At 55.5% G+C, this 1124925-nt stretch overlaps 15 protein-coding genes, 6 long non-coding RNA genes and 1 other non-coding gene across 73 annotated transcripts in view; 9 read left to right on the top strand and 13 right to left on the bottom strand.

Moving 5' to 3' along the window:
• Nucleotides 1-6658, top strand: part of SLC22A18 (solute carrier family 22 member 18) — a 21978-nt gene extending 15320 nt beyond the window's left edge. For all 6 annotated transcript variants that reach the window (XM_032490128.1, XM_032490129.1, XM_032490127.1 and 3 more), the window contains 4 exons: nucleotides 14-114; nucleotides 4251-4352; nucleotides 4555-4675; nucleotides 6425-6658. In XM_032490128.1, coding sequence (XP_032346019.1) covers nucleotides 14-114; nucleotides 4251-4352; nucleotides 4555-4675; nucleotides 6425-6612 — 512 coding nt within the window. In that variant the 3' untranslated portion in view covers nucleotides 6613-6658. The remainder of the gene's footprint in view (nucleotides 1-13; nucleotides 115-4250; nucleotides 4353-4554; nucleotides 4676-6424) is intronic.
• A 1877-nt stretch (nucleotides 6659-8535) lies between these two features.
• PHLDA2 (pleckstrin homology like domain family A member 2) lies at nucleotides 8536-9649 on the bottom strand. The gene is made up of 2 exons (XM_032490132.1): nucleotides 9113-9649; nucleotides 8536-8844 (listed from the first exon to the last, which is right to left on the bottom strand). Exon 1 carries the CDS (start codon nucleotides 9517-9519, stop codon nucleotides 9124-9126), a length of 396 nt encoding a protein of 131 aa, XP_032346023.1. The 5' UTR covers nucleotides 9520-9649; the 3' UTR covers nucleotides 8536-8844; nucleotides 9113-9123.
• Nucleotides 9650-9785: 136 nt separating this feature from the next.
• On the top strand, nucleotides 9786-15037 carry LOC106728581. Of its 3 annotated transcripts, none has more exons than XR_001364832.2 (4): nucleotides 9786-11960; nucleotides 12213-13006; nucleotides 13652-13859; nucleotides 14455-15037. It is a non-coding gene; the product is annotated as an uncharacterized LOC106728581 (long non-coding RNA). The 3 variants fall into 3 exon arrangements; XR_004323488.1 differs by having other exon boundaries at nucleotides 9786-12515; nucleotides 12844-13006; XR_004323487.1 differs by having other exon boundaries at nucleotides 9786-13006.
• A 5392-nt stretch (nucleotides 15038-20429) lies between these two features.
• Nucleotides 20430-64292, bottom strand: NAP1L4 (nucleosome assembly protein 1 like 4). The gene is made up of 15 exons (XM_032490126.1): nucleotides 64173-64292; nucleotides 48612-48642; nucleotides 47787-47845; nucleotides 45310-45409; nucleotides 42782-42923; nucleotides 42463-42549; nucleotides 41093-41227; nucleotides 37556-37627; nucleotides 33087-33226; nucleotides 31656-31801; nucleotides 29411-29433; nucleotides 28916-29035; nucleotides 26796-26825; nucleotides 26313-26369; nucleotides 20430-21521 (listed from the first exon to the last, which is right to left on the bottom strand). Exons 2-15 carry the CDS (start codon nucleotides 48623-48625, stop codon nucleotides 21483-21485), a joined length of 1164 nt encoding a protein of 387 aa, XP_032346017.1. The 5' UTR covers nucleotides 48626-48642; nucleotides 64173-64292; the 3' UTR covers nucleotides 20430-21482.
• Nucleotides 36839-36961, bottom strand: LOC116666708. Its single transcript, XR_004323611.1, has one exon. It is a non-coding gene; the product is annotated as a small nucleolar RNA SNORA54 (small nucleolar RNA).
• Nucleotides 64293-72559: 8267 nt separating the features above from the next.
• CARS1 (cysteinyl-tRNA synthetase 1) lies at nucleotides 72560-108958 on the bottom strand. Of its 5 annotated transcripts, none has more exons than XM_032490120.1 (23): nucleotides 108854-108958; nucleotides 102234-102479; nucleotides 97995-98086; nucleotides 96844-96932; nucleotides 96203-96299; nucleotides 95622-95720; nucleotides 94599-94748; nucleotides 90058-90198; nucleotides 89748-89836; nucleotides 87878-87999; nucleotides 84890-85002; nucleotides 84402-84530; nucleotides 83921-84050; nucleotides 83737-83840; nucleotides 83166-83263; nucleotides 82785-82974; nucleotides 82294-82362; nucleotides 79906-79987; nucleotides 77739-77819; nucleotides 77077-77144; nucleotides 74857-74916; nucleotides 74253-74336; nucleotides 72560-73788 (listed from the first exon to the last, which is right to left on the bottom strand). In XM_032490120.1, the coding sequence occupies exons 1-23, from the start codon at nucleotides 108876-108878 to the stop codon at nucleotides 73654-73656; spliced, it is 2493 nt and encodes an 830-aa protein (XP_032346011.1). In that variant the 5' UTR covers nucleotides 108879-108958; the 3' UTR covers nucleotides 72560-73653. The 5 variants fall into 5 exon arrangements, with proteins under 5 accessions (XP_032346011.1, XP_032346016.1, XP_032346013.1 ...); XM_032490125.1 differs by lacking the exon at nucleotides 108854-108958 and adding an exon at nucleotides 103869-103883; XM_032490122.1 differs by lacking the exon at nucleotides 102234-102479 and having other exon boundaries at nucleotides 108854-108956.
• A 7189-nt stretch (nucleotides 108959-116147) lies between these two features.
• On the bottom strand, nucleotides 116148-135051 carry LOC106728582 (tumor necrosis factor receptor superfamily member 26-like). Of its 3 annotated transcripts, XM_014551683.2 has the most exons (9): nucleotides 128567-134489; nucleotides 126965-127001; nucleotides 125550-125678; nucleotides 124402-124516; nucleotides 122937-123016; nucleotides 120333-120452; nucleotides 119810-119835; nucleotides 118729-118986; nucleotides 116148-117545 (listed from the first exon to the last, which is right to left on the bottom strand). In XM_014551683.2, the coding sequence occupies exons 1-8, from the start codon at nucleotides 128639-128641 to the stop codon at nucleotides 118879-118881; spliced, it is 690 nt and encodes a 229-aa protein (XP_014407169.1). In that variant the 5' UTR covers nucleotides 128642-134489; the 3' UTR covers nucleotides 116148-117545; nucleotides 118729-118878. The 3 variants fall into 3 exon arrangements, with proteins under 3 accessions (XP_014407169.1, XP_032346009.1, XP_032346010.1); XM_032490118.1 differs by adding an exon at nucleotides 134953-135041 and having other exon boundaries at nucleotides 118729-120452; nucleotides 128567-128694; XM_032490119.1 differs by lacking the exon at nucleotides 128567-134489 and adding an exon at nucleotides 134953-135051 and having other exon boundaries at nucleotides 118729-120452.
• A 2503-nt stretch (nucleotides 135052-137554) lies between these two features.
• OSBPL5 (oxysterol binding protein like 5) lies at nucleotides 137555-202145 on the bottom strand. Of its 11 annotated transcripts, XM_032490111.1 has the most exons (24): nucleotides 202023-202116; nucleotides 178366-179101; nucleotides 176013-176122; nucleotides 168200-168356; nucleotides 166113-166195; nucleotides 160537-160617; nucleotides 160212-160328; nucleotides 159219-159422; nucleotides 158321-158405; nucleotides 155973-156144; nucleotides 155425-155656; nucleotides 153181-153365; nucleotides 152488-152569; nucleotides 150905-151003; nucleotides 150399-150495; nucleotides 149496-149594; nucleotides 143991-144088; nucleotides 143448-143537; nucleotides 143232-143368; nucleotides 142628-142813; nucleotides 142232-142358; nucleotides 140728-140866; nucleotides 140134-140236; nucleotides 137555-138419 (listed from the first exon to the last, which is right to left on the bottom strand). In XM_032490111.1, exons 3-24 carry the CDS (start codon nucleotides 176076-176078, stop codon nucleotides 138281-138283), a joined length of 2778 nt encoding a protein of 925 aa, XP_032346002.1. In that variant the 5' UTR covers nucleotides 176079-176122; nucleotides 178366-179101; nucleotides 202023-202116; the 3' UTR covers nucleotides 137555-138280. The 11 variants fall into 11 exon arrangements, 10 of the variants coding, with proteins under 10 accessions (XP_032346002.1, XP_032346004.1, XP_032346003.1 ...); XM_032490113.1 differs by lacking the exon at nucleotides 176013-176122 and having other exon boundaries at nucleotides 202023-202115; XM_032490112.1 differs by lacking the exons at nucleotides 176013-176122; nucleotides 178366-179101 and having other exon boundaries at nucleotides 202023-202145.
• On the bottom strand, nucleotides 166207-168184 carry LOC116666548. Its single transcript, XM_032490117.1, has 2 exons — nucleotides 167667-168184; nucleotides 166207-167372 (listed from the first exon to the last, which is right to left on the bottom strand). Exons 1-2 carry the CDS (start codon nucleotides 167977-167979, stop codon nucleotides 166810-166812), a joined length of 876 nt encoding a protein of 291 aa, XP_032346008.1. The 5' UTR covers nucleotides 167980-168184; the 3' UTR covers nucleotides 166207-166809.
• A 37900-nt stretch (nucleotides 202146-240045) lies between the features above and the next one.
• MRGPRG (MAS related GPR family member G) lies at nucleotides 240046-243212 on the bottom strand. The gene is given in 4 exon segments (XM_014551675.2): nucleotides 240046-241070; nucleotides 241072-241224; nucleotides 241226-241634; nucleotides 242615-243212. Coding segments are annotated over 4 exon segments (1107 nt in total). The 5' UTR covers nucleotides 242833-243212; the 3' UTR covers nucleotides 240046-240743.
• A 47637-nt stretch (nucleotides 243213-290849) lies between these two features.
• Nucleotides 290850-291845, top strand: LOC102509947 (mas-related G-protein coupled receptor member B2). Its single transcript, XM_006175906.2, has one exon. The coding sequence runs from the start codon at nucleotides 290850-290852 to the stop codon at nucleotides 291843-291845; it is 996 nt and encodes a 331-aa protein (XP_006175968.2).
• Nucleotides 291846-295509: 3664 nt separating this feature from the next.
• On the bottom strand, nucleotides 295510-326577 carry NADSYN1 (NAD synthetase 1). 8 transcript variants are annotated; one of them, XM_032490102.1, is made up of 22 exons: nucleotides 326354-326499; nucleotides 325044-325183; nucleotides 324729-324789; nucleotides 322552-322668; nucleotides 318599-318652; nucleotides 318097-318186; nucleotides 311764-311815; nucleotides 310822-310910; nucleotides 310558-310675; nucleotides 309867-309998; nucleotides 308497-308571; nucleotides 307338-307462; nucleotides 306851-306899; nucleotides 306299-306401; nucleotides 305717-305885; nucleotides 304652-304787; nucleotides 303883-303989; nucleotides 302216-302347; nucleotides 301800-301869; nucleotides 297720-297848; nucleotides 296986-297162; nucleotides 295510-295738 (listed from the first exon to the last, which is right to left on the bottom strand). In XM_032490102.1, exons 2-22 carry the CDS (start codon nucleotides 325066-325068, stop codon nucleotides 295691-295693), a joined length of 2058 nt encoding a protein of 685 aa, XP_032345993.1. In that variant the 5' UTR covers nucleotides 325069-325183; nucleotides 326354-326499; the 3' UTR covers nucleotides 295510-295690. The 8 variants fall into 8 exon arrangements, 5 of the variants coding, with proteins under 5 accessions (XP_032345993.1, XP_006175960.2, XP_032345996.1 ...); XM_006175898.3 differs by lacking the exon at nucleotides 325044-325183 and having other exon boundaries at nucleotides 326354-326545; XR_004323483.1 differs by lacking the exons at nucleotides 301800-301869; nucleotides 325044-325183 and having other exon boundaries at nucleotides 297720-297880; nucleotides 326354-326545.
• A 4211-nt stretch (nucleotides 326578-330788) lies between these two features.
• Nucleotides 330789-349073, top strand: DHCR7 (7-dehydrocholesterol reductase). 2 transcript variants are annotated; one of them, XM_032490101.1, is made up of 9 exons: nucleotides 330789-330905; nucleotides 336170-336294; nucleotides 339104-339206; nucleotides 339958-340180; nucleotides 341634-341724; nucleotides 342645-342858; nucleotides 344504-344708; nucleotides 345307-345438; nucleotides 348202-349073. In XM_032490101.1, the coding sequence occupies exons 3-9, from the start codon at nucleotides 339109-339111 to the stop codon at nucleotides 348664-348666; spliced, it is 1428 nt and encodes a 475-aa protein (XP_032345992.1). In that variant the 5' UTR covers nucleotides 330789-330905; nucleotides 336170-336294; nucleotides 339104-339108; the 3' UTR covers nucleotides 348667-349073. The 2 variants fall into 2 exon arrangements, with proteins under 2 accessions (XP_032345992.1, XP_006174714.1); XM_006174652.3 differs by lacking the exon at nucleotides 330789-330905 and adding an exon at nucleotides 335543-335681.
• A 22165-nt stretch (nucleotides 349074-371238) lies between these two features.
• On the top strand, nucleotides 371239-393955 carry LOC106730987 (actin). 2 transcript variants are annotated; one of them, XM_032490099.1, is made up of 8 exons: nucleotides 371239-371363; nucleotides 373561-373671; nucleotides 377422-377506; nucleotides 380856-381017; nucleotides 382983-383171; nucleotides 384659-384840; nucleotides 391512-391638; nucleotides 393630-393955. In XM_032490099.1, the coding sequence occupies exons 1-8, from the start codon at nucleotides 371250-371252 to the stop codon at nucleotides 393719-393721; spliced, it is 1062 nt and encodes a 353-aa protein (XP_032345990.1). In that variant the 5' UTR covers nucleotides 371239-371249; the 3' UTR covers nucleotides 393722-393955. The 2 variants fall into 2 exon arrangements, with proteins under 2 accessions (XP_032345990.1, XP_032345991.1); XM_032490100.1 differs by lacking the exons at nucleotides 371239-371363; nucleotides 373561-373671; nucleotides 377422-377506; nucleotides 391512-391638; nucleotides 393630-393955 and adding an exon at nucleotides 377596-377783 and having other exon boundaries at nucleotides 384659-386793.
• Nucleotides 382496-384644, bottom strand: LOC116666547. The gene is made up of 3 exons (XR_004323482.1): nucleotides 383876-384644; nucleotides 383354-383455; nucleotides 382496-383005 (listed from the first exon to the last, which is right to left on the bottom strand). It is a non-coding gene; the product is annotated as an uncharacterized LOC116666547 (long non-coding RNA).
• A 74215-nt stretch (nucleotides 393956-468170) lies between the features above and the next one.
• Nucleotides 468171-474255, top strand: LOC116666545. Its single transcript, XR_004323480.1, has 3 exons — nucleotides 468171-468241; nucleotides 470806-470812; nucleotides 474245-474255. It is a non-coding gene; the product is annotated as an uncharacterized LOC116666545 (long non-coding RNA).
• Nucleotides 474256-475131: 876 nt separating this feature from the next.
• On the top strand, nucleotides 475132-974717 carry SHANK2 (SH3 and multiple ankyrin repeat domains 2). Its single transcript, XM_032490098.1, is given in 27 exon segments — nucleotides 475132-475282; nucleotides 501701-501801; nucleotides 542936-543154; nucleotides 562949-563152; nucleotides 567395-567466; nucleotides 569394-569502; nucleotides 591449-591600; nucleotides 592596-592763; nucleotides 603299-603370; nucleotides 603372-603416; nucleotides 617172-617249; nucleotides 658510-658576; nucleotides 712665-712992; nucleotides 720516-720685; nucleotides 726937-727050; nucleotides 802253-802328; nucleotides 835407-835489; nucleotides 837083-837207; nucleotides 946337-946484; nucleotides 947552-947632; nucleotides 947918-947926; nucleotides 949309-949329; nucleotides 955206-955336; nucleotides 956618-956729; nucleotides 957622-957642; nucleotides 959066-961472; nucleotides 970784-974717. Coding segments are annotated over 25 exon segments (5565 nt in total). The 5' UTR covers nucleotides 475132-475282; nucleotides 501701-501801; nucleotides 542936-542947; the 3' UTR covers nucleotides 971349-974717.
• On the bottom strand, nucleotides 868840-874754 carry LOC116666544. 4 transcript variants are annotated; one of them, XR_004323477.1, is made up of 5 exons: nucleotides 873598-874754; nucleotides 871140-871273; nucleotides 870521-870713; nucleotides 870040-870236; nucleotides 868840-869358 (listed from the first exon to the last, which is right to left on the bottom strand). It is a non-coding gene; the product is annotated as an uncharacterized LOC116666544 (long non-coding RNA). The 4 variants fall into 4 exon arrangements; XR_004323476.1 differs by having other exon boundaries at nucleotides 870521-871273; XR_004323478.1 differs by having other exon boundaries at nucleotides 868840-869251; nucleotides 870521-871273.
• On the top strand, nucleotides 879553-900487 carry LOC116666546. Its single transcript, XR_004323481.1, has 3 exons — nucleotides 879553-879564; nucleotides 880186-880188; nucleotides 900415-900487. It is a non-coding gene; the product is annotated as an uncharacterized LOC116666546 (long non-coding RNA).
• An 18871-nt stretch (nucleotides 974718-993588) lies between the features above and the next one.
• Nucleotides 993589-1026210, bottom strand: CTTN (cortactin). Of its 15 annotated transcripts, none has more exons than XM_032490093.1 (19): nucleotides 1026072-1026210; nucleotides 1022297-1022394; nucleotides 1020714-1020811; nucleotides 1020195-1020281; nucleotides 1019985-1020058; nucleotides 1017793-1017922; nucleotides 1014308-1014418; nucleotides 1013243-1013297; nucleotides 1012068-1012178; nucleotides 1009796-1009906; nucleotides 1009176-1009286; nucleotides 1008310-1008420; nucleotides 1007000-1007055; nucleotides 1003127-1003196; nucleotides 1000708-1000856; nucleotides 998126-998215; nucleotides 996728-996884; nucleotides 995804-995875; nucleotides 993589-994718 (listed from the first exon to the last, which is right to left on the bottom strand). In XM_032490093.1, exons 4-19 carry the CDS (start codon nucleotides 1020279-1020281, stop codon nucleotides 994582-994584), a joined length of 1632 nt encoding a protein of 543 aa, XP_032345984.1. In that variant the 5' UTR covers nucleotides 1020714-1020811; nucleotides 1022297-1022394; nucleotides 1026072-1026210; the 3' UTR covers nucleotides 993589-994581. The 15 variants fall into 15 exon arrangements, with proteins under 15 accessions (XP_032345984.1, XP_032345983.1, XP_032345985.1 ...); XM_032490092.1 differs by having other exon boundaries at nucleotides 1022302-1022394; XM_032490094.1 differs by lacking the exon at nucleotides 1026072-1026210 and adding an exon at nucleotides 1025895-1026051.
• On the top strand, nucleotides 1025089-1033052 carry LOC116666543. The gene is made up of 2 exons (XR_004323475.1): nucleotides 1025089-1025407; nucleotides 1032662-1033052. It is a non-coding gene; the product is annotated as an uncharacterized LOC116666543 (long non-coding RNA).
• Nucleotides 1033053-1037489: 4437 nt separating this feature from the next.
• PPFIA1 (PTPRF interacting protein alpha 1) lies at nucleotides 1037490-1114874 on the bottom strand. 3 transcript variants are annotated; one of them, XM_032490081.1, is made up of 30 exons: nucleotides 1114638-1114874; nucleotides 1113186-1113449; nucleotides 1081126-1081227; nucleotides 1080611-1080775; nucleotides 1079828-1079902; nucleotides 1079366-1079467; nucleotides 1079013-1079234; nucleotides 1077310-1077456; nucleotides 1075887-1076021; nucleotides 1074586-1074669; nucleotides 1072515-1072646; nucleotides 1071142-1071204; nucleotides 1070017-1070096; nucleotides 1069496-1069631; nucleotides 1066514-1066737; nucleotides 1064214-1064445; nucleotides 1059291-1059442; nucleotides 1058306-1058478; nucleotides 1057767-1057848; nucleotides 1053233-1053314; nucleotides 1052927-1053127; nucleotides 1051233-1051295; nucleotides 1050718-1050744; nucleotides 1045997-1046172; nucleotides 1045805-1045902; nucleotides 1043669-1043844; nucleotides 1042920-1042988; nucleotides 1041871-1042036; nucleotides 1039451-1039522; nucleotides 1037490-1038893 (listed from the first exon to the last, which is right to left on the bottom strand). In XM_032490081.1, exons 2-29 carry the CDS (start codon nucleotides 1113447-1113449, stop codon nucleotides 1039464-1039466), a joined length of 3687 nt encoding a protein of 1228 aa, XP_032345972.1. In that variant the 5' UTR covers nucleotides 1114638-1114874; the 3' UTR covers nucleotides 1037490-1038893; nucleotides 1039451-1039463. The 3 variants fall into 3 exon arrangements, with proteins under 3 accessions (XP_032345972.1, XP_032345970.1, XP_032345971.1); XM_032490079.1 differs by lacking the exons at nucleotides 1050718-1050744; nucleotides 1051233-1051295 and having other exon boundaries at nucleotides 1114638-1114873; XM_032490080.1 differs by lacking the exons at nucleotides 1039451-1039522; nucleotides 1050718-1050744; nucleotides 1051233-1051295 and having other exon boundaries at nucleotides 1114638-1114873.
• Between the last annotated feature and the right edge of the window lie 10051 nt (nucleotides 1114875-1124925).

The raw sequence follows: 1124925 nt of genomic DNA, 5'->3' as shown, positions 1-1124925 counted from the left end.
CCGCCTCGTCCAGGGCTCTTCATGGTCATGTTCTCCATCATCTCCATGGACTTCTTCCAGCTGGAGGCCGCCCAGTCCGGCTACCTCATGTCCTTCTTCGGGGTCCTCCAGATGGTGAGTGGGTGCCGGGTGCACAGGGTGGGCGAGGGTCTGGCATCCCAGGCTTTGTGGTCCCCTGCCCTCCCAGCCCCATCCACGCTGTCGGCCTGTGTCAGGGTCCGTGGGTCCTCGCACCTGCCTGGCTGGGTTCCTGAGCAGTGCGGGTTCCATCCTGCATGCTCGCTTTTTGGGTGTCCCCACCTTTGCCTCTGGGTCGCCTCCTCTCTGCTCTCGGAACCCCCAGCCTGGGTCTGCGCCCACCTACCTGGTCTGCCCACCCATCTGCCCTGGGTTTCCATCTGAGAGGGGAGAGGGGAAACATCCCCCGTGGAGGCTGGTGAGCCCTTGGCCTCCCGTCAGAAACACATCGGGAGCCCACGGTCCGCGAGTGCACGTCTGGGCACTGCAGCGGACAGGGGAGAGAGGGAGGAGACCCCAGGGGTGGGCGTGTTTCAGGAGAACGGCCAGGCTCTGCATTCCCCCGCCCACCTGCCCACCAGTCGTGTGGCCGTGGCGGGGACAGGTGGCGACGTGCCGCCGCCACCCGGGATGTCTGCCTGACAGCCGGAGCGCAGGAGGGCTATTCTGGGATCTGCCTGAGTCGGGGAGAGAGCTCTCGAATTCTCCGGAAGCGAGTGGCATTCCCAGCACCTCCAAGCCATCTGCTCCCCACGCCTCTGGGCCCAGGACTGGTCCAGCCCTGACACTAAAATAGCCACACCCGAGAGGGGCCTGCCCCGCCCCACTGTGGGCGGAGAGGGCCTAGCTGGGCTGGGAAGCGCCACCCTGGTGGCGGAAAAAAGATATACACAGAAAACAGCAACAGTAATAATAATAATCTAAAATCGGGGGCCACGGGACCCTTGTTCTAAACGACTGCAGCAGCCTGCCTGGGGCCAGGATACCAGCCTGAGCTCATCCTGGGCTCCCCTGTACCCTGCTTGAAGCCAGCAGAACCCTTGAGACCCTCAGGGACAGACCCTGGTAGCCTCTGGCCTGGTTGGGTGCAAGGGTGGGCCTGACTGAGATGAGCCTGGGGCCCCAGCACCCCATACAGGTGGCGATGGACACGGAGAAGAGCCTGGGGCTGAGGCCTGGGGACCCCAGCACAGGCCGACTGGATGGAGGAGGCTGCGGAGGGGAGGGCCTTCGGAGAGGGGCAGGGAGCCCACAGAGCAGCGGTGGGGTGCCAGACCCCAGGCCCTAAGTCCTGAGGGGTTGAGGTGGGTGGGCAGCTGGCCTGCAGCCTCCTTGACAGAGGGCAGACTTGGGAGCTGGGTTTTCTGGTGGGATTGTTTTTGGAGAAGGGTCCTTGATTTTTTTTAATTTAAATTTTATTTTTATTATGTTTTAATAGCGGTACTGGGGATTGAACCCAGGACTCTGTTCATGCTAAGCATGTGCTGTACCACTGAGCTATACCCCACCTTGGGGCCTGAGTTTTGTGTCTGCAGAGAGACCTGAGCCACCTTCATCAGGCCCCTCCCCACCCCCACCCAGGGCAGGGTTGGTCCCTGCGGTCCGGGGAGGTGGCCCCTCTGCAGGGTGAACTGTGCCTCCCACCTGGTCCCCCACAGCTGATCTCACACCTGCTGCTTCCCTTGCAAACCATTTCCGGCCCCACCCAAGGTGTGGCGGCTGCAGCCTGATCCCCAGGGAGCTATAGCACCCTCCGCCACCGTCAGCCCCCTGTGTGGGCGGGTCGTCGGGGTTGGGGACTCAGGGGACACCAGCCCAGGCGGTCCTAACAAAAGAGGCAGCAGTCACCTCCCGCTGGTGGTCTTGCCGCCCTCTGTCCCTAGAGGGCCCTGCTGTGAGAGCCCCGCATTTGGCCTTCATCTGCGCCCCAGGCATGGTGCCACTGCAGAGATGAGCAGCTTGCCTCACACCCGGGGAGACGGAGATAAACCCCCAGCCGCCTAGCATCTGACGCATCAGGGTGACAAACACCGAGGGACAGTCGAGGTCCTGGGAGGGGTAGAGATGCTGCTGTATGCGGGGTGGCTGGCGGGGCGCTCTCCACTGGCGCAGGGAGAAACCGGAGTGAGAGGACCACAGGACGAGGAGGGGCTACAGTGCAAAGGCCCTGGGGTGGCTGAGCCGGCCTGAGGGGAGAGAACCAGGCTCTGAAGACGTGCACTGCGGCGGGGGGTGGGCTGCAAGGCCAAGAAAGACATGGATTCACTCAGAGTCACCTGGAGTGGGTGCGGCTGTGAAGGGGCTGGATGTGGTCTTACCGGCCCTGCGCCCCATCCCAGGCCTGCTCGAGCAGGGGTGTGTATAGAACTGGGTGCTCGTGGCCAGTGTGACCTGGGAGTGGTGTTCGGGCCAGGACGAGGGTGACAGGGAGCAGGAGGGGTAAGTGGACAGGGTCTCCAGGTGGGAAGTTTGGGAGAAAGCAAAACATCTGGTGTGTTTGGTAACTTCAGTTTCATGTAAGAATCCGTTAAGGCACAGAAGTTCAGTCTTTTTAAAGTTAACGGGAAAATGGACAGACAGCCTTCACTGGTCCTGGCCTTGGGGTCTGTGGGAAAAGCTGAAGCAGGTTTCAATCCCTTGTGGTTTGGTGGGTTCCTCTTGGTGTCCTGCACTCAGAGAAACTTGCCAAACAGACCTTCCCTTTAAACAAACAAACAAACAAAACTAAGATAAGCAAGTGTGAAAGTAGGATTTTTTCTTAAGGAAGCGCATCTTTTGCTCTGGTTTAGAACAGTTTCCTTACAGCAGGCAGGCAGCGAGGAGAGTGGTCAGTCCAGTTCCTCAGGGCTGTGCTCTCCCCAGGACCCACAGCCCAGCCCAAGACACTGAGCCCTGCCCGGCCCCAGCCCCAGTGGGTGCTGCTCCAAACCCACTGTGCCCTGGGCACTTCCTGCCAGCCCGGGGACCAGAGAGGGAGCCTCACCCTGGCCTGGGAACAGCCTGAGGGCTGGGCTTGCCCTCTGAGTCACATCCCCAGTGTCCTGGGTGTCCCTGCTGGGGGCCCTTCCTCCCACCCTCGTGGAAAGGGCAGGAAGGGGAGCTCTAACTTCACGTGGCTCTTGGCTGGCTGGCCATCCCGGGGGAGGGCGAGGAGGACACAGCTGGGAGTGGACAGCTGAGTGTCAGTGGGGGTTACCCGGGGCTGCCACCTCCTCAGGGGCCCTCACCTGACAGGCTCAAGACAAGGCACTGGTTCTGGGTCCTGAGGTTCACTGTCCACCCCACCAGACTGTACCCCAGCTCCATCACCAGCCAGCTGTGGGACTTTGAGCAGGTGATGCCAGCATTCTGGGCCTCAGTGTCCCCAGTTATAACTGGGGTGGTAGCCTCCTATGGTGTGGAGGACACGGGGCTCCTGACCCAGTCCCCAGCACAGGGATGGCACCCAGTAGACAGTAGCTGGTGTGCCTGCTCTGGCCAGCTGGTCCGAGGGCCCCAGGTGGGCACCAGGGCTCTGGGCTCAGGTCCCAGTCCAGCCACCTCCTCCTCTCTGGGCCCTGGTCTCCCCATCTGTGAAATGGGCAGGTCCTACCTCCCAGAAGAGGCAGCCAAAGAGGGGGCTGAGGAAGAGTGGCTGGCCGGGATGGGGGCACACAGGGGCCAGTGACAAGGAAGGGGGCTTCCCAGGGCCACAAGGGAACCCAGGCTTTGGAGTCAGGGCCACACTGTGAGCATGTTCATATCAAAGCAGCTTTTTTTTGGCAGGAAGGTAGAGCTCAGTGGTAGAGCACATGTTTAGTTTAGCATGCTTAAGGTCCTGGGTTCAATCTCCAGTACCTCCATTTAAAAAAATTTTTTTAACAATAAGAAAAATGTTAAAAAAATTTTTTTAATGCTAAGAAGCTTTTTGCACCATAAGCCATTGCCTCCCCGACGCCCCCATCAGGAGTTAACTGAACCTTTGGTTAAAACATGTTTATCATGTCTGAAATTGGAGACAAGATTAGCTTTGAATGTGGAACTCAGACCTCTGAGCGGCTGGCTGTACGTGTGTGTGCACATGTGTGTGCGGGCAGGCCATGTCCGAGCGTGGGTTCCACCCTCTGCCCTGTGCCTGGTTGCTGCTAGGGGTGGTGGCAGGGGCCCCAAGGGCTGCAGAGGGTGGGGGAGGCTCTGGGAGACCCCCTTCCAGGGCTCCACCACACCCACCTCCACCTTCTCGCCCTCACCAGGTCATCCAGGGCCTGGTCATCGGACGACTGAGCAGCCACTTCTCTGAGGGAGACCTGCTCCGGGCCAGCGTGCTGGTCTTCAGCATCGTGGGCCTGGCCATGGTGAGAGCGCCCTGCTCAGGCTGCCCCCACAATGAGTGGGTCCCAGGCCCACTCCCCTGACCCTCTGCAGGTGCCCAGTTTGCACTTGAGGCCCTGGGTCCCTCCATCCTCACCCAGGGCCACCTCTGTGGGACCTCAGGGGTGGGCCCCCCAATCCTGGTCCGTGTGGCCCCCAATCACCAGGGCCCCTGCTCTGCACCAGGCGCTGATGGCCAACGTCTTCCACTTCTGTCTCCTGATGCCCGGCCTGGTCTTCAGCCTGTGTGCCCTCAACGTGGTCACCGACAGCATGCTGACCAAGGCCGTCTCGGCCTCAGACACCGGTGAGTGAGGCGTCCCGGCCCCGTGCGGGGCGGGCCCCGGGGGCACTCCGGCCTCCCCTCTGGGCGGCTTGCTGAGCAGTTTCAGGCAGAGCAGCTGCCCTGACTGGAGACCTGCCCGGACCCAGTAGGTGCTGAGCAGGGCGGGTGGCCTAGAGTCTAAATGGGCAGAGTGAGGATGGTGGGCTACAAGAAAGCCCAGGTGAGAGTTCTGCCCACCCCCGAGCCCAGCTGGTCCCAGCCAACCCTGGGGCTTCCTGGAGGTGGTGTCTGGCTTGGCTCTGAAGCTAGCATAGGCAGGGTTTCGTTAGAAGAGAGGAGGAAAGGTGGCACCCGAGGCCCAGCCCCCGCAGAGCAAAGGTGTGGGGTTGCGGGTCGGAAAGTCCACCTCAGAGGCCAAAGGGAAGGAGGGAGACCAGAATGGGAAGGAGACTAGAGCCAGCGGTCCGCACCGGCGCGGCCTTCTGTTCTCTCCCCACGTGCGCACAGCACACAGCGGGTGTGCAGGTGCTTTCTGAGTGAAGGACTGAGTGAGTGAATGCACGCAGCTGGCTAAGTCTGGGAGGCCCCCAGGCCAGCCGCTGGAATCAGGAACCCCCAGACATGGACCCCCAGCCCCCACTCTGCACCAGCCTTCTTTCTTGAGGCCAAGGAGTCTCCCATCCATCCTGATGGTGCCCAGGCTCCCCTGCACTGCCCTGGGCATGGCGCAGACCCAGGTCAGGGGCTCCTGGGGACTGGTGGAGGTCAAAGGCTCCCCTAGCAGTGGGGCCAGAAAGCTCAGGGGCTTGGCCGACCCTCTGGCCATCTACCTGCTTTTCTGGGAGGGGCAGACTGAGGTCTAGAGGCCAGGATGAAAATGGGGAGGCTGTCTGGCAAGCTGAGGACCTCCAAGGCCTTCCAGACCTGTGGCTCTGTGGTTCTGGGAGGCCAGGCTGGTCCTGGACAGCTTCCTGGAGACAGTGGGCTGGCACTTTAGAGAACCAAGAGGAGGGAGCAGTGGAGCAAGGCCTGGAGAGATGAGGGAGGGCAGGAGGCAGGAGAGGGAGGAGGGAAGAGCAGATCCAGGCCACTGGGCCGCACTGGGCCCGAGGCACCACCCTCCACTTGGAAGGAGCCAGGAACTGGTTCCCAGCCGGCCTGGGAACCCAAACCACAGAGGGGGCGGTAATTGCTCCCTGGTGTCTGCAGGGCATGTGGGCGATGGGAGAGGCTGCTCTTAAAATTTCCCCCACGCTGGCCCTGAGCCTGGGCGGGGCCTTGCCTAGCCACGCCCCACCGCCCCCACCGCCCAGGGTTCCCAGCTCCCAGAGACCTGGCTCCTAAGCCCCTGGAGCCCGGGACCCTCTGGACAGATGTCAGTGTTGACAGCAGCCACACTCAGCGACCCACAGTGGACACAGCTGACGAGGGGGAGGGGAGGTGGGGGTGGCAGATAAGAGGGGGCGCAAGAAGCTAGGGGAGCCTGGGAATTTAATGCAGAGAAGCAGGTGGGGGCCCTTCCTGTGCCCTGAAGCCCCTCCCTAGCCCTGTAGGCTGTTCCCTCTGGTCCATTTGAAGGCAGTAGGGGCCGTGGGGGGTGACACGGGGCATGCCCTGGCCCACGTTGCAGGGAGCAGACCCACAGGACAGAGGGGAAGGAGCTGGGGGATGGAGAGGGGGACAGTGGAGGCAGGGAGGCTGTGGCTGTGTCCAGGGCAGTGGTGCTGAGGGATCTGCCCTGCCTTGACTACGCTCCCAACCCATTCACAGGGACCATGCTGGGCCTCTGCGCCTCTGTGCAGCCGCTGACCCGAACCCTGGGGCCCACCCTGGGCGGCCTCCTGTACCACAGCTTTGGAGTCCCCATCTTCGGCCACGTGCAGTTTGCAGTCAACTTCCTTGTCCTCCTGTTCCTCTGGAGGCAGCCTATGCCCCAGAAGAAAGACAAAGTCTGGTGACTAATGCCCCCGGGCACAGACCGGCAATAAACTCCCTCGGGACCTCTTTCAGCCTGATTTCTGCAGGCTCCCACCCGTTGGGCAGGAGGCTTGGGGATGAAAGATGGAGCTTTGGATGCTGGAGGGCTTCCTGGAGGAGAGGGCCTGCAGCTGGGCCCCAGGGCTCTGGGGAAGACAGAATCACCCAAGTTCCTCCCAGTGTGAGGTGGGCCCCACCCCAGGGTCCATCGCCCGCCAGTCCTGCCGCTGCTGCCCAGATAGCTCTGCTCACATTTCCAGAGACGAGGGCTCCCTGCTCAGCCCTCCCCACCCCGTGCCTTGGGCTGAGCACGTGCCCGCAGGCCCTCATTGTTCCTGAAGGGAAACAGGACAGGCCAGTTTTAAAAGATCAGGAATTTGAGGCTTGGGACAGTATCTAGGAAAGGAACTCTCACTTCCTGCTGGGAAGCCCAGGGTAGAACGGGGCAGCCAGGCCTGAGAACTGGCTTCCCTCCCCCTCCCCCCGCCTCCCAGCCCAGGTTCTGTGGAGAAGGGGGACCAGACATGGGGAGGTCAGCTGGCTGCTGCGGCCAATGACCAGTGTAGAGAGAAGGACGTGTCAGGCCTGCAGGGGCCCCCAGACGGGGAAGGCCACCCCTCCCCCACAGGCTGCCTGTGAAAAAGTGATTAAAATTCCGAATGCCCAACCTCAGAATTCCACAGTCCCCTGGTCCTCAGAGAGCCTCGGCCCTCCGCCCTCCCGGCCTCTGCTCCGGCCCCAGCAGGAGCGGGGATCGCACTCTCTGACTTTGGTTGCTCCCTCAGGAAGGTCTGGTGGGAGGGGCCTCCCAGGTGGGGCAGGATGAAGTCGCGCCCGGGTGGACGTGGGCCCTGGAGCTGGCCTTCCCCACTCCCCTTGCGCACGGGGGCTTCACAGTGTTGTTCAGGAGAGAATTCATCGCGGGAGTGGTGTGTTCTGCGGACCCAGTACCCAGGCTCCCCCCGGCTTCCCAGCAGAGGGACAGCCCCTCCCCAGTCTGACCCCTGGAACCCAGTTAGAGGCCTGCGATGGTGCCCTCGAGGTCAAGGGTGAGTGACTGACATTAGGGCCACTTTGGGTCCTTCCTCCCCTCACCGCTGCCTCCCACACCTGGTATTGTCCCAGCCACAAAGGGGAAACAAAGGCCCCTTCACCAGGCCAGGATCAGTGTCCTGTCCCATTCTTCTAGTGTTGGCTTTTTGTCACCAACAGACCTTCTGGGTGGAGGGAGACACCCTGAGGGAGGGGTGGGGGGGGCAGCCCTAGTGTGTCCCAGGCCACCCCCCTTCCCAGGCAGGAAACAGGGAAGCTCCCCGCCTTGTCAGGTACCTCAGGCCTCCCCACCCCCATGTCTCGTCCTGGGCCACTCGGAGGTCCTCAGCCTCCTGCCACCCTAGCAGACACAGTGCAGGCCTCTCTCTCAGATGCCCAGAAGCACTGCCCACCTTGCTGGCCCCACAAGTCGGGCACTGGCCAGCAGGGGGCCAGCAGCCAGGGCCGAGGGCTTCTTTTCAGGGGTGTGGACAGGTGGCTGGGGTAGGGGGCAGCCTAGGTCCGCCACTGAGTACAGGAGCAGCTCAGATTCGGGGAGGTGCACTGACCTTAGTGGGCCAGCTGGTGAGTGACTTCCCTGAGTAAGCACTGCCCAGTCCTCCCCATTCCACACCCAGAACGGAAGTCAGCCAGGGCCAAACCCCAAGGCACTTCCCAGCCTTCTTGGGAGAGGCTGCTTGGCAAGGAGGGTGTGGCTAGGGTCCAGCAGAGGACAGTGTTCATTGAAAGCGCATTTCCTTGCCCTTCGGAGGCCTGGGGTGGCTGCTCCCCCTGCTCCAACACACACTGAATGAAGGGGCCTCTGACTCCCGCTCCCCTCCCCAGAGGAAGCTCACTGCATCACACCCAGCTGGTAGAAAAGAGAACAGCTCAAGTAGTTTATTTGGAATGGACATATTGATGCAAAAAATATATATTATTAAGACAAATGGTTTTACCACAAGTATCATCAAAATAAATACATAGATAGTCCAATAATTTAACGCGCCCGCACAGCGGGGGCGAGGCTCCTCGGCTCCGCACGGGAGGGTCCTTCTCTGCGGGGCAGGGATGCCGCCCCGGCCTTTGTCCTCGCTGTGGTCAGCGGGTGGGCGCCGCCCGGGCTCCTGCCGCCCTGGGAATCCCCTGGGCTCCTGCTCGACTGGTCCAGTGTGTGGCTCCTGTGGGGAGAGGAAGGGTCAGGGGGCTGTGCCCAAGCCCGGGGCTGAGCGGGCTGGGGTTCAGTCTGTGGGTCCCCTAAAGCCCCAACACGGGAGGCGCAAGCGACGACTCCTGCCGCGCGCCTTAGCGGCGCGGCGATTGCGCGGCATCCAGTCTCCTCTCGACAGTGTCCCCTAGACGGGCAGGGCCTCCCCGCGACGTCTGAGGTTGACATTGTTCCTCCCCCAGGACCCCGAGCTGGCGGGCGGGCAGGCGGCCGGCACTCACCGCGGCGGCGCTCAGGGCGCGCGGGCCGTCCGGGTCTCGGGCTGCGCGGCGGGCGCGGCGCGCTCCTGGCGGCTGCGGAAGTCCTGCAGGGCGCGGCGGTTCTGGAAGTCGATGAGCGCCAGCGTGATGGCCGCGTTCCAGCAGCTCTCGCCCGCGCAGCGGAAGTCGATCTCCTTGCGGTCGGTGGTGACGATGGTGAAGTAGACGTACTTGCCCGTGCGCTCCACGCAGTCCACCTTGAGGATGGAGTGGAAGCGCAGCTCCTTTGGGCGCGCGCCGGGACCGGTGGGGAACAGGCTCAGGCGGTCGGGGGTGAGTACGCCGCGCTTCTTCTTCCACAGCTGGAAAAGGCTGTCGCTTCGCTTCTCCAGCTCGCCCTCACGCAGCACCTCGCCGGGGGTCTTCATGTCGGCCGGGTGCGGCGGGCGCGGCAGGTGAGACGGCTCGGCTGGTGGCGGCGCCGGCAGTGCGCTCCGTCGGCCCCGGAGCGGCCTTTATAGAGGCCCCGCCCCGCTCGCTCGGCCCCGCCCACCCCGTGCACGCCCCGCCCCGGCCACGCCCCGGCCCTTCCGCCCGCACCCCCGTCCTGAGCCCAGCCCGCCCCTGCCCCCCAAGTCTGGCCACCGCGAGGCTGCGCGCCGCGTGCCGTCCCCGGGCCTCCCAAGGTCGCCCCCTCTCCCTTGCCTGCGGCCTGCGGGCCCCTACCCACCGCTCCCCCGGCGCCCCAGCCCCCCAGCTCCATGGGGCGATTCATGGTCCCCACCCCACCCCGGACGCCGGCCCCACGGAGGAATGTGCTGCGACCGGCCCTGCCCGCGGTGACTCACTGCCCGGGAGCCCCGGGAAGTGCCCGCGGCTGGGGCCGGCCCGGGGCGCGGTGACGGCGGGTCCCAGACCCCTACCCTCCAGGAGCCCTGACACCCAGCCCTGCTGTTCAGGGCTTGTGGGGCAGATGGAGAACGCAGCCCCTGTTCCTCCCACACCCTTGGGGCCCTTTGGGGGAGACCCCCTGGTGCCCCAGCCCGCCTTATGTCCCACCTAGCCACCCATCATCCGCGCCTGGAAGGACCTGCGCTCTCTCCCCTGGGTCAGGCAGAACGGGAGAGCAGACGTTCAGAGCTTCAGTTTTCCCTTCTGTAAAATGGGGACAGTGACACTTGTTAGATTAGGTAACCCACGGAAAGTGCTGGAACAGCTCCCCACAGTGTCCAGTAAGTGTGAGGGGAGGAGAGGCCGTTCCAGCTCCCTTCCTGGGGGCCGTGGCGGCTCTACGTCAGGGGAGGGAAGGAGGACGACTCCGACTGCGACCGCGGGCGGGCGGGCGGACGGCCGGAGGTCCTGGGAGCCGAGGGGGCGCGGAGTGCATGGCGCGGGAGCGGGGAAGGGGGTCGGCCGGCCCGCGGCGGGGCGGGGGCGGTGAGGGCGGCTGAATCATGGCCTGCCAGCCGGACAAGGCTTTTTATTTACCCTCTTCCTTTAAAGGGTTTAATAGGAGCAGGAAGTGACCGCGGGCTCCTCCCGGGTTCCCAGGGGGTGGGGGTGGGGAGAGCCGGCAGAGATGGGGGGGGCCCACCTTCAACACCCCACCAGGCTGTGAGCTGGGCAGGTGCTGTAAAGCAGACACAGCAAGGAAGACCCTAGTGGTGTGGGGCTGGGAGAGCCACCCTAGCCCTGCAAAACGGAAACACAGGTGCCCTGGTTCCAAAAGCATTAACATTTTCAGGACGGTGACTGGTGACTGCCGAGCACAAAGCCAAGTGTGGGACGTTCTGGGTGCAGGCCCATTAGGCTGGCCCTACCTGCCCTCGCTGTGTGGCCTGGGGCAAGTCCCGTCCCTGGCCCTTCAGGGTCACCCTGAGGAATGAGGGTCACCTCTGGCTCAGAACAGGCCTGGGCAGATGGCTGGCAGGTGGCAGCTGCCCAGTGGTCCCCACCTGTGGGTCCAGAGGGCCTGTAGGAGGGCTGGGCAGCAGAGAGGGCAGAGGTGGGGCCCAGGACGAGCATAGGGACTGCTGGTCAGTGTTCTGGTGGGGGTGGAGGAGGGAGCTGGCCAGAAGGTGAAGGCAGCACGGGGTGGGTAGGTGGGTGGGGGAAAGGATCTCCCCTCGGGACAACACAGGGCAGACTTGTAAGGTGGTAAGTTTCCCATCACTACAGGCATCCCAGCAGAGCTGGCCAGCCCATGACAGGCTAAGAGGATTCCAGCATCAGGCAGGGTGAGACGACTGACCCTCCATCCAGGGGCTCTGCCACCATGGGGCTTGGGCTGTGGCTGTGCTGAGGGGTCCTCTGGGCAGTGGGACCCGGGAGAGGCAGACCAGGGCGGAACTCTGTGCCGCTGCTCTCGGGAGCCACTGTGAGCCTTTGGGTGCCCAGCGCTCTGCCCGGACCCCCTCCGGGACCCACCAACACCCCGCAGCCCCCGAGGCCAGTCAGCAGAACCTCAGACACTGGCATTGCTTAAGCACCTACTGTGTGCCTGCAGGACTGGCAGGTGCTAGGACCCTGAGGAGAGGGGAGGACCCCTGCCTGCCCTAGGGAGCACCAGGGTAGCTGTGAGGGAGTGGGGGCTGAGGGTCTGGGGCCAAGAGGATGGCTTGGAGGACTCCATGGGGAGGGCAGGCGCCAGAGAGGGTCCCTGAGGAGCCCAGGTCAGTGAGGCTGTGAAGGCTTGCTAGGGGCTGGCGTGCCAGGCCTGTGCTGGGAGTGCACCCAAGGTGGGCATACTTCTCAGCACATTTCATAGATGTGGGAGGAAGGGACAGGAGAGATAGGAGCAGAGACAGGGCTTGAAAGTGCTGAGGAATGACTGAGCAAGAGGAGAGAAGTGAGCGCCCTTGAAGACAAGGTGAGGCCAGGGGAGCTGCCCCTCCCCACGCCCACCCTGCCCTGAGCTCCTCTCCTTGCCAGGCCTCTGGGGGAGGGGGCAGGGGTCGCTGCCCAGTGACCTGGGGGTGCCACTCTGACAGGTGGGCATCAGTGGGAGCTGGGGGGGCAGGTCGTAGCGGGTGTGGAACCCACCACCCCTCTCCCCAGGGGAGGCGGGGACGGCCACCCCCCAGAGGCCCCTGGGTCACCGATTCCACCCGCTCCGCCTCAGTGATTTCCCAGCTCCTGTGAGGCCAAACCAGCATGAAGCCGCCAAACCAGCATGAAGCCGGAGCGAGGAGGGACCCTGTCCCCACCCCCAAGCAGGCCTGTCTGAGGCCCTCTGGAATGTGGGAGCCAAGAGCTGACTTTTCACCCACAGTGGGGACCTTCTAGGGGGATGCCCCCCCAGGCCATTTGATACCTAGGACCTCAGATGACCCACCAGGACGGACCCCCTGGTGTGGATTCATTCAGGCTGCACCCGTAGGGAGCCACGCTCCCCGCTCCCCACCCCACGAAGGGTTCTAGCCAGGTTGGTACAGGAGAGGGAGGAGCCACTGACCAGAGACAGGAGCCTGGCACCTGCAGGGAGGCCAGCATGGCCCCGCCCAGCCGGCCTGGCCTCGTGTCTCCCTCGTGGTCACTCCATGAGGTGGGGGTGCTTTCTTGGTTTTGCAGGGAACAGGGTAGGGATCTCAGAGAAGTTAAGGGACTCAGGAAGTGGCCTCCCCCAAGCAGCTGAGCTGGTTCTGGGTGGGGGTGTCTGGTGGCTGCTTCTCAGACGGGGAGGGGGCCACACTGGGCCTTGTCTCACGTCAGGCAGCGCTGATCTCGGCCAAGTTTACTAATATTTATCCCAGGGCCACATCCGGGATTCACCGGAGCCTGACTGAGGGAACTCCCCACGGGCAGACAGAGATGGTCCCCGAACACCCAGCTGGGGACACCTGCCATCCCGTCCAGCTGGGTGAGGATGTCAGGCAGCCTGGGCAGAGGCGAGGGCGCTTCTTTGAAACTCACCAGGTGAGGTCATTTCCACGGCGGTGACGAGGCCAGGCCCTCCAGGCTCTTTCCCAACAAGCCGGGTGAACGGAAACCATGTGTCAGCAGCCCGGTGCCTGGGGCTCGATACCATACTCTTCCGGCTCCCCCACCTGGGTCCCCCTACTCTTGCCTCTTCCAGGAAGCCCTCCCAGATTGCCAGGGCCACCCTAAGGCCTGCTTCCACCAATGACATAACTGCTGGGCCTTGGGGTCCCGTTTAAGGCGAGCCTGGGGAGGAGGGCGGGGGAGGCCCTAGCTGCCTGGAGTTGCAGCACCTGAGAGGTGGCCTGATGCCACCTGACCTGAGCCCAACATCACCCGTTGGCCGTGGCCTGTAACTCAGGCCTGCCCTCAGTCCCTCTCCTCAAAGCCGCGGCCTGGGACAAGTGAGCGGTCCAAGGGCGGGGGGCAGGAGGCCTGTCCCCACCTGGTTCCAGGCTCTCATGGTCAGCCTGGCCTTGGCCCCTCCGGGCTGTGTCCCTTGTTCCTCTGTCTGGCTCCCTGAGCCCCTCAGCTGTAGTCTGACTGGCAGGCCCTGCCTCACTGGGCCCTGAGGATCGAATGAGACAGTGACACTGCACCTTCCTCCTCCTCGGCCCCTGTCAAGCTCCTGTTCACCCCTAGGGACCCTGCTCAGGAGCCACTACCAGCTCCGGGAGTGCAGTGACATTCGTCTTTGGCAACCTCCAGGCCCAGCCTGGGCGCTCAGGAAGTGCTTCTGGAAATGGGTGGACCTGAAAAGCATCTATCTGCCTGTCCGAGACTCCCCACTCTGGGCAGAGCAACCGACGTGGGGATCACTTGCTTGTCTGTGGAACCGAAACAGCTGCTGGTGGGGGTTGTCGGGGGGCGGGACCGGGCCAGGCTGGCTCAGGCCTGGGGGGCAGAGGGGAGGGGCCTCTCCCATCACCACAGAATGGACGGGGAGGGGGGGAGCCGCTGGCATTCTCGTCACTGAGCAGACTGCCCAGGGCCTGGTTCACGGGGACAAGGGACCTTTCTGGAAGCTTGAATGAACGAGTGAACGAAATACAGGAAAGGAGGAGGGTGGAGGTGGACGAGGCATGGCCGCCACCCTCTGAGCAGTGGCCAGCCCTCGCGGCGGCCGGGCGGCACCACCACAGGACAGGCAGGGCGCCTACCCCGACCTCCAGCGTCCGGTGCAGCTGGGCTGGGACAGGGCTCTGTCGTGTGTATTTTAATCAAATTCTTTCCAAAAGAAAGTTATCAAAATAGTAACAAAGTGTTGACACAAAAAAGTAAAAAATCACTGAATGATTTCAAAGTTTTGAGTCCTCACCTCTCATGATCCCATCCCAGGCCCACCTGACGTAGCGAGTGACTTTTGATCCTTTTTTAAATTTATTTTTATTTTTAATTATAACATTTAATGATCCTTTTTAAAAGATGCATTTGCATTTCCTCAGAAAAATGAGGACTAGAGTCACCATGTGACCTAGCAGCTCCACTGCTGCATGTGTCCCCCAGACGTGAACGCAGGGACCTGAGGTGCTTGCCCACGCAGGTTCACAGCAGCATCATTCACAACGGCCAGGAGGTGGAGGCCACGCAAGTGTCCCCTGATGGGTGAATGGATGCACAAAATGTGGTTCCAGCCACACGATGGGATATTACTGAGACGTGAAAAGGAAGGAAATGCTGACCCGGGACACAGTGCTGATGAACCTTGGGGACGTGATGCTCAGCGAAACAAGCCAGACGCAGAAGGACGAATCCTGTCTGATGCCACTCACGCTCATGTGTGCCCCCCAGAGGCACCAAATTCATAGTCGGACAGTCGGATGGTGGGGGCCGGGGTGGAGAGTGAGTGTTTCATGGGGACAGTTTCAGTTTGGTAAGACAAAGACGTTCTGGAGACAGACAGTGATGGTGGCCGCACAGTATTGTGAATGAACTTAACGCCACTGAGCTGTGTGCCTAGAAATGGTTAAGATGGTAAATTGTATGTTACATATGTTTTACCATAGTTAAGAAACTGTGTGTCTGCCATCTTTGTCATGCACATCCTTGTGTCTGTTTGAGAGCCTCTGGAGTGGGTTGATGGTCCCCAGAGGTGTGTCCGTGTCCTCATCCCCAGAACCTGTGACTGTGACTTACATGGTAGAAGAGTGACTGTTACCTTGTACGGCAAGAGACACGATTAGATGATTAAATTCAAGAGCTTGAAAGGAGGCGCTGGTCTCAGATTACCCAGGGGGCTGAGTGCCATCACAGCTGTTCTTATCAGAGACACACTGGAGACAGAGGCTGGAGGGATGTGGCCACAGCCCCGAGACAGCTGGAACCCCCAAAGCTGGAAGGTTCCGGAAGGATCCTTCCCTAGAGCCCTGCCAACATCTTGATTTTGGATTTCCGACCTTCAGAACCACGAGTGTAAATTTCTGTTGTTTTAAGCACCACAGTTTGTGGTCATTTGTCACAGCCACCCCAGGACAATGATACAGCCCCCAGGCAGTCGGTGCTGACCCTGCCCTCCCTCTCCTATAGCCCTCCCCCTCCCCTGGGACTGGAGCACACAGTCTAGTGGCAGATGAGGACCAGACAAAGGTGACGGGGTCATTAGCCGGCCATGGGTGGTGAGGTCAAGGCTTCCTGGGGATACGGGTGACTTTTGAGCTGGGTTTTCAAGGATGAACAGGAGTTCTCCACATCCCCTGGCTTGCCCTGGGCATGGGCTCGGAGCTGGACGTCCAGTGTGCTCTGCGGAAGTCTGAAAATCCAGACGGAAACACTGCCTGTCTCAGGTGGGGAGCCTGAGGCCAGGTCTTCCTGGCCCTAGACTCGGAGCCTGACTGGATGTGGATGGCGGGAGGCGGAGGTGCCCTGACAACCTGAGTCCAGCTTGTGTGGCTGAGAGGATGGATGATCTCCGACCCAGACAGCGAGGAGAGGTTTGGGAGCTGCCTGAGATGGGGGAGCACTAGTGGGGAGGGGCTGGTCAGAGGGGTCCGCCTGGCCCCTCCTCTGGTGGAGACGCTGGTTCCTTTGGCCCATCAGCCTCTCTCAATCGGCACTTTGCCGGGTGTCCTGGCCCAGGCTTCCTGGGCCCCCTATCCAGGCATCTCATGCTCTGAACAGTGTCCCCTCCCTACCTCCCACTTCGCAGGCCAGAGGCCTCGGGACCCCCTCCCCTGCTCCCACCTCTCCTATGCTTCTTCTGCCACCCCTTCCCCTCCCCGCCGCTAGCCTGGCCACCCGTGGCCATCCACACGCGTGCCCTGGGGGCACTGCGACAGGTGACAACATGCCTGGGGGCCTGAAACAACACAGATGTACTACCTCCCCGCTCTGGAGATCAGACCCAGCCCAGCCCCGTCCTGAGCCCTCTGCTGAGGAGCTGGGACAGGCCCCTGGGCCTGGCCCCCACCCAGTCTCCACTTACTCTTCTCAGAGCCCCTCTGCCCCGCCATCTGAGGGGGCCCCAAGGGCAGGGCCGGGGTGCCCCTCAAGCTCCCCTCCCCCACCTCCACTGCAGAGCTGGGAAGGGGCTCGTCCAGGTCACAGCGGCTCACAGCCTGGGGGTCCAGGCGCTCACTTCTCAAGGGTCGTGGTCCTCAGCAGGGGAAGCCCTGGTTGCTCTGCTGGGATCTTCCAGCTGCTGCGGAAAACGGGGCAGCCTGAGGGTAAAGACAAAAGGGCCCAGACATGCACTCTGGAGCCTCCGTGTCCCCCAGCTTGGCCCCAGGCTCGCTGAGGCCGAGGGCCTTGACCTCCTGACAGGCTCCCAGCCGGCAGGCACTGGGGAGGCCGGCGAGGGCAGCCCTGGCCTCGCACACCAGGCCTTCCTCTCCCGAGTCCCCAGGGTGGCAGGTGGTGGTTGTCCTCCTGTCTCAGATGCAGAAACTGAGTCCCAGGGAGGCTGGGGTGTGGCCGACACTCCCAGATTTCTGGAGGAGCCCTGGGGAGCACCCCTGTCCCAGCGGAAGGAGACCATGGAGGGTGTGTCTGTAGGGCCCAACCCGTCCTCCTGGGCCTGGAGGAGGGCCCCAGACCCCGCGAGCTCAGAGCCAAGTTGGGTGGGGCTGGGCCAGGCCTGTTAGGTCGTCATGGAAAGTAACATCCGGCCACCACCCTGAGCTGAGTCTGCGTGGCCAGGCTGGCCCAGTGGTGACATCGCTGGAGGGCAGGGGCTCCGCCCAGACGCACCAAGGTGACTTGGCCTCAGGGGGTGTGTCCCGGCCTCACCCGCCTGGTAGCCTGAGGAAGGGGGGTGCTGAAAGGGGGCCCTGGGGTCAGCGCCTGGTGGGAGTCCTCGCTGTGGCCCAAGTCGACCATGGTCAGAGGCCCCAGCTCCAAGGCTCAGGGGCTGTAAGGAGGGTCCCAGGCAGGCGAGGTGCCTGGAGAATCACACCAAATTCAGAGGAACTGAAAGTCCAACCTGGGCCAGAGAGGGAGCACCTGCTGTCAGGGCCTGGGGTCACAGGCTCCCGCCTGCCACGTGGCTCTGCCCTCTGAGGCTGAGGCTGGGAGGACACGGCTGCCTCCACAGGAAGGAAGCTGGGAAGTCATTCCGCTCGGAAGGGCTCGGAGGCAGGGGCCAAAGTCCAGGTGTGGCTGCGCTGGGCAGGCCGGCGGGCAGGGAGCCAAGGGCCACCCACACTAGGGACGGTGCCCTCCAGCCAGGCCCAGCGCCCAGGACGGACCCTTCTTCAACCAGGGGCTCCCTCAAGGCATAGCTGGAGGTAGCAGCTTGCCCACTGGGCCCACTGGGCGCTCCTGGGGGGGGGGGGTCCCAACAGAGGGCAGGTCAGGGGTCAGCAGCACTTCCAGCCCAAGGGCTCCGCCCTCCCACCGGGCCTGGTCTCCCATCTCCAGGTCAAAGCGCCCAGGGAGCAGGAGCCGTGGGGCTGAGACAGCCTGGTCCGGTGGTGGCCTGGACTCGACGGAGGGAGCCCTGGGGCCTGGGAAGGTGCTGCGCGCACAAGGGGGTGGGTCCACTTGGCCCCTGTTCCATGATGTGGGGGCCATGAGCCGACTCAGCAGACCAGCTGCCAGGGGCTGGGGGGGCTCGGGAGAACTGTTCCCTACGCCAGGGCAGGCCCCGGGTGCCGGAACTCCCAACCCCTAAGGGGGAGACCATTAGGAAGTGCCCTAACGTGGGAGGCTTTTAAAAAACCAGCTTCATTGAGGTACGGTTTATAAACGGACCCACTTGAGGGAGCTTCCCCCACCGCGCGGCTCCTCCCTTCCCTCAGACAGCGCCCCGGCCGGCCCCAGGCCCACCTCTCGGCAGCCGTGCTCCCCACACAGGCCTGGAAGGTTTGGATGCCACAGAGAAGGGTCGCCCCAAGCCCCGCGCAGGTGACACTTCTGAGATCCCGGTGCTGTGGGCTTCCTGATGCCGAGGGTCCGAGAGGGGCACAGCCACTGCTCTTGCCCACCTTTAACTGCTGGCCACTGGTGGACGTGTCCACACTGCCTAGGGCCCCTGCTCCCCGAGACCCTGCCACAGGGCCCAGTGCCTCCCAGAAGTGGGGGTGCCGAGACCGGCACAGGACAGAAACCAGAAAGGGCAGCTAAGCCCAGTCAGTCCCTTGGTTTTGAGCGTGTGTGACAGATAAGCCAGGCCATGTCTCCAACAGCTCGGGTAGCCTGGGGCCAGTAACCCAGGGAGCAGGGAGGCAGAGCCGTGGGGTGAGAGCATCATCAACGTGGCGCCCAGAGGGGGGCCCTCCTCAGCTAGGGGCAGTCCAGGGGCCCAGTGGGGACAGAGGCAAAGGGCTGACCAGGCAGCCTGGGCGGCATGCCCTGCAAAGCTGACCCAGCTTGCACCCCCTACCCAAGCAGGAGTGCCCCCGCCCCCCGCCCCCTGGCTGATGGCTCCAGGCAAACCTACTGGATACTCCGTGACATACAGCACGAGTGGCAGGGACTGAACGAGCCTGAGGGCCTCTGCACTTTCAAGGTCCTGGCAGCAATGGGGATGAGGCACACGGGGCTCTCAGAGGCACTGGAGGGTCCCACAGGAGGGGACTGGCTGAGGGGAGGTCGGAGCCATGGCACATGGGGTGGCACCAACGCTCAGGGCTTCGAGCTGTGGCCTTGCCACCCGAGCGTACCTGGAACGGCCGACCGACAGCCTGAGGCCAGGAGGCCCCAGGCCTGCACGGCAGCCTCGCACACTTCGTACCCCACAGGGGAGATAAAACCCAGCACCTCTGAGCATGGCCCTCCCCCTGCTCCCATCTGTACTGGCCTGACATCAGGACATTTTGCTTGGGCGCTATGTCACGTGGGTCACCACAGAGAACGCAGGGAGGGAGCCACCCAGGTCTGGATCTTCTGCTGCCTGGGCCTGGCCCTCCGTCCAGCTCCCTGGTTGGCCCGTAGCCTCCAGACGTGATGACCGTGGCCTCGCGCAGCCATGCGCCTCTCGACGCACCACAGAGAGTGTTCCCGTGAGGATGTGGGCGCCCTCGAGCTTTGTGGCCACAGTCGGTCCACTGTGGGCGTGTGGGGACCGACTCTTCTGCCTCCTGGGAAGTGAGGGCTGCCCCCTCGGGGCCCGTGTAAGCTGCGGGAGCGCACCTGGCCCCTGTGCCCGCACACTCCAGGCTGAAGGCCTGCCACAAGTCACACCTCTCTGGAAACCCTACCAGCTGCCCGGAAGAGGCTCTGAGTCCACACCCCCGCTCCGTCCTCTCAGGCTGTCCCCGCAACTCACCAAACCCCCAGCACCCTCGCCTCTTCTCAGCGGCCATCGGGGCAGGGTTGGGGCAGGCCTGGGGAGGCTCACCACAGCCCCACTGCCACGGGGTCTGACACCACACTCGCCTGGGTACCTCAGGAGGGCAGCGCTCCCTCTGGCTCTGGTCACCTTGGGCTCAGCCGTGCCGGGCGCTTCCTGCTCCTTCTCGTGGCCAGTACTCTCTCCCTCTGGCCGTTGCCGGGGAGAAGCCGGCCCCTCAGGAAGGCCAGCACCAGGTGAGCTGGACACTGGCTCCCGCGGAGCAGGGGGCGGCCCTGCCAAGGGCGGTCCCAGGGTCAGGAACTGGAGTGAGAGCCCCGGCAGCAGGTGTTTCTGGGAAGAGCGCTCCCTCCTGTGGAGAGGGAGCAGCCACCAGGGAAGCCCCAACAAGACGACAGAGCAAACACGGCCTTCACGCAGGAAGTGTCCCTCCTGGAACCTTCTGACCAAAAAGGCACATCCCCACAAGCTCTGGAAACAGGAGGAACGCTTCCTTAAGGTAGCAGAGAGCCCACCTGGGGACCCCAGACCCACCCCAGTGAAGTGGCCTCTTCCTAAAGACTGGCTTCAGAAGCCTCAGAAACAAAACAGAAAACCAGGGGGCTGCGTGACCACACCTGGCGCTGCCGTGAGGGGAGCAGGCCGGCGCCCCCGCCCGCTCCGCCCAGCAAGAAAGGCAATCACAGTGCTGGCTTCATGTTTCACAACTTTAATAGAATATTCTAACTATTCTGTACAAATTGAAAACACTGTATTCAGTTACAAATGTGTAGTAAGTAAGGCTCAGCACCCTACAGGCCTGGCCACAGCGTGGACACAGCGCCCTCTGCTGCCAGCGGCTGCAGTCGCACCCTCAGGAACCCACACGCCAGCCAAGAACAGGTCGCTCCCAACCCAGGGCTTTTAAGACAAGATGAACGTGGGGCCAAGAAACGGGAGCTGCTGAGAAAGCAGAACATTTACACACTGAACGGAAAGGCTCTCTCCCCAGCCCGAGCCCCGTGCCACAAGGACTGGCAGATCCCGGCTCTGCCCTGTGGCCCGCGTGTCGTGGGGACCGGCTCCTGCCGCCGGCAGCTTCTTCCATGCGGGCCTCGTCCCGTAGGAGCCGGACCACTTCCCGCGCAGGGCACCAGGTCTCCAGTCACAAACCTAGTTTCAGAAACTCTAAGCACAAGCAACAGCGTGCGTCCCAAGCCCTCACCAGCGTGAAAGGGTAAATAAATACAAGATGAACCACAAGCGCTCGTGCCTCAGGGTCAGTGGGCGCCACAACCCCATGCCCACCCGAGGAAAGCGAAGCCCAGGAAAGGACAGTGAGAGGAGAGCGCCACTCCGCCGGCTCCCCCAACAGTTGGCACGGCGGGAAAACAGCGTGTGGGTCCTTCAAATGAAACAAGAGTCTGGCCCGATGGCGGGAGAGGGGTAACCGGCTCCAGAGGCCCTGGAACCACATCCCCGGACACATGCCCCTGGCGTCTACCCTGTGTGGTCTGTGCCACCCCCCCACCCCTGGCGGCGCCTGGCAGGTCCACTGAGCTGCGCCCAAGGCGGTAGAGGGTGCTAGAATTAAACCTCGTATTTCTGAAATGCATCTGAGTTACCACTGTACAGGTTAAGCAAAATAATAAAGTAAAAGAAGTTAGGTGAAAACCATGCACTTGGAAGCGAGTTAGAGCTGAGCACTGTCAGGTCGCGGGTCGGTGCAGAGCTGACGACGTGCGGCGGCCACACCCGCGGGGCGTCTCACTGCTGTTTGCACTCGGAGGGCTGGCTGGGCTCTTTCTGTCAAAAGAGAAAACAAGACTGTAAAGAATCAACCAACCCCATCAACCAAGCATCTCCAACCAACATCGAACACAAAGACTCAAATGTTTCATTTATTCTTACTGAAAAAAGGGTTCCTCAAGATATACTTTTAAAATAGTAACAAAAAAATTAACTTCCCAGGAAAAAGATCACAGTGGGGCTGCCCATTTTTGTTTAAGGACATTCTCATTCACAGCAGAAGGGTCCTGGGGGGAGGGAGGGTCCTCCGGAGGCAGAGGCTGATTAAACGCACAGGAAAGCCCCGGTCCCAAAGCTGAAGGCACCTCGAGAGCCGCGGGGCAACCACAGCCCTGCCCACGGGCACCCCTCCGGCCCTGCAGGGAAGAGGCTCCTGGGCCGCTGCCTGGAGCAACCCCTGTCCCGGCCGGCTGGCCCGAGGCTCGCAGGAGGGACGCCCCCGGCACTGGGCTCTGCCTGCGCCCTGACAGAGGACGAGAGGCCACTGAGAGCTTCACAGACCAGCCCCAGCCCTCCCAGGAGCCTGCCCATGGGGGAATTCTATCCTCCAGAAAAGGGGTGAGGGAGACCCTCCCCGCCCCGAGGTGCAACTCACTTCAGAACGACCCGACACCCACACCTCACCACTGAAACACACGAGGCAGCCCCACGGACCGTGTGTGGAGCCAACAGCAGCCCGAGAGAAGGAGCTTCTGAGCAGACAAGACTTCCTCCCAGTAACCCGTGGTTTCTGGCCGTGAAGATGACCAATGACTGAACGTGACCGGCCAGGCCCACGGAGTTTCAGAAAAGCCCGCAGCACAGTCTGAAAGGACGTCTGGGACAGCGCCACCAACCCCGTCAGAGGACAAGCCAGGCTGCAGCCTGTTCCAGGGAAACCACACTGAAGGGGTGAAAAACTGTGTGCAAAGGATGCACACAGACAAATGCCCGTGGGCCCTGGTCCCAGGCCCCGCCCAGAAGTGTAACGGAAAGGGCACAGGGACGAGCCGGGACGGGCACCCCACCCGCAATCCTAGCTGAGGAAGACCGCACACCGCCATTCCAAGGACAGACTTGGAGGCGGCCCAGACCCGTGGCCAAGGGGCCCAGACGCTGGCTCCAGACTCACTGGGGGTGCAGAAGTGCTCCAGGCCTAGGACAGCGCTGGCAGGACCAGGGGAGAAGGGTGTGCGTGTCTCCAGAATGCATTTGCAGAAGGAAGGAGGTTAGAGATGCCGAAGCTGGGGGTAGGGTGGGGTGGGGCCGGAGCGGGTGGTGGGCCGGGGGGACCCGGCATGCTGCATCTCCCTAGGTAAATGTGTACACTGGACACCGAGGATGCCAGGTAAGGCAGAGCGCTGCACAGTCCACAACGTGCTCCTCGAGGGACTCAGGAGAACGCATCTTATTCACGTAAAGTAAACCCCCTCCTGGGGGTACGGAGATGGCTGGCGGAAAGGGGTCCTCACCAAAACCAAGACCAGGGCCAGGGCCACTGTGAGGGCAAGAAGCTGGACGGGAACCCTGCGTCTGGAGGGGAGGGAGGCCGGGAAGCTGGCCAGATGAGGAGGACTGGGCCGCCACCGGCACCCCCACCACCCGAGGCCCGTGTGCAGCCCCGGCCCTGGGGACAGCGTCCACGTGGACACAACTCCAGGCTGCAGGGCTGACACAGAACTGGGACGTGAACTTCATCCACGAGACACCGACGGTCTTCAGCCTGTGGCAGAGGCCGAAACAGAACTGCCAACTAAACCCAAGTGTCCTGCTTCAAGTCAGACGCTGTCAGAAGCCTGGGCACCCAAGGCTGCTCACAAAGGACAGGAGTCGGTGTTTCAAAGGAACAAACTAACAGCCCACACTGCCCGTCAGGGGCCATTTATAAGGGTTTTAACAGACACACAGCCAACAAGCACGCGCCACAGGCATGCAGCCCGGGGCCGAGGGCGGCCGGGCTGCAGAGGGACGGCCTCCTCCCGGGGGAAGCTCCAGCCCTGCTGACAGTCTGACGGCACTGCCGTGGTTACACTGAACAGAGTCCCTCGCTCCTAGAGACACAGGTCGGTGCGGGCAGATGCTCCAGGTAACAGGGACAGCCCTGGCGGGCGTCTTCAGACGTGTGGGAAGCAAGGGCGATTAGATGCCACCACCAGTGATCAGACCTGGCCTTCAGACACAGAGATCCACAATGTACATTCACTCCATCGAGTTAAAATGCTTTCCTCAGCCCATGTCTGCCCACTGCCTAGCAATTCTCTAAGAAACCAAGCCCACAGGAGTAAGACAGGGAGGCCATGCAGACAGGCCCCCAAGGCTCTGGGGAAGCCGGCCTCCCGGCCCCCCGAGCCACGAGGAGGCACTGAGACACGGCCCCCTCTCCCACACACTGGCCGCCCACTGAGCTCAGCTCGTGCAGCCCCTGCTGTTCCCTGGACAGCGCCGTTCCTGAGCTGGTCTCCCCCAGAGGCCCACCGGCCCCTCCCGTGCACCATACTAGGGAGGGGGCTTCTGGCTGGGGCAGAGCTACGATGCCCGATGACCCACGTGGGGGACAGGGCGGCGCCGGGGCTGGCTGATGCCCACTGAAACCTGCAGTCAGTTCTTGCCTCGCTCAGGCAGAACTCTCCCCGGCACCCTCAGCGGCACTCACTAACGCCGACATGAAACGGATGCCAGTGGCTCTTCAGGTAAAATACTCTGGTGTGAGAAGTTCAGTTACCCTTCCTTATCTGTCAGTCTGCATAACACCTCAATTTAAAAAGTATAAATGATCGAGAGACATGTGTCAAGATAATCACAGTGGGCTGATGCCTACTGCCATCGTGGGCAGCCGATCCCAGGGCCCCCCTGTTCTGCCTTCTTCCTGGAGGGCAGCCCAGTCGTCAACAAAGATGTCACAGCAGTTACATCCCTGCTACTTGGTCAGCGACCAACACTGGGCTCGGCGAGCAGAAGCCAGATGTGATTTCTGCCAGCTGGCTTTAAGAGGACACGCGAGAGATGCCTGCACAAAACGCCGCTCTTCAGCCAGCCCCAGTCCAGCCTGGCACCCGGTGAGTCGCCTGGACAGCCACCTCCTCTTTATCCACTGAGTCACAACATGGCATTGTTGCGAAGCGTGGACCCGAAGTTTGGAAGTTAGGAATAAATGGAATTCCACCTTACCTAGAAACGTATGATTAACAGACAAAAATTACACCTAAATGGGGAAAAAAACTGAAAGGAACTGTCAGCGTGAAAGAAAATGAAATGCACAGAGTTACACAGGAGGAAAAAGCCACTGCCTCCCGTGACACGAGGGCGAGGCCCCGACCCTGAGGTGGGAAGCCTCCTGCCAGAGCCGGGCCATTGACACCAGAACCTCCTTTCTCTCGTTTTCCTCTGTTTGTGCAGGCTGTGACGTGACAGGCCCCTCTGAAGGGGTGTGCGTGAAGGAATAGAAATGTCACAGCATGACCCCAGAGGGCAAGACTGGGGGATTTCGACCACGTGGTTGACAGTTCTCAGCTCACACAACTGACCCTCCTAAATCATTTCTCACCAACCAACAAACAAGACTTCATGAAGGGTTAGTATTGACAATTCTTTACTTCTTGTTAAGCTGTCTGTAACTACTTGGTGACAATGCTTGTCCAGAAAACTCAGATGTGAGAGGAGACAGAAGGTCCAGCGAGGGGACAGCAGAGGAGGAGGACAGACGGAAGGAAACAAGACACGGAGGAGCGGAGCACCCGCTGCCGGTAAGACGAGCGGGGGAAGACAGACTGCACACTGCGCCCGGAGTGGACGGGGCCGACCACCTCGGCCTCCGCCTCCACTCCAGAGCCCACACCGGCACCGTGTGTCAGCGCCGAGGGCGGACACATGCACCTGCGCCCCGGGCGCTGCACCCACAGCAGGGCTGGGGCCGGCGGCCCTCCTCGCGACCCCTGGCGGTCCTCACTCGGGAACTGAGCACAGGCGTGTCCGTGCCGAAACGGACAGGCTGGCTCTGAAAAGATGAACGTGCTGGTGAGCCCGCGCCCAAAGCAGTGTTTATTGGGCACTTTAAGGAAGGAACCATGCCGTGAGCGAGCGCTCAGACACAGCTGGTGCTGCAAGGCCACCACGACAGTCACACCCCGACAGCACAGCACACGTTCTGCTCTGGGCAAAAACGGGGTAAGAAACACACACAGTCTACAGAAACAGAGGCAAGGCTCTCCAATGCCAGGTAATGTTAGTGGCCTCACAGCCCGTGGTGTTAGTCCTAAGAGGCAGGTGAGCAGCACATGTCACGTGAGCAAACAGGAGCACTTCTCATCACAGCTTCAGGACAGCACGGGGACAGTTCTGTATCTGAAGTGCGTGCCAGATGGCAAGGCCCTTGATCTCGTCTGAGATCAAAAGTGAAAACTCTGATCTGTAGGTGCCCACTCACCCTCATTAGCATTCTTTTTTCTTAAGCAAAGCTTCTGAGTTTATTTTAAATTATCTGAGATACCTAGACACTTAACTTTTGAGTATTCTCAGCCCAAGTACAATTGTAAGATTATGCCCACGATTCCATCATTCATTTAAAAAACTGAACGAGTTTCTATAAAATAAGATACAACTTGTGAAAGAGTTGGAAAGCGTTTTAGTGAATATTTACACTTAACACTCAAATTATGTATCACATGTCTCAACAGTTCCTCATTCAAGTATTTTTCTGGTGTGTTTTAACTTTACTAATTATAGAACGACAATTACACATTCGTAACACCACTGCCTCAAAGTGGGGAACACGATTTAAAAGTCCAACCACGCGGCCCCCAGATCACTAACCTTGGGGTTGATTTCGGCGTCGTCCTCATCTTCTCCCTCCTCGTCACCTTCTAACTCCTGTATCAAAAGGAGAACTAGCTGAACAGACACGAATTAAGTTCTTGTGGATCCACTGCCCAAATAAAGCTAAACTCTGATTCACAAGGGAATCAACTGCAGTCATTAGTCTTCGTAACTGATTAACCCCACCCCCGGGCACCTTCTGTTCTCACAGACAACCCTGAAATGAACAGATTGCTGAAAAAGTAGATTCTGTTTGTTAAATGATTATTTTCAAAGATGCACTTTCATGCAGCCAGCTGCAGGGTCCCACTCTGGACACAGTTCCACATCTGCCACGCCTTCCCTTGGCGCCAGCTCGGCAGGGCTGACGGCCGCCAAGGCCGCGCCGCGGGGACGACTGTGACGCGCCTGTGACGTCACGGGCTCTGGCCACTCAAGCAGAGAGAAGGCCTAGTGCAACCTCAGGAAAAGACGTCTTACCTCCTCTTCTCCTTCCTCACCTTCTTCAAACTGAAAAGACAGGAAACGGGTTTTAGGTGTATTAAGTGTGACGGCAACCAGACCCAGACCCAGACCCGGTCCCCGGCAGGTGCCCACGCCGGTCAGGCCGCCGCCTGAAGCACAGGGCCGCGTGCTCCTGAGTCCTGCTGTGTCAGAGGGACACCAGGGATCAGAAAACCACTCGAAGGGGGACCGTGGATGCGGAGGGGCGCAGAAAGGAGACGGTCAGCTTGGGAGTGCGCGGGGTCCCACCGGGAAACTGGCTGAGCTAAGCAAACCCCAGCGTGCTTCTATTACACACAGGACTTCTCATGCCACTTTGTATCTCATACAGGCGAAGTCTTTAATCTGTATTTAGAAATACAATAAAACCCTGGCGTTCAGTCTTAACTGAAGTGCACAGGGGAAACTCCAATACTGTAGCTGGCTGGTCTTGAATGAATTTCTCCCGTGTCCAAGGACATCCCTGGTTGGGCACTGATTTGAGTCTCAAACATAAAGCAAAAACAAAATTAAAGACACCTTATCACTGTTGGCTGCATCGACATGGGAGGAGTTACCAGGTGACCCACAAGAGTGTGGGAGACAAAACCAGGACTTCTACACCCACTTCATTCCAAAACAACGTCCTGTATGCGCACGCCCCTAGCGAGCCTCAGGTCAGCCAGCTCATCCCTGCACCTCAGCGAGCAGTTCCTCTGCCGGGCGGGGTTCTGAGGGCTTGAAAAGCAGCTGGAGTCATTACATCACCTCCAGCTCACACGGGGAATGGGCAGGACTGGGGCTCCTGCCTAAGCAGGCTGAGGTGAACCCCACTTCTAACCTCACTACACTGCGCAGCAGCAGTCATGTGCAGAGGTGCTGGGAACGAGCACATGCACGTGTGCTACAAGCAAACACGCCGCACTGCCCACGTGAGCACCCGCACTGCACTCTAGCACACACACGCAGCGTATCAAGGTTTTAAGTTGATGGGTGTATAACCAAAAAAGTCTGGAGACCACTATCTGGAGATGAGTTTCCACTGTGTGCAGCCCCTAGATGGTTTTTGGCCAAATTATATAAAACCTGAACATTTAGTTCCTCACTTTACATCTTCCAGCACCACTAGGTGTTGGCCCTAATGCACTGGCTGGAGCAGGTAGAGGAAATTCCATCATCACAGGAGGTTCCACTGGACTGTGCTAGTCTAGAATTTGCTACGGAACCAGCATTTTGTAAAATTAAGTCTGAGCAGCTGTGTGTCCCTGTTCCTGGACCTTGAAAGCCACCTCCCAGCCCAGGGCGGACAGAGCGCACTGGAGAAGTCAGCTAGTCTCAGACCGGTCAGCTGGCACACCAGACGGGCCCCTCCCGCCACTGGGGCCTTCAGCACAAGGAGGGAGCTGTGAGGAGACGCTGACCGCCACCGCCTCAGGGCACAAAGCCACCGAACCTGCCCAGCGCCCACTGCCCTGTCAAGGCCCCAACAGACCGCAGCAGTGAGGAGACACACAAGCACTCAACACAAGGGAATCAATGTCTTCTCCCATCAACGTGTTCCCGAACCAGACCTCACTCGTCCACGTCAAGAAAGCTGGCAGTACGCTGGGCCTTGGTCGTGATGGAAAACTGTCTCTGGGGACAGCCCAAGGGCGGCTGGCCAGGCTGCGCTCAGGGGCTCTGCTCCCCAGTTCCGACCGTGGCGGGGCTGGCTCCTTCAGGCAGAGTGCACGGCGGCCAGCACGGCGGCGCCGTGTTTGTGCGGAGCAGGGGTCTCTACCGCTCTGCTGGCACGATCGGCTCTGCTGAGAAGTGCTCGGTGTGGCCAGACCTCCGGGAATGAGCCTCCTCGTGTTCAGTTGCCCCAAGCTGAGAGACCCCGAGTGCAGCACAGTGAGCCCTGGTCCCTGAGAACATGTGAAACGAGTCCCTGGGCGGGCCTCGTGCAGTGTCTGGCTCTCTGCTCGGACGCCTGCCGTCCCTCCCTCCCCGGTCCACGTCCTCCCAATGCCCCACAGCAGGCCCCACGAGTCTGGCCAAGGATGCCATGACCTAGGCCTGGGCGCCCCGAGCCACCCCGAGGGAGGGAGGCGCCTGGGCGGCCATCAGCCACATACATTGTCGTCATCCTCTACGGCCTCCCCGGTGAAGTAGAGCACAGCTCGAGGGACTATCCGCTCGCGAAAGAAGTGTCCGATCTCAAAGTCGGAGGCTAATGTGAATTCGGAATCTTCATCCTGAGGGGAGAACTGAACGTTAACTCGTCTCAGTCGGTAAACGTCATGCCCTCTCAGCCTCATTTCACCCGACCTCCAGTGGCATGGCTGAGGAGCACCCCCCGCCTCCTGGCAGCACTGCCGAGTGACAGCCATCTACGAGGCGGGGCAGCGGTACCGGGACTGCCACACGGAGGGCAGGGCCCACACCTGCGGGGGGCCCGGGCTGAAGGACGCCCACAGAACACATGCTTCCGCCCCACCCCGGGCCACAGGGGGCACCAGCCAGCCCAGGAGTCTAGGGAGGAGGAGCAGACTGGAAAGCAAGCAGCAGACGGCTCAGGAAATGAAGGCTTCAACAGCAAAATGAAGTCTGTGATGACGACACAAGCTTACCAGGGACTCTCCATCTCCTGATGCTAGAAAAAAACCAGAAGACAGACGTTACGCTGGCAACCAAAACCTCTTCACAGCCCACACCAGAAGCTCAGCTGAGATAAACCGGGTATGTAACAACCCGAGGTTTCCAGTGGGAGTTGCCTGAGCTTCGTGCCTCCCCACCGCCCCCCACTCCAGGGCCCACAGGCCCAGCTGGCGAAGGCCGCTCTAAGGAAAGAACTCACAAAAGCTTCAAGTATTAACAGGGGGAAAGGTGCACCGAGTGCCCCAGACTGCGGGTTTTCAGGGCATCTGTGTTTTAAGTGGAGTTTTAACTCATGTCCTGTACACATGATGATCCAGTAGAGAAAGAGGAAAATCTCATTGGTTTGTTTTTAACCGGAGGTACTGGGGATGGAGCCCAGGACCTCGTGCGTGCTGCGCATGCGCTCCGCCACTGAGCTCCACCCTCCCCTCAAGAGGAAGCTCTGTAAGCCTCGTAAGACCTGGGTGTGAGCGCGGTGCTGCACCTCAGCTCGGCTGAAACTGCACCTCTGCTTGTTGGCAAAGGAAGGAGAGAACAGTGCTGACGTGCTCCTCCATAGAATGAGAACCCCCCGGGCAGGACGCTGCTGCTCACAGTCAGGGAGACTTACTTTCCACACACACGGCCACACAGACCTGGGTGCCGAAGTGGGGCCCAGCCCGGAACCAGGCGTGACAGGAAAGAGACCAAACACCACGCTCAGGGAAGCCCAGTGGCGCTTGAGCTCGGAACCCCAACTTCCACCGGAAGTGGAGCCCCAGCTGGGCTCAGCCCGGCCTGTCTACCCTCTCGTGAGCCCCTGTGATGGAGGCCTGTCCCCGGGGAGCCAGCGCAGAGAGGCAGCACTGGCCGATCACGAGGACACTGAGTGCTGGGCGTGGGCGCCCCTGCTCCACAGGCTGCTCAAGACGCCGGCTCGGCGGCTCTGGCCTGGGAGCCAGCAATCAGCCCCTGGACCTTCCTCATTTGACTGCTGGACTGGACTGGTTTTGCAGGATTAAAGACTACAGGGCGCTGGACTAGCCATCCCGTTACCTCCATTTCATCAATTTTGATTTTCTCCCAGACTACCCCTCCCCCACTGTCACCCTCCACCACGGAGCCAGGCTTGATGTTGTTGTGTTTACTTGATCACTCTGCAAGCAGCTACGCTGAGGCATCATCGACATGCCATACAATTCACCTCCAAGCAGTCACCGCTCAGTGGCTTCGGGTGCCTTTCCAGAGCTGCATGTGCAGCCACGGCAGGTCAGGTTTAGATTCCCCAAAATCACCTCCTGAATCCACTCGAATTAGCTTGATTCCGTTTCAGTTTTGTTACTTATTTAAGGCTTCCAGCAAAGCCACCGAACTTAGGGCTCAAAGCTCCTCTGCTTCACGGAGAATGCACACCAGTAACATCCACTGTGCTGACGTGAGGCTCCAAAAGGGATCTTCCCCAAAAAGGGTACTTCAGAACTAAATTTATGACCGTTCTTGTGCCCAAACGAATACACACTTGCACCCTCTAGGTTCAAAGACGAATCACAGAAAATAGTCACCTCAGTAAAAACCAGTGGACTGAGAGCTGAAGGGCAGCCTGGTAACACGGCACAAGGGCCAGACTCCCGGGTGAAGCCACCCTGTGACCCCAGGACCAACAGCCCAAAGGTTCCTACGGCAGTTACCTACGGCAGAGCCAGCATTTCTTTATTTCAAACTGTATTTTGCTCGTGGAAAATAAAGAGAAAAAGGTTTTTCCTCATTTCTGTATTTCAGCACTGTCAGCTGGGCTGGCCCCCAAGCCCTAGAGGTCAGGAGACGACATGAGGGCTCCGAGCAGCTTCCCTCCAATCCAGGGGCTCAGCCTCTCCTGGCGTGAAGCCCCAGCTCTACTTCACTGGGGGAGGGGGTTCCCAGCTGTGACTCTGCCCAAAGTCTCTGTCTGTCACAAGCTATAGATTCCCAAACCCCTGAAGCTCTGTATCCAGGCATGCAGGAACACAAAGAATCAATCTGAGAAAGAGAGGGGTGGGCAGATGATCTGAAAGCTGAGCCCATGTGACCAGAGCCCCACCCCGCCATCCACAAGCCTGTGTCCCTGCACCCCTGCTGCCGGCACAGCCGCTGCCCCTTTACCGCCACGCTGGCCTGAGGACCGGTACCCAGCCTCCTGAGGGTACCTGTCATTCTATGTGAGTGTGCAGCCAGGAGTCACCCAACACCCGGCCAGCTCACCTTTCAGAGGATTGAAGAAGTTGAAAAAAGAATCGTTGGGGACCTGTTTGGTGATTGTTCTGACGGTGCCTCGACCCTTATGTTTCTGCTTTTTCTTGATGGTTTTGACTGTCACGTTCTTCCCCTTCTTCCAGTCAATAGTGCACCTACAGGGACAAGACCACCGTCACGAGGACACACTCCATGAGAAAAACCGGTTCATGTGTGCACAGAAAGCCACATCACAGCTCTCTGCTTAAACTGCAAAACTTAACAGCCTGCAAGTAAGCGTCCCACACGCCTGCGAAGCCCCTATGGAGGTGGGTGAAGGAGGGGCACGTGGCCCTGGGCCACGGGCAAAGCTTTATGCCCCTGCAAGTCACTTTTGGTGGGGGTAGGGGGGAGGGCTGTGATGATCCTGCTGTGGCCATGCCTGGTCCAGGCCGGGCAGAGGGGCCAGTGTGAGGCTCTTGGGCTTGTCACCTGCTGCCCCTGACAGACCCCACAGTGCACACGAAGCCACCCACTCAGGGAGCCGAATTCACAAGGCAACTAAGTGAGGGAGACAGGTTGGAGAAAGCAAACAGGCGGCCACTGTGAGCCACACCGGTTCCAGGAGTGCCGGATGGTCCCCGATTGGGGCTGAGCACGGATGGCTGTTTAACTCTTTCAACCACCTTGGACCAACAGGTGACACCTGGCGGTATCCGACTAGTGTCTGCCTGAGAGCACACTTGGAAAGCCAGGTCGTCTTCTCACAGGGTGGCCTGGCCCAGGGAAATGACCTTTCTAAATGAGTCTAGCTATTTGAGTCTAGTAGGATTTGAATAAAGTTCTGTGTTGCTCAAACAGGGAAGTTCATAAGGATAAGTGCTTGGCTCAGTGAATGAAGGTAATTGTTTCAATGAGGAATAGAACAATTTCCCAAAACATCCCAAACCAACTGGGGGAATGAACTCCAAGCCATCCTCTCCTCTGAATGAGTCCAGACTGAAATCACCAAGTTGCCTGGTCATGAGGCAAACAACAGTTAAACTGCCCCACCAACGCCAAGAGCAAGCAGCTGACCAGCACAGCCCGGTACCAACTCACCCGTTCACTCAACACACGGTTGCTGGAGGAATCTATTAGCTCACTGGGCACCGCTTCATTTCACGGGACCAGAAAACCCACTCCCCTCATTAAAGTGAGGAAACTGGGCCACTGCCCCAAACCGTGGCCCACATACCACAAAGTACATTTCCCAGGAGGCCATCGCACGCCCAAACAGGAAGACTCTTTCTTTCTTTTTTTTTTTCTAGGAAGACTATTTCTTGTACATTTTTGTCTAGTGGGCTTTTCAGCAGATTAAAGACTTTTTGCTTTATTCCTAACTTCTGCCTTACTTGTAAAGTTCTAAAACCATCTCGGGCTTTTGTTTCAGAAAAAGAAGTGGAAACAGCATTTTCTTACCCGTCACAGTCCACGATCTCAGGCCCTTCAAAGGAAAAGGGGTCAGCCTTGTCCGGCTCTGACTTCATCTTGTACGTTTTTGTCAGGACTGAATTGGTAAAGTAGTCGTTGGGTTCGAAGTGGAACTCTAATACAAAAGACTAAAAACAAAAACTTGGGGTAAGCACCACACAAAATCTATAAACTACAGATTTCATGAACTGCCCAGAACTTACTGGAATCCAGCCCCCCTCCCCAAGCAGGACACCACAGGCAGGAACCATCACTGAGAAGCTCACAGGTATGGCCACGTGACCAGAAAAATGTCTCTGCTGCAAAAACACCAGCCCAAAGTTAAAACACAAACGGCAGTCAGGGGAAATACCAGCCACCCCTCAGGCGCAAGCGGGGGCGTGGGCCCCTCATATGCCCCCTCCCTGGTGGGGGACAAGCTCTTCTGAGGGATCCAGCTTCTCGCCGCTGCCCTGCCCCTCCCTGCCCGAGGCCACGGCAGGGCGGGGCTCCGCAGGCAGAAGAGGGCAGAAGCAGCGCAGTCTTCCGCCGCCAGAGGCCCCGAGACGCAGGCAGAACATCTGCTCTGCCGGCAAAGTGCAAGACTCAACGTGGGGGGGGAGAGGAAGCACTGACTGGGCCTCTTCAAAACACCCCGAGGACAAGCCCACCCTCACTCAGAGTGCCCTGACGACCTAGGGACACGCAAGGGGAACGGGAGGGGCACTGCACAAAGCAGCAGGCGCAAGTCAGATGGCAGCAGAAAGACACCCATGCTCACGAGGAACAAAGTAAACGAAAAATAAAACGAGAAGCCCCCTTTCTGGGCAAAATGTCCAGAGACTGTGTAGTGCTGGTACGGGTTTCTGGGAAACAAGGTGCACTTACACACTGCAGAGGGCTTTGTGAAGGGCAATTCAGCAACGCCAAAAATGAACAATGTAAATGACGTCCCGGGACTCGGTAATTCTACTCTGAGGAACCCGTCCTGTTTGCAAAGGACGCCTGGACGGATGCAGCCACTTGTGCAAAGACACCCACCTCGGCCCTGTTTATAAAGGATCAGAGACAACCCGGGCGTGCGAATTAGTCTACACGGCCGGCTCTGGGTTCAGACAGCCTGGATTCAAATCCCACCTCTGCCCGTTGGTGCTGCGTGATTCTGCAAAGTTATTTAGTATGTTAAAGTGTGTTATATATAAAGTGTATAAAATATATGAAGTGTGTTAGTATCCTTGTCTGCAAAATGGAATAAAAGTTCTCTCTCTGAGCCGACTGGAGAACTCCTCTACAGGAGCACTGAGGGCAGGGCCAGGCCCACAGGCAATGCCTGCTGGAAGTTGGCTATTTTGTTATAATGACACAACTATCACTTGGGGGAAAAAGTTTAAAAAGACTGAAAACAAACCATGTTCACAAGGGAAATGAAAAAAGAACTCTCCCAAGAAGGGGTGGAGGGAGGAAGGGCCAGTCACAGGAGGGCAGGGGATTGGGGCAGTCCAGTCAGTGCCCAGAGGGGCCGGAGCAGCCAGCTGCGGCCTGGCCTCTGCCGGGGTGGCGCGGCCGGGGAGGGGGCGAGCAGCTACGGGGAACGATGACGTCAGCAGGCCCGGCTCCACGCCTCTCCCGACCCTGACCCCAGCCCCCTTCCAAACCTGATCTTTATGTTGGGTTTGAGAAAAACCAGGGTAAAGACGGAAGGCAAGGAGGCCGCCAACGTAGAGGCTGATGGGGGGAGGGTGTAGCTCAGTGGTAGAGCACGTGCGTACCACACACGAGGTCCTGGGTTCAATCCCAGGTAGGTAAATAAACCTAATTACGCCCCCAAAATAATTATAAAATAAGATTTAAAAAATAAATTTTAAAAAAAGCTTAAAAGTTGGAGACTGCTTCATTTGGGAGCGGCCCGGGGCTGTGGCCGCAGGTGTGCGCGGGCAGCCTGGGGCTGCTCCGACCATCCTCCCTTACTACCCCACCTTCTGTACAGACGGAGCTCTCCGCTTCCCCTCCTCCCCGTTTCCTCACCTGCCATCTCCCCAAAGCAAGGGCGCTACCGCCTTCCTTCGTATTCTCCTTTCTGTCCTGTCCCGAGCCCTGTTTAGTCACCAGTAAGCCAAGCGCAAGTGGGGCTGACTTAAGGACAGCATTTACTCCAGCAGAACAGGGCCAAGTTCAAGGCGACCTTGCCTACAGCCAAGTTGGCCGTGAGCAGAGGGCAGACGCCCAAACGCACGCGGAGCTAAGGGTAAAATCCCATCTCTTCCGCCCCGCAGAGTGACACAGTTGCCACTGTCTGTGCCAGCACTCAGGCTGAGGAGACCAGGAGGTGGTCTCCAGCCAGCAACGCCCATGGGGCAAAGCAGGCAACTCAAGTCTGGGGTTTCTGCACCGCTGCTGCAGCTCCGCTCTAAGCGCGACAAAAAAGATTCTTACAAAAGAGAAAAGTGTAAAAAAAGCACTAACATCATCAGAAAGTAAACCGAACAATGGCTAGGCCTTACTTTGACCCAGTAATTACGCTAAAAGGAATCTGAACTGAGGAAACCACCAGAAATTTAAACAAAAGCCTGGGGTTCAAGTAAGCCGATCATAATGCATCGGTTTAGAACGGGGTGGTGGCGGTAGTGGCACATCTGGGGGAATGTTAAATAAATCTGTTTACAGCCAACAGATACGACAGCTCCTGCCCACCCCACAGTCTGCAGGACTAGGAAGGAGCAGGGTCACGCTGTCCACAGGCCCTGACGCCGTCACTCCACGGTGCTAAGGCGATGAGCACGGTGAGCTGGGGGTGGCCACGGGGCCAGGGCTGAGGGACGACTGCCTTGGCAGTGTTTCATCCTGAAGCTAGGTGGCTTCCTTTCATTTTCTTTGTAACTTTAATGTCTCAGCTGTTTCACAGTAACCTGTAAAAGGGCGGACTGTGGGGAAGCTCACTGAGCCGCTGGTAGTCACTTCCAGAAGACGGAGATCTGCACAGTGTTCATCACACTTCTCCGTCTTGTCCCAGTCTTCTTACAGGAAGCACACACGACTTTTACAGTGTGCGCGGGGAAGTAGCAGGAACACCAGACTGGCTCAGAGTCTGGAGCCTCCCGCACGCACCTGGGGCTCCACCCGCCTACGGGCCACTGAACAAGATGAGGGGAACCGGCACAGGCTGGGAGGGAAAGGAAACGGGCCGAGGGGATCCAAACAGGTGTCCGACAAGAGCAAAGGAAGGGGAAAAGGAAACGATCCCTAGGGGGAAACTGGTCATCAAGTCTGGGTCAGTCACAGGTGAGGAAAACACACACAGAATCTTACAACAGCGCCCGCGCGCACACGCCCGATGGGGAAAGCCAAGGCACCCCATCACAGCAAAGGCAGTGCACTGCCACGAGGGGCCGCCAGGGGGCGCACCGGCCAAGCCCTGCACAGTGAGGGGCGCGTGTGGGAGAAGCAGCTAGGAACAACCTGGGTGCCGCGGGAAAGAGGGGCCCCTCAGCTACCAGAGTGGCCCCAACCTGTGAGCAGGCACCACCACGCTGGCAGGTGCCCGTGCCCCACCTGCAAAGGGATAGCTGAATGCCACCTCCCAAAGTAGAGCAGACTCAGACAGGGACAGGGACAGGTGTGTGTGGCCCCTGCTCCTGCCCCCAGCAGGAACCACCTGCAGGACCAGGAAGAGAGAAATCCCACTCACACTGCTCTGCAGGGAAGGAACCAAGCCCAGGTTCCCGTCTCCCATCCCAAGATCCCAAAGTTACAGCGCTCAGGCACTGTGTCCCCACGAGCTGAGACTGAGGGCCACCAGTCAGTCAGTCATGTGCCGCTGGAACTACTGTCGCACCGGAATGGAACCCACCAGCCACAGGCAGACCAGCAGGTCACGAACAGTGCGTGCCACCCAGGTCCAACTCTCCTAACTGCAGCCACTGAGACTGAGCTGCAGGCCGTGGGACGTGTTCTGCAACGCTGTGTCTCATGACAGCAGGGAAACGTTCTCCCAACGTTAACGACCTGCAGCTGTTTCTACAGCTGAACCCTAGCAGGCTTCTTTCACTAGTACCTTGGGCTTCCGTCACAGCGCTGCTTCTATCTGAGTCCACACCTACCACCCTCCCCTGCCTGTTCTGTATACCTCAGATCCTCACAGACCTGGGACACTGAGGAAAAGGATGACACCACCCCTCCCGACCAAGGAAACAAACCAGCTCGGAGAGAGGGCGTGGCACAGCGGACACCACGGCTGAGGAGTCCAACCCTGCGTCTGCCGCCTGCACCTGCCACCCAGCAGCTGGTGGCCTGAGTTACCTGTCAGGCTGTGCACGTGCTGGGCGAGGCCCAGAAAGGCCATCTGAAAGTAAGCATCGCATCCAAGTCACCCAACAAGCGAGTGGCCGGGTCTGGATTTCCTGTCCTGGCTCCAAGCCCTTTACCCTCAGTGCCCCAATCCTTTCTCATACCAGCCAGGAGTTCAGACCATCAGGACTCACCATAGGCTGTCCAGGCTCTGAGAACTTCACCTTGATATCCTGCAGGTGTTTCAAGATTGGCTCATCATATTCCTGAACATAAAGAGAAAAAAGAAACCTCCAGTGGGCTTTCTAAAAACAGCACACATGTTCTCATTAAGTGGCTGCTGCGTGTACTCCAAGACACCGGAGAGTCAGCCCTGTTGGAATCCTGTCCTCGCCACTCCCAGGAAGTCACCCAAGTTTGTCCACCGCCGTCCAGTTGTAGGGTGGCAGCAACGAGGTGCCACGCTGTATGGCACAGAGCACTGGTAACATCAGTGTCGCGCAGGAAGGCCAAGGGCCCTGCCTGCCCTCACGCCAGCGCCACTGCACACGGGGTCAGAAATGCCACCAACCAAGACCGGTGGTCCTCAGCACCTCCGAAGGGACAGCATCAGAGGACATGCCTAGACAAGCTACTGACCTTGGCAGCCAAGCCATTCCTGCTCATGGCACGTGGCAATAAATATCCAAAATCCAACACGCATAGTTACTCACAGTCAGGGCCACTTACGGGGCCACTCAGTGACAGACTTCTTTAGGGGCCCTATGCTTTTATATGTCATTATCACACAAATTCAGAAGTTTGCCAGGGCCTGTCATTTGTAAAGTCCAAATGAGAAAAATTCGGGGGAGAAAAAGAAATCACGAGACCGGAAGCCGGTGACCACTTACTAACGATGACTGCTTCATCCGTAAAGCAGTTACTTCTCTGCCCTTGAAGCCTGGGGCTGGACCTAGTGATTTCCATTAGGGTCTAAGAACTGAGTCTGATCACCACCAACTTTAAATTCCTTGGACATTACAGGCACACCTCGCTCTATCATGCTTCACAAATACATAAATACAAATACATATATATTTTTTTCTCCCAAATTGAAGGTGGGTGGAAACTCTCTTGTCAGATGAAGGTTAGCACTTTCCAGCAATAAAGTGCTTTTACATTAAGGAATGCACGTTGACACACTACCGTACACTTCAGTACAAAAGCCAAAAACGTGACACAGCAGAACGAAGTGTAAGGCACATGCACCACCTTCAGACACGCTACCGCACACTTACGAGGTGACGTGCGCCCGCAGCTTGCACGTGCCCTGGGAAACCACACCCTCGTGCAGCTCGCTTTCAGGCTGCACGCGCTTCCCTGCAGCGGTCCGAACCAAAGCCACGCACCCCCGCGGTGTGCCTGTCTAGCGCAAAACAAGCAGCAGCCCCAAAGGCGCCCAGCAGGGCCCCGGACAGAAAGCAGCCCAGACGGTTCTCAGAGAAGGCCGCATCAGTATGAGGCGTCAGGTCCCAAACTCCAGAACCAGGAAACACTTGGCCCTAAGGCTGCAGCCTGCCCACCTGGCACACACGGCTAGTTCTTAATGCTCCAAGACGCACGTGTCACTGTATGCGTTCCATACGTGGCACTGGGGTCTTCAAACTCAGCCCAGGCAAACCAGCAGCACCCACTGGCATTTTCCCAAATTCATGAAATAACCATTATGTTCTTAATTTCCTCAACGAGCCACGTACCATGCGGGCCAAGAACTTTCTGTGGCCCAGAGCATAATGGAAAGCCCTAGGTTAGCAGACTCAGAACTATGGACCCTAAGGGCCAACAGTGGAAGCAACACAGGGACTGAGACTTAAAGCCGCCCCCTTCCCAAGTTTCAAAGCCCTACTTGTGGAGTCTGCACCTTGGCCGCCCCCAGACAGAGGAGCCAGGGGCCAGGGGCCGGGGGGCGGGCCTGTCTTCAGGACCTAACGTTTGACCAGCGGGGAACCTCCCACCATTACCTGCTTCAGGCTATAAACAGCCTGAGCCACACTTCATCACCCTCTGCACACTGAGGGAGTTCTCGGAAAACACCACCCTGTCTTTTCAGAGCCGTAAGACAAAGCGCAGGGAGACGCTCTGCGGCGTAAATACTGAAGTGCAGACACGGACACAGAGGTGCTGGGAGAACGGAGCAGACACCTCATCAAAACACAGCCACCGGTGCTGCCACCCCCAAGCCAAGGACAGGCCACACACAAAGCAGCTGCTCTCACCACTGGCTCCCACCTGACCAGCTGGCCACACAGCACCAGAGTCGGGTCACCCAGTCAAGTCACCTGACCAGCACCGAAAAGCCGACTTCATGGCAATCCTGACGCCACTCAGTGTGCCCTCGACCTGCAGCAGGGCCATCACATGGGGGCACATCAGAAATGCAGACCCTCAGGTCCCACCAAGACCTGATTCAGAACCTGCATTTTCATGGGATGCCCAGGTGCTGGGTACACCCATGACAGTTCCATCCCTCTCTCCGTCTGCTCTGCTAGTGGGGGGATTTTCAACCCTTAGTGCACGTCAGAAACACGCAGGAGCCTCTCCAAACACGGCGAGCTCTTTCTGATGTGCGGCAGGGGAGACACTGACGCTACTCAGTTTTAGAAGCTGCCCAGGTGATTCTCACAGTCAGGCTGAGAACCAGGCTTTAGTGCGTGCTATTCACGTTTTCCAGTAAATTTCTCGATCAGACATTCTTTTAAATGGTCTAGTTTTCTTAAGCCCCACCATTTCCTATGAAAAAGGACACTCAAGACAAAACACAGGCTATCCTAAGTCATGTATTTTAAACGTTCCACAAGCTTGGAAGGAGAGCAGGAAACTCGTCCCGCCCATCCTTTCTTAACTTCCAGCCTTCGGATAGGCATTAAAAGAGGTGGGCAAGAAAGGCAGCGACGCGGCAAGTTTCTGGAACCATCACAACCGCAGTAGCGCCATCTGCAGGCCACACGCTGACACGGACACACCGTGCAGATCTGACTGGATGAAGCCCGAAAGCAGAGACGACCATCTCCGTGGACTTCTGAGCAGGATCTTTTTTTGAATTTTGGAAACTTCTACCATAACTCTGCTCAGGGAAAGTTACATTTGTTGCCTTTTAACTGCTTCCCATTTCATTGTAGAAAGTCTAACACAACAAGATAAAAACAGAAGGCTGAGCTATTCCCATTAAAACAGAACTAGAGAAGTTTTCAAGTAAGACGAATCAGAACACGTGAGTAACTTGCTATGTATTTATACAACTGGCAGCACCGCACGACAGGCCCATTTTGAGTTTCAAAAACCACTGAGAAACATCCAGGGTCTATTCGCTCCACTAAAATTTCAAATGCAGTAAATTTCAGAAATCATCCCAGAGCAGTCCGAGTCCGCGCCAGCAAGAGCGTGTGTGCAGGTCTCCCATCTCACACCTCCCGCCGGCTCGGGTCGCAGTGAGGTGGAACAGGGCCCTGAGCACGCCTCCTGGGGCACTGGGCGCAGGTGCTGAGCGGCAGCCTCCCCCCCCCCCCCCCCCCCCCGTGAGGACCAAGGTCTGGGCAGCACGCAGGGCAGGCTCCGGCCGTAACCACGCCTCCCGGCGGGACCCTCACTGTCTGGGCTGCTGGTCACAGGAGGTGCCCTCCCACCCGCAATCAACAACTGCTGAACACCCTGTTGAGCGGTTCGCAGATTCTGTAAGGTGGACGTGTGCCCACCTGGACGAGTTCACTGAGCATGTCGACATTCCTGAAGATGGTAAACCAGAACTCTGGGATTCCTCTGGGGTTTGGCTCTTCCGCTGCTGCTGCTGCTTCTTTTTCTGCTATGACTACTTTGTTTTTCATGTCCCCCTTAAAAAAAAAAGTAAAATAAAACACCACAAAGTAACAAGTTTACAAATAACCCAATGGCTTAATACAAAACATTATTTCAAAATCCCATGTAAACTTCTAACAAAAGTTGTCCTTCGAATCTTCGCCTCTAAGACCCACTGTGCCCATCACAATTTCAAACGATTCCAAGAAACAAGGCGTTCCATCCAGGAGTGACTTCATGCTTCAATGTCAGATCAAAGGGAAGAAGCTGAATCAAGAGCTGGTATGACGCCCCCCATCTGGGAAAGGCCATCTAGTGCCGGCTCGGAGACGCCCATCTCGGGGCAGGCAGCACCGACATGCGCCCCAGCCAAGCTGCACACCCGCCTACACGGAGGGAGAGGTCAGGACGGAGGCACAAGGCAGACACAGGGCGGTGACGGGAAAGGCCCTGTGGCCACGAGGACGGGAGTGTTTTCCAACATCACAGCCTCGACACGATTCTTAGAGAAAATGATCACAGGGGTGTCTGAATTAACAGAGGCAGATTTTCCTCAAGCAACAAAGACTGGCTCATAACTACATGGATACACCAGCATGGCTTCAACTATGCCAGATTTTTAAAGGATCAAGAACATATGTGGCTACCAAAACTAACATTATACACTTTCAAAAATCCCTGAAAATTTATATTATAGAACAAAAATAGCTACTTGTCTCCCAAACATAAAATCAGGCTGACAAAGTGCACCCTGCCATGCTGGGACTCCCCACGGCACTGGAATGATACTTGTCACCAGAAAAAGGCTGTGAGCAGGTGACCGACAGGGCACATCACCGGAAGGACCTGGAACCCAGCAACCTACAGCAGCGAAGTGCACCCGGCTACGGCGCTGGCACTGCTGGCCCCTGAGCAGGACGGCTCAGACGTCTTCGGTGTGCTCTCCCCGGGCAGGTCTTTGCTCCTTCAACTAAGACTTCCCCTGACGTTTCCACCTCTGCTCCCCTGGCCCCTTAGCTCACTGTACTACTGTGCAGAGTCGTCACAGGTGACTTGAGTCTGGTCCGTCACACTGACAGACAGAACCCAGTCCAGTGCCAGGCCTGCAGGCTGCTCAGCTCCACTGCCATAAAGGAACGTGAACACCCAGCCTGCAGCTGGAGCAGCACCTGCTGCAAGCAGCTCTCTCCCACGGCTCAAAGCCACTGAAACTATCCTCTTTCCAGCAGCACTGGAACAGAACACAAGTTGCACTCATTAGGAAACTTACAGCCAGCTTGTCCTCCTCTTCATTCTCACTGTGCCACTCTGACTCTGCGTCTGTGGGCTCAGCGTCACCGGTGACGAACTCCCTTCTCTAAGTGAAGACGAAACCTTCTGAGTTACGTTCAGTTATTCACACAATCGAGAGCTAAGACAACGAGACTGTAAATGAAGTGTGGGGAAACGGAGTGCTTTTATAACTTATTTTAGGATTCTAAGTTTTAGGGCTTCAAGAATAATATCCAGTGATTCACTGGGTATATCTGATGTTTCACCTAAAGGAAGATTTGAAATACACTGATTAAATTTTTCAACAGAGCCCCTACCTTGTCAAAGAGAGGCTGGTATAAGGCTGCGTACTTCCTCTCCAAGTCGTGGACCTCTTCATAGAACTTGGCTTCTATGTGAGCACATTTCACCTGGAGCTGTTTCAACGCATTGATCCTTCTTTTTACTGCTTTAGGTAAACTGAAAGAGGGGACAAGACAACAAAACATCCATAAGTCTGCAACATAAGGTGGCATGCACAGAATTAACCACCTTACCATGAAAAAGAGCTCCTAAAAATCATTAAGGACACCCCTGCCGCCTCCCCCAAAAGCAGGGTGGTGAGGGAGGAGGAAGCTGAAAACATAATCCACGAAAGAAAAAACACAAATAATCAAACATCAAAGAAAGATCCAATCTCACAAAACATCCAAAAGAATGCAAATTTAAAAGAACTGCTGTCTTTTCCTTAACAAATTGGCCAAAAAAAAAAAAAAATCCCCAGGTTTGATGAGGCTGGAAGCAGAGGCCCTCTGACTTATCTTTCTTAGGGGCAAACAAGATCCTTGGAAATGTTCTTTGGATCTACTTCTAAGACTATATCCTAAGGAAATAACAAAGTATTTAGTTAATATGCTGGAATGACCACTGGTGTATCATCTACAGACTGGAAACAATGACAAGATGTGCAGAATTAAAGCAGGGCCTGTCCTCAGCCATGTCCTCGAGGTAGACTCAGGGCCACGTCAAGTGCTCGAACTGAGCCTGACCCTGACCCTGACCCTGACCCAGGGAAAATCAGAGACAACACAGCCAGGGTCTCTGTTCTCTTCTAAAGTCAGAGAACTGGGAGCTTCTTTGCTTTCTGATACTTTCCCATCTTCTTAAAAATACGTTCGCTTGTATGCGTTACTTTCATAAATTAGAAGAAACCATTTTAAACCCATCAGAATCACTTGTTTAACTTAAAGCTCTCAGTCACGCTCTAGAACCAAGAGCAGATTCCTGGGACTCTCAAAGCCCCACAGTCCCTGTCAGTGGGCCCAGGTCCCGCCCTCTGGGTGCTTCTCTCCCGCAAGGGCAGGGCCGAGAGCACACAGCACCAGGCAGCTCTCCAGCACAGCGCTGTTCAGGAAACGCAGCACCCCAGGGAAACTGGTCCCAGGACGCTGTGGGCACCTCAACCCCTGGATGCTCCCGCCCCTCGCGTGGAAAGGGGTGGTGTGTGCACACGACCCAGCACACCCTCACACACACTGCACACCCTCCACAGACTACCCCCAACAACCAGCACGACGTAAACGTTATGCACACAGCTGCCGGTGTAGGTCAAGTTCAGTTTGGCTTTTTGGAACTTTCTGGGAAACCCCCGCCCCTTATTTCTGACCTGCGGTTGGTTGAAATGCAGGTGCAGAACCCACAGAACCGGCGGATGAGGAGGGTGGACGGTACAGGAGCAGTCCTGAACCACAAAGGACCCCTGTCCCGCGACGCCCACGCCCACGGCAACCTCAGTTTAGGCAGAGGTCCTTCACCAAAGACTCCCAGCAACAGCTGCCCCGCGAGAGCACAGGCAGCAGAAGAGGACAAGGGAAAGGCAGAGAGCCGAGCAGAGCAGCAGACACACGGCACCACCTGCACTTCTTTTCCTCGTTAATTACACAACTTAAACACCTCCTGACTTGCAAAGCCTCCTTAATGGAGTAACAAGAAGGGTTCTAAGCCAAAGGGTACCCCCACCGCCTTCCAAACAGTAACTGCAATGACACACCATCCTCCCTGCCCTGTGTGTCCAACGTGGAACAAATTCTGCTCCCACAAAACCGTTCCCACGCCCGCACTTCCTCTCAGTGAACGCCACCCCATTCACTCAGTTCCCAAATACAGAAAACCAGAAACCATCGCTCATACTCCTCTACCCGCCCCCTCAGTGTCGCTACACCTCACAGACTTAGCCTGCGAAATCTCACAAGACCATCCCCACAGAGTCCCCTCCCAGAGAACCCTCTACACTGATGGGCAAAGCTGACCGCAAGTGTGCCCGCCCCCCTGTAACGGACCCCAGGAGCATCGTCAGGCCCACGTGGGGACCAGTGTGCAGTGGGCGCAGCTCGGCCTTGGAAGGAGGACACCCAGGCCCTGAGAAGAGGACTGGAGGGTGGGTGTCCCCGTTGTCCCCACTGTGCAGCACAGCCAGGACACTGGCCTCCTCCCTACACACAGGTATGGCTCCCACAGGTGATGGAGGAGAGTCAGGCAGGAGCGGTTCTCTTGGCCAAATACAAGCCACCGTGAAGAGACAGCACTCCGCCCACCCACCTGGTCCAAGCCCCCTGCTATGGTCTCCTTGTCCCCCTGACTCCCCTGAATGGGGGAAGTCCTCTACTATCACCAAGGGCGGCACTGTGCCCTCACCTATGAGCTAACAGGATGGTCCCACACCACGTTCTGACCCCAGCCCTCGTGCTGGAACCCGATGCCTGACTCTCAGGAGGCAACGGCTGCCAAACAAAAACGCGCTTCTTCCTGGTCTGAGGGCGCAGGAGAGCCTCCCCTTCGTGTCGAGCCTCGCCTGCAGCATACTCACGTCTCGATGTAGCTCGAGGGGGTGCGGGAGACACTGTCAAGTCGCTCCTGTAAAGCTGCCAGAACTTGTGGATTCTGCATCACTTGATCTGTGAGCTTTTCTATTAAGAGTTTAAAAAAACAAGGCCAAAGATGTCAGCTATGCCCACCACACAACAAAGAGCCAGGAGTCAAATCGCCAACACACAGACTAGCTTTATCTACTTCAATTTCTAAAGACAGCAAGTGGCTTCTTGAAAACATGTTTCAAAAATACTTATTTTTAAAGGCATTTGATACTCGCTGTTAATCACCCAAGTGGACAGCTGTAAATCCACCGAAGCACCCGCAGCCCTGACTCCCCCCGGGCTGTCTGCGCCCCACATCCCCCTACTGAGGGCACTGCCACTTGCTCAGTTCAGGCGGCCTATCTCCTGTCACCCCGCCTTCTCTGCCCAGGTCCCTTGGTGGGGCCCAGGAGCTGAGGACAGGGACGGGCACCTGGGCCTCAGAGTAATCAGCACCCACGGGCACCCCAGCTCACAGCCCAGGAAAGCACGACTCCCACCAGTCCGCAGGAGGCGCCAGGCTGCCCGGCGCTCTTGGCCTCCACCTTCACCTGCAGTGCCCTTCTGCCCAAACCCACCTCAAGGCCCTGCCTGACCACCCCTGCCAAAGCCACTTGCTTTGTCCACCACGCTGCCTTACAGCTCACACACTCTATACTGGTTCCCACGAATAAACAGGACCCCCAGAGGTCAGTTGTCCCAGTGAGTGGCACACGCTCTGTGCTGAGCCAATTCCCTCCTAGTGACCCTGTACAGAAACCCAAACTTAGCGCCTTCACCTGACTCAAAAAGGAAGCACACACCTAAATTCTACCTTTGCAGGACAGTGACGTGGGAGCTGAACACAAGTCGGCACTCAGTTTAACATTCAACTCCAAGCACAAGCACTAACTTGAACTTGAAGCACTGTGTGTGTACTGAAGGTACGTAAGTGTGTAGATATAAAACTGTATGCGTGTGTAACACGTAAATACCACACGTACACGCAAACATGCATCTCTAGCACCAGCCTCTGAGAGGCCTAAAACCATGACAGATAGCACCTATATTTTGGGTTTTAAATCTCCCTCCACTAAAAGTCACAGGGCCTCTTGCATAAATGGAAGATTCCAGGTCTAGGACAAGGAAAGTTCAAGAGAAAATGGATCACTTGTGCCACAAAGTTAGAAAGTACTCAAAATTAGTGGGGACACAGGAAAAGGACATAGAAGCCAGCTTAAAGGGACCCCCCCCCCAACTCCACTGTCCAAAATGAATGATGGCAAATGATAAATCACTGAATAAAAAGCTAATCCATGAGTCTACAGTAACATTAAAATGGGGTGGGGGGAGTAGGGAAGGAAAGCTTTCCTTTACTATATGTAATATGTTAATAAGATCGGCAGAACTAGAAAAACGCCCTTTTATAACCACCAATGTCATCACTGATTTGCAAGGATCACCAACTGTGCCACAATCCTGGTGGGAAAGTTTTATGGAGAACAGGACTCCCACAGGGCATCCGACAGCTCACTTATGCAAAGGACCCTAAAGTGTAGAAACCGGCAGGCACTGTCTCCACCAAGTCACCAATCTCAGTGCCCCCGTCACCAGCCCAACTGCACCTCCCACCCCATCAGGTCACCATGTGGCAGTCTTACTAAAACGTTTCCCCTGAGCCTAACGAGGAGGAAACAGACCAATCCAGGGTGTGGGCACTCTGTAAGACAGGGGACACACAGCCTGCTTCAAGGAAGAGGGACAAGGTAGTGGGTAACCCTAGAGTGAAAGAGACAGAAGTAAATGCGATACACAGCCCCTGGCCAGGCCTGACTTTGCATTGGGGTGCAGTGAACGGGGCCACACGTCAGCCACCAGGATGCAGTGACGTTAGACTGCTTGGTTGTGGTAGCTGCATGTGGTCATAGGAATTTATCCTGGTTTTTAGGAAATTTACACTAAACTGTTTTAGGAGAAAAGAGCCAGAGTATCTACAACTTGTTTTCAAACAGGTCAGAGAGAAAAAAAGGATCTATCTATAGGTCTGAAAACAGGGGGAAAATAACACACCTATTAATTTCTGATCACACCAAAATGACATGGTATCTGGGACCTGCTTCCAAGCACTCGGGGGTGGGAAGGAAAGGCACAGGCGAAGGCAGGCCAGGTGTCTGGGGCTCGGCGCTAGCCCTGCGTGGCGCGGGTACAGAGAGCGCCTGCACCGTGCACTTTCCTTCTGCAGAGGCTGAATTTCCTAGAGTAAAATGCTTTTAAATGACACAGATTTCATTTTAATTATTCTAACTTTGCTGTAGTCTTTAAAGTTTAGTAATTATAGTAATCCTGTACTTGAATCACTTGTTTTATTTCAGTAAATGGTTCAAGAGTAGGAGCCTCCCTGCCCTGCATGCAAACCCTCCAACAGTTCAATTTCCCACTGCAGTGAACTGACCTGTATTACTTGCATTTTTAGCAGCTTCCAAGGAATCTGAAGGAACCCCATCTGAAAAACTAAAACATGTTTAAAAAATATTACTCTACAGGAAGTTCAAAAGATAAATAGCTCAAGGGTGTTTTTCTTTTTCTTTCTCTCTTTTATCAGTAACATTTACTGAAGGGATGGATAAATACACACTGAGAAACATACTTGACAGCAAGCCATCAAACTGGTAGCCAGAGGGTGTTTTTCTTACTTAATATATTAAAGAGGTGTCTCTAAGGTGACTTCAGATTTGGGCAGAAGAGAACTCTGGACACAGGTGTGATGTATAAAACATTTTCCTCACTGTTATGCTAAAAAAGCAGCCTTGCCAAGCTGTTAGGACAGGTGTCCACAGAGACTCTGTGACACAGCCACACAAAGTTCTAAAAACAAACTTCACGAACACAGGTCTAACAGTCTTCAAAGATGCCTGGACACACCCCCACTCACCAAAAACAAGCCACATCAAACACAATGCATAACCCGCTGTGGCCCTCAGGGCAATCCGCAAAAGTCTCCCACTCGACCCCTGGAAGCTACAGGGATACCAGGGTGGCGTCAAGATCTTCCAAGAGCTGCTCACCCAGGAGGTGCCAGGGCTCCTCATGAAGGCCTGAGACATTCCCACACCCAAAGCCAGTTCTCTATGGGCTCAAATACACAAGCGGGGCGCAGGGGTGGGCGCAGGAAGCCAACAGCTGGAACGTCTAGTGCTGTTTACTGAAGTAATAAGGCTGGGCTCTTGTCGCCGACTAAAATTTTAAACTCCAATAAACAAAGTCCGTTTTGGCTTACCTGTTATCTGCCATCTGAATGCTTTTATCCCCTACAAATTAAAAAAGAAATAACGTTACTAAGTATTCAGAAACAAAAAATGTTCAAATGTACTCTTTTGACAGTGATTTACTGTGGGGGATGAGGATCTCCTAAGGAGGGGCTCGAGGAACTTTCTGGGGTGCCGGAAATGCTCTAGACCTTGAGAGGGGTACTGGTTACTTGGATACATACACTTGTCAAAACCCATCAAATTACACACTTGAGGGGGGAGGATATAGCTCAGTGGTAGAGCACACGCTTAGCATTCCAAGGTCCTGGGTTCAGTCCCCACAACCTCCTCCAAAAATAAGTAAATAAGTAAGCCTAATTACCCCCTCACCAAAAATAGAAAGTAAAAGTAAAAAAGTAACTATACACTTAGGATCTGTGTTTCAGTGCAAGCACGTTTTATTTATAAAAAATTTCTCTTGTTGGCACTCAAATGACCAGACTTCAGAACAAAGACAATCAATTTGAACTTGCCTGATCTCTATATTAAGTTTAGTTTAAAGTAATCCAGAGCATTTACTGGTGTTCATATTGCCTTTCAAACTCTAACTCAGCGGGCGGTTTTACTTTGCTGTGTTCTATCAGCTCCACACGGAAGGCGTGGGGCTTGCGTAAAACGTACGTAACATCCTCAGTATGACCCCACTTCCACAAGACACGTATGAAGAAGGATTTACAGCCTAGAAGACTTTCACCTACAGGTGTTAAAGGTGGGTTCTAGGATATTAACTTCTTGAACAGAACATTCTATTAGTACAATTTCAAACCCTATCTAAACGCATAGCTATAGAGTCAGGTTTGGGGATGGAACTGCTTATTCCCAGACGTAGGAAATACACTTCAGAGCCCCTCTGAAGGGTGGTTCCCAGCCGACAGCTGGTCGACGTCTCATTCTTAGGCATCTGAGAGAAGCCCAAACCCCTAAATCAGTGCTTCAGGGTCAAACAAAACAAGAATAACCCTTCATACTTAAGAAAAGCAGCTCCAGTTGAAATTTATGAACTACAACTGTTCTGTATTTAACTCAACCGCATCTTTCTTAGGCCATTTTGTTTCAGAATAAAACATGTCAACTACCTTTAATGTTAAAAATACTACATAAATGTTACATTATTTTTTTCAAAAAGCTAAATGAATTAAGGAAGCAAATAAAAACCAGAAGGAAAAAAAAAAAAACCCTTCAAGGGTCCCTATCACTGCTGAGTCCAGAGTCAGTCCACCCAGAAACCCCCAGGCTCCCCAGCTCAGCTCCTCTGCAGTTTGCTGCATGCACACAGCTGCACCTGGGGTATTCACTCCCAAGCTAGTATGTTCTGCTTTTTCATATATTATAAATGCAAAGCGTGAGACACACAGAGGTTGGTCTTCAAAGTAACACCTGACAACAAAATTTCAAGAGCAAATACATTTGCCTGTTACCGGCTGTTAAACACTGAGGTTTCCCCCGCGATACACCTCTGATACCATCTGTACAAACACGTCTTAGTTTACACGAGATCTTATCCCGAGTTGTCCTGTATCGAGACGGCAATAGCAGGATTTCCGGGTCAAAGACCGTAAGTGGATCGGGTACCTACTGCCAAAAAGGTTCCAGGCAACTCTAATTTGTCCACATAATTAAACTCTCCATCGTCTAACTAACACATCCAACTGCACCTTCTGTGCAGACCACATACACACCAAATACTCTCCCGCGGCAGCTGTCACTGCCAGCCTGATGGACCAAGTCCAGTTCTCACCACCCAATTCCAACACCTCCTGTACCAATGACAGTACCTACGGGGTAGGTACTTCCTACGTCTCATACCCTCACCAACCCTGGCAGGGAGGAGGCACTCCCAGCATACAGGAGGACACCAAGGACGAGGAGGGTGAAATGCCTAGCCCACGGCCACCTGGCTAGTTAAGATGTGGACTTGGGTTTGTCAACATGAAAGAAAGGAGGTAAATGAAGGCAAACGTGAGTTACCAGAAAGCAAGTTTATTTGGGAATCGCAGAGAAACCGCGATTCGGGACACGCCGACTACAGCGAGCTACAGGTGAGTCTACTGAAGGCGCAGCAGGGGTCGCTTCCATTGGCAGAGTGCAAAAGGGGAAAACCCCACTAGGGGTTAGCAGCAAGTCCACTGGTTCCAAGATGGGGAGAGATTCTTGGCAGATACTCACTGTCTAGAAAGTAAGTTTTGATCTTTTGTAAATCAAACTTTTATGGGAAATCAGTCCCACCATCTTTGACTCTGTTTTCTGAGAACACATGCACGAGACTCTCCACTTCACAGCCTTTGGTTTCATTTCAGATTAAAATCCTTTCACGTTCCTCCCTTTTGATCAAGCTCTTTCACAGGAAGTGTCACCGGTCAACCTTACTGTACGGGAATCTCACTTAATCAAAGGTGTCACTGGCCCCAGTGGATTATGTGTCACTTGGAGCAGAGGAGACCCATCCTTGGATGTCTCGTCCCACAGAGAAGGGAAACCACAAGTGGCTATCTGGCCTCATCTGAGCAATGAAACAATCCTTGAGAAATGGGGAATCTCAGTTGTGTTCCTCCAAGGTGGTCAGTTCAGTTTCAGGATAAGCCTTTACTCTGTATTTACATCTGGTAGTAAGAACTTTATTCTGTACACACATCTGGGAGAAAGACATTTGCCCGCTGGTACAAGACAGCAGAAATTTAATTATGTGGACTATACCCAAGGCCAGAAGTTGAATTACAGCTACCAACTGGAATAAACTTCTCAACCTGTTTCCCCAGCTGTCCACGTTTAATAGGTCAAAAATGTCCCAGGACCCTCGGGTTTGGCCTATTTCAGTTAACAGTCTGATGCTATCTTTCATTATTTGTAGTTCCTGTGTGAATTCCCCCAATATGTTAACATAAAAACAGCATTCCTCCTTGAGCTGGACACAGGTTTAGGGCGCTGTGGTTTTCAGACTGCCGCTGCTAGGCTGTCCATTTGGGTTTGCTGATGTTCAAAGACTCACACAACCATTAAAGGTAGCAGCCATGACTGTGGAGAGATTCTGAACTGCCTTCTCAAGCTCCGCTACTCCAACCAAAGGGGGAAAGGCCTGGGCAAAGGCACGTCCAAGTCTCCATCTACCACGGGGGCATCTGTAGGCGTCCACCCAAAGCTGTATCCATCCCAGCCACGCTGTGCGCTTGTAAGCTGGTAGGAGAAAGGGTCAAGATTGGTGGTGATGGAAGGCGGGGTTTCCCTGACTTCAGCATCAGGAGGGATGGCAATGACTCTAGCGTCCTTTCCACTGAAGGGGTGTGGAGAGGGCATTCCTTCCACACAGAAAGTAACAACCAGTGCCTTTAAAGATAGGGTTCAGTGGGCCCTTTTGTCCAGATTTCTTTTCCTGGAATAAAAAAGATCTCATGATCAAAACCAGTCATTTATATAAACACATGATAAGTGGTTTTGTTAGCGGTCAGAACGGTTAGAGGGGCTTCTTAGGTTTCAGTATGCATGGAGTAACGGGTGCGTCTGCCTGCGGCGGGTGGCGTCCCGACGGAGGACTGGGGGTGCTCCAGGGAGAACACAGGCCGGCTTAAGTCTCCACCACTCAGCAGATTTTTGATCAATTCCCTATGAGGTACCACTGAAGGAAGCACACCAGCTTCCCACCTCCTGGTATCATTACCCTTTTCATTATCCCACCAAAGAGACCCATTAGTCTCCTAGATTCCAGTGGGGAATAGATTCATGACCATCTGAGTCATACACAATCATTACAAGCATTCAGCAGGAGGCAGCCTAGAGACTCACCCGTCCCATTAATGTTCCTAAAACAAGAGCAAGGTTTTGGGTTAAGAGTCTGGACTGTATGGGTGGGGAGGCACCCCATGGAATGCTGTAATATCAGATGCCAACTTACCAGAAGAGAGGATATATACAGCTGCGAAGGCATGAAAGGAAAATCCTCCATCTCTGCCAGACAAACCTCCCGCCATCCTTCTAAGGATAACGGCCAGGCTTCCAGTTCGGGTTCATCATGAGTGTTACCGACACTGGTGCAACCAACAGTGAGGTTGGTGGAAATCAGTTTTTATAAGGTGGGAGCAAAGGGGTGCATCACAGCCAAACTAGGGGGTGGCAAGGAGGTCAGAGAAAAGACAATTACAACTTCAAGCAGCATGCCTTGGTTGTGTGATACAGAACGGGGTAAAGCGAGAGGTTACATCTCTGAAGAGCCGTCTACTGGTGTTTGCTTCAGTCAAAGGGTTCAGCTTTAGGTCCTGAGCTGCAATGCAGGTCCACTCGGGTCTGGGGGCCTTTTTAAGATGGGAACACGTGAATCCAGGAGCCTAACCCCTGGAGCTTGGTGGCACAGGGGTTAGTCCATAACACCTGGTAGGGGTCCTTCCAATGAGGTGGGGGGAGTCTTTATGGAGAGGCCTCTGTCTCCAGACTGTAAAGAGACATCTTCATCTCCTGGGAGCATGCTGTGGAAAGGGTATTTCACTACAGCATAACCTCAGACCTGTGCAAATGTGATGTGTGCGCCCTTTTATTAGCTGGTCAAAGGAAGCAGGGGCTAAATGCACAGGCCGTCCATGACTATTTTCAAAGGGTGAGAATTTATGAATCCCAAATGGAGGAGATCCAAGATTTGGAAAAACCAGGGCAGTACTTTTGGCCAATGTATTTGAAGGAATTCAACTAATTTAGCCAATAGAATCTTTGTAACTCCATTCGTGTATTGAGCCAGTACTGACAATTGAGGATGATAAGCCTGGTAGGAGGGTAGAACTGGCCACACAGCACGGTGACAGGAGTCCTCTGGTCACTATGGAGTTCCAGGGCGGGGGTTGGGGGGTGATCTTTTCTAAAAGGACTTCAGCTACAGAAGAGAGAGTCACCGTTCTACGTGAAAACATGCAAACCGTTACTAGAACATATTTACATCCACAAGCTGGGGGCAACTGTATGAAATCCACTTGCCACAACTTTAACAGCCTGTTGAGGAAACTGTCCGTCCTGGGGTGGGACCAGCAGGCCTCCCTGGGGTTAATTCAGGACAGGTACAAGCATGACAAGCGCTCTTTGTGGACTCGCTGCTGTTTCTCTACCAATGACCACTTACAAAGGCTGCCGTCTTCTCAGTGGCCAATGGTTTAATTCACATACAGTGGTCAGTAAGGGAAGTTTCAGATTTTCTGGCAGGACCAGCTTATTACTGGGTTCAAACCACAGTCCCTGTTCTTTGCGGGTGTAATGACCAGCCTTCAGATTTCCAGCTGTGCTTTTCTTTCAGAGGCCAGCGGTTGTCCACTCCTGGTAGTTCCCTTAGGTCCCTGCAGGGGAAGAGCCTTCGGGCCATGACGGAGCTTTGGTCTGTGGATGCCGTATGAGAGGGTTTTTGCAGAGGTGTCAGCAAGGCGTTTTCCTTTAGCTTCCAGGAACCAGACCTGCAGAGCTCAGGCACTTCAACGACAGCGAGAGCTACTGGCAGCAGCATGAATTCCACCAGATTCTGAACATTCTTAATTTGGTCTCCACTGGAAGTGGGGAAACACTTGTTTCCATAACACTCCAAACTAATGCACCACTCTAAAGGCATACTAGCTATCAATTGATGTTTCCTGTCTTGCCTGAGGGAGAGCACACAGGCACACCTCGGAGATACTGCAGGTTTGGTTCCAGACCACCTCAGTAAAGCGAACGTCACAATAAAGCAAGTCACGTGAATTTTTTGGTGTCTACATTGTACTGCAGTTTGTTGAGTGTGCAACAGCATAATAGCTTAGATAACAATGTACATACTTTAATTTAAAAATACTTTACTGCTAAAAAATGCTAACCACCATCTGAGTCTTCAGCAAGTTGTAGTAACATCAAAGATCACCGATCACCATAACAAATTTAACAGTATTGCAAGGATTACTCAAATGTGGCAGATATACCAAGAGGGCAAGTGCTGCTGGAAAAATGGTGCCAACCGACTTGCTTGACACAGGGTTGTCACAAACCTTCAATTTATAAAAAAGATCTGCGAAGCACAACGAGGTGCCCCTGTACGACTCAGCTTGCTGAGCTGAAGCAGCTGAAGGTAAGGGGACAGCCTCAGTGATCTTGAAAGGAGCCGGTAACATGTGCCCAGCACAAAACTTACCATCTTTATTTTTTATGTGGGAGACACTGATAAACCACGCAAGATCAGGATTCATCAAGGGGGTTTCCTGTAAATAGTCACGAGCGGTCCACAGGTGACCCACCAAAGTCAGGGTCCCAGGGAATTTCATCAGGAGAGGAGGGGGGACGGGTGCAGACTTGACACCTGAGACTGCTACAGTGAATGAGAGTGACTGAGTCCAGTGAGGAAGACTTCACTGTGGGGGGAGGGTAGAATGGCTTGCTGCGAGGTGCTGAGTGTGGTGTGCATTCAAGGGAGCCTCAATGGTCCGAGGTGCACAGATGGCAGTTTACCCAAAGGGCGCAGCAGGCAGCTCTAAGGCACGAGCTACCCTCAGGCCAGGGCTCTAACTGTTGGCCCCAGTAACGCAGGGCGGGTGATAGCCCCATGTTTTTCCCATAAACGTTCTGACGACATCCCTTCCTCCTCATATACCAAAAAGAAAAAGCGCAGCTGATGATTTGGGCATCCAAAGGTAGGTGGATTTATTAAGCTTTTCCTCAAAGGCTAAGCTACCCTGGTCAGCCCCAACACTGGGGGCAGGTCTGGGGTTCTTCAGAAGGCATTTGGGGGAGAGTCACTACGGAGAAGTTTGGAATCCAACTGCAACAATAACCAGTTAGCCCAAGAAAACCCCACAGCTGACATTTGGTTTGGGGTCTGGAAAGTTTAAAATACCTTGATGTCTACTGGGATCCAGGTGTAGTCCCTGTTCTGAGAGTAAACATCTAGGTATCGAACCAGAGTTCAGAAAAATTGCAATTTTTCCTTAGAGAACTTGTATCTCTTAATGTCTAAGATTTTTAACAGGTGAACAGTGTCTTTCTGTGGGAATTTTGGGAGGCAAGCAAAGAAGCAAACCATCTACATATTGCAGTAAGGTGGAGCCTCCAGAGAATTCTATGTCATTTAAGCTGGCCTTTAAACTCTGTCAGAGAAGCAGCCTGAGTGAAGCCCTGAAGCGTGACTGTCCAAGTGCACTGTGGCCTCCCAGGTAACGGCGAAGAGATACTGATTACCTTCAGCAACAGCAATACCAAAAAACACACTGGATAAGTCAACCACAGTGAAAAAGCGGCTTCTGGTCTAGACGGGTGCCAAAAGCACGTGGGCATAAGGGACGACAGGACAGCAAGGACAGCACTGCTGTCTGTCACCAGAGGTCTTGGCCACTGAGAGTTTTACAGGTAAAACAGGGGCATGATCAGACTGGGGCAAGGCTTAGTGAGTCCTTGGGCTTACAGTCCTCTGGACAGAATTTATGCCCGTACGATTTCTTTATTTACAGGCTACCACTTTATTCTTCAGAGAGGTTCTGAGGGGTCAATCTGGATCTCAACGGAAGAGGCACCATGAATTCTGCCTACGTCTGCTGAGGATTCTGCCCGAAGAGCAGTGGGGATTGATACCCGGTTTAGTGGGGGGGGGGGGGGTGTAAGTCCAAGGTTTGCTCTTCTCTGGTCTGCAGTGTATTAAAGGCAAAGGGGCTGAATTCTCCTCAGTGCTGATCAGAATTAAAAGGATGCCTCCCCCTTCTGAGAGAAAGGATGGCAGTGTGCCACTTCTCCAGGAGTCTCCTCCTAGTAAACTAAGTATGGGAGCCAAACTGACGGGGAGAAATGAGTGCTCTGCACAAGCCCCAGACAAAAAGGTATGGCTGAGGCTAGGGCCTCACTGCAGCCCGAGGTACAACGCGCTGAACACGCGCACTACTCTGAGGAAGAAACTGTTTAACTGCAGTTAGGTTGGGCACTGGCAGAGCAGCCCCATGCCTATCACTGCTGTCAGGAACTTGTCTCCCATGTGGAAAGCAATCTCCCCCAGCCTAAACTTAAAGGCACGACAGGGAACATGTGTGTCCTCTGAGCTCCAACACTGGAGTGGGTTTGGCTGTTGGTTCTTGGAGGATTGCAACTGTTTGGATTTCAATTTATAGCAATCTTTTTTCCAACGGCCAGGTTTGCTTCGGAGTCTCCATCTGCTGGAGTTGTCTTTCTTTTGATATCATATTATGGGTACTAGGTAACTGACCGGCCAGATTGACGACATCAGGGTAGACACAGTCTCCAATTCTATACAGGTTCTTCTGACGAACAGATTAACTCCTTGGTTAGGTCATTTACAAACATGGAGTTAAAAGCCCCTGGGTGGAGTCAGCACCCACTAGAAGCCTGAAATTCCGCTTGAACATGATTTGGGGCCTGCCAGAACAGCTACGGACAGGTACAGCATGCTTCTGGATGCATGCCTGCATCTTCCAGTCCCTGGACTTGGGGGAGGCTCTAGGGGTGGCTTCATGTTGTCTTTTGGCTGTATGGAGAGCTTGGTCACACAACACGGCAGGTGGCTGGTTTAGTTTAAGCCTTAGCTAATGTTCAGGGTTTTCTCCACCAGTTGTTTTAATCCAGTGCTGGGTTTGCCTTATTTTAGGCAAGCATGTGGACTGACTGGTAGACTGCAGAGATCAAGGTGGCAAGTCAGGGTTTACAGTACTGAATTTCTCACCAAAGAGGCTCCTAAGCTACCTTGGGAAAGTTCCTTAGTTACAGCCCTAAACTTGACCTTTGCCCAAGGGGTGCAGGAAACTTGCTGTGGTCCAGTGTTGAAAGAGGAGGTTTTAATGGACTTGGCTGGTGAGGTTTCAGAGACAGGAAAGCAAGGAAGTTCAGACAGAGGGGAGGGGAAGGAGGCAGCAAAGAGATACACAGAAGATGTGGAGCAGTGGGGGTAGACGGGACCTCAGCTCGCACTAAGATACAGAGGCCTCTCACATTTTTAAAAATCCATCTTTAGCTGTTTATTTGCTTGGAAATAAACAGGATTTTGGGATTTGGAAACAGGATTTTGTAAGAAGGCAATTTAAGAATCCTGAACACATTCAGGAGCCTCCAGATAACAATTAAAATAATGACCCCATTTGAATGGTTTAATCTGGTAGCCAGGGTCTTGGTTTGATGTTTGGGGAGATCAAAGGTTCCCTACAATGGCCAGTGGAGTTCTAAGTTATCCTTAGTAAGACTGGTCCATTTTACTAACTGTCTTAGCAAAGGTCCTCAATGTGTCCCCATGAGATAAGTAAACGATTAAAATTAACTTGAACGTCATCAATATGTTTCTGTAAGACTTGAGAATTTCAATATAGTCTATAATTCTTATTAGGTTAGGATGGTAGTTAAACGAACCCCACAGCATAATTATTTGGCTCACGTAAGTCAGAGCACTAGTGACCGCACCCTGTCAACCTAATATGAAGCCTGGTCAGCCCCAGGGAACAGCTCCAAGCCCTGCAAGGACACCAGATCATATTTTGGTTTAGGACCACAACAGAGGGGCAAACAGGCCAGCTACTCATCTAATTCCAAGAAGGAGTTAGGACATCCCCGAAGGACACCACAACATCACCCACAAAACCTGGCCAGTATAGGAAGCCCTGGCTGAGGCAGCCCGGAGCTAGTCCATTTTGCTCTAATCTGTGGATCCCTTACCCAGTCTTTATCATTACATTCCTTAGTATTAGCAAGTAATTACGTAGGAATTAACAAACCAGCAGGTAAGTGAAAATATATCTAAAGTAAACAACCAGATAACTATGTAAATATCTGAACTACTGGCAAAAGCAATCGCAAATCAACACACCCTTCAATATACTTGTTATCTCTTATTGAAAAAAAGTGTTCAGATCCTAAACTCATATAAGCAGTCTCAAACTTACGTTCAAACTGATTTCAATCATGTGTAAAGACTGATAACCTTTTTTTTTTAAGAGTTCTGAATTGGTACTTTACTTTTTATTTGACAATTAATTATCTTTATATACCAGGGTCTTTTATATTTCATCTTCTAGTGTCCCCATTGTAAGCATTAGAAGCACTGGTTTTTTTTTTTGGAGGGGGGTATATATATTTTTTCATTGAAGTATAGTCAGTTTACAATGTTGTGTCAATTTCTGGTGTATACAGAATAATGCTTCAGTCATACATATACATACATATATTCTTTTTCACCATAAGTTACTGTAAGATACTGAACACAGTATAAGACTGATAATCCAATACATATGCACTTCCTTTTTCTTTTGGTATGATAAAAAAAATTTATTTTAAAAAAATCACACATACTACATAGATAAACCAAGACTGGCAAATAGTTAACTACTGCTGCTGAGAGTTAGGTAGTTAGGTACGGGGAATCACTACTTTTGGATAGGCTGAAAACTTTTTATTATCATGTAAAAAAAAAAAAAGAATGGATGAACAACACATTTGTCCCCCCGCTGAAGAACAAGCGCAGGAAAGCACGGGCCTGTCTACCTGCTCAACGCAGCAGTGCCTGTGGCAGGAGACAGTGGCCAAGCAATCTGCCTGCCTCATTCACTCACTGCTGCTGAGCGAGTCTGCCTGTGTTACACGTACACAGCACGGGGTCAGGGATCCCATGCATACCTGAGCCTCTCCCAAGCAGGTTCTGAAGACACACAGGAAGTCATGCCTGCTTAGAAGATCTAACTGTCATGACACAACAGTGGACTGTCTCTTCAGAAGCTTGCTAGAGACCAAGCCCTCCGTTTTCAGGAAGAAAGTAAAAAACAATTTCCCTTCCTTAACCAAAGCATTCCAGGGGTAGGGTACAGCTCAGTGGTAGAGCGCATGCTTAGCATACACAAGGTCTTGGGTTCAATCCCCAGTACCTCCTCTAAATAAATAAATAAATAAATAAATAACCAACCAACCCTCATTACCTCCCCCCCAAAATAGTAAAATGAATTAAAAAATAAATTTAAAAAAATGTAAAAGAAACAAGTGAAATTAATTTAAAAATAAAACCCAAAACATTCCAATTTTTACTCAAGACACAGTGGTTCTTCACTGCTATAGTTCCAATTTCCCCCTCCACTCTTCTCTCTGCAGCTCATTAGTAAATGACTGAATGAGTCAAACATTTGAAAGTTTTTCTTAATCCAAGGTCACCAAAGCTCTTCCTCTCCACCCCATTTACAACGGCCATCACCCAAGTCCCCACTCCTCCCTACTTCTCTTCTCAAAAACACCTACCACTACTCAACTAGCTCGCCTGTCACCCACCGTGGAGTGCACGCCAGCAAGGCCTTTTGTCCGCTTTGCTCAGCACCCCAGAACCTAGAAGCGTGCCTCACAGACTGAAGGCCTCCGTGAATGAAAGAACAAATAGATGTGAAGCACTGCAAGCTACTTTGTGATAAAAGGGCAAAAATGATGTTCTAACTTACAATACAACTACATGCTTATCACCTTTGTACAGATTTAAGCTGTATAATCCATCTTTCTACTGCACAACTACTAAACAGAAGCCATCTTACCTCATTTTTGAATAGACTTTTTGAGATAATAAAATGAACAGTACAAACACTGAAAAAAAAAGTCTCATGACCCAGAATGGAAGCACATTTAAGAACAACAGTGACAGGGTATACCTGTAAGAGGAAATGTAAGGCTACACAGCAGGTGACCAAGATCAGAAAGCAGAATTCACAAAGTGATCTTTTGTAGTTTTCTTACTACAGAAATATACTGCTGCTCTTGTTGCTAACTATTCATGAAATTTAAAATTCAATGGCAAACAATGTAAAGCAGCCCTGTCATCTCTGAAAAGGGCAGGGGAGAAAACCAATGGTTGTCAAATAAAAACAAACCTATGTCATCACAAACTATTTCTTGGAAACTGTCGTAACAGTCCAACACAAAATTCTTCACTACCCATTAATAAGGGTTTCCTTTGTGCTCAAGGGAAAAAAAATCTCACAACTGCAGTTTAGGAAGGCAAGTATTCACTAAACTAGGAGATAATGGTTCAAAGTAAGCTAAGGCCAGAGAAGAGCGACTTCCTGCAGTAACTCTGCATCAACAACATTCTATTTCTGAAATTATCCCAATGGTAGGACAGACAACTAAGTGGTTTATCAGCCTTTTACTTTGGATGCCTAAACACAATTCCTCTTTTTTTTTTAATGAATGAAGTCTTTGAGCTTCTTCGATTTATTTATTTATTTGGGGGGACAGATTAGGTTTCTTTCTTTATTTTTAGAGGAGGTAGTGCGGATTGTACCAAGGACCTCATGCGTGCTAAGCATGCTACCACTTGAGCTATACCCTCCCCCCATTTCCCTTTAAAAAACAAAAAAGTGAGGGGACGGGTATAGCTCAGTGGTAGAGTGCACGCCTAGCATGCAGGAGGTCCTGGGTTCAATCCCCAGTACCTCTACTAAGTAAATAAACCTAATTATCTCCCCTCCAAAACATAAACAAATAAAAATAAAAAACAAAAAAGTAAGCACTCCTTAGATAACAATCCCAGACCAATCGCCCAACAAACTCCTCACTGCTGCCTTATTATTCAAACCAGGCCATCACTGGGAGCACTGGTTCTTCCCCATTTCATACAGCTGATACCCTCCTGCCCAGATACTATTCTTCAAAAACAAACAAACAAGAAAACTGGGTTCACTGGCAAATTTTTTGGAAGTACAACATGAACTTATCGAAACAGTTTTAAACCACTGTAAAACTGTGGGCAATGAACAAAAAGGAAGAAAAACACTCTGAAAATGAGTAACTCTGAACTTTGTTATCTCATGTATACACGTGCATTTGAGGTCACCTCCTCCTGAAGCCAGAAGACTATCAACTGCTCCAATGAAGGAAAGTGGAGAAGGCTTCAGTCTGAACCCCAGCTGGTCAGAGAACTGCAGATACAGGGAATTAATGTGCTCTCAATATCAGGCTGCTAAAAATCCTGACAGGTTAATGGAACTATTTTAACTGAAGATTCAAGTATAAATTCAGACTGCAATGTGTTGATGAACACATTCCAACTCTAAGCACTCAATTTCTGTAAAATTATGAACTACCTCATACAGAGAAAAATCTCTAAACTCAAAATACCACAGAAGAGTCTGATCATCTAAACCATCAATTCACAAAACTACAATGCCTGGATATTTTCAGAGGACAACAATCCCAAAACACATGTATTCTTTCCAGAATTCAGCTCACTGAGGTTATCAAATCAAAAATGACAAACCCAGCCATGGTACAGAACCCATTCAACGTCTCCACTCGCTGTTCTATGTATCATTTTCAAAGATAGTGTCACATAAGTACTTAGATGTTATCTCATGATCCAGAGGCACATTCAATCACAAACACTTGAAATTAGTAACACCGTTCAACCAGGGGAGGAAAAAAAAAGAAAAAAAGACTGCAAATGTATGTGTACTAACAGGTATTTAAGACAGCACTACACAATTAAAGTTACTTTGTATAATTATAAACAATTATTTTGAGAATAATTATTCTCATACCATGAGACAAGGTCTTAAGCTTCTAGTGAAAATGTCCCTAAGTAAACCTGGGAAGGTTACAATTTCTATTTTTATTTTATCTTTAAAATTAATTTCTGTTGCTACTTTAATTCTATAAGAAATTAAGCTTTGCAATGTTTTTTTGACCAATAGTCATATCCTCAGTTGTCTTCCAAATTTCAGAACAAAAATGATAACTTACCTTCAAAAGATGAAAGAAAAAACTTTCCTTCTCCCAAAACAAGTTAAAAAAAAAAAAGGAAGAAAGAAAGAAAAGAAGAAAAAGAAAAAAAGTAGCTAGCAGATTCGAGAAAATTCATTTTCTGGGTTATTTTTCCTGTCAACTCTACCTTAATAAAGTTAACCACTGATAACTTTAATTTTTAAACCATCTCCCTCTGCTTTAGTCACTCATTTAATCTTTTAAACATATCCCTACTCTATTACCACCTTTCTCAGGAGTTCATTTTACATTTGTGTATTATTTATCCCACTAGCAATTGTTAATAATCAATCTGAAATTATTTCCAGATTCTATTATGGGAAGCATTCAGCATTCTGGGGAATCACACTTTGGAGCTGGAAGTGATCGACCAGCTAAAATTCTCAAAAACTAGTCTTCTGTTAGGTTCAGTGCAATAATAACAATTTCTTATTAAAACTTCCTTTATTTTCTATACAGAAACAGTAAAACTGGGCAAAGTGAAAACCGCCTGCCTTACAGGGCCTCAAGCTTCCTCAGTGGTTAAAAGGAACAGTACTTATCTCATAAGGTTATCAGACTATTATTGTGAGTTGACGCAGCCAAAGAGATTATCGGAGGTCACGGTGTGCAGTACAGTCACTAGACATCTCGAGGTACAGTTACTACTGCAGGAAGGCAGGAACTTTGAAAAGGACAATTTTAAGTTCCACGACTTCCCCTGCTTGCTTGTACGAGAGAATTTTCACAAGCCTGTATGCATGCTTTACACCTACACGCAGGTAAAGCAGAGTGAGCATGTGAACCAAAGCCCGGACCGACGCGTCCCAAGGATTCCTTTGAGAGTGTAGGACAGTGCCAACCCTGCTAGGTGAGCGCACACGCGCCCACACCAGTGACCGGACACAGCCCTCCTAGGGGCCTAAAGGCTTCTTGCCAGGCTCACCTTAGACCATAGAGAACTGCGGACGGTGGCAAGTCTTACCACCACCAGGCAGCCCTTTCCTGGGACGAACAAAAAGCATTCAGAAAACAAGAGATTGGGGGGGTGGGGTGGGCGGGGAGGATAGTGGCCTAGCATTCAGGTAAAAAGACACCAGTGTGTCTGCTGTCACATCTCTGAGCCGAGACATGCATGGCACCGTTCCATCCGTGACGTGCCCGCGCCACGGAACTCTCCCTTCTTGGAAGGTCCACTTCTCCGTCTGCAGGATGACGTTAGACAGTAGCGCAGGCTAGCCGGCCGCCCCGTCCCGCGTGTCCGTTAGTCCGCCGCAGGCGCACGCCGCCGCCCGTGCCCCCTGCGCGGCCTCCAGCACCACCCCGGACCGCGCCGGGTCCCACTTCCTCCGCAAACGCAGCAGCCCCGCCGCACCGACGCGGGGACGGAGCCCGCCGCGGCGCGCGCTCACTCTCCGCGCGGAGAGCTCCGGTTCCGAAAACAAAGGTCCTTGGGCGGCTCTGCGTCCGCCCCGGACCCCGCGGCCTTAACCTTCGCGGGACGCCGCGGGGCCGGCAGGCGGGGGCCGCGCGGGAACAAAGCGCTACTGACCTTCAGGCCGCCAGGGGCGGGGCGGGGCGCGACACCTGCCGCCGCCCCGCCGCCGCCCGGCCCCGCCCGGCTCCCCGCGGGTCCCGCTCCCGCCCGCCGCCCCGCTGCCCCGCCGCCGCCCGCTCCCGCACGCCCCGCTCCCCGCCGCCGCTCCGGGCGCTCCGGGCCGGGCCCCGCCCCTGCCGCCGCGAACTCCCGAGATGGCAGCCCCAGGCCTCGTCCCCGCCGCCCCTGCCCCGCCAGCCACGCCAGCCGCCCCAGCCGCCGTTACCCGGTCGAGCCCTCGCGTCCATACCTCACGCCTCCTGCGGCAGTGGCGGCGGCCGTGTCTGCTTCGCTCGCTCCGGGACTGCGCCGCCGTGGCCGCCAATAACGCCGCCTCCCATTGGCTGAGCCTCTGACCCCGCCCTCCACGAGCAAACTGGGCTGCGATTGGGGGGGCATGGCGCAAGTCAACTACGCTTCGGCGCCGATGGTGACGACCAATCAGAGGCCGCAGAGGAGGCGCCAAGCTGAGCCCGGCAGAGACCCGCGGGCCGCATGCAAACAGGAGGGTGTGACGTCTGGGGGGGCGCGCGTCCGCGTTCTTTCAGTCTCTTTAAGGGCCGGGGGCGCGCGGAAGCCACGTGGAGGGCGCCTGCGGCAGCCCACCCCCCAACCCCCTCCGTCGCACCGCCTTCCCACCCCCAACCCAGGCCTGTGCTGTGCATTCCTCACCCCGCCCCCCCCGGCCAGTGCAGCCCCCCCACTCCCGACTCGGGCTCACCCCATCTCCTCCTGAGCGGTCCCCCTCCCCAGGCCCCGTAGGACTGGGTGCCATCTCCTTGCCCAGTCACCCCCCCGCGCCCCCTAGTTCCTCTGGTTGAGTTCCACCGCCAGGAGCGCGCGCGCTGACCCCACCGACCTCCGGCGACCCCATCGCCTGGGCCTCTCCCCTCAAATTCCTGGGCTGTTCCTGCCTGCAGGGCTTGACACGCGGGGTCCCGTCTTCCTCACCCACCCCCACCCCATCCCGCACACTCACGTGCTCTTTTGGACAGCGCCCAGGCCTTGCCTCCCCAGTCTCTCAGCCTGGCTTCAGCTTGGCAGAGCCACTAGCCGGAAGGGCAGGGGGTGCTGGGCCTCATCTGAGTTCCTAGAAAAGCATTAATCTAAAAACTGCATGAGTAAAATGACAATTTGATTGGAAACCCATATTCCCCAGGCCTGGTCTGAGAGAGTTTATTTCTATGCACTATCTTCAGTTACGGAAGGGTCTTTGATTATTTCTGTCCGTTTCTTCAGAAATTTTACTTTCTTTGAGTGGCGTCTGAAACACTCTTAACTTTCAGCAAGTTCCTGTTCTATGGTGTTGGGGGATGGGAGGAGTTTGAAACCATCCCGAGGCTCCTGTTAGGGACATAAGGTCTGTTACAAACCACAGGGTGGCCAGCAGGTGCCTGGCTGTGACCCTCACAGCTGAGACTGGCCTCTGCCCGCATCTGTATTGGGAGCATGTGTGTGTCATTCCTGTTTGCTTTACTTGGATCTTTCCTGTAATGACTTTGCTTTGCTTTTGGCGAGGTTGGGGCAGAGCTGGAGGGTGGAGGGGGAACATAAGCTACTCCAAAAATAGGAACCCCAGCATTTTCAAGTTTGGAGGTCTTTCCTCCGCCTGGTTAATAAAGTCTCAAACCCTCAGAGGCCACTGGATCTCGTCCTGCCTGGATGCTGGGGGGTGGTGCAGGTGGCATCGAGCTGGTGGAGTCCTCTCCGGAGCCGGCCACCATGCCAGCGGTAGTTAGGTGGCCTGGTGGGCTGGTAGCTGGGTCTGGTCCTTGGTGGAATGGCTGTGGTGGTGTGGCTGTTTCCCGGGTCACTTTAGTGAGTTGGTGGGGAGGTGGGTGACATCGTCCAAAGACCTTCTGTCTATGACAATACTGAGAATGCTGTTTTGATTTCTTGCCACAGCAAAGGAACACAAACAGTGGGGCTTAGAAAACAGCAGCATTGTGTTCTCTCAGGGTTCTGGAAGCTAGGAGGCAGAAATCGAGACGCCACAGGGCTGGGCTCCCTTCAAAGGCTCCAGGGGAGGACTCTCTGCCTATGCCAGCTTCTTGGGGCTCCAGGCCGTCTTGGGTTTGTGGCTGTTCTCACCCCAGTCCCTGCCTGATCTTCACATAGCCTTCTTTGTGTCTCCACGTGTCCTCTGCTTAGAAAGACACTCCAGTCCCTGCACTAGGGCCCACCCTAATGGCCTCATCTTAACTTTATCACATCTGCAAATCCCCTGTTTCTGACCATCAAGTGCACAGGTTCTGGGAGTAGGGGTTGAACCTGTAACTGGGAGGCTGCCATTCGGGCCACAGCACCTTGAGGCGGTGCCCTGGCCGTTGCCTCGACCCATGGGCTGTGCACAAGAGAGCAGGGGTAAAGGGACGGGTGTTCCTGGGTGGAACCACCGGAGCCAGAGCCCTGCTCTACCCAATTCTAGCTGGGTGGCCTTGGCTGAGAAGCTGGCACCTGCTTTGTGGGACTGGGGAGAGTTGGATCAGCACTGGGTAAGTGGCCAGTTTGGTGTGGGTCTGTTCTGGTTGCCGCAGCTGCCTGGCAAGGGCCAGGGACTAAGTGCCTGGGGACACGACACGTGGCGAGGGGGAAGGCTCTGCCCTTTAGTCCCTGCGCAGAAAATCCTGTCTGGTAAGCCGCTGGGCCTGCGTTGCCCCAGGTGACATCTGGTCCACCACAGCCAAAGGCCCTGATGCTCAGGGTGGCCTGTGCAGCCACCTCGGAGCCAGCACACTGAGTCCAGGGCCACTCTGGGCTGCCCTTTGACAGGCCAGAAGGGCCAAACTTTGGGGCCTGCTTGTGGCGCAGACACTACCTGGAGAAAGCAGGCAGGGCCCGGGATGGTAGAGCCCTCCTGTCCACACCCCTGGCCTGCCACTCTGGGGCTCATGTAGGTTTGGGAGAAGGCCCCTTTTGGGGGTTTGTGAGTGATAGCAAGATCCTGTCTGCCCACATTTTCCTTTGTGGGCTCCTACCTGTCGTTTAGGTCCAGCTGGAAGTACTCTCCTCGGAGGGCCCTTCTTTGAACACCCCTACTGCCACCTACCCCTGCCTTATTTCCACCACAGCACTATCGCCAGCTTTCTTGAAGTATGTTCACTCAATCAGGAGCAAGTCTGTCCCCTCTACTAGAAGAAAAAGTAGCAGGAAGGCTTCCAGGAGGAAGTGGTGCTCCAGATACCTGAGAACTGTAGGAGAGGGCGGAGCGCGTGCGGAGGCAGGAGGCGGGCAGCACAGGGCATTCCAGGACCTACAGACAGCTGGGGGGGGTGGGGGGCTGCAGGGAGCTCCTGGCAGATGTCCGGGCACACATTTGCATGACAGAGATTTCAGGGCGGGGGAGAGGGGGTGATGCCTCAGCCAGGCTGCACTCCGTGGCCTCACCTGCAAGGAGGAGTGATGGGAGGGTGTTGCCAGCAGGGTGCCAGGCTCAGAGTGATGCCAGCAATGCCACCCCATGCCCTCTGCCTGGGTCAGACGTTTCCCCAGACCTCGGGCACTGAGTCTGATTCCCCAACAGAAAGGGGAATAGGAATGCCCTGCAGTTGTCCTCATGCGGAACGGCTCTTTGAAACCTGCGAAATGTCCCTCTGTGTCTATTGTGAAATTAGGCAACGATCCTCGCCTGCCTGCACTGTGACTATATTTTCTGCCCCCCACCCATTATAGTCACATATGGGTTTATTTAAATAAAGCACTAAGTCATATTAAATGTGTTGAAGAGGCCAAAGTTCAGGGATGGATATCTGCTGGTTCCTGGGGCTGTCACAAGGAGGTACCAAAAATGGCAGAGCTTCAACAACAGAAAGGTGTTCTTTCCCAGTTCTGGAAAGCCAAGCCTGAAGCTGAGGTGTGGGCAGGGTCCCCCTCCCTCCAGAGGCTCTAGGGGAGGGCCTTTCTGCCTCTTCCAGCTCCAGGGGCTCCAGGTGTCCCCGGGCTCGTGGCCACAGCACTACAGCCTCTGTCCTCACGTGGCCTCTCCCTGGGTCTGTGTCTCCCCTTTTACAGATACAAGTCATTTGGATTTAGGGCTCACCCTACTCCAGGGCGACCTCTCCTTCTTTTTTTTTGGAGGGGGAAGGTAATTAGGTTTATCTATTTACTTACTTTACTGGAGGTCCTGGGGCTTGAACCCAGGACCTCATGCATGCTAAGCGTGCGCTCTGTAACTGAGCCCCACCCACCCAGCCAGTGCGACCGCTTCTTAGCCTGACTACATTTGCAAAGACACTGTCTCCAACAGGCTCGCACTGTGGAGTTCTGGGTGAATGTGAGTTTTGGGGGGACACTACTGAACTCAATAGAGCAAGGCAACTGCGAGACGCCCACCCTCCAGCAGCAGCCCCACTGGCTGCCTGGGCTCCCTGTCCCTGGCTTTAGAAACCAGCTCCCAGCATCTGGGGCCTTGTGTCTGAAGACACCACCCCCACCCTGGACCATAGGCTTCTGGAGGCTTCCCAAAAGCCGGGAGCGAAGGTGGTTTCCATGTCACACGGATGCCTGGAAGGTGGGAACACACTCCCATCTCTCCCCTCAGGACACCTTCATCTGACAAACACCCAAGCTTTGCTGACACCAGAGCCTAGTATTGGAGACTCTTGTTCCGTGGACACAGTCCTTCCTGACTATCCCCCGACGGCAGAAGCACTAGCAAATGGATCTCCACTGGGCCAGTCCCTCCTTAGCCAGGAGGGTCCCTGCTCTTCATAGGCTGAGGCCCCTTGTGCCCTTGGCTTGAGGTCACAGCCAGTCCTCTGTCCATCTGCACCCTCCACACTGTCCACCAGCACACTGGCGAGCTCTGCTGCTCTGCAGCCTTCTGTAGCTCCCTGCTGCCACTGGTGAACCCAGAACGGGGCAGGCGGGCCAGGCGCCAGTGGTTTGTTTAGAAGTCCCCAGATGATTCTAAGTATTACCAGGGCCGGGAAGCACTGGCCAGCTCATGGCTTTCTTTTCCCCACCATCGTCACACTGACCCCAGTGAGCTCTGAGAACATGCACATCTGTCAACAGCCCCTCTGCACAGGTCCCCAGCCTGGCTCTGCCTCCGGCCTTGGGGAGCTCAGGGGGTTACCCTCCCGGGGCGGCCCTGCCCTTGGATCCTGCTCCTTGGCCGCCTCAGCCTCATTGGCCACCCCAAGACTGAGCTCAGGAGGATGGGCACCTGATCTTGCTTCCCACCCGGAGAGTGTGCCTCATCTCGGCGCCACAGAATAGTGGCAATGCCTCGGCCTGGCAATGCCTCGCGTGGACACCATGGTCCCATCCCCAGAGGAGGAAACGGGAACATGGGCTGCATGACCCCTCCAGACCCCGCCCAACACCCAGCGCTCAGAAATGGCTGGACCACCTCCAACCTTCCCCTCACCTCTTGGAGGCTCTGCTGGATGAACAACCCCTGGGGCTGGTAGAAGAGGGGGAGCACCACGCCCCGGAAGCACTCCCAAGACTCCCCAACAGGGCAGTGGCACCCAGGTCACGATGCACTAATAAAACAGACACGTGGAGACGTGAAGGAGGAAGCAGATCTCCTGGCGTATCGGCATCAGAAATACCCACCACGTAGTCCGTGCGAGGAGAGAGCCGCACAACGCGGTGTATCTGTAGGCTCACACCCTCGGGAGGAAGGAGTCCGGGGGGCTGTTCCCCAACTGTTACAGGCTCTCTGAGACGGCCTTAAAGGGACACTAGGTTCCTACTTTGTAAGGGTCATTTTCTGCATAATTTGATTTCTTAAGTAGTGAACTATGACTTTGTGTAACAGAAGCATGAAAGACTTCCCTTTGGGGAGAAGCAGAAAGACAATTCTGGCTCTTAGAACTGGAAAGAGTCTTCCTGCACACAAAAGAAACGCTTTTTACGGTGACTTAATATTTTACAAGTTAAAAAAAAGTTTCTGCCTCATCTTGTTCCAGAAGATTCTGCAGCGGCTTGTGAGGGTGCAAAGGCCAAATGCAGGGGGCCAGCGAGGATGCTCTGACCAGGTGGCCCCAGTCCGCCCCGTCCAGGCACCCTGGCAGAGGCCAGCCGCCCGCACACCGGTCCCCTGCAGCAGCGGGGCTGGGCTCCTGTCCGCAGTGAAGATGAGAGTGTTTCCTGGCGACATGTTTTAAAGAGCACTTGCTCGTGGGCAGTTTCGAACACAGGCGGGCAGACAGGATGACCTCGGAAAGACGCCGGTCACTGAGGTGTGACCGTGAGTACCTGCGTGATTTGTTTCATCAGTTCCCTTGACTGAAGGACATTGAATTACAGGCCTCACATCACTTTGTCCCAAACTCAGGACATCTGTGGACACAACTGCCTGATCACACTGACAAAATGAACAAAAATTCCTTAGCTTCACACCACACCCAGTCCACGTGCTGATTTCCCTAAACGTCTTTGTGGCCACTTTGCTCAGACCAATCACGGTTCGTACATGGGACATGGTGGTTTTCTTTCTCGAGTCTCTCCTGTCCCGTCCGTCTGATCCTCCCCCCAGACAGGACTCCGTGAAGGTGCCAGCTCAGGGGTCCCGAGGAGGGCCTTGCCTTCTAGATGGCTCCATTTGCTCCTCGCGGCATCCTCTGCCTGTGCCTCCACCCCCAGTACGTCCCGTGAACAGGAAGGGAAATGGACAGCCTCCTCCTTTCAGTGGGGCCCCTGAGCAGAGGCCTGGGTGTCACCCCAGGGGCTGGGGGACATGCAGGCCCCCCGGCCCCACCCAGACCCCAGTCACAGACCGCGTGGTAAGGAGGTCCCGGCGGCACCAGTCTAAAGGCTTCATTCAACACTGACTGCAGGTTTCTGATGGAAAGACTTCCCTGCGCAGGTGATGCTGGGGGCTCCCTGCAGGGGACACCTCATGCTCACGGCCCCTCTTTGGGGGATGCTGACACTGCGTACTGGTGGGGGAGGTGGGCACAGGCAGAGCTCAGCATTGTTAAGGTGACACGCCCACCTTTCCCAGTCCCGTGACCTACCAACCCCCCTCAAGGTGACGCTTTGGCATCGTGAGAACAGTCAGCTCCGGCCAACTTCCACCGAGGGTCTCGGCACCACCGACGGCCCTGGCCTGCGGTGGGGCTGCAGCGTGGACGCTTTCTAATCGTCCTGCTTCGTCCACTTCTACCAGCTGGCACTACTACCCCTTCGGTGGGGCCGCTGGTGGCCCTGAAATACAGTCCCTACAGAAGGAGAGATGCTGAATTCTGCCGTTATAAACAAGTTTCCAGACCAAGCGTCACCTCCGGTGGTGACAAGTTATTTCTTGGCCTTCGCCTTTAAGGGTACATACACATGCCTGGATTTCACTGACTCCCTCTTTTCAATGCTCAGTTGTCCCAGACTTGGCCAGGGGAAGCTCCTGAGGTTCTTCACTTTGAAATAATTGGAGGTTCCCAGGAGGCTGCCATAGAGACGTCCCTGCACCCCCCCCCCCCAGGTTCCCGATAGTCACATCCTGCCCAAGGTCAGCCCAGGAGACCAGCAGCAATGCTGTCCTGTGGCCGTGGGCGGAGACTCCTGCGGCCACCACTGCAGTCGACGGCGGGCTGTCCAGAACTGTCCCACTGCCATGAAGATACCCTTCTCCTGCTGTCCCTTCTAGTCAGCCTCCATCCCCACCCCTGGCCTCCCTAACCTGCTTTGCAATTTTGGCATCTCGAGAAAGTCATCTCCATGGAATCTCATGATCCAATGCCCTGGAGACCCGCCAGGCTGCTGTGTGTTACTGGCCTGACCCCCGTGTCCCTCTGACACTCCTCAGTCTGGGGAAGCTTCCCCTGGGGTGCCGGTGGCCTGTCCCCTGGTGCATTTGCTTCAGGCCTGACATCAGCCGCTTCTCCAAGGAGAGGGCTGGAACCCAGAAACCTGGAATCAGGCCCCCAGGGATGCTCGCAGTGTCCTGACAGCCCACGTTGCTTTCTCCGGCTCCTATTTAACAGCAGTGAGTTCCCTCAACTTCCTTGACGTTATCTTTGTGCTTTTCCTCTCGTTGAACTCTGCTGCTGACACAGGCGTGCAGGTCGGCTCCGCCCCACAGCTCGGGGTCGATGACACCACCACCAAGGTCCCACCGACAGCAAGGCAACTGAGCTGCGTCTGACTTCTGTCACTTCTGTGGCCTCAGAATACAACCCACAAACGATGTGCAGCAAAGTGGCAAGTCCTCAAATCAACCAAACGGGCCCTTTTCTCACCCACTTGGTTTGCAGTTTTGCGGCAGACGGCACTTTCTGCAACAGCTGTGACGCTCTGTCCAGCCCCTCGCTGCTCCCGCTGCAGGGAGGTGACTGCGGGTGGGCGCCGGGGCGGCCTCCACTCAGGGAAGACAGTGGGAGCCCCCGTGACCTCGGGGATTAGGCCCCAAAGGGCACGCAGTGCCCGTCTCTCCTGGATGCGTGGAAGCCGCTGAGCTGGAGGCCACGCCAAACAGCCCCAACCGCAAGCCTCCCACCCAGACCCCAGGCACCAGCGCGCAGACCCTCACAGGTGGACTGCGCCCTCGGGGGGCGGCCCTGACCGACAGCCGCTCAAGGGAACCCTGGCCACGGGAACCGCCAGCGGCAATAAGGTTGTTGTCGTGTCAGCCACTAAGCTCTGGGGTGGCCTGGTGGGCAGCGATAGTTAACTGGAATGGGTCTGTTCCACTTTGTTTTGGGGCCTTTTTAATTCCTGGTTAAATTATTTTTCTTTATACAAAACACTTACTGGGTTCAAAAGTTGGACACGTCAATACCCAGAGCCCAGCCTCACAGGTAGCCCCGAGTGCACCCAGTACCAGCCTGCAGCCTGGTTCCCAGCTGCCCCGCGGACAGATGCTTTGGCCCGCAGGGCCCTTGCGGACAGCTTCCCACAGGCGGGCTTCCAGGGGCGAAGGGTGAGCGCGCCCACCCCTGGACACGGCCACACTCCCTCTACGGGACTCCTGCCGCTTGGCGCCGCCACTATGGCTGCATGAGAACCAGACGGCGTCTCTGGCCCATCTCCCCGCACCGATGACTCATCACTTGTCTGCGTGGCTCCGACCTCGTGCCACGCTTCAGGTGAGCAGGTGCCGGCGCTGCTGACGCCCTCCTCAGGTAAGGACGGTCAAGCGCATTTGAGTTCAGGGGGTGATGCCTGGCCCAGGGAGTAGAAACAGGTGTGGGGGCGGTGAGGGCACGGTCCCCACGCTGGGACCTAGAGACACTGGCCGCCCTGCGGTGCTGAGACCCACCCCTCACCCGCGCAGATCCCGGGCTCGCTGCCAGGTGTGGCGGTCCCCGGCTGAGCCAGCCCTGCGGCAGCCTGGTGCGGCCTGGCCGGGAGACCCGCTGCGCCGACTCAGCGGCAGGGGGCCGGCGGGCAGCCTTTGTGCAGGCGCCACGGCTGCCGCCCGCCGGAGCCTGTCTTTTTTCTGCTCGAATACCTCCAAATGCGCCCTCGCACCAGAGATTAGCCGATAGCAATCTGCACGGGGTCGGGGGATGTTCCCAGGCTGAAGCCCGTCGTGACCTGCTGACCAAGCACCCGGCGGCCCCCGCGAGTGCTGACCGAGCAGGCTGACGGCAGAGAGGGTGCCCGGCCTCGCGTTTGGTAGAATTTATTAGTGAGGTCTCAGGGCCTGGGCGTGGCTCAGGTCTCTCTGGACAGAATTCTTAACTTAGGGCCCGAGGACCACTGCCCCCTAGAGCCGGGGCAGCCACCGGCGGGCAGAGGAAGCTGTCGTGCATTGACGGTCAGTCTGCCACCAGCCCCTGGTGTCACTGGGAGCTTCCATTCTGAACTGACTGCAGATACTCCTTGTGCAGCTTCTCCTGTACCTCGAAGAGCTTCTTCAGCTTCTTGGCCTGTCCCTTGCTCAGCTCCTTGCCTTCTGCGTCGTGGGTGGGCAGCCCCTGCAAGGCGGAGCACCAGCGGTCACGACTCCCCACGCCGCTCCGGGCCCAGCCTTCGGGAAGCAGCCAGCCTGGGGCCGCCTGCCTGCCGGCTCAAGGGGTGAGGGACGCTGTTCCCACCAGGGCCGACAGGGCTTCGTTCTGACTCGTACTCAAGAATCCCGGGGCAGCGAGCACATCTGTACCAGGGCACTTCTGGGCCACCTGGGACAATAGTCCCTGTAAATCCGTCACCCGGCCCAGGTGGTGACCTCCAGTGCAGAGCCCCTAGGCCACAGGGATGGCGGGGCAGGCCCCTAGGCACTGCAGGCTGCAGATGCTGGACCTACAACAGGCACCCACATCACCCTTCCTTTCTGAAAATCGCACCCTAGACAAGGAATCTCCTCCTCCAAGTTTGAAAACCCCCATCATGCCAATTAAGTGGCCTAGCATGTTCTGAAAAGATAAATGGGCATTCTTACGTTTTCATCAAATTTGGAGTATTTGTCAGTTTCTGACAAGAACATCTCGCTGGGTGGAATCTTCATCTTGGCCAGCTTTGCCGCCTGGAACACAGACGCGGGGTCATTGCTGCCGAGCTCACATCGGGCTCCACACCTGTGACCCTGTGTCAGCCCCCACCCCAGCCCCCAAATTCAGAGAGCAACAGGAAAGTTGGGGAGTCTCAGCCCGGCAGAGGGAAATTAAAGGAGGGACAGTGCAGGGGTGGGGAGGGTGTAGCTCAGTGGTAGAGGGTGTGTTCAGCATGCACGAGGTCCTGGGTTCCAACCCCAGCACCTCCAAAAAAAAAAAAAAGGATAAGGCAGCACTAACGTGGGCGTTTCCTGCGGGAACAGCAGGAAGGCTCCTCAATCACCATATTGCGAAAGCTACAGATCTGTCCCTGCCCAGGGCTCCCAGCCTCCCACGGGCTGGGGGAGGCAGAGAGCAGGCAGAGATCCAGGCTCCATGGGTGCAGGAGAGCCCCCACTCCCCGCGGCCGTGGGGTAGTTCCTGCTGCCCCCCACCCCGCCGCGGCCATGCGTTACTTCCTGCCCCCCCTCGCCCCCCGAAGCCGTGCATTACTTCCTGCTCCTGTCTTTTCCTGGCGGCATCCTCCTTCTTCCTCCTTTTTTCTTCTTCAGCCTGGGGAAGAGCAGACGCCCTGTGAGCCGGGTCCACAGAGGCCCTGGGGTGGGGGTAGAACAGGACAAGCCCCTGCCGTCCCCCAGTGCCCTGCCTGGGAGCTGGACTCTACCAGCCGCCCCCACAGCGGAGATGAGCCTGGTGCAGGCAGGGCCTCCAGGCGAGCACCTATCCACAAGGGCCTCTGGGAGCCCAGCCCTGCCCTGGACCTGGGGCAGGAGCAGACACCACTCAAGACCCTCTGCAGTACGACCAATACGACGAAGTGACCAGAGACCACTGGCCAGGCTCGGTGGGGGGAAGCCTCTGTCAGGCGGGGGACCAGGGCAGCACAGTGAGGGCTGACCCTGCGTGGGTCCTGGGCGCCTGGGGAGGAAAGGAGGGAGGGCCGGCTGGAGGAGACAGCATGGACGCTGGGAGCCCGCTTCCCAGCAGGCAGGCAGCATCCAGACAGGGGCCAGGGCCCCAGAGACAGAGGAAGCTTCTGGCCTGGGTGCTGAGCTTCCCGTGAGAGGCTGCCTTGGAAGGTTCTGGCTCGAGCCACTGCATGGACAGACATGAGCCACTGACAGGAAGGAGGAACAGGTCTGGGGGGTTGAAAGACAAGTTCCCTCCTGGATGCCTTGGGTTTCAGGTGTTTCCTGTCAAGTGGAGCCCTCAGGTAGGCGGCTGGACACCGGAGTCTGGGCACAGGCCAGTTTGGGGCCAGAGAGAACTTGGGGGTCACAGGCACATGGGTGGCAGAGAAGCTGTGGGTCGGGGTGAGGTCACCCAGGGAGGGAAGGGGAGGCCAGAGAGGCGGAAGGTACGGCCAGTGCGTAAGGGACGCAGAGCAACGGCTCCAGAGAGCAGGGGTCAAGGGCAGGGCCACCCCAGGACGTGCTTGTCACCAAGAACCCAGCCAGAGCACTGACTAGAGCAGAAGGGGCGGAGCAGGGAGAGAGGAGGAGGGGCTGCATGGAGCTCGGGAAGTGGGAAGAAACATGCCAAGGACTTTTGCGTTTTCCCTTAGAGACAGGATGTGCTTCTCTGGCTAGGGGAGCGAGACACTGGGGGGGGGCAGAAGGACAAACCACCAGAGTGACCAGGGCAGCCCGCTGGCCCTGGGGACGAGGCCGCAGTCCTGGGCACTTCCGCATGGAGAGCTGGTTGGAATGGGGGCCCCCAGCTGGGAAACGGGGTCACTGGAGGGAGGCGCTGTGGCGACTCCTTCCTCAAGGGCCTTGTGGCCAGTGAGGAACCGGGCAGAGGCACGTGGCAGGAGGGCTGCCCGCCTGCGCCGGAACCGAGCTGACCGCCGTGGCTTCACCCCCCTGGGGCCAGCGCGTGCAGGTGGCAGAACCCTCGGGGGAGGGGAGCAGGGGCCCTGGTGGCAGGAGGCACCGCCAGCCTCACACGCTACAGAGCCCAAGGACAGGCAAGAGCCTGCCCTAGGGACGTGACACCCACTGGGGTGACCAGATGGGATGGAAATGGTGGGGGGGGAGTGTGGCTGAGAAGGGCCCCAGCTCCTCGAAACCTCCCGCCTCTGACGAGTCATCAGTCTAACTCCGCCAGACCCGCACGGCACCCGCGCTCCTTACCCTTCCTGCCCGGGGAGCGCTCTTCCTGGTCCCTGGCCAACCCTTGTCCTGTCGGCTCTTCACCGAGCAGCTGTGAGGTCCCTTCCTGGTCCCCCTCTCCATGGGGGCTCCTCTCAAGGCCTTCCGGGCCTGCACCCCCACGAGCTGTGCCCAGCCGTCCCGACGGGTACTGTTGGGTTCCCGTCTCTCTTGTTCTACGGGACCCCGAGGTCCCTGGGAGCAGGGAAGGCTCCGATTCACGGAGCCCCTGGCTCAGTCGGTCCCAGAGGTGGCGTAACGCCTGAGGCGCGTGAGGCGTGGGTACCGGGGACGGTTGGAGGTGTGACTGTGACCCGTTCAACCCCCTTACGCTCTGGGCGCAGTTCTTTAAGAAGACGTCCTTCCTCAGAAGCTGGGGTTTTGTTAACAGAGTTGTCAAATAGTTACCTTTCTAGTTAATTCTTCCTTCTGACATTTATAAGTTCTGGCACTTTAGTAAGAGTATAAACACTGACTCTCAGAAGGTGAAGAAGATAAACGCCAGCGGCCTTTACGTTTCCAGGAAGTACCCCGCCCAGGTCATCTCTGTGTCACTCACCCTTCTCTTCTCTTCTCTCTCTCGCAGTAAGGCGTCTCTGTCCACCAACTTGACCACGGTGGGCAGTCCTGAAAAGCGACAGCCGAGAGATGAGGCCGAGCCTGGCCCGCCCCCCAGCCCCCAGGGCCCCCGCAGAGAAGTGGGGGGGCTTCCAACTGCTCACACAGCTCAGACCCTGACTGTCACGTGCGGGGGGCTTGCTGCTCATGACAGAAAGCCTAAAAGTCATAAAATGAGACGTGGTGTCTGCATGTTTAAAATTCAGTAATTTTCTGTGCAGTGAAAACCCTACCAGTCAAAAGACAAGCTGTGAAACTCGCAGACAATCCGCATGACACAGGCCGTCTCCCAAGGGACAGGTCATGAAAGAAGGTGGCCAGTGGCCTGACAGAAATGGGCATCAGGCAGTTAGGGGGCAGGAGTGGACGCCTGGACGCCTTTCAGACAGAGGAGGTGCTGGCGGTGACCCATGAGAAGACACACCCACAGGCCACCCGGGACCACAGCATCACGTAAAAGTTTCAATGTCCTCGGACCCACCCCGGGAGTTCTTCCTGTGGCCCTTGCAAAAACAACCATCCACCCGAGTGTCCTTCCCATGTCCCTGCCCGTCACATCCGGGGCTCCTTCTAATAGGCCCCCAGGAACGGCCGAGGACCCACCTTCGTGGTCTTCAAACCGCACTCCGAGCTCAGGCAGGATGTCGTCCCGCAGGGCATCACTGAGCTGCAGGACCTCGGGGACTGCGGACAGAGAAAGCGGTTCAGTCCATTGGGCACAAGGGTGCCTTGGACCCACAGATCCTGCGCCTCCCCGAGCCTCTGGACAGGCCGGCTGCTCCATTCACCACAGGAGGCGGGAGGACCCAAGGCATGGCCACTGCAGCCCCCAGGACCCCGTGGTCTGGGTGCTGCCTCAGGGCCCTGCTCAGGGCCAGCGCTCCTGCAGACGGACACGGACTGGCCCCTGGGCTCTGCGCAGGGACAGCCAGCTGGGCAGCAGGCCCAGGAAGCCAGGGTTCTGCTGCACAGAAACAAGATCCCTGGTCACTTGGGAGGGTATCCAGGAACGCCAAGCCCCAAGGTCCTGGCGCAGCAATCCTGAGAGGCAGCTGCGCCCCACAGTCCAGAACCAGGGACCCAAACCCACACGTGCTCTGAGCCTGAGCCCTGAGGTCACTTCATGCTGCAGCCAGGCACACCGAGCCCAGGGACCCACCGGCAAGAACAAGCACACAGCTGCAGTGGAGGGTGTGGCTCCCCAGGAAGAGATGGGTGTTTGGAAGTTGGAGTGGCTCCACAGCTGCCAGTATCTCTCACCGAGAGACCCCAGCCAAGTAGGGAATACGAAAGGGCCAGGGGCCTGGGGGATGGAGACCCACGCCCCGCCTTGGCGACACGTTGCCTCGCGCACTGGCGCTCCTGGCCAGGCCTTGCCCCACCCGAGGCGGGTGGCCGCCCAGAGTTGGGCTGGAAGGAGCAGAAGACCCAGGGAGCCAGGGAGGAAGTGTCGGCCTGGTTGGCCGCTGGCTCTGAAGTGACTAGTCCAGGAGAGATGACACACGTGAAGCGGACAAAGCGGGGGGCTGAAAGGACTGCTGGTGTGGCCTCTGGGCCGGGCGGCCCCTCAGGTGTGGACACTCGTAACCACTGTGTCAGTTTCTCTGCTGGTCCCAGAGGCAGAAGTCAACACCACTGACTCCCTCCTGACTTCGGGATGGTACCCAGGATGCCCGATGGCCAGACAGGCCCCGTCCTCAGGAAGCTGACCGACTTGGGAGGATGTGGCAGGGAGAGGCCAGCCCATCCACAGTTGGGAACAAGGGGTACGTGAGGGCTATACCCCAAGTCCACACACTTCTCCAGACACTCCAGCTCTGTGTGTCTGACCTCAGCATGAAGGAGCTGCAACTCTGGGGTAAGAACCGGGCCAGGAGGCGGGCAACCTGGGTGAGGCTGTGGCCTCTCGGACCGGCGGTCCCCTCTGTGACACAGGACACAGTGCCACCCCGACCGCAGCTAGAAGGAGAGTGAGACGCCGGTGAGGAAGCAGGCCACCCACCCCTTCCCAGCCGCAATGCTCTGGGGCCCGGGGACCCGGGACAAGGACCTCAGTAGCCCGGGTCTTAGGCCGGCTCTCCGTTTCCCAGCCCCCGGAGGCTGCTAGGCCCAATCGTCCCATCTGACCAAGCCCTCTGCTGGCCACGGCCTGCACCGAGCGTCCAGGTGGGGAGTCTGTGCAGGAGAAGCTCGGGTGGCTCAGGGGCAGGTGACGGCCATCTGACTCCAAAGCTCAGCAGGATCAAATCACGGAACAGACTTCTGTAAATTCCACGCTGGGAGCAATGCTGGCTCCTCCCCAGGATGCAGCTCCTGACTCTGCCTTTTTTTTGCAATAGGCTCACCCCATTCAACGTCAGGGCATCCTGATCCCCACCCTGGAAGCCTGATCCCAGGGGGCTCTGCACGCTGGCCCTGCCTCTCTTGAGGAACACGTGTCCCTGCAGAGGCTGTCCAGTCACCAGGTAACCTCTGCAAAGCAGGAACGAGGACACCTCCAGCTCTCGGCCTGCGGATACCCCAGAGAGCACAACCACATTCCCACAAACAGAAGGGCCCCCCCCAAGATGTCGACCCCTCACAGTGCCCTTGGGGGCCTGGCTGCCCCGCCTGGGCCTGGGGAGGGGGAAGGGCCTGGATCTCGTGAGCAAAGGCCAGAGGAGCTGCCCACCTCCCCACACGCCAGGGGGAGGACCGGCCCGAGGTGCCCAGCACCCACGAGCCCGCGAGGGGCCGCAGCTCCCACACTCCCGGCCAGCGCACTGCTCACCTTTGTGCTCTCGGGCAATCCTCCGCACCCCTTCCCGGAACTCCGACAGCACCTGGAGGTATGGCATGACCGTGGACTCGAGCTGTGGGGAGAACGTTTGTTTGCTGGGAGAGAACAGCCCCCTCATGTTCACAGAGAAGAGTCCAGACACGCGGCTGGGCAGCACCTCTGCTGTGCCCAGTGACCACAGCATGGGCCTGCCCTTCCCGGACGCTCGGCCCCTAGACGCAGGGCGCCCGCACGTGGTGAGGAGGGGACAGAGAGGGAGCCTTCCTGTCTCCCAGCAGCTGAGGACCGGTTGCTCCCAGGGGCCACGTGGTCTCACGCAGACACACGGCTGTTAAGAGTCCGTCCTCGTGGTGACAACTGGTGTTCCCAGGAGGGACGACTTTCTGGGGTGTGACACCGGTCGTCCTGGGCTGGGGCCTGGCCTCCAGTGGGGCTGGCGCCGCAGAGCCTGGGTGTGGGGGAATCTGACCCAGGGCCACACACACTCGTTTACACACCAGTAAACTGTCCCCTCGGACTGTCTGCCACCCACACGCACACGCACACTCACGTCTGCTCGACGCTTAAACCACCTGCAGTGACACATGGGCAGCCACGGGACATAAAGGAAAACCCCAGAGGAAGATCCAAACTGGAGAAGTACTGATCTGACAGCAAGCCTTTCTGTGACGTCTGTCACGTTTTCCCAGTAGGCTTTCAAGCAAGGTCTCTCCTGCCTCTTAATTAAGTCATTCGGCAGCTCAGCAACCAAAACCTAGTGAGTAAACGCAGATGCTGGGGAGGCTGCCGAGCCCTGGGCGTGGACTAGACCACGGCCAGGCCCGTTGCTGCACGTGGGCCGAGGCCCGGTGCACTGGGGGTGGGGTGGGGTGGACCCCACGGTCTGCAGTCTTCACTCCCCGCACACACCCCCACAGCTGCTGGGGAGCCTTGCTGCGGGGGGATGGGGCTCTCACCCCTGCCAGCCTCCTACCTGAGGGAGGCACCCCCAGCCGTCCGGCTGACCACACTAGCGCATGCTGCGGGCCATCCAGTGCACGTGGCCCGAGACTTGGGAGCTGCCTCCCCTGCTCCTAAGACAATTTGTGTCTGGAAGTTAATCCACGAACTTGGAAAAGCATGACCCGCGGCTCCCGTCCCCTGGCTGAGCAGACACCCACCCCGATTCCTCGAGGCCACTCACTCCAGGGAGCTCAGGGGCAGTCCAGCACCACTGAGGGCCCCCAAGCAACTACCGGGCATTCAACATTAAACTTTTTTTTTACGTTCAAAGGCAGACTTTCTTCAATCTAGCAGGTTTTTCTGCTTTGTTTTAGAAAAATAAACATCCAGTATCATCACACAAAAGAACAAAGCAATCACTTCCTAAAAGCCACCAACTAAGGGGAGGGTTTAGCTCAGTGGTAGAGCATGTGCTTGGCATGAACAAGGTCCTGGGTTCGATTCCCAAGTACCCGCATTAAAATAAATAAATAAAAACCTAAGTATCTCTCCCTCCTAAAAATAAAGCAGCAAGTACTAACAGCTAGCCCTGCGGCTGAGAGGCGCACGGAGGAGGGCGGGGCCGCGGCGCGGAGGAGGGCGGGGCCGCGGCGCGGAGGAGGGCGGGGCCGCGGCGCGGAGGAGGGCGGGGCCGCGGCGCGGAGGAGGGCGGGGCCGCGGCGCGGAGGAGGGCGGGGCCGCGGCTCTCGCTTCCTCCTGGAGCTCAGTTCCAGGGGAAACGCCCCTAAACTCCGTCTGCAGGAGAGGGAGCTTGATGCCGCCCGTCACGGGGACACATGACCTTTAAAAGGTTCTGCCTTTTCACTTTAGACTTGACCCCTGTCGTGTGTAAGGAATGACACGCGTGTTGTAGCCAAATCACTGAAGAGCGCTCCTGACCAGGGGAGGCGGGGAGGGCGTCCGAGATGAGCCCGAGTGCCCGTGTCGGTCACCACGCAGCGGAGACCGCGTGTACGACTACCGGGAGACACCGCAACTGCAGGCGGGTTCTCTCACTGCAGGGACCATCGGACAACGGGGCACCTGCGTACAGCTGCATGTAAGCCGGGAAACGAGCAGGGGGCCTCCGGGACACCCCGTGGCTGTGGCCACGGCCACAGCCTTCCTCATGGGACAGGGGCTGTGGCCATGACTGAGGCTCACCCGAGGGCCAAGGACCGTCCCATCCAGCCTGGTCTCCTGGGGCCAAGCTCACACAGACAGCACTGCTGCCGTGAGGAAGGCTGTTAGGCCCCCAAGGCTAGACGTCACAGTTCTGTCCCTCCTGTCAGGAGGGACCTAGTCCCGGCCTCAGACTGCAGCGGGGTTGACCCCTGAGGGGAGACAGAATGCGCTGACCTCACAGGGAGACTCCAGGCCCAAGTGCGCTTTACTCACGTTGAGGCTCGTTCCAGGTCCTCCGACGGGGAAACCCAGGGAGCTTTCCTCTTCTATGGCCCCAAAAATCTAGGGAAAGAAGGAAGCACGCAGGAGACGAGGTCCTGAGAGACCACAAGTGGGGACGGGTCCTCAGGACACACTGCTGTGCCGGGAGGGGCGGGACGGCAGGGCAATGGCCTTGGCAGGTGGGAAGAGACGGAGAGTCAGGCCCGGGCTCCCCCAGCCCCCACCCACTCCAGGACCAGTCCTGGTCCCCTCCGGCCAGGGCCACTTGGTGGAAAAAGCACTTGTGCTTTTCAAACCTCAAGATGGGAGGGGAGAAAACTGAGGCAAAGATGCGAAATCACTCCGAGCAAGGACGGGGCAGGGCTTGATCCCTAGGGCCCAGGTTTGCGGCAGGACCTGAGGATGGAGTGCAGGACAGGGCCTGCAGAGCACCTGCACCAATGGGGGCCTTTACCCAAGAGCTGGAGGCTGGGCCTGCTCACCTTCAGCATGTGGGTGAGGTAGCGGGCCACGCTCTCCAGCAGACCTCGGTTGGGCCTCCTCCTGGCGGCCTTGTGGGCCGCCATGTAGAGGTTGCATTGGCTGACCAGAGCCCGCATTTCTTCCAGGGCGGTGCGCGTGTCCACGTTGTCACAGAGTGCCTGGTGAACCGCACACTTCCTGTCGTAGAAGCTGGGTGGGGACAGGGAGGCGAGCATCAGGCCGGCATCACCCCGCAGGCCCTCCCCACCGCACACGCGGCTCTTCTGCATGTGGTTTTGCACAAACAGGTGTGACGGTGCCACAGGCCGCCTCCTGGCTGTCGGGGTGTGTGACACGAGGACGGTGTGTGAGCCCCGGCGGGGAGGCAGGCCCCGTCTCACCTCTCGTTCAGCTCCGTCTCTGCGTCCTCCCACTTCTCAAACTGACCGGCTACGTCCACGGGAGCGCGGAGGAGGTCCTTCACGTTCAAGAAGAACTCCTGCGGTGAGAAAGCTCAGCTGAGCGGCCCTTAGACCTCTCCGCCCCAGAAGCCCTGGCGCGGCGCCGTTCTGCCGACGGGCTTTTCCTTCACGTGTGGCGTGAAGACGGCAAGGAGGCGGCGTCACACAGGCGCCAAGCAAGAACGTGAAAGATTTTTCTTCAAGACAGAAATGCATTTCAGTTTTAGTCTTAGGGAGCCCTAAAATCACTTCTACAAATACTTCACTTCAACTACTTCAAAGTGTTGGTTTCATTAAGATTATCATTTTGGTTAGTAAGTAAGTCTAATAAATCTGCTTGTGTTTGAAAAAAAGGTTCAGCCCATGGTGGCTCTGGGTACAAGGCAGGTTGGCAGGAGTTTCAGGCAAGGGGCAGGGAGCTGGCTTCCCCACTGGAATCTGGCTGCTCTGGCCCGAGCCTGTTCTCTCTAGGGGGACGGGGGCAGGGACCCCAGAGGTGCCCGGGACCTACGTTCAGGAACCTCTCGTACTGCAGCGCCGACTCCATGGTGTTGGCCGAGTAGTCCAGCGTGTCCTTCCAGGCGTGCATGAGGAAGGCCAGGCGCAGCTGCCGCGCTGGGAGAGAAGCAGTAGGGTCCCTCCGTGTCCCTGCAGCCACTGCCGCGCGGCTGGAGGACACACTGGGCTCTCTTTACCTGAGTGCTTCTTCAAGGCGTCTTTAATGGTGATAAAGTTTTTCAGCGACTTGGACATCTTGCAGCCCGCGATGGTCAGGTGGCCCGTGTGAAGGAAGTACCTGACCCAGCAGTCATTCTCAAAGTAGGCCTGGGCGGGAAGGGGCAGGGGGGCCAGCGCAGGGCTCAGGGGCGCCCCGCCGGCTGCTCGGTGGGCGCAGAGCCCCTTCGTGGGCACCTCACACGTGGAAGGAGGTGCCCCCCTTGTTGGGCGGGGCAGCGGGCCAGGAGGTGACAGATGGTTGGAAGCCAGGCTTGGGTGCCGCCAAAGGCCAGGCTGTTATGTGTGAACCAGACTAAGTAATTAGGGTTCACAGTCCATGGACGGAGCCCCGACGTGGACGCCAGGCTCTGTTCAGAAAGCACCTGGCTGACAGTCTGATCTGCGACCCCACGGTGGGGACCCCGCCCGCCTGAGCCCACCCCCACGGCCTCCGCCTACCTCCGACTGTGCCAGCTCGTTGTCATGGTGGGGGAAGCGGAGGTCGAAGCCCCCTCCGTGAATGTCCATCGAGGCCCCCAGGAGGGTGCCCGCCATGGCAGAGCACTCAATGTGCCATCCTGGACGGCCCTGATGACAAGACGGCGGTGAGTGCCTGACCAACGCTGGCGCCCACGACCCCCAACGCCCCAAAACTAGCTGGGAGCAGGGGTCAGTTTCCACACCTGGGAAGGTGAGGGGGCTGAACTGGGAAGGTCACAAGCTTCAGGTACTTCCGGAATCCCTGGCACCCCTGCGGCTCTGGGCCGTCAGGACTGCTGACACGGACTGTCAGAGGGTGTCCCCCAATACGCAGAGGTCCCCAGGACGGGGGCCCCCCAGCGGCAGAGCAGAAGGAGCGAGGCTCAGGAAGGGAGATGACATGCCCCAAGGTTAGGGGGCCCCAGGAACGCGTCCCACCAGCCCCAGCCGCCTCCTGGGACGCTCACCTTTCCCCAGGGGCACGGCCAGGACGGCTCCCCAGGTTTGGAGGCCTTCCAGAGGGCGAAGTCGCTGGGGGACCGCTTCTCACTCAGGCGCTCTGCCGAGACGCTCAGGTCGCCTGCGGACACGGGGGAGGCAGTGACTCTGCTGCCTGGTGGACGCACTCCTCTCACTCAAGGGACGAGTTGTTCACTTGTTATTAACTTGGGCAAGCACATATCCAAGCTGACTGTGACTAGATCTTGGAGCTGCCCCAGGACCTAGATTTACGAAATCCTCATTGGAAGCTCAGAAGACACAGACTCGCGAGCTGGTGTCCAACGGCGATTACCACGGGCCTGGACCCACACCCACCGCCTCCCTGCATGCTCAGCCCTCGTCTAGGAAGGTGAGGGCTCCTGGATAGGGTGTGACGTCCTCCTGGGCCTGCCTCAGGGACCCCACGATCTTGTATGGACACCCAGCGCGACTGTGGCTGTGGCTCTGGAAGGATGAGGACAAGTCAGCTGGCTGTGTGTGGCCTCTTGGGCCTGGAGGTGCAAATGGGGGACTCTGCTGCCCCTCCCGTGTTCATCCAGGGAAGTCATGGGAAGAAGGAACCCAGAGCGAAACGGAGCTCTGCTCCCTGGGCCAAGTTCAGGTCCTGGACAAGGTTCCTCCCACAAAGCAGACGGAGCCAGCCAGAGGACCACCCCACGGCCACCGCTGGAGGTTCCCCTAGACCACATCAGATGCGTGGGACACATCAGCTGCTGTGACAATGAAAACCCACCATCAGTCCAACCTGCATGCAGAGAACCCTCGTGGGGGCTGGGCAGGTGCTGGGAGAATGGGTCAGAGCAAAGGCCTCTGTCCTGATTCAGCCCTGAAAGGTCTGCCAGGTCCCTCATTCCTCCTGGGTGCCGTCGCCCCCTCATGGAAAAGCCGGGAATGGGACCTGGGTAAAGGCCACTTTGCGAGCAACACGTCCAGCAGCGCCCATGAGCTGCCCGAGGACACATTCCAGAGGGAGGCACCGCTAAATGCAGACCTCGTGATGGTAAAACAGGCACTAGACACAGATTACTTGGAAAACACGAAATAGAACCATGGGGAAAATGCCGTAAGCATAAACGCAGGGATAACCACCATTAACATCTCGGTGTGCTGATTTGCGGTTTGCGGCTTTTTAATCCCCGTAAGCAAAACACAGACGTATCCAACAAACAGGACAAGCGTCATCCTGGTTTGTGTCTGTTTCCTCGCACGGTGAGCATTTCACCGAGTCGTCAGCGGTTACTCAAAAACGTAATTAGATGTGGCGCTGCGACCTCCTCTTTACCCACCCTTTCCTTGACAGCTAGCATACGTTGAAGTTTAAAATTTTTTCTTTGTTAGGAACATAGTTATCATGAATGTATCTAACTTTAAAAAATTTATTTTGAAAAATTTTGTAACAGGGAAAGGAGGATCCTCTCTGTCTCACACCCCCTCCCCCAACGTTTGTCTTCAACAAACGTCAACAAACGTCACTACCTGGTCATACTTGGTATTTGCTCCAGATATTTTAAGGACGAGAAATAAATTCCACAGACCCTTCTGCATTCACCCGGGGTCATTTCTGGTGCCCGACGTGGCTCCCCCAGGGTGTGCTCCCCTGGCCTGCAGGGTCTGCCCGATGCCCGGCCCCTCCGCGACTGTTAGCCTTAAGCGCCACCGGGCCCGGCGCTCGTGCTGTGAGACTAACGCAGCCCGTCCTTTCTCACTGTTTCTGCGTCTTCTCTTTTAGGTTCTGATGTGTCTTCAGAACAGAGCCCTTAAGGTGCAATTACTTGATCGAAGCATGCAAACGTTTTCCCTATTTGGGGAAAGTGAATGCTGTGAATTAACAACTGAGCAGTCTCTGTGGACTGACGAAGACACCTCATTCTGTCCATAGTCTGAAGTCGAGGGGGTCTGCCAGCACCCTGAGACCTGAGTTCAGTCCCAAGCGGGTTTTTCCTCCAAGTCCAACACAAAGCTTTCCACGTCTACCGGGGCGCCAGGCATGCCAGCGCACAGGCAGGCCTTCCCAGCCTTGATGCTCGGACTGCTCTACCCATCACAGCCTTAAAGCCGCCCGCCCACTTATCGTTGCATTTCAAAAACCCGAACGTAGGGCCACTATCTACTCTTGCTCAGCATGTTTAATGGTGAAACCTAAATGTTGGAAGATAACTTGCGAAAAGTATACCCATGGTTCAAAAAACAAAAAGCATGAACATTTTTAGGGTCCAAGTGGCTTCCAGAAATGCTGGTGGGTGAACAGTGTGTGTCTGGCTCGTGGGAGCAGCGCCTGCAGCACAGGGCCACGCGGAAGAGAATGCAGAAAACACGACAGACAGACTTCCGCCTGGTCCAGAAGCAGCCTGGTGTCTACGTTTGAAGCATCTGGATCAAAATGGGCATGGTGGATGTCATTATATATGTGTCACACTCGCTGTGACAAGGACACAGCCATTCCCAGCTGCCACCCTGGTGTTCACAGGGTGACCATGCTGCCCACACCCAGAGCCTGGACCCTTAGATAAGGACTGGGCTGAGGGTTCTCCTCACGAGTTCCTGCCACCACCTCATAACAGGCAGTGCCAGCTCCCCTGCCCGCCCTGCCCCGTGTCCCAGGCCTGTGAGTAGTGAGTCTGCGACTGCTTCCTTTCCCGGGGTCCTCCTTCCCCAGGCTCCCCGCCATCGTGTGGGTGGCGTGCGCCCCTCACTCAGCGGGCCACCTGTCTCTTCTCCACGCTCCCGCAGGGCCCCACAGCCCACTGAGCCCGGGGGCCCTGGGCGCCGAGATCAGCAGACACCAACCCCCACCGGGGCCCCGAGGTCTGGACACTTTCCAAGGTGGGCCTGTACCTACTCACTCTTTTGCTCCTTAAACAATAATGCACTTCAAGGGCTAAGTCCTACAATCCCTTTAGATGAGAAGCAGGGTTCCAGCAAGTGTTCGGGGGCTGCGAGCCCAATGCGCTTACCTTCCCCCTCCTGCAGGGCCTTCTGATCCCCGACGGCCTCGGGCACCAGCTTCCCGTAGCAGTGCCCCTCACTGGAGGCAAACTTGACCGTGTCAAAGTACACGGAGCCGTTTGAAACATAGCTGTGAGACAGAGACCAGGGCGGCTGTCACGACCCAAGGACGATCTGGACATTCAGAGCACCATCCGGTGTCAGCTCGGTGCATCTGCCTCTGGTTGGGCCACTCGGCGGGGTGGCCAGGTGGCTGCTCCAAACCACGGCCGCAGGGTGGACTGAGTAGGGTGGGCTGAGTGGGGATGTGACGGCGACTCACCCCTCCCAGCAGCCCATCCCTCTGCACAGACCCTCCACCTGGAGTCCGCAAGGGTGTAGCCCCAGCCCTGGCCTCGGCCTCAGTGACCACACCATCTCGCATGACACCCTCGCCTCTGTCTGCGCTCTACCCCCTGCCCGGCTGCCAAGGCTCTCTGCCTCCCAGGACTACTCCCGATTCTTCCAGCCCAGAACAGTCTCTCTTCTCACCTTGGCCCGCCCACGGCACCCAGCCTGGCACACAGTCGCCCTGTCGTGACCATGTGGAGTCGGGGGAGCATGGAGGTGCAGTCACTTCCCGAGAACCTGCCGCCCTGGGCCCTGGGCCTGAGGCTTCCGGCTCCTCCCAAGGCACAATGACACCTCCATCCCCCATCTCCCCGCGAGGTGGGGAGGGAGCTTTTGGGGGCAGGAACCCCTAAACAGCAGACGGTTGCTGGGCTCCGTCCACACCCCTACTTGTGGCCTGTTCCTGAAAATGCTGACCTCAGGGACCTGAGAAGCGTTCCACACAGGCAGGTGGTGGGAGAATGGTAACCTGGGGCCGAATCTCAGCCCCGCAGGGACCACTGACGAACCAACCCTGCTTGGGGTTTGACACCAGGAAGTCTCGGAGCACCCGCACCATGCACCCAGTGTCTCCAGAGAACTGGCAGTGCCCCTACTCAGCAGCGTACAGTGTTGGGGCCCCTGTGATGTGTGGTCTTAACTGGGAGCTTCCTAGTGGACCGCCGGCCAGGTGCTCCCTGAAACGCCTCTCATCGAGGTCCCCACGACAGGCCACGAGCCCGAGCAGAGGGGCCGGTCGGCCCTGGGCGTGGGGGTGGCCCAGGTCCTGGCCAAGGCCTGGAGCCACACAAGCAGGTCTGCGGGGACAAGGGGTGCAGCCAGCACCGCCCTCCTGCTCTTCCTTCCTGCCCTGAACAAACAGGTGACCCGTGCACAGCTGATCACCTGTCTGGATGGCAACCAACACCAAGAAAACCCAGAGGCTCTCTTACAAAGTGACCTTGAAGCCGAGATCCAGGTGGCACAGAGGAGAGAGGCTGCTGTGAGGGGACAGTGAAGAGGGGCTGCTCGTATGATGAGGTTATGGCCTCAACCGTGTCCCCTGAATGCCGGAGTCCTGACCCCCCCCACCTCAGAGTCTGACTGTTCTGGGAAATAGGGTCTTTACAGAGGGAATCAGGTTGAAATGAGTCCCCTGGGGTGGGTCCTAATCCAGTAGGGCTGGTGTCCTTACAGGAAGAGGAGATCAGGGCATAAGAGGAGGGGCGAGGGTACGTGGGCACAGGGACGCCATCTGCCGGCCAAGGAGAGGGGCCTGGACAGACCCTCCCTCACAACCCTGAGCCGTGGAGGCCGTGAGCCAACACACTTTTCTGGTTCAAGCTGCTGCCTCCAGCGCTTTGCGACAGGAGCCCCTGGGCTCTGCCACCCTGAGCAGCACAACCACCAGCTCCCCTGCTCCCAGCCCCGGCCCGAGAAGGAGCGCTGCTCTCCTTGGAGAACCTTCCCTTGCGCGCTGGGCGGCCCCGAGGAGGGCCTCGCGCTTACCCGTAACCATTGTCCACGATCTTCTGGACGAAGTCCACGATCTCCGGCACATACTCACTGACCCGGGTCAGGACGTCGGGAGGGAGGACCTGGAGGGACGAGAGAAGTCCGACTCTTCCTTCTGAAATGCCTGTCCCAGGGAGACACGCCCAGAAAACCAGAAAGCACCGCTGTGAGCCCAGGGCCCCTCGCCTCTCGTTTTAAACTGAATTTACTTGCAAAATGAAGATGGTCTGGACCCCATGGGGCCTGTCGGTCACTGGGGCCCTTGTTCCAAGACAGCAAGGCCAAGACAGGCGGCGGCACTTACATTCAGGGCTTCCATGTCTCTGTGGAATTCCTCCTCCCAGAACTTGGGCAGCTTGGAGAAGATGGAATTGTCAGTCACTTCACTGCCGTGCGTGGAATCTAGCCAGTCGGAAAGAAGATCCTTTGCTTCTTCCAACAACACCTGAAATAAAAAGAAACAATTTCCACACGTAGTATGACAGCTGGTGCGGCCGACCTGCGCCAGCGAAGGCCTCCCGGGGCTCAGATGCGCCGTCACAGCCGGATCCGGGTGGACTCACGAGTGAGTTCTACCAAACACTTAAGGAAAAATATACATCTGTTTTCCACAATCTCTCTCAGAGGACGGATGCTAAGAGAATTCTTCCTAACTCGTTCTATGAGCACAGCTTTCCCCTAACACCTAAACCAGACAGAGACATTACAAGAAAACCACAGACCAGTATCTCTCCCAAACATAGACATGAAATCCTTAACAGAATGTTAGCAAATTGAATCCACAAAAGCATTAAAAAAAAATCACATACCACAATCAAGTCAAATTTATCACAAGGATGCAAAGGCTGGTTCAACTTTGCAAAATCAGTGAATGTAAATCATCACATCAACGGACTAAAAAAGAAAAACCACGTGTCACATCTATAGATGCAGGAAAAGCATCTGACAAAACGCGACAGCGTTCAGGATAAAAGGTCTCAGTGAAGCAGGAAGAGAGGGGGACTTCTAAAACAAAGCTACAGAAAGCCCACAGCTGACATCAGACTGAATAGTGAGGAACCTGAAGCTTTCTCACTAAGATCAGGTAAACACGGGGATATCAAGTCCCCTCTGACCGCCCCTTTCCAGCATCATCCTGGAAGTCCTTGCTAATACGATAAGGCAAGAGAAGGGGGAAAGAAGAGACAGACCACAACAGGATTGCAAACCCATCACAAGCTGAAAGTATCATTAAGCTGAAAATGCATTTAAAACACCTAACACACCAACCATCACCGTTTAGCCTGGCCTACCTAAAACGTGCTCAGAATACACCAGCCCACAGCTGGGAAAAATCATCTGACACGAACCCTGTTTTGTAATTATGTGCTCAGCATTTCATGTAACGCACTAGTATTGTACTGACAGTGTAAAACAAAACGCTTGTCTGGGACCCGAGTAACTAAGTGTAGCAGGTATCTACTCTGGTGGTCGAGGCACTGACCGCGAGCTCCGGTTCACTGCTGGTGCCCGGCATCCCAGGAGAGTCCAGGCCCGCACACTGCTGGCCCAGGAGAAGAGTTTGAAGTACGGTTTCTACTGAATGTTTATTGCTTTTGCACCATTCTAAAGCTGAAAATCTTGTAAGTCAAACTGTTGGAGGTCGGGGACCGTCTGAACACTGGGAAAGAAGACAAAATTATACGCCAACAAGTAAGTGGAATTTGAAATAGAAAACACAACCCCATCTACACTGGCGCCCATAAAATGAAACACTTGCACGTCAGCCTTACAAAGTATGTGCGAGTGCCACAGGAGGAAAACCACAGAGCTGTGAGTCTAGAGCGGGGACAGACCCCACGTCTGCGGGAAGGAGACTCAGCACAGTCAGGTGCCGGTTCTTCCCACCTCGACCTGTACATTCAGTTTAATCCTAACCCAAGTCCTATCAAGTTTCTTTGTGGACACTAACAGACTGACCTTAAATTTTATAAGGAGAGGGAAAAGAGCCAGAGAAGCCCACACAATACTGAAGGAGAAGACCGGAGCTGGAGGACGACACTGCCTGACCTCAAGACGCACCATAAAGCTACAGCCACCAGGACACTGCGGTGCTGGGGACAGGACAAGCCAGCAGATCAGCGGAACAGAGCAGAGCCCAGGAACACGCTCAGGTACCGTCAACTGCAAGGCAACAGAGTGGAGCAAAATAACTCTTTTCAACAAACTGTGCTCGACCACTGCGCATCCAAAAGAACTGACTCAGGGAGCACAGGCTTCAGAGCACAGTGCAGCACCGAGGAGGGGAGCGCGGCAGAGCGCACGCGCAGCACGCACGAGGTCCTGGCTTCAGTCCCCAGTTCGTCCTCAACAAACAAATGAACCAACCAACCAACCAACCAACCGAATTACCTCCCTCCTCAAGAAGCAAAAAGAAACCAAAACCAAAACCAAAACCAAAACCCAACTGTAACCCTCCTAGAAGATGACACAGGAAAAAGCCTAGACGACCTAGGGTCTGGCAATGACTTCGTCCCAACAATACCGAATGTGGGACCCATGAGAGAAAGAATTGATAAGCCAGATTTATTACAATTAAAAATTTCTGCTCTGGGAAAGACACTGTCAAGAGAGCGAGAAGAGCAGCCACAGACTGGGAGAAAACACTCGCAAAAGACACATCTGGTGAGTGAGTGCTGCCCCAAATACGCAAGGAACCACTGAAACCCAACAATAAGAAAACCACCTGATTAAAAAAATGGTCCGGAGATATCAACAGACACCCGACCAAAGAAGACATATCAATGGCAAATAAAAGTCAAAAGCTGCTCCCCGTGGTAGGTCATCAGGGAAATGCAAATTGACACGGGACCTCACGCACTGTCAGAGCGGCCAGCACCGAGGGCTGCCGAGGCTCTGGGGTAGCGGCAACTCTCACCTGTCACTGGTTTGGATGCAAAGTGCAGCCACTTTGGGAGGGTGTGGCAGTTCCTTAAAAAACTACACATACTCTTCCCATGTGACCCAGCAGTCACGCTCCTTGGCATTTACCCAAAAGAGCTGCAAGTTCATGTCCACATGAAAACCTGCATGTGGATGTGTATAGAAACTTTATGTGTAATTACCAAAACTTGGAAGCCACCAAGGCGCCCTTCAGTAAGTGGATGGATAAACAAACTGTGGTCCATCCAGTCAATGGACTAAACTTTAGAGCTAAAGCGAAATGAGCTATCAAGCCCCAAAAAGACACGGAGGAACCTTAAGTTCACATCACTAAGTGGAAGAAGCCAATGTGAGGAAGGTGCGTCCTGTGTGACTCCAACTCTGTGATGCTCTGGAAATGGAAAGCTACGGAGACAGTAAGAGGACCCGTGGCTGCCCGGGCTGGGGGAGGAGGGGTGAATGAACGGAGCACAGAAGACTCTGGGCAGCGAAGCGCCTGTGCATGAGACTGACGGCAGGGACGTCACCACACGTTCGTCCAAGCCCACGGGACGCACACCTGCTCATCACAGCTCTCGGAGCAAGAACCTCATGTGCAGCGACTCTGGGCGGTAACGATGTGCAGCGGAGTTCACTGACTGCAGCCCACGTGCCAGCCTCTGGGGGAGGCTGAGGGGGATGGAGGGTGGGGGAGAGGCGCAGGGAGATCTCTGTACCTTCCTCTCAGTTTTGCTGTGAACCTGAAACTGCTCTAAAAAAATAAACTCTTTTTAAAAATTGATAAAATAGAAGATAGAACAGAGAGCAAGAGTGTCAGCATGACCAGAGCCGGGGCTCTGAAACGATCCTTCCATGCGTAATTTAAAATCCCAACGGTGCCTCGCATGGGACCCGACAAGCGGAGGCACATTCAAAACACACCTGAAGAACAAAGACAAGACGAGGCCTCCGACCTCTCCGGGCATCGCGGAGACGCCGTGATGCTCACGCGGGCAGGCAACCTGGCCGACGGAACAAGACCAGAGGCCACGTGCCAGGGGCCACCGCAGACCCCGAGGAAAGGGGGCCCTCCTGTACTTGGGGGGAGGGGGCTGGGTCCCTCCTCGCACCACTTACAAAAGCCCACTCTCGGGGGGTCAGAGATGTCGATGGGAACTGCACAACTTCAAAATCTTTGGAAGAGAATGTTGGAGGTTTTGGAGGTAACTATGCTTTACAATTTTAATGAACAGGATGTCAGTGGAACATCTGGGAAAGAAACCTCACAGCAGCCCTGTTGGTAACGTGGAAACCCAGCGCCCGGGAGAAGCAAACAGCGGGGCCCGAGGCGTCCACTCAAGTAAGGACAGCTGCCACGTGTGGCCCCCCTCAGAGGCACACCCTGCGCAGAAGCCGTCGTCCCCAAGACCCTGTTGCCCCCGACTCCTCCTCAGAGAGCTCAGGACAAGCCGAGCCAGGCCCTGCGAGGGCAGAGCAGAGGGGGCTTGGCAGGGGCCAGCTCCCTGCAGCTTCCATCCTCTTGCAGGTTCTGTAAGTGACCAGCAGGGGGCGCCGGTGCAACAGAGAAGGACCGTGGGACCCGCCCCTCCAGGTGGCTCAGGCCTGGGCACCCTCGGGCACCCCGCGCCCTCCCCAGTGTCCATGGAGGCCTTTTCACAGAGACGGAGGCCGGCCAGGGGAAGCTCAGGTTCAGCGGGGAAACCATGAACCCCACAGCCCATCCCACCTGTGCCTCTCGCTCTGCTTCCCCAGGGCTGCCGCTGAGCAGTCAGGACAGAGTCCTCTGGACACTCTAGGGGTCACTCTGAGAAGCCGGCTCCCCCCAGGCCCCCCGCCCGATTTCTCCATGGGAAGGGGGAGGGGCAGGGGCGGCTGCTGCCATGACGGGCTCCAACCCGGGCCCTGGGCCGCTCCGAGCCTCACCTGCGTGGGGCCGTCCAGCTCCTCCCCAGCCAGGCTGCGCCCCACGGCCTCCTCCAGCGGCGCAGCGGCTAGTGCCACCGCGCGTTCCAGGCGCTCCAGCATCTGCTTCTTGTCGGGGTCCGTGGTCTCGTTCAGTTTTACAGAGAAGGGCTGCCACCACAGGGAGAGGTCACCGTTAGCCACCTCCTGCCCAGTGGCACCCCAGGCCCAAGGCCGACTCCACACGCCCGAGGCCACTTTTGCCCCCGCCCGTGGGGACACAGGGGTCCAAGTCTGCACGAGGGGCGCCCTGCTCTTCCCAAGCGGCTGAGTGACCCCACAGCCTGGCCTGGGTGGTGCTGGTGCGGCCTCCGGGTCTCGATGTGAACCGGGGGTGACAGCAGAGCTCCTAAGGCCGCACTCGGGACACACAGTGTCACCCGGGACTCAGGGACTTGCCTCCACCACGAAGGCGCCACCGCCCGGGGGCCTCCCCTCGCTGGCCTAGAAGACTGCTAAGCTCTCATTTTAGCCCGATTTTTGCTTCCAGAGATAAAACTTCACAAGCACAATAGTAATTATCACTGTAATTACTAAAAACAACAAAAGGCCTTCTTCTAATCTCACTATGTAACACAACAATCTGTGACACCATTTATCCATAATGAAAATACTAAATTGGGAAGAACCAATGTCTTCAAATAATCCTGAAAATGCCCAGCACCACCGATTTAACGGGCTTGGCACAGCTTCTGCGTCTCAGTCAAGCACACATGGTTGGGCTGTGACCTCCAGGTGGATGACTGGATGCTCATCTCACCGGCTCCAGGACCAGTCCTGCACCCTCCCCTGTGGCAGGGACAGTCACCCACACTGCGCCCTGCCCGTGGGCCAGGGCAGCACTGTGACTGAGACCCCGGTGACCTTGGTGGGGCCGGCTATAGTGGCGCCCACTTGTGAAGCCCGCTGAGGACAGCTGCTGCCAACCCGAGCTGTGCGAGTGGCCAAAGGCCTGGCCTGGGGACGCGGAGTGGGTGGGCCCACCTTCAGGGCAGCGCGCACGTCCTCCAGGAGCTGTGCCGCCTGGGGCGGCTTCTGCCGGTACCGCTCAAACAGGTGGTTCTGCCGGGCCCTCTTGATGATCTGGGGGCAGAGAAGGGAGATGGGGGTTGGCTCAGCACCTGCTTCGTCCCTGCGCGGCAGTCACTTGGAGTGAGGGGTGGCCGCAGATACCAGCCGGGCCACGTCCCCCACGCGCCAGCGGTGCCTGAGCTCCACGCCTCCTGGAGCTGAGACCGTCCTGACGACCTTCCCGATGCTGGGAGACCGGCCGGCCCAGCTGTGCGCCACGCACACGATGGCACGCTGCCCAGGTCTTCCCTCCCACGCACCGCGTGTTATAACATTTATTGAACTTGGTCCCTGAGCCTGCAGGGCTCCAGCAGCACTGAAACAGCCGAGTACGCGACAACATCACCCGCAGACGGACGTGATTCACAGACTGGATTCAACGTGCATGAGGGCGCAGCCCGGGCTGGGCCTGCACGCTTCACTCACTTCCCCGACGTCACTTCCCCCTTGTGCGCCCCCGGCACTTAACCTTTCATCCTGAAAACCCCCTTTACCTTGTCATCGACGTCTGTGATGTTCATGCAGTAAAAGACGTCAAACTTGAAGTAGTCCCTCAGCACTCTTCTCAAGATATCAAAGGAGATGTAGGACCTACAGTGATGAAAAGACAAGCCTTTCCAAAGGGCACACCACGCACATGGCCTCGGCCTCGCAGTTACACACGCACAGGAGAAAGGGTGCCGTGACACCCCCGACGGCCAGCTACTCGCCCACCGCCCCCGCCCGTGACTGTCAGGGAACCAGCACCCGGCCCTCCCACCAGAGCCACAGGACAGGGTGGCCTTCAGGCTCCTGGCGACAAGTGTCTGGCCAGAGCCCAGGAGGGGGACTTTCTGGTTATCAGGATTTCTTAATGTTGCCACAGCGAGTGTGGAGTGCTCATGGAATGCAGTTTTCTTTTCTTTTCTGGGGTTTATTTTGGAGGGAGGAGGTGATCAGGTTTGTCCATTTATTTACTGGGACTGAACCCAGGGCCCCGCGCAGGCTAAACAGTCACCCTACCAAGGAGCTACACCCTCCCCACTGCTCTCAAATTTTTAATCTTAAAAACCAGAGAAGGAACGCGCGGCACTGGTTGTCGTTTCAGGCCTCAGGCCCCGGGCAGAGCCGGGTGCTGGGGGAGGGCGGGCCCTACCTGGCGTGCCCCATGTGAGACGCGTCGTAGACGGTCGGCCCGCAGCAGTACCACGTCACCCTTTTCCCATCTTGAGGAACAAACACGTCCTTTGTTAGAAACGAAGGAGGGACCGTCACCAGAAATGCAGGAGGCACCTGCGGGGCCCGCGCAGCCGTGACACGGGCACGCGGGCTTCTGTGGTTTACACGCTCAACAAGGACAGCTGAGTCTTCCTGAGGAAAGTCGTGTTTGTCTGGGGTGGGGGAGGGGAGCCCAAGGACGCTCCTGAGGCGAGTTCCACGCACCGAGGAGCCCAGGTGGCCAGGCCTCTCCCTCCCCAGGGCTCTACTCCTGTCTGGAGGCTGGTGGTCAAGGAAGCGGATGCTTCTGTTTTTGCTGGAGTCCTCCCTCTTTCACAAGATCAGCTACAGTTTCTTTATCAGGCACCCCCAGGGCTGAGCGCTGAGACTGACTGTATTCCTCCCAGAAGCAATTCCAGAGGCAGCGCTGCTGTCACAGAGGACGGGGTCCGCACTCCGGGAGGAGCCGCCTCGCGGCCAGGACCAGCCAGCGCGCAGCTGTCTTCAGGTGGTCCACCAGTCTCAGCCCAGTTCCGGGGCCGCTGTCGCCAACCAGGCCCATGAGGGGGATCCTGTCTCCTGCCTGCTTAGTGTGCTCGCTGATGGACCCCCAGTCAGCTCGTGGCTGGAGCCCTTTTCAAAATCCCTCAAGCCACTGGCCCCGCCGAGTGAGCCCCGCTCAGGGAGGAGCCGGCTCTGCCTCCTCCCCGACACCTGCTGGGCTCCCAACAGCGACCGGTCCTGCGCCTGCCGCCCTGCTCGGTTTGCCTGGGACATTCGCTGCCACCACGCGTCCCCTCTGAGAGCACGCCATCCCTGGCCTGGCTGTGGAGGGCTGCGAGCACATGTGTGCGGGCAGGGCCCCGGCCCAGCCGGGGCGCTCACTCGTGTGGGGTGTGCCGGGTGTGCCAAGTTCCAGGGCACAGCTCGGCCCCAGCCACACGGGGGACACTTGCTGACTGGCTGAGGGTCAGCAAACCAGCATTATGGACTCCGGCCTGAGCCAGTGAGCGGACCGCCGTTTGTGCTGGGTTGGGCACACGGGCTCCTACAGCGCCGGCTCCGCCCCGCCACCTGAGCCCACCTTACCTTCCTCCGGGTGAGGCTGTTGTACAGGCGGAGCTGGCATGGCTCGGACCTGGCTGGAGGGGACCACTGGGGCTGTGCCCGCCGGCCTTTACCTGCCGAAGAGAGCACAGCTGGTCACACCGCACCAGCCACTTCGCTTCCACGACAGAAGGACTGCGCTCCCAGAAACCATGCGGTTCTCCAACGGTGCCGCCGTGTCAAACGCAACTGCTTCTCTGTCCTGCCCTGCCCATCCCACTGCCCCGAACCCCACAGGGCGTGAGGAGGCCCACCACATCCACCCCAGCCCCCACCCTCTGCTGGCCCCGGGCACACGGTGCCGGACACGGCTGACTGTAGCGCAGTCCCTAACTCGGGGCTCACACCCTCCCCGGGAGGATGGCCCTCTGTGGAGGGTTCATGGGAAGTGGGACACGGGCCATCTCCAGACACAGAAGCCAGGTTAGGACAGAAAGAGCTGCTGGCTCATGGCTGCAGACAGTCAGTCAGCAGCAGCTGCAGCCCCAGCCCAGCATTCGTCAGCGAGTAGCCGGCCCGCAACTCTACTCTGGTCCCTCCTTGCCCTCCGCAACATGCAGGTGGCTCCCGCGCGCGGCTCTGGCCTAGAGCCTCACGGCTCCACACCAGTTCTTGAAGGCCTTTAGAAGTAGCCTGAGGTCTTCCCCATGCTATGCTCGGGGCTCACGGAGCCGGGCCTCCTCCAGTCACGTTCATCCGGGGCCTCTGCTCTCCCTTCCTCCTGCCGCCAGTCTCCCCTCCCAACCCCCACCCCTCCCTCGAGTCTTGGGGCTGCCCCTGCTGCTCTGGGGGCCCAGCCCACGCTGCCAGCCAGATGAAGGGCAGTCCTTCCACAGTTTGCTCCCTGAGAGCCTGAAGGAGCTAATTACCAAGGTGAGTCTTCACATCCGAAGGCATCCAGTGACGGACCAGCCTCCCCTGGCGCTGCTGCTACACCTGGAACCCAGCCATCCTCCCCCATCCTCACCCAGAGCCAGCTTTGCCTGCACTCCGCCTGCACAGCTGCAGGCGCAGGTGGACACTCTCAGCACTTCCCATCCCTGCCCCACCTCTGTGTCTGCCCTCATGAGACCCAGCACAGGGCCCCCCACCCCGAACCCACCTTGAGCGTGGCCAGCGGGTGGCCGCCCACTGCTTCCCCTGAGGAGTCACTGAGGAATCAGCCTTGGGCCTGGCCATGCACTCCCTAGAGGACACACATAACTGACCAGGGAAGGCGGGGAAGGCGGCTGCGTGTGTGTGTGCGTGTGCACTTACAGGCATGAGTGTGCAGGTGGGCGGAGGAGCGGCAGATTGGGAGGGAGACAGACAGCTACACAGGAGCCCCTGACTCTGGTAGGTGCCCGCGAACTCCCCAGTGGCCACAGACCAGAGGGGGGCAAAGCCCAAGTCCCCGCAGAGGTGAAGTGCTCCCTGAGGTCAGGTACAGCCTTGCAGGTTCACTGTCAACGCAGCAAACAGCCCTGAAGGACACTGCTGGTCCAGGATGCGCTGGCTCGCTCCGCCCTGCTACGACTCCATCCACGCCTCTCCTCACTTAGATGCTGCAGCTCCCGACACAGGGACCGAGCTGCCCCCCCGGGATGACTGGGGACAAGGGTGGGCGCTGCCCACACGCGGACGTGACCCTGACAACCATGGGGCTGGCCCTAAACCGGAGGGGCGCGGGGTTCACAGGACTGAAGGCTCATCTGAGAAGATGGTGGTGACAGGACACGGCTGAGGGTGCAGCCAGGGACCTGGCCAGGGGACACTGTCCTGGACAACAGGTCCCACTAGGTCTTTCCAGCTCACAGAGGGCCGCTCCCGCCACAAGGCCAGGAGAGTCCAAGGAAGTCAGCACACACGATTCCCATCTGCCAAAGGGAGAGACCCGGAGATGTTACCCAGGGACCCTCGGTTTGATGAGAAGGAACTGTCACCAGAGTCCCCTTCCACTGCCAACTGCCCCGGCGCCCTGGGCACTGACTGTCTCCCTGAGCCTCCCGCAGACCAACCGTGCCTGTCCGCCATCCTGGTTTCTGTCTGAAACACTGACACGCCTCCGTTCACCCAGCACACGCCATCCAGCCCCGGCCCCATCCAGGGCAGGCAGTCCCTGTGGCGAAACCAATCCCTGACCCGCGGCAACAAAACCAGAACATGAGGCTCAGAGACGCCTTGGGAACGAGGCTCCAGGAAGAGACGGAAGGAGACACACCAGCCGGCGTCCCACGAGGCTCCAGGAAGAGACAGAAGGAGACACACCAGCCGGCGTCCCCCGGGGCGTTGTGCCCACCTTGGCCTCGGGGCAGAAGCAGCACAAAGGTTCACAGCCCTAAAGACCCGCCCAGCCTCTGACAGACCCACACGTCTTCCTCAGTGAAGAGCAGGCCCTGAAGTTCCTCCCTCGGGGTACCAGTAGGGGGATGGGGCCGGCAGCAGAGGGAGCCCCGGGAAGGAGGAGCCAACTGGACTGAGCCCCGTTTGCTCTGGGCCAGGGGCACTCACACAGACACAGCGAGGCTGGAGGCCCTGAGCAGAGTGCACCCTCCCTGCAGGTCGACAAGATGGAGAGGGGGCGGGATAAGGAGCAGAGGGGCGGGGCCTCAGGCAGAGCCGTGGTCCCGCTTTCTGCATCTGAGAGGCCTCCTTGAGCTGCCAAGGGCCCTGGCCATGGGCAGATGCGGAGGCACGAGAGGCACAGGGGCACAGACTGAGGGACAGGCAGAGAGGATGGTGATGAGCTGGTCACAGGCTCCCCGGTGCTGAGGGGGTGCCCAGCAGTCGAGGGGACTTGGAAGCAGGAGCAGGACACGGAAGGAAGGCAAGTGGGGTGCTGGGGACCGAGGGGCTGGAAGAGGGGGCACTCCCGCCCGGGACAGACTTGAGAGACGTCTGAGATGGGGCAGTGATGCCAGGAGGCAGATGCTCGGACATCATCCCAGGGACGTCACCGAGGACACGGACGCAGAGTGTCTGGCCTCCACTCGCAGGCTGATCGACCTCACACCTGCCACCCAGGGTCCCTGCTGGCCTCCCAGGTGTGTAGGTGGGGAGGGGACGTGGAAGTGAAGGAGGTGGGTAACCCATCTGTGTCGTCCTGGGAGCCTGCCTTTCCCCGCAGGCCTCGAGCAGCCACACCCACCCGCAGGGCACGCTGGGGGTTGGCCAGAGACCCGTTTACCTCCTGGTGCTGCCAACCACGTGTGCCTGCTTCGTTCTCCCCACCAGTGCCCTGCTCGGAGCACCAGACAGCCCACTGCCAAGGCTCAGAACCCTGACTCCCCCGATCCCCGCCCCCGGAGGCCATGCCTTGAGAGGTGGGACCTGGGGGACAACCTGACACCTGAGCCCTTCAGAGAGAAGGCACCGGGCACCACCGACGTCAACTGGGTCACTGCCTGCACGCACAGGGAGGGGACCTCCTGCACAGCAAGACTCCCACCCGATGACAGGAAAGGGGCGTCTGCTGCAGGTGATCCAGAAAACCAGCGCCCCCCACCCCCACCCTGCCGCAGCAGACGCAGGCGCTGAAACTTCTGGCTGAAAGAATCTGAAAAAGGCCCCCGGAGGCTGCCCGGCCAGCAGGGACCACTGAGGTGGCATGTGGCAGCCTCTGGCTGAAGGGGGCGCAGGCCCGAAGCCCCCCAAGAGGAAACCCAGCTGCTCGAGGGCATCAGCGATTATGGGAGAAGCACCTCGACTTGTCAAAGAGAGACACCCAGGCACCGAGCCCCGGGACTTTGAGAGGTACCCCCAAAGTAGCCAGGGCCAGGCCGCCACAGGCGCACGTGACTGCTCTTCTCTCAAAGCCCAGAAACACCCTCTTTCTGGTTTCCAAAAAGTTCATGTTAATGAGGACTGCTTCAGGACTCAACAATTCTAAATCTGGTGGACACATGCCCTGCCATCTGAGGGAAAGAAAAAGAAAAAGAAGCAAAGCAAATTCAGGTCACAAAAGGAATGAGCTGAACACCAAGGCCAGTTCTCTGGGCAGCGAACACCCCTGGCAGCTCTGCACCCGCCCCCAACCCAGCCAGCTTCTCTGGGTCTCATCCTAACCTCCACTCGGGAGACGCTGGCCGGCCCACCAGGCTGCGTGCTCACATGCTGGACGGGAGCCAGCCCCGTGGTCTCCTCCGGGGCACTGCTGCCCACCAGGCCATGCACCTATGGGGCCCTGATGGAGGAGGCCCTGACCGTGGCAGGGCCACTGTGGGGAGCAGTTCTGCTACTCACTTGCTTGAAGCCCACAGGGCTGGCCTGTGGCGTGGGGGCCCAGGATCGCCTGTATGTGCCTGAACCACCGAGCCACGTGGAAGAGCTGTGCGTCGGCGGGAGGGGCCGAGAGCTGCCTGAATGCGTCCAGGTCCGCCTGGGACAGGCAGTACCCCCGGACATAGCTACGCGTGCTGAGATGCTCGTTCAGGGCCCGCACCCTGGCTGCCTCGTCACTAATGCTCAGGATGGACCTGTAGTCGGGAGCTGCAAAGACAGAGGCACGTGGGTCAGTGTGGATGGAGGCCTGGGGTAGTCCAGAATGACACGGGGACCAGGGTCACCTTTCTCGGATGGGATATGTCCAGAATAGGCAACTCAACTAAGAACGCAGACCAGTGGGTGCCCAGGGCTGTGGGGGGCGGGGAGCGACTGCCTATGGGGCTCCGGGGTAGGGCGATGAAAACAGTTCGGAACTCAACAGAGATGGTGACTGCACAATATTGTCACTGCATCAAGTGCCACCAAAATGCTCACTTTAAAATGGTTCATTTTGAGGAGGAGGAGGGTAGAGCTCAGTGGTAGAGCACGTGCTTATATGCACGAGGTCCTGGGTTCAATCCCCAGTACCTCCAGTTAAAAAAGGAAAAAGAAAATGGTTCATTTTATGTTTGGTGGTTTTCACCTCAGTTGAGGAGGAACACACCCGCCCCCTGAGCACTGGTCTGCCTCCCTCCCAGAGCCAGGAGGCTGGAGCTGACCAGTCCCCAGGTGGGCGACGGGGGCGGGGTGGGGGAACTGCAGAACGCTCCGTCCACCTCTGTCTACACCCGGCACCAGGCTGGCTGCAAGCAGCCAAGGCTGAGCTCCGAGGAGGACTGCAGCCCCTCAGCCCCCTGCCTGGAGACCCAACATTCCGCCCACACCTGGCCCAGGCCCCGCCCCCTTTCCGGGGGCAGTTACCGAGGACAACTGTCACTGTCTATCTCAGGGACATGAGGCCACTCCCCTGCCATGGAATCATCAGGAAACATGGGTCCTTGGATCCCCTCTGAGACAGTGAAAGAGGACAGGCGGGCCTGGGCCCCCTGCTCTCCTTTGAGGGGTTCACCTCGGGCCCCCGCCTCACGGCTTCAGTGGAAACAAACAGGACGGTCTCTTCCCGCAAAGTGAAATCCCCAGAGGAGGCAGCAGCTGCCAAGGGGGCCCCGAGCACCGGGAAAACCTAACTCTACACAGACTCCTTGGCAGCAGCTTCCTTCCAGGTAATGTCTGCATCACTGGCATGGTCCCAGCAGCCCTGTCACTGTCAGGACCTGGGAAGCCATCTCCTTTCTCATGAGGGAGAAAATGAAGTTCACGGAAGGTCATCAGGGACCTGCCAGAGGTGTGGGCAGAGCTGAGGGGTGGGCCACGTCCCGGTAGGGGCTCTCAGACTGCCCTCGGGAAGCGGTTCTCCTGACAGGGACCCTCCGAATCCCCACACCCGTCTCAGGCATCTCTGGTGCAGCCACCTGTGCCCGGACCGAGCGGGCGGGAGGCAGGGGGACCAGGCAGAGGTGACAGCCCTGCTCTGAGAAGCTGCGTGGACTTCCACGCCCCCTGCCCTCACCCCAAGAACAGCACCTGGACGCACAGACTGCCCCGGGGACTCACCAGACCCTGCCCGCGACCCTCCGGGGTGAGCGCGCTCACGGGGGAGGGGTGTGGGGGGTTCCCTCCTTTTTCTTCTGCTCACATGTTGCACAAGCGTGTTATTTGTATGAGAAAGATGTGTCAAACTTCCCAGCAACAGCGTGGCTTTCAGGCGCTAATGGAGTAGTTCAGGGGGCTTTGGGGGCAGCGGGGTCTGCACCCCTCACTGCTGGCAGCTCCCCGCCGGTGCCGAGATCCGCTCGGGCTCCTCCCCTCGTGGGGAAAACACGCACACAACATGGTCATCTTCAGGAAAGCCGTGTCCCTGGATCCCCTCTGAGCCAGGGAAGGAGACGGTAAAGATGTGGCCATCAGGGACATCGCACTTGCCAACTGTGTGCCACACGCTGGGCTCACAGCCAGTGCCACCCGCTTGTCATCATCATCATTACGACCACTGCTGTGTTGTTAGTATCATCATCATCATCGTTGCCCCGGAGGAGGTTACCCAGGGATCAGGCACAGTTAAAATGCCCAGTCTGGGGCAGGAGGGGCAGTGCCCAGTCAGGGGACGGGCTCCCAGGCTGCAGGGCGGAGGTGGACAGTCCCCGGGGTGAAGGCGGCAGCTGCGTTCAAGTGGATGTTGAGGACACAGATTAAACGCAGGTCAGCTCTCAAGTGCCGTGGTTGTGCGCCAGACCGCGGTCTGCCTGTCAGCCTGTGATGCCCAGAGGTGAGAGGCTCTGGGACAGGGGACCCCTCAACACGGAGCCTCATGCACCCACATGCAGACAGCAAACTCCAGTGCACAGCCACGGCCAGGCCACCTGCGGTTCCACTCAGAAACACACCGCAGGAGACACACATTCTGCCTGCGGAACACATGCACCGATACCACAGTTTAGAAAGCCAAAGTCCTTATGACAAGTTTACAAACTACACAAATGCAGGAACCAGGTGATAAGCAGGCAGATAAGGAGCCAAAGCCACACCAAGGGAGCCGCAGTCGAGATGTGAGTCCACCAGCCATCACCTCCCCAGCCCCTTCCCGTCAGCACTGACACCTGCTCTCCGCCTACCTCCTCCCTTCCGCCTCCTCCTCCCCATCCAGTCAGCTCATGCTGCCCTCATGCTACCAGCTCAGGCGTGCTCCAGCTCAGAGGTGCTCCATGGCGAGGGCAGCATGGGGAGCTCCTGGAAGCACATGTTCAGGCCCAGCTGAGACCTTTGTAATTGGAACCTGAAGGTGGCCAGCTCCCCATGGGCCCATGCCCTGCACCAGGGCTCGCAGACCTCAGCGTGCGGACCCCGTCACTGCAGGTCCGCCTGTCTACCAAGCTCCCAGGCCGGGTCTGTTTCCATTCCAAAGACCAGCCTGGGCTCAGCGGAGGTCTGCACCCCTCCCTTGCTTCCTGGCCACGTGCACCCCTGCTCTCTGACACCTGGCACCAATGCCACCCACTCCAGGAACCGAGGCGCCCCTCCCACCAGCCAAAGTCCCCTCAGCGCTCTCCAGCCCCCACCTCTCTCCTGTGTGCCAGCCCTGAAGTCCAGCTGCTACTTGGCCACGGGCTGTTCCCCAGCATCACGTCTCACTCCCAAACACGGGTACAATTCCAGGGAATGGCAGGGCCACCTTTCCCGCCAGGTCTGAAGCTGGCCACCTCTGATTCTCACTCCTCAGGGCAAACCCAGCAGTGAGCCTGGTCCTCCCAAGCCGCCAGCTTCTCCTGTCCCCGCTGCCACTCCGGTCACCACTGTCTTGGGTGTTCCTGGTGTCCCTGCCTCAGTCCACATGGGGGAGGGGGCAGATAACCTTCCAAAACCCAAATTCCAACAAGGCACTCAGAGCCCTTGCAGACCCCTCCCCATGGCCCATTCCCAGCCCTGCCGCCCTCTGGCCTCATTGGAACTTGATGGAAAGCAAGGCAGCAGGCTCTGGCCCTCAGGTCTCAGGGCACGCAGTGCTCTGTGCCAGGAGCCCCACTCCTGCTCTTGCTCTGGGCTCAGCTTCCAGCCCCTCTTGGGAGCCTCCTGCCCCACGCCGTGGCCGGGCCCTTCCTCAGGAGCAGGATGCAGGGGGCTCCCAAGACCCAGGCCCTCCATCTCCAGGCTCTGGGACTGAGCATGGCCAGCAGATTGATGCCCGGAGAGCTGCCCACATGTGTCCCTGCCCTCCATCCTGCCAGAGTGACAGACAGCTGGCACAGGAGGATGTGGCCAATGATGGAGCCACAGAGGGGAGGGGCCCGGCCTCTGAACCACCTCCCTGGACGCAGCCTACCAGCAGCACGTGAGGTGGGAAATGACCCAGAGAGGAACGGCCCAGCCACCCTCAGAGGCTCTGGGTTCTGTGCACCACCCACCCCGTCCCCGCTGGATGGAAAGTCCGGGGAGGCTGAGACACCCCACCGCTGTCCCTCCAGGACCTGGCAGAGCTGATGCTGAAGCCCATTTACTGAATAAACAGAACGTGACAGATCTTCTCAGGGACACTGGAAACACTGTAACCTCCACCCCGAGGGCACAATCTCTCACAACTCTTAACAAAGTCAATACCGGGGAACCTGAGTTCATACATGAGCCAGTATCTGTGGTCTATAAATAGGTCCATTTCATTTTTCTGTGGGAGACACAGGAAGTATCAGCTCCACCCTGTGGTCTGCCTGGACCCGCTCTGGAACTGGGGCGCTTAGTGTCACTCTGACCAGTTATCAGAGGCCGCACGGTATAGTCTAGGCCCCTTCTGCAGCCACACAGGCTCTGGCTAGCTGTGTGACCTTGGACAAATCACTTAACTTCTCTGAATCTCAGGATTCTTGCCTGGACAGGAAGATAAGGGCAGTATCGACCACAAAGGGTTGCTTTGAGGATTACAGGCCCTCGCAGATGTATTTAGACCAGAGCCTGGCACAGATTCATGCTGAGAAAAATGCCAGCTGTATGATTATCACGAAGGACTTTTGAATTAGACTCTATAAAAAATGAAACCGCAAGTCTGACCTAACATGCGCCCACTGCAGAGAGCCCCAATCTGCAGGGGAAGGCCTCTGAGATGAACTCCATCCACCCTGGGGTCCCCAGACTCCACACTCATCTCTCTAAGACAACCCAAACTTGGAACAGGTCACATGACTTCAAGCTCCAAAGAAGCTGTAGCCCCACTGGCATCGCAGGGGACCAAACAGGTGTTCTGAATCAACTTAAGGAAGATGATGTGAAGTGAAAAGGACTTTCTTCATGAGGGCCTCCTTGGAAAGTCTGGGAAGGTGCTCACTTTCCAGGAATCCAAACTCGAGAGTAAAAAGCATTCAGCAACTGGAAACCAGGAATATCCAGAATGGTTCTGTGACGCCTTTACCGCTTCACTGTACCTCCTGTTTCCTCGGGATGGCCACAGGTTCTGGCCTTTGGGGGGGCCCTAGGGACAGTGTGTATTGGGGTAGAGGGAGGGAGCAGCAGCAGTGAAGCCAGAGCAGGCGGGCTATGCCCTGGTGCAGAGTGCAGGCTAGGAGATGTCCTCCTAAATTTGAGGACTAGGAAAATCTGTCAGCTGCCCAGACATCCTGAGGGGTGCATCCTAACCCACATACCAAGCTCCAAAAACAGGCCAATTCTTACCAAGGCTCTGAAAACCTCAAGTTCTGAAGCACTTTAAAAATCCAAAACATAAAAACCTAAGATGTCATCTATGTCCACAAATGAACCCAAAACACACTTCCATAAAAAAAAAAAAAGGAAGCAAGAAAAAGAAAAAAACCCCAAAGGCTCCGCTTTCAAGCCTGACACAGTGCCTATTCCATCCCTATCCTAAATCCTCTATCCCTCCCGACCCCTCGAACCCCCACGACACCCTCTGAGCTGGGGCATGCTACCCCGCTGGAGGGAAGGAAGGGGCAAATCTGGGACCCCAGTGGGCTGTCAACCACACTGCTATTTCACCGGAGTCTAGGTGGACTTCTGAGGGCCTGGTTCCGTGGTGGGGGTAGGGGGCCCGGAGTCGGTGCTGCAATCCAGGCACACCTGTCAGGGGGACTGTGGGGGTGCCTGGCAGGTAGGTACCGGTGTGTGACAGCAGCCCTGTCATCAGGGGGCTCCTACGTCACTGGGTTACCCAGGCAGTCAGAGCTCCCCATCTGGAACCCCAGTAGCATGGGGGACCAGCGGGTGCCAAGGAAGCCTGTGCAGCCCACAGGGCACAGCCAGGAGAATGAAAGCCATACACTGAGAGTTCTTCCTGCACAAAGTTTGCTCCAGAATTAAGAATTTCGGGACAACCACCGGTCTGTCTGGCACCTAAAACCTTGCTTGAGGGAGGGTGAGGAAAGACTCCTTGGAGTCTGCCTGTGGGCGGCTTGTCTACCGGCTGGTGACATGAGTGACCCGGGTGGGCAGAGCCAGAGTTGCTCCCGGAAACTCCCAGGCGGTAATAAAGTGGGGCAATAACGCTCTGAACAGGCAGCTCCCAATGGCTACTGTTCGCGGCCGCAGATGAAAGCCTTCGTAAAACCCCAAGCCTTTCATGTGTGTGCGCGTACCCCCGCTTCCTCGGCCCCATTTTCCTAAATGCCAACCTCATGCGCCCTCCGCCCACCCAGGGTGCTGCCCGGGCTGGGAGGAACCCAAAACAACCCTCGGGCTGTGGCTGTCCCGACTCTGGGGCGCGGGAGGGGGCGAGGTCTGGACCAGGGACCGGCGCGGGAAACGCAGGGCCGCCTTCCGGGGTTGGGGCGCAAGACAACCAGGGCACAACCCAAGGAGGTGGCTGAGGCTGAGGAGCGGGTGGCCTCAGCAGAGGCGGGTCGGGCCGGGTACCCGCGGGGATGGAGGAGCGGAGCCCGGCCGAAGGGACCCGGGGGTCGCGCGCATGCCTCGCCCTCTGCCAGTCCCGCTACCCGCCCCCTCGGGGACCTGGCTCCCCTCAGATCCGGGTCGCCTCTCCGCTCCGGGAACCCGCGCCCCTCAGGCCCGGGGCCGCCCCCGCCCGCCCCGCCACGCGCACTCACCCTGCTCCGCGGAGGAACCTGCCATCGTTGGAATCCCGCACCGGCGACCACGGCGACAGCTTCCCAGAATCTGATGCAACCATCGTCCCGGAAGTCCCGCCTCGCGCCCGGCCCGCCTTCCGGGACACGCCCGGTCGCTAGGCAACCGCGGCGGGCTCGGGACGCCGCCGGCCAGGAGCATGCTGGGAGTTGTGGTTCTTACTGCGCTGCTTCCCGGGCTTAGGAGCATCGCAGGGGCCAGCGTTCTGTGTACGGAACCGGGACCAGGCCCGGGTCCAGCCCGGGCACGGGGCTCCGGGTGGAGGTCGCAGCCTCACCGCGGGGAGACGGGCCTGAAAGGCCGATCATCTCATGCCTGGGTGTTGAAGTTAGCACTGCACCAAGTGCTGTGGCCACCAGCTCCAGCCTCCCAGGGTCCAGGAGGGAGGACCAGTAGGACAGAGGCTTAGAGAGGGGACTGGGGATGGGTGGGAAGTGCATTCTGTGCGGAGGGGACTGTCCTGCAAATGAACCCAACAGAGAGCACGCCACTGAGAAGTTCAGCATGACCACGGGACATGCTGGAACAGCCCTGGTGAGAGATGGGGCTTGGGGCACGGGCGAGGGCTGGCTCTCCTGGAAGCATCTTGTAAACAAAGTCAAAAATGGCAGGTGGGGAGGGTATAGCTCAGTGGTAGAGCGCATGCTTAACATGCAGAAGGTCCTGGGTTCAATCTCCAGTACCTACCTATAAATAAATAAACCTAACTACCTTCCCCACCAAAAGAAAGAATGGCAGAGATCCACAGGAGAGTTTAGACAGGGGTGGGCATGGCTGGATTTCTGCTTTAAACACGGGAGGCAGCAGGCGCTGGGATGTGGGGGGATAAGGGAGCTGTGGGGCTGGAGATGACACCCCAGTTTCTGGACTGAGGGAGACTGACTGGTGGCTGTGGCATTTACTTCAATGATGAACTTGAAGTTGAAGATGTGCTGGGTGAAAGTAGGCAGCTGATTTGTGTTTCCAGGACTGTTGATGTTGGGTAGGAAAGAGGGGGCAGTGTAGGGCTCACATTCTGAGCTCAACCATGGATGGAGACCCTGGAGACACCACAAACCAGAAGGAGTAGAGGCTTCTCAGGCCTTAAATCTCCGTTTCAGAGCCCCTCACCCCACAGTACATTGTTGTGACCCATGCTTTATTCTGTGCAAGACACCACCTCCCAGGGACATCGCACTCAAGGTTCTGCACTCACAGGGAATGGGAAGAAATGCCATTTAGGATAGAAATTCTATCAGGAAAGGAAAAGTTATAAAACCGTGTATTGCTGTATTGTACAATCTTTTGGCAAAAGAGTACCTTTGGCATTAATACTTTGAAAAGCTTAAGGTATTTCTCCAGAGAATTATGCTAAATGGAAGAAAAAACCCTCAAGACATTACATACTGTATGATTCTAGTCATTTAACATGTTGAAACAGCAAAATCATAAAAAGAAAGGACTAGTGAACAGCAGAAGTGAACACAGGAAGAAGGTGGGTGTGACTATAAAAGGACCCAGTGATGATGGAGACGTTCTGTGTACTGACTGTCGATGCCAATACTCGGGCTGTGTGTGACTTTGTACCACAATTTTCACAAAACTTTATAATTTCAGGAACTGGGTAAAGGAGAAGGAGATCTCTCTATATATATATTTGAGGGGGGTGGTAATTAGGTTTATGTATTTTTTTAGTGGACACACTGAGGATTGAACCCAGGATCTCATGTATGCTTGGCAGGCTCTCTACCACTAAGCTATCCCCTCCCCTCTCTATATTATTTCTTCCAGCTGCTTGTAAATATATGATTATCTCAAAATAAAAAGTTTATAGTGATATCTATTCCTTACAATATAAATAGTTGAACGTACTTAAAAATGGTCTTTGTGACTGTCACCATGACTGACCCGTGGCTTGTCCTTCCTGGTTTAGAAAGGTGGGACTTAGTCAAATTCCAGTCTTATCCTCAGTTAGAGGAGCTGAAGGGTAGTCTGAGATTTTTTTTCTTCTTTTTTATTGTAGTGTAGTTGATTTACCATGTTGTGTTAGTTTCACGTGTATGGCGGTTATATATATATACCTGAATATATATATTCTTTTTCAGATTCTTTTCTATTATAGGTTATTACAAAATATTGAACCCAGTTCCCTGTGCTATATACAAAGTACGATCTTGTTGTATATCTGTTTCATATAGAGTAGTTTGTATCTGCTAATCCCAAACTCCTAATTTAAACCTCCTTCCCTCTTTGGTAACCATAAGTTTGTTTTCAATGGCTGTGAGTCTGTTTCTGTTCTGTAAATAAGTTCATTTGTGTTCTATTTTATATTCCACAAATAAGTGATACCATATGATATTTGTCTTTCTCTGTCTGACTGACTTCACTTCTTATGATAATCTCTAGGTCTGTCCATGTTGCTGCAAATGGCATTGTTTCATTCTTTTCATGGCTGAGTAGTATTCCACTGAATATATGTACATTTTCTTTATCCAGTCATGTGTCCATGGACATTTATTTTGCTTCCATGTCTTGGCTATTGTAAATAGTGGTGCCATGAACATTGGCGTGCATGCGTCTTTTCAAATTAGAGTTTACTCAGGATATATGCTCAGGATCGGGATTGCTCATTAATAGGGTAACTGTATTTTCAGTTTTTTTAAGGAACTGCCATACTGTTTTCCATCATGGCTGCACCAAATTATATTCCCACCAACAGTGTAGGAAGGTTCCTTTTTCTTCACACCCTCCCCAGCATGTATTATTTGTAGACATTTTCATGATGGCCCTTCTGACCATTGTGAGGTGATACCTCATTGTGGGTTTGATTTGCATTTCTCTGTAATTAGCAATGTGGAGCATCTTTTCATGTGCCTATTGGCCATCTGTATGTCTTCTCTGGAGAAATGTTTATTTAGGGCTTCTGCCTATTTTCTGATTGGATAGTCAGGTCCCAGTGTGAGCCAGGTGTGACTCATGTCTGTGACTGCTCAAAGTGGCCCGTGGGTTTCCTGTCATCGACTTGCTCATACATATTTATGGGGCACCTGGTCAGTGCCACGCCCGGTTCTAGGTCATGGAGACATCACAGTGACCTGAGATCAAGGAGATGGTAGGGGCAGAAAGACAACAACCAAACCCTCCTGGCCTCGGCGCCTGGGGAGAGCGTCCGAGAAACGTGAGCCCGGGAATGCCACCTCTGCCACACTGGCCACAGCTCACGCCCCGGACTCACCCGCCCCAGCGCAGAAGCACTTCTGCTTGCATGCGGAACTACCCGCCACCCCACTGGAGGATGTATATGCAGTCTCTCTGGATAAGGGCCACAGCTCCATCGGGATTCAAGAAGTTTCCAATGGGATCAGAACGGGGAAAGCAGCTCCGATCCTGTCCATGCAGGATCATGCTTAATGGAACAATCCTGTGCTAAAAAAGGGTTTATCTGGGTGTCTCTGCCTGCCCACCCAAGATAATGTCAGCAACCAGTTTGTTTACAATATTTTGCAAATATGCATCCTATAGAGGGCAGCCATGAGCTTGAAACTAGAAACATCCTTCCCCAGCTCAGTCCTCCCCCTGCGGGCCAGCTTCTGAGCCTCTTCCAAATTTCCTGGATGTCTGGGTTCCCTTATCACGTCATTTTCATCAAGTCCGATAAACCCCATAGACATCTTCCAGTTACTTTCTGGAGCCTTATGTACAAATTCATAGCAGATCCTATTGGTGGCCGAAAAAAATAAAAACAAAAAAAGGAAGGGTGTTTACACTTCTGGGCGGCGCGTGTAGCATCCTCCGTAACTGCTCCCGGGGCTGCCTCCTAGAGGAGTTTCCATCTTCCCCAGGGCCTGGGGACCAGGCGGCACATCATGGGCCAGGATGTGGGGGGCCAGCTCAGATGATTCCTCAGGAGGATCCAGGTCCAGGGACCAGGAGACCAAAGTCTGGCCATGACCTGCCGTGTCTCCTGACACATCTGATGCTCATTCATTCCAGGAGACCATGAGCCAGAGAGAAGGAGCCAAGGACCCCGGGAACATCAGAAGCCCCGTGGGAGGAGCGTCTGCTGGGCTCGGCCCTGCTGCCCCTGGGTCGGGCCGAGAGGGCCTGGGGGGTTAGGCCTCCCGCCCAGCCTCGCCCACTGTGACCTCATCTTAACAGAGGACATCTGCATGTGGGACAGGCACATCCCATCTCCGAGCACGGCCCACTCTGAGGCGTGGGAGCTAGGACCTGCACATATGGCTTTGGGAGCACGTCATCCCATCTGCAAGGGGTGTTTGGCCTGAAGTCCCCAAGGACCCCCATGGGAGCAGCGAGCCCGCACAGGTGGCAGCGAGGCTGAGCGGGTCCTGAAGGAGCGTTTGGTCTCCAAACACGGGTCGTGCAGACCCCTGCAGGTGCTGATTTCCACCCTGGACGTGACCCTGAGCTCTGCTGCTCAGACCCTCCGAATGACTAAGGCCCGAGGTCTCTGGTGGTGGGGACACTGGGGCAGCTGCTGAGCAGTCAGGCAAGGACAGAGATTCAGGAAGAGGTCCAGGTGTGGGCGTGGCTGGAGTGGGAGAGCCCTGGCTGCTTCTAGACCCCGCCCCGTCACCTGGGCAGGGCTGGTGCTTCTACTGGGTCTGTGATGGTGCCGGTTTCCCCTGGAGCCCATCTTGAGGATTCTGGTTAGGACCTGCCATGGCAAAGCCACTTCCCACCCCACAGGAGATCCAAAGGAACTGAGAGCACGGGGGTGGGTGGAGCTCAGTGTTCGAGCAGGCTTGGCATGCACGAGGTCCTGGGTTCAATCCCCAGCACCTCCATTAAAAGAAAAAGAATTGAAAACAGGATCTTGAAGAGAGATTTGCACCCCCATGTTCACAGCAGCATTATTCACAACAGCTGAAGGGTGGAAAGAGCCTAAGTGCTGGTCGACAATGAATGGAGAAACTTGATGTGATCCATCCCGAAAATGGAAGGTTATTCAGCCTTAAAAACAAAGGACATTTTGACACGGGCTACAGCATGATGAATCTTCAGGACATGATGCTCAGTGAAAGAAGCCAGTCACAAAAGGACAGATACTGTCTGATCCCACTCGCATGAGGTCTCCAGAGGCGTCACATTCACAGAAACAGAAAGTAGGATGGTGGAGGGGGGGCCAGGGGCTGGGGGAGGAGAAAGAGGGGAGGACAAAGAGGGGGTTAGTGTTACAGGGGACAGAGTTTCTGCTGGGGAAGAAGGAGAGGTTCTGGAGGTGGATGGTGGTGATGGCTGAATGATGTGATTACACTAAATGCTGTAGGACTGTGCAGTTAAAAATGGTGAAGATGGGAAATGTTATGTTACGTGTACTTTACCTCAATAAAAGGAAAACCATGAAAAGCAGACAAACCACAAACCTAGGCAGAGCATTATCTGTCCCTTACCTTCCCACCACCCAGAGTCTGGAAGGGAAGGGGGGAAAGTCGGGCTCGCTCCAGCAGCAGTTTTGGGAATTCAGGTCTGTCTGGCTCCCAGCTTCACGCAGCAGGTGTCTGCTGAATGCGGGGCTTATGTGAGTGGGGCCGCGCACAGACTGAGAAGACAGCCTTGTACTGGTTGCAAGTAGTAACGTAAGTCAGCTCTTCCCTGTGCCGAAAGTGTCAGAGCAGGTGGGTAGTTAGACATGAGCAGAGCAAGGGGGCCGTGGGCCAAATGGCAGGAATTGGACAAAAACGAGGGGCACAGGCCAAGTGCAGCCTACATCATGTAAGCCCTGGGGGCCCTGGGCAGACAGAGAGAAGCTGGAACCTCTGGGCTGATAAGCGGTCACACGTTTTGGGGTGACAAGTGCCCTGAGGCCGACAAAGAAAGGTGGGAAAAGGTAGGAATCTCCAGTGTCCAAATGTAACCTTTTCTCATTGCGCCCTGATTACAATAAAACTAGCCTTGCAGATTACAAGTACCCAGCATGCACCAACACCATGACACTTCTGATCCAGGCTGAATAAGGACAAAAATCCCTGCTCCCCTCGGGAAGGTGGAGCTGGGATGAAAGTCAGGGAATACGACCCCAAACCCTTCCCTCCCCAGTGAGTATTCCGCCCATTCAGTTTTACACTCTGTGTAACCAGCTTGTCACAGAACCTCAGGCAGCTGCTCCCCTGAGCTGCCCACTCCCCCGGGAGAGTGTGCCGTCCGTCCCCTGATAAACCCTCACTTCCCTTCCTCAGCTGCCACGTCTGCTCTCCGAGCTCTTTCTGGGACAAGCCAAACCCCTAATCACGGGCAACAGTAACGTTTCCCATTCACAGGCGAGTGAGAGGGGTTCCAGGGGAGGAGACCCCTCCTTTTGGGGGGACGGATTACAGCCCCCGCAGGTGAACAGGGAGCTCCAGGCCCCTTACACTCCTAAGCCTCCTCCATGCCCCCCCCGGCAGTCCCGCACTCCAGGAGGGGCCTGCCAGCCGCTCAAGTCTCTGAGCCTCGCCTGGGACCCAGGTCGCTTCTGCTAGAAGCCCTTTCTACTACAAGCTGCCAGCAGGTCACCCAAGGAGGTGACAAGTGTCGTGGGGTTCAGCGGGCTGGTATGCGCAGGCAGCAAAGGAATTTCCAAAAGACAAAGGGTGAGAGCAGAGGAGTTTCTCAGGGACGCTGTCGCAGACAAGAGTCGCCTGTGCAGCCCAGGGGGCCGGGTGCTGGGTCTTCTGTAAGGGAGGGTCACACCAGGTACCGTGGGGTCACAAGACGCCTGATGCACTTGGCACAAGCCTCTAACTGGTTGATGTTGAGGTACAGGGAAAGGGGGTCGTGAAAGGCTACCGGGCCCTGGGAGGGGGCTGAGGCTGGCCTGGCGGGCAGGCTTCCCGGTGCTGCACCCTGGATCATTATCTTGGCTGAGGCAGGCATGTACCAGGGAAGGGGTGGTCTTTGCTATCTTTAAAGGGCAGCAGCCAGGCACCTGAGGGCCCCCCCCCCACACGTCCCCCACCCCTACACCTTCCTGCTGTGTCCGAGGGGCCTTGGAGCAGGAATCTGCCAGATGTCTGTCAGATTCCTGCCAGATGTCTTGCCAGACCTCACAGCAAGTGCCAGTGAGGTGACTGTCACCATGTCACAGGGGAAGTGTATCGCCTCTAACTTGCTCCTGCCACTCTGGGGCTTCTAGAAGGCTGGGTGGGGCCAGGGCACGTGTCTGTGTGTTCTGTTCGCCATGGGTTTTGTCCGTCAAGTCCCACCACGGAAGAACGAAATTACTCACGACTTTATGGATAAAGTCAGGAGAGTGACAGGGAGGCGGAGACCAACTCCCCGAGCGCCTCCAGAGCGCTTGCATTTATTGGGAACAGTCAGACAGAGGGTCAAAGTGACATGCGTCACAGGAGCGAGTGAGGGGCGCCGTGCGCGTGCAGGGATGCGGGCCAGCAGTCTCAGTTCATGGAAAACAGAAGCATAACCTTAATTTATACTTAGAGAGAAGGTTACAATATTGACAGTACGAATGGTTATTTTAAGCCTCAAAGAATCATGAGCAAGGTTACAGTGTTCCAAATAATTTATAATGAAACCCAGCCCGCCACAGGGTCTCCGTATGATGGTCAGAAACCGTCTCAGCTCGCGAAGCCGCCCCACTGTCCCCAGCTGAGGGTCAGCCACTGCCTTCCGTGAGCAGGAGCGGCCCGCGCTATCCGCCTGCGCCTGATGAGCGAAGCACATCCTGCCCGTTAGGGCAGGGGACGAGCTGTGACTTTCCATGAGCACAAGCAGCCCTGAACCTACGACCTCAAGCTAAGCAGAACGAGCAAAGCATGTCTCTTGCTTTTCACGGCGGCGCAGAGACAGTTTGTGGCAGGTCCTGCTGGCACGGCAGCTTCAAGGCAGCGGAGCTCAGTCCCGTAGAGAAGGTGGTGACCGGTACTGAGGGTTCAGTCTATTGTGCTCTTGGACATTTTGCTGTGAAGGATCCGTATAATGACACATACAGAAAGCATGGGGTTTGATTATACATTTCTTATGCCCTTACGTAAAGGTGAGAATACAGAAAGGTGAGACTATGATTTGGCAAAAGCAATCATTACACTAGAATCCAAATTTGCACTCCCACACGTGCCCTCCTGGACGGCCTGTTGATGCAGGAAAACGGGTGTGGGGTGAAGCGGGGATCTCAGTTGAGCCCCTGGGACGGCTGAGCCAAGTGTCGGTCCTTTGCTTCGTGCAGGAAAGAATTCAAATGCAAATCACCGTTGAGTAAAGGTAGATTTCTTTAGAGAGATACACACTGCATAGAGTGTAAGGCCAGAGAAAGGCAGGGAAAGAGGTGTGGGAGTTGGGTGCTCAGGTTAAAGCAAAAGCAGGTACACACTCCACAGACAGAGTGAGGGCCGTCCCTGAAGGGGAGGGAGCGGGCAAGGGGCCACTAGGCGTGGTGGTGTCCCTTTTTACGGGCTCAGTAGCTTCACAGGCCTACAGGTGGGATCAATCCAACTGGTTTCCACTGGCCACGTGTCTCCTGGGATTATGTCCACCCAGATTTCTGGGGAACCCTTCCTTCAGGGCCGGCTGGAACGGACTCCCTGGGCACCAGGGCATCGACAGGACGTGATGGAGATGCCCACAGAAGGACGAAGGTGGCGGCTTTCCCAACATCCTCAGGCTGCCCCAGGGAGGGGCTGCGACCGGCCAGCTCCTCCAGGACGTCCTTGTCATCTGAAATGAAATGCACAAGCTGTAAGTGGAGAGTTACGTTTTATTTGTCAGCTTTCTGGGGACTCGAGCCTGGGGACAGCCTCTCGGGTGGTTCTGAGGGGCTGCTCCAAAGAGGCAGGGCAGGAGCCAGGATACATAGGGGGTTTTGCCACAAAGACCAGGGAGTCAGAACATCAAAAGGTTCCTGTTACTTAAAGAAAACCAGCTACCCCAGGTTAAGGAATTTAGTGCTTCTCTATGTGTGGGAAGGCGAAAGGTCTGGGCTCATTGCCATCACTCCTTTGATCTGCAGCTTAGCTGTCTAGGGCCAGTGTCCTGTTCCTTCCCATCCTGAGACCTCTCGAAGGCACCCCTGGGGGCACTGCAGAGGCCAGGCTGCCTGCTTGTCTGCGTCCTGAGTTCCCTCCGCTCACGGGGGCGGCGCGGCGGCTGGTGACACCGTCCTTTGTTTACTGATAGGGCTGGCGCTGGTTTTCATTCACAGGGCTTCCCTTTGGTCCTAAATTGGATCAATATTTTGGGAGACATTTCATGACTAATTTTGGCCCACAGCACTAGGAAGTCTTATTCCTAGATCAGGTGAAGATTCTGTTGACATGCCAGTCAAGATGCTAATGTGTGGAGCAGGCCCTGCTGATAACCAAAGAGCTCTCTGGCTCGCCCGTCCTGCTGGTCTGTTGTGACCCAGGAAATGCTCCCCCCGCTGCTTCTTCCCGTAGCTGGAGCCGCACCACGGCAGCTGCTCTACGCAGGGTTACAATGTGCCCACTTCCTCAAGGTGTTCAGCCATCATCAGTTTTGTTGGAGGCCTGGGTACACGGTGGGCGGTTTTCGAGCCAGCAATCAGATAAAATAGGCAGAGATGGGTGATGCTTCTGCCAGCTAAGGAACCCCACAGATGGCCAGAAACCACCAGAAGCTGGGGCAGAGGCCCGGACCAGATTCTCCCTCACAGCCCTCGCAGGAACCAACCCTGCAGCCACCTGGATCTTGGACTTCCAGCCTCCAGAACCAGGAGACAATAAACTGTCTGTTGTGTAAACACCAGCCTCCCAGCCGCAGCTGTGGGGCTTTGTCAGAGCAGCCCCAGGGAATCTGCAGGAGGCCCTGCACACAGCGCTGCACACAGCAAGCTCGCCCAGCGGGCCTGCCACCAGTCAGACCCACCCAGATGCCCACGTACCTGCTCCAGCCTACTGAGGGAGGGGGACGCCTCCGCCTGGGCCTGGCGTCTGCCCTGGGGTTGCAGGACTTCCTTCCACCACCACCACCTGCAGCTCCATGCTTTCCTCAGGGTCATGGGAGGGCCCCGGGCTGGCCCCAGCCTGGGGTGTCAGGGCTGAGTCCTCCCCCACGACAGCGGTCTTGTCTCCTGGCCAGGGGCTGGTCGGCCCCTCTCAGGGCCCGTCCGCGTCGCATCGGGCTGGCTGCTTCTAGGTGACTAAGGGACAAAGTCATTTCTTCCGGTGACAGGAGGCAGCACAGGCCTTTCCCAAGTCACTGTCAGGGAGAGAAACGCCAACTATCTGACAGATAAGTAAGGGCTGTGCATTTTAGAGAGGAACACGGCATGGGGTCAGGCCCCTGCTCTGTCACCTACCCCTTGAGCATCCCTGGGGAGTTAGCCGGAGGTGGGTTATATGGTGGCACCCACATCCCAGTCCCTAGTGCCTGTGGATGGGGCCTATTTAGAAATAGGGTCTTTGCAGCTAAGGTCATACTGGACTAGTGTGGGACCTGCATCTCACGACTACTGTCCTTAAAAGGAGAGAGATTTGGAGACACAGAGACACACAGTGAGAGGCCACACGAAGATGGCAGAAACTGGAGTGACGTGTCCACAAGCCAAGGATGTCCAGTCCCTAGCAAAAGAAGCTTCCAGGAAGGACCCTCTCCCAGAGCCCCCCACAGGAAACCAGCCCAATCAGCCCCTTGACTTTGGACTCATGGTCCCCAGAACTGCAGATAGTACGTTCCTAGTGTCTCAAGCCCTGGGGTCAGTGGGGACCTGTTTCTGCAGCCCTGGGAAACCCAGACAAAGCCCTTTGTCCCCTGGGCTTCAGCTGCCTCTCCGTGGTCAGACGACCAGCAGAATTCAAGTTCTCTTCCAGCACAGACGCCCCAGGGCTCTGCTGAAGTGAGTGCAGGCACCACGGCCCAGGCTGAGCAGCGGGTGCAGGTGGGAGGCCTGGGGTGCCCTGCGCCTGCCCCCACCCCAGATGTCACCCGGGGCCCCACTGGACAAACCCCAGGGGGAGACTTACAGGACTGCCTGGCTCATTCGGATCTTCTGCAAATCAAGAAGATAGAGAAAGAAATATAACAGATGTTACTTGTTACAGTGGCTTCTCTGAGGGAGAGGAGCTGCCTTGAACTCACAGCAAAGAAAGTGTCCTAAAGTTTCAAGAAACCGATGACCCCCTGAGAAAATGCAGGAGGGGCCTTACCTGGTGAGCTTCACCAGCCCCTGGGGGCCTGCCTCCCTGAGGATGCCCCTGGCTCGGGCAGCACCAGTCTCTCCCTGCTTCCCGGACAGGGCACCCTGGACACCCTGTCTCCAACCAGCTGACCTGAGATCCTGGTCTTAAGTCCTGTGTGTCCGGGAGCCCGAAGCAGGTGGCCCCGAGATCAGAGGCATGAAAGGCCCCCGAGTTAGAAAGTGAGTGTAGCTGTGTTTCAAATGAGACGCCCCCCCCCATGAGGAACCACGAGCCCCAGTCCCCCGTTCCTGAGCTCCCGATGCAGCTGTGATCTTGTTTTCTCCAGGATTGATGTGACCATGATTACCTTTTTTGCTATGGTTGTGAAGGATGGTGCGAATGCAGGGGATGAGGATGAAGGCATTGATGGCGAAGGCGAGGGTGAGGGCGAGGACCACAAGTAGTGGCCACGAACAGCTTGAGGTTCCTGGAAAGACGCAGAGGAGAGAATGCTGTCACAGAGTCAGACACGCTCTCCTCATCTCAGTGACGTGCCGGAGGAGAGTCCCTCTCTGGGATGGGTGGCAGCATTGCCTTCTGCAGGCCCCAAAGTGCTCCCAAGCCGACCATCGCTGTGAACCGCTCCAGCAGAAGGCAGGACAGGCTGATCCTTCTGCTCAGACAAGACCCTGGGCTCAGAGGCTGGGAGGTCCCGCTCAGGTCCTCGGAAGCAGCAGGAGGTCTGAGCCACTGGAAGAGCGACAAGGGGTCCTGGCGTCCCAGTAAGGGGCTCAGGTGCAGGTGGTCGCAGCTGCCGGACATACTCCATGAGCAGCAGGAGGCAGGGCCTGGAGGAGGAGGCTGGGAGGAGGGAGTGGATGGCCCGTCCTGATTGGAGCAAGGCCTGGCCACGGTGGCTCAAGGGACAGGGCCGGGTCCACCCTGGGGACATGTCTGGCGTGACCACTAGGGTGTGTCTGTCTCACCCTGGGGGGCTCTCAGCACCCCCAGGAGCCCTGGACACACAGATATGGGGGGGCAGGGGAGGCCCATCAGGGCTGTGGACGCTCAGCCACCCTGATGTCACCTGTTGAAGGACAGAGGACAGTGGAGTGAATCTTTCATGCGGTGCCACCATCCTACTTAAAGGCTTTTCTTTATTCTCAAATTAGGCCCTTTCTAATTCTCTCTTCTTTTCTGGTGTTGAAATAGCCTTTAAATGTCTTTACATGTTATTGAAACCAAAAGGAAATCAAGGTGGGCAGGGATAAACTGGGGGTTTGGGATTTGCAGATATATAAACTACTATATATAAAATAGATAAACAACAAGGTCCTACTGTCTAGCACAGGGAACTACGTTCAATATCTTGTCATAACCTATAAGGATAAAGAAAATGAAAAAGGATGTATACATATGTATAAAGGAATCACTATGCAGCACACCGGAAATTAACACAACAGGGTAAACAGACTGTACTTCAATTAAAAAAAAAAAAGGAATCAACCAGCCAATTCTGAAACGTAAACGGATGTGCCGAGTCCAAGGAAGGAGGCAAGGGGGCATGAAGGTGGCACTGGTCCCGGAACAGAGAGGACGCCCAGACGGCTGCTCAGTTACAACCCAGGAACCCGGAGAGCGGGGAAGGGATGGTCCTCAACACCACCTGGGTCATCCTTTCACGCACTTGGGAAAAAACCCACCTAACGCCAACCCCTACCTCACACCATGCCAACCTAACTCCAGGGTCGTGCAGAATGAAACGAGAAAGGTAAGACCATGCAGCTGCTGGCAGGTCACGCGACGGAATGTCTCTACCGGGTGAGCAAACATTTCTCAAATCAGGAAAACGGTGACAAACTCAACCACACTAACATGCAGGGCCTCTGTCCACAAGCGACCCCGCGAAGTGAATAAAGGGGCACCTGGCAGATGGGGGAGAGATTTCCAATGCAAAGGGCTCATGTCCCAAGTGATAAATAATCACCAAAGACGAAAAAAAAAAAACCCCTAGACAACCCAATATGAAAATGGGTGACAGTCTAAAAAAAAAAAAAAGGACACAAATGAACTTATTTACAAAACAGAAACAGACTCACAGACATAGAAAACAAACATGGTTCCCGGGGGGAAGGGGTGGGAAAGGAGAAATGGGGAGTTCGAGACTTGCAGATACTAACTACTATATATAAAAGTAACAAGTTTCTGCTCTTCAGCACAGGGAGCTACATTCAATATCTTGTAATAGCCTATAATGAAAAAGAATCTGGAGACGAACATGCAGGAATACGGATGACTGAAACACTGTGCTGTACACCAGAAACTGACACATTGTAACCGACTATACTTCAATTAAAAAGAAAAATCTTTAAAAAAAAAAAAAAAACGGGCGAGACTCTCCCACAGACACTAACACAGGAGCATCCTGTCCGCGCCTGGCTGGTGCCCAACCTCATGTCCTCAAGGCCCATTGGGAGAGTCCCAGGAGGGCAGGGACCTGGCATGTCAGGACGTCGGGATGTCGGGAGAGGAGGACGGGGGATGGAGTGCGCCACCTGCAGGGGGAGAAAGATGCTGCCCTGGCCAGCCCAGCCGCTCTGCTCCCCTTGCTCCCTGTGAACGGGGGGCAGGATGACACCCAGGAGCTACCTGGTCAGGCCGGGGCGGCTCAGCCTGACCCTACACGGCCCGACTTGGGCAGCAAGGGATGAGGAGGCTGCAGCTTGTCCCCAACGATCCTATTCGTTTATTCAGGACAGGGGCCCTTGAATAGTGACCTGCCAGTCCAGTCCGGCCCACTGCCTACTTCTGTGCGTGAAGTTTTGTTCACACGCAGCTGAGCACCTGTTTGCTCACAGCTTCCAGCTTCTTCCGCAGCAGCAGAGCTGAGTTGTGACGGCAGGGATCTCAGGGCCCACACAGCCTTAACTTTGTGCCTTTATGGATTGACGAGATGGAATTGGACTCTTACCTGGCTTTGGATTACTTTCTGTGGCACAAACTGTATCCCTGGTGGCATTGCATGGATGAAGGACGGTGCTGCCTTCACATCTGAGAGGGAGAGCAAAGAATCCCTGAGCACGTCTTCTCCCTGCCCACACCCGCCCCCAAGCGTCCTTCTCACCACCCACAGGCCAGGGGCCAGAGGGACCAGCCCCGTCTCCTGGGCTGGCCCACCAGGCAGCAGGTAATCAGTGTCCTGGCATTTCCCAGGCTATCCTGCCCAAAGGGGGCTCAATGAGAAGGAAGCTTTGGGCATTCGCTGTGATACACGGTGGGGGGGGGGGGCTCCCTCTGTCTCTATTCCTGAACAGAGCTGTGTGTGGCTATGAGGATTGGACCTGTTGTAGCCATCTCTCTACCAAGAGGGAAATCAGCCTAAAGAAGAAGCTCATGGAGAAGGGGACAGGGAAGCAAGTCCAGAGACGCCAGAGCCCTGATCAAACCAGACCTGAAGGCAGCCCTTACTTTGGACTTGTCAGGTTCAAGAGCCAATCGTTCAACATGGTCTTGAGTTGCAGTTAAGAGTCTACAAATTGAACTATTTGAACTATTGTGCTAGTGGCTTCACCACTGTCAATGTCTCCCCCAGTAGCCTCACTGAATCCACGCCAGCCTGGGACCACAGAATGCGACCTTCTTTGGCAATAGAGTCTTTGCAGCTGTAATTGTGTGGAGACAAGGTCATACTGGATCAGGCTGGATCTGAATCAATGACCAATGTCCTCATAAGAGGGAAACTGCATGCAGACAGAGGCAAGGCCATGTAAAGACAAGGGACACAGACACACTTGAGAACGGAGAAGACCACTTGAAGGTAGGAGCAGAGACACAAGTGATGTGTCTACAAGCCAAGGAGAGCCCAGGACTGCCAGCAACGTGGAAAGCAGCAGGAAGTGACGGAGCGCCTGCAGAGGGAGCAGGGCCCGGCTAACACCGTGGTTTCAGACCTCTGGTCTCCCGAGCTGTGAAAGAACACACCTCAGTGGGTTTTTGGGAAACTCAGGCCCCAGGGCACAGCACGGTCGTTGTCTCTGTCCACTGCTCACTTTCCCCGGAACCTTCCCTCCCTCCTTGGGCCTCTGCTGTAGCGACTGTCTCCAGTAGCCCCTCTGTCCCCTCTCTGCCCCCGAGTGTGTGTTCAGATGGGCTCCACCATGGCTGGGGGCGCCAGGTGGGTGCTAGGCCTGCAGGCCCCAGTAGGGCTCATACTCATTTATAAACGAAGGAGTGAATGAAGGAACCCTGACGTCAAGCAGCCCAGGCGATGTGCTGACTTAATCTTCAGGACCCCTCCCTGGGGCAGGTGCTACCATTAGCCCCACTTGACAGATGTGAAAATGGGGGTCTGGGAGGGGGCGGCAACATGAGTGACCCAAAGCGCAACAGGCAGTGAGTGGGGGAGGGGACGCAGGCCCGGGCCCCCGAGGCTGGACCTTTTACAGCGGAAGCAGCTCTCTGTGCAGCTCCCCGAGTCGCAGTAGAAGTGACCCTCCTTGCACTGGCACTGCCGGTCGGAGGTCGGGGAGCACTCAGTCACCACCTCCTGATCTGCTGGAGGGAAGATGGGGGTCAGTCACCAGGGCCAGGACCCTGTCTGTGGACGCCCAAAGCTGCCCGCGCCCTCCCTTCTCAGCAGGGATGGAGAGGTAACAGCCAGACCTTGTTCCCTGCAACCCGGACTGTCTGCGTAGGGGCCAGTGGTGCCCCTGCCATCTATCTGTGCTGGGGGGACAGGGCCACATCCTCAGAAATGACCTCAAATCATTCTGTCCATCTTGTCTGCCCCACGGAGAAAAGGCCACCACTCCGTGTGACATTGAATGACCCATCCCAGCAGGTTTGTGAACGGCACGGTCACGGTGCCACACCCTACTTCTCGCCCCGTGGGACGGTTTCCACTGGCCCCCTGTCCACCGCTGACCGAGCATCACTTGGCTTAGCTGTCTCTAACTTAACCTGCAGAGTCTCCTAATTGTCACTTCACCAAGTTTCACAAAGACACCTGTTGAGACTTTTTTCTTGGTCCTGGGTTCAATCCCCAGTACCTCCTCTAAAAATAAATTAATCAGTAAACCTAATTACCCGCCTCCCAAAATACCTAAAACAAACCTGTGCATGCTTAAGGTGCACTGCACGAGGCGCTGGCGCACCCTGTTGGGATTTTCACCGGGAATGCGCAAAATCTAAGAATCTGTCCGTGGAAAGTGGACAGTCTTAGCGCATGGAGTCTCCTTGCTTACAATCTCACGGCATTACTTGGCAGATTGAGATTTCCTTAAAGTATCTTTTCTGGGGTCATTTTGGTGAATGCAGATGTTTAAAACACACGTTTAGAGGCGCTTTGTTGCTGATACAGTTTCAGAACTTCTGCCTGTCGTCTGTCGTACGTCCAGCAGCTCTGAGATCTTAACGGCCTGCACGTGGAGTCTTTAGCCGGTACACACACCATGGTGACGAAAACCAGCGCTCTGTCCCAGCTGCCCCAAGCAGCTCCATCACCGTGTCCAGCTGGGGCCTTTTCCTTTGGGGAGGCCCCCCAGGCGTGTCGCCACAGCACGTCTGCCCGACCGCCGCCACTTACCGTCCCGGCAGAGGGCGCAGTGCACGCAGCTGGTCTCCGCACTGGGGTGGGACCTGAACGTCCCAGACTCACACTTCCTGCACGCTCTGACGCTGCGGCCCTCCTGGAACTGCTCGGTGAGGTAGTAGCCTGTGAGGGGGGACAAAGGGGAGGTGGGGGCCCAGGGCCATCCTGTTCTGCCCCAGACGTGCTCAGTCTGTGAGGCCTGTCCTTGAGAAGGTTTGGGGCCGGATCCCTTGCACAGGACCACCCCTCTTGCCTCCTTGGAACATTCTGGATTGATCTGGGGCTGCCTGTGTCCCAGGAACCGGAAACCTGTACCGCCCCTCGGTGCCCTGGAGTGTGTGGGTGCTAGAGCTGGCCTGGCAGGACTGGAATCCCTCACCCTCAGCCCAGCAGACTCAGCAGCTCCCCCTGGCCCCGTGCTCACCTTCGGCCAAGACTGGCACGGAGCCAACTCACACCCTTCCAGGGCAGAGTTCACCAGATACCACGTCAGACCAATTCTGTCTCATTCCTTCCTAAATGTGCTTTGTGTAAGTGTGTGTGTGTGTGTGTGTGTGTGTGTGCGTGCACAGGTGGGCATGTGTACAGATGTATGGCGTGCGTGTCCAGGTGTGTGGGGAGTGGCGGGGCTCAGTGGTCCAGGGGTTTGGGGCCTGGTGTCTGAAACAGGAGCCCCGAGAAGGCACAGGTTGTGGATAAAACGAGGCACGTGTGCAGGTATCTGAGTGGGTGGCGCAGAGTGCGAGGGCACAGGTGTGCGGCTGGCCCCTTACAATGGGAGAGCGAGAAGGCAGCTTCCCTGATTGTGGGAGCATGCTGTCTGCGTGTGTCGCTGGGGTGCGGGATGGTGAGTCTCACCGGCATGTGGGCCGTGGGCCTGGGACCACGGTCCCCACAAAGGCCCAGGTGTTATGCAGCACTTGGCCAGGAGGTGCGGTAGAGCCGGGAATGGGGTGGGTTCTGACTTCAGAGCATCCTCACGAGAATGGATGGATTTGTGCATGAGGCAGTGGTGGCGGGCACCTCCCCACTAGAAACTTCCCGCCCTTGGGTGCCCACTGTTGCCCTCCTGACAGGAGGAAGCTGGGCCTGTCCAGCCCGGGCATGCACCCCACTTCTGTCCCCCAAGCCCTGCTGAACACGCCTCATCCTCGTCAAAACCAGCACACAACCCCGCTGTTCCCACAAGAGCCCCCAAAGTGGGTGCAGGGGTGGGGCACTGGACGGCTGCCAAGGAGAGGCCCTCTCACCCAGAGACAGCAGGTGCTCCCCCCAGCTCTGCTCAAAGGGTCCAACAGCTCCCTTCTCCGAGGTAGGAGGTCTGTCCCAGAAGGCCCTGGAAGTCATCCTGGACTCACCAGCTGGACAGAGTTTATAGCAGAGGCAGAGGCTCGTACCCTTGTACTCACCTGGGTCACACAGGGTCTCCCTTGTTGTCATGGTCACCTTCAATCAGAAAGGAGACTGGCATTATCAGGGCGGCCTGTGCTCCTGGTGGAAGCACACAGGCTCGAGCAGGGAGTGCCAGCCACCCGCCAGCCCAGAGCCCTGCCTCCGTCGTGGCGGGTGGGCTTCGTAGGAGGATCACACATGGGAACGTCTCCTTGATCTCTCTGCTGTTCCACTCGCTATACCGAGCAGGATCATCCAGGGGGAATATGTCCTTTAGCTCCCAAATGCATGTGTCTTTGTAATCTATCCCAATGGCTGACATCTAGTCTATTTGCAAGGTCAGAACTAGATCCTTTGGGGTAGGGATCCTTCAAAATTTAGTGAGTCTTTTGTTTCTTTCTAGTAGATAGTTGATTTTTTTATGCAGTTGCATATACATTTTATCAGGAAAAGATACTGTCTATGTGTGGGCACAGGGATCTGAGCTGATCTATGTGTACCTGAGTGTGTACATCACTGTGTGTGTGAACATGTGCACATACACAGAAACCTGTTATGTGGTCTCAATATTTGTATATAATTACTGCTTTTTTCTGCTCCATTTGTTGGTTCTGAGGTATATTAAAACCTCCTAGTAAGTTTGTAGACTTGGAGAGTACATCAAGCAATGACGTCAATTTTTGCCTTTTGTATTTTGAGGCTGCGTTATTGTTTACATATGTGTCATGTTGTTTCACTAGGACAGTCGATCCTCATTATTTGATGAATTCTGTTATTTTTGAACTCGCTTACGTGCTAACATTTATTTGTGACCCCAGAGTTGAGACTCGTGGTGCTTTCTTAGACACGGGCAGAGTGGCAAGAGCCTCCATTCCTGACATACACGTTCCTAGCTGAGGCCGACCAAGGTGATGCCGCCTTCTTATGTCAGCTCTCAGAGTGCAGTGTCCCTTCTGCAGCCAGTTTTTCATAGTTTTGTGTTGTTGGTGATTTTGCTGTTTAAAACGGTCCCTAGTGCAGTGTGGGTGTGCTGCCTGGGATTCTGAAGCACAAGAAGACTGTGACGTGTTTTACACACATGTGATGAAAAACAGGTACATTGAATAAACTTTGTGCAGGAACGACTTACACTGAATTAACTACATATTAAGTCAGGTGTCTTTAAACAGAAACACTCATAAAACCAGATTCTATACTGACAGGCTGGTGAAAATGCTGCAGCTAGAAGCTCCCAGGGAACTCACCTTGCCCGTCTCTATAGGCCGTGGTCAGCGTTGGCTAATTCTGTGCTCAGAGTGACTTTATAGAACGGAAGTGTTGCAAATACAGGACTCAGTTATTATTTTCTTCCCCCGAGCAGCAGGCTGCGCACTGCTCCTCCCCACTGGGGCTTTGCGGCCTGCACGCCCTTCCACGTGACAGTGAGACCCTGCCTGGTACCTCTGTGCCCAGCCTTGCGCACGCCGCAGGCTGCCGTGCTCTGCATGGCCGTCTACGTGCTGCACTCCTGCCCTTCAGGGATAGCCCTTACCAACGCCACAGTGCTGGACTTTCCTTTCTAATTCAACCTGATAATCCACGGAGTGAGTTTCACTTATCTGTGCATGTGGGATTACTACCCTCAGTCCATCTGCACCAGCGTGTTCTGTGTTCGTGGTATCACGCTTTCCCTCTGGTTCCTTTCTCCCTTTCATTTCTGGCTTCTGCTTTCCTCATGCCCCCGGTCCTCCCAGATTCCTGCTTCTCCCTTCAGTGCAAAAGTGAGTAAATTCTATTTTTACCTTTTCATTGCTTTTATGTTGTATTTTACCTTGGGAAAAATGAAGCAAAATGTAACAGAAAAACATACTTAGATAACTTTAAACAAGAAAGTCTAGTTTGCAAACACCACAGCAACAACTGTTTCACGCAAGAATCATCAACAGGTGTTAACGGTAGTAAATGTAACACAGAACATTTACATAGTTTGAAAGCAACTCCCCATAAGATACTTGGTAATTACATCAGGAAAAGAAGTGAACTTAAAGTGAGCAAGCCTAGCAGACACTAACTGAACTAAGCTGTAAAAAACACAATGTCACTTAGGTGGTGTTTTCACTGAAAATGAGAAGCCATCAGACAAACCCAAACTGAGGAACAATCTCTTAAATGATTGGTCAGTGCTCTTCCACAGTGTTAAGGCTGTGGGAGAGAAAAAGAGACTGAGGCAGCACTCCAGCTTTCCTCAAGGACATCAGTGGGACAGCTGGCATAATCTGAAGGTGGTCTGCAGACCCATCAATGTCAGTCCTCTGTTTTAAAGAAAAAGAAAAAATCACAAGACATGAAGAAACAGGAAAGTATGGCCTATTCAAAGTAAAAAACCAAACTGACAGAAAACATTCCACACGAAGGCCGGATGGCAGACTTACTAGACAAAACTCTAAAATACTGTCATAAAGATGCTCCAAGAACTAAAGGAAGACACGAAGTCAGGAGAGTGATACAGGAACAATGCAAAGAAATCAATATAGAGAGAGGAAACGAAAAAGAGAATCTGGAGTTCAACAGCACAGTAGCTGAAATGGAAAATCCACTAGAGGGATTCATAAGCAAATTTGAGCAGGCAGAGGAAAGATCAGAGAACATGAAGATAAGACATCTGAAATGACTGAGTCTGAGGAACAGGAATAAAAAACATTAAAGAAAGGTGGACAGCACTTAAGGGACCAAAAGGGTACTGTCAGGTGGGCCACTCTGCGCATTGCGGGAGCCCCAGAGAAGAAAGGAGAGAGAGAAAGGGGCAGAGAGGTTATTTGAAGAAATAATGGCCTGCAACATTTGATTTGATGCAAGACTTGAATCTATAAATCCAGGAAGCCAATCAAACTCGATGTATGACAAAGTCAAAGAGATTTCTGTTGAGACACATACTCAAATTGTCCAAAGACAAAAAGAGAATCTTTAAAACAGCAAGACAGAAATGATAGAAATTCTCAATAAGATTATCAGATTTCTCATTGGAAACCTTGGGTACCAGGTTATAGGCTGATGGGTTGCTATAATCATGATGCTAACAGGAAAAACTGTAACCCTAGAACTCTACATTCAGCAAAGCTGGGAGTTTGTAGCCATTAGACTTGTCCTAGAAGAAAAGCTAAAGTGAGTTTCCTTGAAATAAAAGGACACTACACAATAACTCAAGGCCCTGTGATAACTTTTAATGGAAAAGAGTCTGCAACAAACAAGAAAGAAAAGCCCTGGATTAGATGGCTTTATTGGTAAATTCTATCAAACATTTAAAGAAGAACACAAAACCCTTCTCTCTTCCCCCAAAATTGAAGAGAGAGGAGCACTTTCAAAGTCATTCTGTGAGGCCAGCAGCACCCAAAGCCAGACAAAGACATGACAAGAAAACCTCAGACAACCACTCCTTATGAATAGTGATGCAAACAACCTCAACAAAAGAGCAAACAAAATTCACCTGCATGCTAAAGGGATTATACCCCGTGACCGACTGGGCCTTGTTCCTGGAATACACAGATGGTTCAGTACGAAACATCAATCACTGTAAAATAATGCAGAACAGCAACAAAATGAAGGAAAGCTGCACGTGATCATCGCGGTCAACAGGGAAAAGCATTTGGCAAAATTCAATACTATTCCATTATAAAAGCACTCCACACACTAGGAAGAGAAAGAAACACACTCAAGACAATAAAGGTCATAAGTGAAAACCCTCAGCTAACATCATCCTTTACAGGGAAGACGGCATATTTCCCTCTCAGATCAGGAACGAGGATACTGGTCTTCAAAATTTTATTGAACATACTATTAGAATTTCTAGCCAGAATAATTAGGTAAGAAAAAGAAATAAAAGCCACCCAAATAGGAAAGGAAGAAATCAAAAGATCTCTGTTCGCAGATAACATGATCTTATATGCAAAAAACAATAGAATTCCACCAAAAAAAAAAAAAAAAAAAAAAAAAAAACCCCACAACCTGTTAGAATTAATAAATTTGGCAAAACTACAGGACACAAAATCAACACAAAAATTAGTTACATTTCTATATATTAACAATGAACAGTTCAAAAAAGAAATGAAAAAGCCAAATCTACTTACAACAGCATTAAAATGATTAAAATACTTAGGAATTAACTGAGGCAGGAAGGTGAAAGATGTAAACTGAAAACTATAAAACAGTGCTTAAAGAAAACCCAGAGAAGTGCAAAGACACCCCATGTTCATTTGTGGGATGACTTAATATTGCTAAGATGTTAAGACTACACAAAAAGCTCTCAGATGCAATGCAGTCCCCATCACATTCCCAATGATATTCTTTGTACAAAGAAAAATCCATCCCCTAATTTACATGGACTCTCAACGGACCCCAAATAGCCACAACAATCCTGAAAAGAAGAACAAAGTTGGAAGACTTACACCGCCTGATTTCAAAACTCAGCAGAAAGCGAAAGAGTGTGGTACACAACAGAAGAGCCAGCCCCCAAACAAACCCTTACATATGCGGTCAGATCGTTTTTGACAAGAATACCAGGACCATTCTACAAGGAAAGGACAGGCTTTGTAACAAATGATACTCAGAAAACTGGATACCCACGTGCAGAAACATGAAGTTGCCCCCTGGCCCTATAGCACACACAAAAAGGAACTGAAAACGGATCAAAGACCGAAAAGCAGGACTGAAAATGACAAAACTCCTAGAAGAAAATAGTGGAAAAGCTTCCTGGCAATGACTTCTTGGACGTGACACCAGAGGCACAGGCAACAAAGGCACAGACACACAAACTGGACTTCACCCGAACCCAGTCACTAGGCGACCCCCCACCCCGCCCAGGGACACCGCACGTGGACATCCAGCTGTGAGCCTGAGCCTCATTATCCGCAAGTGATGTGTCTCAGGACAGAGATTCTCTGAAAGTAGACTGTGCGCTCTAGTCCCTTGACGTTAGCCACAGGGACAGTGAAAGGTCCTGACAGTATGTGAAGTGGATAAATTCCTAGAGGGACACACCCAAGAAGAAGGAACAATGGGAACAGACTTGTAGCAAGCGAGGAGACTGAAGTAGTAATCAAAACGGTGCCCACGAGGAAAAGGCAGAAGGTGGCTTCGCTGCTGAATTTCACCCCAAATGAAGAAATCACCCAATTCTTCACAAACTCCTCCTAAAATAGAAGATGAGGGGACACTTTCCAACATATTCCATGAGGCCCGAATTACTCTGATACCAAAACCAGACAGAGACATCACCAAAAACTGCAGACCAGTCATGCTTACGAACACGCACTCAAAAATCCTCAAGAAAATGTTAGTAAATCATATCTATAACACATCAAAACAATTACACCTCGTGACCTAGTGGAATTTTTCCCGGGAATGTTGACTTGACATCCAAATGTCCCTTCATGTAATCCACCATATCAACACAAAGTTGGTGGGTCCTCAGAAAAGTGCCTGGAGTGATCATATGCGCAGCAGCTCTCCTCCGAGGCCCACCCCCCAGAGAGCTGCAGACAGGGGCTCACACAAACGTGCCCCACAGCACTTCCCCACAGATGTTCAAAGGAGCAGTGTGAGAATAGCCAAAAGCTGGAAATAATCCCTATGTCGTTCAACTAAGGAGCGGATAAACCGACGATAGTACATCCATACAATGGAATATTACTTCACCATGAGTAAGAATGAAGCACTGGTATCTGCTACATTTGTCAATGAACCTCAAAATACACTAAGTGAAGTCAGACAGAAAAGGTCACGTATTGTATGATTCCATCTATATGAAATCCCTGTAATAGGTAAGTCTGCAGAAACAGACAGCAGATTGGTGCCTGCCAGTCACTGTTGTGAAAAGGGGATGGGGACTAACTGGCTGCTTATTGGATACAGAGTTTTATTTGGGAGGGAGAAAAATATTGGGAGTAGACAGTGGTGGTGCCTGAGCATCGTTGTGAATACACTAAATGCCACTGAATAGTTCACTTGAACATGGCTAATTTTATGTTACGTAAACTTCACATCAATAACGTTTCTAATGGATCAAACACCTAGTGTAAGAGCGAAAATGACAAAACTCTTAGAAGAAAATGGAGCAGTAAATCTTCATGACCTTGGACTTTGCAAAGGACTCTCAGATATAACACCAAAAGCAGAGAACACAAAAGAAAAAAAAATTGATAAACTGGACTTTATAAAAATGGAATCCTTTTGTGCTTCAGAGGATACTATCAAGGAAGTGAAAGATACCCCACAGAGTGGGAGAAGATATTTGCAAATCCCATCTCTGATAAAGGACTCCTATCTAGAATATATAAAGAGTTCCTACAACTCACTAACAAAGAGACGACCCATGCTGGGGGCTGCTGAGCTCGGGCCGAGGGGACATGGCAGGTTGGAGGTATTTGGTGTTGCAGGAAGTCCGGCTTCAAAATGGTCTGTCACCGACCAGAACTAATCCTACACACATATATGGACACCTGACTGTGACAAAGGCCCAGGGCAACATAGTGGACAAAGGACAGCCTTCTCAGTACACGGTGTGGGAACAAATGGGTCCTGACCTATGAACAAATGGAGCTGGAGCCACACTTGTTTCATCGTATACCCAAACTGACTCAGAATGGATCATAGGCCTCAATGTAAAACTTAACACTATAAAAATCCTAGAAGAAAACCTAGGGGGAAGGCTTTGTGCCGTTGGACACAACAGCATCCTTAGATCGCAAACCGAAAGCACAGTCCGTAGAAGACAAAGTGATAAACCGGACTTCTTCAAAAATGTGAGCTTTAAGTGGTAGAATGCGTGCTTAGCATGCACGAGGTCCTGGGTTCAATCCCCAGGACTTCCACTTAAAAGAACAATTAATTTTCTTCGCCCTACAAAAACAAAACAAAACAAAACAAAAACTAAACTTATTTTCATTCAGGCTCCCGGAAGAAGTTCCCGGGTCCCCGATTAGTCATGGTGATTGCTCATTGTCGGTCAGGTCCATAGAGATTGCGCTAAACAGACCCGCCACCAGCGGACGTCTCCGCAGGCGCCGGGTGGTCACCCCCAGAGAAGCAGCGCGCTCGGTCACCCTCCAGACTGAAATCGATACGAGAACTGGTTTCTAGCGCTATACTAGCGTGACCCTGTCCAGGCTGAGGGGAGAGCAGCGGTGTCCGGGGCTGTGCGCGCTGTCCCCGCGGCTGCCCACGCCGCCCAGCCCCGGCCTTCACCCCCCAGCGGTGTGGGGGCGGCCCCGGTCAGCGGTGGCCCCCGGACCCCGCCGCCGCCCGCCGCCGCCGCCCCGCGTTCCGCCGGCTCCTCGGTCGCGTCCGCAAGTATCCTCCAGCCCCGTCTGCCCCGCCCGCCATCCCCGCCGGCCCCGCTGCGGGTTCTGTGGTCCGCGCCCTCCCGGCGTTCCAGGAACTTCTCCCCGAGCTCCGCACACCCCCAATCCCCGCCGGCTCCGCTCCCCGCTCCCAACTCCGCCCGCTCGTCCGCCGGCTCCTGCGCCGCCCGCCGCCCTCCGTCCCGCCCCGCGCCGGGAGCAGGCCTCTGCCGACTCCCTCTCCATTCATTCCTCTCGCTCCGCACATTTCCCCCCGCCCCCCCCGCCCCTCACCCCTTCGCTAAATCTGCTTGCCGTCCCCCTCCGCCCGCTCCGCCGGCTCCCTCCCGCGCTCCCCGCAGCCAACTCCGCCCGCTCGTCCGCCGGCTCCCCGGGGCTCTACTGGTGGCCGAGGGGGTGCTGTGGCCTCCGCCCGGCCTCGGGCTGAGCGGAGTGGGGGAAAATCCCCGCTGCCACCCGCTCGGGGTCGGGATCCGGGTGCAGGATGCTGAGTGTTTCCCCTGTGACTCCAGCACTCAGACTTGATCCTAGTCTTGCCGTGACCATCACGCCGCCGGCGTCAGCTTCACTCGGGACGCGCGCCCCGGCACAGCCGCCTCCCGGCCCCCAGGATCCTCCCTCCCCGGAGCCCCCCGCCGCAGCCCCCGAGCCCCGCCGCCCAGCCGTCCCACCTGCGCCAGGAGCAGCAACGGCAACACGACGACCAGAAGCCACCAAGTCATGTCGCGGGGAGGTCGAATGAGCAAGCTCTGTGGCAGCAGCCGACTATAAATAGACCTGGGCGACTGCCCCCCTCCCGGAGCCTAGTACAAAGTTTTGATTGGCTTTCCGAAACGCAGCTTAAGCGAGCCTCGCGTTTATTGGCCCTGCCCGTCCCCGCCTGGATGTGCCCGCCCCGCAGGCCCGCCCCGCAGGCCCGCCCCTCCCAGACGCCATGCTTCCGCTAACCCGCCGCTCCCCTCCGCTCCCACAGGAGACAGCCTCTCAGAACAGCGGAGGGGCTGTCCACAGAGGTAAGAGAAGAGCCAGCACATACAGGAGTTTTTGCAACAAAGCCCAGGCAGTCAGAGCTTCAAAAGGCTCCTGTCAACGAAGGAAAACCAGCTACCTCAGGTTAGGGAGCCGAACGCCTCTCTGGGTCTGGGAAGGTCCTAAGGTCGGGCTCCCTGACATCGTTCTCAGATGGAAGCCCTGGCTGTCCAGGGCCGTGTCCTGTGCTCCCCATCCTGAGTCCCCTCGGGGCGGGGGCACCTCTGGGAGGCCGACTGCAGTGGCTGAGGGCTCGGCAGGGGGCAGCCCCTTTGACTCTGTCCTGTGCTCCCTCAGGGCTCAGCATCACTGGGGACACCTGTGGTGACTTGGTGGCTGCAACGTCCTTTGTTTACAGATGTGACAACATTTTTCACTCACAGGCTGATGAGAGGGATTCCAGGGGAGGAGACCCCTCTTTGTGGGGGGGGGACGGGTTACAGCCCCCGCAGGTGAACAGGGAGCTCCAGTCCCCTTAGTCTCCTAAGCCTCCTCCATGCCACCCCCCACGGAAGCCCCACACTCCAGGAGGGGCCGGTGGGCTGCTCCAGTCTCTGAGCCCCGCCCGGGACCCAGGTCCCTTCTGCTAGAAATTCTTCCTACTACAAGCTGCTGGCAGGTCACCCCAGGAGGTGACGAGTGCCAGTGAGGTGATGTCATGTCCCCAGGGAAGTGCCCCGCCTCTAACTTGCTCCTGCTGCTCTAGGGCTTCTGGAAGGTGGGGTGGGGCCAGGGCACGTGCCCTCCTGAGCTTCCTGTCTCCCAGTTCAGCTGCCCTGTCCTCGTCCTGCCCACATACCCTGGGAGCCAAGCCAGGCACAGGGTTGGTGGTGCAGGTGGGGGGCGTGCTGAGTGGGGGTGGGGTGAGAGGCACAGCTCTGCACCCCACACCCTCCTAGATGGCCCCACCGGCATCTCAACACCCAACAGTTGACCTGATGAACCCAGAAACTACATCCAGGTTTTTAGTACGTGGAGGTGCCACAGGACACTCTGGCAACCACCTCTCTGTGCACTGGCCACCTGTTTCCCTGGGATTGTGCCCACCCAGCTTTCTTTTCTTTGTTGACTTAGAATAGTTCTTAGCATGCCCAGGTCATAAAGAGAATTCTGGACGAGATTCGGAAGCTGCAGGGGGCAGGGATTGGAAGAGCTGGCGAGTCAGGCTGCACCAGGGTGGCCAAGTCCGGCTCTGAAAGAGGGTTCAGGGTGCAAGTTGGGTGGCCCAGGTCTTCCAGTCCAGAGCAGCCTGCCCTGGAATCCAGATGTGGAACACTGCCACCTCCGGGACACTCGCTCTCCAGCAGTGGGGCTCCAGAGCCAGTCTGGGGCACTGACCTCGGAGAGGGGCCCTGGGAGTCCTCTGCCTACGGCAGGCATGACGGTTGGAATGGCAGTGCCCACTTGCCCCTTCCTTGGCTCCAGTCCTGGCTCCATCCTGTCCTGGGTCTTTTATCCTTCGCGTGCTGTTAGGGCTGGTCCGCTGTCTCCCTTTGCTGTGGTGTGTGGGGTCTGTGGTCTGCTGCTCCCACCCTTTCCTTCAGGAGCATCCTCAGCTGTCTCAGCAAAGGCAGGTCCACTCACGCTGGCCCTGGTGGCAGTGAGTACCAGGAATGGTGGACACAGTGGAGTTGAAGGGCTGTGCTGGGGGCATCAGGGGAAGGGGGTCATCGTTGCAGGGGAGAGACCAGGGCTGCCTTGGAGTCCCCTGCTGGGTAGTGCCCCTCCTGTTTCCTCAGCTGGCTCATTGGCTGGTTGACACGAATCTAGCCTCCTGGCATCTGCTCCACAGGGTGGCCTGCTTCTAACTGCTCCCTGCAAACCCAACCCCATCCTCCCAGGACCTCTTCCCTCCATCCTCATGACCTTGGACCCCTCCCTGGGTCCCTCCAGCCCCAGACAGACCACTGCTGGCGTTGAGTCTCTCCCTTGAAAGACCACCCTCCCCTATGGTTTCCAGAAATCCCCCCAAAAGACAACATGCAACATGTGTGTCCATTTATTTCAAGGAGTAGAGCATAGACGTGCCCCCAGACTGGGGGGAGCAGGCAAGAACACAGATACAAAAACCGGAAAATAAGACAGTCAGCTCAGATGGTACTGCCACAGCATAGCTTAAGGCTCCGTGTGTATCTACATGTGCAGATGCTCACACACACACGCAGGCACACACAGACACATGCTCGCACACGCACATGCACCCACGTGGCATTTGACACAGGAATGGAGGCCAGACGCCAGACACTGTTTGCAGCCTGCCTAAAATATTGCAATTGCATTTATTAAAAACGTGTAGAAGGGGAAGATCGTGCACCAGTCTCAGCGAAGTGTCCCACCTGGCCGTGGGCACCGCTGCCTGCCCACGCCCGCCCGCCCCACCTTGGCACGCCAGGCCCCGCGAGGTGCAGCGGGTCCCGCAGGGGCACATGCTGGGCTCCGTCCAAACAGCACGAGGGCAGAACAAAGCCCCCAGTGCCCCGTCCAGAGCAGCCCGGAGCTCACCTGAGGCAGGGTTACAGGAAAGGACGGCCTGTGCCTCAGGTCTAAGGAGGACTGGGGCCCTGGGGACTCCCAGCTTGCTCCTCAAAACTCCTGACTCACCCCTGCTGGGGAGCAGCCCTCCAAAGCCTGGCAGGCCCCCCTCTCCCACCTCCCTCAACCCCGCGTGGCGAGTGGTGGCGGACGTGGAGTGATGATGCCAGGGAGTGCAGCGCATGAGGACAGTGGCATTTGGCTTTGGCATTAAGGCCAGCACCGGGTGGAGGGCCCCGAGGGAAAGGCCAGCCCCTTCCCAGGGGGACCCCATGCGGCTCCCCAGGTCCCGCCTGCTGTCCAGCGTTATGGGCCACAGCAGCTGGGCTCCTCAAGTCTCTGCCTCCACGGGGCTGGCTTAAAGTGCTAGGTGCTGGGAGGGAGGCTGGGGCCGGCCCGAGTCCTGTAGGTGATGCCCACGCCGTCCCCAAAGGGCTCTTATTTGAGGATGTAGTTAATGAGCAGCTGGCACGCCAGGAACACGCAGAGCAGGAACCAAGAGCGGGGACTGTGCAGGAGGCCTGGGGCCGGCGCCTGCCTGGCCTGTGCGGTGGAGCTCAGCATGGCTGAGAGATGCCTAGAATGACAGGGTGCATTCAAGGAATTCAAGTGGGCAGCCCCAGCCAGCCCAGACAGGACGCCACATCCCTGTCCTCTGGATGCAAACGCAGGTGAGTGGCTCATTCAAGGGTGGGGCCCCAGGGCACAGAGGCTGCACCGGGCTTCCCAGGCACACATGCAGGGGCTGGCGTCAGGGCTTGGGAGCTGGGCTTCCTACATCTCCCCTCCCACCTCCCCTGTTACAGGCTGACTGTGTCCCCCAAAGTCATATGTTGCAATCCTGACTCATCACCCCCAAAATGCGACCATATGTGAAGATATGACATTTAAAGAGGTGATTAAGGTAAAATGAGGTCACTAGGATGGGTCATAATGCCCTAGGACTGGTGTCCTTACAAGAAGAGGAGATTAGGACACAGACACACACAGAGGGATGACCACGTGAGGACGTGGGGAGAAGACGGCTGTCTCCACGCCAAGGAGAGAGGCCTTGGGAAGAACCAGCCCTGCCTGGACCTCGGATGCCAGCCTCCGGGACTGGGTGAACGTCTGTGGTTGAAGCGGGCTCCCCCTGAGACTCTGTATTACAAACAGCCCCAGGAATCCCATACTCCTGCCCTGGACTCTGAGGTCACTGTGGGTCTGGACCTCTGCAGAAGCTTCTGGCTGTTCTACTGGCCACTTGCTTGCAGCAAGCCTCCTCCTGTGGTGCTGGACGGCTGCTCTGGCCCCTCAGCTCCCACGGCCTCCGGGCTCAGCTCCACCATCTCGGCCCTCTCACCTCGACTCGCCCCTTCTCCCAGCAGCGGCCCTCCTGTGGTGCCCACTGCTCTCAGTAGTGACCCCTGCTTCCCCCTTTTCCAGTTCCTTCCTGGCCACCAGCATCCTCCTCCAGAAAGCCCTCCCTGACCACGCAGACTGCATTCCTCTCCCATGCTTACAAGGTGCCAAGTATCCCATTTTCTTGGCGCCACACAGCCTCATAAGGGAGCTGGTTACTAAAAAGGTGTGAGACCCTTCTGTGCCAAGCGTTTGGTGAGTCAAGGGAGCAGGAAAGCTGGCCTCCTCACAGTCCTACAAGTCTAGACTTCTCTGAGCATCCCAGATGCTAATGGCTGCCAAGTGCTGGCCAGGTGCCGGGCACAGGGCTCAGCCCTCTACTCCATCTTCCTCCTGCCCCAGGGTCACTGCTGTCAACCTCAATTCATAGATGGGGAGACTGAGGCACAGACAGCCCGAGGTCTCACAGCAAGACAGCCCACAGCCTGGACTGGAGCCAGGAACCTGGCTTTTGGGTGGAGCTGGAAAGCATGGCTGCGTCTCTGGACACCGGTATCCCAGAGCGCGTTCTTGCTCACCCAGCTGGACCTCCTATGCACAGAGCCGTGGACACAGCAGAGAGACACTCGCTGCCGGCGGCACCCCTTCCAGCTCAGATCTGGCTTTACCCGCCACCACCAGCACCACCGGCAGCCCAGCCCTGGCTCACCTGGGGCTCCATCAAGCCCATGCCTGGCCCAGCATCCTTCTCACCAGCTCAGCCCCTTCAAACAAATCTCCGTGCCCTGCCTGCCCCCTCACAGAGGGCAGAACCCAGGAGGTCCGGCCTGTCCACACCCAGCAGCCAGACCCTTGGAAGTCCTGGGAGCTCTAGCCCGAGTGACATTCCAGATGACCGCCTGCCCCCCGCTGGTCTGGCTCTCCTGCGCTGACATGGAGCCCCGGCCCACCTGTGTAGCTCCTGCTGGGCCTCCCGGGTGGACAGGATTGCCTCGTGCAGCACCTGCAGCCGCCTTGCCTCCTTCCTGCACCGAGGGCACGGGCTCTCGCAGCCTGAGATGGGGACCCAGGGGACAAGGGAACACAGGAGGGGAGGAGGAGTAGTGAGGATGAGCGGGATTGTCCGGGGAAATGGCAGGCAGGGTCCTGGGGTTGTGCAGCTAATGACACAGGGAGGTGGCACCGAGGGATGTTTCTGGAGGGAATCCTGGGCCCAGCTGGCCTCTAACAGACCCTGGCGGCAGACATGGCAGCAGCAGGGACCATGTTGGTGAGACAGGCACCCCTTGAGGGCAACAGGCAGAGAGGCAGGAGCAGAATCAGAGTCACAGACGAACCCCACATAGCCCTGCCTCTCACACTGCCCAGCCCTCTGAGCGCAGACTTGGGGAGCCCTGCCCCCTCCCACACCCTCATCTGCCCCGGGCTCAGGAGGCCCCGTGGGAGGACGGTCAGGGTCGGGGTGGGGATGGGGGGTGGGGCGCTTCCACTGGATGCTTCTCTGCCCCACCCTCCTGCAGAGAGACTGCCCCAGGAGGGCTCACCAGGAACGAAGTCACCGTCCTCCTCCTCGTCCGAGAGCTCTGGACAGGACTCAGGCGTGGAGCCACTGCTCTCGGTGACCTGGCTGTGGCCGGAGGGCTGGTCGCTGGCCTTGCGGAGTCGCCGGGCTGGGCCAGGCCCCTGGAGAGAGAGGGAGCAGCTGTGGCCAGAGCCCACCCACACACACCACATGCTCGCTGGCCCCGCGCTCCAGCTGTGCCCTCAGGGAGCCGCGAGGGTGCCGCTGGGCTTGCGGACACAGCTCTAGAAGAGGCAGGTAGAAGAGGAGGATGCTGATGGTGGTGGGGGGCTCGGAGGAGGTCCAGCCTGCCCCGGCCCCAGCCGGACTGGAGCAGTCACTCCGCTGCCGGGCCTCGGTTTCCTCTTGGGTAACAAAGGGGGCTGAGCCCCTCTGTGTTGGTTGCCGAAACATGCAGAGATGAAGGCGGCGGGGGCGGGGACGGTTCTGCCCTCTGTGACCTGACAGCTAGGGCTCCCCCAGCACGGAAGGACACCCAGGCTGGGCCAGCCTCTAGCAAGTCCCCTGAGTACAGGAGTGGCCACGTGACAGCAGGCCTGTGTCCTTGGAGGGGCCCGGGTTGGTGACTGGATGCTCTGGTGTGGCCCTGGTGTGTATCAGTGATGGGGAGGTGGGGTCAGAGGCAGGATGGGGGTGGGGCAGAGTTGGGACAGGTGGATTTTGCCACAGGGGCAGGTCTCAGGGTGGGGGGGCCCCAAGATGACTGGAAAGGCTGAGGAGAGGGAGGGAGATGCAGAGGGGTGGCAGGTGGACCCCAGCTGGAGGGGGCTGGGGCCATCTGGCCCGCATCTGAGTTGAGGGGCTGCAGCTTGTGGGGGAAGGGGAGGGGGCGGGACACATGGCTGGTGAGATACTGTGGCCCCTACTTACTGGGGAAATCGGGGCCACTGGGCAAGAATGGGGAGCACGGGCGAGCCCCGTCCTCCCGGCTGTGTGCACAGCAGGCACCCAGCTGGTGCAGCAGGGGCTGTTCCACACGTGGCGTCACTCCAAGCTTCCCGCAAAAGGCACTTTTGTGTAGATCTCTTCTTCCTCCTGCCTCCTGGAGCCCCTCCTGCCTGCTCTTTTGAGCCCCTGGCATCTGAGTAAATGCCAGCTCCTCTTCCTCCTACTTGGGCACGTCCCTGGGCTGCCCAGGACCTCAGTTTTTACATCTGTAAAGTGTAATGTGCTACGGACACCACATGGGGAGGCTCTGGGGAGTGATGGGCTAGGACCAGCAGGCCCTGGCACAGTGCCCTGAACATTGGGGCACCCCAGGAATGGAGTGTCCCACAAACCCAGGTGTCTTGACCCCATGCAAGGCAGGGAAGGGCAGGGAAGGGACAAGGGGTGACGCCAGAGGAGACCCTCCTAGGATGTAGAGTGAGACAGGGTGAGGGGCCCAGAGGAGGAGGGCCAGGCAGGTGGAGTGGTGGCACCACACCTGGAGGACCCCAGGCAGGGGCCCTGGGGATGGTGCTGACCTGGTGCCTGGGCCCTGGGCTGCCCAGGAAGGTGGTCTGGTGGGCCATGGTCTCCCGCTGCAGGGTGTGCAGGACCCCATCTTGCTCAAACTGGGCAATGTCCTTCAGGGGGTCCCAGGGCCTGTGGCTGGAGGGTCCAGAGGGTGTCCATTGGCAGGGGAAGTGGCCCTCGGAGTGAGGGGGCCCCATCCTGGCCCAGGCCTCAGCCTCCCAGCAGTGGCTGGAGACCCCACAGGAGAGCGACCACTGCCTGCACCCATGTGCAGGGCCTAAGGGGGAGCTCCTGTGTGACCCCCCCATCACTTGCTCCTCCAGAGGGGCAGGAGCGCCTGCAGCCCTCCCCTCTCAGGCCCAGAGCCAGGCTGGGTGGGCGGTCTGCTGTCCACCCGCACTCACTTCTCGTATCGGTAGCGCCACTCCTGGGTGGCAGGGTCCAGGTGGAACAGCCGTGGCGTCCAGGGCACCAGGTTCTGCTGGCGCTCTCGGGCCCGCTGCCTCTGCGCCTCCTCCAGTGAAAACTTCTCCTGTGTGGCCCTGTGCTGGTCACCGTCGCTGATGGCCCTGGTGACATGCTGCCAGAGCCTGTGGGCAGAGCACCCACTCTAGGCTGGGGTACCTGGGCAGCCCTGTCCCCTCCACACTGGAGGGGAGGCTCAGAGCAACCCCCTACTCGATTGCCTCCAGCAACGGGGAGCTCACTGCCTCTCCGGGTGACTGTGTCTTCCAGGGCACTGTTCATTTCCCAGGAGACGGTTCTCTCCCATGCTGAATGCACACTTCCCACCAGCAGGGACCTCCCTGTGATGTGGCTGGTCATCTGACCCAGAGCCTGCTCTTCCCTGGACCTCACTCCCTTTCCCTCCAGCCGCCACGAGGGAGGGTCCATCCTCCCTGCCAGGGACCTCCAGGGGATGGGCTTGCGGCACTGCCGACCTGGAGAGCTGCTGCTCGCCCAGCCACGCCCGGCGGGGGTCAGCAGGTCCCACGGTGCCGGCCTCACCTCTCCGACTCCAGCTCTGTCTGTTCCTCGAACAGGACCGTGTGCCGCTTCAGCCGCTGCCCGCGGACCTCCCCGCTCGGGTTCCAGAAGAGCTCGGTGCCTCCTCTCCCCTCCTCCTTGATGAACACTTCCCTGTCCTGCCCCAGACGGCCGGGCGGGTCAGAGGCGCCGGCCGCGGCCCGCGGTGCCCACGCCTGCCTGGAGGGTGGCTCTTACCCAGTGTCCCATGAGACGCGCCAGGACCTCCTCTCCTGATGTGATCTTCCCTGAGATCTGGTTGATGCTCGTGCTGCCCCCAAAGAAAGGCTGTGGACACAGCCGAGATGGACGCGTGAGGGCCAGGCCCCTGCACCCCTCGGAGAGCTGGGGAGGAAGAGAGGCCCCTTCCTCGCTGGGGTGGGAGCCCCGAGGCCTGAATGCACGGGAGGCCTGCTGGGATGGAACCCGAGGCTGGAGGCGGCCACACACGCCCAGGGCCTCGCCTGAGCTCAAGGGTGCAGGGGCCGTCCCGTGCCCTGCGGTGGGGAAGGGGCCTGGGCCTGTCCTGGCAACACTGTGTGGCCTGCGGGCAGCCGCTTCCCCTCTCTGGGCCCAGCTGTGCTACGGGAAAGCCCAGAGCTGTGCCCTTAGCACCTCTGCTCAGAAAATGATCCTGGGAGCAGAGAGAGGGTGGGTGGGGCCCCCTAAGCCTCGCCCCTCCCCGGCCCGGCCCCGCACCCCCAAGGCCCTCGGTGGCCGAGGCACTGTGTCCAGCGCTACCTTGAGCTTGAACTCCAGCTCAGCGCGGAGGTGGTTCTCCTCACACTCGATGGTCACCCTGCCGCCCAGCTGCAAGGTCATGGTGCCGTAGAGGATTCCTGAAACCACCAGTGCCGGGGTCAGGGGCCGCCCTTGCGCCAGCCGAGTCCTGTCCCAGCAACACTGAGGCCCGGAGGCCTGTGTCAGACCCAGGAGGGCGGGCAGGGGCAGCGGGGGGGTGGGGGCAGGTGCTCCTGAGGGCAGGGCCACCAGGTTGGAGAGGGTCTCCCCGGGGGGACCGAGCCCGGGGCTGGGCCTGGCTCCTCAGCGACTGGCTCCCCACCGGCGCGCCGCGTCTCTGCCACCAGGGCCTTTGCTCGTGTGAGTTGCTACGTCCAGGAGACACCCCACCCTCTGCTGGGTCGCCTCCTCCAGGGAGCCCCTGTTCTAGGCTCCCCGGGAGACACTCATCAGGGTCTATTACTTGGCTCTGTAGTTCCTGCCCCACGTGGGTGCCGAGACTTCCCTGCTCCCTGCCACTCCCAGGGCGGGCCAGGCATGGCTTTTTTGATCCAAATACACACATTTTTTAATTAGTGAAGGAAATCATGAATCTTCCATTTCTGGTCATATAGAGGGATTAATCTAATGAAAGAAAGAAAGGAAGAAAGAAAGAAAGGAAGGAAGAAAACCATTCTCACTCTGAAACACTTAGAAATGTGGGACAAAATGTATCTTTCAAAAATTAAAAAAAAAAAGACAAGCTAATTGAAATAGCAAAAAGGCTGGAGACACCCCCGAATCCTCCCGTGCACACGATGGAGCAGCTCTGCAGAAGGGAGGGAGGGTCTCCGAGCTGCTCCGGACACACCGACGAGGCCAAGGGTGCGGGGCAGGGTGAGCAGGGCCCGATTCTTTCCCAGGAGTGGGGGAGGGGGTCTGAGAGACCCTAGACTTGTCGCTACCTCCGTTTGTGGTTTTGACTTTGGAACCAGGTGGATGTTTCATTTACATAATTCTTTTAAAAAGCGGAATTAAAAAAAGGCAATTCCTAAAAATCCAAAGTGAAATGAAACAAAAAAGACCAGAATGAGTGTCACATAGTGGTGTGATCCCACAGGGGAACATTCGATGACCTTACAAATGCCAGTGGGATCTGCTTAGAACCAGAGCAAACGCAGCAGTCACATCGCACGCCGTCTTCAGCCACAGCCCTGTTGGCTGCGGGCCTGCTTAGTGTTGTTCTGGGGGCTGTGTGTCTGCTGTGTATCTGTTTTAAGCTTAAAAACAAAAAAGATGTCTCTTCAGCTCCCTGGAAAGCCCTAGAAACAAATTACTCCTAAGAAACAGACCTAGTCTCCAGACTGTGGTGTCTGAGTATCGTTTTCTGATGGGAGGAACCTGGGGCTCACTGGAGAAGTGGTCGATCTGACGTCCAGAGCTAGAAATGTCAGTGTCTCCTGGGGTCACGCCAGAAGGAGGCAGGCCACTTGGACTGTATGCAGAGGACCCAGGAGCCAACCTGACGGCTCCCGCCAGCCATCGATGGCACCATGCGCATCAGCTGGGGTTCCAGCCAGAACGTGAGTGATGTGGTACAAAGGTTACACGACTGGGGGCTGGCTGGGTTGTGGCCACCTGGGGGTTCAATGTACTTTCATACGTATTTGAAGTTTTCCGTAATAAAAAGTTGAAGCCAGAAAAGAGAAAAAAAAAATACTATATGATATAACTTATACATGGAATATTAAAAAAAAAAAAAAGGACAAATGAATTAATTGATAAAACAGAAACAGACTCACAGACATAGAAAACAAACATGGTTACTGGGGGGAAGGGGGTGGAAAGGGATAAACTGGGAGTTCGAGATTTTTAGATACTAACTCATATGTATAAAACAGATAAACAAGTTCATACTGTAGAGCACAGGGAACTATATTCAGTATCTTGCAGCAACTTACGGTGAAAAAGAATATGGAAACGAATATATGTCTGTTGCTGTATGACTGAAACACGTTGCTGTGCACCAGAAACTGACACAACATTGCAAACTGACTGTACTTCAATTTAAAAAACGTGATTCACTAGTGAGAATATAAAACAATTGTGTTTACAGAAGGAATCGCAAAATGATCAAGGATAAGATACAAGTATAAAAGAATAGTCTGGTTTGAAATGGGATCAAGTAGAACTTTTAGGGGAAAAAAACCCCCCAAAACATCGAAACTGAACTCAGTGGATGAGTTAAACAGTGGGTTAGTCAGCGCTGAAGTTAGATCTGAAGAAATGATCTCGAATGTAAAGAGGTAAAAGATACGAGACACAGAGCATAGACTGGGCGGTTTAACTTACATCTAACTGGAGTTCTAGGGGGAAAAGTGGAAAAATTGGGGTGAGTCAGCATAAAAAAATACTAGCTTAAAAACTGCCATACTTGATCAAAACCATGAAATCTCAGCTTAGAAAGTTCAAACCAACAAAAACTCTTACAAATACAAATAAAATATTAAAAGAAATCCAGAACTATCAAGCCACAGAAAGGCATGGAGGAATCTTAAATGCATATTGCGTGGCACAGAACAGAGAGCCCAGAGATAAATCCACACACTAGCGGTCAATTAATCTTCAACAAAGGAGGCAAGAATACACAGTGAAGAAAAGACCGCATCTTCGGCAAGTGGTGCTGGGAAGGCTGGAGCTGCGTGTAATGCAGTGGAGTTAGAATACTCGCTCCCACACACAACAATGCACTCAAAATGACTTAAAGACTCAAACACAGGACGAGACACCATAAACCTCCTAGGAGAAAACACAGGCAAGACATCATCTGACATACATCTCAGTGATGCTCTCCTAGGGCAGTCTCCCCAGGCAACAGACATAAAAGCAAAAATAAACAAACGGGACCTGGTTAAACTTCCAAGCTTGTGCACGGCAAAGGAAACCATAAACAAGACAGAAAGGCCACCTATGGAATGGCAGAAAATATCTGCAAATGATGTGACTGACAAGGGCGTAATTTCCAGAATATACAAATGGCTCATACAGCTTAATAACAAAAAAATAAACAACCCGATCCAAAAAGTGGCAGAAGACCTAAGCAAGCAATTCTCCAACGAAGACATACAGATGGCCAATCGGCACATGAAAAAATGCTCAGTGTCGCTAATTATCAGAGAAATCCGAAGTTAAACTACAATGAGGTATCACCTCACATCCGGTCAGAATGCCCATCATTTGAAAGTCCACAAGGGATCAATGCTGGAGAGGCTGTGGAGAAAAGGAACCCCTCCTACACTGCTGGTGGGAATGCAGTTTGGTGCAGCGACTGTGGAAAATCGTATGGAGGTTCCTTAAAAAAATAAAAATAGACTCACCCTATGATTCAGCAGTCCCACTCCTGGGTACATATCTGGAGGGAACTCTTAATTTGAAAAGACATCTGCACACCAATGTTCACAGCAGCACTATTTACAATAGCCAAGACATGGAAACAGCCTAAATGTCCATCAAAAGATGACTGATAAAGAAGATGTGGTATGTTTATACAATGGAATACTACTCAGCCACAAAAAGAATAAAATAATGCCATTATGCAACATGGATGGACCTGGAGATCATCATTCTAAGTGACGTAAGCGAGAAAGAGAAAGAAAAATACCATATGATATCACTCATATGTGGAATCTTAAAAAAAATACACACATGAACTTATTTACAAAACAGAAACAGACTCACAGACATAGGGAACAAACTTCTGGTTACCAGGGGGGAAAAGGGGTGGGAATGGATAAACTGGGAGTTAGGGATTTGCAGAAACTACTATATATAAAACAGATGAACTTGTTTATTTTATATATAGTAGTTTTTTTTCTGTACAGCATAGAGAACTACATTCAATATCTTGCAGTAACCTATAATGAAAAAGAATATGAAAACAAATATATGTATGTATATACATGACTGAAACACTATGCTTTCCACCAGAAATTGATGCAACAGCAAATCGTACACTGACAATACTTCAATAAAAGAAAATACACGCGGCTTAGTCAAGATTCCAGTTTGAAGAGGTAAATACACCCTGTGATTCCAACTCTACGACATTCCGAAAAAAGTAAAACAATGGAGACATTAAGAAGTTGAGAGGAAGACATCTAAGTCAGTAAGAGTGGGAGAGGGAAGCAAGGAAAGCCACTGTGGAAACCAGTATAGAGATTCCTCAAAAGACTAGGAATAGACTTTCCATATGACCCAGGAATCCCACTCCTGGGCTTATATCCAGAAGGAACCCTACTTCAAAATGACATCTGCACTCCGATGTTCATAGCAGCACTATTTACAGTAGCCAAGACATCGAGACAGCCTAAATGTCCATCAACACATGGCTGGATAAAGAAGCTGTGGTATATTTATACGATGGAATACTATTCAGCCATAAAAGCCGACAACATAATGCCATTTGCAGCAACATGGATGTTCCTGGAGAATGTCATTCGAAGTGAAGTAAGCCAGAAAGAGAAAGAAAAATACCATATGAGATCACGGTATGTGGAATCTAAAAAAAAAAACAACATAAATACAAAACAGAAACAGACTCATAGACATAGAATACAAACTTGCAGTTGCCAAGGGGGCGGGGGGGTGGGAAGGGACAGACTGGGATTTTAAAATGCAGAATAGATAAACAAGATTATACTGTGTAGCACAGGGAAATACATACAAGATCTTGTGGTGGCTCACAGTGAAAAAAATGTGACAATGAATATACGTATGTTCATGTATAACTGAAAAATTGTGCTCTACACTGGAATTTGACACAACATTGTAAAATGACTATTACTCATTAAAAAAATGTTAAAAAAAAAAAAGAAGATGAGGGGTTACCAGGGGCTGGGAGGAGTGGGGGTGGGGGATGAACAGGTGGATTCAGCATTTTAGGGTGGTAACGGTACTCTGATACCGGAATGGTAGAAACATGATACTATGCATTTGTCCAAATCCATGTAAGGAACAACACAAAGAGTGAACCCCCAAAATGCACTATGGACTGTAGTTAATAATAATGTGTCAACATTGGCTCACTGATGCTGGATGTTAATGGGGGATGTGTGTGTGTGTGGGGGTGGGGTGGGGGTATACCAGAACTCTCTGTAATTTCTGCTCAAATTCTTGTAAACATAAAACCACAGTAAATAAAAAAAAAGTCCATTAATTAAAAAATAAAACAGAAATCCGAATCCTAGCAATTACAAGACACCGAAGACAAGAGGAAATCTTAAAAGCAGCTATAGGGAAAAGCAGATCAGCAAATAGGTGGCCGGCCGTCTGACCACCAGCCACAGTGAAGTCAGAAAGTGGTCACAGACGTTCAGAGAAGAGAGGAGAGCCGTCTGCCTGGAGCCCCACACCAGCTAAAACGCGCTGGAAGAGGGAGGGTGAGATAAAGATACCTTCAAACAGACAAGAACCAGAGGGTTCTCACTGGCGGAGCCGGCCTGGGCTCTGCCCTCGGGCGGCCCTCACCTTTGCAGTGGGCGTAGGGCATGGTCAGGGTGTAGTCCTCCGCCCGGTTCAGGAAGGTGAGTGTGGCCTTGCCGTCCAGCAGAGCCGACAGTGAGTTCCCTGCAGAGACGGGGCAGTGGGACCAGTGAAAGGAGACGGATGCTTGGGACCTGGGGGCCCACCCCATAAAGTCACAGGACCTGCGCTCCCTTCTCAGTAGGTGGCACGAGTCCCAGGCACCTCCAGCTGTATGACTGTGGGTGGGTCACTTAACCTCTCTGAGCCTCAGATTCTGTAAAAGCCCCATCCAGTTCAGACAAGTCACTCACCCTGAGAAGTTACTTAACTTGCCACGAGTTAATGTTTATTTCAGTTACTAAAGCAGGGATTCTCAGGGTGAAGGCTTCAGACCTTTTCAAACTAGGGCCCCTGCTCTGATTTTAAATGCCCCTGGAGATGGGTACAGCCCACTCAGCGCTGAGAGTCACAGCCATGGTGACGGGAGAACGGGGTGGAAGAGGTGGGTTAAGCCCACAAGCCTCTGTGGACTGCTGGGCACACAGACGTACTCAGAGCTTGCTGAGCACTTGTGTTTCATTTTGATCCATTTAAATAGCCACGTGTGGCCCATGGTGCAGAACTGGACAGCCAGCTTCAGGTGGTACCTTCTCGTGTGATTCTGTCTCATTATCCTCACAGCATCCCTGCAAACGGCTGAGGGATGGGAGGCCCGGGGGACCGGGCTTCGGGGGGCTCTGCCTGACCCCAGGTTCTGGGCACTTTACCCCCTCATGGTCCTTGACTAGGAGAGGGGGGAGGGACATGGACACGGCCACCGTGGGAGGTCTTGGTGAGCACCGACTCTGGGAGCTCAGTCCTCCCCCATTTCCCGGGCACCCTGGGGAGAGCCCCAGAGCCCCTCACCGTAGAACCGGGACTTGGCGGTGATGCTGCCGCTGATGCAGAAGCCATCCTTCCTGTTGCTGACATGGAAGGCGGACACGGGCGGGTGGTGGGACACCTGCGGGCGGAGAGGCGGCTCCTGGAACGGCCCCCTCACCACATCCCTCCCAGCCCCAGGAGCAGGTGGGAGGCAGTCCTGGCTCTGATCCCCAATGTCCAGGGAAGCCAGGCCTGAGTCCTGGGGCCCGGGAGCTGATTGGAATCCCCGTACCACCCCAGAGTGCTCGTAGAAAAATGGGGTGAATAGTCCCCTTCCCTAAGGGACACTTTCTGCTGTCGCAGCCACGGTGCTGCGTCTGCACCTCCTGGGAGAATCCCTTCCAGCATCAGTGAGGCCAGAGCACTTCCGACGGTCGGAGGTGGGGCCACCCAGACACGTGCACTGGGATCAGATGCCCTCTGCCAGGGCCCTGCCCGCCACAGAGCCCAGCGTCCAGCCCGGTGCGGGGCGCGGCCGGGGTCCTTGCCTGCTCAGCGATGTAGAAGGTGTGGCTGTTGGTCTGGGGGTGGAACCAGCAGCAGCGGAAGGTCTCCCCCAGGATGGGGTTGTAGGGCTTCCGGATCCCCTGCGGGCAGCGAACAAAGAGGCTGGCGTGAGCAACTGGGAGGCCAGGGACCCCATGGACAGGTGTGGACTGAGGGACAGTGAAGGGGGCTGCCCCTGCGCCCAGCCCCGGCACCCGTGGGGAGCGGGTCTCTGGGGGGGATGCTTGGTTTGCCCTCTGCTTCCGGGAACGGCTCCCACCTCTGCTCTGGGGGGACGGCCTGCGAGGTGTCCTGTCCACGTGGCTCTGAGTGTCACTTAAGGCCCTGACCATGTCACACTCTCCCTGGACTTCAGGAGAGGCCAGTGCTCAGCCACTCAGAGCCTCCAGTGGCTTCCAATGACCTTTCAAGTTACATCCCAAATCGTCCAGCCTGCGCCCTGACTGTCAATCGGCCACCCTTCTGCTCCCCAAACAGCCCAAGTTCATCAGGGGAAGAATCTTCTTAACTGGAGAGCCCGTCTCCGGGTCTCTACGTGGTCCAGCTCAGACCCACACCCCGGGCCACCCCTCGTGCCACCCCCGACCTCCATCACTTGTGGCTGTTTGTGCGTCTGCCGGCCTCACCCTGGAGGCCGTGGGCTCTGTGAGTGATGACTGTGTGCAGAACACGCTGGAGGCGCACCTGCACCGTCCTGAGCTGTGTCCCTGAGCTGTGCCCCTCAGTTCCCTTCTGCCCAAGCTCCCCAGACCCATGCCTGAGCTGACCCTGCAGCAGCCACTGTCCTGTCCTTCAGGGCAGCCTTCCACATGGAGCCGCCTCCTCTGAGAAGTCCTCCTGGGAGCCTTGCCTATGTCCCAGCAGCCCATGCACCCAGCGCCACTGAGGCTGTGGGCACACCCAGTCCTGCCGAGGGCAAGAGTCTGCCTCTGCTGAGCCCGGGTCTGCCTCCAAACGCTGAAGGCCCCAGGCAGTCAGGAGACTTGGTCCACTGCCAACCTGCCGTGGGGCTCTGGGGACTTCCTGTCCCCTCCTCAAGCCTTAGTTTCCCACCCTGCGCAGTAGAGACGTGGAGCCCCGGGCTCCGTTGGGGTCTGGGGAGGGGGTGGAGTTGCAGGCCCCAGGCCCCCACATCCCCACTACCGCCAGAGCAGCCCTGCTCTCATCCGGCCTGGGTTTCAGGTTCTTAAAGGGGCCGTGCAACCAAAAAGCAGATTATGAAAACCCACGGGTCCCCAGAGTTCCCTGAGGTTCAGGGTCAAACGCCCATTTCTTGGCACTGCTGTGTGGCAGCTCTTTCTCTGAGGTGCAGAGGGGACCAGCTTGGGCCCTTCAGGGATTGGGACCACTCTTGGGCCTGGCCTTGGCCAGGCGGTCCCTGGGTGGAGAGTCGGGGCTCTGTCCCTCATCTCTGAGGACCTGGGGCCACTGTGGGGACAATCAGGATCCTTCAAGGCCACGCAGGGCAGGCGACGGCCCGGGACTCTGGGCAGGGGCAGGCGCCAGGGGACCGGGCTGGGCGCACCTCGCCCTGGGCCCGCTCTCCCCGGCCCGTGCGTCTCACCTTGGGCTTCTTGTAGAATCCGGACAGGTACCACCTCAGCACGTGCTTGATGCGGCTGTAGGCGTCCTCCTCCAGAGCAGCCCTGAGATTGGGGGGAGAACGCCCTCACTTGGGGTCGGGGTCCCTGGGATGCCCTCCTCCTTTCCCCAGCCCTCTCCCTCCTTCCATTTCAGCCTCCATCCACTTGCTGAACATCCGGGGCCCCCCCCCTGCTGCCCCCTGGGGAATGGGTTCTCCGCCAGAAAGTGTCAGGGCAGCTCCAATGCTGGGGCGGAGAGCGCGCTGCTGGCTAGAGGCTGGCGGGCAGCTCCCGCATCCCCGACAGCGCCCAGGATGCTCTCTGGCACCCAGTTCCCTCTGTGCTGGCTCCTGAGCCTGCAGCCCCCACCTTCCAGCCTTGGCCATGTTCAGCTCAAAGGCGCCAAAGCCAGGGCTCAGGACTTGGGGTGCACAGAGGTGCTGGGGCTCACCTTTGATGGCTCTGGACCTGATTGGACCTGGGGCTGCCCCCACCCTCCCTCTCCACCAGCTCCTCCCATGGAGATGGGGCCCCTTGGGGGCAGAGCCCGCGGGGACAGTTTCCTGGGGACCCTCAGAACCCTCTGTGGGGCAGGCAGGGGCAGAGGGAGGCTGCAGGGCCTCTGGGTGCCCGCGTGCGAGCGCAGGCGGCGTGGGCGCCCCCTCCTGGCTCACCGGGAGAGCAGGTCGGCGTGGCAGTAGTAGTCGGAGAGCTTGTTGAGGAAGGAGCGGGGCTCGAGGACGAAGGTGGGCAGCACCACCCGCGACAGGTCCATGCCCGGCCGCAGCTGCTTCAGCAGGACCCACATCAGACTCTTGTTCTCCTCCGACACCGTCTCCACCTGCGACGCTGCGCCCAGCTGCGGGCAGAGGGACTGTGCTCAGGCTGCGGCCGGAGCTGGGTGGGGAGCTGTGCTGCCCACGGAAGCCGGGAGGGGCGGGCAGACGGTGGCAGCTGCTCTGGTTGGAGGAGGCGTGATGGGAGGTGGGGCGGCTGCACCCGCCACCCCGTCGGCTGTAACCTCCAGGCCTGGGCCCCCCACCCAGGCCCCATCTGACCCCTGCATTTTCCAGCATGTGTCCCCCAGGCCCGGAGGCTCACCTGCTGGCCCAGGCCGGCTCCCATGTGTCTGCCTCCGTTCCCTGCCAGCCTGGCTGACCTGGGCCCTCTGCTCAGTCTGTGCAAACCCTCACCCTGGCTGCTGAAACCTGTCTGCGGACTTGGCACGATTCTGTGCTATGGTAGCAGGTGCCACATTCACGGGGAGACCTCCTCCCGCCTCCAGCCCGTTTCATCTTTCCCAGGTGACGGAGGTGCTTCGGGACTGCACCTCCTTTAGAAGGGGGCCTTCCCTTTTCCAGGGCCACAGGGATAGAGGGGGCAGCCCTGGACACCCTCCTCTCTCTCCTGAGACGTCTAACCCTCCCTGTAGCTCCAAATGTGTGCCAGGGAGGGACTGAGCCCCAGAGCTGTGGGCTTTGTTTGGGCAGAGAAGGGGGCAAGTGGGCAGGTGGATGGGGGGCAAGGGGACAGGGGGACGGGGGCAGGGAGGCAGGGGACAGTGGGCAGCGGGGCTCCATCTCCGACCTCACACCAACCAGCAAACCCTCCGTGGGCAGAATGATCTCAGAAAGGGTCACGCAGGTGCCTGGGGACCACTGGCTGGCAGGGCAGGTACTCCCAGGCAGGGCTGTACATCAGGGACCCTCGACCCCTAGGAAGCCAGAGCTCCCGGGCGAACACCGAGACCCTCTCCCCACCCTGTGGATCCCCACAGTACATGGCTTCAAGGATTCGGGCCTGGGGTGTGGCTGGCTTGGGCTCGGACCCCCTTGCCCTGAGCCTCCACGGAGGCAGCAGAGCTGGGTGCCAGCAGCCAGCCTCGCGTCAGGATCCTGTCACCACCTGCTGAGCCACCGTACGCAGGCGCCTTGCCTCTCTGTGCGTGCACAGCTGTGGCCGAGGCCTAGTGGCGCTTGCTTGGACAGCATGCCTGGGCACTGGGGAGGGGCAGCCCTTGGAGGCAGGGGTCATGTCTGACCCCCGTGAGGCTGAGGCTCTCTGGCCTTGATTCCCAGGCCAGCTTCGAGGTGGCCGTGGCAACTGCAGCTGGGAGCCCCCTGCACCCCCACATCCCACCCACACTCCCCTTAACCCTCTCCCTCTGGCTTTAGCCCCCTCCTCTCCACTGAAAACAGCTGTTACTGACCCACTGGTCGCCCTCTCTCTCCTCTTGCTCAACCCCTCATCACCGCTGTCCCCGCGACCTCCCCTCCCCCCTCCCTGCCTGGCCTCCCTGGGGTCCTCTGTGGAGCCTCGTCTGTGCTCAGCCTCTGAGGATGGGGTGCCTGGGCCCTGGGACCCCTCGGGCTGTGCACTCCACGTCCTCATGTCCAGAAGGCCCCTGAGCCCCAGAGCTTCCTGCACAGCAGCGTCTCTCCTGGATGTCCAAACCCGCCCTGACCCACTGCCAGCTGCCAGCGCCCCCTCCCAGAGTGCCCTCTCACACGCGACACCCAGTCTGGCTGGGTCCTGGCCGCCCACCTCCGGGTGCGTCCTGAACCCCACTTCTCCGTTCTCCATCCCTCCTGGGTCCAGGGCACCCTCAGCTTTCTCTGGACGACAGCTCCTCCCCAGCAGGTCCCTGGCTTCCATCTCTGCCCCTCAGCCTTCTGAGAGCCTCACCTGGACCCCGGCAGGACACGACCGAAGCCCACCTGCCGCCTTCCTGAGGCCCTCCACCTGAGCCCCGCGCCCCCGCCCCGCTCTCCCCGAGCCCCGGCCACCTCAGCCCCTGGGGCGCTGCCGACGTGGCCAGCTCTCCCCGACGGGGTGGCCAGGCGCGGCCTCCGTGGCTTCAGGGACACGGGCCGGGGTGCAGGGGGACGCCGGGGGCTCCGGGTGGGGCGGGCTCTCACCTCCCCCAGCTCCTCGTGGACCTGCTCCACGTACGTGGTCCCTCTGCGCACCGGGCCGGCCGGCGCCTCCGACTGGTCGCTCCCGCTCTCGGCCTTCCGGCCGTGCTCCTGGGCCTCGTTGTCGGACTCCTCCGTGTTCTCCCTCTGCGACTTGTCTGAGAGAGCGTCATTCTCCAGGTGGTGGTCCAGGGAGGACCCGTTCAGTCTGGAAGGCGGATGGTGCCTGTGGGTCCTGGTCACAGGTGAGGCCCCACCTCTGGGCACCCGCACTGGGGACATCTCCACCCGGGGCACCCCTTCCTGCCAGGTGCCTCACCACATCCCTGCGTTTAAAAGCCTGGGTGATGGGCATTTGACAGTATTAATCCCAGTTCACACAGAGGCGCCCGCGTCCACCTTGAGTGGAGGAGGCCTGCCTCCCCATCTGAGGTTTGGGTGGCCAGACCCCTAAGGCTTTTGTCCCCCCTCCTACACATACAAGGAGACCCTGCGTGTTAGTGCCAGCGAGAGCCTGGGCCCAGGAGTCCCCAGCAGGCAGGGGGACTCACGGGAACAGGTCCTGATCGTGGATGGCAGCTGAGGGAGGCAGCCCACAGAGTGAGGAGGGCGACGTATCCGGCGAGGACCCGGGCTCCCCATCGCGGCCCTGCTTGCAGGCGCTGAGTCGCAGGAGACTGGAGCAGCGCAGAGCCAGCTCCAGGGCGTCCAGCCAGCAGCGGCCTGCGGCATGGGGGCATGGAGTGAGCAGCCCCCGTCAGAGAGGTGCCCACTACGTGCCGGGGAGCCCGCCTACCCCCACCCGGCCCTCCCTCAACATGGAGCCCGCTCACCACACTCCCAGCACACTGCTGGCATGTAACTTACAGGGGGCCGAGGCCCGGATGGGTGAGTGACCCCCCTCAAGGTCACATGCTTAGCAAGAAGCAGGCCACTTCCACCCAGAAGCCCTACACGTGGAGTCAGGACAGTGGCCTGATGGAAACTGCAAGGCACAGGTTGGGCAGGAGCCGGCCCGTGGGGCTGAGGGCTTTTGCTGGCCTGGAGCCAGGGCAGGCGTGTGGGTGGCACACTGAGGGGGCTGCTGAACTTGGCACAGGCCTGACAAGCCTGAGGAGCGGCCCCGTGGGAGGACCAGCCAAGGCCGCAGAGAGGCAGCTCCTGGTGTTGCAACAGCTCTGGGAGGAGGGGGGACCAGGAGGGCGGGGAGGCAGGGCGGATGGGGGCCGGGGCAGACCTGCAGGGCAGAGTGGGGGTGGGCAGAGCCAGCCGCCTCCACCCCCCAGCTCTTGTCCCCAGGCCTCTGCTGCCTCTCTGTAGAGGCTGCCAGTGGGTTAGACCAGCACCAACAGTGTGTCCAGGGGGTGTTAATACACGTGGGGACATGTGCCCACCCAGGTGACCCCTGATCTCCTGGGGTGATTACTAACAGCGGCCTCCCATTCACGAGAGTGTCTATAACGTGTGTTGCACCACTAAGTGTCATTTGAAGAAAGGCGTCAAGGGTCTGTGAGTGTTGGGGCATGGGATTAAAGGACCTTGAACTTGCTTCTTTAGTTGGTATTAAAGGACCCGGAACTCCCGCTTTCCTTCTGAGCCTTCAAAGCGTGAAAGTCCCGGACACAGTGAGTTTCTGTCCCTAACTCTTTGTGGCGTACCTCTGGGGCCTGGTGCTGGGAAAGGCATGGGGGTCACAGGGGAGGGGGTTCGCAGGGATGGTGGCTCCTGGTTCCCATGGGGACACGTGGGGTCCCGCAGGGGGTGTTCATTGCAGGCTTGGCGGGATACTGAGCCCTCCAGCCTGGACTGAAAGTTCCGGGTCGGAGGGTGGGGAATTCATGGGAGCAGCACCTGCAGGTGAGAGCTGGGACACCCACAACTGCTGGCGGGGAGGGGCCTGGGGCTCTGATGTGCGGTTTTGTGGCTGCCACAAGGGACTAGACATCCTGACTATGATGCATCCTTTGAGCCCATTCCAAGGCTTTCTCCTCCTCCTCCTCCAGGAAGCCCACCCTGATACCCACAACAGGGGCCTTTCCTCCCTGGTCATGGCCCCCGAACCCATCAGGAACTCAGCTCATGCCTCAGCCCAGGTGGCCTTGTCTTATAGTTCGCTGTTCGTCTTCCCCACAAGATCACAGGGTCTAAGAGGGCCCTGGCTGCCCTGTACATCCCAGGGATCACGAGGGGCCTGGCACCGAGTAGGGGGCTGGGGAAATGAGGGTGGCATTCACTGGACTCAGGACAGCCCCCACGGAGCAGGGATGTGGTGTCTGACCACCAGGGGGCGGCAGGGCACCGTAGGACGGCCGCCAGCCCCAGACACCAAGCCGGGAGGCCGGAGCCCAGTAGTCTGGCCTGGCTGCCTTGGGCAGGGTCCTGCCTGCCCTGGACCACCGGGTGGAGGGGCTGGAGCCCTTCACCAGATCCCCGGGGCTGCCCGCCCTGAGAGCTCGGGGCTGGGCGCATTTGCTCGGGGCAGCCGCTAGAGGGCGCCCCAACCACGTGCGGAGACGGGGCACCTGAGGGCTCCTCTCCAGGCCCAGCGCTTCCCGGCAGTTCTCCTGAGCCCATTTCCTCGTGTTTCAAATGCGACGGCAACAGTGGAACCCATGGGCTCAACGGTGCCTGGCAGCTGGCTGGCCCCCAGCATCTGTTATCGGCTTGCTTTACATCAGGTCACGGGGTTCTCACAGCCGCTGGGGAGACAGGCGTTCCTATTCACATTTTGCCCACGGGGATGCTGAGGCTCGGAGAGGGTGGGAGTGACAAGTGGGCTTGTCCCCTGACATCAGGCTGCCTCCTTCTTGGATGGCGGCAGAAGGGCGGGGCCCCACGCACCTGGCCTACAACCCCCCAGGGGCCCCTCGCTCCAGGTGCGGTCGTCGGGGAGACTCACCATCGGACTCGGAGGCGGCCCTGAAGATCAGGTAGCTGCTGGGGAGGGGCTGCGTGATGGAGCCCACGCTCTCCCCTTTGGGGCCCTGGAGACACAGAGAGGCCCGGCGTCACCCGGGTGGAAACAAGGTTGTGAGGTCAGGCGGACCCACACTCAGACACGCATGGACGCTCCCAGGGCCTCAGAGCCCCCGGTGTGGGGGGGCGGGCCACCCAGACACAGCAGGCAGCTCTCTGTCCCCCTTCTGAGCTGGTGGCCCCACCCTCAGCTTTCCAGCTCTGAGCCCTCCACTAGGGTGGTCAGAATCAGCAAATGCAAATCCAGGACGCCCAGTTAAATTTAAATCTCAGAGAAGTTACATATATATATATATATATATATATATATATATATAAATTACACACATATATGGGACATACTTATATTTAAAAACCTTTTGATTTTTCTCTGAAACCCAAATTTAACTGGGCATTCTGCATTTCCCCTGGCAACCTGACCCCTTCAGTCCCCGGTTGGGCAGCCCCCGGGTTATGAGGGGTGAGGTCTGGGCCAGGACCAGCTGCCGCCCACATGGCCCTGTTCCCCAGCCTCTGGATGGGGCTCGAGGTGTGATCTTGACCCTGTGGTGTCACCAGGCCCTGAGCATCCCCTGGCTCTGTGTGTTCCGCATGGCAGGCCAGTGACCACATCGATCCCCTGGCTACTGAGAGACATGAGCCAGGGCCCCCACAGCTGGATGGTGATGGGTCCATTTGAAACAGTTGGCCCACTTCCGGACCCCCTGCTGCCAGGACCCCTGGACAAGCCTTCTGACGGCCCCCCTGTGCCCTCCTCCCACAGGCCTCCCTGGGGCTCTCCCCTGGCCTGGCCCTCTGCCCCAGGGCTGGCGCTGCGGCACCTTCACGGCCCAGACGGACTGGTCCAGCGGGTGGAAGAGCTTGAAGCAGAAGCCGTCCTTCTTGGAGGGCCTCTCGATGAGCTCACAGCAGTGCAGCAGGACGGTGCCCACCCACTGGCCCACCTTGGGCGTCTTGTAGATGAGCAGCACCCCCGGCTTCAGCACGCACCACAGTTTGGTCCAGCTCTTCAGGGTCCCGCGGATCTGCGGGGAGGGGCGCTGCAGTGATCGCCCGCCCGGGACTGGGGGCATCTGGATGGCTCAGGGGCAGGAAGAAGGGGCCCACACGGGCCCAGGGCTCTGCAGACCATCAGGCTCCCTGGTCCGCCTGTCTCTTCTGCCCCTCCGGGCAGCCCCGGGATTCGGCAGCTTTACCCCACTGCACCGAGGGGAAACTGAGGCGTGGGGGCCGAGGGAGTACCCACTGCCTCAGTGAGGTCTGAACACAGGCCTCCGACCCCAGCTCCGGTGCTTCCCCCTGAAGATCGAGTTTCACCTTCCTCTCTGTCCCCAGCACAGGGCTCCACGGGCACCCTGGGACCCCCGCCAGCATAGGGTCTCTGCCGTTGTGACCAAGCGAAGATGAGACCGCACTGAAGCAGGGCGGGCCCTGATCCAATGATTGTGTCCTTACAGGAAGAGAACAGGACACAGAGGGACGTGGGAGGCCAGGTGGCCACAGAGGCAGAGGCTGGAGGGATGAGGCTGTGAGCCCAGCAACGCCTGGGGCCCAGAAGCTGGGGAGGCAGGAGGGAGCCTCCTTCACAGCCTCGGGAAGGAGCTTGACCTTGGACCTCGGCCTCCGGAACCGGGCTTCGTTTCCTGTTGTTTTAAGCCACCAGTGGCCATTTGCATGGCTGCCTTGGACAGTGACACAGATCTGCAGCAGCCACCACACCTAGGTCTCCCGAGTAGCTGGTGACTTTGTGCTGTCCCTTGGGGTGGCGTCCTGACGGTGGCAGTGCCGGGACGCCTGCGGGCTGTCGGGCTTACCTTCAGGCTGTCGGCCATGATGACCACGCCGGGGTCCGTCAGGGCGCTGAGCAGCTGCCTGGTGGCACGCTTCTTCTCCTGCCGGTAGCTCTCCTTCTGCGCCTGAGCCCAGGGTGCCTGCAGGTGGGTGGAGGGAGAAGGCCCTCCCCCAGGGCCCCCACCATCCAGCCGGGGTGGGGGGTAGGCCCGGCGCAGGGAGAGGAGGGGAGGAGGGGGCTTGGAGTGGCCTTTGGCAGGCTGTGGGGGGGGGATGGCCTCACTGGCCCACGTGCCCTTTCATCCATCGGATGACACACCCGTGCCCCCTTCCCGAGTCCCCGCTCACCTTGAGAGTTTCTTTCTTGGTGCCCTTGGCTGTTGGGGACACACACTCCCTGTCGGACCCACTGCACAGCCTACACTCTGCCTGCAGGAGAGACTCGGGTTAGGGAGAGAAGGATGCCGGCGTGCGGCCAGGCTGCGCAGGGCTAGGGGTGCAGGGGGCAGGTGGTCGGAGAAAGGCGCCTGGCCCCTCCTTGCCCCACGGCCTTCATCTAGGTCACCAGCACTTCTTGGGGTGCAAGGGGGAGACGGAGGAAACAGGCTGGCCAAGGTGAGCCCATGAACAAGAGCTTAGGGTGGGCCACCCCGGGGCCCTTTCCCTGGGTGCCTACAGTGGGCATAGGCAATGACCCTCCCCGGGTACCCGGGGGTGTCCATCTCAGCCACTGCCCTGCCCGCAGCCTCTGGGCAGGGAGGGCCCACATGTGCACTGGGGACTCCCCTCCCTGGTGCCCTGACAGCAGCTGCTTGGGGACCAATGCCCAGGCCCTCTCTGGAGGCTGCTTAGGGCTGCGGGGAGGAGGTAGGGCCAGAGCCAGGAGAAGGCACAGCCGGCCAGGCCCAGCGGGCAGCCATGGGGCTGAGAGGCGCAGTCCAGTGATCTGGGAGTGGACGGGGCCTTGATCCTTTTACAGACAGAGAAACTGAGGCGGGGGCAGGGCAGAAAGAGCAGGGACTAAAGACTGTGGGCCGAGGGGCTGCACACTTCGCCCTGAATCCGGCCCCCGCCCGCTTCTGCAGGGCCTGCAAGCTCAGAGTGGGTTTTACGTTTTTAAGGGGTTGGGGGAAAAAAATCAACATGAGACGTGAAAACCCCATGAAGTTCCGATTTCAGCATCCTCCAGTGCGGCTTTCCAGGCACACAGCCATGCCCGATCGTGTGTGTGTTGTCTGTGGCTGCTTCGCTCCGACAGCGGCGTCGAGTTCTTGCCACAGAGCGCTTGTGGCCGCCAAGCCTGGAACACTCGCTCTCTGGTCCTTTGCTGAGGCTGGCCCGCCCCGCTCTGTCCTCCGGGCCGAGTGGCCCTGGTGATCTCGCCTCCACCCCCAGCCTCCAGGGGCGGGAGGGAGGCCCGGGGGCCTCGCCTAGTCTCATGACCACCCACGAGGGGGGCCTAAGTGTCATCCCCATTTGACTGACGAGGAGACGGAGGCACAGGAGGTGAAGCGACTCCCGCGGCTGCAGAGCCAGGGGCAGGGCTGGGACCTGAGCTGGCAGTGGACCAGCTGTCCCCATGGCACCACGCGCCTGGCGTGGCTTAGAATGGAGAGGCAGGCCGTCCACAGGTGACAGGGTTGGAAGAGTGGGGCAGGGGGAGAGCGTGCGTGTGTGTGAAGCACCACAGCTCTGGTCACTCTTACTGCCCACACCCTGCCAGTGAGGGGGCTGTTGCCCAGAGAGGCTCAGAACCTGCCCAAGGTCACACAGCTCATGAGGGCCCAGCTGGGGCTGAACCTGAGTGGTCTCACCCCACAGACAAGTAAGGACGTTACAGATCCTAGGAGGACAGAGACAAGGGACGGGGCACCTGGGAGACTCTGCTCTAGAGGCAGCCTTTGAGCTGAGGCGGGAGTGAGGAGGACCGGGTCTGAGTGCCCCTGGCCAGGCGGCAGGCCTCTGGGGGCCGGGCTGACGCTCCTGGTGGCTCTCCTGGACAGCTGGGATTCTTGTGCCTTAGCGTATGCTGTTCCCCCGGCCTGAATGCTCTCCCCTGTGCTGGGCAACCCCTGCCCCTTCCTCAGGCCCCGTGGAGCTGTTTCCCAGGGAAGGACGGCTCTGACCACCCTGCTGGCATCAGGCCCTGATGACACCACCCACCCCTGGCCCGCCTGGCATCTCCTGCAATTACAGCCACACACACACTTCCGCTTACTGCCCAGAGCTCCCCTGGGGGATGGCTACACCCCAGCACCTCAGTGAGCATCTTGGATGACGAATGAATGAACGAATGAATGAACGAACCTTCTGCCAGGTTCCCGCCGCCCAGCTTCCTACCGGATGTGGCTGAAGGGAGCTGTTCTTGTTTTGGGCAACAGACGAAGAGGGAGGGGACATCTGGGACAGTGGGCCTGGGGGAGGGATGGATGGGATGGGGCATCTGCACCCTGCAGCCCTCTACTCCTGGGTCCCACGAGGCCGCTGGACGGTCACTGCAGCCCCTGCCTCCTCCATCCCAGGGCCATGGGGGGGACCCACCCCCGCAACTTCATGCCAAGGCACGGCGGGGCAGTAACGAAGCACCCCCAGGAGAAACGCTGCTCGGCACCACGAATGCGGAAGTCTGACCAGAAATGTGTGGCCAAGACAGCTACTTTTTAAAAAGTGACTTAGAATGACCTACAGGACGGGAGAAAGCTTTCGCATTCGTGGTTCTGATGAGGACTGGGTGTCCAGAATACAGAGAGGGCTCATACTGCGCAACGGCAGGAAGACCACCCGGTTCACAGACACGCAGACAGACGGTCAGCAAGAAGGCTGACAGGTGCGCACCAGCACCGGGCGTCCGGGAAACGCGAGTCAGACCACAGGGAGACAACGCTTCACGCCCACTGGGACAGTTACAGCAGTGAGTTTCAAAGAACAGGACAGACGAGGGCTGGTGAGGATGTGAGGCTCGGGGACCCTCCTCACTGCTGGCGGGACTGTGACACGGGGCAGCCGCTGTGGAAACCAGTTTGGCACTTCCTCAAAGAGTTAAATATAGATTTTTTTTTTAGAATTTCATCTTACCACAGAATTACCACTATGGCCCAGCTTAGGTAGAAACACAGAGAATTGGAAACAGACTTAAACAGACAGTCGTACGTGCACGTTCACAGCAGCTCTGCTCCCAAAAGCAGGAGCGTGGAAACAGCCCAAGTGTCCACCGACTGACATCTGGTGCCAGTTTGATGACATCTGACGGAAGAATGGTACATCCATACAGAGGACTATTGCTCAGCACTGAAAAAGGAGTGAGGCACTGACACCGGCCACAATGTGGGTGTCTCAAAACATGATGGTCAGTGAAAGAAGCCCATCACAAAAGCCCACACATCGAATGACTCTGCTTATGTGAAATATCTGGAGCAGGCACTTCTGTGCGGATGGGAAGTGGAGTGGTGGCTGCAGGGGCTTGGAGGGGCAGGGACTGCTAATGGGGTTTCAGTTTGGGAGAGTGCAGATGTTTCGGAACTAGACAGAGGTGGTGGTTGCACAATATGTGAAAGCACTGAATGTCCATGGGCTGTTCCCTTAAAATGGTTACGTTTATGTTATTTGAATTTTAACTCACTAAAAACTATATAATATATACATGTATATGTATAAAGAACTGTTTATATATTACATACCTTACATATGATCAAATTTTACGTTATATTATACATTACACTACATAATACACTATGTTATGTATCATAGAATATCTGATGCTAATAAATTAAACATGCTATTTTAAGCTAATACATTATATATTATATACTAAATATACTATATGTTAGATATCCTATATACACTATATATTAGATTTAAATAACATGTTTAATATATTAACATCAGGTATTAATTCACAATTTTGGGTTTTTTTCCCTTGCACTTTTTGGTTTCTTTGGTTTGGGTTTGGGTTTTTTGGGAGGGGTAATTAGGTTCACTTATTTATTTAATGGAGGGACTGAGGATTGTAAGACCAGGACCTCATGTGCGCTAAGCACGTGCTCTGCCACTGAGCTACGCCCTCCCCAACAATTCACAATATTGTGAATGCACTAAATGTCAATGAATGGTTCACTTAAAATGGTTAAGTTTATGTTATTTGAATTTTATCTCACTAAAAACCTATATAACATACACACGTGTCTGTGTGTATAAAGAACTGTTTCTATATTACATAACTGTCACATACTGTATATTACATGATATATATCATACTATGTAATTTATGATGTTATGTATTATAGGACATCTAATATTACTATGTTAAGTGTTATTTTAATTTCATATACTATATTAGATTCGTATAACATATTTAATATATTAATAATAAATATGTTGGATATATATTATCTGTCAATATATTTCTACATATTAGAGTCTGTACCTTTCCCCAGGCTGTGGCCTTTAAAGCAGCCCCAAGTGGCTCATAAGACTCCAGGGGGTGTGCAGAGCTGTCCTCCCACAGACTTTGACATGTTCCAGACCTCGTCTTGTGCGGTGCCCGTCTCCCCCCCAGAAGGAAGGCTCCAGGACAGAGGGGCTGTTTTCTCCATGACTCCGTCCCCAGCGCCTGCTCAACATCGTTTCTGACTGAATGAAATCTGAAATCTGAAATCTTAACCAAGTGTTTCTGACAACCGTTGATGTGTTGATTGGGTTTGGAATGTCTTACTGGGTTGTAGAAGGAATGACCATGTTTTTAACATTTTTATGAAATAAACTTGTATCAAAAAAATAAATGGGTCCATTGACAGATGATTGGATAAACAAAATGTGGTCCAATCACACAGTGGTATAGTGGAATATTATTTAGCCTTCAAAAGGAAGAGAATTCTGACACAGACAGCTAATGTCACAGTGACACCTGGACGAATCTTAAGGACATTATACTCAGTGAAATAGGTCAGACACAAAAGGGTAAATACTATGTGATTCCACTCATATAAGGTCCCCAGAGTCATCAAATTCACAGAGACAGAAAGTAGATGGTGGGGCCAGGGGCTGGGGAGCAAGTGCTTAATGGAGACAGGGTGTCAGTTTGGGAAGATGGGAAGTTCTGGAGGTGGGTGATGTGATGGCCACACAGTAATGTGAACGTGCTTTAAACCACTACACCGTATACTTAAATGGTTAGGATGGTAAATTTTGTGTTAGGTGTATTTTACCGTCATTGAATTTTTTTAATTAAAAAATTCCACACACACACACACACACACACACACACACACCTGCAGGCACTCGGATCACTCTCCCAGCAGCCGGCAGGATAGGGGGGACCCAGAAAAGATCTGGCTTTTTCCACTGGAGGTGGACACGAGGAAGACCATGAGGACTACCAGTGACCCCTTGTTTGATAAATGAGGACATGGGGTCCCAGATGAGTAAGGCCGTTGTCACTCTGGGTCACACAGGGTGTGCTGCCCCCCATGAGGGGCTGGCCTGGGGAGCATGCGGGGTATGCGTGTGTGTGTGTGTATGCCTGCGTGCACCACACCCACTTTTCCAGAACGTGGCATCACCCTGGGTGACCTTGGTGCACCTGGCAGAGGGAACAGCACAGGCAAGAGCAGAGGGAGGGAGGGTCACACCTCAGTGGGTTTCCCTCTGACAGAAGGGCCCCAGGACCTCCTGTCTGCTGTCCCACTGACTTCCCAGTCCCCTGCCTCCCCACCCTGTGTCACTCCAAGAAGGTGGCTTTGATGAAATAGCTGACAAGCTCTGTGACCCCGTCCCCCATTCCAGCAGCACCCCGCCCCCCAGATCCAGAGCCGAGGGGCTAGGAACAGCGGGCTCGCCAGTGCCCCTGCTGTCCCTCCCTCGAGTCACTTCCTGTCGTCCCCCAAGCAGCCTCCTCGCCGCAGGTTCCTCCACGGCCCGGCTCTTACCGGTGGCACTTTCGTGGCTGAGCCTGGGGTCAGAGGCCCTTCATCCTTTGGCGGCGACGGGCCGTTGGGCTCCATGTCCTTCCCTGCAAGAGGATGGCTGGCGTGAGCACTGGGGCATGGCGGCTGGCCGGCTCCTCCGCCGGCTGCCCGTGTGTGGCAGGCCAGGCGATGGCATGGGAGGCCTGGGCGGGACAGGAAGCCAGCCAGGCGTGACTGTGACACTGCCTCAGAGCGCATCAACACCAGCCCGCGTCACCATCCCCGCTGGGAGGGCGCGTCCCCACTGGGAGGGGCCTGGGACTCCGGTCCCACCTCCACGACATGCAGGGGGAGCCTGGGTTTCCTGGGCTTGGGTGTGGCATGCTCTTTGGGGCTCTGTAAGGCAGGTCCCCAGTTTTCAGGTGAAGAACGGGACTTCCAGGCTGGAAGGCACACGGCAGGTTCGGGGGGCTGCGCCATGCCCGGCCTCCTCCCTCGCCCTGCATCTGCTGGCTGGAATTCCATTGCCCCCAGTGCTAGACTCTTGGAGGGAGGTGGCTGGACCCTGTCCCTGCACCGCTCCCTGGCAGGTGTCCATCTCCCTCTCCTGTTTGGTCGACCCAGGAGAGAGGGGTGAGGTGTCTGGATCCAGTCCTGGGGGAGCAGCTGCCCCTTCCCTGACTCCGTTTGTTTTGAAGCGGGTTTCCAAAGCTCGGGTTCATGGGCAGGAGGAAGAGGACATGGTCTCAGAGGAGGCCTGAGGCTGCCTGACGGCCACGCCTGCTTCCTGCAGCTGCTGGTTTATTGCCAGGTCCCTGAGCAGAAGCGCGGAAGCGGAGGTGGTAACAGCGGGGGAGGACCACCCTGGTGGGGAGGCGAGGAGAGGTGCCCACAGAGCACTTGAGCGAGCAGGGGTGCCGGGTCCCGGCAGTCGGAGGCTGGGCGCTGGCTCCTCTCTGGCCACCCATCCTCGCCCACCTCCTGGCCCTGCCCACGGGACCTGCCACCTGGTCCTACACTGCCTGGGCCAGCGCCCTGGGGACCGAGTCCCTCTGAGACTGACCTGTCCTTTTCCCCTTCCCCCGCTCCTGCAGGGGCCCGTGCATGGCGGCAGGGAATGAGGGTCAGGTTTATTTCCTGGGCGCCCCACCCGCAGTGTGCCTTGGACCAGGCAGCCCCAGCGGCCCCATGAACTTGATGAGTCTTTGGGTAGGTGGTCCTGGAAGCCCCTCAGGTCCTGTCTGACAGCTCGCCCGGTCTCATCCAGGGCCACGATGGACACTGTGGCCAGGAAGGGCTTGTGTCCCCTCTTCACCCCCAAAGCTGGGCACCGGAGGCGGGAAGCGGGAGGCCTCCCAGGGCCCCACCTCCCACTCCCACAGGGGCATCAGAGGAAGGGCCAGGCTCTCTGGGGACAGAGGTCACAGGCATGGCAGAGAGAGCTCAGCTCAGACTGGCTGGGCGGGCGTGGACAGCTGGGTGATGGGGGCCCGGAGGGGCGAGGAAGGCCGGGAAGCGGCGCTAGAGCGTGAAGGCATCAGCAGGCACAGGGGACCCCGCGTGCTCAGCGCTTACCTGCCCAGTGCGTGAGAGCCAGGGCAGCCTGGGCCGAGCTGTACCCCCCGGAGCCCAGGTCTCCTCCGCAGCCGGCATGGGTCCTAACAGTATCCCCATTCACAGACGAGAAAAGCGAGCCCAGAGAGGCCCTGCAGCCGGCCGGGGTCCCCCAGCCCGGAGGCCCAGGGGCTGCCATCAGGCTGCCCGTCCCTGGAGCCTGTGTTTGGGGCCCCCGCATCTCAGCGCCTCTCCGGGGACGACGAGCTGCCCCCAGGCCTGGACGGGGAGCCTCCGCCGTCACGGCTCTCCCTGCCCCGCAAGCTCCTGTCATGAACCCCACGCAGCTCCCGGCACGGGTGGCTGGGGGTGTGAGCGAAGCAAGGCCGCCACCTGCCCCTCACTCTGACAGGGACAGCCCAGAGAGAGGAAGGGACCTGCCCGAGGCCACACAGCCGGGCTGCGAAGTCGGGGAGGACGCAGGCTCAGGAGCTGCCCCAGCCCCGCCCGCAGCCCACGCACCAGGAGACCCGGGTCCCCGGGCGGGCGCTGACCTGGACCCAGAGGGCAGAGCTCATTCTCCCCGCCCAAGAGCAGGTTCCGGCCGAGTTTCCGGGGGTCGGCCTTCTGCGGGGTGGAGGAGGGTGGACACAGTGAGAAGCGGCGACGCAGAAAGGCCTCCTCCTTCATGGCGTGGGCGCCGGGGGGCTTCTGGAAGGAAGGAGGGAGAGCAGGTGGTCACGCCTCACATTGAGACCGTGGCAGCCCAGGGGCCTGGGTGCCAGGGGCGTCCTCCACCCACCCCGGCAAGGGGACCAGAGACACTTTGGAAAGCCAGGACCGAGTGGCAGGGGCCACCCGGTCTTACAGTCAGGTTCCGACTCGGGGGACATCTCAGAAGCCGGATGAGGAGGGCCCCAGCGGCCTGCAGGCCAGCAGTGGGTGGTCAGCCCAGAGAAGGCTGCATGGCCAACCTCAGGCTTTCCAGGGCCCGTGTCAGAAGCCAAACCCGGACTAGGCGCAGCAGACCCCCACCCCCAGGTCCAGGGCTGAATTGGCTCCGTAGGACCCTGGCCACACTGAGTGGGCCAGTGACCTGTGCCGGGCCACCAGACTTCCCCTCCCTGGTGATGGAGCTGGTGCACAGAGGGGAGGGGCCAGGAGCTGCCCAGAGGGAGGGGACGCAGGCAGGCGAGATAGGGGCCCAGAGTGCCAGGGGGCAGCCGGCAAGGGACCGTGGCTGTCCCTGAACCTGGCCTGCCCACCCGCCTAAGGACGCCGCCAGACCCTCCCCTCCCGCCACCTTCCTTCCATCTACTCCCTCCTGGGCTCCAGCTCCACGGCTGGGTTTCTGATACCTGCACCCAGGCGCCTGAATGTGGAAGGCAAGGTGCGCCCGAGTTCACGTGCAGCCCGACGTCACCTCCCTGAGTAAGCACCCTTCCAGCTTGACAGCACTGCCCCAACTGCCCAAACCAGCGCCCGGGGCCCAGCGGGCAGTCAGTCCTCCTGGCCGCCTGCGAGCCCGCCCAGGCCCTGCCAGTGCCCAGGTCTGCCCGGCGGAGGGAAGGCAGGCTCCTCTCTCTCTCCCACCCCCTCACCGCCCTGCCCTGAGCAGGGCTGGGCCGGCAGTTGACAGTACCGTGCCACCGACGTCAGCCCGTTTTACAGACGAGAAAATCGGGGCTTCAGGAGCTGAAGGCCTAGCTCCGTGGTGGTGGCCTGGTAGGTGCTGGCAGGGCAGGGGCTCCAGCTCCGAGCCCTGGGCTCTGTCCACCCCCCAAGGATGTGTTCCATAAAGGCCGACTGCTTCTCCAGGCCCAGGGCTACTGCCTGTCGCCGCCCTGGGTGGGCCGATGGCTGCCCGCCAAGCCCAGGACAAAGGCCCCACTTTCTCCCCTGGCCCTCAGCCTTCCTGGCGGGGCGGGGGGGGGGGCAGCAGACACAGAGCCTTCCCTGCTGTGACAGGTGGGCGAGTGGGCCCAGGCGGGGCTTCAGGAGGGGGCAGGGTGGCCCAGGGTGTCGGTGGCTGGGGCCACCAGAGAGCCCCAGAGCCTCCTCTGGGCTCCCTGCCCAGGGGTCACAGTGAGGGGGCTCCAAGCCTCCAGCCCCGCCTTCCTAGTCACGACCCTGTCACCCGGCTAAGCGGGCTGCCTTCGCCACTTTCCAGTTGGGGCAACTGGTTTCAGAGAGGTTGGGATTTGGGGCCCAGGTCACACAGCTGGTAAAGGGCAATGCTGGTGCTCGATATAAGTCAGACTGATTCTCAAACCAGGCTCCGGAGCACCGCCTCTCCCCAGCTCAGCTTGGCTTCTAACAAAGCCGCTGCCAGGGAGCAGAGGCCGGGTGTCTGGGAGCCCAGCCCTTGCCTCTCCGAGACCCAGGGGACTCTCCCTGCCTGTCCAGGTGTGTCCCAGGCCTCTCACTCATCCATTGAGGTCTTCCGAGCACCCAGCTGGCAGCCAAGGTGAGTCGGACGCGGTCCTGCCCTGGGGGTCCCCGGAGAGAGTGAGGGATGGCACGGGTAGGCCACCCTCATCCGGGGCCTCCTGCCTCTCAGCGGTTGAGTCTTGCAGCCTTGGGGCAGGTTGAGGGACCTCTGCCCACACAGCTTAGCTCCCCCATCTGGCCGTCTTCCTGGCTCCCTCAGGGCAGGGTGGGGAGGGCACGGAGACCACTGGCTGCCTTTCTTCTCAGGTCCCATTGCATGCCTTCCCCCAGCACTGCTAGCGACCAGCAGGACTCGTTAGTCTGTGAGCTCCACCCTCTGCTCACCGGTACCATCTTCCCTTCTTTCCTTTCCTCCCTCCCTCCCTCCCTCCTTCCATCCATCCATCCACCCACCCATCTTCCCACCTGATTACCTGTCCATCCACCTAACCTCCTGGCCATCCAAACATCCATCCATCCATCCATCCATCCATCCAACCCCTCCTCTGTGAATCTCTCTAGACAGTCAGCTGAGCAGGCAGATTTCCCTTCCCCTTCCCTCCTCTGCCCAACAGTCAGACACATTAGAGGTGACCTTCAAATGGCTGCACTGCTAGTCCGGACAGACACTCACCAGTCTGGGTGCAGTGCAGGTGTGCACAGGTGGGTGCCCCCGCTGTATCCTGAAACCCCTAGACCTGAGCGTGGGCCCCTGTAAGCCCCCCTCTGAGCCGCTCGGACAGTGAGGGCAGTTCCTTCTCTCCAGCAGGGTTTTGGGGTCTACATCCGCCCGTGGTCTTCCCAGTGTCCACCCCTGGCTGCCAATTACAATCTTGGTTCGGGTCAAGGAGGGAGACGCTGTTGTGTTCATTTCAGAGGTGAATCCAGATCCCTCACCCCAGAGCTCCTCGCTGCGTTTAGAGCACAGTCTGGCCTCAGCCTCGTCCCTGTTTGCCAGGTGGTCCAGGACCCCTGCCTGCCCCTCCCACCTCGGCCCCTGCCTTGATCGCTCACCTGCTCTGCCACACTGGTCCTCTTTATGTTCCTGAACATGCGAGCCCATGCCCCCGGGGCCTCTGCTCTGGCCTCCCCCCGCCCCACTAGGCCCTCGCCCACATCTCCACAAGGCCGCATCCTTCTCGAATTCCACCCTCAGCTCGAAGGTCATTTCCCAGAAGGCTGCCCCGCTCTGCCGCCCACAAGGCGACTTCTCTGCGGAAACTTCCAAGTTCCCAGGGCACTGGCTCTTGCATTCTTTCCATGCTAACTCGCTTCCCCCACAGAACGCAAGTTCCAGGGGAGGGGACAGTGCTGTTTGTCCCCGTTGCTGTGTCTCCCCAGAGCCAGCGTGCCTGCCACTCAGCTCCAGGGCTCGGGAGCTCCAGAGGCCCCTGTGGTGAGTGAAGGCAGCAGGGCAAACACCCCTGGGCCTCGTTCCTCCTTATTTCCAGGTCAGGGGAGGAACCTCGGAGAGGTGGCTGGGGTCAGTTTGGGAGCTGATTTCCATGGTAACCATGGTGAGGTCCCCGTCCCAGGCCTCCCGCCACGCCTGCTGCAGCTGAGCATAGAGGCCCTGCCCTCTGGGTGCTGGCCGGAGGCAGGAGGAGTCAGGCACCCGGAGGGTCTGCAGACCCTTGGAGGCTCCGAGCTGGAGGGACTGTCCACCTGACACTGGGCTGACCGCCCTGCCTACCGCTCTCCTCCTCCCAGGGAGAGTGGAAGGCCCTCGGGCGCAGGGAATGCAGGCCCCCGTGGGAGCCGGTCCCTCAGGGCGGGAGGGTGGAAGGAGGGAAGGAAGGGTGGATGAGGAAGCTGACTCCCAGGCTGAGCCGCAGCAACCAGGGACCACGCCCACGGTGGGCAGCTCTGCCGCTGTGCCGCATGGCCTGCTGGGAAGCTCCCTGGTCCGGGCCCCAGGTGCCGATGGCTCGGGGCGCACTGTCTCTGGGCCCAGCCCTGGGGCCCTTGGAGCCTGGACTCCGCCTGCCTGAGCCGCCCAGGGCAGTGTACCTCGCCCTCATTGGCCTCCCTGAGCTCTGCTGGCTGGCCTGGCCCCACAACAGTAGCCCCCCTCCCGCTACCCTGGTTACTGGGATGGATGCTCATCTGCACACAGCTGGCCCTCAGCCTACAGTTGCCCAAATCCTTTTCCTGTGGCTGTAAATGAGGCCTTCTCCACTTTCAGCTGTGGCTTCACCTGGTCCTTACCATGAAGTCCAGGTGTCCAAGGGGACACTGTGGGGCCTGGAGGAAGGAATGGGGGCACCTCTCCACGGTGAGACAGTCCTGGCACAGCACGAGTGTTGGGGCCTGGGGGGCCCTGACATCAGGGTGTGGGAGCCTTGGGCATTTCTGCAAGAGAGGGGCCCCTAAGTAGGGGGTCATACTGGAGGCCAGGAAGCAGAAGAGGGGGCAGTGGGAGGGGGCCTGCTGGGTGGGGGTCACCTGGTACGTGCGCTGGCACTGAGCAGCCCTAGCCGAGCCTTGGGGGAGGGGTTTGCAGGCCCCAGCTCAGACCCAAGGCCAAACCAGCCTGAGGGCTGGGAGGGGTGGCTGACTCAGCAGGGACTAGGGTGCAGGTGTGGCTGGCTTCCTCAGGAAGGCTCAGCGCTCCTGGGGGCTCAGGAAACTCCTGCCTCTGCTTCTGCCTCTGGGGCAGGCAGTGTGACACCGCTGAGCCCCCCCAGCAAGCAGGAATCCCAGCCCTGGGGTCCACGTGCCCCTGCGAACAGAGCCCCCAAGGCCCCTGCCTCGGGGGATGCCAGGTTCTGTCCTCTGAGCGGCTGGGGACCACTCTTCCCCGTCAAGGGCACGTGGCCAGCCAGGCCCTGTCCTGGGCCTGCGAAGGGTCAAGGTGAGACAGTGCTGGCCTCCTACCCCTCCTCCTCCTCCCGGCCAGTCCCCTGAGTGGACCCTGACCTTGGCCTACCCTGTGGCTGCCGCTTTCAGTCATCACCCGGGAACAGCACAGCCCGGCTGATTCCCCCACTGTCCAAACCCCTGCGTACCCACGAGGCCCGGCACCAGTAGGGGTAGGGTCCGGTGCCGCATTTCCAGAATGAATGAGCTCACAATGGCAAGGGGGCGTGAGGGGAGCTGGAGCTGCTGCGAGTCAGGGAGAAGGCCTGGAGGCCCAGGGAAAGTGGGGCAGGGGCCCTTCCTGCAGCCCTCCTCTGGGCAAGGCGGTGGCTGTCCAGGAGGCCGGGGGCAGACCCACCTCCCTGGCGTTCTCTGAGTCCCAGCACCCTCCTCACAGCTGTTCCAGACTCCTATGCCCCGCCTGCACCCCAGGGATGCAGAGCACCAAGGGGTCCTCAAGTGGAAAGGTCACTGCTAGTAGCCATCAGGGTCATGGAGACACACCCATGTGGTGTCTGGGTGCAGCCCTGCCTGGCAGCAGGGGCTGGACAAGCTGACCTTCGGGTTCTACCCATGCCCAGAAGCCTTCCTGTTAACTGCAGGTGCCACCTGGTCCCCTTCCTCCTGCCCTGCTGAGGTGCCCGGGCCACGTGGGAGGTGACGGGGGACAGCTGGCTCCCAGATTGCTCCCCCCTCCCTGGGTGGGCTGAGCAGGCTCCTGGGCTTCCGTTTCCCATCTGGGGCATGAAAGCCCCCGACGTTGCGGGGCAAAGGGTCCCACGTGGCGCTGGCCCAGAGCAGATACAGACTCTGCCCGACCCGGGCCAGCCCCGTGTCCCTGAGCATGAGCACTTGCTGGGGCACCTCGCAGGTGACGAGCTCTCTGATCTCAAGTCAAGGTCGACTGGCCAACAGCAAGGCCTGGGGAGTGGGCACAGAGCCCAGCCCGCCCCACCCCCACTGGAAGCTGCCTTCTGAGCAGTTATTTCCCTCAAACGCTGTCCCCTCCCTCCGCCCACAGATGCCCACCTTCAGGCCAGAACAATGAGATCCTTGTAAAGAAAGGTCACTGGTGCCTTATCGGGCGGGACAGGCAGGATGCTCGGCCCCTAACCGGGGACCGGAATCCGCCGGGCCCCCGCTCTCGGTGGGAAGGGCCGAGGCTCTGAGGAGGACTCCGACAGAACTGGCAGACTCGCTGCACATCCCACTTGCAGGCGCGGAAGTGGAGGGGACGGTTCTGATCACGGTTCCCCCGGTCACCCCGCAGAGGACCGGGGACCACACGGAGCCGAGGAAAAGGTCCGGCCCTGCCTCTAATGGCTGTGTGGCCTCAGCTGGCCACATTTGTCTCCAAGCCCCTATTTGTAAAGGGTGGGGGTTGCTCTGAGTGGGAATGGCCAAGTCCCCTGCAGATGCCGAGACGGCGAACCCAGTGTGAGCCTGGTCACCCCCGGTGCCCACGGCTGCCTGGCTGGCTTTCTCGCCAGCGGCGCAGCAGCACAGCCGGCCCAGCTGTGCTGGAGGCAAGGAGGGCGAGGGCTCTGGGGCGGGCAGACGTGGCTCGGGCCTGCCCGGGGCTTGTCGTTAACTGATGGGAGCGGCAGAAGCCGACATCTGGGGTCCAGCTGCCGCCACCAGCTACCTGCACTCACTAAATGGAGCTGTAAAAAGTGAGGGGAAGACGCTCCGGAATCCCAGATAAGCTCAGGATGAAGCAGTGTGAGCCATCTGCCTGGCCCTGCCTGCGCCCGATGGAGAGGTCAGCAGATCCCAGGGAAGGCCAGCAGCCACCACGTCAACACCGTACATTCGCATTCCAGACCCTCGCTAAGGTCCCAAGGCTAGTGACCGCTGACAGAACCCTCACGAGGGTCCAAAAACATGCCCTGGCTACTGTCCCCCAGCTGGACTGACCATCTGGGGCTCAAACGGGGCAGTCCAGAGCACCCTGGTGTGCGGACACGTCCCTGACACGCCCAGACGGGTGTTTAGCACCTTGGACGTGGGGCCCTCCTAGTCCCTCTGCTGTGCTGGCAGTCCCCGAGCTCCCCAGGCCCTTTCACACATATTATCCCATTCGATGCGATTCTTAGGACACCCGAGAACAGATCTCATCATCCCGTTTTAAAGGTGCAGAAGCCGAGGCCCCAGGAAAGGAAAAGACCCCCCTAAGGTCTGGTGGCTCGAGCTGCACCTGGGTCCCACGAGGAGGTGTAGCTTCAAGGCCTCAGGTGCCTCTGCACCTTGCAGACGGCCGGGAGCAGGGATAGCAAGGACGGCGAGGGTCAGGATCCCAGGAGAGCGGGTGGGACCTGGGCCGTCTCCAGAGGGACGTTTCCCAGACAGGCCGCCTCGGAGTGGTGCAGCCCTGGGGAGCGCGGCAGGAAGCAGCCTGCCCTGTTTGAGGGCTGGCGTCTGCCCGAGGCCTGCCTGGTTGTTCTCGGCTGACTCAGCCCAGCCACGTGGCTGTGGGTAGGGCCGGCCCCTGGCACCCGCCCACTGGGCCTCCTGACCAACACACCTGGCCAGCTGCACATGCAGGACCACGACCGGCCGGCCTGGGCACCGCCCACCCACCCCACTGCTGCCGCAGACCCTCCCACCCCATTCTAGGAAGCCTCAGCCACTGTGGCCTGATCGGATGTGGTCCCCGCTGTAGGCCTGACCCCACCCTCATCCTTCCGACCCACACTCTGCCCATCCACCCCGTCCCAACTGAAAGGGGACTTTGATTTTCAGATGCAAACTGCATCCTGAGGGCCGTGCAGCCAGGCAGGGGCGCAGTGCAGTGGGGAGGGCGACGGGGAGGTGGAGTCAGGAGCCCACCGGGAGACAGGCCTGCCGATGGTCAGCCCCTGCCCACTCTCGGGCCCAGCATCTGAACCGGGGAGGTGGATTTGGGCCTTCGAGCGACCTCACGCGGGCTTCACCGCCCATGCTGTGGGGCTGACTGCTGACTTGAAGTCCTCAGCACGGTGGGGGGTCTCTCCCAGGGGTGCTGACGTCTCCCAGACTCCCCTGCTGGGGCTCCTGTGCCCCCTCCCCCAGGGAGACGCCCCCCAGGCCGCCACCTGCCTGGTAGTGGGGACTGATGGACAGCGGACAGGCTGCCACAGGGGGTGCTCGGCCACAGCTGCCCATCTTCCCCGGTTGCTGGGCTCAGCCTGAAGCGTGGGCAGGAAACTCTGAGAAGAAAAGAATAAAGCGGGCCAGGGGCTGCTGTGGCCTAAATTCACCTCCGTCTCAGTCCTCCCAGCAGCAGGGAGGCCGGGCGAGGGTGGTGGGTCACTGCTGACCGTGAGGGGAGCCTGGGGACTCGAGCGAGCCTGCACTTTACCCCAGACCTCTCCAGCCTCAGCCTCTCCCCTTGCCCACCTCCGTGAGACCTCCTGCTCTGGGGTGGGCGCTGAGTGGGCCTGAAGACTAGGCAGGTAAAAGCTTCAGCCCCTGGAGGAGCACACGGCCATCTTCAGCAAACAGAAGGAACCAAGGCCAGGAGGGCTGCCACGGGTGGGCGGGGCCAGGGGCTGGGGGTCCTGGGCAAACACCAGTCCTTGGCTGTGCAGTGCAGGAGTGGGCACCAGCAGGGACCCACCTGGAAGCATCTCTGCCAGGGATCTCTGTCTGCAGGGGAGAATCTGGTCCAGGTTCCCTGAACAGCAGCCACTACCTTGGACTGTATTAACAGAGGCTGAGCCTCAGAAAAAGGGAGGGGATGATTCAGGTGGACCCTCCCTGGTCGGACTGCTAGGTTCTGCTGTGTGCGTCTCAGGGAGGAGTGGCCCACAGGAACGCCCTGTGAAGGCCAGGGCAGTGAGCTCTCCCCGCGTCCTTCAGGCGATTGACAGCGTGAGCTCCAGGCAGGGCGGGGAAGGGGAGGCGTGGCGCTCGCAGCCCAGGAAAAGGCAGAGCACACACTGAAGGGGGTGGGCTCCTCAAAACACCTGGAAGCTCCCAAGGGGACACAGTGGTGTGGCATCCCCGTAAGAGGAGAGGGGATGTCCCTGACCCTCGCAGGCAGGTCTCCCACAGAGGTCACGGTGTGGGGTCCAGGGCTATGGGTGCAGCAAAGGCTCCCTCTCCCCCCACCTTCTGCTCATGCCTCTGCCCATGCCCCTGCCCTGACGGGTCCCTGGACTGAGGCCCCAGCTGAGCTGGAATTGGGTCGTGTATCCCCAGGACCTGTAATCCAGCACCTTGGCCACACTTGAGTGGGCATCACCTGCAGGGAACTGAGGCCTGCCCGGTCTACAGGCCAAGAAGGCTGAAGCACAGTGCGGCTGGGGCTCCACACGCACACCAGGAGCTCAGCCCCACAGGGAGGGACGCAGCCTCTACTTCTGACCTCCCACCCCAGCCTGACTGACCCGAGCTGGTTCTGTGTGCAGGACAAATCCTTCCTTTCACCAAGAAAAGGCAGCCCTCACTCACATGGCACCTTCACGGGCTCTCTGGTGGGCCGTCTTAAATGCCAGCCAGTCTGGCCCTGGGCTGCTCAGCGCCGGGTGGGGGGCACATGTTGGCACGCTCTGGGGAGAGGAGGCTCTGATCTCGCAGGACCACTCTCAACAGAGCCCGGTCCTGCACTCCTGAGTGTGTGGGGTCCATGGAAGTCCGATGCCGTTTTCCAGCTGGACTGTGCCCGAGGCTGGCTCTGGGACACAACTGAGCATAATTGCCACACAAGGTCCACCAGCTCAGCCTGGCCTCGGGGTCCTCTCCAACCAGAGAGAGGGGCACTGAGGACACAGCCCAAGCCTGGACCCCTGAGGACGGGCAGTGTCCTTCCACCCACCCAGCTGCACAGCACCAAGCCAGCGACTGGGGGCCTGGCTGGGGCGTCCCGGTTCCCCTAACCCCCGGACTTGCAGCACCCCACAACTGGCCGTGGGTACTCGTTTCTGAGACCAAGGTCACAAGAGGAGCACCTGTGTGATGGTCAATTTATGGGGCCACGGGAATCCCAGACATTTGGCCAAACATGATTCTGGGTGCATCTGGATGAGAGTGACATCTGAGTCAGTCCACTCAGTAACAACGATCTTGCTCCCCAGTGGGTGGGCCGTGTCCAATCAGGTGAAGGATGGGCCAAATAGCTCAGAAGGCTGACCCTCCTTGAGTGAGAGGGAATTTCCTCTGCCTGATGCCTTCGGACTGGGGCATTAGATTTTTTTTATGCCTTCAGACCCAAACTGAAACATCTGCTACTTCCCTGGGTCTCAAGCCTGCTGGCTTTCTGAGTGGGACTAAACCACAGGCTGTCCTGGGTCTCCAGCTTGCTGACCCACCTGCAGATCTTCCTACTGCTCAGCCTCCGTGATGGTGTGAGCCGATTTCTTATAAGTCTCTCTCTCTCTACGCATATGTGTTTATGTATATATACGTGTTGTACACAGGTACACACGCACTAGGAACCTGACCAACACACCTGGACGTGAGGCTGTTCCCTCCTCGTGCCGCGATCACTGACGAGGGCCCAGGGGGCTGTGATGAGTGCACAGGTGTCACAGGCAGCCCCAGCCACTCCCCTTCTCTGTGCCTCGGCTTCCTCGCCTGTAACAGGCTGATGATGGTGCCCCTCACAGGGTTATGGAGGAGACTGAGTGAGACAAGGCTCCGGAGGGCTGAGAACAGTGGCAGGTGTGTTGATCACCAACAAACGTGAGCTGTTACTGTTCGCAGCACAGAGCTCTGAAGAGAGAGGCCTGACGCTGGGAAGGCAGTGATGCCGGGGCCCCAGACCCAGTACCAGGCCAGGAGGAAACGGCGTAATCCCCTTTCCGGAGCCATCCACTGGGAAACCAAAACTGTCTGGCGGAATGAGGCTGAGGGGCTCCAGACAGAGCTGGGAAGACCAAAGGGACTGCAAACATCGCCCCTCGGGGCCATGGAACAGAAACTTGGACGTCAGACGTGCCATGTGGGCTGCGGCTGGCACCGCAGCTGGTTTGCTCCACGGCTGGGGATCCGGGCTGGTGGACGTCATGCGGTAATTATGCTCCAGTGACGTCCCAGAACCAGCCTCGGCCACACGGCAGGTGGGAAATATCTCGCAGGACGACACGTGGGAACACTGGGCGTGGGAGCTCCGCGGACCCCTTTCCCGGCTCCACCAGGCACGTGCTGCCCCCTTTCGTTTGGTGTTGACATTGCACCCCCCAGGGCTGAAATGGAAAAGTGTGATCACAGGTCTGCGTTAAAATAACTAAACTTATGCCAAGAACCAACTATTTAAAATACACACTATAGAAGCCACGCATCCCAGGGCCACCCGCTTAACCTACAATTCTTCTGCTTCCTCCTTAATGCCCAGCTGGCTTCAGACTCCACAAAACCCCTCCCTGGCCTCATCTGGGTCTGGGTGAAGCCCTCTTTTTCAACTGCCCCTATCCTACAGGAATCTCTCCTCTGTGGGGACCGAGGCTCCAGATCTGGGGCCGGAGCACCCATTCTATCCAGGACGCAGCCAAGGACTGGCCTGGGAGCCGCCCCCTCTGCTCCTCGAGGCTGGAGGGGGAAACGGAGCCTTGCTGGGAATGACCGGTCTCTCGGGACCACTCAGCCTTCAGATGGGCGAGTTTTCCTGCCCCTCGGAGCCACAGAGGACTCACTGAGTGGGAGAACGCTGCCCGAGTCCGATGCTCCAGGGGCAGGTGGGACATGACTCTCAGGCTCAAGCACTGGAGACTGAAACCTCAGGCATCCTGCCCCCACCTGCGAATGGCTGGCACGTGGCTTCCCTTAAAAGAATCTGCACCGGCTGGGGGACATGGGCTCCTGACACCCGAGCCCCGAGCACCGGGCCCAGCCCCTCGGCACCCTCACAGCAGGGCCTCCAGGAGGCCTGGCACTCACTCTTACACGGCACGGGGGGCGGGGCTCACCGGGGCTTCGTCGCAACTTGAGTGCGTGGAGGGGGCCTGGCTTCACGGACGTCCGGGGTGAATACACCCTGCAGGTATAAACTGAAAACTCCCCATTCTCGCACAGAAGCAGTTCCCACCAATGTGCATCCACCCCTGAATTGCGTCCTGTTGGGCACCCGATATCAAAGGAGTTGGGTAGGGGGTGGCGGGCACCACGCCCCACCCCGTCCAGGGTCTGGGAGGATCCTGGGTCTTCGAAGCAAAAAAGACCCTAGGTGTTCAAGCGCTCCATTTCCCCGTCCTCTCTCCATTTCACAGATGCAGTCACTGAGGCCCGGGGAGTGAGCTGAACTGCCCAGGGCCACGTGGCTGGTTGGCGCCAATTCCGTGACTCCCAGCTCACCCAGGTCAGCCGCTGCCCACTGCCTCCTTGCCGCAGCCCCGGCCTTCCAGGACCCGCAGCCTGCAAGACCCCGGGACCCCTCTGGGTGGACGGGCCGCCCTCCTGGCCCCCAGGTCCTGTGCTGGGGTGGCTGACTCCCGCCACGCCTCCTGCAGCCTGATCCCTTGAGCACCTACTGTGTGCCGTCCCACTGCCCTCGCCCTCCTGCAGGGGGCAGGTTTTACTGTCAGGTGGGGGTGGTCTGCACTTCTCCTGCCTGGAGCCAATGGGGTCTTCACACATGGTTCCCAGTCCCCCTGAAGCCTCCAGGTCGAGGCCTTATTCACCACTGACAGGCCAAGCAGGCAGCTGCTGGGGCGGGAACGGGAGCGCTGCCTTCCGGGCCCTTCTGGGATGACCAACCGGCAGCCCCCGCTGCCCCCAAGTCAGGCTGTGGGCGGCCCAGTCACAGCCCTTACCTGCCCCTCCCCAGTGGCTTCTGGGGAAACCGGTTCTGTCACCAGTCATGCGTCTGGCGGAGAAAGTGGCCCTCCCAGTTGGGTGGGACCAGGCTGCTGCTGGGAGGAGTGCCCCCTGCCTGTCCCGCCGTGGTAAGGACAGTCCAGAAAGGTGACCTGACAGCTCAGGGATGTGGTCCCCGAGCCTGCAGGCCTCCTAGCCCTGCCTCCAGCCCCTCTGCTCTCTGGACTGTCCCGGCCCCAAGCAAATCCCCCTGGAGGGTGACCGGCTTCCTGGTGAGAAATTCAGTGTGACATCGGCCTGAGCCATGAGACATGGGGGCCCCACCAAGGGCCCCCAAAGAGACCAAAACAGAAATGAGCAGGAAATGCAAACACGTGTTGACAAGCAACGTGCACGCGCGTTCCCGACAGCCCAGAAGCAGAAGCGGCCCAGACGACCAGCGGCTGAGCAGTGGATAAGCAGCCCGCGGTCCGTCCGCACAGCGGAGTACCACCCGACTTGAAGAGGGGTCAGTCCTGAGCCGCACCACCACCAGGAACCGTCTAGAAGCACCATGCAGAAATAGTGACGGATGCTGTTTCTTTAAAAAAAAAAAAAAAGTCGAATTTTCATGACATCGTATTCCCACTGATCACAACCACAGCAGCCAGCGACCCCGCCAGACTCTGGCCAATCTCGAGTTCCACGTCAAGGACCCACAGCCCTCTTAATGGGAGTGTGGTCAGCACGCCCACCCATTCTACGGGCACCGAATGGCAGTGCCCAGCTAAGTCCCGCCACCGTGGTTGTCCAGTGGAGGCACTGAGGTGGAGAAGGGCCCAGAGACCCTCACAGCCCTGGGTCCCCTGAGGTCAGGTCCTCCCCAGAGCCATCAGGGCTGAGACACAGCCCCCGGGGAAGGGTGAGAGGCGGGGCTTGTGCTCCAAGTTCTAAACCTGGGCCTGTCCCTGGCACACTGGTCACACCATGAAATGACAAGTCCCAAGGCATGAAGGTGCCGTGTGAGCACCAGGTGACAGCTAAAAATGAGACCAAGAGTGGCGGGGATGCAGCGACCATGTGGAGGCTGGCCCTGCGTCACAATGTGTCTCTCTGGGTTGGGATGAGCTTTATGGACACCTGCCTGCCAGGCCGGGTCCAGACAGCCCGCTGCCCCTGCCTCTCCGCCTGCCGTCGGGGACGCCCCAGGGAACCCAGCCTGCCAGTCAAACGCTCTCTCCGCCCACCCCTCATTCACCCTAAAATGCTTCCTCTTGGTTTCGAGGGACAGCCCCAGCCCAGCCCCCAAGGGCGGCGCCCAAGGGAGCTCCCCAGCCCCACAAGGGGGTCACTCTGGTGCGTAAGAGGGGTCCACATGCAGAGACCACAGGGCCACCCCATCCAGGCTGTCCTTCCAACTGGGGCAGGAGGTTTGACATCACCACCACCCCGAGTGGAGGCCAGTGCCCGGTGACTTTACCCGGCAGGACCTGGCCCCAGGAGACAGAAGGTCTCAGCTCCCTCCCCCTCTGGAGGTGAGAAGTCACGGTCACCTGCTGGCTGGAGAGGCAGCTGCTGAGGGAGGGCTTCACCAGGTTCCCGAGGCTTCTTGGAAAGAACTAACAAGAGGGGCTGGGTAGGTGTCCCAGGGTGGCCGCAGCAGAGGACCGCACGCTGGGAGTTTAAACAGCAGAGACAGATGGTCTTGGGGTTCTGGGGGCCAGAGCCCGGAACCAAGGAGAGGCAGGGCCGCCCCTTCGGAGGCTCTGGGGGAGGAGCCTTCCTGCTCGCCCAGCTTCTGGGGGCTCCAGGCGTCTTGACTTAGAGAAGCCGCCCTCCCACCTCTGCCTCCGTCTTCACATGACCCAGCCAAGTGTTCATGTCTCAGACCTCCCTCTCCTCTCCCGTTTCTCTGAAATCACTGATTTAGGGCCCGCCAGATAACCCCGGATGACCTCAACCAAGACCCTTCACTTAATTACACATGCAAGTTCCTAGTTCCAAGTAAGGTCACATTCACGGGTTTTGGGGTTTGGACTGAGACATCTTTTGGGGTCACCATTCAACACACCACGGAGTTTCTGGGGCATCCAGCTCAGCCCAGCTGAGAGCTTTGGGGTGGGGTGAGGGGGGACTGCCACGTTGCAGCCACCATGGGAAGGTAACACAGCGGTCCCCGTGGCCTGCAGGAGCCCCAGTGGCCCCCAGCCCCCTGCTTGCACCTGAGCAGGCCCCTTCTCCTCACCTGGGCCAGGCTGATACCAACCAGCATGCCCCCATCCCATCACCCTCAGCACGGCCACCTTTCACCCCGTTAACCCTTTGATTAGGCCCAGGCCCCTGATGCAGCCTTAGCCCCTCCCACCCCGGCCCCTCCACCTCGCGGTCCCCAGAGAGCCCTTGGGAGGTGTCAGCTCTTCTGCACCTTGGCAGCCCCGGCACCAGGTTCCAAACGCCAGACCACTTCACGCCTCCCTGCCTTTGATCTCCCGGATCCCGGGGCCAGCAGTGCCTCCCTGCTGCCCCACACCCTCCTCCTGGCACCTGGCACTGGCCCCAGCACTCAGCTCAGCATCACCCCCAGCACTGGATCTTCCAGCGAGCCGGAACTGCCCCCTGCATGCTGGGCCCGGCCATGGCTTCTCTAGAGCTGTGGGGCTCCGATCTGGCTCCAGCCCAGCACTGGCTTGGGACCCTGAGGCTGGGAATGGCCATGTCCTTGCAGCCTGTGCGTCCCAGGGTCCTGCCAGGAACAGCGGTGCGCTCTTAGGGGCCAAATTCTCCAGGAGATGTCACAGACTCCTCAAGCCCCCACACCCCGAGCCAACAAGAACCGAGCCATTCAGAGCACCGTGCACATTTTACACGTGAGGCCAGCTCGGGGAGTGGGGGGGGGGGGCGCGGCTGACCAGGTCTGGAAGGGACGCAGGCCTGTCAACTTTCTAGGACTGGCGGTGGTCCGTCGTGTGGTTTCTTTAGGTTGTTACTGGAGGAAAGTCACACGGCCCAGGGGTGCTCCCGGACCACTCGGGTGGGCTGGGCTGGGCTGTCCGGGGACTCACAGTTAGAGGGCATGCTCTGAACGGGGTCACCAGGTGCAGCTCTACCTGTGAATCGAGGACGCAGAGGGGGCACTGCCCACGGCCCCACCTGGGCGGGGCCAGCCTGCGCCCTCGGCCCTGGAGCAGGCGGCCTCAGCCTCTGCAGGGCCCAGGCCAGGAAGGCGAGGACTGCAGGGCATCAGGGGAGGGGGATTGCCTGTTTGCTCATGTGCCCCCTCACCTCTTCCTGCCCCTCCTGTTCTGCAGAGGGGCTGGGAGTTTAGACCCAGCTCAGCTGAGAACAGAGGGGCCTTTGCTCTGGTGCTCCCACGCCCGGTGATGAATACAGACCGCGCTCCTCAGAGAGGAGACGGGGTGCAGGGTGGGCAGGTTGAGGCCTGGAGACCAGGCGGGGAGTTGGGTCCAGGCCCCAGTTCTGCCCCTGGGATTCCCCTCTCCCAGGCTTCAGTTTTCCCAAAGGCAAAACCAGAGAGACAGACGTGTGGGCTGAGCCCTTCCCCCAGCTCCCAGCGAGAAGAACGATCCGCGGGGTCACAGGAAAGGCGCATCTGTGCAGACGGTGGGCACGTGTGACCGGAGGGGGACTCACCCCGTACCCCGGCACTGGAGGTGGGTGTCACCCTCCTGCGGAGCCCCGACAGCCTGCCCTTGGGGAGGCTGTGAGGCCTCAGCGAAGCCTTCTCCACTGACAAAGCCCTGCCCAGGGGCTGCAGCGGCGCAGGGTCTTGAGGGGCCCAGGTGACGCAGGCAGAGACCCTGGGAGGAGGGGCGCTGGCCGCAGCTCTTGGGGGTGGACGTGTTCGACGCCCTGTGTCCCCAGCAGGCTGAGCACAACTCCTGCCTCTGCCAGTCAACCTGACCTGACTGAGCGCCCATGCGGGCCAATCACAGCCCAAGGCCGGTCCAGGGTGACAGACAGGCCTGCTCCTCAGGCAGAGGGGCCCCGCTTTCAGGCTGCTCCCCTGTGCCCTGTGGGTCAGCCCGGCGGACATCCTCTCAGGGCACAGCTCTGCAGGTAGGTGGATGGATGGACGGACGGACGGAGGGCAAGGTGCAAGGCCTCTCTGGAGGCTAGTCTGTGGAGGCTAGACACGAATCAAAATGTCAAGCACTCAAGTCTCGTAAGCCAATGATCCAACTTCCGGAAATTTACTACAGAGCGTAAAATCCGTATAATCGATATCTGTGCCAAGAGCCACGTGTGGGAGGGTTCGCTCTGCGGCGCTGTTTATGGGAGAGAAGATAGCCACCCACAGGCAGGTGGCAAGTGAACGAAGGGACGTGGGTGCAGCAGATGCTAAACGTGGCCACAGAGTCCACGCTCCTGCCACGGAAGGATGTCCAGAGCGACTCCAGGGCACTAGCGATGGAAACGATCAACCTGCGCGTGTGTAAACCAGCCTGTGCAACGGGGGCGTCTCTGTCTCGTCTGCGTCTCCACGTGAGCAGGTGCCCGCTTTTACTGCGGAAAACGCACCCAGCAGAGCCCTCGCAGGCCGAAAACAGGAAGAAACAAGAGATGCTGGCCTCGTGGGGGACAGAGGAGATCTGGGCCCAGACTCGAGGGAGACAGTCTTCCAAGGGCAGGTGGCCCGAGGGCCTAGGAGGAGCTTGAAGACTGAGGTCCCTCCCGCCCACCTGGACCCCCTCTCTGGGAGCTGACACCCCCAAGCTGCCCCCATTTGCACGTTCCCTACCACCTCCAGGCCAGAGTGGATCAGAGCCTGCTCTCCAGACTCCCACGGCCACCCCAGCCTCCCCTAGAGGCCCTCAGTTCCCAGCACCCCCAGCCTGGATGGTCTCCGGCCTGGGGCCACTCCCCTGGGCTGCTCCCCTGGTTTGAGCTCTTCGTCACCTGTTCTTCGCACGACCCCCCAGTTCTTAGAACCTCTGCTGCGGGGTCTCCACCGTTCCTGGGGCAGGACTCCAGGGCGGGGCACACGGCTGGTCCCTGCTCCCTAGTGCCCAGGCGGCACTCGGAGCTCTAATGAGAACGCTTCCTGGGCAGGGGCATCTGACCCTGCGGGATGTGTACACACTCGGTGCTCAGTAACCAGACTGAGCTTTCCCTTCAGAGCTGCTCCTGGAGCAGGCCCCGAGGGGCCGAGAACAGACTGGGGGGACCAGGCAGACGCTGGGGACCCATGGCCCGGAGCCCACCCCGGGGCTCTGCCAGGTAGAAAGCAGCGCCTGGAGTCTCTCCCGGGGGGTCTTTGGGGAGGGTGGGTTTGACCTCTCTGGGAACTGCTCAAGGTCAGGGAGGTGTCCAGGATATGAGCTTCCAGAATCTCCCCACTGCCTTCTGCTCCCCAGTGCTGCGTGTGGGCGCCCATGGGGCCCTGTCCTGGGAGCCCTGCACAGACAGACCTGGAGGGGAGCCTGGGGGAGCCCCCCCATGACATGCGCTCTGCCGGCAGTTATAAAGACGGGCGATGAAAGAAGGAGAAAGCGGGGGGAGCGGAGCAGGAGGTGAGCACAGAGGTCTATTTTAAGCCCGGCTCAGGGAGGTGGGACACTGCCACGTCTGGGGTTGGCTCTGGTGGCAACGGGGCGTCAGGGGAGCCTGGGTTACACCATCATCTCTGCTTTGTGTGCATTTCACTTTTTTCATGATACAGGTGGAACAAGGCAAGGCTTAAAGCATCCTCTTGAAGGTTTAAAGGGAGAATTTTATAAAAGCCCTAAAACAAGAAGAAACGCACTAACATTAGAGCCCGGTGCCCCAATCCGGCTCAGAAGTTAAAAGGCTGAAAACAAGCGGGCGCCTCTGAGGGTGCTGGAAAGGCGGCCGCCCGCAGTTCAGAGCTGCCCACGGAGGAGAAGCCAGAGCGCCCCCGGGACGGGAGGGTCAGAGGTGCAAGGCGAGGCCGAGGCCGAGGCAGCCAGGTGATGGGTAAGTGGAGACGGCCACCATCCCCGCCAGGACTCTGCTCCTCGGCCCTCCCTGCCCGCCAGGCTGCCGCGTGGCTGGCCTGCACGGCTCGAAGACTGGGCAGCCTGCGGGGATGGTTCACGGCCCAAGAGCAGCGCTTGTACCCACTTCCGCCGGGTGCACGTGCAGCCTACCCACGCTCCGAGTTCTGCATCCTCCGGGACCGTCAAGGAAGCAGCCCTGCCAACAAGAGGTGAGGCCACGTGCTGCCCGGGTCCGACCACCAGTGGGTTGGGTGACATGAGCCCTCAGCCCTGCTCCAGCACACACCAGGTTCCCCCAAGGCCCGGGCAGCCCCCCACCCTGCTCCCTTTCTTCCTCTGTGGTCATCAAGATGGCCCAGCTCTCGCTTATGGGACAGCAAGTGGTCACTGCCCTGGCCAGGCGCCAGGCAGCTTGGGGCGCCGCTGGTCTGTTCACTGGGCACTGCCGAGTGTGCCCTGAGTGCCAGGGGCTGGCACACAAGCATGCGAGGCCCTTGTACTCCCTTTCCACCTTGACTGCTCACCACGCACAGACACACAGGCACACACACACACACACGCAAATCAGGGATGACGCAGGTGTCTGAACCTAACCAGCCGCCGTGCCCCATTAGTGTTGCCCAGGCTTCCGAGTGGACCCTCCTGTCCGGGCTGTCAGCACACCAGGACCAGGGCTGCAGGACAAGGGGGGACGAGCCGGGGGCAGCTCCCACCACAGAGAAGCAGCCAGGAGTCCCTCTCAGGAAACAGGCCTGAAGCCCCTGGGAAGGAGACGGTGCTTTTCCCTTCTGAGACGGCTCTTTTCAGAGTGTTTTTTGGTTCCCGTGTAAACACAGGAGACGCAGGCACAGCTGTTTTCCCCAGGTTCTCACCCCAGGGCCTGGGGCCAGCTGAGACCGGGAGCCCCTAAGGGCGGAGCGATGACCAGGCTCGGGGTGGGCATGCCCGGGGCATCCAGGCTTGGCTGGCTGCTTTTGCAGGACACAGGACGCAGGGAGCCGTGGGCTGGGAGGGGCTCACGTCTCAGGGGCAAGTCAGCGGCCAGGAGACCAAGGACCAGGGGTCCCATTCTCAATGCCGGGGCCAGTGGTCCATGCCCGGTGGCTGTGCGTGCTGTGAAAGATCACTGCACAAATGCTGGTGCAGGGGGAAGAGGACACAGCCCCTTCCCTGTGGGGGACACCCACGTTCACTCCCAGCTCAGCCCCAGCTGCCTGGGCACCCAAGCCGTCCTTGCCTCTCCAGTGGCCTCAGTGATCCCGTCTGTGAGCTAAGGCAGCCCCCTGACCCCACACCCAGGATTGCTGGGGAGACAATGTGACTGTATCTGTGACGTCACCCCCACGTCCCCAGAGCACCATTCCCACTCCTTCCCACCACGTGGTCAGCCAGAGCCCAGCTTTAACCGCCTCTTCTCCAGGAGTCACAGCAAGTTTCAGGTCACTGCCTGCTGCGGTCACCTCATCCCGGTGCAGCAGGCTGGACGGTGGTTCCTCCACAGGTGTGTCGACCCCCACACCCCAGGCCCTGTGAAGGCGATCTTTGGAAAGACAGTCTCTGCGGATGAGACCAAGTGAAGATGAGGCCGCACTGAAGCAGGGTGGGTCCTGGTCCAATGACTGTGCCTTATATGAAAAGAACAGGACACAGAGGGACAGGAGGCCAGGTGACCACAGAGGCAGAGGCTGGAGGGACGCAGCCCCAAGTCCAGGGATGCCTGGGGGCCCGGAACTGGAAGAGGTAGGAAGGCTCCTCCCCTGGAGACTTCGGAGGGAACCAGCCCCGAACACATTGATTTCAGACTCTGGCCTCCAGCACTGGGAGAGAACCAGTTTCTGTTGTTCTAAGCCGCCCAGCGTGGTCCTCTGTTATGGCCGCCCAGACACTTACACTGGGGGCTCAAGGCTGGGAGCTCAAGACTGGCCTGAATTGAAGGCAAAGGACGCTCCCAGGATGTGGCTGAGGGACGCTCTGCCACTGGGCACCGCCGAGACGGGAGGAAAGTGACTGCTCCACACGGCAGCCTGTGCAGACCCTGAGCAAAGCTGACCCGGGTGCCTCTTCCCTGGCCCCCGTCTTGGGCATGTCCAAACCCTGCCCCCAGGATAAGAGGGGCTGAGGGTGAGCCAAGAACGCCTCCTGGCCCAGGCCCAACGGGGAAAGCTGGCGCGCCTTGGAGAACGGCCCCTGACCCAGCAAACGCCAGCCCGTCCCTGCGGAGGGGTCTCCAGGCAGCGCGGCGATGCCGTGCTGGGCAGCTGGGTGGCCCTGTCGCTGGGGTCCCCTCCCAGTCTCCGAGCGGCAGGCTCTCCATCCCACTCTGTCCACTCCTACGGAGGGAGGGGCTGGCTCTCAAAGCCCCGGCATTGGCCACTGACGCCCCCCTGCCTCCGAAATGAGCACATCGCTGGTTCCCAAGACGTGAGCAGAGACTGGGTGAGACTGGGTGGCACAGGGAGGCGTTAATCATCGCTGGTCCCACTGGGGAAGCTCCTCTCCTTCCAGCCTCCTGACTACGTCACGGGAGGGAGTCTGGGTCTTTACTGCAGCTGCATCACCTCTCGTCTCTCTACTGACGGAGGTCGGGCGGCCGCGGGCGCGAAGCGGCTGCAGACGAAGTGAGCTCGCAGGCAGCGCGGCCGCGGCTACAATTTTATCAGCGTTTCGCGCTGGCCGAGCACGTTTCTGTATTACCGGCTATTTATTACACATGATGATGATTTTCTAACTGCAGTGACAATTTAAAGTTTCTCTTAGATACACATTTCCTGTAGTAAAAAGTGAGTGGACTTAAAAAGTCACATTCTAGGAGGGGGAGGGTATAGCTCAGGCGTAGAGCGCATGCCTAGCATGCCGGAGGCCCCGGGTTCAATCCCCAGCACCTCCACTAAAAAATAAATAAATAAACCTAATTACGTCCCCACACCCCCACCCCAGAAATAAATAAAAACTTAAAAAAAAAAGGCCATGTTCTAAAACTTGACACAGGAAAACCACAATAGTGGAAGGCGGGGAGCTGCTCCCAAAACACCAGAAGCTGCCCAGGCCGGGCCTGTCCTAGCCAGGAGGCCCCTGTGCTCCCTTCGGCTGGATTAGGGCCCGGCCTTGGTTGGTGCTGGCCCCATTCCTGGCGTCCCACCCAGAGCAGCTGCTTTTATAAACTTCTTTTATTTGAAAATAAAATGTAAAGACAGAAAACCAGGCAGAAGGTCGGCTTTTTGAGCTTTTGAGACAAATACTCTGCAGCGGTCACCCAGGTCAGGCCCTGAGCCAACCGGCCGCCCCCTGGAGCCCGTCTGGGGCGCGCCCAGTCCCGGCCCCCCGGCCCTCCCTGACCCTCGCTCCCTCCATCCTGATGACCTCATCATCCAAGGTGCATCCCTGGGTCCACCCTCGGGTCCTGCCTGCTGAGCCTCTCATCTGCAGCGCCCCTCCTCCCCTTCCCGTGCCTGACTGAGGCACCAGCGTCCGACCTGCAAGGGCCTCTGAGCCCTCCAGCTGGCGGGGCCCGCGAGGCATGGGCCATCTCTGAGCTTCTGCGCCTGAGAATGGTGCTGCCAGGTGCCTCGAGGCTTGTCCTGAGCGTGAACGGAACAGGTGCCTGTTCTACACCTGAAAGTCGGGGTTCGAGGGGACACGCGATACCCACTGGCTATTGCTAATAACTGTGAGGATCCCTCTTGGGATTTGAACGAGCTGCAGAGCACAGCCAGGCAGCCTCTCAGCATCTCAAAAGATCCCACTGCAGTTCTGCTCATGACCCCCTGACACAGCGCAGGTCCTCCCTCAGCGCCTACTCACTCTTGGTTTGCACACATTTCTAACAATCTTCTTCTTCATCTGGTTTCCTACACAAGGGTGCACCCAAACCAGAAACACATTTTTTTTCTAAAAAGGAAATAACTGGCAACCCCTCCAACAAGAAGTTTAAGAGAAGGTGTCTGGGGCCACTGAGCACAGGGACACCAGCCCTGCACGGGGCAGTGTCCCTTCAGGGGTCACAGTGGCATCATCAGGTAGGAGACCACATGGCAAGCTGGCCCCAGCAGGTTGCCTGGGGCCCCACCAGAAACTCGGCACTCCGGACCCGGGCCGAGAAGTGATAAATGGCCACGTCGGGGAGAACAGGCCGGCTGGAAATAAACAGCATGTTCCCTGTGCTTGCGAGATTTAAAAATAAACCGAAAAGCAGACACAGTTTAAAAATAATGAACGGGGTGGAGGACAGTCATTTGCCTGGGTGTCTTCCTCCCATCATTCGTTAAACTGCAGCTTAAAAATCAGCCGCCAGCCTGGCCTGCAGCTCCGGCGGTCAGCGGGGACACGAGCTGGCGGGGCAGCTCCTGAGGGACCCACGTGGTGTGGAAGAAGTCTTTTTTCCCTCTCCTGCTGCATTTGGAGGCCTCAGTAGTGCTCCGGAGAGTGGAGACGCTGTAGATGAACCCCGGGAGGTCAGCCCTGCTGGGGGCCCCAGGGCCCACCGCCGCCTCCTCACAGCGCCTCCGCTCTGCTGAAACAGCATCCCTTCTGTAGCTGAGGACCTGCTCCTCCTCCCGAGCTCAGGGCCGAGGTCTCCACGTGCCCCACGCCGCACGCATCTGTCAGGTCTGGTGACAGGGAGGGGCGGGGGACCCCTGGGGAAGACCCTCGCTGGCCAGCTCCCAGGACTCAGGATTATTGGCACAGAAAGGTCTCTGAGCCTCGGGACAAACAGCCCACTAGTGCCGCATCCCCTTCACCCGGCTTGAAGGAAAGGTCACGTTTGGTTTCCCAGCGGCCACTGCGGACGGTGTTTGCTGGACTGGATCACAGGGCAACGGTGATGGGAAAGCAGATCCAGGCCCGGGATGCTGGGGCCGAAAAGGATGGCCCGGCAGGTGGGATGGCCAGTGAGCAGCGGGACCTGACGGCAGCAGGTTGCTGGCCCTACAAACCTCCTGCCTGATCGAACTTCCTGCCCACAGGTGGAGCTCAGACCCGGGAAAGTGCGACTGGGTCTGTGTGTGTGAGTGCTGCGGGGTGTGGGCCTCTAGGCTCCACCCCAGGTCCGGGCACTGGGAATGCTGGCTGAGCCAGGGCGCCCAGGCCAACATAAAACAGCCAAGGTTCGAGAGGATGAAACCTGAAAACACACATTCGTGTGTATAAAACACTCTGCTCGCCTCAAAATCTTACTCCTGGCAAACATGTGCTCATAGGAAGTAAACGTAGAATTGTAGACCAGGAACCCGCTGATGAACCGTGCCGGGGGCCATGGTTATGGTCACTCCATTGCCCACTCTGATGGGCTGCATTGTGTCCCCAAATCCATATGCTGGATCCCTGGCCCTGGTACCCCAGAACATGACTGTACTTGGAGATGGGGCGTCTAAGGAGGTGATTGAGTTAAAATGAGGTCACTGGGGTGGGTCCCAATCCCCTGGGCCTGGTGTCCTTACAAGAAGAGGAGATCAGGACGCAGACACACGCAGAGGGGCACCACGTGAGGACGCGGGAGAAGACGGCCATCTCCACGCTGAGGAGAGAGGCCCCGGGAGGAGCCGGCCCCGCCCACCCCTGGGCCTTGGATTCCAGCCCCCAGGACGGGGGACAGTGACTGCCTGTTGTTTACGCCCCGTCTGTGGCGTCTGTTACAGCAGGCGGAGCTGACACATATACACACACGAGCAGGCTTACCGAGATGGACAGTCAGCACCCAGCACCCTTGGGAGAAGGGGCATCTCCCTGGTCACAACTGGGGAGTGGGGAGATGAGGCTTCTCTCCCAGGTTGGACACTGGGCACAGGGCATCCCCAAGTCCTGCCGGGGCCACCTCCCAGCTGCTAGATGCTCCCGGGGTGGCCTTGAGCACGTGAAGGGCGGGTGCACCAGTGTCATCAACGCTGTTTCGCACCCAGGCTCCAGGAGACCACACAGCCAGGCCCCAGCCCTTCCGCCCGCCGACCTGCTTCCCCGGAGCAGCTGCATGGAACGCCGCGGCCGGGGCCCTGGCCTGCGCAGTCCATCCTTGGCACCGTGGTGCTGTGCGTTTTCACTGGGGGTGCCTCTGTGCTCTAACCAGCTGCGGGCAGAACCTGCAGACCCCTCGGCCAGACCCTGCCCTCTCTGGACCCTTGTCATCTCAGGATCAGCCTGTTCCTTTCCCAGCTTCGCTGAGGTATAATCAGCAAGGCAAAGGGTAAGATACTGGAAGGGTACGTCATTTGATTTGATACACGACCCACTGAGGAAGGATTCCTCCGTCTGGGTCACCAGCACACCCACCAGCTTCTGTATTTATCTGTTTTCTCTAGTTCCGCTCTCGGTGAACTTCAATTGTACGACACTGTTACCAATTACAGTCGCCGTGTTGTACACATGGCTCTTGTTTTTAGTGAACAGAATGGGCTGGTCACCTTCAGACCCCTGGGGACTGGGGCAAACATCTTTGTATTGTGTGTTTGGGGAGCAGCCGTTCAGCCTGTGAAGGCAGAGCGGGGAGAAAGGCTTCTCCCTCCAGCCGGATGGATTCAAGAGGACAGACGCGGTGAGCGGGCTCCCGAGGCCAGGAGAGCTGACGGACGTGCTAAGAAAGTTCATCCCGACCCCATGCAGCGTGTGAGCTGGGAGCCTTGCTCTCCCAGGAGATGCAGCCCCTGCCCACCCACCCCCCGGGGGGGCCTGGGAAGAGCCCCTCACTCTCACTCCCGTGAGGAGCTTTCAGCTTCACACTCACTGGGTGTCTGTCCTCAGCCCTGCTGCTCAAGGGGAAAGGCCGGCTCCCCTACGTGTGCCGGGGCACCGGCGGTGGGCCCGCAGCCACATCTAGTCGGGCTGCTCATGTGCCCACCCTGGGACCCCCGGGCCCCACCGCAGGCCCATACCCCTGAAGAGAACCCACCTCCCGCCCCAGGAGACCCAACACAAAACACGCTCCACAGATAAAACGGAAACAACCCGACACCCTTCAACAGGGGGATGGAAATAAGTCGTGACTTATCTATAGAAAGCAAGGAAAATGAACGAGAAATTGGCACTTGTAACCGCACGGCTCAAGAGACATTGTCAAAGGCCGAGCGTGAGGGTTTCTGCACCTCCTCTGTGACTCCGAAGTCACAGGAAATGAGCAGGGGTGTGCAGGGAGCGCTGCAGTCACACGACATCTGTCACAGGGCCAGAGGAGTCTGCATCTGCTTGTGGATTCATCCATATATAGCAGGAGCACGAAAACACACTGGGGACGAGAGCTGGGCATCCGGGGGTGGGGTGGGGACGGCGGTCAGGGGCTGGTCCTGAGCTGGAACTTTCGACTCCTTGGCCTGAAGCCAGCAGAGCCAGAAGTCATGACCTCGAAGGACTGGTTTTATTTTTTGGTGTGGTGCCCGAGTGTCAACCTTTCCCAGTCATTAATCATTAATCAAAGCTTTAATTCATGATAAGGAGATGGTCCCTCCCTGCTGGAAGGGCTGGAGGATCGGCAGAGCCTCACCCAGACCAGGGCCGTTTGGCTGTGGCATCTCTGGGGGCCAGCTCTGCGCTTCAAACACATCCTCCTCTCGCCTCCGAGGCCAGCACTGAGGTGGCCCATTTCACAGATGGGAAAACTGAGGCCTGGAGCTTAAGGGACTTGCCCAGGGCCCCCTGGCTAGTGATGTGTCTGAGTGGGAAGGGGCTCCCACTTGGTGTTTGGACCACTGAGCCCACGCTCAACCACCACGCTGCCAGGCATCCATGTGGTCAGACAGGTCACTCCAGAGCCCCCGTGGGAAGTCAGGGCCACCTCTTCTCCAGGGACAGTGCTTACAGACTTGGGCATCCGGCTTAACGAGCTCTGGCGAACCCGCCTGCCTCCGCCTAAACAAAACACCCAAACCAGACAAACAGAAGCAGCAGCTCACTGACCCGCCAAGAAAGCGGGTGACATCTCCCAGCCAGTGGCAAGGCGCGAGGGCTTGGCCAGGGGCCGCGACCCGAAGGAGTTGGGCCAGCGGCCGGAGACCTGGCCCCGGCCCGTGAGGAGAAGGGACGGTCTTGATGGAAGAATGGACAAAGAAGTGGTGGCAGCCGGGGGGTACTACTCAGCCACGAGAAACGAGGAGGGCCCGCCGTCTGCACGACGCGGGTGGACCTCGAGGCCTGACGCCACGTGAAGCAAGGGGGGGGAAGAACGAGACCGTCCGCGGAACATGAAAAACAAGCAAAACCCGAAATAAATGGCCAAACTGAACCACAGCTCCAGAGAACAGAACAGCGGTTACGGGGGGAGGCAGGAGTGGGACTTGGGTAAAGGGGGCTGACAGCATGGCGACGGGCGGGAACGCCTCTCGGTGGTGCGCACGCGGCAGTGTACACTAAGGTGGAATACAATGTACAGGTGAACCTGCAGGCTGTTACGAACCAACGTTGCCACAATTAAAAATATTTTAAAAATTAAATGTAGTGTATTTCTGGCAAAAAGGGGGCAGATAAGGGGTGAGGTGGGCGCCCACCCACAGACAAGGTGCCACCGGCCCGGGGTGCGCTCCCCAGACGTCTGGTATTCCCTGCACGCCACCAAGTGTCACCCCGCCACGGGGGCTGAGTCAGTGCCCCAGACGGAGCCAGGAAGGGCTTTCCAGCCAAGGATCAGCATATGCTGAGGCAGAAAGGTGCTGAGTGACATCGAGCGAGCACCTGGCCTTCTGGGAGAGCAGAGCAGAGGACGGCGTTCCGGCCCAGGCCTGAGAAACTCTCACTTCTGATCAGGCAAAGGAAGCCCAGCCCAGCCGGCCCCGCTCTGGGCAGCTGGGAGGCTCTCCCTCAGGACGAGGCTGGGCTGTTGCTGACGGCGGCACACGCCGCCAGGGAGGTCTGCGTGGGAAGGAAGGCTTGCGCTCGGGACTCGGCGGGGGCCCGGCGGCGAGGCTGAGCGCTGAGCCTGCCCCGTGCAGGGAAACTCTAAGCCGTCTTCCTGGGAGAATTCTTACATTTCTGGGTCAAGGTGTCACTTCTTGCAGCTCCAAAATCTCCCAGCCTCATGGGGCCAAGCGCTGGGTCTCTTCCCAGCAGCCTTTGGGGTCCTGCCCTTTGGGACTTGCCCGCAGGGTCCTGCCCTTCAAGGCTGGCTCCTGAGGCTCAGAGGCAGCATCGAGGCCTCAGAGCGGGGGCCACTTGTGCCCTGATGCGGGAGCCCAGACCAGAAGCCCAGTGCGGGTGGGCTGCAGTGGGAGGGGGCTCCAGGAGCAGCGGGTGGAGGATGCCAGGAGGCCACCAGGTCCCGCAAAGGGCTCGCGCTGGGCGGCCTGGAAAGCCCTCTCCCCGTCCTGCTCCAGGACGGCAGGGAGGCAGGGGTGAGGGACCGAGGGTGGCAGCAGGCAGCCGCTTTGGTGACACGAAGTCCTGTGTGGTGCCTGAGGGGAAAGGGGACAGATTTCTAAACATTGGTCTTGTGGCCTTCACCCTTTTAAAAATTAGTGGCAATTTTTTTTTCCGTATAAAATTTGCTGGGTACCTTCAGGCTCTAAAACAGCTGGGAGGACCTGAGCCCTCCAGAGAACCCCGGCAAGGAACAGGGCATCTGGACTCTGGTTCCCGGTTTGGCACTGCCCATCAGGGGCGGAGGCGGGGGTGGGCGGAGACGTAGAGCACAGGATGAGGGATCTGGGAGCCTTAGGGGGAGCCTTATGGATGGGGACACTGAGGCCCGGTGAGGACAACACTCTGGTCTTGCCATTCTCTGGGCAGTGGTTTCCTCCCGGCTCCAGTGGGAGCCAGGTGGACCCTGTGAGCTTTGGGTAGGGGAGACAGGAGGGCTCAGGTGAGAGTCTGCACTCAGTCTGAAGCCAGAGAATGAAGAGGCAGAGGCCCCTTCCTGTGGGTCAGTTTGCACCCAGGAGCCTGGCACATTGCACAGGGCAGCTGGGGCTGGGCTGGGCTGGAGCGCTCAGTCCCGGGGGCGGGGCACGCCCTACGCAGATGTTCATCTCTGGGCTTTATTTAATTCCGAGTCCCAACTGCTCCCCCACCCCCCAGCACCTGAGGCCCTACTGTGTGCCTGGCCTCGGGCTGGTAAGGTCTGGTTCTCCCCCACTAGGAGCCAGACCAGAGTCACCAGCCTGCGGCCGAGGTCCCCCAACGCCTTCGTGTGAGACCATCTCGTGACTTCTGTGGGCTGCTGTGGGCCCAGCTGTTCAGACAAGGAAACACAGCTTTAGGAGGTAAAGAAATTGCTGGCCCTGGGACCAGGGTTAAGGATCCCTGAGACTTTCCCTCTGCCTGGCCTTCAAAGCCACTGTTAGTCCTGATGCCATCGCCCCTCAGACCCTGGCCAGCCTCTGCCCTGTCCTCCAGCCCCAGGTCTGCGCCAGGGCACAGGAGCCCTGCACAGCTCATCCAGCCCAGCCAGCAGGGGGAGGGGACAGGGTTACGCAGGAGAGCCTGTCCCATTCCTCTGGGTGGCTGAGTGCTGGCCAGAGGGGGCCTTGGTCAGGGCCACTGCAGATGAGGAACCAGAGGTGTCTCGGTGGGCGGGGGCTCTGTCCACGGCCGTCCCCGGCCCTATTCTCGGAGCCCGGCACAAGACAGCCACACTGGCATGTAGGTTCCTGGGAGGTGTGGGGCTCCCCCATCCCTTGTCTTGGGGTGAGGAGCCTACAGGCCCAGTGCCCATGGGAGGACCAGGGTGGCAAGGGCCCCAGACCCCTGGGTGTCACCCCAAGGATGCCTGAGGACTGACAGTGAAGCTTGCCCCACCCCTAGCCCAGTACTCGCCCAGTCACGTCTTTGAAAGCAGCAAAGGCATAAAAGCACATCCCGGAGACGTGTCAACACATAACCACAAAGGCCTCTTCTCTTCCCTGGGCTCTCTGACCCGGAACGTTCCGTCCTCACGTCTGCAGACCTCAGATGCAGTGCCTCCCATCCCCACTGCCCGGGCCGATTTGGGTGACTCCTGGCGGGGTTGGGGTAGGGTTAGGGGGTGAGGCTCATCCTACTAGGCAGGCGCATCCGACTTCCTGTCCCAGTGGCTCCTCCTCCGGTGCCCTCCCTCTGGCCTCCTGGGGGAGCGGCTCTCCCACCACAGGGGAGGTGGGACAACGAGGGAGGCAGGACAGGGGACACAGCCACCAGAAACCACCCCTGCAGCCACAACGCAGTCCCAGTAGGACAAGACCCCGGCCCTTTAATGGACTCCCTGCCGAATTCATCTCAATAGGTGGGCACAGAGCCCTCCCCGCTCACAGCTCCACTCCAGAGAACAGGGCTGGCCCTTTAAGCCACCTCCAATGCCGTATTCACCCCAATAGGCGGGCACATCAATGCCACCACCTAATCCTTGGCAGGGACAGCCTCTCCCAGAGTGGAAGCAGCTGAGAACGGAATCGTGGTGGCTGTGGCCAAGCTAGCGAGGAAAGGGACAAAGGTGCCGCCCCTGCCTGCTGGAGGCTGAGGACCCGGAGGCTTCCCTCCATCCTGTTTGAGCAGCAGGCTTATCCCCACCGGGCCATCACCCACTTCTGCCTTCCTGCGGACTTGCCTACACCCAGTCTCCAACCCCTCCCTGGCTTTGGACAAGGGAAAGGGACACCTGGCTGGTCACACGAGTCAGCCTGGCCAGTGGCCTGTGGGACCGGGCATCCCCCAAGCCCCTTGTCACGTGCTCATTAAGCCTGTAAAACACCTCTAGCATTGGGTGGCATTGCTCAGTTGTGGGACCGAGACTTCCCCTTCAGCCCTTGGTCCTGGCCAGAGTCAGAGCGGGCCTGGGCACCTAGGCCACCTCCACTCGCCCAGTAAACACTAGGCACTCCTCCAGGTAAGCCACTCTGCACTTGCTACTTCTAAGTCAGGAAGGGCAGGACTCCTGGGAAGGGCGCAAACCGGGTCCTTCCATCCGAGGACCAGAGAGGACGAGCCGGTCAGGTGTCCTGACTGCCGATGCTTGAGAAGCCAGAGACTGGCTGGGAGATGCACGATGGGGCAACCCTGGGCAAAGACAGTCTACAGCTTCACATGAGCAAAGGGCACCTACTGTGTGCCAGGCCCTGGGGCAGAGCCCTGAGCAGACATCCAGGCAAAAAGGGAAGGGTGACCCACATGCCAGCGGCGCCTGTGGTGGGGGTGGGCCTGGCCCTGGTCCAACCGCTTTGTCCATATTTTGTCACTCAACTGAACAGATACAGGATGGAGAGGATCTCAGGGACTAATGCGTCGGCTGCTGAGAAAATGAAACCCAGCACCTTAAAATGGACGCTTCCGTTGGGAGCAGAGGGTCTCTCAGAAGTGCATCTCAGCGGGGATGTGACTCAGCACCCTGGGCACAAGGGACAGTGAGGCCTGTGATGAGAAAAGCCGGGTCTGGGGCTGGATGCCTGTGAGCTGGGGCGAGGAGGTGGGGAGAGCGGACAGAGGGGCAGGGACCCGGTCATCCCGGGCCTGGGAAGCACAGAATGGAGTCCAGAATTATATTGAGACCAGTGTGACTTACAGAGGCCTCTAAGCAGGTAGGTTATGTGATGTGTATATTTTTAAAGCTCTTGCTGGCTGCTGGCCGGACGAGGACCAGAGGCGCAAGGATGGAGAGACCGTGGGATGGCTAGTGTGGCCCTCCAGGCAAGAGCCGGGGCGGCTGGAGGAAAGCAGAGGTCAACCTGGGGGGAAGAGTGGGTGTGAGGTCGGCTTGGGAGGTTAAGCGAAGCACTGGCTCTGAGGTTTCTCATAAAGGCACTGTGGGTACCCTAGATCCCTTGGAGCTGGCCAAACAGGCTCACGTCCTGAGCGGTAGGGACTGTCTCTCCCTGGCTCAATGACCTAGACAAACTTGGCAATTCTCTGATGACCCTGTGCCTCCCCAGGGCCCTGGCTGGGTGGTTCCGAGGCCCCTCCCAATGGTCCTCGAGCGCCTCCCTCCCAGAATCCCGAAACCCAGGGGTCTGTGATGTCTGCGCAGGGAGTCCCGAGCCACCCAGGCCAGCGGCGAACCCCAGGAGAACTCATACCCCGTTTCAGTTCTGTTTCCTTGACCTGCAGGTTGGGGAGGTCATGGGCCAACCTGGCACAGCCAGCAGGACTCTGTTCCTTCGTGACAGCCTTGAGCAGCACGCTTGCCGGGAGGAGCAGTCCTGTCCTCCTGTGACACCTACCTCCTGGCCCGAGACCCCAGACGGCGCCCACCTGGGCTCCCCACCACTCCTGAGGGCAGCCAGGCAGTTCCACCTGACCGGTGGGCCCCACGGTGGGAAGTGCACCTGACTGCTCACTTCAAGTCCAAACACCTGGGATCCTTTTGACAGACACTGTGCACCCCTGAACAGCCCCCAGTCCCGGGGTGCGGGCCTCACCCGGGTGACTGAGCTGCACTGCTTCTCGGCGGCAGCTGCACACCTGTCCCCTGAACAATGAATGCAGATGGGGGCAGACATGCTTCTGTCACCTTGGGTGCGTTCCCTCCACCTGTGCATTGTGCGTGCATGCGCGTGCGTGCGTGCGTGTGCGCGTGTGCACGCGTGCCCTCACTGGCTTACAACCACAGAATCAGCGGAAAGCGCAAGTCCCCAAAACGCGGCTGCCGAAGACTCACAACAGTCTTCAAACAGCCGGCCTGTCACGCATTTTTCCTTCCCTCCCCTCCAGCATAGCACGTCAGATTACTATCACCGCTCAGGAAGCTTCCAGGAAGAGAGATTTCAGGAGAGAAATGGATCCTGGATCTTCTCAGCACAGAAACGACCATCCTGGGGGCAGGGGCTGCATTTAGCATCCCTGAAGAGCCGGGAACAGACCTTTGGAGACCTAGCAGATCCCCGGCCTGACTCAGGCTAGCTGGATTCTCAGGCCCAGGGAGGAGGGGCTTCCACCTGGCATCCAGGATGCACTGCCCACGGGTCCACGTTTGCACAGCCTCATCAAGACAAGGCCCAGGACTCAGTCGGCGGGAGGGCCCTTGCCTGGCCCGTCTCCCTTGTCACCTTCTCTAAACACAGCTGGTGAGACAGACCAGACAGACGCACTCAGTGCCGTCTCTCCTGGCACCCGGGGCCCTGCCCCACACACATGCAGGCAGACAATGGGACACCCATGAACGGCCGGATGCCAGCAAAGCCTTCAGGTTCAAGGAGCAGTCAGGCCTCTCACAACCAAGGAAGTGGGTGAAAACCTCCCAACAAACCACTCTGCCTGCCACTGTCGAGGGCAGGGTTTCTGCTGGCTGGGACCCAGATCCACCCAGCACACACAGATCCAAGGGCGTCCACTCCAACCCAAAGGCTGTGCCCACATCCCTGGCCGTGACGACCTGCGCCTGCCCCTGGCCCTGGCCCGGGGGCTGTATTGGGGAAGATCACAGAGGTCTGCCTGCAAAAGGCACCTTGAAGGGGCTCAGGCAGACGGGCAGACACACATAAAAGTGATTTCTTGTGCAGACAGAGTAGCAAGTTCAACCCCAAGATGACCAAACAGCAGAAGTGAAACCCGCTGCTCAGGCTGGGCCTGGCTCAGCCCAAAGGTGAGTGGGGCAGAGAAGCTCACCTCCCCGGGGTGGGACCTGCCCACACTCCAGAGCCACTCAGAATCGTACTTCCGGGGGCTTCTGACAGCAGCAGCCCAGCTTGGGTGGGAGCAGAGATGGCACCTGGGGATCCCAGGTGGCAGTGTCTGTCCCACAGGGCCGCTGACAGCCCACGCCCACTGTGTCCCGCCCCCTCTCACCCCCAGGAATCCTAAAGCACACAGGACCCTCCTGTAGACTCAGGTTCCCTGCACAACTTCCAAGGCCCCTTATCTCCAGGGGGTCAGTGGCCTAGAAATGGAGGCTCTGGGTGGGGGTGGGGGGGGCAGCCAGGGCATCTCCCCTCAGCTCACCAACCCCTCACTCTGTGGACGCGGACTGAGTCATCTCGGAAACAAGCCCGGAACTGAGATGCCAGATGCAGACCCCAGACCCCATCCAGAGGCAGCAGGCCGCCTCCTCACAGACACCGCCCCTTCAAGACCCCCAGGGTCTTCGCTGAGCTAGGGACACAGACCCAGGCTACGCTGGCAGACTGCCCCCCAACCTCCCTCCAGTCCCAGCTCCTTCAGGCCCCATCAGTGGGGGAGCCCGGGGTGGTCCGCGGCTCCCCACAGTCGGGCCGCACCCGCGCCCTAATCCTCAGGCGTCTGAGATCGTCCCCGCGCCACCCCGGGCTCCCCAGCGCGGCGCGACAGGCTTGGGCGGGGCGCCCCAGCGGCGGTCACTATCTGGGTCCACAGGGATGCGCCCCAGTCCCCGGGCCCGGGGGCAGTGGCGCGGGGCCAGTCCCGCAGCCGCCCACCGGCGGCCCGCTGGACGCTCACGGCCCTCTGGGCCCCGGCCCCTCCGACCCTCTCCCCGCCCCCTGCCCGGTGCCCCCCGACACCCTCCTCACCCCCGCCCGCCCCTCCCCGTCCGCAGCGCTCCTACCGTGAGAAGCGGGGCGCGCGGGGCCGGGCGCGCGGGGGCTCAGCTGGCAAGCGCAGCCCGGCTGCAGGAAATGCCAGAAGACTGATCCAACCGCGGTAGCGGAGAGAGGGAGGAGGGAGGGAGCGGGCGGAGGGCGGGGAGGAGGCGGGGAAGAGGGCCGGAGGGCGCGGCGGCCGCAAAACCCGGGCGGGATCGGCGTGCGGAGCGGGCGCGCCGGGACCCCAGGCCGTGCCCAGCTCGGCCTTTCCTCGCCCCCCTCTCCCGGCGCGCTCTGGGACTCCCGCGCTCCGAGGCGGCCTGGGGTCAGGACACTCCCTCTGGAAATGGCCAGGAGGCTGGGCGGGGAGGGTGGTGGTGAGCAGGGTCAGCCTGGATGGGTTATCCCATCTAGGGGTGCGGGAGGGCACACGGGCAGATGCGTGCAGGACTCCAGCCCACCCTCACCAGAGTGGGGTGCCCCCTCTCTTTCTGAACCCAGGAAATGGTCATTTTTTTCTCTTCCTGGCAGCCGTCAAAACACGAGAGGAACCCCAGAAATCTGAGCCCTTTGTCCTTGTCGCACGTGTGTGCTGAAAAGGACCCCTGCCTCACATGCCTGCGCCCAACGACACCTTTTTCTCAGGACTCCTTTTCCCAGGAGCCCACCTGCCTGTAGATTTCCTCCTGTGTGTCCCCCTCCTCTTTTCTGCCTTTTTAGAGAACTTTTTAGACCCTGAAGCCTCCTTGTATGGAAAAGACACTCTAATTCCACTAACCAAGCCCAGACAGGAGCGGAGGAGGTGAGGGGTCTTCCTGGCCCCTCACCGTCAGCCCCGCTGAATTCCTGTCCAGCCCCAGGGCTTCTGCAGCCTGAGGTGCCCTGGGACCTCAGCCTGCGGGGGACTTCCTCCAGCTGCTGTCCCCCTCCTCCCCCGGGGGGCCAGACCAGCTGGAGCTGGGCCCACCCACTTCAGGGCATCCCAGACCAGGTAGGACTTGTGAGCCCAAGGGCTCAGGGTCTTTTCCAGATGGAATGTCTCAATCCCTCCCTTCAAAGGGACAGCTCTGACCCTCAGCAGAGCCCCAGCCTCCGCCCCTCCATCTAGGCCGCAGGCTGACAGCCCATTAACCGGTTTTCACCTTATGTTGGGTGGAGAGTGCATCGAGGGCACCCCGAGCCTGGTGGTCGGGGGTGAGGAGGGGGGTGGGGGTGCAGCAGGTGGGGCGGTGGGGCTGTGGGGCGGCGGGGCTGTCAGCCCTTTGAGTAGGGAAGCCGGCACCCAGGGAAACGGCTGCAGGAGTTCCTACCTTAGCTCTCCCCCAATCTGCCAGGTCGGTGGCCCCGGCCCAAGCTGTCCCCCAAGAGTGAGCATCACGTCCATCCCATTGGGCCAGGTGGTGGCTCCTTAGGGAATCGAGCACCAGCCACTCGTGTGTGTCAGAGGGGCTGTGGTTTAAGGGACAGGTGTGCTGCCTCAGCCACTCCGAGCTCATCCCCAGGCTGGCCTGGTCCCACCCCATAGTCACCTTGCAAGGCCTTTGGATGCAGAACTGCTCAGACAAGATGCTCAGGGCCATGGTGGGACCCCTCTCCATGAGGCCTGGTCAGGCAGACTCTGCCTCTTCAGGGGAGGGTCTGCGCAGTGGGAGGGCCAAGGAGACCAGCCTAGACACTCTCTGAAGCCTCAGCACAGAGCTGGGTGTGGCTACCGGGAGCCTGGCCAATGGCTGGTTGCCAGGGCCAATGCACAGGGAGCTGAGGAGGAAAACAAAGCCACCAGTGCTTGGGCTGGAAGTCTTGGGGACCAAAGTAGGGAAAGTTTCCAGTCTCTGATGATGCCGGCTGTGTGAAGCCAGCTTGATTTTATGAAATGGTTCTTGTCAATTCCTAAATCAAAAGCACACATGGCCAAGAGTAGGGATGGGTCAGAGAAGGCTGTGGCTTACAAAGATGATGGCACCAGCTTTGGGGATCCCCTTGGGTGGACCTTCACCACCTAGGAGCTGCCGGGGCTTGGGCAAGTCCATGCAGCTCTGTGCCTCGGTCTCCTCACCTGTCAGTGGGGCCCTAGGAGCAGCTCCTTCCCGTGAGCTGCCGTGAGCCCCGGGGAGAGACCGGGCTCCCAGAGTCAGCCCCGGGGAAGGGTGGGACCGGCACCCCCTCTGAAGGGCAGCCCCTGGCTTCTCACTTAGTTCTGAATTTGTGATAATTCCGACAGATCTGGGTGTAAGAGGCAAGATTTTTTTTAAGTGCCTTGGCCAATACGGAGGACTTCACTCTTTCTCAGGTGGACTGTGATTTAAGGCTAAGGCTATTTCGATCCAAGTCTGGAGGTTGGCAGATCTCAGCTGGACGCAGTTCCGCGTCCTCTCTCAAGGGGAGGAGACCTTGGGTGATGTCTGGAGACCTCCTTGGTTGTCGTGGCTGGGGGTGCTCCTGACAGCCAGTGGGCGGGGCAGGGGATCCTTGAAACGCCCACCCACACCTCAGACAGCGGATAGCAGGTAGCGTCCACCAGCCCCAGACGTCAGAAGCCTTGCTCTAGAATGAAAGCACGTTTCCCTGTTGGGGTCACTCCTGAGTTCTGGGTGGTCGGTCCATGGGGATTGTGGGAGCCCCATGTCTCCTGCTGATGGCGCCCCACCCTGCCCTGATTCCATGCCGAAGGGCTCTAGACATGCAGAGTCACTTCATCCTGCCAGACAGACCTAGAAGGCAGGTCCTGAGAGACTCCATTTTACAGATTGAGAAAGGGAGGCACAGAGCAGGGACTGAAGACCCACAGGCTCAGAGAGGAACCCTTGCAGGCCCCTGCCCCTTCCGCTGCCCAGGGCTGCCTCGCTGGGAGGGGCGGGGTAGCCAGGACATGCTGGGATGAGCCCATGCCTGTCTTGCAGAGGTCGCCTCCGGGGTGGGCTGTGGGGCTCGGACCCCTGCAGAGCTGAGCCAGGCCAGCGGCCAGGTTCTTCCACCCCTGCCAAGCCAGCGGAGGCAGCAGTGGTCATTCGTCCCATTTCTCAGGTGTGGAAACTGAAGACCCACAAGTAAGGGGCGTAGCCAGATCCCCGACTCCCAGCTGGACCCTGGTCTGTCACTCCGGGTGGCAGTGGGGTGGCCCAGGGTTTTGGCCCAGGGCAGGTGAGCCTCTGGATCCCTTGTCTCCTGCTGGCCTGAGGGCAAATCCATCTCAAGTGTGTGGCAGGATATCCAGGGGCAACTCCGGAATATCTTTGTTATGAGACCCTCAGCATCCGAGTCTCAGCTTCCTTCCCTGGCACTGAGGCTGGGATGACTCCTCCAGGAGGGGTGCTCGGAGCCCCAGTGTGGTCCCCAGAACACAACAGCTAATCATAAAAGCAATTGCAGCGTCTATGCATTGCTCGCCACGTGCCAGAGACCTTGTCCCCACTTTCCAGTTTGCATCCTGTCCTCCGCCCAGAGGTGGGGGGTCACCATTCCCCACCCCGTGGAGGTGAAGCGACCAGCTGCAGGCCAGGCCGCTGGGGAGTGGCCTCGGCAGGACGGAATTCCTGGAGCTGCAACCAGGGTGCAGGAGGCCAGTTCTCCCTCCCTGCCCTCGGGACTGGGCGTTCGGGGAAGAGCCTCTCTCCAGAGCCCCCCCTCCAGCCCTGTCCCTGCGGCCCCCGCTCACACAGGGAGGTACCGCGTCCGCAGACATGTCCCTCCTCCCCTCCCCGGGAGATGCTGTGTGGTGATGTCTTCAAGGGCTGACTCTCTGGGCCAGGGCTGGGGGCCGAGCGCTGGCTGCCTTCTGCTCTCCGTCAGGGAAGCCTGTGGAGGGCGCATGCAGTGTCTCCCTCGGGAATTCTGGGTGGTGTGGTCAGCATGCTGGGGCTTCCCGGCAGGCCTGCTGCTTGGATGCTGCTCTGTCTGCGTGCCTTTCTTTCTCTGTCTTTCTTTCTATCTCTTCACCTCTGTGTGTCTCTGTACATCTCTAGTCTCTGTCTCACACACACACACACACACACACACACACACCCCTGTCCCCAAGAACAACAATCTAAACCCGATTCAGGCAAACACCTGATGGTAATACAGACGTGGAATTTCCCACCTCTCTTGGTCACAGTACTTGTCCTACCTGGAGAGACAGGAGGGTGTTATCTGCAGGGCAAGACCTCCAGGGACCCTGCCAGAAGCACTGAAGTGGCGTGAGAGGCTGCAGGGCGTGTGTGATGCTGGATGCCATTGGTCCTCACCATGGTTACAGGGGTGAAGACCTGGGCCAGCGGTCTCTGCCTCTGGCCCTCCTGTGGGGGTCAGTGCCGCCAGCATCCTCCTTGGCTCTTGGTGTTGAAGAGGGAGCAGGTCCAAGGCTGGCACTGCCGTGAGGTGGGGTGACACCCCCGGGGGATGCCCAGAGGTCCCATGAGCTGGAGCAGCTCAGTCTTCAGTGTGGGCCAAGAATGTCACTGCCATATCAGCCAACGCAGATGTGCACCCGTGGTGCGCCCTAAGGGGACTCAGGATGGAGAAGAACAGGGACACTGGCCCTGGATAGTCGGGGTGCCGATCAAAGCAAGGGTTTCAGTGAGTCCAGACTCTTGCATCTTCCCAGCTATAGAAAAGCACTAAGTTCCTTAACTTGAGATGTGTGTTTTTTCTTTAATTAATAGTAATCTTTCGATGTTCCGACGACCTGGTTTTTGTTGCAAAACCCTGCATATCCGGCTCCTCCCTGACATCTCGGGAGCAGCCCCTCACAGAGCACTGGAGAGAGGCTGCCTCCCAGGCTTAAGTCCCCAGCGAGGGGTTCGCCAAATAAAGCACAGTTCTCCACTTTTAGGTCCTGCGATTTTTTTTTTTTTCAGTGAGGAGGCAGCGCCAGCTGCTCGTCATCCCCCTCCCCAGGTTCCCCCCTCCCCCCATCCCCTACCTTCCCCTGTGTCCCTTGGTTCATGGGCACATCCCCCACCTCTGTGTGTCTCTGTCTCCAATTTTCCTTTCGTTTCTCTTATAAGGGCACAGTCCTTGGATTTAGGGCCCCCCTGGATCATCCAGGATTTCATGTGGAAATCCTTAACTTAATCCCATCTGCAAAGGCCCTGTGTCCAGATAAGGTCACACTCGCAGGCACTGGGTTTGGACACAGGCATAGCTTTGGGGGACGCAGTCCCCTCCCGCCGCAGGTACCCTTGGGCGTCCTGCATCGGCGCCCCTTTGATCACCTGCGGGGTCTGTTTGCTGAGCCAGTCCTTTGCCAGTTGAACTTCTTCCCTGTTCTAAATGCTTCTGTTCTGAGTCTTCATTTGAGGACACAGCCTCGGGGCCCAAAAGTGACAGGGAGGAAAGCTGATCTAGGCTCCACCCATTCCTGTCTCGGAGCCCTGGGAGAGAAGCTGGTACCCTGCCCTGATACAGAGGACCGAAGGGTCTCCCCTGAGCCTTGCTGGGTGCTGCCTCCCTGTGGTCTCCAGCCAGCCTGGAGCATCCTGCTGTCCTGAGGAGCAGGGTTTTGGCAAACCCACCCTGGGGCTGAGGGCTGGCTTTCTCCCGCCTGCCTTTGGCAGAACCCTGAGGACTCTGGCCCATTCTCTCTTCTGGTGACCAGGGAGGGCTCACGGCAGCTGCCTGGTGCCATGGAGACAGCAAGTGATTGAAGTTTCCACGGCGGGGCCTGCTGTCAGGAACGTGCGTGCAGAGCGGCCAAGCGGCCCTTTCCTCTCTGGGCGCGGAGGGCCCTCCAGGAGGGAGGCTCGGCCAATTCGCAGGGCTGGATCTGACGGTGGTCTCAGACCCTGTTCATGCCCACTGGCCACCGTCAAACAGTCCCTCTCTTGTGGGCTGGGTTTGGTTAGCAGACATGCAAAGGTGACTGAGATCTTGAGGCTGGAAGGTCACCTGGATCACATGGTCTTGGTGCGTGCATGACTCTGGATCGCTTCTGTCACCCCTACGGGGACACCAGGACCTCTGAAGCTGAGAACATCTCCACTCATTTTGGAGAATATAAAACAGCACTTTTCAAAGCGTGAACTTGGAACCCTGCTGGAGTCCCTGAGACCTTTTCAGGGTCCAGGACCTTAAAGCTATTGTCATCGTAATGCTAGGATGCTATCTGCCTTTTTTCACTTTTACTTTTGTACAACTTAGCAGTGGAGTTTTCTGGAGGCTACATGTGTGCGCTGTTGCAGAAGATTGAATACAGAAGCAGATGTGAGACTCCAACTGGCTTCTGTTAAACCAGACATGAAAAGACTCTCAAAAAATGTAAAACAATTCCACTCTTTTCACCAAATGTTTTTATTTTGGAATATATAGTTAGTTTTCATGGATGATGTGTTATTTGCTTTAACATAATGAGCCTGTCATTGTTCTTTTTAAAGGAATAGTTAAATAAATATTTTTTAAAACAGAGTAAATATTGGTAGGCTAACTTACAGAAACAGATATTCTTGTGGTCCTCGTAATTTTTTTTTTCAATGGAAGGGATCCTGAGGCTAAAAGTTTTGAAAACCGCTGATGTAGAGAATACCAGATGGCAGATGGAAAAGATGTCAATTTGGTTGCTGGAAACAGCTGGGGCTTTAGAGTCAGAAAAGGATGTGAATCTAGGCTTTCCAAACCTCACCCTGTCCTCTACCACCATCATCATCACCATCACCATGGCCATTGTCGCCACCACCATTGTCATCACTTGTATCATCACCACCACCACATACCACAAATGCCACCACTGTCACCACCACACCACCATCACTACCACCATCATCACCACCACCATCACCACCATCACCACCATCACCACCATCATCACCACCACCATCAGCACCATCACCACCACCACCATCACCACCACCACCATCACCACCATCATCACCACCATCAACACCATCACCATCATCATCATCACCGCCATCACCACTATAACCTGTCACCGTCTGTTGTCATCACAATCACCATCTACCCTTGGTGGAGCATAGACTATGTATCAGACACTGTAGTGAGTGATTTATAGTCATTATCTCCACTTGCCATAGACCTCCAGGAGGTAGGTGTTAATATCCACATTTACAGGTGAGGAAACTGAGGCTTCTAAAAGTTAGACAAATTCACCTGGCAGAGAAGGCTCTGAACTCATCTATTTGGCTCTGTGCTCTTTTCTCTCTCACCCCTGGGAAGTTACTCAGGCTTGCTCAGCCCCGTTTGTGGGTTGCTAGTTGGGAATATTGCCAATGACGCGAGTTACTATTACTACCACCCATTAAGCCCCAGGTGCCAGGATAGGTGCCTGTCCACCTTATCTGAATCCTCCCAATCACGTACAGCAGGCATTGAGATAACACCTATCTTGGTGCATGTAAGTCGCAGGTAAAAGCATCACCTTGGTGCCTGCACAGTGGGGCACCACGTGAATGCTCACCCTCGTCGGCACAGACTCCCTGAGTGTGGGGCCGAGGCTGCTGGGACTGAGAGACTTGTGGGGTGGGCGGGAGAGAGCCAGGGAGCCAGGCCTGTGAGGGAACTGACAGAGATGGGCGTGGCAGAGTGGGGCACAGGCCTCCATCACCACACAGCTCTGTCTTTGCACGCGGGATGCTCCCAGCAGGTCCCTCCATGTTTCCTCTCCTTCATGGATTATTGGTGGTGCCCCTGCTAAGTGCTAAAGAGTGTTCCAGGCACTGGGACTCCACTGTGAATGGGAAGGCAAGGCTGCTGCCTGCGTGTTGCTCACGATCAAAGATGAAAAACAAGTGCATGAAGGCAGCCCTTTGGATGCACACTTTGAGGGACAGGCAGTCTGCGTAAGGGGCTGGGAAGAGGCACAGGATGTTGGAAGCTCTTCGGAGAGGGTGTCTAGGGCAGACATTCTGACATGAGGACATTTGAGCAGGAACCTGAGTGATGTGAAGGAGTGAATCCTGGCACCTCAGGACTGAGTGTCTTCCAGGCAGAGCAACAGCGGGTGCCCAGGTGTAAGCTTGGTGCGTTCAGGTCATAGCCAGAGATCAGCGTGGCGTGGGGCAGAGTGAGGGAGAAGGGGTACCAGGTGAGGCCAGGAAGACTGGCAGGGGCCCCTGACACTGACTTTCTGTGCCGTGTGTGGAGTTCTATTTCATTTTGACTGTGATGGAAACTGTGTGGTGGGGGCAGGGGGAAGTCTGAGAAGAGGATGTTACGGTCTTTTTTTAAAAAAAAATTTCTCTGACTACAGAGGTTCAAGAATGAGGCAAGGTGCCTTTTAGGAGGATTTGATGTTGTCCCTAATTTAGGATGGTAGAAGGAAAGGTTGGGAGAGTGGGCCGATTCAGGTATATTTTTAAAATAACCAAAACTGACATCCACTGAAGCTTATGGCCTTAGGGATGGAGAGGGAAGGTGGCTTGGCCAACTCAGGCTGTTCTAACAAAATACCACAGATAACGTGGCTTATAAAGAAATATATTTATCACAGTCTAGATACTGGAAGTCTGAGATCAGGGTACTACAATGGTCAGGTTCAGGTGAAGACTCCTTCTTGGGTTGCAGATGGCTGCCTTTTCTCTGTATCCTCACATGCCTGGGAGAGAGAGCTCCCTGAGATCTTTTTTATAAAGACACTAATCTCACTCATATGGGCTCCACCCTCATTACCTCATCACTTCTCAAAGGCTCTTCCTCCTAAAACCACTACATGAGGGTTAGGATTTCAATGTATGAATTTGGGAGGACAGAAATGTTGAGTTCACAACAGAGGTTTCCAATCAAATATAGCTGAGTCAGAAGGGGCTGGGATAGGAGTCAGGGATCTAGCTGGCTCTGCCCCCAGCCTGATCACTTTGACCTTTTGATGCCTATTCCCCTCTCCCTATGCCCCACCTTGTCCTTAGATGATAATGCACCTCCCAGCTCTCATGGGAGTACTGAGATGCTAGTGAGGTAGAAGATGGGAAACACATTTTCCTTTTTGAAACAAATCATCTTCTGCAATGTGGTCAGACAATCCATGTGACCCTTGTGGTCAGAAATGGATCAGAGTTGACCTCCCCAGTGGGTCTCCCCACACCTTGCTCAAGGTAGGTGCCTCACAGGTGAGTGAAGCCATAAACTCTTATGCACGTAGATGCAACAATCCTCAAAAAACTATTAACAAATCAAATCCAGCAATCTATAAAAAGGAAAACATAACACTACCAACTGGGGGTTATCACAGGAATGCAAGGCTGGTTCAACATTTGAAAACCAATCAGTGTAATTTCCCAGAGCAACAGACCAAAGAAGCAAGACCACAGGATCATCTCAGTGGATGACAAAATTCAACATCCACTCATGATAACAACTCTTAAGAACTCAGTATTAGAAACTTCCTCAACTTGACAAATGGCATCTGTGAAAACCACAGCTACCATCATATGTGATGGTGACAGACTCGATACTTTCCCCCTTAGACTGGGAACAAAATAGAGATGTCACTCTATCCACACCTATTCAACATCACACTGATGTCCTAGCCTGTTCAATAAGACAAGAAAAGGAAATAAAAGGTATACAGATTTGGAAGGAAGAAATAAAATTATTTTTGTTCACAAATGACACACTTGTCTATGCAGAAAATCCTAAAGAACAGGTTAAAAAGAAAACCTATAGTAAGTGAGTTGTACAAGGTGTCAGAATGCAAGGTCACTATTCAAAGGTGAATTATATTTCTATGTGTTAACAATGAAAATGTGGAAATAAAGTAAAATAAATAAAATATTAGTATGATAATACCAATAAAATAACACCAAAATACATGAAATACTTAAATTTAATGTAAAAAATATGCAAAAGTCTGCTGAAAATACAAAACACTGATGAAAGAAATACAATTAGACCTAAACAAAGGGAGAGATATTATGTTCATGAGTTTGAACACTCAATATTGTTAAGATGTTTAATTGCCCCAAACTGATCAATAAATTCAATGCAGTCTCAATCAAAACCCCAGCAGGATTTTTTTTTGATGTAGAAATGGGCAAGCTGATTCTGCAATTTATACAGAAAGGCCAAGTAACTAGAAAAGCCAAGACAGTTTTGGAAAAGAATAAAGTTGGAGGACTCGCACTACACGATTTCAGGACTTAGTCTAAAGTTGCAGAAATCCAGATTGTACGGGATTGGCAAAAGAACAGACACAGAGATCAGTGGAACAGAACAGAGAGTCCAGAAACAGACCCACACGTATGCAGTCAATTAATGTTTGACAAAGCCGCAAAGGCAAGTCAATGGAGGGAGGGTCATCTTTTCAACAAACGGCGCTAGAACAACTGGACATCCACATGCAGACACGCATACTACACACACATCCTTGACCCGGGCCTTGTATCCCAGGCAAAAACCAACTCAAAATGGACCATAGACCTAAATGAAAAATGCAAAACTATGAAACTTCTACAAAAGATGTGAGGAGAAAATCTTTGTGACTTTGGGTTAGGCAATGGTTTCTTAAATATAATACCAAAAGCATAATTCATACCAGAATAAAATGATAAGTGGGACTTCATCAAAGTTAAAATCTAGTCCTCTTTCAAAGACTGTTAATAGAATAAAAAGACAAGCCACAGAGTGGGGGAATGTTTGCAAAACGCATTTGTGATACAGGACTGGTATCCAGATTATATAAGGAACTCTCAAAACTCAATACTAAGAAAATAACCATCCCAATACAAATGGGCAAGAGATTTGAACGATCGTTTCACCGAAGAAGATAAACCTGCGGCAAGTAAGCATGTAAAAGACACTCAGCATCACCGATCACTGGGGTACTGCAGATGGAGATCACAAAGTCACTCATTAACAGGGACCTGTATCCAGTGCCTTGTAGAAGCCTATAATGGAAAAGAAGATGACAAGGAATCTATACATACATGTATGTATATGTATAACTGAGTCACTGTGCTGTACACCAGACATTAACATGACATTATAAACCAACTGTACTTCAATAAAAAGACAAAGAAAAAGAAGAAAAAAATCACATTCGTTAGAATGGCTGCAGCCGCCACCACCACAGACAGTAAGTTCCCGGTGGGGACCGGGATGTGCTGCACCAGGACCCTCACGCGTTGCTGGGGAGAATCCAAAATCGCGGAGCCCCTCTGGATGAGAATTTGGCAGTTTCTTGTCAAGGAAAACAGACACTGACCATGGGATTGGGCCATTCCACCCCTGGGTATTTCCCCACATGAAACGAGGACTTACAGCCATACAAACGCTGCATGTAAATGCCTATAGTGGCTTCATTCATAATCTCCCAGGACTAAAACAACCCAGGTGTTCTTTCACATGAATGGACAGATAAAATGTGATATGTCCATTCGGTGGGAAAGTACTCAACCATCAAAGGAACAAACTACAGACACACTTGACAACACAGATGAATCACAAAACATTGTGCTTGGTGAAAGAATTCAGATGAAGTGGTCTACACACTGTAGGACCCATAAGACATTCAGGCAAAGGTCAAAGTCTAGGGATAGAAAACACGCAAGTTTTGCCACGGCTGTGGGTGGGGCCGGACTGAACACAGAGACGCCGCCGGGTGTCGGGTGTCAGGGTGGCTCTTTATCTTAATTGAGGTGACGGCTGTGTAATGGGGAAGAACACACATCTGACTGTGTATTAGGTCTGTTCCTTTGGCTCTAACCCTGTGCTCTCTTTCCTGTGCTCAGGCACACCAGCTTTTGCACCTTTTGTAAAAGAATGTTGCCTAGAGCCTGAGACAGACAGGAGGGCCCATTCTCAAGCCTCTGATCGTTAAGGATATAACAGTTTTCCATTCATACAGAGATAAAAAGTTGCAGAACAGAGAGCAACTATTGTCTTGTTGGAGATTTGCAAGAACACCCTGACCTGACCCACGGGGACAGCTGCAAGAACAAAGGATTCCAACACCAACAAGTTTGCGACAACCAACCACACCTCCTCCCCTTTTTAGTGTAAAAGGAGCCTGAATTTTGGCTTGAGTAAGATGGTTCTCTCGGACACTAGTCCCCCATCTTCTTGGTCTGCCAGCTTTCTGAATGAAGTCGTTATTCATTGCCCCAACACCTCATCTCCCGACTGATTGGTCTGTCGTGTGGGGAGCAGAACGAGTTTGGACTCAGTAACAACTAAACAGCTGTATAGATTTGTCCAAACTCATCCAGCAATCCGCCAAAAAGGGTGGGCTTTACAGAATATAATTCCACCTCAAAAAAGGATAGCCACAGACAATGAGAGAAGTGAGCACGCGTGGTAAGCACCAACCTGAAAGCGGGGAAAGGCACCTGAAAGCACGCGTGAACGCGCCCGGTCTGCACGGGGACAAGCGGCAGGCGCTGCAGACTCCCCGGGAAGGCCCAGTGTGTGCGGGGTGAGACCCGGTCTCTTCCGGAGACGCTTCCTGTCCTGGTGTGCCTGAGGTCTCGTCACCCAGGCTGGGCTAAGGGACCCAAGCCCTCATGGGTCTGGCTCCCAGGACCTCATGGGTTGTTCACCAGCCGACGCTGGTGTGACCTGCTGTCTGGCCAGCGCAGGACAAGGGAGCCGTCGATGCCAGCAGGCCACAGTGGCGCTGTGGGTGGGTTTCCAGAGGGCAGGGCGGGAGTGGATGAGCCCGGACACTGGGCATCTTTGGGGTCTCTGAACGTACACCTGGAACCCGGAGAGAAAGTGCCCAGCCGGGAAATGACCATGGCCTTGTTCCGGGCTGGGAGAGGTGCTCCCCCGAGGTGCACCGGCTCGGGCTCTGGCCCTGTGCTCAGACGTCGTCCCCTGAGCCATCGGTGCCCAGGTGTCCCAGGGCAGCGCAGCGGGCTGTGGCTCTGCAGCTCACACCTCCTGCTGCTGGCCAGGAGGAGGGGCATGTGGTGGCCTGGGGGGCCACAGGAGGAAAAGGGGGGGTCCTCACTCACTCACTTGCTGAAGACAAAGGTGACGCTGTTGTGGACAGCGATTACGAGGGGGCTGGCCTGGGTCTCCAGGCCGGGCTGCACACGGGGCTGGGCTGGGCTGGGCTGGGCTGGGTCTCCAGCTTCTGTCCTTGACCCGATCAACTCACGGTGGGAGGTGGACTCAGGAGAAGGCTCTGCCTGGGCACACCAGCCTCCCCAACACTCTCCCCTTCCTTCCTGCTCCCTAGTGAACACTCCTGTTCCCCGAAGTCCACACCCCATCCACGGAGCTGTACCTCTGCCTTCCCACCACTGACCGCAGCTGCCCGGTTTCCACCGGAGGCTCTACTTAGCGGCCCCAGTCTCAGCCCACGCGGACGTGGGGTTTTCCCACTTCCACTTCAGGCCTCTTCGCAACCTGAGAAAGTCTAGGATGGCGTCATTTAAACCGGACTCTTGGAAATAATGGAAGTATCCAGCCCGCTAGCGGAGTGTGGACAGTGCCTCTGAGGAACTGAGTTGTAACTGACATAGGCGTCAGTTTACCCAGCCCTGTGTGGCCAGCAGCTGCCCTGATGGACAGTGCCAGTCTGGATTCTGGACAGTGCTTTACCTGCTCTTCTGTGGTGACCTGTCTCCGTTAGATGTTGTGCCTGGTTAGCAGGAAGTGGAAGGGGTCCAGGGCAGAGAGCAGTTGTCTATTAAGATGTTAATGCTTCTACTGTATATAAAATAGATAAACAAAAACCTACTGTAAAGCGCAAGGAACTATATTCAATATCTTATACAATGACCTATAATGGAAAAGAATCTGGAAAAGAATATATACACACACACACACACACCCACACACACACAGCTGAATCTCTATGCCGTACACCTGAAACTAACATGACATGGAAATCAACTATACTTCAATAAAAACAAATGTTAATGCCACCCAAAGCAGTCCGCAGATTCAGTGTGATCCTACCAAAATGCCAATGACTTTGTTTTTGCAGAAACAGAGAAATCCATCCAAAAATTCATATGAAATTTCAAGGGACCCATAAAAGCCAAAATAATGTTGAAAAAGAACAGAACAGAGAACTCACACTTTCTGATTTCAAAACTTGCTGCAGAGCTACAGGGATGAAACAATGTGGTACTGGCAGACGTATAGACCAGTGGAATAGAATGGAGAGCCCAGAAATAAACCCTCATGTATATGGTCCAAAGACTCTCACTAAGAGTGCTAAGACTGTTCAATGGGGGAAAGGACAGTCTTTTCAACAAACGGTGCTGGGAAACCAGAATGAAGTCTGACCCTTACCTCACACCATATACAAAATGGAGCAAAGCCCTAAATGTAAGAACTAAAACTATAAAACTTCCAGAAGAAAACAGGGGAAAGGCTTCAGGGCATTGGATTTGGCAACGATTTCTTGGATGGGGTATCAAACGCACAGGCATGAAAAGAGAAAACAGATAAACTGGATTTCAACACCATCAAAAACTTTGGTGCATTGAAGGACACTGTCAACAGAGTGAAAAGGCAACACACAGAATGGGAGAAAATATCTGCAAATTATAGACCTGATAAGGAATTAATATCCAGAATAGATTTTTAAAAACTCATACAACTCAGCAAGAATAACCTGATTGAAAAATGGGCAAAGGATTTGTATAGATTTTTCTTCAAAAAAAGATATCCTAATGGTGATTGAGCACATGAAAGACGTTCGACAGAACCAGTCTTTAGGGAAACACAAGTCAAGCCCCACGAGACACCCCGTCCACCACCGGGACCGCACTCTCAGAGGAAGCGCGCCCTCCCTGAGCTGCTCACCGCCAGTCCCTGGAATGGGTGTGCATGGACCACGTGTTGCATGTAACACGGTGGCCACGTCCTCACACACTCACACGTTCGTTCGTTCCTTTGTTCGTGTTCATTCTGCACACATTTAGGAGTGAGACCCAGCTGGGTGCTCGAGGAGCTCTAGGCTGGGGGAGGCGGGGAAGAGGTGTTCGCACACAGGAGCCCTCTGTGATGACTGATTTTATGCGTCAGCTTGGTGGGGCCAAGGGCTGCTCAGACAGCTGTGTGAGTGCACACGTGTATGTGTGTGACGGAGGATGTGATTGCAGAGGGATGGGGAACGGCTCCCTGGGAGAGGGTCACCCAGAGCCCTGCTCCTCCATGTGTGGACCTCAGGCCCGGATGGGGCTGGGGGATCCAGCAGGATGGACCTCAGCAAGGTCTTTGGGGGGCTCAAAGAGGAGACCAGGAGCCTGGCTGGGCCCATCCGCGGCCTCCCTGCAGCTGAGTCTGACGTGGGGAGGGTCTGCCTCAGACACTGGGTTCATCCACTCTGTGCTCCTTTGCCGCCATCCAGTCTGATCAATGGCTTTTGGCTCCGGGGTAAGTGATCCCGTCCTGCCATTGGACGGGTGCTACAGGGCCAGACAGTGCCACGCATCTTGGTGGGGTGGGGTGGGATTTGAAATTCAATTAAGATATTAACTATCTCTGGCCCCGGTGAACACCATGGCACAGCCTGAAATCCCCAATCAGTTCAGCTCCCGGAGGGACCAGTCCCGGACCCCAGCATCCACACCCAAGCTACCAGGGTCTTTCTCTCGCGCATTCCCCTTCCCACAGGGCTGCAGGTGACGTCGTCCCTGGAACCCCTTTGCTGCCAAGAGTCACTGAGGGGTCAGATCTACAGGAGTGACCTGGCCTGGGAGGCAGGAAGGACAGGCCCCTTACCAAGAGTGGCCTGTGCAGTGAAAGGCAATTTTTAGAGTAGATGGTGATTTTACAAAAATAATGGTCAAGTGACACAGAAAATTAGCTCACTGGCTACATTAGTGGTTGAAAACTGTGGGTATCGTAATAAAAGAACGAGGAGAGGGCTAGGCTGGAGCAGGTGGGCAGATTTTGGGTCTGCTCCTTGGGACAGTGCCACGAGGCCAAAGGCTCTCTTATAAGCGTCTGTGCTCATGCTGGGGGCAGAAATGGGGTCTTTGCACACCCACCTTGGTAAATATCTGCACAGGGGCAGAGGGCTGGCGGAGCAGCTGTGTCCACCCACCCACCCAGCTTTGTCAGGAGGACTGATGCCCTATGGTCACCAGACACGGTCCCATGTGGGCTGCAGAGATGCAGCCTCTGTGATAAGGATCTGGGGGCCCACGGGAGCCACTGAATGCAGATTCCAGGGTCCCTGGAGAGACCCAGTGATTTCTGGAGGACAGATTTTGGGTCTGTCGCCAGGGTGTCGACATTTTTGGCTTCTAGGTGATTCTTATCCTTATTCAACCTAAGATCCCTGGCTCCAGAGGGCAGCTGAGCCAGAAGGAGAAGGTTCTGGAAGGAAGAGCCGGGTGGAGAGGGGCTCCGAGAGAGGAAGAGGGCAGGCCTGGTGAATGGGGAGAGCTGTTGGGGAACCAGAAGCTTCTAGAATGAAGCCAAGGGGTGTGAATGTGGAGCTCAAGGCCAGGGCTGGAGGCACGTGAGCCAGGAACTTTCAGGGAAAAAGAATTAAACAGAGGAAGGGCACGTCCCTCAGCCCAGCACGCGCCTGGCGGCCTCTGGCCTCAGAGACATGCTATTCCCAGCTTGCACTCTTTCTACTAAGCCCACCCCTCCTTCAGCTCTGGGCTCCAGCCTCGCCTCCTCCTGGAAGCCCTCTTGGGTATCCCTTGGCTCAGCCACCTCCCCTGAGCTTCCTTGGAACTGAGTGGATGTGGCCGTGAGCCCCAGGGAGGCAGCTGTCTGTCTGTCTGGCTTATCTGTCAGGGTCTGAAGAGTACTGGGGACAGAGCAGGGCTCGGCATCCAGCAGACATGGGCGAGAGCGACGAGGCAGAGAGGGCCCCCGTGTCCTCGGGGGTCTTCACCCCCCTCACCCGGTCGGGGAGGTTCTGTTCCGCTTACCCACGCCTGTTGTGTAAAACGTGCCTGCTCTCTGTGGGCGGTGGGCACGATGTCTATGTGCACAGGGCTCACACGGGGGCAGGGACTTGGGATCACCTTGGCTGGGCAGTCCCTCCTCCCAGGGCACCTGCTGCCCGCTGGCTCTCACCTGCTCCCTCAGGGAACGGGCTCAGTCTGTGGCTTAGCAGCCAGCGGGGTCTTTGGCCCTCGAGCGAGAAGATGAGAGGAGGCAGGGTGTGGCGGGGGGTGGCTGGCATCAGGACTGACCCGGGTTCCTTAGACAGCCCCCACCCGCCACCCCAGGGATTTTTCTGCCCCTTCCTCCTTATTTTCAGCCTGTTTTCCAAGTTGGGTCATCGGCCCCTGTGCTCTGGGAGCCCCACCTACTTCCATAAAGCCCCTCTTCTTAACAGCTGTGCCCCTTCCACCCGTGCGGCCCAGACCCCTGCGGTGCAGAGAGGGGGACGGCCTCCCTCCCATCCCCAGGGACTCCTGTTTAACAGTGGAGGAGCAGGCAGGCTCTAGGCTTCAGGAGATTCACAAGCACCCCAGGTGATGCCAATGCACAGAGGGGTGGAGAGCTTGCGAGGACCAATCGAGTCCCTTGGGGCAGCCCCCAGACCCCCAGGCGTGGGAGGTGGGCCCCCAGTGGCTCCGCTCACGTGGCCTCACCTGAGCTCAGAGAGCTGGACACTCAAGTTCTGGGGTGAGAAGTTCTCCCTGACCCCTGAAGGAAGGGTTGGCTTGCAGAATAGAGGGAGCAGGGGGAGGGGCGGCCGGGCTGGAATAAGCTGCTGTCCTTTCGCAGAAGCGGGGAGTCGGGTGGGTGAGGGCTCACGGCCCCGCCCCCAGCACACGCACCCACGCAGACTCTCTGTTTTATAAACAGGTCACTGGGAGCAAGTCACTTCCAGTGGTAACCTCCCCCACCCCCGGGGGCTGCTGGGATTTCAGTTCAGGCTTGAGGGGGAGTCCAAGGAAGGGTTAGGGGATGTGCCAGGGGTCTGCCACCCCAGAGTCACTGCCCTGGACTCTCCAGGAGCATACTGCCCCAGAGAGGGACAAAGGGGCCCAGACCAGGCAACTGGGAGGGGGCCCCCAGACCTGCGGCCAGCTCCACCCTTCCCCACGTGCCCGGGCGCTCTTTCTGGCCAGGGCAGGCCTTCAGGGACTCTCAGTGAGATCCTTCTCGGCAAAGGAGGCTGAAGGAAAGGTGGGCGGAGGTCTTGGAACTCTTAGCCCTGCCCTCCCCCCAGCCCGAGGTGAGGCCTCCACATTCCTGGAGAGTGAGAGGGGTGGCAGGGGGGCCCTCCACAAGGCACCTCCATCCCAGTCTCAGGTGCAGGGCCTTGGGGGATGAAGACGGCCTCCTGGGTGGGCTGGCCCCGGCCCAGGCCCCTCTGAGACAGGGGTGCAGGGAATGTTTAGGGCAGCACCAGAGGCCAGCTTGGCAGCCATACCAGGTACTCCGTGGTGGGCAGGGTTTAGGGTGGGCTTTCCTCTTTCTGCAGGGCCAGCTGGGCTTTTGCTGCCTTCTGGGGCTTTCTTGCAGGGTATACCCCTTACCTACAGAGCCCCCTGAAACCCAGGATGGTCTCTGGAGATCCACTGCTCTGCATTCCATTCTGCTGTGAACTGGTTATAACGGTTAAGTGCTCCTAATTCATACTAGGGTGTGAGGGGTTGCATCTGGCTTATCGCAAGTCTTTCATTAAGAAGCTTTGCATTCTTACTGGGGAACAAAAGCTGAATCATTCTGATCCAAAAGGAATGTAGGATCATTATCTCCTCCCACAAAGAATTGCTGTTGAGAGAGGGGGTGGAGAAAGGCGAGGATGATTCATGGAAGGAGCTCTGAGACTTCAGTCTAGGAGGCAACTCAGCAGGTTGTTCAGTGTTTCTGAGCCTCAGCCTCCCCCGTCTGTAAAGTAGGGATTTTAATCACACCTTCTTGTCGGACCTTTGGGAGGATTGAAGGAGGGAATGCCTCTGAAGATGGCTCCTGTGCCTGGTATGCGGGAGGTGGTGAGGATGGGTGAGAGTGGGTGCTGGTCCTTCACAGCGATCTCATTAACTCACTGACTCACAGAGTCACCCCAGCTCCCTGTCCGTGAGCGGTCACCTTGTGGACGTGGTAGCCTCTGGCTCCAGCTGGCTTGGATCTCAGCTCTCACCCCCAGCCCAGTCCTCCCGTCTGCCTCCTCCCTGTGCCCTCACGAAAAAGGTGGAGATGCGACCAAACTCTTGCCCCACAGTGACCCCTACTGGGAAGAAAGGAAGCTGCGCTGGGGAGAAATGGGGAAGCAGGAAAAACTCACGGTGGGTCCCTGGGGCGAGAACAAGCCAGGCTGGTCCTGCCCTGCTGCCCAGGGCTGCGGTCGCCTGAGCCCGGACCGCCCAGAGGCTTCTCAAAGGGCTCGGGTCTCTTGGTCTCGTTGAAACTGGCCAGAAGCCTCCCTGCGGGCGTGTGAGGCTGCGTCCGGCAGAGGGGACCCCACTGGAAGACCAGCAGGCATCGAACGCCTGCTGGCTCAGCTCACTGGCAGGAAGCGGCCAGCCTGGGACACTAGGCGGCGGTCAGGTGATGCCTCTACAGCCACAGAACCGCGAAGATCGGGAGCGGGGGAGGGCCCTGGATCAGAGCCTCCCTCACGGCCCCCAGGAGGAGCCAGCCCTGCAGACCTGTGATCTCTGACTGTCGGGCCCCAGACAGTGAGAGGACAGGTGTCTGTTGTTTAAGCTCCCATCCGTGGTGCTTGACCACAGCAGCCCCAGGAAAGAAACACACACCCAGCTTGCAGGTGGAAGAGCGAGGCACGCGGGGCTCTGACGAGGGTCTCAGGTGGAGAGCAGGTGCCCTAACAGCACTAGACTGACTCCAGCTTCCGAACGCACGGGCTGTGATTGGCCAGACAGAAGGAGGCCCTTCTCTGTCTTGGAGAAAAGGGGGAAACATCACCACCTCAGGTGCAGGAGGAAAGGGGTGGGGGCTTACTGGGATCCGGCGGCCTTGGGGCCCAAGCCCTCCACACCTCCTCCAGGGAGGCCTCCTGGAAGCCTCCTGTTTGGCTTTCCCTTCCAACCCCTCCAGATCCTTGTGGTTTTGATGGCTTTCCGTCTTGACAGGGACCCGCTCCTGGCTGGCGTGGTGCCCACTGCCTCGTGGTGTGGCCGCAAAGGCCAGTCAACCAGGAGATCAGCGATGGCACAGATGGGAAGCCCTTAGCTGGTGGAGGAGGGCGGGGTGCGGGCACACTCAGGACCCCCGTGCTGATGCCTGGCCTCAGCAGTGCCCCCACCTCGTCCCCCTGCTGGGGGAGGGGAGGGGGCTGGCCACTGAGGAGTGGGGAACAGTCCACCCCTTGTGTCCCATGCCCTTTGGACAGTGCAGGGAACCCCAGCAGAGGAAAGTGAGTGGGAGTCTGTGAGAGAAGAGAGTGGGGAGCCGGGCCTCGCCGGCTGGGTGGAGTGAGCAGCTGACAGGCTGTGTCTGTGCCAGGAGCCTGCACCACCTGCTTTCTCCTTCACACACCTGACAAGGACAGCTAAGGCCAGGCCTGTGGCTGCAGTGGCCTGCAGGGTGCCAGTGACAGCGAAGGTGGGTGTTCCCAGGCCCCGGCCGGAGGCTCTGAGCTCTGTGGCTGTGGCCTCCAGGCAGTGGGGGCCATCAGAGCTCAGGCCTGGGATGACCCCCAGGGGCCTGGCCCATCTGCCGGCTTTCCTCTGCCTTGGAGGGGCCTCTGGGAGCCTGAGCTGCTCTGCCGCTGGGCTGCTGAGTGGTGGGCTGCCTGTCGGTCAGACCCAGTGTCGTTATGAGGCTGCCCTGGAGGACCTTGGGAGCCCCGTGGTGAGCAAAGTGAGGGGTCCACCTTCCCGGGAGCCATCTGGGCCGAGAGACAGTTATCATGCAGACAGAAAGGCTGCTCCTCACAGTGAACATGGACCCGGAGACCCTCGCTCACGGCCCCCTCCCTGCTCGCTCCCAGACTTAGGCAAAGCTGCAGCTGTCCTCTTCCTGGTCCTCATGGACCCCCAGGGATCCAGCCCAGGAAGGCGGGCCTCTTCCCTGCTCAGCCCCCAGGGGTATCCGGTCGGCCCCTCATCTGGGCTGCCTCATACTGGGTCTGAGACAAGGCAGGGGTGATGCACCGCCCGCCCCGGGCACGGCCCCCTCCCCCGATCCCCAGCCCTCTCTCCAGCTCCAATGCCAGCCCCAGGGTTTCCTCAAGCATGTGCCAGCGGCCCTGGCTCAGGTGCCTGCTTACCGGGGATGCAAGCCTCCCCTCCCGGATGGGATGATCCCTAGGAGCCAGACCCCCTGGGTGGGTGACCTCAGCTGTCACTTACTAGCTGTTTGACCTTGAACATTACTGAACCTGGGCCGAATTCCAGGATGACCCAACGCCCTTCCCCATAATATCCTGCCCTTGAGTGTAGGCAGAACCTGTGAATGTGAGCAAGATCACAGCTGCAGTGACATCATATGACATGGCAACAGGGACCTTTGCAGACGTCACTGAGGCCCCTGGTCAGTCAACTTGGGTTAATCAAAATGGAGATCAGTGGGGCGGGTCTAGAGGGACCACTAGGCCTAGAGATCAGCCTAAGGAGGGGGGATACTCCACATGGGAGAAGGCTTCGGCATGAGGGGGCTCTCCACGGCCAGATCGGAGGCAGACAGAGGAGGCCATGTGGCGGGGAACTTGGGTGGCCCTGCTGACAGCCCACTAGGTAATGGGGCCCTCAGTCCTAGAGCTGTTAGGAACCGAGTTTGGCCAACAGCCTGAATGAGCATGGAAGTGGGTTCTTCCCCAGAGACTGCAGAAGGAATGCAGGCTGGCCAGTGCCCTGATTTCTCTCTGTGAGGCCCTGAGCAGAGTCCTCAGCTAAGCCTGCCTGGACTGCCGGCTACAGGAAATCATAGCAGCAGGGGGTGGGGCCCTTTAAGCTGCTAAGTGTGTGGCCATTTGTTACACAGCACTAGCTAACTGATACAACATTCCTGCCTCAGTTTCCCTGGCTGTAAGACAGGGTCATCATAGTCCTTACTCACAGACGGTCATGTGGATTAAGGGGTGAGAGCAGGAGGCCCCTAGGACAGCCACACTCAGGAGGCAGGGTTTGGGGAGCCACTTTGATGATCACAGTGCCCTGCACTCAGCTCATGATGCCTGACTGGGGCCATGGAGCCTGCACACACGCCATCGCTCTGTTAGTGATCAACCTTGAGTCTTTCTCCGCTGGGCCTCTGGCTGGGGTGGGGGTGGGGGTGGGGGTGGGGCTGTCCAGCACTTCACACACTTCCAGGGACCCGAAGGAGGTTTTACACGGAGCAGTGCCCGTAAATGTTTGCTGAAAATATTCTTGGCTGGACAGACACACGAGCTGTTGGTCAGAGAAGGGGTTTGGGTCCCTCGTGGGGTCTGCTGTGCCCTGCCCACTCAGGCGTGGGGAAGCCCGATCAGGGGACAGTGTGGATCTAACACAGCTCCATGATTGAGGTGGAGGTTCATTTCCCAGCCCGAGAGCTGCCCTCTGGCTGAGCCAGTCCTCAGGGCCCCGACAGACCTGGAGGAGGAGCCAAGAGGACGTGGGTCCAGGGAGGCCCGAAGGGCGGGAGGAGGCGGGAACTGGGCACTGTTGGGTCCTGGGGTGTGCAGAGCTCTGGAGGACGGACGTGTGTGACAAGGACAGATTACAGGCCAGCCGAGGACGGCCAGCCAGAAGACGCTGGCTCCTGACTCAGCTGAAATGTGAAATTTGACAATTGGAAATTAAAGCCAAGAAGGGGTCCAGGAAACACCCTGGGTCACCCTGGCCCCGGGCACTGAGAGGGCTCCTCTGGTGGCAGGGCCTGGGGCACCTTGTCCCTGTCTCACCCGGGCAGTGGGAGGAGGAAGGGGGAGCTTTGGCACATCAAAGGGTCAGGAGACGCAGGAGGCGGTGAGGTTGGAGGTCTGGGGTAGCAGGGAACCCCCAGGCAGGTGAAGTGAAGTGACTTGGGACATTGCATGCAGATCATCCAGGCTCAGGGGCCCGGGGGCCCTTGGGAAGGAAGGCAGGAGCCCAGCCAGGGGTCTAGGTTTGGGGCTGCCTAGCCCCTCTCTTTGCTCCGCCTCCAATAAGCCCTGCTCCTCCCGCCCCTGCACACACCAGCCCAATCGCACCCCAGAGTATCTGATGCACAGTGCCCCTCTCCCAGCTCCTGAGAGCTCCCAGGCCTCCCACAGCCAACCCATCACCTCGGGTCTCTCCTTAGGAAGAGAGGATCTTGAACCAAAAATCACCAGCCAGTGGCTTCAGTCAAAGAAGGACATCTCTTGTGGCTCTTTGGGCCCTCCTGGGGGACCCCTAGGAGAGGCCAGGAGGGATGGGGGTCCCCCATCTGCAGCCTCTGCCTTGGGCCCCCAGGCTGTGTGCTCAGCGTCTCACGTCCCCCAGCCCCTTCCTCCAGGGCTGCTCTCTCCTTCCCGGCGGCCGCGGGAGGAGAGGCAGGTATTAGATGTTTTGATACCTCACTTGGCCCAGTTAGTATTCCCCTCGCCACCGACTCTGCTGCTCACTGCTCAGCGAGGAGTCAGTCAGAGGCACTGGGGTGTCGAGGAACCGGTTGCCGAGCCCCCTGAGGGGCAGCAGCTGGCATCCAGCCTCCAGGGAGGGCGCCCACCCAGCCCAGGGCTCCTTGGCGGGCACGGGGTGCTGAGCAGAGCTGCCGTCCCCTCGCTGCGGGGGCTGGTCTCAGAAGCCTCGGGTGCCGCCCCCGCTGGCTCCCGGGAGGGAGTCCTGCCGGCTGGGGTGGGAGGCTCAGACCCAGGGCCGGCTGCTGCAGGGCCTGGTGGTTCCCAGCCAGAGGGGGCGGCCGCCCGGGGGGCAGAGCCCAGACAGACAGAAGCCAGGCACCCGCGGGGAGCGCGTCTGTGCCTACCGAGCCTCTCAAGAGCTACCTGCTTATCTGAGACTTAAAATAAATGTACTGGCTCTCACAGATGAGCAGGAAAATGCGACACCAGAATTAATGAGTGTTCAATTAAATTTCCAGCAGCAACAACCAACACACCTATAGCACCGCGTCTCGATGTGCCAGCCACCCTACGCCCGGGGGCGCCTTCATTATCACAAGAGGCGCGAGGCGGGCGGGATTATTACCATCAGGCGGGGAGGTGAGGGAGCGGAGACTGCAGGCTCTTGCCTGGGGCACGCAGCTGGGGTACCAGGGACTTGAACCCAAACCCCACGCACACAACCATTGCCCCCCTGTGCGTCTGTGCAGGCCCATCCAGCCAACTGGTCAACTAGCCCAGTGTCACTCTGCTCTCCATCCAGCCCCGTGGACTCTCCCCAAGGGCCGTCCGACGGTTCCTCTGTTACTGCCCCTGCTGCACAGACAGAGCCGTCCTGGCCCACATTCTGGAACAGTGTGCCCAGGGCTGCAGCAACAGCTGGTTATGTAAACCCTGGAGGAGAGGGTGCGGGTTGCCTCCTGGCCGGGGACCGCCACAGGGGCCCAGGCGTTGACCTCCCAGGCACCCGGCTCGCGCAGACCAGCAAGAGCACCTGCACATCTGTGACCCTTTTTGACTGTCACAGCTGCCAGGTGTTGATTTCCCATTTTGGTCGGAAGAGGCAGAATCTCGGAAAAGTGAGGAACTCATCCAAAGACATGGAACCGGAACGAGGGAGCCGGGATTTGCACCCGCACCTGCTCCCTCCCGGCCCCAGCATGCAGCCCGCAGCTGAACCACACTGACCAGGACCGGCGAGGGCTTGGCCCAGCCGTGCTGCCCCTGGTCCTGCAGGGAAACCTCTAGAGCCGGGGCGGGGGTTGAACCTCCTTTCCCAGGAGACTTCGGTCCAAAGATCTGACCCCGTGTCCCACCTCCTCACCACCCCTACCCCCGTCCCCCGCCATGCCAGGGACCTCAGGCAGAGGGCCAGCTCCCCTCTACCCACAAGACCTCAGGCCTGGGGCTGGCCTGCCCTTGAGGGATGTTGGGGCCCCGTATTGTGTCCTGAAGTCTCAGTGCTTCACAAAGGCCCTACCAGCCTCCAGGAGCCAGGGACTCAGAACTCCGAGGACTCCACCTTCTGCTCCCAGGACCCTTGTCTTCACCCCAAGATCCAGCCAAGTTTTCCATCACTACCCCCAGCACTTTGCAGCCTTGTCTTCCCTTCTGCCAGCGCAACGTTAGAGCAGAAAACCAGAGACATCCCTTTTCAAGTCTGGCTTTTGAAAAAGAAATTACTGTGGGCAAAGAAGCCAGAAGTCTGAGGCCCTGATGGGGCAGAGGATGCTTCCAAAGTGACCGTGCAGGACAGCTGCCCCTTTCAAGCCCCAGCGCTCTGCCCTGCCAGGCTTCCCCTAGAGGAGGCCCCACCGCAAGCCGCCCGGAAAGGGGCGCTGAGACGCGGGGGGCGCAGTGCAGCGCTGCCTGCTCCGCCCTGGGGCCCACGCCGCCGCCCTGCCCCACCTGCGCTCCCGCTGAGGGGCATGGCGGGGGCAGGGGGCCGGGCCACGTGTCGGCCCCCAGGGGACTTGCAGGAAGTCGGCAGAAAACCAGAGTGCTCCATCACTGCTGCTCCGCTGCCCCCTCCCCACGAAGCTCCGACCTCTGGTCCAGTGTCCGGACGCCCACCATCACCGCGACAGTGTGGCCCTTCCTCTGGTGCCCAGCAGAGCTCCCTCCCCAGGCGGGCGGCACTCACCGTGCAGCAGGGCATGGGCGCGGGCTCGCTCCCTCCTGCGGACCGGTCCTCCGGAGTCTCAGGAGTCTGGAGTCTGGAGTCTCGCTCCGCTCCCCGCTCTGCTGCCCCCTTCAGGCTATGCCTGCCCAGCAGACGGCTCCGCCAATGCCACGGACTCTGGCTGCCCCCAGCCCAGGCTCCTTGTGGCGGGGACCCTGCAGCTCCGGAGCTGGCTGAGTCGCCAGGGGAGTGTCAGAGCGGTGGCAGGGATGGGGCCATGGGCAGGAGCTGTGGGTCTGTGCAGCGAGGGCGGGGCGGGCTGGGCCAGGGCCAGGGGGCCGCTGCAGGGATGGGTGCCTCCCAGGAGGTGCAGAGTGGAGACTGGTATCCCTGCTGTCCCCGTGTGCGCGTCTCCGGAGCGTGCAGCGGCCCCTGCCAGCCCCGAGCTGCCACCAGCAGGACCAGCTGCTGCAGCCGTGTCCAGGCAGCTCTGGTTCCAGCCGTGACTGCGGTCCGAGGTGCACGCTGGGGTGTTGCCTAACATCCCGAGGCTGCCTGCTCGTTGGCAGGTTTGCTTAGGGATCACAGTGGAAAAGAGATGGGTCATCATTAAGCACCAGAAGATCCTCCTGACATGCCCTCCTGTGGCCTCTTCCTCCAGGGAAAGGTGGGGCAGAGCCGGAGGCACAGAAAGGGTGGGTGACAGCCTACGGTCACACAGCATATTAGAGGTACCTGGAATCCAGCCCTGTCCTCCTGTGTTCAGTGTAATTCTCCATCTCCCTGGGTACCCAGATCTCTCCCAGCGTCCAGCCCAGCCCAGCCCAGCCCTGCTCACCCCTTCCCTGCCCAGTGCTTTCCAGCAGAATGCCTGCAGCCCCACAGGGGCAATCGCTGACAAGACATTTTTGGAAGCTGGGTTGGAAGAGCTGCAGGTCCCTGATATACAGGTGGCTCCCTTGGGGGCTGAGGGGAGGTCAATGGGACAGACTGTCTTTGTTTGGGACATGTCAGCAATGCCGTCCCTGGCTGGTCTCTGCTGCCCGGATGCCAGGCTCTCCCTAACACACTCAGCTCTGCCGCTGGCCCAGAGTGGCCCACAGGCTGTGGGATTTGGGGTGTCGGGGAGTGGGCTCAGAGGGACAGTGTAGGCAGCCAGAGCTGCCCCCTCACCTCTTCTCTGCATGGTCTTGTAACATGACCCCCTGACCGCTCCTTTGGCCCAACTCGCCCCGTGGAGGTAGAGGCAGAACAACCCGGCGGTCTAAGCCCAGGGCTTGTTGATACACCCGCCTCCCGCCAGGCAGGTCCCTTGGCCTCGCTGTGCCCTGGGCTGCAAAGTGGCCTCTCAAGACCCCGGATGGGCTCCGGGGAAGGCAGGGCTCAGTGCCCTGCAACCACCTGCCCCCCCCCCCCCCGCCAGCCTCCAAGCCCTGGTCTGTGCAGCGAAGCTTCTCTGGTGCAAGGGGGTGCGGGGAGGCTCCAGACTGATCTGCAGGATTCCTGGAATCTCAAAAGCGGGGGTGGGCACCCTCTGCCCTGCCAAGCCCCACAGCTCAGCTCCCCGGCAGACAACAGGTAGCATTGTCTCCGCCAAAGAAACGCTCACTGTCATGCCCATTTTCATCTCATTCTTTCATCCCCCGGGCTTTTGGCATTCTAGAGCATTCTGCATGCACCAGCTGGAGTCCGGGGCCCCCAGCATTCGCCCCTGAGAACTCCCTATCGATCCCTGCACATCCTCTCCCACGTTGGGCATCAACCAGGACACGGACAGGTCAGGAGCCCTGCCTGCACGCCTGACGGGGGCCCAGGAGGAGCAGCTGGGGCCTTCCAGGTGTCACGCTCACAAAGCAGGGTGTAGGGCCATCACCGACGTCCCCCATCCAGGGGAGAGGGGTGAAGTCCAAGCAGGTCTGAGAGGCTGGGGGCTGGACCACTGCTTCTGGGCTGGATCCCAGCAGAGCAGACAGCTCCATGTCCAAGCTCACCCCAACCATCAGAATCCTGCAGGCAGTCCGAGGCCTTCCCTGGGACCCACACCTTGTTGTGATGCAGCTCTGGGGGCCCCTGAGAGTCTTTGGCGTGGAGTTGGGCTGACCACAGTCACCTTGTCCTGATGGACACAGAAGATGCTTATTTCCAGAGGGTAGCAGACACCTGCTGGTCTGGGGAGAGGGAGGGTGAGGAGAGCACTTCCCCGTACTCTGCTCTTACTGTGAAGGGCAGACGTTGTGTCCTTTCCTGGGAAGGGAACAGAGCCTGCTTCCGTGAACCGCAGGGTTTGGCAGTGGCCCTCAGCCGAGCTGTGGGGCTTGGGAAGTTTCCGTTGTGCAGGGAATTTGGGAGTCTCAGCCAAGAGTGAAAATTCCGTCTATTCTTCAGGTATCTCGCCCTCCGCCCTCCTCTCGCAGCCCCTCCCCCACCTGTCACATTCAGTGTTCCCTGAGCACCCAGCCAGCCTGTGCCCATACGGGCAGCACCAAGTTAGAAACACGGCTCCCGACCACTGTGCTCCCCTGAGCTTGCAAACCAGTGAGCATAGGGCTGAGCAGGCTGGTGTCAGCGTCGGATTTAGAGACTGCTGAGGTCAAGTCCAGGGAACCTGGTGCCCTGTCCAGTGGAGGAGGCTGTGTGTGTGCATGGGGCTGGGAGGGAGCTGAGGTGCATGGGGTGTGTGTAAGGCAGGCTGCAAGCTGAGGTGCGGAGTGTGCAGGAGGGCTGTGGTGGCTCTCTTCTTCCTGCCTTCCTTTGTCCTTGGCAGGGAGCTGGATGCTTGGGGAGAAGGAAGAAGATGATGAAGCTGGTGCTGACGGTGATGGTGGTGATGATGATGATGATGGTGGCGATGGTGATGATGGTGATGATGGTGGTGGTGGTGATGATGGTGGCAATGGTGGTGATGGTGGTGATGGTGATGGTGATGACAGTGGCAGTGATGGTGGCGATGGTGGTGATGACGGTGATGACATAATAAAACAATAGAAACAGTGCTGTGCCAGGCACCTGGCATAAGGTGGCGTCACCAAGCCTGGGCTCTCCCTCTCAGCATGGCAGCCAGGGCCACACACGAGGTTTGGCATAAATCAAGCCGCTTCATGTCTTCTGGTCAGTGCTGGTCCCAGCCCAGCCCTGGGAGGCTGATCCCCACTCTGCCATTTCTCTCTAATTTGGCAAATCATCCTGCCCTTTGAAGGGCAGTGGAAGCAGTGTTTTGGAGCAGGGAGTAACACGACCGCAGACCCGCTCTGGAAGCTCTGCCCTGTGAGGGGCTGGCCTTCTCCCTGAGCACAGGTGCTGAGGCCTCCTCCTGAGACGCTAACGAGGAAGAAACCTCGCCAGGCTGGCCGTGCTGGCCACGCACAGGGACCTCTCCGTCTGTCTGCTCTGGGCTCCCTGGTCTCCCTGGAGAGACGGGGCCTGGCTCCCCACAGGAAGCCGCTAAATGTCCTTAATCCGTGTCTCTGCAGCCTCCTCTCCTCCTCCTGCAGCCCAGCTCTTCCAGGCCATTAGCCCCGTTGCAGGCCACCTGCCACCCTTTGCTGGAGGACCGGCACGCCTGTCTGCAGGGCAGGCTGGGGAAGGAAGCCGTCTCTCATGGTCCTGCAGGGCTGAGACACAACAGTCCTCATCGCAGCTCCCAGGGCCTGGGCGCCAGCATCTCCAGTGTGCCCACACCTGTCAGAGGAGTCCTGGCCTGCTGCTGCCCAGCTGGGTGACCGAAGGCAGGTCCCACTTTGTCTGGGCCTCAGTCTTGCCATTTGCAGTATGAAGGGGTCCTGTCCAGGCGGGGGGATTCAGTGCCACACACATATCGTTGCACATTATACACAAAGGAACATTCGTCTTGTCCACAGAGAAACGAGCTCCCTCCCATTTTTACTGAAACATGGGGCTCCCTGACTGTGTTTCCCCACTGTTCACCCATTTCCTTTCCTCTTCAATCCAGAAACAACTGTATAGGCAGGGGCGTGGCCGGAGCTCAGGGTGACAGCAGGGAAGGGGGCCTGCAGGTGACGCGAAGCACCCCTGCACAAGGCCAGCCCCTCCTCGTCCCTCCTTCATAGTGGGGGCAACTTGGTGATGTTTTCCAGCCTCTGCCATTCAGGAGAGGTTAGAAGTCTGGATTTTGATGTGAAAATTCCCAGTCGTTAAATGCTGGGAATGAATTTAAAGATGTAACCCCTGTGAATGCCGGCGAAGGTCCCCAGTGGCTGACCTCTGGCCCAGGGATGACCACCGAGGGCCTGCCCCATGTGGTGACTGCTGGGCTCTGGGTTGAGCTAGAGACGCTGGGCCACTGCGAGGCTGTGAAGAATCCTTGTCAGCAGCTCCAGGGAGATTGATCTCTTCCCAAAGTCCCCGCTGCAGTGCCTGGGATTTTGGAGAGGGACCGAAAGCAGACAGGCCCCCAGAAGCTCCAGCTGGCAGGTGGAGTGCCGGGGCATTTCACAGGGCAGAGAGGGAGGACGGCCCGGGCTGACAGCCTCCCTGGACCTCAGAGCAGTTTTCCTGCAAGTCCAGCATGTATTCACTCTGCAGACTCTCAGCTCCTGTCTGGGTTTGGGCCTGCACTCCAAAGCTGAGGGGGTGCAAAGCTGAGGGCTGCTGACTCCAGCCTGAAGGGGCAGCATCTCTGCTGGGAGGGCTGGCCACAACCCCGGAGACCCCTTCTCGGTGAGGGGCGTGTGCGTGCTCCCCACAGGCACCCTGTGGGAGGGGGAAGCTGGCGCTTCAGCCCCGGCTAGTCTATTGCTACATCCCGCTGACTCGCTCATAGTTCCAGGCCTGGACCCCATCCCTCTCATCCTTCTGACCACAACCGACTGCTCTGGATGGGAATTTACATGTGGAAGCCCTGCCCCCCAGGGCGTTGGGATTTGGAGGTGGGCCTTGGCGAGGTGATGAGGTGGGGCCCCATGTTGCAATCAGTGCCCTTACAGAAGAAGAGGAAGGGAGAGATGGGGAGAAGGCGGGGTCTGCAAACCAGGAAGACAGCCCTCACCCTCGCCCGACCCTGCCGGCACCTTGATGTTGGCCTTCCAGCCTCCAGAGCCATGAGAAGAAGCACAGTTCTGTTATTTAAGCTGCCCTCTCCCTGAACGACAGAGACGCTTACACGCTGGAGGCTTGATTTGTGCCAAAGATCACGTGATGCCTCACTTACCCTCATGCAGCCCCGTGAGTGGGGGGTGTGCCCCCAACCTTTGGGGGCCTGCTTGTTTTGGAATTCAGAATTATCCTCATTCTTTTATCTTACTTTTTATTAAAAATTTTTTCAAACACCTTTGTTGCGGTCTGGTTCCTGTACAGTAACCTACACGTATTTCAGATGTACAACTGGATGAATTTTGATAGATGTCCATGCCCATGAAACCACCCCGACAATCATGAGAGCTAACATCTCCACCCCGCCCCAAGAGGTGTGATTTGTGAAGTCCCAGTTTATCCCTTTCCACCCCCTTTACCCCTGGTAGCCATAAGCTTGTTCTCATTCTTTTAAAAAAGTGTACAGTGAGCTCTGTTTCTGGTTTGCCAGAGAAGCTGAAATCAGACCAACCCTACTGCTTTCGATTGTCAGAAACTCTGGAAAAACTAAAAAGCAGCTGTGGGAAGACAGGAGAGCAAGTCAACAGCGGCAGAAGCCGCGGGGACAGAATCTGCGTTAGTGCCCTTTCGCTGCTCTGACAGAGGAGCACAGACTCGGTGGCTAAAGCAACATAACTTCTCATAATGCTAAGGCCGTTAGTTTATGAGTTAATAACTTTTAAAACAATGACTTCATCAAATCATTGTAATTTAATTAATTGATAACTATTAAACAATAACTTTATTAATAAATTTAAAAGCCTACAGTTCTGGAGGGTAGATGTCTGAAATAATGGGCTGGACGCCTCCTGGAGGCTCTGGGGGGATCTGCTCCTGCCTTTTCCAGCTTCTGGAGGTGCCTGGGTTCCACGGCTCACAGCCCCTCCTCCATCGGCACAGCCTCTGGGGGAGCATCCTCCCATCTCTGGCTGCGTCTCTGATTCCGTCTTCATTCTTCGGGGGTGGAGGTCATAATTCAGCCTATTTACAATGTATCATCCACAATAAAAAAAGTACACATAAGAGGAAGCAGTTAAATGTGGCTCAGTATCAAGAGAAAAAATAGTTAACACTGGCAGATTCACAGATATCAGATGAGGACATTTAAACAGCTATTATAAATATATTTAAGGATTTGTAGGAAAAGAGGGACAGGATTGGTAAACAGATGGTAAGTGTTAGCAAAGAAATGGAAACTGCAAAAAAATTCAAATAGAAGTTTAAGTACTGAAAATCACAGTAGCAGAAATGAACATTTCGGTGGATGGGCTGAGCAGCCAAACAGACACAGCAGAATAAAGGATCAATGAATCTGAAGACAGGCCAGTAGAAATTACCCAGTCTGAAGCACAGAGAGGGGCCATGGTGACAGCATCATCACCATCACTACCGCCATCACCACCACCACCACCACTGCCATCACCACCACCACCACCGCCACCATCACCACCACCACCGCCATCACCACCACTGCCATCACCACCATCACCACCACCGCCGACGTCATCATTGAGCATGGCACCCCATCAGATGACCTGAAATATGTGTAACTGGGGTCTCAGAAGGAGAGGAGGGAGAGAAAAGACCAGAATAAATGTTTACAGAGATAAATGGTGAAACACTGACAAAATTGTGGACAGATATGAACCCATAGACTGGGGAAGCTCAGTGAATCCCAAATAGAATAAATGTAAGAACAGCCCCATCTCAGCACTTCACGGTCAGTCTGCTAAAATGCAGAGGCACACGTTTCAACAGCACCCAGACATACTACGTGGAGGGAGTGGATAAGCATATCCGACTGCCTGGGTGAGGGTAGCCTGACTTACCATCTGACATTGCAGGAGCTGAGCACCATTGAATGGTATCTTTAAAATGGTGAAAGAAAGAAAAAAATTCTGTCAGTCTGGAATTTTATATTTAGTGAAAGTATCTTTGAGGACAACGGGAAGGGAGAGACATTTTCAGACAGACAAAAGCTGAGAGAAGTTGCGGTCCTCAGACCCAAAATACTAAAGAAAGTTTTTCATGCTGGAGAGGAGTGATTCAAGTCTGAAAGTAGAAATGAAGGAGATGGGAAATGACACACGGGTGGGTAACTATAAATGGAGATTTTCTTAATTTCTATAAAAGTCTATCAGTCATTTAAAGTAAGAGTAATAACAATGTATATTAGGGTTTATAAAACATGTAGAAATTAAATATGTTACAACAATGCAAAGATCTGGAGAAGGGTAAAGGAACTTCTACTGTTACAGGGTTCTTACTTTGTATGTAAAAGTTGTGATAAGTTAAAGGGGGCTAGTAATAATCTCTGGAGGAACCTGCCAAAGTATAAAGCAAAGAGCTGTAGCTAACACTCCAGTAGAGAAGATAAAATGGAGCACTAACGATTATTTGATTAATCCAAAAGGAGGCAAGAGAAAAACCACAATGTGACAAAGAATGTAAGTGATAAACAGAAAAGAAATAGCAAAATAGCAAACTGACACTCATCCATATCAATACTTGTAATAAATGCAAGCGGTCTAAAGCTCTAATTAAAAAGCAGAGATTTTCACACTGGATTAAAAATGCTACCCAATAATATGCTGTTTACAAGAGGCACATTATTACTATTACTACTACTACTACTACTACTACTACTATTATTATTATTATTATTATTATTGGCTTAAGACAACACAAATTTATTATTTTGCATTTCGGTTGGTTAGAAGTCTGAAACACACAGGTTGAAATCGAGGTGCTCGATGGCTGTTTTCCTCCTGGGAGACCCGGGGAGAATCCCTTTGTTTCTGGTTTCGGTCTGTTTTTCGCCTTTCTCACTGTCTAGAGGTCACTTTCATCCTTGGCTCATGGTATCTTCCTCCATCTTCAAAATCTGCAGTTGCATCATTGAAGAGGCACATTTTGAATATAAAGATGCAGGTAGATTAAGAGAAAAAAACTGAAAAAAAAAAAAAAACTATGCTGTGTAAACAATAATCACAAGATAGCCAGGGCAGCTAGCTATTAATTTGAAATAAAGCAGACCTCAAGGCATGGAATACCACCAGAGATAAAGAGGAACATTTCATGATCGTATTAGTAATCTATTGCTTTGTAACTGATTATACTAAAATTCAGCAGCTTAAAACAATGAACCTTTAGTATCTCACAGATTCTGTAAATCAAGAATTTGGGCGTGACTTGGGCGGTTCTGACTCGGGGGCTGCCACGTGGTTGTAATCAAGATGTTGAGCAGGGCTGTGATCTCAAGTCTTGACTAGGGTGGAGGGTCCACTTTCAGGTTGGCTCATTCCACTTATGCTAACTTCACATGGTGAAATGGGAAAAAACCCCTGAAAAACAAGCCTTTCTAAAATGGATGCAAGAAGAAAAAGACACTCTGAGCAGCCTTATAGCTGTTAAAGAAACTGCAACTGTGTTTACACTCCTTTCACAAAGACTCCAGACCCAGCTGGCTTCTCTGGTGAAGTGGCGCTGGTGTTTCCCAAATTTCCACAGAGCAGCAGGGAGGAGCTGACATGGCGAACCGACAAGGATGTTACGGGAAAATAAGCCAGAGACCAGCATGTCCCACAAATGGAAATGCACGTGCTTGTATCGAGAGACTAGCAAAGCAAGTCCACCAACTCCAGGAGGGGTAGTAACGCCACGGCCAAGGGGGGTTTATCCGAGGGCTGCGAGGTCGGCGTCGGGAAGTAAATCAGCGCAGTTCACAGCAGTAACAGGCTGAAGGAGGAACGCTGTGTGGGCGTCTTAACAAATGAAGCAAAGCACCTGATACAACTTACTACCCACGCATGGCTTAAAAAAAGATGCCAAACTCTCAGATAATCTCTCTAGGAGTAGCTGGAAATTACATCCGTGTGATAAAGGGCATATAGAAAAAGGCCCCAGCCAACACCACATCTAGTATTGAGCACATTCCCCAGAGGGCTGGGAGTAAGGCGAGGGTGTCCGTTTTCACCATTTCTGCTCGACATCATATGGGAAGTCCCAGCCGGTGTGATGAAGAAAGAAAAGGAAACAGAGAACGAAAAGCAAGTAAAAGGCATAAAGACCAGAAAGGGAGTGATAAAACTACCCTTTTGCAAATGACATAATCCTGCACGCAGACAGCCTAAGTGGGCTGCAGAAGCCTGTTAGAGCTACTTGGGGAGTTTAGCAAGTTGGCGGGATAGGTATTAGATCACATAAAAATTCAAGATCAATATAAAAAACCACTAACCTATCAACAAGCAACTGGAAAACGAAATTAAAAGATAATTTTACGTAGCATCAAATACCTAGGTATAAATTTTACAAAATACAAACACCGTATCTACACTGAAAACTACAAAAGTAGCTGACAGAAGTCAAAGACCCATTAACTGAAAACTTCATGTTGATAAGACGTCGGTTCCCCAAGAATTTTTCTAGAGTAACTGAAGGGGCTCAGTGCAATCCCGGTCAAACCTCCAGGAGGATTTGAAGAAATTGTCAAGCTGGTTCTAAAATGTATACAGAAATGCAACGTGGAAATGCGGACTTGGAGGCCTTCCAGCACCTGATTGCATGACTGGCTTTACTGGCGCAGTGAGCGAGGCAATGTGGTGCTGGTGCAGAGACAGACAAACAGACCAGCACGGATCAGAGTCCAGAACCAAACCTGCCACACACGACCGATCGGTTTACAGCCGAGGCACCCGTGCGACTGATGGAAAAGGGCCGCCTTTCCAACAAATGTTGCCACAATGACTCGTCATCTATATGGAGAAAAACTCCAAAGACAGCAAAACCCAGCCAAGCCCTGAGCACTGCCGGGCGCCACCAACATTCAGTGTGAGGCGACTGGCAGGAGGGTCAGACCCGGGTGGCAGGTGGCACGTGTGTCTCATGCCCAGTGTCCCCCGGGGTGTCCTCGGCCCTGTGCCCGCTGCACACCTGCTCCCACCCCGGGGCCCAGCTGCCACAGCCTCCTCTGGGCGACCCGTCTTTCTCTTCTCCTCAGCAGGTGCCTGTGTTTGGGAACTTTCAGTCTGTCCCCTGCTGGTGGAGTCCTTTCCTTACCCCACGCGGCTTTGTAGGATTCAGCGCAGACACCCCCTCCGCTGGGAAGCTCCCTCTGCTGTCTGGGTGGGGAGGTGTGACCTTCGTCCCTGCTTCCCTAAGGTGAGGGCCGTCCACACTGGGACGTGTGCGGGCCCTCTAACCACTGTCAGGGGCAAACTGGGACAACGGCGCCTCTCTGCACAGGCCGCCTTCGCATGGCGCTGAGGGCTCGGTCCCCTCTCCCGACGCCCAGCCCTCTGAAGGCGGGGGCCACACCCTGGCACGCCCCTCCCTCGCCTCCAGCCCAGGGCCCAGCCGGAGCTGGTTCGGAGCTGGTTCTTTCAGGGTTTGCTGGCTGAAAGGGGAGAGCGTGGCCCAGGCCAGGTGAGGGACTGGACTCTGCCAGGGGCAGCGGGTGCCCCTTCTTCTCTGACTTCCTGCTCAGGCATCCATCCAGTCAGTGGTCAGGTCTTGGCTGGCGGGGAAGGTTCCAGAACCCAGGACCAGCCTGGTCTGATTCCATTCTGTGGCGCTCCCTTTCTGCCACATGGTTGATTCTCTTGAACACACCATTCCTGCAATCACGCATTCATCCAGCACCGTCTCCAGGCCGTGCAGTCCACAAATACTTGTCGGGCCCTTCCTCCTTGCCCAGGGAGACCCTCCCACAAGGACAATCACAGGGGTGCAAATACGACTGCAGGAAATGCAGCCTGCAGCGGGTGGGGAGGATGCTCTGGGCAAGGGGGTCGCCTTGGACCAGGGCAGGTGTGCGTCAGAGGAACACGGCATCCACTGCCAGGAAGCTCCCGGTGTCACAGGACAGACAGACTTGAGGATGGACCCCGATGGCTGAGCAGGACATGCCAACAGTGGGGACGTGAGCAGACAGCACGGTGGGTGTGCGAGTTCAGGGCGGGCTAGGCACGTCTGGAGCTCGGCCCGGAGATGGAGATGGAGACAGGAGAGGTGATGCGCTGGCTCTGAAGGTCAGGACAGCCTCAGCACCGCCTGCCCTCTGCCAGCCTGCCTGCCAGCCTGCCTGCCAGCCTTGCCCCTCCCCAGTCCCGGGAAGGCGATTTGCTTGGCCTTGGAATTTTTTTTTTTTCCAGACCAGTTCCCTGCTGTCAGGTGACGCGCAGGAGGTCACCCAGCTGGAGAGGCGCCAGCAGGATGGGAGCCCAGCCGTGTGACAGCCTGGTCCCCCCAGGTGGCCATGCACTTCTCCAGGGCTGGGGACACATTGGCTCTTTTGGGCCCAGGCTGGCGTCTGTACACCCCAGCAGCGGGTTCTGGGGCCAGAGGTCCTGCACGGCCCATCTGTCTAGACTGGGCTGTTTATCACGCGCCCAGACACTGCCAGCTGCCTGGCTGTCCGCCGGTCCTCGCCTTGACACAGATGGATGGGCCCCTCAGGGGGCCCCACAACTATTTCCTGGGGCTGGGAAGATGAGGCTGATGCTGGAAGGGTCTCTGAGGCTGCCTCCCTCCCCCTGCCATCTTCCCATTTCCAGCCCTTCCAGGAAGGAAGCCACACTCCTCCTTGGAGTCCAGCATGAAGTGGTCCCAAGGATAGATGGCTCTTCCCCACCCCACCCCTCAAAGCTAAGGCTGGGGTCCCTGACCCTCCTCCCTAAGCCTGCTGGACAGCTTTTAGATGGCTGGAACCCTGGCCTCTCTCATTTGGAATCATCCTGTCTTAAGGGCACAGTCTGGGGAGACCAGGTTGGGTAAGCCGGTGTGGTCAGAACCTTGTCCTTCCCAGGCAGGGACAGACAACCTGCAAAGGTGTCTTTGGGTTGGCAGGGGTGGCTACAGGTAAGACTTTCTTCTTTCCATTTCTTAATTGTCCCCAATGTTCCCAGAATGAATAACACATACGTTCTCTAGTGAAAAAAAAAGACAACTTAAAAAAAAGCTTTTGGTTTTTTTTTTTTTTGTAAGTTTTTTTGTTTTGGGGGAAAGGTAATGAGGTTTCTGTATTTATTTATTTATTTTAATAGAGGCACTGGGGATTGAACCCAGGACCTCCTGCACGCTAAGCATGCGCTCTACCACTGAGTTCTACCTTCCCCGACAAAAGACAACTTTTAAAACCAATTCTCCCGTAGTTGTCAAACGCTTTATTGTAGCAGGGTTCATGTAACGTGTATAGAATCTCTTCATTCTGGTAAAAATGGAAATTTCTGCGGGCCTCTATTAAAAAGCAAACATGATCGGAGGGTTCTACCCCCAAAATGTCTTCCTTTGAGTCCAAAGAGTTCTGGTGATTTATCTCTTAAATATTTTCTGTAGGGCTTGAAAGTCTTGACGATGGCTATGAACTGTTTCTTTTTTAATCATCAGAAACATATAAAATGATTTGTGCTTTGAAAATTAAAAGGAATGGCTTCAGTTACCTCTGTCCCCTCCCTCCCCACCCGCCTCCCTCCCTCCCTCCCTCACAAGGAAAGCCCCAAGGGAGGGCAAACACTGGCCTGGCAGGGTCTGCAGGGGTGGGCAAGGATGGGTGGGGGCGACGGGTGGAGGATTCTGGGAGGAGGGGAAGTTGAAGATGGAATGGAGGGGCAAGAATGCCCTCCAGGCAGCAGGTATCCAGGAGCCCCGGTGTGGGCGGCGGGGCTGGAAGGGCTGAGCCCGTGAACCCTCTTCTGCTGGTGCACTTTTGGTGCATTTGGTGAGGAAGCAGCGCCATCTGGTGGCCCGTGGAGAGACTGCTGGGCAGGCCCTGGGTGGGGTCACTGGGCAGCTGGGGCAGGGGGAGAAGCCTGTAGGAAGAGGCTCAGCGCAGCCCCAGTGAGGACAGCCCCTGGCCCAGCCAGAGCCTGGGTTCTGATCCACCCAACCCCCCACGGGGCCTTAGGGGGCTGCCTCCCCTCCACCCCGGCCCCCAGTTGGTGGCAGGAGAGGAGGCAGGAGCTGGGGATGAGGGCTCTGCCCACAGGTGCCTGTCCTGGGGTCTCCCGGTTTGCCTGCCGTGTATCTGGTCTCATCCTCAGGCTTCCCCGGCCCCCGCGGGCTGGGCATGGGGGGACCAGGACTGCAGCTCTCACTCTGTCCCCAGCCCTTGGATCCCCAGGGCAACTGAGCTAGGGTTGGGGCAGGGACGACATTGTCCTGGAGGGTCTGGTGAGGGGTCAGGGAGGGCCCGGGAGGCCTCTACATGCGGCCCATGGGCAGAGACACTTCCCCGGCCCCCAGCGGGGCCCCCTCCCCCAGGGACCGCTGGAGAGCCTCCCGCAGTGGCTCTCGCTTGCCTGGCTGCCGGCCTGTCGTGAAGTAGATGAGTGGCTTGGAGCTGCAATGGATGCAGGCCAGGAGCGTGGGCAGTGGGGAGAGCGAGTACGGTTGGCGTAAAAAGGACTGCATGGGGACCCAGGACAGCAGGAGGTCCAGGCTGCTGCTCAGGATCCAGTACAAGATGTAGGAGAGGCCGCAGAAGAAGAACAGGAGCACGGAGCCCAGGACGACACCGTAGAACTGGGGGCAGCTGCCGCTGGGAGCAGCAGGCCACCCAGATGAAGAGGACCAGCCCGGCCACGGAGGCCCCGCAGGCCAGGGTCAGCAGCCACGCGACACTGGCTGTGTGGAACCACGGGCAGGTCTGCAGGCGCGTGCCGCCCGGCAGCTGGCCGCAGGCAGTTGGCGGGCAGCAGCACGGTCAGCGGGGTGAGGGCCCAGATCAGGCCACAGACGATGCCTGCTGTGTGTCTGGGGCGGCAGCCCTGGTAGCAGGTGGGGAAGATGTCGGAGAGGCAGCGCTCGGCGCTGAAGGCCGCCAACAGCCAGAGCCCCACGGAGAAGGCCACGAAGGGGACGGTGAGGTAGAGGCCGCCCTGGCCGCCCAGGAACAGGAAGTCGGCAGTGGTCAGGTGGAGGACATAGACGGAGAAGGGGCCCTTCTTCATGTGGAAGCCGAGGTGCCAGAGGACCAGCCCGTTCCCTACCAGCTCCCCAAGGCTGACGGCAAGGGTGATGTAGGAAACCACACTGTTGAAGGTCCTCCAGAGCCCCAACATGCTGGCTGGCTCACGGGCGGCCGGAGGGACCCTGGAAGGAGGGGACAGACGCTGCTGCCGGAGTCCCCGCGCGGGAAGGCGCTGCCGTGCTGGTGCAGCCAGGTAGACGCGCCTCCAGCTCGGGCCCCTTCCTGGCTCAGGTCCAGCCCTTCGGGCCTCAGGACCTTCTCATAAAAGGAGGATTCGCTAAGATGTGATGACGACGCGGGCCAGGTGGGCGGCCCGCCCGGGGCTGGGAGGTGAGGGTGACTGCAGAGACTGACAAGGCCAGGCACCAGGGCATGATGTCGAAGAGGTTGGGTCTCTCAGGCAAGGCGGGCGCTTGCGTGGATGGACGCGTGTGCGGGGCCTCCTCCATCAGGGACCCACACGTGGCTTCCCGCCCTGGAGGGCCTGGACCGCACTCCTGCTGGGCCACCCCCAGAGGCTCCGCTGGGCAGGGTCCTTGATGGCCCCACGCACACTGTCCTGCACCGGCCTGAAGAAGGGGCGGGGAGAGGTCCTGGGGGGGGGCAGCGGGGGGCGGGGAGGGTGAGGGAAGGGACACCCCAGGCCTGTCTGCTCTGTGGCCCCCGCAGGGCTTCAGCCCTGGGACTCGGGCGTGGGCTTCTCTGGAAGCCCAGGAGGGGTGGGGACTTTGGTGACAGGGTCCTGGGTCCTCCGGGGAGACGCCTACACATGTGTGTGCTGCTGGCCTCTCTGGAAAAGCGAGAGGCCCGAGAGCCCTGCTCTGCTCCAAGGGGACAGGGACCCCTCACGGGGAAGCCAGGGCAGCCCGCCCCCCGGGACCCATGTGGGGGCCATCAGAGCCCTGTCCCCAGGGTTAGGAGTGGGGGGAGAGACAGACAGACAGGCAGAGACTGAGAGACAGACATACCCAGTGAGAGACACATGGACAGACAGACAGACAGACAGAGGGGGAGCCCCCTACACACCTTGGGTTCTTCTCACAGTCCCACCTTGGCTGGGCTGTGCCTCTGCCTGGACCACCCTCGCCCCCTCCCCACTTACCCAGGTCCTGACTCCTTGAAGGCCCCGGAACCGTCCACAGCCTCTCTGAGCCTCCCAGCCTCACACCTGAGAGTCCTCGCTGGTCCCCTCCTCTGTGGCTGTCCTTGTCCCTGGGGGGTGAGGGGGTCTTGCCTTTGCCCCCCGAGCCTTTTCTTGTACAGGCACATGGTGACAGTGGCTCTTGGGGCCCAGAGAGCCGGGATGGCCTCTGGTGTCATGGGGTGACTGCACCGACACCCTGCTCTGGGCCTGTTCCCCCGAGGCACGGGGAGGGGCTGTCTGAGTCAGGGGGAGGGGGAGGGCCAGCGCTGGGGCTGTGCTGGGGGAGGGGGCTCTGGAAGGAGGTGGAGGGAGGAGTGGAGGAGGGGCTCGCCGGGCGGGCTGTCCTCACTGCTCTCAGAATGGGAACACCTGCCAGTACATGCAAAGATCCAGAGTGCCAGCTTTTAAATAACACCCTCCTCCAGTCTGCTTCGCCGGCCTCACGCCCACCTCCCAGCCCCACATCGTCCTGCCCCACGGGAGCCCAGATGTCCTCGGGGTGTCCAGAGCCAGGCCTGGGTGGAGCAGGTGGGACAGGTGCAGGGACGCTGGGCCTTCTCACCTGCTGCCCGGGCGCCTCTCAGCTGTGCTCACTGCCCGCCTGGGGCTCCTCCCTGGGCCTAAATCCTCTCGTGTCCCCTGGGGCTCGGCTGGCTGGACCCGGGCACTTGGCCAGTTCCCTGGAAGTGGGAGGGGTGCTCCTGTTTTCAGCAGTGAGCTCAGACGGAAATGTCTTCTGTGTGGGCCACTCTTCCCTCCCTCCTCAGCACACGAGGTGCCTAGAGGGCAGGCTGGGGGTCCCATGTCCCGGGGCCCTGGGCCACACCTCCAGGTGGTGCTTCAGAGGCCACGTCTGCTCCAGTGTCCCCTGGTTTGTGGGAGAGGTGCCTGTGAGCCAGGAGTCTGGCCGTGTGGCCTTGGGAGAATGACCTGGCCCTCCTGTGCCTCAGTTTCCCCTCTCCTTGGCCTGAGCATCCATGGAGAGCTCACTGCCTGGCTGGAGGCTGGATCCTGCTGCTGTGGGAGGTCTGGGGAGGCAGATGTTAGCCCCTTTCCCAAAAACCCACCCCTTACTGTCCACCTGCTGGCCTCAGATCCTGGGGTCCCAGCTGCCAATGGATTCTTTGGGGTTAAAATGCTTTTCCAAATTTTGTTCCACAGAGCTCCACGCCCTGCGCTGGGTCTGTTAAGGACTTGCCTTTTCCATGGGCTGCTCTGCCGTCCCAGGGACTCAGCGCAAGTCAGAAGTTATGTGTCGAGATGCTGTTGGTCCTAACGGTTTTCAAGTGGGCTTGGCTGGGGCCTGCCTTCTGCTTCACAAGTGCCCACCCTGTGCCTCCCGCCGAGGCCCGCCAGCTCCCCAGCCCCCACACTCCTGCACGTGGCTTTAAGGAGTGAGCAGCTGCATGACCTACAGGCCCAGGGACCCGGTTTCTTTCTGCAGGGCCCTGCCACCCAGAACCTCGCTGGGAAGAAAGGTCTTTGCAGGAGGGAGGGTCTGAGACGAGACAATGCTGAGTAGACCCTAAACACGTGGACAAGTGTCCTTATAAGAGACAGGAGAGGAGGGGCACACAGAGGAGGGGCCACGTGAGGACAGAGGCAGAGACTGGAGGGGCAGGGCCACGAGCCCAGGGACGCCTGGAGCCCCAGAAGCTGGAAGAGGCGGGAAGACCCCCCCCCCACCCGGAACCTTCGGAGGGAGCATGGCCCTGGGACACCTTGATTTCAGACTCTGGCCTCTGGACCGTGAGAGAAGAAGTGCCTGCTGTTCTGAGCCGTCCGGTCTGGGGACTTCGTGTTGGCCACCCCAGGACATGGACACAGTGCTGGCTGGGTGCCATGTGCTCTCCACAAGCAGCTCGTTTCTGGCACAACCAGCTCTGAGGTGGCCAGACAGGGAAACCGAGGCACAGTGAATAGCAGACCTGAGTGTGTGGTGGGGGTCCCCGCCAGGCCAGCAGCGTGACGGCATCTCTGTGCCACCCCTACTGTCTTTCCCTGAAGCCACAGCACGATTCTCAGAGCCACAGGCTGTTACGCTACCCTCGGAAGCCAGGGTTGAACCCCAGCCTCGCGCTGTCATCCAAAACACCAAGTGCATTCGTGTGGACGAGTCCTCGCGGCCTGTTTCATGGCCGGGGGCCTGTGTCCGAGCCCAGCCTGCCAGAGCGGGGCTTGGCTGCACCACGTGGCTGGTGTTCAGCCATTTCTGACCTATGACGAAGTGAGCAACTTCGCCCAGGGGGCCTAAACCCAGCCCCGCGGCCCCCGGCAGGCCAGCGCTCCTCTGTCTGTGTCCATGTCTGCAGGCTGGGCCCAGGTTTTGTCACATCTTGGGTGGGTCCTGGGGACTCAGGGAAGAGCCTGTGTCGGGAAGAACTTAGGGAAAGGGAATAGGGCGGGGGGGGGGGCTCGGGGGTGGGGCAGGGAGGCCCGTTCCCGCTCACATGGCTTCCACGGCCACCGTCCCATCTGACCTTCAGAGCAAAATCGCCTGATTCTGAGACCCAGATGGGGGACATGAGGTGGCCCAGGGGCAGCCTGGGGACCAGAGGAGGGTCCCCCACTCCCGGCAGCGGAGTATCCCGGGCTGTGGGCTTGTCTGCAGAAGGCTGTGTCTTCAGCGCAGGCGTCACTGGCCAAGCCAGCAGGTGGGACGGTTGTCGTAAGTGGGTAGCGTGTTCCCCAGGGGAGGGGCACACCACTGGGACCACAGCAGGGCAGCTCCAGTCCTGTCAGGAAGCCGGGGGAGGGGGCCGTGTGGGCAGGAGCCTTTATGTGGTTTCCACAGGAAGCAACCAGTGAGGTGGAGCTGCAGGCTTAGGTTTCGCTGGTTTGAATCATCTGAGGGGGTTCTGGGACACAGGGGTGTTCACACACACACACACACACACCAGCTGCCTGGACCTGCTCTGGGCTGATCAGAGCAGGAGATGGTGGCCCTGAATGCAAGAGCCCCATGGGGGAGGTGGTGGGTAGGTTTGCATTTGCAAAGCAGGCTGCAAGCAGCGGTTGGCTCTCCCTAGGAACTGGCTAACCCTGGGAGGGGCAGTCCCTGCAGGGGCAGGAGGCCCCAGAAGTGAGGGCATCAGAAACACAGAAAATAAAGGACGGGCTGGTACAGGCAGGCGCTGTGACCTGCTGGGGGAGAGTGGCCAGGGTCGGAGGCTGCACTTTCTGCCTCCCTTCTCCCTCCCCATTCCTACTCGGGGTCTTGCGTGGGGAGGGGCTCCCGCGGGGCTGCCTCACTCCTCCTGCCCCCAGGTGGGCAGAGTATCCTGGGTTGGGAGCTCCGCACGCCCAGGAAACCAGGCCCCCTTGGCAGGCACCCGGCCCCACTGCCTCTGATGTGGATCTGGTCTGGAAGGTTACGTGATGTCACTCACGTTACCTGCTCCATCCTGTGTCCAACGACTGGCACAGACTTGGCATATGCTGGTTTTTCCTACCTTTATCGTTTGTTCAAATGGTGGTAAAGAGGGTTTGAAAGAATTAGGCCTTTTCTCTCAAGACAGCCCTTCGTAAAATAAGCCAGCTCGGCCCAGGATCCCACGAGCGGAAATCCCGCAGCCCACCGAGCTGCAAGGACAGACCCCTGCAGCCGGGCTCCCGCCCAGACAGAGGGCGGGGGGGGGCGTGTTTCAGAGGTGGGAGCCCAGGGGCTCTGGAAGAATCGTGCAATTCATGAAAAAAAGAAGAGAGAGAGACATAAAACTCAAGTGGATCTCTTATTTTAGGTTGAATGTTTTTGTGGTGTTTACGCCATTTCTGAGATAATTGAATAGCCGAGGCGTGAGCTGGCCTCACACGATGAGAACAAATGATACTTTACAGCTTGTGTCTGAGCTGGGGTGAGGCGGGGGGCGGCAGGCTGTCTTCCTTGGCCCCTGGGGAGCAGGGCCTGTCCCACACCCTTCCCGGGAACATTCAGCTGCCCAAGCCTGTTCACAGGAACACTGTCGTGGCCAGAACAGCCCCAAGGGTTCTGGGGTCCTGGAGGTGGGGGCTCTGGTGGGCCCTGACTCTGGCTGCCCCTGAGCTGCCTCCCCTCCCCGCCTGACTCGGGACACAGGCTGAGGTCTGGCTTTGCAGGTGGTCATGGGCGGTCACTTCTCCAAGGATGGCCCTGTGGGAGGACTCTCCCAGGCCCCCGTTTGGCCTCCGCCTGCTGGAGGACCAGCCTGAGGGGCGTGCTCAGCCCGGGCAGAACGAGACGAGCTGCAGAGGTGGGAGTTAGGGAGGACGTGCTGGCTTAGTTTCCGGTACAGCCAGAAGGTGCGGAAGAAGAGGAGGACAGCAAGCAGGACCCAAGGTGGGGAAGCTGCACTCCACCTGCTGTGCCGGGCAGGCGGGCCCCACACATGGGGCCGCGCAGGTGCCGTGCTCCCTGGGGAGCCGGGCAGGCGCCCCTGCAGGCAGAGGGCCCAGGGGAGGGTGCACACGCAGTGGTCCGATGACACATCCGGCAGCACGGGTCCCTGGCGAGGAAGAGGGTGTCCAGTCGCTGCTCCAAGGTGATGGCCGTGGGGAGACTCACACCCAGCACCGAGCAGAAGAACCTCAGTGTGGTCAGGCCATTCTGGATGGAGGGCAGGCAGTCCCGCTGGTCATGCACTAGGTTTCGGACAATGGCCACCTTGTGGCGGCTGAGGAAGATGAAGCTGACACAGGCCACATCTGGGAGGCAGATGGCTGAGGGGAGCCTGGAGATGCTGGAGCTGAGCATCAGAGGACAGTCCATCTCCAGCAGCCCGCCCCACAGGGAATTTGGGTGAAGGACAGACCCTGAGGCCCGAAGCCGCCCCCTCTTGGGCGCTGTCCAGGGTGCTGCGTCGGTCTGGGTTCTCTCTGTCATCAGGCAGGGTGGGAAGTTGGGGTGGGGAAACCCAAGGGGCTCAGGAAGCCCCTGCCATGGCAATGATGCCTGAGTTCTGGGGACTTGTGCCCTCAGCCCTCCCCACATCTGAGGAGGTGGGCTCGCCAAGGGTTGGCTGGTGACCGGTAGTAGGGCCGAGACCCCACAGAGGGAGACACCTCTCCCATTTCCGCCTGGATTGCCTGACCCCAGCCTGCCTTTCGTATCCAAGGCACAAAGCAGAAAGGCTTCCACCACAGAGCCCCAGTCTCCCGAGACGGCCAATGTCCTCCCAGGCCAGGGCCGGCGGGGACCAGCAGGAAGGACCAGGCCCAGGGCCCTGCACCTCCCTGTTTTTCGTGGTGCTTTTGATCCTCAGAACAAGTCTTGTCTACAGTCAGAGTGCCGGGTACCTCACGTGCGTCTGATGGGTGGCCCAGCCTCGGAGGGATAGCCTGCAGTAGCCCTGGTGTCACATTTGTCATCATCTTACAGCAGCTCTTCACTCTTGAGGTCTTTCCACGTGGCCAAGGTCAAGACCCCAGGGAACCTCCCTCAGACCTTGCCATGTCCCTGCTGGGGCAGTGGGGAGGGCTCCAGCCTTCCCCTTCCCTGTCCCTTACCCTTCCCCTGTGGAGAGAAGAGGGGCTTGTCTGACAGTGAGGCTGGGTGGGGGCCCTCCTCTCCCTCCTTCGTGCCCCGTCCCCGCTGCGGTCAGTGGCTGGGGTGTCTCCGGTGTGCCTGAGGAGGCTGCAACCATCCCGCCTGTCTGCCCACAATCCAGGGCTTAGGTCTGGGAGGCTGCCCAAATCCAGTGGGCCCTCAGTCAGAGCCGTGTTCTTCGTCCCAGCTTTGCCAGTAATCCAGCGAAATGAGACCCCTTGGGACCCTGAGAACTCGAAGTGGAAGACCCAGGGATTGCCTCGGCAAAGTCTAACGCATTTCAGCCTCCCATCCTTGGAGGATGGATTCTTGGAGGATGGATTCGCGGAGGACCAGGAGGTTAATGAAAACGCACACCCCTGGCTCCTGGGGGGCTTCCCAGTCCCTCACCGGCCCTGCCCGGGGGAGCAGGGAGAACTCACCTTCCTGTCATCCTAGGATGTGGGCTCAGGCCAGACGCACATTTCCTTGGGTTCCCACCCTCTTCCTGGCTGATCAAGGATGGCGGCAGAGAGCCAGGCCCCCACCCTGCTTCTTTTCTTGCTGCTGCTGCGGGGTGGGTGAGACCAGCAAAGCCACCCAAATTCACCCTCCGCCAAAGGGCTGCTGGCCCCAGCCCATCGCTTGTGGTTACCTGGCCCCATCCTGTCACTTCTGACTACCTGGGCCCATCCTTCCACCTTTGGTTACCTGGCCGTGTTGGTTGTCCCGAACACTTGGCGACTGAGGTCTCTCCTTGTGGGGCGGAGGGAGATGGGCTGGAACGTTGCTTCTATCCAGAGACTGGCTCAGGGCACCTCCCACTTTGGTGACAGCTGGTTCTCTTGTCCCCTGGGAGGGACTGGAAGCTGTGGACGAGGGTGGAGGTGGTGGAGGGTGCCGAGCAGAGACCCCCACACTGATGTGAGTGGCCTGCTCCCACCCTAAGGCTGTGCTGAAAATCTCCTCCTCTGCGCCCTTCAAGGATAGGAAGGTCCAATGCAAAGGAGGAGGCCGGGGGCCAGGGTGCTGGGGACGGCACGGCCTTGGGAGGGCTCTGAGAACAGCAGTGCTGGTCTCCCTGCGGGTCCTGCTCACTCTCTCTGGTCAAACCCTCACTCCCCGGACGTCTCCTATTTGACCAGGGTGAAACCACAGGCCTGGGGCTGCCGCCACCTTGGGATGGGCATCGAGTTAAGTGTGTTAGCGGAGACCAGCTCCCTCGCCCCGACCCTGCTGTTCTGGGACGTGAGTCCTGCCCATGGTCCACCTGTTTCCCCATCTTTGTTGAGACTTTCCCAACCTACAGGACATTGGCAAGAGCGGCACAAGATTTACTACAGGTTAACATCCCCACACTGGGGCTTTCTGCCCACCTGCCTGTCTCTTACCTGCCTCTTCCTCGAACCCCATAGGTTCAAGTTCCTGGCACACGCGCTTCACCTTTAAGGATTTCGGCGCGCCCTGTGTGCACAGGTACCCTCACCACAAGCACAACACGGGGTCGCACTCAGAGACAGGACAGCAGTGCAGTGTGGGCCTGGTTCTCAGCCAGGACATTTACTGTGCTTTTTCAGTGGAGAATTTATATTTTATTCTTTTTCAAATCCTTTTCTTAAATTGAAGTATAGTTGGTTTCCAGCGCTCTGTTTGTTTCTGGCGGACAGCACGGTGCTTCAGTCATACACACATACACGTAAATACACTTCTTGTCTTGCTCTTTTTCATCACAGGCCATTACAAGGTGTTGAATACAGTTCCCCGGGCTGCACGTAGGGCCTTATTGTTTATCTCTTTAAAATATATTAGTCAGGATACATTGAGACTTTGTCTTTCAACTCCAGACTCATCCTTCCTGCTACTTTGTTCTGCTGGGGCTGGGGCTGGGGCTGTGACTCAGACTGTGGCTAGGGCTGGGCTTGGGGATGTGGCTGGTCCTGGAGCTGGGGCTAGAGGTGGGGGAAGAGGCTAGGGCTGGGGTTGGGGCTGGGGCTGGGGCTGGGGCTGGTCCTGGAGCTGGGGTTGGGGCTAGGGTTGGGCCTGGGGCTGGGGCTGGGATTGGGGCTGGGGTTTGGGCTGGGGCTGCTGCTGGAACTATGGCTGGTCCTGGAGCTTGGGCTAGAGCTGGAGTTGGGGCTGGGGCTGGGGCTTGGGTTGTGGCTGGTCCTGAAGCTGGTCTGGGGCTAAAGCTGGGGTTGGGGCTGGGAATGGGGTAGGGACTGTGGTTGGGGTTGGGCCTGGGGCTGGGATGGGTCTGGAGCTGGTGCTGGTGATGGGGCTGGGGCTGGGTATGGGACTGGGCTGGGGTTGAGTCTGGGACAGGGGTTCTGACTAGGGCTGTGGCTGGGGTTGGGTGTAGGGCTGGGATTAGGGATAAGGTTGGGGCTGGGGCTGGGGCTGGGGCTGGGGCTGGGTCAGGGCAGGGACAGGGCTGGGGCTGGGGCTGGGGCTGGTATTGTGGCTGGTCCTGGAGCTGGTCTGGGGCTGGGGCTGGTGCTGATGATGGGGTTGGGTCTGGAGCTGGGGTAATGCCTGGGGCTGGTGCTGGCGCTAGGACTGGGCTGGGGATGGGGCTGGAATAGGGGTTGGTCCTGGAGCTGGGGCTGGGGCTGGGCCTAGGGCTGGGATTGGGCCTGGGGTTTGGACTGGGGCAGGGCCTGAAGGTGGGGCTCTGATTGTGCCTGGGGCTGAGGCTAGGGCTGGGTCTGGGGCTGGGACTGGGCTGGGGATGTGGCTGGCCTGGGGCTGGTGTTTGTGCCTGGGGCTGGGGTTGTGTCTGTGGCTGGTTTTGCGTCTGGGGCTGGGGTTGTGACTTGGGCTGAGGCTGGTGCTGGGGCTGGGCCTGGAGCTGGGGTTGGTGCTGGGGCTGGGCTGGGTTTGGGGCTGGTGCTGGGGCTGGTACTGGGGCTGGGGCTGGTGTAGGTGCTGGGGCTGGGATTGGGTCTGGGGCTGGGACTGGGGCTGGGCTTGGGGCTGGGGCTGGGACTGGTACTGGGTCTGGGGCTGGGGTTGGAGCTGGGATTGGGCCTGTGGCTGGGCCTGGGGCTGGCCCTGGAGCTGTGTTGGGGCTGGTTTTGGGTCTGGGGCTTCGGCTGGGGCTGGGATGGGGCTCGGTTGCGGGCTGGTCCTGGAGCTGGGGCTTTTCCTGGTGATGGGATGTGCTGGGGCTGGGGCTGGGGTTTGGGCTGGGGTTGGTTCTGGAGCTGGGATGGGTTGGGGCTGGTGCTGGGGCTGCAGCTGGAGCTGGGGTAGTCACTGGGGCTATGCAAACCGCCTTTTGGCTATGACTGTGGGCAGCTAATCAAGGGCTAGAGGAGACCACAGGGCTGAAGAGGGTGGGTCTTCCACCTCCCAGTCTTGCTCCAGGCCAGCGCTGCCCCACAGCTCTCTTCACGGGGCAGGACGGTTGGTTCCAGTCTGCTGTCTTCCTGGCACTGGAGGAACCAGCTCCATTGTTTTCCCTTTGCAACACTGGCCCCTCCTCAGAGGGTCCCCAGCTTCCACACTTGGATGACTCTTGTCTCTTCCCTTTGCTCCTGAGCCCTCGGGGTGGTAGGTCCTGCGGTGGGCTGGTGGCGACCCCTTTCAGCTGTCACTTCCCCCTGCCTTTTTGGTTCTTCAGTAGCTGGTGAGCTACACTCTCCTGTAGCATCACCTGTAGCCGAACTCCCCGGCTGCGCCCCTGCTGGAACGGAAGTTGGTCCCAGAGGGGTCCCAAGAGATTTTCAGTCCTTCAGCTTCTTGGTTTTCTTTTGTCTTGCAGAATCCAAAGTTTTCCTCTTGCACCTTTTACTCCACTGCGTTATTTCCAAAGACTCTTTCTTTTGTGCCTTGTCAAAGGGTTCCAAGGCTTCTCCCTCACACCCCGAGCGCAACCTGAACACCCCCGGCCACTGCCCTGACCCACCAGCAGGCTGTCCCCAGCGTTTTCACACCGAGGCTGGACTCCCTGGCGGTGGCTGCAGATGAAGCTGAGGTTTACTGGGCGCTCCCTTCTTTCTTTGGTGTGTAGTTTCTTGGCAGACGTTTCCGTCCACAGAAGCTTGCGGTGGGACTATGGGAGCCAGCTTTCTCGGGGCCAGTGTTTATTTGCTGATTACAGGGAATTCCAAGTTTGGGTTTCACTGTCTTCTAGTTACGTCAAGGGGTGGGCTTGGTCCCTTCACCTGCTCTCTGGGGCATTTTTAAAACTTATTTCCTTGGAGGATGAGCTGGGAGTTTCAGATTTGTGCTGCCACCGGTACCTGAGCTACCTCCAATCCTTCCTGATGTTTTGTTTTGTTTTGTTTTATTTATTTATTTATTTTTAAAACTTTTTTTTTTATTGAGTTATAGTCATGTTACAATGTCATGTCAAATTCCAGTGTAGAGCACGATTTTTCAGTTATATGTGAACATGCATCCATTCATTGTCACAGTCTCTTTCGCTGTGTGCCTCCACAAGGTCCTGTATATAGTTCCCTGTGCTACATACACGGTACAATCTTGTTGATTTTTCTAAATTCTTTCTGATTTTGTATTTACTATTTTTCCCCGGGTACTTTCCTTCATTAATTGATAATTACTTTATTATTCTTTTTTTCTACTTTTTTTTAGCTAAGAATTAGTTCACTTATTTTATTCTTTCGCATGTTACTAATACAGACTCCCCCCTTCACACTGCTTACAATACCTTTCAGACCTTCTCGTATGAACGCTTTCATTGTTGTTGCCCCAAAACACGGCCTCTGCACCCTGAGAGTGGAATGGAGCCTCCGAGGCCCCGTTTTGGGGAAATCAGAAAGAACGTCTTTACTGCTTCTCCAGGCAAAGGGCGTCGCAGGAACCCAGCGCCTCGGAGACTGCGAATCCTCCTTGGGGCTGGTGTCCCGAGGTTTTGTGGAGAAACCAGACGGAACAGAACGGCTCCCTCCGGCCACCGGGGCGCCCCCTGGGCGCCGTCCTCTTCCTCGCCCGGCGGAGCGGCTCCTCCGAGGCTGGCGGCCGCTGGGCTGGCGGGGCGGCTGTCCTGGGCGCGGAGCGTACGGGGGTGGGGGTGCAGCGAGCAGAGACGGGGGCTGGGCAGAGAAAAGGGAGAACAAGCTGCAAGGACTTTAAGTCAGAACGGGTCAGCAAACAGCCCTCGCGTCGGGGGTGCCGTTCTGTTCGTTAGCTTCCTGCTCTTCCGCTTTTGAGACATTCTGGAATTTGGGGTTTTATTCCCTTTTTTCACCCAAGAGTCGTCTAATAGAGTTTTAAAATTTTCATAAGAAGGATTTTTTTTTTTTTGGTTTTCATTTTGTTATTGCGTTCTAGCCCCGTTGTCTCATAATCATGGTTCAAGGTATGCGGCTGTGATTTTGCGGGGGTGTCAGTGGAGGTTGGAAGATGTGCTCTTTTCGCTTCATTTCCTGACTTTAAAAACTATCACCATGTAAGAGGTGATTGCACTGGATAACGCGCAGCCTCTCAGCACCTCACAGTTTATAAAGAGCCTGAGGGTTTTCAGACCATTTGCAATCACACAAGTTCAAGTACCAGAGTCAGAGTTTGGTCCAGTCTCGTCTGACTCCAAGCCTGTTCTGGTTCAGCGTACTAGAACTTGTGCCTGGAACCTGCAGTCCCACTTGCCAGTGAGAGACTAAATTGTCTCTCCCAAGAATTGGTAACAAAGCAAGAACATCTGCTCTCACCGCTTCTCAGCATTGTTCTGGCAGTTCTCGCCAAGGCAGTAAGCTAAGAAAAACAGTGAACGGCATGCATATTAGGAAGGAAGAGGTAAAATTCCCTTTATTTACGGAGAATGTGACTGTCGACATAGAAAACCCCAGCGAGGCTACAGAAGAGCTGCCCAAAGCACAAGGTGGTTTTCAAGTTCCCAGGAGACGAGGCCAATGTACAAAATCAGTTGTATCTCCATCTACTGGCAGTGAGCAAGCAGAAATCGAAATAAAAACCCTACACACAACAGTATCAAAGCCATGGAATACTTAGGGCCATATGTGCCCAACACTCACAGCTTCCGTGCGCTGGGAACCACAGAGCAGCACTGGGGGAAGCGAGAGACGTCGTCGATGTAGAGACACACTGTCTTCACACGTTAGAAGACTCAACATCGTGAAGACGCCAATTCTCCTCAAACTGTCCTACAGACACAATGCATTCCTAGTCAAAATTCCATCAAGCATTTTGGGTACCAATTGTCAAACTGATTCCACAATGTGTATTGCAATTCAAAGAAACTAGAATAACCAAAACAGTTTTGAAAAAGAACAAAGTCAGAGGACTTGCACAACCTGGTGTCAAGGCTTACTGTAAAGTTAGCGGAATCAAGAACAGATCTAGAGATCTACGGAACACAACAGAGAGCCCAGAAATGCATCTACATGAATGAGACCAACTGATCTTTTTCAAGGTGCTGTGGTGGAATTAAATAACTGAATGTCTGTTAACAGCCAGGTGTCTATATGCAAAACAAGTTTGACACTTACTTTGAAGGCAAAATCTAACTCAGAATGGATCTGAGCCACAGACGTAAAATCAAAAACTGTAACACTTCTAGAAGAAAACATGAAAGGATGTCTTTGGACACACAAAACACATGAACCATGAAAGAAGATATAAATAGGTTGGGCCTCATCACAATTAAAATCTTCTGTCCTTTGAAGGGAGTCCTCCTGCACTGCTGGTGGGGATGCAGTCTGGTGCAGCCACTGTGGAAACCAGTATGGAGATTCCTCAAAAGACTAGCAATAGACTTACCATATGACCTAGGAATCCCACTCCTGGGCTTATATCCAGAAGGAACCCTACTTCAAAAAGACACCTGCACCCCAAAGTTCACAGCAGCACTATTTACAACAGCCAAGACGTGGAAACAGCCTAAATGTCCATCAACGGATGGCTGGATAAAGAAGAGGTGGTATATTTATACACTGGAATAGTATTCAGCCATAAACATAACGCCATTTGCAGCAACATGGATGTTCCTGGAGAATGTCATTCTAAGTGAAGTAAGCCAGAAAGAGAAAGAAAAATACCATATGAGATCGCTCATATGTAGAATCTAAAAAAAGAACAGAAATACAAAACAGAAACAGACTCAAAGACAGAATACAAACTTGTGGTTGCCAAGGGGAAGGGGGGTGGGAAGGGACAGACTGGGATTTCAAAATTTGTAGATACTGACAGGCATATGCAGAACAGGTAAACAAGATTATACTGTACAGCACAGGGAAATGTATACAAGATTTTGTGGTAGCTCACAGAGAAAAATAAATGTCACAATGAATATATGTATGTTCATGTATAACTGAAAAATTGTGCTCTACACTGGAATTTGATACAACATTGTAAAATGACTATAACTCAGTAAAAAAAGTTAAAAAAAAATAAAACAAATGCAGAGACCCCACCCCCCCTAAAGAAAAAACAAATCTTTTGTCCTTTGAAGGACACAGCTAAGAAAGTGAAAATTCGAGCCTCAGTCTAGGAGATAATATTCACGATGTGATTATCTAATGTAGACTTGTATCCAGAATATTCAAAGAGCCCCTGGCTGGAGAGGTACAGAAGCTGGTCCTGCCTGGACTGTGGCCAGCCTGACCCAGGGCTGCCCCAGAGGGGAGCTGGGCCTCAGAGATGCTTCAGTGCCAAGTGTGGTCCTGCTCGAGCAGCAAGTGGGGAGGGGACAAGGCCGAGGCCCTGGGGGCTGAGGCTGGAGAGTCCAGGCCCTTAAGGAGGGGGAGGTCTTCTCCATCACTGCCCCCCACTGTGCCCGACTCTGCACACAGGCCCCCGGAGTCCTCAGAGCTCGGGGCTGGCACACACACACACACACACACGCACATGAATTCCAGACCCCTCCAAGTCCAGGCTGAGCACCAGTCTGCAGAAACACAGGGTGACAGTCTGCAGGGCTGAGGAAATGACCACAGGAAAGCCATCAAGTGGACGTTTCTCAACTGCACAATTTAAAGGTGTTTAGCCAAACAAATGGCCCATGTGTCTGTGATTGTCCCACACCCAGATGGTGAACAGCAGATGGTGGTCACTGAGACCCACACACCCCAGCACCCCCAGACTGCTGGCCGCCATGTGCTAATTCAAAATAAAATTTAAAAAAAATAGTGTGTTTTGGTCTTTGGTGCCTCCATTTCCTGGCTGGAGTTGGAATGAATGACATTGTCCATCTGAAAACCTTCTAGGTGAGTGTGGATCGCCTGGGTGGGGAGGTCAAGGGTGTAGGGCAGCCCATTTTCATGTGATGTATTTTAATTTTGAGGAACTGTGGGTCTGGCTCAAGATTTTCAGGCAATCTGGATGTTTTTAACATGAGTGAGAGGAGAGAGACACAGGATAAAATGATGGAAAAGAATGCGGTCCAACCCCGCGACCCAGTGGGTCGTGCAGCTCCGAGTCCTGGGACGCAAGGCAATTCTTTAGGCGGGGTTAGATGCCAACAAAAACACACAGCAAGGGTTTTTTAAATCTTCCCCAACGATGGGCCTGGCTCCTCAAAAATGTCCGTGTTGTGAAAGGAAGAGAAAGTGGAGAGGTTATTTCAGATTGAGGGACGTCACTGGACAGCTGCGAAGGGGCATTCCGGGGCCTGTCGGGGAAGTGCCACTGATGAGAGCACGGTACCCAGGTCAGGTCCCCCGAGAGTGACGGGCAGGCCGGCTCACAGGAGCACATCCCTGCTGTCAGGAGACACGCGGTGAAGCGCTCAGTGCGCCTGATGCATCGGGGCGTCTGCAAGTCACTCTCAAAGGGGACAGAGGGCAGGGGGGAGGGAAGCAAAAAAGCTGAAGCTTGAGTAAACCTAGAGAAGGGCACAGTCACCTGTCCTTAGTACTATTTTACTTTTTCTGTGGCTTTGAACATTTTTCAGACTAAATACTTGGGAGAAACTGTCTCTATGCCCCTTTATTCAGAGCCACTGGTTTGGCCACTGGTTGGCAGGAAAGTCAGGGTGAAAAATCACCTGAATTGCACAGGCACACTTTGCCCTGTTACTTCTCAAAAGCAAAAGTGGAAGCGATGAATATTCACAGAGGTCTTCCCAGAGCCCCTCAGCTCCCTGTCCCTCACAGCAGGCCCCGGGGAGGGAGACCGTGTGGGGTCCTGTCCCCTGTTTGACGGGCAGCGGGAGGGGCTCCCAGAGGCCGGCGGCTCAGGGAGTTACATTCAGTAGAGGTGGAGCCAGGCTCCTCCGGCCCAAAACGCCGGGCTCTTGTCACTGCGTCAAAAACAATACTGAACGTTAAAAGCCACCCAGGCATGTATCCGGAGGGAACTCCTATTCGGAAAAGACACCTGCACCTCAACGTTCACAGCAGCACCGTTTACAGCAGCCAGGACACGGAAGCAGCCTAAGTGTCCATCAGCAGATGACTCGGTAAAGAAGTGGTGGTGTGTATATATATATACACGTGTATGTAAAAGAATGAAAGAATGCCATTTGCAGCAACATGGATGGACCTGGAGATCGTCATTCTAAGAGAAATAAGCCAGAAAGAGAAAGAAAAATGCCATGTGACATCACTCATACATGGAATCTTAAAAAGAGACACAAACGAACTTATTTGCAAAACATAGACTCACAGACATAGAAAGTAAACTTATGATTACCAGGGATGGGGAAACGGGGTGGGAAGGGATAAATTGGGAGTTTGAGATTTGCAGATACTAACTACTACATATAAAATAGATAACAACGACTTTCTTCTGCAGAGCACAGGGAACTGTATTCAGTATCTTGCAGTGACCTATGATGAAAAAGAATATGAAAAGGAATCTATGTAAGTGCACGTATGACTGAAACATGACGCTGTGCACCAGAAACTGGCGCAACATTGTAATCTGACTGCACCACGGTTAAAACAAAAGAGTCATTCGAACCTTCTGAAAGCGTAACCCAGCTCCACAGCTTTGCTGACGGCCGGCAGGTCGCGGGAACGAGCGTGATCTCAGGAACATGTCAGCGGCGGCCTCCGCTGGGTCAAAAAATTAACCACACACACGTCCCGTAAGGTCTGCCTTCTCTCCTGGGGGCTCCAGTCCCATTTCCTCCTCACAGCTCTTCTTATCAATCAGACTTCCAGACCGTGGCAAATCGCTGGGATGTCACCATCTCTCCAGCGACAGCGGCTCCCACCCTCATGGATCCCCTGCTGGTCTCCCCGCTCCCCCCACCGAGCCTCTCACCTGACCATCAGACCCCACGGCCGTCAGCAGGTGCGTGGGCTCGCTGAGGGCTGGGCTCTGCCCTGACTCGTGTGATCCCAGTTTCAGTGAAGGACTTGGGGCCCGGCTGCCCAGCTAGGGGGGCTGGGCCATGCCCAGGCACTGGGGGCCCGCCGCGGCCCGTAGCACCACGCGTCTGCCTCTAGGCACTGTCTTTCCAGCAGTGGGACCTCCACTTTCCGGCACCTTGAATGGTGCCCTCCCAAGGTCTGATCTGCCTCCGAGCTGTGGAATGCATGCTTCTCGGTGACCTTTCCTGGGAAGTCTGTATATTTTGAGTAGAAGCGATAACATTATATATTGCAAGAATCAAATTAGTACGACTCCTGTTTAAGTGACATATGTAAGTGCATTTGGGATCAACTTACCAATCCTAATAGTGACTGGACCCAGACAACAGATTCGAATGGGTCTTCACCGCGCTAGAACGTTCACGCAAGCACCTTCTGGTGGGCGAGGGTTTGGCCGGGTCAGACCTGCCCAGGCGGTCAGGAGGTTGGCAGTCACACAGGAATCCGAGAACGGAGGGATGTGTGAGCTGTGCCCTCGCCTCAGGGCTCAGGGACTGGAGTGCATGTTCTCAGCGGGGCCCCTACACCTGGGCCCCGCGTCATGGAACTCACCCTCAGCTCCTTGCCTGGCATGCACAGGCCGTGGTTTCTCAGCTCCGCTGTGGAGCAGATGGGGGGCTGTGTACCCCCAACCCCTAACCTACACAGCACAATAGAAGGCCCCTCCCCAGGGGCGGGGAGCGCAGTGTGTCCGGGCTGAGGAGCCTGGGCGAGCTCGGTCCGCTGCACAGGGAGCCCCGGATGCTCGGTCCTTGACTGGTGCTGCAGTTCCTGCTACTCCCACCCATGTGTGACAGCTCCCTTCTTCTGCGCCTTGATGTGGGTCTCACTGTGCTGCTGGATAATACGCCACAGGGCAGGAGACAGGAGGCTCGTGACTTCCCCTTTCCTGTGGTCACTCCATCAGGAGACGCAGGGTGCTGGCCTGATGAGATCTGAGTTACAGCAAGAGAAGAGTTTTCCTCTGAAAGCTTGATTCATCTGCTCCATTTTCTTCGACGATTAAGGGATACAGACAATATGGCATGGTCTATTTCTCCCTCTTTTCTGCTGTTTACCCATCACAGGGGACTGAAGGCAGTGTCGTAACTTCCACAAGCGAGGTGCGATCCCGGAGGAAGGCGTCCATGGGAGACGCTGGTAGTTTTGCTTCCTCCTCCTGGAGGGAAAAGGCACCTTCTCAATTATTTTGTGTCTACAACTGACCTAGAGAAAGACCCCACGTGGAGGTGTGGTGGGTTTCAAACATGCTGCACAATTTTTGGACACCTCTCTTATCAAGAAGTGGTTTCTGCACTCCCCCACTTTGAATCCAGGTGGCTTAGACCGACGGAACACGGCAGAAGTGCTGCCGTGGGAGGGACCCCTAAGGTGAGGTCATAAAGGGCCAGGCAACGTCCTTCTTCGCTACGACACCTGGCTTGGAGCCCTGGGCACCACGTAAGAGGTGTCCGTGCTACGGGGGAGCCTGGGCCACCTGGAGAGGCCACGTGAGGCACCCTGGTTGACGGCCCCAGCCAAGTCCAGCCTTTCAGGTGTCCCAGCCCCAGCACAGACCTGAAGTGAAGAGGCTTCCAGGTGATTCCCGCCCCAGGTGGGGGCCCCTTCACCCACTTGTAGCCTGAGCTTCCCCCTCGCGTGGCGGATTCAGTGTGAAAGCACTTGGGTCTTTCTGGACGAGGCCCCAGACACTGTGTTGGGGTGTCGCTCACACAGTGACAGAGCCTGGAACTGGAGGGTGGACCTGCCGCCGGTCCCTGGGCCCCTCCCGCGGGCGGCCATCCCCGCGGGGCAGCGGGCGGCACAGGCAGGGGTGGCTGGGGCTGTCTTTTAGGCACCAGCGGCAGTGCTACATTCACGTCCTTGTCCGCAGTCTGGCTGCTGAGTCTTCACTGGGTTCTTCATCTTAGACTGCAGACTTAGAACCCCTGGTTCCTTCAAGACTTGTTCTAAGTTTGTGTTAATCAAAAGTGTGGCGGCAGCTGGAATAGACATAAGACCGGGGGAGGGGACAGCTCGGCGGTAGAGCACGTGCCTGGCACGCACGAGGGCCTGGGTTCGATCCCCAGTGCCGCCATCAAAAAACAAAAAAATAAGCCTAAATACTTCCCCCCAACAAAATAAAGAATTCAAACAAAATAAAATTTAAGTGAATAAAAACAGAGCGGTGGAGGGGGACAGCTGAGCGGCGACCCCTCAAGTAAAGGAATACGTGACGGAGGTGGCGTGGCCGCCCGGTGGGCAAGGGGGGCCGTGCCGTGAATGAAGGCGGGGCTCCTGCTTATCTTCGTGGGAGGAGCAGCCCTGACCTGCGTCTTACTCCCCGCAGAGCCCAGCTGCACTGGAGACCTCAAAGTGGAAAGCAAAACTTTAACATTTTTAGAAGAAAATAGAGGAAAATATCACCTCAGGATAAAAATGAGCGATCTATTGGGCAAGTCACACAAAGCCAGCAAAACGCAGGAAAGGACTGATAATTAAAACACACACACACACACACACACTTCTGCTTATCAAAACCCACCAATGCGAAGTACGTGAAGCTGCAGGCGGGGGAGACTCCCCATCAGCGTATTAACTGCGGATGAACGAGGGGTCCTGAGCGTCGACAAGGAAAAGGGCAGTTGGATGGGAAACGGGTCAAGGCTTGCAAGGCGCTCACAGCAAGGGAGCCGCGCGGCTCACGGACGCGAGCAGGCGCCGACCTCGCCAGCGATGGGGGCGCTGTTACAGTGCCTGCTTCAGCACCGCTACAATACACTGGTGCAATAGTCCCCAAGGGACACGGTTTCACACTCCTGTTTAGGAAACAAAATGTCAAGCCCAAGTTCCAGGGAACACGCAGGACAATGGAAACCTTCTCCGCCGGTGGTGGGAGTGGACGCGTTCGAGTTTGGCAGCACCCGGCCAAGTCGGAGGGGAAGTCCTCTGGGACCCAGACACTTCCCTTTCCTTTGTTGGATCAGGCAGGGTCCAGGCGGGAAGCTGCCGGGCAGAGCCCTGCGGTTCTGGGGCAAGGCTGGGCCTCCTGTGTCAGACAGACGTGTCAGTAATTGAATAGCAGCTCCTGGGGTGCTCCTGGGGCCCGAGACTGAGGGCCTGACCCACGTGCCTGGACTGCCCACCCCGAGCTGGGGATCGCCGGACCCTCCAAGTCATGAGGGGGTCAGGCGTGACAGCAGTCCAGCCTCAGGGGGTCCAGTGCATCTGGGATTAGACCTGAGCAGGTCCAGGGGGTCCAGCCAGTTTTATAAATGTGGGACTCAGACCTTCACATCACTGTTGACTGAAAACAAACAAACAAACAAACAAAGCACAACCTAAAAACAGAATCATGTTGCACTCGGCAATCTTTCTGAGGGCACTGAGCCCGGGGGGAGCCTCTCAGGCCTCTCTGTGGGGCTGCTCCAAGGAGGCAGAGGAGGGGCCAGGACACATTGCAGTTTTCCAGCAAAGACCAGGGGGTCAGGAACATCAAAAGATTCCTGTTAATTAAGGAAAACCAGCCATCTCAAGTTAAGGAACTTAGTGCTTTTCTGTGTCTGGGAAGATGCAAGAGTCTGGGCTCACTGACATCACTCCTTTGCTGTGCACCTCAGCTCTCCAGGGTCCCCGTCTTGTTCTTCCCCATCCTGGGTCCCCTCAGGGGGCACCGCTGTGGGAGGCTGCAGGGGCTGCGGGCTTGGCGGGGGCAGCCTGCTTGTCTGCATCCTGGGTCCCCTCAGCGGGCACCGTCTTGGGGGCAGGTGTAGGGGCTTGATGGCTGTAACAGCCTTTGTGTTCTGATATGGCAGGCAGCACTGTTCACTCACATCACCAAAGGCCCTACTTCAGCTGGCACTAAAGGGGCTGCCTAGACCAGCCAACGGAGGAGGAAGGGATCTGGGTCTCGTTCATAGGTAGGTTGATATGTTGGCCCAAGCTTAAAACAAACGGCTGCCGTGCCGTGGTCCCACCAAGCAGTGCCCCTGCAGGACAGCGGGGAGGGCAGGGCTGCGTGCATCCTGCCCACTCGTAGGGAGGGAGAAGCAATCTGAGGTAAGGATGTACATGAACTCTGAGCAAAGAATGTGCCTGGTTGCCAGACGGGCTAGAGCAGCGACTGTGAGCTCAGCGCGGGCTCGGAGTCCCCAGGGATGGAGGTCCGGGTCGCCCTCCCAAGCAAGCAGCACAGTCTAAGAGGAGGGAGTCCCCGGAGAGCACGCGCTTCCAGGCTGCGGGCTCCCAACCTGCCGCCTCCTCCTAACAGCGAGGCAGACGCTGTCACCCACCCAAGGAGAGACTCTGTCGGCAGAGACTGACCACTTCACGCTGCGATCATTGAAGTCTCCCCAAAACTCAGGTGGGATTGCACTCCTGGAAATAGTCATCTCCTGGACCAGGATATGTTGAAATCCTTCTGGTTATAAAACAATTAGAAGTTCTTGGTAAAAAAGAAAAACAACCTTTTAGGTACATGGCAGTGCTTCCTGGAACATTGGGGGAATTCCAAGAGGCTGAAAAATAAAGAGGAAACACGGCAGCAGGGGGGCAGCTGTGACGGGCTTGCTGGTTCCAGGAACTTAGAGCCCTGGGTTTGAGGATGCACCGCTGGAAGCTGAGACACCGAGTGTCTTCCCACCCTGCGGAGGGTCCGCTTGGATGGCCCTGTGTGTCGGCCATGGGAGAGACCGGCGAAGTGAGTCCTTCTCGGTCTGGAAGCTGGGTGGGGTCGGGGGTGGGGAGAGTCGTGCTGAGATTTTGCAACCACATGCCACCCTCACGGGGGTGGGGGTTTGGATTTCAAGTCTCACACTTCCCAGGACACTCCTGGAAGGGAGCCTTTAGGGTAATCCTCACACCTGCAGCCCTGGACCTCCCCCCTCAACCTGGGAAAACACCTGCCCCATCATGGAAGATGTTGGATCTTTTCCTGGTTTCCAACTTTTTTTAAAAATGGAGGTGCTGGGGATGGAACCCAGGACCTTGCGCGTGCTAAGCACGTGCTCTACTCTTGAGCTCTGCCCTCCCCTCCTTAACTTTTGACTGCATAGCTGGTAGTGACTGAGTTTGCAATGACCTGGGTGCCTAAGAGACCAGTCGCCCCCTTCCCCAGGAGGACCGTGACTGTAAGGGCTGCCCTTCCCTCTGGAGACGGTCCCTTTGTCCGTCAGGCACGTCCCAGGCTCTGACCAGGCGCCCCCTGGTCTGGCCCAACCTCCCACATCCCATGGACCTCCAAACACCGCCCGTGACCTCTGGGTCTCCTCCTGTCACCCTCATCCTCGGACTCCCTCCAGGCGACTCCTTCACCTCCTTGCTCTTATGAGAACCCGGCTGCCTCCCGATGACGCGGCGTCCTTCTCAGTGGCGCTTATTCTTATCCTGTAACTTCTGAACCAGGGGCCGGAGGACAGACATGTTTCCTCCCGTTTCTTATTACCACCTGATATCCTCCCCCCGTCCTGTCCCCAGAGCCTCCATGCCCGTGTCACACAGGCCCCGGCTACCCTGTCTCGAGCAGTCACCTCCCGACCTCCTGCCTGTCCACCGGAGATTCAGCACCAGGCTCGTGGCCTCCTCGCCGGCCCATTCCCGTGGCACCAGCTTGACAGCGAGGCACCCGAGCTGGGGGACCTGTGTTTGTGCTGTTGGACTTCACAGAGCTCCTTGCATCCCTGACCTACTGTGTTACAAGCTGTGGAAGACGCTCAGCCAGTAACTCCTCACACAGAGCTTCTTCCCAGCCCTACTCGTCTCCGCTCAGCCTGGGACTCAGTTGTACACACGCAAGATCTTCCCACCACGTCCTGTGCAGTCTCTGATGCTCTCGTTTTTTCAAATTGTTGAAGTGTAGTCAGGTTCAGTGTTGTGTCGGTTTCTGGTGTCCAGCATAAAGTCTGAGCCACGCATACACATACACGTATTCCTTTTCATGTTCTTTTTCATTGTTGGTTACTACAAGGTAGTGAATATAGCTCCCTGTGCTATGCAGTAGAAACTTGTGGTTTACCCATTTTATATACAGTAGTTAGTATCTGCAGATCTCGAACTCCCAATCTGTGCCTTCCCACCGCCTTTCCCCCGGTAACCATAAGATTGTTCTTTATGCCTGTGAGTCTGTTTCTGTTTTGTAGATGAGTTCATTAATGTCTTCTTTTTTCTTTTTTTAGATTCCACATATGAGTGTTATCATATGGTATTTTTCTTTCTCTTTCCGACTTACTTCACTTAGAATGACGATCTCCAGGTCCATCCACGTTGCTGCAAGTGGTGTTATTTTACTCTTTTTTATGGCTGCATAGTATTCTATTGTGTGTACATTTCACACCTGCACCACATCTGCTTTATCCAGCCCTCTGTCGGGGGACACTTAGGTTGCTTCCCTGTCTTGGCTCTTGGGCTGCTGTGAACGCTGGGGTGCATGGATCTTTCCTGAATTTCATATCCCTTTTCTCTCCATGCCCCTGTATACAGATTTTCTGCATTTGGTCAGCTATCGTGAACTGTCGACTGAGTTTTCAGTTATTATGTAATTTTTTTTTCAGTTCTAGAATTTCCTTTGCTCTTTTTAAACTGTTTTTTAACTTTCAGGTTTTGAAGTCATCATAGATTTGCCATGAAGCTGTAAACCTAAGACAGGGCACGCTCTTACACCCTCACCCAGGGCCCGTCAGGGGCGGCAGCTGCTGTGCCCGTGAGGCAGTATGAAAACCAGAAATGTGGCCTGGCACAACCCGCAGACCTCGTTCGGCTCTCATCGGGTTTGCCGGCTCCCGTGGGTGTGCATTTACGTCATGCAGCTGGGTGCCATTTCGTCCCATGTGCACACTTGTGTAACCACTACGACATGAAGTCACAGACCTAGTCCGTCAATCAGGTGATCCCACCTCCACCCGCCCCTGCCCACCCCTGACCTCTGGCAAGCACTAATCGGTTGTCTCTATAATTTCATTATTTTGAGAACGGCACATTAAATGGAATTGTAATGGGGAAGAACAGATCTGGCTCCATATTAGGTCTGTTCCTTTAACTCGAACCCTGGGCTCCGTCTCCGGTGCTCAGTCTTGCTGGTTCTGTACCTTTTGTGAAAGTATGTTGTCTGCAGCCTGAAATAGACGGGGGGGCCCAATCTCAAGGCTCTGACCTTGGAAGGTGTAACACTTTCCCATTCATACAGAGATAAAGAGGTGCAGAACAGAGGATAGCACTTGTCTTGTTGGAGGTTTACAGGGACACCCTGACCTGACCCACGTGGACAGCTCCAAGAACAAAGCATTCCGACACCGAGAAGTTTGCAACAACCAACCACACCCCCTCCTCTTTTTAATACGAAAGAAGCCTGAATTCTGACTTGGGGAAGATGGTTCTCCTGGACACTAGTCCATCACCTTCTCAATCTGCTGGCTTCCTAGCCCCAGCACCTCATCTCCTGACTGATGGGCGTGCCATGGCGGGAGCAGAATGAGTTTGGACACGGTAACAAAAACAGCTGAGTCTTCTTCTAGTAAGAGGAGTTGGATTTGCATCAAGATATTATGCATGGGAGAGGCTGAGATGGATGCTGGGAAAAGGCTCAGGGGCCCCTGTGGACCCAAACTTCATCCACAGAAGTGAAAGGAAGGAAGAAACAAAAGGAGCCTGTTTATAATAAAAACTACAGTTTCAGCACTCATGCTGGCATCTATGTTATTGTTTTAAAACAAATGACTCCGTATTGAAATATGTGTGTTAAGTCTCTTTCTATGCTTACCGCCTTATTTTTGAGGCTGAGATCTATACAAAGTATTTGAATTCAAAGGGGAAAAAGATGTCCAGAGGCTGGCAGTCATAAGCGGTTTTCTGCCTGGATCCTGTGCCTTTGGATCGGGACGCCCTCGACGCCGAGCTCCTGGGGTCACGTGTACCCGGAGCGGTTTCTCTTCCAAAGCTGTGTGTTAACGGTTCTGTGCATTTTCCAACTAGAAGAGATAAAAGGGGTGGCGCTTGGATTGAATATGTGGGAGAAATTCCTTCCGCTGAGGTTTTCTTATTTCCTGGGCCATAACCTTGAAACGGTGTTGAGATAATGCACGTGATCGCTAAGTAAACGCCCTTCCCCTCGTGTCTGTCTCAGGGCCCCGGGGCCTCCCCGAGAGCTCAGGCTTGGCTTGTTGCTGCGGCTTCTGTAGGGGCTGAGCCAGGAAGGGGGGCTCTTTCCCTCTCAGTAAAACTTGTGGCGTTCGGAGAAACGCCGAGGACAGTGACAGGATGCTGTGAACTGTAGGGCCGGACGCTGAGTGGAGAACAGCAAGCAGAGGGGAAAGGCAAGGCTGGGTTTCAAACACCCGGTGTTGTCTGTGCACGCAGGGAGGGGCAGGTATGAGCCGATGTCAGCCAGAGACCCTGACTCTGGCTTTGCAGCCCGGAGCGCTCCAGGAAACCAAGGACAGCCCGTTTTCACTGCCCCTTGGGTTCCCACTGCCCCCCTGTCTCCTTGGGCCTCCCATGGCTTAAGCTCCTCCCCAGAAAATTCTCCAGGAGCCACCACAGTGGCTGGCTCTCCTCCAGGGAGGTCACCCAAGGGCCCCCACCTGCAGAGCCTCCTTCCTGAACGCCACCCGGCGTCCAGTGAGTGAAGGAAAACCAGCGCGTCAGGACCAGGGGCATTCCTACTGATGAACTAAAATTTATATTTTAAGTCAGGACAAAACAAATTAAACATAACGTTTTGTCTCTGTGTTTGGGCTTCCTGTCTCCCCTCTGTAACACGCAGAGTGAATCTGCGCTCTGCGCTAGCCAGTCGGAGCTCCTCGAAGATGAGACTGCAGCAAACATCAGCTTACTGTCTTCCTTCCATGCTAGCAATGTAACTTCTTAAAAGAATAGCATTCTCTATAATGAAAAAGAATACGAAAACGAATATACGTATGTATATGCATGACTGAAACATCATGTTGCCCACCAGAAATGGACACACTGTAACTGACTATACTTCAATTAAAAAAAAAAAAGAACTAGCATTCTTTTCCAGCTCTTAGGGGGTCATGGTGACTCGCTGCTGGTTTTGTGGTTGCCTGGACTGCGTATCCTTGGTGAACTTTATATAAAACATCAGTGTGGCACTTTGATGTGCCATCTTCTGTCTTGGGGACGTACGTGACTGTGCCTTTGACGTCAAACAGGTGCAACAGTTCTCAGAGCCTCCCAGGTTATAATTCTCAGTTTGGCTCGAGTAAAACTCCTGTTTCTCCTCACTGACTTGGTAGTTAATTGAATTTTCGTCAGCATTACTTCGATGTCACGACCCCCAAACCATGGCGTGTGAAATGTTTCTGAGTGTCTTCAAAGGCTACAAGCTCAGTGAAGAGACGACTTCGTGTACGTACACCCCTCCCCTCCCCTCCCCCATGCACTGTGAGCCTCCTGAGAACAGCCTCTCCTCCTGCTTCCTTTCCAAGGTGCTGCAGCCACAGTCTGTCTGTGGCATCTGCAATGGGGACTGAAGCCTGAGGTTGGACAGACAGCTGCCCCACTGAGAAAGGGAGCCTCGTAGGTAAGAGTTAGACTCCAGGCTTCTGGATAAAGAGGGTGGACTGAACACACACCTCTAATCTTGGAAAAGTGCCTGGAACAGGGTAGATGCTCAACGCATGCTTGTTAAATAAAGGAAAGAATATCTGAGGGCTCTTGGTTGACTGACGAGACCAGACTGTCTGCTGAGCTGAAACCCGCAGGTAAGGAGAGCAGAAATGGTTGTGTTCCTTGAGACATGGCTGTAATGGACAAGAAGGAGACACAGGCCCTTCAGAGGGGAACGGTGGGGTGATGAACCTGAGATGGGGACCAGACACAGGCCGATGGGGAATGTGGATCCAGAGTGGTTTGGAAAAGGGCAAAGAAAGAAGAGAGAATTCAGGGATGCCCCCAGCCTGGGATAAGTCCCTTTAAGAATCAGGAATAAATGAGAATCAGCCGTAAGCAACAGTAAGAAGCCGCGCAGATTCCCAGGAGCACCACCAGATTCCCAAGAGCAGCACAGAGCGGGTCCAGGGCTCCAAGCAGAATGACAGAACAGCACCTTGCAGATGAAGGGAGATGCCTGGAGACACCTGGACCCAGGAGGCAGCCTCCACACCAAGTCCCTGATTGAGGCAATGACTTAACACTCACCACAAGAGGGCGCTGCTTCTTCACTGAAGAGACAAGCCCAACTCAGGGCCCACAGAGGCTGCAGGTGCTCCGGCTGTTGACAGTAACACCAGACGGGGCAAAAAGCAATGGAAACACTCAGTTCCTGGCATGGGCAGAGGGGAGGACTGACAGCGGGCTGTGGATGCCACACAGTTCTGCCCTGGTGTGTGTGACTGAGGAGGAAGAGCAGCCTGAGGCAGCCATGTGGAGGGAGAAGACAGAGCAAATGCCCTGGATGCCAGAGCTGAGGAGCCCGAGCACAGCCCCGCTCTGACCACCAACAGCAAGGACGGGGCAGTGATGCTGGAAGTCAGGGCCGAGGCTCGGGCTTGAGCAGGAGCCGGGCGTGATGTCCAGCCCCAGGGGGACTTCACCTGGAAGGGCTGTGTCCTTCTCTCCAGCCCGAGACCCCACTGCTCTCCCAGGCGCCTCCAGCCTCCCAGGACCCGGGCCCAGGCGTCTTAGCATCCCCAGCACTTGGCCCATGTGAAACCATGGTTCCTTAGGATCCTTCCCATCCGAACAGTCCTGGTGCCAGCTCATCCTCCTCGGGGGGAAGCTGACTCTTTCCTTTATGTCCTGGTTCCAAGAGAACTGGAAACGAGGAGGTGGGGGTGGGAATCAGATGGGGGACCCCGCTAGACGTGAGCCTCGACTGCTCTCAGGGGAAGGCAGGAAGGGCGTCAGCAGGAGAAGGTCAGAAGATTTGAGCATCTTTACCAAAGCAGCCTGTTACGCAGATCCTTACCTTATCACCTCCCTCCCAGTTTCCCGAGGTCGCCCACTGGAAGTGCCAGCCATGTCTCACATCTTCCACGACATTTATCTCTAGATGGTGTTGCCTATGAATTGAGAAAAGAGGGTAGAATAGTTTTGGCCGTAAAAATTATTCATGTTCTCTTCCTCCGTCTGAGGAGGAAGTTCATGGTCCCTGGGGAGAGAGGATGCGGAGCGGAGGAAACGTCACAGAGCTCTGAAAATTTCTCATTGACTCTGTTGGTTTCTTCTTGCCAGAGAGACACTGGTCAAAACTACAGGGAAGGGAGTGACCCGCCCACGGTGCCTGTGTCTGTGTCCCCAGGAGGCACCTACAGGTCATGCCTCAGTCTGATCCCTCACATCTCCCACCGCAACTGCACTGAGTTCTGCGGCAAACAGAAAGAAAGGGCAGTTCCAGCTGAAGGAAACCACAGAGGCTGGCTTTGTGCACATTTTATTCTTTCTGAATTTGAGAAACACGTGAATAAGACTTCACCCTCAAACAACGCCCTCTTACCCAACCAGGACTTCAGCTCGTCCACATCAGCCCCCTCGCCACCAAAACAAGCCAAATCAACGCCAAGCCAAACCCAAATCAAATCATACCCAAACCCAAACCAAAGCCAAACCAAAACCAAACGAAAACCAAAGCCAACCAAACCAAGCAAAACAAACCCAAACCCAACCCAAACCCAAATAAAACCAAACCAAAACCCAAACCCAAACCCAAACCAAGACTGCACCACCTGACGGGAGCATGAGAAGAATACAGGCATCACTCCTGCGTTGCGTCTGCCAAAGACACAAACATGAATCGAGTCACAAGGAAACATCACACGAACATCACCTGGAGGACAGCTCACAAAATAGCTCACCTGTAAACTTTAAAATATCACACATATGAAAATTAAAAACTGAGAAGTTTTTCCCAAGTAAAGGAGACAAAAGAGATGTTCCCCACCCCAATATTTTATTATGAACATTTTCCAAATATACAGAAAAGTTAAAGGATGTAAGTCAGTACATATACCACCCTCAAGATTCCAGAATGATTGTTTGCTGAGTTGACTTTATCACATACCTGCCTACCATCCATCCATCCATCCATCCATCATCCATCCATTCATCCACCACCCATCCATCCACCACCTGTCCATCCATCCACCATCCATCCACAATCCATCCATCCATCCATCATCCATCCACCATCCATCCATCCATCCACCATCCATCCACCATCCATCCATCCATCCACCATCCATTCATCCACCATCCATCCATCCATCCACCATCCATCCATCCATCCACCATCCATTCATCTACCATCCATCCATCATCCATCCACCATCTACCATCCATCCACCCATCTGTCCATCATTGATCCATCTACCCACCCACCCATCCATCCATCCATCCAGCCCACTTAGTGCACTGATTCACCTAAGTTGCAGACATCAGCACATTTCTCTTCTGACTACTTCAGCATGCCACCATTAACTGGGGTTCAGTATTTACTTTGCTATCCTGTAGGTTTTTTTAAGATAAAATTTACGTACAGTAAATTTATACACAGTGAATTACATACAGTGAATCACCCCTGAAATTTCTCTAAGGCCCCTTCCCAGCCAGTCTCTGTCCCCACAGTGCTCTGATTTTTCTCACTATATATTAATTCTGTGTGTTGGAAAGCATTATATAAATGGAACCACAGGGCAGTGTCCTCTTTCTGGCTTCCAATTTTATGAATTTTGATAATATAGGCATAAAATGACCACAACAATCAAAATACAGAATAATTTCATCACCCTCTCAAAATTTCCTCATCCTGCCCCTCTGTAGTTAACCCCACCCCACCGCCAAGCCCTGGCACCTGCTGACGGGGATGCGGCCTCGTGGTCAAGCCTGGGGTCCTGGGGCTGTGTGACCTCAGGTGACTGGAGTCACCTTTCCGTGCCTCAGTTTACCTGCCCACAGAACACGATAGGAAGAGCACTGTATCGGCTTGAATTGTGTCCCAGAAAGTGACCCCATCAGGACTAGGGTGGGCCCTAAGTCCAGTGGTGTCCTTATAAGATGAGGACACAGAGACCCACAGAAGGAAGGCAGAGGCAGAGGCTGGAGTGACGTCACCACAAACCAAGGAGCACACAGAGCCCCAGGGGCTGGGAGGAGCAAGGGGGACCCTCTGCAGAGCTCTGGGAGGCGGCGAGGCTCTGATGGCATCTCGGTCTCAAACTCCTGGCTTCCAGGCTGCGAGGGAGCGGATTCCTGCTGCCTGAGCCGCCCATTCTGTGGCCCTTTGCTATGGCTGCAGGACACCACAACAGGCACCAGCGTTTGCAGAAGGGTCAAGTGAGTTCATACACAAGGAGGGCCGACTGCAAACTGCGCCACCGGTTTGCATTGATAATACGGATGGTGATGGTTATTATGCCAGCAGGACTCTGCAGATAAAGCAGCGTGAACATGTGTGCGCGGCGCGTGGATTTCTAAGGTGGCCCAGGCCACTGCGTGTCACCCAGCATCCACGAGAGTGTGTGCACGGCGGCGGAGTGTGGGGGTGGGTGCGGGAGGACCTGAGAGCTCTGCTGCCCCTATTAGGAGGTCCCGAGTTCCTAGCTTTCTTTTCTTTTTCCTCCTTCCTTCCTTCCTTCCTTAGAGGGGAGGTAATTATTTATTTATTTAACGGGAGTACTGGGGCTTGAACCCAGGACCTTGCGCACGCTTAGCACCTGCTCTCCCACGGAGCTGTTCCCTCCCCTTCCTTTTCTTCACACCCTCTCATGTAAGACAGGAAAGGAAGCCAGGTTGGAGGGCCCAGCTTGCCGGGCAGCAGTAGGTGCATGACCTGCACGCCGTGTGCATTGTCTGTGCGCTACGTGTGTTGTAAGTGACAGGTACTAAGGAGACGTCATAACGGCATGGAGCGTGGGGCTGTCCGGGGGAGATACACAGCCAGGCGGGGACAGAGCAGGGGCCCAGAAACAGACCCACGTGGCTCCAGACCTGATTCGTACCCAGGACACCGAGCCCGTGGGAAGGGCCACGTTTGCTATAAACGTCCTGGGACCACAGGACAACCACCAGCTCGGCTGGCCAATGACTGGACCCACCTCAGAGCCGTTACAATCACCTGGCTCGCTATCTGCAAGCAGGTTAGGACAGCGCGGCGGTGCGGGAGGCCGCGGATGTACTCCCGCCCTGGGGGATGCTGGCGCCGCCGCCGCCGGGCAGAGCCTCAGGCCGGCAGGGCCTGGAGCGCCCCCTGGTGGCGGCGGAAGACTTCGGGGGAGATGGTCGGACGTGGGGGCAGCCTTGCCCCGCCCACGCCCTCCCTGCAGGGCGACACCCTCAGCCCTATTTGACTGGAGGGCTAATCGCTGAGCGTCTTCTCCTTAGAAATTCAAACCGGGGAACTGGCCTCTGTCCATAGAAAGTGATGGAAAGACAAGTTCAGTTCCTTCTTCGAGGGTCATCCCTCACCTCTCGCTGCCCCTGCTTCCCCAGATGGTACAGTGGCTGCCCCGGAGCTGAACGGTTGCACAGGGTTCAAAGGAGACCCACGGACCATGAGCACAGCCCTAAAGCACCGCCTTCTACCCCCTACCTCCCTCCCTGAGCATCGGCCACCCTGACCCTGGCGTCCGTCCCCACGGGCTGCTCGTGCGTGAGATGGACCGCGACGCCCCCCACGCTGGCCACCTCTCTGGTTCCCCTTGTGCAGCCCTCCCAGCTTCTCTGCATCTTGACTGCCTTTAAAAAAAGAAAAAAAAAAGACACGTGCAGGTACCTCCATCCCTTCGCCCTCACGATGTGTCCCCTGAGGCCCCATCAGGAGTAAGCGAGGTGGGAAGTGTCTGCATGTAGTACTCAACGTTGTCTCATCCGCTCATGAGGGTGCAGCGGGGTTTGCCAGAGGCTTCCTACGTGGGGTGACGCCACGGACTGGACGCCCTGCTTTCCTCCCTCACGCCAGGTACCAGAGAGGCCTGCAAACACGCAAAACAGTGTCGTCCCTCACCAAACTCCTTTGAAAAGGGAAAGGATGCAATTTTCCATAAAAAGATGTCATTGATGTTGACATGGATGGGGTTATATTGTCATTTCAAGTGAAATCAACCTGGGGGAGCCGCAGGTTCGCTCTCAGCCCGCAAGCCACCCTTCCCTTCAGCCCTTCCTCCTAGGTGCGCAGGGATGACGGTGGGCGAGTTTGCGGGGGGTGCCGGGGAGGGGGTGCCCCCTGCACTGGCGCTGTGTCCCTCGGGGAGGGGCGAGGGTGGCCTGTCTGGGGCAGGGTCAGCACAAGGGGGCATTTCAGAAGCCCGTCTGTCACGCTGCCAGGCCGGGTCCCGCTGAGCGGATTCCCAGCCGCAGAGCTGGTGCTCTGCTCCCCCGAGGCGGGGTCCCCTCCGTCCACTCACCCACTCACTCGTCGGCTGCCTCACTTCTGATCAGTGGTTTGGGGTGCTTCGGGCTGTGGGGACCAGTCTTCACTCTGAGGGCACACCACCGTCCCCTGCACCAAGGACCTGCTCAGCGAGGACTTAGAGCCGGGATGGAGGGAGGACTCAGGGACCGGCAAGTCCAGGAGCCTGGCCAGTGTTATGGCCTGAATGTGTCCCCACTTCAGACAGAGAAGCCCTGACTCCCAGTGTGACCGTACCTGAGACGGGGTTTGGGGAGCTGCTTAAGGTGAAGTGAAGCCGTAAGTGTGGGGCTCTGAGCCAACAGAACTGGTGTCCTTATAAGACGAAGGAGACACCAGGGGCGAGCACATGCAGGGAAAACCGAGTGAGGACACGAAGAGGGTGGTGGCCTGCCCACCAAGGAGAGAGGCCGTAACAGGGAGGAACAAACCTGTCTCCACATCGGATCTGTTCCTGCAGCTCAAACCCCGTGCTCTGTTTCCTTTTATATGCCGGTTCTGCACCTTTTATTAAAGAATGCGGCCTTTAGCCTGAAATAGACAGGACAGCCCGTTCCCAAGGCTCTGACCTTTAAGGGAGTCACACCCCCCAGTCACACGGAGATGAAAAGGTGCAGAACAGAGAATAGCATTTGTCTTGTTGGAGTTTTGTGGGGACACCCTGATCTGACTTATGGGGACAGTTGCAAGAACAAAGGATTCTAACACCAAGAAGTTTGCAACAACCAATCCCCTCTCTTTTCCATTTTTAATACAAAAGGAGCCTGAATTCGGACTTGGGGAAGATGGTTCTCCAGGACATTGGTCCCCCATCTTCTTGGTCTGCTGGCTTCCCAAATAAAGTCTTTACTCCTCGCTCCGACACCTCGTGCCCCGATGTATCAAGACTTCACCAGAAACCAGCCCCTCTGGCACTTGGATCTGGGATTCCAGCCTCCAGACTGTGAGGAGGTGAATTGCTTTGTTTTGACACCCAGTCCGTGGTCTTTTGTTAAGGCCACCTGCTGTGGACGCAATGCTGTGTCCTTCCCCAGATTCATACACGGAAGCCCTAACCCCCCGTGGCTCTGGAGGGGCCTTTGGGAAGTAAGTGGGTTTGGATGAGTCCTGGGGTGGGATTAGGGCCCTTGTAAGGGGATGCCTTGTTGAACGGAGGGAGCCAGCACGCAGCCTGGGGGACACAGCAAGAGAGAGGCCCCCCGAGTACCAGGAGGGGACCCCTGGCCGAGGACCTGTGGGGGCGCCCTGGTCGTGGACTTCCAGCCCCCCGAACTGCGAGAAAAGAAACCTCACTTGTTGAACCCTCACCCCATCTCTGGGACTTTGTCACGGCCGCCCAAGCTGACTCAGCCTGGGCCAGCTTTGTTCTCAGACCAGTTTCTTCTGCTAGCAGTTACAGAGACCCCCAAATTGGGAAGCCCACCGAACGAGTGGGCAACCCCCTCTCTCCCAAACCCCCTCTCTCCTTGCGCACCGACTGAGAACAAATTCTCAGTAGAGGCAGAGGGACACAATGGGAAAGAGAAACATGCTTCCCTGCTCAGAGAGAGAGAGAGAGGAGACACTTGGGCGGGCAGCCGGTGCGGGCGGCTCCAGCGGCTCCAGCCCCAGTAGGTCAGGCTGCGGGTCTTCCCTTGGAAGGCTCCGCCCTCGGCACCTGGGCTCCAGGGACACCAGTCACCCCGTGCGTGTGGTCAGGCTCTCCCCTCCCGCGGAGCTCAGCCCTGAAACAGAAGCTTCGGCGGGAGAAAGAGAACAAAGAAGGGGTCATAGAGGATATCCTGGGGGTCGACGCAGCAGCTGTGCGACGTAAAACACCCTTTCGTAGGGCCGTGTCCTTGGATCCGGGGCCCCGGCTGCGGGATGAGGGAAGGGCTCTGTCTCTCAGGAGCCTGGCGTTCCCTTCCCCTGGCTGGCAGCCAGCCCGGGCCAGGACGCCTGTCCAACCACCTCTCTGGCTGCCACCTGCTCACAAGAGTCAACCAAAGCCTGCCTCACACGCCAGTGCGATGGCAATATACTAACAGGGGACACTGACCCGTCGCGGTCAGTTCTGGGTTTTAAACCAGGTAGAAATGAACAGGATCTGAATAACGGCATCTCCAGCACCGCTTTAACCTGAGCACCTCGAGAACTGCCCTAGTGTGTGTCCGTCCACACGTGCGCCTGAAAGGACAGGCTGGACATCGCTCGCTAATACAATTGCATGTTTTACAAACCTGGTTGTGTTTCAAGCAACAAAGAAAAGTAAATTTCACATAAGAGTCACGGTATGCATGACATTTCTAAACAAGCAAAAAAAAAAAAAAAAGCTGTAATCAATTCGGAAAGCATGGAGGAGAATCTCCAAGGACAAGATGTTGGATTCTGGTTAAAAGATGGGTGCGTAGCAGGAAGACGGCTGATGAAAACTGTGCGGACACCCGCATGGCAGGTTGGTGACCTGCTCTCTCCACCGGCTGACACAGTGCCGAGACACGGCGTGTGCGTGGTTTCTCTGGTGGCTGGAACACACCAGTGGACAGGGAAGGGGTCCCTGCTTGCGGGGGCTTCAAGTCCATGCGGGGAAGACCCACGGTAAACAGATCGTGATACACGTCAGGTAACTAATGGGAAATAGTGACGGGGTGGTAACTGCATTAAAAAGCAAACAGGTGTCGGGGAGAGAGAAGTGTGGGTGTTTGGGGTGACCCGGGGAGGGTCTTTAAGGAGGAACGATGAGAAGGAGTAAGAGACAGGCATGCTGGGGGAGGCAGGGGTGCGGCCGGTGCGCAGAGGGACCTGCGGGGCTGAGCAGGGAGGGGGTGGGTGTGGCGGCGGTGGGGGGGGAGGACCCCATGTGAGCAGCGCAGCCCGAGGTCAGAGATGCACCCGGGGGACATTCGGGGCACCGCCGCCCTCCTAGAGTTTGTGGGGCACACTGAAACCTGGGGCCAGTGGCTGTGCCCGGTGCAGAGATGCGGGTGGAGGGGCAGTGGCAGGGATGGAGCTGAGGCTGGTCAAGGGGCTCCAGCTGAGGTTCTGGCCACAAGGAGAGGGCTGGTGAGGTGCTGCTAGAGAGAGGTCAAGGCAGAGGGAAGGGGGAAATCTGGGAATGCTTCCGGAAGAGGTGGCAGGAGCAGCAGGTGTGGCGGACTGTGAAGCAGCTGCTTAAAGCCGGGTTTGGATGCTTAGGAGCAAAGCGGGGGAGGTGGGGGTTAAAGTAAAAAAGGTGGTAAGTTGTTGCAAATATTTCCCGGTTCTGGCCTGACTCCAGAGGGATGTGTTAATCTTTCTTGCCGCGGGTCACCCGTGCGGTGCGTCACCTGTGCATCGCGCCTGCTCGGGATGTTTCCCGTGAGCTGAACAAAGGCATTTTAGCGAAACGCTCAGGCGTGGGAGGCAGGGTCCCCGGAGTCGGGCCATTAGATACACTTCCAGTTACAAGTGACATCCCTTCAGGGACTGACTTGCAGCGAAGCGGCAGAACACAGAGGGTAAAGCCAGAGAGGCAGACCCGACTGTTACGCTGGGAGGCTCTCCCCACGCGGTCTGCTCTGGACTCTGCCCTGTGACGCGGCCAGGCTCCCTCCCGTCCTCCACGCCCCCAGCTCACGCATCGGGGCCCTCTGCAGGAAGACGCGCAGGGAGTCCCGGCAGCGCCCCCTGGGAGATGCCCGGCCATGAGGCAGATGGCCGGGCGAGCCGCGCTGGCCACCCGGACAGGAGAAAGAGTAGGTCGGAGGCCAGCGGCAGGCGCTCCCACCGAGGCAGGAATGTCCCGGTGGCCAGGGGCAGGCCCCCGAGGAGGAGGGTGGCGATCACGCTGTGGATGGTGAGGTAGGTCCTGGAGGGCGAACACTGCTGGGGACACCGGAGGGCCAGGGTCAGGCTGGACACGCACATCGTGAAGCAGAGGAGCAGGTGAAAAGCCCCCAGGCCTTCGTGGAACCTGTCGCAGGCTGGGCTCTTGCTGGAGCTGCCACAGACCTCGTCCGCCACGTGCAGACAGAGGCCCAGGGCCCAGCTCAGGCTGCTCACCACGGCCGAGGTCCACTTGGGGTGGTGGCGGCTCCAGGAAGAAGAGAGGACCCCCAGGGAGGCCTCAGCGCCCGTGGCGGCCAGGAGACGCAGCCCCACCGAGTCACAGAAGTCGGACACAGGGTCCAGGACGGCAGCCACGTGCAGGGTCACCTGGTGATGCAGCTCCAGGACTTCCTCCAAGAGGACCAGAGCCGTGTAGCCGAGGCTGAGGCCGTCGGCAGCGCTCAGGTGGAGCACGTAGGCCGAGTAGGGGCCGCTGCAGACGTGGAGGCAGAGAAGCCAGCACACGGCACCGTTGCCCTAGCGCCCCACAGAGAGCCACCAGCACCGTGAGGGGAAGGACCACCGGCAGGTGCAGGGACCACCCAGCCCCGCCCTCTGTGTCATTTGCGGCTCTGTGGACGGTGGTCTCACCCTCAGAGTCCAGACTCGAGTTCCAGGGGAGGGCTGGGAAGTGCTGGTCCATGGGGACTGGACACACCCTGGGAAAACAAAGGTTTGGTCACGTACCAAATCTGGGGGAGTCAGGGTTAGCCTTAGCCCTCAGGGTTCTGCTTGGGGCCCCCAAGTTGGCAGGGGTCCCACAGAACGGGGTGGAGGAGAGATGCTGACATGCGGTGGGAGGTCTCACCCTGGCCTCCCCGAGCCCCCACTCCGTCCGCCCCTCCACGGCTCACGCGGGTCCTCAGGGCTTCATGCTGGTCGAGGCCCTGAGTTAGCCCACACCTCCCAGGCCCTCGCGGCCTTCTTCCCAGAGGGGCCAAACTGTCTTCATGACATGGTCTAGGCAGTGACACTGAGATTGGGGGGCAGCTGCGGACGACCCTCTCCGCCCCGCGGTGCGCTCCCACCTCTCCTCTGCCTGTCCCCGCCCCCACTCTCAGGCACCGGGCCTCCAGCTTCCCAGCCCAGGCCTTTGCACGTGCTGCTCCGCTGCCGGGAAGTGTCTCTTCGCATCACAGGCTCTGTCTGCTCCTGGTCCTGCCCCTGGGCGGCTTCCCCACCCAGCGCCTTCCGGTGGTCCTGCCTGCCCCACGCTCACCGCCTGCTAATGGTCTACACCACCCACTTACTTGCTTTTGCAAGACCCACTCCCTGACACCTGCCCCCTGAGAATATAAGTCCATGTGAGATTGTTTCATTTAAGAATCTCGCCCATTGCCTGTTCCAGCTCAGGGAACAGTGTTTGGCACAGAGGAGGGGCGCTGGGGTATCCGTGTCTCAGTGAGTGAACCCCTCCAGGATGCTGGCCGAGGGGCTCTTGTGGGTCACCTATACTCGGGGGCGCTCTGGGGGCCTCTGCATCCCCGAGGAGGCCCTGTGGGGTCCCCAGGGAAGCACACGCCTGGGCCCGGGGCTGTGCCCACGTTGCAGTGGCCGCCACCAGCGGTCAGGACCGGGCACCCACTCATACCTGCCAGACCTGGGTCTTTGTTGTATTTCGCAAGGAGGGTGACCAACTTGTCCGGTTTGCCTGGGACTTCCCCACCTGTATCCCTAAATGGCCCGTGTCCTGGGAAGACTGGGGCGGCTGGTCGCCCGACTTGAAGATGGAACTGAGAATCAGCATTTCCTCCGGAATCTGGCCGCAGGGCTAACCAGGGGGTCTGAGGAGCCTGGGGTGAGGGCCTGGGAGCCAGCCTCCTTGGGGCAGATCCCAGCCCCCTTGTGAGCGGCTGACCTCCTCCTGTCTCAGTAGCCCCATCTGGGGAAGGGGTGCTGCTCTGGGCTGAATTGTGTGCCCCCAAATTCACATGTTGGAGTCCTGACCCCCAGCGCCCCAGAAGGTGGCTGTATTCAGAGGCGGGGCCTTTCAAGGGGTGAATAAGGTAAAATGAGGTCACTGGGGGGGGTCCTAACCCCACAGGACTGGCGTCCTTACAAGAAGAGGAGATCAGGACGCAGACACATGCAGACGGACGACCACGTGAGGATGCAGGGAGAAGATGGCCGTCTCCACGCCGGGGAGAGAGGCCCCGGGCGGAGCCGGCCCTGCCCACGCCCGGCCCTCGGACTCCCGCCTCCAGGACAGGGGACGGAGACCGTCTGCTGGTTAAGCTGCCATCTGTGGGGGGTTGTTACGGCCGTCAGAGCCAGTCGTGTGAGGACTCAGGACAGCGATGCCCACCTGGTCCTGCAGCCCCGAGCCACAGAGGCTCTGCTTCTGGGTCACAGAAGCTTCTGGAACAACACTTGTTCTAAGAACTGACCCAAGCCTGCCACGTACCTGGGAAACCCCCTCGTCCTGCGGTTTGTCCTCACAGATTGGTGCATCACTGGGGTTCAGAGCTTCAGGGCCCGGCCCCTCTTTCCAGGGTAACGGAACCCCCTCCAGTCAGGGGCTCTCCCCGAGATGGAAGGGTCTGCCCCAGCCCCCCTGATGCCCGCTCTGGGCTGCCCTGTGTCCCGTGCCTGAGGTCAAGGGGGGCTGGAGATCGGAATCAGGTCTATGGAGATCGGAAGCAGGTCTATGAGGATCAGAATCAGATCAGGGCGGTCATATGATAAGGCCTGGGGCCTGGTGACAGCTGGTGCCCATGGAAACGCCAGGGTCAGATGTGGTTAGGGCCCCGGGTCAGGGTGTTCCAACCCGTGACGGTGATGGACAGGAAGCTGGCAGACAGCCCTGTGACCAACCCCAGGCGGCTGGAGCTTCGGTCCTCATCAAGGAGTGGGGGATTTATCGGTGAGACAATTTTAGGGGGGAAAGTGGGCATCCTCTCCAGAGAAAGAGACCCCAGGTGGCCTCCAGGGTAGCAGACAGGCTCTCGGTCCCTTGGCTGACTGAGACGCAGGCTCTCGCCCAGAGCGCACCCCTGCCCCCGGATGACAGGCAGCATCTGTCAAAGGATGCTTCCCCCGTCAAAGCAGCAGGAGGAGGCAGCTCTGCTCAAAGGGGGAGCCCTCGGCACCTGGCAGGGCCCCCACGCCGGGAATGTCGTCTCTGAGTGGGGCCGTGAGCTGGGCGCCCTGAGGATGCCAGTCCTGCCCACAGAGGGGCCGACACTGCGGTGGGGCTGCCGTCCTGAGAGCCGGCTCTGATGGAGGAGCCCCGCCCAGTGGGGCCAGAACAGCCGGGGCACCTTTGCTCTTGAACTGAGGCGGTTGCTCTGGCTCTGAGACGTGCACCTCTCTCTCTCAATTTAATTTAGGTGAAATTCACATAACGCAGAATGAATGACTTTGAGGTGCACGATTCAGTGCCGTTCAGCACAGTCACGATGCCGCGCAGTCACCGCCTGTTTAGTTCCGGAACATTCCCACCCCCCCAAAAAAAGGAAGCTCAGACCCATTATCAGTCGCTCCCCACTCCCTCCTTGGCAAACACCAAGCTGCTTTCTGTCTCCACAGAGTTGCCTCTTCTGAACATCTTACATAAGTGGGATCGTATGATATGGGGTCTTTCGTGTTGGTCTAATGTTTTCAGAGTTCATGACGTCCTCACGTGTCAGAATTCAGTCCTTTCTGTGGTGAGCCTCTCAGAAGGCTGGGGTGCTTCCCTCCGCCCCTGCCCCAGCCCACTTAGCTAATTTAAAAACTGCTGTAAACAAAAAATGTTGCAGCCGTATCAGTAAACAAACGATGCTGTGGCCGTCAAGTCATCAGGCCACCACCCCCGACAGTGAGCGGAGGGAACTCTGGATGCAGACAAGAGGGCAGCCCGGCCTCTGCAGCGCCCCCAGTGGCGCCCCCAAGAGGGCTCAGGATGGGAAGCACAGGACGCTGCCCTAGAGAGCTAAGGTGCCCATCAAAGGGATGATTTCAATGAGCCCAGACCTTTGCGCCTTCCCATACTTAGAAGCACTAAATTCCTTGACTTGAGATCGCTGGTTTTCCTTAAATAACAGTAATCTTTTGCTGTTCTGACTACCTGGCTTCTACCTTGCCACCTTGGAGCAGTCCCTCAGGGCGACCCGAGAGGCTGTCATCCTCAGAAATGTCTGCCGAATATAACATAACTCTCAGCTTTTAAGTTGTGCATTTTACTTCAGTCGACACTTCCTCCAAAAGTACCTTAGACTGAACAAGGAATGTCTTAGATGAGAAATAAACAGGACTGTAGAAGTCAAGCTATTAAGTCAGAACGACACAGAAATTGGGAGGTCAAGCGTCGTTTCGCAGCAGCTCAAGCCCCACCTCTAACAGTGTGGGGTCACTCTCCCCGGCCGCGGGCACCTTCTGTGGGCAGGAGTCAGAGCCCAGGCGTGGCTCCCCCATGGGAGCCCCCGGGGGGGACGGGTGGAAAGCCAGGGCCCCATCTCTGTCCTGTCCATTTCCAGGCGCACCTTCCTCGTACAAGTCACGAGGTCTTAAATTCCAGGCAAACAAAAGCCTGGGTTAAGATTGTCTGAAAGCGAAAGCAAATAGATCTTTTCTCGTACCTGGGAGGTCTTCTTGGACGGACCTGGTGCTACAGAGTCCGATATCCCGAGAGATCAGAGTTCGCGCCCGGGTCAGGAAGCCCTCTAAGGGTTTCTGCCTTGAGCCGAGTCGTCAACTTCCCCATGTCCCCGGGTCTTCCTGTCTGAGGGCCCCTTGCCGATCAGGGCCCAGGCCTTTATCTGAAATCCCGGAACTCAGCATCTCGTGATGTCCCCCAGCCTGTCTGTTAATTACTCTGCTCTTAGTGACAGACCTCCCAACCAAGAAGGCTCTCTGGGAGAAGTCACAGCCTCCCCTGTGTCCATCTCCCCGACGGATGCCAGCCCAGCCCAGCCCGGCCCGGCCAGGTGAGATGGGCAGGGAGCCATGGCAACACATCTTTCCAAGGGAGCTCAGATGTGCACCTTTCCTTTTGCCATGAGTGGAGTGATTTTTTTTTTTTAAGTAAAGACGTGGCAGTCCCTGCAGATCTGTCTGAGACCCTCACATCAGACCCACCAAGCCTGCGGTGACCATGTCTCTGCTTTGTCGGGCCCTCTTAGATCTGACCTGCCCACCACCGGCTAGGGTCGTACGAGGCAAAATAAGTCATCTCTTTCTTTTCCACTAATTGCAATTGATCAATCAATCAATTTCAAATGAGTCTCCCTAAGCCAGGGCTGCTCTGACGGCTTGTGACGTCTGGTTGTGGCCGCCGTGGGCAGTGGGGTCTCCAGGACCCTCGTGTGCTCTCCAGGTGCTCCCCTCGCCAGCTGCTCCTGTCTCCGGTGGTGCAGTCTGCATATTTTCATGTTCAGAAAAACTCCAAGCACAAGTAAGGGGGCGGGAGAGGTGGACAGAGCACCCTGCAGAAGGGGTGGGTGGTGTGGGGTGGTGCTGTGCGGGTCCCAAGCCCACCTGGGGTAGCCTGTTTAGGAAAGTGTGTGGCATCAGGAAAGGCTTGAGAACCTCCTCCAGCAACAGCAGCCAGACAGCAGTTCCTGGCATGGCCTCTAGGTGGCAGTAGACTGACTTCTATGACAGGAAGAAACCAAAGCCAGATTGGGCAAGGGCCCCGTGCCACGCATGCGCTCCCAGAGTGCGGCTGCCCACGTGGACGAAGGCTAGTGGAGGAGAGTTCATGGGCTCACGGGTGCCCAAGTGGAAGATGGCCCTTCTCCTCATCTTCCCAAGTCTAGACCCCTAGCACGGATGAGCACGCCCACCATCCGTACCCTGTTCTCCGGTGACTTTCACGAGGCCCTCCTGGTCTCCCTGCTGCAGAAGAGGCTACTCCTGGTGCTTGTCTCCTTCACCATAAATAGAGAGCACCCCTGAGTGGGAGCCCATGTCCGTCTGGACACAAGGTCCATGACTTTCCCAGAACACCAAGGCCTGAGCCAAGCGCCTGTGGTCCCTGTGGCCTTTGAGTCAGCTCTGGTGCCATGAAGGAAGAGGCAACAAAAAGGAAAGGGTGGACAGGAGGGGGAGCGCTCAGAGGATCTGGTGGGGGGGAGGCCAGGGGTGAGGCCCGCACATGCCAACGCCCGTCCTGTGTCAGAGACTCAGACGTGCCAGGCGCCGCTTTGGATGGTGGACGTTGCAGGCACTTGATCCTCCCAGCAGGCCTGTGGGTGTTTCAGACGAGGACGCACAGTCAGAGGTGTTAGACGACCCTGCCAAGGTGGAAGGTTTGAGGAAATGGGAGGCTGATCAAGAAGAAAGATAAGACCGTGAGCTGGCGGCGGTGCACAGTGAGCTTCACCAGGGTGCACTCTGACAGGTTTCCATCGGGAGAGTCCCCCACAGCGTGAGACCTTCCAGAAGCTGCAGCACAGGGGCCAGCACCCGGAGGGCGGTGAGAGCTGGGGAGCTGCTGGGGTGGAGGGGAATTTCAGAGGGCTCGTGGGACGAGGTGACATCACTCGGCAGCTTGTTGGGAGCCTCTGCATCGGAGAGCAGCAGAGGGGGCTGTGGCCTGAGGTCTTCCATTGCCCGATGTTTGTCTTATCTGTGACCCACAGGTGCTGGGTGCAGTTCTGGACGATGATAAACAGGAAGATTGGAACTGGCTTAAAATCTGCTAATCTGGGCTCTATATTTAAGACAACTGAATGTGTGAAGAGTGAGTCTGGTGCTGGCGGGCTTAGAGCCCACGGGTCCTGGCCTGCTGAGAAGTAAGGCCCGCAGGACCAGGCTGCAGAGGACGCCTTTGACTCACCTACGGAACACCAGGCTCGTCCAGCTGGTAGAGGGGAGGCTGGGGCCTGAACTCACGTGCTCAACAGCCACGTGGCGTTGCCGCCCCCTGCCCACCTGGGCCTGGGGCTCTTCTGGCCCAGGTCCCTGTCCCTCCTCCTCTCACAGCAACCTCCTGACTGCTGGCTGGGATTCTAGATTCCAGGCAGGAAAGGAGGCTGGGACTTGTGCTCAGGGAGAATATGCCTGGAGGTAACCCTCCCGAGACTTTGTCCCAATAATTGAAGGATGAGATTTTCTGATGAGATTCACGATGATATGAACAGCATGAGAGATGGAGTGTGCAGTACTACACAGAGGGTGAGATATGTCAGCATTTGAAAGTCTTCATAACCCAGTGAACCAGTATTTCCCAAATGACTACAGAATCACTGACGGGAAAAGGATCCGATTAAAGTGCCATTTAGATCAACGGCTTTTAACGTAACAAGGGGTTCCGGGTTTACTGATATGGTCTCAGACTCCACATTACAACTGACCTTGAAGAGACCGCCATTTGTTAAGTTTTGCATGATTTCAAGAAAGCATATTTCAACTTGCACAGAAGAGCACCTGAGAGGACTGTCAGACTCCTCTTGCCTTTTCCTGCAACGTATCTGTGTGCAGCCAGATCTTTTCCATATACTTCAGGCAAAATAACATTTTGCAGCAGACTGAGTGCAGAAGCAGATAGGAGACTCCAGCTGTCTCCCCACAAGCCAAGCATTGAAAAGGTTTGTGTGACGTGTAAAAAAATGCCACTCTTCCCACTGAGATTTTTTATTTTTAAAAATGTATTTATTTTTCATAAAAAGATGCCAGTCATCTTAACATGCAATGAGTTTATTACCTGTATTTTAAAACGACTATACAATAAATATGGTTTTTAATTTTTTAAGTTTTATTTTAAGGTGGAAAATACCGGCAGATTTAAATCACACGGAAAAATGCTCTCTGGGGTCTTAAGATCGAAGTGTTTGAGAACCACTGTTAAAGAGGGTTAAAAGGTTTGGAAAGGAGGCGACGTCGTGTCTTTTTCATCTACAGGATCCAGTTGAGGGAGGGCCCGAGCTGGCTGACACAAGGACCCCAAGGAAATGCCCCTGGATTTTGGGCGACACGATCCACGTGCTCTCCTACAAAGCAGCCAGCAGGAAACGGGCCTTCCTTCCTCTCATCTTGCTGGGTTTCTCCATCAACCCTGGGAGGCACGAGCCTAGTCACTGGAAATGTATCTCGTGGGGCTGAAAGTAAAACTAAACATAGCGGGGACAAAAATCCTTCCGGCGGGGTTTGGAGGGTGTGCTCAGCGATCTCTGGGCCTGTTTACCCTGGCGAGTGCACTGTCCGGGGCTGGACCCCGGCGACTCCACACCAGAGGGTGTGCCGTGAGGCTCTCATCCTTTGTTCCTGACCTTTCTTCATCGGGGGCCTTGGCCAGAGCTGCCCTGGTTCTCCATCGCATCGTTCTGCTGTCTCTCCCCAAGGGCTGGAGGCCATTCCATCCACAAACAGATGCGGTTTCTGAGAAGAAGCACGTCTTATTTCAGGACTCCGAGGTGGTTCACTTCTCCAGATGGAGAAGGTTCAGCTGTCTCCCCCCAGCACCACTGCCACCCCCACTGAAGCCTTGATCCAGGGTCCGGAGCGCCTGGGTCTCGGCCTGGGCGGTGGTCACTGCAGGGCTGGACGTGGGAGGTTGGGACTTTGAAAGGGGTGAAAGGGCAGGACGAGGTCAGGAAATGAGGTGAGAAGGAAGACCCCAGACAGTGTGGCCCCGGAGGGAGCTTCTCCCAGGCATGACCCTCAGATAAGCCTCAGCCGCCAAAGTACCCCAGATATTTCAAAGTCGCAAACCTCACCTGAGCTGATGGGTGCGGAATGCTAGGCACATTCGAGCGGATGCGTAATGGAGGTTTAAGAGGAAAAGTCACAGGAGGAGAATGATGCTGAGAACAGAGGCGGAAGCCAAACGAGAGGGTGAGGCAACACCGGAGGAAACTCGAGGATGCAGAAGCGGTACTGAGATCTCCTCCCGAGATGGCACTTGGACCCTGATTGGCCGGTGACCCCACACAGGAAAAAACAAGGGAACTTGAACCATCTTGATAAACTTAGAGCTCCCGAGAGTGGCTCGCTGGTCCCAGGACACAGTGGACTTCTCCAAGAGCAGACTTCCAGAGAAGGCCCTTCCTGCCCTCACGGACCGGACCCTGGACCCGCACCGAAGGTAAGAGCTAGTTGTTCTCGTCTCGCCGCATCTTCCTGGGGCGTTAAGCCCGTGTCTGGTCTGGAGCCGAGACCGTCTGTGCGTCCTGTTCCCACCGCGTCTTCCCTGCCCTGCCACGGCTGCCGTCCACCCGCCACTGCCTCCCGACCCGCTGGGCTGTGGTCTGACATCTCCACGATGGGGCAACACCGATGCCTCGGCCATGCCCTCCTGGACAGTTCTGCAGTGGGCTTTCCCCCAGTTTTAGCCTCCATGTGTCTGCTCTCTTCCCTGCCCCCCTCCCCCTCCTGCATTCTCATCCAGTTACTTTACAGGATGACTTACGCCATTTTTGCATTAGGACAATACGGCATGGAGAGACAAGACACTGGACCTCAAACCGTGAAAGTCTGAAGAGGGGCAGCTGCTGAGGCCAGCAGTCACATGGCCCTTAAAGAAAAGGCCCAGGGCCAGGGGCGAGCCTGCCACGGCAAAGAAGGCCCAGGTGTCCTGACCACCTCCAGTCAGCCAGCCAGCTGACCAGCCTCGGGGAGCAGAGTTCCCTGAAGACAGCCCCAGAATATTTGGTGAGTGGAGTACATTATCTTTGATGACATCCATCTCCTAGTGATCTGCCCTCCGTTCCATCAGAACATCGTTGCTAGCGCATTGAGGACCTAAGTCTGCAACAGTCTAAAGCACGCTAAACCCTCGTGCTCCTAGTATGTCTCACTCTGCTCAGACTTCCGAGGAATCACTGCCGTGCTGCTGGTCCTCTGCTCTTAGCGCCTCAGACATCACGCTCCCCTGTTTCCTTCCCCCACACCCTCTCCTTTCCTGTGCGCTTCCGTTGGTCCTTCTTTGTCTACGCATCGGATGGTGCTCTGTCCCAGATCTGCCCGTCTCCTATGATGGCATCCTCTTCAGTGGTGTCAGCCGTCACTTACACCATGCTGTTTGCTAAGTCCACAGCTCCCTTCCCAAATCCCGGCGATCTGAATTTCTTCACCTAGATGTTCCACCAACAACCCCAAAGCAGCATAACTCAGAATGAATTCACTACCTTCTACTCACTTCCTTCTTCAAAGCCTGCTTTTCAATCCACCTAATCCACAACCTGAGCTGAGAGTCCTCACGGACTTCTCTCCCTTTCCAGAATGTCCTCTCGGTACTAACCCTAGGATAGAAGAAAGAACTCTGAGAACATTAACCCGAAGATCCAAGGCAGAGCCAGCAGTGACGAGTGAAGGAAGGCTTCCTCGGGGTGGTGACTCCTGAGCTGAGCCTAGAAGGACAAAGAGGACTGGTGTAGACATAATTCCCATCAGGTTGCTCTGAGGTATAGGTCGTTTGTTATGTAAAGCCACGGAGACAAAAAATATAGGACAGACATACACTGCAAGTAAGTCAAGATTGCTGAAGAGCAGAGCGTGATGGTGAGGGTCACAAAAGGGGTGGCAGCAAGACACACAGGCCCTGAGCCAAGGAGCACAATTTTTATCCTGATGGAGTCTAAGATGGGGAAAAACATGACTAGATATGCAGATGATGGAAGATGGTGGGAAGTTTCGGTTGGAGCAGGGCAATTTTGGAGCCAGGTAAGTAAATTAGAAGGTAGTCAAAGAGTGAACACAGGGGAGTGTGAGCACGAGAGCAGAAAAAAGGAAATTGTATTCGTCAGCACACACTAGGTTATGTTGTGGTAACAAACAATCCCTGAATCTTCATGCCCTAAAACAATGAGATTTTTTATTTTGTTTTGTTCTGATTTTTTGTTTTTTACTTACATTCCACATCCATTGCAAGATGTTATAGTTCCTTAGAGATTCAGACTAATGGAACAGGGGACCTTGCTGGTCCCCCATGTCAGGAGGGAGAGGGAGCTCTGAAAGGTCTCAAACAAGTAAATAAGTCTTCCACCCAGAAGTCACCTTCCACTAAGAAGTCACTATTCAGAATTATTCATGCAGCTCTAGTCCAAGAACAGCGGGCCCAGGAAGTCCAGTCTCACTGGTGCCATATTGCCAACTAGCATGAATAACCACAAGAAGTGGAGACAAAATTGAGAAAAGCAGGTGACGTGTTGGATGTAGGAAACAGAGGGAGAGGCAGGAGTCAAAGACAGTAATTTTAACAGTGGCTTACACTCATTGAGAAGCTACTGTGTGCCAAGCCCTGCTCTAAGTGTTTTACAAGGATTCATAGGGGATTTTAAGCCTCGCAAAAACCCTAGGAGGAAACACCATGAACCTCATCACGATAAATCAGAGTTTGACAAACTACGGCCCACGGGCCAGATCCCGCCTGTCACCTGTTGTTGTGCAGTCTGTGAGCCAAGAACAGTTTTTCTATTTTTAAGTGGTTGGGGAAAAAATCAAAAGAAGAATAATATTTTGTGGCATGGAAAAATGATAGGAAATTCACATCTCAGTGTTCGTAAATAAGGTGTTATTGGAAGCCGGCTGCACTGGGGCATGACTTGTGGTCGGTGGCTGCTCTCTGTGCAACGGCAGAACTGAGGACACAGAACAAGTCGCCTGTGGAGCCTGAAATACTTATTATGTGGCTCTTTACAGAAAGATCTTGCCAATCTCTGCTTTATCTCCAGAAACGGACACACAGAAAGGTGGGGAACATTGCACAAGGCACCCGTTCACTATGGGAGGGGCAGGAACCCAGCCCAAATGGTCTGACCCCAGAGTCCCCCGCGCCCTCCAGTGACTCTGCATTTCAGATCCAGGGAACTGGGCTTTGTGTGCTAATGTTATCCGTTCTCTGCAGGAAGAAGAAACATGCAGTGAAGAGCACAAGTGGGGGGGGGGCGTCCTCCCTGGTGTAATTAGCAGGCAGTTTGACGAGCAAGTCAGGGGCTGAGGAGAGACAGAGGTTTGGGAACTGAGTGACCGATAGGGTGCCAGGTGAGTGGATGAGATCAAATTCAGGATGTAGTTTAAGTGGGAAAGAGCAGGATGCCGAGGAAAGGGACCTGAAAAACGCCAACATTTGGGGGATAAAAAGAGGAGAGGAACTAACGGCGTCTCAGTAAAAACTAAGGAGAAGCTGGAAATGAGGGAGGGGAGGAGTGTGAGACCCAAAGGGCAGGAGGGCTCATGCAACCTGAGCCCCAAGCACAGCGCGGTGGCTGTCGGAGCTCCCTGGGGCTGCGGCGGTAAATGGCCAAACGTCAGCCGCTTAAAACAGCGCAAATCTGTTATTCCACGGTTTCGGAGCTCCCAAATCCCAAACGGGTCTCGCTGAGCTAACGACCCAGAGTGGACGGGGCTTCAGGGGAGAAGCCGCTCCCCTGTCTGTTTTCAGCTTCGGGAAGCGCCCGCACCTTTGGCTCACGGCCCTCTGCTCTCTTCAGAACTAATCATTGCATCACTCCAACCTCTGCCTCCATCGTCCCCCTTCCTTCCCTGCCTCCTCTCTTCTGCCTCCTTAGGAGGACCTGTGATTGCATGTAGGGCCCACCAGGATGACCCAGGACACCACCCCTATTTTAAGGTCAGCTGACTAGCAGCCTTACTTCCATGTGCAACCTTAACCCCTCTGGCCAGTCTAAAGTCGTCCCGGCTCTGGGGATTAGGGCACGGGTGTGTCTGAGAGGAGCCATTCTTTCGTCTACTGCTGCCACTGAGATGCGAGAATCCACAGCTCCAGGAGCCCACGGGGCACCTTTGGGTGGCTTACCCTCTCTTCTGAGTCATTAGCACAAGGATGGTATTGAAGCAGCCGGCGTGGGTGAGATCCCCCAGGGACTCAGACGTGGCTCGCCCTGCAGGCATCGGGGCATCTGGGCTGCTACTGAGCTCACTGAGCTTGCTACCTGGACCCAAGCAGGGAGGTAGACCAGATGCCTCCACTCACCTTCACCTCATCCATCGTCCTTTCCTCTGTGTCCCAAACTACTCTTCATGTGCTATCCATGCCGAGAGTTCCACCCTTGGAGGGGTCCTGCTCCCCCAGGCCTCGGACCCTCCTCAAGTGGTTTCTCTGCACTGGGTAGCATCTTTCCTGGTAATGTCTGCTATGTCTTCAAGGGTCACCCCCTCCCCGAGAAGGAGGGAGGACAAGGAAAGAAAGAGGAGAAGAAAGGCACAGGGAGAAGAGGGAGGAGCAGGAGGGCCCCTTACTTGCCTGAGGTTCTGCATTTCCATCTCTGTGCCAGGAATCACAGAGCAGAAGGGCCCCGCAGGGTTCTCCTGAGCCCAGATCACCTCGCCATGGACTGGTACTGCAACCCAACCAATCACTCCAGCGTTGACACCGCACAGCTGTCTCCAGGGTCGGGGAGCGTTGGCCACGTGACCTTCCGGTCCATCTCGGTGGCTGTGTCCCTTTGCGGGTTGGTGGGAAATGGAACTGTAATCTGGTTCATCCATCTGTCCACCAAGAGAAACTCCTTCTTCACCTACAGCCTCAATCTGGCCGTTGTGGATTTCCTTCACCTTTGCTTCCAGATCGTGTTCTCTGTCCGCCAGATCCTCAAGGCTTTCCTCCGGCACTGCTTCCGTCTCCCTGGGATCTTCATGGTCCTGAGGTTCTTCTTCTACTTCACTAGCCTGGGTGTCATCTCCGCCATCAGCTGTCAGCGCTGTCTGTCTGTCCTTTTCCCCATTTGGTACCCATGTCATTGCCCCAAGCACCTGTCAGCCATCGTGAGCGCCCTCCTCTGGATTCTCACCTTTTTGCTCAATATACTGCGAGGCCATGCCTGCAGTCAGCTGTACATCAGGAAGACGCAGTTCTGCCCTGCGCTCCTGGCTGCCACCAGCGCCTGGGCGTTCCTCCTGTTCTCCATCCTGGGCGCGTCCAGTCTGCTGCTGCTCCTCCGAGTCCACGCCAGCTCCCAGCGTCATCAGCCCAGAAAGCTCTACCTGGTCCTCCTGGTCTCCGTCCTGGTCTTCTTCGTCCTCGGGCTGCCGCTCAGCATCATCAGATTCCTCACAGCTGACGTGGAAAATGAGACCCTCAATGACATCTGTGTCCTCCTGTCCTGCACCAACAGCTCGGCTAACCCTGCCGTTTATGTCCTCATCGGGGGCCTGCAGAGGCAGCGGCCGAGGGAGCCCCTCCAGGTGGTTCTTCAGAGAGCCCTGGGCGAGGAGACAGAGGACGGCAAGGATGGAAAGGCGCCCCCGCCTGGCCCCCTGAAGGACGGGGAGCTCCCGGGGGATGTGTGTCTCCGGGGCATGGCCCCTATGATCTCCTGGCAGTAACCACCCCTCGCTGTCAGCCGGACAGAGCTCCCCGAGTCAGCACCCCCAAACAGCTCCTTCACTGCCTCCTCTTCGTGTGGAAACTGAGGACAAGCAGCCAGAAGCAGACTTCTTGGCACAGGAAACCGAGTGTCCACGCTTCAGGCTTTTGAAACCTGTTGTCAGACTACCCTCCTGGAAGGGGCGGGGGCGCTGTGAAGTCGCACCCCCAGCCTCGGAGAGTCGATTTTAACCTTTGCCTCACTGTTAGGATTCCGCTCGCCTTCAGTTTTGGATAACTGGGGCTGCCACATCCCTTCCAGGTGGAGGCTGGTCCTCGAAAATGATGTGCCTTGTCCTTGGCCCATTTTCCTGGCATGTTCTGGGGTCTAACTACACTGTGTATGGTTTTGCCCCCCGATTTCCAATGGCTTGACCTTGTGGGATGTGCTGTCTCTCTCAAGATGCTCTGCTTTTGTCTTTAGAATTCCAGCAAAATAAAGCTTTGTGGACCAGTGCTGCCCGGAGAGACAACATCCACCCTGGCACAGGCTGGCGGCCTCGGTAAACACGCGCTGGGGTCTCCGTGTGGCCCCCAGGCTGCTTTGGTCGTTTGAGTGAAGTGTTTTAGCCAAAGCACGTAGGACCGTCCAACGGCGAGAGGAAGGCACTCGCGTGTCTTAGTTCTAAGGAGCCGCCCCCGGAGAGTCTGGGTTTGCTCCGTGTCGGACAGGCGGCACCGTTGCCCTCACCTTGTCTGTGTCTGGGTCTTAGGAAAGAGCCAGGACCCCCCACGACACATTTGTGCTAAAGAGAGGAATCCATAGCTTCTCACTAGCTAAGCTCTGGGGACTGTTTTATAGCTGGGGGGGGGACACTACCTTATAACTGGGAGGCACCACTACTCTGCAGCTGGGGGACACGACCTTGTACGCGGATGACCAGAGGCCAGGGTCCGGGGCCCTGAGAGCAGGCAGCCTCTGCAGGAGAACATTCAGGACCCCGACCCCGACACCCTGACGAGGCTGCCCTCAGGGTCCCTGCTCCCCTGGGACAGGGGGGAGGGGGACGGCGGGAGGGGGACAGGGCACAGCCATTAAAAGAATGACTCAGCAATTAGCACCAAGATGGTGGAAGATCCAGCACCCAGCAGACCTTCTGTTTTGTTTGGTTTTGTTTTTACTTTAGTTTGAAATCGTTCCATGCTCCCAGGAAGCTGCAAACACAGTACAGAGGGGTCCTCGTGCCTGCCCCTTAGTTTCCATGGTAACTTCTTACCCAACTCAAGTATGCTATCAAAACCAGGAAACTGACATTGCTTCAGTCCGTAACCCTTATGCAGATTTCAGCAGTGTTACGTGCACTCGTGTGTGTGTGTGTGTGTGTGTGTGTGTGTGTGTGTGTGTGTGTGTTTACGTGTGCACATTTGTGTAAACATCACCACCATAAAGATACGTTTGTGACTGATCACACAAACATCTCCCTCGTGGTGTTTCCGGTTCCCTCCCCTACCTCATTCTTTTAAGAAAAATGTTTTTAAATTGAAGTACAGTCAGTTACAGTGTGTCCATTTCTGGTGTCCAGCACCATGTCCCAGTCATGCGTATACATACATATGTTCATTTTTCATATTCTTTTTCATTAAAGGTTATTGTAAGATATTGAATGTAGCTCCCCCTACCTCATTCTTAACTCTGATAGATCAGTTTTGGAAAATACATACCTAAGAAATTATTATATTTAAAGTCTGATGAACATTTTGCCAGCTTGGCAACCCTATTCATCTTAATAATTTAGGCGTAAATCTCTTTTTAGTAAGTGCAGCACCAATCTGCAATTATAAATTCTTACGGCTACAGTGATTTTATTTATTTACCACATTAAATGCTTCCTGTGTGTGACGCCTCGCCCTAGTTACAGAGGAGAGGAGGAGTAAAGATAGATAAGGAGTAGCAGTCTCTGTCCGAGAGGGGCTTTCAGGCGAAGTGACGGTCACCTTCCAGCAAACCCTGAGCTTCAGCACCCGCTCAGGGGCACACAGTGACTGCTCAGGGCCCTCCGTGGGGGCCAGGGCAGGTCCCACACTGACCATCAAAGGGCAAACAGCGGGCGGTGGCCCAGTTCCTGGGACCCCCAGCCCCTTCTCCAATGTGCTTGGAAGAACCCTCCCACTTGCCAGCATATGAAGTTACTGAGCCCGTAAAACTAACAGCCTCACGCCTCGGGGTGGTCGAGCCCACGCTCTGAGGTCGCCGGTCTCCCTTCTGACTGAGACGCCCTATACTCGGTCTATGGAGTGTGCATCTCCCTGAATAGATCCACCTCACTCTCCTTCGGCTCCTCTTGAATTCCTTCCTGCGTGAAGCCAAGGACCCTCACTTGGTGGGCTGAGCCCCAGGGACTCGCCGGGACCCAGGTCACAGCCATCCTCTCGTGCCTACTTGAGACGGAGGCTCCCTGACCCCGTTCCCAGCACATGTGGGGTGGGAGCCAGGACCTCCCTCCAGACCAGGGTCTCTCACAGTCGGCTCGGTCACAGGCTGGAGCCCAGGGTGGGCGGGGCTGCAGGTGGGGTGGGGGCTGTAGACAGGAGGATGTCACTCCTTTCCTGGGAGTCAGCAAGGTGGCCATCCTCCCCAGGTCACCTGCAGGGTGCAGACACCCACACTGAGGGCGTCTGGCCGTCACCCCAGGGGACAGTCATCTCAGAAGGTGAAGGGCGGCCCAGTGTGAGCGTCCCGCTTCCTTGGGCGCTTGCACTGAAGAAACAGAGAAGACACACGTGCTAATTTCCTGCTGCATTCGAACTCGAGAGTTTGCGAGACTGGAGCTACAGCACCCCAGGGCAGAGCACGGAGGAAGCCAGCGCAGAGAGACAGGGGCTGAGCAGCGTCGGGGGAGGAGAGAAACAAGTTCCAGCGTGTGGCACAAGCCCTGGGTCCGGCCAGACCTGCAGCTTCACTCCCCCTGGACTGCTCAGCACATCAACCAATAAATTCCTTTCCTCGTTCACCAGGTTTTTTTGGGTAAAGCTTTTGGTAAATGTGCTGCAGAAAGTCCAAGCTCACACAGCTAGCAAATGTTCCTGGGGAGTCCCGGGAACTCCTGGGGGGGTCCAGCAGGATGGGGGCTGAGCTGTGTTGCTTGGATCCAAGGCTGGATCTTCCTCAAGGCCCACAACCAGAGCCCAGTCCTTTCCTCTTGGCCCACCCCAGCATCGCCCTGCTCAACTCAGTACCAACCCAGGACAGTGAGACCAAGACAGACGGAGGAGGACGGCGAGGACGGCGGGCAGCCTGCCTGCCACCCAGGGGTCTCTCCCTCGGGCAGCACGTTGCGGGGGCAGGGACTGATGACGGCCCAGCCTGGCCCTGGGCACGTGGGACACAGGCCAATCTATATCGCTACAGGTTTCTGCCCTCAGAATGACAATGACGGTGCCCAGGAAACAGAAATCAGGGAAATGGGCTGGTTTCTGGCGAGAAGAAGCAAGAGCAAGGACAGAGGAAGGGGCCGCTCTGCAGAGCTACAGAGACTGCGGGGACGGGTGAGGGGCGGGGAGCCGCGCCCCAGAACCGGGGCCTCCTCCAGCCCTGCCTGGAAAGCTCCCCCTCAGCTCCGGTGAGGGCCGGGGCAGCAGGGCGAGGCACGGGGGGCCGGGAAAACACTCGCTTCAAGACGGGAGTTAAGAATCACAACCTCTTTATTTCAGCCTTTTTTAAAGGAACTAGATTGAAAAGATCCATGTCCTTGAAATATGTAAAAGGCGCTGCTCTGGGCAGGAGGGGCCGAGCTCATGGCCACAGTCGTGGTCACCAGAGAGGCGGGTCCCCGAGGCAGGGGAGTCCTCCGTGCAGGACCCAGCCTCAGTCCACACCTTCCAGGTCCTGCTGCCTTCTCTCCAGCTGGAGAACCTGGAAGCCGTGAGAAGACAGCGTCACCACGCAGACCCCAACAGGCACACGGTCCAGCTACACCTATTCACCTCAAAAGAGGGCCGCAGTCCCGGGACTGGAAACGCCGGCCATGCCACAGCGTCTTCACGGTACTGAGGCGTGGGCGGGCCCAGAGTCTGGGGGGCGCGCCCGGGCGCAGGCGCCGTGGTCGCTGCTGGGCCAGAGACGGCCGGCGAGTCCCATCTCCACCCGCGTGCGTCTTCTAAGGTTTCTGCACCTGCGGACCTTCAGGCTGACGTGGGGGAACCCACTTCCGAGTGTGTCTTGGTGGGAGCCAAGCCCCCACCGCTCCCTAATTCTTTGCTGGGGGAGGGGCCACCCCGGGCAGCCCTGGACCCTGCCCGCCAGGCGCAGGAGCGCCACATCCCACCGCAGACGCGGCGACCAGAAACGCCTCCAGGCGGCACCGAGGTTCCCCGGGTGGGAGCCACCGCCACGGACGCGCAGTGCTACCTGGGCTCCATCCGGCTTACACGCCACCTCCTCATGGACGCCCCCCCCCCCCGCCACATTCTCTAGTTCAGCGCTGCTCTCGTCACAGTGTCTCGCTTTCATGCGTCCTGTGTTCACTGATCGCCCATCCTTCTCCTCCTCCCCTCGGAGGCCGGCCGGCGCTAGGGTGGGGCTGCCCCCCACTCTCTGTCGTGGAAAAGTGAAGGAGGGAACAACCTAGACTTGCCTCTTAAACTGATCTTATTCCTCCTTCTTTTGTTCTATTATTAATTAATTAGAAAAAAAGGCAGGGGGAGCAGAGGATATAGCTCAAGTAGTAGAGCGCATGCTTAGCACGCACAAAGTCCTGGGTTCAACCCCAGTACCGCCTCCAAAGATAAATAATAAATAAATAAATAAACTTCATGACCTCCTCCCCCCCAAAAAACCTAAATTAAAAAAAAATTTTTTAAAAGAAAGGAAAAGCAGATGACTTAGAAACCACAAAGCCAGCTGGACAGCCCCGTTGTCTGGAGATGACCGGGACTGGCGTCATGCTGACACAGTGACCCAGACCGCTCGTTTCAGCATCCTCAAAGCCGGGAGTCCAGCACGGCCACGCCAGCACGTGCCAAGCTGATGGACTCGCAACACACTGGCTCCTTTGCAGAAAAAAGGGCGGTAAAAAAATGCCACCGTGTGTCTTAACAAGCTTTTCAGTCCTGGATGGAGGAGATTCACTGCAGACGGGCGCCCGCTCCTGCCGGAGGTACCTGCTTGTCTATGCAGCGGAACTGCCAGGGCCAGCGGGTGTTGTACAGAAACGGCCGCAGGTCGAACCTGTTGTCATCGGGGCTGTAGCTCTCGGCGTGGTATGCGGGGGTCAGCGTGGTCATTTTGTGTCTGTTTATGGAATACTTTGAGAAAAACCGCTTCACCTTGTCTGCCACCTGGTGGGGGGCAAGGGATGCACAGGGCGTGAGGTCCGCAAAGCTGGCACGACCCCAGTCTGGTGGTCTTGCCAGCACCCCTCCCACTGCGTTCGGATGTTCCCAGGGCGGGGCTGGACAGATGCTGTGGCTTGGGAGGGGTGAGGGTGGGCAGCGGGATGAGCTGTGAGGGATCCAGGTTCCTGAGCAGGGGCCCGGGAACGTGTACTTCACCAGGCTTGCAGATGGCGCCGTGGGGACGCCCACATCTGCTGGCCGCAGCCCTAACAAGCCTGGCAGCTAGCAGAAAAGCAGGGACATTCTGACCTCAGAGTCTGCCCTCTGGCCCCCAAACTGGGGAGGAACCAGCTGGTCACCATGTGGCTGAGCCCCACACGGACGGACTCAGCCAGGGCACAGGGAGGGCGCCCGGGGTGCCAGGAGCTTAGAGCCAGGCCGTGGTTCCCGAGAGAGCGAGCGCGTTACCGTTCTGAGGTCACACCGTGGCCACCTGCTCCTGTGAGTCAAATCCAGCGCCACGAGGTGACCTTCCCTGCCGACCCCCAGGGCAGGTGTACCTGTCGGGGGGTGCAGACGTCCCTCCACATGACGAGGAGTTTGCAGAACATGCCATAGGGCCCGGTCTTGGCCAACTTCCGGAGCCTCCCGTAGACCGAGAGCTCTGCGTATGTCATCCCCATGTCCTCCTGCGAGGCCACACGGTGACGGCGAGTCAGCGCTGGGGGGAGCGTGAAACTTCTTCCTGAGACTGAACCGAGGCCCAGGGAGGGGAGACCCTCCCAAAGGGCCGCGCGCGTACACAAGGGTTCTCTCCCCAGCACTGATGGGCCAAAAACAAGGTGACGTCTGAAAAAAATGACTCAGAACCAGACACCTGGTTTTGAAGACTGGCGTGGACTGAACTGTGGCCTCCACAAAAGATGTGTCCACGTCTTGAGCCCCAGGACTGACAGGTCACTAATTTATTGGGAAAAAGGGCCTCTGCTGATAGAATGAAATTAAGGATGTTGAGATGAGACCACCATGGATTTGGGGGCAGAGGGGCTAAATCCAATGACAGGGGTTCTTATAAGAGACAGAAGAGGAGAGACTCAGACACACAGAGAGGCCAGGCAACCACAGAGGCAGAGACTGGAGCCCAGGGGCGCCTGGAGCCCCAGACTCTGGAAGAGGCAGGAAGGCCCCTCCCCTGGATTCCGACGTCCAGAACAGGGGTGGGGGGTGTGCAGCTCAGCTGTTTTAAGCCGCCTCATGTGTAGTGTTCTGTTACAGTCGCCCCAGGTCACCAACATGAGGACACTGCTGGGCACTGGGCCCCAAGTGGACTGGCCCTGTGCCCTGTACCAAGAAGCCCACTTGGCGTAAAGACGGGGGTCTCCGAGAAGACAGAACAGGCTCATGAAAATCTGGCCACGTTAGAGGCCGTGGGCTGCCTCAGCCCTGCTCAGGAGTCAGCGTCACACTGAGGGTTACTCGAGCCGGACCCCTGCTCTGTTTCTCAGCATTTGCCCCAATCCCTATCAGGGGGACAGATGGTGATGCTGGCCTTCCATGACACAGCGGGACAGCCCTCACCTCCGAGCAGGGGCAGGAGGACCCCTCTGCCCACCTGGCCTTCCCTCAGGCCTCAGCGCCAATGTCACCTCCCTGGGGAGGCCTGTCCTGACCCCAGTTTAAGGGACGCTGCCACCATTGGGTAAGCCGGGTCGATTCTGCCGACAGACCCGGCTACCTGGGGCCACCGCGGTTATTTCCTGTGGATCTGTCCCTCCAGGGGCCGTGAGCGTTTCAGGGACCATGACCTCGTCTCTCCCGCCCGGCTGAGCTCCGAGCCTCCGACGGGCCCGGTACGGCGGTCCCTTTGTCGCTTTCTTTTGCATGAAAAGAATATTTTCGAGTGACAGTAAATTAAATTAGTTATTATTAATTATTACTGATTATTAATTATAAATTAATTATTATTTAATTAAGTTAACTAATTTATTGAATTAGAGTCGATTTATAATGTGTTAATTTCTGGCGTACAGCACAGTGATTCAGTGACAGATCTACATACATATATGCACACAAATATACATACATCTTCTTTTTCATATTCTGAATTTTTTTTTGTTTTTGGTTGGGGGAGGTCATTAGGTTTACTTATTTATTTGTTTTTAGAGGAGGTACTGGGGATTGAACCCAGAACCTGGTGTATGCTAAGCATGCGCTCTACCACTGAGCTATATGCTCCCCCTTCTTTTTCATATTCTTTTTCATTATAGGCTATTACAAGGTATTGAATATCGTCTTCTCTGGTGACATTTTGATACCTTGAATTCAGCAATCATAGTTGGAGACTTCAGTTCTCCACTTTCAATAATGGATCGAACTAGACCAAAAAAATCAACAAGGAAACAGAAGACTGGACGACACTGCAAAGCACTAGACCGACAGAAACCCCGGGACGTGCCACTCAGCAGCCAGAGTGACAGCCTCTCGAGTGCACGTGGGGCAGTCTCCACGACAGACCGCACAGCCAGGCCACAGAGCAGGGAGACCAGACGGAGGCGGCTCCGACCGTGACGCAGCAGACTTCAAATTCAACGTCAGAAACGCGCGAGTGCGGGAAACCTGCACCAGCCACTCCCAAATAGCAGGAGGGTCAAAGAAGCAGCCCTGAGAGATGCTAGGAAGCACTTTGAGATGAATGAAAATGGAGACGCAGGAAACCGAAACTCAGGGGGCGCAGTGACAGCAGTGCTAAGATGGAAATCCATGGTTATCATCGCCCATCGGAAAGGATCTCCAGTCAACAACCTGCCCCCCCGCCCACGACACTGGGAGAGGAGCATGAAGCCTAACGCAGAAGGAAGCAGACGGTGCAGCTGGAGAAGAAATCAAGTGCACAGGGACTAGGAAACAACAGAGAAAGTCAACTGTGTTTCTGCGCCCTGGCAGCGAGCGGAGGGAACAACGCCACTCACAGCGCTATCAGCAGGAAATACGTTCAACCAAAGAAGGGCGCACTGACACGCTGAAGAAGACAAGACGTTGTTGAGCGGCATCAAAGAAAACCTAAATGAAAGGGAAGATGTCTCGCATTCACCAGTCAGAAGGTTTAATATTCTTATTGAGGTGGCAATTCCCCACATGATCCAGCAATCCCACTCTTGGGCATGTGTCTGGGGAAAAGGCCAAGTTGAAAAGACACTGCACCCCGGTGTTCACAGCAGCACTGTTTACAACAGCCAAGACATGGAGGCAACCTAAGTGTCCATCGACAGATGACTGGACAAAGATGATGTGGTATCTTTATACAGTGGAATGCTCCTCAGCCATAGACAGAATGAAACAACGCCATTTGCAGCAACATGGATAGAACTGGAGATTGTCATTCTAAGTAGAATAAGCCAGACAGAAAAAAAGAAAAATATTGTATGACACTGACATGTGGGATCTAAAATATGACACAAACGAACTTATTTATGAAACAGACGCGCAGACATAGAAAACAAACATGATTACTACAGGGGAAGAGGGCTGGGGGAGGGGTAAATTGGGAGTTTGGAATTAATGATACACACTACCACACATAAAACAGGTCAACAGCAAGGTCCTACTGCCCAGCACAGGGGCGTACACTCAATAATGTAATAAACCATGATGGAAAAGAATACGGAAAAGAACATGCATGTATATGTGTGACTGAATCACTGTGCTGTACACCAGAAACTAACGCAACATTGTAAATCAACTCTACTTCAATAAAAAAAAAATAAGATGGTAATTTCCACCAGGATGATCTACAGAGTCAAGGTAATTGTTAAGAAAATCCACACTGGCTATTTTTTTTTTTTTGGATAGAAACTGACAAAGCTGAGTTCCAAATTCATATGGGAATTCAAAACTCTTTAAAAGAGTAACGAAGTAGGTGGACCCACACTTCCTGATTTCAAAACTTGGTGCAGAGCTGCAGTGGTCGAGGCAGTGTGCGGCTGGCATTAGGCATATGGATCAACGGAGCAGATCCAGAAATAAACCCTCATGCTTCCAGTCAACTGACTTGCAGCAAGGACACTAGACAACCCAATGGGGGGGAGCCAGTCTTTTCACCCAGAGGGGCTGGGACTCTGGATACCTGCCAAAGGGGGTGAAAGCGGATCCCTTCCTCACACCGCACACAAAATTAACTAGACCACAGAGCCCGACGTCAGGGCGAAAGCCATACAACTCTCGGAAGAAAATACAGGGGTGAATCTTTGTGACCAAAGGAACAGAGGCAGGAAAGTCTGCTGTCATGGATCTTAGGACAGTCCAGGGCCACTTCCGCCAGCACCCACTAAAGCTGCAAACCACAGCCTCTGGCCAACCAGTCCCAATCGAAAGGCCAGGATGGGATGGAGAACACCTGAGGGACCTCATTCTTTGTCCTCACTCTGCCTCACACTCACCTCATCGCCCTCACTCTGGACCCCGACCTCGAGAGCCCTGCATTGAAAGGTCAAAGGCCAGCAATGGACTGACACTGAGCCCCTGCTCCCAGGCCAGGAGCTCAGCAATGGAACACAATTCCTTGGGGCAAAAAGGAGGCAGTGAAAGAACCCAGGAGCAGGGACGTGGGGGAAGAAGCAGGGGGACAAAGCCCTCACCATTACCTCGTCTGTCTGGGACACCTGTCCACTGGCCAAGGGCTCCAGTTCAGCAGTGGGTGGGGCTACCAGGATGCTGCGGCCGAGACACGCAGAGGTCAGTTTCAATGCCTGGGTATTAAATCAACTCAGCAGGAACCATCAGAGCACCAGGCTCTCTGCTCAGAGGTGGAGGGCTGCACAGACCTCCCTGCCTTATGATGGGTGTGGGGGTGGCTGCCTGGTCTGGCCAGAACCAGGGGACCTGGGGTGCTCTGACCAGAAGGAAGGGGGTGCCTGGTCACGAGAAGGGCAGGACCACTTCCATCAGGCAATAAGGAGCCATGGAAGGTATCTGAGTGGGGCGAGGGCGGCCGGCTGCACTGAAACCTGCACCCAGTGGCTCGGGGACCACAGCCGTGGTCTCGCAGGTGCACACACACCTCTGCAGGGCGGGGAGCTGGAAGCTCTCCATGCAGAACTGGACGAAGTCCTTCAGGTCCGTCTTGCTTATCCCACCTATGGGGTTGATGTCTGCACTGGAGCAGTCATACTTGGTCAGGTAGCCAAGGAGGCTGCAGCGGGAGACAGAACATGGGGTCTGATGCAGCAGGGCCGAGGGGCTGCAGGTTCCACAGACTTGGGGGCCTGGCCACCCAGTCCCTCGGCATCCAAAGGCTAGCTTCTTCCAGGGGCCGTGGAGCCAGAGCTTGGCAGATTTGAGGGTCCTGGAGCAGTCGGATGTGCTGGGGCAGGCAGTGGAGAAGAGGTATCCGGCATGCCAGAGGAGACGTCTGGGCCGGGAGACAGGTTTGGGAATGACCAGCAGCCAGTCTGAGAGGGGAGGGCCAGCACCAGTGGAGTGGAGAGCAGAGGGACTGAGGTCCTTGGGAGGGCTGGCAGGACCTCAGCGCACGTGGGCCTGAGCCAACAGAGCGGGGCCAGCTCCCCACTCCTGGATCCCTCCTATGGGCAGACTAGTCCCCCAAGATGCCCACGTCCCAATCCCTGGAATGTGTACGCACTACACAGGGCAAAGGGGGCTTTGCAGATGTGGTTAAGTTGAGGACCCTGAGATGGGGTGGTTACTCCGGATTATGGGGTCAGCTCTAAATGCAATCACAAGGGTCCTTCAAAGTGGAAGAGAGGGGCAGGGGTGGGGGTCAGAATTAGAGGAAGCTGTGCTCCCAGAGGAAAGAGACAGAGATTCTGCACTGCTGGCATTGCACACAGAGGAGGTGGCCACAAGCCAAGGGATGCCGGGGCCTGCGGAAGCTGGAAAGGGCAAGGAATGGATCTGCCCCTGCGGCCTCCAGGAGGAACCAGCTCCCGACCCCTTGCATCTGGCCCAGTGAGATCTGCGTTGAGCTCCTGCCCTACAGAACTGAGACAGCACGTCTGTGTTTGAAGCCACTGCCTCCGTGGCCGCTTATCACAGCAGCCCCGTGACGCTCATACGCCCCTGTGGTGGGTCCATTCCTCCTCACCTCCCCATCCCCACCCCAAGCCCGCCCGCCTCTGAGGCCATTGCTCAGCAAGCCACTGGGCCGGCTGCCTCTCCTCGGTGGCGTCCTCACTTTACAGGGCCTCCAGGCTCTGTCTCCTGCCTTTCTCAACAACCCCCACGCGCACGCTTAACGTCCACCATCAAGAACAGCCGCTTCCTCCACCTGCCTGCCCCTTGTCTGGACTGACGGAACCACACCTGTGCCGCGGGTGCCGCCTGGCCCTTGTCCCTCCTGCAGTCACACAGCTGACCTTTTCCCACTGTCCAAGAGGAAGTCCCACCCCTCACCGCTCCAGACTCCCGCAAGGGTGCAGGGCCAGGGTGTAAGACCCCCCAGGTGTCAGACGCGGAGGATTGAAACCCCGTGTGCCCGAGTGGGGCTCCTTCGATCAACCCCAGGGAGTGTCACTCCCTGTCCCGTTAAGGGGATGGCCGATGGCAGAAACAGGGCCAGGAGTTACCATTTTCATGTCACCCCGTGTCTCTACCACCCTCAACTGCTCTCAGAGATGCATCAGGAGCTAACAGAGTGTCGGGGACAGACCCTGCAGGACTGGCCTCGGGCCACCCCGGAGACCCTTTCAGGGCAGGGGCCGTACGCACCTCTCGTCCACGTTGGCAGATCCGAGCACGAGAAGCCCGCCTCGAGCACCCCGAGACCAGAGGCTCAGCTGAGCGAAAAGGTAGGCGACGACCATCCTCACGCGCGCCTGGGCCACAAGAGGGCACATTACCGTGCAGGGCGGGAGAGGGTGCGCTTAAGGTCCCCTCCTGGCGCAGCTCAGAGAAGGGCTCTCCCCGCCACCCCACCACCTCAGGAGGACAGGAAGGTAAAGCAACGCAAGAGCTTCAAGTGTCCAGAGGTCTGCGAGCCCATGGCTCTCCCCCCGGGGGTGTTGCTCCTGCATTCAGTGCAGAGATGGGAGGACCAGAGAGAGAGCTTGGGCGGTGATGAGACCAGGCTGTAAAGCCAGCTGGGAGAGACCTCGGCCCCCCCGGCATTTCCATAGGAGGGAAAGGCTACCTGCACCCGCAGACAGGGGACAGAGAGATGGACAGACCCCAGCAGCTGCAGCTCAGCCCCTCCTCCCCTCCACCAGCTGGCCAGGGTCCAGCTCCCCTGCTGCTGCCCGGGTGGCAGGGCGGAGTCTGAGCCGCTCCCGGAGATGCAGAAAACGCACAGATTGCCCGCACTCACAGACTCACGCAGATGCACGTACATTCACACGCTCTCACCTTCCTGCCCCAACACACGCCCAGAGCCCATCCTGTCCATGACGCTGCCTGATCCGTGTCTCTAACAGGCAGGCTGCAGACCCCAGCACTGACCCCTACTCGGCGCGGTGACAGCGGCCCCATCTGGGACCCACACCTGCACGTTCTGCAGCGCCAGGTTCTCCCGGCTGCTGCCTCCGTGAGCCGCAAACAGAGGGCTTTTCCCCGTCACCAGGCTGAAGATGCCCACGACGGCCTTCACGGCTGGATCGATGTTGAGACCGAGGTGGTGGCTGGAAGGGGAAAGCAGGGCTGTGTGTACGGCGGGCACACGGAGCACAAAGCCCACCACAGCTCAGCGGCGTTTGGTACGTTCATCGCGTTGTGCAACCACCACCTCTAGTTCCAGAACCTTCCCATCACCCCAAAAGGAAACCCCGTGCCCACCAGCAGCCACTCCCCCTCCCCCTGCTCTCAGCCCCTGATGACAAACACACTTTCTGTCGCCGTGGATTTGCCTGTTCTGGGCATTTCACAGAAGTGGAACCACACGTCTAGCTGTCCTCTGGAGTCTGGCTTATTTCATTCGTATCATGACCTGCGTCAGCGCTTCACTCCTTTTAAGGCTGAATAATATCCCCTTGTACGAACAAACCACATTTTTAAAATCTATTCAACTGCTGATGCCTATGCGAGTTGTTTGGCTGCTGTGAACACGCTGCTGCAGATGTGGGCGTGCAAACATCTGTTCGTGTCCCTACTTTCAATCCCTTTGGGTCTGCCCCTGGGAGCAGAATTGCTGGGTGGGGGCCAGTTTTGGGCCGAGTTCCGCACACAGGATGGGCAGCTCCCCATTTTTCCCTTGGAGGCAGAATAAACGGAACATTCCGAATGGAACCAAGACGCCCTCTCTACGCCTCCCTCAGGTGCAGGGACCGCCGCGTGGGAGGGGCAGTGGGGGAGGTCACTCCCCCAGGATCCACGTGCTCCCACGTGGAGCACATGAGCCCACAGGGATGCAAGGAGGGGAAGGGGGTGGAAATCTGAGACGCGACGAGGATCGGGCAGCACTGACAGACGGCTTCCAGAAAAGCCGGCTCAAACCAAGAGAGCAGAAGCGTGCCCGACATCCATTGCTCACTGACTCACACGTGCTGTCTCAGGTGGGGCTTCCCGAGGTCGCCGCCGCCTGTCCGTGCCCAACGCCAGTGACTCGCCCTACCTTCCGACCTGCTGCGCCAGCTCTTTGGCCCGGTCGCATGTCTCCCGGGAGGAGTTCTCGCCGGCCATGTAGCAGGTGGTCAGAATGCGTCCGCAGAGCTCTCGGGGGTCCTGGGGTGTGTAGCTGGGCTGGTCCACGATGGTCCGGACGTCGGCCAGCACTTCCCGATCTGAAAACCATGGGACGGAAGGGCACGTGCTGTGTGCGAGGTGCCTGCACAGTTCAGTCCCTCTGCACCGCCCGGAGGCTCGCCAGGTCAGCGTCACGATGCCTGTTTCTCAGTTGTGTACACTAAGGGAATGGTCAGCGTCACCGCACAGGGCAGGAGGATGTGACCTGGGTTGCCTGACTCCAGAGCCCCTGTTCCTTCCACGGGGCGGCAGGCATCTGTGGCCTGATGGACACGGCCACATGGGTCCAAAGGCCTGGAAGGGACTATTTAATGGCCTCGCTGTCCCCAGACTTGGACACGTAAGCATGTCCTCACTGTGATGCTCAGGGCCTGGGTTTTCCCTCTGCTCCTCCCGTAGGCATCCCAGCGGCTCACCCCCCAGACCTGCTCGGGCCATGAACGCCACCTACTTCCGTCCTTCACAGCCTCACAGACCTGGCGGCACATGGAGTAGACGAGGCAGGCGGTGGCCGCGCTGTCCACCCCGCCACTCAGGGGCAGCAGAAACCCCGCCTGGAACAGCCAACCAAAGGCGGTGTGAGCAGAGCCTCGGAGAAGCAAGGTGCCCAGAGATGAGCCCGGCTCCACCCGCAAACCCTGATAAGCGCCCACGAAACGCTTCCACTGTGGGAGGAAGAAAGATGCCCCACACGTCTCAGAGTGGACCTTCCAGGAGGCAGAGACAGCTCCGCTGTGCAGAGTGCCTAAGGCCGAGTCTCCGTGGGAAACGACAGACGCGCGTGACCACAAAGCTAGCAGGACACGGGGGGTCTCGTAATCAGCGCTATCAGACGGGGCCCCAAAGATGGAGCCGAACCTCAGGACACGTGTCCTCTGGCCTCTGGCTAGGGGACACCAGGCTCCCAACTGAGGGAGGGTGGAGACGCTTGCCTGTAAAAGCCTCAAACACGGACCAACCAGCGGAAGGAGCACAGGGAGCTGGTGAGGCACTGACGGTTTACCTGTTGGCTACGTCTTAAGAAGTCCCAGAGCCAGCATGCAGGTCCGAGGCTGGGGAACAGCGGGAAATGTTAGCTTGGGAGCTGGTGACCTGGGGGCCGGGGCCAAGGCGGATGCAGTGCCCACGAGACCCGCCAGCCGTGGCTGGGCTGTCACGACGCACCAGCCTGTTCTAAGCAGTTCGTGTAAATGAAAGCGTTTGAAGCCTTGTACAGCCCGGGGAGGTAGGTAAGTGATTGGGCCCATTTTGAAATGGGGAAACTGAGGCACAGAAAGGAAATGACAGTGTCTTTGTGCCCAAGGGCCCAGTGCACAGAATGGGCAGGGCTGGGCGTGGGAGCCAGGCGGTGTGGCCGCAGCATCACAGAGCGTGGCCTTGTCCCACCCAAGCTCAGGCTCTGGGCCACCACCCGGGGCAGGACGGGATGGAGGGGGTGCCCTTGGGAAGCACAGGACCCTGCCCCCACTGCCCCCCACAATGGGCCCCACCTGATCTCCTCAGCAGGACTGTGGTATTTCCACTCAACTGGCTCAGACAGCGGCTCCAGCAAGTCCTCGTGGCACGAGAGGGCAAAGTCCACCTTCACGCGGGGGTAGGGGCTCACCTTGCTGGCCTTGGGGTGGAGAGTTGTGGCAAAGGACACCCCTCAGGGCTGGAAGCCACTCTGGCTCCTGAGATGACCGCAGAGCTGGACTCTACCAGCCAGTGGGAAACACAGCTCAGGACCCAGTGGAGACCGTTCAGCCACTGGGACCCACAGAACAGGGAGACGATGCAGCAGTGCTGGGGGGGGAGGTGGGGGACCCAGAGCCCCTCCCTCAGTGCTGGGGGGGAAGTGGGGGACCCAGAGCCCTCCCTCAGTACTGGGGGGGAAGTGGGAGACCCAGAGCCCCTCCCTCAGTACTGGGGGGGAAGTGGGAGACCTGGAACCCTCCCTCAGTGCTGGGGGGAAGTGGGGGACCCAGAGCCCTCCGTCAGTGCTGGGGGGTACCTGAGATGGGGCAGCAGCTGAGGAGAGCCTGGCAGGGCCACCAACAGTTTAACATAGAATCATCATGTGATCCCTCAAGTCCAGTCTCAGACATACAACCCGGAGACACGCAAACATCCACGCAAAAACCTGGGCCTACGTCCACCAACGGCTGCTAGGCTCATCGGAGACAAAGAGTGGAAGTGGTCGAAATGACCACCGACAGAAGAACGGATAAACACCAGGTGGTCTATCCACCCAGTGGAATATTATTCGGCCAGGAAAAGGAATAAAAGCCCCGACACGCTACAGCAGGGATGAACCTCGAAGACATTACTCTCAGTGAAAGGAGTCGGATGCACAAGGCCACATGGTACAGGACTCCATTTACATCACGTGACCAGAACAGGCAAATCCTTGGGGACAGAGCGCAGACGAGGTTGCTGGGGGATGGGGGGGTGAATGGGGAGGGACGGCTGATGGGGCCGGTTTCTTCTGGGTGATGAGAATGCTCTGACACTGATCGTGGTGACGCTGCTTAACTCCATGAATATACTAAAAATACGGAGCCTTGTGCTGAAATCAGTGAACTGTGTGCTGTGGGAGTGACAGCTCAATATAGCTGTCATCAAAAACCATTGCTGATGAGCATCCTATGCGTGTGTCTAAGCGCTCACCTCCAGGTTTCGAGACGAAATCTCCGCCCTGTAGCTTCTGACGTCCTCCAAATCCAACGTGGCAGTGAGGACTTCCTGGAGAAGGCAGTTTCAAAAATAAATTGTGATTTCCGTTTGTTTTTTTTTTCACTCACACATCTAATTTGTTCTCATAGGTGTGCCAAGTTGCAGACGGTGAGTCGCACCTTCTGAGGCAGGGACTGCAGGCTCAGGGAGAGGGGACAGCCGTGGTCCTGTGGGTCCCACGCCCTTTCCTCTTGTGGCCACCAGAACTCCTGCCGACCTGAGACACGTGCCGGTGACCCATTCATCACGGCACAGGACGCAATTCTGTCTCCATGCCTGCTTCCAGGACTGGGGGGCGGGGCCTCACGCAGCCCACAGCCAACATGTGCTGCCCCTTTTTTGGATCCATTTATTATTTTATTTTATTCTGTTTTGTTTTATTTTTTCGATTAGTTTTTAACACCTTTATTGTGGTCTGATTCCTGTACAGTAAACTACATATACTTCGGAAGTATGATTTGATGAATTTTGATAGGTGTCTATGCCCATGAAACCACCACCACATTTCCATCACTCCCCAAGAGGTGCATTTTCAAATTCACAGTTTACCCCTTCCCACCCTCTTTACCCACTGGCAACCATGAGTTTGTTCTCTACGTCTGTGAGTCTGTTTCTGCTTTGTAAATAAGTTCATTTGCGTCATTTTTTTAGATTCCACACACGAGTGATGTCACATGGTCTTTTTCTTTTTCTTTCTGGCTTACCTCACTTAGAATGACGTTCCAGCAGCCGCCGGGTACCTACACATGCTGCCTTGGCCTCTGGGGAGCCCCACCTGCAAGCCCCTCCCCGCTCTGCTCCCGGGTCGAGCTCCCCCAGCCAAACGACCCTCTTATCGCGGGGACCAGGCACTGGAGCCTGCTATTCCCGAGGGGCCACTTCAGTTCCCCACCAGCCGAGGTTTCTTCATACAAACCCATCACCTCCTCCCGAGGACCCAGGGGTCATCCACCCTGCTGTCACAAAGCCTGCTCCTCCCCAGTGCCTGGCATCTCCCTGGGGCCCAAGGACAGCCTCAGGGGGACCCTGCAGGCCGAGGCGTCCTCCTCCCCCTGTAGCAGATAAACCGCCTTGGGTCTCATCTGTCCAGCGTGCTGTGTGGGGCCACCCCTGTAACCTCGAGGTGGGAGTCCCTCCCTCACCAATGAGAGAGGAAGCAATCAAAACCAGCAAGACCCCGGGGCTGCACTGGACACCCTGGTTACGGGAGAGAATGGAGAACACGGCCCTGAAGGACAGAACCAACCGGGAAAGGAGCACACGCTGCTCCGGCCGCCGTGGCTGGGCCAGTGCGTGCCACGTACCACGTCGTCCAGGGAGAACTGCGATCCCTGGGCAAAGATGCTGCCGTTCATGGCGATCATGGCACAGCCGTCATAGTACAGCCGGTCCCCGTCACAGCCCTTCTGGTTGGCCAGCAAGTAAATCCCACCGTTCTGGAAAATGCAGGGCAGATGGCAACGGTCAGCTGTGGTCCCCCAGCCTCACCCTCCACCAGCCCAAACGTATGAAGCCTCAGACGCCACCCCCAACCCAGCAAAGAAAATGCCTGCGTCCAGGCAACGCCTCGCCGCTGTGATTTCCTGGCCGCCAAGGTACCAGGTGCCTCATTAAGTGTCCATTTCACCTCCCAACAACACTTCAAGGTGGGTGCTGTCACCTCTGTTGGACGGGAGAAGAGGTGGAGGTTCAGAGAAGACAAGCCCCACGTCGCAAAGCTGAGAGTCAAACCCGGCTTGGCTAAACGCAGCCTTGACCCGTGAACGTGCAAACCCGGCCCCTCAAGTCGTGCTGCCGCCAACTTCTAGGCCTTCCCCGGGCCCTGCTGCTGCAGTGCCCATGGGCACCCTGGTTCCCGGTCACCGTGTCACTCGTCCCAAGACCAGTGTGCTGGTCAAGGGCCCAGAAGCTGGGCGGCTGGGCCGTGAGCCCAGGAGCCGCTTGACGGCCACAGGTAGGAGACAGACACACCCCAGCATCCCGGTCGCCGCCTACCTTGGTGGTTGCCATGGTCACCAGATCCACCCTGGCGTGGGCTTTGCGCAGCACGTGGTGGCTGCCCGAGGCGTTGGTGAAGATCTCCACGCCATCCAGGCCCATGTCGACATGCGGGCTGCGGGCAGAGAAGGGTGAAGGGGAGACCGGTGACCTCCCCAGCCCGACCCCCCAGCCCCGCAAGCCCGCCAGGACGCCTGCACATCTCCGGTCCTCAGGGCCCAGCAAGGTTGGGGATCTGACAGTGAGGAAGGCGGGGCTGACCTGCGGGGCGTCCAGAGCTCCTCACAGACCTCACTCCCGATGCAGGTGTCCAGGGTAGCGAGCACGGCGTCCCCAAAGGGCACGGTCTCCTGCAGTCGGGACAAATCAGGGCTCACGGCTCCCGGCCATCCTGCCAGGCCACACACTGAGCCAGGACCCCAAGAGTCACGCACGAGACTTGTGTGAAGGTGCCATTTTGTTTCAAGACCCAGATGCATCCTTCTTGGACCTGGGGCCCAGGTGCCGGGGCCAGCCAGCATCTCCTCTGCCGACCCCAGGGCCTTGGTCACACTACTCATGAACCGGAAGCCAGGCTCTGAGCCTGACTGTGGCCATGACTGACTATGACTTGGTTCCTGCAGTTCCCGGGAGCACAGGTGGGCGTCCACACAGCAGCGACCTCCCTGACGCTCTTCTTACAGCATGTGTGCTCCCGAAGGGCCCATCCTGTGTCAGAAACGACCCAGCCGGGCCCTCCAAAGCTCACAGGAGCTGACAGGCCACCAGCACCCTAGAAACAGGGCTGGAAGCAGAACGCAGGCGCACGTGTCTCCAAGAGCCCGTTCACCACCCACAGGTGACGGGAGCTCGCAGGGCAGGGCCGCCGCTCTCGGGGACAGAGCCTCACTCGTGCTGCTGCTTCACTCAGCCAAGAAGCCACCCCAGGAGCATCATTCTGTACCACGTCCCAGAGTTCTTGGTCAGGTTCCCCGACATGTGTGAGCTCAACTGCTCATCACCAAGGGCAAGGACCGAGGTGTCAGCCCGGCATTTCGTGTTCTGATGCCTCTGCCAGACACAGCCCTCACACGGGACCCCACGCCGGCTGTTGTGGGCGCCTGGCAAACCTGGCCACGTGGGCAGGGCCGGAATCCTGAGCCCATCTTCCTGGGAGAAGACCAGGGCTCAGAGCAACAGGGTGATAAACTGATGGAGACTCACCTGCTTTGTCAGCTCCTGTATCATCCGGGGGAGGAAATACTCCTCTGTTTGCCTGGAAAGGAAACCACCGCAGGTCTGAGGAGGGCCGTGTTGGAAAGCACGCAGGACGGCGTCCGGGTGGAAAGCCAAAATCAAGCAGAGAGCTTGGAACGGGTGAGTCGGCAAAGGGACAGGCACACAGTCACACGGGCCGTAACTACCAGCTTCGGATGAAAGGGAAGTGTAAGGAGATGCGGCGGGAAGCTGGGCAGCCCGCCACGAGACACTGAGACGCGCGGTGCGCACCCCCCAACCCTGATGGACAGCGGTCCCGGGATGATCTGAAAGGAAGCTATTTCCCCATGGAGAAGTCCAGGTGGACTTCCTGACCAGAGCCCCTGACCAGAAAGACCACACCGCATTACCCCGACATACGACAAACCTGTTTCATCCCTGAAATCATAGAAACGAGGTTCCAAGTTGTACAAGACGGACAAGAGTTCCACACACAACTTTGGTACAAGGCACCCCATGGTGCTGCACTTCTGGATGATTTCAGCGGTTTTCACTTAAGTAAATTTTAAAAGCTGAGAAACTGGGAGGCTGACGCTGTTCCTCCCTCACTAGCGAAGGGAATAGCAGCCGCGGACCCCTCTGCCCCCAGAGCTGCCTCGGCACCGCACAGTGAGCATGCAGCTCACCACCTGCCGGTGTGCAGATGACGATGTTGCTGCCTCAAAATTCGTTTAAAAAAATTATTTTGGAGGGGAAGCAAAAAGGTTTATTTATTTATTTTTAGAGGAGATACCGGGGATTGAACCCAGGACCTCGTGCATGCTAAGCATGTGCTCTACCACTGAGCTGTACCCGCCCTCTCAAAACTCATTTTAAAGGGAAGAGCTGCCAAAGGTTTCTCCCTTCATCCTCACCATCTCCCTCACTGAGTGCAGAGATGCACTGAGGACCAGATGAAGGCAAGCCCATCGGGGACCCCCACCCTCCCCACTCTCTGCTCCGAAGCCACTGAACCTAGCGGACGGCTCATGAGGGTCGCACAGTTCAGGAGAGAGCCGAAGTATCAAGGACCAACCCCCCAGCAGCAGTGAGTCATTCCAGGCTGGCCTCGGGCCGGCCCGGCGCATCCGTCCAGCTGCCTCCGCACCTGCACCTCCCTGGCTCTGCACAGCTCGCGAGGTCTCTGATCACATGTCCTTCCTCCCCAGCAAACATCCTCTGGAGCAGCCCCAGCAGCGCAGTCCTGCTGAGAAGCCATTTCTGGCCATGCCGACGGCTGTCTTCTCTACCCACCCCCTGGGAGATGCAGGACCCCCCCGACCCCGCACCTCCCGTCTTACCACACTCAGACTTGGGGCATCCACCTAAGACTTAAAGAAATTAACCTGATTCTTAGATTCTCTGCAGTCAAGAACTGGGCCTTTTTTTCTGGTCTCCTACAAGGGCCTGGAAGAGCACCTTGAAACCGTGATGGGCCCGTCACCAAAGCAGGGCACAGCCACAGGGCCACTTTATTGTTGCCATTTTGGCACAGCTCCCAAAGGGGAAAAAATCTGTTTTTTAAAAAATTAATTATACCAAAACGAAAGCCTCTGGTTGCTCGAGCTCAGTGTCTCCTGCCACCCCTTCTACAGGCAAAATCAAGGGAGTGAAGGCCTGAAAGAATTTAACATTTCAACATTAGAAACAAGAAAAAAGTGAACCTGAGATGTGTACTCACAGTTAGAGACAACAGAAACCAACGCAAGAATGCATTTAAAACTGAAACTAGACTAGCTGTGGTGCGGCCATCCGAAACAGCCGGGCAGCCACTGGGCTGTGGCTCCGGCCTCACTGAGGACTTGAACCTTCCGGACGGTATCAGACTCAAGGACACCACAGCTGTTCCCAAAACAGTACCTGCCAGCTGCCAGCCGCAGCCTCATGTGCCCGAGGTCCCTCCTGCAACTGCGAATCTTTCCTTTACTTGAGGAGCAGCAGGGAAGGAGGCAGCCCGAGCCGCAGCCTCCCTGCGGAGGCTGCCGCCTCTCTGGCCAGAAGAGACCGCTAGACGGTAAGATTGCTTTGGGTCACAGCTCAGCAAAAGAAGGAGGTGCTGCGTAGTGGCCGACAGCCCCTGTTCCGCAGGTATCAGCGGCACAGGAGAAGCTAACACCTGTTTAGATAAAACTGAACAAAAGGCAACTTGGCACCAAAAAAAGTCCTCACGAGAAGAACCTGGATTCGATCTCTCAGGAAGCACCTTCTCGTGGGTCCCGGCAGCAGCCGGCCTGCATCTGAGGGCTGCTTAGACCAGGTGCCGGTGTTGTGTGTGCCGCCCTTTACGCCCCCTTTCGTCACAACTCTCAACTTGCTGTTTGCCTCGCGTCCTCAAGCCCAAAGCCTTGGCCTCATCCTGGGATTTGTGAGGATTTGCAGTCAAATCTGAAGCAGTTTCATTGCTCAGCCTCTTGTTAGGCCTCCACCCGTCTTCAGCAGGAAGTGGCCAGAGTGGTCACCGACCCCCATCTTCAAGACTGAGGAACGATCCAAAGATGGGGGACCGGAACTGAGCCCCCCGGAGTTAAGAGACACTGGCGGCCAACAGGAATCCCTGAGCTGGTCTCGCAGAGGAACAGACTGAGGGACGGCTCGTTAGACCCCTCTGCCTGTAAACTGCCTCCACTGATTAAACTCGGTTTAGCAATGTTTTCTTTCTTTTTTCCCCTCTTTAACAGCATAGATTCCCAGCTTCATGCAGCCCAGTCATTTTACAAGAATGAGGAGGCTGCCTCATCAGTTATCAGGGAAACCAGCAGAGGGGCGTGTCCCCTACCGCCCCTGCGATAAACCGGCACGTGGAGACAGCTCGCATCTGAAGATTTGAACAGGCGCGGGCGGGGGCTGGGGCGGGCACGCAGGCACTGACTGGCTAGGCTCTGTGGTTAGGAGGGAAGGGCAGTCAGGCGAGTGGCTGTAGGTGAGGAGGGACTGCTGGAGCAGCGGATGTGCAGAGAGCACGAGAGCGGCCATCCTGGGGGCCTGACCACACAGCTGCAAACCTCAGTGCCTCGGCCCTTGGTTTGCTGCACCTCAGGCAAGCGGACCTGGTTCGGTAACAGACTTGTGACTGACGCCTGAAGTTGGGCGGGGCTCCTGGGGGGCATTCTGTGGGGCTGAGCCCTGAGCCTGTGGGGTTTGATGCTGCCTCCAGGGAGACAGTGTCAGAACTCAGTTAACTAACTGCCTGGTGATGGCAGAGTCACAGAACGGTACTGGTTGCTGTGCTCCAGCAAATGAGCAACAGGCTGGAGAAGACAGTTGCCCAGGAGCCGATCAAAGCCTGGAGGGTGGGAAGAGAAGTCCCAGAGGACTGTGATGGGGAGGGGGTGCCGGCTGTGCAGCCAGCCTGGGGGGCAGGAAGCGCCCGTCTGGAGTCTGGGGTGAGTCAGAGCAGAGAACAGAGATGGAAGGAACTGGACGCCGGTGGACTCCTGGCAGAGGAATGCGGGGAGATACAGGGGCTCAGACACAGCCTGCAGCTCAGCTGTGAACTGATGCGTTGGCCGGTCGTGAAGCGCTGAGCTGCGACCGGTCAGAATAAACTAAATATAAAAATTTTTTAAAAAAAGGAAGAAAGAAACAGCGAGACCCACACAGAGTCCCCTGCCCCCAAGACTGCAAACCAAGACTTCGCTGCAGTTTGATCCCCTCTGAGAACTCTGACCACTCTAGGGAGTCACCTGTGTGCTACAGACCCTGCCGCCGCCTCCCCAGGAAGGAAGACCTGGCTTGAACCAGCCTTCCTTATCTCTGCTCATGTCTTCTTGTCCTGCCCCACTTCTGCCCAGAAGAACCTTCCGTCTTGTACAGGCCCTCGGACGCCCTTGTTTACCAGACATGACGCTGCCCAGCTCCTGAATCATCAAGTAAAGCCAATCAGATCATCAGCTTCACTCGGGTGAATTTTTGTTTTTTAACAAACTTAACCATAAAACTGCGAAATGTCCGTATTAGGAAGAGGGGGTGCAGAGAGTCTAAGGGTGAGGCCGTATGTGCGCTTGCCCTGTTCTCCCAGAGCAGGGACCACAGACGGGCAGCGTCTGCACGTCGCTCAGAGACACCGAGGCCGGTCACCTTCTCTGCTGCACTCTGTCCGTGGAGCGTGCCTCTCTCTAAATAAGCTTGCTTTCACCTTACTCTGCCTCACTCTTGAATTCTTTCTGCGCAAGGCAAGAGCCCGTTCTCCAACAGCAATCGGAACAATCTGTACTGAACTTGGGTCAGCTTGACCCCCTGAGTCCCCACTCCTACAGCCACTGGGGGCCCTGGGCACCCCAGGGCAGCCCGAGGTCCTTCACCCTGCTGGACCTCAGCAGACTAGCCTGGTGCCCCTGCTCTTGTTCTCCCGACTCCATCACCTGCCACTTGTCCCCGTATGCCCGGCCAGCCCTGGCCCCGGTCCACGAACTGTCAAAGCACAGGAGAAAGAGGGTGGTTCCGGCCCCTGTGGCACACCCCACAGAGTTCCTGCGTTTGGCCAGGCAGCACGCCTCCTTCTGCTAGGAATCTGCAGATGGCACTTTTACTCATCTCAAACGGGAGTCCAGAGAGATCTGGACAGGAGGGTTAAAAAAAGAAAGAAAGAAAAGAAACACCGAGGCAAAACCCAGAGGTTACGGTAGAAAGGAGGAAAATGGAAAACGGAAAGAACAGCTCGGGGAGCAGGGCTCAGAGACGGGACAGAGCCGGGGGAGTGGTTTGTGTATTTGGCTTTTGTCACCAAGCTTCTGGAATTATTTATGACTCCTAAGACCGTATTATTATATAAAACAACAAGCTGTCTGCACCATGTAAAAGGAATAAGCCATCGGATGAGCCTCAAAAGCGTCACGTTAAGCGGAAGAAACTGGTTACAAAAGAACGTACCAGGTGTGACTCCATCTGTGTGAAATCTAAGAAGGGACAAAGTGACCTGGGGGGTCGTCTGGAGAGAGAGGGGCAGGAGTTGCCACGGAAACGGCTCTGTCTTCTTTAGGGCATGACTGCACGAATGCACACAACTGTCAAACAGAAAGCAACGAAAATCTGCGTAGTTTGTTGCATGTTATTTATACCTCGATAAAAAGATGCAAAAGTAAACGCTATTTGGTACAACATTCCTAATTGTAAAGAGAATCTCAGCCATACTATTAAATAACACTGTCACTCCTACAATATTTAAAGCATTCAGAGTACAGAAAAAAGTTTTTTTAAAAATTATTTTTAACTAACGTAATACTGGCATCTAACTCTAGAAAACAGAGGGAAATCCTGAAGAGATGCTAGCAAACAGAAAGAAAGGTTAATATACCACGTCCGCTTGGAGTTTATTCAGACACAGACTTCCTCCATGCTCACCTCAACATATGCTTAGAAGACAGGATAAATGCAACATCCATTCTCAATTAATTTTAAAGCTTCAAAGTAAAAATAACCAGAGTTGGATGTAAATCTGAAACCAAATGCAGAATAGAAATAATTTTCCAAGTCAAGTCGAGAAAAAGACAGAAATGTCTGGTGTCCAAGACATTTGTTCTAGAAATGAGGTAGAATATTGTTCTAGAGATGCTGGCAAAGAAAAGCTGTTTTGAAAACAAAATGAGAGATGGGAATATTAGAAAGAAGCAAACGTAGTACTTGTACGTGACATCATTTCTACTTGAAAAAAAAACCTAAAGAATTCAATAGACTAGTGAGCAGCCCCACGCAGAGAACGCAGTAAGGGGCCAATTACAGGAGGCAACACACAGAATCCCAAGGCTTCTACACACAGAAATATTACCCACTTGAAGCCATCATGTTAAAGATTCCATCTGCGCCAGCGGCAGCAAGAAATAAACAGAAGCAGTTGTAAGAAGGATACTGGGCAGGGGGTCTCAACTGGGGATGATTTTGTCCCCAAGGGACATGTGGCAAAGTTGGAAACATTTTAAAATGTCACAAATGGATGGATCTACCAAGCGGAGGCCAGGGGTGCTGCCAGACACCTTTCCATGCACAGGACTGCCCCCCACCCAAGAAAGCACGATCCAGTCCCAAAGCGACAGGGCTGGAGCTGAGAAGCCCTGACACACAGAACCAGATGTAAAATGCTGACGACCGGTGATGGATGTGGAGAGTTTTATGCGGTCTGTGATAAACTGGCTATAAATTAATCAGCAGCATCCAAACAGACATATCACGTAAGTGACAGGGATGGGGGCGGGGACTCTGCCCTGAATTCTTGTGCTTCTCCCCCACGACCTGCACCGAGGCTGTGCACAGGAAGATGCTTCGGAAACATCCAAGAGGCGGTCACAAACCAGGGTAGCCACTCACCGACTCCTGGACCAGGGGGTAAACCAGCGCAGCTCCCTGTAGTTGCCTTCGTTGGCCAGGGCCATCTTGGGTCTGATGAGCAGGATCCTCCTACAGGCAGGGGAACGAGGCCACTCCTGAGACGAACATGCCCCAGAACTAGGAGCAGCCAGGGGTCCACGCACCCGGACACTCAGGGCAGTGCAGACCCAGCAGGCGTGCGCTGCGGGCAGCTGATGCCCGGGGTCTGCAAGGGGACAGCACGAGGCCGCCCTCCCTGGACTGACTTCCAGATAACAGGGCCCCACGTCCCCAAACCCCACCCTGCGGTCTCTCTCTTTCTAAGACCTGAAGGTGTCAGTGGTGGCAGAGATCCGGAGAAGCGGTGAACTTCAGTCGCCTGCCTGGTACTCCAGCCCCCACTAAGGTGCTTCTAGAAGCCGCCCCCCAGCACACGGCCCCCATGGATGATGCCCTGAGCCCAGGAGGGGCAGGCGGGTCTCTGCTCCCGGCGGCCACCCACCTGTTGAGAAATATCACCCTGCAGTTGTAGCGGACATTTCGGTGCATCACGGGCCTGTGGAGAGAGGGGACATACACGCTTGTCTGCAAAGAGCAGAGCCCCACATCTGCTTCAGCGTGAAGCTTCTCCAGGTCCTCTACGAGAACTGGGAGGCTCCTCAGTGGCATTCTCAAACCAGAGTTAACAGCGAACCCAAGGCTTCCTCCCGTGGCACAGGCTCTAAAACAGGACAGTCTTCTACTGAGCACAAAGTCCTTCCCGCTCAGGGCTCTTCCTCCCCTCCTGGATCCTGCATCCCTGCTGCCACCCTCCTCCGCCCCCCGCCGGCGTCAGGCACAAGTCCCCGCGCCGTCCCTGTTCTCCCTCGCAGCACCTCTCCTGACCCGGGGGCCCTGGAGCGCAGGCGGCGGGCGCTGCTGGACCCGCACAGGGGCGGGGGTTCGGGGGTGAACAGATCTGTTCCCCACTCTCTCTGGACCCCTCTCAGGACAGACATTGTGCTTCAGGTCTCCTCCCTGACCACCTGGCACCTTCCCCCTGTGCAGGGGAGTGGGCCGGCGCTCCGGAGGCCGGGGCGCTCTGCTGGCTGCTGCCGGGACAGAGCTGGGCCGAGGTGGGCAGAGCCCAGGCAGAGGGGCCCAGCCCAGGGCGAGGGCACAGGAGCTCAGGGCGGAAGGCAGCAGGCACCAGGGGAGCACGGCCGTAAGGAGCACCTGCGAGGCTGGACTGTCAGAGGAAAGCCAACGGGGCCAGTGAACGGCTGCCGGGCCGTGAGCTCACGAGGCAGCGGCGCGGGAGGGAGCGACACAGGCCAGCAACGGCGCGGGCCGTCAGGGTGGGCGGCCGGCCCCCAGCCCGCCCTGCACTGGCTGAGCCACGCTGCCCTTGCTCCCTTTTCCCAGCCAGGATTGAAGCGCAGGTCACTGGCGGGGAGCCCCCGGCACGGCCACGGCACACGGATGCCACCAGGACATACTCCACCATCACGGTTTCCACTCCTCCCCGGGTCAAACCACAAACCGTCTGTGTTCACATTTGCACAAAGATGTGTTCAGAGCGGGAGGTTAACTTATATTTTTTAATGAAATCAAGTCCCACAGTGAATATCTGAATTCCAACTGGAGTAAGCCTCTCGAACCAAACCAAGACACAAAAAGCACGACAAGAAAAGTGGAAGGCTTAAAACATAAAACTAAACAGCAAATGACATAAAAGGAGCTGTATTTTTATCTTACGTGGGAACGGGCTGGTATCTTTCATATATCGAGAACTCTTAAAATAAACTGGATGCAAACACTTCAATTTTAGGCAAAAGAGAAGACAGTGTCACAAATGGCCAAAAAACAAACAAAAAAAGGTTCAACTTCATACATCATGAAAGCAAATAAGTAAGATAGTTTTTTTAAAAAAATTGTCGATCATTCTAAGTTTTCTCTTTATTTTGCTTTTTAAAGGTTCCTTTATTTGGAGCCGCTTGTGATCGGCACCAGGGATGACAGGCGTCCGACCACAGAGGGCTGGAACGAGGCTCGATCCCTTTTTCCTGGAGCGCAGTTTGGAAAGACAATTCAAGGTGGCAAATACCAGAGACATTGGGGTGTCGCTGTTGTTTTGTTCAGTGGAGCTGACAGATCCACATAAATACCAGATTTCAAGGGAAAAATATCTTTAAATACGATTGCTAACATTTTAAGGGTAAAAAGTAGAAAAATAAAAAGAGGATTATAAATTTAAGGCCCACGGCGGGAAGCGGCCCAAAGTAAACAAACCAAAGGCAAAGGGAAACAAGGGAGAGAAACCACGGCGACTAGGGAACATACTAAAGTGGCAAGAATTTTACTCAGCCCGTGTTGTGGGCTGCGTAAAGTCCCCCTAAATGATGGCCCGTCCCAATTCCCGGAACCTGTGAGCATGTCACCTCACGAGGCAAAGGGACCTCGGCAGCATGACAACCAAGTTACGGCTCCTGAGCCGAGGCGGCCGTCCTGGGCTCCCCGGGCCCCAGCATAACCACAGGGGTCTTCACACAGGGAGGCGGGGCAGTCAGAGGGGAGACGTGGCGACTCAGGCGGGGCCGGAGTGGCAGCATCTCCCGCTCTGAAGATGGAGGGAGGGGGCCCGAGCCAGGGGACGTGGGCGGCCCCTCGACGCTGGGGAAGGTGAGGAAACGGATCCTCTCCCAGGAGCCTCCAGAAGCAGCCACGCTGCTGCCCCATTTCAGACTTTGGATCTCCAGAACCACGAGACAGAAAATGTGCGTGGTTCTGTGTTTTGCATTTGTGGCAATCTGTCCCGGCAACACAACAGGAAACAAATGCAGTCTGCATATCAAGAATTATATATATGTGTTATATGCATATTAAATGTATATGTAAACATATATAATATGCAAATTGTTATTCTAGCAGTATATTTTCTTATATTAATACTAATACATAATAAATTATATTAATTAGTAATATCTAATTATATTATATACTAATATAGTAATAAAACTATTAAATCAGATAATTATATTAATATAATTATTAAGTATATATTATATTAATGTTAATACATCAATATATTATATCAATAGAATTATATAAACGTTATATAATTTTACTATATACTACATTAATTTTAATATATTAATATTACCTATACTAACATATATAATTATATACATATGTAATTGAACAAACTGGATTAACCATCCCGTCTATTCACTGCTTAAAAGAGGCCCCACCGCGCAGGTGTCACAGCCGGTGGGCGTGCAGTGCAGAACACATGCAGGGCGGACGCTGGGGAAGAGCAAACACGGCTGCGCTCACACACGCACTCCAAACTGAGGACGCAGACACAGACAACAGGACGACCAGCAGGTGGCTCTGGTCACACGGGGCGCGCACACACACACGGGGGCAGTCCCAGGGGAAGCGCGCCGTCTGGACCCACAGGCAGACCTTGTCCTGCTGTGCTCTGCTTCACTGAGCTTAGCAGTCACTGCGTGTTTTTCCATCTTGAAGGTCTGTGGCAACCCTGTCTTGAGCAAGTCTCTGGGAGCCGTTTTCCCAACAGCTTTTGCTCACTTCCTGTCTCTGCGACACATTCTGGAAATCCCCACAATATTTCAAACCCTCCCAGCATAAAGATTACAATGCACTGAAGGTTCAGATGATGGTTAGCACTTTTCACCAATAAAACATTTTAAAAGGAAGGTATATGTGCATATTTTTAGACAGTACTATTGCATACTTAATAGACTCCAGTATAACGTGAACACAACTTTTATACACACTGGGAAACAAAGTCGTGCAACTTGCTCTATTGCTATATTCACTCGACTGCAGCGTCTGGAATCAAACCTGCGAGGTCTCCGAGGTGTGCTCGCAGACCATGCAGACCTGCACCTACGGGACTCCCTCCACATGCATCCAACTTCCAGAATCTGCATCTATAGGACCAATGCCACGTGGACCTACACCGCCTGCACCTACACCTATGTGCCCGCACTGCACGGACCTGCACCACCACACCTAGACCTGCAGGCCCCACACCAGATACATCTACACTTGAGGAACCTACCCATGCGCACTACCCCTGGGAGCCCACACCCACGTACCCACACCAGCCTGTCGGCGGGGGGTGACGTGGAATCCCCCCACAACTAACCATTAAGTAAAGAATGTGCTGTGTGTGTGACGGGGACACCGTGCTCCCACTTGTACAAAGCACGTTCCCACGTGCACAGTAGCTCCTGGAAGAACTTACAAAAAACTTCCTCCACTGGGGGGAAGTAGGCGTCTGTGGCGCTAGGGAGGGAGCAAGCCCCACGCCCCTACACCAGGCCTTTTGCATCTGTGAAATGTGCAGATTCCACACCCCCGACGACAGGACGGCACTGGACGCACCATCTCCTTGAACTGCCCCCTTTCCGAGACCGCCTTTCCGCACGCCCCATCGGCACTTACATTCCCACGTCGCAGATGATGTCCTGAGTGACGGGAGATTCCAGAAGGGCAGCCAGGACCTGGAGCGAATGCAGGAGGGTGTCCGACTCGTGATAATGATCCCAACATCCGTAGCCGCTGTAGAGGGAGGAGCAGGCAGGTGAGCCCCGAGACACCCCAGGTGAGCCGGGGGATGGGGCCGGGGCAGGGCTCTGGGGGCCAAGGGGGTCAGAACGTGCAGGGGTGCAACCCGGCACTGGTATCTTTTTAAAGCCTCCCAGGAGATTCTGTCGTGCAGCCAGAGTTAGAATCACTGCTGGAAAAAAAAACCATGCATTTTATTGGATATTAAGAAACACTGGGCCCTCTCCATTTTCCATCGTTTTAAGTTACTATGAGAATTTCTCTCACATGTCCAAGTGCCTACCCTTGGATTTTTTCCTTAACCTTTAATGTGGCCAAAATCACACAGAGAAAGGGATGCAAAAGAAACAAAGCGGGACCCAGAGAAAAACGTTCCTTGGGCACAGGGGTCGCTAACAACCACTCAGACGCCATGTACACGGCTGCTCCTGAGCTTCTTGCTGTAGATCCTCAAGCTTGTAGTGGCCTGAATGGTGTCCCCCCGCCAACTGCCTTTAGAGATGTGATTAAGTAAAGGACTTGGAGATGAGATGACCCTGGATTATCCAGGTGGACCCTAAATCCAATGACAAGTGTCACTGTCACCTGTCACTTACGCGAGGCAGAAGGAGAAGAACCCAGGGAGAAGAGGGGACGGCCTTGTGAACATGGAGGCAGGGGCTGGCAGGCTGTGGCCGCAAGATAAGAAGCTGGAAGAGGCAGGGAGGATCCTCCCAGAGAGCCTGGAGGAGGCAGGACCCGGCCGACACCTTGGTTTTGGACTTTTGGCCTCCTGAAAATATTTCTTCTGTTTTAAACCACCCAGTTTGTGGGACTTTGTTAGATCAGCCCCAGAAAACTAATATGATGCTTAATGAGGTCATAAAATGTGAAGACTGTTGAGAGTAAGTTCTCAGTCCGGGGGTCCCAATAATGAAATGGAGAGTATTTGTAAACTACTTTTAAATCTTCCAAAAGTTGGCTTCCTGCTACGCAGCAGCCTGGAAGTGCTGTTGCAAATGCTGAGCAAACTCTGCAACCGTGAACACAAACCCCCAAACTGGTCTTTGCCACCCTTAATGCCTGGAAAGGCACTGCCCTAGGCCTCTATTTCTGGTAAGAGGGAGAGCCTGGTTCTCTGATGAGAACAGAGTCGGGGAGATGCCCGGTGAAGGATTCAGATCTGGGATGTCCTCTCCTCTCCAAGGACAGACTCCTGCCTCGTGGGATGCCACTCCCTGGTAGCTCCCAGGCCACACGTGACACCAAACACCAGTGCAATACCAGATGGGCCCGTGCCTGCGGTCTAGCCAGCTTTGAAATCAGCCCTGCCCTGGGAAAAGTCAGCCCCTCTGTTGTAACAGGAAAAAACAAATCTGACTCCATATGAGATCTGTTCCTTTAGCTCTAACTCTGTGCTCTGTCTCCTGGGCTCAGTCACACTGGTTCTGCACCTTTTATAGAAGAATGTTGCCTAGAGCCTGAAACAGACAGGTGAGCCCATTCTCAAGCCTTTGACCTTTAAGGGTATAACATTTTTCCATTCATATAGAGATTTAAAAGTTGCATAACAGAGAATAACTTTCGTCCTGTTGGAGGTTTACAGGGTCGCCATGACCTGACCTAGCGGATAGCTGCAAGAACAGAGGATTCCGACACCATGAAGTTTGCAACAACCAACCACACCTTCCCCTTTTTGGTATAACAGGAGCCTGAATTCTGACTTGGGGAGGATGGTTCTCCAGGACATTAGTTCCCCATCTTCTCGGTCTGCTGGCTTTCTGAATAAAGTATCACCTCGTCTTCCGATTTATTGGCCTGTCGTGCGGCGAGCAGAACGAGTTTGGACTCCGTAACACTGAGTTCCTATGTGACTCCTACCCCATGTTACTCGACGTCAGAATCTAGGATCACCCAGCCTTGCTGGGCCTGCTCTTGTTCAAGGGTGCCAGGCAGGCCCACCCGTGGGTTTCCAACATTCTCCCAAACGGGCCTGCACGTCTGCAGCTCTAAATACCAGCGGCCGAGGGGAGCTGGTACAGACACCCCGACCTGCCCACCCTGCGGTGTCTCACCATATTTCCAGCTCTGGTCCAAGCCTGTATCTTGCTCCTCTGTGTTTGGCAATTTCAATGCCTACATGTACAGAGAGAGAGAGAAAGAGAGGGCAATTTCAGCACCTACAACTTGTCCAGAGGTTGTCGTAGGTGTCATAAAAAAACCAGAGGGCATCTCCCAGACCCTGCCTACACCTGCAGGAAATGAGACACAGGCAGGGCCTGCAAGGCTGACCCTTAGCACCAAGGAGGAGCGAGGTGGCTGGGGAGTCACACCCTGGTCGTTTATTAACCAGCAGATACAGAAGACCACATTCAGGAAGGAGACAGGACCTGAAGGCACCGACGCAGGCACCATCCGCCTCCGGGTATAAGTAGCAGCAGTCTGGGGAGGGGAGGCTGGCTGAGTGGACACTCAGCTTTGGCCACCAGGATCGCCTTTCTTCACGCCAACTATAAATTTGCTCTGAGCTCTGACGAGATGAAAGCAGGTTGATATGGGAAAAAATTAAAAAGATGAAAGTAGGGAAAGAAAAATACCATATGATAGCACTTATACATGGAATCTAAAAAAAAAAAAAAAGACACAAATGAACTTATTTACAAAACAGAAACAGACTCTCACAGACATGGAGAACAAACATGGTTACCAGGGGGGAAAAGGGGTGGGAAGGGATAAATTGGGAGTTCAAGATTTGCAGGTACTACTACATATAAAGTAGATAAACAACAAGTTTCTACTGTACAGCACAGGGAGCCATATTCAATATCTTGCAGTAACCTATAATGAAAAAGAATATGAAAAGGAATATATGTGTGTATATGTATGACTGACCGCTGTGCACCAGAAACTGACACAACATTGTGAACTGTATAAAAGAGACTATATACAGACTACAGTTGAATAAAAAAGATTGCAAACAAAAAGATAAATAAATAAGAATTTAAAAATGAAAATAAAAAGGACGAAGGTCCAGGGCATATGGCTGATAAGATGCCCTCACTTGAATCATTCTGTTTTTCCTGCTGTTGGCAGCCCTGCCCTGAGGTGGCCGCACCTGCAGGGCTGCTCAGGCAGCCCCCCAGATAGGCGTAGGTGTTAACAGTGCAAACTTTCACTCTCAAAGGAGACTGGTAACTATATGGTGACCCCGCACAGAACAACCACACCCGGTCTCCAAGCTGGTGGGCTCACCCCTATTCCACTTCCCTCTCTGGGGGGGCTTCTCCCAATGACCAGTGTCAAGATGGTCTGCAGGCAGAGACCCCCGATCCTGGGGCTCTCTTTCACAACATCCTCGCCAATGTTTGGCACCCTCTCCCCTTAAACACCTCCGAGCATGCGCAACTCACCTCTAGACACGCCACACGGGACCCCAGAGATATCTGAGGACAGGTTCGCCCCAGCCCTCCCATCTGTCTCCCTCTCCAGGGTCCATTCCACGCGTTCCCAGGCACTGTATACCCCACCCCCGCCCCCTCATCCACAAGGAGGACCTGAGCACCTACCGGCATGGGCATGGACATTATAAGATAGGCTATCTTATCTGTCCCCGCGCCCACGCCTGGGAGTTTCTCACAAGCAAACCGGGCTGGCCAGAGTGGACCTTCGCCCCTCCGCCCCCTGCTGCCCCCAGACTCACTCTTTAAAATCCTTTGCAAATTGCCCTCGAAGTCCAGAGCCCACTGGTTGAGCGCGCAGGTGGCCACAGTCACCTTCCGACCCATCCTGATCGCAGTCGCCCAGGCAGGAGGCCGGCCGGATAGTGGGTCTTTCTGTCCCAGCGAGACAGGCGGCCGCGGCGTGGATCCTTCCGGGTCGCCCAACCCCTTCCGTCCAGGCCTGGTGGGATAGGCTAGCAGAGCCGCGGCGTCAGGTCCCGCCCGGGGTCGCCCCGCCCCTCCCCGGTCGCCCCGCCCCAGGCCGCGGAGCTCACGGCCGCGCCTGCGCAGGAGAGAGGCTCGCCGGCAGCTCGTGTCCGCGGAGGGCCCACCAGCGCGCTCCCCGCCCGTTCCGCCCCAAAGCTGACCCAAGCAGGTGGGACGGTCTCCAGGTCCTGGAGCACAGTTGAAAGTGCAGGCCTGCGCGGCTGCCTCCACCCCTCTCTTTTATTCCGCACCTCCCCGTAAACTGCAGCTTAATGCGCTTCTGCAACTTGTCCTCAGCACCACCCGCCCCGCAACCTGTAATATTAGTTGTATTCTTCTCGTTACTTTTGCAGTTTGGTACTCCGTTGCGAGAATAAAGCACACTTTATCTGTTCTTAACCGACAGGAACTTAAGTTATTGCAGCGCTGTGCCAGCACACACGCGCTTGCACGCGCGCACTGCTACTTTCAGCCCAATAGGCGTCTCCCTTGAGACCACTTATAGTTTCTCTACGCCTACAGTCGCCAGTTCCTCCAGGGGCTACACCAACCTGGGCTTGCCTACCTTAGGACATGCGCAAGTGCAGCTTTACTATTGCCCAATTCCCTCCCAGAAGCGTTGGAACGTATTCACTATTAGCAGCTTTTCAGGTTTTCTCTCCACATTTCACTCCTCAGTTCCGTCAGGGTGGGACTTCTCGTTCCCCCCATGAGTAAAGTAGCGGGCAGACCACCGTGGGTGGAACAGGCCGTCCTTTCCCCCTGGTGTGCAATGCTGCCTGTCACACATACACGTTTTCACATTTCAAGGAAATCTGTTAACTGTTTTTTAAAAAATATTTTTCTTTTATTTATTATTATTTTTCATTCTTTTAAAAAATGGGGGGGGGGGGCAAGAGGTAATTAACTTTATTTATTATTATTTTGTTGTTGGAGGTACTGGAGATTGAACCCAGGACCCTGTGCATGCTAAGTACGCATTCTACCATTGAGTTACACCTTCCCCCCTGTTTTTTGTTTTTAAAGTAAAACTTGCTCATAGACATATGAAGACAATTTGGAAATTTCAGAAAAGCACAAAAATGTGTATCTGTTAATTCAGTTAATCCTCACTTCAACACTCTGGGGGCAAGTTTCATCACCAGAAATCTGTCAGTTCTCTTTTTGCTCAAACATCTGGCAACAATGGCTGGTTCTAGGCCTCCGCTGGGGAAGGACCTCCAACATCTGGTTGTAGCAGAAAATAAGGAAGTTCTCAAAAAATGATGGGAACATGTTATGTGAAAAAAAAAAAAAAAAAGGAATCCATTTGAAGGAGTTCCCACTGGCCAAGCAGAGGACAATTTGGGTATCTAAAAGATAATGACTTAAAAAGAAAGTTAATGACAGTACAGGATCATAACTCAGTGAACAACAACAACATCTATTAATCCATGCCCATAAATTAGAGAGGGCAATTATTTACAGAGAAATGCCAACTCATAAATATTGAAAGCCTGATTAAATTATAAAATTATTCTTTTGCATCAAGAGATCTGATTCAGGCAAGAGTCATTAAATGATAGATGACTGGATGAAAGGTTATTTGAGAGCAGGGTATTTACATAGTCTCAGAACCTCACTCTACAGATTACTCATTAATCATGAAAGGGAAAAGGAAGTCTTCTGGCAGAAACCACCTGCACCACATGATGAAACTTGCCATCAGTGATGGGACAGGGTGATATTGTGCTGCTTCCCAATGTGATCCACGAAGACACAGTATCTATGGAATGTATTATCGTTCTCCAAAATGCATATCCTAAATGCAAAGGCGAGGAACATAGTCAAGTCCAAATCGAGAGACACTGGCAAAAAGCTGGCCTTGACTCTTCAAAATTGTCACAGGCCAAAAAGATACAATAAAACAAAATAGAAGGGAATTATGTTCAATATCTTGTAATAATCTTTAATGAAAAAGGATATGAAAATGAATATATGTATGTATATGCATGGCCAGGACATTGTGCTGGACACCAGAAATTGACACATTGTAACTGACTGTACTTCAATTAAAAACAAGTAGAAAGCACTGCTGAGGCCGTGCTCTAGATTAAAGAAGAGTGAGGAGCCATGATAGCTAAGTGTATGGTGTGGTTCCCCAACTGGACCCTGAGGTTTTATTGGGACGATTAGAGGAAGCTGAATATGGACAATATATTAGGCAATGGCATCAAATGGATGTTAAATTTCCAGAGGGTGGTCATTTTGTCTGGTAACATAGGAGAATGTCCTTGTTTTTAGAAGATGGATACTGAAGCATTCAGGAGGGAGGTATCATCTGCAGCTCATTAGTGGTTTAGGAAAAAAAAAAAAAGAGGGGATACACACATACAAGAGAGAGAAATTAAATATGACAAACTGTTGACAGCTGCTGAATTTAGGGAAATGGGTGTTCACTTTACTGTTCACTCAACTGGTTTGTACATTTGACATTTTCATAATGAAGAACAGCAGGGGAAAAAAATGTCTCTGGGAGGGACACAGAGATGTCTATCCAGATTCCTCTGCTGGTAAGGTGACACCCCAGATGTTGGAAGTGGGGGCTCCGTAGACACCTTCAGCTGCTCACCCCACCAGGGGCTGCCTGGTTTGCACAGCTGCCCAGCCCAAGGGTGGCCTGTGTACCATGACTGAGGGAGATGGGCGTATACGGCTTGGCCATTCCTGCTGTCAACAGAAATAATCAGTAAACCAACCTGTAATAGGAATCAAAAAGAGTTTTATTTGAGCCAAACTGAGGATTATAGCCCAGGAGACACAGATTCTTGAATTGTGTTCCACTAGAGTCATGGGGATTCTAAATAAAGGCAAAGCCCTTAAAATCACAATAGCTGTCTGTCAAGAATTGCAAGTGCAGTTGGCAAGAAGTACGAGTGCTTGTTAAGCAAGAGCTGGTTGGGGTCCAAAATGATTGCATAGTTATAAGGGGAGACCTTGAGACAAAGGTTGCAACTGGCAGCTAACAGATACTGCCCTGGGACTAGCTGGTGGTGTCCTTGAGACTGACAGTCCAGAAAATTCAAGTTCTCAGTAATACAGGAACATGCCTGACACTGTGTCCACAGGGGCCACCCTGGTCCCTTCTGAATCTCTGAACCATATTTACTCCATTTTGATTTTTTGACTTTTTTTTTATTATTTTTACAATTTCACATTTTTTTTAACAATTTCACATAAAAAATTTTTAAATTCTTTTTCTAGGGGGGAGGTAATTAGGTTTTTATTTATTTATTTTAACAGAGGTACTGGGGATTGAACCCAGGACCTTGTGCATGCTAGGTATGCGCTCTACCACTGAGCTATACCCTCCCCCATTTTGATTTTTTAAGTGCATTTTTTTCCTCAATGGTTAAAGCAGATGTGCAAGGCATTAAAATAGGCCACAAACAGGCTGTTCTGGTTAGTCTAAAGTTGAAGTTAAATCATGTATAAGCCAGAAGGACTCTCCCTACCTCAATATGGTAAAATGTCTTCCACTGCTCCCCAGCAGGACCACTCGGAGCGACCCTCTTACTGCGGGTCGCCCCATGCGGCTGACCTATGCTGATAGGCCTGCGTCCTCACTCAACTTCTCCCGCTGTCCAACCTGCGACCCCCTCCCCTCCCAGCTCTGCCCGAGTGATCCCACCCTAAACTCCATCTCCCCCTCCCTTCCGGGGGAAGCCCACTGTGACGGTCCCCCAGCAGAGAGCCCTCCCTGACACCCTTAAATAAAACTGCTGCCCACGTACTCTGCTTTAGTCTTCTGCACACCACCTTTCACCACCTGACGCCCTATGTGGCTGCTTGATTGTTTATTAATTACGGTCCCACCCTCAACGGTGCCCCAAGACCAGAGATTTTGTTCATCTTGTGGGTCTCTGTGCACCCAGCACCTGGACACCAGAGCCTTAGTGTTTTCTGCGCGCCTTTGAAGCCCCTATGGCAGAAGGAGAAAGTGACGCTGGGCAGCTCAGCAGCCTGCCCACGACCGCTGATCTGGCTGAGCCCCGAGCTTGGGCCTTGCTCCGGGGTCCCCGGGCCACGCCCCCGCCGAGAGGCCTTGGGCGGGGCGGGGCCTCGGCCGTCAATCTCGGCCCGGCGGCAGCCGAGTGGCCAGCTCGGTGGCCCGGAGTCAGCTCAGGGGGTGGGGCGCGGCGCCTCGGCCAATCGCGGGGCTCGGGGGCGCCGGGTCTCACAGGACCCGCCTCCGATTGGTCGTCTGTCGCGACACGCCAGCCTGGGGGCGGGGCGGTGGCAGGCTTGGACCGCGCGGCTCGGCCGGGTGAGGAGCCGGACGCTCAGGTAAGTCGGCGGGGAGGGCAGGTGCGGGGCATGCGCTGGTGGGTGCGGGCAGAGGGGGCGCGCAGGCCGGGGCGGGATGTGCGCGGAGGGGTGCCGGTGCTCTGGCGGGGAGGAGATGCGCGCGCAGGTGGGCAGGGGGTGCGGGCGCGCAGGTGAGCAGCGGCCGGAGGCGTGGCGGCGCCGACTGGCCCCCCGAAGCCGGCCCTTGGGATCGCCCGCCCCCCGGTGGTCGGGAGCCCCGCGGGGGCCGGGGCGGAGCGGCGTGAGCGCTTCCTGCGCCGGACTGGCGCGCTCCTTCCTGGGGTCCCCCGCCGGAGCGAGCGGATGTGGTTTCCTGTTGAGGAAACACGGATAATCCGTATTTGCTCGCCGAGAAGGTAAGGGCAGGTAGAAGGAGACGGAACTGCTAACCAGGAGTAAATTAATTAGGGTGGGGGGGGGGTTGAAGCTCAGGAAGCAGCTCAGAATGCTCACAAAAGATCACACGCGTCGTTTTTCTTTTCCAACCTTCCGTCTTTAGCTACATAATGATATATTGCCTCTTTTGTGGACATTCTATAATTTTATGAAGAAAGGTGTTTACGGGTAGGAATTGCTCTGGTGAGACTTCTGACAAAAGGTAAAGAAAGGAGAGGAGGCTAGAAATGAGAAGCCGTTTTTATCAGAAGTAGTGTGTGAGACGCGTCACTCATTAGGGTTTCCTGAGGGTCCCGCACTGTGCTGGGCGCTTCAGCCTTAACTCTCAGAACAACCTGCACACCAGGCATCACCCCCATTTCACAGATGAGGGGACTGAGGCTCCTGAGAGGTGAAGCGATGTGGAGAGAGCCCTGTACGTAGAGAGCAGCAGAGCCAGGGTTCTGAGATACTGGTGACATGGCTTTGGTTTGGGGGGGAGCACCCCACTGCCAACGCCTGCATTTAGGGGCCCAGGAGTTGGGGCAGAACATCACCTCAGACTTTCACACTCTCCCAGACCCTGTTGGAAGACACGCTCATGGTCAGGTTTGACCAGAGGGCAAGAATTCCACACTGACCGCCTGGTTTCTTTTGCCTAAAAGTTTGCACTCTCAGCTGTGACTTTCTGCCCAGAGCTGAGGAAGGGGCCAGGTGGTCTGCCTGGCATCTGGCACCCAGCGTCCAGATTTAAGACGTGACACCAGGGGCTGTGCAGGGGAGTGAAAGGACACTTTTGCACGCTCTTGGTGGGAACAGAGAATGATCTCTTTCTGAGTGTCATTCAGCATTCCTTTTGGATAGAATTTTGAAGAGTCCTGTTTGTTGTCTCAAATATGTGAATGGCGGGGGTGAGGGAGCTGAGAAGCTTGGGGTCACAGGGGGCAGGTGTTGGGTGAGCAGCCCTGGGCTCCTTGAAGGACCCCAGGAAGGCGGCAGGAGCAGGTCTGCAGGGGTTTGGAGTCATCTTACCTGCAGGACACTCTCCACCGAAAAACTGGGATGGTCTGCACGGTGAAAACTCAGAAACAACCAAGCACCATTAATTCTTGGAGTACTTCTCAGAAAATCCTTTTATCTAAGTTCTGCTTAAAAAGAAAAACAGTGGCCTATTTATGCAGTAGATTTACATAGTAGGAAGCTCCTATTAAGATCAGATAAAGTGAAGAAATGGAGTTGCAAAAGAATTTGGCTGCAAACCAATTTTGGGAAGAAAGAGAGGGAGAGTGGGCATGTACTCCCCAGTAAGCAGCGCGTGAGACAGTCTGGAGGACACACAGCGAAGTCCGGTGGCGCCTGGGGCCGAGCTGGGGGCACTTGTACTGTTAAACTTGTGTGACAGTGATTGTGTTAGGGTGAGCATGTGTTTTGTAACTGTCAAGAAACAATCCCTGTCACTGCAGTCAGAGCTGCAGTTTACCCTTCAGAAGTCAAGGGCAGCTTTTCTGGACATCTTCCACCCAGGGCACATGCCTATCGCTGGAGGCCTCAGAAATGCGCCCAGGAGCGGGTCTGCCGTGCCCCAGCCGGGACCTCAACCCGCTCCAGGTGAGCCAGGCTAGAGCTCTCTGCGTGTCTCTGGAGCAGCCCCTGCATTTGACAGTTGAGGCTTGTGAATTGCATGTGCCAGTTGAAGCAGTGATCACGCCGGCTGCAGAGGGCTGGGTGGGGGGTGTAGAAAGATGTATGTAAACCCAGGATCACCCCCCAAATCAGTCTTACCGAGCCTTGAGAACAGATGACCTCCCTGACCCTGGTGAGAGCCACAGATGTTCCCAGAATTGTGGATCTTAGGACAAAAGCTGTCAAAAATCAGCCCTCTTTGTTGTTGTTAAATTATTTTATTATGCAAGTGCATGTATCCTAGAAAAATTAGGGAAAGGGGGGAAAACCCACGTGCACGTCCAGTACTGTTGAGGGTTTGGGTATATGGCTTTCTGCATAGCTTTTTAATGACAGACCGCCTTGCAGCTTGCCTAGTGTGTGCTGTGACACACCGGGGGATTTTTTTCTTGTCTGAAGCTCTTCCCACCGGACAAGTGTTGTCACTTCTCTGATCTCCTTATTGGTAGAATTTCATTGTTTCCAGTATGTCGCCAAGTATTTACAGCAAACTAGAATGGGATTTCTTACAACGGGGTGCGTTCACAGCCGTCTGTGTACGTCCAGGCTGAATTCCTCCAGGTAGTTGCTGGGTCACCGTGTAGATCCACCTGGCCCCTGGAACCACCCTCCCACCAGAGAGCAGCTGTGCCCCCCTCACTGGTTCTGAGTCTGTATCATTCCTTTTCATCTAAAGTCCCAAGTTGGGGCATGTCCATATTTTTCAGTCTCTACCAGTCCTTGGACTAACACATCTCCAAAACAGACCTGCTGTTCCAATACGTTCCAACGCTGTGCTCCTCTGCGTGTACTGGAAGCGTGCCTGCCCAGCACTCAGGGCAGCTGCGAGCATCGTCGCAGCCTCCCGAGCACGTCACAGAGGGTGGGGTTAGCACAGACCCAGCTCCGTCCCGCAGGTCTGTGTTCGCAGCTTGCTCTGCCTCCCCTCAGCCTCCTCGTGTGTAAAATGGGCCTGATGCTGCCAGCTTGCCCGAGTCGGGGTGAGAACCCTGAGGTCCCGGGTACTGGGGACTCGGCGGATACTCACGTTGTCGCTACCCAGGACAGGTCGCATCATCCAATGATGGCTCCAGCATCTCATGTTCTCCTGTCTTACCCCTCCCCCGTCGAGTCGGACCCTCCCTGTGAAAGGAGGTGAGCTTGTGACTCAGTGTAACCAATAGAACTTGGTGGGGGTGGTGACGCATGCCTTCCCGGGCCAGATCAGAAACGGCAATTCGTGCTCCTCCTCCGGCCCTGAGGCCACTGTGCCACAAGGAAGCCCACACGGATGGACCGCAGGACCTGCAGCGGCTCCCCACGGCTTCGGCCATCGCTCCCTCACCGGTCTCCCCCGGTTCCCGGGCTGCAGAAACAATGACAGAGGATGAAATACTTGTTTTCAGCCTCTAGGTTGAGGGGTGGTTAGTTGTGCAGGGGGTAACAGCACCCCGGGTGTGGGCCATTGCAGTTGCGCCCCCCCATCTAAACTTCGCCCCGACGTCCCGCGTGAGCCCAGCCGAGCCTTCCCGGGGCCCGGGTGGTGCCGATGGCGGCGTTGGCAGCAGCTGACTCCTCTGTGAGCTCTGGTGAGGGTCGGGTGGGGCTCTGAGCACTCGGCCCCAGGACCAGCCCCTGGACCTCATTTACTAGACACAGCAGGTTACTTTGCTGAGGAGGAAACTGGTCTCGTGGGTGTGAATGGCTGCTTAAGGGCACATGGTTTGAGTTCCAAGCGAGGACGTGTGGGCGACAGGACCTGCCCTGCTGAGAACTTGCTGCCTTGACGGTGACGTCTGGGCGTCCTGGGCGTTCACTCATCCCACCCCTGCCACGGTCCCAGGCCTCTAGTGCATCTCCAAGTACCAAACCCTCAAGATGCCGAAAAAATCTGCCACGGGGCTTAAGCCATCTGGTGTGTGGGTCCCAGGTTGTCAATGGTGACGTTCTCGGCTAGGGACGCCCGAGGCACCCGCCGGCCTGCGTGACAGTGGGGAGCCCCACAGACACCTCCCCCGGGGAGGGCCCATGGAGTGGCCAGACCGGCCCTGGCTGTTCTTAATTACAGTTGCAGGACGCCTTCAGCAAAAACCATCAGGGAACACTGAGAAATGAGATGTATTACTCACAGGGCCTGTGGCTCCACAGCCCGCCCAGGGCCGCGCAGCCGGAGTGTGGGCCTGGGGCGCCACCTTTATGAGGGCGTTAGGTGTCCAGGGCTTCATCGGTTCACTCTTTACTGGTGAATTTGAAGCACAGGAACGGGAATTTGGGCACAGGGTAGGGGAGCGGGCTCACTCCAGCTCTCAGTCACTAGGTTAGTGTCTCTCTGAACGAGGGCCCTTCGCGGGCTGCAGGGCCTCTGTCCTCGCCCGGCGGCTGTGCTGGTGGCCGTGTCACACAGCTGGCTGCTGATTCCAGATGAACGTCCTTTGAAATGAGAGTGTAACACCAGGTGTTTGGACGGTATCATCCCAAACCCTAAGAAGCAATGTCTCTTTGTCTTTGGCCTCTGGAACTCAAAACCCCGTCCAGGGAGCTGGCCCAGTGCCAGAAAGCCCCACCCACGTCCCTGGCTCCGCTTTCTCCCCAGGTGTGGCCACTAAACCTCCTTTATCCAGCTTGAACAACAGCTGCAAAACCTCGCGTAGTGGGGTTCTGCTCCCGGACACCCTGGAAGGTCACTGGGTCCAGCAGAGAGCCAGGCTCCGAGCCCAGGTGACTGTCAGTGCCGCCCCGTGTTCCTGGGGCCTCGCTGGCTGCTAGAAGGTGCAGGCTCTTGTTGTCTTGACCTGGGCCGATGGCACAGGCAGCCTGTAGAGACATTTCAGAGGCACCTGCGCTGCTCGGTGTGAGTCTGCAAAGAAGCCACCTTTGTTCGTCACTGCTCATCAGTTCTGCACCTGCCCTGCTAAGGCTCACCTCCCAGGCAGCCCCGCCACGGAGACCTCCACGAGCCGCACCCAGCGTCAATAAGCACTCGCTGTTTGGCAGCTGCCGTGCGTACCTGGCGAAGAAGCCGGGTGATGAGGCTGCCTTGTCACAGGGCGTCCCTGCCCCAAGGGGCCTCTCCTGCTTTTGAACCCCTGGGCACTGAGCTTGCCATCCTCGCTTGGTTCCAGTGATGTGCCTTGAATAAATGTCACCTGGGTCCTTACCTCTCTTCCCCTCCCTGACCATCTTCATCATCTTCGTGTCTCCTGCAGGACTTGGTTCAGCAGGTCGGAAAGGATCAAGCCGGCCTTGGGAAGTATCAGAGGCTAGAGATTTGAAAGGGAGGCCGGGCTGCTCAAGAATTCAAACCTGCATCAGGCTGTGAAACCCGCCGGAGGTAAGCACATCTCAGCACTGCTGCTCGTGGGCCAAGGCAGGGACTTGTCAGCAAAGGCAGCTGGCACATCAGTTCTCTGTGTCAATTCCTGCCTGATTCTCGGGAAAAGAAAAAAACATTACAGCCGAAACACTACCCTCTCCCCTGTTTTCAGCCATCGACGACCAAGGATGCTACTTACAGATGTATTAAAAATTCAGTGCTTGTGACAGAGAGGTGACTGCTAGCTGAATGAACTGTATCGTTCCTTTTGGCAGCATTCTCTCAGCCTGTACATTTCTGGCTCTTTTGCGATTTCCCAGCAAGTTAGAGCAGAGTAACTGTCAGGCACCAGGCTCTGGAGTCTGTTTTGGGGCTGTAAATGGGCATCCCTGCCCGTAAAGAACTCTCAACCTGCCTTGTACATCACGATGGTCCATGAACTAACCTGTGTGCATCAAATGAAGTGATGCAGCTACAGTTCCCACGCTGCAAATGAAAACATCTTTGATTATTGAAATGGCTTTTTACAACAAAAATTTTATTTATTTGTTTATTTAATTGAAGTACAGTCAGTTTACATTGTATCAATTTCTGGTGTACAGCATAGTGCTTCAGTCAGACATATACGTGCATATATTCATTTTCATATTCTTTTTCATTATACGTTACTACAGGATATTGAATCTAGTTCCCTGTGCTATACAGTAGAAACTTGTTCGAAATTTTTTAAACGAAGGTACATTTGTATTAAGGTAATTTATATTCACATTTAAAATAAAAGTCGGTGTTAAAAAGCTTGTATATCGAGATTTACAAATATTAACTACTACATATAAAATAGATAAAAAATGAATTTCTTTTGTATAGCACAGGGAACTATATTCAATACCTTCTAGTAACCTGTAGTGAAAAGGAATATATATGTATGCACATGTATGACTGGAACATTATGCTGTGTACCAGAAATTGATACATTGTAACTGACTGTACTTTAATTTAAAAAAAAAGACTAAAACTAAAGAAAAGCTTATAAACAAAATAAGCAGTTCCCTACCTCATCCCATAGTCTTACCTCCCAAAGCAATTATTTTTCATTCTTTTAACTACTTTTGTATTATTTTGCCTGCTTATTTCTAAATAATTGGCTTTTACTGCTCTCAACTTTACACATTTTCTTCTATACATCTAGCAGTCAGTCAGTAACTAGAGTTTACATAATTCTGTCAAAGTTATTGTTATTTACTCTTAAGTCAAGTAATGTACTATAGTTATGGGGTTTTTTTCACCTTGTATGACTTTTCAGTTTTTTCCTGGAGTTAATGATTGCCTCACATTTTCCATATGGTAATAGTTCTATGCATATATCACTAATATTTTTCCTGCAGGTTCTAACAGAGCTGTCATACATATCAATAGTTTTTCTACACATTCTAACACAACAATGCTATTTCCATGTCTTCCTGCCCCCGCCGTAGCCATTCATCCCATACCCAGATGGACTGCTTACTGTCCAGCCCGCCGCACAGCTGCCATCGTGGGACTGCCCCTCATCCTTTCACTGGGCATTGCTTTAGCAGCTTTCTTGGATTTTGTTTCTTCTCTGAATAATAGTTAACCTGGGAGTAGAATTGTAGGCTGGAAAAAGTTTCCCTAAGAATTTTTAAAGTTTCCCATCCTTGTTTTCTGGAATCCACCATGCTGCTAGCATGACCCTTCATCCCGGCTTTTCTCTGAAAGCTTTTAAGATCATCTTTTTATCCCTGTTGTTTTGAAACTTCACAATTTTGACTTGTTCTGGACGTAGGGCTGTCACTGCTTGCGCCGTGTTATAACCATTTAGAGCAGCTGAAGAACTCAGACAATCCCACTCCCCTTTTTTGAGTGATTATTTATTGAATGCCCCATACGAACCAGACATAGGTTCTAGACCCTGGTAGTGGAGTGATGAGTACGGGACGTGATTCCTGCCCTTGGGGAATCTAACGCAGGGGAGACAGACAATAAGCGCACACTCAAACAAATGGAAGAATTCTACATGGTGAGAATAGTTATTAGGAAAACAGTAACGGGTCGAGTTGCCTTGGCGGGGCACCTGGGGTGCAGGCAGCGTGGACTGGCTGTTTGGCTTGTATGATGGTGCAGGATGAACGGCCTTGGGAGGAGGGAAGACTGCAAATGATAAATTTTGTTGTGTTGGAGTGTGTAGAAAAGTTATCAATATGCATGACAGCTCTTTTCAGAGCATTCAGAAAAAAAGATAGTGATAGATGCATAGGAATCTTAGCAAACAGAAAAAGTGAGGCAACCATTAACTCCAAGGAAAATGAAAAGTCCTACTGAAGACAGGACCTTTTACATGAGATCTGAATTAGGGGATCTGAAAGTGTGTTTTAACCAGAGAAGTAGCAGGTATTGTGAACAAGAGGAACCATATTCAAGGATCAGTAGAGACCTTTGTGTGCCTGGAGCAGAGGGGACATAGCGGGGGTCAGGGGGGAAGGGAGGCAGGAGCAAACTGTGAGAGGGTTCTGAGCCACAGATGTCCCGGTTCACATGATGAGAAGGATGTTCTGCCGCCCTTTGAGAACTGAATTAAGACAAGCAAGAGCAGAAGCAGGGCCAGGTGGGAGGGTGTTGCAGTTCCAGGAGTGAGAGTCTAAGGTGAGTGACCTCTCCCCTGCCTGGCATCTGCTACGGAGGACGAGGTAGAGGGGAGGAGAATGAAGGAGGCCGGCCCCGTGGGGCCCGGGAACTGCAGCAGGCGCCACAGGGAGATGTGAGGTCTGCTCTTCATGGGATGATCTGAACGGCTGTCTCCTTCCCTCAGGCCCCATGGCTGCAAAATCCCAGCCCAGCGCTCCCCAAACCAAGAGTCCCGGCAGCATGACCAATGGCAGGGCTGCAACCCAAGGACAGTGGGGCCGTGCCTGGTAAGGTTCTCAGCTGTTTTCCCAGCTGGAAGACAAAATGGGGTCTCAGTGAGAGTTGCCAGCCTTTGGGATTTCATGAAACTATTTTAAAAAAAATTCTAAGGGCAAGACGAATGAAAGGTAAGGAGGTTCCCACTTCAGAAAGGAAGGAATTAGAAAGATTTTATTTGCACTGGTTCATTGAACGTGTCCGTGTCTGTACCACGGGGCCAACAGCCTTTTTCTGGCTAATGGGCACCTGACAGTAATGATAATGTCTTGATCTCCCTTTGGGACTCAACGATGTAGAGGGTGTTTTTTTTTTTTTCACCCCCAGCAGTAGGGGGAGCATAGTGATTGATCACTGATGTCATTTCAGTTGTTAATTCTTAAAATAAATAAATTTATAAAAATGCTAAAAAAAAAAAAAAAAGACACTGCAAACTGACTTCCACCATCCTCCGTGTGTGGCACATTGTGGTGATGGCTGTTGGGCCATAGAGCGATGGGGATGCCTCCAGCCACGTGCGTTCGTGTTCTGGGCCCTGGGCTTCCTGGGGGTGCCCATGGGCCAGTCGGCCTTCAGACTGCTCGCTGTAGAGCGTGCTTGTGATGGGCCCTCCAGGCAGGGGTCCTGTGCATGGGGAGTCGAGAGCCCTCTCTCGTGAGGCGCTGGCTGGTTCGCACGTGGAGCAGAGCAGAGCATCGTGTGTGTGAGGTCCAAGGGCCGGTGAGGGGTGGCCCCGCGTGACCGTCACCGTCTGCCCCGCAGGGAGGTGGACTGGTTCTCCTTGGCGAGTGTCATCTTCCTGCTGCTCTGCGCCCCCTTCATCGTGTACTACTTCATCATGGCCTGTGACCAGTACAGCTGCTCCCTGACTGACCCCGTGCTGGACGTTGTCACTGGGCGGGCTCAGCTTTCCGACATCTGGGCCAAGACGCCACCCGTGACCAAGCGGGCGGCCCGGCTCTACGCCGCATGGGTCACGTTCCAGGTCAGCCCTCCCGGCCACCGCGGTCAGGTGGTTCAGCACATGCTGAGCATCCCCTCCCGCTGGGGTGGTCCTGGGCCCTGTCCTGGGGTGGAGCCCTGACTCAGGCTGGTTTCCTTGTTCCTGGGGCCCAGGGGGCGCCACCTGCAGCCTGATGGACTTGGCTGGGACTTCAGATCGAGGGCACCTGGGGGCATCTCGGTGTCCCACATGCCTTCTGCTGATGCCCCCTGCGGTCCAGGGATGTGCCCAGCCCTGCAGGGACAGGCTGAGCAGGGAGCAGGTGGGAGGGCGTGAGGATGCAGCCTGCCAGAGGGGCCCATGCACAACGGGGGGCTCTCTTAGGGTAGCCTGTGGGGAGGAGCACCCAGTCTCAAAGGGCCACCACTCAGCAAGGCCAGGGCTGTGTCCCCAGCAGGCGGCCTCACAGGCCTGGCCCAGGATGGCCTTGGCTCTGCTGTGACCCCACTGACTTCCCATCGGCAGTTCACCAGAAGGCTGTCTGCACCGTGACCCTGGCGAATAGGCGCTGGTGTTTATTCCCAGGACGTCTCCAGGGAAACGGTGCCCGGAGGAGGCCCCATCCCTGCCCCTGGGTCTCCCTGCCCCGGAGGAAGGCTCTGGCCACTCTCAGCTGTTTCTTCTGCGTGATCCGAGCCGTGAGGCTTCAGATTCGCTCGCATTTCAGGTCTCTTGGTCCCTTTGGGTAAAAAGTGGTTCAGAGCAACACCAGTCACAGCAGCCCCAGAGTGGAAATAACCCAGATGTCCATCGACAGGGGAACGGATGCGTGAGATGTGGTCCATCCACACGGTGGAATATGACTTGGCCACAAAAAGGAATGAATCTCTGACACGGGTGGACCTTGGGGACATGGCGCTCAGGGAAAGGAGTCCGTAACAAAACGACGAGTCCTGTGTGGAAGTCCAGGGTGGGCAAGGCCACAGGGGCAGAAAGGGGGCTCGTGGTTGTCAGGGGCTGGCGGGGAGGGGCCCTGGTGGGCATGGGGCTTCCTTGGGGGCTTTGGGGGTGATGAGAATGTTCTGGAATCAGACTGTGGGGATGGTTGCACAACCTTGCGAATGCGCTGAACACTGGAATCGTGCCCTTTAAAAGGCTGAATTGCATGGCGTGTGAGTTACACCACAACTTTTAAAATGGCCCCAAAACGAATGGGAGGGACCAGGCTTCTCCTGAGGGGAGTGACTGGGCCCTGCAGGGGGGCCGCGTCGTACTCTTGCATAGTAACGAGTTCCCTGTTCAGGACTCCCTTCAAGGTGGAGTCAGAGCCCCCAGAGCTATAAACTCTCCTGGGAGGAATAACCAGCCACATTCAGGGTTTCTCACCTTCGTACATGGCCTCCGCATCTGCCCTCTCCATAAAGCGGGGCCGTGTCGGAGCACAGCCAGGCCCTCCAGCTCACCAGTCATCGAGCTTCAAACCTCTGTGTTTCAGGTGCTCCTGTACACGATGCTTCCTGACTTCTGCCATAAGGTTCTGCCGGGCTACGTGGGCGGCGTTCAGGAGGGCGCCGTGACCCCCGCAGGTAACCTTGAGCCCCGCCCTTGGCCTCCCTGCCTCACTCCCGACGCTGGCCAGGCCTGTCCCTTCATCTCCCGGAGCCCAGCCGCCCCTGTGCGGCTTCCATCCCAAGGACCGTGGCTCACGGACAAAATACAAACTGTGCTCTAGAATTTCCACCGGGACCATCTTGATTTTCCTTTGGGACTTAATTGTATAGAAGGGTTTTCCGGGACCGTCCCAGACGCGAGGTGGCAGAACCCATTCTCAGTAAGAGGAGATGGCGTTGCAAGTCAACGGTACTTCAATTAAAAAACAAGTCTGTACCGAGAGAACACATGCAGAGGCCAAAAGAAAACAAAAACAACGCGTAAGAGGGGATGCGGGCGTCCCCGCCCGCGCTGTTGGGGTAACTGGGCTCACGGAGCCTCTCCCCGCGCCGTCGCTTCCAGCCCACCAGTGCGTCAGGGGCTGTGCGTCTTCTTAGGGGCCTTGGAGCTGCTTGGTCCATTCATTCCCCACAGTCCCCAAGACCCCTCATGGAGCCCTCCCACCCCGCCCCAGCCCCCGAGAGCTCCCATCCCGGGGGGGCTGCTGCGCTCCCCGCCCGGTACCGCAGGGCACCCTGGCTTCGCTGTAGCTCAGCCCCGCCCTGCGGCACACAACTGGCCAGGTACTCAGCCTCGGGTCAGTTCCGGACCGTCTGCGCCCTCTCCCCCTTCCAAGGACTGGGCGAGCCGGAGCCATTAGTCCCCGGACTAGGAGTGTGAGCTGTGCTCCTGGCATGTTGACCCGGGGCTTGAAATGCAGCAGCTGACCAGCCCTCGGGACGGGGTCTGGGGGCCTGAGACAAGGACCCTAGCTGCCGGGGCCCAGAGAGGCAGTCGGGCCAGACCAGATGCTGTTACCTCCAGGGAAACGTTTCCACTTTTCCTCCCTCCGCAGGCGTCGTCAACAAGTATGAAATCAACGGCCTGCAGGCGTGGCTGATCACACACCTCCTCTGGTTTGCCAACTCCCACCTGCTGTCCTGGTTCTCACCTACCGTCATCTTCGACAACTGGATCCCGCTGCTCTGGTGCGCCAACATCCTCGGCTACGCCGTCTCCACCTTCGCCATGATCAAGGGCTACTTCTTCCCCACCGATGCCCGAGACTGGTAGGTCCTCGGGGGCGGCTTGAGCCCACGAGGGAGACTGGCTGCTGTTTTCTGTTACCATGGGCTGGCGTTACCTGAGGGCTGGGGGTCCTTGTCGGGGAGCTTAGCAGAACTCGGTGGGCTCTGGGGAACATCCTTCCTAAATGTCTGGGTGGCTTCTCCCCCCTCGAGAAAAGGCCGTTGAAGATGGCCAAGTGCTTCCTTGGTGGCCGAGCTATCCCTTGTAGGGCTGTCAGTGGAGCAGGAGGGCAGGAAAGGCAACTTCTGGCCGGGGACAAGGGCAGCCCATTATCTCTGTCTCTGGGATATCAGTGTGGCCCGGAACAGCCTTAGTGAGGAGCCTTATCTCACATCTCAGTGGTTTTCATGTAGCAGCTTCCCAGGGAGGGCCCTCCTGGTTGGTGCCCATTCTCACAGAGTCTGGGGCTGGATGGTCATCAACCATCCACCTGTCCATCCATCCATCCGTCCATCTATCCAGCCATCTCATCATCAATCCATGTATCCAGCTCTTCATCATTCATCCACCCAGCCCATACCTACCCATCCGTCTACCTACCTACCCATCCACCTAGTCATCTACCCATCCATCCACCCATCCAGTCCATCCAGCTAGCCTGTCCGTCCATCCGTCCATCCATTTCCCTCTCCCCCCTCCCTCCCCGCCTGTCCCCCTCCCTCCCCTCCTGTCTCTCTCCCTCACTCCACTCATCAAGGTACATTTATTGGCTTCCTCCTGAAGACAGGTGTAGGCAGTGGGGCTTTAGGTGTGAACAAAATTCTTGCTCTTGGGATGCCTGCATTTTAGTTTTGGGTCCAAATGAAAGCAAAGTGTGTTTCCTTTAACTGTGAGACATTTCTTAGGACATGTGTTTGAATGATGGTGCTTTGAGCTTGTGTAATTATGAAATCAGGAGGCTGGCCTTCTGTGGCTCATGGAAAGCATTTTCACTGCTTTACAATCTCATCACCTGTTGTAGACCCTGCACATTCTGCTTCTTTCTACTTGTCCTAACTGAGAGGAATGGACACAAAAATGTGTTTTTCTAATTAACATGGAAACTCCTGTGTCTCCTCTTGGGTAATCCTAGTTGATTCTCTAGCTGGGCGTCATGTAACCAGGGCAACAAAATGATAAGAAACTCACCTAGCAAGGAATGGATGTAGGCCCTGGAGCCAGGCGCCTGGCTCTGAGCACAGGGCCTTTTTTTCACTCTATCTTGGCATAATTTGTAACTTCCCTTGCCCACGGGAGGCCCGAATGCCCTGTGAGTTCTTCAGAACAAAATCTCGGTTCAGTCAAGCCAGCTGGATTGCTCACCTGTGCTGTGCCTTGAGTGAGCCCAGAGGAGGGCGGGAGAAACCTGGGCACCAGCCCAAGGAAGTCGAGCACAGGTGCCATCTCCCCACCTGCCCTGGAACAGAGCTGAATGCAGAGGGAAGCACCGAGGCGGCGGGGAGGCGGGGAGGTGGACACGGCCTCTGCCCGCTTCCTCTCTGCAGCTCACGCCAGGCCTTCCCCAGCTCGTCTCACTGGGGCCTGCGGTCCCTGGGCCAGGCTGAGTGCCTGTATCCACGCCAGCAAAGTCGGCCACTTGTGAGATGTGCTTGCGAACTCAAGGCACCTGTTATTTGTGTTTTTAAGCAAATTCACAGGCAACTTCTTCTACAACTACATGATGGGCATCGAGTTTAACCCCCGAGTTGGGAAGTGGTTTGACTTCAAGCTCTTCTTCAATGGGCGCCCCGGGATTGTCGCCTGGACCCTCATCAACCTGTCCTTCGCCGCCAAGCAGCGGGAGCTCCACGGCCACGTGACCAACTCCATGGTCTTGGTCAACGTCCTGCAGGTGGACTGTCGGTGGCCAAAGAGGGTGGAAGCTCTGGCGCTCGCTGGGCACTGGGGGATCCCGTCCACCCACATCCAGCCACATCGTTTTCAAAAGACTGTCATCTACCACTTGTAGAAGGGCCCCCTTCCCACGTATCTCAGAGGAGCCCCGAGTGAGCGTGAAGTGAAGGAGTCGGGTTCTTGCCTGCCGGGTGTTGCCTTGGCCCTGGGGAGTCGCATGGCCCTCGGCCTCTTTTCTGGGGGATGCCTGTTACTGGCTCAGGTGTGTCACTGGCCCTGGCCACATGGCTCTGACATCTCTGGAAGGACCACATCCTGAGCCTTTCTGTCCTGAGCAATCTCTCTGCTCCAGAGTTTCACAGCCGTGGGCATCTGTGTCATCTCAGACTCCAGACTCTCAGTGATAAGGACTCCCTTCCTCCCATCTCTCCTACTTGGTGTCCCAGGCCCAGTGGGAAAAGCAGAACAGCCAGGGGTGCAGGTCACCAGAGGAACTCAGGAACACCCCAGTACCCGCCCCCCCACTGGAAGCTGGTTTTCCCTGGGTCCCCCTCCCCCTTGCCTGTGGTCAGTACACGGCCACTCCTGTTTTACAGGCCATCTATGTGCTGGACTTCTTCTGGAACGAAACCTGGTACCTGAAAACGATTGACATCTGCCACGACCACTTTGGGTGGTACCTGGGCTGGGGGGACTGCGTCTGGCTGCCGTACCTGTACACGCTGCAGGTGAGCCCCCGGGGGCGTGCCCAGCCCCGCAGGGCACTCGGCCGTCGGGCCCCCAGACAGTGCGGGGCTGCCCTCCGAGCAGACACGGCTGACACGTGCTGAGCCTGCTCCTCCCACAGGTGTCTGTCCTCGGGAGGCACCGGAACTTGGAGAAGGGAGACTCCTCCCCTGTCTCTAAGAAGAAGGGAAGGCGTAGCGTCTGAGTCAGCGCAGGTGGCTGTGACGCATCCTGCAGCCTGGGCGGCTCAAACCGCGGGGTTCACTGTCTCCTAACCCTGGAATCCGAGGTCCAGGTGTGGGCGGGGCCAGCTCCTCCTGGGGCCTCGCTCCTGGGCGTGGAGATGGCCCTCCCCGCGTCCTCACATGGTCGTCCCTCTGTGTGTGTCTGTGTCCTGATCTCCTCGTCTCGCAAGGACACCAGTCCTACGGGATTAGGCCCCACCTAATTTTACTTTTACTTTGATCACCTCTTTAAAGACACTATCTCCAGATCCAGTCACCTTATGAATCGTATGAATTTGGGGGACACAACTGAGCCCAAAACGCTGAGAGCAGATGGCACAGAGGGGAATTCTGGTCAGCAGGAATGATTTGGGAGAACTGGGTGGATGGAGGGCGGTGTTTCTGTTCATATGTATTCAGATCAATGCTGAAAGGGTAAGAGGCTCCTTTCATACCTTCACTTTTCCCTTAAATACTTTGAGTATCCAGGTGGCATTGGCAGAGTGGAGGAGATGCGGGTGGGTGGGCCTGCCCTCTCGGAGCTCATGGCTGGTGGGAAAGGCTGTGATGCTGCAGCCCAGTGCGGGGAGGGGGTGCGCGATGGGCAGTGGGGTGCTGACCCCTAGGTGAGGGCAGAGGAGGGGCCCCCAGCCTGCAGTTGGGGGCTCCACCAGAGCATCTCAGGGCAACCACAGCCCGGCTGAGAGCAAGATGATGAGTGTGGGGTGAGCACATTCCAGACCGGCATGTGCAGCATCTTCCTGGTGGGGACTATGTTATGGCGGGGTCGGGTGGGGCACGCTGGGAGCAGAGGAGGATGTTTAAGGCATGAGACAGTTCACGGTGGCTGGGACACAGGATGTGGAGGTGGCAGGAAACCTCACCAGACTGGAGGCTGGAGAATCGAACCAAGGCCAGCGCCAGTTGAGCAGTCGGGGGCGTGGGGGAGGGGACCGTTCTGGGTGAAAGGAGGGTGGGGAGGGAGGGCTCGGGCTGTGGGAGAAGCCCCGGGAGCAGCGAATCAGCCCGGGCCCCCAGGACAGCCTTAGCATGCATCATGGAGGAGTGGGATCCGGCCTGGGGAGCCCGGGGGACCTGGTGTGCGTCTCTGTAGGGCGACCAGTGCAGGGAGGAGGCCTTGAGCACCTCCCTGAGCATCTCTGAAAATCAGGCTGGACGGCAACTCGGTTAGGGCTGGACAAAGGCGTGAGGTGCGCCTGCGTGATGACTCAAGGCAGGCTGGGCTGCTTCGTTCCTGCACACCCCCCACCCTGTGCTGTGTGCCACGCCGAGCTGCCCAGGGGGTTCTGATACTCATGGGGGACAGAGGAAAGGCCTCATCCTTGAGCCCCCCGCACCCCTCCCAGCTCACAGAGAGTGGCCCTCTTTCCTCTGGGTGGAATATGGCCCCCATGTAGGGTGGTGACTGCTTAGGAGGTCTGGCCAGATGCCACGCGCTCATTTCCTGAGTAGCAAGGCGTGGGGACGGGGGAAGGACTTGTTCCAGGGCACTCTCGTAGTTAGCAGCGAGCTGGGTGGCCCGCCTGAACAGGTCGTGTGAGACTGGGGAGAGCCAAGGCTGAGAGGCTCAGGCGGCCGTCCCGGCAGCCCGTGGGTGAGGTGGCGACTGGGTACAGCCAGTCCTGTAGGCGGTAACAGTGGTGTCCCAGAGCAAGAGATCTGGGAAAGTCACAGAGCGAGGAGGTTTGAGAAGCAAGGGCCCTGGGCTCTGGTCCCCACGCTGGACCTTCTGGTTCCATTTCTCTACTTGGCTGCTTGCAGACCCACTGCCTCCCTGATTCTGTGATCTCCATTTTCCAGGCGTGCAAACCAGTAACAATGGGTCGTGGTTCACACTTGCATGTGTAGATGATTACATGGCTGTGGTCCTGCCAAGTTGAGAATCTTCAGGGCATTGGGCAGGCTGGAGGTCCGGGGAGGAGTGACGTTGCAGCCGGGCATGAAGGCCATCTACTTGTGGAATCCACTCTTGTTTCAGGGATTCTTTTATTCTTAAGACTGTCAACTGATTAGACGAGGCCCACCTACATCTTGGAGGGTGATGTGCGTCACTCAGTCTGATTGGAAATGTTCATCACACCTGAAAAATACCTTCATAACAACTAGATTAATGTTTGACCAAATATCTGGGTCCAAAGGCCAAACCAAGGCAACACATAAAATTAACCATCGTAATATTATATTCAAATAATATCTTTAATGTTGTGTGTTTTGTATTTACATGGTATGTGATGTGTGTGCGTGTTTGTGTGTGCATGCACATGTAGCTAGACAGACAGGAGGGCAGCTAAGTGGGTAGACACGTACATTTGTGTATTGCACATTTGTACTTCTTTGATCCCCACAGCATCTGGTCAAGGCAGGTTCTTCTATTTCCAGGAGAGGAAACCGAGGCCGGGCACGAGTGGGCAGCTGGTCTGGGACACAGCTGGGCTTTGAACACGGGCCGTGTTCTCAAGCCCATGGTCCAGCTCACTCCCTGAACAAGCCACGCCTGACCGCCCCCTTCTCGCCCTGCAGGGTCTGTATCTGGTCTACCACCCTGTGCAGCTGTCCACCCCCTACGCCCTGGGCGTCCTGCTGCTGGGCCTGGCGGGCTACTACGTCTTCCGCATGGCCAACCATCAGAAGGACCTGTTCCGCCGCACGGACGGGCGCTGCCTGATCTGGGGCCGCAAGCCCAAGGTCATCGAGTGTGCGTACACGTCGGCCGACGGGCAGAAGCACCACAGCAAGCTGCTGGTGTCCGGCTTCTGGGGCGTGGCCCGCCACTTCAACTACACGGGCGACCTGATGGGCAGCCTGGCCTACTGCCTGGCCTGCGGCGGTGGCCACCTCCTGCCCTATTTCTACATCATCTACATGACCATCCTGCTGACACACCGCTGCCTGCGCGACGAGCACCGCTGTGCCAACAAGTACGGCCGGGACTGGGAGCGCTACACCGCTGCCGTGCCCTACCGCCTACTGCCCGGAATATTCTGAAGGGCCGCCCTGGGAGGGCCCCCGAGGGGCAGTGCGGAGCACTGCTGTCGGGCCTGCCGGGGCAGGAGCTCAGCTCCACCTGCCAGGAGCCTCAGTGTCCTCATCTGTGAAATGGGGACAGCCCAGCACTCACCTTGAGGGGGATTCCCAGGGTGAACACCAGCTGCCTTCTCACCAGCAGAAGTGGCCAGTTTTCTCTGTGCAGTGTTCTGAACACGGGAGGATGACCTGTCAACCTTTGATGATCTGGCTTGCCCATCGATGACGCCGTCTCTTCTCCATACTGGGGGCCTGAGCCATTCTGCTACCCAGACAGACTGGTGTCTGACACTGAATGGGACATCTTCCAGCCCCCGTGGTCAGTTCTGCCCTTATTCTTGTTAAATAAAGTGGAAGTGGACATGTAAGGTGTGCTCCCTATCAATCTACCGCCTCTCAGCTCCGGATGCCCCCTTCCTCCCGGCTCGGCGGTGGCGAGCTGCGTCCTTCAAACGTTCCTTGCAGGTGCACCACGTTACGTTTGTCCTTAGGGGGCGCTGAGGGATGCCGCATGAGGACGGGGCTTCTGGTTCTTTCATGGACTCAGCTCAGCCAACCCAGAGAACTCTGCCGCCATCCAGGGGCCCTCCCAACGAGATCTGAATCCCAGCCCTGGGGAGGGGACCCGCTTCCGGGGTTTGCTCACCTCAACCCGCAGATACTCCTGACAGCTCTTTTTAGATGTTGCTGCCCTGGCAGAGATCGTCATTTTTCATTCAGGCGTCCCTGGGAGGTGCTGCAGGTGCAGGTCCAGACCACCCCAATAGAGCAAATACCGCGATAAAGTGAGGCCCGCAAGCTTTTCGGCTTCCCGGGCACACAGAAGTTACGCAGTCTTATCAAGTGTGCAGTAGCATGTCTGAAAAACCCAGTGCACATACCTTAATTAAAAAATGCTTTATTGCCAAAAAAAAATGTCTCAACAGTGAACAACAGTAACACCGCAGGGCACTGACCACAGAGCACCGTCACAAGTGTAGTGACAAGTACTGCCAGAACCACCAAGTGCGACACAGACGCAGAGAGAGCAAACGCCACTGGAGAGACGGCACCCGCAGGCCTGCTCGGCAGCGGGCGGAGGAAAGCAGGGAGAAGCGAGGCGGCCTGCGCCAGGCCTCCCCGGTCAGACTTCCGTCTCCTGGCGGGGCCTGGTCTGGACACGTGCTCAGGTCCCGGTGTGTGGAAGGGGTGCCCAGGGAACGCTGGATCAGATGCTTGGGTGCTGCCCCAAAGGTTTGGGTGCCCACTGCGGGACTCAGGTGACGGTTTCCCGCTGCCCCCAGCGTCGGCCCGCTGTTGGGGCTTTTGTTAGGCTGAGTGTGAAAATCCACTCTGTTTGCCAAAGGACGAAATCCCAGCTTGGCCGCCTGCCCCCAGCGAGTGAACGGAGAAGCAGGGGAGGCAGGAAGGGGCTGGGATTGGCTCCCATCTGGGGAAACTGAGGACTGGAGCTAGCTGGGAGCCCAGTGCCTGCGCCCTGGCAGGGGCAGGGCAGCGCCTCCTCTGCTCCAGATAGAACTGGTTGAACAAAGACAGGCGGCCCCCTGAACAGCCTGGAGGATCAGAGCTGGGCTCTCCGCTTTAGAGCCCTGGGTTCCCAGAGCTGGGGCCCCGCCCCGCCCCCTGGCGCTCAGGGGCCGGGGCTGGAGGTGGTCCCCAGCATCTGTGTCTGTCACCAGCTGCGTGAGTATTCGAACACCAGGACAGAGCCGTGACCCGTCCCACCACCGGGACGGCCCTGAGCGCAGCAGAGCCCGCCGTTCCCGCCCAGACCGTGGGCCGATTCATTTCAGGGAGACTGGAGAGTGGTGGCTGTGAGCTCAGAGCCTGGCTTTCCCGCTCCATGGCTGTGCGACTCTGAGCAGCTGACTTCCCTCTCTGTGCCTCGGTGTCCTTGTTTTAAAAATAAGGGTGACAATTCTTTTCCTGCCTCTTGTCAGAGGGGTTTCTCAGACTTCCTGGGAGAGCTCTAGGTTCGAACCTTGGATCTGCCTCTCAGTTCGCCAGGTTCCGTTTGTTTGGGTGAGTGTCTCGGAGCTGGGCTGTTGTGTCCAGCGTACCTGGCAAGCACAGCAGGGCAGGGCGCCCGGGCTCTCTGCCACGTGTACCTGCCCTCACTCACCCCATCCGTGTGTGGACAGAACCCAGCACCCCTCTCCCCGCAGGGATAGGGGAGCCCAGAGCTCCACCCTTGTGCGTGGTGAGGTTAGAATGTGAGAAACACCAGGTTTCTCCTGTGCGGCACAGGGAGCTAGAGTCAGCATCCTGTAGTGACCCGTAATGGAAAGAATGTGAAAACGAATATATGTACCTGTATGACTGAAACATGACACTGTGCACCAGAAATCGGCACATTGTACACTGACTATATTTCAATTTTTTAAGAACAAGTGAAAAAAAAAAGAATCCCATTAAACTCATGAAGAAAAAAAAAAGAATGTGAAAAAGGATTCTGGCTGGTGTGGGTGGCGGGGGTGGAGGTGGGGGTGGGGAAGGCTGACTTCCACACTGGAGACGCACTGCCCTCATGACAGGCTTGGCTGTCATCAGGGGGGAGCCACTCCAGGAGGGACAGAGGCCCCAGGACGTTCCTCCAGCTCTCAGAGCTCCCTTATCTGGACGTGGGTGTTTGCCAGTTAGATCACGAGAAGGCAGGCCAGGCGGCGATCCAGCCAGATTGCCTGGGTGAGACGTTGAGTTGAGCAGAACCTGCAAAATCAGGACTGACGTCCACGCCACACACTTGTTTTCTCGGAAAGGGCAAGTCCTACTCACCCCCAAACCACCTGCCACCCGTCACCAGCTCAGATCCCCAAATCTGCTGGGGAAGATTGAAAAGCACACCTTGGGTGTCACATGGGAAGACCACAGTGACTGAGGGGCAAGGATGGGGATGGCTTCGACTTCCGGAAATTCGGTGCCTCCCACCTGGTGATCCACTGATGACCCGCAGACAGTCCTGCCCACACCGGCCGGTTCCTGTCCCAGAGTACCGGTGGGGCTGGAGGTTTGTGCAGGGCCAGCGTGAGCACTGGGACAACTCGGGGTGCTGCAAGAGAGCTCCTGGTGAGAGGTAGCCAGGTAACCCCACCTGTCTCGGGGCCTTAAATACTTCCCTAAGCACTGGCAACCCCAGAAGTCTGTCTCTGATGCCTCTCTGGCCTGAATCGCATCCCTGTATCCAGATACCTCTTCCTTATCTCCCTCGGGTGGGTGTCTGGAAGGCTTCCTAAACGTCACACGTCAGCAAATCCCCAGGTCTTCCCCTGGAATTTGCTCTCAGGTGATGGAAAGCCCACACTTGGAGCTGCTCAGACCCAGAAATGGAATCATCCCTGACAGCCTGTCTCTTGCCCCACACCCAGCGGGAGCGCAGTCCGGCCGGCTCTCCCTGCAGAAGGCCTCCGGGATCAGACCACTCTCCGACATCTCAGCCCCCGCCCTTTTGCAGCTGGAGTCTTGGAAGAGTAGCCCCCTTGCGGGTCTCCCTGCCTCTTGCCTCAAGGCCCCAAACTGTCTTTGCACGACAGTCAGATGTGTCCTGCTGGGATGTGAGTCAGAGCACGTCCCTGCTCTGCTCAGAACTTTCCAAGGTTTCCTGTTACTAAGAATAAAAGCCAAGGTCGTTTGCAGGGCTGAAGTTTAGCCCTGCCCTCTCACACTTTCTCCCACACTCACTCAGCAACAGCCATGCCCTTGCCTCACTGGCCCTCTGAGGCCCCAGGGCTCTTCCACCTCAGGGCCTTTGCACAGGCTGTTTCCTCTGCCTAGAGCCCTCTTGCCCTTGACATCCGTGTGGTTCCCTCAAAGACCTTCTAGCTCAGATGTCACCTTCACAGCGAATCCTTCCTGATACACTCGTCCCAGGACTTTCTGCCTTATTTTTTTCGTAGAACTGACACTCCAGTGACGGAGTATAAGTTATCAATTTATTTTGCTTCTCTCGCTCCCCTATGAGAATACAAGCTCAGTGAGGGCAAGTTTCTGATTATTTTGTTCCCTGATGTATCCCCAGCTCAAGAACACCGTCCTCCACGTGTCAGCAGCTGAAGCTCATAGCAACTGCCGTGCCTGGGGCCACCGTTGTAAGGACTTTACAGATACCAACTGACCCACAGCAACACTGGTGGCCAACACTCTTGTCGTCACCCCATTTTACAGGCGGGGAAAATGAGGCACAGATCGTGGGGCCTGCCCATGGTCACAGGCCAGGACCCTGCAGAGCTGGGATTCAAACTCCATCCTGGGGCCCGAGTCTGTGTCTTTAACCCCCTCTCTCCAGAGCGTGGTCTCACAGTGCTCGGTAAACCTGTGCTGAATAATTAGAAAGGCTGCGTTGTGAAGCAGCGGGTGGAGGCGGGGCAGCTGTAAAGCCTTCCACCAGCGCTTTCTAGACTACAAGTGTGGCAACCCATTCACGGTCATAACACCACCCCTAGGGGGCAGGGCTATTATCTGTTGCTGTGTTACTCGTTACCGCAAAAGCGAACAGCTGACACCAGCAATAAACATTATCACATGCAATTTCCGAGGTTCGGGAGTCCAGGAGCAGCTTAGCCAGGCGCTTCTGGCTCTGGTCCCTCCTGGGGCTGCAGGCAAGATGTTGGCTGGGGACTGCGTCATCCGAAGGCTCGACTGGGGCTGGGGCATTTGCTCCCAAGGCAGCTCCTCCTCTGTGCATTTGGCAAGTTGGTGCTGGCTGTCGGCTGGAGGACTCAGTCCTTCCCCATGTGGACCTCACCCCAAGGCTGTTTGAGGGTCCTCAGAGCATGGCAGCCAGCTGCCCCCACAGTGGGGGGGTCCCAGAGACATGCGGTAGAAGCACAGTGTCCTTTATGCCTCTCCTCGGAAGCCCTACTCCCCCACCTGTGTGACATTCCATCGGTTCCACAAGTCAGTGCCATTCAAGGAGGGAGGGAGTGACACAGGGCACCAGCAGCTGGAGGCACCATCTTGGAGGCTGGCTGCTGCAGGTCACCTGCCAGATAAAGCAACTCGTAAAGGTCCCTGGAGAGGAGCGCCTCGCCAACCGTGGCCAGTCTGACTGGCGGCAGGGTTCCACGAAGAGGTAAGAGCGTGGGCCTCGCACCCTGCACTGACTGCTCCTTCCTGCTGGGACCTGGGCTCCTCGGGGCTTGTAGCGACCGCCTGGCTCCACCTTCATCCTGGTGCCTGGATCATTCTCAACGCCCACTGCTTGATGAGCTGGAGACAGAGTTGTGGCACAGGGACAAGAATGTGGCGGGTGTGGCTGCAGGCGTGGGAGGCCGAACTGTGATGTGGGTCCAGCTGCCTAATGTTTCTGGGACTAAGAGGCACCACTGCCTTCCTTCCAATCTGGTGGACAACAAGGTGACCGCAGGGGAAGGGACGTGGCGGGTCTGGACACATCAGCGGGAGGATGTCCTGCACTCTGGGCCGGACCAGAGGGAGCAGGGATGGGGCCGCAGCCCCCGGCCCCTCCTCAGGGCTGGAGGCGGAGGCGGAGGGGGGGGGCTATGTTTTCTGCACAGCTCTTATTTTTCAGTATTAATTTAAAAGATGGGTACGACGCCCAGCAACGGCACTTAGACCTTTATCCCAGAGAAACAACAATTTCTGTTCACACAAAACTTGTACGTGAATGTTCACAGCAACCTCACTGATAATGACCAAAACCGAGAAACAACTCAGAAGTCTCTCAGCAGGGGGTGGTCGAGCCCGCGGCTACATTCGCACAACGCGCTGCAGACCGAACGTGGGGGTCAGGGGGACCCCAGGGCAGACACACAGTTCCCACAGAGTTCAGAATCACTTCCTCCCCAGAACACAGGGCAACAGGCCGAATGGAGACACGGGCCAGGGTCACCCTGATGGACAGAAGCACCTGCCAGTGCAGCTCCTGGCCACGTGGGGCGGAAACCCACCTCCCGGGTCCAGGGCATGCTGGCCTCTGTGCTCAGGCTCCAGACCGCTCCCCGGGGCGGGATTCAGGCTCAGGCAGATCTTAGTTCCAGACTGTCAGAGACCTGTTTTTCCTAGCGAGGAATGACCCAGGTGTCCTTGGACGTGATTCCCCGGCACTGTTCCAGCCCTGGCAGAAGTCCACAAGTTACCCCGTGAGCACAGTCCTTCGCACACTTAATTAATGGACTTGGAAGTATTATCATGATTAGCGACCAGAATCCACATGGCAAGGACCCAGAGAGGGGGCCAGAAGGACCCCGTCCTGCTCCAACAATCAAACTGATACTGGCAGAGGCACAGAGCCAGCCCACCGCCTCATTCCAGCAATTAAAAGATGCTGCGCTAAATGAGAAATGGTGCCGCCAACAGTCCTGGTACCACACTTGCAGGTGATCCAGGAACACCTGTATTGAGCTCACCAGGGGCGGCAGTTTGCCGCCAGCATCACGCCTTGCGACACAAGCGCCCTCCAGGAGAAGGAGGTCTGGAGGGCGAGGAGACACGTGCGGGGCTCCCTGGGCCGCCGGGCAGGCTCAGACACGGACGCAAGCGCTCCCCTGACTGCGAGAAGCGCGTCCCGCCTCTCACGTGGTTCTCACGAGACAAGGAAAAAAGAAAGGGGAAAAGGATTGATCGAAACCACCAAACACTGAGTTGTTTTTAAGGTTGAGTTTAAGACTTTGAGATTCTTAAAAAATGGAGTTGAAACAACTAAAACCTGGGCAATATACACAAGATAATGGTTTTCAGACACAAGAAAAGAGTAGAGGACAGAAATCCCTGGGAAGAAAGGAAAAAAAATGGAAACTTTCCAGTGTGTCAGCTTCCTGCCGTAACTCCGACGATGTAGATGAAACATAATTTACCAAAATGGCCCCAAGAGGAAACTGAAAGTCTGAATAGCACCAAATCTATTAAAGAAATTGGATTCTTAGTTTAAAAATTTCCCAGCAAAGAAAAATGCCTGACCCAAATGGATTGACTGGTGAATTCTACCCAACTTTTTAAAGGAATAATACGTATGTGACACACACGTTCCGTGCTGTAGAGGAGGCAAGAACGCTTCAGAACTCATTCCAGGATGCAGGAAGAGTAGAAAGGTGGACACAGAAACTAGAGGACACCCCGGGCCCTGGCAGGTGGGACTGATGCCCGCGCGGGGCCCCTGAGGTCACAGCTGTGTCACAGCTCAGTGCGATTGTTCTGCATCATGGTGGCCCCCCAGCCACCAAGACAAGGCCACCTCACACCCCAGTGTCCCTGGTTAAGCAGGCAGAGAGGTTTGTAATTTCCTCGAGATGCTTCTGCATTTAAAAACGCCGTGTTCGTGAAGCTTCGGTTAACTGGGCGGCTCGGCTGTACGGAACGGCCTTTGCCCGGTGGACGGGGTGGGGGACGGGTGGAGGGGGCGCTCGTGGCTGCTCTGTCTGCGGAGTTCACGCAGCTCTGTTTTGGCGGCCCTGCTGTGGCCGAGGTGCTTTCACGCTTAATGAAAGTTTTTTGAAATCATCTTCTTTTAACAGGAAGAGGCATGTCGCTGAGCAAGACCAACAATTGCTGAATAAACGCAAACCCCTTTGAGAACCAGGCCCGCCGGTGGCACGTCTCCTCCCTGGGAACACAGAGGTGAGAGGGGCTGGCGGCCCCCAGGGCTGGGGGGAGCCAGGAGCCAGGCATGCTTCGGCAATTTCAAATTTCTTACAGGTATGAAAATTAGTGGTTTTGTGTTTTCTCCTGATGTTTGTTTTAAAAACCTTCTTCCTCCTGCTGTTCAGAATTCTTTCTAGGTAGGGGTTGAACCTGATTACTTCTAAAGGGTCTGGAATCCCCGCCCGCATGAGCAGGCTCCGGGGCCGAACACGTAGGAAAGAGGCCTCGGTTTCTGTCGATACAACTGAACACAGCCCAGGCCGTCCACATTTCAATTAAGTTTCTGTTAAGGAGAAGGCGCCACCTCGGGCTGCTTGTGACCACTGATAAATGAAATATATAGGCATTTTCTTCCAAATACGTATTTGAATTCACAAGCACTTGCATTGCTCACCAGTTACACAAGCCAGGGTACCATTGCTGGAAGGGAGGAATTCCCTGTTGGAGGTCTGAGAGCTTGAGGGAGCAGGAAAAAAAAAATGAGAAGCTATTTGCGGGGGGGGGGGGGGGAATGGTGGTAACTGGTATGACTGGCGCCCTCCAAGTGTGAAAGCAGCCGGAGTCTTTTCTGTCCAGCGATAATGCCTGGCACACAGTAGGTCTGCAACAATTTTTGGAACGAACTGATGGAAAATCAAGTCCACAGCAGAAGCTTCTTTCCAGACTAACAACAGTGCACCGGCCACAGACGTCTCCGTGAACCCACTCAGTCAGGAGTAGGCAAACGTTTTCCGGAAAACGCAGGCTAAGAAATACATTGGGCTTCGTGGGCCAGACCACCTCCCACCTCTGTCCCAGCTGCTCGGCTCTCAACTGTAGTGAGAAAGCACCATAGACAATGTGGGGACAAGTGGGTGTGGCTATGTTCTAATAAAACTTTATTTACAAAAACAGACAGGGGCAGTGTGCTTTTGTAAATAAAGCTTTATTGGAACACAGCCACGTAGTTTGTGGTCCCCTGAGCTGGACGGACTCATAGCTCTAACACGATGGAGGCTGCACCTTTGTACCCTCTCAGGACCCAGATATTTTAGTTAAGTACAAACGTATTAAAACTGCCTCTCCTAAAAGAGAACCCTCCTACACTGTTGGTAGGAACGTAGTTTGGTGCAGCCATTATGGAAAACAGTATGGAGATTCCTCAAAAAACTAAAAATAGACTTACCATAGGATCCAGCAATCCTCACTCCTGGGCATATATCCAGAGGGGACCTTAATTCAAAAAGACACCTGCATCCCAATGTTCATAGCAGCACTATTTACAACAGCCAAGACATGGAAACAGACTAAATGTCCATTGACAGAAGACTGGACAAAGAAGCTGTGGTATATTAATACAATGGAATATTACTCAGCCATAAAAAAGAATGAAGTAATGCCATTTGCAGCACCATGGATGGACCTGGAGATTGTCATTCTAAGTGCAGTAAGCCAGAAAGAAAAAGACAAGCACCATGTGATATCACTCATGTGTGGAATCTGAAAACGAGACACAAATGAACTTATTTATAAAACAGAAACAGACTCACAGGCATAGAGAACAAACTTATGGGGAAAGGGAGTGGGAAGGGACAAATTGGGAGTTTGAGATTTGCAGATACTAACTACTATATATAAAATAGATAAACTGTTGGTGTCGCGATACTGTGTACACATACACACTGTATGCGGAGAGAGCTGATGGCTACTCTGAAGCTTTATTAAGTTGCACAGCAAAGAAGAATGACAAGGGAAATGGTTAACAGGCAGCGTCTGGCTCGAGGTCAGAAGACCCTTTATGTTTTGGTAAATCATGTTCGTGTTGACTCCAGCGAGCCTTACAGCTTATCAGGGCAGAACGTACGAGAAACAGCTGCTTCATAACGTTCTTCTTGGACACAGGCGGCTGTGCCTGTTTTAGGTTGCCCCGCTCTGGGGCTCTTCCCTGTCCTTGGCTAACCAGCCTTCTCACCTCTGAGTCTGTAGCTTTTTATAACTTGTTTACCATTCCGGCCCAAGGCTCGTTCCTCTGTTCCCACAGAGGGGGAGGGGACTACAATAAACAAGTTTCTTCTGCAGAGCACAGGGAGCTATGTTCAACATCTTGTAGTGACCTATAATGAAAAAGAACGTGAAAAGGAATATATGTGTGCACACATATGACTGAATCATTGTGCTGTACACCAGAAATTGAAAACTGACTATACTTCAATTAAAAAATGGAAAAAAATTGCGCTTGAAAAAATTTTTAATGTTGTCGAGTTGCTATGTATTGTGTTAGGGGCGAGTTGGAAGGCAGAAAACCTTTCTTTGCTTCAGAGTGTGAAACTACTTGCTTCCTGAAACTTGGATCTGAGCGCCGGGTCCCCGAGAACTGTATTCTGCTGAGCAGCCACCAGGGGACACCCCGGGCACATGGGAAACTGGGCAGCTTTGCACGAAGAAACGGAAGCAGAATCTAGAGTCTTGAAGATGTGCACCAACCCCCTGCTGGGAGGCAGGACCTGGGATCCTGGGCGGAAATGACTGAGCCAGAAACTTTCTCCCGATGCCACAGCCTGCAGCCTGACACGTATGACTCGTGCACATAGATACTGAATTCTAAGTATGGAAGTGTGATGTCCCCTGGACCACACCAAGAAGCACGGCATCCTAGGGGGACAAGCTGATATCCCCTCGGGTCAAGTTGTTCAAACAATTGACCTCAACATCTGCTTAGGGGAGAGGTCGAGTGCTGGGAGGGGCCCACGGCAGGGCTAAGCCTCACCTCAGGGCCCCCCGAACTCAGTTTTGACCCCAACCCGCACATCTCATCGAGTCCTCCAGATAAAGGGGGCATCCCCACCCCCGACAGTTTGTCAGCCGTCTGCTGTTACTCACACACATCCCTTGCCTCAGATGATTGTATATCCAAACGGTGGAGTGTGGAGTGCTCCATGGTGGTGAAAAGCGAGCCCCAGCCACGAGCACCGATGCGGGGAAATCTCCGAGGAGAACCGTCCAGGGCGATCACTCCATTCACATGAAATTCAAAAGCAGGCAAAACCAAACAACACTGTCTTTAGGGACAGATCTGGGTGTGGTCAGAGTGAGAGCAAGTGAGCAGCGCTGACAGAAACGTCGGGGCGGGGGTCGCCTGGGGGGGCCGGGAGGGGCTGCTCGGAGGCGTCGGCCGGTGCTTGGCACCCCTTGCAGGGTGGTGGTTACTAACTTTTACTAAACCAAGCCGTCATCTCCAAGGCGTGCGTCTGTTTCACACGTGTCTTCTTGTGCACACGTCATCGTAAACCAGCACAAAACAGACAAGTAACACGCCTTCCCCGTTTCTGTCTGGGGGCGCAGCTCCCCGGGGAGGGGAGCGTGTGGATCTGGGGAACCTCCATTTCTGACCGTTACGGGTTGCAGGCTGCTTTTCTAGAAGCTGTAGGGGATGCACTGCAAATGCTCGTCTCAGCCCGAGGGCTATGCCTCGTGTGGAGGCCAGGCTTCGTGGCCAGTGGGGGGCGTGACAGGTGACAGCCGACAGCCAAGAGGATGCAGGTGCTGGGTGCAGGAACACGGTGGCTGGATCCGATGCCCCTGTGGTCCCCGTGTCTCTGAGGCCCCTAGTCTTGTGGGAACTAGAATTTCTGCATCCTGGATGGTAAGTACCTTTGTACCCCTCTGACCAGCCCCTCCCTGAGCCCCAGAGCCCCGCCTTTCAGCTCCTTCCCCATCAGTAAACGCCACTGGTGTTACCTGCTCTGTATCACCTTTTCCCAGAAAGCCGGGCCTTTTAAATCCCACACATGCGGGCACCAACTGTCTCAGTTTGCCCACAACTGGGGTGTTTCTAGGATGTGGTTCTTTCAACGTTAAAACTGGGAAAACTCTGGACAAACCAAGACCAGTCAGTGATTTCGCCCAGACTTTCTCATTTCAGATTTAAGGCCTTGGTTTTGTTCTGACCGACCTCATATCATAGCAGCACTCCAGACCCCTTGCATGACTCCTGTAAATGCTGAGTTTATTTTGGAGGGGTCCGGGGAGGAAGGTTTGACCCTATCCTAAGCTGCCATCCCACCAGGCAGCCCCCCCGCCCCCCTGCTCAGTCACGGCTCTTGGGGGATGGCAAGGGTTTTGGTGGGTGACCCTGTGCTGTTCTCTAATCTTGCCAAGGGCAGGTTAAACTGGTAAAACAAGGCTTCAAGGCAGTTGTTGCTCTTCAAATGGCTGGGAGTGAGAATTAAGGAAAATGCTTTTTAAACTGGAGAATCAACCATCCTATCAGATTCCTGTGCCAGCTGTCTGTAATCAGAGCTGGCTGTCTTGTCTGATCTTGAGACAGGGAAGATCAGAATTGCCGGGAGCGCTTCTTAAACAAGACGGCTGGGCATCACCCCCAGCGTGTCTGATGCTCAGATCTGGGGTGAGGACTGAGGATGCATGCCTGACAAATACAGGTGATTCTGCTGGTCCGCGGCTGCACTTCGAGAACTATTGTCAGAGTGTGAAGGGAATTAAGTCTAGACTAGGGGTTGTCAAACTTTTTCTACAAGGGGTCACATAGTAAATATTTCAGGCTTTGTGGCCACCTGGTCTCAACAACAGCTCAGTAATGGTAGCGCAACAAGCAGCCAGAGGGAATCAGTAAATGAAGGAATGGGCATGGCTGTGTCTCAATAAAACTTTATTTACAAAAATAGCTAGTGGGCCAGTTTCAGCTCATGGACTGTAGTTTGCCAACCCCTGGTCTGTGACTTTCAATAGTCTATGAGCTTCTCTGCGTTCTCCCTCCATGAGCAGGTGACTTTGAGCCCGTGGACAGCAGGTCATGGAGGTCATGGAAAGGGGCATTTATTTGGGATACAGAGGCAGTGTAGCAGAGTGTATCAGTCAGCCTTTGCTGCATAACGATGATGCTAATAATTACTGGCTTGCAGCAACAACTATCTTATTAGTCATCAGTCGGTTGGCTGGTGATTATTCTGGTCTGAGCTGGTATGGTCTCTGCTGGGCTCTCCTGTGCATCCGGGGCCACCTAGCAGACCACCTGCTGCTGGGTAAATTGCACACACACACCCCCCCCGCCGCATGTCCAGCAGGCGGCTGGCTATTGGCGGGGCACCTAGTTCTCTCCCACGTGGTCTCTTGTCCCAGAAGCTAGCTTAGGCTCTTTCAAATGATCGCCTCATCACACCTCATCGGTGTGAGATGGGGCTTAGTTCCTCCTGACCCGTGACTCCTCACACAACACCATCTCCATCACGTGCTCCTGGTCACAGGGGCCCCACGTCCTGCCCAGATCTGAGAGAGGGAAAATTGGCTCCCTTAGAAGAAACTGAGACTGGTGCCCCCAGCCCCATGCTGCCACGGGGAGGCGTGACTTGACTTGGGGCCGTGTCTGGCTCGAGAAAGTCGCCTCCTCGCAGTGGTGGTTATTAAGGCCTCAGTGACACCCCGCAGGTGTAACAGTAGTGGGTGCACGGGAAACCGAAGACCCCCAAGGCCATCTGGAGTGCGCCCTCCACGTGCCTCTCAAGGGACGGCCCCGCCCAGCCTGGACTCTGGGCTTTCGATGTCTGCTCCCCCGTCTGGAATCCGTCCAAGTCTTCCAAGACCAGCTCGTCATGTGGCCTCCTCTGTACAGCCCTCCTCACACTGAACGGATCTATAAAACAGATTTGTTTCTCCTTTAAGCTGGGAACAACTCCTTGAGAGCAGGACCAGTGTCTCGCTCAGAGCCCGCAGCCCTGTCTTCAAGGCCATCCAAGTGCAACCCCTTTAAATCACGTGGGGCGTGTTTCTCCCCATTTTTTATTAGAAACATTGAAAACCAGCCAGGGTCATGTCCCACTAATGGAAGGACTCATCACGGGGAGAGTGTAAACACTGCCCACCCTGCTCTCCCGCAGCCACAGGCGGTCTCCCTTTGGGACACTGCCGCGTGGAGCCTGGGTGATTTTCTTAAGGAAAACAAACAGTAGCCACGTTCTGTCAATCCTGTGTATTTCCCAGGAGGAGAGCGAATCCCGCCCTGATCCCACTCAGCGGGGGACGGGGACGAAGGAGGGCCCCCCAGGACTCTCTTCCTCCATGTAGAGAGATCCAGGAACTTGCCAAAGCAATGAGTGAATCAGTATTCCATACATGCACGGTTGTGGGATTGAATTTGATTTTATTAGAAAAAGGAGACAAGATTGTAGGAATTTTGCAGAGGCAGCAGAGACATCATTTTCCTCCGCCAAGGACCATTTTGAGATAGATTTCTTTGTTTTATTTTATTTAGGTTTCACTGAAGCATAGTCGATTTACAACATTGTGTCAGTTTCAGGGGTACGGCAAAGTGATTCAGTCATGTATTTATATTTTCAGGTTGTCTTCCATCACAGGTTATTACAAGGTAATGAATGGAGTTCCCTGCGCTGTACAGGAAATCCTTGTTGCTCATCTATTTTTGTAGTTTGTACCTGCTAATCCCAAACTCCTGATTTATCCTCCCCCCTCTTCCTCTCCCCTTGGTCACCATACATTTCTTTTCTACGTCTGTGAGTTTGTCTCTGTTTTGTGCATAGAGTCATTTGTATCATCTTTTGGCTTCCACATGTCAGTGACGTCATATGGTGTTTGTCTTTTTCTGACTGGCTTATTTCACTTAGAATGATCATTTCTAGGTCCATCCATGTTGCTGCAAATGGCAATATTTTATTCTTTTTTATGGCTGAGTAGTATCCATCTTATACTTAAATACCACATCGTCTTTACCCAGCCGTCTGTCGATGGACACTCAGGTGGCTTCCGCGTCTTGGCTGTTGTACATAGTGCTGCTATGACTATTTTCATCCTACAGCCACAGCTCGGTGTCCCAGTAGGGCCAGCGGCCACAGGCAGCCCAGTTCAGTCCTGCAGCAGACCTACCGGGCTCTGGCTTCAAGGAGCTCAAGCTGAGGAGGAGATGCAGGCAGAGAATTTCCCGGGCAAGGATGTGAGGACCAAAGGCAGGGATGAGATCAGTGTAGTCAGTGGACGTGACTACTTGCTGCAAGAGTGAAAGGCCATCCTTGAGAATGGTACTTAATCAAAAGCTTTGAACAGTGTTTAAAAATGGTGGCAAATCATACATCTGACAAGGGTCTAGTGTCTGGGATCTGTAGAGAACTCTTATAACTCAAAAATAAAGGCAAACAACCCAATTAAATATGGGCAGACTAGTAAATACAGGGAACTCTAATTCGAAAAGATACATGCACCCCAGTGCTCACAGCAGCACTCTATACAGTAGCCAAGACATGGGAGCAACTTAAATGTCCATGGCCGATGACTGGACAAAGAAGCCATGGTGTGTTTATACAATGGAATACTACTCAGCCATAAAAAGAATGGAATACTGCCATTTGCAGCAACATGGATGGACCTGGGGATCGTCATTCTAAGTGAAGCAGCCAGAAAGAGAAAGAAAAATACCATACGGTATCACTCATATGTGGAATCTAAAAAAAGAAAAAAGACACTAATGAACTCATCTACAAGACAGAAACAGGCTCACAGACGTAGTAAATGATTTTATGGTTACCAGGGGGAGAGAGGGTAGAAAGGGACAAACCGGGAGTTTGAGATTTGCAAATATGAAATAGCACATGTAAAACAGATAAACACGATTCTTCTGTAGAGCTCAGGGAACTATATTCCATATCTTGTAACCTGCAATGAAAAAGACTGTGAAAACCAATACACGTGTGCACGTGCACGACTGAGACGCTGTGCTGTACACCAGAAAATGCCGCATTGTGACTGACTGAGCTTCAATTTTTTAAGAAGTGGGCAGACCACTTGAAGAGAGAAAATGTAAGATGCACAAATAAGCACATGAAAAGCCGCTCTACATCCTGAGCCAACAGGGAAACAAATGAAAATCACAACAGAAGCGTCACTCCGCACCCACGAGGGTGGCTGCTAAAGAAAGGCCGACAATGACAGGTGCGCAGGGAAGCACACGGAGAACCTGGAGCCCGGCACGATGCCGGCAGGGATGGAACGCGCGGCCGCCGCGGAGGACGGCCTGAAGTTCCTCAGGAAATTTGCTCAGAGGCTGCCTGCCGTGTGACCAGCCGCCCTCCACCGGACACCTACCGGGGGAATGAGGCGCGTCCACATAAACACTTGTACGCGAGTGTTCAGGCAGCACTGCCCCACGCCACGTGGCATCTCGGGGGCCAGAGACCGCGGAGCCCACCTCATCCGGACCCCACGGGCAGTGTGACTGCAGGGGAAGAGGGGAACTCAGGCTCTAAGAGGAGGTGGACGAGGCTGGGGAAGCCCCAGCCGGTGAAGGAGACGCCGCCTGTGCCGGTGCCTCAAGCGGCTTCACATGGAAGCGGCGACGTGCAGAGGCGCCTCCTGGGCTGCGGGCGCCCCCGCTTTCTGCCTCCCTGGACCTTCTCCCAGCACTCCCTGGCCTCTGGGAGAGGTTCGCTCTTCCTGCTGCTTCTGCAGGTCTGTCCTGCGGGTGAACAGTTCCTTCTCTCGGCTAGCTGAACGTCCCTTCCAATTCCCCTCACGCCTGGCCTTACGCTCCTGCTTCTGTGTGCTGGCACTGAAAGTTTAAAAAAAAATTTAATCTCAGAATAGTTGGTTTACACTGTTGTGCTAATTTCTGGGGTGCAGCGGAGCGATCACTTAGGTGTACATTCCTTTTCATGTTCTTTCTCATCATAGGTCGTTACAAGGTACTGACTACAGCTCCACGTGCTGTGCAGTGAGCCCTTGCTGTTTTCGTCTCTCACGTACAGTAGCTAGTATCTGCCAGTCCCGAGCTCCCAGCTTATCCCTGCACCCTCCTCTGATACTGAGTGTCTAAGGTTCACAGGTGAGGCCCAGCCCCATAAGGACCTGAATAAAGCAGGGAAGCAGCCCTTTGTGGAATGTTCCGCCCTGGGTCCAGCAGCCCTGCCCCGTTTTCCAGCGGCCGGCAAGCCCAGGGAGTCGGCCCATGGGAGGCAAATCCCACACCCCCATCTGAACCAGTTACATTCCACTCAAGACATCCCAGATGAAAATGCTCGGGCTCAGAGACAGCCGGGCAGTTACTCACGCCCCAGTTTCCCTCCTTTTGCTAAAGCCATGGAAACAGAAGCCTCAGACGATTAAAAAAAAAAAAAGAGGAAAAACCACATTGTAGTCACTCTGAGTTCAAACGCTATTGTAACAAGGGGAGAACAAAACCCGCTGGGCCAGCCCCAGAATTAATTAACTTCCGCACTGCAGATGCACTGAGCTGTGGGAGGAGGAGCGTGGATTCCGACCCCCTCCCAGGGCTGCCCTTGGCCGGCAGGGAGACCGGGGCAAATCCCTTGCCCAGCAAGGTTTATCATCCTCATAACATGTAGCAATGATGGCGATGGTACTTGCCACGCGATCTCACCTCCGCAAGACATCGGCGAGCAAGTTGGGGCGGCTGCTTCCTGCACCATGAGGTGCCCTGTCCGTCTGAGACCTTCCTGCGGCACAGCCAGCTGCCTCGGTGCCCTGCCTTTGAGAAGCTACACGTGGCTGAAGACACGCCACCCACCCACAGACAAGCAGGACACCCACAAAAATGCCAGAAGTCCCCCTTAAAGGACTGATCAGATTCCAAAGCAACTCAACAGGCACTAGCTGGGCCCTGGCGGTGGGGACAGGGTGCTGGCGGGGAGATGCGGACCCTGCTGGGGGCAGGTGGTGGCCCGCTGGGGAGACTGGGGCAGATGCGAGCTGCAGAGCGCAGCAGGGAAGGGGCCTGGACGCGGCAGCGGCCCATCTGCCGACATCTCTGGAAAGCGATTTGGCAAACTGTTTATGAGCCTTTAAACCGTCCTGGTCTTCCAACTGGTCATTCAAAGGACGTGTGGGATTGACAGCCAGACCAGAATTCAGGACGGAGTGAGGCGGGTCATCACAAGGTTATTCACAAAGCCCGCAAAGCCTGGGGCTAAGTCTTCACACTAGAGGACAGTTAAAGGGACCGGCAGCCCCACGTGGCGGGGCCCTGCGGCCGCGCAAAGCGCCTCCCCGTGAGGGCGACGTCCGGGGGAAGTTTAAACGCTCAGAAAAGGGTGCGTCTCTATATAATATTTTATATGCACGCACATGATAGACACACGACGAGACTGCACGCCACTGGAATTGTACCATGTGTGGCAGTTTTCAGGGCGCCAGACAGAAAGGGACCCCAGTGACCCCTGTGTTGATTGTAACAGCTGGAAGGGTAAATGTCTGCTATTTTTTTCAATTATTCTTTTTTTTTTTTGAGCTTTTTATTTTTAAATTTTTTTTTACAATTTCACATTTTCATTTTTTAACCTCTTTTTGTGGAGGACGGAAAAGGTTTTATTTACATACTTTAATGGAGGGACTGGGGACTGAGCCCAGGACCTCACGCAAGCCAAGCGCACGCTCTACCACTGAGCTACACCCTCCCCTCAAATACCACTACCCAAAGGGTTGCCTGTGGCTGGTGGGGTTTGGGGAGGGCCCTCCTCTCCCTCACGGTTTTCTCTATTTTCTCGAATGAACACACAGTCTTTCCCTATCTGAAAAAAGAATTAAAATCACCTTTAAAGTGAAGAAAACATTTATCATGGTAAAAGCTTAGTTAAAATGCAGTATTCAAAAGAGAAAATGGATTCATTTATTTTGAGGGTAATTCATTTTTAAAAAACCATGCATGGAAATAATTTGAAACAAGTATCAAAATATAACAGGGCAGAGGTGGGTGTCGCTCAGGGATGGAGCGCCTGCTTGGCGTGCGCGGGGCCCTGGTTTCAATCCCCAGTACTTCTATCAAAAAGAGAAAAAGGATATAAAAATACGTATATACATATATATATACTAGGGCAGTGGTAGGTGGTCAGACCACGGCGGGGTTGTGGTTTTTCTTCTTCATACTTTTTCGTGTTTTCTGAACTTGCAAAGATGTGGAAGAAATTGTCTAGAAGTCCAGTGGAGGGAGGGGCTGGTTTCAACCTGGGGCCGGGAAGCCTGTGAGGGCTCCCAGGAGAGGCGGCGCTGGGGCTGGGGTGGGGGGCCTGGCCATGACACCAGCACGGAGACCGTCAGGGCCACTGTGCCTCCCGGGGTCCCCGCCCAGAGCCCCTGCCTGGGGGAACGGGAGAGGGGCTGCTTCAGGGGACCCCAGTGAAGCAAGTCACGGGCCACACCAGACACGGGAAAAAGCCTTCACCCACGGCAGCCTTCTGCCTTCTCCAGGGCAGCCACGTGTAGACAGACGGCCACCTGAGAGCCCGGCCGCTCAGCACCGTCTCCCCTGCCTCCCCATCCAGGTCTCACGTGCGGCACGATGAACGTGCCTCTCATCTGTGACTACGGCTCGGGCATCAGTAAGGTGGGCTTTGCGGGGACAGAAGCGCCCCTGGCTGTGTTCCCCACCATCCTCGGGAAACTTCGCCATGATGTGAGTGCTGGCATCCTCCCCTGGGGCCTCGCCCCCTCCCACACGGTGACCAAGTCACGTCCTCAGAGCAGAGGTGGCCTCGGTGAGCCGGGCACCAGCGTCACGGGGCAGTGGGCTTGGGGCAGTGGGCTTGGGACACTGCAGGGGCCGGACCCGCCCAGAGTTTCTGCTTCAGCAGGTCGGGGGGAGGGGGCCCAGGGTTTGTATTTCCCACCACTTCTCGGGGGGTGTTAGTGCTGCTGGCCCGGGGGCCACACTTGGACAACCGCGGACCTGGAAAGAACAGGCAGATTACATACGTCAGCAAAGCAGGCGGCTGTCAGAACTAAATCACGCTGCCCGTCTCTTCACTGTTTGATTTTCCCACTTTTAAGAAGGGTGTGATATTGAGAAGGAGCTCTACCCCGAGGGTAAACAGCCGCCCGCACGCTAAGTGCCGAGCGACACAGCCTCTGGGGCCGGGAAGACACTAGGGAGGGGTGGGGACTGCGGCCAACGCTCTGTTTAAAGGGCATTCTCTGCTGCCTAGTGACGTGCAGGAGAGTGGGCCCCGTGTTGCCAGATCTTCCTGCTTTTCCAGAGAATTTAGAAATTCGGAGTTTTTATTGTGATAAGATATGTATGCAATTGAGTTTACCATTTTAACTTTTTTTAAGTGCAGAGCTCACCGGTACGAAGCACATTCACATTGTTGCGCAACCATCCCCTCCATCCGTCTCCCAAACCTTTTCTTCTGCCCAAATTGAAACTCCGTCCCCTTCAAAAACCACCCCGCACCCCCCCCCCAGGCCCCAGCCCCACCAGCCTGCTTCCTGCCTCTCTGGCTTCGACTCCTCTGAGGATCTCCCTGTACAGTGTCGGTGCAGAGTTCTCGTTCACAGAACGGGGTTAACAACAGTGCGTGCGTACCTGAGTTGGTCGGAAGGTTAATGGGATGGGGGTGTGAACGTTTAGCACAGTTTCTGACCCGTGGAGTGTCTGGCAGTTCCCTCCCGGGCAATAGAGGGGATCTCACCTTGAGAGCCTTACCGTAATTACAGCTGCAAAGACCCTTTTTCCAAATGAGCGCACGCCCGCAGGCTCCAGGGGGCCTATCTATCAGGGACACCATCCAGCCGAGTGCAGAGAGACCATGAGAGGCCTCAGCTCAGCGCTCAGCCCCTCCTGCAGGTGGGCCCCACCCAGCACCGCCTCCTCCCCAGGCTCTTAAAGGAATCTCATCTGCAAGGACCTTATTTCCCACCGGTTCTGGGGGGCCGCCATTCAACGCACCGCAGCCGCCTTCTGCCATGGTGCCTCCGCTCTGCTCGGTGATGCCGGGGCTGGGGCTCCCCTGCCGACGGCTCTCCCGAGCACCTGCAGATGGGAGGCACTAGCGGCGACTGGAAGGTGGAGGGAGCAGCCGTCTTCCTTCCTGCCAGCAGCCCCAAGGGCTCGCTCTACCCTCCCTCCACCCGCAGTGCCCTGCAGCTGCGTCAGAACAGCCGGGGCGGAGCCCCGCTTCCGGCCCTGCGGGGCCTCCTCTGCGCTCTTGCTCTGCAAGCCCGAGTTCCCGGTGTCCCGCAGCCGAGTGGCCACTGAGTGATCCTGCTGTGCGCTGCCTCAGTGGTCCCTGTTTGCGCTTTCAAACTCCCAACACTGTGTAACCACCAGCTGGTGCTCAGTTCCTCTCTTTGGAATCCTTCGTGTGGCATCTTGCCCCTTCAGGTCTAATACTTTGTCCTGCAAGGTCAAAACCTGACATTGCTCCGTGGAACATTCCACAGCCCCAGGAGAGGAAGTGACATCTGTTAGCTGTGCCAAGCCCTCTACTGCACAACAGGAAACAGCGTGTCTATAAAGTAGGTTACACACGTGGGGCCGTGTAAGATCACTGCGAGAAAAATCAAATTCCTCACCAAAATAGCAACGAGTGACCAAGATGAATGATCAGGCAGTGAGCCATCTACCAGAACCGCAGGCCGCTGGGTTGTCTCTCTCAGTTTTCTGTGAGGCACGCGGCTGCCTCGGGGCCGGCCCCCTGGGCGGCAGGAAGTAAGTTTCTGTCTCTAAGAGGCAGGGGCACAGGACAGGGTGCTCTGTGTGGACTGGCATCTCAGCCAAGCACCATCAGCCCCTCCTGTGCACTTCGGTGCAGCAGCAGGTGGCAGTGAGACCCCACGTGGGGGGTCCTGCGGCCCTGGAGGAGCAGCACAGGGCTGCGCCGGGTCACTCAGTCCGTCGTAACCAGAGCAGTCATCAGACCCGAGCACTGTCCGTACGTATTTCAAGCAGCAGCTTCAAACCAGGATGACGCTGCTCCTTCCTCACCCTCGGGGGTGGGGGGGCCCTAGTCCCCCTCCCTCCTCACGACGATCGGGGTGAGCTGAAAACTGTCCTTTGCATGAGTGTGTGTCCTTTCAATTTATAAATATGTTCCCAGCCACAGTCCCCCTTGGCTCGATGCCCAAACACGCAGTGGTTGTGGGTGTAGGGACCAGCAACCCCCAAGGACCAAGCAGGGGGCAGAGCTCAGAGCGGACAAGCGACTGGCCCAGGGCTCAGAGCTGTGCCTCTCAGCCCAAGTCCAAACCTCTTCTGCCTAAAAGACAGACTCCTAAGAGGTCGGAGCTCTGTGCAGATGAGCTGTGGCGGCCTCAGGAACGGACCTCTCTCTGAGATGCACCGCCCCCTTGCAAGGTGAGCACCACAGCAGCCTGGCACCACTGCCAGGCGGACCCCGGGCACACCACCCCGGTCACTGGCGCACCGTGACCCCACGGCCATGCTTCCCACAGACTCTCCACTGACAACTGAGCCCAGCAGGAACAGCCAGGCAGACCCACTTCCAGGAGACACGGGACCCCTCTGATGAATGAATGACTTGGTCTCCAGAACTCCCGAATGGCCTCGCCCACTGCACGGTGCTCCAGGACCCCTACCAGCCTCAGACTTGGAAAACAGACCAGTGTCTCTCCCAGCCTTGCCCGGAGCCCTCCCCACGCCCCCTCCCCACACCCCCTCTGGTTCCCTAATGAGATCCCCAAACTTTAATCTCCTCTTGATGTCTGCTTCTTGGTGGACCCAGATTAACACATGGCTGACTCTCAGATCCTCTCTGAATGATAGAATGAATGGTTTAATCTGCATGAAAGTAGATAGATTTATCTTTCTAAAAAATAACAGAAATTAAATTAAATTGCAGACTTCCTCCACTCACTTTCCAAAGCAAACGTAGAAGCAGTGCCTCTCCCTCCACGTTTCCTTTCTCCACTGCTTCTCTTTGTCCCCCTTAAGAGTCCTCATCCACAAAGTGGGTGAGAGAGGGTCCCAGCAATGTTCCCTCAGGCGCACTTTTTCCTTGCAGGTCATTTGCTGAAAACTCTTAGTGTTGTTTTGAAATCGTGCCCAGGTTTGAAAAGGCCATTGATGGCAGCGCTGTGACCCAGAGCCGTCCCCTGGAGGCACATCAGGGCTCCCCGTCTGCACCGACAAAGTGAGGTGAGTTGCCCCTAAGAGCGGACCTGTGCTGGCCTGTGTCTTGCAGAATCTGTTGGTGGGAATGGAAGAGGAAGACTGGTTTATCGGAGATGAGGTTCAGAAAAATCGAGGGAAACTCAACCTGCAATATCCCATCTCTCGGGCAGCTATCACCAACTGGGACAACATGGAAAAGGTGGGCTGCAGCTTCTGCTGGGTGGGACCTGCTCACAGGGGAGCCCGGCTGCCTTGGCACCTAGGAGGGGATGGACAGCCAGCCTGCAGGGCCATCTCCTGGCCCTGGTCCAGGCAGACACTACGTCACGGTACTGACCGCATGGGTTCCAGTCAGAGACCTGGGTCTTCACCACTTACAGTCTACATCATTTGGGACAAGTATCTTGACTCTCTGGCCCTCAGTTTCCTTATCTGTAAGAAAGGGGTATAATTTTTCCTACCCCACAGCACACTCCACGCCTATTAGGGTGGCTATTATTTAGAAACAAAGAAACAAATCCCAGAAAATGACAAATGTTGGGAAGAGGGAGAAGTTAGAAAATTGCAACCCTCAACTACTGTCAGTGGGAATGCAGAATGGTGCAACCACTGTGGAGAACAGTATGGTGGCTCCTTGCAAAGTTAAGCTAGAGCTACCACATGGTCCAGCACTCCTCCACCTGGGTGTGTCCCCAAAGAACTGGAAGCAAGGTCAGTACACTCGTGTTCATGGCAGCATGATTCACAACAGCTAAAAGGTAGAGACCACCCAGGGGTCCATCAAGGGATGATTGGATAAGCAAAATGTGGCCCTCCCATGCAAAGGAATGTTATTCAGTTCTTTTTATATATATATATTCTTACTGAAAATTAGTCAGTTTACAACGTTGTGTCAATATCTGGTGTACAGCATAATATTTCAGTCATAAATGAACATACATGTATTCGTCTTCATATTCCTTTTACCATAAGTTAATACAAGATCTTGAATATAGTTCCCTGTGCTATACAGTATGAACTTCTTTATCTGTTTTATATACATTGGTTAGTATCTGCCAGTCTGGAACTATTAATTTATCCCTTCCCACCCCCTTCCTCCTCTGGTGACCTTGTTTGTTTTCTATGTCTGTAAGTCTGTTTCTGCTTTGTTAATAAGTTTGTTTGTCTTTTTTTTTTTAGATTCCATTTATTAGTGATATTACATGGTATTTTTCTTTCTTTTTCTGGCTTACTTCACTTAAAATGACAATCTCTAGGTCCATCCATGTTGCTGCAAATGGCATTATTTTATTCCTTTTTATGGCTGAGTAGTATTCCATTGTATAAATACACCACAATCTCTTTATCCAGTCATCTGTTGATAGACATTTAGATTGTTTCCATGTCTTGGCTGTTGTGAATAGTGCTGCTGTGAACACTGGGGTGCAGGTGTCTTTTTGAATTAAGTTTCCCTCTGGATATAAGCCCAGGAGTGAGGATTGCTGGATCATATGTTAAGTCTATTTTTAGTTCAGTTTTAAAAAGGAAGCAAATCCTGACACAGGCTACAATGTGGATGAACCTTGCAGACATTATGCTTGGTGAAATAAGCCAGTCACAAAGGGACAAATCTTGTGTGCTCCTGCTTACATGAGGTCCTTAGAGGAGCCGAATTCACAGAGACAGAACGTAGGATGGTGGGGCCAGGGGCTGGGGGAGGGGGAGGGGGAGGGGGAGTGAGTGTTTAAGAAGGACAAAGTTTCAATTTGGGAAGATGAGAAATCTCTGGAGACGGATAGTGATGATCGTTGTACAGCACTGTGAATGTACTAATGCCACTGTACTGGACACTTAAAAGAGGTTAAAATGGTGAATTTTACATTATGTGTATTTCACCGCAATAAAAAAGAACCCCTTGGCCGGCCGTAGTAAGGATGTGGGAAATACAGGTAACTTGAACCACTGTCTCAGTAAGTGAGGGTTCTGCTTAGAGTTTCCATATGTGGTCGAACAGGTTGCCTGCTGCCTTGGGAGATGCATCAGTTATCTAAGCTGTGGAACAGACCAGCCCCTGACTTAGAAGCTGAAAACAGCAATGGTCCCCTATTACCTCTGGGAGTTTTCATGGGTCAGGAATTTGGGAGTGGCTTAGCTGGGGGATTCTGGCTTGGGGTCTCTCATTAGCAGCAGGCAGATGTCAGCTGGGGCTGCATCATATGAATGCTCAACTGGGGCTCGAGACCCCATTTCCAAGGTGGCCCTCTCACATGGCTGGCAAGGTGGTCCCTCTTCGTGTGGGCCTCTGAGTAGGGCCTCTCCAACGTCCCCATGGTGTGGGGGCCAGCCTCCCCAGGGGTGGACACTCGGAGAGGCCAAGGTGGTGACTGCAGCGTGCTTCTGCACCCCCCTCTCCTCAGATCTGGCACCACTCCTTTTACAAGGTGCTCCACGTCGCCCCAGAGCAGCACCCTCTGATGGTGACAGAGCCGCCTTTAAACACGATGGCCAACAAAGAGAAAGTGTCGCAGGTAAGAGGCCAGGTGGTGGGCAAGGGGGCTGGGGAGCAGGCTGCAGGGAGGGCAGCTCCAGCCTCACCCCCTGACGACACCCTCAGAAGAGACAGGGACATGGGGCGAGAGCTGTCCCCTTTGACATCTGCAGCAAGAGTGACAGCTGCCAGCAGACAGCTCGCCAAGCGGTCAGGCATGGGCGCGATGTTTCATTTGAATTATCTCGTGTAGACCCACGACCCCTCTGTGGGCAGGGCGATTACTAGGCTCTTCGCACAGATAAGGAAATTGGAGCTTCCAGGAGCAGAAGTCATCTGGCTGAGGTCACTCAACAAGAGCCCCGCGGACCCACCCAGACCCCCGGGCCTGAGTCTGCAGCCCCGTTCTTTGCACTGATGCCTGGTGTGTCCTGCCTGGAGGTCTAATTCTGACTTCGAAGACCCAGAACTCCTCCATCTCTGAGTGTCTGCCCCCCAGGAACGAGTTGGTGGTGTGTGCTGGTCGGGTTGCACCGGACTGAACCGGACTGAACTGGGTGGTGAAGTCCGTCGTGGGCGCAGGCTGGTGAGGAAAGGAGGGTGCACCCCCTATACAGATGGCAGAGTCCTCCTCCAGCTGGAGTGGGGTCCAGGTGGGGCGGGGGCCGCAGGGGCTGCTTAATGAGGGCATCGGCGGGCTAATGAAGTGGCAGCCAGGGTCCACCACCTGCCCCGACAGCCTGGAGCCCAGCAGTGTCTCTGCAGTGAGCTGTGACCCAGGGGGCATGCCCGGCACCACCTGCACACAGAGGAGACTCACGTCTTGGCCCAGAAACAGAGCCCCATCCGTCACAGCGCAGCTAGGAGCTGCCGCCTCATTTAACAGCCCTGGGAGGGAGCCCGCGGATCATCTGCACACGGACGGGTCGGTCAGAGAAGTGGGCCACGCTGTGCTCCGTGGGGACCCGGCACAGGCCTGTGGACTGGTCACAGCAGATACTGGCTTTGACAGCGCCAAGGGCCCATCGGGGCCCTGGAGAGCTGGAGGAGAAGAGGGAGGGGCTGTCCCGCCCCCGGGGGAACGTGCGGCTCCCAGACTGTCTTATCCAGGCTTCTCAGGACCAACAGACCCAGGAGGAGATACACAAATGGAGCAAGGTTTATTAGCAGGAGCTGGCGCACGGCGCTCTGGAGGCCAGCAAGTCCCAGGGCCCGTGGCCAGCAGGACGGACCCCGGAGAGCGGCGGCGCATGCTTCAAGGCAGGAAACTGATGTTCCAGCTCAAAGGCCGCCAGGCAGGGGGAGCTCCCTCTTACTTGTGGAAAGGTCAGGTCTTTTGTTCTATTGAGACCATCAACTGATTGAATGAGGCCCACCCACTCTGGGGAGAGCAATCTGCTTTACGCAGCCAATGGGCTTAAACGTCAGCCTCACCCGGAAATACCCTCACAGGGGCACCCGGACTCACGTACGACCCAGTGTCTGCCCCTCTGCAGCCCAGGCGGGTTGACACATAGATTCACCCTCCCTCAAACTGCAGAGCTGGCTACCCCACGGCCTGTCTTGGGCACTTCCCCACGTCTCCTGGGCCTTCCATTGTGGCTTTCTCCAAAACCACCCCCTAGCTGTCTCAGGAAACCAAAGCACGCTCACATGGGGAAACGCTGGTGCGAGTTTATTGGAGAGATGACGTACAAAGCTGAGCCCAAGGCTTAGACAAGCCGCACAAGGGGGCGCAGAGCTCCGGGCTGGCAGCAAGGAGCCGTGTCCCCGCCCGCCCTGGAGGGCCTGACAGGGATGCAGCGGGGGCCTCAGCACTCCACCGCCCTCTCCCGCCTCCCTGGGCTCTCCTGGACCCGCAGGGGCAGAGCCCAGTGGGTCACCCAGGGAAGGGGGGCCTGTGGCTACAGCCCAGGACAGAGAGTGGGGCTGAAAGGTGGAAGCTTCTGGAAGCAAATGGGAGGCAGCCGGTGGCCTGCACTGGGGCACAGGGGATGCCACCTTGCTGGGGATGAATGGACTTCTCTGCATCTATGGGCTCTGCCGTGAGCTTCCCCATCACACACCAGCCGTCCTAGCAGGGTCCCTTCCTGGCCAATGTCCCTGTATCCAGCAGCCAACCTCCAGGGCTCCTCCCGGGAGCAGGAATGGACTGGGAAGTGCAAGGCTGATCTTCCTCCTGGAGTAAATCTGTATCTTAAGAGGATTTGTGGGGGCCATGTCCCCAAAGAGAAGCCCGTGTACAGGGAAGGGCTCAGCCTGGTACTAAGATCCCTGGGCTTTGGCCCCAGCTCGTCCAACACGTGTGATCTCAGGGGGGTGACTGGTCCTCTCAGTGTCCTGGTTTCTTCATCAGGATGGCAATGGTATCACCTTGGGGGTCGTTATGGAAGCAAAGGAGAGTTAACACCGTAAAGCGCTTGTCACTGTGCTCAGCGCCCACTGAGCATCCTGTAAATGCTGCTTCTTCTTGTCCCTGGGCCTCAGTTTTCTCATCTATAAAATGGGAATGTGACCACAGGAACCCCAAAGACCCTTCTAAGCTCTGTGACCACTGGCCTCATGCCAGGCTAGGGGGAGCGAGGGTTGGTTTTGGTCTTTGTGGGTTTTTTTTGGGGGGGTCTCTAATTGGATCATAAAGGCTGCCCTCCCACCTAGAGTTCACACCCTCCCTCCTCCACCAGGATCCAAATTTCAGGATTTAAATTCCAGGACCCACCAGGAGCCAACTGGGGGGGGCTCCTAGGAGTGGCGCTGACTCACAGGCTAGTCTTTGTGTGGACACGTGTTTTCACTTCTCTTGAGTGAATCCCCAGCCCCCAGAAGCTGCTCCGTAATAATCCACCGAGTGGGTAACACGCTTCATGAGTTACGTGCTCTGTGTTGTGTCCCAGCTGCGTGTGTAATGTTTTTTTTTTACAAATGCTGTCTTGACCCAGTTTTGGGGTCTTTGCTAGAGGCCGGTCAATTTCCCTCTTGGGCAGCTGATTAAGACTGCACCTCTCACTGTCCTGTCACACCCCAGGGCCACCATACACCTGCCCTAGTCGCTTCAGGGCCAGGTACCAGACAACTAGGGACAGGCGGCTCCTACCCCCAGGAGCCCACGAGATTGTTCAGATAAGCCAGTCCCCAGGGATCTTGCCAAACCAGCAGAGCACCCCACTGGCCATCTCTGAGCTGCTCCCACAGCTCCGGCTCACTGTCACGTTGTCCTTGGGATGGTGGTCCAATATCACACACACAGGAGCGGGGTTCACCATCAGCTATAAAAGCAAGGCTGTGTCTCCCTCGTTCACTTCTTCTGCCCTGTATTCAGTCGGCATCCAGGAGAGATTTCGTGACCAAGCCATGTCTGGACTAAGTGTTTGGCATGCAGTGAACACACAGTAACTGTTAGCTTTCATTGTTCCACGATGACCCCAAGTCCAAGGGCACCTGCCCACCCTCGGAGAGCGGGGAGAGGGCACAGCGGTGGCCTCACAGAGGCCCTGGGAACTCGGCGCCACCTCCACTGTGATAAAATGGTGCTTTATGAGACGACATGATGCTCTCGGTCAGCCCCGAGATGGTCCGTAAGGCACCTGGGGAGGGTGTGAGCCCATCTGACAGACTGGGAACCGGAGTGTCACAGAACCTGCCAGGGCAGGGCTGGGATGAGGAGTGGCATTCCTGACCCCAGTTGTCTGCGTCTCTCTTGGGGGCCACGTGCCTCCATCCCGTGGGATCGCTGTGCCCACGGAGTTAAGGGGAACCTCAGTCCCTGACTGCTGGCCTGGCTTCTCCGCAGATCCTGTTCGAGACCTTCGGCGTGCCCGCCCTGTATTTAGCCAACCAAGGAGTCCTTTCTCTCTATGCCTCCGGCCAAACCTGCGGTGAGTGGCTCTGAGGAAGCCCCGCCCCTGGGAGCCGCCCTCCCCCCCCCCCCCTCGCTGCCAAATAATAAACGGAAAGCAAAATCCACAAAACTCCACCTGCCAGCCCTTTCCACCCCTCCTGGTCGAATATCTCCCTCCCGCTGTCTCACTTTTTTTCCTGAACAACTTCACTGAGGTACGGTTGACGCGCTCCACACTGCACGTGTGTGAGGTGCACCAGTTGGTAAGATTTGACGTGTGGATACACCCTGAAACCACCGGCACAGTCAAGATGGTGAGACTTACCCATCACCCCTAAACATTTCCCTCCCACCCCCGCATGCTGCCTCTTCCAGCCTGTCCCCAGACAGCCACCAGTCTGTCCCCAGAAATGTGTTTGCATCTTCCAGAATTTTGTGTGTGTGTGACTATGCGGTATGGACTTTTTTTTGTATGGCTGTTTTTTCACTCAGCATAATTATCTGGAGATTCACTCATGTTGTTGTTTGTATCATAGTTCCTCTCTTGCTGCCGCTGAGTAGTGTCCCACTGTGTGAACGTGCCATACTGTGTATTCACCTTTGAATGGACATTTGGGTTGTTTCCAGCTGGCGGCTTTTATAAATAAAGCTTCTACGAACATTTGTGGACAAGTGTGCATTTGTGTCCATTTGCAATGGATACGTGCTTTCATTTCATTTGGGTAAATACCTAGAAGTGAAGGGGCTGGGTTGTACAGCAGGTGAATGTTTAACTTTTAAAAAATCCTGCCAAACTAGTTTGCCAAGTGGTTGCACGCGCCATTTTGCATGGTTTCCTGCAGCCGTGTGTGTGAGTTCTGGTTCCTCCCTGGCACCTGGTGGGGTCAGTCTTGTTCATTCGTGCCATTCTAATAGGTGTGCAGTGGTATCTCACTGTGGTTTTGACTTGCATTCCCCTGACGACCAAGAGGCTGAGCATCTTTCCATGCGTCTCTACCATTCATGTATCTACTTCGGTAGAATGACCATCCAAAGGTTTTGCCCAGTTTTTTATTGAGTTGTTCATCTTTGAGTTCTGAGAATTCTTTTTGTATTCTGGGTACAAGTCTTTTATCCTATAAGTATTTTGCAAATATTTGCTTTCAGTCTGTGGCTTGACTTTTCATTCCCTTCACTGTGACTTTCAAAGAGCAAAAGCTTCTAACTTCAAGGAAGACCAGTTTACCACTTTGGTTTTTGTGGACCTTGTTTTTGTGTCATATCTAAGAAATACATGCTGAACTGAAAGATTTTCTGCTATGTTTTCTTCTAGAGGTTTTATAATTTTAGTTTTATAAGTTTAGTTTTAGCTCTATGATTGATTTTGAATAAATTTTTGTATATGGCATAAGGGGCCAATGAAGTTTTGTGTGTGTGTATGTATAGATGGGTGCAAGTATTCCCACACTATTTGTTGAAAAGCCTTTGCTTTCTTCATTGAATTGCCTTTGCACTTTTTTTTGAAAATCCGTTGTCCATATATGTGTCGGTCTATTACTGTACTTTCTGTTCTGTTCTGTCAGTTTGCCTAACTGTAAGTTAATACCACGTTGTCTTGGTTACTGTAGCTTTATAAGTCTTAAAATAAGATAATGTTAGTGCTATACTTTTGGTCTTTTGTTTTTGCTAATTTTTGGACCATTCTAGGTTCTATGTATTTCCATATGAATTTTAGGATCAGTTTGTCAATTTCTACCCAAAAAGGCCTCTTTGAGTTTTGATTGGAATTGCATTGAACCTATAGTTTGATTTAGGGAGAACTGACATCTTAACAATAATGTGTCTTTCAACTAATAAATGTGGCACATCTCCTAGGTCTTCTTTAATTTCCCTTGGCAATATTTTGTATTTTATAGTATAGAAATCATGCATATGTTTTGCCAGATGTACCTCTAAGTGTTTCATGTATTTTACTGCTGTTGTAAATAATGTCTTTATTTCAATTTCTGATTATTCATTGCTAGTATATAGAAACACAACTGATCTTTGTAGATCGATATTATATCCTGGAGTTCTAACTAAACTTATTTGTCAACACTGATGCCTTTTTTTTTTTTTTGTAGATTTCATAGGATTTTCTACTTTGGCAATCATGTCGTCTACAAGTAGACAGTTTACTTCTTTATTTCCAAACTAAATGCTTTTTATTCATTTTTTTCTTGCCTAGTTGCTTTAGCTAGAACCTCCAGTACAATATTGAATGGAAAAGGTGAGAGCAGACAGTTCTGTCTTGTTCCTGATCTCAGCAGGAAGACATTCAGCTGTACACCATCAAATGCAATGATAACTGTGGGTTTTGGGTAGACATCCTTTACCAATTTGAGGAATTCACTCGTATTCTTCATTTGGTGAAATTTTTTAAAAAAATCATGAATGGATGTTGAATTTTATCAAATGTGTTTTCTGCACCTATTGATATGGTTATATGGGTTTTCTCTTTTAGTTCTTTAATACACTGGACGAAATGGATTGATTTTTGAATGTAGAAACAACCTTACATTCTTGCAATAAAACCCACTTGGTCATGACATATTATTCCTCCTCTATATTGCTGGATTCAATTTGCTAAAATTTTGGTTAGCAGTTGTGTGTGTGTGTTCATGAGACGTCTTGTCCTACCGTTTGCTTTTCTTCTGATATTCTGTCTCCTGGGGTTCACCGCCACTTGTTGCCTGATATGGTTGTTTCCTGTATTTTGTCCTGGTTTTTGGGTGTTTCAGGTGGGAGAGGGAATCCACTCATCGATCCCTCACTCAGTAGACTTGGAGGTCCTCACTCACTTTTGCTTCATTGGTTACCAGTTTCAGGTTCTTAGTTACTAAATTCAACTCTGATCAGCCCTGGACAGCTCCAGCAGTCGCTGTTTCACACAGAATGAGGCCCTGTGTTCCCATCACCACATCACATCCTTTTGGACTGGCATAGAGAGGCCTAATTTGCCTTGCCAGCTAACTTGCACGCCTCCTCTGCTGTATTCAGACTCTCGTGGCGTTTGAGCGCCACCCAGAGAGCCCTGGTGCTGCATCAGCGTACAGTCAGTTCTCTGGAGGAGATAGTGCAAAGAGCGGTTTCCTCCTCCTTCCTCCTCCGCTCTTTGGCAATTGCTGCTAATGCCAGTATGTCTGATTTAATAAGGAGATCTGCAGGCTTCTTCTCCAAAACAGCTGGCCCTTGCCCTGGCCCGGAGAGATTCAGCACATTCCCCTACCGGGAAGGAAAGTTTCCTCCTCTGATTTTTGCCTTCCCTCCAGCTCTTTCCCCCTCTACCATCTCTTCCTGAAGACTTGACAATTGATAACGAATGCCATGCACCCAATATTATAATACCAGTGTGTTCTCTTGTTTAGGTATGACCCTTGAATCTGGAGAAGGAATGACATACTTTGTGCCCATCATTGACGGCTGTCCTTTGCCTCAGTCAACCTTCCAGATGGACATTGCAGGCCAAGACCTAACCTTGTACTTCCTACACCTGTTGTCAGAAAGTGGGCACTCACTGGTGAGCACAGGTAAGGCATTGCTATTCTTGACCAAGTAAACCAGACTTTGGGCTGTAATAGCCTCCTTGGCGTGCTCCACCTGTAGCCCTCAGCTGGTAAAGTGAAGGCTACCATTATCCGAGTTCTAAAAAACAACCTTATTTATGTTTAGGGGTGTTTAGTACATTGATGATGACAACAAGGCAGATGGTGATGATGCTGGTGGTGATGGTGATGATGATAGTAGTGATAACAGTGGTGGTGATGGTGATGATGAAGGTGGTGGTGATGATGGTGATGATGATAGTGGTGATGATGAAGGCGGTGGTGATGATGGTGATGATGAGGATGGTGATGTCAATGATGGTGATATGATAGTGGTGATGCCAGTGATGGTGGTGGTGGTGATGATGGTGATGATGATAGTGGTGATGATGAAGGCAGTGGTGATGATGATGATGGTGATGGTGAGGATGATAGTGGTGATGATGGTGGTGATGGTGATGATGGTGATGGTGAGGATGGTGATGTCAATGATGGTGATGGTGGTGATGATAGTGGTGATGATGAACTAAGCTTCACCGAGTACTTACCCTCTGAAAGGCACCAGACTAAGACCACAGTTCACATAAATTCTCTCACTGCTTCAGTGTTACAATACCCTGAGTGGAAACAAGCTTCTCCATTGCAAGAGGAATAAGTCTAGGAAGGGTAGGTGACTTCAACATCCCACAACTAGCAGGTGTAGCAGCTAGGAAGTGAACCCAAGGACTCCAGACAGGGATGTGCCTGTTCCAGTTTTTACCCACTTCTCGGACTAAATTCCCAGTTTGTAGAACCTGCATGACACTCATTCCCAACAAGCTCGTAGCCTGCATTGTACTTTCTGGTCTTCTTAGGCAAGAGGTGTGTGTCCAAACCATACCAAGTACAAACCCTGAAGAATAGTGGCAATTAGAGGAAAGCAAGGGACAGTGATAGGACTGGCTGCGGCTTGGCACGATCACTTGTGCAGTATGTCCCCTCATCCTTACGACCGTCCTGCGAGTGATGATTAATCCCATTCTTGAAGACGAGGAAAGGGGAGGTTTAAGAGGCTAAAGAACTTGGCAGAGGTGGAAGAGGTGATATTTGAACCTAGACTTGTCTCACCAGACCCCAAACTAGGCAAGGAAGGGGGACATATCAGGAGTGTGCGGCACCCAGGAGCCAAGGAGGGAAGGGTGTGGCTAACAGCGTCAGCTGCTGAAGGGGAAGAAGCCAGGAAAAGAAAAAAGAGCGTGGCAGAGCTTTGGAACAAGGAAGACACTGCAGACCTGGGCAAGAGCAGCCAGGTGGAGTGGGTGAAGGCAGAAGTCGGACGTCTGCGGGCTGGAGAAGCTGTGGGATTTCCAGGCCAGCAGGTGCAGGGAGTTCCCTCTGACCCAAACTCAAAGGAATGACGGATGAAACATAAAACCACAACACCAGGAGGCATAGCTGGGTCTGAAGTTGCTGTCAGCCACACAAACAGGGGAGGAGGCTCATCTTCCAGATACGTCCAGGGGAGGGGGCTTCAACTGACAGTTCCCCAGAGGAGGGGGCCGCCGTGAGCTGTTTGTAGCTGACACTCATAGCAGGTGGGGATGGGGTCACCAACATCACCTTCTATATTAATAGGCAATGAAATTGAATTTGATTTTTCCAGCTTGGTGTATATAGCACACGGTGCAGAAAATGCAGACGCGTCTTAAGCACTGGTGTCTTGGTTCAGAACACCCCTAGTCCACTGTTACCGTCCACAGACCGGGGCCCCCAGCACACGTTGCGGGTAACAGGCACTAGAGCACGAGACGAACACAGGAACTGCAGCTACAGTGGTGCCGTCTGATCCCCGCCCCCAGGAGCTGAATCTTCAGAAAGATGCTGCCTGGGGATGGGGGTGGGGGTGGGGAACGCTTTTGTGAGCTCGCCTGACGGTCAGACTCCACGTGGCCCTTTTTCTTTCTCCCACAGCTGACCGGGAGTTCGTCCGGGACCTGAAAGAGAAATGCTGTTACGTGGCTTTGGATTTTGAGAAAGAAAAAGTGGAAGCCAGCTCGCCCTCCTATGCACAGAAGTGTCAGCTGCCTGACGGCCAGGAAATTGACCTCGGGCGGGAGAGGTTCTTCTGCCCCGAAGTGCTTTTCCAGACCGACCTCATAGGTGAGCCCGTGGGAGGGGGACAGGTGAACCCGGAAACGGACAGAAGGATGCGCTGTGAGGCAGCAGGAGACAGGGCAGCCAGGAGGGCATTCTGCTTAGAGTAGCAAATACTAGCAAGGTGGCACTCCATTTCAGAAGGTCCTCTGATATCAGCCGTCACTTATTAAGCACCTGCTGTATACCTGTCACTTTGCGGACCTTGGTTGTATCCTTTAATCTTCTCCCCAAATCTCATATCATTTCATTTTGCACACGAAGAAACCCACTGGAGAGCGTCAGGTCATCTATCAAATGGGATTAAATACTAACCCGGACTGCAAGTCTTCTCCTTCATTATGTATAATATTTATACTCTATCCTATTTAAAAATAATTTGAAATATAAAAATCGAGACAATTAAAGCAGAAAAGCAAAACCCACAGATTTTGGAAGGAACTTTAAACATGTGGCTGATCTAGAGATTTTAAATGAGCATTGAGCTGATTAAGCTCTCTGGCAGGCAGGGCAGAACGGGATAAAATGACGGATTATGAAATTCCCACGCACTGGGAAAATGAAGGCTGCCTGGCAGTCCAAGAGAACCAGTGATTGCCTGGAAACAAACATTTTAAATAATTGGTTACATTAATAAGGGACAGAGGGGAATGCACGAGAAGCAGACGCTTCCCCAGGATTCGTCCCTGCTGAGGACATGGCATTCATACCTAGGACAGGTGAGCTGGGGTCCTCTCTGTGTTCTCCATCAGTCGGTGCTGGGGACAAAGGTTTAAAATGTGGCACGTGCCCCCGGATTTCAGGCGGGTAAATGGAGACGTCGGGATGGAGCTCTGCACCCACAGTGTGGAAGTTCCCCGCCGGTCTGGGCAGACACCACACACCCGCGATGTTGCACGCGCACTGGGCCAGCCCCGCCCTAAACGGTGCCTGCGAATTTGCCTTTTCAGTCCTTGTTCCAAGGTTATGCAGTCAGGACCATCACAGACGGGGAGACCCCAACAGGCCCCAGCCACACCGCCCGGAGGCTCACAGTCTTAAACAGACAGGGACACGGCGCACACGCCCCGCGGGGACACAGCGCACACGCCCCACGGGGCTTTGCTCTCAGGAAAGGGTCGGTGTAGCTTTCCCAAGGCTACCTGAGCAAGGACGCGGTGTCCGCAGAAGTCCCCTCACAGGGTGACTGACACCGAGGCATTAAGCATGAGTAACTGCCAGTAACACTGGGGTGCGGCGTCTTCGGGACGAGAGGGGCACTAGCGCGTGCTCACCCAGGCGCCCGGCCGGAGCCCGGGGCCGCGCCGCGCCCACGCGCTGCCCTGCTGAACCCCGCAAGCGCCTCGCGGGCAGTGGTGCTGTTTGCCCGCTGCCCTCGGAGCTGCCCAGGACTCGGGGGGCCCAGCGCCTTCCAGGGGAGGGAGGAGCCCAGGTGGGCAGCGGGCCGAGCCTCTGGTCCCCGCGGCTCATCTGTGCTCCGCCCTTCCTGACAGGGAGACACCACCTGGGGGTCCACACGAAGGCCTTCCAGTGCGTCAGCTCCTGCGACCCCGCCCTCTGGAAGATTCTCTTCGGCCACATCGTATTGTCTGGGGGAACCGGCACCTGCTCAGGCTTGCGGCTCCGGCTGCAGAGAGAAATATCCACCCTGGTTTCCCCGAAGATCAACGTGAAGGTATGGTGCCCCCCACCCTCCCTCTGGGGCTTCCAGAGGTCATTCCACAGATGCTTCTGGAATGCCGCCCACATGGCAGGCTCGGTGCCAGGTGTTCAGGGGAGCACCAGTGAACAGAAGGGGCAAAACTCCTGGAGCTTACGATCGAGCGGGGGGGAGGAAGCAGTAAGCAGTACAGATCCGTCTGCTACAGTAGGCGGTATGTCCGGAGGGGCTAGAAGCCGCAGGTGGGGGGGGCAGCAAGGAGGGAAGAGGGGAGGAGAGAGCGGTCAGGGTGGTGTCCTCGGGAAGGCGGTCTTTGAGGGAATACTTGAAGGAGTTGAGGGGAGTGTGTGAATATCTGGGGAAGAGCATTCAGGCAGAGGGAACAGCACACGCAGTGGCTCAGAGGCTTGCTTCCTGGAGGGAGTTCTGGAAAGGGTTGGCTGTGCTGAGAGAAGGAAGGGGGTAAACGAGGTCAGAGAAGCCCTGTGAGGCTTTTACCTCGAAACCACCAGAAGATTTGAGCAGAGCAGTGAGATGACCGGGCTAGGCTCTGGAGGGTGGGTCAGGCTGCCGTGTGGGGATGTGGCTGGTCGAGGCAGAGGTGCTGGTGGCTCAGAGCAGGTGGTGCAGGAGAGAGGTGGTCCAACTCCGAGCATGCTCAAGCAAAGGATACAGGACTCGCAGAGAGACGTGATGGAGGAGGAGAGAGAGGAGCCAGGGCGTCTCCTGAAGTCCTAGCCTGAGCCACTGGGATGACACAGATGTCATCACTGAGACGGACAAGGTCACCGGAGGAGCAGCCGGGGAAGGCCTGAAGTGGCATTTTGGGTGTGTCCAGTTGGAGATGTCTCCTGTCCGTCAGAGAGCAGAGGTCCAGGAGGGACAGGGAGTTTGGAGGTGGCAGGGGCCTGGGCTCCAGGTGCACATTGGAGTTTTCAGCAGAAGCATGGTGCTCAGAGACCAGAAGGAGTGGTGCAGACGGGGAGGAAGGACGAGGTCAATATGCAGCCCCTCGGTCCATCGGGAGAGGCTGGAGGGGCAGGGGTGCTGCCAGGAGCCCAAACACCAGAGCACAGGAGACCGGGAGAGCAGGCAGCCCACAGCCAGGGGAGCCCTGAGGGACGGCGGGCAGGAAACCCCGCCAAGTCGGCAGGTAGGAGTGGGCTGAGAACTGGTCCCTGGAGTCCCTGGGATTTAGCACCTTCAGTCCCATGAGACGTACCTTTAAGACTGACGTTCAGAGGGTCTTGAAGGAGGTTTGCTACCATGAAAGCAGAGAAACGGGGCCACAGGTCAGGGGACTGAGGTCAGGAGGAGCCTGTGCGGTTGTGGTGGCAGTTGTTTTAAGGTGGGAGAACCATCTGCCCATTTGACCTCCGATGGGACCGATCTGCGGGGAGAGAGAAGCTGAAGATGCAAAGAGGCTCTCCTCCCGGCTCGGGCCTGCAGGAGGCAGCCGGCCCCACAGCACATCTCCGGTTTAGGGAACCGGGGACCCTGCCCCTGCCCACGCCTCCGCCCCTGCCTGCCGTCCTCTCACCGCCATTTAAATTTTATTTGTTTATTTATTTACTTTTAAATGAATAGCTTGTATTTTTTAGAGCAGTTCTAGGTTTACAGGAAAACTGAACAGAAAGCAGGTTCTTGTACAGCCCTCCCTTTACACACCGTCACCCTTGTCATCCCGTCTTGCGTTTGTGCATCGGTTACGACTCACGAGCCACCTGTCAATGAACCGAAGTCTGTAGCTGACGTGAAGGCTCACCCCTGGTGTTGCGCACGTGGTGGGCTCGGGGGACGCAAGTCACGTCCCCACCAGTGCCGTGTTCTGCAGAGCAGTTCCACGTCCATCGCGACTGTCACGCAGCCGTCCGCGGTAATCGCGCCCTGTGCAGACCTGCCCGTCCCCGCCTCTGCCCTGTCCCCGGGACCGCTGATCTGACGACTGCACTGGCCCTGGGGCTTTGCCTTCTCCAGGGTGCCGTGTCGCTGGACTCATGTGGCTGTAAGGTCGTGTGGTTGGAATCCAGCAATACGTAGGTAGCCTTTTCACACTGGCTCCTTTTTGACCCCACTTTTCAAAGCTGCTTTTCTTCCTTTCTGTTTATGAGATCAGCTCACGGCCATGGTGGAAAACGTATAAGCAAAGTTTAAGCAACGAGCCTGGAATTTCAGTCTCAATTCGCACAGTAAAGAAAGCACGTTCCCATCTCTCCTTCTGACTGGACGGAACCAGCTCGGCACCCGCCCAGCGCGGTGGCCAGGGGTTGGGCGGATGGGGGACCCCGTGCACTTTTGGTTGAATAAGGGCTTTCCTTGCGCCTCGGTGCCCTGGGCCGAGGGTGGCCCCCGTCCGGCCCTCGTCCGTCTGCCCTCTGCTCGCTGCTGCCCTGGTGGCTGTGCGCTTGCCTGGAGCCTCTCCTCCAGCTGCTCCCAGCCGGCCCCAGGCGGGCCGCCCTCCCTTGACTGCAGCGTGCTCGGCCCCTCCCGGAGTGACACCAACCCCCACGCTGGACCCCTGGCCGAGCTCCACTGGGGTGCGGTGGGCGTGGATGGGGGAGGGCTGGGGTCTCCCAGACACCAGGGAGGGCAGGGGAGTGAGCAGCTGTCTGGGAACCTCCCTTCCTCTGCAGATCTGTCACTTCCCTTCCATGTCTGCGCCCACCCGTGAAACAGGACATCTGAGGGGCTCCTCCTCCCAGGGCGGGGGGCCGGAAGCGGGGACTGAACCCCTCTCCCCTCAGCTCCCCCAGCTGCTCTGGGAAGATTCCTTCACCCCTGCCCTCAGCCGCCCCGCTTTCAGATCTGACGGCAGGCAGGGCCCTCTCAGAGCAGCTTTCTGGCTTGAATCCCCAGCGTATCCTCTGCTGCCTCCTGAGCCCTCTCCGGCCCCATGTCCCCTTCCCTCCTCCCTTCCTGGCTCTGCAGAACGGCCACACAGGGCTCGGTTCTCCCAGCCCTGATGCTTGCAAACGACAGCCTGACTCGGTGGACCAGGGCGACGTTGGAAAGTAGACGTTTGCACAGCAGTGGTCCTTGTTCTGATCCGTGTGGATCCGTCCTCCACCAGAGCCAGTGGGGCAACAGGGGAGAATCAGGGATTTTCTGGAAAGGTGAACACGTCAGCTGGTATTACAGAAATCAACACAAGTCTTCTCGCTTCCAAAGTCGGCAGCCCTCTTTACATGTGCGATACATAAAATTCCATCATGATTATAAAAATTCATGTAATACTGGAGAATTATTTCCATCCCTTCCTTCCTCAGACTGCAGCCCTCGTTATAAAACAGGACTCACTGTGACACACACTTGTCCTAGAGATCTGTACCCACCTGTGTTCTTCCTAAGCCCACAGTCTTCTTTATACAATTTTATATGATGTTATATAAATACATACAATGTGGGAAAACTGTGACCCCCCTGCCTCCTCCCTCCCCAAGGCTGCAGCCCTTTCTCCATCACCTCACATGAAATTACAGACGTGTAGGGACTGTGAGGAAGCTCTCACCGCTCCCGGCTTCTCGCTCTGGAGTCCTCCTTCTCTCCGGGGATGCCTTTCCACTGGCCCTTCTCTCGGCTCCCTGAGCTGCTGCCTGTGGCGAACTGTCACCAGACCAGAAAGGAAGGTCCAGCTCAGCCAGCACGGAAAACAAATGGAACTGTGACGGCATACTCCTGCCCACTTCTTGACCGTGGCTGCAAAGGGCGTCCCTCAGGCTGCCCTCCGACAGCCTTGCCCTCCAGCCTGCGGCTGCGCTGAGGTTCGGGCCAAGGTCTGCCATCCCCCTCTCTGAGCCCTTAATCCCCCCCAGCCCTCCCCCAAAACTTCTCCACGTGGGGCTGGAAGGCGGCGCCTGTTTCCTGTAACTGCCACAGCCCAGCCCTGCCTCTGCCTAGTCTCTCTCCTGTCTGGATGCTCTCTGGCAGGGAAGGGGGTGTAGACTCACCTTGAATTGTCCACGAGCTCATTAAATTCTCCCCCAATGACGGGAAGAGGGGCGAGGGTAAAGCTCAGTGGCAGAGCAGGTGCCTGGCACACCCAAGGTCCTGGGCTCAGTCCTCGGGGCCTCCACTGGGAAAAGGAGCAGCCGAGGCTGGCTGACTCCCCGGGTGTGGAGCAGTGGGTGTGGACGGCTGGCTCCAGACTTAGAGGGGGCTTGGCGGGTCATTTCTGACCGAAGATCACTGTGCGATTTGACACACGTCTCAGAGGGCGCTCAGACAATCGGGCGACACCTGCTTATTTATGTGGGAAGGCCTCTCAGCATATAAAGCTGCAAAAGTGGAAAAAAGAAATGATGAGAGAATGAATAACCTGATTATCTGCCCCCCAAAAAGATGAAAATAAATTAAAAGTAAATAAAAATAAAAAATAAAACAGGTGGACAAAACAATTTTAAAAACTGAAAAAAGAAATTAAAAAAAGAAGAAGAGGAGAAGGGTTCTCTCCCACAAGCAAGCTCGCCCTCCCTTCCGGGAGCAGCCGCTTCCCACGGGGCCGTCTTTTAAAACGAGAGCTTCTCCCAACAGCCTCAGTCTTGCGATGATAATGTTCTCGTGCTAAATTTTTGGCCATGGTATCTTCTTTTTTCTTTAGGACAGTTTCTCCCTTAGAGCCCATTTCTAGACGGGAATTTCCTGAGCCAGGAATGTGCTCAGAGTCCAGGCTTTGGAACACACTGTCCAGGCGCGCACGGAGACACCCAGCCGCCGGTCCTGCCGACGCAGGGGGCAGTGTCCCACCCAGCCCTGTTCATCGCACACGGGCGCCGTCAAGTTAAAGACTCTTTCCCAGTTGGACAGATGAAAAATGCGTGCTTTACTCTGCATTTCTTTAACGACTAACGCAGGGACACCTTCCGCACGTGCTGGGCTGCCCGTAGTTTTTCTCTTTTTCTTTTACTTCAACATCGCTTTGTAATTGCTCGTTCCAACCCTCTGGCCGTTTTTCTGTCGGTGGCTTTGCTTTCTCCTGAATGCGCAAGCTGCCCCAGTTTTGCGCACACTTTTGCTTGTTTTGGAGTGTCTGTTTGGACAAGACCCAGGCAGGATCTGGGGCTCGCACAGGGTGACAGCCTGTTGATGGGAGGAAAGAGGGTCCTGGTGCCTGTTACCAGCTTTTTCCTGTGCCTGATGCCTGACCCTGAGTGTGTGTCCCTCCGCCCCTGCCCCCCACCTCTGACTCTTTCCCTTGTTTATTTTCCTTAAAATTTCAGCCATCTCTCTTGTCTTAACCAATATAACAGATGGTTTCCAAGCCAAGCACGGTTCTGTGGTGACAGCCAGCCAGCACCCATGACTGAATCTGATCATTCATCTTGTCTTATTCCCTGGACTCTGGGTTTTCCAAATCTTCTTAAATCCCTTTGCCTTGCACATTCCTGCAGCAAGGTGTCCGTCCCCACCTCTTTTAGAATAATAAACATGTACTGTGATATACCTGAGTGCTTTAAGGAAAGTCAGTGAGTATGTGAGGATGACAACTGTCTGACCTTGAGTAAGTGAATTCACCTTCCAGACCCTCAGTGGTCCTACCTGGCAAGTGGGTGTGGAGATGTTTACCTCCTCCCGGCCCAGAGGTGACCTGACTTGAACAAGAAACACTGCTTTCTCCCGACATTGAAACTGAAGGAGACACACACATTACCAAACTCAGGCTTGGCTGCTCGCTGCTCAAAAGCCGATAATCGAGAGGCAAGTGCCAATAGAAAGGGAAGATGCTTTAACCAGAAAAGCAGGCAATCTGGCAAGATGCTGGACTTATGTCCAGAGATACCTCTGAGGATTCTGCTCAGCCATGAGAGTTTTTGAAGGGAGAAAGGAGGGAGGAATCTCAGTGAATCACTGAGGCAGGAGGTGGAGGTCTGCGTCTTTCTCCGTCGCATGCAGACGGGCTGACTCTCTTCAGCTGCTGTCTTGTCCTCGTGATCTGCCCACAGAATCGTTGAGGGGGCTGTTGCGGGTTGAGAGCCAGCCACTTTTTAACAGCTTAATTCTTTATTCTCACTTCTTTCTATCTAGGGAGACAATCGCCAGGTTGGGCAGGGCGTGGCGAGCGCCCGGAGAGCAGAGGTCGGGAGCTAGCTAGATTGCCTAGGGATCTCGTCCTGTAACTAGGTCCTTTCAAGGTTAGAGGGGACAGGAATGGACAAGAGGAAAGGGGGAAAGGGCTGCTCTCATCCACGAGACTGATGTCAGAGCAAGAGCTAGAGGCGGCCTTAAAGGCGATGCCCGGCCCGAGGGGGCCTCTCTGGGAGGCTCGATCGCCTGGGTTTGTTTCTTTTTTGCTTATCTGTGTTTTCTGTTTTCCACAAAATGCGCATGCCTTACAGAGAGTCCCTACCTGAGTACAAACTGTGTCATCTATTTCAGAGTGAGTCCAAGAGCCGAGGGCCAGTCCTGTGCCCTTGCTGCTTTCAGCCTCACCTTAAAGCCACAGGCAGCAGGATATGACCATTAAGCATCTTTAAAGTTTGGAATAAACTGTGTTTCCCAGGGAGAGGGGAGGGGGAATGACTGCGCATGAGGTGCACTCAGGGCTTGGTACTTTGTGTCCCTGCTTTAGAACAGTACTTTGATTTTGATCCTGGTTTCTCTCCCTCTCTCCCCCCGACCCCTCACACCACCCTTGCCTTCCTCTCTTCCCTCCTCCATTCCCCTCTCCCGCCTCCTCGACCCCCTTCCAGGTGTCCACCTGCCCACATTCCATATACGGCGCGTGGGTAGGAGGCTCCATCCTGTGCTCACTCTCCACCTTCAAGGACATGTGGGTCACCAGCAAGGAGTATAAGGACATCGGCTCCTCCGTCATCGGTAGGAGAACCCTCTGACTTGTGGCTGCCTGGACCCCATCATCTGTCCTGTTAATGCCAGCTTCGAGCTGAGCCTCAGCTTGGCTGAACTGATCAGTGTTCAGAACCAACTCAAATGTAAGGGTGGCCCTTCCTCCACCAGACTTGGATGAAAAGGGTTAATAAAGGACAGACAGCCCCTGTGAACAAGGCTTGCAGCATCTTGGGAAATGCTCCCAGGACACTCACTACATCAGTGCAGAGTCACGAAGGGAGGGAATTTCTGGCAACCCCTGTGCATCAGTCAGCATGGCTAAGCTGTGCTGCAGTAACAAACATTCCCAAGTCTCAGTGCCATAAAACAAAAGTCTGTTTCTCACCCATGCTACACGTCCACTGAAGGTCAGCAGGGCTCTCTCCTGCTTCACCCTTGCTCCAGAATCCAGCTGACAGAGCAAATGCCATCTGTAATGTTGTCATGCACTTTGGGTGTGCATAAGGGTGCCCTGGTGGGCCTTTGACTGTCAGCAAAGGGACATACTACACATCTGCACACAATTAATTGTCCAGAGCAGGTCACAGGCCCCAAACCACCCTGGGGGCTTGGAAGCGCCACCCGGCCACAGACCCAGCCCCCAGCATGGGGAGAGTGGCACAGATGCTCTGGTTCACGGGAACACAGGTGGGGCCCATTAACACAAGGGGCATTACGCCCTTCACAGATTCACTCCTGACGTCGCTGTGAGGCTGGCTTACGCCAGCCGAGCTCGTGACGCAGGACCGAAGCTGACAGAGGTTCATTAACTTGAGCGAGGCCGTTTCGACAGTGACAGGGAGTGTGGATCTGTAGCCCACACCTAGTCGGAGAGCCAGAGGGTGAGAGTGGAGAACTAAGGAGAGAAAGTCTGCGTGAACATCGGAGGAGCAAGGCCCAACCGGAGGGCCCAAGGCGAGGGCCCAGCGCAGCAACGGGGCTTCCCCGCTGCCCAGCGAAGTTCCACGATGTCAAAGATGAACAGCAAATTCTAGAGGATGTGAGAGAAAACAACAACAAACAGGTTAACTAGCAAGGGGGGTTTACCACCTGGTTTAACGAGGCAGAATGTCCTAGGACGGGGCAGCAGACTTTCTGAAAAGGGCCGGATAGTAACCGCTTGCCCACTGTCTCCGTCACGGCACTCGCTCCTGCCTTTCTGGCGCGACAGCCGCTGCAGGGGAAATGTGAACCGGCCGTTCTCCTCGGCCGCGATCCCGGATACACTGCCTTGTTCTCACACCACTTTTTTGGGTGCTTTTCTTTTCTTTTGACACGCCTTCTGCTGGAATGACTCACTTTTCTTTATTCTGCTACTGATTTGGAAGTGTATCTGTTATTTTTCTTTCGTGGCTGCCACAAGGTCTTCACGTCTTGCTGAACGTAAGGTTGGAGGTGGACTTATTAATCCCACCACCTCTGCAGCCTGTGGGGCTCCTTCCTTCCAGCCCCTCCTCCCGTATCTCACTTCTGTGTTTTAATCTGACTTGGATTTGTTCCTTTAAAAGTCCGTTTAGCACCAGTGTGCTGGGGATAAACTCTTATATCTATCTGAGAACGTCTGCATTTTTGCTCACAGTTTAAAAAAAATCTTTATTGAGACATAATCCACGTACCATAAAATTCACCCACTTCCTGTGTGTAATTTAGCGTTTTGAGTAGTCACAGTCATGCAACCATCACGGGGATCTAAGTTAAAAGCATTTTCATCTACCCTAAAAGAAACGCTGTGTCCACCCGCAGTTACTGCCCCCCCAGCCCCTGGCAACCACCCGCCTTCCCCCATCTCTGTGGATTTCCCTGTTCAGGACATTTCACAAAAACGGAATCACACAACACGTGGTCTTCTGTATGTGGCTTCTTGCATGTGTGCATCTGTGTTGGAACCCGTGTCAGTAACTCACTGCTGACTGTTACCCCATCGTGTGGACGGACCTCGCTTTGTTTATTCACTCACCCTTCGGTGCTCCCCTCCTCAGTGCAGACCCGTCAGCACCAGGCACACACCGCCCTCCGCTCGTGCACCTCCCACCCGCTGGCTGGATGGGAGCCGACCTTCAGCTGCCCTTGAAGATGGAGGCTGGGTCCTGGACTCCCTGCTCAGAGAAGAGGCACCGAGACCGTTAGATGCGGAACGAACATCCTTGTGTGGGGTTAAGCCGCTGAGACTGAGGGTTATCTGTTAAAAGGGCGGGTGTTTCCTTAACTGACACATATGTGGAGGCACAAGGTGGGGAAGGATAAGCAGTTTGACCCTTTGAGAAATGAAACCAGCCAGACCTCGATTTTCCAGTTTAATCAGATAATAAATCACAAACCCTCTTTTGGTTATAAGTTTTTATTGAGTTTTTCTTTATCACCTGGGAGCCAAAATGACCCTACATGATGCATCTTCAATAATCAATTCAAAAACTAAATAGGAAAAAGGCGACAAATGTGACAAAACCCCTGGCAAGGAAAAGTAAACTAACAAGACATGCGCGAGACGCACGTTAGGAAAACCACAAACTGCTGCCGACGAGGCGCAGGAGGCTCAAGCGCAGCGAAGAAACAACGCCCTCGGGGGTGGGGGCCCCGCTTAAACTGTCAACTCCCCCTGCTTCCCCCGGAAATCCAGCGCGGCCCCAATCAGATCCCAGGGAGATTCTTTTGGATGGAGTTTGAAAAGATGATTCAGGGTTCATCTGGAAGAGAAATTGTGCAAAACGCCAAGAACCGCGTCGGCACGCCCCCTCTTGGGGCGTCCAGAGCGGCCCTCTTGCACAGCAGCCTGTGGCACAGCCCCAGCCTCGCCTGCGTCTCAGGCGCCCCCCCAGGGAGCCACTTCCCAGCACCCCAGGCTCGTGGGGCCGAGGGCACCAGGATCCGGGACACAGCGCATCCCAGATGGGAGGTCGGGATGGGTGATACCTGTGTGGTCCAGCGACCGTTCTCCTTCTGGATTTTTCTCTCGATGTGGTTGGATGAGGTTCCAACCTGCCCTCTCCTGCAGGTGCGGGCATACGACCAAAGCATGGCTGACAAGCCCCAGTGGAATGCCACCCAAGCCGGGCCAGTGAGACTCAACTCCAGGATGCTGGCAGTGGGGGAGCTCCCCTCTTAGAGAGGAGAGGAGTCTGGAGCTGCTGGCAGCCCTCAAGCTGCCACCATGGGAGCCTGCTTGAGGGTGAAGCCATTGCAGAACCCAGGGGTGGGGAGGGGAGAAAGAGAGGGAGGAAGAGGTGGGAAGAGAGAGACACTGGGAGACAAAGAGACAGAGACAGGGAAAGAAAATGAAAGGGAAAGACAGAGAGATTCTGATTCCTCACAGCACGGCTTGAACCAACCAGACCTGAATTCCGCCTAGGCTCACTTGAGAGGCCAATAAATCCCACTTTTAAAAATTAAGTTTGTAACGAAAGATGAGTCGCGAGGTCTGGGACCCAACCGCAGGGTTCGTGGGTATTTAAGCTCTTCCTTTTCTGTGTATTTGGAGCTGAATCTTGCACTCAGATTTGGGCTTGGACGATCTTTCCCAAATACCAGGCTTCAGAACATCCCTCCTCCTGGCGATGTGCTCGCCCACTCGCTCCCTCACTCTCTCGTTCACCAAAAGTCCTCTTCCTGCCAGGGGCTCGTGAGGGTAAGGAGGGTGGAAGTCAGGAAGCCCTGTCTTCAAGTCTCTACTTTCATCAGAGAAAGGTAATGTCAAGGAGTTAGGGGGTCTTGGGTCTGAACTGGGGGCGACTGAGAAGAAGAGTTGTGTTCACCAAGTGCAGAGGACCCCAGGCTGCTGGGCCACCACCCAGCAGGGGGCAGGGGTTCAGGGGAAAACCAAGGCCACCCTCCACCCCTCTCCCACCCCTCCGACCCCCAGCCAAGCATGGGCAGCTGGGAAGCAGGGGGCTCCCCATTCAGGAGCACAGTGTGCATGCGGAGAAGCCATGTCCCCTCTCAGCACCATGGACAGGGGGCTTCCCTCCCTGCGGCCAGGGACCCTGGCTACCAAAACTCCAGCGTGCTCGGAAAGGGTGGACGGGCGGTTCGCTCTCCCCTTGGTTGGTGCTCAGCCCCCCCTGCTCCTGTGCCCGGGATTGTCAGGCACAGACGTCCCTGGGGCCCCGAGTGGTGCAGACGCAGGGGCATGCCTGAGCCTGGGGGCCCGAGGATGGATGAGATGGTTGCTGGGGCTTCCTGAGGACCCTGGAGCAGGGTCGGGGCCAGGGAGGCACTCACAGCTTGGGAATGAGGGCAGATGGAATGCAGAGACTCACTGGGGCCTCCTTCCCCAGCGGAGCTGCCTGGCAGGGGTGGGGGCAGAGTTCATGGAAGTCACACCTTCCCCACAGCCAGGCCCAGCCACAGCAGCCACACTGACCAAGGAAGGGATGGCAGCCTTATCCTGGACAGTCAGGTAAGGAGCCGTCTCTTCTCCCTCCCTCCCCCCACCCACGCTGGAGCACCCAGTGCAGCAAAGAGGGTGGGACACAAGAGAAACAGACCTTCAACGCTCCTCACTCGGCAGCTACCCTGGCAGAAGTCAGGGCTGGGGCAGTGGGAGGGGACTTAGGCAGAGAGAGACGTGGAATCAAATATTACATTCATCTGTCCATCCCTCCACCCACATCTCCCTCCAGTCACACATTCATCCACCTACCCATCCATCTGTCTCTCCGTCCATCCATCCATCCATCCCCTTACCCACTCCTCCTTCTAGTCACCCATTCATCCATCTCTTCATCCATCCATCTCTCCATCTGTCCATCCACCATCTCTCCACCTACTCACCCACCCACCCACACATCCACCCATTCCTCACTTGGCCAGGGCAGAAGTCAGGGCTGAGACAGTGGGAGCACAGAGGGAGAAAGGCCTGGAATCAAATATGACGTCAACGTTAAAAAACAAACAGGATCAAGTTAGAACAAATAAGGAGACTGCCTCAGTCCTAATAAAAGCATAACTTGCTTTATGCCAGTCCTGCTCGAAGGGCTCACCGCGTGTCACCTCCCTCAGTCTGCGCTGTGATCGTGGAAGAAGGCGGTGCTATGATGAGCCCCATTTTAGAGGACCCAAAGGGGAGCACTCAAGGTCACACAGCTAAGGCTCAGTGCCGGGCACTTGACCGGCGTGGGTCTGCCTCTCTGTAGTAACCAGAAGTATCCAAATGGTGGCAGAACTGGGGTAAGCTAGTACTCGGGTAACCTGCTGCTCGGGGGGAAAAGCAGGGCTGAGAAGGGGTCTGACAGCACAGTCAGAAGCAAGTACTGGGAAAAAGTGAATCAAGAGTCCTCAATAATGAGTTTCATACACATGTACCCAGAAATCTGGCTTGCCTGGTTTCTGCAAAGCAGTGTAATTATCAGCATCCAGCAAGTGATTTACATTAACTACTCGGGAGTGAGCTCCTTCTATTAAATACACAACTATTAGTGATCCTAATTGTCCATTACGGCTTAATTGGATGCTGAAAATTGCTTTGTTAAAAGCCAACTGAGGGATTGGGGTAAATAACGGTAAGCTCAGCCCCCAGGTGACGCTCCTGTTCCTGGAGAGTTGGTCCTTGCCCTTGACTAGCTTTCCTCTCTCAGCCCAAGGAGTCACGTGCCATGGGCAGCGCAGACCCCATGGATAATCATTCCTGGGGGGTCAGCTTGACTTCAGATCTCAGACTATGGGACTCACTGTGCTCCAGGCTGGGCAACAGCAGTGAGGGAGGGTGAGGAAGGGTGGTAGGAAGGCTCGAGCTGGGGCTACACTGTCACTCCCAGGGCTCCCTGACTCAACTGCAACTTCAACTGCAGCACCCTCCCGGGCTCACAGAGGATGCCACTGCATCTCTGGGTGCGGTCCCTGGTCCAGCCAAGCCTGCCTCTGTGCACTTAGTGCTGGATGCTCAGGAATTGAGGCACCAGGCTAGAGAAGATTCCTTTTCTTTATTTTCATCCATCCATCCATCTATTCATCATCCATCCATCAAGCATCCATCCATCTATCCATTTATCCTTCCCTCACTCCAACCATTCATCCATCTGTCCATCATCCATCCATCCCTCCCTCCCCCATCCATCCATCTATTTATCATCCAAGCCTCCATCCATCCATCATCCATCCATCCATCCCTCACTCATTTGTTAAATACTGAGGTCATACTACGTAAGGGTACAGGTTTGCAGTCAAAACACCTGTGTTTGTAGTCTGCTTCAAACAGGCTGTATGACCTTAAGCAAGTTACCTAACTTCCTATAGCACAGTTTCTTCATTTGTACAGTGGAGAATATGATATAGCTGCAGTTGATTCAAAGAGTAATTCCATGTAAGGGGCTTGGAACAGTGCCCCGTGGGTAATAAGAGCTCAATAAATGTTAACTCTTGTTTTAGCATCATTACTTTTTATTGTTGTGGTGAAACTTTATTACATAATATTAAGTTACTTTCCAAAATGGTGGTGTGAATTTACAAGCTCTAGGTAATGCAGAGGAATTTTCATTGCCCTGTCACCTCATTTACAACGCCGTTGTGAGACTTAAATACTTGCCAGTGCAATGGGTGTAAGACTGTATCTCCCTTAGTTGCTTTTTTCAATTGAAGCATAGTCAGGTTACAATTTTGTGTTAATTTCTGGTGTACAGTGTAGTGATTCAGTTATACACATACACATATATATATTCCTTTTCATATTGTTCTTCATTATAGGCTTTTACAAGGCATTGAATATAGTTCCCTGTGCTCTACAGAAGGACCTTGTTGTTTATCTGTTATGTATAGTAGTTTTATCTTCAAATCCTGAACTCCCAATTTATCCTTCCACACCCCCTTTTCCTCCCAGTAACCATACGTTTGTTTTCTACGTCTGTGAGTCTGTTTTTGTTTTGTGAATAAGTTCATTTGTGTCATTTTTTTTTTTTTTAGATTCCACCTTTAAGTGATATCCTGTGGTATTTTTCTTTCTCTTTCTGGCTCACTTCACTTAGCATGATAATCTCCAGGTCCATCCATGTTGCTGCCAATGGCGTATTTCATTCCTTTTCATGGCTGAGTAGTACTTCCATTATAGAAATATACCACACCTTCTTTATCCAGTCATCTGTTGATGGCACATTTAGGCTTGCTTCCATGTCTTGGCTATTGTAAATAGTGCTGCTATGAACACTGGGGTGCATGTGTCTTATCAAATCAGAGTCCCCTCCAGGTATCCAGGTATATGCCCAGGAATGGGACTGCTAGGTCATATGGTAAGTCTATTTTTAGTTTTTTAAGGAATCCCTATACTGTTTTCCATAATGGCTGCACCAAACTACATTCCCACCAACAGTGTGGAAGGGTTTCCTTTCCTCCACACCCTCTCCAGCATTTATTCTTTGTGGACTTTTTAATGATGGGCATTTTGATGGTAGGAGGGGACACCTCATGGTAGTTTGGTTTGCATTTCTCTGATAATTAGCGAGGTTGAGCGCTTTTTCATGTGCTTATCAGCCACTTGGTGTATCTTCACTGGAGAAATGTTCGCTCAGGCTTTCTGCCCACCTTTTGATTGGGTTACATGAGCTATTATCATTATTATTAAATATTCACCAAGAGTTACTGTAAACCAGATGCTGTGGTCTTAAAGAGCGGTCCAGAAGAAGTTCTGGAGCTCAGAGCAGTTACGGGCAAGGTTTGATGGAACTGCTCACGTGCTTAGGGATTATATAATACTCGAGTTTGTTCAGACTTCAGGAGAAAAAGAGCTTAACTTGGGAACCTGGTAATTTAACATTTTCAGAGAAACCTTTTTTTTTTTTTTGTACTTTGAAATAAGGACAATACTGTGAGCTTATTCTTACATTTTATTTCTGTTCAAGTCATTGCTAAAAGTTGGTAATTTTTTAAAGCAAATCATGACACCATGTTAAACTAAAAAGATTCCAGATGAGAAGACTGGTTTAACATCCCGGTATTCTTAAACACCAACATTCTAGTGAACAAAGCAACTCCTGGTTTCTGTATCTCCGTGAAGAGCTAGACCCAGACAGTCTTCAAGGCGTCCCCTAACTCTGGCCAAAGTCAATGTGCACCTAAGACTTTCCAGCATCAAAGCTTATTTATTTGTAGAAGATGCTAGAATCTGTGACTGTGTGTCCCTTGAGAAAAGGGCATAACTTAAGAAAATGGATCATTTAAAAATAAAAATTAAGCAATGTAATAGTTGAACTGACTTGGCAGTTACAAATGAGCCATCAGGTTTGCGGTCTGCCTGCCCTGGGGTGGGCCGGCCACCAGGCTCAGCCATCAGGAGGTGGGCACAGGAGGAGGGGGGCGGGCTGGTCTACCTGGAGCAGTGAGTCATCACGGTCAGGGCGACCTTGCGACCTCAGGCTCGTGGTGCCATCTTGCCGCACTAGGTGGGATGGAAGCCTGGACTTTAAGGAAAAAGTCAACACGACTTTCAAACAACCTTCCTTTCTGAAGGAGGATGGAGTAGCGAGGAAAGAGGAGCTTGTCAATCCTGGTTCTGCTGTGACCTGCGACCTCAGGCAAGTCACACGATCCCTCGGAGCCCCCCTCTGCTCATCAGTCATCCTTTCTGACCATCTGCTCTGTCTCCATCCTTTTCTCGGCCTCTGTCCTTATCTCTATCTTCCCCAGAAGAGCTGTCGTAAGAATGAATGCGAAACAGCACGCGCAAGACATTTCATACGCAGTAAAGCTCTCTGCAAGCACGAGAGGTTGGCATAAACCAGTGGTTCTCAAACGTACAGTGTGTCGGAATCACCTGGACGCCTGCCTGATGCCGGCCACTCGGCAGGTGCGCGGTGATACCTCACTGCGGTTTTGCTCTGCATTTGTCCAATGATGAGTGATGCTGAGTGTCATTTCAGTAGCTGCTGGCCGTCTTGGTCTTCTTCGGGAAAATATCTATTCGGGTCTTCTGCCTATTTTTTAACCAGTTTTTTTTTTTTTTTTAATATCGAGTTGTATGAGCTATTTGTATATTTTGGATATTAACCCCTTACTGGTTATATTATTTGCAAGTACTTTCTCCCATTCAGTAGGTTGCCTTTTCATTTTGTTTAAGGTTTCTTTTGCTGTGCAGAAGCTTTCAAGTTTAATGAGGTCCCGTTTGTTTAGCTTTGCTTTTGTTTCTTTTGCCTTAGGAGACAGAGCCAGAAGATGTTGCTACGATTTATGTCAAAGAGTGTTCTGCCTGCGTTCTCTTCTAGGAGTTTTATGGTTTCAGATCTTACATTTAGGTCTGTAATCCACTTTGAGTTTATTTTTGTGTATGAAAAAGACCACAAGTAGGTGAGGCTGTGGAGACAAAGGACCCCTCCTACACTGTCGATGGGAATGTAAACTGGTGCAGTCACTATGGAAAGTAGTCTGGAGTTTCCTCAAAAATCTAAAAACAGAACTACTGCATGACCAGTAATTCCACTCCTGGGTATTTATCCAAAGAAAACGAAAACACTGATTTGGAAAGGTACATGCTCCCCAGTGTTAGTGGCATCATTATTTACAACTGCCAAGATATGGAAGCAACCAAAGTGTCCATCAACAGATGACTAGATAAAGAAGATATGGTGTATATATATGTGTGTGTGTGTGTATGTTTGTGTGTGTGTGTGTGTGTGTGTGTGTATAACGGAATATGGTAGCTTCTTGGCTAAGCAAGTGGCTTCTGGTGAGCCAAGAGCTCCTTTGTTGGGCCAGTTATGTTTTCAAGGTCATTCCTGAATCTGCAGCTCATCATCTGTTTCTCCAACCTGACCTATGATTCAATCACCTTATACCGGCCCGTGACGAATTCCTTTCTGCTTAAACTAACTGGAGTGGGAGCTGTTCTCCACAACTGAGCCCTGACGCGCACAGTGCAGTTGTGCATTTTCTGCAGAGAAGGTCCATTGTTTCCCTAAGCTTCTCAGTGGGTCTATGACCCAGGAGAGGCTCGGAATGTAACAGGGAAGAATAAATCTGACTCCATATTGGATCTGTTTCCTTTGCTTTAACCTTTGCATTCTTTGCCTTTGCTACAAGTTAGTCACTAACAGGATGTTGCCTATAAGATTAAGTTATACATAATGGCTCATCTCTGGGAACCCTGCCTCCCAGGTAATGAGCATTAAGCTAAAATATCTTTGTTTAGCTCACAGGAAACATCCTGACCACCTGTGAATGACTGCAAGCAGGAGGAAGTTAACACCTCCCCTCTGGACTCACCCCCTCCCCTTTTAGTATGAAAGAAACATGAGTTCTAACTCAGGCAAGATTGTTCTTTGGGACACTAGTCCACCGTCTTTTCAGCTGGCTTTCCAAATATAGTCACTATTCCTTGCCCCAGCAACTCATCCCTTGATTTGCTGGCCTGCTGGGCAGCGAGCAGTACCAGTTTAGACTTGCTAACAGGGACATGCCCATTTGTGATCCACGGGAAGTTCTGCTAGGTCACAGCAGGTGTCCTGGAACATTTCAGGGGCGGATCAAATCACGTTGAACTTGTGGTTTAAGGGGATGCTTCTAAAAAGCTCTACTAATTTGTATTCTGCCCATCTGGAGCTCCAGATCCTGGGCCTAATTAAAACACTGCTCACCTACAGCCATTTTCACTTTCAATCCAATCCAACAAATTCAATGACTTGTTTAATAAACATTCACCGAGTAAGCCTTCCCCAGACCCTCTTCTAGAAGCTGGGGAAACAGATATGTTTGCCGTAATTCCTGGGCGAGCTCTGCCACTGTATGAGAGAGAGGTATTCCAGAAAGCAAACCACAGTGATATGGGGCCATTGTGGCCACAAGGGACATGCGCCAGCTGGCAAGGGGCACAGGGGACAAGGCGACAGATCCCTGTCTTGTGAGCAGCTGCTATGGCAGATTGCAAAACTGGCCATCAAATTCTTTCCCTCCCATCAGGGGGTGGAGTCCGTGTCTCTGCCCCTTAATAAGGGCTGGTCATGTGACAAGTTTGGGACAATGGGACAATGGCAAAGGTCATATAAGCAGGGGCTTGAAAAGCACTTGTGTGTTGGACTTGCCCTTGGAAATGCTGCAGCTGCCCCCTTGTACCTGGTGGACCGCCCCCCTCCAGGATGATGGCAGACACATGGCACAATGGCCCTGTTAGCTCTGGCTGACCTTCTGCCAACGAGCAGGCAACATGGGAGTGAGCCACCTGACCACCAGCTGACCACACACAGCGAGTGAGCCCAGCTGAGACCAGCAGAAGAACCGGCCAGCTGGGCCCAGCCCGAGTCCTCGGGGCACTTAGCCATGAGCTGATGAATGGCTGTTATTTGAGGCCACCAGATGGGGGGGCACTCTGCTCCTACTCTGTGCCCAGATTTCTACTGGGCCTCCTTCCAGCTGGTCACAAAAGAAGCAAGAATATTTCCTGCTTCCAGGGAACTAAGACGTCACATCTGAAAGTCATCTGAGGAGTAGGGGCCTGACCACCTGCCTGGTGTTGGTCTTCTAGAACCTTCTTCTCAACAAGTGCTGATGCCCTGAGTGCCTGCAGGTTGGGTCCTTTGGTGTAAAAAGCCACGCTCCTGAGGCAGGCTGAGAGGCAGCCTTGTCTGAGACACATCCATCAGGTCAGGGACAGGGGTGGGGCTGGCAAGCGAGGCAGGGGCGTTGGCGGCAGGGAATCCCCATTGTCCGTCTTGTCCGAGTAGCCCAGAGGCTGCAGGATCTGAAAGGACACTGACTCTAAGTCAGGCAGACCCGGGCTTAAATTCTAGCCGTGCCATTGAGGGGAGACGCGACCTCGGGCAGAGCCACACCTCCCTTGTCAGAGCCCCACTTCCTCACTGGCTCCCTGGGCTGACAGCACCAGCGCCCAGGTCACTGAAGGCGGGAGCGAGGGGCTCAGTACCCACGTGCCAGCACCCTCGGCCTGCAGGCTGACTCTGTCTAAGGCAGGTAGGTGGACAATGAGCAGAGGGGTGACCCTGAGCCTTAGTGATGACCGTGGCCACCCATGCCTCGCACAACCTGGGTGGCAGCATGGAGGGACCTGGGGGCCGTCGTGCTGAGTGAACAGAGCTGGACACAGAAGGACAGATGTGGTATGATTTCACTTACGTGTGGAATCCGAAAAAGCCGGACTTGCAGAACCAGAGAGTAGGATGGCGGTGGGGGAGGAGGAAATGCTGTTCAAACAGCACGAAGGTCCAGAAGTGCAGGACCTATGAGACAGCGTGGTGGCCAGAAGTAAACACTTCTGTCCTGGACACTTAGAGAATGGTAACCGGGCAAGGGGATGGATGTTAATTAACTTACACGGTGGATACACACAGTAAATCATCATGTTGTTCACCTCAAAAAATCTGACCTGGACAAAAGGAATGTTCTGTTGGGGTGACCGTTTGGCACCTGGAAGCCTGGGGCACCCCTGCATTGGGGTCAGCTACACCCACCCCTCTTGGTTCCCGGGGACCTCCCCGTGGGCACCTCTCCCTCCTCCATTGTGTCTTCTGGGGGGCACGTCCCACTTGCCTGGTGCCCTGGGTCTCCTGGCCGGTGTCACACCCTCAGCCCAGCCCCCACTGACTCCAGCCAGGTCCCTCTGGCAGGGCGGGGGCAGAACCAGCCAAATGAGGCCAGAAAAGGCCTGAGCCTTGGGGACCGACAGCGTGGTTCTCCTACAGGTTGACGGGTGCTGGGTGGGGCTCGCGGAAGCAGCCAGGTGTCCTCTGGGTGAAGCAATAAACTCTCGGACAGCGGTGGGGGAGGGCCCTGCAGGGCCCCCCCGAGGAGGCCAGCAGGGCAGTGCTGAGAAAAGAGGAAGGAACCACAAACCAGTTCTGTGCCCTGCGTGCCCCTCGGGGCCACTCTAAGTCCCACCCGTGCGGGACCACGGCTGCCTCTGTTCAACCAGCCCCCCATTTTCTCCAGTCTTCAAATTATGAGCATGAAAAGAAATGACAAATTGCAATTTTATTGTTACCCGGTCGCAGGGTAACACGCCCTTGTTACCAAATCTCCATTTACTGTGTCCGAAAAACCCAACAGAAACCCCCAGGTTATCTCATCTAAGCGATCTATTAACAGATGAAATTTAACCAACTTCAGACCAGGCCACTATGAGCACAGCTACTTCAATCACGTGGTTTAAAATGTGGAGAAAAGACAGGTTAAAAAAACGATCTTAACCTGTAGTAGCCTTTTTACTGTTGAAAGTTTTTATGACGTACACAGTTTTCCCCCAGCGAAGAACACCATGAGGCGTGGGCGCCAGCTCACACAGACAGGAGCCAGCGGCCGCTTCTTTCCTGACTCAGGGTCGCTTCACCGGACAGGAGGGGAGAGGCCAGTCCTGGGGGGTGGGAGACCAGAGCATCAGGCTCCCTCGGCGCAGGCTCCCCCCCAACTCGGGCCCCTCCCATTGCCTTTTCTGCAGACCTGAGATGTTCTCGCCATGTGTCCCAGGGTGCAGGGCCCTGCCCTTCACTGATGTGGTGGCAAAGCCGGCACCAATGCTGGGGCTCACTGATGACACCCTTCCTCAGGCCCCGGCTGAGAGCTCACGACGGGCAGAGCTGAGCAGGCAGTTTCCCCGAGTCCAGGCTGACCAGGGCCGGGGCGGAGACGGGATGCTGGTGCCATCCATATTCAGTGGTGGTCCCACGACCAGCTGTAAGGGCAGTGACGATGACGATGACAGCGACGCTGGTGGTGGTGGTGACGATGACAGTGCAACAACAGTCATATTGTCTCCCATTTAGAGGTTGCACCGTATTAGGGAGATGCTCAGCCGAGGGCTTGCCAGGCACGGTTACATTTTATCCCCCACATCCCCACAGGGAGTGATCCATATTATCTCGCAAAGCAGATGGGGAAAGCAGACCCCTAGAAGGTGAATTTGTGGACGACTGCTGGTCTCCAGACCCTCGGTCTTCATCACTGCATCCTGCTATCTCCCTGTCCTAATGGTCCCATGTCCCCAAAGTACCCTGAGATCGGCCATGGGACTTCCAGCCCTGGGGAAGTTCCCTGCCCTCCCAACCAAGCCTGGGGAGCCTTGCTGTCCCTGCTACCACTGGGATCGCTGCCTCTGCCCAGAGAATCAGGGCGCAAGCTGCAGGTGGGAGAACCTCTGTGTCCTGCGAGGGTCTGTGAAGCTCTTTTCTCCAGCATCTCAGGGACCGTGGCTGCGACTGTAGGGTCATGGGTGGTTCTGCCTTATCTCCCGACCCAGGAACCCTCCTGAAGGAGGGGCTAGTCCATCTCAAGTCTGCCCTCCCCTCCTCAATGCCGGGGGCTCAGAACTCTGCCAGGATGGGCATTGGGCAGCCAAGCCTGAAAAGGGGGTGGTCCCTCCTGGATGGGAGCAGCAGCGGGCAGGGCTCAGGAACCAGGCAGACCAGTGGGGCCAGCGGGCTGGGAGGCAGAGGCCAGTCCCCTGGGCGGAGCACAGAGGGAGAGGACTGTTCGAGGCCATCCTGGCCTCGCTGAGAGGCAGGAAGAGCCTGGGTGGGGGGGAGTAGGTCGGGCGCTCACAGGAAACTTGGTTCTAACCTACGCAATGGCACCTTTCCCCTTAGGGCTCTGGCTTGCCCGGCGCCTGAGGTGGGAAGCCCCTCGTGCCCGCATGCGCCTCAGGTCGGCCGGTCCTTGGCACTACTTCAAGATGCTCCCTGCCATTTCCTCCTCCCAGAGGGTCTGGTGCCACCACTGCCCAGCCAGCCAGCCGGCCACAGCGGCCCTTGGGCTGCTGCTCTGGACGGTCATTCAGAGTCAGCAGCTTGGGAATCGAGACCTGCTAAGGGCTGCTTTGAGATGGAGAGGGGAGCACCGATGCCCGAAGCAGACACCGCCTCCCTGGGGTGGGCAGCTCTGGGCATCCCTTGGCCAGACCAGCCTCAGACAGGAACCCTGCACGCTTGCTTTGGCTGTCTCCCTGTCTCCTTCCACATCCAGCTCCAGAGACACAGCCCCTGGACGGGCTGGGGACAGTCTGGCTCTCTTGAGTCGGTCCCTTGTTTTGATCCCTGAAGACCAGTGGGTTCTAGGAGAGGAACCCTGTCTTCCCATCCCCAGCCTCAGGATCTGCCTTTGAGAGGGGGGCAGGAAGGACTGGTTTGAAGTGTTCAAGGCAGGTTGGGTCTGTAGTCTCCCTCGAGTCTCTCTCGAGTCTCTTCCAGAGGGTGGGCCCCACTCAGGCCCCCCCCCCACGACCCTGGGAGACTCCCAGCCTCACAGGTCCGTCCTGACTGGACGTTTGCCGTTTCCCCAGGTGGAGAGGATGAGGCTCTGCTTGAGGCCGCCGTGATTAATTGGTGAGCCCAGCTCGTCCCAGAATCGGAGAGGAAATGGGTCACTCTCAGAGGACTGGGGTGAGAACATGCACATGTCACCTACATCTGCACGTGAGGCCGGCCAATGGGAGAAGCTTCCGGAAGGCGACTTTGAGGGAGAGTCAACCTAGGCCAGCAGGATGATGGGGGGTGGCCGGCGAAACCGGCAGGCGGGACCGCGGCGGGCATCAGAGACACAGCTGGACTCGGCTCTTCTGTTTGCTCCATCCATGGGCACCCGCCTCGAGTAAGGCTGGGTGAGTCTAACTCACTTGTAGATTCGGACACGTAGAGATTCACATACGTGTGCAAGTTCAAAAGCCAAGCTTTAGACCAACGCTTGCGTGAGACCCGTGAGCCGCTGCCAGGGTGACATGGCAGGTAGAGAGAGCTCAGACTTTGGGCTTGTTCCTTGAAAGGGACATAAGCCCAACTACAGCAGGCCGAAGTTTAAAAAAATCAGGATTTCTTCGTCTTGCGTAACTGAAGAGCCCAGACGTTGACCTTGGGCGCTAGTCACTTTAGATTTTGTGGTGAAGCAAAACAGCCCAAAACATGACAGCTTGCACCGCCAGGGTTGTGCCATTGCTCATGCGGCTGGGAGGCAGCTGGGCAGCTTGCCATAAGCTGAGGCCGTTACACTGGGGGCCATGGGCCAAGATGTCCTGAGTCACATGCTGGCCAGGTGGCTCTGGTTGGTGCTGGAGGCCAGCAAGATGATGGGGGCGACTGGGCCACGTGTCTCTCACCGTCCAGCAGGCTAGCCCAAGAGCAGCAGAGAGAGCAGCCCTGCACACAGCCACCTTCCCAGTCTCCGCTTGGGTCACACTTGCTACTGTTGCATTGGCCAAAGCAGTCATGTGGCCAAGCCCAGATTCAACTTGGGGGAGAGAGAGAGAGACCCAATCCCGCGATCGGGAGGACTCTAAAGTCGCCATGCAAAGAGGTGTCTCACAGAGCTGGGAAGGCTGTGCGGCCAATTTTGCAATCTACCACATTGGGCTTCAGGCTAGGTTGGATCCAGGGATTCAAGCAATTGCTTTGGGATTTGTTCTTGCTCTTCCCCTTGGCTCTGCTTCTTCCTTTGTCAGATCTACTCTCAGACGGGTCTCCCAGTGGCAAAGCCTGCTGGACACCAGCAGCTCTGGTCTATGCTTCTCCAGCTCAGGTCCGGTGGGGATGAGAGACTCTCCTGCAGTTCTAAGTCCTGGCATTGCCTCTACCTTGCTCTGACAGGGTCATGTGGCATTTCTGGGCAGACTCTCTGTTAGAGTAACCAGAAGGGGAAGAGATCCACCCAAACACGTGCACAGAGAAGGAAAGTGGAGTGGTTGGCCAAGAAAACCAGGCACCAACACCAGGAGCCAGGAGACGCTCAGTGAGCCACGGAAGCAAACATCCCTGGGGGGTCAGACGGCCAGTGAAGCGCCTGTTCATGTGTTTCACCCTTCTTTCATTTGGGTTGTTCCTCCTTTTATTGAGCTGTCGGAGTCCTTTAAATAGGCTGCATGTGAGTCCATCGTCTAATGTATATTTTGTGAATTTTTTAAAGTCTGTGGCTTTCCTTTCACATCCCTAATGGTGCCTTTTGATTTGATGAACAGAGTTTTTAATTTCGAAAAGTCTAAGCATTTAACTTTCTGTGTTGTTGTTGCTACGTCCTGTCCACGAAATGTTTCGCCTGTCTCAAAGTCACAGAGATATTCTCCTGGTGTTTCCTCTAGAAGGTTTTACGGTCCTTGTCTGTCCATTTAGATCTATGACCTCTCCTGAATTAATTTCTGTGTGTACTGTGGGGTAAAGGTAGAGTTTCCTTTCTTCCAAATAGATACTCAGTTATTCCGGCACATCCAAACGACCTTCTCCAGCCACGATGGAATTAAATCAGAGCTCAGTAGCTGGAAGACAAGTAGAAAAACCCAAGTATTTGAAAGTTAGTCAACACGTAGCTAAATAACCCATGGGTCAGAGAAGAAATGACAGGGGAAGTTCAAGGAGGGAGACGGCCCCATCACCAGGCTGAAGCTGGGACTCAGCGCCTCCAGTCTCCATCCCTCTGTCCCCGTGAACTCCCCCAGAGTCTCCTTGACAAAGATGTGCATGACATGCCGTCCAGAAAACCCAGCAAGATTCCAAGAAATGGTGCTGCACTGTAAAAATGAGTGAAATGGTGCCAGTTGCAGCAACATGGATGGACTGGAGACGGTCATTCTGAGTGAAGTGAGCCAGGCAGAGAAGGAAAAATGCCATGCGACATCACTTGTGTGTGGAATCTAGAAAAAAAAAAAAGGACACAAGTGAACCACTTATTATTTAGAACTTGGAGGACTGATTTCTTGAATATGTGCGAGCACATCTGACTGTCCTTTATGACTGGATCACCGCATTCTGTTGATTCTTATTTTGTGGTTGGCTTTATTCCTTTGATAACTAAGTAAATTAAAAAAGCTAAAGCTCTAAACTGTACTTAGAAACAATGAACAGTACATATATGCAACTTTTTAAAATGTGCAGTATATTGTGTATATGTATCTACATGCAATACATTGTATATATGCAGTCATATTGTAACAACTCTACTTAATAAAACTGAAAAATGAAAAAAAAAACTGGCAAAGAAAAGACACGGAGCTGTAAAGGAGTGGCTGGTATTTTAGAGAAGCATCTGGAGGTGAACTCTATTTTCTCTTAAGTCCTCTATTTTTTAAAAAAAAATTCCAATCATTCGTCCACCCATCCATTCCATAAACGCACATGGAGAGCCTTCCTCAGGCACTGGGGAGACACGCCCATCGCAGCCCTTGCTCACAGGGAGTTTCCAAGCGAGGGATACAGATGAAGGTAAATTACCAGGTAGGTAAAGTAATTACAAACTGCTGTGCTCAGTGAAGGACTCTCAGACGTCCTGAGATGGCCAAGGAGCCAGGGAGGATGGAGCCAGCAAATACTCCCCTCGGCTACTGGTTGACCTGGTAAAAATACTGGCTCCTCTCTCTGCCTAATGTTTCAGAGAACGCTCTGTCTCCACAGACACCAAGAACTCCTGGGAGGCAGGGGTTGTCTCCAAACCTGCACAGGGATGACCCCCCTCCCTCCAAGCCCAGGGCTGGTTCAGGGCCCCCTCAGGGCCTCCCGTGTGTCCTATTTCTGCTTGAGGTTCTAAGCCCCTTGCACAGGGCTGGGCTCTGGGGAGACACTCAGTACCCCTTAATGTCGTTGAATGGAATCTCCATCCTTGGGCCCTGGTCACTTGGGGGCAGAGTGGGAGACAGCGCAAAGCGCCTGCCCGTAGTGCCCCCTGCAGGGGTCAGGGAGCCGGGCATGGACTTGGGGTGCCTGGACGGAAGTAAACCTTGCCCTTGACCCCGTCAGCTTCTAGCATAGCATGGCCCTCCAGGACCGGAAGGGAAGTTAAGGGTCACTCCATCTCAGCGCTCAGCCAAAGCTCGGGGGACCCCTTAACGTACCCCTCAAGTGGACCGCCCAGTGCACCCTGACTACCTCTGTCAATGGGCCGCTCTCTGATTCCCGAGGCAGCCACGCCACCGTGGGAGGACGGCGGGGAGCCTGGAGGGAAGGAAACAAAGTGCTCCGGGCTGGGGTGGATTCCTCCTCCCACATTCAATTTTCTATTTTGGGGGCATGCCTATACATTTGTCAGGAAAACCCTGCATTTTCCGTGTCCTTTGATGGACTCCTCAAAAAAGCCAACCAGCGTCCTTCTCCTGAGACCCCGGAATGAGTCTCCACCCTGAGTCTGGCCCGTGGGAAATGCTGGCAGCATCCTGGGCCCCTTGCTCGGGTCTGGGAGAAGCGTGGAGTGGCGCTGAGGGTCCGGGAAGGTGCCGCCTCAGACCCAGGGGCCCCGGTGGGCAATCTGGGCCAGCAAGTCGGCTCACACACCACCTATTTTGAGAAACGGGGACATCAGAAATAGAAAGGCCCTAATTCCACAGCCTGAAACATTCATCTAGAGAGCCGGTAATAAGGAAGGGCAATAAAGCCCAACCTGTGACACGTACACAATGGAGATTCTTTTAAAAAGGCTTCAAAATCGCTGAGGGAAAACATCGGCTAAACTGTCTTTAAAGACAGAACAGAAGTTGCCAGCAGCTTTGGGGCAGAATAATCTGGTGAAGCCATGAAGGGTGGCCCCGTCTGCGCGTCCACGGCCAGGCTGGCCTTGCTCAGTCCGGGAGGGCCTTATGCCCTGGGTTGACTCGGCCGCCTATAAAATTGTTAGCAGGGAAAGGCGGTTGCTTGGGGAAATTCTGGTAGAAACCAGTGAAGTCAAATCGGCTTCTACTAGGGCTTGGTCAATACTGCCCCAAACCCAGCAGAGTCTCTTGCATAAGACAAGCAATAAATGTCAAAAGAAATAGGTGTACACGTTCTAGAATTCAGGGTGTTTTAGTGGTTGCCTTTCCTTACCCCGGACATTTCCCGGGAGACTTGGTTTCAGCCAGGCTGAATGTACGGCGTTAACACTGAAGGCAAGATGGTTGCCAGAATCTGTGAGAATAAGGAACCTCCTTTTTCTCCCCCTGGATTTCTTTTTTTTTTTTTTTTTAACTGATGTACAGTCACTTACAATGTGTCAGTTTCTGGTGCACAGCACCATGTCCCTGTCTTGCATATACATACAGATATTCGTTTTTATATTTTTTTTCCATTAAAGGTTATTACAAGATATTGAACATAGTTCCCTGTGTCGTACAGAAGAAACATCTTTTTGTATATAGTGACTAACGTTTGTAAATCTCAAACTCCCCAGTCTGCCCCCTCCCACCCACCCCCCCAGCTTTCTCAGAGCACCATCTGTGAAGACCAGTGCTGAAGCTCCCTCTCCACGACACTGGAAGGATATCAGTCAGCACTTATGAAATATTTACCTAACGTGGGCTTCGGGCAAGGGACTGTGATGGCTGTCACCTGGGTTTTCAGCAGCTCACTCTCCGGGGGGGGGGGGGGGGAGATTGTGCACAGGTACAACTGCAATGAGCAGTGTGCAGGGGTGGGAAAGACACGGGAGGCAGCACCTCCAAACAGAGCCAGCCCTGAAACAGAAAAGAGGCAGAGGCTGCCCTCTGCAGGGAGGGGACTCGGGATTTCAGTGGCCAGGACGAGATGGAGGGACAATCCAGGAAGGGGCACAAAAAGGGAGGAGGAGAGTTGGGAAGGTGACAGGTGTGTGGCCAGGGGCGAGAGGGCGTCAGGGCAGCCATTATAGGAAGCATGCCATTCCCCGGAGTTACGCAGAGAGATGCTTCTCTGTGCCAGAGCTGAGCTTGGTCTATGGATTAAAAATAATTCAATAGTGAAAGAACATGGCAAAGGTAAGGTGATGCACTCAGTCTGTAGGCTCTGCAAACTGAACGGGGACCCCTCGCACCACCAGACCTCCATCCCTGCCCAGTCCACAGGCCTAGTTCTCAGGCCTAAAGACCAAAGATCCAGATTAACTCAGGTGGATGGAGGAATCCTAGAAGAAAGGCTGCAGGAAAGGCAGAGCTAAGGGTAACCCAATGGACTTGAAAACCATATGGAGGGGCTGCTGGAGGTGCGGGAAGACTTAGCCACTGGTAGATATGATAAGAAAAGAAAAAACTAAGCAACTTAGAGGAGAAAAAAGGCAAGCATTAATTCCAGGAAAAACGAAAAGTTGACTAAGAAAAAAGGAAAAAAATTTAGTCATACTTGACCCCAAAGCAAACAATATTTACCTCGTTGCAATAATGCAAATTCTGAATAGTGATTTGTCCAAAATTTGGGACATACAACTACTTTGAGAGACTGGGAGAGGAACTGCTGACTTAAAGGGAGGTGAACACTCCACCATTCTGTGGGTACTGCCTAAAGCTGACGACTCAAAAGACTGTGACGAAAGCAGTATTTGTTTAAAAGCATAGATGAGGTAAATACTCAGAGACGTAACTGAGAGAGTTGACAGTACGTGTCTTTGGGGAGTTGGGGTGGGGGCGGGGACTGTGGTTTATCTGTATACGCCCCTCAGCTCTATTTGACAGATGTGCACCCTTATATGCATATATGTACAGACACACACCTGCATGCATGTCCTGCTTTGATTTACAGAGAGAGAAAAAGGAGAAAGAAAAAGAACGTGTGCTTGCCTTCTACAAGGCGGGCGTGATGAGGGACAGTGAGTGTGACCTGAGGTAAGATGCGTGCAGGGGCGTCTCTGGAAAAGCCCAGGTCTTCTCACCATCAGAGGAACAAGCCATTTTAAAATCTCATTTTCCCTTTAAACTTCCCCAAACCATGAAGAACACCACGATGCCCCGGGGCAGGCACCTGGGCCTGTGAGACCCAGGACCCACTGGAGACTTGGGCTCACATTTTAGTCTGTGTTGCCTTCTTAGCTGGGAAGCCAGGGTCCAGCGCTTTTGCTCCCTGGACACGCCTGCCGCCAGGGGCCGCCACCAGGGCTGGTGGGCAGCGACACAGCAGGTGAGGAGATGCGTTTGCTCACTCGGCGCGCAGGTGTAGCGCACTGCAGCCTCCCCCGGAGCCGACCACTGGGGGGCGCAAGCCTCGCAGGCCTCTCCTGGCATCTGGCTCTGCGTTCCCTAAGCCTAGCCCTAACCCTAACCCTAACCCCAACCCTAACCCTAACCTTAACCCCATCTTCCTGTTCACGGCGGAGGGAGACCATGGACGTCTCGGGGGCTGGGCACTGCTGGGACTCGCTGTGACAGGACCTGGGGACCCCGAGCCCCAGGTGGATTTGGGGCCGGAAAAAGCCCCCGTGCCCTGCCCTTGTTCAAACATAGGCGATGAGGTGGGGGACTTTATTTTTGTTTGTTTTTTGGGGGGGAGGGTTTAATGGAGGTACTGGGGACAGACTCCAGGACTTGGTGCGTGCTAAGCATGCGCTCTGCCGCTGAGCTTCACCTCCCCTCCAATCCTGCGACGCAGACATTTATTTACAAGGGGACACAGCCCTCAGTCAGTGCTGCTTATTCTTTTCAGACAAAGCAACACTGTTAGTCCCGCCCCCCGCCCCCCGCCCCCCGCCTCACTTTTCCAGAAAAGCCAACCCTGCTCCAGGTTCAAAGGCAGGAGCACCACCAGACTCCCAGCTCCCTGAGGAGGTGTGATAGGACGAGAGCTGGGGTGCTGCAGCCCCCAGACCGGGCCGATTCCTCACTCGGGATTGGACCAAGCTCCCGGGACCCCAGTCTCCTCTGTGAAGTGGGAAGAAACCGCAGCTCCCAAGGTGTCGGTCGTGAGGAGGCTTAAAAGCGAGAGAATCTGCGAAGCACGGGCGGGCGTGGAGACTGCAGGGCTGCCGAGCCCGCCTGCCCCGCAGCCCTGCCGGCCACATGCGGTCCTCGTCCTCGGCGGCTGCCTTGTCACTGTCCTCCTCTCGCAGTTTCTCTTGGTCTCCCCCACCCCCCACCGCAAGGCAATCCTCCATATGATAGTCAATTCTCAGAGCTAAACACACAGGCGAAATCACACATTTGCCAAACACCCTGCTTCGCCCTGGGGAGAGCACAGCCATGCTTTTAAACACACTCCTCTCTCTGCAGAAGGATGGTCGCCGTGACAAGGCAGCTGAGTGAAGGCACTGGAGCTCGAGAGCGCAGGGAACGGCTCCCGCCGAGCCTCTTAATAGCAGCTTGTTCTGAGCCGGCACAGGATGCAGCAACTCAGCAGCTCCGGGCAGGGGTGGGCCGGGCTGGGGCAGGGCGGGAAGGGGACCGGGAACCAGGAGGCGGAGGCGGGAGGGTCTGGGAGAGGAGACGCCCTGGCCTGGCACCTGCAGGACTGTCCACCCTTTGGAGGGGGCTCCAGCCCCCGAGGGCAGCGAGATGCCGGCCTGGGGAGGAGCACGGCACTCACGCTGCCTGCACTCCTGGAAATTAGTTCTCCTTTGGTGATGACGGCTTTTGTTCCAATGTTAGTCTCTCTCTCATGGGACAGGTGGCAGATGGCCACTTGGATCCGTTTTCCAGGGAGGGAGCAAGTCCCCCGAGGTGGCCCCGGGTCTGGTGATGAGAACCACCCGGAGGAGATGCAGACCCTGAGAGAGCTCCTTCCCAGCCATTCCCTGCCCCACGTGAGAGGGTTGTGATCAGCTCGCCTGACTCCTGCCGTCTCGTGAGCCCCCTCCGAGTGGCCTTTCTGCCCCCGATGCAGTTGATGTCACCGACCAACCGATTTGCGTCTTGGCAAATCCAGGGCCCAGTTCTCATCTGACCTCTGGCACTTGCCCCGCTGCTCACTCATCTTTCTGCAAACGCTTTGTTCACGTGGCTTCTAAGATGTCACAGTCTCCTGTGTTAGGAAAAATCGGCAAAGACTTTAAAATGGGTAAAGAAAAAACCCACAACTTTCCTGTCTGGTGCACCCGTTGGGGTCCCCTCCATGTTTCAACGAGCTATTTTATAAGTCGCACAAAACTGCTGTGCAAAACAGAATAATGCAAGTGATTCTTGTGCGTGGGGATTCAAGTTAATTGTGGCGGCCGGAATGAAATTGTTCTCTGTTCTGTGAACAGAACTGTCAGGAATGTATGTGCTCTTATTTCCTGATTCCTGACATCTCCCAGAAGGTTCTTTGAGTTCTCCTGGGGGCTGGTTGTGACGTCTGATTTGTTCCCTGGCTAGTTGGTGAACTAGAGAAAATCTTAGGTGTTCGTTTTACATTCACATGGGAGCCATGACTTTGCCTTTTTAAAACCTTTCCGCCCTCTTCACCGGTTTCTGCTGACTCCTCCCCTTTTCCCAGCATTCTCTGTGGCCGCGGCCTTGTTGGATTTTCGGGCTTAACCATCTACCCGCCTCCCCAGGGGGCCCAGCCCAGCCCCAGCCACTGGCTTAACAACTGCAGAGACGTCAGAGGCCCCAGACGTCCACCTCCAGCCCCACCCTCTGCCACCAGCCCCAGACTAGCGTCCCCCAAGTCTGACAGGCTCCACTGGACGGAGCAGGTCCCCACACTTCACGTCCAGGCCCAGACGGGGCCTCAGAAGATGAAATAAAACCCTGCAAGCAAAGGAAGAGGTGCGAGCAAGGTCACGTGGGCGAGAAAGCCCCCAGACCTGTCCTTTCCCCGACGTCCTCAACTAGGTTCATGGCTCAAGTCACAGAGCTGCCGAAACTGAGGTCTGGCGGCTCGCTGCTCGAAAGCCAGTGCTCAGGAGACACGTGTTGGTAGGAAGTGAAGTTTGCTTTGTTCTGAAGGCTGGCCGCAGCGGGGGAGGCCAGCTTGTGTCCAAAGGCCAATCTCCCCTGCCAATCAGCGGGCAGGAGCTTTTAAACGGGAGCCTCAGGGGTGCAGAGGCGGGGGGAGGGGCCGCACGCAGGGCAGCACGGGCCCCTGTGACAGCCGTCTTGACGTCCCCCGTGGTCTGATCAGCGTCACCCTGACTGTTTCAAGCACAATTCATCTTCAGTTTCAGGGTCGGCTTGTTCCCATTTGTTTGAGGCCAGTTCTTGGAATTGTGGTAGCTGATGTCACGGCTCCAGTCTGGGCGGCATGCAGACGACTTCTTCCAGCCGGTGGGGGTTCAGTGTCTACAGACCAGCTCCAGGGATGTGGCTCAGAATATGCCCATAGCCCTGAGGAGGAACTGGAGGTCCTTGGCTGTGCTTACTGACAGCTGTTACAGCTGTGTCTCGTTTGACTATTTCCCATTGTGTCTGTATTTTCTTATTGCTCTGATTTAATTCACTCTTTGACTAAAGTTTTTCTACAGACAAGACGCAGGTGGAGGACATGGCAGGAGTCTGTCCCCCAGGAAGGCCCCTTAGGGTCCTGCTCTGCTGCATCTTGGAGTAATTCTTAAGCCCTCTTTCTCCCTGATACCCTGCACTTTATCCCGTAATCCCGTTCGCTTGGCCTTTAACTGCCTCCCAGAGTGACCCCTCAGCAGCACCTTCAAGGCCGCCACCCTGGTCCCGGCCACCATCACTCCTGGTCTCCGACGTCTGCTGTCACCGCCCAAGCCCGCCTGCTCTCCGACTCTTGGCCAGCGGGGTCTCTGTGCGCCCCCACTTCCCCAGCCTCGCTGCCTCGGTGTCCCCATCATTCCCTCCCCTCCAGGGACACGGCCGCTTGCCCTGCCCACCGCAGGCCTTCGCACTTCCCCACTTTCCCCCGAACACGCCCTTCCCACCACATCTGGGTGCAGGATCCCTCGCTGTCCTCAGGCGTCAGCTCAGGGTCACCTGCTCAGGGGCTCTTCTTGACTTTCCTTTGAAACAGCGTCTCCTCTCATTTTCCCATCCTTTCCCTGATTAACGTTCCTTCAGAGCGTTTGGCACATCTCACATTATATGATATGTTCATGTGCTTTTTTTTTTTATGGTCAGCCATTGTCCTTTTTTTAAGTTTTGTTTTTTATTGAAGTGTAGTTGACTTACAGTGTTGCTTTCTGGTGTACGGCAAAGTGATCCAGTTATACATATACATACATCTATATATATATTTTAATTCTTTCCCATTGTATGTTATTTCAAGAAATTAAATGTAGTTCCCTGTGCTATACAGTAGGTACTTGTTGTTTATCTATTTTATTTTATTTTTTTTAGTTCTTATTGAAGTGTAGTTTGTTTACAATGTTGGTTTCAGGTGTACAGTGAAGTGATTCAGCTATACATATATACACATACACATATATTTTTTCAGATTCTTTCCCATTACATGTTATTACAAGCAGTTAAATACAGTTGCCTGTGCTCTGCAGTAGGTCCCTGCTGTTTATCTATTTTATACATCATAGTAGGTATCTGCGGATCCCAAATCCTAACTTACCCCTCCCTGCCCTTTCCCCTTTGGTAACCATAGTTTGTTTTCTATGTCTGTGAGTCTGTTTTTGATTTGTAAATAAGATCTGTATCACTTTTTTAGATTCTTCATCTCAGTAATGTCTTGTGATACTTGTCTGTCTCCGTCTGACTGACCTCACTTTGTGTGGTCATCTCTGGGTCCGTCTGTGCTGCTGTGAATGACATTGTTTCTAGAATGTTAACACTTCTGTCTGTTCTGGCCATCACTGCATACCCAGAATCTAAAAAGGTACTTGGCTTATGGTAGATTCTCAGTAAGTAGTTACTGGATGGCTGATTACTTCCCCTACGGGAGGCAGCTCCCTTACAGGTGGGTATAAGCATCGTAGGCACAGATGGGGACTCAAAAAATGAAGTAAAACACTGCAGGCAAAGAAGGGGTTTGAGCAAAGCCACGTGGGCGAGAAAAGTCTGCCATCAACAGTCTGCCATGACCCTGTCTGTCTGCACAAGTCCCTGTTTCATTTGAATCCAACAACTCTCTCGAGGGCCTCTCGTGTGCCAGGCAAGGTTCTGGAGCTGAGATCTGGAGATGAGTGGACCTAGTCCCAGCCCTTGAGGAACTCAGTGCAGTGGAAGGAGCTGGGTTTGTAGGCAGCAGACAGCCAAGGAGCCACTGCTCTGGTAGGCGCCCCAGGCAAAGAAGGGAGGAGACCCGGGGTCCGTCCACCCCTGGGAAGGTCAGGACAGGCAACTTGAATTTTGAAGAATGGATGAGAGCCCTAGAGGTAGACTATAAACAGGAAACAATGTGTTTTTAAAAAATTCAGGTATTTTATGGGACCATAATATTTGTGGAGAAGAATTGCATCAGTCAGGATAATCAAGGTGATGCTGAAGTAACAAACATCCCCTGAGTCTCAGTGTTTTAAACAATGATTATTTCTCCCCCAAATTGTTCGCTTATCACTGGTCGTCAGAGATCAGGACAACGAGCAGGGAGCCCCTCGGCTCTGGGAGCAGCTGTGTTCTCGAGCACTGCCTGCTGCTGGGCAGCACGGAAGAGCTCGGGAGAGTTGCAGCCCCACACTCCAAATGCTTGACCTACTTCTATCCACAATTCATTGGTCAGATCTTGTACCCAGCCTCCCAGCCCCTGCCGAAAAGACAGAACAGCAGCCCTGCCATGTCGAGGAGGGACTAAGGGAGAGGGCACACATGGGCACGCAATGGGCAGACTCTGACTGTGCCCGGGACCCACCCATTCTGCTTTCTCCAGCGAAAGCCCAGTGGGGTGGGGGTTGGCCTCCTCCTGCCCCTGCAAGTGCAGCCACACGATGGTTATGAACAATGAGGTAGAAGATGATGTGCTGGGGGAGCTTCTGGGAAAGCAGCTACAAGGGACAGACCCAGCTGGCCTCTTCCCACCTCCTGCCTGGACGTGCGTCAGTGCCAGACGTGGACAGACATCTGAGGGCCCTCGGCGGCCAGCCTGAGGGCAAACTCTGCACACTCGGCTGGCTGAGTGGTTTGCTGGAAAGCGTCTGCATTGTGCCTCATGTTATGTGGGGAGAACAGATCTCTCCCTCATTAAGCCTGTGCTTGCAAACCAGATCCCCAGATCCAACAGCTGGAGACTCTGCCCTGTGGGTCTGGGGTTGGGGCCAGGAATCTTCTTCCCCAATAAGCCCCTGAGTGAATGAGGCTGCTGTCGGCGGCGGGCCACACTTTGAGAAGCAAACTAACTGGTGAGGGTGGGAGAGCAGGGGACGAGCCTGAAGGTGGGAGATGGAGGCACAGGCTGCTCCTGGAAAATCGTGCAAGGCATGGACATCAACTGATAAACCCAACAGCCCTCCCGGAATGGGGATCGCACTTTATGCATCAACATCCTCTCCAGACTCCTCTTTTCTGCCTCCACCCCCTCGCACGTCCACCTGTGTCCTAGTGCACTGGGCCTACGTGCTGGCCACTGAACAGAACATCACTCCCTCTGCTATCCATTTTTGAATTCCACGTGGCCAGGCACCGTGTGCCGTGCTTGGGGTGGGACCTGGCATTCGGCCTTTCAAGCTAGTGCCCTGATGATGCTGGTGTTTTGGGTGCACAGACCACACTTGGAGTAGCAGGGGGCCAGGGGTCCCCACCCCACCTGCCAGCATGCAAGTCAGGGCTGAGCCACCGTGAGCGGAGCTGGTGCTGAGGGGCGGAGCGCGGCAGCCCCCGTGAGCCTGCTCAAGCGCGGGGCAGGGCACTGCCTGGGAAGCCCCCCGCCACTCCCCCCTCCCCCCCAGCTCCCTCTCCCCAACGCGCTCCTCTCCCCCGCCGCGGCCACGCCTCTGCACTCACGCTGTTGACTCACTCTGCACAGCAGTTTCTGGAGTTAATTTCTCAAAGCCAGCCACCCCGGGCCACCTCGTTCCTTCTTTTAAATCACCCCATCGCTGTGCCCTTCGCAGGCGCCCTGAGGAGGAGGCTGTGGAGGGGGAGCCGTCCAGCTGTGTGGCAGCGGCTGCTGGGAGCCCTCGGCTGCAGTGGCCGCTCCTGTGTTAACTGGACTTTTCAGCCCCAGCTCCCTGGCTGGGAAAGCAGCACTGAACTTTTCCCCTGGGAGCAAAGGTTCTGGAGCCCGTGCTGGCCTCTGGGAAGTGGCTCATCACCACTTGGGGAGCCCTCAGGGGAGGGGGACCACCAGCAGCGTTGCTATCAAGGGTGGGTGGGTGGGCACTGGACCCCTTCCTCCTGGCCTGGAGCAGGTCCGGGAAATGGGCCTGGGGAACCGCAGCCCCTTACAGAGCCAGAACCTCTGCAGATCTGGACGGAGCAGGTGGGGGGAGGGGGAGGAGGGGAGGGGGAGGGATGAGAAGGGGAGGAGGAGGTGGAAGAGGAAGAACAGAGAGGGGGAGGGGAGGAGGGAACGGCTGTCACCAAAGCAGCTCTGGGCAGGAACGGGTCCCGGGGTGGGCAGGGTCTCTGTGAGCCCTGCAGAAGATGAGGCAGGTGCTGAGGGGCTGCAGGGGTTTGCCCGATGCCACACAACCCTGACTGGCAGTGCTCAAACTCGGGGCCCCCAGATCCCGAGCTCTGAACCCATGGAAACTCCTGAGGAGGCACCCGGGTGGGGCGCAGGAGGTCCACGCCCAGATGTGGGCGCAGGCGCAGGGGCCAGGTGCGGACTCAGTTCAAGTTCAAGTTCATATTCAAGTCAGGACACTACACCCATCCCAGCTCTGCAGAGGGAGCAGGTGGGGAAAGGACCCCAGAGCCAATCAGATGGGCCGGGTGGAGAGGAGAGCATGGAGCCCAGGCTCTGTCCAGGGTCCTCTGGGGGATGGCGACGCTGTCTCTGAAATAGAGAATCCTGCAGAATGTGGACTGGTGGGGCAAAGGGTGTGGCGAGGTCGGGTTGAGAGCGTTTGTTTAGGGACATCGGGGGAGTCGGACATGACCTCTGAGGGGAGACTCGTCTGCAGAAGGGCTCTGTAAGCCTTCCGCATGCCGGTGGGGGTGAGGCCCCTGCCCTGAGGGTGGGTCCAGACAGGAGGGGGACACGGGGAACAGCCGCAAGGTGGCAGAGATGGAAGCAGGATCCACAACGGGTCATGGGATCAGGGGGCGAGGGGAGAACGAGAGCACAGGACTAGAGATTCCAGGCACAGAATCCCAGCGGAGAAACGGAGGGATGGGAGGGAGGACGTGGGGGTCGGGAAAGGGGTCGGCTCTTCAAGAAGCTTGGCTGAGAGCTGGTGGCTGGGGTCCTCTCACCTTCTGGTTTAAGACCAGTGTGTGAGTCAGCACGGGGCACCGTAACAAAATGTCACAGCAGACGGTCACTGTATTCCTTCCCAGAGGCGGGAGTCCGAGGTCCGGGCGTGGGCGGGGCCGGCTCCTCCCGGGGCCTCTCTGCTCGGCGTGGAGACGGCCGTCTTCTCCCCGCGTCCTCACATGGTCATCCCTCTGCCTGTCTGTGTCCTAATCTCCTTTTCTTGTAAGGACACCAGGCCTGTGGGATTAGGCCCCAGCCTAGTGGCGTCAGCTGACTTTAATCACCCCTTTAAAGGCCCAGCCCCAGATACAACCACATTCTGAGGTCTTGTGGGTAGGGCCTTGAACATATAAATCTGGGGGGATGCAGTCCAGCTCCTCCAGTCAGCAGCAGCGTGACCTTGCACGCTAACGTGGTCCTTGGTCTGAGTACTCAGAGTGCTTCCAGCTTTGAGATTCCTTATGGCAGGATCACAGTATCCAACCAAGCCCTCAGACTCTGTCCCGTGATTGCTCATCGGCACCTCCAAGTTAGCGTGCCCTCGGTGAAGCCCCGGACCTTCCCACAGGCCCACTCCACACTCACCCCGTCTCCCACTCCTAGTGGAAGCACACCCCCTCCCTTGGCTGCGGCTGACCGAGACCGGGCATCATCCTTGACCTTCTACCTCCCCGGAGACCCTGGGCCAGCCAGTACCCCTCCAGTGCGGGCGCTGAGACCGGCCCCTACTTGTCCCGGCGCCTCCTTTGCTGCCAGCTGGGCTACGATGCTCCTAACCTGGCCTGCTGGCCGCACTGCCAGCCCCCCTCCCCACCGTCCCCCTGGAGCCATCTTTTGTACAGTGAAGGTGGGCTACATCACTCCCTTCAGTGAAGCTTTGGAGGCTTTTCCGTTGCTTTTTGGTCAAAGCCTGGAATTCCTGTTCACAGCAGTGATCGTTGCTGTCACGTGTGGTCTTTAATTCCTTGCGTCTGACGTGCACTCCTCCCCCAGACCGTCAGCTGCATGACGTGGGCCCTCTCTGACCCCTCCTCATCACCGCAGCGGCCCTAGCACTCGGCACAGGCGCCTCGGCACGTGGTAGGTGTGCAAGAAACGTTTCTTGAGTGGATGAATGAAAGATCAGAAGCCTGGAGCCTGAACGGACCATCACAGCCGAGTTCACCTTGGAAAGGCCACCGTTCCACTTGGTAACTTTAAAATCAGCGACAGTGGGGACTTGTTTGGCCCAACCATCTACCTCTTTTATGACTCAGTCTAGGAAGCCAGCATCGCAGAGCCCAGGGAGCAATGGCAGCAATTAACCCGCCTCACACTCCGAGACAGCGGCGGCCCCCCGCCCCCAGCCGCTCCCTGCAGGGCAGCTTCATCCCCTTCGCAGAAGCAGTACGCGAGAGGCTCGTGAAATGCGCCCCACGAACGTCTACAGTCACAGTTCCGAGTCCCACCTGAGTCACCGCTCCGCGGCCCCAGGAGGCAGCACGCGGGCAGGGGCAGCTTCCAACTCAGGCACGGGGTCTTTGTTCTCCAGGGGCCGCAGGTCACCACGCGGCCGCCCCCAGGTGCTGCCCTGCAGGCGCCACGCTTTGGAGGGACAGTCTGTTCCGGGCAGCACGGGTCGGGTAATGACCTCCCTCTCTGCGTGATGCATTAGAGCTAACGAGAAGCCACTGCGTCTGTCTGAGGGCGACACGAGGATGTGGAGGCTTGTCTACAAATGTGTTTCTTCTCTGCAAAATGACGGCCCCCGGCAGCAACTCGCTTGGACAGAGCCGAGGGCCTAATGGGGCCAGGTGGGGGCGGGGGTGCGAGGAACAGGGCTGGGGGGTCACAGGCGCCCACCGAGGAGCAGGCTCCCTGGGGTGTGAACATGAGCCCATAATGAGCCAGACGGTGTCTATGCTTCGCCCTGGACCCCAGCGGTGAGGGACGCGGCCGCCCTGGCAGCTTTGTTACCGAGGCGGCATGGATCCCAGAACGCGGCTGCGCGCGCCTCTCACTGTCTACGTGGCCCGTCTTAATAAGCTCTGGGGCAAATGCAATGGGCTTTCAGAGAAGCACTGCACAAAAGCCATTGGACTGTCAGCAGGGCGCCTGCAAAGCAAAGCAAACACAGGATGCAGGGCTGTGGAGGAGAGAGCCTCCCCGAGGAGGCTGAGGTGCAGGGCAGCCGACCAAAGTACCAGGCATCCAGGCACACAGGGATCTCAGATAAACAACCGGTACGTTTTCAGTACAAGTGTGTCCTGAATGTTGCATGGGACATACTTACACTTTAAAAAATGGTTGTTCGTCTGAGAGTCCAGAGTTCCTGGGTGCCCTGTGCTGCAGCTGGCGGCCCTGTGGGGGGTAAAGCTCCCCACGTGGGGTCTTAGGTGGGTTGGGCATATTGTTCGACTTTTGGGTTCTGAGGATGTTAACTTCTTGACAGATGGGAGGAGTTCGGTTTAATAAGAAGGCTCACATGCCACTGTTCAGCGAGGTGACGTCTGCTGGCTGCACTTCTGCGGACAGTGCACCCGACCCCTGCTTCCCCGGGGCTGTGTGCGAGGGCCCGGGGTGCACTTACAGCACACATCTTAGCCAACCTGTGGGGCACGGGTGCTCATCCCATTTTCACAATGACTGTGTAGGGCTTAGAGGACTGGCAAGAACCACCCAAAGCCCCCGCAGCACGTCAGCCAAGGTGCTTTAGTTGTAAGCAACAGAAAAACGGACTCCGACCAGTGTAAGCAGAGTAGAAAAATATTAGAGAAATGAAGGACAGAACACAACATTGGCAGAAAGAAGGGGAAATGCTGCTCCAAAGCTGTGCAGCCAGAGCTACAGAGCCAGTCAGGCGAGGGGGCTGCAGCCGGGACATGAGGGCCAGATGTCCCAGCCAGGACACCTGCAGCCTGGCCTAGATGGGGACAGCACACCTGATTGGCCAAGGGATTCAGGGCAGGATCATGTGATTGGCTGGGATGTTAAGAGGAGGCTATCAGATTGGCTAAAAAGTTCAAGACGGTCCTATCTGATTGGCCACATGACTCTGGGCAGGTGCATCTGATTGGCTGAGCGGCTCAGGGCAAGAACTCCTCATGGGCTGGATCAGGCCGCAGTCCCACGCCAGCTCCCAGGAAGGCTGGTAAAGCCAGTGCCTGGTATTTTCGGCTCCCCTAGTGGAAGCGCCTGTTCTCCCCACCAAGACTCCAGAGGCCAGGGGTGGAGACACACCAACAAATGTCCTCCCTGAGCAGCTAGTGCACTGTGGGGTGGGAACTGACCTGAACCCAGGCTGACCCCCGTCTGAAGCCCCATTCTCTCCATTTCGCCTGCTGCCTCCCTGCAAAGTGGCTCCCGGCGGGGTGGGGGGCACGTGAGCCTGGGCTCTCTCCCTCTGTCTCTGCCCCCAAGGCCACACGGCCAGAGATCAAATGCAGAGGACTCTGCCCATAGGATGAACATACTGGCCACAAAGACGGTGTCATCCCTGCCACAACGTCGCAGGTCTCCCCACGACAGCGGTGCCACCCCAGGAGCACCAGCTCCTCATCTGCATCCCGCCATCTCTGCAGTCGCACAGACACCACGGCAGCCACACATGCTGGTTTGCCAGCACCGTCGCGGCTCTCCACCTGCTGCCCCCGCCCCGCCCAGAGTTTACTGGAAGCTCTGCCCTCCTTTTCAAAACTGTCCAGTTTGGATGACAGAGGGTCCCCCCACAGACAAGAAGTCTCCTCAGAGGAACCCTGGAAAGGCTGTCCAGGTGGGGCGTCCACCGTGTGCCCCTGGAGTGCCCCCTGCTCCTGGTTATTTTTGCCTTTTGTAGATCCAGCATTTCCTGTGTTACTTTTCCCAGAAACATAAATTGGGATGAACGAGAAAGACAGTTGGCCGCTGGCTCACACAATCACACCTGCTCGGCCGCACACGTGTAATTCAGCCCCAGTTCAGGATTTCTCCGCAGGGCTCCGCATACAGTGGCACTCCTGTCACCTACATTTGGAAAATGCGCTAGAATGCGGCTGGATGTCTAGAGTGAGTCACGGCAGCGCTTTTCTCGGAACCATCCTCGGGCTGGCTGTGGTGGGCCCAGGGCAGAAGGTTCTGGATCTGTCCACCCAATTCCAGGTTCCGTTTAGGGATTAGAACGAGGTTTTGCAATGCTTGCCCTTGAAATCGACAGAGTGTCTCCCTCCCAGAGTTTGCAGCTTAGCAGGAGGTCAGCTGTAATACCGGACGCGTCCCTCACCCTGCCTCATTCTCCCCACCTTCCCACCCAGAACAGAAGCCCCTGCTCAGCCTGAGCTCTGCCCAAGCCACGCAGGAGGGCCGGCTGACCAGGGTGGAGGTCTCAGGCCAATTCAGAAGGACCAAAGGTCAGGCGCTGCAGCCACACACCTCGGAGGAGAGCCAGCACAAGCCAGCACAAGCCAGCACAAGCCAGCACTGGCCGAGAGTGACCGTGCACCCACCCCACTGTGGAGGCCAGGTCCTCGCCTCTCTGTGCATGGTTGACTGCAAGTGCTGGGCTGCCCACCACGGCGTAAGGCCACCCCAAACCTTGGCTGCATTAATAGGAGTATCATGTCTAGGACAAAGGAGGTGAGAGCCCAGCTGGGCTCCAGGCTTACAGTCCCAAACTCCGTGGAGTACAGCGTTCGCTTCCCAGCACCAAACTCTGGAAGAGGCCAGCGTGTTAGGAATAGATCCAGGGAAAGTGGCCTCAGGGGGCAAGGAAAGGCAGGGACCCTTGAGCTTGGAGAAGGGTCACTTCAGGGGGGTGTGACAGCTGTGCTGCGTGGGGCGTGGTCCTCGGTCATGGAAGTGTGAGCAGGCCAGCCCTGCGCACCCCAGAGGGCCGGGCTACAGGCTGGAGGTTTTACTTCTGTGTGGCAGTGATTCCTGCAGACGGAGCACTGCCTCTTTGCCCGCCTCCAAGGGGACTGTCGTGCACACGTTATCTTTTGGGGGCCAGTAACCTCCCGCACTGTTGGTCCTGTCTTTCCCCGGAGTGAAGTTTCTGTAACCTGTCCACATCATGAAGCCAGCACCTGTGGTGTGGTCCAGCTCAGGCTCCGTCCCTGCTCGGAACCACCAGGGCCTCTCCACGTGAAGAACCTTCTAGCGCAGAAGTGGCCCATGACTGACTCATCTAAGCAGCTGACGAGTCTGTGCCACTCACCGGTCATGTGTCTGCAGTTATAGTCCCCAGGGCGACCGAGGAGATGGCCGAGGCCCTGGCCCTGCTTCATGGAACCACCAGACGGACCACAGAACGAAGGGTCTGGGGAAGCAGCTCTCCTCTGGGGGGATGCTCCCACTGTCACAGGTGATGGGGGCTGGGCATGGGGATCTATGCACCCTCCTGGGCCTGCAGGCGGCTCCTCAGAGCCACTCCTACCCTCTGAGAAGCTTCCAGAGAATGCAAAGAGCTTCCAGCCCCCAGCTAAACACGCAACCCCGGGCTGGAGCACAGTGGCACTGACCCTCTGAGACCTGCCTGCATCCTTCCTCCACGGCAGTGAAGATAAGATGGAGAGGGAGACAGAACCAGGTGGAGGCTGGCTAATGGGCACGGCACAGAGTCCAGCGACCTGCAGGGCCAGCGGGAGGGGCCTCCTGTGGCCCAGGGTGCGGGCCGCCTGGCAGGAGATGGTTAGCGCCTGGGTCCTGCTCAGCATGCGCGGCTCAGCGTGCGCAGCGCAGCTGGGGCAGAAGTGTCGATCCTCCCCACTCAGCAGAGATGGATGTGAAGCTCCTGGAGCCCGGCCTGAGCTCTCAGCCTCAGCCTGGCGCTGAGGGCATCCTGCTGGAAAGCTTTCAGCCGTCGGAGCCAGTGGTCAATTCACAGGTGGGGGAAAACAGGGAAGAAACATCTTCCGAGGCGACTCTGAAAGGCCCAAACCCCAGGGCTCCTCAGTCCCACCAGCCCTTCGCCCAGCGCCTCCCTGACCTCGTCCTCATCGCCCTCCATCCACGGGGGCTCGGGTATACCGGGCACTCACTGTGTGCCAGGCGCTGGGGGTGGGGCCTGAGGCACTGTCTCCTCTGCTTCTCCCAGCAGCCTCTGTACAGATGTTCTTAACCCCACCCATCCTATGGGGGGAAACGCCATTTGGAGAATTCCATAACTTGCAATGCCAGGGAAGGCCAGGTCCGACTGTGAGCCCAAGTCTGACTGCAGAGCCCAGCTCCCCATCCCCCTGCGCTGGATTGTCCCGTATCCAAGAGCAGTTACGATGCTAGGAAACACCCACTGTTCACAGCCCCAGGAGCCAGAGCGAGCAGAGTTGCATCGGCCCTTCCTGAGCCTGGGCCCCACGTACGGGGTGTGGTTGGCCTGGTGAATTGGCACTCCGCCATTCCAGCCACCTTCTGGGGAGGCTGCCTGCTGTACAGAAACAGGGAAACAAAACAGTACATTTCCGAGATGCCCTTGCAGCCAGGGTTCTGAATGAAAAATACACTGTGTGCAAATTAGCATTCTCCAATTATACACTTGTGTGAGCTGAGGACGGCCGGTGTCTCCGCTGATGGACTCAGCCATGCAGCTGTGGGTTCCTGTGGTCTGGCCATGGGCTGTGTTGGTGTTGAGGGGCCAACCCCGGCATCACAGTCCCCGGGGAACATTCTAGAAATCAGCACTTCCAAGAGCACCTCCCTGGCTCTGGGGTCTTTCAGAGAGGCTTGTCTGGTGTCCCAGCCCAGGGCTGCAACTCCAGCTGGTCCAAGATCCCTCGTTTTAAAACCTAAATCACAAACAGTATTTGTTTCTTGCAACTAAAATTTGACTGGAGACACTGGTAATTTTCATAGCAACCCAAGAGGCAGAAACGAAGCAAATGTTGGAATTGTGTCCATTTTACAGATTAGGACACCCTCAGCACAAAAGGATAATCAACTCAGAGTCCCTCGTGGTGCTAAGACTACTCACAAGCTCTAAACCCCAGGCCAGGAGGGGCCGCAGCGCAGACCAGGGTCAAGCTGTTAGTACCTGGGCCCCTGCCTGCCCTGAATCCTAATGCATTTCCCTCCCAGAGGAGATTTGCGGGCAACTCCGAGTCTAGTTGTCAGTGTAATCCCCGTTGTAGAGCTGGGATTCATGTCATTTGTAGGAAATGAATAAAAATACGGTCAGACAAGAACTCATTGTTTTAAGCTGATTATGTGACTTAGGATCCATTATAACAGATGCATATGATATGCAAATTTATGCACACACTTTCCAACGTGAAATTGCATAATCTCATATCTTGCCCTTTTAAATCTCCTTGGCAGTATGCAGTGTTTGCATCAGCGTGTGTTTGGACACCAAACTGAGCTTGAATAAGGAGATCAGAGAAGAGGGAACTGCTGGCCCGTCTTTTTCCATCTCATTTTGCTACAATTTCATGAATCTAGCTTCAGGATCAAGGCACAAGGCTCTTAATGTCCTTAATGCAGGCTGAGTCTGGAGAAGCATTCGGTGGGCCCATTTGCGCCTGCGTCCACAGCTGCAGCTGCAATCACCAGTGATCAGGCCTGCCTCCTGCGCAGGGCCCCGCAGGGCAAGGAGCCCGTGGGCAGGGGAGCCTTTTCTGCCCCACTGCTTCAGCGGGTTTCCAGTGTGGGGGCGAGGGCAGGGGAGGGGATGCCTGGCATCACGGCCGGAGGGGAGCCCCAGGATCTGCACTGAACCCAGTGCCAGCTCAGGCCTCCCAGGGGCAGGCTGGGAGGAGGCAGCTCTCACTGTCCCAGTCCGGCGGCGGAGCCTAAATCAGTGGCAAGAGGGATAAATTGGGAGTTCGAGATTTGCAGATACACACTACTATGTATAAGCTAGATAAACAACAGGGTTTCTCCTGTACAGCACAGCGAACTGGATTCAGTATCTTGTAGTAACCTATAATGGAAAAGAATATGGAAACGAATATATGTATGTGTATGTGTGACTGAAACGTGATGCTGTGCACCAGAAATTGACACAACATTGGAAGTGGCTCTACTACAATAACAAAATAAAAACTAAAAGCTGATTGACCCTAAAACAAACAAATAAATAAGAATGAAAAACAAAAAATCCCCAAAAACATGAAAAGAGAGAATTAGGTTCTGCCCTCCTGCTGGCTGCCCTACTGCCCATGGGGCCAGGCACCCAGGTCCAGGGCACATTCCTAGAGCCCCATCCACCACCCCTTTTCACAAAAACACATCCCAGTAGGGCCCAAGGACTCCTTTCTAGACATGATGGGTGCGTGAGCAGGCCTCTTTCTGCAGCTGGGGACCCAGGTCAAAGAGTGACAGCCTGCCAGAATGTGCAGACCTGGCCTGGAGCATGTCCCTGACTCTGGGATCTGCCTCCGCCCTGTCACCTGCTACTGCTGCCCCCTGCCTGTCCCCTCCAGCTTCCCCTCCGCCCCCTCGGAGCTCCAGCGTTAAGCCCGACCCACCCTCCCTCAGTCCGGAGGCTGGTCCAGGCACACTTGCTGTTTCCCTTCATTTCTGCACCCACTCCCCCCCCCATCAGGCTCTGGGGGCGCCCTGTCCTGGGGAACCTGTCCCAGCCCTGGGAGCCTGCTGCTCCCCTTTGAGTCCTGCCCTGAGCATCTGCAGGGCTCCATTTCCTCGCTTTTGTCACTGAGAGATTAATCCCTTCATCCAAGGGATGGTCTTGGAGGGGAAACCAGGAGGAGTTTGTCAAAGGGCACAGGGTTACAGCTCCGCAGGAGGAATGAGTCCCAGAGAGCTGCGTCCAGCACAGCGCCTGCATGGAGGCTTCAGAAGCTGCTCAGAGGGTAGATCTTATGTTACGTGTTTTTATCACAAAATAACTGAGGAGAGGAGATTTGTGGAGGTGATGGATGAGTTCACATCATAGATCGTGGCCGTGGCTTCACAGCTGTGCACCTTCAGACTCATCAAGATGTATATATGAAGTGTGTACAGCTTCTTGTAACTCAAAAAATCTATTAAAAAAATTTTAGAAGAGATGCTATTAGAGAAATCTTGTAGCGCCCACCTGGCACAGAGTAAGTCCTCATGAAGTGCTGGGGACTGCTTCTCTCTCCAAATAGATCGGAGGTTTGAATATTTTAGGAATCATGAAAGACTCGAGGGTCTGGTGAAAGGAACTGACCCTCTTCCCAAGAAAAAGGAAATGTGCATTTGTATAAGGATTCAGTCGAACTGCAGGGTTTCCATCAGTCTTCGTTCAGGGAGTGAAGAGCTCAGACGGCCCCCCCAGCAGAGCCACGTGTGTGCCACCCAGTGGCTCTGACCCCACGTGGGACGGACAGGAGTGCGCAGCACAGGGAAGAAGCAGCTCCAGAGAGAGGACTCTGGGCAGGAGCCCATCAGTCTGAATCCCCTGCCCCAGCTCCCTCCCCAGTGAGGACTCCACCTGGTTCCCAGCAGGGCATCACCTGGTGCTTGGAGGGGTGGGGGGAACTCGGGGAGGGCAGGGGGATGGAGATCACAGGCAGCTGTTCTGCCGAAGTTAGTCGCCTCACACTCCGCATCCATCCGCGTCCTGTGAATCTCCAGAATTTGATGTTTCCTGACTTCCTGAGACTCAACCCCACCTTGCAGATGCAATGCTTTAAAATGCTGAGGGTACTCAAATATGTGTCTTAATTAAACAGGTCAAATATTTCATTTCGTCGACAAATGGAATACTCCTTTGGCCACTTGTGGCTGTTCTGTGAAATTAGATTTCACATTCGCGTTTAAACGATTTAAAAAGCATTTCATTATGAAGCAGAGTCTAAACCGATGTGCATCGGGTTGAAGAGCCAGCCGTCGGTCCTTTTGTGGCTCTGCTTCTGCCCTCCCTCCTCCTCCTGCTCGTGGGGGCGGGGCGAGGCGGGCTGGGTAGGGGCAGGACGGGGCTGGGGAGGGTACACCAAGGCAGCAGCAACCATGCCCCCCCATAGAATCACGTGGTCCGTCCTCCCCCAGCCCTCACTCTCGAATTCCAGCTCGGGCTCCTTAAGTGCTTCCTCTGTGACAGGTGACAGGCGGAAACCTACGCGCCCTGTTGCGCAGGCGGTCGCTGCTTTCACGCAATTCACTCAACAGATATTTATCCCCCCTTTTATGTGTCCCACACTTTTCTAGGAGTTTGGAGCACTTCGGGTTCAAAGGGACTAAGATTCCTTTCCCAGCAATACACCTGATGGATAGGTAGGTTACCGAATACATGGGTAAATTCTCAAGAAGGGGTAGCCATAGGAAAGGAGAGGGCTGTGGACGGAATGTGTCCCCTCACGATCCATCCACTGAAGCCTTGCTGGCCCCCCATGTGATGGTCTTAGGAGGCGGGGCCTTGGGGAGGTGATTATATTCGATGAGGTGGAATTAGGAGGACCTGGGGTGCACACTGGGCTCAGGAGGCATGTTAAATGGAGTGTCGGGGGAAACGTCGTGGAGGAGGTGACGTGTGAGCACAGGCTGTGAGGCTGTGTGGGGAAGAGCATTCCAGGCAGAGGAACAGCCTGTGCAAACTCTAAGGTGGATGGGTGCGTGGGAAGCTTGGGGAAGGGCCAGGGGCCTGGGGCTGAGTGAGTTGCGGAATGGATGGAGGGAGGTGGGGTCAGGGAGGACATATCGGGGTGGGGGCTCTGCAGGTCCCCTCAGACTTGCAGGCCTTTGCAAGGACCTTAACTTTTACCCAGAGAGAAACAAGGAGCCCTACAGGGCTTTGGGCGGAGTCCCATGATGTGACCTATATATAAAAGGATGACACCAAGGGCTGTGTCACACAGAGCCACGAGAGTGGGAGTTGGGGCCGGGGCTGGCGGAGAGACCACTACAACGGCCCAGGCTGGACCACGAGGCAGCTTGGCTCCAGGAGGCAGCAGTCGGGGGCTGAGAAATGTGATTGCAGCATTTATCTTGAAGGCAGAGTTAACCACTCTGCATAAATCTGCTGTGGCTGCAAGAGAGACGCTCCTGGACAGATTTGTTGTGGACGTGAGAGAGATGTGGGGTGCTACCACCTGAAAATTTGGAGGTGCAGAGCCCAGGACGGAGCAGACTTGGAGGGACAGTCAGGAGCTGGGCTGGGGTCCCTCGGAGCTGGAGATGCTGTGGAATCCAGGAGGAGATGGGCAGGTGGGTGTGCAGGTCTGGAGGTTGGGAGGGAGGTCTGGGCTGGAGACCAGGTTGGGATTGTCGGCACACGGACGGTGTTGGGAGCCGAGGCCTGGATGTGGACAGCACAGAAGTGATGTGGACGGGAGAGGGCAGGGCCAGGCTGGGCGGTTCCAGCTTTAAGAGGAAGGAAAGAAGAGGAGGCCGGGGGAAAGGAGGCCAAGAGGGGGCAGCCCGTGGGGTTCAATGGAAACAGGCTGATGGCATCCTGGGAGCCCAGGAAGGAGGGGCAGGGGTCACCTGACCACACGCTGCAGAGCCAGACGATAGGGACTGAGAGCCGGCCTGGCATTTGGCAACTCGGAGGTCACTCGGTGACCTTAACAAAAATTCTTTCGATGGGCTCCTCTGGTCCTCACAGCCACCTTGGGAGCTACGGATGGTCACTCAGCACCTTACAGCTGGGGAAACAGGCTCAGAAGCGTGGTCAACTTCCCACCAGGGATCCAGGCAGGTGGGGTCTGCGAGTCTGCCACTAGGTAGGGTCAGGGCCTACGGTCCAGGTCATGGGTCCCAAGGCCTAGATGGCCAGTGAGGCAGGAAAGGGGCCCAGGCTGAATCCAGACAGGGCCAGGCCTTCAGTCCTGGGCAGCCCCTCTGTTCACGGTGGTCAAGGGGACAGACAGGTCCCAGCAGGGCCCCAGCCTCCCCGTTAGGAGACAGAGTTCCCTGGGCAGGTCCGGCTGGCGCTTCCTGGGCCTGTGCTTTGGGGGGCATGGCTGGAAGAGTTTGCCTAGAAATACAGGATCGAGGGACACAGAGGTTGTCCTGTTAAGTGGGGTGCAGAAACAGCCGTGGGGGTGCGGCCTGGGGTGTCTGTGCTGTCCCGCGTGGTGTCACCTGCACCAGGTGGAAGGCTGCACCTGCCCTGTCTGGGAGCGAGGGCAGACTGAGGCAGGGAACCAGGGGCCCACGTGCTCAACTTCAAAGTCAGAGGCCGCAAAACAGCAATCCGATTTGCAGGTGAAACCTCACCTGTTGAAGGTGTTTCCCTGCAGGACGCAGACCAGCAGCATCAGAAGCAAGGGGTTTGGACACCAGATCCATAGCCCCTGATGTAACCGCCCACCCGCCCCCAAGGGCTGGAGCTCAGGGAAGGAAATAGCACATCTTGCAGCATGTGGTGACCACCGGTCCACGTCCATACCTGCCCCGTGGACTCCCAGGGGTGCGGGGGACCTGAGGGGCCACCACCCCTGCAACTCACAGTTTTCCGAGCCTCCAGGCTTGCATACCTCCCATGCCAGGAAACTCACTACCTGAAGGGCACCATTGACTGTCACCGAGCTGTGAGCAGGAAGGGCTGGGAGCAGGTCTCCCCGGGGGTGCCTAAGGCAGCCTTCAGACCCTCCCCTTTTATCCTCTCTCAGATGCCTCACCTCTGTAATGACAGATGGACACAAAGGCCAGTAGAAGGGCCGTGTGTCTGCTAGGCACCCTGGGAGGAGGACACACAGGGCCTTTAACATCCCAAGCAAGCAAGCAAGTCACCAGTAAGTCACAGCCCACGTTTCCCCACCCTCCTTCACGCTCCCCTGGGCCCGGGCCGGCCTCTCCCGCCTTCTGAGTCCTGTTCACCCAGGAGCTCGGCTGTGCTGCGGACATGTCCGTTCCTCTGTCCGCGGGCGCCCCTCAGGCGGCCGGTCGCCTCTGATTTGTAATTTAATGGTGCTGAAACTCAGAACATCCTTGTGCTTAGCAAGGACGCGGCTCCTTCCTGGCCCTTCCCAGAGCTGAGAGCAGCATTGCCAGATGGAGGCGTGGCTTCTGGGGAAGCCGGACTCCGGTGGACCTGTGGGGTACAGGACAGTCTTCCTGGGGAGAGATGGGCGTGGGCCTAATCCCCAGGGACTGCCAAGGCCCCCAGCAGCTGGTGCTCCGAGTGCCTGAGCCCAGGACACCCTTCCCGGTCCCGTGGGGTCCTGGTGCAGGGAACCTGAGAGAACAGGAGCCAGGGGGCTGCAACCTCTGTGTCCCGGGGCGGCCCAAGTGAAGCCTCGCAGACAGGGAGGCTTAAACACAGACCTTTGTCTCTCACAGTCTGCAGGCCAGAGTCTGAAGTCGAGATGTCAGTGGGTGGGGGGGTACCTCCAAAGGCTCCGGGGAAGGGTCCTTCCTGCCTCTTCCAGCTTCTGGGGCTCCAGGAGTCCCTGGGCTTGCGGCCACATCCCTCCAGTCTCTGCCCCATCCTCGCGTGGCTCCTCTTTCTGGCGCTGAGTCTCAGATCTGCCTCCGGTTCTCTTATGAGGATACATAAGGGCCCACGGAGATGATCCAGGGTGTTCTCACCGCAATATCCTTCATTTAGTCACAGCGGCAAAGCCCCTTTTCCCACACAAAGTCACACTCACAGGTTCTGGGGAGCAGGACGCGGACGGGAGGGCCGTGGGGGCACCCTTCCCCACGCCTCTTCCTTACCTGTCCCCTGAGTGCTGCCGGTCGGCCACGGCGGGGCCGGCTCCTCGCCCGTTTTCCTCTGCTCCTTCTGGTGCGGAGGCCGCCCGGTCTCGAGGTTACGGAGAACCTGAACGCCGACGCCTCCCGTTTCTCTCCTCACCACCGCCCCCCCCCCACCCCACGCTGTGTTCCAGGAGGTGTCTGAGCATCTTCCTCCCGATCTCTCCACGGCGCGGCCCTCCGGGGCCTCTACCCTGGAATTCCCCCTGGAACCCTGACTTCCCTCCTGCCCCAGGCTCAGCCCTCTCCCGAGGTGCCAGACCATGGCCCCGCCACCGCCGCCCCCCCCCCGACCCCCGGCCCCTGCTGACCACCTCCTCCCCTTCCTCTTTCTTCCTTACTTCTCGCTGTCCGCCAAACGAACCCCAAGCCAGTCCATCCGGGGACCTTCCTCTCCCCTTCCTCAGCCCCCACCGCTGCCTCCTGGACTTCTGCCAAGACTCCCAGCAGATCCCCTGCCTCCCTCTGCTCCCGCTGGTCCAGCCTCTACAGAACGGGGACCACCCCTTGTTTAATATGCAAATTAGATTCACTGCCTTCCCATCTTAAAATCTTCAAGAAACTTCTTGCTCGGGGGAGGGCATAGGTCAGTGGTAGAGTGCTTGCTAGAGTGCTTGTTCAGCATGCATGAGGTCCTGGGTTCAATCCCCAGGACCTCCACTAAAATAAATTCAAAAGAAGAAGAAGAAGCTTCTTGCCATTCTTAGAATATAGTCCAAATTTCTCCCTGTGCCTGTCGGGCCCTGTGGGACCCTCGCCTCCAACACTGCTGGTTTAATCTTGCAGTCGATTCCCCCAACACCCATGCTCCTGCCTCTGTGGCCTCCTCACAGGCCAACCTCATGGCCTTTGCACAGACGTTCTGCCTGAAATGCCCTCTCCACACCCCGTGCCATCTCCCTGATACTCAGCCCCACTTAAAGATGCCTCACCAAAAAGCACCACCCTGTCCCCATCACTGCTTTGGTCCTTACCTGTCATCAAATGTAGTGGTGACAGGTTTCTTGGCATCCTTGCAAGTGAATGAGTGAGTGGACACAGCTGAATGAATGATGCCCATGGGTGACACAGTGACAGAGTGTCCAGCGCAGAGCCAGGCACAGCCGGTGTGGAGGAGTCCCAGATGGCCTGTGACGAGACAGCTCCTAGGAGTCAGGACCAGGACTGTTCAATGTCTGGCATTCAAGGGAGCCGCTGTGGAAGGTCTGCTGAAGTCTAAGCCCAGTGCGTGCTGGTGTGACCTGATCTGGCAATGGGATCTTTAGAGATTTGACCGAGATGAAGTCATCTGAGTGGTCCCTGATCCGATACGACCAGTGTCCTTGTAAGAAGACAAGCCAGGTGAAGACACAGAAACATGGGGAGAGCAGCAGGTGAAGACAGAAGCTGAGGTGGTGACACAGGGAAACGGGGCGCGAGGGGATGGCTGTGTCCCAGATCTCCACTGAGTCCCTGGGACGCGACCTGCCAAATGAGGGTCCTTGACTTCGTGCAGGAAAGAATTCAAGAGTGAGCCCAAGTAGAGTGAAGGTGGATTTATTTAGAGAAGTGCACGGACGGGGGCGTTAAGATAAAGGCAAACACACAGTCCGTAGACAGAGAGCTGGCGTCTCAGAAGGCAGGTGAGAGGGGCCGCGAGGTGCAGTGCCGCTAGTTTTTATACGCTAACTGCAGTGGGAAGATTATTCCGAACTACTTTGGGGGAAGGGCAGGGCTTCCCAGGAACTGGGCCCCTGCCCTTTCTTTGCTCTGTCATGGTCAGCCTCCGAACCGTCCTGGCACCTGTGGGTGTGCCATTCACCACGCCAGGACGTTACAATGTGTGTAATGGAGCTCAGGGTCCCCTGGAGGGCCAACCTCCAGCCATCCTGGGCCTCCAGGTCTACTGGGGGGTGACTTTTCTGCCATCTCGGTGCTAACTGCTGTTACTCCTCCAGTGGTTGTGCCCCGGCCCCTTCCCTCCTGTCTCAGTGGGAGGGACGCAGCTTCACGGAGGGATGCCGGGGGTGGCCGGCAGCACCAGGCGCGGGGGGGGGGCGGGGGGGGTGGGGGTGCCTGGAACAGAGCCTCCCTTGGGCTCAGAGGAAACCAGCCCTGCCGACGCCTTGACTTCTGGCCCCTAGACTGTGAGTCAGTGAACTTCTGCTGTTTCAAGCGTTCCGTTCGTGGTCACCTCCGGTGCCGCCCAGCGCACAGCCCCCGGGAAGCGTCCCCGCTCCCGCTGCCCTCCCTCAGCACACTTCCTCCACGGCCAGAAGGCGCCCACCGGCCCGCTTCTCTTCCTGGCTCCCCCAGCCCAGCGAGCCCGCCGCGACCTGCTCGGGTGGGAGGTGAGGCGTCAGACCCCCGAGCCGGGGCCGGTGCGGGGACCAATCGCAGGCCGCGTGGCGCGGCGGCGGCGGCCCAGACCCGGGGCCCGCAAGTCAGCCGGCGCCGCGTTCGCTTCCTGCTGGTGGTCGGCACACCTGCGCCTGCGTGTTCGCACTGGGCTTCTGCGAATCTCTCCCTGCAGGGCCACGTGGGCTCCGGGAGCTCGATCCGGCGTTCCAGCTGAGCAGCCCTTCCTCCCAGCCTTCCTGGAACCCTCCCCCGCCCCACCCCTTCCTCCCTGGCGCCCATCTGCCAGGGCTCCTCTCTCAGCCAGCAGCCCTGGCCGTGGCCTTTCATATCCAGCTCCTTACTCAGGGTCACTGCTGGGGGGACACAGCCGCCCTGAGTCCTCCCTGCACTGGCCTTTCACCGGCTCCCAGCCTCCTTCTCAGCTCTGGTGTCCCCAGTATCTGCCTCCCTCAGCCTGGGCCCTGGGGCACGTGTCAGTGAGCAGCCACCTCCCACTGACCACTTTCGGGGACGAGAGTGGGTGGGGGTGACTGTCCCCCAGCACACCACGTGCTGTCGGCAATGGAAGGACGGAAAATGCTGGAAGACCGAGAACGGCAGGTGTTCACGCGGTGCTCCTGCACAATGTGCCCGCAGCACGGGAATCTACTGGTTTTGTTTATTCGTGTCCGTCTCCCCTCTGCTCCCCTCCCCTCTGCCCAGCCCAGCCCTGTGCACTCGCAAGCCCAGGGCAGGAACCAGAGATCGCTGGGTGTCAACAGGGACCGTTCTGCAGATAAGGGGCTCAGGCCAGGTGCCCCAGCAGGGGGTGGGCGAGCGGAGAGGCACCGCTGCCCAGACTGGGAAGAAGCTGGAGGCCAGATGTGGTTGGATTCTCCATTTGGGCCTCCCCGAAGCCCTGCCCTGAGCCCCTCAAGTCCAGCTCTGGGGGCCGCAGCCCCAGACTGTCTGTGTGACCTGGGACTGGGGGGGAAGGAGGTGTCTCAGCCGGGACAGAGGTTGCTCTGTCCACCGGCAGCCCAGACGGGAGGTCCTGCTGGCATTGGGGTTGATTTAAAGTCAGTGAAGACCTGTGATCTCCTTCACACTTCTGGGCTAAGACCCAGCTCTGCTGTCGGTGGAGGGAAGGACAGGTCAAAACACAAGGAGGCATTTCCGCCCCTCAGCCCACCCGACAGGGCTTGACGGAGGCCGACACAGCCGCTGAGGTAAGAAGTCCTGGAAAACACCCTGTGGAAGAGCCCGAGTTCATGCTGCACGCTCAGAGCCCCCCGCCCGGGGCCTTTCCCGGGAGACGGCGGCTTGGGTGGTCCTGCTGTTGGGAGGCACCGAGTTGGGGAACCAGGTCTGGTCTGGAGGCCTCTGCCTGGGGCCCGGTGGGGTTGGGACCGAGGGGCTGGGAGCAGAGGCAGAACTTCGAGAACCCCTGAGCCCAGTGAGTGCCAGGCCAGCTCAGTAAAGCAGTTAATTATACCCAGCAACAAAGACGTCATCCCAAATCAGTGGTTTCAGAGCTTAATTCCACCACCGTCACCAGCGTCGGACGTGTCCAATCTGTGTGGCCTGGCTCATGTGACAACCATTTAAAAGCTTGGTAACCTTGAGGTCACTGTGTAGTTTCCAGCCTTGTCGCCAAGATGCATTTGCACATCAGACTTTAATTTCTTCCAGAGAGGCTGTAACTCACTACAGCGGTCGGTACCTAGAAGGGAGAATTCACATTCCACAAGGCCAAAGGCTCACCAGAAACTGTCAACACAAAAGGACGAAAGATGGCCTGGTCACCCCACCGGTGGTCCCACTGGACGACCAAAATGAGAGCCACTAGGTCGCATGCAGCCACCACCTTGTCCAACACAGTCCCCAGGTCCTCAGGTGGCCTATGATTGGGGGCGCTGATGACACACACTTAGCCTACAGCCTGACCCTGGAGGCCCCTGTAACCGTATCCTGGGTTCAATCCCCAGTACCTCCGTGAAAAAAAAAAGAGGCAAGAAAAACATAGTTTGCAAGGGCAAAGCAATCTTCAGAGCGAGACTCAGATATGACACAGATGTTAGAATTTCCTGACAGGGAATTTAAAATAACTATGATTAATACGTTAAGGGCTCTAATGGAAAAAGCAGACAATATGTGAGAACAGATGGGTAATGTCAGCAGAGAGATGAAAACTCTAAGAACCAATCAAAAGGGAATGCTAGAAATAAAAACCGCAGTAACAGAAATGAAGAATGCCTTCAGTAGGCTCATCATGAGATGCAATGCAGCCTAGGAAAGAACCTGAACTTGGAGATGGGGCCAGAGAAACTTCCAGGATGAAATGCAAAGAGAAGAAAGAAATATAAAAAGAACAGAATGTTTAAGGACTGTGGGACAATAAAACACATAGTATACACTTTTGTGTGTAATTGGACTATCAGAAAAAGCGAGAAGAGAGCAGAGAAATATTTGAAGTAATAACGACAAAGAACATTCCAAAATTGAGAGACACCATGCACATATGCAGAAAGCTCAGAGAACACTAAACAGGATAAATACCACACACACACACACACACACACACACACACACACACCCCTAGGCATATCATATTCAAGCTGCAGAAAACCAAAGGCACAAATAATTTTCTAAAAAAAGCCAGAGGCATCATCTTATCTATAGAGGAACAAAGATTAAAAATTACAGTGGATTTCTTATCAGAAACCATGCAAGCAAGAAGAGAAGGTAATGAAATGTTAACATGTTAAAAAAATTGTTTAAAGAATTGTATCAATAAATTATTCAGTAAAATTGAGTTTTAAAAGTTAGGAGAAAAAAAATCCAAAATAATTGACCCAAACCCCTTGAAAGTAATAAGCAATTATAGCAAGGTTGCAGGATACAAGGTTAATATACAAAAGTCAATTGCTTTCCTATATATTGACAATGAGCAACTGTTATTTGAAATTTCAAACACAATACCATTTACATTACCATCCAAAAAAAGTGAAATGCTTAGGTATAAATCTAACAAATTATGTACAAGATCTATATAAGGAAACCACAAAACTCCAATGAATGAAGTCAACTAAATAAATGGAGTGATGGTCCATGTCCATGAATAGAAAGACCTAGTATTGTCAAGATGTCAATTCTACAGCAACCACTAAAGGTTTTATTTAAAAAAGCATTATTGAAAAACCAAAAAAATGCAGAAAGGGGAAGGGAAAAGCAGAAATAAATGCAACAAATAGAAAACAAATACAAACATGATAGAAATTAAATCAAATATGTCAATAAATCACTTAAATGTGAATGATCTACATACATCAATTAAAAAACAGAAATTGTCAAAGTAGATTAAAAAAAAAAAGAAGACACAGCTCTATATTGCCCACGAGAAATTCACTTTAAAGATAGGGAAAAAGTAAAGGGATAGAAAAAGGAATACCATGCTGACACCAATCAAAAGAAACTGGAGTAGTTACATTAATTTTGGACAAAGCAGACTTCGAAATGCGGATATTGATTAGGGATAAAGAGAGCCATAATGATGGGGGATCAATTTGTCAAGAAAACCTGACAATCCTAGTTGTGTACATACCCAAAAAAAGGAGCTTCAAAAATAAGGCAACAACTGATAGCACTGAAAGAGGCAATAAACAAATCTATTACAGCTGGAGATGTAACAGCCCTCTGTCAGTAACTGACGACCAAGCAGGCAGGAAGTTAGTAAGGCTGTTGATGATGTGAATAGCACTACCAATCGACATGATCTAGCTGAAACTTACGGAACGTTCCATTTAGCAACTGTGGAATGCACATTCTTGTCAAGCTCCCATGGAACGTTCACCAAGGTTGTTCATATTCTGGGCCATAAAGCACACCTTTACGTATTTAACATAATAGAAATCATATGAAGCATGCTCTTACACTGTAGTGGAACTAATCTAACTACCAGTAACAAACGGATAGCTAGGAAATTCTTAAATATTTAGTAATTAAACAACACAGTATAAACAAGCTGTGGTCAGAAAAGAAGATTCAATAGAAATTTTAAATATTTTGAGCTAAATTAAAAAACCTTATTAAAAATTTCACAGGATGCATGAAAGCAGGGCTCAGAGGAAAATTCACAGCATTAAATGCATATATGAAAAATAAGAGAGCTAAAAAAATCAATAACCTTGGCTTCCACCTGATGAAACTAGAGGAAAGAGAGCAAAATAAGCCTACAGAAGACAAACTAACAAATTCTAATAAATATTAGAGCAGAAACCAAAGAAATTGAAAATAGGACAATAACAGAGAAAATCAATGAAGCAAAAATCTGGTTCTCTGAAAATATCAATAAAATAAAGAAGCCCTTAGCTAGGATAACTAATAAAAAAGAGAGAAAACACAAGTTTCAGAAATGAAAAAGGGGTCATCAACATTGATCTTATAGACATCAAAATAAATAAAAAGAAGAATGCTATAAATAGCTCTATGACTCCAAATTTGATAACTTAGATGAAGTGGACCAATTCCTTGAAAGACAAACTACCAAATTCACACAAGAAGAAATAAATAACTTGACCAGAGCTGTATCTACTAAAGAAATTGAATCACTATTTTAGCACCTTCCAAAAAGGAAAGCATGAGGCCCAGGTGGTTTCACTGGTGAATTTCACCACATATTTGAGGAAGAGACAATACTGATTCTCCAAAAATCCTTCCAGAAGATAAAAGCAGAGGGAACACTTCCCAATTCATTCCATGAGGCTAGCACTAATCTGATGATAAAACCTGGGAAGACATTACAATGAAAGAAAACTAGAAACCAACATCTCTCATAAGCATAGACACAAAAATCCTTAACGAAACATTAGTAAATGGAATCCACCAATTTATAAAAAATAGGCTAATACACCATAACCAAGTGAAGTTGTTTCTAGGAGTACAAGGCTGGCTCAACATTCATAAATCAATCAATGCACCCATCATATTGACAGACAATAAGAAAAACTGTATGATCACATCAGTAGATGCTGAAAAAACATTTACCAAAATTCAACACTTATTTGTGATAAAAACTCTCAAAAAAAAAAAAAACAACAAAAAACTAGGGCTAGAGGGGAACTTCCTTAACCTGATAAGAGGAATATTTGGTGGAAAACCCAGCTAATGTCACGTTAACAGTGAGAGACTGAATGTTTTCCCCCTAAAATTGGGGAAAAGACAAGGATGTCCTCTCTTATCACCCTGTTTCAACATCCAACTGGAAAGTCTACCTAATGAAATAAAACAAGTAAATGAAATAAAAAAGGCCTACAGAATAGAAAGAAAAATATAAAACTGTGTTTATTTGCAGTTGACATGATTGTCTATATAGAAAACCCCAAGGAATGTACAAAATTCCTAAAGCTAACAAGAAAAATTGCAAGACACAAGGCCAGTTGATTTCCTACAAATGGCCAGTGAACAACTGGAATCTGAAATTTAAGAAACAATACCATTTACAATAGCACCCCCCAAAGGAAGTACTTCGGTATAATTCTAACCAAATACGTACAAAATCTGTTTGCAGAAAACTGCAAAATGCTGATGAAAAAAATCGAAGAGATCTGACTACCTGGAGAGATGGTCCACGCTAATATACCGAGAGACTCAATGTTGTTAAGATGTCAGGTCTTCTCGACTTGATCTGTAGATTCAGTGCAATCCCAGCAAACTCTTTTGTGAATGTCAACAAACTAGTTCCAGTATTTATTTGGAAAGACAAAGAACCCGGAGTAGCCAACACAATACTGAAGAACAAGGTTGGAGGACTCATTCTATTAAAATTTAGGACTTACCAAAAGCTGTAGTAATTAAGACAGTGTCGTACTGGTTAAAGAATAAATATGTAGATCAATGGAACAAGACAGCCCAGAAATAGACGCATATAAAGGCACAAAGTCAGCTGGCTGGAGAAACAGTGTTTCAACAACTGTGCTGGAACAATTAGACATTCACATGCAGAATAAAAAAGAATCTAGACCCAAATCCCCACACAAAGATGACCTCAAAGTAGATTAGAGACCCAAATGTAAAATGGCCTGTGAAAGTTCCAGAAGGAAACACAGGTAGAATCTACATGACCGAGGGACTGGGGATGAGTTTCAGACACAGCATCAAAAGCACAAGCTAGAGGTGAAAAAACCAATAAGCTGAATTTTATGAAGATTAAAATGATTTGCTCTGCCAAAGAATGAAAAGACAAGCTACAGATTTGGGGGAGAAAATATTTGCAAAGCACATATCTGATAAAAGGCATATATTCCAAATATACAAAGAATTAAAAAATATACAACAACAAGAAGAAAGATGACCCTGTTTAAAAACGGGCAAAGGTCCGAAAAGGCATTTTGTCAAAGAAGGCATATAGATGGCACATAATCTTGCCTCAGTCTGCTAAGGATGCCAAAACAAAATGCCACAGACTGGTGGCTTAAACAACAGGAGTTTATTCCTCCCACTTCTGGAGCCTGGATGTCCAAGGCCAGGGAGCCCGCATGGTCGGGTTCTGGTGAGAACACTCTTCTGGGCTATCGACAGCCACCTTCTTGCTGTGTCCACACATGGGTGTTCCTTGTGTGGACAGAGTGAGCTCTCTCTGCCTCTTTGTTGTAAGGGCACGAATCCCATCATGAACGTCCCACCCTCATGAGCTCATCTAACCCTAATTACCTCTCCGAGGCCCCCGCCTCCAAATGCCATCACAATGGAAGTTTGGGTTTCAGCATATGAATTTGGGGGCAACACAAACATTCCATCCATAACAAAGCATTTGAAAAGATGCTCAATATCATTTACCATCAGGGAAACACAAACTCAGACAAAGAGATACTGCCTCATGCCTATCAGAATGGCTAAAATTCAAAGCGCTGACAACACCAAATGCTGGTGAGGATGTGGAGTGACTGGAACTCTCATTCATTGCTGGTGGGGATGCAAAATGGTACAGCCAGTTTGGAAGACAGTTTGGCAGTTTCTTATAAAGCTAAACATACTCTCATCAGCGCAAGTGCCCTCATAGGCATTTACTCAACTGACGTGCACGTGAAAGTTTATGGAGGCTTTATTCATAATCACCCAAAGCTGGAAGCAGCCAAGGTATTCTTCAACAGGGGAATGGATAAACAAACCGGTGTGCATCATTACACAGACTTGCTGTCTGGCTATAAAAAGGATAGTAATACATCAAGCCATGAAAAGACATAGGTGAGTCTCACATGCACAAGTGAAGGCTAGCACTGCAAAGATGGGAAAATCATCGTTGACATAACAGAAGACACCATCAGCAGAGTGGAAAGGCAACCTACCGAGTGGGAGAAAGTGTTTGTGAACCACACACCTGAGACGTTAATATCCCAAATAGATGAGGAACACCTACAACTAAATAAGCGGAGACAGAACCACCACGTAACTCAATTTAAAAATGGGCAAAAGACTTGAATAGAGAGATTTCTCCAAAGAAGATGTACAAATGGCCAACAGGCACTTGAAGATACTCAGCCTCACTCATTATCAGGGAAATGGAAATCAGAGCCTCAGAGAGCTATTATCTCACACCTGTTCGGATGTCCACCATCAAAAAATAAAAGAGAGGTGCTGGTGAGGATGTGGAGAAATGGGACTTTTGTGCGCCGTTGGTGGGAATGTAAAATGGTGCAATTGCTCTGGAAAACAGTATGGAGGTTCCTCAAAAAACTAAAAATAAGATTATCACGTGATTCAGCAATCTCACCTCCGAGTATTTATCCAAAGGAATTAAAATCAGGATATTGGAGAGATATCTGCAGCCCTATGTTCATTGCAACAGCAATGGCCAAGGTATGGGAACCACCTACGTGCCCCTCAGTGAATGAATGGATGAAGGCGTGGGGGGAGGGGCAAGTGGGGAGCTGTCCAACGGGTAGGAAGGTTTCAGTGAAGCAAGATGGCTAAGTCCTGGGCACCCGCTGACCAGCGTTGTGCCTACAGTCAACAACGCTGCCCTGTGCGCGGGAAATGCTGCTAATGGGCAGATATCAGGCCACCTGTCCAAGACTTTCTTAAAGAAAGGAAGTAAGCGCTCACATACGCCAAAGCAGCAGACGTTAGAAAAGGAACCCTTTGGTCCCCTCCATTTGGCCCAGCCACAGAGTGAGTAACTGGCCTTACAGACCCACAGTTCCAGCAGTGTGGACAGCTCAAGCCCAGTGTCGTCCCGAATGGCCTGGGCAGAGGGCTCCAGCCAGTCTAGGGTGCCGTTGGGTGGAGGTCAGTTTCCGGGACCACCCTGGTGATTTACCCAGAGGAGCGTGGCTTCGAGCCAGCCCTGGACATTCCAGAAGCATCTTCTCAAAATGCAAATTGATGGCAAAGTTTAGGAGGGTCCACAGGCAGCCCGGGGGCTTAGAGGAGCCTCTCACCCCCTCAGGGACTCTCGGCCTCCCTCGCCACGCCCTTCACGCCCCACGTGGAGAAAGGAACGTCTGGAGGGAGGGGGCCAGGCCTCCAGAAGCCTGGGACCCGCCAGAGGACTGTGAGCACCGGGTGATGGGTCGCCTTCTGGGGGCCTGGTATCACGCCAGATGTGGGACACACCATACGGCACACTTTGGGAATTGAAATCAAAATCTGAAATGCCCTTTGTTGAGTCCCTGCTTTCTGCATGACAACCTTTGGACACGCAGGTGCCTGTTTGATCACAATAAACCCATTGAGTATTCATCTCCCCATAAGGAAAACCGAACGCCAGAACATTCCAGAACATACACAAAGTCCCATGGTCGGTCCGTGCGGATTCCTCCTTCAGACTCTGGGATGTCAGGCTGTTTCCACTAACCCTTGTGCAGCCAGTGCTTCTCAACTGGGGCCAATTCTGCCCCCCAAGGGACATTCTTATCCTAAGACAGGCTTTTTAGAATAATTTTTCAAAAATTGAAGTATAGCCAGTTTACAACATTGTGTCAATTTCTGGTGTACAGTATAATGTTTCAGTCATACGTACACGTACATATATTCCTTTTCATATACTTTTTCATTGTAGGCTATTACAAGATAATGTAGTTCCCTGTGCTATACATTATAAACTTGTTGTTTACCTATTTTGTAAATAGTAGCATTTTATAGTTAGTATCAGCAAATCTTGAACTCCCAATTTACCCTTTCCACCCCTTTCCCTCCCGGTAACCATGTTTGTTTTCTGTGCCCGGTGAGTCTGTTTCAGTTTTGTAAGTAAGTTCACTTGTATCGTGTGTGTTTTTTTTCAGATTCCACATATGAGTGCTATCATATGGTATTTTTCTTTCTCTTTCTGGCTTACTTCACTTAGAATGACGATCTCTAGCTCCATCCATGTTGCTTTAAATGGCATTATTTTATTCTTTTTTATGGCTGAGTAGTATTCCACCATATAAATATACCACAGCTTCCTTATCCAGTTGTCTGTGGATGCACATTTAGATGGCTTCCATGTCCTGGCGGTTGTAAATGGTGCTTTAGCAGCTTTAATGGTACTTTATTCCTGCTTTTGAACAAGAAGCCCTTTTTTTCCCTCTTTTGTTTTGAGAAAAATTATGTGGCTAGCCCTTCAGTACAAAAATGGTCTGTCATTCCCAGCCACTGAACAAAATTCCTACCTCCACCCTGACTGGATCATCTCCAGATTAATTGCTACAGCAGAGGGGGCGCCTCGGTGCTGATTGGCTTAGGTCTAGGTCATATGCCCATCACTGACCAATCACAGAGGTGATCTCCATCGGTGTTCTTCCTGAGCTAGGGGTAGGGTCCATTCCACCCAACCCCAGGTCTGCCCCATAGACAGGAGCTCCCCCCAAAATCTGGTTGCAGCTAGGAAGAGGGCAGAGGGAAATGGGTGCTGGATGGCAGCCAGTGAATGTTCACTGTGTACGCTTTCTTAAAACCTTTGGGTTGCCCTGGAAAATCTACCACAATTTTAATTATACACATACCCACTCATGTGTTCAATCTCCATCTCCCCAGAGAGACTCTGGGCTCAGTGAGGGCAGGGACATGCTTACCTGGATCTTCACTGTGTCCAGGGCGGGGAGTGTTGCCTGGTGAACGGAAAGGTTGCACCTCTGCTTCTGGGACATGGGAGGAATGGAGAGACTGACACTCATTCAAGGTCACACCAAGGGCTAAAACCCAGGCCTTCTGTCCAGCAGTCTCACGTGTTTTCTTTCTGACCATCCAAGAGGGGAGCCTCCTTTGTCCAAGATGAGGAATGATTCTCAGGAGAAGAGCTTTTGGGATATCCTGACACTGAGTCCTCCTGGCCTGCAGCTGCAGACTCACCATAATGGACTAATGTCCCAGAGATGACCTTACCTGATTGCAAGGTTTCACTCAACCCTGCTCCTTCCTTCTAGAAGATTCTACCGATCAGCCTACTCTTATTCCAAATAAGCATGTCGGTCCTTCCTGGGGACATGAATGTATCTGACTGACTCGGGGGAGGGGGAGCATACACAGAAAGGTTGGACCATGACTTTCTCTAGCAGGTGCTTTTTTTTTTTAATACATTGTTTTAGTGTAACTACTTTGCTTTTTTGTTGTTGCTTTATGGGGAGGAGGTAATTAGGTTTATTTGTTTTACTTGATTTTTTTTTCTAACTGGAGGTGCTGGGGATTGAACCCAGGACCTCGTGCATGCTGAGCCTGCACTGTGCGGCTGAGCTCTCCCCTCCCCCCACAGGGGCTCTGAAGGCCTGTTAAAGCTGACTGTGTAGCAGAAGGTCACCTGGAGCTGCTATTGGGTAAGCAATGAATCATTAATCCCTCCAATAATGCTCATTTAGAAATTAGTCAGTAATGATCAAAAATCACTCATTTTCCAGCTGATGGACCAGCGCAAAGAGGGAAGGGTGTTGGTTTCCAGCAAAGTGCTCATGAACCAGAGTGAAAGGTGGGGGGCATGAGGTCCCACTGGATTCCCAGCCTGGATGTCCCTCTGCAGGTGCACAGAGGTGTGGTGCGGGGGTCTGCTCCCCTCCCCCATGCTGTCCCTGCTCTGGTTCCCGCATCCTCCAGTCACCTCAAGGGGCTCTCCAGTGAGCAGCCGCTGCTGGCTGGGCGGGCAGGGGGAGGGAGAGCCCTCCACCACTTCATACTCCTTGCGCGTTCCTACTGGGTTTTGTAACCCTGACCGTGGGGAGGAAGGGCAGGGCCTGCCTGCTTCCCAGCGCCCAGCACAGAGCCCTGCAAAGGTACGTCGGGGTAGCTGCTGGCAACAGAGGAAAACGAGGCTGCTGGCCGTTCTGCCTGCAGAGTCGATAGTCACGAGTTTGGTTTGGTTAAATAAAAATCTAAGCGTGAATGAAACTCTCAGGGGATGTATGTTTACCTCTAGGAATATGCGGCCACCATTAAGCTTTGGGAGACTCTAGGGGTGGCATGGCTTGTGTGGCTGTGGACTTGGGGGCAGAGAGAAGCAGGTTTGAATCCAGGACTCATGCTTGCCAGGCTCCTCCCACCCCCTTCAGATGGGCGGACGGGCTCGGGGACCAGGTCACAGGACAACAGTGACCTGACTTGTGGGCTCCCCACTTCCCCAAGGCTGTTTCCCAAGTTCCGTCTGTGATCTCGGAAGACCGCAAAGCCAGAGCCGACCCACCTCACTTCCCTCCACTCAATCCAGAAGGAAAGGCTGATGGCTCAAAACACGCCTGCCAATTCTTCAACATTCTGCCATCAAGAGTTGGAGCCTAGTATCACTAATTTGCAGAGAAATGCAGATCAAAACTACAATGGGGTATCACCTCACACCAGTCAGAATGGCCATCAGCAAGAAGTCCATGAATGATAAATGCTGGAGAGGGTGTGGAAGAAAGGAAACCCTCCTACACTGCTGGTGGGAATGCAGTTTGGTGGAGCCATTATGGAAAATGGTATGGAGGTTCCTTAAAAAACTAAAAATAGACTCACCATATGATCCAACAATCCCACTCCTGGGTATATATCCAGAGGGAACTCTAATTTGAAAAGATACACACACCCCAATGTTCACAGCAGCACTACTTACAATAGCCAAGACATGAAAACAACCTAAATGTCCATCGACAGATGACTGGATAAAGAAGTTGCAGTCTATTTATACAATGGAATACTACTCAGCCTTAAAAATGAATAAAATAATGCCATTGGAAGCAACTTGGATGGATCTGGAGATCGTCATTCTAAGTGAAGTAAGCCAGAAAGAGAAAGAAAAATACCATATGATATCACTCATATGTGAAATCTTAAAAAAAAAAAAAAAGGGACACTATGAACTCATTTACAAAACAGAAACAGACTCACAGGCATAGTAAACAAACTTACAGTTACTGGGGAAAGGGGGTGGGAAGGGATAAATTTGGGAGCTGGAGATTTACAAATGTTAGCCACTATATATAAAAATAGATTTTAAAAGTTTCTTCTGTAGAGCACAGGGAACTATGTTCAATATCTTGTAATAACTTTTAATGAAAAAATATAAAAATGAATATATGTATGTATATGCATGACTGGGACATTGTGCTGTACACCAGAAATTTACACATTGTGATTGACTGTACTTCAATAAAAAATAAACTAAACAAAGGAAAAAAAAAAAGAGTTGGAACCTGATTTCCATCCCTTTGCATAACGGTCATCTCAGCGACTGGCTTGTAAAGAACAGAATGTAGCAAACGGGATGCCGCGTGACCTCTGAGGTCGGAAGGCTATGTCATAAAGGCAGCCCGGCTTCAGATGGCTCATCCTGTCTTTCCGTCTTGGAACCCAGCGTCCAGGCTGTGGGGAAGCCGGGCCACCTGGAGAAGAAGCAGGTTGGTGTTCTAGCATCGTTGGATGCTGACAGCCAGAATCAAACTCCAGCCACGTGAGGGAGGACGCCTCCGAGAAAACCCAGCTCAGCCACCGCCTGGCTGCAACCCAGGAGGACCCCTAGCTGAGCCTGGTCACCCCCAGCGATGTACAGAAGAGAGACAAATGATGCTGCAGTTTTCAGATGCTACTATCTGGGGTGGCTTCTGGCCCAGGAGCAGGTTTCTAGAATGCAGAAGAAGGTTCTGTCCCAGCCCCTCCGTTGAAGATAAATAAATAAAAACCTAATTACCCCCCAAATATTTTTAAAGAATTATAAAAAAATACTTTATATTAAGCCATTTGCTTTAAAAACAAAAATTCTAAATCGCTGCTCATACCGCCTCCCTGCGTCTCCTCGGGAACCTTGTTGAATTTGCCTCGTCAGCACCCAGGTCCTCGGTTTTCCGGCCGGCCGCCGGGCCTAGCCCTCCCAGGGCCAGCACAAGGCCGGCCTCCCTCCGGGGGAGCAGACAGCCCCTGGCCCCGGGGTTCCGCGGGTGCCGTTGGGAAAGCTGGGGCCCCGACCCCGCCATCCGGGGAGAGCTTGAGACGCTGTTCTGTCTTCCCCGAGTCTAGGCAACATGCTCTTTTTGGGGGGAAGAAAGAAAATTCTTCATTGATCATTGAGTGCGGGTGGCAAAACTGAAATACAGTATTTTTCTTCTTTTCTTAACCTGTGCTGCGTGGCCACCGTGGCCTCCTCATTGTCTGGTTTTCCTGTTGTGATAAACAGCTCACCCCTTGCACCCTCTGCTCTCCCCTCCAGAAATGGCTCTGGGTCTGGCACAAGGGTGATGGCTCGTCTGGAGGGGCCCCTGCACCCACACTTTATATGCTCACTTCTTTCTACCTCCTCATGGCCTGTTTTAGGGACCTGCAGCTGCCGTGACAAAGGGCCACAAACAGAGGGGCTTGAAACAACAGAAATCGATTCCCTTGCAGTCTGGAGGCCAGACACCTGAAGTCCAGGTGTGGGGGGTTCTCCCTTCTGCAGGCTCTAAGGGAGAGTCCATTCTGGGCCCGTCTCCCAGATTTCAGTGACGGCCAGCGGCCCTTGGCTTGTGGCCACATCCCTCCCATCTCTGCCTCTGTCTTCACCTCACCTTCTCCTCTGGGTCTGCTCCTCTCTTCCCTTGGAAGGACACTGGGCCCACCCCAATCCAGGTGGATGCATGACATTACACATCTGCCAAACAGAGGATGTGGAGCACCGGCTGAGCCCTCGGGTTCACTGCGGACTTGGGGTGGCGATGCAGCCTTGCTGTGGGTTCCCGGGTTGTGACAAATGTGCCACTTTGGTGGGAGGTGTCAACACACAGGGCGGAGTGCATGTGTGTTGGGGTCAGAGGGCACATGAGATAGGGGAACTCTGTGTCTCCTGCTCCTATTTGCCATGAACCTAAAACTCCTTATTAAAAAAAAAGGATGACTTAGAGATAAGATTTTTAAAACTACAGAATGCATGCTCAAAAAAATTTTTTTAATTGAAGTGCAGTCAGTTACAGTGTGCCAATTTCTTGTGGGCAGCAAAATGTTTCAGTCTCACGTATACATACATATTTCCTTTTCAAATTCTTTTTCATTATAGGTCACTACAAGATACTGAATACAGTTCCCTGTGCTCTACAGAAGAAACTTGAAGTTTACCTATTTTATACATAGTAGTTAGTATCTGCAAATCTCAAACTCCCAATTTATCCCTTCCCACCCCCTGTCCCCACCCCTGCCCTGGTAACTATAAATTTGTTTACTATGTCTGTGAGTCTGTCTCTGTTTTGTAGATGAGTTCATTAGTGTCCTCTTTTTTTTCCTTTTTTTTTTTCTATATTCCACATATAAGCAATATCATATGGTATTTTTCTTCCTCTTTCTGGCTACTTCACTTAGAATGACATTCTCCAGATCCATCCATGTTGCTGCAAATGGCATTATTTTATTCTTTTTTATGGCTGAGTAGTATTCCATTGTACAAATATACTACAGCTTCTTCAAATTTGAATTTCAGATAAGCAACCAATAATATTTTAGTGTAAGTGTATCACAGGCCATATTAGGGACACGCTTTTCCTAAAAACTTCTTTTCTGGCAAGCTTGCTTTGGAGAGAGATGTGGGAAGAGGCTGCAAACTTGGAGGAGGGGTACCATTTCTTGGTGGACCAATCACTTCCCCTCTCCAGGGAGGAGAGTTGCCATCTGCCTTACCATCTGATTCTTCTCCCTGTTGGAGGCTGTTGGTCTCTGTGTCTGAATGGGCGAGGCCAGAGCCCTGGGTCTTGACTTAACACAGTCTCAGAGTGGGCAGGTCTGCCATTATCCACTCCGGGAAACCATCAGTTCCTCAGTGGATGTGAACGGGGTCACCCAGCCCTTTGCAGGTATCACCCGCACAACTGGAGGGGACAGCCCATGGGACAGCTTTCATGGAAGGACTGCCTCAAACTGCGGCCTTCCATCGTCCCTCTGGCACCTGCTGAAGTTCTCGGGGGCCCCTTCCTGGTGCTGAGCCCTGATCATGGCTTTCAGCATTGGGCCGGCTATCTAAACTGAACATTTTTAGAATCCTATGATCCAGCTGCTTTCAGATCCAGACTTTAAAAATCCCGTCTTGTGTCCCCCAGGGTCGCAAGCCGGGCTCTGAGCACCAGACGTGCCTGGCTGCTGTGATGGCGGCCAGCCACCCTGCCGAGTGACTGCCCCATCTTGCTTGTCAGCAGTTGAGGGAGCAGCTGGAATGACCGCCGAGGGAGGGTTTAAAGCCTGTCCAGTCTCGGCTTGCAGCTCTGCCAGGACAGCACGTGTGGGTGCGGGGGCTGCAGACTGCGGTGTTGCCTCGCCAGCGCGCCCAGCCTGAGCCCTCTCCCCGGCTGCATCTGGAGGCCATGTGCCCAAGCTCACCACTCTTGCAGCGATGACAGGAAAGAGGACCCAGGAAGGCAGCAGTAGGGCTGGACCTGACCTTCATGTGCGTGTGGAACGCTCCTGCTGTCACAAGTCTGCTTTTAGTTAAAGGTAACCAGCTTTCCTGCCGTTTCAGAGACAGACGGCGGATATTGCGCTTTAAGGCACTACACGGGGGGAAAGCAACCCAAAGAGGTAGTTCACAGAAGGGGTGAGGGGCGTGATGCACACACCAGCAGAGAGCTGCTCCAGTCTGCCCTGCTCAGAGACCGCAGATGCAAACAGGGAATTCCCTGGACACCCAGCAGGTCTGTAAGGGGTAGAGTGTGGCCAATGCCAAGTGCTGGCAAGGTGGTGGTGGGGCGGCAGGAGCCTTCCAGAATCGCCCGCCCTGGGGGCAGATCTGGACGCACCAGGCTGGGAAGGATGCACAGGGGGTCCTGCGGGCCAGCAGTCAGGCTTGGGAAGGTGTGCCCCAGAGAAACTCTCCTGGCACCCTCCCTCCTCAGCAGGACACGCGTACCGTCTGTGTACGTGAGGGCGTCGGGCAGCCCAGCATCCAGCAGTCAGCGCTGCCTTCATAAAACATCATGAAATGGCAGATGGAACCGTGCTGCCCTGATTAGCAGAATTCTCCAGATTCAGGGGTTGGTAAATTATCTTTCTTTTTTTTCCACCCGCCTTAAACCACCTGAGATGAGCTCCACGCCCTGGGGATCTTGGGACTGACAGGATCCTGTCTGACGGAGAGGGCTCGGCCGATAGTCCTCCCCAGGCAAGGCTGTGGCAGGGGTCTCCAGGGCACATCTGTAGAAGACACGCATGTTCTGTTCCGCAGACTCATCCCATCTCGTGTCGTGTCCTGAGCACCTTCCACATGTCCATCTCCGTCCTTGACTTGGGGGCAGGGAGAAGAGCAAGACATGGTCATGCGATCAGAGACCTCACGGGGCAGTGGAGCCCAGACAAGAAGCCTGCATGGACCGAGTAGAGATGGAGACAGGGATGAGGGAGGACCAGGGGGCACCTCTGCCTCAGAGGAAGGGACGTCTCCCAGCAGTGGCTCTGGGGGATGGCAGAGGTCCAGGTCAGCTCAGTGAGGGGTCGCAGGGGGCAGGGAGAGGAGCCACATGGCCTTGCTCGGCCTGAGAAGGTCTCCAGGAGGCGGAGATGTTCCCTGGGCTGTGGCTGGGCTGGGGGAGGGGCCCGGGGGCCGGGGGGGGGCTGGTTATCATACTTGCTGATTCCCGTGGTGTGCATGTTCCCTCCGTGGGCAGTTGCAGGCACTGCAGTGTATTAGCCAGCCTCGCCAGGGAAACAGAGCCAATAGGACGGAGCTGTATATCTCTCTGTTCATCTCTGCCCAGAGGTATTAATGATAAGGAACTGGTTCATGTGATTACGGCCACTGAGAAGTCCAGACCCCAGAGAACCAATGGTGCAACTTCCAGTCTGAATCCGAGTTCAAAGGCAGGACACCAATGTTCCATCTCAGAGACAGCCAGGGAGAGAGTGAACTTTTCCTTCCTCAGCCTTTTGTTCGAGTTAGACCTGCCTTCAACTGATTGGATGTGGCCCACCCACTCTGGGGAAGACCATCTACTTGACTCAGTCTATGGATTCAGATGTTAATCTCATCCAGAAACATCCTCCCAGACACATCCAGAATCACGTTTGGCCAAATATCTGGGCTCCTTCCCTCCCCCTCCGTGGCCCAAGGCAAGGTGGCGTGTAAAATTGACCCTCACACATAGTGGCATGTGACCCTCACACACGGTGGCGTGGTTGACCGCAGAGCTGTGGAGAAATGTGTCCAGCTGCCTCTTGAGCCAGTGCCAGCCGCTCTGGCATGCGGCAGCCCGGGCCCCATCGCCGCCTCCCGCTCAGCTCCCGCTCCTCTCTGGGTTTCCCAGGCTCCACACATTCTTGAACAGACCTTTCGGTCCAGTGGGGTCTTTCTCACGGAGGACGTCCGGCATCTCAGAACAATCCTGCCCTGTTTTAGTGTCTGCGGTAAACAAGAGGGATTATGAAGAACAGCCTCCTTCTTCCTGTTTCTTGCCCCACAGAACCCACCCAACCAGCCGGGCCTGTTCTGAGCCAGGTTCCCAGGGCCTGGCAGCTTCCACGTTTCCTCTGGTCTACAAGAAGCCTCGAGACACTAGAGCCCAAGGGGGTTCTGAGAAGTGGGCTTCTCTCCTCTCCACAAGGGCTGACCGTCCCTCAGCTGCCCCTTCTTCTGCTAGATCATACAATCCCTTAAGAAAACCAGTTCACTCATCCCTCACTGAGCACGTGTATCCAACGCACAGCAATCAGGACTTCTCTGTGCCTGGGACCAAACCCGCACTGAGGTTACACAAGGGACCAAGCTACGGCCCCTCTCTCAGTCTAACTGTGGGGGAGGGACTCCTGCCAGAGAAGGTCAGGCCCCTGCTGCCAATGCTTTCCTGGGAGGAACGGAGGATGCCGAGATGTCACCCAGCCTCAGGACATCAAGGCAGGCTGCCTGGAGGAGGCGCTGTTTCAGAAGAGCCCTGAGGACTCCATGGGGTTGGAACTGTCCGGAAGCAACGGGAACCACGTTCTTAGCAGAGGAAACACCCTCGGCCAAAAAGGTGCTCCTCTGCGACGTGTTGGGTTCCCTGGGGAGCCGAGGGAAGCCTGGTGGGCCATGAACATCAGATGGACTCAGAGGTAGCGCCAGACCACGGCCAGCCCCTATCTTGTGGGGCGTGGGATTCATTCTGCAGACAGCAGAGGCTCCCCGGTAGGTACGGGGCATGGTCAGAAGTGGGAGCTTTTTCTACAATCCTCACGGGCCAGAAGTGGCCTCCTTGTTGCCAGAGGACCACAGATCTTGGGGGAGGATCCTGGAGTTCCCTGGGATCCACCGTCACCCCACTGCCTTCTTAAAGATGCTCTCAGATGCGGCTGCATCTTGTAGGTAAAGGTGACCACTCTGGGGCCACCAGCAGCTGCCTGGGCTTCTGAGGACACAGTGCTTAGCACATCTGGGGACGGAAGGGGACCCAAAGGTGCCACGGGTTGTCACAGCGGGGAGAGTAACCCCGCCCCCACCCCCCGCTCTGGATTCCGGAAGGTCCCGGGACTGCACGTGGACAAAGGTGCGCTGTTTTGCTGCCAGCATCATTGCCGATCTCACCCAGCCTCCCCGGCGAACAAAGAGCTGTTTGAGGACTCTGCGTTCCTGCTTCCTAAGCCTCTCTTATTTATCTTCCTCAAGGTGCAGGTGAGTCGAAGCGAGGGAGGCCCAGCGGGGGAGCTGCAGTGGTTCCTGGCTCTCCAGCTACACGTGCCCGTGAGCCGCCCTGGGGCGGCCCCGCCAGGCGTGGAGCCCAGACAGGAGGGCCTGTGAGCGGGGCTCTGCTCAGACCTTCCAGCCTCTTCAATTTTCTTGAGAGTTTTTGTGGCTGCAGCCCAGTGAACGATAACCTCAGCCAAAATGTAAATGTATGTGTTTTACGTTAAATCACACCAGAGTTGTATTTCCTGTTGCGGGGGGTCAGACCGTAAGTCGGGCCTCAAGGTCACCTCAAGGTCCTTGTTACCTACAGGGGAGGCCGTTGCCAGTGTCTGTCCAGGGTTCCTCCCCCGCCCCACAGGCCTGGGACCGTTACCCAAACAATCCGGGGTCGTTCTTACCGGGTCCGCTGGTTCCTGTGAGGACTCGAGTCTGGGGACAATGCCTTTTCCACAGATGGTTTTTCAGGTTCTGAGACATGGAATAGCTCACCCGCCAGGATGTCATTTCATGCTACACAGCGCTGGGAAACAAGCACTACTGTCTCCCCTGTTTCCAGGGCAGAACCAGGCTCAGAGCGGTGAAGTGCAACAGCCGGTGTCGCACAGCTAGCAGGCGGCGGGGCTGGGAGCTCATTATTTTACAACTTGATTGATGTATAATCAAAGTACCACAAACCGCCCATATTTGAAGTGCATAATTTGGTAAGTTTTGACATATCTACACACCAAGGATTTTAGCCTCAGCACTGCTGGCATTTGGGGCTGGGGAAGTCTGTTATGGGGGCTGTCCAATGCATTAGAGGATGTTTGCAGCACCCCTGAAGGCCTCCCCCTGCCAGATACCAGTAGCAAGTCCCTGCCCCAGAAGTGACAACAGAAATGTCTCCAGACAGCGCCACACGAGGGACAAAACATCCCTTCCAGAGAACCACGAGTGTGTGGTGTTTGCCCGTGAAGCCAGCACCACCATCGAGATGGTGAACCCAGGTATCACCTGCCAAGGCCCCCTCGTGCCCGTGGTGGTGCCTCCTTCCCCTGTAACCCCCCACCCTAGGCACCTGCCTATTTTCTGTCAGTCTAGATTTTTCTACTATTTTCTGGACTTTTATATACGTGGAATCATATGGTATGGATTTTTTTTAAGTCTGGTCTTCCCTGAGCATCATTATTTTGAAATTGACCCAGATTGATGCCTGTGTCAACAGCTCACTTCTCTGTGTTCCCGATTTGTCTCCGAGGTGTGGGTGTGCCACACTTTGCTCATCCGTTCACCTGTTGATGGATGTCTGTGCTGTTTCCAGCTTTTGGCTGTTACAAATGGAGCTGCAAACATTCAGGCACGTGCCTTCATGTGGACTCGTGCTTTCTTTTCTCCTGAGCCAGTACCTCAGGGAGATGGGCTGGGTCTTACAGAGGGGGTGTGTTGTGTGTTTAATGTTTCAAGATCCTGCCACCCTGTTTCCAAAGTGGTCACAACTCTGACTCCAAGTTCCCCATCCTCTGGACAGAGGCCAGCGTAGACCCCAACCAGGACTTGCCCCCCAGCTGGGCCCACACCTTAGCCCACAGGTCTTACCTTCTACATCTGTGAGGGTGAAACTGCCTCCTGGGAGCCTGGGGCCTTCCTTGACCTCAGGATGAGTCACATTCTGTGGATAAATTAGCATTTTCAATGACTTAACTCTTTCAAACCAGGGGAGATGCTCCACTTGAAAAAAACAAAACAAAAAACCCGTCTTCTTGGGAACCTGCCTCAGCACGTCAGCTTTCACTCGGCTGTTTCGCACACTGATGTGTCAAGTTCTATCTGACTTTATGTTCCCTTGGTTGTTTCCACGAATAACATAGTTGGGCCACAGAAATGAGCACACACACAATTTACAGAGAACTTAATATGTAAATTTATGTTCTTTCCCTTCACATGAATCCATCTCTTAACTGCAAATTCCACTAACATGGAAGAAATTGTCATCTCCAGGGCAAGCCTAGAAGTGCTGGAGAAGTGACCGGATCCTTGGGAAATTTTTCCCTTTCTTTAAAATCCTTTAATACAGATTTAAAAATTGATCTAACAACATGATAGATAATCCTGCATTCCTGCACTAAATGAGATTTATTTTTTGAAGCTAAGTATAAACCTTTCAACTAGGTAACCAAGTAAGAGTACAAAGACTTTTGTTATTTCTAGAAATGCGAGGATTAAAATTTAATCCATAATTTTAATGAGAAACAGATTAGTTCTGTGTAGTACATGAAGAATTAGTCCCAGCAAATGAAAAAAAATGCTCAATATTGCTACTTATCAGAGAAATGCAAATCAAAACTACAGTGAGGCATCACCTCACACCAGTCAGAATGGCCATCATTCAAAAGTCCACTAACGATAAATGCTGGAGAGGGTGTGGAGAAAAGGCAACCCTCCCACACTGTTGGTGGGAATGTAGTTTGGTGCAGCCATTATGGAAAATGGTATGGAGATTCCTTAAAAAACTAAAAATAGAGTTACCTTATGATCCAGCAATCCCACTCCTGGGCACATATTCAGAGAAAACTAATCTGAAAAGCTACATGCACCTCAATGTCCACAGTAGCACTATTTACAGTAGCCAAGACATGGCAACAATGTTCATCAACAGACGACTGGATAAAGATGCTGTGATGTATTTATACAATGGAATACTGCTCAGCCATTAAAAAGAATGAAATACTGCCATTTGCAGCAACATGGATGAACCTGGAGATTGTCATGCTAAGTGAAGTAAGTCAGAAAGAGACAGAAAAATACCATATGTTATCACTTATATCTGGAATCTAAAAAAGAAAAAAGACAAATGAGTTTATTTATTAAACAGAAACAGAGTCAGACATAGAAAACAAATTTATGGTTACCCAGAGGGAAAGGGGGTGGGAAGGGATAAATTGGGAATTTGAGATTTGCAGTACTAACTACTATATATAAAATAGATAAACAACAAGTTTCTACTGTAGAGCACAAGGAGCTATATTCAATATCTTGCAGTAACCTATAATGAGAAAAAATATGAAAAGGAATATATGTGTGTACATGTATGACTGAAACGTTATGCTGGACACTAGAAATAGACGCAGCAATGTAAACTGACTATTTAATTTAAAAAAAAGAATTAGTCCTGGATACAATATTATTTTAGACCATTATGTCTTTTCACTCAGAGACTGGTTAAATTTTACTTTTTTGGCTAGTTGGTGAATTGGAGTCATTTGAAAATTTGGCTACCAGGGAACATTTCTAGAATGACACAAAGAAATTATGATCTCTGATGAGTGAGACTGGGGGTCAGAGTAGGAGAAAAACTGACTTTATTCATTGGATATCCCTTTCATAATGTTTGGATTTTTTTTTTTACTGTATGTGGGATAGTTTTATAATTTAAAAAGAATGCAGAAAGTGATAAGTGAAGATATCACCCATAATTCTCAATATGAAGAGGCAAATATATTTTCACAAGTGAATTTTTATGTTTATGTATATACTCATACATATGAAGTTATAAAAGTTTATATAACGGCAAACATATTTTCAAATTAGTCATTTTTCAAACTACAATATGTTGGAGATGTCTTTCTATATTAGCAAACATAACTTATTTGATGCTAATCTTGAATGTTAGTCTGTGATTGGGCTAAGGGCTCAAGGTCTTTCAGATTCTGAATGTATCAGTCAGCTTTTGCTTCAGTAACAAATATCCCTGAAATCTTAGTGGCTTTCTGCACCCAAACATGTGTTTCTTACTCACAAGACTGTGGGGTGGGAGTGGAGGGAGGCGTGGCTCTGCTGGGCCCCTGGGCTCCATAGGGCTGGGTCCCAGGCTGTGGGTCAGATGAGCTACAGGTCAGCTCCAGTCTGTGTGTCCCTCATTCCAGGACTGCGGTTGAAGGAGGGCATGTCTGAGATGTGTTCTTTTCATGGAGGATGTCAGGAGGGTGTGAGGACTGGCAAGCACCTATGCTGCACTGCCACAGCCAGCTCAGAATGGGGGGTCCTGTCCACCCAGTGAGCAAACTGAGTCAAAACAACAGGGTGGAGAAGGGTGCGCTCTGCCCACGGAGGGAGGGCAGGGTGGGGTGGGAGGAAAGAGTAGTTATTCACCAAACAGTAACACAATCTGGTGCACTATATTGAAAGAAAGAAAAAAGGACGTCGGGGCTCTGCTGGAGAAGCGACTAACTGAGCTTTTGTTGTTGGTACCGTAGTTCTTCAACTCTTCCGCCATATTGTTTTCTCAGACTTGAATTGTGAACGTGTCAGTGAGTAGAATGTATTTGTGCTACAAACAACACCAACATTCGCACTCACCTTTTGAGCCCTTACTGTGAGCATTTTACTTGAATTCTTATTTAATTTTCACTACATGGGATAAGCTAGTAATCACTGTTATCCCCATTTGGAATATGAGAAAACTGAGGTTTAGAAGGTGAATTTACTTGTCCAAAGTCACACAAGTGGTAGGTAACAAATTCAAGTCTGTTTGACTCCCAGGTGAGCTCTTCAATGCTGCCAACTGTGAGGCCACTGTTTCAGGAAGCACACCTGTGACTTCAGTGGTCTCCCTATTGATATACTGGGGGAGTAGACTGCATGCCCCCAGGGAAAGGAAATTACCCAGGTGAGAATAGTCCACCCAGTGACAGGAACCCTAAATGGAAGCTCAGTCCCCGGGAAGGTCGTTCCTGCACTTCTACACAAGACGCGGCCTCACTGTAAGCATTACGGAGGCCGGTCTACCCTGTTTCTGGTCCTCCTCCCCACCCTGAGCACACTACAGAGAAGAACTACATCCCCGCCCCCCTGAGGTTCAGCATGGCCATGCCATGTTCCTTGGTCAATGATGAATCCGTGGAAGCAGGCATGGAGACATTTAAGAGCTGGCAGGGGTTCTCCCAGAGCTCTCTTCCTTTGCCAGCACTATTTTGGAGGCACCTAGAGGACAGCTGTTCTGGAAAAGCCACCCAGACCCACAGGGGTGAGAAAGAAACAGACCATTATTTTGTTAAACCACCTGGAATCAGGGGATGTTTGTTATCACACTATAGCTCAGCCCATGCTGGCTGATACATGCTCCTCCCAGCTGCTTCTGACATCACTCCTCTTTCTGTTTTGGAAGGATAGCTCTCCAATCAGGTCTTTTAAAAGAAGCACTTGTTCATCTATGATGTTAAGGGCAAAAGAGTGAACCCAGGCTGCCACACTCTTCACTCTCTGATCTAAAACCAGCCTGGCTCCCCACTGGCAGCCCCAGTGCAGGTGGAGCCTCTGCAGTAAGAAGTACAGCGGGGCCCCTGCTGGCATCATCAGTTTCAGATGGGGCCAGCAGCTGCCCCATGGCCCTTCCAGCCCTGCAGGCAGGTCCCTTTGTGCAGCTCTCAGGTCTTGGGCTCCTATTTCCAGCATCACATTAGAGGTGATGTAAGGATGCCCCTGTCTTTAATGTGCTGCCACTGGACAGTCCACGAAGCCATGGTCCAATTAGCCACCCGCCTCCCTCATGCCATTATCATCTGTACGTTTCTGCAATTTGCTTGGCTGGCTCTTTGACAGCAATTCCAGTAGTTATTAATCCCAAGACTCAGGAGACAGGTCTTGTTAAAAAATAAAGCAACCAAAGTGCTGAAATTAAGTCTTTTGAAGCAAGTCACAGTTCCAAGTGGGACAATATTTCAGCCCCGACCTCATGCTGCCGCGAGCAGGTGCAGGCACACCCTCTCCTTTGCCTGCACACGACAGGGCCCAGCTCAAACCTGGGAGCGAGGTGTCCACCCCCATCCTTCCCTAAGGCTCCGCCTGGGGAATCTTAAGCCACACAAAAGCCAACTCCATCTAGCTGCCTTTATTTTATTTTACTTTTTAACCATGCCTGCCACTTAATTTGCTATTTTTAACGACACACGTGGCACCAAAAACTCGAACCCACACGGGCCTCGGTAGCCATCCAAGTTCTCATTATAGAATCCAAAAGAAAAGAAAAGAAAAGAATTCAGGTATGACCGCGATCTATAATCAGTTGTATTAAAATAACCGATTGCCTGCCTCACCACTGTCTTTGCGTCTTTTTCCTTCTTTCTGTGAGTCCCGTTCTCCTTGTGCCTTTGTATCTCTTATGGCAGCAAAATCTGGTCCTCTCCTGGCCTGCGATGCTCTTCCTGGAAACTCCCCACAGCTTTCACGCTAAGAGGCACTCAGGGAATACGCGGAAAGGAGCGGGAAGGGATCGTTAAGTGGAAGACACTGGTTATGACTCTTGGTGTGCATTCTGTAATTAAGTTATTACTGGGCCAATTAACCTTGAATGCCAGAGCCTATAGGACAAAGCCCTGTATGGTGAGAGCATTAATTATTCCTAATGAAGGAGGCTTAGGAGGCCCTCTGGGTGGTCCAGGGGTTGAGCTGAAACCCCTGTTTTGTTCTCAGGGACCCTCCTGGTAGGGTTAGAAAGCCTGTAATCTTTCCTGGCTCACTCCTCCAGCCGGCACAGGGACCCCACTACAGAAACCACACTGGGCCCATTTGAAAAATTTAAAAAAATTTTTTTAAATAAAAATTTAGTTGATTTATAATGTTGTGTTAGTTCCTGGTGTGCAGCAAAGTGATTCAGTTATATGTATATATGCAAATATTCTTTTCCATATTTTTTTCACTATAGGTGTTATTATAAGCTATTGAATATAGTTCCCTGTGCTGTACAGTAGAAACTTGTTGTTTATCTGTCTTATATATAGCAGTTTGTTTCAGCAAATCCTCAATTCACAATTTATTCCTCCTTCCCCTTTCCCCTTTGGTAAGCATAAATTTGTTTTCTACGTCTATGAGTCTCTTTCTGTCTTGTAAATAAGTTCATCTGTATCTTTTTTTTTAGATTCCACATATAAGTGATATCATATGATATTTTTCTTTCTCTGACTTACTTCACTTAGAATGGCGATCTCCAGCTCCATCCATGTTGCTGCAAATGGCATTATTTTGTTCTTTTTATGGCTGAGTAGTATTCCACTATATAAATATACCACATCTTCTTTATCCAGTCATCTGTCGATGGACATTTAGGCTGTTTTCATGTCTTGGTTATTGTAAATAGTGCTGCTGTGAGCATTGGGGTGTGCGTACCTTTTCAAATTAGAGTTTCCTCTGGACATATGCCCAGGAGTGGGATTGCTGGATCTTGTGACACCGGGCCTGTTTCACCTCTGCCTGAGCACACGCAGTAGCCAAGAGGGCTACCCCGAGATAGTCCAACGTGTTCCTGCAGGAGCCTGATCGGGCTCCCGAGGGGTGTGCCCAGGTGGCCGCAGGTGGGCCACACACCGCCAAGAGGCACCACGGAGACGTTTTTGTCTTTTGTCCAATCAAATAATAAAATGCACACTTGCCACAGCCGTGAGCCCAACAATGTGCTGTTTTTCAGACAGATTCCTGGTTGAAATGGGCCACGCACGTCGAGGAGGGCACACCTGCTGCCGACAAGAAGGAAGCCCACGGCAGGAGATCTGACAGGCATGGAGAAAGACTGCAGTTCCTAGAATGTGAGACCGTGGTCCCCTGAGTCTGGAAGGGCAGCTGGCCAGGACACAAACAGCTCCACTCAGCAGAGCCATTGGCAAGAAGTGTAGGGTGAGATTTTACTGTTGCTAAAAAAAAATCTTTCCTAAGATTTAGGAAAAAAAGAAAGAAATCAATTAATTTTAATTGAAAATTTAATTTAAACATCAATTAATTTTACTCTTGTAAAAGAACCAAATCTGTATTCAAAGAATTGTGAAATGTGTTTTAAAATCAGTCTTCAATGCTTGCACCCCAAATTCTCGAGTTTCCAAGTACACTCCGAAGGCAGTGTAGCTGGGGCCACTGAGCCAATGTCAAGAAAGTTCTCTGTCTTGAACCCGAATCACAAGAGGTAGACGAAGTCTAATTCTCCTTCCACCTTGCCGTTCCTTCGGTGACTTGATTGCAGCCTCCTCAAGACTCCGTTTCTGGATTAAGCGTCTCCAGTTCCCCAGTCACTTCTTATAATGACAATCGCTCACATTTAACGAACACTTAGTATGGAGCAGGCTCTGTGCTTAGCCACTTTCTGGGCATGACTTCGTTTACTGTCACAAAAGGCAACAAAACACGTACTCTTATGGTCTCTATTTGACAAACAAGGGGTGGGGGGCTCAGCGCGCATAGGTAAGCCCCCAGCATCATGAGGCTGGTCCACCTGGAGCCAGGGCTCCTGCACCAGGTCACACGGCAGGTACCTGCTCCAAGCTGGACCCGCCCACTAGGTGCCGCCGCTCTTAGAGGTGGCTTCTGCCCCCCACATACTTCCACTGACCTGTCTTGCCAAACATGCAACAACAGCACAGGTTCACGTTCGCTTTGTGTGGGTTTGAGGGGGTTTGGGTGGGGTGGCTCTGAGGTCCACAGAGCGGCAGGGGACCAATTAGCACCAGTGCAATTGTTCACAATGCAAATCGGAGAAATTCTGGAACCAAGGACGCTTGTGTAGCCCTCCTCCCCGCCCCCCCCCCGTCTCCTCCTCCCAAACTCGGGGCCGCCTCCCCCTCAGAGACGTGCCTGGAATGGAAGTGGACCCGGGGGAGGGGTGATGCACTTCTGCACGGGAGAGGTGGTCTCCCCCGAGAGGGACTTCTTATCTTCCGTGTCTGCCTTGGCAAAACTTGGTTATCCATTTAGTCTATTATTTAAAAAAAAATTGTACTGAAGTGTAGTAGATTTACAATGTCAGTTTCAGGCGTGTGGCAAATGGTTCAGTTATACATAGACATAATACGTAGATTTTTTCTTTTCAGATTCTCTTCCGTTGAAGCTCATTACAAGAAACTGAATACAGTTCCCTGTGCTGTACAGTAGGTCCTTGTTGTTTGTCTACCTTGTATATAGTAGTGTGTGTCTGCTAATTTCCAGCCCCTTATTTCTCCCTCCCCGCCTTTTTCCCCTTTGGTAACCATAGTTTGTTTCCTGTATCCGTGAGTCTGTTTTTGGTTTGCAGATAGAATTTGTATCTCTTTTTTAGATTCCACACATATGACATCATATGATAGTTGTCTTTCTCTGTCTGATTCACTTCATTCAGTATGATAATCTCCAGGTCCATCCACGTTGCTGCAAATGGTGTTACTTCATTCTTTTTTATGGCTGAGCAATACTCCGTTGTCTATATGTACCACACCTTCTTTATCCAGTCATTTGTTGATGGACATTTACTCTATTATTTTAATAATGAACAACAATAATAACAATGTAACAATGTTAAAAGAGAGTGTAGCAAGAAGGTTAACGATTAATCCAAAATAATAATCTAATTATAATAAGTATTAGTGCAAATAAAAATCTGACTGAATAGCATCCTCTTTGCAGCCCTGTACCACGTCCAGTGTCTCCACTTTCCCCTGGAGCACTGGGTAGATATTGGGACAGTGAAGTGGGATCACCAAGGGGGCACATGGTGGCGGAGAGGGGCATCCCCTTTCATGCTCCTCCGGGCTCCAAGCTTCTGCTGCCATTGAAACAAGGAATGGCCCGTTCCCACCTCAGAGGTCACTCTTTGGAGGAATTTGACAAATGAAGAAACAGGGTCTCAGACGCACCGTGGAGCAGTGCTTTCTAGAGCGGGGGCTCCCCTGCGGTGCACGAGCTGGTTCTTGGGGGCACCCGGACCTCCTGGCTGCCCGCCCCGCCCCTCCCCTCCATCAGGAGAGAAAGTTAAATCGCTGTCAACAAGATGATCCCGTGCTCGGCTTCATGTTTGTCCTAAGGGTGGACTCTGGGATGGGATTAGAACATTCGGGCCCTCCACTCCGGGCTGCCAGCAGAGGAAGCATTCACCTCTCGCTGCAGAAAGTCAGATACTTCACCGCTGACATTTTCTCCTGACTTTTATGTTACCTCTTCCATCCAGAATCAATCTCCTCAACTCTGACCTCGGAAGGGCAGAGGGAGAGGGCTTTGTGAAAAGCGGGAAGCCTACCAAATGGCTCCACCTCCTTCCCAGCCGGCGGCAACAGGCCAGACTCATCGCCATCTCTATCATTTACTTATTTAAAATTACAGTGTTTCACTCTTTTAAAAAAATATCACCTGCAGAGCAGTGGATGCCTGGAAATTGATTCTTCGAACGAAAACCAGTTCCGGCTATTTGTAACACTTAAGTTGTTATGAGATTTGTTTCCTTGTGCACAGGGAACCCGTGCTGTGCCGTCAACAAGGACCCTTCCCGGGCAGCACCGCCCTGTCTCAGTGTCCCATGTGCCCAGGTGGCCCGTCCTCTTTGTGGGGGCTTCCAAACCCACCTCCTTTCCGTGATGGGTCTGGATTAGGAGCCAGAACATGTGTCGGGGAGCCCCGTCCACTGCACCCTAAACACCAGTCCCTGGTTGCAGTCCAAACTCCTTTCCTACATTAAATGAATTCAGAGACGGGGTGTGGGCAGAGGTCTCCGGGAGGACGCGGCTGCCATGTGACCCACGAGCTGGCCCCGGGGCAGTTGGTGACTCCTCAGCCGTCCCCTGTGCCTGAACACGTGTATTCTGCCCACCGTGCCCACAGCGGGAACTGTTTTCAAGGATGTGACCTAGACTGGTGTTGAGACCATCAGCCGGTGGAGGTGACTGGGCTCTGGTCTCTCTATAAACTTTAAGGTTTGGCAAGTAGGTGCGGAGATGTGTTCATGGTCTTGCGTACGTGTCTGTATGTAAGTTCCCTGCTTATCTGGCCTGTCACTTGCCTGTCTAGAGTGGCTACCTCTTCCTTCTGTATCTCCCGGCCCCCTGTGTAGGGGGCTGGTTTGTGAACCATCCCCTGGACCCGGGCTCCAACCTTCCCCTGCGAACATGAAAGGTGCCCCAGGGACAGGAAATCCAAGGCCCCCCCAGGATTTCCAGCCCAGCGGAGGGACAGCAAGTGTCTGAGTGCCGATCGGTGGGCCTGCCCATCATCCCCGGTGTGGTAAGAGCAGAGACAGGAGCAGGAGCAGGACTGGAAGGTTCTCTGAAGAGAGGGGACGTGTAAGCCACTCTTGGGAGAGGATGAGGATGGAGGCGGACACCTCTGAGGACCTCAGGAGGACTCTGGAGCTGACCCAGGGCGGGTGAGAGCCCGTGGGAGTTAAAGCAGGGGAGGAATTCCAAGGGGGCCAGCCCAGCCCTCTGGAGGTGTGATGAGGCGGAGGGGGACAGAGGCGGTGGACATTCAGAAGTAGCAGCAAATGATGGAGGACAGAGGGCAGGATGGGGGGGGCGGGCTGGACGCAGGGCAGGCAAAGGAGGATGGGGGGACTTGGAGATGTGAAAGGCTGGGGTGGGGAGCAGGGGTCCCGGGCACCTCCAGATTCCCGGCTCGGAGCACTGAAGCTGCTACGAACATTTGCACAGGTTTTGGTGTGGACAAAACTTTTTCATTTCTTTTGGATTCATACCTGTGTGAAATACATTCAGCATATGCTTAATTTCATGCAGAATCACCGAACCGTTCTCTAAAGAGCTTGCGCCGTCTTCCGTGGCCACCAGCGACAGGTGAGGGTTCCGCTGCTCCCTGTCCTCGCCAGCGGTTTTTTCTTTCCAGGCATTCTAACTGGTGTGTGGCTTTAATTTCTATTTCTCTAACGATTAATGACTGAGCGTCTCTTCAGGGGCTCGTCTGCCCTGGGAAGTTCTTTGGTCAAGGGGCTGTCCTCCTCTTTCGCCCACGTTTCCCTTGGGTGGGTTTGTTTTTTTTTTTTATTGCTGAGTTTTTCAAACTCCTGTTTTGAGTATTCTGCATCCAAGCCCTTTGTCAGACATGCGATTTGCAACAATTTTCTCCCAGTCTGTGTCTTGTTTTTCATTCTCTTTATAGTGTGTCTTTCAAAGAGCAGAACTTTGAAACTTTGATGGAGTCCAATTTACCCGTTTTCTTTTCCTTTATGGGTGGTGTTTTGTTGTTGTGACTAAGAACCCAAGACCAGAGACTTTCTCTGAGGTTTTCCTTTGAAAGTCACATCGCTTCATCTTTTATCTTGAGCTATGACCCAGCCTGAGGTCATTTTCGATAAGGTGTGAGGTTCATGGTTTCGCATATGGAGGCTCAATCACTCCAGAGCCATTCACTGAACAGATTTACCACTCTTTAGTATTTTAAAATAACGTGTCCTTTTCTGTCATTTATCCGTTTTTTCAATTAGAGATTTTGATGAATTCGATCACTTTCTAAACAGATATTTAGTTTGAAAAGAATCTTTACATATTTAGAATATGTACTTACTTTTTAAAAATTGAGGTATAGTCAGTTACAATGTGTCCATTTCTGGTGGCCAGCATCCTGTCTCAGTCATACATATAGACACATATATTTGTTTTCATATTCTTTTTCATTATAGGTTACTATAAGATATTGAATACAGTTCCCTGTGCTGTACAGAAGAAATTTGTTGTTTATGTTATATATAGCAGTACCTATAAATCTCAAACTCCCAGTTTATCCCTTTCTACCCCTTTCCTCCTGATAACCGTAAGATTGTTCACTATGTCTGTGAGCCTGTTTCTGTTTTGTAAATAAGTTCATTTGTGTCTTTTTTTCTTTTTCTAGATTCCACATATGAGTGACATCATCTGGTATTTTTCTTATTTTATTTTTTTATTTTTCAGTTTTCAGTTTTCTAAGGTAGAATTGTCACAGCTTGGCTGCACATACACAATATATTGCACGTAAATACATATGCACCGTACACTGCACATATTTTAAAATTTACATATGTGCACTGTTCATTGTTTCTAAGAACGTTTAGAGCTTTAGCTTTTTCAAATTCCATAGTTATCAATAGAATAAAGCCAGCCACAAAATAAGAATTATTTCGAAAAGATACACACACCCAGCTATTAACAGCAATATTATTTATAATTGCCGAGATACGGAGGCACCCTAAGTGCACGTCCACAGGTGAATGGATAAAGAAGATGCAGAAAAAAAAAGGTGAATGAAGGGCTGCAAATGGTAAAATACCCTTCTTTCTTATGGCTTCATTCAATCTTGTCACCCACTGGTTTTCCGTTGCATGAATGTGGCACAATTTCTTCATTCCCATCTCTGCTGATGGATCTTTGGGTGGTCCCTAGTTCTGTGACATCACGAGTGCCACACGCATCCTTGCCCGTGGCTTGGGTGCCCACACACATGCCCGCATCCCTCTTGGTTGTGCACCTAGAGTGCTGGCCATAGTAGACGCTGCTGAACGACTTTCCAAAGCGGTCATTTCGACTCCACCACCAGCATCTCTGGCATTCGGTACAATCTGCTTTCTCCATTGTCGCCAGTTGGGCGTGATCTCATTGCTGGTTTATTTTGCCTGTCTCTGGTGAATAATAAAATTGGGTACCTTCTCATCTGCTTAGAGATCTTTTTGAGAGGTTTCGGAAGGTCTGTTCAAGTCTTGTCCATTCTTTTTTTTTTTTAATGGAGGTACTGGGGATCGAACCCAGGAACTTGGGTATGCTGAACACATGCTCTACCACTAAGCTATATGCCCACCCCCTTGTCCATTCTGTAGCTGGCTAGTCTTTTTTATTTAGACTTTTCTATATTCTTGATATAAGCATCTTTACTATATTTTTTGCATGTTTATACCTTTAGATATACTGCATGCCAAATAAAAAAAAAATCTTGTCCTGGTTTTGTTTGAGCTTGCATTTGAATTTAATGATTTTTTAAAACATTGTTTTGTCTTTAGTTTTTGGTTGATTTATTTATTTATTTTTATGGGTCGGAAGGTAATTAGGTTTATTTATTGATTTTTCAACAGCGGCACTGGGGATCGAGCCCAGACCTCGTGCACGCTAAGCACACACTCTCCCACTGAGCTCTACCCTCCCCCACCCTGAATTTAATGACCTTTTGAGGGAGAGCTGCTTCTTCATGGCTTTGAGATTTCCTGCTGAAGAACCACGAAGGCAGCGGTCACGGTGATGGAGCCGCGCTTACGCCGACCCCCTGTGCTTCTGAGTGTGTGCAGGTGCACTCGTTTAGCCCTCTCAGCAGGACTGTGTGGCTTCTAGTCCCATTCTCCAGGTTTGGAAGCTGAGAGAGAGGCTAGGATACACGGCCAAGTCCGCCCAGTTAGTCAGTGTGGGGCTGGGTCTTAAAGCCAGGTGGTCTGGGTTAACAGACTCTGTTCCCAACCACAGCTCTATACCTGTCCTTTATTTATTCTACTTTTTTTGTTTTCTCTTAAGAGAATTTTTAGTTTTGTTTTTTTTTTTTCCCTCTGAGCCTCACAAAATTCTCATTATATTTATCTCGGCACTTTTTTCCCTTTTGTTCTGTCGAGTCCAGGAACTTCCTTATTTCCTTTCTCTTTCCAACTGCTTACTGGTCATCAATAGAAAAGTTACTGGTTTCCTATGGTCCTCTTCCAAACTCTTTCATGAGCTTTCAGGTGATTTCCTTGGATTTTTCAACTAGAAAATTCATAGCACCTCCCCAAATGATGTTTGCCTCCCTTTACAAATACTTCTATTTCTCATTTAATTTTCTTATTCCATTGCATTGGCTAGCACTTCTAGGGAAAGATTAAGCACTGCAATGTTAGCAGGCTCCCGTGTCTTGTTCCTGGACCGAATGAGAGTGATTTACTGTCTCATACTAAACATCACGCTGGATTTGTTTTGAGGTTTAAAACTGAACAATATCAAAATATTCTCAAACAATTCCTTTTTTTTTTAACTAATAAGTTTTGTTGGGTCAAACATACCTCCTAACAGATTTGCTAATGGTGAAATATTCTAGCATTATTGGAATAAACCTCACCTAGTCATGGTGTGTTGTTTTGTCAAAGCCCTGCGGTTTTCTGTCTGTTGATAATGTAAAAGGCTTTGCTTATTTGTCTGCTTGTCAAGCAAACCCCAAGAGCCTCTGAGCTGGTTACAAAGGGACCTTCTGATATGTTTCATTTTTCAGGAAAAGCGTCCAGGAGCTCCTGCTGTTTCTCATCAGCTGACCCACTCCCTCCTAACTGGGACTTCCCCTGGCCTCAGCCATGTCACCTCCAGGGCAATGTTGGTTCTGCCTGATTCTGCCTTCATCTTCATGGACATCACACAGGATCACAGGGTTTTCTCAAGGTCTCTGCCATAAACATGGGAGGTACCTTCTTAGAGGCCCCAGGACTTCCCTGAGCAGGACTGTTCACTCCTGTGAGCAGCAGAGAATCTGCACCTCCCATCTACCAGGATGGCCGAGGGCTGTCCCTGGGGCCACAACTCCTCCAGGCTTCAGACTGTACTTGCACCCACAGGAGGCCTGGGAGAAGTCCCTGAACAGAAAGCAGAGAGAAGCTGGCCTGGAGGTGGCCTCCCAGGGGGAGCCTCAGCTCCCTCCGCCCCTTGCCTGCCTGCCTGTCCTCTGCCCACTGCTCCCCCATCCTCCAGTCCAGCGGGAAAAGCCTGACCAGCCCCTCCTCCCATCCCAGATTCCAGGAGGAGCCAACTTCCCCTCCCCGCTCCCGGAATTAGCAGCCTTCACTCTCTGTTCAGACATCAGTCCCGCGAGGCTTTTTGAAACAAGTCCGTGGAAAAGAAATTTGTGGAAAATTAATGGAGAGTCATAAAACTCCCGGTGAAGCTATGGAGGGCCCCATGGGAGGCACGCCGGCAGAGAAGTCGAAGGGTCTGCACGATCTGGGAGTATTTACAGTACCAGGATGTGGGACTGAGCCAAAGCTGTCAAGAAATTACAAAGAAATGAGTGAATGGTCCAACATTTGATGGGTGGGGGAAGATGAGCGAAGTAGACCTCTTGTAGTGGAAAACAAGTAGAAAAAACTGCAGAAGTGTGGGGGGATCTGGCAGGGATGAGGAAAACGGGGCGCACTTGCTGGCTGGAGCACCTCCCTTTACATGCCTCTACCTGGCCTCTGCTGCGCACACCTGCCTTTACTTGGCTTCCCCTGGGCACACCTGCCTTCACCTCCCAAACCCAGGAGCATTTCCTCTAGAGAGACAGACCAGGCCTGCCGCTGAGTGCAATGTGCATCTGGGTTAATCCAAGCCACAAAATATTTATAATGTTTTTCCCAGGACAGAGGAGTTAGTTATGTTTTGCGTCTCTTCACGGTCCGATGTCCCAGTTTCTAGTTCTCTGTAAAGCAGTGACTCTTTCTGGGAAGTCCTGGGGTGCCCTGTGCTCAGGGGGCAAGCCATAAATATTGTGACTGACGGTGGACACTGCAGGTTTTACAGGCATAAAGAAAAGCTTATAGATGGGAAAGGCAGCCTCCTTCTTCAAGCTCACTCAAGCAGCATCAGACACGTCTGGGGGACCCAGGAAAAGGCAGCTTACAGAAACAAAACCAGGGAGTTCTGACACCAAGAAGCAAAAAGGAGTATTTCTCTTCTCCTAAATTGAAACGGAGACAAGGCACTCTGCGACATGAACCGCACTGGGTCCACCAGGAGGAAGACAGCTTCCAGGGAGCAGCACCGTGGTGCCGTGTGACGGTCCAAACCACCGGTAGGCACGGGCTGTCAGGGGGTGGGGAGGCCCTGTACCCTGGAACACTTTCCCAGGTCATTAAGGGGTGAGGAGACGCTGCTATTTTTGGATCACGAGCCTCTTCACTCGAGGTTGCCGAAGACTGGAAGGAGGCTGCCTAGTCCGTACAAGGTGGAACTGGATACCCAGACAGACGCAGAGAAACTGGGACGTGAGAAGGATACTGTCCTTGAAATGCCAAAAGATGGGGCTCGCACAGAGCAGTGTTGTTGAGCAGGAAACAGATCAGAGGGACTGGAGTGGGTGGCCAAGGGACATCCAGCTGGCTGAGACCTGGGTCCCCAGGGAAGTATTTCTTGACCACGGCAGGAGGGCTTTGGCATGTGAGGACAGCAGTCGTGTGGCCACAGCTGGATTCGGGCCAACTGCTCCCTTTACTATTTGCAAGATGGTTCTAGAAATCTGGGCGGGAGTGTTCGGAGGCGGGAATCTGGTTGGAGGGGAGTGGTATCTTGGGGACTTGGGGTTGCAGGGCCAATACACAGCGTTAGTCGGATAGCTCGCTTTATTTGGGATCATGGTGGGGGTTGGGGAAGAAAGCCCCCCCCACCCCCTATAAGCCCTGTCCTATGAGATCTGTCACTCCCAAGCCCAAAGAACATCAGAACCTTCTGCTGATCACCCTTCCCCACCCCCCTTGGCAGGATCCCCTGCCTCCAAGTCAAAGAAATTATGCCTGCAAGTGCCTACTTGGGCTTCATTCTTCCGGTTTTAAGGATTATTACTATTTGATTGTCTCCTTTATTCATTCAACAAACGTTTTATTAAATCTCACGCTTAAGGGAGCAGAGGGGAGAAAGAAGTTGGTATCTGGCAGCTGCCCTAAAGGAGTTACAGGACTTCATCTGTGTCCTGAAATATTAGGCCTCAAACACAACTTTTTTTTTTTAATCTAAGTGCTTTTAAAGACTTCTTTGAAATGTGGGACAATTATGCAAGCAGGGAAAAAAAGTATCTAGAGCAAATATTTAACTTTGCCTTCGGTATGTTGAAGTCACCGGCCCATGCAATCTCCCAGGCATGTCCTATAAAACTGACTTTTAAAAATACACACGTATATACGTTCCTCACGGGGAGACGGGGCTGGGGGTTTGCAGGGCGGGAGGCTCGCTCTTCCGGAAGCATGTTGCTCCACATCATAGCCTGGACGCTGGCGCTTGCCACCACCCCTCCCGGGACTGCAGATCTGGGCGGCAGAAAGCGCTCCTCCTTTTCAGAATACTGGAAAACGCAGGGCTCAGAAGCCTCCCTCGGCAGCCTCCTCAGAGGCACGCCGCTCCTGCAGGTGGCATGCGCAGTGAATTGCTGGGGTCTTGAGAAAAGTTATTAGCTGATTGCCCGTGCCCCGGGTCGGGAGGAGCAAAACCACTTCCCAGTTCGGAGCCGGGGGCCGGGGGCTTAAGACAACCCGCTTTGGGTTTCGGCAACACTAACGAGCTCGCAGTCCCGGATCATAATAGGATTCGCGGGAGTCTCCGGAGGGTGCCTTTTCCGGCTCCAGGATTCAGTGGAGCGGTTGACTTTAACGCCCCCGCCCTCTAACCCCCTCCAGGCCCGAGGGCCGCCGCCCTCCCGCGACACGGCTCTGCACGCCCAGGACGGAGGCGCCCAGGTGGACGGTGGCCTGGGAGGCCGACGGCGGCGCCTTGCCCAGGCACAAAGTTTTCATCTGCTCCGCACGCCTTCACATGTGCGATCGGCCCCTGTATTTCCGAATCCTGTTAGCATAAAATCCTCTCGAGCGGGAGTGGGCTGCGCAGGATGAGCCGCGCTTTACAAAATTAAGGGACTTTCTGGTCCGCTGGCTCGCACCGGGCGGGGTGGGGGAGGGGCGGGGGGCGCCGAGCCACGCAGCCCGGGCTGGGGCGGGGCCAAGGTGGCCCCGGGCTTCCGCCGTCCCCCGGTTGCTACAACAGACCCCGCAAGCCGCGCGCCAGTCGCCGCCGCGGACCGGAGGCGGCCTGGGCCAGGTGGGGAGGGGTCGGCCGCGGAGGCGGGAGATCCGGGGCGGGTGGCGCACGCGAGGCCGGGGCCGCGCTGCCCTCGGGCGGAGAGAGGACCCCTCCCCCACCCTCGCCAGTCCCGACCGCCCGCGCCCGGCCGAGGGGAGGGTCGGCCGAGCGGCCCCCGCCAGGAGCCCCCGGCCCCCGCTGCAGCGCGGGGCGGGGCCGCGGCGCCTCCCCCCCCCCCCCCCCGGCCCGGACACCTGAGCGGCGGCGGCCGCGGCTCCCGCGCTCCGGCCGGGCTGGGCGCGGCGCCGCTCGGGTCCCCGCGGCCGAGCGAGGTGCGTGCAGACGCCGGTCCTCTCCGGGGGGCTCCGGCCCGCCCGGACTCGCCGAGCTGCCGCCCGAGCCAGGTGAGGCGGCGGCGGCGTCGCGGGGCGCTGCGGGTGCGGGGCGGGGGTGGCTGGGGCACCCCGCGCGGCTGGGAAAGACAGTAGGTGGCCCCCGGGCGCGCGACCATGCTCACCGGCTGCATTTTGGTAGCGTCTGGATTCCAGGAACACTAACTACCGAGTAGGCGCAGTCCTGGACCCATAGAGGCCGAGGATAGGGGGTTGGGGGAAGGATTCCTCGGGTCCTGGTGGGAGTCCCTTCTCTGTAGAGGTACCCCCGCCCCCCGTCGTCCTTCTGGAGTAGGGGCCGTTTTGGAAGCGGCGTGGGAGCTGAAAGGAGGAACACCCCTTTTGTTCCCCCCCACCACGCGCTCATGGACGTCTTCACCTCTAGCGCGCCCTGTGTCTCCCCTTGGGGCAAGGCAGGTGGATCTACCTCCACTCGCTGCCGGTGGTCTTGCCCTAGGTCGCCGCCCGCTGGCCCGGATACCTGGGCCCGCTTGCCCGGCAGTGGAATTCGCACAGAACCGCCAGGGGGCGCCCGGGGGGCGGGGACCCGCGCCGCCTCCGCCAGGTCCCCGGAGACCCTGCGTCGGCTACCCCGGCCCCGGGCGCGCCAGCGCCCACAGCCCCCATCCAGTTGCGCGCAGTTGAAGCAGCGGGCTCGGTGAGGCCGGGGCCGGTGCACCTGGCGCAGGCCCCGGGGGTCGCGGGTCGCACCCCCGGGTCTTGGGGATCGAGCAGAGCCCCCGCCAGGTGCCCGGCCTCTTCCCGCCGCACACCCCAGCCAGGCTGGGGGGCCCAGCTGGTGCAGGTGAGCGGCCTCCTCGCCCCGCCGCGGCGACCGGTGAATTATGCAGGAGGCTAGCACCGGCGCGCTCGAGTTGCTCAAGTTTCCCCGGCAACTTTCGCCCGGGCATCCCTCCTCCCGGCAGCCGGGCGGCTCCGCCCGCGCATCCCGTGCGCGACCCAGGCGCCTCCTCAGGGCGTCCGGGGCGCGGGGGGCGCCTGGAGACAGCGACCACGCGCTCGCCACCTGAGCTGGGACCACTGGATTGTGCGAGCAGGTGCGACCCCCTCTGAGGGCCTCGCCAGCGGGGTTCGGAGGGCGCGGTGGCCGGGGTGGACCTCGGCGCCGGGGTTCGGAGGACACGGGGGTCGGGGTGGACCTCGCCGCCGGGGTTCGGAGGGCGCGGGGGTCGGCGTGTCTGCGCGGTGACACTGCCTGGGATGAGAGAACCGGCGCGCAGGCGAGGTCAGTGTTTCCGAGGGGCTGGGGGCGTCCAGAGGGGGCGAGGCCGCTGCTGTGACAGTAGGTTTTCGCGGTGGAGTTTTAAAGCGACCCTAGGTGGCTGGATCTGAGAAGGCCCTTGGGCCCCTTGGGTGGGAGCTCAGGCCGCGGTACGAGGGGCACCGTCTTGGGAGTCCTCAGAGGCCTTCCCAAAATAAAGTGGTTTCTGCGTAGAAGTTCGAAGAGGTAAATTGGATAGTTTCGTGACCTCTTTTTGTTTGAAACTCAAGTTCGAACATTAATGAGGTCAATCCGCTAATTAAATTAAGCTCCAAGAAGCAGAGAGGTAATTTCAGAAGTGCAGTGAGGGATGGCGGCTTGGCCTCTACCTGGGACTTGCCCGCGGCTTTGCTGACCCGCCGCAGGGAGAGTCAGTGGGCGCTGGGTTCAGCCTGTCTCCAAGTGCCCGCTACCCACGTTAAATAATAATCAGTGGACCGCCTGTTCCTCGCCAGGCGTGGAACCTGGTGCTTGGGGGCTTGGGGAGGTCCAGAGGAGCCCAGGATGCGGCCGCTTTTGGGGACTCGAGTTTTCAAACCACTTGTAGGCGATCGCAAGGCTGCGTGTGAGAAGGGTGTTGAACTGTCTGCCTGGAGCTTTGTACCCACTGGGGGCTCGGTGGTGATTAAAGGGGGACATCGACGTGGCTGCCCTGAGGTGGGGGTTAATAAGTGGTGGCAAGGAGTTTTGCCCGGGAAGTCACGGTATCTTTAAGAAGACATGAGGGAGACCCTTGTCTTAATAGGAGTTAGGCTGTTTCAGAAGTGACTGGATGTAAAACTCCTGGGGTGCAATGTTCTTAAAGGAAGGGGTTCCATTATTATGCTGGGAATTTCTGCTTTTCCAAGAAGAAAGAATTGGGTGGAAAGCTTCCTCTTCTTTGGAAGAGGCTGTAATTCTTCAGGTATCTAAAGGAACCCTTTATGAATAAAGGGATTGTTGCCGGTAGGGGTGGTTCGCAGTGGGCACTGTTGACAGCCCTTGGCTGCTTTGAACAAATCAGATCCCTTTATTGGTGGCGGGTGGGGGTAGCGAGTGAGTCTGCCTACTGGCTCCAAGTACAGTTTGCTTTAGAAAGCTCTGTTCGTATTCAGGTGAGTTTCCCAGAGGTTTTCATTCATTCATTTATTTTAAAGTGCTTGGGGTTGTGGGCAAGGCCCCCTATCTGGCGTCTAGGGGTCACCTTGTGCAGGTGACTCGGTCCCAGCCTCCGGGGGACCCTGTCCAGGAGAAGCCGGACCATCAGGATCAGATGTGAGGAGTGGAGGAGCGGAGTTCCAAGATAGCTCTGCATTTTACATTTCATTGATGATGGGGAAAAGGGTGGAAGAAAAAACATGCCAGGAGTTAACCTATGTGCAGGGAAAAACTAGTCAAAACTGACTTTTATAGAAAAATAATTCTTTTTTTCCCCCGTAACGAAGGCCCTGGAGATTGAACCCAGGACCTCATGCACGTACATGCCAGGCACACACTCTACCACTGAGCTATGTCCCCCATCCAACCCCCCCCCATTACCTTCGTTGCTTTATTCCCAAGTATGCCCTAGATCCTACATGATAGAGTTCTGGTGTCCTTGTCACCTCGGGTGACGAGGTAAAGGGGGGCTTTACCAAAGTGAGGCTCGGTTTGGGAGTTGCAGAAGGGGCCGAGTGTGCCTCTGCCCCAAGGGGACAGTAGGAGTGAGTTCGGTTTGGATCCCGGCCCCTGACCCCTGAACTCATTTCCCTGGATTCTAGCCCCTGCCTTGTAAACTTAAGGTCCAGCATGGCTGCAGGCTGTGGGATCTGAAGTAGAGAGTTATCCTCCGGGAGCCTGGGGAGGGGCAGGGAGAGGGGCAGGCGTGGCTGGAAAAGCCAGGAGAAAAGCACACTTGGTGCCTCTTCTGAGCCTTGCATTGTCCTGAGCCCCAGGGAGGGAACATTTAGGAACCGCCATCATCCAGTGATCGAATCCTCCGCTTTGATCGAAGGCCTGGTTTGTGGTGGGGTCAGGAGGAAAGCGCCCCAGACAAAGGCCACTTTTTCTCATCTTGGGAGCTGCCCCTGGAGCCCTCACTCACCTGGGCAGTTGTTGAAAGGCTGTCAACCGACGGGGTGAGGGGCTCCGAGCGACCACTGTGACCTGGCCACCCCCCCCGCCCCGCCCACCCAAATGAGGAGCCTGCCGTGCCTTCAGAGGTGGTCTGGGTTATATTGGGTTTTCTCTATGTGTTGTAGAAATGAGCCCAACAAATAATCATCTGAGGGCCAGAAGCTGGCCACGGGGGCCACCCCAGGAGCTTCCAGAATAGACAGCAGAAGAGAAGGGACTGGTCAGTTGGTGCACACTGGGACAGGGGCTGTGATGGAGGTGACCATCGGGTGCTATAGGACACAGAGAGGGTCCCCAACCCAGTCTGGGGAAGGAGGGGGACGGGGGTATCAGAACACTGGGGCAGGACCTGGGTGTCTGGCCCTGTCTTCGCCTGTGCTGCCCCAGGACCTGGCAAGAACGGTCTGCCTCTTACTCCAGCAGCTGTAAGGCTCTCTCCTGCTGAGTGTTCCTGCCCGCCTGGCCTGTGCCACACTCTTGCTGTAGGTGACCTCATCCAGCTCTTGCCAACTCCAGAAAGAGAGAGGTGCGATCAGTTATTCCTACTTCACAGATCAGGAGCCTGAGGCTCAAAGGAGTGAAGCCACTTGCCCAAGACCACACAGCTAGTGAGTGGGGAGCAGGGATTGCGCCCAGGCAGCCTGGGAGAACCCAGCCCTGAGTCCCCGACGCCGCACACGGCTGGGATGCACTTTCCCCAGCGGGGAGATTCCTCCGGTTAGGAGATGATTTTTCTTGTTACCATGGTGCGACAAAGAGGTAGAGCCAGCAAGCGAAAACCTCTGTATCTGGTCACACTCCTTGATGGTGAGAGCCCTTTATTTTTTTTCTTTGAAAGCAGAATCAAGAAGTACTTTGAAGTGGCTAAAATGTTCGTTTCATTGGCTCTGGTGGTTGTTCTGAGGTGGGTTTTCGGGGGACAAGGATGCAGCTAGCTCCACTAGAGGGGTTTCCAGTCTTAATGGAGGCGAAAGGTGAACCCAGTCCAATATTGGGGCGGATCTGAGAGCCTGTCCAGGGCTCAGGGTCACTGAGCTGGGCCACTCCTTTTTTTTTTTAACTGCAGTACTAGTTTACAATGTTGTGGGTTTACAATGTTGTGTTCATTTCTGGTGTACAGCATAGTGATTCAGTTACATGTGCATGTATAGATTCCTTTTCATGTTCTTTTTCATTATAGGCTATTACGAGGTATTGAATGTAGTTCGCTCTGCTCTACGGTAGGACCTCGTTTATCTATTTTTTTGGGTCACTTTTTTTTTTTTTTTTGGAGGGGAAAGGTAATTAGGTTTCTTTATTCTTAGGGGAGGTACTGGGGGTTGAACTCAAGAATGCCAAGCATACGCTCCACCGCTTGAGCTATACCCTCCCCCCTGTTTTTGGGGTCACTCTCGATGGATGGGCCCCAGGGATGGGCCAGCTGGGATGCGCGTCACTTCCTGGGAGGAGAGGCCTTCGGGCTGCTGGGACGCCTGGGCAGCGGGCGCGAAGGGCAGGGCTCCTGCTGACTGGCCGCCGGCGGGGAGGGGGCGGGGCAGGGCTTGAAAACTGCCCTGTGAGATTCGCGGGAGTTCGCTCCTTGACTCTCAGGATCGAGTGAGGCCACCAGCTCCCAGGGTCAAAGCTGCAGATTTCACATGATGGGCCTCATGGGGGAGGGGCTTCAGGCCCAGCCCCAGAAATTCTGACTGAGGCCCCCGAAGTCGGGCTGGAGCTCCCCAGCGGTTCCCCTGTCAGGGGTCCTGGGAACACACTTTGAGAAGGATAGTTGCCCAGAGTCCTGAGCTGCTGCTTCAACTAAAAGGCCTGATTTGGGAGACTCGCTGGGGCAGTTTTCTCCCCCCCCCCCCAATTTGTTTTCTTTGCCTCTCAACTCCCTAGGCATTTGAAAAACCCGTCCTCTCACACGGCTTCTGCAACATTTTCGTATGAAAAACCGAAATACCCAGCAAAGCCGAGAGAACTGCACCCGCGCTGCCTTACACGCACCCCAGGGTTCTCCAGCCGCCGTCCCCCTGGACGCCCCGTGCATTCACACGTCAGCCTTTAAAATCCTGCTTCATAGCTTTAAGTATTTGATAAGGATGTAGAACCTGGTCTGCAAGGCAAATATTGACATTTGGGAAGTAACTGTTCCCTAACTTTAACCGTATCCATTGCAGCGAAGGGTGACTTGACACCCACCTTTCCTTGACAAATACCTGGAGGGCCCCCTTCCTCCCTTGGGTTGGTGCCACCACCTCCCCGAGGACTTTCATCCCAACGTGGTAGACTTTTATGCTCGTGAGTCTTTTACTAATCGATCGAGTATGTTTCTCTGCAGGGAAACTGTACATAAATTAACTTTAAAATTTTCCTGTGACCTAAAGTCTCTAAGTATTAAAAAAAAATAGTCGCTTCTGGATTGAGAAAGCCCTGAGATCAAACTCTATAAATATGTTACGGATTTTTAGAAATGGAAATAGGAAAGTGTTATTGGAAATACAGCTCTTAGAGATCAGATGGTGGGTGTGTTTGGTGTGGTTTAATGAAAACCTTAGTTGAAGTTCCCCCTTTGTTTGGTATTAGGGAGTTCCCTCCCCACCACAACATTCAGAGGGGGCTGGAAAGCCTTTTGGATGTAAAGGGTGGGAGGGGCTGCTGGGAAGAGGGGGACCCCAGGCCTTTCTGGGTCCACACACCCCAGTTTGAAGCCCCCTGCAGGGGAGGAGAGAGAAGTGGGTAAGATTCAGCCCCGCCCTCAAGGTTCTGGCAGGTGATTCCCACCTGGGGACAGTGGTGACACCTCGGAGACAGTAGTGACCGGTAACGGACCCACGGTGTGGGTTGAACCTGAGAAAGGCAGGATGGAGCGGTGGGGACTGTGGCCTGGCAGACTGGGTCCCAAAAGCGCAGACCTCACACATCTTGAGCAGAACCGAAGGCCAGCTTCGAGGAGGGAAAGTTCAGCCTGGGGCCCCTGCGTGAGGAGTGGAGGGGGGACTTCTTCCTGCTTGATGACACCCTGGAAAGCACAGGGCACAGTACCTCCTGCCCGGGATTTTTCCTGCCTCCCCATCTTCCTCCTTCCTGTTTTTTTTTTTTTTTTTTTTTTTCTTACTGGAGGTACTGGGGATTGAACCCAGGACCTCCAACATGCTAAGCATGCGCTCTACCACTGAGCTCTACCCTCCCCCTTTTCTGATTTCCATGCATTGTTCCATGCTCCCATTATCCTGAGGAGAGGTGGGGGCCTGGCAAACCGCAGGCAATTGCTGTGCTGCGTGCAGGTCCCCTGTCACCAAGGAAAGGACCGGGTCTTGCTTCTCTCTGTATCCCAGGGTTCTGGAAGGGCACTGGTTTGGAGCAGGCCCTGCCCCAGTGGCTGGAAGGCATCATTGGTTCCAGGCTTCCCCTCCCACGTGTGCATTCAGCTCCCGGAAGTCGCAAAACCAGTCAGGCCACCAGCCTGTTCTTTCTTGGCCTCGCCCTGAGGGTTCAGACCTGGCTAGCTGGGGGGGAGGGGGGGTGCCTCCAGGCCGGGCAGCTCTGGGATGTCAGTTCCTGGCAGGTGGCACGTGAACTTGCCGCCACCAGGATTACTGCCAGAATGTTTGCGGAGCTGGCGCCTGGGGGCTGGGGGTGGGGCAAACAAAAGGCCACAGTTCAAGGATGTTTTTGTTGCACATGGAGCCCAGGTAGAGTCCGGATAGCATTCCCAGACGGTGGTGGCCAGCCTGGCGTGTGGGGTTACCGACCCCCCACACGTGGGGCTGGGGGCGCCACGTTCTCGGTTCCTGAGAGTTCCAGGCCTTCCCTGCTTTTCTGCAGCAAAATGGTCCCAAAGTGTGTGAAATTAGACCGTCTGGTTTCTGTGTGTTTTGATTCTTTGGGCTCTTTCTGGGGCTGTCCCAGGCCAGTGAGTGGCTGGCAGGGTCTTCTGTGCTGAGTCTGGCAGGATTCCTTCCCGACGCTTCTTTGTCTCTTGATCAAACCTCTGATGAAGTTCTTTGGGTTGTTGGGGAGGGACACCCGCTCAGACAGGTGAAGGGGGAGTGTGATGGGGACACAGGACTGTTACTGTCACCATGGGGCCAAACAGGCTCCCAGAGTTGTCTCTCCCTCTGCTTCTTCCTCGGTGGACCATCTTGATGACTTTACATCATGAAAATCAGGGTAACAGTGAGTGTGGGGCCTGGCAGGGTTCCACGGCCGACTCACTCCATCCTCAGCCCTGAGATGTGGGCGCTGGTACCCTCACACCCATTCTCCAGATGAGTAAACTGAGGTAGACAGGGTTTCCCTACCACTCGGACCCTCTGCCAGCCAGCTGCCCACTCCATGGCGCAGAATTAGGTGCCTGCCCGTCCCCCTCCCCTGTGTCATTCAGGGTGATGCCCGAGTTTATCTTTCTGCTCCTTCCAGGGAGACTGGGCCCGGTAGCACAGGGCTTCTGAAAATTCTGGTCCCAGGACGCCCCTACCCTCTTTGTAGAGTTTTAAGGACCCCAGGGAGCAGTTTGTTTATGTGCATTGTATCTGCTGATATTTATCCTGTTAGAAATTCAGAAAGAATTTTGAAATATTTAATTAGTAATGCATTTAAAGGTGACAGTGGTAAACCCATATGTGTTCATGTAAATAACATATTTTTATGAAAAACAGCTATTTTCCAAAAACAAGACGAAACCGTGGCACTGGTTTACGTTTTTGCCAGATCTCTTTACTGTCTGGTTTCGTAGAAGACGGCTGGATTCTCGTATCTGCTGCTGCATTTAGCCTGTTGCAGTAACACACGTTGTGTAGCTTCTGGAAAACCCTGCAGCACACTTGGGAGAGGGTGAGAGTGAAAAAACAACTAATCTTGGAGTTCTCATGAAAATGGTTTGACTTCATCGACCAGCCCCCCAAAGGGCTTTGGGGAACCCCCCAGGGTTCCCTAGACCACACATTGAGAACCACTGGAGGAAGCATGGGACCTGAGACATGGAAGTGTTTGAAAGCTGGCTCTGCCCGGAAGCCAGGTGGATGTTTCCACGTATCCCCTTCCTCGTCATTCAGGATGCGTCCGTGAAGTCTGGTTAGGGGCTTCAGGAGGTCATCGCGTGGTCCCCACCCCCGGAAGAGACTGGCTGGTGGCAGAGTCCGGGTGGTGGGGTGCGGGCTCAGGGAAGGCAGGAGCTGGCTCCCTCCACAGCTGGGGTTTGATGGGGGCGGGCACTTGATGACTAAGGGTGTAACTTGTGTTGTGTGAGTGATGTCACCAAAGCTGAGTTGTGTGGTGGTGGCCGTCAGGCGGCCAGGCAGCTCCCTGGGCAGTGTTGTGTGGCAGGAAAGCTGCTTTTTGATACCAGTGAGGGTGTCCACGTGCAGAGGGACTGGTGGACAGAGGCTGGATGGGGGGTTGGGGGCCGCCAGCGGGGAGGAGGCGGAGTCTGCCTAAGAAGGAGAGGACTTTTGGAGCACCCGAAGCGGTAATGGAGAGACGGGGACGTGGACGGCCTGCCCCTCTGGTCCTCAGCCCTGCAGCCCCCGTGTGTGACCTCCCAGGCCACGGACCGGGATGCATCCCGCCAGTGAGTCAGTCCTTTGCTGGTCTTGACCCTTTGCTGGGCCTGAGGGTTGTTTTGGGGGTGAAGATTGTCCCTAGAGGAAGGGCTTGGAGCCCGGGGGGGCGGGGAGTCCCAGCCTGGTCCTTGTCACGTGCTGTGCAGCCTGTGCCGGCCGGGCCCTCCTTTCCCTGGGCTCCCTGGCGACCTCGGTAGAGGAGGAGCTGGCGGGCTCAGCCGCGGGTCCCCAGGGTTCCAGAGTGACCGAGGGGAATCCTGGAAGCAGAAGTTAGTCTCCCTCTTGTCCAAACGCTCAGGTTTTCCAGGGAGACCCAAGCTGGGGGCTCCGGGCGTGGTTGAGGGGGCCCCTGAAGAGGGGTCTGAGACTGGGCTGTGACCAAGCTCTGCTCGGCCCAGCAGGGGGCGGGGGCAGCAAAGGCAGCCTTTTAAAGCGCGGCTCCACACTTGGTGGTCAGAGACCCCGCTGTGTGCCTCCCCCGCCTCCACCCCCCCATCCCGCCCCCCCCCCCCGCCTCCAGCTCGCATAAATGTTTGTTGAGTGAACAAGTCTCTGAAGCGGGCGAGCGTCACCAGGTGCATAACTGAGCACCTGCCTTGGTACAGACTTTGTCCTTGAGTCTCCACCAGCCCCTCTGCCGGAAGCAGGGCTGGGGCCGGCTGTGCCCTGCTTGGGGTCATGGCGTCCGAGGAGGCAGAATGGGGTGTTGTTTGGGGGTTTGTGGGCTCTGGGGTTAGGTGTGCTTTAAGTTCTGGTTCTGGTTTTGGTTAGTTCCAGTCGAGACCCTACGAAGCTCTGTTCCTGAGTGGTCCTCAGCCAAGCCGGGATTTCAGGGGCTTTCGTAACAACTTCCCAAAGTTCGGTAACTTCTCATCTCGACTCTAAATAACAGGGTAGATGTTTTTCAGTAGAACGTGTGATGATGTCAAGGAGTAACTTGGGAGTTCAGGGTGGAGCTCAGCTCTGTCTTGACTGATGGCGCTTTTTTGGCTCATTCTCGCCGACCTGGGAGTGGAGGCTGGGGAAGGGCATACGGTTGATTATTAGTATTTTGGGGCGTTGATTCTACCTGAGTAACATGAATGTGAGAGGCATCCAAACGGGGGAGCAAGTGGTGACATGCCCCGGGTCCCCCTGCCTGGCTCCAGGGAGAATCAGGGATCCCCAGGTCTCAGGTGAAGGGACGGTTTCTCGGAGGGCAAAGATGTGCTGTTAACCCTCCAGCAGGCCTCCTTCCTGCTGCCTCTGTGGAGGGAGCCCTAGACGGGTAGGAGAGAAGGGATGGGGGAAGCCACCCTCAGTTCTTTCTCTTATATTCGAGTTTCATGTGTTCATGAGTGGTTTACACCCTTGTCACCCGCCTCCCTCCGCTGGAAGAAAGTCCAGGAGGACAGGCCCCCGTCCATCCTATTCATCAGTGTGCCCCAGGACCAACGCACCGAGGTTGAGTACCACTGTGCCGGGCACTGCTCTCAACTCGTTAAAAAAAAAAACATACAACAGTTTTACCAAGATAGAATTTATACACTGTACAAATCACACCCATTTAAAGTATATAAAGTACTTAGTTCAGTGTTTTTAGAATATATTCAAAGAGTTGTGCAATCATCATCTTAGAACATTTTCATCACTTCTGAAAATCTCACACCCATTAGCAGCCATTCCTTTTTTATGGCTGAATAATATTCCATTGTATGGACACATCCCATTTGACTCATTGGTACATCAGCTGATGGACATATTGGTTGTTTCCACTCTTTGGCTACTGTGAATCACGCTGCTATGAACGTTCAGGTACAGGTTTTCATGTGGGCCTGTGTTCAGGTCTCTAAGGTTCTTACCCAGGAGTGGAATTGCTGGGTCACGTGATATGCAACATGGAACCTCTGGAAGAGCTATCGGACTGTCTTCCAAAGTGGCTGGACCCTCAGCGTTCTAGCCAGCAGTGTCTGAGGGTTCCGATCTCCACACCTCCTCCCCGACAGTGGCTGTTACCCGTCTTTGATGAGCGTCATCCTGGTGGGCGTGAAGTGGGATCTTACTCCTTTGGAGTTGGCGTTTCTCTCCTGGTCAGTGATGTGAGCACCTGTCCGTGGGCTTGTTGATTCTTTGTATATCTCACTTGGGGAAATGCCTGTTCAGAGCCTTTGCTCATTTTTCAGTTGGGCTTTGGTTCTTTTATTACTAAGTTATCAGAGTTCTTTATGTTTTCCAGACACAAAGCCCTTATCAGATACACAATTGATAATTTCTCCCATTCTGCAGGTTGTCTTTTTCCCTTTGCTGATTGTGTCCTTTTAAAGTGTGAACATTTTACATTTTTAGGGAGGAGGTTATATGGCTCAGTGGTAGAGCGTGTGCTTAGCATGCACGAGATTCTGGGTTCAATTCCCAGTGCCTTCACTAAATAAATAAGCAAACCTAATAACCCCCCGCCAAAAAAGGAAAATTTTACATTTTTGATGAAACTATTTACTTATTTTTTCTTTTGTTGCTTGTGCTCCTGGTGTCACACCTGAGAAGGATTTGTCTAACCTGAGGTCATGACAATTGGCACCTGCCTTTTCTTCTACGAGTTTTATGCTGTTAGCTCTTACGTTTAGGTCTGTGGTCCATTCTGAATTAATTTTTGTGTGTGGTGTCGGGAAGGGGTACAGCTTCATTCTTTTGTAGGTGGATGTCCAGGTGTCCCAGCACCATTTCCAACGGAATTATATTGGTGCCCTTGTTGAAAATCAGTTGACCAAAGAAACTGGCTTCCCTTTTGGACTTGCAGGCCCATCGCTTTGCTCTCTCCGTCCGTCCCTGTGCCAGAATGGCGCCGTGTTGCATACTGATGTTGTAGCAAGTTTTGAAATCAGGAGGGTGGGCCTCCCACCTAGTCCTTCTGTCCCCGATGCTCTTTTAGCTGTTCCGGGTCCCTTGAATTTCAGCACCAGCTTATCCACTTCTGCAAAGAACCCGGCTGGGGTTTGATAGGGACTGTTTTGAATCTGTAGCTCATTTTGGAAAGTACTGTCTTAGCAGTGTGAGGTCTGAGGCGTGAACACACACAGGATGTTTTTCCACTTAGTTGGGTCTTTTTATTTTTTGAAAAGTGTTTTCTAGTTTTCAGCTTATAAAATTTTCCACTTCTTTGGCTAGATTTATGCCTAAAGATTAAATTCTTTTTGATGTTATTGTGAAATTGAGTTCTTAATTTCCTCTTCTTTTTTTTTAACGAAGGCACCGGGGAGTGAACCCAGGACCTCACGCGTGCTAAGCACGCGCTCTGCCCCTGAGCTGTACAGCCACCCCCTTAGTGTCCTTTGCAGGTTGTTCAAAGCTGTTGTGTGGAGAGCCCAGTTCTTTTCTGTAGATTCATCTCAGACCCTGTAATCTCGCTGAGCCTGTTTATGACTCCCAGCTCTTTTTTAGTGGCTGCTTGGGGACGTGTGCGCACGAGGTCCTGTCTTCTGCCTGAAAGGAGCCACTTCTCCTTTCCTGTCTGGATGCATTTATCTCATTGTCTCGCCCAGTTGCCCGGGCGGGAACCTCGGTGCCGTGCTGAGCAGACGTGGGAGAAGGAGCACCTCTGCCTGGTTCCTGATCCTGGGGGCAGGACCCAGCCCTTCCCCATGAGCCGTGACGTGAGCCGTGGTTTCTGGGGGTGCCCTCTGTGAAGCAGAGGAAGTTCACGCGTGTTCTTTGTTTTTGAGCGTTTCTGTCTTGAAGGGCTGCTGGATTTTGTCAGGTGTTCTTCCTGCATGTCTTGCGATGATCAGCTGCCTTTTGTCCTTTACTCTGTTAATATGGTGCATTACATTAATTGATTTTTCCATGTCAGCCCGATTTTGCATTCCAGGGATAAACCCACTTAGTCACGCTGTGTGGTCGTTTTTACGTGCTGCTGGATGCGGTTTGCTGGTACTTTGCCGAGCTTTCTGCGTGTGTGAGCGCGAGTACCGCTGGCCTGTAGTCCCCTTGAGCTGGTGTCACGGTAGCACTGGCCTCGTAAGGTTGTGGGGAGTATCGTCTTCCACTGTTGGGCAAAGTGTGTGATGAACTGTGTGAAGGCATTGATTCTTCTTGAAACGTCTGGTGGGATTCTGCAGGTGCCGTCGGGGCCTGGGCTTCTCTTCACATGGGGCTTGGAGTTTAACTCACTTTCTTCTTGTTCTAGATATAATCAGATCTTCTGTTTCTTCTTCTTTTTTAAAATTTATTTTTACATTTTTAAAAACCCCTTCACTGTGGTCTGGTTCCTGCACCGTCAGCTACACATATTTCAGATGTACTGTTTGGTGAATTTTGATGCATGTGTACACCAGGAAAGCCACCACCACAATCAAGACAGCTAACATCTCCGTCACTCCCCGCCCCCAGCCCCCCCACCTTGTCCCCCCCAACCCCCCCGGCTCATTCTCCGACGGAGCCCCCTTCCTGCAGACGTGCTTCCTGACTTTAGCAACCCAGACTCCTCACTGGAGGAACAGGGAGAGAGGCTAGAACCTCCATCATCTCGGCCTTCTGCCCCAGGGCGGGGGGCTCTGTCTCACCTCTGAGAGAGACCAGGATTGGAGGGGAGCCCAGAGTTAATTTAGGATTGATCAGGGTTCCAGAATGTTGGTGCTGGGGGCCCAGGTTCAGCCTTTTTGAGAACCTCGGGCGGGAACAGGGACCTGGCCAGGTCCCAGGGGGGGTCTTGCTGGGTCCCAGGCCCCTAGGACCAGGCAGCTCCCCCCGGAGCCCGAGTCCAGTGTAGATTAGTGCGGACTCTCACGGAGCCCAGGCCCAGTGAAGTAGCTTCCGGGGTTTACTCTTGGGGTGGGGGTGGGGGTGGGGATAGCTCAGTGCTAGAGCACGTGTTTAGCATACACAAAGTCCTGGGTTCAATCCCCAGTACCTCCATTAAAAAGTAGTTTAGAACTGGATTACTGAGACTATCTTGGAATATTGTTATTTATTGTTTAGCATTCACTGCTGCCCCTGGACGTACAGACGGACAGTTTTCTGGCCCCCGCTGGGGTGTCCACACAGTCCTGAGGCTGTCGGGGTGTGCGGTCCCCTGAATCACCTGGCAGGTTCCCCAGCAAAGTGTGTAGTCCGGGCTTGGCTGTGGGTCAGTGGCCGGCAGTGGGGTGAGTCTTTTCCCAGAAGACAGGAAATAGCCCTGAGGTAGCAGGCCAGCCAGCGCCACGATACTCCACATTTTGAGGCAGAAGTGACTTCTTCCGCAGGCTTACTTCCTTAATTACATCATGATAAACACCCTGGTTAAATGCTTTCCATTAGCTGTGCCATCACATCAAGTAAAATAAGATAAAATAAGAGAAACCTTTAAAAAACAGTTACTCTATCTTTGTAGGTAGCTTGATGGATTGTTACCATGATTTGCATTTTATCTCCAGACTTTGTCAGGGTCCGAAGCTTTCGCTGCCGACCTGTGCCGGGCACCTTCACAGCCTGTGGCCGTGTGGCATCTTCAGAACCCCTCTTGGTGGAGGAAGTATTTTTATGTCCATTTTACAAAAGGGGAAACTGAGGCCCAGAGAGGTGCCTTGACTGGCATTTTGAGCTCAGCTGAAGGGATGGGAGCATGTTGTCCGGCTTCTCTCCCTGCGCGTCTGTCTGTCCCTCCTGGTGTGCCCGGTGGCCTCTGACCATCTGCTGTGAAATCTGTGCCTGTAACTCTGTTTGGATAGCCCTCTCCCCCGACCTCTGGATGGGTGTCAAGGGTCAAGGCTGGTTCAGCTTTTCCCACACGACTGACTCAAGCACGCCTGGAAGCTGCCGGCGCATTTTCATCCCGGCCGGGATGTGTGTGCAGTGTTCCAGGCTGCCGTTCTCCAGGGCCGTGGTCGGGGGTGTTCTGTGTGGAGGATTTTGGCCACGTGGAGAGTGGAGCCCTGGCCAGGATGCGGTGAGACCAAGATTGACTTGTGTCTCTGCGCTTGCCCCAGAATCTTTGCAGCTTTGAGGAATGTTTGGATGCCCCTAGGTGCATGCCCGCATGTCCTCCACGTGGGTGGTGCGTGTGCTCTGCCACGTGACTGCTGCGTGACTTTGGATGAGCCGTTGACCTCTCGACCTCAGTTTGCTAATCCTTTAAATGGGGTCATAACATGTTGCAGGTGGCCTTGAGCATTAAGTGAGATAATTGCATAAAGTCAAGACTGTGTTGGCATGCGTGGACTGTCTGCTCTCCGTCGTTCTTGGCAATACCCATGTGTGCTAATCTGTTCAGATAGGGCCTGGGCCGCGTGCAGGTGTGAGTCTGTAGACTCCTCTCCTCTGGCCTGTGACCTCCTGTTCAGGCCCCGTTGTGAATTCCTGCCCTGCCTGAGCTGCGAATGCACCTGGCTCATGCTGGGGCTCTGGATGCTGGGTTGAGGAGGGACCCAGCACCTCCCCCCCCAGGGTGCCTGTTGCCCCTGCAGGGGACAGCGGCAGCTTTGGGAGCCCACGCGAGCTCCTCCGTCCTCCTGGGTGCGTCGGGGAGTTCCCACGGGGGTGGCTCCCTGCAGGAGCTCCAGATGGCTGGGCTGGGGGCGGAGGGTGCTGTTCCGTGTGGGCTTTCTTGGCTCTCAGACGGATTTTCCTAATGTGGACGTGCTTTTGTTCATTTGAAATTTTATCCTGCCATCTTTTATTAAGGAGGAAAGAGAGGGCCTGGGAGGTGGAGATGGACGTCAGTTGCGCCGTTCGGTGAGGAGCCCTCTCCAGAACGCCTGCATTGTGACGGGCTGGGGCCTCCCAGGTGGGGCAAGCTGGAGTTTGACCCTGCTTTGCGGATGCTGCCTGCCTGGGCCGCCCGTGTGACCCGGGCACCGCCTGATCCTCAGCTGTGGAGGGCCTGGGGCAATAGCCACCTCGTCAGTGACGACTGGATAGAGGCTGCGTCAGCTGAGGGGGTCCCAGCAATCCCAGGGTACCTGTTGCCCCTGCAGGGGACATGGCAGCTTCGCTGCGCAACAGACCCCCCCCCCCCAAAACATAGGGCAAAACAACAACTGCCATTTCAGGGCCAGAGAGTACCTGCTTTGCGCTGGTTTGCCGTTCAGCCTCTCTACAAAGCAAAAGTGGTCTAGGGCAATACCTAAATGAACGGGCGTGGCCGTGCGCCAGTGAAACCTTATTTACAGAAATGAGCTGGGGGCCGGATTTGGCCCATGGGCAGTGATTTTGCTGGCCCTTGGTTTTTTTTATCTCACAATTTGGAAAGTCAACCATCTGAGCAGGACTCAGCTGGATGGTTCTCATGGTCACTGAGTTCACCTAGGGTCAGTGGGGAGCAGACCCCGTCCTGTCTCCAGGGGTGGGCTGGTTGTTGTCAGGGACGGGGGTGGGTAACTGCGCCAAGTCCCCCAAGCCCGGCTTGATGTCTGGGTGGTCGCTGGGTTCCCAGCAAGGGCAAGAGGGAGCCGGCTCCCACGGGTCCCTTTGCTCTGGCCGGTTTGGCCAAAAAGATGACCGAGTCTAGGGTCACTGGGAGAGGATGTCCCCAGGAGGCAGGCCCCGGGAGGCGCGCACCTGGTGTGTCTGGCCCCTCCCAGCTGTTCCGTCACCACCACCACCACCACCACCACCACCACCGTCACGTGCACGACCTTGGAGAGGCTGGGTGGGGTTTCACGCTTTTAGGGGTCATGGGCTCTGTGGATCGGCTGGAGGGTGTGATTAATATTTTAACTTTGTTCCTGAATAATTTTACCTGGTAACTGTTACTAATCTCATTTCTGCCTGCACTTTTGCCCTCTCTGGTAATTGAGCCGGGGCAGAGGAGAGTTCAGAGCATTTCCTGGAGGTCAAGGGCCCACGGGAACTTCGCATCCGGAGGGAGCAGAGGCGGCAGGAAGGAAGGAGGCAGGAGTGGCAGTCGGGTACCACCCGTGGTCCTGGTGGGCCGCGCAGCGTCTGGGCGCCTCGGGTGTCTCAGGAGAACGGGCAGATCAGGTGAAGTCACGGTCCCGCCAGCCCAGACCGCAGCTGCAGTGCGGACAGCACGGTAGGGAGGCGGTGTCCACACACAGCAGGAAACACCCGCTGTTCACGCTCCGGCTGCTCCCACGGGCTGCGGAAATCAGCCTCAGGTTGCTTGATGAAAAAAAACTGAAGATCAGAGCGTTTTTTTTTTTTTTCCCTTTTCTCATCCCTGAAGACGTTGGCTTTTTGCCATGCCTTCTGGTCTTTGTTTCCTCCCTCAGCCCATGAAGTAGATTCTGAAACCTTGTGAACTGCTGGGAACGAGGTTCTTTTTTGTTATTGAGATGAAACACACAGAACGTGAAATCAGCTGTTTTCAAAGTGTGCGGCTCAGTGGCATGTGGTCCGTTCACCTGGTTGTGCAGACCCCACCACCATCTGGTTCCAGAAGTTCCAGTGTTTATCACTCCAGAAGGGAACCCCTGCCACCAGCGGTCTCCAACTCGCAGCCACCAGCCTGCTCTGTGTTGGCGGACTTGCCCGCTCTGGGCATTTTATGTCAGTGGATCATGCAACCAGAGGTCACTCGTACCTGGCTTCTTTCACTGAGCAGAATGGTCTCCAGGTTCATCTACCTTGTCACCTGTGTTGGCGCTCTGTTCCTTTTCATGGGTGAATAATATTCCATTGTGTGGATGGACCACGTTTTGTCTATCCGTTCATCTGTTGAGGGACCTTTGGTTGCTTCCACATCTTGGCTCTTGTGAATGGCCCTGTGGTGAACATTCCTGTACGAGTTTGTGTTTGAATCGCTGTTTTGACTTGGCAGAGTCAGCTCCTCGCCCTGGGAAGGACCTGCAGTGTGGGACCGTTCCTGCCACCTTGCTGGATGGGAGGAGGATGTCGACTTTGTCCCCCGTGGGAACCACCTGTGCAAGCTTGTTTAATCCCTGGGACTCTGGAGTGGCACCCTCATGCAGCCCCGTGTCACAGAATCAGCTGGAACTTGGATGGGGCGGGCTGCAGAGCTGGGGCTGGAACTAGGCAGACTGCTCTTCCAGAGAGGGGCCCCCGGGGCTGAGGCAGCTGGGTCGGTCCAGGGCACAGGCTGGTGTGACTTCCTAGGACCCGAGCTGCCACCTGCCTCCCAGCCCAGGACACTGGGGCCACTCTGTGCCTGGGGCCTGTCCTCAGGGTTACAGAGCTGTTTCAGAACGCTTCGCAATTACGATTTCCATCTCCATTGGACTGATGAGCACGTCTAAAAATAGATGTGGAACGCTGAAGGCTAACATTTAAAAATAGTTCAATAATTTAGTTATTCTCTATGGGGCTCAGGGAGCGTCACTCCAAAGTGAGTGCTTTTGGAATATGAAAACTAATGCATGCATCTCTATGTATGACTGGGACACTGTGCTGTGCACCAGAAATTGACACATTGTAACTGACTGTACCACATTAAAAAAAAAAAAGAAAAAAAAAAGTGAGTGCTTTTCAAATTTCCTAGAACCCAGTCCCTGCTTTCTTTTTTTCAACGATTTATTGAGATGTATTTCCCGTGCCCTACGACCCGCCCATTTAAAGGGTGCGATGCAGTGTTTTATCAGAGTATCCGTGGATTGCAGTCATCATTGCAGTCAATTTTGGAACATTTTCATCCTCCCACGAACAAACCCAGCACCAATTAGCATTGCCCTCCACTCCCATCCTGTCTCCCCTTCCCAGCCCTGGCAACCAGTCCTCTGCTTTATAGATTTGGTGAATTCTTTGTAAAAGGAACCTGTACAATATGAAGTGCTTTTTGTCTGGCGTGTTTCACTCAGCATCATGTTGTCAAGGTTCATCCAGGTGGTAGCGTGTCAGGGCCTCATTCCTTTTTGTGGCTGAATAGGGTTCTGTTGCATGGATGAACCACATTTTATTTACCTAGTCATCAGTTCGTGGACGTTTAGGTTATTTCCACTTTTTGGCTGCTATGAAGAGTGCTGCTATGATGCGGCCACGATGGAGAACAGTATGGAGATTCCTTAAAAAAAAAAACTAAAAATAGAGTTACCCTATGATCTAGCAATCCCACTCCTTGGCATATATCCGGAAAAAACTCCAATTCAAAAAGATACATGCACCGCTATGTTCATAGTAGCACTGTTGACAACAGCCAAGACATGGAAGCAACCTAATGTCCATCGACAGATGACTGGATAAAGAGGATGTGGTGTATATGTACAATGGAATAGTACTCAGCTATAAAAAAGAATGAAATAATGCCATTTGCAGCAACATGGATGGACCTAGAGATGATCATACTGAGTGAAATATCAGACAGAGAAAGACAAATACTGTATGATATTACTTATATGTGGAATCTAAAAAAATGAGACAAAGGAACTAATTTACAAAACAGACTCACAGAAATAGAAAACAAACTTATGGTTACCAGGGGGAGAGGAAGAGGAGGGGTAAATTGGGAGTTTGGGATTAGCAGACATAAACTGCTATATACAGAACAGATAAACAATAATGTCCTGCTGCCTAGCACAGGAAAGTACATTCAGTAGCTTGTCATGACAACAACAGAAGCGCGCTGCTCTGAACATCAGAGTACAGCTTTTTGTGTGGGCATATGTTCTTATCAGCTTTAAGCATATTCCTTGGCGTGGAATCATGTATCTTGGGTCACACAGTTGCTCTGTGTAAGTTCTTTTCATTTGTTTAGTTTTCTACGATGTACTTTTAAAAATAAAAAGAGCTTTATTTTTAAAATAATTGCATCTGCGAGAAAGAAGACAGAGCCGCCCCCTGTATCCTCTACCCAGTTTATGCCACGAGTAGCGTCTCGCAGAACTAACTGTGTAATGTTCCAACAAGGATGTAGACGATGACACAGTCGAGATGCAAATGTTTCCGTCGGCACCAGGAAACATTTTTTTATAGCCACACAGACGTCGTTCGACCTCACCGGCTTTTCAGCCCCTGGCAACCGCTAATCTGTCTTCCATCTCTGTAATTTTGTCATTTCAGTAATTATACAGAAGTGAAATCCTACAGTAAGTAACTTTCTGGGGTTGGCGGCTCTGTCATCAGAACTCTGGAGAGGTAGTTGTGTATCCGTAGCCCCTCCCTTCTTATGCTGAGGAGGTTCCGTGAGGTGGGTGCATCAGTTGGTTTTACCCACCCGTCACCATTCGAGGGACACCTGGGTTGTTTGCATTTGGGGGCTGTTACGAATAAAGCTGTAAACATTAAGTACAGGTTTTTGCATGAATGTAAGTCTTCACTTCTCTGGGGTGAATGCCCATCAGTGTGTTTTTTGGGTCGTACAGTAGTTGCGTGGTTAGAGTTTTAGGAAACTGCTACACTGTTTTCCAGTGTGGCCGTCCCATTTCGTATTTCCCCAGCAATGTGAGTTTGTCTGTGTTCTCACGAGCGTTTGAGGTTACTGTTTTGTTTTGTTTTGTTTTGTTTTCTTAGGCCACTCTGGTGTAGTGATGCCTCGTGCAGTTGTATTTGCACGGCTGGTGGTGTTGAACATCTCTCACGTGCTGCTTTGCCACTTTGCCCTCCTTTGTGGAACGTCTCTGCATGCCTTTTGTCCATGTTGTGGCTGGATTGTTTGGTTTTCATCCTGTTAGGTTTTGAGAGTTCTTTATATTCCAGATGCCAGTTCTTTGATAGACGCCTGGTTTACAAACCTGTTCTCCCAGTCTGTGGTTTGCCTTTTCCTCCTCTTAATAGGGGTTTTCACAAAACAAAAGGTTTTAATTTTGATGAGGTCCGACTTAGCGAGTTTTCGCTGTGTGGATTGCCCTTTTGGTGTCAGGGGTAAGAGCTTGTTCCCTGGTGCTGGGTCCTGAGGATTTTCTCCTATAAGAATCTCTTTCTGGGAGTTTTATAGTTTTACATTTATGTGCATGATCCATTCTGAGTTGATTTTTGCGTAAGGCTCAGGGCGCCATTATTTTGCCTGTTGGCCTTCGGTCGCTCCGTGCCATTTGCTGAAGGGGGCTCTCCTTCCTCGGTTGAATCGCTCTTATGCTTTTGTCCAAAATCAGCGGGGCGTATCTGTGTGGGTCTGTTTCTGGGCTCTCTGTTGAGTGTTGTGGATTTGTGTCCGTATCCACCCGCCAGACCCACGTGGCCGTGATGACTGCAGCTGAGTAAGTCTTGAAACTGTGTGGACTGATTCTTCTCCTTCGGTTCTTTTTCAGGTTTGCTTTAGTTACTCTAGTTCCCGTGGCTTTCCTTGTAAATCTTAGAATGATGTTGTCTATATCTACAAAAAAATCTGGCGGGGACGTTGGTAGGAGTTGGGTTCCACCCCGCGCCACTTTGGGAAAAGTTGATGTCTTGGCCGTGTTGAGTCTCCCAGTCCGTGGACAGAGTGTGTCTCTCCACTTCTTCAGATGTGCCTTGATTTCTTTCACCGAAGTTCTGTGGGTTTCAGCATACAAGTCTTGTACGTGCTTTTTAGATTTATACCTTCCGTATTTTATTTTTTTTTGAGCAATTATGAATGATACTGGATTTTAAATTCTGGTGCCCACATACTCATTTCTAGTATATAGGGATACACTTGACTTGTATGTTTTTATCTTGTGCCTTGTGACCTTGCTCGACTCACTGATTATTTTGCTCAGAGTGTTTTTGGTTGTTGCTGGTTCCTTGGGCCCTCCTGCAGTCGTCTCACCTGCAGCAGGGACAGGTGTACTGCTGTCTCCCAAACTGTGTGCTTTTTATTCCCTTTTCTTGCTTTTGCACCAGCTAGAACTTCTCCCAGAGTGAGTGCTGAGAACAGGCATCTTTGCCTTGTTCCTGATCATAGAGGAGGAACGTTTAGTCTTCCTTTGGAATAATGTTAGCTGATGACGTGAGGTTTTGCAGATCTCCTCATCAAGTTGAAGAACTTCCCCTCTGCCTATTTTTGGGGGAATTTTTGTCATAAATGGATATTGAATTTTGTCAAATGCTTTTTTTGCATTGATTTCTGTGACCGAGTGATCTTCCTTCATTAGCCTGTTGGTGTAGTGTATTACATAGATTGATTTTTTTAAAAAATATTGAGCCAGCCTAGTATTCCAGAAATAAACTGTACTCGGTCATGGTGTACAATTCATTCATATATTGATTAACTCTTTTTGATAATATTTCATCAAAGACTTCTAACATCTCTATTTATGAAGGGTATTGACCGGCAGTCTTTCTTTTCTGTACGCGCTCTGTGTGGTTTTAGTATCAGGGTCGTGTTCGTTCCATAAAGTGGATTGGATTCTGTTTTCTGGAAGATACTGTGTAGAATGCATATTAGTTCTTTAAACGTTTCATGGAATTCTCCAGTGAAACCATCTGGGCGTGCAGATTCCCCTTTCTTACAAAAATGAGAGATTTCAAATTAGGAGCTCAATTTTCTTAATAGTTATCGGGCTTTTTAAATGATCTGTTTCATATCAAAAGAGTTGTAATAGTTTATATTCTTTGGAGGGTTGGTTTGTGTCATTTATGCTGTCCGATGAGTGTGTGTGGAGCTATCTGTAGTGGCCCTTTCCCTTTGATGCCTGCGGGGTCTGTGACGACGCCCTCCGTTGCACTCGGTAACCTGAGTCTTTTCTCTCTCCCTCTGTTTTGTCAGTTTTGCTAGAGTCTTGTCAATTTTATTGCCTTTTACAAAGAGCCAGCTCACCAGTTTTCTCTATTTTGTGTTTGTTTTTGGTTTTTATTTATCTCCACTCTTGCGATTTTCCTCTTCTTTCCCTTTTCTTCCTTCAACCCCTTGCTTTGGCCTAATCTTCCTCTCCTTTTGCTAGCTTCTTGCGACGGGAACGTAGACTTCAACGTGAGACTATTTGTTTTCTGCTGTAGGCACTGACTGCTAGGACTTCTGCCTCAGTGCTGCTTTAATTGTATCCCGTGCAGTTTGGTGTCTTAGTTTTCATTCGGTTCTTCATATTTAAAAAAAAAGACTCCTTGGAAACTTCTTTGAGTCAACAATTACCTAGAATTGTGCTGTTTTAGTTTCCAAGTATCTGGAGATCTCTGCTACCTTTGGTTATGAATTTCTGGTTTGATTCTGTTGTGGTGAGAGAATACATTGTATGATTTGACTTCTTTTAAATTTATGGAGGCCTGTTTTATAGCTCTGGATATGGCGTGTCTTGGTGTGTATTCCATGAACTCTTGAAAAGAATGTGTATTCTGCTGCTGCTGAGTGGAATGCACTGTAAGTATTGTTTAGTTCTGTCGGTTGTTAGTGTGGTTGAGTTCTTCCATACCTTTGCTGATTTTTCTAATTATTCCATCAGTTGTTGAGATGGGGGTGTTGAAGTCTCCAGCTCTAATTGTGGGTTTGTCCCTTTTTTCCTTTCAATTCTGTCAGTTTTTGCTTCACATATTTTGCTTCTCTGTTGTTTGGTGCGTATACATTTAGGATTATTACGTTTTCTTGGTGGATTGACAGTTAATCATTATATAATGTTCCTCTCTATGGTAGTTTTTTTTTTTTTTTGCCCTGAAGTCTACTTTATCTAATATTGTACTTTCCTTTGGTTAATGTTTGCATAATGTATCTTTTTTTATCCTTTTGCTTTTATCCTAAATAGGTCATTATATTTGAAGTGAATTTTTGTAGACTTTTTATAATTAATCCTTTTAAAATATTTTTTGGTCCACTCCGCTAATCTCTTTTAACTGGTATATTTTGACCATTTACGTTTAATGCAGTTATTGATATGTTAGGGCTTAAGTCTGTCATTTTTGTTTTTTTTTCCGTCTCTGTGTTTCATTTCTGTTTTCTTTTTCCTGCCTCCTTGTGGGTTATTTCAATATGTTTTAGAATCCGTTTTTGTTTATCTGTAACTTTTGAGATTTAGTAGCTTCCTAAGTGTTTACCCTAGGCATTATATCAGATACCTTTATTACCATCCACTGTGATACAGTTTGAGTGAAAACAAACAAGCCTTATCTCCTCTTATTTTTTTACCCTCCCCCATTCATAATATCTATGTCTTAAATAATTCCTCTACATACATGAGAATGCATTAAATTTTTGCTTCAGTTGTCAAACAACTTGAAAACTTTGAGACGGGAAGGAAAGCCTACTGTATTTACCCGTAGTTTTGCTTGCCATGTTCTCTTCCCTTCTTACCGTTTCAAGATTTCTTCTTTTAGGTCTCCTTTTTGTGTAGAGAGTTTTCTTGAGCCGTTCTTTTGGGATAGATCTGCTGGTGACAATTTCTCAGTTTCCCTTCTTCTGAGGATGTCTTGACTTTCCCTTCATTCTTATAGAACAGTTTTACTGAAGATGGAATTCTAGACTGACACTTCTTTTCTTTCATCACTCAAAAAACACTGTGCCCCTTCCTTTTGTCTCTGTGGTTTCTGATGAGAAACGCACTGTCACTCCTGTTGTTTTCCCCTGTATGAAATGTATAATTTTTCCCTGACTGCTTGTAAGAGTTTTCTTTGTTATTAGTTTTCAGAAGTTTAATTATGATGGATCTTGGTGTGAATTGCCTTGCGTTTATCCTATTTGGGCGTTGTTTTTTCAGCTTCTTGAGTCTGTAGGTTTATGTCTCTTGCCAAACTTGGGATGTTTTCAACTATTATTTTAGCTTTTAGTTCTTTTTCAGCTTTCCCCCTCTCTTCTCTCTTTCTGGGACTCTGGTGATTCAAATGTGGGATTTTTTTTTTGTTATAATCCTACAGATTCCAGAGGCTCTAGTTATTTGTTTATTTTCAGCCTGTTTTCTGTCTGTTGTTCAGTTTGATTAATTCTTATTCTTCTAGGTTCCAGTTCAGTGATTATTTCCTCTGATCCCCTCCATTCTGATGTTGACTCCATCCACTGAACTTGCTTCATTTATTATATTTTTCAGTTAACATTTCCAGTTGGTTCTCCTTCTGTGGATGGTTCCCAGCATACAGTGGTTTAACTTAAAATGTTTAGACTTTTTGACGGTATGAAAGTGATGCATATTCAGTAGAAACCGCACTTTGAATTTTGTTCTTTCCTGGGCTCGTGACATGTGGCGTGAGCCTCTCTGTGACGCTGGGCAGGGTAGGAGCGGTGAGCTGCAGCTCCCAGTCGGCCGTGACATCACGAGGGCAGAGAACCAACACACGGCTTTTTCACCCCCAGACAACCACTCTTTTTCACTTTCAGTGCAGTATTCAACCAATTACGCGAGATGTTCAATACTTCATTATAAAACAGGCTTTGTGTTAGAGGATTTTGCCCAAATGTAGGCTGATTTGAGTGTTCTGAGCGTGTATAAGGAGGGTGAGACTAAGCCGTGATGCTCAATAACGGGGTATTAAAGGCGTTTTCCACACGATGTTTTCGACTTGCGATGAGTTTATTGGGACATAACCCCGTCGTGTCAGCAAGGCTCTCTATTTCTTTGCTGAGGTTTTCTCTTTCTTTCATGAAGTTTTCTGTTTTTTCATGTTTCCAGCATGTTCATAATTGCTTATTGAAGCATTTTCGTGTTTACTGCTTTAAACCCTGTCAAATCATCTTCACATCTCTGTCCCCTCAGTGTTGTCATCCTTTGGTTGTCTTTTCTCCATTTGAGATGTTCCTGCTTCTTGGAGGTGATGACTGATTTTCAATGGAAATGTGCACATTTTCATGTTATGTTATGAGACTGTGGACCCTACTTGAACCTTCTGTTTTAGCTGGCTCGTTTACACGTCACTCTCACAAGGGAAGGGGGTTGCCGCCTCACTATTGCCAGGTGGAGGCAGAAGTCCAGGGTCCTCAGCTGATCTTGGCTGATAACCAAGTGGGGAGTTCCTTGTAATTGCTGGTAGGGTTGGGGGGTTCTTGTTCCCCACGTGGTCTCCCCTGAGACCATGGGCAGGGGGCAGGTTTCATTATTGTTGGTGATGGAGGAAGTCCTGACTCTCCTTTACTCCTCTTCTGACCCCAGTCCGGCAGGGGGAGGGAGGAGTGCCCAGTGCACGTGGAAATCCAGCCTCCCCGGGTCGCCTGCCCTAATACAGTGGGACCAGAGGGGGACTCATTAGTGCCCGGTGGGGAAGAAAGCCCCAGCTCTGTGTTTTGGTTTATTTGACCTCCCAGTGGGGTGTGGCTGCCTCACAACAGCCACACGAGGGGAAGCCCAGGCTCCCTCTTGGCCTTTGCTGCTGCAGGCCAAGCTGGGGCCCAGGTTTTCTGTGGTGTGCATCTGGCATAGAGCAGCTAGCGTCTATGCTTGGCTGCCGTGTCCTGTTTTTTTTGCCTGGAGAGAACAGTCATTCATTGCAGCTTTTTTGTGCTTCTACTGTTGTTTCTGGGTTTCTGGCTTCTTAGCTCTGGGATATGAGGCAGAACCCCAGCCTAGAGAACTCACCACAGCGCCACTTCTCGGGTCCCTGATTCCCAGTCTGCCTTCTTCTCTTCGCCTCTCCAAGTTTATTTTTCTTTACAACATCTTGGGTTTTTAGTTGCACTTCTTGGAAAGAGTAGGGAAAAGTTTGCCTACTCCATCTTTCCGGAAGCAGAGTGCAGTTCGTTCAGCTCAGAGATACAGGATGCTCTGGGTGTTCCAACGTTCTGCCTCTTGGAGCCTCTGTCTGACCATGCCCTGGTCTTCTTGTCCCTTGCAGCTCCGGAAATCTCTCCTGTCCCTGTGCCTCGGCCCACCAGAGTGCAGACAGTTCCTGTTTGAAGAAGCCTTTCTGTGGGGCCCAGACTGCCAGCGCCTCTGGTGAGTTAGAACATCTTCGCCTTGTCCTTGTCACCTGTAAGCCAGTCGCTGTTGCTGTAGTGTGGTCCGCCTTACCCCTTTGGCACTGTGGCCAGAAAAGATGGTCAGTTCCTCGCAGTCAGGGCCCAAGTGCTTGTGTCGGGTGGGGAGAGGGTGGGGTGGAGCTGTCCTCGGTGCTGGAAAAACAAGGCTGCCCCTTGGTGCCTGGCTAATGCGACCTGGAGGGGACTAACTGGGACCACGGCTCAGGACTCGAGGTCTGGCTCCTCATCTCTGCTCTGAGGTGTCCCAGCTGCGTGTCCATGCTGGACTTGGCCAGTGCGGCCCAGGGGAGACGGTGGAGGTGTTACAAGTGCCCTGCCTCTATCTTTACTTGGACCCCAGGACACCTGTTTGTGTCTGATGCAGGGACCATGGAGGGACCTGTGGTTTTGCAGAGCCAAGACATGCCCTCAGCTCACAGTCTAATTAATGCCCAGAGCTCATTTTATTGAGCACCTACTGTGTGCTCCACTGGTATCGTTTCATCTGTAATACATGCTTAAAATTGGCATTGGCAGAATGTGGCCTGAGTGCCAGGCTTTACCATGACCACCCTCAGAGGAAGGTGAAACGACTGCTGTTCTCAGGCGAGGAGAGGGGCTCCCGGCCGTTGAGCTCCCTACGCCCGGCCTTGTTGGTGGGCAGAGGCTCAGTCCAGCCCTGACTGAACGCACACTGGGCCCTTTTTGGAGCAACTCCTGGCCACCCGGCCCAAACCTTACTGGGGACCATAAAGGGAGGTATGTGAGGTCCACACCCCCTTGGACACTATTTTACAATCTTTTTTAAAAAAAATAATGGCCTGTCCAAGGAGACATCTTAGACACTTTTTCCAAATCGTCCACCGCAATGAAACTTGAATGCTATGGAAATGCTGTACATCTGCTTCTGTTCCGCTTGTGTGTCTGTGCTTTATACTTAAAAACACTAAGATCCATTTCACCTTCCAAGATTCCATTGAGGATGCATGTCCTGGGTTATAAACACAGCAGGTGAGGCTGTTGGCGCCTTGCCCTGGTCCTGGTCCTGGTCCTGGTGCCCACTGGTTTTTGGGGGTCACCGTCAGCTTTGAGGGTGGCCTCCTAACCAGTTTCCCACCGCCAGCCTCCCAGGTCTCCAGTCATCTCTGAAATCCATTCATACCCTCACGCTGTCTTGTTTGTTCATCCTTTCCACGTGGCTGTGGCCTCTCCCTGCACTCTGAGCTGCGTCTCTGGCCTCTGCCTTCCCCCCAGTCCCAGGCACACACAGGCGTTCTCCTGGCAGGCGGACAGTGATGGGGCTCCGTGGAGGACCAGCCCGCGCTGTCCTGCCCTCTGCCTTTATCTGCTGTCAGATGCTGCTCCCTCCGCAGGGACCCCTTGTCTGAACCCTGGTGCACACGCACCTGCTCACTCACCGCCCGGGGGGAGGGGTGCCCATGAGACACGTGACTCTAGTGGGGGACGTGGTCCGCTCTTTCTTGTAGAGGGGAGCAGGCTGGAGGGAAGGTCCTGCCTGGGCAGCACTGCCCGGCACTGTTTGTAAGGCCTGCCTTTGATGTCCTCGGGCTCGGGCCTCGGGACTGACTGCCGTTCATTGTGAGTGGCAGCTGGCGGCAGCGGCGAAGCCCACTCTGCAGCACGTTTCTGCATTTGGGGGTCATCTGTCCCAGGCCGGGGTGGGGGTGCCGCGTGGCTCCCACCGGGTCGAACCTCTCTGACCTCAGTCTGCACCAAGCCCTCTCACCACGAGTGAGGGACCCTTGACCAGTGTATCTGAGCTTTCGCTTGTCACCATTCCGGGCTCTGTGAGGGGTGCTGCCCGTGCTCTGGGGTCCTTCGTCAGGGCTGGGCCTCCTGTTCTTAGGGAACCGCTTACAGTCGGCCCCAAGTGGGCGGGGGGCATTTAGATTTCAGTGCCCGTCCCAGGGACCGTGGTCATCGATGTATAAAAGGGGAAGGAAAAAGGAAAACGCTGAACTGGGCAGCCCCTTAGGCCGGGAGTGACTTGCTGTAATCTTGGTTTACCGGACAGGGCTCTGGCCCGTGCAGTTGGCCATCTCTGGGACAGGGGACCAGGTGTTCACTGGGAGATTAGCCCCAAGAGAGCCTCCCTGGGCCTCTTGGCTGGGGGAAGGACGGCGGCCCTCGTACTGTGGGTGGGGAGGGGTTTCCGCCTCTCGGGTGCTGACCTTGCCTGAGCCGGGGGTGCTGGGTGGGGGGAGCGCGGAGGCAGTGTTCTCCGTCAGGCCGAGGTTTCTCTGGGCTCTTCTCCTGCCTCCTCAGGTGCCCTAGTGGAAGCCACCGAGGGACCTTGCATCCTCAGTGGCCTCTGGATCCCCTGGAGGTCTCCACTCATCACATATGCCCCCCGTGTGGGCGCCGCAGCTCCGTCATCTTACAGTGGGAACATTTATCACGTAATAAACCCGGGTGGATTCTGGGTTTCAGACCTTTTGCCCTGATCGCCTCTGGCTGCCACTCAGAAAACACGGGAAATTACCCTCGAGTGGTACTTCAGTTAGTCGCCAGGATGGTGCATCATTAGCGGCAGAAGGGTTCCACTTTAAAGTCACGGAGTTAATTGGCAGTGTTCTGAATTCTCACCCGTGAGTCAAGATGTTAGAGTGGACGAATTCAAAGATGCGGTTTTCCTGAAGTGTTCGTGGTTATTGCCTGAAATTATTTTTTCCACTTGCGGGTGTAATGAGACACCCCGTAGAGGTTAATCAGATGACGTGGGAGAGTTTCTGATGTTCTGGGTGACTTTCCTGGCGGCGGCGTGACATACCAAAACGATTTGCAGAGGTGGGGCTTGGGTGTCTTCTGTGATGATTCTCAAGCCATTCTTTCCAAAACTGGGTGCCTGTGTGTGGTCCCAGATCAGGGCTTGGCCGACTGTGGCTCACAGACCAAATCCTGCCTGTCAGCTGTTTTTACTGAATTGTGTGTGTGTGTGATAATAAGCACACAGCAGAAATTTACCCCCTGAACTGTGTGTAAGGGCACAGGGCAGCGGCATTAGGCACATTCACAACACTGTGCAGCCACCACCTCCACCGTCTCCAGGACTTTTCCATCTGCCCAAGCTGAGACTCTGTCCCCCGCCCCTCTCCAGCCCCTGGCCCCACCATCCTACTCTCTGTCTCTGCGAGTCTGACTCCCCGAGGGACCTCCTGTGAGTGAAGTCAGACGGGATTTGTCCTCTCGTGTCTGGCTGATGTTGCTGAACATGCTGTCCTGAAGGCGCGTCCGTGTTGCAGCGTGTGTCGGAATTCCCTTCTTTTCTGAGGTCAGATAATACTCACTCTGCGGAGAACACCTTTTGTTTATTCATCACCGGTCAGAGGGCGCTCGGGTTGTTTGTTTCCACCTTTTGGCTGTTGTGAGTGATGCTGCCTGGGCACTGGGTGTGCAGGTATCAGCCTGCTGGGTCACACGGTGGCTTACGGGTAACTTTTCGAGGAGCCGCCGTGACGTTTTCCATGGTGGCCGCGGCCTTTTATGTTCCCACCAGCTGTGCCAGCCGTTCTGGTTTCTCCGCGTCCTCGACACTTTTTCCTGTTGTCCTGGGGGCAGCCGTCCTAGTGGGTGTGACGTGGTCCCTCACTGTGGTTTTGGTTTGCTTTCCCCGATGATCAGTGATGTTGAGCGTCTTTTCATGTGCTTATTGGCCATTTTTTGGGGAAATGTCTATTCAAGCCCTCTGTCCACTTTTTAAAACTTTTTGTGAAGTATTGTCAGTGCACAATGTTCTGTGAGTTTCTGGTGCACAGCACAACACTTCAGTCACACAGGAGCAGACATGTATTCGCTGTCATGTTCTTTCTCACCGTAAGTTACTACAAGATACTGAATATAGGTCCCTGTGCTCTACAGTATAAACTTGTTTGTTTCATATGTATTACTTAGTATCTGCAAATCTTGAACTCCCAATTTATCCCTTCCCACCCAGTTCCCCCCCATCACTGGGAACCATAACTTTGATTGCTATGTTTGTGAGTCCGTTTCTGTGTTGTAAACAAGTTTGTTTGTCCTTTTTTTTTTTTTTTACAGATTCCATGTATAAGTGATATCGTATGGTATTTTTCTGCCCATTTTTGTATCAGGTGTTTGATTTTTTTGTTATTGAATGGTGAACGCCCTTTATATGTTCTGGACATTAATCCCTTGCCAGGTACGTGGTTTGCACATCTTTCCTCCCATTCTGGGGGCTGCCTTTTGTAAATAAAGTTTTATTGTCACACCACCACACTTCCTCCTTCTCGGGTCTTCTCTGGCACAGCAGCCCAGTTGAGTGGCTGTGACCAAGGCCGTGTGGTCTCAGAGCTGATAATATTTACCAGCTGGCCCTTGACAGAAAGTTTGCTGACCCCTGTTCCAAATGATCTGGGCACGTTCAGCACCAAGAACCAGCCACGCTTCTGTGATCAGGTGCTGAGAAGTGTCTGTCCGCACACCCCGGGGCACGAGCGCCCAGTGTGCGGGCGCCTGGCGTCCTCCTGGTCTGAAGCCCTCAGAGTCTTGGTTAAGCTGTGTGGCTTTCTTTGGTGACGTTTGTGTAGGATGCTGGCCCAAATGGGGGACTCCTTCCTGCTGGGGTGCAGGAGGGCTGCGATTAGGCACAGCCTCCCGGGACCCCAGAAGGCTGACGATGGGCCGGGTCAGACACCCAAGGGCTGGAATTTACCTCATTCATCGTGCTCCTGCCGTCACAGGGAACGCCAGAGATTTAGGAGATGGCCTTCCTTGGCTTGGAGCTGGGCCTTGGGGAGGCTAGGTCCAGGCAGTGAAAGGGAGGCCCAGTCTGGCGCTGCCCGGGGCGTTGAAGGAGGAGCTGGCTGTGTATCCGAGAGGTCGCGGGACCCGGACACATCCAGCAGCTCCGCCAGTGGAGAGGAGGTGATGCTGTGCAAACCGCAAGGAGACTGTTTCCAGGGGGTCACCCAAAGCCCCCCGCATCTCAGATTGCAGGGAACCGGGGAGCGATGCAGGTGAGGGGTGCAGACAGCGCTCCAGAAAGGACCATGCTCTCCAGAAGTCTGGCTCCAAAGGGCGAGGCGTCTTTCTGCTCTTTGCACATGAACGAAAGCGTACAAGCTGGTTCCCTCCTCACCCAGGGCCCCCGGGAACAGGTGACTGTCCCCTCCCCAAGGGCAGGCCCAGGCAAGAGTGATCTACCAGCTCTGAGCTTGTGTTAACCCCCGGAGGGATCCAGGCATCTCCTGGAGGAGTGAAAGTGTGGGGCCAGTGGGAAGTGGCCCGCATCCCGGGAGCGTGTGTGCCACCTTGTACGGTACGCTTTGCAGATGTGATGGGGTTAAGCGTCCTGCGACGGGGGTTACCCTGGATTATCTAGCTGGGTCTTCAATGTCATCATAAGAGTCCTTACCAGAGGGAGGCAGAGGGAGATCTGAGTACAGGGGAAGAGGAGGCCACATGACAGTAGCGGCAGGGGCTGGAGGGACACAGCCACAAGCCCAGGGATGCCCGGAGGAGGCGGGAGGGACCCTCCTCTAGAGCCTTCGGAGGGGGCCCAGCTCTGAGAACCTTGATTTCAGTCCAGTGAATCTGATCCAGACTTTGGACCTTCAGGACTGCGAGAGAATGAGTTTGTGTTGCCGTGAGCGGCCTAGACGTGGCTGTTGGTTACACTGGCCCAGCACACTCAGACACCACGTTAACCTGGATTTCAGCCGGGTTGGGGAACAAGGGTCACTTTTCAAGCCTTTGCCAACGAGCAGGCAGCGCAATGGGGGCATTGCGTACATGGCCAGGGCTCGGGTTTCCGACGACGTGCAGACCTCTATGGCGGCCTGGTCGCCGTGGGAATGCTGGACGGCGTTCTCCCAGGTCACCACTGCCCAACTGAAACCTCGGGGAGTGGGCTTGGGGCTCACGAGGGCAGGTGCCATCGCCCTGACGCCCCTCTGCAGAACGTGCCCCCAGATAAACCGCCGGGAGGGGTGTAGCCTTCCCTGAACTCAGTGCTCAGCACATGCAGGCTGCTTCCCGCAAGGCCCCCACCCGTGGGCCCCGAGCATCCCCCGTCCTGGGTTGACTGGGGACGTGCTGGCTGTTGTCTCCACGCTGGGCTGCACACTGCAGCCCCCCCCACGGAAATGCCCCGAGTGTTTCACACAATCAAAGTCTCCCTCCACGAACGTATGCCTTGAGGGCTGAGACCCGCTTCCTAAGGCCCAGGGGTCAAGGTGGGTGCCCAGCGCCCTGCCCGCCTGCCTCCCGCCTTCTGTCTTTCTGGTCAGGTAAATTCTGCTCCGGCCGGTCCGGGATCTCCACCCCTCCTTGGGGCAGAGGAAGTGAGGCCCTAGGGGTCGGGACTTGCCAGGCCACCCCCCACCCACAGGCAGTAGCACAGGGTCCCAGAGTCCCCACCTCCCATGAGGGCCCCTTCTCCGCCTTGGCACGTTCTCTGTGAACCCCCACGGCCGCCAGCGCCCTGCGCGGGATGCAGCCTCGGGCATCGCGGTGCCGCTGTGGCAGCCAGCTCAGTGCTCCTGGGTTTCCCTCCATCTCCTCTGGTTTTGACCTGGTTCCCCAGCGAGGCAGGTGAGGAGAGAAACATCTCTCAGTGCGGGAGTGGGCGAGCAGGGGGACCAGGTGAGCTGAGGCAGGAACGACCTCAGGCTGAGCAGAGCCCCCAGGCTGGCTGTGTGATGTCCAGGAGGCCGCACAGATCCAGGTGGACTGGAGTGTCCCTGGAAAGTGCTGGGATGCCCTGAAGACCAAGGTCGAGTCTGTGAGGTTTCGAGAAAGGGGTGGTGTCCCAAATGTCTCAGCCAAGGATCGCTTCAACGGCCCCTCAGTGCTGAATGTGCCGTGTTGACTGCAGCCCCTGCAGACAGCACCCAGGCGGCTCACAGACACTCCAAGATGACAGAGGAAGAGGAAGGACTAGATTTGTTTCTCCATAAAAGTCTTCTCAGTCGTAGGAAAAAGGCCTTGTCATTTCACTTTGACTTTAGAGCCTGACCTGAGTAACAAGAGTTCTCGGGCATCTGGTTTAAATTGCAGATTCTAAGACCTCGTCCATAGGAAATCCAGTTTGGTAAGAATCTGCCTGCAGGCTGCACTGGTAAAACTCCACTGTAACTGCTAGGTTAAAGACCATTAGGCTATGACCAACTGTGGGATGAGAGCACGTTTTTGCAGTCACATGTGGTATTTATCTCTGAGCTTCCTGGCAGCCAGGGAGAAAAAGGAAATATGAGGTAACAGAGTTCTCTTGTCTGATAATTAGTTCATCTGGAGAGCAGATTTTTCCTAGCACTCCAGTCTAGAAGGAATGTTTTCATGTAGTGTTTGCAGTTGGGATTTTGAAAAAATAAAAACCCCAATAGTTTTCAAATACTGTTTGACCTCAGTGAAAGCTGAAGACATAACAAAAACGTTTTTGAGGTGGACACTAGGCTAGGGTGGTTCTGGTGTGTTGCCTTCTCGTATTTTGAAGTGACTTAGACATCAAACTTAAAGAACTACCTGTGGGCAGAGGTAACTTTGGCCAAGAGCAAGACTTTTTGCAGAAGAGCACTGAAGAAAAGGAAAAAAAGAAAGAATTGACTGTGTAGAGTATTATTTTATTTTATATGAAAATGTCCCAAACAGGCACTTCTGTGGAGACAGAATGTAAGTCGGAGTGGCTGCCCGGGTGGTGGGTGGGGAGTGTTGGGAGGTGACCCCTGAGAGGTGTGGGTTTCTTTTTGAGATAATGAAGAATGTTCTAGATTTGGTGGAGGTGATGCTCTACCCAACTTCATGATTATATTAGAACCCACCGAATTGTGCCCTCCAGTGGGTGAGTTGTATGGTGTGTGAATTACATCTAAATCAAACTTCTTTTTTTTATTGACGTGTAGTCAGTTTACAATGTTGTGTTGACTTCTGGGGTACAGCGTAGTGATTCACTCACACGTGTGTGTATATATATATATATGTATATTGCCTTTCATGCTGTTTTCCATTATGGGCTATGACAAGCTATTGAATGTAGTTCTCTGTGCTGTACAGTAGGACCTTGTTGTTCATCTGTTTTCTATGTAGTAGTTTGTACCTGCTAATCCTGAGCTCCCAGTTTATCCCCCACCCACCCCGACCTTTCCTCCCTGGTAACCGTAAGTTTGTTTTCTATGTCTGTGAATCTATTTCTGTTTTATAAATAAGTTCGTTTGTGTCTTTTTTTAGATTCCACATATAAGTGATATCATACGGCATTTGTCTTTCTCCGAGTAGTAATCCATTGTAGGTGTAGACCACAAGTTGTGGGCAACCAAACTGTTTTAAAAACCGAGCTGATGACATGGATGTGTGTTGCACTGAGTCCAGGGCTGGGTACCAGGGAGTCAGAAAGCGGTGGGTTGGCCTGGAGAAGCCTTGGGAGCTGTTATCCTGAGCTTCCCCTGGGGTGGGGAAGTTTCTAGGGCTGTAGCAACCCCCGGGAGCCCCCCTAAACTACGGCCCCAAGCAGTGGGCAGGCAGTCGGGTCAGCAGTGCTCAGCCCTGGCCCGAAGGTCTGTGTTGGACACGGTTTTGTGTCCGAGGGTCCCAGGAAGTGGGAGGAGCGGGCACTGACTCACACGTTCTCATGTGTTGGTGTCTCTGTCCTTAGAGATGCTTTTACCTCCAGCCCTGAGGCTGCTGAGCAGGTGGAATGTGGTTTCTCCGGGCGGAGCAGGCTGCCTCCTTGGTTCTTTGGACAGAAGCCTGGGTCTCTCCCGTCTGCTGAGCCCGTGCCAAGTGGGTGGAAATAGCCGGTTGGAGTGAGTTAGGATCTGGTCTCAGTGTGGGCTTGGGTTTACTGAGGCTCATAGATACAGCTTGCCATTATGGAAGGAGTTAGATGGCGGTGAATGTGAGTAAAGTTATATTAATGTGAATATAAATATATGTGTGTCTATTTCAAATGAAAAAAAAAAATCTTGTAGCCAAACCAGGAATTTTCTGGGGTGGTGACACTGGGCGTTAAGTGCTGATTATCAGAGGCTGGTTTTAGGAAACACAGCCCCTGGTGACACCTGGGACTGAGGCTTACAATCAAAGTTCTCTCGGGCATGATCGAAACCAGCTGTTTTGCATTTGGGGGTCACAGATGCGTGGGAAAACCTGAGGAGAGTCTTCTGTGCAGAATGCGCATCTGAACGTGCACGCACGATTTTGCATTCTATTTCAGCAGCATTTCCCCCCCTTCCCCCTAAAGAGCCCACACTCACACCAGGCAGACCCACGGGATGTAATCCTGGAGGGGGCGGGCCCCCGGGATCTCTCCCCAGCCGAAGGAAGGGGCTGTGTTGAGGGAACCTGCTGAGAACCTGGCATCCAGAGCTCCCTGCTCTGTTACAGTCCAGGATGCACCTGGCATCACACAGCCACCAGCCAGGCTGGGCTGACGCGGGCCTGTCGTCCAATGCACTGAGGGCTGGCTGCTGTGTGACTTCATTGCCCTGCAGGGAGTCACAAACTTGCTGGCTTCACCTTTCCTTGGAAGGAATGAGGGAGAAATCAGAGAGAGTGTGATGCACCAAGACAAGCACATAAGCCTGGCGTAGGAGGTTTTGCTGTCTGGGACTGCTGCAGATAGAATCCCAGGTGTTCGGCTGAATGCAGATTGCCCCTCTGTTCTTTTTTTCTTTCTTTTTTTCTTGTTGACATTTTTATGATATTACAAATGATCACCTGTTTGCCTAGGTAGCAGGCTGGTCTTTGGGAAGCATTAAGAGAAAAGGTATGTAATTTTGCTGTGGTTCCATAGCTGCAGGGATGAAAATAATGCGATTTACCTGTCTGTCAAAAGCGCAGGCAGGGGTCGGGGAAGGGCTGCAGGTTTCCATTTTCTCTAAACATTTACACCTCTGTTCCTTTCTTGTATTTATTCTTTCCACCCAAATGGTGGTTGCACATTTCTGGTGCTGAGTCTCCTGGGCCGTTTTTAGAGGGAGCGGTTCAGCTAATGAGAGACGTTTAACTGTCACAAAATAGATTCAGAGTAAACAGTCATGAAATAGATTCAAAGTAATATTTACTCAAACAGTCAGGGGAAACTCCAGCTACCCCCTCGCTGGAATGTAGTTCAAGCCCTTCCGGTGTTTGAACGTCTGCAGTGATGTCTCCCAAGCTGTGGTAAGTGATGGAGAGGAAGCTCCTCAGAGATACCCACCAGCCTGTTAAGGGCAGAAGACTTTCGCGCTGACCCCGCCAGCCTCTGTTCTGGGGCGGCACAAAACCTGATGGTGCAGGTGGCCTGCGAGCTGGTTTAGGGGTTCACTGGCCACTTCCCTCATATGTTCACAGAGAGTTCGCTTCAGGAAACCCTGAGATCCCCACAGAGGCTTGGAGCACACGACAGAAACTGGTCATGGGGATGGGGGCGCCAGGCTGGCCGGACCCGTGGTGCCGATCGGGGCCCGTCTTTCCCAGCCTCAGCCCGGGGGGCAGCCCTCCCTGGGCCTCTCTTATCTGCAGCAGCCACTGAAAATGGCTCTGGATGTGGCTCTGTGGACACACTCCCCGCCCTCCAAGTGACCCTGCAGGCTGCCACGCCCTGCCGCCGACACGGTGGTGCACAGCACACACCCCTGATCCAGACCACCTCAGGGCTGGCTTGGTGGGTGCGGAGGGGAGGGACTTCCCTTCTGCTGGAACTTGGAGAAGACCTAGCCTCCCCACCCCCTTTCAGGAACCTTTGGGCAGCTGACTTGGGCTACTTTACGATTCATCCCCACAAACAGGTGTGGGGAGGCCAGGGTGATGCAGACCTCAGTCGGGCCAGCTTCACTCAGGCCGCTGTCCCCTGCCTGCCTGCAGCTCTGTCCTGAGCGGGAGCGGGTCCCAGGGTCCATTCCTCTGCCTGGCAGCCCTGGCAGTGTCCCGTGGACGGGCCAGTGGGGAGATGGTGCTCCTAGAGTGGCTGCATCCTGCATCCGTTCCCCAGGACTGCTCTGCATGGTCCAGGGCGTCCAGGGAGAGATTAGGGGTGTGTGTGTGTGAGAGTGTAAGAGAGAGACGCCTGCCGCAGGAGTCCCGGGCAGCACCTTGTCCTGCAGCTCCCCGTGGGAGCCTGTCACCCAAGACCTGGTCCAGGGGGATGCGGGACCCTGCCCGGCATAGGCGCGCCTGACAGAGGGAACTGGCAGCTGTTCTGGGCGGTGCCGACGGGGAGCGGGGTTGGCTCCTGTTACCCGCCTGGGGGGTCGTCCCTGCAAGGACCACCACCTCGAGCCAGGAAGAGTGCTCACAAGCCAGGGCCCTTGCCCCGGTCCCCTGGTTACCCTGGGAGCGAACGTTCTCTAGACTCGCTCTGGGCAGTTTTTGGTTGTTTGGGGGGATTTACTTTTCCCCTGCGTGAAAGCAGCTTACGTTCTGGTAAATGAACCCAGTTTCCTCACCTTCGCCAGGCAGCCCTCCTCCTTAGAACTGCGGCCACTTATTAGGGCTGTTGGCTCAGGGGCCCTCGAGACCACCCTTGGGGTCAGTGGTTCTTTGGACGAAGTCACGGGACTCAGCACAGCTGGTGTGGTACCCTTGTTACAGCAGAAGGATGCAGACTCAAATCAGCCAACGCACAGGCTCGTGGGCCAGGGTCCAGGAGACACCAGGTGACAGCTTCCAGCTCTCTGGTCCCCGAGGAGACTTACAGAGGGCACGGGGTTCTCCCACAAACCTTGCGTGGCAGCTCACGTGAGCTACTGCCGACGGGGTGCTCACTGCAGCCGGGAGTCAGGATGTTCCTGGGAGTTGGTCTGTGGGCGTGGCTGAACATCTGTCTGCATGGCCCACGTCAGTTTCCAGCCCCTCCAGAGGTCAAGCCCACCATGAATCCTGCCACGAGTGTAAATGGCTTGATGTGGCTCAAGGCCCCACGTTTAAAACCAGCTTCTCAGGAAGACACTGCAGGGGCTCAGAGGTGTCCTCCCAGGAGCCCAGTGAGGGGGCGGACACCCTGGTCCGCTGAGGCCACCCTTCCCTGTGCAGCAGTGTTTCAGAGTGTGGGCTGTGGGTCCAAGAGCAGAGCTTGGTTCTGCTGTGCGTCCGCTCTCTGGTTTAGGTGAGTTTCCTCTCTTTTTTGTTTTTTTAATTGAAGTATAGTCAGTTACATTGTTGCATCAGTTTCTGGTTACAGCATGTTTCAGTCATACGTATACATACATGTGTTTGTGTTCATATTCTTTTTCATTAGAGGTCACTACAAGATATTGAATGTATCTCCTGTGCTGTACAGGAGAGACTTGTTCATCTATTTTATATGTAGTAGCTAATACTTGCAAATCTTGAATTCCCAGTTTATCCCTTTCCCTGGTAGCCATAAGTTTGTTTTCTGTGTCTGTGAGTCTGTTTCTGTTTTGTGGATGAGTTCATTAGTGTCTGTTTCCCCCCCACCCCCTCTCTATGTCTCCATTTCCCTATTGATAAAAAAACAGTGATCACGGGACCCACTTTGCAGGCTGCCGGGAGCTGAGAGTGCTGTGAACAGACGTTAAACCCCAAGTCTTAGGGGAGGCTGGCTCTCCCAGCGCCCTTACCCGCAAGCAGCTAGGGTAGCCTTCCCGGTCCTGCCGCGCTCCCCGACTGTCCCGTTTCCCTCGTTGAGCAGTGTCACCAGTGTGGGAGGAAGGACCCGTTCTGCGCCCACATGGTGGTCCTGCGCCTTCTGTCCTTGCCGGCATCTTTTCTCAGGTTTTTACTGAGAGCCAGTTGTGCTGTGGGGCTGCCCCCTCCCCGCCCCCAGCCTGGATGGAGCCCAGGGCAGGGACTCCTAATTTAACATAGGGTCACAGGCGGGAAGCCCAGGGCTGGTCTGTCCCGGTCTTACTTCTTCTTTTGGAACCCACACCGCCTGCCCTCTGAGGGTCTCCAGCCAGCTCAGAGCTGGGGTTCAGTGCCCTGAGGCCAGTCCAGCCTCAGCCACTCCCCTCGTGACCTGCCTGACACCTGGACCCACCCACGTGGAAGCACTCAGTGAGATAGAGGAACCCCATTGGAATCCTGTGGGGTGGCAAGGACCAGCTTTGAAAATCTATGGAACAAACACCGCAGAGTAAAAACATTCTGTCCACCGAGAGCCCAGGTTCAGGGACACGCGGGCCAGGCGGGGTCCGTGGGTCTGGACTAGGGGTGTGGCCAGCCGCCCATCCCCTTCGCCGCTAATCAGGGCGGCAAGGGTCCTACTGTCCCTGTCTTCTTAGACCTCTATTCTGCGGTGAAGTGCTCCCACCACTCCGCTGCAGCCGCTTCCAGCATCACAGACGACTCCTTACCGGTGTCTGCAGGTTGCAGGCTCCCTCCACTGGGGGAGACCCCAACAGGGTTACGGAGGCCATGCCCCCAGCCCCCGCATCCACTCTGCTTGGGTTCTCCACAGAATTCACAGCGTAGAAAGGCCAAGTGCAAGCTCACATCTCCATACCAGAAGGCTCAGTCCGAGGCTGACATGGGATGGGAGCAGGCCTGGTGCTGGGTTAGCTGGACCCCACTGGACTGGACATCATCCCCGCAATTGTCCTTGTGTTTGGACATTCTCTGATGTCCGAGTTCACAGCTGGTGGAGGGGCGATGCCTACCTTTGGTGGCCGGGTTGGTAATTAAGTCCTGTGTCTTTCAGTGCCCTTTCCTTGGGCTGAGCGTGGGTGGGAGACATTGGCTCAGAAATTTCCTTCCAGTTAATTACCACTTATTCATAAAATGCCTACCAGGGTGCCCTTTAGAGGACGGAAATCAAATCTAAGATGGTCAGGGTCCCTGGCCCCGGGAATTACTGTCCAGTTGAGCGGGTGGGACTTGCCTAGATGGAGAGTCGGGGAGCAGGGTGGTCTGTGAAGGCAGCGTGGCCCACACCCGGCTCCGGTAGCCGGACTGTGGGTTGGGTCACACGCCCGCAGCACAGCCCTCGATTTTGGAGGCTGGGAACCTGACCCACGCCACCCCTCTACCCCCGACCCAGCGTGGGCTGGCCCAGCCATTTGCTCAGGCGAATGCAATGACTCTGTGGGTCCTATCCGCAGTCCCGGAGGGCACTGGCTCAGGTCACTGGAAGCAGTTTCCTTTCCATCCTGTGAACGTTCCCAGTGGGATGGAAGCTCTCCGAGGCAGGGCTTTTAGTCAGTTTTGGTCAGTGGTGTGTTGCAGGTGTTACAGAGTCCAGACTTGTTCTGCTCGCCCACAACAGGCCAGTCAGTCGGGAGACGAGGTGTTGGGGCAAGGAACAGAGACTTTATTTGGAAAGCTGGCAGATGGAGAAGATGGCAGACCCATGCCCCGGAGAACCATCTTCCCCAGATCAGAATTCAGGGGGGGAGGTGTGGTTGGTTGCTGCAAACTTTGTTCTTGCAACTGTCCCCGTAGGTCAGGTCAGGATGTCCCTGCAAACCTCCACCAAGACGAAATGTTCTCCTCTGTTCTGCACCTTTTCATCTCTGTGTGATGCCCTTAAAGGTCAGAGCCTTGGGAACGGGCTCTCCTGTCTATTTCAGGCCAAAGGCCACATTCTCTTACAAAAGGCACAGAACCAGCGTGACTGAGCCCAGGAAACACAGCACAGGGCTAGAGCCAAAGGAAGATCTCTTATGGAGTCAGGTTTGTTCTTCCCTGTTACGCAAGCACCCTGGCAGAGAGTTTGGCATACAGACAGTGCTCACGAAACACTTGCAAGGAGGAGACGGCGGGTCCCTCTGAGGAATCCACGGGACAGTCCGGCTTGCCATGCCGGGGAGCCTCTGAGGCTTCCTGGAAACTCACTGGTCTTCCTTTTAGGCAGAAAGAGCCAGAGACAGGCTGCGATCCTGGCTGGGCAGGAGTCCTGGGCGGAGTTTAACACCCTTCTCGTCTCCTTCTGCGGCTGGCTTTCCTTGACAGCCAGCAGTGCCGACGGGAGGCTGTTAACTGTCCCCCAAGCGATGGTTTCCCACCCCACAAAGAGAACTTCTGGTTACTGGTGATTTTAGAATTAATATTTAATTCATGAAAGGTACAAACCCCAAGGCTTGACTTGCTTAAAGCTCGTGGACTTGGGTTACAGCCGTTGCCCTGTGAATCCAGGTGCTTTTTTTTACAATCCTTGAAGAAGGGTGGGCCTCTCATGACACTGGCATTTCACTTACAAACTCAAATTCCCATCATTTCTAACAAAACATTCTGCTTCAAGGATGAACGTAATTCATTACTTTCATTAGTAACATACAACCTAATTGTACTGAGAATCGGGGGCATTTTCAGTTTTCTGAAACAGTTTAGAGGTTTCCTGACTTTCTGACAATCACACTTTCAGTGTGAAGTCTTACGTCAACAATGCCATTCCGTTGCGTGTTCTGGCCGGGGCGAGTCTAAACAGGCACAGTGTGTGAAAGAGAAACCTTGCCTCTGCGTTAGCCCCAGCACAGTCAGGGGCTCTGGGTGCCTTTCTCCGTGTCTCCATCAGGGTTAAGGCTTCCTGGGACTATAGCGCATCGGCCCATGAAGGCGTCAGACCAGCCCGGCAGCCGCCCTTCAGTCTCAGGCCGGGGCTGGCCTGTCCAGCAGGGCGTCAGACTCGTGTTGCAGGGCCCCCGCCTGCGTGTGACGCTCTGTGGTTGTAGCCAGGCCTCCCATGGGCCCTGCGGCCCCCCAGCCCAGGGCCCTGCTCAGGCACGGAAGCCTGGGTTACTGTGCGTGCTTTGAATCTGCAGGCCCAGCTCCTAAGTAGATTTGCAGGGAACTTCCTCAGTTGCTTGGCGCTACTTTGCATGTCTTTGGCTCTCCTGAGGCTCTTCAATGACAGCTTCGCTCTGAAGGCGCTTTATGGCCCTTTCCTCAGATCCCTCACACCTGTGTGTGTAACTGCTTGTGATTTTATAGGTCCTGGAATTCTGCATCTCTGGGGCTGGGCCTGACCTTGAAACGTCTCTCCCATCCCGGTCTGCCCTTTGGATCCAGCAGTTAAGTTGTGTTTACTGGCTTGATTCTGGTTTTTCCTTTTAAATAAAATTTGACTTTAGAAAAAAGAGGTGATTCAGAGAAGACCAGCGAGGGAGCAGTGCTGGGCCATGAGGTCCCGTCATCTAAGGTGGTCTGGGGGCAGTGGAAGGTGGGGGCTGCAGCTGACGAGGCATGCCCGTCCCCCACACGCCCAAGGGTCCCCGAGTCCAGTCTCGGTCCTGACCCCGGGCACTGCGCTGCGGTCCAGGGGCCGGGCTGACTCCAGCAGGTGCCTGCCTCTCAGTGAGGCCCAGCCACCTGCAGACAGACCCCAGACACAAGCTTGATGTCTGCCTGGAGAAAGTTCCCCCCAGAGGTGTCTGGACACCCACCCTTCCCGTTCACCCCGCCCGGGAGCTGGTGGTGATCGGTTTGGTGATGTAAGGCTTTGGGTTTCTCTCTGAGCCTGTAACACCCAAACCAAGGTGCTCTTGGTTTAGCCAGTCCAGCCGACTGTCGACTGAGATAAATGCGCAACCTAAAGGCTGAGAGTTATGTTTTATTTGGCGGACATTCCTGAGGGCTCGAACCCCTTCGAGCCCAGGATGACAGCCTCTCAGATCGCTCTGAGGGACTGCGCCAGAGAGGCGGGGAGGAACCAGGATATACAGGAATGTTTACAACAAAGACTAGATTGTGGGAGCATTAAAAATTCCTGTTAATTAAAGAAAACCAGCCAGCTCAAGTTAAGGAATTTAGTGCTTCTCTATGTGTGGGAAGGCGAAAGGTATGGGCTCATTGCCATCACTCCTTTGATCTGCAGCTTAGCTGTCTAGGGCCAGTGTCCTGTTCCTTCCCATCCTGAGTCCCCTCTGGGGGCACCGGTGGGGGCGGCTGCAGAGGCCTGCTCACCTGCATCCCGAGTTGGCCGTCGCCGATGGTGACTTGATGGCTACAGCATTTTTTGTTCACTGAGAAGGCTTGCAGTATTTTTCATTCAGCCGACGATGCTGGCATGGGCTGAGCTGTGTCCCCAACATTCGCGTGTTGGTGTTGCGAATGAAAGATACTGCAGCCATATCAGCAAACGAAGGAAGCTGCGGCCGTCCAGTCACCAGCCGCCCCCGCCACCCCCAACAGTGAGCCAGGGGAACTCAGGCTGCAGACAAGCAGGCAGCCGAGCCTCTGCTGCCGCGCCCAAGGGTGCCCCCGAGGGGCTCAGGATGGGAAGCATAGGACATGGCCCTGGACAGCTAAGGTGCCCATCAAAGGAGTGATGTCAGGGAGTCCAGACCTTAGTGCCTTCCCAGACACAGAGAGGCGCTCGGCTCCCCAACCTGAGGTAGCTGGTTTTCCTTCGTTGACAGGAACCTTTTGAAGCTCTGACTACCTGGTCTTTGTTGCAAAAGCTCCTATATCTCCTGGGCCCTCTGCTGCCCTGTTAGGGCAGTCCCTGAGCCATCTGAGAGGCTGCCTCCCAGGCGTAAGCCCTCAGAAATATCTGCTGAATAAAATGTAACTCTCAACTTCTAGTTTGTGGGTTTTTTTTTTTTTTTTTTTTTCCATCTGACAGTGTCCCAACTACTAGGGCCTCAGAAAGTGACTATCTGGAGCTGGGCCTTTAACAGGGTGATTATGGTAAAAGGAGGTCGTTAGGGCGGGCCCCGATCCAGTGTGATTGGTGTCCTCACAAGAAGGGAAGCTTGGAGACAGGCCTGCACACGGGGAGAAGGCCACGTGCACATGGAGACGGCGGTCCACAGGCCAAGGAGAGGGGCCTGCGGCAGACCCCTCCCTGGCAGATCCCACACGGAACCCACCCTCCCGACACCTTGATCTTGGACCTGCAGCCCCAAAGCTTAGAGACAGTAAATGTCTGTTGTCACCTGTCTGTAGTGCTTTGTTTTGACAGCTCTAGCAAACTCATACAAGCACCAAGGGGCCCGAAAAGGGGCGGAGACGTCCAGGCGGGGGGCTCACGCGGGAGGACCGGGCAGCCAGGGGAACGCGGACAGCCACTCGGGCAGGGGCTCCGGTCCTGACGGCCAGGTGGTGCCCTCTGACCTTGGGGGAACGGCAGGTGCTTCCAAGGCCCAGTTCTCCCCCGTGGAGACGGCCATCCCAGCGCCGCCTCGTGCGGCTCAGGAGGGGTGGAATATCTAGCTCCAGGTCCAGCTCTGGGGTAGGGGGTAGCTCTGGACAGTAGGTAAGCCCAGGAAATGGGAGTCTGGCTGAAAAAAATAATCAAGTCGCCTTTGACTTGGAATTGCTGCGGGGCTGTGGGCAGGCGGCCCCAGGGGCCGTGGGCTGGGAAGCCGGGCGGGAAGCCCTCCCAGCCCAGCCCTCTCCGGCGAGGATGGCCATCACTTTGGGTCCCGGCAGCTTGTGCGAGTTGAGGATGACGTGACCGAGGCATCTGGGTGGTGCAGCCGCGGCTCCGTGTTCTCTCTCAGCAGCACCTGGGGGCCTCTGTCTCTGTGCACCTGACTCGGAAAACCAGGAGAAGGATTTAATGCCTCCTTTTTTCTTTTCCTGATACTTTCCAGGTAACAGGGTTCTTTTTTTTTTTTTTTTTTTTTTTTTTTTAGTATGTATTTATTTTTATTTCTTATTGAAGTATCATCGTCAGTCACAATGTGTCAGTTCCTGGTGTCCAGCACAACGTCCCAGCCATGCATAGACGTACATACATTCGTTTTCATTTTCTTTTTCTTTAAGGGTTATTACAAGACATTGAATATAGTTTCCTGTGCTCTACAGAAGAAAATTTTAAATCTGTTTTTATGTGTACTGGTTAATCTTTGCAAATCTCAGACTCCCAACAGACTGTTTTAAGGCAGTAAGGAAGAGTGAGCTACACCGCTTCTGTTTGACTTGGATGTTCACCTCTGACAGAGTGTTCAGAGCTGTAACATTTTCTGTTACTTCCTCGGGCACCCTGTGCACGACTTAATTAAGCGGGCTTGATTGCGTTCTCTGGGTCTCGCTTTTTCCTGTCACCTTTAGGAGCTGATAGCCTCCTGATGGCTTGATAAAAACTCCAGGAAAAAAGAAAGCCTTAATGAGTATAGATTTCCTCGCAATTTGCATTTGTAAGTGAACATACTAGTAATGACTGAAAGCAGAATGTGTAAAAGTGGATTGATTAAGTAATTTTGCTGATAAAGGCGAGACTCTTCCGTGCAGGGCTCTGCGCACTGTTCCATTAACCCCGCCTGGAGTTTCTTTCCGTTTACGGTGCCTTCGTGAAGGTTCGAGTTCCCGGGACAGCTTCAGAGGTCACGTTGTCCCCTTCTGTTCGAGGGGACTGGATTCCAGCCAGCAACTGGGGCATGAGCATCTGGGAAGTGGCTCCAACCTTCCTTTGTCCCCACTGACACTGGGGTGTTTAGGTGCCTCTTGGGTTCCCGGCCCCAGACCCGCCCTCGCTCCCTCCCTGAGTACTGACCCCACCAGCCTCAGGACCAGGCTGTGGGTTAAAAGCAGCGAGAACACAGCCTTCCGAAGCTGTGACCAGCGGCACCTTCCTTTGGAGTTTATAAGGTGTTTCCCTGATGCGCGGAAGGAGCCGTCCAGTCTGGACCAGAGCGCAGACTGGACAGACGGCAGCTGCGGGTGGTGTTTGCTGTCTGCGTCCTTTCCCACTCCCCCCAGTGCAGAGGTGTGAGGGAGCCGTTCCTTTCAGTGGAAGAATGAGGTTCCCCCAGGCGGCCCTCCTGCCTGATCCGTCCCCATCTCCGTCTCCGGGGGAAGTGTGGGGTGAAAGTTACCCTCTCTCTGTAGCTGGGTTGGCGGGTCTCAAACGTCACCGCACAGAAGAATCACCTGAGGGACGAGTTTTGGGGTGTGGCCTGGAAGCTTCACTCTTAGGGAGCATCACCCCCCGCCCCCCACCTCCCCTGCCCCACCTCCCCCACCCCCGCCCAGCCAGGCACTCTGGGGACCACACTGCAAAACACCACCATGGCGTTCAACGTGACGTTGTGAGTCTTTGCTAACTTTCAGGCAGACGTTGTGCTTCTCGGAAGGTGCATCTTTCCTCAGTGGCGCCTAAAATGCTTGTTGACAAACCCTTCCCTCCGTTTTGTGTGTTTCCTTTCTAGAACTTACTTCAGTTACGCTGTGGGGTTCTTGCCCTGGTCCTCCTATGGTCACACTGTTCTCTCTCCTCTCCTGTTACTCATTTCTTTGCCTTTTGGCTCTGATTCCTGGAAGAGGAATTTTATGCCCCCGGCCTCTGCGATCCTGCTTCAAACTTACTTGCAGTCGGACAGTCTTAGACTGTTTTTATTTAAGATGGACCGTCGGCAGTGTGGTCGGAAGGTGGGCGGGGTTGGACTTGCAGACTGCTGGGCACCCACGGGTTCACAGGGGGAGGGCTGGCCATTTCACTGGGGAATCCTGACTGCCAGTATCTGCAGCTTTCCTCATGTTCCCCGGGGACACCAAGTTCCTGGGAAACACGTCTTGAGTCCCAGGATCCATGTCAGGGGGAAGGGCTGCGGCGGGGGCGGAAACCCCCCTGTTCAGTGTGTGGCCTGCGTGCCCCCACCCCACCCCATGTTTGAGGTCTCACTCCAGAATGTCCACTTCCCCTTTTTCATCTGATGGGAATAAGGACTGTCCGCCGGCTGCCATGCGGGAGGGCTGGACAGGCTTTGAACCGGTCAGTCTTCCCGCCCTCAGCCCATTGTGAGGGGCCGGCGAGTCACGCCCCGAGACTTTCTGGAGTTCTGTGCTGCCCGCGACGGCTGGTCTGTCCCGGGGGGCGGCCGTGCTCCCCAGACTCCGGCCACCTCTCGCCGAAGACGCTCTCCTAGGTGCTCCTTCTCTGCCTCTCCTCGTGTCCGTGTGTGTTAAAAATAAAATCCCTTTCCTGCTTCTTCTGTGGGATTTCAGGAAGAGGCCGTGGAAGTGGAATTTTGCTTTGTAACGAGAAATGACTGTGCAGCCAGGATGGGGCTGTGCCGGGGGGCCCCTGGCGGGAAGGGGGAGCTGAATGATGTTCTGTCCTCGCCGTGATGTTTCTGGGCTCCCCGGCACCGGTCTGCTTACTTAGGTGCTGCAGGTGGCCGCTGGGGACTGTCCCAGCCCCCCTGGGCTGTGCTTCCAGCACTTTCTAAAGGCTTGAGCTCCTGGGCTGAGATGAATTTCGTCCACGTTGGCGTGTGGGCAGTTGCGCGTGGTTTATGCCTCCAGATTGCTGGGCTCTCTGAGACGTGCCTTCTGTCGGGGTTTTCTGGAAGTCTGGATCTGTTCTAAGTAGGGACCAAATGTTGCTTTTGTTTGTTTTTTTGGCGACGTGGACTTGTGTACGGAGCACTGTTAGGTGGGCTCAGGGCAGGGAACTCTGTGTTTCCCTACTTTCTTCTGCTCCCGCCCTGGTAGGAAATGCTGTTTTAACTGCCCAGGCTATAAGGTATCAAAGCCTGTCACCTCCTCCCCGTTTTTGTGTGCAGACTGCTTCCTCGCTTCTCTTCACCTCCATCCTGCACCTGCTGATACAGGGCACGCGCAGGGGGCATCCATTTAAATAAAGCAAAGCACGTGTCCTGTGCCCTGTGGCTCGGTGGGGCGGGGGGACCTGGTTGTGGGCACGTCTGGAAAAGCGGTCCCCAGAGCCGTGTGCTTCTGTGTGATGTTCTTCTGCAAGTGCAGACTGGAGATAGTGACACATGTCCCCAGGAGAGTCAGCACGTCGCCCTGTTGTTCCCAGGTTGCAGGCAGATCACCGCGTGGATGCTGAGTGTCCGCTCCGGGGAAGCCTAACTCACCAGCAAAAGGAGGCGACAGCTCGGGCCTCGGGCCCTCCCCCGGAGGCCTCCTCTTCACTTTTGAAGTCTTCTCGCAGCAGTGGGTTGTGGTTTTCACAGCGTTTGCCAGATTTTCCCCGAAAGTACATCGTATTTTTGGTGAATGGTGTTGTCTCTAAATGTCAGTTTGCAGCTGTCCGTTGCAGCTCTGTAGAAGCACAACGGGTGGCGTTACATTCACCTTGCATCCTCCAGTCTTGCTTAAATCACTCAGCGTTCTAGTCGCTCTTTCAAGGATTCCAATGAATTTTCTGCAAGGACCATGATGTCCTCAAGCAAAGACAGTTTTATTTCTTCCCTTCGCATCAGGATGTTTTTATTTATGTTTCTTGTTATGGAGCAGAAGCTGTGACAGTGGACGTCCCTGTCTTGCCCCTGTTCTTAGGGGACCTTTTTCAGTCTCTCACCGTCAAGTATGATGTTGGCTGTGGGCTTTGCAGAGACGCCCTTTATCAGGAGTTCTTGTCATGAATCAGTGTTGGATTTTGTCAAATGCTTTTTCTGCAGCTATTGAATTGATCGTGTGGGTTTTATTTTTAGTTTGTTAATAAGGTGAACTACGCTGATTGATTCCAAATGTTCAGTCAGCCTTGCCTGCCTGATATAAATCACCCTTGGTCATGAAATACTATATATTGTCAGGTTGGATTTCCCAAAGTTTTGCTTAGGATTTTTGCATCTGTGTTCATGGAGGATATTGATCTGCTTTCTTTTTAGTGTCAGGGCAATAATGTTGGCCTCGTAGAAGAAGTTGAGGAGATTCCTTCTCTTCAATTTTCTGGAAAAAAAATTAACTTCTCTCGCTTTCCTTTGATTAGTATTACATACGTCTTTTCCCATCTTACATTTCACCGATTTTGTCTTTAGTTTTAATGTGCGTTGCTTACAGACTACTTGGAGGTGGGTCGTGTTTAAAGTGAAAATGGTAGCATTGATCTGATGTGTCTTCTCCTGTCTTCCTACTTTTCACCTATTTTTGTCTTTTTTAAAAATGTGCGTTTCTTACAGCCCGTGTAGAGCTGGGTCACACGTAATGTGGAGATGGTGATTTTAAATCTGCCGTCTCGCTTGTGGTCTCCTGCTTGTCCCATCTGTGATTTATTCCCTCTTCTGCCTTCATGTAGATTAGTAGATGGATTCTGCGATTGCATTTTATTTCCTTTGCTGGCACGTGAGCCGGGACTCTGTGTTTCATTATTCCAGTGGTTGCTTGGGGCTCCTGGCGTCCGTCCTTACCTTCCGCTGCTCTGTCTGCAGTGCTGTGTCGTGCCGGCTCGTGCAGAGTGTGACCCGTCACAGCGGTGCACTGCCTTCCCCCTCCACGCTCATCAACCTGCTGCCCTGGGTTTTTCTTCTACAAGTTTTGTAAACTCCTCCCCCATTTCTGTTTGTTTAATATATTTGTATTATTAAATATAAATGTATACATTTGGGGTTTTTTGGTTTAAACAGTCAATTGTTTTAAAAAAGGTCTAACTAAGAGGAACTCAACCGTTTACCCGTGATTGTCATTCCCACTGTCTGCTTTCTTCTGTGTAATTTCATTTTTTTTTTCTGGTATCATTTCCTTCCACCTGAAGATTCTCATTTAACTTCCTTTATAGGGAAGGGCTTTCTGGTCATGAATTCTTTTAGCTTTTATATGTCTGAAGAGTCTTTATTTTTGAAAGACGTCTTCCCTGGATCTGTGATTCTAGTTGGCCTTCTTGTTCGGTCGGGACTTTACAGGACTTCACGTTGCTCCCCTGTCCGCTGCACCTGCGTTGTTCCCAGCCAGAAGTCTGCTGTCTTCCTGCAGCTTGTGTTCTGGGCGTAGCGCGTCTTAGTTTTTTCCCTTTTTGCCTGTTTTTGTTCTTCGGTTTTGACTTGTTACGATGTATCTTGGCGTAGTTTCCTTCATGATTCCTGGGCTTGGGTTTTCACTGAGCTTCTTGTATCTGTGGGTTGATAGTTTGCATCAAATGTGTATTACTTTTTGGCCAAAATTTCAAATAATTTTTCTGCGCCCCTGCTCTTGTCAAGGAATCCAATCCCATATACATATGAGGCTGCTTGAAGTTACTTCATAGCTTCCTGATAATCTGGTTTTTAATAACTTACTATTTTCTCGGTGTTTCTTTTTGCTACAGCTTCGATTTCACTACCTTTTTATCTGAGGTCTAGTTTTCCATGAGTCTTGGTGTATTTTTCATTTCAGATAATGTAGTTTTCATCTTTGAACATTTGATTTAGGTTTTTAAAAATCTTTTCTGTCTCTACTTGTCCTTTTGAACTTGCAGTTAATACAGTTTTTAATGCTTTGTGTGTTAATTCTTTCTTCCAACTGCATCAGCTTCAGTTAGTTCTGACCGGCTGGTTATATTCCTCACTGTGGTTCACACTTAGCTGCTGCTTTGCACGCCTGGTCTTTTCAAAAATCATTTGATTAATTTACTAATTCATGTTTTGCCAACATTGTGAATTGTGGCTTCTCCTTGTTGAGACTTTTTTTAAGGTTGAGCCTTTTTTGTATGTATATATATATATATTGATCGAAGTATAGTCAGTTGGCAATGTTGTGCCAATTTCTGGTGCACAGCATGATGCTTCAGGCATACATGAACACAGATATATTCTTTTCCATATTCTTTTTCACCGTAAGTTACTACAAGATACTGACTATGTTTCCCTGTGTTATACCCTATGAACTTGTTGTTTATTGGGTTTTGTGAGCATCCTCCTGTATTTCAAAGTGAGATGCCCTCTGCCAGAGCTCAGCAGGTGCTCCGTGCGACTCAGCGGGCTTGGAGATGCCGTTCTTGGTGTGTGTGCGGGAGAGGGCGAGCTGGGGGTCTCTCTCCTCTGCCGTCTGGGCACCTCCTCAAGTCTGTATATTTCCGAATTTGTGTAATATTCTTGAACTTTGTTCTGAGATCCAGTTAACTTCCGTAAAGACAGTTTGAGCCTTTCAGGTCTTGCGTGCAGCATTCTTTCCGTGGGATGACAGCAGCGTCGAGTCCAGGCCTGAATGCTTCCCTCCTTGTGCGCTGTGCCCCGTGAACCGTGAGGTTTTCCGGTTTGGCTGGTGGGAGCATGGGAGCAGGCGCCGCTCCTGGACCTGTGTGGCCGACGTGCACAGTGCCTGCTAGTCTTTTGGGTGCCTCTTTCCCGTCGTAGGCTGGTCACACTCTCCAGAATCCTCCAAGGACCCTGTGCAGGTCTGCAGTGGCCTCTGTGTTCCAGCATCTCCTCTCCTGTTCTCTGTCTCGCAGACGGTCGCTGCCTTGGCCTCCCTGCGTCCTCAGCCCGACACTTGCACTCTGGGACCTCGTCCAGCTTCACCTGGTCCTTCCTTGGACCATGGCCTGGACACTGTGAAGGCTGGGGGCAGTCAGAGGGCTCACCCCGCTTGTTTCCTGTCTCTCACGCATCACTGTCCTGCATTTTTTTTCAGTTTGGTGGGATTTTTATTTTTTATTTTAAAACAATTTTTAAATTAAATATAGTTGAATTACAATGTTGTGTTAGTTTCAGGTGTACAGCAAAGTGGTTCAGTTAGACAGGTATATATATATTTTCGTTTTCAGATTCCTTTTCATTGTAGGTTATCACAAGCTATTGAACATAGTTCCCTGTGCTGTACAGTAGGACCTTGTTATTTGTCTGTTTTATACACAGTAGTTTGTATCTGCAAATCCTGAACTCCCAGTTTATTCCCCCCAACCCATACCTTCCCATTTGGTAACCACAAGTTTGTTTTCTATGTCTGTGAGTCTGTTTCTGTTTTGTAAATTTGTTCCTTTGTCTCATTTTGTTTGATTCCACATATAAGTGATATCATATGATATTTGTCTTTCTCTGTCTGACTTATTTAGTATGATCATCTCTAGGTCCATCTATGTTACTGCAAATGGCGTTGTTTCATCCCTTTTTATGGCTGAGTAGTATTCCATTGGATGTATAGACCACATCCTCCTTATCCAGTCATCCACTGGAGGACATTTAGGTTGCTGTCCTAATTTTGGAAAAGTCCTGCATTTTTGGAAACCATTTTCCCCCTATATTTTGAGCATATTTCAGTGGTTCTAGGCAGGAGGCTACATCCAGTACCTGTTAGTCTCTGCCTGGAAGTGGAGTCTCCCTCCTGTGTCTCCGTCTGCCCCCTGTTTCTTGTCTCCATCTCTCTCCTTCCAGCCCGGGTTCTGTCTCCCCCTCCTCACTGCTGGCCTCCCTCCTTGCTGGGCTGTCAGGCTCCCTCTCTCTGTTCCGTGTCTGCGTGACCGTGAGCGTCAGCACCCTGGCGCCACGTTCACAGCACCTCCGTGCTCGGGGGTGAGGCGGCCTGCGTTTCCTGGGGGGAGCTGTCGTACCCAGTTGTGTGGTCTGCCTGCCCCCCACCCGGTCCAGGACCCCGTGACTTTCACTGATTCTTCTTCACATGTGTCCTCGGCTGGACGAGGGGTGTGGGCGCGGCAGCACCGACGCTAGGTCTCGTCCCTGCTCTCCTGGTGGCGACGTGAAAAGGGGAGAAAATGCAGATTTAACAAATCCGAGGTGGGAACGGCAGCTGAGGAAGTTTGTAGCTTAGGAAAGGGGAGTCGGGGGCGTTTCCGAGGGCTTGGCTGAGAAGGGGGAGGGAAGGGAAGGGACAGTTCTGGGCAGAGGAAACAGTGAGCTCAAAGTCGGGCCCGTTCTCCACGTCCTCCCCGGGGCCCCAGCATCGAAGCCCAGTCTGTGCCACTCCCAAGCCTGCCCCCTTTCTGCCCGTTTCTGTTCTCTGCCACCTTGTTAGCTGGGGGCTTCTGAAGGCCTTTGTGTCAGTGTCAGTGGTGAGTACCTGTCACTACGCTTGTGTCCTTATTCTGAAAGGTAACAGGACGAAGCCTCAGGTACGAAGCCTCAGGTGTGCAGTTTTGCCCAGAGAAGTCAGTTGGAGGAGTCTTGAGCGGCGCTGCTGCCCCGAGTGACATCCCTAGTGTGTCCGTCTCCCGAGGCTGTCCTGGGCAATGGCCACGAGCTGGTGGCTTCAAGCAGCAGAAGTCGATCCTCTGATGATTCTGAAGGTCACAGTCCAAAGTCAAGGGGTCTGGAGGGCTAGCGCCCTCTGAAGGCCCCGGGAGGAGCCTTCTCGCCTCTTTTACCTCCCGGCGGTGGCGGCAGCCTGACATTCCTTGGCCTGTGGACACATCACTCCGCCCTCTGCCTGCGGCGTCACCGGCCGTCTCCCTGCGCCTCCGCGAGTGTGGTCCACGTCTCCCCGAGGCTTCCTTGTAAGGACACCAGGCGCTGGAGTTAGGGGCCACCTTCCGCCAGTACGACCTCATCTTAACTAATTACACCTGCAGAGACCCTGTTTCCAGACAAGGCCCCGTCGTGAGGTGCTGGGTGGACACGGACTTCAGGAGGGGCCTCTGTCCAGCCCAGGACGTCGGGGTTCGTGTTGCGTGAATGGTGCTCTCGCTGGTGCTGCCTGCCTTCCTGGAAGAGCAGACCCTCGGGCAGAAGTTAAAGTTGTTTTAGCAGAACCCCCGCCACCCCTTCCCCCCCCCCCGCCTGGGGAGGTGAAGGGGCATTTCTCAGGGGGTGTTTGCCTGGCTGGTCAAGGAAGAAGGGTCAGCAGTAGTGCACGTCGCTGTGCCGGTCCTGGGAGGGCGAGTCACCCCAGGCTGCGCGAAGCGACGCAAATACCGAGGCCAGCGCAGCGGTCAGCCCACCTGGTCCCGGCTGCAAGGATGACCCGTTCTCGAATTGATGTCTCCCCCTTTTCTTTCATCTTGTCCTTCCGTGAGGACTGAGTATGATTTTCCTTTTATTGTTACTGAAGTTTACAGAAGTACAATGACTAATGAGAAAATAAATGGAATAGGTTTATAAAGCCCTGTCAGACGAGTGTTGATACTGCTCCCAGCCGGGAAGGGACAGGTACTGAGCTGCGGGGTGGGTGGGGGCGGGGCCCTCCCTGGGCGGGGCCTTCCCTCTCAGCCCCATCTGCCCGCCCCGTGCAGCCCTCACAAGTGTCTTTGGAGGACCCTGAGAGTGGACGTGCGGGCGTTTCCGTCGAGTTCTCCCTCTGTGGGGCTGTGGGGCTCTGGGGGACGTGGATTGGCTGCTGCGTGGGATGCTGGGCACCCCCTGCCCAGCACGCGGGGTCAGATGCTGACCCTCAGAGGCATGCGCGGCCCTTGTGTGAACTGGGCAGCTCTCTGGGAGGCTGCGTGTTCTCGAGGGAGATCGCGTTTAGGGGCGCGTCCGTGCTAACACAGTCCTACTTCAAGAACCTCTCCCGAGGGAACCATTAGAAATATGGGGGAGGTGAGGAGGGCACAGCTCAGGGGTAGAGCACGTGCTTAGGATGCATGAGGTCCTGGGTTCAATCCCCAGCACCTCCATTAAAAAAAAAGAAAAGAAGAGAAATACAGGGGAAGATGCTTAAAATGTTGCTTCTTTTAAATACAGTTCCGCGAGGACCCATGCCTTCAACACCATGGCGCTCCTGCCCGCGTTCTTGGTGTGGAAGCCCTTCTTGGACATCCTCCCTCTGTGTGAGGTCAGGGAGGGAGCTGCCGGATGGTGGAGAGGACGAGGATAGCGGCTGCTAAAGTGTTTTGAGGGCTTCTTTTGTGCTGGGGTGTGTGGGCTGGGTTGGAATTCCTGACAGCCCTTTGCCCCTTTTGGTGACACACTCAGCACGCCCCAGGGCGGTGCTCCGTGCTGAGCGAGTGGTGCTCGAGGTCTTGATGGAGCCTTGGGCGCCTGGAGGGGTGGTTCTCTCACGCCCACTACTGCAGCCCTGGACCAGGCCTCCCAGCCCGGAGCTCCAGCATGGCCCGTGGGGGAGCTCGGGAGCAGAGGTGTGCCGTCCACAGATGGCAGGGACCGAACGCTTGTTTCATCTGCTGACGCCCAGCCCCCAGCGTGGCTGAGTTTGGAGGTGGGGCCTCTAAGGAGGTAATTAAGGTTCAATGAGTTCGCAAGGGTGAGGCCCTGATCCTGTAAGATTAGTGTCCTCCTGAGACGAGGCCCCAGAGAGCTCCCTCTCTCTGGGTGAGAGTGCAGCCGGGAGGAGATCCTCTCCAGGGAGTGACCACAGCGGCGCCCGGGTCGTGGACGGCCAGCCTCCAGACTGTGAGATGTGGATGTTTTGGTTAAGCCGTCCCGGCTGTACTGTCCGTTAGGGCAGCCTGAACAGACTCAGACCCCGGGCTCACCCAGACTGGCTCCGGCAGAATCCCCGATGTGTGCTGGGCATCTGCCTTCCTGCAGCTCTTGTGATTTTATTCACAAGGAAGGCCCAGCCTGTGGTCCCGGAGGAAGCAGCTGCTCCCTTGTCATCCCCAGGGGTCTGCGAGCTCTTGTGCCTCTGTGAGCCGTGAGGTCTGCTGAAGTGCTCAGTGTGGGGCTTGGAGGCCAGCCCTTCCAGCGGGCCTGTCCTGTGATCTGGGGGCTGGGGCAGGAGTGCAAATAGGGGCCCATGAGCCATGTCCTTCCTATTTAAAAATTATGAATTGAGCTTGCAAGCTGTTCGATAAAATATATTTTCTCTTTCTGCTTTCCCAGGATTAACCTTCATAAGGACAAAATTTGAAAGTGTGGAGGTTTACCATTTTATAGGACAGATATATGAATCGTTTTCTGTCATTGGCAGCCTACCAGTGTGGCTGGATTTAATTATGACATCGCACCCTCGGGTACCGTGTCAGTGCCCAGCGATGTTTGGATGAGGAGTAAAGATAAACGTCATTCATTAGTTATTAGATATTCCATAAAGTGCATCAGTCTTGCCTTCTGTTTAGCAAAATTCCTACGCGTGTTGTTGTCATCCAGGTTTTTACATAATTTAGGTTCCACTGAGAGTGGGCATCTAAATCATTAAAAATTTAATATGTTCAAAGTGTCCACAGCCTGGATGGGTTTTCATAAAAATGTAAATTAAAAGAAATTTAAACCTCAAACTTTTTTCGTAAGATCTCAAGAGCAGTAGCTGCTGCAGTGTTTCTCGTGGTCCACGGACAGGCAGCACGGGGCGTAGGCGCAGCTCGGTGGTCGAGCGCGTGCTCAGCGCGCACAAGGTCCGGGGTTCCACCCCCGGTGCCTCCTCCACTAAAAAAAAAGGCAAAATACGTCTTAAAATGAATGAACATCGTCATTTTAAGTCACGGTGCTTTCAACGGAAATGTTTAAATTTGGTTTTTTGGAGAGTTCATCTCATTGAATGTTGTTAGGGACAGGAAATGAGTCACAGTTCTGCCTCAGATGTCAGTGCAGAGCATCCGTATCTTACTCTCCACACGTTACGTCTGGACGTACGTGGATACACATTTCAGAGTGGCGTGGATTCTTCAGGACGCTCGGGTGTTCCTCGGACGCCACGTGCCCCTGCCGGGAGCATCGAGTCCTCCGAGGATGGGGATTGGAAATAAGTGAGGAGAGTCACGCCTGGGAGCACCCGTGCCGCAGGGCAGTGCACCCGCCGTGCTCCTGCCGTCTGGAACGACGCGCCCGGTTGGCCGGTCTCTTAGGCAGTCACCTTCCCTGCTCATGTCCTCTGCAAGCTCAGACGTCCATCTGTGCAGACCAGTGGAGGGTGTGGAAGAGTCACTGTCCCGTTGAAGTCAGTGGAGGACGAAGGGATGGCGTCTTCCTGCCAGGGGTCACGGGGGTGCTCCAGGAACGTGACCTGGGCTGGGTCCTGAGAACTGGGAGGGGTGGGTTGTTGGGTCAGCCAAGGGAGGGCATCCTGGGGGGGCTGCTCAAGGATGGGGGGGGTCTCTTCTCCTGAGCAGAAGCTAGATGCCAGCATAAGACATGCCACCTGTTCTCAGCCCTGGCCGAGCATCTGTCCCACCTGGGGAGCACCTGAAGGTGAGCGACTCCTGGATCCCAGCGCAGCCCCCTGTGCCCGAGCCGCAGAGTGCGGGCTGGGAACCCCGGATAGAAGGTGGAGGAGTTCCGAGGGGGGAGCTCTTCGTCTGGGAGACCCCACTGTGGGGTGACCAGGCTACGCAGAGGTGAGTCAGACTCGACCTTGGGCTTGGTGTTTGGGCCTCATTCTCCTCACTGTAGGGGCACCGATGGTCCTTGAGCTAGGCTGCTGGACCGCGTGGTGTCCTGGGAGCATAAAACGGGGGGACAGGCATGTCAGCCTGGGAGCACCTGCCCAGAGAGCCTGCCAGAACTTGGGCTGGGAGGGTAGCTCCCTGGTTTTAAATCCCGCAAGGGGAAAGGTGTTTTTCTTCAAGATCCTTTCTCGAGAAAACAAGAGATGAAAATGGAAATGGTGGTTCAGAGGAGAGCCAGGTTCCCACAGCTGCTGGGATGACAGGAATTAGAGAAAAGCCATCCTCAGCCTCAACACCATCATTAGGGACAATAGCAGGACAGGGTAGCTGCAGCCGCACCCAGGGTGCAGCAGGGCTGTCCCCAGACAAGTGACCGCAGAGCTTCCCGCAGGCTCAGGGACTGGGCCCCCGGCAGAGCAGCCGCCTCGCCCAGGCAGCCGCACAGAAAGCTGCTGAGGGCCCCGACACTTGATCTGAAAAATGTACAGGCTTTTTGTAACAGACACATCTTAGAGTTTTTTTAATGGTCTCTTTTTTTAATTGAAGTACAGTCAGTTTACAGTATTGTGTCAGTTTCTGGTGGACAGCATCATGTTTCCATCATACATTTACATACGCATGTTCCTTTTCATATTCGTTTTTGTTATAGGTTCCTGCAAGATTTTGAATATAGTTCCCTGTGCTGTACAGTAGAAACTTGTTTATCTATTTTATATACAGTGGTTGGTATCTACAAATCTCAGACTCCCAATTTATCCCTTCCCCCTCCCTTTCCCTCTGGGTAACCATAGATTATTCTCTATGAGTCTGTTTCTTTTTAAAATAAGTTCATTTGTGTGTGGGTGTGCGTGTTTTTTAAAGATTACACATATAAGTGATATTGCATGGCATTTTTCTCTCTCTGGCTTGCTTCACTTAGAGGGACAATTTCCAGGTTCATTCATGTTGCTGCAAATGGCATTATTTTATTCTTTTTTATGGCTGAGTAGTATTCCATTGCGCGCATGCACGCGTGTGTGTATCACATCCTCTTTACCCAGTCATCTTGTCGATGGGCACTCAGGTCGCTGCCATGTCTTGGCTGTTGTGAGCAGTGCTGCTGTGAATACTGGGGTGCAGGCATCTTTTCGAATTAGAGTTCCCTCCGGATACATGCCCAGGAGTGACAGACACATCTTAGTTTTAAGATCTCAGTGACATTTTGTCTCTCCCCCGACATCTCAGCTCCGTAATCTTGTTTGATGCCCCCGGTTCCCATACTCGACTTTGTCTTTGCGGCTGGTAGCCTGTAGTTTAGAAGTTCACTCGGCCCTTTAGAAGCTAAAGACAGTGCTGTCCAAGCTGGAGCTGCCTTTGGTGGATGGCTTTCTGCCAGCCCTCAGCGCGGGGGCTCCACCGATGCCTCTGCGCCTGTTCATCCAGTGCTGCTGTGCAGCTGGGAGCAGGGCCCAGACTTCATCCCCCGCAGGGGAAAAGTCTTGAGTCTGTTGATGCTGTCACCATCAGCCAAGCCAGACGCTGCTCCCATCCAGATGCGGGGATTGCTAGCATCGATAGGGCACTTCAGCCCCTCGCCCTCACCACCAGCTGCTGGGCTCTAAGCTCACATGCCCTCAGGGGCATGTTCTCCTGGCGGGAGATCACCTCCCAGGGGTGCCCCTGGGTGCAGCTGCACCCCTGCAGATGTCCAGCAGGGGGAGCGAGGGCAGGAGGCGCCCTGGCCCTGGACCCCCCCACCCCTCACCCCCATTCACAGTCCAGCAGCCAGAACTCACAGTCGGGGGTGGGGGACCCACACTAACCACAGGAAATGCCAGGGACCCCAGTATCCGGAGAGAACCAGCCATGTGGATCACAGGGGTGTTTGATTTTACCTCGTGTTTTAGATCCTGAACGCAAGGTCGGTCAGAGCCGGAGACGGCAAACTAGGCGAATTAGATCAGACCCTCTGGGGGCCTCGGTCCAAGAGAACCTGCCCGTGAGGCTTGTCCGAGGAGGAAATGACCCAGGAGGTGAACAAGACATCGCTCCTCTGGGCGGGGGACAGAGGAGGACACTGGAGCCCTCTGCGCTATTTGCTCAATTTTCTATAAGCCTAGGAGCGCTCCTGAAAAATAACGTTGGTAATACTGCCAGTCCTCTCGAGCACTGATCGTCTGTGGGCTTGTTAGTGACGACCGTTCTGGCTGGCGTGAGGTGACGCCTCGTTGGAGTTCTGACTGCGCGTCTGTGACAGTGAGTGGTACTGGGCACGTTTTCACGTGCCTGCCGCCCGTCTGTGTGTCTTCGCTGGAGGAACGTCTGGTTCGGTCTTCTGCCCAGGTGTGATTGGGCCGCTCGTGTTTCTGCATTTGCTGCTGAGTTGTACGAGCTGTTCGTATGTTCTGGAAGTTACCGCTTGTCAGCCATGTCATGAGTTCATTCTCAGTTTCTTCAAAAACGTTAGATGAATGAGCCGAGTGCCTCATGAAGAGGTTAAGAGCTGGGTGCACACGGGCCGGTCAGAACCTCCTGAATTACACGGGAAGAAGACTCAAGCATCAGCCTGTGATAAAACCAGGACTTTCGTAGGAATTTTGCGGCCCCATTTACAGCGGAAGCTCAGGCAGGCCCAGCTGGAAAGGCGGCCACTCTTCCCGGGACTGGGGAGGCGGAGACCGGGGCTGTCTGGAGTCTGGATGGGGAAGCGAGGAGCCCACGCTCCTGTTGCCCAGAGAGCCGGCGCTCCCGAGTGAGTTTTGCAGCGTGGAAGGGAAGTGGGTTCATCTCATGAATGTTCCAAATCCCAGCCTTTCTGGTGGTTCACCCAGAACCCTTCTCCGTGCCTCACCCCGCTGTGTCCGCGGGGAGCGCACCAGGCAGGCCGTGTGGTGCTTCCTCCCGTGGGCAGTGGCCTTCAGGGGAGGTGGCATTCGAATTCAGGCATCTGGTTTGCCAGCGACTCTTTGTGGTTTGTGGATACTGACTTCGGCTGAAGGAGAAGATAACTGAGCAGCTGCACCATCCCAGAGCCTTCCTGGACGGACAAGCGTTCCAGATTCCCCAGCACGGCAGCGCGTCTTCACCCAGCCAGTGTCCAGGCTGGCTGTGCTCGGCAGGGAGCTGGCCTCCGTGGGACGTGCCCCGGGGCGTGAGATGCGGCCACTGCGGGGGGTGGTGTCTGTCGTCACTGGGGGAAGGTGTTTCTGGGGCAGGTGCTGTGGGACGCTCCACGCCTGCTGCTCTCTGAGAGATGGCCGCATCGAGCGCTGTGACGTCGTCTGCAGTGAAGTGACCGGCATGTTTGTTTGCCTTTCATCTAGTTGTGTTTCCCAGACTTCTCTGCCCCGGGGTGGGTTGGGGTGTGTGTGACTGGAGCTGGTTCTCAGAACACGGCCCGGGCAGCGGTGACTTGGGGCATCATCAGATGTGACAGGGAGACCAGGGACAGCCGGTGTCCCAGGTGAGAGGAAGGACAGTCTGTGTGGCGTGGGGGGTCGGAGCTGACCTGATGGAGTGAGCCCGGCTTGCAGGAGGGGCTTGGGGAGGCTAGGGAGAGGAGCTCGGGGGAGGCGACTATACCGATAGGCGGGCGGAGTGGAGGACGGGCCTCCTTCCCCGGGCTCACCCAGAGGTGCAAGAAGGGGTGGAAATGGAGACCTTATTCTAGACGATGGTTATGGAAGTGCCACGAAAAACTGGATCGATGGTGATTCTTGTCATAAATGTGGTTCATGGACTTGTTTAACAAGTGTATCGGGAGGGTCTCACCCCTGTGTGAGTCTCCTGGGGCCGCCCTAGCCAAGTGCCACAGACCGGGCAGCTTAACCAGCAGACGGTCTCTGTCCCCCGTCCTGGAGGCTGGAATCCGAGGTCCAGGCATGGGTGGGCCCGGCTCCGCCCGGGGCCTCTCTCCTCGGCGTGGAGACGGCCGTCTTCTCCCGCATCCTCACGTGGTCGTCCCTCCGTGTGTGTATGATCTCCTCTTCTTGTAAGGACACCAGTCCTGTGGGGTTAGGGCCCACCCCAGTGACTTCATTTGACCTAATCATCCCTTTAAAGACCCAGCTCCAGATACAGTCTCATTCTGGGATGCTGGGGGGTCAGAACTCCAACGTGTGAATTTGATGGGGGGACACGGTCCAGCTCACAACAGGGGCTAACGCCACGCTGGTGGCTGGGGTCTGCATTTACACAACCCCCTGGCCCCTGCGGCGTGGTGGAGAGCAGAGCCCCAACAGGTTGGGTGGCTGCCACATGGTGTCACATGGGCTGCAGCCGCGCTCACTCTGTAGGGGCTAAATGGGGAGGGTGTGGCTCCCAGGCAAGGTTTCCTGGAGGACTGGTGCTGGACCCGAATCCTGGTTCTCCCCGTCCTCAGGGGTGTGGTCTGATTCGCAGACCTCCCCCACCAGATTCTGATTCAGTTACTGGGGCTGGCACCTTTCTCCAGGGGAACCTGGGCAGGGCAGGTCACCCCGGGGGTAAGTGGGGTGCTGTGTCGGCAGGCCTGGCGTTACTTTCAGGGCGGCCCACCCCGCTTCCGGTTTCTTCTCAGTGGATGTGTCGTGTGGGTGCAGGGAAGAGACACGCGGAGTAAAGAAACACCGAGACGCGAGCGGTGCCTCTCTCCCCTTCCCCAGCTGCCCTCATCCTTCCACCTGGCTCCCTCCTCCGCAAACCCACCTGCTCTGCACCTCCACTCGCTCTCAGCCTGTGTTAACTGGCGTCTGTGAACGATTTTCCATCAGAGCAGCAGAACCTAGGTTCCTCCCATAGGTTCCAGATGTACCATTTCCCCTGGAGGCTGCTGTCAGTCCTGGCCGTGCCCTCAGCACGAGTTCCCTTGTCTGCACAGAGCCCCAGTGCAGCCCCTCGGGGGGGCTCGCTGCTTTGAGGATGAGCCAGCTTTATATATGTGAAGGCACTAAATAAATGAGTAATCACAAAGTCTTGCTTCCAATGTGTCAAATGCGTAGGGTGACTGAGATTACACTTGAACAATAACTTTTTTTTTGCAAAAAAAACCCCAAATATATACATTATAAACTAGAGCCGGTGGGACTTCTATGTTTTTATAGGAGATCTTCATGTAGGTGAATCTTGCAGCTCTCACCCTGATGAAGTCGGCCTCAGGCGTGAGAATTTAGGTTTGTTTTTGCCACGTGTCTTCTGCCCCAGGCCACGTTTTCACTGTGTCTGAGGAAGGAGTCAGTAGGAAACCTATGGCACCCATGGCCTGCCCGGCACCCACGGCGCCCATGGCACCCACGGCGGTGCCTGGTGGGCTGAGACAGCTTAGGAGGTCCTGTTTGCTGGCACCGGCTGCGTGCTTCCCTGGAACACGGCAGCAGCAAAATCCCAAGTCTTTGCTGAAACTGCTCTCAGCACCGTTGTTTTCTTTCTCCCTTGATCGGTCCCCAGCAGGGCCAGTGAAACCAGCTCATTCTGAGAGACATTGAACTTTATCGACCTGGGTTTTTAAAGCTTGGCGTTTCCCCCGAGAGGTTAGTCACACTGAGAAGGTTTGCCCCTGGGTGGTGAGTGACCTTCCCTCCCCTGCCCGGTGCCGACCTCTCCTGGGGGGGGGCTGCTTTCCTGATTGAGTTGGGGCCTCTCCTCTGGTCCCACCTGTGTGACGAAGGGGCCTGAGAACCACTTCAGCCCCGGTCCCCACGGCGATGCCCATAGAGATGCAGAAGCCCGATTCTGCTTGAATCTCAGATGAATAACGTTTCGGTGCAAGTATGTCCCGTGCAGTCCTTAGGAAGTACTTAGGGCAAAAGGTGTCCAGGTGTTTATCCAAAATGCAAGTGTCCCCGGGCGCCCTCTGTGTCACTGGCAGTCCCACCCGGAGTTAGTAATTGTTTTCCCAGGTGTTTGCTCCTCCCGTGGATCAGGTGATTATGTTACTCAAGCCTCTCATTAAGGTCAAGACCGTCCACCAGGGCTTTTGGCCTGTGCTCCCAGGATGTCCTGGAAAGAAGCAAGCCTGGTGCTGCTTCAGGGTCCAGCGGGCTGGGCCCTGTGCCTGAGTTTCTGTAGCAGACGCCGATGCAGGGGCGATGGTGGGGTCCTCGTGGCCAAGCGAGGTCTGTGGGCCGCGGGGCACTGGGACACGGGGCCCTTTCCACTTGGTTGTCCGTTTCGTTCCCGCAGTCGATTCAGTTGTAGCCTGGCGCCAACATCCTCAAACCACCATCACCCCCGCCTTTTATTTTCTGGAAAAAAGGCCAAGGGGTCAGGCACACTTGACTGTTCAGACCTGCATGTCCAAGACGGGTCACCTGCCCAGGGGGTCCAGTGGCAAAGTCACCCTTGGAAAACAAGGAATTCCTAGCATTGGAGCATGCCAACGTTTGGCCTTTCATCTGAAACTACTATGTGTAAAATAAACAACAAGGTCCTACTTTCTAGCACAGGGAACTATATTCAACTTCTTGTAACAACCTATAATGAAGAAGAATTACGTATATGTGTATAACGCAGTCGCTATGCTGTACACCTGAAATCAGCACAACACTGTGAACTCACTCTGCTTTAGTTAAAAAAACAAACCCTCCGAGGCTCAGGAAACGCGGGCTGTGCGCACGTCCTGCATGCCAGCAGTGGCTGGAGTCTAAACGTGGCCGGCGCCTGCCGACTTGGGGCGTGTGGCTCGGTCCCTCGCGCCTCCACCCGCACTCGGTGCTTCCCTATGACCTGCTGCCCCCCAGGGGTTCACTGATTGGCCGCTGTGCCCTAGACGCTGGAGGGACAGCAGGGATGGACAGACCCCCTGAAATGCAGCATGGACAGGAGGAACTCGAGATAAAAGCATTTCAGAGGCAAAGAAGGGCTTTAGAGAAAAGGGACCTGGTGGAAGCGAACAGTGGGGGCGCAATTTTTTTCTTTTTGGTTTTTCTTTTTAAAATAATTTCAAGCAGAGGGTGGGATGCACTAGAGGGGGCACTCCAGGGCCTGGTAGTGTCTGCCCTGAGCTGGGCTCTCCATGCGCCCATTTCTCAGATGCTGGCACTGAGGCCCCTGCTACCTGAATCCCAGGAATTTTCTGGGGCCCGGACTCCTCCTGCGTGGGAGCGCTGGTCCAGGGAGGCCCCTCAGCAGCGGACGCGCAGCCCCTGCCCCGGCCTGGCCTCCCGTGAACCCGGCAGCTGTTCCTCTTCATTCAGTATTTATCTCCACCTGTGAATGTGATGTCCCTTCCCGTCCTCTCTTGGCCTGTTTGCCCTCGGTGTCTGCTGGGCTCAGAAGTCAGAGGGGAAGTTGTAGTTCTTACTGGAGCAGAAGCCACCCAGCGCTCACGTCCCCCTGTCAGGGCAGAAAGAAGCCACCCAAGCCTGGAGTGACCAGACCCACCCCGAGTCCGTCCCGACCGCTGCCACGGCCCCCTACCCCTGGGGGAGGGCTGGGCTCATCCCTCTGCGTCTCTGTGCTGCACACTCAGAGCCCCGGACTCGGCTCCAGGGGCACCCAGGGCTGCGGTCCTCATTCCAGTCACCTGGGAGCGTCTAAAGACAGGTCGATACGGGACATCACCCAGATGGACTGAATCAGACCTTCTGGTGCCAGGGTTTTCCTAAAAGCTCCAGGTAACTTCCCTGTGCAGCCAGGATACACTTCATTGGAACCTGGGACCTAGTTGGAACCAGTTATATCTTTGCAACTCTGTAATATACAACTTATGTTTATATTATAATATGTTACAATAATTATAAATAATTGTAATATGTTACAATAATACACAGGTGTTTCTATGTTATGATTATAATTGTGAATGTAATATATATCGCATAATGTGTATATACAGTGTATAATTATGCCAGGCACTGTTTTTTTGTGCATCAATGGTGATTGAGTGAATGCATGAGTGAACGTGTCCGTATGAGTTGCAGCCGGGCTGGCTGGGACCTTCCTAAGGTGGAACCAGGAAGCCCCAGACCCCACCCTCAGCTGCAGCTCTCTCTGCCCTCACCAGATTCTGCACCTCTATGGTTGGGAAAACAAGCTGAAATTATAAAGGCATTTGGCAGTGAAGACAAAAATACTCATGTGCTCTGAAATTTCAACTGAGAATTTTACTGGGTGTTAAAAAAATTAAAAAAATAAAGTGAATGAAGCCTGTTTTAAAAAATAATAAATTGAAAAATGAAAAATAATAAACTGTTTAAGATATTTTAAAAAATTCCACTGGGGGGTGAACTTTGGAAATTCTGATTGAAGAAATAAAATCTTCCTGCGTGATTCGGATGCTCTGCTGCTGGAGATGGGTAGCCTGGCCGGCGACCCCTCCCAGGGAGGGAGAGGGGGTCTGCAGGAGAGGGAGGCAGGAGACAGAAGCCAGCATGGGTGGTTGGGTGGTGCCATCGTTGGTTCTCAAACTCAGGGCCCAGGGGCCCGTGGGAGCTGGGCCGGTGGGAGATGTGACGGTACTGAGTCTTTTGGTTCCATGGAGAGGGAGGGCGTGCGGGCCAGAGGGGTCGCTGGAGCTTGGCCCTACCCTGAGGTGCCATGTGGCCGTCCCCAGCAACACCAGGTTCTCCTGATAGCCGCAAGAAGCCAGAAATCCAAGTTGTCATGTGAAACTTCCAGGTTCATGACATTCAAAACCCTTTGCAGGCCAACAGAACAGCACCTGTGGGCCATGCGACCCCAGCCCCTTCCCCGAGGACGGTCCAGATCCTTTGGGCAGTAAGGGAGCCCCTGACCCAGGCATGGTCTTGCCTTTCCCTTGGGGGTGGGGGGGGCTGCATTCCTTGAGTGGCTCCTGTGGTTTGCTGGGCTTTGCGTGTGCCCCCGTGAAAGTCCATGGACCTGGTGGCTGCCTCCAGGACTGACTCCACAGGCTGAGTAGAGAACCACTTCCAGGGGTGTCTGCTGTCCTGAACTCTGAACGTAAGTGGTGGGCAAGCAGCCTTCCCGAGCTGAACACAGAGTTGGCACTGGGTGACCTGTGTCCTACCTGGGACTTCGCCGTGCTCTGCCCTCCCTGCCCCGTAGTGAAACAGAGCAGGGGCCACGCCCCAAGTACCTGGGGTAGCTGGGCAGGTGAGCGTCCTCCTCCCCACCTCCTTCCCTCCTACTGTGGAATATTTCTGAGAAAGAAAGTGTAATATAGTGAACGTCGATGTCCCTGCATTTGTCACAGTTTGGCATTCCATCCCGTGTGCGGGGACGGTTTTAAGGAGACCACACGTGGCGAGGGGCATCGCAGGCCCTGTGCACCCCTTCCCGCCCCTCCCGAGCGTGGCGTGTCTGTCCCCACCAGGGCCTCTGCACCTTCACTCCGCATCGTGCTCACGGTCTGTAGAGCTGTTTGCATTTTTCCAGCCCTTGTGGAAATGACACCGTGTTGTTTGATTCATCCTCCAAACCCCTTTCCTTTCTCAGGATTCTGTGCATCGTGGGGGTTCATCCCTTCTCACAGCTGTGCAGTCCGTGGAAAGAACACACGGCTTGGACAGGCAGAGCCCGCATGACGAGGGCGGCCTGCGAGCTGGGTTGCCCGGGGCAGCGCGTGTTTGCAGGGAGCCGTCTGGGCGTCTTTCCTGTGCGAGTGGCCTTGGCCTCCTCAGTGCAGGCGCTGGTTTGGCACACCCCCCCTTCCCAGCAACCCCGGGTCACGCTGGCTTTTATCCTGACCTTTCTGGACACCTGCCCACAGCGCTGGGGGTGTCCCAGTGGGTGGTCTGCTCCCCGAGGTACGTCCTGCTGGCAGCCGTGGTCCGAGGTGGCGGTCGGCGCCCTGACCTGGGTCCTGCAGGGGAACTCTCGCTGCCCGTGGGGCAGGGGGAGGCCGCCACAAGTTCCCGGGGCCTCCAGCCTCCCACACTGGCCTGCGTCCGACCCGCCTTCCCCGCGCTCCTGGGCCTGGGGGTTGTCTCGTTTGTGAGCCCGGCCCTGCTTGCTGGGTCGGCCTTACGGTGCCTGTCATTGCTCTGTGTTTGCAGCAGGGGTTATCATAGCAGGAGCTTGGTGCTCTTCTGACCTGCAGCCTGCACTTCTCCCTCTCCTGCTTCTCTGTTCTCCAGGAAACACAAAGGCAGCCTTTCCTCTTGCCTTGAGACGTTTCAGACTGCCACGGCGGCCCTTTGGTTAATCCCCGTACACCGTGGGCATGGCCGCTGCTGGCCCCGGCTCCTTCTAGGCGCCGGGGCTGCCCAGCTCCGGGGCAGAGCGCCAGGGCCTCCACTGGGTCCTGCTGGCCGCCCGGCTCAGGCTCCGGGATGAGGTGTGTGCGCGACACACACTGGTCACCCTGCCTGTGGTCACGCCCACAAACGCAGGAGCTGCGCTCTAACGCCCGTGTCTGCCGCACCCGGGTTTCAGTCTTTGGTGCTCACGTTTCCCTAACATCTGTTCTCCCCGCTGCCCCACATAGGCACGACCAGCCATGCCGCGCAGCCCAACATCCAGCGAAGACGAGATGGCCCAGAGCTTCTCCGACTCCTCGGAGGACTCGGACTCGGACAGCTCCAAGGAGGAGACCATTTACGACACCATCCGGGCCACAGCGGAGAAGCCGGGCGGCGCCAGGACGGAGGAGAGCCAGGGCAACACCCTGGTGGTCCGCATCGTCATCGAGGACCTGCAGCAGACGGTGAGCTGCGCCTGCGACTTGGGTCAGGGTGCAGCGTGCCCTGAGCCCACGGTGCCTCGGTCACCCTCTGCCCGGCGGGTCCTGGTGGCCCGCACGCCCCCTCCCCACCAAGCTCCCTGCCCGCCCGCCCACCCCATCCTGCTGCTCCCGACCTCCGCCCTCCCACCCCCCTGCCGCCGCCAGTGTCCGCCCCACCCTGTTCACTGAGCACCTGCCGGGAGCCCGGACAGAGGCCAAGCCTCGGGGACACAGAGACCAGCCTTGCGGGGGCAACGCACACCACAAGAGCCTTGGCAGGCGGGACCTGGGGTGCCCTGCCTCCTCCCTGCCACTCCGTGCCCCCCCCACTTGCTGGGATGCAAGCTCTGTCCTGCGTGCCCTTCCCAGCGCCGCCCACTGGACAACTCCTGGTTGTCCCTCGAGGCCCCAGCCTGATGCTGTTTCCCGAGCTGGTCCCCTCGCAATCTCAGGGCTGCTTCTTGCCCGTGGTCCTGCATGTCCCCCTGCCACACACTTGCTTGGTGCCTGTGGGTCCTCGGTAAAGGGTCTGCCTCCCCTGGAGGGTTGGCTTGTGGGGCACTGGCAGGGCTGGGGTCGTGGCCCTGCTGTGCGTGTGGCACCTGGGCAGTGGGCGGCTGAATGGACCAGCGGAGCCGGTGAGGGAGGGTCCTCGGCCACGCCCGCCCCGCACCCCCCTCCCAGGCACTTTTATACTCGACTCTGAGAATGCGTTTCCTGTGGGCTTTCCTTCCTTCTCCTGCAAGTCCGTCACGGCTCCTGGATGTAATTGCAAACCGCTCAAAGCAGAGGTGAGCGCTCAGCAGTCCTGCCTCTCCCGGTGCCCGGCAAGGGCTGAGGGCTGAACTCACACCGGCCACTCCTCACACGCTTCGGGTCGGTGCTGCTGCTGGTCTGGGGTGCTCTCAGTGCTCAGGGCATCCACAGGGTGGTACCCGCTGGTCCTTCTAACATTTACTCGGCGACCTGACCTTTTGAGTGTCTGTGATGAGCCAGGTGCTGCTCTGGGCAGCAGGATGGAAGCCTCAGATGGCGACTAAGGAGGCTTTGTATGGCGGTGAAGGGCTGGAAAAGTAACCAGAGTGATGGGTGGTGGGTGATGGTGTGGGGGGTGACGGGTGGGTGATGGGGGCAGTGGGGTGGGGACCTCTGCCAGGCTGTCAGGTTACCCGGCACGTTAAGGACGATGCCTCCAGGCCCCCCAGGGAGACCGCTGGAGCGTGGCGAGTGGGGGGCCCAAGGGGGTGGTTAGAAGGAGGTCTGAGCCAGGGAGACCGCTGGTTCTTCAGGCCCTGGGCGGCTGCCTTGCACCACCACTGCAGGAGGACGGGTCAGAGGGCTCTGCCCTGCCTGCTCGGGGTCCTTCCTGTGGAAGGGGTGGTCTCTGCGTCGCCTGCTGCCGAGTTGTGCTTACAGAGAGGTGTTGAGGTTCTCGCGTGCCGGGTGCTGGGATGTGGGGGTGAGCGCCCGGAGCGCCGCCCAGGAGCACAGCTGTGCGGGGGTGAGCGTGCGTGAGGCCTGTGGGCGAAGCGGGAGGGGGAGGTCTTTCCAGCCGTGGTTCCCTGTCAGCGGGACCTCGGGGACCAGGAGGGGTTTCGCTCCGGGGTGAGAGGGTGCCTGGGGGGGTGGCTGGGTGTAGGGTGTGGTGTTGGAGGCCCTTCGGGCTGGGCTGGGCTGGGCTTGAGGTCCTGGGGTCGCTGCCAGAGTCTGAGTGCTGGGTGCGGGGTCTGGGCACGCCAGGGGCGGGGCTGGGTCGGGTGACCTGAGAGGGGCTTCCCGGAGGCTGGCAGGTCGCAGACCCCCGGTCAGGCTGAGTGGGCGCCTCTGGGAGTTGTTGTCTCTTGGGAGCAGGTGACTGGATTGTCGGGGGGCAGCCCTCTCTGCCCCAGGCCTGGGTGGGGTGGGCTCCCCTCCAGGGGCAGGACTCAGGGCGCCTGGCCGGACCTTGGAGCATCTCCTGTCTGCTCTGGCGGTCTTGGTGTGCCCGTGAAGACCCCTCCTGTTAGGGTGGGGTGTAAGAAGGTGGGGGAGGCAGGCTGGGTCTGTGATGTGGCTGGGACGGGCGTGGACGGCCTCTGAGGTGTCCTGGATGGGGAGACCCCATGCTCTGCATTCAGCCTCTGTACTTGGAGGCCCCACAGCAGAAGGGGCTGTGCTGGAGATCAGAGGAACCGGCGGGGAGGCCGCTGCGCCACCTCCTGGCCATCTGGCGCAGGTGCGGTCCCTCGGCCTCCCCCAGGCCCTCACCTCCTGGCACCCCAGGGTCTAGAGAGAGGGCTGGGTCTCTGCTCCCCCTGCCCCAACAGCCTGCTCTTGGGGGCCCACCCCAGGCCGGGAGCACCTGTCACCTAAGAGCAGGGTCAGAGCTCAGGGTCCCCTGAGCCCCTGGACGGAATCCAGGCTGCACTAACGCAGTGGCCTGGCCTTCACCTCCCCTTCTGTGTCATTCACATCTCTTGTCAGACTTACGGGAGGGCACAGGTGCCAGCCCACGGGCAGTGGTCAACACGGTGAAAGTTCCAGGCATGTCCCCACAAGGGTTGCAGGCGATGGGTGGCCGTGTGTGGCTGGAAGCGCGTGGGTAAGGCTCGGAGCACACGCGTTGATAAAACCAGCATGGTTAAGACGGTGGTATTTGAGTATAAAAGGAGGAAACGCCAGTCATTTCTCTGCCCGAGAGGCTGTTTCCAGATAAACCTGTAAAGTTAACAGAAGCGATTACGAAACACGGGTGGCTGGAATCTTTGTTTTCGCTTTTGATTGCAGATTTTTTTCCTCCTTTCTTATTGCCATGAGGAACGAAATGTTCTCTCCCTCTACGGTTTCGGGCAGATTAAGCTAATTGCTGTAGTAAGCAGACCTCCAAGCCCCAGGCATTTAACACAAATGTTTTATTTCTCTGTGCTGGGGACTGGCAGGGACAAGGAGGCGGGGGTTCTGCTCCCCGCAGCTGTGCAAAGACTCAGGCTCCTCCCGCCTGGTAGCAGGGCTGCTCCCCGGGGTCTCCGGTGTCTGCCCAGAGAGTGGGGAGGGAAGAGAAGACTCGTGGGCCACATCTCTCCTCCCCACTTCCCTTGCTTCCTCTGGAGGCTGCCCCTGACCGCATGCACCTGGCCACAGAGGAGGGTGAGGGACAGAGGTTAGCTCTGCGCCCGGGAAGGAGACGGTCACAGAGGATGGAGAGCAGGCAGCTGGTTGCACACGCACACGTGTGCACACATGCACACACGTGCACGCACACGGCCTCCCTCTCCTTCCCCATCCTCCAACTCTTGCTGGTGTAGAACTCCGCACGTGGTCACCGTCCATCCCACGTAACGGCCGTCCAGCTGCAGACCTCAGAGCCTGGTGTCTCTCAGTCCCCCTGCCGGGTAGACAGTGACCTTTTCTTGTCACGGCTCTTTGGCTTGTGCCACCTCTGAAGTGGGTGGAATTGATGGTCCAGGGTTTTCTTAGGAAGAGGTCCCGAGGGCAGGTCTGAGGACCAATGGTTCTCGTCACTGGAGGTCGTCATGCTCTTTTTGTTTTGTTTTTAGTTTTTTTTGTTTTTTTTGTTTTTTTTGGTGGGGGAGGTAATTAGGTTTATTTATTCATTTGTTTATTTTTTAATGGAGGCACTGGGGATTGAACCCAGGACCTTGTGCATGCTAGGCATGCGCTCTGCCGCTGACCTACACCCTCCCCCCCCACCCCTGACATGCTCTTTAAAGTCACCTTGACCCAGTGAGTCCTGGGCCACTGCCCCACACAGGACACACGGGGTGAGGACCCTGTGAACCTCTGGTCACAATGTCTTCATTCCCAGGTCTGTACCCGAGCTTGTTTTATGTGTTTCTTTTTTTAATTTTAACTCTTTAATTAAAAATTTTTTTTAGTTGAAATATAGTCAGTTCACAGTGCTGCGGCTGTTTCTGGTGCGCAGCATCATGTTTCGGTCACCCATGTGCGTGTGTGTACTCCTTTCCGCGTTCTTTTTTACTGTAGGGTCCTACCAGATACTGAGCTTGATGCTAACAGTGTGTGTTTCTGTGTAGAGAGTATTATTTGATACCTACGGTTGATCCGTTATTAACACAGAGCTCAAGGCCAGCAGCCTGTAACTCACCTGAGTGCAGCTCACCTGACACACGTGAGTCACAGCCTTCCCGCCGTGAGGGCATCAGACCCCACTCAGCACTGTGCAGGGGTGGGGGGCATTTTAAACAGAATTGCCAACGAAAAGCACAGAAAGCCTAAACGGGGCGGTGAACAGACCAGGATAAGGACACTTGTTTATAAGATCACAGCCGACACAGGAGGCAGAGGGTCCTCTGTCCAACTTCACGTCTTGCCCACGTGCCTGTACGTGGTCACAGAGGTGCCGCATGGATTAATTCGAGGTTCCAAATACATTTGAGCGAGGAGGCAAAGTCCCAGATACCGAGTCTATGAGGAACAAGAACCAGCTGTGTGCTTGAATACAGCTCGTGGGTGGTTCTCCTGGGATGTCTTTGGGTCCCAGTTCCTGCCCCACCTCACCCCACGTCTGCGGGGATGTGGCTCCCTGGTCTGCTTGCCCTGACCCTGCTTTGGACATATCTTGTTGGTGACTTGATTCTTTTTCTTTTTTTTTAACTGGATTCCTGAAGAATTGACCTTGTTGTAGCAAAGTGTGTTACAGCTCAGTTGGGACAGCAACCTGGATCCTGGCGAGAGACCAAGCAGCACTCAGAGAGCTGGAGAACTCAGGTTTATTACGCCGGCGGGCCCAGAGGAGTTAACACTCCAAGCTCTGGACCCTGTCTGTAGGTTTACACAGGCTTTTATAGGCTGCTAGTCCATACTTTGCAACATCATATGTAAATAAGGTGTAACAAAGTTGACTAATTAGGAATGAGCTTTGTAGAAATGGACCAACCAGGAGTGAGCTCTATGCAAATGAGGTGCTACAAATGGACCAATCAGGAGTTAGCTCAGGGAACCAATAGAATCTTAGGGGTAAGTTCCGCTTTCTTAGAAGCAAGCCGTTTCAGAGGCAAAAAGCAACTGCAATGCCATCGGGCCAGGGAACCGGATGGTGCTGCAGGAGAGTAGTGGCCCTGCCTGGGGGTCCTGCCGGTCTTTTTCATGGGGCTTCCCGCCTCAGCCTCAGCCTCAGCCTCAGCTACGAGACCAGGGCGTGTTTAGTGCTGGCTCTTGTGCTTTCCCGGGAGCACGTCTGACCTGCAGGTCCTGCTTGTCTGTCTCAGAGTTTTCCTCCTCTCTCTCTGTTAGCCGTTGCGTTCTCTGTTTCGGGGACACACCTCCTCTAGTGGCCTTTCCTTCCCTGGCTCCGTCACCTTTTCTGTGGTTGCTCTGGTGCCCTGGCACTTCCCTGTGTGCGCCTTCTCTCTGGTGCCTCCAGGTGCGCCCACTCTCCTCTGTGCCTGGTGGTGTCTGATCTACCTCGGCCGGGTTGCGCTGCTTCTCCATTTGTGTTCACAGCTCTGCACTCACTCCTGTTGAAAACTGTCCTTGATGGCTCATTACTTCCCTCCCACGAGGTCCTGAGACCCGCTTTCTGACCAGGACAGAGGAGCTAGGTGTCTGGTTTTGGGGAACCAGCCTTCTTTTCCCCCCAGGTCTTTCCCTGTAACGTCTCTCTTACTTCTGTGCGTTTCTCCCGTGGCTCCCGTGGTTTGCCAGCGACTTGCCCCGTCTGCTTGTTCTGGTCTCCTGAGTGAGTCAGGCTCGGGGGCTGTTTCTGGCCCTTTTGGACAGAGAGGCCCGGGCAGGGAGGGCTGCGTCTTTCCAGAAGGTCCGGGCTCCTCTTGTCTTCTGAGACTTTTTGGTGCAGGAAGCTGTCCGTTCTCACGGACGGTCACCCCACCCCCCAGAGCACCCCCATTCAGCGGGGAGACTGACTGAGGGTCTCTGCTGGACAGTCAGCCCGGGGGTCTCGTTTTGTCTCCCGAACCCCTGCCCAGTCAGAGGAGGGAAGAGAGTAGGATCTCGTGTCCTTCTGTCCAGACTTGAGCATATTGATGCAAAGTGCCCGGATTTTTGTCCCCACCAGGACCACTCCCGGGGGTGAGGGTGAGGCCACAGTTGGGTTCCCTAGGGCACTCGAGAGGGGCGTTCCTGGCCTTGGCTTGTGCCTGTTTTCCACTTTGGGTGCTTTTGGGGGGTGACCTTTATTTGGGGTCACAGGTCGGACTTGGCTTTGTCGCTTTTCCACCCCTGGGTGCAGCCCTGCTCATCAAAAGCCCCTCACTGGTGAGGACTTGGGTGACCCCGCATCACGGTGTGGACCTGTCCTTACGCTGCCAGGTGTCAACCATCTGAGCTCCTGAATTCTCTTACACATCGATGCTGGAGGAGTTCAGAGGACTGGGGAAGCACTCCTCCGGGATTTCAGACTCCAGACCTAAAGATCTGAGCTGGGAAGGCGGAGGAAGGGGGTGCATGTTGCTCCCGGGGGGCCACGCCCCTCCCCTGCCCACCACCTCAGCGGGGCTGCCTGTGTGCCCGGGGCCAGCACCGAAGGTCTCTGAGCCTGGGTCCCACCTGGGGGTGAGATGTGAGCCTCAGGCTGGGCGCACAGCTGGGACCGGGCCACAGCCAGTGCCCGTTGCCTGTCTGTCACCTCCATGGCTGTCCTTGGTCAAAGCTCGTCTGCTGGCAGTGTCACCCTTGAGACCATCAGAACAGGGGGAGTGGCCGTGGCCATCTTGCTGTTGAGCAGCTCCATGGGCCGCCGGGCGAGGGCGTGGGACGTCGGGGAAGGTTGTCACGGGCTGGATCTGACACAGGTGGGCTTATACCCTAGAAGGTGTTCTGTCCACGGGTGTGGGTAGACGGGCCTGGGCTCCTGCCTGGAGGGTTCCCGGGGCTGCCAGCGGGTTCCCCACCCCAGTGCCCGCCCGCCCACGGCTTCTCCAGAAGCTCATGTGGCAGGTGGTCCCTCTTGCGCGCCAGTTGTGGTCCCTCCCCTGGTGAATGAGGTCGCCCCCTCCCCCCCGGGTGATCTGAACCTGCTGCTTCCCCTGCGTGACTGCTGTTCCCGCATTTCACGTGTCCACTGGGACCTGAGGGGCTGAATCTTAGGTGGAGAGCTTCTGGCGGTCACACCACTGGTCCTCCTTCCAGAAACGCTCCCCCAGGGCCACCGCACTCGGATGAGCAGAGTCCTGGGTGCAGGTGCGCGGGCCTGGAGGGCATGGTGGGCGGGGAGGGACCCTGGGGGCGGCTGGCGGGCATGCTTCTAGTCTGCATCATTGCAGATGCACGAAGACCTCACTGTGATGCCGAGCACTGGTCAGGAGCCTTGGCCTTTTGAGCAAGAGTGCCACGTGCCAAAATCAACAGAAACTACAGATCTTGCGTTATTTCTATTTTGGGGCACGGCGCACCGGAAGTGGGAGCAGGGTGGCCCAGGACACTCACTGGCATTCAGCCTCCCCTGAAAGTCACAGCACGAGGACGGCGCAGAAGACGACAGAAGGGGACGGTGACGTGCCTTCGGGGTCTCCTTGGGTGTGTGTGTGGCGTCAGCTCCCGCGCTCACCTCCACCCAGGGGTGGGCACCGAGCCATCCTCAGAAGCTGTCAGCCCGCACGTCCGTCCCCACCACCTGTCTGAGCACGTTAACGGACGTGCCGGCCGGGCTCCCCTCCTGGCAGAGGCTTCGGGGAAATGTCTCTCCTTTTCTGCTTTAATCAGTGCTTCCATTTATTACAAAAATGCGTCTTCAGGTTTATCTGATTTAGGAAAAAGCGTGTCAGCAGCTATCCTGACCCCTCAGCCACAATTTATTTTGGTTCCCATTCCCTCTCTCTCTCACACATTCTCACTCTAATTCCTCCCCCAGAACAGAAGCCCGCCCCATCCCTCATCCCTACCCCACCCCTCATCCCCACCCAGTCCCTCATCTCCGCCCCACCCCTCATCCCCACCCAGTCCCTCATCCCGCCCCGTCCCTCATCCCGCCCCGTCCCTCATCCCGCCCCGTCCCTCATCCCGCCCCGTCCCTCATCCCGCCCCGTCCCTCATCCCCGCCCCGTCCCTCATCCCGCCCCGTCCCTCATCCCGCCCCGTCCCTCATCCCGCCCCGTCCCTCATCCCCGCCCCGTCCCTCATCCCCGCCCCGTCCCTCATCCCGCCCCGTCCCTCATCCCCGCCCCGTCCCTCATCCCGCCCCGTCCCTCATCCCGCCCCGTCCCTCATCCCCGCCCCGTCCCTCATCCCGCCCCGTCCCTCATCCCCGCCCCGTCCCTCATCCCCGCCCCGTCCCTCATCCCGCCCCGTCCCTCATCCCGCCCCGTCCCTCATCCCCGCCCCGTCCCACACCCCGCCCCGTCCCTCATCCCCGCCCCGTCCCTCATCCCGCCCCGTCCCTCATCCCCGCCCCGTCCCTCATCCCGCCCCGTCCCTCATCCCGCCCCGTCCCTCATCCCGCCCCGTCCCTCATCCCCCGCCCCGTCCCTCATCCCGCCCCGTCCCTCATCCCCGCCCCGTCCCTCATCCCGCCCCGTCCCTCATCCCGCCCCGTCCCTCATCCCCGCCCCATCCCGCATCCCTGTCTCCCCCGCCCCATTCATCAGCTACCTGGACCCTTCCTGATCCATCACTTGCTTCCAAGTGAACTGTCAGATCCGCTTGATCCATTTGACCTTGGCCCTCCTGCTTATCACTGAGGATCAAAACAGAATTCCAAGAGCACAGAGGGTCCACCTCCTCCTGCCGCAGGTTTTTAAATCCCCACTTTTTCCTGTGGTTGCAGACAGTCACCATATTTGCGTGTTAATGTCCACGGCTTCCCGTGTTTTTGGATATTGGGAGGCCTTCGCCTGTCTTGGTGGTTTTCGAGCCCATCTCCTCAGCTGGTAGCTGAGATTCCAGCCCCCTATTGCTGGCCTCTCATTCTGCAAAGACCCCAGAGGTGGGCGTGCGTTGTGAGGGAAGGTTCTGGAAGGCTGTGCCAGATGGCTTGTCACCTGGGGGAGCTCCATTGGAGCACGTGGCTGGGCAGGTGCCCAGTTCTTCATGATGGGCCCCTCAGGAGGCAGGCGTCTCCTTTGGGAGGTAATGACAGCCTCTTCGTTCCACTCCCAGGAGTCTGTCCTTGATTTCCTTGGGTGGGTCTTTCCAGAGGGGACGCCGTGGGTTGGGTAGACCTCCTGCACGTTCTCTGTGGCATCCAGGCACGGGGCGAACGGAGAGTCAGACGCTCCGGGCAGGAGGTGTGGGTGCGCCGAGCCCCGCCCCTACGGCCCGACCTCCCGGCCGTCCCTCCTACCGGCTTGTCTCGCATGCAGACAGGACTCCCTTTCCTGGGGCCTCTCCCCTCCCTTCGGGATTTCTCCACCTCTCAGGGTGAGGCCGCCGTGACCCTCTGACTGGTGGGAGGCCCTGGGCTCACTGCAGACTCTCTGCACCCAGGACCCGTTACCACGTCTGTCCAAGGACGTCCGCGTGTATGATCACGTCTCCAGCCCGACCTTCTGTCCAGGGCCCGGACCTCATCTCTCCCTGGACACGTCTTCGGTTGAAAGCTCAGAGATCCTTTGACACACAGACGGACCAGCACGGGTGCTGTGACCCCGTCCTCCTCCCCTCTGAGCCTCCAAACCTGGCCCCGCTGATGTCCCCTTCTCAAGTGGTCACCTTACGAAAAGCCCAGCTTTATTGAGGTGTAACTTACAGGCTCGGTGCTCACTTGTTTTGAGGACCCCACGCAGCAGTCTTCAGTGAGTGCTGAGTCATGCCAGCACCATCGCCACCCAGGTTTAGAGTCTTCCCACCACTCCCTTGTGCCTGTTTGCAGTTCATCCCCGCCCCCGCTGCCAGCCCCGATGACTGCTAACCATGTTGTGTCTCCGGGGCCTCCCCTCCTGGGTGTTGCACGTGGACGAGTCACACTGCCACTGCTTTCACGCGGCGTCACGGTTTTGAGGTTCGTCCGCAGCGTGGCATCTGTCAGTGGTTCGTTCCGTTCGCTGCCAGGTGGTTGCTCCCTGAGTGGCTGGATCCACCCCCACTTGGTGGCCAGTTCGGGTTGCTCCCACCCTTCGGCCGTGAACCTTCTCTGATGCCGACGTCAGAGCCAGGATTCAGGAGTTATCCCGGACCGGTCCATCGTCCCTCAGCCAAGCCACTCCCAAGTCCTGCCCTTTGACCTTCTGAATCCCTTTGAACCTGGGTCACCGTCTGCACCCCCACCCAGCCCTGTCACTGCCACCTTTCTCCTGGACCAGGGGACCTGCGGATCACGGTCTCCTCTCAGCACTTGTGCCTACTCAGTCAACACAGCTGCCACTTTGTGGTTGAACCCGCCCTGTGAGTCCCTGCTGTTCTTGGGATAAGATCAAATGCACACGGCGCCCCTGCTCCTCCCGCTGGCGGACCCTCTGTCTTCATGCTCCCGCCCTTCCCCGCACTTTCCTCGATGTTGACCTCACAGTTAATCACGTGGGTGGCTGGGCAGTGTCCCGCTCCACAAGGGTGACCTCTGAGCCGAGCCCCAGGTGATGAGGGGTTAGCTCGTGACGATCTTCGCCTGGAACCTTCTAGGCAGAAGGTCGCGGGAGCAGCAGGCCTGAGGTGGGAGTGAACTTGGCCGGCGTGTCGAAGCAGCAGACAAGAGTGAGGCTGCTGGCCAGAACGGGGCGCCTGGCTGGGGGGGAGTGCAGAGGGCCTGAGGTGGGGGTTGCGATTCGGTGCAGGGAGTGACCTCATTTATATTTGAGAAGGGGGATCTTGGCTTTTCTTGGGGGAGGATGAAAGGAAGCTCCTGCCGGAATCCAGGGGGACGGGGGCATCGATGGCGGCAGGAGCAGGTGGGGACCCAGCGACAAGTTGCTGATGACAAAGTCAGGGTCATCAGAGGAGAAGTGGCCTTTGGACGACAGTGTGCTCTGCGGGGAGGGTCCTTAAGGATGACTTGATCAGCTTGTTTAGGGGGATTCAGTTTATTTATTTGCTTTCTAGTGGGGGCACTGGGGGTTGAACCCAGGACCTTGTGCACACTGAGCACGCGCTCTGCTACCGGGCTGTACCCTCCCCTCCAAGACTTTTCTTTTAAAAATTGAGAAGTAATTCACGTGCCATACACATTGCACAATGAAAGTGTAAAATTCAGCAGATTTTAGTAAATTCACAGATGAGGGTGCCCCCGCCACAGTCAACCTCAGGACAGGTTCGTCACCCTGAAAGGAGACCCCACACCCATTAGCAGTCGGTCCCCCTCCCCCCAGTCCCTGGCCACCAGCTGATGCGCTTTCTGTCCTGGTGGGCTTGCCCGTCTGGCCCGTCCATGTCGGGGGGATGTGGCGAGGTGTGGGCTAGGGGGTCATGTTCTCTCCTGTCTGTTGGGCAGCCCCCTGGGGACGAGCCCACTCCCCAGATAGCACTCACCGCACTGCCGCCTTCAGTGTCTCCGTTGAATGACCTCACACGTCAGCCCGCAGCCCAGGCGACGGAGAGACAAAGAAACACTGTGTCAAAGCACGTCACCTTTGTGCTGCCGTTTTGTTTTTAGCTCATCTCGTCCCAGTGTGCTCTCTCTCCTGCCCGCTTGTTTGCCGACCACAAGGAAATTCATTCGGTATTTTAGACTTAATTAGGGAAAAAAGCCATCAAACAGGACTCCGTGGGCAGAAGGGTGGTGTTGATAATGCTCTTCAGCCAAGAACATGTTTACCGGCTGTGGCGTGTAGTCCGGGGCCGACGCCAGCCCAGCTAGGGAAGCCCCCAGGAGACTGAGGGTTGCCTGAGATCCCAGTTTGATGGTGTTTTTTTTTTTAATTTAGAGAAAATTAAAAATACAGGAAAATACAAAGAATAATATCATAAATAGACACTTTTATTGTTTATCATGCAGAATTGACAGCAGTTAGCATTTTGTCATTTTTTAATCATAGCGTTAAAACATTCCTGATTAAAATCGAAGTCTCTGTCACCCTCCTGCTCAGTCCCCTCTGCTCAGAGGCAAACGCTGTCGTGAATTCACCGTGAGTCCCTCCTGGCCCTTGTTCTCCTTTTCTATGTAGCAGTGATCACTAAACAGTGCTATGCTGCTGTGTAAAAAGGACGTATGTACCTGGTGTCATACTGAGCATGTCATTTACAGCTTATGTATTTCCTCTTGGTGTTAAGGTTTTAAGATTTGTCTTTATTGATATTATCCATCCACCAGTCATCCATCCATCCATCCATCATCCATCCACCTATCCACCCTTCCATCCATCTCTTCATCTCTCCACCCATCCATTCATCCATCCATTTGTCCATCTCTCCACCCTTCCATCCATCTCTTCATCTCTCCACCCATCCATTCATCCATCCATTGACCTGTCCACCCTTCCACCCATCTATCCATCTCCCCATCCGTCCAGCCATCCTTTCTGCATTACAGAAGTATACGGTTTGGGTCTTTGACCTCTGCTTTGAGCAGCCCTGGCGTGTTCTTCGCAGTAAGCGTTTGGGTCGCTGGCAATAAAGCATGGAATCTGGTTTGCTTTGTGGCTTCATCAGGTGGCTGCTAAGGGCCGGGCCCCCAGCTCCCCTCTGCCCCCACTCCTCTGTGATGTACTGATAATCAGCCTTGCTGTCCTTAAACAGGGTGGTTAACACGTCACAGTTTTAATCAGGAAGTTGGTGAGTCACCAGTTGTTCACAACGAGGGGAAGGCTCAGGCCCCCCGGGAAGACCCGTCCCCAATTGCAGGGGATCGTCATTCGTCTCATGTGGAGTTGGCTCAAGGCCGAGAGGGGCTTCGTTTTCATCTGGATCTTTAGAAAACAAAAAGTCAGTTTAACCAGCCTCAGGTTTGCATGTGGTGAGGGTTTTCGGCTGCAGCTTCCTGTGGGAAGTTAGGCTGGGGCCTCGCCTATGAGCCTACAGGCCCGGCTCGCGGGGTCCCCGTGGCGACGGACGTCTGAGCTGGTGCAAGTCCCACGTTGTGGTGAGAAGACTGTGGTTCAGAGGCCGCCCTGGGGAAGAGCAGGTGCCTCCTCCTCCCCGGGCCCCAGGCTGATCCGAGTTATCCAGGACACGGCAACGCCAGGGCGGAACCATCGGTGTTTAATTTTCTGCGTCAAGGCGCGGGCGCAGCGCTTTCCCCGCACCTTTGCTCTGAGTTTGGGTCTCCACACCACCTCACACCAGGGTCTGGGCCTCTCGCCTCCCAGTTCCGACTCTTCTCCCCCAGACTTCCTTTCTGGGAGGACGGGAGCTCTCATTCCACACGGTCAGTGCAGCGTCTGTCCCCGTCTGGTGAGGCCACTGCCTCGCCTTTCTCCCCTCCTCCCCCCGGAATCCGCGTCGCCCCCGCCCGGGAACCTTCCTGAGTCATGGCTCCGCTGTGGGATCGGGTTGAAACTCACCAGCCCCTCGAGCTGTTGATTTCATCGCCACTGGTGGCCGTGATGCCGGGGCTGTCCCGAGGTTTGGGGTGAGCCTCTCCGGGCTTGGGGCTGCTCGTACCCCTCCAGGAGAACGCAAAGAGGCAGTGATGTGTTTAACGCGCTTTCTTGGCCAAGCTGGCGGGTGCGCAGTGAGGGCTTCGTGTCTGCGGCCACGGGTGGTGTAATCCTCCCCGCCTGCCCTCACTCACCTCCACGTGCTGCTCTAGGAGGCCTGCTTTAGTCAGCATCAGGTCCTCCGCGTTGCCCCAGGCCTGCCTGAAATCGTGGGAACCCACCTCCTAGGAGGGTGTGCCTCTCTGACCGAGCCCCGGCCAGGGCCTGTCCATTCTGATCGCCGTGACTGTGGTAGAGGACCACTCGCTAGCCCCGCCAAGGTCGCCAGGATGCACCGTCTGCCCTTTGCTTCCCCACAGCTGCGGGGCTGCTGTTAATCTTAGATTGTTCAGAAAAGTGTTATTCTGATTGGAAAAAAGAATCCACGGCTGCATTGGCCTCTCTTAGCGTTTCAACATTCAGACGCACTAGCGTGGCCCCTGGACTTGAGCCTTCTCCCATCACACTGTCCTTCTTGGGCAAGGTCAGGGTCACCCACCGTTTCCTCATTTCACATGAATCCCTTCAAGTGTTGCCTGTGACAGCGTTTCAGTGTTTGATGTCTGCCACCATGTTTGTGCATGGAAAAAAGCATTCTTTCATTTGGACTCCACCACCAAGCTATGCACTTTTAAATGGCTCCTGGCAAGTTCTTTTTATTATGGGTCTTTCCATGCATCCTAAAAAAATTGATGTGCTTACTGAGGGAAAGGGTAGAGCTCAGTGGTAGAGCGCATACTTAGCATGCACAAGGTCCTGGGTTCAATCCCCAGTGCCTCCATTAAATAAATAAAATAAACTAATAAACAAACAAATAAACCTAATTACCCCCCTAAAACAAACAGAAATGTATATTTTCTCTTTGTGTTTAACTTGTATTTGGTAAGTAATATAATAACCTTACCATCTTTAAGATATGAGAAGAATGCATTGAGAGATCTAAGTAATGTATAAAAACTTTTCTGGAAAAAAAAAAGAAAAGAAAAAAAGAAATGTGCTTCTTTTGCAATGAGTGATGTGCTCTGAAACCTGGTCTCTTGGAATGTCCTGAGTTCACGAGCGCCTTCAGAGAGGGGTGGTTCTTCTCACCACGGTCTGTGTTTCCGGCTCCGGATTCCGCATGGGCGATGCAGGAAGGCTCCCCTCGGCGCCACGACCCCCAGCGCTTCGTCAGTTCTCTCCCCGCCCCAGCTCCTCTCGCTTTCTCTGGGAGGCGGTCAGGAGTGAGCTGCATTCAAGTCCCACCTGAGGTGCGGGAGTGAGCGGGTGCGCAGAGGCAGGGCACCGGGCAGATCGTGTGATTCAGCCCGTGCGGTTCTGCCCTCGGCCTCGGCAGCGCGGTGTTGCAGTGCACATTTTACATAGGGTAATAGTTACCATTCTTCCAAGCTTTGTCTAGACACTTCTGACCCTTATAAAATCTTAAAAAACAACTATTGTCGTCTGTCTGCATTTTGCAGGGCCCAGAACTGATTTGGAAAGCAGTTTGCTCTCTTCCATAAAGCTCACTTTCTGTGTTGTTGTGAATCAAAACAGGCTGGTCCAGCTTCTGCCTTCAGGCCTGCCCCTCCCCGGTGTGGTGGGCGCATGACCCCAGAGAGCAAGGTTTTGTGATCCTCCGTGGATTGTGCCGGTTAGTTGACCACAAAAGTGTGGCCCAGCGTGGCCCTCTCTGAGCTGCAGAGACTTGGCCGTGGTCGCAGTGTGACGGATGGAGTTGTGTCCCCGCAGAGTTGAAGTCCTGACCCCCAGCCTCTCAGAATGTGACTGTGTTTGGAGAGCGGTGCCTCTGAAGGGGTGATTATAAGGTACAACGCAGTCACTAGAGTGGGCCCTGATCCCCTAGGACTGGTGTCCTTACAAGCAAAGACGATCAGGACACAGACACACACGGGGGACAACCACTGAGGACACGGGGAGAAGACAGCCGTCCACACACCGAGAAGTGAGGGAGAGACGCTCTGATGTGAGTCTCAGGGATGGTTACATCTGTATCTTAAGCCTTCAGCTCAGCCCAGAGACACCAGGCGGTTTCAGAGGGACCTGGATGTTTCCGCAGTTGGGGTGTCACAGCAGGAGATCCGTGAGTGACGGTTACCGACTCCCACCTGTCAGTCAGGAGAAAGGGAGGAGTAACACACAGGGGTCCCACCTCCCAGGAGACAGAAAATGCAGAATGGAGAGGCTGTGACCCACTGGCTGGACAGGAGGGGCAGGGATCGGCGGGATCAGCTTGGACGGCGGTCTGTGGGCAGTCAGACCGTTCCCTGGGTTCAACCTGGGTAGCTCAGTGGTCAGCTCAGCCTGGGGAGGCCAGAGAGAGGGCGAGTCCTGGACCCTGCTGGGAAGTGTGTGTGATTTCAGCTGGCAGACAAGGAGAGGAGGGGACGGTCAGCTGGAGGCACTGGGGCAAAGGGACACACATGGCCTGGTATTCCAGAGGATTGCATGAGAGTGGTCTGGCACTGCTGGAGTATGTGTGTGTGTGTGCTTGTGTGTATATGTGTGCGTGTACATGCGTGTGTGTATGCAGGAGCACATGTGTACAGCGTGGGGGCAAGGGCAGCGGCGAGAACTGTCAGACAGGACGCGTGTAGTAATTGGCTTGGGCGGGGACATGGATGGCTGCTTGTGGAAGTCACGTGGCTCCGAGAGGCACACAGGTGAGCTGAGGGGGGGGCCTCTGGAGTAACCTGCTGAGAAAGGACAGGGGCTGTTGGGTGATGGTGGTGGGACAGGCCAGAACTCACACGCTCCGGGCAGTAGAATAATCCGGACTTATCCAGAAGGTGTGGGACAAGGCAGCCAAGGGCACCTCCTGGGCTTCTGGAGTGGGCAGCGTTCTTGCCACTGAGCCTGGGGAGGCGGCTCGTAGCAGTCGGGAAGGTTTGTCGTTTTTTCTCAAGTGTTGTCTTTTATTTCCTGCAGCTCCCGATGGGGGGCCAGGGCGGTGGAGAACCATTGGGGTGGGTTGCGTTGTTGGGTCGGGTGTCGGCGGTGCACAGCCGGCCCTGGGGTCACTTGTCTGTTAGCTGGCACCCAGTTCCCCGCGCTTCCCTGGTCTGGGAGCTGGGGCTCGCGGTCAACCCCTTTCTTTGGACCTTTGGACCTTTAGACCCAGAGCCCTGCAGCTTTTCCACCACTGGCGGCTGAGGGGTTGGTTCCAAGTTCTTTGTTCAACTTGTGAATCCATACAGGGTGAAAATCTTTGTCTGAGGGGCTTTCTTGTTTTCCAGGGGTCTCTTTTGTGCATCCTCCCCGAAGCCCAGCCGCTACCGGGAAGGACACTGCGTGCGCAGCCCTCCCCTGCTTCTTCCCAGAGACGCAGCCACAGCTGATCTCCCCAGCCTCCCGTGCCTTCAGTGTGGTCACTTTTCCTGTTTTTAAAAGTACCTCGGAGATTAGCCTTTACTTCTTTGAAAAAATTACATGGAATCTCCCAAATTGTGTCCTTTGCTACGGGGTTCAACTGTTTCTCCCCTGTAACTGTCAACGTTCAGCACTGGGGCAGGTTGGCTGGTGACTGGGAAGTCTGAACAAAGGCAGTGTCTCCTGGTCCACGAGGAATCTGAATATAAGTATCCTCTTCCGTTTCCTCACTCACTGTTCAGTATTTTGTAATTTGTCTGCACTGAGAGTGGCGCTGTGTGTGTACGGAGAGAAATCGTGTGTCAGTTAAGCTGCAGGGACGCAGTAGCCGGGCAGACTCCACTCAGGTTCAGACTGAACCTCCGCCACTTTCTAGGCGTGGCGCCTTGGGATAGTTACATGGGTCTCTGGGGCTCAGCTTCCTCATCTGGAAAATGGGAATAGTAATGACAGTTATAGCCCTGTTTTAATACGTAACTATATTTCAACTATAGTTATTGTGCAGCAATAACAGTGATGTCAGTAATAGTGATAATAATAATCATACTCTCGAATCGTGGTTGTGGCGAAGGTAATGCAGTCAGCACAATTTTTGGCATATCAGGAGCCAATAAATGTCAGCCATGGTTGTGTCATCATCATGATCATTGTCATCACTGTTAAGTTCACCATCACCATCATCAAACCAACATCATCACTGTAACCATCACCACCATCACTACCATCACCACCATCATCACCATCATGACCACCATTACCACCACCATCATCACCATCCGCACCAACATCACCATCATCATCATCACCACCACCATCACCATCATCAGCACCACCACCATCACCGTCATCACCACACCCCACTAGGCTCTGAGCTCTTTGAGGGGCAAGAACCCCTATCTTTTGCAGAGGGACACAGTTCAGTCCATACCAACATGTATTGTCTATGATCTGTCTGACCCTTGAAACAGCCCTGCGAGTTTTTTAGTTGCTGTGGTTTTCATCACAGAAACACGGGGACTGCTGGGTTGGTAAGTTTGCCCAAGGTTAGTGTATGCAGCTGGGGAAGCCTTTCTGAACTTCGAGCTCCTGCTCCTTCTAGAAGTTTCTCACTGGGGCCCTCTTGGCGTTTTAGGGGGAGCAGGACGTTTCTTCGTTGTGCAGAGCTGGCCCATACAGCGTGCACACCCAATGTCCCCAGCCCTGCCTGCTAAGTGACAGTGGACACCAGTTTCTGGGATCATCTGACAAATGTCACCAGGCCCCCGGGAGGTGACTCCCAGACTCTGCTCTGCTCGGCACGCACCTGCTGGCGGGATCCTTTCTGCCGGCCGCAGGGAGGGAGCCTCAGGCCCTCTTTGGATGCTGGTGTCTAAGGGAGCTTGAGTTTGGGGGTTCACACAGTGGGAACCAGAGGCCAACCACAATTCCTGAAGCAGGAATTGGCAAGATATCCACGGTCCCACTTGGTCACGTCTGATGGAGCTCATTTGTTGTGCTGGAGTTGGCACACATTCTTCTCACTCAGCCAGGAATGGGCGGGGGGTGGGGTGCGGCTGGCAGTCACTGAAGTGGACACCCAGCCCCCACGCAGCCTCGCAGCCCGTGAGGAGCTCTGAGCCTTATTCTTGAATTCAGCCTTTGACCCTGGAGAGGGACAGATGGCGCATTCATGCCCGTGGATGGTCAGGTTTCCCAGCAGTGACTTCGGGCTGCCGGCTGGACCAGCCTCATTGTTGACAGTAGCAGGATCATCTTACCCAGCAAGGAGGAGTCACCCGACGCAGAGCGTCAGGGAGACACTGGGGCCGTTTGCAGCCTCGGGTGTGCAGAATCTCCCCAAGGACAGTCGGCTCCAGCCTCATACCCAGTCAAAGCTCCCTGGTTCTGGATGCTTTCATGGTAATTAAGCAAACATTTGAGCCCTGCTGATGGCCACACAGTAGAATATAATTTTAATTTAATCAAAATTAGAAGTCATGGTTATACAGGAGAAATTAGTTTGCTAGAAATCGACACATTGTAACTGACTATACTTCAATGAAAAATTTTAAAGAAAACCAAAGAAACCATGGCTGGAAGCTCGGGCTTGGCCTCGGGTTTGTCTTCCTGGCCTGCTGGTGGGTCTCACAGGAGGGACCTGGGAGCGTGACCAGCTGTGTCCTCGGGTTCTCAGCGGTGCTGTTACGCTTTTGAAAAGTGTTCGTGACTGGTTTGCAGGCACCGTCTGTTCTATTCAGCTTTTTCAGAGATTAGCTCTTGTGGCAACTGGTCTGATCTTTAAATCAAACCGTTTTTCATAATGGCCTTCCTGTATGGTTTGGGAGGGGTGACGCCGGTGTTTTCACTGCCGTTATGCTCAGAGCTGAGGGGTGCACAGACACTCTGCCCTGGGCTTTCGCATCAGTGAGGTTGCGGGACTCAGGTACCTGCCATGTCAAGAGAGAGCGATCGATGTGAACATTAAGCCCCGCTGTAGTCTGCTCGAGCCCTGGTCATCAGTGTGTCCCCCAGACCGGCTGCAACAGCGCCACCCTCAGACTGGTGGGAAGTGCAGCTGCCGGGCCTGAGCCACCTGCTGCTTCAGACGCTGCGCTGGGTGGGGGGGTCAACAGCTTGTGTTTTAACAGGGGCAGGAGTTTGAGGAGCTCCGTGCAGGTGAGAACTGCCCAGGGCGGCAGGTGGTTAGTGATGACCAGAAACACAGTAGGTCCCGGAGGTCAAAGTCAGCAGTGAGAGCTGAGGCCTCAGAAACAGAGACTCAGTCTGAGCTTTTCCCCTTTTCTATTTCCCAACGAGGTAGGAAGGTCTGATCTTTCATCCTGAAAAGCCAGGGGGTCCAGAGACGGGATGGAAGCACTTTGGCATGTCCGGCCATGTGTCCTGGGGGCCTGTGGCATCACTAATCCGGGGTCTTTGCCTTCCCCTACAGAAATGCATTCGATTTAACCCCGATGCCACGGTGTGGGTCGCCAAGCAGCGGATTCTGTGTTCCCTGAACCAGAGCCTGAAGGACGTCCTGAACTACGGGCTGTTCCAGCCGGCGAGCGGGGGGCGGGACGGCAAGTTCCTGGACGAAGAGCGGCTCCTGCGGGAGTACCCGCAGCCCATGGGCAAGGGCGTGCCCTCCCTGGAGGTACTGGTGACCGCCTCTCAGCCTGGGTGTGGTGGTGGCGGGAGGGCCTTCAGTCAGCTCCACATTTAATTTGGGTTGGGAAACGACTCTGGGATTTTAAAAATGATTTTGTTGGGGAGGATAGAGCTCAGAGGTAGAGCACGTGCTTAGCATGCATGAGGTCTTGGGTTCAATCCGCAGCACCACTGTTAAAAAATAAATAAGCCTGGCTACCTCCCCCCTCTGAAAAACAATTTAAAAAGCCAAAAAAAAAAAAAAAAAAAGAGATGAGGAAGAAGAAAATGAGTTTTTATGTTGAAAAAGAGTATAAAGAGGAATATATATACCTGTATACTGAATGGCTGCACCAGAAACTAACACAGCATCGTGAATCGACTCTGCTTCCGCTCAGGAGAAAGTTGGTTTGCAGTCTTGAGGTTGCCGCTTATTTTGTTGCCATTTGTGGGCTGCTGGGCGGTTTTTATCCACTTGTGCTCTTGCTGAGGATTTGACGAATGTGTCAGAGAGAAATCCTGGTGTGAGCAGACCCTGCTGTGGGTCTGACTCAAGCTCGTGTCTCCAGGACCCGCTGGGTGCAGACGGGGCTGGCTCCTGCCTCCCCGAGTCGGTCTCCTGTCCTCGGCACGGTGGCCCGTGGCCAGCCAGGCTCTTCTCAGGAGTGTGACTCCCGGGAGTGACCAGTGGGCTCCTTGAGCTGCTGTGACCAGTCACGTGCTCCTGGCACTGCCAGGGAAGGGGTGGGCACGTGCACTGGGCAGCCTGCCGTCCACAGAAGGTGTGCCCCCCGTCCCTGCCCTTCGGCGCCCTGGCTGGCTGTACCCCAGTTGCCTATGGTATTTCCACATTATGTGGCTTGTGTTTGTTTTTTTTTTAATTGAAGTGTGGTCGGTTGGCAGTGCTGTGTTAGTCTCTGATGCGTAACACAGGCATTCAGCTGTACGTGAATTCATACATCCCTTTCCACACTTTGTCCACCGCAGGCCATCACGAGGAGCTGAATGCAGTTCCCCGTGCTCTGCAGTGGGGCTTTGCTGTTTTCTGTTTTGCATATAGCAGTGTGCATCTGCAGATCCTGACCTCCCACGCCATCCCTCCACCCTCCTTCCCCTCCCTGGTAACCACAAGTTTGTTTTCCGTGTCTGGTAGTCTGCTTCTGTTTTGTAAATAGGTTCACTTGTATCATTTTTCTAGATTCCACGTGTAAGTGACGTCATAGGGTATCGGTCTTTCTCTGTCTGGCTTACTTCACTTAGAATGACGATCTCCAGGTCTATCCCTGTTGCTGCAAATGGCATTAGTTCTTTCTTTTTTATGGCTGAGTAGTATCCTATTGTATATATAGACCACACCTTCTTTATCCAGTCATCCCGCATGAAGTGTTAAGACAGCTATACAGGTAGGCGGAAACGTGGTCATTTCTCCTGTTGTACCGCACATCCTGTTAAGTGATCGTATTTATTTGGGCTTAGTCAGCAGTGAGAGCCTGGGAGGGTGGTGTCCTGACTGGCATCTGAGCCATGGAAGAGGGGGGCGCTCTGTAGTCAGAGACGTCATGGACCGAGACAGGACCTCATCTGCACCTCATCTGCACATTCTTGGGTCTGACAGTGACTTTGAGGCTGAGGCTTGGGACCCCTCTCCACACCCCCTCCCTGGTTATGTGGACCAGTATTGGACCAGGGACAAGGGTTTCTGTTGGGGGGAAAACGTGGGATGCCACTTGGAAGTCCTGTGATTCAGGGAAGTGGTGTGGTTCCGTTCTGACCTCAGTTTGCTCATCTGGGAAATGGGGATCCATTGAAAACTCCCTTGCTGGGGGCCTGCTCGGTACCGGCCACTTCCTCAGCATGGCCCATGTGTTAGGGTTCTGGTCTGATGGAGATTACACGCCTGTGGGAGGTGACCGGCCAGGAAGAGTAAATACAGAGCTCCTTGGGGGCTGGTACTTTCTACAAAGACAGTAAAACAGAGCCAGGAGACCAGGAAGTCCAGGGCCTACTTTTGACTGGAAAGCATCTTAAAGGAGGTGACACTGCCCATCTACCACCCCTGAGAACTTCACAGGAGGAGGCCGGGGGAAGCCCGGTGTAACCTGGGCAGGGTCGTCCCCTGGCTTTCAGAGTGGCCAGCCAATGTCCCACCCCAGGGCTCGTGGGAGCCGAGGCTGAGAGGTGAGCACGTGAGCGGTCCTCGCCCCACATGGACACGTGGGCTGTGACGTCAGACGGACTTGGTCCCGCCCTGGTCGCTGTGGGACCCTGAGCACACCACCCAGCCTCTCTGAGCCTCAGATCCCCGCTTTGAAATCGGGGATACATTAATGCCAGCTTCTCATGTGGCTGTGAGGCTGGAACGAGCAGTGCACACAGCGTGCGACCCGGCAGTGGGCGAGTTGGTGTTGCAGCTGCTCCGGCCGTTACCTCTTGTTGCCATGACAGAGTCGTCGACGCGGACGTTCACTCATCTCCTTGGGCCGCTGTCCTGCGGGCGACCCACTGAGGCGGGCCTGGAGATGGACCCACCAGGCGCGGCCGGGTCTGAGCCCTCTGCCTCGGGCAACATCAGTGAGACGTGGTTGACCACGTGTGAAACATGAAGAAGACGCCAAGACGAGCTGCTGTGTTTCAGAGCCTGCATCCTTTTCTCGCCACAGGCTGGAAATGTTTGTGACTCTGGAAACAGACGTTCTCCTCCGAGAACTTACCCCCCCTCCCCCCCTGCCAAGAGATGTTATCGACCCTGGCGTATTTTTCCTAACTGGAAAAAGCACCCATTGACTCGCATTCCTGCAGATCCGTCAAGTTAGGGAACCCTGTTACATCTCTGCAGTCACTCTCAGCGGCTTCTGAAACCTCAGAGCGGTGCTGGATGAAGGAAGACGGAGGAGGAGTTTCACGGCCGACCCGGAATGTGGGACGTAACAGAGCCTGCCGTCCTGGTCGAGCCTAGAATCAGAGCGGGAGGACCCTCGAACCGGTGGCATCTCCTCCCGCCGGGGCGGTTCAGGGAGGTGGACGCCCGCCGTTCACGACACAGCCGTGCGTGTGACCCAGGAATCTCTGCAGCCCGCGTTTCACGGCACTATCTGATTTCACAGGTTGATTTTGGCACTTTAAAAAAAAAAGAAATCAAGTTTTCATCTGTGCTGCAAAGGAATTTGGTCTGTTGTCGGGTTCCTGTTTTGCTTGGCGTGGAGGGAAGGGACGATAAGGTGGTCGCTCTGGAAGCTTCATGGGAGATCAAGCTTTCAGGATTAGCTCACCCCCTGCCCTGCGCCTTCGTTTCACACCTGTGTTTGTTTAAACTCCTCGGAGTGGGACGGGCTTGAGGGAGGTGGGGGCGGGAGGGTTCGGGCAGCGCTGGCCCGGCACCGACTCCATGCCGGGAAGTTCAGCCCCCGGGCCACTCTAGGGGATTGGGGTTGTGGTCCCCAAGCGACAGACAGGGAAACTGAGTCTGGGACGGGGCAGGTGTCTGGCCCAAGTCACACAGCTGCCAGGATGGTGGTGAGGCTGGAATTGGAGCCATGTCTCAGCTCAGAATCCTAGTGACAGCCCGCGGTCGGCATCCTTCCCAAACCCGCTGTAGCGCATTCTGCTGCAGAAGCGACCAGGGTCCCCGGGAGAAGAGGGCGCGTCGGGGAAAGGTGCTGGGGGTTAGGAGGCAGCCCGTGGCCCCAGCGCTCCCTCCTGGGCACCATCGCTGCCCCTGAGCCAGGCACGCCCCTCTGACCCCAGACGTCTCGTCTGGTCGAGAGGCGCTACCACCGTGTGAGAGGAGGAGCTGAGCCCTGACGTCTTGGCGGAGGCCGCAGGCTTGGGGAGGTGGTGTCGCCGGGCCGGGGCTTCTAATGCGCGTTCCACAGAGGTCTGCGGCGGGGACACAGCCAGCGTGGGAAGTGGGTCCTGATGTGTTGTGGGGGCTGCGCTGACCACACGGGACCCCCCTCCGCGCAGAGCAGAGCCCAGCACCCCAGGCCCCGTATCCCCATCCCTCCGGGTCGCTCTTGTTTCCTTTGATGGTTTTCTGGCCAGAACGGCTGGAGAATCCCCGCAGAACGTACACCCACGCTGCCCCGGGCCCCGGGGTATGGGGACCCAAAGTTATCAACACCTGGAGGGTTTGCCAGGGTCCCCCGCCATGGGTGACGTGGCCACAGGCCAGGCAGGTTTTTCCTCCGAGCAACCACGGGGAACCCTGACTTGGTTTTCTCTTTTCCCCCCATTTCTGTGTCTGTGCCAGTTTCGATACAAGAAGCGGGTGTACAAGCAGTCCAACCTGGACGAGAAGCAGATGGCCAAGCTGCACACGAAGGTGAGTGCGGCGTGGCAGCGTCCTGTCGGCGTCCGTCCGCACCGTCCTCCTCGGGCCGGGGAGCTCTCGGCAGAGGGCTCTTCGTCCTGAGGGTTGCGCAGGCCGATGGGGCGTCTACGGCCACCGGGCCCCCGTTAGGCACAACCGCCCTCTCCTCCTGCGTGATGGAGACGCGTCCGGTGCCTGCGCGTAGTTGAAATCATCACTTAGTGCGGTGACCTGCTGCTCGCCTCCTCCTGGGCGTGTCCCGGAGTGGGACTGGCAGGTTCCCTCTGAGCCGCTGCCGAGTCGGTCCTGCTGCCGCCCTTCTCGCAGCGAAAGTGCTGCTGGCACAGGCTGCGTGGAGGTGAGGCGCGCGAGGGCGGCCGCGGAGGAGGAGCGCGTTGAGAAGAGAGCCGCGGGCTGCATCCCGGGGGGCACTCCATTCCTGGCTGGACACACTGTGCGCGGGCACCTGGTGGCGGGGCCGGCACGCCGTGGACACTCCCGCACTTTGTCGGGGATGCCGTTCGTGTCCAGGGCGTGCTGCCGCCCGAGCGTGCATGGGCGCCTCGCTCAGTGCCGAGGAGGGTGTGTGACACCCGAGGATGCTCGCAGACACCCTCCTCCTGGGCCCGCCCCTCCCGCAGAGCCCAGGGCACTCGCTGCGGAGCCCGGGGAGAGCCAGGACGCTGCCTGGACGCCCACAGAGGCTGTTCCCAGTTTTCGGGGTCCCCTTGGTGTAGTGTCGTCCCCCCATTTGTATCAGGACGATTGCCTGGACTTCACTGCGTTCAGTGGGTTGTAACGTGCCATTGTCATTACTGACTTTTGTGCTCAAATGGTCCAGACGTGGCCGGTGGCACCGTGTGCCCAGCCCTCCGCCCTTTGGTGTGTCCCCAGCATCCTCTGAGCGCTGACGACTTTCTGGCACCGCAAGATGGTCCGGCTTCTCCTGCGCTTCCCGCTCAGCCCCGCAATCCGCCCAGACAGTGGCGTTTAGACTCCAAAGTCTGGGCACATCTGGTTTTTTGATTTACCTTCTGAGCTGTAGATAAAAATGTGTTTGTGCTTTCTTAAAAAATTACAATTTACAAATTGGAATGAGGGTGTTAAGTGAAACCAAGTGTATCTTGTGTCTTCCGGCATTTAATTTTGAGTCTGAGAGTGTATAGAAAGTGTTCGGGTGAACGTCCAGCCGTGTCAGCGGGCCAACGGGTCCAGGGGCTTCAGGGTGCTTGGGGAGAGGTGCGGGGAGGGGGCGGAGAGCCGGGCTGGTGAGAAGCGTTAGAGTCGTGGGCGGAGCGCCACAGACACTGCGACTGGGGCCCAGAGGCCCGGCCCAGCGGCCGGACCCGCAGCACAGCGTTGTCTCCCTTGCGGATGAGGCTGGGCAGCCCCGTCACCATGGAGCCACTGCTCACTCTGACCAGACGAGGAGTGAATGTCTTCCTGTGCCTTGAGCCGCTTGGTGACCGAGCATCCCTGTTTCTGCTGTGTGGTCATGGGGTCCCCCAAAAGCGGATTAAGCTGAGCATACGGTGCCCTATTTGCCCTCCATCGAGGCTGCCGCTTTGGAGATTAGGAACCGTGAATGCCCGTCCTTGGGCCCCGCTCCCGGGGTGGAGTCAGAAGGCCTGGGGCGCATTTTCAGAGCAGTCGGGTAGCTCATCCGTTTGAAAGGAAGGAGCGTCCTGTGGCCCCGGCATGGACAGGGGTGGGTGGGGGGTCCTAGAACAATGTCGAGGACAGACCGATGGCGTTTCCACCCACTGGACCCCAGGCTTGGACCTGGGGTTCCAGACACGGAAGGATGCTGCCTGGCCAGCCTGGGGTCGAGAGGCCGCCCCATCGTGAAGGCCAGAGAGTGCCCCGTGGGGAGCCTTCCCGTGGCCTCTGAAGACCTACCTTTTCTTGGTAAAGACGTTGCTGGTTTTTCACCTTTTAGACCAATCTGAAAAAGTGCATGGATCACGTTCAGCACCAGTCGGTGGAGAAAGTCGTCAAGATGCTGGAACGCGGCCTGGACCCGAACTTCCACGACCTGGAGAGTGGAGGTAGGTGAGGCCGGGCGGAAAGACAGCAGGAGACCCCCGGAGGCAGAAGTGCAGGCTCAGTGAGGAGGGGTGACGCTGTGTTCAGATGATCGGGCGTCACAGCGGCCCGCTTTGCTCGGTTTGCAAAAGTGCTGTCTCCCTCCTCCGGGAGCCTGTGTTTGCCCCCTGGAATCCCAGCTGCTGGCACGTAGTCAGTGCTCGGTCCATGTCTGCTGAATGAATGAATGACCTCACGGAGGAGCTGATGCACACGGGCCCTGGGAGTCAGACGCACACACACACACACACACAGACACGCAGACACACAGACACACACACAGACACACAGACACACATAGACACACATGCACACACACACGCACAACACGCAGACACACAGACACACACAGACACACACGCACACACACAGACACGCAGACACACAGACACACACAGACACACAGACACACACGCACACACACACGCACAACACACAGACACGCAGACACACAGACACACACGCACACACACAGACACGCAGACACACAGACACACACACAGACACAAAGACACAGACACCCGCACAGACACACACACAGCAAGACACTCACAACTCCCTCTGCTGGACACGAAGTCCCTGTGCAGCGGCTCAGCCCCCGTGCTGCTGGCATCGGGGCTGGACCACTCTTTCTATTTTTCACTAGTTTCAAATGAGCACTTTTATTTAATCTTAGCTTTTCTCTTTTTTATCCCAGTTTTATTGAAATACAGTTGACACAAAGCATTGTATTAGTTTTAGGTGTGCAGCATAGCAGTTTGGCATGTGGATATGCTGGGAAACGATCACTACAATGAGTTAGTTAACATCCATCACCATGGTTACCACAGTTACACATTTTTTTTTCTTGTGCTGACAGCTTTTAGGATCTCCTCTCTTAGCAACTTTTCAACTATACAGCACAGTCTTACTGGCCATGGTCACTGTGCTGTGCACGACGGCCCCAGGACTGATTTATCTAATCACTGGAAGTTTCTACCTTTGGAGCTCCCTCATCCATTTCGCCTATCCCTACCTCCTGCCTCTGGCAACCAGCGTTCTGTGCTCTGTTTATGGTTAGTTTTTTTAGATTCCACGTATAAGTGAGATCCTATGGTCTTTATCTTTTTCTGTCATACTTATTTCACGGAACATCATACCCTCAGGGTGCACTCATGTTCTTGCAGATGGCAGGCTTTCCTTCTTTTTCGTGGCTGCATAATATTCCATTAGGGCCAGACAGTTTGCTATGGCGGGGGCTGTCCTGTACGTCGTAGGATGTTTACAGCATCCTTGATCTTCACCCACAAATGCCCGTAGCACCTCCCAGTGATGGCAACCAAAGATGTCTCCAGACATTTGCACAATGTCTCCTTGGGGTGGAAGCCCTGTGCTAATGGGACACGTGAACCTGACCAGCTGAGGGGAGGGGAGGCTGTGGCGAGAGCCCAGAGTGGCTCAGGTGCGAGCCTCCATGGCAGCTTGGAGGTTCACCCGGGCAGGCAGGTGATTCTGGGCTAGAGGGGCCTCCTCTCGGACCAGCATGCGGGGCCCCCTCCCCTCTCCTCCTGGGCTGGGGGAGTCCACCTTACGGTCGCTGAACCCGCAGCACAGGCGTCTGTCAGCTGGAGAGCGAAGCTTCTTCACTGTGTGGGGGGCTCCTCCGCCCCTTAAGCTGGTGGAGCCGCCCCTTGCTTGCTCGGCCGCGCGCTGCCCCGTCCGAGCCCGGCTTGCTGTGCCCTGGTCGCCGTCAGCTCCTCTGCCCTGAGTCTGACTGTAGGTGATGTGGCGCAGGGCTGCAGGCGTTTCAGTGACGGAGCTTTGATGCCCGCGGCGCGGGGGCTGGACAGCATGGGTGTGGGCTTGGCAGGGGACGCGGGAGAACACAGCTAGAGGGGACGTGTGCAGAGGCCTGGCTGCAGGTGAGCAGGGCCTCAGCCCAGGCGGACGGTTGAGAAGACGGGGAAGCCAGGGGTCTGTGTGCAGGGGGACATGGACAAGCTGGGGCCTCAGGCATCCGGGTCAGGTGGCGTGGGGCACAAGGGTTCCTGTGTGGGTGGGGACCCCGGGAGGACGGAGCTGTGCTGTACCTGCAGGGGGCTTGACCCTCCAGGGTCAGGAGTCAGGGGGGGAGGCCCCTGCGGAGAGTCTGGACGGGGAGTGGGTAGCTGCAGGGTTTGATGTGCGTCTGCAGGGAGGCAGGTGTGGGGCAGGCACAGGGGTGGACATGCAGTCGGACGGAGGGTCTGAGCACCTGGGCGGGTGGGCACGTGGTGAGCATGGGCCCTGGTTCTGGCCCTGTGCTGAGTGGTCTCTTGTGCCTGGGCTCCCGGGCTGGCTCCCAGCCTTCCTGAGGGGCACTTCCTGTAGCTCGCAGCGCTCAGGCTGGGACCACACACAGTCTGTGGATTCCTGAGCCTGAACCTGAGCCTTCAGGGACAGTCGCAGACGTCAGCCGGGCCTGGGGTCTGTGGTCCCTGACCTGGGCTCTCGCCTTGGGCTGCCTTTGGCCTGGGCGCCTGCCGGCCTGGCGTCGTCCACGGCTGTTTTCCGATGATGCCCCCAGGCTGGGCACGACTCCCCTTAGCGGGCTCCTTCCCGCCAGTTACCAGGCCTCCTTTGCTGGGGGTGATGTTTTCTGGAGCCCAGGAGCAGGGAAAGACTTTTAATCTAGAGCAGACCCTAACTTAGCTTCGCAAACCCACCAGCACGGACCCCAGGTTATTTCACAACGGAGGTCTGCGGCCAGTGCCCTTGGTCCCGCCTGGAGCTGGAAACCGCTGACCTTGTGATGATGGACAGAGTCGGTGGGGGCAGTTACAGCGGAGCAGCGGGACTGAGGAATGATAAAGACAGGAGCAGGGCCTTGTCCACCGCCCCTAGGTCTCGGGTAGACTCGACCCGGGAACAGCCACCCGCGGAGACGGCGGTGTGGGTTAAATGAACGCCAGTATTTCCCGAACTCCCCCCAGGACCACGGCCTCCGGGCTAATTGATCAGGAAGAACAGACTCTAAGAAAAGACACAGAAACCTGTTTCCCCTCAGACCCACGTCCGCGGCTCCTGGCAGAGCGCAGAGTTAGGGCCTGGCGCTCCAGCAAGGCTGAGACCAGGCTCTGACTGGAGACGCGGCCCCGTCGGGCTGGGGACCTGGAGCAGCGCGCCCGCCTCCCAGGCAGACGGCTCTTCCTACAGGACTTTGCCGGATCTCAGCCAGTGATTAGCAGCAATCAAGCAGAGGGTTTTGGTTGGGTTTTTTTTTTTTTTAATCTGGGAAGATAAATTAGAAATCGTTTTTTATTTTCGACTTTACCGTTTAAAGCAGACGCGCCGGACAGCTCTCGCGCGGTGGTTGCCGAGTGGCAGTTCCCTGCGTCATGCTCACTTCTCGCAGCTCGTCTCCTCTGTAAGGCAGAGCTTTGTCTACCCTCCACTCACGTTCTTTTTTGAAATTAGTAGACTTCGTTGTTTAGAGCCATTTGAGGTGCAGGGAAAATCGAGTAGAGACAAGAGGCAGGAAGGTCCCCTGTAAGCCCCCAGCCCCGCAGCCGCCCCACTGCCGACGTCCCGCGTGGGTGTGGCGCGTGGTGACGCCGATGCGTCAGCACTGGCACTTCGTTACTAACTGAAGCCCACGGTGGGCGTCGGGGTTCCCGCTGAACCGTCTGTGGGTTTAGACAAGCGTGTGAGGACACGTGTCCGCCAGTGTAGTGTCAGGCAGAGGGCTTCTCTGCCGTAAAAATCCCCTGTGCTCAGCCTGTAAAGCTCCCTCCCCCTTAGCGCTGGCAACCACTGACCTTTTCACAGCCTCCGTGGTTTTACCTTTTCCAGAATGTCATGTGGCTGGAATCCTGTAGCCGGTGGCCTTTTCAGGCTGGCTTTAGTCTTTCAGTCTTTTCGTGGCGTGACAGCTCATTTCTTTTTAGTGCTAAATAACGTTCCACCATCCGGATGGACCACCATTTATTTATCCATCCACCCACCAAAGAGCATCTTTGGTGGCTTCCAAGTTTTGCGACTCTGAGTAAAGCTGTTAGAAACACCTGTGTGCAGGTTTCTGTGTGGACGGAATTGACAGTGATCAAATGTAGTGGGGTTTTTTCCCCTAAGACAGAAAAGAAGTATGTACAGCAAGCAGAAGGGTAAAGGATGTAGCGAAGACAGAAAGTTCTGACCCAGAGTCCAGGCAGGGACCCGAGATCCTGCTGCAGGGACCACCCTGTCTCGGCGTCCCTGCTCCACGCCCCGCGTCTTGGGAGTGTTCACTCGTATTCTCACCTGGGGAGAGAAGCAGACTGTTCCGGATGCGGGGGCAGGGAAGACGGGGGCCAGGGGTGCCGAGTGACATGAGGAAGGTGGGCGATGGAGACACCAAGTCGTGGGCAGTTCCCAGGACAGTGGCATCAAGCGGCCCCACCACATCCGGAGAGGATGCTGAGAGAGGATGTGACGTGCGCTCTGCTGAGAGGCCGGCGCTTCATCAGAAGGAAAGACACGCCTTTGCTGTCCCCTCTGTCCCCTCCATCCCCTCCACACAGTGACAGTACCTGCAGGGTGGGGACATTTGGGCACGAGGGGAGCAGCACATGTTGAGGGTTCCCCGTGCGGAGCGAGTTGCCCGCAGTAGGGTGTCCAGAACAGTTCCTGCCGTATCAGTGGCACAGTGGGAGCGCAGCCCGGGGTTGTGGACCCGGGGAGGAAGATGGGGTTGCTGTGGTGGCTGCCTCCAGGCAGTAGGTGGTGTGCCCAGTTGGCCCCAGCTTTCCCAGGACGGCCCTGGTTTTCACACTGAAATCCACATCCGGGAAACCCTTTGGTTCCAGACACACTGGTGCCCTAGGTCAGTCACCGGGCCCTTAATGATGACAGCTGAGGTTCGACGAGAGCCCGATGGCGTGCGCAGGACGTGGAGGCCCGTCTCCCCCGCCCCCACCGCGTGCTCCCACAAAGCAGCCCCCTGTGAGGCCAGCACCCCTGGAGGAGGCGAGGCCCTGCGAGCGGAGGTGGGACCCCAGGTCACTATAGGGAGGAGGCAGAGGGTCCACGCTCTCACCCCCGGAGGAAGGGCGGTGGGGCTGGCGGTGGGCTCGCTGCTCTCGGGCTGCGCCTGGTGGCCGTGGCCGGTGCAGAGGGCCCAGGGCTGGAGGGCCCGCGGTGGCCGACCTGGGATGGCATCTCCTGCCGCAGCTTGGGGCCGGGCGGCGGGAGGCAGAGCTGGGTCACTTCCTGTTTATTCCAGGTGCTGCGCCGTCATCCTCAGCGGCTCTGAGGACTCCAAGAAGTGCTCCTGTCTCAGCGGCTCCACGCTGAGTTCTGTGACTTTCTCAAAAGCCACCCAGCTGGTAGCAGAATCTGGCTGAGAACCAGACCTCACTCCCTGAGCAGAGACGAAAGCGGCTCCTTCCCTAGCGCGGGAGCGCCACGAGGCTCCCCCCCGCGCCGCGTCCCTGCACCGGGGCTGCGCGGCCTCCCCCACGCATGTGCGCCGGGCACGGGGGCCCCACGGGGACGAAGCGGCACTTCTGGACTGAGGGGTGTGCAGGAGATAATTAACTCCCAGAGGAACGATCTGCCGGTTAAAACGAAGTGGCCCGTGCTGCTCCAGCCGCCTCTGTGGTCCCTGTTCTGATGGAAGTTCCGTTCGGTGATGATGGGAGTCGCAGAAAGAAATTGATGCGCCCACCGGGGTCCTGGCTTATCTCCTGCTTTGGTTGGAACCTCTGGGACGAGGCAGGTGGCGTCTTGAGCCCCGAAAAGGAAGGAAAACTAATAATTTGAGCAAAACTTAGGGCTTCTACTTGCACGGCCTTCCCAGACTTGAAAGGAGCCCGGGTGCAGCAGGGGCGGGGCTGTAACGCAGCTGGGATGCCTCCCAGCCCTCAACCGTCTTGTTGGAAGTCGGGGTGGGATGTGCATTCACGGAACCGATTTTGCAGAGCACCTGTGACGAGTCTGGACTTGACTTACGAGACCAGTTACTGCATTTGCTCCCAGCACACCGGTAGCCCATCATCTTGTCGGTTCGTCACCTGGGCCGAGATGTGCCTGGTCCCGCCGCACGTCCCTGTGGCCAGGCTCTCGGGGAGCCCCTGCCCAGCTCCCACACGGCCCCATTAGGAGATTTCTAGGGTGCTGAATTCCTGCTCACGGACGGTGCCCCTTTGCTCCATATCCTGCGGTCTCCCCGTCCCCTGAGCGCGTCCCGGGATGTAATTCCCCAGAAATCGTAGCTCTTCAGGGAACATGGTCCTGGGGCCTCGTGGACATCAGTCTGCAGAGGGTCCGAGACGCACGAATTACCCAGTGCCCTGGGAGTCGGCTCGAGGATCGCCGAGCCGGTGACCGGAGGAGATCTGGGTGTGCCAAGCGTCAGGTGCAGTTCCTGGCACAGACGGACCGTGTTTGTAAGCGAGAGCCCCACCAGCATGTCCAGTTACTTCAGGAGTTTTCATATTCGTGCCCCACAGAGTTTCAGACAGGGTTCTAGGTGACTCACAAAGGTACGTGTGGTCGGGCAAGACGCAATACGTCGAGTAAGGCCGTGAAGTAGAAGGAAAAATGGCGGTGGGAGTGATGCTGGGCAGAGACGGGCCCCCAGGGGCGAGCCTGGGCAGCGGGGACATCACCAGCCAGCCGGGGGAGGAGTCCATCCCGGGACGCTTCTCCGTGACCCTTGATGCCCGGCCTCAGGTGAGCAGTCTCCCCTGGGGGCCACGTGGAGACCAACAGTGTTTTTACGTGAATTGTTACCTGAAACACGAGCCTCAAGGTTGTTTTTTAAAATACTCTTTTAAATGATTATTTTAGAGCAGTTTTGGACCTGCAGAACTGTCGAGCAGATACTGCAGAAGGTCCCCTGCCCCCACACCCATTTCCCCCATCGCCATCTTACGGGGGGAGGTGCCAGCATGGAGGTGTTGCCACTAACTCATGTCCGTACTCCCTCCATGCTCGCTCGTAGTTGCTGAATGTCCCCTTTCTGTTCCGGGGTCCCTCCTGACAGTCTTCTTGTCTCCGTAAGCCCCTCTGGGCTGTGACAGTTCCTAGGGCTCTCCTTGTTTTTGATGACCTTGGCAGTTGTGAGGGGAGCTGGTCCGGGATTTTGTCCCCCTGTTGGGGTTTGTCTGCAGTTTAGGTCGTGATTAGACTAGGGGTGTGTGCGGGGGCGGGAGACCTCGGAGGTGGGTGCCTTCTGATCACATCACCGTGGGGCACGCCTCTGGCTGTGACGGGGACCTGGCCCCCCTGCTCAGGTGTGCTGGTCGGGCTTCCCCACTGCATTACTCTCCCCTCCGTTTCTGGACTGTCCTCTGCAAGGCAGTCACCAAGCTCAGCCCACACTTAAAAGAGTGCGGGCAGAGGTGCTCCATCAATTTATTCGGAATCCTTCTGCGAAGGAAATCTGTCTCTTCTCCCCATTCATTTATTTATTCAGTCAGCGATTTGTATCAGTGTAGGGCCGTGGATGTTTAATTTAGAATTTGAGTTACAATCCAGTACTATTTTATGTATTTTGTTGTTCGGATGGCTCCAGCTTCGGCCATTGGGGAAGAACTCTCAGTTGGCTCCTGGGTCCCTTGACGTAGCCCATCATTGTGTGTTTTTATTATTATTATTGTTTGACCACTTTCTTGCTTCCTGCCATCAGAAGGTGTTCCAGGCTCTGTTGTGTGTTTCCTGCCCCAGCCCTAGAGTCCGGACCTTCCACCTGGGAGCCCGGGGAGAGGGGTCTTAGAAACCGAGACCTGCGTGCTGGGTATGCTCAGTGCCACGGGGGTGTAGTTGCTTCTGGTGTCTCGGAGGAAAGGACAAGGAGGTGTGTGTGTGTACACTAACCTGCGAATAGATACATGTCTATAAATGCTTCTGTATGGAACCATCTGAATCTGTATTAAGCTAAACATGAGTTCATACTGATGTCCCCAGTCCGAATCCAGTGCCACGTGGGTCATTCCAGTCTCTGCCCCTTACTTTTCTGCAACCTCCTACTTGGATGGTGAGACTCTTGGCTGCCACTCTCAGCCATGTGTGTATTTAATTGCTCAGTTCCAGGGCACGTGTGTAGTGGTTTCCAAATTACTGACCTGCACACCACAACGGAAGGCAGCTTTATCGACTTGCGCATGGTGCCCACGCGCAGCTCTTTGTGCCTTTGGTCTTTCAGACTCTGCTCTTCCCGAAGTCACAAAGGTCAGCACTCTCTCCCCCCACCTCCTCCAGTGAGGTGGTCTCTTACTCTTGTGATCCAGTTGGATTATTTTGTCACATTGTGCCTCCATCCTGGGAGCCCCGGTCTCCTAAATGAACTTTGAAACTTGGATTTTAGAAATTTGCATACACGAAGCTTCATTCTTTGTGCTGTGAAGTTTATGGTCTTGACAAATCACAGTGTTTAATTCTTGCATCACCATCGCAGCGCTGCACAGGATAGCTTCACAGCTTTACAGGGATCTGCTGTGCTTGCCATCAGCTCGGTCTTCTTGCCCCCTCTGGAGCCCCTGACAACCACTGATTTCTCTACCATCTCCGTAGTTTCGAGTTTCGCAGAGTGTAGTATAATCGGAATCGTACAATATGTAGCTTTTACAGACTGGCTTCTTTTACTGAGCAACAGGCGTTTAAGAGTTGGCATATCTTCTTATGATTTGATAGCACTTGCCTTTATGTTCTTTCTTTTCTTTTTTTTTTTTAATTGAAGTGTAGTCAGTTTGCAAGTTGTGTCAATTTCTGGTGTCCAGCATTGTGTTTCAGTCCTACGTACACATCCATATACTCCTTTTCATTTTCTTTTTCATTATAGGTTACTGTAAGATTTTGAATATAGTTCCCTGTGCTGTACTGAAGAAACTTGTTGTTTATCTAACTTATGTATAGTAGTTAGTATCTACAAATCCCAAACTCCCAATTTATCCCTTCCCACCCTACTTTCTGCCCCACTCCCCTCCCCCCATAACCACAAGTTTGTTTTCTCTGTCTGTGAGTCTGTTTCTATTTTGTAAGTAAGTTCGTTTGTCTTTTCTTTTAGATTCCACATATGACTGATACCATATGGTATTTTTCTTTCTCTTTCTGACTTACTTCACTTCGTATGACAATCTTCAAGTCTATCCATGTTGCTGCAAATGGCATTATTGTATTTTTTATGGCTGAGTAGTATTCCATTATATAAATACACCACCTCTCCTTTCTCCACTCATCTGTCAATGGACATTCAGGCTGTTTCCATGTCTTGCTGTTGGAAATAGGACAGCACTTCCATTTTTAATCAGTAAACAATAATCCACTCTGTGGAGGCTCTAGTTCTGTTTATCCATTCACCTGCTGAAGGGCGTCTTGCTTGCCTCCAGTTTTTAACTGAATGTGAATAAAGCTACTGCAGACATTTGTGTGCAGTTTGTGGTGTGGGCATAAGTTTTCGAATCAGTTGTGTGAATACCAGGGAGCACCGTGTTGGATTATATGGTGAAACATTTTTTAGTTTTAGGAGAAACCATCAAACTGTCTTCCAAGCTGGAGGTGCCGTGTGCAGCCCCGCCAGCGGTCGGCGGGGTTCTCTGCTGTTGGTTTGCGTCCTGGCCAGAGTCGGGTTGTCGGTGTTTTGGATTCTGTCAGTGCTAAGAGGTGTGCAGAGCAGTCTTGTTGTTCTGAGCCTTGAGTTTTCACCCGCTCAAAATGTCCTTTACTTTCCAAACTCCTGGTCTGACAGGTCCCATTTGTCTGCTTCAGTACGTATGTGTCCTGCTGCCTGTGGTTTTAGCTGCGAGAGAATCGCAGAGCCCGCCCTCCTGGATTTTGCTGTTGAGCGGACTGAACTCACAGCTTCTCACCTATGCCCTCCCCCCACGTGCTGGGCGGTGGGGCCCCGGAGCCCGCTCCCTTCATGGTCCTTGTCGGGGACACCAGCAGCCGCTCGGACGCCTGTCAGAGCAGGAACCGCCCACTTTTGCTGTGTCTGCCCTCGAAGCAGCTCCTGTGTGTGCTGCCGTCACAGCCTGGGCGGATGGCGCGTTTCCACCAGGAGAACCAGGAACCTGGGCCTGGTGCGCTGGCAGTTCTGCTCCCTGGTCCCGACAAGCCTAGATCTGAAAACTCTTCCTGAAACTAACCGCCGCCGTTTGGTAACCGAGATTATTTTTATCTGAAATACTAAGCCCTTGTCCTTTTGACTAAAATCTCTTCGCTTTGCCTCCATCCTGTCTCCTAGGGTCAGAGATTTCCTCAGAGAGAAGAAACCAGTGTCTGTTTCTTCCTGTCAGTTTCTGATCACAAATCTAAGTCACCAGAGCCCACTCCAGACAGTCTCCCGTCCAGCACGTCTGGTCGCCAAAGCCAGAGTCTGGGGTCCGCGAGCAGGATGGTTGTGATTGTTCGGTTTGTGGCAAACGGTGGGAAGCAAGGATGGCTCGGCCGGCTTCTGGGCCAGCGTGGGAGCCGGCTGCCGTCAGCTCAGTGGCGCTGACGGTTTGGGGGGGACCACGTCACTGTCCCCGGTGCTTGCTGGCCTCAAGGGCTCACGGGCCGTTGGGGCAAGTCTCACTGTTCATGGGAAAGTGTCCTCCATCGAGGTCTGTGACTGCCTGAAGGAAGATGCTGCCTCATTCTCTTTCGTGGTCGAGGGTAGGGTATGAGCGGACTGTTCTAGTGGATGGGGGTCGTGTTTTAGCATCCTGGAAGACTTTGTGATTTTGCATGATTTGCTGGTAATCAAATACTTAACGCTGAAGCACTGAGTGCAAATTAGTGCCAGAGGCTCTGGTGTACCCTAACGTTCTGAAAAGCGCTTCCCACGCCCCCCGCCACCCGCCCGCCCCGCTGCCTGTGGTAACTGCGCCATGAGCAGCCCGCTGCCGTGTACCCGGTGACCCCGCGCACAGGAGGGGGCGCTGGGGGCTGAGTCAGCGTCCCTGGTTCTCGTAGTCACGTGAGCATTTACGTGGACAGGGTGGGCTGTGTGGTGGTGTGGACAGGCATCAGTCGTGAGCGTCTTGACAGTCAGAGAGCCGCACCCCGGAAGCTATTTTGGACCCACCTTTCCCTTCTGTCATTTTATGAAGGGGACACAGGTGATTCCCCAGGGTAGGACAGAAAACACCAATCTATCTATCTTCCCATTTAAAAACATTCACCTACTTGGATTCCATAATTTACTTAATATATCACTGCCACAGGGCGTGCTCTTTTTATGTAAGTTTTTTATAAAGATATAATTTACATGGGGTTAAATTCAGTTTTGTTTTTTGTAAGGCTTTGTTGAAACATATTTCGCGTACGGTTAAATGCACCCATTTAAAGTGCAGTTCAGTGATTTTTCAGTCTGTTCACAGGGTCGCGCAGCAGCCATCACCACTTTCTAATTTTAGAGCATTCTCATCAAAAAGAGCCCGGCGCCCAGCGGCAGCCTCTCCCCTTGTCTCCCCGCTCCCTCGCCCCCAGCCCCTGGCAGCCACCGATCGACCTCCTGTCTCTGGATTTGCGTGTTCTGGACGCTCGATGGCAGTGGAGTCACACGATGTGCACCCTCTCGCGTCTGGTTCCTTTCACTCAGCAGAAGGCTGCCAAGTTCATCCACGTCGCAGCGTGTGTCGTGCCCCCTCCTTATGGCCGAATAACAACATTCCTCTGCGTGTCCTCCTTTTGTGTATCTGCTCGTCGGTTGGTGGACACTTGAGTTGTTTCCACTTTCTGTCTGTTGTGAACGTCCTGGCACACGCTGTGTGGACGCAGGCTTTACGTCTCCGTGTTCGACCTGCCGGAGACCTACCAGACGTGTTCCGAAGCAGCGGCGCCGTTTGGCGTCCCACCAGCAGTGGAGGAGCGCTCCGGTTCCTCCTCATCCTCGCCAGCATTTACTGTTAGCTTTGTTTTCTTACAACCGCCTTAGTGAGTATGCAGTCGCGTCTCACTGTGGCTTTGTTTGCTTTTGCCTCGTGACCAGCGATACTGAGCTGCTTTTCAGGTGCTTGCCGGCCACTTGTATGCCTCCGGGGAAGTGTCTGTTGGCATCCTTTGCCCGTGTTTTGATATTATTGCCCATATTTGTCTGTCATCGCTGAGCTGTGAGAGTGCCTTATGTATTCTGGATACAAGCTCCTTACAAGATGTGTGATTTGCAGGTACCATCTCCCATTCTATGGCGTGTTTCTTTTCACTTTCTTGTTAGGATCCTTTGATGCAGAAAAGTTTTTAATTTTGATAAAATCTACTTTATCTATTTTTTCTTTTGTGGCTTGTGCTTTTGGTGTCATATCTAAAAAAAAAAAAATCGCATAACCCAAGGTCACAGGGTTTAACCCTGTGTCCTCCACCACAGGTTGTACAGTTTAACTGTTTACGTTTAGGTCTGTGGTCCATTTTGAGTTCAGTTTTGTATATGGTGTGAGGTAGGGCTCTGACTTCATTCCTTTGCGTGTGGAAATCCAGTTGACCCAACACCATTTGTTTAAAAGACTATTATTTTTTCCCATAATCACGTGCAATTTACAAATAAAGGCGTAGACCCGTATGGGGCACACACCGCCATTTTCCTTGGCTCGCTTGCTCACTGATCACGTCCCTGAGAAGGTGGGAGAGCTGCGTTCTAGGTCCCCGTATCTCAGACTTGGTGTCTGAGTTCCCTGGGAATCTTGCTGAAATGTCCCCTGGGAGCCTCAAGATCTGGGGTGGGACCAGAGGTTTTGTGTTTCTAACCAGCTTGGGGTCACGCCCGTGCTCTTGGTCCGTGGAGCAGGTTTGAATTAGCAAGTGTGTAGAGCAGTGGTTCTCAAACTCGGCTGCAGGTTAAAAACCGCTTTGGGGAGTTGTACCAGTCCTCATAGTTGGGTCAGGCTCCACGCTGATTAAGTTGAGGTCTAGAGGGTGGGGCCGCGTGATTTCACTGCGCAGTCAAGTTGCTGAGAGCAGTGTTCTCTAGCGAAGTGTGCCCCTCGGGCCTCCCGAGATGCAGAGTCTCAGCCCTTCGGTGCTGTCAGACCAGTTCTGGGAGTGGCCCGCCTTCTCTGCATTAACCAGCTCTTCGGGTGATTCCTCTGCACGCCGAGTCTGAGAACCGCTGTTCCAGGTAACAGGGAAGCAGTCCCCGAACCCTACGTTTCCTCTTGCTGGTCGTTGGGAATTTTGAGGTGCGGCTGAAGTCGCTGATTTGTCGCAGAAATGTGCCCACCTCGGTGCTGGAGATAGGATTCTTGCCTTCAAGGCCGTGACATTTGGGGACATGTCAGATTTCTGCTGACGTGGAAGAGAGAAGGGCAGGGGTGCAGCCCCCACTATCCGATTGCGCTTGTAGGAGCTTCCCGGGTCTCCTTCCCCGGGGAGGCGCCCGCGTCGCGGGGACTTGAGACCCCCTGGCTGGAGGCCGCTTCTCCCCTAGGGGTTTAGCAGCCACAGTCGCAAATGGTTGTCACTGAAGTTCCCAGTCTGGAAGGTTTCCTGGGTCACTGTTCAGAGTCCTGCGTTTTGGATGCGAAACTTCAGTCTGACTTAGAAGGGCCATGTCATGTCTCAGAGATGCGTGTTTTCATCAGATGGGTTGTTTGAGGCAAGTGAGGTTGTGTTGATGTGAGTGGAGGCGGAAGCCCGGACTCCACTGTGGTGTTGTCCCTCTTAGGTGTCCCGAGGGGGTGTATGTCCATGTCAGGCTGACACAGTGATTCTAGCCTGTACTGTCTCTGTCCCCTCAGGTGAGGCGTGTGCAAAGCCATGACCTCCCATGACCTTCGCCGTGGGCTGAGCAGGGCAGTCTTTGCAGAGTAGACTGGGACCCCACACCCTGCGGGGTTCAAGGCTTCTGTCAAAGTAACAGCCGAGCCCAGACTGGAACTCGTGGCTCCCGGCCCCAAGGCCAGGCTTTTCCCACTTGGGTCGTTTTGCACAAGACACACAGGCTCAGGGAGCGGGGTGGGTGTGATCTCTGTTAGGACTAATTCAGCAATGGGTTTTACATTGGAAAAGAATTATTTGCGAAGAGAAATTGGGCACATGGTTTGATCCCCTCAGTCAACCTTGACCTCAAATGTAAATCTTCTGCTCTGTTCAACTCAGTTTTCTTTTTTGCATTTAATTGAAGTACAGTCAGTTACAACGTGTCCATTTCTGGTGTCCAGCACAGTGTCCCCGTCATGCGTATACGTACGTATATTCGTTTTCGTATTCTTTTTCATTAAAGGTTATTACAAGATACTGAATGTAGTTCCACGTGCTGTACAGAAGAAGTGTGTTTTTCACCTGTTTTTATTCAACTCAGTTTTAACTGTCGGTGCATGTGTGTGCATCTCTGTCTGTCCTTCTATCCATCCTTTCCTTATCCTTCCCCCCTCCCCCCTCATATGTACCCAGCCACCCCTCCATTCAGCCACTCACACACCCACCTGCCCATCTTCCCATCCACCTGTCTTTGTATCCGTCTGTCTTGTAACAGCTCAGGGAGATGTCCTTGTTCTCCCCGGGACAGGAACAGTCGCCAGCATGGGGCAGAGCGCTTGGTAGGTCTGGGAATCCTGGCTTCACTTGATCCGCATCCTGGGTGCCTTGAAACTGTCTCTTGCGGAGAAAGAAAGTCCCATGGGGTTGTGCCTGTCCGGGGGAGGGTGGGAAGAGGAATTGGCTTCATGGTTCATTTTAGAAATTACTTTTATTATTACCAAATTTCAAATGAAGTCATTGCAATGGCTTTTGAAAATACAGAAGAAAATCCATCGTGAAGAAATAAAGTCCATTTCTAGCCGCACCCCCCAGAGGAACTATGGCTGTGGGCCGGGCCCTGTTCCAGCACATTCAGTCTTCACAGACCCCACAAGGTGCGGGTCCTACTTTTACCCCACTGTGTAGTCGGGAAACTGAGGCCCAGAGGGTTTGGCACACCGGCTGGAGGTCACCCAGCCTTTCCAGGGCAGAGCCGGGCAGTGCTGTCTCTGGAGGAGGCGCTCACCAGGCTCCGGTCCCCACAGGTCCGTCTCAGCCCTCGGATGTGCCCCTGTACCTGGGCAGGTGCGCACTCCCACATGCAGGCACCGCAGCCGGGTCGGCAGGTGTCCTGAGCCTACACGGACTTCCACCGCCTGCCCTCCTGCCACCAGACCTCACCCAACGTCCGGACAGGCTGGAAGCTGGTCGCTAGCGCCCTACTGCTGTCCTTTTAAGCGCCGCCCACTCTCACAGCCGGAAACCTTCCTGCAAATCTTACTGCTGGTGCCCTTCAAGGCACATCCTGGTCGTTCCCGGGGCCAGAATGCCACCAGGCCGCTTCTAGGTTAGAGGGCATTCTGTCTTCAAAGTTGTCTCAAAAGATGAGAGAGATGGGTCTTCAGGAGGGGAGACTGGTCCTTCAGGAGGGGGGAGGCTGGTCCTTCAGGTGGGGAGGCTGGTCCTTCAGTTGGGGAGACTGGTCCTTCAGGTGGGGAGAGGCTGGTCCTTCAGGTGGGGGGAGGCTGGTCCTTCAGGCGGGGAGACTGGTCCTTCAGGTGGGGAGACTGGTCCTTCAGGTGGGGGGAGGCTGGTCCTTCATTTGGGGAGGCTGGTCCTTCAGGTGGGGAGACTGGTCCTTCAGGTGGGGGGAGGCTGGTCCTTCAGTTGGGAGGCTGGTCCTTCAGGTGGGGAGAGGCTGGTCCTTCAGGTGGGGGGGAGGCTGGTCCTTCAGGTGGGGAGAGGCTGGTCCTTCAGGCGGGGAGAGGCTGGTCCTTCAGGTTGGGGAGGCGGGTCTTCAGGCGGGGAGACTGGTCCTTCAGGTGGGGGGAGGCTGGTCCTTCAGGCGGGGAGACTGGTCCTTCAGGTGGGGAGAGGCTGGTCCTTCAGGTGGGGGGAGGCTGGTCCTTCAGGTGGGGGGAGGCTGGTCCTTCAGGCGGGGAGAGGCTGGTCCTTCAGGTGGGGGGAGGCTGGTCCTTCAGGCGGGGAGACTGGTCCTTCAGGTGGGGGGAGGCTGGTCCTTCAGGCGGGGAGACTGGTCCTTCAGGTGGGGGGAGGCTGGTCCTTCAGGTGGGGAGAGGCTGGTCCTTCAGGCGGGGAGAGGCTGGTCCTTCAGGCAGGGGGAGGCTGGTCCTTCAGGCGGGGAGAGGCTGGTCCTTCAGGTTGGGGGAGGCTGGTCCTTCAGGCGGGGAGACTGGTCCTTCAGGTGGGGGGAGGCTGGTCCTTCAGGCGGGGAGACTGGTCCTTCAGGTGGGGAGAGGCTGGTCCTTCAGGTGGGGGGAGGCTGGTCCTTCAGGTGGGGGGAGGCTGGTCCTTCAGGCGGGGAGAGGCTGGTCCTTCAGGTGGGGGGAGGCTGGTCCTTCAGGCGGGGAGACTGGTCCTTCAGGTGGGGGGAGGCTGGTCCTTCAGGCGGGGAGACTGGTCCTTCAGGTGGGGGGAGGCTGGTCCTTCAGGTGGGGAGAGGCTGGTCCTTCAGGTGGGGGGAGGCTGGTCCTTCAGGTGGGGAGAGGCTGGTCCTTCAGGCAGGGGGAGGCTGGTCCTTCAGGCGGGGAGAGGCTGGTCCTTCAGGTTGGGGGAGACTGGTCCTTCAGGCGGGGAGAGGCTGGTCCTTCAGGTGGGGGGAGACTGGTCCTTCAGGTGGGGGGAGGCTGGTCCTTCAGGTGGGGGGAGGCTGGTCCTTCAGGCGGGGAGAGGCTGGTCCTTCAGGTGGGGGGAGACTGGTCCTTCAGGTGGGGGGAGGCTGGTCCTTCAGGTGGGGGGAGGCTGGTCCTTCAGGCGGGGAGAGGCTGGTCCTTCAGGTGGGGGGAGACTGGTCCTTCAGGTGGGGGGAGGCTGGTCCTTCAGGTGGGGGGAGGCTGGTCCTTCAGGCAGGGGGAGGCTGGTCCTTCAGGTGGGGGGAGGCTGGTCCTTCAGGCGGGGAGAGGCTGGTCCTTCAGGTGGGGGGAGACTGGTCCTTCAGGTGGGGGGAGGCTGGTCCTTCAGGTGGGGGGAGGCTGGTCCTTCAGGCGGGGGGAGGCTGGTCCTTCAGGTGGGGGGAGGCTGGTCCTTCAGGCGGGGAGACTGGTCCTTCAGGTGGGGGGGAGACTGGTCCTTCAGGTGGGGGGAGGCTGGTCCTTCAGGAGGGGGGAGGCTGGTCCTTCAGGTGGGGGGAGGCTGGTCCTTCAGGTGGGGGGAGGCTGGTCCTTCAGGTGGGGAGAGGCTGGTCCTTCAGGCGGGGAGAGGCTGGTCCTTCAGGTTGGGGGAGACTGGTCCTTCAGGCAGGGGGAGGCTGGTCCTTCAGGCGGGGAGACTGGTCCTTCAGGTGGGGGGAGACTGGTCCTTCAGGTGGGGGGAGGCTGGTCCTTCAGGTGGGGGGAGGCTGGTCCTTCAGGTGGGGAGAGGCTGGTCCTTCAGGTGGGGGGAGGCTGGTCCTTCAGGTGGGGGGAGGCTGGTCCTTCAGGCGGGGAGACTGGTCCTTCAGGTGGGGGGAGGCTGGTCCTTCAGGTGGGGAGGCTGGTCCTTCAGGTGGGGAGAGGCTGGTCCTTCAGGTGGGGGGAGGCTGGTCCTTCAGGTGGGGAGAGGCTGGTCCTTCAGGCGGGGAGACTGGTCCTTCAGGTGGGGGGAGACTGGTCCTTCAGGTGGGGGGAGGCTGGTCCTTCAGGTGGGGGGAGGCTGGTCCTTCAGGCGGGGAGGCTGGTCCTTCAGGTGGGGGGAGACTGGTCCTTCAGGTGGGGGGAGACTGGTCCTTCAGGTGGGGGGAGGCTGGTCCTTCAGGCGGGGGGAGGCTGGTCCTTCAGGCGGGGAGGCTGGTCCTTCAGGTGGGGAGAGGCTGGTCCTTCAGGTGGGGAGAGGCTGGTCCTTCGGTGGGGAGGAGGCTGGGTCCTTCAGGCGGGGAGGCTGGTCTTCAGGTTGGGGAGAGGGTCCTTCAGGTGGGGGGAGGCTGGTCCTTCAGGTGGGGAGAGGCTGGATCTCAGGTGGGGAGAGGCGGCTGGTCTTCAGTGGGGGGAGGCTGGTCTTCAGGTGGGGGGAGGTGGTCTTCAGGGGGGAGGCTGGTCCTTCAGGCGGGGAGAGACTGGTCCTCAGGTGGGGGAGGGGTCCTTCAGGTGGGGAGAGGCTGGTCTTCAGGTGGGGAGAGGCTGGTCCTTCAGGTGGGGGGAGGCTGGTCCTTCAGGCGGGGAGGCTGGTCCTCAGGTGGGGAGAGGCTGGTCCTTCAGGTGGGGGAGGCTGGTCCTTCAGGCAGGGGGAGGCTGGTCTTCAGGCAGGGGAGGCTGGTCCTTAGGCTGGGGAGGGCTGGGTCCTTCAGGTTGGGGGAGGCTGGTCCTTCAGGCGGGGAGACTGGTCCTTCAGGGGGGGGAGACTGGTCCTTCAGGTGGGGGGAGGCTGGTCCTTCAGGTGGGGGGAGGCTGGTCCTTCAGGTGGGGAGAGGCTGGTCCTTCAGGTGGGGAGAGGCTGGTCCTTCAGGCGGGGAGAGGCTGGTCCTTCAGGCGGGGGGAGGCTGGTCCTTCAGGTGGGGGGAGGCTGTTCCTTCAGGTGGGGAGAGGCTGGTCCTTCAGGTGGGGAGAGGCTGGTCCTTCAGGCGGGGAGAGGCTGGTCCTTCAGGTGGGGGGAGGCTGGTCCTTCAGGTGGGGGGGAGGCTGTTCCTTCAGGTGGGGAGAGGCTGGTCCTTCAGGTGGGGAGAGGCTGGTCCTTCAGGCGGGGAGAGGCTGGTCCTTCAGGTGGGGGGAGGCTGGTCCTTCAGGTGGGGGGAGGCTGGTCCTTCAGGTGGGGGGAGGCCTTCAGGTGGGGGGAGACTGGTCCTTCAGGTGGGGAGAGACTGGTCCTTCAGGTGGGGGGATACTGGTCCTTCAGGTGGGGAGGTTCCATCTCAGACGGGTAGAGACTGGATCTCTTTTGAGGTTCTAATGGTATAGGTTCCTGCGTGTTTTTTTAAACTAAAGAAACTGCGAAATGCCAAACCAGAAGTATTTTCAAAGAGCGACGGTGCCAGGTAACGGCCGTTCCCAGGTGCGTTGGAGACGTGACCACGTTACCTGGTGGTACAGACAGTGCCGCCATGTAAGGGCCACAGGTGTGCAGCTGACTGACGACCATCTCCTAGGATGGTCCCCTCAGCCCATGTGCGGTCTCACTGGACGCCCCCTTCCCCAACATGAGGTCTAAGCTGGGGGCTCATCTGACCTCGCCGGGGTGGGTCCTGGCTGGGTCTGAACGTGGCAAGTCTGTGGTGTCATTTGAGGGGGGCCTCTGGAACCCTCGAGAAGCTGGAAGTGTCACTCCATGTCCCCGGATGTCATCTGAGGGCTGGGGGTCCCGTCTCCTACCTGAGACACACAGCCGCTGACGGGGCATCTGGTACTTTGCACCCACTTCCGTGCCCAACGAGGTCCAGCAGCCCCGGCCCAGCAGAGGGGTCGGCAATTTGGAACTTTACCATCTGCCACCACCACTCTCTGAGACAGTGTTGTCATTGCAAAGTGATGTTGAGGTCACCGGCTATGAGCATAGTGCCATCTAAACAAAAACTTCTCCTTTGGACCCGCTGCTTTTGCAATGGCCAAATGCAGAGCACCGAGTAAGAAAGAAAACCTGGACAAGGAACCAGCCTTCGCTGTTGGTGGGAATGTAGTTTGGTGCAGCCACTGTGGAGGACAGTATGGAGGTTCCTTAAGAAACTTAAAAATAGACTTACCATATGACCCAGCAATCCCACTCCTGGACATACATCCAGAGGGAACTCTAATTTGAAAAGACACCTGCACCCCAATGTTCATAGCAGCAGTATATACAACAGCCAAGACATGGAAACAACCTAAATGTCCATCAACAGATGACTGGATAAAGTTGTGTATATTTATACAATGGAATACTACTCAGCCATAAAAAGGAATAAAATAATGCCATTTGCAGCAACATGGGTGGACCTAGAGATTATCATATTAAGTGAAATCAAACAGAAACACAAATATCATAGGATATCACTCATATATGGAATCTAAAGAAAAAGACATAAATGAGCTTATTTACAAAACAGAAACAGACTCAGACATAGAAAACAAACTCATGATTACAAAGGGGATGGGGGTGCGGAGGGATAAATTGGGAGTTTGAGATTTGCAGATTCTAGCTACTATATATAAAATAGATAAGTAACAAGTTTCTACTATATAGCAGAGGGAACCGTATTCAAAGTATGTATGCGTATGACTGAAACATTACACTGTTCACCAGAAATTGACGCAGCCTTGTAAACTGACTATACGTGTCAATAAAGAAGAATGCAAAAAAAAGAAAAAGGAAAACCCAAATCGTTTTGAAGGTTGACCTTGCCCTCGAGGCAGCCAGTCCTAACGTTCACTGACGTCAGACTAGAGGAGCTGCTGTAAGAGACGTGACTTTGGAGGGAGGATGCTGGCGGCTCCTGCTACCCAGCCCTTCCGCCTTCTCAGAGAGCCCCTCCCCCATCGCCCTCCTGCACTGTCCTTTCCGTGCAAGGAACCCAGACCCCCACAGGCTGCTGGGGTGAGGCGCTGAGGCCCCAAACTTCCCCTCTCTCCGCAGGGCAGGGGCTGTCTCTGAGTTTGCTTCTCTCTGTGCAGCTGACCCCCTTTTCACGTCTCTGCCCGTGGCCCCAGCAGTCGTGATTCAGACACCCCTTGCCGTGTCCCCCTTTCCTTGCCTTGCTGATGTTGTCTGTGTTGGAAATGTCCTCCCCAACCCCTGTCACCATAGTCCCTTCATTGTCCCAGAAAACTCTTCGAAAAAAAAGAAAAAGCCCTTGCACGAGAGGGTCCCTCTGGTAGGCATACAGCAGGGATGTCAGTGGCACTCGTGAACATTGGACCGTTCCCCTGGGGAGCGGACGTGTAAGCCGGGGGTCACACACACGCCGGGGCATGTCTACCCACTGCAGACTGCAGACTAGTTACACGGGGTGGGTTAAGCCCACGCGTCTCACCGTGAAAAACCAAGGCACAGAGGGGTCCCAACGGTGAGTCTAGAAAGCAGTCAGGACGGTGCCTGCTCCTAGACCAGGACGTGGGGGCCCTAAGTCGATGGGAGGGGTCAATGTAAATTTGTGACGAGTTGCCTTTCCTGGGGATGGAGGGTGGCGTGGCCGCGATGGGCGTCAGAAGGGGCTCAGCCCCACGTGAGAAGCCTCGGCTCTCTTACTCGCGAAACGCACCTGAAGACAGAATGACTTGCTATTCACTGTTCGTGTTTCTGGGTCGCGGGAACCTGCCGCTGTCACATCCCTCTTTGCCCTTTTCTGTAATTTAAGAGCCTCTCAAATTAACCACATCAAAGTAACGCGCTCTGCTCCGCCGGTGATGGCGGCGTGCGAGAGAGACTGCGGGTAAGGAGAGAAGTCTGATGCGGAGGTCGAAGCTGCCGCACCTGCAGGCTGGTCCAGGGCCGTCTGCGCGGGGTGCGGGGCCCCTTCCCAACCCTGCTCCCCACGGAGGCTGGCGGCAGCCATCCGTCCCTGGGGCTTCCGCCCCACCTCGTGCGTTGTGCTGGTCCGGTCCCTTCGTGATGACTGTCCGGGTCTCTGTTCGCCCAGAGGGAGTCCTCTGTGGGCGGGGCACGACTCTGTGTTATGTTTGTTTCCCTGCTGCTCAGACCTTGGTATCTTACTAAGATGCCAGTAGATATCACATAATTGAGATGAAGAGGTGGACGCCTGCCTTTCGCATCTTAGGCTGCAGCCCTGACCGACTGCTCCCCGTGCCGGGGCGTCTGCTGGGGCTGCAGGATTCTGCGTCCTCGAGGCAAAGGCCGCAGGGGCAGCTTTTCAGAGCCCCCTAGTCAGTGGTGTTGAGCCCTGCCTCCGTCCCCCTTTTGATTTGCACGTGACCCCAAGAGTCACAGTCATTGTCCTGAGGGTCGTCGGAGCCACGCTGGCTGCCCTGGCGTCAGCAGGTGGGTGGGAGCCGTAATACCTGGGGGTCCATTCCTCAAACTCGCTTTTAGCCCTTTGGACTTGGTGAGGGAGTGAGGGGTGTGGCTGCTCTCGCCCACGTGCTGGCTCTGACATGCATGGGTTTGGGCCCCTAGAGACTCCGCTGACCTTAGCCGCACAGCTGGACGACCCCGGGGAGGTGATCAAAGCCCTGAGAAACGGCGGGGCCCACCTGGACTTCCGTGCCAAGGATGGGATGACGGCCCTGCACAAAGCCGCCCGCACCAGGAACCTGCCGGCCCTGAAGGTACGCGTGGGTCCTGTCTTCCCCGGGGACGCCCCCTCATCCGATCCCGGCGCCTGCCCCATCCCCCTTCCCCTCCCACAGCGGCCCCCGAGGTGATGCCGGATCATGTTAGAGTGGTGTTCGCAAGAGTGGCCTGGCTCCCCACCTCCCTCCTTGGTGACGTGGCTTTTAGGATCTACTGTTCACAGAAAGTCACCTTTCTCCTCTGTTCCAGCCACAGGGTGCGTGTTTTCAGCTGAAACCCGCCCCCCTCCAAGGAGGAGGCTGCCAACCCAGCCCACACCTCACTGCAGCCGCTGCCCCCGGCATCAGAAGCCGATTGTGGGGGGTGGACCTCACCTCCGTCCCCCTCCCCACGCTGTGATTTGAGCATCCTCACCTGCCCGGGCTCTGCCTGTGGTGCACCAGGCAGCGGGGCACGTGCCCAAGCCCGCTCCGTCGGGGAGAGGCGGGGAGGGGACCCAGTGCTGCGGGCTGACCCCCAACACGGTGCTTTACTGTAACGTCATGGACTCCTTAGCTTCACAGCGGCTGCGCTCATCACCTGGCTTCCTGGGAAATCAAGAGTTCATGGCGACGCTTTCTTATTTCAGCACCTCCAGGATGCACACTGAGATGGTTTACGCTGCACTTTTGGGTTAAATAGTACACCTTTTCCATCCAAATGTCTCTGTCCCCATGTTGCTCTCCGCTGGTACACAGGGCATCAGCCGGACAGGGCAGGTCTCCCTGGTGCCCGAGGGCACGTGTGCCCAGCGTCTCCACGTCTCCCGGACGTGTAAGCGTGTGCTGCATGCCTGGGACCGGGTGCCATTTCAGGGCCAGAAACTTCAATGTCTGAAGTCAGGACCTCCTTAATCTTGAGAGGCCAGCCAAGCATGGGAACTGAGGGCTTGGGTGCCCGTGGTCTGGGGGCGCGTGGCCCTCTTCTTGATTGATTCAGTCCTGAGAAAGGGGCCGTGAGACACGCGACTGCAGCGTTCGGCGTTTTTCAGACCCTGTTGGAGCTTGGCGCGTCCCCGGATTACAAGGACAGCTACGGCCTCACACCGCTGTATCACACCGCGATCGTCGGGGGCGACCCCTGCTGCTGCGAGCTGCTCCTCCACGAGCACGCGGCCGTGAGCTGCAAGGACGAGAACGGCTGGCACGAGATCCACCAGGTGCGCGGGGCTCACCCCTCACCCGCCACCCCGCTGGCCGAGCGCCCCTCCCTGGGAGCCGAGGGCACTCGGGGGCCCGCTGTCCCAGCTGCCCCGGTAGAGCATGGGACCGGGGGCTTTGTGAGCACAGGGGACCTAGCACAGGGCTTGACTTCTGTGCACAAGGCGCATGTTTCCAAACCCCACCTGCAGCGGTGGGGCTGGGGGCAGGTCGGCTGCAGTCCTGGCAGAAACAGAATCCACCTGGTGGCTCAGAGGGAGCGTCTTTAATGGACCAAGGGCAAGAGAGGATTGTATTCCTGGAAGCAGGGAGAGCGAGTGAGGCAGAGGGAGCCCAGGGGGAGGTGTGTGAGGAGGAGGGAGCCCCGGGGGAGCCGTGTGGTGCAGGGACTGCGACACGGGGAAGAAGTGCCCTGGCTTCTCCGTTCTCCCGCCTTCCCTTTGGCTGAGCCCCGGCAGAGCCGGCCAACCAGGAAGCCCGGTGCTGCAGGCGCGGACGTCAGGGTCTGCGGGCAGAGGAGGGTGGACGGTGGCTTTGGGAGAGCAGGGGGCGTATCCGTCCAAGGGGTCAAGGGCAGAGGCCGGACCAGGAGGCGGCTGCGATGGTTCTCCTGCTCGCCCTTTATGTGGCCGTGACCCGTCCGTTTCCCTCCACTGCCGTGAGCCTACACACCTGCCCGTCTGAGCAGGGTCTGTGGTCGGAGGGTGGGGGTTGCCCAGGTGCGGCAGCAGGTGGAACCCCCCCCCCGCCCAGCCTTCTCGTGCTCGGTTCTGGTTCAGAGTCCCCGCAGCCTGGAGAAGCGTCCAGTTCCTGCCTGTGGTATGAGCAGGGTGTGTGTGTCGGGGTGGAGGGGGGGACCTCTGTGAAGCTATTCCCAGGGGCCCCGAGGCCATGCCCTGGGCGGGCCCTCAGGGGAGCAGCGCCCTCAGGGCCTGCGTCACAGCTGCTGACCCAGGGCCTGAGGCCGAGCTGTGAGTCTCAGAAGCCAGGGACCAGCAGGGTGTCCCCGGGGCCCGTCCAGAGGAAGAGCCAGGCAAGGCCAGCTCCACGTCCGGTGTTCCAGCTACCGACATGTCTGAGAGCTGTGCCCCCGTCCCTGGGGAAGGAGTGTCCACGGAGCAGAGACGTTTAGTCCAGGTTTCCCTCGACCCCGAGCTCCGGACGCGACGGGGCCAGGTGTGTGTGCAGCCTGGGAGCGGGCCGGCCCGTGTGAAACGCCGGTGGTGTTTTTTCTCTAGATTTGTCCGTCCTTTAAACGTCATTACTTTTGCTGTTCTGCAGTTTTCTTTTTGAACTCCAATAATGTGAATTCAGGTTAAAATGGCCTTAAATGCGGAATTTGACAGGGACACGGGGAGAGGTGTTGCTGGGGGTGACCTGGGCAGTCACGGCTTTGGGACCGTGCCTGAGTCCCCAGGACGGCGGGGCCTGGACCATGCCGGGCTCGGGGACGGAGCCCCTGGTCATGGACAGACGTCAGACCTTCCCTGGCCCTAGATGGGAGTTTTATCAGCACATTTCGGAAGAATCGTGAGGGACGCTGTATTTCCACCTGCCGGGCATCCTCTCTCAAGCCCCTCCGTTAAAATGTAGGTTTTGCTACTGTTCAGGCCTGGTGGGGCCAACCCAGCAGGAGACGGCTGCCTGTGCAGAGGTGGCGTGTTACTCACAGACCCAGGAGGAGGCCACTGCGGGGAAGGCAGAGGACGGTGTTGGGGCAGGGGTCTTTACTGTGGTTTCCGAGGTGGGGAACAGGCTGGCAGGACCAGCAGACTGTGACCTCAGCATCCCTGGGGCCCAGGGGCTGCCCGGGGTGGGGTTTGGACAGCGTGAGGGGCCCTGAGTGTGAGAGCCGAGAGTGCAGGGGCCGCAAGGACTGCATGGTTGGTGTGGATCTGAGAGCTGTGCTCTAGGCGGAGTCCTTTTCTCTAGGAATTGACTCCCTGGCAGGGCAGCCTGTCCCTCCTGTGCCACCGAGACCCCAGATGCCGGAGCAGCAGAAACAGACACAAGAAAAGAGTGAGCTCAGCCCCGAGTCCAGCGGCGTGTCTCCACGGGGTAGCTCCCGTGTCCCGACCTCGGGGAGCCCCTAGGCTCCGTTCTCTCCTCCCTTCCCAACCAGGCAAACATCTCACCCCACTTCTCACTGGGGTGGCCCCACGCTGGAGTCCCACCCCCCTTCTAATGCAGGTGGCCGTCGTGGCTGCCTCACCTGGCTCCTGGGAGCACCACCCAGAGATGGGGGTGACAGGTGAGTGTTGGGGGCATGGAGGGTCGCTTTCTGCAGAGCTGGCTCCCTGCCGTGGTTTTGGCCCCCGAGACCCCGTGTGGATTCCCAGCGTCCAGCAGCAAAGCCACCAACGTCCAGGGTCCCCCGCACCCAGCCCGGCACTGCATTTGGAGCTCAGAGGCAGTAACTCTCGGTGCATCCATTCCCTGCATCACCGTCGGGGCCGTGCATCGCCCTCTAGTGGCCGGCTTCTTTTTCACGCAAGTCCTGCTGAAGCCGCTGGCAACCAAGCCACTGGGGGAGCCTGCGGTCTTCACCTGTGGCCACTGTGACCGCAGGAGGGGATGCTTAGCGAGGGTCCGGACACAGCTGCCCTCCCCAGGTGGTCGTCCTCCGTCAGGGCTCACATTCACTGAGCAAACGCTGTCCTCGCCATCCTTTCACACTCCTGCAGCAACCCTGGCTGACACTGCTGGTCTCCGAGTTAGCGGGGCCCAGACACAGGGGTGGTCGCCCAAGGCCACAGGCTGGTGGTTGCCCGGGCCGGGCTCGCTCCCAGCGCGGGTCCCGCCTGAAGCCTGGCTCTTGGTCTGGCCTCCAGGGCTTTCAGACAGAAGCCACCCGTCTAACGACACGCATTTGTGGCGGAAGGAAATGGAGGGCAGGCGGGTTTGCATCACCCAGCTGGGCCGACTCTGGCCCGGCCCTCTTGGGGAAGCACCTCGGAATTCTGGGGTCTACGCCCCTCTGTGTGGCACCCGGCAGCTCCTGCCCAGCCGGCCGGCGCCCATCCTTCCAGGGGTCAAGTTGCCCGCAGCCGGCCTGCTCGCAGGTGTTGCAGGCCGCTTGGTTGGCTGCCCCGGGTGGTGCTGGGCACCCAGGGTTTCATCCGGAAGGAGCAAGACTCGGCCCCCAGGCCCTGCGACTGGGATGTGCGCCCCCTGCAGGCTGATATTGGGAGAGCGCTCTTTAGAACTGCTGTCTGCAAAGGATCTTTAAACTTGTTATTCATGTTACCCTAAATTTTTTTAATTACAAAAGAAACACCTGCTCAACATACAGTTCTTTGAAAATATGAGGAAGCATCAAGAAAGAAGTAAAAACCACCCAGATGCACCCCCGCAGCCCGGGAACGTGGGCATCAGGCCAGGGAGATTCACCCTGCAGTCTAGCTGTTGAGCATTTACACCCACCTGCGCAGCGCCTGGCACCCCTGCTCCGACCTCAGGGTGCGTGGGCTTGGCTGTCTCGGGACTCGAGGATATGTTACTGGTGAGGTCAAGGCAAGGCCCTGGGGGGATGGCCGTCCCCAGTGAGAGGACAGCTGCTTGGCAGAGGAGCCGGTCTGGTGTTTCCACACGCCTTCATGCACAGCTGTGCCCACGTGACTGGCCCACGTGGGGCGTCTCGCTCTCTCCCTCCCTCCGAGATTTTGTCTGATTCTGTTTTAGAAGATAAGTGAGATTTCCTTCTTGCATTGTCAGTAGGATATACTTGGCTGAGTATTACACAGACTGGGATTGCAGACAGCCCCCTCAGCATGACCTGGGTCACCTGAGCTAGTGACTTACCCTCTCTGAGCTTATTTGCTAATGTCTAAAGTTGGCTGAGCTATAACTCATAAAGCTCTTGTGACAGTTAAATGACACACTACAGTGCCTGGCATCTAGTTAGTGCTCAGTAAGTGCTGGCCACGCCCCCACCATCATCATCATTGTCATCATCTTGCCATTCCCTCCTCTCATCCCCTGGCCACACCCCATCACCATCAGGCCACGCCCTCCTCTCATCCCCTGGCCACACCCCATCACCACCATCTGGCCACGCCCCTGCTGTCGTCATCATGGGGAGTGTCTGGTTTTGTCTCTAAGAAATGGTACTTGACAGTCAGAGCACTTAACCAGTTTGCTCTCAGGCCTTCATGCAGATCTCATTTGATTTCTGCAACAATTTTTAAAGGACGTTTTATCGTTTGATCTTAATTTTGTTGTGGTTGCTGTTTATTGCTTACTGTTTTCTAATGCGGGGTTTTAACCCTAAGGAAATTGCAGTCTTTGGTTACTGCTCCTCTCCTCCCTCCCTCTTCTCACTGGGCTCACCCCCCACCCCCATCCACCCCCTCCCACCCCCGTTTACCCTCAGCCCTGGGCTCCAGGCCCTTGGTGCTTTCCCTCACCCCACGGTAAGGGGGCAGGCCCCCGGGAGGTCTGCTGATGGCGCTCACAGCACGGTGTGGCTCCCAGTCTGTGTGGGTGCTGTGTGTGTTACCGTCTCCCAGGGGTACCCGCAGCCCTTCGAGGGCAGGGCTGTGCATCTGAGCACCCTCCACGCCCCTGCGTACATGTTGGCTGGGTGGGTTGACCTCCAGAAGGCATGGCATCACCAGTATGGACTCTGGTCTTCTTCCTTTACCTTAGGGTTTTCCTAGTGTGCTGGGGTGCTGACAGCTGGGGTGCACACCGCATCCACGGAAGCTGGGACCAACGGGAGCACAGGCTTGGGCAGAGAGCCCCTGAGAGCTCCGACGGCCCCCACCGGGAGTGGCCAGTCCTAACAAGAGCGGGCATCTCATTCAGGCCACAGTGATGGGCAGATGTAGCCTCAGGTCAGGGAACAGCGCCACTGGCCTCCTGGGGTGGAGGCATCATGAATGGGCCTGGAGATGGCGTTCCCACAATGCCTACGGAGGGTTAGTGTGGCCCAGTTCACGGCCATCAGTGTGGGGGCCTCACTGTGGACACAGCACGCAGCTGTTACCTGCATCTTTGCAGATGAGGACCCCTGGATCTGAGAGCCTGGATCCCCCGGCTGCCAGGTGGAAGGACCAGAGCCTGGGGGCCCCTCCCTGGCCCGTGCTGTTACTCCAGACCCAATCCTTTGCTCCCAGCCCACATCTCAAGCCACTGAGCCCCTGGGGCCCTGCGGGGAGAGCTGAGCCATGCAGCTGGGGGTCTGCTCTGTACTGACCTGGGGGTCAGATCTGCACCTGAGGCCCCACGCTGCCCAGATGAGGAACGTTCCCTCTGGAGAAGTCAGCAAGGTCGCATTTCACGGTGGGCCTCCAGGGGGACTGAGGACCACCGAGCCACCGTCTTCACAGTCAGCCCCGACTCCTGGGGCTGAGGGCAGAGGAGACGCCACGGGGAGAGGGCGTCGGTGATGGCCCCGGGACCAAGGTGGAGGATACACCTCCTCGCCTCAGTCAGAGCCCGTGTTCTGCTGTAGTGGCTTAAGCTGAGTCTTCAGGGACCTCTTGTATCCAGAAATCACATTTTAAAGCAGTGGGGTCCATGGGGAAAGCTGGGGGGCATCCCCTTAGACGTCAAAATACTGGGACCTTTCCTTTTGGAATTCTAAGCATCACGTCTCTTATGTCACTTTTCAGCCTGAACCTCACAAAGTAGTTGACCTGAACTGATTGTATTGGTTTATTAAAGGCTGTGGTAACAAAGTCCCGCAGCCCAGGCAGCTCAGACAACAGTCCTGGGGGTGGCGGGAGTCCGAGGCCCAGGGGTGGGCGGGGCCGGCTCCTCCTGGGGCCTCTCTCGGCGTAGAGATGGCCGTCTTCTCCCTGGGTCTTCACGTGGTGTCCCTCTGTGTGTGTCTGTGTCCTGATCTCCTCTTATATGGACACTCATCATGTAGGATTCAGGCCCACCCTAGTAACCTCATTTTACCTTAATCTCCTCTTTAAAGACCCCCATCTCCAAATGCAGTCACGTTCTGAGGTGCTGGGGCTTAGGGTTTCAACATACGAATTTGGGGAACAGAGCTCAGGCCACAACACTGATCAGAGCAGAACTACCCACTTTTTGTGGTTTGCGCTGCAGTCCGTACACTCATGGCCCAGTCCCCTGACTCCCCGTGGGGCCGCCAGCATGACCACCGCCAGCCATTGAAGACCCGGGAACGCAGGGCCACAGAGCAGCCAGTGGCTCCGCGGGGCATGGAGTGTTTCGTGTGTCTGGGTGAGGGGCCTTCCGGTGCCTAAGCTGGGGTGACGACCGTTGTAGTCTTACTGTTCAGCTGTGCGATCTCCAGCTCACGTTGCAAAGCACATGTTGTAGGAGAAATGCCTGTGTGGTGGGGACTTAGATAATTTTGCTTGTGGCACCGAACCAAGCAGAAACATTTGCAACGCAGTGAACTTCGCATTGCTCCAGTTGAGTTGCACAACCCCAGGGGGCGTTGTTTCATTTGCTGTAAATTCAGGCTTGAAGGGTCATCACAACAGGTGTCCAGCAGGTGGCAGTGAAGCGCTTGAAGGAAGGAGCACCCTTGTCCCTAATTTACGCAAATTACGTGTTTGGCCTGTGACGGGGGACACCCAGCATAGCTGGGGTGAATCCCAGATCTCGTGGGGCACCGCCTCCAAGTGCACGTGCCCGGAGATTTGCAGGCAGGAGACGTGCGTTTTCCAGAAGGCATCTCAGACAGAATGGCTAAGCGAGTTTGAGGCATGCTGTTTTGTTTTCCATTCTGGTTACTCTCTGGCGCTGTCAGTCCTTTTAATCTGTCTCTCAAGGGCCAGAAAGCACAACACCTCTTAAAAGAAAAAAGGACGGGGGTTAGCACGGCTTATCTTGGGGGAGGACAGGTTCTTACTTTGGTAAGCTTTGAGGTCTTTGTGTTAAGCAAGTACTAATTTCTTTTTTTTTTTTTTAATTGTGAGTGACTATTATTTCAATTTCAGGCTTACAGAGGAGTTGCGGGAACAGGACAGAGAACTCCCACATACCCTTCACCCAGAGGCCACATCTGAGTCTTTCCCCTTGTCCCAGTAATCGCCCTCATGGTCGTAGCGGCCAGTCCGGGACCCTGCGTGAGCCCTTCCGCCTGGGAGACGTCATCCGTCTTCCCTCGATTCTCTCAGGGACTGTGTTGAAGGCGGCGGGGCTGGTCCTGCGGGAGGCTGTCCCCCAGACTGGGTTTGCTCGCTGCTCCCTCACGATGACAAGCGGGACGCGCGTTCCCGCGGGAGCGCCGGGGAAGGGACGCGCGTTTCCGGCAGTGCGTCCCCCCGGGTGGTGCGTGGTGGCCGTTTGCTGTCACTGGCGACGTTCGCTCTGACCACCAGCTTGGGCGGACTTGGCGGGGCCTCCACTGCAGCTCCTGCTTCCCTTTCTGGTTGGTGTTTTCTGGGGTCTTCACACTGTTTGGGAAAACCCCTCTTCTCACCCTTCTCTCTCCTGGTGGCGTCGGCGTCCGCTGGAGTTTCCTGCCTGAATTAGGCAATTAATTGCTAAATGGAGATTTTCCGCCCCGTCCTTGTCTCGCACTAATTAGTTGGCTGCCTGCTACCAGGAAGAGCTCTCTCTTCTTGTCTGTCTGTCCCCTTGTTTACAGCGATGCGGTTTCGTGGATTTCTGTTCATTCAACGGGTCGACGATCTGTTAGTGTTGTCCCTCTTGGGGCCCGTGGGCGCCCCTTCAGCATGGCCTGTTTGTCCTTTGGCCCTGACCCCATCCTTTCTTGAGCACGTCTTTGCTTCTCGCTCAGCAAGGTGTGCCAAGCTCATCTTGTTCTTTTTCCGCCTCGGCGCTGGAGTCGGCCATTTCCCTGAGGAGACCTGGTCTCTCGGAGCACAGAGCGGGGTTTAGGACCCAAGGCCCGGGCGTTGAGCGTGCTCGCCACTCCCGGGCTGCTGCTGACCCCAGGCCGTCTCAGGCGCGGGAGCTGGGGACCTGTGTCCACGTGGGTCTGCACATTTTCGTCTTTGCTTCTCTCTGTGTTGGAAACCATGTGCTCTTACTGGCACCGTCCCCAGAGTTCATTCTGGTTTTCTCCTGCACGTCGTTGGTGGCTCCCTTCTCCACCAGTGGGAAGCCTGCTCCCTGCTCCTCCTCTACGGGCCTGTTGCTCAGCCCGCTGCACGCAGCCCGGCTGCTGGCCCGTCTGGCCGCCACCTCCCTCGGGCCCCCTCACCCCTCCTCGCCCACCAGGCTGCCGCGCCAGCAAGCACAGCTCCTGTCAGGTAACAACCGTGGTTCAAAAGAGGAGACTAGCAAAGAGGATCCTTTAGAAGAGTGAATGGCACACTGCACCACTGTGGGGCTAGGGGAGGTTTTATTTTTGTTTCAGTGTTTGTCTGAATTCGTTTGGCTTTGTTTGTTTTAAAACAACGGGCTGGGAGAGAGAAGACTGGAGCGGGAAGGAGGCCCTCGGGGGTCTTTCCCTGGCAGTCTGCTCAGAGTTAACAGCTCTGTTTTCCTTCTTAGCACTGAGCCTGTTGTGGCTCTTGGTAAGAAGAGGGTGGCGCCATCCCGAGGGTGTGACGCAAAGCCTCGCGATTTCAGGTTAACTGAGGGAGGGCGGGCGAGGAGCCCAGGCTGGTTGCTCAGTGTCCTCACACTCACACGGCCCCCTCCGTGCTGACGACAGGGTGTCTCGGCTGCGCCGCGGCACAGTCCTGCCTCCTGGAGGCCCTTTGGCGGGAGCTGGTGAGCTGGGCTCCTGAAATTGAAGGAACAAAAATCCCAGTTCAGACTGGTTTAAGGGGAGAATGAAAATTATGCCTACACTGTGTCCTAAGGAGTCCAGGCGTGGTCGTGGCTGAAGGGGTTCACGCGGCGTCACCTTGGGGTGGGGGGTGGGGGGGGGTGTGTGTCTTGTTTTCTCTCCTTCCTGTGACTCCCTCGCCTCTGTTCCCCTGTGTTGGTGGCCCAGCGGCTCTGGGCTCCTGTGGCTTCTTTGCCGGCCATCCTGGGGGAAAGAGAATTCCACTTTCTCAGTCGTTGCAGCAAATGTTCCGGCCTCAGTCGTCAAGGGCCCCGAGGGCCGCATGGGCATCCGCAGCCCAGTCTGTCAGGAGTAGAACGTTCTGTGCCGGCTGCGGGGGCACGGCCGGCCCCCCGGGCCTCTGGGAGCGGGTTCGGGTGGCCCCTGAAGGAAGATGCAGGTGCTCTTGTCCCAAGAAGGGGGTGAGGGGGCGGGCAGGTAAAAGCACTGTATCTATGGTGACGATCTGCTCTATAAACGGAGGAGATGATTTTATGGGAGGCACAGAGGTTGTGAGTTACTCGGGGTTTTGTTTTTTTTAAGCTCATCCAGTGTATGGTTCCCATATCTTGCCTGTCATCCGTCCTCAGTGTTAATTGGCGAGGTGTAGCTGCTTCTCGTGGACTGGGCAGAGGTCAAGTTCCCTCGATCTGCCTCAGTGATCAGAAAGGCAGGGTTAATGAGCACCCCTTCCTCTGGTTACTGTGCAGCCCGGCCCCGACCCCCCACCGCTGCCTGTCCCCGTGTGGCCACTGTTTCTTCCCCACTGGGTGCCTCCCCGCCCTCCCTGTGAGCCGTGTGGGGTCAGGACCCCCGTTTCCTTGCCTTTCACATCTCCCCATCCAGGTTGTTGCCCCGTCCCCGGGATGGCGGGTCTCACGCCCTCGCGCTGCCTGTCGCTGGGTGTCTGGGAGGTGGCGGTGGATGGGGTGGGTCTGCTGGCTAAGACTTGCTGCCCGGGTCAAGGGTTGCCCCAGCATCGAGCAGTGTCTGGTGGACCCTCTGCCTGAGTGGGACAGCAGTGCCCGGTCACAGTGCAGGGCCGCCCGGCTCCCTGTGAGCAGCACTGGGGGGTCCTTTCAGGTCCCTTATGCACGTGACTCTCGTGAGAACCCCGTGAGGAATAGGGTTTCTGTTTACACATGAAGACACAGGCTCAGAGTGAGGTTCAGGGAAAAGGGGGCCTGATCCAATTGACCCCAGAGCCTTGTTGGCTCACAAATCACACATCACCCCTTAGAAGGGCCCAGGAAAGGGTAAATCACAATGTGGGGCTGCTCCCGCCCCGTGCTCTCTTCCGGGTGGGTTACAGTTTGAAAGCAGTAACCGGATGCCCCTTGCCCGGAGGAGGGCAGGCAGGGTCTCTGCCCAGGACACAGCCGGGTGCCTGCACCTCTCCGGGCTGCTTTCACGCCTCCTCCCAGGGCGGGGAGCTTGGGTAAGCAAGGCCAGAGATGGAGCATCCTGGATTACACTTGCTGGGGCTGGTTTCCTGAGGCCGGAGGCGAAGACACGCCAGTGGGTCTCTCTGGGCTTCCTGTCCCATGGTTCTGAATGGGAGGAGCTGGGTGCTGCGGGGACCACCTTGCAGAACCCCCGTCAAAGAGCTGAACACAGTCCTCAGACCCATCACTGGCTCCGTCTGATCCCCACCCAGGGATGCTGACGTGCGAGGCCTGTCTAGAGTGGGGGCAGGGGTCGGGCCGTGTTGACCACACGGTTCGGTTCCGGGGGAGGCGGCTGCGCGCCTGGGGCTTGGGGCGTCCCGGGCGGCGTCCAGCCTCACAGCGTGGACTCTCGTTTCAGGCCTGCAGGTACGGGCACGTGCAGCACCTGGAGCACCTGCTCTTCTACGGGGCTGACATGGGGGCGCAGAACTGCCTCGGGGAACACCGCGCTGCACATCTGCGCCCTCTACAACCAGGTCAGTGAGCCGGGTCGCGCCCCACGCCCGCCCCCAGCGCGCCGACGCCAGGACCGGGGTCGCGCTGTGCTCTTTGCAGGGGCAGCAGTCTGCGTCCGCGTCCGCGTCCGCGTCCGCGTCCGCTCCGGCGGCCTCGCGCAGCCCCGCAGGTGGGGCGGCTCAAACAGCAGACGTGGCTTTCTCGCAGTCCTGGGGGCCAGGAGCCTGAGGTCGGGGTGCCGGCCTGCCTGGTCCCTGCAGAATTCCAGTCTCTCTTCCCGGTTTGCAGCCGGCTGCCTTCCCCCTGTGCCCCCATGCGGTGGAGAGAAAGAGCTCTGGTGTCTCCTCTCACAGGCCACTAATCCCATCAGATCAGGGCCCCTCCCTCACGACCTCACTTAACCTAACTGCCTCCTGAAGGCCCAGCTCCCAGTGCAGTCACGTTGGGGCTTAGGGCTTCAGCACAGGAATCTGGGGAGATGCAAGCATTTGGGGCATGGGGTGGGGTAGGTCTCACCTGCTTCTTTGAGAATGGTTATTCCTGTTGCAGAAGAGGAAGTGGAGTCGGGAGGTGAGAGGTGCGGTCCCGGGACGTGTCGGGGCTGGGCACAGGAAGCCCGCAGAGCTGAGGGTGCAGACTCTGCAGTACAGTGTTACGCATACCCCTCGGCGGGTCCTGGGTGGGGAGGGGTGCAGCTGACAGAGCCCCGGATACCATGATGGCACCCCGCCAGACCTCGATGGGGCCACTGCACGTACAAACACGTCCCCAGCAGGCTTTCTCGTTTTAATTGTGAAAACACATATAAAACATAACCAAAACTTGCCCATCTAGCTAATTTTAAGTATGCCGTTCAGTGATATTAAGTGCATTCACGTTGTATGACCACTGTCACCATCCATCTCCAGAGCTTTCCATCTTCCCAGACTGACACTCTGTCCCCACTGCACACTCAGTCCTTCCCCGCCATCCCCAGCCCCGGCCCCCACCGTCTACTTTGTGTCTCTGAGAACGACAACCCTAGGGACCTCTCGGGAGAGGAATCCTGCAGCATTTGTCCTCCTGTGTCTGGCTTCCTTCACTGAGCTTCCTGACTTCAGGGTTCATCCGGGCTGTAGCCTGTGTCTGGATTTACTGCCTTTTTAAGGCTGAATAATATTCTGCTGTCTGGATGGACCACATTCTATCCATTCATCCGTCAGGGACATGGGTGGCCCCCACCTCTGGGCTGTTGTGAGTAGTGCTGCTGCGAACACGGGGGTGCAGAGACCTCTTCAGGACCCCTCTTTCACTTCACTTGGAGCCTCGACGTGAACAGTTTAAATACAAAGCCCACACTCTTCTGTGTCAGACGGACTGAAAGCAAGGCGAGCCGGACATGAGTGTGTTCAGGAAGCAGTGATGGGGGGGTGCGACCGCTGCCCTCCCTGGGGCTGAATCCCAAATGGAGGGGTGCGCCCCGTGCTGAGGGAGCACCTCGCTGCCACGTGGGGAGTAACTCGGGGAAGCCCCTGGTCCCCTCTCGAGGCAGTGGGGAGGGCTGAGCCGGCGGCAGGGCTGGTGGAGGGCGTGAGGAGGGGCCGGGCTCCCTGGAGACGGGCGGGGCACTGCTCCAAGGGGCGAGGCCAGCTTCCTTGGTGCCCGAAGCCACGGCTGTTCCAGGCCGTCCCTGGTGGCAGGCTCTGCTGCCCTGTTTCTTCCGTTCTTCTCGTTCTCTGATTTCAAGGAGCTTCAGGTCTGGGGGGTGGGGAGGTGTGGACACTCCATGGAACAGCCCAGCAAAGAGGGGGTCAGGGGATCCACACCCTGGAGGAATAGTGAGGAGATCGTGGATTAGGGTGACTGCTGGCCCCCACCCCAAGCTGTGTCCACTCTGCTTGTCCCCTCTCTGCCATCAAATCCAAAGTAATGATTCCATCTTTGTGAGTGAAATCTCCAGCCTTTGCCTACACCCAAGTCCTTCACCCTGCTCACTCCGTGACTGCCCCATCCAGGGTCCCCTCTAGCCTCTCTGAAGTCCCACTTTGATTCTACCTACTGCACCCTCTTGGATTCTTACCCTGGACAACTCCTATGCATTCTTCAAAACCCAATTTAGATATCTCATCCTCAGTCAAGCCTTTCTTTGAGGAGCCCCTGGTAGAGTTAGCTGTATTTTTCACTCTGCAGCCCTTGGCAGTACAGCCAACATGAAGGACCAGGCCATGAATAGGCCTTTCCTGCTGTCCCTTCCCCCTTGGTCCCACTTTCTCGGGGGCATAAACTGCCATATTCCAGGGTGTCCTGTGCCTGGCGCAGGAGAGCAGCTTGGCCGCGTGGGGTTGGGGGAGTGACTGAGCCGGGCTTCAGGGAGTATTCTGAGAGCCCCTGGCCACCATCCTAACAAGGCATATTGAGGGGATTTGCATGCAGCTGGGCACTCGGTGCTCCTCGGCGCTGGATGCCGGAATGGCTTGATGAGCCTGGAGGTGTCTTCTCAGCTGCACTAGGAAAACACACGTCAGGAGGCTTGGTTTTGGCTGGGAAAACATCTGCTCCAACATGTGCTTCCTAATTATTGCCTCAGACGGGAAGAACGTGCCTTCATTTTCCCCAGTAGATTTTAAGCATATTTTATCATTAAAAAAACCCCAGGAAACCAAAGAGAAAAAGTATGTTTTCTGTCACCTGAAATAATGGTGAAATAATGATGGTCTCTGAGGGTGTAACCTTTTTAGTAGAAAAGGTTAAGACGTTTGGGAGTCTGTATCCCGCGTTATTAACTGGGCTGGATTCGACCGATGTCACTCTCTATGCTCTGGATCTGTCCCCACCCGTCGGCTGATGGCTTCAGGCGGGCCCAGAGGTGCCCTCCTCCCCCCTCCACCGCCCAATGCCTTAGGTTAGCGGGTCCAGCAGGCTTTTTCTGCCAAGACCCCTTATTAAATATTCCAGCTTCTCAGACCACGTGGTCTTCTTCATAGCTCCTCAGCTCTGCCGCCACAGACACTGTGCAGGTTAATGCGGGAGGCTGTGTGCCAATAAAACTTTATTTATAAAACAGGCAGTGGGCCAGTTTAGCCTGTGGGCCCCAGTTGGCCAGGCCCGGGCGTAGAAGGCTGCATCTGCCCCTTCTCCAGACCTAAGTTAAGGACAGACTCCTGGCTCCAGGGCCGAGTGACTTCCTCCCCACGCACCAGGGAGCCCTTGTCGGGGTGAGAGCTGTCCCCGCTCCAGGGTCCTGGTGCCATCGGGGCCAGCCTGCTGCTGTCCAGCCCCACCCATCTGTCCCTCCGCTGCAGCATGGGGTAGAGATGCCTGGGGGCACCTCTGTTTTGGACACCCTGCCTTGCATTATGTCCCAGGGTCGTTGTGGAGGGTCACAGGCTTGCTTTTGGTGGCCCCATGGCCCTGGACAGGAAGTCAGCAAGTGTTCTGGGGTCCAGCCCCATGAATCCCTCATGCCTCTGCCTGGGATGCTGCTGTGGCCTTTTTCTTTTCTCTCAGGCACCCCCTGCCCAACCGTTGAGATGTCTCACTGAGGTAGTAAGAGAGGCCGGTCCAGACGGCGACTCGAAGTGATTCAGGGACACACAACTCCGAACACATCAGCATCCTCCGGGAGCTCACAATGAACCATCCAGGAGGGATGGAGGGCCCCTGGCCTTTGTCACGCACCCCACACAAGCTTTCCTAACCTGAAGCCCTGTCCTCCCTGAATCACCAACCTGCCGGCCTCCTCACTGTGTCCCCTTCCTCTTGCTATACACACATGGGACGTGTGTGGCTGCGTGAGGCCGGCTCAGGGCCAACAGAAACTGCTGTGCAACCTCAAGCAGAAAGGGAGGTCGTACCAGCCACTCTGGGGAATGATGTTGGGAAAGAGATGGTCCCAGGGTGGGGACACAGTGCCTTCGAGTCAGGATATGAGTCAGAGAAGGGGATTAAGAAGCAGCCTTAGTTAGGTACAGTTGCAAGGCAGGGAGACGTGGCAGTCTGGGTTCTGTGGGATCTAAACCAGTACCTTCCTGTGCTGTCTTGGGCAACCTGCTTGTCTTCCTTGGGCTCTGAAATCCCTCTTCTGTAATGTGCAGATAATTATACCTAACTCTCAGGGTTGCTAAGAGGCTTAAAATAGAAGACAAACATATGGTATGCCTGGCACACGGCAGAATCTCAGTTAAAGTGGCTGTAATGGTTTTGATAGTGATGGTGACAATGATGGGCTGATGCGCTGGTGCCTGGTGCGGATCGGTGAGCTTGATGGTGATGCTGGTGATGGTAGGTGATGATGGTGGTGGTGATGGTGATGGATGATGGGTGGTGATTGTTGATGAGGGTGTGATGGTGATGATGGTGTGGTGGGGAATGATGAGGGGTGAGGGTGGTGAATGGTGGTGTGATGATGATGATGATGATGTGAGGTGATGTGTGTGGATGGTGTGGATGATGGATGGTGGTGATGATTGTGATGATGATTGATGGTGATGATGATGTGATGGTGTGTGGGATGATGATTGTGGTGGTGTATTGGTGGTTGGTGGTGATTGTGATGATGATGAGGTGGTGGTGGTGGTGATGATGGTGGTGCTGGGTGGTGGTGTGTGTGTGTTGATGTGGTGGTGGTGGTTTGATGGTGGTGGCGTGATGTGGTGGTGATGTGTGATGAGGGTGGTGCTGGTGGTGATGCGTTGTGATGTGATGATGGTGGGTGATGGTGGTGGTGCTGTGATGACTGTGTGATGGTGGAGATGGTGGTGATGGTGTTGATGAGGGTGATGATGGTGATGGTGCTGGTGATGCTGGTGCTGCTGTTAATTTGCTTACCAAGCTTCTCATTACATCTGAAAGCATCAGGTTTATGGATTGATGTGTGTGTTGTGTCAGTTTCAGGCAGACCTCAGCTGCACACTTCCAGTAAGGCACACTGTGATAAGAAAAGTCTCTCTTCTCCTCTTATGAAATCAACTAATCAGGGCTTTGATGTAAGCAGCAAATTGCATCTAATCTGCTGACTCCCTCAGCCCGCTGCTGGCTCTCCAGGGGCCCCAGAGTAAGGGACACAGCCTGGTGTTTGTTTTTCTACCCTAGATGGTGAAGGCAGGGAGCGAGTTTTAAGTATGTAATGTTACTCGGCCAGGTCAGTTGATCTGGAAGATAGAGAATAAAGCCCGCCTCTCTGGAGCAGACCTCTTGATCCTGCTGAGAGCCAGGGGAAGAAGCGACAGGCTGTGCTCTGTTTGCGTCTCTGTATTCTTGCCGGCTTCCCACCCAGCACTCATCAGGACGGTAGCTGACAGGGGTCTCCATGGGGGATCACAGGGGTAATAAACCTCTGAAATTGAGAGTCTGTGGAAAGACGTCCAGACAGCCCCTCCCCTCAGATCCCCCCAACCAGCCTCTGGTGGCCACTGTTGGTTGTCACTCCCTGTGCAGTCCAGGAGGTGCCGGTTGGTCCGGAGCAGATCAGCTGGTAAAAAGTCAAAGCTGGGCTCCCACCCCACCCTGTATTCTCCTCCCCCAGGCTTTGGGGACAGGCTCCTATCACCCCTCGATGGGGCAGGATGGGGCCCCCTGGGCACCAGGCAGTCAGTGCACCCTGGTGTGTGTGGGGCGTGGTCTTTGGGGCATCACCCTTAAAGGAGGGTCCGTCTGTGGAGCCAGGTTCCAGCCGGCCCTGATGACATCAACGTCTCAGCTCCTTGCACTTTTACTAATTGCTTGCATCTCGGCTCTGCTCGGACTTCTGTCTGCCTAGACAGACTTGTTTCAAGAGATAATTCAAACTGGAAATGAATTCCTAACTTAGAATTTGGCGTATGGAGTAGTTCACGTCTGTGATGTTTGAGCGGAGATCAGCTCGATGCAGTGGAAATCAGAGCCCTGGGGGCAGAGGGTGGGGGTTTAAAATCCGGAGTTAAAGCCGTGGCCACCGTGCAGACAGGGCAGTTTGGGGCAAAGTAGTCAGAGCCCCGGTTTTGGCCTCCTCCATCAGGCCACGTGCGCACGCACAGACGCCACTGCCTCTGCAACTGCCCCGGCTGCACACCCATGTCCGCCTCCATTCCTCAGCCCGTCTACACTGCCGATCTCGTCCCAATGCTGCTGGGCCCTCAGCCTCCGTGTTCCCACCTTTGTTCTCACAGGACGCACAATCAAACTCCACCAGGCCTTGCTCAGGGCAGCAGGACACCCCCGAGGCATTGCCATGATCACATCACTGTCCCCACCCAGCTCCACTTCTCAGTGGCATCTTCTCTTGGTGTCCAGACCATATACTCCGTTGCCTCAGTTCCCCCGACATGACCTCAGGCAGGCCTGCCTGGGTCCTTCGGTACCTTCTAGAAAACACCCGTGGCCTCGGTCAGCACCTGCCAAGTCACCTCTCCCCTGGGCTCTGGCAGCAATTTCCATAGCCCGGCTGACATCCCTGGGGAGACCGTGTGAGTGGTTCCAGTAACAGCTCCTCCTGCTGTGTAAATAGTGCCCATCTCTCTGTGGCTCCAGCCTGAAGTCTGGGCGGCCCTCCTGTTCCTCATGATCTCTCTTGTTCCAGGTCTGGTCAGCTCCCTTCTGTCCCTTCCTGTCCTTGCCCTGGATGGCTGCATTCATCCCCAACCTACCTCCTGCCTCCCAGTCTTTACTCCCTGACTTTCCCCAGAACACCAGAGTGGCTTTATACCACACGGATCAGCCTGTGTCCCCTGTGATGAAAAGCTCCTTCATGTGAACCCGAAGACCCTTGTCCCCTGTCCAGCTCGTCTTCTGACCCCCCTTACTTCAGCTTCCTGCAGCCCCAGGGCCTTTGCACTTGCTGCTTTCATGCTGGGAATGCTTCTCCATCTGCCGCTTAGAACTCGGGGAAGGTCAAGGAGGCTGAAGGATGTCTATGTCCTACTAATAAGAAATGGGGGACGTGAAATGGATTTGTACACTGGATCCAGCTTGCTTTCTTTAGTTCAAGGAGTGTGGCTGCCTGTCACTCGAACATCAATACTTGAGAGAGGCAATGTTGATAGAAAGGAAAGTTGCTTTTAATTGAGATGCTGGCAATGTGGGGAGATGGTGGACTCAGCGTCCCCCTGAAAGTCCATCTCTGAAGGTTCTGCTCAGCCATGAAAGTTAAAGGGGAAAGGGGAAGTGATCTCAGTTAATCTAAGGTAGGCGGTCAGAGCTGCCACCACCCCACCACCGCTACGTGTGGGTGTGTCGACTTCTCGCGATCTTTTCTTTAAATGCTGTCTTGTTCAAGAGATTGCTGAAGGGGAAGCCAAGGAGGAGATCTGGTCGTCTGTTAATTACTTGCTCTTCGTTCCTACTTCTTTGATCTACAGAGAAAACCCACAGGTTAGACAAGGTATCCTGTGATCCGAAGATCCGAAAAGCAGGGGTGGGGTCGTCTGATTCAAAAGTTAGTTACAATGTTGCTAAAGTGACAAAGTGAAAGGGGTTTCCTGCTGAGGCGGTCTCCTGCAGAGAGCTACTTACACCGCCAGGGTGGAATCCAGGAACCGGTAGATGCGTGTTCTGAACCGTGAAGCATCCGTCTGTGCACACAGACACACGCACACGTGAGCGCGCGCACACACACACACGGGGTGTCGCTGCTGTGAAGCCGTGTGACCCCTTGCCCTTCAGTTTTGAGATCCCTGTGCAGGACGGGCTCTCGCTTTGAAGTCTGGTAAATATCAGAGTGATGGCTTGTCCGCCTCGGGGTTGGTTAATATTGACTCAAAGTCAGCCCTCTGTGAGAGAGCCGAGGAGTTTTCTGGGATCCTGGCTGGATTCCTCCCGGGAGAGAGTGACTGGCAGTGCTGGCGAGGGCCTATTCTTAGCTTCATAGGAAATAAACATCCTTTCTGATGGGAATTTTCTGCGGGGATCCTTGCTGAGCGGTGGGGAGCGTCTGCAAGGAACTGCGGAGTCAGGTTCTTGCCTGGGTCCGGATTGGCCAGGATGCTTCCTGGTGGCTGGGGATGGCCAGCTGGCTGGTCCTTCCAGGCTGCCCTCGAGCTGGGCCAGGGCACACTTAGGCCCTGTGCAGATTCAGTTCAGGGAGAGACCCCCCTGCCCCCACAAGGCAGCCTTCAGGTCCCCTGAACCCCCGCTGGGTCCCTCCCCACTTGCCACTCCAGGAATTCACGCCCTTCTGTCTTACCTGTGTCAACAAAAAATTAATCGGTTGATCTAAGAAAGAAATGGAAAGTTTTATTCTAGCCAAATTTGAGGATTATAACCCAGGAAAAGCGTCTCAGAAAACTCTGAGAACTGTTCTGCCTGTTAGAAATCATGGTTTGTATGAGTTTCTTGAGACACAGGGCTTTGCATCAGATGCATTATGGACAGTTCACGTAATCCACACCTAAGCGGCAGCCTGGGGGTCACGTGGCCCCTTACAAGCTCAAGGAGGAATGTTACCGTTAAGGAGTTGCCTTGCTGGTGCCAGGAGAACATTGCTCTTTATGGCTGAGCAGGTGTTCCTAGCCGACGGGGGAGGTTTGGTGGATCCATTTTGCAGGCACACTGTGCACAGTGAGGGCAGAGAGGAGGCCAAAGGGCAGAGGAAAAACTTTATGTTTAAATTATTCTTGTTTTGCCATAAAATATGAATTTTATTTCACATCTGCACCTGCCTCACCCCAAATTCCACCTGCTGAAATTCCACCTGTCCTCCTGGCCCTGTGGCTGGGGCAGGGCCAGAAAGTTCAGGGGCTTGTGTTTGAATAGGACTCTTGTTTACAAAACCTGCTGGGCAGGAGTTAAGACTCTGGAATAAAATGACACGACCCAGGGGGTGGTGGTATAGTTCAGTGGTAGAGCCCGTGCTTAGCATGCACAAGGTCCTGGGTTCAGTCCCCAGAACCTCCAGTAAAATAAATAAATAGATAAATAAATAAATCTAATTATCTCCATCCCCCCCCCCCCAGAAAAAGTCTTGTAAAATGACACGACCCAGGAGGAGTCTTCACCGGCCTCCCTCCAAGGAGTGTGAACTCAGGCTGGGATCCTGGGCCCGTCACCACTTGAACTAATGAAACTGAGCAGGACCTAGTGGGGCCCCCACTTCTTGTTTGTAGGACACAAGCTTCATTCAGCCTCCTCACCTTCCCTGAGCTCCAAAGGGCAGATTCAAACAGCTGCCAATCAGGGAAGACGGGAGGAACAGTCAAGACACAGCAACGCAGCTATGAAAGCCGGGTCCTGGCTCCTCCTCAGGGGACACACGTGACACTACCCTGAGTTCTTCTGCGGGAATCGAGGTGGAGGATGCTAACTTCAGGCTGAGTGCGAGATTCCTGAGCCCCGCCCTGTTCCCTCCCCACCAGCCAATCAGAAGAAAGCCACACCCCACAGCCCTCTCCTCAGACATTGCCTGTAAAGGCTTCTCCCCCAAACCATCGGAGAGCGTGGGTTTTTCCAGCAGGAGCTGCCCATCCTTGCTCGGCCCTGCAGTAAACCTTTCTCTGCTCCCAACTCCGGTGTTTTGGTATGTTTGGCATCACGGTGCATCAGACACACAAACTTTCATTTGGTAACACATAATACCGGGGCTTCTCTTTTAAAATCCGGATTTAACTGTACCCTAAATATGAAAGATGTGTTTGCTAAGCATAGTTAAGTCTTTTAAATTTTTCTTTTTTGGGGGTGGTGGGGGGAGGAGGTTTATTTGTTTATTTAACGGAAGGTGCTGGGGCTGGAACCCAGGACCTTGTGCGTGCTAAGCACGCGCTCTACCACTGAGCTCATCCTCCCCCACTTAAATTTTTTAAAATGTTTTTAGTTTCTTGAAGCATTCCCTGCATGCACGCTCGTGGGGAAAATGCAGTGTAGACAGTCTCAGGTTGCCCTAAGGCTCCCACCCCTAAACCATGGTGGGGCCCTGCCCACTGTGAGCCTGGGCCCCGTCTTGCACAACCACAGCTGTTCTGGACACAGCAGGGCTCCTGGCGAATGTTTCTCTCTGCTTGCTTTTTCTCTCCTAACCTCCACCTCCGAATAGGCTTCACACCACCCCACGGGGGCTGCCCCGCGGGCCTGAGTCTGCGGCCCCGTGTCCCTCAGCCCCTCCTCGGGGACCCACCCCAGTGTGGTCCCCGGGCCCTCTCTGGGCCCACAGTGGTCCACAGAGGGCAGCCTCCGTCCGTCCGGCCCACCCGCAGCAGTGCGCAGTCCTAATGTTACCCAACGCAGGTTCACGTGCCCGACGCACAGTGAGGCCAAACGGACGAAAGCGTCGGAGTTTGGAGCAGAGAAGGTTTACTGCAGGGCCGAGGGAGGAGGACGGCGGCTTGCACTTGAAAACGCCAAACCCCCGAAGGTTCCCAAGGCAGGTTTTCTTTTTAATAACTTTAAAACCTTTTTTAAAAAATGTATTTATTTACTTATTATCTATTTTTGTTTACCTTTTGGGTGAGGTAATTGGGTTTATTTTTAACTTATGTAATTATTTTAATGGAGGCACTGGGGATTGAACCCAGGACCTAGTGTGTGCTGAGTATAGCACTACCACTGAGCTACACCCTCCCCCGAGGGAAGGGTTTTTAAAGGTAACATTTGGGGTGAGGGCTGTGGGGTGTGGCTTGATCTGATTGGCTGGTGGGGAGGGAACAGGGCGGGGCTCAGGAATCTCGCACTCAGCCTGAAGTTAGCATCCTCCACCTCGATTCCCGCAGAAGAACTCAGGGTAGCGTCACATGTGTCCCCTGAGGAGGAGCCAGGACCTGGCTTTAACAGCCACACTGCTGTGTCTTGACTGTTCCTCCCGTCTTCCCTGATTGGCAGCTGTTTGAATCTGCCCTTTGGAGCTCAGGGAAGGTGAGGAGGCTGAATGAAGCTTGTGTCCTACAAACAAGAAACAGAGGACATGGGTGGATTTGTACGAGGAGGGGCCCCACAGGGTCCTGCTCGGTTTCGGGGGGAGCTGCTGGCCTGTCCTCTTAAGCAGCTCCCTAGGCGGGAACCTGGTTAGTTGCTCCACTGGCTCCTTCATTCAGCAGTTACTTCCTGAGCGTCCAGCCTGGGTGGCCACAGCTGTTGCCTCTGCTCTGGACTCTGCAGGTGGAGGTGGGCCAGCGGGCGGGCCCCGTGCTGGCGTGTGGCTGTGACTTGCACTGGGGCCCTGGTGTGGCCCTGCACCCACACGCACCTGATTGTCTAAATGCTCTTCCACAAGCATCATTTGCTCGTTCTTAACAGCCCAGCTGCGTCTGCTAGGCAGAGCACTCTTCCCATCAGTAAGCTTCTGATACCGGAGTGAAACAGGGGCGGGCACAGGAGGGCGGCCATGTCCCCGGTCTCGGACGAGTCCCTGGGATGCCCCCTACCAAGTGAGGGTCCTCGACCTCTCGCAGAAAAGAATTCAGAGCGAGTCCACGGTTGAGTAAACGTAGATTTACTTAGGGAGATACACACTCCATAGACAGTGTGGGCCCCCCCCCCCCAAGGCAAGAGAGAGGGGGCAGGGAGCAGCGCTGCTGGGTTTCATGTGCTAATGAGTGGGAGGAGCAGCCCAGCTGCTCCGGGGGAGGGGCGGGACTCCCAGGAACTGGGCCACCGCCCTCTCCTTTGACCTTTCGTGGTTAGCCTCGCAACAGTCCTGGCACCTGTGGGGGCGCCGTCACCAGGCCAGGGCACTGCAGCGTGTGTAATGCAGGCTCGAGGCTCCTGGAGCCGGAGGCTCCGCCTCAGTGGGCCTCCGCGTCTCCTAGGAGTTGCCTTTTCTGCCACCTTGGAACTTTCTGCTGCATCTTTACTTCAGTGGCTGTGTCCTTCCTGTCTCACTTCCACTAGTCTCTTTATCTGAGGGTGTTTGTCCCCACCCTCCTCCATAGGGCTTTCAAAAAGGGTGGCCCCTCTGGGCAAATAGTAGATGCTCACTAAATGGGCTTGAATAGACTCCTTTTCGTAGTAAGAACACACAAGAAATGAGCATTGGCTGCCTTTTAAAAACCATTAGAAAACACAAGTGCAGAAACCAATAATAACAACAGGTGCCTCCTGCTTGCTCCCTGAGCTTTCCTCCTTCCTGAGAAAGTAAATCTTGTTCATTGGTAACGACTTTGCAGACATATTCTTTGCTTTTCTATGATACAGGCTCTAACGTGTAAGTGAAATTAAGCTATATTGTTGTTCTGAGACTTACGTTTACTACTGTTGTTCTTGTCAGTTTGTATCAATCTACCCTGCCGCAGCAAAGAATGTTTTACAGGGGACGGTATGGAGATTTCTTAAAAAACTAAAACTAGACTTACTGTATGATCCAGCAATCCCACTCCTGGGCGTGTATCCAGAGAAAACTCTAATTTAGAAAGACACCTGCACCCCAGTGTTCACAGCAGCACTGTTCACAACAGCCAAGACATGGAAACAGCCTAAATGTCCATCAACAGATGACTGGATAAAGAAGCTCACACACAAACACACACACACACACACACACACACACACACACACACACACACACACAGGAATATTACTCAGCCATAAAAAAGAATGAAATAATGTCATTTGCAGCAATGTGGATGGACCTAGAGATGATCATAGTAAGTGAAGTCAGACAGAGAAAGACAAATATCCTATGATATCATTTATATGTGTGTCGACTGAAATAAATGCACAGCCTAAAAGTTGAGAGTTATGTTTTATTTGGCGGGAGGACGCAAGCCAGGATGACAGCCCCTCAGATGGCTCTGAGGGGCTGCTCTGAAGAGGTAGGGGAGGAGCAAGGATATACAGGAGCTTTACAACAGAGACCAGGTATTTGGAGCAATAAAAGATGACTTGCTATCTAAAGAAAGCCAGGCATCTCAAGTTAAAGAATGTAGTGCTTTTCTGTGTATGAGGAAGCAAACATTTGGGCTCAGTGAATTCATTCCTTTGACAAGCATCTAGCTATCTAGGGCCAGTATCCTGTCCTTTCTTATTCTGAGTCCCCTCAGAGGGCACCATGGGCGGGGCTGCAGGCTGGTCTTCCCTGGGGGGTGGCGGCAGCTGCTAATGACTTGATGGTTTCAGCATTCTTTGTTTACTGATACGGTTTGCAGTATTTTTCGTTCACATGTGGAATCTAAAAAAATGATACAAATGAACTTATTTACAAAATGGAAAGAGACTCACAGACATAGAAAACAAATTTATAGTTGCCAAAGGGGAAGCGGGAAGAGGATAAATTAGGAGTTTGCAGATACTAACTATGATATATAAAATAGGTAAACAGCAAGGTCCTACGGCAGCACGCAGGGAGCTGCATTCAGTAGCTTGTAATAGCCTAAAAGGGAAAAGAATCTGAAAAAGAAGACATACATGTATAACCAAGTCGCCTTGCTGGACACCTGAAACTAGCACAACAGGGTAAATCAACTCCTTCAGGAAAAAAGGTTTTATTTGTAAAGAATGTTCTAGAATGATTCCCACTTTCCCCTCTTTTAGAACATTTTGCCGCCTCCGGGTTTTCTCTTCCTTTCTTTCCTTTCGTGGTTTACTTACAGGCTTTAGATTATTGCATACTTTCTACCCACGTGCAAGGTTCTCTGTAGACAGACTCTTAGAAAGTGCAGTCATTCGCTGTGGGGCTGTATGTATTTTAAATTTTTATAGATTCTGCAAAGCTGCTTTCCAAGGTGTTTGCAGCGTTGAAGCTTCAGGGGACCGCGCGCGGGGCCGTCCACCTGCATCCGGCCGCTCCGCTGACTCTGCATCTTCATTTCTCTAAGTTCTTGTGAGCTCTTCCTCTGAGTGGGCTTCTCTGGAGGATGCTGGAGTCACCGCTTTACAGATTTCCTCTCTCCACTCTGCAGGACAGCTGTGCCCGAGTGCTGCTGTTTCGAGGAGGAAATAAGGAATTGAAGAACTACAACAGCCAGACCCCATTTCAGGTAAACAGGGGCTCAAACACGTGGGATGCTGTGGGTCCGTTGCCAGGGAGGAGACCCGCGTTCCTGCCCGTCCTCTCTGCATCTGGGCAAGATCTCAGCCGTTTGGTCCAGGGTGGGGTCTGTGTTTGGAGCTGTGTCCCTGGACCTCCATCCCGTAGCGCCCAGGCTGCCGTCCTGTTTCACTTCGCCTGTTCATACTGGTTCTTCCCGGTTGGACCAACCAGCATGACGGACTGCAGCGATGCCCCTGTGTGGGGGATTCAGGAGGGCAGCTTGGGAAAGGCAGTGCAGACCTGGGTGTGCTGATCGTGCAGCTGTGGGGCAGTGCTGGCTCGCCGCCTGCCTGTGGACGGGGAGGGCTCCGTGAGATCTCCCGGGAGCTGACTTGCCGTCCACCCAGTGCCCCAACTCGGCCCCGCTGTCCCAGGGCAGAGGGTGAAGGACCGTGGTGTTCTGCTGTGGCTGGAGTGAAAAGCCAGGGTCCTGATTTTTTTTTAATTGTGGTAAAATGGATATTACACCAAATTGACCACTGTTACCATTTCGAAGTGTGTAATTCAGTGTCATAAGCAGATTCACAATGTTGTACTGGCATCATTTCTGCAGAGTTAAGGACCCTCTTGTCACCCCAAGGAGAACTCTGTACCTGCGAAGAGTCACTCCCTACTCCTCCCGCCCGAGGCCCCAAGGTGACCACTGATCTGCTCTCTGTCCCCGTGGACGGGCCCCCTCTGGGCACGTCACACGGATGGAGTCACACAGTAGCTGGTCTTGGTGGCCACCTTCTGACACTCAGCACTGTGCTTTCCAGGTGGGGCTTGTTCTTTCATGGCCGTGTAGCATCCCGTGGTGTGAATGGCCGAATTTTGCTGCAGCTGACCAGGTGATTTAGGATGAAAAAGAAATTTCTTTTGGCTAAAACTCTTGAGTTACAGAAATCCTTTTTGATCCTGAACACAGTCAGCTGTCTCCACATGAGCTGAAAATTGAGGTGACTGTGGTTCTTTTTCTTCGGAAGTGATTTTTGCGTCTTCTCGGGCTGAGAGAGGCCTTTGATTCAGAGCTGGCTTCTGCAGGTGACTGCACCAAGACTCGCCTCAGATTTTACTAATAGGCAGGGCTCGGTGTCTCCAGAGTGAATGGGCTGCTCCGCGGGGAAGGTCCTCTTCCCAGGGGGCCCCTCCCACCTCGTCGGGGGATGCGTCTGTCCCTTTGGGCTCAGGTGTGGCTTGGTGATCTTGATTTAAAGGCTTTTTTTGCCATTAAATAATATATTTTTGAGCCTTTTTTTGGAAGTCAAAACGTTGCTTTAATTGCTTAGAAAGGGGGAGGGTATAGCTCAGTGGTAGAGTGCGTGCTCGGCAGGCACGAGGTCCTGGATTCCATCCCCAGTGCCTCCGTTACAAACAAACAAACAAACAAAACTAGTTACCCCCCTCCCCTCCCAAAAAATTGCTTAGAAAACGGCAGCTGATGCCCTTTGATTCATAGAAAGTGCTTGGATAACATAACAGTCATTTCTGCCCTTCTGGGCAGAGGCTGGTAACTGCCATATGGCGTCCAGAGAAGTGGTCATGCATGGCGTCCAGGCAAAAGGGCACGTAGCTGTCTTCCCAGTCAGTCCCCACTCCCGTCCCCACACCACGGGCAGTGACCACCTGGGGCGGGGACACCCCTCCTTCCGGGGCCCTAGCGGGAAGCTTAGCGCGTCCTCTGGGCTGCAGCAGGGCCGCAGCTCAGACCCAAGGCCATCTGTCCCTATTTTGCTAACAGTCATCGATCAAGTGCTACCCATGGTTCTGGAGGACAGTTACGCAAACACGCTTGAATAATAGGACTCTGTCCTGCAGACGCTGCTCTTGTGATGCCCAGCACGGACCCCCCCGACGGCGCGTGCCAGGAGCTGGTCCCCCTCGTGCTCCCGCCTCCTCATGCTGTCACGGTCCCGAGAGACTGAGTTCTGGGCAGCCTTGGCTGCAGAGTGTCCCCAGCATTCACGTCTCACGCTCAGCCCTTCCGTTCCCAGAGCTGAGGAGTGAGTCACTGTTGAGTCTGTGGGGGAGCGATGCCTCACCGCTTCATTTGTCAGGGATCAGGTGCCCTCACCTGGAAAGCCTGGGTGATACTCAGCTGCTGGGTGAACATGGGCTTTTCTACGAAATCTTGGAATATTTGACCGAGTTCATCTGGCCAAGCCTTTGCTCAGTGATTTTATCCGAAGGCTGAAGCAGCAGCAGCAGAAAAATTAGGAACTTGAGCGAAGTGCGAAGTCTTAGGCCTCCCCTCGGGTGCCCTGACTCGAAAGCTCGGGGGGCAGGCGTGGGGCCCTGTGTTCCAACAAGCCCCCAGGACCCGGACGCAGTCTCAGGTCTGAGAGTCAAAGGAGAGACAAAGGTGACTTTTCTAAGGAAGAGGAGGAGGAGGAACACCTACAGCATCACTGGGGTGTGCCTTACACAAGGACGAGGATGGTGGCAGTTGTCCGAGTCGGCTCTGGCCGCCGTGACAAAGCACGCAGACCAGGGCCTTCAGCAGCAGGCACGTCCGTCCCACAGGCTGGAGGCTGGAAGTCCAAGGTCAGGATGCCGGCAAGGTTAGCTTCTGGTGAGGGTTCTCTTCCTGGCTCTCAGATGCTGGTGTTTATTCTTTGCGGTGTGTAGACAGAGGGGGTGGGGGGAGGTTTCTGGTGTTTCTTACTCTTCTTGTAGGAATAGCAGTCCTGTCTGATCGGGGCCCTATGCGTATAGCCTCATTTGACCTTAACTTCTTCCCTGAAGGCCCCATCTACAAATAACATCACAGTGGGGGTTGGGGCTTCAATATATGAATTTGGTGGTGGGGGGGGCATAATTTAGTCCATGGCATTGATGATGGTGATTGTGATGATGATGGTGGTGATGGTGTTGATGATGATGGTGGTGGGGACAATGATGATGGTGGGGATGAGGATGGTGATGATGATGGGGATGGTGATGGTGATGATGGTGGTGATGATGGGGATGAGGATGGTGATGATGGGGATGAGGATGGTGGTGATGGTGATGGGGGTGAGGATGGTGATGATGATGGTGGTGAGGATGATGGGGGTGAGGATGGTGATGGGGATGATGATGGTGGTGAGGTTGGTGATGGTGATGATGATGGTGGTGAGGATGGTGATGATGATGAATCTTCCTAGCTGCACATTTAAATTTAAAGCTCACCAGTGCTCTTCTGTATGTTCTTATTTAATGTTCAACAGCCCAAGAAGGTGGACATTTTCATGCCCAGCTTGTGGGAGAAATGGAATTACAGAGATGGACGCCTAGGATTCCAGAATCAGTCGGTGGCCTCCAGGCCTTCTGACTGCCAGTCCAGGGCTCTGCTGCCTGGAGTGAGGCAGACACTTCCTTCTGGCCTGTGGTTTATGAACAATGGCAGGGATCCTTTTATTTTCTGATTGCTCAGAAGATAAGGAGACATGGAATGGACAGAATTCTAAAGATGTGGAAGGTCTAAGTGAAGGGGGTGTGCAGCAGGGGCAGGGTCGGGGGAGAGGTCGGAATGGCCGTCAAAGGCTGTGGGTTGTGGTGTCCGCTTGGCTAGGCACCAGAGCCCGGTTATGTCATCCGACACTCAGGCAGGCATTGCAGTGAAGGTACTTTGTAAGTTTAGTTCACATCTAGTCAGTTGACTAATCTAGTCCATGTGGGTGGGCCTTGTCCAATTAGTTGAAGGTCTTAGGAGCAAAAACTGAGGTTTCTCGGAGAAGAAGGAGTTCTTCTGCCTCAAGACTGTCACACAGAGACCTCACCCAAGGTTCCAGCGTACTGGTCTGCCCTGCAGATCTCAGACCAAACGGGCCAGTTCCTTAAAATAATCACCAAGTGTGTGTGTGTGAGTGTGCACGTGTGTGTGTCCCTGGAGGTCTCTGGCTGATACACGGGGAAACTGATCTGAACACTCTTGCCTCCCGGCAGCGCCATTCTGAAGGGGTTTCCGTGGTTTGAAGGGAACAATTCCAGCACCGAGCATCGTGTGTTTGGAGAGACAGCGTCCCCACACACATGTCACCTTGTGTGGGTCTCAGGCTACTCAGCAGCTGCCCAGCTGGAGTCCAGGACAGAGTCGGGGCGGAGGAAATAAGGGGGAGGGGACAGGCAGTGAGAGGTTGCAAAGCATCGCAGGTCCCGCTGTGACTCCGGGAGGGAGGTGTGAGGACGGGCGGGGCAGAGGGCAGAGAAGCCCTTGCAGTGGGCGCTCTGTGGTGAAGGGTGTGCCCAGCCATGGCGGCTGCCTCCCGTGAGCAGGAGTCTCAGCCCCGCTGGGCACTCAGCCTCCTCCTTGTGTCACCCGAGACCCGGGTTCCCTTCATCCCTGCTCGGTGCAGAGGTGGGGTGGACGGCCGGGGTCTGAAGCTCCAAGGGCACAGTGAGTGTTGCCCACGGCCCCCGGGACCCTGAGTCCTTCCTACGCCGTCACACTGGACATGAAAGGAGAAGGGCCAAAGCCAGAAACGTGGGGTCTTTAATCCCTCAGCTCGGAGGTGATAAGTCGCAGGGCTGAGCTGGCCTTTGGTAGATGCCCGTAGATTCTGTCTCCTCACCTCCTCACTCTCTGATTCACTTTCCAAAGCCCAGGACATGGCTCTGCTGTAGCATGTTCCCAGGGGGACACACAGCTCGTGGGAGTGGCCTTAGGTCTCTCCTGAGATGTCAGAGCCCGGCTGTCGTTCTCCAGACCTGTAAGCATCTTGGATGCTTTCACCCGCAGCCCCGATCAAGCTCCCTCAGCTTGTGACGCGAATGGAGAGGAACCAGCCTCCTCCCAAGCCACACACCACCCCGGGCGACGCGGGGGCACCTTGTAAATGACGAGCCCCCGTGTCCTGCTGCCTGCGCTCTGAGAAGCTGCTCCTGGGTTGGTGCGCGGGCCGGCGACAAGGGCCGTCTGACGCTTTGGGGGGCGGCCGAGTTCTGGGTGCTGTACTTTTTCTGGGAAATCGATGGAACCCACTCAACAGGCACGTCTGTTCCCTCTCCCTCCAGACACCTTTCTGGACGTCTTTCCTTGTTTAGCGATTTGGCAGTGAGACTCTCTGGCAGGGCCACGTGTCGTTGAAATCCACACGGATGGCAGAGCAAGGTCAAGGCGATCTTGTCCTCTCTCATGCCCTTGTGCTTCCACGCTGGATGTCGTGAGCAGGGTCCCAGCCTCCTCCTGTGCTACCCTCTGTGCGGCAGGTGGGCTCGGGCGACATTGGGACACTGCAGAGTTGACATAAGACGTGCACTGAATGCACAGACACACGTGAATGCAGATGTACATGCACACACAGTGCACACACGGACACACGTGTACACACATGCACAGACACGTGCACAGAGACATAAGACACATGTACACACATGTGCACACTCACAGACACGCACACATGGACACATGGACACATACATATATGCAGAGACAGGCACATGTGCACACATGCATACTGAGACACACACACATGCACACGTGGACACATACACAGACACGTGCACACAGAAGCACACACACAGATGCACACGTGCATACATGGACACAGTATACATGTGCACAGAGACACAGACGTGCACACACACAGACACATGGACACACAAACACGTGCACACATACGCGTGCACATACAAAGTGCACATGTGGACACAGACGTGCGCACACGTGCACACAGACACAGTACACACATGGACACACACGCTCACAGATGCACGTGAACACAGATGCACACAGTGCACGCACACAGACCCCCTGGAGGAGCTTATCTAGTTCAGGGTTTGGAGACTGTGGCTGCGCCTGTAAATCCACCCCCGATAGCGTCTGTGAAGCCTCGTCCCCACCAGGAGCACCGTGACTCCTTCCCCTCATCCTCAGGGGAGGTCACAGTCCCCTTTCTCCCCTTCTCCTGCTCATAGAGACCACCACCCACGTGACTCCTGCCCCCACCCACAACGGACCCAAGGACCACCCCAGCCTGACCTTCAGCTCACGTGGCCCCATGCACCTGCGCCCCTTGGATAGTCCGCGTCTTGGTGGGCGGGTCAGCAGGGGGGAGATATCAGACCCGTGTGCATATGGCCACCACCAGGTGAAAAGGTTGCATCGTGGCAGGTGACAAGAAGAGTTACCAGGGCCGAGTGAGATGGTCCGTGGGGCACGGGTGTGGGGGTGGTACCTCTGCTGGGCCGATGTGTGGGGAGTGGGCGCAGCACTCCAGGGAGACGGGGCAGGAGCAGAGGCCCGGGGTCTGGAAAGAATGCGCCGTGTTCAGGGAAGGAGGCGTGGGGCCAGGGCCATGGGGGCCCCACGCTGCAGGGCAGGGAGGAGTGTCACGGAGAGGTGCTGGACCAAACAACAGCCCCAGAGGATAGAGGTCTCACCCCCAGGACCTGTGGACGTGACCTCGTACGGCAAGGACTTCACAGTGGCAGTTACCGATCTTGAGATGGAGAGTTTGCCATGGATTGTCCGGAAGGGCCCAGAGACATCACAGGGTCCTTATAACAGGATGTGCACAAGGAGGAGGCTGTGTGAAGGCTCAGGCGGAGACTGGAGGGACGCGGCCACAGCCAGGGAGCACCAGAGCCCCGGAGCTGGAAGGGGCAGGAGGAACCCTCACCCAGAGCCTTGGGAGGGAGCCAAGCCTTCCCACATCTCGGTTTGGACGCAGTGATGCTGATTTTGGACTGTGGCTTCCAGAACTGTGAGAGAGTAGAGTCCTGCTGTTTGAAGCCGTCCAGTTTGTGGTCCTCTGTCCCAGCAACCTCGGGACACTGGCACAGGAGGCCCACGGGTGGTTGTTGAGCAGTGAGCTCACCAGGTCCCCGGCTGCTCAAATCGCCGGGTACCCTCCTGCCCGGCCCTGCACAGGCTCACCCCTTGGTTTCCATGGCTTTCCCTTCTGCCCTCTGTGAAAACTGTCACCAGCTGGGTGCACCTCTGCTCTTTGCCACCAAGTGAAAGTCACCTAGGGAAGCCATGGTGTGGGAGCCCGACCACACGGCCACCTGAAGGTGGCACTGGCCCTGCACGTGGTGTGTCTTAGTCTACGTGGGCTGCAGCGACAAGTCCCACAGACAGGGCGGCTGAAACCGCAGGCGTTTGTTTTTCGCGGTCCTGGAAGCTGGGGAGTGCGCCGTCAAGGTGCCAGCCCCTCCGGTGCCCGTGAGGGCTCGCTCCCCTCTTGCAGACGGCCGCTGTCTCGCCGTGCCCCCTCACGGCCGCTCCACTTTTGCCCCCTTCGTGAGCGTTCTGTGAGAAGCAGCACGTGAGCCCTGGCAGGAGGAGGTAGGAAATACGACATTTCATCTCAGCCTTTTCCATGGGTGATGATGAAAGACTGTTTCTTTCAGTCCAACCAGATTCTTTCTTCTTCTCTTGTTGAGTTTCTCTGGTGTGTTTTGAAGCAGCGCGGTGGGCGGAACCTGGGCATCGCTGGTACTTGCCTTATGTTGCGTGATCCTCTGACCATGCCATCACCATGGGCCAGAGCGCCAGTTCTCCCTCATTTGTTGATGGAATAAAGGTCAGTCTGTGGCTTTCCACCTGCCATCCAGAGGGTGGATCTGACTCCAGAGACTTGGATTGTGGCCTTTAAGAGTCTTTTAAAAATTAAATCGTTTGCTGACATTTAAATATTCAGAAATTTCATATAAAAATTCAGATCTCCAGCTTCCCTGGAATGATTAGGAAAGGTGATCAGGCAGCCTCTGTGTGTGCTGGCGTTTGGCCAGGGTCGGGGAGCACTGCTCCTTTGGGAAGGTCGGCACTTTCCAGCTTGCCGCAGTCCCCACCGCTCCTTACTGTCCACCCCCACCTGCCTCTTCTGCCTAGCGAACAGCTGGTCCCTCTAAGCACTTCGGTCCGTGATCCCTGCTTAGAGCCCGCAGTCAGGGAAGCCATTCATTTTTAAGCAGTTTCTTTTAAAAGTTCTTATTTGGGATTCAGACTCTGTGTTCCCATGGAAACAGGAAAGTGGAAGTTGTGTTCTAGATTAGGGCATGGAAACCTGGGTAACCCAGCATGTTTTGGCTGATATACTGGGTTTATCTGTGATGAAGCATAATCCAGTTTCAAGTTCATTATTCCAACCAGTGCGCGCTGGGTTCCCCGTAAGAGCCACACTGTGTTCTAGGTGCTGGGGTATTCATCAGTGAACAGCCACGCCCTTGCTCTCACGGAGTGGACGTTAATCAGACTGATTATAACAAGTAAAAAAAATACACACATGATGCATCAGGGTTGCTAAATTGAAGGAAGGAAAATAAAGCAGGAAGAGCAGGGAGAGAGACGGGGCATCTTTTATGATGGGGGCCTCTGACATCTGAGCACAGACCAGGAAAAGGGAAGGAGGGAGTGGGCCACTCAGGTATCTGGGGGATGGGAACTGGCACATGCAAAGGCCCTGGGGTCAGAGTGTGCCTGGCCTGTTTGAGGGAGCAGCAAGGAGGCCAGCTAGCTGGGGGAGTGGGGCAGCGGAGGCCCAAGAGGGGCCATGTGACTTATCGAGGACTTTGGGTTTTACTCTCAGCGAGATATGCTGTACCCGTCGGGGCAACAGGAAACTCTCAACTGGAAACCAAGCCACCCCATCCAACAGTCCATCATGATCCCATAGGAAAAGTGGGGCTGATTCTTACCCTTTAAGTGGCATGAGTGAGGGGTGCCTCGTGAATTGAACAAGCTTGGGGTCAGGACGAGGAGAGAGTTCCTTAATTTACTGGTTGATTGTGCAACATTGGGGAAGGGGTGGAGAGGCAGAGAACAAGGCTGTGAAGGATCTGGCTTGAGGTCCAAGTCATTGAGCCTGATGACTGAGGGTCCAGGGGAGTGCTGGGTGGGCACCTGGTTGAGAGGAGAGGGCACATCCTTGGAGCTCTTCTCAGGACCCCTGGACCACAGCTGAGGCGGTAAACCCAAGCTTAACAAATTTAAAACTATGCAGTCTGCAGCCTGTCCCCCTAAACAGATCAATGTGCAGCCAGCCTTGAGAGTGGCACTATGTCCCCGGGCACATGGGCAGAGCTGGGCCGGGGCCCAGGGAGGTTGATTTGCAGGTGTTGCTCCCCAGGAGCTGAGAAAAGCACACTGAGTCTGCTGGTAACGTCTGAAAGTCAGGAAGGTATGTGAACATCTTACCCTATTCAGTAAAAGTGAAGGAGAGATGGTCACCAGTCCGCAGCACCAGGAATGGGAGGGAAAAGAAAGGGGAGGGCATTAGGGAAACTGCACCTCCTAACGTCAGTGGGCAGAGCTGGGAGCCATCCGACCGCAGGTCCGGACCCTGGAGAGCTCCCGGGTGGATGTCAGTGGGCAGAGCTGGGCACCACCCGACCGCAGGTCAGGACTCTGGGGAGCTCCCCGGTGGATGTCAGTGGGCAGAGCTGGGAGCCAGCTGACCGCAGGTCAGGACCCTGGAGAGCTCCCGAGTGGCTGTCAGTGGGCAGAGCTGGGCTCCAGCTGGACTGCATCAGGACCCTGGAGAGCTCCCGGATGCAGGCGACCAGGCTCCTTTGTGTTGAGGGTGCAGGTGAGGCTGGAAACGGGAGTGTTGGTTGACCCTTCTGAGCTCATACAACCAGGTTCACGGGACTTGCTGACCCCACACCTCCCAACTCACTGTTTCTGCTCCTGCTTTTTCTCAAGCCTGGCAAACACATCCTTGCCCAGGGCCTTTGCACTTGCTGTCACCTGTGTGAATAGAACCTTTCCCCCGAGTGTTCTGTGTTTCATTCCCTCCATTAAAGCCCCCCAGGGCACGTCCTCCTGCTGACAAGAGCAACTCACATCCGGAGATCCCATTCTGCATGGAAATGCTTCCCATGGAAAATGGGAACAGACAGCTGAGAATCAACAGTCATTAAGGGAGAACCGCCAACGCGAAAGGCAGACACCAAACAGGCAGAGAAAAGGATGCTGGATGGAAACAGAAATTTAGAGAACAGAAGGGAACTTCAAAAATATATGCCCCATATCCTCTGGGAGGTAAGCGAGGATATAGCATTTGTGAAACGGGGCATCCAGGGGGCTCTTGGGATGCAGTCATGGCTGCTGAGCTCGGAGCACGCGTCACTGAGGAGGACGATCAGGAGCCGGACTGGAGACTGGGCTATGAGATCGTCCAGGAGTCTTTGAGGGGCTCGACACCTGAATAACGGAGCTTCCGGAGACAGCAGAAGCAGCTAGCACAGAGGTCACTCAAGACAATAGCCCCGAATGGAAGGACACGAGATGCCCAGTTGGAAAAGGCCCTGAATTCCACAAGTTTCAACTATGAGCAAATGCCCACAGCAAGGACGGGCTCATGAGAGCTCAGGACTTCGGGAATAAAAAGTAAAATGTTAATTTTTAAGTTTCAAGAGGGGAAAAGCCAGTTTCCATATGTAGAGAGGAAGGAGGGGTGGTGGTCAAACATTCCAGTGACAGCGCTGGCAGCTCACTGACGGTGAATATATTCAGAACGTGCTCCCGTTCTGAGGGGAAAGGCTTCCAGACTAGTGTTCCAGTAAGTCAGCGTGAGAGTACTGCAGAGACACCTGTAAATGTTATCCAAGTGAGTTCACATACACCCTTCCTCTGGAAGCTGAAATCCACCCAGGCAAGCGAGGAGGCGGAAGATCCCGGCCTGGAGGGAGCCCGGAGCCTCGGGCTAGGTGGGCAGGGCTGGGGACGGGGTGGATGGCATCAGGACGGGTGTCGCCTGAAAACAAAGGAAGCAGAGAGAGGCCCTGCCTGATGTGTTTGCATCCAGAGAGGAGGCCTCCGCCAGGACCTGGTGCTTCATTAATTATCAGCACATAGAAAAGCAGGTTTTAAAATGTGGCTGCTACTCAGGGGAGAGATACCCACACTTGGCCAGCTCTCTCGGCTAAGAGGGAGATGATGGAGTTAGCCATCCTAGGAAACAAAGTTGCCTTTTCAGTTGCACCAGCGAGTGGGTTTGTGTTATATGAATGCAGGCAGGTCCCCAGCCAAACAGGGACAGCACCACAGATGGTCTCTCGGTTTGCACATCTTCACCTCGCCGTCCTTCGAGCCCTACTCAGTGTGTACGGGGTCACCTTGGATGAGCAGTGAATGCCGGGTTCACTGAGACGGGAGCAGACTGAGGCTAAGGGCAGATCACCGTCCACCCAGATGCAGCACCAGTTCTGTGTGGCTGCAGGAAACTGTCTCCCGGGGTGTGCCACGAAGGCAGGGCCGACCCTGCCCCCGGTCCTTGGGATGCTTAGGGTCAGGGAGACACCCCAGGACTGACGAGGCCACGGCCGGGTGCCCCCCCGTCAGAAGCTCAGCTGGGGGAGGGTCTCATTCAGGCCTGGGGGCCACAAGGAGGGTCCGCCCCACAGCCCACCCACCCATCTCAGAGAAGGGCTCCGGGGTTCCTGTCTGCTTTGGGGTTTGGGAGGTTTCCCTGATGGCCACGTGGCTTTGGGACTTCTGTGAGATTTCTGTGCCCCCATCACAGATTTTCCTCAAAGGACATTTTCTTTCATTCGTCTCAGATTTCTTTTCTTTATTGACGTGTAGTCGGTTTGTGTTAATTTCCAGTGTACAGCATAGTGATTCAGTTACACGTATATATATACCATCTCAGATTTGAAAGCATCTGAGCATCTGCTGCTTGGTGGTTTCAACTTCTCTTCCAGACATAAGCAGTGCTGATCCTGTGACTTTATTGGAACTCCAGAGTCCCTCTGCATGGCGTCTGAGCTGGTCCAGGGCCGGCTCGTCCTGTTGCAACGCCAGGTGGAGAAGCAGGGTCTGGGCCGGAGAGGAGTGCCTGTTTCGTGCTACCAATCTCAGGCTTCCAATCTAAAGGGTGCTGCCAGCGACATTTCAGAAAAGGTCACACCAATCAGGAAGTTTTAGGGCAGGGAAGGTACACCGAGGAGTGGGTCTCACCAAGGATTGATGTTTCTGCCAGGAAGTTCATCATGCCAGGACGCCCTTCCCACACTTCATCATCACCGTCAGTGGTTCTGGGTTTCTTGCCAGCCTCTTTTCCGTCACTGGGCACGTATAATAATGAGCCTCATGTAGTCAGAGGGATCTTGTCTTTGAGGGACTGGTGACAGACGCCAGGAGGGGATGTTTGATGGTACTGTGATCTGGGACCCGGCAGGCTTCCCTGGGGGGCAGTGTTTCCTCCCACATCTGAAAGCGGAGTACCTTAGCTCGGAAGCAGGAAGGTGAGTGGGGATGGGGGCTTCTCAGTCTGGGGGCCGCGTGTTTGGAGGATGCTGGCTGTGGGTGGGGACCGGAATGAGAAGGTCTGGGGACTGTGTACCAGGTGCCACTGAAGACCAGGAGCGGATTCTGGGTTTGCAATAAGAAGTGAATGCTGGGTTTTAACGTGCTGTATTTTTGTTGTTGTTTTGTTACGTTTGCTTTTTTTTTTATTATGGTAAAATACACATATCCCTTTTTGCTAGATCTTCTTGCTTTTCAAGGGAATTTAGAAATTCAGGTTTTGTTTCAATCATGGTAAAATATACATAATGTAGAAATTACCACCTCAGCCATCGTTAAACATACGGCTCAGTGGCATTAAGCACATGCACGTTGCTGTGCAGCGACGCCCCCCCATCTCCAGAGCGTCTTCATCCCCCCAAACTGATGTGTCCCCATTAAACACCAACTCCGCGTCCCCTCCCCCACCCTTTCTGTCTATGAATTTGACGTCTCTAGGGACCTCGTATGAGTGGAATCCTACAGGGTTTGGCCTTTTGTGACTGGCTTACTTCACTGAGCATCACGTCCCCAAGGTCCATCCATGTTGTAGCCGGCGTCAGAGTGTCCTTCCCTTTTAAGGCTGAACAGTACTCCGTTGAACGGATGGACCACGTTCTGCTTCTCCGCTCGTCCGTCGATGGCCGCTCGGGTGGCCTCCACCCTCTGGCCCCTGTGAATAACGCCGCTGCGGGTGTGGGTGGACAAGTGGTTCTCCAAGTCCCTGCTTTCGCTTCTTTGCGGGTAAACACCCAGAAGTGGAACTGTGGGGCCACATGGTGCGTCTGTGTTTAATTTTTTCAGGCTCCTCCAGACTGTTTTCCGCGGCGGCTGCACCGTTTTACGTTCCCACCAACAATGCCAAGGGCCCTACTTCTCCAGGTCCTCGCCGACACGCGTGGCTTCCTGCCTCTATTATGTAGTGGCCGTCCTGATGGGCGTGAGGTGTGGTGTGTGCTGCCTTTTTAAGTAGCTGTTTCTGTGGCCGCCACCAGGGCAATATCACAAGGAGGCCGTGAGCCTGAGCAGGGCGGTGCTCAGGGGACCCCCCCCCGCCCCTCCAGGCGGCGGACCCCACGTGGGGTCTTTGAGGGCCTGGTCACCTCCCGGCCGCCTGTGTGCTGGCAGAGGACGATGTGCACGAGAGGGTGCTTCCTTACACCCTGGGACGGTGCGGCCCAGCAGCCTGACTGGGAAAACCGGGAAACAGAGCTGGTTTCCTGGGAAGTGACCTGAGGTTAGTGACTTGGGTCCCCTGCCCTCTGGCCGGCTTCTCTGCATCCGCTGCCCACTGGCTGGGCCGGCACAGGCCTCGGGCCCGGCCGAGCCCTGTGGCTCCTGCCGTTGAGCTCGTGGTCCCTGTTCGTCCTGCCCCTGGGGCGTCTAAGACGAGGCGTCGCTTTGTGTAGGCTGAGTTCAAGATAGAAGCGGGTGCGTCTGGAAATTAATAATTTCCTGTGGCTCCCGTGAGAGACAATGACTTTGCTTCCTCAAAGGGACTTTGTTATCGTGCTAAAGATTTCCATCGCCAGGGCAGAACCAGTGCTTTTGCCTAGAACCAGCTGTCTCCCCAAACTGTTTCTTTTCTTCCAAGAACATCACACTTTCAGCTTGAAGAAGACATTCCCAGTGGAAGGGGCGGAGTCACAGAGATTATGGTAATTCTGAGGCGTTTAGAGTGGGCTTATGGAAATGGATAATAAATATTGCATATCGAGAGTCTTTCCCAGTTTTCTCAAAAAGCAGTTTTTGTTATGCTAATTTGGAATTGCCAGGGTTTCTGCGGGCTTGGAAACCGATGATGTTTTTCATTCTTTTTTTAAAACGTTAGGAGGGTGATTTTTCACGTCGGAAATATCGTCAGGGTAGTTGAGAGTGTGTATGGATCTGAGCAAAGAGGCTGCCCATTGGACGGGCAGTGGCTATCAACCTGCAGGGACTCAGGCGATGAGAAAACCATGGCGCCGGCTCCTGGGCCGGCAATGGCCTTGAACTTAGAGGCTTCTCAAGACGCCTTCTCGCCTTCCTTTGGAAGGGTTTGGTGAGATCTTAAAGATGACCCGGGAAACACAGACCGTGGTGACCGTTTGACAGTGTCACCCCTGGAAAAGGCACCTGAAGCCAGGTGACCATCCGGCATCTTCCGTCCCCTTGTCCAGACCTGCCGCAGTCAAGCTGACAGCTCTGGCCGGGTCCAGGGAGCCCTCTTCCGCCCCGCCTCGGGGAGGGGGTGCCAGGGGTGCTGTCCTCGGTTCCCCGGTGCGCTTTGTGGGCTTCGTTATCTTTTGAAACTGCTTTACTGAGATGTAATTCACATGCCCTACAAGGCACGTGTATCGTTCAGTGTTTTCAGTATATTCACAGGTGCCTGCAACCATCACTACAGTCAGTTTTAGAACACTTCCATCGCCTGAAAAAGAAACCCCAGGGGCATTTCTCCTAATCCCACCTCCCTCCAGTCCTGGCCGCCAACCCATTTTCTGTCTCTGGATTTCCTTTGTCCGGACGTTTCATGTCAGTGGAATCCTTCAACAAATGTCCTTTTATGTCCGGCTTCTGTCACTCAGCATCATGTTTCCAGAGGTCATCTGTGTGGTAGCCTGCGTCGGGGTTTCATTCCCTTTTATGGGAATGGTATTCCGCTGTATGGAGGAACCACAGGGTGTACAGCCGTACATCAGTTGATGGCTTCTTTGCTTTCTTGCTGTGACAAAATTCATTCAGGTTTGCAGGGTCAGCCCCTACGGCCAGTGGCCTCTTCCCAGACCTGCTGGTTGCTTGGGAGTGGTGCAGGTTTGGCATCCAGCCTTGGCCAGGTGGGGCAACTGAGAAAAAGCTAGAATAACATAAAAACAATAATCAGAATGATACCAACTAGCACTTGTTCCTTGCATTGGTCAGCTTAGATCAGGTTATGCATGGTAACAAACATCCCTGTATTTTCAGGGGCTTCCAACCCTTTGGTGACAATACCTAAAGGCTTCACCCCAGTTTAGTCTCCATCCTAGGATCCAGACTGAAGGAGACGTGGCTGCTCTCTGGGCAGAGGGAGCAGCATGTGGGCAGAGCCTGGCATCAGTGGGGCAGGGAGGGACCCACTTCCCTTCCCCAGGGAAGCCCTGCTAGTCTAGACGGTGGGCATGGCGGTCTAAGCCCCTTCCATGGAGAAGCAGGATGCGGGAACCAAGAAAACCCAACCTTGGGGGTTGGCAAACTAGGACCACATCTGGCCCATTGCCTTCTCTTTATACGTAAAGGTTTATTGGGACACAGCTGCGCCCACTCACCTGCAGGTCGCTTGTGGTTGCCCTGGCGCTGCAGCAGTGGAGTGAGTGCTTGTGATAGAGATCCTACAGCTGGCAAAGCAGAGGACGGTTCCTCCTGGGCTCACATCCGTTCCCTCCCTGACAAGCACCCCACCCCCGTCTTCAGTACTGTCTCTGTTACGTGGCCCAGACAGCTCGTATTTCTGTAGCCAGCTTCGTATATTGTGGTCAGCCGAATAGTGGTCCCTCAATGCACCCACGTCCCCATTCCCCAGAACCTGTGAATCTGTGACCTTACACAGCAAAAGAGACTTCACAGAGGTGGTAACATGCAGGGTCTTGAGATGGGACGCTTGGGGCCAACCCAATGTCAACATAAGGGGCCTTCAAAGACGGAGGCAGGAGGGTCAGAGTGAGAGCCAGTGATGCAGTGATGGCAACGTGGGTCAGAAAGAAAAAGTGATCTGAGGATGCTGCGCCGCCGGCCTTGGAGATGGAGGAAGGGGCCCCGAGCCAAGGATGCAGGCGGCCTCAAGAAGCTGGAAGACACAGGGAAGCTGATTCTCCCCTGAACTTGCCCAATGATGACACCTTGATTTTAGGGCGTCTGACCTCCAGAACTGTATGATTATGAATGTGTTGTTTTAAGCCACTGCATCTGTGGTCCTTTTACAGGGGCCACAGGAAGCTCACGCCTGAGTCCCAGTGGAGGCAGGTCCTGCTTTGTCCCAGGTCACAGATGAGGAAATGCATGTCTCTCCACGAGTGCCCCTGCCGTCGGGCGGAACCGTGCTCACAGCCAGGCGTCCTGCTGGCTCAGGCTTCTCTGCAGAAGCCTACTTGCTCGTTGTGATTCAGGCTGATGAACGGTGACCACGGGTGAGAGAGCTGGGAGTCGCCCTGGAGAGGACGAAAGAGGTGACAAGCCCTCGGCACGTGGCTTCCTCCTCGTGCCAGAGGCCCCCGAGCCCTCTCTCTCTGTGTTACGGCAGCGCGCTTCCTCGGGGCCGTGTTCCTCCGAGTCCCTGTTGCAATCGGTCTGCGCCCCGTTCCCGCCAGCCCCACCCACCCAGGAGGTACCAGGAGTCACTCTGGGGTGCCCCTGCACCCTGCACGGTGTGTGATATTCTGACTCCGTCTCCGGCAGACCTGGTGTGGGGTTGGAGGGGGAGCCCTTCCTGCCGGCACCGTGCACCTTGGGTGATGCTCCTGTGACTTTTTCTCTCCCTGGTCCCGATTCTGCCCCATGGGTGCTTTTAGAGGAAGCTGGTTCCCCCCCCCAAGGAAAGAAGGCCGCCTGGTGCTCCCACCCCATCTTGTCTTCTCCCAGGGGTCAGCTTTGAAACGAATGCCCTCACCAAGACCATGTGCGTTCTCTCCATCCTGAGATTGCTTTCTCTGCAGTCCCAACCCAGACTCCAGATCAAAGCGGGCAGGAGACCCTGGCAGCGTTGTCCCCAGGAGGGCACTTTCTGCTTCCCACTCTCCGCTTCCCGTCTCAGTGATGCCCCAGCACCCGCCCTTATCAGTGCCTGGTCCACCCTCGAGCTGGCTCTTCTTCACTGAATTAGGCTTCCTGGCTGGTCAGCCAGCTGTCTTGCACCCTGGCCTCTTCTCCCTTCAAGTGGACAAGCCTTTCCTTCTGGACATCGTCGGAGCACAAGGTTGAAGGGGGCAGTGCCGTGCTTCCCAGAGTCTCTCCCAGGTGATGGGGGAACTGTGGCATCTGAGCCCTCCCCATGGATGGGAGCACGTATCCGTGGCAACATCCCCATTCGCCTGGGTCTTGGGCATGTGATTCATGGTTTGGAGACGTCTTGGAGAGAGACCCGGCCCCCCCACCCCCCAGACCCTGCCTGTGTCTTAAAGGCAGTTATATCCTTCAAAGCTTTCCCTCCCTCGCTTGAACCCCTTCAGAGACGGGGAGCTCCCTCCCTCCCCACTGGCCTGCAGTCGGGCTCTCTTCCTTGGGTTGACCTGCATGCTGCCTCCCCTGTGGCCCCCGTCTCTCCCACCTCCACCCAAGGTCTTCGTTCCCACGGGGCAAGCCCACCCCCTCACTCTAGGCAGTGAAATGACCCAGGAAGCGTGGGAAGAGGGCCGGCGTCCACAGAATCTTTTAACTGTGGAATCTTTTCTGGAGATGAGTGTTCAGAATCTTCATGAATATTTAAATGGGATTCAGAGTCAGCGTTCAGGGAGGCTCATTCATTTTAATACTATGGGAAGTATTATTGTTTATAAAATAGATACAAAGAATCTTTTGTCCCCATGTGTTTCTTCCGAGTCTATTTTTCTTGTGCGCCTTATTGTTTTAAACAAAGAAGCTAACACATTGAGATGCCTGAACAAGCACATGATGTGTGCCTGCAGCGGGGCCCTCCTTCCCCACCGCGCAGTGGAGCAGAGGATTCTGGTCACGGGTGTTTCGCCTGTCTTCGTGCTTTAAGCAGGTGGGGAGGAACCAGCCAGGGCACGGAAGACAGACTAGTGATTCATGATGGCATGACGGGCGGGCTGCCTCCTTTTATCAGGAGGGGTCAGACCAGGGGATTCTGAAAACCTTCGTGCCATTCAACTTGCGGTTCACAGATTTTGCTTTTGCGAATTCACCTGCTCACTAAGGTTTCTTTTTAACCTCAAAATAAAAGCTTGCGGCATTTCCCACACTGCTGTGCCTTGTGTTGGTGATTGTGCTGCACAGAATTGCCCCCAACGGTAGTACCAACGTGCCGTCTAATGTCGTAAATGCCACGAGGCTGCAACGTGCCTTTTGGAGAAATACGAGCTTTAGATCAGCTTCGTCCGGGTGTGAGTCACAGGGCTGCTGGCCATGAGTTCGGTGTGAAGGAAGCAACAATATGCATCAAATAGGACATCTTTAAACAGTAACACACATAAAGCGAGGCTGTGCCATTATTGGTTGATGAAAGTGTGACGGTGGGCCTGCAGGAACCAACTTTTATCTCCGCTAGGAACTGGTTCAGTCTCTAAGTCAGTGTTCGCAGCGACTTCACAGGACGCCACCACCGTGAGTGACGGGACGGAACCCTGTGTGTGCACGCAGCGTGGTGAGAAGCTGGTGCTGGGTGCGCGTTGCTGGCCAAGCAGGGAAACCAGGCTCCCCCGAGTTCACGTTCGCGTCCTGCCCGGTGGGCTCTTCCCGCCAGGCTCAGCCTGCTGGCCTCGTGGGGAAGCTTTGCTTTTATACCTGAACCCTAACACAGGCACAGGGGTAGGAGTGATCTGCCTCGGGTGGTGTTTATCTACCACGTTTTAAGTCTCTGGCTTCGCCCAGGGACAGTTTAAGGTTTCTGCTTTGGGTGCACGGGGTGGGACCCAGATACCGCAAGAGACTAAAGGACGCGTTCCGGGAAAGGGCTCTTTGTTAAGCAGCCCGGAGATCGCCAGGTGGCACGCCTAGCGATCCAGCATCTCCCTGCAAAGGGTTTACTTCGCTTCGGCGGGCGGGCCTCGGTACAGTGCGCGTTCTCAGCTCGGCGTCAGCGTAGCAGGACAACTTAGAGATGCTTGTTCCGTAAATTCACTGGTGCGGTGGGGCCTGGATTTAACTGCCGCTTTCGTGAACATATAGAAACAGCTTAAGGCTGCTGCTTCCTCCCGGCGGGCTCGAATGTCGGCTCGCGCCTTCGCTGCTGTCCCCTCTCAGGACTCGGCGCTCGGTCTCCGTCATTTCCGTAGCTCTGATGCTTTAAGGAGATGTCCATCGAGCTGTGTTTGTTTGTTCTCTTCTGTCCTGCTTGGCGGGAGCACACGCCTGCTTCAGCACACCTGTCTGAGCTCAGTGGGAGCCCACCTGGGTTATTTCCTGGGCCCTTTGGTTGCTTCCTGATTTCCTGGGACGGCCAGACATTTCGTTCTCCTCTGCTAAGTTTCTTGGCTCCGACGTGGGGGTCAGGGAAGCCTCATTCCTTTTATTGCAGACTGGTGTTGGGGGCCACATCCTAAGCGTGCAGGCGCTGGTTTTAAAGACAAGAGACGTCAGGAATCCTCCTAGTGCTGCGTGTCCCAGTCCAGGACGGGGCTCTTCCTTCATCTCCATCCTGCATCCACGGCTCCTTCCCACCGCGTCCAGACCTGCGGGTTTAATCAGCCACATCACTCTCACCCCGGCGTCTGCCACCAGCCCCGCACAGAGTTCTCCCAGCAGTGGTGCCGACACCTCCGCCAGCGCCACGGTGCTCAGACGGTCTCAGGCTTTCCGTCTGCAGCCGTGCTCCGTCGCCGGAGTGGGTCTCGTGCAGGCTGTGCCGTCAGATCGCTGTGTTTGGAAGGCACGTGGAGTGGCCACTTTTCTCTGTGTACGCCGCTGGTTATATATGGATACGGGTCTGTTTGTTTACTTTTATTTTTCAATTTTTAATGATTGCTTGTAAATTAAAAAAAAATTTTATAATTACGTATAATGTCTGCATCATTCTAAAATCTATAAAAACAAGATGAATACAAAGGCATCCAGCATTTTCTCCCTCCCCTTTCTATTCTCTTCTTTCTTCCCCTTAGGTAACAATTTTTTTAAACATATTCTCTTATTGTGTGCAGAGAATGCTTTTAAAAAATCAGTTAGTACGTAGTACCCACTGTTTATTGAGTGCTTCTGCATCGGGCAGTGCTAACGTTCTCCAAGCTCTGTCTCACTTTAATTGGCAAGATACCTATGAGGCAGGGTCTGTTATTAGTCCCGTTTGGTGAGGAAACGGAGGCTCAGAGATGTTAATCAGCATAGCCCAAGCCACACAGCACGTAAACTGCGCTGGGACTGGAAGCCGGGGCTTCTCCCGTCGTGACCGCGGTGCTGGGTGTCTGTAGCTTCGGGGACCGTCAGTGCCCGAGGGACAGCTGGTTGCTGTGGATGAACACATTTTAAGGTACCCACACAGACTCGGACACTTTTCCCCTGACGACTGTGCCACGGACAAGCCAGCTGGGTTGTGGCTGTGTGGATTCGTCACTAGGAGTGGCTGGTGGCCTGGTGATCCCAGGGCACAGCTGTGTTGGCGAAATTGGCACCTCTGGCTCCTGTCCGTGGAGGGAGGGGGCTGTGGCTGTTTATTAGGGCCGCTGTGTGATCTGTGTCTTCATAGCTGAGCCCCGTCAGGGGACCCGGTGACCCTCCTGCCCAGAGCTGCCCCCGGAGCAGCCGCGTGGGCCACGGGTCAGAGTGAATTTCTCCCGCCGACTCGGCTCTCACCACGGAGGTGAGTGGGCGCCTGCGTTTCCGCACCTGCTCTCCTCCCCTGCTTCTCACGGCGAAACCGTTTGAGACGTGGGTTGGCGTGACAGTTTCCAGAGCTCAGCAGCTACGACCTTAGCCCGCCGTCTCCCTGGGGCCGAGAGGGGACCGCCCCTCCCCCTCGGGGCCCCGGCTGCCTGTGCACTGTGGCTTTTCCTGTCACTGCCCAGGACAGCTGTCACCTTGTGTCCCATCCTCTGTTCCCTAAGAAGAATGAAGCAAAGCAACCCAAAGTAATGGCCTGGTGTCCTGAACCCTCCCAACCCCCCCTCCACACACACATGCACATGTTCACATGTATATATACATCCCACCCAGCACACACACACACACCACACACATACACATGTATACATACATACACACACATATACATGCACACGTGTACACACCCACCACACATGTATACATATATATACACATACACACACACCCTACACGTATGCATACCCCCATCCCACCCAACACACACACACACGCATACACATGTATACATACATACACACATGTATACATACATACACACCCACACACATACATGTATGTACACGTATACATATATACACACATACATACACACCCCATACACACATATACACACATGTACAGACACCCGACGCACATATACATACATGCACACAGAGACACGCATGCACATATATACATACACACACACATGCACACACATGCCCCTTGCAGCGGGACCTCAGGTGCGGGGATTTAGAAGTGAAACTGCCTGTTGAGGGCGGAGACTGCGCATTGTTGCCCTGGCACCCGCTGTGCCTCGGTTTCTCCCTGGACCCGTGTAGTCCCACACACCTGCCCCGGGCGTGCACACGTGCAGGCTCTGAGGAGAGACAGACACCTTGCAGTCACATTCACTTCTTCAGACCGCGGTTCACACAGCAGGGAGATGCTGAATGGTGTGCCACTGGAGGGAGGGCGGGGGGCTCCTGGCCGCTTAGCTGGCACAGGTGGATAATTATATCTCCATCCTCCTGCCAGTGAGTCATGCTCCGCTGGAAGGCTGGAAATTTCTGCAGCTTGCCTGAAAGCTGGCGGCGGGAGGGATGGGGCAGCGGGATGTGTGTGTGTGTGTGTGTGTGTGTGTGTGGCTGATGCAGGATTTAGCATCTGTCTCTGCCAGCTCAGCATTCAGGGAGCACCAGGAATTTTCACGCCTCCGTCCGTCCCGTGACCACGTGAGAGGTCACTGGCGCAGACACGGGTGGGGCTCCTCTTCTGCTCCCACCCCGACTGTTCTAGGTTGTTCCCACGTCCTCCGACCTTGCCCCCGTGAGGATGACACCCGACAGGAAACATTCCCGAGGGACCGGGGTGTGTCAGCTACGGTCTGCCCTCTGCCCGGGGAGCGGCAGGCAGTCGAGGGGGTCATTGGTCCTGCAGGAGTCACAAGAAGACGCCCAGCCCGCCTGACCGTGGCTTTGGGTGAACCGCTGACCAGGGATAGTCATCATTAGTTCTTGAATCCTTTTCTGCAGAAAATAGGCAGACCTCCCCAGACACATCTAGCTCCAGAAAAGGAGGACCACACAGTGCCTGGTGGGGAGTGAGCAGTGAGGCCCCGGCAACACGTAGCGACACTTGGGTGTCAGCGGTCCAGGTGTATGTTGTGAAATAAAAGGAGATGCAGGAAACAGTGATGGAGTTCATAATAATTTTTTTAAAAAGTGATGATGTGCTTAAGTGTAATTAGTCAAATAGTCCAGAAGGCTTGAACCCATGACCTTGACTTCACACCTCCTTTTTGCGTCAAGCTGGGCTCCCTCCTCCCTTCACCCCAGCACAGGGTGGCAGCCTCCCTCCTTCCCGGCCTCCAGGGTCACACTCTGGGTGCTCTCGGGATCCAGTGATGTTGCAGGGGTGAGCCCGGCAGCCCAGACCTCTGGTCCAGTTGGAGCCTCCGCGGGACGGGTGGGCCCCCCTTGTGTACGCTGGTTTTCCAGGTGGGTTGCGCCATTGCTGCATCTCGGCTGAACAAATGCCTCAGAGCTATTCTTGGATTATTGTCTCTCATTATCTGTCCACAGACGGCACCATGAATCATAACTGAAAAGAATAAAAATGTTAGGCACCAGGATGTAGTTGCTAAGGGTGTTCTTTCGGGGGGAGGTGTGTACAGTCTGCTAGCGTGTGCTGGCGGAGTTGGGAACAGCAGCCGGGCACATCTGAGACTCGATTCCCAGTGGCGGCAAAGCGTCTCCAGGGGACCAAGGTTTGCGTTTAAAAGAAGATGTCCGTATTTTGATCCATAATATCAAGACCAAGGACACACTTATCATGCAAGAGACGATACCCAGAAACCATCCAAAGGTAACCGTGCTTGGAAGCCACTAGCAGGGAGCAGCCGGCTCACCCGGGCAGCAAATTGCCGAGATGCAGGAGACAGAAAGCAACACGCAGATCGCAGGGAATAAAGGGCATCTCAGGAGCGAGCAGGGCCGCGACCCCAGAGCTCTCTGAGGTTTACAGAATGGCTTTTAGCAACGGAATTTTCTTCCTTCTTGTAGACTTGCCATCTCGTGCTTGCTTACAAGGCGGTTGTTCGGAGGGGCCTTCGGTGCCTAGTTTTCCATCTTTCTTTGAGTTTTCTTGAGCCCCGGATGGGCAGGTGAGGTGCTTTTCCTCTGGTGCTGGCTTGGGGACCTGCGGATGCCCCTGATGGCCCATGGACTCTGCCCAGAAGAGAGACCCAGAGAGTCGAAGAGAATCAGCATCAAAGCGGAAGGCGAAGAGGCCTTGTTCACGTGGCTCTGAGCGAGCTGGGGCTGCGGAGGCCGCGGGCGTCTGCGTGTCTCCAGGCCCTGAAACAGGCTCGGCAGGTGCGGGCGGGCGGGGTTCGGTCACCGTGCTGAGGCCCGCCGTAAACCCAGGTGGACTTCCTCTGTCGGCTGCACCAGTGTGGAGACGCTAAATCAAGAAGGAGATTAATTAGAAAACAGTAAACGCTCGCGTGGCTGCTCTGAGGCTCACGTCCGACGCCAGCTGCTCTCCCTCGTGAAGGGCGGCGCGGATCCCCAAACCAGCAGATGATGGTGCCGTCAAACCGAGCGGTGGTTTTCGCTTTTAATTGAAGTATCATCAGTTACAATGTATCCACTTCTGGTGTCCCTCACGATGTCCCAGTCATGCATATACATACATATTTTCATTTTCATATTCTTTTTCATTAAAGGTTATTGAATACAGTCGCCTGTGCCGTACAGAAGAAATACGGGTTTTATCCATTTTTATATATAGTGGTCCAAGCGGCATGTTCACAGTGGGAAGGAGGCAGGCTGGTCTGATTGAGCCGCAGATGCCACAGAGCTGGGCCAGCCAGCAGTGCCACCAGGGGCCCGAGTGCCTACAACTCCTTGTCCAGGGGGGAGCCTCTTGGGGGAGGGGGTGTTTCAGCTTGAGATCTGGGGCAGACGCTCCGACAACTAAACAGAATCAAGATGGGGCAGAGCTCAGTGGTGGAGCACATGCTTAGCATGCACGAGGTCCTGGGTTCAATCCCCAGTCCCTCCACCTAAGTAAATAAACCTAATTACCTCCCACTCTAAAAAATTAAATAAATAAATAAATAAACAGAGAATCTTCTCTTCTGGCCCCTAGACCGCAAAGTAGGAGCTTTGAGTCCTTGGCTTATATTCTTAGTGGTTTTGAGATGAAGCTCATTTTGGAAAGCTGCCCCCTCTCCTTCACCGTCTTTTCCCCTTTTCTCCCCCTCCTCTCTCCTTCCCGCCCGTTCTCTCTTCCAAAGGTTACCTGCTGTTTACAAAGAACTGAAACCACCCCCCCCAGGTTTTTCCTCATGAAGCAAACATCTTTTTCTGTTGCATTGTTTTTCTTATTCCTTAAGGTATTTGTATGCAATTTTATGTTATTTTTTTAACATTTTTTTTGAGTTATAATTGTTTTACAAGGTTGTGTCAAATTCCAGAGCAGAGCAAAATTTTTCAGTTATACATGAACACACATGTTCATTGTCATATTTGCAATTTTGTGTTATTTAATCGTGTTGGATTTGATTCACGTCCACCCCGTACGTTTCGCAGACGGAATCCGCGGGTGTCCGTGTGCTGATCCCTGAGCGGTCAACGTTGCAGTAATAGGACCTGTGGCTTCGGGTGGACGAGGGGGAAGAAGGGAGGAAACTGTCTTTATGTAACAAGTTTCCTCTGAGGCGCTGGGTGAATTATAAGTTAATGTCTTTTTGTCTAGAGGACATGACCTCACCTGAGTTTATGTGTAAACGTACCAGGAGGAGTCGGAAGGAGGGGATGAGGAGGACAAGGAGGGAGGGCTTTACTCCCTTTGCTGTTTCTTTGCTGCGGAAGGCGGGGGGATGGTGGACTGAAACTGGAACTCGGCTTAGAGGGTCTGGAAAGTGACCAGACCACCGCCGGGGAGCAAGGCTGTTGGCAGGCGCGGGACGGATGCCACCGACGATCTTTGGCTTTGGATGGGAAAACTGGTTCGTCTCCCAGAAATCTTAACCCCCATGTGGCAAGTGACAGTGATTTTAGTGGAATTGTTAGTTTGGTTTATGGCAGAAGGAGAACCAAGGAGATTCCTCCGGAACACCGAACTAGCTCACTTTTTTTCCAGCCTTGTGTTACTTCACTGGCGTGACGTTAGCTGGCGCAGCTGACCACGTCACTGAATGAAGTGTTCTGTGTGCGTGTCGGTAACTTGGAAGAGTTAGCTCCATCTTAATAAGCTGATGGCTACTCCTGCCGTTCTCACTCTTGTTATTCGGGGTGAGAAAGGGTGCTTCTGGGTAACAAGCAATGGCCGTTCTTCCTCACTCTCCGCAGACCTGTCAGGCCTGCAGGTGTGGTTGTTCTTAGCAGCATCTTCAGTGAGGTTGATAATTTCAGTACTTGGTCTGGATCTTGGAGTCATCGCTCTCTCAAAGTGCTGGGAAAATGGAAAGTTAATTTTATTTTCAAGGTAGCAATGATAAGGTTAAAAAAAAAAGGCAGGGGATAAATGTAACTTAAAACTACAACTTACTAGTGCCAAAATAGTCGGACTGTCAAAGAGGGGCGACGCCAGGCGTTGGTGAGAACGCGGGTGGCTGGAGCTCTCGTGCGTGGCTGGTGGGGGCGCAGAATGGCTCCTTCACTTGGGAGGGAAGGCGGTTTCTTGCAGAGTTAGACATGCGCCCTGCTGTCCCAGCCATTGCACCCTCGGGAGGTTATTAACCAAGAAAAACAGAACTACGATGCTCAACAGGATGAGCGATGCTCAGAAACGTGATGTTAAGCAGAAGAAGCCAGGCGCGAAGAGTGTGTAACGTGGTTTCGTGTATGTGACACTCAACACACGGACGCAGCCCGTTTGTGGTTCCCTGTTGTGTCGGCTGGCGGGGGAAGGGAGGGGACTGCCCGGAAGGGGGTGCGGGGGGCCACTTGGGGTGACGGAACGCTCTCTTTCTTGGTCACTCAGGTGTGGACGTTCATTGTCCAGTTGTGCACTTGCCATCTGTGCCTTTTTCCCTGTGTGTACTTTTACCTAAAATGAAAACAATTTAAAAGGTGGAGAAAGGATCCGTTGGAGAACTCTGCTTACAGGGTGGGCACGTGGGGATGCTCGGAATCGACCGCTGACGTCCTGGCTGGCGTCCTAGGAGGACGTCCTCCTTGTCTCCAGATGCTGACGTCACTTAGAAGGGGAGGCAGCACGTGGTTTAGCAAAACCAGTGAGGTGCACCCGGGCTCGTGCACACACAGCGCCGCACCGGCTCCACATGCACGGCCGTGTGATCGGGGCCTGCTGCGCGTCGGTTTCCATCGTGGTGTTCTTTCAACGTCGTGGATGTGTTTGAACTTTTTCATAAGGGAATCTTGGGGGTGGAGGAAAAGGTAAGACGGGGGAAGCAACTTCCCTCCCGTGTTTCCACCCGCGACAATTACGTTTACAGCAGCTCCCCAGCCCCACCTCGTGCACCCTGAACCCAGATCACGTGGAAGGGACTCTCACACCGTTGTGTGCGCCTGCCCTGTCCAGTCAGAGTGTTTGCTGGGGAACGTATGTGTCCTTGAAGAAGGTACTCTTGTGCGGCAAGGTCCTACGGGCTGGGTTGTGTGCCCCCAAATCCCTATGTTGGAGTCCTAACCCCCAGCACCCCAGAATGTGACTGCATTTGGAGACAAGGCCTTTAAAGGGGTGATTAGGTAAAATGAGGTCACTTGGGTGGGCCCTAATCCCACAGGACTGGTGTCTTATAAGAAGAGGAGATCAGGACACAGACACACGCAGAGGGACGACCACGTGAGGACGCAGGGAGAAGGCGGCCGTCTCCACGCCAAGGAGAGAGGCCCCGGGAGGAGCCGGCCCCGCCTGGACCTTGGACTCCAGCCTCCAGGACGGCGGACACCACCCCATCTGTGGAACTTGGTTACGGTGGCCCAAGCTGATTCAGTCACGGGTGCCTGGCGGCCTCAGTGTTATTCCTTCCTCGGGTTACTGACCTGTGGGAAATGATACTGAATTTCTGCCTCTGAATCAAGTCTCTTTATCCATCTCTCTCTCGGACCTCTTTTCAAGCAAGGAGGCTGCGCTCAAACCGAGGTGCAGGGGAACGTTCTGGGCTGAGAGCCGTGCGAGGCCACGTACATAGCACCTGGCTACAGCCCCAGGTTTGGGACCAGAGGACAAGGGCTCCCTTTGTAAAATGTTCACACCTGACTTCCTGGAGCTCTGAAAGCCGGGTCCCTTGTCTGGGAACAGGAGGCACAGCAGCCCTCCTCTACAGGCGTGCGCGGGGGGGGGGGCTCGGATGCAGCATGTGGGTGCGGGGGGGAGCGCGCGGGTGCGGGGGGAGCGCGCGGGTGCGGGGGGAGCGCACAGGTGCTGGTGAGCGTGCACACTGCGTCCTCCGAGCTGTCCCCACCGCTGCTGGTTTGATCACGGTGGTCGTCTTCGTTGCTGCGTGGGAGGAGCCAGTCTGGGAACACCTGTAACCCCCCAGATCTCAGATTCTCACCACCCAGTCGTCTCATTCGTTCTGCTCTGTGAGTCGTGGGGCCTGAGGGGCCGAGTAGGAAAGTCCTGCATCCTCTGTGCGTTCGCACCTCTCCAGCCCAGTGGTCCCCACGGGGGCTGCCCTCCCGGAGGCTGTTTCTCTGTGAACACTGAAGAGCCCTTTCTTTACATCGGGGTTCCCGGGAGCACGCGGTGCCCTTCAGAGCCTTCGCTGCTTCAAGGAGCGATTTGCGTTTGACTGGCAGATCCACCCGGGAGGGGGATGGTGCGTTTGGTGGACGTGAAGGAGCCACTTCTCTGCCTTTCCCGTGCGTGGTAGACTCCTAGGCCTCTCAGATGGTTTTCAAGGCCTCTTTTCCCTCGAGTATGATGAGTATTTTATGCAGCTGAGGGCTGGATGGTGCTGTGCTGAGGGTCTCTTTGCCTGAGAGGGGTTGGGGGGCATGGCTCACCCCCCCCCCCCGGAGCTGGTGCTTCCTCCGCGGTCCGGCCGGTGTTTCCATGCTGCAGCAGGAAATTGAGCAGCTGAGAAAGTAGACCAGCTGACTTTGCCTGGTGATCAGGTCAGAAGCTTCTGAGCACTGAGTGTGTTTTTTTGTCCATAAATATGCACTCCCAGTACCAACCACGGGGTTCAGTGTCTCTGTTGCGCCCAGGGAGTAATTCCAGTGCTGAGTCCCAGCCTCCCTGGGAGGTGACTCACAGATGTCCTGTTTTAAAACAGCTTTAACCCGACGGCACCGTGTGCAGCACTTGGGAGACTGGGCTCTGGAGGCAAATCCCGAATGGCTATGTGACCTTCGGGCTTCCGCCTGGTCTCAGGCGTGGGCACCCTGGTCACTGGGCAGCTGCAGGGTGGCGTGGCAGTGACCGGAAAGTCTCGGCCGTGGTGGCTTGCAGCGCCTCCCATGGAGAGGCGGAGCACTTCTCCCCTTGCGCTTTGATCAGTAGGATATTCCAGAAGAGGCGCTCTGCCTGCCCCTGGGAAGTCTTTGCAGCTCCAGATTTTGGTTCCGTCCTGAGGCCACCGTGTCGGGGAGCCAGTCGGGCGCACTGAGGCCGGGGCCAGGTGGAAGCAGACACGGGACACAGCGAGTGCAGAGACGCGTGCTGAGCCGTTGGGCCTGCTGGCCCGGCTGGTCCCCGCTTAAGGCTCGGGGGGCCCGGCTCGGCGGCCCTCAGAGTCAAGCCCCACCCAGCGTGGCCGTGGCCACCGGGAGGTTTCGCTGCTCGTTACCAGACCTTTGCTCCTCAGTCTCGCACGTCTGATCAGGAGTCGTGTTAAATTTCATCGAGCGGTCTTTGATGGTGTTTATCAGAGCTGACAGCGAGCTGCTGCTGTCGGGGGGCCTGCAGCTGCCCCCCCTTCTTTCTGTTAATGTGATGAATTATACTGATCGATTTTTCAATTCCTGCAAGAAGCCTCCTTGGTGATGACGCCTCCCTCTTCGTGCGTGAATCTGCCTTTGATTCGCTGCCGTCTGCCTGGGATGCCAGAGGTGCGGCAGGGCCTCACAGAGCCTGAAGCTGGGGTTGCGCTGGCTTCACGCCGAGTAGGGGAAGCTTTGCCTCTTCATCCTCCGGGGTAGTCGAGTGGGGAGCTCCTCCCTGAATGTCTGGGACGGGCCATCTGCGAAGACGCCTGATCTGGGGTTCCCTGTGGGACTCTGGGCTTGGCGGTGGGCTGTTCATCAGTGGGAGCTACTTCCACCCTCCTGGCAGTCGCAGGCCTGGGACCTGCAGTGTCGGCCCAGCTGCAGATGAGCAGAGGTAGCCCGTCCAGGGTCTCTGTGCTAGAGAGGTGTCTGTGGCCCTGAGCGCTGCACTGCATTGCCCTAGTGAAGGCTGACTACTGCCAGGGCGTCCCCATCACTCCAGGTCCAGGGAGGGACACGGGGGCCTGCAGGGGACTAGGAGTCCCAGCAAAGGCCCCCCCCCCAGGCAGGTCTCCCAGGAATGTTCAGGGTCACCCAGCACGCCACGCAGGCGGCAGCCTCCAAGCCCAAGCTCCCTCCGCTGGCTCGGTGACCGGCCCGAAGCCCCTGGAGACAGGACCTCCTGGTGGTGTGGATGCCACTTGACGGCATGCTGAGTGGAGGGTCTCTCCAGGCAGCCCTGTTGAGGGTGGTGTGGGGTCCCTGAGCCTCCGGGTGGCGCCTCAGTTTGCAAGGGCTCCTGGCTTCACAGGGGATGTGGCAAACCTCGGGGTTGTGGTCTGGGATCTGCAGAATTGTGCAGAACCACGGGGCTCCGGGCTTCAGCCAGAGGCGGCACGGTCTCCCTGGAGCTGGGCTGGTGGAGTTTGGCGACCTCTGCCCCTCCAGGCCAGGGGCACAGTCCCCCTCCCGCACGCTTGTGGATGCTAAGGTTTAAGATTCCTCTCCGGGCTCCCGGGTCCCTGGGCATCTGTCACTTCCTGATTTGCCCTGGGAGTCCAAAGTAGGTGATGTGGTGTCATCTGGAGGGAAACCAAAGGCGGGGACACGGAGACCCCGCTGTCTCTGAAGCTGTCTTTGGGTGGAGCCGTTTTCCAATTATGGCAAGGACGTGTCAGGATCACAGAGCTGCCTATAAATAGCTCTCTGTGTCGGGAGGCGCATTTTGCTTTGGCGAGAAGAGGATGCTTCCTTCGGGCGGGGGAGTGGATTTCCTCCGCCTTCTGGCTGCAGATCCCAGGAGATGACGATTTAGCCAGTGATGAGAACACAGGCAGCCTCTCCCCTCACCCTGGCTCCAGCTCCAGCGCCAGCCCAGCAGGGTGCAGTGGGACAGCCCCCGTGGGCGCCACAGCAGCATGGCAGCGTCTCCAGGGACCAACCGCCCACCACCAAAGCTGGGAGGCCGTGCAGAACGTCCAAATGGGGCAGCTCAGCGCTCTGGCAGCGTTATTGCTGTAAAAAGTATCCACGTGCACTGACCCTCCCCCAGCGCCGGGCAGGAAGGCAGGAGTCCTTCTGGCACCGAGCTGGAGCCCAGCCCTGGACCAAATGCCGTGCTCTGTGCCATAGGGCGTGGCAGGTGGCTGTGCGCAGTTCATGGTGGCTGGGTGGGGGGTATGGTGGGTGTGTGGATGGGTAGGTGGGTGGCACGATGGGTGGATGAGTGGCTGATTGGTGACTGGCTGGAATGGTAGGTGACTGGATGGGTGGACGGGTGGAAGGATGGGTGGACAGATGGATGGATGGGTGGATGAATAAAAGGATGGGTCGAAGGATGGATGGATGGACAGGATGGATGGAGGTTTTGCACGTGGTGGTGGAGTCTCCCAGGAGGCCCCCTGGAAGGGACTGCCTGGTACAGGAGGCGTAGACATAGATCAGTAGGGAACTTCAGCAGGGCCGATCAGATCACCTCGCACGCACTTTCCTCCCCTACCTGCCTGTCGGGTTAACTTTCCTCCATGAAATCTTCCCAGGCCCCGAGTTCCCCCAGATCTTTCCTTTCTCCTGGTGTGATATGGGGCCCCTCCACCGTGGTGAGCCTGACTGCATGCATCCAAGCCCTCACATTTCCCCGCGTTGGTCTTTAAGCCCCACAGAGGCAGGGGCACAGCGTGTTAGGACACAGTGATTGCAGCCGTCCGGTTGTGGGATGCCCTTGAGGGGAGGGCGGAGGTTTTGCCGGGTCCCCAGCGTCTGGCACAAAGCCCGGCGCATAGTAGGTGTGCAGTAGGGTCGGCCTGCTCCATTGACTTGGGGAGGGACGACAGGCAGGTGCTTGGTGAGGATTGGGGTGGCACCTCACATCACCTAGGGGACCCCAGGCAGAGAGGCAGACGACACCTGCTGCTGCTCCACACACAACCCTGACCCGCCTGGGCACCTCCTAAACACGCCGGCCCCCGTGTGTGACCCCCAGGGCCCTTTGGCACAGGGCCTGGGCTGTTTTCAGGTGCCCACGACCACGGCACCCTGAGCCTTTCCTCTGCTTACTTATTGAGTAGTGCCCCTGAGTCCGTAGAGGACACTCGTTGTGGTCCAGGGTCTGCCCGCAGGAAACTCGCAGGTGTGGCTGAGGAGAGGGGTGCAGGGCCTGGGTATGTGGGAGAACTTGCCTAATTCAGATGTAGATCGGAGGGGTTGAAATAAGCACCAGGAGCGAGGTGCTCTCGAGGAATTTGGGGCGCTGCCTCTGTGTTGGACCCCCCTGTTTACAGAGGCTGGACGTGGCTGCATTTGGAGGGGGAGTGCGGACGGGACTCAGGAGAGCCCTGGGTTCTAAAGGGGACCGTCCCCACCCCGCTGACTTGCTCCGGCCCCGTCGGAGCGCTGGGTGTGGGCACACAGCCAGGCTGGGACTCATGCGACTGAGAAAACGTCCAGGACCCGAGGTGTCGGGACGCAGGAGCCTGCACCCTGGGTCCGGCTGCTCACGGACAAGGCGGCCCCCACCACTGCCTCCCTGAGATGCCAGTCCTGCTCTGCTGTGGTGCTTCTGTGCTGCTGGGTGGAGGCCCAGACCCCGTCTTCCTGTGCTCAGAATTCCTCCTAAGCCATGTTATCATGTCACGGGTTTCGAAAATCTTCAAAGAGCATGAGACCCACTCAGGGTGAGCTGCAAGCATTTAAGATGCCAAATTCTGAGTTATAAAAACAGACGGAAAGCCCCAGCCTTGCCCCTGGGCCATTCGCGTCTTTCAGGAGGGAGCATGAGCTCCGAGGTTTTGCTGCAGGGGGCTCTGCCCGGCAGCGTGGAGGGGCGACCCGGGCTCCTTTCCCTGAGCGCCGGGTGCTGCTCTGGGGACAAGCTGCGGGCTCCCCTCGCGCACGTTCCTGCGTCCTCAGGACTTCCTACGACCTGGTCACCAGGGCTGAGCACCCCCAGGGACATCAGGCAGTGGGCTTCATCTGCCCTTGTCCTCCACACGGTGGTCTCAATGTCGTCCTTTTGGGGGGGGGGGCTCGTCAGCATCTATAGATGATCAGGACTTCACGGGGCAGCCCCTCAGCCTTCAGAACCCTACCCACTGTCACGGCATGGACTGTGGGTGACGTCTGCAGTGCATCGTGTCGCCACGAGGCAACCCCCGGGCCTTGTAAAGTGAGCCGCTCCCCATGCTGCCTGTGTCTTGGGGCGAGAACTGCAGGGAACCCCTGAGGCACGAAGCCCAGCTCCAGGGCAGGAGTGTGGGGCGGGGACGCAGCCCCCCTTTTGCGCGGGGCAGGAGACAGGAGGGGCTCCCGGCGTCCCCCTGGAGACCTCGGCCACCCCAGAGGAGAGGTGTGAAGACGCCATGGCTTTGTGTTAACATAACTCTTGGTCAAAAAGTCCATGAAAGGCCTTTGTGCCTTCCCAGACAACAGGTGTGGAACTGAGGACGGGGGAGGTTCAGAGTGGGGGGACGTGTCTGCTGTAAGTGACCATTGGGGACCACAGAACTGGCCCCTGCCGTCCGCATTCTCCCGCACCCCCGCCCAGGCCCTGGAGTCTCCAGGCCAGGCTCTTGCCCTGGCTCCTCCCCATCCCTCGGGCTTCCCTTCTTCTCTTCTCTGCAGAAGCCCTGGCTCCTGATACTTTCCCGCCTGAATTCCTCCCATGATCCGCCAGTCTGTCCCCAGCGCCACCTCCGACCTCCCCCAGCTCCGCCCCGGCCATCCTGCCTGTGGTGCGGCCGATGGGCCAGATGCCAGCCAGGAGCGCCCTGTCCGGGTGCCCCCGCCAGCACCCTCCCTGCGTTCCCCCGAGTGCTGACCCTGATGCTGGGCGACGGGTTAAGAAAGGAGGGGCCAGGAGAAGCCTCTTTGAGTCCAAAAGGGGCTCCTTGCTGTCCTGGGCTTCTCCACACCCAGACATTACCCCTCAAGTTGGATCCCTGCGTTTCTTTCCGGTGGTGCCCAGATGCCTAGTCTGGCACATGTTCCTGAGCTGACGTTTGAAGCCAGGAGGGAGAGGGGAAGTTGAGTTAAGGGGCGGGGCAGGGGCGGGGGTGAGAACGTGCCAGCAGTGAGGGGCTCAGGTCTCACTTTCTAGGGCCCTGAGGAACCCGTAGGAGGCAGTGTCCCTCCCCACAAAAAGTGCGTTTGCTTGCCCTGAGCGTGTTTCAGGCCATTCTGTAGCCGCCCGGCCGACACGGCCTGCGGCGCGGGGCTTGTCGCAAGCCCCGGAGGACGGTTTGTCCTGCTGGTTGTTCCCTGTGCTGCTGGTTTTCTACCCAAGTGTCTGAGCTGTGATTGCCTTACATGCTAACTTTTTAAAAAACGTCATCGTCAGGGAAGATTATTTATAGACGTGTTCTGCGCCTTGATGATCAGGTACAGATTATGGACAGGAATGGCTTGAGCTTTTAATAATACCTTGGCTTCAGCACTACCCAGCTGTGTGATGCTGGGCGAGTGGCTTAACCTCTCTGTGCCTCGGTTTCCTCACATGTCAGGTGGAGATAATGGTGCCCACTTCACAGAGTTGTTAGGATCAAAGAGGGTTCATCCATGTGAAAGTGCTCAGAACTAAGTGTGTCCACATGAGGGCTGGAGAGATCTTATTATTATTTTATTGCTATTATCGGTATATGTGCCTGGAACCAAAGGAAACAGCCCCCAACCTTCTGCCCTCTGTATGCATCCAAACCAGCCGCCGGACGCTTGCTGGATGACCCTGAGGTGCCTCCGTCAGACCCGGTCCCCTCCCATCCTCCCCTCGGGCACTTGGTGGGACGCCCAGGAGTGGGGCCAGGCAGCGGGACACCTCAACGCAGCAGGTCTGGCAGGCGGCCGCTTCCTGCTTGAGAGGACTTTGCTGGCCTTGAGGTCGTCCAGGGAGAACAGGTGGGCAATTGGCACAAAGACACGCTTGTGCTGTCCTCACTGGCGGTGCGGGCCCCGCTGCTCGGGCCGGGCCGGCTCGCGCGGCTTCCGTGCTTTGCGGTTACTCCATGTGCAGCTCCGAGAGCTTTTCTTTGGAAGCGGCAGCTCGGAATCGCTGGCTACGGGTTGGCTTTCAGGTTACTTCCAGCGCCGTCCTGGGCGGGCGTGCACTGGGTGCAGACGTGGGTGTGCACTGGAGCGTCTGATGGTGGGTTTATGGCGGGGGCTTGGGGCACCTTTATAACGAGCTGTCTGCTGCTTACATGTAAGTGGTCAGTACTGATCATTGGAACCATAGAAACAGCAAACTTTTTAGGGCTTACTGTGTGCCAGGATTGCTCAAAACCTTTACATACACAGTCTCATCGAATTCCCACTCCAAACCCATTTTAAAGCTGAGAAGACTGAGGCCTCTGGATTCACATCATGCCTGATGTTACATAGTACACCTGTGGAGGTCACACCCAGGCAGCCTGGGGCCAGAGCCCCTCACCTCTGCGGCACCTGCCTGCCGGTGTCACACGGGGCATTCAGCCTGTGGGAGCAGGTGCGCCGTGGGGAGCAGCATCTCCCCTAGGGAGGGGGACACCTCGGCGTATGCCTCCATGATGGAAAGTGCCTCCCCGCCTACCTTCACCCCCACCAGAGGCAACACTCCAGGCCCCTGGACAAGATTGCCCAGTAGCCACAGAGGGCTTGCCTGTGCCCGCAACCGTCCTGCGGCCCAGACAGGTCCTGCCTGTTCAGCAGTGTGCTGTCTGTGGCCCCCTCCCCACCCCCGTCTCCTTCAGGCTGGTTCATCCTGGCCGCCGCCGACCCCCACCGGTGGAGGGCCGGCTGTCCCAGAGCTCATCCGTCTCCCCTAACACCTGCCTGACTGTTCAGGGTGGGTCTGCATTCTCACACTTGACCTTCTCTCCTCCCGGTCCACACAGGTGGACTTCTGCCTTTTTAAAATTATGGTAAAATACACATAACATAGGTTTTATTATCTTAACCATTTTTAATGGTGCAGTTCAGTGTCATTAAGGACATTGTTTTGCTGTTGTCACCACCTTCCAACCCCAGACCTCTTTTCCTTTTAAAAAACTAAAATTCCGCCCCTATTAAACAATGACCCCCCCAGCCCCTGGCCCTCACCCTCCTACGTTCTGTCTCTAGGAATGTGACTCCTCTGGGGACCTCATATGATCATGCACGATTTGTCCCTTTGTGTCTGGCTTATTTCACCGAGCATAATGTCTTCAAGGTTCATCCGTGTTGTAGCCTGTGTCAGAATTTCATTCCTTTTTAAGTTTGAATAATGTCCGCTGTATGGCTGGACCACATTTTGTGTATCTGTTCATCTGTCAGTAGACCCTTGGGTGGCCTCAGCCCTTTGATTATTGTGGGTAACGCTGCTATGAATGTGCATGTGTGCATATCTGTCTGAGTCCCTGCTGTCTTAATCTGATGCTCAGGCTTCCATAAGGAAACACCATGGACTGGGTGGTTTCAGCAGCAGAAATGTGCTTCTCACAGCTGGAGGTCAGGGTGCTGGCAGGGTCAGGTTTGGTGGGAGCTGTCTTCCTGGCTTGCAGACGGCCTCCTCCTGCTGTGTTCTCACACAGCAGAGAGAGCAGGCTCTCTGATGTCTCCTCTTGAAGCGCACTAACTCACCATGGGAGCCCCACCCTTGTGACCTCATTCAATCTAATCACTTCCTGAAGGGCCCACCTCCTAAGACCATCACACTGGGAGTCAGGGCCTCAAAATATGAATTTGGGGGGGGGGCACAAACATGCAGTGCATAACACTCCCCTGCTGGCTCCCCAAATTCATGTCTTTCTCGCCTGCAAAATGCAGTCTTTCAAGCCCAACAGCCCCAAAAGTCTTCGCATGTTCCAGCATCGACTCCGAAACAGTAAACTCCGAAGTCTCATCTATGTATCATGTAAATCAGGTGTGGGTGAGACTTTGGGGTACAGCTCATCCTGAGGCCAGCTCCTCTCCAGCTGTGACCCCTACAACCAGACAAGTTATGTGCTTCCAAAGCACAGCACGGGGCCCAGCGGAGGATAGACGTTCCCGTTCCAAAAGGGGAATGTCAGAAAGCAGGAAGGGAAGGAAGGTGGCGGGTTCGAGCGAGTCCCAGACCTGGTGAGGTGACTCCACCGGACCTTAAGGCTTGAGAGTTCTCTTTGGTTTGACGTTCTGTCTCTCGGGCCCACTGGAGCGGCAGCATCACAGCTTGGCAGGGTGGTCCTTCCCCCAAGTCTTCTGGCAAGGGCTCTATGTCCTGTTGAAACCCAGGCAGTGGCCCCAGTACTCTCTGACTGGCGTTTGGGGTCATGTTCCCCTCTGTTTGAAGAGCAGCACGTGTTCACAGCTGAGTCGCTCTGTTACGCCATCCTGTCAAACCCTGGAAGTCTGACAGCCTTCCCTCACTCCACCCTGCCTCTAACCCTCAGTGTAGACTGGCCTTCCCTCTGCGTGTATCATCCGTACATCACCTCTTATTGTGCGATGGTCCAGCCACGCCCTCAGCATACTCCTCAGAGCCTGCTTTCTCCAGGAGAGGGTGTAGCTCAGTGGTAGAGCACGTGGCTAGCATGCACAAGGTCCTGGGTTCAATCCCCAGGAACTCCATCGAAAATAAATAAACCTAATTATCTCCCCTCCAGAACAAAGCAAAACAAAAAAATATATATTAAAAGAAAAAAACACGCTTTCTCACTTCCTGCAACGTGGATAGGCTATTTCCCAAATCTTCAAAATCTAGTTCCTTCTTGCTGAACAATTCTTCCTTTAATTCGTCTCACTTTTTGCACTTCACTGTAAGCAGCTGAGAGGCACCAAGACGTTCCTTCAATACTTGGCTTGGAAATCTCCTCAGCTAAACATCCAAGTTCATGGCTCAAAATCTCTGCCTCCCACGAAACACCAGAACACAATTTGGCCAAGCTCTTGGCCACCTGTTAACAAGGATCACCTCTCCTCCTGTTGCCAGTGACCTGTGCCTCATTTCTGTCTGAGATCTCAGCGGCACGGCCTCTAACGTCCATACTTCTATCACGCACCTCAGAACTCTTCCAGCCTCTCCCTATGACCCATGTCAAAAGCTGCTTCCACATTTTTAGGTATTTGTTACAGCAGCACCCCATTCTCAGTGTAGGTACACACACACATACACACACACACACACGAGATTTTTCATTATGGAGGCTGGGAAGCCCAAAATCTGAGGTTGTGACAACCTGGAAACACAAGAGGCGATGATGTAAGTTTCAGTCCAAAAGCTGGTGGGCTCGAGACCCAAGGAAAGGTGATGTTTTCCTCTGAGTCTGACGGCTGGAAAAGATCGACGTCCCAGCTCACAGTCTGGCAGCAGGAGTGCCTACCTACTCAGCCTTCTCCTTAGTCTGGTCTTCACCTGATTGGATGAGGCCCACCCACAGTGGGGAGGGCAGTCTGCTTTACTCAATCTACTGATTCAAATGTCCAGAAACACCCTCCTGGAAACACCCATGATAATTTCTAGCCAAATGTCTCGGCCCCCTGTGGCCCAGTCAAGTTGATGCGCAGAATTAACACTTCTGCCTGCTTTCAGACCCTCTGGGTGTATGTGCAGAAATGGAATGGCTGGACCCTATAGTAGCTCTTATGTAGAATTTTTTTGAGGAAAACTCAACACTGTTTTCCACAGCTGCTGCACCATTTTCCATTCCCACCAGCAACACACAAGCTTTCCAATTTCTCCACATCCTTGCCACCCCTCGTCATTTTCTGTCTTTTGATGTTAGCCATCCTAATGGGTGGGAGTGAGTTTTACTTTTGAGGTTCTGGCTGAAAGACAAGGAATGATTCTGGCCAGCTGTCCCCTAAATGGCACTGGCTTATATGTTACGTGTAACCCTGAAGACCCTTCCTTCTACGTTCATGTCATAAATGCCAGCAAATTAGGTTGTCAGCTTCTCAGGGCTTATGTGAGCCTCCCGCCTGGGGCCCTCCCCCCATCCTTGTTCTGTTGCAGGGACCCATGATCTGAAGCCTGGGTCCCAGGTGGGTGGTCACCCTCCAGGAGGCTAGCAAACCCCTCCACCCAGGTTCTAGCCCTGCTCCTGCCTCTGCAGAACCGGGGGCTGCCTCCGAAATGGCTTTGACTTGCCCCCACCCCAGTGGGCCAGGGAGGGGGCAGCTCCTGCCTGTGGCATCCTTGGAGGGCCCTGAGCATGAGGTGGGGCCCACAAGTTGAAATCCATGTCACTTCCAAGGACAGGGGCCTGGGGTCCCTGGGTCTCCTCCGCAGCACTGCAACCCCCCACCTCCCCGTGGAGCTGTGTCAGCTGGAGTTCTCCAGGGGAACAGAGCTGGCAGGAGGGGGGATATATCTGTGTACATTTAAGAGATTCCTTGTGAGGAGTTGGCTTGGAGGCTGTGGGGGCAAGTCTGCAGTCGGAAGGGCAGGCTGGCAATTCGGGCAGGAGCCGATGCTGCAATCTTGAGGCAGGATTTCTCCTCCAGGAAATCTCAGTTTCTGCTCTGAAGGCCTCCAAAGGATCAGGGAAGGCCCACCCACATCATCACTGGCAGCCGACTGGTAGTCGATGTGCGTGTCTGCAGGTGGGCATCTAAACGCCCACTCCTTGGGGGCCAGAGATAGCTGCCTCTGGGCCCAGGTCTCCCGTCTGGGCCACCGTGAACACCAGGAGGCCTGCCCACGGGGGCCCCAGTTCAGGTCTCCCCCGGGGGCCTGGGGCCACCCCAGGGACACGTGGCTTCACCTGCCTGGCTGCCTCCGCCTGTCAGGGATCACGGGGCCTTGTCGCTTCAGTCAGCGGATCTGTAGGGCTCGAGCTGGGTCGTTTCCTGTAGGTGCTGGTCCTGATGCCGTGTGCACCCATCACTCCATGGGTGGAGCTTTTCCCGCTGAAACCTGGTGTAGAGCTTTGAATGCCTTTCTCAGGCTTCCCCCTCCCTCGATTATGGAGGCCGGCTCATGTCCAATCAGGGGAACGGGCGCCCCTGCTCCCCACCCCGGAGGTGCACGTTGGGACCAGTCAGGCCTGCTGGGACACAGGATGCTGGTGGTGGGGCTTTCCAGGCTTGGCCCCTTGACCTCCCCTCTGCGGTGCAGGTCACGCCCGCCGTGGCCTTCCGGGCTGAGGAATCTCTCCTGTAGATTCTGGCCTCTGCATGGTAGTGTGGCCAGGGCCCGGGAGAGGGGCAGACTGGGGAGACGTGCCTCCGAGTGGGTCTGAGGGCCGATCGGTAATGTGGGTGCTGTTTTAACGGTTGGCTCTGCCATTTACGAGACCGTGGATGGGCATGAGGGCGTGTGCTTCATGAAATCAGACAGAGAGACAAATACTGTAGTGATCTTGTTGCTGAAATCCGGCCTGTGTACCCCACTTACCAAATTGAGACTTGAGGACAGAGCTTTGGATGCAGCAGAAAAGGCAGCTTTATTTCTTCGCCTGGCAAAGGAGGTCACAGTGGGCGAATACCTCTTAGACTATTAGCCTCCTGGGGTGAGAAGGCAGGGGTTTTGTAGTAAAAGTTCAAGAGTTCAAGGGGCAGAGCTAGTTTCCATAGAGATGGCATACAGGGTAGCAAGTTGTTGCAAAGCTGCTCTTGTTTTTGCAGGTGCAGTGGTCCCCTTCCCTCTGCTGGGTATGAAGGTCATCTCTGGCTTCGGGATTCTCTTAATATTCTTATTCCTAGAACAAAGGATGCGTGGGAAGCAGCTCCATAGAAAAGAGCTCTGGAGAGAAACTTGTGCAGTTTAAAGTGAGGTTGATAAATGCATTTAGCCTTTTAAGCAGCTGAGGCTGAGACCTGCAGCTCGAACAACAGGATAAAAGGAAAACACAAGCAGTCAAAAGCAACTGCAGATACGCAGTTGGGGCGAGTTATGAACAGCAAGATGCACAAAACAGCCAAGTGCCGTTTCTGAGGTGTCATGGTCAAGAGCAGGACCCTGAGCACGAGCCCTGCGCACAGCACCAGGAGGGGGTCGGGCAGACCACCCAAGCCTGCCTCCTCTCCCTCCCCACCCTGGGCAGCAAGAGCCTGAGAAATCCCCTTTAAACCACCGTACAGTTAAGCAGTTACAAACACCATTGCCGGTATCAGACGGGCACTGATAACAGTAGGGTCCTGCTCGGTTACGGTCTCACTTAGATGTGGAATCTGAAACAATCAGACTCATAGAAGAAGAGATCAGATCTGTGGTTACCAGAGATCGATCAGGGAGGCGGGGGTGAAGGGATGGATGAAAAGGGTCGAAAGGTCCAAACTTCCAGTTATAAGAGAAATTAGCCCTGGGGATGTGACATTCAGCACGGTGATGATCGGTGACACTGCTGTGTGGTACATTTGAACGTTGCTAAGAGTAATAGATCCTACGAGTTCTCATCGCAAAGAAAAACAGTCTTTGTAACTGTGAGATGATGGACGTTAACTAAACTTACTATGGTGATCATTTCCCAAAATGTCCAAGTCAAGTCATTATGCTTATTATATGCCTTCAACTTACACATAAACTTATGCAGTGCTGTGTGTCAACTGTATCTCAGTAAAACCAGGAAAAGAAAGGACTATCTCTTATTTAAAACTGAAGAGCTGCGGTTGGACTCGTTTTGCTGTTACACCATCGGTGACGTCGGGTAAGTTCTGCAGTCGGCACTTTAACGTGATTTCCACTCTTGCAGGTGGCGATCATAGCCGGCAACTTTGAGCTGGCCGAATACATCAAGAACCACAAGGAGACGGACGTCGGTGAGTAGGCTCGTCTCGGTTGAGCCCTGCCGGGGCTCCATCTTGGCTAACTGGTTAGATTGGCTCGGAGTGTCTGCTTTTGGTAAAACTTAACAGAAATCGTAGTCCTAGCATCTCTTCTGCCTCTGTTCCTATGTTTCCTTAACTCCTGGCAGGGTTGGGGTGAAGGAAAACCTTAGACATTAGGCAAGGAAACTGGCCAGGTGGTGGGCAGTGGCTCTGGGGCTTGGCTGTCCATCCAGGAAGCAGATTACTTTGTAGCTAATTTAAGTGGGTTTACTGGAAGATTCGGCAACGTACACGACTCCATTTAAAATAAGAGATGGTGACTAAATGGGACAAGACTGGCAGAGGCATCCCCATCACCTCCCTCCGCCCGCTTCCCTCCCACCGTCCCCAGCGACTGTGCTGATGACCACTCCCCTTTCTAGTACCCCTTGTGCCAACCAGGAGGACCGTCCCTGGGGCTCCTCTTCTTTCCCATCGCCCTGCCGGCGGCTGGGCCCAGTCTTGCATCTTGGAAGAGCCCGCTGGCCTGTTTCCTCCAGCCCCGGGCTTACACAGGACCTGCAGCGGGGAGCAGTCCCACTGGACCAGCAGCGGTGAGATTTCAAGGTGGCGCCGTCCCATCGAGGGGGTGGGCAGCGGGGCTCCAAGGCGCCTGGAGGAGGAGCCAGATGGCATCTGTGTCTCACCACCTGTGCCCTTCACCCCGTGTTTGGTGTTGGGGGGCGTGTGTTTGGCTGTCGAGTCTTTATTGTGTCGGATGTGTGGCTGGCGCCCACCTGCCTCTGGGAATCGCACAGGGATGCAGAGCCAAATGCCTTGCTTGCATCATCCAGGGCCCTGGGCCCAGCATCGCCGGGTGCTGACACGGTCCACCTGTGAGCCGGGGCCAATCACTTAACTGCTCTGAGATCCAGGCCTCCACCACGGCCGCGTCGGCATCTCAGTGAAACGCATTAGGGAGATTGATGAGTTAACGTCCGCAAAGCGATTTAGAAAATGAACTGAGCTCTCCGAGTGCCAACCACTCTTCCTACCACCTCCCTAATACGGGAGAGCAGTACAGTGGACAGGGTTGGCCTGAGGTCTAAAAATACCGGCGGCTGCGAAGGGAGTCAGAACTCCACGAGGCGGGGCAGGCAGCAGAGGAGAGCGGTGCGCGGGCCCTCGGCGGCGGGGCTGTGGGCGTCAGGGTGCCCGTCCCCCTGCGCTCCAGCGACGCTAACGGCTTGCGGCCGCCCTAGTTACTGTCCCCGGGCACTGGCCTTCCCTGGGGCCCGCACGCCGAGGCGGGGCGTGAAGCGGCTTCCTTCCCCTGGCCTGCGGATTGGAGCTGAGAGAAGCTGGGGGCTCGGCGCCCTGTCCCCAAGCCCTGCCCTGCAGATTCACGCCCCTTCCCGCCGCAGCCACTGACCCGTCCTGCGCAAAAACTGCCGACCTTAAAGCCCCAGCCCGGGAGGTCCCGGCTCGTCTGTCCCACTCTGAGGTATAAGTAGCTCCCCTCTCTGGGATTCAAACACCTCTTTACAAGCAGAGATTTTCTTCTTTTTTTTTTTTAGTTGAAGTATGATTGATTTACAGTGTTGTCTTAGTGTCCGGTGTATAGCGTAGTGATGAAGTAATACATATATATTCTTTTTCATAGGTTATTATGAGATTTTCTTACGATAAAAGTCGTACTGTTTGTGGGGTGAACACATTTTAGTTACCACTCTCCCGAGCTGATCAAGGATTTATTTAAACTGTGAAGGGCTTGTCAGGTCTTGAGACAGGAGCACTCACCACGGGTGTGTGCGCCTTTTGTGGTTCACGGTGCCAGACTGAGGTTCGAGGCCCTCATTCTGTATGTTTGTGGGTGCCCTCGGGCTCAGTGAGGGTGCGGGGTTGGGGGAAATTTTACAACCAGCGAGTCGGGGAGTCCAGGCATCTTGTCCAGCAGCCCACCTGCACCGTGGGCTTTCCGTGGCATGTCCCAAAGGGAAAAGATAGTCCGGAAAATCTCTGCTTCCTCGCCAGGTCCTTTCAGCATCGCCAAAGAAGGAAAAAGAGAGAGAGAGAGAGCTCTTCTTTCCTCTGAGTCGTCTAAGCATGTGTGATTGTGAACTAGCAAACTGTGCCGTTAGGTTGATTCTGTTGAAAATTTCCCAGAGAGGCAGTGAAGAACGTGGAGGCTGTGGGTCCTCTGTGGGTGTGAGCATCACTCAGCGCGTTCATTCTTTGAAGTAAACCCGTCACAAAGACCTCGATTCGGCGTGGTGTTAACGAAACCTCTGAGACTGAACCTGGCCGTTCGCTGTGCGCCCTGCGGCCGCCCCAGCTTTGCTCCTCCCCTTGTTAGTTGAGTGTGGCGGGGCCGGATGTTGAGTGTGTGGCGGGGCCGGATGTTGAGCGTGTGGCGGGGCTGGATGTTGAGTGTGTGGCGGGGCCGGATGTTGAGCGTGTGGCGGGGAGAGTCTGGTGCCGTCCCTGGGCCAAGCCTGTGTGTTTATTTGCCCACAGGGGTCTCAGTCTGCGTGCAGCTCTGCGTCCGCTGTCTCCGAGAGCCACCCTGTCCCTGGGTGAATGAATCATCCCAGGGAAAGAGCCAGCACTTCCTGAGCCTGCATGCCCAGCACCTCGCCTGCCAGCAGCATCCCGTCCCATCAGTTCCCCAAGTCCCGGCGCGGCTGGGGCCTCAGGAGGCCTCGCTGATGACGGGTGCAGCCTGAGAGCTGCCCTCTGGAGGAGGGATTGGAGGGCAGGAGGCAGGAGGACGAGTTTCGGGGTAAAACCACCTCCACGGGGCCACCAAAGGGGGGAATTCTGACTGTGAGACCTCGGATGTTATTAACCCCTAACTTTGGCACCGTTGTCCCCTGGCTCCTTCCCATCCCGAGAATTCCTGCCTCCTGAGAAAAGCCGTCTGCTTCTTGCTGCGGGGGGGGCGTCCTCTCCCCCCACTGTGTCTGATGCTCCCGAGAAGCCGTGGGAGGCGTGTGAGCTAGCAGGTCCAAAGGGGGCTGCTCTCTCCCCTTGGCCACCATCTCTCCAGGACCATCTTCTCGGTGCATCCTCTTCCGTGTGGGCCCCAACTGCTGTTGGGATTCAGAAACATTTGTTTGTCCCAGGCCTGGCCCTTTAGGAGGTGATGACACAGAGGGTGACGTCCTCCTTGCCTCTCTGCCCCCTGGGTTCAGGAGTGGTATTGAAAGGACTGCAGACCCCTGTACCTTCCAAGCTGGGAGCTGCCGGTCAACCGCTGTTCCAGGGAGACCGGTGTGCGCCTGCTCAGAAAAGCACACTCCCCATGCACTCTGCCTTTGATGGCATGTCCCCACCGCTTCCCCATGTCCCGGTCCCCAGGCGCCCCAGCTGCATTTTCATCCCCCACCCGCATCCCCCAGCAAGCCTTCTGTGTTGCCGGCAGTCGGTCCCCAGTCCCCTAGATGGGGGACCCGCTCCTAGTGTTAGAGCAGGCAGGTAGCTCGATACGAGCAGAGGAAGGGGGGGCACAGGCCATATGGCAGGAAACCATACACCTGGTGAACAACGGGGGTCCTTGGACAAACCGAGAAAAGCGGGACTGATAAGAAACCATACATTCTGGGTGGGCAAGCGTCCTGGAGGCAAAGAAAGGTGGGACAAGACAGGAATCTCCACCCTCCGATTCGTTCGTGATAGCTCCATCTGAACGTAACCTTTTGTTCATCATGACCTCACCCAACTTCCCAGTCAAGGCTAAATAAGGACAGGACATCTGTCCTCCCCTCGGGAAGGTGGAGCTGGAATGAAGGTCAGGAAAGACGACCCCAAACCCCTCCCCGACGAATGTTCTGCCCGTTCATTTTTTATACCCATATAACCAGCCGCGCAAGAAACGGGGCAGCTACTCTGCTGGGTCTGCGCACTCTTTCCTTGAGAGCGAACCAGCCTGTCCCTTAAGAAATCCTTGCTTTGCTTTCTTGACATCCAGTCTCGTTCCTGAATTCTTTCTGCAACAAGACCAGAACCTTCTCACCAGCAACACTGTTTCTGTCCCTTCCTGACTTGCCGTCGGAAACCCTCTGGCTCCCCAGCCCCCAGCAGCGTGTGCCAGGTTGGGTGCCTCTGGGGAGCTGCCTGCAGAGAACCCGACCCAGTGGGTCTGGGGCGGCTGCTCCAGCGGTTCTGATGCTGCACGTGTGAGCTCCAGCCCACCTCTGTTTCCCAGGACCCCCCAGGACTGCCTGTCCGCCCCCGCCTCCAGGGCACTAGCTCACCACGTCAGGATGGGGCCACCGTAATGAAATGTCACCAACTGGGTGGCCTCAAACAACCAAAATATATCCTTTCACTGTTCTCGAGGCCAGAAGTCCACAGTCAAGGTGTGGGCAGGGCTGGTTCCTTCTGGAGGCCCAAGGGGAGGCTGGACAGCCTTCTGCTGGGAGCTGGGACCTGGTTGTACAGGCGCCACGCTCCTACCTCTACCCCCGCTTCACACGACCGCCCTCCCTGCTTGGGGTCTCAGACCACCTCTCCTGCGTCCAGTATGGACGCCAGTCTTTATATTTAGGGCCCACCCTAAGTCCAGCGTGATCTCATCTTGAGATCCTTAAATGAATCACATCTGTGAAGACCCTACTTCCAAACAAGGCCCCGGTGATGGGGTCCGGGGGCGAGGACCTGGACGTTCGGTCCACTTGGTCTTTTGGGGCTGCTGTTCACCCAGGTGGCTGTGTGACTGTCTCTCTGGGCTGTTACCTTCGTAAAGATGGGTGGGGTCTGCCTTCCCTGCAGTGCCTGGCGCATAGTGGGGCCTCAGTAAATGTCTGTGGAGCAAGTGACTCTTCCCCCGCCAGGGCTCCCGCTGCACGGTCACCCCCCCCCTCCACTTTTGACATAACATCCTGGTTTGCCGGCACCTGGTGTTGGGCGTCAGGGCTCAGAGCACCTGTGGGCAAATCGGTCACCAGACGGGACGCCTTTGCCAGGGTGTCGTGCTTCCTCCCTCCCAGGGCGGCCGGAGAGGAGGAGGCAGGGGGCAGGGGGTCACGTGGGGGCAGTGTTCTTGCCCTCATGCCGGTGCTCCTGGGGCCACATAGGAGTAGGGGTCTCCAGTCTGTCCTGTGGGAGTCTCCCCAGCCACTTGGCTTTCCTGTTCCAGCTTTGTGGCTTGGCTCCCCTGACCCCACATCCTCTGTGACCAGGGAAGGTGCTGTTGGAGCCTGTCTTGGTCAGGGCACATCTTTTACCTGCCCCCAGACTCTCAGGGTGTGGGCATCTGGTCTGGCTGCTGGGGAACAGCTTGTCCCCCGTGGGCCATCGGTCTGGGATTGCAGCCTCGGGAGTCACGGTGCGGGAGCTGGAGAGGAGTGGGATGGGGGCCTTGTTTTGACTTTCTGAACTTTAGCAAACCGTGACCTACAAGCTACCCCACAGCACAGGAGAAGTAAGGCAGAGCGGGGACTCGTGTCCCGTCCTGCGGCTGTGGGCTGTTGCCTCCGTCCGGACGTGCCCATGGTGCTCGCTTGCAGACTTCTGTTTATCAGACATTTGGTGGGGCTGGGACAGCATGCTGGAGGACCCAGTCTCACTTGTCAGGAGTCTGATCTCGGAGGAAATGAAGGTTAAGTCTCAAGTTCACCTAAACGGTGCTGGGTTGCGTTTTTGAAGACAAACATGGTGGGAGGGTCCCCAGATTCCAAGTTGGGCGTGGGGTTGATTTCGATGCATCGAAGTGAATAAATTTAAACACTCAGCGTTTTCCTGACTTTCGACATCCAGCCTAATCAATGGGGTGCTTGTCTTTAAAGTCCGTATAACAGTTCGTGTTCCCTGCCTGGGACCGTGGGTCCTTTGTTTCCCAGACATTGAAAGAAAAATCAGGGCACTTAAGAGGCTCCGATGTGACTTCAGGGGGAAGATGGTAAATGTGTCAATACCGGGAGGTGATTCACAGGCACTTCAAGGTCTGTAGAATCCGGAAGTGGATCCGGAACGCCGTGGGGGTAAGACCCTATCCCTTTAAAAGGAGATTACATCGTGTCGTGAAGCGCTCCGTTCACAGTCGAGCCAGCATGCACGTTGCTGCTGCCTGCTGCTGTGTTTCCTTTTTTTTTTTTCTTCCCCTTTTTAACTCCGTTCCTCTTTAAAAAAATTAAATGTGACCTCCATTGGGTTATTTTATTTGCCAACTCGGAGAAAGTGATGGTTTAGAAGCGAGCGTGAATACCAAAGTTAATCCTGCTTGTTGTCATCCAGGGCTGAGCCGTGGCTGAGTCCATGAGCCCAGCAGGTCTTAAAAGCTTTTGCCATCGAGCGTCTGTGATGGCTTCTGTAGGATGGAGGTCCCCCAAAGCAAGGCTGCTGGGGAGCTGGGGAGCTCGAGTCCGAAATAGTCATGCAGAGATTAAGCATGTTGGAAGCTGATAAGCGTTGGACTGGGATAACCTATTTTTTACAACCTTGGTTATTTTTGTTTTTGCCCGGCTCTGTGGGGGAGCTGCACTGTCAGATGGATTAAATGACATGGGTTGTTCTTCTTCCGCTGAACAAGGTTTGTTTTCATACATCTTGTCCTTCTGCAGTGATGGGGAGAGAAGCGCGAGGTTTTTGTTTTTTCAGGATGAAACCCATTGAGCTGATGTGTGAGTCTGGGTGTCTGATGAGCCGCCTGAGGGACGCTTGGATACTGTTGCTAGGTTCCGAGACCGAGTGCCTATGTAATTGTGCTTTCGCGATGTATAGATGATGGAGAGAGGGTGGTGTTTTCAAACAGATTTTTTTTAGTGCATTATTTTGGGGGGGTGTGTGTTTATGTGTGAGAATGTAAAATCCGTGCTGGTATCGAGGCATGATTCTTTTGCGGAAGAAAAAAAAATACCTGTTTGGTAGCTGTCACCTGCTGTGAAATAAAATAGATCTGATTTGAAAGAAGTATTCAGATTTCCTGGCATTTGGGCTGGACAGTGTGCTACTTACCATGAAACGTAGGCGATGATATTAAGTAAACACGGCGTCCTTTGTTTGCAAGGAGAGCCGGCAGGTCCTGGGGAAAACTCACCCTTCTAACCTGTTTCATTTCAGCAGATCGGCTCACGCGGGGCCAGCGGTGTTGCGTCTCTCTGCTCGGAGCCTTGGGAACAAGGCTCCCCAGGGAAAGCGGGCTAGTCTGTTACCCAGAGTGATGCAGCCATCGCAGCTGCTGCCTGCGTTCCCAGAGAACATTTCCAAAGCCGGTTGCTGAGGGGGAAGGCGTCCTAAAGCCCCAGCAGACACAGCCGCCTAAGCGGATGTGAGCTGTCACCTGGCACGGCTGATCCTGCTCCTGCGTCCCTCCCTCTCGGGGCTGAGGGAGCCGGTTCCCCGTCCACCCGTGCACGCGTGGCTCCCCCCGGCCGTGTCCAGGAGCCGCCTGGGTCTCCATCTCCTCCTCCTGGTGTCTGGTCATGTGCTCGCCGCTGCAGCGCCCCTCCCCTTCCCCCACGCATCGCAGTCATATCCCCAAATCCTGACCTGCCAGGAGGCGAGCTAAGGCGATGCCCGTTTGTGACTCTGTGCGGTGGCTCTTGTGTTCTGTTGGGATGGCATTTCTGTGTGTGGCCGACTCTCGACTCCGCTGTCCGGTGCGTGTCCACTGGTGATCCTCCGTGGCCTTGGTCTGTCCAAGATTCTGTGCTCACCGTCATTGCACTCCCGGGGACACTTGGTCCTGACGGTGCAGCTGTGGCCGCGAAGCCGTGACCTCCTGTCCCACTGTGTCCCCTCTGCTTTGTTGTCAGGCAGAGGGTCCTGAGGCTCCCCCAGGCCTCCCAAGCCGCCTTTTCACTCGCTGCCCGAGGGAGGCCGGGGCTGGGGACGTGTCCAGCGGATGTCCCATGCGGTGGAGGTGCGGCTGCTGGAGAGCATGTCCCACCAGAGGTGCTCTGGGAATCCACCCACCTGCCCCCACATGTCTCGTCCTTCCTGTCCTCTGGTTGAAGGAGTCCCCAGACCTGAGCCTTTCCCAGCTGCTTGCTTCCTGGTCCCGGGCAGTTTGGGAAGACCGCTCCCCCACTCCACCCCCTGCAGAAGGACGGATGCCCCAGAGACCCGCCGTCTCCCCCAGACCCTCAGCCACAGTCTCTGCACGTTCCTTTCAAGGGAGGCACATCCTTGTGCCATGGTCCCTCCGTCATAAACATTGTGTAACGCCACCCACATTGTCTCCCAGTGACATTCATAACTAATGTGACCTGGCACACGCGTGTAAGTTTTAACAATCAACGTAAGGTCCTAACTGTCCTGTAGGGAACAGGAAGCAGAGAGGAACGGATGGGGCAGTGACCCGCCCTTCCCTGAGGGCCGTCCCGTGCAGGGTGGAAGCCGGCCCCGTCCACGCACCACGCCCTCAGAGGCAAGAGCAGCTCGGGCAGCCGTGGCGCCAGGAGGGCTCTGCCACCGGGGCTGCGGTTTCCCCAGTCATGAGCGCCTCTTAGCAAAGTTCTGGACCAAATGCCACATAAGCCCTTTTACTCACATGTAGCAGTTGCATTTCTGGAATATTCCATGCATATCCATGCCAAAGGATGTGTATGTGTGAGTCAGGGGCAGTTCTGCTCGGATAAATGCGTTTGTATCTACATGAATGTCTGGCGGGTCATTCACGTTCATTCGGACCCTCCCACGACTGCTGGACATTAAAGGAGTCTGGCCCCAGCCCACCCCATGTGACAAGTACATCCCCAGCCACCGACGCCTGCACACCCCCGAGGCCCCCGTGGCAGAGCCCGCATGGGAAGCGTGCTCCCGGCGCTGATGGGTTGGGGCCCGGGCACAGCGGGGAGGCGGGCTCTCCTGACCCCAAGTGCCCGCTGCGGCCGCTCTGCCCCCCGGCAAGTCTTGGGGTCACTGTTCTCTAACCAGGGGTCTCTAACCCGAGGGCTTGCTTCCAGGTCTCGGGACCTCTGCAGTCGTGGGGGGTCCCGGGGTCTCCAGGGCTAGGACTCTGTGTCCCTGCTGCAGGGCTGGTCTTCCAGTCGTCAGGTCTCTGCAGGTGGGCCTTCCAAGGAGAGCAGCCCGTGGTCGCTTCCAGCCTGGTCTGGTAATCCGAGCCATTTTATCCAGGAAAACCAGCTTCCCTGCTGCTCCGAGACATGCATTCATCTGTGGCTTTGTAGGCTGAGGAACAGGAATACTTACCTCTGGCTCAGTCCACGAGGGCTTCCTGCCTCTTCCTATGGAAGCAGCCCCGCCTCCACTCCCCCTCTTCCGTCGGCTGACTCTGCTGGTCCTCAGTATGTCCCTCTAGGGGTGTTTCTCGAACTTCCCATAGGCACTGGTGAGTTACGTGCGTCTGTATCACTGACGAGGGATCCAGGTCAGTGGAAGGAGCCCTGGAGCTCTGGAACTCTCAATTCCCACATCTGGAGAGAAAGTCTGGTGGGACCTCCTGAAAAGAGAGCAGTCCAGGCTCCTTGGAGGGTCACCTCTGTCTTAAGATTTGCGCACCCCCCCCGCCCCTGTCTTCCTGGCGGAGGCTGTTGAAGATCAGGGTGTTTAAGAAGTAATTGTCTCGGAGGGCTGACACTGGGTGACCCCGGGAATCCCAGATCAGAGCGTGAAGGCACCCAAAGGAAGCTTACAGACCCCTCCCAGAACCCCAGGCTGCCCCCGGAGGTCCGCACTTGGCCTGAGTTTGAGGGGCAGGCAGGAAGCTTCCTTCTCAGCCCGATGCCTGTCATCAGGGAGCAGTGGGGACCCCGACTGGTCACCCCACATTCTGTAGATGGGAACTATGAGATTCAGGGGGCAAGGGCTCTTAGAGGCATCTTCCTACCCCTGCCCAGGGCGCTCCCTGTGGGGTCAAAGGACCAGCTAGAGCAGATGGCCCTCGAGCTGCCCCAGGTACATGCCCCCAGGCCGTGCTAAGGCCTGTCTACTTCCAGGGAGAAGCTCCTTGCTGTCATCAACCTTTCCTTCCAGCCCTGTCCACGCAGATCAGACAGCTGCTGCCCAGTCCCCCTGCTGGCCCCGTGTCCATGCTGCCCCCTTTCCCGGAGCACCTCCCAGGGAGGTCTCCTGGGGCCACCCCCCACTTCCCTGCAGTCTTCCCAGCAGGTCCCCGCCCCCAGCCTTCTCCCATTTGCAGGATTCCCTTCCCATTCGGAGTAGAGGCTTATTTCATAGAAATCAGAGTGCACAGTCCCCTGCGCTGGGTGGGGAGCTCCTGAGACCAGGGTTCCGGCACCCGTAGCACCAGCTTCTGGGACCTTACTTGTCCCTGCAGGGCTACCAGGCCCAGGGTTGCTAAATGATGATCGAGCAGTCGGAGTGCCGGGGCTGAGACTCAGTGGGTGGCAGTTCCCCGAACATTTGTTGAGCCTCAAACCCTGGGAGCTTCCTTCACCACTGCCGCGAGGGTGCTGCATCCTGTCTGGGCTCTGCTCTGCCCTGACCCCTCGCCTGTGACCTTCCGTTGTGGGGTCCCTGAGTCACCAGGCCTGGGAGTGACTGCAGGGACCCCAGATAAAGCCCCAGTAGGGCCGGGGTCCTGAGGCCAAGAGAGGGGGTCCCATCAGTTCTCAGCGAGCCTGGCAAATCCCCACGTGGCCTTTAGGGAACTGCCCGCTCCCGGGACTTCTGGACTTTGTGACGTAGAAACACCTGGAGCGTGCACGTTTCAGCTGTGCCGGGAAATAGTCACGGGAGTCTTCCCTGTCACCAAGACGCAAAGGCAGCTGGGTGGTGGAACCGAGAGGAGCTCTAGCCCAGCTGCCAGAGGGTGCAGGTTCCCGTCTGGACCCTCCGTGGACCTCGGGGGAAGCCCAGCATCTCTCCCGGCCTCAGAGCGCTGTCTCTGCTCTCTCCTGGCTGCACTGGGGGTCCTTTCCTGACGGGGGCTGAGCCCAAGTTCAGACAGAGAGAGCTACGCGTCCTTTCTTGAAGTTCTTCGTGGGTCTGCACTGTCTGAGCCTCATATACGGGCTGAGGGCTTGGACGACTGCGGGGTGGAATTCAATTGAATGCAGAATAGGTTTCTATTCTGGTTAATGAGCATGAGTGGAAAGACTTTAAGGAAGTTTTAGAGAAGGAATTCGTAAGTGGTGCTGATTTTAGCCGAGCCAGAAGGGACACATTGAGGCGCTAAGGAAGCATCAGGTTGACAGAAATGAGGCAGAAGAAGAGAAAATCATCCCATCTGGGCTTCCGGGGTGATGAGTGTCACATTTTCAGTCATGCAGGTCCAGACACAGAGCAGTCAGTGTGTGCTGGTCCCTGGGGCCATCGGTCACACGGGCTGCCCTGACCATCGAGGCCACCAAGATGAGGGCGTCTCCAGGGAAAGGACAATAAACAGCCTCAGGAAGTGTCCTCCTTCCCCGGGACCAGACCCTCAGGGGGCCCACAGGGGTCTTCCGAGGGAGAGCTGGTAAGGAAGGACAGCCAAGGGGACCTGGAGGGACAGGGTTTGGTCAGAGCTGGGCTGAGGGCAGGGAGCTGACCCTTCCCTTAAATTGTGCTGCTTTCATTCATCATCGGCCAATGGCCGGTTCTAGGTGATGTGGTCACCCTGCAGCCAGTAGGGTGGGGGAAGGATGTTACACCAAATGGAGAAACGGACAAGGGCAGGTGGCCAGTGCTGGTGGACACAGTAGGCGGTTACTTTGGAAATTTGGCTCAGACAGCTTGATGGCTTACCCAGGACCGCACGTCATCTTGGGGGTGAGTTTGGGGTTTAAGCCCAGGTCTCCCGACTCTGCCTCTTGTCCATCACGTCCTCTGCTTTCTCGCAGTTTTCCAGCTAGTAGAAGACAAGTTCGATGTAGATGTGCTCCAGAAGGGGAAGCAGTTTTAAGACCCCCGTGTTTCCCTCCCTTTGTAATGAATTTATCCACGTCCTTTCTGGTGCCCAGAATAGAAACAGAAATATCGATGAAGAAGAGTGATGACAAAATCATGCGGCCAGAGGGGTAGGTGGGCAGGCGGTGATCTCTGTTCACTTCTCACTGCTGGAATCTGTGGCTCAGCCAGGCGGACAGCTCCCGGACAGCACCAAGAACTGGTGGGAAGGGCTCTGGGTCCTGAGATTCTCCACGGCCTCAAGGGGAGGGGTCTTTGTCAGCACTCCGATGGACCAGGCTGAGAGGCTGTGGGAGCACCAGGTGGCCATGCCTTTGGCCACAAGAGAGGATGTCCTGCCTCTGGACGCTGGCTGGGCGGGATTGCCTCAGTGGAATTTCAGCACCGCCCCGCGGAGCTGGGGATGCCTGTGTGGAAGTGTTACGCATGTGCATTGCCTTGCAGAGCCTAGCGCAGACTGGGCATCCCACAGCACTGGGTGCCGTGCTTAGACACGTACGTGCTTTGTGGTGAAGCCCTGCCTCCCACCCCTCCCAGACCCTGCCATCTCTCTGGTCACACTTGTTTCTGTTTGACGATGGTCTGCCCGGCATGCTGACCACAGGTCAGTGGTGCTGGGAACAAGCCCAAGTTTTGTCTTCTCCGTGGTGTCACCACTTCGTGTCCTGATCCTATGAGACGCTCATAAACAGGAGCTGAGTTTTATATAAACTGGCAGCAAGTTTGGGAGCACGGCTGAGAGCGAGGGGTGGCTGTGGTACTTGGTCCAGGTGACCGGTGTGGGCCCTGTCCTCCCTCGGGCTCTTTGCAACGATTCTGTAGAAGGGAAGCATCCCAGGTGGTTCTGCTCAGCATCGCTCTCGTGAAATAGCCCTGGATGTTGGCAGCGTCTGCCTGCCCTAAGTCACTGGCTGAAGGATCAGGGATCCTGTCTGCTTCCCGCCTGACATCTGCCTTTTCCGTTTCCTTGTTTTGCTCATTCTACGTCTCCGGCCGCTGCGTCCTCTGGTCTCATGCGCAGAGGCTGCTCCTGGGGGCTGGCTAAGGCTCAGCCTTTGGGAGACCGGCCTCCTGCTGCTGCTGGTGGGTCTTGTCAGAGAATGTTAACGTTGTCAAAGCGAATCGTATCAAATTCATTTAAAGGTCAAGTTCATAGCCCAGTGCCTCAGAATAGTCTCTACGTTCTGGGATGCTCAATTATCACGGCAGTGGTTCTCTCGGGAGCTGCGTTGGTCCAAACGGCAGGCCTCACCTCCCTTGGGGGCCGCCGTCCAGCAGGCAGAGGTACCGCATGGACTTGGGGACTGGCTCACTGTCTTTGATCTTTTTAACGGTTGGGGCTGAGTGGAGTTAATGACTGTGTATTGGGGATGAACAGCAGAGATGTGCCCATCCTGCCCTGAAGAAATAGGTTCTTTGGGGTGTCGTGGGCTCCCTTCATTTCGGTAAACCAAGAGACCCCAAACTCTTTGCCAGGTTCAAGCCTCACCCCAGATTTCAGCACCAAGCAAAGGAGCCTGTGGCACTTACGACAATGAGGGCTGAGAATGGCTACGGATCAGTTTGTAGTGGCCAAACTGGGAGTGAGAAGGCTCAGTCGGTGTCCAGGGCTTGGAGGAGACCCGCCAAGAGTGGTACGAACATGTCGCAGGGACAGATCCCCGTTTCCCGTGGCCTGTGGCCCCTGTGCACCTGTGGTCTGTGGAGGGCTCCCTGTTCACCCGCCATCCCCACCCGCCCTTCCTGGAAGAATCCTTGTCTTTTCCACTCCCTCCCTTCCCCCCACCCCGAGGCCCCAGCTCACAGCCCCTCCTGCTTGTTTTTCCTCCTCACGCACATCTTTTGCCTTTTTTTAAATTGAAGTAGAGTTGATTTATGATGTTGTGTTAGTTTCCGGTGTACAGCAGAATGATTCAGTTATACATATGTATGTTTTCTTCACATTCTTTTCCATTATAGGTCATTACAAGATACTGAATATAGTTCCCTGTGCTGTACAGTAGGGCCCTGTTTATCTATTCTGTATATGGTAGTTTGTATCTGCAAATTCCAAACCCTCTTTTCCCCGCTGGCAACCATAAGTTTGTTTCCTATGTCTGTGAGTATGTTTCTGTTTTGTAAGTAAGTTCATTTGTATCATTTTTTTTAGGTTCCACATATAAGTGATATCATATGTTATTTGTCTCTGTCCGGCTCACTTCACTCAGTGTGATCATCTCTAGGTCCATCCATGGTGCTGTAAATGGCGTTATTTCACACTTTTTTATGGCTGAATAGTATGTACATACCACAACTTCTTTATCCAGTCATCTGTCGATGAACATTTAGGTTGTTTCCATGTCTTGGCTACTGTAAATAGTGCTGCTGTGAACATTGGGGTGCAGGTGTCTTTTTGAATTAAGGTTTCCTCTGGATATATGCCCAGCAGTGGGATTGCTGGATCACAGGGTAAGTCTATTTTTAGTCTGGAGGAATCTCCGTGCTGTTTTCCATAATGGATGTACCAATTTACATTCCCACCAGCAGTGCGGGAGGGCTCCGTTTTCTCCACACCCTCTCCAGCGTCTGTCGTTTGTGGACTCTTTAACGATGGCCGTCCTGACCAGCGTAGGTGATACCTCATTGTGGTGCTGATTTGCATTTCTCTGATGATTAGCGATACTGAACATCTTTTCATGCATGCATGTGTGTTTTTCTTCTTTTTCTGCTGTGCACCCTCCTCTGCAAACCTCAGGGTTGGGAGCAGGTACCTGTAGGGCAGGGCATCTCCACTCCCGACCCCGTTCCTCACCCTACCCCGAGCACCCTGTCAGCCAGCGTGACGGCTGCCGGAGAGATGCGTGATCCACACCCTTTATGCGAGACAAGATCTCAAAAGTGAAAGCTTGTTCATATCTCATTGGCAGTCAGGCTTGACCCGAGCTGATTTGAGGCTATTTATAGCCTTTATTTACCCTACTTGGTGTGATTATTCATCCATCCCTGGCAGGAATCTGCACGTGGTTGATTCTGGGACCCTGCCCAGACCCACCAGTGGCAGGATGTGTGTGTGTGCCGTGACCGTGACAAAGCCAGGCGTCCCAAAAATACCAGGACACCCCACGGTTTGCAGAGGTGGCGCCGTGGGTCTGTATCTGCTGAACAAACGAAAGAGTTCTCAACCTTAAAATGACCCTGGGTCGACCTTTTAAGGATTTCGAAGGATCCAGATGGTGTTGCTACAGAGGATGGGGCGCATCTTTGCTTTAAATATTGAAGGAAATCTGATATAGAAATCACAGAGGCCTTCAGAGAATCTCTCAGTCAAGTTCAAACAAGGACTTTGCCTCTTCCCCTGTGCACCCCACCCGCTCCTGCCCCCACCATGTCCGCAGTTTCCCAGAGCCCCGCAGGGCCCCGGGAGTGCCGGGCGGGCCTCCCCCTGTGCTGTTTAGGGCTGCTTCTCTTCCGGTCTGAGACACCATCGTTTCCATTCCTCCCAGTCCGTTTCCCTTTTCCTGCCTGGCTCATTTCGGCAGATGTGTTGAGAAATCTGCAGGGTCTGGGGCCAGGGGCTCACGGCACCTGTGAGAGACAGATGGACAGACATGGACTCCGTGAGGAGGGTGCCCGGGCCCAGGCTGTGCGGGGCGTCTCAGCGAGGGAGGTGTGGCGCCCCAGGTCCTGCTGTGCCTTGTTCTGCCCTCCCCCAACCCCCGGCACCCCCCACCCTCCATGCTGGCGGCTGACCTCTGCTCGGAGCCTCAGCCCCTCAGCCCTTCAACCCCACAGCCCCACCTCCTGCAGAATCTGCCCACCCAGCTGCCCCAGACCCCTCGATCGGTCCAGTCTGCCGTCTGTAATGGGCTGAACTGTCCCCAAAATTCGTATGTTGGAATGCTAATCCCTAGTTCCTCAGAATGTGGCCTTATTTAGAAATAGGGTCTTTACAGAGATAACCAAGTTAGGCCATTAATGTGGGCCCTGATCCAGTAGGGCTGGTGTCCTTATAGAAAGGGGAGATTTGGAGACAGACTTGCACCCCGGCATGCAAAGATGAAGGCCAAGACTGGGGTGATGAGTCTATGTGCCAAGGACCCCCGAAGGTGGCCAGGACATCTCTAGAGAAGGCAAGGACCAGTCTGTCCCTCCAGCACTTGGAAGGAACCCACCTGCTGAAACCTCGATCTCAGGTGTCGATCTCTGGGACTGAGATAGTAAATCTCTGTCGCTTAAGCCCCTCGTCTATGGGCCTTTTGCACGGCAGCCCTGGAAAATGGAGACACCATCCTTCCGGCCGGCAGCCCTCCTTCCTGGGCGTCCCGCCTCGGTTAGGGCCCGGGAACCAGGCGCCCGGGGCGGTCTTAGGTTCTTCCTGGCCTCCCTGTCCAGTCTACCAGACACCCATCTGTTCTTCTGCTGAGTATTTCCTGAATCGGCCCCCTCCCTCCGCACTGGTTTGGGCTGGTCTTTAGGTCACCTGGACCACGGCAACCGATAGAGGTGGGTCTTGGCCCTGGTTTTGTCTCTTAGCTACTGAGCACCCCACAGCCTAGGTGAGCTCCCAGTGCTCAGCTCCTGCTGCTCCTGTCACCCTAAAACCCCTTCCATGCAGCACCGGGCGTCCTCTTCTCATAAGGACACCAGTCACTGGACTAGGGCCCACCCTCCTCCAGTACAACGTCTTCTTAATTACATCTGCCAAGACTCTTTATTTCCAGATAAGGTCCCCTTGGCAGGTCCTGGGTGGATGTGAATTTGGGGGCGGGGGAGGACACTGTGAAACCCAGCGTAGGAGTCCGTATGCACCACATGTAGGGGTTTCCTGGAGGAGGGGCCTAGGGGTACAAGTTCCTCAAGGTGAGAGCCCACGCACGTCCCCCGCGTGGCCGAGCTGCAGGGCTGTGGTGAGTGCACCACTCGGGGGCCCCCATTACTGCTCTGTTCACCCCATGTCCAGAGACAATGACTTGGAGCAGTGACGTGCCTGGGTCACGAAGCGGTCACTGAGCCCCAGCCACCACCCCAGCGAATGCCTAGCTCACAGCCACACGCTGAGCCCCAGACACGGGGCAGGAAGGACACCCGGGGCCATCGGGGAGCGGAGGCAGCAGGCAGCGAGGTGGCAGAGGCAGGAAGGTCTGCAGGGAGCTTTGCCCTGAGCCATCGCAGCCCCTGGCGGTGCAAGCTTGGTCTGGAAGCATTCATCGCCCCCGGGTGAGACACGTGGTGTTGTCGGTCTGGCAGGTTTACTCCCTGCAGGGTGGTGCTTCCCCTGCAGTCCCTGCCTGTGGGCCCCACCCACATCCCTGCTGGTGCAGAGCCCCGGCAGAGGTCGCGGGGCTCCGCAGTGTGTCCGTCTGCTTGGGCTGCCACCCTGCAGATGGGGCGGCTCAAACAACTGGATTTTTTGTCTCCCGTCCTGGAGGCCGGAGTCGGAGATTCAGGGGTGGTCATGGCTGCTTCCTCCCGAGGCCTCGCTCCTTAATTCCATGATTTACCCCAATCACCTCATTAAAGACTCTGCCTCCAGGGAGAGGGTAGAGCTCAGTGGTAAAGCATGTGCTTAGCATGCACGAGGTCCTGGGTTCAATCCCCAGTCCCTCCATTAAATAAATAAATAGACCTAATTACACCACTACAGCCCTCCAAACTAAATAAATAAATAAAAAGAAAAATAGGCACTTAAAAAATAAGGACTGTGCCTCTAAATACAGTTACAGCTGTAGGTACCAGAGATCAGAGCTTCGACAGATGATGACCCGCAGTGCCCACCTAAACACGGTCTCTGCCTTTGGGAGCCCCGTCCCTTGGTCCCAGGACACTGGTGCCCTGAGAACCAGGCAGCTTAGTGGAGGAAACCTGCTAAGGATGAGGAGGTGACGTTTCTGGAGCTTGGTGCCCCGGGCCCTCCCTCGGCCCTGCAGTGCTGACCTAGGCCTGGCACAGACAGTTCCTGTGGGGCATTTTCGTCCTCAGGGACGAGGGGCGGGCGGTGCTCACTGACTGCCCCAACAGCCGGGTGTGGACACCACTCAGCTCAACACGCTGCCTGTGGCCGCGGGCTCCAGGGCCCGTCTCCTCGGCTTGCATCTTGACTCTGCCACTTGTGGGCTGTGTGACTTTGGGCAAGTTACTTAACCTGCCTGTGCCTGGTTGCCACTTCTCTGTCACAGGGGTAAGCGACAGGCAGCCACCTTGTGTGGCTCTAGTGCGGATGGCTTGTCTGAGCCACGCCTGGCTTGAAGCGGAGTGATGGAGGCACTGGTTATTATGGTATTAGCCCCATTTTACAGATGGGGAGCCTGAGTCCTGGGAGTTTGTGTGACTTGTTCTGACTTACCATGCAGGGCCCAGGGTGGGAACTCAGGTTTGTCCAAGAGCAGGTCACGCAGCTCCAGGTCCACGGCCCACGTCCGTGTCACCCTCGACCAGGGGTAGTGAGGTCCTCTTCTAGATGAGTGCGTTAAGTCAAGCTCTTGGCCGCACTGTTGAAAGTGAGAAAGCCAAGGATGGAGCCCCCACAGGAGTGCAGGATTTGCATGATCGGCTCGGGGCTGGGGGCCGGCTGGCAGTTCACCAAAGTGATCGCCCGGAATTGACACTGGTCAATTTCAGGGGGAGACAGCAGTCAGTGATGGAACGGTGACAGATACGCTGTCGGTACGTGAAATCCAGGCGGTGGGTGGGCGGGGGCACCAGCCGTTGCAGGAGCCGTGGGGGGCACCGCAGAAACCCACCGGCCGCGTCCCTGGAATGTTTGTGCTCAGGGCTCAGAACCCTTCCTGGGGACTGTTACACAGAGACGTAGACAGTGAAGGTCAGACGGTCGCTGTTGTCACACAACAGTGCCTCTGTGCTGCGGGGTGAATGTTGCAGTGGGGCTCTTGTTGGGGTGAGAGGAGGGCGCCTGGCTGGCTGTGGATTCGATGTGTAACGAGTACAAATCTGTAGGTTCCGTCCTCCAAAGGCCAAGTGGCCGAGCTCACCTCTTAGTCACGCGCTAGTGGCCTGGGGAGGCGTCTGTGACTCGCGGACCAGGAACAGCCTGACTGGGTGTCCTGTCCCGCCCGTCTCGCTGTTGTTGGAACCCTGGCCCTGGCCTGGGCCTGCGGACCGGACCCTGTGGCTCCCGTGGAATTGGGCAGGGCTCCTCACCAGCAGCCCCTCCTGTTCTGGATTCTTCTGAGGACTCGGGTGAGAGACGTTTCACTGGCACCCCACCCTCTCCCCTCTTCCCCCCGCCTGTGGCAGCTCCTACACGGGCAACATTTGAACACTCCCCAGCGCCCAACTTAGGACTGATTCGTCTCTTCTAGGGTTTGGGAGAATCCTGGTGGGGAGTCCCTTCCCCAGGGACCTCCCACCCTCCTCTCGTGCACGCCTGGTCTGATGCAGGTCCCCCTGGGCTGTGAGCTCCCAGCGGGGGAACCTCCAGTGGGGGCCCCTGATGGGTCGTCTTCTCTTGCCTAGAGATGTCCTGTGGCTGAGCTCCCACAGGACCACATCCTCGGGGCCGGTGGGGCTGCCTGCCACACAGGTGGTGTCCAGCCGTGCCACGGGAGAGCGGCTGCCTGTGGGAACACCTGTGAAAACACCTGTGAAAGTGTTCCCACCACTGGGACCCTCGAGGGCCAGCAGACCTGCCTGTGGGCATCTCTGCTCACCAGCAAGGTGGCCGGTTTTTTCCTAAGGCAGAACACAGCCCTCACCCTGTGAGCGGTGCCCTGTGCACGGCCCACCAGCTGGGACTGGTGGTCCCACAGAGGGAGAACTGGAACGTCACCCCCAGAAACGGTGAAGTCAGGTGGCTGTCGGCGGGAGTGGGAAGCCCAGGGCCTCACACTCACCCGCTCGGTGCTCCCCTGGCCGGAGCTGCTCGCCCCGCTGGGAGCTACCTGGGGCTTCGCTCTGGGCGTCGTTGCCCTTTCTGCAGAAGCTATGTGCTATTGGGTTGCACCCGCGACAAAGCAGACGCTGGAAAACCCAACCCACACGGACCTTTCGGAGTGACTAACGTCTGCTGTCCGGTGGCTGGATTGTTTGTCCCCGGCTCCTTTGATGAACCTAAAAGAGAAGTCGCTCTTGCTGAGATACGGCTGGGACTCCTCTTCCCTCCGTGTGGGTGGCCGCCCTGTGATCCTCAGACCCAGCCTTGGGTGCGTGGTGAGGTCTGCCGCAAATTGAGAATTTGGCTTTCCGGGAGATCAGCACAGAGGAACACTTGGGACCTTCTCTGTAGCCAAATGTGAGTCCCGACTGTTCCTGGGTCTGCTCTGCCCCTGGTTCCCCTTCCGTCTGGTTCCTTGGTCCTCCCGGTCGCGGGCTCGGAATGCCGGTTACGACTCGTCGCAGAAGTGGATCTGGGCCCCTGCCTCCTCCCCTCCGGCGTCTGGGCCCCTCCTAAGCCGCCTCACCCCAGCTCGGTGCCGAAGGAGACAGTGGCTCTGGGTTCCGGGTTTCCTTCTGCTTCCTCTTTCCAGTGGACGGGGAGCGTCCCGGCTGTGCCGTCCGGGGTCGCTGCCCGTGTTTTGCCGAGAAGGTGTGGATCCGACTCTCCCTCGTGCTGTATGCCTTGGAGTCCACTCCGGAAAACGGGGTACCGCAGGGCCTTGAGGCAGGGCAGAGACCTCGTCACCAACGTGCTGATGGCCCAGGAGCCCAGGGACAGTAGAGGACCCTCCCGCCAATGGTGACTGCAGGGAGAGGGCAGAGGAGGGCGGTGATACCAGAGCCCGGGGTGAGCAGCTGCTGGGGGGCTTCCCCGGGGCTGGGATCGCAGGGAGGGGCCCCCGGCTGATGCTGCCAGGTGTCTTAATCTGGTGATTGAAGTCACAGGGGACAGAGACTCGGACATCATTCTTGCTGCTGGGTACTCGGGGCCGGGCAGCCCCTGGCCCAGTGTGGTGCTCAGTTTCTGCAGAAGGAAGGAAGGAGGGAGGGAGGAAAGAAAGGGAGGAGGGGTGGGAGGAAGGAAGGAAGGAAGGATGGACAGACAGACTCATTCACGGAGACAGTGATCAGGTTCAGGCTGGAAGGGAAAACGATGCTCCTCGTCCAGCTTCACTGAAGGTGGGGGCCAGGTAGTCTCCACAGGGTTCGAGGGTGATCTCGAAGGTGCCTGGTTTCACCTCAGCTCCTGACTTTTGAGCCTGCCCTGCTGCCCGACCCCCTCCACTGCCCCCAGATGTCCTGAGTCGTGGGGGAGCCCTGGGAGAGAAGTGACCCCCCCCCCAGAGAGGAGCCACCCCTGTGTTTTAATAACATAATGGATCTGGAAGATGCTGTAACTCCCCGCTGGACAGAATCGAGAAGAGCTGAAAAGCCAAAGGAAGGGGAGGCACGTGGTCCAAGCTCAGCGTCTTTTAGGCAGGTCTCTCCGCCTTGACGCATGGACTCTCCCTTTCTTTGTTTTTTTTGTTTTTTCCAAACTTTTTTTTATTGAGTTATAGTCATTTTACAATGTTGTGTCAAATTCGTGTAGAGCACAATTTTTCAGTTATACATGAACGTATATATATTCATTGTCCCTTTTTTTTTTTTGCTGTGAGCTACCACATGATCTTGTATATATTTCCCTGTGCTATACAGTATAATTTTGTTTATCTATTCTACATATGCCTGTCAGTATCTGCAAATTTTGAAATCCCAGTCTGTCCCTTCCCACCCCCCACCCCCTTGGCAACCACAAGTTTGTATTCTGTGTCTATGAGCCTGTTTCTGTTTTATATTTATGTTCTTTTTTTTTTGGATTCCACATATGAGCGATCTTATATGGTATTTTTCTTTTCTCTTTATGGCTTACTTTACTTAGAATGACATTCTCCAGGGACATCCATGTTGCTGCAAATGGCGTTATGTTGTCATTTTTTATGGCTAAATAATATTCCATTGTATAAATATACCACCTCTTCTTTATCCAGTCATCTGTCGATGGACATTTAGGCTGTCTCCATGTCTTGGCTGTTGTAAATAGTGCTGCTGTGAACATTGGGGTGCAGGTGTCATTTTGAAGTAGGGTTCCTTCTGGATATATGCCCAGGAGCGGGATTCCGGGGTCATATGGTAAGTCTATTCCTAGTCTTTTGAGGAATCTCCATACTGTTTTCCACAGTGGCTGCACCAAACTGCATCCCCACCAGCAGTGCAGGAGGGTTCCCCTTTCTCCACAGCCTCTCCAGCATTTGTCATTTGTGGACTTTTGAATGATGGCCATTCTGACTGGTGTGAGGTGATCCCTCATCGTAGTTTTGATTTGCTTTTCTCTGAGCATTTTTTCATGTGCTTTTTGATCATTTGTACATTTTCCTTGGAGAATTGCTTGTTTAGGTCTTCTGCCCATTTTTGGATTGGGTTGTTTGTTTTTTTCTTACTATGTCATATGAGCTGCTTATATATCGTGGAGATCAAACCTTTGTCGGTTTCATCGTTTGCAGAAATTATCTCCCATTCCATAGGTTGTCTTTTTGTTTTCCTTATGGTTTCCTTTGCTGTGCAGAAGCTTGTAAGTTTCATTAGGTCCCATTCGTTTATTCTTGCTTTTATTTCTATTGTTTGGGTAGACTGCCCTCGGAGAACATATTTGAGATATGTGTCAGATAATGTTTTGCCTATATTTTCTTGTAGGAGGTTTATTGTATCTTGTCTTATGTTTAAGTCTTTGATCCATTTTGAGTTTACTTTTGTGTGTGGTGTTAGGGAGTTCCCTTTCTTTCTAAATCACTTTTAAGTTCACTGGTTACTTTTTTTCCCATCATAAAATGAAAAATTAAATCCAATTCCATGAATGTACTAACATCTGTTAATTGCATTTGTGTCACTGCAACCATTTATCTTGAAATTAAAGATGTTTAAATTGTTTAAATAAAGTTATTTTTGTGAAAACAAAAAGTAGAAAGCTTACAGATGAGGACACTGAGGCAGTTTTTAAATTTTTGTGAAGGACAGTGGGCAGGGACAGCAGCTTGAGGGTAGGAATAGCAGACTTTGGGAGAAGATGCGGACTCTACTCAGGGCCCCATGATTGCCTGGTGACTGGAGGCTACCCTTTGTAAAAGATTTTTTTTTTTTTTTAAATACAACTCTCCATGGCTGCTGGGGAATCAGGCAGCAGCATCTCAACGCTGGGCTGCCCAGGGAACCTCCCTAAGGCAGGGGTCCTGCTGACGCCGTCTGTGCTCTCCCGGGGAGGGCGCCCGAGTCCCCTCCCTCGCAGGTGGGTTCCGTCACCCTGTCTGCCCTGTTCTTTCCAAGTCCTTCAGGACGGGGCGAGCTGTGCTCACATGCCCCAGATTCTCGGTCAGGCCCAGTTTAGACGTCGCTCAGTTCTGCAGCATCTTCTCTTACGTGGGTGATCACTCCCCTGAGTGCCCTGAGCCGGACCCCAGATCAGAGCTGAGTCTCCCCTGCTGCCCTTGGAGAGGCGGCAGGTCTGACCCCCTCCAGCCTCCCCAGCATCTCCAGGGCCCCTTGAACCCACTCCCAGGGCCTCAGAGGAGGATAGTCTGAGTCAACCCCACAGACTAAGCGACTTCTAGACAGCAGATGCTTATTTCTCACGGTCATGGAGGTGGGAGACCCAAGAGCGGGTGCCGGTCGGGGTCTGGGGGCCGCCGTCCTCCCGACATGCAGACTGCCCACTGCCCGCTGTGTCCTCACATGTCGGAGGGACAGTGAGCTACGGGTCTGGCTTCTCCTTACAAGGGCACTAATCCTACCCTGGGGGCCCCACCCTCATGACCTCATCACCACCAAAGTCCCCTCCTCCAAAATGCCACCACATTGGGATTAGAGCTCCAACGTAAGAAATTTAGGGGACACATTCAGTCCACTGAAGGGATAGGGAGCCTCCCTGAAGCCAACAGCTCTACCCTAAGGGTCCCCCAGGTCACTCCTCCTCTGCGGGGGATGGGGGCCTGTTCCCCCATCGACAGGGAGGGACCTGGACTGACCTGAGGCTGAGCCACCATCACCCAGGGTGGACGTTACTCTGAACTCTGCAAGCTCAGACGGTTCATTATCGGCTTCTTCCTCTCTCTCTGGCATTGCCCTGGACCCTCCCATCTTCCTCACTCCCTCCTCCCCTTTTTCCTTCTCACAACCCCCTCCAATTTGAAAATGTGCAAACAGCCAGAGTCCCAGCAGGGTTGCCAGCAGCAGAGCTGGGTTTGGCTTTCCAGAGGCAGGCCCTCGGAAGCACCTCTGCCCTTTCCTTCTCCGTGACGGGAAGTGAACGGAAGTGCACCCGTGGCCTGATGTCCGCAGAGTGTTCGGGGTTGGTAACCTGGGGTGCCAGGACAGGGGTGCCACTGCCTCTTCCCTGTGGCTCCTTGGACTAGTTTGTTAGGACGGTGGAAACAAAGTCCGCAGACTGGCGGGGATGGTGGGGGGCTCAAAGCAGCAGAAACCGATGGTCCCCAGTCCTGGAGACTGGACGTCCAAGATCACGGTGTCGGCAGGGCTAGTTCCTTCTGAGGGCTGGAGGGAGCATCTGGTCCAGGCCCCTCTCCTTGGCTTGTGGACGGCTGTCTTCCTGTTGACGTGGGGTCCTCCCTGTGTGTGTGTGTCTGTCTGTCTGTGTCTGTGTCCAAATCTCCTCTTCCAATGAGCACACCAGTCACGTGGGACTAGGGTGCGCCTCCTTGCAAGTTGATTACCCCTGGAAAGACCCTCTGTCCAAAGAGAGCAACATCCTGAGGTGCTGGAGGTTAGGATGTTAACGTATGACTTTGGGGGAGGACACAGGTCAGTCCTAACATCCCTGATGGTGGAGACCAAGAGGCAAACTGGGGTGCTTGCGTCTCTTTCCCACGACTCCAGCTCCAGGTGCCAGAGGGAGGACACCCAGTGTCTGATGGGGCCCCCAGGCCAGACCCGGCTGCATCTCCCCCATCCCGAGTCACTGTAGCCTCTAAATCGCCCCTGTGCTGGGTCCTAGAGACAGAGTTTTGATGTCGGAGCAGGTGGACGAGCCCTGAAGAAAAGGAACCCCTCCAAGAGCTCATGTTTTCACAGCGTGAGCGTGGGCCTCACTAGCACCCAAGGTGACCAAGCAGAGGACACCTGGGGCTCGTCCACGACCGCCAGGCGTCGGACCACCCCGGCTGAGGCCGAGCTGTGTGCACAGGCCCCTGGCCGTCTGACCTCAGCCCACAGTCAAGGGCTTGGGTCGGCTGAGACAGCGCGAGGCACTTCAGCAGCATCCTGGGCAGAAGTCGCGGGGAGAGTCGTTGCCTACGCTGACCACAGGCCACCCACTTCTGAGCTGAGGCCTCCCCCTGCCGTCCGGCCCCACAAAAGCTTTCTGCTTTGGGGTTGAATGACTAGCTTCGCACATTCCTGTTAGATTTGCCCTTGGAGCGAAGGAATTCGGGGTTCCTCTGGGATTTCCTCAGGTTGAAAATCCCCATTCAAGCCCCCGTGTCAGGTGGATGCCCTCCCCAGCTTCCTGTGAAGCCTGGGCATGGGCTCTGCCCTGCTCACCAGGCCTGGTAGGCCTGTGTCCGCCTGAGCCGTGGCCACGTGCTGGCAACTTGTCTCCTGATGGCGAGTCTCAGTGGTGTTGGCACTAAGTCATCGCTTCTTGGCCAAGCACCTCGTGGAACTGACCCCAGCCCCTTGAGGCCGTGCAGTGTGCACTATCAGACTCAGAGTCCACTGGACTCTAGATTCTGTGTCCAGCTTCCCAAAGGGCCTCTCCCTTGGAGTCCCACAGGCCTCCCTGATGCAGTGTGTCCAACACTGAACTCCCCGCCCCCCAAGCACATTGAATGTCGCACTTTCTCTGTGATCTGCTCTGTGTCCCAAGCCAGAAACCGAAGTGTATCTGCAGTTGTTCCCGCTCTGTTGCCCCCTTTCTAGCCCATCAGCCAGTCCCATGCTCTCTCCAGATACCAAAATCCCACTAACCTGCCCCACTCCTCTGCATTTCCACTGTCACACAGGCCTATATTCCATCATCCCATACACGGACTAGTGCAGTAGCCTATCAGCCAGGCTCTTTGTGTCTGAAACTCCTTCTGCCTGCAATCCAGTCTCCACCCCGGCACCTGGAAGAGGGGTCTTCCAAACAGAACAGAAGTCAGACCATGCCACCCCTACCCACTACCCCAACCCCGCTGAAACACTTCGTTGTCCTCAAAGTAGATTTAGCATCAAGTCCATCTCCTTTAGGCCCGGGAGACCCTGGGTGACCAGCCCCTTCCCTGCTTCCCACTTCATCTTGTGCCGTGCCCCCTGCTGCTCTCTGAGTTTCAGCTGCACCCAGGTCCCTTCTGCTCCTGGACCACTCTGTCCAAATTGGGCTCTGCCCTGTTCTTGGGGATGTCGGCTGCCTGTCTGTCTCACGGCTCCCCTCCAGATTAGAGCACCTGTTCATTCCTGGGCTTGTTTATTATCTGATTCTAAGGACGGGACCGTGACTGGCTTTTTCCCTGCCGTGACTCCCGTGCTGGCACGCAGTAGGCCCCCAGCTGAGTTTCTCGGTGGAAGAATGGGTGTGTGGCTGCCACTTGCATACAGGTACTTTCAGCCTTGGGTCTGCACCCACTGGCCCCCGCAGTGTGCGTGATGACCGTGGGTGCCGTGCTTGCATCCGGCTGGAAATCTCTGAGCCACAGAGAGTTAACTGGCGTCGAAGAGGCCAGTTCAGTGCCGTTACTTCCAGGAGGGTATTTGCACAGGCTTTTTTTTTTTTTTTTACACCAATTGTAAAACCTGTTTTCCACCAAATAAGACTTTTGATGAGAATTTTGATTGAAATTGTGTTTTGATATGACTTCAGGTGCCAACGGGGAGGGAATTTTTTCTCATTTATTCCCACCTCGTGTTTCAGAGCCAGTTTTGTAGGAAAACATGTGAATTTCCATCTTACTACATTTTGAGGCATCAGAGCCTTTCCAGACCTGTTTTGTGGGATTTTGGAAGCATTTTGTCCTCACAGCCCATCTGAAAAGGACATTTGGAGTAAAGCTGTTAGTCGCTTTGGGGCTGTGTGTTTTCGAGTGGAAACAAAGGCAGGCTTACTAGCACGTTTCACGCCTGCCGTGAAACACGACATCCCAGCTGCAGGCTTGAAACACAGGTGAGAGGCAGGAGGTACTAACCGGGGCCTGGTGGGGGTGCCCGGCGGGGCTGCCGCTCTGCACTTGCAGGACATGTCAGCGCTGTCCACTGCGTAGACAGCAGGTTGAGGGGCAGCTGGTATGTCATCTCCCTGGGTCCTGGGGGAGAGCGTGGTCTCAGCTGCACTCTGGGCTCCTGAGAAATGAGAGGTCTGAACGAAGGGAACTCACGTTATGATTCACACGCCCGTTTTCTTTATTGTCTTTCAACTCCCCTCCCCTCACAGCTCCTCAAAGGATGTGTTTTTCTCATAACTTTATCCCAAGTGCCTAACAGGGTGCCTGGCACACAGGAGGTGTTCGTTCACTGTTTGTTGGATGGATAATGGAAAGGATGGATGGACGGGTAGAGAGATGGATGGATGGATGGATGGGTAGATGGGAGGATGGATGGATGGGAGAGATGGATGGATGGATGGATGGGTAGATGGGAGGATGGATGGATGGGGGATGGATGGATGGATGATGGATGGGAGGGAAGGAGAGAGGGAGGGAGGGATGGAGAGAAGGAAAGAGGTGCTGTGGATGACTTAATCTGGTACAGTCGAGCTAGACCACAGCTTCTATCCAGAGTTGTGGTGAAGTGGAGCGAGATAAGAAAGGATATAACCGTTCAAGAACCTGGCGAGGCACCCCCTCACCACACACAGCAGACGCTCATTCACTGTCACAGAGCAGAATTAGGTAGCCATGATCTTGTCCCAGGGCCAGCGCCTTGTGTATCCTTCTAAAACTGTGATAGATGACTTCCTTTCCACTTCTTATTTTAAGCTTGACTCTGGGTAGGGGGTGGTGGTATCTGTTCATCTACTTATGCTCCTGTCCATCAACCCATCCACACTCTTATCCATCCATCTCTCCATCTACTCACCCACCCACCCTCCGATCCATCCATCCAACCAGAGCAGTATGTATTAAGCTTTTTTTGACCCTATACTAGGCACTAGTGCTACAGTGAGGGTGCGGGGACAGCTGAAGTCACAGGGAGGGGTGACTGCCCTCCCCCCATTAGAGAGTTCTCAAGGAAGGCTTTACTGAGGGTGGCACTTGGGCTGGAAGCTCTGGCGTGGAAGGAGTCAGCCGTGCACAGCTGTGCAGGTGGCACATTCCTGAAAACAGCTTTTACCAACCCCCTGTGGTGGAAGAAGCTTACCTGGGGTACCCTGAGCACCTGGGGTAGCCAGGTGGGGCGTGTGAGCGGGGCGGGGGGTCTGCAGTCCTGGGGGAGAGGTGGGACTGTTAGGCTGGAGACAGGAGCTGAGTCCTTGGGGCCTCATGGTCCAAAATCAGTGGTCTGGATTTGGTTCTAAAAATGATTTTTAAAAATCTTTGAGGGGTTTTAGCGACGGAGTCACCCTGATTGGTGTTTTTAGGAGGAACCTGTGGACTGCTGTGTGGACAGCTGCCATTAAGGGAGGTGAGGGAAGCCAGGTGCTGCGTCAGGAGGCTGGTGTGTCCAGGGAGATACAGCAGTGGGCTCGCTGCCGGGGCGGGCACGTGGAGGCTGATCCCTGGGTTTCTGGCTTGGCCACCTGGGTGGGTGGCGCGGGGCTTCGCAGCGCGCGCGGTCCCAGGCGTCGTTTCAGACACGAGCCTCCGCCGCCTCTGCCTACCTGCCGTGGTGTGTTGAGGATGCACTGGAGAAGCAGCCCAACCACACAGCACTGTGCAAATTTAGTGGCCGGCACTGCTGTTACTTTATAGGAACGTGGCAGTGAATTTTGATGGCACCATTTAAAATGCATTCTGAGCAGGGGATGGGAAGCAGATGCTCCAGGGTGGCTTCTGAGCAGCGCTCCACAATTTCTTGACAGAGCACAGGCTGGGTACAAGCCGCACCCTAATTTTAGCTCCCAGCACATTTGGGCTGGGACGAAAGCTGAGAAGCACAGGTCACGGGGGTGCTATGATTTGAAGTAATTCCCTCACCTCCTGGCGTCTTGCAACTTGCCACAGGCTCTGAGAATCCATGCCACCCGCAGAGATTCCTAGACAGGGCCGGCGAGGCTGCAGCCAGCCCCGCCTGGTGCTGGTGAGGCTGGACGGGGCTGCCGGTGAACGCTGCTGGAGGCTACCCAGCACCAGCCCCCTGAAGCGCCCTACCCCCCTTGCCGGCTGCTGCCACCATTATCCGCCCTTTAGCAGAATCCGCGGGATCTGTGAGCCCACTGTGAGGTGATGTCCTGTGTCTTTTGGGGAAAGCATGGTGGTGCACGTCGCCTCTCCAGCCACGTGCTGAGGCTGCTGTGTGCCTGCAGGCCCTCACGTTCCTTGTGGGGAATCGTGACTCAGTCCCCGTCGTGCCCCACGCCAGCCCCAGCAGCAAGCGCTGGGCCCCAGCACGGACTGGAGTGCTGGGGCGATGGGGTGGGTTCCAGGACCCTGGAGTCACCCGCTAGTGGCGCTGTGAAGAACAGGCGCAGGGATGCCCAGGGCTCTGGGCACAGGCAGGCAGACAGGCGTGGCTGTGCTGGAATCCCAGCCCTGCCACCCTTTACTGAGTGGGGTTTTGTAAGCTCCTTGAAACTGTGATTGGAGAAGGCAGGAAGCAGGCGCCTCATTGTAGTGTTGTTTTGAATGAAATGATGCGTTAAGTGAGGGTGCAGACACACCGTGCAGAGGCGGGGAGGCGGGCGAGGCGGGTCAGGCGGAGGGCAGTGTCTCTGCACACACAGCTAGTCTGTTTCTTTTTCACCTTTTGAGAATGACACGGAAATAAAGGATCTTTCCCTCTCTTCCTAACCCTACAAGTTGCAAAGGGGCTGTGAGGACCTGGAGAGGTGCCCCTTCGTGGGAAACTGGCGCTTGGCTCTGGCTCTGGGTGCCGTGCATGGGTGCGGGCTGGGTGCCACCGATCCTCTAGTTGTGCAGGGCGCCCAGACGCGAAGCTTTGTATGCAAAATCGCTCACCCTGTGTATGTTAGTGATCTATTAAAGGAAAACTGATGTGGCCTCAGAGCACCTACCAGCAGACTCCCTTAAAGATATTGGCGTAGATCCTGACATGAATAATACTATAATTTTTGAAGTATTCATCTACCCACCCACCATCTAGCCATCTATTACTCTGTCCTCTCACCCACTCACCCATTCATCCATCTTCCCACCCATCCATCCATTCATCCACCCACCCACCCCCATAGCTCTTCCAACCACCCCTTCATCCACACACCCATCTGCCATTCATCCATCCATCTTCTCAAACACCCGTCTATCTACCCATCTATCCATCCACCCGTCTATCCACCCATCCATCCATCCACCCGTCCATCCACCCGTCCACCCATCTGTCCACCCATCCATCCACCTATCCATCCACCTATCCATCCATCCATCCACCCACCCACCCACCCATCCATCCGTCCGTCCACCTATCCACCCATCCCTCCATCCACCCATCCATCCACCCATCCACCCATCTGTCCACCTATCCACCCATCCCTCCATCCATCCATCTGTCCACCCATCCATCCACCTATCCATCCACCTATCCATCCATCCATCCACCCACCCACCCATCCATCCGTCCGTCCACCTATCCACCCATCCCTCCATCCATCCATCTGTCCACCCATCCATCCACCTATCCATCCACCTATCCATCCATCCATCCATCCACCCACCCACCCATCCATCCATCCGTCCACCTATCCACCCATCCCTCCATCCATCCATCTCTCCACCCATCCATCCATCCCACATCTGCCGTGAGCTTGTAGCCAATCTGTCCAGCCCTATGCTCAGTGCTGAGGCTGTGCTCTGCACACAGAAAGCGGCTCTCCTGCCTTCAAGGGCAGCTGGTTTATCTTCACCCCCTGTCTCCTATGAGGTTGAGGACCAAGATTTATCCCAGGAGTTCCTGCCCTCCTGTCTTCTTACCGCTGGGTCCACGCCCAGGTTGTGCCATAACAAGTCCTGAGTTTTGTGCCGGCCAGGGCTGGGCTGGGCTGTGCTGCGGCTCCTGCCTGTTCTCCCCTTGTCTTCCCAGCCAGCCTTCGACATGATCCACAGACGTGATTTCCAAGCTCTCCAGTTGCTGAAATGTCTGTGGTGATCAGAACCTTCTGTTCATCCTGCCGGTCAGTTGCTGTGACACACGTGTGGCACTACTTGGCCCCTTCGGGGGGATGGAAAGAGAAGCCAGCAGGAGAAGGGTGCTCAGTCCCACTGGGCTGTGCGTCCTTAGGGCTGTCCTAGGGCGGGTCGCGTCCTGGTTTTTGTAGGGGTACCAGGTGAAGGGGCGGCGGGGACCCAGGTGGTGGGCGAATTCTGCTCCGATAGGTTCTGAGTACTGGGACCGCCTCCCAGGACGGGATGGTACAGGGCTTGGGACTCACATCCTCACAGCTTCCCATGAGGGTCAGCGTACGCGAAGTGGCCGGAAGCGCGCCTGACCCATCGCGGTGCTTGGCATTTGTTACCGTCCTCAGTACCACGACTGTCAACGCTGCTCTGGGGTGGCCCCCAGCCGGGGGAGGGCAGGGCTCGCTCGCACAGGGTGGTGGTGCTGGTGGGTGACGCTCTCCCCTTGTCCGGGGACCTGTGGAGGGTGGGGTGCTGGGCAGGGGGGCGAGGTCGGGAGCCCCTCCCGGCAGTGGGAGCTGCGGACGATTTCCAAAGCAGTGCTCTGGTTGGAGCTGCATTTGGTGGGGGCGGGGGGTTCGACCTGGACTCCGGTGGATCAGGAAGGAAGAGGCTGCCTGGAGCCTGAAGGTTGTTGCAGCTGTGGGGAGGAGGAGACCTGAGCCGGGGGCGCGGGGCCCAGCGGGGAGGGCCCGCGGCCCTCCGAGCTCCTCCACCCGCAGCGTCCGGAAGCCTGGCTCACGTCTCGGCCGCTAAGGCGTCGGCCCCCTGGGCTCGGGGGCCTCGTGCGCTCTCTCCAAGCCCTTTCATCACGTGGCCGAGTGGGATTAGGGAGGAGGCAGCAGGGCAGGCGCTTTTAATTATCCCTCATAACGAAGCCGGTGACAAGCAGGCATGCCTGCCGTGCAGACAGCCTGGGCCACAGGGACACCTGTTGGCGTCCTTTCTCTGTGACAGGTCACCAGAAGCGTCCAGGTTTCTAGGTCAACGGGACGAGGCCCTGGACCACCTCGCTCCGTGGGTGACGATTAGAACTTCCAGGGCCGGGTTTCTGAGAGTCGTGGGTGAAGCGCTCTTCTGAACTCTGCAGAAATGTAAGTGAGCGTGGCCGGGGCCATGGTCCCCTCCCCAGCGGTGGGGAGACCAGAGTCCCGTCCCGGCTCAGGATGGGCCGTCGGGGGGGCCGGGGCCTTCTGTTGCTGAAACCCGGCCTCTGTACACCAATCGCTGAATTAACACTCAGACAGTTTTGGGTGAGGCAGAAAAGACAAGTTTATTTCTTCGCCAGGCAAAGGGGGTCACAGTGTCGGCTAGTGACTTTAAGACTGTGCGTCTCCTTGGGGAGGAGTGGTGGGGAGTTTTCTAGCAGATGTCCAAGGAACAGTGCTTCTGATAATGATCCAAGCGTGCACGGGGATGTGGTCCTTTTGCGAGTCACACTGGTGTCAAGGAAGTCTGGTAATGGGGTCTCCAGTTCCTGTGGGTACCAGACCACGTCCTGCTCCTCCCCCGGGCTGGGGCCGGGGTTTGCCTCTATTCCGTGAGTTAACAAACCACATCTCTTCACATCCCTGTGCCTGGAACAAAGGCTGCTCAGGGAGGAGGGGGGCCTGTGGGCTTGTGTTCCAAGGAAGAGAAAAGTACGTGCAGTTTAAAATCAAGCTGGTGTGCGCTTTGGCAGTGAGGGAAGCCGTCTTAGGTGACAGCTGTGTTATCAGAGACAGATACTGTGTGGTTACCAGTGCCCGCCACCCCGCCCGCCCGTTAATCCATTCCTCCCGTTTGGTGGGGGTTTTAGCATCTGAAAAACTCGTGAGGTACTATTCTAAGCCCTTCAGAGAGGAGCTGCAGCAGAGGATGCAGGGAGGGGTCTGTCCGGGGAAGACCCGTAGAGTCCCGCCCACTGGCACTTTGCTTCCGTGAGACCTACTCCCCACTGAGAACAGAGAGGGCTTCCTCAGCTGGACGTTCTGTGTTGCCAGCAGGTGGCTGAGCCTTCCCCAGTGCGAGTCTGCGGACTCTCCTCCATTCACGCCTCCCGCAGCCCCCCTTCCAGAAGGGCCTCTGCTGGCTTGTCCCTAAACAGGGATTGAGGTTTGCCCCCTCCCTCTCCGGCTCTGACTGGCTAGCTTGGACCACACCCTTAAAGGCTGGACTGGGACCCCCGAGTGCTGACTCTGCAGCTAGTCAGCCTGATCGCTCCCTCTTCCCTGAGATCCTTGCTCTGTGTCTGCCGGGGGCTCGTTTGGGCAGCACCGATGGCCCCCAGTCCAAGGCGCCATGCCTCTTGGGGCCATGAGCTGGTCATCGCTTTGGGTGGACTTGCTGACGGATGACAGTGTTACCTCAGCATCCTTGGGGGTGGTAACTGTCCTTCTGGTAATCGACAAAGGACCTTGGTGACTTGAAATAATTTTGGTCTTTATCAAAAACGTATTTATTTGGTTTTTCTTCATAGGGAGGTAATAGTTGGTCTTCACAGAAATTACACAAATACGCGTTCGTATGAAAGTCGCCCGCATCCCCATCCCGCCGAGATAATCGCTGTCAGCGTCAAGGCAGCGCCTTCGGGGGGGTTTCGCCAGGGTGAATGGTGTCGGCCCCCACCCCGAACTTCACGCCCACCCAGGACCTCCGAATGTAACCGTGTTTGGAAATAAGGGTTTTGCCGACTTAATTAGTTCAGTTAAATTAGGTCGCACTGAATTAAGATGGGCCCTGACCCGCCAGCTGGCATCTTTATAAGAGAAAGGAGAGGGGGCTTCAGGTCCAGAGACTCACGGACACGCACCCAGAAGACGGAGGCGGAGGCTGGAGAGACGTGGTGACAGGCCAAGGGACGCGGGAGCTCCCGGAAGCTGGGAGAGGCAGGAGGCCCCTCCCCGGGGCCCCAGAGGGGGCCGGGCCCAAGCGGCACCTTTGTTTTGGGCTTCGGGCCTACAGAACCGCGAGAGACCACATTCCTGCTCTCCAGAGCCGCCCAGTTTCCCGCACCCCCAGGACGCTGATTCAGAGGTCACGCCCATACTTTAGTTTTACCTCCTCCCCAACTGGGAGTACACACAGACGCCCAGAAGTCCTCCCACGCGCGGCAGACTCCAAGTTGACACCTGCTGTTTGGATGAGACATCTGCCTTGTGGTGTCCCTCAGGAGTCGGTCACTGCCGGCGCTCCCAGGCCCCGGGCACCAGCTTTGCTTCACATCAGCTCCTTACGCGGGGAGTGTTCCCTGGGGGCCCTGGAAGGTTCTGGGGCTCCCGCACTCCTGGAGGTGAAGCTCCAAGCATCAGGCCTGTGGGAGGCACTGAGACCCGTGTCCAGCCCCACCCAGCTCTGCAGGGCCCTGCCAGACCGGCCAAGGCTCCCTCCCTCCACGCAGACCCATGCCAGGCGCTGGAGGGGCTGCAGCCTGGCTCCCCGGGACACGGCCCCTCGAGTGTGCCTGAGCCCGGCCCCCCACCGCCTCCCACATGGCTGGGTCAGGGACCCTCCGCTTCATCTTGTTGACAGTGATCTGAAGACTCAGTGGCTCTCAAAGCCTTGCCAAGGCGACCGCCTCCCTGACTCCACGAGGGCCCTTCCCAAGGCCCCCCTTGTCCTGGTTGTGGTTCTCAAGGAAAACACGGCCCCCCAGAGACCTGGACTGCTTGGAGTGTGGTCCTGTCACACTGCCGTCCTCGAGGGGGACAGCCTCTCCATCCCCCTGCCCTCCCGCAGTCCTCCCGCCCCTGCCCTGCCTCCCACAGAGCGACCCCCTTTACCTTCCCTGCACCGCATTCTGGGGAAGCACCTTCTAAATGTTGTTGGAGCAGTGGGATAACTGGCCACGTGCTCTAACACAGAGAGGTGTTTTGTGTCTGAATTGGAGCCTGTCTCCTCCCTTGGACCCCATAGGTCTCCCCTACTGTCAGCAAACCCCACGGATGCCTGTTTCCCTGTGTGCAGAATGGCCTGTGGGGTTTGGCTTTTAAACGGAGCTACATTTTGTTTTATTACAAAGTGTGTAGGAACTGGAACATGTTGCTTGGTAGAATTCCATGGGTCAGTGTTTTTTTGTATTAATCGATCACATTTCATTATAATTATGTTTATGCGTCTGTCTCCCCACCAGACTCTGGGGACCATAGGGCTCTGACCCTTGGACCCACCCAGATACATCTGGGGAGCTGAACCTCACCCTCTGGTGCAACTGGCCCCAAAGCCCTAAACGACTCTGCTGCTCCTCCCTCGGGTGTGAGAAAGTCAGTGTTGCCAGCCCCAGTCGCCACGATGAGGTTTGGCTGTGAGTGACCAGCTGATTACAAATTTTTTAAAAGTTTGTCTTTCCAGTAAAAGTTCAGCTGGGTGTTCCAGCCCTGGGACAGTGTTCCCTGGTATCTGAGACCCAGTTCATTCTGTCTCATTACTCCACTATGTGTGGACTTCATTCCCAATGCTCCTCATAGCCCAAGGTGGCTGCTTCAGCTCCACCCAACACATCATCATTCTAATCAGCCAGAAAGAAAAAGGAGTAGGAGCCAGGCATGTCCCCACCCTGTAAGGGCACTTCATTTGCATCTCATTGGCTAGGACCTTACCACATGGCTCTCTTCTAGAAGGGAAATGCCATTTTATTTCTGGGTGACCAGGTGATCAGCTGAAGGGCCAGTTTCAGAAGATGAGAGGATAGAAAGATGAGAGGATAGAAAAAGGGACAGGCAGGAGCCCAGGCCATGCCAGCTCTTTCTTTTGCCTTTATTGAGGAGGAGATCTTTCCCAGAGGAAAGTGTGTCCTTTCCCTGTGAGGCTCTGGGATTTGGATCTGAGGGTTGGGGAGAAAGGAGCTGGTGGAATGGAAACCCTGGAGATGTGGGCATTATGGAGAGAGTCCGGGAATCCTCCTCGGGGGCTAATGGTCCCTTGCGGGCTGGCTCCCGCCCTCCTCCCGCAGCCCCTCGGAGAGCCACGCCCATGTCTGTGGGTCACTTCAGGGCACAGACACTCGCTCGGGCTTGGGCAGCGGCAGTGTGCTCACTTTACAGGTGGAGAATGTGCTCGGGTGGGGGACCCCTGCCCAGAGACACGCTGAGGGGCTGGCCCCGCAGGGCCTCCTTCTCTAAACTCCCCCCAGTCTCGGCAGCCTGCGTGGGTCTTTCTGGGCGATGCCATCCACGTTACCCGCTGGCAGCTGCAGTTACAGTTAGTTACCCCGGGACAAGGTGGGGACGAGCTTGGAGCCCAGAACATGCAGAGCTGCCGAGTCCACCAGGAGCAGCGAGGACACACATTTCTTAGCAGAGACAGCTTCCACGCTGGGCTCCTTCAGAGGCTCTGGGCACCGCCTGGGCGAGTAGGAGGGAGAGATGGAAACCACCCGCACCTGCCCCCAGCGAATGCAGGCTTCTCATTCAGGGAAAACTCAGTGAAACCCTCCGCCCCTCCCTGCTCCTCTTAGCCAGGAGGCCGGGGTGGGGCTCGGAGCCGACGTCGCCAGGGCTAAGTCCCAGGTGGAGCTGTGTGACTGTGGGCACGTTGCTGGACCTCTCTGCGCTTGTCTGGCCATCTGAATATCAGCCTCCTGCCCGACACTGTTGTGAAGATTCAAGGAGATAAGGAAGGACATGCAGGGTGAAGCAGTCACAGAAGGACAAATCCGGCACGAGTCCAATCGTATGAGGACCTCAAGTCATCAGCTCATGGGGACAGAAAGTAGATGGTGGGGTCAGGGCTGGGGAGGGGGTTGGGGGTTAGTGTTTGACGGGGACAGAGGTTCAGTTTGGGGAGATGGAGAGGTTCTGGGCACGGTGAAGGGGTGGCTGCGCGGCAGCGTGAGTGTGCTCGTGCCTCTGAGCCGCGCCCTGAGGAAGGGCTGAAGTGGTACATTGTATATCGTGTGTGTTTTTCCACAATTAAAAATAGCTTTTTTAGAAGGGAGGTAAGGTAGTAAAACATTTACCCCGATCATCAGACAGAAGGCTCGAAAAAAGGCAGCTGTCAGTGGATTTGACTTGAGCTTCTGTTGGCGTATTTTTGCTTTGGTTTCCTTTTGATCGCATCAACGCCGGAATAAGAACACCCGAAGGGAGAAATGAGCCAGGAATAGCTGGTGGGCGTGTCCGTGTGTTCAGTCCTCCCTCGGGCTCCCGCGGTTCCCATTTGCTGGAGGGGAAACCAAGGCCTGGAGGTGAGGTTGCCCACCCAGGTCTGCGCCCCAGTGGGACGCAGGGGTCTGCCCAGGCCAGGCCCCCACCTCCTTGGCAGGCCTGCCTCCACCCTCAGCCTGGATGGAGAGATCGGCCTCACGGTCCCTGTCCCAGTCCCTCTGTCGCCGTGGTGGGCGAGCCGTTCCAAGCGCGCTGGGCCCAGGCTGTTGACGTGCTGACCGTCACCAGGCTCACCCCAGCCAGCCGTCCGTGTTCATAGGTCAGGCCCCCGAGGTGGGTCACCGACTCAGAAGGCTGGAGTGTCCCTGTGGCACCGGTGCCTGGAGTCAAGTCCCAGCTTGATTCCTGGTGGTCTTGAAAGGGACTGGGGCTCGCTCCCGGGACAAGTCAGGAGTTCCGATTCCGATCATGAGCTCAGTCGTGCTCTGGGGGGCACTGTGGGGGGCCCCTGTCACCATGACACCAGGCCTGCGCCCTGATCGCGTGTGCAGAGTCCTGGGTTCTGGGGAGTCCCAGGCTGCCCCGCACAACACAGGTCTGGGGTCGAATTCTGCTGGAAACACTGCCCGCTTCATCCCACTATTGGACCCGCGGGATGCACTTTAGGACGTTAAAGGCCCTGGTGGGTCCTGCGGCCAAGATGCCCCCTAACTTTGACGTGGTGTTTTCCAAACTCGACTGTGGCACCTCTGTTACACAGTCTGCCTCCAGGGTCCCCAGGGGTCCCATGGAACTCACTTTGGGAAAGCCACACTGGGTCAACACCAGGGGCAACGTGTGACTGCTGAGCCTGGTGGGGACCCCAGGGGTGAGCTCGGGTACCCACGTTCGCCTGCAGGGATGCTCAGAGAGGGAGCAGCTGTCACTCAGCCCCCGGCCCACAAGTTCCCGACAGCTCCCAGCAGATCCCGTTACCCGCGCTGTAAGGCACGTCCTGATAAAACAGGAACTAGTCTCCGGCACTTAGAATCAGGAGCCTGTGTGTGGAAATCCAGGGTGCTGGCTGCTTTTTCAGGAAGTTGTCAGACAACTGCCGTAGCTGAGACTTGGGGAGGAGTGGCCGTCCTGGGAGGGCTCCCCACTCCTGCTCCGTGGGCTGTGAGTTGAGGGCCAGTGGACCTCATGCTCTTTTCAGTAGCCAGCCCCACCGGACCTTCCAGTACCACAAGGAAGCCACACTCCACACTGGCCAGCCCCCCCTGCCCCAGCAGCCCTGGGGCCCCCAGTGTCCCCTGGGCATGATCTCTGAGTCCCGCCCCCAACTTTGGTCCACACTGTCCATGGTGGCCCATTTTGAAGCCAGATAACAAGGTTTCAGGGGGTCCAGTGGGTGGGGGTACCCCTCCCCCAGGCAGAGCCGAGGCAATTTGTTTATCTGAAGACTTGGCTGGGGGCTGTCCAGGTGGCTTAGCTGCTCCATTTGTGAACCTGGAGCTGTGGGCTGAATTAATTGGGGGTTGAGCATGGGGTCGGGGTACTTGGCAGAGGGGGCCCCAGCAGTGGGTAGGGGCTGCTGCCCCGTGTAGAGGAGTGCTCGGGCAGGACTTGGTGCCGGGCCCCCTTCCCAGAGGAACTTAAAGGTAACTTACGACGCCTCAGTCAGGTAGGGCGGTGATCTGGCCGCCAGGCGTCCCCCCACTGCGTGTCTAACACCGACAGCTACTCTGGGGTGGTCGGCCATGCTTCCTGGCGTTGCATTTGTGCTTAAAAACACAGAGGGGTGGGACAAGGCTGAGTCTGGGGTCCCATCGTCAAAGTGGTGCTGCCAGAGGAGGACTTCCTGTGCCCAGCCAGCAGGTGGGCGGCCTCCCTAAAGCAGAGGCCTGTGCCCGGTCTCTCCGAGGCCCTCACAGGAGCCCGCCTAGGGTGGGGCCTCCTCCAGTGTCCGCATCTGTCACCTGTTAAACACAGGGCTCAGCTGTCTCGTTCCAGGCCCTGCTGGCCCAGCCGGCCCAGCTGAGGTCACGCCCCTCCTCAGAGCAGAGAAGGAGGCTCAGCCCCGTGGCTCGGTGGTGGGGTCCGCACCGCAGGCATCCCAGCTGTGTGGCCTTGGGCGTGTTACCGAACCTCTCTGAGCTGAGGTCGCCTCCCTGGCATCATGGGATAACGCCACTCCACATTGCGTTGGTGCTGAGATCAGGCAGGACTGGGACCTCGTCCGCAGCGGGACAGTGTAACCCATGTCACTGTCATTGTTATTATTAATTCACAGATGGGCGGCCCGAGGCAAAAAGGGTTCAGACATCACCCCAGGAAGCCCACCGAAGGGTAGTGCATTCATTTTCTGCCCAGATATATAGGTCCCTCCCCAACTTCGCCATCCCCTTGAAGGCACGTTCCAGACCCCCCAGTTCCTGCCCTCTGCCTCTCCACCTTTCCAAAAGACATGCAACCCACTTCCAGCCTCAGGGTTGCTCCGAACCCAGACGGCATCTGGGGCCCCTGATCGCGGTCCTTGGCCGCCTTTTCTAAACCCCATCCCCGAGAGAGACTGGGCAGGTCTGTGCGTCTCCTGCCCTGCTGCGCGCGGCTTACCGTCTAATGGCAGGGAGTGTGGAGTCGAGCGCTGGCGGTTAAGTCCAGCACGACCTCGCCCCGCGTCTGTTTTCAGCCCGTGCTGCGAACACGCTCGGAATGCAGTGTCTTTTCCTCCTTTGTTCTGTCCCTATTTCGCATCTCTTTGTAATTATGGGAAACGTGTCTTCATTCACTGAGGGCCACCTATTTGAATCCTAATGTCGTTGGGCACCCCTCTCCCCTTCATCACATACATCCTAGTTCTGCTGGGACCTTAGTCCATCAGGTCGCCCCGACTCCTACCTCGGATCTCAGGGACAGGTGTCATCAGCTCAGTCTGCGTCGTGGCTGAGAAGCCAACTCCTTGGAAGTTTATGGAGCCAAACAGGAGAGACATCCTGGACTCACTGGGACACCGGGACACCTGGAGGGTCTGCGGTTCTCCCCACCCGCTGCTCTGCTGGACGGAGAAGCCATTGTGCTTTTGGCGCGCCGCTCAGAGTGGCATCGTGTCCCTGCTGATAACCCGCCCGGGTGAGCGCACGTTAGCGAGCGGGGCTCTCGCTCCTCTGAGTGTGCTGTCGTCTAGTCGAGACACATCTTCTCTGTTTCTCACCCCCGGACATGAAGTTGTTGCTTCCTTTTAAGAGAAAAATCTAGTTCCAGTTGCCTGGTCATATAAATTGGTACAACTCTCTGGGGACAGCAGTTTGCCAAAAGTGTGTCCAAAGCCGTAGAAACACTCAGATGTCTTTCTCGACCTGGTGATTCTGCTCTTGGAAATACAATCTGAGGCAGTGACTCCAAAGAGGAAAGATGCTACACATGTGAAGATGTTCTCGGCAGCATTATTTATAAAAGTGAGGCAGGGAGGGTGCAGCTCAGTGGTAGACTGCATGCCCAGCACGCATGAGGGCCTAGGTTCCATCCCCGGTCCCTCCATATTAATTAATCAATTAATAAACCAAATTACCTCCACCACCACCACCACCTCCCCTCAAAAAAGAGAGAGAAGACATTTTGGGGAGGTTATAGCCCAGGGGTAGGGCATGTGCTTAGCATGCACAAGGTCCTGGGTTCAACCCCCAGAACCTCTATACAATAACTAACTAACTAAATAAAACTAATTACCTCCCCCACAAAAGCAAACACACAAAAAACCCCACAAGCAAAATAAATAAAATACTTTTTAAAAAAAGAATATAAATATAAAGGGGAAATCCGAGAACCACCCGGGCTTGACTCTCAGGGGTTTGTTGCATGAGATCGGGCGTGCTCACTCCACAGACACGCTGTGACGTGGCGCAAGATGACCCAGAATGCTCGGAGGGACGGCAGGTAAATGCGTCAAAGGGCAGCAGGCAGGACCAAGCCCACCTCCTCCGCTTGTCCCAGTGGGTCTGAATCCTAGGGAGTGGGCGCGTCTGTGCCTTGTTGGAAGACACGCAGAGCATTTTAAACCACATTCTTCTGGGGGACGTGGCTCCGGTGGGCTAGCCTCGGAGTCTGAGGAGAGAGACCGTCAGCCCCCTAAGGTGGAAGGATGTGTGACAGTTTCAGGTAGAAACAGAGCAGCCCGGTGGTAACTGAACAGCTGGAGTTCTGTGCCAGGGAGTGAGTGCTCTGCTGACCCCATTAGGAAAATGGGGCACTTGCTGGATTTTTTTAAGAGGAGTATTAATGAGCTGAACTGATACCGTGGAGGACGGGTCAGTCAGGATGATGGTGCTGGAGGTTCTTTCTGTCCCAAGATGCGGAGGAAGGCCAGCCGTGCTGGGTGTGCAGTAGACACTGGAAGGCTCAGGGTTCCTTCCCCAGTCCAGGCAAAAGGATGCAAAGACTTCGGGGTCCCTCCCAAGGAAGGCTGAAGGGTCTTTGGGGGAAGGATTCGCTGAGGCTGAATCTCCCAGCCGAGGAGGAAGATGATGATGATACAGACATTCATCCAAAGAGATGGCGTTCAGGGGTCTGAAAGCTGACCAGGGAAACGTGTGAACTCCCCTGGTTCCCAGGCCAGGGCCTGAAGGACGATCGATGCTCAGGGGAATGTGGCAGGGACTTGGGCCTCTGGGCAGCAGGAGCCCTGCTGACCCCTGAGCCTCATGGCGGAGCTTCCTTCAGCTTTGGGACAGGGTTTGGCTTCTCTGGGCTTGAAATGAGCCCTTGGCTGCCAGGAGGTGCCTTTGAATCCTGGGCTTTGCTCAGCAAGGCGTGCAGAGGCGTCCACACACACCTGAGAGCCCTGGGGGTGCAGGGCTGCAGACCCCTCCCCACCTCACCTCTTCAGCTGAAGGGGCCTTGGAAAGACTGTGTGCAAAGGACGGCACCAGAGCCCCACCTCCAGGCTCAGACAGGTCATGCAGCCTGTCCGTGGTTGCACAGCTAAAGGCCAGCACCCATCAGACCAGGACTGGTGGACTGCAGGCCCTGCAGTGACCGCCGTGGCTCACCTTTGACCACCTGGGCATCGCCCACGGTGTCTCTGAAAGGCCTGGGAGCCGCCCCGAGCTGCTTCGAAGGGGAAGGGGCTTTGTCCCCCAGGATGGCTGCTCCCCAGCTTGTGTGTTGGCCCCAAGTCAAGCAAAGGCAAAGCTATCTTCTAATTTTAAAGAAAAGAATGAGTATTTAAGTATTTCCAGACATCACAAGATGTTGGTTGTGTCCAGGCTACACCAGCAGCGGTGGCCCTGGCAGGCAGCAGGACCCCCCCGTCAGAGAGACAAACCAGGCCCTACCTGTCCTGCAGGAGCCCCGCGTGAATGGGGGGGGGGGCATGCGGACAGTGGGGCGACGGCGCCCCGCCAGGAAAAGGGCTGTGATTGCAGGAGGACCAGGCGAGACAGCGGTGGGGGGTCCCCGCGGGCTGGGGGATGCTGTGGGGTGGGGTGGGCTCCAAGGACAGCGCTCTGCACAGGCTAGTGTGTCGGCTGCACACCTTGGACTACATGCACAAAGAAACAGGCAGGTCCTCGTCGTGCAGGAGCTGTCTTGCCACATGAGTGAGGACAGGCAGAGGGGCCGGCGACATGATGGGGCTGGTGCAAGCCCCCAGGTCAGAGTGAGGAGCTACAGCTTTGCCGCCAGGGGCTCGTGTTAGGGGAACGGCCCTCAGGGCCCTCACTCTGCTCACCCTGGAGGGCTCCCAGGAGGCGGCCGCCACCCACACCTCTTCGCCTCACTGCCCGAGGCTGCTGCCCACTGGCCTGTCCTCTCCAGTCTGTGGTTCCCTCCTTCCTGCCCTCCTGCCCTGCGGGTTGGGCTCTCCCTGGATTTGGGGTTTTCCTGATGGTGGCGCCTGATTGTAGTATGCTGCCAATTCGGCTGTGGAAGAAATTCATTTGAAGGTGAAATCAGTCACCTGAGGCTCAATCAGTTTCCAAAATACAAGCCTGTGTTAGGACCCACTGATGAGGCACTGAACCGAGGCGGGACCCACGCAGCGCTCACTCGGTGCTTCGCAGTGCTGTCGAGAGCACTTTATTTTCCAGCATCCTCGCACCTGGACCAGTTTCAATCCACTGAGATCTCAGCATCTCTTTTATTCTAAGGGTGCTAATCCCATTCTGGGGGCCCCACTCTCATGACCTAATCACCTCCCAGAGGTCCCAGTTCCTATTCCCATCCCACCGGGGGTCAGGGATTCAGCGTATGAATTTGGGGGAAAACAAACATTCCACACATGGTCATACTCGGACCATCTCAGGGGCTGCCTTTCAGCAGAGCATCCTCTGGCTCCAGCGGTTCTCCCTGTGTGGTCCTGGCACCTGCAGTCCAGTCCCACATGCCCAGGCCCGGAAGGCTTCCGGAGGAGGTGTCTGTGCCTGACCTCGGGGCTGAGGGCAAGTCTGTGGGGCGGCTGGGCGGAGAGGGCACTGGTGACGTGTCTTGGCGCTCGGAGCCTCCGTTCCACCTGGGTGAAGGCCAGGTATCCTCGGTCACCGGGCTCTCAGAGGGCCCCCAGGGGGCTCTCCCTTCCCCACTCTGCCCGGTCAGAGCATTTGCCCGGCACGCCATGTCTCTGGGGGACTCCATGGCAAAGGCAGGGAGGCAGAGGAGAGTCTGCGATGCTTCCGGAATGCACCTTGGAGATCCTCACTTTCTGGGGGTCAGGCCCAGCCCCACCCCGCAAAGCCACGCCCCCCACCTCGACCTCGGTCTTAGCCCTAAAGCACTGTGTCTGGGCAGAGCGCAGCCCCTGCCAGAGCCTCGACCCCGGCCGCCGTCACCTCGGAGCCTGGCCACCCTGGGGGGGCGCTCCACCCTGGCAGGTGCAGAAGCTCTGTTTTTGGCACCCCTTTCCCGATTATCCAGGGGCCTCAATGAATCCTCCCAGAGCAGAGCTTCCCTCAGCAGCCCCAGCTGACGGGAACGTTACAAACGCTGCAGACACCTACAGCTTTGTTCAAAGATAACCCCGCATTATTGCTGAGACGCTTTTTTATATCTTCTGTTATTTATAAAAGTATGATTCATTCAACAACGATTGTGAGATGGAGAGACGTTGCCTACTAATATTTAAATTGCAGTCATCTGCAGCTACGCGGAAAGGAAGAAAGGGCTACTCTTCTGGTCAGGTGGGAAGAGAGCAGGAAGGACCTGGGTCTCAGCCCACAGCCACCCGGGACCCCCTGCCTCCTTGCTCCCTGCTTGGCCAAGCCAGCTGAGCTCTTCGCACACCCAGTTTCCTTCCCAGCAGTCGGTTTTCACCTCCATAGGAGAAAGTGAAGGGTGTGGCTGGTGGGCCACTGAGACCCTCTGGAGTTTTGTCTCCTCCTCTCAGTTCCCCCTGGGCCTCCTGTCTGGCAAAAGGCCACAGCCGCCTCCACAAGTTTGTATTAAGGCAGAAATAGACTCTGGCTTCCCCTGCTCATCCCGCCCCGTCTCCACAGGAGGTGGGGCCTGAGTCAGTCCCCAGGCCGCTTGGAAGGAGAAGGGAATCAGTCGCCATCTGGGGTTTTGGGGCCTCGGAGACACTCACACCCGAGCCCCAGCCCTGTCAGCTCCTCAGCCAGGGTCTCAGTGGCTTCTTGAAGAGCCCATTCTGGCTGTTGATGCCCGAAAGGAAGGTCCTGAAAGGTTTTGGTGGCTCTTGGTGGTCCAAGAGGGCCAGAGAGCCAGGCCTGGGCGCTGAGCAGGCCCACGCCCACTGGCTCTGTTGCTTTGTTCTTCCTGAATCAGGGCCTTGGACGTGCATCCTGTTGCCTGGAGCCCCGGCAGCAGCTGAGGCTGCAGAAATGAGCCCCAGCTCCCCCCGCCTCCCGCCCTGAGTCCTGCCCGCCTGGAGGGGGCTCTTCAGACACAGTGAGGACTCTGGCCTGACCGATGTCCAGTGTGCCTGCCTGTGGGGCCTGGGCAAGGTCGGCCCGGAGCGCTGGAGGGCAGCCCTCTCTGGAGCCCAGGGCCAGCAGCACAGCTCAGCCTCCGCGGGGTGGGTAGGGCCCTGGGAGGGAGTTGGAGTGGAGGCAGGACAGGGCAGAGGTGACTTTAGTCCAAGGGGGAGACCAACTTGGTGAGCCTGGAAAAGAGCCTTGGGACACTCAGAACAACATAGAAGCTGAACTTGCCACCTCCTGTCTGCAGGGTGATAGGGGACCTGCCTGGACACTGGACTGGCCTTCAAGAAGCTTGAAGTCCCTTGGAACTGGGAAATGCCGTAGGGTGGCCTGCTGGCAGCGATCAGTCAGGGAGACTTCCTGGAGGAGGCGACACCCAGAGATAATAAACGCAGACGAGATCAGGTGCATTCAGGGTGGTGTGACTGTAGACGAGATAATGTAAACACACTCTGGGCTTACAGACTTGGGGCAGAGGAGGGGCAGGGTAGTTTACTTGCTGTTCACTCACAGGGTTTTTTTTTAAGCTAAACACATTTACTTAGCAGTCGCTGGCAACCTGAAAGTCCAGGCCTTGTTACAAGTCTTACTGACTTGATCTTCACCTCCTACATGGCGGCACCATTCACATCCCTGTTGACGGGAAGAGGAAACGAGGCACAGAAAACGTCGCAACTTTCCCAGGGCCACAGAGCTGGGGAGTGGAGGGCCCAGGCTTGACCCAGAAAGTCTACCCCCAGCCCCTTTGTGCTTCAAACACGAGTGCAGGGGATCCTACAGCCAACTCTGGGGACGCGCTGGCTCATTCTCACCTTACAGATGGGGAAGCCGAAGGCCGGGGGTGCCAGCCCAGCCCACGGCCACGGCCACGAGGGCGGGAGACACAGAGCCAGCCCCCAAATCAGATGCTGGGCCCTGCCCCCGCCATCTGGCTCCTTCCCCGCCGGCCGGCGTGGTGACCACAGCGAGGGAGGGTGGGCTGCTCGTGGACACGGAGCAGGCGGTGTTCCTAAGACCCGCCGGCTTGGCAGACTCTCCGCAGGCGTGTTTATAACACCTGGCGCGTCCTCCCCACCAGGACTTCAGAGCGACTTGAAATGTTCTGATGCGCTAAGAGCCTTTTTTATACGAGAAGTGAAATTATTTTCAGCCTGTTGTCAGGCAGTTGTCAAAAGACGCAGCAAATGAAGGCTTAGACAGTGAGGGTTAGGGAGGCGGGTCGGAGCGAGGGGTCACTGTGTGGTGTGGAAGCAGAAGCCAAGGGGTCCCGTGTGGCTGTGGCGGGTAGGTGGGCGGGACCAGCTCGAATCACTTATGATTTATGTGTTACTTCTTACTGAGGGTCTGGCACTGGACTTAGGCTGGGTGGGGCCAAGGTGATGGCCAGAGGGCCAGGCCAGGAAGCTGACACGTCGTTCTGGGGTGGCCCTTTTCCTTCCTGGAAGCGGTCTGATTTGGGGGCCCCCGTCTAATCCTTCCTTCTGCTTTTTTGTCTTTTAAACAGCCCCCAACTCAAAAGATCCTCACTGATCCTTTGGGGTGAGTGAGTAGGGGGTGGGTGAGCAGGTGGACAGATGCATCACGTAGCAGCCTAGTCCCCCTCCCGGCCACCTGCCACCTGCCACCTGCCTCACCCCAGCCCAGCTCCAACCCGGAATTCTCCCCCTCCAACTCCCCCTCATTTGAAATGAAGTCCATTTGAAATCAAACCTCGTCAGCAGGAATGTGACCAGCTTGTGGTCACTTCGGATGCTCCATGAAGGACCCGTGTAGGAACAGAGGGTCTAGGAGCCGACGGAAGGAAATCTTGGCCATCTTTGGGCATCTGGGCTCTGACACCTTCACACCTACTCTCTTTGTTGGGATGAAGTCAGTGCTTTCAGTGCCTCTGCTTCCCCTTCCAAAGTAGTAGGTGGCAGGTGGGGGCGTGTTGTCTGTGTGACAGGAAAGGAGACTTGTGCACGTGGGCGCAGAGCCAGCATCCAAAGCCTGCGTCTAACTAGAGAACCACTGCGCACAGGTAGTGAGCTCCCTGTTGCTGGAAGTATTCAAGGAGAGCCTGCCTGCTAGTGGCAGGGAGACTTTAAATGGGTGAGGTGGGTGGGGTCAGGAATGGCCCACCTCCCTCCCCACCGCCACCCCAGCAGGATTTCTGTGGGGCAGCGCCTAGTCCAGGACTGGGCACACAGTAGGTCTGCATGTGAATCTAAGCTATCGTTCCTAATCTTGGTGAATTTTTTACTCAGATTCTTGGAAGTGCTGGTTAGAAAAGCTGTTTGCTCATTAGAAGAATTGCGGGTGTCTGAAAGAGGAGTCCGTCACCTAAGGGGTGTTTCCTGAGGTTCCTCAAATCCTATTATGTCTGAAGTCAGCTCCTTTGCCCCACCCTGCCCCTCACACAGCCTAGGAGGGAGACCGAGATCTTCTCCGTCCTGATCACTGCTTGTCCCCTGGGCCCGCACAGCCCGTGGCCACACGTGCAGTGGGTCATGGAATGTGGGGATGGGGTGGGCTGGAGAGCTGGGCTGCCCCTCTGCCCCAGGCTGGACAGCCTGTTTCCTGGTTACAGGGTCTGCCTCAGACAGGCTCCCTTCTCGGGGGGTGGAGATGGGCAGCCGGGGCACCATCATTTCCAGACTCCTCTCCTGTTTGTGGGCAGACGCACTGAGAAACAGGCACTCTGTGTGCCAGTGACGGGGCGACGGGGCTGGGAGCTGGGGGCTGTCCTGCCGGCGCCACGTGTAAATGCTGTTTGGGCATCTCTGGTTCTGCTCCCAGCACCCGGGTGAGGGCTTGGTCTGGTGCCTCCCTCCTCCTGGAATCAGCAAAGATGAGGGATTTCCACAGTGGCGCCCAGTGAAGCTGCTTCTTCCCCACGCCTTCCACCCAAGGTCAAGGGCAGGGGAGCCCACCAGGGCAGAGCACCTCTGGCCTTTGGCGAGGTTGCCGCCCATTAACCCTGGAACACAGGAACTCTGGTCCTCTGCCATCAGAAAGGCAGGCAGCGCTAGGGCGAAGATTGGCGCGGGGACTTGGCGCGGGCTGAGGCTCGAACTTCGGGGCGGCGGCGATCGCAGGCAGATGGAGGGAGGGCTGAGCATCACAGCGCCCCCCAACCCCCAGAGGGCTCCCCGGGCTGGGGAGGTCCCTTGGGTCACATCCCTGTGGCATCCTGCCCTTGATGGGGTGGGCGGCCAGGCCTGTGGCCAGCACACCTCGGACAAACTGGACACCCACGTTGAAGGCCCCCTGGCGAGTGTACCCGGGGACACAGCTGTCCCCACCTGGTGACACTTTCTGCATCCAAGGGAGAAGCTTCTGGAAGCAGTTCAGCTCTGCACCCCTGTCCAAGGACGTCCAGCTCTACCAGTGCCACCTCTGTCCCCCAGGGACGTGAGCTGAGCGGAGCAAGGTCGTGGGGTCTTTGATGATAGCATACACCAGCAGACAGACACCTCCTGGGGCAGGTCTCAGAAGTGGCCGGGGCTCCGGCTCGGCGGGCGAGCGTAGCCCAGGGCAGAGTCTGAATGCAGCTCCAAGCTGTGTGATGGGGCGTCTTTGGAGTTAAAGGAGGATGAGGCTTAAATGCTCAACGGGTACTGGGGCACCCAGTCTTCATCCTCACCCTCCTGGAGAGGCTGTTCAGCAAGGCGTCCTGCCAACCCAGGCGTCCCGTGCTGTGATGGCTGCCCTTTTTGCTGACACGGAGTGTGTCGACCACATGGATTTCAACTTACAGACTCCCGTTGCTTTTCCCCGTCTCATCCCATCTTTCTCTCTCTCTCTCTCTCTCGCTCTCTTTTTTTCCCCCAAATTTCAGAAGCAGTTATCTTAGCAACCGAAAAAACACACACTTAATCACAGCCCTGCAGCAGATGCGGCGGGCGGCAGAACTCGCTCCCGAGGATGCTCTGTTTAGTTCTCGGGCAGCCCTGGCTCCTGGGGTAGAAATAACCCGTTCCACCTGCCGCAGGGCTCAGCTGCGTAGCCGAACTTTCTCCCTGTCGCCTCTCTCGTGTCTCCCGGACTTCTGTAAGAAATATGCAAAGTGGCTCGGAAGTCATTCATTTTTATCAGCTGCCTGGAATTAGGGCGAGCCTCTGCTGGGCTGCCACTTAATTGCTTTATCTCTCTTTTGTTTGGAGAAAAAAAAGGTGGGGGGTGGAAATCCTGTGTTCTCCAGGGTAATTACCTCCGTGGGGGGGGGGGAGCCGGAGAAGTAACGGGCACTTGTGTCTGTGATTCTTGCCAGCGGAAATCTGGGTCGTGTTCAGAAATTTCTGAATGCTGGCTGACGGCCGCCCAGTTATCGAGGTCCGGCGTGAAGCTTCTCTGGAACTGGGCTGTTTTATCTCCTCGACTGGCTCATCACATCTGCTCCCGGACCAGCAGCGTTAAAGAAAACTTGGCTTTTCTCTTTAAAAATTAAAACTAGAGAAGCACAGGGTGTGCCACGTAGCCCCCTGGGGCGCGTTTGAGCAGAAGTGGCCGGAGCCCTGGTGTCCTTGGCTCAGCGGGGCTCGGGCTCACCGCGCCTCCCGCATTTCCCGGCGATGCTCGCAGACCCTCCTCCCCGGCGCACTGAGCACAAAAGCAGAGCAGCGCTGCTCACATGACGGGCGCGGGGAGCGGCGGCCGCAGGCTTTGAGAGCAGCCCCGTCTGTGTACAGTCGGTTCCCAGCTGACAGACAGACTATGGGGTGGGCCCTGGCACCAGCGTGCCGGGTCTGGCCTGCCCAGCGATGCTCCGAGGCACGCAGCGCCCAGACGCCCGCCGCTGCTGCCGCTCCCCGGGTCCAAGCCGCTCCAGCGCCCAGGGGCTGGGCAGCGCCCCTCTCCTTCCTCCCATCTGAGAAGGTTATATAATGGGCGGACGGCTGCCAAAGTCGGAGGGAAAATGAAGTCTTTGTTAAATGCCTTCACCAAGAAGGAAGGTAAGGAGAAGGCTTTTGGGCGCGTGGAGCTCGGGAAGCAGCAGTTTCTTGCTGATTCTCCGGGCGGGGGAGGGGCGGGGGGACACTGGTTCTTCTCAGAACTGCTGGCTCTTCCTTCCCTTCGTGGAAGGGAATAACCACTCCTGGTGTCTGATAGGGCTTTGTTGTAGCTGGTCTGGAATTTTAACCCACCTGAAGGTGCCTTTCCCACCCCTCCAAGTCTCCATCCCTTGCAGAATTGTGAGATGTGCACCGTGGTGACTTGCCGGAGGGCAGGTTGGGAACTAAGTCCTATGGAGAATAATGGAAGTTTGACTCCAGTCTGGACGCTCCCTGGAGCTCCAGGGAGCTTGCTCAGGAGTCAGGAGGGTCAGGACCCTGCTGGCTGCCCTGGCCAGGTGGACACTTTCAGAACCACCGCGTGGCTTTCCTTGGCCAGCCTCTGGGCTGCAGTTTCAGGGAGCGGTTGGGAAATGCAGCGTGGCCGACTTGAAAAGTGCATCCGCTTTTTGTCATTCCCTTGTGTGATTTTCATTGTGGAGAAGGAACGTAGAAGTCAGTGCATGTAAGACAGCTAAGAAAATATCCCACCCACTTGGAGTTTGCAGATTGCCTGAAGGAAGGAGACAGTTGGGTGGAATATTAATCGTTTGCAGACTGGAAGAGTTATTTCTAATTCTTTTCACACACACACACACAAAAAAATCCCAACATTTTCCACGGATGGTTCCGGTTAGTTTGCCAGAGAGCTCTTATTTTGTGAAATCAGAAGGTTTATGAGGACGCTCCTTTAGAGAAATTGGGAAGGTACTTCCCGGCCCAAGCCATGAAACAAACATGGAAGAAATTTCTGATTAAACTGCACAGGAAGCTAATTTCATGTGAGTCTTGGTAATTAAGCAAGATAATTTTCATTGGAATGTTCACCCTAATGTCACCTATGCGATTCCTCTTGAGTAACTGGCTGCATCCGCAGGGCAGAATGCATGTGAAAAAGTCCCAGCTCTTTTATTTCTTCGTCTTGCGTGAGTCCCTCTAGGTCTCAGAACGGCCTCTTCAGCCTGGGTCTCAGGAATTTATATAAAGCAGCCTTTGTCTGTGCTCGCGTCCGTGTAGTATTAGCCCACATTCACCTCCTGGGACTTCGCTGTTGGGAATCCGTGCACAGCACGGATGTGTTAGTCGGGAGTATGGTGTCCTGTTCATTCAGCGCCAGCTCTGTTCGTCCGCAGGCTTCTCTTCCTTTGCAAGCCTGTCTCAGCCACTGGCAGGACTCCCCCCACCCCACATTCCATCACTTTCTATCGGAGGGGTCAGTACCTTACCCAGTCACGCTGGGCAGAAATACAGGATGGACTGTGTGCTCAGGGAAGCTGGGAGGCTCTGCATGAGCTCACACTGTGGAGCGCGGGCATTTATGTGTCTCGGAGCGTCCCCTTCGAGCTAGGGTGTCCCCCTCCCCACGGTGAGCACGCACCCTGGCCTCTCCTCGGGTCGGGGGTGGTGAGGGTGCCCCAGGAAGCTAAGGGGATCCCCTCCGAGCGTCTGCTCGAGGTGCTGGCTTCCTCCCTGGGCTGTGGGCCTGCCGCGGACAGTCTCCGTGAGTGGAAGGGAAGGAGCATCGCTCTCGGAGACCCGGAACCACTGTCCTCTGCGAGGTCTCCAAACCCACACTCTTCTGTCAGACAGGGATCGGGGCAGCCCAAGGCACCAGCCGCCACTGTGAACCTCGGTGATGAGCCCTCAGTGATCCCAGAAGTCTTTTGGCCTCTGATGCCGACAGAGGGAGACACTGACGTGGTTCTCCCTGGTGACTGGCAAACACAAACCTGGGACTTTTCCCCAAAAGGAGATTTTTCTGGTAGGTGGGGTAAGACCTAGGGTGATTCCCCAGGGACCGAGCCCTGGAGAGAGCAGCCTCTTGGGCCCCGGAGACGGAGGTCCGCCGAGCACGCCCCTCCCGTTCCCTGTTTCCCTCCTGGGCAGGCTGGCACGGAAGAGTCCTCGGCTCTGAGGAATTCGGAGTGGGTGCAGATCCCAGCTGAAGGGCCGCGGCTGTGGAATAGTGCATCTCGCTCCCACAGAAAGGCTTCAGAGGAATCAGACTGGCAGGAGAACGCTGAGGGAAAGAGCGTGACCTCCCAATGGGTCGCTTCCAAATTCTCATCACTGTACGAGCCAGGGCGTGAATTACGAGTGCGCCTCCCCAGGAAGCCTCGTGCCATTTCTGAGCGGCTTCTGCGGGTTGGCTGTGTCTCTGCCTGCCCAGGATTGCCCTGCATCCTGGGGGGGCAGCAGAGGGTGCACTGGGTCACAGCTGTCTCGGTGGAGCTCTGCCAGCACCTCCTCTCTCACAGTGAGCTCTGCCAGCACCACCACTGTCCCCCATGAGCTCTGCCAGCACCACCTCTGTCCCCGTGAGCTCTGCCAGCGCCACCTCTGTCCCCCGTGAGCTCTGCCAGCACCACCTCTGTCCCCGTGAGCTCTGCCAGCGCCACCTCTGTCCCCGTGAGCTCTGCCAGCGCCACCTCTGTCCCCGTGGGCTCTGCCAGCGCCACCTCTGTCCCCGTGAGCTCTGCCAGCGCCACCTCTGTCCCCGTGAGCTCTGCCAGCGCCACCTCTGTCCCCGTGAGCTCTGCCAGCACCACCACTGTCCCCCCTGAGCTCTGCCAGCACCACCTCTGTCCCCCTGAGCTCTGCCAGCACCACCTCTGTCCCCGTGAGCTCTGCCCTCTGATGTGGGCGTGACTGGCAGCAGCATGTTGGTGTGCCCAGGCTCTGTGTGGGATGCAGCTGTTCTTGGGTTCCATGATGAACTTTACCACCTCTGACCTTGGGCAGCCGGGCTGGTGGGTTGACCAGGACTCTGTCCTGAACTGTTGGTAGCTTCTCCTCTGAGACGCTGCCTGTCCCACGTCCAGATCAGCATTCCTGGAGGGCATGAGTTTCCTGTTGCTCTGCAGTCCAGTTTGTGTGCCAGCAGCCCTGGCCTCAGGCAGCGCAGTCTTGAGCTGGGTGCAGCTTCGGTCCAAAGTGGGCGGGATGGGACGCCGCCCGTGGCATTGAGCTCAAAGGAGGCCATGTCCTTTGCTGCCAGGAGTCATTGGCCTGTCCCTTCCCCTGCAGCCTGAAGGCTTACTTTTCTTCAGCTGCCTTTTCTTGGAAAGGACACTTTCTATTTCTGGTTCCAGCTCTCGGAGAAACCCGAGGCAGCTGCAGCGTGGATCCCGGCCCTCGTGGTCCCTGTGGGCAGTGGCCTCATTCCGGGTCCCTGGGCGTACTGATCGCACAGAGGGAGGGCCTTGTCTCTGGTCTAGAACCTCCTGTTTCCCGCTGCGGGTCCCGGTGTGATGGGTGGAGAAAGGAGCACACTTACAGTCGGGACAGTAAAGTTAAGGGGTGTGTTACAGCTCTGCCTGCTGTAACACTGTCTCACAGAGGGGACGGCTTAAACCACAGGCATCTACTGTCTCCCATCCTGGGGGCTGGAATCCGAGGTCCAGGAGTGGACAGGGCTGGCTCCTCCCAGGGCCTCTCCCCTCGGCGTGGAGACGGCCGCCTTCTCCCTACGTCCTCATGTGGTGTCCCTCTGCGTGTGTCTGTGTCCTGATCTCCTCTTCTTACAAGGACCCCAGTCCTGTGGGATTAGGGCCCACCCTAGTGATTAATGTTAACTTAATCCCCTCTTAAAAGATCTTCTCTCCAAATTCAGCCCCACCTGAGGTCCCAGGGGTTAGGACTGCAATGTAGGAATTGAGGGGGACACAGTTCAGCCCACGTTCAGGGGCTCCGTGCAGGTCGTGGTGAGGAGGAACCCTGTGGCTGCCTCAGTGTCTCAACCGCGTTGTGAGATAGGGCGGCCCATCCTTACACGGTCCCTGCCTGGGCCGCTGCAGGCGTGGGCGCTGCCCGGATGGAAGTCGGACCCCGCGTCTCTTCCATCTCCAGCTCTGGCTTGAGCCTCCGTGGCACAGAGAGCTTCTCTGTCTCCGCTTCTGTGTCGGGGTGAGTTCTGCACGCAGCGGGGTCCCGCAGGGGCTCAGCACAGAACTCACAGTGTCCGTGTCCTTGGAGTGCTTGGCGGGGCTTGGCACACACAGGCCCAGACCCCTGCCCTCGATGGCAGGGACCTGCATTCACTCACCCACCTCTCCTGTTCTCTCCGACCCCAGTGCCCTTCCGAGAGGCCCCAGCGTACTCCAACCGTAGGCGGCGGCCCCCCAGCACGCTGGCCGCCCCCCGGGTCCTGCTGCGCTCCAACAGTGACAACAACCTCACCGCCAGCGCACCCGACTGGGCCGCCTGCTCCGCCGCCGCCGCCGCCGCCGCCCACCGCAGCCTCTCGCCCCAGCTGCTGCAGCAGGTGCCCGGCAGGCCCGACGGGGCCCTGAAGACCATCGGGAGCTACACCCCCGGGCCCCGCAGCCGCTCCCCGTCACTCAACAGGCTGGGCGGCGCCAGTGAGGATGGCAAGAGGCCCCAGCAGCCCTGGCATGTCGGGTAAGGAGCGGCCGGCGGGCGGGCTCCTGTGGGGACCGGGGAGAGGAAGACCTCGGGACACCAGGGACCCTGGTTTCTGGGACTTGGCACGTGACCAGAGCTTGAGCAGAACACCTGTTTTATTCCAACCAGGACGTTGAGAACACTTTTAAACCAGAGTCCTGCCCACTGCCCCTCCTCGCCTCAGACGGCCTCCTGGAGCAATGGGCACGCAGCCGCTGCTCAGGGCAGGTGTGGGGGGCCCAGCTGGGCGCCTAGGGTGGCTTGGGGCCGCCGCTGGTGTTTGGGGCCCATTTTCTTTCCTTGTGCACTGGCTTCTGGGTCTTAAAAGCGAAGTGTGGATAGAGAGGGAGCTCAGGGCACCAGCTGTCCTGGGCGGAGAGTTCCTCCAGAGCTGCATCATGCAGATGTGCCTTAGCCAAAGTGATGGTCACGTTTGCAGCCACAAGGAGCCCTGGCACAGCTGAGTCTCCGAGGGGCCGCGTGTGGGCACTGGAACCCGACAGATGCCCCCAGCCATGGTAACAGCCCTGGCTGGTCCCACTGTGTCCACACATGAGGCAGGTGCAGGGAGGGCATCTCGGTAAACTCCAAAGCAGCCCGGGGGGGGGGGACCCCATTCTTGTCCCTTTTGGAGACGAGGCAGGCTGAGTGTGGACCCCTTGGGCGTCTGACTCGGGCTCTGGGCCCTCCCCGCACCCCCTGTCTCCCACCAGAGACGGGAGCTGTACCCGCAGCTCCCAGACAGGCTCTCCCACTTCTCACGTGGCTTTCAGGGTTTCTCAGGCCAGGATGAGACTTCCTGGGGAGGGGTGGGGTTGGGCTCGTTGCCGGGGCTTCGGGGGGCCGGGTTCAGGGCTGATTGGAGCAGACAACGCAGCAACCATCTCTGTCGCCGCCGGTACCCCCTCTGCGATCTCACGTGCGCCCAGGAGCTGCTCTGTTCCCCAGTGTCTCTGGGAGGCTGGCCCTGCGTGCTCCCATCTCACAGTTCAGAAGACTGAGGCCTGTGGTGTGGCTGGGGCCGGACCCTGGTCCCTGCGTCTGCGACATGGTGGTCATGAGGCTTGTGCTCCTCGAACTCTGTCCTCACCCATGGTGGCCCAGAGTGAGCCAGCACTCCTATGAGTCCCGGCTGGCACGGCGTATGGGGTGACAGCACTCTGCGGGGGACCTGGTTCCCTGTCTCCCCTTGCTTTGTTCCCTTGGGCTCGCTGTGCCAGCCTGCGGTGAGTCTGGCTGGCCGTGGTCGTTCCTGACGCCCTGCCCCCAGCTCAGATAGGGGGTGGTGGGGCGGGGGCTCAGGCTGGGGGGGGAGGGGTCAGTGCTTCACGTGGTCCTGGAAGAGGGCCAAGTGTGTGGCTGTGAGCAGCAGGCCAGGTGTCCGGGCTGCAGCCTTGAGGTCGTGGGGAGAGTGTGCCGTGGGAACCCCAGTCTCTGGCCACGGCCGGGCCCCCTCCTTGCCCTGCCGCCCCCAGGACCGCATCCGTGCTTGAGCCCGTCGAGGCTGGCCCTCCGCCCCAGCATCTCGTTGTCAGACCACGAGAACCCGTGCTTGTCTCTGGTCTAGATTCTCGCTCGGAGTCACCCCAAGGGAGAAGTCCCAGGTGCTAGCGAGCGTTTAAAGCTAAATTAAAGGGTTCCCCTGAGGCCTCAAGTTCCACTTCATACCGGTAGCTAGAATTAGGGCTATAGGTTTAAACGGAGTGTGTCCCCTTCCTCGGGTGTGGAATCTAGTAAGATACCCAAGGCAGGGTGGCCGGGGACTTGCAAAAGCTGCAGACAAACCGTTGCTGGTGAAGAGAGGGAGCAACTGGCGCACTGCAGGGACCGCCGTGTCTGACTGTCCCTGTTGTCCTGCGCCGGGCTGTGTGCTGTCTGCGTGGTGCACGTGTGTGTGCATACATGGACTTGTGCGTACCTCCGTGTGTGTGCGTGCACTCGTGTATCCCTGTGTGCATGTGTGTGTGTGCGTGTGTGGCGCGTGCACACACGTGCGTGTGAGGCGGGCACAGCGCCCAGCCTGTCCTGAGTGCTTGCGACCAGGGCTTCCTGAGCACGTGCTCTGGACCCCACGTGGGCCAGTCACTCGACACTTTGTGCCTCATCTTTGGTGACTGTGAAACAAGGATCATAAGAAACCCGCTCCTGGGGTTGCCCGCAGGACTGGAGGGGTGAAGTCATGGCAGTGCCTTGCTCAGTCCACAGCAGCCTATAGACGGAGCCCAGGTCTGCGTCCACCCCGAGGCCGGGTGCCTGGCCGGGCCCGTTCCACGTTCCCCAGGCTGCGGTTTGCCTGGGACTGAGGGGTTGGTTGCCCTGGATGCGAGATTTCCAGTGCTGGCACCTGCACAGCCAGCACCCACCCTGTCTGGGGGCCCCCGACTGTCAGCCCCGCCTTCTCTGCTGTTTCCCCCCCTCCTTCCCTCCCCACCCGTCCAGGCCCGCCCATCCCACGTCCGTCTGCTCAGGATCCTGCTCCCTTGTCAGGGACAGTAGCTGCGCCAAGACAGGAGCCCTGTGGGCTGCTGGGGTCCTTCCCCCAAGACTGCTCCTCTGTCCTAACGGGGACCTGCCAGGCGCACTGGCTGCCCCAGGACACCAGGATAACGGTGGCATTTAAGCCACATGCAGGCCGTCTGCTTCCTGGCCGGGGACTGCACCTGGCCTTTCATACCCGCGAGCAGGCGTGGAAGGGACCCTACACCTCAGGCCGTGACAGGAGGCAGGGTGCCTGCACTCAGGGCCCCATCGCCCAGCCCCCAGGCCTTCTGGGGGCTCAAGGAGGTGGCTGAACTCTCCATCCCGTCTCTGTCTGCACAGCTCAGAGCCAGCCCCTTCCTGGGATAGATGGGGACACCTCCAGGGACGACACTGCCACCAGCCTCAGAGTGGCCCAGGGCACTTCCAGAGCCCTTTCCGGTTATCAGGGAGCCCGCAGGGGTGACGATGCTCCCCAGTAATGGAGGGGGAGCCCCGTGTTGTGCGCACCCTCTGTCGGCGGATCCTGTCTCCGTGGGTAGCCACCCCTACGGCCCATCGCCCAAGCGGACCCTGTGCCACGTGGCCCATTGCATCCAGCTCTGCCTTCTACCTGCTGTGTGACTTTAGGCAAGTCACTTGACTGCTCTGTGCCTCTGCTTTCTCATATGTAAAAAGGAACCAATAGGTTTGTGATGAGGATGAAGTGGAATTAGTGCCCCTCGTGTGCTGAGACCCGTGTCTCGCTCACAGGAAGTTCCGCAGTTGTGTTGGCTAGTTGTCACCACCGTCAAGGACGTCTTGAAAGACCCTCTGGCCACTGTGGGGCAGGCAGGGGAGGGTGTCGGGTGCCACCCTCTGTGCTGCGGGCAGGGTCATCAGTAACCAGCTGGCCTTCGTGCAGGCAGAAGAGGTCGGGGGTCCAGAGAGGCTGGGAACCTGTGTGCCTGCAGCCCCTCCCCCGGCGCCCTGCCGCAGGTGGAGGCCTCGCACACACCTGCCTGAGACGCCCTCTAGTGGCGCCCACTGGCATGGCTGGTCCGTGTCCCCGAGAACCGGCCCAAGAAGGGGTTTTGTGGGGAACACTGGCCCCACTGCCCACCACCCACGTGTGGAGAGGAGTGAGGGCCGTCCTGGGACCCCTCCCAGCTACCCTCGGGGCTGACTGATTCTCATCAGGTTCAGAACAGCTCTTGACGTATTTTTTGCAAAGCTCTGGCAGCTGGTCCCAAAGGCTGCCCTGGCCTCACCAGCACCAGGGAGCCGGGGGCCACCTCTCATCAAAGGGGCAGGGGCTGAGCTGGGCAGGCTCAGGTAAGGCGGGGGCAGGTGGGTCCAGGTTCCAGTGCGGGGACTGGGCCGTCCCAGGAGGTCCAGCTTGTACCCATGGCCCCGCTGGGGGAGGGTGACACCAGCATTGTGGGCCCGAGTAGCAGCTGTACCTCCCCGGGTACCTCGGGAAGGAACGTTCCCCGGGAAACAAGCTCCCCGCAGCCCAGAGCAGAGAACCTTGAGGTGGAGCCGCGGACTCCAGAGTCCCAGCCCCGGCCCCTCCCTGTGCAGGCGGAGCAAGGGCTCCCGAAGGTTCTGGGCTGGTGGGAATTGGCCCCTCCCTGCACACCCCTTCCAAGGGATGCGCCCCCATCTGGCCAGGCTCCAGGATGAAGGGGCCCCATGGTCTCACGTCTGTCCATCTCCACAAGCCCTCGCCCCGCCTCCTGGGGATGCAGGGGCCAGGACGCCCGAAGCTATGCTCCTCTCGTGGCAAAGGGACCTGGTTTCTTCTGTGAGAACCCCGGTGCTGCCCCCTCCCCCTCCTGACCCAGAAAGGGGGAGGGGGAGGGGCCTCAGCTGGCAGGGCAGGGGCGGAGCCGGCCGTCTCCAGACCACCCTGCCTGCTGCCCGGCCCAGGGTACTAACGGCATGTCACCTGGACAGCAGCAGTAGGGGATCCCTGAGGAGCCAGGCCCCCTGGGTCTATGCTGGGCCCCTGGTGGGGAGACGGGGCCAGGTGCAGGGGTCACCCTGGGGGAGCAGGTGCGTCCTGCCTGCTGAGGAATCCAGTCCAGGCGTCACACAGGCCACCCTCACCTGTCACTTTCTCTGCTTCCGCACTGGGGGACATTTGGGGTTTTCTCTGCTCCGTGTTGGGCACTCAGCCTGCAGGGGTGAATGCCCCAGGAGTGAGGGCAGAAAGTCTGTCAGCTCCAGGGACGATGTAGTTGAGGACGAGGGCCCCCCAGAGTCAGAGCTCACGCAAGTCAGGGTTCGGACCTCGGTGGGAGAGACGAGGGGGGTCCGTGGAGGAGGGGGCTCCCGAGGTGGAGAAAGGGGAGACCCAGGCGTTGGGAGGAGGCGAGGGGCCCCTGTGACTGGGGCGCCCCACGAGATGCTAGAGAAAGGAGGTGCATTCAGTACTTCTCCCCGTTCCTCGAGAGCATTTGGTACCCACACTCCGCCGCCTGGAGCCAGGGGGGACCTTGGGTTTGCAAACAGGCAGAACCCAAGGCCGGTGCCTGGGGACATTGTGGAGCGTGTCTGGGTAGCTGGACATTCCTCAGACCACTGTGGATCCCCCTTCCCTGGAGTTCACAAAAGCCCCGCTGCACACTGGTTGTCACCATGGCCAGCGGGATGGGACAGCTGATGGCGGTCACCCTGGTAGCACCCCCTGAGGACCTCAGGGGACAGTGTGGAGTGCGGGAAGCCGGCCCCAGCACAACAGAAGCAGGGCGCAGCCCAGAAGCCCAGGAGGGGGCCGAGCGCGCAGGGTCCGTGCGGGCTGAGGGCGCCTGCATTTCTTCGTGGCCTGAAGGCAGAGGCGGAGACGGTGCTGGTGGTGCTGGGGTGACGTGGGGTCTGAGCTTTTACGCTTCAGACACAACTGTCAGCTGCAGTCAGGGTTTGGGACCTCTGTGGTGGGGCCAGAGTCCCCCGCGGGCGACCTCCCAGCAGCCGCCTTCCGCTCCTCCCGTGGAGCCCTGGAGCGGGCCCCCACCTGTGGCGATGCTGCCTCCTCGTGCTCGAATTCTCCTGCCGCTCTGCGCGTCCGCCCGGGCTCCCCATGGGGCCGCCTGCCCCCAGCCTTCGTCAGCCCCAGCCCAGCCCTCACACCACAGCCAGGGTGCCCTAGCGCCCCTCCAGCCCCGTCCCCAGTCTGTAGTGTCACATTTGCCCCCAAACATCCCTGCCGAGCCTCTCCCGCAGCCCCCGCCCTCTCCCCGAGCCGCCGCATCCTCTGTGCTGCCCCATTGGACGCACAGAGAAGTGTCTTGTCAACTGGTACTTCTCCCCAGTGAGGGCCCAGTCTGCCTCAAGTCCACGGGTGTCTGCAGACCCACAAAACACTTGGCCAGTGAATGAGTGACCGGATGTGTGAGGGACTGACAAAGGAACGAAAGGACAAAGTTGTAGGTGCAAAAGCGAGTGGGCACATGATATTCTAGAATTTTCCCTGCAAACCTGTTTGACACCTAAACATAAGAACGCCTTCCTTTCAGAAAGCTCAGAGCTCCCTCCGTGGGCTCCCAGACCACAACATCTGTAGTTTGAAAGGAGAACCAGGGTTGGGGACCCCACCCTTCATGGTCACAACATGAGCAGGCCCCCTCCTGAGACTCAGGTGTGGCCCCCGATTCAGGAATCTGCCCCAAGTATTGTTAATATTCCTCTTTCCCATGGCCTGGGCACCCTCTGGGGAGACACCAGGTGTGCGTGAAGGCTTTTCTTGTGTTTCTGGCCAGGAGGCTCTGGGACGTCACCCCTAAACCCTTGTGCAGGTTTGTCCATGTCTGTGTGTTTTTTTTAAAGACTCCGCCACTGGAGGAGAGCTCAGTGTGACTCCTCGAGATTGTTGAAAGAGTGTGCTTTTTCCCCTCCCAGAAGGAGTTGTCGGGACTGGTCACCCACCACCCATCACAGTGACGCAGGAGTGTCGTCACGGAAGATGACTGCGCGTGTCCCTGTGGACGTGCACCTCTCTCTCTCTCACACACTCACGCGCGCGCGTGCATGTGCGCACTCACGTCCCCGTCCTGGGCCCAGTTCGGGTGTAGGTATCCATGCTCACCGTCAGGTGTGGAAGTTGGCCCAGAAACACACTCTTTTTGCCAAATGGTCACACAAATCAGGAAAAGATCAAAGCCCCACGTGCGAGGGGCTCGGGGGCCGCGGGGAGCGGGCTGCCTGCATGGTGGTAACTGAGCTTCTGCCAGAAGGTTCTGGTGGTTCCCTCACCCAGACTGGCTGGTGCTCACGTGAAGCTGACAGAACAGCCGAGACCTGGGGCCTGCCTCCACTGCTGCCTCCATGGAGGTCTTTTTTTTTCCTTAACTGTGAGATGCACGTGAAATGTACCATCTTAGCCATTTTTAACGCACGGCTCAGTGTCATGAACTACACCCACATTGTTGTGTAACCGTTGCCTCCACCTGTCTCCAAAACTTCACCTTCCCAAACTGGAACTCTGTCCCCATTAAACACTCACTCCCCAGCCCCTGGCCCCTGGCCCCCACCATCCTATTCATGAATTTGACTACACCAGGTACCTGCTCTAAATGGAATCAGTCATTGTCTGTCCTTCTGTGACTGGCTTTCTTCACTGAGCATAATGCCTTCTGGTTTTATCCAAGCTGTAGCCTGGCACAGAATCTCCTTCCTTTTCAGGGCTGAGTAATATTCCGTTGTACAGATGGACCAAATTTTGTGTATCTGTTCATCCATTGGTGGACACTTGGGTTGTTTCCATCTTTTGAGAATGATGCTGCTGTGCACATGGGTGTGCAGATATCTGTTTGAGACCCTGATTTCACTACTTTTAGGTGTATATCCAGAGGTGGAATGACTGGGATTACCTGAGTCTTTAAACCACAAACGCTGCCCCAGGGCCTTTTCATGGCTCCAGCCCCACCGAGAATCGGGAGCTCCAGTGTGACTGCTCACTGCTCCTGTTTGTTAGGAATGGGCTGGCGGTGGGTCTGGAGTGTGCCCTGCTCTGCCTCGGGTTGTAACCTCCCCCCTCTCTGTCCCCCCACTTGCTACAGGCCAGCTTTCCCGCCAGGTGCCAACAAAGACACGCTCTCCGCCTTTGAGTGCCCAGGGCCCAGAAGGAAGCTATACAGTGCAGTGCCCGGGCGGCTCTTTGTCGTCGTCAAGCCATACCAACCCCAGGTCGACGGCGAGATCCCCCTTCACCGTGGCGACAGGGTCAAAGGTCAGTGTCCACTCTGCATCTGGGGCAGCATCAGGCCGGGAGTGACCCCTGTTGGGGTGTCATTGTGTGAGGCATTGCTTCAGTGGGAACATGAAGTCCTGGGAGGGCGGAGTAGGGACCAGTGTGATGCTCGCAGCCGCGGCATCCCTGACGCCCATTAGGAAGGGCGGTACACACACGTCTGGGATGAGCATCCACTGCAGAAAGTGCCAGGGAGGGGCAGGCGACCGCTGAGCCCCTTTCCGCCTGAAGATCCTCCGAGGACCTCAAAGGGAGATGGCGCTGGGCCGGGGTCCAGCACGGGTTGGAGCCAGACCCATCTTGGGAGTCAGGGAGGTGTGTCCGGGGAGTTGCTTCAGCCTGGGAGCCTGCAACATTCCAAGGAAGGGGGTCCACCAGGTTAGAGGGGAGGATTCCCGAAGCAGAGTCCTGGGAAACGTGGGTGGGAAAGCGTTGAGGGCCCCCGTGAACACCAGGAGTTAGACTTTGCTCCCAGGGTACTAGGGAGCCAGCGATGGTTTCTGAGCAGGGAGATGAGGCATGCAAGGCCCTGAGGGATGATGGATGTATCGAAGGCCTGAACGGGAGGTTGGCTGTAGCTGTCCTGGAGGCCTGTGGTGCTGGAGGCCACGGGAGCGAGAGGGAGAGGTGGCCGGTGTGGGCCGCGGGCCACATGGGGGCAGCTGAGCTCCCTGCTTAGAAAGGGGTAGAAAGACCCCTTAGGGGTCAGTCGGCCAGATTCAAACCCCGCCTTCCCCCCGGTCACCGTTTGACCCTGAGCTCGTCATGAACTACCTCCTGCTCCGTGCTGTGCGCTGATCCGGCCAGCATCACCTGGGTCTCACAACTTTCCGCTGACAGCTGGCGCCCCGCGCTCTCTCTGGGCGCCTTCTGGTAGTCCAGCTGCACGTAATTTGACCATCTGGCGGCACCACGAGTCCCGGGGGCTCTGTCCCTTTCATCCTCAGCATTTGTTTTCCACCTCAGGTCAGTTCCGTGGGTCTGTTTTCAAGTTTGCTTTCTCTTCCCTTTGAAATGACCCGTCACAGTTGAGTCCACCTTGTGAATTTCTTAATTTTGCAAATTTTAAACTCTAGGCCTTCCACATGTTTGTGTTTTTTTGGAGTTTCTATTTGTCAAGACTTTCTATCGCTCTGTGGAGGTTTTCCGTGTTTGGAAGCACGTGCTATGTGATGACATCATGGATGGCTGTGGGCATCGCTCTGAAACCGTCTGTGGTCACACTGTCACAGTCACGCTGGGGTCGGCCTCGCTCAGTTTTCCTGTCTCTGGAGAGCAGGCCCCATCCCCTTGGGCCTTCATGTGTCCGAAAGCCTGCCGCATCCTGGACGTTGGGGGCAGTGTCTTGGAGACCCTGGCTTCAGTGCATTCTCTCTCTCGGAGGGCTGCTTGGGTGCCAGCGCTGGGCCGGCTCTGGTCTCCCATGTGAGCTGAGCTGCTTTGCGTCTGTTCGGGGATGGGAGACACGGATGTGCCCACCCTCCTCTGGCTCTTTCCCTGTGGGGACACCCCCAGTCTCTTCGGGGTGTACGGTTTCATCTTCCTGGTTCTTCAGGCCACTGAACACGGCGCCGGTCCACTGCCAGTCCTGCCGTGCGGACCGCGGTTAGGCCCGGCTCCAAGTGGTGGGGAGGGGCCTCCCCTGTAGAGCTCCCCTCCCGTCTCCCCCAGACGAGCACGCGCCCCACCCCCCCGACCCGCGCTTCTGTCCACGTGCCAGTGTCCTCTCCCATCGTACTCGGGGTTCATAGCTGCCTTCTGGGACGTGGTCCCGCAGGGTCTCCAGGCGTCGCCCCTCTAAGTGGCGTCCCTAATGGCCCTTATGTTGTTTAATGAAGTATTTTGTTTAACTTTAAATTATAAACATTCAGATTATAAATACAAACATTCGCACGACCTGCCAGCTTGAATTTTAATTCCAGACGCGTCATGGGGTGGACTTCTCCCCCGACGCCGAGTAACTCCAGTTGACCCCACAGCTGGCGCAGGACGGCCGCCTCGCCGTCCGTGCACAGGACCCCGCCTTTGCCGACGGGCTGGCTGGTGGCCAGGGAGGTGCCTGGCCGCGGCTCCATCCCAGGGCTCCTGTGGGGCCCAGAAGGAAGGCACATGAAACGTCCTTGCTGCGCGTGGCCGTCCCTGGACTAGAGCCTCTCGACAGTGACGCCATCCCAGAGGGCCGCTCCTGTGTCTCTCACTCCCCGCAGCGCGCGGGCCGCGGGGTGGGCGTCGAAAGTGCCGGGGGGGTGCCCACTCCCGGCAGAGCTGGTGGGCTAGCCGGGGGCACAGGGGCCAGAGACGCCCAGGCCTTGGGGACCTTCCTGCAGCTCTCCCAGGAGGCCGGTCCGCTCTGGCCAGGAGCCCACTGCCTTCCTCCCAGACAGAACGTGGAGGGGCAGGCATGGGCAACGTGGCCAGGCCAGGAGCACCGCCTCTGGGAGCAGCCACCGTTCCCACTAGCTGGGGAGGGCGGCCTGCCAGGACCTGCTCCGCTTAGGAGCTAGTGCCTAATGACTGCTGGGTAGTGATGCTAAAAACTCCAGCCTCTTCCTGGTGGGTCAGCTTCTGAATCTGCAGAGTTGGCTGCTTGCGGGGCTGGGTGGGGGCTTGCTGGTGGCTCGTGTGAAGACAGAATGTCTGCATGCACCCCACACACCCCAAGCCCCCCAAGCAGCACCGTGTCTCCCTGTCCAGCCCAGCTCTTAAACCACTGAGCCCACAGCCCTGGGCTCTGATTCCACGCGGGTACAGCCCACTGTGACCCCAGACCCATGCAGGGCTTCAGGCTGGGCCGGTAAGAGCCCGGGGAGCCTTCCCGGTGACCCCAGGCTGGTCACTTCCTGTCTGGGGCCTCATGTCCCTGTCCACACACCGGGGGTGGGAACAGAGGAGGAGGTACAGGTGGAGGCGTGTCCACAGGCACCTGCTGTCCGCCAGGCGGACAGCTGGGATGTCATGTGTTTTTCTGCATAAACCTCGTACCAGCCGTGGGCCAGGGGCTTCGGGGCCCACTGTCTGAGTCAGCTCGGGTGGCTGGCACAGCGTTCCCCAGACCGGGCAGTTTAAACCACAGGGTTTATCACCTCCTAGTCCTGGAGGCGGGAGTCCGAGGCCCAGGTGTGGGCGGGGCCGGCTCCTCCCGGGGCCTCTCTGCTCGGCGTGGAGACGGCCGCCTTCTCCCCGGGTCCTCACGTGGTCATCCCTCTGCGTGTGTCTGCGTCCTGATCTCCTCTTCCTGTAAGGACACCAGGCCTACGGGATTAGGGCCCACCCCAGTGACCTCATAATTTACCCCGATCACTCTTTAAAGACCCTGCCTGTTTCCATATACAGCCCTACCTGAGGTGCTGGGGGTCAGGGCTTCAACACAGAATTACTAGGGACACAGTTCAGCCCATAACCCCTGTCGTATACAGCGTGGTAACTCGGGTGGAGTCTCCCAGCGTCCCACAGCTGACTTCCGGGGAGCAAGGGTTCGGATCCAGTTTGGATGGCAAGCCCGTGCTGGCCCCACCCCCACCCTCTTTGTCCCTCTTAGTGGCTTGCCCTGCATGACGCCAGCACCACTTGGCTGTGCCCAGGGCTGTGGTCTTTATGCCCCTTGGAGAGACCAGACGCAGTCACGGTCTCTGCCATCAGCGTCTGTGTGGGCGCTTGGCGGTCAGCCGTCCTGCAAGTGGGGGGACCATGCCCTCAGCTCCCCGTCACTGGGTGTCCGGTGCCCCCAGAGCAGTGCTGGGGGCCAGGTGAGGGAGGAGGGGCCAGGACCCAGCTATGAAGTGGCACCACGTGTCCTGGCTTAGGTGCCCAGAGAGTGGCACACCGACTTGGGTTCCCGGGGAGTGGGGCATGACCTCCTGGCTGAATGGCCCCCATTTCCAGAAGGGGCTCAGTGGTGAGCGGTCAGCTATGAGCCATTGGCCGCCTGTGTCACAGGAGCGGGGGGATGGTGCCTTTGCTGGGGGAGGGGTCCTGGGTGGGGCAGTGACAGCGTCCACCACACTGGCCACAAGTGCCAAGTCATGCAGCCCCGCACGGCCAGCACTCGAGATTCCAAGTATGAGGCATTTCAGGGCTCACTCTGATGCTCCCAGCTTCTGCCAACTTGCCCTGTGGGAGCCAGTGGCCTAAGAGCACTGAGTAGCCTGCAGGTCAGGCTTGCACAAGGAAGAATCCTGAAGTGAGGAAGGGCTTTCTCATGTTAACACTCAGACAGGCAGCCGAGCTGCTTGGTTATGACTGTGAGTGTGTGAGTGTGTGTGTGTGTGTGTGTGTGTATGAGTGTGTGTGTGTGTGTGTGTGTGTGCGTGTCCCTGTACTCCTGTACTGCATCCCGGGTGACAGACAGGGGACCTTGCCCCAAGGTCGCTGGAACCAGCCCGACGTGAAGGGTTCCTGAGCTGGGTGACTCCTTCCACCGCGTCTCCCTGCTTTCATGTATTTACCCCTCTGCTCTCAAGCTAGCTGTGAACGGCCTTTCGTTGTATCTGTTGTCTCGTAATAACAGTACGGTGCCCAGGAGTGTGTACTTGGCGTAGATTAAACGCTGATTAGAACGTGGTGTCCCTGACGGGGGTGATGGGCGGAGCTCCACACTGTAAGGTTAACGTGCCTCTTCCACACGCGGCAAGCCGACAAGTGTCTTCCTGCTCTGACAAGTGGGGAAACTGAGGCAGGAGATTAAAGAAGCTGCCCAAGTGTCTCCCTGAGCAGTTCCTCCTCCCCTGGACCCCCTAAGACAGCAGACCAGCCTGCCCAGAGCCTCCAAGAAGGAAAGGTGCCCCTTCACTGGGCATTGGCCCAGATGGCACACAGGCCGGTCCCTGCCCCCCACCCCCCTGCAGTCCAGGGCAGCACCCCGAGGTGGCCCACCCAGATCCGGGTTCCCCTGGGAAGCTGTGACTTACGTCCGGGTCAGCTGGGCTGCACTGAGTATGAGGGACCAGCATCGATCTTTGGAGGAAACGCCTTGAGCAGGCTCAGTGGTACTGGTCAGCGGGGGGTCTCCTGTAGGCACTTCTCCCTGCGAGCAGGCAAAGGCTTGTAAAGCTGATGGTTTCTGTGCGGTTGGCCTTCAGAACTCATGAGCCCAGGTGTCCTTTATCTGGCCTTTGAGGTCGAGATGAGGGGTGGGGGGAGGCACTTGCGTGCCTATAATCTGTGCGGTTCTGGCGCCTTGGGTCCTGGGTAACTTACAGGGGGTTAGGTTGTGCAGAGATTATATTGACCCCCTCCCCCGCACAGCCACAGTCTGAGGTGAGCCGGGGACTTTGGGGGTGCCCCCAGCCCAGCACCAAGAGCCTAAGAGACAAAGACCCTCCCCACCTCACCGCCGTGAACTTGGCCCGTATCTGTCCCAGTGCTGCCCGGGGAGCACTTGGGTCCTGGTGTCTTGGGTTTGCATTGCTCACCCTGGGTCAAGTTAAAAATAATACCCTTCATCGTCCTAGTGGGCGTTTGCAAGGGCCCCTGTGCCCCGAGTGCAGAGCCCAGGCAGGGGACCCCAGCGCCCTCCGCCCGCCGGGCAGCTGTGTCTTTGTGTTTTCACAGGCAGAGGGCCCCTGGGGACAGGCCCCACGCCTTCTCTGTAAGGCGACTGGTCTGCCCCTGGAGCCCGGGGCACCAACACAGTTTGGGGGTTCTTCATTAATAAAGCCGTCCCAAGGCCGGGCTGCCCGTGCCCGCCTCGGCCACGTGGTGTCTTAGAACCACCAGTCTGCTTCTCCATCTCCTGCTGCAAATTCTCTTTTCTCAAATCTCTTAAAAGATTCTGTGGGCCCAGACACTGGGCCCCCATCCCCAGCTTGGAATGGGCAGACACGACCTCATGGTTCCTTCTCCCCTTTGGGGTGGCCCGTTCCCCCACTTTGACACCTGAAAAAAGAGGGTGGGGACTTGGAGTTCCCGTTCTTCTGTCTCACCTGGGGCCCTAGAGACAGGGCACAGTGGCCCCCTGCCATGCAGCGTTAAGATTCAAGGACCCCAGGACGCCCTGCACTAGTGTCCCCTCCCCAGGCCTGATGGGCAGAGGGCACCTGGGGGCTGCAGAGGCTTGGCACTGACCCCTCCCAGGGACCCTTTGCCAGGCCCCTTGTCCACAGCTAAAGGAGGTGTGGTCAACGGGCAAGTGGACCAGAGTTGCTGCTCTGTGGGCCGGGCTACCAGCCCCTCCTCCCGTGCAGCCCCTCCAAGCCCTGCCCACTAACCCCTCCCTCTTTCCTTGCCTCTAGTTCTGAGCATCGGCGAAGGGGGCTTCTGGGAAGGCAGCGCCCGAGGCCACATCGGATGGTTCCCGGCCGAGTGCGTGGAGGAAGTCCAGTGTAAGCCCAAGGACAGCCAGGCAGGTAAGGCGGTGCCGCTCCGGCCCCCACCCGTTTCTCCACCTCTCTCTGGCCTGGGGTCCGCGTTGTGGTGACATCGAGGGCAGCAGGTGCGTTGTTCCCGAGAAAGGCTGAGTTTCAGAATGAAGACCTCTCTGATCATTAGAGCGGTTGATGCAGCCCCACTGGGCTTTGTCCAAACCAGAAATCAGCTGCAAGATACTGTGAAAGCTTTTAGTTAACAAGCTGTGCTCAATGCATGTGGCAGAGAACTTGGGTGGTGCGTTGTAGCCCGCGGAAAAGGGCTTTGGGGCCTGAAACGGCTTTATTGATCTCTCCTACCGACGCCATCAACAGGCGGCTTCGCCTCTCCCGGACGGCCCCTGCCGTGCCCTAAGGACTCCGCTCTCTGATGTCTCAGTGAGAAAGTGCTCAAAAGAGCGCGGCAGGTGCGAAGGCAGTTCGTTCCCGCTTCTCTCAGAACTCCCAGATGCAGCCCTCGCCGACACCCATTCCGAAAGTGATTGCCAAAAGCTTTACCTGATTACAGTGCTAAGAGGAAACCGCTCATATGAAACGGCATTGAGAAAAAATAGGGGGGTTGGGGAAAAGCGAAGCACTGGGGTCTTGTGAGCATCCGGTCCGCGTGCGCGCCCCTGGGTCCTGGTGGAAAGAGTCCGAGGCGCTGGGTGCGCATGTCAGAAGTGGCCACGCTCGCTCTGCGGCCGACGGCTCTGCTGTGTCCTCGTGTGGTCCGGGGAGGCCTGTCCCGTTCAGGTTCCCAGCCTAGATGCACCAGGGAGCTCCCTGCGCGTGGCCAGGGCTGCCTGGGCCAGCGCGGCCGGGAGGTGAGGTGTGCTGGAGACACGAGCCCCCCCGCCCCCCCCAGGACACAAGGCTGTCTGCCCGCCCGCTGGGTCTCCCCAGAGCTGGCTGGTGTGCAGCGTCTTCATCACAGAGACTCAGCTGAGAAAGTTCCAAGGGCGCGTCCATCTGTGCTGCGCTTCCTGCGGTCCTGCTCAGGTTGAAACCTGAGGGGAACCATAACCTTTGCCGAATGGTGAGGGTGTCGAGGTGAGAGATGTCCCGAATGTAACCTTGAAATACCGGATGTGCTTGGCGCGGGGAGGTGGCTGGCTGGGTCAGTGGGTGGGAGCGTGTTTCCTGGGTGCGGTGACGGTCGCCTGGGAGGATGTGGGGCCGTTCAGGCCCACTGACCCCTGGCCCACGCCCGGGCTCTCCTGCAGGCAGCCTGCCCAGCTCTCTGGCCTGTGAGGGGCAAGGCCATGGCCGGTGAAATTGACTTGCCTTCCCAGGTTGCTGGGTGCCCTGCCCCTCTGTCTCCTTCCCTCCTGACGGGGAGGGAATCCAGCTTCCTCTCCCAGTACAGAGTTCAGAGCCACTGGCTCCCCACCTGCACTCTTCCATTGGGAAGACTGGCACATCGGTGCCCAGCATTGCTGGTGATTTCATGCCTGGACAGGGCAGCCCAGAGTGGCCGCATGTGAGGGCCGTTTGGGCCTTCCTGCCCCCTGCATCCTCCAGAAATGACTGGCTTCCTGGGTTCGGGGGCAGGAAAAGGCAGAGCAGCTTGGTGCCCCCTCCTCCCTCTCCTGCTGGGGGTGCTCCCCCCCACCTGCCTGCAGTCACCCTCTCGCCTGGGTGTGGGGGGCTGGTTTCCCTGCCCACTGGCAGCGCCCTCACAGGGGTGGGGGGGACACAGTGCAGTTTGTCCAGCTGATGTGTCTCTGGAAAGGGCCTCCCAGGGGCAGTCACTTGTGTGTGTCTATCATAGAGAAGCTGTCAGATGACAGGGAGATTTTTGGAAGGGCATTTTTGCTCCTGCAAACTGAGGCAGGGATCCTTGGTGAAGCCCATTCTCCACCAGGCTGATGCCTGGCATGGGGTTCAAGCACTCCTGGGGCTCCGGCCTGGTGCCGGGGGACTTGAGAACGTGGAAGCAGATCGCGGTCTCCAGGCAACCTGTGCTGACCTGGCATGGAGGCAGCCCCCGCGTTCGAGCACCTCCTGGCCCCAGGCATCTTGCAGGGACCTGAGCTGGAGACAGAGCAACCGTTACCGTTAAAGATATTAGAAGCTGGAAAAAAAGGCCACAAATTTGGTGGCTTCAAATATCACCAGTTTATTATTTTGTGGTTCTGGAGGCTGGAAGTCTAGGGAGGGTCTCATCATGGTGTCAGCTGGGCTGTGTTCCCTAACAGAACCCTAGGAGACAAGCCACTCCTTGGTTGTGGCTTTTCCAGGTTCTGGAGGCCACAGCCTTTCCTGGCTGGTGGACCCCCTCTGTCCTCCAAGCCAGCAGCCCTGGGCCGGGTCTTCTCAGGCTTCGTGTCTCTGACCCTCTCCTCTGCCTCCTCCTCCACTTTTTAGGACTCGTGTAATCAGATTGGCCCCACCTGGATAACCCCGGTCGGGCTAAATGGATTAAACAGTTTAATTCCCCTTCGCCTTGTAAGGTCCTGTACTCGCAGGTCCTGGGGATTCGGACGTGGGCATCTCTGGGGGACCGTCGGACGTAGGTGTCTAGGGGGAACCGTCTTCTGTCTACGAATGATGGCAAATATGAACAGCATTGTTCTGCTAATGATGTGGGCTGTTGGGCAGAGGCAGGCACTCCGGTGACTGGGGGCGCAGTTGGGCGGAGGGAGAAAACAGCACAGAGGAGGTGGAATCTGAGCTGGATTTGAGGGTGGGGGGGTCCAGAGCCCTTCCTGCTGAGTTCTGTCTGCCTCGGGCTTTCCACGGCTGTGACGTAGCGTTGGCTTTTACAGAGGAACGATTTATGTGCAGTGAGAAAGGCACAGGGTGTGGGGCTGCTTCAGTGCATTTGGGCAAGTGTGTGCACCTGCGTCTCCAACTGCAGTTAGGATGCAGAACAGGTTCATCAGCCCAGAAAGGTCTCTCAGGCTGCTTTTCAGCCCCGCTCGCCCCAACCAGAGGCAGCGGAGTTCTGACTCTGTTCCTGGACCGAGCCTGGGCTCGCTCACCCGAGCCAATCTACTGCCACCGGGTTGGGGTGAAGGAGAGCACGAAGTTTACTGCAAGGTGCCCGGCGTGGGGCCAAGCAGGGAGAATGCGCAGCTCGCGATCAGAAGACCTGAACTCCTCGAAAGCCAGGAAGGGCTTTTTAAGACAGTGCGCGCGAGAGGGTCACGGGGTGCGTGGACGCCCGTGTGCAGTTCTCTGGCTGGCTGGCGGTGAGGCGGCAGGGTGAGGTTTCAGGACCCTCAGTCATCAACCTTCTGCTTCCATCCGGCCTGGGGTCTCCGTGCTGGTGGGCAGCATGCAGTTAACGTCCTCCACCGGGTGGGGGTTCAGTTTCTGCAAAACAGCTCAAGGACGCAGGCTCGGGACATCATCTCCAACCCTCGAGGAGGAACTGAAGGTCTGTGACTCTGTCTAATGGCTGAACTATTATTATTTTGCATTGCTTAACTATGTCCTTTGGTTTTGCGTTTCTCTGATTAAATTTGCTCTTTGGAACTTGGGGAAGGGCCAGGAGGCTAAAGCTTTTCTACAAATCAGAGGCGCGGGAGGTGGGGGCAGGGGAGTGTCTGTCTCCAGGAAGGCCCCACAGGGGCCCTGCTCGGTTTCCGTTCACCACCAGAGATCAGGCCAGCCTGTTGCGGGGTTTCCGAGAGCTGGGATCTACAGCACGCGCCTCTGAGCCTGGCGCCTTTCACGAAACTGAACGCTGGTGCAGGTGTGTGCACTTCTGCTGTGAAGCATGTGCTGTTGTGCATTTGTGCCCCGGTACGGCTCTCCGTGCTCCGGGTGGTGCGTGTTTGGGTTGCTTCGCAGTCTGGACTCGTGATCGAAGCTGCTGCAAACGTTTTTGTACCAGTCTTTGACCAGGCGTGTTTTCCTTTCTCTTGGGGGAACACCATGGTGTAGCAGGGCTGGGTCGCCGGGTAGGGTTGTGCTTCACTTTGTACGAAGCTGCCAAACAGTTCTCCACACTGCTGTGCCGTCTCGTGCTCCTGTTACCAAACCGGGCTCCGGTCCGTTTCAGGGATGGGGCAAGGGAAGGGGGGGGTGGGGGCGTGGTCAGCTCGTGGACATTCTTCTGATTGGCTGATGGAGAGGGACTCGGAGTCAGCATCACCAGCCCTCTGGTTCCAGCCGGTCTGGGGTCCCTGTGCTGGTGAGCAGCACACAGTTAGCTTCTTCCACCTGGCGGGGGTTCAGTAGCTGCAAAACAGCTCCAAGGACAGTGGCTCAGATATTATCTGTAGCCCCTGAGGAGGAGCTAAAGGTCCTTGACTTTGTTTAGTGGCTAAACTATGATTATTTTGTCTTGCTGGACTGTTTTCCTTTCTTTTTGCATTTTCTCGCTTCTATGATTAAATGTGCTCTTTGGAACTTGGGGAGCCTGGGAGACCGAAGTTTTTCTACAGACAAGAGGCAGGTGGAGGACACTGGGGGTGGTCTGTGAAGGCCCCACGGGGACCCGCTTGGTGACACTCCCGCCGGCTGGGTGTGGTCATTCCAGTGGCCCCACTTCCTCCACGGCTTTCGGTGACACGGGTCTGCTCCATTCCAGCCGTCCTGGTGGGTCTGACTTGCGTTTTTCTGGTGACGTGTTATTAAACACCCCCAGGCTTACTCTCCGCATGCGCGGCTTCTCTTGACGAGCACTGGCCCGAGCCTCTTGTCCGTTTTAACTGGGCGGGTTACCTGTGCAGGAGCCCTCCGCATGCTCTGTTCAGTCCGTCCGTGGTCAGACACACGCTGCACGCATTTCCCCCAGTCTGTGACTGCCTCTTCTTTTTCTGTGTCCTTTAACAGGTAGAAAGTTTTAAAGACAGTTTTAAGTGAAGTCCAGTTTCTCCGTTGTTTTTCTTTCACAACTAGCACTCTTTTCTAGTGCCTGTGTTTTTGCCGTTGGAAACTTGCTGGGTATGTGTGGAATCCAGGAGACGGAAGGTGCGAGGCGTTGTTAAACGTTTCCGCGCAGCAAGCGCCTTCCGCACAGAGCGAGCTGGTTTGAGCCTTCGGGTTCTTTCCCCTCTGTGTAGAGCCACTTTTTTTTACGCTGGTGAACTCCCTTTTATTCTTGTAGTTTTATACAAGGAGGTCAACACTGCATTTAAGAACCCGTTGTTCACAACTGATTTATACAGAGTTTAAATCCTTAAATTGCACGTCAATGTCTTGTGACTCCAAGTTGTGTTCATTAGTCTCCTTCCAGTCTGAAGGAAATGATCACGTGATTTTTTAAGTTCCACACACTCCACAGCCCAGGGACATAACGTTTAGTCTGAAGTCCTGCACTCGTAGGAGAATTAAGACTAGCTGGTGTCGGGGAGGGTGGAGTCAGTAGCAGAGCCTGCTTTGGTGCCCGACCTCCATCAACACAAACAAGTAAATAAACCAATTACCACCCCCCCCCACCAAAAAAGAAGAAGAACTGGCATCAAACTGGCCCGAAACCCAAGTGCGTTCCTGGCTCCAGATACCTGTCGTAAATGTGCACATCCACACTGAGGCACGGAAATAAACCAGGGTGCGTACGTCATGCAAAACCTTCTCACAGCAGAGTCAACATAATGTTAACATGTTACCAGGTTCCAACCATATTACAGTGTTTTGTCCAGTTCGCTTTCAAAATGCCTGATTCACTGAATTAAATGCAAATAACCTCATTACATTTGCCCCGCTTTTCAAAATGGTGATGGAATTAACTTTCAAAATGTCAAAGTGTAGCATCGCTTTCTTAGTATGCATTTTAATACATATTTTTATATGCATTTTTAGTATGTATTTAGCACCACTTCTGTACCCTGTGCAGGGAACATTTAGCTGGTGTAGCTCACTCGTGTGCACTCTGGCTCAGATATAATTCGAGGTGGAGAAGGCTGCTCAGGGCCCTTCAGGCCTGTGGATAGGACCAACCCCTTTCCTGTCGCCCAGGGAAAACATGAGCGGCAGCGGTCACCCAGAGCAGACTGGGACGGTGGCCAGGCCACTGGCTGGTTCGTGGGTGCAAGCTCGGCTCGGTTCCACGAAGTGTTTGGTAGCTGTTTCTTTACAAGGGAAGCACTCGCTCCTCTTACCCTTGGTTCTAGTTTCTTGGGACCGTGTGCGTCTCTAGCAGGCTTCCCTGCGTGGGCCAGGCACGAACTGCAGGTGTGATTCCTGCGTGGAGTCTCCTCCAGCCTGTGGAGTCAGCAGGGCAGGAAGCCCGGTGACTGACCCCTAAGCACCCACATCTCAGGTGCTGTGAAGCATGTAGCTCTCTGTGCTCTGGTCCACACCCACATCCAGGCGGCCTCCCTCCCGCGGGCCCCACGGGGGATCCAGGATCCGAGCACCACTGACTGATGCTCACGCGCGTCCGCCTGGGCGCTGGGGAGGCCGGGCAGGTGCAGGCTCCTCTCAGGTCCGCCAGCTCCCTGTGCACAGGCGATGCTGCGGCTCTGCGTGGGTTCCTTCACCCAGGAAGGACGTGAAGGCTCCGGGTGTGACGCGTGTGCAGGGTTCAGGAGGAGCAGGGTTGCAGGATTTTTTGTTTCTGTGCAGGAGAGACAGGTGTGCCCCTATCTACAAAGACTCCCCTCTTTGCTTGTATCAGCCCAGAGAACTGACAGCAAGGTGCCACGTGTGACCATGGCATCGTGTGCACGGAGGATGGCGTTTCGGGGGACATTGCCACTTAATTGTGGGCACACCCCTCCCCCTGCTCCTAGCATCCAGGCTCCCTGAGGACAGGGACAACACCCCACCCTCTGCCATCCACCTGCTTGTGGGGAGGAGGCCACATGGAGTTGCCCTGGTCCAGGAGCCCAGGGGGCCAGCTCCAGTCTGCCTGTAAAGCTCCCTGCCCGGGTGCTGCGTATTAGGTGCGATGTATTGTGCAAGCTGCTGTAACAAGGAAGCCCACCTCTTCGGTGGCTTAATGCAGCCCCTGTCTCTTTTCCACCGGGTGGGTTCTCCTGGTCAGAAGACAAGCCGCTTTTCTCCATGGTGTGACTGAGGGGACCCGGGCCCCTCCAGTCCATGGAAGGGCCATTCTCAAGGGCCTTAATGCCCTCTGCCTCCAGCCGGCAGGTACAAGAAGGTGTGGAGAGATCCCACCCGCCTGAGAGGGGCCCCAGGCTCGGCAGGGACACACGCCGCTGCCTCCTGTGTCATGTGGGACTTGGGTGCCAAAGGCGCGTGGTGCTCAGCCACACTGCCCCGGCCAGGAGCCATCGCCCAGCCACTGGCCAGCAGGGGTTCTCCAGAGAGACAGGACCAGTGGGATGCAGATACCGACACACGTATATAGTAAGAGATTCATTTTAAGGAATTGGCTCACGCGATTGCGGGGCTGGCACGTCTGAAATCCACAGGACGGGCTGGCCAGCCGGACACGTCCAGGTGCTCATGCTGCCGTACTGAGGAAGCCTCGGTGTTGCTCGTGTTAGTGCCCGTAGCTGATTGGAGGAGGCTCGCCCACGTTATCAAGGAAAATCTTTCCTTAAAGTCAACTGATTGTAGATCCTATTAACTACGTCTGCTGAACACCTTCACAAGGACGCCCAGACCAGAGCATGCCCGGGTGGCAGGTGCTGTAGCCTGGCCGGGCTGACGCACAAAACTGACCATCGCCGTGACGGCCGCACACTGTGGATGGGGGTTGGGGGTGCAGCTCCTGCCTGTGCCCTGCAGGGACCTCGGCCTTGGGTGGCCCAGCTGCTGGATCGCATGGGGACCTGGTCCTTTATCCCAGAGTCCTACAGGTTGAACTGAATAAGGGGCGTGCCCAGTGAGGGCTCTCAAATAGGGACAGAGATAAACATGTTTCAGAGTCATTGCTTGGAGCCTGTAGTGAGTCGGTTTATGAGAAACAAAGGACCGTGCGTGCAGCTTCCCGTGATCCGGCTCACGTGTAAACAGAAACTGTGACACCAGGGCTCCCCGTTCACCCCGTAAGGTGACAAGGCAAGTTGCTCCCAAGCAGATCACATTCTAGTTGCTGAGACAAAGGACCTGACCGACGAGCGGTGTCCACTTAGGCCCAGACGAGATGTCTGGTGAATAACCACGCCCAACCCTGGCCCCAACCTCCCAAGGCAGCCAGAATCTGGTCCCCTAGAGGCAGGGGTCGGTCATCCCTCGGGTGCAGGGCGCCGCGGTCTTGACCCGCCTGCCTCTGGGAGTGGGCCCTGGTTGGTTCTGGGGCGCCGGGCGCCTCAAGCCTGTAGGGGGTCAGGGGGCTCAAGCAGCTTCCGCATCCCCCAGGGGAGTGACTGCCCCTCCCGCCTACACCAAGGCGGCTGCAGAGGACCAGCCCACCCCAGGCTCCAGGAGGCCAGCCTGCAGCCAGAGCTGCAGTTGTGGGGGAGCTGATGGGACAGGCGGCAGTGGCTCCGGCCCGTTGCGCTTGGCGCTGAGGAGGTGCTGTGGTCCCCGTGCCCCTGGGGGGTGTCCTGGCCCCGCACCCACTGTGCAGCCCTGCTTCCCTCCGGGCTGTGGTACAGGCCTCTGCTCTGGCTCCTTCTCCATGTGGCGGTGGGACACCAGCCCATCGAGGGCCCCCCTGCCGACGGGGAGACCCCCGCTCTTTGAGCCCCACTCAGAAGCCAGTCGGTCCCCGAAGTGAACGGTGTGTTCGAGTGTTTGTTCCCTCGCTCCTAGCCAGCAGAATACAGCTCATCTTTGATTTCAGCTGCTGTGACCTGTTGGGGACAATGCCCAAGGCCGCTGTTGGCCTCACTTCAGCACAGCACGCCCCGTGTGACCCGGACCCAGGTGACCCTGCCCCCGCAGGGCGTGATGTAGAACCCCGAGTCTCCTGGAGGCGCCCTGGGTGTTGGGGGCTGCTCTGAGCCCCACCCTGGGGCCTCCCTTTACCCCACTGCAGGCCCCAGGCCTGCCCCGGGTTCACCCCAGAACTGTCAGCTGCCGTCTTTGGGTCTCCTCAGGCTTGGGGAGCAGGATCCTGAGCGGACGTGGGGCACAGCAGCCCTGGCCCAGGGCCTCCCAGGAGTCTGTCCTGGCCCGGAAGCCCCCCACCACCACCTCACGGCAGCATGCCTGGAGGTCTCCCGCGCCCTCCCTGGCACCTGTCAGGACCGCAGCCCGGGTCCACCCCAAGGGCTACCTGGGGATCTGGTCTGGGCCGGGCAGAGGCATCCTTTCTCCCTCTCACCGCAGGCTGGTCCCCGGCAGCCCCAGGCTTTTGTCCTCCTAAACCCAAACCCAGCGGAGGGTGGGAAGGGGAGAGAGAAGGGCTGGTTTTAATTGAAGTGCCGTCGATTTGCCGTGTTGTGCTGTTTCTGGCTTCAGTTATACGTGTAAAAACACACATATTCCTTTCCGTATTCTTTTCCATTATAGGCCGTTACAAGGTGTTGAATGTAGTTCCCTGTGCTGTACAGTAGGACCTTGCTTTTTATTTCAAGAAGGGCTCTTTTCTGCCTGTCCCAGGACTGGACCTGACCAGCCGGACTTGGGTCGTGTGTAGGTCCCCCACCCCGGAACCAGTCGCTGTGGCTGGGGGATGGACGTGCTGGTGTGAGTGCCGGGCCTGGGCAGGGGTGCGGGAGGAGGGCATGCCAAGGACAGCCGGGTGCTTGAGCAGTGAAGGACGGGACAGCTGGGCCTCTGCAGGCTTCAGCCACGGCCACCCCTTCGGCTGGGCAGCCAGAGCGTCTGGGCTCTTTGACCAGGACAGGAGGCCACTGCCGTGACCCTGCCTCCTCCCTGGAGACAGGGCAGGGGTGGGCGCTGTCCCCACGTCTCCGGGCAGCTCTGCTCGGAGCACCGGGGCTCTCGTGGCCCCACTGTTAAGCAGATGCTCCACTAGTCACAGGGCGAGCAGGCCCTGGGCAAGCCTTCACAGTGGGCGTGGTCGCTTCCGAAATAGACTGGTTTTGTTATCTTTAGAACATTTAAAAATACAGGCAAATGACTCTATTAGTTCAACTGGAATCTCAAATATTAATGAGCAACAAAAGAGCCAGCTTCCAGAGGAGTCACTAGCTGTTCCCTAACAGAACATAAAATAGACACGCGGACTCGTTGTCCTGGCTGCTAATGAATGTGTTTTGTTAAACAGCCGTGGCGGAGTCATGCAGCCTCCCTCCCCGACCCCGACTTCTTTCTTTTACGCCATTTTATTAAAATACACTTGGAGCCTCGCCGCCTTGGTGTGTGCACCGTTGTCTCCGAGCAGCTGCTCCGGGTTTTAAATACCAGTTTCCACACTCGGGCTCACCCCCAAAATAGAGTTCTGCCAGGTCTGTCTGTCGTTTCGGGCTTCCGACGGGAGGATTCAGGCCTTGGCGTCACTCTGGGATGTGGGCCCTCTCCTCTCCCCGCTCCCAGTAGCCACGGTGTCCTGCCCCGGTTACCATAGCAACCTGGTGATGCTGGTCGCAGCCCTGCCCTCTCCCCCTCCTGGTGCTACAAGATGTGGTGCCACAGCTCTGCCCGCGGCACCTTGCACAGTGGCGGTCGCTGTGGGCCAGGGCTTTGGAGGGAGGGGAGCAGGAGTCACTCAGACTCTCCTGGGGGTTGGGGGAGGCCGGGGGCTGTGCTTACCCGACCCTGGGCCGCCTTTGTGGATGGCGGTGGGCAGGAAAGGGCTGCCGTGACGAGATGCCGCAGACTGGGGGTCTTGAAGGATGGGTGTTTATCACTTGGAGTTCTGGAAGCTGGACTCTGAGACCCAGGTGTCGGAAGGGTTGGTTCCTCCTAGCCTCTCTCCTTGGCGAGTAGGCAGCCGTCTTCTCCCCATGTCCTCACGTGGCCTTGACTGTGGCTGGCGCATCCCTCGTGTCTCCCCCTCTTCTTATAAGGACACCAGTTCTGCTGGATGAGGGTCCACTCTTGTGACCTCATTTAACTTACATTACCTCCCTAAAGACTCTATTTCCAAATGCCTACATATTATGGGTGGGGGCTTCCATATATGAATCTGGGGGACCCAGTTCAGTCTGTAATGGTGGCAAAGACCTGGTGGTCATGAGCCGTGCTCTGCTCCACGTGGGACTTTCTGCAGACACCTTCCCCTCTCCCACTTGCTGCTAGGCAGCCGCATCCCCAGTGGGGCCATTCTGTCGTCCGAATTGAGGGCAGCCACTCGCTTTCTGTCCCAAGACCGTTACCTGGCCAGGCTACACACTGACCCACCAGCATCTGGAAGCCTCTCAGACTCAGCCCCAGGGCCGTCCTTCCCTCTGGAGCAGATTTAATCAGTGCACTTGGCGCACGCCAAGGGGCTCGCAGGAGACGGCCTGTAAGTTAGTTTGTAAGTACGGTTTGTAAGGTGAACTGACCAAGGTGTGTTGCCGTCCTGAGGGCAAAGAACCAGGAGGATACAGCTGCTTCACACCAGTGTCCCCCGTGTTGGGTGTGGTCCCTGAAATGGAGCAGGTGCTGAGAAAGTACCTCCAGGATGGACAGCTGGGTGGGTGTGTAAGTAGGTGGGTGGGGGGGGGGGTGGATGAGTGGACGGGTGGATGGATGGATAGGTGATGGATAGGTGGGTGGATGGACAGCTGGGTGGGTGTGTAAGTAGGTGGGTGGGTGGATGGATGAGTGGACGGGTGGATGGATGGATAGGTGGGTGGATGGGTGGATAGGTGATGGATAGGTGGGTGGTTGGACGGATGGATGGGTGGGTGGATGAATGGACCTTGCAGGAAGGTGGTGTCGATGTCCGTTCTCCCTCTCATACACAACTCACCACCATTCCAGTCTTAGAGCCCTCTCCCACTTGAATCCTCTCCGACACTACTGCATGAGATTTCTTTAAAACCGTGGAGTTCGTGGACAGCAGAGGAGGCAGTGGGGTACTATGAGGCCTAAGAAAACACCAGCATTGTGGGCATCCCAGGCCAGGGAGTCTTTGGGTCTGGATCCTGGAAATTGTGTGACTCAGATGCACAGTGGCCCCAGTGCCTGCCTGCCTGCCGTGCCCCCCACCCTACAATACGAGGAGCGGGACTCCCCTCCCCCTGCAGAGCCGGAGGAGTGGCGCCGCGGCTTGGGCATCCCACTCAGCAATTGGCTGCGCATCCCCCTTGGGCTCTTGGGGACCTGGAAGATGGATGTTGCCCTGCCCTGCGGGAGGTGGAATGAATGAGCTACTCCCAACGTGTGGATGTGGCCCCGACCTGCCACCTGCCACACTAGTGAGGACGGACCTTCAGCCTCTCCCCGGCACCTGAGCACCCAGTTTAGGGACGGTTAACCAGGCCAGGAGCCCCCATTTAGCTGGGGCCCGTTCAGGAGCCAAGGACGGCCCCCCAGAGTGAGCCATGGCTCATTTTGGAGAACAAAAATCATCACATGGTGCTCTGTTATTGAGTTAAGATGTTGTTTTTGGCTCCTCTGAAATAGACGATAGGAAACAGATCCAGGGATGATGAATAAACATTGGCTTATGGGGCTGCACGCTGGGAAAGATGAAACCTCACGCTGGCAGATTAAATTTAAGACATGCACATGTAAAGTGGGTATGTAAGGGCCAGCCTCCTGCGCCAGCGAACCATGGGGCCGAGGAGAGCGCCTGGGAGGGCGTGCTGTGTCCCTCATCGCCAGCCAGTCGGGCTCTGTGGGCTTGAGGGCACCAGGAGGAGGAGCCCGGGTTCCTCGGGGACCTGGCACCCGGGAGCCAGGAGACGGGGCAGGAAGTGGTGGCTTAGGCACCATCCACAGACACGCGTCAAGCGTCAACGCTCGTCCTCAGCAAATGCAGCTTCCAGAAGCTGCAAAGTGGGCCATCAAATGAGGCTGGAAGATCAGGGCCGGACAGGCAGCCCTCTCCTGCCTCGTTTTACTTCCCTCTGCGATCTGAAGTGCTTGAGGTGTGGCATCCACCTTTCTGTCCCCTTACACTGAGATAGGCTTGTCATCCAGGAAGATTTACCCTTTTAAAGTGTAGACTTAAGTGGGTTTTAGAATATTCACAAGATTGTGCAAACATCACCACTGTCGAATTCCAGAACTTTTCCACCACCCCAGAAAGAGACCCGTGCCATTAGCCGTCACTCCCCATCCCCACCACCTCTCCCAGCCCCTAGACAGCCAGTAATCTACTTCGTGTCCCCATGGATCTGCGCATCCTGGACACCTCATATGAACAGAAGACCATGGCGTGTGGTCTTTGGTGACCGGCTCGCTTTAAGCATAATATTTCATGGTTCATCCGTGCTGTGCATAGCGCACGTCAATGTCATTTCTTCTTCAGGCTGAGTAACATTTCCTTGTAAATATAGACGGCGTTTTGTTTATCTGTTCATCAGCTGATGGACAGTTTCTACTTCGGCTTTTGCACCTGGTTCTGCTGCGAATATTTGTGCACAAGTTTTTGTTTGTATGCTTGTGTTCCCTTCTTTGGGGCACACACTTAGGAGCAGAGTTGCTGGGTCACGTGGTAACTCTGTGTTTCACCTTTTGAGGAAATGCCAGGCTGTTTTCCATTTTCCGTTTCCACCAGCAGTGTAGGAGAGTTCAGATTTCTCCACGTCCTTCGCAACACCTGTTTTCTGGGATTTTGATAATAGCCATCCTGGGGGGTGTGAGGTGGTGTCTCACTGTGGCTTTGGTTTGCATTTTCCTGATGGCCCGGGATGCTGAGCATCTTTTCATGTGCTTATTGGCCACGTGTGTATAACCTTTGGAGAGGCGGTCACTTTTTAAATTACCTGTCATGTCTGGTCCTGCAGGGAGTTTGGAAAATACAGAAAGGAATAAAGAAAATAAAAAGCACCCACAGTCCTGCCCCACGGTGATAATCCCCTCCCAGGTCTCGGTCCTGCTTGGAGTATAAATGCAGAGCAAACAGAACTGAAGGCATCCTTTTAAATTGTGGATCCTACTTATTTTACTTCCCAAGTGACAAAGGACATCGTGTCATGGGTTGAAAATATTCTTCCAGAACACCATTTCCAGTGGTTCTGCAGGCTGTTGTGGCTGGGCCGTGGATGCTCCACGTCCGTCAGCGATGTCATTGTTGTGACATTGACACAACACTGGCCCTCCTGCCCTTCTGTCTTGTGACTTCGCACTTGTTCCTATGTTTTGCTATTGCAAATAGAACTTCCATAAGCAGCCTTTCGACTTAAAAGCTCTGTGTCCCTCTCCTCGGGGTGCTTCTTGAGTCAACTTGCCCCAGGTCCTTTGCACAGCACAGAGCCACCTCTTTTCTGTTTTCAGCCCTAGAACTGTGCTGACTTCTGGGACTGAAGTCTGGCTGCCTCTATCGGGGGGTTCTAGAGGGTCCTCTCCTCTGCAGCTCCCTAAAAATAGGACCTGCCCACAGCCCTCGGGGCAGGGAACCTGGGGACATGCAATACACTTTTTCTCCGATCACCAGGGATTGGCTTCATGGTCCAGAGACACCCGCTGTTGCATGGGGCCCACACTTCTTTGACGCTCTGAAGTCGCCGTTGTGGAATTCTTGATCATTTGTAAGCAAGGTTCTCCGCCCCCCCGTTTCATTCTGCACTGGATCCTGAAACTTCACAGCGGCTCTGCCGACTTGGAGGTGACGCCCTGGGGCCTCCACCTTGTGCTAGAAGGCAGGCATTTGTACTCAATACTTCTAAGAACATTGTTGTCTTTAAACAAAGGTGCTTTGTTTTGAAAGCTCCAGGGCTTCCTAATTCCTGATGGCACAGACTGGGGTGCATTGGGAGTTTTGCCTACAGCTCAGCTGGGAGCTGGGATTCGGCCCCAGAAGTATGCATTATGGATCCATCCTCCAACCCTGGAGGACAGGGCTCTAAACTCCGGCAGCAGCCGTGCAGACCTGCACCACAGGCCTTCGGCAGGGGTGGCCGTGGAGTGGCTTCCTCTCCCCACCAAGGCTGCAGAAGCCCGACGGGCCTCAGCGCGGCCTCCGGTGCCTCCCTGCGGCGGGATCCCCTGCCTCTGTGTTGTTTAGATTACAGATTTGTTTTGAGAAATAATGCCGAAGGCAGCCGGATCCCCCCCGGAGTGTGGTCCAAGTCGGCACAGCTGCTAACCGTGGCGGATGTGCCCCAGCGGCCCCTGCTTATTTAGCCAAGATGCAAATGTGCCCTTCACCGGAATCCAGAAGGTTCTAACTGTGCACTCTGCGAGTGTGCAGAGGAGCTGCCCCGGGCTTCTCTGTGGGGCCCGGCGTTCCCTGGGCTGAGCACCTTCCTTGGTCAGGTGCCTGGGGCCTGTGGCCACGGAGCGCTCCAGCCTCCGTGTCCCTGACCGGTGCCCTCTGCCTGCGGGCGGCCGCATCCCTCCCCTCTTCCTCTCAGGACCAGTGGTGGGGCCTGCAAGCCTGTTAACCCTCGGAGCACAGTGTGGGGAGGAGGGACTGACCTCGGAGCAGGGAGGACTCTGCGGGAGCCTTTTTCGGGGGGGGGGGGCGCCTTCCCGTGAAGTCCGGGTCACTTTCCCCATCAGCCCAGTGCTTCTCGTTTGCTGGAGGTTCTCCCAGTGTCTCCTGCAGGACAGAGGGGGCCGGCATCCCACCCAGAGCCCGTGTTACAGACGGAGACCCTGGGGGTGGAATGACTTCCTGGCAGTCACGCTGGGACCCGGGCTCACTGGCCTTCTACGCACAGCGACATCCACCCAGATGGGTCTTTCGGGGCCAGGGGAGGCCTCAGAGATGATGTAGCCGCCAGCTGACTTCCGCAGGGCCTGACCGTGACCTTGACGGGCTGTGAAGGTTCCCGCCCGAGCGAGTGGCCAGCAGACACGTAAGGAGGGCGAGGCTGTCGTGGTGTCAGCAGTCACCCCTGAGGGCCCCCCGAGCCTGTGGTGCGTGTCCCTTAATTTTGTTATTGGAACCAGGACTAGGCTGGTGGCTCTGTTTCCAAGAAGGACATCCAGGGAGGAGAGGAGAGATGACCAGGGTCTGAGTCCCACATCCAGGAGACTAGAGCTTTCTGTGCCCTGGACCAGAGATCGACCTGACCCGGACTCCTGGCCGGAAGGGTCCTCCCCTTCCCGTACTGCGGGCTGCCCAGCAGAGGAGGGGGCTCGGGGTACGTCCCCAGCTGCTGGGACAGGCCATCCAGAGGTCACCCCCTCACCGTGGTCCCCTCCAGGCCTGCGGCGGGTGGGAGGTGCCTCCAGCCTCCCGGGTCTGCGGCCCCCGTGCGTGTTGGCGCCTTTCCCACTGGCAGAGTCAGAGCACTGGGCGGTGGTGGGGGGTCACAGAGCTCACTGAGGGTCAGAGACGAGCTGCACGCACTCATGCACATGGGCACACGTGCTCGCACGCACATGCACACCGCAGCTCCGTGTGCTCCTTCAGAAGCTCGGGTAAACGAGCGGCCCCCATCGCTTCGGGGCCGCGCTCTGTCCTCGAGCCCCGGCTCAGAGACAGCCCGGGGGGGCCTGGCCGACTTCTTGTTCCTGAAGCTCCTGCTTTGCTCGTGGATGCTCCTAGAAGGAGTCTCACTGCCAGCGTGACCGCATTGTTTGTCATCCAAACGGGGACACTCCCGAGGGCCAGGGAGGGCAGCTGGCATCCCCAGCCGGCGGCCGAGGGAACCAGGGCTGTCCTACTTACGGGAGCAGTGGGTGTGAGGACGTGCCTCCTCCGTTCCAGGAAACCAGAGCCAGAGCATGGGGGCCGGTCACTCACTCATTCATTCATTCGCCCTAACACCCTCTCAGTGGCAGACACATAGGGTGTGGGGACTGGGTCCCGGGGAGCCCTCCCCTGGATTGCGGAGGAGAAGAGGGTCCACTTACCAGCATGAACAGAGCCCCGTGGGACGAGCCCCAATGCTGACAGCCAGCGGCTCAAGAGACTTTGGGGCGCCCGTGTCAGAGCGGCTTCTGGGAAGGGCAGGGCCGCTGCTTTGCCTCCCCTGACACTCCGGGCGCTCTGCACCCTCTCCTCCAACCTGGGGACCTGCCTGCAGACACTCAGCGGTGTTGCGATGAGTGTGGATTCTGGGGCCTCCCTCAGCTGAGGGGGGCCAGGTCTGTCGCGTTTGGACTCATGTCCACTGGCCCTTTGTGCCTGAGGGTGACACCATGACACTCCCATCCCCTGGGTCCTCTGGCCGGGCGCTCCCCGCAGGGGCAGAGCTGCTTGGGTGTCCGTGGCTCTGCTTTGGCGTGGCTGAAGTTATCTGCCCTCTGCTCAGTCCCCCCCACCTGCAGACGGTCATTGTGGCCACTGCGCTGGTCCTGGGGAGAACTCAGATGCCCGTAAAAGCACCTGGCATCTCCTCCTGGAGCAGGTGGCCCCAGTTCATTGCTGCACAACGGTCAGGGTCCAACCGCAGGGTGGCCTCCCAGGTCCAGAGTGACCCGCTGAGAGCGGGGCGCCTGCTGCATCCCGCGGTGAGGTCCAGCCTCATGCTGCATGCGGGGAAAGGCACCTGGAGCCATAGGGCTGGGAGAACCAGGGCCAGCCAGCCGGGGCCGGGCAGCCGCCCTGTGGCCGGGTCTGCCCCGTGGGCAGTAAGGAGCGTGAAGCGTTCCCCTCAAGGCCCAGCTTGGGGACCAAGTGCCCCGGGCTCTGCCCCTCTGCGCATACTCTTCCTCCTGGCCAACTCTGCTTCTCCATCAGGTGTGGTCCAGGGGCTGCCTCCTCCTGGAAGCTCTCCCTGCCTCTCCCCAGCACCCACTGGAGGAACACACTGTGGTGCGTTTGGTTGTCTGCTTTTTGCGGTCAGCGAGCCCCGCATGGAGGGCCAGGTACAGGCACTCGGTGATAGAGTGGCACGTCAAAGAGGGCCAGGGGGCGGGGGGGAGCCCGCCCCCACCCCCGCCACAGCCGCGCAAATGCCACCCCTGCAGCCGCTGCCGCTGCCGCTGCCGCTGCCGCTGCCGCTGCGCGCCTCCCCCTCCGGTCCGAGCTGCCCCCTTTCCCCTGAGCCCTGCTCTCCGCCCAGGAGACCGCCCCTTTCCTTTGTTTGTTGAGTCAATCAGGAGCTCAGTGCGGTGTCCGCCAACTCCTGAAATGCTAGGGGCCTCTTTCCTGCAGAGAACGGCCCCTCCCCTGGAACAGGCTTCTGAGAAGGGCCTGTTCTGGGCCCCAGGGGCCTGTCCCCCTCCTGCCTGCACCCCCCGGGGAGCCCCAAAGCTTTGCCCGCACATTCTGTTCCCCTGCTGTTCCTGGCTCCAGTGTGCGTCCCACTCAGCTCGCGCCTTCCCAGCCTCGGATCTCAGCTCAGACACCACGGCGAGGGCCCACCCCAGCCTCCTCTTTGTGGCATGAAACTCCTTGGCTTGGTGAGAGTCTGTTCCCGCTCTGTCCCCCACGGGACAGCAGGGCCCTTATCCGCCTCTCTATCGCTGTTTTATCACTGGTTTGGGGTCTGGTGCGGAGCCTGGGCTGGGTCAACACCAGCTCCCTGAGTGACTCCACCAATCAGGCGTGGCCCCTGTGCTTACAGGTGGGCAGGGAGCTCACTGCCACCCGAAGCTCCACCCATCGTCCCTTCTGATGCCACAACGGCCCCAGATGTGTGACCTTGTCTGTTTTACAAGGCAGGAAGCCAGGGCTCCCGGAAGCTCCGCATCTTTCTTGGGACCACCCAGCCAGCACGTGGCCGCACTGGGTCTGAGCCGGGCTTGTGTGTCTCATTTCCACCGCTGGACACCGTGTCTCCGCCCCGGGCCCTGCAGCATCAACAGGAGAGACCCGGATGGTCCGAGGCAGTGACCCGAGGGAGTAGGGGCTCGGGAGGAGGCAGTGGTGGCCAAGGGGAGAATATTCTGGAATCTTTTTTTTTTATGATTTGTTGAAGTGAAATTCACATAACGTGAAATTAAACACTTTAAATCGAACAGTTCAGTGGCGTTTAGATACCCACCCATTTGTGCAACCCTCACCACCATCTAATTTTAGAAGCTTTTCATCGCCCCGCTAATCTGCTTTCTGTCTCTAGAGCTTTCCTTCTGTGCGTTCACGTCAGCGGGGCCGGGTAGCACGCGGTCCTTTGAGCGTGTGTCTCTTTTCACGTGGCGTAACGTTTTTAACGTTCATCTGTGTTGTAGCGTGCACCAGTGCTTCACTCCTTTTGAGGCCCAGCAGCATCCCATTGCACGTGTATGCCGCGTTTCGTTCATCCATCTGTCCGTCCATCAATGGACATTCCAGTTGCTTCTACTCTGGGCTGTTGTGAGCAAGGCTGCTGTCTATGAACATGTATGTAAAAGCATCTGGTTGAGCCCCACTTCCCAGTTCTTTGGGGTACCCGCCTCGGAGGGGGATTGCTGGATCGTAGGGTAATTCTGTGTTTCAGAATTACCTTTCAGGTCCTTTTCGAGGACCTGCCAGACTTTTCCACACTCTGGACTCTTGACCCTGCAGAGTGAGGCCCGTGTGGCCACAGCTTACACGAGGGGCCTCCTGAGCTGGGGCAGGAGCGTGGGCTGGAAGTCCCAGCATCCCCGAGGCCGGCACGTGACGCACGCAGCCCCGCCCCCAGGCGGACACGTGCTGGAACACGTCCTCGCGTCTGTGTCCCATCCCCCGACTGAGCGCTGCTCCCTAGGGCAGGGACGGGCCGCCCCCATGACCCCGGCTGGCACGCAGTAGGCCCACCACGAACGCCTGCCACGTCGGAGCTCGCAGCGCGGACAGCAGTTTGAGAGAGCTCATTATTTTCTCACGAGTGTTAACCAGCCCGAAACAGATTTAGAATTCAGTGTGGTTAAAAAATCATCAGTCTTCTGCCGTTTTTAAAAATCGCTTGTCATTTTGTATGCCAAGAACCCTTCTCGCAGCCTACTTTTCCAAAATGATCGCTGATTGGAACAAAAACATTGCCACTAAAATTAGAGTGACAAAATGGAGTTGTTATGAAACAAAAAAAGAAGCCGGCAGGTACATTTGAGCAAGTGCGGAGCATCCCCTGCCTGTGGGAGCAGCACGGGCCCGGCTGCCCCAGATGCTCCCCAGGCACTTACTTCCACGTGCAGGCGCTGTGGTCTGATTAAACCCTTGACGGGCACCCATCTGAGAGAGAGTGGTTGCTTAGGAGTCAAAACTATTGTAGTGATTTAAAGCAGGGCCTGGAGATGTGTAAGGGAGACCTTCCTGGAGAACTTTCATAAATAGGATGCTTTGAATTAGTGTAAAAATCCAGACATTCATATCTTGAAAGAAGAGACCCGTCCTCCCCTCTGCCACCTCCCTCACCCCCGGCTGGGGCATCAAGACCGCTGCCCCAAGTGACAGGAGAACAAAAAGCACAGCTTACATGAGGCAGAGGTTCGTTTCTCTGTCATGTTAGACGAGATGGAAGAAGATGATCCAGCGCTGGAGTGAGGGCTCCAGGCTCATGAGGACCTAAGCTTTTCCTTTTCTGCTGCTCCGTCATTCTTAACAGGCTGCCTCATGGTTCTGGGTGGCTGCTTAGATTCCACCCATCACATCCACGTTCCAGCAGAGGGAAGGAGAAGAAACAAACCACACTCCCTCATTTTAAGGACATGTGAAGTGCCCACTATTCTTCCAACTATTGGCCATAACAGAACCTCAAGGAAGGCTGAGAGCTGTAGCCTTGATCCCAGACAACCTGCTATTGAGGAAAAAGTGGAGAATTGGTGTTGGGGTAGGCAGCTGGCCACTTTGCCATAGTACATCCTAAGGAACAGCCTTCTTCCCATTTCCACGGTGCGTACTACATCTGGATAACCTCCCCCTCCACCGCCACCACCTCATTCTCATCCAGAGCAGCTGGGGATGTGAGGCACAGGACATCGTCTGAGTAAAGCTTTGGGATGCTTTAAGCAAGGAAACAAAATTTATTTCACACAAGGGAAACTGAAGCTTGGAGAGTGGAAGGGTCTTGCCTGAGATGAATTAGTGCCTGCACACTTGTGTCAGCCACCCTGGGGTTCCTGGCTGGGGGTCCCAAAGTCCCGTCAGCCCCATTCTCACCTTCTTCTGAGATCCTGGACTTCTTCCCAGGTCAGAACCTGTGTCCTGAAGCAAGGAATATTACCTCTCATCTCTGTCAGACCTCTTGGTTACAAATGATAAATATCTAGCTCAACCTGACTGAGGCCAGAAAGGGAGTTTAATGACTTTAAAGTTCAGGCATAAGAGCTTCAGGCGTGGCTGGATCCAGGTGCTCAGAGAGCATCAGGATGCTCTCTTTCCATCTCTTCTCTGTGGTGTCCTCTGCATGAATTTTGCTCTCTGAAAGGCTCTCCCCAGACCACGTGGAGATAGCCACCAGCAGCACCAGGTTAAGCTTCAACTATTTTAGCCGTCATAGGAAGAAGAGGGTGCCCCTTTCCCAGTCATAAAATGAAGATTCAGGATTGAGTCTCGATGAACTGTTGTAAATCATGTGACCAAGGGAGTAGGATGGACCCGTTGACCATACCAGGATCCCCTGCCCATCCTCCGAGGGGACAGGTCACAGCATATACCCCGAACTTGGGCCAAGTGTGTTTCCCCAGAAGCAGGAAACGGACACTGGCAGGCCGAGCACGCCCTCCCTTCCAGCCCTGCTCCTGCAGCCGATTCCTGCCCCGACTCCTCTCCTCCCCCAGATAAAAACCGCTGTCCTGGTCTTACTCCCTAGGGACCTGGCTCACTGGTGTGTCTTTTCATTTACAAGCCTTCCTCCCAGTGTCTGGGAGCTGTAGGAGAAGGACTGTGATGTCTCCTGAGCCGTCGGCGCCTGCCCAGCGCAGAGCCTGGTGCGAAAGGCGCCAGCAGGTGTCTGGTGGCCAGCGGATGGGAGAAGAGAAGGATGGACGAGCAGATGGATGGACAAGCAGACAGGCAGACGGATGGCCAGATTGATGGTTGGAAGGAAGGATGGGTGGCCAGAGTGGCGAATGGTTGGGTGGGTGGTGGATGAATGGAGAGATGGATGGATGGGTGGATGGGTGGCTGGGTGGGTGCTTCAGTAACCAGATGGCGAGCTAAGGGAAGGAAACTTTCACTTGTGGGTCACACAGTCCCAATTAGCTCCATGCAGTTTAACGTGGTGATACCATTTCATGCCAGCCAGCATTTAACTTCAATACGTTCATCACTTTTAAAAAGCAGTTTAATAATGTGGGTGATGTGAAGCCACAACCATCTGGGCAGGGTAGCAGGGGGCTCAGACAGCCGAGCATGCCTTCTGTGTTAGCGTGTTTTTGCTGGTGCCTCAGGCTGACTCGGGTCCCCGGCCGTGCCCAGGCCTCTCCGGCCTCACTGGGTGTGATTCTGGTGGGAAACACACAGTCCTGTCCTAGTGCCTCCGTCCGAGTCCTCTATCACAGGAAGCCCACGTGCAGCAGGCGTGGTGGCCTGTGTGACCCGGCAGGCGGAACTCTCACAGCCAGGCGTGCCGCGCTGTCCGGTCACTCGGAGCTCTGTGGGCATCGCTGGTGTGGATCTCGCTGACCTGAAAGCACGTGCTGCCCCCTACACGGCTGAACACTGGGGCACAGCACGGGAGCCGTGGGTGGGGCACGGGACCACACTGAGCCCTACACGTCCTGAGTGGCCCCCAGGCACCGGGAGGTACGTGGAGCCGTAAGAACATCTGACTTCTGCACCGGCTGGGACCAGGGCGAGCACTGTCCCAACGTCCTCAGGATAGTCTGTCCAGATCCCTGGGCTCTAGGCCTCCCCGACCTTCTCTGCCTCTGTTTCCCCCTCGGCACCACGTGGACAACAAGTCTTCTCACACAGTCTAGTCCCGAGGATGATTAAACAACCCAGCAGTTAAAATGCTCTCAACCCAGCAGTTAAAATGCTCTTATGGCTTCTGCACATAATAGGTGCTCAGTAAACCGTGTCCCTTAGGATTTATTGTTTTGGTGGCAGTTGTAGCTCAGGCCTGCCCTCGAAGGTCACTGGTTTCTCACTATTCTCTGCATGAAGAGACGGGGCTCAGAGAGGTTAAGTGACTTGCTCCAGGTCACACAGCCAGTGAGCGGCGGGCGGAGGCGGAGCTTGCGTCCAGAGCCCGTAGGGAGTTCCCACTTTACCTCGGGTCCTGCTCCCTGGCAGAGTGGAGGGGACGCTGGGGGTCAGGAGGGAAGTGTTTCAGCCCTGTTTTCTGCAGCATCCTTTGGAGCTGGGACATTACATGCCCCAGGGCCTCACACTGATCCAGCCGGGGTGTCCCATTACCTGGGGGACCGTGTCTAGCTGGGCCTCACCGTGGTGGCAGGTGGCCTAGCCATGGGCTGTGACTTCAGAAAGGTGCTTCTGTCTCCTTCTGAGCCCCTCAAGCAAGGCCACCACTGGTCTTCCCTTCCTTCCTCCTTCGGGGCGGAGTGGGGACGTGTTTCAGGTGGCCACTGTGGTCGGCCAGGGCAACCTCGACTCTGTGCCCCCCCCCCCGCCTCCCCAGGTGAGTGTGGCTGACCTGGAGGGCCCGGGGCCACCTGCCCCCAAGGGAGACAGAGTCCCAGGCCATCCAGAATGGCATGTGCTGAGAAGCCGTGCCCTCCGCTGCCAGGGGCCGGTGCGCCTCCGCGGTAGGCCGCCTGCCCTGTCCTACAGAGCCTGCTTCTGGACCAGACCGGGGCGCCTGGGGTGGGCCCCCCAGGGCCTGTGCAGAGCCGCTCGCACTTGAGCACAGCCGCCCTGATTTCCCGACCCTCGGCTCGCCCGGGGGCCCTGACCCTAGTGCTGCTCAGAGAACCGCCCGCTCAGCCCCTGCCCTCGGGAGACAGCGATGCCTGTGGGCCTGGTCTCCCCTTGGCTTCAAAACAGCCCTGGTCTGGGCCATGTCTGGGACTCTGCAGCGCTTCGGTAACTAACGGGCCGCCTGGGTTTCACTTTGTTGGAGTTTTGCTCTACTCTGTCCGCTGCGAGATGCAAGATTCACAAGCCGGTGAGGGCAGACGTGGGAGGGAAGCCAGCGGTTCTCAGAGTCCCCAGGGGAGGGGGTTCTGACTGGGGCGGCCTGGGCTGGGGCCAGGGGTTCTCCAGACGCGCTCCCTGGCCGGCCGCAGCTGCCGTGTTGTCCCCGGGGAACCTGTCAGGAGTGCCAGTGCTCGGTCTCTGCCCCGGACTGGGGGACTCCGTGTTTCCGGGAGCCTTGCGGGGGTCCGGGTGCATCTGGAGTCTGAGAACCTGGCTTTATAAAGTCAAGGGCCGCCTAGGAAGGTGTCACTGCTCACAGTGCAGTCCACAGACCACAGCATCAGCATGGTGCCTGGGCACCTGCTAGAAATGCAGAGGCCCAGGCCCCACTGAAGGAGGGCCCTCTGTTGACAGAGTCCCAGTGTCTGCACGTGGTGAAGCTGGCGGGGGGCGCTGCGTTCAGAGCATTTGAGCACCTTCTCCGGAATGGGAGGGAGGCGCTGTGAGCCCAGGGAGGCCCGCCACCTGCGCAGCCTCCGTTTCCTGCCGACTCTGCTCGCCCTTCTCAGAGCCCCGCTCGCCCCACCCCGACCCGTCCTAGGTGAGACCCCTCGTGTGCTCCCAGGGCGCCTCACAGCCCATCTGACTGCCCCCACGAGCTCACCCGGGGACAGAAGGACACCCCAAGTTGGCCAGGTCAGCACTTAACGCCGGTGCAGGCGGGGAGTCTGGTTATTCAAGACCCGGTAACCTGAAGCCGCTTTGTAATGTGGAAATGACGTCTAGTTTCCAAGCAGAGGAGCACATGCAAAGGCTGTCCTAGCGCAGGCCCGCCTCCAGCATCCTCCCGGCACCCCCAGGAAGCCTCCCTGGTGGAGGAGCCCCCGGCACACACTCCCACTTACGAGTTTATTGCTGGACCTTTTGGGAAGCGGTTCGGGCCCTGTGTTCCCTGTCTCGGCCACTAGATGGCAGCCACAGGGCGCAGAAGCCACCGAGAGGGGCGCGTGGTCCCGCCGCCAGTGGGAGCCCTGGGGAGAAGGCCCTCCAGGGAATCGGCACCCATCCCTCCATCCATCTGCCAGGAAGCCTAGCAGCAGCCGGTCTTCAAAGCTGATGTGCCAGGTGGAGCCTGCTTGACCCTGTCGACCGAGTCGAAGGCCTGCAGTCACCTCGTGGCCTCTGCAGGGCCAGGCTAGGGCTGGGGACCCACCAGGAGGGCTCACAGTGTGTCCTGGAGGCTGGCGGGAGGCTGGACGGTCCCGGCTCAGGGGAGAGGGAGAGAAGGCCACGCTTCCGCACACACTCCCCGCAAGGAAGCCCGTGGGAGGCTGCCATCCCCTGGGAAGGCTGCAGGTTGGTTTTCCATCCATTCCGGACCGGTCGGGCAGTGGGCACAGCAATGCCCGCGCCACACAGAGCGTAGCTGACAGTGGGCTTTCGTCTTGGACAGCAGCGGGGGGCGCGGCCCTGGGGGCCCCAGTGCGTGCGCCCGGGCCCCGCCTCACCCCTACTGTCCGCAGGATGCCGCGTGGGCCGGCTGGGGGGCCCCTCTGCTTCTCAGGTTCCTCGTGTGTAAAAGAGGGCGGGCGATGGGTCATGCCCCGTTCGGCTGGGAGGGTCAAGTAATTTAAAACCTCTAAAGCAGTCAGCACCGTGCCTGGCGCAGTGGAGGCAGGGGAGAGCATTACTACTGCTGTTATGCACTATATGATTAAGTGTTGTTAATTAATTACCCATTGTGATTATTTACTGTTTTCTAAGGAGAAAGAATTCAGTGCTAGGCTCTCAAAGAATTATAAACGGGGTTTTCACACGGGGGAGTCGTGCAGGGCTTTCCCAGGCATGGCCGGGGTTTCACTTTTCTTATCATTATTGCATGATAGTAATTAATGTTGTTATTATTGCTGTGGTTCCTATCTTTGGGGGGACCCGGTACCCCCTGTGATCGATATCTCTCATGTCCAGGGCCATCTTAAATCTAACTATTGGCAGCAGTCCTCACCAGCCCCTCAGTCCTGTCCAGCATCCCCTCGGGACGTGCTGTATCTCCAAGGTGGTCAGCCTGGCCTTGGCCCCCTGTTTTTTTCTAAGCTCTCAGCCTCCTCCTGCCAGCACGGCGCCTCCACTCACCCTCGTTGGTCCCTGCTATTGAAGTAACAGCAGAGGCCATGGGGAACCAAAAAGCCCTCATCTCCACCTCCTGCCACAGCCTCCCCCTAGCTGCATGGAGCCAAAGTGTGGGGGTCGGGGCTCCAGGTCCCAGGCCTGGCATGCACCCCCTCTCCTTGTGGATGTGCTGAAATCTGCAAATGCTTTTTTTTTTTTTTTTTTTTTTGCATCACTTGGTATGATGGTGCTTTTCTTTTTCAGTTTGTTTGGCCCTTTATGTCAACTGATTTTTTCAAATATTGAACCGACCTTGCATTCTCGAGATAACATTCACTTGGTCATGATGCATTATGTGTTATTCTTTGTGCTGCTGGATTTAAGTCCCTGATGTTTTGTTGAGGGTGTTGTGGGGGCTGTTGGTCTGGTTTTCTGATGCTGTCTGTGTCTGGTTTGGGTTTCAGTGTAGTGCTGCCTTCAGAAATTAATTTGGGATGGGATCCCTCCAGGTCTCTTTTCCGGGGAGTATTGTGTAGAATTGGCGTTACTGCTCCTTGAAATGATTGGTGTAATTCATCAGTGAAACCGTTTGAGTCTGAAAATGGCTTTTTCAGATTTTTTTGAACCACTAATTCAATATCTTTAATAGAAGCAAGACAGTTTAGATTGCCTGTTTTTTCTTGGGTGAGTTTGGGCAGTTTGTAACTTTCAAAGAATTAGCCCATTTTAAGTTGTCAGATTCATCTGAGTTGTTCGTAGAGTCCCCAGTTATTTCTAATGTCTCTCCTGTAATGCTGTCACCTCCTTCATCACTGATATTTGTCATTTGTGTCTTCTGTCTTTTTTCCTTTGCCAATTTTGCTAAAATTTTTTATCAAAATCTTACTGATCTTTTCAAAGAACTAGCTTCCGGTTTCATTGCTTTTTCTCTGTTCTTTTCCTGGTTCACTGATTTCTCTTCTTGCTTTCATTATTTTCTTCCTCCCGCATGCTTTGAACTCGTTTTGCTCTTTCTCTAGTTTTATGACTCAGAGTGTGTGTTCTGGATGACAATTCTGCATGCGCAGAAGGGAACGTGTGTTCTGTGGAGTGGTCTATAAATGTCAGTTAGACGCGCTTGATGTTATTTTTCAGAAATGTTCATGCCTCTGTTGATTTGCCCTGTACTAGTTCCATTGATTGTTAAAAGAGGAATGTGGACGTTTTCCAATATAATTAGGTACTTGCCCATTTTTTCCTTTCAGTTCTGTCAGATTTTGCTTCCTGTATTTCGGAGTTCTGGTGTTCAGTGCGTATTCATTCAAGACTGTTACGTCCTCTTGGTGGATTGATATTTTTATCATTATTCAATGTTCCTGTTCATCCCTGGTAATTAGTATTTGCATGGTATGTCTTTTCCATCTTTTTACGTTAAACCTTCCTCTGTCACTACATACAAAGCCGATTCCTTGTAGACAGCAGATTATTGGGCTGTTTATTAAAAATCCATTCTGACAATCTCTTATCTGATGTGTTTAGACTAAATTTTGTCTAATTATTAGTGTGTTTGTATTTTTATTTACCACTTTATTTCTTGTTTTCTATTTGTTCTCTCTACTTTTTTCTCTTTTTTCTTTCCTGATTTTTTCCCCACTATTTGGATGGTTTACTTTTCCATATTAATTTACTTATTGAAGTTTTTACTCCATTTGTATAGCTCCGTGTGTGTGTGGTTGCTCTGGGTACTTAACTTACTACAGTTTACTGAAAGTTAATATTTCACTGCTGCAGGTGGGTTGTAAAAACCTTACCACTGTATGGTGCCTCTGCTCTCCGCCTTTCTTGTGATATTTGTCACGTGTATTAAATCTGCATGTATTGAAAACCCTATCATATGATGTAATAATTTTTACTTTCAACCATCGTAAATATCCTACAGGATGTAAGAAGTGAAGAATGTCCTGTTACATAGACATTGACCATTTTTGCTGTACTTCCTTTATGCCTGGTTTTCAGTTCCTCTCTGGCATCATTTCCATTCCAGTGGAAGAACTTCCATTAGCATTTCTTTTAGCATTGAGTTGCTGGCAACAAATTCTCTTGGTTTTTCTTTATCTGAGAGTGTTTTCATTTAACCTTTGTTCCTGAAGGATATTCACGAGGTGTTAAGTTTGGGGTTAACAGCGCTGTTAAACATCATCCCGTTTCCTTCTGACCCCTGTGGTTTCTGGTGAGGAGCCTGCAATCAAACGGTTGTTCATCTATATGAAATGAGTCATTTTTCTCTGTTTGTAGGATATTTTCTTTTTCATTTTCAGCAATTTGAGTATGGTGCTTCTGGGCATGAACTTCTTGAGTTAATCCAGTTAAGGTATACTGAGCTTGAATTTTTAAGTTTATGGGATTTCTCTCTGTCAGAGTGGATAACTTCTATTGATCTATCTTTGAGTGCAAGCTCACTGATTTTTTTTTCTCTATCTTCTGTTTTTGAGCCTCTCCAGTAAATATCTGTATTTCTGTTGTTTCCCTAGAGAGTTGGTATATTCTTGGTTCTTTGTATACCCACTAAGTTCAGCTTATACCCTGGACATTTTGAGTATTTTGTGACAATACTCCGGGTCTTGGGTAAACCCTAGGAAAAGGTTGATTTAGGCAGTTACTTGGTTGGGATCAGACTGCAAGTTCCAGTCAGTTTTTCGTGAATGTGATTCCACTGTCAGTTTCGTCTTCAAAGCCTTTGCCCTTCAGGGCTGCCCCACACATGCACCAACAGTGGCCAGTCTTGGAGATGGGTGGTGGGTCACCTCCTAGACCCATTCTCAGTGTCCTTTACATGCTGTTTAAGGTCCTATCCACACATTGTCCACATGAAGTGAGCCCAGAAGTTCCTATACAACTGTACATGATCACTCCCCCCCTCCCTCCTCATCACAGTCTCCCTGACACTTTGCAGTTTTCTGGGCACTCCTGTTGCATCCTCCAGACAAAAAGCTGGGACCTTAATTTCCCTGCCTGGCCATAAACTTACTGCAACTCTGTCTTTGTCCATGGCCACGTGGTGGAGGACAGCAAGAAGAAGAAAGCACTAAGGATTCATCTCGCGTTCTTGGAGCCACAGCTCCTATGGCCAGAGAGAAGTTCTCTCCTCCTTCAGAGTTTCGGGCCCCTGCCCCGCCTCCACTGCCGCTGGGCCTCTGCAGGGCTTCCCGGGGCCGCTGGCAGGAGAAAATGCAATAAAGAATAGAAGGGGTGACTTTCCCCACACTCTCTGGGCCCTAGGATCCCCTTGTCCTAGTCCTTGGGTCAAAAAACAAAGGCTCATCTTGAATCTCTTCTCATCTGCACGTGCCGTGCACATCTGCCTTCAGGCAGCCTTGGCGTCAGCCAGCTTCTACCTGAAGGAAAATAAGTGGAAACTCACAGCCTGTTTAGTGGTGCTTTGAAATCTGGCCTCCTTCCCCCGCCTGCCTGCTGCTATTTTCAGACCTCGGGTAGCTGCTCCTGCCTCCATCCAGCTTTGATAGCTGCTTCACTGGGGGAGTCACGGCGGCGTGTGCTTGTTCCCATCTTTCCAGGAACTAGGCCCCCTTGCCGGCCGCCTTGAATCTGTGCATTTCTTTCTTTCATCAAATACGGGAAGTTTACGTCCATTATTTCTCTTTTTTTATTTTTCATTAAGGTGTAATTGACGTATAATGTTGTATTAATTTCAAGGGAACAGCATAATGATTTGATATTTATGTATATTGCAAGATGATCACCACAGTAAGTCTAGTTAACACATGTCACCACACACAGTTACAATTCCTTTCTTTTCAGGAGGATGTTATTCCTTAGTGTTTATTTTTTGCCTCATCTTCTAGAATTCTGATTACCCAATTCTTACATATCTTTTTATATTATCCTTTGAAAGCCTGAGGCACTATTAATTTTTTTTAATTTTTTCCCCTCTCTCCTTCATATGGGATAAATTCTACTGATCTGTCTTCAGGTTCACTCACTCGTTTCTCTGTCATCTCCATTCTACTGTCTAAGCTGTCTGTTGAGTTTCTCCCCAGATACTGTATTTCTCAGTTTAAAAGTTTCCATTTTGTTGTTTTTAAGGAAAATGTCAAGTGCATCCCCCTGGCCTCGGGGACAGAGTTGCAACGACAGCATTAAAGCCATCGCGTACCAGTTGGAGCATCTGCATCATCTCACGTTTGGTATCTGTGGGTTGTCTTTTCTCTTGAGAACAGGTCCTGTTTTCTGAGGATTTTAGATTGTTTGACATTGTATGGTGTCGTGCTGACCCTGGGCTCTGTTACATTCCTCTGAGGAATCTCCGCATTTTGTCTCCGTTGACAATTACTCGAGCTCTTTAAGCTGCATCTCCCAGTCCGCAGTTCAAGTCTTAGTCCAGTAACAGGATCTGAATCTGAATCTTAAATTTTGAGTGTGTCGCACTCGCAGTTCAAGGTCACCATGAAACCTGTGCCGACGTGCGCAGACTCGGGCGTCGTGCTCTGACCCCTGCAGCCAGGAAGACGGCAGCATTCTCTTGGGCTTGCCTGCCCGTGCTGCCCCGCCGTGCGCCTGCAGCACGCCCTCGGGGCGGAAACCCGGCCCTGCGCCCGGCTGGCTGCTCCGGCCTGTTCCACAGAGTCCCCGGGTCACTGCGGGGGGAGGGGAGGGGTGGGGCTGGTGTTTTTGTCATGCAGGGCACTGCGATCGTGACCAGTGGGAGGGTGGTTCTGTGGGAGTTCCGCACCGCCGTGCTGAGAGCAGAACTCTCCTGCGCCGGGTTTCTACCTTGGAACTTTTCCGGGAGTCTTTTTCCACTCTGGTGCTGACAGCAGCGGGGCTGGGGGGACGGGAGTCACCTGCTTATTCTGCAGTTGTGGCTTTCACACGTGCGGTGATTCTATACATAGGTGCGAGCGTTTCATACTGAGATGCAGGTACTTGTGCTGTGAACGACTTCCAGCCTGCGTCTCGAAGTCAGAAGGCAGTACGTTGGGCTTAGGGATGCGGGAAAGCTACCTCATCCAGGAAGTTCCCGCTGAGAGAGTCCGGGGTGGCCTTCCGGGCTTTTCCAAGGTGGTCTGTCAGGTCTGAGAAGATGAGGGGCTGATGCTGTGAGGCCCCCCGAGCATGAGCACTCTCTGACTCTGGGCTCTCTCATCCTGTCCCCGGCCCAGCAGTCCCCCCAGGCAGCATCGGAGGTCAGCACAGCGCCCCCATGGCCGCAGGGTCAGGGAGCGGGCCCCCAGCTTTTCTGGTAGATGGACGCTTGCTGCTGATTTGTTCATCCCTGCCAGAAGCACCCCGTGCTCCCAGGAATCCATCCGTGGGGCTCTTGCTTCACCAGCAACTTGAGGAACCGCCGTGCCTCGTGGGGACTTAATCTGGGGCAAGGCCACCACTGTTGGGCTGTGACGTTGCTGGTGGGCATCCTGGGAGCAGGCAGAGCCTCCTGGGTAGTGGGGGACAGTGGGCGGGGCACCACGGCCCAGGACGCTTCCCTCTGCCAAGGTCCGAGTGGTCGTGGCCGAGTCACTTCACCTCCTTGGCTTTCCTGTTGGAAGGACTGCAGGGCAAGGCGGTTTCAGTCTGCTTTCCCCTTTCTGTCTCCCTCCTCCTTTCTTCCTCCAACTTCTAGTGAGAGTTTTTGTTCCAGGCATGGTGACCTGTGGGCGACGAGGGTGGCACTTGTGGACTGTGGGACACGAAGGTGCGGGTTGGCACGTGCCCCAAGGCTGCCCATTGGGATGGCCAGGCCCGGACGGAGGGAGGGGGTCTGGGCGGTCTGAGAGCGGGGCTGGGGAGGCTCTTCCGGGGGAGGAAACCCCTGGAGATCAGGGGTGCCTAGACACAAAGCAGGATCACGCTGGTGCCGGGGTCCAGCTGCTCCTTCCCGGTTGCCCTAAGCGCGGCCCAGAGGGCGGCCCAGATCCCAAGAATGGCCGCAGCGCACTTGTGTCCAGCCCACCCTGGGCGTGCCGGCCACTCTCCCGAGCCTCTGCAGACGGTAGCTCATGAGGCAGACACGATTTTCACCCTTTTCAGATTGAGCATTGGGGCAAGTTATCAGGTGTCCAAGTGGTCAGTTAGGATGAGGGTCAGAGGACATGCACAGGCCAGGGCAGTAAGGAGGTGGGGGCGGGGTCATCTGACTGCCACGGAGCTCCTGCCTTTTCATGGCCCCGTGGACTGAGGAGATGGAGAAGGGCTGGGATGGGAGGCTGAGTCACAGTGGCCCGAGTGAGGGTGCCTCAGCCCAGGCCCTGAGGAGGAGCTGCGGTTGGCGGCCCCTGGGCTGGACACGCAGACATGCACACCTGAGACCTTCCTGCAGCTGCAAGGCCTTGACTCTGCACCAGGTCTGCTGAAGGGGGGGCGCATGTGGAGGGGAGGCTTCCTGACACCCTCTAAGATCTCCACCAGCCGGAGCCGGAAGTTGTGGGAGCTGGGGTTCCCGCTAGAACTGGAGCTCAGCTGGAAGACCCTGGGGATTTGGGAGCTGGCTGCCAGGGCTGTGCTCAGAGGCTTGCACCGGAAATGGGGCTGTTGGGGGCTCAGTGCTGAGCAGCAGGGCCGACAGGGTGCGTGTGCATGTGTGTGTGTGAGTGTGTGTGTGCGCGTGCATGTGACTGCATCGTGCTGGTGTGTGGACATGGGTGTGTGTGTGTGGACACGTGGATGTAAGCATGTGTTTGTATAATGTGCGTGTGTATGCATGCGTGTGTGTGCTTGCACGCACACACGTGTGTCTGGATGAAGGTCTGTACACACACGCCCTCCGGCACTACCGACCCTGCCAGGGTGTCTCACACCCCTTGTCATCGGTCACCTCATCCGCCCTTGGCAGCCTCGGCCTGAGGTCCCTCCCGCTGACCCTTGCACCTTCCCAGGCGGGGTGTTTGTGTCTTCTTTGCTCCTGTGACTTCTGTAGACGCCCCCTCCAGGTCCCTCGCAGCAGGTGCGTGTCTGTGGCCCCAGTTGGGTCAGCGGGAATGCTGAGGACGACAGGCCAGCACACCAGTGTTCTGCTTTTCAAAGACGTGTTTTTCATGAATGTGCCCCTGGCTTTCACACTTAAGAGCTTTTTCAGACACTGAAAAATGATGGACCAGGAGGCAGGAAGGGAGTAATCTCTGCTTGAAACCTAAGAAGTGGCAAATTGAGATGCGAGGCTGCCTTTCAACCCAAAATTGCATCTGGAGGGTGAGGGGATATAGCTCAGTGGTAGAGCACGTGCTTAGCATGCACAAGGTCCTGGATTCAATCCCCAGTACCTCCATTAAATATAAATAAATAAAATAATAAATAAACCTCATTACCTCCTCTCCCCCACAAAAAACCAAGAACTTTGTAAAAACACACATACACGCAAAATTGTATCTCGATCTTCAGAATTGCTGGACACGCCGGGGCCCCGCACCTCCTAAGGCTGCCAGCCTTTAGAGGAGGCCAACCAGGGGCTGGGGGTGGGGGTGCAGCTCGCAGGAGTGCAGGCCGTACGGGGCCGGGGCAGCTCCAGGACGGCTCTGCCCACTCCCAGGAGAGGATCTGGGGCGCCCGCTGGGCTCCAGCCCCCCCGCCAGGCAGGGCAGGACAGGACGTTCCAGGGTCATCCCCACCAAGACGCTCACAGGAGCGGGACTGAGCTGGGGACAGGGGGCCATTTCTGGGTGCAGCGGGATGAGGGACGCCGAGTGGAAGCTTGTGTCCAGGAGCTGTGAGCGGAAAGCCAGGCAGCCGGAGTCTGACCCTCTGCTAGGCAGCGTCCCGGCAATGTGACATGGGGCTTCCGGTCTGTCCCCCATGTGCCCACGTCCCTCATTGCAGGGTGGGCTCTGTCGTCCACTCCGGGGCTGCTCGGGAACGTTGCGAGCCGATCCTTACAAAGCGCCAGCCACAGCTCCATGTGTGCCCACGCGCTCCATGCTTTTTAGCAGAGCAGAGCCTGGGTTTGAGAATCAGAGACTTCCAAGTTCAGATCCCTCCCCTGCTGACCTTAGGCTATGACCTTGGGAAGCTGGCAGTTAAGGATCAGTGAAGTCCTGGTGGTCTGGGGCTGATTACACAGAGGTCTTTGCTGGGCTTCCTGGACTGGCTGTTGCAGTGCGGGTCAGAGTTCAGCGGAGGCCCCTGCAGGATCCTGAGATCTGGGATTGCAGAAGGGGGAGCAGGTTACCCAGCACCAAGCCCTGGTGGGGCCCGGGCCGTGCTTGGTGCTCTGAACGGCCCTGCAGGGTGAGCTCCGACTTCTGTGGAACGGGGTGGCCCAGCCGGCGCTCCAACAGCCCAGGGCGTTTGGCCCTGCGAGGACTCGGCTGGCCCGGGGGTGTGTCCCACGGTGTGAAGGAACGTGATGGGCTGGCACTTTAACCCCCAGCCCCTGCCACTTCTCCACCTTGGGTCCCATTGCAGGGACACGGCCAGGTGGGTGCCAGGCACCCCGGACGATGCTGGAGGCCAGAGCCCCTGTCTGCTGCATCCGGAGGGAACCTCCAGGCTCTGGTCTCTGCTGGGGCAGGCCTTCCACTGACAGATCCCATGACAGCTCTGGGGAGTGTAGTGTGACACGTTCCAGCCCCCCGCTCACAGAGCACAGCACAGAGGGGATGGGCCCAGCAGGTTTTCTGGGCACAGAGAGCTCCTGCCCTGTGGAGCAGACTCTCTGCTTGCAGCCCTGACTTTCCACGTGGGAGCCACAGGGTCAGGGCCTCCCTGGGGTGGACGGCCACCCACTCTGGGCCTCAGGCCGCAAGCGGCGTGGGAGGTGGGCTCTTGCAGGTGCACGAACGAGGCTGGCCCTGGGTCTTACCTTGTGGTTCCTCTGTCTCCGCTCCCTTCCGGGGGAGCGGGCGTGGGGAGGGGCCTGCGGCAGCACGTGGGTGGAGCTCCGTGAGGCTCTGGGCGCTGTGGGCTGGAGGGCTCAGCAAAGACCCTCCCTGCGGGGCGGGGGGTGCGTTCGATGGGTGTTTCAGGAAGACCGCTAGGAGAGTGAGGTGGAGCAGGGCTTGTGGGCCCTTGGGGAGCCACAGAGAGTCGGGGCATTGCTAGAGTCCTGTTGCAAAGGAGGGAAGGGGAGTTCATGGGAAAAGACATTCTAGAGCCGGAATCTGCAGGGTTTGGTGGCAGGAGGAACATGGGAGCTGGACGTTGGCCAGGATCTGAGTTCCCAGCGGGAGGAAGGGGAGAGGGTGCGTGAGCATCTCCGCGGGGCTCCCTGCCGCTCCCGTGGGCCCAGCTGCCTGCCGCCCGCCACGCGGGTCTCCTGCCCCTTCGATTTACCGCGGCCGCGTGCTGGTCCCAGGGAGTCCGTGTTGATGAATGAAGTGCTGAGTGTGAATCGCATCCCTCTGGAGGAGTCAGCTCAGGCTGCTGCCGCAGAATACCAAGCACAGGGGCGTCAGCGACAGCCCCTCGCCGTCCGGAGTCCGGGAAGTCCAGGATCAAGGTGCTGGGCTGTCTGGTTCTGGTGAGAGCTCACTTCCTGGTGTGCAGATGGCCACCTTCCGGCTGCGTCCCCACAAGGGAGGAAGCTCGCTCACTGGCGCCTCTTTGTATACAGGCACTCATCCCACCATGGGGGCCCCACCCTGCAGCCTCATCGCGTCCCAAAGGCCCCACCCCCAGATCCCATAGCATTGCAGATTAGGGTTTCAGCATATGAATGGGGGCACCTCTGGCTGTAAGCAGCTGCTCCTCAAGGACCCCCCACCCCAGCCCTTCGCACCTGCACCCTGGCGTGCCTCGCTGCTGCACAGGGCTCCTCGGGGCGTCCTTCCTTCCTGGCCCCCGTTCCTAGTCCCTCTCCAGTCTGATCAGCTCTCCACCCACGAGTGCACATTCAGGCTTCTGGAGGATCACAGGCACCAGGAGTCCAAGACCCCAGGCTAAGAGCCGGGCTTACAAAGTACACGCGAGCCATCAGAGGCACGGATTTCCCACTTCCAGCCTGTGGCAGACTTCCTCCTCATTGCTCTCAGTCGGGGCTGGTCACACCTGTGCAGGGAGGCTTCAGAGCGCGCAGCCGTCCGCCCCCTCCCCGGGCGCCCTCCTTCTCCTCCTTATCTCTGCCAGCCAGTGGGGTGGCCACATAGACCGCTCTGAGTTTGCATCCTCTGGAGCCAGCACAGACTAGCGCCAAGGCTGCTTCCCCGTCCCGGGCCTGACTGGCCATCAGCCAGGGGTTCTGGAATACAGGAGGACAGAGCCAGGTGGCCTGGTGGAGTGTGGTTTCTGAAATCCGTATCCCAGGCCCCCTTCACATTTGGCCTCAGGCGGTTCCCAGGAAAATGAAATCTGCCAGGAACAGGCCCGAACCTGGGCAGGGAAACACCGTTCCTCCCGTAGGAAAGGCACCCCAAGTTTCCACTTGGTGCAGTGGCTTCAAGGCCAGGGACCTCGTGGCCTTGTTCAGCCCGGTGGCCTCCTGGACAGCTGTGAGCTCCCAGAGCGAGTGACACCTGACCTGGGTTCTGAAGGATGAATAGGAGATCGCCAGGAGGAGGAGAGGGAAGGGGCTGTGCTGTGCTGCAGGAGGAGCTGCAAGCTGCCTGCCCCCTGGTCCCCTGAGGCCACCGAGGGTGTGACCTGGGAACAGGCAGTGGCCTCCAGTGGTTGAAAGTTGCCCGACTTGCAGCTGCCGAGGCGGACGGCTCAGGGAGCGGCGCGTCGCGGTGGGTATCGTTACCGCATCTCACGGGGGAGGCACCGGAGACCGAGGGAGGTGGTCTGTCAGCTGAAACAGCATGAGAACCGGGGTGGGAATCTGGAACTTTGGACCCTGCGTCTGTCCTTGAGACTTTTCAGAGGCCACCACCACGAGGGCTGCTTCCTGTGGGGCCACCAGGGGGAGCAGAAGGAATCCTGGATCCGGAGTCCAGCACGCACTTCAGGCTTGTTCTACCCCTTGCCGGTTCTCCTGGGAAAAGCAGGACGGCACCTGTGAACTTAGTGCCCACTTACTGAGAAAACAGGGGCGGCAAGCCCAGCGCACGTCAGGTGCCCTGTCAGCTCCTTCCTTCTCCGAGGGGGTGAGGATCGACTGCGGAAGTCATGATGAGAGGGGACGCGGTCTGGCAGGGGCCAGCCAACGGGGTGGGAAGGGCCCAGACACACTCCCCCCACCCAACTGGGAGCAATGAGTAGACCCCACATCTTAGAAAGTGAGTGGGTTGAAAAGTAGGAGAAAGTACATGGTAGGTGCTCAGCGAACAACAGATGGATGTATGAGTGGATGGATGCGTGGGTGGATGGGTATATGGACGGATGGATGGATGGATGAGGTGGCAACACCTCAGGGAAGCTGACTGGGTCTGAGGTGGGAGAAGGTACCTGGTAGATGCACAGAGAACAATGGATGAATGTGTGAGGTGGATGGTGGGTGATTGGATGGTTGGATGGATAAATGGTAGATTGATGGGTGGACTGATGAATAGATGGTGGATGGATGGATGGATGGGTAGGAAGGTAAATGGATGAACAGATAAGCAAAGGCTAACACAGATAACTCCATCCCTCCCACTTTGCTGCCCATCTAAACAGTCTTCGGCTGCGACTTGTCCCCATGGCCAGCACACACGGGCATCACCTGGGGCTGCAGGTCCTCAAGGAGCTTCCCCTCAGTAGAAGGGCTTGGCTTCCCCCATTGGCTGGTGGGGCCAGACCGGGTCTGGCCACCGAGCGCCGCAGGGAAGGGGCTGGCTCCGGGGACAAGCTCTCTCCCCCTGCCGCTGCTGGGGTGTGCCCGCTGACGCTTCCTCCAGCAGCTCTGCTGTAGGCGTGCCACAGCCCCCAATTAAACTGTTTAAGTGACAAAGGACCCCGGGTAATCGTGTGATTAAAATAACGGGGGCCGGCTGATGCTGCTGCCCAAGCCTGTGAAACCTGGTGGGGGAGGGGCTTCAGTCCCAGGCCCTCTGATGCCATCACCCCAGGGGAGGGCTGTTTACAGTTGAAGGATGTATAATACCCGAAAAGACTGGGTTTAACCATCTAGAAGCATTTCCCCAGGGCTTTGGATCCAGGGGGGGTGGTCCCGGGGTCGGCGGTCCCGGGGTCGGCAACCTCAGGCCCCAGTAATGGAGAGCGGAGATCTGACTAGACGAAGCAGCGTTTGCTGAGCGCCTGCTGTGTCCCGGCCCCTGGGTGGGGCCTTCTCTCAGGGGTTGTCATAAGAACCCAGCGCCCTCAGAGGTTAACATTTTCATTCATATGAATGTGAGGCGGAGGTTGCGGGAGGCCCACTCCGTCGTGCTGTCGTAAGCACGTGTTCACTGCGCACCTGCTCCGTGCCAGGCACTGTTCAGGGTAGGGAGCCGATGCAAAGGTCCTGCCCTCAGGAGCCCCTGGTCTGGCTGGCCACGGGATCGTCCAGGGTCTCCATCTAGCAGAGAGGCCAAGCCGGGGTCCTGTCCCCCTGCCGTGTCTTGTTTCAGGCCCATTACCTCCCTGGAGGAGAGGGGCTCTGATGCAACAGCCGGCTGCAGTGGTGAGGGGGTCCTTCCTTTCGGCGTCCTTAACCAGTGAAGGACAGACACCAGGGACCAAATGGGCCTCGGCCCAGGTCACAGAATCAAAGTGGCAAGAGACCCCCTCTGGCCCAGCCTGACCCCACCTGTGGCTTAGATGTCTTCCGGCCACCTTACAGGTCAGCCAGCTTCGTCTGTACTGAGCCCAAGTGCACCTCCTGATCGGCCCCCGCCTCTCTTCTGAGGTCATAAACAACACACTTATCCGTTTTCACAGAGCGAGCTACCAAGTTTATCTTTTAACTAGGCTTCATTAAGGTGCCTCTCTTACTATAAAAATAATATGTGCTTCGTAGAAAATCTAGAAAAGAAGAAAGAGAAAAGAAAAGCCATCCAGTGTCCCACCATTAAACCATTAAGAAACACACACAGGTAATATTTTGGCACGTTTTTCCTACCCACCTTTTCATTTCCCCACCAAAACGTGCCTCCTTCCTTCAGGAGCACTTCACCTAAAGGGTTTCCAAGACCTTGCGTCACGGCGGCGAGAGACCCATTCGCTGTCTCCCGCACGTACTCCAGCTGGTCCTTCATAAAATGTGGAGGCGACCCCAAGCGAAGGTGGCATTCCAGGGCAGGGCTGAATGGAAGGGGACCGTTTTCTTCATCGCAGAGAAAATCGTCCGCGATCGAAGGGTGCACCACGTGATGTGTCGCCGATCCCCGCATCCTTCACACCACTCGTGGCGGAGGTACCTTTTTTTGGTGAGAACATTTAAGTTCTACTCTCTTAGCAAATTTCAGTTACACAGCAGTGTTATCAATCGTAGTCACCGAGCTGTACGTTAGAGCCTCAGACTCGACTCATCTTATAACTGAAGGTTGGTACCCTCTGACCTCCATCACCCCGCCTGCCCCCAGCCCAGCCCCTGGCCACCAACAGTTTTAACTCTGTGTCTGTGAGTTCAATTTTTTTTTTAAGGTTCCACATATATACGAGATCACGTGTGTTAGCCTTTCTCTGACTCAGTTCACTCAGCATCGTGTCCTTCCAGGCTCGTCCATGTTGTTGCAAAAGGCAGGCCTTCCTTCTGGTCTGACGGCTGCGTCAGTGTCCCGGTGGGTTTATACACCACGTGCGCTTTGTCCGCTCATCCGGCCATGGGTCTCTAAATTGTCCCCAGGCCTTGGCCACTGTGAACTGGGGAGTGCAGCACTCTCTGTGAGACAGTGACTTCACTTCCCTCGGATGAACACCCAGAGGTGGGGTGGCCGGGCTTCTTGGTAGCTCTGTTTTTCCGTAGTGGCCAGCACCAGTTTACGTTCCCACCGACAGCGCACGGAGTTGAAAGGGGACTTCCCTGCGGCACTGGGGAAATCCCTGTGGGGAAGCTGTAAGACAGAGCCCTTGTAATACGACCCACTGGGTTCCCGTCCTGGGTCCATGGTCGAGTGGTCTCTGAGCTGCGGGTTCTCCATCTGTAAAAGGGGGAGAATCCTTTGAGAGAGTGTCAGGAGGCAGAAAGGCGTGCCTGTGAAGTGCTTGCTGCGCGATGTGTGCAAATAAACACTTAGTGATAGTAGCTCAGAAATAAGAATACGTGAAAGGGCTTCAAGACGCGGCACCGTGTCTAACTGAAACGAGACCTTTGTGGTCTCCCAGTCCCGGAGGCCGGGATCCAGGTGTGGGCGGGGCTGCTCCCTTCCTGTGGTCGTCCCTCTGCGCGCACACACCCTGATGTCTCCCTGTGTCCAGATTCCCTCTTCGTATGACACCAGCCCAACTGAATTGGGGCCCATCCGTATGACCTCATTTACGACCTCCTTAAAGACGCCGTCTCCAAATTCCAGGGCTTTGACCTCTGGTATCTGGGGGGGGGGGCACAATCAGCCCATGGCAGCCTCTTTGGGGTCCACCTGTCCCTGGTTGATGCCCCCCTTACAGGCTTAGACTCTGGAACCAAACCGAACAAAACACACACCCTCTCCCCGTGGGCACAGAAGGACCTGAGGGGCTGGGGGAGCAAGTTAAGAAGGGGGCCGCCTGCCCTGATGGCGGTTCTCCCCAGGTGAAGAGCAGGTGAAGAGAGAAGGACCTTGTTGCTAATGGACTCCTACTTTTCGTGTGCAGAGAGAGAGGACAGAGGGAGAAGGAGCTGGGTGTGGGTCTTGGGGGGTGCACCCCAAGTGCACACGCTCTGACGCACAGCCCTTGGTTGATCAGGTCCCCCGATGGATGTGGCCCCGCTGGACGTGCTAAGTCATTGGCCAACAAGCCAAGTCGGGTGCGTCCCACCCCCAGGTGTCCAGGCCAAGATGGCGGAAGAGCCAACATCTTGGCTGGAGAAACTCAGCAGCCTTGTTCATGGGTATCCCCAGGGCTGTCTGACCACCGTTTTGCCTGCGTCCTTCCATCAGGCCACGGTCCCCTTCCCTGCCTTCGACCTCGTTCTGCTTTCCCTGGGTCCCGAGTCACTGTTCGGGTGGCAGCAGGGCCCTCTGGGGAACCTGAGCGGGCTGGAGGGCGGTGCGAGACCCTTGGAGCCTCGCGCCATCTGCATGATCTCAGGTGCTGCTGGAGCAGCGTCATGGCTGCTTTACCAATTCTGCGGTGTTTTACCACTTCCTCCAAAGAGCAGAGTGTCTTCTGGGAAGTCGAGCATCTGGTTCATCCTCCATCCTCCCTGCAAACAGGCTGGAGATGGTCTGTGCGGTCAGGACTGGGGGGTTGGGAGCAGCCCGGTGGCCGTCCTCCCCGCGGCCCCTTGGCTTGCTGAAATAGGAAGGTGAGTTTGAGCCTAAGCTGACGGGAACGGAACAGGGCAGGTGTGCAGACCCCAGGGCCCCGGGCGAGCCTGCTGCTCCCACCACCCCGGGCCCCCACACAGGCAGCCTCTTCCGTGTACTGTCGGCCACACCGTGTGTTTAGCTTAGGCTCGGTGCGTAGAAGGTAAACGTGGGCTCAGGATTTCCGCCGGGCGGAGCCTGCTTCCCTCTGCGGCTTTGCTGGCTGTGATGTGGGGATCCCGCCGGCCAGGTCTCTGAGCGCCTCTGAAGCCCACGTCGTTTCTGCCGCGCCCTCCTGGGGCCCATGCCGGTCCAGCTGCGCTGCTCCGCGGTGGCACTGGTGTCAGGGCAGCCTGGGGGCCTTTGGACCAAGCACGTGATGTGTGGACAGCTCTGACCGGGCATGAACGACCCCCTTGTCCCCAAGGCCCCCGTGGCCCGCCCTGGCGTGGCACCACATCCTGGGCGCTGCGGACCGCTGGGCTTCACGCACTTTTCCTACATTTATCTCTGGGGGGACCCGAAGGGGAGACACTTCCAGAGGTCCCCTTCACGGCTGTCAGGCGCCACAGGTCAGAGCACACAGCCCCAAGTGAGGTTTTGCCACGAGCACTGGGAATCGGGGCTTCCCTCCTGGCATTGACTTATAGCATCCGTGGCTTTAGACCAAATTCCTTTATTCTTTATTCCAGCGAAGCTTTAATGAGTCGAGGAAACTCGTTTGTCACACACCCTTCAGAACACACGGCTTCGTTTTGGGTGGAGAAACGCCTCTCCGCTGTGGGTGGGAAGGAGTGAGACCCCCTGAGGGGCTCGGACGCAGCCGCCCCTCCAGACTGGAGACCCAGGTTCTGCTTGGCTGCAGATGGTCCTTCAGCCTCCATCTGGCCCTTAGATCCAGAAGGGAGCCAGGCCGACAGCTCTGAGAGTCAGCCAGGCAGAAGGTTCTAGAGAAGCCACAGCTCACTGCTGGCTTGTGTGTGACCTTGGTCAGACCCCACTGTGGACCTCAAGGTCCTGTCCTGTCGGCTGGGGCCACGCTGTCCTCACAGGACTTGTGAGCGGGATCACGTGGTCCCGGCCCCTGGAGTCCGGAGGCCCGAACCCTTGTCCTTTAGGGGAGACCGGGCTGTCCACTCACTGGGCGCCGCTGCGCACCCCGGGTCTTTGTCCTGCACGTTCTCCCTGGAGCTTTAGTCACAAATGTCCTTTTTTGTTTTTTCGTTTGTGCACCAACTTCTGTTACTGACCAGGAGCAAATGACAGGCCCTCTCACCATCTGTGTGCAGAAGAGCTGGCCCCCGACGGCCGGTGTTCTAGCATCGCCAGTCCTCTGAACATTGCCCCGGAGGATCTGTGGGTGGGTTGCGGCCGCGCCTTCCCGCACCCCCACCTGGGTGCCCGTGGGGGCCGCCCCCCCGGCCAGCTTGCACAAAGAAGCATCTGCAGCTGCCTCCTTGGAATTAGGGTGTTCCTCGTGGTGGTCGTGCAGCCCCCTCCCCACCTGGGCTGGCCAGAGTGGAGCGTCTCTGTCAGGGAGAGGAGGACGCGGGAAGGGCGGGGACCACCTCGGGAGCGCTTCCTCCTTTGCCTGCCCAGGGCCTCTGGAGCATCCTCGGCTACTCGGGTACCAGGAGCCGGGGCACAGTCTTCGGCGCCCCTGGCGCCCTGCACCACCCTATCCTTCCTACAAGTCCCCCATGCGGTGAGTAGCCACGCTCTCGAGGTGTGGTCTGGGAGGAACGTTTCCCTTGCAAGTTTGCTCTGACCCCAAGATATCAGGGAGAGGGGAGTTTATTCGCCACTGTTTCAGGGACCCTGGTCCATCCCTTAGCTTAACCTCCCCCAGACACACCGCTGTTATCATGGGGACATCAGCGTTGAGGGTCCCTGACGTGCCAGTTACGACACACATGTCGGGATCGCCTGGCCTGAGTCCAGTTCTCTGCTCATCTGCACCTTCATCCCTTTGAGCCTGCATGAGTCGGTTTTCCCATCTGAGAAATGGGGGTGCAGCCCCACCTCCCTCATGGGGCAGCCCCCAGCATGAGGCGGGTGCTCAGGGAAGATGGAGCTGGTGTGTTTCTGGCTAGGGTGTCTGGGAAGCTGGGTGTCGCTGTGTCCTCATGTGGTGGGGGGCTGGGGGGAGAGGGAGGGCTGTAGTCCTCCTCATCCTGTGAGGGCACTAACCCCATCCTGGGGTTCCATCCTCACGACCTCATCTAACCCTAACTAACTCCCAAAGGCCCCACCTCCAAACAGGAACCAGGGACACAAACATTCAGTCCATAGCAATCAGTGACAAGGTGTCTGGGTCAGGGCAGGCCAGGGCCGTTGTCAGTGAGGACACAGCCTTCCAGCTGAGTCCCACAGCACAGACAGGAACAGCATGAACGAGAGTGGAACAGCAGGAGCACGCAGGAAGAGCGGCACAGGTGCGACACTGGCTGGAGCCGGGTGTTGGGCTGAGCAGCCGGTTCTGCCCCAGGTTGCTGAGGTTTGGGTGAGGATGGTTTGGAATAAAATAGCAGCCCAGACCGCCCCTCTGCGAGACTCACCCTTGGATGCCCAGCCCCGCACTGCTCCTGCGGCACCTGCCAGCTGGACTTTGCAGCCACCGGCACCATCCTTGATTACGCCCCAGCCCCACCCCTGCCCCGGGAGCTCCGTGTGCAGGGGTCTCACGTGTGTCCCAGTGCCCAGCGACTCAGTCACTCCAGGTCCCCTTCTTCCTGGGGACATGTCCTTGGCCCCGGCCCCCCTTGGGGTCTTCATCTGTGGGGTGGGCTTAGTGGCAGGAATGCCTGCTGGGCTCAGAAGGGCTTGGCGGCTGTCCAGCCATGCTTCCCGTAAAGCACCTCGAGGGTGCCTGGCATGGAGAAGTTCTCAGACTTGCTCGCTGCGTCAGTGTCCCAGGGTGCCCATGACACACGACCACATGCTGGGCAGCGTGAAATGACAGAAGTTGACTCTCTCTCACCGTATGGAGGCTGGAGGTCTGAAATCAAGGTGTCGACAGGGCTGCGCTCCCTCCCAGGGCTCTACAGGAGGGTCCTTCCTGCCTTTCCCAGCATCGGGGACTCCGGGCATTCCTGAGCTGTGGCTGCGTCCCTCCGGTCTCTGCCTCCATCCTCACCCGGCCCCTCCCTGTGTGTGTGTCTGTCTCTTCTGCTCCTTACAAGGACATTTGTCATTAGGTTTAGGGCCCACCTGGGTAAGCCAGGACAACCCCATCTCAAGATCCTTAGTTTAATCACATCTGCGAAGACTGCTTTTCCAGATACAGTCCTATCTGCCAGCACTGGGGGTTAGTGGGGGCGCCGTCCAGCCCACTGAAGCACCCTCCTCTTTACTGGAGAAGCACGTGGTGACTATTTACGGATGAGCACACGCGCTCTCAGGCTGCCCGCAGTCACCGGCTGGTTGTGCAGGGCCCGCATGCAATCGCTGATGTGTGGTTCCAGCATGCACCTGTCCTGGCCAGGGGCCTTGACGGTGCCCCTGCCCCTAGGTGCAGCGAGGTCCTTTCCCGGGAGCCTCAGACGTGGGTCAGGCTTGGGGCTGGCTTGGCCGGGCTTCAGGTGGCCTCTGATGAGGTGGCTCCCATTCAGTGAAGTTGAGGACTTCCCCGGTGACAGCAGAGAGAGGCAAATGCCTGGGCCCAGAGAACCTGGCAAGCAGCAGAGTAGTCTGAGGTCACTTCATAAGGAGCGTATGTCCAGGGCAGGGAAGGTGAGAAGCAAACATCCCACTGTCACTCACTCTGCACACTCTTCTGTCACGCTGGGCAGGGGCTGGCTCAGGGACCCTAGGGTTCCCTGGGGCACTGGGCTGCCCTCAAAGAGCAGAGCAGGGGCATGTAAAACTACCCACCCCCCAGGGCGGCCACAGCCACCTCCACCTCACCGCACCATCCCATCGGCCCCTCCAGCCCCAACTGTACACAGGCCTCTCGCTGAGCACAGATGCGCTGTGGCCGCCGAAGCCTGCATCCGCCCCATCTCCAGGGCAACACAAAATTCCCCCATGTGCTGCTTAAAATATCCTGCCGTTCTCAGCCACGCGGCATGTGCTCTGCTCCTGGCTGGGCTGCTCCCGCCAGGGCCTGGGAAGAGTGGTGGCAGGAGGACCTCCCCCGGGTTCTCCTCTCCCAGGCGGTCACTAGAAAGGCCCCGGGGCCAGCAGCCCTCTTCCCGCCTGCCTGACACAGGCTGGTCCCCGGGCTGCCCGCTGGCCTCTGGAAGGGCGAGCTGGCGGCTGCCCCCTTGGCTTCCAGGACGCAGGCCACAGTCCTGCAGCCTCTCCCGGAAGGAGGGTCGATGCTGGTCCCCCACCCCCAACTCCACGCTTAGTAGCTCCGGCTGCACCCTGGCTCCCTGGGCCCTGGCCCTCTAGGCTCTCAGCAAGGACACAGCTGAAGGACTCCGCGTCCTTGGGGCACTGGGACTCTCCTGAGGTCGGTGGGGCCCAACTGGGTCTTGCCAACCTAAGCGCAGAGGGCGTGCGGGGGCAGGGAGGGCCAGGCTGTCCTTCCTCGCTCCCTGTCGCTCGTCAGAAGATGGGCTTCTAGGCCCGGATTTAAGTCTAACCTCCACATGCATTCTTTGAGCATCTCCCAGACCTTAGTCACTCTGGTTCTTCCAAACCTGCTGAGAAGCAGCAGGCCACACAGCCCCGAGCACGGCAGCCCCACTACATCTCCACTGAGCAGATGCCGCGTGCACGCACCCTGGGGATGGGGCCTCCCGCCCCGCCCCCTGAGCCGTCGGGGCCTGTTCCTCGCAGCCCCCTCCCGGCCCCCCCTCCCCCGCCCAGCTGACCGCTGACCTCCCAGCTCTGGCTGGTTCTTCCTGTCTCTCCTGCTCGGCTCTCTCCGCCTCCTGCCGTCACCATGTCCACGGCGGGGACATAGCCCTGTTCTGTGTCTGCAGTCCCCTTGGCCACGCGCAGGCTGAGCCCCAAAAGGCGCCAGGGTAGCCAGGGCTGGAGTCGCTGTCCTTGCCCCCGAGAGCCTGTTTCTCCTCCGTCGTTCCCTGCGGCCCCGCTCGATCCCCACGCCACACCTCCGCCTTCGCAGCCCTGAGCCAGGCCCTCCTGCCGGGACCCTGCTCCAGGGGCCCCGCCCGCCCCCGGCCTGCCTGTCCAGCGCTCATCTCCACCCGCCGGGCCAGCGCTCGCAGACTGCTCTTTGAAGAGAAAGGGCCAGAGCGTAAAGTCTGTCTTCGCGGGCGGCGGGCGCTACCCCATCACCTTGTCACAAGAAAGCAGGCACCCACGGTACGTGGCGAACGGGCCTGGCTGTGTCCCAACCAAACCACTGACAAAGCAAGCAGCAGCTCTTATTTGCAGACCCCGTGGTGGCCAGGACTTCAGGCCCCTCATTCCAACCGCGACTCTGCTCTGAAGAGCTGTGAAGCTTCCAGAAGGGGAAAGATCCTCTCAGAGTCTCAATTTCCCCATCTAAAATCAAAATGGTCCTTATAGCCACCACGTGGGGCTGGAGTGAGCGCTGGCGGGGCAGCCCAGGCTGAGCATTTGTTGTTCGTAAGGATCGTTGTTGTCAGTGACACCAGCCCCTCAGCTCCTTGCCGCGTGTAAAGTACGCCCAGTTGTTCACACCGCTGGGCCTCTGCTTGTGCTGTTCCTCCTGCTTGGAATGCCCTTCCCTCTCTGGTCCATCTGCCAAACTCCTACTCATCCTGCAAGACCCAGCAGGGAGAGGCCCTTCTCTCTGGGCTTCCGCGCTGGCCCTTCTCGCTCCCGGCGCTCTTGCTTGCCCCAGGAGTGCCCCGCACATCTCCCCGCCACGGCCCATCCCACTCTGTTGTGAGATCTGTTCTGCGTCTGTCTCCCCACCGCCCCCCAGCCTGTGCCTGTGTTGGCTGAGTCATGTCTCCATGCACAGCATTGACATGCAGAGACGCTCAGATTCATTCATTCAGCAAAGATGTGGCAGCGCAGGCTGTGTGGGCCGGACGCTGCTCCATGAGCTGGGGGTTCCAGCAGCAAGCAGGGAAATGGCAACCTCTGGGGGACAAGGCCACGTGTCAGGGGCAGGAGTGCTGGGGAGCAGACGGGCAGGTTGTGGTCGGCGGGGTATCCAGCCCGAAGGAAATGAGGGAGTAAGCCAGGACGACATGGGGTCGGGGCATTCCAGGCGGGAGCAGCAGGTGCAAAGGCCCTGAGGCAGAAATGGGCTTGTGTTTCGGGGCCAGCAAGGAGGGCGTTGTGACTGTAGCATGGTGGGGAAGGGGAGCTGACTGAGGGCTGGGCTCCGTAAAGCCTGTGGGCCCAGTAAGGACACTGGGTTTTATTCTGATGCTTGGGGCCGATCAAGGGTTTGAGCAGAGAAACAACGTGATGGTCAGGCTTTCTAGGGACGGCTCTGGGGCTTCCTCTAGACAGCACGGCCCAGCCCTGATGAGTGTGTCCAGGACAAAGCGGGTACGTCGTGGGCAAGACAACACACTGACCTTTCACCTCTGCTGCACACCTTGACAGGCGCTGGCGTGCACTCTTGTTTTGAGAGGTAAAGAAAGAACTCCCAGAAGAATGTAAAATGCGTGTCCACGTGGGTCCATCCACGTATAGCCACGTTCACAGCAGCGCCATTCACGGGGGCCACGAGGCAGAAACAGATGCCCGCCAGCGGGTGATGGATGCACTAAATGTGACCTCTGTAGACAATGACCATTAAAAGGAATGAGGCCCTGATCCACACTGCAACACGCTTGCACCTCAGAAACCTGACCCTGAGTGGAAGAAGCCAGGCACAGAAACCACGTGCTACGTGATTCCATTTGTGTGAAACGTTCAGTGTAGGCAGGTCCCCACAGACAGAAGGCAGATGGATGGTTGCTGGGGCTGAGGAGGAGGACTGGGGGGGTGTCTGGTCAGCTCAGGTGACCAGAACAAAATACCAAAATACCAGTTTAAGGGAGGCTTAAACTACAGGCCTTTACCTGCAGCCTGGGGACTGGACGTCCACCGTCAAGTTCCCGGCAAGCTCAGTTCCTGGTGGGGCTCCCTTCCCGGCTTGTAGACGGCCTTCTCACCGAGTCCTCGCTGGGTCGTCTCTCTGTGCGTGCCTGGAGAGAGAGGACCCCAGTGTCCCTTCTTCCTCTTAGAAGGGACACCAGTCCTATCTGATTAGGGCCCCACCCTTATGACGTCACCCAACCCTCCTCTCCTCCACAGAGGCCCACCTCCAGGTACAGTCGCACTGGGGGGTTTTGACTTCAGCAGATGAATCTGGGGGCCAGGGGCACACAGTTCTGTCCACAGCAAGGAGTGACTGCTAACGTCCAGGGGGTGATGGGAGTGTTCTGGAACTCGATAGAGGTGGTGGTCGTACAACATTGCAAATGCACCAAAGGCCGCTGCATTGTCCTCGAGTTGACCCTTGAACAATGAGGGAGTTGGGGTGCCAACCCCCCTGCTCAGTCGAAAATCCACGTTTAACGTTACGGCCAGCCCTCCGTATCCAAGTCCACATCCTTGGACTCCACTGACTGCGGACCTTGTAGGACTGAAGCATGCATCTTGTGAAAGAAACCTGTGTACACATGGACCTGTTCCAGCCGTGCTGTTTAAGGGTCAACTGTGTGTGAATTTGGAGAGTCTGGACACGGAGTAGGGGCCGGTCTTAGAAGGAGAGTTGCTGAAATGGGGGAGGGGTTGTGAGCAGGAAGTGGGTGGGTCTCAATTGACCGGGGGGCAGGGGCCCCACTGCTGGATCCGCGCCCTTGAGGGAAGAGACGTCTGATGGTGGGATCTGCAGATGCAGAGGGTGTGAGGGGCCCCTGCACTGGGGAGGCCCGGGGTCGGGCGCCAGGAACTCACGGCTGGCTTAGGGGTTCGGTGGACAGATGCCACAGGGTGCGTGCTGTTCCAGAGGATTCCGGGGCCTCCGCGGAGAGGGAGTTTATTCTGCACCAGGTTCAGGGGCCTCAGGCCGCAAACAGCGTTACTGGTAAGAGTCCCAGGAGTAAGAGCAGCTGGGGTGAAGGTACTGCTTGCTCTTTGCAGGCCCCGCACGTCCACGGGTGATGGGTGCTGTTACAGTAAATCCAGGCGTGGAGAGGCTTCCAGGCTTGTTTAGGGTCTCAGAGCCGTCCGTGGGGGAGCAGGGCTGGAACCCAGCCCCTGGGGCGTGGTCGGCCCCGCAGTCTTTTGCTCTTCTGTAACACGCAATCCAAATGCCAGAATAATCACGCTTCAAACGTGCACGGTTCTGGGGCAGGCGGTGCCTTTACAGAGCTGCGCCACCACCACTGCCACCTAGCTCCAGAGCATCCTCAGCACCCCAGAGGGGGACCCTGTCCCCAGGCGCCGTCACGCCCCGTTCCCCCTCCCTTCAGCCCCTGGCAACACCACTTGACCTTCTTCTGCCTTTGGGGTTTACTGTTCGGGACCTTTCGCACCAACACCGTCATGCAGTCAGAGGGCGCTCCCTCCCTCCCTGAGCGAAGTGTTTGATCAGAGTGTGCGTGGGGTACCGTGTGTGTGTGTGTGTGTGTGTGTGTGTGTGTGTGTGTGTTTAAAACATTTGGAATTTGTTTGGGTTTTCTTTCAAGGAAGGCTGGATTTGGGGTAGCCTGGTCATTCCACCATAGCGTCTCGGACAAAACAGAGACCCCTCGGCATCGGCCTTATGTGGGTGCGCGTTTGTTTCAGCCTTGTTTGTTTCCAGGTAGACGTGTTGAATGGGTGGAGATTAATTTTCTCCGCCTGTCAGGCTAACGAGCCCGGCTCTGTTCTGCCCAGGCGACCTGGAGCTGTGGTTTTCATGCTGGGTTCCTCGGAGCCCTGGGAATTGGCCCCACTTTTGCTGTTACCTCGTCCGAGTCTGCATGGTGAGCAGGCCGGCTGCCTGGTTGTCTGAAGTTTAGTTGGCAATCGGGAGAGGCAGCCTTCTACCCAGTGAATTAAGTGTGGTCCCTCTGGAACCACAGTGCCTCGGACCAGCCCACTGGCTGAGCGTGAACTGGTGCGCCTTCTCATTCACCCCCGAGACTCTGCGGATCCCACGAAGTCCCAACTGCATCTGTGAAGCCGTGGACACCCCCATGCCCCCGGCACGCTGGGCACTGGCTGGGTCCCGCACAGAGAGCACCTTTCCTGCGTTGTACAGGCGCTGCCCTCTCTGCCGGCCGGTTGAACCCAGGCTCAGTCTCTATGGCAGCAGTGAACGGGGAGCTGGGAGGGAGGTGTGGGCTCCGCGTACACCTGCCTGTCCTTGCTGTGACACAAAACGCTTGTGAAGTTATTTACCCTCCCGATTTAAGGCATTTACAGCTCAGAGCAGTAAACAGCACGAAAGCCTTCATCAAGCCCTGAAAGCGACTTCTGAAAACCGCCAGCCCACAAAGTATCCGGAACACCTCTCTGCCTTCCTTTCCCACGTGAGGAGAGGCGCCTGGCTGCTTCGGCGGTGTCTTTGTGTTGACATAAATGTTCGTGCACAGAAGGTAGAGCGGCCCGCAGCCTCCGGAGGATGACGTGGTGGAAAAGAAGCCTGTCCCTGCCGCGTCTCCAGCTGAATGTCTTCCAAGGACCTGCAGGTCATTTATGTGGAGTCTTAACTCAGGGTGGTCCAGAATGTTGACCTGCCCCCGGCGGGGTGCAGAGCTGGGTGGGGGCGTGCACTTTACAAACGAGGAGACAGCGTATCAAGCGGACCGCTCTGGCAGGGGCGTAAACTACAAAGTGGCTGTGAACCTGGCTGTAGAGCCAGAATTCAACTCCTTCTCCACGACTCCAGCTCCTTGGGTGCTGACGGCTGCTCCTTGGTGCCTCTTACATCGTAAGGCGCATCACTCGCCACCTTAGCAACAGGAAAGCCTTGGAAATGACACCAAAGTTAATAGAGACCCAGCGTCCTTGTGGTGGACCCCACAGGTAGCTCTTCCCTTCTCGGGAAAAAGACGCTGAACGTGGCAGTTTCTACGTGAGGCGTTAGCCAGCCGCCCACCCCGCATTCCCCAGACTTTCCTCCTAATGCTGATACTTCTACCTTCAGTTGCCTTGCAGTTTAAAATTCCCAGTGTGTTTTTACATAGCTTCCCGTGTGACTCTTAACAACTGCTCTGTGAAAGGGACAGGACTTGTCATCTCCATTTAGATGGTGAAACCATTGCTAAGAGACACAGGGACTTGCTGAAAGTCAGGTTATTAATGTAACAGTCAGCAGCTGCTGCGTAAGAAACAGCCCTCAAACTTAGGGGCTTGAAACCAGTACATTTTATCTCATGACTAGGTATGTCAACAAATTTGGCTGGGCTCTGCTGGAAGCTTCTGCTTTTCTCACTGGACACTGTTGTGTGTCCATAGCAGCTCTTGGTAAACAACCAGCGAGTTACAGGGATGCTGGGGCCCTGGTCTCATGGTCCAGCAGGCTAGCCTGGGCTTGTTGACACAGCAGCTGTGCAGCGTCGGGGCCCAGCAGCAACACACATGGCCTCTGGGAGTCTAGACTCTAAACTGGCAGTGTCGCCGACAGGACGTTCTGTTGGTCAGGGTTGCAGTGCCAGCCGAGATTCAGGGGCTGGGCAAATCTTGTCTCCCCATGGGGGGAGTTCAGAGTCACACTGCAGGTGGATGTGGACACAGGAAGGGAGTGATGGCAGCTGTGTTTGCAAGCAGTCTTCCACAGCCAGCCGCCACCTGCCTCCCCGGGAAGCTTCATCTCTCCACCCCTGAAGACCTCCTGCGAGCCTCTCAGACAGAGGCACTTGCTCCTGCCTGTTGGTTCCTGGTGGCTCTGTTCACCCCTCTGTTCAAGCCCTGATCCCAGGAGAATCTGGATTTATCTGCCTCCCTAGCCAGATGGGAGCTGCTCTGGGGCCAAGACCCTGCATCTCCAGCCTCTGCCTGGAGCCTGGCAGGCAGGGCTCCGTGAAACCTGGTGGGTTGACAGGGTTGACCGTAGGTTTCTGGGCCCATCCTGTAGTCGGACCTTTGCTCTCACTGCCTCTGAGACAGCCAAGGGTCCCTCACACCCAGCCCAAGCCCCCTCCAAGATGCCAGTGGGAGCTGAGGGGGCCTCGGCTCTGGGGCAGAGTAGAATCAGGGTAAAACTTCCCTGAAGAAGAGGCACCCATCACTGCAGGGTGAGGAAGAGATTGGAAAGCCCTCCACGTTCCCGAAAGGAGCACAGCTCAGCCGAGCCTGGAGAAGATGCAGGGAGCGGAGACCGGCGCTCCCGAGCTGGCCCAGCCCCGCCGCTGCCGTGCGACTTCTCACACAGCCACATGGGCGCGTAGCCCTCGGAGGCGGCCGTCAGATGGGACCGGCTATGAGAACAGGCCTGCCTGGGCGCCGGGGAAGATGGCACAGACGCTGCAGGGGGGTCCCCACATCTTCCCCACGCCTCCTCGGGTGCCTTCCATTCACTCAGCTGTCTGCACAGGGCGACGGGGGAGCCTGGGCCACTTGGGCGCCGAGCCCGCAGGGCGCGGGCCCCGGGCACTGGCCACTTCCCGTGCGGTGGGCGCAGAGGCTGCATGCGGCGCTGGCACCTCCCCTCCCTCCACGGCCCCTGCGAGACCGAGGCCTGCACGGCGCTGAGGGTGCGCGGATGTGCCCGCAGGTCCGAGTGATTCAGTTCGTCACGAGCCCTTTCGGACACCAGGCCTGCGTTCCGACCCCGCCAGCCCAGCGCCGCAGCCAGCTGGGCGCGGTGGAGAGGGGGCAGCCTACGAAAGCCTTCCGGGGTGTCGTTCTGGGCCGCGCCCGCACACCCTCAGCTCTCTCTCCCTACTCTGATGTCCAGGGAAGTTCCTCCTGCAAACCCGGCTTGTAATGGTCCCCAGATGTTGCCGGGCGATTCACGTTAGATACGGCGCAGCACCAGCTGCAGACAAGGTACGTGGTGCTGGTTTGGGGTCGGTGTTAGTGGTGTTTATGAGTTTTGTAGGAAAACAGTTACTCACTGAAATTCCACCGTAGAGAGGGGAAAAAAAGTCACTCCCTTCAGTACACTTGACAATACTCGTTTTTGCCTGTGCTATTTAGGCTAATGACAGTCTTAAAATGGTCTGAGCTTGAGGATTTTTCCCCCCAAAGAATCAAGCTTTAAAGCACCATTTTCCAAAAACATTATGTTTTCTTCTTTCTTATCTGTGAAAGTTCACAACAAATCGTGAAACCCAGCAGTCCCCAGGCAGGCTTTTCTCAGCAACAGACCCCTCCCCACCTCTCACTTAAGGAAAAACTTGAGTCTCCTGAATCTTCCCTGAGATGCAAAAAGTCTGTCCTAAGGGCTAATGAGCAGAGGAGTAACAACACTCAGAGACAAAGAACAGCCGTGCGGCAGGAGAACTGCTAATACTTTAAACAGCAGAACAGCCCCGTTGCAGAGGCACAGGACCTGTGGTTCCTGCCCAGAGGACCTCGATACCGAAGTCTGATGCACATTCCTAAGTTGTTTGTACAGAAACCAGACTCCCACCAGATGGAAACTGCTGGCCACCAGCGCACAGAATCCAGACCATTTGGAACCAGAACGTTGATGAGTGAGATTCCCAAAACATCACCCTGTTACCTCACCTCCAACCAGAGAATCGTGCACAAGCTGTTCATCGGCCTCATGACCATTTCCCTCACACTGTCTTTAAAAACACTTCCCCAAAAGCCGTCAGGGAGTTCAGTCCTTTGAGCGTGAGCTGCCCGTTCTCCTTGCTTGGCGCCTTCAGTAAACACTGTACTTTCCTTCACCACCACCCGGTGTCAGTAGATCGGCTTTGCTGCGCAGGCGAGTGGACCCAAGTTCAGTTTGGTGACAACAGCAGGGCATTTGGCAAATGTCGGTTTCCTTGCCTTAGGACGGAGACTGCGTGTTGCATTTGGTTTTTACTCTCAGGGAGACTCTTCTTTCTGTCTCTTAACTCATCCTCTCTTAATGGCTCCCTGTGGGCATACGTGGGCATAAACGCACAGGCTCCCCGCTCCGACTGGTGTTCGCCGCCTGATCGGCCCCTTAGACCTTGAGAGTGCGGCTGCTCAGAGCACAGTTAGCCCGGGTGCCTGCGGCCACTGGCTGGTGCTCGGGCGCGGGGCTGCCCAGACCCGCCCTGACCGCGGGGTCCCCAGCACAGCTCTGGGGGGTGTCAGAGCAGCCACCTGGTGCCATGATTTCTTGGGGAAATTCCAGCCTCCTGCATCATCTGAATTACATGTCATCTGAATGTCTAAAAGGTGAGATGTCATGAGATCAGAGGGGGAGACAGCCCAGCTAAGATCCAAAAGGTCGCTCAGTCACTGGGAGTCTTCTGACAGAAGTAGTTCTTGGGAAAGCGTGTTAGGTTTGCTTCTCGCGCGTTGCCTGTCCCCCTCCTCCTCGTCTCTGCACTTGCTAGAGTCCAGGAGAGAGGATCTCACCTGCGGAGTTTTTGTAGCGTGTTACTTGGTGTGGCTCTGAAGTCTAAACAGCATGAGACTTTATTAATTACCTGTTGCCGTGGGGACAGTGTCACTGCAAATGGAGTGGCTTCCACGTGCGCTTGTGAGCCCGCAGTTGCTGTGGGTTACGAGTGGCTTGGCCTCGCTGGCCCCCTGCAAGGCTTTCCTCAGCATGGTGGCCGGGCCATGTCCTCAGCTGGAAGCTTGACCAGGGAAGGATCCCTTCCAGGCTGTCCCGGGGCGTCGGCAGAATTCGGTCCCCCGGGTTCGCGGGGCCAAGTGCTGCAGGGTTTGTTTTTGGGGTTTTTTTTGCCGGCTGGAGGCTGTGAGCCCCTCTGCAGGCAGAGGCCGCCCCGTGTTCCTCCCGGTGGGACTCCCCAAGGTGGACACCTGCTTTGTCCCACAAGAAGTCACTACAGCCTCACGTGTGACAGAGTCACGTGATCACGCGTACCTGTCCCCTGCTCCATGTTCTGCGAGTCTGAGGCGCGTCACAGGTCCTGCCCACACTCACACGGCAGGGATCTCTCTGGGGGGCGGATCCTTGGGGCCGCCTGACTAATCCGGCTGCTGCAGGGGCCGTTAGCATACTTGGGGCGGGGTCAGGTTTATTTATTTGTTTTTTGATGGAGGTGTTGGGAATTGAACTCAGGACCTCGTGAATGCTAAGCATACCCCTGAGCTACACCCTCCTCCATTAGCATATTTTTTAACCCCAAATGGGGTCTGAGGTACTTTGTAGAGTGTCCTCTCCAGAGAAGGAAACCAAGGACCAAGTGGAAAAGCGGAGGCCGGGGCTTCTGCGGTGTTCGCGGCGGGGCTGCTTTCCGACTACCTGGGGTCCTCCGGGAAGCTCTTTGTCAGGAGACTTAGGGTCTTTTCCTGCTGCCGCTTCTCCCGTCATCAGTCCTGCTTTTGAGCTGAGAGTCTTTGAGTAACCCTCCAGGCTAAGGCGCCCTGAGCCTCGGAGTGCGCGGGGTGGGGCGTGAGGCTGCGCCTCGCAATTCCGGCTTGGCCCTTTCGGAACCCGTCTCTCACTGCAGCTGTGAGGGTCTCAGCGGTCAGAGGCACGATGCACCCTTTTTAAAAACCAATGATGTGCAAGGACCCCCTTTATCTCTTTAAATGAAATTCTTACGTAAAAAGCCCATAATACACATAGTTCAAAATAATTAACATCACACCCTTTATCAATCAGTGTCCTGTCAGGAACAAACACACCTCTGTAGGGGCTTCAGATGGAGGGGATGGACTGTAGGAAATCAGGACTGGGAGGGCTGGAGGGACAGAAGGGGGCAAGTGATGCCACCCAGGGATGGTTCACAGCAGGAAGCCGCCCCTGCCCCGGGTTACGGCTGCGGAATGAGCAAAGAGGTGTCCTGGGGGCGTGCAGGGGCTTCCTGCCAGGGGCACGCACAGCTGTGGTGCCTCCCTGCAGCCTGGTACCCGTGTCTCCTCCCCAGAACCCCGCTGTCGCCCCTGCAGGGAGTCTGGGAAACTCCCAAGTCCGTAGGGACCCCATCCTGCTGGGTGCAGAAGGGCGGGAGGGGGACAGAGTTACAAGAGGGGGCACACGTCCCCACTGTGGTGTCAGGGAGACGCGAGAGGGCCCCGTGATGGTGCAAGTAGGTGCGTGCATGGGGGCCACAGGACCAGAAGACGGTAGTTAGACAGACGCTCCCGCACAGGGAACCGCGTGGGGGCCCCAGATGCCGCCCGACACCCTCACACACCGTGTGGGTCCCCGCCGCTACGGGGCTGGACTTGGGACTCGCTGAGCACTCGTCGAAAATCTCCAGATGAACAAAGGATGTTCCTTCTTTGATGTTGGAAGTACTGGCGTTTCTGGAGAGTCCGGTGTGTATTTGATCCACGTCAAAAACACCACGTGCCTCACGCGACAAGAATGTAGGACCTGGGCTCCGAGAGTTTTCATACGGAGGCCTTCCGTCCACCTAGAGTCCGTGCGCGCCAGCCCTGCCGGGGCCGGCTGACAGCACCCGCCCCGCGCCGGGACAGCAGCCTCCAGACCGCGCTGGGACGCGGGTGTGCCCCCGGGACTCTGCCAGGGCGCTTACTGCTCACTCGCTCTCTGTAGGTGGAGGCACTGGGGATGGAACCCAGGGCCTCAGGGATGACAGGCGTGTGCTCTACCACCGAGCTGTGCCCTCCTCCCCTTACTGCTCTCAGAGGAGCGCCCAGGGCCCAATTCCACCTGCAGCCACACTCAGGAAGAACAAACCTTTCTGTAAAGTAGGGTTTCTGTGACGTTAAGATTCCATCAACCCCAGACCCCACCATTCCACGCCTGCTCCTTTGCGCACAGCCTGCCTGGAGACGTTCGGGTCTGTGACTCCTGTGTGTGAATCTGGTTCGTTTATGAAACCCAATGGGCAGACATTCATTGGAAACTGAGCCCCGGCTAGATGCTGGGGAGGAGGCATCTGTGATGGGAGGGGGTGCGTGTGCCCGTGAGCGGCTCATGGTCATTGAGGGAAGCGCATGCACACCTGTTAGCTGTCATGTGTGCAAACGGGGCTTGATAGAGGTGCTGGGCCCCCCCCGGGAGGGAACACAGAGCCTGCCTGGGTCTGCATGCAGCGAGCAGAGGAACCCCGATGTGCTGGGCACCAGCTGGAGCAGAGGGAGACGGGAGATGCCCGGGTGGGTCCAGGGAGGAGTCCAGCCTCAGCTCTGCCGGTGCCAGGCAGAAGCTGGCCCCAGTGTCAGAGGATGGAGGACTGGGCTCCTTCAGGTTCTGGAAGGGAAGCAAGCTTTGGGTTTTAGGTCTTTTTTGCAAAGAGAAGAATTCCAACTCCCCAGCCTGTGCTCTGTCCCTCCCTGCCGTGTGTGTATGCGTGTGCGTGTGCACACGCGTGCACAAGCCTCAGGAACACACAAGCGTCAGTCCCGCCAGTTTCTAAGTAATTAGAGGCAGGTGTTGGGCCCTGAGATGTAAAGGCGTCTCGCTGCCTTCAGTCCTGCCTCCGGGGAAGCTCCGTGGGTGTGACGGGGGCAGAGTCTGGTTGTTCTGTTCACAGCGCGGTGATCACCCTTAATGCTGTGCGTCCACCCCCATGGGCGCCTGCTTGGTCCCCACCTCCCCGAGGCAGGAACACGCCTGTCTCCTCTGACCACGGCTCACACAGCAGACATTTATTTCTGACAGTTTGGGGGCCGAGGCAGTGGGGTTGTCTCTAGAGAGGGTCCTCTTCTGGGTTTGTGGGTGCCCATGTTCTCCTGGGTCCTCACAGGGCAGGAGAACCAAACTCTGGTCTCTTCCTCTCCTTATAAGGACACTGACCCCCTGGTGGGGGCCCCACCCTCATGACCTTCTCCAACCCTAATCCCCTCCAAGTCCCATCCCATGGGAGGGGGGTTGGGGCTGCAGCATGTGACTTTGTGGGGGGAGGACACCATTCAGTTTGTGTGGCAGCACAGAGAGCTTCAGCCGTGTCCCTGAAGTCCCGTGCCCCTGGGCATCGGGGAGAGGTGCGGGCCAGACCGTCGTGACCTCAGGATGTGGCGCTAATGCTCTGCTGTCGTTGGAGGAGCCAACAGCAAGGATCATGTCCCCGCGTGTGTGGCATCCTGGGCCCCGTCTGCCTTTGGATAAACCAGTACTTTATGCAGGAAGTCCATGCATTCTGTTGGGGGGGCATCTGTGGGGTGCAGGCCCTGGGAACACAGGGGCGTCCAGGTCAGACTCACCGGGTCTCCTCTGCCCACGTGGAGCCACCTCATGGCTTTCAGCTAGTCCTTCCAGGAGGACCTGCTCTTGCTGGCCCGTTTCTCCTGGAGCTGAATCTCAAAGAGGGTGAGAATCTGACCGAGGTCACAAGTCAGGACAGGCCAGCCCTGCCCTAGAAGCCTGGGGTTTGCCCGCTGCCCGCTGCCCCGATGGCCTCCTGTGCAGGCCAGCCGCCAGCTCCTCGCCCTCCCAGGGACAGGGCGCCTCCAAGGACAGTGGGAGGCACTGCCGTGGAAAACCCGCGCTATTTTTACCCTCCCATCTCTGCTCCTGCCTCCCACTGGCTCCCTCCTGGAGAGTGGTGGCAGCAGCCCCAGGGCCTCCCATGTGCCAGGCACGGGCTGTTTCTGTGACCCCTGCTGGGCCCAGAGACCAGGAGGAGGGAGGGGGCCACGGAGAAGCAGGACTTCACTTGGGTCTGAGCCACAGAGGGCAGGACTGGGGAACCGTGCAGAGGCACCAGGACACCCAGTTGGAGACCCCGCTTTACTTCCTAGGAGTGAAGCCCACCATCTGCACATCACAGCCCACCTTGTCTTCATTCCTGCTGGTCAGCTGAGAGCTGTGTGGGGCACACTGGCTGGGCTCCGGGCTGGGCTCCAGTCCCAGGCCCAGCTTCACCTGGCTGTGTGCCCTTAGGTCATTCACCGAACATCTCTGGGCGCAGCGTCCTCATTTCTGAACCTTCACGGGGCATTTATTGCAACGTGGTTGGGTGCACAGGATTGAAAGGGCAGGTTATCCCGCGAACTGGGCGCCCTTGTTCAGCCACACCAGGGTTTTTCGTGTGCTCTTCACGTTAGCAGTGAAATAATGCAGACAACCTCCTAACAACCCTGACACCCCATTTTCATAATTAACTTTTAAATTATTTAATTGATAAGTGTCTGGTTTAATTAGTTAATAATTAACGTAAGATAATTCATTGTTATCCCCATCTGGCAAATAAGAGGCTGGACCACTTGCCAGGCCGCGCAGCCAGTGAGGGGCCGGGTGGGGCCTGGCAGTCACCTGGCCACACCGCCTGCCTCTCAGGGGCCGAAGAACATTTGCTGAGAACCACCAGCTCTTCTGACCAACAGGAAGCCTGCAGCGCAGAGCAGTGAGGGGTCATGTCTGAGGCCACACAGTGAGCTTGTGGCAGCTGTTTGAGAAAAGAAGTTGATAACAAATAAGGAAAAGGAAGGAGAGCCCTGTTCTACCCCTGTCCCACCCCCCACCCCATGCTCCCTTCCCAGACGAGGCCCAAAGGGGAAGCGCTTGGAGAGCCGGGAGGTGAGAGGACCTCGCTGGGCAGGAGGCAGGCTTAGCCCCCCGCCCCAGAGCGAGCCCTGCCACGCATCCTGCAGACAGACGGCTCAGCACCGGCCTTCACCCTGAACGCAAAGAGTGTCCCTGAATCTCGCCCCCAGACCCCACCAAAGCGCCCGAAGTCCCATGCCCCACCCCCCAGGGATGCAGGGACCACGGAAAGGCATAACAGGAGTCTTCAGCCACGACCAGCTTCATTGAGATGCTGCCCTCCCCTTCGGCCTTGGCTCAGCCAGGTGGTGGGGCCAAAATGGACTTGGCTGCCCGGCCGTCCACCCCACAGAACGCACGGCTCAGAGACTGCTCAGACTGAGAAAAACCGTGTGTGACAAAATGAGAGCACAGTTCCTCGGGGCGAGGACGACAGCGGCCTGCGAGCGCTACCCCGGCCCCGTGCTAAGCGCCGGGTTGAATCGTTCTCCTCTCCCCGCTAATGGCGTGCGCGACGCGCCGGTTCTTCCAGCGTCCTTCGCCCGTACTTATTTAGAGTAGTGGCTGGTGCGTTGCCATGGAAACCGGCACTAGGGGAAAAAACCCATCCCCAGTGCAGTGGGAAGTGGAAGGATGCAGGCTCCAATCTGGAGCGTACAACTTGTGTCAAAGAGCCGAATTTTCAGCCGATCCCGACGTGCAGTCTCCAAAAGTCAAATTTGTGAACCACCCCGTGGATTAAACACTCGGAGCCATCTTTCTTCTTCCTCTGATTTTTTTTCCCCCTTTTGTTCTGCCATTCTGAGCCTGGAGGGCTGCAACTTTTTTCCTCTTGGATTAACAGACAATAGTAGATGAGGCGGGCCTCGTGGACTCGGTCCCCTCGCGGACCTGGAGAAGCCGCGGGACCAGCCTGAGATGGTCGTACCCAGGCTGGCGATGATGGCTGAGAATTCACGGTTCAAGAAGAAAGTTCATTTTGGAGGTACAGTGCCGTCTCCCGAACCTGCTGTGGGTCCGTGTGCTGAGTCTTTGTTCTTGACTTGCCGGGGACTGTGGACGGCGGGGTCTGCCCGCCCCGCTGGTGCTCGGTGAGACCGGGTGGCTGGCTGTGTAGGCGATCTCTTTGCGCTGGGTGTGTTTTAGGAGGACTGTATTTCTGGTTGTTGTGCTTCGCCGGGAGGGCTATTGTTTCCATAACGGCTTTCTCCTGCTCCCGAGGTAGCAGAGAGAATCAAGGCAGCCGTCAAGTCACTGGGGAGGACTCCGGCATCTCTGGTGCTGTTAGAGACCCAGGAGCCTTTCTGTGTTCTCAGGAGTCCCTTTGAGCGCTCAGGGGGGTTTTAAGACCAACTCGGGCATCTACTCCTAGTAAGCACTGCTGTTAAACTCCAAGGGCGGCCGGCTGCCTTGTGAGTCGCTGTGACTTAAACGCATAGCTTGTCCATGATTCTTGCGTGTTCTCTCCCCCCTGGAAAACTATATGGAAAGTTCCCCCCAAATGAGATGGGTGCAGTGTGCCTCCCACCTGTCCAACCTGCCCTCCTGCAAAGAAAGAATGGCTAGTTTGATTTTTAGTTGTTTTTTTTACATCGAGTGGACTGTGTGCTCTGGTGTTGCAGCCGTTGAGACAAGAAAACACCATATGCATTTTCAGATTGCATTGCTTTCTTCAACTTCTGCAGTAGGTCGTTACCAACTGCTTTCTCTCGCTCCCAGAAGCAGAGGAGAGAGGACACAGCTAGCTTGCCAGGGCTCCGGCTGGGGAGCTCAGTGACCTGCTCAGATAAGACGCCTCTCCCTGATGGGGCCCCGAAGATGTCACGCTGAAGTGTGCAAAGAGAAACTAGCCATGAATGGTCGAGACAGCAGCCACCCCTCCCAGGCCCTCCTGCTGGTCATCACCCACCTGCCAGCCCCGGTGTCTGTTAGGGACATGTAACATCTTTGTGGGGCAGGGGTGGGTGTCGGGGAATGAGTGCCCAAGAGGTCAGGCGTCGTTTGTAAGCTCACTGCCAGGGTGGGCCTTTGTGTGATCTGTTAGCGCCCTTGGGATCCATCTGACCCTCCCCCCACGCACTGTGATCCCTCCAGGGATGAACCTGGAAGCTACTCCCCTGATCCTGAACCGTGGTCGGCGGTCAGCCCACGACCTGACTGCCTGGCTGCCAAGCAGGGAGACGCAGCTGTCTTCCCACACGATCAGGGCGGTTTCCTGGAGCTCAACAGGTCTCTTTTCCTCTGTGTCCTAATTCCTAAGCTTCAGCTGCCAGTGTCCCTAAAAAAGATTTGAAGGAACTAACAAGAATCCTCACTCTCCCAGTCGCTTCCTGGGTTGAAATCCAGCCCTGCTGCTCACCCTCGTGTGCCCTTGGGCGTCAAGCACACTGCACGGTTCTGGGCCCCTCCCCAGGGGTGTCGTGCCAGAGGGTGGATAACCGGAACCCGGCCTCGAGGGAGGGGCGTTGTAAGGATGGAGAGAGGTGCTCCAGGTAGCAGCGCTGCAATGGAGGTCCCTGCGCCTTGGTCTGTGTGAGGTGCTGCCATCGGCGGGGAAAGGCGGGGGTCTAGTGGGGCCTGAGAGGAGGCGCTCTCTAGGGTGTGGTCATGGTGCTGGAGGGGCCTGTGCTGGGGAAGTGAAGCGAGGGTGGGTCCCGAGATCCCGGAAGGACAGAGAGAGGAGGGGGCTTCTGCTCCCTCTGGGCCTAGCTGGTGGATCCCGTGCTGGGAAAGCCTCCTCCAGGTCCTCACGTGTTTTCGAACCCCCTGCCCCTCCACCGCTGTCACCCCAGCCCTGGGCCGCTGGGCCAGGGCGTGTCGGCGTCCACCGGCTGCTGAGCACTCCTGAGCTGGACCCCCTTGGCGCGGCCGCTCTGGCCAAGCTTGGCGATGACTGCAGTCTGGGCTCCGTCCCCCCTTTACTGTGAGTTCCACTCGAGCTGCCTGTCTGGCTCCAGGTGTTGCTATAAAGGCTTCCACTGAGCCGCCTGGGCTGCTTTTTTTTTTTTTTTTCTTTTCTTTTTAAGATTCTAATTACTGCAGAGTAGAAACCAATTCGTTGACAGCCAGCAGCTTTATTCATTTGTCCAGCCAATTTGGGAGAGTGGAGATGGGGAACTACAGCCAGGAACCAAGCTTACTCATCTCCCGCCAGTGGTGCCCCAGCCTCGCTTGGCAGGACCCGGAGCGATGGTGGGAGCACAGAGCTTCTGACCCCCGGTCACAAGCGCCGGGTGCCTGGGCAGGAGGCGTCCGCTGAGCGAGCGAGGAGCCGTGTGTCGGGAGGTGGACCCCCGCACCGTGGTCTTGGGCAAGTCCCACTCATCCTCAAATGGGGGTCCTCATCCCAAAAGCCTGGGACCCAGGTTTCCTGCGTTCCCTGGTAACTTTCAAGTACAGCATCGTAAAGCATGTTCTACAGGAACAATTCATCTTCAAGGTTTGTCCTTTGATAAAGTCAAGGGGAGGATGCAGTCAAGCGCACAGCATCCCCTGGGGTCCTGGAGCTGGGCTAGGGCCGCAGCTCCGCCGCTCGCGAGCTGGGCACCTTGGATCCTGTCCAGCCGCATCTGGTTTTCTCCTGGTAGAGCAGGCAAGCCTCCTGCAGTTGCCGTCCGATTACAGCAGAGGCATTAGGAGAGCTACCTGAAAGCCAGTCCTTCCCCTGAGGGCTGTGTGACTTGGGACCATCACTTAACCTCTCTGTGCCTCAGTTTCCTCCCCGTAGCAATAGCGCCTGTCTCATGGAGCTGTTGGCTTTGCAGTCGGGAAGGTGCTGGGTTGGCTTCCAGAGACAGAACCCTCGGGAATGCTGCCTAAACACACCGGGCTTTCCTTGTCCCGCCCAACAGGAAGGCGGGGCCAGACCCGGCTCCTTCCTCCTGCGGGTCCTCAGCTCTCCCCGTTGGGCGGCCTGGTTTGGGGAAGGGAAGCCCCTCCCAGCAGACGCCTGCTCCCATTTCATTGGCCAAGGCCCGGTCACGTGGCCACTCCTGGGCAGAGGCTGGGGAAGTGGCGTTCTTGGCCACCCAGTCCCCTGGAGGGAAGGGTGCCGGTGCTTGGAAACAGGTGTTGCGTGATCGACAGAGAGTGCTTGTCAGAGGAAGGCCACCTCGGCACAGGGCAGAGCGGGCTCTGCTCCCAGGTGTGCCGGGCGGTGCGGGGCGGTGGTTAGGACAACCGGCTTCGGGGCTGCATCACCTGGGCTGGCATTGAGCCCCTCTAGCTCTCACCTGTACGGCAGAGGGTGCTGCTGCCAGCAGAGGAGCTCGTGTGTTTTGCATTTAGAAAAGAGTGTGTGGGCACTTGATGTTACCTGTGATGGTGACGGCAGGTGACAGGTGTCCACAGATCAGGACGATGACAGTGGCAATGATGCATCTGGGGTCAGCTCCTCACCCCCGACTCCCCGGCTTCATCCTTGTCCTCGTCCTCGTCCTCAAGGCCTGCTCTGGGAGGCTGGCCTCCCTCCCTTCGGGTCCTCCTGCCTTCTCACCATTGACCAAGCACCTCAGCTGAGCCGTGGCCTCAGCCCTCGCACCTGGGCGCACTTAGCCACCTGGTACACGGGCTCGTCTCTCCCGAGGCTGAGAAGGTGGAGCTGGTGCTGGTGGGCCTCGGCTGGTCGGCGCCCGAACCCTGCGGCCCCTCGGGCTCCCTGAGGGCTTCGCAGCTGCGCCCGGTGGGAAGGAAGTTACGGTTACACAAGCCACACTCCGTCCACACAGAGAGGCAACCACCGCTAATTCCCCAGGAGTTTCCTGTCCTCTCACAGCACAACCAGCAGCTGACCGTGATAACTAAGGGGAAAAACCAGCCGCCAGGGGAGTGCCCAGCCCTCTGAAGTGCTCTCTGTCCATCACGGGAAAGGAAATCAGCCACGTGCTGGCACGTCTTCCTTCGCCGTTTGTCTTTGGAGTCTGTAGATTTGGCGCTCAAATGTGCCAGAGTGGGGACTGGCCGACATGTGCCCCGCAGGGCTGGTGACGGCCGGCACGCCCCGTGCCCACACACCCGTGCCCATCCAGGGAGTTCAGAGCACGTCCGTACCCCGCTGTGTGAGCACAGGGCTGGTTTTCCCAGCGCTGGGTGAGAAGGGAGGACAGGGCTGCTGACACCCCACACGTGTGCGCACGTGCTGAGGGGGCAGAGGGAGCACATAGAAGCCATGACTGTTGCTGGCCGGTGCTGCAGACCACCACAGAGGCGGCTTCTCTGACTGGGAAGCAGCGTCCTTCCAGGGAGAGAATGCGGCCCCGGGGCTGTCATTCTGCAGGAGAAATCCTTGTGCACGGGCTAGGGGCACAGAGCAAACCATTTATCTCGTCGCACAGAGGAGGGGACGAGGGTGGAAGGAACCAGCCCTCGCCTGGGCCTCAACATGATTCTACAGAGTCGGAAACTGAACTGAGCTCCGTCTTGTACCTGTAAACAAGGAAGTCCACTGCCTGGAGAACCACTTCTCCTTCACCCTTTGGGTAGTTTTTGAGCTGAAAGCAAGATTCTGAGCTCCTTAATTAGGAAGGGCTGAAACAGATTTCTGAGCAAGTTTTGCCCCCGTGCACTATCCTATAGGCATGGTCTCTTTGCAGCTGTGTTGGGTGGTGACGGCCTAAGGTGCCCACGCCCTAATCCCTGGAACAGGTGAATGAATGTGTCTGAACACATGGCAGAGGGCAAGGAAGGTCACAGATGGACTGAAGGTTGCCGGTCGGCTGGCTTTAAGGTGGGAGATGCTTCTGGGTTATCCAGAGGGAGGGCTTCGTGTCATCCCCAGGAGCCTTAAACGTGGAAAGGGGGTGGCACAGACTTCAGAATCAGGATCTGAGGACTTGACGCGCCGTTGCTGGCTTGGGTGGCCGGGGAAGGGGTAGGAGCCTTGAGAAGCTGGAGAAGGAGCAGATTCCCCTGGAGCCTCCGCTGGCCCGAGCCCCGCCCGCATCGTGGCCAGAGCCCCCGAGAGCCATTGGAGTCTGAGCTGCAGGGCCATACGCTTCTGTGGCTCTGGGCCGGTGGCTTGGGGGTGATTGGTTCCAGCAGCCACGGGGGGCTGACCCCCTCCTTAGGGGTCGTGGGGTGAAGTCTGTGTGCGTTTGGAGAGCCGGGTCCCTGTTTCCCGCCCCTCCCTGGAACCGCCAGTACCACCCGGTACCGGGAAGGTGCTGGGTCAGGGATCCACAGCTGATATGATTGAACAGGTGACCCAGGCTGCGGTGACGCGAGAGTGAGAAGGGGCTTCAAATCAGTCCGGCCCCTCGGCCAGTGATCCTCGGAGGTGAGGCCCTGACCTTTGTGCCCTGGCGGTGGGATGGCCCCTGTCAGCGCAGCGCCGTGGCCCACAGGGGTGCAGCTGGCTGTGCAGGCTGCAAGCTCAGTGCTCAGCGCTCCCCGCCTCTGCCCCCACCCTGCCCAGGCTCCGCCAGCCCTTCTCAGTGGTTTGCCCCCGGACTCGCCAGCTGGTGTCTGACCCGAGTAGGAGATGATGCTGAGCGCGGAGACCTCTGCCAGCACCCCCATGGCTCTGCCGACCCCACCCCGCACCCCAGACTGCCGGCTTCTCCCCCCCCCCCCACCGTGTCTCTCCGCTTTTGCAAGGAGCCCAACGACATCTTTGGTTTTAAAAAAGAAAAGTTATTTCTGTCCTCATCCCCATCGGTAATTTCTTTCCTCCTTGTGGCTCCAATCCTGCATTTGGCACACCAGCCTGGGTGTAGCCCGAACAGTGTTGGATTTAAAACCCGCCAGAGATCACAGGAGCCCGAATGGGAGGGAGGCGTGTGGATGCGGAGCCGGGGGTGGGAGTTGGGCTGCCCAGCGCCCTGTGACAGGGCGGGAAGCGCCACCTCGCGGACCAGCCTGGTCCTGTCCAGCTCAGCTGGGATCCGAGGAAGCTCAGAAAACACTGCCGTGATGAGGGAGGGGGCTCCTGCCCTCTTAGGGGTCCCCTCTGCCGTTTCTGCCTCTTTAGGGTGAGGGGCCACAGATAACGCCAACAGGGAGGGGCCGGGACGGAGGGGAGCTGGGGGGCATTCAGGGACCACTTTCCCTCCTCTGTATCCCCGTCTCTCTCTCTGTGTCTCTGTCTCCCTGTCTCTGTGTATCTCTGTGTCTCTGTCTCTCTGTACTGCTGTGTGTTCTCTCTCTGAGCTTTGTTATCTTTTTCTCTGTGTGTCTCCATCTTTCTTTGTACATGTCTCTCTGTCTCTGTCACTGTCTCTCTGTGTCTCCGTTTCTCTGTGTCTCCGTCTCTGTCTCTGTCTGTCTCCCTCTCTGTCCCTGTCTTGGTCTCTCCTTCTGGTGGGATGGAGGCTCACCTTTCAGAGAAACAGACAGAACTCTGAAGAGAGCCGTCACCCCAGCTCTGTCCCGTCTGTTCTGCACAGCATGTGACCTCAGTTCGCAGCTCTGGACCCCAGCCGTTCAGCAGCTCCCGGCTCCAGGGGGCCGGCAGTGCAGGTGGGCCCGCCTGGGCTCAGTGCTCAGGGTCTCGTGGGCCTGGAGTCACCGGGCTGTGCTTTAGCTGGAGGCCCTGAGGGGGGCCCCTCCCAGCACGGTCAGTTGTCCTCAGGACCCGGCTCCCCGGGGCTGCAGGCCTGGGGCCCTGCCTCCTGGCTGACTGTCGCCCACAGGCCTCTCGTGGCCTCAGCAAGGGTATCCTCAGGCAGAGGTCAAGGTGGCTCCTGGAAAACCTCTCCAGCTGAGAAATGGCCTCCCCTCTGCCCCAGCACGGATGCTTCCGAATCACAGATCCACAGTCACCCCCTCAAATTCCCTGCAGGGACGTTTCTCACCGAGTCCCCGTCTCTCTTTGGAAACGCAGACTGTCTCCGACAGGCTTCCTTCCCTGGGTCTCCGAGAGCCGGTCCTGCCCTTGGGCGTCACCAGACTCAGTCTCAGTCCCTCTTCTCCCCTCCCCTGCCTCTGCCTCCCGGCTCCACCCCGGGCACCTCCCCCGACAGGCTCTGCCAGCACCTCCCCTCCCCCAGGCTCAACCCTAAGCACATGGGGAGGCCTTCCTTTAACTGCTCTCTGCTCCAGTGTCCCCGTCTGTGCAGTGGGACCGCGGCAGTGGTCATCTCGGGGTGGTTCTGAGCACTAAGACCCAGGCAGGGCTGGCCGTGGACACAGTGAACTTCAACAGACCTTTAGCTCACGTGGGACCACTGCCCCCTGTCCGAACTGCCCCATCCCTGCTGGGGGCCTGACCTCAGGGGCCCCATGACCTCTGACCTCAGAGAACAGCTCCGTCTCTGATGGTCAGAGGAAAGGGAGGCCCAGCAGGTGTGGTGACCTGCCCAGGATCCTGGGGCCATTCTCATGGACTTTCAGGGCTGGAACTGCATTTACTGACATAATTTTGCTCTCTGGACCAACCTGTGCAGAATTCCCATGAAGGAATTCTTCCTTCGTGTTTTAAAACCTCCCCCCGCGGTGAGCAGAGGGGCTGACCCACATCCCTTTGTCTGCTCTTGAAGGCTTGTGGCGTAGTGGTCGGGGGATGGAGGGAAGGAAGGTGCCCACCAAACTGAGAAAGCATCTTGAGACCCCAAACACCGAGGCAGGTGGCCCGCTGTGATCAATGGGTCAGTTTTTACAGGGTTCCTGACTCACAGGGTGGAGTGGGCTGCACTCCGCATCCCAGAGGGGCCCCTGGGACAACTTTATAGCCAGCCCAGGGTGTGGCCGGACGTGCTTTCCCAAGTCAGGATTTACGTATCGGGTGGTGGGGGGGGTAGAGCTCCGCAGTAGAGCACGTGCTTAGCTTGCACAAGGTCCTGGGTTCCACCCCCAGCACCTCCGTTAAAAAGAAAGAAAAAAAAAGATTAACAAATGGGCAACTGGCCTTGTGGGTGCTGGGAACACGTCAGCGAAGGTCTGGTCTTTATCACGGTTTGCAGGCTAACGGAGCGTGGAAGCCACCTGGTCCTCGTGATGATAAACAGTATCGATGAACCTCAAAGCGCTGGCTGCCAGGGAAGTGGCTCGCCTCACGGCAGAGTCCGGGGTAGGGTCAGCGGGAGGACAGGAGGAGCTGGCGTCCGTAATGCCACCCGCGGTCTCCCAACTCCCCCACGTCTCTGTGCTTGTTGTTGATAAACAGCGAGTTTGGGGCCCAGCACTTGGGGAAGGAAGAGTGTGATGTATCTGAGCCCCACCCCGCCCATCGCTGGGATGAGCCGAGGCAGCGCGACCTGGAAGCATTTCATCGTCTTTGAACCACGGCCAGCTCAGGCTCTGTATCAGGGAGGGGGAGACGTGGGGCCCCGCTGCTTCCCCAGTGGACGTCACTGAGGGCTTACCGCCCCTGCGGTGTCTGGAACCCTGCGGGGCGTGTGTTGTCACGGTAAATGCCAGTACGTGGGGACTGGCAGCGACGGTCCAGGTCTGCCCCGGCCAGCAGCACCAGCGTGGTGGGCCGGCCGCTCTGCCAGACCCTGGGCTGAAATCCAGAGAGGCCACCACCGTCTACTGGGGTAACAAGAGTCTACCCAGAGCGACAGAAAAGACAGGGCTCTGATGGTTGAGGAAACCTGAACCCCCATGGCCTGGTCAAATGAAGAGATGTCCTCCTCTGCGAGGGTGCAGGGCCTCTCCTGGATCCCGACGGCAGAGCGCGGGGCCCAGCCCCCAGCCCTGGAAGCAGGCTCTGGATGCAGGGGCTGCGGGAGTACTTGTCGGGGGTCAGGACAGCTCGGCCGTCTCCCCAGGGCCCTGCGTGCACCGTCAATGCCCCAGGCCTCTTGCCTGTGTCCCTGCTCCCCCACAAAGTGCTCCTGCCCTGACAGCCTTGGTGCCCGAGGGAGCAGAGACTGGCCACTTCTATTCCAGATTCCCAGGAAGAGGTCTGGTGGGCCCAGCTGAGCGGCTCTGACCAGGGCATGAGCTTCCATATACAGATATGGTTGGGGTCTTCCCCTGTTCCGGGGACGGAAGGATGCTTCCAGAGAAGGGCGTGAACAGGAGAGACCAAGACGGCTCCCTGGGGAGCAGCAGTGGCCCACAGCCCGCCCGGGCCAGGTGCTGGGACGGGACTTGGCCGTGTGACAGTGTCCCACCCTCACCACAGCGCCGTTAAGGTTAGTTCTGCTGCTGGTCCCATGTTACAGACGAGGAAACTGAGGCTTGGAGAGGTTGTTTCCTGCCGGGGGCTGGGCAGCTCCAAGGACTCGAGCTCGCCTTTACTTGTCTCAATGCAAATTTCCTTCCCTGCCCCCATGCACAGCATCTCATGTGCGAGGGGACCATCCCACATGGGGGCAAGGGCCGGCGGGTCCACGCCCTCTCCTGGGGCCGTCTCCTGCCCCTCTAGCCCACCTCCTCCCCACTCCTTTGACTTCTTTCTCAGCCTTTCAGAGCCTTAGTAAATTTCCTTGAGAAGACTCCTTCTCTTATTTCTGTTGCTGGAACAGCCACACTCGGCTCAGAGGTCCTTCGAATCTCCCCGGATGCCCCGTCCTGGCTGCCTGGCCGAGCCGTGCAGGATCCTCTTCCCAGCAGCGCTGCGTAAAGGCTATTTTAAATAGCTGACAATCTAAAGCTTGTCATGCAATCTGTCACTCCCTTTCACAAGTCGCAAGAGGTATATGGAATGGAATTTCTAGGGGTTTTTTTTTTCCCCTCAGTGTAGATTTTTCTAGGCCATACTCCGAGAAAAGCTCCCAGGGCACATCAGCTTAAACCTGCGTTATTGCCCACTCCTGGGGGAGGGGTGAGCCCCTAGTCACATTGTGGGCGGAGGGGCTGCGGCATGTTGAGAAGACTGATCCCTCTGGGGTCATTTCGTCCAAACATCTGACTTGATGGTTGAGAAAATGAGGGCCCGGAGCAGCAATGAGGTCACACGTCATCACCACCAAGGGCGGGACCAGGATCCCAGCTTCTCAGTTTGTAGGATGGCCGCTTCACTCCTTAGCAGGCAGGACTACACTCCACCTTCTGTGCCGTGTCCCCAGCTGTCTCAGTCACACCCAAGGAGATGCCCCGGCCACCACCAGCTGGGAAGGAAGGGGCCACGATGGCAGAGTGGAACAACAGAGCGTCCAGGAGCGCGTGGGTTTCAGCCCTTTGTTCAGCTGTTCCACAGTGCTTGAGCACCTCCTGTGCGCCACGCTGTGTTATTGGAGCTGGGGATGTCGCAGTGCGGTAGAATTTGAGCCGGGGAAAGAATGTTCCAGAAAGAATCTAGCAAGTGCAAAGGCCTTAGGGTGCAAATGGGCTCCAGTCTAGCAGAGCTGGCTTTCTGGCAACCAAGAGTCCTGGCAAGTGTAGAAAGGACAGCCAGACAGAATCAAGGCAGAGGCTGTTTGACCCTTTGTCTTGGTTACCAGAAAGCCAGCTCTGCTAGACTGGAGCCAAATGTGGGACGTCCTGGCTCACACGGCAGAGAAGGCCACGTGTGGTCTGCTTCTCAGCCTAGGCCAGGGAAAGCTGCTGGTGCTGGTGCTGGTGGTGATGAAGACAGTGACATGGTGACGATGATGCTGTGATGAAGATGATGACGGTAGTAATGGTGATGAGAACGATGGTGGCGATGGTGTCCCTTAGGACCCCTTTCCTGCCCTTTGGGGTCTCATCTCAGAGCAGAAGGAGGACTGTGTCCGGAAGCCAGAGGGCAAGGGAGGCCTGTGTGGGGGTGCTTTTCACGAAGCAGTCAGAGATGACGTGCCTCCAAAAGCCCCCCTTCCTCTTCTAAAATAATTGTGTTGGTGGAGGGGAATCCGTAGTTTTTAACGTCAAATTAAATAGTTGGTATACCTCATGGTGGGCTACACCTGCCCCTCTTTTGTTTAAAGTTTTATTAGGCCGTGAAATCCCAAGGTCTGGCAACCACTGGCTGCCTAGGAGCAGTCTCCTCCTGAAACAGTGTTTCCTCTGGTGAATACTTGTGCGCAGAACACACGCACGCACACACGCACGCACACGCATGCACACACACACGCACGCTGACTACACTCTCAGCTCCCGAAACCTGGAACCTCTGACCTCAGCCCTCAGAGCCCGCTGGTTCCCCAGACAACCAGCACGGAGCTGCCCAGTGGGGCTTCAGCAACCGAGGTGATTCAGAGTCATAAAGACAATGAACAGCCAGTCCCCAGGGTCACTCAGTGGCTTCCTGAGCTACCTGCTCAGCCCCACAAAGAGGCTCAGACCCCACTCATCCCTCCAGGACCCGGCACACGTGTGGCCCCCACACGGGCGTCACAGGGCTGGCCCAGCCAAGGGACTGCTGGGGCCCCCCGCCCAGCCTGCGAGAGGTCAGCCTCCAGTAACCTTATCCTCACCCCACCCCACCCCTGGGATTCTGAGCCCCAGGGAACAGAGCTGGGGCCCCAGCCCCTCTGAATCTCGTGATCCCTGCACTTGGGGCCCAGGGCCTGGCCTTCAGGTGGGCGTGACGATGGTGACTAGACTTGAGCGTGCCTGGGATACAGGGTGCTGGGAAGGAGGGCCCGGAGCACCAGGGCACGTTCAGTCTGGGTGCGTGGCAGGACCAGTGCACTCCGGCCACTCTGACGGCGTGTGACGTGGATCTGTTTGCTGATGTACAGTGGACTGTTGAGATTCGAGGTCAGCAAGCCTGGACGTTGGGCATCTGCCAGGAGTCAGACACTGGAGGTGACCCAGAGAGACAAAGCCACGTCCCCGCCTCAGAGCCCCGCAGAGAGCTCAGGGCCGTGGCCTCTCCCGGGCCTCTGGTGGGACCTGCCGGCTCCCAGCCTCGGCCTGGAGCCCGCCTGCCAGCCAGGCATCTGTCCTGCCCCTGCCGTTGAGGGGAGTGCACCTTGGCCTGGGCAGTCCTTATTGGCACCATCCATGAAATGGGTCCAGCCACCTCACCTCCCTCCCTGGGCCACTGTGACCCACGAGGGGATGAGCCCAGACGGCCACAAATGGTGGCCCCAGGGGAAGGACTTGATAAATGTTAGTGAGGATGAAGATGTTACCAGCCAGGTTCCTGGACTGTTCAATCAACAGATATTGATAAGAGGCCAGACAAGAAATTCAGGCAGGGCTTTACTGGGACTCATGCTGCAGCAGGAGAGAGCGAAGGCAAGTAACAGGTGCCCTTGCTCGATCTCCAAGGAGGGCAAGCTGGTCCCTAAATGGGGTGAGGGTAGAGGTAGACCCGTGGGTCAGGCCCGAGGGGAGGCGTAGGTGGCCTGCCCACCGCCTCGGTGGTGCCGTGTGCAAGGATTGTGTGCAGTCTTCTGCTTCTGCTCCCAACACCTCAGAGGTGGCAGTTGGTTTGTGGCCTTTTTGTATCTTATTGTTTATAGTTTGCCCCAACTGCACACACTATTTTTAGCCCCTTAAAGTTTCTTTGTATTCTGTTGCTCTAGGAGATGTTTGTCCAGGTGCAAACATGCCAGCAACAGTTCCCTGGTCCCATCCTGTCTCACGGCAGGAACACACTGAGCAGAGGCAAGTGGCTCACTCCACAGGGAGGACACCAAGGTCCTGCGCAGGGATTGGAAGGGTGGCGAGAAATGGAGCAAATGGGGCCACTCCCGGCTGGACTTGGTGGAACTGAGACAGGAAGGGGGCAGGGCACAGCCATTCAAGGAACGCTACAGCAATTAACATCAAAATGGTGAAAGGTTCCACCCCCAGGAGGCCTTGAGGCTCAGGGTGGTGGGAGGTTTAACTTCTAGCAGATCTGGAGCTTCATTACACGCCCATTGTGATATATTAACATGGTGAATGACACGCCCACAGGCGCCATGGCAGTCCCGAGGCTGGCCACAAAAGGTCAAAGAGTGGGAAATGGCCAACTTCCTGGGACTCCCAGCCCCTTCCCCAGGCTACTTAGACTGGTCCTTCCACTTATTAGCACATGAAGCCACCAAGCCCATAAAAACCAGCAACACGGTGCGCCTCGCGGCCACCCCTCTCTCTCCCTCTTCGGAGACGGCCCACATTCTGTCTACGGAGTGTGTACCTACTTTTAAACTGAGCACCCAGTCCCCACACCTCATGGCCTTTCTCTTGCCTTTCAATGTATCTCTGAACAAATCTACCTAAACTCAACCGTGGCTCCCTCTTGAATTCCTTCCTGCACGAAGCCAAGGACCCACGCCTGGTGGCGCACACCCCAGGGGCTCAACCGAAGCCTGGGACACGGCCCTTCTCACGCCCCACATCTGTTTTCCTGCATCAGAACGTGCAGAGGGCCACGCGCACCTCCTGACTGGGGGTCGTGACGGGGCAATGAGTGTGTACAGGAGGGGCACTTGGAACAGGGCCTGGTACACAGTAGGTGCTCAATTAATGTCAGGGATGTTGGCAGTGTGAGGAAACGTTGTTGCCCTTCAGGGAACTGTGACCTTCGTATTGTTGGAGCCTCAGGTGGAGCAATGGGAAAGGGGCAGAGGTAGGTGGGAGCGCGTCACAGAGAATCCGGCCGCCGGTGGGTGAAGGCAGCGTTAGCCGCTGTAATAAGCAGACCCCTGGAGGGTGGAACACCACCATACAAGTGTGTTGCTCACTTGAACAGTCCCATTCACAGAGGCCCAGGCATTTTCTAGGAATCCTTGCAGATCCCATGACCCTCTAGGGCCTGGGTAGGGAGAGCTCCTGGCTCCCACAGAGGCCAAGCTTGGAAGGGACTCAAGGCACACATGCCCTCAGTGGAAGGTGCTCACATCCCATTGGTGGGAGCTGGTCACATGACCATGCCCGACTGCAAGGGGTGCTGGGAAATGTAGTCCTGGGCTGGACATCGCTGCCACCCCTGTCCCCAAAGGCAACACCACACTATATGGAAAAGGAGCTTGTGTTTTTGCTGCACCAACAGCTACTGCGCATGAAAGGAGCCAGGAGGTGTCAGGCCAAGACCTTTCTCAGGACCCTGGCCCGTGTTCAGTCTTCGGCTGGAAATGTGCGTTTGGGTGTGGATGAAATCATGCTCACCTTGGAATGTGGGATCCAGGGACTGACAGCAGAAGGGTCATGGAGTTTGCATGAGGTTCTGAGCGATCTTCCTGACGCCAGTCCCATCCTGTCCCTGTATTTTTTTTCCAGGGTTTGGGGGAGAGAGTCTCCAGGAGATTTTATTTTGGGGGAAAATGTCTAAACAGTAAATCATACGCTGCCGTACTGCTTGGATTGTGTTTCTGTGGGTCTCTCCCTCCAGCCCTGAGCTGCCTGTTAAGTCTAATTACGTTGTTCGTATCATTTCCCATGAAACGTACGTCGAAATCTGCTGAGTAAGAGGAGTAAGCCCCAGACCTAATTAAGAACGTTAATCATGTTTGTGGGTTTTTTTTTCTAGGAGGAAGCAACTGTAATCAGGAAAATAACAATAAACATTTTCCTCCCAAGGGCAACAAAGGCAGTCACCCGCAGGTTCCCAGACTTGCTGGAAGGCTCAGCTGCGTCCCATGAGAACAGCATTCCAGCCGATGCCATGTGCCCAGCAGGCTGCGGCGAGCCCAGCTCGGGCCTGCACGGCCTTGTCTTGTTTGCAGGGTCCTCACTCTGCGCCCGCTGCAGCCGAGCACCCCGGGACTCTGCCTCCGTTTCGGGACGGGGCTCGTGACTCTGCGCTGGTCAGCCTGGAGGTTCCTCTGCGCTCCCGAGTTTGCACAGTTAGATCACTGAGCGAGACCTCATCTTCCTCCCAGATCTTTCCCCAGGAGAGCAGGTCTCACACGTCGTAGGTCAGATAAATGAGGGGCCGGGCCGGCCTCGCGTGGTTTCCGCGTTCAGGGCCCGGGCCTTCCTAAACCGTGTCTCTCTTCCCTCTCTGTGCAGAAACGCGAGCAGACCGCAGCAAGAAACTTTTCCGGCACTACACGGTGGGCTCCTATGACAGCTTTGATGCGTCCAGGTAAGATGTGGGTCTTCTCTGCCAGGCCCCCTCCGGTCACAGACGCTTGTCTGTGCCACCAAAGCCCTGGACCATCCTGCTCGGAGCGCTCAGGCCCCTTGGCTTGCTTCCCCTGTGCATCCCCCGTCACCTCTGAGCACGAGCTAGGATCATAGAAGCCACGTCTTTCAGAGGACCTGCCTGAGAGGTGGTCTCTGTGCCGCCTGCGGTTTGGGGTCAGGGTGGAGCTCACTTGTGGGGTGGCCAAGGGAGAGGGCTGCCTTTTGGGGAGGAGAAGGAAAGCCTGGCATGTTTGGGGGGAAGGAGTACAAATGGTGAAGATGACGGCGCTTGGCCACGGGAGCCTCGAGGCAGCAGCGCCTCCCCCGGGGATATTAGGACGCCCTCCGGATCTCCGCCCCGTTTGCGTTTCCCACACCCATTCCTGCTCTGGGTCAGGAGGTTTCGTACAAGGAAGGCCCATCCCTGTGACGCCAAGCAGGCGGCGCTTTGAAGAGTGGCGGGTTTGCCCTCTGGCTCTTTCCGGAGGGGCTTGTTTGGTTCGCGCAGAGGGCCTCGTGCCCTCGGTGATGCGGCGTGGGGCGCGGGTCCGAATTTTCCTGCAGAAGCCACACTCGTGTGACACAGGGAGGCAGTCCTCGGGTCTCCTGCACCTCCATATTTTAACGCAGGGGGAGGCGGAGGCAGGCCAGGTCCTGCTGGGGAAGCGGCAGGCGCCCCATTTCAGACAGGAGTGTTCTTCCTGGGCAGGGAGCTCACTGGGGGTCGGCCTGGGGTGCAGAAGAGGAAGGGACATGCAGGCTGCCTGCCCATCCCGGGCTGGGCAGCCATCTGTGGGGCCCATTCTGAGAATCTCACTCACCCCTCTCCCCCTGAGAAGCTCTGCGCTGGGGAAGGATCTGGACACGCTGCCCTGGCTTCTCCCCAGACTCCCAGTGGGGTCTTAACTCTCCTCTGCCTGCCAAGGGATCGAATGTGGTCTCCTGTATTTGTTTTGCCGAGTTAAAAATTTACATAACCTAAAATTACCATCTTAAAGTGCACAATTCAGTGGCACTCAGCACTTTCACGATACTGTGTGACAGTCACCTTTATCTAGTTCCAATGCACCTCCATCACCCCCCTCCGTCACCCGTGAAGCAGTCCCTCCCCAGCCCCAGCAGCCACCAGCCTGTCTATGAACGTGCCCGTTGCAGACATTTCCTAGACCTGGAGTCCCACCACACGCGGTTCTCTGCGAACGGCGTCTTTACTTGGAATAACATTTCCAAGGTTCATCCGCGCCGTAGCATGTGTCAGTGCCTCATTCATTTCTTCCCTCTAACTTTTTTATTGTGGTAAAGCATGAATAACACAACCTTTGCTCTCATAACCATCTGCCGTGTATGGTCAGGGGCATTAAGTACACTCGTATTTTTGTGCAGCTGTCACACCATCCATCCCCAGAACTCTCTCTGTTTTCCCAAACTGAAACTCTGTCCCCATGAAGCACTCGCTCCCCTCCCCCAGCCTCTGGCGCCCACCATCCGACGTTCTGTCTCTAGGAATGTGACGTCTCTAGGGACCTCCTGTGCGTGCAGTCGTCCGGTATTGATCCTTTTGTGACTGGCTTCTTTCACTGAGCATCACGTCCTCAAGGCTCACCCACATGGCAGCCTGTGTCAGAATGTCCGTCCTTTTTGGAGGCTGAATAATCTCCCATTGAACGGATGGACCGTGCTTTGTGCACCCAGCCGTCTGTCGACGACTGCTCGGACGCTGTGTCCCTTTCACCTGGGGCTGCTGTAAACGTGCTGCTGTGGCCAAGCGTGTGCTGGTAGTTTTGGGAACACCCGTTTCCAACCCTTCCGGGTGCACGCCTGGGTGTGGAACTGCTGGTGACCTGTTTCAGCGTAGACCTGTCCCATCCACCTTTCTGTCATAAACAAGATGTGCTGTAACAGGAGGAGGGGAGTCATGGTCCTCTTTTGCAGGCCCTCCAGTTCTTGCTAAAATTGCCCATTTTCTGACCTTAAAAGCCCATGTTGTGATCTGTAGCCTGGCCACCAGCACAGCCCCGAAAGTGTGCTCAGAGGCTGATGGCTCCCAGGGAGCCATGCGTGACCCCGGCTTCTGCTTTATTTGGGTCAGATGAGTCATTTCTGCCTTAGCAGGAGGCTGCCTGTCAAAGTGGACCCTGGGCACACGGTCACGGTCAGCGCCCTGTCATATTTGCTTCCGTCCTGGCTGGGGTGGTGGGGGGAGCCTGAGGCTCGGAGAGAGCCTGAGAGCTGTTGCCATGGTGACTTGCAGGGATGTCCAGGCTGGGAGGGGGGCTTTAGGTGCAGGGGGCCTCTGAAACCTGGAAGGGTCCAGGCGGTGGCTCACCCACAGGCCGTGGCTTTTGCAAAGCCGTCTCTGCACGAGATCCGTTGTCAGCAGAGAGCAGCCAGCAGGCCACCCCCAGCATGTGTGTGTCTGAGGGTGGGTGTGCTCACACACTGAGTCCTTAAAATGGGCGGCTATGTGTTCGGGGCTGCTTCCCCACAGTGGAGCCGTTGAGAAACCTGGCTTGACTGAGCTGGAAAGAGAGGACCCCAGGGCCAGGCTGCCTGGACCACGTGTCGTGTGGTTGAGAGCAGGACCAGAGCACACCAGGATGCCCACTGCGGCTCGGCCGACTGAGGGCATGGGGAGCCGTCGTGGCTGTTCAGCAGTAGAACGGAGCGGTCTCTGAAGGTGGTGAGCACCCCGTCATCAGAGGAAGTCAAGCAGGGTGGGCGTTGTCCCACCAGAATGCTGTGGAAGGTTGTACTGGTGACCTCCCAAGACCCCACCAGATCTGTTTCCGGCTTGGTCCCAGACAAAGCCTTGGGTTCTCCTTGGGTACCTACCACCTGGCCAGTGGCAGGACCCAGGACCACGGAGGAGGGGGACATTTGGCCACACCTGGGTCAGCTGGTAGATTCTAAACAAATGGTAAAAGCTCTGGCCTCGACCGCACTCAGGAGCCAGCCCCACTTTCCCACGTGAGGGAATCCACAAGCCGTGGGCCTCACGTGATGAGGTGCTGCCGTGAAACAGACCAGAGCCGTGACCACGCTGCTCGTTCACCTCCTGCCGCTGCTGACCGCCAGCCCCCCCACAACCTGGAAAACGGGTGTCATTTCCCGCATGCAGGAGGACACACAGAGGAGGGAGGAGGGCCAAGTTAAGGACCTGGCCTTGACCAGCCAGTGTCTGAGGCTATCGGAATACAGAGCCTGTGCCCTCTGCCCTGTCTTCCAAGGTGAAGATGTTACGGCCCGAGGCCGGCCGAGGCACTCGCCTGGGACTGAGGAAAGCTGGTGAGGATGAGAGCCCAGATACCCCGTCGAGACGGTGCCATCACCCCACAAAGCACATCAGGAGGACGGACCCATGACGTTACCCCGGTTAGCGCAGGACCTCCGAGCCTACAGGGGAGCAGGGGTCAGCCTGCGGGGAGCTGTCTTACCCAGCCTGCGAGCTTGCAGAGACAACGGGGGGCGGCCGGGGAGGGGGCCTGTGGCCCCCCCATGCCGTCCTCACCCAGGCGGCTGGTGGGCGAGGCTCTGGGCGGATGCTGCAGTGAGAGGCTGACCTCTGGCTCCTCTGGGCGAGCAGCAGAAAGTGTCCAAGGGGCTTGCGTGCCCTCTGCGGGCGCACGCCAGCCAGCCGCTCGTTAGTCCGCTTCAGAGTTCACGTGAGACGTGGCCTAGTGGGACGCAGAGCCCTGGGGGCTGCGCCAAGCCCCTGGGCCGATGGCCTGCGGTGGCGGTGGGGTGACGGACGTTCTGGGCAGGAGGCTTGTGGCTGAGGTGGCACCGTTGCCGGGGCAGGTGTAATGAAAGAAGATGCGATGGGAGGCGAGACTCAGCGGAGACAGTGTCTGAATCAGGCAGAAGGTGTCTCCCCTCAATGCAAAACCTTCGCTCAGAGAACTCGGCTGAAGAGCGGGAGGGTGGAAACACGCCGTCCCTTGATGAGTATGTCTGGTTGCTCCAGCCAGTTCCCTCCTCAGATTCCCTTCCCCCCACCCAGCCCGCACGTGAGAGAAGCACCTAGAAATGTGGACGCGTGGCCAAGGTCAGGAGGCAGGGAGCCTGGGGCCACTCCTACACAGATGCTTCAGTGCCGTTTTTAAAAACACTTCTCAACACAGGGATGGGATCTCAGGTTCTCACTGCCCTTAACTCAGACTCCCAGCCTCAGAATCACGGGGTCCAGTGGGAGTCTGTCTGGGAGAGGCAGGGTCTCACCCTCGGCTGACCAGACGCCATCCGTCTGTTCACCCAGCCTGCCAGCCAGCCAGCCAGCCAGCCAGCCACATCCATCCACCCAACTACCTGTCCACTCAGCCAGTCAGCCAGCCAGCCAGCTATCTTCCCAGCCATCCACCTACTCAGCCATCCACCTGTCCATCCATCTATCCATCCACCCCTTCACCCACTCATCCAGCCATCCATCCACCCGCCTATGCACTCATCTCTCCATCCATTCATCGCCTCCACTCATCTGTTTATCCATCTATGTAACCAGTATTCACCAAAACCTAACTATTCAGGAAGCTAAGGATACAGAGGCAAACAGGACAAGCCCGGCCTCTGACCTCAAGTAGATTTGAAGTCTAACTCGTGAAGATAACAGCAGGGTTGACAAATAAGCCAGAACAGCCCCTCCTCGCGGTTTTGCTCTGAGACGAGGCAGCAGAGCCGCCAGGCAGCCCCCTGGGCGGGTGAGGGAGCCGGGGAAGGGCTCTCTGGGGAGGTGGCTTTTGAGCTGAAACCTGAAGGCTGACGAGGACCCAGCAAGCGTGAGAGCACTGGGGTAGAGAGAGCCTTCCCTCCCGGGAGAGCAGAGAGCCCAGCGTCAGAGAAGACGTGGGGCTTCGTGGGGGGGCTCTGGTTTTTCACACCTGGAGTCGGGGAGACCGGTGGGCTTTAAGCAGAAGAGTGACAGGATCTGGTTCACTTTGCTGCAGGGAAACAGACTGAAGGGCGAGACCGTGGCAGAGCCGGGGGTCCCGGCTCGGGGAGGAGGCGGGGGGATGGAGGTGGGTGGATTCAGGGATGGGGCGAAGCTGGAATGGATGGGACTGACCAAGGCACTGGGTGTGGGGCTGAGGGAGAGCGAGGGGCGCCCCTTCCCTTGGGTTTTGCAGAGAGGAGCACCCAGAGGCAAGTGGGCGTCAGACGCAGCCCCTGCCGGCAGCGAGCTGCACAGGCAGCCCGTCACCCACAGGAGGCACGTGCGCACAGACAGCTCCGGAAAGGGTCTGAGGAGGTGCAGGATCTCATTACGCCTCTCCCTCGGGGAGACCAATTTGCTCTCAGAGATTGAATTAAAAGGGTGGCAAATCATGCCCGTTCACCGGCTGAACATCCGCTCTCCGTGGCTTCTAATTTTCACGGCTTCCAAACATCATAGCACAATTTTTGTATCTTTTAAAATTGGTAATTGGAAATAGATACACAGGGTTAAAAGTTCAAAATGCGCAGTAAATTGTTCAGCATGAAGAGTCCGCGTTCCTCTCGTCCTCCCCCAAGATCCCCTCCCGGAGAGGACCTCTGTTACCGGTTTCCTGAGAATCTTTCCAGAGGTGGACTCTGAACACAGAAGCCCGTGGATATAGTATCTGAAGCCTTTGAAAGCCCTTGAAAATATAGCTTCCTAAGTTTTCTAGCTGACTTTCCAGCTAAGTCCCTGTGTGACTGTGGCCAGCTCGCTGTCCCTCTCTGTGCTTCCGTCCCTGACCCCTGACCCAGTTTGCAAAGCGGAGATCACACTTCCGACTCAAGCCATATCCCCAGTGGTGCTCGTGTAAGAATGAATGAGAAAATACGTGTTTAGTGCTTGCAGCCCCGTGGAAGCAGGTGCTATATAAATCCAGAGGGATGCTGAGCTGCGAATGCGCGTGTGGGTAGCTGGCTTTGCTTTGAAACCCTGACTTAATGTTCCAGAAGGCTGCCTCAGTGTGTAGGTAGTAAGAACTGAATGGTAAGAAGCGTTGATTTCTCCCCATTCTTCTTCCACCATCATTTTATGTTGTTATGTTTTGTATTATTTCTTAGACTAGAAAAAGAGGGCTCCGTCTCTGGGAATGTTCGCTGGCTGGATCCTTCAGGAAACACACTCGGGTTTTTTCCTCTCTCTTAATTGATGGCTGGGGCTGGTTCTCAGCGGAGCCCTCGGGGCAGGTCCTTTGGGGTGGGGCTTAGGGGTGGTTTTGCTTTTTGTTTGATACATTTCTGCATTTTTAATCTTTCCAAGTATGTATTGGTTTTGTAATTTTTTGAAACCAAGGAAGAGTGAGGTGGCCCTCCAGGCACAGGCAGGGTTAGGAGTCACCCCAACCGCGTGTCCCTGCCACCTGCCTCTCCCACCGTGACCACGCGTGTTTGTGTGTTTGGCAGCTGGGGGCCAGGTCTCTGGGTGCACGAGGCAGAGCCCCAGGAATGTGCCCCCTGCCTGAGCCTGTGACAGTTTCTCCCCCCAAAATGTTCTTCTCTGCATCACAGTGAACAGCACACCCGTGGAAGAGCTGGAGCCCTCCTCCCCTTCCTCCCACCTTTCCTCATTCAGTTCATCGCGGGAGTCTGAGCAGCTCTGCCCTCCCCGCGACGCCCGCTGCCCCGGGGGGGCCGCCTCCGCGCTGGTCCACACTCTGTCCCCTTCACTGTCTGACTGCCCAGGGGACCTGCTCCTTATTCACTGTCAGGCCAGCGTTTTCCCTCCCTTCGCAGATTTTGATCCAAGTGCCACATGTATGTAGTAAAACAGGTGATTAACTTAACCAAAACACCAGGCAGGGCTGGGGATGGAAGGAAAGTGTCGTCTTCCAGCGTCTCCCCAGCCTCATCCGCGCACCCCCACGTGGCAGAGGAACCCTTTACCTGTGTGTGCCCCATTCCTCTGGTGGTTATGTCCCTAACTCTCCGACAGCCCCGTTATTTCTTAATCTAGCAGTGCCAAGCATCACGGGTTCTTAGTGTAAAAGATCAGGCTCTTGGCATTGTACTGCGCCTCTCCCCAGTTTTGAATAGTTACTGTGGTCTGTGGATTACCTTTAAATAGCATCCTCAAACTCCTCTCTCCTTTTTAATCGAGGCATAGCTGGCTTACAGTGTTGTGTTGCTTTCGGGTGCACAGCACCGCAATCGGCTGTGCATGTGTGAGGATTCCTTTTCATATTCCTTTTTCATTCCAGGCCAGTACAAAGTATTGAACTCAAACTCCTCTCTTCCCTAAATTTTGGACAGTATCCCTCGACTCTTTGTTACATTGTTGTCCATATTTAAGCCTTCCAGCTTCTGTCTGTAGGTTGGATCTGAAAGTTAAAAACCAGCAGGAAGCATTAAGTCGTTATAAGAACGTTAAGTGTTCGCTGTCGCCCCCACCCCGCCGCCCGAGGAGGGAGCCAGGACTCCAGCCCGTCTTTCCAGACCCGTGAGAAGACGGGTCTTCTTCCCAACACCCCAGCCCCGTGGGTCCTGTTTTACCAGCTCCATCAGTTGTTGAAAGTAATGACACGTTTTAGGTTAATAGGAGGGTCACGGTGTTCACTTGCCTTTCTTCTCTTCTTGTGGGAGAGGAACTCCGTCTTCTTTAGCACGGCATCATCCTGTCGCCTTGTCCCTTCTGTGTCCCTGGGACCCGCCCCACTCTCTCCAGAGCCCTCCGGCGGTCTGCCCCTGTCTGGACTCCCCGTGTGCACCTGTCGTCCTGGGTGACCCCTCCCTGGGGCTGTGTTAGCTGAGCCTTTGCCTTCGTTCTGCCGGGACATGTATTCAAGTAATGACCAAAAAAAGAAAGAGTATAAACTCTTGTACGCGAAAAGACTCTCTGATTTTCAGATGGGCTCAATTTCGTGCCATTCCAGATTCGAATGGTTTTCCTTCTGAAGGATAAAGGCGCTGCCCCTCGTCACCTCGCCTCTCCTCACTGCCGGGGATTCTCCTCGTGTCTCCCTGGGACGTCGTGGGAAGCGGCACTGCGTGTGTCTTCCCTGACGCCCTGACGCGCCCTGCTGGGGGTCTGGGCGGGAGTCTGGGCTTTCAGCATCGTGTCCGCTCTCCTAGAGGCGCCTGCAGACTCAAGCAGCTTCAGCTGTAAGAGTGGCCTCTTACTCTTTCCTCGGAAGCTCCCTCGCTTCTGCCTCCGCTCAGTCTTTCCAGATCTCCTGCTGGACCATCTGGGTCCCTTCCTCTTGCCCCTGGTTCCTTCTCCTGTTTCCTGAACTCTCTCCCCTTGGCTCTGTATTCTGAGGCTCCCCTCGACTCCCCGCCTGCCCCGCGTGAGACTTTTGGCCATCCCGTCGTGGCGTTCCGAGTTTTCCCTTTCACTGATGGGATAAGCTTCTGAAACATGAGAGAAGTGTTTTCTAGGTTTCTCTGGGGACAAGCCAGACAGCCTTGAGCAGCAGGCAGAGCCCAAGACGACTGCATGTTCCTTCAGGTCAAACAAAGGGAGAGAAGCCCAGAGGCGTGGCCCTTGCCCCGCTCCTCCCGCTCCTCCCGGGAGCTCAAAAGCAGGCAGACACCGGTTCTTGCGTGTGTCTGTGGGACAAGCAGCAGGGTCCAGATGGGAGACTGAGGGGCTGGTGTGTTTTCGTTTTGGGAGCGAGCACACATGGAAGACTGGGTGGGGGGTGTCGATGAGAACGCAGGTCCCGGGGACTCCGGGTCCACGCCTGAGTCGGGGGAGGGGCGGTCGCCCTCTGGCCAGGGAGGGGTGCACGCCGCAGAGGGCCAGACCTGGGTTCCCTCCCAGCCTCACCTCAGCAGCCCCGGGACCCAGACAAGACCACTCACTCTGCTCCGCCTGGTGTCGAAAACCAGCAAACCAGCGGCTGTGGTTCTGCTGGGGCCGCAGAGCTTTGAGACTCAGATTGAATAGGTAGCTACTCAGGGAGCAGAGCACAGACCTGGCTTTTAGCAGGTGTCCTGGGTGCACCCTGGCTCCCAGCCCCTCTGGATGGCCGGGGGTGGCTGGCAGTGGCGGGGCCACGCGAGGGTCGTTAAGTGTGCTCTGGCCTCTCCGCAGCCAGTGTCCCCAGCTCTTCTGTGTGTCCCCCCTGGACTCGGGGGCTTTGGGCCTTCCTGCTGCCCCCAGACCAAGGGGAGGGGAGGTTTCTCCCTGGGGACATGCTCAGACCCTCTGCAGTGACAGGGCTCTCGCATAACCGGCCTGGGGGCCCAGCTCAGACACTGCCCCGCAAGGGGGTGGGGAGCCCCAGGCCTTCCAGGCTTGGGGGAGGGGCACTATACCAGAGCTACTGACCCTGGCCAGCGAGGCCCCCAGAGCCGCCCTGCTCCAGGACAGAGAGGCCCCCCAGAGCCGCCCTGCTCCAGGACAGAGAGGCCCCCCAGAGCCGCCCTGCTCCAGGACAGAGAGGCCCCCCAGAGCCGCCCTGCTCCAGGGCAGAGAGGCCCCCCAGAGCCGCCCTGCTCCAGGGCAGAGGCCCAGGAGGCCCAGGCACCTCTTTTCTGGACCTGGTGGCCCCGGCTTGGGGGCCCAGAGGCAAGTCCCTCCCCACAAGGGAGGCTCCTGGCTCTGCGCTCCTTGGGCCACATTTAGAACATGCCCAGGTGGCCAGTGGGTGTGTGGGTGGGGGCAGCGCAGGGGGATGGGGTGGGGGAGGCGCCGAGGGAGAAACAGCAGAGGAGGAGCTGGGGGAGGCTGCGATTCTGCACAGCTCTGGCCTGGGACCCACCGTGACCCTCGGTGCCTGCGTTTTCCCCGTGGGGATGGAGCCGGTGCCGGCCAGAGCTGGCATCCCCCGAGATGCCGGGCCACTCGGCAGCTGAGGGAGAAGGTTTTCACGGGTTCTCCCCGATGTTTCCCATGGTCACTGCCGCCAGAGCAGCCTCTGCCTCTCTGCTCCCTGCACACCGTCTGGCCTCTCCCTGCCCCATCCTATCTCCGCCCTGGTTTGTAACGTTTGCCAATGTCCATAGCGTGAATATTCCTGCCATGGCTAACTGCAAGCTGCCAGCATGAGGTCAGCAAATGCAGAGCCAGCCCTGCAATCTGGTAGGAGCCCCCACTCCCACCCCTACCCATGGCCAGTATCCATGTCTCCCCAACCCCCACCGCCCTGGCTCAGGGTCTGTCTGACACAGGGCCAGCCCTCTAATGTGTGATTAGGCCCATTAATCTGAAGTCCAGGGGGCAGCTTCAGACCCAGGCCTGCTGCGGCAGATGCCAGGGTCCTAGTCCCAGCGCATGGGCCTCAGTTTCCCCACCTGTAAAGTGGCTACATGATACCCAAGGGCTCCTCTGTTATAGAATCCTGTGTGCTCTGCCTGAAGCTGCCGTCAGCACCAGCCCTTGGGCACCTGCATGTGAACGTGCTTTGGAAACTGCAGGTCCTGCGGCTCAGGCACAGGCAGCCGGCTGGGGCACCAGGCCAAGGAGAAGATGAGGAGGTCAGCTCTCTGAGTGTCCCCAGGCTGTGCTGTCTCCCAGTAGGCTCTCAGGAGCTGTGTGCTGATTCCCCACCTCTCATCAAGGCCTGGCGCTTGGAGTCTGCCTCCAAGAAGCAAGAGGGTCTTGGCATCTGACTTGGGAGGAGCCAGAGGGAGAGGCAGCAGACCCCCTGACTCAGCGTTTCCTGGGCCAGGAGGGTGGCTGGGAAGTCGCTCTGCCTTTGCCCCTTCCATCCTGCACCTGCCACATCTGTCTCCTCCAGGACAGGACCAGGCTGACTGACTTGTCACCTCTTCCCTGGTATCTGGGATAGGGCCTGGCAAGTGCTCAACCCTCAGAGAATGGGGCGGGGGGGGGGGTTGAAGATGGGAAGTGGATGGATGAATGGATAGGTGGATGGATAGTTGGATGATGGATGATTGATGGATGGATGGGTGATGGAGGATGATGTGTGGATGAATAGGTGGATGATGGGTGGGTGGATAGATGAATGGAGATGGATGGATGGATGGGGGAATAGATGAATGGATAGAGATGGATGGATGGATGGGGGGGTGGACGGGTGGATGGAGGGTGGTGGATGAATGGTTGCCTGAGTTAGTGGGTTGGTGAATGAGTAGATGGAAGACAGGAAGGCGAGCCAGGGCTCTGACCTCCTCACGTGGAACATCAGCATTTCCAAAGCAGACGTGGCTGGGTAGCAGACGCCAGCCTTTCGCTGGTAGCCAGTCTACCCCAGTCTTGTCAGTTCCCTTTGCCCTTTCTCCTGGCTGGGCCTCCTCCCCCATCGCTGCAGCCTGAGCTGTGTTTACACCCTCCCTCCCCCACCTCTCACCTGGACTGTGACTCATCTCCCAGCTACCGGGAGCTTGTCCCCCTCCCAGGCCGCCCACTCAAGTGGTATTTCTGAAATGTGAGTCTCCCTCATGCTTACAACCTGCCCTGGATGCGGTACAATTCAGTGCCTTTGTGTGTCGTATAAGAACCTCCTGCCCAGGCCCCAGACCTTCTGCTCCCTCGTCTGTGCGTTTGCCCATGCTGGGTCTGCTTCTGGCACACCCTCTTCAGTCTGCACTCACCCCAGCCCCAGCCCCAACCGAGGTCATCCTCCACGGGTCCCCTCCCTGAGCTTCATCAGGCTTACTATGGGGCCAGCACTGGGGCCACCAAAGTGCTGAGCACCTGCTGTGTGCAGAGTACTTTCCGTCTGTCCTTCCTTCTGGTCCTCATCCTGCCTGGAAATGACAGTCACCCCATTTCACAGATATGGAAACTGAGGTTTGGTAGTCCAGAGCACTCACTGAGCCCAGTTCCACACCCTCTTCTCAGCACCTGCTCCTCATCCCAGTCCACCAGGGAGGGGAACGTCCGTGTCCCACATGGCAGAGGAGGGAACGGGCGGCCACACACTCGCAGCCTCGGCCTTACGAGGATTTGAGGAACTTTCTCATTTATAGCCGTATTGTGACCTTTTTTCTTAATTTTTTTTGCAGAGAAGGTAATTAGGTTTACTTATTTATTTATTTGAATGGAGGCACCAGGGATTGAACCCCGGACCTTGTGTGTGCTAAGCATGCGCTCTACCACTGAGCTGTACCCTCCCCCCATGACCGTTTTTGATAGATTATGTTCCATTCTTCCTTTGTGCCTTTAAGAAGAATTCCAGTGGGGCGCACCCACTTCACAGACGTGGTTTCCTTTAGGGACAATGAGCCCGTTCTGGGACTAGACAGAGCTAGTGGGTGCGCCACTCGGTGACAGCACTAATTTCCACTGAAGTGTTCATTGGCAGTGGTTAATTTCACTGTCAATTTCACCTCGATTTTTTAAACAGGAAATAATTTGGCCTCTTCTAAAGGTCAGTGTAGCCAGAGGAGCAGGCAGTCAGCGAAGGCAAGGGCCAGATTCGAGGGTGCAGGGCGAGGAACAGGGCAGCTGCCCTGCCGTCCGTCCCTCCAGGGCAGAAGGAAACGCCAGGCACCTGCCTTGGCCTGCAGGACACTGGCCCAGATGCAGCCCAGACCTGCCGGGGAGAGCGGCGTAGGGTCACACGGTCCGCAGCCCCGGGACGCCTGTCCCCACTCCTGGGTGACTGCCAGCCCACCAGCAGGGCTCTGCTGATTCCCTCCCTCCTGACTCCGCTGATCAAGGTCAGAGTGGAGGCTGGCGTGGTGGCCGGAAGCCTGGCATGGCAGATGGCGCCGTTGTGCCCCTGGTCCCTGGCCTGGAGTTGGCCCTGCGGAGCCCAGGCTGTTGGTGGATGAGCGGGGGCTGGGGAGGAGCAGAGGGGAGGAGTGGTGGGCAGAGCCCTGTTCTGGGTAAGGAGCCCTCAGAAAGGTTGGTGGAGAGCTTCTGCGGACCTGGCTGGAGACCAGGAGGTTCTTCTGTCCTGTTCTAAAAGTCTGACCTCTTTCGGCTCACAAACCAGTTTTCTGCCAAGCCTCTGGGGCTCTCAGATGGGAAGGGAGTGGTCCCCTGGCAGTATCTCCGGAGGCGTGGCTGGGATTGAGATCGGGAACCTGAGTCGGGTGTCAAGGAAAGGCTGGGGTCCTTGGCTTCATCCTTCTGCATCACAGTGACTCCACCCACGACATGCACAGATGCCTGACCTCTTCCCCTGCTCTCTTCTCGTCTGTGCGTCTGAGCTCTGCTTCCTGATAGGGAGGGGTGTGTGACCTCTCAGAAGCACCACGGCCATCAGTCCTCCTCGCCTGGAAGGCCCGTGGGGGACACCTGTGCATCCCGCCCGGCACAGAGTGGCAGTGGGGGAGGGGCTGCCTGTCTCCTGCCTCAGCGTCCTTGCCGTGACCTGCACTTCCCTGATGGGAGACAGCATGAGATGGCGAGTGAGGCTGTCTTAGGAAACCAGGGAGTGGGTCTCTGAACGCACGTGGTTTCAGGCTCTGGGGGCCATTTCCCACGTGTCAGGGTGATGAGGGGCTAAGAGGACGGGTCAGTGAAGACCCTTGGGAGATGGGGACGTGGATACCGAGAGCGCAGAGCACAGGTGGGGACCTGGCACTTTGTCTCTTATTGCACATTCATGGAGAAAATATGCAGAGTGTGCCGAGACTGATTCTGCTCGAGGTACCTGGCATGTGCAGGCAGCTGCATAAGGGTCCCCCCCAAAGACGTGCGTGTCAGGTCCCTAGTACCTGTGAATGTCACCTGTGGCGAAAACAGAGGTCTTTGCAGATGTGGTTAAGTTAAGGGTGTTGAGGTGGGGACATTATCCAGGATCATCCGGGAGCCCTGAATGCCACCCCAGGTGTCCTTATAAGAGGGAGGCAGAGGGGGATTTGAATCCACGCGAGGAGGAGGCCCCGTGGAAACGAGGCAGAGATTGGAGGGACACGGCCACAAGCCAGGGACACCTGGAGCCCCCTGAGCTGGAAGAGGCAAGAAGGCCCCCCCTCTCGGGTCCCTGGGGGCACCCATCCCAGCGAGGCCTTGACTTCGGCCCAGTGACAACCGACTGAGCTTCTGCCTCCAGAACTGTGGGGTGACTGCTTCTGCCATCTTAAGCCACCCAGCATGCTGTCATTTGTCACAGCAGCCCCAGGACCTCGTGCAGTGTGCGTCAGCAGGCTGAGACACAGGTCCCTGCACATGCAGGAAAACGCAGGCTGGACAGGAGGGGACAAGTTCTGTGGACAGAACAAAAAGTGGTGCTGCTGGTCGGTGGGGGGAGGGTAGGACGCCGCATTAAACAGAGACGCCAGGCGAACCCCGATGAGAAGGTGGGTGGACCGACAGACCCTGCCCGGGGTGGGGGCGCGGTGAGTGACCACGGCTTCCCACCATTCTCTGCTTCTCATTTTGAAAACAGCTGGCACCCGCTCACCCATCTCAAGACAGAGAACCAGAAACACAGGGAGTGTCTTCCCCAGCCCCACTGCCCAGAAAGGGGCACTCACTGCAGGCTGTGCCGCCTGCTGCCTCTCTGCAGGCCGGAGCATCCTTCCCGTGTGTTCGTGTGACCGCAGCGGGTGTATACACTCTCCTCCGTGTGGTGTCAGTGTGCGGACGCCACCTCCTCGCTCACACCCGGGTGGGGCATGGGCCCCAGGGAACCCGCGGTCTCCTCCTGGTGGGCAGCCCCACCCACCGGGTGGGGACTATAGCAGCGTCCCCATCCCTGGACACACCTTGCTGTGCCCTTGAGGACGTCTTTGGGTCTGGTCATTCCCTAAAACCGCTTGCAGGGTCAAGTGCACTCCGGAAGACTTGGGCTCACAGTCTCGCTGACGGCCTTGGACTCGCGCTTCTCTCACAGGGAAAAGCAGCCTCCCACCTGGGGACGGCCCCTCACCCTGAGGGCGTCCCTGCAGGTTTCAGCCTGAGCATGTCCAGCTCCTGCTCCTGTGAAACCAGGGGTGCTCAGCCATCAGCATCCTCGGTCGGCCAGCATGAGCCCCACATGTTCAGGACATCGGAGGGGGGCTTTGGTTCCTGAAACCAAGAGCCCAGACTGATAGGCCTAGAAGAGACGGGTTTCCTCTGAGGGGCACGTGTCCCCCTGCTTCCTGCCCCCACCTCGGGTCACTATGTTTGGGGTTGGGACTTGGACCACTTCTTAGAAACCAAAAGGACGGGGCAGGTAGGAAGGCGAAAGATCTGGGAACGGGGCGTGCTCTGAGCTTTGCTGCTCCCTGCGTGAATGAGGTGCATCCCCGCCCCCGGGGAGGCGATGGGAGCCCAGGGCTGCTGTTGGATCCAATTTCCCAGCATGGCCGGGTGGACGCCCAGCGATGAGCACCTGTCGGCCTTCGGACACAATTCCCTGGGGAGCCTGAGTTCCATCTTTACCTGATTAGTTTCTGTACCGGGAATCTGATGGACTCTAACCTTGCGAGATGAGGTGACCGCCAGCCCTGGTTGGAATTTGTCAGCGTCACATGTTGGGTTTGCTGGGAACCTGGAAACAGAAACACCTCCTTGCACGAGCTGTTCGCGTGGGGCTCTTAGGAGCGAGGAGCAGAGCTGTGCGGGGGGGTGGCGGAGCCAGTGCCAGCTCTACGGGACAAAAACCGAAGTGTCCCCAAGCCGCCCCTGTCACCGCCTGGCTCTCTCCCCAGTCAGGACAGGTGACAGCAGAGCCACCAGCGAATGGCACGGTTACGTTCCGGTGGGTAATTGCATGTGGTCTGATGGCTGACCTGGCTTTGTTCCTCCAGCCCCAGGGGAGTGTGGCTTACAAGGAAAGAATGCATGAATGTTTCCGGCGGTACCGTCTGCCTGCTCCCCGGTACCCATGCCAATGCGGGCCTCCACCTCCCTCCACGGCCCCACCAGGCAGGGCCTGGCGTGTGATGAGTCAGCCCCGCAACTGGCAAGGTTTGATGGAAACACCCCCAGCCCACACTGCAAGCTTCCTCTGTCTTGCTGTCTTTCCACAGGAGGAGAGGGGTGGCTTGGGTTGTGGGGTGGGCCGAGAAATGGCCCCCCAGACACACCCATGTCCTGAACCCCCTGACGTCAGTATGTCACATGGCCACAGAGAATAAATGTTGTTGCAGGTGAGACCTTGTCAGCGTGTCAGCTGAACTTAAGATTGAAACGTGACGCTGGAGCATCTGGGTGGGCCCAGTGTTGTTTGCAGGGTCCTTATTGGAGGAAGGAAGATCAGAAGCAGAGGGAGGGGAGCTAAGACGGAAGAGCAGAGGCTGGAGTCACGGAGGAAGGGGCCGCAAGCCACGTGATACAGGCGGCCTCTAGAAACTGGAAAAGGCAAGAAACAGATCCTCCCGGGGCCTCCCGGAGGAGCCAGCCCTGCAACCCCTTGATCTTAGGCCACGGAGGCTTCTGAGCACCAGCCGTGGAAGAGACTCGGGCTGCCTTACGGACGGCACCACGTGTGTGCTAAGCTGTCCTGGCAGTGACAAACTAATACAAGTGTTTGCGAGCATTCAGTGCGCCAAGACTTAGAGCAGCGAGAACAGACCCTGGAGCAGGCAGTTCTGATCGCTGTTGGCCTTGAGGACCTGACTCCCCGAGACGGGAGGGAGAGCCCCACTCTACAGATGAGGAAACCGAGGCTGCAAGAGTTCTGGCTACTTGCCGAGGCCAGGAAAGCACGCAGGACCCCGGCTTCCCTCCTAGACTGTGCCCGCTGCGCCCTGTTGGCCTCCTCGGGGAAGGCGCTGGCCAGGGTGCTGACTGCCCTGGGACCCTCTGAAGACCCGCCTCAGCCCCAGCACCTGCACAGAGATGTGTGCAGAGACAGGGCTGGCGCCTGCCTCCTGAGCCCAAGACATCCTTTCCGTGCCATGCAGGCCGTGTCACTCCGCAATTGCTCCCTGAATGAATGTCCCGGGCTGCCCTGCAAATGACCACACGCTGGGCGGCTTAGAACAACACACACTCATCTCTCCCGTTTCTGGAGGCCAGGAGTCTGTGGTGGAGGTGTGGCAGGGCCGCACTCCCTGCTGAGCTCCGGGGGAGGGGCCTTCCTGCCTCGTCCAGCTTCTGGGGCCCCAGGCCTGCCTGGGCTTGTGGCCGCGCACCTCCAGCCTCTGCCCCTGTCCTCATGTCACTTTCTCCTCCTCTGTTTCTGTCTTTTCTCTTCTAAGGACACCTGTCATTGGATTCGGGGCCCCCAAACTCAGGATGGTCTCTCCTCAGTCCTTACCTTCATCACTTCCGCAAAGACCCTGTTTCCAAATAAGGCACATTCCAAGTTCAGGGTGGACATGAATTTGGGGGGAATGCTCTCCAGCCACTGCACCCCCGCATGTGCCCCCTTGGGCACACAAGTGCCCCCCCACAAGTGCCCAGGACTGAGACCCGCCTGCCGCCACCCTCCCCGCTTCCTGCCCTTCCTGTGGGCCTCGTGCTGAAGCCTAAATTGCGGTTACCACGCGGCTCTGGGTGGGGGCTGTGCACCCCCCAGGGGCGGGCTGTGCAGAAATCGGTCACCATACGTGTTTGCAGATGGACAGCCAGGGGCCTGCGGGAGGGACAGCGGCTCTGATTTGCACAAGGCACTGGGGGAGGAAAGGTCTGGGGCCAGTCCCTGACGGGGGACTCAGGGAGGTCACACAGAAGCTCCCGGTGCCCGCTGTGCCGAGACACCCCAGGCTCTGGGGAGGGCGGGGCTGGCAGGAAGAACAGCAGTCTGTCTCCCGAGGTTCCGCCCAGTGGGGGCCTCCAGGGATGTGGGGAGAGTAAGGGAGGTCATTTCAGACGGTCCTGGAGTGAAGGGAACAGGCTGAGGGCATGGGGCAGGTGGCTGGAAGGGGCAGGGAGGGGCAGGGGGGTGTTTCACGGGAGGCAGTGGCGAGGCTGGACGTGTGGGGGCTTCTTGTCCCTCCTGACCCCCTCTACTCTCTTGCTACCACAGGCCTGAGGCTCTGGTCCCTCAGCCGCCCTGGACGCACTCTTGACCCCTTCTCCCCAGGAATAGCAACCCCTTGTGCTAGTCATGAGGAGACAGGACTGTGCGGCCCAGGCTCCCGAGTTCTGCAGGGCATGGAGGAGCTGCCCCAGGCAGTGCATGTCCCAAAGAGGGCGCTGAGGACTGAGGGAGGGGCTCCGTGGCCTCCCTCTGCCCTGATGCTCTTGGAGCCGAGCTCTGTGGCTGAGCGGCTCCATTGGGTGCCCAGCTCCGCCCTCTGGCAGCTGTGTGACCTTGAGCTAGTCGCTGCACCTCTCTGAGCCACAGCATCCTCGTTGGGAAACCTGTGCCTCCCTCCTGCATGTGCTGTGAACACAGGACCGTCGTTACCGTGGACGCATGCTGTTCACGTTGATAAATCCCACAGTCGCCTGTTGCTGGACTGTCACCCTGTTCTCAGGAATGTGGGAGGAAGGAGGGAGGGAGGGAGAGAAGGAGGGAAGCTCTACTGCGTGTATTGCAGCTGAAATCTGTCTTGGTAAACTCAGACATCCTAAGATCCTCTGATGAATGGAAGCGAGTGTTTTGGGGGCAGAAGGGAGAGTACGTGGAGACGGAAGGCAGGCTGGTTATCTTTCGGAAGATCGGAAGGAGGGAGAGAGGGAGGCAAACAAACGTCGATGCCGCCCGGCCCTGGAGACCAGGCAGATGCAGCAGGAAACATGTCTGTCTGGGGCAATTCGCAGCAAGCACATCGTCATTAGATCCGAGAGGAGCAGGTCAGGACGGTGAGATGGATGGCCCGAGGTAGCCGGCCACGCGGTGGGACTCCGGCTTCAATAAAGAATAATGAGGAACACAGGGAGGATTAGGAAATCCTAAAGAACAGAAAAAGTTAAGGAAAGAAACCGGCTGGGGCTGGAGCCCGGGAAAATCGGACCATCTGCAGCCTGGCGGCCGGGCCGACCCGAGGCCCAGCCAGCGAGCTTCACTGCTGGCTCCACCCACCTGCCGCTGGAAATGGCCCCGGTGACACAGGTGGAGCCATGGATGGGAGCGGGGGGGGGGGGCATCCCGCACAGAGAAGGGACACTCAGCTGGGGACAAGCACCTCAGTTGTAAGACATCGTCTTCCTTACAGAGAGACTTGCAGGCAGCAGCAGCTGGAGGAAGCAGCACAGGCAACAGCCTGGCTCATGGGGGACAAGCCCAGGCGTGTCCCCTGCAGGAGCCGTGCCAGGAGGGGGGTCTCTGTAGCTCAGAAGGACCCTGACTTCTGGAGCCCTGTCTGTGCCGACCCTGAAGGTCGGAGGGCACGCGGGGTTTGGTGCAGGCGCAGGGCCTTCCATGGTTGTGGTTGGCTGTCGAGCGGGAGGCACCAGGACTACACATCCTGCGATGCTTGTCAGGTCCAGACCTCGGCCCTCAGCTTTCCCTTCTCCAAGACGGAGGGACTTGTCCCGACCACCGCATAGTTCCCGGCTAGGTCTGAAATCTGTCCTTTACTTGGGCACTTTTCGCCCCCACCCACATGACGTCCTCATGATTGCCACCATCCTCTGGATCCAGCCAGGGTGCTTAGGGAGTCCGTGTTGTGGTTAGCAGGGAGTTAGTCTTGTCCAAGACCAAGAAAAATACTTTTATTGGGCTCTCAACTTTCTGAATGGAGTAGATTTGAGACGAGGGGCTGGGAATAAATCTTCCTTGGGAAATTGAAGGTTTGTGCAGGACTTCAGGTCTGTGTCACCAGGGTTCTTGGGTCTCGAATATCTCTTAGCCCAGAGCATAACTGGAAGGCTACTAGAGTTATCAGAAAGTCTTAGCGTCCCAAACCCTGGGCGTTTTCCTCACCTTCTCATCCGTAATCAACCTCCGTGCCCTCCCTGCGCCAACCTCCAGATGTCCATTAGGAAGTTTTTGGCTGCAAATCTCACTAAGACCACAGTGGTGAGCCATGCCCAGGGTTTGTCCCAGGGGTCAGTGGCATCTTTTGGCCTTTCCTGTGTGGCCTCAAGATGGTGGCCACAGCTCCACGTGTCGTGTCCTCAGAGCAAACCTTATGCAAGAATATAAAGGAAGAAAGAGCTCCAGGAAGCCCTGCTCTGATCTCTCCCTCCAAGTAAAATCTTCCCCAGAGGGCCCTCGAATGCTCACCCTCAGGTCTCGTTGGCCCAAACCATGTCCTGTGAGCATCCATAACTGTAAGGGAGCCTGGGAAAGCAAGTATCCAACTTTTCCAGCCTCAGCAGTAGAAGGCAGGCTGGAGGAAAGAACAGGAGCTGGGAGTGCGAGGGGGCCAGGGCTCAGTGCCATGCCTCTATGCACAGGAAGCCATGTTACAGACAGCAACAGGGGTGCTCCTGGAAGTGGTGGCTGATGAAGTGGGTTTTGAAGGATGAATAGGAGTTCGGCATATAGAGCTAGCAAATCTCTGGAGTGTGCCCGAGGCAGCAGTAGAAGAATGAGCACAAGAAGAGCGCACCCTCCCACCAGGAAGACCTTCTCATTGGTGGATGGCCTGTTAGTTGCTGCAGGGAGTCGCAGGCGTGGCCCATTTGTAACTGAACTTGCCATTTCAGTGCTGAACGTCTGCACAGACGTCCCTTCCTACTCCTGTTTTTAGGTTCTGGGCCTCTCTTTGGCTCTGTTCTTCCTCCCTTGCATTAACCCGCCCACAGTGTATGGTGCACTATTTCCAGTTCAGACCATTTTGATGTGGAGCAGGGTCTCCCAGCAGGATCTTCTCGGTACGTCCCCGGGGGCTCTCTGGACAGCTCAGATATTGACAGGAAGTCCGTGATTCCTTCTTCAGAATGTGCTTCTGGAACCAGCCCTTCCCCACTCGCACCCCTGTGGGTCCTTCCTCTCTCTCAGCCATTGTCTGGGGTGGGGAGGACTCTGAGCACTGAGGGGACTGCTCCCCCAACCCAGGCCAGTGACCCACAGATGTTCAGTGTCCTGTGGTCCTAGGATGCAGCTCCAGCCCCAGACAGCCTTGCTTTGCCTCCAGCTGTATGCCCTTGTGCAAATCACTCAACCTCTCTGTGCTTCAATTCCCTCATCTGCAGAGTGGAAGTAACAGCAGTACCTTCTTCATGGGGTCATCATAATGATCCAATTAATTTAACCCATGAAGCACTTAGAACTGTGCCCAACAACCAAAAGTACTCAAAGACTGTGTGTAATCATGATAATATTTACTATTTGCAAATGATGCAATTGACAAGGGCTTAATCTCCAGAATACACGAACAACTCATACGACATAGTAACAAAAAAACAAACAACCCAACCCAGAAATGGGCAGAAGACCTAAACAAGCAATTCTCCAGTGAAAACCTACAAATGGCCAAAAGGCACATGGAGAAATGCTCAACATCGCTAATTATCAGAGAAATGCAAATCAAAACTACAATGAGGTATCCCCTCACACCAGTGAGAATGGTCATCACTCAGAAGTCCACAAACGATAAATGCTGGAGAGGCTGTGGAGAAAACAGAGCCCTCCTACACTGCTGGTGGGAATGCAGTTTGGTGCAGCCACTATGGAAAACAGGATGGAGATTCCTTAAAAAACTAAAAATAGATTTACCCTGTGATCCAGCAATCCCACTCCTAGTCATATATCCAGAGGGAACCTTAATTCAAAAAGATACGTGCACCCCAGTGTTCTCTCTGGTTCAGCATCATGATGTTAATGGGACCTCGGGGGATGTCTTTGGCAAGTTAGAGCATCTGTCCCATTTACTGGCAGGGATCTCTCCACACCAGCCAAGAACATTCTCCTTTGTCTTTTCTTCCCTGCTGATGAGCGTAACAATCAAAACAGAAGTTAGCTGTTTTCCTCTCTCTGCAAGGACTGTCCCCCAGGACTGAGATCCAGACTGACCCACACTTACATCAATCTGTCCTGGAATGTCAGGGGATTGAAGTAAAATCTGTGAAACGCTGAAAAAAAAAAAACATATACCAGCACTATATACAGTAGCCAAGACATGGAAGCAATCTAAAAATCCATTGGCAATTTATGGATAAAAAAGCTGTGGTATATTTATACAATGGAATACTACTCAGCCATAAAAAAGAATAAAATAATGCCATCTGCAGCAACATGGATGGACCTGGAGAATGTCATTCTATGTGAAGCAAGCCAGACAGAGAAAGACAGATACCATATGAGATCGCTTGTATGTGGAATCTACGAAAATGATACAAATGAACTTACTTACAAAACAGAAACAGACTCACAGACGTAGAAAACAAACTTATGGTTACCAGAGCGAGGAGAGGATGGGAAGAGATAAATTGGGAGTTTGAAATGTGCAGATACTAACTGCTATATATAAAATGGATGAACAACAGGGTACAGCACAGGGAACTATGTTCAATACCTTATAATAGCCTATAATGGAAAAGAACGTGAACAGGAATATACGTGTGTATACGTATGGCTGAAACATGATGCTGTGCACCAGACATTGACACAACATTGTAAACTGACTATATACTTCAACTAAAAAAAAATTCTAATATTTACTATTATGACTTCTCCATTGTTACTAATTAAGCCAAAATTCAGACCTCCCACTTGGAGCCAACTGAGCCTAGAAGCCTGCACGCAGTAAGGAGGAGGTGGGGTTTCTTTATATTTCAGAAAGGGTTCTCCGTAGGGTCCTTCTGAACCTTTCTGGGGCATCTCGCAGATGACCCCATTTCTGAAACGTTTTTTTTTTTTTCCTTTTCGGAGGAAAAGCTCAGATGCTGTCTCAGAGCAGGCGCCTGTGTGTGGGAACAGACGTGCTGCTTGTGTAGGAGGGTTAGGACTCTTAGCTTTTGTTACATGTAGGAACGTGTGGGGTCTCTCAAGGCATTCACATCCATGTGCTACTTGGGTCAATTCCAACGTCTTTAGAACATGTCTTTCTAACCTACGGCCTGCAGGCCAAATCTGGCCCACCACCTGTTTTTGTAAATAAAGTTTTATTGGAACACAGCTCCGCCCATTCATCTGCATGGTGTCATGGCTGCCTTTGAGCCACCACTAGCAGAATGAGTCATTGCAACAGGAACCGTGTGGCCTGGAAAACCTGCAGTAGTTACTCTCTGGCCCCTTCCGGAAAGCTCTAGAACATCTGCAGAGCTCCTTTCAAAGGGCTTGTCCAAGTGCCCCATCCACCTGAAAATGTGCCTCCTGGAACTGCCCCTTCAGTGCCGCGACCTCTGACCCGAGCCTCAGCGTGTGGAGCAGAAGCAGGCTGCTCCTGTGGTCAGGGGCGGATAGGAGTGGCAGCCGGGCTCTCCCCTCCAGCCGCTCCTCGTCGCCTCTCACCTTAGAGGTCGGTGCCATCCCGGTTGGCCAGATGGGCTCGGTGGGGGGACCGTGGGGTCAGGGTGAGCCCACCAGCCCCTCGCGCCCCCCCCCCGACTCCTGGATTCCGCCTCCTCTTCAGAGCCAGGGTCCCTAGGTGGTGCCAGGCTCAGTCTGATTCGGTGGTTTTATAGCTGCGGACGGTGTCCACCCCACCAGGGGCCTCAGGACTGGCCTTGCCGGGGGGCCCAGCGTCCGTCCCGCAGCCCACTTGTCATGGTTTCTTGGGGCGAGCTCAAGACCGACAGATGGGTCGGTTTTGATCACCAAAGGAAGAAAAGGCACAGCAGCCCCTTCCTGCGCTCCCAGCTAGGCCCTTGTCTTGTTCCCCTGGTTTTGTTGTTTGATTGGTTTTGTTTTTTAAAAGAACATTGAGTTCAGGGTCAAAGGCCAAGGTCGAACAGTTGGCCCCACCCCTGGCCAAGCTGTGTGGCCCTGGGCAAGCCCTCCCACCATCAGCTTCGTGGACTCTCGGGGGAGAATGGTCCCACTGGCCTGGAGGGTCGTGAGGGTCTTGGGGAAAACAGTGTGGGAGGAGCAGCTTCAACAGAGCTGTGCTCCCTCCTGCAGGCGGTGGGCTGGGAGGGCCACCATCTCCTCCCAGGCAGCACAGGACAGTGGGTCACTCTGTTGGCATCACAGGCTGCACGCAGGAGTCCCCAGCTTAGGTCCCAGTTGTTGCGTCAGTGAGCGCCGTTTAAGCACCTACTGGAATGTTCTGGTCTTCCATTTTGCAGACAGGAATTCCCAAGCCCAGAGTAGGGAGGGTCCTGTCCAGGGTCCCACTTGCTTCCATGTCTTGGCTTTTGTAAACAGCGCTGCTATGAGGTACACGAGGTGCATGCATCTTTTCAGATTAGAGTTCCCTCCAGGCACATGCCCAGGAGTGGGGTTGCTAGAGCATAGGGGAAGTCTAGTTCTAGGTTTTTAAGGAACCTCCATACTGTTTTCCACGGTGGCTGCACCAGCTGCATTCCCAGCAGCAGTGTGGGAGGGCTCTCGGTTCCCCACAGCCTCTCCAGCATTTATCGTTTGTGGGCTTTTGACGATGGCCATTCTGCCTGGTGTGAGGCGATACCTCATGGTACTTTTGATTTGCATTGCTCTGGTAATTGGTGATGCTGAGCATTTTTTCATGTGCCTGTTGGCCATCTGGATGTCTTCTTTGGAGAAATGTCTGTGTAGGTCTTCTGCCCATTTTTTGATTGAGCTGTTTGTTTTGATATTGAGCTGTAAGGTGTGTACGTTTGTTTTTAGACATAATGCGTTTGCACACTTGATAGACTACAGTGTAGCGTGAACAACTCTTATGTACACTGGGAAACCAAAAGCCTCAGTGACCTGCCCTAAATCCGCATTCACCTCATTTCAGTGCTCTGGGACAGAGCCCGCGGTATCTCTGAGGTCTGCCCGTACCTTTATAAGGAAGGAAGCCCAGGGGCATCTGCTGATGTCGCCAAGAGATTCTTTTCCGTAGGGAGCACGCAAGAGTATTTCCGTTTACACTGAGTGTTTTCAGGATGAACCACAAGCTGCACCCTCCCTGGCTGATGAGGTCTGCCACCCTCTGCTGTACGCCATGCCCGGGGCTGTAGGCTTTGTAAAACCTTTTCTCACGCCGCTGTGATGGTTCAGGGCTGCAGCTGACCTCCATATTGTGACATCCAAGGTCACAGAGCGGGTTTGGTGAAGCTGGGACCCCCCACCGCGTCCTTCAGGCTCCTAAGCGGCCACTTCCCTTTTTAGATCCCATCTCGGTTCATCTCCGCAGGGAGCGATGATCACCTCCCATCAGTATTCCAAAGGCATTTGCGCTGTATCTTTGTCTTCACCAGCCGCTCTTGGCAGGTAACACGCCCGGTGGTGCTTAGGAAATGCTTTTGAGTGATTTATTACTGAGTAATGAGACAATTTAATTTGAATCAAGTTCTCTGCATATTATCACTTAGGAAAACTTGTATTGCTTATCATCTCAGCCATGAGGAGGGGGGCGCCGTGGTCGTCGCGGGCGGGGCGCGTTCAGGATTGCACGTCTCCACGGAGCTGGTGTGTGGGCTCCGTGGGGACAGAGATGCCCTCACTGTGCGGTTGAAACGACACCGCCCCACGGGCAGGGCTCCCCAGCGCCGGGCGCAGCGTCACTTGTGAATGAATTGGCCACACTCACCATCTCCCGCACGTGACACATGAGCAGGCTCGCACAGACTGCCCCTCAGCACCGAGGTGGATGGCGTGGGGCTCTGTGTCCCCTGGGAACTAGGGCAGCCTCCTGCTCGAACAGGGCAGGGAGGGCAAGAGAGCAACTCCAAGTGCTCCCCTGGCCCGGAAGCAGGAAGCAGGATTCAGGGAGCAGCAGCGTGTGTGGCCGAGAGCCGGGAGGTACCCCACTGGCAGTGAGTTTTGGTGGTGAGTGAGCGATAACTCGCGGAGCCCCTCCCGCTCGCGCACAGCCCTCCAGCCCTTCCGAAGGGCCAGGCCTGGCCCTGCTCCCGCCCACCTGTGGAGCAGTCCGGTGTGCCACCCTGCAGCCAGCGCCACCACGGTGAGCTGGGCTGCCTGCCCTGCGCCTGGCATCTCTGCCCAGTGGGGACACCTGTTGAGGCCCCCAGCACCCCCCTCGGAAGAGCTGAGAGGCTCTCTGTTTAGCTTCACCTTTCCTGATTGGCAGAGCCCGGAAATTTCTAGGACAGCCACTGCCGTTCCCGGTCCCTGGAGGTCCCTCTTTCTAATAGTGTCCCAGTTCCTGCCTCCATCCAGCTGTGTCACCGAAATGCATTCACACGGGGAGTGATACAGACGAGGCTGCTCTCAGGCTCCGTTTCCCTGCCCTGGAGAAGGCGGGGCCCCCCCACAGCCGCTCCGGGAAGGAGCCTTCATAGGTGTCACACGCGCCAGCCTCTTTTCCGGGACTCCTCCCAGGGTCTCCCCAGGCACACCCCACACACGGCCACTGCTGCTTTAGAAAGACCAGCAGCCCCAGCCCAGATCCAATCAGCCGTGCTCCCCACACCCACAGCCCACGTTCAGTATACCTTCCTACCACCAAAAAAAGAAACCTAAAATGATTTTGGTAATTCTGCCTCGGAACCCATTTGCCTGTGTGTAACTCGTCGCAGGAACACCCCCAGCGGCTGCTGTAATTCCTCCGCCTTCAGTCACCCGCCTGAAAAGCCTGTCCGAGTGAGAAAATCTGACTCGCAGGTGGTTTTCACATGCAAGGATGTGTGATGGACACGAAATGTAGCGAGTAATGAAGTTGACCCCACCGTAGATTTCAGAGACACGCCATTAAACACAGACTGAACCAGTTGCTGAAACAGCCCGGCAGCTCCCCACCGCCCCTTCCGCAAAGCTCTGAAGAGGGTCAGTGCTTCTGCCCGAGGTGCCACGCGCAGCGTGTGTGCCCCTCCTGCCCGTGTTTGTGGCTCGCCGGCGTCCCCTCCTGCCAGGGGGCCAGGCTGTCCTGACCACCTGCAGCCTCACTCTGGCTCCGTGCTGGTATCTTGGAAGAGCTGTTCCATCTGCTGCCACAGGCTTCCCTATGCGGATGGTTTAGCAGGAAACATAGCTGGTGGACAAATTTCCGGCCATGTCTGCGAGTCAACCTTGGGCCATTGTAGGGGGATTCAGGCTACGATGGGGGTGGGACCGCAGATTTCTGTCATTTTCGCCTTCTCGGATGACACAGGGAGAGCATATGCTGTCACGGGCCTGGCTGAAACTGCATTGCAGCCTCTCACCATCCCCCTGGGTCCCCCGGACCTGGCCCTGGGCGTGCAGGCCGCCCACACCCACGGCCTGTGTCATCTGCCCCTCCTGCCTCTCAGCTGTGGCTCTGAACCTTTATCGCTGTGGTTCCTCCTCTGTCTGGGGTGTTCTCCTCTCCCTCTTCCCCTCTCCAGCCTCCCATCCCACTCACTCCTATTCTTCGTGTATTGGTCCTCCTCCTACAGGAAGTCCTCCAGCCCCCTTCTGGTTCTCACAGCTCCCTTTCCTGCACATTTGTGTGACAGGTTGGGTTAGTGTTTGTCTCCCACTTGCCTGGTGTGTGTGTTTCCTGTCACTCCTGTGACAGATTACCACAGACATGGGTGGCTCCAAACAGCAGAAAGTCAGAGATCAAGGTGTCTGCAGGACAGGGCTCCCTCCAGAGTCTCTAGTTGTGGGGGGCCTTTCCTCCTGTCTTCCAGGTGCCGGTGTGGCCAGCGATCTTGGTGCTTCTTGGCTTGCGGCTGCACCCCCCAGTCTCTGCCTGTCATCACGTGGCCTTCCCTCTCCCATGTCTCAATGCCCCAATCTCCCCCTCTTTTCTCTTATAAGGACCCGTCATTGGTTTTCATTAAATCCAGGACAATCTCATCTTGAGATCCGTAACTGATCACATCGGCAAAGACCTTATTCCCAAATAAGGTCACATTCACGGTACAGGGGGATTAGGACTTGAACATAATTTGGGGGCGTTCAACCCACACACCTGACATCTCCATAAGGGCCAGACTGGGCCTGGTTTGTTCCTCCAGAAATGCCAGGTACCCAGTCCATCCTCTGACACTTAACAGGTGTTCAGTAAGTAACGGCCGCGTTAATTTACGTATTAACGTGGTAGCTTAACTGTTTCTGAATGTTAGTCCTAGACCAAAACCCAGTCCCAGTGGGGCAGAGAAGAAGCATAGCCATCTGACTTGACCGGGTCACATCCCAGCTGGGATCCAAGAGCCGGGGGAAGCCATCTGGTCTGCCCCAACAGTGCCTGTGCTCAAAATGAAAATGCCCGTAATGCTCCTTCCCCTGTGGGACAGGGTGGACAGAGCCACCCTGGGGCCCCACGTGCTCACACATCTTGGCCACCCGGGCTTGGCTTTCCTGTGGCTTCACATTGACACCTCCTCCAGGATCGGCGCCACTGCCAAGAGAGCTTGTTCAGTGACTGACAAACCCTAAACGCCAGCTGCCATCACTGGCACCTGCTACCTGCGGGGCCCGTGTAAAATGCAGCCTTCCCTGCAGGTCCATCGTGGTGCCCTGCTGGGAGACGGTGAGGCCACTGGAGGCCTGGCCACCTGCAGTCTTGCAAGGAAGACACCAGGGGTGTCTGCAGGCCTGCCATGGGGTGGGAACTCTGGGGCCCACTGTGTGGCCGACTGGTTTTCCACACTGCGCCTGCCTTGCTGCATGTGTGTTCAGCAAACTCTTCACTGCAGTGTGCATGGGACCCTTGGGCAGTGAGAACCTTTAACAGTGTCTACCAGTGTGGCTCTCAGGAGAGTTAGGACCGGAGTTGTGTCTCCCGGTGTTGATGTGGTTCTTTATGGATGCATCCTGGTCCCCAGGCAGCCCATACCCCCAGGTGGACATGCGCAAGGCAGCCAGTGGCCTGTTCTCTGTCTTTGCAGTGAACCAGTGAAAGGTGCCTGCCCTTCCTCAAGGCACTTTACTTCCAGCAGAACCATAATCACCACAGTAAACATACAAGTCTATGCTGGCCATGATGTGATGGTATCCTCTGTAGTTGTGCTGTGCGCAACCTGCACAGCTGTACTTGGTGGGGCTGAATGCCCACCCCCTGTGCTTTCCACAGCTCCTGTTACAGGAAGCTCCCAAAGGAGGGTACATTTGGGGTACATTAAAATGTTCTCCTGCCCTGTTTAGAAAACACATTTAAATTAAGTACAGCTAGGTTAAATTTTTTTGTTGTTAAATCAACAAACACACGTTGAATCTCACTAGCAGTAGTACCATGTAGAGAGATGCAGAGGACAGGGCATCATGTGTGCTCCCAAGGAGCCCACAGGTGATGGGTTAGCAGGTGAGAAGGGCCCTGTCAGAGGCTTGGGCAAGGCTGGAGGGGACCCCTGTGGGGAGACTGTGTGATGTCCCTTGTCAGGAAGGTTTGGGGTAGCTCCCACCCCGTTCACAGGGCCTGCCACGTTGGGGAAGGGCATGGCCGACAGAGGGAACGTGGGACAGCAGGCAGTGAGGCATTGCTGGGGACTTGGGTAGATTATAAGGCCAAGTTGAGGGCATTTCAGGGGAGTGAAACCGAGCCAGATGGGGGAGGCTCGGCGGTCAGCCTGGGCTATGAGCGTGGTCCAGGGCAAAGGGAAGACACAAAGCAGGGTGGGCGTGACCACTTTGGGGCTGGGCTGTTTGTTTCCCTAGGATCTGTCCCCAAGGACAGGTGGCAGCACACGGAAGCCACGGCTTCTGGAAGTGGCCGCAGCTGCCATCCTGAGACAGCTTTCAGATTCATGAGCCAGCAGGAAGAGCCCCCTGAGAGATTCGTGTCCCAGGAAGGTTCCTCCCTGAGGCCCAGGGCGTGGGCCTCCCAGTCTGGTCCTGTGGGGCGGGGGAAGGGATGTGTGCGGCTGCCCACCTGGACAAAACCTGGACACACGCTCCTGTCTGTAGGGAATGCCCCTTCCACTCGAGTTTCCGGGCGCTTTCCCTGGATTGCTACAAGGATTGTGGGTTTCCAAGGGCCAGGACTGCCTTTCCACTTCACGGGGTGGGGAGCCAGCTCCACGGTGCTGCATGCCCTGCCCTCTGGGGGTGACTGGGGGCTTGGGGGTTGTCCCGAGACCTCCTCACCTGACCTCGGCGGCCTTCCTTCAGCCATCTCCACTGACACCCTGCCCTCCATGCTCTGTTCACGCCCATCTCACTCCGTCCACAAACACTGGCGTGCGTGGCCCCAGTGCCATGTGATCCGCAGAATGAGGTCATTGTCTCCTGCGGGATTTGGCACAGGGGGACACTGACAAGGGCACTTTCCCGGAATGTGAGGGGCCTGCCCTCTGGGGGGTGTTTTAGGGGCCGTGTCTCACCTGTTCCTCAAAGTCCCTGCAAGGCAGGTCTCCCCACTCCCACTTCGCAGGTCGGGAAACTGAGGCTAGAGAAGCTAAACTGATAAATGCCTGGGTAGGGATTCAAACCCAGGTCTGTCTGTGAATGAAAGTGAGATGGGTCGTGATGGGCAGGGGGCCGGGGACTGTTCAGACCCTGAACTAATGCAGGGGGAGAATTTCGAGCCGTCCTTCTTCATAGCAGAGACGAAGGAGTCAGGCCTGTTTTCAGCAAGCAGGATGGCGGAGCCACGCGGTTTAGGGACAAGACAGTGGCAGCCGTGAGTGACTCGGGAAGTTCTTCGATGGGTTGGGAACCGCTGAGAGGCTTAAGAGGGGACACAGGAGACAGGCTTCGCCGTTAGCCTGGGAGGGGTCCTTACAGGAGCAGGAGGGGGTCAGCACATGCAAACGATGACCGCGCTCAAGACGCTGCTGCCGTTACCACGGCTGCCGGCCTGGGCGCGGGTGGGTTATTCCGTGCGCTCCTCCGCGGGCCCACGAGGCATGCATCGCTACTGTTCCCATTTTGTAGAGTGGGACCCCGAGGCTGCGAAGGTCAGAGTGACCTTGGGGCCTGAGCAGGGCTGGATCTGGGCTGAGCTCTGTGCCATCCACCCCTTGCCCACCACGCCCACACGCCCCTGCCCTGTGCTGTCCGTTGAGGGGCACCAGCATTCTGCCAGCTGCGCTGCCCTGACAAGCCCCCCAGCATGAGGGGCAGCTGCTGGGATACGTGGGGTCATCTGCGAGGTGGGTGAAGCTGGCCCACTGCAGGGACACAGACTGGAGAGCAGGACCCCGGAGCCTGGCAGAGGCAGACGTCAGGGCACTGTGCGTGTCCCCGGGAACAGCAGGGCTCAGGGCCCTCGGATCGGCCGTGATCTTTCCAGACTGTCAAGGGGCTGCTCTGCGAAGGGAAGTGCAAACTCAGAAGGCGTCGCTTCAGCAGCCTGGCCCTGGGAGGCCTCTCCCTGGAGAAGGGCAGGAGAGGGTGGCGGGTGGCACCTGCCAGCCAGGGTGCCCATCCCTTTGAGAAGTTCGGAGGGGAGGAGAAGGGGTGCCGGGGAGGCAGTTGTGTCTGCATGCTGGTTGGGAGGCATGGGATGGAAGGGTGAGGGGGCCTGGTGGAGGGTGAGCTGGCCCCAGGGCCCCCGCCCTCCCGGCTCCTCCCCTCCGCTCCTGTGGTTCTGGATCCTGGCTAACCGCCAAGTGGTTAAAGCTGTGGCTCCCTGGGGCTCTCTGGTTCCACCACAGGCCACCGGTATAGCCCCATCTGACCTCACAGGAGTCCCGGGAGGCCGATGTCTTGATCTCGCCACGTTGTGATGTGAGGGGAAGCCACAGTTTAGAGAGCCTGTCACTGACTAGAGGCCAGGCCGGTGTGAGACCTGCCCATGGGCTCCCAGTCCCTGGACGCCTCTTCTGGTGGGCCGTGGGGGCTGAGCTCCCCGACCCGGGGCTCCTTGCACTTGGCAGGCAGAGCCCAGGGCTGGGGGCAGAGCACGAGCCCAGGAAGAGCTCCCAAGTTCCGAGATCGCCTTGGACCCGTCGCGCTGGGTTGTGTGGCCTCCCCTTGTCAAAGTGTGTGTCCCTGCTGCGCTGGCCCCTTCCTGGGAGATAGGGTCACCCCCGCGAGTTCCTGTGTGCTGTGTCTGATGCAGGGACGGAGGGCTCAGGAGTGGGTCAGAACACGTGTGCGTCCCCCAGCTGCGTCCCCTGCCTCGTCTGTGCAATGGGAAGTTCTTGGCTACTGCCCACCACCGTGTCCAAGCACCCTGTCCCTCCTCCTCCAGGCCCCCGGGAGCTGCTCCCAGTTGGCTGCGTGCTGGGGCCGCCTGCTTCCTGCAGGGGGTGAATCCAGTCCTGGGCAGAGCTGACCTTCAGTTGTCTGGGATTCCAGCCCGTCAGCACCTCCCCCCCAAGACAGCGGCCTGCTGCTTCTGTGGGCGCCTTGGCCCTGCCGTCGGGGCCCTCCTCCTCCCCCGCCCTCCCACACCAGCCCCTTAGGACCCTGGAGAAAGCCTCCAGGCTGCCTGCTGCCCCTCCCCCCCACCCCCCACCCCCACCCCTGACTTACTTCCGGGGCAGCAGTGGGATCCTGGGGGGTGCAGCCCCGGAAGGTGGGGGAGGGCCGCGTTTGAGCCGGGATGCCCACCTCTGTCCCGCACCCCGTGCCGCGGGCGAGCGATCACGTGGTGAAGCGCCCTCCCTGTGGATGGTGGGAGGCTTTGGCCGAAGAAGCAAAGTTGGAGCTTTCGGGTTTCTTTCCTTTCAAAGAAAAAAAAGCTGTGCCAAGGGGCAGCCGGTGTGGCTTTAGATCGTCTCTCAGAGGGGGAGCCTGCAGCCTGCCTTGTCCCCCGTCAAGGAGGCCGTGCTGTCAGTGGCTTCTGTCACTGGAGTGACCTGCCCCCGCCCGCTGGAAGCGCCCGCCCGCCGGCCGCCCCCTCCGCCAGCCTGCGGTTTCTCCGCGCGGGATGACGCCGAGCTGCCGCCGCGGCGGCACCGTGCGCTCCGCGGATGGTCGAGGGGGCGCCGCGTTCAGCTCGGACCAGGGGGAGGGGTGGCCGCGTCTCCTGGTGCCGGCTCGAGCAAGGAGCAAATAGAATTTGATGTTTTTAAAAACCCCTTCAAGAAGAAGAAAGAAAAAAAAAAACTGCTGCCTCATTTCTCCTCCGGCTGATCTCATCTCCCTCCTTTGGAAGCTGCGTCCAGCCCGGGCTCGGCCCGGGCTCCTGAATGCGCCGCCTCGGCTCCCGCGGGCCACTTACTTTCTCTGCTTTCGGGTGCCCTGGAACCGGCCCGCTCAGCCATCGCTGGGCGGCCTCCCCACCACGTATGACTCCTGCCTCCCGCTCGCTCCGGCTCTGCCTCTGCCTGGCGCCCCCCTCCGAGCCCCATTGTGCCGAGCCCGCCTATCCCGTTAGCCTGCCCCCAGCTGCCTCCGCTCCTCCTGCGCCCTGCTTAGTTTCCTCCATGCTGCCTGGATCCGGCGAGCTGGGGTGATTAATTGGCTATGATGATGAACGTCCCCGGCGGAGGATCTGCCACGGTGATGATGACAGGCTACAATAATGGTCGCTATCCCCGGAATTCTCTCTACAGCGACTGCATTATCGAGGAGAAGACCGTGGTCCTGCAGAAGAAAGACAATGAGGGCTTTGGGTTCGTGCTCCGAGGGGCGAAAGGTAAGAGCAGCTGCTCCCAGCCTGGATGCGTTCACGTGCGTGTGTGTGTGTGTGTGTGTGTGTGTGTGTGTGTGTGTACGCCTGTGTGGAAAAGGTTCCCCAGCTCAGAAAGAAGCCTTTGTCCTGGGGGCACTTGGTTGCCAGACAACCGTGTTCTCTCACATTCTGCCCTACTCAGAAGACATCGGGGCTTCCTCTAGGAATACTGTTAATTTCTGTGCACAATATTGCTCTGAACAAGCTCTCTCTCTCTCCCCCTCCCTCCCCCACTCTTTTTTTTTAAATTCATGGGTTTCATTTATATTTTGAGGTTTAGTTCAGCCTGATTGTGGCTGGGTTCAGAGCTCCTGGTCTCAGATACCCAGAATTTGCCAGGTCCCGAGTTTCGGGGATCTCGAAACTGCCCCGTTCTGGCAGTGGGCTTCAGCTCTGAGTGCGGCAGGCATCCGTGTGCCCGCCTCTAAGGTGACTTTGCAAAGGAAACGTGGCAAGATGGTCCCCTCCAGTGTGGCCCAGCCGGCAGCACACACGTCACGTGGCCCGTGGTGGGGGGCTCCGGGAACGTCTTCCACGGCAGTGCACCTCCCATCAGCCCTGATCCTGGGGGCTTCCCTTCCAAGATAAAACAAAATGGCATCGCCTCCCCATGAGAAGAGACATCTGTGCACCGCATGTGTTGGGGGGATTCGTGTGGAAGTTTGATCTCGGAGCTTCTGTGCTCTGCCAGGGGTCCCGCACCTGTGCTGGGGAGGCCCCTTCCCCAGGGGCAGCCCCACCCGCTCCAGACTCAGGCTGCCGTGACAGCGGCCTGTCCAGAGGGAGGAAGAAAAGATACATCGGTCCCCGTGTGGGTCCGTGACTGTCTGTATGGTGTTGTCACCCCTCCCCCAGCTGAGGCCACCTTCATCTTCCCAGCCACCACCCCCGGCCGCTCATGTCTACCCAGGAAAGTCCACCTCCTGCCCTAGAGTTTCCCTCTGCAGCTGTGGGGCCCGGAAGCCAAGGCTTGCTCTGGGTGCGGAGCAGGGGCCCAGCCCTCCCCTGGCCACTGGCCGCAGGGTGGTCACAGAGAGCCAGGCTCCGGGCGGAGAGAACTCACAAGCAGCTTCCCAGTCTGCAGCCACCCACTGGGTCAGTGCTCTGTTCCGTCCATGCTCCAAGTTGAACCCCTTGGTTGCGAGTCTACGTAGATGTAAATTTGGCAAGAGGTTCAGTGTGGTGTTTCTGTAGCTCCATGTGGTTATGGGGTGTGGGGGGGAACTTTTCCATTTTTAGAACTGAAAATGTTTAGTCACCGATGCTTTTAAAGAAAATGACAGGCGTGTACATACAGCCACGTCCAGGGGAGCACGTTGTCCTGTGCCTCCAGCCGAGGGGCCGAGAGCTGTGATGGGCCTAAGGCATCTGGCTCTGTTGCTTGAGCTGGTGTTGACCTGACTGAGTCAACCTCTTCCCAGTGGAGAGCTGGCCTGGACCTCCCTCTTTCCATGGAGACACGAGGGCCTTCTCTCCCCCAGGGTCCTGTGGGAGGCCTGGGCTGCCAACGTGGACACATCTCCCAGGCTTGTAACGAGGTGTCCCTTGCCTTCCCAGCGGATACGCCCATTGAAGAATTCACGCCGACGCCGGCGTTCCCAGCCCTGCAGTACCTGGAGTCCGTGGATGAAGGTGGGGTGGCGTGGCAAGCCGGACTGAGGACTGGGGACTTCTTGATTGAGGTAGGGACACAGGTGTTCATATCTTTCTGCTGGGGGAGAGCGCCGACTCTCTTAGGGTGGGGCCTGTGGTCTTGGCAGCGTGGCCAGGGGGCCGGAGCTGGGGGTGCCGTGGACGAGACCGCCATGGACGGGTGTTGCCTGGTCATTTCCGCCCACTGTGGTTGCTGTTTCCCATGGACCGCGCATTGGGGTTGTCTTTGAGGCCTCAGCTGTGACTCTTTGAAGGGTAGAAATGCATGTGAAACTTGGCCATTGGTCTTGAAGTAGAAGGAAGAGAGAGGTAGTTGCCATGTTGTCGGGGACACACGTGGATCTGTGGGGGTGGCCTAGTTGTGACTCTGTGAATAGACACGAAGAGAGGCCACCGCCCATTCTCACGCCGCGGGGGCGGGTTGGGAGGTGCTGGACCATGGCTCTTGTTTGCACGAGGTCTCTAATGGTGACGGCCAAGGGTCTATTGATTTGCAAGTCGAAGTAACAGTCCTGTCGGATGGGGATGGGCTTCAAAGACCAAGGAGGCTGGGCAAGAGAGGTGTCTGGAGTTGGCGGTGCAAAATGGAAACTTCTAAATGCAGGTGCTTGGAAAACTGGCTTTGGCTAGCAGGTGAAAGGAGGGCCTGTCCTCTTCGCTGAACAAAGCTCCCTAGCTGTGGTGCCCGCGTGCTCCAGGCCTCGCCTAGAGTCGCCACACTGGGGTGAGAGGAGCTGAGCTGCCTGCGCGCCTGAGCGCCCTACCTTTTGTGGGTTCAGGCATTCCCTTCGATCGTGTTGTGCAAAAGAATGTGTTACTCTTTGAAAATATCAAGAAGAAAAGGAATGTGTTGTACCTTGAAAAGAGTATTTTTAAGAGGTCTGGTAAGCTCAGATTGCCCTTGTTGGGAGTTCATGTTTCTTGGAAAAATCATTGCTCGGGGGTAACCCGGAGCCCTGTCTCACCTGCTCTGGGAGTCCACGCGCAGGTGGAGAGAGTGGAGGCGTGGTTTCCAGCCAGGCGCTCGAGGCCTCCGCCGTGGGGCTGGCAAGGTGGAGACCCAGGGCCTCGGCGAGGCGGCCGCTCCCAGCCATTCCTCTCCGTGACGCCTAAGCTTCCGGGGGCTTTTTCAGCTGCAGTTTTGCCCATGCTCTCCTCAGTACTTCCGAAGACTATCTGAGTGATAGGAACCCGGAAGGAAAGACAGGAGGGGAGGAGGGAGAGCCAGGTGACATGGAGGCGGTGCTGCCACTACTCCAGGTGTCCTGTGTTGCTCTCACTTTATTTGTGGCAAGAGGTATTTAAATTATTATTGACCAATCAGAGTTTGGCTCATATGAAGACCTGTGCTTATTCTTGCCCAATTAAACCGTGGAATGCGTTCCCAGAATGATGGGGACTGGAACCCACGGTGGTTTCATGGGTTAACTCGATTTGTAACCTCATGAAAATGCAGAGAGACTGGGTTGAATCATCCTCTGTAGGATGCAGTTGTGATGTAAGTCCCCTTCCCGTGTGTGTGTGTGTGTGTGTGTGTGTGTGTGTGTGTGCGCACGCGCGCGCGCGCGCAAGAGACAGAGACAGAGAGAGAGAGGCGGCTCTAGGTTGACAGAGCTGTTGCTGGTTCTTGGTTTTAAATAATCAATGAGGGCTGCGGATGCCAGAGCACCCCTGGTTGTCAGGCTCATGGGACGGTCTCCTGAATAAACTAGTCAATGACAGAAGCAGGAGCCTGCCGCGTGGCCAGTGCTGGGCCCACCGCTCTCCCAGGGGGCAGAGATGCTGGGTTGGTGGACGTGACCTGCGGGGCACGCCTGCACCGGACAGAGAAGGCCCGCCACCCGGACTGATCGAGGGCTCCAGTGGAAACTGGGAGCATTTCTAGTTGCTGTCCTCCTGTTTTCCAAGCAGCTCCTTTGACATTGCTTTTAACCTCTCATAAGCAAACATATTTGCCATTTTGGAACAGGTTTTATATTCTGGGTCACCTCTAGATTCCAGGAATGGCTAGCCCTGAGTTGTGTTAAGGTTCTGTTGCTGTTACTAGGTCTCGGATGACCCGAAGGAGCAGGGGGCCCCTACGAGGCTGCTCCCCGCGGGTCCAAGTGTAACGGGGGCACGGGGGAGGAGGGACCCTGGGAACCCTGCTCCTCCTGGTTTATTTCAAGGCTACATTGTGGGGCTCAGAAATTCTCCTTTCGGTGCTTGGATTTAAAAGGCTGAGACTCTCCATTGAGTTGTTTTCCGAGCTACCGGATTCTGCCCCTGGAATATTAAAACCATCGATAGCCTAACGGGCGTGCGTCCTTTCCAATAGAAAATTTTTCAGTGTATTCAGCGAGAAAGCTTCGACCTCGGAGGGCTTGTCTTAAACAGACTTATGTGTCTCAGGTGGATCTTTGTTTAGGCAAGAAGCTGTCCTGGAGTCCAGGGTTTCTGGGCTCTTGGTTTAGTGTGGGGTCCTGTGTGGAAAGCGGCCCCAGGTGTGGGCAGACTGTCCTCGTCCCCCACCCCCGCCTGGGCCGGCCCTCCTTTCTCTCTGCCATTGGAAAAGAACTCAAAGTGCGTCCAATTTTTATTTCCTCTTTAAAAACACAAGCTGCAGTTTGAACCTTGGGACCAGGAGGCAACTTTTGAAGTGGGTGTTCATTCGTCAACGTCTTTGGCATCTGCGGGACTTCATTTTTCCTACTTGGACTTTGTTGGAATGCCGGCAAGAAGGGTTTCCTCTGTGCGGGCATCCTGGTTGTTTAAGAGACGCGTATCTCTGCCTTAAGCTTTTGGGAGGAGTTTGTTCGTTTGTTGTTGGTTTCTCTGCTGACCACGCCCCTCTCTCCTGCCAAAGACCCAAAGCTTTGCGTGAAGTTCCGTAGAAGAGGCTTCCTTCCAGTCAGGAATGCCAGTGACATAGGTGGGGCTTAGTGTGCTGCTGGGTTGTCATGAAAGCCCATCTCAGAGGTGGAGGAGAGGAAGTGGGTGCCCCGTGAGTGGGGACAGTGGAACGTGGTGGCTCTAGACCGTGTATGTTCACCACTTGCAGACCAGCTTGGTGGGCAACACTGAAGATTCCCCGGAGAGCTGTAGGGGCAGTGGGAGTGGGCAGGGCGGTGGGAGCGGGCAGGGCGGTGGGAGCTCAGTGCCCCTGTGGGGACCTGCGGGGCCGGGGGAGTGATGCTCGTAGAGAGGTGGGCGGGGGCAGTGACAGCCCAGGGGACAGAAGCAAGCAAGGGAGTCAGGGTAAATGTGAGGCTGGGGCCCCCGTCCCTTTTGGCTACCACCCGAAACCCAGTTCAGACTGGTTTAAATGACGGCTAGGCTTGCCGGGGAGTGGAAAGCAAAGAGTTCAGAGGCAGAGGCAGCCTTCAGGCACAGCGTGTCGAGTGCTTTGTGAGTGTCTTCTTCCAGGTCATCTTGGTTAAGGCTCCTCACCCCCAGGAGGCGGGGCAGGAGAGGCCGCTGGGTAAGGAGAACGGCACTGGCTCACGGGTGACCGTTTGCATCGAGTCATTACGGAGACGTGGAGGTCAGGATGTCACTGATTCCTGCAGGCACTTGACAAACTGGGTGCCCATTGGCCTCGTCCAGTGAAACCTGGCTGGACACCAGGCTGACCTGCAGACATTTCAGAGACACTGAGACCTGGTCCCAGCCCACATCCACGGAATCGGAGCCACAAGGCGGGAGCTTGGGAATCGGTGCTTTTAGAGCGATTTGATGGCGCTGCCTCTTCCAGTGGGCAGACAGGATGGTGACCAGCTGCCTCATCATGCTGGCTCTTTGAGCCTCTTAGTTTAGCATTCTAGCTGAAGATTAGAAGCAGGCACTGCTCTGATCTCCTTGCCTCCAGACCAGGACTGTCTGTCTTCCAGAAACCTCCCCATCTGGAAACCTAAGTTTTGTTCCTTGCGTTACTTTAATAAACTAAAACATCCTGTGTCTCAAGAATTGCTCATAATACAAGTAAACCATAATTATCAAAAGGACAGACATTTACAGCAAATACGACCAAAAGCCCAGGTCCTCACACCAATCGAGGGTGTATCTGCAGGCACTGCACTGTCCCCGCCTCCGACCCTCACAATAGTCCTGTGAAACAGCATCCGCGTTATCCCTGTTTTACAGATGAGGAAACTGAGGCTCGGAGAGGTTAAGTCACTTGTCCACAGTCTTGCAGCGGGTGAGCGGAGAAGCTGGGCTTCCAACCCAGGCCGTCTGACTCAGTAACGCCGTAGCTCAGAGACTCTGGGAGACGCTCGGACGCACTGGATGTGTCCAGGGGCGTACTGTAAGAAGAATACCAAACGATGAGATACCAGTTTTTGTTTTCAAATTAGCAAACACTTTTTTTTATTACTATACCCATCTCTGGTGACAGCACTTCTGCGGTGCTCTGTGAAAGAATAAATTGCCATGAACTTTTTAGAAACTGATATGACGATATGTATTATGAACCATAAAGCTGAACCAGGAATTTTACATCTAGGAATCCATCCTAAGGGAATGATCTAAACCAAAAACAGGAAAGAAGGGGGAGGGTACAGCTCAGTGGTAGAGGGCGTGTCTAGCAAGTGCCAGTCCTGGGTTCAATCCCCAGTGCCTGCATTAAAGGTAAGTAAGTAAATAAAAACCTAATTCTACCCCTCCGCCAAAATAAAAACACATTTTTTAAGAAAGGAAAGAAACAGGCAGAGACCACGGGGCAGCAAAAAGAAAGGGCAGGACTGGCTAAGGGGACACCATGCATCTGTGTAGATTCGTGAGAAAGCATTAAAAATCATGCTTGCAAGGAGTTCTTAATACTAATGGGAAGTGGTTACCTTACATTAGGTGAAAAGGGCAGAATTAAAATTATCTGCACAATATCATCTAAATTATACCACCACCCCCCAATAAGCATAGGAAAAAGAAAGGAAAGGAGGCATTGACCCCTAGGTGGTGGAACCGTGTGTGATTATTTTCTCTTTTTTCAGACATTTCTCAATTTCTCAGATTTTCTAGAATGACAGGTGTTAATTTCAGAAACGGCAAGTTATTCCTTAGAAGCGGCCATCTCTTGCAGGTGAGCGATGTCTCCGCCTCATGGCCAGGGAGTTACTGTTTGCTTCCAGGACAACAGCGCTTTCCTGGGCATCAATTATTTTCCTGGGGCCGTCGCTCCCCACCCTGATGCTGTGCTGAGGACTCCTATGGTTTTTGTGATTGTTTTCGTATTCCTGAAGTGGCCCATCTCGTTTTTGTGTTAATTTCCGTAAATAGGTTTTCCCTTGCAATTAAAGCAGACAGCAACATCCTTCATCCTTGAAAAGTGATGCTTGAGTTTGCTAATTCCTTTTTCCATGTATTAAATACTCGCACTAGAGATGGCCTGGAACTGTTTTATCATCTCGGTTTGCGCTGAAGGGAGGACGCTAAGAGGAGTGCACTGGTGTTTTCCTTAGAGTCCATTTGAGCACCTTATAAAGTGTCAAGCTGCTGCTTGGAAGATACAGCGCGGACTCTAGCACACGTTTGCCCAGACCGTTACTTTTAACCCAGCTGGGAGTATGAACAATTGTTACAACCTGGTGGTAATCGGTCTGCCTCCCCAGCTCCCAAATTAAGTATTACACGGAGGAGAATAAGTGAAGCCCAGGTTATTCCTGATCCGTGGTCATTCTTGGGTCTCAGCGTTCCCACCAGCAAAATGGTTGGTTGTGTGAGTTAAGTCACTGGAGATTAGCTGCAGCTGTCCCTTGATGCCCACAGGGCGTTGGTTCCAGTACCCACCCCAGATACCAAACTACGCGGATGCTCAAGTCCCATAGTCAGCCCTCCACATCCGAGGATTCCGTATCCATGGTTGTGGAACCTGCAGATACCCAACTTTATATTTAACGAAAAAATCCATGTAGAAGTGGACCCACCCACACGGTTCAAACACATGTTGTCCAAGGGTCCACTGTACATGCCGTGCAAGCCCTGGGCACGCGGGCTGCCGTGGCCTGTCTCGTTGGTTAGGAGATTGTGCGGGGCTGCTGGGGCTGGACCAGTGTTGCACCCCATTGGGATTTGCTGTTGGTCATCTTGTCGTTCATCATCACTGATGATGCCTGACTCAGGAGCGGAAACCAGTGACGAGCAGCTGAGCACAGAATACGTTATAAGGTTACAGTAATGACAGGTGACAGGTGATCATTACCGCCATCATTTCGAGCTGGAGGCCGTTACAGAGCACACCCGCCGTGGGCCAAGCACAGGCAGTCGGGCATTTCCAGCCAAGAGTGTCCTGGCTGTAGCTTCCTGGTGCCTCTCTGCGGGGAAGATACCAGCTAGTGCAGGCACCTGCCCCGCCCCACCCCAGGCCCCAAATATCCCTGGCAGGCTTGCCTCCAGATTTGGCCTGAACCTCTGCTCCCAGGGCACTCACTGCCTTGCTCAGTTCTGTTTTGGCACTGGCCTGGCTTTTAGGTAATCTTGGAATTTCTGTTCATGATTCCCATTTTACCCTCTAGCGACAAATCCCAGGGCTGAGGCCAGAGCCCTTTGTGGTGCCAGAATCCTTGCTCAGCCACACCGCACGGCTCCCACTTCTCTACCTTGCTTTTCAGGATGTGGAGAGAGGTTTCGTCACATGTCCTGCTGGTGCCTGTGTGGCCAGTCCAGGAACTCTACCCATTCCCCTCCCCCACCCCCATTCTTAATATCTTATTTAAATCGTTTTAAATGGGGGTTTAATTCAATAACTAAGTTAGAAAGCAAATGCCAGCTGCTATTAGCAGGAAGCTAGGGTGACTGGCGAATTCTTGACCTTGAATCACATTGGTACTTTGGTTGTCAAGTTTTGTTAGTTTCATGTTAAAGACAAGTGAGGCCCAGGGGCTGTCCTGGGTCCCTCCAGATATGGAACGTTTCTGTTCTGAAGCTCCATGGCTTCTTGCTGTGCTGGTTTTGGAAAAGGCCTGGGCCCCCAACTAGCTTCCCGCTCTACCTCCTCTGCTTCTAGGCTGCCAGCAACAAGGCCACTGCAGGAGCGGAGACTGTGGCCAGCTTAAGGTCTAAGTTTCCAGCCACCTTCTCAGTGAGGATTGAAAAACATTCCTTTAGTGGCAAATAAAAGTCAGCACACAGGAGTTTGGCTGCTTTTTTTTGTTTGCCTTCAGAAGATGCCAGCGCACAGGGCAAACTGTTGTCATTACAGTCTTTGCTCTCCAAGGCTCCTAGCACTGGGGTCTGTGCTCTCCAAGGCTTTAAAGAGGCCACTGCTCTGGGAGGGGAGCCTCTGGAAGGCTGGGAGGCCGGACCTCTTTCCTGCACATAGATGTAGCCCCTCCTGTGCCTAGAAAATAGTTCACTTTGTCCTCCATATTGACCGAGAACAGGTGGTCCAGGCTGAGGAGCATCCCAGAATCCTGCTGAGAAGGTGGATGCAGGCGGCGTAGCTCTTACGGATCTGAAGTCTTGGCTCGTTCATTTTGGGGTTCTAATTTGAAGCATCAGTGATTTCAATTTCAGGCTAAAAAAAGATTCAGTATCACTTCAGGGGACCACGGCTGCTGTGCTCAAGGCTCTGTGGGACTGGCAGATGGCAGTGCCCTGGGTTGGACAGAGACGGAAAGGAGCCTCAGTCAAGGGCACAGGCTGTGCAGTGTGATCTGGGTTTGAATCCAAGCTCTGTCACCTCTTCACTATGTGAACTTGGGCAAATCCTTCATCTCTTGGCCTCAGTTTAAGCTAAATAAAAATGTGTGTGAAGCATGCAGTTTCTGGCAGAGTGAGCTCTCAGCAATTGTACAGATCACTTTTGCAACTTCATTCATTCACTTCTGCAGCACACATTGGGGTGGCCACCAGGAGCTGGGCTGGCATGTGCTATAGGGAGAAAAGACGTGAATCCGACACAGTTCCTCCAAGAATTCACAGTCTGGAAGGAGGGCAAAAAGTAGCGTATGGTGAAGGCCTCAGTTTAAATCAGGAAAAGGTCTGCATGAAGAGATGGTGTTGGCACAACCCACTGATAAGTAAGTGTGGGGTTTCTGTGGGCAAAAACTGAAGGCTCCAGGGAAAGCTCAGGGGGTCAGGGAGATTCAGGATGGATCTGGGGAGTGGTCAGTTGCTGTGGAGCTGAGAGTGACGGGCTGGTCCAGGGAGGGCCCCGCTTACCAGTTTAAGTAGGCGTGAATGTATGGCTGGTCAGTGGCTGGGAGCAGCAGAAGGAAGGATGGAGCGGCTGGCCCTCTCCAGGGTGCTGAATCTCTCGGGTTTGGACTTCTCCGTGGTGCTGAATCGCCACAGGATTGGGACCTCTCCAGGGTACTGAACCTGGGAGCTGGAGGATGGAGACTCCCACCTAGAGGTGCCTGGTGGGAGACCTCAGCACTTCCCTACCATCGCTGTGTCCTGTGTCCTTGGCCTTTCTGGACACAGAGGTTTATGATTCAGTGAGTGTGCTTGTCTGCTTCGTGGAGAAATCTCTTCTGTGAGGAGGGGTGAAGGGATCGACGTGGTTAAGCGTCTGTGCGCTAAGCCCACCTTCACTTCACCACTGAAGTCTCAGCTCACATGTCACTTTCTCGGAGGTGCCTTCCCAGCTCCCTATAACACTCACTCTGTGTGCTTCCTTTGCCATCAGAATCGTTTCATGTGCCAGGTGGTTGACTTATGTCTGTCTCCCTCCCAAGAACTCCTGCTCCTTCTAGGCTGGAGAGTTTGATGACCTGCTCTCTATGGTGTGTCCAGCACAGTGCGTGATGCATCCAAGGGGCCCTGGGGGGAGGCTATAGCTCAAGATCTAGAGCACATGCTTAGCATGCACGAGGCCCTGGGTTCAATCCCCAGTACCCCCTCTAAAAATAAATAAATAAACCTAATTACCTCCCCCCTCCAAAAAAATGCAACCAAAAAGAGGCCCTAAAACGTGTTAATGACAGAAACTCCTAGGAAATAGGTGTCCTGTGCCCGTTTTGCTGGTGATGAAGCTGAGAGATGAAGTAGCCTGCCAGGGCCCCTCCAGGAGATCTGAGTCTAGGGTGACTCCAAAGCCAGGGCCTGGCTAATGCCCTGGGTAAGTCCTGAGTCACTGAAATGTAATCTAATAATGATCTTCCTTAACCCAGGAAGCTTGCTGTAGACCCAGCCCCAGTCTACACAGGATGAGGTCTACAGGAAGCGTGGGGAGCTGAGAGCCCCACATTGGAGGCTTCCGGTTCAGGGTTCTCTGATGGGCCTCTTGATTTGCCTGTTAGGGGCCCTCTCGGGTCTTCCCCACCTGCCCTCACTCTCTCCTCCCACTCACCTGCCTCCCAGTGAGCTCTGCAGGCTCTCGTTAGCATTGATTTGTCTCTGTCTGCTGTGCCCTTTGGTGGGGAGTTTCATGATACAAGTGGTTAGGTTGGCAAATGAACTGAAGGAAGGCCTTGTGCTAAATGCCCTGTAGGATCTTCTAATTGATGGAGTTTGTCAGTCTTGGGAACTGGAGTGTGTGTGCGCTAACAGTAAGTGGAATTGAAATGAGAAGGGATGGTGAAGGGGATGTGGAAGGCCACCATTATCATCCGAGGCTGTAAAATCCTGAGAACGGTGTCCTTGCTTCAGTGCCATGAGCCCAACCACCCACTGGCCAATTTTCCACTTCCCTCTACCCGGGGCCTTCAGTTTCATTTAACGAAGTTTTCAGCATGCCTCCTCTGTGCTTAGCCCTCTGTAGGCAGGGCTGGAGGTCATGGAGATGAAAGGAGGCCATCTCTGCCTCGAGGGGCAAAGCGCTGGGGTGGAGGGAGGCCCGTAAACCTGGCTGGGGTGCAGAGGGAGGAACAGGTTATTTGGAGGAGCGGGGGAGGTGGCAGATCAGCGTTGACCAAGGTCCTCTCTCCCTGATCTCTCGAACGCGCCCTACCCCTTCCCACCTCTGGCACTTGCCCACGCTTCTCTCCCTCTCCCTCTGTCTCTCTGATGGTCATCCCTGTCCCACCTCCACTTCCTCTACCTGAGCAGCTCCAGCTCACCCTCAGATCTCTGCCCGGCGGCCCCTCCTCAGTGAAACCTCGCTAACATTCCCTGAGACACTCACTCACAGCACCTGTCACTGTCCCTGCCTGGCCCAAAGGCTCCATGAGATAAGGGGCCAGCCAGAGCCGAACACTCAGTATCTGTCATGAGGGGAGGGCACAGCCTGGATAAAGGCTCGGAGGCAAGACCGTGTAGGAAAGTGTGGGAAGTGTGAGGAGGAGGGGCCTCGAGATCAGGGAGGCCTTGAGTACCGATCTGAGTGGTGCAGCCTCTCTCAGTCACTGGAGGCAAGTGGCCTCTGATGTTTCAGCATGAACGTCTGTGGCCTGCAGATCACCGGGCTGGGGCCTTGTGAAGAAGGGAGGTGGAGGCAGAGAGACCAGATTGGAGGCCACTGTTCTGAGAGGCAGGAGGGAGGTAGAGCCTTCCCAACCAGGCCTGGCCCCCCTTTCCCCTGAGGCAGCCTCTCACCACCTGGGAACCTCTTCCCATAGTACCCACCATGGTGAGGTCAGGTGTGAGCCCCAGGACCCCCAGTGCCCAACCGTGGGCCTTGGAGAGATGGGTTGGGGCTGAGAGAAGGAAGCCGGGAGATGGAGGCTCTGACCGTGAGCTGACCAGAAACCAGCCGCCATCTGTGGCCGCCCCGGGCTGCAGGCTGCTGGGAGCCAGGCCAGCACTCCATGGCATGGCTCCTGATATGGTGACTCGAGTTCCTGGATTTCTCCCAGCGTTGGACTGGGTATCCTTCCCCACCCAGGCCTGCTGAGTTTCCAGCCTCGGCCGCCACAGCTGATACATATCTCTAAGCATTCTGTGTATTCTGACTCATTTAGGCTTCATCAGAACCCCAGAAGGTGGGTTCTCGCACTGTCCCCATTTCTCAGATGAGGAAGCTGAGGCACAGAAAGGTCAGAGTGGCAGGCTCAGGGTCACAGAGCTCCTCGGTGGTGAGCTGGGTTTCCAAGGCACTCTCAGGCCTTCACGCTCATAATAGGATGTCAGCCGCAAGTGTAGTCCCTGCCTGGGAGTTGTCCTGGGTTCCCCTCCTGCTGCTACAGCCTCTGCTCCATTCTCAGCTCCAGGGAGAGCTTCCTGTTGTCACTTTTCAGTAAAATCCAGGCTTTACTGTTGTCTGCAGGACCCTGAGGCTCCCGGCCTCCTTGCTGAGCCAGGCTGACCGCTGCCTCCAGCCCTCTGCTTGTTTCTTCTCTCCCCCTTCTGCTCCCAGTGGCTCCCTTATGTCAGGTCTCTGCTCCTGTTTCCCTTTCCAGAGCCTTCCCTGGCCAGCCTTCACTATCTAACTGGCGGAAACCTCCCCAGATCACGTGGCTCTACTGAAGGACACGTCTCTTCTCAGCATTGCCACTTGTTGAGTCTGTGTGACAAGGACTGGTTGGTTGAGCATCTCCCATTCCAGAACCTGAGTTCCTTCAGATGGCAGGGCCCTCGTCTGGTGCCCCAGGTCATCCCAGCTCCCAGGAGAACAGCCTGGCATCCAGCTGTATGTCTCTTGATGGAATGGACGAGCCAGGCTCCGGGGTCTGGCCCAGAGGCCAGCGGGATTTAGCGAGGACGTCAAGAGGCCCAGAGAGCACGTGCCAGAACCTTCTGTCTGGAGAGGCAGCTCCCCTCCCTCGCCCCCTCAAGCCCCAGCAGGGCCAGGCACGGGAAAAGCAGACGGAGATGGAGGGGTTGACTGACTCACTCCAGAGAGAACCAGAATAAGCCAGCCCTTCCCTGTGCAGGTCCAGAACTCTCTCCTGACATCCACTCGAACCCCGTGGACTTTGTGGGGTAGATGTGTGCCCCAGCTCCAGGGAAGCTGCAGGGGCTGAGGGCGAAGCCTGCCCCCGCCTGTGCCTGGCGATCAGTTTTCACACCCGAGGGAAGAGTCAGGTGATGGGGTCACTGTAATGAGGTTTATCTTCCTGGATTCTCATTTCTTTACGTGTGTCTACGAGAGATACATTTTGTCACATGTGTGTACACGTGTACTTTCTTCCTTGTGTGTATCTTTTTTTTAACTATGGTAAAATACACATACCATAAAATTTAGCATTTTAACCATTTTAAAACGTACGATCCAGTAGCATTTTTAGTACATTCACCGTGTTGTGCAAACATCACCTCTGTCTAGTTACAGAAGGTTTTCATCACCCCAAAAGGACAACCCCTTCCCGCTGAGCAGTCACTCCCCACCCCCCCCACTTCCGTCGGCCTCAGGCTGCCGCTGATGCCCTGTCTGTCTCTATTGATTTGACTGTTCAGACATTTCATGTGCGTGGAATCCTGCAGCACAGGGCGGAATGTTTCCAAGGTCCGTCCTTTCACACGGCGGAATGTTTCCAAGGTCCGTCCACACTGTGGCCTGTGTCCATGCTCTGTTTGTTCAGTGGCCAGATAATAGTCCATTTACGGATGAACCACGCTTTGTTTATCCGTTCATCTGCGGATGGATATTTGGGTTGCTCCTGCCTTTTGTCTGTTGTGAATACTGTTGCCGGGAGTATGAGGGTGTGAGTATTTGTCTGAGTCCCTGTTTCCAGCTTTGGGGGGTGTAAGTATCTAGGAGTGGGCTTGCTGGGTCCAAGGGTAACTTTTTTTTTTTTTGGAGTTGTAAATACAGCCTTGTTTATTCCCCATTCCCACAGCGGGATGCAAGAAAAGAACACGGTTTAGCATAATGCGGTCAGGTGGGAATTGTCACATACGACGAGGTTGAAAATTCTAGAGAAATACTGGAAGAAGAAAGCACAGTGCCTCCACAAAATCTTCCTGGGTGTGGCTCAGCCTGTTCCATTCCCCTGTTTAAAGAGTGCGTGTGGTTGAAGACAGAACATAGGGTAACCCTGTGTTTCTGTGAACTGCTGACCCAGCCTTGGGGTCAGTCAGCAGGTGTTCCGGGAGCACTTAGTAAATAACCAAATAACGGTCTCTGTGCTGGGCCTGAGGGGAGAGGCCAGGAGCAGAGGGAGGGGAGCCAGCCCCAGCCCCAGCCCGCAGAGACAGAACTCAGACCCGTTGGCAGCGTCACTGCTGGACAGCGTGTGCTGACTGCAAATAACACAAACGACCGTGAAGACAGTGACAGTGGGAAATGCTCAGACTTCTTGAGCACTTCTGGGATGCTGGGCTTTGGTTCTGGCACTTCACCTGCCTGAGCCCCCAGAGTGCTCAGTTTAGTTTGGGTATTCCTATCAGCTCGTTTTTCTGCACGAGGGGGTTGAGGCACAGAGAAGGGGACTCACTAGCCCACAGACACACAGCGCATGAGTGACAGAGCCGGGCTGTGGCTTAGGCAGGCAGCTGCTTCAGAGTCCACACAGTGAGCATCTCCACCATATGGCCTGGAATAAGGGATGGAGTAAAGGGGCTGGCCAGGGAGGGGCCACGGTGGGCGTGAGGGGCAGGAAGGGCTTTCTGGCGTGGAGGATAGCACAGACCCAACTCCCCATGAGAGCAAGAGATGAGACATCCACACAGAGCATCTTTCCCGGCATCCAGAACGCAGCTAACCAAGGGGCAGGGCCTTGAGAGGTGGGGGCCTGGGGGGTGGTGGGATGGGGACATCTCCTGGGGCTGTCATGGCACCCGAGCTGGTCAGAGGAGGCAGCGCGTGCCTCAGAGGGCTGCATCTTCCCAAGCAGGTGGTTTTCATAAAGGGGGCTTGTAGACCCTGGATTCACAGAGGCTGAGACTGGGGGTGGTAGGCCCACGGAGGACCAGGGGCCAGAGGGACCAGATGGCTGCTCGGTGGGGGTGGCAGAGGAGCTCGAGAAGGACAGGATGTGAGGACAGGCAGACGCGGTCATTGGTGCGTCACCTGCCAAGAGGGCCAGAGGTGGGAGTAACGGGGGAGCCTAGAAAAGGGGCACCTTGGAGGAACGAGGCGTGGGTTACGGCCTCCGAGAGTGGGCAGTGGGGGCAGCGGTGCCGTGAGCAGGGAAGGCCGGGGCAGCTTTGAGTGACGGACACCCACCCGAACACCAGGATTTGCAGCCAGTGGGTCAGAATCTGCACCTGCTGCTGCCGCGGGGGGTCCGCTGTGTGGGGCGCCGGAGGACACTTTATAGGGGTGTCTTGTTTCACACTCCTGCCTGCGCCAGGTCAGCTCTGTCGATAGTCCCATTATGTAGATGAGGAAGTCGAGGCTCAGGAAGACCACGTGGTGTGCCCAGACTCACACAGTTCTCATGGTGGGGCTGGGCTTGACCCGGAGCTTGCACTCGAGCGCTGTAGGGCCCCCTGTTACGTCTTCCCAGGCGGGTCCTCCTGCCTAGCCCAAAGGCCCAGCTGGGGCGGTGAAACAGTTCAAGTCTTGAGGGGAGGCACTAAGCAAATTGAAGGCCCATGGAAGGCAAGGGTCATAACAGATTGGAGGATCCCTGGGGGGCTTCCTGGAGGAGGTGAGAGGAACAGTCTTTCAGCATCAAGGAGAGTCGGTTAAGGATGGAACCAAGGCAAGAGTGCCCCATCTCCTCAGTTGTCTCTGACTGTGTTATTCCACAACTTCCTCTACCACTGACAGAACTCAGTCCAAACTGGTTCAGCATGCAGAGGGAATTTACTGATTGGAGTAACTGGAAGTCCCAGAGGTGTTTGGCTTCAGGCCTGGCTGGATCCAGGTGCTCAATGATGTGCCCAGGAGCTCACTCCCTCTCTCAGTTTTCCTCTGTGTTGGCTTCATTCTCCAGTGGGTTCTCCCCACGAATCTGAGAGACTCAGTCTCCAGCAGCTCCAGGTTCTCACCCTGTCAACTGATGAAGCCCAGCAGGAAGTGAGCATCTCATTGGGCTGCCTTGGGCCACATGTCCATCCCTGAGCCAGTGACTGACTGGGCCAATGGAAGATGCTCACCAGCCTTGAGAGGGAGTTATGGGGCAGACTCGAACTCAAGTCCGGCCCTGGGTGGGTAGCCCTTGAGCACTGTGTGGTCTTCTCCTGGGGCCAGGAAGGTGGTCCTGGGGGCTGTCAGGGGGCCTGGCCACCTGGTACTGGACCCCAGCCCCCCAGACTCTGCTGCCTCTTCCTGGCATCAGGCGGATCTGGGACACGTCGGTCACTGAGCGTGGGGTGACTCAGCCCAGGGCTGGGGGTGGGCACACATGCCATAATCAGCACTCCAGCCCGGAGCCGGGTCAGTGGTGACTGGTCCCCTCTCCTGCGTCTGGCCCCGCCTTGTCTGTTCCAGGAAGAGATTTTGTTTGTTGTCAGTTAATTTTCCAGGAGTGATTTTTAATGAGCCTTCTGAATGGAATGGCCTGATTTGGTTCGATGTGGGGTTTTGTGTTTTTGAGAACAGGCTGTGTGCCCAGCAGCCCCCCCGCCCCCGGCCAGCCCCACCCCAGCCTGTGCTTCCTCGCCACACGCCCCTGCCTCAGAACAGGACTCATCCTCCATGTCCACCCCTGCAAGGTGCTCCCACCGCGACCTTTCCGTTAACCTCTCATTGTCCATCATCCCTGCTCGGCCGGGGTCACCTTAAATGGCGAGTGACCTCATTCCTCATTTGTTTATCGAGATGCAGGTGCAGGCCTTGGCACCAGGCTCTGGCTATTGTTTGGTAGTAAGTGCGTGGTGGGAGGAATTAACTGAATGATCACATCAGAGTGGGGCTTGGCGGTGGCGAGGCTTGGCCGGCAGGGCTGGGTGTGGATGCTGATGCCCGCCTCTCTCTGGCTCTGCTGAGCTGAAGCCCGTCTCTGGGGACACTCATTAGGAAGGCGTGCCTTCTTCAGAGCTCAGCCTTCCTCATTACTTACAGCAGGAAGGGGAACAGCACCACCCTGCTCACAGCAGGAAGTGACACACAGGAGGGGCTCTGGGCCCTGCCCTGGGACGGGGGCCCCATCCATTCTTGCCACTGCCCCCGAGGTACCCAGGCTGGGAGGAGGCATGGGACCAGGAGCTGCGAAGTTGGGGTAAGAGGAAAGGGGCACTGTGTACTTCCATCCAGAGCAGGCCCTATGCTGCAGGAAAGTGGGGCCGGAGGATGGCTGAGTCCCAGGCCTCGGGCGAGGCTCCGGGACGCACCTGCCAAGTGAGGGTCCTGGGCTTCATGCAGAAAAGAATTCAAGAGAGAGCCATGGAAGAGTGAAAGAGGATTTATTCAGAGAGATGCACACGCCACATACAGTGCAGGTGGTCTGAGACGGTGAGAGGGACAGAGGGAGAGGCCCCAGGGTGTGGGCAGTTAGCTTCATGGGCTCAGTGGCTTCACAGGCTAGCAAGTGGGAGGGTTACTGCAGCTGTTCCAGGGGAAGGGTCCCGGGTGTCTTGGAATCGGGCCCCTGCCCTCTTTGGGACCTTTGAGGGCCAGCCGTGGAACTGCCAGGGCACCTGTGGGCGTGCCATTTAGCAGCTGTTGTGTTACTGTGAGTGTATGATGAGGCTCGAGGCCCACTGCAAGTCGCATCTCCCGCCATCTTGGGCCTCAGGGTCTACTGATTGTTGAATCTTCCACCATCTGGGGACCAGTTGGGTTCCAGCCAGTTTGTGTCCTATCTTCAGTCACTCTGTCATTCCTTTAATAGTTGTGCCCTGCCCCCTTGCTTCCAGCCTCTCACCTAAAGTCCTCAGATTCACGGAGAATGTGGGCTGGTGGGGTGGTGGGGGCCAGGGGCTGGGGAGGGGGCAGGGGAGTTAGTGTGTGACAGGGACCGAGCATCCATCTGTGACAGTGAGGTTCTGGGGGTGGATGGAGGTGATGGTTGAACAACAAATTGAATGTGTTCAGTGCCACTGAACTCTGCACTTAGAAATGGTTCAAATGGTGAATTTTGCGTTAGGTGTACTTTACCACAACTTAAAAAAAATTTCTTTTTTGATTCTCTTGAAAAAGGAGAGCAACATTCTTGACTTTTTTGAAATACTGTTTGAATAATAAGGCTTTACCAGGCGAGGTCCTGCTGCTTTGGTAGCTCTGAAACAGATCATCCATATCCCCGCCCACTGTGTGTGGTCCTTGGGTCACACAGGGCGTGGAAGGGCTGTGTGCCGTGACCTGACCCCAGGAGGACGCACCTCTCACATGGACTAGCACCTTCCCCGCAGCAATCTTTGAAACGGTGAAAAGACGGGGAAGACCCCGGCTGTAGGTGTGAGGGGGGGCTGCATGTGTCCGCTGGCCCCTTCTCCTCCCCCAGGGCCCATCTCAGAGGCCCCCAGAGGCCTCCCCGCACTCAGCCCTCCTCACCCCACCCCAGTCCCTAGATCTGCTCCCCGTGTATTCAGGGCGCTCAGCAGCACAGGACGCAGTTTATATGCATAGTTTATTGTAAGTCAGTCTTTCCCCACGGGACGTCAACTCTAAGAGGGCCAAGTCTTTTTGCTCACCTGGCACGTAGCAGGTGCACAGCAAATCCTTGTCAGAGGAAGGAAAAACTATGCAGAAGTTTGAAAGGAAGAGGGGAGTCCATGTGTGCAGACACAAAGGATCCCCAAAACGTAATCCTCAGTGACAGGCTCAGGTTTTAGAACAGTTGCGGTAGCATGAAAACATTTATGCTTTGTTTCAAAGCAGGCGAAATCACAGTGTGTATTTCCCGTACTCTGAATTTTCCTGGGGAACAGTAATGTGTGTAACGGTTCTGTGATAACGGGGTTACCTGGGAGGAGGGGGCAGGCGTGGGGGTGGGCCAAAGGGATGCAGCTTTGGTAGAGGGACACTTCATTAAAGCTCACGTGTGTTCCTGATTGAAACCGAACAGACCATCCAGGACCTGCTGTCGAGCCTGAGGGTTGCCGCGGCATCCTTCGCGGTCTCGTTAAAGCCTTCAGAGCTCTCCAGCGGAGAGACTTCCGTGCTGGGTATAAATCTCCAGGAGCCTGCTGCCGCGCTGTGTCTCTTGCTAGTTCCTGGAAGAAAGGGCAGGGGTCGGGGAGGGAGGAGGAGGGGCAGCAGCTCTCCCTTTCCCCCTGGTGTGAACACAGGGAACACCCCCGGCTTCTCCCAAGCTGCAGCCAGGAGGCCTGAGCCACTGTCCCCGTAAACCAAGCAGAGCTCTGGCTCTGTTCACCCGGGACGATCCAGTGGGCCACCTTCTGCTGGGAGTTCCTGCCAGCGTGCCCCCGCCGTCACTTCCCCCCGGTGCTGCAGTTGGGGACTTCAGTTCAAACTGAACAGGAAATCAAAGTTAGAAGGCCTGTGGCATTTCCAGCCAAGAAAATTTCCTCGCAAGCCAGCCTGACTGCTAGTGGTCCTCAGGACGTTGTGAGATCAGGGCATCAGGGCGGGGTTCGGGAAGTGTCGGGGTGGCTTTGTCCTGTTTCCTTTTAAAGAGCCCCTGATGGCAAAGCCTGTGACTCTGCCCAAGGACCGAAGCCCACGAAATGGCCTCCCTGGGAGACAGTGGGGACACACGGCAGCCCCACCCCTGCACGTCTGCCCTGCCCCGCCCTGGCGTCCAGTCCCCTATGACCCTCTCCTCAGCCCCAAGAACTCCCAAGAAGAGTCTGAACTTAGTCACCTAGAGGAGGCAGCCCCAAAGGCAGTCCCTAGTGCTGGCCCCTTGCCCGGGGAGAGCGGCCCTTTTTGGCCCCTCAGTCCCTTGGCTGCATCACGGGCCGGGGGTCCTGGTGCCCCTGCCCCCAACCCGCAGAACCTCAACCACGGTAGACCTCATGTCAGTGGTGGTGACACCAGACGCTGTAACAGACAGGCCCCAGGGTGCGTAATGGCTGTAATTTGAACAGCAGAAGTTTTTTCTTACTCCTTTCAAGTTCCAAACGGGCGTTTGGGATGGGCAGCCAGTCCTCATCCATGGTGTGATTCAGAGACCCAGGTTCCGCCCAGCTCCTGGCTCCACCATCCCCAGCAAGTGGGTGCCCAGGCCGCCAGGCTCCGCTGCATCTAGCTGGCTCGGTACGTCCACTCACGTTCTGGACCAGAATCGCATGCCCGGGCCATTCCTCACTGCAGGGAGGCGGGGCCCTGGTGTCCCCGGATAGTCAGTCAGGAGCGCAGAGGGTCGGTCTCAGCTGTGCGTTCTACTAGGTCCCGCGCACAGACTTAAGCACTTTTGAGATTTTCTGTTATTATTCTACACGAGACTCAGCAGACTGAGCGAACAGCACTCCCTTGGCCACTCTGATTCATCGGAGCATCTCCCGTCGGAGGGAGGGGTGGTCCCTTTGTTCTGGGCTGCCTGGACTCATCTATCTCTGCTTCAGTGACAAGGGGGCAGGTCGGGGGGCTGGCCTCGGGCCCTGCTACAGGGACGGTCAGCGGGGGTCGCGGCCTCAGCGTCCCCGTCTGTAAGGGGGGCCGAGCGGGCGCGCAGAGTGGGACTCAGTGACCACGGAGCAGCCCATCCTCGGGGACTGGGAGCTGTTTCTACTCCGGCCTCGGCTTCGGGAGCCTTCCTTCCTGGCAGCGTGTGCTTCTCGCCGGCAACTGGCCGTCTCGCCTGCGCCGGCCCGCTCCCCCCGGACCCGGGAGCACATGCGCGCTCGCTCCGAGCAGCGCAGCGATGATGAGTACATTTACCAGATGATGGGATCGACTTCTTTGCAGGAGAAAATTAGCCCCAAATTGCCACATGCCTCCCAGCCGCGCGGCTGCCGGCTGGCCCAGGGGTGCCTTCCAGCTTCCTCTTGCTGGGTGGGGCTGGCTACCTGGGAGTGGACCCGCCCACGTGGGCCCGTCAGGTGAGCTCCCCAGGCCTGGATCTGCAGGTAAAGCCGAGACTGGTGGCTCACGGACCCCAGACGAGGCTCGCCTGTCACACAGCAGGCTCGCTGGAGGCTGGCCCAGGTGCCAAGGTGACTGCCTCTTGGGATTTCCCTGGGCTACTGGCATTCTCAGGGTGCAGGGGTGCCGGGCTGGGATGAGGGGGGCTGGGGTCAGGGCCGCAAGCCTGGGGGCCTCTGGGGTGCAGGGGGCCAGGCATATTTAGCACCTCATCTTTCTCTCTCAAGCACCGGGCAGCATCCACATCAGGGCCGGCCCCACCCGCTTCCCATCTGTGAATAACAAACAAGGCCCAGCCTCCGTGCGGGCACCAGGTCTGGTCAAGCTAGCCATGCCGCTGTTCATCTGAAAGGGCTGGGTTCAGGCTACCTGGTTCAAGGGCGGGGGCGTTCACGCAGGAAAACATGCGTCAGTTCTGTGCCCGATGGGCGGGGGCTCAGCGAAGGTTGAGAGCGCCCACGCCCCAGCCCTCCGGGAGCCCGCATGCTGGGGCGGCTGGAGCATACGGTCTGCAAGCACCAGGACAGGGTGGCAGTGATGGCACGAGGGAAACACGTCCACACACACACACACACACGTGCATGCACACACGGCAGGGACACGCACTCTCACACACACGGTAGTGGGACAGATCGTGGCCACCCACCCAAAGCCCCTCATCCCTGGGACCTGGCAGTGTCACCTCATGTGGAACAAGGGTCTTTGCAGACGTGTTGGAGTTAAGGATCTTGACTTGGGGGATGATCCCTGAATATCCAGGTGGACCCTAAGTGCCATCACAAGTGCCCTCGTAAGGGGGTGGGAGAGATGTGACACAGACAAAGAGAAGGAAGTCACGGGTGGGGGGATGCAGCCACAGCCAAGCAACACCGACCCCCCGTCCCGGAAGCTGGAAGAGGCAAGAAGGACCCTCCCGCAGAGCCTCCTGGGGCAGGGCGGACCTGCTGACACCTCGATTTCTGACTTCCGGGATCCAGACGGAGAGGATAAATTGTTTTAAGCCACCCAGTGTGTGGTCATTTGTCACAGCTGCCCCAGGAGATGAATCCACACATGTGTGCATGCACATGCTCACACACGCACGTGCTAAGATGCCGGGGCAGAGCCTTCATCCACGGGCGGCCAGGAGAGGGCCCCAGAGCGGGTGAGACACAGGTGAAACCTCGATGAGGGCAAGGCCCGGGAACGGCAGGCCAGGCAGACGGGGGTGAGCGCAGGGGCCCTGCCTAGACCGGCGATGGGGGCTCTGTGCTTTCTGGAACACTCTGGGAGGGGGGGAATGAGGTTGGATACATGGGTTGGGCCCGGGTCCTGTGGGGCCTTTTAAGCAGCAGTTAGGCCTGGGGTAATGGGGAGCCACTGGGGTATTTGAGCCAAGTGGGGACAAGATCAAGGATTTCTGAAGGCCTGTGTGGAGGTCTGGCCTTGCAGAAACTACGGGCTGCATTGGCTCGCTCTGTCCCCTCCTCCCTTTTCTTTTTGTACGGATACATTCATTTAATTACTTTTCAAATCGTGGTCAAGTGCACACAGCAAATTTACCATCTTACCCATTTTTAAGTGCACAGTTCAGTGGCCTTAAGTACGTTCTCAGTGTGCAGACATCCCCAGCGCCCATCTCCGGAGCTCTTTTCATCTTGCAAAACTGAAGCTCTGTCCCCGTTAAACACGGACTCCCCCCCACCCCAAGCCTTGGCAACCACCATCAGCCTCCGGTCTCTAGGAATCGTACCCGAGGGACCTCACGTGAGTGGAATCCTGCAGGATTTGTCCTTTCGTGTCTGGCTTCTTTCACTGAGCATCACGTCCTCGGGGTTCGTCCACGATGTGGCCTGTGCCAGAACTTCCTTCCCTTCTAAGGCTGAATGGTTACTATTCCGTTCCGTGGACAGACCGCATTTTGTTGATCCGTTCAGCCACCCGTCGACACTTGGGCTGCTTCTACCTTTTGAGTGTTAGGAATAAAGCTGCTGTGAAGGTGGGTGTGCAAATGCCTGCGCTAGTCAGCCCCTGCTTTCCCTTCTTTGGGGCCCATACCCAGAAGTGGATCCCCGGATCAAATGGTAACCCTGCGTTTGATTTTTTTGGAGGAACCACCACGTTGATTTCCAAAACAGGCGCGCCATTTTGCATGCCCTCCAAAGGCGCACGAGGTTGCAGTTTCTCCACCTCTTACTTTGTCCAGTTGTAGGCATTCCAGTGGGCACGAGGTGTGGATCTGCACGATGACTAACCATGCAGGGCACCTCTTCGTGTGCTCACGACATGTGTGTTTCCTCTTTGGAGAAATGTCTGTCCAAGTCCTTTGCCCATTTTTAAATTGAGTTGTGGTTTTTTGTTTTGTTTTTTGTTTTTGTTTTGGGGTGGAGGTTAATTAGGTTTATTTCTTTACTTGTTTCTCGGAGGGGCTGGGGATCGAACCCAGGGCCTCATGCGTGCTAAGCAGACGCTCTCCCGCTGAGCTATACTCTCCCCCCATTGTGTTTTTGTTGTGGCCAAGTTGTCGGAGTTCTTTATATATTCTGGATATTAATCTCTCATCGAATACAGTTTTCAAACATTTCTCATTCTCTGGGTTGCCTGGCAAACGGTGACTTCCCAATCTGACAGTCTTGCACAGTTGTTATCTGGAATTCTCCACTCGTGAAGAATGTTCTTTTATCAAATAAACTCTTCGGTTGAACCGAAACATGACTTGTACAAGAAGGCAACATACGTGCTTGCTTCTTTCTTTTACATAATCAAGTTTCTCTGTGAGGATCTGGTGCTTGTCATCTCCGTCCCTGTCCAGGAAGTTGGCTCCGTGCTGCTCTGTTGGGGGACGGGGGGGGGGGGTGTCTCTTTCTCTGTCTGTCTGTCTCTGTCCCTTACATGTCATTGTGGACTCACAGGAGTTTATGTATTCAGTGCGTCTAAATCAGTTGCAGACGTTAAGCTCTCTGAGGCCCGATTGTCCCATCTCTGCTCAGTGGCAGCCTCCTGCTGTTGCCAAGTCTGGGGACCCGAGGGCCTGTCTCCTGTACGTGCACCAGTGACTCTCCGGTCCCTCCTGCCCGCTCATCGGTGCAAAGGCCTCGCTGGGACTCAAGGGGCCACGTGATAACTTCTCTGAGTCCCAGCCTCCCTGCCCGCATGGCTGAGCAATGTCCTCTTTTTGGTCATATCTGCCCCCCCCTCACCACCTAGTTACCTTCTAAATCAATAGCACTTTATTTCAAAAACTAAAAAAAATAGTTTTTTTCTGAAGCCCTGCTGTAAACTTACTTACCCCTTTTCTTCTTCTTGTGGAACAATCATCCCAGTTACCATGCGTGTGGAGCGCCCGCCTGTGCGGGGCTGGAGCGCACACTTGGCTTGTGTCTACCATGTCCCTGGGAGACGGGGGTCTCTTGGCAGCGCCAGATGTAAATGGAGGGGGTGCGATTTTGCTGTGAAATGAGGTTCTATAAAATAATCAACAGCTAGATTTTTGCCAACTAGAGAAAGGAGCCTCTGTCTGAACCAGAAATGTGGGTCTGACTCCAGGGTGCTTTCCAACCGACCTGGAAAGGTAGCCACGCCGGGGCTGTCCAGACCTGGAGTCAGAACCCAGAGCACCCGATGTGGGCGCCGCTGAAATCCGGTGCAGCCCACCCTCGCTGGCCTGAAGAACAACTCCCATCAGAGGAGTTCACGCTTAGATGCAGCATTCCTTGGGAAAGAGTGGACGTTTTCATTGTACTTTGGAAACCGCTTAAGATTGCAAAGTCGTCAGCTTTGTTTTGTTTTGTCGTTTCCCCCAAATGAAGGGAAATCTAATTAGTAGACTTCTGCGTGTGATGCTGAGAAACGCAATAGAGAAAATTACCTCTGGAAACCGCTTTCCTTTTCGGAGACGCATGTTTTCCACGAGGGGCCGCAGACGGGCGGTCAGAAGCAGACGGGCGGTCAGAACCAGCCGGAGCCTGATCCAGTTACCCCGCAGCTCCAGCCCCGAGACTTACGCTGGGAGGCCTGGCGGCGAGGGTGTCCAGCCGAGGGGACTGATTAGATCAGAGGACACCTCTCCATCCTGCTCCGGATGCAGGTACCCACGGCCCATCTGCCGGTCCCGGAAGCACCCCTACACCACCGGCCCCCGGGCTAGGACCGACACCCGGCCCCTGCCCCCCTGCGAGGGGCTCCTGCATTGGCCCGTCCCCTTCTGTCCGTCAGCCCCCTTCCTCAGAGCTGGGCTGTGTGCCCGTCCACGGGGCTCAGCAAGTCCTCATCCTTCCAGCACCTGCGCTGAGCCCACTAGGAGCCCAGGCCTCGGATGCCCAGCCATCCCTATGATGGGGAAGTCGACCCTGAGGAAAGGGGCCAGGACCATGGTTCTGTCTGGAGGGAGAGGGGTGCACGTGTGCACGCGGGTGCCCAGGAACGTCCTGATGGCACCATCCCAGCAGGCGCCCCTTGGATTGCACCTGACACGCCCCTTGCACAAACCTATGAGCCCAGGGAGGCCCTAGACGGCCCCCCACCTCGTAGGCAACCGGGCCTCATTTATCCCGAAAAAATCAACCCTTCTCTTTCTGAGGGCCCCGTGGAAGGGACCTGCCTGCTTCTCTTGGGAGTTGGTTGGGGTGTCTACAGTACGCTTCCTCATAGCTCATCTGACATGCTGTTCTTGCTACTTCAGTCCATTCCTACATGTCGGGGGGACAGGGCCACTAGGGAGTGGGAGCCTGGTCACCAGGGGCAGGGGCAGGGTGACAGATAGAGGTCAGAGCAGCGAGGCTGGTCGTGGGGCCTCGAGACCCTGGCTTTGCACGTGGATCTGTTGCTGCTCCTGCTGTGGTCTGGGCCGCCCTTCCCTTCCGTCTGCGGCCCTCTGGGGCCTGTCCCTGGCTGACCAGCCTCTGGGGCCCGAGGCCGTCTGACGTGAGGACACTGGGATGGTTTCTCTTGATTCAAGCACAGGCGCCCACCCCTCGAACCTCTGGGGAGCCGCCCAGAGCGGTGAGGAGCGGGGTGTGGGCCGGCTCACTATGGTCACATCTCCAGCTCGGGCTCTCCCAGTGTGGCCCCATTTGTCTTCTTAGGACTTGTAGCTGCCTTTGGCCCAGTCTTGGACTGGAGGTGGGCCACTGTGGGGTCTGTAGTCCCAGCAGGAAGGACGCCCAGCACCCAGCCGCGGCCGGTCAGCCGCCTGCACCAGCCCCCACCACCGGACTCCCTGCGAGGTCTTGGAGCTGCTCTTCCTCCCCCCGACCCCCATCACCCGTCCCCGAGACGCAGCCACGCCCCCTGCCATCCACGGCCCAGGTGAGGGCGGGTGCTCCATTGCCCCCTGTGGCTGAGGACCACAGAGCCGGGGCGTCCCTGTCCCGCCCCAGGCAGGAAGATCGGGAAGCTCTGTTCTTGAGGCCTCTTACAGTGTTGTACAAACATCACCACTCTCTAGTCCCAGAACACTCCCATCACCCAAAACAGAACCCCCCGTACCCGCCAGCAGCCACGCCCCCTGCCCGGCCCCGGCACACGAGTCTGCTTTCCGTCTCGGTGGACCTGCCCGTTGTGGGCACTTCCCATGCATGGCGTCCTACGTGTGACCTTTTCTGTGTGGCTTCTTGCACTCAGAGCTCTTGCCTTTTGCCTTCAAAATGAAGCCCCTCCCCAAATCAGGGCGATTGACTCACCATGTCTCTGCCCTGTCTGTGAAATGGACACGGCGGGGAGACTGGCCTCACGGTTACTCTCGCGGACTGAGATGGTTAGAGATGAAGTGCTCGGTGCGGCCGTGGTGTTAGTAATAACGACACAGCTATTATTATTATCCCTGTTCGGAGTGTGCATCACTTCAAAATTGCATCCAATGGCTGGGGACCATCCTCAGAGCCCTGATCCACGGAGGGTCTGTGTGGTTCTCACAGAGCCAGGAATCCAGGGCCAGTACCCAGGCTCCTTCTGTCTGTCGGCATGGCCCTCCTCACTGTGGGGCCGCTTTGGAGTCCCAAGATGCCTGTTCCAGCCCAGCAGGTCATGGAGTGTGAGCAGCGAGAAGGGGGAGGGCCAGGGGCAAAGGGGTGCAGGCTGGGCCACCCCCTCAGAGGGCTTCCCAGACGCCCCTAGCTTTTAGAGCCAATCCATTGCCCCCGCCCCCCAAGACAGGCGTCCCCTGAGTGAGGAGGAGGAAAACAGAATGAGTGTCAGCAGGCTTGTCTGCTACGGAGCCGACCACCAGCCCCTCGATGTACATCAGGGGAAACTGAGGCCCAGAGACAGGGTGGAGCGGGGTCGGGGGAGGCCTGGTCACTGCAGGTCTCCAGGCTCAGGGTGGGGTGACAGGGGAATGATCAGTGTCCAGGGTATTTACAAGAGGTGGTTCCGTTTGGCCCCTGCCCCACCTCTGCCCCTTTGCACCTGGTGGGTGGAGCCCAGGGTGGGTACATTTTACTGGGTGGGGGGCAGGTCCAGGGGGAGAAAACAGCTCAGTGGAAAGCATGTCCAAGATCTTCTGGGCGGAATGAAGGGGCCAGGGCCTCTTCATGTTCCGGGATGTGGGGGTCGGCTTGGGGTGGTAATGGGGGAGGGTCCCCAGGGAGGTGCCCCGGGTTCGGGCTGCGGCGGCCACGGGAGCAGCGGTACATGCCTGGCACCAGCCTTCTCCGAGCGTTGGCACTTCCCTCCCAGCCTGGAATCGACTCCAAGATTAAAATTAATTTCTCTTCCGCTTCACAACAACAATTGTGCAGCCTCTCCCAAGTACATCCCGTCTTTGATTGCACAGAACACATTCTGCCTTGTCTCGCTGGGGCCCAGAGCCCCAGAACTGGGATTCTTTACCAGCCCGAGCCTTGGGTGTGGCGCTGATGGTGCCACACCCGTTCACTCTGCCAGTCTAGTGGTTCTCCCCCGGAGCCCGTCCTGGGGGTGCAGGGCGGAGGATGCAGCTGCTCCCCACCCAGAGACCATGCCCACAGCCAGAGGGCAGGACCGGCCTCAGGGGCCTGCAGCTCGGGACTTGGACATGGGAGGCGTGTGATGCCGGCTGTGGACCAAGCTCCACCTGCGATGGGCTGGGCGACCTCGGGCAAGTTGACGTATCTGTTTATTCTTCTGCAAAATCAAGGGCTGAATACTTACCTCTTGGGGCTGCTGCAAGACTGCACAGGACCTCAATGGAAAGTACTTTTTAATACATGGAGGCGCCGCCCTGGTTCTGTACATACAGTGTTCTGCAGTACAGAGTCCTCCCTTGCCCCGGCCCTGTGCAGAGCAGGAGTGGCTCGGCCCACTTTGCAGCAGAGAAACTGAGACCCAGAGAAGCACAGAGAATGGACTGTGTCGGGTAGGAAGGAGACGGAGGAGCGTGTGTGCTTGGGCCCCGCCCCACCTTCCTCCTCCTATCACATGGCGAGCATCCCTTCCGTCTCCACCCCTGATGTGAGCTTCCTGCCTGGGCCGCCTCCTGCAGGGAGCACCCCCCACTGGCCCCCGGGGGGAGCGGAACTCCTGCGTCCCATTCTTCCCTGACCTCCTGGCTTAACCAGTGGCCTTTGCCATACAAATGGGGACTGCCTGACAAGATCTTCGTTGTTAAGAAATCTTCCCCTTGCTGAGGATGTTGGCATTTCAAAGGGCATCCTTGAGGTGCAACACCCTCCTGACCTGTAGCAGTCAGCGCAGCCTGGGTGGGGCTGCAGTAACGAACAGCCCCAAGATCACAGGGGTTTGCTTCCTGCTCACTCTCATGGCTGGATGGCTCTGCTCTGTCCCACATCACCCTCACTTAGAAGCGCAGGGAATGGAGTCCTCACCCAGCTGCCATCACCAGTCACTGGTGGCCGAGGCTGGTGGAGAGGGAGCCTGGTAAATGGCGTGATGGTTCTCTAAGCTTTGCCTGGATAACACGGCACTTCTGCTCCCCTCTGGCCACATCCAGCCTCGGAAGGGTGGAGAAGTGCTACCCTGCATACACCCAGACGGAGGAAAATTGGGGTTCTGGTGAACAGAACCCAAAAGCAAGAGCCTTTCGTGCTAGAATTCCTGGCCAGATGGAGGTCTGGGGAGAGGAGGTCTGGACGAAGCACCTCCACTCGGCCGTGCTGCCATCCCAACTTCCGGGCATCTGTCTGACTTGCGTGGCTGTGCCAGCTCCCAGGGTCCCAGGGTTGAGGTCCCAAAAAATGAAATTGATGTACCTGAGGAGCTGGTGCCAAGCATCTCAGCCCTCACCCTGAGCCAGCTCCGGGCCTTGGGGCATCGGGACGCGGCTGGGGTGCGGTATTTCTCCACACAGCAGCAGAGACCCCCTGCCTCGCTCCGGGGAGGGAGCCGTCGGTCTCCTGCTTTTACTTGAATCTGCTGGGTCTCGGACTCAGTTACGTGAAGCCAGCCGCTTGGGGGTTGATCAGATGAGACACTAGAGCCAGGCTTTGATAAGAAGTGAATTTCCCCCGGGTGTCTCCCTGCCCCTCTGTTCCTGGCTTCGTGACATATTCGACGCAGAGTCAGTGACTGATATGTTTATTCACAACCACACCTAAACACAGAGCGTGTGCTAAGTGATCTCCAGAAACCCTGGGAAAGAAAGCCCTTCAAGTGTTTGCACGGGGACCGAGGCACTGAATGGACAAGAAAACTCGTCTCTCTAAATGGGCCAGGCAAACTGTGTTGCTGGGGGGGTTTTCCGTTGCCAGCTGAGTTGTGACTCTCGGCAACGGTCTCCTAGCAACCGTGGGTGCGGGGTACCACGCTCAGCTGGGATTGGGGGCTGGGACTGAGGCTGCCAGGGAGGAGATGGAGGCGGAGCTGTAGGGAGGGGGAGGCCCCGGAAGCCTGAAGCCTTGGGCTCTGCAAGCTGGCAGGGGTCCACTAAGACTCCAGGCCCCCGTGTCCCCGGGGGGCTCCGTGGGGGTGAATGGGTGGGGACCACTCTTCCTCTGTTACTCATCCTTCTTTGTGCACAGTTTATACAGGAGCATGTCCTACTTTTCCATTTTTACACAAAGGTCTTTTATTCCTTTTCCTGGTTTTGTTGGCCAGCAGCTGGGCTGGGGTTGCTCCCCCTCGCCGCCGTGATCGACCTCTGGACAGTAAGGGGCACGGAGATTTGAGGCCCTGGTGGAAGAGCAGAGGGGCTGAGCCATCGGAGCTCGCTTTCCCCACTGTGAAGGTAGGTTCCCTGATGTCCAGCCTCAGTCTTCTTATCTGTAAAATAGGTGTAGGCCCAGGCACTGAAGAACTAGCCTAACCCAAAGTGTGTCCGGCCTCTCTGCGCCCCTGGAACGTCCTGCCCTGCCTGGCAACAGTGTCTTTTTCTGATGGGCGTTTGGGACCATCCATACCAGTTTTGACCTCTGGGAGCGCCTGGAGAGTGAATGTATTAGCCCAGACCTCCGGGAGGGGCTGGAGAGTAAAGGGCACCACGGGGCGGTGGTTGCTGGGCCCCAGTAAAGACTTAGGACACCTTTTGGGGGGAGAATCCCTGGTTGGGACGCATGGGTATCATCACACGTCAGTTCCGGGGGTTAACACGTCCACCAGGAAACAAGCAAACAGAGATGGTGCCAGGGTGGTGACGCTAGGCTGAAACTGACCCTCAGGTGGGAGCTTGAGGACCAGGGCTGGAAGGGGGGCTCTTCCAGGACGGCATCGTCGGAGCCTGAGGGGGCAGCCCTTCCAGACCAGGGGGAGGCAGTCCAGGCAGAGAGAGCAGGCCTCGCAAAGGCCTGAAGGCAGGAAGGAAGTCGCTGGGCGTGTTCTGGGGTCCAGAGCACTGTGGAAAGCAGGCCTGTTGTGGGGGAGAGGTGGGGGGAGCAGGTGAAGAGGCAGCGGCTTCATTCTCCCAGCAGGGGCGGCCTGGGACCCGACTTGCACTGGGGAAGGCTATACCGGCTGTGGGCGGGGAGCGGATGACAGAGGCGGCCGTGGGAGAGCCGGCCAAGTCGGGTGCAGGGATGCTGGTGGATTGGGGTGGGGTGAGGGGAGGACAGGTCAGAAGGACGGTTTGGAGGGAGATCGGACAGGACTTGCTGACGACTCTGAGCTGTGGCGGGTGAGAAGAGGAATCAGGCTGACGCCTGGGTGGGCCTCGAGCAGCTGGGTGGCTGGTGTGACTTGCTGGGGCTGTGAAGGTGGGGCCAGGACAGGTCGGCGATGCAGAACCAGGACCTGAACCTCAGCTGTGTGGCTTCAGGTGCTCCCTAGGCATCCAGGTGAGGGAGAGGACACTGAGTCAGGAGCGCTTGGAGCCGAGAGGTAGTGCCCAGGTGAGAGGCCCCTGAGGACCTGAGATGTCACTGGACGGGGCGACAGTGACCGGAACTGAGGGAGATTCGTGGGAAAAGTGGGGATGGTAAACATGGAGTGCCCGGGTGGGGAGGATGAGGAGCGGTGTGAGAGGACCCCTCTTGGAGGTTTTCTTTGCAAAAGAAGCAGAGAAACAGGGCCTCGCTGGTGGGAGGGAGGTAGAATCCGGGCAGCCTCTCCCCTCCGAGGCCCCTCAGTGTGTGGGTGTCCAGTGGCGTCCCTGGATGCTGCCAACTAGACGCAGGAGCCGCTCCCAGTCGTGACCACCAAAACTGCCTCCAGGTGGTGCGAGATGTCCCCGGGGGCAGGCGTGGGGTCACCCAGGCTGAGGCCCGCTGCATCGGGAGGAGACAGCTCGATGTTCGGTTTTGTTCTTATCAGGCTGCTGGGTGTCGGGGACGCTCATTTGACAGACGGGGGAAGAAGTGGACGTGAATCTGGGAAGGTGGGAACCATTGTTGCCTCTGGGAGGGTGCGTGCCTGGAGGAGCCCCTCCCCCTGGGGCACAGGACCAGGCACCGCCCATCCTTGGGCTAGGGGAGGGCTGGCAGGGGCGTGGCTGCTCTCCCTCTGTCCCCTGGAGAGCAGTGGGATGTGCACCCTCCTCACGGAGACCCCGGGCCAGGAGTAAGATGCTGTGAGCGACATCCCGCCCCCCGAATTCATCCGTTCTCAGTCAGTGCTGGTGGCTGCACCTTCTCCTGTAAACGCCCCCAGCCTCAGCCCCTCCTGGAGCCTAGAAGACTCCTGGAGGGTGGCACCTGCCAGTCCTGGGGAGGAGTGGTCCCAGGAGGTTCTGGGCAAGCTGGGGCCGGCCTGTCCTGCCCCTACCCAGGGCATCCCGGGGTCTCCTGCTCTGAGGTGACCACACTCGGAACTGCCCCTCCATGTGCGTGGGCAAAGTCCCTGGTGGTTCCCACTTTGGGGATGTCTTCTGCATTCTTGGTGGCAGGTGCCACCATATACCCCCTGAGGACCCCCTTAGGAGTGTCCCCCACCCCCAGTACCCAGCCCAGCCCAGCGGTGTCTCCCGGACATCCAGCCTGGCTCCCGCCTGCCTGGGAGGTCAGAAGGCTGGAGGAGAGGCCCAGGGCCCCTTGTAACACTGACAGCTTCTAATTCTCTCTGGTTCATTGGTCTGGAGCAACGCCATTGGGTAGAACTTTCTGGAAATATCCCATTGCCCGATGTGGTACCATTGGCCATATGTTGCTAATGACTACTTAAAGTGTGGCCAGTGTGACGGGGGAACTGAGTTTTTACTTTTGTTTAATTTTAAGTGACTTAAACTTAAGCATCCGCGGGTGGCTGGGTCCCCACATTAGAGGTCACTGTGACCATGGAGGGAGGCCCGGTCCCACTTAGGAGGGCCCCCAGTCGCTCCTCCCTGCCTTCCCTCGCAGCAATGCATGTGTCTCCCCTGCACCTGCCATGTGCCCCGTCCACACCTGGGTCTGCCCTGGTGGGGCTCCTGGGTGAGCCGTGGGCAACAAGGGCGCGTGCTGTGAAGGACCGAAGTCAGAGGGACGTGGGGGAGGCTGGCCGGGAGGGCAGGGGGCCTCTCTGAGGAGGTGAGCCGGGAGCTCGGAGCTGAGAAGCCCAGGCTGGCAGGCCCCCCGGCGGGGGAAGCGGCTGTAGGAGGTGGCCCAGAGGCGGGGACTGGCAAGGGGCTTGGGGGCGTAAGGTCTGAGCGTGGGGACAGAGGTGGGGAGGGCAGGAGAGGCAGGCACTGACTCCGAAAGACGTGGTGAGAAATTCAGGTTTTATTTCCAGGGGGACGAGGGTTTGCGAGAGGCAGTGACATGGGTGGGTGTGAGTTTCAGCCTGCCTGGCTTCTGCAGAAGGAAAGGATTGGGGCATAGAGTGGGCTAGGTAGTGCCCCCCAAACCCACGTCCGCGGCGGCCTCGTGTGGAGCCAGGCCCTTGGCAGATGTAGTTAAGGATCTTGAGGTGAGAGCACCCTGCACTGGGTGGACCCTAAGTCTGAGGACCAGCTCCCTTCCCGGGGGAGGGGGACACAGGAGGTGGGGAGAAGCCATGGCAGAGCTGGCAGAGCGGCTGGAACGGGTGCTCCCTCGGGGCCTCCAGGACCTTGCGTCTGGGGCTTCGGGCTTCCTGAACTGTGAGGGAAGAGGTTTCTGCTGGTTGCAGCCCCACAGGGCACGGGACCTGGTTGTGCCGCCCAGGAAACTCATCCGAAGGGGCGAGACCCAGAGGATGCTTCCATCTAAACACGGGGATGGAGAGAGTCCGACTGGGGGGTCTGTCCTGGGGGAGAACTCACAGATGTGGGGGATCCTGGTTTTCTTCACACTCGGTGGGGCGGCCACTGGGACCCTCTGGGACGGGCAGTTGGGGTAGGGGTTAGGGGCGAGACGCCCACTGGATGTCCCGCTGGGTCCGAGTGGTGTGGGAAGGCGCCGTCGGCCAGCTGTTTGTGTCAGCTGGCCCACCGCCAGCCCCAGCAACCTCCTCTCACCCTGCCGCACCTCGGGGACAGCCCGGCAGAGGGGGCCAGAGCCCAGCGGGGGGGCCAGGGCCCCTCCGTGGGGGGACCTGGCTACACTCTGGAAGCTCCCAGCAGGGTGTGGACAGAAGCAGGAAGTCTGTTTCAGCTCAGAGAAGCCAGAGCTCAGAAGCTGTTCTTCGTTGGAGGAAGGGGCAGCAGGTGGCCTTGGCCGTGGGGTCCCACCCCTCAAAGCCCACCCCCTCCCCAGCAGGGACCTGCAGGCTCAGCAGGGCTGAGCACACTCCTTCGGGGACAAGCGTGCCTCCCACGGGCGAGACCTGTCAGTCCCGCTCTATCGCATTCTGCCGTTAAGCTGTAAATCATGGGTTTCTTGGCTATTTTACGGGTATTTCGCCAGGAAAGATTCTTAGCAATGGTTGCCAGCCGTCTCCCTCCTACCTCTTAAAGCCTCCTCGCCCAGGTGCGCCCGCAGAGTCTCCCCCCTCCAGGATGGCCCCCAGCCTGGGTTGTGGGGTGCTGTTGGACTCCAGACTGGCCCGGGCTGGAGCGAGGTCTCTGGATTCAGGCGGGCCTGGGTTTGAATTCCTGCTGTGCCCTTGGGTATGTTCCCTGTCGGCTCCCGCCTGTTTCCTCATCTGTACATGGGGATCAGGACAAGAGGATTGTGAAAATAGGTGTCTCGGGGTGAGTAACACACTAGAACTCCTGTCGGACACACAGAGCCCCAGACGGGGCCGCCTGGGAGCTGCTCTTCCTCCCCGCCCCAGTGTCTGGGTGGAGGCCTCCTGGGGGCCTTCCTGCGCTGCTGTGCGAACACTCGGAGGGGCGATTGGGACGTTTCTCCCCCGGCTGCCCTTGGAGCAGGCTCTGTTGGCATCCCCCGTACAGACAGGGAAACTAGCCCTGGGGGGTGACTCACCTGCCCCCACGAACGTCTTCGTCAGCACAGCTGGCCGTAACGAAGTGCCATAGGCTGGCAGCTTAAACCGCAGACATTTATTTCTCACCATCCTGGAGGCTGGACGTCTGAGATCCAGGTGCCAGAAGATTCAGTTCCTTGTGAGGGACATCTTCGTGGTTTGCAGATGGCCACCCTCTCGCCATATCCTTGCCTGCCGAGGAGAAGGCGGGGAGACCACCGCTCTGAGATCTCTTCTCAGAAGGACGCAGACCCTATCAGATCAGGGCCCCACCCTCAAGACCTCACTTAACCTTAATTGCCTCCATAAAGGTTCCATGTCCAAAGGCAGTCACTGGGGGTGGGACTTCAACAAATGAATGGGGGACAGGGGGAGGGGTGCAAACATTCAGACCATAAGTACAAGCTTTGCCCTTGGCCTGGGGGCAAGACAACCAGCATGGATGAAGCAGCCCAGATAGTTATTTCAGAGCAGATGGGAAAGGAAGACCCCACGATGGGGTTTCAGTGGTGGGAAGTGGGAGGACAGGAAGGGGACGTCACCTCCTCGCCCGCAGGTGGCAACAGCATTGCCCAGAGAGGCCGCTCTCCAAGTTCCTGGTGACACTGACGGGGTTACCTGTTCTGCTCAATTAAGTCCTTCACTGGCAGCCACCGAAACCTGCATTTCTCCCAACCCAGCGGCGGCTTCTTAAAGGCAGGGCAATTACATTTTTGTTCCAGTGAGTCTGCAGCAGGGTAACGATGCTTCTGCTGTGGGAAAGACAAACCAGCAGGTTGTGGACAGCCCACCCCACATCTCAGTCAGGCTAACGTTCATCAGGGAGGCCAGTACCTATAAGGGGTGCCAGGCACCCTGGGAGGAACGTAACTTCCTTCCCACCCTGAAACCCCACACCCCGCCCTCTGGGGCTGCTGAGGTGGAGGTGGCTGTGCAGTGAACGCGCCCGTGACCCCGGGGGTCAGAGCTGAGCTGTGGCCCGTTCCCACCCAAGTGTGCTGAGCAAGACAAAACCAGTGAAGGCAGGCGTGCTCTGGAACACACCAGGCACACGCTCACAATAGGGAGTGTTGGCACCAGGGGCCTTGGCCACACAGAGGCCAGCCCGAGGGTCAGCTGCAGCAAATATCACCACCCTGGGCCGGCCCTACGGAGTCCCTGGGCTCTGGCCTCCCCTGCAAGCACTGTGCCCTCCAGACAGAACAGCATTGTCTCCCTGTGACCAGCTGAGTAACAGTCCCCAAGACTTCTGCGCCCTGATCCTCCCAACCTGTGAATGCATCGCCATCCTTGGCAGAAGGGGCTCTGCAGACGTGATGGGGTTAAGGATCCTGAGACGGGAAGATTATCTGGGATTATCCAAGTGTCCTCACTAGACAGAGGCACAGGGAGATCTGAACACGGCCGAGGAGCAGGCAGGATCGGGGTGTTGTGGCCACAAGCCAGGGAACAGCTGGAGCCCCAGAAGCTGGAAGAGGCAGGAAGGACCCTCCCCTGGAGCCTCCAGCAGGAGTGGGGCCCTGCCTGCACCGTGATTTCAGCCCTGTCCAACCTGCAGAGCTGACAGAGGAGTGTGTGTTGTTTTATCCACTGAATTTGTGGTTATCTGTTACAGCCGCAATAAGGAATCTGATACACTCCCATCTGGGCTGTAAGGCATAGGTGATTACGTCCACAGGAAGTGCTTAGAACAGAGCCTGGGGTGGGGGGCGGGGGGCTGCCCTCCCTGAGGCTCGGCAGCATGGGGAGGTGGGGGGGGCGCTAGGTGGCAGCCCAGCCTGAGGGCAGGAAGGAGGGGGGATAAGAGGTGACCTGTGGGCAGTGACTCAGCCTCGTCCATCTCCTGGCTGCTGCTGGGGTCGGCCCATACGGGTGTCCCCAGTCCCCACGGCACTCACCACCCCTTGACGTAACTTTCAGGATTGGTGGACCCGCTCCATTGTAACACGCAGGTCTGGGGAGCCAGCCTCCACATTTCTAGGCCTTTCTGCCCAATTTTCCAGTCCTGGGTTTGACCGCATTCTGTGTAGTGTTGGCATTTAGATGTGGGCGAATTTAACCCAGAAGTTTGATACAGCTCCGCGTGTCGGTGTTAATTATGCTGGATCACGGTCTCCGTGAGCTGCATGCCTCAGAGTTCTTCCCTACGCAGCTGGACTCCTGCTCTGGAGCTTAATTACTGGGTCCCAGCCCCCGGCCTGGGGGTGCGTTACATGGCCAGGGCCCTGCTGCTCATAGGATTCTAGCAGAGGGTTGCCCAGGAATCCCGCGCCCCCATCCTTGGAGAGTGAGGCAGGATGTGAGGGCCCGTGAACATGGTTCTTGGGTCCTAAGGCCCCCCAAAGACTTTTTCCCTGTGGGTTCATTTTCACTTTCGGAAATGGCTTCTCCTTGCACCACGGCGTTAACACCGAGTTACAGTCACCCCCGTCTTCTATCACATCGTACTTCCACGCGCCTGGCGTGGTAGATGTAAACTGCAGGAAGTCCTGTTTTCAAGCTTTGGTCGTGTTTGCTGGCGGCCGACCCCACCCTGGTAATAAACGTCATTCTCTGAATTCACCTTGAACTTGAACTTGCTCCGGGGCACGTGGTGGCTTCTGTGATGCCTCTGGTTTTAGGTGCCACGTCTCTCTTTGCACCTGGCCCCCCAGGAAGCCCAGAACTAAATTTGCATCCTCAAGAGTACAGGTGGGGTTTGTCCTGAAAACCCCTGGATTTGACAACCCACCCTCGGGGTCTTGTGTCTTTCTCTCTTTTATGTCAGCCTTGGCAAACTCTGGCCAAACTTGACCCACCATCTGTTTTGGCACGCCCTGCAGGAGGGAAGTGTCTTACATTTTAAAGGGTGGTACACACACACACGCACACACATGCATACACACGTACGCACACACATATGTGCATACATATACACATATACACACATACACACATGAACACACATACACACACACACGAGAATATGTGACCCTGACCCTAAAACATCTCAGCCCTGACCTTTGCAGGTGACATCTGCCTCCCTTCCTCTGCGGTGGCTCCTGTGCAATCACATTTCCCTGCAGAGGGTGCTCACCTGTGGGCCAAGTTAGGTGGCGGCCGGTGGAAGAGTGCTGCTTGTGTCAGTGTCTTTGCTGCTGTAACACATACGGCAGGCTGGGGGCTTAAAACAGCAGAAATGTGTCTCCTCGGGGAGGGCGCCGCTCAGTGGTAGAGCATGTGCTCAGCATGCACGAGGTCCTGGGTTCCAGCCCCAGTGCCCCCGTTAAACATAAATAAACTTAATTACCTCCCCCTCAAAAAAAAAAAAAGGAATGTATTTTCTCATTATTCTGGATGCTAGAAATCCCAGATCAAGGTGTAGGCAGGGCCGCAGCCCACCCCTCTAGGCTCTAGGCAAGGACCCTTCCCTCTTCCGGCTTCTGGGGCCGCCCTCCCGCAGTCCTGGGCCTGCAGCTGCTCCGCTTTGCTTTCTGCCTCTGTTGTCACGTGGCCTCCTCCCCTGTGTCAGTCTGTGTCCACAGTTCCCTCTTCTTAGGAGTGGTTTTGGTTGGGTTAAGGACCCGCCCTAACCCAGTATGACCTCATCTTCACTTACCTCTTAATTACATCTGCTAAGATCCTGTTTCCAAATAAGGCCACATTCCGCGGTGCTGGGAGTTCGGACCTCAGCCAGTCTTTTGAGGGGACACATCTCAACCCACAGCACTGCTCAGAGCCGGGCCTTTCAGAGCATTTTCAGGTTCCAACACTTTGTTTTAAGAAGAAATACATGAAAAAGACCCCAGGCGTGACTTCTTTGGAAGCAGTTGTCATTGTCTGCTGACGCTGGAAATGCACGCAAGAACTGGCAGTTCACTCTGTGGGGTCCCCCTGCCCGCCCCCCGCCCGGCCAGACTCGCACGAGCGCCAGGGGGGACACACCGGAAGATTCCAAGCTGCTCTGCCCGCCGGGGCAGGAAAGTGGGAGTGATGCCGCTGTCTAATAACAAAGGAAATAATCAGGAAACGGATGTGTTGTGGGAAAACGAATGAATGACAGCTCTGCACATTGGCACAGTCAGTCTCAGACGCAGCGTGGAGTGAAAACTTTGAGCTGTAGAGGAGTGCATGAGGTAGGATCCAGTTTATGAAAAATTCCCTAAAAAGGAGGCAGGATGAATCAGTGTACCGTCTAGGGTTGTGAGCAGGTGACGACACTAAACAGAGAAGCCGGAGCACGAAAAACGCAAATGCAGGATCCCAGCTGCCTCGGGGTAGAGGCGGGGTCGGCTGGGCAGAGGCACCCTTTGGCCTCAGCAGTGTCATGGCACTCTGACGTGGACACTCCTGGGAAGGCTGAAAGTACGCTTTTATCAGGGGTAGCGGGGAGGGTGTGGCTCCGTGGTAGGGCGCATCATGAGGGCCTGGGTTCAATCCCCAGCACCCCCATTCAAATAAATAAATACACCTAATTACCTCCCTCCCCTCAAAATAAAAATAAACAAATACATAGAACTAAACTGCTTATTTACAATAAAATAGTGTACTTTTAAAAAAAGATCTAATGGAAAAACATCTGATTTAAAAAGTATGCATTTGGAGGAGGGCGGGGGGAGGGTACAGCTCAGTGGCAGAGGGCATGCTTAGCATACACGTGATCCTGGTTCAGTCCCCAGTACCTCCATTTTTTTAAAAAGTATGCATTTATCTAAATACACTTACAACCCTATGAGGAAGGAGAAGGCTCTTCGAGCGCACACGCACATGTAAGTATAGGAAGGCGTCTGAGCGGCTGCACGCGGCCCTCGCAGGCACCAGAACAAGACCAGGCTGGCCCTCCCTGGGCGCCTGGGAGCCGGGCGGATGGCCCTGGCCCTAGTGGTGGGGAGGCAGGCGCGGCCCCAGGAGCCAGGGTCCGGAGCTCAGTGGGGCGTTTAACTTGCACCCCTTTTATTGCGCTTTCCAGGGCGATGTGTCCAAGCCGGGGCCGCCTCCTGGGAGTTCAGAAGTTGCAGCTGAGCTGTTGGGCCCTTTCCCCCTTTGCCTTGGCGCCCGCTCAGGGCCTCACCTCAAGGAGGAACCCCTGGCCACGGCTGCTGCCTGGGCTTCACGCAGCGAGGGGCTTCAGGCCCAAGAGATGGGGGCTTGGGAATCTGCAGAACCAGCCCGTGAAGCACGGCTGGGGAGCTCCTGCGCGGGGCCCACGTCAGGACACCCCACCTGCCGGACTGAGGGGAGGGCATCCAGGGCTCTGTGCGGGGGCAGCCCCGGGACCCGACTGCCCTGGGCGTCCCTGGCTCCGGGCCTTGGCCTGTTCTGGGTGAGAAGGCGCACCTTCCAGACCCTTCTTGCTCTCGCCTGAAGCCCTACCCGGAGACCCTGCCAGTCAGCGGGCGTGAGGTTCTTCCTCATCCTGTGGCAATCTGGAATTGCGCCACCAAAATCACAGGTGGGCGTGGAGAGTGGGCTCCGCGGCTCTCTGTGTGGTCCTCACCAGCCCCGCCTTACGTGTTCCCGCACTCAGAGCCCGTGCGTGCAAGCCCTCGTTAGAATACACACCTCTGCAGGTGACACTCAAAGCTCCCCCCAGCCCAGCTGGGAGCCCCGGGTCCCCAGGTGCGGGTTACCGGTGGCCTCCCCTCCCCCACCCCCCACTGCCCATGTCGCAACCAGCTGCCTCCTCCTGAGATGCTGAACGGGACACTGTCCCCCTTCGGTGGTCCCTGCTCATGGCCCCCGTGGGCTGCCGCCCTGAGCAGCCTGCAGGGAGACTTGGGTGGAGCCTCGGGGTTCCCTTTCAGCAGCAGCCGAGCTTCCTTATCCTGAGCGCCTGGGAGGAGAACTGAAAATTGCCTTTTTTTCCTCCGTTTTCAGTAGAAATGAAGGCGATTTTCTAAACTCCTCCATTCATTCTGGAAGACCCATCTTGAGTGCCAGGCTACCTAGAAATTCTCCTTAAACAATTCAAGGAATCAAAGATTTTCAGGATAACACCTCCCCCCAGGACACCCTCCCAGATTGCCCCTGGCCGACAGGTCCCCTTCCTCTGTGGGTTTTTAGCCTTTCCAAAACCATGGTTTGATGTAGAGCTGAAGTGAATAAAGCATGGAAATATAAGCAAATGTGGAAATGCCTTCAGGCCTAAGGTCCTCTGTCACCATGTCACTCTGCCCTGTGATACAGCCCAGGGGTGAGGAGGTCCATGAAGGATGAGATACAGGTGGTAGGGCGGTGACCAAGTGCCCAGGCTGCTGAGGGACCAACGCAGGGAAGACCAGGAAGGGCAGGTGGGGAGCAGCGGGGGCTCCGGTTGGACCTGCTGAGTCCGGGATGGCGTTGCTGATCTGGCCTGCCTCGCTGTCCCCTCCGAGAGCAGGACCCCAGCTGACCGGCACCTGTGCACTCACCCTTTGCAACATTAGTGAACTTTCTGTCAAGGGCTTCCATGAGAGAGCCCTTTCCGCACTGTTTTAGCACCTGCCCGGGGAAGTGGTATCTGCTTTGATTTGAGACCCTCCAAGCTCTTTTTTCAAGGGTGCTGCTTCTAATAAATTCCAAAGCCTCAGCGTTTGTGGGTAAGCAGGCCTTGGGTACAGAATCTGGAAACCTAGAGTTTGCCTATTAGTCACCATGGCGACAGGCTCAACATCCTTACCAGGGTGCCCAGAGGTTCCTTTTGGAAGTACCGTTCGTCTTTAAAGGACCGTTTGTTTTTCAAAATCAAGGAGTTTGAAGTTGAGAAAGATTTCAGTCTCTCTTGGCACGAGTCCCATGAGTGCCCACGGGCCCTCTCATGTAGCGCTCGGATCTGAGAGCTGCTTTAAACATTCAGAGAGCCTGAAGGGGCTGGGAGGGTGCCTGCCAGCACCACGTGGCTACATCTGGGCTAAAATCGCACGGGCTAACTCGAACTCCCCCAGACCTATTCCATACACTGGTGCCAGTCATCGACTCTTTAATTAATATCAAACGGAAAGTGAATTGTTACTCACAAGTGCAGCCTGCTTGGAAAACTGTCAGCCTCGGAATGGGGGAACAGAGGGCCTCCTTGGAGCTGTTCCAAGCTTCCTGGTTTGCATTTGAGAAGCCTGAGGCTCCCAGCGGGGTGGGGACTGGCCCGAGATCACAGGGCGTGACTTCCGTCACCCCACAGACCCCCGGCCAGCACAGAGCCTGCGGCAGCAGACCCGACTGGTGGGGGGGAGTAGTTCTTTGCCAGTCGGGCAGCAGGAGGGGCCTGGAAGCCTGGTCCAAGGCCCTCTGAGTAGGAGGTACACGTGTCCGTTGTCCAAATCTAAGAGCAGGCCAAGCTGACAGAAGCTGGGGGCACTGAAGCACCCCTTTAAGGCCCCTGTTGACCCTGTAACGGTTTTTCAAATTGTGGTAAAACACGTATAACGTAAAATGTTATTTACCATGTTAACCATTTAAAAGTGGCCATTTCAGTGGCAGGAGGTGCATTCGCAGGCGTGTGTGACCCCCTGTCATCACAGTTTCGCTCCAGAACCTTTTCATCACCCCAAAAGGAAACCCCAGTCCCATTAAGTCGTCCCCCAGCTCCCGACCACCACCAGTCTCGTTTCTTTCTCTATGGATTTCCCTATTCTGCACATTTCACGGGAATGGAACTCGACAGTGTGTGTGTGACATTTTGTGTCTGGCTTCCATCACCGAGCCGGACAGTTTCAAGGTTCATCCATGTCAGAGCCTGTGTCAGGGCTGGACTCCTTTTTATGGCCGAGTCGCGTCCCGCCGGCTGACCGGACCACTCCTGGCCTCTCTGCCCTGCAGCTGCCGGACGTGCAGGTCGGCCCTCTCTGGCAGCTGCGAACAGCGCGGTGTTTGGGTGCCTGTTTTCGACTCTTTAGGGAGTGGGGTCCCTGCATCCTAGGGTGACTGTAGTTAACTTAGTGAAGACCCACTGGACCAGTCCCCATGCCCACCACTGGGTCTCACGCCCCCAGTTACATCCCTCTGGGGGCCCGCCTTGAACGGACAGCGCCACCTTCAGGGAGCGCTCACCCCTCCTCAGCCGAGGCCCCAAGAGTCTCTTCTCTCATTTGGAAAATAATCTGCCTTTAAAGGCAGTCCAGAGGCCCTCTCATTTCTTTTTCTTTTGTGCAGTAAATGCTCTCTGAGCCTCGCTTGGCCGGGGTTTAAAGGTTGAGGAGTCAGCAGACAGCCCGGCCCCACCTGGGCCGGTCCGTGAACAAGCGTTAGCCCATTCTCTGGGGTTTGCTGGGCCCGGCCAGGCCCTCACACCGCAGGGTTTTCTCTGTTGAGTCCCACTGACCACGGCTGCCGAGGGAAGTGCTCCCTCTGAGCGGTGAAATTAATTAGCCTCCATTTGTGTTTCCGTTATCTTGTGTTCAGAACCAGGCAGCCTCCTTCCAGAGAATTCCTGGGGACTGTGTTGTGAGGGTTATTTATAGCCATCCGAGTGAGGTTCTGCGTAATAAACCGCATGGAACTGAGTGGTTTGTAATTTGAGATCAAATTCTATCATCTGCTGTAAACAGATGAGACAAAATGAGATCGAGTCTCCACTGTGAGTGGGCCTCTGGGCGCCTGTGGCCCACGCCCAGGTGGTTGTGTGGGGAGCTGAGTCCTGCAGCGAGAGGCTGGGGCAGAGTGGTGCCCCGGCGCTGACAGACTGGGGACGTGGCCAGGAGGAAGGGACAGCAGCCCTCACTGGCCCCCTGCCGCTGAGCCTGGGCTGGAAGCTGGGCCTCGCCCATCCCACGAGGCCCTTATGTTACCCCATTTTACAGATGAAGAAACTGAGGCTCGGGGAAGGGACAAATGATGCGACTGAAATTGAAAAACACACAGCATGAGAGCTGTGCATCTCAGTTTTACTCGGGGACTTACTAAGAACTACGGCCCGGGATACGGCATCTCAGAAAGCTCTGAGGAACCACTCTGAAGAGGCAGGGGAGAGGCCAGGGTGGATGTGATTTTGGCAAACCGGGTACGTGCAATCCAGGACACGTCTCGGTAGAAGGTTGCTGCTGGTCACGAGGAGCAGACATCTCAGTCAGTGACTTTAGTGCTTTTCCGAGTACAGGAAGATGCAAGAATCCAGGGGCGTTAAAGAAACTTTCCTGAAACATAGCTAAGGGCCTGTCCTCTCAGAGCGCAGCGCCTCCTCCTGCCTTTGCCCTGAACTCCTCTCAGCGCTGCTGCAGGTCCGCGACTGCAGGCGCCGATGCCCTAGCCCTTGTAGAACCGGGTGGCCAGTGACATTCCTTGTTCTCAGAGCTTCAGAGCCGAGATTGAATCCTGCCTGCCTCTCAGGCCGCTGGGCCCCCACCCCCGGGGCTGAGAGTCGGTCACCATCCCCAGGTGGCCCCTCCCTGACCCACTAGGGAAGTCCTCCTGCAGCCCCACCAGTGGCTGAAAACTAGCTCTTCACCCAAAGAGGCGAGAAAAAGACTCTCCCCCCGTCAGGGAAGATTTCCAGCAGAAGCGTCTGGGGACATTCACCTTTGTTTCTTCTGCGGAAAACTTGGGAAGTGGTCTGGGGACGGGTGCTGCCTTTTCTGTGTGGTTCTGGGGGAGTCACTCAGCCTCTCTGGTCAAAGTCAAGCAGACAGCCAGCAGCTGCTCACCCTGCCCCACCAGGGCAGAACCAGAAATAGATTCTTTTTTTGTAAGAGAGGGTGGGGTGAAGGGGTGAAAGTCTGTCTGGCAACAAGAAGACTGGGCGACCCTCTCCGGCCCCTCCGCTGGCCCTGGACCTCTGGCCCTCACTCTCCTGACGGCCACTGACTTCCTAACGGGCAGGCCAGCCTGGACCCAGACAGCACTGCTGCTTCCAAACAAAGCACACAGGACACTGCCTGGTGGCAGGTGTGGTGGCGGGCCCATGTGGGCCCCTGATGGCTGCAGGCTTTTTCTGAGAAGTCCTCGGACCAGTGGACCCAGCGAGCAAGTGTTGTCAGTAGGGAGGGGGAGTCTGGCCGTGACCAGGTCCCAGGGTCCTTGGCTTCTGCCAGTTGGCCACCTCTGACCTTCCAGGGAGGCCTGGCCCGGAGCTCAGCCCAGAAGCTGACCCGTTCAGTAAAGTCTCCCTGGGCCTGCGGCGTGGGGCCGGTGGGGGTGCTGCTGCTTCTCAGACTTGAGGAGGCTTGCATCCCCTAGGTGGTTCCCGGCGATGAGGCTGGATGTCTCTGGGCAAGTCACCTCCCTCTGAGTGGCCTCTGGTCCTGGCATGGATTCAAGCCCCCCCCCCGCCCCCCCCCCCGCTCTGTACAGAGGCTGGAGCAGAACCTTGTGCCCTCGCTGACTGCAGCCCCACCGGCACCTCATCCCTGAGCTGAAACACAGGCATCGTGGTGGGGGCCTGGGAGCCACAAACCGGAGGCTGAGCCTCGCCCGTCTCCAGGGCCGAGCTCAGGGATGAAAATGTTCCAGAGCAAAGTGGTTCCAAGGTGCTACCTGTCCTCCCAGCACCTTCCTGCTGCTGCCTGACCCAGAAATGGGCTCAGGGCTGGGGGCGGGGGCACCGGGGACAGGAAACACATGAGATCTGCTCTACATGAGATCCTGCTCTACTCGACTCTGTACCTGGGCATCTCCCAGCCCTGGCTGGGTTCTGGGGATCAGACAGGCAGGTCAGGACGTGGGCCAGGTGCTCAAGGACAGAATGTCTTGGGTAATTGTGGTGCAGTATGGTCTGCAGTGAGTGAGGATGTTTGCAGGCAGGTCAGTGGAAGAATGGAGTAGCCAGAGCCCTGGCACACGGGACTCCGACAGCAACCTTACATCCCCTGGGAGCCTGTTAGAAATGCAGGACCTGGCTCCACCCAGCACGTGCTGACGCCCACTCCAAAATCTAACAGGATCCCAGGCAATTTGCCTGAACATGAAGGTTGTAAATGCAAGCTAGGACTTTTTTAAAAGAGTGGGCAGGAGTCTCTTAGATGGAAAAGGTGGGGGAAGGATATCCCAAGGATTCAGATGGGCACGTGCAAAGGCACTGAGGCAGGAAGTAGCTAGACTTGCCAAGGCTGTGTCTATGAGACGCTCCGTCCCGGTGGAGAGTGAGGAGACAGGTTCCATACGACAGGATGGGCTGATTTTCAGGTGGGTTTTGATGGTATTGGGGGAGCGCGAAAGATTCCTCCAGTGCCCAAGGCCGAGGGATGCTCCCTGGCAGAGGGGCTCTGAGGGGCAGTCCCACCTTGCTGTGGCCCGTGTGGGGGCCCCGAGCCCTCTGGTGTCTTTTTCCCTGGAGTTCCTGCGTGATATTTCACCACATCTTTTTTGTTCCAGGAAGGGAGGGAACAATAAATTATTTCCAGGATCACTTAAATCGTGTGTTTCCTCCTGGTGGCTCCATCCTTCCGGCAGAGGATGGGGAGAGGGGTGAAGTAACTGAAGCAGCGGCTGCATTTCTCTTAAATCCCTTCCTAATAGCAATGTGGCTTCGGTGCCAGGCCTACGGCACGGCTGCCGTGGTGACCGTGGACCAGAGCCAGCCCGCCTGCCATCATGGGGCTGGTTGCCATCAGCTTTCCCTCTGGCTCCAGGAGGAGGAACAGCAAAAAGATGGGTTGGAGGTTTGCACCCGTAACTCGGTTTTGTGCCGCGGATCCGGGGGACCGTGGAGTCCAGTTTTGCACTCTTTGCCTCCATCTGCTTCTTTAGAAGAAAGTGTGAGATGGTAAAGTTCCCTAGACGTCTGCACTTTCACTGAGCAGTAATTGGAGTGGAAATTGCTAAAAATAAGATTCCTGGAGGCCTCAGGCCATTAAGAACTCAGCAGGGGACTCACGCCGCCAGCGCTCTAATTGCTGGAAGGTGAGAGACCAGCCGCATTAGGAAGACTCAGGGTTGAGAGTTTGACCTAAAAACAAGTGGTGAAAGGGGCCGCCCCGAGAAGGGGCCCTTTCTGAGCACGTGCGTCCTGAGCCCGGCCGCCCTGGGGCTGCCCCTCTCACTGCGGGTGTGCTCGCCCCAAGGCACCTGACCGTGTGACTGTGTGACCGTGTGACCGTGTGACTGGGCTGCCCAGAGCAAAAGCATCTTCCTGAGGAATCGCTCTTGGTTAAGACTTGCAGTGGCCGGGAGGGCACTTTTACTTACAAAGAAATGTGGCTTGCTGGAAACTAGCATCCAAAGCGGGAGCGTGTTCTTTTTTTTCCTTTAATTGGGGTATAGTCAGTTTGCAACACTGCTAGTTTCTGTTGCACAGCACAGTGATTCAGTTGTACGTGTGTGTGTGTGTATATATTTTTTCATGAGTGGCTGTGACAAGGTATTGAATATAGTTCCTCTGTGCTGTACAGCAGGGCCTTGTTGTTTATCTATTTTGTGTTTATATTGTTAGTATCTGCTAATCCCGGACTCCCAGTTTATCCCTCCCCCCACCGCCCTTTCCCCTTTGGTAACTAACTTTGTTCTCTGTAAGTCTGTTTCTGTTTTGTAAATAAATTCAGTTGGCATTTTTTTTAGATTTCACATATAAGGGCAACACTGTTCTTAGACAAATGGATTGTCCAACATCCCCTCTTTGAAGGACTGCTGGGCTGGGCCCTCCCCAAGACCGTGTCCCTGGCCCCACAGCCCCACCCCCCCAACCCGGCGGCCCATCTGGACTCCAGTTGAATGTAGGGCCTCATGCTGCTGGAGGGGCTGCCAGCAGATCAGCCCCCAAACTCCTGAGCCCGCCCTGGGGCCCTCCTGCCTCCCACGCCCATGTGCATGTGTGGGAGGCACCGGCGTCACCAGGGGTGAACAAGGACTCAGTGGTGGGGGTCGGGGGTCGGACCAGGCCACCTGGGTTTGAATCCACCTCCACCTGTGCCGTGCCAGCGCACCCCATAGCCCCTATGTGCCTGTTTGTCATCTGTGAAATGGGGATGACAAGGGACCTCAGGGCCCGTGGCGAGAATTCAGGGAGCAGGTCATGTCGGGCACGAGGACCCTCTGTCCGTATGTTACTCTGTCCTATTTCGTATCTGTGTGTGTGCACCTGTGTGATGGTGAACACGTCACTCACCGTGTAGGGGAGGCTCCCTCGCCCCCTCTGGCGTCATCACCGTCATCCTCACACAGCGACCACCACCCTTTCCAGAGCCCAGTGTCCGTGTCCACAAAGTAAGTGTGACAATGGTGCCCGTCCCAGTCCTGAGTGCCGGTGCCATTTCTCCCAGGCCACCCCCAGCCCGGGGCCACCGGACTCACCGTACAAACCGTTCAGAGGGCAGAGGGGCCCGGGGCCGCCAAGTAGCTGTGCACGGCCGGGGACACCAGACTGGACAGAGGTGCTGGGAGGACCTGGGGAGGGGCTCGGGGGTGGCATCAGCCAGGAGACAGTCTTCACGATGCCCCCTCTCCTGGAGTGCCAGCCCCTCAGCAAGCTTCCTGGGGCCCCACACCCTCCAGCCCCACCGCTCCCTCCTCTGGAAGTGACCGCTGCCCTCTGTCAGGCCAGACAGCCCCCTCCCACTGCCCCACCACGAACACTCAGAGCACCACCCGCTCCTTCCCAGGCATTAGGTCGGCCAAGGTCACGGTTATGAGCTTGCTTGGTTCACTTCTGTCTGGTTGCACTGAAGCCCCCGCCCGTGAGTGGGAGAGCGCTTCAGTGACGCTCACTGAAGGAGGGGCAGGGGGTGGGCCAGAAGCAAGTCTGCAGTCTACGTGAGCGCTGGAGCTCACGCCCATCGGATAAATATTTGCATAAGTAATTTTGCTGGACTGTCTCACTTCCCTGACCCCATCTGCTGGGCACTGACCTGCATCTGCTCAGCGTTACTGTGGCCACCAGCATCCGAGTGGGTCACTGTGTCCCCCCATGCGGGGGAAGGCTCCTTGTGAGCAGAGGGCTCTGTGGACGTAACCTCTCCTGCCAGTTAGGCTAAAAGGGCAGGCGATGAGGGAGGCAGTTCGGGGACCGGGACATCATGTGGGTGTCCACTCTCCTGTTGGTGGACGCTGGGCAGACTTTGTGGCTATAACCAGGGAAGCTTCACCGGGGTGGGGGATGGCAGAGAATTTGCTGTAGTGGTCGTTCCAGTTCCCCCTGTCTCGCTGGACGGCAGGTCTCAGAGCTGCACTGCTATTGCTCAGAACCTGTAGTTTTTGCCAATCTAGAGGCATTAAGTGTTTTTCAGTGTCATTTCCATTTGTACTGCCTGCTTCCTAATGGGCCCTCTGGAACATCTTTGCATGTATTTATGGACCATTTAGGGTTCCATTTCTGGGAAATGTTTGTCTTCCTCCTTTGCCCAGTTTTCCAGGGGTTTTTCCTTTTCTCACTGGTTTGTGTCCTTGTACATTCTGTTTGCTGCTCCTCAGCTTCCCTTGCCTCTCCCCTCTTTTTACCACAAGCAGTTCTTAATTTAACGTAGATGAATTTATCAAGCTTCACCTTTAGGAGTTATGCGTTTCTGTGACTTACTTAAGAAATGCTTTTCTACCAAGAGATCATAAAGATATTTTCCAGTCTTATTTTCCAGGAATTTAATTTAGTTTGCCTTTCATATCCAGGTCTTTAATCCAGGAATTCTTTTTTTTTTTTTTTTTTTTTTTGTAAGTGTATGGTGTGAGGTAGGGATCCAACTTCATTTTCTTCCCCCAGCATCATTTGGGGAGTAAGACCCTTTAATCCAGGAAACACAGTGCTGACTCAGTCCCCAACCGAGCATCTAGAAGGATGCAGGTGTGTTTCTGGGCAGCCCCCTGGGGCCTTTGTGTTGGTTTCCTCTGGACACGCCTCCCTTCTCCCACCCCACACACTTGTTCCTCTTCAGGATTACTTTAGCTGTTCTTGGATCTTTACTCTTCCGTATACATTTTTCAATCAGTCTATCAACTTACACCAGAAAAAATAAATAAAACCACCCTGTTGGGATTTTTATTAGAATTGCATTGCGTTGACCAAGAATAGACCGATTTGGGGAGGAACCACACCTTCACTGCATCATTTTCCTCTCCAAGAACATATCTATTTCTCCATTTATTAAGTCTCCCTTAACGTCCTTCAAGCAGATTTTATAATTGTCTCCATAAAGAGCTTCGGCAAAGTATTTAGATTTATTTCCAGGTACTTTCATTTTTTTTTTTTTTTTTTGCCATTTCGTGATATATTTTTTTAATTACATTTGCTGATTGTTGCTGGAATATAAAAATGTAGCTGACTTCAGTGTATTGATTTTCTTAATCCTGCCACCTTGCTAAAATTCTCCTATTAATTCTCATCTTTTATGTGTTGGTTATTTTTTATTATTATTATTCTTTTCTCTCTGCTGACTGGGACTTACTCACAGTAAAATGGTGACTAGAAGTGGTAATAGAGGGCACCACTGTCTTGATCCTAATCTTAAAGGGAATACTTTCAAAATTTCTGTTGACTCTGGGCGTTTTTGGACACGCAGTTTATCAGGTTAAAGTATTTCATTCTCCTCCCAGTGTGCCGAGGGGTTTTGGTTTAATTGGAAATGGATATTGGATTTTATCAAGGGCATTTGTGCATCACTTGATAAAATCGTGTGGCTTTTCTCCTTTGCTAATTAATTACACAAATCGATTTTCTAGGAGACCAGTCTCAGGTTCCAAAGATAATCCAGCTTGCAGTGCTGTAGTAATCCTTTTAATGCACTGCTAAATTCCATTCACTCATGCTGCACTGTAATTTCTGTGTCTGAGCTTATGAATGGGACGTCCTGCAATGTTCCCTTCTGATGCTTATACCGTGACTGTCCTCTTCTGACCCGAGGACCACGCCAGTCTCGCGGAACAAGCTGGGGGCGCTCTCTCTCTTTTTACCTCTGGAGGATGTTGCTCGGGTTCGAATTATTTGTTCCTTCTGTGCTGGGTCGAGCCTGCTCCGACAGCCCACTGGGGCCCCACATTTTCCTTGTGAAAAGATTTCTAACTGCTGGTGCGATGCCTTTCATGGTTACCGGACTATTCCGGTTTTGATTCCTTCTTGAGTCATTTGTGCTAACTTTGGATCCATTCTGAACTCCTTCCCCAGATATATAAGGCCCCCGAGCCTACATTTCCAGCCTTCTCCACCTTCAAACACCCCACACTCCAGCCGAGCCAGGCTGTGCAGGGCTTGACACGCATGCTCTTCATTCACCCAACAAATGCATATTGAACGCCTGCCCCTCCGCCCTCCCCGCGACCCCGCCCGCAGCACATCCCCGCCCACGCAGGCCCGTGGAAGAGCCCTGCAGGTCCACCTGCAGGCCGTGATGGCAGCGTGGAGCTTTGTGCAGTGCTGAAGGAAGGTGCCCCCACACGGGGTGCCCAGAAGGCATCCCTCGGGAGATGCTGTCCAGGTGGGACCCGCAGGGCGAGGGCGCCTCAGTCAGGTGAGGAAGCTCTCTGGACCCGACCGTGGCCAGCTGCACAGGCTGCCTCTCACGTGGCCCCGGACCCACGGTGCGGTCAGGGGAAAGCTGCCCCTTGGGCCCCTCGGTCTCCCGGTGCCTCCCGAGGAGCCCCCGCTTTCCAGGTCCCCAGCCCGAGTCCCTGGGGTCGTGGGCGCTCTGGGAGGGAGCAAGCCCGAGAAGGCGGGGGGCAAGGGTGGGGAGAGGACGGGACGTGGGGCAGGGGCTGGCAGCCTCGCACCCCTGAGCCTGCCCCCAACCCCCCGCTGCCGCTGTCCACCTGGCCCGGAGGGAATGGCCACACCTGGCACCAGGTGCACTGCATACTCAGCTTCCTTCAGAGGCCCTGGGGATGGGGCGCGTGTTCAGCGCTTTGGAAATGGATATAAAATGCAGGTTCAGACAGATCCGGTCACTGGGGCATGGGGGGTGGCAGTTTGTGTCTCTGCGTGGCCATGGGAAGAGTGAAATGAAACAAAGACAAACCCAAATTTTAATAGAGCGGACGGGCTGGAGGGTGGCCCTAGGAGTCATGTCCACCCAGAACCTGTGAGTGTGACCTGATTTGGGAAAAAGGTCTTTGTAGGTGTCATCAAGCTGAGTATGCCAAGGCTGAGGCCGTCCTGAACACCCGGGGGGTGGGGGCCCTGGAAGCCAGTGACTGGCGCCCTCACAGGAGACAGGACAGGGAAGACACAGGAGGAGGCTGCAGCGACGTGGGCTCTGACCCCTGACCGGGGAGGCTCCTGGGACAGCGGGGCGGTGGACGCCAGGGTCAGGGCCGCGTCGCAGCCCCTTGTTCCAGTCGGTCCTCTTGTCACTTCACTCGTGGGTCTGGCCTCCCCCAGCAAGACCCTCAAAGAAGGGGCCAGGCCCTCCCCTGGGCACACCCTCCAGCCATGGTGGTTAGGGGTCGGTTAGGGGTCGGCGATGGCCGGACACAGTGGGGCCCTTGCCAGACAAGACACACACTGTCCCCTGCCCCCAGGATGGAGCCCTGTGCCTGTGCCTGTGCCTGGGGGCCCACATCCCCTCTCCGTCTTCCCCCAGCCCCAGCCCTCCACCTCCAGGCCTGACCCACCACATCCTCCTCTGAGAAGCCTTCCGTGGCTCCCTGGGTGGGGGTGAGGGCCCAGCTCTGGTACCCCCAGTGCCCTAGGCACACCCATCGAAGTACCCGTGACCTGGGGCTCAGGGATCGTCCGTGCAGCGCCTGCTGGACCCCCCAGCCCAGTGCAGGATTCTACTGCTAGCATTTTCTGTGCCCATTAAGTCCTGCAGTCCCTTGGGCATAGCGAGGCCAGGGGTCCCAGGTCACATCTCTGGGCCGCGGTGCTTCTCCCGCCCCGGAAGCCTAGATCCCCGTGGGCAGGAGCCTCCAAGGCCCCTTCCCCTTGCTCCCGCCCAGCCCCAGACCATCTCTCAGAAGCTCCCTCCCTGGCCTGTGGCTTCTTCTGGAAACACCTGACAGACACAGCCCTGCCCCTTAGGTTCCCAGACACCAGGTTGGCCAGGAGGAAGCACAGCGAGCGGGTGGCCTGCAGGCAGTGACGCACAGGATTCTGCTACGTGCCCCCGAGGCTTCCATGGATCTGTGACAAGTACCTGCTATGAGCTGGGTGCCCAGGGCTCCTCAGAGCACAGGGATGGAGGCTGCCCTGGGTGGTGGGGGGTGGGAGAGGGTAACACCCTGGGGCTGCCGGAGCGAACGACTGCACGCAGGACGGCTGAAACCACACAGCTGATCCCCTCAGAGTCTGGGGGCCAGAATCCAAAATGAAGGTGTCAAGGCTCTTGGTTTCTCCTGAGGCTCCAGGGGCATCAGCTTCTGGGGACTGCAGGGGGGCCTGGGCCTGGGGCTGCGTCCCTCCCACCTCTGCCTCCGTCCTCACATGGCCTGCGATGTGTGTTCCCTGCTTACGAGGACACCAGTCGCTGGACTGGGGCCCACTCTCCTCCGTTTGACCTCGTCATAACCAATCCATCTTTCCAAATGATGTCCCATTCTGAGGTCCTGGGTGGACAGGAATTCTGAGGGGACACCGTCTAACCCAGTGTAGGGAGGTCCCACCTCTCCTGTGAGTGGGGGCGTAGCCTGGGCCTGGGGCTGCGGGTTTTCTCCTCTGACTTCAGAGGCGTCTGAGCTGCGGGCCCAGCGCTCCGAGCCTGGCCGGCGCTGCCCCAGGTGGGCGCGGCTCCCTCTGGGCCTCTGAAGCCCCATCTCAGAGATAAAAGTTCATATTTAAAACAAGCCTCAGTCACGTTATAAATAAATTTATTAAATTACATGTCGCTGCAGATGGTGCTGTGTATTTTTAACAAACGAGAGTGGGTCTGCCGGCTGCAAGGAGCTCGGGGAGGGCGGGACTGGCGCGGGGGCTTCAGGCTGGTCAGCCCCGCGGCCCCCCACCCGCCCGGCCCCAGGCCGGCCCGCGGCTTGGCCTGTGCCGGGCAGAGAGCAGGTGTGCGGGCGCCCAGGCCACTGGCGGGGTGGGAGGCGAGGGCGGGGCCTCAGGCTGCAGAAAACCAGGGCACTGGCGGCCGGGGACCCTCCTGGGGCTCAGCCCCCTGCTCCTCCTGAGCACACAGCCCACCCCAGGGGCTGCGGGCCCCCCTCCCCAGCCACCCAGAGAGCGGGAGGTCCACAGCATCCTTGAGAAACGGGCTCCCTGAGGAGAACCTGCTCACCAGGCTTGAGGCCCTTCTCACTCGTCATAGGCTCAAGTCTCCTCTGTAAAAATTGTATTGGGGTGAAAATGAACTGTTTTCATGCGTCTGATTCAGTGGCATTTAGTGAATCCCCAGTGTCATGCAACCACCCCCACCGCCAGCCCTGGCTGGTTCCAGAATGTTTTCCTCGCCCCCCCCAGGGAGACCCCGCCCATCAGCGGCTGCACCCCTGCCCCGCCCCCTCCCCCAGCCTGGCCGCCACGGGTGGATTTTCTGTCTGCGAGGATTTGCCTGTTCTGGACGTTTCATGCACACGGGATCTCACGGTGCGTGACCTCCTGGGTCTGGATATTTCCACTTGGAGCAGAATGTTGTGGAGGGTCATTCAGGTTGTGGCCTGTGTCAGTGCTTCCCTCATTCCTGTGGCTGAAAAATACTCCACTGCATGGATGGATGGTCACGTCTTGTTCATCCGTTTGTCTGTCAACAGACATTTAAAGGGCGTCAAGCTCACTTTCTAAAGGGACTTTTTTTGTTTTATTGAAGTATAGTCAGCTACAGTGTGTCAGTTTCTGGTGTCCAGCACAACGTGAAGGACCTGTTCTCTACTGATACAAACCGCTCATGGTCCTGAAGAGGATTCTCCCTGTCTTGACGGGAAAGGAGGCAGGGCCAGGCCTCTGAGGACAGAGGGGTTCGGGTGGGACAGCGCCGTGGGTCCCTCTGGCTCTTGACAGGCTGACCACAATGTGTCGGGGGGGCCACGTGTGTCAGGCCTGGGAGGCCGTGGACCGCGGCGGGCCTTCCTCACTCCCCTCAAGTGGGTCCACACACCGCCTGCCCCGCCCAGGTGTCCCCATCACTGTGTCAGAGGGGCCCAGGGCAGTGTCTGCCATGTGTTTGTTGAGTGAATAAGTGACTGAATGAATGAACTAGTGAAGGAACAGTAACAGCTGTGTAGACCCTGCCCCCAGCTTCCGTCTGCCCCGCACTCACACCCACAGCACCCGGCTCTCCGTCTCACGCCCCCTCCCTCCTTGCATCGGCAGGAGGCTTGGGCGGCCAGGCTCCACCCAGGAGTGGACAGTCGGTGTGGGAATGCCGGCACCGGGCACGGGAAGGGCAGGGGCATTTTCTCTTGGCTTCTCTCATTCTTTCCTTTACACGGTGTTCTCGGCCTGTGGAGCACCGTGGAGAGAAGCTTGTGTTGGAACGGTCTTTCTGTCTGCGGAGGATTGGAGCGGCGACCCCGGTGGCCCCCGCCATCTCCACTTGCCTCCCTGGGGTCCATCCCAGCTCCCCACCTGTTGAGTCACTTGGGCACCTCCCTGCAGCCAGGGGCTGTCGGCTAGCCAGCTCAGGGTCTGGTTGAAGGACCCAGACGGCCCTGTTGTCCCTTCAGAAGGTGGACGTTTGGAGGGGGCGAGTCTAGCTCCGTGGTGGGGCGCACACTTAGCCTGCCGAGGCTCTGGGTTCAGCCCCCAGTACCTCCGTTTAAAAGAAGAACCAATAATAAATAACCCTAATTACCTCCCCCACAAAAAAATTTTAAATAAAATAATAAATTCTTTTTAAAAAAAGGTGGACACGCTTTGCTTGACTGCAAAGTGACCCCCCTATCTCTCCAAGTCACCCTGGCCCTTAACATCCATTTGCTCACTCGTCTGTTCATTCATTCATTCATTCATTCATTCAGCAAGTCGGTTGTGGACGCCCACCGCCTAGTGGCACTTCAGGATGCGCCTTCTGCGCACTCGGGTCTCTGCCGGCTTTCCTCCTCGGGGATCCCGTGGGGCCGGCCAGCCACACAGCCCCAGGCCCGGTGAGGACGTGGAGGCCCCGGTGGCAGAACAGGACCACCGTCCTCCGGGAGGCCCCTGCGGGAGCGGAGAGCTCGTGAGCTTCCCAGGAGCAAAGAGACCTACAGAAGACATGTTAAGGCTCCATGTTTGAAAAGGTAATGAGACCAATTTAAACTAGCAAACGTTTCCTGGCCACGTCCAGGCTTCATTTACTGTTAATTCGCGGGTCGACTTTCTCACTGGGCGCTGTGACTCTGAGACAGTGTCTCCATCCTGAGAAAAGGAGCCACACCGGCCAGACAGCTGCAGAAACAAACGCATACAGATGTCGTCTAGATATTTCTCGGCCCCAAAATAAACTTGCTGGGACGTGTGTACATTTGTGTTTGAAGCAGCGTTGGGGTGGTGGAGGCTTCAAACAGCAGCAGAGGCGGCCTGGGGCCTCTCCTGAGCTGTGGGCGTCACCTGTAACTCTGGGCACAAGTGGTGTGTGATGTGGGGCGAGAGCCCCCGCCCCCACTCACGTCCACCGCCGCCCCCCGCAGGAACACCTCTGGCTTCCCGGGAGGGTCTTTCTCCCTTTCGTCCAGTGTTCGCCGAGCAACCGCTCTGTGGCAGACTGGGGTAGGGGGATGTCGGCTCCGACAGTCACCTTGAAACTGGTCACGCGGTGGTCTGCTCAGCGTCACCTTGATCTAAGTACAGCTCATCTTCAACTCCGGGGTCAGTTTGTTCCCATTTCCTTGAGGCTAGTTCTCCAAATTGTGCAAGATGGACAGCTTCTGTCGTGGCTCCAGTCTGGTCTCTGTGCAGTTAACTTTCTCCACCTGGCGGGGGTTCAGTAGCTGCAAAACAGCTCCAAGGACGTGGCTCAGAACATGATCTGAAGCCCCTGAGGAGGGTGAAGGCCCCTGCCTTTGTGTGGGGGGCTCAGCTACGACTGTCCGGCCTGCTCGGCCGCTTTCTCTTGCCTCTGCGTCTTCTCACCTCTCTGATTACACGTCCTCTTTGCCTAAAATGTTTCTACAGACGAGAGGCCAGTGGAGGACACGGCGGGAGGGGTGCGTGCGCCCTGGGAAGGCCCCGTAAGGCCCTGTTCAGCTTCAGGGCTGTTTGGAGGTGGGGCCTTTGGGAGATAATTGGGGTTAGATGAGGGCGGAGCCCCCATGATGGGATGAGTGTCCTTACAGGGAGAGGAGGGGACACTAGAGCTCTCTCTGCCACTCGAGGATGCGGAGAGAAGGCGGCCATGTGCAGACAGAGCGAGAGCCCCCCAGAGCCCGGCGGAGCTAACGCCCTGGCCGCGGGCTGCCGGCCTCCGCCCGAGGCGACACGCTCCTCAGGGTTCAGCCCAGTCTGTGGTGTTTTGTTACCGCCGCCTGGCTGACTCCTGCAAGGTCTGACAGCGGGTTCAAATCCCGGCTGGGCCGGGCCCCACCGAAGTGGGCGGCTGCTCCCGGCGCCCTTGTCAACGTGGAGGGGTCGGAGGGGCCGAGGCGCCACGTGGTCTCCCCAGACTCTCCGAACCGTGCGTGTGCGCGGTGTGGCGGGGTGCGGGGCCGGTGCATCTTTGCCTCTGTGTCGGCTCCAGCACGTGGCTGGTACCTCCTGACCTCACATTGGCAGAAATCCTGCCTCTCACCCCGGGTGGGAGCTGGTGATGGCATCCCCTTGCCAACAGGCCCAGAATGAGTTCCGTTCACCTGCGCCGTCGGTCCACCTGTGATCACCTGTGACCACCTGCGCGTGCCTGCCCGGTGGGTTGGGGCCCTGTTCCAGCCCTTGCTCCTTCCTTCCCTACCTGCCTTCTTCCATCCCACCCTAGTCCAGGCCTTCTCTTTCCGGCAGCTCTCTGCCTTTCCTTTTTAGAACCTAACGTCTGTCGGGGGCAGGGACGCTACTTACAAGAGTGATTATTCAAAGGGCAAAGCACGTGCCCCCAAGAGGACCCCCAGCAGCCCCAGGTCCCCCGGGCTCTTGTTTTCTGTGGCTTTTCTCTCTGAAAAATGGACTTGTCACCTGCTCTTTTTCACGCATCGCAGGGAGGCCATTTGTCCGCATCAGCTGGTGCTGTCACCCGCGATCTTGACGGCTGCACAGCGCTCCCCAAGCCAGCTTCGCCTCCCTGGCCTTGCGTGTCGGGACCGCGCCTGCGGTGCTGGTGCTGTCGGCTGGCATTCTCCCTGGGGTCTCCGTGCCGCCCCTCCCCTCCAGCCTCCCGGTCTCTGGCCTGGCGGGACCTGCCTGATGAGGTTCTCGATGGACGGTCTGCCTTGGGAGAGCGTTTAGAGCAGGGACCAGGGCGTGCACTGCCGTGTTCTCTCCGGGATCCGTGCGGTGTGGGGTCCCCGCGCAGCTGAGGGGACTAGCCCCAGCACAACTCTCGGTGGAAATTCGGAGCAGCCATGGAAGAGGATGCTGGAAATCCAGGGTCCCAGCCAAGACAGCCGAGTGTCGAAAACAAGCTGCAGAAGGAGTCAGACACTAGAGTGACCCCTTTGCATGAAAAAGAACACCTAGTGTTTCCGAATACGTACAGCTGCCCGGAGACTCAGAGAAACTGGAACCACGTGCCTCAAGCTGGTGCTTGCGAGCTCCTGGGGAGGGGGGCTGAGGCAGCGGAAGGGGACCTTTACTCTTCGGCGTCATTCAGCAGCAGAGCACTCTGGACACGGTAACTTAAGCACCACCCGCTCGGGCAGGTGAGGCTCCCACCTGTCCCGGGCAGCGGCCTGAGGGACTCACTCCCATGATCAGCACTGGCTGGAGCTGCTCCCTGAGCCATTCTCCCAGGAGAAGGGGCCCAGGAAAATAAACGGGAGGAAGAAAACGCCTTTTTCAAAATTTTCGATGCCTTGTGACCGGTCTTGCCGGTTGGTTTCCAGGGAGATGGTGCTTGAGCCCAGCAATGGATGGTAAGGGTCCACACGTGTCCCCTCCACATGCCACTTGACCGGCCGCACAGGTGCCACCAGGATCCCCCTGGAGGTACGTGCACCACGCTGCCTGGCTCTGAGCAACCAGCCGAGCCCCTGGACCACCCGTGCTGGCTCTGGCTCTTCCTGAAGAGAAGAAAAACTGAAGGTCAAGCACAGTGACCTAACAGCACCCCTGCCTCTGGGCGCCTCCCTCGAGCCCGCCCGCCTCGCGTGCCTGCAGGGATCTCTCTAACATACACAGCTGACTGTGCCCCAGCTTTAAAATATGCCCCAGACGCTCCCACTGAGGATGAGCTCTCTTGCCTCCCAGATTCTGCAGAATGCTTTGCCGCTGAGTATGCAAATAACGCAGGAAAGTCAGAGCCCCCTCCCCTCCCCTGTTTCACCTGTGGTCGGGGCACCAGCCAGGCCTGATGGTCCCGTGCTCAGAAAGGCCTCCTCTGATCTTGCTCAATTAGAATAGCCGCCACTGTGTTGCACACCCCCAGGACAGGCCCCTGGACCACCCGCCAGGAGCCTTCACTCTGTGGTTAACTGTTCATCGTTGTGCAATCAGTGTTCACACAGGCTGGGAGCTCCGTGGGCCAGGGCCAAATCTGTCCTGTCTCTCACTCAGGGAAGTGCTCATTCCATAGTTCAGATCGCTGTTGGATGGGTGGATGGTTGGATGGAGGGAAGGAGGGAGGGAGGGAGGCAGGGAGAGACAAAAACAAGCCAGCCTATACTTGTTAGCAAAAAAGAACAGAGACAGATTCTGGCCAATTTTTTTAAAATGACACTTAGGGTCTGGGAGTATTGTAGGGCAGTGTGGCCCAGTTGGCAGCTGCAGGGACCCGGGGCTGCTGTCACTGGCCCTGAATTCTCTGACTGTAAAAGCAGCCCGTCCATCTGGCTCCACCACTCATCCTGCCCCACTGGGCAATGCCCTTTGCATCAGACCTCGGCATTGGCCACTAGCCAGCCAGTGGATGAGCCACCTGTGGGTCAGGTGCCTGTCTTGGGTCAGAGTATGGTGGACTTTCCCAAGCTGGGGCGGGGTGGCCTGGGCGGTTCCAGCGAGGAGGGGCTGTGAGGTGGCATTCACCCTGCCCCCCATACACAATCCAGGACCACCCCTTCAGCACTTAAATCAAGCCCGAGGCTCCAGTGCTTCCCCGGGGGGTCATGGCAGCGAAACTCGGGGCCTGTCCTCCAGTCCTCCGACCTCCACATCTCTGCTGACCCTCTGCACAGGCACCAGCTCACGTTGCAGACAACAGGCGGAGCCGTGAAGTGAGTGGTCTGGGTCGCGAGCAGGCAGTGCTTGCTATGGGAGGCACCGGACGGCCAGGTGCGGGTGCGGGCAGCACCAAGTACAGTGGTCAGGGCAGCTCGGTGCGATGGTGCGGCAGGGGAGCCACATGGTCGGCCGGGTGTTGTCATCCCAGGGTCCGCAGGTGGGGCGAGCCTGGCCTAGAGGTTGGAGGAGAGCAGGGAGGGCTCGAGGCTGGTCTGTTGGAGCCGGGATGGTGGCAGGCAGTGAGATAAGAGGTGTGGCCTGGCCGGGTCCTGGGGACCTCACAGGCCACCGTGCAGAGTTCGCTTCTCCCCACTGCGTTCCGTGCCATGGGCGGTGAGATCTTTGGCCGCCTGGTTGAGAACAGACTGCAAAGGGGTGAGGGCAGCTGGGGGAACCAGTTCCGAAGTCCCTGCCCAGATTCACACGAGAGAGTCCTAATGGTGGGCTTGTGGGTGGGTGGACTCGAGGCCGACTTTGGAGTGGTGTGAGCTGCTTTGCTGCTGGCCGGGGTGGAGGAGAGAGGGGAGCCCTCCAGGAGGACTTCGGGGTTTGATCTTGAGCAACTCAGCACAGAGGGTGCCCCTGGGGACCTAGGAATGCAGTTAACCAGAGTGTCTGTCCCCTGCACCATCGGCCAAGGTCTCCTGGCACTGCCCCCTCTGCATTCCAGAAGTCAGCCAGTCCCTTGCCATGACTAGAGCTGACGGAGAGGATCCCTGCCAGTTACTAGGTTGAAAGTGCCAAGTGTGACGTCACTGGTTCGGCCCACACGCCAGCCTGGGTAGGGCGCCCTGTGTACCGACCTCCCTGCTGGCCCCAAGCGCTCCCTCTGCCTGGAAGGCTCTCTCCCACTCCCTGCATCCATTGGGTTGACACAGCTGGGCCACCTGGAGTCCACTGGGGACCCCCTCCTCCAGGAAGCCTCCCTCCCCTGGTCTCCACGGTTCCCACACCCCCCTCGGAGAAAGCCCCTTGGCTCTCCCTCAGGGCTGGGCAGAACACAGCCCCTCCAAATGTCCCAGTGTCCCCTGCCAGCCAGCCACCCAGGTTGGCACCCAGCACCAGCCTGACGGGCGCAGGGCCTCACCCCACACCATCCACACGGGGCCGCACAGGGGTGTTGTGAGCGTTGGGTGGTGTGAGCTTTCACTGGAGCGAGCCCCATGTATCCAATTCGAAGACCCCACTCACCGACCCCAGCCCAGACCCAGCAACTCAGATTGTCTGGGGATAGGGCCCAGGGTTCCACACTTTCCCACAGCCCCTCAGCTGGCTCTGGAGAGCCGCCAGATTCCTGCACAGCAGACACAGTGGCACCTCTGAGCAGCCGTCCTCTGGCTGTGACCTCTGGGTGAAGTCCCTTCAGGGACCCATGCTCCATCCAGCACACGGTGTCCTCAGGGCCAGTGTCACTCAGGGGCCACCTTTGCCTGGCCTCCCGGACCCCGGCATGCACCACCTCGTCCGACCAGAGTGGGCTCCTACCGATGGGGTCTCTGTGCTTTCTGCTGCTTCTGTCCAGAGCACTGGGGGACCCAGACGAGAGGATGGAGAAGCCGAGCATTCTGAGCAGATAAAACCCCACCGGGCGCCCAGTGCCACGTCCAGACACACCTTCACATGCTTGTTGGGGCCGGGGCCGGGGCTTTGTGCGGTCCTCCACAATGGACCGGCAGGAATGGGGTTCAGGGGCTCTGAGGGACGGGATGCTGAGGGTGCCTCCTGGGGGGACAGGGGGCGGCCCTTTCAGGTGACACCCACCCCAGGCACCTCCTGTCACACCCAGATGGGTTCTTCCTTCTCTGTGTTCTGCTCCAGCTCTCTGGATGCCTCACCAAGCGCATGTGGGCCGCTCTTGACGGCTGCCCCACTCCGACCGCTCTGTCCTTGGGCCTGGCCAAGGATCTGTCCCCACTCTGCTCCAGAAAGAGGCAGGACCTTAGTGGGCCTCTGGGGCAGACATTCCAGCCTCACCTGCCTCATCCTGAGAGACAGGCATCGGGGCCGTCTCTGCACAGGAGATGATGTGGAAGCCCAGAGAGGTCAAGTGGCTTCCTAAGGTCACACAGCTTGGAGACGGCAGAGCAAGAACAGAGGCAGGTTCCTTCCGTGTAAATGCCGGACCCAGTCCCCAGACTTCTTTACCTTCAATTAGCTTAAAAAAGACAGTGAAGTTATGCCATCTACGTCTGGTTAGAAGCAAAAATAAATAAATACATCCCTAGTGCAATGCAGAATGTGTTCTCAGATACAAAGAGGATCTCTCTGGGAGGACAGGCGGCCTTTCCTGATTTAGCAGGATAACTGATCCGTTTACAGGTTTATTTCAGTGACCGCAAAAGCCTTTCCTGCTCTGCCCTCCAAAAAAAGAACTGATTTCCCCACCTTGCCCTTCCCCCAAGGTCCCGATGGACCACTCGCCTGTGGGAAAGGGAGGACCGTGAGCCTGTGTTTATCCTTAATTCAGGGGCCTCTTGTCCCTAGTCTAGCATTTCCTCTCTGGTTACATCACCGAGGTGGCGTGACCCAGGACAGTCACGTGCAGATGATGGCCGAGAAGGGCCAGGGCCTTGAGGGTACCCAGGACGTGGTGGGCTCTGTGACACGGCAGGCTGATGGGGGCGTGTCCAGGGATTCACACAGGGGACATGAAAACCAGCAGAGCAGCCCTGCCCATCTTGGCCGCTGCAGGCAGCACGGCCCTGAAGCCTCCCGCTGGCACCAGACTTGGTGCTGGAGCCAGGCCTACGGGCCTCGCTCCTGCCCGTCCCAGCCCCAGGTCTGGCGGGGTCCCGGGTTCTCGCCGTCTGTCTCAGGAAGCCAGGCGACCACTGGTGGGGCCAAGGCTGGAAGCGGACTGGGGTCTGGAGAGTGGGGGAGTGGCTCGTGGGCACTAAGTGAGCGCCACCAAGGCGCTGTCCTTGGTCCTGGCAGGTGAGCACTGCGAGGTGGCCTGCTGGTGGCCGCGTGGGCACTGGGGTGTTTCAGGGAGCGGGGCTGAGCTCTACCTCCTGCCTGCTGAGAGGTGTTCAAGCACAAAGGGGCTGGCCCCCCCCCAGCCCCCACCCCAAATTTACTAACAACCGAGAGCGGACGAGCTGTTCTGGGAAGGCCCCAGCTCTCAGCTGTGTCCGTCACAAATGAGCAAAATCTCCTTGGAAAGAACAGTCGTTTCCGTTTGAGAAGAAAACCAGTTCCTCAGTCATCTCTGAGCTGGGCTGAGATCCTTCGATTGGTTGTTCTGACTGTTCTGATAGTGTGAAAACCTGCAGGTGTAAACCCCTCGCTTGCCTCCAAGCACGAGGCCGCGCCTTGGCTGATAAGCACTGGTGTGTGAAATGAAGGCTTAGCCTTGGACCCAAGCAGGCCCCTCAGGCTGTGGCCACCGTGCCCTCCCACCTTCTCAGGGGACACGCGGGGGCCATCACTGTGGAGAGACCACCATCATGCCCTGTCTGACCCCCACAGTCCACTGTGGGGATGAGCACACAGGGACCTCGGAACGTGGTCCAGGCTGGGAGGTCTGTGCCCTCTCTTGGCTGTAGGAAAGGACGGTGTGGCCTACCCGAAACCTGGCATTCTGTACCAGCGACATCACCATCCTCAGGTGAGCAGGGAACGTCTCCTTCCATAAACCAACGTATGTGTGGAGTAAAAGCTCAAAAGTTGTATCTGTCATTCCTTCCCTCTGGAGGCAGGGGCCCCATTCCTGGCAGCCGGTTGTACTTCTGAGAACCACAGACGCCCTCTGAAAGCAGAGGAAGGTGGGACAGTGCGGGGTGAGCAGGGTCTGGGGCGTCTGCCTGCCAGGCCCCGAGGCCCACCTTGGCCAGGTGCCGTCCACCTCTGTGTCCATTTCCTGGTCTGTGAAATGGGAACGAAGCAGGTGAGAGCTGACGAGACACTGCACTTACTGTGTCCAAGTCTGCTCAGGCAGCCGTCACAAAGTGCCCCAGACGGGGCGGCTCCAACAGCAGAGATGATTGTCTCCAGTCCCGGAGGCTGGAATCAGCAGGACTGGCTCCTCCCGAGGCCACTCTCCTCGGCGCAGGGACGGCCATCTTCTCCCTGTGTCCTCAAGTGGTCGTCCCTCCATGTGTGTCTGTGTCCTGATCTCTTCTTACAAGGACACCAGTCCCCTGGGATTAGGACCCACCCTAGTGACTTCGTTTTACCTTATTCACTGTTTAAAGACCCATCACCAAGTGCAGTCACATTCTGAGGTGCTAGGGGTCAGGACTCCATCATATATATTTTAGGGGACACAGTTCAGCCCGTAAGTGTGTTCTGGGCACCATTCAAGGACTTCACATCCCAGCCTTGAATCTCCCATGGCCCTGGGATGGTGAGCGGGTTGGAGTCAAGGGGCCTGGGCAGCTGACCCCCTCTGACCTCATCTCATCCAGACCTGCCCAGCCCCGCTTCCTGATCACTCTGCTCCCACCGCCAGCCCCTCCCCGGACCTGATGTGCTCAGAGGGGCTGCCCTGAGCCCACTTCCACCTGGCCTTTCCCTCCTGGTGCATTACAGTCCTAATGACCTTCTCCGTCGTGTCCTGGCCACTTCCTCTCCTTCCCACCCCCTGCTCTGCTGGCTGATAAAGAGCTGTGAGTGAGCACTTACTCTGTGCCGGGCGCCGGGGTACCTGACCAGCTCAGGCATCGAGATAGAAGTCCAGAAACCGCCCAGGCCATAGTCCGTCACTGGCTCCAAATTTCTCTTCCTCTCAGTTCAAGGTCTTTGCCAGGGTCGGAGGAAGGGCCCAGCTGTGTCTGCAGGTCTAACAGAGCTTTGGGATGTGGGCTGTGAAGAGAGCATTCTGGGAAATGGAAGGTTCCAGAGCAGAGCTCCTGACATGGATGGGCCACCAAGGGGTGTTGGGCCCTGAGCCACATCACTGTCCTCGCCAACCACTTGTCACGTGATGCAGGCGTTGGTCAGGGTTCCTGGGGCTGAGAGCAGACAGGGCAGTGGAGCACTGGGCCGCAGGGCTGACCACGACCGGGCGTGGAGCCTGGGCTCTGGTCCCTGCATGCCCTGTGCTGGGAGCAGCAGCCGGTCAGGCGGCATCTGTGCTGCTGGCCACTGTCCAGTTCCACACGCCATCACCCGGCTTTATTCTGAAAACCGGCCCGTGCACTTTCGGTCCCTGTTTATGAGGAAGCTGGGGGTCTGGGAGACTGTGTGACCTCCAAGCCCCCTCAGTGCTGCCCGGGGGTCTGAGCCTGGCCTGTCCCACCCCAGCCAGCGGGCCGGCGGCATTGTCTATGGCAGTCCCACAAGGAGCCAGGCAGCCTGTCCAGTCACCCCAAGCCCGGAGCTCTGGGGCCTGGGACATGGATGGCGCCCTCACCCAGCTTCAGAGTGTCAGTGTTCACCAGGGACGTGGCTTTGAGTCACGCTGCCTCCTTTCTCTAAGGCGGTGACGACTGCCCGTCCCCTGGGGACTTCTGGGCTCTGCAGTGTCACAGATTCCGGACTCAGGGAAGAAGGTTCTGGGTGACGCAGGCCCAGGCACAGGGGTAGGCGAGGAGGACCCTCTCTGCTCATGCTGCCCGGGGAGGTGGGGGTGGGGCCTTGGTGGAGCTTGGTCCCAGTGGCAGGTGCAGGACTGGCGCTCCCGGGGCCCGCCGTGACCTGCAGGCAGCCTTGGGACCGTGTAACGCCCTCCCCGTCCACAGGCTGCACAGCCGTGTTATTTCTGTGGGGGTTCACACTCACTGGGTGTTTGCGGCCCATGGGCTGTGTTCCCGGCCCACCCCTCTGGGGTGGCAGCTTGGCTGCCCTGTTACCCAGGGGAGGAAATCGAGGCCTCGCTGCTCACAAGGTGCTTTCAGCAGCCATGGGCATCCCTGTCTTATGAGGGAGAAACTGGGGGAGGGCGTGGCCCCACTCCAGCTGCTAAGGGCAGAGCCAGGGCTGGGCGTGTGGTTTCCCGACGCTGGGTCCACTGCTCCTTCCAGGGGTTCGGCTGCTGATCCCGCCCATCCCGTGAGGAGCACAGAGTCACAGGTGGGCCCTCGGTGAGTACGGATGTCCCAGTGCTCAGGGATCCCACAAGTCTGGTCTCAGAATTCACGCCCCACCAGACGCTCATTGAACCCCTGCCTTCCCAGGGAACCGCCCACCTCCAGCGCCATCAGTGCTCTGCAGAGGCCGTCGGCGGATCCCGAGCCCCAGGCACCGCCAGGCTGCACACAGCCAAGCCCCGGGGATTTGCTGTCGATGCTGAGAAGGGAACAGCAGGCCCTGGCTCTGAGGGGCCACGGACACTCGCCTTCCACCACTCCGTCCAGCCCACGTCCCCAAACCTCTCCACCCGCCACCCAGCCACCAGCCGGGGCTTCTTGAAACATGCCAGGCAGTGTCCCAGAACCCCTGCCCTTCTCTGACCTTGCACCCCCAACATCAGTCTGTTTCTTTACGTCTATTTCTGTATTCATACACTGCAGTGCGTGCACGCATTATAAAGCCCCCGACACTGCCCACCCCGGGTGGGTGCCAGGACTGCATGCAGAGTAGGGGAGGGCTCGGAGACCCGTCAGCCAAGCCCCCCTCAGGGCAGAGGGATAGTGACCAGGAGCTCCTGTCAGTGCAAACGTGTGAACATGGGAGGAGCCAGGGGCCCCAGGGTCAAATATTGAATGAATGAATGAATGAATGAATGAGTGGAGACCTCAAGCGCCCAGTCCAAAGGTGAAGCATTGGGAAGGGGGCAGAGAGAGACGTCAAGCCAGCCTGCTCTCCTGCCTCCAGAGGCCCCTCACCACCCTTCTAGCACTTTCCGCTGTGGGGACATGGGGATGTGACATTCTGGGACATTAGCTCCCTACAGGGATGTGCATGGAGCATCCAGCCCTGTGCCCCAGGACGTTCCCAAGAGGCCGGGACAGCCTGGGACGGGTGACAGCAGCCTCAGCAGAAAGGCCCTGAACAAAACACAGTTGGAGATTGATCAGCTGGGGGAAACTGAGGCAGGGTCTAGCAGGATTGGGCGGGGGGCTTCTGTGAGTGCTGGGGGCTGTGAGGTCACAGACAAGGGGGCACAGGCTGGCTTCTCCCTCAGCTCCCAGCTGAGGGCATGGAGACCAGACTGGACAGAATCTGGAGACTGGGGCTGGGGACGGAGGCACGAGACAGGGCAGAGCTTGGGCCGGAAAACAGAGAGCCTGGCACAGTAGGGTCAGCCCCGGGGAGCGTGCGGAGACTGGGGCTCTGCCCGGACACCCTCGCAGCCAGCCCAGGCCCTGCAGCCAGCTGAGAAGTGCTGCCCGCAGCCCCCACATCACGAGGGGAGGGTGTACCCCAGATCCTCGGCGTGAGAAGCACTTTGCAGACACTGAGAGAGAAAGTAGAAATGGTCTTTCCTGCACTGACTTGCAGGGTTTGGGGCAGGCGTGTCAGTTTGAGTCCCATTCCTTACTCACCCCGGGAGCAGTGGGGGGCCGGCAGGGGACATGGATTCAGGCGCTGTCTCCCAGAACTTTGAAACGTGATCTGGTCCACCTTGGAGGGGCCGCTGGGAGGCCGTGTTTGTGTCTTGGTCACTCTTGTATCTTCTTTGTGCTGAGCACCGTGTCCCCCGACGTGGGGCGGCCTCGCTGCCATCTCCTGCGATGTGGTGTGATGGTTTGTTTTTTCCCAGAGAGCTTTCGTGAGGCGTAGTTGACGTGCGATAAGCCTCACATCTTCGAAGCGTACAGTTCTACGAGCGTTGACATGTGCGCGCCCTCGTGAAACCATCACCAAGTGCAAGCTAATGAACGCATTGATCTCTCCAGAAGCTTCCGTGCCTCTGTGTGACCCCGCCTCCTGCCGGCCCCATCGCTGAACCGTCAGCTGCTGCAGAGTAGCCTGCATTTTCCAGAATTTTACATGAACGAACCACACTGTGCTCTTTTTCGGTTGGGTTTCTTTCACTGAGCATAATTACTCCACGATCTGCATGTACTGACGGCTCCTGCCCCTGTGTTTCTGAGTGGCGGTCCAATCTGTGGACGCATCACGATGTGCTTATCGCGTTTGACTGCTGCCGCTCGGCTTCGAATAACGGGTCTGTGAGCATTCACGTTCGAGTCTTTTTTTGTCTGGACTTGTGCTTTTGTTTCTCTTGGATAAATGCTTAGAAGGGGAAAGGGCTCGGTTACATGGTAGATAAACGTGTAACTTTTTAAGAAATTGCCAGACTGGCTTCCAACGTGGCTGCCCGTCTTGCATTCCCGCCAGGCCTGTGTGAGGGTTCCAGTTCCTCCACACCCTCACCTACGCCTGGCGTGGGCCGTCTCTTCTGTTCTTAGCAGCCCGATAGGTGTGCAGAGGGGTCTCGTGGATGGAACCTGCCTTTCTCCTATGGCCCATGATGCTGCCTTACTGGCCACCTGTGTGTCTTCTTTGTGAAGCCAGAACGAGAAGGTTATGGGGAGTAGTACACAGGTGGGGGGTCTCCTGGTCCTACTCTCTCTCCCCCCCGCCCCAGTCCTCCCTCTCCCTCTGGCTTGGGGTCCAGCCACAGCACCTACCTCCTCACTTGTGTGACAGGCAAGGTGTATATCCCTGTGTCCACTCCAAAAAGGGGCTGCATTTGAGGCCCTGGTGGATGGGGGGCCCCGGGGATGAGTGGACACTAGTTTGTGGGTGTCTTGGCAGCCTGCTCCCCACTTCAGGGCTCCCCACGTCCTGCAGACCCTCGGCTGGGAGAGGCCCCCTCGGAGTTCTCCGTCAGAAAGCCAGCCCGGCTGAAGTGTTCCAGGAAGGAGGCCGCAGGCAGCCAGGGCCCAGGGGCAGCTCCAGGCCTTCAGCAGAGCAGGCGAGGAGCCAGCCCTGCCCACAGAAGGACGCGGGGCACAGGCTGCTCAGGGCCCCTCCCAGGGTAAGCCCTCCACGGGGAGACTGGTGATGGGACAAGGATCCAGATCCACAGAAGCAGACTCAGGGTTCCCTCAACCCCAGCTCCCAAAGAGAGCCCGGCAGCTCCCCTCCTGGGGTCAGGGCCGCCCGCAGAGCCCTCCCAGGGAGGCCCTACTACATTCTGTTAGGAATTTGAGATAATTTTTTTAACTCCTTGTCAAGGACAGGGAGGGCTCTGCGCCCCTCGTGAACCCCACGAGATCTAAAAGAAGGGAGGGCTTCAAAGGGCCGGGGCAGTGCAGCTCGCCGCAGCGGCTGCATCCTCTTTTATTCAGGGCTCTCTCAACTGCAGGGATAGAAGTCCCCTCTCACCATCAAAGCTGCCATTTTTATAGGTCAAAAAACAGTCGGGTAGCGGCAGCTTACGTGGTGCCACCGAACAGCTGGGGTTTGACTGGCAACTGATATGCAGGTGACTGAACAATTAGGGGCTGGGTCACCCGACGCCGGGGGCGCAGAGGTCCACGGTGGTCCCCGCTCACTCGCTTTCCCTCTGGCTCCGGCTCCAGGTCTGTCTCTCTCCTCTCGCCTCCCCTCTGCTGACCCGCCGCCCTCCCGAGCGCTGGCCTGTCTCCGCACTGCTGAGGGTGCCCCTCCCTGCGCACACACCCTCCCAGCCCCCCAGAACTGACCGCCTCCCCGCGGGACCTGGCAGAACTCAGGCAGGATTCTGATTGGCCTGGCTTGGGTCACATGACCATCCCTACACCAGTCACTGTGTCCCGGGAAATGGGAAGCTCTGATTGGCCAGGCCTGGGTCCCGTGGGTGCTCCTGTGACCAGAGAGGACAGTCCTCCCACTGACCGTGTCCAGGACCACACGGGGTGGCCCCAGAAAGAAAAGGGCTGCAGTTCCCAGCAGAAGGGAGCTGGGGAGCCCCTGGACAAGCAGAACTAGGGCCCCCATCACCGCCACCAGCACCACCCAGGCCTCTTCTCCCTCCTGGGGTCCCATCCCTATGTCAGCCCGCCGTCCAGCCCTGCCCAAGGCAGCGACCAGGGAGTGTCCTCCAGGGCCTTCGCAGGATGCAGGCCCTGCCGCTCTGCCCCGCATAGCCCAGGGACCAGTCAGACCGAATTCATTCCCTGCCACACCGTGCCTGGGTCCAGGAAGAGGACATCCCACTCGGGGGACGAGCAGAGGAAAACCCAGGCACGGCCCCCAGCCACCGCTCCCAGGACCCCCGCGGCCCTCCCCCGGGCAGGCTCAGCCCTTCGCCCTCCACACCCTCGCTCAGCACTGATGTCTGCTCAGAGCCAGGGACGCTGGCCCTGGCTCACTTCCCTCCGGTGCTGACGCTCCAGGGTGAGGGGGCATGCCCTAAGCTGAGACAGGGCAGACCAGGGGCTTAGAGCTTCCTCCGGGAACGGGAGCCATGGCTGGGTGGTGCCCCGCGGTCACTTGCCATCCAGCTGCACCCTGGACACACAGCAGGGCTTCCCAGGCAGGGGCAGCCAGCTGGAGTCAGGGCATCAGGATCTCGGGTCCCCAGGAAGGAAGGAAGAAGGAAGGAAGGAGGGCGCTCAGCAGTGAGGGAGGTGCCAAGAGCCTTGGAGACTACACCCTGCAAACAAACCAGGGATTGCCCTGCTTTAATCGCCTCCAGACCAGCGCTCCACCCAGATGGACCACACCCGGCCCACTCCATTCTGCCCTTTATTCATTGCTCTCCCCAAAAGAACAAACCCCTCTCCCCTGCCCGGAAGAAGTGGGCAGGCCAGCAGCAATGTGCTGCCCACACCGGGGAGGAGGTGCTGGGTGGAGCCATCTCTCAGGAGGAGGGCTGGCGGCTTCTTCCACAGCACTGGCTTTGGGGAAATCCAAGCCCTTTCTCTCCAGCTCCACGGAGCTCTGCGGATTTCAGCCGCCTCCAAGAGCCCATCACGTGTGTTCTCCTGAACTGTTTCCAGTGCTTTTTCCTGGTTCTTAAACTGAGGAGTTCCGGCCAGGACCATTCAGGTTGCTGAGAGAGGGAGGTGGAAAGCTTAGCACTCCGTGTTTCTTTCACGGCACTACCTTTTCCTGAGTTCACGGCCAGGAAGTTTTCAAAGAGGAAGTCAGGGGCTGGAGACAGCACCTCCTCGCCAGCCTCCCCAGATGCCTGTCTCCACGTAAGAGGTGGCCGACCAAGTTCCCCGAGGAAGCTGATTTCTAGGTGCCTCCTGTTGGGAGGTGTCCTCTGACCCCTGAAACTGAGCAGGACCCCTTGGGGCAGCAGCTCTTTGCAGGAATCCCCAGCAGGAAACCCCTTTGCTTGTCGCTTTAGCAAAGCTATGTTGTAACTAACCCGAAACCAGGCGCCTTGCTCACCCCCAGCCTAAACATACCTTTTGAATCTTTCTATCACACAAAACCTGCTTGTCTTTTCTCTGCAGATGGAAATGGAGAGTAAGTCATTGACAAATGACCAGATTTCTTTCCTCGCTTCACCCCTCGGTAACCTCACACACTGTGAATAAGACAGCATCTAAAGGAGACTCACAGAGGACTGGCAGTCCCGCGCACCCTCGGGCGCAGCGCCAGTCTCTGACCCTGTCGCAATGATCGCTTCGGCTTTCCCCTTCCCCGGCCGAGCAGCATCTGCGGAGATGGTCCTTGGGCACGTAAGCCCACTGTCTCCCCAGACTGCCAGGGTTCTGATTACAAATAATTTCCCTTTCTGTCAACATTACCTTTTTTGCTGATTGGTTTAAAGAGTGGCGAGCAGCCGGCCCACGTTCAGTAACACCTCCTAGCTGAAACCACTGCACCCAGAGTGCGTGTCGGACTCCAGCGGCCTCCCCCCGGCCTCGTAGCCCTGCATTGGGCGCGCCCCAGCCTGCAGGTGACTGTGACCTACGGCAGGACCACCTCAGGTCTAGTGTCACCATTCGCTCTTCCATGGCCTGTCTCCTCACTGTGCTTTAGTTTGAATCAGCCCCGTTCGTTGTAAGCTGCTTAGGTTGGAAAGTCTGTACTGGGCATCCGTACACCGGCCACCCCTACAGCCAGCACAGGGCTTGCTCCTGCGTCGGTCCTCTCAGCACCGCAGCCAGACACCGCAGGCCAGGCGAGTGGCCTGAACAACAGAAATCCATTTCCTCCCAGCTCTGGGGGCCACAAGAGCTGGTTTCCTCTGAGGCTTCCCTCCTTGGCTCGCAGACAGCTGCCCTCTTCACACGGCCACCTCTCTGTGCCTGGACACCCCTGGGGTCTTTGAGTGTCCCAATTTCCTCTTGTAAGGACACCAGTCATGTTGGATTAGGGCTCAACCTACCAGCCTCATTTTCACCCCTTTAAAGGCCCTATTTCCAAATTCAGTCACATTTGGAGGTACTGTGGGGGTCAGGCTTTAACATGTGAATTTGCTGGGGGACACAGTTCAGCCCATCCCGGCACCCCAACAACTGGATGCTCTGCAGACCACCTTTTCCTCAGCTGTAGCCAAATGTGCCTGACGTCAGGCAGAGGGGCGGCGCCCCCTGCAGGTGGGGGTGGCCTTGCAGCCGCTCGGAGGGTTTGGAAGCCTTGTACTGTCAGTGACATCTGGCTGACGGAGGGACGGGTCAAGCCGAGGAGGGGGGCTCCTTTGATCATGGTGAGCAGGTGGGTGGCCGAGTAGAGATTCTTCCTTCCTTCTGTCCAGGTAATTAATGAGGGACTTCAAAGGCTTGAGGCTTTCCTGCTCAAATCAATTATTCAGATTGCTGCATCCAAAGGTCCCTGAACAGGAAAGAGAGAAAAAGAGCTTGCTAAGTGGTTATGATCGGGACTAAATGACTTCCTTGTTGGTGGCCCGCGTCGGATCTCAGAGCATCTGCGAGCTGCCGTGCCTGCTAGGAGCCTCCCCTTGGAACACCGGGGGGACGGCTGAGGGGGCGAGGCCGAGGTTCTCGGGAACACCAGTAACGTCTTCCTTTTTCAAGATCAGCGGTCACCTATGTCTTCATCAGTAGTGATCCTGGACCCCAGAATGAGTCAAAGCGGAGGGTCTGGGTGTTTATTCCGGCATTTGGGCCACAGGAGCCACCTCACTGCCGTTGAGCTGAGGCAGGGGGCTGGTGAGAGTCTTCTCAGACCTGGGCTGGGGTCAGGGGTGAACTGCCCCTGTCCTGAGCTGGGTGGTGGTGCCACTTTTCCACTCCCAGCTGGGGTCAGCTACCAACAGTACAGTGAGGAGCGAGGTGGTGTGGGAAAGGCGGGGAGGTGTGATCTTGCTTAATAAGGACAACGCCATGAAGCAGACGATCATAGAAGTTTCAGGAAAGGTGATGGGGCTTCCTTGGTACCTGCTTTTGTTTATGTTTGCAATTTTCCATTTAAAAAAAAAGAACCTTAGAAATAAAAATAATAATAATGCCTCCTGCTACTACGTTTCTACTTGTGGCCATGATGAGAAACCAGAGGCCGGATTTGCCTTTCCCCGGGGACACCCGAAGCTCAGACAGCATATGAAACTATAGACTTGAGACGAGGTGTTGAACAACACATGACAGTGGGAAACTTCCCTGAAAGATGGGAGACAAAAGAGATTGCTACCAGAGTCAGGTTCAGCTGCTGAAGAATCCAATACAGAGAGACAAGTGTTGGGTAAAAGGAAAGATAGCTTTACTGGGGAAGCTGGCAATCCTGGGGAGAAGGTGGACTCATGTCCCAAAGAACCAACTCCCCATGGCTGATCAGTGGGCAAGAGCTTGTAAAGGGGAGTTTCAGGGGCACACAGGAGGGCAGAGGGGGCACGTGCTGAGCAGCACAGTCAGCTCTGACAGTCGTCTTGAAATTGGTCATGCAGGGCGTCTGGTCAGTGTCGTCTTGGTTGTTTTAAGTACAGCTAATCTTCAGCTCCAGGGTCAGTCTGTTCTCATTTCCTTGAGGCCAGTTGTGGCAGCTGACGTCATGGCTACAGTCTGGCCATTATGTTGACTTCTTCCACCTAGTGGGGGTTTCAGTACTTGCAAAACAGCTCCAAGGACATGGCTCAGAATATGATCAAAAGCCCTTGAGGAGGAACTAAAGGTCCTTGGCTTGGTTTAATGGTGAAACGATTATTACTTTGTCGTGTTTGATTGCTTTCCTCTGTCTCTGCATTTCCTCATTTCTCTGACTGAGTGTATTCTTTAGCTGAAGTATTTCAAGAGACAGGTGGAGATCATGACAGCAGGTGGGGACCTGTCCTGGGAAGGCCCCACTGGGCCCTGGTCCGCTATGAGATGAGCCCTGTGAACACCTGGCTTCCTGCACCGAGAGTTTCCAGGCTCGGTGCAGGGAGTGAGACCCCAGCAGAGGCTGGAGGGGCACTCGGGGAGCAGAAATGGAGCCAAGAGCCAGGGGGACCACAGCAGCTACAGTTTGCAGGGTGGAGCACCAGAGAGGGTCACCCTTGAGGATTCAGCAGGGCATCGGTCAGCGTGCGCACGTATGTGTGTGAGGAAACCACTAGCAGCTGGAGAGAGAATCACCCGGAGGGTCAGAGAACAGCGTCTGGGACTCACTCAGGGTGGAGGCAGTGCTTCTTGCCACCCAGCAACTGAATCCGTGGAGCGTGGTGGAAGCACTCGCAACGGTCTTGCCCCCATGCTGGCCTTAGACTCACCATGGCTCTGGTCTTACCTAAGGAATCTTAAAACTGAGACCTGAAAGAATCAAACCCTTTCCAGGTAGTTTAGCCACACCCGGAACCAAGCTCAGGAATATCTAGGAGAATACAGAAATACCCAGCACCCAACAAAGTGGAATTTGCAAGGTCTGGCACCCGTTCAGAAATTCCCAGACATGCCAACAAGCAGGAAAGTACAACCTGTTCATCAAAGCCAACCAGGGATGGACACAGGTGTTAGAACCACAGACAAGGACAATAAAGAGAGAATCATTGTAGCTGATTCTGTATGCTCAAAAGTTAAGAGAGACATGGAAGTTTAAAAAAAAAAAAACTCACTAAACGATACACTTTAAAATGGGTGAGATGATTGATTTTATGTTACGTGCATGTTACCACTATTAAAATTTTAAAAATCTTAAAACTCAAACTTCGTGGGGTGAAAACTGCAATCAGTGTCTGAGATGAGAAGTGCATAGGATGGGGTTAATGACAGACCAGACATTGGAGAAGAAAGGAATCATGAGCTTGCAGAAGGAGCATTAGGAACTACCCAAAGGAAACGCAGAGAGAAAAGGGGGGCATCATTTTGAAAAAAGAAGAAGGAGGAGGCAGAGGGGGAGGGGAGGAAGAGGCGGGGGCTGGGGTGCAGAAGAAGAGGAAGGAGAGAACAGAGCCTCAGTGAGCTGCAGAACAACTTCAGGCAGCCCAGCATGTAACGTGTGAGTCCATGAAGTCGAGGAGGTTGAGGTGAGAAGGACAAGAAGAAATCTGAAGAAATAATAATGGAAGTGTTTCCAAATTTAAAATTGGTCTGTGAACTCCCAGATCCAAGAAGCTCTATGAATCCAAAGCTCAAGACACATTGGGGAAAAAAATACACCCCGAGGCACATACCTGGTTTTCAGATTGCTCAAAACCAGGGGTAAAGATTAAAATCTTAGAAACCCCCGGAGAGGAAGAAAGAGATGCATTACATAAAGAAAGACACGCGTGACAGCAGATACATTGTCAGAAACAATGGCAGTGAGGAGACGGCGGGAAGATGTCCTCAAAGTACCGAAGGGGAAGGAAAAACAGCTGTTTCAAAAACAAAGGGGAAATCAAGACCTCTTCAAAGTACAAGAGCTGTGACACCTCAGCACCGACAAGCCCCACTGTAAGAAGTGTTAAAGGATGTCCTTCAGGTGAAAGGAGAGTGACACCAGAGGGAGGTACCAGGGGAATGAGGGGCCCAGGAAGGGTAGCAGCATGAATGTGAAAAGAGATGTTCTTGCTGTTTAAATCCCTTTAAAAGTCATTGGCTTAATATTACTCAGCCATTAAAAAAAAAAGAAGAAGAATGAAATGCTGCCATTTGCAGCAACATGGATGGACCTAGAGATGATCATATTAAGTGAAGTAAGTCAGACAGAGAAAGACAAGTATCATATGATATCACTTAGATGTGGAATCTAAAATATGATACCAATGAACTTATTTACAAAACAGAAATAGACTCACAGACATAGAAAGCAAACTTATGGTTACCAAAGGAGGAAGGGAAGGAGGGATAAATTAGGAATTTGGGATTAACAGATACACACTACTATACATAAAATAGATAAACAACAAGGACCTACTGTATAGCACAGGAAACTGTATTCAATACTATATTCAATATCTTGTAATGACCTATAATGGAAAAGAATCTGAAAAGAATACATATGTAATATATATATAGTTTTCTGTATATATATGAATCACTTTGCTGTGCACCTAAAACATTGTAAATCAACTATACATCAATAAAAAATAAAAGTAATAAGTCACTGGCATTAAACAAAAATGATAACAATGTACTTTGGGGTTATAACATATAGAAAGATAAAATGTGTGCTACCAATAGCACAAAGGCTGGGAGGAGAGGAGTGGAAGGGTTCTTATACTGTCTGTGAAGCCAGAGAGCATCACTTGATTATAAGTGAAGGACATACACTGTAAACCCTAAGGCAACCACTAAAATAACCAAATAATTATAGCTAAGAAGTTGACGTGGAGATGAAATAGAATCATAAAAAAATACTCAGCCCAAGAGCAGGCAGAAAAACAGGGATGAGGGGAGAAATGTACACAGGACAAATAAAAAAAATAAATGGAAATAAGACAGGGATAACCTAGCCATATCAGCAATCACACTAAATGTAAATGGTATAAACACCCCCCCCCCCGCCATTAAAAGGCAGAATTATCAAGGTAGATGAAAAAACAAGATGCTTGTTGCCTCCAAGGAACACACTTCAATTATGAAGACACAAACATGTTAAAAGCAAGAGGGTGGAAAGAATATATACCACATTAACCCTAATCAAAAGAAAACCAGGGTGGCTATGTTAGTCACAAAGTAGATTTCAGAACAAAGAATTTCAACAGAGTTAAGGTAATTTCATAACAGTAAAAAGGTCCAGAATGATAAAATGGTCCATTCAGTAGAAGGACATAAAAACCCTAAGCACCTAATAACAGAGCCTCAAAATTCATGAAGCAAAAATTGCAAGGAGAAATAGACAAATCCACAATCATTATCAGATTATTTCAACACACTCTCAATAACTGATAGACTGAGTAGACAGAAACTCAGTGGGATAGAAAATTTCAACAATATCAACGAACTTACTTCACTGACATTCATAGACCTCTCTCTGTTTTCTTTTCAAGTGCACTTGGAACAGTTATCAGATAAACTATATCCTGGTTCATAAAACAGATGTCAATAAACTCAGAATTGATTTGAGTCATACAAATGTGTTCTCTAACCACAAGGGAGTCGAATTAGGAGCCAGTAAGAGAAAGATCTCTGTAAAATCCCCAAATATTTGGAAACTAAATAATACTGTTCTAAATACTTAGCATGGGTCAAAGTAGAAATCCAACTGGAAATTAGAAGGTGAGTTGAATGACAATGAAGACACAACGTATCAACATATGTCGGATGCCACTGATGCCCTGCTTAGCGAGAAACTTACAGCACAAAATGCCTCTATTAGAAAAGGAGAAAGCGCTCAAATTGATGTCCTCAGTTTCTACTCTTAGCTGCCAAAAGAAAAAGCGAATTAAGCCCAAGTAAGCATAAGAAAGGAAATAATGAAGATTACAGCCATCGATGAAACAGAAAATAGGAGAATAATTGAGGAAAAATGATGACACCAACAGCTGGTTCTTTGAAACATCAATAAAATTTAGCCAGACTGACCCAGAAAAAATAGAATGGAAAAGGGCACACTCTCCCAGTAGCAGAAATGGGAGCAGAGACGCGACTGCAAATGCTTTCTCCGCTGAACTGCCTTGTCTTTGTCAAGGACCAAAGACCAGATGTTCACATGCGTATGTGGGTCCAGTTCCGAGCCCTTTTCTGCTCCATTTTCTGTCTGTCTGTCTTGGACCACTGTCGTGATGACTGCCTCTCCAAAATAAATCTCGGTATCAGGTCGAGTTGGTTCTCCAACGTTGCCCTTCTCTTTACAAGTTTTTAGGCTATCTAGATATTTCGCATTTCCGTGGGAGTTAAACCATCGGCTCATTATTTTCTATTAAAAAGCCTGACTGGGACCAAGCTGGGAGGACTAACATCTTGACAGGATAGTACTGAGTCTTCTGCCCCACGGTCTCGTGGCAAGTCTCTCCTCGGAGTCAAGTCTTTCCACGCCTCCCAGCAGTGTTTGCAAGTTTTCAGTGTACAGGGCTTGCAAATCTTTTGCCAGATGCATCCCTAAATATTTCATTTATTTTTAAGGTATCGTAAAAGTATTTTAAAACTTCTGTCTTCATGGTTTGTTGCTGGTATACAGAATCACACTGATGTGGGACCGGTGGTCTCTCTAGCGTCACACAGGTTCCTGCCCCCTCGGTGCACAGCTCCGGGGCATGGGTGGTCCAGGACGAGAAGGGAGGGGGCCGTTCTGCCTCGACTCTTTTCTACATCTGATTGTCTCCTACTTGGGCAAATAGGTGGTGCTTTCTGACGTTTGGGGGAGAGATGACATGGGCGCAACTTTGGAGGACAACGCATCAGTGCCTATAAAACATGAAAAGCACCGCTCTGCTTGTCTGGGTTCAAACCCCTGGAAACGCCCGAGCTCCCGTGGCGGGCGGTCGCCCTGTGGGGCACAGAGCATCCCTGCAGGGACATGCAGAGCCGCTCTTACAGAGGTGAGGTGGCTGCAGTGTCCTAAGGAGATGGTTTTACACAAACACGTGTAAAGTTTACATGGACACTGGGGACTCAGCAGAGCAGAGCTGTGTGTCAGTCGTGTCACTCTCACTTTAAGAAGAGGTGTGACATACAGGGACTCTGTTCTGCACAGTTTTTCTGTAAACTTAAAACAGATCTAAAAAATAGAGTCTTTTAAGTTTAAGGAGAAAACCGAGAGGAGTGCGTGTACTGGTCCGCTCATCTGTGCTGAGATGCTCCGGCAGGAACCCTGTCGTGTCTCTCTGTCCGCCTCCAGCTCGGGACAGCAGCGGACAGTCCGCGCCGTGTTCTGCATGCTCGCCCCGTGTTTAGTGCAGATCCGCAGCGAGGTCCTGGAGGGAGGCCCTGGATGAGGCACCCACTGAGTGCCCAGCCCTGGGCTTCGTGCTTTCCGGAACGTTCCCACAGACCCACAGCACATCCGTTTGGGGGTAGGAAGTAGCTGATCTTGTCCACTCATTACAGATGAAGGAAGCAAGGCACAGAGATGTTGAGTCATTTGTCTAAGATTGCCCAGCTGAGGGCAGCTGAGCCAGGATTTGAACCCAGGCTGTCTGGCTCAAGCCTGAGCCCTGAACCCTGCCCAGACAGCATCTTTATGGCAGTGACGGCTGTGCTGTGCTGCACCAGGCGTGCTGTGTACAGGGCAAGCCTGGTGCTGGCTCGGAGAGGAAGCCTGCACCTGCCCTCTGGGGGGCCGTGGGCTGTTGTCCAGGGGGCAGGTATGAGTGTCCCCCACATGGCACCGAACCAGCGAGCCCAGGCATGCAGTGAGGAGCCAACCCCGTGACCCCCAGACTGGGGCCCACGGGGCTGCCCCAGGGCCCCTTGTAGGCAGCCGGGCCCGCAGTGTGGGCGTCGCAGAGAGTAGACCCAGGGCCCCTCCATGGTTTCGCATCATTTTCCAGCTCCATGTGGCATTTCTTTGCTTGAAAGATGAAGAATGATCGAGTTCTTGGTGGCATTTATTCTCAATTGGTATTTAATGTATTTGCCAAGCCTGTCACTTTGAAGGGGGAGACATCCACCCAGTAACAGTGACTCAGACCCCGGCTCTGCACCCGTGTCTGCCGGCCGCCATCTCTCCGCTGGGGGGATGTGCGCCAGGCACCCTCCCCAGGCCCGGAGCACAGGCAGCGGGAAGCCCCGCCTCTGGTCCAGGGTGGGCACTGCATCCCTGGGAGCCGCGGGGCAGCGGGTGGGGGGTGGCACAAAAAGCTGCCTGCCCACCTGGGAACTTGCAGGCCCGTCTCCCGTGGAGTCACTGGGCACTGGGCCTGCTCCAGGAGGCCCCTCGCTGCCACCTGCCAGCAGCACCACCCGGCCCCCACCAGCCTCCCCCGCATCTCGCGCTACAGCCTGGCTCCTGCATAGAGAACTCGTCCACACCCACCCCGAGCATCCCCAGAGCCACACCCGACCTCGCCGCCGCTGCTGCCGACCAAGTCCAGTGCTCCCTCACCCCTGCTCCTCCAGAACAGGCTTCCAGAAGCTTCCACAAGGAACCCTCGTGATGTCGGCCCCTCCCTTCAGGGTTAGCAGCAGGGACTTTGAAGGGGGGGGCCTGGGAAGTCACTGTATGATGGCATGTGTATTTGCTTTTTATCTATAATTTATGAGCCTGAGACCAGCTGACTGCTTTGTCCCCAGCCCTCAGACAGACGTGCGTGCCAGAGGCGCACAGTAAGTGTGCAGCAAAGGAGGAAAGCTCTTAGTGTAAAATGTCTGCTAGGTAATGAGCACTTGAAATATGGGAGCTGTTAGGACCTTATGAGTCACAGGCGTGGGGCCAAGACATTTACAGCCGCAGCTTTGTAAAAATGCAATGCGTTCCCACCCAAGTGTTTATAGCAACTTTATTCATAATTGCCAAAATCTGGAAGCAACCAAGATGTCCCTCAATAAAACTGTGGTACATCCATTCAACAGACTATTATTCGGTGATAAAAAGAAATGAGCTATCAAGTCACAAAAAGACATGGAGGAAACTTAAATGCATATGACTGAGGGAAAGAGGCCAATCTGAAAAGGCTGCACGCCGGATGATTCTAATATGTGACGTTCTGGAAAAGGCAAAACGATGGAGACAGTGAAAAGATGAGTGGCTGCCGGGGGCCGGGGAGGAGGAGGGTGAACAGGTGGAGCACAGCGGAGTTTGAGGGCAGGGAAGCGATTCTGTAGGGCGATGCACTGGCAGACACCTGACAGGCGCATCTGTGGAAACCCATGCAACGTACAAGAGCCAGAGCGAAGCTGTGAACTGTGGACTTCAGTTAATCGCGTGTCAGTATCGGTTCACCGAATAACAGGGGAGGGTAGGGCGTGGGGGGAGGGCTCGCTCTCCCATCTGCTCAATTTCTCTGTAAACCTAAAAATGTTCCAAAATATAAAACTCGTAATTCAGATGAAATACGATCATGTGCATCCTCCCCAGGCCTGACTTGTCCGTGGCCAGGGTAGGATTCTTAAGGAATCCATCACCCAAAGAGGACAGGAAAGAGAGGCAGCCCTGCAACCTTCCACAGAGTTCCACGGTGGGGGGGGGGGGGTGACCAGACTGTGTCGCTGACCTTCCAGTCCATCTAGGGACAACCCCCTTCGCCCCCACCAGAGCCGAGGTCCTGGGAGGAAAGCTGGGCATCCAGAAGTGGCTGGCGGGTCCAGGAGGTGCGGGTGATTCCTTCAGTGGAAGGTTGCAGGCATGGTGTTTCCCTGTGCAGCTCTGGGAAGGCGCCCATGGACCCAGGAGATCCTGGCAGACAAGCACAGGCTGCTAATGCCACCCACCCCCTTCTCAAGGAGAAATCACTTTAAGGCCATCACTCAAGCTGAGAACTGTCCTGCCCCCAGCGGTCCCCATCCCCTCAGTGGCCCCAGGCTGTTTCAGATTCTCCTCCACAGCTTTATTCAAGTCGCCCCTTCCCTGCCACACACTGTCTTGCTGTCCACTAGGCCCGCAGCCTCCTCTTCTGGGGAACACAGCTCGACACCACTGCCCAGATGCCCGGGTCCTGCAGTCAGGTTTGCCCGTGTGCCTGAGCTCCCATCCCATGACCAGAACTCCCTGCACCACCTCCACACTCTCCATCCACCCACTGCGTGGATGCAGACGGGCCCCAAACCCAGAAGCTCCAGGTTGAAAACAGTAGCGCCTGGGACCCTGAGTCACTCCTTGGAAGTGAGCTGTCACCTCTCAGGACCTTGCAGGACGAGAAATAGGTTCTGACGAGACTGAGCTCTTGGTCATTAGGGAGCACTGGTTTTAGCGGTGGGTGCTCAGGGACACATCATGTAGGCTGACTTTGAGCCCAAGTCGCCCAGGTGGCCACTGAAACCAAATACGGCAGAGGCAGGAGGGACCCCGATGTCCTCCCATTTAGCCCACTCGATGCCCCAGAGAGGGGACGTGTCTCGCCAAAGATCACAAAGCCGTATGTGGAAGGGCAGGGTGCCGGGGTCCTGACCCTGATTCACGGCCCTTCCCCACGCGTCATGTGCATGTGACCTCCAGCAAGAGAGGAGACAGGAGAGGAGCTAGCGTGAGCAGTCAGGATGAGAGAAGAATTGTTGGAGATTGTCATGGGCTGACGTGTGTCCCCCCCAAATTCATATACTGAAGCCCTGACCCCCGGCACCTCAGTATGAGACTGTATCTGGAGCTGGGCCTTTAAAGAGGTGATTAAGGTAAAATGAGGTCACTAGGGTGGGCCCTAATTCCGTAGGCCTGGTGTCCTTACAAGAAGAGATTAGGACACAGACACACGCAGAGGGACAACCACCTGAGGACACGGAAGAAGACGGCCGTCTCCACGCCAAGGAGAGAGGCCCCGGGAGGAGCCAGGCCCGCCCACCCCCAGACCTCGGACTCCCGCGCCCAGGACTGGGAGACAATAAGTCCTGTTTAAGCCGCCTGGATTGTGGGACTTTGGTATAGCAGCCAGAGCTGGTCACACAGAGACCGTCAGAACTGGGTCCAGGTAGAGGGCAGGCTGGACCCAGGTCATCCTGTCCCAAAACCCACATGTGGGGAAAACATCCCAGTCCCCCTGGGACGTGGCTGGCCCCTTGATCATCTTGCATTATCAGAGGTGTCCGCTCTCTGCCCATGCGCCCCGTGAGACCCTTTAGGCCACAGGTTTAATTAACGCCCAGCGACAAGCCCTGGGGCTGCCCGAGGTGACCTGCTGTTTTCCCAGAGCACCCCCCTCCATGGGCCCAGGTAGAAAGTGATGAATTCTCTTCCAGGATGAGACCGGTGCTTCAGAAATGAGGCATCTCATCCCCTTTGAGAGTTAATTGTTTGCTTTGGGGATTAATTTTTCAGTTGTTGCCCTCGAGTCAAAGCGCTTGATAAATTACTCGTCATGGTGTGGGACACGCCGGAGCTAACCTGAGCTACCGACCTCCCAGGCTGGGCTCTGGCACCCAGCCCACGTCCGCTCCAGGAGGTGCTCACGCGTGCAGTCGGCTGCAGACCCCTCCCTGGGCTCCGCCAGGCAGGCCCGCGCCGACCTCCTGATGCTCGGCCTGGGCTGGACACTCCCGGCGGTTTTACTGCATCCCCTGCTCCTGGCAAGGCCAGCACAGACACCTGTGTTAGGGAGCCAAGTTGGGGGCAGGCGGGGCAGTGGGCAGGGCCGTGCACTTTAGGGCACTGCGAAAGCTGGAGCCGACCGGTGGGCCAGCTCGCAGCCCTCCCCAGGCGCAGGGGCGAGGGGTCTTCACCCCATCACCGATCCCCACGTCTCCATGCCTCTGCGGTCCCGCTGCTGAAGGCGGTGCGTGTTTCCCACCGCCGCAGCCGGGAGTCTGTGTCAGCATCCCGTCAGTGGGTGGAAGCTGCTCTTAGGAAGGAAGAATCAGGTCCTCGGTTTGAGCACTTTTGGCCACCCCTCCCCCCACCCCCATCAGCCAGGGGGCCAGGAACCGAGCGATGTTGTTGACAGAGGTCCCAGATCAGGGGCAGCCTCAGGGAAGGTCATGGCCAGGGTAGGGGAGCCCAGGTCCTGCCTCCTGTGTGCAGCCCCTCAAGGAGGGGCAGCCACTGGGTGATCAGAGCAGAAGCCAGCGTGAACGCTGGTGGCTGGCAGACAGCCTGCCGTCTCCCCGGCTGAGACCGTGTGCAACTTCACAAGCCTGCGTCTGGGGTCTGGGTGGGCAGATTACCGATACGATATCAGGAATATAATCTGTGGCGCCGTCAGGACGGGGCAGGCGCTGCTGTCCTGCCTGGCGGGGCTGAGAGCTGGACCAGAGCTTCTGAGCCTTTGCCAAGCAGGTTCCTCCTGGGGAGTCGGGATGTTGGCATGTGGTGAGAATGATGCACGAAACGCAGTTCTGAGCCCTTGACCTGCACATGTCGGTGTTAACGGTCCACTGAAGTGGGAGGCCTTCCAAAAGCACAGTTCTCCAGGGGATCTCTGGAGAGTCAACCACGCTAAGAGCCCCCTCCACCCCTCCCGGATGAGGCAGCCCCATGCTGGGGGTCCCCCACACCCCAGCCAGTGACCTTGGGCATATCATGTCCCAGGGGAGCCCCAGGCTGCCCCTCCCACACTGCCCTCTGCCCATGGGACAGTGGCCGTCAACTTGCTTTGCAGTGTCAGAGAGGGCCATCCTCACGGCCTAGTGTCTGGCACCTCGGGGTGGGGGTGCTTCTAGGCCCTAAGAAAATGGGGCGTCTTTCTGGGCCATCGAGTTTGGGGCCCACATGACGAGGACCAGCATGCTTGTGGACTTGGTGGGAGACACCTCGAATTAAGTAGAAAGGACTGTGGCTTCTCCCAGGGGAGCTGCCCATGCCAGGGCCGGGGCCTGACACCAGGCCGCGACAGCCGGCCCGTCCTGGTCCTCGGGGTGAGTGAGGGCTCGCTCCCATGAAGTTGTAGTGCAGGGAGAATTCTCCTCGACCTTCTAGGGACCCTGGCTGGGTCTGAGAATTAAACTGTTAAAGACAGATGAACAGGAGAAGGCATAGAAATCTGACAGACTCCGCGAGAGATTGAGAAACTGAAAAAGTGACCGGGAGGAAGTTCTTACACCTTTTAGACAAACGACGAATTAGGGAAGAACTGAGAAGGCAAAGGGTGCGGGCAGTGAGCGTGAGGAGCAGCCGGGAGACGAGGGGCCGTCTAACAAGGTTGCTTGTACGGATTTCTCTTTGCACAGAGGCTCTGGGGGAGCCCCCTTCCTGCCCCGTCAAGCTTCTGGGCTCCAGGTGTCCCTGTGATTGTGGCCGCGTCACCTCTGTCTCTGCCCCCGTGGTCACACGGCCTCCTTCCCCGTGGGTGTGTCCAAGTTCCCTTCTTATAAAGACCCCGGGTACCAGATTAGGACCCGTCCTAACGACCTCATCTTAATCCCATTACACCTGCAAAGACCCTGTGCCCCTGTCCTCAGCCCCCTGAAAGCTCACGCTCAGAGGTGCCTGGGGTTGGAATGCAGGAGGCACACCGTTCAGCCACAGCGACCCTTCTTGGGGGACGGGCGGGCTGGTGTCCCAGGCAGGAAAAGAATTTGCAAAGACGAAGGAGAGTTTAAGAACCAAAGGAAAGTTTAACAGAGACGCTGCTACAGGCAGCTGCGGGCCACAGAGACAAGAGGTGCCTGTGTGAGCCCCTGGGGCGAACGTGCAGGGTCTTTTATGGGGAGGGGGGCGCTGCCTGGTCAGCTCGTGCACTGGTACCTGGCTGGTTCCAGGCGAGCGAAGACTGGTCAGGGGCTATTCTGAATAATGGGGTTTAGGACCAGTACGGGCAGGATGCGTCGTGAGGCCCGTTCGCCTGGGCTGTGGTGAGACTGGCTGTTTCCAGGGGCAGTTAGCTCTGCTCGGGCAAGCGCATGTCAGAAAAGTGTGTATGTACTTTGTTTTTTGAGTGATTGCAGGCGGACATCTGAGAGCCCAGGAATGGGGGTCGCAGGGCCCCAGCAGACACCAGTTGGCACCTCAGACCCCTGATCCCGGCACCAAGGATACAGGCACTTCCCTGAAAGGCCGCACCCAGAGCCCCACAGGGGCCCAGCCCGTCTGGACACACAATCCCCGCCTGCCACCTGCTGGGGGGAGAGCGCTGTGAGAGGATGCGGCTCCAGCACACATTGATCAGAGGTGCTGACCCCCCAGGGCCTGCCCTGAGGATGCTCCCAGCAGCCCCGCTGCGTCCCGTGAGACGGAAGCGGGCAGGAGATGGCAGGCGTGTCCAGTTTTGGGAGCTCATCCTGCCCAGAGCTGACAGCCAGCTGCAGAGCTCAGACGTGGGCTTCCAGGGGCTTGATGAGACCTTTTAAATAATCTGTTTTCATTTTGATTGTCCATTTAAACCGCTGTGGGGACAGAGCCTCCCTTGAGCAGAGATGATCTGCATTGGGAAGGCAGTTACCCCGAGTATAATTCAAGTCTTTCAAGCCGGTTATGCCAGCTGGGGTCACCAGGGAGATTTTCTTTTCCAGGGGGGGTCTGTCCCTTCCTCAAGGCTGAGGAAGAGCGGTGATAATTGAATGCACACCTCCACCAGACCCCGTGCGGAAAAGGGGGCGGGCGCAGAACCAGCTGAGGAGGGATTTGCCCAGAAGCCTCTGCAGCTGGAGGGACCTGGGTGGGAGGGCGGCCAGAGAGGTGCGCGCTCCGCTCCGACTGGACCGGACCGGGGGCAGGGGCTTGTTGAGACACTGACGTGACATACGTGGGAGGACTGCTGATCTACCATTCGAGGCGGCGCTGGAGGAGTGCTCAGGACTCTGGAGGCCTGGTCTGTCTCTGTACCTGGTCATGGCGGCCGGGGCAGGGCCGCGCTCCTGATGGGGAAGCACAGCGGACAGACCAGGCCTGCGGCATAGGTCTCCCCAGGCTCTGCTCCACCTCCTGCTGCCTGGGCTCCCCGCTGGGACCAGCCTTTCCCGTGTTGTGTTGGAGATGTTCCTCCAGCCCTGGGGCCTCCCTCCCCTTGGGCCCACCCCCATCCTGGAAAGGACCTGCAGCAGCTCTGGACCTCAGGCTGGGCAGACCCACAGCCCCTGGGGCACCTGTGACTCTCCCCTTGGTCTCTGCCAGCTCAGAAGGATGCGGCCCCCACCGGGCTCCTGGCAGAGACACGGGCAATAAAGGTGACAGCCGCCCCCGTGGCTCGCCCCCACCTGCACCTCGCAGGGCTCCGTTCTGGACCCAGAAGCCAGGTGGGGTCTTGGGGTGGCCCTTTGCATTCTCTCCTTTGTCACCCAGCGAGCTCGGGGCAGGCTGAGGTCACCCTTTCAGGTGGAATAGAAACTAAATATTTGGTCCTGGTCCTCAGTCACTGGCCCAGAGCTCCTAAGACTCTTGGAATTTAGGTCACTGGGGCAGTTGGCACCCAAGTCACTGCAGGGGTGGCAGCCCTGCCTCTGGCCCTAGGACCATCCTGAGCCTGGTGGCTGCCCTGGTCCAGGCAGAGGGAAGAGGCATCAGGGGAAGGTGTTCACCGTGGCCTAAGGTGGCACAGGGAGGACCTAGGCCTGAAGGTCCCCCTTGGGGCTCATACTGCTCTCTTGGCAGCTCGGAGATGGGCACTGAGATTGACCTGTTTTACAGACGGGGAAACTGAGGCACGGAACTGTGCCCTGGCCCCAGGCCTCTGCTGGATGCGGAGAGCGAGGACTTGAGCCTGCCCATCGTCCGCGGCCTGGGCGCCCCTCCTGGGCAGGTGCAGAGAGGGTGACCAGGCCAGATTTCCCAACGGACGTACTTCCTGGCTTCTTCCAGGGAGCGGTCCTGCCGAGCTGAGCCTTGTTCGCTAACCGCCTCCCACTGACTGCAGATTGGGCATGCAGCTCCTCAGTGCCCTCCTCTGAACTGAGCCTTCCCCCTCCCCCCGACGTCTCAAACTGCAGGTCCAGGAAGCACATCCCACTGTCCTGGGGGAGCTCGGCCGGCACCCCCACTGGGCCAGTCGAGGGCTCTGAGAGGGGTCTTCCAATCGCCCAGCTGGGATCCTCCAAGTGGAGGGACAGTCGGCCCACGAGACCCTGGAGAAGCCCCACCCCCAGGAACACCTCCCAGAGGGGAGGCTAAGGCTGGGGTGCACAGGGGAACTAGCGAGAAGGCTCACTGCGAACGCAGGCGGGGTTCAGGCTGTGTGACCAGAGTTCACTGTACGGAACAGTTTCTATAGGAAATGGTTTCCTGGGGGGGACTTCTGAGTCCTTAGCAGGTCTTCCCGGGCCGTTGTTGGGGCCGAGGGGGTGGTTCGTGCTCCAGGGAACGTCCAGGAGCTGCTGGGAGGAGCGGAGGAGCCGAAGAGCCGCAGAGGGAGGAGCGGGGAGGGTCCGGAGCCCTGCCGGCCTGTGTCCCCCGGAGACGGGGCTGAGTGCAGTCTGGATGAGTTTCCTGGGGTAGCCGGAACAAAGGGTCACCAACCATGGCTTCAAACAACAGAATGTTCTTTTCTCCCAGTTCTGGAGGCTGGGCATCTGAGATCCAGGCGCAGGCAGGGCCCCGCTCCCTCTGGAGGCTCAAGGGGAGGGTCCCTCCTGCCCCTCCCAGCCTCTGCGGCTCCAAGTTCTCCTGGCTTATGGCCGTGTCCCTCCAATCTCCGCCTCCATCACACAGCCTCTCCTCTCGCTGTGTCTTCTCTTAGTCCTTATAAGGACATCAGTCATTGGACTTAGGACCCACCCCAGTAATCCAGGATGGTCTCATCTTAAGGTCTTTACCCTTCGTTACATCTGCAGAGACCCTTTTTCCAGATAAGGTCACATTCACAGGTACCTGAATTAGGACGTGCACAGAGCCTTTTGGAGGCCACCACTCAACTCATCACCTAGTTTTTCCTCGTAACCTCCCTCCCCACCAGTCACTGAGGACCAGGCACACAAGTGTGCAGTCTGCCAAGTCACTGTGGGAGACTGGGAGACAGCCCTGTGACACTGCCGTGGACTCGGTGGCCCTTGCACAGAGGAGCCAGGTGGGTCCTGAGTGGTAAAGCCCCTCCAGCCACCATCACCAGGGTGCGCGAGAGCCTCTGAGCAAGGAAGCGCCTCCCCCCCCCACCGTGGACCCCCCACCGTGGGCCCCACCCCGTGCAGCCACTCCAGGACTGCCGGTGCCTTCCAGCACGGCCACCCTCCCCCAGAGCAGGGTCAGCCCGGCACCCGACGCTCAGGGCTGAGTGACTCTGTGTCATGGGGCTGTCTTGTGCACAGTGGATGTCCTGCAGTATCCCTGGCCTCTGCCCCCTAGATGCCAGCAGTGTCCTTCGCCTGGAACAACCAGTGCTGGCTCCAGACGTCACCGAATGGCCCTGCAGTTGCCCAGGTGAAACCACCACCTTAGACCATGACCCGGGCCCTCAGACCCACCTCGAACAGCGAGCCCAAAGCCCCAGGGCAGCGGTCAGCGCCGGCCTGCTGCCCCCATCCCCACTGACCCAGAGATCTCTCAGGCTGAGCCGCAGCTGCCCTGCAGTCCCGTTCTTCGGCCGGCCCTGCCCCCTCCAGGGCAGAGGTGACCGGGTCAGGAGGGCATGCTGGGGAGCCACCAGGTCGACCACAGCCACCATCCACTTCCTCGATGAAGCCAAGGCAGGTTGGCCTGGGGCGAGTGGAAGCTGATTCCCTCGGCGTCTCGCTGATGGAGCACAGGAGACTTAGAGGCCGTGGTCAGGCTGGATGGGGCGGACAGATGTTCTCAAATAAAGAGTCAGCCCTGGCCCGAGTGTCCATCCACAGATGAATGGATAAACAAAACGTGGTCTGTTCATGCAGTGGGAGATAATTCCGCCTTAGAAGGGAAGGAAATTCCGACACAGGCCACAGCACAGTGCACCCTGAGGACACTGCTGAGTGAAAGAAGGCAGTCAGTCCCAAAAGGGCAAATCCTACCCGATTCCACTTACAGGAGGTCCCTGGAGCATCAAGTTCTTAGAGACAGAAAGTCCCAAATCGGTTTCACTGGGCTGAAGCCTGGGTCTGGGCAGGGCTGTCTCCCTCCCGAGGCTCTAGGAGAGGGTCTCCTGCCTCTCCCAGCTTCCGGGGCTCCAAGAGTCCCTGGGCTTGCGGCTGCATCACCCTAGCCCCTGCCTCTGCCTTCACATGGCCTCCCCTGCATGTGCTCCTCTTCTGTTTCTAAGTACATCAGTGATTAGGGTTAGGGCCACCCTAGATCTAGGGTCGTCTCGTCTTGAGGTCCTCATCTTAGTCACGTCTGTAAAGACTCTTTCTCCAAATAAGGTCACATTCGCAGATTCCTGAGTTAGGGCACAGATGTGTCTTTTGGGGGACACCAATTCCTCCCTTGCCTGTGAGCCCTAAATTCTGGGTGTGGTTGGGGAGACCCCAGCAGGGATGCTTGGGGGACAAGAGGGGGGCAGACTCTGTTTCCTGCTGAGGTTGGAGAGATCTGGATTAGAAAGAAGCCTGGGGAATCCAGCTGCCCTTCCCCACTGGACTACTGTAACAGTCCTAGCTTCCTCCTTCTTCCTCGGGTCCCCTCCTGATCCACTCTGCTTTTGCCGTGTCTGCCCTGGAAACCCTCCCCATCCACCCACCACCCACAGGACAAGGTTCCAGGCCGTGCAGGTCCTGACTGCCCCACTGCTGCTGCTCTGGCCTGGCTCAGGCTGATGCCTTCACTCAGAGTGCTGCCCTCCACCCCCTGGCCCCAGCAGGCTCTCTTTTCCAGTGCCCACTCCTTCCTGCCAGGTTGCCCCTCTGACCCTCTGTATCTCATCACCTTCCCCTGGCACTGGGCCGCCTGGGCACACATCTCGTCTGCACGCCCCCTGTGCCAAGTTGCAAGCAGGCCCCTCCCAGGCCCTCAATCAGCAGATGTGTCCGGTGTGGCCTGTCTAGCCCAGCTGTGCTCGCAACAACCTGGGAGCTGCGGAGAAGGGAACATATCCACATGGGATTGTCGCTTGGATTTCCCAGTGGACAGACTGGCCCCAGCTGACACTCACGTTCCCACCTGTCCTGGAGAGGAGAGGAGAGAGCCCAGCCTTCCTGGAGAGCTGGGTTTAGCAGCGACTGATCCTTCTGGCTCCTTATCAGGGCTGTGGGTGTAATTCACGAGAGAGCAGGACCCACGGGCATCGGGACATGGAACCTCTGAGCTGGACAATACCTTACCGAGTTTCTCATTTACATACTGGCTTCCACTTTAAAGATAACCAGAGTAAACAGCAGCTTTAAAACTAATTGAAGCTTATTTGATCTTTAAATCGGTAGGTTAGTAGTTGCAGGCATTAGTTCAGCAGGTCAAAGATGATCAAGTAGCTTAAATCACCTCAGCCCTCACCTCACTGTCACGAGATGGTTGCTGAAGGTCCAGCCTTAGCATCCACATTCCAGTCAGGAGGCCAAAGGAACAGACAGATTGGCACCTGTGTTAGAAAAGCCAAACTTTCCCGGAAATCTGCACCTGCATCTCATTGGCTAGAACTACGCTGCACGTCTCCCCACGGTTTCGGGGGGGGGGGGGGCAGGAGATTGTTCATTTTAGAAGCTGGGAGCATTGCTGCCCCAGACAACATCTGGATTACAGCATGATGGAAGAATGGGAAATTAGCCATCATCTGGCCACCAGGCGGTACCTGTCCCACACCACACTTCTGGGGTCAGACGTTTCCAAACTGTGTGCCCTAGAACCCCAGGGCTCGGGACCCCTGAGGGAGGGGAAGAGAACAAGCAGACCACACCCCAGCCCTTCCCTCCCCAGCGCCATCTGAGGACCTCCTCTGCCAGCTGGGCCACAGCCTGGAGCCCAGCCTTGAAGGGCTCCCGCAAGATCGCGCTCGTCTCCCTGGGGGTGACAGCCTCCTCTGCTCTTTGCTGCCCCCGGGTCTCCCTGGCACAAGAAGTCGGAGCCACACCAGGGGCTCCTGACTCCCAGACCGTGTCCAGAGGCATCAGCGGGCTTGACCTCAGGTGCTATGGCGGATGCTGAGTGTGGGAACCAGGGCCCGGGTAGCACGTCCTCGTGTCCTCTGGACACGCGGCCTCTGAACTTGGGACTGGCTTCTCTGCCCTCGGGCCCCATGGGGACAGCCTGGTGGGTCTGGGTGGCAGCGGCCCCCGGGCCACAGAGCAGCACGTCGCTCGCAGCCCCCAGCTGCCGTGGTGCTGGCCTCCAGCCGGCAGAAGCAGCCCACACGCTGACGCAGCTCCGGTTTTATTTTAGACCAAGCCTCATGCTCAGCACCGTCCAACAGACTTGAACTTCAACAAAAAAAGCAGCAGCATGATGAGCACGGCCGCGCCCTGCCGTTACAGCTGGCCCGGCCCCCCCACCCCACCCCCGCCACGCAGGGCGCCTCAGCACGGAGCCGGGCAGGGGCCGCGGGGCTCTGAAGGCCTCCCGGGCTGGTGTCCCCCAGCAGGCACGGGTGGCCTTCAGCCCAGGTGACCGGCCCTGTGAGGGCTGGTGGTGACGTGCTGGGGTGCCCTCGTGGCCCAGGAGGGAGTCAGGCCCAGCCCCCACCCAGCCCACCTCGGTCACCCAGCCTCATCCTGGTCCACGCTCCTTTCCTTGGGTCCCTGGCCAGTATCCGTGTCCTCGGCTACGTTGCCAGGGCCCTGCTCCCTGCTAGCAGGTGGCCCTGGGCGGCCTGCTTACATCTCCCTGCATAATTCAGGGGCCTCCCCTCCTGCGGGAGGACCACCCCGCTGCAGCGCTGGACCAGGCCCCCTGCCTCCGGCTGGCCACCCTCATATGTTATATGTTCACAGTGTCTAACACAGCATGTGACCTAACAACCGTCAGGTAGACCAGTGGACGGATGGATGGATGGCTGGACAGACAGATGGGCAGATGGGTGGATGGGAGTTCGGGTGGGTGGACAGGTGAGACGTATGGATAATGGGTGGGTGTATGGACAGACTGATGGATGGATGATGGACAGGTGGATTGATGGATGGATAATGAGTGGGAGGGAGAGAGGAGGCACGTTTGTAGGCACTTTCCGGCTGTGAGCGTCACTCTGTGTCCCTGCCTTTTATGCTGCAAAGCGGCCTTTCCTCAGTGTCAGCCCTGCCCTGGTCAGCACGGGTGGGCTGGGAGGGTGTGAGCGCCAAGGACCACCCTGCTCAGGGCTCTTGAGTCACTCACCTGCGTGCCACCCCGCTCCCTGCCCCGTGCAGAGGGGCCCTGGCACCCCTTTCTGTAGGTCTGAAGCCTGGCAGCCCCATACATGAATGGAGACAATGACAGGACGTGCCCCCCAGGTCCAGCAAGGATTCAGTGGCTCCGGGCCCCCTGCCCTGGCAAACTCTGACTCTCATTCCTCCTTGTCAATGAGACGGAGCCTGGCAGGAGCCAGGAGGGCAGACCAGCCACGCACAGGACACCCACGAAAGCTCATGGGGGTCCACACAGTGGGATACTGCACACCCATAAAGAGGAACGAAGCGCTGGCACACTCACTGCAGCGTGGATGAGCCGCGCAGACGTTCCGCTGAGCGAAAGCAGCCAGATACAAAACACTGCGTCCCTTCCGTGCAACGCCATTGGCGCGAAACGTCCCGGGGATGAGCACGTGCAGAGACACAGCAGGGGAGAGGCTGCCAGGGGCTGGGGGGAGGGGAGGCGGGGAGTGCCGGCCGATGGTTGGGGGTTTCCTTTTGGGGCAAGCAAGACGTTCTGGAGGCAGCTGGAGGTGGTGGCTGCACAGCCTCGGGAGCGTGCACAGTGAGCGCCGCGGATTTCAAAGGGGGCGTTTTACATCACGTGAATTTCACCACTCTTTTTTTAAAGTCTACATGTTCAAAAAAAAAAAAAAAAAGGTTGTGGGAGCAGGTTGCTGGGGGCCAGGGAGGTGCCAGGGTGGCCACCACAGAGAATGCCGTTGGGGGGGGGGTGATCGGGCGGAGGGGATAGAGGCGGGGTAGGGGACAGGCCCCGGGCCTTGTGCGGAACAGTCTGGGCTGTGGTTTCCTTGGCTCACTCCGGCCTCGGGGGAGAATGTGGTTTCTTCCCTCAAGGCCTCCCCCAGGCAGCTCACCTGCGTTGTCAGCTCTCCCGGCCACGCAGACGCCGGGCGGGCCACCCCAGCCACGTGCTGGGGTGGGGACAGGGGAGTGGCAACAGCAGGCACCCCCAAGAGGCATTTGGGTGGCCCCACGGCTCACGCGGGGGTCGAGGCCTGGCTTTGGTGGCAGGAGAGACAAGAGCAGGTGCAGGGGCTTGGCGCGTAGCCAGGGACGCCCCTCCCACCACCTGGCGGAGGCGGCCAGGTCTGGGGGTGTTGAAAGCTCATGTTTTGGTTTTTTTTTTAAATGCCCAAGAAAGCATGTGCGGAACTCCAGAGTGCTGCCCACGTCAACTGCGGTTTCTTTCTTTCCCTTCTTCGTGTCTTTCTCTGTGTGAAGAGGATCCCAGGGCTGGGGGAGTGTGACTGGCGCTGGTGTCCTCAGAGAGGCCTTCCCGGGTGCCCTCTGATGAGGGCCAGGCCAGGCCAGGCCAGGGGAACCGGCTCCGTGTGCACACGGCCCGGCGTCTGTGCTTGCTTCTCCCGGGAGCACTGGCCCAAATGCCAGGTCACTTCACCCTGTGCAGGGTGTCGTGGTGGCTCCAAGTCCAGGCTGGCACCCAGACTGTACCCGAGCCAGTAACTTCTCAAAGACCTGAGGGCCTGCTACAGAGCTGGGCTCTTGTGGGCTGGACTGTGTTCTTTAAAAAGATGGATTCCCGACCCCCAACTCCTCAGAATGTGACTGTACTTGGAAAGAAGCTCTTTAAAGAGGTGATTAAGGTAAAATGAGGTCACTGGGTGGCCCTAATCCCATAGGACTGATATCCTTATAAGAGGAGATCAGGACACAGACACGCACAGAGGGACGACCAGGTGAGGACCCGGGAAGAAGGCGGCCGTCTCCACGCTGAGCAGAGAGGCCCCGGGCGGAGCCGGCCCTGCCCACGCCTGGAACTCGGACTCCCGCCCCCAGAACGGGAGACAGTGAATTTCTGTTGTTTAAGACCCCCCCCCCCATCTGTGGGACTATTCACAACAGCCCAAGCTAATAATGCACAGGCCTTGAACCCGAACCTCTGGCTCAAGTCCCAGCAAGGAGGCTGTCCGAGCACCATGTCTGGCCCGTGGGCTCTGGCTCCCTGGGCTTCACAGACGGCCCCAGGGGGGAGGCGTCCCCCAGGCCTTCCCTGCAGAGCGGAGGCCCCTCCTCCATCAACACGAAAAGCATAAAGTCACACTGATAAATTGTGGTTTGAAGGTAGCCGTGGTAAATACCAGCCAAGGGGCAGGCTGCCTCCTGTGGGGGCTGCAGGGGTGAGGTCTGTATCAGGCCAGACGCCACATCCCTCCCATGGGTCTTCCCCAAGAGTGAACATCTCAGAAGAGGCAGGCTTTTCTGTGTCTGCAAGCCCAGGGAGGGATAAAGTTTTCTGCCCAAATGCTCGCTTTTTTTTCAACTGAAGTGAAAGTCACGTTAACACACAATTAACCATTTCAAAGTGAACCATTCGGTGCATTTAGTACATCCATCATGCTGTACAGCCACCGCCTCTGTCTAGTTCCAGAACACTCTCATCACCCCAGTAAGAGCCTCTGAACCCGTCCGCAGTCCCTCCCCTCACCCCCACCCCCGACCCAGCCCCTGGCAGCCACTCATGTTTTCTGTCCCCGCTCTGTGCATTTCACAGAAATGGGACCACATGCTGTGAGGTCCTTTGTGTCTTGCCTCTTTCACCCGGCAGAATTTTTTCAAACTTCATCCATGCTGGAGCATGTGTCCGCGTGGCATCCCTTTTCATGAGTGAGTAATATTCTGTTGTGTGGGTGGAGCAGATTCAGCTCATCCATCCATCATTTTATCTGTCAACAGACATCAGGCTGTTTCTGCCTCTTGGCTCTTGTGAGCAACACTGCCACAGTCGTGCGTGAGCAGACACCTGCTCCCGCTTCTCTTGGGCACAAACCTAGGAGTAGAACTGCTGGGTCTCACTGTCATTCTGTGTTTCACTTTTTGAGGAAACTGTAAGCTGTTTCCCACATCAGCTGCCCAGTTTCCATTCCTGTCATTCATTCACTCACTTGGCGTGAGAAGTGGGGACAGGCCTGTCTCACTCAATGGGGAGCACTCAGCCTTTTTTCTAGGTGTGACTCCATTTTAGAATCTGATGAGGACCAGGGGCCCTCCCCTTTGGGAAATGCACACACATCCCCAGTTTTGTCCACAGACTTGAGACAAATGAGAAAAGGCACCCCTCTGTGGGGCGGGGGGTCACAGCGAAGCGAGCAGAGTTTAGGCTGGGCGGAAGCTCCCCCGGCGGCACCATCACGCAGTGAGCAGCCTGTACAGCTGTCCAGGACGGCCCTGCCTGCCGCACCCAGCAGCACTTTCGTCACCTTACGGCGCGCAGGTGTTCTCGAGAGCAGACATGTGTTCAGCAGACTCAGTCTCCCACAAGTGGGCAAAAGAATCTAGGAGTGAGCAGTGCTCTCGGCCTTTCTGTCCAAGTGCTGTGAGCTGGAGAGAGGAGCTGGGGGAGGGGAGCGCTTGGAGCCCCACACCCGGCCTCTGTCCTGGAGCAGGGAGCAAGCAGCCCAGGGCAGGGCGGCTGGCTTCCAGGGCTGCGAGGCGGGGAAGAGATGCACAGGTGGGTGGCAGGGCTGCGAGGAGCTTCTCTAGTCAGCGTGGTGCCAGCAAGTGACTGAGTGTGGACGACCTACTGCCGGCGCCCACGTGGCATAGCTTCCGAGGGCCCAGGCCTCTCTTGTGCTGCTCACCCTGTGCCAGTGTGGCTGACACCGATATTTTAGATAAAAGGCTTATATATGCTTGGCACCCTTAGTCGTTAGGGAAAGGCGAGCCCAGCCCACAAGGAGGGCCCCTCACCGACGGCTCTAACCCCAGAGACGTCCAGGTGCTGATGCAGATGCAGAGACATCGGGACCCTCATGCTGAGCTGGTGGGATGAAAACTGGTGCAGCTGCTGTAGGGGACAGCTGGGAAGGTCCTCAAAAGTTCATGTCAGAGTTGCCATAGGACCCGGCAGTTCCTGAGCACCGCACTCCGCCACGCGCTCACGGCCGCCGCTGCAGGCTGTGTGGCCCTGGGCAACCTGCTCGCCTTCTCTGGGCCCCGGGCTCCCATCCATAAGGTGGGGATGGTGACAGCATCTGCCAGCCAAGTTGTCAGGAGCAGTCAGTGCCAGTCCGCATACGACATGCTTGCCTGGTGCCGGCACACAGCAGGTGCTGTTACCATGTTCCAGGGTGACCTGCGCCGTTGGGGGGCTGCCTTGGGGCCTGGAGTTCTTGACTCCAAGATGCCAGGTCTGGGGCCCAGGGGCTGCTCTGCCGACACCCACGCCAAGGGCTTCAGCCGTGGGACTCGGCCTGGCCCATGGAGGGGTGGGGCTGGCATTCTGAGAGCTGGTCCTGGGGGTCTCGGGGGGCACAGGCGAGTTCTCTCACCTGCTGTGCGGCAGGGCCGGGAATCTACCTGTAACAGGTTCTGCCACCACGACGCACACTGACGGGCGAAGCCCAGTCAGGGACGCCCTCCAGGCGTACACACAGCCAGCCCCGGGAGACACCAACTCAGCCACCGCAACACCGCACACCTCGCTGCTCAGGGACGGTGGGAAGCAGCCAGCTCTGAGCCCAAGTAGGGGTGCGGGTGCAAGCAGCCCTGCGCTCCCCACCTGCGGCACTGCAGGCGGCATCTCTAAAGGGGGTGTGGGTGGGGCTGTAGGGCTGGAGGGAGCCCCGAGCGGAAGCAGCCTGCCCACTGCCGCATGTTGCCAGGAGCAACCGTGGATGCTGAGGGGAGGGCCCATGGCACCTGACCAGCCTGGGGGCACCTTCTCTTCTCCCACAGTGGTCCTAGGAGTGACCCGCCTGGTCAGGTAAAGCTGAGGGCTACCCTGGAGGAGGCGATGGCGCCTTTCTCCTCCCCTCCCCGCCGGCCGACAGCGGTAGTAGCCGAGAGAACAGCACAGGCACAAGGTGACCACGGCAAGCTCAGGACATCCTTGAAAGAACGTAGCAGGTGCCCGACCAGCCCGGAGCTGGGGGAGGGGCCCGGGCTGCCAGAGCCTCTGGTCTTGAGGGATCACATTCCCAGGAAGGATGTGGGATGGCACAGGCTTCCTAATCAGGAGGGGACAAGGTTGGGGCTTGAACAAGACGTGGTTGGGGACAAGCTAGGAATTCATTATGCCTGCATTCCTGCACATGTGCATCCCCTAAGGACACACAGGAAACAGCTCGCAATGGGGGAATCTGCCCCCTAGTGCCTTGTGCATCATGTCCCATGGGCACAGAGTTCTGAGACCTGACAGGAGATGTGCAGTAAGACTGGCTAGGGGGCGGGATGCGGCGACGGCCAGGGCAGGGAGGTGAAGGGAAGACGGAAGGTGGCCGCAGCAGAATTCTGGAAGCCTGATGGCACAGGGACTGAGGGGCCCCAGGATGTGGGAGCCTGGGCTGCGGTGGGGGAGCAAGATGAGGCAGAACGGCCTGGCAGGACCCCCGCAGGCCAAGGCCTAAGCACCGGCTTTTCTGGAGACAGAGGGACTCCAGGCCCAGTCACAGGTGGGTGTCCCGAAGGTGCACTGAGGAATTGAGGACAGGGGCGCACATGCGGCTGTCGCCTGCAGCTCTGGGTCAGCGCAGGCCTGGGAACAACTCCACATCCCCCACGTGAGCCTGGGCACGCGTCAGCGGCCTGGCGGCGCGGGGGCGCTGGCAGGGAGAGGGCGCCGCTGTGCTCGGCCACCGCGCGGCCTCCAGGGGCGCTGTGTGTGGAAGAGGCCAGAGAGGTGTGATCAAAAGGTGGGCGTGAACACACACGTGCTCATAGACACACACACACACACACACACACACACACACACACACACACACGGGTATTTGCGTATTTCTTCTTTTTAACGGAAGGATAATCCACACACGGAATTTTTGTTTAATTGAATGTTGCCTCGGGGGCAGCGTACAGGGAGAAAAAGACTTCTCTGAATGCAAACTGTTGTAGATGGGATCCTGAAATTGGGTAAATGTTTCACGTAAGGATAAAGCAATTAAATCGACATTTCAGAATTCAAAAACAAAATAATATAAGTGAACGTAAGCACAAATGAAACTAATGGCTTTAGCAGAGAAATGATTTCAAGGGATGGTTGAAGGCTGCAGACCGAAAAGAAGTCTTAAGCTCTTTTCAGTAATTATATTGTGAGTAATGACACTGATGTCGTCAGCCTGAAACTACCTAACGAGTGTAAGGATAGATGTGACAGATGACTGAGTAATGGATGGTAGAAAGGTGACAGATGTGTAGATGGATGATTGATGGATAGACAGACCGACCGACAGACTGGTTAACGTCGTTCATTAGGAACCCAGATTTTTAGCAAAGATAGAAATACAAATATAAAATCAAAGCAGGAAAGCCCCTGCTACTCTGAATTTCAGCTGAAATCATCAGTGTGAACTGACAAGTAGCCTAGACCATGTGGCCTCACCGGCAGGCAGGGATGGTCCTGAAGGTGTTTCATGTTCAAAGTCCCATGGAAAGGGCTCAGGGGGGCACGCGAAGGGGCCCCGCTAAGCACATGTGGGACAACTGGGGCATAAGAGGGGTAGTCGCTCAGGGCATCTCGCGGAGCCAGAAAGGAAAGAAGTGGTGGGAAAGCTGAGGGACAGGGCAGCTCTGACGGCCAGAGCTGGAGCCATCCGAGTGACCAATCTGGGAGCACTGGTGCGCCTCCAAACCACAGAGTAAGCATCCACAGGTCCGGCTGACAAAAATACACAACTGAGGAAACCAGTGAAAAGGGAGAAGAAACCACTCTCCCTGCAGAAGCCCTGAAATTTATGTAAGAGCGCCCACCCTCAAAGGACGGACTGTGAGTGCCCACCCCTTGGCTGCGGCTGCGCTCGGTGACTTCCTTCCAAAGGGGGCCGCATGGAAAGGAGAGAGGGCAGCCTCCCAGGAGCCACCTGCAGCGCGCGCCTCAGCCGGGGAGCACAGGCAGCACCCCAGGGGCCAGCCGTGTCGAGACTGTGGGTCCTGGTGTGGGGGGCTGAGAAGCACCCCACCTCTGTGGTCTTCCTCCCCAGACCCACGACCCCAGTCTCATCATGAGAGACCAAAACCCCAGTGGATGGAGAGTCCACGAAACACCGGACTGGTACTCAGAACTGTCAAGGCGACCATAAACAGGGGAAGTCTGAGCTGTCGCAGCCAGAGGGATCCAAACGTCCTGTGGCATCCGGGTGGGAGCCTGCAGGCAGAAAAGGGACACTGGGTAACAATTAAGGAAATCTGAATAAAATGTGGACTTTAGTTAATAACAGTGTATCAATATTGGCTCACTGGTGACAAACGTATGGTCTTAGTGTAATATTTTCGTGATGACTGGGGGCCTGGGGGTGGGGCATGTGGGAATTCCCTGCGCAGTCGTCATAATTTTTCTGTAAATCTAAACCTATTCTGAGAAGAAAAAACATGTACGTGCGTAAGTGACTCACTTTGCGTACACCTGAAACTGACATTGTAAGTCAACTGCACTTCAGAAAAACTAAAAACAAAACAAGACAAATCCATAACAACTCTAAGAACTTGTTATAGTAATGGGAGTAGATTCAGGCTTATTGAACACCCCTGAATCCATAATGATGCTTTTTAAAGAACAGGTCGCTTGTAAGGGAACCGGTTCATTCCTCTGAAAACTGGTGAAGAAGAAGAAAGAATGGAGCATGTATCCTGCCCTTCTTATAAGACTGGACCTCGGGGCAGTCAAACAGTTGAGAAAGGGAAGTTTCTCTCTTAAAATTATTCCAAATAATAAACGGAGAAGGAACAGCAGAAGCAAATGACCTCCAGGCCGTGGCCGTCAGTAGCTGCTAAAAACCTTAGGGACCGTCCAGCGGGGGACGAACCAGGCCAACAGTGCCAGAAACCCACCAGTGAATCCTGACGCCACAGAAAGGCAGGAGCAGGGGTTCAGGGGCTCCGGGGGGAGGGGTGCTCGCCATGAATCAAACCAGAGCCAGGGGCCGGCCTCCAGCCAGCAGCGGGTGGCAGGACAGAGGACAGAACGTGGTCAGCAAAACTGAGGGGCACAGGCGGCAGCTGCGTTTCTCCAGCAGATGGGCTGCACGGAGATAAGGAGGAACGGGGGAACTTGTGAAGACTTCAGAGTCGTGCCAGCAGACACGTCATGTGGCTCCCATTCACCTCCTGATTCCAGCCAACTGGTACCCTCAGGACAGTTCTGAGATGGTCAAGAAAATCTTGGCCGTGATGGAGAATTTGGTGATAAAAGGAATTCGAGCTACCTCTCAGGGGCGGTCCTTGTACTGAGGCTGTTGTTAATAGGAAGCTTTGACTTTTCACAAGCAGCAGGCTGGATGCTTTCAGGCAGGGGAGGAGGAAGCTGGTTGTCGGTCCAGGAGAATCCATGCCGGGCAGGGGCGGGGTGGGGGTTCTCCCAGAGGCTGCTTCAGCTGGTCCTGTGGCTGCAGTGGTCTGTTTAGCAGTCCCTCTGCTCTTGTTTACTCCAGGGGCCAGTTTTCCATAATAACAAAAATGCAGAAAGGAGCTTCCTTTTTAATTAACAGGCTTTATTTTTTGAGCAGTTTTAATTTACAGGAAAAAAAAGTAGAGCAAAAAGTACAGAGAGCCCCCACATACTCCCTACCTACCCATTTCCTTTTTATTTTAACTGGAGGCACTGGGGATTGAACACAGGACCTTGTGTGTGCTAAGCACGCGCTCTACCACTGAGCTATATCCATGCCCCCACTCATTTCTGTATTTTTAGCACCTTGCTCTAGTGTGGTCCATTTGTCACAATTGCCAAACCAACTGATGAACCAATAATTGCTACGTTACTGTTAACTCAAGGCCACAGTTTACATCAGGGCTCCCTCTGCATTGTATTCTGTGGATTTGGGCAAACGTGTAGCATCACATGTCCACCATTACAGCATCGTACAGAATACTATCTGCCTGAAAGTCCCCTGCGCTCCACCTGTTCACGCCGCCCTCCCCCCAGCCCCTGGCAACCACTGACCTTTTTATGGTCTCCATGGTTTTGCTTCTTCCACAACGTCCTGTACTTGGCATCATACAGCATGTGGCCTCTTCAGATCGGCTTCTTTCCCTGAGCAAGGTGCATTTAAGGTTTGTCCATGTCTTTTAGTGGCTTGAGAGCCCCTTTCTTTTTATCACTGAATAATATTCCACTGTCTGGATGGACCACAATTTATCCACTCCCCTACTGAAAGACATTTTGGTTGTGTCCAAGTTTTGGTGATTCTGAATAAAGCTTCTGTAAACATCCACGGGGTTTTGTGTAGACCCAGGTTTTCCGCTTACCTGGGGAAACGACCCCCGGGGAGTGTGACTGCTGGATCACATGGTAACAGTATGTTCAGTTTTCTAAGAAACTGCCCACTGTCTGCCAAGTGGCCGCGCCGTCCTGCATCCCCAGCAGCAGTGGACAGGAGTTCCTGTTGCCCCACGTCCCAGCGTTTGTCGTCAGTGTTCTGGACTCTGGCCATTCTACCAGGTGTTCAGCGGTATCGCATTGTGGTTTTAATTTGTATTTCCACAATGACATTTGAAATTTGGCATCTGTCTCTCTGCTTTGGTGAGGTGTCCAGATCTTCTGTCCCATTTTTGTTTGGGTGCTATGTTCTCCTACTGGTGCTGTTTAAGAGTTCTGTGTGTATTCTGGACACCCGTCCTTTATCTGGTGTGTTTTTTGCAAGAATTCTTCCCCACCTGTGGTTTGCCTTTACATTCTCTTGACGGTGTTATTTTGCAGAGAAGGTTTCACTTTAGCGAAGCCTGGCCTGTCAGCTCTCTCCTTGATGGAGAGCGCTTCTGGCATTTTGGCCGAGGAGTTGGCGCTAAACTCAAGGTCGTCTAGGTTTTCTTCTACATTATCTTCCAGGAATTCTACAGTTAGTGTTTCACATGTAGGTCTGTGACTCATTTTGGGTTAATTTCTGTGAAAGGTAAAAAGGCCGGGTCCGGATTCTGTTTGTTTGTTTTTTTTCTCCGATACGTGGGTGTCCCACTGCCCCGGCACCATTGTTGAAACGTCTTTTGTCCACTGAGTTGCCTTTGCCCCCTTGTCCAAGGTCAGCGCGCTGTGTTTGCGCGGGCCTGTTTCTGGGCTTGCGCTTCTGTTCTGCTCTCTGTTTGCCTAGCCTTTGGCCAGCACTTGATTAGGAAGTTTCACAGTGAGTCTTGCAGTCAGGCCGTGTCAGTCGTCTGCGCTTGTGCTTCATTACTGCATTAGCTATTTCAGGTCTCCTGGCTTTGCGTGCGAAGTCCAGGACCAGTTTGTTGGTATTCACAAAATAACTGGCTGGGACAGAAATCAGCTTTTTAGGGGTCTCTCTTAAATATGAGCTTCCCACCGAGGAGCGCCAGACAGTGATGAAAGAATTAATATGAAAGACAGAGCCCAAGACAGACAAACTGTGGGGTAAAAAGAGGAAACAGATTATGCAGGGAGAATAACATGAAAAAACTACTACTAATACAACCAGAGAGATGAGATACTGCATCCTTGAAGAACAAAATGCACTTTTTAAAAGTAACATTCAGAGAACAAAATAAGAGCTCTTGAAAATTAAAACTATTAGAGCAGGAATGAAAATTCTGATATACAGATTGAAAGGTAAATTGAAAAGAATTGACCAGAAAGAGAAGGAGAGGAAAGTTGAAGAGGAAAGATAAATTAGAGGGCCGGTCCAGAAGGCCCACCATATGCCAAATAAGGGAAACTCTAAGAGAAAAAAGAAACAAAATGTTCACGAAGTAACTGAAGGAGACCTCCTAGAACCGAGGACCGTGAGTTTCTGGGTGGAAAGGGCTCACGGGCGCCCAGCCTAAGAGGTGAGAACACAGTCACGCCGCGGTTCAGGCTCAGCGCGGCTCGGAAACCGTGGGGCAAGCAGAGTGCCTCACAGGGCCGCCCGTTTCGGGGGGCTGTTCTGCCAGTTTGAGCAAAGGTTGCCTGCTGTGTGTGAGGAGTTACCCACCTGCTGCTAACTTGCCCAGTTCCGCGTCATCGTCCTGAGGCCCTGTTGTTGGGTGCATTGATGTTTGTGGCTGTTCTTTCCTCCTTACGAACGACCTCTTATATCATTATGAAGTAGCCCTCTTTATTTCTGGTAATACTCTTTTCCTTAAATCTGTTTTTTCCTGTTTTGTTGGGATATAGTTTACATACTGTAAAATTCAATCTTTTGAATTACACAGTCCAGTGGATTTTAGTATGTTGGCCACAGTCTAATTTTGGAACACCTTGTCACTCCAAAAAGAAATCTCACGTCCATCAACAGTCGCTTCCCACTCCTCCAAGCCCACTTATTGGCGACTACGGATAATGCCGTTACGGACTTCTGTGTACGGTTATTTGTGTGAACGTATGTTTTTCAGTTCTCTTGGGAATATAGTAGAAGTAGAATTTCTGGATCATGTGATAACTCCGTGTTTAACTTTTTGAGGAACTGCCAACCTCAAGTGGATAACATTTTGCCAGATATTAATATAGCTGCTCCAACTATGGGAGATCTTTTTTCCACGTATTTACTTTCAACCTCTCAGTGCCTTTGTTTTTAAAATGTGCAGACAGCATACTTAGGTCTTTTAAATCTATTTTTATAATATTTGCTTTTTAACTGGAGATTTATCTCATTAACGTTTAACATAATTATTGATGCTCTCCAGCGTAGGTGCACCAGTCTGTTTGTCTTCTGTTAATCTCTTGTTTTCCTCTGTTCTCCCTTCTCTGCTTTACTTTGGGTAATTTGGCTGTTTTTAGAACTCCACCTTATCACCTTGTGGCTGGACTGCTTTCTGTTCTCTCCAGTGGTGGCTCCAGGATCATAGTATACATCCTTTCCAGTTGACTTAGAGTTCACACTGCACACTTCACGCACAAAAGAAAAACCTGGCAACCACACAGGTGTATCTGCCGCACTCCGGCCTTCCTTCAGGACACAGCTGTCTCCAGTGTAACGTCTACTCACATTCTAAAGCCCACAACACAACATTGTTTTTGCCTAAAATGGTCACACCTATTTTTAATATGAATTCAAATAATCTTTTATCTTTTACCCAGTTATTTATCATTTCTGATATCTTTCATGCCTTCTGAAGATTACTGTCATTTCCCTCCAGCTTGAAGAGCTTCCTTTGGCATTATTTGTAGTATAGGTCTGCTGGCCACACATCCTCTTGGTTTTCATTTATCTACAAAGGTCTTTCTTTCCGCCTTCATTCTTTGCAGATACTTTCAGTGGTTACAGAACTCTAGCTTGACAGTTGCTTTACTTTCACATTTAAAAACACTGCTCAGGCTCTTCCTGCTCTCCAGAGTCTCTGGGGTGAGGCCACAGGCGTTCCTGTCGCTGCTCCTCTGCGCGAGGTGTGCGCCGCTCCGGCTGCTGGAAGAGGTCCTCGTTCCTCCTCGGCGCTCAGGCCGTCTGTGCTGTGCCCAGGCGTGATTCTCTCTGTGTTTACCTACCTGGGGTTCACTGCGTCTCTTGAATCTGGATATTTGTCCTTAACCTAATTGGGGAAGTTCTCAGGCACCATTTTTTCTGACCCATTTTCTCTCTCTTTTCTAGGATTCTAATTTTCTCCCGTTCAGAGCTTCTAATTATCCTTATGTTAGACCCTCTGACATTGTCCCACAGTCCTTAACACTTCGTCCACTTCTGAAAACCTTCCCTCTTCATATTGGATAAGTTCTACTTCTGTACTGAAGTTCACTCTTTGCTCTTTCGTATCCATTCTGCTGTTAAACCCATCCAGGGCACTTTTAAATTTCAAATACTGTTTTTTGTTTTTGTTTGTTTGTTTTGCTCTAACAGTTCCACTGACATCTTTGCTAAGGCTTCTTACACTCCGTGCATTAGGAGCGCACTTCCCTTTACTGAGCGTTGTTGCAACAGCCGCTTTAAAGCCTTCGTCTGGTAGTTCCGACACCCCGGTCGTCTGTAGGCTCATCGAGTCAGTTTGCGCTGCATCCTGAACATTGTGGCTGTTGTGCTGTGGCAACTTTGGCTTCTGTTACATTTCTTGCGTGAGTGTTGATGTTTTTGTCTTAGTTAGTTGATAACCTTGGTTAGACTCAAACTGCAAACTGCCTGGCCCATAATGGCAGCAGATCAAATTTTAGCTCGGTGTTTTAGCCTTACCTGCAAGCTATTCTGAGTTGGCCCTGTGCATACATAGTTCAGACATCAACCGGAGGTTTGGGAAGTGTTTACACATAGAACATGGAGTGATTCCTCGCAGGGGTTCTCCCCTCACTTCAGCAGCCGTGGCCACCATGGGCTCTGTCCTCTGACTTCTCAAATCAGAAAGGCTGCAGTTTCTCATCAGGGCGTCCGGTAATTCACACCACACCGTGTCCATGGCCCAAAGCGTCCCATTTTCTACTCCCATCCCAAGTCTGCCTTTATTCTTGCCCTGGAGCTTCCAGGGAACTGTTTCTATTGGTTTGGGTTTGGGGGTGGAGGTATATTCTGTCCAGCCTGCAGTGTCACCTGCAGACGAGCTAGTCTTAGGTGCTTACTTTACCTTATCCTCCAGCCTCAAATTTTACACCCAGGCAAACTACTGTTTCAGTGTGTAAAGCCATTTTTAAATAGACAATGTCTTAAAAAAAGTCATCTCCCAAACTCCTTTTCTTGGGAAACTACTGGAAGTCTACCAAAAATGAGGTTCTGAATCAAATACATACATACATGGGTTCTAGGATTCAGAAAAACCAACACAAGAGTGAATCAAAAGGAGTCCTGAGGGTGACAGTAATGGGGACAGAGGCCAAGAGAACACCAAACCCACATTGTTAGAGAGAAGACTTTAGGAGCCATTTCTTCAAGACAACAAACTTAACACCCAATGGAGCTGAAGATTTTGAAAAGATGTACATATATAAGGCAGTGTTTGGATTTGAATTACTGTTAAGTACATAGAAATTTAAACCAATATAAATACGCCAGAAAATGACTTCATGCTAGGGAAAATAAAATGCACTGGGAAAGACAGACAAAGTACTCAGAGCATACTGCATGGTCTGGCCACGAACTGATGTTACAGTCATGATGTAAATCCTGAGTGTGGAGCTGGGTAACTGTCTACTGCTGGAGGAAGAAGTTCTGGAAAAGTGGTGGGACAGGAGGTGAAGGAAAAGAGTTAGGTCAGTGCTTCTCAGCTGAGGGTGACTCTGACCTCCCAGGAGACGCATGGCAATGTCTAGGACATCTTGGTTGTCACGTTTTGGGGAGGGATGTTGCTGGATCTGGCGGGCAGACTGCAGTGATGCTGCTAGAAACCCTCCAGTGCACACCCGAACAGAGAACTGGTCCAAAACCACAATGGTGCCACAGCTGAGAACACTGAGCTAAATCGTCATCTTCTGTAGAGATACGTCAGTACATGGTACCTGCAATTTAAACATAAGACAGCAACCATATAAGTGCGTCTAGAGATGCAGTGATGGGTACAGAAGAGCTGGCTGAAGGCTGCGGGAGTGGGAAGTGGGGCCAGATGGCTGGGTCCTGTTGGCTTTGTAACAAGCCTTGTAGAACTCTGCTTCTTTAAACTGTGTACACATACAAGTTTGGTATTTTAAAAAACAATTGAAGTGGAAGAGGAGAAACATTTAGAGACATATAAAAGTGTAATGGAGGACAGGTTCCTGAAGCGTGGTGCTGGCCAGGCTCGTGTCCCTCGCTGCCAGGACGCGGTTTCCTCCCTCCGTAACTCGCACCATGTCTGTATGGAAGGATGACGCAGAGAGCGTGGCACTCTTCCTAACAAACTAACTCCCTGATTTGTTGGCAGCTTCTCTCTGCTCCAAAGCTATCATCTTCGCCGTGGCTTAATTCTCTGTAAATGTGCTGGATGATCAAGGTACATACCTCCCCCTGGCGGCAGCATGTCAGAATTGCAGGCCCAGTGGGTTTTGTTTTGCTCTGAGAGACACCAGAATCCCATGAAAGTTAAGATGCCAGTCTGGGCATCTGAGGAAGGACAGGCATTTCACCTGCTCGGTCTCTGAGATTTCAGTCACCACCCGAGTAATTTGCAACATTTGCTTTAAGGACAGTATCTGGTTCCGAAGTCTTGTTTCAGGTTAAACTGAAGGTTTGGCCTGTTTAAGGGCTGGGAAACTAAAGCACGGCTCTCTGCGACTCTGTTCCTCCGCCCTGGTCAGAGGATGGAGCTGCATGTCCTCATCCTGCCTGGTGGGTCATGGGCTTGTGGATTCCAGGCTGAACTGTGCTGTGGTGTTTCTGGGGCTTCTCGCTGGCACCTCTGTGCCGTCCTGCACACTGGCTGACCCACAAAAGCCCACACTGTCCCCTGCTCTGACCTTGGCATGTCTCTTGCTTTGGGGGCAAGACTCCGTCCACAGCTTATTCCCTGGCAGAGCAGGGGGAGGATGTAAGTTGGGTGTGGCTGGGGGGGGGGTGGATGGACACACATGAGGGGCTAAGGCAGCTGGGCTCCCAGCTCCCCCAGCGCAGCGCAGGCTTGAGAAGCAGGGGGGGTGCAGCTGGGGGTGCTGCTCCCACCGCCGGGCACTCAGTCTTGGGTGAGGGTGAGCCTCAAGGCCGCCAGGCCCTGGGGGCACCTGATTCTTCCCACCCTCTTGGCAACTCAGAGAGTGGGAGGTGGGCCCACATCACCACGTTTCACTCATCAGGCAGCTGGTGCATCGAGAGGCCGGTGGGCCGCCCTGGGGCTCCCAGCTAGTAGGTGGTGTCAGGACGCAAGCTGGGCTAACTTCACACTTCTGGAGGTACAGGGTTCTAGAGAGTTGGACCCAAAGCCACGGGCGTCATCAGGCAGCAGTGGGACCGCTGGACGCCTGGATTGTGGCCAGGGGCCAAGTCCCCAGCCCCAGCTCCCTAACAAGCAGCCTTGGGTGCCGAGCACCCCAGCCCCTGGGCTGGAGCCCAGCTCTCCAACAGCCGCTTGAGCCCTGCCAGCTGCCTGCACTGACCCACGGACACAGCAGAGCCTGGTCCTTGCCTCCACCCCCAGCCACTGGACGGGAGGCTGGCCGCACTGCAGTCCCCTTGGGGAGCTCCCCACATCCTCATGGTGCCTCAGCCTGGTGGCTCCAGACCTGGTCTGGGTCTCCCCACCTCTCTGCCTCCGTCGGGGCCCTGGTGCCCATGTTCGCCAGCACGGATTCTGCCGTTTCTGCCCTTGTCCCCATCCCCACCCGCCATCCGGAGCAACTGATCCGCCTAAAATGTGCATTAGCCACATCACTCTCGGGCCCCAAAATGAACTTCTCACCTAGCATTCGAGGCCCACTGATCGGGCCTTGGGCCACCCAGAACCTGGGCTTTTCTTCTACTCTGTCTGCTCACACTGTTCAGGCCCCCCACCCCCACCATCTTGCTGTCCCACAAACACTCCAGGCTCGTCCCCGCCTCCGGCCTCAGCCCTGGCTGTGCCCCTCCCCCCAGCGCATTCAGCCCTTGCTCCTGGTCCCCGCATCTGCCCCCCTCTCCTCTCACTGGCTTGGCTCTCTTTAGTGGCACTCGGCACACCTGAAATGATATCTGTCCACTGATTTGTGTGCCATCCAACTCCCCCATGAGAGCGTAAGCCCCAGGGGGCAAGAGTGGACCATCCACCAGGATCCCGCGCACCTCCGGGACTGAGTGGGCTCTCAGAGCAAGAGTGTTGGTGGAATGAACAAATGAATGAATTCACTCCTGAGCCACAGTCGCTGCTCCGGTGCTAGTGGGGAAGAGACAGAGGGAGGGGAGCTTGGACCCTGAGTGTCAGGCTGGCCAAGCTGGGCCCTGTGCTGCTGCCCCAGGAAGCTCAGGGACAGCCATCTCTCCTCCTGGTCCAACTCCCCAGCTCCCCCTGTCCTGAGCTCACCTGGATTCCTGACCACACTCTGAGAAACCAGTGAAGAGCAGAGCCACTAGGTGTCACTTTGCAAAGACCACAGCTGCAGCCCAGAGGCAGGCAACTCTCCCCTACACCGGCCCCTCCTGGACGATCCTGCCCCGGCTGGGGGAAGGCCCACAGCCCCAGGACAGGGGAGGGTGCCGAGGGTGCCTCCTGGCCAGTGTGCCCGGCCAGGTTCCTGGGCCCCAGGCAAACTGGGGGTAAAGCAGGGTGAGCTGGCCTGGAGGAGACCTTCAGAGATGGTCGGAGCCTTCACTGGTGTCCCAGCTGAGGGGCCGGGCACTGCGTGCTCCCTGGTTGCACGGGTGGTGGGTCTGTGAGGCCATCGAGCCCTGCCGATGCTCCTGTCTGCGGCCACGCCGCGCTCCGAAGGCTTGTAGGACTCCACAGCAGAGAAAGCAGCACAGCAAAACGGGGACTGGCAGTCGCAGGCCGAGCAGGGTTTCAGTGCTTCCGTTAGTTCTTGACAACCAGGGCGGTTCTCTTTCCTCAAGAGACGGTACTCAAGGTGCTCGTGGCTTCGCCTTCCTGTGCGTTTGTTCTCAGGGCTGCCCTCTGTGCTTGGCGCCCACACCGGGAGCTGTGGGGACGGCAGGTGCCAGAGCCCACGCGGAGAGGGTCCATGCAGGGGCCCTGGAGGGTGCGGAGGTGATGGAGGGAGGCGTCACTCAGGGAAGTTCCCTCCCACGATGGAGCCAGGTCTGGCTGGTTTGGCAGACATGGTGCGCGGTGGACAGAGCAGCCGGCTGAGCTTCACGAGGTGCCCAGTGCCCGGGGACTGGGGCCCCGCACTGCTCACGGGATGTCACCTCGGGGCCTGTCTGCATTTCCACCCTGGTGGCAAAGGGGGAGGTGAGAGGCTGACGGGTGCCAAGAGCTTGGCGCACACCGTGGAGGCCCCAGTGGAGGCAGCGGGTCCCTGAAGCTGCCGTCCCAGAGATAAGCGGGGCTGACCCGTTGCTGTTCGCGCCTATGAGCCAAGCTTCCTGCCTTTTCCGGCCTGTGGGCGAGGGAGGAGGAAGAGGGAAGCCGCAGCGGGGAGACGGGAGATGGGAGACGGGCAGCGTCCTGTGACGCGTGTTCCCAAATGTGTGAGAAGAGATTGAGCGTACCTGCCCCCCCAACGGCCGGGTGCCGGCTCCTTTCGCTCACAGCCCTGCTCCCTCTTCCGGTAGGTTAACAACGAGAACGTGGTGAAGGTCGGCCACCGGCAGGTGGTGAACATGATCCGCCAGGGAGGGAACCACCTTGTCCTCAAGGTGGTCACTGTGACCAGGAATCTCGACCCGGATGACACCACCGAGGAAGAAAGGTGCCCACCCTGTGCTCTCCCAGCCATGAGCCCCGCCCGAGGGATCAATGGGGAGTAGGGGCCCTTCTCCAGCCTCCGGTGCTTGGGCACTTCCCAGGATGTCCCCCATCTCCTTCCACTGGGGTGGGTTCTGATCCCTCCACCAAGAGTAGGAAGAAGCCAGAAAGGGATGTTACGGGTGATTCAGGCTTACCCACAGGGCAGTGGCGGCCTCAGGCCAGGGCTGTGCTCAGACGACCAGGGGCCTGGGGGCTCCCACTCCAAACTGACTTGCCCCAGTCACTGCAATTTGGTGATGGGTCTTGCCCGCAAGTAGCCTGGGCCCACTGTGGACAGAGGGCCAGCTTGCCTACCCTCCTTCCCAAGGGAGGTCACAGCTGGGGGACACTGGCGCTGAGGGAGGCCTGCAGAAGGGAGCCGGGAGCAGGCCAAAGGTACCTGGGGCTAGAAGAAGGCTGGAGTACCAAGTTAGCACTTCCAGCATTTCTCAAGGACAAGTGTACGCCCCTCTCCCACCCACCCACCCTGCCAGGAGCCTTCAGTCCTAGAGACAGCAATCAGCACAGCCAGGGAGGACTACCTGGAGGAGGGGGCTGAGAGATGTGGGAGGGGAGGCTGCAGTGTGAGGGTGTGGAGAGAAGGGGAAGTAAAGCTACTGCAGCCGGGAGAACCCCGTCCTGCTGCAGCTGCTGGAATCTCCTGTCCCCGTTAGTCACCAGCAGGCCTACAGAGAGCTGGACCAGACTCTCTTCTGCAGACCTCTGCTGCACCTCACACTGGGCCCTGGCCCTACAGACAGGAGGGACCCCAAGTGCAAGGTGCGCTTGGGGGCTGAGTACAGAGAGGCAGGGAGGCCTCCCGATGAGGGCTTGTCCTGGTCCCTCATGGAGCCTGCAGACTCATCCAGGCTCATGACTCTGCAGGGTGACCACTGCCGGCTTCCCCACCCTGGGGGACACTGCCTCAGTTTTCCCAGCAGGCTCCGGGTCCCCTCCTCCCGGCTGCTCTGTAAGGTGGGGTGGGGTGGGCGGCACTGTGGCCAGGTTCTCACCTCCGTCTCTCCTTCCTGCCCCTCAAGCTCCTCCACCTCCAAAGCGTGCTCCGACCACGGCCCTCACCCTGCGCTCCAAGTCCATGACCTCGGAGCTGGAGGAGCTCGGTAAGAGCCGCGTCCGGCCCGCCCCAGCCCTGCGCTGCCGCCAGCTCCCAGCACACCGGCTGGGCCAGCCTTGGCCACACCCCAGCCTGCGCATGGCCCTCTGCTTGCCTGCCTGCCCCTCTCCCTGGCCCCCAGGCCCCAGAACGGTGTCAGGAGATGCCCCCGGATGCAGGGCTCCCACGCTGGCCCGCTGGGGTCCTGCTGGCTTCAGGGGTGGTTACTAGTCTTAAACTCTTTCGGTTCGTCTAACATTGTTTTGTTTTGAATTTTTGGGCCTCTCACTAGTGGATAAAGGTAAGCAGCCCTCTGCTGTCGAGGGAGCCCCCCCTGAAACCCGCCCTGCTGGTCCTCTCGTGCACAGCTAGGACCAGGAAGCTCCAGCCCTTGGGTCTGGCATAGATAGCAGTGGGGCTGCAGACCTGGTGGGCTGCGGGCCAGGTCGAAGGAGCTCCTGGTGCCTTCTGGAAAGCTCTACAAGAACAGAGGGCTGTGGCCACTGGATGCCACCTGGCCCGGGGAGGATGTGCAGAGCAAGGTGGGCCCTGGGTCTAGCGGCCGTGTGGCTGTTGAAGAGGGATGACTTGAGCTGGTGGTGTGAGCCTCCCAGGTGCTGGTTAAGTGCCACACTGCGAGTCACCACGGAGGCCAGGGACACCTCCTGGAGGAAGTAGGCTCTGATCACAAATGAATGGCGAGTGGGCTGAAGGCCTACTCCACTGGGAGGCCCTGGTGGGCGTCTCTGAGCTCTCCTCAGGGTATGTTACAGGGGCACAAAACAAACCCTGCGCCCACGGCCACACCCCCATCAGCCCCAGCTGGTTGGGGTGGGGCGGGTAGTCTGAGTGTCCTTGCCGGTCTCTGACTTGCCATCACTCCCATCTGGTCCCAGCCTTCAGGAGGAGACCTTCTGGTCCTGGCCTCCCCTCCAAAAACAGCACAGAGAGGCCCTTTCCCCCTCACAGCTCCTCTGCGAGGGCCTCCTGCAGTCCACCCTCGCCGGGCCCAGGCCACCTCCCAGTGAGCACCCCCTTGCTTGCCACCCTGTCCCAGGGCTGGAATCTTTGTTTCAGGCTGAAGCCTAAGTTCTCTAGATGAGAGCATCCCTGCTGTGGTGCTGCCCACCCCCGCCCAGAACAACTAGTTTCCGCAAAGCCCCTTTCCTTTCATCCCTCCATAACCACGCCGCATCCATCCAAACAAGACTCACCAGGAAAACCCCTCTGAACCCTAGGCCTGGCCCCGGCGGGGACCACAGTGTGAGTTTCTGCACATGCTTTTCTAAACCCAGACAGCATGTGCTGCTCTGGCTCCTCCGAGGGGCCTGTGGGCTGTGGGCAGGACACCTTTAATAAGGGCTCTGGGGGTGTCAGCCTAGGACGCTGTGAGGGTCCCCCTAAGCGATGCCTGGGCTCACACGGCCCCCTCTGGCAGGGTGCAGGGAGGGCGGGGGCTGAGTGAGAGGAAAGGCCCCCGTCCCTGAGGGAAGCAGGTTTGCTGGAGAATGTGATCAGAAAGGGCGTCCAGCTCTTCACAGCTACCGCGCCCACCAGCATCCGCCACAAGCTGCAGTCAGTGCAGGGCGAGGGGGAGCCCAGGGCAGCAGCCCAGCCCGGGCCCTGGGGGAGCGCTGCCGGCGCACCTGCCACAGGACTCACACTCCCCTTTCTGTTTGCAAGCCTCCGTCCGGAAAAAGAAGGGTAAGGGGCGAGCCCAGCGTCCGTCTCAGCCCCCAACCCGCACGCCCTGTGTGGCCATCGGCGTGGCGTCTGGAATGTGCTGTGACCCTGTGCTGTCTTCTCCCTGCTCGGGGTCCGGGGGGGGGGGGGTGGGATCGGCCCCAGGATGCGTCCCGTCTCAGTCTGTCACGTCTGCCTTCTCCCGTCTGTGGTCCCCAGCGTGTTCTGCATTTGCCCCTGAGTCGTGTCCACGTGGCCATATCTGACGCCTGGGCCCTCTTGGGCCCAGGGGTGGCAGGCAGCCTCCATAGCCATGGCTTGGGGCGCAGGCCAGCAGGGCCCCTGGCAAATGGGGCCCTGACTGCTGGCCCTTTTGCCCCCAGTAGGGGCTGCCTCCCTTCAACTCCTAAAAAACCCCTTGAGGCCTGCTCGGCTCCTGCCAGGAGACTGCCCTTGAACTTGGGGAAGAGGGGGCTGCGAGGCCAGGCTGCTCCCTGCCCCTCCCTAGGCTGGCAGTGGTGAGGGGGGGACCAGCCTCCGCGCTGTGAGCAGCTAAGACACCAGCCGCACGGGTGCCCAGCAGCCGGGCCCCGATGGAGCTTGCCCCTCCGCAGCAGCTCCCACACTTGGGGTGCCTCTCCCAGGTGCTGGAGGTGAGCAGCAGCCTGTCAGTTTAGGGCCAAGAGGGGACTTGCCCACAGGCCCAGGCCCTGCCACTGAGATGTGACTCAGCCAAGATGGTGGGGGGAGTCTGGGAATCCCGCTGGGCAGTATCTGAGGGCAGGGCCAGGGGTCCTGGAGCACCAGGACAGGAGCTCCTTTCTCACCCACCATCCCCCGCCCCGAGAGGCAGGCCAGCCCTGGCAGCCTTCCTCTGGAGCAATGCTGGGCCTCCCCCAACAACCAGGGGCTGCTTGGGAGACCCCCCCCCCACCATGGGCTTTCCAGGACCAGTCACCGTGTCACCACATGGTGCGTGCCTGGGGCACAGGAAGTTTCCTGAGATTACATTACCCTCTGAACTCCCTTCAACCCAAGGCCAAACCCAGCTGGCAGGAACAACCCCTCTGTCCACCACACTTTCCAGAAAAGGCACTACACAGTAGATTCCAGAAGTCCCATGACCCTAACAGGGCTAGCGGGAGAGCCTGTCCTCAGGGAGCAGCCGCTGGCCCGCCCCACCCCACCCCACCCCACCGGCTCCACCCTCCTCCCCAGGGCCCAGCAGCCAGAGACCCGGGGCTGTGACTGAGGGAGAGAGGAGAGAGGTCGTGTTCCGCGGGGCCAGCCTGGGGAGTGCAGCCCTGCCTGCCTTTGGCCAGCGAACACCGAACACTGGATGTGATTTGGAGCTAACACGCCCACATTTAGTCCTTGAGTGTTCCCTGAGGACCTGCGCTATTCCCCAGACACCAAGCTCACTGGTGTCAGGGTGAGCAGCGGTGGGGTGGGGGGGGGCCCGAGGCAGAATCTGGGCAGGGGTGGTGGGGCCAGCTGCACCATGGCCTCCCAGCCCGCGGGCCCCTCTGGCTGCACCCCACCCCCTTCCCTTCGAAGCTGTGTGACTCATCAGAGCCTGCAGGCCAGGAACAGTGTGCTGGGGTCAGAGCGCTGGCCCCTGGCCTTCGCTGCCTCCACCAGAGACGGGTGGCTGGCAGTAGCTGCTGCTTCCACTGCATATGGCTCGTCTTTGACATCTAGCGCTGTCGACACCTTGCTTTCCTTCTTGGAAGCGGTTTACGGAGGAAATCCTGCACTGTGGCCTCTCACCCTGAGACGGGGCATGGGTGGCCCTGCCCCTCCCGAGAGTTGGCGGAACAACTGGTTCGAGGTCACGAGGAGCGACAGGGTGCCTGGGCATCTCCGCAGCCAGGAGGCACTTCACAAACCAACTGCCTGACAGGCTGAAGAACTGGAGAGTCTTAGTCCCGGCGTTGCGGGACGTTCCTGGAGCATCTAGGATGCTCTCCCGAGGGGTCCAAGGAGCAGCTGGGGGCCTGGATACAGCCTGGCATGTGGCCACGGCAAAGGGGGGCACAGGACACGGAAGCCAGAGTCCCTGCGATGGCGCCCCCTTCCCCCAGGAGAAAGAGGGCCCCTTGGCCAGATGCGCCCGTGTCATCCTGGCCTCGGCCTCCCCACGGTTCGGAGGGTCATTCCACTCCACAATTTGAGGCCTCCCTACTACAAAGCCAGCAATACCTGCTGGACGAGTGGGAGGGCTCGGGCCACAGGTGACTCTGCCTGTGGTGGGGGCAGAGCTCACAGGTGGGGGACTCTGGTGACAGGCAGGACACCAGCTCTGCTCTGGTTCCCAGAGACACGTGGCTACATGCGACCCTGACATCTACCACCCCTCCCCACCCAGGACACACTCTTCCCTGCGTGAGGAAGTGTGCAGCCTGTGGACGGTGGGTACCACATCTGTCTTCTAAGCAGACTGTAGGTCTGTTTAGAAAATTAAAATACAGGTCACTGCCGGAGCATTTTCATCAATTCATTACTAAGATTTGACAGTTTTCAAATCTGTCTGCAGGACTGCTTTTCAGTCACAGAGCACTTCATTCTAAGGCTGCAGGGGCTGAACTCACTAATCCTCTTCCTCTGGAGTCCCTGAATAGAGACCCAATTCCAGGCTTTTATAAATTAAGCATAATAATCCTTATGAGCTTAGAATGAGAAGCAGGAACCCACAGTCTCACAGCTTTCCTTAAAAGCCTTCACGTTCCAGTAAACAAGCCCTTCAACACGGGGGCTGAGCAGAGTCTTTGAGTCAGGCCACCAGCCTCCCTTCGAGACAAAGGCCAGGAGGGGACTCAGGGCCCCATGGGGAAGCGATGCAGGGCTTCCCTCCGCATTTGCACCACACAGACCACGCTGACCAGCTCTCACTGTGAACAGAACAGCCCTGGACAAAACCCCCCCAAACCAAGATGCTCTCCTGTGTTCTGGATCAAAGAACATTTGGGTGGCGTGGAGGCCGAAGGGCAAAGGTTTCAGACAAAGACCATGATACCCACGTTCAGGGTCACCACAGCTCCAGGGGGTTCCCCTTCAATTACACCCCAAGCCGCCCATCTCAGTGCAGCACGACCGTGGTGAGCGCAGTGCCCTGACTTTGCAGCTGGCTGGGCCAGGCAGACCAATCTGACAGCAACCCTAGACTCATGGTCTGCCAGGGCTCGGCACCCCTGTTGGCCCTAGTGGAGCCCAAGCCTCCCTCTGGTCCCAGCATTCCACCTGCAAGACCTTAGGCAACTCAGAGCCTCATTGTTCTCTCTGCAAAAAAGGAATGACGCTCCCCTATGACCAAGTTCTTTTTAGGATGAGAAACGGGATAAAGGTGCTTATTAAGCATTTCCACCAAAGTTGGGGACCGTTGTCACTAACAATGGTGCCTTTGCCTCACCTGCACACACCCGCCATCGAGCTGCGTTTTGGGAGTGCCTGCCATGCGCCGGGCCCCACAATTGCAGTCTGCTGCCCGCTCATTCCAGGAGCGTGGGAGCTCCAGGCCGCGCTCTGGGCTGCAGAGGGTGGGCCAGCCCCCTCAGCTCAGGGGGCTAACACCAAAGAAACGGACTCGCAGGGCCCAGCTAGGCAGGAGCCTCTGGAAGCCGCAGCCAGTTTAGCCGTCCTGCCCAGGAGCCCCCCGCCCGCCCTGCTGGGCCTGACACGGCCCGCTGCGCTGCGGACAGGGCTCTCGCTGCGGTGGCCCCACAGGACGCCGTGCCAGGCCGTAGTCGCGCTCCCTAACTCAGCGGCCTCCGCTCCAGGCCCGTGTTCCCGGAGGCTCCCAGGAGAGCCCAGCCAAGCTGCACACGCCGTAGCTGAGACTGGGCCTGCGAGGACGCCGCGCCTGCGGGCCATGCGGGAGATGGACCTGACTGCCCGCCATCACTGGCAAAGCGGCACCTCGGCCAAAGCAAAGCCAACTGCGAGGGACCAAGCTTCCAGGGACGGGCCAAGAGGCCCCTCGGGCTGCCGTGGGCTCGCCAAGGTCAACCAAGGACCCTGAGCCCTGCAGCCAGCGGGGCGGGGAGCAGAGGAGATCATCACAGAAACAAGTTAAACCCTAACCATGAACCTGAGGGGGAAGGCTTCCTGTAGGAGGCACACTTCTTGGGGCAGGGAATCTGGCAAAGGGAAGGTGGTGAGCAGAGAAGGCAGAAGAGGCAGAGAGGTCAGCAGGGCTGGGGGCTGGGCAATGAGCAACCTGGAAAGCACTTGAGGACGAATGCCCAGGGGCCCTGGGGCAGCAAGGAGGAAGGCAAGGTGGGGGACACAGGGACCACAGCTGGAGTGTCCCTGCAGCCACACAGAGAGGCGGGTGTTTCCCACTAACTCCCTGAAGGGCAGAAACTCACCAGTGTCCCCCGACATCAACCGGGAAGGAAATGGCCCCGAGGAGGAGGCCAGAGCTGGGAGAGCTGTGGGTCCCAGAACCTGGGGAGGGTGCTGAGAGGAGGAACTGAGAGGTCCCGAGCAAAGTGGCCTGTCGGGGCAGCGCCCTGGGATGCTGTCTCCGCCTTAGTCTTCTGCTGGCAGGTGGACGCAGTGGGCATTTCCATAAAGGGCCAGAGCACGGGTGTCTGTGGCTCTGCGGGCCTCTCCCCACGGCACACTCTCTCTCTCTCAACCCCTTTAAAGTGTGGACACCGGCCTTAGGTCAAGGGCCAAACCAGAACAGGCGTGGACAGGGTTTGGCCCACAGGCCGTGGTTTGCCCACCCAGGGCCAGGACACACTGGAGTCGGGTGCCCAGCTGGAGCCTGAGTGGGGAGGGGCCCCCTGCGGTTCCTCTCGTTGGGGCCCCTGTCTGGGCGGCTCAGAGGGCAGGTGGCTCTAGGGGGCCCTCACAGGGGCTGAGCTCCTCCTAGGAAGCCGCCATCACAAGTTGGCTGAGGCGCCTTGACCTTGACACTGGAGCTCCCAGCCTCTGACTCTCACGCTGGCCTCGGCTTGAGAGGCCTGGGTCTTTCTGACAGCACAATCTTCATGGGGAGTCACAAGAGCCCAGAGCAGGTTGGGGTCACCCAGGAGAAGGCCTCAGCTTGCGGACAGAATGTTCTGGGGGGCCAGGAGAGTGCTGTGCCTCACTGGGTCCAAACAGGACACTCTGCCAGGCCGGCCTCTCTCTGCCTTCCTGCTGTCCCGGTGGCCTCCCCCACCAAGCACTCATCTATGTCCCTGACCCGGGCTCCTTGCTGCGACGGCCCTACTCGGACACTGGGGTCTGGACCCGGCCTGCAGAGGGAAGCTAGGCATCTGGCAGGCCCAGGGTCAGCTCCAGTTTTCAAGTTTCCCCAAAAGTGCAATGTTTTAAATTTCAACTTGTTAGTAATGTTTTAATTTGTAAGGCTCACTAACCATCGGCTTTTTCACAACGAGCTAGGAATGCTCAGCTGTTGGGGGCCTGGGGGCGCCTCCCCAGAGCAGACTGGCTCCTGAGCGGGGGGGCTGTCCCCCTCACCCCCACGCAGCTCGGTGGCCTCCAGCCTTGGGTGCTGGGTCCTCAGACCCTGGCAACTGCATGTGGTTGTAGAAGAGCCACACCTCTGAGCGCTTAAAAGGAAGAACGCTCCAAGCGCTGCCCAGCTCCCACCACCAAGACTAACATCACACTGGTGTGAATGAAGCGCCTCCCTGAGTTCCGGGCACTCGGGGCGGAGGTCTCCCTCCCCTCTCGTCCATGTGCACCTTTCCGGTGTGGCTCGGGGTCGGGTCCTGCGCTATGAATGCTTGTGGCCGAGGCATGTGTGCCCCTCACCTGGGTGACAAAGCCCTTGCACGACAAAAGCTGTTAAACTGCAGGCGGCACTTCGGCATTTTTCTAACTAAGCCCCTCCCCTGACTGGGTCACTGACGCCTGTCCTGATGGTCATGTTCACATTGCAGATAAACCCGAGGAGACAGTCCCAGCCCCTAAGCCATCCCGAACCGCCGAGAGTGTGGCCGTGGAGTCCAGGGTGGCCACCATCAAGCAGCGGCCCACGAGCCGCTGCTTCCCGCCCGTCTCTGACATGAACGTGAGTGGCTGGGGCCAGGGGAGTGGGCGGCAGGTGGGCAGGGGTGGAGATGGCCGTCCCCGTGGCTACAGTTCACACCCTCCCTGTGCGGTCCAGACCCGGAGCCCTGGTCCCAGAGGCACCAGTGGGAGACAGAGCGGGCTGGAGCCCGGGTCTGGCACTCACTCACCTTGTCACTTCCGCTCAGTCCCTCGACCCTGAGGGTCTTCCTGCAGCCCACCTCTGACTCCTGATGCAGCGAGGCCTCCGCAAACAGCCAGTGCCTGCGCAGAGCCGCTGCCCAGGCCGTGCCCCCCATCCCTACATGGTGAGCAGAGACCCCAGGCCATCGAGGGCTGGCAGAGCCGCCCAGTCCCCGGGTCAGCTGCTCCTCAGTTTTCCAGAGGCAGCTGCCTGCACCCCAGCTTTGTACCTCGTGTGGACCTGAACACACCTATTACCATTACTGACTTAGTGTGTTTTCTGAAGCCATTTCACACTGACTGTTTAACCTCACCTTTTCTTAAACAATAACCCCCATAAGTACCATCAATTTGACATGACGGTTTTTAAACACTTGTTAAAACAAACACAGCTGCTGATGATAACAATTCGAAGCGTTCGCCCCTGCCCCTGGCCCTCATCTCCGGAACTCCCAGGGCGGCTTCCCTCCCCCCGTCCCTGCCCCTCACTGCGCCCCGTGCCCTCCTTGTCCCAGACGCCTTGTCCCCAAGCCCAGGACCAGGCTGCAGAGCAAAAAGCCAGGCCTGGTGAGACTGGGCCACACAGGAACAGCCTGAGGCATGTGCACCAGACCTCTAAAACGTGCACACGTCTCCTCTGGGCTCCACAGCCGACATTGCTCCCAAGTCACCCTTCAGTGTGGGGGGTGGGGCAGCCAGCAATCTCGGTTTTCCAGTCAAGGAAGCAGCAGGGGCCGCACAGGGAATCTATTTCACCACCAGAGGAGGTGGGCGCTGGGCTCCTTCTGGACCAGGCAGAGGAGGCAGGGCTGGGACAGCCCGCCTGGGCTGCTGCTGTCAGCCCACTGTGTGGAAGAGGACGCGGCCAAGGGCGGACCCCACTCCCACCAGCGGGTGCTCTCTCCTAGGACACCTCATTCTCAGTCGGTCAAGTCAGGCGGGCCACGGCTCCACGGAGCAGGGCTTACGGGCATTTGGAGGGCGGGGAGGGCCCTTTCTGGTGTGTTCCGTCGTCAGCATCCACTGGACAGTTCAGTGCCCACTGCCTGGGGTTCCCGTGTCTGGTCCAGCACATCTCACCTGGCCCCCTGGTTTGCAGTCCGTGTACGAGCGCCAGGGGATCGCTGTGATGACGCCCACTGTTCCTGGGAGCCCGAAAGGCCCGTTTCTGGGCCTCCCTCGAGGTACGATGAGAAGGCAGAAATCAATAGGTAAGCAGCACGGCCACACCCATGAAGGTGCCCCCTGGCTCTCAGCACCCCGGCAGTGCCCCCTGAGCAGCCCCCAGGCCTGCCCACCAGAGGGCGGGCACCTAACCTCACCCCCGGGAGCCCTTGGAACCCCAAGCCATCTGAAACTTTTCTATTCTCTGGATACCGACCTGGGGTGGCTCCCCCAGCCTCGCAAGCCCAGTACCTGCGACAGTCCCAGCAGGGGGAGGGGCTGCGTGGCAGGAGGGAGGCGAAGGTGGGCAGGCAAGGTCCCAAAGCCCCCCGTCCCGCCCTGCGCATCAGAGTGGGCCGGCAGTGTGGGCCCCTGTCCTGCGTTCCCTGCAGCCCTATGGTGACGGCTACTGCCAGGCTTTGCCAATGAGCTCAACGGGCACACTTGTGAGGGTGGCGGGTCAGGTCCCTGAATTCTAAGAATACAACATGTTGTGTGTTGTGGAAACTGCCGCCTTCCTGTTAAGGCCACCAGGATTTCCACTGACTATCCGGGCAAGGTAACGTGACCCTTCAGACAGTCCCTCTGTGAGGTCACCCGGCACTGTCTGTACCATGTAAATTCTCCGGGAAGCGAAGGCCACCGCCGGACAGTTGTGGCCCCTTGTTAAAGGGGACAGTTTGTGCGGCGGCCACCCCGGGACACTGCTCTGTGTTCGGGAAAGGCCCCCTGCACCACGGCCTGAGGTGTGGTGTCTCTGTCACTAGTCCGAGGTGGACTGCAGCAGGCAGGAGCTAAGCCATGAGGGATGGTGGAGGTGGCATCTGCCGTCCCTCAGAGTCACCCCCCGGAGCTCAGGGCCACTGCAGAGCAGCGCACGCGCCGCGCCGCGTCACTGGCTCTGCGCCTGGGTAATAACACCTGATTTCCTCCTGTCAGACAGCAGAATCTTTCTATCAGGTTAGTGGACCTTACAGCTTGGAATCTGTAATATGAATGTAACCCAGTTTACTGTATAAGGTGTATTCTTAAATTATTACTCCTTGGGAACTAATCGTCAGGCAACCACCACGTACAAATGGTCCACAAGGAAGGCCTTTTAGCAACCATCTTTGAGATGCCAAAATGTCCTCCCACAAGGAGTATGTGAAATTTGGAATACCCTTATCGAATGAACTTTTCATTGGGATAAATTATTGTAGTTTGTCCCAGGAGTTTTTTTGATTTGAAGTAACTCACTTTGTACCTCTTTGGAAGACCTGCATGCCCCCAACGTGAGGCGTCTGTCCGTGTCTGTGTGTTTCGCCTCTTGTCTCCCAGAGTGCCTTCTGTTGATGTTTTTATATATCAGACTGTCTTGAGGAGAGTCTGAAGTCCTACCCAGTCCACACACGCAGGGCTCTCGGCCCGATGAGGCAGGGTGCCACCGTCACCATCGCAGGCACGTACTGCGCACTCACACCCAACACCCATGCGCTCCGTTAGGTCAAGTCACCCAACTTGGACCCTGGTCAATCGTGATTGCGGGAAACTGCTACACTCCTTGGCCCAGCCCAGAGGGTCTTAAGGTGATACCCAGAAGGAGCTCACTGGGGCCAGCGGCCAATTGTCTGCTCAGGATCCTGCTCCTGGCTTGGGCTAGGGTCTTGGGTTAGAGGGTCCAGGCTCCCTTCCCTCGGGCCTGCTGCAGGTCAGAACAGCCTGCTCCTGCCGGCTGCCTCTCAGCCATCCTCCTGAGGGCCCGGGGAGCGTCAGACCCTCAGGTGGCCCAGAGACATCAGGCAACAACAAAAAATTTGGGTTCCTGCAGTGTGGGCAAGGCTATCCCAGGGCCACCACTTGCCCAGGGCTCTGCCCAAAGGCAGCGGGCATCCCTGCCCCACTGCAGAAGGTCAGCACTAATGCCCCCGTCAGCCAGGGCAGCTGCACCCTCAACCTGTGTGCCCTTTGCCCTCGTCTCCAGTGGGCAGCAGGGCAGCCTCAGTCCTAGACTCTAAAAACACCCTCGGGGGCTCTGGCCAAGGCTGAAAGGATGGATGCCCCAATCCAGCCCCGCCCCCAACAAGCTCACACGTGCGCCCTCACCGCCCTGGGCTCCATCCCTCCCGCCTGCTGCTCCGGGCACCAGCAGAACATCTCAACAGCACGCACTCAATACCTCCCAGTGCCTTTCCCTTCTTTTTCTTTTTAATTTTTTGTTTTTGGCTCAGAACGGGCCACGTGATCTCTTGGCATTGTGGCTTGTGCTGTGCTGTTCTGTGAACAAGTGTGCATCGTGACTCTTTGTAAGTTTGCAGAGACGTAGTGTGTCACACCATCCTAAGAGCTTAGTAGGGGTTTGTTACTGTCATCGTTTAAATTTAAGCCTATCTTCTACCTGTAGGAATAACGGAGGAAGAGCGACAGTTTCTGGCCCCTCCAATGCTGAAGTTCACCAGAAGCCTGTCCATGCCGGACACCTCCGAGGACATCCCGCCCCCACCGCAGTCAGTGCCCCCCTCTCCGCCACCACCCTCCCCCACCACCTACAACTGCCCCAAGTCCCCAACCCCAAGAGTCTACGGGACAATCAAGCCTGCATTCACGCAGAACTCCGCCGCCAAGGTGTCCCCGGCGGCCCGCTCCGACACGGTGGCCGCCGTGGTGCGGGAGAAGGGGCTGCACTACCGGAGGGAGCTGGACCGCTACTCCCTGGACTCTGAGGACCTCTACAGCCGCAACGCCGCCGCCCAGGCCAACTTCCGCGGCAAGAGGGGCCAGATGCCTGAAAACCCGTACTCCGAGGTGGGGAAGATTGCCAGCAAAGCGGTCTACGTCCCCGCCAAGCCGGCCAGGCGGAAGGGCGTGCTGGTGAAGCAGTCCAACGTGGAGGACAGCCCCGAGAAGACCTGCTCCATCCCCATCCCCACCATCATCGTCAAGGAGCCTTCCACCAGCAGCAGCGGCAAGAGCAGCCAGGGCAGCAGCATGGAGATCGACCCCCAGGCCTCCGAGCCGCCCGGCCAGCTGCGGCCCGACGACAGCCTGACCGTCAGCAGCCCCTTCGCTGCCGCCATCGCTGGAGCCGTCCGCGACCGGGAGAAGCGGCTGGAGGCCAGGAGGAACTCGCCCGCCTTCCTGTCCACAGACCTGGGGGACGAGGACGTGGGTCTGGGGCCGCCCGCCCCCCGGGCGCGGCCCTCCAAGTTCCCCGAGGAGGGCGGGTTTGGTGAGGAGGATGGCACGGAGCAGCTGCCGTCACCCACACCAGGGGCAGCGCCCAGGGAGCCCGAGAACCACTTTGCGGGCAGTGGCGAGGTCGGAGCTCAGGGTGAGGCCAGCAGGCCACTCAATTCTACATCCAAAGCCAAGGGGCCCGAGAGCAGCCCTGTGGTGCCCCCCAAGAGCAGCCCGGTGGCCGGCCCCGAGAATTACGTCCACCCGCTCACAGGGAGGCTGCTAGACCCCAGTTCCCCGCTGGCCCTGGCGCTCTCTGCGAGGGACCGAGCCATGAAGGAGTCTCAGCAGGGTCCCAAGGGGGAGGCCCCCATGGCCGACCTCAACAAACCTCTCTACATCGATACCAAAATGCGGCCCAGCACGGACACAGGCTTCCCTGCGGTCACCAGGCAGAACACGCGGGGGCCCCTGAGGCGGCAGGAGACAGAGAACAAGTACGAGAGCGAGCTGGGCCGGGAGCGGCGGGACGACAAGAAAAGCCTGCTCATCAGTGTCATGGACGCGGCCCAGCACAAGGCGGCCGGGCTGCTGATGGTCCACACTGTGGATGCAGCCCAGCCAGATGACTTCCTGGAGGAAGAGGACGAGAAAGCCGACGTGGAGACGAAGCCAGACAACTCGCCGCTCGAGGTGCCAGAAGGTGTTCCCGAAACCGAAGGTGCTTTACCAATCCCCGCTGGCCCCGAGCCCGCAGCCGCCGCAGCCGGCAGGACCATCGTGGCGGCGGGCTCCGTGGAGGAGGCGGTGATCCTGCCGTTCCGCATCCCTCCCCCACCTCTGGCATCCGTGGATCTGGATGAGGATTTTATTTTTACAGAGCCATTGCCTCCTCCCCTGGAATTTGCAAATAGTTTTGATATCCCTGACGACCGCGTTGCTTCTGTCCCTGCTCTCACAGACGCGGTCAAGCAGAAAAAAAACGATGCCTCCCAGCCCCCTTCATTGAACTCCAGCCAGCCAACCAACTCTGCAGACAGCAAGAAGCCGGCCAGTCTTTCGAACTGTCTGCCCGCCTCATTCCTGCCACCCCCCGAAAGCTTTGACACCGTCACGGACTCTGGGATCGAGGAGGTGGACAGCCGGAGCAGCAGCGACCACCACCTCGAGACAACCAGCACCATCTCCACGGTGTCCAGCATTTCCACCCTGTCCTCCGAAGGCGGGGAGAACGTGGACACCTGTACAGTCTATGCAGACGGGCAAGCATTTCTGGTTGACAAACCCCCAGTACCTCCTAAGCCAAAAATGAAGCCCATAATCCACAAAGGCAACGCGCTTTATCATGACGCGCTGCTGGAGGAGGACGTGGACAGCTTCGTGATCCCCCCGCCAGCACCCCCGCCGCCGCCCGGCGGGGCCCAGCCCGGGACCACCAAGCTTATCCAGCCAAGGACCTCCAGGCTGTGGGGGGACGTCTCGGAGGTCAAAAGCCCGATTCTCTCAGGCCCGAAGGCAAACGTGATTAGTGAGTTGAACTCAATCCTGCAGCAAATGAACCGAGAGAAATCGGCAAAGCCGGGGGAAGGACTGGACTCGCCGACAGGAGCCAAGCCGGCCAGCCTCACTCCAAGGTAAGTGCCGTGGGCGGCATGCGCGCCGCCCCAGGCCGGGCTCTCCTCAGTCTTGTCCAGCGCCGGCCAGGAAGCGCCCTTGGGAGCACCCGAGGTGGGCAAAGAGGGGAGACCTGGAGCCTCGCGCTGACCGCCCGTGTCATGCAATAACCTGTTCCTTTTCTCGCTCCCTGGACTCTGGCATCTGGCCTGGCAGGACGTGGACCTCCCACGACATGGCCACACGGGCCATCGCACCTTAGCTTCCAAAGAGGAGCCCTGCTCTCTCCTCCTGAGTCCTCCTGGTCTTTGCCAGGACCCCTCAAAGGCCATTCTGGGGCCTCGTAGAAGCCAAAACCCAGCCCCACCCAGCAGCTGGGGCAGGAGGGGCGGTGTGTCACCACCTGTGCGGGCAGGCTTCCCCCTTCCCGCCTCCTCCGTCACTAACTGGTCTGGGGCTGGGGAGGGGCCAGGCTGCAGACCCACTAGGGAGCACAGGGTGAAAAAGCCTCCCCCTGGAGCTCATCCCGTCCATGCCACCACCCACCACGTCAAAAGAGTGTAAGGCACTGCCCTGGAACCGGGGGTCGCACATGGGGGCTATTCCTAAACCCAGTCCGAGGGCTCTACTGAGGCCCTGGCCAGCTGCCAGGAGCTGGTGGATGAGCTGGCCACCACTCACAGGTCTTGCCTTTCTTGGCCAGAGACACCTCTGGTCCCCAGAGGGCAATGCACTTCCGTTTCTCCCACTGATGTTCGGTCTCAGGTTCATCATTTCAACTAATGAAGTCAGTCTTCATACTCCTGCCAGTCAGGCATCTCATTCAAGCATCCGAGTCTATTAATCAGCAATATCACACCACAGCTGGGTCCTGAGATGCAGGCTAAGAGCCACAATTTTCCCAGTTACCTTTTGGCTCAAGTGTAGTCACGTGCAGCCCCCGCCACCTCTTGACAGGCCAGTCTCGGTGCAGAGATGCAGGCTGCCACCACCACTGTTACACTCAGAGAGCAAGCCAGCTGAGGGGCCTTCTTTACAAGGTCCTCATTTCCGGTGGCTGTACGTACACAAATGCCTACAAATCTCCCACATACTCGGAAGTCTCAAAGAAGACTTAAAAACCGGCTAGTTTTGCCCTTTCTCGTCAGGTAATAGTACAGGCCTTTAGTTGCCAGGTTACGTCAAAGCACGACAATTAACATGCTTCACTGCAGCGTGTTACACTGTATAAAACACTTGGACGTGGGTGAATAACAGCTGCTGGGGAGCAGGTATTAACTACAACCATTTTTCAAAGGAGAAACGGAGACTCAGAGAGGCCAAGTGGCTCGTCCCTGTGCACAGCCAGGGGGAGGTGGAGCCAGGACTGGGCCAGGCTTCCTGGCTGGCACATCCTCTCCTCAGCAGTGTCTGAAGCACAGAAGATGCAGGAGGGGGGTCATCCTAGGGCTGATCAGGCCAGCGGGGCAGCCTGCACGGCACCCGGCTCCCCAGGGCCTCTCTGAGCAGAGTCCAGATTGCTGGCCAGCCCTGCTCCTTCCCTGGCCAGGTGAGCCCCTTGGAGCTGCAGGTGTCTCTAGGGCTTCCCTGTCCTGCGTGTCCCTGGGTGGGAGGGGCCTCAGAGCAGACGGCCCAGGCAGAATCCCACTGGGTTTGAGGGCAGCTGCAGGACCGCCTCTGTGCAACCCCCGCTCAGGTCAGGAACAGCCCCCTCCAGCCTGTTGTTTACAGCCCAGTCCACGTATGGTCGGCGTATCAGGTGACATCTGTTAGGCTCTAAGCAAATGCTGGGCACCAGGCGGCATGGGTACACCAAGGCGGGGCCTGAACCTGCTCCCACGGTGCCCCGAGCAAAGCGGAGGTCAGGGAGGTGGAGGGCTCAACCTCAGTACCCAGCTGGGTGGCACAGAAGCCGCCCGCCAGCCCCGGGAGCTCTCTCAGGGCTCGACTCCTCCCCTCTCGCTGGAGCCAGTGAGCAGCCTGGAAGGAAGAGGCAGCTGCTTGACTTACTCGTCTGTAGGGCCAAGCTCCCCAAGGGCAGGGCTGTTCTCAGGCTTTCAGAGCTCCCCTAAGACCAGCTGAGTGCCCAGGGTCCTATCCACTGACTGATGATACACAAGAGCAGTTACCACCCAGGGGCAGAGCCCTGAGTGGACCTGAGCTGGAGCCATGAGGCACACTCCCCAGGGTGAGTGAGGGTGACAGCTCCCGGGCAGAGGACCCCGAAGGTGCCACCGAGCCCTGGGTACCGTGTCTGTCTCCTCTCAGATACAGCCCTGGCACAGGCCTCTGCTTTGCTGGGTCGGGCCTTCACTGAGAGGCCCGGGTACTTAGCCTTTCAGGGACCAGACAAAGCCAGGATGCTCTCAGCCAGGGCACCCCTGCCAGGGTGTCTCATAGAGACTTTTAAGCGCATCTAAAAATTAAGAGCTGTGAATGGCCCTGGGCAGAATGAGGCACGAAACTGGATGAGGGAGTTCCTCGTGAGGGAAAAGGAGCGAGTTTTCTAGGGAAAATTAAAACCAGCCGTGCTCTTCGAGTTGGCAGACAAGGTGCAAAGGTCTCAATTCCAGAGAAACAAGTCTGACGGCGCGAGACATGGCCAGTCCCTCGGGCTGCCCGGCAGCCGCCTGCCCACTGTGAGGGCGGGCGCCTCAGGGGCCGGCCGCCTCTAAGGTGCTCTCACCCTCAGGCTCTTTCTTAGCTCTGAGGGGCTGGGCGCGGGGCAGGGCCAGGGCAGGAAGAGAGCACCGAGCAACGAGGCCCCTCCTTGGGTGCGCTGGGTCTCACCTGGGCTGCGGATGAGTTCCTGCTGCTAGCGCGGGTTCCCCGAAATCAGGGGTGACCTGGGCTCTGGCAGTGTCCAGATTACAAGTACTTATGCAAAGAGGAGAGGGTCAGTTCGTGTCCTTTAGGACGCAGCATTAGAGCATCTCCTCTGGCCTCAGCTGAAAACAGCCACTAAGCACAGCGCCGGCAGGCAGTTCTGGGGAAAGTGCTCCCTTGGCCTCGGGGCCTCGTTTTCCCAGGAAGTACCTCATCTTTGAAGAGTGTCCAACAAGATCAAAGCACAGTGTGGTTTCAGGGCTGGAGTGAGTCGGCTGGTTCTCCTACTCAGCACCACCCCAAAGCTGACCACGGGCCCCCATGCTCAGCACCGCAGGTCCCGGAGCCCTGCAGGCCCGCCCTTCCATTCCCCGTGGAGCTCAGAGCTCAAGAGGATGACGGCAGGTGGTGGCGACCAGCGCAGCCTCACGTCTGGGCAGGCCCTCAGCACCACCCCCAGCCCCGCTCAGAGCCCCTCGGAGGCGCTGGGCACGAGGAGACCCCTCACTCTGGGCACGTGTCGTTTCCCTTAGAGCCACAGGGCCAGGGGCAGGCACCCCAGGTGCACAGCTGGGAAGCCAACTGGATGCTCAGCCCCAGGCCTGGAACCCCAGCCCAGCCCCAGGCCTCCTGAGTCCGAGGGTCAGGGAGGCTCTTCGTAGGAAGACAGTGCCAGGCCCAAGCGAGGACGGTAACAGGAGGGGCGCACTGCTGAGGAGGCCTGGGCCTTTGGAAGCTGGGCAGGAGGTTTAGTTATTAACCATTCCCTTGACTGGTAGTTACCGATGGTGTCTTGGGTGCCAGGCCCCGTGCTGGGCCCAGGATGTACCATTGAACAAGAAAACAGTCAACGTCTCTCCCACCGTGAAGCACTACATCTCAAGGGGGAAGGGGGAAGAAATAACAAGCATGACAAACCCCAAATGCGCCAAGCACTGCACAGGGACGAGGATGTGCTGACACCAGTGGCCGTGGGCAGGAAGGAGACGACTGTTCTCAAGAAAGGGACAGCTAAGCGACCTGAAACCCAAGCAGGAGCCAGTGTGCAGAAGCCCAGGACCAGGCACCCAGGCACGGGGGCCAGCGAGCACACAGCCCAAAGCCAGGAAGTGCTCTCCGTGCGGAAGCCACTGGCCAGGCGGGGAGGGGCTGGGGAGCTGGTGGGCCAGGTCCCACAGGGCCTTGCGTGCAGAGGGGAGAACTGGGTGGTGTCCGAGTGGCGGTAGCCACCGAGGGCTTGGTGTAAACTGATCTTCGTTTGATAAAGATGGCCCTGCAGCTACTGTGTCAGGCGGGTCCCAGGGACACCGGGAGCCTGTGCACAGACTGCTGAGGGGTCCGGGGGCCTCTGCTCTGCAGACAGCAGGTGGGTGTTGACTGACACACGCACTTTGACCCAAAACAGAGGGGCCTGACACACAGAACGCAGCACTGTTTTTTAAACCAAGATAATTCTGTTCTTTGTCAGCACTTCCACACAAGTAGTCAGTCTGGCTTTCCCCCTTGGGCCACTGGGAGGCTCAAAGCAGTGAACAGCTGCCTGGGGGGGGGCCCCTCCGGCTTCCGTCCAGGGGGTGCGGCCTCGGCTCCATCCCCCAGAGTCCCTCCGGGTCCCCTCGCTCTTTTCATTGGTCCAGAGGAATCCGAGGCTGGCCTTCACCTCTCGGAGGCCCCAGTGGAGCCCCAGGCCCCCTGAGGGGCTCAGACCGCCTGCGGTGGAGCACGGGCCACTTCTTGGGGGTCACCCTCAAGCCTCCCCACAGCCCTCGCACCCGGGGACTCGCAGCGCCTGCCCTCGCCGGCCGGTGCCTCCTCCCTGGCTCGCTGCAGCCTTAGCCTGAGAGCCTCTCGGTTTTAAAATAAATCAATTCGCGTTGTTAAAAAATTATCCCTGCCCAGACGACCCCAGAGCCTCCCAGACGTCAAACCCGACTAGATAACAGAAGCAGCTTAATGGCGTGTGTGCACCCTCCGTACGTCATGGAGGTTTTACCACTTCACGGCAGCAACTGACACGTTAAGGTGACGCCTGCGACTGAGGCTGTGGGTGAGGTGCGTGCGAGCGAGGGGTCCGAGTCTCTGCTCACACACGGTGTTTGAGGGGCTGTTCTCGTCCAGCTGTGGCATTTCATCCTCGACATCAGAGCCGTTTTCAAGTCCGAGTCTTATATTCGTGCCATTCGGCCTTAGTGTACCAGGGGTGAATCCCTCCCCCTGAAGACTGGGTGCCTTCTTGGTCTGCTAAGACCTGAGCCTCCTGCAGGAAGCCTTTCCCGACAGAGGGACTACCGGCTCTGCTCCATCAGCTCGGCCGAGTCCCGGAACTTCCAGTCTGGGAAACGCGCTTCATAATATCCATCCCCGTTCACGCAACAGTCCCTGAGCCAACCCCTGCTGCAGGCCAGGCCTGGGGACCACGGACATATGGCCCTCGCAGTGCTCACGGCGGGGGCACTGCTGCTGCCCCCCGTGCCAGCGCTCGGGCCGCGGGCCACCTTCCCTGTCTCTTCACAGCCCCACCTGCGGCACCACCGTTCAGACAAAACAACTCCACAGGAGGGCAGCTGGAGAAAGGCGCTATCTGATAGGTGACAACCCCTAGCAGGTCAAGTGCAGAGGTCTGCCGGGGCGTGTGCTGGAGGTTCAGAACCCCAGCGCCAGTGCCAGAGGCCAGGGGAACACGCCCCACCGTCGCCACCAAGCAGCCCCCATCCACAGTCAGTTATTGTTTGAGAGCCGAACTTGTCAACACGATGAAAAACTACTCGAATACTGACTTCCCCCACCCCAGTGAACCTGTGCTGACTGACAAAAACTGCATCTCAATGTGGCATTAACTCTCCATTTTTATTTTAATGCTCATGTTTCCATATGGATTTGCTTTAAAAGGTAGGAGAGAGAGAAATCCAAGAGAGGGCACGTGTGCGCGTGTCTGTGCTCAGCCAGGGCCTCGGAATCCTGCGCATGCCAGCCAGGAACCCAGGGGTTGCTTAGCAACATAATGATCCCTGCAAGCAGGAGATCCAGCGAGTAAGATGAGTGTGACTGAGAGTAAATCCAGCTACAGAGGGCAGGCCTTCGCCCGCTGCTCAGACGCTCTGGTTATTTCCTCCAGAGCGGCCTTCAGCAGGGCCGCGGGCAGGCCCCGCACACACAGCCAGCTCTGACGCCCCCGTTGTTAGCTGCCCAGCTCGCATCTCTCAGTGTAGACATGAAGCAAAGCACACGTGTCGGCGGGCTGGCCTTCCCCCGCCAGGAAGGCTGCTGCATCCTCCCTATGCTGCGGCGACGGGACAGCTCAGGAGCCAGGCTGGGGTCTGAGCGAGGGGCCGTCCTCGGGGGCTCCCAGCAGAGGCCGTTATTCCCACGTTGCCATCTTCTCTTCCTTCACGTTCTCCTGGATCTTCTGTACACTCACATGACACCACGCCAAAGGAGGCAGGGCTGTGAACTTCCTGTTCTAAACATGGAAGCGACGGCCCTGTGACTTTCTGTTCCGGGCTGTGCTGTGGGCTGCGCACTCTGCCTGCGCCCCGGCCAGAAGGGCCCAACAGGGACAGGTCCTCAGCTGGAGCCTGTGCCACTGCTTCCACTTCATCCACCAAAAGGAGCTTCTTGTTTAATTTTAATTAATGTTGCAGTGGTGTCTCAACCCATTCGCTTTTGTCATTTTCATTTGCTCCCACGACGGGTGTCTGCAGAAGGGGCTGCGGTGGACAGGGGTGAGTGCCAGCGGAGAAGGCCTGTGGGCGGGTGTGCTCCTCTGCCCCTGCCCCCGCCCGCTGGCGGGTAGGGGGCCTTCTCTTGCTTCTGACAAGCGCAGCTACCTACAGAGCCTCCCTTTAAAAACAATCCCAATGGCCTGGGTGCCATAGGGGTTCTACTTCCAAAGGGAGGGTGGTGCTGACCCCGCCCCCGGCTCAGAGACGCCCACTGTTAAACGATGCCCGGGTTTAAAGCAGTTGCCATCATCTTGGGGGACTAACTCACCTCCAGTCACACAGCCCGATGAACAACAAGGTCGCTTCCCCACTGCACTGCCAGGGAGGGTGGGCCTGGAGCCGGGCTCACAGGCACGGCACCACGCAAGGGCGCCTTGGAGAAAGCACATCTGAACTCCCACCCTGGGCACCACTCACTTGAGCAGATGTGCCCCTGTAAGATGTTCACCCTCCTCCCAAAAGCCTTCTCTCTTCCCGGAAGGTCGTAATGAACACCTCAGATCACTTCCTCGTGGCCTGACGCCACTATCTTAGCCTGCCTGTTGCATCAGGTGGCCTGACGACGAGCCTACAGTGGGGGCAGGCACAGAAGGGGACAGGCAGCCCGAGGATGCTCACAGCATGCCCTGCAAGCTGTAGCCCCTGCCCAGGCTGGAACCGGAGTGATCTCCTGGGCCCACTGGAGCACCAGAACTCGCGGGTTTCTCCTTGGAGACTCGCCATGTCCACGGCCAAGCTCCCTCTCACGAGCCTGTCTAGGGTCCTGGGAGCAGAGGGGTGCCTCCTTCCTCCCCTGCGTGTGAAGCCCCGGCACCCAGGGAGACTCCTGTTTCTTGATTTTGAGTAATGAGCCTGGGAGTAGTGGAGGGTTGTCCTCAGAGTCTCACCTGGGCTGCCTTTACCCTGTTGGTGTGTCCAGCACACCAGTTCAACCAGTAACCAATGCCGCTGGAGGTTCTCGACAGGGGTCTCCTACATGTAACATGTCCCGCCCGGCAACACCTGGCCCTCCAGGAAAGTGCACGTGAGCTCCCTGCGGGCGGGTGGGTGTCCCCGCCATGGGCACCCCCCTGCCCCACCCCCTGAAAGGCATCCCATTAGGACGAGATCAAAGCCTGAGTCCAGCAAGGGCCCCTCAGACCTGCTGCTGCTTCCTCACGTGGGAGGGTCCAGACTCGAAGGAGCAGCGACTGCCGTCAACTGGGGGGGCGTCACAAGGCTGAGGGGCCTCTCGGTGCGCAGCTGGCACCTTTACCCAAATACACAGCAGCGGCAGAGAGGACAGACGGCAGCAAAAGCCCAGCAGCCCAGCATGCGGGTGGGCCGGGCCGGGCCGGGGCCCCCGCTCCCTTCCCACCGTTGAGGAAGCTTCTCCCCTCTCCTGGACGCTCAGACCCCACAGCCATCACCTCCCTGCCGGCCATAACAGCAGCTGCTGCACAGCCCCCGCGTTCGCCAGGGCACGTCCACCTGGCCGTCTCGCCTCTTAGAAGGAAGAGGAGCCCCCCCCCTTACATTTGGAGACTCCTAGGCTAGGGATGTGCCCGCGCTGGTACCAGCAGGGCCTGGGCTCAGGTGGACACCCCAGGCCCAGACCCTGGGGGGGACCCATAATAGGACAGGTGCCTCCAGAATGGGGCAGGCGGGCTGCCTGTATTCACACAAACAAGCTCAGAAAGCAGGGGACACACACATACTCTGCCACCTCCTTGGTGGCTGTGGTTTCCCCGGGGCAGTGAGACATACATGCCCTCAGTTTAGGGACAGCAGCGAAGAGCAAGAACCAGGCCCAAAGGAGTGGACATCTTTCTCCGGATGTGGCTGAAAAGCGTGCCGTGGGCCTCGGCCACAACCGGGGGGGGCACTGTCAGTGGAGAGACCCTCTCCCAGTAGGTGAGCGAGAACCTCCCCTCCACCCCCAATGCCGGGCCCCGGGGCTGCACTCACCTGGCCAGAGCAGGGAGGGCACCCCTGGGAGAAGGGAACTCCTTTCAGATTTCTGCTCTTTGGTGAGGACCACATGCCCTGTCAGTGAGCCTCGCATGCTGCCTTCGCATGGAGCAAATGAAAATTCGGAGGCGCGCCCACTTCGTTCTCCAACAAGACAGCCCCTCAGTGCCACTGTGAGGCATGCCCTTCTGCTGGGCGGGACTCGTGCAGAAGCAACTCTGGCAAATGACCCCTGGTTCTCTGGCTTTGTGGACAATTTCTTCAAACCCCAAGTGTCCCTGGGTAGCTGCAGGGCTTCCCACTTACTGACACAGGGCCAGCAGGCGAGCTGCCCTTCCCTGCACTCGTCCTCTTAAGCCAAGCCAAAGGCCTGATGGCAGCTAAGAGGGAGGGTGTCTCCTCGGGTGCCCGTCCCTCGACTTGCTGAAACAGGCAAAGCTGTCCCTTCTCCCAGTGGTCCTGGTGATGTCACAGACATGCCCCTGCCCAGGAGCAGGACATAGTTTCGGCCGTGTCTCCCTAGCACCCCTGCCCCCCTCACCGTGTACACGAGCACGCGCACACACACACGCGGCACAGGCGCGTCCCCCGACCCCGCCGGGCTCAGGTGAGTGGCTGCCAAGTGTGCTCTGGTGCCTCCCCAGAACTCTGCCTCCCGCTCCTCTCCTCCCGACCAGCCCTGGCATGGCAAAGCACCTGCTCACGGCCAGCACCCTGGCCGTGAGCCGTTCTGCTGTGGTCTGGCTATGCCCGCCCCTCCTTGGCGACCTGCATCCTGCTCATCCGCTCAGTGGCCAGGCCTCTGATGGTTTTCTCTGTTGTTGCCGTTTCAGAGGCCCAGAGGTCACGAGCACCGTCTCAGGTACCCGGAGCACGACGGTCACCTTCACCGTCCGCCCCGGGACCTCCCAGCCCATCACCCTGCAGAGCCGGCCCCCGGACTACGAGAGCAGGACCTCAGGACCCAGACGTGCCCCAAGCCCGGTGGTCTCGCCCACAGAGCTGAACAAAGAGATCCTGCCCGCCCCACTGTCCGCGGCCGCAGCCTCTCCCAGCCTCTCCGAGGTCTTTGGCCTTCCAAGCCAGCCCGCTCCCGGGGACCTGTTTGGCCTAAACCCGGTGGGACGCAGCAGGTCGCCGTCTCCCTCCATATTGCAACAGCCAGTCTCAAATAAGCCTTTTACAACTAAGCCTGTGCACCTGTGGACCAAACCAGACGTGGCCGACTGGCTGGAAAGTCTAAACTTGGGTGAACATAAAGAGGCCTTCATGGACAACGAGATTGACGGCAGCCACCTCCCAAACCTTCAGAAAGAAGACCTAATAGACCTGGGCGTGACGCGCGTCGGCCACAGAATGAACATAGAAAGGGCTTTGAAGCAGCTGCTGGACAGATAAGGGCGGCTGCTCTTCTCCCCACAGACTCCCTGTTATAACTAGAGATGGGCTGACACCGAGACATTTGGACGGCGAGCGCCAACCCGTCCACGGGTCTGTTTCCTGGTCCCCAGAGAAATGCCATGTGTGTCCGTGGTGTGGCTAAGCCGAGGCCTTCAACTCCCAGCTCTCCGGGTGGGCTCCCTGGGCTGTTTCTGTCAAAGAGGGGACAAGGGACGGGGTCCCTGATCGTGGAAGGAGGCTCGCAGCTCGCCTCCCAGCATGCGGGTCCTGGAGACCCCAGCCGACGCAGCTCGGTCCGCGCTCTGCAGGCAGACACCACCGCACTAACCCTAATCTGTCGAGATACCTCCCGGGGCCTCCCTCTGCCGCCACCGGCTCGCCCACCCAGCCCGGCGGCACACGGCCTCCCTGCCATCCAGAGCCTCTCGGGGGCGCGCAGGGCGCACGGGCTCTCTCCGTCCTGTGCACGGCTCCGCTCGCAGCCAGACGCCCGCAGACACGCTTACTTGGTGGCCCTTCTTGAGCCTGAAAGGCAGAGGAACTTTCTTTCCTCCGGATCCTCCCCCCGCCGCCTCCTGCGACGTGCGCCCACGGTGCTGCGGCCCGGAGGCTCTTGGCAGTGGTGGGGGCTGGAATGGGATCGTGCCAGCTTTGCTTAGCTTGCTTTCTTTATTTCTGTAAACCCATTAGCATAATTCCAAAGTGGCCAAACAGATGTCACCTGGAGTTAGTCAAAGCACAAAGTCACGATTCCCAGGAGGGGAGACCCGGCCGTGGGAACCAGCCAGCGGGCAGCTGCCTGGGTCCAAAATCTTCTCAAGGGGAGGGCGGCTGTCTGCCAGGAGCGTCCATCCAGAAGCGTGAGAAGGGGGTTCTGCCTTCCAGAATTTTTTAAATTGAAAGTGTGTTGAATTCTGCAGAGAGCAGAGCATCCGCTCTGACACGCAGGACAAGACGCAAGGCTAACGGCGGGCGCGGCGGCGGGGGAGGCAGGTGGGGCGTGGCGCCTGTGGCCTGAGCCCGGCCAGGGCAAGCATCTCTGCTGAGACGGCCCTTTGTCCTCGGAGGCCAGGGAAGACGGCACCTGGGGGCTTTTTCCCTCTCCCTCTGAGCGTCCAGGAATCCCACCAGTTTGTCTTAATAGTGCAACGGGTTTTCTGAAAACCCAGTGGGTCTGGCGTGTAGACAGAACCCGGGGCTCAGAACAGAAGGGGCTGCAGGGAGAGGGCGCGAAGCAGATGCGGACAGTAAAGAGCAGGGAGGTCTCCCGCCCGGCCAGTCCTGCCTCTCTGGTCAGGCTTTCTTGAGCCCTGCCCCACTCTCTCCCCTGCAGCCCCTCCCCTGTAACAATACCTCTGATTCCCAAGGGAGGCCACCAACCGTGCACGGGCCACAGAGCACACAGCCAGGCATCCAGCACCTTCTCCCGCGTCCGGAAGCAACTCGAGTGTCAGGATTTTGGCTTTTATTATGATTTCAGAACTAGCCTAGCCCATCTCTAATTATAAAAACATGATTTTTTTTCTTTTTTTCTTTATGCTCAGAATCAAGTGTCTGATTAGGTCTGGAACAGCTCTAGAATGAACATGTAAAATTTAGCAATTTAAAACCTTTCTTTACTGCAAGTTTAAATAGTTGTACAGATAGTTTATAAGCACAATATTTTAAGAAAAAAAAAAAGTGGCTGGTCTACCAGGCAGCCTTTGTGCCACTTCAGTGCTAGAAAGTTAAAGAAAAAAAAACTTTTGTGATTTAATAATACTATTTCTGTGGAATAATTATAAAAGTATGACCTTTTTAAATCAACCTTATTTGGATGCATCTGAACCAGCAGAGCTGTGTTATATTTTCTATCTTTGCTAGAACTTCGTCATCAAAGGACAATTATTTCTTCAAAAATGGTTGTAATTCACAATGCAGCAGTTTCTCCAAAAACAAAGACACTCACCCCATACACACAGTTTTTCCAGCCACTCGCCCTGAATTGGAAACCGAGTTTTGGACCTTCTGTTCCAAAACCTTTTGCAGGTCACTCTTCGTATCTCAACGACCCTTTCCAACCTGAAATCAACAGAACATGAAGGCGCTTTACTTCTCTGTACTTTCAGTTTTCCATTGTGAGATGAACGAACATCACCCTCGAGAAATTTCAAGCCAAGATGCTACAGGTGGCCTGTCGAGGCCACCCAATCTTTCAGAAAATGTAAAAACGGTGATCTGGCCAGTATTTGTCTTCCATCTGGTGATGTTGCCAAGTCCAGTAAGTCCACCACTTCACCACAGCCCCTCCCCTGTGCCTGCTGTTGGGGTTACCCCTCCGCTCAGTGCCAGGCAAAACGCTAGACAGGCTGACAGGAAAGGAAGCCGTGGGTAGACCGCAGCCAATGGCAACTCGGCGGCGTTAGAGTTAGTGCACTTTGGTGGCCGGAGGGTGAGAGCCAGTCCTTAAAGAGACTTCGAGGCACATGAACTAAGCAGAAGCGAGCAGGCTGAAAGTCGCAAGAGCGGACGACATGGTCTGTTTTCACACCATTTACTGTAGAAAAGGCGCAGGACCTATCAGAACCTGCACTGACCACAAAATAAACACGTTGCCAAAATGAATCGGGCTCTAGCTCCATTTGACGGTTTTGCCACCGGAAGCAATAGTTCCTCCTTCAGGTCCCCGCCCACTGCCCTCCCCCGTGGGACCCGCCAGGACCAGGCCCTCCTCCATGACCCTCTTTACTGGTGAAACAGATGTTAGACTGCTCAAATAAAGATCATGTTAATACTATCCCAGGTTTTAAAAAGATCAGCTTTTGTTATATACTGTAATTTAAATAAATTGCATTTACACGCCTAATTTCTGTAATATTGTGTATACAAAACCAAAACCTCTCAAGATGTAAATTATGTCCACCTGCCAAGATACCTTCTCCAGGGTGTCTGTGCGCATTTTAAGTTAATTCATATAATATAAAAATGACTCAATGTGACTGTTGATTTGCTGAACCTTACATATCACAAGTGAATTATTTGTGGTACTTTAGTTAATAAAATGGTGGGTTTTTTCCTGAGTTACTGAACAAGCAAGCATCACCCAGGGTGACCTGGCTGACTTTTTGTGTGTGGGGGGCCACAAATATTGATTTTTCCCGTTAACAAATTTTTCGTTTGTTTTTCAGAAGCTACTGTTTCACACTACAGTTTGTGTAACATGTGTTCACATTATCTACATTTCTGTTACTTTTGTGCTTTTATTCTTTTTAGACCTTATTAAAAACAGAAAGAAAAAACAAGCTCCTGTAATTTGCACTTTCTCCCAACCCTCAATCTCTTGTATGGCAACCAAAATTACCGTAAAAAAATAAATATACTATTGCACTATGGTGGTGGTTCTGATTGCAAACAGTGAGAACTGTCTGAATTAAACAGAGTGGCCAAGCTCACAGTGCCACATAGGTTATCTGAGCATCACAGCCACTCAAGCAGATAACATCCTTCATTAAGGAGTGAAAGTTCTCCTGGCACTGAGCTCATCCACCTTGGTTCCATTTCCTTGCAGTTTTCTCAGTGACTAGATGGACATGTGTTGATCTCAGAACTGTGTAAAACGTCACCACGGATGTCTGTGAACCCTGCGGGGAGGGGGCGGCTGAGACCTGGCTGGCCTTCTGCGGGGTGGAAGCGGAGGAGGCATGGAGGCTGAGCCCTGAGCGAGGGCCCCCCACGCCCACGGCAACGCAGTTGGCGTATGCATGCTCTGAGGCCTGGGGCAAGAGAACGTGTCTCCTGGCAGAGAACTGAGCCAGGAAGACACGGGCTGTCCCTCCCAGGGTAGGGAAGCAGGTTCTGACCTTAACTACTGAACCCCTCCTCTGGCCTCATCAGTGAACACTCGCCATCCAGCTCCTGGACAGTCTGTTGTGGCGCATCCTCCATCCGAACGGCAGCCACTGTGTCTCCATGTCCATCAGAAGGTCCCGTCCTCTGACCTGCTGTAGTTTACGCTCCCTAGAGCGCCCCCACTTCACATCCCTTGGTTTCTCCCAGACCGTACCCCCCACCCCCTATCTTCACTGTCCAATGCTTTCTTCCAGACAAAGGTATCAGTTTGTCTTGTTAAGGAAAGTACATACACCGGAGGGCTCTTTCTCTGACTTCTACTCGGTCTGAGGCATTTTAATAACCAGTGAACTAGAACGTCTCTCTGTGTTTGTAGATCTGCACACGCGAGCGAGGGACGGATCCCCGGCGGCAGGGTGAGCACACCGGACCGCCCTGCTTGGTGGGGAAGCGGGTCATTTCCAGGCTTGTTTCTCAGACTTCAGCAGACTGAGCCCTTCAATTCTGAATCCACGCTGTATCGGTGACTTTGTTTCTTTACTGTTGCTGCAACACGTTTCCACACTTCAGTCTTTTGCTGTTTTGCGTTTAAATTACAATCACTGTCCATTGCTTCTACTCTGGAACTTTGTTTATAGCAATTCTGAAACTTCAATGTGAGCCTTCAAATAAATACAGAAATGAAAAAAAAGTGAAAACAAAATAAAGTGTGTGCCTTCAGTGTTCTGAATCTGACCTGCATAAAATCATGCTGTGCTCAAATGCTATGTATTTAATGAGGATAAACATACCTCCAATATACAATGTAGCTGATGAAACAGTCCTAGTGCCTTGGTTTCTGAACTGAGAAGCCCTCTCAAAGCACGAGAAGGTGACTCGAGGAATGAAATGTCAAGGAGCCCTGCAGCCTTTCTCACCGAGACTGGCGCATACACAGTCATTTCAGTTAAAAAATAAAAAGAAAATTGAAGTAAGGTTGTGTTATCGATCAATTTTCCATTCACGATGCTCTTAGTGTGTCGCTTTCAGTATTTTCACTCAGTTAAAATATCAAACGTGTCTGAGAATTTCAAAGAACAGAAGATGACATCTCGACCAAGAGGCCGGGGCTTCCAGGGCGCCTTCCCCTGCGCTGCGTCGCCCCCCAGTGGTTCTCGGCAGTAACGCTTGTCCAAGTCAGCAGTACCATCGTCTCCACGTTTTGTTAAAAATCAACCAAATGTTTGCTTTTAGTGACAGAGGCCACTCATCACAAAAGAATTATCCCCATTTCCCATGAGCTACAGGCATGGCGATCCACAGTCTGTCTGTTTCCAAGAGACAGACGATGTGAGAACACCATTCTAACCCTCGTCTCCAGCCACCGCGCTCCATTTACCCAAAGCTAAATTCACGCTCACCTGAGCAGCCCCCGTCATCTTGGAAGATGAGCCCGAGGTGTGCAAAGCGGGTCAGAAGCCGCTCTGCCTGGGACTGGAGTCATCTCAGCAGCAGCAAGCCTGCAGGACAGTGCGGTCCCGGTGGAGCCGCCGCCGCCCACCTTCTCAGGGCCCTGGGCGGGCAGGTGCCCCCGGCTGCGTCCACTGGCACGTCCTGGGTTGGTCTGCGTGGTGAGCAAGGAGCCACAAGCTGGGCCTGCTCACCGCACACGACCACCAGCAGGGCTGCCGTTTACCTGGCCGAGCCATTTGGATATGCAGACTTCTTCATTTCAGCTCATGCAGCCAACATCTGAGCGTCCAAAGTGGGTGGTGCCAGAGAGACGGCCAGGTCTTTTAGGGGGCCCCATTCCACATGCTGCTGCCACCTTTGCTGGAAATACGTACGTGTCCAGGAGTCAGAGGGTGAGCCAGGGCACTGGCCACAGCTGCTGGGCCAGACAGGCAGCTGAGCCCGGGGCCCTGTGTGACATGGGCCCAGGGAAACGGCTGGGCCAGTTTCAGTACAGCCAGGGGAGCAGGACCGAGCACGGAAACAGCCAAGCACTCACCACGTATGGTGGCCTGCACACCTGTCGTGCCACCACCCTCACAGTCCTCCTTGCCAAGGAACTTAAACGGAATTAAAGACGTCCCTCAAACCCCAGAACCCAGAGAGCAGGAGAGCACGGTCCTTGAAGGTCCAGAGAAGTGCCTAGAGCACCAGGCAGGAATCACCTGTTTCTATGCATGGTCCCGAGAGGTAGTCGAGGCTGGAAATAACTGTAAATATCTCCACACCAGGCACCACTCAGAGCACCACACCCTGAGTATCTAACACAATTTGAGATGGGGACAAACAGCCCCATTTTACAGATGAGGAGGCTAAGTCTTGCCAAGGTCCACAAGAGTGCAGAACCAGGCTCTGCTGTAGGGCTTCCGTGGCTAAGTCAACTTGTAGGAAAGAGAACCCGAGAAGGGCTGCTGGGATCAGGGCCCTTCGCTGACGACAAGGACACCCCAGTCTGCTCCCCTCCAAATGCATCTGTACAGGGCCAGGGGTCCAAGAGGCTGGGCAAGTTGGCGGCTCCTCCCAGGTGAACCCTTTCAGGGCTGTGAAAAAGAGATTTAATTCAGAGGCAACCTGGCTACCTCACTTCCCCAACTAGAATCAGGGAGGCCTGGACCTCAGGATGCCGGGTTTTCTCAGAGCCAAGACGTGATACATGTAAAAGGACCCACAGCTTAGAGATGTGTGACACGTGGCACCTGCCTTCATTCCCACAAGAACCCCATGAGGTAGTATTGCGAAGCTGAGGAACCCAAGGCACAGAGAAACCAGATACCACTGCCAGAGGTGAGCAGACCACCGGAAGACCAGAGTCCTCGCCAAGGGAGTGGCCCAGGCCAGCCCTCCCACTAGACTCTTCCTCCCCAGCCTAGGTGACCCCAACTCCTCCCAGCACACTCCTCTGTGGCCTAGTCACCCAGAACACACTTCTGCTGCTTGCAACTGCCGATCCCAGGTGATGCAGCGCCTGACCCCAGTGCCAGTGTTTCTCCCACCCCGCAGCCTGCAGCCAGGACCAGGGCAGCCCCTTCCCCTCCCTTCACCAGCACCCTCAGGGCAGACACAAAGGCCAGCCGAATGAAAGACGAGGTGAGGAGTCACACAGCTGCAGAATGAGTCTGAAAAGGAGGTTGACAGGCCCCCACAGCTTTGAGCTCCACGTGACGCCAAAGGCTCGGAGCTGGGGGCCCTCCCTCGGCCTGGAGCCTGCCATCTGGGCAAGCTGAAAATAAAGGCTCCATTTCCCAGCAAGAGTGTATAAATGTAGCTTCTAAGGCCCTGACAGAGACATCGAGGCCCTGGGGAGAACCGCTCGGCCTGAGACCTCAGCCCCACAGGCTGCCAAGGGAACCCAGCCTTCCCTCTCCCACACAGGCACCAGCCACCAGCTTCCCTGGCAGCAGCCTGGAGAACGAAGTGGACAGAGCGATGGCTCTCTTCGGTGAGGGGAAGGAGACCATAAAAAGAGAAGATCGGATGTCGCACAAAACGCACGCAGGCCACCGCGTATGCACAGCAGCAACACAGAAAGGGCCATGCAGGTCCCAGCTCGGCCATCGAGGCTGGCGCCCACCTGGCCCTGACCCCCCACCTCTCCAAGCGAGTCCTCCTTGTTCACCTAGCTCCAGTCACCTTTTTCCCCTTGAGTTCTCCTCTGTACCTGCTGCTCCTGGCACCCCCATCTCTGCATGGATTCCTGCACCACCAGATGAGAGTAGAACCATCCCAGTCACACGCTCCCATCTCCCCAGTTCCCTTCTTCGTGGCATTTATTACTATTACTACCTCAAAGTGGCTTATTAATTTGCTTATTGATTATCTGCCACCCCCACCCCCCACACACACTTCTGGAAGGTAAGCCCCAGCAAGACCTGAGCTCTGCCTACCTCAGCACTGCTGTTTCCCTGGCACAGGCAATGTCTGCAGAAGCAGCCTATCCTTCTCCAAGAGGCCCCTGGTCGCCCCTCAACACTCAGCCCCCTGCAGCTGCAGCCACTCCAGCTGCAGCCACTCCAGCGCTGGAAGCTTCCATCTGGTCCTCAGAGACCTAGTAAGGACAGAGACTTCCCTAGTGCCTCGAGGGACCCGTCCCCAGAACTGCCTGCCTCTGTGCGGACCTTCCCTGTCCCCTGGCCTGGAAAGTTACTGGGACTCTCCCCTTGACTCACCCATTTACCTGCAGCTCTTGTCCTAACCACCTGCTGCAGCAGCACCCCTGCAAAACCAGGCACCTCCTCTATCTGGAGCTACACACCTATCAGGTCCTGCCCCAGGAGACGCTGTCAGGGCAGAAATCAGAGCTATTCCCAGGTGCAGGGGGTGGGTCACCAGGTAGGGAGAGAGGCACTTCCCAAATCCCTCATCAGCGGCTATACAGTCGGCCCTGGGCAGATGTCCTGAGTTCAGTCGCCTCCTGGCCTCTCCCTTGCCCACCACGGACCTGCCACACGTGCTAGGCCGCACCAGGGATGGCCACCTCCGTTCCCGCAAGTGGAAAGCACCAGCACCACGGGGCCACTCGCGGGACTGCTGGGAGGACGGAGACCCCATTGGGCCGGGGCTGGAAGCGCAGTGATTCTCCCAGAACCGGGCGTTTGGGATACTCACCTCGATTCCAGCTTCCGGAAACAGGCGCCCCTTCCGCCCTGTGCTCGCCCGAGCGCGGCTCCGCGGAGCACAAGGGCGGGCGCGTGGGCGACGCCTTCGCCCTCCTGTGGGCCCGAGCTGGCCTCGGGCGCCTCTGCCGGGGCTCTGGGTGGAAAACGGCCAGAAAGCGGGGCGCACAGGGGTCCCACGGCCCGGCCGGGCGTCGAGGGGCCTCACGCGCCACTCTTGCGGTGGCCCCCACCCTGCCCGCCCCGGGCACGGCCGACAACGGAGCCGCCTCCAGGCCGGGGGCCCTGCGCCAGTACCCCAGGCCCCAGCGGCCCCAGAGACCCGACGCAGCCGCGCAGACCCTCCTCACGGCCCCGCGCGCCCGCCTGGAGCAGGCGCGGGAGGAGGGCGCAAAGGACGCCGGGCCTGCTGGCCACGTGCCGCCCATGGGCCAATCATAACCGTAAAGAGACCGCTGGGCTCGTGCCCCTCGCGGACCAATCAAGACTGGCAAAGGGACTGATGGTCACGTGCCCCAAGTGAGCCAATCACGATTGGCAAACGAGTGTGGATCTATGATTGGCCCAACTGAAGTAAGCTTGCAGCTTCTGACCAATCCGGAGGCCAGGAGGCGTCCGTGGACGAGGCGGCCCCGCCCACCCGGAATGGCGGCTGGCGCGGTGGTGGGCGTCGAGGGAGCCGTGGGGCGCGGCGTCTGCAGGTGCTCGCTGGGAGCTGGCCCTAGAGAAGCGGAGAGCCGTGCCCGGCTCCCTTTCCGCACGGAAACGAGGCCTCGGCGTGGGCTGCAGGGAATGAATGCCCCACCCCGTCCCCACACCCACTCTCAGCTGTCGGCCGGGCAGGGGCCCGGGCAGCCTTGCGAGCCCTGCATTTCCGACGGAAGCACACTGTTGCGGGTCATTAATCTTAATTAACAGATTCGTTGTTTTGAGTTTCTAGGCCGCACAGGCACAGTGGATATACATTGAGAAATAGAAAATTCCCGCAGTCCTGCCGCCAGACTGTGGGAGCATCTAGGCAAACATCGCTTTCTGTCTCTTAACGCCCACCCCCTTACCTTCTTTTGAATCACAATGTGCTCGCACTTCTCCGCTTTTCTTTACCACAAGCCTTTGTCCCCAGCTCTTCGTGGTAATGGTGGCTGGTATCCCAGTAAGCAGGTACCCCGTAATTTCTTTGACGAGCCTCTTGTAGTTGGACATTAGGGTAATTGCCGTTGTTACAGCATTGTCTTACATCCAGCTCTCTTCAGGCGTGGTCTTCAGATCACTGCCACTCATGCCTCAGCCCTCAAGGACAGGTTCTTGCAGACAGGTCGGGGCAGATGTAAGTAAGATGATGACAGAGTATCTGGGGTCCAGTCTCAAGAAACGCATGTCCCCGTCCCAGGTCAGGGGATTGTTAGCTGCACAGCCAGAGCGGCTTAACACAGCTTGGAACATCTTCACTTTTATCCCTGGAAGCAGATCACTTTTAATAATAGTTGCATCAGCTGATACCATGTTTAGCTGCCAGTAACAGAAACCCCATTTAAAAGTGGCTGAAACAATTAATACTTTCTTCTTTTCATGTGACACAAAAATGGAAGCTCCAGGAGGGCAGGGGCTCTGCCTTGTTCACTGCCCCAGCATCTAGAACAGAAGGTTCTCAAGTAGGGATGCTGGAGGACTGCTTGAATGACAGGACGCTAAGTGGGCAGTTGCTGGCTTTGGTCTGACATCTCGACATTGTCAAGTCTGAGATTCAGCCTTTCCCTCAAACTTATCAGCATCAGGGCCTCACAGCAACGGAAGGCTGCTGCCACTCCACACATCACACTCTCTTCCAAGGCAGGAAGAAGAGAAGACCGCTTCAGCTGTGTCTGTCTTCCTTGAACAGGGAAGCCAGTGCTTTCCCAGAAGTGTCCACTAACATGCCATCAACCACAACAGTGTCTAGAGCAACCTAGGGGCAAGGAAGACGGACAGGAGCAGCTGGCTTGGCACAGTGCTGCCAGGAACAAAACTGGGGCTGTGAAGAGAAGATGAATGGAGAATGGGTGGGCAAGCGGCAGACACTGTCACAAGAGTGTCTGGGTAGAGCATCCTCACTAAGAATTCTTTTTATACAGTTGACTTACAATATATTAATTTGAAGTGTACAACATAGTGATTTGATATTTTTATAGATTTTACTCCATAGAGCAACTATACAATATCGGCTGTCTTCCCTGCACTGCACATTACACCCCTGTAACTTGTTTATTTTGTACTTGGTAGTTTGAGCCTCCTAATCCCCTTCGCCATCTTGCTCCCCCCCCCCAGCCCCTCACCAAGCGTTTTTAAGTGTCCAGTCCCGCGGCATTAAGTACAGTCACAGCGTCACACAACCATCACCGCTGGTGTCACCACTCCAGACAGAAACCTCCCCCATTACCAGTCATTTCCCCTTCCCCCCACCTTCCTCAGCCCCTGGAAACCACTTACCTAATCTCCGCCTCTGTGGGTTTGCCGTACGAGTGGAGTCACACACTGCGTAGCCTTCTGTGTCTGGGGTTCTTCACTTAGCACGTTTTCGAGGTTCAGACGTGTTGCAGCAGGTGGCCCTGCTGCACCCCTTTTATGGCTGAATAATATCCTGTTACGTGGTCAGACACGTTTTGCTTACTCATCTGTCAGTTGATGGTGTTGACATAAATAATAAACAATAATTATAGGCAAGAGGGTTTTTTTAGAACATATTTTGATTGACTTTTTTCTTTTTTTATTCTTTTTTTATAGTTTTGGGGGGGTAATTAGGGTTTTTTTAATTTTATTTTTTGTGGAGGTACTGGGGATGGAACGCAGGACCCCATGCATGCTGAGCACGCCCTCCACCACTGAGCTCTGCCCTCCCCCAGGAAAGAGTTTTATCAGAGCCAAACTGAGGACTAGCCCGGAGACACCCGCTTCCCCATGACTGTGAGAAAGCGGCCCGGAGAAGCGGGGCTCCCAGCACAGCTTCATATCTTGTCAGAACAAAGAAACGTTAACAAGGCAGGGATACATTTCTTCACAGTTTCCAAAAAAAGAAGAGGCCAGCAGGTACATGGCGAGTCAGCACAGCCTTGGCACCTGAGAAGGGAGTCTTATCATCAGCGGAGGACCAGCACTGGCGTCCCGGGAGGAGGGGCGTCAATCTTTATTTGTAATAGGGACATCTTTGCTTTTAGCCAGTGTGCCCATGTCTTTAATGAGTGAAGCAGATGAACAATGTATGTTTGACGGGCCACAAACAGGCTATTGCAGTTAGCATCAAGCTCAAGCTCACTCGCGTATAAGCCAGAACGGCTTCCCTGCATCTCGAGATGTGAACATTTCTTTCATCAAGGGACACGGGTGATGTCCACCTTCTGGCTATTGTGACTAGAGCTGCTGTGTACACAGGTTTTCAAGTATCAGAGTAGCCGTTCTCAGCTCTTTCGGGCACATACCTGGAAGAGGAACCCTTGGTCATCTGGTAACTCTCTACGCTGGCCTTGGTGAGGAGCCGCCAGACTGTTTTCCACCGCAGTGGCTGCACCATTTGACAGTCCCTCCAGCAGTGGGTGAGGGCGCCACCCTGGAGAATTTTGAGGGTGACTTCAAACCCCAATGTGGTGTGAAGCTCAGGGGTTACAGGATGGCTTATAAAGCGAAATGGAGGAAGATGGTTAACCTTTACAATGAGTGATTATTACAGGGGGAGAGGGAGAGTCCAGACCACAGAGGGTTGGTTATTTACCATTTTGGGGAGAAAACTTAGGTTTTGTGTAAGATTATCAGCGGCATTCACAATAGATAACCCAAGTTCCGCTTATGTTCCTGAAATAAGCGAGATTAAGTGTTGCTTAACTGGCTTTGTCTGCTCGGGGCTCTTCGAGCCTTGTCTACGTTTTACTTTAAAGACAAGGAAGCCTGGGAGTGGCTGGCACTCTCCTGGGTGGGTCTTAAGGGAAGTCTTGAGAAATGGCCCCCATCCGTGGTCAAACGGGGCAGGCCGTGTGAGTCCACGTGTGTGACACATGCAGGACAGGCAGCCCCACAGAGGCAGCGGGCAAGCGGCTTCTCGGGGCTGGGGAGGAGAGGATGGGGCCTGGTAACTGGTATGGGGTTTCTTTTGGGGGTGATGAAAATGTTCTGGAATCGGAGAGTGGGGATATTTCCAAACCTTTGTGAATACGCTAAAAGCTATGCAATTGTACACTCTAAATAGGTGAATTATATGGTAGGCAAATTGTATCTCCATAAATCTGTTCTTTAAGGGGGAATAAAATGCTTTTCTAAATGTCGTGTGGGATCCAAGAGTGGACCTTGAAACAGAGAAAGGACATTCATGAGAAACTGTATGAAATCCAAATAAAGTCTGTCCTTTAGTTAACAGTGTGGCCCCAACGCTAATTTCTTAGCTTTAACAAATGGTCTGTGGCTAACTAAGAGGTTAATTTTAGGGGAAACTGGTAAACAATACACAGAAATTCTCCATTTAGGTTTAGAATCTTTCTGTAAATCTAAAGTTATTCCAAAATTCAAAGTTTATTCAATTGAAACACAAAAGGCAGCGCTGCTGTGAATGGCCATGTGCCGGCGTGAGGGTCCAGGCGCCCACCCCAGGGGAATCGCGTGCTGGAAGTTTCACCGGCCCCGCCCGCACACGACCACGCAGGTGCCCCTGGGCACCTTGGTGACAGGGTGGCTCTGGCAGTGCCCGTCCCCCTGCACAGCTGTTCCACACCGTGTCCTACGACCCCTGTGCTGCGAGACTGAAGTCGTCTCCTGAATGTACACGGGCTAGGGCATCCCCGATTCATCCTTAGAGAGCTGTGGGACTAAAGCTCATCTTACACATTTTGACTAATATTGAAGGGCCCAAACGCTGGCCCCTCTCGGGTGGTGACAGGGTACACGCATCCGCACGGCGACATTCTGCGTGAGGGAGCCCAGGCCCGCTCTTCGTTGGATTCAAATGAGAAACTCAAACATAAATAATTAACATACATGCCTTATAAATTATGCTAAACTTGGTGAAAGCTGCAGTAAGCACTGGTTATCTCCCACTGGTTCTGAAAGTCAGGAACTGACGAGCAGGTCAGCTTGGTAGTTCCTGGCTCAGGGGCTCTCAGGAGGTTTCAGCCCAGGTATTGGCCAGGACTGGCTGGGGATGGAGGACTTGTTTCCAAGGTGACACGCTCACACCTCAGCTCCTTGCCACCTTGACCTCTGCAAAGGGCTGTGTGAACTTCCTTCTGACGAGGGCTGGCTTCTCTCAGAGCAGATGCTGACGTGTCCCCCGTGCCCTGTGTCTGGAAGAGACACCTGCTGTTTTCACAGTGCCCTCCCCTTCTGCAGGTCAGCCCAGCTCCCTGCAGGAGGGGCCGCACAGGGCCGTGGTGCTCGGAGGAGAGGCGCACCTACTGGAAGCCATCGAGGAGGCTGGCTCTGGAAGCATCCTTGCACAGTTTCAAGTGAAGGTAGGACTGGAGAAAATGTCCCCATCAACACTACTACAAAGCAAGAGGGTAAAGGGACATGAGAGGAGGCAACAGGAGGGACTGGGTTCCTCAGTTTAATAAAGCACATCTACAAAAAGCCTACACTAACATCACACTTCATGGTGAACTGAATGCTTTCCTCCTAAGACTGGGAACAAGGGTGTCCATTATTGTCCGTTGACACTGTTTCAACATAATGTTGGAAATCCTAGCCAGTGCAATAAAGCAAGAAAAGGAAATAAAGGGCATACGGAATAGAAAGGAGAAATAAAACTGTCCAATTTTGCAGATGCTATGATTGTCTATGTAGGAAATTCCAAGGAATCTACGAAAAAAAACCTTTCTAGAATGTGTGAGGGAGCTCAGCAAGGTTGCCCGATACAAGATCAGCATACAAAAATCAACCGCACTTCTATAAGCCAGTGATGAGCAGGTGTACGATGAAATTAAAACTACAATGCTGTTTATAGTTGCTAATAAATAAATAAAATACTTTAAGGTGTGGAGCTAATGAAACACATTGAAGACTTGTATGCCAAAAACCACAAAGTGCTGATGAAATAGATGAGGGGATATCTAAGTAAATGGAGAGAAATACTGTGTTCTTGTACTGGAGGATGTCAGTTCTCAAAATGACATACAGGTTTAAAGTATTTTCTATCAAAAGTCCCAGCAAGAGTTTTTTTTGTAGATATAAACAGGATTATTTTTAAATGGGTGCAGGAAAGCAAATGAAATATAACAGCTATAAAAATTTTGAAAAAGAGCAATAAAGTGAGAGGAATCAGTCTACCCAGTTTCAAGACTTCTTATCTGGCCACAGTAATCAGGACTGTGTGGCACTGATGGAAAGATAGGTAAGAAGACCATTGGAACACAGTGGTGAAGCCAGTATCAATTCCAACCCCACATTCTCACCAATTGAAAAAAGATGTTTTGTTCTGGATTTTTTAGAAATACTGTATTTTCTTTTGTTTTCAGTCATTTAAATACGAGGGCTTTTTTTTCCTTGAGGGTACACATGGAAAAGGGAAACCCCAAAATACAGAGGGTTACATTCCAAAAACTTAGTTTTATTTACAACATTCATCTATAAGGTCGCCAGTGCTGAGAATTAAGTATCAAGTAATGTCTGGTGCCTGAATGGTCCTCCCGAAAACGGGAGGCCCTTTATGACCTGGCCCTGCCTCTGTCTCCAGCTTCATTGTCTCCCATCCTCTGCGAGGGCCTGAGCTTTCAGCAATATTGAAGCCTGTTCGCCCACAGTCTCTGCCCTGCGTATCCTGCTTGGAACACCCTCTTCTCTGTTCTTTTGGTTTCCCTCGGCTTTTCCCCCAAGATGCAGCCCCAGCTTGGCCTCATCCCAGAATCTTTCCCTGACTCCATCCAACTGCTGTCCTCTGGATGCCCAGGGATCCTGTGGCTTCCATGTGGTACCAGGATCATCTGTCTGTCCCCACACCCAAGCTCAGGACTGAGACACTCTCTCTCTCCTTTATTTAAACCATTCACCATGTTAGTGCACAATTCTGGCATTAAGTACCTTCTCAGCAGTTGGGCAGCCACCACCTCTAACTAGTTTTAGAGCATTTTCATGGCCCCAAAAGGAAACCCCACACCCATGAGTGGTCACTCCCCACCCCCCAGCCCTTGTCAGCCACTAATCTGCTTTCTGTCTTACTGAGACTTACTGAGACTTACTGAGAATGTCTCTTTCATCTCTACTTCACCAGTTCTTATGCAAAAAGGCAAAAATATGCAGTCAGCCCTCTGTATTCACGGGTTGTGCACCCTCAGATTCAACCAACCACAGACTGAAAATATTTGGTGGAAAAAGTTTCAGTAAGTCCCCAAAAGCAAAGCTTGAATTTGCCGTGCACCTGGCAACTGCTGACGTAGTATTTACATTGCGTTAGCTCTTGTACGTAATCTAAGCCGATTTAAAGTATCCGGGACACAGTACCCAACAGTGCAGGAAAACAAATGGTTTATAAGGATGACTTGGGGTGTGCAAATAAAGCTTTTGAAAAACCAAGTATATGGGAGGGTGTACACAGCTTATATGCAAATACTACGCCGTCTTATACAAGGGGCTTGAGCATCCACAGAGTTTGGTGTCCGCGGGGGGCCTGGAACCAACCCCCCTCGGATACTGTGTCTGGACTGCAGTAGGAAATCCCCGCTTTTCTCAGGGGACAACCAAGCTGTGCTGAGTTACCAGCACCACCTAGTGGCTGGATGGGGAACTGTCTTGCTTAATTAACCTCCTCCGTCTCCGTTCTACCCACGCCCCTTGGAGGAGCCTGCCCGAGCCAGTTCCCTGCATCAGTCATTCATCTCCTTTAGGTACCATCTTGACCAGGTATTGTACTTTCTCCCCACCCATACTGATGGCCTCGCGGTCAGGACGTCAGGGCTAGTGCTCTGCCCTGCGTCCTGCTCTCTGTCTCTTCCCCTGAAGATGTCCTTTACCTTCTTACAAGCTCGACTCTCCACCTGAACGATGCTTCTTAAAATTTATCTTACACTTCTGGTGTTGTGTGGCAAAAGCATTTTCATAATGTCTAGTCCCAAATATTTCCAGAGTGAAAAGTCCTTGTTTGAATCTTACCATGAGCCTGTAGAGGATCACTTGTGTGTGCGTAAGAAAGGAAGCAAACAAACAGAAGAGAAAAAGGAGGGAAGGGAAGAAAGCAGGCCGCTCACCAGAAGTAAAAGGTAAACATATGCAACCAAAATAATACGCGTTTTCACTTATTCGATTGTCAGAGATTTAAAATTTCTTACAACGCTCGTTATTTGGCAAAAGTAAGAAGAAATGTGCTCTCATGTGTAAACTAGGACAACCTTTTGAACTTTACTTTTTTTAAATTGAAGTGTAGTCAGTTTACAATGTTGTATCAATTGCTGGTGTAGAGCACAATGCTTCAGTCATACATAAATATACATATATTCGTTTTCATGTTCTTTTTCACTGTAAGCTACTGCAGGATATCAAATATAGTTCCCTGTGCTATAAAGTAAAAGCTTGTTTATCTATTTTATGTATACCAGTCGGTATCTACAAATCTCGAATTCCGAATTTATCCCTTCCCACCCCCTTCCCCTCTGTAACCATAAGTTTGTTTTCTATGTCTGTAAGTCTGTTTCTGTTTTATAAATAAGTTCATTTGTCTTTTTTTTTTTAGATAAGGCGAAACCTTTTTAGAAGATGAAATTTCATATTCATTGACCCAGAGAATTGGTTGGGAATTGTTTGCAGTTATAGCAGATACTGGAAATAACAATGGTTTAGATAGAATAAAAATTTTGTTGACTGAAAACACACACACACATGCATGGGCACGTACACACACACACACACACACACACACACACACACACACACACACACACTGTAAGAGCTGTGAGTTGACTTTGATCTGGGTTCTTACTGAATTATAGCCTGAAACAGCATCTCAGAAAGCCCTGAGGAACAGCATGGAAGAGAAAGGGGGAGAGGCCAGTATATCTGTGATTGGGGCTAGGAAGCATGTGCAGTCAAGCGCACATATCAATGAAAGATTATTGCTAATCACGAGGAAGATGTATCTAGTTAATGACTTTAGCGCTTTTTTCTTTTTCTATGAAACGTGCAAGAATCTGGGTTCATTAAAATTCTTCCTGAGATACCCAGCTATCTCAGGGGCCTCTTTTTTTCCAAAGCATGAAGTGCCTCACCCTGTTTTGTCCTGAACTCTCAGGGTGCAGTGTCAGTGCAACTACAATGACTAATGACTAATCCTTGTAGAACTGGATGGTGGGCAACATTCTTTGTTTTAGTTTATTTACCTGCATCATTAAAAAAAAAAGTACTGAAGCAGGCAAGATGGCATCATGAACCCAAGCTCTTTCTGTATTTCTGCTCCACCCCACCCTCAGAACGTGCCTTCAAAGAGCCTCACAGTCCAAAAGAGCTGGCAGAGCTCCAGCCCTCAAACCTACATTCCAGGCTATAGAAAGGAGAAACAGGGAAATGAGGACTGGCTGTTGATGGGCATGGGGCTTCTTTCCGGAGTGATGAAAATGTTCTAAAATTGATTGTGGTGATAGTTGGACAACTCTGTGAATATATTAAAGAAAAAAAAAACACTGAATGGTATGCTTTAAATAAGTAACACGTGATTTGTGACCTATATCTCAATAAAGCTATTTTAAGAATCATGTAATGTGATATTAAGCGACAGAAAAGAACAAGATTCTTCCAAAAAAAAATTGTCACCATAAACAAAGTACAAAGACAAACAGAAAACCTGGGGGAAGATTGAGCACCTAGAAAATACAAATCGTACACAACATTGTAAGTCAACTAAAGTTCAATTTAAAAAACTAATAAACCAACATTGGTAATGACTACTAAAACAATACAAACCATCCCTGAACAAATGCAAAGCAGCGGCTCTCACTCACAGGGGACGGGCAGGCTGGAAACACGGCTCAGATACAACATTGCAAACTCACTAAACTTCAGTTACAAGAACAAAGAAAAAGAAAACCCACAGCTCAATACCATTTCCATCGACTGGCAAAGGGTTCTAACCCAGGACTGCACGGCGTGGCTGCGGGAATGGGGGTTCCACGCCTGTGGAAGGCGATGAACTGGTTCTCCCTGCTTGGGCAGTGGTCAGCACCCACCAAAAACAAAAGACCCAAGAATGGAGCCTCGGCCTAGGGTCCCAGAGCCAGGAAGGCTGGGGTCAGGCTGACTTGGATGGGCCATTGGTCCTGATACCAAGTCCTAGCCACAGCACTGCGCTGACAGGGGCCCATCCTATTGCCAGGGCACAAAGGTCAGGGCCTCACCTCCGAAGATCACTGGCCGAGGGGCCGGACTCTGTTGAAGACCCTTCTCACACTCGCGTCACCGCAGCCTGGGTCACCCGTTCAATCGCCGCATCAGCTGTGGATCCCTGACCCAGCACCTTCCGGTACTGGGTACCGGCGGCGCCAGGGAGGGGCGGGAAACAGGGACCCGGCTCTCCAAAGCTCTCCAAACACAGACAGACTTCACCCCACGCCCCCTAAGCAGGGGCAGCTCCCCGTGGCTGCTGGAACCAATCACCCCCAAGCCACCGGCCCAGAGCCACAGAAGCGTATGGCCCTGCAGCTCTGCAGGTTAGGCTCCGACGGCTCTCGGGGCTCCGGCCGCGGTGCGGGCGGGGCTCGGGCCGGCGGAGGCTCCAGGGGAGTCTGCTCCTTCTCCAGCTGGATTCCTGGCCCCTCCCCCGCCGCCCTGGCCAGCAACGACGGGTGGAGTCTTTCTACGCCTAGTCCCCCTCTTCTGCCTCTCTCCTCCACTTTTAAGGGCCCTTGGGATGACACGGGCCCACTCAGATAACCCACAACCAAGGCCGATGAGAGCCCTCACTTGCCCTCTGCCACGTGGGGTGACGTATGTCCAGGGTTCGGGGGTTGGCACGTGGACGTCTTGGGGAGGCCACTACTCTGCCTGCCTGAGGGCGTCAGGCCCACGGGATGTCCACATGCGTCACCTCACACCGCCCCCTCGGGAGGTGGTGTTGCTGAATCAGACGGGAGGTTTAATCAACAGAGAAGATGCTGACGTGAAACCGAGACGGCCGGTGCCCGCGGGAATCTCCACAGCTCACACACGACACCGGAGCGCTTCCAGACGGTTTTGAACATAATTGAATAAACAGTATTTTAACTCTGAGAGAGTTTAGAAGAAAAAGCAGCTCATCACTCAATTTATTTCTATTTGCCTACGCTCCCCTCCACGTGTCATTTTCACAATCATAATCCAGTGTAGAGTTTGACTTCCCAGGGGAGAACGAGTCAGGTCAGAAGAAATATCCAGAGGGCCAGTGAAAACAAAACCCCAGAATTTAAAACATGGGACTGAGAGGAGGGCTGGGGGTAGCTCAGTGGCAGAGTGAGTGCCTAGCATGCATCAGATCCTGGGTTCAATCCCCGGTACCTCTATTAAGAATAAATAAAGAAACTTAATTACCTCGCTGCCCCACCAAAAAAATAAAATTAAATAAAAAAATTTAAAAACCCACATGGAACTGACATTGTAAGATTAGGGCATCCTAATGTTTCAAGAAAACAAATTCCTAAAATGCATTGCTATGTCTTATTACGAAGATACATACACATCCCACCGAATCCTTGAGGTGCACCCGACAAAAGGCTTCAAACTCAAGTAGGGAGAAGGACCCCGGAAGTACCTGTCTGGGAAGGAAGATCATGGAATTTGTGTTCCCTTTTCCAGGGGCGCAGAGCAGCAGAGCAGGGAGCCCCTTCCTGAAAGCCCCGAGCTGCCCGCCCCCCCCCCGCCACACCCTCGGGGCTCCGGCGGGGCAGCTCGCCTGGGAACCGCATCTCCTCTGTACCCTGACCGCCATGATGCAACCGCCACTTCCTGCGTCGGCCCTGGGACCTGCGCCGGGGAGCACCGCGCTCTCCGTGGACGTCGTGCTGCCCCCCCGGCCAGCACACCCTGCCGGGGAGACATCCCAGCCGCACGGCATGCCCACGGTGACTCCAGGGTGCTTGGAGGTGCCTGCCTCAGCGGCTGGGCCGTCCGCACAGAGAGGCCGTCTCTGGTTGCACCTCATGACAAAGAGGGCCCAGGGACAATTATGACCTTGAGACAGAAAGTGGCGATGGGCTGTTTAAAAGAGGAGTGGAGAGGATGATGACGTGACGACTGCAGGTGAGCAGACCTCTGGCCGGCTCTGCCGTCAGCACACACACACAGACGTGCCAGTACATACCCGTGACTGCTGGGCCACCACGGGCACAGGCAGAGCAGCACTGGGCGGACACTGGGCTGGTGGGGCCTCCCCGCCCCCGCCCTCACCCTAGTCACACTCTGTCCCCACCCCTTCGTAGAGAAGCTTTCCTGCCTTTTCTTTAGGACCAGCGTCCCCGCAGGCAGCTGCAACCTCACCTGGTGGTCAGAGCCCTGCCTCCCATAACCACGTGCAGGGTGGGCCTGGCTTCCAGCCCTGGGCCTCCCGTCCTGCCCCACACAGTCACGGGAGGACAGCGGGGGCCCCTCAGGCTGGGATCCCATGAGCAGAGCTGGCAAAGGGACAGCACACGCATCTGCTGCCCTCTGGCTTGTAGGGGCTCAAAGGGGAAACAGCACAGCCAGAGGCTCTGTTGGGACGCCTGGCGGGGAGGGAGCAGGCCCGTGCCCCAGCACTGCTCCCAGCTCCCAGGTGACCCAGCTGAGCTCCAGGGAAGGTACACGGTGGCAGACAGACCTGGAAAGGCAGATGGGGGCCAGCGCCAACTTCCTAATTCTTGAATTTTAAGAGCACGCCACTCTAACCACAGACCAAGCCTGCCTGGCTCACTGGTGACAGTCCTTAAGTTAAAGGTCACCACCACACACGACTAAGGTAGAGTCAAGGCAGCCTGACAGGAAAGGTCCTTGGAGGGGCTGGCGGCTGGCCTGGGACACACCTAGCCTGCGAGGGGTACGGGCCCGGGGAATTGGGAGACCAGCCACAACACAGGATCCCAGGCTGCAGGGGACCCGTGGGACACAAGCCAGAGGGTGTTGAGAAGGACCCAGTGAGAGCAGAGAGAGGGAAGGGGCTGCAGCAGGGACTCGGGGCTCTAGGCCCATCCCCACAGTTGCCTACAGCGGCCGTGGACAACACCCAAGTCCTGCCGTGGGGAGAGCGGGCTGGTTTGGGAGTCCGATCTGCACCACCCGTCCAAGCCTCCGAGGGACCTCCCAGGTCCTCCAGGGACCTCTGAGCTCCCCTGCTGCACATAAGCCCCTGCAAGGAAAGGCCTGTCCACACCTGGGATCTGGGGGGCTGGGTCTGCGGACAGCACACAGCCCTCCCACCACCGGGGCGGACCACCACTCAGCCGGGTGACCTGGAGGTGTTTATCAGAGCTGCCGGTCCCCTCGTGTCCCCTCAGCCTCCCCACACCCGGAGCTGGCCCTCCGAGCCCGCCAGACCCTCTGCTCAGTGCCCTGACCCCTCAGACGCGGCTTCACTGCTGCGCCCCTGAGCAGAGCAACGCCTGCAGCCACACTGCCACCGCCTCGGGGCCTGCTGTGAGAAGCGTACTCGGGAGCATCTTCTGTTTTGCTTGGAGTCTCTGTCCATGTAGTTGAGGATTAGAGAGTTCAAACGTTTCACCTCCTAAAAAGTACCCTCTGAGGAACGCGCCTGGCTGGAAGGGAGCCGGCCAGCCCGGAGCCGGCGAAGGAGACGCTGCCAGCTGAGTGGCCCCACCGAGAACCAAGGGGCCGGCACACAGCGCATCAGCAGCAAGCGGGCCAAAAAAAGTTTACTGTGAACATTTAATTTAAAAAAATCATACCTGTGAGGTGTGCTACAGAAATTTAGATACAGTAATTGCATATAAAACCCGACCTAATTGTGATAAAGCAAATGCACTTCGGGAAAGAAAACGTGTGCCTCGGGGCCACAGACGTCCCCACACGCGTGTCCCCACGTGAGCATCTGGGGTCCGCTGCCCTGACCACGCAGGGCTGAGCGGGCCTCCTGGTCCCTCAGGATGGGTCCCTCCCGGTCCCCGCAGAGCTGCCACAGGGCGTCGTGGGCCAGAGCACCCACGTGCTCGCTTGCGCTTCTCAGCCAAGTCAATCGATCGAACTTCGCCACCACTGAGCATGAGGTTTGGCCCCCTTGACAGCGGGTGTTTCCAGCAGTTTACAACCGGGGAGGGACCTGCCCCCCACAGCAGGGTGGCTGTTCGCCCCCAGGGCGGCCACAGCCCCGCTGCCCGGGGAAGCTGACCACAGGCCTTTGGGCCGGGAGCCGGAGACAAGTGGGGAGGACCCTGCAGGGGCCGGGGAACTCTGCATCGCGGGGCAGGGCCGTGGCTCAGCAGCCCTCCTGGGCGGCCGGGAGCGGCCAGAGAACCAGGACAAGACGCAGAGCAGGAGGCAGGAGGCAGGCCAGGGTCAAATGCTGCAGGACCTCACAGTGCCAGGCGCTTTCCCACCTCACCTCAAAGCTCAGGTTCTTTCTAGCCACTTTCCTCCCTGCAAACGCTGGGACCCCAGAGACGCTGCTGGGACAGCGACTCCTAACACCATGGTGGTGAGGCGCACTCGGGAGAACCGAAGTGGCTCCACGCGACAGTCGATTTGGCAAAAAAAGAAAATACCTTAAATGCAAAAAAATAATTACCGAGTCCCCTAAGGAGCATGATCACAGTATTTCAGCAAATCCTGTGGCGCAAACATTTCCAAAAGCATCAGCAGAAGCATTAAATACGAAAGCGGCACGCCTGCTGCCCGGCCCCGCGCTACGGCCGCAGCTCCACGTAGTTGGCGGGAAAGAGCCCGTAGCGGCCCTTGCACAGCCCGCGCCACCAGCCATCGTCGATCATTTCGATGTTGGTGATGATGTCGTCGGGGTCGAAGGAGATTTCGTCGTCGCCCGCTGTGGGGGGGGGGGCACAGAGAGGGACATGAATGCATGAATGACCCGCCGGACTGCGCTCCCCGCAAGCCTCCCACTGAGGCTCGCAGCAGGCAGGGGGCACCATCTCTGCTAAATGAGGGCAGGTCTGCTCCCACACCCTGGCTACAGCTGCCAGAATAACTGGGAGCAAGAAAGCAGATGTGCCGGGGCTGGGTTGCTGGGCAGGTTAGGGAATCCGGGGCAGGGCTGGCAGGGGCCGGGGCAGGACAAAGGAAGGAGCAAGCGCTCCTCCCAGGGAAGCAGAAGTGGGAAGCCACAGCCCCAAAGGCTGGCTGGGGGCTGGGAGTGTGAGGAGAATGAACAGGACCCTGGGGGGGACCCACGAAACACTCAGAGCTGCAAAGGGAGGAACGGGGCCTTTGCGGTGGAGAACCTGACCGACACCAACGGGCTGGGAGACAGCAGTGACAACCACGGCGTGGACCCGGGGAAGAGAGCGGCTGTGGGCCCAACATGACGCAGGGGTTGGAGCCGGGCCGGGCTGAGGGTCGTCCTGACGTGAAAGGCGCCCAGGACCTGAGGGGCTGGCGGAGGCTGTGGGGCTGCTCCGTGCTAGGGGAACCCAGGGACAGGCCCCACCAGGATTAGAGGCACCCCTGGGCGGCGGGTAAATGGGGACCAGCTCTGCAGACCTTGTGGTCTCTCAACGGCAACTTTTCACTCCAGGAGGAGTGTGCTTGTGATGGGCAGTGTCCTTGGCTTGGGGTCTCTAGGGGCCCAGGGCACCCCTGCAAATGCAGAGCTCAGTGGTTCAGAGACTAAAGGGAACAGGGAGCGTGTGAGTGTGTGCGTGTGTGCACGTGTGTGTGTGTGCGTGAGTGTGCATGCGTGCCCTCACTGGCAGAGATGGAGAGATGGAATCTGGTTGAGGGAGATACGGCAATTCCCTGTACTGTATTTGCAACTTTTTTGTAACTTTGAAATTGTTTCAAGATAAATTACTTTTTAAAATCGTAAACAGAGCTCTGAGTCAGACTCTTAGTTAAGAGACGCGACGTGAGCTGCGGAAGCCCCTCCCCCCCGGGGGCGGGGCGGCTGCTCACCGGCCTGGTAGTCGTAGAGGGCGGTGGCTGTGACTCCGAGGTCGTTCTCATACTCGTCGTAGGCCCCCTCCTCTGAAATGAAGCTGCATGAGCTCTGAGGGGCCGCCCCGTCCCACTTGCGCCCCGGCCACCGCCCCTCCCAAGGCTGGGCGGGGAGCCTGGCGGGCAAAGACGGCACCGCCCCGCCGCCCACCCATCCCGAGAGAATCGGAGGCGGAGCTGGGGGACACAGGACCTCCCACCCCCCTTGCAGGAGCAAATCCTCCGTCCCGACTCCGTCTCCAACTCCGACACCGCCCGGTGAACGCAATTAACTCCATGGACGCTGTGACAAAGTGCAATTTTTAAAATTTCAGATATTTGGCCCCCATTTGAGAGAAAGCCTTGTCACAGGTATATGGCAACTGGAGACAGGGGACCAGATGCCCCACGTTGTGCTCAGGGAGGTAAGGGCTCTGCCCTGGTGTCGATTCTGATGCTAATTCTCACGTCACTCCAAGTGGGGGAGGGGGCGTGTGTTAAACCTGTCCAAATACGTTAAAAGTAACTTCGTTCTAAAAGCAAGAGGCCAATTTGAGCGTTCCTCAACCTGTGCACCTTCCAAAGGGCACGGGAACCTTCATCTTTAGGGACCCCAGGAGGCTCCGGCCCCCTGGAGCTGGCTCCCCACGCCTGGAAGACACTCAAGCTTCTGATCTGATCAGACAACAGCAGAAGCCCCTCCCTCGTGCCCACCCCTGTTCAGCGCCCCGCCCCACACCAGCAGGGATCTTCCTGGAAACCCCACAGGAGGCCAAGCCCCCTGGGGACTGTGGCCCATCCCAGAAGGAATGAACCCTGCAGGCGAGCAGGGGCAGCACGGGTCAGCCAATGGGGAAACAGAAGTGATCCCAGGGGAACAGAAGCAGAGGGAGACCCCCATACCTGCTGCATAGTGGCTGGGGGCCTCTGTGGTCTCGTAGACGGCATCCGGGGCGTAGGCCTCCCGGGAGTCGGAGACGTCTGAGCTGTACACTGGCTCCGGCTCACCAGTGCTCACGGGGCCTCCGTAGCTCGGCTCGGCCTCGAATGGAGCCGCGTCCTGGGGGAGAGGCAAGGAGACAGTCCGTGGGGCCCATGCTGGGTCACAGTGCCGCCAACAGAAACACACGGGCCACTTTCAGTCCCAGCTGAGACCAAGAAAACAGACACGGGGATGAGGGAGTTGTTCTGAGAAGGCCTGGATCCTAGCAGAGGTGATGCAGCACTGAGGGGACTTGGTGCCGCCTCCTCCTGACAGCCCTCACCCTGACACCCCTGAGCCCCATGGCCACTAACCCTGCACGGCCAGTCAGGACGGCTGGCCTTGCCCGCGCCCCCATTACAGCCGCTCCTCCTGGGGCAGGTCTGGCCTGTTTCCTACCCAGGCCCTGACCCCGAGGCCGGCAGCCCTCCCACAGCTCTGCCAAGAGCTCCACTCATCCCACTGGCGGAGCAGCCAAGCCTGTGGGTGGCGGGCACTGTCCTAACCACAGCCTCTGCGGGGAGCGAGGAGAGGGCGGGACCCACAGTCACCCACTATCACGGGCAAGAGGAAATCCCCAGCACTGGGCTTACAGCCACCAAGCCGCTCCCCACTATGGACCGACGGCGGCTGTTGTCGGCGTTTCCGACCAGGGTCCACCTGAAGGCAGCCTCCAGGGTCAGGGAAAGGAAGGCACACGGAGAAGCTCCAGGAAGAGCAAGCAGTCAGGCACCAGCTTTCATCAGACAGCGGCCACAGGCGTGGGGGCCGAGCAGCTGGTAGAGCTACTCCTGAGGCCCAGCGAGGGGACTCCACCTGGGCCTGGCCCCGGGAGCCGCTCCAGGACGGGACCAGGGAGCCACAGGGTCCTGCTGGCAAGTTTCCCCAGGATGTGCGGTGAGCAGATCGGAGGGCGGACATGAGGCTGTGGCGTGGGGGCGTCCTGAGGTCGGCGGTGTGGGGACGGTGTGCAGGGCTGCCCGGCTGTACCCTGTCCTCCCGTGTGCTCACAGCACCCGCTCCCCGACCCCACTGCACGGTTTGGCAGGACTGCCCGCCCCACCAGGGACACGATATCACTCCGGCCTTCTCATAGGACCAGCTTCTCAGTGGCCCCCTTCCAGTGGGATGTTCCGAGGAGGGGAGGCTTGGGGGCCCCCTTCCGCTGGACTACAAATTACAAAGCCACACTGGCACTCAGGAGGGCTGCTCTCCAGATGGACGGGCCCCAAGCAGAGCGGTGTGGGCCCACCCCCACCGTCCACAGAAGGGTGCTCTGGAGAATCAGACTCACGGGCAAAGCGTGTCAAGACACCAACCTCGTAGACGGGGCTTTGTGGAGGCCTCTCCTGAGCTGGCTGGGGCGTGGGGGACGCGGGGGGTGTCGGCTTCTGGGCTCTGGCCTGCTCCTGAAGTGGGGAGACAGCGGTAGGCAGCCCATCAGTGACCGGGCCCCTCACGGCCTTGCAGAAGGTCGCACCCAAGCTGGGGGCACATTCCTGCCCCAGGACAGCACAGACAACGCCAAGCAGAGACGGGGGCCCGAGACAGCCCGGGGCACATCTGCTCTGAAGCAAAGGTCAGTCACGTCTTCCCAAGACACGGGCCCCTGCTGCCACCTCAGGACCACGGGGTTTCTGGAACCCGAGTCAGGGCAGCCGCGCCACCACAGAGAGTCTCCGCACACCTGATCCGGATGCTGAGATCTGGGCTCGGGGCTGACGCTGAACGGACTGAGACACTCGCAGACCTCAAAACGGAGTGAGTATATTTTGCACGTAGGAGGGACGTGAATCTCTGGGGGCCAGAGAATGGACATCCTGACCCCCGGTCCTGTGACTGTGTGACCTCACAGGGCCAGAGACTGCGGACATGACGAAGGCAAGGACCCGAGATGGTAGAGGATCCTGGACTTCCCGGCTGGGCCTGATGGCATCACAGGTCTTCATGAAAGGGAGGGAAGGAGGCAGATGTGACAAATGTGATGACAAAGGCAGAGGCTGCATGGGGCCACAAGCCTGGGGGACAGGATTTTCTCCAGGCCACAGACAAGGAAGCCGAGGCTCATCCAGGGGCCCACTGGGAGCAGCAGGAGCTCGGGCTGCACCTCCCTGTCTGCTCTGCCAGGCTCCCCTCCAACAGGCTGATGGCGGCACTGTCCTGTGGGAAACCACCCTCTCTGGAGACCCAAGCACAGTTCTCAACACCAGTGTGGCTCAGCCTGACCCACACCAGCAGGACAGTCGGTCACGTGTCCACGAGTTAAATGCCCAAGGGAAGCGTGTTTCCTTGAAGGGGCTAGGCTAAGCCTCGGCTTCCAGAGAGACCCGGACCTGCCGCTCACAGCACAGAGGCACCAGGCCGCTGAATTCCATCTGAATCACTTTTACAAGGACCTGCGACAGCCTCTCCCAAATCTGGCTGGGAACAGAGAAGTTCCTTCTCAGGCACACGCTCCCAAGACCGGAGAACCAAGCATCTGCGGGCTCCCCCACCCGCTGGAGGGAACACTAGACACCTGCTGCTCGTCTCCTGCCTCCGAGAGCTCCTCACAACCCAGAGGGCTGCCTGGGCGGCAGGGCTGTGAGGACGGAGTCACTCACAGGGAGCGGGGACGAGGATGAGGTGGCAGGGGCCGGACACAGCAAGGACAACACAGCAGAAGCAACAGCAAGAGAACCTCAGAAGCAGAGAGGCTGGAGAACAGCGACCGAAAGCCTCCTCTCACCTGCACCCGCACCCGCACCCTGCTGCATCTCCCAGGCCGCAGGGGCTGAATTCTCAGTCATACAGCGAGGAAGGTGTTATTGGAAAAGACCAAGTCAGCAGAAAAAATGCTTTGTAGTGTATGAGTATGTGTGTGTCTGTAACAAGGAAAACTTACAAACATCTCACTAAAACCTTAACGTAGAGAGACCTTTAAAGGTTTCTAGCAACCAAGGAATGGCGCGCGGTGGTAAGACACACCCGCCATCACTCCAACTCCACCGCGCGGGACGGAGCCCGTCCCAGGGCTTGCTCGGTTCACGTCTCCAGCGCCCAGCGCTCCCTGTGGAGGGCATGCTGATCTGCTCAACTTCCTCAACCTCCCGTTCTCCCTCAGTGGGGTTTTCAGAGCCTTAACCACCCATCTGGGGGAGGAAATGTCCACAGATTTAAACGAAGCCTTTTTAAGTCTATAAAATCAGTTTACTTCCTAACCACCCCACAGTCATGGGGTTTCCACACCTGTCCCATGGGTGAGAACACAGGCCTTGGGATGGTGAGCTGACTTACCACAGGGAGCCCAGCAGGCAGGGGATAAAGTGGGATCAGGGACACCGGACATCAGTCCACCTGGGACAGTTTTAGGAAGGAGAAAGTCCACACCTTCCTGCTCACTCTCAGCTCCCACCTCTACTTCCTCTGGTGGAAAAGCGGCACAAACACAAAGACCCAGGCCACTGAAGCAAGAGGTGCAGAAGCAAGCAGATCTGCCTCCTCACAGGGATCCTTCTGGATTCTCAGCCCTCCACCCAGGAAGAGAGCAGGTTCTGGAGGGCGAGGGGTGAGAGCAGAGACCGCCGGGGAAACACGTGGACGGGAGCTCGGCAAAGGGCCTGTGGGCTGACGGCCGGGCAGAGGGAGGACCGGCCTGCAGTCGCCCTGGCACTCCTGACCACCAGACACTGGACACAGCTGACTGGCCCCGGGATCAGGGCACATCAACTGTCTAGTACCTGGTGGTCAAAAGACTCGATGGTCCATGTGGCTGAAGTGAAGCTCCCAAGAGCACAGCCTAGGTGCCGGTTCAAGATGTTTTTTTTACTGAGAACTCTCTGGGCCACAGAAGAAGGAACAAGCCAAACCCGCGGCCCCCGCACTCGGGATTCACACGCAGAGGAGCGTGGCCCGCACTCACGTCCAGCTGCCGCCGGGCCTCCTCCTGCTCCCGCCGCTCCTTCACCATCCTCTGCGCCCGCTCGGCCTCCGCCCTCCGCCGGTCCTCCTGCTCCTGCTCCTTCGCGAGGTTTTCGAAGTTGGCTCTGATGTTGCTCGTCTTGCTGCTCACTGCGGGGAGGGGAGGCTCACGTCAGGCCTGGAGCACCGCTGTCCCCCGGCGCCTTGGGCCCGGCGGCCCGACAGGCCCCCACCCGGACGGGCCCCCGCTGCCCTGTCTGCTGAACTCGCAGCAGGACGGTGACCAGCAGAGCCTTGCATCTGGAGTAGTCCTGCATTCCACACGTCCCGGTATTCTTTACCACCGGACACTCACGAGGGGAAAAATCCCCCTGAGGACGCCCCTGATAAAACAGTAAAAAGTACTGATTTTTAGTAAATCTCAACCCTTTTGGTAAGTCGTGTGACAAAATGTGCCTCTGGCGCGCACCACCACTGCCGCCTGGGGGCGCCCAGGGCTGCCTCCGGGTAACCATCTGTACGACCAACTGAGCTGCAGGCTGAACTGACCCCTCCTGGAGCATCACTTTCCCTGAAATAGCAACTGACCAACTATGATCGAGACATCCGGGTTCGGGGAGACCCTCCCTCCCAAAGGACACGCTGAGCCTACCGTGCAAAACGCAAGTGTATGTTGTCGCTGGGAAAACTCAAGCTTTCAAGCAAAAGCAGAATTTTGGAAAACCTGAGTCCACTACCATGAGGACAACACCCCGATTTTACTCAAAGACTCTGCGATAAGACTGATGACAACATTAACGAGTGCAGTTTCGGGGTTTTGTATAATGAAATGTGTCGCTGAGTGGAGGACCAGTGTAACTCGGAGATGAAGACTTTCCCATGACCCTTATGTGGTGTCACAAAGTCACGCTGTGTAAAGCAGACTCACCTTTAAGAAAACCACTGACGGGGGGGGGGGAGGGTACAGCCCAGCGGCAGAGCGCAGTGCCGCCAGTAAAATAAATACATAAACCTCAAAAAAACTTCCTTGTGATGAGCTGTAATTAAAAAGACTGAAAAAATACATATCTACGCACGTGTATAACTGAATCAGGTTGCTGTAAACCTGAAACTCATGTTGTAAATCGACTACACCTCGATAAAAAATAAGAATTAAAAAAAAAAAAAACCACTGACCAGCTGACTGCTGGACTCGGGCACCAAAAAATATCCACAGTGATCGGAAATGGCCATTAAAATATTCTTCCCTTTTCTAACGGCATATCTGGGCAAGTCCAGCTTTTCTTCATCGACCTGACTTGTCACAAGAGGCCGACGGAGCACAGAAGCAGGGAGGAGAGCTGCGCCGCCTGACAGCGGGAGACGCGCGGAAAAGCAAAACAGCACTGCCCGGAACGCAGCAGGTGTTCTACACTGACTGTGCCTGGAGTATAATCTAGAAAGATTCAGAAGCAGTATGTTGTGCAACTGAAACTAATATAATACTGTACATCAACTACCCTTCAATTAAAAAGAGCTACTCTTCTGCATTTTTTGGTTTGGAAAACGTAGTTATTTTTTCATAGTATTACTATGTTAACATGTACCAATTTTATTACTTTCAAATGTTAAACAAATTGATAAAAATGTTAAATTTTTCTGTTTTAATTCTAACACAGTAAAGATCAAAAGATATAATCCACATACACCAAAGTCCTTCGGGGCCTCAGTAACGTCTACAAGTGTCCTGAGACCATAGTCTGTGCACTGCTGACCCACCGAGCATCTACAGGAAACAAACGGTCACCTCTGCTTCCTGCATCTGACTGACCCCTTCAATCACGTGTAGTATCTTCCCCAACAGAACGACACTGCCTCTGGGTGTGGCCCACATTTGAACAGTATGACAGGAAACACACAGCAGGCGCCGGGAGGGCAGACTTCATGCAGCTCGTCCCGGTGGGAGAGTGAGCAGAGGAGGGGTCTGCTTTAGCTCAGGCACAGACGGCTCAGACCTATCACAGCCACGGTGACTGAGCATCTCAAACGTCCGGCCAGGCGAGCAGTGCGGCATCTGAGCTGCAGGTACCGCAGAAGCCTCCCCGAACCTGGGAGTGAGGAGGCCCTCTGGGACTTGCAGTGAACCCACCTATGCTTTGGGAAGCCCCCCTCAGAGCAGACCCCCACTACCAGGGAGCTGCAACACGCTGTGTCTGAAAGGGGCCCTGAACTTCTGCAGGGACAAACAGGACTTTCCATCAAAAGGGAACCAACAGCTGTCCCGACACACGCAGGACAGCCCCGCTCTCCACGAGCTCCACCTGCTCCTGCCCCCACTCTGCCAACTGTCCGCCCCCAGCGCTGCCCAGGGCCCACGTGACACAGCAGGGCATCCTCCCAGGAAAGCCCACAGTGCTGTTCGGGGGGCTGCTGGGACTCACCTGCTTCGACAGGGACAGTCTTCTGATAACTGGAGGCCACCGTGGCGACGTCCTCAAAGGTGGAAGCGTTCTACCAGGACAGGAAAGGCAAGATCAGGACAGCACCCTTGTTTCCTTCTCGGCCTGTGATGGCTTCTACCTACACAAACGCTGGAGCCTGCCTACATCTTCCGAAAGAACCAACCAGAGAGCCCGAGGGTTCCACATCTACCCATTCTGCAACTTAACAGAGGCCCGAAGCGTGATGGTACACATCTGCGGGTGACGGTTCGGGTCGGTGCCAGAGGAGAAATACACACACAGGGGCGAGCCCGTAGGGCACGGGGGTCTGAGGTGAAACCACTCTGCGGGAAGCAACGCCGGAGGGCACAAGTCATCGCATTCCTGGCCAAAGCCACAGGGCGCCCGACCCCGGGTGAGCCCCGAGGCCCACCTCTGCTCCGGGGGTTACGACGCAGGCTCGAGGCAGGCTCACAGGCTGTAACAGATGGACAACTCGGGTCGGGGTGTGCGTGGTGGGGCTCTGCGTGAGTGGAGGGAGGCAGTGTACAGAAAATCTCTGTACCGTCCCCTCAAATTTGAGAAAACTGCTCAAAAAAAGCAAAAGAAAAGAAAGAGAAAAGAAAAAGCAAAGATAAACCAACCACGGGTTCTTCCCAAGCTATCACCACCGAGAGAGGCCCCCAGGAGCCTCTGCTCTGTCAGGAGGGGGCGCTCGGGGACACACGAAAGCCTCCCTGATCCTCCACTTTTCCCAATAAGCACAATTGTAGTTTTGTTCTGTAGGGGACCCACTCTGCCACATTCAAGGGGCAGCGACAACTGTCCATGCAAAGGCTGGCGAGGACGCACACAGGCTCCCAGAACCACAGGCCAGCCTGGTCACCGAGGGCAAACACTTTCCAGAGAAGCACAGGGGCTCAGGGTAGTTGCTCCTTTTCTGATGCCCACGACTCGGAGAAAGAAAGCGGGAGAGCTAGGACTGAAGCTCGCCTGGTTGCTGTCTGGAGCTGTGGGCAGCAGCCCCAAGGAGTGCACACCTTCCCCAAGTTCAGGTACAGGCAGCTCCGCGACAGTGCCAGTGCCGCAGGGAGGTCTGGTCTGCACAGCTGACCCTCTCCCCAAAGCGCCCCCTCTTCCACCGCCACCCGCCTGCCCTTCCAGGCCCAGCCGCATCCAGCGGGGTGCCCGCAGCGCCAGGGCTCAGGGCCGTCCTGCCTCCCCTCCAGGCCTCCACCCTGACCACGCCCTCTCCCCCTTCCCAGGCACGCCCCCACCCCCGCCCAGCTCCCACACTGCCCAGTGTCTGCCAGCGTCTGCCATCTCCTTCCGGAACCACCTCTAAGCCCTGCTTCCACCAGCTGTCCACAGGGCCACCTCGCATTCCTTCCTGCTGCTTCCAGAGGGAGTCCTGTGCTCCCAAGGCACCACAGCACCCCACCCCAGCCCCCGACTGCCCACTACCTGCCGTGTCTGGCCAGCTCTCCATTGAGATGCTCACAGCCATCTCTGCCATCACCCTGGGGGCTCCCGACAAACCCCACAACCCCAAAGCCTCTCATTCCCAGCTGCGCGGTCCCCACCACACTGCGCACTGCCTCGTCCGTAACACGCCCCATCATGCCCCATCACCAAGACCTGCTTGCCAACTAGAACCTTCCTCTCCCCACTGGCCACCCTCCTCCACAGGGACCCCGCTCCCCGCGGTCCAGCCCGGCAAACCCAAGGTCTCAACCTCTCCTAGGACCTCCCTGCCGGGAACCCCTCACCTGGTTCCACTATCCACAGGGACGACTGCAGACCTGAGTCCCAGCAGCACCCCTCCCCCCGAGGGACGACCTCATGCCAGTACTGGGGTCCAAATCCCCCCGCACACAGTTCACTGAGACCCGGGAAGTCACCTCACATTTCTAACCTCCGGCTTCCCAAGTGCACCACACAGACGGCTAACATCACCACTGACAGGAAGCACACTCACCCCCAGACAGAAACCTGCATGCGCTCCCGCACGAAGCTACCGCTCCGGCTCAGCCACAGCGGGGACCCTGCCCTCCGAACACAGCCCAGGGTCTCCCCACCTCCCTCTCTATGGTCTGGGTTCTCTTCTGCCTTAAACAGAACCACCCTCTCAGCTGACCACTGACCAGCTCATCCCAACCAGTGGCGGGGGGGGGGGTGAGGGGGAGCAGGCCCAAACCTGCCAACTTTGGGGTTCCCCTCCCCACACAGCCAGCTGGCCTCCGCCAACTCCCCCAACCTCAAAAAAATGCCCCCACCAGGGCATCAAAGATGGCCACACCACTCACCCCAACAGGACCCCCACCAGCAGCACCCCTGAGCACAGGTGACCCTCCCTCTTCCTCCTCGAAACTCTCCACCCTCAGACCAGCAGGACCAGATGTGTGGTCCTTGCTCATCCCCCAACACAGGACGGGCTCCCCTGGTTCCACCTGCACCTGTGGGCAGGGCCCAACCCCCGCCCCCACAGCACAGCCCAGACTCACCCACAGCCTACTCACCTTACCCACACGGCCTAGCTCAGCGGACAGCCCTAGCATCCACCTGGGATGGTCCTGCCTCTTCCCTCCTCCTCACCCCTCAGACCGGGGGGCTCCACCGCCCACACTCACTGAGGTCAGTGTTTCTCTTCCTCTGCCACTAGCCCAGTCCACCCGGGCCTGCACCGCACCCCGATCGCTCCACTGAAGCTGCAGCTCACTGATGAAATGCAAAACCTTACAGGGTCTGTGGGGCTCCCTGAGATGGGGGCCCTGACGAGCTTCTCTCAAATCTCCAGTGTCTGCAATAAGGCCCATCCCTACACGTGCAGTCGGCAGCGACCCTGTCCCCACACCTGCACACACAGTGCCTACTCTCCAGTCTCCCCGCCCCTCTTTTCTGGCCAACTGAGCTCAGACCTGACCCCCTCAGGACACTTCCCGGCCCCTCGGCCAGAGCCCTGTGCCCAGTCACCCGCTCCCAGGCCCACACGGCCACGCGCTGGAGCCCCATCTGGGCAGCCTGAGGGAAATATGTCCACGAAGACCAGGCCTGAGGCCCAGGACCACATGCCAGGCACACGGCCGGACAGGGCAGCCTCCATCCTGTTGAGCTGAACTGAGCAGAGACAAAAGCCACAGCCAGGCCCAGCGTGGACTGCCCCACGTCGCCTGTGAGTCTCACACACCCCGGCCCAGTGTGGACCACCCCACACCGCCTGTGAGTCCAGTCCTCTGAGACGGCTAGACTTCAGACTAGAAAGACAATCACCAGGCCTGAGGCCGACTGGCTGGCTGAGACTTGGAAACGAATCAAGAGTGACAGGCTGGGGGAGGGCGTCCCCGTGGGAGAACGACTGTGAGGTGGCTCGGGGGTCTGGCTCTGGCTCTGGGTGGGTGCTGTCCGGACCTCTTGCAGGGACACACACGTCCTACACCTGCGTTCTCCAGGATGGTGGCCACCACCACCTGGCCGGCGTGACCAACGAACTCAGTTTCCACTCCAGTTTCCTGCTAAGAAATTTAATGCAAACAGCCACAAGTCCCGGTGGCATTCGTGTTGGCCCTGGACTCTAAACATGCGGGTGGTGGTGGTGGCCCAGCTCTGGGCTTGCCTAGCCAGGGACACCTCCACTATAAAACGTACCCGCCTCGCAGCCTGGCCTCGAGGGGTCCAGGACACCGAGGCCTCAGCAGATGGAGCCCAGCACACGTGTTAGCTACTGGCACCCCCACGGTGACAACACACCGCAGACTGAGACGGCGGCGCTTCAGAAAACAGAGACCATCCGCAGAACAGCTATCCCCCCGAGAGCAGCACAGACGCCCGGCCTTAGCCGCAGAAGACACGGGGCCCTGGCTGTGGTACACTCACCTTATCCATCCGATCCCTCTGCACCCCGTATTTCCCGCCGAATCCTTTGGAGTAGTCTGAAATGCAACATGACGTGGCACTTACTCTCAGGCCGAGGTCGAGGCCCGGCGTGGCGCTGACGGCAGAGGCGTGCACACAGACCCAGAGACGGCCCGAGAAAACGTGCCCGAGTGACGGATGACAACATCAAACCACGAGCCCTTGCTTGCGAGGCGGGCTTGGTTTCGGCCCCCGGTGCTCGGCAGGCAAGCAGGTGAGAGGCGGGAGAGAGGCGTGGGCGAGCCGTGCGCATTCTCCGGGGGAGCAGAGGGTGCGGGCGGGTGCGGGGGGGTGCGGGGCAGAACGCCCCTCCTAGCACAGTCTTCCCCAGCGACAGCCCACTCGGCTCCTCCTCCGCTCCTGCTTACTGGGCCCTAGAAAGAGGCCCAACTGCAGGCTTTCTCTTGCTTTTTAAAAGAAAAAGGCTGCTAGGAAATTCTACCAGTGAGATACTTCTGTCAACACAGATCTATGACAGTCACACTGCCAGGCAGCGTCAGTGACACACAGAGCCAAGGCCACGTCCCTGCCGTCCGTGGATCGGTCTGAGGGGACGCTTCCCCAGCCCCTGACGGGGACGGGAAGCCTAGACTCGGGCCTGTAACATCAGGAAAAGTGATGGCACGGCTCCTTCCCCAGTTCCGTGTCCTCGGCTCTGACGGTCATTAAATAGCCGCTCTGAGAAAAAGCGTGTCTGCCCCTCGGGCTCCCAGTACCCACACCTAGAAACGTCCCGTCCAGTTTCAGCTTTGTGTAGGTACTGTTCGGTTCTGCGTGAAGGAGTTACATGTAGATGGTGCTCTCAAAACAAAAGGAAAACCAAAACTAAACCCCAAAAATACCTCCCACCCTGGACCAAAAAAAAAACACCACCACAGAGGAGACACAGAACACGCCTGCCCCAGGCCCCTCGCGGCCACCAAATCTCTGGCCGCAGGCCCGTGATCTGGCCGAACCAGACATGCTCTCCTGGTCTCGGAGTCAGGAAGGCGGCTCTCGATGAGAGCGGAGAACTAGTCCGGTCACGGGGCCAGGGTGACATGACCTGCAAACTATGGCCACCTTTTACCAAACACACATCCCAAAGTTATGGGAGAGAAGAAACTGAACGGGAAGAAAGGGTGCAGGTTAATACTGCTCCCAGCTAACCCTGGGGTGGAAACACCCGAGTGCCCTGCAGGTGGCAGCGGGTGACTCGGAGGCCGAGCCCAGAAGTCTGTGCTAGAAGTGCGGCACTGGAAGGGGAGGGCGGGGGGTGGGGAGCACTGTGCCTTGCTGGGACTCGTGCTTGGCCAGTCTCTCCTTGTAATCAAACCCCACAGCACAGGCGTCCTGCCTCTCGGACTGAACACCAAATCTGCCTCCGAAACCAGCCTTATAATCTGAAAATCCACAAGTGACAGGGAAATAGAAGTTTGGTTAGAAGCGTGCAAGCACGGGCAGGAATCAAACCCATCACTTAAGAGAAGACAAGAGCTCCTGCCAAGCTCGGGGGCTGAAGGCCCAGCTCCAGTCTCCCCAACGGGCAAAAGGGGCTCAAAGGTCAAATAACAAACCTAAAATCTGAACACATCAGCCAAGACCTGAAAGCAGGTTAGGAATTGTATTTGAGCTGATTCAGATAGCCTCTCCACGCTCTGAGACTTCTTTCTAGGGTCTGACCCACGCTGCAGACAAGAGCACGCGTCTCCGTGCACGTGACGGAAGTGACACGTTATACACACCCCACTTCCAACCTGCAGGCGGCGAGGGTGGGTGGGAGCTGGGTACCCTCAAAGGTCCTCCCTCCCCGCATCTACTCTCCAAGGGACGGGGTTCTGGCAGAGAGGAAGCATCTTTCGCAAACTGGCAGGCATCTGGGGCTGCACCGCGAGGGAGGGAAACAGCCTTAGGAGTGCGGCAGCGGCGGCCGGGGCTTCAGGACACAGTGGGCACGGGCGGCTTCTCACCGCAGCTCCGGGGGGGGACTCATCACTCCACGGGAGGTGGGGTGCTTTCAAAACCATGGGAGGCAGAGGACAACCTCCAACGGGGAAGACACAACAACACGCCACAGAAGGACAGCGAGACCAGGTGCGAGTGGACTGGAAATGAGAACTCCAAGGCCCTCGATGGCGAGCAGCCCAGGTGAGTGTACCTTTCTGGGATTCGTGCAGCTGCAGTTTCTCCTGGTGGTCCCAGCCGAGGGCACACTTGTCTTGTCTGTCGGTCTGCACACCAAACTTTCCTCCAAACCCTTTCACATAGTCTGCGTGCACAACAAAAGGCCACAATCTATCATTAACGGGCAGCCTGAGTAATAGGGAGAAGGCAAGTTTTCAACGAAGTTCAATCTACATGATTCACTAAACCCACCCTTCCCTGGGTAAGACGACCTCCTCACAGTGTGTCCAGGAAATAACCTCATCTACAGTCTCAGGGCCGCGGATGAACGCAGACAGGGCCCCACAGGAGGGGCTCCGAGACCTGCAGCGCAACCAGCGCTAAGAGCCATCCCGGTCTCGCCACCTGCAACACAGACGCGGGGCGCATGGCCCCGGCTACAAGCAATCCGGCCGTGCTGTTAGAGCTGAGAAACGTACAAAGGTCTCGTTTCTTACTTGGCAGCTCTGTTTGGGGGTTTGCTGTTTAAAGCCCCATGTTTAACAGAGACATCTCCTCTAAGGGCTGCTGGTTACGGCTGCTTCCCCCTTTCGCCCTGGTGAACACCCAGCACGTGAACAGCTGCTGGTGGGGAGCAAGAGAAAACTGAGACACCTTTCTGGGACTCGTGCTTCTCCGTTTTGCCTTGGTACTCGAAGCCGACAGCGCTTTTATCCACCTTGTCCTTGTCGATACCATACTTGCCCCCAAAACCTTTGGAGTAATCTGAAACGAGAGAAGTGCTGTTCGTACGCCAGCAGCAAGACCAGCGAGCAAGCTGTGGATTTCGGCAGTCTCTAAGGAAGCACTCTTATCTCTCAACTTAAAAAAAAATCTTTGCAGCTCACTGTAAGATCACTAATGTGGAAAACACTTAAAAGTATTATTTATGTATAATAATAGAATCACAAAGAATAGTAAATATAGTGGATCAATAATTGTAGCATCTTTCCTTCATTCCAAATGACAGCATGGAACCATAATTCACATAAAGTTTCTGAGATCAGGATGAGCCCCATGAGCAAGCTTTTAAAAGGACACTTGTGGTGGATGGGAGGGTATAGCTCAGGGGTAGAGGGCGTGCTCAGCACGTGGGAGGTCCTTGGTCCAATACCCAGCACCTCCACTAAAAAAGAAAAAAAATTTTTTTTATTATTAAAAAAAAAAAGTCACTTCCTTCACAAACTCAAGCAGCAGAGTGCATCAGGGACTGCCCCAAGGAGACAGGACCATCACAGAGCACCTTCCATAAACGTGAGTTCTCCTGAAACCTGAGTCACTGTTACACTGAACAGTCACCTTCTCAGTGGCCTCCAGTTTGGGCAAAGACCGAATCCCACCCCAGAGGGCCTGGGCTGCCCAGGAGCCTGAGGCCGCTCCAGGAACTTCAGCCTCTTCTCCCGGATTCCCAGAGGCGTCTGAATTCCTCCTCAGGGCCGTCGCAGGGAGAAAAATCTGGCAAAAATGAACAGGATCCAACAGCAGGTCCTGATTAGCAGAAGGCACACTGGGCAAAGGAGCACAGGTTTGTCCCCAGTAGGGAGAGGAGGCGGGGCTTAAAGCAAGCCCAGGCAGCGGGCCCTGCCAGGTGTAGGGGAGGGGTGCCCTCAGCACACCGGCGCCCCAGGGCCGGCTGCCATCTCCCCAGGGAAGTGCTGAGCCAGCTGCGATCCCCGTGCTGCCTCTCACTTCTGTCTTTTTAAAAAAAAACGGTTTTAAAAAATCTGTGAGTTCTCACTTTTTATACGTTGGCAATTATTATAAAAATTTAAATGTGGAGGTCAAACAAAACAGACAATGCAGAAGAACCAGCAATTCATGACCTCTGCAGTGGGGGCTGAGTTTTGGCTGACCGCTGTAAACACACTGCTCCGCGGGCCGAGCGCGGGCACTTGGCCGGGGCGGGTGAGCGGCGGCGCTGCAGGGAAGCCAGGACGGCTCCTGAAGACAATCTGGCAGCGTGGCTCAAAACTTTAAATCCAATGTCCTCCGACCCAGCAACTCCACTTCAAGGCATTGATTCTTTAAAATAATCACTTACGTATATAAGATAATGGGGACAAGACTATTCACCGCCATCTATTCTTAACACCAAAAATCAGAAATAACCTAAATTCCACATTCCAAAGAGGAAGGGTTAAGCAGGCTACAGAATCTGCATATAACGGAGGGCTGAGCAGTCATCAAAATGACCACAAACCACCTACAGTGACTAGAAAGGAATAGGGACGACCAAACATTTTAGGTTAAAAAAATTGTATAAATAAATGGAATACTACTTAGCAATAAAAAAAACTAAATAATGCCATTTGCAGCAATGTGGGTGGACCTAGAGATCATCGTTCTCAGTGAAGTTAGCCAGAAAGAGAAAGAAAAATACCGCATGATATCACTTATATGTGGGATCTAAAAAAACAAAACAAAGCAAAACAAGAAAGGCAAAGAGGACACTATGAGCTCATCCACAAAAGGAACAGGCTCACAGACACAGTAAACAATCTTACAGTTGCTGGAGGGAAAGCGGGTGAGACAGGATAGATCTGGAGTTTGAGATTTGCAAATGTTAACAGCTATATATAAAAATAGATAAAAGCAAATCTCTCCTGTATAGCACACAGAACTATATTCAACATCTTATAATGACCTATAATGAAAAAAAATATGAAAACAAATATATGTGCATACATACACACACACACACACACACACACACAAACAGGGACACTGTGCCGTATACCAGAAATTGACACACTGTAACTGACTACTTCAATAAAAAATAAAAAGACTGTATAAATACAACGTAAACCAATATGCATCACAGGAGGGAGCCCCTGGCGCTGGCCTGCAGACATGGGAACGCCGGGCGGGGGTTCCCGACGCGGCCCACCTTTCTGCGACTCGTGCTTCTCCGTCTTGCCCTGGTAGTCGAAGCCCACCGCGCTCTTGTCCACACGGTCGGACTGGACACCGTACTTGCCACCGAAACCACTGGAGTAGTCTGAGGAGACAGGGAGGCAGAGGGAAAGGCGCCTGGTGACAGGCTGCAGCGTCACCTCGGTTAAACTGAGCGAGACAAAGACATTTTTGGTGACGACTCACCAGGAGGTCAAGTATACGTTTTAAAATGCACAACAGGCCACCCCCGTCACACACCAGTGACGCTGGGTACCGTCTGCGTGGCCCTGCAGCCTGGTGCCTTTCGACTGGTGCAGGACAGAAACAAGCCACAGTCCCACTTCAGAAAGTAGCCGTTCAAAGGCCCGTGTATGGCAGGAAGGGCGCAGCTCGGTGGTAGAGCACATGCTTGGCACGCATGAGGTCCTGGGCTCCATCCCCGGCACCTCCGTTAAAAATTAATTAATCTAATTACCTCCCCCCTCCATAAGAAAAAAGTTAGCTTAAAAAAACAAAACAAAACAAAACAAAACAAAACAAAACAAAAAAAACCAAAGGCCAGTGTATAAAGAAAGCTCCGCAGCTAAAATGGCTTCAAGAAGAGACCCCGTGGGCCCAGCATCGGGCCAGGCGCACCGGGCAGACGGGCCCTGGGCTGCTCCCAGCCGAGCTCACTCCCTGGTCAGCAGACGACCCGCGAGAGGCAGAAGTAAGCAAACCTTCAAAAAATGCCTCGAGTGCTCTGAGGAAGTGACATTTGCATTTTTTTAAAAAAGGCCTTACGAGGCCAGCATGACTTCACAAAGACTAGCCAAGGCCTAAATAGACACAGGGATGCAATGAGAACACTGGTCGCTCGGCGGCTCCGGTTCCTGCCCTCCGAGGGCAGCTTTGCCCACCCAGGGAGAGAGCTGACATTTCCGGGCAACGAGGCACAGATGAAGGGAGGCAGCTTCTCCTGCAACATGGGAGGCACCACGGTGACATGAGAGGCCAGGGCCGCAGGGTCACACGACACCCGGGGATCCAGACACACACAGGAGAGCGGGGGGGCCTCCTGATGGCAACATCCCTGCCCCAGGAGAGGCCTGGCGTGACGGCGTCCTCCCACCCTTCAGAACCAGGCAGGGCCACCTTCCTGCCGACGTCTGTGCCTTCCACACGTACCTTTCTGGGAGGCGTGTTTCTCAGTTTTCCCCTGGTATTCAAAGCCCACGGCAGACTGCAGGTACAGACAAAAGGGAAACGCATTTCTGCACACCTCCAAAACAGTTACTCTGGATCCATGATACATAGGATGTTAACTTTAAAAACACAGGCATGTTATTTTCTGACATTTGATTTCCTAAGTCACGAACGCCCGAAGCTCTGGTGCTCTGAATGTGTTCGGGGGCCCCCCAGGCCGGGCTGCGAGCGTGGCGGCCTGCCCCCCCCCCCGGGACCGGCGGCTGCAGGGAGCGCCCGACTTGGGGTTCAGGCACACAACGCCCCGCTGGCCGACTCCCCACTGCCGCACGTCAGCCAGCCCCTCAGACAGACCTCCACCAGGACAGCGCTGACATCGGTGATACGGACCAGCACAGGGGCGGCTCCACACAGCCCAGGGGACCGGCGTTACTGCTGCCCTGCTTCACAGCCAAGCCAGTGCAGAACCACGGCTCATACTCAGCAAAGCCTGACGTGGACCGAGGCCTGACCCCATCCCAGGCTCTCCATGGTCACGACGTAGAACAAAGGGCTAACGGCCCTGGCCAGGGAATCAAGAGAGCGGGCTGGGGTCCAAGCTGCGGGAACAGCGTCTGGACGCTAAGCACAGCCTGGAAGTGGTGGGGGCGTACTGTGCCTCGTCTGCTCTGGACACCTTAGGGGGTCCCTGTCACAGTGACACCCAGAATGGTGGAGAGAAACAGAGTACGCCTAGGGCGTCGCAGGGCCGTCTGATGAGCGGATCCGACCCGGGTGTTTCAACAGCGATCAGCAAGAAACGCTCTTACACGTCACAGTTCTTGCATCTTAAGGAGCCAGTCCACCAGCTCAGAGCATCAGGGGAGGGGCCCGTGAGCCCTGCGGTGGGGACGACCCCTGCAGGCCCAGAGTCAGAGGCACTTTTGCGTCACCTCAAGAGGCCCAGAGGACACAGCCAGGGGCACATGATGTTGGCAGTGAGCTCTGATCTACAGGGAGTGGCCCCGGGCCCTCCCCAGCCCTGGCTGCCCACAATGCCTCACTCACCTGGTCAACTCTGTCCACCTGGACGCCAAACTTGCCTCCAAATCCCCGGACGGAGTCAACCTGCGAGCAGTGCTTGGAGAGCTTCGCCTGATACTCGTGGCCGACCGCTGACTGCACGGGGGCAAAAACCAAGTGTTAGACACCTGCCAGTATCACCACACTGGACCTCCCCCGACGCGGGCCTCAGTGGGCAGCCCCCATTTCCAGTCAGTGTGGGAGATCAGTGTGGGTGACCAGTGTGGGTGATCGCGACGTGCAGGTCGGCCCAGGGGAGCGCCCAGCCCCAGCACAGGTGTTCACTGCACTCCCTGTATCAGGCTCCCCGGAAGCAGCCAAGGAACCCTGGCCACAGGTGGGGGCTTCTGACACAACTGGCCTGAGGCACCAGGGGGCCCGTCCCCATCTAGACACCACAAGCCACAGCCTGCAACACGACTGCCAAGCACACTGACACAGACAGGTAGGCTTTAGCGACGCTCTGTGTTCAGAGCCAACAGCCCAGCCAGTGTGGAGCAGCCTGTCATAGCCCCACCCACGGAGAAGGAAGCAAGTTCGGCGACCTTCTGCTCAAGGTCACACGCCTACCAAGCAGTCAGCCCTGGGCTTTCCACGCCGTCCACTGTGGGGTCAGCAAATCACGGCCCATGGCCCACCCCGGGCGCTGCAGTGTGTTGTAAATGAAGCTTCTGGAACACAGCCACATCTGTTCACTTATGTGACATCTACGGCGCAGCCACATCTGTTCACTTATGTGACATCTACGGCCGCCCCTGTGTTTCCACAACACAGCTAGTTCAGTACCTGCCACAGGGACCCCAGAGGCCCGCAAAGCTGGAAGTATCTACCACCCGAGCCCTGAGAGGCCCCTGGTCCTGCTCTAGCCTCACGGGCCCCTCCCCCTCAAGTTCAGAGCCAAGCTCCCTCCTCAGAAAGGACAGCGAGGAAGGACACAGGACACGTGACTGACACATGACACGAGGCAGGGCGGTGACACAGCCAAATCTCAACTCTCACTCCAGCAAGACACGGCCCGCCTGGGAAGTGCCCACCAAGGCCACCTCCTTCGGTGCGGGGCCTGCAGCGCACCAGACACCCCTCCTATCCGTGCGTCTACAACTCCACCAAGCGGCTTTGGGACCTGACACCAGGGTCAGCCCGTATCTGACCACCCCGCAGGCAGCTCAGAGCATCCTCCTTTCCGCGTCCATGTGCGTGACGCAAGTTCACTGAAAACTTCAGAGCTGTTACGTTCTCGCCTCCTGGGTTTGTCCCAATGCCTGGAGCCTACTGCCAATCCACAGAACTGCTGCCCCCTATCCCAAACGCCTCCAGCAGGGACCACCCAGTTGAGGCTTCCAGGGTCTCACGCAAAACAGTGGCAAAGTACTGTCAGAGAAGCAGCGTGCTGGGAGGACTCCCCAGCGTGGATCTTAACCACAAAGAAGTTATGAGAAAACTGTTCCAAAAACACGGCCAGAGTGACAGTTTGGTAATTTTTCCAACTTTTTGATCAAAACAGATTTATCCCCAAAATTGCCCTTGACCTTATACCGATAGGATCACACTTATTAGACAGTCAGCTCTGAGCGGAGCACTGACCGAAGCCTGAAGGTACCCTGGCTCCTGGCACCGCAGACCAGGCCCCTTGAGCCCCTGCAAGGGGGATGCTCAGACCACGGCGCAGAGAGCAGCCCGACAGCGGCCGCATAGTCTCAGGCCACGCTCCTCTCACAAATATGTGCTTGCCTGGAATGTGTGCTATTCTGGAAGTCTCCATCACATACTCCTCGACTCTCAACACACAGATCTCAGAGCTTTTTTTTTCCATCAGTTTCTGAAGAGGACGTTACAAATAACTCAAGGGTTTTCTGTTTGGGTTTGGAATCTGATATTTCTGACAACAGACGGGTCCAGTCGTGCTCATGTGAACTGACAGTGACCTTGAAGTGTGCAGTGAGGGATGCAGGGAGGAACACAACCCTGCAGCAGTTGGCAGGTGACTGCCCTGCCGAAGGTGAGCCCGTGTCCTGACCGTCCCGGTACCATTAAAGTGCCAGCCAGAGAGATTGGCTCTGGGCCCTCACACAATGTCCCCTGAGTGCCTTGTGGGTGCTGAGCCGAGCACGAGGTGAGGACGGGGAGTCCGGGCCGCCGAGGGCCTGAGCCGGGGGGCAGGGGCCTGAGACTTGGCCACTCAGTCCCTGCAGCAGCGCAGACCAGATGACAACGGTTTTGCCGGCCTGACCCAGCTCTTCCTTGATTGTCAACATCTCCCCCAGCCAGAGCTGGGGGCCCAGATTGATACTCAACTTCCCTTTGCTCCACCTCCTCAGAACCCGTGAGCATGGCCGCCAGGGTGGGAACGGCTCCTACCTACTTGGCTATCCCCTTGCCCAAAACACCCAGGGGCTCCGCCCATGAGTGACACTAGAAGCCACCAACCATTCTTAGAACCATAGACCGTCCGGCTTCCACTTTCCTGTGTGGTCTCCAGACATCTCTGGGAGTGACAGTCACTCCAAGCAATATCCCTGTCTCTTTCCTGCAGCCTTCTCTTGTCCACCTCCACCTCCAGGCTAAGTTCAGACTGGGTTTGGGGTACCCATAGGCCCCACGTGTCTACTCTGCGGCAACAGAATGCACGTGGCCCGGCTGAGTCATGCCACGCCCAGCTAAGGAGCCAACTCTGACCTGTGGGGGACAGGTGTGGAGTTACAGAGCAGAACTCGACCCCGCCTGGCACTGCTACATGGAACAGGGCGGACATCTCAGGTTACCCAGGCTGGGAAAGCCACCTCTCCAGGGACGCCTGTAGAACGTGAGACCTGCTTCACTGCAGATGCACGAGTCTGCTGTCTCCTCTCTAGGGTGGAGACCAGCCCCCCAGCCGCTCCACTCCCTGCTCTGTGGGCAGAGCAGACCGGCAGCGCTGGCTAACAACTTCCATCTCTGTCTCCTCAGAACTGGCTTGCCCTCGGCTCTTCAGTTGAGTGACCGCTCACCCCCAGCCTGGTGGGCAGTGGCTTGATGCCAGGTGCCAGGCCACCCTCTGAAGGTCACCAAACGCACAAAGGACATCAGCACGCTTGTTGGCTGAATTTCCACCCGTGATGTGAAACGCGGCCCTCGGACTTGGTTCCGGTCTGCAGACTGGCACCATCAAGGCTGCAGGCTGAACGCAGTCCAGCTGCTTCTGGGCTTCTGTCCTGCTCACGTGCTGGCCCCTGGGAGACCCCGATCTCCTGCTCTGGGCCTCCCTATACATCCCCCACTCCCTGGCCACTCGGAACCCTGAAAGAGCTTCTAAACAGTGGCAGCACTTGCCGGGAAAGGTCAATCAAGAGAGGATGAGTTCTGGCAAATCTCTCTCTCAATAAACTGAATCAAAACTTTTAATCTGAGGACGAGACCTGAGTGGCCGCTCCGCCGGCGGCAGGAGAGGCCGGGCGCCCTGGGAACTGGGCCCAAGGTGGCCGGACACTTACTTTGTCCATCCGGTCCTGCTCCACGCCGAACCTGCCCCCGTACCCGCGCGAGGCTTTCGGTCCTGTTTCAAGCTCCTTCTCCTTGATGCTCTGGTGCTCTTGGAAAACATTCTCCCTCAGCTTGTGTATGCTTAAAGGGAAGAGAGGAAACAGGAACAATCGGTAAAACAGAGGCGCATCCTTGCTTTCCAGGAGGATAACAAGGGCAGGAGATGTCATCTTTGCAAACCTGCAAGATTTCGTCACTTGCTGGCTCCCAAGTCCCCCGCCTCATGCCTGCTTCCCGACTCTGCCAGCTGGTCCGCACTCCAGCGGCGCTTACAGCCATACACAAATTTAACCTGAATACACGCAGTGAGTCATCAAAATCCCCACGGGCACCTGGCCTAAAGTGGGGCCTCACCTGCTCCATACGGAGACGGGTTTCTCAGGTCTTATCAGACACCTGAGCTGGGAGAACGAGCTCTGTAAATGCTGCCCGAGGCAGAGGGGAGGACAGTCATCACCCCTGACCCCAGAAGCCCCCAGGACAGCCAATGAAGCCAGTGATGCAAAAACATTTAGAGGTTTCTCTCTACTTGAAGTACTCCAGGTTTTTATTCGAAGGTGAAGTGAAAGACTTTCAGAAATTTACAATGTAAAAGCCATTTTTACTTTCAACACTGGGAACGGTGGAACAGACCACAAGCTGTGGTGAAAACCTGGCAGGCCAGGAAGCCTCCGCAGCTGTCACCGTCGGGAGGCCCAGCGTGGCATGAAGGCCACTTCACACGGCCCCTCTCGGGCCAGGGGACAACCACGTGCACACCTCAACATCTGGACAACAATCCCAGAACTGCTATTAAGAAACCAACTGGAGAGGGAGGGTACAGCTCAGTGGTAGAGTGCGTGCTTAGTATACAGGAGGTTCTGGGTTCAACCCCCAGTACCACCATTAGAGATAGATAGCTAGACAGATAGATAGACAGAGAGACAGACTGCCCTAACTCCCCCACCCCAAGAAAAAAAAGAAAAATAGAATTAAAAAAAAAACCAACTGGGCTTGCCCACCACCGCTGCAACCCCCTGGGGAGCGGCGGAAGGGGGACCAGCAGTCCTAAGAACCCAGAAGGACCACAGGGCACCAACGACCGCCCTGTCCCCTGGGTGTGCTCTCTGAATTCTAGCCAAAAGGGAGGCTGCTTGACCAGTTTGTTTCTTCTCCAATCCACCCTCCCCAGCATGTTTTGAAGAGGACCAGCTGACAAAACCAATTCACAGGTCAGCCTAACCCGTGGCAAGTGACCCGAGGCAGCTCCCGGCCTGGCTCCGACCCACCAGTCCCAGGGCCCCTGCCGAGGGGCTTGTGGGGGGCAGTCGGTGAGTCAGGGAGGAGAACACTTGTGTCTAAAATGCCCACACTGCAGATCTTTTCTGGAGGATTTACGGACTCTTTCTCAGCCAAGAACAGCTTCATTTCACTGCAAAGATCCCAGGGCCAAGCAAGACCCCTGCAAGTGGCCAAAGCAGGCCGCCGGTGGTGACGACACCTTCACAGTCAGGGGACGGGGGCGAACACTCTGGAGCCAGCAGGGCCTGAGAGAACAGCCTGAGCACATTCTAAACCTCCCTCTTATCTGCACTCCCGACAAGCAGACAAGCCGCCCTGAGGCGGCAGGTTAAGACAGGGCCCAGGCAGGAACAGCGACACGCTTCACTCAGCTCTCCTGTGTGGGGCTTTTATGAGAACACAGGGTTAGGATTCAGCGCACGGCACCCAACAGACAACGGTCAGACAATAAAGCTACAACTAAGTAATAAAAACCAGGGCGGCGTGCCGAAGGTCTAAAGCACTCGCTTGAGGGCGGCTCGCGTTTCAGAGCCTCCCGTCAGCAGGCAGAGCGTAGGGGGCTGTGCTCCTGGGTGGGGACCGCGGCGCAGAAAAGGAGACCAGAGTTACAAAGGCAAAAGCCGCCCACGCTGGGAACGTTTACGTCGCTGAGCGCCGACGTGTGCACACACATAGACGAAGGTGTCAGCATGTGCGTCAGGTCTCACGTCCACCTACCGCGTGAACAGCAGGCCACGAGACAGAACAAAAGGGCGCCAGCGCAGGCGGGCACCGCGTCGGTTAGTCAGGGAGGCGGGCGCCTGCCTTCTCCCGCCACCTTGCAGAACATCACTTTCACACAGAGATGGAGAAAGGCTCTTACTTGATGTGTTCCTGGTGCCCAGAGCCTTGCACGGTTTTGGCCCCCCATCTCTGCTCTTTCTCACTCACATCGTTCTGGAAAGAAAGATAAATGACAAGTACACCCCACACCCTGGGTCGCCCGACACACACACAGGCAAACAGCCCCCGAAGACGCCCGGGAGGGGAGCCGGCCTCAGGCAGAGGCGCGCGGAGGCAGCTGGCGGCTCACCACGAAGTCGGGGTCGGTCTCCCAGTCGTCAGCTCCCTCGTCGTCCTGGGTGATGGACACCGTGTGGCCCGCCGAGGCCTTCCACATCTGAAAGGGCAGCACCAGGGTCCCGAGACCTGGCAAGGCCACGCCCGGAGGCCCATGGGTACGCTCTTTTTTTTCAATTAAAACAAATTTTTTAATTGAAGTACAGTCAGTTTACAGCACTGTGTCAGTCTCTGGTGGACAGCATAAGGCGTCAGTTATATATACACAGACTCCCTCTCACGTTCTTTCTCATTACAGTTACCACAAGGACTAAGCCTCGCACACTTCAGGCCGCACGGGCAGGGCGGCCGTGTGGTCAGATGGTCATTCAGAACCCCTGCGCCCAAATGACAACGGTAGGAACAAAAGAAACAGATGATTACGGCTCTAGTACTGTTGTCAGGAGGCAGCAGAAACACACAAGAAACAGTCCTGGCTTCAACTCAAGTGAGGAAATTCTCTGGAAAATAAGCTGGTCACATGCGCACTTACTTCATTCAGTGGGAATACCTCCCGGTCCCACTAAGCGGTCTTGTGACAACAGTGCTGTCCAACGTTGCGAATGAACTGACTGTCTCTTGCGGTCAATTCTGTTACATGGATTTTATCATAATTTAAAAAATTAAAAAAGCATCCATTCTGACTTCAAATACTTACTCAAAACCTGATAATGATCTTAACTCAGACTCTGACAAGTCAATGAATATTTCAAGTAATTTACTAGAGAGCAGCTTCTTTGCCATCTATTTGGGGAAACGCAGAGAATATAACAAGCCAGCTTCTCCTGTACTGGGCGTCTCTGAGGCAGGGCCCCCAGCCTTCCTCCTCCGCAGAGTCTGCGAATTCCAGGAGTTTATCTAGTACAGGGAATAGGGCTGTGGCTCCACACCTGATCAAGATCGCCTTCTGCGTAACTGTAAAGGCCAGACCCAGCCTTCAAGGCTTTCAAAAGAAAACCATGTATCAGAAGAACCGATTCATTCTCCCCAGAAGTACCAATAAAGCCGCACACAGGCCAGGAAGCAACAGAAAGCCTATTTTTCAGTCAATCCACCAGAAGCCCTGCCCCTGAGGACATCCGAGTGTCTGTGTGGGTCCAGACAGGACAGACGCCCTCCCACCCAGGTCCATCCCTTCAGCTGCGCTGGGTCACAAGTCCAAGGTGGTGGTGGAGGCGCGCCAGGGTGCAGAGCTCTTGGATTTCCAGATCTGACTCCTGCCATGTCACCTGGGCAGGGAACTGTGGGCCCCCAGGACCAATAAAGTCCCTACAAGGTCATCTCGAACCTTGTTCCCCTCTGACTAAGTATCCCAGAGCACGGCAAGGATTTCCCAGACGTGAACTGCTTTTGACAGGATTTTAGGGCCAAAAGACGACACTCAGCCGCGGCAGACACCACAGGTCATCCTGGCCCACTGTGCCCTGTCACAGTGAAGGAACAGCTGCCTGAAAGTTACTGATCTGCCCTCAGCCTCTACCTCCCCCAGATGAGTTTGCCCCATGGCACCACACTGTCCCGGAGAAGGGGTTGCCCATCTGTAGGACTTCGGCTGCCTATGGGTCCAATCACTGAGGAAAGGGTCACCCAAAAGGACAGGGGTCTCTGCAGAGGGCCGGGGGGCTCTCCTCCCCGCTAAGACAAAGGTGAAAACACATGAGTTGGCCTGTGACTTTGTTGGACACGTCAGGAAAACACTAGCAGAGCCCAACCCTCGCCCATCTCTCTGAAGCCAGCTTCCCCACAGGCAGGTGAGCACGGCCGCACTCGACAGCATCACGCTCCTGCCCTTCTCACCACAACGGAACGGGAGGAAGGGCCTGGGCGGCTGCTCGGAGAGGACAGGATGCCCCCCAGTCCCCTACTCCAGAGTTCTGGGGAAGCCCCCTCAACTTTCTAGACCACAGACCATGCTGGAAACCGAGCTTGATTTTTTCGAACAAGGAAACTTCCTCCCAGAAAATGACTGTCCCTATCTCTGCAAATCCAGCAAGAGAACACCCTTCACTTTCCTTATCAAAGGGGTTTGCCTGAGCCCCAGAGGGGAGAACACGAGAATGTCCACAGCTCACAAACCTTACTTTTCCAGGTGGGGATAGAAGGCTGCTCACAGAACTCTGGTTAAAATGCAGTAATCCAGCGAAGAATGTCCAGACATTTGGGAGTGATTCTGTCTGTAAAAAAATTAAGGGTAAAAAGCTCAGAAGGATGGCTATTGACAGGCACTCTGGGCAAATCTTTCTGTGCAGAGATCTTTTCAGAATACCTTTGAAATCCTCCCAAACGTAACAAGGTTTTATAAAGAAAGCTGAAACGAAGGGTGGGAAGATTTGCATTTTACTAACCAAAAAGCCCAACCAATTTTCAGCCATAGTGAGAAACTACAGAAAATAAGGAGTTTCAAGAAGTTTTTAACTGTATGAAGTTTCTTCTTAACACAAACAGAAGTTACTGCCTCCACTGCTGGCAGACGTTTCCTGTTTGCTATCCGCCTGACAGGTTTCCATTTCAGGTTCATTCTAATTTATGATGATGTTAAAAAGAGTAACATTCTATTACTCTGAGTTTAAGAAATAAAGAAAGAAATAACACAAGAAAAGCACTCCTGGAGGGACGGCCCACAGTGTGGCCGGGGAAACCCAGCACGGTGACAGCTATCAGAACACGACGTGGGGCGACTGGGGAGACTCCGGGAGCACAGGAGATGGGGCTGCATTTCTACTGAACGGAAGTGGTTACTGCAGGAGGGCCAGGCTCCAGGTCCCCAAGCCAGCAACACACCCCCTCTTCCCTGGGGCCACACAACAGCCCTGACTGGACACCCCGCTGTTAGACTAGATCTTACAGAGCAGATGAGTAAAATCCCTGTTCCCTGGGAACAAACCAGTCCCAGGCTCACAGCACTTACACCAGCAGGCGGCGTGCTGTGTGCTAGGAACTGCGGGGAGGGTGCCCTGCTGGCCTTCCTTGTACTCAGCTTCCCTTTGGAGATCCTAACTCCTGTAGGTTGCTGGGTACGTTCCGGGTACGGCAGTTACTACTGTAATCAGCCAGCATCTATAAAAATCTACGTGAGGGGGGCTAGTGATAGGCTCAAGTAACTTATTACCCTCTCAGTATTTTAAAAACTTTTTAAAAAATCATGAAAACAACTGTTCGCAAATTTAAAACCTTGAGTACTTTTTTTGGCACCAAAGGTAACACCTCTGGACCTCTACCTCACACCATACACAAAAATTAGCTAGAAAATGGATCAAAGGCCTAGATGTCTCAACTAAAACCATTAAACTCTTACAAGTGTAGATGTTCATAACCTTGAATTTGGCACTAGTTCTTAGATCTGGCACCAAAAGCACAAGAAGAAAAGAGTAAAAAATTAACTGGACAAAATTTAAAACTTTGTGCTTAAGAGGACACCATCAAGAAAGTGAAAACAATTCACAGAATGAGAGAACTATTTTCAGGTCATATACCGGGAATACATAAAGAACTCTTACAACTCAATAATGAAAAGAACAATTAATCACATTTTTAAGTGAAGAAAGGAACTGAATCAACATTTTCCCAAAGATACACAGACAGATAAGCTCATGAAAAGAGAGTAACATTAACTATCAAGGAGATGCAAATCAGCTCCATGGAGACCCCACCCCACGCATTCTAGGATGGCTAAGATAAATTTTAGAAAGACAGTAAGAAGTTTGGTGAGGCTGCGGAGAAATCACAACCCTCTTATATTGCTAGTGGGAAAGTAAAATGAAAAAGCCTGGCGGTTCCTCAGAATGTTAAATACCGAGAGATCATACGACCCAGCAAGTCCACTCCTACAGGTATACACCCAAGAGAAAGGAAAACGTCCACACAAAACTTGGATAGGAATGTTCACAGCAGCATTATTCCTAACAGCCAAAAAGTGAAAATAACCCAAACGTCCATGTTACGTAACAGACCTGTGGTATGCAGTCTATCGCTACAATGGAATATTATTTGGCAATGAAGAGGAGTGAAGCACTGGCACCTGCTACAACACAGATGACCCTGAAAACATTATGCTTGGTGAAAGAAGCCAGACACAGATGGCCACAGAGTATACAGTCTCATTTATATGAAAGGCTAGAACCAGCAAGTCTAGAGACAAAAAGTAGATCAGCGGTTGCCCAGTGTCAGAGCAGGATGGACAGGGTCTCTTTTTGAGGTGAGGAAAGCACCCACGCAGAATTAAGCTTTCTGTCAACCTCGCCCTCTCCAGGGCAGCACAAAAAGGCATCTGAGCATCGGAAACAGGTATCACAAGGCCCACTCTCACACCACAATCACTCAGAGGAATCCCCTCCCATCCCGGCTCCTGCATCTGCACATCTGATGGACACACAGCCTCGGCTCTCCGCGCCCCAGGACATGGGCCTATTACCACACAAGGCAGGAGCTGGGGCTCACAATGATTCTACCACTCAACCATGTGCTTTCTAAGCATCACTGCCTGGCACGGACCAAAGATCTGAATCAACAATTATGTTCATCCCATTTTAAAGTGTTTTATGGATAAGTCCTTCAAAATACTTCCACTAAAGTCAGATGTAGTGGGAGGTAAACTTTCAGGTCCTGGGGGGCAGAGCATCAAAAGTAACTCTGCATCCCCCAGCTCTTTATTCTTGCGTGGCAAGTCGCCTTTAGGGCTTTTCCTCGTTCCTTGAGTGTCTGGGAGTACTTTCCATCCAGGAGAGAAGTAGGCCTGCCTCTCATACGGCACCGGTGACTCACCCCGCAGACCTCAGACCTGGACCCGGCGCGGCGGGAGGGGCGCTCTAACTTCGGCTCTGCCCAAACCGGCCTGCGAGCCGCCAGGCTGAATCATGCGGTCAGGACCTGGTAGGTTACGCCTGACAAAGGCCCGCGGGGCCAAGTAGACACTGAGCCCAAGCGGAGCAGGCCCGGGGAGAGCGCCCGCTCCGGACGCCTCCAGAGCTGCGTCCAGCGTAAAGTGGAATTCCTCCCCCAGAAGCCGGACAGGGCTCCATTCCAGGAGGACGAAGACCTGTCCCCCTCTTCACCTGAGACACTCCAAAAAGCACCTTCCAGGTGATCTCCAACACACCCAGAGAAGAGACTGTTCCAAATTTAGGGCCTCACAACTCTGCAATTGCGCGAGTCGCTGCATTTCCAATGACCTGATTGCAACACCTCCCGGTAGGTGCGGGCCCGGAGCTGGGCGGGAACATCCCCACCCTGCAGCCAGCGAAATTTCAGCCCCTCCCCCAGCCCTCTGCCCCTTCTCCTTGACCCCCTGGGTCCTGGAACCCATCCCCATAGGGCCCCTCTCCCACCCCAGATCCCCTGGGCCCTCCGTCCCCGTCCCCTAAACCCCCGGGTCCCGACCCCTCCCCCTCGGCCCTCCGGCCTCTTCCTCCTAGGAGTCCCGGCACCCACCCCTCAGGCCCCAGACCCTCTGCGTCTGCTCCCTCTCCTCCCTCTTCCTGCCCTCAGCCCCAGGCCCCTCCCGCTCCATCCCCAGACCCCTCAGAATCACGCGCCCTTCCCCCTCAGGCCGCGGCCCCTTCCCCCAGCCCGCCCCCTTCTCTCGGACCTCAGCCCTTCCCCTCAGGCCCAGCCCCCCACCCCAGCCCCCGGCCCCGGCACGGTCCCTCGGCCCCCGGCGAGCCCACCCTTCTCCGACCTCAGCCTCCCGCCCGGGGAAGCTCGCCGGCGCTCCCCCCGCGCCCGAAACCGCGAGCGGAAATGCGGCGAGACCGCCGCGGCTGCCGCTTCCTTCCCGTTTCGGGACCTGGAGGCGCCCCGGAACCGCAGCCGAGGAACCTGCCCTCCCCGTCCGGCGGAAGCCGCGCTTGCTCACCGCCGCCTGGGGTCGGTCCGGCCCGCCCCGCTCGGCTCTGGCTCCGCCGTACCAGCCGCTCCCAGGCGCCCCGCTCCACTTCCGGTTCCGCGGGCGGGGGCGGGCCGCATCCGGGTCCCGAGAGGCCCCGCCCCCGCCCGGTCGGAGGCCTCCGGGCTCCGGCAGGCGCCGCAGTGCGAGCTGAGGTCCAGCTGGGGCTGCGTGGCTCACGGCTCGCTGCCTCCTCCCTCGTCCACGTGGCGCCCGCAGCGCCCACCGCTGGCGCCGGCGCGAGCTCCGCTCGGGGTGCGAGGCTGCGGAGCATGCCTACAAATGAAATGGCTGTACATAGTAAATTTACGTAGCTCGCACCGTGTGCGGACCAGACTGTCTCAGATGCAGACAATCCAAAGTGGTAGGAAAATGGGAAAATGTGCCGGCCAAGGGGACAATGCCAAGTGCTCTGAGCCCTGAGGACTCAGGAGGTAACTGTGACTATCAGTCACCTGGGGGGACGAGCGTCCTCATCATCTTCTCTGTCCATCCAGCCATCCATCCATCATCCATCCATCATCCTTCCACCCATCATCCATCCATCATCCATCTACCCATCCATCCATCATCCATCCACCCATCCATCCATCATTCGTTCACCATCCATCCACACACCCATCCATCCACTACCAAGACATACATCATCCATCCATCCATCTATTCTTCCATCCATTCATCCATCCTCCATCCATTCATTCACCCACCCATCCATCCATCATTTATCCATCCATCCACCCAGAGAAGGCCAGGTATGTAACAGGAATAGAAGGTCAACGGAAGAAACATGGACCTTGCTCTCAGGGACCTTTCAGGTTAGGGAGTCAGGCATTAATCATATATATTGTTAGGAAACGAGATTAATGCTGTGAAGAAGTCATCAAAGTTCATGATATTGGGTAGAAGGTGGGACCCGAACTCATCCAGGAGATCCAAGATTTCTTCAAGCAATTAACCTTCGTGCTAAGATCTGAAGGCCAAATAGAAGTAAACAAGGTAGGAAGGGAAAATTTTCCAGGCATGGAGAGAGCCTATACAAAGGCCCTGAGGCAGGAAATATCTCACCACAGAGGAAGTGAAGGAAGTTCAGTGTAGCAGAGGTGTGGTGATGCAATGGGGCCATGTCATGTGGAGATTGGTAGGGCACAGCAAGGACTTTGGTCTTTACTCTAAAAGAAATCAGAAATCCTTAGAGGAAATTAAGCAGAGGAGAGACATCATACAGTTTGAATTGTGATGAAATCCCTCTGGCTGCTATTTGGAGAATGGATGGGAAGAGGGCCAGGTAGGAGCCTAGTATGGCCAATTCAGGCAAATGAGCAGTAGCAAGTAAGCTGGAGAGAAGTGAGTTGATACAAGATACATTTAGAAAGTTAAATTGTCAGGTTTGAGGATGGTTTGGGGGTATAGGGTGGGGAAGGAGATGTTGGGGGTCAATGGATAATTTAAGATAAATTCATGATTTTCATACACATATAAAATGAACACGTCAAAGATTTTATTTAACTTAATAATAAATGAAACAATAAGGTGTTATGACTTGTTCAAAGAAGAAGTGAAAGGAATGCTGAAATGAATTAACAAAAACTGGTCTATCCATAGGGCAATGTCAATTGTATTTCACTGGAGATGGATAATTTGCCTTTCTATGGACAAGAATTATTTGCATTGCTGTCTGCTTACTGCAAGTTAACTTCTACCTCTACAGAGGTGTGAAATAATCTAGGCAAAAAAAAAAAAAGGGCACGCATCTTAGAATCATAATTATCAGAGGCTCCATCGTTCTGTTGAAAGAATATTTGCGGGAGGGTACAGCTCAGTGGTGGAGTGCATGTTTAGCATGCAAGAGGTTCTGGGTTCAATCCCTAGTATCTCTGGTAAAAAGTAAAAACAACTAAACATAATTAACTCCTCCTCCAAAAAAAATCTGTAGAAAAAAAATTTAAAAAGAAAGAATATCTAATAGTCACCTTTGCCCCTTCCAAAGTCTGAAATTTTTCCCAGCATCTGAGTAGACAGGGAAAATGTGCAGGGGGGTCCTAGGGTGGCAGAGAAGATTGAAATGGGAGAGTGAGAATATGGTTTCGGACTTGGTACATTTTGGACTTGGGACATTTGAGGAGCCAGTGGCATGTCAAGGTGGGGTCCAAGAAGTGATGCTGGAGAGATAGCTTTTGAGCTGGAGCTTTAAGAGTAAGCAGGATAAAGACATAAACAGATAGGAAAGCCATCCTGGGAAGGGGGGTAGTTCAAGCAAAGGCACAGAGGAGGGAAAGAATAGGGTCTGTGTAGGGAACATTGAGGTCAGATAGATAGAACTGAAGTGTTTTCACTTCCTTCATTACTACAGACAGTGCAGCAACGTGTGCAGTTAAGCATCAAGCTAAATGCTTGGTGGTGTCCACTGGAAAAATAAAAGCACAATGTGAGAGTTGTGAGTTAAGTTTTATTGGGGGCAAAATGAGGACTACAGCCCGGGAGACAGCCTCCCAGAGAGCTCTGAGGAGCTGCTCTGAAGAGATGGGGGAAGGTCAGTGTCTACGTGACTTCAGTGACGGGGGTACGTGCAATCATGCATGCATTTTGGCAGACGGTTGCTGCTAGTCTTGAAGAGGAGATATTTCCATTAATGATTTTAGAGCTTTTCTAGACATGAGAAGATGCAAGAAATTGGGCTCCTAAAACCTTCTCCTGACAAATATCTAACTACCTGAAGGCGTGTTCTGCCGGTTTTCAGAGCACAGAGCACCTCACTCCCAATCCCCGCCCTGCACTCCTCTCAGGCTGTGTTGAAGGTCAGCGACTGTGACTTCATTCTTAGAGAGGCAGATGGCAAGTGACAGTTTTTAGTTGGCATAGGCTAAATGGGGAAGTCAGACCTGGAAGCAGGGGAACTAACATTTGGAGACAGCCTGGCTTTATCGGGCACCATTGTGAGATTATAGGTGTGACACTGTGATTTGAAATATCTATTTGATCTTCATTCACAGTTCCTGTCTCATAGTTCCCCAAGCCCTTGGGATTTCCTAAGTATTGCAAGCATAAAGTTGTCACTAGTTCTAGGAATGAGGTGACTTTTGGAGGCACCTAAGGATGGGGGCCAGTTGCCAGGGGAATGAGCCATGTGACTAGAGGGCTGGAACTCCCCACCCTTGACCTCTGAGGAAGGGAGAGGAGAAAGACTGCAGGTTGAACCAGTCACCAAAGGCCAGTGATTTTATCAGTCGTGCCTGTGCAATGAATCCTCCATAAAGACCCAAAAGAACAAGGTCTGGAGAGCTTCCTTGGTAAACATGTGCAGATTTGGGGGAACTGGTGCTCAGAGGGAGCTGGGAGCTCCGCACCACCTCCCCACAGCTCGCCCTGCGCATCTCTTCCATCTGACTGTTCCTGAGTTATGTCCTTTCATAACAAACCAGTGACCTAGTAAGGACCATGTTTCTCTGAGTTCTCTGAGCCGCTCTAGCAAATTAATCCACCCTGAGGAGGAGCTCAGGGGAACCTCTGATTTACAGCCAGTCAGTTAGAAGCACAAGTGACAGCCTGCACTTGGGACTGGTGTCTGAAGTCCAAGGAGGAGGCTGTGGGAACCTCCAGTATGTAGCGGGTGGGTCGGAAGTGCAGGTAACAACATAGACTTGCAGCTGGCATCTGAAGGGGGGATTGTCTTGGGGGACTGAATCTGTAACCTGTGGGATCTGATGTCACCTCGAGTAGAGAGTGTCAGAACTGAGTTGAAGGGGAGGGTAGAGCTCAGTGGTAGAGCACGTGCTTAGCATGCATGGGGTCCTGAGTTCAATCCCCAGGACCTCCATTAAAATAAATAAATAAACCTAATATCCCCCCCCCCACCAACAAACAAACAAAAATAAATAAAGAGATACCATTAAAGAAAAAAAAAAGAACTGAGTTGAATTCCCAGGAACCCTGGTAGTGTCTGAGAATTGTTTGTTGGTGTGCAGGGAACCACCCCCACTTTAGCAGTTGGATCTCAGGACACCAACTTAAGAGAATATTTCATTTTCCCCTCAAAACAGCTTGATGAGTTGAAATTATTTTTAAGAGCACTTTTACTGAACTATAATTACATAAAACACACCACACCCACTTGAAGCGCACAATTCAGTGGTTTTCAGCATAGTCACAAGATGGTGCAACCATCACCACAACCGATTTGCTGAACATTTTCTTCCCCTGAAAGGACACCCTGCCCGCCCCACCCCACCCCCGCTCTCTCGGGATGAGGGAGAGTTGTTGCTGCCTTCGTCCAGACCAACAACCAAAGCTCACTGGAGACTGGTCCTCAGGAGGTGGCGTGGGCACTGTGACTCTCAAAGATCACTCTGGATGCTAGTGGGAAAGAGATCGTGTTTCACAGTGACTTCCCGACCTTGCAGCTACAGAGACGCTGTAAACTTGGAAAACCAAAAAGGCACAGCCGTGCCCCAAAACAAGTTGAATGCCTCTGTGGACCCAAAGTGACTGCAGAAATGCAAGGCGGCGCGCGGGCTGAAGCTGTGGGGCTGTTTACATGTGGTTTTCTCCAACAGTAAATGCAATAGTCCTACAGGGTCCAAGGTTGGTTGAATCTTTGGATGTGGAGCTGTGGGTACAGAGGGCCTGCTGGAAATTATACTTCAAGTTTCAACTTTGAGGAGGGCTGGTGCCCCTAAGCCCTGAGTTGTTCAAGGGGACCCATACACCAAGAAACAGAGTAAAACTGCAAACTCTCAAAAAGAAAAAAATTTAAAAAATCATAAAAGCTACCAGAATGACAAGACACAAGGTTTGCAAAAGAATGACCATTAGCCCCACTGCAGACTTGCCCTCTGCCCAGGGGATGCTAACAGCTAGTATCTTTGAAGTGCTGAGAGGAAACAGCTGTCGACCTGGAATGTGACAGTTTTCCCCAGAGTGTGTGGGGGATCATGAGAATACTGACCCTATTGATGGACTGAATGTGTTCTTGACCCCCAGCACCTCAGAAGGTGACTGTATTTGGAGTTGAGATAAGGCCCTTAAGGAGGTAACTAAGGTTAAATGAGCACATAAGGGTGGGGCCCCAAGCTAGTATGATTTGGTGTCCTTATAAGAAGAGGAGATCAGGACACAGACACACACAGGGGGACAATCAGGTGAGGACACAGGGGGAAGATGGCCGTCTCCATGCCGAGGAGAGAGGCCTCAGGAGGAACCAGCCCTGCCCGCCCCTGCATCTCAGATTCCAGCCTCCAGGACTGGAGACCAGGACTGTGTGTTGTTTATAGTGCCCAGTCCGTAGTGTTTGTTACAGCAGCCTGAGCTGACTCATACAGCCCTCAACAAACCATGCTCCCCTGTGTCCACGCCTCCTTGCTCTGTGACTGTCCTAGTCAGTTTGCGCTATAATAACAGAATACCATAGGCTGGGTGGCATATAGACAACAGAAATTTATTTCTCACAGTTCTGGAGGCTGGAAGTTCGAGGTCAAGGTGCTGGCAGAATTGGTGTGCGGTGAGAACTGGTTTCCTGATTCACAAATGGCCAACTTCTCCTTGTGTCTTCTCATGGTGAGGGAGCTCTCTGGGTCTCTTTTCTAAGAAAATGAATCCCATTCATGAGGACCTCACACTCAGGACTAAGCACCTCCTGAAGGTCCCACCTCCAGGTACCATCACATGGGGCACTGAGTTTTAACTTACGAATCTGGGCAGAGACACAGACCTTCAGTCCACAGCAGCCACATAGCTGCTCCTCTTATCAGTAACTAGATGGGGTCTATTTCTCCAAACTTTTGACTCTGGACTGGCGTTGTGACTGACTTGCTCTGATCAAGAGAATGTGGAGAAATGACACTGAATGAGCTCTACACACAATGGTAAGGGATGTAGACCTTAAGATGCCTTGTTGCTTCTCATCTTGCACCCTTGGAACCTGAGACTACACTGCTGTGAAGAAGCCTACTGGAGTGTGAGAGGCCATAGGAAGGAGAACCCAGGCGTCCCAGCTAAAAGCCAGCACCAGCAGCCAGGTACCTGACTGAGGCCATCTGGGACCTTCCAGCCCCAGAGAAGCTGTCAGGTGACTGCCATCACATGAGTGATCCCAGAAAAGACCAGCAGAAGAACCACCCAGGTTGCCAATCCACCAAATCAAGAGAAACAATAAATCATTGTTTTTTCACCACTAAGTTTTGGGGTGGGTTTTTACAAAGCAACAAATAAGAAACCATAGCAGATGGTGATCTTTTAAAGGAGTACAGAATCAACTTTTCTGGGGGAGAAACACAGCACAAAAAAAATAGATGGCAGAATAGAAAATGTAAGAGTTCATTTCATACATATAAGTTCCAATTATCTATTGCTGTGTAATGAGCCACTCCAAAAGTTAATGGTAAAAAAGAAACAAACCCCACCATTTTATGCCGAGACTTCATGGATCAGGAGTTTGGAAAGGGCAGGGGTGGCTTGTCTGTGTTTCCAGTGGAGCCTTAGTTGGGAGGGATGAACTGTCTGGGGCCTTGGTTCTGGCTGCTGGTGGAGTTCATTTCTTCTCTTGTCTTCCTTCTTCATGTCTTCAGGATCTGGAATGTCCTACTTGGCTTCCTCCCTCACAAGAGGACAGCAGGAACGCCTGGGGATCTCTCTCTCCACGGTCTCTCCGTGTGGCTACCTTGGGCTTCCTTACAGCGTGCTGGTCTTTGGGTAGCCGGACTTCTTACTGGGCGGTTGGTTTCTGCAAGGCTCCTCCCCTGAACTTCACATCTGCTACATTCTTTTGGTCAACCATGTAAGTCACCGAGGCCAGCCCAGGTTCAGGGCAGGGGTCAGATCCCACCGCTCCGCGAGCACTGCAGCAGAGAATCTGCAGCCTGTGTGATGTTTTGTCATATACTGTATTTCTGTGTCTAAGATGCCATTGCTTGTAAGACGTATCCTGACTTCATGGATTAAAAAATGTGAAAAAAAAAATGGTCATAACAGAACTGATGAAAGGGAGTGATGGGAATACATGCCAGGCTGCTGTGTAAAATGTTTTCCACTGTGGGTTGCAGCTGAAGTTCAAAACGGGGTGCAGTTACATTCCAAAGTGAGGGCCAAGAAGCAGTTTCCAGACACCTAGTCCAGACTGAGAGTTTATCACACAAGGCGACCCTAAAATAACGATTAAAAATGGTATTAAAGAAGATTCCACATGAATGCAAAAATAGAATACTGTAATAAACCCTCGTGAATCCATCAGCCATCTCTAACAGTTATCAACCCACATAGTCAGTTTTGATCCATATCCTGACCTATCCCTGCCCCTAAGATTATTTTAAAGCAAATTCCAGACACTGCATTATTTCATCTATAAATACTGGGGTATACAGTCTCCCCATGTGCCTTTCTTGTTGTAATCATAGTAATCCACTTGGCTGAGCAATAAATAATATTGACAGCCTTATTAATGGAAACAGTGAACACGGATGTAACCATTAACTTTGATTTAACTCTGTAGGAAGATGGGGGGGAGGCACAGGAATGCTAAAATTCCCATCCACCAGGAAGAGTTGCCAATAGGAACTAAAAAAGTCTAAAACTGATGAATCAACAGGCCACATTAAGCTCAAATTATTTAGGAGTAAGGAAGCAAGTAGAGCAAATCGTTAACACACTTGCACATCGACCATGGAGGGGGAAGTAGGCATGAAGACAGGGGCCGCTGGGACTGCTGGGGCTTTGCTTTAAATGACTCACATGTTAGTACTTCAGTTTAAAATAAAACATTAAAAAGAAAATAAGGTGTTGGAGAATTGAAGACTAAAATCACTTAGGCCTTATGCGTTGTGTAATACTACAATCCCTCAGTTACGTTGTTTTAATTTTAAAAAGATGAAATTAATTTACATTGCTTTTTATCTTAATTATGAACTTGTTTTAATTGCTTTTATATACTGTGACGAAAGCATCTTGGTCTACTTGAAGGCCAGGACTGTAGGGCTTAAACGAGAAGGTCATGGTTGTCAGCTGCCCCTCATCGTGAGGAAAGTGTACGCTCTGCGGCTTCTTCCGAAGACCAGCGAGACCCACTGCAGACGTGCAGAGTGAGCCCAATCACAGGCGGCGCTGCAAGGAGTGGCCACGTGGAAAGGGGAGGTTGTTCCCTGAAACCCTGTCTGGGGACCACATGCATGTTATCCAGCAAAGATGCTAAATATGTTGAGTGAACATGAACAAAATTCCCAGCATCCAGGGTTGTGTGAGCAGGTCCCCCTCCCTCCAGGGCAGCCTCCACGCCAAGGCCACAGCACAGCTGCAGTCCCGGGGCCGAGCCCTGGGTTACGGGATTAGAAATGCCTCCTCTTCCTAGGAGGGCGGAATCATTTTCTGCCTCGTCACTGTCTCTCCAGCACCTCAAGAGTGCCCGGCACAGAGCAGGTCCTCAAGACCTGTGATTCTTTCTTTTTTTGTAAATTTACTGTAGGTACCAGGGATTGAACCCAGGACCTCATGCATGCTAAGCACTCACTCTACCTCTGAGCTCTATCCTCCCCCATAAGAAGTGATTCTTGGCATCGCTTGTTAGTAGACCAGAACCCCTCTGCTCCTGGACAGATCTACACCTGCAGCTAGTGATGCTCTGCACACTCGAGTTGGAAGTTGAAATGTCCTACAAGTCAAACCTATTTGCATGCCAAGGGTCATTTTGATTATTTTAAGATGTCTTCTGCATTCTTCTTAGCCAGTCTCTGTCTCCACCCATGTCACAGGGAGCGGTCTGGAAACTCCGTTCCCCCCAGCACAGGCCCAAGTTCCCGGCCATCAGCAGCCCCCTGCCCTCTCCTTAGTGCCCCTCATGTGACATACAGAGTCCATGTTCCCACCAGAAGGTGGGTCCCTGGGGTATGGCCAGTTCAACCCATCCTGGTATCTCCAGGGCAAGGTCTTCTCCAGAATGACAGTGGTGGTGGCCCCACAGAGATACATCTATGTGCAAATCTCTGGAACCTGTGAATGTGACTTTATTTGGAAAAGTAGTCTTTGAAGATGTAATTAAGGATCTTGAGACGAGGTTTTCTTGGACTACCTGGGTGGGCCAATGACAAGTGTTCTTATAAGAGACAGAAGAAAAGACACAGAGAGGAGAGGATCACGTGAAGAGAGGCAGATTGCAGGGATGTGGCCACAGCCAAGGAAGCTGGCAGCCAACACCTGGAAGAGGCCAAGAATGGACCCGGCCTTGAGCCTCCAGAAGGAAGCGGCCCTGCCTCCTTTCCCACCACGTGTTACCACACGTGTGCCAGGTATGGGGCTGCCTAGTGAGCTGGCCTCGGACAACTGTCCTCAAAAAGGTGCAGCGCTGAGTCCAGGACACGGAACAGCAAAATCACTGGATCATTCTCACCAAGGAGTTAAGCCAAGGAAATGTACGAAACAAAGTGATTTGAGCTATTTAGAGACGTACAGCATGCCACGTGGGTGCTTAGCACAGCAGCAGTAACACCCCGGGCGCCTGCCCACCTGTCAAGAACACAGGGAGGGCGGGCCCTTCCGCACACCCTAGAAACCCACCCTGGGCGGGGACAGGACTTGGCCGGTGAAAGGATAAAACCCCCAAACCACAGCTCCCTCAAAAATGCACAATGTGAAACTTGAAGAGAGAAACTTAACGGAGGCAATGATGAGGATAAAGGAGCCGGAACAAAGTGTCTTTAATGCTGGGAAGAGTCAGGATGGTCTTCAGCGCGACCCAGGCACTCCCCTCCCGCGCCCACATGGGCACGCCCAGGCACCGGCTGCGAGGTGAGCGGACCTAAGCAGCGGTGTTCTTGGGAAGCAAAACTACAGAAACACCCCCTCGCCGCTTTCTTTGGGGGTGTTTCCCAGCTGACGTTTTTCAAAACGGCGTAAGTGGAATAAATGAATCCAATGTTTTTTTTTCTTTTTTTAAACAGAGGTACTGGGGATGGAGCCTCGTGTGTGCTAAGCATGCACTCCATCACTGAGCTATACCCCACTCCAAAACAAACCCAGTTTTAATAAAACACCTGCAGCTTATGGCTCACTGATGACTTTGTTTCCGGAAGCCTTCAATGCCAAGGCTTACTGGGTTCTGACCAGGCAAAGTGCAATGCGAGGTGCAGAAGAGAACTAGGTGGTTTTAAATCTCACGCCTGAGTGAACCCTGAGAATTGGGAAATGCGGGAGGTAAGGCTGCTCCTAAGTGAGGCTGGGACACCAACAAGCAGGGGCCCAAAGAGGAAAACACAGCTGCCTGGCAACCCCGCCGCTGGAAACAAGCAGGTGTGTCTGCCCACGTAAAGGACACACGTGCCCCTCAGGGGGGAGCCCGTCAGCCCCGCAGAGCAGTCTGGGCAGGAAGCCTAAACCCGAGGCCCCGGGCAGTGGTGCCCGCAGGTGCAGCGTCAGCCACCGGGCTTCCGTGCCCCCAGACCCACGTCTGTGGTGGGAAGGGCGGGAAACTGCCTGGTAAACCCTGAAGCTAAGGCCCCGCTGCTCCGTCTGGCCGCCACGGCAGTGGGCATCTGTGCGCTGCCACCTGCGAGTGCCCGCATCTCCCTGTAACCCACATCCGGCTGGGCACCCGCCGCCCTGCCGCGCTGCACCGGCATGTGACTCTGGACCTGGTGCGAGCTACACCGAAGCAGGCTCCGTCCCAGGGGCAGTGACTCCAGGAGGACACAGCCTGGGGCGCCATCGTGTGACCAGGTGACATGAAGAGCAGTGTGGAGCCCGCGCGGACGAATGCGGGTGTGTATACACACACACACAGGCGCGCACACACCTCGACCACCACAGCACAAGTGCCTCTTCTCTGCCATTTATCTTGGACCTCTGGCCTCACCTCAGCTCACAATGGACCCCAGCTACTCCAGCTCCACTGATGGCTCCTGAAAACACACCTCCTGCAAAAGCAGCCGCTCTGGCTGCCCCGTGCTGGTGCCCGGTGTGCCCAGAGCTGCGGCCGCAGAGGGCGGCCAATGAGGGTGGCTGCCGCGTCTGGTGGCAGTGATCAAGAATCTGTGTGGAAAATCTTTTTTTCATCCTTCCCTGACCCCCAGGCTCCATTCTTGCTGCAGTGAAATATGTGAATGATAAAAACTATTGACTAACACGCACATACACTCCCCAGACTAATCACCGGGGTCCAGGTCAAGCGTTGCCTTCAGCCCCCGCCCACGAGCCCCCACATCTCCGCCTCCGCCTGAGCCTCCGGCAGCAGAGCCTCCCTGGGCCGGCTCCCGCAGGGACTGGTGAGCTGGGCCTCTGGCCCCCAGAGCCTGCTCGTCCATCTTCCAACTTGCTCGTTCTGTCAGCTGATTCCTATGACAGAATTTCCACGTGAGGACAGCGGCGCCAATCAGTCAGCCTGGATGGAGCCGGAGATACAACAGCTGCAGTCAATTTCAGTATAATTACAGCTTATTCCCCGTATCTTTATTGGCAGTGGAAAATGCTTCAGTATTTTATTGAAAGAAAGCAATAAATAATACTGTGATAAAAATAGTTCAAAAGTAGGCTGTACATACTTTGTTACATAATCAGGAAGTTCACAAAAGATTAATAGAAAAACAGAACAGTAACAATGAATTGTACAAGTAAATTAAAAGCAGAAACCAGATGTAAAAAGTCGTGCTGTCCTAGCTGGCGAAGTATCAGCTGCGTAATAAATAATGCGCCGTGATCTGCACACATTTCTTGCTGGCCGTTTAATGTGCCATTTAAAAGTAAAAGTTACATTTGCTACTTATACAATCCAAAATGGCTATATTGTCAAAATCTAAAAATGTACGGCTAGGTCCATTCTTTAAACCTGTTTACAAACAAATGTAAGAAGATGACTTACATAAGAAAATAAGGCCTTTATCACAGCTGCGCTGCATGGTGTCCAGCATCCCGTGCCTTCGCAGTGAGCGCAGCGCTCACGATTGGTCCTCTGGGAGTGGATGTGCGGGCGCCCCGGCCTGCGTCCCCCGAGGGGCAGGGAGGATGGGGGTGCGGCGGGCTCCGGCTCCCCACCCAAGTCTGTCTTGAGGCTGAGAGAACTGTCCCCAGCTCACGGCTCTGCCAGTTACTGAAGACGGGCTACCGAGGCCACAGGCTGCGGAGAGTCGGCCGGTCTGAAGTTCACGGTGTCCTGATGATCCTTTCAGTCCCAATCTGATTAGAAGCTGATATTTAACACCTGGCATTTTTAATCTGTTCACGCTGAGGAGGAAAGCATTTCTTGCTAGAAAAAGTACAGTTAAGGTCAGTCATTAAAATACAATTGCTGGAAATTAAGTTTGCTTATTTCAAAATGATTGTTGTAGAGCACGGTTACGTTTCGTAACGGATAATGCACACTGTGCCATGATTTTACAAACGCAGTAAAATCCTCTTCTCTGTCGTGGTTCATTATTAAAAAATTAAACAACGATAATTACAATAAATGCGTAATTTACAAGAGCCCTGTATCTGTTCATAGGATTTATACATACGAGCGTTACAGTACATTCATTGGAAAGGCTAAGATCAGATATAAGAACAAGAATTGATTTGAAAGGATATTTATAGCCTGGATAGACATGGAAAAGTAAGCAACTGTATAAATGAAGTCATAAGTTTACATAAATATAAGAAACATTAAATTCTAAAATATTTTCTCTATGGTATTCATGAATTTTTCACTAATTAAAAACTCTGTAATAAAATATCTTAGGGTCCATATAACAAGTATTAACAGATTAAAGATTCCTTTGAGTCCAAAACGTAGTCTTGGGTGGGTGGCGACTGTTGCGTGTCATCTGTAGAAGTAGTGTGGGTAAACTGGAAGACAAGACCAAGCGAGAGTCAGCCTGGGGACGGCAGCGCTGACGCAGACCTGCAGCTTCCGGGGCCCGAGCCCCCGCCCCCCATCCCCCGCTCCTGTGCTGCAGCTGCTTGGAGCATTTAGACTAACTCCAAGAACCGAGCATACCAATGAGAGAATGCTTTGAGGGGCTTTGGCATGTCTAAAAGTTGCTAATAAAAAAACAATAAGCCAACCAAACTTCCAGCTGAGACAGGACAACGGAACAGAGCAGAAGAGCCCCGGCCCTTGGAGCAGTGAAGAGGGGGCTGGGCACCCCAGTGGTCGTCGACCCTGAGATGCCTAGATGGTTTTGTCTTAAAAACGAGCCTTGGAATTGAAAGGCACGCAGCGGTGCAGCCTTGTGAAGCTCGGTGCCGCGGGGCCTGTGTGTGTACAGCAGAGCCCGCCAGCGCGTGGGACCCAGGCCCCGCACTCTGCTCTCAGGCCTCCCACCCCACAGACCCCGGCAGGCACTTACACACCAGGGCCTGGCCTCGGCGCAGCCTCGGGGACGGGGCTGCCCTCTACTCACCAGGGGGGAGGCTTCAGCAGGAGTAAGTCCTGACTGTAGCAGAATCCAGCCTCTGCGTTCCCGACACACCGCCTGTTCCGACAAGCACGGGAGGAGGCGTGCAAACACAACGTGCAGTTAGTGGTAGACCGTCACATGAGGGCACAAGAAAAGACACACTTCCACACCTGCAACAGCACCCACACCTGTGCCTGCTGAGGGCTCCAGCAGATCCGGACACAGAGAACCGAAGCGCCGCCGCGTGGGGTCCCCGCAGCCCCGCCCGGGTGGCAGGCGCCGGCGCTCACTCCCCATCAGACGACGGAAGGACTCCCGCATGACACGCACCTGGATGACCGACACCCTCAGCGTGGCAGCCTCCTTCTCCTTAAACCCGCCAGACTACAGGGCCCTGGGCTCCTCCAGCTTGAGCGCTGTCTTGCCAAGAAGGCTGTGAGGTGCACAACCCCGCGGCAGCGTGAGGTGTCACCAGCCCCTGATGGAGCAGGTGACCAAAGCCAAGTACCGACGGCCGCAAGGCCCCGCGCCCTGTGCTGTCAGAGGGTGGTCCTGCTCCCCGGGAGCCCCCCCGAGCCGACTGAGGCGTGGTTGCAGGGGCGGGCAAAGGACAGCGACTCACAGAGAGCAGGAGTCCAGTCTCACTTTCCACTGAAACAATGGGCACCGCTGATGTCTTTTTTATTGTCAAGAAACACACTGCTTGGCCCAACAGGTGAGCCCCAACCCCCGCCTTCCAGTTGGGTAAGAAATTTCCAAAATTCACAGTAGAAATTCGCTGCTCCCCATCATACATTTTTTTTGTCTCCCCACGGGTCCATCAGGAACACATCTTATCAGGATTCTGCCACGGTTCCAGAAAGCATGTTAAGACAGCTGGTACCGCACACCGGAACAGACTATCTTTGTAAATCCTTCTGATTCTAAGAACACAGGAGACCTGCAGCAATTTGCCTTAAGTCTGCCTTAAAAGCCATGAAAACAGCCCATTCTCCATTTACGCCTCATCTGTCACTCAGGGCAAAAAGCCGTCTCCTGCGCAGTGGCTCCCCACGCCTCCTTTTAGGATCACTTCTGATTTGTCACAGCTCTCACGTCAACCTTGCTGTGAACGTTTAACAGAGGCTGTGATTTACAATGAGGAGACTGGGGGTGCAGCTACGAGGGGAGAAGAGAGCTCTGGACTGTCCACCAAGCTGAAGGTCATGCCACAAGTAAGATCCGTGAAAATGAACTGTGTGCTCCTTGAAAGAAAAAATGTTCTTTAAAAAAAATGGTTGCTGGGTTCGCCCCCTACCCATTAAGCTATTACTGAACCCCAAAGCTGGCAAAGAGACGCTGCTTTCTTCCCCCTAAGGGAGGCAGTGCCGGCGATGGAACCCAGGACTTCGCGCACGCTCAGCACACGCTCCACCACTGAGTCTGCCCCGCCCTGCAGCTTTTTAATAAAAATGCTGCCCCGTGAGCCACCCTCACTGAAACTGTCCAGCTTAGGAAAGGCTTCACTTACACGTACTTTGTTCTGATTTGCATACAAGTAAGGGAAGGCAAAACTTACAAACCTACCTACGGGAAGGGCGAATAACAGGAAAAAAATCACAAAACCCCCAGCAGCACCCTTTCAAAACCACTTACTTTCCCGCAGCCTGTCCCCTACATCAGGCCTGAGAGCAAGTCGACACCTGCATGGGACAGCTGACATATCAGGCGCTTGCCCAGAGCCTCTGTGAGTGTCTCACTTCACCACCACCAGCCAGTGAGGATGACACTGCCACGGCCACCCCACAGGCGGGGGCCCTGAGGCGGTGCTGAGGCTGTGCCCCTCCTGGGCGGCAGGGCCGGGCTCCAGCCCAGGCAGCCTGGCTCCTAATGGGGTCACGGGGCAGGGACACCTCGGGGCTGAGAGGCTGTGGGTGAACCATGGCCGATCCTAACTGCTGGTGGCTGTCTAAGGGGAAATCAGAGCTTGCCTTGAAGTAACAGCTGCAAAGCTGGTGAAATCACAGGCCCAGTCGGCCCGGGGGCAGACTGCTCTCAGGCTCCCTTCTGCCCCGCCCTCCCCAGCGTGCGAGGGTCAAGCAAGACAGGGAAGGTGGACACTGCTGGTACTGAAACATGTCCTTAGACTGGACTCAGTCACCCTCCAGTCCATGGTCTGGATGCTACTGCACTGCTACGTGACGAAGAGCTTTCGAGCACCGCCACACGCACACAGACACACACGACACAGACACACACACACACACACGTCCCCAAAACCTCTATTATTGTGAGACTTCCATAAACAGATGTTAGGATTAGTTTTAAAACACTGAAACCTGGGCATGCAACAGACACAGAGGCCACCGCAGGTCAGCACCAACGTCCCCGCCGCGCTCACACCGCCCGCACGGGGCTGGGGCCGTGCCGCCGCCACCACCTACCGTCCAGCTGCATCTTCTTTGGCTGCGTAGAGGGCGAGGACAGAGAGGAAGTGACCCGGAAGTTTGCAGGGAGAGTTTCTGCTGACCCAGCAGCTAAGCCACGAACATCCTTTGGTCGAAATTTTTTTCTCCAAGAAGGTGCTCTCCTAAAGCTTTTATCATCGTCCTGGGAAATTAAAGGACAGAGAGTAAGACTGACCCTAAAATCAAGGACAAAAACACACAGTGAGTAAAGTGACTAGCCCCCTGAAGTGACAGAGCTTGTCACTGCACTTTTGGTCACAGGTATCTAACCCCATGCCTGATAACCACGTGACTTATTTGCCCAAACTGGGTACTTTTGAGCGCGGCGGGACACTAACTGGGCATAAACCGGGACATAAACCCGTGGGCTCCGGGTATCCGTTCCTCCCATCCATCACCAGCTTTCACTTCCCATCTTGAAGAAATCACCTTCTTGCTACATAAGGTAACACATTTTCATGTGTGTTAAGAAGCTTCCAAGCTGTGAACAATCCATCGTGTGCTGGGATGGAGCCAGCAAGCACTCCCTGTGTGTCCTTCCATCCTGTTCTCTGTCAGACTCAAGTTTTCCTAAGGCCCAGCGAGCAGAATAAGGACCACAGTGTGGGAATAAAGGAGTCATGGATTTGCACAAGGGAAATGAACATTTTGTGTGTTTCAATAGACCTATGCAACATGCCCCCCAGAGCACAGGGCCTCTGGATTAGGGCAAGACACCCAGTGTCCCCGCAGCACAACTTACAGCCTCCATGCCTAAGCTGAAACCAGTGCTTTATGATATGAAAAGTATTTTTGAGGGGTAGCAAAAGTTGAATAGCAAAATTTAAAAAAAAAAACCCTATTTTACTGAAGGTATTAGTTTCTTAATAGCTCATCTGTTAATCAATTTTTAAGAGCAAAGTTCACCTTGTAAAGTAAAATTATTTCTACATTTAGAAGCGATACCCAGACTACATGGCTCATTCGAGTATAATAAAATAACTTACATTAATGCAACTTTAAAAACCATCAGGCTGAAAACTTACTTCATCGAACCTTCTGTCAGTCCCCATGACCAAAAGGTTGTTAAACTCTCTCTCCAAGACGGCACGAGCCTGAAATCGTAAAGCACCACCACTCTAAACTTTCAGCAATCTAATCCGAGTATCAGCATATCACCATTGCTTCTTAAACCAAGACTTAAAAAAAACCCCAGACCGTGACAGTATTTTACACCAGGGGTTTAGTGCGGAGTCCATGGATGGGCTCTTGGGGAGAGGGGCTCACGACCCCTTGGAAACTGTACACAGCAGTGGGCTCTGTGGGCTGGCGCTGGTGTGGGGATGGGGGTACTGGCAAAAGATATACAATCTTCTGTAGAAGAATGAAAAACTTTCCCGATTCTCAAATGAGCCCACAAGTCAAAAAGAATTACTCAGGCACTTACCCATAGAGACAAAATTAGTAAAACCTTCATCTGACACACAAAAGATACGGACTTCTCTTTCCACAGAAGAACTAAATATGTCACTCTTACGAGCATATGGGCTTAAATGAAAGTTTCCCCCTTTTTTTTTTGTTTATTACAAGACTCTCATGCTTCCAACAGCAAATGGAAAGCAGACAAGCAAAAACACTGAGGAACTAGGCAGACCGCTTCTGAGCCCTCGCATCATGGATCTGGTACGAGTGAGATGACTAGCGGTCTGAGCCTACGAGTCTGGTCTCCTCTCACACAAGCAGCTTGCCATCCGCACCAGGGGAGCCGCCCGCCTGGGGCTGAGGACGCGGGTACCTGTGTGTTCTGCGTTGGGATCTGTAACAAGAGCGCCAGCGCGCTGAAGTCGAAGGTTTCGTCCAAGGCCACGAGCGCGCCGTGGACGCCACTCTCCACGAGGTTGTTGGCGTACTCCTTCAGGCCGATGGACAGGATCCAGCGAATGACTCGGTCGTTGCTCCAAACAAGCACATCTGCAGACGAGGACACACCGGTCTGCAGCGGCCCCACCACACACACCCTGGAGCTCCGGGCAGACTCCCACCGCAGGTGCGGGCCCTTCAGTTCCCACGCAAGGCAGGGCCTCCGTCCGCAAGGGCTGGGAGGCCCTGCTAGGCGGCAGGCAAGCCCTGCAGCTAGGCTCTGATGGCTCGGCCCTCCTCCAGTCTAATAGGAGCTGCCCCACTAGGACTCACTCTTCCGGTGAGCTCAAGAGGAGTGAAGTTATTATGTACATTTCGTTTCTAGAGAACAGAAAGTGAGGATCCAGGGATCAGAAGAAAAGGACACGTAAGAATCTGAATGCCCACCAGGCAGGAGCACGTTTCAGATACAGACCTCAGAGTCTTCTGAAATACGTTCTTCCCATCTTAAGGAGTGGCACCAAATCTGGACACCTTGCTCGAAGCAACATAAACCTCTCATTTATAACCTTGCCAGAAGAATTTATTTATTTTTTTAGTGGAGGTTTCTGGGGACTGAACCAAGGACCTCATGTATTGTAAGCACATACTTTACTGCTGAGCTATACCCCCCCATTTATAGGCACCAGTTTCGTTTTTTGTATGTTTTTTAAATGGAGGTTCTCGGGATGGAACCCAGGACCTCATGCATGCTGAGCATGCCCTCTGCCCCTGAGATCTACACCCCACCTGCATTTATAATTTTGAAGCCGTGTTTCCTGAAGCCAGTTGTGCTGTCTCATTTCAAAAAGAGAAACTTAAAGATGCTCTCCAGCATATGAGAGATTTAGGGGGAAGTTATATTATGCCAGGCAATAAATGATTAAATTTGCTTTAGGAGAGATCTAAAAATGGCCACTCTGTAAAAATACATCCAGAAGATCACCAATTACTTTCAAAGACAATTCCTGCCAACTGCAAGAAGGTTTAAAATGGAAACAGAAAACAAAAGAAACGAATTTCCCGATTTCACTCCCAGTGCCCATCTCCAGACAAAGGCAGATGCAGTTTAGATGCTGGCTTCTGCTTCCTCTCGGGGCTGACACCCTAGCTCAGTCACGCCTACCCGCCCTTCACACGGGCCATCTCCCCACCGCACTTTCACCTCTAGTTTCTTTCTTGGGGAGACTGGGATGGAGACAGCACTGGTGCTCACGGGGCTGTGGGAATAAGGAGCAAGTAAGTTAACCCGTGGAAGGGCCTGGAGTTGTTCAATTAAGTCTCACTGTTCCTCACACTACCGTTAGTGATTTCTTTATTTTCTACAGACCAGGAGCTGTCGCTCTGAGCTGAATCGTGAACACTTCATTGGAAGCTCTCTACTGCACGTGGTCGCTGAGAGGCACCCGGCGCGGGAGGCCCTCGAGGGAGAGGTGCCTCCTGGCTTCCGCACCGGACCCTCCACGTCCTCGCGCCCGTGCACCTGGCTTCTATCTCAGATGCCTTTGCCTTCTCCCCGGCTAAGGGGCTCCCGCCCCACGGGCCTGGCCCGGCTGGAACGCTGGCTCTGCGCTGGGTGGAAGCACGCCGCTCTGCACTGCGCTCCGCCGTCCTCTGATGAGCGGCCAGGGCAGCGCTCCTCACACCCAAATCCTGCGTGTGATGCGCCAGCAGTGGAGAACTGTGCTTCCTCCCTCTGCGGCTACCTAGCGGGGTGGGGTGGCCTTTCTGAGTGGGGTAGGACACGTGTCACAGTAACGGGGAATCTCTGGAGTCCTAGGAAAAATGTTTACCGTGAGACACTGAACCTGCAGGCGGACAGAAACAGAAGAGGACAGACACACGCTGTCTGGCTATAGAAGGGGCTCTTAAAATACTCCTTGTCATCCCTCCCTCCTCTGGAATGAGGCCAGATGAGTTTTCTCCACTTAAAGCACTTCCTGATATTTTTTTTTTTAAATAGGAAATCACTGACGGTGCTAACACTGGGAAGAAAGAAACAAGCCAGATCAATTCAACAGTCTGTACTAGCCTTTTACTTCATTTTGGCTTTCTTCTCGTTTTCTCTCCAGCTCTTTTCGGTCATAATTTAACCTTCGCAGGCACATAATTCCACACTGGAAACTGTTTCTATTTCAAAAAGAAAAAAAGAGAAAAAAATTTAGAGCTGGCAACAGTCTAAAATCTCTTAGCCAACCAGGAAGACCCACCTGCAATGAGTTACCTGTGAAAACTGTCGACCATCTTCAGCTGACCCCGGAGGTCCTTCTTGGTCAAGTGGTCCAGCATCCGCGCGTCCACCAGGCACTCCATGAAGTAGCTGCGGTACTGCGGGAGGCCCAGGCTGGGCAGCCACTCGTTGCCGATCCACTCGTGGTTCATGTCCCCGTATGCGAGGGTCTGCTCCCAATAATTAAGTTTGATCAGTTCAGAAAAGCCGTCACAAGGGCAGTATAAATCATCTTTAAACTGGATTTTTAATCTATTACATGTCCTCAAAGGCTGAGCTAACTAATGACAACATTTATAATTTCAAAATAATCTGATCTCCTATTTACTAGCTTTTAAATTAGTTAGCTAAATTTTATACAAAAGGAATTATACCATTAAAAATCTGACTCACTTGTGTTTATAAACTTAACCTATTAACCAAGTCAAAATAAAACTGACTGACTACACATTTCTGAAATAGCTTTTATATGTAATAATATATCAACAAAGAATGATCACGACTCATGAACAAGTTTGAAGGATCAATCCAACTCTACTCATTAAAAATACCTCTGGCTGGATTTAATTTTATTTTTAACACTTTGTTTTCCAAATGTCCTTAACAAAACACCTGCTAATTTCAAAATCAGTTTAAAAAGTGAACTAAAAGATAGTTTTAAAAGAAGAGACAAGCAAAGCAGCAAGTGACAGGACTGAAGGCGAGACACAAACTCACACCACAGTCAGAGCACTTAGCCCTCCTCTCAGTCATCCAGGGACCTAACACGGAAGCCGCAGCAGGCAACAAACCAGCCTCAGAAAGGACACAGACGCCCCACACAACGCCGTCGGCAAGCGCGACCTGGCGGACACTGCACGACACTCTACCCAGGACAGCGTGGCACATTCTTTCCTAATGGATATGGAACATTCTCCAAGACAGACGAGACTCAGTTCACTAACGGTGACTGTATGTTCTCTGACCCCAACACAAGTAAATTAGAAATCAATAATAAAAAGATATTCAGAAAATTCCCAAATATTTTGAAACTAGCATACTTGCAAATAATTCATGTGTCAAGGAAGAAATCACAGTGAAGTGGGAAAATATTTTTAATTGAATAAAAGTGAAAATATACTAAAAGGCTGTGGGACACAGCTAATTCAGTGCCTTGAAGGAAATTTATAGTATTAAGTGCTTAAGTTACAAATGAAGAAAGGTAAAAAAATCAATAATGTAAGATTCTATCTTAAAAAATTTGAAAAAGAAGAACAAATGAAATCCACAGCAGGCAAAAGGAAGAAAACGTAAGAGCAGAAATCAATGCAACAGAAACCAGAAAAACAGAAAGTAAAACGACGAACATAAAATCAGGTTCTTCATAAATACCAATAAAATTGACTAACCAAAGTGACCAAGGAAAAAGACAAGACATAAACTACCAATATCAAGAATGAAAGAGGGGACATCAGTACAGATCCTACAGACACTGAAAGGATGCTAAGGGAAAACTGCATAATTTTAAGCAACTTAAATAAAACAGTCCAACTTCTTGAAACATATAATCTATGAAAGCCACTGAATAACAGATAACTTGAATCTGTAGTTATAAACCTTCTTACACATACAAACACACAAAATCTCTACCCTGATGGCTTCATTAGTGGATCCTACCATATACTTATGAAAAAATGCCAATTCTGCACAAACTGTTCCAAAAGTGAAGAAACGCCTAACTCATTTTATGAGGCCGGCACTATCTCGATGCCAAAACCAGAGAAACACATCACAGGAAAACTACAGACTAACATCCCTCCCAGACACAGATGGAAATTCCTGAACAGAACATCGGGAAATCAAATCAATAACCGATTAAAAGAATGAGATGTCATTGACAAATGGGGCTTATCCCAGGCACATAAGGTTGGGTCAACATTTGAAAAACCAACGAAATTCACCATATCAAATAGACTGAAAAGAAAAATCACAGTATTATCTCAAAAGATGAAGAAAAGTCATCTGACAAAATTCATCATTAATTCATGGAAATCTCAGAAATCTAGGAATGGAAGAAAACTGCTTCAACTTCACAAAGGCCATCTATAAAAAAGGCAGAGCTGACATCATACTTAAAGGTGAATTGCAATGCATTCTCCCTAAGACCAGGAACAAAGCAAGGGTGTCTGCTCTCAACACTGCATTGGAACTCCTAGCCACTATAATAAGGCAAGAAAAAGAAATCAAAATCATTATGAATTAGAAAGGAAATAAAACTGTATTTGCAGGTGACCTGATTATCAATGTAGAAAATGAATCTACAAAAATGGTTATCAGAATGAAATCAAAGTTGCAGAATACAAGGTCAACATACAAAAATGAACAGTATTTCTAAATACTAGAAATGAACTGGAAATTGAAATCAAAAAATATAATTTATTATAATGTCATCAAAACCATTCAATCCACGAGGATAAATGTAACAGAATACGTGCAAGGTTTGCACAGTGAAAAATAAATAAGCACATATGTACACACGTATCAGAGAAAGGCACCTGATGTTCTTTGGGCCAAGAAGACTGAAGTACATTCACAGGAATTCTGTGGTTACTTTACAGAATCTTCGGAAACAGTTATCTCTCAACTACCACCATGTTCTGTCTTGAAAGTATGGCCTCTAACCTAATTTATTATTTATACCAACAAAGCTGGAAGGAACGACTCAAACTCCAACAAGAGCACTCAAATTCTAATAGAAAGACAAAGTTTCACTACTTTCTGTAAACAATAATGAATGGAGAAAAACATCAAACATTTTTGGAAAATCATTACACCATGTTTTTTCTTTCTGTTAAACCCTACCCTCATCTCGTAAGCCTGACAGGCATGAGTTTCTTGCTTGCTGATTATGCATTTTTAAATGGACACAACTGCAAAGATGTTTCTGAATAGAGAATTCCATGGAAGCAGAACCTCCTTGTTTTTGTTTACTCATTATATACTCTATTCACACTCAAGGGGTCAGTAACATAAGCTCCTGGGAGGATGAGGCTCAGTCCCAGGCAGAACACATCTCCTGGGCTGTGGTCACAGCCTCTGAAAAAAGCACACGGCAGGGCTCTCTCATGATCAGAGAACACTGGGGTAGAAGAGACAGTCCCTCTGCAGGGTCTATGTTACCATCACTGAAATGATCACAAACACGGATTAAGTCTTCTGCACTGGGCACATGTGACAGTGACGGCAGGGACGAGGCTGTCCTGTGCGCTCCGGTACCACCAGCGAGCAGCGAGGTCTCACGCAGACAGCTCGCAGATGCCCCTTGCTGAGTGAAGGCATCGAAGGCTTTGACCACACCTGATGCCTTCTTCCCCCCGAGTGCCCAAGGGCGCCTCTAGATGCCCCCCGCCCAGGAGCTGGTCACTGCGGACAGTGCAGGAAGGTGCACTGCACACCACCTGCCCTCGGCAGCTTCAGAGACCAGGAAGCCCCTTCCCTCTCCCTCCTCTACAACGGGGGACAGAGCGAAAGCAGCCCTGCTCACGCTGAAGGCTGGACGCTGGCAACTCCGGCATCGTCGGCACGGCTCACCCTTGTATGTATTTCCACGGCAAAGGCAGACGTTCAGCTTCTTTAATTTATACTTCATGCCCCATGACGCAGGTATTTCATATTCAAGTGCTGACAAAGTTCTGCCTCTTAGTGTAAAATACACTGACATTTAAGTAATTATGAAATGCACTCTTTAAAATTCATTCTGAGGGCCATCACTGGCCCCGTAGAGAGATACCTGACTAGGTTAAATAACTAATGAGGATATTCACCTGGAGGAGAAGCACGGAATACCTAGATCAAGGGAGACTCACGTTACGGCTGCTCTCTCCTGTGGTTAAAGACGGACACAACTGGCTTTACTTCACGAGTAGAAATAGAGGGAAACCATCAACTTGTAGTCAGCAAGATTCTGATTTAAAATTACTTTGATTTTTCGGTTATACAGCTATCCTCTCAAGGTCCATGAGCACCATGCCACTGTGCCAGCCCTGGCAAAGCTGCCTGTCCACACCTGGTGGCCTTTAACTTGTTGCTAAAGGGTACATCAGGTCACATGGCAAAGTCGGTGGGGTCAGGTGTGTGGAAACCACTGTGTTTAATCAAGCTGTCTCAAAATAAGGCTACAAAACAGTTGTGAGAGAGCTTTTTGTAAGCAGAACTGGGGAGCTGAAAATCCAACATATACATCAAGCAAGCCTAGGCTTAATTTCTGAGAATTCCATTAGTAAGAAAGTCTTTGGAGCAGCACAGTATTAGGACAGCGCGAGGTGGACACAGACACAGGGACAGCGTCGCTATGGCAGCTCCTGTGGGAAACGCGCTGGGAGGCGATGTTCCCGCCAGTGGGTCTCGGAACTAAGGCTACCCCAACAGGGGCCGAGACACATCATCTCAGGAGCTGCCGCAGCCACGGGACTTCGTAGGAAAGACTGTGTTGGACCAAGGGATTTATATCAATCAGAATTCACGACCAAGGGCTCCAACACAGGAGTGTTCAAAATTGTCCATGAGACGCACTCTTTAATCCTGTGCTCTGCTTTGACTAATGCGTTCAAATCTTTAACAACAGTCTGAATACAAGATGTTAAAAACGCCAAAAAAAGTAAATTACAAGTTTTCATCCTCCAATTCTTTTTGTTGCTGTACATATAGTGAAGAATATATTATAGAAAGTCTCCAACCTGAGCCCAGCTTCCCTCCTCATCTTCCTGAGGTTACGTGGTTAGGAATGTAAAAGAACACACTATTAGTACTGGCGAGCTTAGTAACGCAGGCAAACCGACTCCATAGGGAAAGCGCGGCTTAACTGAGCGAGAACGTTCAAAGAATCAAAGCATCATGCAAAACCCATGCAGACCCGCCGACTCCAACGTCTCATGCAGGGAGTGGGCTCCCACAGCAAGCACCCCCACAGGAGGGGAAACTCGGGTCAGAGTGCTGAGCTGCGGTCTCCCGGGAAGGGGGCGCGACCTACATCTGTTCTACATGGAGCAAGTCTACCGACTAAGCTTCTGAAAAACATATAAAGATAAAAGACGGATTCTGTTTTACACATTGAACTAATACCTAAAGGAAATACTTGTACGGAACCATTCAGTGTAAAATGACATCCCTGTTTTCCACAAAAGGGCCCAGAAAGGCGCCACTCTGGGCGGGGGGTTGGGAAGGAGGGGGACAAGCCCAGGGTGGGACTGACCGTTTGTGGCGTGGCTGTGAGCGTTTCCATCTCTTCATGTGTTAACCAGACATTTCCTGTGGTCTGGAGTGACCCCAGTGACCAGCCACATCCAGGGCAGGGGAGCAGTGACAGAGAGGCAAGGTGGCAGACACGTCAGCCTCGGCGCGTGGAAGGAGCGGGGGCGAAGGCCGACCCCCACCGCCCACCGCGGACACCCAGGCTGTCTCCTCTCAAACGACCACCCTACAAGCACCATCGCCAGTAACACAGCAGCCCCCCTAGAGCTGCAGTCATAGGCCTGCCACCCGAGGGGTGCGGGACAGAGGGAAAGGCATTTCGCACTTCTGAAAACTGAGAATAATTCTCAAGTAACTACTGATCCAATCTATTTAGAATGGTCTTCCCCAAAGCACCACCCGGACAGTACGGAAGCCTAGCTCTGGGCTGTGGGAAGACGGTAGGCTCCTTGGCCGGGCCCTCGCCCTGGGGGGCTGACGAGGCAGGGAGCAGGGCTGAGCGTGTACCCCAGCACGGCACCCGAGACCCATGAGCCCCCAGCCGCGGGTGCCCCTCAGGGAGCAGACTGCACCGTCTCCCAGTGGGCGGGCTCCTCCTCACCGTTCGTTAACTCAATCCATGAGAAGCCACCTTGACCAAGATGGTTGATAAAAACTTGGGGAAAACCCCCAGCACCTTCATTTGTGAGACGGTAACTCTATGGTGAAACGCTTGGGGGACAGAGACCAGATTAGGTACCATTGAGAGGACAGGGCTCTGGGTGAGAGCACCTGCCCAACAGGCAGGGGCAGGCCTACTGTTCACGACCACGGCGCGTGCGCGGAGAGACAAGGCAGCTCCACGCTGTTTGTGTAAAGCGACCGTGAGCCCCGGAGCGGGCCCTGACCTGCTCTCAGAGAAGTGCGTCTGTGAGGCTCTTGGGTTCTTCACTCTTTTCTCTCCAGCGTAGACAAGGCGGAGACTGGGGACTGAGCCAACGTAAAGAGTCCGCACTTCAGAACTGAGCTGGCCCGCCCTTAACTCCCAGAAACAATTCATGTTTTCACTCGATTCGTTTTTAATTTTTCAAGGAGGACCCCTCTGAAGGACTTGCAAGGCCTTTCCACGTGGAGAAAAGCTGCACCAGCACAAGTAACCCTGTGCACGCTTGCAGGTTTACGGACTGCCCAAAGCCTGAGCGCCCAGGGTCTGCAGCTCCCGAAAGAGGGAGGCCCTGATCGGCCAGACAGGTCAACCAGAGTCGAACAGTGATGACAGTGCAGCCTGGGGGTGAAGCTTTTCCCCTTCACTGTCTTTAAATTGATGTTTAAATTTGTAGTGATTACTTTTTCAAAAACTCCTATTTCTACATGACAAGGCCACTGAAGCCAAATTGTTATAAGAGCATTCAATAAAGGGGGCGGTGTAGCTCAGTGGTAGAGTGAGTGCTTTGCATGCACGAGGTCCTGGGTTCAAGCCCCTGGCACCTCCATGAAAAATAAATACATAAACCTAATTAACTCCTCCCAAAGAAAAGTAATAAAGTAAAAAAAAAAAAAAAAAAGTATTCAGTAAAATTATCTTTTAACTACCCAACTGTCACACATGGAAAGCTGCGATGGTTTTGAACGCTAAAACTATAAACAGAACACTGGATGTGTTCAGAAAGCACTGCAGAGGAACACAATGCGGGCCAAGCTTTTTCTGGAACGCACCGTTCTCGACGTGGGCGGGGCTGACGGGCTGGTCAGGGACATGACCTCCTGGATGGCCAGCCGCAGCTTCAGCCTGTGCAGGGGGTTGCTGATGCCGATCTCACGCTGGATCTCCGTGTCCGACAGGGCAGACATGATGGCCCCACTCTTCACGTTGGCCCGGCAGGCGGCCACGTACCAGGCCGGCATCCCAACCCAGAGCTGAAGGCAGGAGACATCGAGGCCGGCAGGTTACGCACAGGTGCAAACAGGCTCGCACGTTCACATATGGACACACTCAAGCCAGGGTGAAAGCAGGGCACGCACCTCCAGCCAGACGACGACCGTGGGGCCATCCCACTGCGCGAAGGGTAAACCTTGCCGCCGGGCCTCCTCCAGCAGTTCGTGCCTACGGATGACAAGACGTTCTGAATTAAAGAATCGCTGTCACACGCACACATGCAGTTGACAGACGAGTTCTCTTTATACGTTTTCTAAAGTGTATTAATGCCCATCTCATCACTTTCCTTTAATCTTCTAAACCATCAGCTCCATGGCAGTTGGAACATGTTACGAGGTTGCCTGAGTAACGAAACGCAGCGCGAGTCTCCGCGACCCTCTACAGGACCACCTCCTTGCGGGATTAAAGAGTCATCACCAGCTTTAAAGAGACCCCAGGTGGGAACATGCCGCAGGCCCCGCCGGGAGGCGAGCACCAGGTGCAGGGTCCCCACTCCTGCCCCTTCTGTGCTGGTGACCCCCCGGCCCAGGAATTGCGCTTCTCTTGCTGCCGCTGGGGGGCTGAGTGCAGGCAGCCAAGCTCCTTAATCTGTGATGGGTCTGACTTATTAGATGCCATGTAGAACCTACGAACTGGCCCATTCACTCAGGTGACCCTTTCTAACAGTCCACACGACCACCCATTTCCCCCACTTCACCACAACTACAAGCATAAACACGACAGGCATCTAACCCTTAGCAAAGGAACGAGCTATTCTTCCACAGGCCAACTTCCCAGAAAACAGCAGCTCTTCCGGGCGTCAGCTCCCGAGCCTAGAACACGAGCACTCAGGGGGCAGGACCCTAAACGCCACGTATCCCTCTGCACCTTCGATCTACCCAAAGCATCCAACTCCGTTCTGAGGAATCTGGTCACGAGCCAACATCCGGGGGGTAAGCTGCACACCACCTGCCCGATTCCACGGCCCCAAACCACTGCCCTGAAGCAAGGAGAAGACTCGTTTGGTTTTGGCTGTGATGTATTTCCTTCCTCTGCTAGAGGACACCGCGTCACGCTGTGCTGTGACTTTGTCTCACTCTCAGCTGTGACCTCAGTTTACAGAGAACTGCAAGGGAGACAGGCCTGAGGGGGTAACACGGGGAGCGCTGCACCCACCCGGCCTGGGCCGCACTGTGCGGGGCCCGCAGCTGCGTCCTGTCTCCGTGCTCAAGGGTCACGTTCTCGGGTGAAGCATGATTTCTCTAAGCACCTGCCCTAGCAGTAAACTGACGCAGCTTCCCAGCCTTAAAATTATAGAGTCGCAGGAGAAAGACAATTAGAACCAGGCTACACGCTGGGAGGACAGACACTCTGGGAGGGAGAGGTCCCGCGGTCTGTGGATGACAACAGCAGCACCGCGGTGAGCGTGCGTGAGCCGTGATCACGGCTATCTAAGTGGTGCCGCCCACACGATGGACACCGGCTGGCTTTTCCGAGCCCGACACTCAGCAGGCCAAGGCACCTCAGTGGAGACCTCCCGCTTTCCCTCACAAACACAGCTCAGGCAGGGCGCCGGGGCCACGCAGCCACGCAGCTGCCGTCTGCGGGAGAGGCCACTTCTCGGTGACACCAGCAAGACTCTGGGACCAGGGCCTGCAGCTGGTGACAACCAAGGCTGCACGTGTCAGAGCACGTGCTCGGCATGGCACACCCACCGAATGGACCTGCCCTGGAGCACTCTTCTTGTCTATCAAGGGGACCAAGTCCTGGCGGCAGGTGTGGGGCCCCAGGCCACGGCTTCCCACGGGGCTGATGTCAGGAACACCCAGGAGTGTCACACCTAGCGCCCACCGTGTTCTCACGTGGTTTTTACAGAATTTGAGAATCAGAGCTTCACCAGTTCTTGAAGATGCTCTGAAAGTGAATGTACTTGGCTGTGTAAATTTAGCAGTTGAAAGAACACCTTTGGGATAAATCAAGGGCTAATAAAAAGAAAACACTCCAGGGAAATGTATGCCGATTCCTATACCTTTAACTCCGTCGATATCAAACTGCATTGGAATGACACCTTTTTTTCTGGAAAACTCAAATATTTTTAAAAAATTTGTAAACAGAGTATTTTCCCCCATCAATTTCATCTCTGGTTAACTGACAGAACTAAAATTACCCACTGTCGTCAGATAACCTTCCGACTTTGAATTGTTCTCTGTTAAGTTACTTGTACGTTCTAGAACTTGGCACGCATGACCCCGGAGCAGAGAACAAGCCGCTCTTACCCACTCAGCTATGGCAACAGACAGTGAGAAGTTCAATTTGAACATCACGGCTCCAGAGAAACTTGCATACATGTGCGCGCATGCACACACACGCAAGCACCCTGCACGTGAAATTTAATCACATGTGGGGGCAAATAACCCAATGAAGTATTTCTCATATAGCCGAGTACTCAAGCATATCTCCTAAGAATTACAAAATAAATACAGAAAACACAGTGATACATTTTGGCCAATTTATACTACTTTTGATCCCATGTGAAATACAAACTTTTGGGAGCAGAGGGGTGGGAGGACCCGTGGGCACTCAAAAACCTGACTGTCTCCATCACCCAAGTATGAAGATGTGAAGTAAAACACAGGAGCAAAGTCCCGGGACAAACTTCCCTGGCACGGTTCCAGGAGCCAAGGGCCTCGTTCTAACCCTGAGTCTCACATGGCCAAATGGCAATCACCCAAGTTACTTTAAAACGTTTTTATTCAGTTCAAAGATAGCAACATTCAAATCAAACTTTGCTGTTAAGTGGTTTCTACAAACTTCCATTTACAGGGAACCAAAGACCGAGTATTCGTACGGCACCGTACAGAAACATTCGTACAGAAGCAACAGCATTGCGCCCGAAACATAATGGCTAGTGTGCTGGGCGAAACAACGGTGATTTCTGAGACGAGAACTAAAATGAGGCAGACTTCACAAAAGCAAAGCCAACAGGCAGCTCCGGGGGCTAAAGGCAAACTGGCCTCTAGGGGAGAGGGTCCCTGGGGCTCACGGGTGATGCTGGGGGTCAGTGTCTGGAGGCCCTGGTTCCAGACCACGGAAGGTTTTGAGACAGGAGGGAAGGGAGCAGGGCACAACCGTGAAAAGACAGAGCAGAGCCATTGAGGATACGACCAAAACTCGTCAGAGCCGACTAAGCCCAAGATGGCGGGAGACTCGACGTCTGGTGACCCTGAGCCTCATGACACGTTCACGTAACACACCAGCTGCTACAGGACACACACCACCCCAGACCAAAATGTGGGTGGGGCCCAATTCCCCAAAGTAGTGGGAAGAATCCTCCCGCTTGTTAGCATATGAAGTTACTGAGCCCATAAAACTAACCACCCCACACCTGGGGCCTCAGTCTCCTGAGCCAGCCGGCACTCTGCATCCACCTGCTTTCATCCTACTATGACTCGCTCCTGAATTCCTTCCCGCATGAAGCCAAGGACCCTCGCTTGGCAGGCGCGTTCCAGGGACTCGCCCGAGACCTGGGACACGACCAGCCCCTCGAGCCCCTTTTCCTGAGACAGTTCCTCAAGGCACTTGACAGGGGCCAGATGACCTCCCCCATCATGTTTATCACGGACCCACCGAGTGTCACCCAGTCTCAAAGCCCAGTGTTACCTTGTCATCATCGTCCCCACTGTCCAGGTCAGTGTTCACCTCTTGGACTACGAGCTGCCTCTTTTGTGGTTCAGATGAGTGTTCCATTTTATTTTTCAGTTGTCACTTGACTGGGAGCATCTCAGACTATTTAGCTCATCCACTTAACTCTGGTTTTAGATGCGGTCCATTGACACACAACATGTTTGAATCAGAAAATGCCTCTGGACCCAGAGACACGCGCACACTGACCCTTTGCACTTGACCCCGGGGCATCGCAGCGCCTGGGCTCCTCTGTGGAGACTGTCCCTACTGTTACCACATATTTTCAGGATCGTGGCAACTCAGAATTAAAATTCAATAAACAGATTAAAAAACTAAAACTGTATTTAAGATAAAAATACAAAACCTACCAGAGGAGGAAAAACAAAGGGCACCACAGTTAGTGAATACTCTGGTAGATGACTAGCATGAACAGCGAATCTCTGAAGGCGGGTGATCAAGGTCCCGCAGCAGCTGTGGTCAGACGCGCAGTTGCACAGACTTCAGGACGTGCTGGCACTGTCCGGCCTGCCTTGCGTATGTTTATGTAGACGTGGGTGTGGAGCTAATGCCCCATGAGGGATGGACTCCTATCACCCCATCTTACAGATGAGAAAACTGGAGCCCAGGGATGCTAAGGAACTTGCCCAAGGCACCGAAGCTAATGTGTACCAGAGCCAGGATTCAGATTCAAATGCTCTAAGGCTGAACCGGACTCAACCACACACGTCCTTGTGAGACAACTTTCCAAAGTAGACTGGGAACCCAAGTGTGAGTCCTTTCCAAATTTTAGAGATGCTCAAAGTCCTCCAAAAAGTATAATTTAATAAAGGCTTTAGATTAAGCTTTCAAATAATAATAGACATACAAAGCTAGATACTAGGTTTAATAAATGAGCATTAATGAAAAATTAGGAAACTGAAAAACATTCAGGGAGACAGACAAAAACAAAAAGCTTACTTTTTTTGAAGTTTACGATTTTTTTCAGCCTGTCCTCCCAATTTGCTGAGTCCCAAGGCATCTGGAGATGAGTTTTCTGTCTCTGAAACGCCAGATATGAGGAAGCAGAGTGGTCAAAATATTGTGAGAGAATCAACGTCGCCAAGTTAGGGGTTTTGCGGGGTGGTTAGTTTTATGGGCTCAGTAACCTCATATGCTAACAAGTCCTGCTGAAGGTAAGAGGATTTGCAGGTAGAGTGAAAAAGATTCTAAAGGCGAACTTTCTGATTAGATGACAAGGGCCCAAAAATGCTCGAGAAGCAGTGAACCTTTACATCTGGAAAAGGCTGAGTCGTTCAAGCAAACAGATGTTAACCATGCCCCCGGCTCGTGTGTGCACCTGCTGAGAAGCCGTGCGCCTCTGTAGCTCTGGGTCCCAGAGAGCACCAAGCTCATAGGAAAGGAACCATGTGGGAACAATGGGGGGGCACACAGTAGGTACACACACGGCAGCCTCCACCCCGCTCCAGACGGTCAGGACCTTGCAGGAAACCACTGACCCTGTCCGAGTGCCTCCTTGCCGATGGGCCCGGGCCGGCCCTTTTCTTTCTTGCCAAACAGGCGGCCGATGGAAGACTTGATGCCCTTCTTCTTGGGGGCTTTGTGCAGCGAGTCCTGGCTGCTATTACTGCTGCTGGGGTTGCTGACGGGGCCGTCCTGTGAGCCTGTCGAGCTTTGGGGACAGAAAATGATCTTTAGTAAGTGCCCTCACACAACAAAACATTCCACTCGCATGAGCCAGAGCAGCACACACGCTCACCACTCCCGCTGCAGACCTCACAGCAACCACCACAAGTCTCCTTCACGCGAACCCTCACCAAACACGTGACGCTAACAGATACAGGCTCCCAGGGAGAGCACAACGGAGACTGCTGCCGGTAGCTTGCCGACCCCACCTCGGGGCAGCCTCTCGGCTAGAGAAGGTGCCCCCACAAAGGCGGGAGCTCCCACTGCCCCGAGCGTGACCCTGGCCGTGCAGGAGCCCTGGGCACCGCCGCAGGGGTGATGCAGAGGTTAACACGGGTGCCCTCTACCCAGTGCTGTCTGGTTTGGGACAAAAGCTCAACAGGCGGTGGTTTGACAAAGGAGGTTGTCAGTAACGGTTTCCTGAGAGGGAGCGCTCGGTGAACCGGTAAGAATGGGCTGGAACTCTTAACAGCTCAAAGAGGGCAAGAGTGTGTCCGGGGGCACTGAGTCCTGCCAAGGGAACCATCAGAAACATCCCCGTGCTGGGCCAGTGCTCCACCCAAGAATACAAAGAACGTTCCCAAAGGAGCCAGTCTGTGGACTCGGAAGAAGTAAAGCTTTTCTACAGTTGCTGACATCATTTAACTCTTTTCTCTCCAAATGGACTCTGCCCAGACAGACACGCATCTCTGCTGGACTGTGCTCCACTCCCACAGCAGGGCCGGGCCCCCTGACCACCCCCCAACAAGAGAGGACCAGGCTCCCTGACGCTGGGCTCGAGGAGACCCGGCCCCTTACTTCCGCGCGTCCCTGATGTCCTCGTGGCTGACCGTGTGCTGCGCCCCCTTGTGCAGCCGGTCCACTCGGAGGGGCCGTGGGGACGAAGGCGGGGACGTTTCACATTTTATGGCTGTCTTGTCATCTCGTACCTCTTCTCGGGAAGCCGGCAACTGAGGGAGCGAGATGAATGCGAAGTCAGTCAACAGCAGGCGGTGACACACACGGAAAGAAAGCACACAGGCTTTACATTATAAACACGAACTTACTTGGAAACCTACTAGCTGTGCTTTCTGCCAGGGACAAAAAGCCTTGTTTCAGCCTGATGCCCTTTGAAGGGGCTGTCTTGTTCATGAGAGGCAGGACCGTGGAGCAGAGGGAGCACAGAGCAGAGCCGAGTCCTGCCCGCCTGCACTGGAGGGAGTGCGGAGACCAGACAGCAGCCCCCAGCTCTGCCCCCCGGGCCCCACGCCGCCCCGAGGACAGCCGAGACCTGAGACCTGCCTGAAACCGAGTCTCCACCATCTGTGGGTGGCACTGACCGTCCCCGATGAAGAGGAGGGATGTGTTTATCGCCTGATGCCACTTCAGAGGAGAACACTAGCAAGGGTAAGAAGCCTCATGGGCAAAGCCGTCCAGACCTCTCCGTCTGAGGGAAAATAGAAATAGCTTGTACCATGACCCAGCACTGGTCTTGGTTAGATGCCAACTACCAGACCCTAAAACAACGGTTTAAAGAGTGGAAAGAGCTCTAACCCCTCCACCCGAACACATGTGCATCTGGCTTGTATTTCTCAATGATGTTTAGACTGGAGGTTATAAACAGAGTGCTTATATGCAGTTTAGATAATTTGTTCAATACAGCTTAGATAGAGTAACCCGAGGTCTTCATTAAAAGGTCTTTAAGGCGCCTAGTTTTTCTGTTTGTAATGGAATGTGGGTGTGGGAAGCAGGGTGGTGGTCACAGAATGGGGGACAGATTAACCCCTTCCAGGTCCAAACAGGCCTTACTTACAAATGTGGGGTCTGTGGTTAAGCCAGGCTGGGTTTTATGAAACATGCACGGCAAGCATTTGTGTAAACAGAGACCCGAGCAGCCAGCCCACACTTCTGAGTGGGATTCTGTAAAGAACAGCGACCCACTGCAGCCCCACGGTGGCTTGGTGACAACCACGTGGATCAGCACAAAATGGAGCTGCACTCATTTAAGCCACAGCTGGACCAACTGTGCACCCGCTCCTGATTTCCAGCGACAACCACCGGGCCGCAAGCGGCTCCAAGGGCTAGATGTTATCAGTATGAGTTGCAACAGGGACAAATCTCAATTCAAGTCAAAACAATCACTTATAAAAATCAAAAAACAACAGAGAATAGGTCAGGGGAACGACACTGAGTCTGAGTTGACCGTCAACTCAACGGAGACTAACAGCTGCCTAAGGGCCCAGCTAACACGGCAAGTCACTTCCCAAAGGAGCCCTGGGGCTCCCCGGCCTGGCGGCCCTCTCCCCTGGCGGCACCCCCAGGACACGGCCTGACGGGAAGCTGCAAGGAAACTGGGAGGGCTCTCGGCACACACCAGCGACTCGGAGGAGGAGACAGGTCTGCGCGGTGCCTGGTCCCCTCCACGCACACACACACGCACACCCAGAACAAGGTCCTCTACGCAGCCAGTCAGCGAGCTCAAGACACCACAAGCAACGCAGCAGGCTGTCCCACCCGGATGGAAGTCAACACACCACTTCCTGCACTGAACAGGTCTTGTTACCAAGGGAAATACAAACACAGGTCAGCAGGGCTGTGTCTCACTGCGGGAGTGAGCTCCGCACCTCAACGCCAGCAGACCGTGCAGACTGGCACAGCGTGGCCACCCCGGCAAGCGCAGGTCTATCACCGTCTGCGCCTAACAGGAGAGCAAGCAGGGCACACGGTGGCGAGCAGCACGGCTAGGTCACAAGCCCATCGGTGGCACAGGGGGACTGGAGCCCAAGAGTTCATGCAACGGTGGACTCAGCTGAGGGGCTCCCCAGGCGCCACCCTGCTCACTGCACTGAACCGCTTTGGTTAAAGGGCAGCGCAGGGCCCGTGGGGTCCGCGCTACAAGGGCACCCCGAGCAGGTTCCATACAGGGCACAGACCAGGGACTGGAGCGTGACTGTCATGAGGAAGATGTCTTGGTCAACAAGTCTGTTCCTTAACGCACTGTGCTTTCTCCAAGAACAGGGAGGCCCAATCCAGGGCCATCTGTGAGGACCAGAGGCCTTGAGCTCCCTCTGTCAGGGACGCCATGAGGGAGGCGAGAGCATCTGGAGAGAGAGCGGCCGGGTGCTGACGTGGCTACGCGGCCGAGCCCACACCGCAGTACTTCCTGACTGGGCGGCCCCAGCCCACCGCCCGGCCTCTGTCACGCAGGGGCCGACAGCACCCGCACCTCGTGTGGATGCTCGTGGGGTCGTGCCGGGCATACAGCAAGCGCTCACTACACGCTGCTACCTGTGATGATTAAAACTGGCATTCCCCAAACCTAACATCTATGGTTCTGCTTCAGTAATTTCTTTCTCAAAAACACTCTGCCTGTTATACATAAACATGCGACGATTAGAAGGCAAACAGGTGGGGAGAGGGGCAAACTCTTACGTGTGTCCCAATGTTCTATAAAACCACTAGTGAATGACCTGTTTCCAACAGCCATCAGCACGTGTTACGTGCTGGGTAAGTTTCAACGTTTCCATTGAAATGTCAGCACTCCTCAGAACACAACCACGTGGCGTCTGCTGCCATGAAACGGCAGATACTCTTCAACACGTCACAGAGACACGAAGGCATGTTAAATCACAAAGTATTTTACCTTTTTCCGATGCTTCCTTAAATCACTAGGCTGACAGATGCATGCAAAGAAATGAAGAGAAAACCAGATTGATTGTACACTTTGAAGTTAAAAGTTCAAGAATCAGCACAAGCAAATATATTAAAAAGAGAATGTCAGAACACATAAAAGTGAGATCAGATTTAGAGAAAATGTAGACTGGAAATAGAACATTCTTTGACTACAAAAGTTAAATATAATAAGCCGTTTAAGATTTACTAGAGAAACAGTATAAGTTATTACTCAGGAAGATGTAATTCTATTACAACGTAACTCAGATTATTAAGTTGTGGCATTCTGGATCAACAAAGGGCCCTAGCTGCCCAGTCTAAGCCAAGCTTCTCTGTAACTTAGTTTTTCTTAATAAAACACAAGTCGCACTGTCAAGTATCACCCTAACTGATGAGGAAGTTACCGCAATACCTATCTTAACACTGAACAGATCTAACCACCTATTGGGCATGAATGTAAGAGCCTTACCTAGAATCTGGGTTAAAACTTCTCAAAATAAACTTACTGATTAAAGCAGGCGCCCTGTGTAAATATGTAACAAAAGCGAGCGTAACAGCAGTGGGGTCTTTACACTCTATGACTCACAGAAGGTAATTTAATTTTAAAGCCCATTAAAGACATTAACTGTGTACGTTCAGTAAGTAGATGAGATTTAGTTTTAAATACAGGCACCAAAACCAGAAAGTATACTATTAGTGTCACGTGTCCATTAATCCTGCCTGTGGTGGTGGCTTCTTTATGCAAGAAACATTTCCCTCATGAATGAATGACACATGCCATACACAGTCTGTGTAAACACATTCTGCTCCATCCACAGCATGCCTGTAACCATACCTGTTACCCAGGGACACGCTAATGAAAACTTACTGCCACGGGGAGACACTGTTCAATGAGAAATGAAGACAAAGCGGAAACCCCACTGATGAGCCACGACCAGGCACAGACACACTGAGACCACAGCGTCGCAGTGGCCGGGGCAGGCGTGGGAGGGAGTTATAACGGTGGGGGGGGGGGGGGGGCGGGGACCAGGAAGGAGCTGGAGGAATAAACTACAGACCTGGGGGCTGGGGAGGCTGGGGTCTGGACTGACAATTAAAATAAAACAAAGGATGACACGGGAGATCAAAACCAATGATGGCGGCAGACACTGTCAGCCAGTGTGCAGAATCACAAAGACAAGGAAAAACACAACGGGTTTCATAAATTCTCTGAAAGCAATTAAGCATGAAGCCACAAACGAAGCTGTCAGAGTTGTAAATATTAGCTAATGAGTTAATGAGGTGAATTACAAAAACAGTATGTCAAAACACCACAAATGGACTAGTACCACTTCATGTGCCACTAACACGATTTACAGCTGACTTAATTATGTGTTGGCCAACAGGGCAACTAAAATGAAAATAGGTAGACACAGAAAAAAGAAGTGCAATTAGAAGGCAAAATGTTGTAAACGTGGTTTCATGCAGTAAACAGCAACGTGCCCACAAACCCTGCACTAAACACACACAGAAGTTATGACACGCGCTTTTGAGCTGCACTCTGTCACCAGAAATCATAAGGTCATGGCCTTTCCAGACGCTGGGGAGTGAAGAGGCCCGGCTGCCTCCCTGGGTGCCTCAAGCCAGCGGCCTTCACCTGCCTCCCACGTGGAGCGGGCGTGAGGAGTGGCCTGGCCCGTTCCGGCTGTGCGCCCTGCACCCTCGTGCGGGCGGGCGGCAGGCTCTCAATGCACCTCCCTCCTGCCGCGAGGACTGCCTGTGTTTTCTCCTGTCACACTGCCCGTTCCAGGAGACGACAACCCTCCGCCTGCAGCTGCTGGGCCGCGCAGGCCCCTGCCCGAAGTCACCCTGGGGTCACGGTGACAAGCAAAGCTGGCCATCCCAACAGTCAAGCCAGCCCGTCACTGTGCTATCATTAACTGATTAAACACCAGTTGGTTTTAAAGTCTGGAACCTCTGAGCACAGCAACTGTACCTGATTTTCTTCTGGGTTAAAACAAAAGGCCCACCACCCTGTTCAAGAGCTAACTGGGGCGCGTGGGGGCAGTGGCAGGGGGGAGGCGTACTCACCAGAGTCATGATACCTAGTCTGTCCACCTCCCTGGCCGGGCTGTGCGGGATCCTTCGCGGGGTGGACCGCCCGCTGTTCGGCGGGGAGGAGCCGGCGAGCGAGGAGGCGGGGTACGGGGGAATGGAGCTCATCGATCTGAAACGACCAAGGCTGTCTAGACTCCCGCTGCCCACGCGGCTTTCGATCTCCTCTGCCCGCTGCTCTGTGTTCTCCTTTTCTTCCTGTATCAACCTAGACGAAACAAACCGTCATTCCTCCTCTGTCAGCAAACGGACGACAAACCTGCATCTGCTCACAACCAGCAACTAGAGAGATCAACATCTCTGCAGAAATACCCCACTTTTTACCTTCATGATACAGTCAAAGTCACAAGTTACCACTGAGCCTCATAAAGCTACTTCTAGTCACTCATGCCTCATTTCACTAACTTACACTAAAATTCTGACGGGCCTGGATGGCAACTCTTACTGTGCTTAGTGGGGGACCTGCATCTTACGACTCTCACCTTCCCGAGCCTTGGAGCAAAGCTGCACGTCTATCAATTTTTTCAACTAGAAACTGGGAGCTCTTGATACAATAATAATTAAAAAAAAAACCAACTCACAAAGCAAAGCAATTAGGAATTTCTAAACACTGAAGTCTAGACTAGACGAAAATGTTGAGTTGAGTATTTTAAAGGTTAATTTGAACAGAAGTGTTATTTGATGAAATTCTCTACCAGACTCATCTGAATTTCTGGATTCATGTCAACCACGCTGCATTAACTTAAAATTCAAGATAACTGCTCTTCTACCCTAGTGTATAGTGGGTATTTAAACAGCAGTTCAAATATTTGACTATACAAGTAATTATTTTTATATTAAAACACAAGATCCTTGTAGTAACCTTCCCAATTTAAATTCTACATATACATCCTGAAAGTATTTTTTTTATTATTGACAAGTCAGTGGGTAGAATTTTCCATTTTATCAGGTCAACTTGCTGCATAAGGAAAAACCATTTTTGCCCAGCAACGCACCATAGGAATAAAACCTGAAGTACACAGCCCTTCTGCATTTCCTACAGGGATGGGAAGGAACCTGTCAGACTCCTCCACGCTGCACAGGGACAGCCCGTCTCTAAGGAGCGGCCTGCTCCTCGCTGTCTGACGCTCACCCTGCGCCTGTCTCCACCTCCTGCTATCCCCAGGCAGGAGCAGGAACAGGACCAGCACACCCTGGGCGGCAGCCCTGTCCAATCCGCTGGCCTGTGGCAGCTTCACGGGGACTCAGGACTGGTCATGTGGCTGCGTCAGGTCTGACCCAGGGCAGGTCTCAGGCGCCTGGTCACCCTGCTGCGCCCAGAGCCACGGCCTCTTGATGACACAGGCCATCCTTTGGATTCTACTCCACAGCTGGTCCATTGTTTTGTAAATTAACTATTACAGCTGCTAAGAGGGTTTCTCAGGAAAACATCTTAAATATGTTGAAATACTCAAACACACATCCTTTGATCCCTGTCTTTCAATGGAACAATTTTCACATTAAGTTAATTCCATATAGCAAAATCCAAGTATGAGTGAGACTCTACCAACCCGAAACCCCCAGCTTTCTGTTCCTGGCGGCTTTGCGCCACCCCTGAAAACATGAGGCTCCGAGGGACACCTGGGATGACCCCTCTCAGTGCTAGAGGACACACAGGCCGCAAGTGGACACCACCTCGGCACCTCGCCCTCTTCGGGGCTCACTTGGAGGGAAGTGCTGCCAAAGAGTGCCCCCCATCCTCCGGAGCTCCCCTTACACCTGCCCCCGCACTGGGCGTTTCTCCCGTCATTCAGCCTGCATCCGGCCCTGCCCTGGGAGGGGACCCCAGCCCACGCCACACCTCCCTCTGCACCTGGACTGACATGGTCTCGGCTCTCTGCATCCTGCCCGCCCGCCCAACCTGTGGGCCCTGGTCTGGCGTCCAGAGCGTCACGGGTGGGCCCTGTATGCCCTGCAGCTCTCCCCAGCTGTGCATCAGCTTTTGGGGCAGGGACGGAACACATTCTGCAAGCTCTCACACAAACATTACCCAGACCACAATTGTGGAGAGGATGCCTCGTCAACTGAGTTTTATCACTAAGGGTCATCTCATAACTTATAATCTTAAAAGACAACTGAAGTCAGTTTTATCGTCATGGAACATTCAGAAGATATTCACAGGACCTGTTCCAGACTTATCTAAGTGCAACCTAACCTTGCAGAGATGACGCCTGCACCCCTGGCACCGCGCACGACCACAAGTGCGACCCAACCTCGCAGAGACGCCCTGTGCCCACCTGATCTCCTTGTTGATGGCATCCAGCTGCTCCTGCAGCATCATGGCCAGCGTCTGTGCATCGGCCTGCCCACTGGGCGACAGCAGAGCGGCCGAGCTGAAGAGCGTGTCCCTGTCGTCCTCGCCGTCAGACACGTCCACATCACTCTCAAACGCCTGGGCCACGTTGGCCAGCACGTTGGCCTGCTGCGCGCGCTCCCAGTCCTGCTCGTTCAGGGTCTGCACCTGTGGGGGAGAGGCCTGTGTCTCAACGGCGACGGTCACAGCAGCTCAGATCCTCCAGGAGCATAAAGATTTTAAACAGAAGCCCAAACGATTCTGGAAAAATGGGCCACAGTGATAAGCTGCTGACATCTATTAAGCAAGAAGCAGTGTTTAAGGAACAGGAAAGGAGGATGATCTCTCTCTTAGAATGCCCGGTGGCATCCAAGCTTTAACGTGGACGGGAGGAACTTGTACGACGTTACTTACAACGCTGGACTGACCAAGTCAGAAACAGAACTCAAAAACTAAGTACAAAAATAACACCTGTGCCACAATCAGCCACGCTAAAGGGAAGTAAAAAAATTAATCGGATCCAAAGCTACCAGCTCCCCAGTTGGCCACAGCTTTTACTGGTGTCATCCAGTAACACACAACTTGAGTTTTGGGAGGTTCCTAGTCCCCTCTTTTAAGGCAACAGCAAAGGCAGAAGCCAGCAGCGGCAGCAGAACGGAGGACAGGGCCAGCCCTACAAGCTCTCTTCTCAGGGCATGTGACACGGAGCTGCAGACGGGGCCTTTAGGGACTGCAACTCACGGAGAAAAGGCACATCTACGCTGAGCCCAAGCCCCCTCCGAAGGGAGGGCGTCTGTCATCAGAACAGATATGAAAGGTGTGGCCCCCTCTCCTCTGGGGCTGCCCCAACCCTCCCTCCCATTCTCTCTCAGCCCAGGGTCCTGCTCCCACCTCCCAGACACGACATCACAGCAACCGCAGGAGCCTCGAGAAGCCCCGGGGCCTGTGCCCCTGCACCTGGTCTTCCCTCCCAGGACCCCTCCCCACAGCTAGACCCCCATCCCCGCCGCCCGCCGACTCACTCCAGGATCCTCTGCCATCCTTCCTCCTCCTCTCCGGCCAATCAACTTTCTACTGGCTCATTCCCATCAGCCTCAGAACGTTTTCTCTCTCCTCCTCCTCAACATAACACAACAGACTGCACATCCCCTTCCAGCTACCACTGCCTTTCTCTGCTCCCCAAGCGCAGCCTGTACTCCGTCTCCACTCACTTCTTCCAGGTCTCCACTAGCTCAAGCAGGCCGTGCGCCCCCTCCAGCAGAGCTGCTCCACAGTGCCCATCAAACCCACTACCGAACCCACTCCTTCCTCACCCTTCCTCATGCTCCCTGCTACCCCAAGCATCTCGCTCCCCTGGCTCCAGGCCCCGCCCTCCCCAGGTTTCCTCCTCTATCTCCTGCTGCCCCTTCTCAACCTCCCTGTCCTCCTCTGAATTTTGGGGTGCCTGGCAGCTCTATCCTTGGACCTCATCTCTCTACCCGCTGGCACCTACTTGGTGACTTCATCTTCTTGCAGGCCTTACCATCTGCACACTCATGACCCCCAGTCCATCTCTAGCTGGGACCTCTCTCGGGTCTGGGCTGGAATAGCCAACTGTCGACCTGACTCGTCCTCTTGGACATCTGACAGGCCTGTCTACTGAGCAGGACCAGGGCCCAAATCCCAGCCTTCCCCAAAGCCGCAGGCTCCCCATTGCAGGAAACAGACTCCGTCCTTCAGCTGCTCAAAACTGAGCCCTGGGCTCCTGGCCCACCTCTCTCTCCTGCACCCGACACCGATCCATCAGCCCAGCTTCCTGTCACGACCTCTCACCTCCAAGTGGCTCCTTCTCTCCCCTCTCCAGGTCTCTGCTAAATGTCTCCCTCTGGTGATACCTCACTGGCCACTCTGTTTAAAATTATTATCCCCTCCTCGTTCTCCAACTTGCGGTACCCCCAGTTTCCCTTCCCTGCTTATTACCATCTGACATGGTGGTTTAAAAACACGTCTGTGAATTCTTTAATGCCCCTCCCTTCAAGAGGCAGAGGGGCTCCTCCCCCAAAGCCCCGACGAATGAGGGCAGGACCTAGCAGCTCACTCTGACACACAGAATGCAGTGGCAGTGAAGCTGTGTGGCTTCCAAAACTGGGATGTAAAAGGCTCTGGGGCGTTCCCCTCCTCTCTCCCCTAGTGAGTTTTAAGGAAAGCCAGCCCAGAAGAAGGTCCCCTCACCAGCTGAGTGAGTCTGGAGGGCACTGTTCAGCCACAGCTGAGCCTTCCAGCGGCGGCCACCCCAGGAGGCCTCGCGCCGGAACCATCCCGCTGGGATGCTCCCGAGTGCACAGAACCGAGACCCACTCAGCATGCACTGCTAAGCCACTAAGCTCTGTAGTGACCTACACATAGTGACGGCAGCTAACGCACACGCCAGACTTGACCTGACTTCTCATTTACTGCTGTCTCTCCCACTAGAATGGCACGTGCACTCAGGGCACTGAGTCTGGTTTTTATCCACGGCCATAGCCCTAGGTCTATGATGACGCCTGGCCCACATGAGCTGTTCACTGAATATAGGCGCTCAAAATACAGAGAAATACATGAAAATATATACTATAAAACAGACAAAAATGTGAAAGTATTTAAACTTCCAAACGAGAATCCTTCCCACTAAAAGACGATGCACATGTGTATTCATTAACTCTTAATTACTACTTCAAAACTGTAGTATAGTCAACACTGTGCTGCACTTGAGTAGGTCATATTTTATCAGAATTTCTTCTTTAAAAAAAAAATGCACGCCTTAAAAGTCAGTAAACACTTAGCTAGAGAAAGGAAAACAGCATGGGGAGGGGAGAGAAAGCGACCTAGCAACGAACGCCTTTGCTCCAAAACAGCCCCAAAATCGCAGGACAAGGAAAGCGGCGACTGACGCTGACGGGGCCCTTGCCTTGGAAGGCTCGTCTCGGAGCGCTGCCAGCCGGCCCTTCTGCGGGCGCCGCAGCACCGCGCTGCCGCCGTAGGGCTCCACGGGCCCGTCCGCCACCGGGAACCTGAAATCCGGGACGCTGCCCAAGTGGGGTCGGCTGAAACACAGGGGAGAAAAAGATCGTTATTAAAAGAAAAGTGAACTTGCTTTGCTGGTCAAGTCAGACCCGGTCAAGGTGGGGAGAAGTAACCTCACACGCAAGGTCTCCAAGAAGGGCACCCCCCTCACTGGCCCGCCCAGCAGCCCGCTGCCCGCCGGTGCTTCTGAGCTTTGTCAGTGATGTGCCCACCACGCTCCGAAGCACCAGGATCTAACCTGTGGAACGGAGTTTGACCTGCCCCTCTTGCCTGCCACTAAGCTACAGGATCCTTGATGTCGGACCACGAGCTACATCCAGTCACACCAGTCTATACAGCCAACGGCTTGCCCTGGTACCCACACGGCAGGTGTCGAAATGCAGTGTGACCTGCTGAGCGCCATACCCGTGGTGAAGGGGAGCCCCTCTCAGCCTCGCCTGGTCTAGCTCAGCTCTCAGCGCTTCCAGGTTTAGTATGAGCTGGTCCTACAAAACAGCAAATGACACACGTGGCAGGCCATCTCTTCCAGGATTCAAATTACTTGCATCCAATGTGCTCACATGTTGAACATAACCATAACAGTTCACATTAGCAGTTATAAATACCCAACATTTTAATTCTGAGAAAATTTTTGCTAAGAGTCCTAGAGCAAACACAAATACTCAAACCACCAAATTAACTTTATAAATCCTAGTGAACAGGGAGTTATACCTCGGTCATAGGACAGTTGTTAGACGATAAACACCAAGCCTTAACAATAACGCATTTTGCAGAGAGAAGCAGAACTCTGTGGCGGGATGTGAGGAACAGTCACCGGCTACTGCACTGACCTCTCTGATTATTTTTAACAGTCCTACATCGAGCACACATTCACACACTTATCATTTGTCCGCCCAACTTCATTTCTGTACCCAGTAAAACAATAAGGAAAACTGATACATTTCTGGAGTCACCCAGTAACCTTCCAGATCTGCACTGTCCACTAGAGTGGCCACTAGGTACCTGGAAAGGGGCCAGCCCGAATGGAGATGGGCCACGACTGTGACAGGCACGGGAGATTTCAAAGACTTCAAGTGAAAAAAACAGTCAAGTAGCTCATTAACTTCGATATCAACTACATGGTAAAAGAACATTTTGACTATATCAGATTAAATAAAATTAATTTCGCCTGCTTCTTTTCACTGCTTCAAACGTGGCTACGAGGAAATTCTAGATTACGAAATGGCTCGAGGCATCTTTCTGCAGGGCCGCGCTGCTCCGGGCGGAAGGCTGATGCTGGTGCTCTCAGACGAACCCAGGGAGGACTCGGAACCCTGGAGCGCACACAGCCGCCGGGCTCCACACACATGCGCCCGGCTCCACACACATGCGCCCGGCGTGCAGAGCCGAGAGCGCTACACACCTTACAGAGGGGACCAGCCTAGAGAAAACGTAACGCAGCTTCTGCCAGACAGCTGCAGTAATTACAACAACGAGCCCGGCTCAGTCCAGCTCCTAGCAGACTTCTAAAAGATTCAAAGATTTAAGTACCTTGTCATGTTGCGTTTCTTCTAACTGCTTTTTCGCATTTTCAACTTCCCGTATGAGAGAATTCTAAAAAACATATAAATAGTCCTTTAGTGTTCATTCTTAAAAATGTTCCACATAATACAATTCGGCTATACTTCTGTTTAAAATCACAAAGCACTGCAGAAAAGACAGGGACTGTGTGCATGTACTAGACAGCGTGTCACGCTCCCACGGAGTGAATGCCAACCACGCGGACGGGCAGTGTCAGCACTAATCTGTACACGTGAAATTTACTTCTTCACTGACAGATTCTCTAGATAGAAGTTTATGGCATGAGTTTAATCTGGTAAACTGCACCAGCTTTCAGGCTGTGCAGTTCACTGGTCACTGGGGAAACCTGGCACGTGTTTCAGACGTAAGACTCAAATCTAAGACAAAAATATTCCTACCTCCAGGCCGGCCCACTGACCAGGGAGGAACTGAGGTGACGGCCCTATGGGGTCTCTAATCACGCATTTCACAATGGGCTTTGTGTCAAATGAGAGGTGTCCCGTGATCAGAGGTCACCACTGGTCTCTCTCAAACAAGGGTCACCCCAGGTGCCAACCCCAGGGAAGGCTCTGGGCTTCATCCTGTAGGACACGGGTGCACCTGCGCAGGTTTTCTGAAAGCCTGAATCCAAGCACGGCTCATCAGAGCTTCCCTGACATAGCTTCTGACACCCCTTTGCTCTGCTTACGGCTCAAGCGGGTCCATGGGGACAGCAGCCCGAGTCCGGGCCTGGACATTCTCCAAACCAGGTGAGAAGAGAGCAGGCAGGAGCTGGCTGTGCGAGTGTTTATTTTTAGCTGATTAAACCCTTCAGGTGACACCACGTAAAAGAGACAGAAGCCGACTTCCAACACCAGTGCAACGAAGGGGCAAGGGCTGGACCCAAAAAAGGATCCCACCGCAGGGGACGGCAAAGCAGGGGACGGCAAGCAGGGCCCGGCGGCCGAAGCCGACTCACCGCCATTTCTGCAGTCACACTCCACCGGCACGCAGCCCACCCACTCCTCTGTATGCCGTCCGCGGCTGCTGTCGCTCTAGCTCCCGATTAGCACAAGCTATTTCACTCAGTCACTCATAACCAGTAAAAGCCTGGACCACTCACTCTCCAGCCTCTATAGAGACAGCTTCCCCACTCCTGTTCCGGAGCTCCCCACACACACAACCTGGCAGGACATGAGGGGTGTCGGTTAACTCGGGGAGTGGATGACAGCTGGTACTTCCTCCTCCATGAAGAATCTACTGTGTGTGACGGCCGCTGGCCACCGCTATGCGTCACTCCTCAGGCACAGAGCACAAACGCACTCTCTGTAAGGGGGACCCCCAGTGACACGGGGACACCTCACCTTGTCTTCCAGAGCAGCCATTCTCTCCTTCAGATGAAGCTGAAGCCTCTCATTAGATTCTGAAAGAAGCTTGTCAACAGTGTCTGATAAACGTTTATTATGTTCTTCATTCATTTTTTCTCTCTGCCTTGCCTAAAACAAGAAAAACAAAAACTCACAAACTTCAAGGACAGCATGATCTTTGCTTTCAAAGTGCCAAGGACAGTCACTCCCAGGCCGCTGCTCCCTGCTGCCATACCAGCGTCCTCCTGCAGGATCACCAGAACCCACTCACAGGTGCGGAGAAACACGGGCACCAGTCCTCCAGACATCACACGTCACCATGTTCCCCCCACTGCTTCTGTTAAACGAAGCTCCCATGGGGCCTGAGGAACGTCACCAGTCATCAGCTGTCAGTTGGACGCAGGGAGCAGCTTTTGTGCAGAAATAAGCATATTTTTAAGAGCACCAGCTTCTACACACACTGGTGGAGGAATTTCCCAGGACGTAAACAGAGACTTGGGTCTGGATGGAGGGGGTAAAATGAATTCAGTTCACAAAGCAAAAGGTAAAAAAATTCATCTTGGAAAAAAAAATCTGATGTTCACACATGTTTTTCTTTATACTCCTACATCAGTTGAATTTTCTGTAACGATAACATATTAGAGACTAGAAATTATGCTAAGTAATTTTGAAATGTAGTAACAAAGTTGGTAAGTTTGTGTTTTATAAAATTAGCATCAATTTCATGGTTTAAAAAGCTTGTTTTCATCCCACATCCTGAAGGAACACAAAAGGGAAGTGGACAGAGGGGACAGGAAGTGCTAACAGCAGCCCGCGTCACGGCGGGTCACCCGAGTGGGTCATCGCAGTGCTCAGGGCTCCCCCCAGGTGGAGGGCAGTGCGGCACGGGGCTCAGGTGTGTGCTCCAGCCACGCTGCCCAGTTAGGAGGAGGGAACCCATGAGGCCTTGCCAACGCCCTCAGCCCCTCCATGCACTGGGTCTCCCCATCTGTGCACCGTGGGTGCTGGCCCCTCCCTCCCTCCCAGGCGGCTGCAGGACTGCGTGTAAAGCACTCAGAACCACACTCCACACACAGCAGCCACCGCCACCTGGAAGAGACCCAGTTCTCCACAGTCAGGTCTCAGCTTTCAAATACTTTCAAAGCAAGGTGACTTAAAGCATTTACTCTGAACTGCATTAGTGATGAACAGTACCCTGATCTCAACGGCCACCACGAGCCAGTTCTCAAAGTAATGAAGTGCGTCCCTAGATCAGTAAAAATCTGATCCTCTGCCCAAGGGCGGGGGCGTGTGCTGGGAGGCAGGGGCCGCATGAGCTGCAACCCGCCGAGGGGCGCCGAGTCGTTACCCCTGCGAGTGCCTGGTCCAGGCCCTGCGGGCCACGCCGAGAGCACAGGTCTCTGGTGATGACGGTACTGATGTTATAGGCTGAGTGCCGGCCGGACATGGATGACCATCCGCTCTGTTTCCTGGATGATTCTTCCGTGCTGACATGTGACCAAGCGTTCCAGGGAAAGCGCTCTCAGGACCGGCCTGATGTGGAGCTCCACCACCACATTTTCTGAACACTCTTTTGTATCCCAGCTCACCTACGGCTTTCCTGGTGCTCAGAACAGCCTTCCCCACAGACACCTTTGTGCCGGGGGTAGTAACGTGGCATCTGGGGACAGAGATCAGGCCCATGACCTGGACTGGGGACTCCAGAGCCACACCCCAGGCAGGCAGGCTCATCCTCTAGGATGATGTGGTTACTCTTGCGTTTCAGGGAGACCCCAGGCCAGCATCTCGGGCCTGTCTCGGGGGCACCCGTCGGGTTCCGCTTGTACCTGTAGCGCCTCCTGACAGGAGCTTCCTAGGCAGAGCAGCAAGCAGCCTTCTAGGCCATGGGGACCCCTACCCCCTGCACATTGTCTACGGGCAAGTTTCCTACCCGCCTTACACCTGGTCATGGAGTGGAGGCAGCTCACAGGCGAGGCAACAGCTAAGCACATGCGACAGGTTCAGAGAATGGACACCCACCCCCCTACCCCGGCTCGAGCTGGCCTCGGCCTCGTGCCCGGACACGTACCCGCTGTAGCTCCTGGTTCTTCTCCTCTAACTGGGCCTCCATCTGGCGCAGCCTCTCTTCAATGTTGCCATGCCTCTCCTCCGCCTGTCAGCAAGGAACAGCGTCAGTCTAGCTGACAATTGCACCCCGCTGACGACAAGCCAGCGACCACTGCTCGAGCGACAAGCACCACATGCCACGTGCGGGCTCCCCCGTGAGAGGGAGAGCTCGGGCTTCCACCAGCCCCGCGTCCACGCGGCTTCGGGTGCTGGACCGCGGCGGTGGCCGACGTGGGAGGGAAGATGCACTCCTGCCCCCGCCCCGGGCCCGCATCGACGGGCTGAGCCCCGACCTCGGACAGGTGCCGGCGAGGCAGCCGGGCAAGCGGGAAAGCGGCAGGCACAGGGGAGCAAGGCGCACAGGCTACCTTCCTAGGCTGGGGGGGCGAGTTCCCACCGCTTAGCCTCCTTAGCAGCGGAGTTTCCAGAGGACAAAAGGTCAGACTACAAGGCCGACCAGGGGCAGGAGAGACGACAGGGAGAGAAGAAACCAGGACTTTAAACGCAGATCACAAAGAGGAAACAGTGCTTCTGTGACAGCTGTGGGCGAGGAGCTGGCTCCTGTGCGCACCGGCACCCAGCCCCAGGGCCAGCAGCTCGCCAAGCCCCAGGCGGCAAAACACGACTCCTGACAGAGGAGCCAGCACAGGCCCGGGCCGGCTCCTCCGTGCCTGCCCGGTGCCCGCCGGCTGCGCAGGGGAAGCCCCTTCTAGGCCCAGGAAGGCCGGATGGCCCGCTGGCCCGTGCTCTGCCGCTGGCGAGGGTGAGCCGAGCTGGCCCTGCGCCGGTGGGAGGCCGCCCCGGGGCAGGGGTCTGAGGGCTGCGAGGGCAGTCGTCACTCGCTGAACAAACGAATTAATGACTTAAAACGTGTTTATTACAGATTTATTCTGGTTGTCCTTCCGAGAGAACGGGACTTCCCTATTTCTGAGAAAAAAAAAGCCTGTCTTCTGTCTTCCACACGAGGCTTCCGCCCCGCGCTCCGCTCTGCCACTTAAACAGCTCTAAGCAGCAGCGGCTCTCCCTCAGGTGACGCGCACGGGGCACAAACAGCACACGGGGCAAAACCGGAGGGGGTCAACTCAGGGATGACAAAAAAGGGGATGACGCCTGACGTCTTACACGTATGCCAGACAAGCAGCACTGAGAACCAGTCTGAGCTATTTCGTGGCGCAAGGACGTAAGAACAACAAGGCACATGAACACGTCATGTTCAAGACCCAAATCCCGCCGTCTGACCCCGAGCACGAGCCAAGGCAGCACCTTAGAGAGCGCGGCCACCCTCTGGGCCAGCTCGGCCTCCACCTCGGGGAGCGTCTCCGCTTTCCGCAGGGTCTGCTGCAGCTTCTGCTCCGCCAGCTCCAGCCGCTCCTGTAGCTGGCGGTTTCTGTCCTCAGTCTGCGAAATGAGAGCCAAGGATCAAACCGGGCAAACCTGCGAGCCGTTCGTTTCCATGTTCAATAAACCGAAACAAAACCTACACGCAGGTGTCTTCCAAATTAGTCCCGAAGGAAACAACAGCTTTGGCAGCTGCTTTGGAGCAAAATTTTTCTTTCTGTGAGGAGTACGCACCCACTTTCCTGGGCTTGATTTCAACATGCAAAACATCTCCTGCCAAAGTATCTGCTTTTCCTAAATACCTCCAAAGAAGTCTTTAAAAGACAATTCTGTGGAAGCTTATTCATTCTCACTGACCGGACTAACCCTTCTTTAAAAACCATCAGACTCGGCGTCGAAGGCAAAGCTGCCCCGGCAGGCCGCCGGGCAGGTAAGCCACGACACAGCTTTCACCGCCTTTGAAACACTGACCTTCTGACAGTGCGCCTAACAAAACGCCAGGCACATTGTTTTGGTGAATGTGTGATTACTCTTTTTAAAAAATCCTCTTACTCTAAAAAATTTCAATGTAGAAAATACAGAGTTTAAAAAAAAATTATAAATCATCTCTAAATTCAGGTCCCTGAGAGGTTACCATGTCCCCAAGCACTTTTCTTCTTTCTTCTGTGCGCACTCACCTCTGTGTGCACAGACACATGATATGTTATGCTTTAAAACGCTCAGAAAATAAAATCCTCACATGTAGTAGTATGAGCTGTCTTTTAATGTCATTATTTTGCACACCATTCCACACTATAAATTTTGATGGCTTTCTAGTATTTTATTTTTTATCTTTATTTTGGGCCTAAATGATATAATTCATAACATATCAGACAAACTCATTTCACTTTTAAGAAGTGGATTTGGGCGTTCGGTTAACCCTTGATTACCTGAGACCACACTGAAACAGAGCGAGCATGGCTCACCAAACCACAGGAGGCACAAAATTTACTGAGGCTGCATTTCTAAATCTGTCATTTATCACGCTGACCCCAGTGACTAACTGGGGTAGCCAGCTGCCTTGATGTTCTTTGCCACTGTCTGCTCTTTTGGTAAAAATGCTAACAAGCAACAGATTACTGTTCACTTAAAACAGAAGAAAAGAATCAGGAGTGTAGCTCCAGAAGATGGTTCAACCAAATCCTAAGTAAGTAGAACCTGTAAGTTGAAGTCACCCACACTTGTGAGCGTAACATTCCAAGGTCATGAAAAGACCACTGGGGCTTGACTTCCAACATGGAAGTCACGGGAAAAGGTCTTTAACATCATTAATCAATAAAAGCCAGACAGAGTTCAATAAAACCACTACCTGTCGATGCATGGAATCTTTATTTGCAATTTCATTTTCAAGTTTGTCGTTGAGGTCGTGCACAGAGGTGGCCTCACGCTGTGCTGCGAGGTAGCGTTTCTCAAGAGTAGTGATTCTCTCTTCCATGTCCTCCTTTTGGGCCATGGCCTGCATCGGGCATATCAGAGGGCAACAGGTGAGTAACAGGTAGCACACTGACACACTTGAGAGAGAAAAGGGTGGACTAAATCCTAATTTTCAAATCAAATAAAAAGTTAGTGTCCTCAAAATTAAACTGACAGAGAGGCCAATATTCTTCTCCAAGGCAAATGAAAACACACCTACATCAAGTACAAATGTTCACCTGCATGATCAGCACTCATCTGTCTTAATGCTATGCCCAGCCGCTCAGTTTACCAAAGCTTATCCTTTTCTATATATTATTTCACAAAAAAAGTATAATAAAATATCCCACTACTGCAAAAATTCCAGGTGAAGGTATCTGCCACGAAGACAGGCCCTCTGTTTGCCTCACGATTCAAGTGGACTTCACCCAGGACAGCGAGTGGCCCCTCAACAGATCCAACAGTGAGTGTCTTGCTTTGTCAGGTAAGAGGCGGATAGAAGCTCATCCAATTACCAGAAAATTAAAGCAGTAATACGAACAAATAGAAACAGAAGTCAAAGTTTAATATAACTGGAAGCAACATTCTAAAGCAAAATTTCATCACCCAGAATCAAACGCTGATACCACGACCAGAACTCTCTACTTAGAGCAATTCCTGTGCCCCACGCTCAAGGCCCATTCCAGGCCCCTCCCTGTTTGCTATGTAACTAATGTTAGCAAAGTTTAGTATTAAAAGTGACAAGTCAAAAAAATTTCCAAGTTTCTCTGCATATTAAACTCTGCCACACAATCTCCTACTGTCGCCCAAGACTAACACAGATTATGCAATACATGCAAGGACTTTTGTTTTGATTATTCACACCAAGCTGCTAAACAGAAAATAAAACTGCTCTGCATGCATACATAAAGGGGTTCTCTCTGTGGTGGTCTCACGGGGTGGGGGGGATGGGGGGTTGCCTATTCATAAAGGAGAGGTGACACTGACAAGAGAGGCACCAGAAGCATCCAGCACTCATTCACTTTTACAGTGAGAATTAGGTGGTTTCTCATCAATCAGGTGAGTGCCGATCATACAGGTGAGCATCTGTGACATCTGACGTAGGTGCGTTTTCACCCCGCTCCGTCTGACCACCGACACTCGGCACCATTTACTCATTCAAGGCGCAGCACACGAGGCAGGTCAGAAAAGCGAAAGCGCCCGACACCGCCCCCGAACAGAGCCCACAGACTGGGCACAAGTCCCTCTGGGGGAACCCCGTGCACCAGAGGGAAGCCTGAGCCCAGACAGCCCAAAACAGGCAGAAGCGAGGGACGCGCATCCAGGCGCGACAGGGCCGCGGCGCAGCGCAGGAGCAGGGCCGGCCCCACGTCGCGCCGCAGCCGGACCAGGCCTCCCCGCCTCTGAGGACCTCAGGGAGAGGAGACTGACCACGCAACGGGGGACGCAGCCAATCAGCCCCAGGACTGCTCTACTCTGCTCTTACTTACACACCAGCCCAAGGTGGAGGCGACGGGGGTGGGAGGTGAGGGGCCATCGAACCCAAACAGCCCACACACTCAGCCCCATGGCGTCACCAACCCTGCTACGGCCACTCACTTCGCGAACGTCTCGCTGCAGCTTCGTGTTCATCTCTTCAGACTTGATGAGGTCTTTCCGGGCGGTGTCCAGGTCCTCCTCCAGCTCCGTCACGTGGCTGGAGAGGGCCGCCAGGCGCTCCTTCATCTGGCTCTGCTCTCTTGACTGCTTGTCTATGACCTCCTGGAGCTCCACCACCTTGGCAAGGTCCTCCTCGTGACTGAGAGACCCATCGGACGATCTCTAGTGGGGGAAAGGAATCCTTAGACAGCCCCGTCTGGTGAGCGAGGAGAGAAAGAGCTCCCGAGAAACGCGAAAAGTCACAACTGACTCCTGCCGGCCAGGGCCGCACGGAGAGAGGGCCGGCGACTTGCCTTTCCGTTTGCGCTCGGCGCGCTTTCCTGCTCATGGTTTATGTCAAGCACCCCGTCGGTTAGTGTTTTCTTCTGGTTATTCTGTTCTTTCAGAATCATTAGCTAAAACCAAAAAGTGGAATATGAGAGTAAAGAAACAAGTAGCAAAACTCCACTTGGAGAAACACAATTGTAAACTGTAAACAGTGTAAAAAGAAAACACACGGGGCGATGTTACCCACCCCGAACACAGCCAGGTTGCTAACGTCGGACTATCGTCCGCTGAACCAGCGGGCACTTAAGAGACTCGGCAACTCTGAAATGAAAGCCTGGCTTACTCTGCAACGACTCACATGGGCTGGTCCTCAATCAGAAAGTTAAACGACATCTGACATCCACAACTAGTCTTCATGCTTTTTTTTGTTTGATTAAGGGACACAAATTAAACCCCAATCAAATTACAGGATGATTTATCAAGCTTACCTCTTTGTGGGTGGCACCTAATTCTTCTTCTAACAAACTACACCTTTCAAGTGCTACTCGTAATCGCTCTCTCACCTGAAAATAAAAGGGGCTGAGTTACCGTATGTGTGTTAATTTAACTCTTAGTGTATAGTTATCCTAATACAGTTACTGTAATATAACATAACAGGATACCTTTAGTCTCTTTCATTGATGTTAACGTCAAGAAAACCTGCTTGTCAGTAGCTCTTTTTTCCTTTTTCTTTTTTTGCAGGGGGAGGAGGTACTTAGGTTTATTTATTTATTCATTTATTTTAATTAAAAAAATTTTTTTTTAATGGAGGTACTGGGGATTGAGCCCAGGACCTCGTGCATGCTAAGCATACACTCTGCCACTGAGCTGTACCCTCCCCCTCAACAGCTTTAGATTTTAAGTTTAAGAAAAACCTTCCCTCTAAATAAATTATATTACCCAATTCTTAATAAAAAATCAATATACAGAATATAATAAATCTTTTTTTGTTTTATGAGGGGAAGGCTATTCGGTTTACTTACTTACTTATACCTGGAGGAGCGTGAGCTGCTGCCTACCACTTGAGCTACAACCCCCCCCGAACATAGCAAACCTTAGACACTTATGCCAACTAGTACTTTTTAATCATATAGAGCTGTCTTCTTACAGAAAAAAACTTGTTGACAAGAATTCAAGGTCAAAAGTAAATCAAAGTTACACAAACGCCTATGATGTCCGTCCAATGACACAGCATGTACACAAATTAAGAACTGCCCCGTGGCTGAAGGTACCTTTTCATCCAGAGCTTTGTGGTGTTCAAATAAAGATTTTAGTGCTTTGAGTACTTCAACCTCGCTAGACACGCCCGCTGGGGACTGCGCCTGCCTCTTCACCACTGTCATCCTGAGCGACCTCTCGTGCCTGGAGACTAGGCATTCCAAATGTTCTAACAGCAGCTGGAAGAAAAGGACAATGAACACAGGTTTTAAAGAGCATTTTCAATTTCCTACTTGAATCTGGGCACATATGCCTTTTAATCTCAGGCTAAGACAAGCCTGAATCCCTTCAAATCAGCCTAAAGTTAGAGAAGGTCCCCCCAAATGTATTAAAATATCATTAATTTTCATAAATTTGCAAGCAAGGTATGAGAACACTGAACTGATAATCATTCAGTTCAGAGGGAAAATGTCAAAAATGCGTTTAAAACCAAACAGAATGGATCATCTTGTGAGTTTAAAGACAGCAAAGCCGATCTCAACGGTGACCCGGAGGCAAATGTTACAACAGCGAGAGTCTGCATCCTGACCCTGGTGTTGTTCCTTTCCGCTTTCAGTTCAGCAATTTCTTCTTCTCTTTCAAGGAGCTGTTCCCTGCATACATTGAGTTCTTTAGTAAGTGCTGCAAACTCCTAGAAAACAGTAAAACAATAAAATAAAATAAGATAAAATAGAGATCCTTTAAAGACTGGCTCCTGTCAAGCCTCTCCAGTCCTCACACAAAGGCAACTCCCACCAGCGGATACACAGGAACTCCCTGATCCTCCAGAGAAAGAGGACCGGCCCAAGACCACACAGACTTCCGTAGTGCAGACCCGCCGTCTCCCCTGCACCCGGCCCTGGCACGCACATGGTGAGGGAGGGCAGGGAACCCAAGCCTGCCCTCTCAAGATCCAGGGACGCCCAAGATATTTTCCTGAACATAAATCCTAAGACCAAAGTGGATAAAGACACCTTTAAATGACTCACAGAAGTGTGATCCAGAACCACTGGAAGAATAAAGAAAAAGGCCTATAAGGCCACCAGGCTTTGGAGTGTCCCCAGGAGAAAGGCTGATGGTGCCCTGAGACCAGTCTGTCAGCCTGGCTTCACTGAAGTCACCCAGCCGTTCAATAAACTGGTTAATGTGGTCAATTTATGTTACATATATTTTACAATTTACAGACACGCGTGCGCGCTCACGCACACACACAAGGCTCTTTGGAGACAAGGCTGCTCCTGAGCGCACAGATTAGCTAAAGAAAGTGAACAACTCTTCAGTGCTTCGGCGTAGACCTGCAAACACAAAGAAATTCCAGTAACTCTGGATAGAAATATTCCAAATGTGTCTTTGAACCCATCAAAGATTGTGTCCAGTGTCGATACATCTTCAGAGAGCTGGCCGGCAGCATTCAGCGACAGGGTTTGTGGCTGAGAAGCAGGGAGGGAGGGGCAGCCAAACAGACTACGTCTCCTCTCCATGTTCTCCCAGGAAGTTCCTTTTCCTTCCTGAGTTTCAAAGATTTCTTTTGGATGTGCCAATATGAATGATACCGAATACCCTGACTTACAGCTCCTCTGACAACTGACTTCAGTTGACTGTCACACCATCTAATACCCAATGTTAATGAGAGTTCTCATCTAATCACCGAGATCCTGCATCAGAAAACATGCCTCCTGTCGCAGGTGAGAGAAAGCCCGTCTCAAACTAGCCGAGGCTGAGGGACAGAGCTGGCCCCCGGCTCGCCTGCACCCAGGGCCCTGGATTTTCATTTGTCACAATGTCCTCCTTGTGCTGCAATCTGGGTCAATGTCGTGAAGAAAATGCCAATTCACTAAATCTGTCTTTGATTATGTCCAACCCAAAGTTTATCATTCTAACGTCTTTTTCATTTACTAGATTTCAAACTGCTTTTTGGCCTTGCCCTCATGCTCTTGTTTCATTTTTGTCTGTTTTTGTTTTCCAATTTCTAGTTGCTTTTCATGGATGTTAATTTATCTTTTTAAGCATCTTAAACATACTTATGCTGACAGTTCTGCCAGACCATCCACAAATTTCACAAGGAGTGAGCGTATGGATTCGTAAGGAGCTGGCTCTGGGAAGAGGTCCCAGGACGAGACGTCCTAGTGTCATGGGACCTGGGATCCAGCTCACCTTGAGGAGGATGTGATGTTTCTGGTGCCCGCCTCCCTGCCTGGTGTCCAAGGCCTCGGGCCAGAACTACGTTTCCATGGTGACTCAGGGCCCTGCTGCCTGCCCCAGTGGAGACAGTGCAGATGGTGCTGGAGAACCGACCAACAGGCAGTTCTGTGCATCCAGGGTACTGCTCTCTACCCTCCCTGGGCCCATAGCTTCCTACAAAGAACCGAGGTACAGGGGCCTTAGCGGGGGAAACTTCATCCAACCCCACTTCACAGAGTCTGAACCTAGTTCCAATTCCACTGAACACTTCAGTTCCTATTACCATGACCCGTGGGAGCCGAGCTTCCTACCACCGCTGCCTGCTTGGAGTTCAGGGCTCAGCAGGCCAAGGAACCTAGCCAACCCATGCTCCCCACGCGGCAGCCTGGGTCTGTGCTAAAGGGTATTCTTCTCTTTGGGGGCCTGGCTATATTTTTCAGTTCGTTTCTCTGTTTAAATTTAATTTTGGAGAAGAGACGTGTCAAACCATGAGCCATGAGCTGATGCTGCTGTCCTAAATGGAAGTCACAACTCACCCAAGAAACGGCTGCACGTCTGGTCTGGGTGAACACCAGAAAGGCAAGCTGGCTGCCCCGCAGGGGCCCCCACAGAACAGATGGGCAAGTGAGCAACGACCCCAGTGAGCTCGGTGCTCTGGGTGAGAGGGGCCCAGGCTGCCGTGGGAACAGGCAGAAGTCACCTATGATGAGAGGCGGGCGTGCTTGGATGTAAGTCTGCTGAAGGGACGGCGCCTGGACTGAACCGCCAACAGGAACCGGCTCTCCAGTGGGTGAGAGCCCCTCCACAAAGCACAGGCACTGCCCTGGGGCCGGGCATCCGCGGGTGGCACGCAGGAGGGGTGAGGTGAGGAGGGAAGCAGGCAGAGGCTGGACTGCAATGGTCCTGTGTGCCCAGCACGGAGTCTGGGCTTCATCCTGCAGGCTCTGGGAGCTGTCTGTCTACAGACTTTGAGGGCCCTGGACAGAGAGTGGGCAAAACTGTTCAAAGTCCCAGGCAGGGCCTGGCCCAAAGGCTGTGCTCAAAATGGGTTTTCTGGATAAACGGAGGCCCTGAGAGCAGAGCGGAAGCTGGGCTGGAGGAGGAGATGAAGGGCGAGAAGGCAGCTGAGTCCACAGCAGTAACCCCTAGGAGCGGAGGGCCTGAGCTGAGACCAAGGAGGACATGAAAGAATCCTCGAGACGCAACACGAGTCTCCGACATCCCCACGTGCCGCCTGCTGTGCCTGCCGCCTGCTGTGCCTGCCGCCGCAGACACGGGCCGTCTGGACGTTTGTTCGGAAGAGCCTGCGAGGGTGAGGGAGGACGCCGCAGGGAGGTGGGTCTGGGCGTGTCTGCTGGGGGCGCCCACAGGGTTTGCGGTCAGAGCCGAGAGATCAGAAAGAGAAGGGCCCAGGATGACTCCCAGGATTCCAGCCGGAGCAGGCGAAGCAGAGAGCCACCGTGTTCTGGGACGGGAATGTCTGCGGGAAGAGCGCGCTGGTGAGGGAGGTGAAGAGCCGGGCCCGGACGAGCCTCACCGGAGCTGCCCGAAGGCACTGGGGCGACAACGTCAGGCACAGAGCGGCAGCCCCCGCCTGGCGTTCTCGGGGATGCCGGCGGGGGCTGCGCGTGGCCAGGAGGGGAGGCTGGGAAAGGAGGGGTGCCGGCGCGGGCAGGCGGCAGAGGAAACCTGGGGAGGGGAGCATCAAGTCTCCCAGGAGGAAGGACGGAGGTGGCAGGTGGAGTCAGTCACTCACTGTAGGTGGCTCAGCGGAAACAGGGCAGGGGTGAAAGAAGATACGGGGTCAAGACAGACCCTCTGCAGCTGAGCCCAGGGAAAGGAGGGAGCTGACACAGCAACCACTGTGAGGAGCTGGGAGCAGACTGGGCCACGTGGTAAGCGTGGAGGGTGGCCTCTCCTGGGAGCACACAGCTCACCCACAGCAAAAGGAGAGGCAGCTGAACATGCCGACTCAGAGCCAGACACAGGGTGGGTGTGTGGCGGGAATGCAGACGTCCTCTTTGCATCTCTTCCCCTTTCTCTGAGGGACAGAGACCTGCGTGCTGAGCCTAAGGGTGGGCAAGGTGCTCGGGGAGGGCAGGAGGAGGAACAGAACAGCCATCCAATGGGGGGTAGCGTGCCAGTAACAGGACGTGGGGCGCTTGCCCATGTCGGGCCACCGGTGATGTGGGGGCAGGGAACGGACTTGCTGGGGCAGGCCTCTGCCAGGTAAGCACGGCGAAGTGAGGGGCGAGGGAGCTGAGGGCCTGCAAGGCTGGGGTGACGATGGAGCACGGAGGTTCAGTGGTAAAGAACGCAGGGAAGCCGCAAGGAGAGCGAAGGACCACCCCAGGTGGCAGGGTGGCCACCGGCAGGCCCCAGGAGGGTTGAGTATTGGCGCTCCACTTTTTCAAGTCTTATTGTCTATTATGAACAGATTTCACTGCCTGACATGAAATACCGTCAAAGCACAACAAAGCGGACGAGGAAGCTCGCTGGGGTGGGGTGGGGAGCTGGGAAACCCCGATGGGCACTGGCTCCAAGGAACTAGCGATCACACAGACTCACCTGTCTTGGGAACAGAAGGACTGCCCCTCTGCCCCACGTGCACGCAAACGAGCCTTTCCCCACATTCCCTCACTCTCTGTAACTCCCTCATCACCAGACACAAGCTTATTATGTCTTTTCCATACAAAGTTCCCTTAAGTTTTTCCTAAATAGCTCCAAACTGTCTTCATCCATCTATTAACAGAATATTTAATTCCCATCATTTGGCTACATGTAAGTGTTTCTTATAATAAATTTAGTAGCCAAAACCATTCTATGATATACTGCTTTGATGATGGCAGAAAACAAATTTACAGAACTTCACAATTATTTTTACTCCTTAAAGAAAAACTTTTCTCTTTGCTCAAAAGAATTCAACTGAAAAAGTATCAAAGCAAATTTAAACTTAGGAGTTTAGATAAACATTAGACAGGAAATTCCAAAGTTTAAGATTCCGAAAGCATGTTCATATGTGCACTGTTTGTACTAATACTGCAGGAAAAACTGGCCTATCTGAACCAACCCCAAATATGTGCAATACATGACCTACTCTATCACTATGACAGGAATCTCATTGTCAGCATCTCTTTTTCTAAAGAGAAAAAAATGCTTGTTTAAAAAATACTGTAAGCCAAATACATTAAAGTGACATTCTATTCACCGCAATTAAAGTTTGAGTTACTTTTTGAAACTGAAAAGATACAACAATTACTGAAATATTTTCATTTTAAAGAGTAAGTCTGCACAGTACAGATTTGCATTTCTGTTTGACATTTTCTAGGATTGAGACAAGGGAAGATCAGTTCCAGAACTTGGTTTCACATAACGCTTGAAAATGCGAACACTTATTTCTGGACAAAAGCATCAGATCTGGGTAACAGGCTCAGACTAACGAACCAGACATTACTGATCAGAGCCCACAATCAAGCCAGCTTCAAGTCCTCCGGGTCAGACAGAACACTGGTTCCCAAAGCGATGACCACTGCCTCTCCCCAGCCCCAATGGAGGGCAAGAGCAGGGTGGGAAGCCGCGGGGCCTCTCCCGTCCCGCCTCCTGCTGCTCCTGTGCTCTTTACCTGCTCATCCTGGGCCACAGTTCTTCTGTGCCCTCAATTCTCTCTACTCTCCATCAATAGCTCTGTTTTATTTTTAATTACTCTTCACTATTTTCGCTAACCTTCTGCTGAAACAAGAACAAAGCTTCACTGGAGGCAAAAAGTCCATGTGCTCTTAGGGTAGGACATAGGGCGTAATACAGGATGGAGACAGGTCTGGTTTTCGGCAAACCGCAATGAACACCTGAAAGAAAAACTGACTTGCACAACCAACTTAGATTATATTCTGACAGTAGAAGCTATGTGCCTCGGTCTTAGGTTTTAAAAGCATGTCAAATTTTGAATGAAAAGAAAACTGGAAGTTTATATATTAAATGAATCAGCAAATCATACATTTGAAACTCCAGCGTCTTGATTAAAAGTATGCTTAGAAAGGGTATGCGTAACTATCTATCCATATTGTAACCTAATGATGGGAGAAGGACTACAGACAATTAGGAAAAAAACAAACCTTATACCTTTGCAGTATCTGACCCATGAGCAGGGGAGGGTGTAGCTCAGTGGCAGAGCGCATGCCTAGCATGCATGAGGTCCTGGGTTTGATTCCCAGTACACCAGTTAAATTAAAAATAACAATAATAAATAAATAAACCTAATTACCTACCCCCCCAAAAAAACTGACCCATGAGCCCACTAGACCTATTTAAAGCCACCATAAATGCAACAGCGTTGGATTTTCAATCACTGATTATTTGCAAGCAACAGAGAGAAACGCACAAGTGGTTAAAAAGTTCCCATTTATCTGATTTCTTTTGTTTCTAAGAATAGATACTAATAAAATTTATGCTCATACTTAGCATTTGGCAATTAAGTATTTGAGATTATATAATCTGAATCTAAAAAAGTATGGTACAGAACAGTATTTCAATGTGATCTCACTGTAGTTAAAAGCAAACACAAACTTGTGTATATTTTTATATGTATATGAGATAAAATATAGACAGATACCTGCCAAACTGCTAATGAAGCTTATCCACTGTGGTTGGGAAATCAGGCCAGAAATGAATCTTTTAAATTTATATTCCTTTTCAGTTTCAGTTTTTAAGAATGTACTCTCTTTGTATTAAAAAAAAAAAAAAGACCAATCCTCACTTCTTTTTTCTCTTTCTAAACGATGTTAAAACTATACAACACTCACAGAACAGAGACTGTCCATGTGGACATAACTTGTTCAGAAACGCTTTCCCCAAAGTCACTGTACCTCTATCTCTAATTCTTTTTCTGGCCCTCCCACCAACCACCGCGATCGGGCCTCAGGCCCTGGCACCTCGCAGACAGCTATGTCAGACACACCAGCACTGTCCTCGTCTCTGCTAAACCCAGGCCAGTTTCAGAGCTCACCCAGCCCGCCCATCGGGGAGTGTCTGACCCCTCCTGCCCACCCCGGTCCCTTGCTCTCTGCTCATCTCATAACTGCTGCTGCTCCATCCAGGTCTCCTGTCCACCCCACACGCCGTGCCTGTCTGACCTGTGTCCCTGGCTCCCACCCCCCACGCTGGGTGACCATCCGACTGCCCACTCTGCATGTCCACTTGGCTGTCTTCCGGGAACTCAAACTACTCTCCCCAAATTGAGTTTATCATCTTCCTCCCAGGCCCAACCACCCCTCCTCCCAGGCCGTCACTCAGTAGAGGACACCACGTGGCCTTCCCTCTTCCTCCACATTAACCAACTGTCGGGGACTGCTAATCTGACCTCACGCCCACACCCCTCCAGACTGTCCTACTGCAGCCTCCTTCGCCTTTGAGCTCCGACGTGGCCCGTCCCCAGCCTCCCCCCTCATCACTGCCTGCCCCCACAACATCAGTCCCGACTCATCTACTGTCCCTTGAACTCCCATCCCAGCTGTCCCCTCTGCCTCAAATCTGCAAATCGGCCAGTCTTCCCTGACCAGCTCCTCCCACCCCACCCTCAGTCCATGGCCTTGGGGCTGTATCTGCGGGACAAAACAAGGAGGCATGGGGCCTACGCTGTGCACACTAGCTGCACCTAAAACCACCCAGGCAGCTGATGAAAAATGCAGACTCCCAGGCTGCACCCTCCTGAATCAACATTCCTGCGGTGGAACATGGAACACGTACATGTAAAGCCTCCCCCGGCACTTCATGATCATGCTGGGAAACAAACGACCCTGATGACCTTGGACGAGTCACTGGAAGTTTCCGTCTCAGTCACCTATGGACGAAATGTGGGCGGAGACCCTATGCTCAACCACAGCCCACAACCCAGGCCATCAAACAGGGAGCCCGGAACGGGCCGATCTACTGGAGGCCCACCGGCCCCACCTGGCCCCCAGCTTCCCCCATGGTGCCCCTGGAAGGGCGCGGCCCTGCGGAGGCCAGCGGCTGAGATGGCTTTCATTTCACTCACTGGCTGGTTTCTGCCACGTTGTTAAAACGAGGTCACTTAAACACCTTCAGGTAAGTCAGTTCATAGCAGCAGATTCTTGCACACAAGGTGAAGTGACTGTACGGCCACTCACTTCCTGGGTGGGGATGCCTTCCTGGTGTCCAGCTGACCTCTCCCTGCTCTCATACCAGCCAGGCCCCCAGGCGCCCCTGCTCCCCTGTTGCTGCCCCTCTGCCTGGGCCCACGGTCAGCAGCATCCAGCCTCCAGGTCTCATCTGTCTCCCGGAACTGGTCTTTGCTAAACACCACCAATGGCAGCTTGGACTTTTTCTGCCAAAAACTGAATGTGATTTTTATTTGGAGGAGAAAAATCCACCTTAGTGTTTTTTAAATTTGTGGATGAACCAGGTTAAAAATACACTGTGCCAGATGTTTATAGAAGATTGATCCATAGGTCCTACTGTACAGCACATGGAACGACATTCAGTTTCTTGTTATAACATACAATGGAAAAGAATCTGAAAGGAAAAAATACGTATGTATGCATATGTATAACTGAATCACTTTGCTGTGCACCTGAAACTATACTGTAAATCAGCTACACTTCAGTAAAAATTTTTTTAAAAATTAAATTAAAAAAAAAAAGATTGATCCATGATCACCAAAACTGGGAAGCCACCAAGATGTCATCCAGTAGGTAAATGGAATGCGTGCGACTAAGTCAAAGAAGCCAGTGTGAAAAGGTCACATACTGTCTGATTTCAACCACACGACGTTCTGGAAAAAGCAACGTCTTTCACTATGGAGACAGTGAAAAGGTCAAGGTAGCCTGGGCTGAAGGAGAAGGGGGATGAGGAGCAGAGCACAGGGGACTTTCAGGGCAAGGATGCTACTCTGCACTACACTGGTGGACAGAAGTGCTTACAGCTGTCTGAACCCATGGAAGGTACAGCACTACGTGGACTCCATGTCCACAGAGGGTCTGGGTGACGAGGTGGCATCAGCGTCAGGTCAGGGACTGTAACACACGTAGGGCTCCAGGGGGGTGCGGAGAGTGGGGAGGCTCTGCTAGGGGTGTGGGAGGGGAAGGTACATGGGAAATCTCTCTGTCTTCCCCTCAACTTTGTCGTGAACCTTGAAACTGCTCTAAAAAACAGTCCATCAAACAAATGTGCTGAGCCTCGTTTCTGACTTTGAGCAACTAAGGAGGGTGCATTCTGGGTGTCACTCCTAACCAGCACCATCTGGGGCCGGACCTGGCAATCTGCCTGTGGACTCTGTGCCCGTGCACCTGCCGCAGTGGCACCACCGGCGTCCAAAACAGACTCAACCGACACTTCACCTGGCCTCCCATTCTCAAATTTGATCATTTTTGACAATTTAACTTTTTAAAAAACTTTACAGAGAATTGTATTACCTCACAGTTATTGAATACTGATGTGGCTATTTTATAACACTTTTAAATTCACATTATTCAAATTCAGAAACAAATGTGACCACACAACTTTTACTTAAAAAAATTTTATCGAGATGAAAGTCACTGACATAAAATTTGCCATCTTAACCATTTTAAAGTGTACAATTCAGTGGTTTTCAGTATATTCACAATGTTGTGCTACCATTATCATTATCTAATTCCAGAACACTCTGGTCATGCCCCAAAAGGAACCCTCCCTCCAGCCCCTGGCAGCCACCAGTCTGCTTTCTGCCTCTACGGACTTGCCTGTTCTGGACATTTCATAATATGGACGTGTACAATATTCATCCTTGTGTGTCTGGCTTTCTTCACTGAGCACAATGTTCTCAAGGTTCATCCATGCTGTAGTACACGTCAGTGCTCCTTCGCTCATCTTCATGGCTGAATAATATTCCATCATACGGATCCACCACATTTTGTTCATCTATTCATCTGCTGATGGACACCTGGGCTGCCTCTACTTTCTAACTATCTAAGAATAGTGCTGCTATGAACATTCCTGCACAAGTTTTAATGTGGATTTATGCTTTGTTTTTTGGGCACACCTAGGAGTAGACACATTTCTTTTCAATGTAAATGAATGAATTGTCCATTTCTGCTTCTAAATCCCAATTTAAATATCCAGCTAGCTTAGCCATCGCTCTTTTTTGGAATGCATTTTCTATTAGGCAAAAACTGGGATTTCCTAATGGGCAATAAATATAAATTTTCCTTCACATATTTCTGTCTTTCTGCTAAAGAACAAGTCAAAATGCTTTTGGTTATTTTTAGTATTTCAGTATTTAAACACACACAATTTCTTACAATTAGTCAAGACAATTTGAAATATGAATGCACATAGATATTTCAAAACAACCTGAAATATGAGCATGAATGCATATTTCATCTCTTTCAGAAGCAAGTATATAATATTAGTAAAATATTCACAGGCAAAATATTCCAATTAAAATTTTAAAACTGAGCATAGGGGTTGGGGGAAAATCAAACCAAAGAAATTAAAAAATCGAGGGCAGAAATCCTTCATTCAAATACGAATGAGTACTTCTGAATGTTTAAACACTAGAAAACAATAAAATGAGAACACACTATGAAGCACATTAACATCCAGTGTGTTCTTGTCTAACGTTTCAAACGTCCCAGTAAGGCGAGTATGTGGCTTTTGGTGCTGCTCATGCTTACTGGAGTATAAAATAGTTTTCGTTTTCAAATCCTTCATTTCACAGATCTATGCATGTGCCAAAAAATTACTGAATCATAAAAAAACTGTCCTGAAAGTCTGAGACAAAAGCTGCCTGTCTGACCTTGACAATCTACACCACCGTGAGGAACAGCAGAAGACCCGGGTTTCCAGAGATGTTCTGGCTGCAACCAACTCGCAAAGGACAGTCGTGGCAGCAGCAGTGGGCGGGGCTCAGGGCAGAGCTTTTTTTTTTTTTTTTTTACACAAAACTTCAAGAATGTTTTTATCTGTCTGAAATAGTAACAGAGTACACCTAAGTCTCCCTTGCAAGCCTGTCTGCTCTTCCACACAGCAGGTAGTCAGGGTCACAGGCTTCGCGTCCATCTGGAGTTTTTTACGGGTCTACATGCATAAACCAGTACATATATCCATTCCCCCTCGCTGCTCTTCAGTGAGGATATCAGCTGAAGATGTTTCTCTGTCAGGTCTTCCTTTTTTACAGCTGCAGTGACCACATACACCAGTGAATACAAAAGCCACAATTTACTCACATTCACCCGCTGACGGGCACTTTGGCTTGTGCTTCCAGTCTCCTGCTATTACCAGCAAACTTGCAGTCATCATTCTGCACCTGGGCCAAGTATATCTGCAGGACAATCTTAGAATTTCTGAGTCCAATGATATCCGCAATCTTCACAGATACAGCTGAATTATTCCTCGTGGGCCAGCAACGTGTGCAAACCTCTATCTCCCTGTGGTCCTGCCATCCGGCTGAGTTATTAAGCTCTGGTGTCGATGTTCCTTTCTTGGATCCATCCTCCATTCCCTGCTGCCAGTCATATAAAAGTCTCCAAAACCTTTTCACATGCTGGAGACAGAGCACGTGCCCGGCCCTGGGTGAGAGCAAGAGGGAACACGCCCCGGCCCCCGACCTCGCGCCCTGCAAGGGAGTAAGGCTGCCGCTTCTCCCGCGGGGAGGGCACCGCCCTCCCGGCTCCCTCACCCCACGGCCCGGGACGGGACGGCGCGTTAGCCTTGTTCCAGCGGCTGTTGCTTTCCCTTCATTAAGCACAAGTGGGACTGTATTTCACTAAACACAACAGATTACAAGTCTGTGCTTCCCTCTCCCGCTACGTTTTCACGTATCCATGGTTTTCTAGAGTGGCTTCTAATCATCTCTTAAAACCGAAGTGCTCGTTAGCAGAAGCACAGTCAGGCTTCGGCCTCCCAGCGCGGTCATGCCCCAACAGTTACACGACAAAATGTTTCACTAGAAACTAATTTTTAAAATTTATATTACAATTAGGGTATTGTACTGATTTCTTAAAATCATGTGTTCAGGCTGAGTTTTAAATGAATATAATTTAGAAGTGCACAAATTATGATTTAAAATACTATAAAAAAAGAGCTATGGGATTGCTCTAAGGTGCACACCTGAAAACAGACCTGCTGGGGCAAAGGTCATGTAACCTAATTCCCAACGTTTCCAATGCTATGAACCACAACGTACCAAATAAATACTGTTTCACTGCTTTTGTCATTTCTTTGCACATTTTAAAATTTATAGGGTTTTGATGTCCTGGCCAAAAAACATAAAGATCACCAGCAACCATAAATGCCTCCAGTGATGATTAAGACCGCTTTGCACAGGCTTAGCCTGCCTTACTACTTTTTAAACATAAAAATTATTTGCAGAAAAAAAGGGGGGGGGCGCATTAATTTTGTTCAAACGTCACCACAGATTCATTTGGAATCTCTGCTTTCTCTAACCTCCTCATGTCAATAAAGGACAGATTATGTAACAGTAAAAATAATCATAAACCTATGATTATTTAGGTTGACATCCAAATTATTTATATTGTTTAAATTTTCCATATATAGTATATATACTCAAATATAAGGCAATTTGGAGTAACAGATAATTCCCCCACTTTCCTCTTAAGACAACTGCCAGGAAGTCTTCGGCCACTTGAGCGTGTACTTTCAGGAATGCAGATCAAACAGGCCACCCTGACCCGGGCTCAGCCCTACACATTTATGGAAATAACCTGACAGACAAAACTACTTACTGTGGCTGCGGGCTCGGCTACTGTGTCTGATCTGACGAGCCCCGCCTACATCAGTCAAAGGGACTAACACCTCTCCCGGAGACCCCAGGGTGGGTTTCCCGCTCCTCATGTGACTGCCACAGTTCACCTTTTGTGCCCCACCCCCCGACGCTGCCACGCTCCAGGACCACCAGTGGTCCTGCCTAGGCCTCCTGGCAATGGTGGCACCACCGAAACACGGGACAAATGCACATCCGGAAGTGATGGGAGGCTGCCGGCGTTTCAGGCCCCCCGAACTTCAGAAGGGAGCCAACGCTGGCCTGAGGGACGCCAGCGCTCCTGGCTAGCGTCCCCACTCCTCTAGCGAAGTGACAGCACACTAGTCTCCCCGGCACCACTCAGGAACTGCCATGTGGTTTATGGGTTAGCAATTCTCAAAAATCTCACGGTGTGCTCGAGGTTTCTCTGATTTCTTACAATTTCGGAATATGTTAGGCTTGTCACCCATTCTTAGTAGCATCTCAGTTTTGGGGGGAAAAAAGCCACCACCAACTCTTTCATAGGTGATTAAGTGCCCTGTGAAATTATTTCATGACTTTTACTGAACTAGAACATCCTAGACGTGTAAGGGCGTTTGGACCCACCTTCCAGGGCCCTCGCAGGTGTCACCAAACACAGTGGCACAGAAAGGGTCCTAATGCAGGACCCGCCCTGCCACAGACCAGGCACTACTGCAGAGCAGCCCCGACACGCAGTGGCCCCAACCCTGCATGTGACTGCGGCCGCCGGCTGCTGCGCGACTCGGAAAGAGCTCAAGAGACGACGGGGGCTCCAGGCCAGCACCTTGACAGACTCGGGGGACCGCGCTGCAAGCTCGAACCTCAGTGCACAGAAGCCCAAGGACAACCGAAGGCCGCTTTCCTTTCCGTCTCTAACACGGTTTTGGAGCTGCCAGATGGAAGACGGGTATCTTGGAATGAGCCAAAGGTCCAGGTGTGAAACCATCACTGGAAGGACTCTATTCGGGGCTTCCTCCGTGGCTCTTCCATCGCTGGGGCAATAGAGACTTTAAGAGCGCGCACTCTGAGAGTATCTACGGCCACGTTTGCAGCATCTCCGGACGTTCTGCTGGCCAGTCAAAGCAGCACAGGTGCTGCCATGTTTAAGGCCTGTCGCTGCGGGTGAAGGTCATCAGGACAACTGACCTGACAGAGGCCTCTGTCTGTCATGCAGCTTTCATATCAAGAACGACACTGCTACCAGGAACTACAGAGCTGGCGCGCGGAAACGAGGCAAATAAAGGGTTTACTGTCAATGAAGGAAGCATCAAGGCTGCCAGCAGGGCCCCCGGCCGGTCCAGGCCCACCCACCCACCGCGATCCCCCCGACAGGTGGCAGTGTCCTGGACGACCGGCTCTGCCTTTGGGAAGCACCCCCATGAACCGCACCCTCGATGCCTCGGCCCCGCACCCTCCTCCCTGGCCGAACACCACCTTCTGCAGACATCCCAGCCGAGGACCCCGACTGCCCTGATGCCGCCACGCCCTCGCTCACTGGGCTCAGGGAAGGCTCCGCAGGCCTCCAAGGGAGATGGGGCCAAACCCGGGTTCTGCACGTGCTGCGCCGACGCCAGTCTACTGTGTGGGGAGAGCCAGCCCCGTACGGTGACCCCCCCCCAGCCCCCGAGCCCCCACAGAGATCCAGCCAGCACGAATGGTCAAGCAACGGGATGTATGGACCTGAGCCAGGAACATGCCGCCACCACTGTCACTACTTTGGAATCTTAATCGTCCATGGGTCTGTGTGCTCATGTCCTGAAAACCAGTCTGACAAGAGGCCTCTGTTATGAACAGTTTTACCCTCTAACCTAATAAGAAGATACCTCAGAAGGAATCAAAGGCCCAGGCACAAAACTGTGACTGGAGGTACTTCACTAGGGATTTTCTCTGTGGCTGTCAAGCTTAGTAGGTAGAAATACTGGCTTAAGAATGAGCAGCCCCATTAATTTGGACAAATAATTTACTGAATAATAACAAAAATTTCGGAGGCACTATGCGAAATACTGGCAAGATATAAATGTTAATGACCACAGCTTTATATTTGCTTAGTGCTTTATGGTTTTCAAAATACTCTCATATATCTTATCACATCGTATTCCTAGCCACCCGGGGGGGGGGGCACACGTGATCACCTCCTCTTACAGACCAGTGCACGGGCCCAGGCCGGTCAGCGAAGGGCAAAGGTCGCTGGGTTAATAAGTGGCTCGGGAAGCAGAACTCAGCACTGCCGTTGTGTTACCTTCAGGGGAAGGTAACAGGTGAGCACCGAAACCTGGTCCAACCAGCTGTGCGGGGGTGGCGGTGTCGAGGGGTCCTACTTTGGGCAGAGTATTGTGGTGGCTGCTTCATTTCAGTCCTCACTGAATATTGGGAAATAAAAGTACCTCTTTCTGTAGATGACAAAACATGGGAATGTTAGTAAGCAGAGGATCCAAACCTGAAACAGGTGTGGAGGGGAGGGGCGGACAGACCGGGCGGAGAAGAAACGCCTTCCACAGTTAGTGAGGAGAGGGGGCTGCTAGCAACAGTCAACCAGCAACTTCACCACCGTGTCCCGAGGAAAGAGGTCGGCCACGCTCCCCCAGGGTATCTTTCTGCGATTTCTTTTGCACCTTCAAGGATGACCTTTTTATATACTTGATCCTAATACTCCAGCTGTGTTTTTCTTAAAGCCGATGGCATTTTTAAAAACTGGAGAAAAGATAAAAGGAATAAAGAGTAAAACCAGCCCCAGGCATCAGACCCGTCTTCTCCTAGAAATGGGACAGACCCTGAGCCCCTGCAGGAATCTGAGGTGATGAGAGAAGACCTCACAGGGCGGACCTCGGCCTTGAAAGACAGGTGGGGTTTCCGGAGAAGGGAACCGTGCAGGCTGAGGTGTAAGGGGAGGGAGCAGAGTGCACAGACTGGTTTGGCCAGAATGGAGGGGTACTTATAGTGGGGAAAGGGTGTGGGAAAGTTGAAGAAAGCCAGAACACCTGAGCTGTGAGTGCCAGAGGGCGTAGGGTTGCCCCTGCTATAAAAGCCGCCCAGCAAAGGGGCAGGTTAAACTGGTAGCCATCGAGCGTGTTGATGCTGGCACAAGGCAGGAAGGGCCGAAGCCGGGCTACTAGAATACAAAAGCAAATAAAAACGACATAAGGAAAGAAAAACTAGAAACTGCGCTGCGTCACACTGGAGGGCGAGAGAGGAAGGAAAGAGGGTGCAGGGGGGCCCGGCGGGGAGGCTGCGGAGGGCGGACGGTGCAGCTCAGGACGAGATGCAGCAGGACCCCCACGGGCCGCGTCTACAGGACCCGGCAGAGACGGAGCCGGGGTGTGGAGGGTGCATGACAAACTCGGGGCTGAAGACGCAGATGTGGCAGTCACCCTCCAACGCGGGAGGCCGAGCGCACAGAAGTGAAGGAATCTCCCTGGTGACAACAGAAGACAGGCAGAGGGAGGGGATTCTAACTTGTTCCCTAGTCACGAGCACAATACTTTTGTTCATGTGAGAATCATTCAAGTATCTTCGGACAGCAAGTGTTTCCTTTCCCCTCAACTCTTTCCACAGAGGTTTTCCTAACGTCAAAAAGAAAGAGAGAGAGAGAGAGAGAGAGAGAGAGAGAGAGAGGAGAGAGAGAGAGAGAGAGAGAGACCCTAACACCTGCCAGTGAGCACAGGAAATACACAAGGACCAGGCTAGAGCTCCCTCTAAGTGACTGACAATTTAAAAAGTTACATTAAACTAGGATTACGTGTGTCACTGCGTCTTTATGTAGAGTTGCTGACACTTCCAGTGAGAGGCTCCTAAGTAAAGCTAACTGAAGCAACACCAGTAGTGTTTCGAAGCACAGGAAAACATGCATTCCAAGTCAACACCAAGGAATTCACTTTCTTCACTGGGCTGCAATGAAACCGTATGAGCAGCAAGATGCTGTATCAGCCTGTAAGTCGCTTAATAAACAGGCTCTTGTGTTAACACTTTCAGGTTCTCCAGACAACGCCCCGCTTCCTGGGGGCACCTGGCCCCTCCAACAACAATCATTACCAGTGAAAGCGAAGCTGGGAAGCAAAGGGGAAAGTACTGGACGCTCAAGGGTTTGCATAAAGCGCATACCCATCAACAGGAACGTGCTTTCCAGCAATCTCTTAATTCATCGTTAAACTTTTTTGGGACCAACTGCTTCTACGGTTTGCACAAGAAAACAACCTTGGAATGTACATTCTTTCCAGCTTAACCCCTCTGTTCCAACCACCCATCACTTTTCCCTGCACTGGCCTTTCTACCCCCGGGCCACCGTCGGGCACCCCGATACACACACATCAAAAAGGCAATGCTGCTCGTTTGTGAGAATTTCTCCTTGAAATGGAGTAAAGATCATCAGAAACAGGAATAAAAACAACAAAAGGCAGTGATAACGCCCGAGAGCTGATGGGAGGAAGCACACCCAGCACCTCATTGATCTTCCTGTAATGTGTTCTCGTCCGTCTGGGGGAAGTTGGGGCAAAGCAGACACCGACGTGGCACCTGTTCCTGACACCCCGGCTGGGAAAGCAGACACTGCACTGCCGTCCCCAACTGTCAATGCTCCAGGTCATGCTGCTGTCATGTGTCATCTACTTCGGCCACCAAGCCTCGGAGCCCCCCTCCTAAGGCTGGGAAGTGTTTGCCCTTGAGGAACGGCAGGGACCCAGAGGAGGAGCTGGAGCACCAGCCACCTGCTCCCCCAGCCTCTCCGGCATCTGGGACAGCGCAGGATAGCCCTAGGCCCACCGACCCCAGGCCTGGAGGCCAGCTCCACCGGGAAGGAACCAGCAGTGCGCAGAGGTGGTCACTCACGGTGGCTCCTGGGCAAGGATGCGGGCACTTTCCTTGGACAGGCCGCCTCACCAGAGCCTCGGGAGGTAGGATGAGGCTTGTGGCCTCCAAGCCCGGGGCCTCCCACCTTCCCCGAGACACTGTGAACAATTCGGAGCCGCACAGTAATTCGTTTTTTCTGCACGGACCCCGCAGGCAGTTCGTAACGAGGCCCCTCGACTTAGCACACTTGTTCTGCTCGGACTTAACATCTGCACAGTGCAGAGCCTCATCCAGTCTCTCAACAAGAAGCACGACTGCACAGGAACATGGCGCTGCCTCTGCAACATGAACCCCACACCGCGTGCGCTGGCTGGGGGCAGAGACCGCCACTGGGCACATTACACATTTTCACAGCGTTTACACTTTTTTTGTTCATTTTCCTCCTTTTTCCCCTACTGGTCACAGTTAACTCTGGGTCTCATAGGGAAAGCTCCCTTCACCATTGCCCTGCTTCCCCACTTCCATCCTTACACCCTCGGCAGGGATGACACCCCCATCCAAATGCACCGAGATCCTGCTTCCTGACCAGGGGCTAAGGGAGGTGGACTTGGCCCTGCATGAGGAATGCGCCAGGAGTGGGCAGACACACGTGCGGAGGACCCAGCTGTGTCCCAGGCTCCTCACTCCCTGGGGCCCTGGCTCTGAAGTCCTGAGGGTGAACATCACGACCAAATGTCGACCTTGCCCTCCTACTGAGGGAAAAGAACTGGCGGGAATCACAGAACGTCGCAGACAGTGCTAAAAGGGAGGTTCAAAATCATCCAGTTCCCAGGGCTTTCCCACCGCCCCGTAGGGCCCCTGAAGGCCAGGGGAAAGCACGGAGGCCCCAGGCCACACTGCTCTCCAGGGAGCAGGCCCCTCACAGAAGGGCTTCTCCTCGCAAAGCTCTGAGCTGCAGGCCTCAGTCCCCCTTATTCTGCAGAGAAGCAACCTGAGGCTCCAGGAGTGACTCAGTGACAGATGGGGAGGGAAGCCGCCTCAGGCTCGGGCTCTGAGCCACGTGCTGCCACCTCTGCCGCCCTGAGCACGTCGCATCGGAGGCAGGGGATGGGAGACGGCCTTGCCCACCGCGACACACAAACTGCCAACTGATCTGTGATGTTCCAAAGCCACAGCTTTTTTCTTATTTCCGGTGATTTGTCTAGAGTTCTCTTAAAAATACTGATGAGGGAGCAGGTTAGTGAATTTTAACACAGGCCAAGAGCTGACTGATGAAAAACACCCGTGTGACACACTCGCAACAAGGCTGGCACAGACGCGCGCTTACCCTCCTTGTCATGCACCGGGGAAGCTCCTGGGAAAAGCAACGTTTAGAGACACTCTAAACGTCTTGGATTGAAAAAAAAAGGAGAGCTTAAAAATTAGCTAGAAACAGAATGGGATGAGACACCTAAGAACAGGTGACTTTTAAAGATGCTGGGCATTAGAGAAGCCACCTGGAGACATTAGGAAACGTTTCATTGGCTCCACGACGCTCTGCTGCGCGCCAGGCGCTGTGCGAGGCACCAGGGACAGAGCAGCGGGGCGGGCAGGCCCGGGGGAACACGCAGCTGCTGGGGGGCTCCAAGGCACAGGGTGTGCAGAGGGCCAGGCAGGGACCCAGACGTCTGCAGGCGGCCTGCCCAACCCCTCCTGCCAGGAGGAACCCAGAGTCGGCGGCCTGGCTGCAGACACTGACCACCTACCGCCTATGATCCACGGGGCTCTGCGGAGCTCCCAAACCTCTCTGTGCCTCTATTTCTTCATCTACAAAATGGGGCCCTCAACAGCACCCTGCTTTTTAGTCCTGCTGAGAGTGTACCCTATGGTATTGTTATAAAGCTTCAGTGAGATAATTCACACAAAGAGACTCGGAGGCAGTAAAAGTTGGCTATTATCTCAGATAACCCCCTCAACATTCACCTGCACAGCCCTGGACGGTGCCTAAGGCAAGGCTGACACCCAGCAAACATCTGCTAAATAAAAATGAATAGTTATCGTTCCTAATTGACCGATGGGAACACCACGGAAGCTCGTCTCGGCGAGGTAACTGACACAGGGGACAAGGGAAGGACAGCCCCCAAGTCCCACCGGCTCTGCCTGAACAGACTGCTTTCCTCAAAAACCTGCCCACCTTGACCAAGGGGTTGGTGGCAGGGGGCGGCAGGTGGTGGGGTCCACCCAGAGGGACAGGCCGAAGCATAAGACAGACGGAGGTGCAAACTCATCACTGAGGTCAATCTGTCCGCTGGAGGAGGGAGATGCACTTTCTCTTTTTTGTAACATGCCTTCAGCTAGACCGGGAACGAGACTCCAGTCTGCCGAGTCTCCCCTTGGCGTGTGTCTGGGGTGGAGGTAAAGGAACTGAGACACAAAAACAGCAAAGTAAGTAAGCATTTCTTTAACCACTTGCTTCAACTGGATCTCACATTAAGTTACAAATGAAGTCCTTTACATTTTAATTTGCATGAAAATAAATGCCACGTCAGACTACTCAAATTAATACTCAGACTATTTTAAATGATCTTCCCCCGCCTCATCTCTGCTTCTATTTTAGGGCCCCGAGAATGCCATGACCTTAATGGCCATTCACGTTGTCCCATAAATTATTTTAAAGGTGGGGAGAAGAGTGAGCCCTGGCTTCTTAACAGCACCTTAGACTTCAAGAGATCAGTGGCTCAGAAATACTGATTAGTCTCACGTAAAACTTAAACTTGTATACAGACAATTCAACAACTTCAGCATGCCAACACATGAAATCAATTTTTATGTTACTATTGGGCAAGGGTTTAAAATTACACAGGCAGGAGGGGTAATTAGCCCATTTGCAAAGCAGAAAAATTTGGAAATACATGATATGTTTCAAGTTCCCAAATCTATTTTCAGAGCAAAGTGAAATTTCCCCCTCAGAATAAGAATGAGACTCTGAAAGCCAAGAGTAAGAACTCCATGGGTGGACCTTCCCTGCCAAGGAACCACACTCCAAGTGGGCAGAACTCAGCCAAGAGCTGGCTTCTAGCTACAGAGAAAAACAGACAAAGTGGAAACATTTTGTCCACACCTCTAATTAGCATTAGCAAGCACCAACAAACCTCTAGCAATGCTTCCCTTCGGAGACTGCAAGGGCACCACTGCTAACTGCTTCAGAGTAACAGGCAAAACCCAGGACTCCCGGACACAAACCCGGCACACGGTCACCCTACCCACAGCGGGTGGGTGGGACTCAGGCAGGAGAAGCAAGATTTCTGAGAATGCCTTTTTTTGATTTTTGAACCATGCAAATGCTTTATGCGCTTGGGGAAGAAAAATGAATTCCAAAAAAATGCAAACCTAAAATTAAAAACAGGAACAAATGAACCTAATTGTACATCAGATTTTATTTGTATGGTTACGTTACTTCACATTGCCTTAAAACCCACTGCTTGAACTCTATATTCGTGAGCTGTATTATTCTAAGACCCAAAAGAACTGCAAAGAAATTCTAAAACTTCACTCATTAGGATGACTGTAATAACATGGTATTAAATGTTTAAAGTATTTTATGTATATCACAGGATAAAGAAAATAACTTTAATATCATTAGAATCAAAATTATTATCAGTGTAAAACAAGAAATATAAATAGAAAGTACGTTAAGGGGAGAGACTTCGCTCTGGTTTGTTAAGGAAATACTGGTTTGCAACCCAGGGTTTTTTTGAATGAATATTTCTATTCTGTCCCCTAGAAGGACCTGAAAGGTGCTAACCCCTGTGACAATAAGCGTAACTGGCCTCTAGATACTGATTCTAAACACTTCCCCACTGAAAGGAACCAGGGCTCTTCAGAGGAATCATTTCAGATCCGAGGCAGGAAAAACACAAAGTAGGCCTGGGACAATTATTTGTGCCAGAAAACAAGGAAACATTCAAAGACTAATAGGGCCTTGGCAAAGGACACAGGAGGCAATCGGTGGGGGAGAATAAAGCAGCTAAGGAACGATGATGATGACTGCAACACACAGCAAATGCAAATCCAAGTGTCCACAGCGACTGACAGAGATCAAAAAGGGATGCTCCTGACAGAGGAGTAGCAGTTAATGAACGAAGGAGGACCGAGAGCTGGAGAAACCACCACTCTGCAGCTCCCAAAGTAAGAGCTCATGTGGGCAGGAACGCCAAATGGACGCTCACTCCCAGGAAGTCCCCTGGTGACTGGAAGGTCACGGGGGGCGGGGGGGGCAGCCTCCCTGTGACGCTCCACAGATTCCTGAGGAAGTGGGGAGAGTCAAGGAGGGGTCTGCAGCCACCGCCTAGCCCAGTGAGCCCATCTCCTACCACAAGAACAGGACCACCAGAAATCGTGTCCCTCCCAAAGTGATGCCAAAAAGGGGGGAAATGAGGTTAAGGCTGGGAGGCAAAGTGAGAGCCACTAAACCCCTATGGAAAGCTGACTGCACATTATTTACACCTCAGAATGGTTTCTAACTGGCACGTATTACTCTTACAATTTTCTGACCAGTAAAAAAATGTAAATAATATTAAGTTGTTACAGGGAACATCATTACGCGTAAGCTTCCTCCAGATAAGACCCACTTCCTTAGCAGAAATAAAAATGCTGGGTGAGAGTATGAGCATTTTTGAGGACCTTTATACACTGGGCAAAACTGGTTCTCCAAAGAGTTAATTACCAAACGACTTAGTAGTATCGAGCACTAAGAGTGAGCAAGCAGAAGACAGGGCAGGCAGAAAGGCCTTCCCTGAGAGGACAGCACATTTACAGACAAGCTGCAGGAAAACAAAATCTCTGCATGCGAGGACCGACCTACAACTCAGCTCGGCTGCTGCGAGACAAGGGGATGAGCCCTCCTGAGGCAACCTGGGAGGAGAGGCGCAGACCTTGCCAGGGGGCCTCAGAGACAGAGAAGGTGCCCCGCAGGGCCCGGAGACTAACAGCTGGAGGCAGCCGGCTCCTCGGTTTCTGGCCACTCGACTAGGCAGAAAACCGCACCGTTGGCCGGGGAGGAACAGATATGGGGAATAGATGGCTTGGGCCCACGCTGAATTCAAAAGGCCCAGAGTCCCCCCAGGTGGAGGTGCGGACCACGGCGCCAGGCCAGCGCCTGTGAGCTCGGGCAGCAGAGTGGTGAGGGCAGTGGGCTGTGCAGACACAGGGAAAGCTGCCTCCAAGTCCTGGCTGCACAGACACACACCCAGAAACGGCCCTGGCTTCTGCGGCTGGGCTGTCCACATGTTTAACATCTCAGACTGAACTGCAGAGAGTCCTTCACTCTCTACTGCTCTTTGCAAAGATAAAACAGTACCGGGGCCGCGCAACCCTCACCACGCACTGAGTGTTCGGCACTAGAACAGTGCCTGGCACCTACACAGCACTCAGTAAATACCTGATTGTGTTAGCGTGTATGTTGTATATGTAAGTATTATGCTTACTTCATTAAAGTATTGTATATGTTGTTCTGTGCTTATAAGATGGGTGATATTAAGGGGTTTTAAATTTTTCCCTAAAGTACTAACCCTACATACAGCTCAGCAGCGCATGAGAAGTGACTGCTCCCCTACCAGCAGTGTCCCCTGCATCCACCCTCACCTCCACCCCCAGCCCGTTCCCCCCCCACAGCATCAGCCTGACCTCTTTAAAAAGTCAACTAAAGCATGCCAATCCTTCCCCACTGAGGCCAAAATGCCCTGGACCGTGAGCAGTACTTTAAAAACAGAACCAAAAACCCAACTCTACATGAGGTCAGGCTGGGTATAGCCCAGCCCAGCCGCCAGCCACCCTCACCTTGTTCCACGCTTCCTTGGGCTCCCAGTCCAGGGACAGCGGCTCCACTTCCATGGCTTGAACCAAGGCCAAGTTCTTCCTTGCCTGTGGCCTTTGCCCCGCAGTCACAGTGCCGGGAAAGCTCTCAGCTCAAAGAGGGTCCTGGATGCAGGTGCTGGCAGGCAGCCCGCCCCGAGCACCCTGGTTGTGTTCAGCTACTGCATTCTGTCAGGGGCACCTCACAAGCCGCACTTGTCACAAGAAGGGGTACGTCACAGCAGCTCTCAGGGACAGACAGGGACCCTGTCTACCTCCACCACCGGGAGCTTGGAACGCAGAACCCGGAATATCCGCAGTCACAGGGGCTCAGGGGTGCAGGAACAGGAAGACAAGGCAGGGCCTCCTTCAGGAAGGTGACAAGTGGAGTGAGTGCCACAGAGGGACAGGGCACGCGGTTGGACCCTGCTTTGAGGACCTACTGCTCTGCTTCATAAACCGAAACCACTGGGGACAGCATGGTCCTGGAAGAGGGTTTGCCAGCTCCTCCTAAATCAGATGCTGGGGCACCGTCTGATCTCAGGGTGTCACCAGAATCGACCCACAGTGAGAGTCACGGGGCTAATTTCACCGGTTCTGAGGGAGGCTCCCTACTCCCTCACTAACGTCAGCTTGGCAGGGCGGGCCCTGGGAGGACAGGACGGCGGGTGCTGCACCTGCTCTGACTCTTGTGATTCTTCGCTCTAGAGCGTCTCAGCCTCGGCCCTTGGCTGCCAGGTAATTCTCTGACGTGGGGGCTGCACTGGACACGGTCAGGAGTGTCCCCACCCCTGGCTGCAACAACCACACACCCCAGACCTCGCGGGTGTCATGCCTTCCTCCGTCCCCGCAGCCACTGAGTGTGGCTGCCTGGTCTCCGTCCCCCGCATTCTGCCATCCCCACTCCCTCTGCAACCTCAACCTCCGCTGTGACATCACCACGCCAGACACAGGCAGACTTGGCTGTGATTTTAAGACTATTCCTTAGAGTGCCTGGCATTCGACATTCACCCACCTCAGGAATTAGCGATTCTGGGAGAGATAAGGACAAAATCCGGGGTTCCACCCACAACTCAACCTGAGCAGATCCTCGTTTCTCGGTTTCCACACACTGGAGTTCTCTGAGAGGTCTTTTAAAAATCTCATCTGTTACTTGCAAAAAGACCGTAAAATCACTGCACTCAACTTTAACCGTAAAATCTTCATTTTCAACTTTAAAGTGAAATTGGAGGGAAGACTAAGAGCAGTCATTTTTTTTAAACACTGAAAAAGAAAAGCCACGTTGATCAACCCACAGAGGAACCGTCACTTAACCCCTCCTACTTCCTTCTCCTCTGCGGCCACCAGCCCGCCATCACAGAGCCTGCCCTGGGCTGGCTCAGGGCAAGAGGAAGGCGGGAGACCCTTCCGGGGCTGGGGCAGCAGCACGGCGGCTGAGGGTCCTGTGTCCCCGGAGGTCCTGTGTCCTTGGGTGGGGTGGGCCGCTCACTCCATCCCCTTCCCAATTCCCAGTGGCTGAGCGTGGGCAAACTGGGGACTAGTTAGAAACAGAACAATGGGTACACTAAGCAGAACCAGTGGGTCTTGTTTTTCCCTGTATCAAATAAAGATGGTCAATATATTTACTATGACTTTTGCATGTTGCCTCAGATGGAAAGAACACACCAGCTTTTCCCCACTTCCAGTTATACGCGTGAGCGGCTTGTAAGAGGTCAGCCCACCAAAAGCCAGAAAAGCTGAATACATTTCCAAGGTCTGTTTGGAGGCATCAAAGAGGTACTGAGGCAGCGGCACCTGGAGGGTCCCAGGTCGCCAAGCAAAGGGAGCCCAGTGAGGGAGGGGATACAACAGTGACGCTCCTTCCCTCGGGCACCTGACAACGCTGACTCTCCTCAAAGCACCAACAAGCCGGGAGGAAAACACAGGAAAAGTCAAGCAGAAAGTACTGGCTAACAGAGCTCTGGACAGTTCCAGGGGCTGGGAAGACAAAACTTTGAGTACAGGCCTGACAAGTCAGCTAGGACTCAAGGTGCCAAGCTCCCCGAGCAAAGGGGGGTGCAGAAACCCCACGCTCTGCACACAGTGCCGAGAAGCTGAGCTTCGTTAACCTCGTGGTGCTGAGGAGACAAAAACTGGGCTTCAGGGCCTGCCAAGAAGGCAGGGCCCTAGGAAGCACTCCAGGCTTCCAGATGGAGACCCTGGAGGGCCCACCAGTGGGTGGGGGTGGGTGAGGTAGCGGAGACTGAGACTGACGGACTCCCAGCCTGAGCTGAGAGCGTCCCTGGGTGCGCGTCAGAGGAAACGCGGGAGGAACAGCGTCACCCAGGACCTCCAGTGTCTCATACGTAACTTCAGCCCTCTGCTGAAAAACAAAAACAGGCATGACAGCAAACAGGACCGAGAGAAAAAAGGACGGGAACAGAAAGGGACCCAGAGGTGCCCCAACTGCTGCAGTTATCAGAGGCAAACTCAACTGTTCAAAAATACACTTGAAGAAAGGAAAAACTTCCAAGAATCAAAACAGAGTCTAGAACTTAAACATAACAGTGACTGAAATTAAGAACTGAATCTACAGGCTTACGAAAGCTGAGGACAGGATCAGTGATCTGAAGGACAGATCAGTTTAAAAAAAAAAAGAAATCAGAAGGAAGAAAGTCCAGAATATATGGAAGGACATTGTTAAAGGGCTAATGTAACATATGCAGGGCCCTCACAGTGAGCGACAGACAGAAAGGGGGTAAGGAATACCTACAAAGACAATGTTCAGAATGTTTTCAAAACTGATGAAAGAATCAAGCCATCTTGATTTCTACAAAGAAAACCCCGGGTTAGTTTTCAGCAGCTCTGCTGATGCCTAAGGCAAGAAAAAATGTTCCAAGTGGCCAGAGGTAAAAAGGTACTGCCTTTCATGGGACAACAACACTGCGAGCTGACTTTTCAAGAAAAAGGAAGGAAGCCAGAAGGTAATGGATTGGCATCTATCAAGTGCTTAAAAAAATAAATAACCACTAACCTGGAATAATCAACAAAAACATTCCTCAAATTTGAAGGCAAAATAAAGGCTTTCCAGGCAAACAAACAATTAAAGCAGTTCTTCAAGAAAAAGTAGTCTCTGACAGAAACAAGAAAAAACAAGTGAAGAGCAACAACAAGGGTAACTATGAGGATAAATCATAATAAACATTAACTGTACAAAACGATGATAATGCCAAAAATATACCTCAAGTTTAAAAGGACAGTAACAATGACACGAAAGGGAGGGAGTTCAACGCACTGTCAGGGAGGTAGGAAAAGCACCAAATTAGGCTTAAATTTAAAACACACTCTGTATCTATGAATATATCTCCAACAAGCTGGCACGGAAGTACAGAATTAAAAACATAGCTCTTCCTTCTAAAAGAAAGCAGGAGAAAAAGCACACAGAATAGGGGGGACAAACAGAAAACAAACAGTAACATGGCACCTATAAACTGAAAATCCAGTAATTATACTTAAATAGAGCAAATACTCTAATTAAAACATAAAAATCGTCAAACTGATTAAAATGAAAACTATACACTGGTCACAGGGGCGCCAGCTAAGACAGAAGATCACCGACAGGGGGAAGCAAGAGGCACCCAGGCAAACCCTAACAGAGACAGGACCACCCAGCGGCGCAGCCTGAAGCCAGCAGCGCCCCGGCATGAAGAGGAGCGCTCGGCAGTGACACAAGCTCAATCCACCAAGAAGATCAGAGCCCTAAATCTGAATGTACCTAATCACACAATCTCAGAATACGTAAAATCCGACAGAAATAGAAAAGGAGAAAGAGCCAAGTCTGCCATCACAGCGGGAGTCCCTCGGTAACTGGCGGACAGGCAGTGTGGAAGCGGGCTGCCCGGCACGCACCCCCGCAGCTGCAAAGTACTTGAGCCGCGTGCTCCACGCAAGCGTGAGCCGCGCACCAAACTTAAGACTCAGTATGAAAACAAGGATGTAAGACATTTCATTCGTTTTTTCACATTGATTACACAAGCAAATGATAATATTTTGTATATTTAAGTTAAGCAACGTACGTTAAAATTAATTTCACCTGTATCTTTTTACTTTAATGTGGCTACTAGAATCTGAATTACATGATCAACAAACTTGATCTGATACACAAGGAGCACTGTATTCCCATTGATACACATTATTTTCAAGCGCCCAAGGAACATTTAACAAAAATGAATATATATTGGGTCATTAGGAAATCTCAACTCATTTCAAAGGACTGAAATAATGCAGAGTATACTTAAGGACTCCAACAGACTGACAGTTTATGCCCCTCTAAAATTCACAATGGCATTAGGAGGCAGGGACTTGGGAAGGGATGAGATCACGAGTGGCGCCAGCTCCCTCGCCCCTTCCACCATGAGAGGACAATGAGAAGCAGCCGGCCACCCGTGAACCAGAAAACACCTCACCAGACATGGTCCGTGCCTTGATCTTGGGACTTCCCAGCCTCCACAGCTATGAGAAATAAATTTCTGTTGTTTATAAGTCAGCTAGTCTATGGTATTTTATAATAGCAGCAAAAAACACTAAGACAGGGATCTTCATGGAACTACACTAGAAATCAACAAAAGGCAACTAGAAAATCCTGCCAAACATTGGGAAGTTAGATGATACACCTCCTAAAAATCTTTATGGATAAAAACAACACTACAATGAAAATGAAAATATTTTTACATAAAAGATAAGGAAAATTTGACTTATTAAAGTTTGAGGGATGCAGCTAAGGGTGAGTTAACTTATAGCCTTAAACACATATACTGGAAAAGAAAGAAGGCTAAGAATCAATTAAGCATCTATCTCAAGAAAAAAGAATAGCAAGTGAAACACAAAGTAGATGCATGAGAAAAGGAGCAGAAAATAAGGAATAGAAAACAAATATTAAATTTAGAAAAAATCAATAAAGCCAAAATCTGGTTCTTTGAAAGGACTGATAAAATTGATAAACCCCTAGCAAGACCGATTAAGAAAAAGAGACAAAGCACAAATTACCGTTATCAAGGATTTTTAAAAGGAGATACTACAACAGCTCTTGCAGATAATAAGGATGTTATAAACTGCTTTACAATTATTAATTGGAAAGTTTGAGTGGCCTGAATAAATTCCTAGTGGGAGGGTGGAATGCTTTACTGAAATAGACACAAGAAGAAATACAAAATTAGAAAAATTATATTTCTACGTAAAAAAATTGAATCTGAAACTAAAAGCCTTCCCACAAAGACAGCTCTACACCAGGTGATCTTGCCAATCAATTCTTCCAAACATTTAAGGACGAAAACACCAGTCTCACAGAAGCTCTTCTGGGGGTAAACAAGGAACACTTTCCACCTTGTTTTATGAGACTTGCATAACCTTGATACCAAAACCCAACAAGGACAAGAAATACGAGAAAGTAAAATTACACGCCTTGAATATATATGCCCTAATCCTAAATAAAATATTAACAAATAAAATCCAATGAAGAGAAAATACATTGAGATCAGGCTGGGATTATTCTAGAATTGCAATTTTTTTCTAAAGTTAAACAACCACATACAAGAAAAGTCAATTGTTTCAAAGTTTGCATAAAATGAATTTAAGAAAATGTAATAATTTTAATGCATGATTTAAAAATTCTTAGCAAACTAAGAATAGAGAAGAATTTTCATATTTTAATAAAAATATCTACAGAAAAGCTACAGCAGATATCGTATGTAATGGTGAAATACTGAAAGCTTTCCCTCTGATATTGGGACCGAGGCAAGGCTATCTAGTGTCAATACTTCTGTTTACCACTGTACTGGAGATCCCAGCCAATACAATAAGGCAAGAAAAAGAAAAATGGTTATAGTAATTGGAAAGAAAAAAAAAACAAGATATATACACAAAACTTTAAGATATATAAAACATATAAAACAAAAATTTTAAGATAAAGAAGATCTAAATAAATGGAAGGTTATATTGCATTCACGGATTACAAGTACAATATTAAAAAGATGTCATTTCTCCCCACACTGGTCTACAAATTCAATTCAATCTCAATTAAAATGCCAACACATTTTCCAGGGAAAGACTACCAAGTGGATTCCAAAATGTATCTGAAAATGTGAAGAGTCAAGATTAGCCACGGTGACACTGAATACCTCCGTATTCTACTCAGGTACAGAATTTAAATCTCCGCCCTCAAGCCTAAAGCGACAATAATCTAGATGGCGTGGTATTTGTGCAAAGACAACAAAAAGATCAACAGAGCAGAGCGGAGTCTGGAAACAGACCCATACATTTACAGTCACTGGATTTAAGACAGAGATGACATTTCAATGCGCTGCAGACAGGATGGTTTTTTAAATACATCATGCTGGGTCAACTGCATATCCATTCATTTAAAGGAAAAAACCGTAATCTTGGCCCCTATCTTGCACCATAAATAAAAATCAATTTCAGATGGATTACAGATCTAAATGGAAAAGATAAGACAATAAAGCTTTTACAGGATAATATCTTCCTACAACTTCAAGGTAACATCTTTCACTGAACACACAGAGCATTAAATATTACTGAAAAGACTGGTCAACTGGGGCACATTAAAATAAAAAAATAATGCTTCACACTGAGAGAGTGAAAAAGCAAACACACCCAAGAATGCAAAAAAAAAAACCCTGCCATACATACATGTACTCAGAACGTATAAAAAGAATTCCTTCAAATCAGTAAGAAGCAAAACAGACAACCCAATCAAAAAGTGGGCAAAAGTCAATTATCTCACCAAGAAGATACCCAAATGGCCAATAAGCACCCACAGGGAAGCTCCAACTCGGCATGTTTACTGGCCATCAGGGAGCAGCAAGGTCCTACTGCACAGAACTCCCACCACCAACACTCCCAGAAAGTCAACATGAAAGAAGGGACCACATTAAGGGTCAGAACAACTGATGGCTCACACACCGTGGACGGCAGTACAACTCACGCGACCACCACCGTGGGTAGGCTCCAGTAGATTCTACTAAGGCTGAACACTCTCCATCACTTGGCAGTGCTACCTCTTTGAACACACCCAACAGAAGTGTATACTTATCTGCACCAAAAAGCAAGTAAGAACACTCAGGGCAGCATCTGTAAGAATTAGAAAGACCCCAGATACTCATGAGCAGCAGAAAGAATATACTGGGTTATAAAACAGCAGATGAGAATGAACAAACCTACACAGATGGATCCTGCAAAGACAATGTTGAATGAAAGAATCAAGAAATAAAATAACCATATTACCTTATTTCATTCACATAAAGTCAAGAACATGTTAAAAGTCATCAATGGCGAAAAGTCAAGACCACAGACAGCTTCGGGAGACAACTTCTGGGGCGGGAGGGAGGCGGCTTCCGGGGAGCCTGGTAACGTTCTATTTCTTGACCGAGGCAGTGGTTACCTGAAGGTGTTCACTTAGTGAAAAATGTACTGAGGTGTACACTTATGATTTGTGAATTTTTCTGACGTATGTTATGTTACAGTTAAGTTTCCTTTAAGGCAACAACTACTTGCCTATGTAAAGTGGCAGAAGCACAAGTGCATTTAGTGTATGCACGTGCCTAACTGGTCACACAATTAATGCCCAACAGGAGACAAGTGCCAAGAAAGGGAAGGGATAAATAACATTTACTTAATGGCTCCCATGTTTCGGAGACGTTGGACTCAGGTGCTCAGGTGACCTGGTGACGTCATCACGTTCTCCCACTCAACAAGGCATGTCCAGGTTACAGCCCGGAGCAGAGCCAGAAACAAATCACTGAGCAACCGTCTCCCTGGCTGGTGTGACAACCTGCACTGCGCAAGACTAGACTTTACAAACTCCTGTCCTTCCCCTGCTGTGCCCCCTGTACTCAGCTTTTCAAAAACCTACACTTCAGTGTATGCACCTCAAATTACATGAAGACAAATACAATTACAAAAAACAAACAAACAACCCCCCCAAACTATTGAAAAGATTTACAAATACAATAGAATCCCAGTAAAACATAATTTGGCCAATCCTTTTAAGCTTGGTAATGACAGGATTCAAGTGAGAAAAAACTTCATGATTCTCTAATCCGACAATGAAGGAACATTACAGCCCAGACATCAAATTATTGTTGCTAAAAAGGAAGTCCAAATGTTTGGCTTATCAATCTTTCAGGAGAACTGACTAAAGCCAAGAGATGCATTAAGGCTAGTAATCAGTCATTTACTAATTTACCACGGCAGGCCCACCATGAGAGAATAAATGCATGCTTATTCAGGTCTACCTGAAGGCACCACAAAGGCACCTATTATGAACAAGGAAAACGGCACCCACACAGCTCACACGCACCCAAGTCACCCACACATCTCTCTACGCTCTGTGCCATCCACCTCACACTGACACCTTCTCCCCACACCTACCATTACATCCTCTCACTCAGCTCCACGAGACCAGGCTCTGAAACACTGGTCCAAACGCAATATACTTAGATTAAAAACTTCAGTGTGATCTAAGCTTTAAATTCTCATCTGCCAACGGAGAATTTCCAAAGGACTCAGTCTTCAGTCTTCTATCCCCTAAAACAAATGTGATTTACAAAACACCGGTGTTCTAAGAAAGGTGGACTGTAAAAATATTTTTCCTGTGAAATCCATCCTGCTTTCCCATTGCATTTCATCAGGAAATTGGAAATACATGTTTTAGGCAAAAAATGGCTTAAGACAACAAAGCATAAGGTACCACGTATCTTGGTTGCTTCGTGGCCATTTTTCAAAACCTTTGGAGCACTGTTCCAAATCCAGGCAGTTCCTTCCTCTGTGGCACAGAAAGGAACAAGAGTGGTAAGGTGCTGTCACGTGACTTAAGAGCACCAGTTTGTTCTCCCTAAGAGTTTAATCCTCAGGAACTCTATCTAGATGGGCTGTACAAACAACAGAACCAGCGTCTCACAAAGGGTTATGCAAAACACTGGTCTGAAAATACTAACACCGTGAAAAAGCATTTAGGAGAAAAGCTGTGAGTCAAAAGTCATCCATACCTGTGGAAGTGCAGTATTGAGCTGCCTCTGCAAGGAATCCCGTTCGTGACCAACCTCGTGTAACTTCCCCTGGGTTAGTGCCAGCGTCTCCTGAGTCTCCCTCAGCGTGTCGAGAAGCCGGTCTCTCTCTTCCAGCATGGAGACCATCAACTGTTCAAAATGGGAATCTGCATCGGGCTGTGAAGGGGAGCTGGAGCCGTGGCTCCCACCTCCTCCTGGGGGGCCTTCTGCTTCACTGATGGTCGGCATCACCTCGCACATCATCTTGGAATGAGAGACCCAGACCACAGTCATTAAGTGCAAAATAAAGGCTTCCACAAACCTGCCCCTTTATAGTTCTCTGCAGCTAACAAATGAAAGGTTGAGAGCCTCATTAGTCCCAGATCTGACTGCTCTGCTCTGTATATAAATAAGCTGGGAGAACAGACACATGCAAATCTTAAGTGCCCGGGACACACACGATGAAGGCATTGATGCTGACAGTAAACCAGCGAAGGGATAAAGACCAAGGAAGACTACCCCTCACATAAAGAACAAACCCTATGGCATTTTGTTTGCAAAGCTGTACTTTCTGGTTGTTGAAAACAAGCGTGCTTCTGTAACTTTTTTTTTCGATTTCCCGGTGGGGGAGAGAAAGCCAAAACACTTGCCACCCAATCATTTTTCATGAAAAGCACAGAAGGAGCATACAGCCATTAAAACTGACAAGTACAAAATCCATCAGGCATCTTACAGGAATGTGTGCAGTCAGCTCCTGGGAAGGACTGACGGCTCCCTGAATTCTTGGGCTGGATTTGGTGAGCGCTAAACGGAACTGGACTCGTTAAGCGCTGGGAGAGGTGTTTTTCAACGGCTGCAATGGTTGGTCAGTCAACCTAACTTACGTAAGTCAACAGCCCCCCCAAACAAATTCCACAGTGGAAATATAGCAGGTCGATACAGCCGTGGACAGCCAGGAAGGAAGGAAAAGTGAAAGGTGAGATTATGAGAGGCTATTAAGTGTCTCAAATATAATAATGGGGAGAGGAGAAGGGGACCGGTTCCCGAGGCTGCAGACCCCGGGGATGAAATGCCCAGGACCGCGCACCTGACGGAGACAACTCTACCCAGTCCGCACCCGCACCGGGTGCTGCAGCAGCCAGGACCCCACGGTGGTGAAAGCCCTGCGTGAGTAGGGGCTTCTCGCGGCCACAGGTCCTCGCTCCCGCGGTCACCGGGCGCTGGGGTCACCGGGCGCTGGGGTCAGGGAAGGGGGCGCACGGCCCTGAGAGCCCGACTGCCGGGGGTCCCACAGGCGCTCGCAAAGCCCTCCACCCGCCCGGTGCCGCGGGCCTCGCCGCGCCCCCTTCTCCCGGGTCTGACACTAAGCAGCCGCGCAGCCGCCGCGGGGAGGGGGCCGGCGCCCGGGGCCCCGCTCCGCCCTGACCCTGCCTCAGCGCCCTGCTCCCTTACCTTGCTCGCCGGCGGGAGCGGGCGAGGAGGCTCCGCGGCGGCTCGCGGGCGGCTGCTCGCTCCAGGCGAGCTCGGGGCCGGACGAAGGCAGCCCGCACCCGCCGCCCGCCGCCCGCTCCGCGCCCGCGGACCCGGGCCCGCCGCCCCCAGTCACTAAGGCCGGCCCGCGGCCGGACACTGGCGGAGCACAGGAGAAGCGGGCCCGGCTGCGCGTCGCCGGCGTCAACGTGCCCGACGTCGGGCGCGTCGGCGCAGCGTCAATGCCGAGCGCCGCCAGCACGCCCCGCCCCGGCCACCCGGAAAGGAGCGCCGGGGCGGCCGAGTGCGCAAGCGCCGCCTCCTCATGGGGGCGGGCTGCGCCTCTCGGGCGCCGATTGGGTGGGTGCAGGCGGAGCCCCGCCTCTTCTAGGCCCCGCCTAGGCGGGTGAGCTGCTTCGGGCTGAGGTCCTCGTCCCGGGCAGCATCTGCATCTGCGTCTCCCACCTCCCGGGCTTTTCCCGAATCTCCGCTTAAGCCCCGGGGACACCAAAGGCGGTTATCGAACGTCTACTGTGCGTCAGGGTTTGAGCTGGACACTCCCGAACGTCACGGCTACACACCTTACAGGAGAGCGCGCCCAGGCACAAGCACCTGCTCGCAGCCGGTCGGAGCATCCTAGGAACTGATCCTTGCCCGACTCGGAAGGACGCGGTTTCTACCCAAGATCCACTAGCGAGCTTCACCTGCTGTACCTGGGGAGGCAGAGATGTTGAGGCTCCCGGGCGCTCTGTCGAAAAGGCAGGCTTTGGAGCCAGGCACACCTGGTTCAACTTCCAACAGATACTTCTCCCTGCAGTGTGGGCCTGGGCAATTCGGGGGGAACCCACCTGGAAGACGGAAGAATGATACAGACCTGTTATAAGAAATAGAATTCGTAGGGAGCACCTAGTCAAGGACCTGGCTGGGGAGGCACTCTGTGAGTGGCGGTCATTTTTATCTTTCTCAAGCATCGTTGTCCTTATTCATATCCATATTTCATCCTTGCTCAAACTTTTAAAACTCCTGCTATGGGCCATCTGCGCTCGATCTTGTAGATACAGAAATTAATAAATAATCTTTAGTAGATTAAAGCAGATGTTCCCCACTCAGGAAATGACTCCTGGAGCAAAAACTTCATAAACCAAAATGTCAGGGCCTTGTGTCCAGGAAACACTGGCCACTATCTGGCTGTTGGTGGTGAGACAGCCTGGAGTCCCTGAACTAACCAAGTCTAAGTAAAGGCTGTGTCAGGGGCAGGTGAACCGTTCCGAGGTGAATTCCTTGACCAAGAACAGGTGCTACCTCTCATTGGCTTTCTTACCTCCTGGGTCCAGGACCACACTTTTATTCATATATTTGTCCATTCAATAAATATTTGAGCAACTACACACAAATATGAATTTGCTCCCCTGATAACAGGGTCTGGAACAGAGGAAAATTTCCAGCTCCCCTCAAGTATTTCAGCTTAATTCGTCCAGCCCATATTTGCACCATGCTCCAAAAGTACCTGCCTCCTAAGAAATTGGCACAATACTAAAATTTTGTTCAACAGCATAGAATGTTTATTCATGAACACTTATAGGACACTATGAGCCAGCCGTGGCCTAGGTTTTGGGGACTCAGGACTGCCAAAGACATCACTTCCCCTCAGTTCACAGCCTGGAGGGGAGCAGAGAAATAGACTGTTACAATGTCTATTCTATAAACGGTGTGTAACTTGGTGCCTTGGGAACACAGAGGAAGGAGGAACCAACTCTCCAGCTGTCATCATGAGGGCTTCACAAAGGAGATGATATCTGAGCTGGGTCTGGAAGGATGAGCAGTTTTCTGAGCAGAGAAAGGACAAGCCCATTTGGTATAGCTGCAGGAAAATGAGAATCCCAGATTTCGCTCATTTTCATTCATTCATTCATTTCATTCCCTCAGCTTGCAAAATCAGTAAGAGGAAAATTGTAAACAACCTAATATGGCCAGAAAAAAAAAAAAGCGTGGTTAAATCATTGCACTGCAAATGACAGAAAGCTCTTGTCCCTGAGAGCACAAATGAGAAAATCACATTTGCGGAGCATTTTAGAGAGAACCCCTTACTCATATAACCTCACAGCCCTCGCAAGCACGTCCTCCATCCTTTTGCTGGTGAGAACACTGAGACCCAGGGAGGTCAGTTACCTGTCCAAGCCCACAGTTTATGATTTGGTAGAAGCTAGGGCTTGAACCCAAGACTACCTCCAAAGCCAGTTTTCCTGGTGCTACATCAGAAGTCCCCAGACCCACAGAGCTGGGGACAAAACCCCAGTCCAGTGCTGGGCCACCAAGGTGCTAAGCCTTGATGCCCACTGAGGGTCTACTCCGTGCCTCTCCCCTGCTTGGTCTGAAATGCGCACTGTTGTCCCTGCGCAGTGCCAGGTACAGGGTGTCTCTAGCCCCTAGACCATCTCAAGTCCCCCCACATGGGCATAAAGACTTCTGTCCCCTTCATGTGTGTAATTAAATTTTAAAAGCAAGTCATAAGCCCCTTGCAATTTACTTCTCATGACAGTTTCATTGTGTTCTGCAGATGGAGCCAGCTAATAAAAACACCCAGCAATTGGAAAGAGAGGGGCCTGGGCAGGCAGGTCAGACTCTGAGGGCTTGGCCGGGGCCCCAGCCCTGACCCTGACATTGGCCTTGGGCAAGGTCTGTAACCCATACTAAACCTCCAGCTCCTCACCTGTAGCCGGGGTGTAATAACACCCACAATAACTACCACGCTGGGACATTGGGAGACTCACGGCTGGGGGTGAGAGGTGAGTACCCTGGCACCCCTGCTGGCTCCCCGCCCAGTCAGGTCACCAGCCCCTCTCTGAAAGGCACCTGTGCACTGCAGTTATAAATGTAGGCTCTGGAGCCCGGTGGTCTGGTTCCAGTCTTGGCTTTGCTTCTTTTTGCCAAGGCTGTGTACTCTTAGGCAAGTTGCTTGACTTCTCTGGGCCTCAGTTTCCTCATTCCTGAAAGGAGGATGGGAGTACCGCCTCATAGGACAGCTGTGAGGGTTATGTGAATGGGAAGGGCTAATAAGAGATTGCTTTCATCTCCAGGGGGTTGGGGGGGGGTCCGTTTTTATCCAGACCATGCCTATCACCCCAGAGAGAATCGGGATTGGTCCGAGTTCCTCCAGGATCTCATTCTCCTTTGTCCCCCAAAGGTGAAGAGAGGGCCGGGGCCCTGATCTCATCAATGGCATGTAAGGGACACTGCAGGGGCTTATGAGGCTTTCCTGTCTGACTGAGAGGAAAACAGTGTGGAGCGAAAGCCCTATGGTTCTTTTCCTGTTTGGACACAGGGCAGGGACCTGTGGCAGCATCCTGAGACCACAAGGGGAGACCCTGCCCACTGGGTTTCCAGCAGGAATTCCTTCCCACCATTTCTGGGGAAAGTTGTTTTTCCCCATCCCAAACAGAAAAATCAGACAAGACATCGAGACAAAGGGAAAAGCATTAAAATTCTCTTGGGAGAATTAAACTTGACCGTCAACATGAAGAAGTTACTGGCTGGAAGGAAACCATTGATCAAGTCAAAAGCAAGGGGAGGGAGTGGTCTCATGTGGAGCTGGAGGGTAAGGCTGGCATTTCGGGAACCAGGGAGGAAGCTCGAGGGAGGGAACCAGTCAGTCTGGCTTGTGGCTGCGGCACATCGTGAGTGTTTGATCTGGGCCCTGCCTCTGCCAATGGTGAGTCATTCTTGCGGATGAAATAAATATGAATGAGTTTATACACACAGTATATGTCATACAAATCCTATGAGTGGTGTTCTAAGGAAAAAGCAAACAAAGTCCTTAAATTGGCAACTTTAATGTGTGATTCCGTTTAGGGCTATGAAGCTTGCTGAGAGATCTGAATGGTACATGATTTGCATCCCACTCAGTAATACTTGCCGGCACTTTTCAGTGTTTGACTAGTCACTGTAGGTTATGGTTTTGTGAAGCAGATGAAATAGTTTCATCATTAAAAAAGCAACCTCATGGATGATCCCGGAGGGTGATATGCTAATGAAATACTCCTGCCACAGAAGGACAAATTCCACACGCAGGAGGTCCTTAGAGGGGTCAAATCCATAGAGACAGAAAGTAGGATGGTGGGGGCCAGGGGCTGGGGGAGGGGAGGGGGAGTTAGTGTTTAAGGGGGACAGAGTCTCAGTTTGGGAAGATGGAAAAGTTCTGGAGCGGGATCGTGGTGATGGTTGCACAACACTGTGAAAGTACTTAATGCCACTGAGCTGTACACTTAGAAATGGTTACGATGGTAAATATTATGTTCTGTGTCTTTTACCACAATAAAAAAATGCAACCTGTACTCTCCTAAAGTACAACTCAAAGAATGCTTTGGACATACTCCTAAAAATGTGACCAACATCAATGCCAAATGAAGTTTTTCCAAAACTGGAATATTTGTCATGAAACAAAGGATCAAGGCTCACAGATAAGGCAATCATCTTTTCAATATTAGAGATTTGTGGAAATATCTCTAAATTTTAAAATAATTTTTCATTGGCATTTATCTTTTGTTAACAGTCCCTTCTTTTCATGTTTTCTGCTATCCAATGTCTACATCAGATAGAGGTCATTTTCACGTTATTAAAATATGTAATATTGTCAAAATATATTAGTTTATAATAATAAGTGTATGATTTTTTAAACAGAAAACCTCTGAACCTGCTTATAATGATTATAATTTAAATTATATAAATACAGTGTTTTGAAAAATACAGAATACTTGGGATTTGGGGAGTTCTGATTCCTCGTTCCCAAGTCTGAAAGATTAAGTCCTGCTGAGGATATGGAAACGGTGATTGCTGACTTACTGAGCAGAGAGGATCACACGCTGAGGGACTGTGCCAACCAGCACCCGGCCCACGGCCCTGGGAAGTGGGCCCCTCAAGCTCCTTTCCATGAAGGAATATCTCATGCAGCAAACGGCAGTGCAGCCCGGAAAGCCTTTTCTTTCTTCCTGACACTTCCTCAAAATCACTTTAACTTTTACAGATGATATGACAACTGTCAGATGTTGCCATCTTTTATGCCTTTCATTCATTCATCCAACAGGCATTATAATGTTGAGCTGCTTTAGGCCAGGCACCCGGCCAGGTGCTGGAAATACATCAATAAATCAGGACCTCAGCGCTCAGTGTCGAGGCAGAGAAACAGACGAATAACCAAAAAAAAAAAAAAAAAAACTGCGTCTGGGGATCACTCAAACACGATGCTATACGCCAGAAACTAACACAACGTTGTAATCAATTAAACTTCAATAACAAAAAAAAAAAAAAGAAGAAGAAGAAGAAGAAGAAAAAAGAAAATAGCGTATGGCGCGGCCAGTGACGGCTCCTGGGTCGGGCTCACAGCAGTTGGATCCCCTGCATCAAGAAGTGGCGTTGAAGTTGCCCCGTAGCCGGCCCCCATCCCCGCCCTTACACGGGAAGGGAAATGAGCTTTCCCAGGGAGAAGCCAGAAGGAAGTGGACAGCCCCGAACTCGCGCGGATGAACGGATGAATCTGTGTGTCAAGCTAAGAGCTCTTATGTGCATTTTGGATCTTTGTCTTGGAGTGTCTGGTTGTCAGTCTTCACTGCTAACACCTGTGAATTTGGACTCAAAGGCTTGACATATCATGTAAAAAAAACAAAAAGGGAAAAAGCTGAAAAATTTTTCCCTTGAGATTCACATGGGCATTAGTTTGCTTGGGCTGCTGTAACAAAATTCCACAGCCTAGGGGGTCTTACAGCAGACGTCTATTGTCTCCCAGTTCTGGAGGCTGGAATCCAAGGTCCAGGCGTGGGCAGGGCTGGTTCTTCCTGAGGCCTCTCTCCTCAGCGTGGAGAAGGCCGTCTTCTCCTCGCGTCCTCACATGGTCACCCCTCTGTGTGCGTCTGTTTCTTGATTTCTTCTTATAAGTAAGGACACTGGTCCTTATATATACGACCACCCATATGACCTCATTTTACCTTAATCACCTCTTTAAAGTCCCCATCTCCAAATACAGTCATCTTCTGAGATGCTGGGGTTCAGGACTCCAACACATGAATTTGGGGGACATAATTCAGTCCCTGACAGCCTGTCTCAGCAGCATCCTTGGCCCTCTGTGACATAGAAACACCAGTAATCCACCCCCCACCCGCCCCACCTGCGATGTTAACTTGCCGCCAATCACATTTCCATTTTCAAGGTCTGATTTTTGACTAGTTTGAGTTGGAATGATCAGAATGCACTCAAGGATCACGGAATACATTTTACCCTGTTGAGAAGCATGTATTAAAAATGAATCTAGTGGGGAGTATAGCTCAGTGATAGAGAGCGTGCTTAGTATGCACGAGGTCCTGGGTTCAATCCTCGGTACTTCCACTAAAAAAAAAAGATAGAATAAAAATAAAAAATAAAAAAATAATCTGGAAATACCCAAGCCAGAGAGGAGGCTCTCAAATCCCCGATTTTAATGTATTTCTCACTAACCATGCCTGAAGAATTTCGGGAGCCGTTTCTTCATGCTGCGTTTGTGGAGTTTTAAGTTGCCAATGACAATTTGCCTCCACGTGTGGCTGGCGGCAGGCTTGTCTGTCCCGGCTGCTGTCTTCGGTTAATTGTGTGTGTTCGCACCCAGGCTAGGGAGGAACCTGTGATTTTCTTGTACTTTGTAGATTTTCACACATCTAATTGCTTATTACAGGCCACTTCTTTAGATTGCATGTAAGTTTAGGTCAAAGAGTGGCACTTGTTGGATCCAACACGAAAAGGAAAACGTCCTCACGTCTAAAGCAAACTTATTTCCTGCAAATGGAGCCTTGACGTCTGGCTCTAACCCCCCGATGCTCCCCCCATCCCACTCCCTCCTCCAACCCCGCCTCGATTCCACTGATGCTTGGTACCCAGGTACCCACTCTTGCTGCCCCTTCTCCTGGCCCTGATGGCGAGATGATGATGGCAGGGACGGCTCACTGCTTGGCAGGGACTGACGGGGAGCATAGTCACCGCCCCTTCTTGCCCAGCATTCTCAGAACCTCCTGGCTGTGATTCAGGACACAGAAGGAGGAACAAGGCCCATTTCTTGGGCTGCGGAGGGAGGGGCAGGGGATTTTTCTTTTCTAATTTGGATAGAAATATTTAGCTCTGAGTAATGCCTCCCTTAACCCAGGCAGCAGCAGAGCCTGTGAACACCGATGAAGGCTCCAGGCAGGGTGAGAGGAGCAGGGCTGTGAAGAGAAGTTTGTGAACTCCCGGAGAAGCCGGGCAACTGGAACACAGAACCACCCACCCGGCACCAGATGCTGCCACGAGGGATTTCTAAGCGCTGATGCCCAGGGGGTCAGGGCACAGCTCGGCGGTAGAGCACATGCTTGGCATGCATGAGGTCCTGGGTTCAGTCCCCAGTGCCCTCATTAAGAGGGGAAATAGAATAATTTTAAAAGTAAAATAGGAGTCTGGGATTAACAGGTACACATTACTATTTATAAAACAGATAAACAACCAAGACCTACCCTATAGCACAGGGAACTATATTCAGTTTCTTATAATGAGCTGTAATGCAAAAGAATCTGAAAAAAAAGTATGTATATAATAGCTGAATTGTTTTGCTATACACCTGAAACTAACATTGTAAACTGACCAGACTTCAATAAAAAATAAGAATTAAAGAATTTTTTAAAAATATGTCTTATTCAATTTTGTATGCATAGCACCTCTTACATAAAGACATTCAATGTTTGTTGAATAAAAGACTGCCATGCAAAAAATAATAAAATAAAATAAATAAGAAAGGATTTTTAGAAAAAGAGCTGACGCCCAGGGTGGGTGTGAGGTACAGCTCAGTGCTAGAATGTGTGCTTGATGTGCATGAGGTCCTGGATTCAATTCCCAGTGCCCCGTGAAGGGGATTAAAATTTTTTTTTAAATAAAACATAAATAAATTAGAAAAGAATCAAAAAGAAAAAAAAGAGCTGACGCCCAGCAGGTAGGGAGGTATAACTCAGTGGTAGAATGCATGGTTGTGTGCGTGAGGTCCTGGGTTCAATCCCTAGTGCCCATATTAAGGGGAAAATTAAAAAATAATAATAATTAAATAAAAATAAAGTAAAAAGAATTTTCTAAAAAGCTGATACCCAAAGAAAGTCCGTGCAGGCTGGCAGCTGGGGTTCTGGGGAGGGGCCAGCTGGGAGCTGCCCACCCAGGGCCCGCCCATGTCAATTCACAGCGCTCGCTGGTTTGAACCCTGCATGCTCCGCAGACTGAGAACATGGGGAATCTCTCAGCCGGGTTTTGTGGGAGCTGTAGGGCGGGCCCTCTGCTCAGCCGACAGGCAGGCCCTTACCCTAGTGAGCGTGTGAGCGTGGGGAAGACCGCAGGGGCGTGGGGCAGGGTCTGCCCTGGGTCAGGAGGCAGGCCCCCGGGGCGGTCTGTCCTTCTGCCTATCGCTCTGCCTTGGTGCCTTGCACCAAGCAGGTGCACGGTCACCGGGCGCGGAATAGAGGCTGCCCGGAGCCTCCCGCTACCTGGTCGGCGTGGCAAGGCCGTGGCAGTGACCGCGTTTGCCTTTGCTCTCAGCTGCTGCAGGAAAGGTCCCAGGGGTTCACAGGGAGCAATTCCTTCCTCCTGGATGGGCTGGCGCCTTCCTGGGGCCCAGCCCACCCCGCAGGCTCCTTAGGACCAGGCCGAGGAGGGTCCAGACCGCCCGTCCTGACCTCGTTCATTCCGGGCACAGCCATCTCTTGAGGGCCAACAGGGAAGGAAGAAACAGGACAGGCAGGATCCAGGGCAGGAGATAAGCCTTGAAGGAGTAATTACCCCATCATTTCTTAAATCACATGGTGAGACATGGCCCTCAGGAAAGGACAGGGTGCAAAGAGAAGTGACAGCTGTGGCCACACTGCTCCAAGCCAGTCTGATGGGGGAGGGTGGCGGGGGAGAGCGCAGCGCTGGGGACTGCAGGGCGGGCGGGAGACCTGGCTGCCCCTCCACGCTCAGCCCATCTGAACAGACCAGCCCAGCCTCCTGAGTGAGCATCCAGCAGCCCTGACCAGGCCCCTTTGCCTCCATCCGGTTGAGCCGCTGGGGGACCCAGAGGTGTAAGACACGGCCCCGCCCCGAAGGAGAGGCAAGGCCAGAAACATCCCCACTCTGTAGAGGACCCTAAACTTTCCAGTCAGGCACCTCCATCACCGAGTCAATTTTGAGCACCCTCCTCTGCTTGAAGAAGAACGGCTGTGCCCACGTCCTGCCCCTGGTACCTGCGAATGCATCTCATTGAGGTGCGAGTCTTTGCGGGTGCGATTAAGTCAAGGACGTCGTGGTGCGACCAGCCCTGGATTTAGGGTGGGCTCCACACACAATGGCAGTTTCCTTGTAAAAAGAGGAGAGGACAGAGATACACAGGGAAGAAGGCGTGTGAAGACAGAGGCAGGGACGGGAGGCACGCGGCCGCTAGGTACAGGGACACCAAGGGGTTTGGCAACCGCAAGGAGCTGGGGGAGAGGCAAGGAACCCATTCTCCCTCGGACCCTCTAGAAGGAACCAACCCTGTCCACCCCTTTGTGTCGGACTTCTGGCCTCATGGAAATGTCAGAGAACACATTTCTGTTGCCTTGTGTTGTCCAGTTTGTTTCAGGAAACTAAAACACGAAACACGCCGCATTAACGTCCTCTGTGCGCCGCAAGACCACAAAGCAGCCGGCCTGACGCAGGAGGCACAAGGAAGGGAGAAGATAAAAGTCAAATCCGGGGTCATGGTTGCTGAGGGACAGAGTCGGGGGTGAGGCCGGCCCTCAGGAGCACCGAGAGGTGTGACTGGTCCCAGCACATTTTAGGGGGTATGTGGGCATCGTGTTGTCTTATTTTCCACCCTGTTCTTTTGTATCCATGAGCTACTTCACAATCAAAGTTTTTTCAGAGGATGTAGGATTTGGAGTCGGGGGCTGAGTTAACTTTCTACACGTTCTGCCATGTGGTTTGGGAAGCTTTTGTGGGGGTAAGTGATGTGTCACCTTACAAGTGGAGAGATTGATGCCTGGCTGAGGTGGGCATGCCTTGTCAGTCCCCCGGGGACCCAGGTAGGACCCAGCATCCAGTCACACAGCTGGTCCCCCCCAGCAGTGCAGGTTCTTTCCAGTAAGAGAGGAAAAGAGTGGTCCTTTTCATCCAATCACTCCACACCTGTTTACAGCATAACTTAGCCCTTCATGTGAATATTTTAACCCCAGACGGGGTTTAAGACCAAAGACAGGCTGCTCTTGCTTAAAGGCTAGAGTGC

Source organism: Camelus ferus, chromosome 10 (genome assembly GCF_009834535.1).
Source record: "Camelus ferus isolate YT-003-E chromosome 10, BCGSAC_Cfer_1.0, whole genome shotgun sequence".
Lineage (NCBI taxonomy): Eukaryota > Metazoa > Chordata > Mammalia > Artiodactyla > Camelidae > Camelus > Camelus ferus.
The sequence above is the reverse complement of the archived record's forward strand: the minus strand, read 5'-3'. Positions and strand labels throughout refer to the sequence as shown.

Bases quoted from the DNA above. Each gene is read 5' to 3' on its own strand.
- NADSYN1 (XM_006175898.3), bottom strand. From the start codon at position 326,438: ATGGGTCGGAAGGTGACTGTGGCCACCTGCGCGCTCAACCAGTGGGCT. The intron at 318,187-318,598 runs GTGGGTGGCCGC...CCCTGCCTGTAG, and splicing joins AGGGTGATATTTCTCAACAG to GAGGATCCTGCTCATCAGAC. The intron at 302,348-303,882 runs GTGCGTACGGCC...CTCCCGCTGCAG, and splicing joins TCTGCCAACGTGGACGAGAG to CCTCCTTGGCTACCTGACCA.
- LOC106730987 (XM_032490099.1), top strand. From the start codon at position 371,250: ATGGAAGAGGAAGACTGGTTTATCGGAGATGAGGTTCAGAAAAATCGA. The intron at 371,364-373,560 runs GTGGGCTGCAGC...CCCTCTCCTCAG, and splicing joins ACTGGGACAACATGGAAAAG to ATCTGGCACCACTCCTTTTA. The intron at 373,672-377,421 runs GTAAGAGGCCAG...GCTTCTCCGCAG, and splicing joins ACAAAGAGAAAGTGTCGCAG to ATCCTGTTCGAGACCTTCGG.
- CARS1 (XM_032490120.1), bottom strand. From the start codon at position 108,878: ATGGCAGGTTCCTCCGCGGAGCAGG. The intron at 85,003-87,877 runs GTAAGCGCATTG...CCGTGTCCGCAG, and splicing joins GGCCCTGCAGGAGGGGGAAG to GCGACCTGAGCGTCTCGGCA. The intron at 84,051-84,401 runs GTAGGCGGAGGC...CTTCCCGCCCAG, and splicing joins ACGAGCTGGCACAGTCGGAG to GCCTACTTTGAGAATGACTG.
- DHCR7 (XM_032490101.1), top strand. From the start codon at position 339,109: ATGGCTGCAAAATCCCAGCCCAGCGCTCCCCAAACCAAGAGTCCCGGC. The intron at 340,181-341,633 runs GTCAGCCCTCCC...TCTGTGTTTCAG, and splicing joins CCGCATGGGTCACGTTCCAG to GTGCTCCTGTACACGATGCT. The intron at 341,725-342,644 runs GTAACCTTGAGC...CTCCCTCCGCAG, and splicing joins GGGCGCCGTGACCCCCGCAG to GCGTCGTCAACAAGTATGAA.
- PPFIA1 (XM_032490081.1), bottom strand. From the start codon at position 1,113,449: ATGATGTGCGAGGTGATGCCGACCATCAGTGAAGCAGAAGGCCCCCCA. The intron at 1,057,849-1,058,305 runs GTCAGTGGTTTC...CTGGCGTTTCAG, and splicing joins CAAGGAGGCACTCGGACAGG to AGACAGAAAACTCATCTCCA. The intron at 1,050,745-1,051,232 runs GTCAGTCCCACC...ACGTAACCTCAG, and splicing joins TCACAGCCACGCCACAAACG to GAAGATGAGGAGGGAAGCTG.
- NAP1L4 (XM_032490126.1), bottom strand. The intron at 45,410-47,786 runs GTCAGTTCACTG...AACTCTTAATAG, and splicing joins TAAAAATGCAAGTAATACAG to AAAAGCTCACAGATCAAGTG. The intron at 31,802-33,086 runs GTAAGAAAATGC...TTGTCCCTGTAG, and splicing joins GAGATCGTGGACTGTGACGG to GTGCACTATTGACTGGAAGA.
- OSBPL5 (XM_032490111.1), bottom strand. From the start codon at position 176,078: ATGGGCAGCTGTGGCCGAGCACCCCCTGTGGCAGCCTGTCCGCTGTCC. The intron at 152,570-153,180 runs GTGAGCCAGGAG...CCCCAATCTCAG, and splicing joins CACGCCGACCTGCTCTCCCG to GGCTGCTCTGGAGGAGGACG. The intron at 138,420-140,133 runs GTGGGCCGGGGC...CTGTCATTCTAG, and splicing joins GCCCAGCAGGAGCTACACAG to GCATCTCTCAGCCATGCTGA.
- CTTN (XM_032490093.1), bottom strand. From the start codon at position 1,020,281: ATGTGGAAGGCCTCGGCGGGCCACACGGTGTCCATCACCCAGGACGAC. The intron at 996,885-998,125 runs GTTGGTGTCTTG...CCTCTCCCCCAG, and splicing joins CACAAAGCCCCGTCTACGAG to GACGCGGCTCCATTCGAGGC. The intron at 995,876-996,727 runs GTATGGGGGTCT...GCTTCATTTCAG, and splicing joins CCCCAGCCACTATGCAGCAG to AGGAGGGGGCCTACGACGAG.
- LOC116666548 (XM_032490117.1), bottom strand. From the start codon at position 167,979: ATGACAGGAGCTTGCGGGGCAGGGAGAGCCGTGACGGCGGAGGCTCCC. The intron at 167,373-167,666 runs GTAAGCGCTGAG...TCCTGGCCACAG, and splicing joins GGCTCTCACGCACTGGGCAG to TGTCCATCGTGGCCCTGGAT.
- LOC102509947 (XM_006175906.2), top strand. From the start codon at position 290,850: ATGGACTGGTACTGCAACCCAACCAATCACTCCAGCGTTGACACCGCA.
- LOC106728582 (XM_032490118.1), bottom strand. From the start codon at position 128,641: ATGAAAGGGAGAAAGGAACCAGAGGGAAAGCGTGATACCACGAACACA. The intron at 127,002-128,566 runs GTAGTAATCCCA...TTCTGATTGAAG, and splicing joins CTGGTGCAGATGGACTGAGG to GTGACCATGACAACAAGGGA. The intron at 123,017-124,401 runs GTCCAGCCTCGG...TCTCCCTCTCAG, and splicing joins AGCTGCTTCCGCTGTAAAAG to ATGTGAAGGCAGCACCGTCC.
- PHLDA2 (XM_032490132.1), bottom strand. From the start codon at position 9,519: ATGAAGACCCCCGGCGAGGTGCTGCGTGAGGGCGAGCTGGAGAAGCGA.